The 1153433-nt window shown below is 47.5% G+C and overlaps 3 protein-coding genes and 2 pseudogenes across 12 annotated transcripts; 3 read left to right on the top strand and 2 right to left on the bottom strand.

The window, feature by feature from the left end:
• The first annotated feature begins 222205 nt into the window (after window positions 1–222205).
• On the top strand, window positions 222206–768015 carry Duox (dual oxidase). Of its 9 annotated transcripts, XM_037429311.2 has the most exons (32): window positions 222206–222367; window positions 360656–360736; window positions 382090–382185; window positions 420116–420274; window positions 437338–437525; window positions 450010–450211; window positions 451133–451299; window positions 463896–463956; window positions 470933–471029; window positions 477524–477602; window positions 505351–505447; window positions 523355–523527; window positions 553064–553242; window positions 569461–569579; window positions 585413–585550; window positions 585794–585898; window positions 593661–593866; window positions 626240–626425; window positions 627088–627310; window positions 632413–632685; window positions 638008–638050; window positions 642659–642822; window positions 643652–643882; window positions 650827–650920; window positions 665096–665145; window positions 665662–665822; window positions 673456–673576; window positions 682493–682722; window positions 703590–703754; window positions 731795–731950; window positions 745193–745321; window positions 766822–768015. In XM_037429311.2, the coding sequence occupies exons 1-32, from the start codon at window positions 222289–222291 to the stop codon at window positions 766945–766947; spliced, it is 4578 nt and encodes a 1525-aa protein (XP_037285208.1). In that variant the 5' UTR covers window positions 222206–222288; the 3' UTR covers window positions 766948–768015. The 9 variants fall into 9 exon arrangements, with proteins under 9 accessions (XP_037285208.1, XP_037285209.1, XP_075745405.1 ...); XM_037429312.2 differs by lacking the exon at window positions 382090–382185; XM_075889290.1 differs by lacking the exons at window positions 360656–360736; window positions 382090–382185.
• On the top strand, window positions 544771–552759 carry LOC142803781 (importin subunit alpha-4 pseudogene; annotated as a pseudogene).
• LOC142770449 (uncharacterized) lies at window positions 572805–576534 on the top strand (annotated as a pseudogene).
• LOC142803732 (uncharacterized) lies at window positions 690478–730182 on the bottom strand. Of its 2 annotated transcripts, XM_075889584.1 has the most exons (3): window positions 730055–730182; window positions 699071–699303; window positions 690478–693451 (listed from the first exon to the last, which is right to left on the bottom strand). In XM_075889584.1, exon 3 carries the CDS (start codon window positions 692315–692317, stop codon window positions 690896–690898), a length of 1422 nt encoding a protein of 473 aa, XP_075745699.1. In that variant the 5' UTR covers window positions 692318–693451; window positions 699071–699303; window positions 730055–730182; the 3' UTR covers window positions 690478–690895. The 2 variants fall into 2 exon arrangements, with proteins under 2 accessions (XP_075745699.1, XP_075745754.1); XM_075889639.1 differs by lacking the exon at window positions 730055–730182 and having other exon boundaries at window positions 699071–699980.
• Window positions 768016–840009: 71994 nt separating the features above from the next.
• LOC142803617 (uncharacterized) lies at window positions 840010–841410 on the bottom strand. The gene has a single exon (XM_075889023.1). The coding sequence runs from the start codon at window positions 841348–841350 to the stop codon at window positions 840442–840444; it is 909 nt and encodes a 302-aa protein (XP_075745138.1). The 5' UTR covers window positions 841351–841410; the 3' UTR covers window positions 840010–840441.
• Between the last annotated feature and the right edge of the window lie 312023 nt (window positions 841411–1153433).

Below are 1153433 nucleotides of genomic sequence, written 5' to 3'. Positions count from 1 at the left end.
CACAAGAATTGTGATTTTCTTAGCAGGACGCTGTAGCTCGGCTGTGAACTGCGTAGTGGATTTTCAGTAAATTTTGTCTGAACGTACAAGGTATAATAAGTGGATTGATTGTAAGATTGTAGTGAACGTTGGGCAGCATATGTGTTGTGTGTGGGGAAACGTGCACTTATCTGCCGTTTTTTCATTACGGAAAAAGTTTTCGAAAGGGGTTATTTTGTGATGTGACTGTGCGCGTTTAAAATGTGCGCCACTCGATCAGCCAGAAGAAGATGAAGATAAACCTCGGTTGTGGCACGTGTGGGCGGGAACATATTGGTCCATTGAGGTCCCTCCACGGAGATTTAGGAGAGCCACTGGAAAATAACAGCGAAGCTAAAGGCAGACGTGGCTGAGTCGGGACCGAGCGAAGAAGGTGGCCAGGGCACGGAAGTGGCGGCCAGCAGAGCTCCTGCATCATGGTCCCAGCAGTCTCCCACCTGAACACAGGGCTTCTTCTCGCCACCTGACGTGGGCGAGGCTTGTTCTGGTCTTCTGGCGTTGGCGAATAAACGTCTCCGGCTTCGTGTGCGAGCTGCGGCTGCCGAACGCCGAAAGGTCACTGACTTTGACCAGCCCGATGCTTCAATTGATATGTGGGGTTTAACGTCCCAAAACCACCATATGATTATGAGAGACGCCGTGTTGGAGGGCTCCGGAAATTCAGACCACCTGGGGTTCTTGAACGTGCACCCAAATCTGAGCACACGGGCCTCCTTCATTTCCGCCTCCATCGGAAATGTAGCCGCCGCAGCCGGTATTCGAACCCACGACCTGCAGGTCAGCAGCCGAGTACCTTAGCCACTAGACCACCGCGGCGGGGCCAGCCCGATGCTTCCTTCCGTTTCAGTCAACACGTGAGCGTCTCAAGCTAATCGCCAATCTTTCCCTGCTGCACGAGTGCGTCTTCACCGTTACTCCGTCGCATCAGCTGCAAGCCCCACATCACCGCTGTCATCGTTTGCGTAAGTGCGTCCATGCCTTGGTAGGAAATCTCCGCTGCAAGCGCCGTGTCCCGCTATTTCGTGACAAGGCTCATTTTCCTCTGAACATTTATGTCCATGCACTGTTCACGTTTTTAGCCGTTTGTTCTTCTTGCTAACCTCTTTCTAGTTATGTATGCTGTGTTTTTTGTCTGCTATTTTTTTTACGAGTTTCTAAACATATTGATTGTTGGAGATTTGGGTGGAAGCAAATGGTCTCGTCAGCTCATTTTTCGATAATGGTTATGTCATCTGTGGTTTTTGCTTTACACGAACCTACACTAGAGCATGCCCGTTAAATGGCCTCGTGACACGCACACAGTTTTCAGTTCGGTGTGTAATCATGGCTTCACAATAAGTATGTAAAATAGTGAGTCACACGTGACAGAATGAATACAAATGCATATGAGAAACGCGTGCAAGGTGAAATAAGAACATACCTGATATATGACTTGCTAATAATTTCACCGTGATATCACACATCGTCAAAGACTCATTTCTATCTCCGTAGCGCAACTGCTTTGAAGCGGCGGCCGCAGCCACAACTCCGTGAACTACCATGCCGCTAACAACTCGGCAAGTCCTAAGCGAGCAACGTCGTTCAGCTCGAGCAGGGGAACGCGAGACCAAACACGGCACTGCACGAGGAGTGTCTGCCGCCAGCGAACTTCGAACAGGAGAGCGAGCGTACGCTTGGCCAATGACACGAACAGCGCCGAGCTGGTTTGGAGCTAGCGCTAAAAAAAATCGGCGGTAATGCGGCCAATTTTTTACAAGCTTGAGCGAGTGCAGCGCGCAAACACGAGTCCGCCTCTGCAGCCAACGTATGGCGCCGAGCTGCTTGCGACCAACTGACGGAAAGTCAACTGTAATGGCGACCAATTTTCAGTGAGTTCCGACGCTAGCGAAAGCCCCGCCAGCCCGTGCTGGTGCACTTACAGCGCGCGACATACTACAGCCAAGCTCTTTACGAGAACCCGCAATTCGTTTTCGACAACTCCCAACACATACACGAGGTCTCAGCCCAATATCGTCAGCCCGGAGCTTATCGCGGCGGTGAAGACAGGCGAGCACTCAATGAGCGAGCGTACGGGAGGCCGACGGCAATGGCGGCCAATTTCCAGGCGGCCGCAAAGCACAGGTGAACTACAGACGCCCAAGCTGACCTTCGCGATGCATTTCGTGCGTGCGATATACAACATGACCGAGCCCGTTGCCGGCAAGCGCGATCCGTATCGCACACACGACAAGTAGAGTAGAATAAAGAATGGTAACCTACTTGCCTTAGAATCCAGCGACGTTTTCTGCCCTGAGTCGGACTGAAGTATATATCCGATAGGCCTGTTGTCTTCTCGGTTGCCATATTGGCCTTCCCAATTGTTGCTGTCGTGTGTTGGTCTTGACTATCTTGAATTAAGAAATATACAGCGCGGCGTTGTGATCTGTCGAGACTTGCTCCAGACTTCAAGGGGGCAGCGAAACGCAAAAGCAGCAGCCCACGCTCATCCAAGCGTGCACACAAGCACCACATCGTAATTCTCAGATGCTTGAATCCAGGCGGCCGTGGTCGAGCATTGCGAGCGCGACGCAACGCGAACCATCACCGGCGAAATACGGGGAAAGACTGAACCCGCAGAAGATGAGAAGGAGGGCTAGTCACCTTGGCAATGCTTTTCGCGCTACCTGCAATCCCCGGGCAGTCAATCCCTTTGGAGCGTGTTTGGAGACTAAGTCGTTTTGTGCGGCACACTTTCCTCTTTGGTTGCTCTTCAACCGTCTATTCGTTCATCGCACGCGCCGATTGGGCTCTGTTACTTCTTTTTCGGGTAATTTTGCCTTAAAGTGTACGGCAAAACAAAAGACAAAAGTGAGACATCGAAATCTTTTATTTTTCTACAAACAAAAGAAATTTCTCCATTCTTTTAAGTGAATTCATGGTGAAGTGTACAAGTCTAGTCTCATTGTCACATCTTGTTCACTCCTTATGGAGCTTTTTCGACGGAAGCGATAGATGACAGGCATTGCAGATGCCAGCACACGCAGCCTTCTGCCCGTTGTGTTCCCATGGCTGTGCGTACATTAAAATTGTAAAAATAGATAAACACTCGTGACAGAAGATGAATATGCATGCATATGATAAGTACGTGCAAGTTAATATAAAATCATGGATGTAAGATATGACACAAATAACTTTACCTTAACATTTTGTACAGTCCTTCTGAAGCTGCTCTGACGAAAGAGATGGATGACAGGTATCGCAGACTCCAGCACACACAGCCTTCAGCACGGTGTGTGCTCACGGCTGCACAATAAGTATGTAGAATAGGGAGTCATATGCATGGAGGAAGGAAAATTATAGGAGAGTCCATGATGTGGTAATCGTGAAGCTGCCGCATCGCAAACACCCGCACTTCCTTCTATCTGAGAAGCAGATAAACACTTCGCCATTTCCGGTGACGAGCCGCCGCAGCGGCCTTGGAAGCAGTTTTCTGCCACCAGGGAGTCAATCTACGAGTGCTGCTTCTTTGCGTGCTTTTAAAAGAAAAGCTGCGTGATGCCCAGCTATAGTGTATACTCGGTGCGAATCCCATGCCCCGCCGGATGTACCTGGTGCCACTTTTTACGTATGTTTGCTTCAATGTTGATGGAATTTGCATGCGGAGCTCTCAGCTGTACGCTCCGTTGGTAGGGTGGCTAGAATTTGAGTTGTGAAAACCGGCCGCTCCAAGGTGGCTCCCGGACGCGAGCCTGCAGCGGTGGCACTGTAGTCGGAGGCGCTGCCAGGTTTCTCCGTAGCTACGCACCCGCGAGGGTCGTTACAAGTTTTTCGATAGTACAAGAGTTTTGTCAAAGTAAATATCAAACAGCAATTTCACCAATTATGAATATACGCATCTTTCGCTGAACGAACATTTCATTAGAGCGAAGTTTTCGAGGGAGCGTCATTTCGGCAGCACCACTCTATATATCACTGGTGAGACCAAAATGGTTTTTATTTTCAATAACATTGAGCTACGTCTTAAGGGAGTCAAAAAAAAGCTTGCTCTAGTAAAGCAGGGTACCTTTGATGACGTTTGTTTGCCAACATTACCTTGTGCTAACCCGCGATAGATTGTGACAACGTTTGCTGCTAAATGTGCCTGGACAGTGCAACTTACCAAATGGAGTTACGCATTGCCATTTTCTCAATGCTGAACTTGTATTGCACTTGAGGCAGAATTCTGAAACATGTGTTGAGGCAACACTTAGTTTCATGGCTGCAACAAAATTTATTACAGTAAGTCACTAATAGATATTTTTAAAGTGACACAGGGCTTCAATCACCTGACTTTTTTCGCTCTTTTTACTTGGTTCAGACCCTTCAAAAAAAAGAACTCTCGTCACCCAAAATGATCTGACCACTGCTTTGTGTTCAACTAATTGCAATGTTCAATGCAGCCAATTTCGGGAAACTGCTTAAACGTCATAGAAGACTGGCTACTAAATTCGAATGCAGGCGCACTGTGCTAAACACATGTGTCAACTTGGTTTCCATAGTCTCTATCAGGTTTTACAGAGACCCTGACGTATACAGAAGTCCCCTTAGAACCCTTGCAATCTCTAGTCGCCTGCCTTGGCAGCTCGTTGAGTCATTTGGGCAATCTTCCAACGTGCTAGGGTTATCGGGTCACTTTTTTCTGGTACGTAGTCCGATAAAAAATCATTTCGCATTTTTCGTTCTTTAGGCAAACACTTCGATATGTATTTAGGCAGGCTTGGGAGTAAGGTGGGTACAGCACAATCTCTTAAACTAGTCTTGTCACGCTGCATTCGTCTTGTTCTTCCACAATATGCGTGAATTCTCGCGCGCTGAATCAAAAACCAAGCGAGAAGACATAATTTTCAGGTAAATAAATGTATTTATCGAAACGCAATGGCCGAGGTGTTGAGAGCGCCACAAAGCGTTCAATATCTCCACTTTCCGATGCCTTCCACTCATGCACACAAGTCTTTTCTGCTCCTAAATAAATTCAAATCATTTACTATGCGTCAAAATGTATTTAGCTGAAAGCGGAATTTTCCTGGAGCGCTTTTTCCGCCAATGCGATGGTGCGCTCCCATTTTTCTAACTTGTCTTTGCATGCCGGACCGCACAAAAAAGGGAAAAAATCTCAGCGCACAGTCTGTATCTCCCGTTGCACCCAGGAACAAAACAAGTCCGCAGCGTTTTTTTTCTTCTTTGAAGGGGCCCTTTAGTCCTTTAAGGGCAAACACAACAAAGTCGTCACACCACGTGGAACACAAAATATGCCAAGAAGCACTTGCCGCGAGTGACCAGCAGCCTTCCCGGCGTACGCTGCACCTGCAGCCGTCTCCGCCGCGCTTGTAGCCGGACTAACAGCAGCGCCTCCGATGGCTGCGCTAAATCACGACCTAGCGGAGATCTGACGCACCGCGGCACCACTTGGCAGGGTAAACACGGCTCGCTTTTTCACACCTCCCCATTCTAGCCACCTTTCTTCTTATTCATTGTGTCAACTGAGAACACACGCGAACTTTCGTTTTTACTGTTGTAAGCATCGTGCCGCGTTTGTAGAAGTTGTGTCGTTCATACGGAAGGGCAAAAAACTTTTCTTGTAACCGGACTAAGTGTGTATGCAGCGTACAGTGTTCGCTCGCCGCGTGTGAGTTGTGTGCGCACTGGAAATACACACTTAACGCGCACGATCACGTATACAATGCAGCTGTGCCTTCTTACCGAAGTGAAGTACGCCAAGTACTAGGCTGGCGTTGCACGGAATAGCTACGAAGCAAGCTCTCAAAATCGTGCATTGCCACACTGACACTATACACGAGAAAAAAACTGTTAATCAGCCCGTAGATCATGAAATATGGCTAAGAGAGAAAAAAAGGCCTTGCGGCGAGAAGAATGCGTTAGGCACTACCGGGTCTGTGCGAATACGATGATGCAGAGGCTGGATGATTTTCCTTCCGACACGTACCGGTGATTTCTGTGCCGTTGCACAAAAACACTCCATGAAGTATTTAAGCACGCCGCGCTTGGACCTGCCACGCACGAACAGTCTGGGAAAGGTGTGCTCGCAACATTTTACTGCATGCAAATCATACAATACGCGCTAAGTTAACGCGGGACTATAGAGGTGAAACAGCACTGAGAGCACGCAGAGGAATGTCTGCTGTTTTGTTTGCCCCATACCGGTTCGTTTGCCCCATAAGTTTGACGTCACTTCCACCACACTTCTCGCAATGCATTAGGATAGGATAGCGCCTCTCCTTATTTTTTCCTTCCTCCATGAACACATGTGACAGAGGATGAATACGAATGCATATGAGAAATACGTGCAAGGTGAAATAAACACATACGTGAGATATGACATGCTAATAATTTCACCATGTTGTCACACATCGTCAAAGATTCATTTCGATCCCCGTAGCGCAAAAGCTTATGAGCGGCGGCCAAGAAGTCGGCGAGTTATAAGCGAGCGACGTCGTTCAGCTCGAGCAAGTGAACGCGAAACCAAACACGGCAATGCACGCGGAATGTCTGCTGCCAGCGAACTTCGAACAGGAGAGCGAGCGTACGCTTGGCCGCCGCCACGAACAGCGCCAAGATGATTTGGAGCTAACGCCGAAGAAATCGAGAATAATGCAGCTCTTTTCCACAAACTCGAGTGAGTGAGAGCGCAGCGCGCAAATGCGAGTCCGCCACCGCGGCCAACGCACGGCGCTGAGCTGCTTGCGACTGGTTGACGATGAAGCCAACTGTAATGGCGCCCAATTTTCACTGAGTTCCAACGCTAGCGAAAACCCCCGCCAGCCCGTACTGGTGCACTTACAGCGTGCCAAATACTACAACCAAGCTCGTTACGAGAACCTACAACGTTTTTTCGACGACTCCCAACGCAGCAACGAGGTCTCAGCCCAGCCCAATATCGTGAGCCCAGAGCTCATCGCGGTGGCGAAGACAGGCGAGCCCTCGATGAGCGAGCGTACGGGAGGCCGACAGCAATGACGGCTAATTTCCAGGCGGTCGCAGAACACAGGTGAACTGCAGACGCCCAAGCTAACCTTTGCGGGGCATTTTGTGCATGCGATATACAACACGACCGAGCCCTTTGTCGGCCAGCGTGATCCGTATTGCACACGCGACAAGTAGAGTAGAATAAAGATTAATCACCTACTTGCAAAAGAATCCAGCGCTGATTTCTGCCTTGAGTCAGACTGAAGTAATCGGATAGGCCTGCTGTCTTCGCGGCCGTCATGTTGGCCTCCCTAACTGTTGCTGTCGTGTGTTGGTCGTGACTATCTTGAAGCCAGAGATATACATCACGGCGTGGTGACGTATCCAGACCTGCCCCAGACTTCATGTGTGCGGCGAAACGTAAAAGCAGCAGCGCACACTCATCGAAGCGTACACAAAATCACCACGTCGTAGTCCCTAGATAATCGAATCTTGGCGGCCGTGGTCGAGCACTCCGAGCATGACGCATCGCAAACCGTCGCCAGCAAAATACAGGGTAAGACTGAGCCTGGAGAGGAGGAGCAGTCTTGAGGATGGCCAATCATCTTGGCAACGCTTTTCGCACTGCCCGCCATTCCCGGGCGGTTCATCCTTTTGGAGCGTGTTTGGAGACTAAGTGGTTTGCACGCAGCACGCTTCTCTCTGCGGTTGCTCCACAACGGTCTATCCGTTCATCGCGCGTGCCTATTGGGCTCTGTTACTCCTGTTTTGGGTTAATTTGCCTTAGAGTGTAGGGGCCGTGGTACTTTGGCGCAAACTTGAAAGATGGGCCAGGAAAGTGGACAACTGGCTCCTGGCCAGGAGATAGGCCAGGAGCCAGACGAGCGAGCCTACGGCGAAACTCTGGTCTAGCTGGTCGCGGTGATGGCATCTTTTTTCAGGGGCTTTTCTATGCGATGCCAATTAGCGGGCCAACTGACGACACTCTTCAGCATGCTGCACAATTTAAGAAACAACGCTGAATTTGGAAGCGTCCGGGTGATACAGCAAAATGGTGTCAAAAGCACCACATGACTCATGGCCGCATAAAAGAAAGATAGGCGAAAAGCCTGTTGTTAACTGCGTTATGGTATTATATGCTTAGATTACAAAAGGTAGCATCGCATCCCAGTTTGACTGGTCTGAATTGACATACATCGCGAACATGTCTTCGAGGGTTAGAGTGAAGCACTCCGTTAAACCGCTGGTCTGCGTGTGGTAAGCAGTGTAGGGGCGGTGAACCGTACGGAATGCGCGAAGCAGTTCTTGAAGTACTGCGGGTAAGAACACGTGCCCTCTATCGCTGAGTATTTCACGTGGTGCACCGTGACGCAGGATGAATCGTCGTAAGATGAAGTTGGCTACGTCTCGGGCAGCAGCTGAAGGTGTAGGAGCTGTTTCTGCGTATCTCGCCATATGGTCCGCGGCGACAATAACCCATCGATTGCCAGCCGCGGTATAAGGAAGTCGTCCATGTAGATCAATGCCTACACGGTTTAAAAGGCGTGCCGGACATTATAAATGCTGCAATAGTCCGGGTGAATGGGCAAATGACTTCCGTTGTTGGCACAGTGGACAGGATCGGGTGTATTTTTTTATGAAGGTGTACATGCCGCGCCCGTAGTAGCACTGGCGGAGGCGGTCATACGTATTCAGCGCTTTAACGTGAGCATGCTGTGGATCAGCATGAAAGTGCACACATACGTCCGATCGCATATGGCTTGGTATAACCGAAGGCCATTTACGACCACCCACTTTGTGGTTTTTTCGGTAAAGAAACGCATCGCATATCGCAAAGCGTGCAGCTTGACGACGAAGAGCACGTAGGTCTGCCGACATGGAAGTCTTGGAAGCACATTAAGGGGAGATGCAACCCGTGGATATTTATGATGCTCACACGGCATGCTCGTCATGAAAATGGCAGTTATGTAATTGTTAATTTTTGAATGCAGGCCATCGTTGGATCACACTGGTGATCGAGAGGGCGCGTCCGCGTCAAAATGTTTTTACCCATATCGGTAGATGACGCGAATGTCAACTTCTTGGAGGCGCAGCGCCCAATGTCCAAGACGACAAGAAGGGTCCTTCAGAGAAGCTAACTGAGTGCGTGACGGTCGATGACGACGTCGAAAGTCGTTCCGCGCAAGTAAGGATGAAACTTACTCAACGCCCACACAATTGCCAGGCACTCCTTCTCGGAGGCAAAAGTGCCGCTTTTGTGGGTGCGCAGCTAGGATATGCGACGACGTATTCTGGAATATCAGGTGAACTTTGCGCGAGTACTGCGCCAAGGCCCACGCCTTTAGCGTCACTGTGCACTTTGGTCGGGCCTGTTGAGTCATAATGGCGTAAAATGGGTCAGGATGTGAGATGCGGCGCAATGTGTTGAAGGCGTAATCGCATGCTTGGGTCCAATGAGAAATGTTGGTAGGCGGAGCAAGTAGTTTTGTGAGCGCTACTATGACAATGCAAAGTTACGGACGTAACGATGAAAATAGGAGCACAAGCCAGCGAAGCTACGCAGTTCTTTGAGTGTTGTCGGTTTCGGAAACTCGGCGACTGCACGAAGTTTTTCCGGGTCTGTAAATATTTCATCCTTTGAGACGGCATGACCAAGTATAACGAGTTGACGTGCTCCGACGCAACACTTTTTCAGATTAAGCTGAAGGTTTGCCTTGGTGAGGCACTGAAGAATCGTGAGCAAATGGGCGACAAGCGTAGAAAAATCTGGGGAGAACACGACAACGTCATCCAGGTAGCAAACATATTTGCCACTTCAAACAGCCTAGAATGCTGTTCATTATTCGCTCAAATATAGCAGGCGCATAGCACAGACCGAATGGCATTACTGAGAATTCATATAGGCCATCTGGCGTGACGAAGGTTGTTTTAGGATGGTCACATTCTGTCATCGGCACCGGCCAATATCCTGAACGCAAATCCAATAATGAAAAATATTCCCCTCCTTGCAGGCAATCAATGGCATCATCGATGCGAGGAAGAGGGTAGACATCTTTCCGCGTAACGTTGTTGAAGCGTTTGTAATCGACACAAAACCTAATTGAACCATCTTTTTTTTTCTGACGACCACTACAGGCAAAGACCATGGACTTGAGGAGGGCGTGATAACGCCGTGGTGAAGAGTGCCATTCAATTGCTCCGCAATGATGTCCCCTTCTGCTGCTTATACACGGTAGGGGTGCTGTCGCAAAGGAGTATGCGTTCCCGTGTCAATACGTTATTAGTTTATTATTTATTTCGTAATACTGTGAACCCTCATAGATGGTCATACCAGAGAGGACATACATAAAGAATGTACAATGTTCAAAAAGTTTTTCAATAGATTGACAACTAAAACTGGTATTCTCTTAATTAACAAGTCAACATTCAAATTAACAATTCAAGAAGAATTCAGAATTCACAGTCATTTTTCCAATTATTTGCTATGAACATGAAGTCACTTACATCACTTGGCACTGAAAAAATGATTTAATAATCACGTCAATGCGCTTCTACGGCATTTTCAAAGTCAGTGACATTTTTTAAAACAAAAATTTCGTTCTGCTGTTTGTTCCACATTACTGTGATATCTGGAAAAAAGGAATATCGAAATGTAACACGATTTGTTCGGAATGTTTTTATGACGCAATCGTGGTTAATTTGGGAATTTTTTTGCTTGAAGAAAGTATATATTTGAGCTTATCTATCTTCACTTCCTCTTTGATTATCTAGTTTATATTCATTCCTACGTTGTTCAAGAGGATCTCCGTTCCATATTCATGACATCAGTGTGACTGATTCTTTCCTTCGGTACGTTGAACAAATAAAGCGCACCGATAGTGTCTTTATTCTTTCTAGCTTCTTCTTAAGAGTAACTTGGTGGTGACTTCAAACAACGAATTAATATTCTAGTACTTTCCTAAAGGCGGTAGTGTACGCATTATGTTTTACGTCACGGGATGCATCCTGCAGCTTTTTCCTCAATAGATATATCTTTTGACAGGTGTTCGTGCAAACGTCATCTATATGCCCATTCCATGTTGATTTTTGCGTAATCGTTACGTCAAAGTGCTTGAACTGGGTTGTATATACCAACAAGAGTTCACCAATGCTGTAAAAAAAAAGGAATGAAATGTTTGTTTGCTGATGTGTATATGTATACTTAGAACACTTAATACCATTTTTCACTTTCTACAATGTTATCTAAATTTTGCTAAGAGGTGTCAATTTTGATTTGGTCGTCTAGTTCGGTAATTGCAGCATACATTGAGCAGTCAACTGCGAGAAGTTTAACATGAACACCCTCTTCTGCCACATTACTGATATCGTTGATATACAGGAGAAACAATACTGGTCCCAACAGAGGGCCTTGGAAACTCCCGAAAGTACCGCCAGGGTTGTGATAGGTGACCATCCAGTTTCACTACCTGCGTACGATGTTTTAAATAAGCGACAATTCATTCTATTATGAGTTCATTTATACCTGCATGATAGAACTCAAGGATTAGTTGGACATTGGATACTTTATCAAATGCTTTCGCGAAATTCACAGATATCACATCAACCTGATGTCTCACAAAATCACTCGTAAAGTCATGAATTGTTTCTATTAACTGGGTCACGGTTGATAACACCGTCCTGAAGCCATGTTGGTAAGGATACAGATATGCGTTCTGATCCAGAAATGCGCGTTTGTGTTTTGCAGTCGCGTGTTCAAACATTTCGCAAGCAACGGAAGTGAGTGATACTGCTCGGTAATTTGTTGTCAGTTGGCGATTGCCGCCTTTAAATACAGGAATGACGAATACAATGCGCCAATCTCGTGGTAGTGAGTGCATTTTATAATATTTCCTAAAGATGATAGTTAGATAAAGTGACTTTCATTGTGCGTATAGCTTGAGGATTACAGTTAGTATATCATGAATACCACTCAACTTTTTTCGTACCTAATGTGAAAAGCTGCTGAAATACCCCCCTCCCTAGCTATTTCTAGTGTTTTCGTTGAAACAGTAGGACAAAGTCTTGTGCTTTCTGACGTACTTCCTTTAGTTTCTGGCAAGTTAAATACAAACTGAAAAAGTTGGCTACATGGTTTGCAATCACATTTTTTTGTTATAATACCACTACCGCATGTATTTCGTCTACTACTTCTTTCCTGTCGCTAAAATACCTCCAAAATTTCTCGGACAAAAACCTAAGAAAATCGCTGAGAGTTTTTCAAAAAATGACTTTTTTAGAACTAGCAAAAGCATGCTTAAGATCAATTTTAAAGTTTTCAAAGCAACTGGCAACTTGCTCGTTTTACGCAGTCTCTTAATTTTCCTTTTCATATGAATTATATCTCCGGGGATCCAAAGACTTCTTTGGTATTTTTAACACGCGATAGAACATAATTTGTTTATGCAGAACCTTATAACACATTTAGGTTCTTGCCATAGCTCTTCTACTGATTTCAAACCAGAGGGGGTCTCGAGGTTTTCAAATAAGTCTCAAAATAGTCAAGATTGAAGTTCATTGTTGTTCATGGTGCGTTGTGGCGATGATTACGTGGTTGTTAGGTGGATTCTGTTTTCTTTGTTTTGTTGTTTTTTTTTCTCTTTTTTGTCAGATACTGCCCAAGTATATATTGTGCGGTTCTAGCAAACAAATCTTGTTGTAAGTCAGTGCCACTGTCTGTCTCCTTCTTTCTCTTGTCCCTCGTTATTGGCGCTGTTTTTTATGTGAATTGAAGTATTGTCGGCCCTAGCATTGTTTTAACCTTTACTTGCGTATAGCTGTTCACATATCGCGTTGCTCAAACAGGCAGCTCAAGACAGATCATCCTGTGACACGATATACCATCTTCTACAGTCACTTTGTAGTCATCTAACTTAATGAATAGGAGCACCAAGTATACGGACGACCTTGACGTCGGCGTAATTCTGGTATCCTCAAGCACTATTTGCTTCAGATTGTAGGTGAACATAATTTCTAGCATTTTTTCAGCGTTTCCTGGTTTCAGCGTTTGCTGGTTTTTCCGCGTTACCAACCTAGTGTTCTCATTTACATGCTGACATGAAAACTCGTTCAAGCATTTCAGAAACTGAGGGGAGCTTTAGGGTGGCTGATATACATCTCTAATAAGGAAAACAGTACTCTCGTAAGCTAATCTGCACCAGAGAGTTTCCAGTACTTCACAATCAATCAATGAAGCTATAAGAGAACCTTTAACTATGCACACCCCACCTTCCCATGAGTTTCTGTTCTTTCTAGATATATTGTAACTGGGAGGTACAGCACAATCATTCGGCACATTTTTATGCAACCTTCTTTCCGTTATTGTGATTATGTGAGGATCAATTATGTGTGATTATGATTATGTGTGAGAGCAATAAGTACTCAAGGTGCATAGTCTTGTTCACTTCACTGCGAGCATTAAATGAGAGCAATCTTAGCTATTTTCTTGGTGTCTCAAAAGAGCTGCCCGGGCTGTCAGATTCGTTTGACTTAGTTGATACGACGCGTTCATTTCGTTTCGCTTTATCTGTGTCACAGTTGCCCGAGAGCAAATAGCGCTTGCTTCTGACGTCATCCCATGCGTATAATCTACCGTTTATCTTAAGTTTATCATGCTCGACAACTAATTTCGCACCTACCTCCCTATATGTGGCAGCACTTCGCCATAGCTTCTTTCGTATCTACTGTGATGAGCACTGATGACTAAGAGCAGAGGAATCGGGACTCTGGGTGCGAGGAGCTAGCTGTAAGAAGCAGAGGAAGACGAAGTGGAGAATAGAACAGCTCGCCCAGGATCGGGTGTTGTCTCTTGTTCTCTGTCTCGCTCATTACAATGGCGCAGTCCGACAAGTGGACCCTCTGCAGAAAGCCACCGGTACGTGTCTTCGTGGTTCGTCGGCAACGCGGGCTTCTCCATCAAGGAGCGCCGTTCACGCTTCCTTAACGATAGGGTCCCTCACGCCACTTCAGCCACCCTTCAGACCACCTGTGGACAGCGTCCAGGCCTCCCCTCTGGTTCTAGGCCATGACCTGATTGAAACCCTGCCACCGTTTCACGGCAGGGATCCGCACCGGCTCCTGTCCCTTGGGAATGCCGCTCACGCTTCCCATGGCCTTCATTCCCATTGCAGTACTCTTCCAACACACGAGCCGCCACTGAACGCCGTCCTGGCTTCCCTGCTCGTCAATCTCGCTGGTGTAAGTGGTGCAACCGCTACTTTCTTGAAGACCTCGATCACTGACTCTTCGGGCTTCACATCGGACAGCGCCATGGACCTGCGGCGTACCATCGCGTTACTCCGCGTCAAGACTAACAAACTTACAGCATCCATCTGTGAGCGAGCTCCTACAATATTGTCAGCATTGTGTGAAATTACCGCAGTGTTGGATGTAGCTGCCTCACACGACCTTGAGGCAAGCAAACCGGAGCAACGCAGGGAGCTTCAGTCTTCTCTCATCGAGCTCTCACACCAGCTCGACTGCTTCGCGTCGGTGATCTCTGCGTTGCCACCTGCCACCTCACGATCACCAGCCGTCTGCGAACTAGCGGAATTCCACGGGGTCCGGAACGACGCCGACAGCTGGGTGGCAACCGTGAACGCTATAGCAATGCGCGAGGCCTGGACGGAATCTCAGAAATGGACCGTGGCTGTAGACCGTCTTCGGGAAGGTGCAGCGGCGTGGCACTGGTATGAAGGCTTCAAGCAGCAGTCTTGGGTGGAGTGGAGCTCCAAGCTCATAGCTGCCTTCGGCCGGACGCTTTCCGATCTCCCTTCCACCACCCAGCTCAACCTGACGACTACCGAGGATAAAGCGCAGAAGGGTTTCCGCCTCCAGGTTGCAGTCATGCGTTGCAGTTCACTTGAGTTTTTGGACACTGTGCCGTCATTCAATTCTAGTTCAACTCAGCCAAAGACCACTATCGAAGACGGGCCTCGTGAAAGACGTCACTCGAACGACATACCCAAACTGAACCACCACGAATGTGCAGCAGTACACTGCATAAGCTTTGATGACCTCTTGGCTGAACGCTCCGAAGAGTACACTGAAACAGGCTCCAAGGCAGGCGTTGCTCTTCCGATGCCAGGTTCCACACCGGGACCCATCTCACGAACTTCCTTGCCAGCAACCAATGCCATTTTCAAGACAGAGCTGTCAGAGACAACCGTGGATAGCAAGGAGACAATCTTGGACCAGCGTGTACCACATCTGCAGTCATTGGCCGAGCGTGTGAGCTACATCGATGCGTTCCAGGCAGAGAGAGCCAGCATCGGCCTTTCTGGCAACATGATGTACGATCTTGGCGACGACGACAAGGACGCCATTCTGACTCCCAACGTACAACCTGAACCTCGCGCAGACCCCCCATGAAGTCGTCACCATGGCAATCGCCCCTGATTGTTGAGGCCCCGACCAGCTCGCTCAAAACAAGATAACAGAAAGGAAGCTGCCGGCACGTCGCATCATGATTGTGTCCAGTGGCCTGTGAGCGCTCACACTCACCCTCTGTTGCGCAAGGAATTTCCGGCTCGGCATTCAAATGCGCATAGAAACCACACCATCCCACTCAGACGATATAAATGTCTACTCGGCAAGCAACGACTGCTCCAACACACCCACTGTCGCCCACCAAAGCTCTACACCATGTTACAGCGTCGTAAAGACAGACCACCGAGGTACAACCAGTTTCATACCCCCGAGTCTTCATTGACCAAGGTGCGAGCGAATGCCAATGTCCAACGTCAACAACGACACTGGGGCCAACCAAGGCAACAAATACAGCCTCACCGTGCCAAGTCACAGCCTAGACGGGTCCGACCCAGGCGAGGAAGCCAATGCCACCCATCAGAACTGTTTTCACCAAGTCTTCCGAACACGTCGAACCTTCGACGAGATCAACCGCAGCGACAGAACTTATTCCGCCCGTCGGAAAACGCACTGGAAGCGTTACAACATGGCCGATGTTATAGACCGCCGCAACACAAAGTCGTTACCCAGAGTCGCTATCGTCCAAAGTTTCCGCCAAACCTCAGCAAACCTCGGCGTCTTAACCAACATTTCGAACGACCACGGCGACACATTCAATGTCGGCCACTGGATCTAGCTCCAAAATATTCTCACACGAATTTCAAGCGTGGAAGAGTCCGACCACCACAATGCAGCCAACCACGCCCACCTGAAGCACTGTCGGCAGCTCCACGCACTCGCAGTCATGGCCGAGTGTGATGAGCACTGATGACTAAGAGCAGCGGAATCGGGGCTCTGGGTGCGAGGAGCTAGCTGGAAGAAGCAGAGGAAGACGAAGTGGAGAATAGAACAGCTGGTCCAGGATCGGGTGTTGTCTCTTGTTCTCTGTCTCGCTCATTACACTACACTGTTTCCTTCCCATAGTCGCTGCTTATTCTGATCAAAGTTCCTTTAGTTTTTTGCACCATTAAAAGGTGGTATCTTTTCTTTGTCATTGTAAAATTTCAAGATCACTAGTCTTGTTTTTTTCCGGGTTTACTTTGTCATTCCGATTAATTATTTCCTCTGTAGTGACTTCTACACCAACAACTGAAAAAAAATTGGCAGATCTCACGTACTATGGGAATCGGTGATATGCGAAGCAAGAATGAGGAATGTTGATATGTCACTTTAAAATCAGCACAACCTTACGAGGTGAGATAAATGATGCCATACGTGACTTCCATGGCATGATTATTATGTTTGGATGTGTCGCTTACTTTAATGATCTATTCATGTCACGTGACACCAATTGTCATATATGTGTAGCTTGCGAAACGGCCGCGAGCTCGCTATGAGCTTGGCATGTTTTCATGTTGTTACATGAAAGGAGTGTCAGGATTATCTTGTTTGCACCAGTCATATATTTCGTCATTCATTGACTTCACGTAAATTTTGCATATGTGGAGCTAGCAAAACTGCCGCGAGTGATTCATGAAGTGTCCAATATACTCCAATGTAGCGTTGACACGCGCACACGCTGGGCACAGCGACGCAACGTAAGCAAAACGCGATCACTCTATTGTCTGACGCATGGTGCGACCAGCATCCGTCAGCATGGCCCGAAGGCAACTGGCGAGAAATGCGACATGCTGCATTTCGCGCCAATGCGCTCTCTCATTTCGTGATGAAGGGAAGCCGGACGTGCTGAAACGCACATGCATTAAAGCAACGCAGCGCAGCGCGCGCAAGCGAGTATATGGCAAGACCGGTGCCTGGGGTGGGCACCGGCCTGACGTGACGAAATGAACGCCGGCGAGCACGCGCATCCCGTCACGTGATAATGTATTGGCGCTTTTTGTGGCATGTAGTCATGTTCTCAAATGACACGGCTCTCAAGATTATTGTGTTTGCACCAGCCACGTACCTTCGTCATCCATTCACATAACGTAGTACCTAATTCGGCATATGTGAAGCTGGCAAAACGGCCACGAGCGCATTATCAGGGTGGCATGTAGTCATGTTGTTACAACACATGCATGTCGTGATTATCATGTTTGGATGTGTAATTTAGCAATGTCGTCCGTTCCCGTCGTGTAATACCAAGTTTGGTACATGTGAAGCAAGCGAAACGGCCAAGAGCACATCATGAGCGTAGAATGTGATCATGTGGTTGCATGACATGCATCTTACGCATATTATGTTTGCACCAGTATCCTACCTTCATCATCCATTCACGTCCCATAATACCAAATTTGGTATATGTGACGCTAGCGAAACGGCCATGAGCGCATCATAGCATGGCTTTCAGTGATGTTATTACATGACACGCGCGTCACGGTTTTCATGTTGGGGTCTATCACTTGTGTTCGCCATGCAATCATGCCTTACCATACCAGTTCTGCAACATGCTATGTGAATGAAACCACCGAAAAAGCTGCAGGAACGTAAATGTATATCATGACATAGGTGTCATAACTTTCATGCTATGACTAGTCAAACATTTTCTTCGTGCAGTCATGTTGTCATATCAAGTTTGGTATCGATACCACTATCGAAATGGCCGGGAGAGGCAAAAGTCGTAGGCGGCTAGATAGATAGATAGATAGATAGATAGATAGATAGATAGATAGATAGATAGATAGATAGATAGATAGATAGATAGATAGATAGATAGATAGATAGATAGATAGATAGATAGATAGATAGATAGATAGATAGATAGATAGATAGACAGACAGACAGACAGACAGACAGACAGACAGACAGACAGACAGACAGACAGACAGACAGACAGACAGACAGACAGACAGACAGACAGATAGATAGATAGATAGATAGATAGATAGATAGATAGATAGATAGATAGATAGATAGATAGATAGATAGATAGATAGATAGATAGATAGATAGATAGATAGATAGATAGATAGATAGATAGATAGATAGATAGATAGATAGATAGATAGATAGATAGATAGATAAGCTCAAAGTCGCCGAAGTTCGCTAAGAAATGCTTCGCATTTAAAAACAGTCATTCAAAACCCGTCTCTTTAACACTGACGCAGACTCGTTCACACCCTCAGTGAGGCCAGACACAAAGAGATCATTTCGTCTGCTTCTATTTACATAATTGATTATTTGTCATTTTGCTCTCGTACGATCATCTCCAATTTATCTATTCTATTTTTTATTTCTTAAAACATCTATACTGTCAACCTGTGCATTTTGCACTTTGCATTTTTTCTCCTTTATGACTAACTTCCGCAATTTCTTTCCTGATATCGTCAATTTTGCTATACAAAGCATTTTGTTTTTCAGAAATTGCCTAGAAATGTTCACCAGTTTTTGAGCCTGGGATCTTCTGAACGTCGCCAGCCATCAGCTGCAACAGCACAGACTAATAATCATTCAAAATAGCATGACATCTACGAGGGCAACGCCGAACTAACCAGCAGCATTTTTGACTACGATACGTAGACCTGTAACTGTCCTGTATTAAGAGCAACGCTTTTTAGACATTTTGCTCTTCCGCCAAGTGCCTGTGCCCTCTCAGTCCGATGTTCTCAGGCTGTCCCTTTTGTAGCCTGGATGCTGGTGACGTTACGCCCACGAAAGAAAGTCCAGAAAGTGCGAATCCCAAGCTTAAATTACGGCAGCGTTGCGCATCGAGGACGAAAGAGCAGCCTCCGTTGTTCTCCACAGGCATTCTGACGAAAAACCAAGGCAGCATCTGCAATAGCAGCAACAGCGCTTTAGACATCTTGCTCATCAGCCAAATGCCATGCCAAGTGAGGGACGCTGTTGGTTTGCTTCTGCGGAAAATCGAATGAATCTCTAAACTCCTGAAGAAGCGCTGTAAGTTGCGCCCGTTCATCCTGAGGGAAGAAGCTGTCGATGGAGTGGTCGAATACATCCGGAAATGCGTCATCCGGGTGGAAACTAGGCGTTACAGCATCCAAGTGATGTTTTGGGCCAGTTTCATAGGATTCAATAGGCACGACAAAGCGTTATTCTGCTGGGTGAACGTGACCAAGTGTCTCGTGATGGTGTAAGGTGAGATAACGTAATCTGGGATTGTAAACACTATATTCCCGTTGCATCTTCATTGGGCGGCAGAATGGCTTATGACAGAGACGTGCCGTGGCGCCGACTGAAAATGGCAGATGGCGTGAACATAAATGTAGTGCCAGAAAAGTCAGTGCGATCGAAAGGCATGATGATGACACTTAGGGGAGAAACCTCACTGTCAGTAGCCACACGAAGCTGGTGAACACTAGGTCGGTCGGTGTCAGCAGACGGGGCATCGGCGAACATAGAAAGTTCCCATCTGAGCGTGAGCGCAGTCAATTACGGCATGGTGGCACGACACGAAACCTCATCTGAGTATTACGTCAGGCAAACACGTGGCAAACACTAGAAACTCGATGGGGTACAAAATGTTCTGAATGATAACTCTAGCTGTACATGCTCCGACTGGCCGAATTGGTTGTGCGCTTACTGTACTCAGCGAGAAACCGGACGGTGGCGTCGTAACCTTTTGCATAGAGTGGCGAAGTTTTCGGCTCATGACAGAAATGGCAGCTCCGGTATCAACAAGAACGAGAGTTTGTAAACCTTCAGCAAACACTTCCAGAACGTTGGCGCGGGACAGGCAAGGGCTTACACTTTGTGAAGACGACGCAGCTCCTGCCTCTGGCGCTGCGGTAGTCAGTTTTCTGGTCCTGGTCAGTGACGCAAGTAGTGACAGAGAACTGCGGCATGGGGAGCATGAGTGACGATGTGGTAACGATCGGTAACTGGTAGTAAGTTGGTGGTCTCGTTCATCTGCTAGCGGTTCGAATTTATCAGGTAGTTGACCATGTTGTGCCGGTGGGTTTTGTCGCGCGTCGTACGGGGCCTGGAAGCAGTAGTGAGAGTATCTTGGCGCTGGCGGACGCCCTGCGAAGCACCGTCGACAGAAGCGTGGAACATGGCCTGGATACCCGCACGCGTAGCAGATGGGACGGTTATCAGCTGTACGCCAGGGGTTGCCATAAGACTGCGGTGTACTAGGTAGGCATCGCTTGTACTCTCACTGCTTCAGAAGTCCACAAGGATAAAGGTCGTGGTGGACTTGCAGCAACAACAGCGTAAGTCAACAGCGCGGTGACAAATGTCTGAAAGGCGGACGGCAGTGCCTTGGAGACCTGCGCCTGTATTACCTGGCTGATGGTGGGCGCGAGACACTCACAAGAAGATTCCGTTATCGGTAGAAACGACAGGCACAAAAGTTGTCGAGCCACCTCCTCGCGCACATATAGTTTGATTTCCGTCACTAGCATGTTGTCGTCTCCACCGAGGGTCAACGCTGCGAGAGTTTCATCGGTAGCCGCTGGCCGCCGTGGCACTATCTGTTGTTTACACAACTCCTCAAACCTCTGGCAAAGAGTGGCAAGTTCGGACAGGGTCCATGGGCCCTTGGCCAGCAGCATCTAAAGGGCATCATCCTTTATCCCCTTCAGGATGTGCTTGTTCTTGGGTGCTTCTATCATTAATGGTGAGTGTGCTTGGAAAAGTCGAGCACGTCATCGATGTAGCTTGTGAAGCCTTCCCCCTGAAGCTGTGCACGTCCCCATGATGTTCGGCAGAGAGCTTGCATACCTCAGGCCGACCGAACACATCGGCAATGCGTAGCTTAAAAGCATCCCAAATGGCGAATTCTGAGTCGTGGCTGTTAAATCACAGACTCGCTACCTCTTTAGGCACATAATGCAACTTTGAAGCGTAGTCCTACTTGTTGCTCGCGCCTATCTTTTCAAATGTCAACAGCCAATTTTAAACGTCTTGTTCATCGGTATCGTTAAAAATAGGTCGATCACGGGCGCAATGGACGCGATGACCATGGGAAGCCGAGTCGTACTTTGCTGGGTGGTTTCGTCAACCATTTATGAGGTGGCTAGAAGTTTCCTATTGCGGAGTTTCAGGTTGAGTTACCCAGCACCTCCACCACTCTCAAAGGAAGCTTATTGGTGCAAACAGCAATTGCACAGTAGGTCTATATACACTGAAAGCAGGCGGCAACGACCGAAACAGGAATCACAGCGTTAGGGCCAACAGCTCCCGCTCGAGGCTTCTGCTAAAAAGATGGCCGATTATGGTGTATTGTTCGTCTTCCTCCTTACGCTAGGTATAGAATAATGTCGACAACAGCAACAATCCACTATACACACTACTATTACTATGATGAAACCAAAAAAAGTATAACACATAGAATGCATTTTTTAAAACTCATATGCTGGGACATGTAGTTATTACTGTTTTCCGTCTACCACTCGCCTCCGCGGTTCTTTTATAAACAGCGCGAACACATGGCCTCATTTTCTCATGGGAAAATTTTTCTTGTCGGAGATTTCAGTCTTCCAGAAATTCAGTGGGAGCGTGGATTCTCTGATACAGGTCGAAATTCAAATGCGGACTGCTAGGTCTTATTATTTTGTGCCACAACTTGCAACAAATCGTCACTCAACCAATACGTGGTACACGCACATCGACGACTGTGCTTCATTTTGTCTTTATTAGCAAAAGTTTTGATGACTTTTCTGTATCTGTTGATGTAGAAATTCCTGATAATCATTTCATGTATTTTTCTTGTCAGCTACAGTCAAGTAGCAACTATCGATCTAAGGTAACCGTCAAAAAATTTTCATGCACCACGAACGAAAGTGTTTAGGACTACTTAGACTTCTGTATAAGTTATTTTTCTGGTAGTTATCTTACTGATTTTTGGACAAGGTTTAAAAATATACATATGCATGTACTGTATTAATAGTTTTGTCCCCAATAAAACAAATAAAACAGCTAAAAAGCCCTGCATAACGTTAGAAGCACGGCAGCTTGAAAGAAGAATAGAGCGCTTAAGGAGAAGGTACCTCTTGAGCTATTATTCAAATATTACAGCCTAAATTAAATCAACTGGTGTCGAATGCGAAAGAAAGGTACCTTAGGCATACTCTACCAAACTGGATGCTGGATGCTCCTGGAAAAAGTGAATGGTTCCTAAAAGAAAAACCAAGACCTATTCACCAAATTATACACCATGGCTGCGTAGTAGACGAGAAACCAAGTATTTCAGAGCATTTCAACACGCATTTTCTTTGCGTTTTTTCCTGGCAATCTGTCCCACCATGTTTGAACTGCTCACTTGCTGTTTTACCACCTCATATGATTTCAAAGCCTGCTATAGTCTTTTAATTGCCAACGTTGAAAGCTTAATCAGCCCCTGGGTCGGATTGTATACCAAACATTTTCCTTCGCAAATATGTAGATAATTTGTCTGAATTTTTGTAGTAATTTTTCAAGCATCATTATCTCCTGCAATCTTTCCTTGTGACTGACTTAAGGCACGCGTAGCACCTATACCTGAAAAGTGTGCTGCAACACTTTTGACAAATAATCGTCCAATTTCTCTAACGTCGTCTTGCTGCAAGCTTTTTGAACAATTATTGCAAAATAAATTCTTAAATTTGTCGCTAATAAGAGTCTTTGTCTGACCACCAGCACGCCTTTCGTAAAGTCCTTTCAACTGTTACCGAATTAACCACAAAAATTCACGAGTTCGTAGGTGGGCTTGATAAGTCTGGACAAATATATGTAATTTTTCTAGATTTTAGAAAGCCTTTTGATCTTGTTAAGCACCCTTAGCTAGTCGAAAAGCATAAATGGATTCAGCTACTATTGTACCTCATTATTTCGGTTACTGCTTACTTGACTGACCGTAAACAGTTCGTTGAAATTGACAATATTTTTAGGCAAGGGGTCCCATAAGGCAGCGCTTATAAACCTTTATAGTTCTAATTTATATTGATGACATCGTTGATGTAAATAAACATCTTTGCAGATTCGGCTGTTCACACATAACTGCGTAATAACTAACGAAATAATGTCAAGGTGGTCCAAATTCAAACCTTCAAAAATAGCATCGTGGTGTACCAAGTGGCATAAGAAACTAAATGCGAACAAATCAGTTTTAATAAATTTACGAGAAAACTTAACAAATTATCTCTTCCATACAAAATTGAATCTACACCTTTCACAGGAAATTCGTACAGGTACCTTTGTATGACGATTTGTACAAGTACCTTGGTATTACAATTACAAACAACTTCTTTTGGAATGCTCACGTTTCCAACATTTGCAAAGCACCTTTCCGGAAGGTATGTTTCCTAAGACACAAATGAAAACAGGCTTCCTATTACTCGCTTAACAGCATATTACTCATCTATCCGTCCGATATGCATGTATTTTGTGGGACTGTTATACCAAATGCAACATTGACGCCTTAGGCGAAGTCCAACGTAAATCAGTCTTAATCAAGTTTTCTAAATATCACTCGACCAATTTCGCAACCAGTATTATGCTAGCTAATAGCATTCAGACATTGCAATTACAAAGTGAAATTATTAGAATTCATTTTTTTTTGCTGAACAACAATAATTTCATCCTTAGTTTAGATCCTTTCTTGAAGGCACTTGTAGCTCGACGAACGAGACATCGTCATGATGAATCTCTGACGTGGCATCTCTCGAAAAGTAACCTTTTAAATATTCTTTTTCCCCGTAGCATAACTGGCTAGAACAAACTATCTGTAGCTAGTTTGTGCAGCACTGACGCTATTGATGCTACGACAGTAACCAGGTTGTATTTTCACTCCAGACGCACGAGCAAAAGTGGCTCAGCCCGTGTGACAGACGGTAATGACCACTACAAAGATTTGGTAATACAGATGAAAATGAAATACATGGTCAGCGCTCGCACTATTTTTCCGCTTTCACGAAAAAGCGGAAGAAAATTAAAAAGGGTTGGAACACCGAATATATGGTTTCAGTTAAGCGACGTGGGTGTGCTGCGACTGTGCTGCGGCGACGATGATCTGGAGTCATGTTGACAGGAACGACGTGGTAGTTGACGTCAGATGTTCGCTCCAGGATGGTAACTGAATAGAAACAGTGCAATCTAGATGTAGTTACTTCGTAACTACGGAAGTGAAAAAACAAGGACCGAAAAGAGTGCTGACTTTCACCATAGATTTATTATTGGGGTGGTGTACATATATAGGCGAAAAAAAGAGAGAATTGGCCATGCGTAGAAGGGTGAAGGAACAACCACTGTGATAAAATGTGAGCAAAACTCTTGACTCTTGTTGAACGAGTTGAAACAAATGCACATGTAGCTTTAAAAAGAGCAACATACGTATATATATATATATAAATATATATATATATATAAATATAATATATATATATATATATATATATATATATATATATATATATATATATATATATATATATATATATATATATATATATATATATATATATATATATATATTGTTACGGATGTGATGGGTTTATTTTTACAATGAAAAATGTCAGCGCTCTACTGTCACTGCCGAATCACCATCGCTCGAGCACGTCCGATCTCTTCTTCTTCCTCGCTCTTTCAGTCCGCATTACATTTCCCTCCGGGCCAGACGAAGCTCACGGAGCGAGTAGAAGCGATCGGTTGTTGTAGGGCTTCAATCGGGCAATGTGCACAATTTGCGTCTTGCGCGAACGCCGGTTCTGAGCTGTCACTCTCGCGACAGCGTAAGTGATGTCACTTAAGCACTGAGTAATGACAAACGGTCCTGAGTACTTAGAAAGAAACTTCTGGCAAAGTCCCTTTTTTCGAACAGGCGTCCACAGCCAGACCAAATCACCTGTAGCGAAAGTCACGGGTGGGTGTTTTGCGTCGTAACGGTCTTTCGCGCGAGCATGGGCGGAAAGAGTTCGGAGCCGAGCAAGTCGACGAGCTTCTTCGGCGCGACACAAAGTCTGCGCGACATTGGCGTTTTCGTTCGTCGAAAATGGAAGTATGGTGTCAAGGAAACTTTGCGGATGACGAGCATAGAGAAGAAAGAAAGGCGTATAACCTGTGACTTCGTGTTTCGCGGTATTAAAGGCGTATGTAACAAAAGGTAATACGGCATCCCAGTTCTTGTGATCCGCTGCGACGTACATTGAAAGCATGTTGATGATGGTACGATTGGTGCGCTCAGTGAGGCCGTTGGTCTGAGGGTGGTATGGCGTGGAATGGCGATACTGACACCCACAAAGCCGTAGCAACTCTTCGACAACGTCAGCGGTAAACTGACGGCCGCGATCACTTATCACCACACGAGGGGCCCCGTGACGAAGTATGATCGAGTGTAGAAGAAACCATGACACATCAGATGATGTGGCTGAAGCAACCGCCATCGTTTCAGTATACCGCGTCAGGTAATCTACGCACACAATAATCCAGCGGCGGCCGGTGGTAGACTTGGGGAAAGGGCCCAGTAAATCTATGCCGACTTTTTCGAATGGTGATGTCGGTGGCTTAACCGGCTGCAGTGGGCCGGCCGATGGTGTGGTAGGTTGTTTGTGGCGTTGGCAGACATCACAACTTGCGACGTAGTGCTTGGTGGTCTTCCAGAGTCGAGGCCAGTAAAAACGTTGTCGGATACGGTGAAGCGTTCGGGCAAATCCAAGGTGCCCAGACGTGATGTCATCGTGCATGGCTTGGAATACCGCAAGACGCAGGCATTCTGGCACGACGAGTAGTAGTGTGGAACCATGGCTGGAGTAATTCTTGCGATATAGTAGGGCGTCATGAATCACGAATGGCGTGGCGCGTTTAGAGCTACGAGCCACATCAATCATTGGTTTCAGCGAAGGGTCACGCTGTTGTTCGTGACGAAAGACATCCAAATTTGGGAAGTTGGATGAGATTGCGGCCAGGTAGTTGTCAAAATCATCATCATCAGCATCCACAGTTGGAGATGGAAGACGAGATAAGCAGTCGGCATCTGCGTGACATCGACCGCTCTTGTAGGTCACAGAATAATTATATTCTTGAAGCCGTAAGGCCCAGCGAGCCAACCGACCAGCTGGGTCACGTAGTCCGACAAGCCAACAAAGCGAATGATGATCTGTGACGATCTTAAACTGCCGGCCGTACAAATAAGGTCTGAACTTTTGGACGGTGAAAACAACTGCAAGACATTCCAGTTCGGTGACCGTATAATTCCTCTCCGCCTTAGTCAAAGTACGACTTGCATACGCCACGACGTGTTGCCCGCTATCGTGATATTGAACTAGCACGGCACCAACTCCGATACCACTAGCATCTGTATGCAGTTCCGTGAGTGCCTCCGGGTCGAAATGGCGCAAGAGGGGCCCGGAAGTAAGCAAATACTTCAGCTGCTCGAAAGCAGCCTCACACTCAATGGTCCATCGAAATGGAGTGTTTTTGCGGAGCAACTCTGTCAGGGGATGAGCAAGCTGGGCGAAGTCTTTGATAAACCGACGAAAATAAGAACACAGGCCCACGAAGCTACGGAGATGCTTCAAAGACGTCGGTTGCTTGAAGTCTCGGACAGCACTGATTTTGTGCGGGTCTGGTCGTATACCGTCCTTGTCAACTAGATATCCAAGCACAAGGGCTTGACGCTCACCAAAATGACACTTCTTTGCGTTTAAAACGAGACCAGCTTGTTTGACGCAGTCTAGAACAACGCTAAGCCGATGGTTGTGTTCGTGGAATGTCTTGCCAAAAATAATTACATCATCGAGATAACACACACATATCTCCCGTTTGAGACCGCGAAGGATGGAGTCCATGAATCGCTCGAAGGTAGCTGGGGCATTGCATAAGCCAAACGGCATAACGTTGAATTCAAATAATCCATCAGGCGTGACAAAAGCAGTCTTCTCTTTGTCAGACGGATGCATTGGTATTTGCCAGTATCCAGACCTTAGGTCGACAGACGAAAAGTAGGCGGCCGAGTGCAGACAATCAACAGCATCGTCGATGCGTGGTAGCGGATACACGTCTTTCTTTGTGACGGCGTTGAGACGGCGGTAGTCTACACAGAATCGCCAAGAGTTGTCTTTCTTTTTTACCAATATAACAGGAGCTGCCCAGGGACTGCTTGACTTTTGAATAACGCCTTTCTGCAGCATGTCGTTGACCTGATCGGCGATCACTTGCCTCTCTGACGGGGATACGCGATAGGGTTTCTGGCGTATCGGTGTAGCATCTCCCGTGTTGATTCGGTGGTGCATACGGGATTCGGGCAACATGGAACAACGCTTGTTTTGAGCGAAATCAAAGACTCCCGCGTAGCGTGTAAGTACCTCCTCAAGGACATTCTGCTCGGAAGAAGGCAACGACTTGTTGATCATACGTTTAATCTCGGCTGAGTAGTTTGGCGCAGTCTGACTGATAGCTGGAGACTCTGAGACCATTCTCACGTCAATTGTGGCCTGCTCCTCGAACGTACCCAGTTTGAATCCGGCTGGTAGAACAACAGGCTCTGAGGCTGCGTTGAGTGCCCACAAGCAAGCATGTCCGTCGATGGCTGTAAGGACAGACCGTGGGACCAGCACATTCTTCTTAATGGCGTTTGCATGATCACGCTCCACAAGTCCAGTGCAGGGTCCTGAGCGGACATGAGAAGAGCATACGGGTACAAACACTGCTGTCCGACCAGGTATCGTCACATCTTTAGACAACGAAAGAGCATCGATGGGCAGAGTCGGAAAATCGTCAACTATTGCAGCGGGAAACGTACTTTGTAGAAGAATCTCTCCAGTTCCACAGTCAAGCGTAGCGCCGCATTCATGAAGAAGGTCTATCCCTAAAATGATGTCATGAGTTGCGCGAGCCAGTACGGTGAATTCAACTCGGAAATTTTGTCCACCAATCGTGAGTAGAACTGAACAAACACCAACAGGGCATAACGTTTCGCCTCCAACTCCACGAAAAGTTTCTTCACGATTCCACGCGAACATAACTTTCTGACCCAAGAAACGATGTTTGAAACGAAGGCTCATAACCGAAACAGCAGCACCAGTGTCTACAAGGGCAAGAGTATCTACACCGTCTATACACACACGCACTTTGTTCATCAACATCACAGCAGAAGGAGGAATTGGCGAAACTGACCGTCCCGCGACCGCACCTCCATCGGTCGCACCAGTTAGTTTCCCAGCTGATGCGGGGAAGGTGACCGACGACGCGGAGACGGCGACCGGCGGGACCATGTTGGAGGCGGCGTCAGGCTTCTCTCGGAGGCAGGGGACTCGCTGCGAAATTCGTTAGGCCATTGCTGTCGGGGACGGTGGTCGGCCGAGTGAGAGGTCCAGGTTTCGTGCATACGAGGCGGGTGCGTCGAAAAACGTGGCGGCACAAGCGTTTCGTACATACGAGCCGGATACGTCGAAAAACGTGGCGGTGCAGGCGGCCGTCTGGGACAGAAGCGCGAAATATGCCCTGGGAGACCACATGTGTAGCAAACGGGGACTTGTCGACTTACGTTAGCCGGAGCAGAGGTGGCAGAAGTACGCGGAGACGGGTCGTGCTCCGCAGGAACATTTTGTGATGAAGCATAGTGATCTTCTGGTAGAGGCCTGGTTGACGACGGTCGGGGGTCCGCAGCGGCACGTCGAGATGATGACATCCGGTGGTGGCCACGACCCGTCGGGGAAAACGGAAGCCGCGGGGTAAAATCTGCAGTTTCTGTGCGTGGTCGGTTTTCGACGTGACGCTCTCGCATCCAGTAGGGAGGTGGTTCGGGGCACGCGGCGAACGAGCATTGGTGGTGAACGTCACCTGCTTGAAGTCGTACGAGCTCTTCTCGAACTACCTGACGTACGAGGTAGGAAATGTCTTCGCAGGTGGCGACGTCCATACTTGCGACAGTGGGAACATTGTCCAAGCGCCCGAACTTGGGTAAAATTCTTCGGGTCTTCAACGCCTCGAATGCGCGACACTGCTGCCTGAAAATCGAAGGAGTGTTCAAGTTTTCTTTTGTTATCAAAAAAATGTACACGTCCTCGGCGATGCCTTTCAACAAATGACCGACTTTGTCTTCGTCAGACATATTTGCGTTGACAATTCCGCAAAGCTTCAACACTTCTTCAATGTACGTTGTGCACGTCTCGCCGGGCAACTGAGCCCTACGTGACAGCGTTTGCTCAGCTTTCTTTTTCATGGCACTCGTGTCCCCAAAGCAGGCCTTCAGTTCCTTAACAAATATATCCCAAGTGGGGAGAACATGTTCATGGTTCTCAAACCAAAGCAAGGCTGTCCCGGCAAGGAAGAATACTACGTTCACGAGCTTCGCCGGTGCGCCCCATTCGTAGTAGCGGCTCACTCTCTCGAAGTGTTTTAGCCAAGCGTCCACGTCTTCGTCAGTTTTACCTGAGAAAATTCGTGGCTCAGGTGCCCAGTAGTCTGGTTGTCGAGGTCGACGGCCACCTTGTGCCGTGTCGGTGGCACTGGTGGATGCAGCAGCGTAGGACGTCGATGGGATTGCTGTGTCGTCGTTCATACTGATGTTGTCCGGAGGTAGGCCAGCTAAGCGTCTGCTTCTTCGAAGAACCTCTGCTGCGGGGTCCAGGATGGCAAGTTACCCAGCACCGCTCCACCAAAGCTGTTACGGATGTGATGGGTTTATTTTTACAATGAAAAATGTCAGCGCTCTACTGTCACTGCCGAATCACCATCGCTCGAGCGCGTCCGATCTCTTCTTCTTCGTCGCTCTTTCAGTCCGCGTTACAATATATATATGTATGTATATGTATATGTATATATATATATATATATATATATATATATATATATATATATATATAAGTACATAGTGGGAGTAATAATTCAATGGGCCAGTTAGTCTTCGTGAAGGTATGGGATATGGCACAACGGGAGCGTTGTCAACAAGGATAAATATATTTATCCTTGTTGACAACGCTCCCGTTGTGCCATATCCCATACCAATATATATATATATATATATATATATATATATATATATATATATATATATATATATATATATATATACATATATATATTGTAACGGGGAGTATTTATTAAGTGAATGCCACGTGGGTTAACACTGCACAGAGTAGGCAATGATGCAGGACAAGAGGGCAGTTCAGACACAGCCCCACAACAACATCGTCGTCTTCACTCCGTCTGCTTCATTTCTGCACACGTGCCTGAGGTACTTTTTATACCCGTGACATAACCCCGGGCGGCAAAGCACCGTCCCGGTGCCTGCTGTTGTTAGACGGACGGGTCACTGTGATAGGGCGTCAGGCGAGACACGTGCACAATGTCACTTCTGGATGTAACAGTGGGGTTCGTAGTAGCGGAAATTTCATATGTGACAGGCGTGACTTGGCGCACAACTCGGTAAGGCCCAACGTGTTGCGATAGAAGTTTCTCGCACAGGCCGACACGACGGGATGGCAGCCACAGTAGCACGAGAGAGCCCGGAGAAAAATCGGCATCCCTAGGTCGGCTGTCGTAGAGCGACTTTTACGCTCTCTGGGAGAATGAGAACCTAGCGCGGGCTACTGTACGTGCAATCAGAGCACGGAAGATGGCATCTGGTGCGTACGATGTGGTGGACGGAATGTAATGCGTAAGCAGGGTATCGAAAGGCAGCAAGGGATCACGGCCAAAGAGAAGATAAAACGGTGGGTAGCCGGCAGCTTCATGATGGGACGAGTTGTAGGCGAAGGTTATGAACAGAAGGGTGGTGTCCCAATCAGTGTGGTCGTCAGAAACATACATAGCAAGCATGTCCGTCAGTGTGCGGTCGAAGCGCTCAGTAAGTCCGTGTGTTTTAGAATGGTTATAAATCATAAAGTTGTCCGCGGTCGTCAGCCACATGGAGGTCATCAACCACACGGGACAGGAAGCAGCCGCCACGGTCCGTCAGTAGGTGAGAAGGAGCGCCATGCTGAGGGATGATGTCATAGAGTAGGAAATCTGCGACGTCCGTTGCGCAGCTGGTCGGTAGCGCTCGGGTAATTGCATACCGTGTGGCATAATTTGTAGCTACTGCTATCCATTTGTTTCCCGTTGCCGATGTTGGAAAGGGACCTAACAAATCCAAACCCACACGACGAAACGGCTCGGCTGGGACTTCTATAGGTTGAAGGTGACCGGCGGGGAGAGACGTAGGCTTCTTCCGACGCTGGCACGGGTCACACGCTGCAACGTAGCGGCGAACGGAACGATAAAGGCCCTTCCAGAATACCCGTCGGCGGATGCGATCATAGGTTACGGAGGCACCTAAATGTCCCACAGCTGGGGCGTTGTGAAGTTCTTGCAAGATGTCCTTGTGCAGATGACGTGGGACGACGAGTAAAAGTTCCGCACCATCGGGCTGTAAGTTGCGGTGGTAAAAACGTTGTCTTCAAGAAAAAAAGAGGCTCCGAAAGGGTCTTTATGGCAGGATTTAAAGACGGTCAGTCATCGATAGCAGTGATGGATCTCAGCGTTGTTCGTCGGCTATTGGCAGAAAATCTGGTATGGCTAGGATGTTGGCATCAGCTTTTAACTCAGAGGAGTCAGGTGGATCAACAGGGAGTCGTGACAAGCAGTCGGCATCGCTTTGAAGCTTGCCAGACTTGTACAATACAGAGAACGTGTACTCCTGCAATCGCAATGCCCATCGCCCGAGTCTTCCTGTAGGATCCTTAAGGGTTGACAGCCAGCAGAGTGCATGGTAGTATTTGATGACTGCGAATGTGCGTCCATGTAGGTACGGACGAAATTTCGCGGTAGCCCAGATGATAGCCACGCACTCTCGCTCAGTAATTGAATAGTTCCTTTCCGACTGAGAAAGTAGGCGGCTTGCGTACGCTATGACACGGTTTGTGCCATTCTGCATTTGTGCGAGTATTACCCTTATGCCATGGCCACTTGCGTCGGTGCGCAGCTCCGTTCGAGCGGCTGGGTCAAAATTAGCCAACACAGGTGGGGATGTAAACGCAGAAATCAATGACGCGAAGGAATGTTCCTGGTCTTCACGCCAGGAAAAGGCCACGTTTTTTTTTTCAGGAGATCCTTGAGGGACCGAGCAATTTCAGCGAAGTTGCTTACAAAACGGCGGAAATATGAACAGAGTCCCAAAAAGCGGCGGACTTCTTGCAGGGAACGTGGGACCGGGAACTCGCGCACTGTGCGGACTTTATCAGGGTTTGGTCGTACACCAGCAGCGTCAACAATATGGCCAAGTAGCTTTATCTGACGGTACCCAAAGGTGCAGTTAGACGCGCTAAGCTGGAGGCCAGCACAGCGAAAAACGCCAAGGATAGCCGACAAACGTGAAAGATGGCTTTCGAAGGTTGGCGAGAAAACGATGACATCGTCTGGATAGCACAGGCACGTCAACCCCTTAAAACCGCGAAGGAGGGAGCCCATCATGCGTTCAAAAGTTGCTCGCACATTGCACAACCCAAAAGGCATGAGTTTGAATTGATAAAGCTCGTCGGGTGTTATGAATGCCGTCTTCTCGCGATCACGGTCATCGACTAAAATTTGCCAATATCCAGGTCGTAGGGTCAGGGAAGAGAAATACTTGGCACCATGAAGGCAGTCAGGCGCATCATGAATTCGAGGTAAAGGATAGACATCCTACTTGGTTATTCGATTGAGATGGCGATAGTCGACGCAGAACCGCCAGGTGTTGTCCTTCTTTTTAACAAGCACAACAGGTGATGTCCAAGGACTGGTTGAAGGCTCTATGACGTCTTTGTCAAGCATTTTCTTTACCTCCTTCTGGATTATTTGGCGCTCTGAATGAGACGCATGGTAAGGACGCTTATGAAGGGTACTGGTGTCGCCAGTGTTGATACGGTGGGCTACGACGCTCGTGTGGCCCAAGGAATGGTCGTCGATATCAAAAATGTCGAGGTAAGAAAATAGAAGACCACGGAGCGCTTCAGCTTGGGACGGTGACAGGTCGTTTGATATCATTTTGTCTAGGAAAGCTTTATTCTGTGCGGTTGCGACAGATTCGGCTATGGTTTTGATGTCAGAGGGAGAGATGAAATTGTACATTGCTCCAGAGTGGAGAGTTCTGCTAATGCAATACCTTGAGGAATGACCTGGGTCGACACGAAGAAGTTAAGGACAGGAAGAAGCGTCTTGTCGCTCATCCTCACTATAGTATGAGGAAGTATGATGTTCCGGGAAGGGGTCAGGTCAATGAGTGGAGTGGCCAAGTAGAAGCCATCAGGAACAGGTGGGAATGGCGACATAGAAAGGTACACAGGGGCCTGAGGCGGTAACCGTAGACACTCCACGGACCGTAGCCGTGTGCGAGCTGCAGGAGGGATATCAGAGTACAAAGGCAACTCTAGCTGTAAAGTACCGGTTGAACAATCAATGAGGGCTGAATGCGCGGTCAAGAAGTCAATGCCGAGAATCACGTTGTGTGGGCAGGCGTCTAGAACAGCGAAGAGGACTGAAGCGTGACGGCCGGCAACAGTGATGCGGGCAGTGCACATACCAAGAAATGGTGTTCAGCTGCCATCGGCTACTCGCGCAGTTGAAGACACAGCAGGGGTAAGAACTTTTTTCAGGCGGGATTGAAAAAGAGAACTTAAACGGATATGTGGACACCAGTGTCTATTTAAGCAGTAACGTTCAGGCCATCAATAATAACAGCAAGTAAATTTAGTTTGAAATTGGTGGTCGGTAGAGGTTTTTCTGTCCGAGTTGTCAATGCAGAGCCATCTCCAGGAGCTGCATTTGTTAGTTTCCCGAGAACTGGCCAGAATACGCCGGTGACGGGGAACGATGGCGTTGATAGGAGCGGGGCTGGCAACCCTGAGGCGACGGCGAGTGGCTGGACCGGATTTCAAGGGCGACGACATCGGCGTAGGATGGTTCGAAGCGTTGCGTAGAACGGCTAGGTGGCAGGTCCTGATGGTGGTCATCGGAAAAACGAGGTGGCGAATACTGCCCACGATTCTGTCAGTGGCCGTGCAGAAAACGTTCCTGGAAATGCCATCTGTTGCGACCGTGCCGGGAAATGTAGCCAACACGATGGCAAGAGAAGCATATTGGTCGATCAACTTGTATGCGCCTCTAAGATGGTTTTCGGTAGCACGATAAGAACCATGGGACCGACGCGGCAGCAGCAACAAGTGGGGAGACGTGGTAATGAGTGTTAGGATTTATGGGCTACAGTGTGTGGCTGGAGGTTTGGGGAACTAAGACGCCCATGTTGGCAAACTCTTGTCGCACAACAGCCTGAACAATTGATATTGGGGCCGAGTTGTCAGGCACAGGGGGTTGATAAGCGGAAGAAGCCATGGCTTCCAGCTCCTGGCGGACAATTCTTGTGATGTTTGGAGGATTCATGAATGGACGTGGCGCCACAGGATCCTCGCAGGAAGAAGTCGCAGCGGTGTTCAGGAGTTGGGAAAACGTTGAGTGATCCTCCTGCTTTTGGCTTGTTGGAAGCACCGACATTCACTGATAGTGAGTGAATGGTGGTATACGACAGAAAATAGCGCAAAGAAACGGGGACACAAGACGAGGACACACGGCACAAGCGCTTTTAGCGCCTGTGCCGTGTGTCCTCGTCTTGTGTCCCCGTTTCTTTGCGCTATTTTCTGTCGTCACAATGCACCAACAAGCCCAAATTTCGACAGTGTTAATTGTAATATAGTTTCTTGCACATCAGAATGTTGAAGATATCGTTGGCTATGCGTTACAACACATTGCTGACCTTGTCTAGCTCGGTCATGTCTTTGACGGCCTTCCGACACAAGGCGAGCACGTCTTGGATATAGGTGACGTATGACTCAGTGAAAGGTTGAACCCGTGACGCGAGTTCCTGCCTGGCTGCCATTTGTCGAGCTATTGACCGGCCGAAAAAGTCACGGAGCTTCCACTTGCACACGTCCCAACTCGTCAGGTCACCCTCGTTTGTGTCGTACCAGGCGTGTGCAGTACCTCGCAGGTAAAATATGATGTTTGCCAGCGTAAGCGTCTCATCAATCCCACCTGTATTGCTTGCTGACGCATTCGTATAAGGCGAGCCACTCGTCAACGTCAGTTGTGTCGGCGCCGAAAAATGTACCTGAATCGAGAAGATGGGAAGGGATCACAGGTGACGGAGCAGGCGTAAACTGAACGGCCGGCGCACTGCCTTCAGGCATCCTGGCTGGACGAAGCTGACGTACGCTACGGAGATCCAGAGTCGGAATGTCACCCAGCACTTCTACGAAAAATTTGTAACGGGGAGTATTTAGTAACTGAACGCCGGGTGGGCTAACACTGCACACAGTATGCAAGGATGATGATAATGATAATGTTGATGAACCTTCGGCTTTGCTGGCACTCGCCCACAAAGGGGGATCAGCCAAGAACCGGGCGGCAGGATCATCAAGTGTGTTCAGTCAGGCATTCAGGTAGTCTCGTAGCCGTAAGTAATAACAATCGGCTAACAGGGTAATCTCTTTGTTGCCCTTATGTACTCGCACACAGCAGAGAAAACCTCCCTGTGGCTATAACCTAATGTAATCCCTCCGAAGGATAAAATTAGTTCCACGTTTATTTTTAAACCTAGCTTCTCAATTGGTTCGACCAGGTGTCTTTTCCTTTGATAAGCATAATTCAAAACGTGAAATTAAATTGGATGATATTTTCCCCTCTAATGCAAAATAACTGCCCCTTCAATATTTAAATATTCGGTTAAAAGATTACTTGACTTATCTGTCCATAAACAACATTATTGCGACGGATGCATCCGTATTGAACGAAAAGGCTGGAACAGGCATCTTCTGTACTTCTCTCGACTGGTATTTCTCAGTTCGATTACCAGACCACACCCCTATATTCATCGCTGAATTATTTGCTATAATTCTAGCGCTTCGTAAACTTCCTGCAAGCAAATCAGAAGCGGTCATACTTACCGATTCTCTCTCAGTATGCACTGCACTATCTACAGCAAAAAAATTTGACATTATTGAGTATGATCAGCAGTTCATTACCAGAAAACCTCAAAAAATTTCACTTGCTATGGATACCTGGCCACTGCGGGATTTATCCAAATGAGATGGCAGACTCGTTAGCCAAAGCATCTTTAAGCGGACCAATCTTAACTATTTTACCTGATTTCGCCTACGTAACAGCACTCAGATATAGAAAGGCTTGTTTGCACAAAGAAATAGAAAAATTATCATTGGATAAACTCAGAGACTTCGTACATCTAAGATATTGCTGGAACAAACAGTGGTGTGTATCTCGGCAGTTAGAAACTACAATTACCAGTTTACGATGCAAAATTCCGCATCTGAATTACTACCTACGTAAAGCTGGACTAACAGCATCTCCATTGTGTCTCTTTTGCAAGGAATCGGAATCAATAGATCACTTATTTTTATCCTGTAAACGTTATGCAAGGATGCAGGACAAGACGGCAGTTCAGAATAAGCCCCCCAACAACATTGTCGTCTTCATTCCGTCTGTGTAATTTCTGCACCCGTGCCTCAAGTACCTTTCTATACCCGTGACAATATATATATATATATATATATATATATATATATATATATATATATATATATATATATATATATATATATATATATACATATATATATATACATATATATATATATATATATATATATATATATATATATATATATATATATATATATATATATATATATATATATATATATATATATATATATATATATTGTCACCAATCTTGTCTCACTCAAGGAAACCTTCCGCAGAACTGCTCGTCAAGCTAGGACAAAAAGAAAAACTGCTCCAACCCAACCTCTTCGTCCTCTTCCACACGAAAACCACGCGAATTCATGCGGCATTAAAAAGCGGCTCAATCCCAACCTCTTCGTCCTCTTCCACACGAAAACCACGCGAATTCATGCGGCATTAGTCCCCCCTTTTAAAAAGCATCGACTCGATGCTTCTAAATAAAAAGAAGAAGAAAAAAAAAACCCATAATTGGAACACGCGTTGACGTAGAGAATGACAAAGTGAGTGCCAGGGAAAACAAAGAGGGCGCACAAGCACTTGGACCATGCGCGAACACAACAGCACCAGTGGAAGAGTCAAGAAAAAAAAAAAACACCACATGAGATCACTGTCACGTTTGCGAAGTAACTCGCAAGCACAGAGACTATTGTGTGTAGTACGGCTTGAGTCGTACGACATGCACAGTTTCGGGCCGATGTTGTCGACGTGACGACACTGTGCCGTCCGGAAGTACTTCGTATGTAAGGTCACTCACACGTCGGATAACCTTGTATGGTCCGAAATAACGGCTCAGAAGCTTTTCAGACAAGCCTGGTCGTCGGACAGGAGTCCACACCCACACTCGTTCACCCGGGTGGTATGCGACGTTTCGACGGCGAAGGTTGTAACGTCGTGCATCTGCGTCTTGTTGGTGACCGATGTTCACGCGAGCCAGTTGACGAGCCTCTTCGGCGTACTGCGTGTATTGCTCGGCTTCTGGAGAAAGAGCATCGCTATTATCGTACGGCAGCATAGCGTCAAGCATCGTTTGTACGTTGCGTCCATAAACAAGGTGGAAAGGTGAAAATCGGGTTGTTTCCTGCATTGCCGTATTGTATGCGAACGTGACGTATGGGAGGATATCGTCCCAGGTTTTGTGCTGCACGTCCACGTACATTGACAGCATGTCCGCTATGGTCTTGTTGAGCCTTTCCGTCAGTCCATTACTTTGTGGGTGGTAAGCCGTTGTTTTTCGGTGACTCGTGCAGCTCAGTCTGAAAATGTCCTCTAGCATTTGTGCCGTAAATGATGTTCCTCTATCCGTAATCACACATGACGGCGCGCCGTGCCGGAGGACGATGTGCTGCACGAAGAACTTCGCCACTTCAGACGCCGTGCCGCGGGGTAATGCCTTTGTCTCAGCATACCGGGTCAAGTAATCGGTTGCCACTATAATCCATTTGTTACCAGTGGCCGACAAAGGGAAGGGTCCTAGAAGGTCCATTCCCACGAGGTCGAAAGGTGTCCGTGGTGGTGTAATAGGGTGGAGAAGGCCCGCAGGTTTCACGGGTGGCGTCTTGCGACGCTGGCACTCGCGGCAGCCTTGCACGTAGCGGTGTACACTGGTCGAAAGTCGTGGCCAATAGTACTGCTGGCGCACTCTGGCGAGAGTCCGCGAGTAGCCCAAGTGTCCCGACGTGGGCTCGTCATGGCACGCGAGGAGGATGTCATCCCGCATGTCGGCTGGTACAACGAGGAGGAAGGCTTTGTTGCTACCTCGAGCATTTTTCTTGTAAAGAATGCCCCTCCTTAGACAAAAGGATGACAATTCGCGAGCGATGCGCCGAGGAGTGTGAGAATTTCGGCCTTCTAAGGAATCAATAATAGGGCGCAATTCCTGATCGGCTCTCTGTCTAGACATAAAGTCAGAATCACTGAGGGCTCCGAGAAAACCATCAGCATATTCCGAGTCCATATCAGGATGTCCCACGGGTGCGCGAGAAAGTGCGTCGGCATCTTCGTGCTTGCGCCCAGACCTATACACAATCATGATGTCAAACTCTTGCAAGCGCAAACTCCACCGAGCGAGACGACCAGACGGGTCACGGAGATTGGCCAGCCAACACAGCGAATGGTGATCGGTCACCACCTTGAAGGGACGGCCGTAGAGGTAAGGTCGAAACTTTGCCGTTGCCCACACGACTGCGAGGCATTCCTTCTCTGAAGTGGAGTAGTTGGCCTCGGCTCGAGAGAGAGTACGACTGGCGTAAGCTATGACATGTTCTACGCCGTTGTGCCGTTGTACAAGGACAGCGCCAAGTCCGACGTTGCTTGCATCCGTGTGAACTTCGGTATCAGCGTCCTCATCAAAATGCGCAAGAACAGGTGCCTCTTGCATTCGCTGCCGTAACTCTGTGAAAGCTGCTTCTTGCTCTGTAGTCCAGGCAAACGGTACATCATCTCGGGTGAGTCGCGTGAGCGGTTCGGCTATCGTCGAGAAGTTGGTAATGAATCGGCGATAATAAGCACACAAGCCGAGAAAACGCCGTACCGCTTTTTTGTCTGACGGCACAGGAAAGGTGGCGACTGCTGCAGTTTTTTCTGGGTCAGGCCGCACTCCATCCGCACTCACAACATGTCCCAGAAATTTCAGCTCATCGTAGCCGAAATGGCACTTCTGGGGTTTTAGCGTGAGTTCGGCCGAACGAATAGCTTCCAGAACCATTCTTAGACGCTTCAGATGTTCTTCGAAACTCTCGGCAAAGATGACCACATCATCAAGGTATACAAGGCAGCTTTGCCACTTCAAGCCAGCGAGGACGGTATCCATCATTCGCTGGAATGTTGCGGGAGCCGAACAGAGGCCGAAAGGAAGAACTCTGAATTCATAAAGCCCATCGGGAGTTACAAACGCTGTCTTCTCTCTGTCTCGCTCATCGACCTCTATCTGCCAATAGCCGCTCTTCAAATCTATCGATGAAAAATACTTCGCGTGTCGTAGCCTGTCGAGAGAATCATCAACCCGTGGAAGCGGGTAGACGTCTTTTTTGGTGACGCTATTGAGTTTCCTGTAGTCAACACAGAATCGCAGCGTTCCGTCTTTCTTCTTTACTAGAACGACTGGCGAGGACCACGGGCTGCTCGACGGTTGTATTACCCCGTCGTCAAGCATCTCCTTTACCTGCGTCTGTATAGTCTCGCGTTCTTTAGCCGAAACACGGTAAGGTTGCTGGCGGATTGGGCGAACATCATCGTCGGTAATAATTCGGTGCTTTATGAGGGGTGTTTGACCGACTCTAGATGAAGAGGCGAAGCAAGATTTAAATTCCTTCAGCAGGGTATGCAGTGCGGCCTTCTTCTCGTCCGAAAGCTTCGAACTGACGTCGATGTGGTCCAGAAACTTATCTCCATCAACCATTTCCTCGGATGCGAAGCACTCGGTGACATCCGCTACACGGTCTCCGAAGGCCACGGTGGTGCCGCGGAAAAGATGTCGGTGCTCGAAGTTAAAATTTGTGACGAGTATCTGCGACCGTCCGTCACGCACACGCAGAATGCTTCGCACTGCACACACACCTTGAAGCAGTAAAAGGGATACGTTGCTCTCGGCGACCACGTCACCGTCTTGGAGGTCTTCACAGGTGACTTCTACGAAAGCAGTCGCTCGGGGAGGCAACGTCACGCTTTCGTCGGCAACACGCAGCGCAGGTCTACGACAGCTATCAGCGCCTCGATCGGTTGCAAGTTGCGTCGAGAAAGTCACCATTCGCTCGCGGAGATTTATGATCGCGCCATTCTCTCGAAGGAAGTCCATTCCAAGGATGAGCTGACGAGAACAGTCGCGTAGTACGAGGCAGGTTACCACAAACGTTGACTCGCGTATTTCCACTCTTGCGGTACAGCGACCCAATGGAGTAATAACGTGGCCTCCAGCAGTGCGAATACGCGTCCCATTCCAAGGTGTCATCACTTTCTTAAGACTGGTTGCCAATTTTCCGCTCATAATAGAATAATCTGCACCTGTGTCCACCAATGCGCTGACCTGAAGACCGTCTATCAGCACGGGAATGTCGAGTGAGACTCGGCCACTGGGTTCAGACGCACAATCCGGCATTTCTCTCGCACTGCACTCAGACGTCAATTCAATGTCTGCAGCGTTTTGTGGAAGCGTCGATAGGAGGTCTTCCGCACTTTTAGTCCCAGCGACCTCGCCCCCGAAGGTCGCTGCCTTCAGTTTTCCCGACGAGGGCTTGGGGAACGTCCCCGTGCCATCGTACTGAGACGTGGTCCAATAGCTGCGGGTCGTCGTGGAGATGGAGACCGCGATTGACGCCGTGGGAAAGGCAGACGTTGCTGCGCGAGGTAGTCCTCAATTTCTCTTGGCCTCTGACCAACTAGGGGACGAGGCGAATGAATAGAGAAACCGCGCAGTCCAAGTTGTCGGTATGGACATTCCCGGTAGATGTGACCGGCTTCACCGCAATGGAAGCAGAGGGGTCTTCTATCCGACGTACGCCAAATATCGGACTTCCGCGGAGGGGCACGGCGACCGTCGATGTCCAAACCAGCATGCGCAGATTGAATTGAAACTGGCGGCATCGTCTGGATTGGGACTGCAGGGCTTGAGACCGGCATGGAAGTGCGCAGAGCTTCGGCATATGTGCGGTTCCCAACATCAGTGGACGCAGGAGGTGGTTCTAGATTTGTAACCGTTGGTTGAGGGCGACGGCTGTGAAGCACCTGCTGGACCTCGTCCCGAATAATATTGGTGATGCTGCTTACCTCCGGCTGTCTCGCCCCGTGTAGTTTCGCGATTTCCTCGCGGACGACGGAGCGGACGATTTCGCGAATCCACTCAATGCTGTTGCTCCCGAAGCTGGCGGAAAATTCAGTAGGTGATGCAGAATTCACTTGCCGGTTGAGTAGGGCTGACCGCTGATGAAGTACCCTCTCCATCGTAGTGGCTTCGGTCAGGAATTCTGCTACACTCTTCGGAGGACTCCGCACTAGACCAGCAAAAAGCTGCTCCTTCACGCCTCGCATCAGATAGCGTAGCTTTTTTTCTTCTGGCATTGCCGGATCCGCTCGCCTGAAAAGCTGCGTCATGTCCTCCACGTACATGGTGACGGTCTCATTAGGCATCTGGATGCGTGAATGCAATGCACGTTCAGCACGATCGCGGCGGTCGGGGCTCCGGTAGGTCTCCAAGAGGCGATGCTGGAACTCGCGCCAGGATGTCAAGACATCACTTCTGTTCATGAACCACGTTCGGGCGCCGTCTTTCAAACACGCGTAGACGTTGCGGAGTTTGGCGGCTTCGTCCCAGTAGTTGATCGCTGCGACGTGTTCGAACTCGCTCAGCCAGTCGTCCACATCCTCAAACAGCTCTCCGTGAAAGGGACTAGGCATCAGCGGGTTCTGGACAGTGCAATAAATTGGTGCCGACGACGTAGGAGTTTCCATGACGCCTTGAGGCGAAGTCATAGTCGCTCTATGGATAAGCTGTGCCGGTGTCTCTGGTGGTAGGCCTCGTTGGCGGCGGCTTGTTCTGTGAACTGGCGTGTCCACGGGCACAGGGCTTGTGTTCCGGCTCCTGGATGGGCTCTTGTGCATGGGGTGCGTCGTCAGTTGTCGTACCCAGCAGCTCCACCAATCTTGTCACCAATCTTGTCTCACTCAAGGAAACCTTCCGCAGAACTGCTCGTCAAGCTAGGACAAAAAGAAAAACTGCTCCAACCCAACCTCTTCGTCCTCTTCCACACGAAAACCACGCGAATTCATGCGGCATTAAAAAGCGGCTCAATCCCAACCTCTTCGTCCTCTTCCACACGAAAACCACGCGAATTCATGCGGCAATATATATATATATATATATATATATATATATATATATATATATATATATATATATATATATATATGACCCGTGTCTACTTGTGGACAAAAACGATGATGGGGATATTTAACGGACACCAGGTAGTGGGCCTCTGGCTTGACTCGAGAACGAAGAAGAAAATCTCGCGGCTCAGCTGTTGAGAACACAGTGCTATCGCTGTCTCAAGGTGTACTTGTGCTTTGTTCGCGTTGTACTGCGACACTGGTGGAGGTGCTGGCCCACGACCCCGCCTGATGCTCCACACTCCCACGGAGAGCCGTTCATCCAGCCCAGAAGCACTTGTCGACACTCCCGTGCATCGCTTAAGTCGTCGCTTGTGAGGCCTCCTTCCAGAGTTCACGCTCTCACAGAAACACTCTACAAGGCATCGCTCACATCTACCAATGGCCACCGCCAGTCCACAACAGTTACTACGAGACAGTAGTTTGCCAACCCCATCTCAGGTAACCCTTTTTTCACCGCTGGTGCCTGATCGCTTTGGTGGTGGAGCACATGAAGACGTCGAAGATTGGCTTGATCACTATGAACGTGTCGCCAACACCAACCAGTGGTCTTTTGAACAAAGGCTTTCCCGCGCCTATTTTTATCTCGACGACAGCTGTCGAACTTGGTACGAGAACAGAAAAGGCAGTTTGTCAACATGGAGTGACATTAAAAGAGAGATAATAAACACATTTGCCGATGTCTACCGGCGCGAACGTGAGCAGCATTTACTCGAGCTACGGGTTCAGAAACCCAATGAAACGGTCGCAATATTCGCTGAGGACATGGCCTGTCTCTTCCGTAAAGCTGACCCGCACATGACCGACGACAAAAAGTTGCGCTACCTCATGCGCGTCATTAAAGAGCAATTATTCGCCGGACTTTTGCGGAACCCGTTAAGCACCGTGACAGACTTCATCAAAGAAGCTACGGCTATCGAATGGGCGCTTCACCTACGATGCCGACAATACGATCGCTGGTCCAGCAGCGCCCACATTCAAGTCACCGCTACGACATCTGATAATCAAAGCTCGTTGCGCGATTTAATAAAAGAGATTGTTCGCGAAGAGCTGCTGAAGCTGCAGAATCTGGTCACGGAACCATCCACGGCGTCTGTCGCTGAAGTCGTCCGCGAAGAAATACGCCAAGCGTTTTCAACAGCTGATCCAACTGACGATCAGTGACCTATGAGCTACGCAGCCGCGCTTTGCCGCCCACCGCCCGTTGCGCCATCGTACCGCCAGCCATCGGCAGCCGTTCCTTGGTCGCCACTGCAAGAACAGACACCGCGGCGCCCTGCCGCCGTACGAAATGTCGCCGTACCAAGAGCCGTCTCCCAACGAGACACGACATTTCCCACATTACGAGCCGTTGCGGCGTCCACAGCTTCGTAAAACAGACGCCTGGCGCACTGTAGATAGGCGTTCGCTTTGTTTTACCTGCGCAGGTGTGGGCCACATTTCCCGCCATTGCTGGCACCGCGTAGATATGTTTCGACCTCTTCGGCAATGGTCTGACGATCGACGCGCCAACGACGGCTACGCACCAAGCTGGGACGCTCATTCTCAAGGACGCCCCTTGTCTCAGTATCATTTTGACTACCGCCGTGCCAATAATGACGACAGTGTGCCTGATTACCAGCCAGGTTTGGGATGTCGACCACGCTCTCCATCTCCGGCATATTCGCCTTCGTCGCGCCACCGAACTACAGCCGACGTCAGTAGAAGGAGGTCACCAAGTCCACGCCGGGAAAACTGAAGGCGGCGACCTCCGGGGGTGAGGTTGCAGGCCGTCAAGGCGACGAAAAAAAGCCCCCGTTACTTGTACCACCGGACACCGTAAAGCCGAGAAGTTGTAACACCGATGAAACTGTGACCACAGATCTTACCGTTTCGGTAGACGAACAGCTAGTAGCAGCCTTAGTTGACACCCGCGCCGACTTTTTTATCATAAGTGAAAACCTTGCCGTATGCCTCAAAAAAGTGGAGACTACGTGGACGGGACCTCACCTGAGGACAGCATACGGCCAGCTGTTGATGCCTGTCGGATGGTCTACAGCAAGACTCGACATCGGTAGCTCTTCTTTCGTGGTGACATTCGTCATCCTCACCTCATGTTCCAAGGACATGATCAAAGGGATGGACTTCTTAAGAGAATATGGTGCCGTCATCAACACCCCGGACCGTTCAATTACATTCCGCAACAGCCCTGGTTTAGTTGACAGTTCAGACGCAATACGTAACCCTTTACGCATAATTAATGATGTTGTGGTCGTCCCGCCCCAGTCATGCACTCTTGTTTCGGTGGAAGGCCACGAAGCGTTTGATGGCGAAGGCATTACTGACCAAATTGGCTCGCTGCTATTTAGTCATGACATATCGGTCGCACGAGGTATCGTCCGTCTCACTGGTGGACGCACGAATTTACTTCTGACGAACTTTAGTGCTGAGCGCCGGTACCTTCCGAAGGGCACAGCTATCGCTTCGTACGACAATATTGTAGATATGCGAGGCAGTTTATGTTTGTCGGTATTGGACGAAGCGCCTAATCAAGAACCAGAACCCGTTCTCGACGTTGGCAGCACTCTGTCAAAGGACGAGCGACAGAGACTTCTTCAACTGCTAGCCGAATTCCGCGACTGCTTTTCAACGGCATCACGAGTTGGTCGAACACCTTCGACAAAGCACCGAATAATCAACGAGGACACGGTGAGACCTATCCACCAGAACCCTTATCGTGTAGCTTCAAAGGAACGCGAAGCCATACAACAACAAGTCGCGAAAATGCTTGCAGATGACGTCATTCAACCGTCACAGAGCCCGTGGGCATCGCCTGTAGGGCTAGTAAAGATAAAGGACGGTACCCTGCATTTTTGCGTGGACTACAGGAAGCAGAATTGGGTGACCAAGAAAGATTTGTACACGCTCACACGTATTGATGGCTCCCTTGACAGACTTGGGCACGCTCGCTACTTTTCTTCCATGGACTTGAGGAGTGGATACTGGCAGATCGAGGTAGACCCAAGAGACCGAGAGAAAACCGCTTTTGTGATGCCAGATGGTTTATACGAATTAAAATTTTGCCTTTTGGTTTCTGCTCCGCGCCCCCGACTTTTCAAAGGCTTATGAACGCGATACTTTCGGGATTGAAGTGGAATATGTGCCTAGTCTATCTGGACGACGTCATACTGGTTTCGACCACTTTTAACGAGCATCTCAAAAGGCTTGAAGTTGTTTTGCATGCCATACGGTTCGCGGGCCTAACATTGAGACCAGAAAACGGTCATTTCTGTTTTCACAAACTTCAGTTTCTCGGTCACTTCGTCAGCAACGCAGGCGTCCGGCCCGATCCTGAAAAAATTGCCGCCGTCGCGTGGTTCCCAGTACCCTCCAATAAGAAGGCTGTCAGACGCTTCCTGGGCCTTTGTGCCTATTATTGCCGGTTTATCGCAGACTTCGCCCGCATCCCGTCGCCACTAACTCGGCTCACATGACATGATGTTGCCTTTGAGTACAAAGAAGAAGAGGAGGCTGCCTTTAATGACCTGCGTCAACGTCTTCAAACGCCCCCGGTGCTTGCCCAATTCAACGAAGAAGCCCCGACGATGCTTCACACAGACGCTAGCAATGTAGGTCTTGGGGCTGTGCTTGTGCAACGGAAAGAGGACACAGAAAGAGTGATCGCCTACGCAAGCCAAACGCTAACACGCGCAGAGGCTAACTATTCAACAACAGAGAAAGAATGCCTCGTCGTAGTATGGGCAGTAATGAAATTTCGCCCGTACTTGTATGGCCGGCACTTCAAAGTTATTAGTGACCATCAATCCCTTTACTGCAATAGTTTGACATGACGGTCGTGCACAAGTCAGGCAAGCGACATATGGACGCTGACTGTCTGTCCCGTTCACCCATTGAGTCGGCAACCCTACCTGAGGAGAAGGAAACGGCATTTCTCGGTGTCCTCGATACGACCGCCATTGCGCAGCAACAATGTGACGACACTGAGTTGCTTGGCCTAATTAACTACTTGGAAGGCAGATCTCAGAAGGCGCCAAGAGTTCTCGCAAGAGTGTTGTCAACGTTTTGTTTACGGGGCGGAGTACTCTACAAAAGAAACTTTTCGTCGACAGGATCCGCCTATCTGCTCGTCATACCAGCAGCCCTTCGTAGCGAAGTACTCAAAGCATGCCACAACGAGGTGACCTCATACCATTTGGGTTACATGAGAACGTTGGCCAGAGTACAGCAAAGGTATTACTGGCCGAGACTAACCACAGCCGTGAAGCACCACGTTCGTACCTGTCTCGACTGCCAGCGACGCAAGTCACCATCGACTAAAACAGCTGGCCTCCTGAAACCCGTGCAGGTCCCAACAGCTCTATTCCACCAGACAGACATAGACATTTTGGGCCCACTACCTACTTCTACTGAAGGGTTATTGACTGGGTTACCATCGCGACGGATTATCTGACCCGTTATGCCGAGACAAAGGCTATCCAGAGAGGTACAACAGTGGAGGTGGCAAGATTTTTTATCGAAATTATTGTACTGAGGCATGGAGCACCAACCGTCGTGATCACAGACAGAGGAACCGCATTTACGGCAGATGTTTTGGATCACGTCCTGATGCTGTGTGGAACAACGCACCGTAAGAGCACCGCCTACCACCCACAAACAAACGGGCTGACGGAGCGTCTGAACAAAACCATTCAAGACATGCTTTCAATGTACGCAGACATTGAACACAACAATTGGGATGAAATCTTGCCATACATAACGTTTGCATACAACACGGCCAAGCAAGCAACGATCCGCATGACCCCGTTCAGCCTCGTTCATGGACGAGAAGTACGAACTATGTTAGATGCGATGCTACTGCACGAAAGTGACGACATCGACCGAGACGCAAGCACGTTTGCGGAACGCGCGGAAAAAGCTAGACAACTGGCACGTTAACGGATCCGCCAGCAGCAAGAGTACGATGCAGGCCGCTACAATGCTCACCGCAGAGCATTTGTGTATTAAACTGGCGACAAAGTATGGGTTCGGACACCCGTAAGGAAACGAGGACTGTCAGAAAAGCTCTTAAAAAGATACTCTGGGCCAGACCGAGCGCTGCGACAACTGAGTGACGTCACTTACGAAGTCGTTCCCGACAATTCGTGTAGTACCAAGCGTCGCCAGCACCATCCTGAACTCGTTCACGTAGTGCGCATGAAGCCTTACGTCAGCGAGTGATTGCGTGAGACTTTTCTTGAAAAAAAAAACTGCATTATTGACATCGAATCGGGTCGATACTCTTTGAGAGGGAGGCAAATGACCCGTGTCTAAATGTGGACAAAAACGATGATTGGGGGATTTAGCGGACACCAGGTAGTGGGCCTCTGGCTTGACTCGAGAACGAAGAAAATCTTGCGGCTCAGCTGTTGAGAACACGCTGCTTTCGCTGCCTCAAGGCGTACTTGTGCTTTGTTCGCGTTGTACTGCGACAATATATATATATATATATATATATATATATATATATATAGGAAAAATAGAGTACGACATACATTGGTTTTGCACTGTATATTCTGACTTCCTTCATCTACCGGGGCCAGCGTTACTTCCTTGCTGCAACTATATAAATATATATATTAATATATATATATATATATATATATATATATATATATATATATATATATATATATATATATATATATATATATATATATATATATATATATATATATATATATAAATCACCAGAAGAAGCGAACGAGCAAACGAAAAACGATGCTTTATTGCCAACGTTACGGCCGGGGACCGGCCTTCGTCAGGGCATACGTGCATATTACACTAACACGCACTTCTTAAAGACATAGCATGGGGGCCCCCAATTGTAAATCATCACTCTTAGCAATATTGACATACATGTTAACAAAAAGATATTCAGACATGCGCAGCATTTTGTTGATTGCGGAGCAGCAGCGCGCTATACAGAATATGGTAGGGCAAGGTGACTTGAAAGCATAGATACAAATAATATGATGGACACTTGTGATATCGCAACATTTGTGAATGAACAAAAAAAGGCAATGCCATGGTAAGTTACGTTCATTGTCAGTGAAATATACATACGCCACAGTTGCTGCGAAAGCAAAGAACCAAGGACTCTCCACTCGTGAAAGGTCTGGAAACATTTCTTTGTCTCACCGGTACCCTTTAAGAAAATGCAATCGTGAGAAAAGCACTGTATCTTCAAAGAATTGACTAGTACCGACCTCATGCGACAACCCTATTCAGAGTCGTGACTTTCTCAGAATTAGAAAAATTGTGGAAAAACGTGTAAAATACAAACTTCACGCATCTACGCTAAAAAACTATCTAAACGCCTTGACTGTACCGACAGGACTTGTGATTTCGCTCAAACCAGCAACTTCCCAAATGCCACAACGCAACGTCGAGAAATGGAACGAAACGTTAAAGAATGCGTCCCTAGCTCTCATGCGCATCATCATCGACCATTATAATTCAGCTGTCAAAGCGTTGCTAAACAGTGAACGACAGTTGCGCAAGGCTCGTATGTTGGATCCCTCTGAATCGGCTTTGCTGGTTAAATACGAACAGAGAAAACAATTAGAAATTGAGCAGAAGAAAGCAAAAAAGTTTTTGCGTGACCACATTACCCTTCCAAAACCACTGACCAACGCAGATTCCCTTCCCGTCGAATCATCCTGTTCTAGACGAGACAAACTATCAGCTAGACCTAACGTAGTAAACGTTTCAAACGTGGTTTTATCTGACTCAGAAATGAGTGTGCTTGCTCGGGGCTTGAATTTCTGTCCAGCTACTGGCGGCTACAATGAATTTAACTTGGTGAAAGACTTAGATGAATTCGCGCGCAGTATGAGGCTAAGTGAATTCTTCCATAAACGTTCATCATCCAAGAGTAACATGTCTTCCCATCAACACTGGACGCCGCCTACACAACGCGATAAATTCCTCGATATGTACATTTCTGCAGTTCAGCGTGACATCCTGCAGGCTAATGGGAACCGCATTTCATTCAAAGGAAACCTCACATTCAAAGAACGGAATGCAGTTAAATGTTTACAAGGACTCACAGTTATTGTAATAAAACCTGCTGATAAAGGAGGCGCAATCGTGATAATGAACACAACGGACTACATTTGTGAAGCTCAGAGACAGCTAGGTAATGACACGTTTTACAGGCGACTCAGTGAAAACCCCACCGAAGAATTTAAGGACATCGTTACTGATACAATCAAGCATTTAATACTGGATGACAAACTTCCCGATAAAGCAAAGTACTCATTAGTCCCACTGAGCCCTGTTCCAGGAAGGTTTTACCCATTGCCTAAAATACATAAGCCCAATAACCCCGGTCGTCCTATAGTGTCAGGCATTGGCACTGTCACCGAACTACTTTCAAGCTATGTCGATGGCCTGATTAGTATACTACCTCCAACTTTTCCATCCTATCTGAAGGACACTTCTATTTTCCTCGCTGACATCATCGACCTGAATATACCTGCTGACTCATTTCTGGTAACATTAGATGTTGCGTCACTTTACACTAATATTCCCCACAAAGACGGCATTCGTGCAGTAGTGGATGCTTATAACGACTCATCATGTGACAAATCTGTTGATAGCTGTACATTAGCCACATTATTAAAACTCATCCTGGAGTTTAACAATTTTCAGTTTGACGGTGTTCACTACGTACAAGTTAGTGGCACTTCAATGGGCACCAAAATTGGTCCAAATTACGCGAATATATTTATGGGCCAATTGGAAAATCATTTTCTTTCAACGCGCAGACTACAGCCATATTACTACAAACGTTTTATAGACGACATATTCTTTATCTGGCGTCACGGCGAAGCGGAACTAATGACTTGCATTGCAGACTTTAACAAAGTTCATCCATCCATTTCATTGTCACATTCGTACTCGAAGGCATCCATCTGTTTTCTGGATGTAACAGTATCCCTTTGCGGCCAAAAATTATTTACTAAAGTATACAGAAAACCCGCCGACGCTCACTGATACCTTCATTTCAAAAGCAGCCATGTAAAACATTGTAAGACGAGTATACCCTACAGTCAAGCACTTCGTTTCAAAAGACTGTGCTCTGAAAATTCAGACTTTGTTGAAAACTGTGATAAGTTTCGCGATGCCCTAACTGTACAACAGTACCCGCCTCAGATTATCGACAACGCGATTATGCGCGCCGATGCAATTGACCGAAGAGCGCTTCTAAAATCAAATAAAGAACCTGCGCACCGGAAACACATCAATTTGATTCTGACACATTCTCCGTCAATTCCAAATGCTAACGCGATCCTCAAAAAGCACTATACCATACTAATGCAGAGCAATCGTCTCAAAGACGTCTTCCCGGAGCCTCCACGAGCAGTTTACCGCCGATCGAGAAACCTACGAGACATACTTACGTCATCCAAACTATCAACGCCAGCCCCAGTGGGGTGTCACCCATGCAACAAGGCACGCTGCAAGGTGTGCCCCCACATGACCACGTCGCGTATTGTTAAGAGCTCTGCGTCGAACTTCACTCTCTGGATAAAAGGCAATTTCGACTGTGACACGAGCAATGCACTCTACTTGCTCCAATGCTCATTGTGTGACCTCCAATATATTGGTCAAACAGAGACAGCTTTCCGGTTGCGCTTTAATAATCACAGGTCACACGTCAGGTGCCTGCCTAGCCTTCCCCTGTCCAAACACCTCGCTACCCCAGGCCACTCTTTCGACAACATAACTGCCACAATACTCGAATCTGGTTTCAAATCGCACTACGAAAGAGAAGTTCGTGAATCTTTTCTTATTCATAAATTTAACGCCATAGCGTCTGGAATAAACGAAAACCCAGGGAGGCTTACGTTTTTACCGGCAAATCAGATAAATCAACCACTGTAGCCCACATACACGTTTGTCCACTGCCGTGATTACGTTGCGGTGTCATTGTTGACACATTAGTTAGTTGACCAGAATGCATGCACACTCTGTTACCACATTTGTGACATCAATGGTGATATTATGCTCATGTATATTTCACTGACAACGAACGTAACTTACCATGGCATTGCCTTTTTTTGTTCATTCACAAATGTTGCGATATCACAAGCGTCCATCATATTATTTGTATCTATGCTTTCAAGTCACCTTGCCCTACCATATTCTGTATAGCGCGCTGCTGCTCCACTATCAGCAAAATGCTGCGCATGTCTGAATATCTTTTTGTTAACATGTATGTCAATATTGCTAAGAGTGATGATTTACAATTGGGGACCCCCATGCTATGTCTTTAAGAAGTGCGTGTTAGTGTAATATACACGTATGCCCTGACGAAGGCCGGTCCCCGGCCGTAACGTTGGCAAAAAAGCATCGTTTTTCGTTTGCTCGTTCGCTTCTTCTGGTGATTTATAACTCGACCGGAATCCAGGAAGACTTTCAAGATATATATATATATATATATATATATATATATATATATATATATATATATATATATATATATATATATATATATATATATATATATATGTATATATATATATATATATATATATATATATATATATATATATGGGCGGTTATAAGCGAATCTTTGTCGTAGTCGTCATTGTATTCTTTAAACCAAATGATCATTTCTTTTTTGATCTTTTCCCATGACTCGTTGTTTTGAAATATGTTGGTGCGGTAGAATTTGAAAGCCTCACCGGTGATGTAGTTGGTAAAGTTGATAATCATCTCCCGTTCAGACCATGATGCAGTGGTAGCCTGGAGCTTGAACAGGTCAAACCAGTCCTGTACAGGTCCATCGTCCACTGCTCCGGTGTACTTGGGGATGGGAAGGTCAGTCGATGGTTTTGTCATGATGCCAGTAATTGCATGCGGCTGAGATCACCTCTTCTGTGGTCGATATTCAGTTGAGGCGTATTGCCGGTGCTTTCGTGAATGATGTGAGGCTGATGAGCGGCGGCCAGGTCTTCATCCTGTCGACTCGTGTGACGCTATGATGAATGGGTGACGTGGCCTGGCTTATACGCCATGTTTATTCCATTCTCACTTCTTCGTTATCTACTTCGCCTAACCATCTCTGCCTTCTTACGTCACATTATATATAAACGCATATTTTCTCTTTTTTTCGCATATATATTCATTTAGTTCATTTATGAACCAAATACAGTTCTAGTACATCTTTACTCTCGTTTTCCTTTTGCTAATTTCATGCTCTGTGGTGACTTTAATTTTCCAGATATTAACTGGACAAATTTTGAGTCGGATAACCGCCAGTCCAAAGATTTTCTTGAAATGACCCTGACGTTTAACCTTACTCAGATGGTTAATACACCAACCCATGGGGCAAATATCTTAGACCTCGTACTTGTTTCCAACCTTGATACAGTTAAATAGGTATCATTCGTTCAAGGTCTAAGTGACCACAATTTAGTGCTATTTAACCTAAGCATCCCACGTCCTGTAAGACAGCGCTCAATAAAACACATCAGGGATTACAACAAAGCCAATTTCACAAAAATAAACTCAGAATTAAGTGAGTTCCTTGATTACTTCCGTCGGTCTGCTTCACTTCGTTCAGTAGACGATAATTGGCTGTTATTTAAGAATAAGTTAACATCGCTTGTAGAGTTACATGTACCCTTGTACGCATTCGCGGTGACCTGGGAAAACCCTGGTTTTTGAACACACTAAAGAGGTTGTTAGAGAACAAAAAGCGTCTTTTCTGCGATGTGAAGCAATCGGTAACTTCCTCAAAGTGGGAAAAGTATTTTACGAGTCTGCGTCAATATACTTCTGCTTTGAGGCAATCCAAAAAGAAGTTCTTCCATCACGACTTGCAGACCATTATGCGTGTCAACCCTAAAAAATTCTGGAAAATCCTCACACCTAGTAAAAGCTCCCATAACATTTCTTTGAGTTACCCTGATGGTTCCAATGTACCCATTGATGAGCGATCAGATGTAATCAACTCGTACTTTTCATCTGTTTTCACTAATGAACCCACGCTAAACGACTTTGATCCGCCCAACCTTTCTCTTTCCGATATGCCTCCTATAATCATTACTTCTCAAGGAATCTTGAAGCTCATTGAAAAAATGAAGATTTTTAGTGCCCCAGGACATGATGGTATTACAGCCAAAATACTAAAAGGCACGAAAGTGTTCTCCAGTTAAATATTAGAAATAATTTTCACGCAGTCAATCACTGACAGTTCATTTCCGACGGACTGGAAAATTAATAAAGTAGTACCTGTATACAAGTCTGGCAGCCGCTCAGATCCCTCCAACTATCATCCCATTTCGCTTACAAGCATTGCCTGCAAACTCCTAGAACATATAATATACTCACAAATAGCATGTCATCTAGGTAATCATTCCTTCTTTTTCCCCAATCAACATGGTTTCCGGCCAAACCTATCATGTGATACTCAGCTCTTTGAATTTGTTACTGAGCTTCACTTAAACTTAGACTCATCCTTTCAAACTGACGTCATTTATCTTGATTTTGCGAAACCTTTTGACTGTGTCCCCCACCAGCGACTTCTGGCCAAGCTCTCATGCCTACAGCTGGACCCCCTAGCGTTGTCATGGATCCGATGCTTCCTGACCAATCGTCTCCAATACACGGTTGTCGGTAATCACTGTTCAGCCACTACTAACGTGATTTCTGGAGTACCACAGGGATCCGTTCTTGGTCCTCTGCTCTTTCTCATCTTCATAAACGACCTTCCTAATGGCATTTCACCTTCTATTCGACTTTTTGCAGACGACTGCGTTCTTTATCGTCGCATCGCACACCGAACTGACCATGAAATCATTCAAAGCGACTTACATCAAATCGAATCCTGGTGTTCCAATTCATTAATGAAACTCAATATTTCGAAATGTAAAGTTATGCAGATATCCAGTAAGTGCTCCAACAGTGATTACACGTGTTCCTTAAACTCGATAACTTTGTCCCTCGTCGAATCTTATCGTTATCTTGGTGTCACAATACACAAAAAATGGACATGGTCCGATCATATCAACAAATTAGCAGCCGACACTACTAAATCACTTGGTTACATCAGACGTTCCCTTTCCTTGTGTCCCTCATCCACGCGAAAACTGGCTTATGAAACATTTATACGAAGCAAGCTTCAATATGCCTCAGCTATTTGGAGCCCTCATCAAGCATACCTCATTAACACTTTAGAATCTATACAGCATCGTGCGGCCAGATTCATCACTTCTAGGTACGGCCGTGATGAAAGCATCAGTGCCATAAAGTCATCATTGGGACTCGAGTCATTGTCGTTCCGTCGTAAGATTGCAGGCCTGTGCTTGTTCCATAGGCTTTACTATAACTTCCCACATCTTCACGGTAAACTCTTTATCCCGCCAAGCCGTACATCTCGTCGCCTTTTTAACTCGTGCAGCGTCCAGCATTTACACGGTTCTACGTCTTCTTTTAATAAATCTTTTTTGCCAACAGCCATTGCAGAATGGAACACTTTGCCAGACTGTGTTGTCGTTGAGCGAAACCCTATTGCGTTTAAGCAGTTGCTCACTGATCATCTTACGCTGTAAAATTCTTTTACACTGTTCTTTCTTTTCGCCTTTATATGCCTGATTCTAATTGTATTTTTTGTGCTTTTAAATAAGTCTGCATTTCTATGTGTTATGTTTCAGTATTGTGATCCGATATGTTTTGTAACTATTTATGTAACCTCCCCCCCCTTATGTATTACCCCGAGAGGGGCCTTTAAGGAAAAAATAAATGATGATGATGATGATGATGATGATATATGCACACCACACCGACATTAAATCTTTGTTGAAAGACAGTGCTCCTTTCTGTCCTTATTTTTTTACCTCCGCAGTTACGAAGTAACTACTTCTAGGTTGCGCTGTTCCTAAGATCAGTTATGTCCTACCAACTTCCCCAAGTTTTCACGGTCGAAGATGGCGTATGGAGCGAGATATCAGGGTTTAAATTTTTCGCAGAGCCCAGGTGCCCGAACACGTACCCAGAAAAGAACTTCGTCACCTGGGCGGAACGGAACAAGTCGACGTTTCGCATCGATGTCAACTTTTCTCTTGTCCTGAAGTTAGAAGTGTTGGCACGGGCAATTTTACGGCAGCAGATGACGCGAGCGGTGAACTCTTCCGGGTTAAATGAAGATGGAACCGAAAATGTGAACAAAATAATGGTGTCAAGCACAAAAGTTGGTGCACGGCCATACCCCAGAAAAAGCGAGCTCGACAACAATAGGCTGGATGACAATGTCGTCCAGCCAATCGTCGGAGGTACAGCAAAAGTAGGTAATTTATTTTAATCCACGCTGTACCATGTCTGTCATCCGTTCAAATGTGGCTGGAGCGTTGCGTAAGCCAAAAGGCATCACATTGAATTTAAGGAGCCCATCTTCGGTAGAAAATGCAGTCTTCTCTTTATCGTACTTGTGCATCAGAACCTGCCAATAGCCAGAGTGCAAGTCGAGACTTGAAAAGTACTCGGCGCCTTCTTAAGTATCAAGAGCATCGTCAATGCGAGGCAATGACATCCTCACGAGTAATTTTGTTGAGCACTCTGTAGTATATGCAAAACCGTACCGATCCATTCTTTTAATTGCGAAGCATTTTTTAGCGAACTTCGGTGGCATTGAGCGTATCTATCTATCTATCTATCTATCTATCTATCTATCTATCTATCTATCTATCTATTCATCTTGCCGCCTACGACATTCAGCTCTCCTGGCCGCTTCAATCATGATATTGTAAAGAAGAGGAAGTACTCCGGCGCAGAGGCAGCAGCATCGAGTGTGCAGCAGCAGCTCGAGCTCGGAAATTGCGGCTGGTGCATCGCCTTCCAAGCCTTCCAAGCATCAACCTTTCTGCTTAATAAATCTCCTTTATAGTGGAGCCGTGCCGGGTACCGTCCCTTACACTTTCCCGCTACCATCCTGGAACTCCGTTCTCGACGGCTACCTTCTGCTATGCCGGACGCTGATCAGCAGACGCTTCCATCTCTTCCGGCCACCTGTCCAGGCAGTGTTCCTCAGCGGGAGCCTCCAATCTTTAGTGGAACAGATGACAACGACGTTGAAGAGCGGCTCTCGACTTTCGAACGGGTGAGCGCTTTAAACAGATGGACGGACGCGGACAAGTTGACACGCGTTTTGTTCTATCTCGCGGGTGTAGCCAGCCTTTGGCTTAGAAACGACCAGGCAGACGTCCGAACGTGGCCGCAATTTAAAACGTCGATTGTAGCAGTCTTCGATCGACCTGCCGTCCGAAAATTTCGTGCCGAGCAACGTTTACGCACACGCGCACAAGAAACGGGTGAAACCTTCACAAGTTACATAGAGGATGTCGTCGATTTGTGTAGACGCGTGAACGCCGAAATGACGGAAGCTGAAAAATGTAAGCACATCCTCAAAGGGATTGACGGCGACGCTTTTCAAATGCTCTTGGCGAAATGCCCGACCACTGTTAACGACGTAATTAGCCACTGCCAAAGCTACGATGAATTGCGGAAGCAGCGAGCTCTGACAAGACGTCCTCCAGCACACGATTTGGCATCGCTGTCTAGTGTGATCAGTGGTCATGACCACGCGTCACTAATAGCCGAAATAAAAGCATTTTTCCACGAAGAAGTTGCACGACAGCTTTCCTTGGTGCCTTTCACACCAGAAGCTACCACAACTTTACCATCGTCTCTACGTGACGTCATTCAAGGAGAGGTCGCCGAGGCCTTGCCAGCTGCTCGCGAGCCTAATCTTGTGGCTGCTCCTCTTACCTACGCCGCGGCTGCAGCCATGCCAACTCGCAAGGCGCCTGCGCCTCCGTTCCAGCCTCGCGCGAGCTATCCCCCAGCTCCAGTTCAGTGGACCAGCACTAACACCGCCAACCCGTGGCGCACCCTCGATAATCACCCGATATGTTACGCTTGTCGATACCCCGGACACGTCGCAAGGTATTGCCGCCGCGGGACGCATATCACCAATGAAAACCGCCGTGAGCCTTTCTTCCCGCTTGACTCCAACGCGCGATACGGTTCCTCCACTCCAATGCCAGCCCGCTACCAGGACGACCACCGCCCTCAGCCGGGACGTCTTCCCTCGCCCTCTCCACGCCGCCGCTCGCCTTCTCCTATGCGTCGACGGCCCGCACCTAACGAGGAGGAAAACTAGACGACGCAGTTCCTGAGGCAAGAACTGCGCAAGTTTTGGTTTGCCCAAGTCCTCATTTGTCACCTACCAATGTTATTGATGTGTTCGTCGAAAATATCCCTACTGTCGCTCTTGTAGATACCGGTGCAGCTGTTTCGGTTATAGATGCTGGATTTTGTCGCTCAATTCGTAAGGTTACGATGCCTTTCTCCGAATTATCGCTTCGCACAGCCAGTGCTCAACCTGTTCAACCGACCGCAGTATGTACAGCCCGCGTGACAATTCAGGACGTTCTGTATACGATAGAGTTCGTGGTTCTTTCATCATGCTCCCATAATATTATTTTGGGATGGGACTTTTTGTCGCGTCATAACGCCGTAATCGACTGTGCTAGGGCTGAGGTCGAATTTTGCTCACTGGAAGACCAAGCGTCCGTCGACACCCAGTTTGCCGCTAAACTTGTCGTTAACGATGACACCTACATCCCTCCATGCACTTTTGCGTTCGTGCCAGTTTCATGCAGCGCCATATCCGATGGCACGGTCTTCTTCACACCATTTCCAATATTCGTCGCCCGAAGAGCCCTCCCCCTGCCTTTTGCTGCTCTTGATCTTGTAGAAGGGTCAACCACAATACCAATTTATAATCATGAGTCGTCGTCTTTATCCCTACTTTGTCACGAGTGCCTTGGCCACGTCGAGACAATCAGTTCTTCCAGAATTATATCCGTCCCCGATGAGGTGCCTTCTACCTCCGTCTGTGAACTGGCTGTCGTCTCAGCGCCTGACTCAACGTCGGCAAACATATTTCAACCATTCATCGCTGCAGATTTGACATCTTCGCAGCGTTCACAACTCCTCACCATTTTTGAGAGCTACCGCCACTTTTTTGACGTTGAACAAACATCTCTCGGCCGTGCCTTAGCAGTAGAACATCACATCGACACTGGGTCCCACTCACCGCTGCGACAACGACCATATCGCGTGTCCGCTACAGAACGCCGCGTCATTGCTGACCAAGTAGACGACATGCTTCGCAGAGGCGTCATTCGGCCTTCACAGAGCCCATGGGCGTCTCCGGTGGTTCTCGTCAAAAAGAAAGACGGTTCTATTCGTTTCTGTGTGGATTTTCGGCGATTGAACAAGATCACTCTGAAGGATGTCTATCCACTACCGCGCATTGACGATGCTTTGGACAGTTTGCAGGGTGCCGAGTTCTTTTCCTCGTTAGACTTGCTGTCAGGCTACTGGCAGGTGCCTATGGCGGAGGCCGATCGCCCCAAAACCGCTTTTGTCACGCCAGACGGCTTATATGAATTCACCGTCATGCCCTTCGGACTTTGCAATGCACCTGCAACGTTCGAACGAATGATGGACAACATCCTGCGTGGACTAAAATGGAAGATATGCTTGTGTTACCTCGATGATATCGTGGTCTTCGCCCCTAACTTTGGCACACACTTACGTCGCCTTCAGCACGTCCTTACTTGCTTAACTATCGCCGGTTTGCAATTAAACCTCAAAAAATGTCGATTTGCCATGCGTCAACTGAACATTTTGGGCCACGTTGTTTCCAAGGAAGGCATCCTCGCGGATCCCCGAGAAATTGCGAGCTGTTGCGGCGTTTCCTAAACCTGTCACCATCAAAGAACTTCGAAGTTTCATCGGCTTGTGTTCGTATTTCCGGCGATTCGTCCGAAACTTCGCGTCTATTATATCACCTCTCACGCAACTTCTCAGCAGCTGTAAAGACCTCTTATCGTGGTCCCCTGCCTGCGACGAGGCTTTCACCACCCTGCGACGGCTTCTTACGACGCCACCCATTCTACGCCATTTCGATCCTGAAGCTCCAACTGAAATCCACACCGACGCGAGTGGTGTAGGCCTGGGTGCTGGGCTCGCACAGCGTAAACCGGAACATCAGGAATATGTCGTGGCATACGCTAGTCGCACACTTACCAAGGCTGAAAGCAACTACAGCGTCACAGAAAAGGAGTGCTTGGCCATTGTGTGGACCCTTGGAAAGTTTCGCCCATATCTATATGGTCGTTCTTTTGACGTCGTGACCGACCACCACGCGCTGTGCTGGCTTTCGACGTTAAAAGACCCATCTGGCCGCCTCGCTCGCTGGGCGTTGAAAATTCAAGATTACGACATACACGTGCTTTATCGGTCAGGACGGAAGCATGCTGACGCGGACGCCCTTACCCGTTCCCCCCTGTCGCAGAATGCTACAGCTGACTCCGCTTGTGATCCCACATTGTCATCGCTTGACTTTGACACCATTGCTATCGAACAACGCAATGACCCGTGGACTGCGTCTCTCCTCAATCATCTCTCCGACACTTCTGAACTCCCAAAGACGCGAACGCTTCGGCGCCAAGTTCCACACTTCTCGATACGTGACACGCTTCTCTATCGACGTAACTACGCACCAGAGGAACGCAAGTGGCTGCTCGTCGTTCCACGAACCCTGAGGTCGCAGATTTGTTCCTCTTTTCACGCTGACCCACAATGTGGCCACGCAGGAGTCTTCAAGACCTACGAAAGGATTCGACATCGCTACTACTGGCGTGGCATGTATACATTCGTCCGCAACTTCGTCCGCTCTTGTGCCGAATGTCAGCGCCGAAAATCTCCACCACACGCCTCCGCCGGTGAACTGCAGCCTTTACCATGCCCTTCCCGACCCTTCGAACGGGTTGGAATAGATATTTATGGGCCACTTCCATTGACTCCAACTGGAAACAAGTGGATAATAGTTGCTATCGACCACCTAACGCGCTATGCTGAGACCGCTGCTCTTAAAACGGCTACAGCACAGGAGGTTGCCACTTTCCTACTGCGTCATTTTGTGTTGCGCCATAGAGGCCCTCAAGAACTCCTCAGTGACCGCGGCCGCGCCTTCTTGTCCGAGGTCATTGAAAAATTTCTCGCTGAGTGTGCTATTGTACATCGAACATGTACCGCTTACCACCCACAAACCAATGGGGCTACCGAGCGCTTTAATCGTACTCTCGGTGACATGCTATCTATGTATGTGACGCCTGACCACTCTAACTGGGACTTAGTTCTCCCATTCATTACATACGCCTATAACCCCTTCAGGCGCGAATTAAATCTGACGTAGCGAAAAAAAAATTTTGTTCAGATTATGAATACATAACGCTATTAAAGAAGGAATCCACAAGAAATTCAGAAAAAAATTCATTGGTTCAATTTTTCAATGGCGTCCACATATGTGGACATTGCGCCTCAAAGCAGTCATATTGTCACGTGACCGTTACCCAAGCGCGCGCACGAAGACGCAGGGAAAGGAAGACGACGAAGGTGCGCCATGGCTTGTGCGTGGGTTTTTCGCCATACTGCCTGTTGTATAGGCTCTAGTAAATACATATTTTACATCTCGCTTTCCTTGTTGCAATACCCATGAACGGTGGAGAAGAAGAAAACAAACGCTTTTATTTCGGAGGCTCGCAAATAATCATTGCAGGAACACTGCTTAGGAAGTCTTTTCCGCAAAAATAATCAGAAAGAGTCTATTTGGTATGAAACAAATAAAAACAGTCGTTCTGAGATGTCAGACAAAGGAAAATGTTGCATTTCCTGCAGCGGACACGGCTTTTGGATGTGCATTCCTCTCTCCGGCAGCGTTGTGCGTTAGCCATGTTTACTTGCTGCGGCCAATGATTAATCCCATCATAGCGAACAGTGCTGACTGGTAGTGGTGAAGCATTGGGTACCTTCTTTTTCACTGTTCGGGAGTTGTCATTGCTCGGACGTCCACGCTTCTTTTGTGGCTTATTGCTGTTCAGCAGGCAATTCGCGACGTCTGTTTGGAACGCCATCATGTCCAGTGTCTCTTTTCTTAGTAGCCCTGCTTTATTGGCATCCCTTAAGTATTCAAGCCAACTGTTGGAGAGCGCAAAAGATGCAAAATGGGAAATCACTCTCACAGGCCACTTTTTCGTTCGCGTCCGCATTGGGTAGAGGGACATGATGAAGTCTAGTTTGTCTACTCCACCCATGTATTTGTTGTAGTCCAGGACTACCTCTGGACAGTCAATGTCAACGTGGACCTTTTGGGATTCGCTCCATCTTCTCACGGTGCCAATATTTCCAACTCCAAGGTGGGTAGAAGCCATGTTGACGGTCCCGTTGTCTTGCCAACGAACAAGGACAACTTCGTCGTTCTGGGAAACCCGCTCATCATAGCTTCCCCGTCCTTCTTTCTTCATTTCCTTGTCTGTTTTCATGACGCATCCTGCCAAGCGGTTTCCCCTAATTGTGCCACTAGCCAAAATGCCGATCTTTTTTAACTCAAGAAAGAGCTTCACGGACGTAAAATAATTGTCCATGTAGCACTTGATGTTCTGTGCCTTCGGGAGGCTTTCAACAAGGCGCATTACGACGGAGCCACCAAGGCCAAGATGTGCATGTTCTTTGCTCACTCCCGTTCCCTTCCCTTGGTAAAACTCAAAGTCATGTGCAAGACCGTCAAAACTGCAGCGTACAAAAACCTTCACGCCTTCTGGGTTCGGTTTTCCTTTCACAAATTGCTTTGCAGCAATGCGTCCTGTGAACGGCACCATCTGTTCATCGATGCTATTCTGTTCCAAGGGAACAAGCTGTAAGCAGCGGCTTCTGACAGCTTCTAGCAACGGCCTAACTTTCCAAAATTTGTCTTGGCTGTTCGGGTCCCGTTCTTCATTAGCGTCGCTTATGTGGAGAGCGCCTCTGATTTTGAAGAATCGCTTCACGCCCATCGAATCGGCTATTGCGGGAATCCTCGTTGCAGTTTGCCAATACATTCTGACGCGTGGGTATTTCAGAACACCCATCAGCATGAGCATTCCAAAAAATATTTTGATCTCTTCTTTTGTAGTGGCTAATACGGCACCGTCTCTTTGCAGGACATACCTGTTTGTGAATTCAGCAAGGTCTTCAAATATCTGTTCGGTGAAATACTTGCTAAAATACACAAGTGGCTGCTGGCATGTCGAGGCTACTTCAGGATTGTAGTGGCAGTCAACATCACTTGGAGCAAAATCTTTCTTCACCCATTTGAACTCAGCCTTCGTAGATGCCGCAGGTGCGTTCGAGCTGACCGTGGCGTCTGGTCGTGCAGGCAGTGCAGCTGTGGTCGTGGATGCGGTCACCTGACCATTGGCAGGCTGAAACAAACAGCGTAAATTAGGGTCAAAGTACCTTTAGACAGTTTGGTGCCATATGTTTCCCGAGAACACAAAATAATGTCTCACAATCTCGAGCAAACTTACTATGTTTTCTTCATTTTCTGCTTCCAATTCGTCATCTGAAAAGTCGCCATCTGAGATATCTCCATTTGATATTCTCATGAGGATTTCTTCTGCTGTCGCATCATCAACTTTCTGACGTTTTGAAGCATGATCTTCAAGTCCTGGAGACAAAAAATCACACATAACCATCATATCTGCGCACACGGTGCGAAATGGCTGCCCTGCAACAAAGGCAGCACTAAGGCGCAATGTCCACGATCGTGGACGCGGTATTTTACGCACCCTTTTTGACGTTATAAATAGTTTCTAGTTGCAAAAGTCTTGTTTATTGGCATGAGGTATCTCTTAGCTCTTACTGACAAGTGCATAATTTCATGCCACCTCGAATGAAACATAGCAAGGGCTTGAAAAGTGAGAGCCACTTACGTGCGCCGCCGTAAAACGTGGAGGCGTCCATCTTTGAGAGTTGTTTTTGTAGTTATTTTGTGTCAGCTGCGGCAGATGGCGCCACGGGTCGCTGCAGCAACATGTAGTGATAGAGAGAGCACTGGTTGCGCGCGAGATTCAAAGTAAATTTCGAGATATTGAGCTGTGAAGTTGGCGTCCACAAATGTGGACGCTGCGCCTGAAGGGGATAATACGGCAATGCAAGCGACAACAGGCTTCTCCCCTTTTTACCTCCTCTACGGCCGTCACCCCTCCCACACCATAGACACCATTTTGCCCTATCGACCAGACGCGTCCGAGTGCCTACCGATCTTGGACGCCGCCAGACACGCAGAAGAATGCCGCCAGTTAGCTCGTCGCTTTACGTGCGATGATCAAAACAGGCAAAAAGCAATTCATGATGCCCAGACCTCAACTCCCGTTTTTCGTCCGGGTTCTCTTGTATGGCTGTCAGTGCCGCATCGCACACCTGGGCTCTCTTCCAAACTTCTGCCAAAGTACGATGGGCCATATCGTATTGTCGAACAAACTTCGCCAGTAAACTACCTCATTGAGCCTTTTACGCCACCATCAGACTTGCGACGTCGCAACCGCGACGTTGTACACGTCCAGAGGCTCAAGCAATACCACGGTTCAACGCCGCCTGCCCAGGACTAAGTCGCCAGGATGGCTCCTTTTTTTCCGTGGGGCCATTGTAAAGAAGAGGAAGTACTCCGGCGCAGAGGCAGCAGCATCGAGTGTGCAGCAGCGGCTCGAGCTCGGAAATTGCGGCTGGTGCATCGCCTTCCAAGCCTTCCAAGCATCAACCTTTCTGCTTAATAAATCTCCTTTATAATATCAATACCAAACTTGATACGACATAACATGACTGCATGGAGAACATATTTGACTAGTCGTGACATGAAAATCATTATATGTTTGTCATGAATGTCAGAATTTACATTTCATGATCCTGTAGCTCTTGCGTTTGTTTCATTCACAGGGCATGCTGCAAAACTGGTATGGCATGACAGGATTGCATGCAAACACAAGCGAGAGAGCCTAACGTGAAAATTATGACATGCGTGTCACGTAACAACATGACTACAAGCCACGATCAAAATGCGCTCGCGGTCGTTTTGCTAGTGTCATATAGACCAAATTTGGTATTACGGTACGCCAATGCTCGACGAAGGTATGTGACGTGTGCAAACATGATAAACAGGAAGAGCGTGTCATGTAACAACATGACTACATGCTACGCTCATGATGCGCTTGCGGCCGTTTCGCTAGCGTCACGTGTACCAAACTTGGTATTACGTGACGCAAACGAACTACATAGGTGAATGACACAACCAACCATTATAATCACAAGATGCGTGTTATGTAACAACATGACTTCATGCCACACACAAGATGCTTTCGTGGCCGTTTCGCTAGCTTCAACAATGCCAAAATTGGTATTACGTGATGCCAATAGATGACGAAGGTATGTGACTGGTGCAAACACAATAATCGTGAGTTGTGTGTCATGTGAGAACATGACTACATGTTACATTTCGATGTGACGTGGTGCGCGTGCTTGATGGCGTTCTTTTCGTCGCCTCCGGCCGACGTTACTACGCAAGGCGCCGGTCCTGCCATATACTCGCAGACGCATACTCCGCTGCATTGCTTTGAAGCATGTGCGTTTCAGCGCGTCCGGCGTCTCTCCGTCACGAAAAGAGCGAGGCACAGTGTTTTCTGGGTATCTGCGATTTTTTTACAAGCACAACAGGAGAAGGCCATGGACTTCTCGAAGGCCTGATGACGTTGCGCGCGAGCATATTGTTAACTGGGTCTTCTATGACCTTGCGTTCAGAAGCTGACACATGGTAAGGGCGGCGGCAAATGGTACAAATCCATATGTGTCGATGCGTTCAGTGGCCACGATGAGTGGCCCCACAAACCTTCGGAAAAAACGTCAGAGCAAGTTTTGTGCTTCATTACTACCGCTAGCAGGGCATCAGTTTGTGTTGGGCTGAGATAGTTACACAAAGTGGCCTTGAGAACAAACAGAAGATGAGCCTTATGCTAGCAAACACTTTGAAAATGATGAAGCAGATGAACCAACGACGACACACACCAGTGCTTCTTTGTCGATGCTGGCAGCAGTGGTACCCTCTGGCAGCAGGAGTGGTTCTGGCGTCGTTTCAGGCAGTGATGCTTGCATTACCCCGTGATAACCGCACTGAAAAAGATGTGAAGGCGAACCCTCAAAAAACGCAGTGCTGGCAAGGAACAACCACTGCGTCAACATCTAGAATGTCTCGTGACTCGATCGTAACAACACGTTCTTGTCCGGGAGGCAAAAGAAAATTCGGAGAGGAGACAGTTACAGCAGCAGAAATCTCAGCACTCGTAGTATGAATGAGAGGCTGACCACACGGTTACAGCAGACACAGCTGACGAGAACTCCCAACCTAAGATTATCTAATGAGTTCACGAGGACAGCACAGCCATATGTGATGACGGATTCCATCGATGAGAACGCGAGCAGTACGCTGTCCAGTCGGGCAAATCAGACTGCAATTAGCGCTGCATAACATGGGACTGACTTAAATAGTTTGCAACTTACGCAGACGAAAACACAATTCCCAATTGGTTATTAAAATGTGCGCTTCAGTGCCTATAAGGAAGTCAACAAAAACACCTTTCACACAAACAGGCAGTAAATTAGCTGGACGAGACGGGGGAATTGTAACTTTTGGACAACGAGCAGTTCCCCCTCCTCCACAAAAAAAAAGTCGTATCTTTGCCGCAAAGGCAAAACAATTAACGCGACAGAAACGAACTGGAAGATCGCGTGCAGAATGGCAAGCAGATCGAGACGTGCCCCGCGTTTCTCACGCAAAAATGACGCACGAAAACTACTCGCAGGTACAGATGAATGCGAATAAGCGTTTCAGTTGTTACTTCGCTGTGCCTGAAAAGCGCGCCCTTTTCGCAAACGGAGGCTGTGCAACGATTGCAGCGACCTTTGTGCGACGGGTAACCACAACGGAACCAATCCGACCATACCTTGGGCTAGCCACGACTTGCGATTCTCCCCACTGGAACATAAGGGCGTGCGATGAAGCGTACACCTCCTTTAATCTGTACGTGAGCCACAGTACGCGTAAGAATGAGAGCCGCCACGCGCTCATTTCGCCATCTTGCTGATAATGCTGAAAACGCGATAGCCCCCTCCCCCTACGAAATTCCCGCCAACAGCGGTAAGTGGTAGATATAAATAGCTTGCCATTTGAACGTTGAAGGTGGCACTTCTCGGTGGCTCGGTTGTTAACGCCTGGCATTCACGACGCAGAGGTTCCACGTTCGATACCGCGCGCTGGAGTCTTTTTTCTGAGATTTTCTTTTCTTTCTCGCGTTTTCATGTATTGTCGTGGGTTATAAAACAAAAGAGGGTTTATTTAGGAACACGGATAGTGGAATTTGTAGAGACGCTTTCAAAAGAAGGCCGCTAAGATTGTTGACTTCTTCACTCGCCTACGCTGCGCCTCTCAAGAAAATGCGCTATCTTTGTTGTAGTCGCTATCTCGCACCTAGACGCTGCTATGCTCGCGGCATTACCCTCCCGTCGGAGTGAGCGTCATCCTGATACTCACCAGCTAGAGGTGCGGCTAGCGGGTGTTTACATCACTCATAGCGGTAAGATTTCATGCGGTATACGTGCATTGTCTCAGGCAGATGCTGGCGACGTTTCGACCAGAAGGAGACATCGGGGAAGACTTCGTACACGACGTCGCTAGGACGGCGCAAAACATTGTAGGATTCAATGTATCGGCGTAGCAGTTCCTCCAAGAGGCCTCACTTTCGTACAGAAAATTAAACGCAGACTCGATCTCCTGGTTGATAAGTGACGAATAAATGTTGAAGGTTGTACCATTGGGCGTCAACTTGCTGCTTGTTGAATATTATGACGCGGGCAAGCTGCCTTGCTTCCTCGGTGCGGTCAATGAAATCTACGGCGTCTGACTCTGAATCATTGCAATCATAAGGCAGCATGACGTTAAGCGTTGTAGCGATTTCTCTTCCATGAAAATAAGAGAGCGGCGTCATTTTCGTTGTTTCCTGGCGCGCCGTATTTTACGCGAAAGTTATGTACGGCCAGACTCGGTCCCAATTCTTGTGTTCTACGCCGACATGCATACTAAGCATGTCAGCGGCTGTCTTGTTAAGTCGTTATGTAAGCCCATTCGTCTGTGGGTGTCAAGCTGTCGTCTTCCTATGCGCTGTGCCACTTAGCGTAAGCACATTGCGCAAGTAAACGCGGTACCTTTGTCTGTTATAACAACAGCTGGAGCATCATCTCTCAGGACAATGTTCTCAATGAAGAACTGGCCGCTTCAGCTGCACTGCCACTCACAAATTCCTTGGTCTCCGCGTTTTGGGCGAGGCAGTCTGTCGCCGCTATAATCCATCTGTTGCCGCTCTCCGATGTTGGGAATGGGCCCATCAGATCCCTTTCGATTTGAGAAAACGGAGTTTCTGGCCGTGGCATAGGATGTCTCCAATTCATCTCCATATCTCTCTTCGCCGGGTGTACTCCAATAACCAAGCTCCATGGTATAACAGATATTTAAACCAGCTTTCTAACAGGAAAAAAAACTTTTTAGAATCGCTAAGTATTCATCTAAACCGGCCAACTGGACAAAGTAAACGACAACCTCTTTAGCATATTCGCCAGCGCTAAGGATACTAAATTCTCGTTCTTCAATGTAACCCTGCCGAATATCCTGAAGACTAACCCTAAACGTTCTTGAAGTATAATGAAACCACTTAGCACCAGTAAAGTATTATTGGTTACACCCACCGGCAATCCTGTTCCCGACCATCTTTGTTCTACTGTGCTAAACAATACATTCATTAGGTCGTTTTCTTCATCTAATTATACCCAACGTCCTGAGCTTCAGTCGTACAATCATTTTGCGATGGATCCCATCACGTTTGACTCGCATGGCATCGTCACGATTATCGACAACCTTAAACTAACGTCTTCTCACGCTATTGATGGAATAGTAATTTTTAAAGAATACCAAAGAATACAGTTCTATCATCCTTAAATGCATATTTTCACAATCGTATCATGATGGTGTACTACCTGAAGACTGGAGAACTGCTGCGATTGTTCCAGTACATAAAGGCGGTGATAAACATGGTCCATTTAACTATCGTCCTATACCTCTCACATGTGTACCATGCAAAATAATGGAACGTATAATATTTTCTCTTCTTGTTAATTTTTAGTGGATATTAGCTTCTTCTCTTCAACTCAGCATGGCTTTCGAAAGATTTTTTCTTGTGATACTCAACTAATTTCTTTTACTAATGATTTGTATTTATCTTTGGACTCTGCTTCTTTAACTGACTTTTACTTTGCTAAAGCGTTTGATAAAGTTAACCATTCCCTGCTCTTGTATAAACTAAGTGTTCTAAAGATTGACCCTGCAGTTTTTAACTGAATTAGTGCATTCCTTTCTTCTCTTGTTCAATTTGTCAGCACTAACGATGTTAATTCTTCCACTGCACCGGTTGATTCTGGGGTTCCTCAAGGATCAGTACTTGGCCTCCTGCTATTCCTAATCTATATAAATGACTTACCTTTTACTATTACACCAAAATTTGTTTGTTCGCTGACGATTGTGTGATTTACCGTAAAATATCTAATGACAATGATATTCATTCTCTGCAGGCTGATCTCAATAACATACTTCATTGGTGTCATATTTGGAAAATGGAACTAAACATTCAAAAATGCAAGTCTATGAGGATTTCTCGGTGGAGTACAACTTGTCCAACTTACTTTCTTCCCAGTCACCTCCTTGAAACTGTAGCATCTTACCGGTACCTCGGCGTCCACATAACTCACACTTTGTCCTGGAAATTACATACAGAACATATAGCGTCTAAAGCTAATAAAACACTGGGTTGCCTTCAAAGAAACTTCTTTCTTGCTCCATCGTCACTAAAGTTATTACTATATACCACATAGGTCCGTCCTCAAATGCAATACGCTTTATCTGTTTGGGAATCCAGTCAGGTACCATTATCACACATGTTGGAATCCGTTCAAAATCGTGCAGCTCATTTCATTCTGGCTAACTACCATCGTTCAGCTAGTGTCACTCAAATGAAGGCACCTCTAAACCTCATCCCACTAGTTACCCGCCAAAAGCGCACTCACATTTGCCTGTTTCATAAAATATTCTTTCATAATCCGAAACTCCGTTCCCGTTTATTCCAAGCTGCTCCCTACATTTCTCTTCGCCGTAATCACCAACAAAAAGTCACAGTCCCCCATTCCAACACAGCAACATATGCCCAATCATATCTCCCAAGAACTTCTAAAGAATGAAATTCCCTGCCTGCATCAATAACAAGCATCAATGAACCCATTCAATTTAAGAGTGTCCTTAAAACAATGATTACCTGATTACCCCCTGTATGTTTGTTGAACAGTTTATTTGTATTGCTTTGTGCCTTCACTATGTAATAAAAATAAAATTAGTGTTATCATTGGCTTTATTACGATGTGAGTTGTTGGGAGTAATAATCTTTGTACCCCAATTAGTGAGAACATTTTTATGCCATTTGCTTTGTATTCCTTGTTTTTTTCATTGCTGTGCATGCCCTTCCCCTCTGAAACGTACTGGGTACCCTGAGGGTACACAGTACGTTTTTTATTAGAAAATTTATTATTTAGTAATTATTATTTAATATTGTATTAGTCATTATTAGTATTATATTAGTTATTATATAGTAATTATTATTTAGTAAATTTATCATTAGTAGTTTATTATTATTTACTATTTATTATTAGTAGTAAATTTAGTATATGTGGAGCTAGCGAAACGACCGACAGCACGCTATGAGCGTGGTATGCTGTCATGTTCTTACATCACACGCGTGTTAGTATTACCATGTTTTCACATGTCATATACTTTCACCACCCATTGACGTCTTGTAACACCAGATTTGGTATATGTGGAGCTAGCAAAACGGCCGCGAGCGCATCATTAAGGGCTCGATATACTCCAACGTAGCATTGATGGGCGCGCACGCTGGGCACAGCGGCGCTACGTTAGCGAAACGCGAGCACTCTATAGTCTGACGCCAGGTGCTACCGGCGCGACCAGCGTCCGTCGGCGCGGCTCGACGGCAACCGGCGCAAAATGCGATATGCTGCATTTTGCGCCGATGCGTTACCCAGACAAACCCTCGTCTCCCTCTTTTCGTGACGAAGGGACGCCAGAAGCGCTGAAACGCGCATGCATCAAAGCAACGCAGCGCGGCGCGCGCCAGCGAGTATTTGGCAGGACCGGTGCCTGGCGTTTCAACGCCGGCGTGACCCAACGAAGTGAACACCGGTCACCGCGTCACCTCATAATGTATTGGCGCCTTGGCTGTCGCAGGTAAAAATGTTCTCACATGCCACGAATCTCATGATTATCATACTTGCACCAGTCACATACCTTCGTCATTCATTCACGTACCGTATTACCACATTTCGTATATGTAAAGCTAGCGTAACGGCCGCAAGCGCATCATGAGCGTGGCATGTAGTCATGCTGTTACATGACATGCATGTCATGATTATCATGTTTGGATGTGTCATTTACCTATGTCGTCCGTTCGCGTCGCGTAACACCGAGTTTGGAACATGTCAAGCTAGTGAAACGGCCGCGAGCGCATCTGAGCGTAGCATGTAATCATGTTGTTACATGACACGTATCTCATGTTTAGCATGTTTGCACCAGTATCATACCTTCATGATCCATTCACGTCCCGTAATACCAAATTTAGTATACATGAAGCTAGCAAAATGGCGGCCAGCGCGTCATGAGCGTCGCATGTAGTCATGTTGTTAATGACACGCAGCTCATGACTATCATGTTTGCACCAGTCACATACCTTCGTCACCCATTTTCGTACCGTAATACCAAACTTGGTACATTTGGCGCTAGCGAAACAGCCGTGAGCGCATCATGAGCATGGCATGTTGTTACATGACACGCTTGTCATGATTTTCATGCTAAAGACTGTCGCTTGTGTTCGCCATGTAATAATGCCATACCCTACCAGTTTTGCTGCATGCCATCTGAATGAAACCACCGCAAGAGTGGCAGGACCGTGAAATGTAAATCATTGTGTTCATGCCATACATGTCATGATTTTCATGTTATGATTTTTAAAATATGTTCTTAATACATTCATGTTGTGCCATACCATGTTTAGTGTTGATACCATTATCTAAATGGCCAGGAGAGCTGAAAGCCAAAGGCGGCTAGATAGATAGATAGATAGATAGATAGATAGATAGATAGATAGATAGATAGATAGATAGATAGATAGATAGATAGATAGATAGATAGATAGATAGATAGATAGATAGATAGATAGATAGATAGATAGATAGATAGATAGATAGATAGATAGATAGATAGATAGATAGATAGATAGATAGATAGATAGATAGATAGATAGATAGATAGATAGATAGATAGATAGATAGATAGATAGACAGACAGACAGACAGACAGACAGACAGACAGACAGACAGACAGACAGACAGATAGATAGATAGATAGATAGATAGATAGATAGATAGATAGATAGATAGATAGATAGATAGATAGATAGATAGATAGATAGATAGATAGATAGATAGATAGATAGAACGATGACATGCATGTCATGACTTTATAGTTAATGTCTGTCGCTTGTGTTCGCCATACAATCATGTCATACCATATACCAGGTTTACAACATGCCATGGGAACGAAACTACCGCTCGTTCTCCGGGGTGGCTCAGGGGTTAACGCCTCGCTTTTACGACGCAGAGGTACCACGTTCAAATCCGCACTACGAGTGCTTTTTTTCTAGACTTTCTTGTTGTGACTAGTCGAATATGTTCTTTATACCGTCATGTTATGCCATACCAAGCTTGGTATCGATACCACTATCGATTCGTAGGCGGCTAGATAGATACGCGCAAAGTCACCGAAGTTCGCTAAGAAATGCTTCGCGTTTAAAAACCTCTGAATTCATCATCCTCTGTAGGCGGTGATTCAGTCGGCGACCTCGACAAACATTTGCGTCCAATTGTTGCCTGCCGCACTTGTGAACTACGGCCATGTCCTACTGTTGGAGCCGTAAGCTTCATCGTGCTAAACGTACAGCAGGGTCTTTCATTTGGTCCACCAACAAAGAGAGTGATGGTAGCTTCCGACTTAGAAGGCGTGGCGCTATAAGTACGGGCGGAACATCGCAATTGCCTAAACGACAGCCAGGCACTCCTTCTCCATTGTTGAGTAGTTGGACTCGGCGCGTGTTAACGTTCTGCTAGCGTAGGCAACCACTCTCTCCACACAATATTGGCACTGGTAAAAAAACAACACATAGGCCCACATTGCTGGCGTCTGTATGGAAGGCTGCTGGTGCATCCTCGTCGAAGTGAACGAGGACGGGTGGAGTTTGTAGACGCTGCCACTGCTCGTTGAATGATGCTTCTTGCTCTTCACCCTATACAAACGCAACAACTTCCCTTGTAAGGCGGGTGAATGGAGAGGCGATGTGTGCAAAGTCTGCTTTAAATCGCCGGTACTAGGCGCAGACACACAGGAAATGCCTGACTACTTTCTCATCAACAGGCCTTGCGAACTTTGCGACTGCTGCAGTTTCATCTGTGTCAAACCTCACAACTTCGCGACTGACCACGTGCCCCAGGAACTGAAATTCTTCGAAGCCGAATCGGATTTTTTTTCGGTTCCAGGCCAGGATTCCGGCTCACGAGGGGCTAGTTCGTTAAACGTCCACCACGTGCCGCATGAAGTTGAACCCTCCTCCTCGTTCCCTCTTTTCTCCTCCCATCACGACGCTGACGAGATCCCTACGGAAATGGCCTCGCTCTTCAACCTGTTCTCGCCCGCCCTTTATTGCGGGAACCAAAGAATAGCGCCCCGCTGTCTGTGCATTCTTACTCACGCCGTTTAAGAGCCGGCCGGTGTAGAGTACGCGAACAGGTTCTAGACCGGCCATGACAAATTTTTCAGACTGAGGACTTCTTTCTTTCTTTGGCAGGTTGAATTTGAGTCCTCACAGTTTTGATATAGTCATAGATAATTTATATACGAAGAAGCTACGACCAACTGCATTACATTCTTTAGTTTTTTTTTTCTCGTCGTAGGTAATCTTTTGTATTCATAATATCAGGTTTAATACTTAATTTGTGGCTAAACCATATTATTTTCCGACCCAAACTTTTTGTAGGGCGGAACAAATTTTTCAATCTTGTTTTTTTAGCTGTTAGGCTATTGAAAAGCACGCAAAAAATTAAGAAAGATGTTAGTAGAACGATTTTCACAGGAGAACCATGTCCAGTATATTGGACACTGGGATTGATTTGTTGAACATTTAGGTCCACACATTCTGCTATTATCTTAGAAAGAGCGCTGCTTTTAGCCTTGTTAGGTTGATAGTCTTATTAAACACAACCAGGGTTTGTTTTGACCCGAGAAAAAAGTTTTTCGTGGTAGAAGAGAGCGTTCCTATGTTGTCCACAATTCAAACTCATCATACGCTGATTCTCTTTGCGCTTCATGCTGTTGATAAATTTCCATCGCCCCGCCGTGGTGGTCTAGTAGCTAAGGCCGCGGGTCAGCAGGTCTAGTGGCTAAGGTCGCATGTCGCTGGTTCTAATCCTAGCTGCGGCGGCTGCATTTCCGATTGAGGCGGAAATGTTGTAGGCCCATGTGCTCAGATTTGGGTGCACGTTAAAGAACCCCAGGTGGTCAAAATTTCCGGAGCCCTCCACTACGGCGTCTCTCATAATCATAATGGTGGTTTTGGGACGTTAAACCCCACATATCAAATCAAATTTCCATCATGCCCAAGTTTTATTTTATATGACTGGGCTTGAAGAGTGTCACGTCAAGCCACCTCTTGTTTTCTTTTTTCTTTCTAAATTGAGCACGATGTGCACCAATTGCATCTTGGTGTGAGTGTACTGGACATAGGTAATTCTCGCATTGCCAGCAAAGTTTTTATTAGAAAAACTACATTTTTTGCAATAATGTATCTAAAAGACATGACAGAGCTCGTACAATATAAATGATTCAATGGGCAAAGATATGTCCTGAAATACTTTTGTGTACTTGACTGCATCATGCGCACCGTTTTCCCGTAGATTACGCAATTAATTCTGGTGGCCGATAAATCAGTGGGGCTGAAGGATGAACTACACCTAAAAACATGTTACTCGACTCTTACAGAAGCTACCAAAGTGGTTTCAATTCCGACTATAGCTCTGCTTACTTTTATGCATCACTTTTACCGTCTTGTTTTTGTCACCAAGCATATGTACCACCCTGCTGAAATCACCAAATGGTGACTGCAGTAACTGTAAATAAATAGTAATAATAAATAATGCGTTCAATACATTAGTCATGGGGCAGGAAATGAAGGTGCTTGTTAACTACATAGTAAACGCTGCGAGATTGTACTGTTTAGTTATCCCTTGCGAAAGCTATTTCACTTTCTTATTTCTTCGTAGCGCTCATTCTTTGCGTCAGTGTGTCTAATGAGCTAAGTATAATTCCATAGAGAAAAGAGCACCAGTTGCTGGAGACGGACAGCACAGTGTAAGCTGGAGGAGCGGCTTTTGTAGACCTTTCTGTAATTTAGTGTTAACATCTCATTGCTGGCATCCCATTGCATGTGTCTTATTTTATAAGGTACTCAGCATAGTTCCGTAAACTGTACTTCAAACAATGCCTGCTTCAAGGGAGAGCATGTCCCTGATTGTTTTTGCACTATTGCCTGACAACATTTAATTAACGAGATTTGCAACTCGAGATTATGCAGCATCGTGTGTTTAACAAAAGATTTGTTACACCTAGAAATTTTGTCTTTATGTTTATGGCTCATTTCAATCACCCTTATATATTACAAATAGTAATAGATAAATTATTTATGTAACACTTTATTTGGTGAGATTTCATTGCGACGTGTGAAAGGAAATTTCATAGCGTTATTGCGCACATTACAAGTGCTTTATGCAACAGATAGTCGAATGTGCAACGATCTCCGTGTTGTTGATATATGTGCTGAAGGCCTGTGCACCAATAAAGCAGCTATCAAATGGGGTCCTTGGCGTACGATGTAAGGGCTAACATGCTTAGTTTAAAGCAATTTTAAACCCACACTGTTTATTTAAGTGTACATCTCAAAAACGTAGTGCTTCCTCTCGCCCCCGGATGTTGTCAGAATTCAGAGCTTGAATTTGCGATAGAAAAGTGAATGCTCCATAATTATTGCCTATATTAGATTGGAAAATATTGATGATAATCCACCTTTTCACCCAATAGTCTCGCTGATGTATGTGTAAACACGGCACTGACAGGAACACTAATCATGCTGTAGCCAAGAAAAAAAAGTGACGCAGAACATTTTGTATTAGTCTATAAAACAGGTATCTGTTGATAACATTCCATTAGTTGCTAACGTGAGGTCATTACTGGCAGCAATATGCTTCTAGTTTTTCTTCCAGGTAAAAAGAAAACTGATATTCTCGTTTGGTGCCATCGTATACAGTGTTAAGCCTTCAATCCTCCCACAGTTCAGACAAGAGCGTAGGATGAAAATCTAGGTGAATTACACGCTTGATACATGTAGCATTTTATTTTCAACAGCAGTTCATTTCCAGCCTGGCCAACGGCCTTTCCGTACTCGGAACACATGTGTCAAGCTAAGCAGAAACAAAGCATTGCCATATATATATATATACGCGAGCAAAAACAAGAGCTGCAGCCATGAGTTCACCCGAGCCAGAGCAACGAAAAACGTTCTCTTCTTCTTCGTAGCCCAAAACAGGTATGAGCCACAGCGGCTCGTTCATCAATAGTAGCATTACCCCCTCTCCCAAGAAGCATCCTCTCGATGCTGCACATGAAGGCAAAAAAAAAAAGAAATTGACATGAAAATTACCATGCAAGCAAAATGAATGGCGTAAGGCGGATTAACATATAGTTGGTTGTGGAGCCAAGAGTTAAATGAGAAATAAGAAAAATAAGAAAGAATATAAGGGAGAGACGAATAAAGTCAGTCACTCACTGGCGATTCACAGCACGAAAAGTATGGTTTTGAGCCGTGAAACGTGAACGACTTCAGTTCGTGGGGTGACACGGGAACCTCTCGAAGTGTTTTCTGAGAGAACCTCATATGTGACGTCGCTGAGACGTCGTACGACCTTGTAAGGGCCGAAGTAGCGGCGAAAAAGCTTTTCTGAACGGCCACGTTGTCGGATAGGGGTCCACACCCAGACTTCATCACCGGGCTTGAAAAACACTTCACGGTGACGAAGATTGTAGCGGCGTGCGTCTGCGGTTTGGTGATGTTGAATACGGTGACGAGCAATTTGACGGGCCTCTTCTGCACATTGCGCAAATTTGGCGGCATCGATGCGGTATATCCCTCAGTTGTCGGGCAGGAGCATGGCGTCGAGCATCGTCGTGACCTCGCGACCGTGAACTAAGCGAAAAGGTGTGAAACCGGTACTTTCTTGAACAGCAGTATTATACGCAAAAGTTAAGTAGGGAAGTATGGTGTCCCAATTCTTGTGATTGATGTCCACATACATTGACAGCATGTCTGCAATTGTCTTATTGAGTCGTTCGGTCAGCTCGTTTCCCTGCGGGTGGTAAGCCGTTGTTTTACGATGATCCGTGCCACTTAATCGCAAGACTTCGTGCAGCACCTCTGCGGTGAAAGCTGTCCCACGATCAGTTATGACGACAGCTGGAGCACCGTGACGTAAGACGATGCTGTTGACGAAAAATTGGGCCACATCTGCTGCGGTTGCTTTTGCAAGCGCCTTCGTTTCACAATAGCGTGTTAAGTAGTCGGTAGCTACCACAATCCACCGGTTTCCAGACGAAGACGTGGGGAATGACCTCAGCAAGTCCATGCCAATCTGATGAAAGGGCGCCTTTGGTGGGCCTATTGGTTGCAGTAGTCGCGCTGGTCGTAAAGGTGGAACCTTACGTCGCTGACAGTCGCGACATGTGCGAATGTAATGCTTCACAGTCTATGCGAGACGCGGCCAGTAGTAGGACCGTTGAATCGGTTGCAGCGTGCGCGTATAGCCGAAGTGTCCGGACGATGGCTCATCATGACACGCCCGTAAAATGTCACCACGAGGCATAGTTGGCACAACAAGCAGATACATAGCTTGTGTAGGATGAAAGTTCTTTTTTTAAAGCACTCCATCGCGGAAACAAAAGGAGGATAGCGAGCGTGCAAAGCTTCGAGGAGGGTGGGAATTGCGTCCTTTCAGGTAGTCAATGAGCGGAATGAGCTCCGAGTCGTGACGCTGTTGCTCAGCCAAGCGGGTTGCTGATACGGCAGAAAGAAAAGTGCCGTCATCTTCAAGGTCAGTGTTGGCATTTTCGACTGGTGCACGTGAGAAACAGTCGGCGTCGGTGTGTTTCCACCCAGATTTGTGGACGATGGTGACATCGAAATCTTGTAGCCGAAGGCTCCATCGTGCTAGACGACCTGAGGGATCTTTCAGATTTGCGAGCCAACAAAGGGAATGGTGGTCGCTAACTACCCTGCATGGGCGGCCATACAAGTATGGGCGGAACATTGTTATGGCCCAGACAACAGCGACGCATTCCTTCTCGGTTGCAGAATAGTTTTTCTCCGCTGGGGATAACGTTCTGCTCGCATAAGCGATCATGCACTCTACGCTTTTATGCCACTGAACTAATACCACTCCTAGTCCAACGTTGCTGGCGTCAGTGTGTAATTCCGTGTCAGCGCTTTCGTCAAAATGACCCAGTACAGGCGGAGCCTGCAGGAGGTTTCGGAGGGTGTCGAACGCATGACACTGATCGGGACACCAAACAAACGAGACACCGTCTTTTGCAAACTTGTTGAGGGGTTCAGCAATCTTCGAAAAGTTTTTGACAAAGCGCCTGTAATACGCACAGAGCCCCAGAAATCGGCGTAGGTCGCGCTTATTTGTGGGCACGGGAAAGGCGGCAACAGCACGGCTTTTCTCCGGATCTGGGCGGATGCCGGCATGGCTCACAACGTGACCAAGGAACTTCAGTTCTTCATATCCAAAATGACAGTTCTCGGGTTTGAGAGAAAGCCCCGCTGTTCTGATTGCCTGAAGTACTGCATGAAGGCGTTGGACGTGTTGTTCAAACGTGTCTGCAAAGACCACGACGTCATCAAGGTAAACAAGACATGATTGCCATTTGAGCCCCTGTGAGAACCATATCCATCATTATTTGGAGAGTAGCTGGCGCTGAGCATAGACCGAAAGGCAACACTTCAAACTCGTACAGGCCGTCGGGAGTAATAAACGCCGTCTTTTCGCGGTCGCGCTCATCCACAGCGATTTGCCAGTAGCCACTACGTAAATCTATGGAAGAAAAATATTTTGCGTTGCGTATACGGTCCAACGAGTCATCTATCCGGGGTAGAGGATAAACGTCCTTTTTGGAGACTTTGTTCAGTTTACGGTAATCAACGCAAAACGCAACGTACCGTTCTCCTTCTTTACTAGCACAACTGGCGAAGCCCAAGGACTGGTTGATGGCTCGATGACGTCGTCCTGAAGCATCTGCTGGACTTGGTCACGTATAGCGTCTTGCTCTTTTTGCGACGCCCTATAGGCGTGCTGTCGGATGGGTCTCTCGGTGGGTTTTGTGATGATACGGTGCTGAGCAAGTGGTGTCTGTTTAACCTTTGACGTAGTTGCAAAGCAGTCTTGAAATGAGCCGAGTAAACGCAAAAGGCTTTCTCGTTGAGACGAAGGTAGTCTCTCCTTTACTTCGAGAGTGCTCATGAACGCCTCGTCAGGGTGGCCATTCGATTAAAATGAAGCTAACGTGGGTGAACCATTGGCTTCGGCAAGCTCTTCACAATATGCAATGGCAGTGTGTCTCATTAGGTGGCGATATTCGTCGCTGAAGTTCGTGACCAGCAGGTGAACATGCCTATTGCTAGGCTGAATGATTCCTCGGGCAACACAGATTTGTCGTGAAATAAGAAGAGACAAATCGGCCTCTGCAATTACCGCGTCAGACATGTCCTGTCCCAATTCTACTTCGACAAAGAGGCTGCTTCGGGGTGGGAGAGTCAGAGAATTGTCGGTAACACGAAGTGCTCTTTTCCGGAATTGTGTACTGTCAATTTCAGCGCAAAAAGGATCCTCGAACGACACAAGTAATTCACGGAGGTCAATGACGGCGCCGTATTTACGAAGGAAGTCCATTCCTAGAATGACTGGCCGAGAGCACACGCGCAATACAAGGAAAGAGCCTGCAAATGTCGACGTACGTATACGAATGCGTGCCGTGCACATACCGGTAGGCATCACCAGATGGCCCCCTGCCATGCGCAACTGGGGTCCTTGCCATGGTGTGATAACCTTCCTCAGTTCAGATGCCAGTGCGGCGCTCATTACGGAATAGTCGGCGCTGGTGTCGACGAGGGCGTTGACAGCATGATTGTTGACGAAGACGGCGATTTCGGCAGAAAAGATTTTTCTGCTGTCAGAGAACACTGCAAAACCGGAATGGTCCTCGTCTGGTCGTTGCGTCGAATGAGGGTCTTTTACAGTTCGCCGGGCCGCGACTTCACCCCCAGAAGTCGCCGTTCCTAGTTTCCCCTGCGGGGACTTGGTGGCCGGCTCCTGAAAGAAGTGGAAGACGTTGAGGGCAAACTTGTTGACGTAGACCGGCGAGGCGATGGTGATCTCGACTGGTGGTGCCGAATAGTCGAAGGAGTACGTCGGCCCGTGAGATAGGCTTCAATTTCGCGGGGGCGCTCACCGCAGCGCGGGCATCGAGCATCAGGGTGGAAGCCGTGGAGACCTAGTTGCCGGTATTGACAGTTCCGGTATACGTGACCCGCTTCGCCACAGTGATAGCAGAGTGAACGGTTATCCGAGGTGCGCCACGTGCTTGCCTTGCTACCACTTTGTCTTGAGATAGACCGCGGATAGGTGGGTGGGCTCGAAAACCTTGAGTCGAGAGGTGGGCTCGAAGAAGTGTCGTGGAATGGCTGCATAGCCTGGTACCTTGGCCGCATAGCAGTGTCTGTAGCCGGTGGCGCAGGGGATCGCAATGCCGCTGCGTATGTCAGGACTGGGGCCTCGGGAATCGGGGGTGGGATTGGGGTCAGGAGTGTGACGGCCTGCCGGACTTCTTGTCTGATTACATCCGCGAGGGCTTACACAGGTGGATGGGATCCCACTGCCTGAAGCTGTCGCAATTCGTCCCGAACGATACTTCGAATGAAGTCTGCGAATGAAGTCTGAATGAAGTCATCTGTCTCTCGCTGTCAGAGCCGATAGAGCAAGTGGTGGCCGGGATCTGGCGTTCGTATTGTGACGACCGCTGCTGCAGCGTACGTTCCATCGTAGTTGCCTCACTGATGAACTGGGCGACTGTCGTTAGTGGATTGCGCACGAGCCCAGCGAAAAGCTGTTCTTTTACTCCGCGCATCAAATGACTCACCTTCTTTTCCTCGGGCATGGCAGGGTCCGCGCGCTTGAAGAGCCAAAGCATGTCCTCAACAAACATGGATACTCGTTCGTTCGACCGCTGGTTTCTGCAGGATATGTCTTGTTCAGCCCTCTCCTTCCTCTCGGTGTTCCGAAAGGCGTCACGGAGCTGACGGCTAAACTCTAGCCAGGTTGCAAAGGAGCCCTCGTGGTTTTCGTACCACGTCCTCGCAGAATCCTCCAAGTAAAAGTAAACTCGGTGCAGCTTGCAAACATCGCCCCATTTGTTGATACAGGCAACCCGATAAAAGTGGTCGAGCCAGTCATCAACATCCTCGAAGATATCTCCATGGAACGGCTTTGGTGTCTGTGGCGCATGAAAAACATGGGCGAGAAGAGAACCATGGGCGTCGCTGGTTTGGACCACCTGGCTTGTCATCGGAGTTGCCATCTTTCTGAGTGTCGATGTCAAGGGACCAAATTCAGGGGGTAACCCACGCAGGCGGCGGCTGCTTCTTGCTCTGGGAGATGTAACTGTCTCCACGATGGCCGACACAGCCGAAGTACACGTACCCAGCATCTCCACCAGTAATGTCGCGAGCAAAAACAAGACCTTCAGCAAGGAGTTCACCCGAACCAGAGCAACCAAAAACGTTCTCTTCTTTATCCTAGCCCAAAACGGGTAGGAGCCACAGCGGCTCGTTCAACAATGGTGGCTTATATATATATATATATATATATATATATATATATATATATATATATATATATATATATATATATATATATATATATATATATATATATATATATAACGAGTTGATATACTGTTATAGCAAAAAGGGAGAAAGAAAACTGAGGAAGAGGTAAAGTAAATGAAAGGAGTTGGGTTAAGCCGCCAGCATCGTTGCTTCCACAGTCTTCTCGTGTGCGCCAGTAAAATCTGCTTTTTTTTTCTTTAGCTCAGCAATAAGATTCGTTTATATAATAATGCTATACAATTCGCATTTCTTCTCACAGTGCTAAAGCGCCCCAAGTGGTCTAGTTTGTAAATGTTACAAAGGTAGTGACAATAAATTGCATCATGGAACTAGAATAGCATTCTGTTGATAAGCCTGCTTCTTTTTCTTTTTAAATCGTTGACCATATAGGTAGGTTTGTATCGGCGTTGTCAGCTTTTGAGTCTGAGTCACCAGAGCTCCCTCTAATTCGCCTGCCCTAATAAGAAGACTAGTGTAGTTGCAACGTACCAGAGCTTTTGCGGTAAGCGATAGAAATTTTAAGTAGCTTTTGCCGCACTAAATGCTCATAATAAATTATTGATCACAGATGGTAGGGTTACATTCTCTGTGCTGAGATGTACGTGACGAACTGCTGAAGCAACAGCTGAGTTTTAGTGCCGGAAAGCAACACAGTTACACAATATCTACCTACGGCATTTTTTTCAATTATGGTATACAACAGCATAAATCACTCATAACATTTTTTTTTCGGTTAGCTTGCCACTATTATACATCTCAGCAACCTGGCTTTACATTATCAACAAAAACGTTCACTCTGTACACTTTTGTGACGCCCCCTCGATAAGTCCAAACTGACAAAAATATTACCCAGCATTGTGCATTTAGATGGCTTTTGTTTTGTTTCCGTTTTTTGCCTGCGTTTTTATTATTATAAGCAGGTGTCACCATGTGTAGAAAACGATCACTGTACGGGTAGAGGGACCGTGAAAGACACACTACGCGACAACCTTCCCTCGCCGGTCACCCCACTGGCAAAAAATAGTTGAAGCCAGCTAAGCGCATTGTCATCCCATATGTGCCGGGCGCCAGTGAAGAGCTCTCCACGATTCTCGGAAAATCAGGGGTCGAGGTGGTTCGCAAGCCTGCTTCGATGCTCACCCGCTTGCTACCACGGCCGAAGGAAGAAGCCACACCAGCGAGTAGTCTGCAAGTTGCCGTGTTCAGAGTGTCCAGCAATCTACGTAGGCAAAAGCGAATGTTTCCATTCAGAAAGCCCGTGGAGCGGCCGACATGCTTGGACTGGCGTTCCTGACGTGGGAGTCAGCCGCTGAGCGCTAACGTGCGCCTTGCCGGGCAGCAATAAACTTCCGCGCCCACTCTTTTAGATCACGCCAACTTAAGAACGACGTCAGGAAGGCAGAAGTGCGACGCTGCGCTTTTGGAGAGCTGCTGTTTTGGTTACCCGCTATGACGAGTAGGGACACTGTGTATTCCCTCGAAGTGATTTGCATAACCTTAAAAAGAATGTTGGGTATCCTGTCTGTATTTTTGTAGCAAATGCGGGCGAACTGTGCACTTTACTGGTGGTCGCTTGGTCACTGTGTGTGCTTTATCTCTCCAGCTCAAGTAATATATCGATAACAAAACCGCTTGTTGAAATGTCTTCGAGCGGGTAAGGAACACAGTATAAAGTGGTCACGGTTCACGTTATCACGCTTTTCGTATTTTAGCTTCTCATCAACCTCCTCATCTCTCCCATCAAAATTTTATAAAAAATACCCAAACTTGTAGCGTTTGATGGGGCTGCGGACGCTGCCATTTTATTTTTATATAGCTTGTGAGTGATAACGTACGATGTAGAGCCTTTGTGAAAATTAATGAGCCAAAGTGGTTTTCTTCTGCTATTTATTAGCCCTGTAATACCGCTCTCGTAACACCAATTTATGTCCACAATTCTGGATAAGTGAAGACTACAATCTATTTTAGCTCGCAAGCGTCACAGCAACACCCAGACGCAAATCACTTGGGATCTTAAGTTTTTGATGAAGGCGACGCATAAGAAGAGCCACAAGACCTGTCAGTGTTGTAGCATAAAGTTTGTCTTTCACGTAGTGAGCAAGCTGCAAAGCCCTACCTTTCTGAGGAAAAGCAGGCATCAAGTCTGCTTTTTTTCATTTTGGGCTAGCTGTTCTTAAGCACAGCCAGCACAGTGCACCTTTGCCTTTCTGCTATATTGTGTCGTGTGGTTTCTGTGCGCTCTTTTTTTCTATGCATTATTTCAGTTAACCCCAGGCGTGATTCGCGACTTCATTGCTGTGTATATGTCACTTGTTCCTTCTTCATCAGCATTGTGCGCGGTGTTTTTGCCATAGATCCTTACTTACCCACTGACCCGGTGTGTCATACTTCACCAGCTTCTCGGCTTCTGCCAACTCTAGCGATGTGTGCGTTGTCTGTGTTCTCTCTGTATTTGTTACAATATTTGTTACAATTTATTTGTAAGGCGAGATGCATTTGTTTTCTACCTTTGTCATATTGTGCTTTTTATATTCTCAGACTCTACCTTGCCTTTGAACAAATTATTGCGGATACTCTGTCTCTTTGACTGATATATATACATTGATCACTCGTTCCAAAAGAAAAACACAAGTGCGATGAATAAAACCATTGTGAATTATCATTACCTGCATCTCTTTTTATTATAACTTAATCGAAATAAAAATACGTCACGACCAACTCGCACGAACCACTGCAGAAAACAAAACAGGGATTCGCTAAATCAAAACGACCTACAAAAACTATTCATTTGGGCGATGAAAAGTGGTCTGAAATCATGAACTTTCGTCATAGCCAAACGTCGGTTACGCAAAGTATTTCAAAATTTGCGCCAGTGAAGCCGAAACAGGAAGCGCAAGTCACTTGCTCTCACCAACCACCAGGTGTGCTAGGGTCGATTGGGCCGCTGGGGTCTACGGGAGTGCCCACTCTTAACCTTTTTTTTTATTTCTCTACGCTATACAGTGCTTGCGTTTTGCTAACGTAGAGTCGCTGTGAACAGTGTGCTCGAGCGTCAACGCTACATTGAAAGATGTTGGGCCCTTCTTGATGCGCTCGCCACCATTTTGCTAGCTCCACACATTCCAAATTCTGTGTTACGTGACGTCAATTGATGACGAAGGTATATGACTGGTGGAAACATGATAATCCTGACACGCGTATCATTTACGAACATGTCAACATACCATGCTGATAGCGTGCTCACGGCCGGTTTGCTAGCTCCACATATTCTAAATTTTCTATACGTGACGTGAACAGATGACGAAGGTAAAGGACACATCCAAACATGATATTCATGACACGGAAGTCATGTACGGCATCATTTACTTCCACCTCGTAACGTGGTGCTGATTTTAAAGAGACATATCAACATTTCTCATTCGTGCATGCTTCGCATATCATCGATTCCCACTGTACGTGGGATCTGCCAATTTTTATTGTATTGAAATGAACCATGTAGGAAAACCTCTCCCGTGTGCCCGTTTCATCGATAAGAACACAATTGAATAAACACCCAGGCACACCATAAAAAGAGAATACATAAGAGAATGTTCAATAGCAAATGCGCAGTAAAACCAGAACCGAAATATGATGAGACGGAGAGCAGCCAGCATAAGGCCTTATATGAAGCGAGCGAGTCAAAAATAGAAGCACTGGGTCATGCGGTGGTTATCTCTGCCGAAAGCAGTGCCGGAATCCTGCCACATATCCGACTCGGACACGATTTTGACTTCTCCGCACTTGTCCACACAGGCACTTCGGCAAGAAAGACCTGATCCAGCCTTAATCATTATCCCTCCGTCAAGCCGACTACTGAGAGAAAAAAAAAAAGGGGGGGGGATAGACTTTGCAAACAGAAAATTGTTCGTTCTCTTTCGTTGGGAGCTCGGCTGGACCTCTCACCATGGTTGGCGTCCATCCTACCCTCCTTTCCCCAGCGTGTCGTTGGTGTTTGTGGGAATGTGGTTTGAAGAAGGCGTTCGCCGAATTTTCATTGTGCGGACGACGACGCCAGAGGACCATGCTGCCTCTGCAGTCCGCCTACCTTGAGACGAACCCTTGCTCGCGTTCAACGAGATAACAAAAAACATCTGTCTGTCAAATGGCTATTCTCCTCCTACACCCTGGCTTGAGTAGGGCGCCGGGTTGTCACCATTGCACTATTACAAGCCCAGGCGTATAGTAAGATTGGATGCGATATGAATTCCTAAGTACTGTATGAGGTTACTTGATCTCAAGGGAAATTCACAAGACTCGCTTGCTGGATTTCGGGCCGACCGGTCGGGCGCTCGCGCGCTCCGCGCGCTTGCGATCTCCGGCGTCAGCGTGGCTCTGGCCGACTGGGCTCGCCCTACGTCACCTCCTGCCGCCGACGACCTTCCACCTCCGACGACAGTGCAGCTCTGACCTACTGGACTTGCTCTACGCCATACACCGACGCTGAAAGGAGCTCTCGCAGGTGCGCCCCGTCCTCGGACTCCAGTGACCGTGCTCCCATCTTTCCTATCTCTTCTATCCCCTCATTTTGTCGTCGCTCGCTCTGGCTCACCACCTCACGTCTCTTCCTCTCTTCTCCTTCTTCGGCTTTCCTACATCTTTACTCCTATCCTTTTTATCCCTCCTCACTCCCATCCCTCGTGAGCTACTGTGGCGGTGTCGCTCACTGAAGCAGACAATAACGGGGCTCACTTTTCTCTTCTTTTCTCTTTTAAGAATCACTTCAAGGGAAATTATTTAGGTAGTATACCCGACAACAGTTTGGTGACCTAAATATATCCTTAACTTAACATAAGTGAATATTTAGTTCCATTAGCAACAAACTGCACCAGTTAGATATTTTATTTAAATCGGAGTGTAGGCGATTACAATAGTCGTTTGAAGTAACTGCTGTAAAAGTATCGCAATCATCAGCAAAAAGTTGGATATTAGAAGCTAATTGAGAGGGTAGGTCAATAATATATATTAGAAACAACAAAGGACAAATTACCAACTCTTGGTTCACTCCTGAGATAGCATGGCACATTTTTGAACTGTAGCCGTAAGCAGTAACGTACTGTAAGTGATTAGCAAGACAGCATCCGACCTATTTTAATAGGTTAATGCCAAGATTTCAGTTCCGTAACTTGTGGATGAAAAGTTAATGAAACACTTTATCAAATGCTTTTGCAAATTCTAAAACAAATGCAGCTAGCGGATGATGAACAATCAAGAATTAGATCAGTGAAAGGTACAGGTTGACGATAGTTATAGCGCGAGAACAAAACGACGACACAGAGACAAGAAGGACACCAAAGACAGTCCTTCTTGTCCCTGTGTCGCAATTTTGTTCTCGCGCTATAACTATCGTCATACCATACCAAGTAGCCCAAGCTGCCACACTTCTAAGGTACAGGTTGAGTATCACATGATTATGATTTCCTAAAACCATGTTTTGAAGGCGAAAAGAAGATGTTATTTTCAAGAAAATTGAGGATGCTTCTGATTACGAAGTGATTATATAATAGTTAGAAGCACGTGCTGGTAAAAGAAATGGGGCGATAGTTGGTCGTTAAGCTTTTGTTACCTCATTTGAGAAGTGGAACTACCTCCCCCTATACCTTCCACTGGTAAGGTAAAGTACCTGTGTGGAGTAATAGGCTCAATAGAGCTGTCTTCTGTAGTAAAAAATGCACATGCAAAATACAACGCAGCTCGTTTTTAGAAAAAAGTATTTTGTAAAACTGTATTATGGTCTATTTCCACAATGTGCCTAACAAATAAAAAGATTGTTAGAGATTCATTGCGCACACATTTGAAATAAATGCACGAAAAATCAAACACGAAAGCCGCCAGAAAGTGTGCGCAACCTATATACATATTCCGATACAAATATAGAAGAAATGTGGCCTGCACAAATTTACAAAGTATATATAAACAGATGCAAATGCCAAGATCATAACAGAAGTAAGGAACATATGCTCAAGCACAGTAATCAGTAATAAATGCACTTTGTATACGTTCAAACAAAATCTAAAAATAAAGTATTCACAAGTACTTTCATTTCTTGTCCTTATCAAGCCTCAGCAACAATTTTCTCTTTGTGAGATAGAGCCCATCACCGACCAAACATTACCACTGCAGTAACTTCTTCCAGTTCTTTCAAGCATAAAACCATAGGAATGCTCAATTTGGGCGTCTTATTGGTGTTAGAACTCACTTCAGCTGCAAAAAACGCACAGACCCTGGCGTAGGCAGTGCCGGGGTGAGCGGGGGGGGGGGGGGGGGGGTGCTTGTGTACACATACACATGCATGCAAAGCGATGCACCAGCATGCATAAGGAACGGCAAAGCCTCCACTCGAAAGAAGTTTCTGGCTACACTGCTGGCACAGCGAACAAATAAAAAAAATTAATAAATATATATGAACCATTTCGAACTGAATGCTTAGGGCAGCTACAATATGATGAAAGCTTCATGAATATTACTTGTGTTTACAGAAGCCTAGGCTTTGTTACAGAAATTTATTATCAAAGCTTTCAAGAAGTGAGAAAAAATTGGACACCACGTCGTCAGGAAACTGCAATATTTTTTTCAAAAGAAAACACCCAGCTATGATCACCCACGTGTAGTCACTGGTCAAGTGATTATCCCAGGAGATAGCAGCATTCTTAGTCACTGGTTCGTTCGCAAGATTTGCGCTGCTGGTGTATTCTTGTGCCTACCGTAACGGGGTTGAAAGTCACCATGTGAACAGAACAACATCGACAGCTGCCATCGATTTCCTGCACTTGTTCGAAACTTTCGGATTACCCCACATGTGGTTTCAAACAACGTAATTGCATTCCTTTCAGCCAAAATACAGATATCCAACGAGTGACAACTGCATCACAGTGGGGAAATCTACACCGAACCACCCATCCACAAACGGACAGGCCAAACGCTACGTCGTAAAGCTAAAACGTGCTCTTGCAAGATACTCTGCGGGGTCATTACAGCGGCGCACGGCACGTTTTTTTTTTTTTTTTCAAGCAACTCACAATGGGCCAGAAAGGCCAGGTATTGCCGAATCTCATGTTTTCTTGCGAGCTGTGAACACACCTTTCAGCCATTCTGCCAGAACCGCCTTGAAAGGTTACACCAAATTAGGAAGACGCCTCGCGTTCCCGCTAGCTCCACAAAGGACGACCAGTGGTCGCCCGCCAGTTTCGCAGAATGCCCGAATGAACGGCGGCCATCGTTAAAAAAAAAAGTTTCAGCCGGAGTTTTGGTTTGTCGAAGTTAAAGCCCCTCCATCGCGTCTTCTAACGGAAAACGCATGAAGAGGCTTTAGAGCGGGCATTGTCGCTTCCAGGGATGCAGATATGCACCCTGCCCTCCACCTTTACAGCCGCCCCCCCCCCCCCCCCCCACCATACTGGACGCCGCGCGCCCGGGGACTGACGGACTATTGGGGCAATCAGTGCGCCCGCGAACTGGTTGCCTGTCCTTTGTGCTCCTCACCCCTTTTATGGCCCACAGTGGACTCAAAAGCCAGCGCTTGTACCATTTGGACCATGCTGCGCACAAATGCCTTTCTTGAAAGTAATAAACTCAGTTCCCAGTTACGTACGCTGGGTATTATGGCTACCGTGGACCCAGAGTGCAAATAGGGTTATTTGTTCCTAACCAATTCAACCTCCCCGCCTTTCAGCATTAAATCTTTCTCTTTTAACTTACTTGCGTTACTATTTCTAATTTCTATCATTAAATTGAAGAGTTGCACAATAAAAAAGGAAGTGGATTTATTTATTTAAAGATCTGTTATTTATTTTAGAGAAAAACTGCCAGTCTAGTGCCGGACATTGGGCAGGGGTGTGTGGCGCAGCATACGCACAATTGGGTATGAGGTACAGCAGTATGGATAGAGTTGAACGAAAGCGCGATGATTCAAAACACAAAACAAAACAGAGAATCGACATGAAACATGGTCCACAATCCCAAGAATAGCCATAAAACACTAAACAAAACAAAAACTATAAACACAGTGTCCACTAGGTTATTTTGTTTGAGTAAAAAGTAAAAAGAACTCAAATAATATCTGTAGCCCCGCCGCGGTGGTCTAGTGGCTAAGGTACTCGGCCGCTGACCCGCAGGTCGCGGGTTTGAATCCCAGCTGCGGCGGCTGCATTTCCGATGGAGGCGGAAATGAAGGAGGCCCGTGTGCTCAGATTTGGGTGCACGTTAAAGAACCCCAGGTGGCCTAATTTCCGGAGCCCTCCACTACGGCGTCTCTCATAATCATATGGTGGTTTTGGGACGTTAAACCCCACATATCAATCAAATAATATCTGTAGCAAAAATAAAGCCGGCATTATCAAGAAGCTAGACATTGCTGAATTGAAGCTTTTAGGAATCGTGCAGAAGCGAGGCATTGAACCTCAAGCAATCAGTCTGATCAAGATGGGTATTAAAATGAAGCGCACTGTAATAGATATGAAGGTGTAGTTGTGAGCCATGTGAAACATCTAACGGACGAAGAAACTAGTTGAGATTGACGCTTTCAAGAATCTCTGGTGGCATATTGTCCCGCTCTCTGCTTGTTCAAAAAAAAAGGTACCTGTACATAGGGGCTCAGTCAGTTTTTTCAAGATTGGAGGCACGCGTTTTGTGGCGCAAAATTGGTTCGATATAATTAGTTTTTTTGTATTGCCAGCTTATTATTACATATGCGATAGAACAGCTTCGTTATTTCGTGATAACGTCTCCATTCCAGGGTTTCTAGTTAAGTGCCTTCCAGAAGAACTGACGGAGACGTGTTTCTTTTAGGTATTGAATATGAATTTTACAGCTTTTCGCTGTATTGATTCAAGTTTATCTGCATTAGCTTGCGTCTGCGGGTCCCAGACAGTCGATGAATATTCTAGTATTGGTACTACGTACGTTTCACATGAAGTCATTTAGGTTTGCTGAATGCTTTAGCGAGTGCCCGTCTTAGGTAGCCTTGTATATTCAAAGCCATTTTCTCAATATAAAAAACATGTTCGTTTCATCTTAATTTAGATATAATAACAAGACCAAGGTGCGTATACTGTGAGACAAAGAACAAGAATTGATTACCTAGGTTCTATTGGAATTTTAGTGGATCTTTTTTGCAGGTTATGGTTATCGCCAGAGTTTTTCTCACGTTAAAGGTCATCTGTCGTTTTGTGCACCAATCTTGAATTTAAAAGAGTTACTTAAAAGAACCTGGTTGCTCGATGCGTTAACTACTTTAAAGCGCGCAGTCATTTGCAAAAAGCTTTAGACTTGCTGCAATATCACAGTTGGCATTATTGATATAAACCGAAAACAGGCCCGACGACGGATCCCTGAGGTCTGCTGGATTTAAGCGGTGCAGACGGCGAATTGATACCACCATCCGTTATAACGCGCCCGGTGAATACTACTCGCGCTTTCAAAGCCTAACCTAAGATGCATTCGTTAATAAGCCCTAATTAACTAATTAGTATATAGCTAAAATACTAAGCAGCCTGTAAAACTCGAGAACGTGCTGTGAATTGAGGGGTCTATGTCGTACATACACTGGCTGTTCAGCAACGTGGATTTCGTCCTTTTTAACAATACCCTATTGATGTGCTATACTACAGATATTTACCTCAACGAACCCTAAATATCGTTTCGCGGGGTCATAAGTACCTCCCACGGGAATCCTCTCTTCTCACGCGCACCCTATTTTAATTTTTACGTGGCACCTTATAGTAAACCATCCCAACGCTAGATGGAGCTACGAGGGCTTGACGGTTGTCGCACCCTGAACAAAACTGGCCTGGTAACTTTTTTTTACCACGCGATTCAAACACGCTCTATACCATCATGATCTAGACATAGGCCAGTACCTAAATCCCAGAAAGCAATCAGATATCTTCAAGCACGTCTTCACGGTAGTGATTTAAATGCGGTAAAACAGCCGATATTTTCGAGAGCAACCTTAGGCGCTGTGCATTATCATTGAATAAGCTAGGGAACTCGCACTATTGCAACCACGATACTGTAACTCCGGCAAAAGAAAGGTTCATACAGTAGCTACTCGAAACCGTGAGAGCAATGAGGAAATCGGAAAACGAGAGGAGTAATTATACTTTTCTTCTCCGGTTCCATAGAGTGACGCGGAGCCCCGCCCCCACCGTGCGGGAAAGCGCGCCCCCTGCTCGTGAGCCGGAATCCTGGAGACCTTAGTGCGAGTCCAGCGGACCGTATGGCTTGAAGTACTTACAGCTAGCCGCTCCAGATGTTCTTCAAGCGTGGCCGAAAAACAATCACGTCGTCGAGGTACACAAGGCAAGTTTTCTACTTCAGGCTGGACAGAATGGTATCCACTAGTCTCTGAAACGTGGCTGCGGCTGAGCATAGACAGAAATGAAGGACTTCGAATTCATAAAGCCCATCTGGCGTCACGAAGGCGGTCTTTTCTTGGTCGCGCTCATCTACTTCTAATTGCTGGTATCCACTTTTAAGGTCTCTTAACGACAAGCAGCGCGCATGCCGTAGCCTGTCCAAAGAGTCAATGATCTGTGGTAATGGATAAACATCTTTTTTTTTTGTAACGTAGTTCTGCTTACGATTATCGATGCAGAAAGGATGGATGGATGGAAACAACTTTATTTATACGTCGTGCACAGGGTGTAGCCACGTGCCTGACTAATCCCACGTTGGAACTGGGAGGTGAAGCCTCCTAGCCCTGTCATGGGCGTACTGGACAGCCAGAACTTGGGGGATATGGTGGTGAGACTTTATCATCTCTGTAAACCGTTCCAGGGAAATGCATCGACCAAGCTACCCACATTCCCAGAGCATATGCTCAAGCGTGCATGCTCCTTTCTTACATGCGTCGCAAACAACATCCATATCTTTTATATCGTACCATTCTTTTACCTGTGCCGGTGAGTAATAAGCCTGTGTCTGTGATTGTCTAAGTGTGACCGCTTGTGCTCTGCTTAGTCTACTGTGAGGGCGCGCAAACTCTCTCCTGCCCAGGTAGTAATGTGTAGTGATTTAATTATATGCTATGGGCATATCCTGTTGTAGATTTTTGAATCCAGCAGAATGAAATTCATGTGTAAAAGCGTCCTGGTCCGTAAGTTCACGTACAATGCTGTTCGCCGATTCATTTGGATTCATGGGAATGTCATCGAGTGAACCAAGGTGCGCAGGGAATCAATATATGTAATTTGTATCAATGGCCTGTTTACTATTATTATTTCGAACTGCTTGTGCTGTGATCCTCCCCTGCTGAAGGCTCTGGTGGCTCCTTTTGAGTCACTGTATATCTCGGTATATTGATCATCCGTCAAGGCCAACGCGATAGCAACGTGTTCAGCGATTTCCGGTTTGGAAGGGTAAACCGTGGCGCAGTTGGTACACCTGCCCTGGTGGTCAACTACCCCCGCGGCGAACTTATTTTCGTATTTATATGAGGCAGAGTCGACAAAGCAAGCACCCCTGCCTCCTTTATCCAACTTCTTCAATGAAGCCTTAGCTCAGGCTACCCTTCTCGCGACGTGGAAGGTTTGGTGCATACTTCTTGGCAACGGGGCAACGATGATGCTCTCAGAAAAGTCCTGTGGTATCTCGATGTACGTCTCCTGGTCGATTACAGGGTTGATCATGATTTTATCGAGGATCGATCTCCCTGTGCAAGTTGTAGAGAGTCTTGCTATTTGTCACCTTTCTTGAGCCTCCACTATTTCTCTAATCATGTTGTCTATCCCTCACTTGATCAATTTTCGTGTGCTAGTGCGAAGCGGGAGACCCAGTGCACTCTTGATGACTTTCTTTATCATCGCGTAGAGCTTCTTTATTTGGGTTTGTGTCCAGGTATACATAGAAGCCGCATATGAAATATGACATAGCAGGAAAGAGTTGATCAACTTGATAATATTGTGTTCTTTCATGCCTTTTTGTCTCCCTGCAAGTCGTCTGACCATCCGGTATGCGTTCTCTGTCTTGAAGGTAATTTTCTTGAGTGCCATGTGATTCTTGCCATTTGCGTCTATAAAAAACCGAGTACCCTCATCGTGTCGACTCGGGATATATTCACCCTGTTTTTGGTCAATATATGTATGTCACTTTCGGATAGTGGCTTCTAGCCCTAAGGTGTCCCCTTTTTCTCTTTTATGTAAAGTAATAAATCCGATTTTGTGGGGAGCACCTGAGACCATTGGGCCTCAAGTATTCCTCCACTATCTGCACTGCTTCTGTGAGTGCATCTTGTACCTGTCCTTCACTACCACCAGCACACCAGATAGTAAGGTCATCAGCATAGATGGTGTGGTAGTGTGTTGCTGATATTTCTCAGTTTCTTGGACAGGCTGATCATGCACAGGTTGAAGAGGACGGGAGAGATCACCGAGCCTTGAGGGGTTCCACGATCACCGAGTTTAACCACGTCTGAAATGGTGTCTCCTACCCTTAATCTCGCCGTACGTGCTCTTAAGAAAGATTTTATGTAACTATACATTTTCGATCCAAGTCCAATTTCCTCTATCGTTTGAAGGATGTATTTGTGCCTAATGTTGTCAAATCATTTATTCATGTCTAGTCTGATGATGGCTTTGGTATCTCTAAAGTGCCCATCTAGAATGTGGTGTTTACTCTGCTTCATAGCATCCTGAGTAGATAGTTAGGATCCTAAGCCTAACATATTGTAGGTGTATATGTTGTTGTCCTCCAAGAAGTTCTTAAGCCTGTTGAGCATTGCATGCTCGGCAAATTTTCCTACACCAGATGTTAGCAATATTGGTGGCAAGTTCTCCAGACTGGGAGCTTCACCCGGTTTCGGTATTAGTATGACTTGAGAAAGTTTCCATTCATCTGGAACTTCACCCGAATTCCATGCTTCATTATTAAAATCAGTCAGTAATTCAATAGAGGGCTCGTCGAGATTCCTTAGTGACTTGTTGGTCACGCCATCTGGACCAGGGGCAGACTTTCTGTTTAACTCACTCAACACCCTTCTGATTTCAGATAAAGTGAAGGGTCAATCCAGCTCCGGCTGAGGGGATCCCCGGTATTGCGATTGTGGAAATCGCTCTGGCTCCTTAGCCACTGGTAGGTATTTGTCTATGAGTTGTTTAGTGACTGTTTCGATATCTTGATTTTTGAGGGCTGTGTGTATGGCCCGGGCAAGAGAGTGTCTCTGGTTAGACCTGGTGCCTTGCTCGTCTAGGAGGTGCTTAATGAGTTTCCATTCTTTGCCGTTCCTGATCTGCCCATATATCGTTTCACAAAATTCATCCCACTGCTACTTACATAGGTTGGTGCAGTGCAGTTTGATTCGTTCATTCAGTTCTGCTATTTGCTTCCTTAGTTTACGATTGAGTCTTTGAGCCTGCCATTTTTCTGTAAAGGCCTGCTTTTCTTCATTTAAGTGGGCTAGTTAAGAATCCATGGCCTCCACGTTAGCGTCAGCGAGAAGCTTTCTGGTGGCTGATTTGATATCATTCCTGATGGATTCACACCTTTCTTTGAGGCTTGGTTTGGCAACATTTGGTTCGCTTTGTGTCCTAATTCTGCGAAAGACATCCCAATCAACAACCTCAAATTCTCGAGTGCGGCCTTTCTCAACCTCCGGCTTAACCTTCAGATCATAGTGATCACTGCCGAAGTTATGACTGCTATTTGTCCATATGGGATGCTCTACGTTCTTGGCGAAGGTTAGATCGGGTGTGGTGTCTCTACAGACAGAATTGCCGATTCTTGTGGGATACCCTTTATCCGTAATCAATACCAGGTCTTGCTTGTCAGCATGGTGCGATAAATTCCTTCCTTTGGGGTTTGTCGCAATATAACCCCAGAGTCCATGAGCAGCGTTGAAGTCCCCCAATATGATCAGAGGCCTAGTTTCGGCATGTTTTGTAGCTTTCTCGAAAATTACCTTGAACTGTTGCTTGTAGTGCTTCGGGTTACTGTAAAAGTTGAGGGAAAATAAGCTGTTGCATCTTTGATTTTTCTATGAGACTGGCACTAATACCTCAACCATGAGATACTCTAAGTTCTTGACCCAAATGCCCAGATCGTGAGAGATGAGTGTCACCTGCTTATTTACGAACACACATAAGCCTCTACCATAGGTTTTGCACTCTATAGCTCTATACTCAGTGAGCGTGACGTATCCGTACCCGGCTTCTTGAAGTGCTATTATATCCGGCTTAGATTGTAGTGATCTGAGAGATTGCTGGAGTGTGGCACGTTTAATGTTGTACCCCCCGCAATTTCACTGCCACACTAGAAATTCCCTTTTAGTGTGGGTCATATTGGATATTCGTATCCCCTGCCTGGGGAATCATGGGAGCTTTGAGGAACGATGGTCCACACTGCGCTCTGTCGTTGCCGGACATACTCATCATTTCAAGCTAAATGCTAAATGCCTTAAGCCCTTCCCTAGGATCATTTATTGTATTCTGCATTTGTCCCACACTCATCGCTAACTGTGAGACGCTGTTCATGATCATTTTCATTTCATCTGTAAATGAGGCTAGTGTTTGTTTTATTTTCTCATTTTGCGTTTTAGTATTCTTGAGCCGACTTTCAACGGCTCTGCGCTTGGCCGACATGGCCCCATCATCCACAGGTGCGGGAACTGGCGTTTCCTTTGGCGTGTTTTTGTTCTCGGCCTGCTTGGTTTCACTTAAATGTTTTCAATTGCTGCTAATTCTGCAAGCATATTTTTGTTCATTTCCTTTAGTTCTTCATTTTCTTTTTGAGCCTCTCTATTTCTCTACTTTGCTCTGGGGGTGGGTCGCAAAGCATGACCCTTACCAGTTCGGTTCGCGCACCATCAGCCCAGGCAAGTCGTCTGTTGTCCGATTATTGTCCTCTGGTAGTTGGCGTCTTGTCCGTCATTGCCAATCCCTTTACTTTGTCCGCCCACGGGGAACCAATGCCGCCTTCGTACTCCGGGTTGATCAATGGACTCCGATTCTCAGATCTAACCATGAATTTGGGCCTGGATGCATTCCTTCTTCTGGATCTAGATGCACTCCTTCCTTTGGATCGGGAGCAATTTCGGGACCTGAACCTGCTGCGAGAGGCTGCTGTTGGCTTCGACTCGTCCATTGGAGCTGATGCTGTGCAGCTGATGCCGTGATGCTGGGATAAGTGCAGGTTCAGCGGATTGTCGACTTGTTCCTTTTCTGCGTTGGCTGCCATTGCTCTTTCACTTCTTCTGACAACATATGGAATTGTGTAACGCCGTCTGCACATCTTGTCCACCGTGGGGTGTGGTCCACCTCAAAGTTCACATCTGGGTTGACACATGTGTTCCTTACTCAAGTTTTTGCGCCACATCCTCTACACACGGTGTCTTCCGGGATGGGGCACACATCAGCTCTGTGACCGAGCTGGCCACAAGCATAGCATATATCAATCATTTTTTGTACAGCAAACACTTTACCAGGATCGGACCATACCTGACAAAATTTGGAACCTTGGAACCATCGAAGGCGGTGCTCACCGTGACGGTATTCCTAATTCTTTTAGCCGCGAGTGCCAAGGGGTTCCTCGGGTTGACAATATTTCTCTGCAGCTCCGTCGGCCCGTCGGCGACGTCGATGTTCCTTATCACTACTTTGCCCGTATCATCAGGTGCCTTATAGGCGTTGATCTCATAATTGCAAACGCCCAGGTCTATTGGTCTTATTCTCACGTACCTCTCAGCATTTTCCCGCTCCGGTGTACTCACCACCATTATCTTCTGGCTGACGTTCGGGCAGATGCTGTCTGACGCCGTCTGGCCCGAGCCCAGCCCTGCAGTTTCTATGATGAATTTGCCTATCTTGGTGAAACCCATCTTGCTAATATTGATGCCGCCACGTGGTCGGAGGATGATCTTGAAGTTATCCTTAATGATGTAGGGCATGCGGTAGGCTCTGGTGACTGTGCTCTTGACCTAACTGCCGTTCTCAAATGTTCTAAACGCTGCGGGCGTGTTAGGCTCAGCTCCGGCTGAGTCCCCGCTAGCAGCGGATTTGGTCGACATTCGCTTGGAAACTGCTGCTTGCCACCCGTACTCTTTGGTACACTCATCGGGAGATATGCTCTCCCTGTCCATCATTCCTTGCATGTTGAACGCGCTGCCACTCGCCCCCGACGAACGCCACTTGGCATGCGTCCGTGTGGTGTTGACCTGGCTCAGCGTAGGCCTACCTTAAGCACGGCGTCGTCGGCTCAAAAAGTCTCGTAAAATGACGAAATGTTCACCCACCATAGAAAATTGATGTGGTCTTGTTCTCCTCGGGAGCGGGAGCCAAGATTTTCATCCCTCACTGTTCGGCGCCAGCGACGTCTCTCCAATCGACGCAGAAACGCAAACTGCCATCTTTCTTTTTTCCAGGCACCATTAGTGATGCCCAAGGACTCTTTGATGATTGTATCAACGTTACTTGAACCAGGTCAGTTTCGCAGCTCCCCGCGCGCGCCGGCACGAGCGGCTGACGCGTGAACTAATGGCGCTGCTGTTCCGTCTTGCTTCACATGCCACGCCGCGCGTCGCGACGCGCGTGTTGCCGCTTAGACACGACAACACGTTTTCGGTGCTCGGTTGCTTCTTCGCGCCATTAGTTAGTGAACTGTCGTTCCTTACGAAAGAGTTCTAACATGTGACAAGAGCGCCAATAAACAATGCCTTATTGTTGTGCCCCGGGCCGCAAAAGCGGCTACGGAAATGACATTGATCATCATTTCTTTGAGCCACCCTGGGAGCACGATGAGTTTAAAAAAAGCCACCCGCATGTTACCGAGGAAAGAAGTCGAGTAAATGCGTCGCAGAGTAAAAGGGGGGGGGGGAGGGGTATCGCGTGTATGTTGCGTAATTAGGTATTGTTATTTCATCTTATTTACGGAATGATGAAGAAGCACGTCCTTCAAGGAGTGTTTGGAGGCTGATGTTGGGTTGTGCCCCACTACTGGTGGAAGGTACTGGTGCTTCCAGCGCATCTACTCGAGTCAAGCAAAGCGTAGCCAGAAATTTTTTTCGAGGGGGAATTGGGCGGGGGGGCACCTGCTTCATTTCGGGCAAGACACCCCCTTGAAATGGTCATTTGTTATTCTCTATGCTATCGCGAAAAAAACTTGGGGGGGGGGGCATGGGCCCGGTGATTGATTGATTGATTGATATGTGGGGTTTAACGTCCCAAAACCACCATATGTGCTACCTCTTGGCTATGTATGGCATGGACACAAACTGCACTCTGTGTAACGAACCGGAAACGGTTGGACATGCTGTGAGTGAGTGCTGGGACCCGATATTTTTTTGGGATGTGGTACAAGAGACCCTGAAGAAATATCTGCCGATAACACCTCATGGCAAACGTTATATTTCAATAAAGAATGAGGGTGGTGTTCCATATAATATGACGTGATTACTGGGCCTTTACAGTCTCTGGATAAAACGCATGGCCGTGAGCCACATGGATCCTAAAGCAAAATCGGCACAGGAAACTTCATTGAATGCGTAATATGTGCGCAAGATAGATCGAACGTTTATATAACCTCAAAATCGTATGCGGGTGTTTGATGAATTGGCGAAAATGAACCGTTCTTAAATCGTCCAAGTGGCGCGAGTAGACCAATATGGTTTTTATGAATATGTATTTATTTATTTCTCGATAAAAAGGTTCTAAAAAGCACACGCGTGCCTGTGTAGTAGAATTCCCGCTCTCCCCGCAAACTGCCCGGGTTCGACCCCCACTCAGACCTAGAACTTTTTATATTTGCATCTAGCTCAATTTTCCAATCGTGCCCAAGATGATTACTTTTCGCTCACAACCAACGAAACCGACGCCGACGCGAAAATTTTTGTGAAACAAACTCTTTAACGCTGTCGCGTTAAAAATGGGCACAGATGCTGTACCGCAAGAATGGGCGGCTGACTCATAAGTCCGCTATATGTGAGTGACATTACGAGGCGGACGATAATGTCAAATATCATAAGTACATTATAAATGGAAATTGAAATACTTCCACCTCGAGGAAAATGGCGATAGTACCAAAGACATTACCTCGCTTTTTTCCCGGTCTGCCAGAGTGCATATCGAAGGCACATGTGACGACAAGAACAAGGATGTCACACACACACACACACACACACACACACACACACACACACACACACACACACACACACACACACATGCTAGGGATGAGCTCATGCCAGAAAATGAAATAGGGAAGTCATGGTCATGGAGTCGGTCGAGTGATTTTAGCGACGACGCATCTCCGGGCAGATCAGACGTCTCGTCAGCTACACCATTCGCGCTCAATAAAGCGATGAACTTCTCGTTGCCTTCTGCGTGCAGGAGCCAAAAGTTAATCGATGATGCCGTGTCAGGGATGACGTGCGGTGTTTTTCTACGGCAGAAATCTTGCACCAAGAGCTGCTACAACAAAAAACTGTTATTGTGGAACGAGGTGGTAGCTCTAGATTGTGCCCACAACTATTAGTGTTCATCGTAAACACTGTCAAGTGTTTCCAAAGCGGCCTACTAGCTTTCTCTGCCTGTCCTTTGGAGGCCACTGCTAGCCAGAAAACCTTCAAATGTGGTGAAAACCAGAAAACAAAAGGTCCGCAACCTCTCGAAGAGGTTTGCCCGTGCGGCTGCCTCAAAAAGGAATGAACATAAGGATATCCTGGCTCTTGAGCGAAAGCTTTCCGCAGTTTCTAATGAGGGAATCGAAAATACCTTTGCTGAGCTCCCTCATTTGCTAAGGCTTTCATTTATGACTTCACTAATGTAACGAGTGTTCGGCAATAACCCAGCGAAATTATTCGAGAAAGATGGGTAATACTTTAGCCATCTTTCGCGCGAGAGTTGGCATGATAACTACAATTTTTAATGCCCTCATTGGAGAATTTTCTCGCGAGAATGATGGCTGATAACTACACAATATAAAAAAATGCCACCTTAATTGAGCAAACTGTATTCCTAAAAAGTGTTTTCATTATAGCACAGTGGATATTTGGCTGCAAAAATTTGCAGACCGACGAACACTGGAAAGCACGCGAAAGATGCACAGCTAATTACAAAATAAACTACGCTTAACATGAGCCACCAATCTAGAAGGACGATCGCATACTAACGACTCGTCCTGTGTACTTCTATTCTGGCGTCTTGTGTTTCGCGCACTCTTTTTTTATAATGTATTGCGAACTAGCGCCCAACACAAGCTTCTCGGGCACAGCCGATTCCGCCCAAAAACAGCATTCCGGGCACTGTTTGTAAATAAATAAGTAAAGAAATAAGTAATAATTAGTTTCCCTAATGGAAAGGCTTCTGACTTTTAGTGGTGATTATGAAACAGATGTTTTACAAATTTCCGTTTTTGAAGTAGTTGAGTTTACCGCACAAGTGTCAATGGCGAATCTCGGTTATCACGACTGACGAGAGCTGCGACGAGAAAGCGAATCACTCGCGCTGCAGCAGACGACGCGCGCGGCTTGCGAAATGGCACAGCAGCGCCACTAGTTCTCGCGTCGGCCACCACGGCCACTTCAGAGAGAGCGCACCTACGGGGAGCTCCGAAACTGACCTGGTTCTAGTAACGTTGGGTTGGATTACATCATCCTTTAGCATCTTCTTGACTTGCTGCTGGATTACCTCGCGTTGTTTAGGGGCGCAGCTCCTTTAAGCGGCACACGTTCGTTCCTCATTGTCGTAGTCGTAGTGTGTAACAAGTGTTACATTTTGACCAGCAAGGTGGTGCCGGTGGGAGATTTCACCTGCGCTTTGTTGAACAATAAATAGTTTGTGGCGTGCGCATTTTAACTAAAAGCCGAAGGCTCCTGTCTCTCATTCCCCCTTAGTAGCCATTGGCATGTTCCAGTAGGAAACGTTAGTACAAGTAGAAGTATTAAAAACCGACTTCTGCTGTCTCTCATTTCCAGTAGCAGCCATTGTTTACCTCCAAGCTAGTGCCTAGTGAGATTTCTCCTGTGCGTGAATAATGAATAAAAAAAATTTGTTCAACACACCGTTGATTGAAGAAATAAACCAAAGACGCCAGATGTTCTTTAAAAGCAAAACGAAAAGACGCCAAATTTTTAAAGCAAAGCAAAAAGAAGACGACGGCTGCTTAACGAAAGACGCCAGGTGTTTTCTAAAGCAATGGTTTTATCATCAAAACCATATCGATACAGGTTTGTAGTTGCCGATGCTCGTTGCCATTGGTGTGTGCTCGTATGCTACATTGAGCACTATCTGAGAGGAAAAGGTTGCTACGTTATACTCGCTGGGCGTAACCTCCTTGGTTTTAAAAAGGTTTAGCGACCATTGGGCCGCAGTGCCATGAATACAGTGAACTAGTATATACCATGAACTCAAGGTGGTTGAAGGTGGGAAGTAGACCCGAAGCGCAAGCCGTAAGAAAGTGTGCGTGTGCCACCTCTCGTTCAGTCCTTGGAATGTCCACTGAATGTCGGTGCTTCTATATGGGGAATACATGATCAAAAGATGCGAGATGGTGGGACTTGGAGTGTTGAATAGATGGACGAACGGACACACAGACAGATGCATGGATGGACGCATGAACGGACGCAGGGGCGGATGCATGAACGAACGCAGGGATGGGCGCACGAACAGACGCATGGGCGGCCACACAGACGGACGCATGAACGGACGAATGCTTCGCCCCACTCTCCATCATTCACTCCGTGGATATGCTGCCATTTTTTTCTTATTCATACTCCTTTCCATTCATAGTCAGGTTTGACACGCGGAAGCACTTTCAGCTGTCCCTCAGCCAACATTGTGTTCGCCCTATCTTATGTGATTTAATGAAAAGAAGAGAACCTCTCGTTTAGTCCTTGGAATGTCGGCTGTATGGTGATGCTTCTATATGGCGAATATATATATGAAATATATATATGATATATATATGAAATATATATATCATATATATATATATATATATAAATATATATGATATATATACATTTCATATATATATCATATATATAATATATGATATATATATGAAATATATATATATATATATGATATATATATGAAAAGATGCGAGATGGTGGTACTTGGAGTGGTGAATAGCTGGACGAACGGACACACAGACAGATGCATGGATAGAAGCATGAACGGGCGCAGGGGCGGATGCGTGGACGAACGCAGGGATGGATGCACGAACATACGAACGCACTGATGGGCGGATGGACGCATGGACAGTCACGCAGACGGACGCATGAACGGACGGAAGCAAGAACGAATGGACGGACGAATGCTTTGCCCCACTCTCCATCATTCACTCCGTCGATATGCTGTCTTTTTTTTTCTGAGCGACGCGATATGGGTTCTGTCGAATCAGTCTTGCTGTGTATTCCGTAATGATGCGACGCTTAGTGAGAATCGTTTGACCCACTCGTGATGTCGGTGAGAAGCAGTCTTTGAACTGACTGAGCAGCTGCATAAAACGGCATTTTTGAGTCGGTGTTAGACTCGGAGCGATATCGACTGGTGGTGTATGCGGAGCTGATTGGGCTGTGGCTTCTCCTTGCATAACGAGGCAGACGTAAGAGTAGTCCAGCTTCTCGAGGTATGCCAAAGCCGTGCCTTTACCGATGTGCCGACGCTCATTCGTGAAGTTAGTCAGAAGCACCTCTGCACGTCCATCTACTAAGCTGACGATGCCGCGAGCTATGGCAATGCCTTGGCGAAAAAGAAGGGCATTGATGCATTTCGCCATGGCGTCTTCATTATAGTGCACTGCCACAACACACGGAAACAAGACTACATGACAGTGGAGGCACGCAGACGTCGTCGACCACACGTAACACCCTGGGTTCTTGGTCTGCATCATGGGTCACAGGCTTGTCAGCGGCGATTGTAATCACACCATCACGTATCTTGACCACAGCACCGTACTCTTTTGAGAAGTCTATTCCCATTATCAGAGGTTTACAGCACTCCGGTAGGATAAGAAATGTGGCTACAAAAGCCACATTCTGAATCGTGAGTCTTCCTGCACAATTTCCCGTGGGTGTGATTATCTGGCCTCCAACATTTCGGATTTAAGGACCCGTCCATTCCGTCCTTACTTTCTTGAGTTCATCTGCAAATCTTTCACTCATTATGGAAAAGTATGCACCCGGGTGCGTGTTTGACAACCGTATGCTGCAGAACGCACCCGCGAGAATGAAAACGCCCATGTCGTCTGCTATGGCTCTTATTGGCTGCCACTGCTGCAAGCGTCATTTCCGCGTTGAACTGAAGTTTTTATTTTATTTTATTTATTTTTATTTTGCTGCGCATTTGCCGGCATTGTTTGGTAGGTATTCTGTGGCATTGCCGAGTCACCTCGTAGAAAATGGAAGGTGAACAGAGACACGGAGTGGGTGGGTGTGTGTATTGAGAGCAGTTGTACGTGTGTGTGGTGTGTTTTGCGAATCAGATTGCTTTTGGGTTGTTTCCGAACTACTGAACTCTACAGAACTACTGTAAGCAGTCTCGGGCGAACCGCGTCGGAGGTGTACGTATTACTGAGAGCAGCTGTGTAGTGTGGTGTGTTTTGTGAATCAGATTGCAATTGGGTTGTTTCCGACTGAAACCGTAAGTAAACAGCCTCGCGCAAATGTCGTAGACAGACTGCACACAAGACGTATTTGTTTGGTGCAGCGTCGCTAGCATCAGAGCTCGCTTTTTCCCGTAGATTACGTAGCATGCTCGACATGGTTGTTAAACGAATGTCAAGTTTTAAACCGGTCGGCTTATTACGTTGTTGCAAGCACGGCCGTACGTTGCCATTCATGTTTTGAGCAGTTTAGAGGCTATATACCGACGGTTTTGCCTACACGATAGATGCATAACGTGAGGAATTGCGAGTGTACATGCTCACAATACGCCCCAATTGGTTTTTTACCAGCGGCGAGAGCGGCGCACAAACTTCAAGAAGTTGTTTAATCACTGAGTATGTCCTGTTTAAAATAAACTGTCTAGTTACTTTACATTGCAGTGTCGGTTCGTGATTCCTCCCGCAGTTTCACAGACTTTGTGCAGCAGTCATTCTCCAAAATACTGCAAATGTATAACTTGCAGGTGACCGTGGGTAACATCTGAAGCAAAATCAGGGAGATTTGGGGTAGTTTCAATGCCATGCAAAAACCAGATTTGACAACATGTGCGTGGCTCCCAACTGTATCACGGTGATTGTACTCAGCAGGATACTGGAACGACGAATAGAACAAAAAATACATCACAGGCAAAAGAAGCCTGAACGACTGTTAAGGGTAACAGTTTTCACGATATTTCTGCAAGGATGTATTTGTTTATGCCACATGCTCTATTTGTATTACTTCCAAGGCTTGAGGGCATCGCAGGAGAGATCAGAAAATTCGAGGCACACAAATAAAGTAAGCATTAGTAATTTTTAACTTTACTGTGTTACTTATATGGTTGCTTGCTTCAGAAACGATCAGGTTTTTTAAATATAAGTAAGCAAGTACTAATAGACAGAGAAAGTAAAAATCTTGGGAATAATGTCATCAGCTTCCTCCTGTCTCAGCACTTTTTTTTAATTTTTCGTATCAACCAACTTACTTCAATATTTCTACACTTCCACATTAACCCTTCACTGTAAGTCACTCTTGCTGGCTTCATGTCGAAGGCTTCAGACTGGCAACATACATAGTCTTCGACAGGTATTCATCACTTGAATTTAGACGGGCAATTTCGTAGTTACGGCTAAGCCAATTTTCGAGTCTGCGTATGCTGAGCAGTCTCTCTACATATGCAAGGAATGCAGCACCTAGGTAAGGTAACAGCTGGTCAGCTAGGGTGATTCACTGAATTTGAAGAAAAGGCAAACGTGCAACATGGAGGCAGGAAGTTAGGTGGGCAGATGAAATTAGGAAGTTTTTGAGTACAACATGACAGCAGCAAGTGCAGGATTGGGCTGATTAGTGGAAAACAGGAGAGGCCTTTGCCCTACAGTGGGAGTTCAGGGTGATGATCATGCTGAGCTATCTGTTTGTTTGCAATTTATTTATTTACCAAAGTGCACACAGCATGTTCCCAAACGTTACAGCTCGTCATAGGTATTACATTGGCTTTCAAGGGTTGACCCCACAAGAAGAAGCAAACTTGAAGTGAATCTTTGAACTGTAAGTCGTGAAACCTATGGACTGAAATTATGAATGACGCTATGTGTGCATGGTTAGGTCGAAGCTAACTTGAGGCATGAGGAAGCAATGCCCTGTTTCAATAGTTCTGAGGAAGGTTCTGTGTCAAAGAATATGAAGGTAAGTGCAGGATGACGTCAGCTATTTTGGCACTGCTTGCAGTATTTGAAGTGTAAGGCACGACAACGATGACTTGGAACAGTGAGAGTACACACATACGTAACGTTACTTCCTGCAGCATTTATTACGAAACAAGCAAAGTATGTTCAGTGAAAGTTTCTTAAGAACTTCACAGGACCTGAAAAACTGTTCGAAATAACCAAATGATAAATTCTTGAAATTATCAATTAAAAAATAAGAGAGGCATGTAGGGAAGGGTGTTTCAATAGCGTGAAAGTTCGAGAGGGGCAAAGCAAGCAGTGTTTTGAGAGAGCTTTCTTTAATGAGGCACTAGTGGTGCCAAACCGGGCATGTAGAGGTAAGGGGATTTCTGCTTCATGAAGGTTGTCAAAAAACAGACTGCAGTTTATCCGAAGATGCTTATTCTTCTTCCTAACATGCCCGGTTTCAGTTCCCTACAGCATATAGGAAAGGGTGCTTGAGCTCCACTAACGTCAACGGTTATTTGTTGGGCCAACTGTCGCCTTCTTAATTTTTCGTGGACTGGAGGAGAGTAGAGGGATTCAACAAAATTTTGTGGCACATATATGTACCTGTTTATGATAAACCGTGACTACATGACACATTTTTTGCGGTACATATATGTTTATGACCATGACGACTTAAGACGTCAATGTCGCAAAGCCTCGTGCATGAGTTTGGGACAAAACTCATGCGACGAATGACGCAAAGCGTCCCTCAGTGACCATGTTCTTCCTCCCTATTTGACGCAGCCCTCACTCTCGCCATTTACGATGAACCGACACTACATGACGCGCCAATAAGCCTACACGTTAAGGTGCTTCGCCCCTAAAGAATGGATAAATGTCCATTACTATAATGCATTTTCGTTTCCCTGATTATAACATAGATACCACAATTTTAGTCATTTGCTACTTCATTCACAATATGAACAGGGCTGAAGATTCCTGTGTCTCTATACGAAACATGCTCTGAACCCAAAGCCATGCTTTATTATGTACCAAGAATGCGATTGTGGATGGTGACTATGCCTTTTTGAAACGTGCGGCCATTTTGGCTTTGCGCAAATGCCATTTCTATTCCTCGCATCGCGTGTTTTCGGCACTTAACCCGCTCTGAAGTTCATCTGAATTGAACCAGGTTGCACCAAATGTGACCGAAGCAAACGCATGTACTGGCCAGGACCGAAAAATACGTCTGAAATAATGAACTCTTACTCTATAAAGACACAATTTGGTGTCACAAATCTTCAGTGCAAGTAGAACACCTTCTTTGGTGATGTTGAAAATAAAGCCTGCTGACACACTCATCGCCTGCTTGATGATTCTATTGGCTTCAGCAGATTCCTTCAATGCTTTTCTGGTCACGAAAGTGCCGCCTCAGCTTCATATGGAGCCAGCACTGGCCGCTAGGGGCGCAGCTGTGCTCGTGAGAACATGCTGCCATCCGCTACCGCTGCGGTAGTGTGTTGGTCTGCTTTGATTTCTAAGCTTTCTAAACTTCTGCAAAAGTCGTTTCACTTTCCCTCATTTACTTGGAACATTCAGCGTGCGTCGGTGACTGCGTGAACGCGCCGTCTGCCTTGAAATGAGCACTCGGGAGAAAAGAAACTAACAGCTCTGGACAAGCAGCTCGCGGCAGTCGCAGTCGAAAATGACAAAAATTCGGGGTTTGCCGCACCATACCGATGATATGATTTTGATACACGTCGTAGTGGGGGATTCTTGATTAATGTTCAACAGCTGGGGTTGTTTTTATATGCATGTAAATCAAAGTGCACGCCTTTTTTTCTGCTCTTGCGTTTCGCCTCGTCGAAATGCAGCCGTCAGGGTCGGGGGAGCGCCGCTCGTTCGTCGCAATACTGCAACTGGTCCAGCTTTTCAAAATTTGCCTGAAATCAGACACTGTACATTCGCAATAACGCACTTGCTGTGCCACATGTAAACAGAGGCGAACATACGAGTTGTTACACGTTCATTCGCCCGGAAGTGAGCGAAATCTCTCGACTGCGCAAAGTTGCGCATAAGGCCAGATGGTTCACACGGCACGGCCGCTCAATTTCTATTAAACTGTGAACATTATCAGACTCCTGGTGTCATTTTATTCGCAACAGAAAACCCAAACAATTAAACCATTACTGCAAGAAATGCTTCCGTAGAATGCCTTCTTTTCATGACAAGAAAAAAAAAACACCTGTTCTATGCGCTTCAAATTTCTGGACCGAACGATTAAATCTCTCTACGAGCCTTAGGTACAATATATGTAATATCAGAGTCCTTAAATGCCAGCAATACTAACCTCATAGCAGTCTTCGGTGCGGCGTGTTGCCCCGCCACGGTGTTCTAGCGGTTATGGCACCCGGCTACAGATCCGAAGGTTGCGAGATCTAATCCCGGCCGCGGCGGCTGCATTTTGGTAGAGGCGAAATGTTGAGGCCCGTGTACTTGAAGTTTGGTACACGTTAAAGTGGTCAAATTTGTTCCGGAGCCCTCCACCACGGGGCGTCTGTCATAATCACAGCTGCTTTTGGGACGTAAAACCCCATCAGTCAACCGGTGCGACGTTTAGTTTATGATCATGACGAACGTGAAAAGTAAGGTCGAACACAGTTGACAGTGTATTGTAATTAGGCCATTGTTTTATAAGCAGTCTCATATAGAAGAGACAGTAAACCAGTAACTTAAGCCGCTCGTGATTTCGACAAAAACACACAAGAAGTTATTTTGATTCTTCTAATGGCCGACTATATACGAGGGGTTAAGATATTCCAATCATCGATGCTAATATTGTTGTCAGTGTCAGAAGGAAAAAAATAATTCAACAAGAAAAATACATACAAGGTGCCTGTGCGAAAGCAATATGCAAGTACAACCATTTATTAATTTTATTTAAAACGAACCACATACACAGAACACCAGTGCACCAGTTCATGAAAAGCTAGTTAAAAAACGTGAAGAATGGACAGCAACATATGTGAGATATAGATTGGGTGCAGAGTTACCTTTGAGTGTTTGGTTTTTTACCACCCCCTGCTGAACATGAAGCGCACCCTTTCGCTTGCATCTGTTTGTTTCTTTCTCTCGTAAAAAAATGCAAACGCACCCTGAGAAAAAACTGAACTTCTGCAGTCGTGCTCACAAAATGTGACTTGCAACCGACAGCAGCTGAAGCAGTCCGAGGGTCCATCAAAACATCCTCCACAATATTCATGTACACACCAGAACAAGCAGTTTTTTCAACTGTGTGCGCTTCCATGTGATCCTCCACAATTTGAAGGAGTGTGACGAGCTGGCTGGAGGGCACAAGGAGAAAACCTTTACACTTAACAAGAATCAGGCCAGTTGCCGGTCGTTCTGAACTTCTCAGACTTTCTACGCAGCTTGAGCATCTCAGCGAGGAAAACTTCTTTGCAACGTATCCAGCGAGATAGTCCAAGATCTTCTCCTTAGGAGACTGCTGATGTTGCAAAAGTGAAGCCTGCTCCACAGTTTCTCCTGGCTCCAAAAGTACTTCATCAAAGAGAATAGCCAAACAGTCCGCCTGAAATGCAAACACTGTATTGCTGGTGTGCTGAACATAAAAAGTGCACCGAACGAAAAAGATGTACTGAATGACTAGTATTGATTTACACCTTTTGTATGACGAAATCCAGGCTTTATCAGAAATCAGCTCGGCTTCTCCAAATTAATGGCTGCAAAATCTTTGATACTGCCTGCACTGCACACTCCCCTGGCACATATGTAATGCTCATACAGCTTAGTGTGGCTAGAAATGAGAAAATTCACACCTAAATGCATGCAGCCTAAAAACTATCCTGAAAACTTAGTTAAAGAACTAATACGCTTTGATCAGTTTCATCCTATTCAGGAAATATCGCTCCGCAAAGCGTTTCTACTGTGTTCTTCCTTGCCTGCACTTTTTTTTTCATTTTGTTTTCCCTGACGAATTCTTACCATCTGGCTCAGATTTCTACCCTTTCAACCCCTGTTAATATATTCTTGCTCACGTGACAGGCAGCAGGTTTTTCCTTCTGGAATAGGTCTTGGAGCTTCAGGAGGAGTTGTGGGCCGTCTCCTACAACTGATGCTCGCTGAGGCGGCTGGACAAGATTTCTGACAGAGAGCATTCTATAAATGAACAGAAATTGCTGGACTGTTGGTTGTCCTCCGTCACCAGCCACGTGCCTGATAATGCCAAAAAATCTCTGAAAGAAAAAATAAGGATTACTATTTAACTATCAAGCGAGAACGTGCACATGCTTACCTCTAATGGGTCCTGTCCAAACTTTCCCACCAGTACGTAGCGAAACCCTGAGGCAAGGAGGTTTTCAACCAGTGATATTGTGCTGAGCAAAGTTATTCTCAGCGCCTCACAGGTGGGCTTGCTTAAAAAGCAGACCTGCCTTTGCTTTGGCAGACTTTCGATGTATTTGCAGCACCTGTCCAACCATGAGATTCCCTCTTTCAGTGTCTATAAAGTAAGAAAGAATTTAGCCTGAAATCAGAAATGTGTGCAAGAGCAAAGTAATAATTCTTACGTCAACATGCTCAGCTTCACTGTACTGCACGTGTTCAGGCCTGCGGGAGTTCAAGCAGTCAAACAATCTGTTCATTTGTCTGGTGAATTCAGATGTTCCCGCTGACCCGTGAAGCTTTTTGCATGATTCCTGCTCACTGTAAAATATCATGGCTGTAGCTGTGGATTCACTGAAGAGCTGAAAAGAAATTTTTTGTATTGCATTTCACTGTGAGTCAAATCAAAAAGGCAATTTTTTTTTGTTTTCTAAGTGCACTTGAGTGTTGGGCGCCTTACTTGAACAGCAAGTTTGACGCTCATTTTCTGAAAAGCGTTTGGGTATATATGTGCCCTCGTCAGCTTTGGTACAGCACGCAGCCCTGACTGTTGCTCTTCATACTCTAGAAGTGCTGCATAATGATCATGATACACTTCCCGACCTTGAGGCAGCTGTAGAAAGAAGGAATGTCAGAATGTCACTCGAGATGAGATCATATGAGTGACTATATCACAGGAACAGTAATTATTTCACTTACCAAAAACTTCCCAACTTTCTGCAGGTTATTTCTAATACATTTAAATATGTGTGGTGGATCAATGATAGCATAGATCACCTTAGAGGGGTCGCATGGGTGCTGAAACGACACCTGCTGGTCTTTCATGTCACCACGAATTCCTGAAAGAAATGAGCAACTAATAAATTATACCTTTCCAGATAGTCTGCAGCAGAGCTTGTGTGTTAAACACTTACCGAAGGACCTCAAGGCACACCGATTGGTAGTTGAATTATCACATGTCACAGCATCTATAACTGCGCCAGCATTACACAAGTGTACAATGCACTGAAGCACAAGCTTTGCAAGTATTGATCCCGGGGCAGCACTTGATGCACAAAAGGTACCCACAGTCTGCGACCATCCCCCCAGAAAGGGTCGAAACAGGAAGACCAAAACATGATCAGCATCCTTTTCACGGTCTGCTGGCCTGGTATGTTCTCCAAAGTCAACCTTACCAACGACTTTCATGTCAGACTCTCGGACGTGCAAACTTTTCCTGACACTCATTTTGTCGAACATGAGCACACCTGAAAGAAAAAAAAATAATTTCTATCACTTCAGAAAGGCAAAACCACACAGCATTCAGGTTAAGTGATGTGCTTTCAAACCTCGTCGTTCACTTTCAGGGGAAGTGAGCAGCTTTTCCTTGAGCACAGTAAATACATGCGCATCAAAGCCAAAATTGGCTTTCAAGCTCTTCATGTAGCAGTAGTGTGTGCGTGGATTTGGCAAGGGTAGAAAGTTGTTCTCTTGGAGATATGTATACACAGATGTGGACTTCGTTTTCAAAAGCAGGCAGTCATATAACCAGTCTTTCTTATACCTGGTAAGGAAAGGGTGCAAATCTCATTCACATACACAAACATGCTAGCACAGTGCTTCTATAATGCTATCAAGCATAAAGACACATTGCTGTTAACCAAGTGTAACTGCATGCCAAGGGGTAATGTGAACATGCACATTGCACTGTGTACACAGTGGAAACCTGATCAACATGCAGGCCAAAACCTTCATAATGAGAGCAGGCCACTATAAATGACACAGATCTATGGTGCATTCTCAATCCAGAACAATTAATAGAGAAAATAAGTGCACATTGGATCTCCAAGTTTTCAACGAAACTGCGCATAAGAAAAATCATTCACTGTCTGTTTATAAACGTGCTCAAAACAATAGCAGTAAGGTGCGAAAAAAAGATCAACACATCACGATAACATGGTTATGAGGGTGTGAATAAGCCACTCGTAGTAGTAAAAAGGGCACATTTTTATATGGACGAAAATCATTGTTTCATGATTTAAAGTATTAGAGTCAGCGCAGTAAAGATGGACTCAAACAGAAAACGCATTTCTACCAGTTCAAAACTACCATATAGTTTTGAACGCTTAGCTGATTTTGAATGGAGCCGACACTTGCTCAGAAAACAACGGATATGTAGCTTTTAATTTGGTGAATATCTAAAAATACCACGTGAATATTCCATCGCCTTTACACGTAAACCATATTCGTTAAGTAGTGCTTGAAGCTTACCGTACGGCTCTTGCAGACTTCGCGTTTGCCTTCATCACGCACTCATCAATAATCAGTTTCTCGCGATCGGAAAGTCTTTGAAGGCTCTGCTGTTGCCGTTCGTACTTGGCAGTCTTCTTTCGGAACTCGGCGAGTTTTGTTTGGCATTGCCGAAGCTGCTGCTTCGCAGCTCGAAGTTGGCACCTCAACTTTTGCACTGCTGCACAGCTGGCGCAGTCAACCAAGCGGTCTGTCTGACAAGCTGTGTCCGTGTAATAGGTTTCGACCGTTTCACTGGTCAGTGCCACATCTGCTAAAAAAAGAAAAAAAGGAAGAAGAAAAGGAGTGAAGAAAAACAAGTCATGCAGTTTCAAATTTACAGGCTCAGACGATACCCTCATACACGACGACACGGATGTAATCTGGCCTAGCGCTTACATACCTTCATTCACTGATGCAGCATCGGTGCGGTCTGAACAGGTCGTCGGCGATGCTCGTTGCTCCTCCGTCTCGCACGACGACTCACGTGCTCGTTTGCGCGGTGATCGGTTTGTCGATGAGCGGGGTCGAGGTTTACGCTTCGTGAGATACGAAGGAAGGCCACCAAAAATACTTGGGACAGCGTCAGCCTTCAGCGTTGGCTTGTCGCGCTCCAGGGACACGGCGTCGCCGTTGATATTGAAATCATAAGTAGTGACAATGTCCGAGGCGTCGAAATGCTTTGCACACACACGTGTATATTTGGACTCAAAGTTGAAGTCGCCACTTTCCTGCCGCGGTATGGCCCGTTTTCATTTCTCGCGCTGGTCCTTGTCAGGTGGAAAAGAAAACAACGAAACCTTCTCGGTCGTTCCTCTGTAGCCGGAACGGCACCCCGGCACGCAACGCGTGCTAGGCATCGTCGTCTCACAACATTTTGGCTAACTCGGACACGCACGCACGCTTCTTCCACCAGTTTGTCTCGCTGTGCGCACGCGTTTCAGTCTGTTTCAGTACGCGAGCAGCCCGAACGATGCCCTCTGTGGCGCAGTGGCACCGCATCGCGGCAGTTTTGGGCAGCGTATGAAGCTCTCCCATAGAGTGACGGCGGAGTTTCGTGACCAGAAAAGCATTGAAGGACTCTGGCTTCAGTGATGAGCTCAACCGGTTTATCATGGCTTCTCGTGACAACAAAACTGGCACGAAAATCAAGACTACACTGACAATCACCGCAATGAATTGCAAGGTGGTCTTCTCTGCCATTTCTAACATTGTTGTGTTGTATCAGTCATTTACTCAAGCATTGCTAGGCTTAGCCAACATACTTCCCACTACATGACGCAGCAATCTCATGGACCACACTTATTTCTGAGATTCATGATGCAGGTCTGAGCTCTTCAGAGACAAAGGTTGGTCATTCTGCAGAGCCGGGAAAACTTTATTGGCGCAAAGAAGAGCACCTTCACGTCAGCATGTTTAGCAATGTTTAGCAGTGTTTATCAAAGTCTGGGACATGCCATGCACATGGGGAGTCATGGCAAGCTTATTTTTTTGACGAGTTCCTGAGTAGGCTCTTCGTTCAGGTGGCAGTTTAGCCAATTATTCAGCATCTTTTTGCTACAGACAACAGAATGGCCTGTAAGCCATTCTAGCCTTCGCTAGATGGTGAACCTGCTTGAACAAATTGACCGTTGGTCTATGTGGGCAGGCCTTCTTAAAAGCATTCAGCAAGCACATAATGGCAATGCTAAGCTTGACATACTAAAAGGTAGCAGTGTTTTGTTTGCAGCTGACCTTATTTGTTATCAGTACAAGCCTCGTGGAAGCAAAGCACTGGTACCGTTTAGCTCGTCCCACTCTAACCTCACAGTAATTTGAATGAATGGACAGGGAAGACTCTTAGTTGCAACTGATTGAGCATCTAACGGTACTGCTGTTTACATGACAAACTTTTGCGACTACGCATCTGCAAAGCATTAAACTTTCACGGTGCAGTTTTTTTGCAATGGCTGCCTTCCTAAGGCAGGAAATCTCATGAAGCTGTTAGCAGGCTATCTGGCCTTAACTTGTGTTAGCTTAAACAATAAGCTGTATGTATTGTCACGTGCAAAAAAAAGTCATTGCATTGTGTGGTGCCCATTCTGAGTGAACTTTTTCTTGCAAGCCGTCATTTGCCAGTTGCTAATTGCAAGCTGCTATGCGAACCTGGGCCTGGCAACAGCTTCATGTTGACTGAACATTTTGTGCAGAGAATATACTGTTGAAAGGAGAGATAGTAGTGTTGAAAGAACGAATGAATATACACCCCTTTTTCTCAGAATGAAAGTAATGGAGTAGAATTTCGTTTGAGCATACTACCACTAGTTGTCTGACATCTGCTGAAAATGCATGCTGAATTCTACACTCCTAAAGACCGCCATACAACTGGCAAGCAAAACGCGCCATACAATGCCTGCCTCCACATGTCGCCACACCACATGACTGGCACGTACACCATGTGATCGGAACGAGACTACAAGTGCAGTGAGCAAGAGATCAACCAGGTTAGAAGCAGCTAGTAACACACAAAATTGAACGATTTTAGTTTAGCCCTATATCTACCAGAACACTCAACTATGTGACTCGTAGTCTAGAACACCAATGCGCTGGTCACCAAGTCCATTTTGCTTTAGTTTACTGATGCTACCTTTCAGACGACTTACGGACGCTGTGTTCCCTGGACTAAAATGGCAGTCATGCCTTTGTTAACCTTCACCATGTAGTACTTTTTTGCTGTAATAAAGCAGCTAATGCAGTGATTGAAAACTGTACAGGATGCCATTTGCATGGCAGCACTAAGAATGAAACCAGAGAATGCCACTTTGGATTTCACGAGGTTTATTTGTCCAGGCACACTTTCAGCACTGCAGGTGTCCACCCACACACTGAAAAGATCACGCCAGTCGAAAACTTTTCAAAGCCATAGGATATGAGATGGGAAAGAAGGAGGGATTGTTTTTTCGAATTTGTGGCGCGCCCACGACTTGTAGCGCTGCTACGTGTGACATCGGTAATCGTGACGGCAATCTGCACACAATGCGCATGCTTAATTTAGGTGTTTTGAAAAAAATATCACAGGTGGTTTTGGGGCCCTTTAATAGCTTTAGAATATGCATAATTGCTGCATCATACAAGGCCACTGCCTTCGAAACAGTATGAACAGCAACGGACTTAGCCTGCATTGTGAGCGAAGCTGCTAGAGCAAGTATAAACTAGGAGAGTTATTTTTGCCACTAATCTATGCCCAGACTGAAATTCCCCGAAGAGGTGTCAAGAGAATTGCACCCCCAATACCTGAACCTTATCAATGAAAAACAGTTTCCCAATTCAAACGAATGGAAGATTGCAAGACTATGTATGGGGAAATCTCCAAATAACATTTAAATGCTGACTGCACGAACTCTCCCGACAAACTGTTAAGCAATTTTCAAGCAACCACAGGGAGGCGTTTTACAAGCAGTCATCTTCACTATATGACGAAATACAACTAGAAGTATCCTAACCAAACTAAAACATGGAATGTGCCATCTGCAATGGTCATCACATCAGGCAGGCATGTCAATTGGCTTAAAACAATTCATACATTTCCTAAACCCCAAGACTAAAATAAAAATGCCAGAATAGTGGGAGTCTACGCTACTTAGAATATTCTCAAGCAATCACAGAAATGTCTGCCTGGTGGAGGACCACGGTTCAAGTTCATGGCTGAGCCTGCATCTCATGAAAAGGGCAGCTTTAGGGGACTAGTCTCTCAACCTATACTTAATTTGCCTTTTGAACACCAGCAGGTATTTCTCAATAAATGTGCTTTATCTTTCACTCCAGTAAACGGAATGACCCATCTGTCCAATGTAGAGGTGGGCACAACTAAAAGGATTTTTATATGCCACACTAGTGCAGCATTCTTTAGCTTTGTTTGTGTGCTTTAGGAAAGAAGCGTCTGCATATATTGTCACGGGCTAAGTAGATGCCTGAGGATGACGACGACGAAGTGCTGAACGTGAACGTGCTCGGACTGCAGCAGCGTTGTACGCATTAGCTCGCCAGTATATTCGCGAGTACGCATTTGCTCGCCAGTGTATACTTTATTCCCCGTGACATCATTGGTGGAAGGTGCGGGGTACCACTTGCTATACAGCCCAACGAGCTAGATCTTCGCAGTGGATGGCGCATTGCAGCTACCACGATGAATGACCAGGCCACTCAATGTCAACAAGATCCGTCAGCCCCGCAGCCGATCGTTGTGGTGCAACCTCATGACCCAGGCCCATTCAACGGCACAAGTGGCATGAACGTCGATGACTGGCTGGTTCTATATGAGCGCGTCAGCAGCAGCAACCATTGGGATCCGACGCTTATGTTGGCGAACATCATCTTCTACTTGCATGGCACGGCAAAACTCTGGTACGAGACACATCAAAAAGAGTTGACTAGCTGGGACGTCTGTAAGCATAAATTGCGCTATCTATTTGGGAAACCCATCGCACGTCAAGTGGCCGCAAACAAAGAGCTTGCGACTCGTGCCCAGACATCCACAGAGCCGTGCATCGCGTACATCCAGGACGTGTTGGCTTTGTGTCGCAAGGTCGACAAGGACATGCTCGACGAGGACAAAGTCGGACAAATCCTGAAAGGTATTGCCGATGACGCCTTCAATTTTCTCCTGTGCAAAGACTGCTCGACGGTGGAGTCGGTCATCGAAGCATGTCGTCGCTTCGAACAGGCAAAAAGTAGGTGCATAGTTCACCGATTTGACCGCCTTCCCAGCACAGCGGCTACGTCCTCTTGCGAAGATTTGCCCACACTACATCAACCACCAGCGCTAGAAAACGTCACCAGAATAGTCCGTCGGGAACTCGAGGCTATGGCTCCCGCTATGTCTAGCGCCAGCGCGCCAGGACACAACCTCGATGCTGTTTCAATGATACAGACCATGGTTCGCCAAGAGATCGCGAATATGGGCATTTCGCTACCTCATCGAAGTTCCCCTGCTACTTCCAGCTCGGCTCCAGTCGTTGCGGCTACCACTCCGAATCGCACGTTCGCGCCACGACGAAATTCAGCTGAATGGCGCACTCATGATGATCGGCCCATATGTTTCACGTGCCATCGGATAGGACACATCGCTCGCCATTGCCGCAGCCGTTGGACCTCATCACCTCGACCGAGCTTGTATGATTGCCAGCCTCGCTCTGAACGTGCACCTTATGCCCCGTCCTACCGTGCTGAGACAAGCGCAGAGCTTAATCCAGAACGTCGGACCAGCCGCTCGCCATCGCCCGTGCGTCGTCAGTCCCGCTCGCCCCAAACCCGCCGTTCTCGGTCTCCCTACGACCGTCGCTCGGAAAACTGGCCGGTGCAGCCCCCGGAGGTGACGCTGTATACACGACTCGGACTGCAAATCCTCTGATTACTCCCGACCAGCGGTGCAACCTTCTTACAATTTTGGTTGATAGTTCACCTGTAACTGCTCTTATTGGTACCGGTGCACAAATATCTGTGATGAGCCCAGACCTCCGCTGCCGCCTCCAAAAAGTTCTGACGCCTGCGATTGCACCTACCGTTCGTACAGCGGATGGGAGTACTCCTGCTGTGCTTGGAATGTGCACTGCGCGATTAACAATTTCTGAGCATCAAACTTCAGTTCTGTTTTGTGTACTGGAAAATTGCCCTCATGACCTCATCCTTACACTCGACTTTCTGACTTCACACGCTGCGCTCATTGACTGTTCCAAGGGTCTTCTTCGGCTCGAACTACCATCCTTCTCAGAGACCGTCTCTACCAGCCCACCTCGTCTACGCTCTGTCGATTTCCTCAGACTTCCGTCGCAAGCCGCAGTCCAAGTCCAACTCTCGCCATATCCTCCAGTACCCGACGGTGATTATGTTGCTGCCCCAATTTCTGACGTGGCAATGGCACGCAATGTTGCACTTCCCCAACACGGTGGTTACCGTTAAGGACAACCAAATTCCATTTCCCGTCCTCAATTTAGGCTTCTCCGCACAAGTTATTCCTCGCGGCATGTCACTTGCGCATCTGACACCACTGGTCGACCACACAGTTTCCGCCGTAACCACCGATTCGCCACCCAATTTTTCGTCAACGTCGCTCTCGTCCCGTTCCTGTTCTGACCTTTTCAAGACAATGCTACCTGACAAGCTCACCTCTGAACAAGTTTCTGCTTTCTGCCGTGTGCTTGCTTCTTATCAAGACATCTTTGACTTCGGCGACCGTAATTTGGGTCAGACATCCGTGGTAACCCATCGCATCGACACCCGCTATGCTCGACCCCATTGCCGACGACCCTACCGTGTGTCAGCCCCGGAGCGTGCTATTATACAACAAGAAGTCGATAAAATGCTTGATAAGGGCATAATCGAACCCTCATCTAGTCCCTGGTCCTCACCCGTTGTACTTGTTAAAAAGAAGGACAATAGCTGGAGATTCTGTGTTGATTACCGCCATCTCAACCATATTACCAAGAAAGATGTTTATCCCCTACCGCGCATAGATGATGCACTCGATTGCTTACACGGCGCTAAATATTTATCTTCAATGGACCTTCGGTCAGGCTACTGGTAGATTGCTGTGGACGACAAAGACAGAGAAGACGGCCTTCGTGACTCCTGATGAACTTTATCAGTTCAAGATGATGCCTTTTGGATTATGCAATGCCCCCGCGACTTTTGAGCGCATGATGGACTCTCTCCTTCGAGGCATGAAGTGGACCATCTGCCTCTGCTATCTTGATGACGCTATTGTTTTTTCGACTACTTTCGACGACCATCTTACCCGTCTGTCCACAGTGCTTGATGTTTTCCGACGTGCCAACTTGCAACTTAACTCGTCTAAATGTCGCTTTGGGCAACGCCAAATCTGCGTACTCGGCCATCTTGTTGACGCTGCGGGCGTTCAACCAGACCCTGCGAAAGTCCGAGCAGTTCGCGACTTCCCCACACCCCGCTCAGCCAAGGACGTCTGAAGTTTTCTGGGACTGTGCTCCTATTTCCGTCGTTTTGTCGAGAAGTTTGCTGAAGTAGCCCGTCCTCTAACCGGCCTCCTCAAAACCGATGTCGCATTCACCTGGGGCCAACAGCAAGCAAACGCCTTCTCGTCACTTGTTGTGATTCTCACCAATCCACCAGTCCTAGCACACTTCGACCCATCTGCCGCCACGGAGCTTCGTACTGACGCCAGTGGCCACGGCATAGGCGCAGTGCTGGCGCAGCGGCAACAAGGCATGCACCGCGTCGTCGCGTATGCAAGCCGACTGTTGTCGCGCTCGGAACAAAATTATTCCATCACAGAACGCGAGTGCTTAGCTCTCGTCTGGGCCATTGCGAAATTTCGACCGTACCTGTATGGCCGACCATTCTCAGTTATTACGGACCACCATGCGCTTTGCTGGCTCTGCTCACTCAAGGAGCCTACGGGACGCCTTGGTCGCTGGACGCTGTGCTTACAAGAGTACACTTTTTCCGTATCCTATAAATCCGGACAACTTCACAAGGATGCCGACTGCTTGTCCCGTTACCCAGTCGATCCCCCTGACACGAGGGAAGATGAACAAGAGGCCCTCGTTCTTTCAATTACCGACTTCACCGACATAGCTGCTGAACAACGCCGCGACCCCTCTTTGCGTGCTATTATCAATGGTCTGCACTCTCCCCACCCTGACCACTCCTTACAACTGTTCTTTCTTCACAACGACATCTTGCACCGCTACAACGCCCGCCCTGATGGTTCTGAGCTTTTACTCGTTGTTCCTGTGTATCTTCGCTCAGTCGTTTTGGCCCAGCTCCATGATGCCCCCTCCGCTGGACACCTAGGGGTGTCACGCACGTATGACCGCATTCGCCGCCCATTCTTTTGGCCTGGCCTCTACCGTTCTGTGCGACAGTACGTGGCGGCATGCGACCTCTGCCAGCGCCGCAAGACACCTGCTCTGAGACCTGCTGGTACCCTCCAGCCCATTGAAGTACCAGATGAGCCATTTTTCCGAGTCGGCCTCGATCTTCTAGGACCTTTTCCCGTGTCGGCCACCGGTAATAAGTGGATCGCTATTGCTACCGACTACGCAACGCGGTATGCCGTTACACGCGCCCTCCCCACCAGCTGCGCTACAGATGTAGCCGATTTCCTTCTTCATAACATCATTCTGCGTCATGGTGCTCCTCGTCAGTTGATCACCGACCGCGGCAGCTGTTTTCTCTCTAAAGTAGTCTACGAGCTCCTGCGATCCGGCTCTACCCACCGCAAGTTCACTACAGCGTACCATCCGCAAACCAACGGCCTCACGGAATGCCTCAACCGTACTTTGACGAATATGTTAGCGATGTACGTCTCCAAGGATCACAAAGATTGGGACATTCACTTACCTTTTGTTACCTTCGCATACAACTGTTCACGTCATGATACAGCTGGATTTTCACCTCTTTACCTACTGTTTGGTTATGACCCGCCTTTGCTCATGGACACCATGCTCCAATCTGACGCCTCCTCATCGACTGCTTATGCTCGTGAGGCCCTGGCCCGAGCTGACATCGCCCGCCAAGTCTCCCGAGATCGTTTATGTGCTTCGCAGTTTAACCAAAAGGGTGCTTACGATCGCCGGCACCGCGACGTACAGTACTCTCCGGGATCGCTCGTCTTGCTGTGGTTACCATCACGTTGTGTTGGTCTCTGCGAAAAACTGATGTCCCGTTACGTTGGCCCCTACCGCGTCATACGCAAGGTCACCAACGTGACCTATGAGATAGCTCCACGCCATACCACGGCCAGTACCAGCTTCAGTCCCGACCGATATAGTGCACGTCTTACGGCTTAAACAATACTACTCACGCCTCGAGAATTGATCGCACCGGGATGGTGCTTCTGCCACCGGCGGGTAATGTCACGGGCTAAGTAGTTGCTTGAGGATGACGACGACGAAGTGCTCAACGTGAACGTGCTCGGACTGCAGCAGCGTTGTACGCATTAGCTCGCCAGTATATTCGCCAGTATGCATTTGCTCGCCAGTGTATACTTTATTCCCCATAACAATATTTTGTCTAATACCTGCTGTTGTTTCCTATTACCACTGTTCATTTCCTACCCATACATGAAGGGTAACCTCTACCATAGACACTCACGTTTGCCTGAATGGCAGGTGGAACTACCTTTACTTTGTATGCACAGATAAGCCGTCATGTCTGCTTTGTTTTCCCCCACAGTGCACCCTTTCAATTCACAGTCAGCTTTTCGCTATTCCCTGCATGCATGTGTGTAAGCACATTTTACCTTTTCTTCTTTATTATGCAATGCATAAGTATCCAGAATGACATATTGTCATGCTTGGTCCACCTATGTTATCCATAACTTTACATCGGTGCATTTTTGCTTAATTAGTTAGCCTATGCGTTTCCTGCTGAGCTAACCTCAAAATTCTTTACATAAACTGGCCGACGTTCGAAGATGTCACAGACACAAGTTGAAATCAATTTGTGGCCATCATTTGTACACTAAACCTCTGGAGGCTAGCTTTTTGGACCTGTGTAAAACCACTGGCACAACACCACCGGCATATTGTAACACTACACTTTGTTTCACACCCCGTACTGCAAGAACTGGCTGGGTCAATTGTCTTGCAGTTCAAAAGTCGCAAGGCGTTCTGATGATACGATTATTTCATATTAGTTGGACATTACAGAGAAACCACTATGTAACACACAGACGTTTTTACAAACAGCTGCTACTGTGGTAACGAGGACACTGCCGAGATACAGTATGAAAATGCTGCGGCTTATTACAGTATTTAATGAGAGGAAGGTTGCATAGAAGTAAATGTCTGCAAGGTGACTATTTGTTCTAAGAAGTGGTGGATGCTACTTTTACATTGCTCTGTAGTTTGTCTATCCACATGTCTTAATCATTGTACACAGGGAATTCTCACATTATCAAGGCCTAATGCTGAAGAGAAATAGCACAGCTGTACCTGACAGAATTGTGTAAAGCCAATGATGATGGAATCCAGAGTGGTATGGTACCTTGTGGGCTGAAGATGCAAACAAATGGGCCGTTTTGTTTAGCATGAGCGGAAAATATGAAAAAAAAACATGTAGCGAAAATGGAAAAAAGGTGCAAATGTGCCTATTACATCAGCAAGAACACCATACAACATAACAATGCATGTGTCACCGTCGTGTGGTAGTATATAAAGAAGAACCATATATATATATATATATATATATATATATATATATATATATATATATATATATATATATATATATATATATATATATATATATATATATATATATATATATATATTGTAAGGCAACGTTTTTGCTGCAAGACACTTCTTTTTAGTCGACAAGCCTCTGCCCCACAACACAGATCAGACTGATGATGATGAGTATGTACATATGACAAGATGACGCGCATGAATAATGCTCACACTTATTCCCCCCCCCCACGCTTGAGCGGCCAGCCCGGACGCGTCTTCGACGGAAAAGGAACGTCGAACGAATGGCTTCATACGCGATACGTGGACAATCTCCGAACCCCGACAGCGACGATCCGAAGAAAGGTCGCTGGGAGTGACACGGTAATTCACTGGTGACATTTGTTCTTTGATTATATAGGGTCCAATGAAGCGTGACTGAAATTTATCGCACAATCCTGGAGTACGAATGGGCGTCCAAAGCAACACTTTATCCCCGGGACTGAAAGAGACGTCGCGATGAGAGCTGTCGTAGCGTTGCTTGCGATCTTGCTGATTGGCTTCTGTATTAAGGCGAGCCCGTTGCTGACATTCCTCGAGCCTTGTGATGAACTGCTCTGATACGGTTGCCGAGGAGTCAGTTTGAACATTTAGAAAGGAGACGTCAATGGTGAATGTTGGTGTACGGTCGTACACGAGGTAGAAAGGCGAGTAGCCAGTAGTTCTTTGAACAGCGGTGTTATGGGCAAACGGCACAAAAGGCAAAATTGTATCCCTGTTGTCGTGGTTTGGTGCGATGTACATCGATAGCATGTCTATTAGTGTCCGATGAAATCTGTCTGTCAGCCCATTAGTTTGGGGGTGGTAGGCTGACATCGTCTTATGTACTGTAGCACAGGTTGTGAGCAGGATTTCAATTATGGTGGACAGAAACGTCTTGCCGCGATCACTCAGGAGGACGCGAGGTGCACCATGACGCAATACAATGGCGTTGAGAAAAAAGTCTGCGACGTCTGAAGCAGAACTGGTGCGTAGTGCAGTATTCTCTGCGTACCATGTCAGGTGATCGACAGCAGTCAAAATCCAACGATTACCTGCTGGCGTGATGGGGAGAGGTCCTAGTAGGTCTATGCCAACGATGGCGAAAGGTGTCTTGGGACACGGGATGGGTTGCAGAAGGCCAGCAGGAGACGAAGTTGGTTGCTTCCGCCGTTGACACAGATGGCAAGATGCAACGTACTTGGCCACAAAAGTAGAGATGCCAGGCCAGAAGAAACGTTTCCTGATGCAGCTTTGTGTTTTGTGAAATCCCAAGTGGCCTGCACATGGGTCGTCGTGAAAGACTTCGAGGACTTGGTGAGGTAGAGAACGCGGAAGTACTGGAACCTAGCGGTGTCCATCAGTAATGTAAACGCAATGATGGAGCACATTGTTATCGAGCTTAAATTGCCGTAGTTGTCGGCGCATTCTAGCATTAGGAGTAGGTGATATACCATTAAGCGTTCAATAATGCTATTGCAATATGCATCATCTCGCTGGCGTGTGGCGAACTCGGTGTAGCGATTTGAAGCTGGCGTGTCGATAACCGCAAGTTGTGATAATGTGAGGGGTGACGCAGTGTTTTGCCCACCAGACGAGCAATCACCTGATGTACTCGATGGTGACAGTGGAAGGGGGTAGCGAGAGAGAGCATCTGCATCTCGGTGTCTTTTGCCAGACTTATATATGACGTCAAAATCGTACTCTTGTGGGCGGAGCACCCAACGACCGAGGCGACCAGACAAGTTTTTCAGTGACGATAGCCAGCACAGGGCGTGATGGTCTGTAATAACTGTGAAGTGGCGTCCGTAAAGATATGGTCAAAATTTTTGTATGGCCCAGACGACAGCAAGGCACTCCTGCTCAGTTATGGAGTAGTTTTGTTCAGCGGCCGTAAGAGCACGACTAGCATACGCAACAACTCTTTCCCGTGAAGTGGCATCCCGCTGTAGAAGAACTGCACCAATGCCTTGGCCACTCGCGTCAGTTTGGAGACATGTAGGTGCGTTCTCGTCGAAATGACACAGAACAGGGTCTGATGTTAAAGCATACTTGAGTGCTTGAAAGGCACGCTCGCAGTCGTTGTTCCAAGCGAAAGTTGATCCGGATGTCAGCAGCTTATCAGTGGCGACGTGATGGCAGCAAAATAGCTAATGAAGCAACGGAAGTAGGACGCCAGGCCCAGGAAACTTCGTAGGTGTTTCTGATTTTCTGGCCGAGGGAAGCGTATCACGGCAGCAAGCTTGTCAGGATCCGGGCGAACGCCATCTTTGCTGACAAGGTGGTCCAACACCTTGATGTTCTTGTTGGCGAAGTGGCATTTTATGGTGTTTAGCTGAAGTCCAGCATTAGAAATACACGTCAAAACTTTGCCTAAACGATCAAGATGCTGAGGAAAAGGAGAGGAGAAAATGACGATGTCATCTAGATAACGGAGACATGTTTTTCTTTTTAGGCCGCGTAGAACTGTGTCAATCATGCGTTCAAACGTGGCAGGAGCATTACATATACCGAATGGCATCACGGTGAATTCATGCAGCCCGTCTGGTGTTGCAAAAACAGTTTTTTCTTTGTACGCTTCTTGCATAGGTATTTGCCAATAACCAGACCGTAGATTGAGGCTGGAGAAAAATTCAGCGCCTTGCAGAGATTGATGTGCGTCGTCGACTCGTGGCATCAGGTAGACGTCTTCACGCGCGATCTTATTAAGTGCTCGATAATCGACGCAGAATCGCACCGAACCATCTTTCTTTCGGACTAGCACTACAGGCGATGACCACGAGCTGGACGAAGGTCGGATACTATCTCGTTTGAGCATATCAGCAACGTTGTTCTAGATTATTTTCCGCCCTGCGGATGACACTCGATATGGGCGGCGGCGTACAATTGTATTGCCTTCCGTTTCAATTCGATGTACGGCGACGGAAGTGCGACCCAATAGCTTGGAACTGACATCAAATGAAGCACTGTGTTTTTGAAAGATACCCAAAAGTTGTTGCTTTTGCACGGACGTGAGATCGGGAATTATTGTGGCTGTTAAAGCAGCCGTTGTAGCATCGTCATCATTACTCGTAAAGAATGATGGCGCGTCTGCGTGAAGGGGCACCAAAGAAAGGGGTTCGGTATCTGTGAAGCAAACCACACTGGTGCCCTGAGGCAGTGCAACAGGCAAAGAAGTAGGGTTAACTGCCGTAACTAATGCTCTGCCATCATGAAAGCGCACCAGGCTAGGAGCGATGGTAAGCCCACCAGAGATGTAGCGTCCACACGGGGCCAGGAACACATCACCAGTAGTGATCTTATCTGATGTCAGGGTCAGAATATGCTCATTACCTGGAGGAATAAAACAGTCATCAGTGGTGACGAAGCGCTGGCTATGAGCATCTTTATCGGACGAAAGTGCAGTATCTGAAATGCGAATGACCCTCTGACGGCAAGATATCACGGCTGAAGCTGAGGAGAGAAAGTCCCACCCTAAAATGAGCACATTAGTACACGACGACAGAACGAGGAACTGTATATGGTGAAGGATGCCCTCAATAAAAACTCGTGCTGTGCAAACACCAGAAGGCTGAACAAAAACCGCATTAGCACAGCCAAGGGGAGGGCCATCATACGGTGTCTTCACTTTGCGCAAACGAGAACACAAGTCCACACTAATAACTGAGAGCGATGCACCTGTGTACACCAAGGCTTCAGTCCATATACCCTCAACACACTGTACGTACATTTGAAGGGTGTTCCGGAGGAGTTTGATGCAGTCCGCCAACTGCAGCTTTCCCTCCTAAAGCTGCACTGTTTAGTTTTCCGGGCGATGATCACGCTGTGGTAGCCGGACGAAGTGGTGACGAGGAACGGCGCATAGGTGACGGGGAACGACGGCGCGAGGAGCGGAAGGTACTGGCTGCATCAATGTGCTGTGGAGATGGTGAGCGGCGTTGGTACAGTTGGTATGGGTGGCGACGTTGTGGAACAGGGGCAAACTCAACCCTCTCGTAGTCACCATAGCCCCGCCTTTCATCTTGTTGACGCCGACGACAGAACCGTGAAATGTGGCAACGTATTCCGCAATAGTAGCAAATCGGTCGAAATGGACGCCAGGCATGGAAAGAAGGAGGCGGTGCCCTTGGGGCGAGGACATCTAGAGAGGGCTGCGTAGTTGACACGTACTGCGGTGACACGTACTGCGGTGAGAAGGTGACGCTGCAACCACCTGAGCGTATGTCGGCTTTGGAGAGGTATGCGAGCTCGAGACTTGCTCACACGTCATGGATGCCAGTTCCTCCCTGACGATGTTGCGGAGGCTGCCTGCAGAAGGTGTTATGCGGAGCTCACAAGACGACGAGGTGGCCTGGAGTTGCAGCTCCTCGCGAATCATGGACCGTATCAACGCACGGACCTCATTGTCCTGCGTTGGCTTGAGATCTCCTGTGTCAGGTTGTAAACGTATAAGTTGAAGGCCGTCGAGTCGCTGACACGTACTGATAATATCCGCGACCGTGGTGGGGTTCTTTGCCGCCAAAGCGTAAATGCGACGGCGCCTATGCCCTTGAGCAGGCGGCGAACGCGGTCATGTTCCGCCATCGAGCTGTCGACGCGACGGCATAGGGCGAGGACATCTTCAATGTACGGAGTATAGGACTCGCCGAAGTGCTCAACACGTTCATCAAGCTTCCGTTTGGCGATGTCTGCACGTACAGAAGGATTGGAAAATATCTGACGGAGTTGCTGCTTAAAGGTAGGCCAGTCTGGGAAATCCAGCTGATGGTTGAGAAACCATGTCTTAGCGACCCCCAACAGATAGAACGGCACGCGGGACAGCTTCACGGAATCATGCCAATATTTAAGCGCACTCACATGGTCGTACTCATCCAACCAGTCTTCAACGTCTTCACCGCGAAGGCCAGCAAACATCGGGGGATCTTTTTGAAAGGGGGTGACAGTCCAAGAAGGCATGCCCAGGGGTGTAAGCGTGGTGGATGGAGCCGTGTTGTTGTTGTGCTCGTCTTGCGACATGACCGTGGACTGACTGCGCAAACGGTGACCCGACCGGAGCTCCAGGGATGGTTGGTAGTCGAATATAACAAAAAAGTGCTGCAGGAAGAGGACCAGGGGACAGGAAAGCACTCTCCACCACTTGTAAGGCAACGTTTTTGCTGCAAGACACTTCTTTTTACTCGACGAGCCTCTGCCCCACAACACAGATCAGACTGATGATGATGAGTATATATAGGACTTTATATATATATATATATATATATATATATATATATATAACAAGGATAAATATATTTATCCTTGTTGACAACGCTCCCGTTGTGCCAATATATATATATATATATATATATATATATATATATATATATATATATATATATATACTTACCACTTTATCGTAGTGACTAATCATTCAGCGAATATGCTTTGTTCCCTTAAAATCACTAAATAAACAACTCATCCCCTTCGAGAGATCGATGTTGTATTCAGGGCAAGTAGCCTCTACTATGGTGCAGTTTAAATTTATTCAATTCATGCACGCCACGCTATCCCTCTTAACGCTTGAAGGAACACTTCCTTTACGACAGAAACAACAAACTTGCAACTTTCATATGAAGAAGCACAATCCCTCTGTGCCGAAGATTATCGAACAGAAACAACAGTCCTCTGCTACTGCTGTTGCCGAGCAGCAGAGAAACGAAAACAGGCCGCTCACCTGCAGCATAATTGGCATCCAAAGTAACCATCTTTCCTTGTGGGAATAAAACTACATCATTTTCGCCTTCTAAACTATAGTAATAGCGATAAGGCATAAATTAGTAAAGAATCAAGACTGTCCGATTACTTAAAGCCAGTTTAAATTGTGTTCTTTAAACAGCCATGACGGTTGCGATGGTGATGCGGCCAACGCTTTGTTACACTGTGGGCCAAACAGCATTATAAACATATCACGAAGGTTCAAATACCATCAAAACAAGAAAAGGAAATAAAACAGCCTAGTTAACAAGAAACGAACACTTTGAAAAGATTTTCTTGATGGCCTACTGTTGTGAGAAAAGGTTTTTATACACTGTGAATGAGCTGTGTTTTTCTGCAACACTTTGTAGAAACTAAAGTGAATGGTAGTCGATAAAGTATATTAACGCATATACCACTGTAGCATTTTAAGTGTACTTACAACTGTATATGCGCCCTCCGCTGCTTATCAAAGACTAAACATGTGACGTTTCTAAATACATCACAGAAACCGAAACTGCACCGATACATGCGCGCCAGATATGAACGCACATTTGTGCACGCTATGTTAACGTGCATCTCCCCGCTTCCTTTGTGCTTTAATCGAGTGCTACAAGTACTAACATGAGCAGTTCTGGTGCTTTCGTCGATCAGCCCGCAGGACGTTGCTCTGCTTCTGAACCTCAGACAGCGACGGACTCTCCACTGTGTGTAGAAGACGGCGAGTCTTCTACACTCGACATGAAGGTACTTCGTTGCAACTTGGCAGACATTGCCGCTGCGTAACACTGGGTTCAACGTCATAGTACCTGAACCAATGCATGCTGGATTGTAAAAGATATAAAACGAAATGCACTAGGTAAGCAGTGTTCTTCTTTACCTAGGATAATCACTTCATCTAAACATGTCACTCGTAAAACAGAAAACAAGAAATGTTTGGTGCAGTTTTGTATTTTTCTTCTTGCGTATAGGACAAAATTATGGGCAGAGAGATAGCACTGCAGCTTGATTTAGTTCAAGCATTGATAATTGTAACTTCAGCCGCAATTGTAGGCCCTTGTAAGAGTAAGTCTGTCGATCAACAAAATAGTTTATCACAAACTAATAGAACAACTATAATGCACTCATTTGTATATCGCGATTTGATAATTAACCAAACACATTTGCTGTTTTGCGAGCCTACATATATGTCTTGAAGCAGAGGCAGAGCCACGAATAAGTGGGGGTGAACACCCCCCTCTCTATGTTTTTCATTTTTGCATGTACATATACACATGTGCACATACAAATACACACACGAATATACATAAAGTATGCTTGAACCCCCTCCCACCTCCAGAAAAAAAATTCTCGCTACACTTCTGTCTTTAAGCATTGCCTACTTTGCTTGAGCCAGTGAAGCAACTCAGTATATTGCACAAGCATGTGGCACCTCACAAGTACCTCTTATTATGATGGGTAATTGATGGCAGTGTCACTGAACAGAATTCCCTTAATATGTTGATGCCCGGGTGAGGTCCTAAAACAAACCTTCCAAATATACATGTGAAGTGAATACCGAGACCCATCTACTGTTCTTTTTGTGTCATTTTACTGGTCTTGATTAGCAATTGCAACTGAGATACCAGTAAACCTAAGCAGGCAAGTTGAAGGTCCCACATTATTAATATTACTGGGAAATCCTCAATGTGGGTCTCTTTGACAATGATCAATGTGTTTCATGTATTCTCTCTTAAGTGTAATTGGGGCAGTAAAATCAAAATATGTAAAATATACATGCTGTACTCGGGGACAACCTTCTGTGGCAATGAAGCGAAAGCTATGGGGAGTGGAGCTAACTGCTTTGTGTAAGTGCGCCAAAGTAGTTCCCGATAAACTCGTTTCGGTGCCAATTTCGGCGTGACAGATATGCACTTGCTGCACTCCATTTTTTCGCATGTTCACGGTGGTTTAGGGCGCTGAACAACGATTACCGCAGCATTAAGGCGCCATGAATTCTGTGGATGAGAAGGCCATGTTCATTTTTTCAGTTGGTTTTTTCTGACGGGGACAGCGCAACACCAGGAAAGAATGGTGGAACTAAAAATAAATGAATAGAAATCTAAAAAAATAATGCCATTCCACATAATTCGGCTAGTAAATGTGGGGCATTATTAAATTGAGGCTAAAAATTGTAAACTACACATGTTCGAGGTGCTTAGGTCACACAATGCAAAAAATTGTTTTGGGGGACTACTTCGAGCTGCGCAGCGAATCTATCGAAACGGTGTGTTTCGGCTCTGTAGCCTTGACTGCATTGCCACAGAAAGTTGTTTCGAAGTATACAATGACCAAAGGTAAAACTATGCACCATGTTCACTTCAAATATTGTCATTGTTGAGTTGTGAAAACAACTTTGAACAACTGTATCTACCTTTTTCTCTGGAATGTCATCCAATATTCTCTTACAGGATGGTGTGTCACAAGGTGTGGGTCTGCCAGCACAATGTCAAAAATAAGGTAGCACCAAACTGCAATACGCACTGCCCAGCTAGCATAGATATTAAAATAAAAAAGTAAACAGAAACACCAAGAGAAACGACCCATTCCTACGCAGAGAGGTCCCTCTTCAAGCTGTTATAAAACTAGATGCACAGCACAACCACGGCACCAAATCAGCCGATGCACTACGGCAGCTTAGGTCAAGCAAAGAGACACAAGCAGCCTTTGAAAAATACTTTGACACTGGTATGACATCATCAGAAGCAATCCGCCACCATGAAGAGCAGCTGTCTGCCAGGTCTGATGGCATTGCAGCCCTTGGAAATGGTTTGCTTAACCCTGAAGCAAGGAGTGTGTACCGACGCACCCGAGCTAGAGGGAGAACAAGTACGGACCACTTGGAACCCTTTACCTAAGCTGGAGGCTAACAAGGACCTCTACCAAGCACACGGTGAGCTATCAGCCAATCAAAGAATAGTCATACCAAAGTAACCAACAGCACCCAGCACAACAAACCCCTTCTATTACTGCTGCAATATTGAACTAACCTTTGAACCAGAGAGATGTTTTTATGGCAAAGGAAGAAATTCATACCATTTGGGAAATGACTTACTCACCTTTGTAGCAAACCCTCTTGCTGTTTTTATGCTCTAGTTCTGTAAGCCAACACTAATAGTTTGTAGGCATGATCCAGACTCCACAGAAAAACATTACCACTAAATGCATTCCTTTTATTTCTCCAGCTTTTCTAGAAAAGTATAAAATTCATAACGTCTAGAAAGGAGCTAAAGACACATAAAGTGCCAGCTATGATCTTGTATTCATGCGTTCAAAAAAACTAAAATGCTCTCTTGGTCTGTTAGTTTTTGTTTTGTTTGTACACTTATCATTATGAGCATGCTGCTTCGTGGTACAGCTGTATTATAATACAGTATAACATACTTGATTCCGCAGGTTACCAACTGCATCAGTATTTATTTTGCTTAAATAATGATTGATATGTGAAGTTTTACGTCCCACAACCACCATATGATTATGAGAGACGCCGCAGTGGAGGACTCCGGAAATTTTGACCACCTGGGGTTCTTTAACGAGCACCCAAATCTGAGCACATGGGCCTATGACATTTCCGCCTCCATCAGAAATGCAGCCGCCGCAGCCGGGATTCGAACCCGCGACCTGCGGGTCAGCAGTCAAGTACCTTAGCCACTAGACCAGGACGGCGGGGCTATTATGATTAAATAAAACAACAGCAATAGAGCAAGATGTGACAAAACTACAATGGAATCTCAATTATTCATTCCCTAGTCATGAGACGACATGTATTTCAAAATGCCACCAAAATCCACGTTGAAACAGTGTTATAGAACTTGATAATATGATGCCATGTTACAACCAAACTGCCTTGTGAAGCATCTCGCCTGTATGATCACAAAAAAGCAATATTGTGCTTGCTTCAATCTAATGCGCTCCCCATTCTCACTGGTGTTTTTGCAGCAAGTGCATACAATAATGCTCACGCTCACTGCAAGCACTACAGCCCTCTTTTTTGAATGCGATTATAGTGGGGCAAATTCGAAGCGCCCCACTGTATTAAGCAGGGCGCATTTTTCGGAAATAGAAATAACAGAAAACTATACTGGACTACAAATCTACGGCGAACAGCCAATTACACATCAATAACCTTGAGACAATGGAATCTTCACCTTGGTGGTGTGGTTCATTGCACCTAAGGCAAAGAGCAAAGACAGAGAGGGAAGCATGTGACGTGGTCCCTTTCTGTCCATGTGTTCATTGAACTTTACTTTCAGTAAGCATGAAATACATAAATGGCACTTTAGCAGTGTATTGGTTTTTTTAATGACCAAATGTCCAGATTATCCCCCTCCTTTGTCCAATAGAAGGCTGTTGTTTCCCAAGCATAATCACAGAAAAAATAAAACATCCACATTGTGTCAGGTTACCATACCAATCAAGATAAATTAAAGATATGGTTCAGAACTGTTGCAACAGCTTCAAAATGTTCATTTTTTATTGATGCAGGAATTGCTGTCCATACAAATATGGAGGGCGACTTTTGGGCAGTGCTTGTCATCACTCTTATAATGCGCCGTGCTTGAAACAGCCCATGAAATCATATTTGTCAATTCTGCAGCACCACGCGACGAAACAAAGAGCAATGTCACAGTGCTACTTACTGCCACAAAAGCAGGAGCAGTGCCCATTGGCGTCGTAATACACAGTTCACAGAACACGTGCGGATAGGAAGTGGCGTTCCCATTGCTGAAAGATCACAGCCCCTTATGCTTCGGAAATGCACAGGTACATGAGTCTGTATCAAATAAACATTATAATTGCATCACGCAACAGTGCTCAAGAAAGTGTTATGTCAAAAGAAATTTTGAAGCATTTATGAAGAAAGCAAACTATGTCATTACGAGTTTTTAAAAACTGCATTACGATGACAGGCTGTTCAGCCTTATACAAAGTTAGTATGATAGTTTTATTTTGTACTTTCACCAATTTTTTTGCTTGCTATCTGCTGCTTTCTTCGATGTCAACAGTGCAAAAATATCTAAAATCTTGAACTCTATAAGCCCGTTAATATTTTTGTCTCCTTTTGAAGTACTTATACAAACATTCAAATAGCCGCTTCACCCACTATGGGTGGCGCACTAATCCAGCAGCCAGTGTCAGAACAAAGAAGGCCAATCCTGGACATAATATGTTATATAAACAGCATGGTACCAACAGCCATTGAGACTCGGCAATGCCCATATTTCTTTTATTATAATTGTACCACTCTCATTTCAAAATTAAAAAAAACAATAAACAATGCCTCAGTGTTCTTTGTGCTGAAAATTAACGTGCAACCAGCCTCTGAATGGGGAAGCTTTCTACACTCTTGCATGTTCGTTGACTCACCATTGTGGTTTCATTCTAGCCCCAGGCAAACTAGTAAACACAACAAGAAATGCTAGCAGCCTGCTGTACAGCACAATTGTCAGTGTAATATGTAGGGTGCAGTCATTTTTATATTGTGATTGGAAGCGTAGTGGATGGTCCCACCAAACTGAGAACACTGTTTGAAAGTTTCGAACTCACTTTATGCACACATGAAATACGCACATACAAAGAGCAAAGAAAGCTAACACAAAGAAAGTGCAAACTGGCTAACGAGTATCACTATTTAACAGAACAGCACGAAAGAAGGGACATCGTCAGAGGGGCTACTTTGCTGTATTGTTTACGACTAATGCGACCAACAGACAACGAAGTTAAGAAAACCATAGGGGACACCATTTGTGGTTTCTTAACTACAATGTATTGATCGTCACTTAAGTGTAAAGGAATTAATGCGGACGAAAAACCACCCCTTTCGTCGATGAGTTCCAAACCCCCAATTTCCAAATTACGGGTCCAATGCTCTAGCAATTGAGCAGTGACAGAGGGGGGCTTCCCCATACTTTCTTTTCCTTTTTTTTTTGTAGAGTATTCATGCATGCCTAATACGTGGGAGGGTTTTTCAGCACAAGATTGTGGGTTTGGATTTCGCCAATAAAAAGGGTTGTATTCTGTTCCCTCTATTTCCTTTCAATTAGAATGAGGATCATTAAACTACAGTTAGGAAACCACAGATAATGTCCCCTGTGTTTTTCTTAGCTTAATTATGCATCTGTTGGTTTCATCAGTTGTCAATTTAACTGAGCACTGAGATAGCTCAACACAGGCTCCTTCTACAAATGGTGTAGACAGTCGGGCTGTTTGAACTGCGGGAGATGATACACGCTTACAAGTGCAGAGATGTTGTAAAGAGGACAGGGCAGAATGGTGAAGACTGACTAGAAGAGCAGGACCTTGAGGCAAGAAATGGGAGGCACAAAACGCACACGGCCACATGGAGCCTTTAGTTCCAACTTGTGGCAACATAGGTGAGCTCCGACACTGGGCCTGGACACTCAAACCCGTCAAACACTAAGCACTGTCTGCCAAGTTTTATTCCTTTATCCTACCGAAACTGGCTGCAATGGCGCATTTTCGCATATGTGCCAACGTTCTCCTCGTTGTCTTCAACACCACACACACAGGCTCTATCAGTCTTTTGCGCGGATACGAAATTTCGTAATACTTGGCTTTTTCCAACTTAGTGCTAATAACTTAGAGCTATTAAAACTTAGCACATAAACTTAGCGCTATTAAAACTAGTCGTGTTCAATTTTATGTGGCAGTAATGATTGTAGAATTATTGCTGTAGATGTAAAGCTACTAAGAAACTATGTCCAACACTAGCATAGGTATCATATCACAACAGGGTGTCACACTGCAATTACTAGAAAATTAATAGTGCACTTTTGTTAGTGCACAATTAGTGTTGTTCACAAGAATAAGTAAAAAAATAACACCACCTAATTCTAATTTTCTAACCACGTAGCTATGCTTGAGGCTTAATTGATGTTGAAAGTACTTGAAATACAGACGAAAGGCTGACAGTTACGGACAGGCAGTTATGCCCAACTCCAAGCATGGCACTTTATTTCTTTCTATATTTTTTCGTCATTACCCAGCAGCCCCTAAAGACATTAAAACAAGGTGGGGGAAAGGGAGTACGAGACTGAATACAATACATCTGTGTTCACACAATGCACAACCTTTTCAGACAATAAATTTGTATGAATGTTTGCCTCAGATGTTCTTTATAATAATAACAAAAATGAACTTGAAGGGAGCTCCAGGATTTTACAATAATCAATACGGTTTAAGATGTAATGAAGCTTTATTAACGTAATTTGAATTCTAAAAATGCTAATCTAAATTGATTACGGCAGGTGAAAAGTGTTCCCACCCGCGGTCAGCCTTCATAGCAGTACAGGTCTTCCTCCTTTTGTACCACCCAGAGACTAAACTGGCAGCTGAGTTTTGTATTGTATTTTGTGTGTACTTTTTTGCTGAATGATGTACCAACTCATCCGACAATCGATCCTCTAAACCTGTGACACAATACTTGGTCCCTTCCCTCGAAAAAAACAAGCAGTGGACAGCCACCCCTGGAGTTGGCGCAGACTTTCAACAAAACACTTCAAGGCTACTTTACCTGGCAACAATTTGCGAATAATTTGACTGATGTATACACTCACATTTATTTACCATTTACAGCAGGCTCCTCAAGCGTTCATGACGGGCAATTCACGACCCGAAAAAGAAGCTTTGCACTTTGTCTGGCCCTCCGCACATCAGCTGCTCTGCCATTTTCACGTGTTGCAGGCTGGATGGAGGTGGCTGACATCAGCGAAAAGCTATGCTCAAAAATATAACAGGTGCCACTTCATGGCAGTTTTCAAAAAGGTATTGCAGGCTACATAAGTTGGCAAAGGGAGAACACACAAGGTAACCTCTATACACCTTCAAAAGCTTCCAGAATGTATTTTACATATTGCACCATCAATTGCTTTATGTGAAAAAATTGAGTGATAAGCGCTCGGTAGTTGTTTGAGAAGAATGGTCTTGAATAGACAACCCAACAATGACTCGCCGTCTGGGAGAAGTAAAGTGAAGTAATGCATCACGACTGTGCCCTTTGCAATTAGCTCTTGCAGCGCGTCATTACTACACATCCGTCTTATTTGATGCATTTTCAAGAGGAGAGGTACAATTTTATCAACGCCTTAACAGACCGCAAGGTAGTGAACCTCAGCCCAAGCCTCTGCCACTCTGTCATAGCATACATTCATACTTAAAATGGCTTTGTGACGTCCGCCTGCCTCGCCTAGCTGTTACACTATGTTCTCCGATTACACTCGCCCTCCAAAATATCACGGCTGGTCTAGAGGGCTGGGAGACATGACACGTGCGCATTTCCTTCAAGACTGGTGATGGTGTTCAATAGAAATGATGAAGTTAGCCCAAGATCTGCATCCAATCAGTTGCGCCATGTTCTGTTCCCTTCCCCTTCCGCGGGATTTTTTTGTCGTTTCACACACCTCAGTGTTAAAATCCATTCAGTGACACTGTTTTGGCAGTCAAATGTTCACGCTGTTGCCTTACTAGTGCAGGTAGTACAAAGGTTTGCTTAATCATACATCCAGAACGTTACTTGGGTTATAGATGTTCTACCATGTTCCCACGTGGGCGCATTCACGTTAAACGAAGCAGTAGCTGCCAAATACCAATATACATTGCACAAGCTCTCTAATCTTGAGGAGCAGTAAACAATTAACTACTTCTGTAAGGGCACATCTTACTTTCATTTTATACTGATTCCTATGACAGAGAGATCAACCATGTTTTTTTCCTTATACAGCCACGGGGTTTATGCCAGCTGTACGCAGTAATTTCCTTTAACATTGCTTATAGGGAAAAAAATACCTGACAATTTGATCACTTCCCTCAACAATTTAAATTTATATGATATTCACACATTTTTAGAGGAGCTTAACACAAAGCCCCTTGTAATGTCCCAGACTTTAGTCTCACTAGAGTGCTATTGTTACTACAAGACAGAGCAAAAACAAGATTGGCAGCTTTGGAACTATGAACGCATTTATGTTTTAGTAACATTCACAAATAAAAAAATGTTTATGTCATATGTGTGGAACCCTTCAAGAAACCAGCTTTCCAGACAGTCACCATTACCATTACTCCACTCAAGTCTACCCTAAGACAATGACTGAGGTAAAGTTAAAAGCAGTACAAGTCATACCATTTCAATATGAGTCAGTTAGGGCAGCATGTCTCTGGAAGACATTTCACGTTTAGCTTAAAGTGTTTGTGAAGTAATATATATATATATGTGCAAAAACTATGCACTGCATAAAAATTATGAGTTTAACATAATGGCTGTCATAAGGCAATTGATACACTGGGAATGCTTTGCTTTTCTGTTTTAGGATAATGTATGTCCAAAGCACTGAAGAGCTGCAGGCTGCAAAAGAGAGTCAGCGGGCATTAGGTCACGCGCAATACAGCCAGAGGGTGGAGGCATTCCTCCAGTGTGAGCAGCAGTGGGTGTTGCTGCATAGGGTAGGCCTGATGACACGAGGGCACAACACCAATAATTATTCAGAGGCATCGATTTGGATTCTAAAGGACATTGTTCTAAGCAGAAACAAGGCATATAATGCAGTAGCCTTGGTGGAGTATATATTGACCAAGTGGGAGGAGTACTTTAAAATAAGACTACTCCACAACGCACACCTCCGAGAGCCCTCTCACCAGATCAGGTTTCGAAACATTCTTGAAAAGCTGCCAGATGTGCCCTCGGAGTGTATTGTTTTTCTGGGTGATGCCATGTACAGCGTTCCCAGATCATCTGGATCATATAAGCACCAAGCTGTCGTGCAGAAAGCCTTTGGGGGCCCTTTCCAAACAGTCCAGTGCTCACACTCGAAGACTGCCTGTCACTTGGTCAGCTGGTGGCAGGTGACCAATGCCCCAGCTTTGAGTACTTCGTGCCGATGAGCCAGCAAAATCCCATTTCGTTGCCAGCCCCACAATAGCCTGTGCATCCTAACGAAGTGGACATCGATAACGGCTAGTGGTGCAATCGCACCGAAGTAGCGATTGCACCACTAGCGCCCCTTCCTATGCAAAGCCTGTCAGCCGAGGTACATATCAGACTGCAATTGCCGTTTGTAGAAAGCACATTGTGGCACAATCAGCTTTACCAGAACTCTGTATAATATGAACAATTGTGTGAATTTCAACAGTACCTTAGATACACATGCATGTCTATTTAGTGGGGTCTGCATAGTCCAACACATGCGCTATGCCACTGTCCTAATGCGCCAACTTTTAAGCAGCACATTAGGTGTGTTCTATACTGAATGTTTATGGCATGCAGTGATGGTATGGTAACAGTGTTGCACTTCTGTGCTAGTGACTCTCTTGAACACACACAAATGCAATTGTATATATACTAGTAGCTCTCATCAGGTCAGATAAGCGAGGAACAGGGCTTCTGGCATTTTTGTGCACAAAGTAAACATAGCTCAACAATTTTTAATGAAGTACGTATGTTCTAGTCTAAAGATGGTCAAATGCTTGCATTACAAGCAACTTTCACTGAAACCTTTTTCAGGAACGAGCAGAGATGCAAGAAAAGTTTCTCGTGGAGTTTCGGCGCATTTCATCCCTAACCACCGGCAGTTCATCCAGTTGCCAGATGTTAAGAGATGCTATATAAAACCAGAAGAAGATCAAAACTAAAAGTGGTGCTAAAGCACTACTTCAAACAATAAAGCACGCTGGCGCAGTGGACCGGAGGCGTGGCAGGCAAATAAAAGTGCAGCCAACGAGTCTGGCAAGACGCAGGCCAGGCTTACCGATGGGCTCAGCACGAACGCCCGCAGGACGCCCGAGGAAAGTGGCCGGGCAGCAGAAAGTGAAACGTTGCCATAAGCTGAGCAAGAATGCGCAAGACAATGTACCAGCAGCTAAGTGTCATTAGAGCCATGCATAGCCCCGCTCAATATTGCCAGATTAGCTCGTCATGTTTTGTTATCACCCCGTTTTACTGTCAGCAAATCACGCCGACACTGTTCGAGAAGCGTCGGGACTGCAGTAGATCGTTTTGTTAAGATCACGCCCACTTCATGAACAGTGCAGTTCATTCTGGAACCTACATCACCGCTAGCGATAACGCTAGAATATTCGATGGCAAGTGTATAAATGCCGACACGCATCGCCGCTTGTCAGTTGATCGACGGCCGACGCTCTGTTCGCTGCTATCAGTGCCAGTGTCTTGCTATTATCTTACTTTCCTTTTACGTGGCCACAGGTTCGGCCGAATAAATAAATCATTCTTCACAGTAATGTCAGCTTCCCTTCGTCGACGTCACGACTCCGTGACAATATGACTTGCAACACGAAAGCGTGTGGCCTCCCTACTTCAAAGAGGGCATATGGCTTTAACTTGACTTCAATTCCCCAACTAAACTACATTTTCTTGTTTAGGATCGTCCCCAGGGGAGAGACAGCAACGTAGTTGAAGAAATGAGGGCAAGCTGGAGTCATGTACAACATTTGAGTAGTGAGGCCATGCGCTCCCGTGTTGCTATTCATATTGAGCTCGACAGTACATAGTACTAGGATTTCCTACTTCAATCCCGTACAATGTGCCACCTCCTCATTCCTGGTTTCTTGGACTCTTATCACACTTTTCATAGATGAAACTCCCACATTTTTTTCTAGAATTCGCAAATCTATGAATTTTTTGTAGCTGCCTAATATCACGTTTTTCCATTTTCGTCGTTCTTACTTTGCTCATGCCAAGCTCTCTATTGGGTTGCCATAGCTTTTCTGCTCGTGGCATAGCAATTCGGCACACGTACTCATCATCTTCTAGAATTAGTGCTTGGCTGTAAACATGATCATGTTGCAAGATATTTCCATCACTGAGAAACATCAACCATCGACTTGAATAGCTACATGCCAGTTTTTTCAGCTGATTTTTTTACACTTTTTTGGGTGCTTCAACCATTAGGTGTAACACTGTTATGCTGGGCTAGCCTGTATATGCGCATTTAGGGCCCTCAGTGTTAATGTTAAGCAAAAACTATGTCATCTTTCTAGTCCTTTGTCAGGCCAATTAAGTGTTTTAGAACATACTGAATACGCACCATCCATTTATGCAATCACACAGTAGCATAATGATGATAATGGATGGATGGATAGATGGATGGATGGATATGGCTGTACCCTTTAGATCGGGCGGTGGCTAGCGCCACCAAGCCGTAATACCTAATGAACCAAATACAAGATTCATTTTTTTTTCTTTAAAAAGCGAGTTTGAGTATTCGTACTTTGAAGTGAAGGGTTTAATTTTCACTCGTGCCTTGACTTTAGCCACCAATCAGATAACCTCCTTCTTGTTAAGCCTATTTTGCCTTCCCTGTCCCAAAACCCTAGTGCTTTGACAAACTCTGCGCCATCATCCTGAACTATAGGGTGAATCCCTTTACAGAACATTATCAAATGTTCGGCAGTTTCTTCTTCCTCTCCACACGCACTGCATACTGTGTCTACCCCTTCGTATTTGGCCCGATATGTCTTGGTTCGCAGTACTCCCGTCCTGGCCTCGAAAAGTAGGGAACTACCCCGAGTATTATCATAGATCCTTTCCTTGGCGATTTCCTGCTTAAAAGTTCGATAGATCTCTAGGGCAGACTTCTTAATCATGCCCATTCTCCACATGTCAGTCTCCGTTTCCTTCACTTTCTTCTTAACCGATAGTTCTTTTTGGTTTGGCCACCTGCTGTTTTCTAAGTATTTACCAGTCAATTTCCTGGTTCGCTTTCTCCATTTTGCATCAACATTTTTCATGTACAAGTAGCTGAAAACTTTTCGAGCCCAACGCTCCTCCCTCATTTCTCTCAATCGCTTCTCAAATTTTATCTTGCTGCTAAATTCCTCGCCCTGAAATGGCGTCCATCCCATATCACCTTGTACTCCCTGATTTGGTGTATTCCCGTGAGCTCCTAAAGCAAGCCTACCTATTCCACGTTGCTTAATTTCTAATCTTGCTTGAACTTCTGATCTCATGCACAAGACCGCATTGCCGAACGTCAGTCCAAAAACCATCACTCCTTTCCTCTCACAACATCATACCTATTGTAATTTCACAGTGCCCTATTTTTCATCACTGCTGATTCCTGTTACCTTTAGTCGTCACGTATATTTCGTGTTCCCTCAGGTACTCGGTCCCATTGCTTATCTATACGCCCAAATATTTGTATTTATCTGTTATCTCTAGCGTGACCTCCTGTATTCTAAGCTCACTACCTTCGTTGTCATTGAAAATCATGACTGCTGATTTTTCCTTACTGAATCTAAAATCTAACCTATCTCCCTCATTACCGCAGATGTCCATCAATCTCTGCAAATCTTCCTTGTTGTCGGCCATTAGCACTGTATCATCTGCGTACATCAATGCTGGTAGTGCCTGTTCATTGAGTCTTCCTTTTTTGGCGAAAGAGAGGTTGAAGCCCCGTCCACTTCCCTCTGATTTGGCCTCTAATCCTTGTAGGTACATCATGAATAATAAGGGTGACAGGGTACACCCCTGCCTAAGCCATCGTTTTACCTCTGTAGGCTTGGATACCTATTTTTCCCACTTTATAATTACCCTGTTACCTTTATAGATATCATTTAAAAGATTAGTGACTACAAGTTCCATGCCTAGTGTGTCCAGTCTTCCCCACAATTCCTCTTGAACCACGCTATCGTACGCTCCCTTGATATCCAAAAAAGCTAGCCACAGGGGCCTGTGTCCCTTTTCTGCTATTTCGATGCACTGCGTCAGTGAGAACAGATTGTCGTCCAACCTCCTGTGTTTTCGAAACCCATTCTGCAGTTCCCCCAACACCCCCTCATCATCTATCCATGCCTGCAGTCTTTCCTTTATAATCTGTATCGCCAGCCTGTAGATCACTGATGCCACTGTTATAGGACGCTAGTTGTCTATGTCAGCTTTGTCCCCCTTTCCTTTATAGATCATGCTCATCCTGCTAAGTTGAAATCTATCGGGCACTTCACCATCGATTATTATTTTGCTCACTGCCTCTCTCAAAGCCTGCTTAGACTTCGTACCTAATGTCTTTATCAGCATAACTGGAATGCCTGCTGGGCCTGTTGATGTACTACTAGGAACCCTTTTCTCGGCCCTTTCCCACTCTCGTTGTGAAAATGGAGCCATTGCGCCACTTGATTCGTCCTCGCCTATTGTGGTGCATAAAGCACCTCTTTGTTGAAATTTTCTGTCACCCTTGTTTTTATATATTCAATAGCTTCGTCCCCTTCTAGCCTAGCACCTTGGACTGTAGTTATAAAACTCTGCTCTAGGCTCGCCTCATTTCTTAGGGAGTTTAGATGGTTCCAAAATTTCGCAGCTGCCTTTTTATTTTTTATGTACTTCTGCCAGCCACTGAGCTCACTTTCTTCTAATCTTTTCCTTTATCAGAAGGCATGCATTCCTTCTACAGCTTAGAAAGGTTTCCCATTTTCTTTCAACATCACCTGTCGATTCATCCCGCTGCTTAGCATGTCTGTGTTCCCTAGAGGCTTCCTGACGTTTTGCTATAGCTCTCTTAACTTCCTCATCCCACCAACTTTTGGGTTTGTGTCTTCTTTTCCGGGGTGACTTGTCACGCGTCTTAGCAAGCTCTAGCTCAAAGAGTCTAATGTGATTCGTGTATGTCCACACTGTCTTATTATGCTTCGTGACTACTTCCTCAATTTGTTTGGTGGCTATTATAATTTGCCTTTGTGTATAAACTTTTTCCTGTAGTTACTCATCTTGTCTCCTTCCCACTTTCACTGCTCTTCCAAAACTTAGCTTGATACGCTTGTGATCACTACCCAGACTTCTGGAGCCACCTTCATCTATGTGCATTCCCCTGAGCTTATTATACATCCTATGTGACATCAGTGCATAATCTATTGTCGACTGCAGCCTTCCTATCTTCCATGTTATTTGCCCTTCACACTTCTCGGTACTGTTGCAAATGATCAAATCAAGCCTTTCACACATATTCATGATCATTTTGCCTGTCAAGTCGGTATACCCATCTATATCTTCAATGTGCGCATTCATGTTTCTTAGTATAATTATCTCGCACTCTCTTCCTAACTCCTGAATGTCCTTTGATATACACTCTACCATTGCCTGGTTTTTCTCTCTGCCCTTTGCTCCAATCCACAAGTACACGAAACCAAGGAGTGTCATTTGACCTGCCACTTTCCCTTTTAGCCATAAATGTTCTTTGCACTCCTGCTTGACCCTTTGCCAGTCTGTACTTTTATGAATGAATGCCCCAAGACCACCCCCCTTTCTGCTGCTTTCTGTTCTATTACAATATTCCCACGCATAGTCCGGATTGTTCGGAGGTTGTTCCATGTCCCTAAGATGTGTTTCTACAAAACCGTATACCATCGGCCTTTCTTCCCTTAGCTGTTCTTCTATCTCTTCCCACTTCAGCCTGTTCCTACCACCCTGCATGTTATTAGACCCTATGTCTGAATTGGCTCGGCGCTCGTGGCTACGTCTATTTATGCCCCAGACTCTACCTATCTTAGATATTGGTGCCACTTTGGAATTGTATCTGTCCATACCACCTGTCGAAGAGTCTCTCTTGTTGTTTTCCTCGTTACTAGCTATCCTGCACCCCGAGGGGCTCGCTTGCCCCCCAAAAAAGATACTGCGCGTCCTGCAAGTCGGCCGCCCACCTCATGATCTAGCCGCCCATCGAAGTGAATTCTTTCTCGTTTAAAACCATCCCACCTATTCACCTCTCTGTTTATTTCCACCACCTCGAAGCCTTTCTCTCGAATGACCTGCCATACCTCTTGGTTTGCGTTGACAACCGCTCTTTGCAGGTTGCTATAACGCACAAGTACCTCCGGTATCGTGCATATCACTACCTGTACCTTAGGAGAAGTGGCGCGCATGTCATCGATACCTTTCGCCAGTGTGGTTGCTAGTCCTGCTGTATCTTCATTGAAGACATCGTTTACACCGCCTGAGATTATCACGAGGTTTCATCTATCAGCTGTAATTTTGAGTTTTGCGTTCGCTTGCCTCATGACTGCTTCAAGCTTGCGTCCTGGGAACGCCCCTACTGCAACCCTCTTGTCACCTCTTATCCTCTCTTTGATGGCTTCTGTGCATCGATTTGAAGTCGAGTCGCCGGCGATAATCACATGCTGTGACTTTTCAGCAGGAGCGTCCTGCACCTGTGGGCTACTTGCACCTGTGACGCCAGCTACTTTGTCCCCTCCATGCCCCACCACTACCTCGCTGAAGCTGGGCCTTGCGACAATCGAACCGGCTGAACCTGTTTTTTCCAAACTTGCTTTCTCTTCCTTCTCCAGCGTTCTGGTAGCCGGTTCTCTAGTGTTCACTCCGTAGGCCGCTTCTTTGTTCAGCTTCACTAGTGCCTTCTCGGCGGACTTCAGTCTTTCTCCTATTGCCCTCGTTTTCTCTTGCTCTGTCGCCAACGCAGTCTCGAGCTCGGCGATTCTCATCAGCAGTTCACTCTGGGCAACCATCATTTTCTCCATTTTTTCCTCGACCTCACATTGCCTACACTTCACGTCAGCCTCTTCTCCATCCGCTTCTACACTTGGGTCCACTTTCAAACCCACTCCACATCCTGAATAATATACAGTCTTTTTAACCATATCTTTCTGACACCAATTGTCTCTATACACAATAATTACTAAACCCGAGCCCTGCACTACGAAAAAAAAAGAAAGTCTAAGCTCTACTACAAAAATTTGCGTGTTCAATGAACGCGCACTTCCCCCACGGGGTGGCAAAAGAATGAAAAAAACAACAAAAAATTCAAACACACACACCCGCACTAACTAATAAATACCTGGTGACTGGCCCCCGAAAAAGCCATACCATAAAATAAGTGCTATGAAGATTTCAAATGCTGCCTTATAATTATAAAGACAAGCTCAAAACATGCAAAAACACTTATCTGCACAGTCAATCCGGAGCGCTCAAAAAACACGTGCATCCACCGTGACAGCCCGAACTAGTACATAATAATATCTGGAGTTTAACGCCCCCTAAACATGATTTGATTACGAGGGACGCTGTATTGGAGGGCTCTGGACATTTCGACCACCTTGGGCTCTTACTTGTACCCTAAATCTAAGTACACGGGCCTCGGCATTTCCGCCTCCACCGGAAGTGCAGCCGCTGTGGCTGGGATTCGATCCCTCAACCTTCCGGTCAGCAGTCGAGCGCAATAACCACTAGACCACAGCGTTGGGGCGACATAGTGGCATCCAAGACGCCTTGCCTCATATTATGCAAAAAGAGGTCTGCCTTATTTGCACTGTGTTTACCATGTCGGTGTACTGAAGGTTAAAGGAGCATCTCATACTGATACCAGGCTGCCGCACGAACAAACATTGATTCCATGCACCATTGCAGAGCTCACAGTGCATGGCTGTGCTAAGCAAAAAAAACTCTTTTATCGGCTGCTTTCTAGGATTGAACTACCTTCAAAGGCCCTGCCACTAATGCTTCATTGAACATTCTGAAACGTGCACAGTGACTTAGTTGAGAACTTTGTAGAATGCAGCACAAGAAATTGCATGGGGCTTTTAAAAAACACTACACTGTTATTGAAAAACCTTTAATTTAGCTACTGGTAAAATCACTTAAGCCTCTAACTCAAGTCTGTGTTACAAATGCTAAAATCCTCTGTTTAATGTTTACTTACATTTTATAGAAGTTGTATTCTTGCATTGCTGCTTCAATTTCGAAGTGATGTCGAAAAGGACAGAAGTATGTAGGAATAACATCAGAGCACAATTTACAGCATATATAAGGCTGTCAGTTGTCAGCCAGTATGGCTGTTTAACAGACACATTTCCTGCGGCACTGTCTACTTTGCACTGCAAAGCACCATCGCAATCTTGGCACACTCATAAGCAGATGATTCGTAGTGATATTAGTCAAGTTGGTTGGTTGATCAAACTTTAGTCAGGTGGAACTATTTTTTAATGAATTGTGGTCAGACTTATGTAGGGCAACACAGGTCCATTTTTTTCCTTCCTTTCATCCATAAAATGATTGAAGAGCCATTTCAGGTTTTGATAATGTACTACCAGAACAAATTTCACCTTTCGTGAGCTCAGTGACTAGAATTTTGCCAAGAATGTTCAGCCGCAATGGAACTAATTGCTCTAACAGAGAAAGCTGAACATTAATTGAAAGAAGTCTGAGCGTACAATTTTCATTCCTCAACTTGAAGGCCTTCAACACCATAAATAATTGGTCATGACTTGATAAACTTTAACCTTTCAGTCTATCTCACCATCAACAACCTATCTTATGACCACTGCCTGAAGAAGGCTTCTCCCAATTATCTCTAATGCATTATCTCCTGCTTGACACAATTCCATCTTAGTCCTGCAAATTCATTCATTTGCATGCTCCAACCTAACTTTCTGCATCCTCAGCTGTACTTCTCACGTATTGCTATCCATTTCTATGTTTTGGCTGACCAATGTTTACGTGTCCTTTTCATGATCTGAGCGGCTGAGGTTTCTTGGTCAAAGCAAGTAATAGTATCTTTTCGTGAAATACACAAAGAAGAACCAAAGGCAAAAGGAGCTTTATTTACCTCACAAGTGCCTCTGTACTTGCAGCAGATACACCTCTTTGCACACACCCACACACAAAAAAGTTTTTTGACACATCACGTAACCACGTGATAATTTTCTGGGAGTTCATCGAATAAAGCCTGAAATTCTTGTTTTTGGAGCTGGTGATGTGGGGGTATGTAAAGAGAGCAAAAGGTGACGAGTTTATTGAAGATGACGGCTTGAATAGCCATTGCCTCAAAGGATTTTTGAAGGGATAAATGTGAGCATGCGATTCCTTGATTGACTATAATGGCTACGCCACCAGATGATACCATGGCATCATCCCGGTCCTTTCAGAATATTACATAATGGCGTAAGAAGTTCATGTTTTCTTACATTCTAGGGGTGTTTCTTGTAAACACAGCACTTTTGGCTAATGTTCATATAAAAGTTCTTGGATATCATCCATGTTTCTCCGCAATTCTCTGATGTTCCATTGTGAAATTTGTGTCCCCATTTTAAGTGTAAAGTAGTACTGTTTGTACAAACTTGGGGTTTAAGGTAAAGGGTCCTTTCCAGGCTCTTAACACGCACTTTATCTCTTTTTAAGCGGTCGAGAGACCCTCACCGCTCTTTAGGTGCATTATGCACTTTTTGGATAGGTGTGGTGTCCATTGCCTCTGGCGAAGCAACTGCGAGCGTGAGTAAAAGCCTCGCCTCATTGGGCGAGGTATTTACACCCACCGGCACAGAAGCTGGTCGGATTGTTTTAGTGTCCATGCCACGCTGGCTGTTACCAGCGCCAGCTGTGACCGGAGAGGGTGAGGCAGCCTTGGCTGTGCCCACCGTGCCCGGTTGTGGCGGTACTGAGCTTTCAGTACGCGTGGCGCAGGCTGTCACCGTTGGTGTTGGCGCCAGCAGCCCCAGAGCAGCGGGACTTTCTAGCTGGGTTGGTGGAGAACCAAACTACATCCAACACAGGGGCAGGAGCCGCAGCCAACAGCTCGCTTAGCGCGGGCTGGGCTTGTGGCGATGGCCAGTGCAATGCAGCTCCCCGACGTGTGGCATCAGCATAGAATGTGCCAGAAAAAAGTGCAACCCGTCTTCGTCCTTCCTTGAATGAAATATCCTCTTTGTGTTTCAGTATAACTATTTCTTTTTCCTGTTTCCAATTAGGGCAGGCTCTCGAGCATGCCGCGTGCCACACCATCACAGTTGGCACAGTGGAGCGGACTGTCACAAGTATTAGAGGAGTGTTTGTGATTGCCGCATTTGGCACAGGTCACTCGGCTTCTACAATTCCGCGAACCATGGCCGAAACGCTGGCACTTAAGGCACCTGCGCGGATATGAAACGTATGGTCTGATGCTTGCTTTTGCGTAGCCAGTTCCTAGGGACTCAGGCAAAACAGTTGAAGCGAAAGTTATAATTAAGAGTTTTGTCAAGATCTCTTTGTTTTCACGCCTTATCTTAATCCTTTGTACCTCGATTACATTCTTCTCCTTCTATCTCTCGAGGAGCTCTTCCTCACTCAAGTTCAGAAGATCATCGTCGGAGATCACTCCTTTGGTGGAGTTCAATAACCGATGAGGGGTCACCGTGATGAGAACAGTGCCAAATGCCACAAGGTTGGAAAGTTTTTTGTACTGTGATATGTCTCGTAGTTCAAGTAACAGGTCACCGCTGTTCATTTTGGTGGCCTTATAGCCGAGTCCTATTGTGTCAGAAAGACACTTCGCAACAAGTAATGGGTACAGGGTTCTGACGGTCGTCTGGGGCTCTGTGCAGTGAATCACATGAAAACGAGTAAAAGATTCTGTTGCCCCACCGCGATGGTCTAGTGGCAAAGGTCCACTGCTGCTGACCCGTAGGTCACTGGTTTGAATCCCGGCTGCGGCAGCTGCATTTACGATGGAGGCGGAAATGTTGTAGGCCTGTGTGCTCAGATTTGGGTGCGCGTTAAAAAACCCCAGGCGGTCGAAAGCTCCGGAGCCCTTCACTACGGCGTCTCTCATAATTATATGGTGGTTTTGGGACGTTAACCCACATATATATCAAAAAAAGTTTCTGTTGGCTTAGCAAAGATATTACTTATTGCTTCGGTGCACCCTCTTTTTCATAGAGGGCATTCAGGAAGTTTGGGAATGTCGTTGGAGGTCATATGTATAGCAATATATTCGGCGGCCATGCCAACCGCCCACCACCGAGCCCAACATGGGGACGCTGTGACACGTAATGTAAGCACAGACGCCAGCTGTACATGGCCACTATAACCAAATATATAATGCCCAAGGAAGGACATATACACAAGGTTAACCCTTGCCGCCTGGAGGATGGAAATAAACAGAAGTGAGGAGATGACAGTAAAGATTGAAAAAGATGAAATGACGACGATCAGGGTAGACAGAATTGGAAAAAGCGACTGCCGATTTCCCTTGGGTGGGTCAGCCCAGCGGTGCCGTCTACGTGAAGCCGGAGCCAAAGCAGTGTGTTGCCTCTGCCGGGGGGCCTTATTCGTCGCCCGGCGTCAGCTCAGCTCCCAGGATCTTCTTTTTTCCGAACACGGCATAGCCACGCATGGCTAGGTGTGGGAGGGAGTCGAAACCCCCTCGTTAGCTTGAATCCGTGTTGTCGCAACACACAAAACGCCTGCTTACGCAGACGCCCCTATGGGGCAGATGCAATAAAGACCACGCGAGTCGCGAATGTACGGCACAACATCACCTGGGTTGTTTTTGTAGTGCACAACACGCTGACTATTCAGATTGTCCAAATATAGAACACGAAATGCGAGTTCTCTAGGTCAATGATAAAAGAAGATGCTCTAGCAGAGAGGCAATGGCAATTATTAAGAAAATCGAGTATGGTTATGCTGGCGTTACAGCACGTCGAACCTTTCCGGAGACGAGCATTGCATAAGCAGTCGAGGTAGCTATAGAAAAAAGCAATGATTAGGGTTGTTGCTAAATGTGCAGAGGACGAGGAGCGACACTGTCATCATTAGGGGGTTAGAGCAGCATTCGCAAAAAGAAGAGGTCGATCGGGTGGGCTTCGCCATGGGCATGGCGGCTCGTCCTTTCCTCAACGTTTTGGTACCGAAACGCGGGAGTAAGGACCTTCAAAGGTGAGACGGAATGTACTTTACGAATTTCGACCGCCGTCGTAGCCTCAAGGACTTTTGTGAAGCCACCGTCGGCAAAGCAGTTGTGCGGAGCCTAACCACCGCCGAGACCTGGGAGCGTGAATCCGGTTGCAGCTGAGACCACTAGGAGCACCAATGGACTGACGTGAGTGCATCAACGTGACTGCAGGCGTCGTCCGGAGGCTCGTGAGACGGGAGCCCTCGCGTCTACTTCGGCTCCGTTCCGACTCGCCCTTCACGACGAGGGCCCGATGTTCTCAAGGCAACGCAGTCGATAGGTCGACGAAGTACATCTTGGCAGTGCAGCACCGTGAGTGCAGGTACCGTCTGGAGGCCCGCGAGACGGGAGCCCTCACGTCTTCTCCGGCTCCCTCCTGACTCGCTCTTCACGACGCCGGCTCGATATTCGCAAGATCACGAAAAACGACAGCCCGACAACTTACGGATATTCGTTGTGCGAAACGTCTGCAATAGATGCCGAGTTGACTCCAACTTCGCCTCGTGACACGGCCGACCAGTGACTTCTTACGTTTTTGACACTGGACTGAATAATGGCGACCCTGTTCGCAAGGCAGAAGGAAGTGCGCAACGCCGTCACAGAAGCCATCGCCGACATTGAACACATCGAGCATCCGACAGTAAATGAGTTACGATACATTCATCGAATTTCGATTCAGCCTTACAAGCGTCTTAAAGAAATCGACAAGAAAGTAGAAGACGCAGTTTACATCGATCGCTTGGAAACTGAGAAAGGCGAAGCAGAACTATATGAATATCAGATCATTCTAGCCAAGGTCAGAGGGGATTATCAGATCGTGGACGTTTTAAATGCTCGACAAGGTTGCTTGGAGGCCATGGAGCAAAGGATTTTGACAGAAGTACAAGCTAACATGCACTCTTCATCTTTGGCACCACCATCTTGTTTTTGCTTCTTCAGCAGCAATCTTGCTCTAGGGAAGCCAGACTCGCGACGAATTGCTGAACGTGCTGGAAGCCGGAAAGTCGCCGATTTCTTTAACGTGACAAGCATCCAAGCACGTACAGAAGAACCGCTACTTTCAAAGAACTGGCCCACGTCGTTAGAACTCCCGTCAGCGTACACTATGAATGAAGCTAAGGACACGGCAGTTACAACAACTCAAGTGCGTATGGTGGAGGGACAAAGTTCTGCTAATGGAAAGCGGAAAGCCTTTGAAGATTTAAACGGGCACTCAAAGGATATCAAGAATGGGTGCAAGCTAATGCCAGCAGATTCAGACGTTGCACAGTCCTAGCAGCCACGCGTAGGAATGTCTGACAGAAGCAAATCGAGACGCATTCAAGCGAAAAGAAGCAAGAGAAGAACTGCGATGGCAGAGAAGCCTGCTGCCTGTATTAGTTCTAAGGGCTCTACGAGTAAGCTACAAACATCAAGGGGGAGAAGAATGCGAGCCGTACAAGCTACCGCACTACCGATTAACTATGTTGAGACAGGGCCAAACCAGCGAATGAAGCAATCAAGTTCAGGATGGAGGAAGAATGATGATGTTTCTAAGGTGAACACAGTCAAGGCAAGAAATTTCGACAAAACTTCTCAATGTAAGCTACACCAGAAGCTCGCACAAGAAACTATGTTTCTGCCAACAAAACCACATCAACGAGAGCGCAAGTTCACCGAAGGCGACGCGTTCAAAGGCACGTATAAGGAGCAAGCGTCGGAAGCACCATTGCAAAACCAGGTGCAAGGGCAAACCCGGATTGTTCCACGTGGATTGACTTGGTCCTCAAACTATTAGTGACGAACATCGTGTGTTCAGTGTTTACAGCAACTCTGATATTTTTCATCATGAGGCCAGACTGGGGGCGTGGAGGATGTTGCGAATTGTGCAGAGGATGAAGAGCGACGCTATCATCATTAGGGGATTAGAGCAGCATTCGCAAAAAAGAAGAGGTCGATTGGGTGGGCTTCGTCTTGGGCACGGCGGCTCGTACTTTCAACAAGGGTGATGAATCAACTAGTTGACCGCATCTCCGAGTGTATTGCTCAAGTTGATAGCAATCAAATTGCTTACAACTTATTGCTTACAACAATGCTCCCGAAGTGGGCGTAATTTTAACGAAATGATCTACTTCAGTCCCGTAGCTTCTCAAACAGCACATGCGTGGTTTGGGCTGAGAATTACGTGCAGTGTTGCGATGTGATCGCAAAACTTGTGAAAGGAACGTGACATTGCCGCCCTCTGAAAAAGGCGTCGTCCTGATGCTTTAGTACAATATGAATTAGCATAATATAGCAAGAAATTACAAACAATACATGCTGTTACAGCAATGAAAACAACAACAAAATACATTCTTTCACTTTGTTAACGTGCATGAAATGGCGTGAGGCGTGCGACATGAATGAATTCAAGTCGCGATCAGTGCGGGTGATGGTTCATTATGCCATCGGGGACAACACCGTAGTCTAGTGGGCCCAGACGTCGCACTACCCTGTATGGTTTGAATTATCCCAACCGAAGTTTTTCACTGAGTCCACATCGGCATATCGGCGTTTATATCGAAACATGTTCACTGGGCTGGCATTCCACGAAGCGTCGTCAAAGATTGTTATGGTAGTGGTTGGTCTTCTGCTAATTTGTAATGCGCAGGCGGGCGGGTTGACGAGCTTCTTCAGCGCGCTGAAGATAGAGGGTGGCGTCGAGGTTTCCTTCATCAGTGACGTTGAGGAGCATTGCATCGAGCTTCGTTGCCGTGTTCCTTCCGTAGACCAACTTTCATGGCGGCATCTGTGTCGCCTCCTGCACGGCGGTGTTGTATGCGAAGGTCACATACAAAAGGATGGCATCCCACGTTTTGTGTTCGAGGTCGACGTACATGGCCAGTATGTCAGCGATTGTCTTGTATAGTAGCTCGGTGAGATCATTTGTTTGTGGGTGGTTGTGCAGTACGGATTTCGGGGTCATGCGGCGGTGGCTTGTCTGGTTCTGTCTCAAGATTACCTGAGTCAAATCCACAGTAAAGGTCGTACGTCTATCGATGATAAGAACCGCTGGGGCACCATGATGAAGGACGATGTTCTCAACGAAGAACTGGGCTACCTCTTCGGCACTACTTTTAGGGAGGACCCTTGTTTCAGCGTAGCGAGTGATGTAATCAGTAGCTATGACAATCCATTTGCTTCCAGAACTCGATGTCAGAAACTGCCCTAGTCGGCCCATCCCGATTGATTCGAATGGTTGGCAAGGGGGTTTGATCGGCTGAAGAAAGACTGCTGGCCTTGTCAGCGGTGTCCTGCGTCACTGGCAGTCTCACAGGTTTTTACATAGTCACGTTGGCGGTGAGACGAGGCCAGTACTTTTCTTGTATCTTCGCGAGCGTACGGGAAAACCCAAGGTGTCCAGCCATCGGGTCATTATGTAGAATATCCAGAACTCCTGTACATAACGCTGAAGGTACTACCATGAGGTAGTCGGCCCGATGTGGTGAGTAGGTTTTCTTGACGAGGATGCCGTTCTACAAGGAAAATGACGACAGCCCTCACTTGAATACCTTTGGAGCGACGGAAGCTTTGTACAAGAAATATTCCACAAGGCCATCGATTTCAGGGTCGGCTGTCTGTCGTTCGGCAAAGTCATCAATACTTCGGGTGCATAAGAAGTAGTCAGTGTCTTCATCCTTCTTTGGTGGTTGATCAACGGGGGCGCAGGCAGTCGGCGTCAGAATGCTTTCTTCCGGACTTGTAAATGACGGTAACGTCAAATTCCTGAAGTCGCAGACTCCACCGTACGAGGCGATCTGAAGGGTTCTTCAAGTTAGCTAACCAAGAGCGGGCATGGTGGCCGCTTACAACTTTGAAAGGCCTGCCGTAGAGGTAGCCCAGATGATGGCAAGGCACTCTTTTTCTGTTGTGAAATAGTTGCATTCTGCCTTCGTAGGTGACCGGCTAGCATAATTGATAACCCTTTCGTCTTCGTTAGTCTTTTGCATGAGAACAGCCCCGAGACTTACGCTACTTGCGTCGGTGTGGATCTCTGTATCGGCATACTCGTTTAAATCGCAAGTATTGGAGGGGTCTGCAGGCGTTGTTTCGTTTTCTAAAATACTTCGACTTGTGCCGTTCGCCACTTAAGGCCGGCATTGGTCTTCGAAAGCTGCGTTAGCGGCTCGGAGATTTGTTAAAGTCCTTGACCACGCGTATGTAACAGGCACACAAGCTGAGAAATCGGTGCATGGTCTTCTTGTCGGTGGGTGGCGGGAAGGTGGCGATGGCAGCCGTTTTCTGCGGGCCCAGGCGCACTCCCGTCGTGCTGATCACGTGACCCAAATACAAGAGCTCCGTCTACGCGAAGCGGCATTTCTCTGGTTCTAGGGTGAGTCTAGTGCTCCTAATTCCTTGAAGTACAGATTCAAGGCACTGGAGTTTGTCGAAGCCCGAGGAAAACACAACGGCGTCGTCCAAGTAAACAAGGCAATATGCCACTTCAAGCCTGCCAGGACGGTATCCATAAATTGTTGGAAAGTCGCAGGTGCCTAGCAAAGGACAACGGACATGTCCGTGAACTCAAACAGGCCATCCGGTGTTATGAAGGCAGTCTTTGCTCGGTCTCTCTCGTTGACTTCGATTTTCCCATAGCTGGTCTTGAGGCTCATCGAAGAAAAAGACCTCGCATGGTGGAGTCGATCTAGGGTGTCATCTATCCGTGGGAGCGGGTACACATATTTTTTGTGATTTTTTTCACGAGGTGATAGCTGACGCAGAAGCGTAGAGTTCAATCCTTCTTCACTAAAAGCACCATTGACGCCCATGGACTGTTTGATGGTTGGATGATGTCGTCGCGCAGCATTTCGTCGACTTGTTTCTTTATGGCCTCGCGTTCTCGCGTCGCAATTCTGTTCGGGCTCTGACGGAGTGGCCTGGCACTTTCTCCCGTTTTGATGTTTTAGGTCTGTCGAATCTTCAACGATGAGGAAAAGCAGTTCTTGCATTTCAGGAGCAGGTTTCTTAGCTGTGCTTGTTTATGCATCGGAAGGCTTGGATTAACGTCGAAAGCGGTCTCAAGGGATTGAGTTCCTGTAGAAGCTTCAGTACACTCGGCGAAGGAGAAAGCGTTGCTGGCTTCCAGTATTTCTTTCATGTACGCAACCGTCATGCCTTTGCTCACGTGCTTTGCACTCGTTGGTGAAGTTCGTGAGTATCACATTTGCGCTCCCTCCTCGCAGCTCGGCTATTTCTCTAGCAACGCAAATTTAGCGGCAAATGAAGAGGTGCTCGTCACCTTCAACGCTGTCTTCCATGTCTCTTGAGTCTTGAGTGCCAACAGAAATGCTGACGCTGGAGCGAAGAAGAATGGTGACGTGGTCTTCACGCGCATTCAAGACGTGCCTTCCTGACGGCGTGTGCGGCTGCAGTGCTTTTTCTGTGGATAGCGTTGTTGACTCGAACATCAGGTCAATAATAGCACTGGGGTGATTTCGGAAGTCCATCCCAAGTATCATATTCCTGAAGCAATGCTGCAGAACTACAAAGCTAGCAGGATATGCTTGATTATTAAGCGTGACTCATGGTGTGCAAACTCCTGCCGGTTCAACTTGGTGACCTCCAGCAGTACGGATTTCGGGGCCTTTTTAAGTGGTACTTACTGTCTTCAGCATCACGACGAACGACCCACTGATGACGGAATAGTCGGCTCCAGTGTCAACGAGAGCTGTGATGCTGTAGCCATCAATGAGGACGTCGAAATCGCTAGTTCGTCGCCTCGCGTCGCAGTTGGGTCGTGGAGTCAGATGACGGCTACGACGCTTTGTTCTGCTGCTTCACCGTTGTGTCGTCAGGTCTTCTCCTGGCCGCAAAGTATAGACGTCGGAGCTGCGTTAAAGTTCTTCGGGAGATCTTCGGAAATTCGTCGTACAGCAACCGCGCCTTCATCGGTTGCTTTCCTTTGTTTTGCTGGTAAGGGCTTCGAGATCAGCCCCGAGCAAGGCTGGCGTTTTTGCGAGACGTTGAGGCGTGCCAGGCAGGTGACAGCGAACGGTAAGGTCATCAGGGTAGTCGTCGGTAAGGTTTTTATTTGTTCGGGCTAGCTACAAGGTAGTCGGCGATGTCGCTTGGTCGTTCACCCCGTTGTGGACACGATGCGTTGACGTCGAAACCCCGTAGACGCATCTGTCAGTACTGGCAATGACGGCAGGTGTAGCCGGATTCCCCGCGAGATAACAGAGTGGGCAGTTGTCAGGGGTGCACCAAACGTCGGTTTTTCTTGGCGGGTACCACTGGCCTACGGGAGGGTGACAAGGCGTCGGTGATGGCGGCGGCGGTAGTTTCTGACGGCAGAACTGCGGTGGGGCAGCGTCTTGGCGTTGACGAGGAGGAGCGTAGCGGCGCGCTGCAGCGGCATAGCTCATAGCTTCCGGCTTTGGCAGCGGTGCTTTGAGAATTCGAACGATTGCCGAACTTCTCGCACAACGTCGGCAATCGAATCCACTTGAGGCTGCGTCGAAGGTACCAGCTTGCGCAGCTCTTCCCGCCCGATTATTCCGATGGTTTCGTGCAGGTCGTCGGATAATAGTGGTTAAACTTCTGCGTACACTGCCGTCGAGCGGCGATTGAGTTGTCGGGTGCGCATCTCCAGGGTCTTCTCAATCGTTGTCGCTGCGGAGCTGAATCCTTGGACAGTGCTTGGTAGGTTTCACATCAGACGCGCTAACAGCTCCTGCTTTACTCCTCGCATGAGGAAACGAACTTTCTTTTTCAGTCGTTTCAGGGTCGACATGGTAGAATATTTTGGTCATATCTGCGGCAAAGTTCTCATTTGGAAGCTCCAAACATGTTTCAACCAGGACTTCGACCCTATCTTTGCGAATAACGCTCGTGATTGCAGCGAGAAACCTGGTGCAGAATATTTCTCTAGTTGTCAGGGTTCGCTCCTGCTTCTCGAACCATGTACGTGCGGCCTCTTTTAAGGTGAAATAAAAATAACGAAGCTTATCTTTGCTGGTCCAGGTTTTGAAAGTGGCTACTCGAGCGAATGCCTTGAGCCAGATTTTCGGTTTCTCGATTTGCGATCCACGGAACGTTGGCGGCTCGTTGGGCTGCTGGAAAACAATTGGGGCAGGCGGTCCGGAGGCAGTCATCGTTGCTGCTGTCGGTTTCGTGATCCTGGGCTGCCTGGTTTTTTCGTGAAAGTATCCGTACTCTGGCTGCAGTACCCTCGGCCTGCGCCTTGCTCGCTGTTCGGCGTTGGCGTCGGCATGTTCTATGCCACTTGGGCTGGGTTCGTGGCTTGACAGGGGTGCCAGGAGCATCAAAGAAGCAGAAGCTCCAATAGATGTCGAGTCATGATTTAGAGGAAGGGAGCAGACTTCAGGTCGAAGATAAAACTGTTTATTCGGGCCATACTTGTGGCCTCGCAACAGAAGTTCGGGTCACAGCAACACACGGGCCCTAGTAGCGGCGAAGAGAACGTCGGCCGGCGATCAAATGACAAGCAGTGATGCAGGTTGGCATTCATACACGTGCCGTTGAATATTCTAGTGCTATTGCTAGCGGGCACGGTTCTAGAATTATCGGGCTGTGGAGGTATTGGAAACTTTGGTCAAATGACATGATTCCAAGAATCGCACGGTTTTCGATCGCCCACTGCGACTGATATTGAACCCGAAGCGTTTGAAGGACATTTGTTCCCTATATACTAACATATTTTTATGTCCAATTGTGTCGCCCTCTCTTTATTTGTCGACTCATCTGGTGTCTCGTTATTTGGATTGGAACTTGGCTTAACGATTGCGTATCGGATGGCAAAGGTGGGCTTTGACACTTTTCCTACGCATCTTCGCTCACGCATACCGTTTGTGCAGCTGCTAATGCTAATGATTAGGCAGCTACCCACCCGACATTAGAATCTGGACGAGCCTACGTTGTGCACCTGAAAGAAGTACGCTGGGACCTACGTCGTGGAACCCTTCACGCCCTTCCGCCTTCGGTCAGACTAGCTGCATCACCTTTCACTGCCAGCGCCGCGAAAACTGGATACATCAGCGTTGTGCGTCGGACAACATGGGGCCTCGTCACTTATCTGTCCGATTGAAAAGGGTGTGATTCCGGTAATCCCCGTAGGCCATGGCACTTCTTCTATGTATCCTCACTCAAGCATATCACGTTTGTACAGGTTAGTTACTTATAGACAAAGTGTTATCGCAATAGTAATATTTGTCTCTTTGTGGTGTCGTGGCCCCTGGTATAATTGATCGTTTGAAGTGTATGCGCCATGCAGTGTTCTATATTTCGCGCCTATTGGTTTTTGGTTGTGATGTTGAACTTAACCCGGGTCCTATAAATAAAACGCAAGAAGACAAGCTTTATGCTGTGACATATGCTGTTCAATGTCTTGAAACGACTAACGTAAACCTTAATGAATCTCTAAACAAGGTGCTGCAGATCCACACCACCTTCAATAACGACTTGTATCAGTTGACCAGTAGGGTTGATGAAATTGAAACAAAAATGAAATCACTGCCTAATAAACACCTTGCGTTGAATGCGAATGCGGCCATGTTTAAAATTCGAAACAAGCTGGATGATCTGAAAAATCGCTCAAGGTGGTCGAACGTACTTTTTTTGCATTCATGATATTGAGGCTACTGAGTGATGGGAGGGCTCAGAGCGTTATGTTAAAAATTTTTGTATGGAAAAGGTTGGTGTTGGTGTCGGTTCAATTTCTAGAGCTCACCTCTTGGGGTTTTTTCTAATAATAAGAGCCAACCTATCATAGCCCGGTTTCGTAATGAAGAAGTAGTGGAATCCGTTCTTAATCTTGGCTACAGACTTAAAGGAACCAGATTTTGTTACGTGAATACTCTGAGGCAGTTCGTCAAAAACGGCCTAGGCTGTGGCAATTTTCGAAGACAATAAGGAAAGAGGGTGACCGTATCCGTCTGTCGTTCATCAAAATACAAGTTAACAATGATATTTATATGTAGAAGACGTCTGGCGATCGGGTGGTGCACGTATTGGAACCTTCGACCAAATGACATGATTCAAAGAATTGAGCGGTTTCTTATCACGCACCACAACTGATAGAACCCAAAGCATTTGAATGACATTTGCTTTCTATATGCTAAAATAAGAAGTAGTATTACCAATAGTGTCACCCCCTTCTCATCTATTGACTCAACCAGTGCCTCGTTGAATGCATTAACGGACACGGGGCTTAAAGATCGCTTTGAAATGAGAGCGTACTATACTTAGACGCGGATAGAAGCGCTCGTCCCTTTAGTCCGCGTCCAAGCAGTGCACTCTCATTTTGAAACAACCTGGTATCACCAACTCACCCAATCAACTATATCAAAGATTGCGTTTTGGACAACAAAATATCCGGCGAATCATGTTACAAATTATTTAGATGTAGATTATTGAGAGGCAGAAAAGGTGGTGGCTCTCTTATAGCAATTAAACAAGGACTGTTTACCACTCCAGTCATTCTGCCATACTTCCTCGAGTGTTCCTTAATTTCCCTTAGATGCAGTAATATGGACATTATAGCCGGTGTGTGGTACCACCCCGGAATTCGTGCGATATGTTTGCTGACAAATTTTATCGACTACTTGATGAGGTGCGTACGCGTTTCCCGAATTCCACTCTGACTATTTTCAGTGATTTCCACTTCCCAAGTATCAACTAAAATACTCCATTTGTATCAGCAAGCGACAAGGTTGCACATACCTTTCTGCAAGGTTGCCTTGATTTTCACTAACACAAATTATCTGAGAGCCTACGCAATCCACAGACACTACCACCAACATTTTTATTTGATTTTAACAAATAACCCTGAGGCTTTTTTTTTCTAAACGTAATCACCATAGCGGTATTTCCGACCCTGAAATTATTACTTGCTGTGTTTATAACGGTGTTCTTGAAAGAAAAACTTCGTCTGAAATTATTAGGTGTTACAACAGGGCTAACTTTGATCAGATAATTTTGAATTATGTTTCTTCTCTGAACAATTCATAGCTGAATGTTCTTCCCGTTTCAATGAACAGAACGGAACTCTGTTCAAATCTACCCTCACTAACCTTATCGAGAGACACATACCAACTATTTCAAAAAGGCGCAATGAAAGTGCAGGTTGGTTTAACGTGCGATTGCGAAGGGCTAATAATAAGAAAAGGCGTTTGTATGAGAAGAGCGCTCTTTCCTCCAACGGCCGTGGCCGGCAGTTGCTAACAACCTACCAACTACATGGGAAACATACAAAGAAATTGACAAAAACAATCAACAAATATAATCTACGCGGCGTCAGTTTTATAGCAACGTCTTACCCACCATGCTTACTAATAACCCTCGTAAATTTTGGAGCGTAATTAACCCACATTCACGTCATTTATCCTCCTTAGCGAACTCTAATAATGACCAACTCGATGATGCCCATTCTTCTGAAGTTCTTAACAGAGCTTTCTCGTCTGTTTTTACACAAGAAGACTTTCCTATTTCTCTGGTTCCCAGTGTCCAGCCTATATTTATTGTATGCCTCCAATGGTCATTTGTGCAGATGGTATCTTTCAATATTAACCAACTTAAAAGACTCTGCATTTATGGATCCTTCTCGCTTTAATAACATAATTCTTAACAAAAATTGTCTTCTAGCATTTGTCCAGTTATTTGCGCACTTTTCTCGCAGTCATTATCAAGTGGTTCCATATCTCACGGCTGGCGCAAAGCTTAAGTCATACCTATCTTTAAATCAGGCGCTCGCTTCAATCCCTTTAACTATAGACCTGTTTCTTAGACTTTCACTTTCTCAAAGCTCCTAGAACATTTTATTCACTCACATCATTAATTATCTAGACGATCACTACATCATTTTCGCCCCGACGCGGTGTTCTAGTGAATAAGGTGCTCAGCTTCTGACTCGCAAGTTGTGGAATCAAATCCCTGCTGCGGCGGCTACATTTCCGATGGAGGCGGAAATGTTGTAGGCCCGTGTGCTCAGATTTGGGCCCACGGTAAAGAGCCCCAGGTGGTCAAAATTACCGGAGCCTTCCAATACGGCGTCTCTCATAATCATATAGTGGTTTTGGGACGTTAAACCTTACATATAAATCAATCAACAACATCATTTTTCTACAGCAGAATTGTTTTCGCAAGGAATTCTGTTGTGAAAATCAGCTTCCAGTATTTACTAACGGCCTTCTTGCCTTCATAGACAACGGGTTTCAGGATGACGCTTTATTTCTCAACTTCTCGAAGGCATTTGATCGTGTCTCTCGCCACAGATTACTTGTCAAGTTAACGCATCTCACCATTGACTCTAAGGGCATTGCATGCATTAAAACTTTCTCTTCGGTGCTGAAACTTTTTTTCCGGTGTATGTGAATTCAAAGCGAGAGCATTGAATTCACATCCGTAAACGGTTCTAACTCTTGATGCCGCAGGTCACATCCAGCGTACTACAAGGGAGTGCGCTAGACCCTCTGCTCTTTCTCATATTCATCAATAATTTACCGAATGGCATTTCTTCTGACATTAGATTATTTGCTGGCGACTGGGTTTTGTATTGTGCCATCAGAAGTGACGCGGACCCCAGACACCTGCAAGCTGATCTCGAATCCATCGGTTCATGGTGTTCATCATGGCAAATGCAGCTAAATCACTCCAAGACTAAACTCGTCTCCTTTACACGAAATTCTGGCCGCCTTCCATCCACATAGACACTTAATCACATACTCGTAAACTCACTCACTTCATACAAATATAGCACTTCCAATCTTATCCCTCCTAGAACTTTCACATCGATCGCATTCTTGCCGTTGCTAACCGCTCCCTCGGGATATTGAAACGAAATTTACATCATGCTGCTACGCATATGCAAAAACTGGCATATATTACCCTTATCCACCCGAAAATTGAGTACGCTTCAGCCATATGGGATACGGATCTAGCATACATCATTGCTAACATAGAATTCCCACAGAACCGTGCTGCTCGTCTCCTTTGTTCTCAATACTCTCATTTCATAAAGCCCGAACAACAGGTACGCTATCCGAGCGCGAGCAGGAGCGCGTCCGCACGCGCACAGCGGATGTGACTCGCGAGGAATGGTGGTTTCCACCCACACACAACGCGCTGCGCAGGCGTGTGCGGGCGCGCACTTGCCCGATGCAGGCGGCAATAGACGAGTGGTGCCACGCTGTTTGTGATCTTCGAAGTGATTCATATAAACTTGACCATTCTCCCTAGGTCCAGATGGTGCTGGACAGGGTTATATCACACCACTTAGCACGGCCAGGCAAACATGAGTGGGTACACGAGTGCACTGCATATCGAAGCTACGCGCTGGATGCGTAGTGCACCGCCAGCAGCTACGCCAAAGCTGCCGCGACGTGATCGAGCCCAAACAGGGCTGCTGGTTGAAACTATTCAGCACTACAAAACATGGCCAGATGACCACGAGAACACACTAGAGTGCATGGTGTGCATTGCTGCGGTGTGCATGACACGTTGTGCGAAATACAGCTAAGCGGTCTGATGCAGATATATATTGTGGCGAAACATGTATGAATAAAGCTCGTCAATGAATACATATGGCTGTGAGTGTTCTTGTCCTGTGTGTAGAAATGTAAAATATGCACCACAAGGGAAAAAAGGTAATCTAAATTGGTTATTACACGCCGGTTAGATCAATGTCAGAGCACGGCCACGCCGTTCTTTTGTATCTGCAGGGATCCAAGCGTGGCCAGCGCGGTTAGACGCGCGCCGTCTTAAGGTCGAAATCAGATCACCGCACACTCGCGTACGCAGAGCGTTTAGGCGCGCTTGCGCGGCGCCCGGCGCGTGCTTGGGCAGCGTACGTGTGCTTTGGGCTTTAGCGTCACTGCCTTAAAAGCTCATGCTGGTCTCCTTAGCCTTTCCCGTCATCAAAAGCTTGCTCGCTTATCTCCTTTTCATAAAATCTATCATCATTCATTGCTTCATGACGATTTTTTCCTCGCCATCTTCCAATCTTTCGTCACGATCATCTTCTGGCGGTCAGACGCATAACATGCCGTACCTCATCATTCGCTAATTCGTTCATATCAAAAACTATCATCGAGTGAAACCAGCTGCTTCAAACTACCGCATTAGAATGAAACATTTCAAAATTTAATGAACTTTTAAAAAGTGATAACGAAGTTTAGCGTTTTGTGCTGTTCTTACTAACTCATTTCATTTTCTTTTTGTCCTCTATCGTTATATAATTCTGCTATCTTTCATTGCGTTTTTAGTTTTTTTATATTTCTAACATACGTTGGGTTATTGTGATGCTGTTTACATATGCATAAGCTATGTTTTTTGTTTGCGAATTTTTGATGCTTGATGTGTATCCATTGCATTACTTTCTTTTTTTACCCCACCCCCCTATGTAATACCCTCCCAGTGAGCGCCTTTAGGGTTTTTTTTTAATAAATAAATTGAGTAAATCTGTAATGTTCTTGAAATGGGCTTAATCTCAACAAAATGATATACTAGAGTCCCGGAGCTTCTAGAACAGTGCACGCGCAGTTTGCGCTGAGAAATACGTACAGTGTAACAAGCTAATAACAAGACTTGTTCAAGGAACATGGCATTATTATACCATGATTCAAAATGAGAATGAACGAAAGAGTGTAAAAGTAACAATAATGTTGTGCGTGAAAAGCAGGGGCACGTTTTAATGAAAACTCGTTTACCACAGGCTATTTTCTTTTTTATGTCATCAATATGCCTCTGATAGTTTAAGTTACTATCGAGAATCATGCCAAGAAAGAAAGAACACAAGCTAGGAGAGGTGGATGGGGGCCGAAAGCGATATGTCGTGCTAATGTTACATTCCGCTAGTGTGAAGTGAAAACGACAAACTTGATTTTAGAAACGTTATTATATAACATGTGGGTATTACACCACTTTAATAAAATATTGTCTAAATCAACATTCAAAGTGTTTACTAGAGATGTCTTTATGAGAGGTGAATACGGTGGTATCATCGACATACAATATGCATTGTGATGAAGACAGACAATTAGGTGAATCATTGTTGTAATTCAAATTTAGAAGTGGCCCCAAAATAGAGCCTTGGGGTACACTAGTGTGACTAGTTCACTGTCGGGAATAAATGTTACAAATGAAAAAAAAAAACTTGAACTGCGCTTTATAAGAAGTTAATTAGCAGGACCGCAAGAGCCAGGACTTCAGTTCACGGAACAAAACACTATGATTCAGGCTGTGAAATGGGTTTGTTAGATCGATGAATATTTAGGAAACTAGATATCCTTCATCTAATATCAATTTAACTGATCGGTAAGGTGAATAAGTGCTGTTTCTGTGTAGTAACTATGGCGAAAGCCAAACTGAGAAGAAGATAGAATATTAAAGTTGTAAACACATCTTGAATCACTATTGTTGAAGTACTATTGCCTTTCCTATTACTGCAGATGCGCTTAGGAGTAACGGCTCAAGAGTGGGAGGGAGGTACAAGATTTTGTGGTCATCTAAACCATTAGTGACAAAAACTGGAAGATTTACTGCGAGATTGAGGTTGAGGGTGTCAGATTCTCGGGTCGGGGGCCGACTAACTTTATACTATGGAAAGATCAAGGGCGAGCGTACTAAACTCATTCGAGGATCGAGAGCTGAAAGTAAGAGGACCGATTATTGTCGTGGTAACTGAAGTCGCCCGCTGACCAAATTTCTGATGTAGGATATTTTTCTGAAACAGCATTGAGATTGGTGCGCAAGCCTACAATGAAAGAAGACGAATAGTCTGAAGGACTGTAACAAACTCCAATCTATTAATTAGTTAGAAGTGACGTGACGCTGACCACGAAAATCTCCATTGGGCTGGGATTGTCTAACATCAATCATCTTATGCTGTTTGAAACGGCAATGAAAACATCACTCGCTTTCTTATCTTCACAAACTTTGCGATAGACCATGCATGTAGTCACTAGTGTCTGGTGAAATGTCTTTGTCCAAAAGATCCTATTGAAGCCGAGTTTCCGTTAGAGCTATAGTACATCACACTCGCAGTTTTCAAGGTGAAATTTTAGCTCAACTATTTTTGATAGAATGCTGAATATTTTAGTACAGGCGGAAGATGAACGTTGGCTCATTCTTTTAGCGTTGTGAATGTGAAAAACCAGCAGCTTCTGATTGATTGATAGGTGTGGTTTAACGTCCCAAAACCACTATATGATTATGAGAGACGCCGTAGTGGAGGGCTCCCGAAATTTCAACCGCCTGGGGTTCCTTAACGTGCACCCATATCTGAGTACACGGGGTAACCGCATTTCCGCCTCCACCGGAAACGCAGCCACCGCAGCCGGGATTCGATCCCACGACCTGCAAGTCAGCAGCAGAGTACCTTAGCCACTGGACCACTGCGGCGGGGCCACCAGCTTTTGGTGCAGATTCAACAACACTGCATGGCAAGACTTCGTAAAAATATGTGTTCATTCACCGCTTATAGCAATTATACTCTTTGATTTCGCAAAATGGTGGAAGCTCTTTCATATCGCGGCTGCAAAAAAAACTTTTCGCGTACTGCCAGTTTTATATCTTAATTTTTTTATCGACTATGTGCCCATTTTTCACGATGAAAATTTGTGTTCACAATAAAAATTTTATGTTAATCCACCTCCTATGTAATACCCCCTGGAGGTGTGTTTAAAGAAAATAACATTATGTTATGATGCGTTTCAGCTTGAATTCATTTTCTGAGATACGTCGCTTATCCTTGATTAGTATTAATCTGGTGATAAGTGATCTGCACTTGTCAGCGGTGTACATCCCTAGACGAGGTGAGCGTCAATTTGCGATGATTTGATATTTATGCCAAAGTTTTCTGAGCAAGATTTATTCATATATTTTTTTCTCAAAACAACCAGTTTGCGTTGTGCGCATCAGGTGAGCCGGGAGAAAAGCAAATTTGAGCGTCGGAGTCGATTTTCAGTGTCGTCACAGCGCCATTCGGTAGCTCACGTTCGTTTGTCAGTTGTACAAAAAACGAACCCTACTGCAGCTTAAAACTCAGACTTGCGCTTTTTTTTTAGTTGTGGTGTCAATCTCGAGTGTACGAGGTCGGGCAGCCAACTGCATTAACTCTACGTTCCCCTCCTTGTCAAATATTGTGTAGAAGACGACAAGTGACACTATAATCCTTAGGTCAAGATCAGAACAAGCAATAAGGAAATGGTCAGTAGCGGGCTATATATATATATATATATATATATATATATATATATATATATATATATATATATATATATATATATATATATATATATATATATATATATATATATAATTGCATAAATGAAGGAATTTTCGAGGGGAAGAGAGCTGCATTGTTTTAAGGATAGTTGCGCATCGTCAAGTGCAAACAAACTGACGGTTTTCGCCGGGTCGCTGTATTGTCGCCAATGCTCTTTAACATATTAGTGAGCTCAATCCCGAATTGCCAGGATGTTGATTATATTGCATTTTCTATGGCACATAGTGACATTTATTTTTTATAGCAAAATCTACATAATATGCTGTAGATATGACTAGAGACAATCTCCTGGATCTTAAATGTAAATATGGGTGCTTTGTTGTTATTCTCATTAGCAGATCCCATCTCAATCTAAATATGTTAAAAACAAGAGCCCATTCCGCAAGTAGAATCTCTTAAACAGTTGGAAGTAATTTATAATGCCAACCTATTAAAGACTCGCCACGCAGAAAGCATGGTATCTAAAGCACAACGTACCTTGGAAATACTTCGTAGACTGAGCAGCCGTCTACGCAGAAGCACACTGCCGGTGATATATAAAGTGTATATGCGACCAATACTAGAATTTGGGTGCGTATTGTTCTCAGGTGGCCCTGCTCACAAAATAAAGCCTCTGGTTTTGCTGGAACGAGAAGCCTTGAGATTGTGTCTAGGGCTTCCAAGGTTTATAACAATGTTTTTTTTTTTATCGGGAAGCACAATTGCCCACCTCGCCTGGTTGTTTCCAAATCCCAATGGCTCGGGCATTTTTTAAATTTTGTAGCTATGCGCTAAGACGATCTTGATATCTTTTTATAAATGACCCAGACACAATTTTTCTTTCCCAGTTGTCACGGTTTTGAACACCTCAGACAATTTTTGTCCAGAAACAGCTAGATAGAATAAATGTAAAAAATCAGGTTTTAAATCAGTTTTAAATGAAAATCTTAAAACAGAATTCGATGAAACTTTCCCCTCTAAGCCCTAATTCCCGTCATATTAGGACTTAAATAGCCGGCTGCTGGATTATCTTTCACACGCCGAAACGAGTCATATTAGAGCCGCAGATGCTTCTGTAATGGATGAAAAGACAGGTGTAGCTATATACTCCCATTCACTTGACCAGGGTAAGGTCCCTAGATGAAACAAGGTAGCGTCACTCATTGTTCTCGAGCCGTCCTCCTCACTCTCTCGATTACTCCTGTTTTTCTCTGCCATCCAAGGTCTGTGATAGGTGAATTCGTTGCACGTGACGGTATTAGTGGATGGTGGTGATATTTATTATAAAGCAAAAGGTTCAAAACGAGTGCGCATGTGCATATGGTTCCAGTTGTATTCTTGCCGCGACGAAAGACGAAATCGTATCCTAAGGTCCCTAGACTAGGGACCTTATCGTATCCAAGACATCAGCTGTAGAAGAGGAGCGTTCCATTTGGCCCGAAGTCGCTCGGCCAAGCATGCTTCGCAGTGGATCTTGAGTACGTCAAGTACTTGCCAATTTTTTAACAATGCCGGGTTGTTGTGCTGTAGGCTGCAGCAACAAAACAGAAGATGGTTTCTTGCTCTACAACATACCTCGTGGCACCCGGAATAGTGCACGCCGTGAAGTGTGGCTACAAAACATTTCACGCGAGGACTTCCGTGCAACGCCGTCGACGCGGTTTTGCGAGGTGAGTTGATTTATCGGCTTTTGTTGAAACGCTACACAACGCGCGTCTAACGCGCGTCTAGTACGTGACCTTCGTTACAAATATTTGTGCGTATGCATGTACGGTTTAATACAGCTTATATGACTGCACTTTCAGGAGCATTTCATGCCAGACCAGTTTGAGCCACTTGCTCTTGAACGCGGCGAAAAGAAGCTCAGACGCGACGCTGTGCCAACGCTTTTTAAGCCTTCCCGGCAGCGAAGGCGCACGAAAAGACCTCTGCTTTCAGGTATGTCATTGCGCTGTTTGTATTACTCGTGCTGCATTATCTGAATAATCGCACTGCTCGATATCTTGTAGGAGCATTACACGTTTAGTTTTTAGGTAGACAAACAAACATAGCAACTTGAACATAACTACTGAAAGAGATTGTCGGGCTGTACGCGACCGATATTCGGTTCCTGCGGTAAGCACGGGATGACTACACTGAAAAGCGCAGTGGAGTAAAAATGCATCACAGCTGATCTCGCTTTCACGCGATGCTGCAAGATTGCTAGTTTGCACTGCCAGCATACCATCCCAACCCCCCCCCCCTACCCCCACTTTATTTGTGAGTGGTAACGCCGGCACAGGAACGTTTTGTCTTCACGTTTGAATTAAAGAACATTCTGCATTCGCAAGAAATCAATAGACTGTGAAAAAAATCAACATGTACGGAGAGAGAGAAAATTCAGTTTTAACGTTATTTATGTCATCAATACGTTACAAGGATTCACTTGCAAGAGCTAATCACTTTGTTCGAAATAACCTGGTGTAATTCTTACGGACTCGCATGCATTAATGAGGGAAAAGTCGCATGCTTTATGCGTTACGCATAATTTTACAATATAACTTTCTGGGGCTGCAGCAAAGGGACTCATTAAAGATATACGCACGTGTGAAGCACACCGCATGATCAGTTGCGTTAATGTTGTCATGTGTAAGTGACGACAGAGGTTAGCGACCGCATCGAAGCTTTGTGAGCCGCTGAGACCACTGCGTTGCTTGGGGCACCTGGCCCTCCGTGTTGGTTGTTTTGTGCATTGCCCGTTGGGGCCATCGAGTAATTGAGTGCTTCGGACGTCCCCTAATCGAAAACTGATTGTCTTAAGCTGAAGCCACCATTGCTGAAATGACGCATTACGGATTCGGAGTTTCGAAATGACAGCCGCTTGGCAGCAAACAGCATTTAAGGGTTGTGCGCTCCTTGCTACTGCAAACAGCTGAAAATGCAGTCATTTCTCCTCTGTGTCTCTCTTTTTGTTGTTCCGTTTATAGCGCTTCATTTCACCAAGTTAGAAATGCATTTTGGTGCACAAATAAAACACATGTACGCATTGTTGCATGCAATCCACGTGGTAGCAGTTGGAGGCCATGTAACAAAATCCAATGAATTTTGTTTTCCTTTTGTGCATGTTTAAATCTTGCAGCAATATTACGTGCACTGTTGCATTAACTTCAACTGCCCTGCCTTAATTCGCACAGCTGAACATGGTCTCTGGATTGTGCAATCGATGTGCCCTTTTCGATATTTGTAGCGACAAATGTTACGTGCACACAGTGAAAAGGAATGTGTCCATTGATTGTGATTACGTGTACATGAAAGCATACGCGTAAGACTCGAAGCAATGTTGTGTCTCACGTATTCATCAGGCATCCCATCAGTGTGGCATACACGCTAGTTTTGTGTTCAGATGCCGGAGTTGAGGAACTGCGTGACAATAAACATTGAAACACTAATACAATGAGTGCAGGGAATTTGCTTGGTTGGCGTATAAGGAGACTTCAAAGTTTGTTAACAAAGCGTCGACTTCTTTGGAGCGGTTTAAGTGAAAGCAGCTGCTAGAATGGTTGAATAAAACGGCATTTCAATCAATTGTACTACCCTTGTCTCTTTTGATTTTATAGTGTCTGCTCATTTATGAACGACATTTTCAGGAAATGGCATGAGCATTGACAGCAGCTCAATAGGACTTGACCATTGCTACTTTCACGGATCTCATGAGAGTGATACTCAAAGTACGATTGAGGTTACATTCATGGTGTAGACGTGGAAGTAATGCTTGTAATTAACCGAGATGGGTGGCTTCTATCTTGTAAAAATGTCCCCAGAGGATACGTTCCACCTTTCAATCGAAGCAGAAGTGGTTGGCCAAGGTACTCTGGACATTGTGCAACAGAGTTCTGCGTGCAGTATACCAAGTAAGCAGGTGTATGTTTATTGCATCATGCACGTAACTATTTTTTTTTCTTTTAGTGGAGAAAACAATTTTTGAAGTTTAGTCCCACTATTGCACAATTTTACTACGGGGCTATAGAAACCAACTCAATTTGCTGCATAAAAAAAAGAGTTGTGTACTCGCACTACATGGTTTTAAGTTTTTTTATTAGCACTTTATTTTGTATGTTCGTAAATGCATCACCCTAGTGGAAGTATCTCCTCATGACCATGAAATTGGCTTGCGTAGTTCCACAACGAAAAAGAAAAAACACTGCAGTGATTGTGCGCATGCACAGCTGGGCCACTTGGAGTTCGTTGCTACACACATAATGGTTGTAAACAAAGAATACTGAAAAAGGTAGACCTGCTTAAACTGTATCGGCTGCTAGTACTTTATTGTACTTTCACTGTACAGCTAAGCTGACGCACCGTTGTCTTTTGAAGCAGACCTAAGTTACGCAACTTACTCGCATTTATGATACTATGTGATGCACTTGCAGTGCTATTTAAGGAAGCGCCTTCACACTGCATGTGCTTAGGTGAAGCGTCAGGTATTTTGAAGCGTCCAATTACTTGAAACTCGTAACGCTGCAGTTTATGCGCAGGGAATTTGTTTACGTTTTGTTGCGAAAATAAAATTTATTCATTCCCGTGATTGTTTTTAGCTATCACTGTTCATATGAAGCTACAGATGTATACACACTTCACGAATTCCATGATGGCGTGGAACTGAATGGAAGAGCTTTTTTAAAAAAATGGCTCGAAGCTTGCACTAATCTACGCAATGTCGATACACAGCTAAGCTGATCGGCGCCATGCTTATTTATTGCTTTATAAAGACACAGCATTTGCTCTAAGGGTGCTTGAATTTCGCTGCAGCGATGTTGAACTTTTGCTTGAACTCTGCTTGGTGGACTCCAGTATATAACTCTTTCGTGTTAAAAAAGCAATAATATGTATTGTTAAGCTGCGAACTCGCTCCAGGGGTCTGAAACCTGCTGACTGCAGCCTGCAGCCTGCAGAGGACTGTCTTCGTCCCGTATTTTTTTTTTCATTTTTTAATAAGTGTAATCATGAGCTCCACAGACATGGCCGGCCTCAAGCATTCTTTTCGTGACGCAGTCCATAAGGCCATCACACGTTGAAACATGGTCGTGGAACGAAAACTCTTCATTCAAGAATTGGCGTCGATTTCAGTCATTACGAAGATAGGTATCGTTATTTCTCGAACCCTGACTCTAAATACCCTTCGTAAATTAGACACATATGTGATATAGGGAAACCGCTCTTTCAAAAGGCAACTATAGCTGTCATATTGTTCAAACGCACCCACCGATCCCCTCGCCCACTAGTTCACACTGCGCCTGCCCTTGCAGTACTCAATGTAGTGTCTTCAGCTCGCTGGCTGAGGTGAGTTTGAGACCCCTGCTTTACGCAAACACCTTTCCTTAATATGTAGACTAAACTTGGTATTGCAACGAGATGCAATACTCTCGCCATAAACTATTTTCGTAAACAACACTCCGACGATAATCTCCAAAATTCGGAAGGATTCCCACGCGATAAAAAAAAACAGATTTCCTCCAAGAGAATCTAGCAGCAGACTGTTTTCAGTTCAACAGATCTGTACTATTTTTTAAGTACATTTGAGATGGTAGCTGAAATGACTTTGACGTTTCACGTAGAATAACCCAGATGTCATTGTTTTTTATTTAAGTATACATCCTTTACTTGCAGGTACAGCCTCACATGCAGCTCTGTTGGCCAGAATAAACGCTCTGGAACGACAGCTGACTATTGCGAAGGCTAAGGCGAGGGTGAAAGAACGGGAGCACAAGAAACTTATGCTTCACCTGTCTTCGTACATAAATGAAGACCAGTTCACCAGCTTGCATCGTTCACCAAGAGGCACAGTGTGGTCCAAAGAAACATTGACCAAAGTACTGAAGATTCGCCTATCCTGCGGCTCGAGGGGCTATGATATGGTCAAAGAGCTCGGCCAGCCATTGCCTTCACAGCGTACACTTCAACGTCACATCGAGCACTGCAAGTTTCGTTCAGGGCTGCTGGTGGACATTATGGACTCTCTCGCTGTTGAGGTAATCGTAACGAATTTGTCCATTTTGCAGCACTATGGAAGTTCCGATATTTTAAATTTTTGTTTGTATTTTCTGTACTTATGCTGGCATGCCTCATAATACAATCACGGTGTTCCCGAAAAATGGTTAGCACTTCATGGTTGCCTGAATGGAAGTTAGATAGCATAGAGTTCTCATTTTAGCTGCAACCCATCTAATAACAACCTAGGCCTTGCAGGACTCTGCAATACAATCTAAGCCATCAAACATCCATTTGATAGTAGCCTGATCATGACAGGATGCAAGAGAGTTTTGTGATAGGAAGCTTAAGTTTATAGTGTAAGGTAGCGCGAGATATTGGCTAGATAAAGTGTGTTGTTATATAAAATAACGAAAGTGTTCATTGCACGTTCTGGTTGTGACAAGCGTACCGAATCGATGCGCTGCGCCAAAACCACGAATCATCACTGATTGACTGAACATGCATATTCCTGACGACGCTTTTGCGCATTGCAAGCTCTCAGTGGTATCTTTCGACGACTCATGTGTTTGTGTCATGATAAGCAGTTTTTTCATTACATTGGTAAACCTCATTCAAATGGATGCTTGGTTGGGCAGTGCTTCTATGGAGGTGACCTTAACGTTAACGGAATGATTACCTTTGACTGTGGGGCTCTTTACGTTATGGCACCTTATTGCAGCCTACTTGTGCGACGTAATGTACTTAAACACTAACACTTCTTTTATTTCCTGCCTAACCTTTCATGTTAGTTATTCGTATCTTCCAATCATGCGCAGGTCAACTGCATGACAGAGTACGAGCGCCATGCGTGCCTCATGATGGATGAGATGCAGATCACCCCAAGCCTCATATATGATCCTTCGGCTGACGCAGTACTGGGCAGACCTACGATTCCCTTGGCAGATGACAGTCTCCCTGCAGACACCTTGGCTACCCATGGCCTCGTATTTATGCTGTGTGGTGTTACTACCAGGTGGAAGCAGGTCATTGGGTACCATTTGACTGGAAATTGTTTTCATGCATTCTCTGTCAAGTAAGAACTCTTGAAAATGATAAGCGCATGTGAAGACATTGGCCTTAAAATAGATGCTGTTGTTTCAGATATGGGTGGTGGCAATCAGGCTCTATGGAGGTTATTTCTTGTCAGAGTCGGCAAGCACAGTCGGCCAAATTGCAGTGCTACACACCCCTGCGATTCGAATCGGAAGCTATGGTTTATAGCAGATGCCCCTCACCTGTTGAAAAATCTGCGAAATCACCTCACCAGGGGCCAAACTTTGTATCTTCCTGATGACTTTGTTGTAAAAGCTGGTCTCTCCACAAATGCGGTTCTCATTGAACCAATAAAAAACTCATTGAAATTGACAGTAAAGGAGACTTCAAATTGGCTCCGCACCTAAAACAAACTTGTGTTGACCCTGATCATTACGAAAAAATGAAGGTGGGCCCTGCTTACAGTCTTTTCAATGTGGATACTGGGGCTGCACTGCGCATCCTTGTTGAGAAGGGCATGCTAGAGAAGTCCGCGCTTGCCACTGCTTGGTTTATTGAAACTGTGGCCAAGTGGTTCCGCATCATGACATCACAAACAACCAAACTTGCCTTGAGTAAAGTTATTGAGACAGAGAGGCAGGCAAGTATTGACTTTCTCAAGAATTTTGATGTACTTTTTGAAGGGCTCTCTATCGGCACCGTCAAAAATGCCCCATGGAAGCCTGTGCAGACAGGGGCTATTCTCAGTACGCTCTCTGTACTTGAGCTGCAGGAGTATTTCCTATCATTTTGCAAATTCCGCTTTCTGTTTCTTAGCAGATTTTGTCAAGATGCGCTGGAAAATTTCTTCTCTACTCTTAGAGCTAAGCATCCGATTCCCAGGTTATATGAATTTAAGTGCGCGTTGCGTTCCGCAACGCTAGCACAGTTTCTACACGCTAGTGCTGATGGCAGCTAAACTAAGGACGGTGGCTTTTTACTTGCTTGTTTGAGCTCAGACAATGAAGACAGCACCACACAAACATATTTAATTCCTGCTGACATTCATGACATGAATATGTTGGAGCACGAGTCTTTTTTGTACTTCGCAGGGTATGTTGTTCACAGTGCTAAGAAGTTAGTAAAAGACTGTGATGCTTGTGTAAGTGCCATGACAGGGAACAAAGACGTTCCGCGACTCACACAGCTGAAATCGTACAAAGAAAAGGAAGCGTTGTTTGTAGCTTCTGAAGCAGTTGTAGAAGTTCTAAATGTAGCGGAGTCTCACTTTCAAAAAAACAAAGAGCAGCATATTCATAATCATGTTCCTGTATCAGCCACCAAAATTGCTGTTAAAAGTGCGATATCGTGTAACACCTTGTTTCCACACTGTCATAATGTATTGAGGCTATTTTTTTCGTGTTCTTCTCCGCAAGGATGCACATACAAGTAAGGAAAGAGACATTGTCTCTAAGCGTGCAAATCGACAATAAATGTGGAAGTAAAAGTGTAGGAATGAGAGCTGCAGTGTCCAACCTTCCTTAAAAATTAGCAGTGTAGAAAGCGCCCTTGCAGCCAATGTGGCGTGCGTGCCAGGAGAGCTCCTTGGAGAACGCATTTTTATTCTATCTAGCTGCCTGCGCACCTTCAATAGCCTTGTCAAAATCTTCCCATCTTGCACGTCGTGCGTGCTTGAGAAACTAAAGTACCAAGAGCCATACTGTCCGAGTTCCTTAATGCTGCCATTGTCAACTTGTTGACAACATCCTGACTAGGTTTACATTCCTTAAAAAATTTTGTGCTGCCTAGGTTCACAGCACTATCCCACGTGTACCATGCCATTCAAGTAAGCGCAAGTATAAGGACCAAAGCACAACCTGTTTTGGTATGTGATTGCTGTATTTTTCATCGTTTTAGAACATGCTTCCGGCCCCGGACAACTCTTAAGGTATCCTTCTGTAGTTTACAATGTAACATGACAGCAAGTCACATAGATGAGCGCGATAGAAATAACCTGTACCTTTCCATCTTCTGCCATGGATGCAGTCATGTACAATGCGAAAATTTTTCGTGCACTGTTTCCATGTACTCATTGCATCCTCTTCAAAACACACATATACACACAATGCCCAATTTACCTTCCTATAAGCTCGCACGACAAATGAACGAGAGGCACCTTAGGAACATCTCTTTACACAAGGTAATGTTTCATTTCATTTGCACCATGAAGGCATTACCATCACTTGTGCAAATCGTAAGTGCAAAGTGTTCATTGAATACTTGTTCAAACAGTCTAGTTACTCCTCCAAGCAATGATGAACATGCCTGTCTCTTATCTGTTATGTAACGTACGACCAAGGTTTTGCGGTAATGTGTGGATATATAAACTGTACTGCTACGTTTATGCCACAGGGCACTTGTATAGCTAGTGGAAACGGTAGCTAACTGTTACAATGCAACTTCCCGTCACTTTGGAAATATCAGTTTTTTTTTAAACGTTACTTCACCATACTGTCCTCTAGGCATATGCAAAACGTGGCAACAACTTATCTGCAGTTTACATACACCGTTGAAGTTTTCCTGCCATGCAGACATTCGTGTATAAGTTTGTGGAAATTGTTACTCCAGTGTTTTACTAGACATCCCTAATCACACAGGTCATTTTTGCAAGCATTATTAAATGCGCCTTTCACTAGTACGTCATGTGACATCACAAACTGTATTGTAACACGTCTTTGGATGTAGTGTGCATTGTTTAACTTTCATGATCACATGCTGACATTTGTATGGAAGTCTGCGGAAATGGTTAGTGCAATGCTCTACTGTGTCATCACCTGTATATTTGAAAACACATATTATTGATCCGAAAGTTACTCAGTGAATCTTGCTGTTATACACCTCATGTATATGACAACAAGCTGCAGTGGAAATCGGTTTGCATGTTCACCTTTGTTCATGCCATTGAGGCATTCGTGTCTGTGCAAATTGTCAGTACAGTGTGTTGCTAGGCCATTCATTGTATGTTTCAAAGCACGCATGTTCATGTTGAAAAAAATGTAACGGTAAGTCTTCCTCTGGTACCTGTTGTTCAGGCAATGGTCAAGCAATGTTCTGCATTGAATGTCACATGCTGCAATTTTCTTCATAGTTTTATTGTTTACTGACAAATGAAATGTCTTGGTGTGGTTTGCGTGCCTTTGCAACAGCCCAGGACATGCTTGTTTATTCATAGGTGCCTGCTATGAAAATCTTGCCAGAGATTGTAACGAAGTAACAAGAATAAATATTTGTAGTCAACATTGTGCCTCATTGTTCCTTTAACATTCCAGTGTCCTGATTTACATAGGATGTTGAAATAGTGCCGTTGTACGTAGCTCAGTGCATCTATTCATGCATCAGCGCCCTATTTTTGTCCTTTGCAGAACGAACGCCCCTTCCAGCGTTCTTGTGTTGACGCTGCTTGCGTCCCCTCAATTGAGCGTGCACTTCCATGTTTAATAATTTTATAACCGCTCATTCTATATTTGTGTATGTGTATCAGTTATCATCCCTACCAGTTACATGTGTCGCCTAAGGTTCCTATTTAAGCAACTTTGCTTTATCTGGGTGCCTTAGCCGTACCCATCTGCAGCTTTTTTTTCACAATTTCCACCAGAATAGCAGCATTCGACACTTCGTCTGTCATCTCTAGCTGTCTGTTAACGTTACAGTAACATTTTTTACTTTATTGTTCTTCGGGCGTTGCTCAACTACTTGTCAAGCTTTTGGTTTGCTTTGAAATTAGCCCCACATGTTACCACAGCTACATTGTACTTTGAATATCACGGGAAACAGCTGAACACTGCACAGCTGCTTAAAGTATTAACCAAAAAAGTGGACATATACCTTTGTGGAAAAAGGTTTAGCTATGGGGCTGTCTCTAAGATTATATTGACTAAATGGTAATAAGTGCTCAAAAAATTGCACTGGAATTCTAAATAGTATTGTTCCACTGCGGGCAGGGCAGCAAGATCTAAGGTCCCTAGTTAAAACAAGGAACCTTGGCAAGATCCTTCCATCGCTTTCTAAGGGGTGGCATAGGGTGGGGGTGCATGCTGGAGGTGAGGTGAGGGCGAAGTGCTGGTCGGTGCTTCTGACTGAAATTACAGCCCGTACTGGCTCGGGTGCACTCTGTAAAGTATTCGGGTGTGCGGGAATGTAGCCACTCCAGCCACTCTGTCGAACGAGTTAACAATGACGGTTACAAACGGCAGAATCCCGTGCATAACAGAGAAGCGCTAGTGATGCGCCAGCATTTGGTTAACATACGGGAAGACCAGTGCTACAGCGAGTTTGCTGGAAAAGCCGCGCTCACTATCACGCTTTTCTAATGCCCATCGTTCAGTATTCCAGCACATTTCTGCCACTTGCCGCTGATGGTGGGGCGACGACATCGTCGCAAAGTTCATCACTTCGGGACAGTGAATGCGATGAGTCACAAAGGGTACAACGTGCGTGTCTGTTGTCACTCACAAACGTCTCTGTACGCGCATGCTGTAAAGCCGGGACACCTCACTCGTAGAACCCTAACTTGTCGTTAAGTTGCGTGCACCCGCATTGCGGTACCGCAGTCTCTTTCATAGTCACCCAGATAATATAACATGCACCACGATTACCTGGCATCCTGATTGCGAAAGTGGACGTATTTTTTCAAAAAAAGCTGTAATCGCAGTGCTGCTAGTCAAGCGTTCGTTCCAGACTGGCCGCGGTTTTTCCCTGTGTGCTCACAAGCGGCTATGATCACTCGTCACAACGTCACAACAAAGTGCTGCCCTGTGGTAAGTCAGGGACACAGGATCAAGCAAAAACAACGTTAACTGTGCCACATCACATGCACGAGCAAAACACATTCGGAGAACTGGACGAACTACGACGTACGATGCGAGACGCCATGGCTAATGGGGTGAAATATAGAACTTGCACAACGTTGCCAGTTGGGTAACACACATCACGCTTCTTCTTATGTTGTACCGCTTATTTTCAACTAAGTAACCTTTTATCCTAGGTCTCATTTACTTCTCATTTGGTATAATTGTTTCTATCCGCCGTAGTAACTGAACACAAACGTTCGCTTTTTTATGCACGCTTTGACCCTTCTTGGGCGCGCTTCAGGCAAATAAGCGAGTAGGAAAAGGGTGTCGCTACCTTTGTTTCATCTAGGTACCTTAGACTAGGGTGCTATGCAATGCCCCGCCGCGGTGGTCTAGTGGCTAAGGTACTGGGCTGCTGACCCGCGGGTCGCGGGTTCGAATCCCGGTTGCGGCGACTACATTTTCGATGGAGGCGGAAATGTTGTAGGCCCGTGGGCTCAGATTTGGGTGCACGTTAAAGAACCCCAGGTGGTCGAAATTTCCGGAGCCCTCCACTACGGTGTCTCTCATAATCATATGGTGGTTTTGGGACGTTAACCCCCACATATCAATCAGGGTGCTATGCAAGACGCCCTGAGGTTTTCTGGCAGGCGAGCTCGCTCTGAGTTCGCTCGTGGTGGCTATGGCATGAAGATAGTGCGGAACGCGGGATAGCAGCGTTGATAAGAATGGCTACAGAAACGCGCGTGGCGTTGGAAACGCATGTGGGACTTCTGCGGCAGCGCTGTGCGTGTGTGTGCGTCTCTCTTTTTGTGTCCCTTGTCGTGGTGCGCTATGCCCTTATAAACTATGAACCCAGCAACGTGCCTTAGCAAGTATCAAGAAAACACCGCGTTCGATCCCGTCAGCGCCGCCACTCAGTCAACAATTTAACAGTGCAGCGACGTCAGCGGCATCGTTGCGCTGTCTTTTTGCCAACTCAACACGCACCTCCCACAGGCATGTTCGTGGGCGTTTGTCCTCTTTCGGACAGGTTCTTTCGTTCCACTTGCAGCATGGAAGTTTCCACTTTCGAAGACAGCAAGTGTGCATACACAGCACTCTCATGCTGCTCGTTTCGCTTCTATCAAATATTACGGATAAATATAGGAACATGTGGTCACCAGGGGCGCTCGCATTATGGCGGCAACGCGGCTGTGATTAGATACGTCGTGAGCGCGGTGACATCGAATGCGAGACATCGCGGCCGCGTGGTGATGTCACTTCTACTTTGGCGTGCGTGTGTGCATATTCTTCGCGACAAGGCTGATAGAATAATCGTGCCGCTCGACGTGCGCACTGCTCCTCGGCAAGAGCATACGGGGGGGGGGGGGGGGGGGCGTACTCGGTATTCGCCGCGGGCGTCTGTCAATCCAACTGATGGACGCGTGAACTCGGATACAAACTCATTAATTCTGAGAAGGCCTGACTTAAACCCATGACTGTGATGGTGCCGGTGTGACTGTCAAGCGTTGGATGCGGTGAACGCTACGTGGCAGCTACTTTGCATATAAAATAATTTGGTGAGCTTACACTACTTGTGCAAGGCTGGAGCAATAGAGGAGTTTGTGATAAGCTAGATACTTGCAGCTTTTAGGGGTGAAGCTCCTTATAGCGGCACCCGTTCGTCTCTCCTAGTCGTAGTCGTAGTCATAGTGTGTAACCAGTCTTAAGCTTTGACCTCCAAGGTGGTTTCTCCTGTGCGTTGTTGAACAATAAAAAAAATTTGCAGCATGCGCGTTAACAAAAAGCCAAATTCTTCTGTCTCTCATTCCCCATTAGCAGCCATTGGCATGTTCCAGTAGGAAACGTTAGTAGAAGTGGAAGTGTTAAAAGCGGTCTCCTGCTGTCTCTCATTCCTAGTAGCAGCCATTGTTTGCCTCCAAGGTAGTGTCTGGTGCTATTTTTCCTGTGCGTGATTAAACAATAAAAAATTTTTGTTGAAAACGCCGTTGATTATGAAATAAACCAACGAAAGACGCCAGATGTTTTCTAAAAGCAAAACGGAAAGACACCAGATGTTTCTAAAACAAAAGAAAAAGAAGACGCCTGCTGCCCAACAAAAGACGCCAGGTGTTTTTTAAAGCTATAGTTTTATAATCAAAACCATATCGATACAGGTTTGTAGTTGCCGATGCTCGTCGCCGTCGGTGTGTGTTCGTATGGATAAGAATGCCGAAAGGCGGGCGCGCAGGGCAACAATGGCGCACGCTCGCAGACAGGACCCTGAAGTGAGAGCACGCGAGGCGGAAGCGCGCCGGGAAGCTGCGCGACGTCGCCACCAAGATCCTGCTGTATGGGAACGAGAAGCCACATCAGCAAGGCAGCGTCGGCAAGATCCCGCCGTACGTGAACAAGAAGCTGCAGCGGCACGTCAGCGTCTGCAAGATCTTTCCGTACGGGAACGAGAGGCCGCGGCAGCACGTCAACGTCGCGAAGCAGATCTTGAAAACGTTCGCCAATGGGAAGCGGCGACGAAGCACGCATATCGCCAGGCGCATTAATGGAAGAAAATTTCACGGTATCACTTCCAGGAGCTTCACCCAATCTCATCTTTATTCACCTCGTGGATCTGCCGTCAATTTTTTTTAAGCTGGTCGTCTGCTAATATGCGTGGTCGGCTTTGAAGTGAAGACCAAATCAGCTCTGTCCTAATTTTATTGTACTAATTAGCTGAGGCTTAACGTACCCGAGCTGTCTTCTCTTCATTATTAAGGCTTCAATTAAACATCAATATTCTCGGGTGTAATTAGCAAGGTAATGAACAGTATGGGGTTAATATTCGTAATCCTGATTAGCAAGGTACTAATTTTCAGCTTATTAGTGAGAAATATTTAGCATTGTTTTACTTTGCGTACTCACTTTGCGTTATTAGCATAGTTAGCTCATCAACTAGCATGCTTTAGTCAGCCCGGTTCTAGTTTTACATGGCTTCAGTAGCACTGTATTCTTAGATGTGACTTAAATATCTCGGCCTTACCATGACCTGGTGTAGTTAGCTTGGTTAGCGCCTCCACTATTTTTTCGGTGCCCGGGCGAAGGAGTGAACTTCAATGGGAAGCAGCCGTCGGTGCTATTGCGGTGTTTCGCTGCCAGGCGCTGGTACTGGAGTAGATGTTCCGCCGCATCGTCTCTCACGCAAACGAATGCCACGACTGGATTCGAAGCTCCTACACGGCGTGATTTACGGCTGTATTCACATTCTTTAAGGTGTAATGAAAACTTGGAAACAACAATTGTGAAGGACTTGTTGTTCTGGGCACTCAGTTCTTTTCACAGGCTTGAGTCCTTCACGACTACTTGATCGTGGCGCTCGCGTGTCGTCTGCTAGCTAGGCCAACACCAGATAGTTCATGCAAGTAATACGCGGAAGATCGTTTTGTCATCGTAGCGTTCGCCAGACTCAGAGTTGCTTTCTTGACTAACTGAAAGTCGATTTCTGAGAGAAGCCTTTGGCAGGAGGTAATATTAAAAGCTTGGGTGCCTAATGTTCCCAGATGCTTCCTACTCTCTAGTGGCGTGGCACATTATGCGCAAGCCTGGAGTTCATGCACTAAATAGCACAAAATGTCACTAGACTACTTCCAGGGATACAGGTCATCATCCGTTCTCCTCGCTATGCCTGACATGTGTTGCCACCAAAAAAAAGCAAGTGTCTTAAAATGAGGAACCTTGGCAGGTGATTTCGCCACGAGCTTAAACAATCGAATCATCGTGAAGTGGACAAGAAAAGCTCCATATGTGGTGCTATTTCTGCGATCGTTGCCTGCGTTTTGAGCAGGCGCTGTTAAGGTCTGAATTCTAATGCTGACTCTCAACTTGAGCCAAGGTGAGAGGCATGAAAACACGGCCTGTGGTCACTTGCTTGAGCTTCTCTGTGAATTCGTAGATGGGTTGTTGTAGCTTTAATATCCGGTTGCTCCGCACTGTTCCTTCCTGCTTCCCTCTGGCATTTTAATTTGGTAGCGAGCAGACTAGAGTCCGAATGGCTGTGTGGTGGCCATGGGCTACCATTCACCTTCAGGGCGTAATGTTAGCGTTTCACACGACAGCGACAGTGAGACAGCGTTGCTACTGATAGACTCAATTGTTGACTGTTCAGATGTAGCGCGCTCTCGTTTTGTGATTTCAACTTCCATGTTGCCAAACGTGTCTGGTTGTCTTCAGCCGCCACGACTCATAATCTATGAAGCAGGTCGAATAACTTGACGACATCATACATCTTCGCTTGATTGAACTGGGCTGATCATGAAGATAGTGCATAACCAGCTCAGGAGCAGAAAACTAGCTTTGTCTCCAATCCATGAGGCATTAAAAAAACTGTTGGGTGCAAAAATATCTCGGAGGGAAGTAGGAAACGTTTAGTCCATTTAATCAAAGAAAACGAGGACAGTTTTTGCCTTTCAGTCATCTCAAATTTCCATTGAAATCTTAAGGGGTCCGTCGAAAAAACTTCAAGGTATGATCTCCAGATTCCGGTGCCGTGTTCTCTCATTAAATCCTTATTTACATAGAGCTGGTCTGACACTCTCCCCTGTTTGTCCGTTCTGCGAAGAATCGGAAACTATTGAGCAGTATGTTGTCTCATGTCGTAACTACGCAGTAATTAGGGAAAGACTACTACATATTTCGTTTTATGAAGCTAGGGGAAAGGAGCACCAAAGGCAATTAATCAGTCGACGTTTATTGTTGAAATAGCGACCCAGAAGCCTCGTAGTGCTACTTTTGTGTCAAAGAAGGGCCTATTTTGAAATAAATTCACGTTTTAGTGGTCGGCATCGGGTTAGCACACTTCAAATTACCCGCCTCAAGAAGCAGACTGACCGGACCGATTCACGTCACTGTTCCTGTGCACAACGTTGCCCGGCTTCACTGCGCTCTTGGCAGCAGACCAAAAGCAGCGGGAGCCACAGCAGCAACAATGATCATTGATCAATTTCCCGCCATCGGCTCCGAGAATACAGACTTAGCTTGTTTGTTTCAACTGCGCCACGCTAGATGACACTACCTGTCCTGTCTAACACGCGAAAATTGAATTTTCGTACCACTCGCACCATTACCCATAGTAACGTCCGGTGCTTCTTTTTTTCACGAAACAAACAGAAACGAACAAGCCGCATTTTATTGCGTCTCTTGATGTATTGAAGATTCTTTATTTAGTGCAGTTAGATAGATTACTAGTGATTATTTGTACATGGTCCTTCTGTTGTCATTGGGATCATTTTGACAATGTCCTACTGTGGCGCTTGTGTTCTTGTGCATTTGCCTTAGTTTCTCCGTAAGAAGGCACTGTTGTTGATAATATTGTCATTTTAGATGTTGTCATAAAACAAGGTCTCACTCTGGCGTAAAGTTGTTACTTCACTTTACTGTCCCTTTAAGTTTAACCACAGAAACTGTGAAAATCTTCTACATTTTTGTGCCTCCATTTTGTGAAATCGCCCCAGGGATGTATTTGGTGTGGTGTGCAATTTCATTTCATATACTAAACGTATTTCAACATAAGGCACTCTATAACAAATACTCAAAAAAAGAAGAGTTGAGAAGAAATTTTCGAAATGTCCGCAAGTATGAGACATACATTCCAAATTATTTGGGTTTGGCCCACTCAGCTGTCTGGTGGGCTCGCAAAATCAAAGTATCGTATTATATTAGTGAATAATCTCTTTTTTACTATATGAACCTTTGTTTTTATAATGTGTTCTTCTACGTCTTTTTATTTCTTGTAAGCACGTGCAGTTACCCTCTATAGGATAGTATATCTTCTCTTGGCCAATCCCCCAGAGTGTGTATTTGCCATGGACTCCAGGCTACAAACAAACAAGTCATCTCAGGTGAATCAATAAGAGGACTGGCGAGTTTTCTTTGTCATAATGAAAAATGACAAAAAAAGAATCTTTTTTTTCGTCAGATAGGCAGAGTGCTACACAGCAGTATTGTATGCTGAAGCATGCAAATAATGGGGTTTCAATAGCTTGAAAAAAATGCCGACATATCCATGAAGTGAATGATGATGAGTGGGCGAAGCTCCGGAGGTAAACCTGGTAAACCATGAATTCTCCGTACAATTTTCCCACTCAATCATCATTGACTTCGTGGATATGGCGACACATTTTTAATGATCATCGAGCGTTGGTGTTTGAATGAAAAAACTCCGGAAGGATTCATCGGTAAACCGTGAATCTTCCGTGCAATTCGCGCAGTCGATCATAGTGTAAATACGTTAGAAACACTGTGTGTATATACACAAATCAACTTTTGTTTGTTTTTAGCCGATGAATGGCTTGCGACGTCCCTTCATTATGACGGCTTTATGGTCTGCGAAATGAAGGGAGAGCGGTTCCTGCATGGGTTGCAGTGGACAATTTGTAAATACTAGGTCTATGCATGTTCCTACGATCGTGGTAGCTTTCATATGGCCAAACGATATACATCTGAGTGCATATCTAGAAGCCATATGTAGGATAAGCCTATGATATCCACGTTGAAGTCTCCAAGTAGTACAAATGGGCGATTCTTGTATTCTATTTTATACCATCTCACATCTTTCATCACCAACTACAATTACCGCCATCTAGTTTATAACATCTTGCAACTTTTCATCATCAGCTACAAGTACCGCCATCTAGTGAACGCTCTAAGAACTAAACGAGAGGTGGCTACATACAGGGGACGCACAACCCACGCCTTAAGGAGCTTCGCCCCTAAAAGAAAATAAAGCGCAAATGCTACAAAACTTGAACGCATATTTCGAACCAGTAGCACGGCCTGACAAAGCCCGATGAAAACAGCACCCCGCTATGTTCGTATTACTTTTCATCCTTCCTGCATCCGTGAAGCCGTCAAGAAGCACGACTGCAAGCACAACGCAAAACACGCATTAGTGAGCTTTCTGATATGTGGACCGTTCAGCACCAGCATACTGTAGGATGGATGGATGGATGGATGGATGGATGGATGGATGGATGGATGGATGGATGGATGGATGGATGGATGGATGGATGGATGGATGGATGGATGGATGGATGGATGGATGGATGGATGGATGGATGGATGTATTAGTATAACTGTACCCTTTAGATCGGGCGGTGGCTTAGGCCACTAAGCCGTAATACTTTTTGAACCAAAAACTACATTTTTTTTCTCTTTAAGTAGTGAGGTTGAGGACTCGTACTTTGCAGTGAAGGGTTTATTTTCACACGTGCCTTGACTTTAGCCACCCATAAGATAACCTCCTTCTAGTTATTTCTACCCACTAAATGTCTATTTTGCGCTCCCTGTCCCTAAACCCTAGTGCTTTGAAAAACTTTGCGCCATGATTCTGAACTATACAGTGAAGCCCTTTACAGAACATGATGAAGTTTTCGGCAGTTTCCTCTTCCTCTCCACACGCACTGCATACCGTGTCCAATCCTTCGTATTTGGCCCGATATGTCTTGATTCGCAATACTCCCGTCCCAGCCTGAAACAGTAGAGAACTACCCGAGTATTATCATGGATCTTTTCCTTGGCAAGTTCCTGCTTAAAAGTTCGACAGATCTCTAGTGCGGACTTCTTAATCATGCCAATTCTCCACATATCGGTCTCAGCTTCCTTCTAATTCTTCTTAACCGATAATTCTTTTCGGTTTGGCCCCCTGCTGTTTTCTAAGGATTTACCAGTCAATTTTCTGGTTCGCTTTCGGCAGTGGAGATAGGGCAGTGGCGCAGCGCCACCATTCGGCAGCGGGCAGCGGAGGAGGAGCGCGCACTTGACGGCCTGAAGAGAGCATTCGTCCAGTCACTGAAAAAATTAGAGGATGTGCTGGCTTAGTCATACAAATTAACACTTACATAAATCTGCACACTTTTCACTTGATATACCCCACAGCGTACAGAGATATAAGCCCGTGGTGTGGAGCCACACCAACACTCTTTCACATCACGTGGGAGTGTGCAGAGCACGACAAAGAACACGACTCTAATAGCACATGGGGGGAATTGGAGGCGCTGCTGTCTAGCCGAGCCCAGGTGAATCAGCTGCGACTGATCCACAGAGCAGAACGGGTGGCTCGCGCCAGTGGGGCCCTGGAATAGGGACACCACCCTGCCGGACAGACATCGCTCTTCACCCTGTATATTCCTCGGGGCATTGGAGTTCTAGCCTGTCTGGATTACGTACATCATAAAGTTTTCTACTACTGCTACTACAACTACTGTCCCAACTAGCGAGGTATACCGTCCAGCTAGAAAAATCACCGCATATCCATGGAGTGAATGATGATGAGTGGGGCGAAGCTTCGGAGGATTTTATTGATAAACCGTGAATTATCTCTCCATCCATCGGTCTTCCTGTCTGTCTTTCTGTCTGTCCGTCCGTCCGTTCGCTGCACCTGCTGAGTGAGTCATACAACTAGGCAAACACGTACGACGAGCTAGGTGGGACAGACCTACGGCTTTAGGGGCTTCACCTCTATAGCTATATAGCCAGCCGCACGTGCTCGGGTGCTAGCGGGCGATGACAACAAAGACGACGCGCACTGGCAGAGCAGCATGCTACAATGTACAAGCTGACCACGATGATTAACACGTGACCTCGGATTTAGCGGCAGTCGCGATTTTGTAAAACGCTCCTATGGTTCTTATCTCAGAAGCCACCATGCTGATTATTTTAAAGCAGACTTAGTGCAGGCATTAAAAACTTCACAATAAATTTTAACACTGTTGCCTCTAAACAATTGTCATCACGAAACGTTTCTGACACTTGTATTGCATGGGTGGCTGTTCTGCACTCAGTCGAACGACAAACAAATGAAAAAAGATGCCTCTGGTTTGAAAACACCACCCAACTTAGTCGACAGTCCTTGACACGATAAATGGTTCATCGTAGTTAATGAAACGCAGCGCGCTGAGGAGTGGATTTGACTTTTTTGTACCGTTGGCTCGTTCATAAGGGGGTGTCGTCAGAGCTCGGGAACATCCCCAGTTTCGCAAACTCGGGCGAAACTCGGCTGATACTGCATAGAGCCTCTAGTCTTTTTCTATAAGACTTCCGAATTTCACCCCGTTTTTAAATACGATCAGTTGGCAATAGTTTTAACGCTGCGAAAGTTACCTTTGAACGCCCATAACGCGATTATAAGCACTGATTCTCTGTCAGTATGTACGTTGATTACTGCATCAACAAAATCTATGGCCTTAAATCATTTACAAGCGGAGATGGAGGAAGCAGACTATTATGTTCACCTGATTATCCGAGCGTAGTTCAGAACAGATTACAAGGTTGAAGACGCATTGAAAACTCGGCAAGCTGATCTCTAATCAATAAAAGAGTGGATTAGAACAGAAGCGAAAAGAAAAATGGGCTTCTCGTCTATAGCACTAAGACCTAGCCAATGCTTCCTCAATGGCAATTTTGTCGCACAGACACTTGATGAGTCGACTTCACGAAGAGTAGAGGAGCACACTGAAGGCACAGAGACAAGTATTCCCACTGCAGAGAGTACAATAGGCATTGAAGAACAACTTCAGGAGTTAGAAACTTCTTCCACGACTTTAGAAGGCTCGTCAATCTATTGAACCAGTTCTGTATGCTAGTCCCTCCTCAACTGCAGCTACTGCGATTAGTACGGGTACCTGGCCATTGCGGATTACAAATAAATAAAATTGCCGACTCTCTACACTCTAAGGCAAAATACTCGAAAAAGAAGTAACGAAGCCCAATAGGCGAGCGAGCCTAACGGATAGACCGTTGAGGAGCAACCACAGAGGGAAGCGTGGAGCGCGAAACCAAGGGATCAACCGCCCGGGCATTGCAGGCAGCGCGAAAAGCGTTGTCAAGGTGACCAGGCTTCCCTCGCCTCCTCTGCTGGCTCAGTCTTTCTCGGTATTTTGCCGGCGACGGTCCGCGCTGCGTCGCGCTCGGAGGGCTCGACCATGGCCACCTGGATTCGACGATCTAAGAATTACGTTGTGGTGCTTGTGTGTACGCTTGCATGAGCGTGGGCTGCTGCTTTTGCGTTTCGCCACACCCATTAAGTCTGGAGCAAGCGACACGTCACCACGCCGCGCTGTAGATCTCTGGCTTTAAGATAGGCACGACCAACACACGACAGCAATAGCTGGGAAGGCCAATATGGCGGCCGAGAAGAACAGGCCTATCAGATATATACTTCAGTCCAACTCCGGGCAGAAAACAGCGCTGGATTCTAAGGCAAGTAGGTTATCATTCTTTATTCTACTCTACTTGTCACGTGTGCGATACGGATTGCGCTTGCCGGCAACGGGCTTGGTCGTATTGTATATCGCACGCACGAAATGCATCGCGAAGGTCAACTTCGGCGTCTGCAGTTTGCCTGTCTTTTTCGACCACCTAGAAATTGGCTGCCATTGCCGTTGGCCTCCCGTACTCTCACTCATCGAGTGCTCGCCTGTCTTCGCCCCCGCGATGAGCTTCAGGCTGACGATAATGGGCTGAGGCCACGTCGCTGTGTTGGCAGACGTCGAAAACACGTTACCGGTTCTCGTAAAGAGCTTGGTTGTAGTATGTCGCGCGCTGTAAGCGCACCAGCAAGGGCTGGCGGGGCTTTCGCTAGCGTCGGAACTCAGTGGAAATTCGTCGCCATTAAACTTGGCTTTCCCGCCAGTCGGTCGCAAGAAGCTCGGCACCGTCCGCTGGCTGCGGCAGCGGACACCCGTTTGTGTGCTGCACTCGCTCGAGTTTGTGGAACAGGGCCGCATTACCGTCGATTTCTTCAGCACTAGCTCCAAACCAGCTCGGCGCTGTTCGTGGCGGCGGCCAAGCGTACGCTCACTCTCCTGTTCGAAGTTCGCTGGCGGCAGACACTCCGCGTACAGCGCCGTGTTTGGTCTCGCGTTCGCTTGCTCGAGATGAACGACGTCGCTCTCCAAGGACTCGCCGACTTCTTAGTGGCACAGTGATTTGCGGAGTTGTGACTGCGGCCGCCGCTCCTAAGCTGTTACGCTACGGGGATCGAAATGAGTCTTTGACGATGTGTGACATAATGGTGAAATTATTAACATGTCATATCTCACATATGTTTTCATTTTACCTTGCACGTATTTATTCTATGCATTTGAATGCATCCTCTGTCACGTGTGACTCACTATTTTACATACTTATTGTGCAGCCATGGTCACACACTGGGCTGAAGACTGTGCGCTGGCATCTGCGATGCCCGTCATCCATTCTTTTGTCAGAGCAGCTTTAGAAGGACTGTGCGAGATGTGAAGGTAAAGTTGTTTGTGTGTCATATTTTAACGCTTGTTTTTATATTGACGTGCACGTACTTATCATATGCGTGCATCTTCATCTTCTGCGACGTGTGCCAACTATTTTTACTATATTATTGTACGTGCAGCCTTGGGAACACAACAGGCAAAAGAGCTGCATGCGCTGGCGTCTGCAATGCCCGTCATCTATCGCTTCCGTCGGAGAAGCTCCCCAAAGAATGAAGAAGATTTGATAACGAGACTGGACTTGTGCACTTCCATGAATTCACTTGAAAGAATCGGAAAACTTCATGTGTATGTAGAAAAATAAAAGATTTCTATGTCTCACTTTTGTCTTTCGTTGTTGCCGTGACTGTGAAAGCAGTTACACAAAGGCAGATAACTACTTTTTCGCGTGTTCTTTTTTGCGGAATTTGTTGCTCACTGCGCAGAAAAACAGGCGAAAAAAGTATTAGGCTTGGCGGAAAATAAACAAAAAAAAATGTTTGAACTGGGGACATAAAGTTCATCCGAATGGAGTATTTGAGTAGATGAACCGTTCGTCCGGCAAGGTGCAATGTGAGGCCTAATGGTTGCCCGGTAAGGTGTAAATGTGGGGATTAACAGTTGATCTATAAGGTGCAAGTGTCAGGACTAAGTTTGTCCTTTAGGGTGAACTGTGAGACTAACAGTTACTCACTAAGGTGTAAATGTGAGGAATAAATGTTTGTCCCTTGAGGGGATTAACTGTTAGACCCGGTGCCGTTAGTCCTTAAAGGGATCAATGGTTGTGGCAGCACATTAGTCCCCAAAAGGAAGAACCGCACACCCTTTTAACGCCCTTTTGCCTTAGAGTGCAGCACGAGCGGCATCGGTTGGTTCAGTACTATGGGTCCTTTGCGAAGCGGGCACAACAACTGCAACAAGATACTGTTGCGACTCCGGGGCGTGCGGGTCTCGGTTTGGTAGCGGGCCCCCGTCCTAGGACCCATCTTCGAACAAGTCAGATAATGCGCTCGTAAAAACGACAACAATGTATTTACATGGTTATTAACTGAGAATTAGAAAGGAGGTGATCAAGTGATCAGAACTGTACATGAGAGCTGTTGAACTGTAGAACCTCAAATACACGAAATTCTTCGGCTTATATAGCGCTTCGTTGCCAACCCTGTGCACATTGTCCGTGGCTTCCGCCAATAGGGCGCTCCGTGGTCTAGGTGCTCCAGCCACGAAGGAGAGGAAAGACACCACACAATGCATGCGAAGATGGTACAGTCTACACGATGCCCAAACATGGTCACAAACGCACTGCACCAACGTTTTCGCACACGTCGCCAAGTTTCACGCACGTCCGATGATCTTGGTTTCCAAGATTCTTCTGGCAGCTGGGCGAGGTTCGAAAAACCGGCTGCCAGTACACGTGCCAAACTTGCCTGACTGTTTGGGTAGGACAATGTAGTGGTGGGCCAGCATATCGTCAAAATATGCCACCCCATTCAGCCGATCCTATGGAAAAAGGGGGGAAGGAGGAGTAGTCAACTAATCCCTCGTCCCCGAGGCGGGCACCGGCAAGGCCTGCAGCAGATAGTGCATTATCCTTTTCTTCAACCCCACATTCCATTCCTCGTTGTTTGCTAGAAGCCACGGCTTAGCTGTGAATATCCGATGCTCTGCTTCTCCTCCCAAGGTGCAGCCACAACCAATTTAGCTTTAGCTTTCAGCCTGAACTGCAAATCCGTGCTGGTTCCGAAAATTTCAGAGCCCCGACAACTAAAATGGCCCAGCTGCCTTCTTGTCTGCCTGGAAAGCCTTGATTGCAGCAAACACAATGGCCTTTCTTGAGTCGAGCTCACAATGGCCTCTCTAGGCTCATGCGTTTTCTTTGCGCGAACCAGTCCCGAACACCTCGTTCATGTTTTGCCGAGAGGAAATGAACCCGTCTTGATGGCACACCCTTGCTTAGAATGCGTCGAAATATTTTCGTCTCGTTCACAAAGGCCGAAAAACTTCAATAATGATGACAGTCGTAACAGTCTCTCGCGCGGTGGGGTGAAGATTTCAATGGGCTGAAATTTGCAGCCACAGATTGGGTGCTCAGCACTGACGTCTGCTCTGGTGAAGGTGAAGACTGTCCTTGATGAAGTAGTGACCACCTGTATTCATTTTGGCTCAACAGACATCACATGCGCATATGAAACACAACCACTTACTTAGTGAGCGCCAGACAATTCCGTCAAACCCCACCAGGCATATTTACCCCTTTACAAATAATTAAAACAAGTAATCAAGTTATTCTATATTCCTCTCCTAGGTTTGAGTGAAACAGAATAACAGGACTGGAAGCAAACCTAACCTGAAAGCTTTAAAAGTGGTGTCTTCAATGTACTCACCATGAGCTCAACGAACTCAAAAACGCAACAAAACAACAACAAAGCCTAATCAATGATCCTCGTCTAGGTCAGAAAAAAAATATTTCAGAACTCTCGAGATTGCCGTTCGCTCCAGGGACAGCGACTTAAACACTCAGTGTTGTCCATGGGGTATCCCTCTTTTTATAACGTATGTCAAACGTATACTGTTTCAAAACGAGGCTTCAACGCAGCAGGTGGCCATTCTTAGAGAACAAAGGCTGTAGCCCCGAGAGAGGACAATGCTCCACATCTACAGAACTTACTTCGTAATCTAGTAAGCCAGTTTTCGAGCTGCCTTCACTAGGTTTTTCCACCACCTAAACAGGACACTTGCAAAACAACGAAAAGCTGAAAACGAAGAATTCTCGCATGAGTTCTGTTTACACACGAAGAAAAACTTGAGCCTTCGTGCCAGCTTTTGCATACGATATAACCCAAGCTCAAACATTACCGTTCTTCACGTCTCTAGTAGAACACACCCTGACAGACTCAAATCTTTCACACTAGATTTTGCTGGATCTTACAACTGTCGAAATTGTCGCTCCTACCTCGATTTTCGGTAATGCGTAATGCTCCGCCTAAATTATCACACGATACTTAAGCATCCTATCAAGACCAAAGTGACGGAACTAAACCTTGCTTAATAGCCTTGCTTGGGTAATGATACCTTATTATGTGTGGAGATAGGTTTGCACAAGGCTTACCTACTATGCGCAACCGTGTAGGAATGCGACGTCCTCCACTGCCGCTGCGTGCGAAGACGTTGCGGCCGGGTTCGTCGTTTTCTCCGGCACGGCGCAGAAACCACGCACGAGGCAGGATAACAACAACAACGGGTTTATTAACCCAAGATGCAGCACAGTGCGACACTCACGAGCTTGCAGGCCGTATAGGAAACTCCACAAGACTGAGCAAGTACGCTTGCCTAGGGCGCTTCTACTCCCGCGCAAGGGCCGAAGTCCAACGCTCGAACGAGAAGCCGCCTGTTAAGCAGCGCGTCAACCTCTCGTGGAGGCTTGAGAGCATCTGCCGCAACGAGCGAATCGTCGGGCGAAACACAGCTCGTAGGAGAGGAGGATGTCACGCGCACCCAATGGGAAATGGCGCTGCGTTGTGACATAGGCCGGCGCAGCGCACCAGCGTAGCGTGCCCGGACATTCCAGCGTGGGAAGAAGCTGACGGTTGACTGGCCCAGACCAAGGGGCGCCCTGGCAGCCATCTTGGCGGATGCCGGTGCTTATGCGCGCCCGGGCTTCGCTGGTGGCGCGCGTGCGGCAGCTGGGCAATGAGGCGCCAGGTAGGAGGGCGCTCTCAATTTCCACATCCCCCTCTCCCAAGACCGAGGCCGCCCTATAGACGCCGTATTGACAGCATCCACCGACCCCGAAAAAACTGACGTTCAGGTCCATACCGTCAATGAGATCGTCGGGCGCCCCAGTGTCTTCGTTCGGAGGCGTCTTATCAGGAGCCTGGGGCCGCGGGAGGGCGGCGGACACCGCAGCAGCGATGGCCGACTTGAATGAAGAGTCCGTGACGAGCGCCGCCACGACCGCCTGAACGGAGTCGGGCGACAGGGCAGGTTGAAGGCCCGGGCAAGGCGGCACCGCCGGAGTGGACATGACCGCAGGGGCACCGCCGGACGTCGCTCGGTGAACCCTCGAACGGAGGTGGGTAGCCTCGTGCACCAGTAGGACACCACAAGCGTCGCAGTAGGAGGCCTGAGGCGGCATCGAGGCACCTCCGGAAGCGTCGAGCAAGTCCGAACGGGGTGCGTCCGCGGAAAGGACGGGAACGGACTCGGGGTCTATCCCACCCAGACTTTGCATTGCTTGGACCAGCGACGAGTCGACACGAAGGCGACTGGAGCTCAGTGCCATGTTGGAACGTCCACGTAGCGACTTCACGATGAGGCGGTGTCTTGTTAGCCGGGGCCGGGGGAACGTTCGACGGAGGCGGCATGGACGCGGCCGGTGCCTGCGGAACGACCAAGCGCGCGACTTGACTCCCGTGCTTTTACTTGGAAGAACGGGTCATGGAGGAGGACATAACGAATGCTGAGGTGTCGGTGAAAAGCAGAAACGCACTGAAGGTGCGGCCCCGAAGGCGCTACATGCTGGCCCGATAAAGAGAGCCTACTCCGTCGGATTGAAGGTTGCGTGAGCCAATAGGGCGCACGCTTCCCTTCTCCCGCCGACTACGCGAAAGATACCCCGTGAGAGAGTGAGCCACCGGGGAAAGGGTTTTTCTCTCTCGAGCAGCCGGGAGTGCTGGTAACTGGGTGGATATTCCGCGCGCAGCGCATGTAATGGTGCTCCCAGGGAGAAAGCTCGCCAGGTAGCCGTTACTATTGCTGTTGGATGGGCTCTCGCACAGCAGCTATAAATCTCCGCTCCCTTACATGGAGGGGATAACGTCCCGCTGCATTCCAGGGGCGAAAATTAGCCTAAGTACGTTTTCGCAGGTTGTACCAGTGGCGTGGTTTGGAACCAGCCTTATCCCGGTTTCTCTGCGGTTCGGTGACCACCTCCCCCTCCCCGAAGTCGTTGCTGCGGGCTACGAAAGGTTTGAGGTCCGAGACGTTAACTGGACCTCCGACTGGTCTCCCTTGGAAGTCAGCCAGCTTGTATACCAGAGGCGACACTTTGGTGTGCACTCGGTATGGGCCCAACCACTTGGCCGAAAGGGAGGCCGAGATGCCTTTGGCGGCGTCCCTCAAGACGTGATTGCGCCTGAGGACGACATCGCCGACATCGTAACGGACATCCCGATGCGACCGGTCGTATTGAGCCTTCTGACCAGCTCGCGCTTTCGCCAGGTTGGAACGCGCCAGGTCGAGGGCCGGGTCCATTCGTGAGCGAAGTTCCGCCGCGTAGCCAGACGGGCTGACATTCGCAGCGCTTGCCCCGCCGCCGCCCCGTAGGACGCGGTCCATGGGGTTAGGCAGCTCTTTCCCAAAGTTGAGAAATGCGGGCGTGTACCCTGTCGAGTGATTGACCGTAGACCGCAAGGAGAAGCCAGTCTCATTAAGACAAGCATCCCAATCCCTATGTTGCTGCGCAAAAGCTGTCAGCAAGGGCTTGAGGTTCCGGTTGATCCGCTTGGTCGGGTTGGCCTGTGGGTGATACGTGGTTGTTTTATGGTGCTTAATGCCGAAAACAGCACACGCATCCACAAACACTTTGGCCGTGAAATAGGACGCATTGTCCGTGATCAACTCCGCCGGAAAGCCAAAGCAGGTAAAGACCTCGGTCAATGTTCCAGATTACGCGTGCCATTAACTTCCGAAAGGGAAACGGTACGACCCACTTCGCGAAGTGATCGGTGACAGCCAGGAGAAAAACATGGCCTCTCCGGCTTCTTGGAAAAGGTCCCATAATGTCACAGGCCGCGACCTGCCAACGTTGCTGGCTGTCGATCGGCTGCATGAGCCCGGGAGGCTTGCCCCCGCGAGGCTTTACACATTGGCACACGCGGCATGAGCGGGCGTAGTGAAGGGCGTCGCGCTAAATGCCAGGCCAGGTAGCGCAGCGGCACAACTTTTGAAAAGTCTTAAGGCCACTCGCGTGTCCGGCCAACCGCGAATCGTCGAAATAACCTAAGGTGGCTTTCCTTAGACTGCGGGGAATCACCACCTTGAAAGACTTCTGTTGAGCTTCTTCAGATAGGACGTAGCACAGGAGAATGCCATCGGCATCAAGCAGGTACGAGTCCAACGTGCCCGCAGCAATACCAGCCTGCGTACGGCACTCGGCGCCGACAGCAATACCAGCTGTCTGTTCGCTCCCGGCGGCTTGACCGCCACGCTCCGCTTTGGAGCTCAGCTATTTGAGCTCGTCAATATTGTGTTGACAAAACGGATTGTCCTGCTGTGCCTTGAGCAGCTCCCCTCTGCTAAAGACGATACCGTTGGATGTGACAGGGTCTACCATGTATGCGTCCTCACCCGAGGCTGTAGACTCAGAAGTCACTGCGGCATCGGGGTTCGTGCCTTTCGACCCTTTGGAGCCGGAAGGCCCGGGGTCTATTTGATGCGATTGCTCTCGGGAGTGGCGGACACAAGTGTCGGACGCCGAAACGGGGGCACGCGACAAGACGTCAGCCACGACGTTCGAACTTCCTTTTCGGTAGCGCACAACAAAGTTGTACTGCTGCAAGGTCAACGCACAGCGCGCGAGGCGGCCCGAGCGCTCGCGCATGCGCTTAAGCCAGGTGAGTGTCATGTGGTCCGTTTCCACCACGAATGGCATGCCGTCGACATAGCAGTCGAACTTGTGGAGAGCAAAAACTATAGCGAGACATTCCCTTTCTGTGACGCTATAGTTACGCTCGGCGGCGTTAAGTGACCGGCTCGCAAAATCGAATGGCCGGAGGACGCCGTCGTGCTCCTGAAGGACTACCACGCCGAGACCCAGGTCGCTCGCGTCCGCTTGGACAACGAACTCCCTGCTCAGGTCGGGCAGCTTTAACTCGGCTGTGGCCACTAGAGCTTCGGAAAGCGCCTTGAAGGCTCGCTCTTGTTCTGGCCCCCAGCTCCATCGTGCCGACTTTTTCAAGAGTGCAGTCAAGGGCGCTTGGAGGACTGCACAGCTTGGGATGAACTGTCGATAGTAGTTCGCCATGCCCAAAAAGCGCCTCAGGCCCTGAATGTTTGCCGGCGTCGGGTATTCCACAATGGCATGTACCTTCTCCTCGCACGGCAGAACAGGACCGCTCTGAATGGTAAAGCCTAATAGTGAGATTCGAGTCTCAGCTATTTGAGCTTTCTTCGGGTTCAAAGTCAACCCGGCGGCACGCAACCTCCCGAGGCCATCCTTCAAGTGGTGAAGGTGTTCCTCGAACGTTCGAGAGAAGATGACGATGTCGTCGAGGTTAGCGTCCCCTAGAAAGCAGTCTATCAATCTCTGGAACGTAGCTGCAGCTCCACAACAGCCAAACGGCATGCGGGTAAACTCGTACAAATCTCTGCGAGAGGTGAACGCAGTTTTCTCCGCGTCAGCCGGCTCCATCTGAACTTGTAGGTAACCGCGGCTAGCATCCAAGGTGCTGAAGTAGCAAGCACTGCCTAGAGCAGCCACGATCGAGTCAACGTTAGGCATAGGATAAGCGTCCTTCCTCGTGACCTCGTTCAGCCGGCGGTAGACCACACAGAGCCGATGAGAGCCGTCTCTTTTGGGGACCACTATCACCGGTTAACCCCAAGTACTGTTTGAGCGTTGGACAACTCCGGTCTCAATCAACTCATCCAGTGCCTCGTCAATTGCTTTCCTCTTTGCCGCACTAATGGGGCGAGGATTGGATTTCCATGGTTGTGCGTCACCTGTGTCAATCCGGTGCCTCACCAGAGAGGTGCAACCCAGGCTTTCCGTGAACGTATCGCTGAAACGTGTCAACAGCGACGACAGGCGTGCTTTCTCGCGTTTCGACTAGCTGTCCGGCAAAGGCGGCAGTGAGCCATTCGATTTGCTGCTTAGCGGGGGGGTCACCGGCAGAGCCGAGACCTCGTTCACCGCAGCAGCATTATGCTCGAGAGAAAGCTGTACGCACGCACCGTTTTCCGCCGCACCGGCCAAAGGACCAGTCTTGGCGTCGGAGGGGGAGACGCGGGCCGCGGGGGCAAAGCTTGGTCTCCTTTCCTTCTTCTTCCGCGTGGTGTCCGGCGACTTACTGGCAGCCGAGACCACGGGAGGTGCAGCGAAAGGCCGTAGGGCGCCGGAAGGGCCGTCCCTGTAGTCTCCGCTTGCGACGTCAATCACGATACCTGTGCGCGCGAGAAAGTCGCGACCGAGAATCACAGGCACCGAAAGACTAGGGAGATGCACAAAGCGCTGTCGGCGTGCGCGATTCTTCCAACGCACAACCAACCTCGCAGCGCCGCACGAGGTGGCGGTACCGCTGGCGAGGTGGAAGGCAGTGTCGCAAGCTCGAAGGCGGACATAGTGATAGCGCAAATGAGCTCTAACGTCTTCGCCGAACAGCGAGATAGAAGCCCCGCTATCCAGCAACGCCGCAAACTCTCGACCAGCGATCGTAAGGGCGATGAACGGCGCCGGCGTGGCTGGAATGTCATGTCCAGCGCGACACGCCATCGGTGCCAGAGGTTGTGTTACACTCCCGTGCTCTCTTACTGCTGCAGCCGCCGGCAAGGGGGAGCTCAACGACGGCTCACCCCGTTTCCCGACGGGCTAGCAGGCTCTTGTGTCGGTTGGGGCGCGTTGCACTCTCGCGCGGTGTGACCACGCTCGCGGCAACGAAAGCAGACCACGCCTTTTCCTCCAACAGGGGGGGGGGAGGATTTTGGCGATCCTTCAGAGCTACAAGGTGTCTGTTCGCTAGCCGCAGTGGGGGCTCCGAGACCGGATATCCCCTCGTGCACTGGAGCACGGGGTTTCCGTTCTTGTTGACGCTGCCGGGCAACGGTGGCCGCCCGGGCGTACGAGTACGGGTCCAGAGCGCGGTTCGACACGTCGAGCGCGTCTCGGTCTCTCACGGCAGAGGCCGCCTCATGGTTCGGGGATCCCCAGTGTGACGACTCACGACCAGCCCACGCGCAACGAGGCTCGAGAGACGCGGACGGCGGTGGGCGATAGGCTCGCGCCGCCAAAATGTCGCCCTGAATACGCTTCGCATCGGATGCCAGCTCGTTTAGGTCACGATAACGGGCGCTCCGAAGGTAAGCGGCGAAGGTTGGATGAGCCTGACGTATGGCTCGCTCCACCTTCTCGGCGTCTGATGCCATAGGATCGGCAAGGAGGTAGAGCTCCTGCAAAGCCCGAACGTACTTGAGAAGAGATTCGTCGGGATGCTGTGTGCGAAGCTCTAACTCGCGACGCATGCGGCGCTCGTATTCAGGAGGAAGAAATTCGCTACGGAAGAGCGCCCTAAACTCCTCCGTCGAGCGAGCTTGGTGGCCGACGAGCCGGTACCACCTCGCCGCTTGGGCTGTCAGCGACACGGGCAAAACAGAGCCAAGCATAACACTGTCGCTCAGCCGCGTAGCCTGCTGATAGCGGTGCAGCGCCTCGGGGTACCCTGTGGCACTGATGCGGTCCGAATAACCGCTGTACTCAGGCAGAAGTACCCTTAAGCTACTCGTAACGCTTGGCTTAGGGGACTCGGGGTCTCGCGTAACAAGTGCGCGTGCCTGTTCCCCAACATGCGCGTCCGACCGAAAATGGCCAGTAGACGGCATGGAAGAGGGTAGGGTTTGCGCTCCGACTGGTGCTTGAGGCCTCACACGACTGGCAAACGGGTCGACAGCGGTGAACGGTGGCCCACGTCCGTCGAAAGCATCGCCCACGCGAGTCTCAGGCCAGCGAGCGTCGGTGAACGCGGCGACGTTGTCGGTTAAGCGAGCAGGCTCGCGAACGACATCGTCAACCCTTTGCGCTCGCGACCGCGACAGGTCAGTAACCGCGTTCCCGCCAACATCTGAATGCCTCCGGTAGGAAGGACTGGGTGCGGCTATTTGAGCTGTCAACCGTGCTGCTGACGGGGAAAGGCCAGCGAGCGAAGAATGCGCCGGGGACTGGCCCGTAAGCGCGTGAGTCTCGAACAGCTGACACAGCCCGTTACTGGCTTGGCTAGGACTGTGGTCCTCGTTCAAGCGACTCGCATCACTGTAGGGGGCCCCGAAAAGGGGATCTCTCCCTGTGAACGACAGCAGAGGGTCGCCGAGAGGGCCGTACACCACGCTGTTTCAGCCGTCCGCCTCGAACGACATCAAGTCCGTCTCCACAGGATCGAACAGGAACGAGCACCTCGAAGGGGTCTGCTCTGAAGCCATGCCGAAACCAAGGTGGGCGCCAGTTATGTGGGGATAGGTTTGCACAAGACTTACCTACTATGCGCAACCGTGTAGGGATGCGACGTCCTCCACTGCCGCTGCGTGCGAAGACGTTGCGGCCGGGTTCGTCGTTTTCTCTGACATGGCGCAGAAACCACGCACGAGGCAGAATAACAACAACAATGGGTTTATTAACCCAAGATGCAGCACAGGGCGACACTCACGGGCTTGCAGGCTGTATAGGTAACTCCGCATGTCCAAGCAAGTACGCTTGCCTAGGGGGCTACGACTCCCGCACAAAGGCCGAAGTCGAACGCTCGAACGAGAAGCCGCCTGCTGAGCAGCGCGTCAACCTCTCGTGGAGGCCTGAGAGCATCTGCCCCGATGAGCGAATCGTCGGGCGCAACACAGCCCGTAGGAGAGGAGGATGTCACGCGCGCCCAATGGGAAATGACGCTGCGTCGTGATGTAGGCCCGCGCAGCGCACCAGCGTAGCGTGCCCGGACATGCCAGCATGGGAAGAAGCCGACGGTTGACTGGCCCAGACCAAGAGGCGCCCTGACAGCCATCTTGGCGGATGCCGGTGCTTATGCGCGCCCGGGCTACACTGGTGGCGTGCGTGCGGCAGCTGGGGAATGAGGTGCCAGTTAGGAGGGCGATCTCGATTCCCACATATGCTGGCCCCTTGGATAAAGAACGCGCTGGGTTCCTTCAGGTGCGTTAGCTCTATTCGCACTTAAAGAGGGCTGTCACATTTTTCGACCAAAGGTACGCTTCCGTACCATATAAAAAATCTAAACACGCGTTTGATTGTAAATGTTTAGAAAAACAACAACATACCGCGTTCAGCATGAACCCTTTGAAACCAGTCTGTTTTTTTAAACCTTACATACAAAAAAACTTTACTTCAAACGTTCAAAACTGGAAGAATATTCAAATGATTTTCTAACAGAAACTCTGGGTCGCATTCGGCAAAAAGCCTGCAGCTGACTATCACGCTTTCAGTATTGCACGTGGCGGTCGTGTCCTCTGCGGCTTTCGCGATAGCCACGGGCCACAATGAGCGCGAGCTCCTAGCCCAACTTTGCAATCACGCCTCAATCGTGATTTTGAGTGGCTTTCTTCGTAACACCGAAGATTGCTGAAGTGCGGGTGAAAGACTCGCGATTGTCGTTTGTGAATTGGTTTCATCCTGTATTTAGGGCCAACAACATTTCTTTTAGGAACTTGTCGACGTCGTTGTCGACGTGAACCTGTTCTTTTTAACCGGGCCTTCCTTCTTCGGGACGCGTGTCGTTTTCCGCTACTTCGTTTTCGCCAATTTCGCCTGACCGCATGCCTCAAAGGACGTTTTATTGAATTACCCGATGACCAACCATTCCGTTTTCGCTGCGGCTTGCCCTCTGCCTCCACCTTTTGTGGTGCCTCACGTCCCCGCTTCCTTCTTTTGCGGTGACGCTTACCTACAACCTTTCTTTGGTTGTTACAAACTTCCCTGGTTGCGTCATCGGCAATCCTACAGTTGAAGTGTGCCTTTGCACCACCCCTTCTGCAGCCTTTGCCCTTCAACTTTCCCGCTTCATTGCTCTGTCGGGCTAATTTATCTGTGCTACCCCTCGCAAAACCAGATGCTGGGCCCTCCACAGGTCTGAATGCTTGGACATTCGCGTCCTTCTCAATTTGCGGGTAGTTTTTATCGTCCGGTCGATCATTTAAGTGCCACTGCACGAGGCATGTCTCTAACAACACACAATCTCTGTTCATGCTGCTTGGATTACACTTTTCCTCGAAACGATCCTCCACCGAACATGCGCCTGTTTGTACACCTACGACAACAGCCTCGCAATGTACTTTCTCAGCCTCTGAGGAATTCCCACGCTTTCTGTAGGAAATACTTTCAACAGTAGCTCACCCTCTTTGGCAGTACTGTCAAGTTCTAGTAGCGCTATGTCTTCGCTACATTTAGAACTACCTTCGTTGTCTTCACTTTCAACGTCCGAAGGGTCACTCCCTTCCGGAGGCTCGAGCGTGGTCTCCAGCTCATCAATCTGTTCAATGACCCTATCAGGGCAACTGGAACTAGTCTCGGTCTCACATGAAACACCCTTTGTACTTGCTACAGTTTGCATACCATCCCCCGTCCCGCTCTCTACATGCACTACCTTGCACCATCGGAGAGTCGCGTACTTTCCCTATGCGCAATTTCACTAACAACTACCTGTTGCTCTTTTCTCTCCGCCGAAAGATCACTTTGTATGTTGCACTGATAGAGACGCATACCTTTCTCGGGCGGTACCTCGCAAACAGTGGCTTTCTCAGTGACTTCACACTGCACCGTACTCACCACTTCACCGCACCTTTCGGACTCTACATATACTGAACATATAAACAACCAAAGACGCTTCCGATGCTGTGCCCTAGTTTTACGATTCATCCTTGCAATGTCTTCGTCTAACGCTCGCATTTTAGCCTCGTGTATACGTATCCTTTCGGCTTCTTCTGCCTCTTCTTTCTGGACTTCTGCCTCTTCTCTCTGGGCTTCTGCCTCTTTTCTCTGTTGAATGCTCTCGACATACTCTGAGAGGTCCTCATTGCTTGTCCCTGTACCAACGATCCGCTCAATCAGTTCTATTCTGTTTGGGGAGTCCGACACATCGAGTTTCAACTCCTCTGTGATCGCTAGCAATACGGGTTTTCGCAGGGCTTTCAGATTCATGACTGCTTCCGGTATCGTTCTCTGTTCCACGAATGACTCCTGTCTTGCAACTAATTAACCCTGACAACAACGACAGCTCTAGCTTTCTGCCTTGCCCCAAGTTACCTGTTAACTTAGTCTGCAAAAGCTTCCTTATGCTCTCACACGGAATCCTGTTCTGTCACTGTTAATCTTGCCGTCAACCACAGATTATAGCTTAAACAAGCTATCTCACAATTATCTGCCCGACGCAAGTTACCTGTTAACCATACGGCTAAAACAGCCCTGTCACTGCTAACCTTGCCTTCACCCACAGACTATAGCTTAAACAAGCTATCTCACAATTATCTGCCCGACGCAAGTTATCTGTAAACCATATGACTAAATAGCTCTGCCACTGTTAACCTTGCCGTCACCCACAAACTATAACTTAAACAAGCTATCTCCCAATCTGCCTGACGCCAGTTACACAATGACCAAATAAGTTATGCTTCCTACCAGCTTTTACTGACACATCAGTAAATGCCTGGTAAAGTTTAACAAAGAAAGTCGGCACTCACCCTGGTCGCAGTCATGCCTCCAGCGTCATGGATCTCAGCAGTGTCTTCCGGTTGCCTCTCGCAGTCGATGACCTCGTGTCATCCAAGAAGTGCCGTTCGGCTGCCTCTCAGGTCGATGAGCTCGAAGCATCCAACCGTTGTCGTCCAATCGCCTCTCGAAGTCGATGGGGTCGTAGCATCTGACTGCCGTCGTCGAGTCGTTGCTACCTGGGTTGACGCCATCTCTCCACTGAATCAGTGGTTGCGACCTGGGTTGATGCTATCCCACCGCTGCCACCAGTGGTTGCGACCTGGGTTGACGCTATCTCACCGCTGCCATCCAGTTGTTGCGACTCCGGGTCCTGTGGGTCTCAGTTTGGTAGCGGGCCCCCGTCCTAGGACCCATCTTCGAACAAGTCAGATGAGGCGCTCGTGAAAACGACAACAATTTATTTACATGGTTAGTAACTGAGAATTAGAAAGGAGGTGATCAAGTGATCAGAACTGTACATGAGAGTTGTTGAACTGTAGAACCTAAAATACACGAAAGTCTTCGGCTTATATAGCGCCTCGTTGCCAACCCTGTGCTCATTGTCCGCGGCTTCCGCCAATAGGGCGCTCCATGGTCTAGGTGCTCCTGCCATGAAGGAGAGGAAATACACCACACAATGCATGCGGAGAGGGCAAAGTCTACACGATGCCCAAATATGGTGACAAACGCACTGCACCAACGTTTTCACACACGTCACCAAGTTTCGCGCACGTACGATGATCTTGGTTTCCATGATTCTTCTGGCAGCTGGGCGAGGTTTGAAAAACCGGCTGCCAGCACACGTGTCAAACTTCCCTAACTGTTTTGGTAGGACTATGTAGTGGTGGGCCAGCATATCGTCAAAATATGCCACCCCATTCAGCCGATTCTATGGAGAAAGAAGGAAGGAGGAGTAGTCACCTAATCCCTTGTCGCCGAGGCAGGCTCCGGCAAGGGCTGCAGAAGATAGTGCATTACCCTTTTTTTCAACACCACATTTCATTCCTCGTTGTTTGCTAGAAGCCACGGCTTAGCTGTGCATATCCGGGGCTCTGCTTCTCCTCGCAAGGTGCAGCCACAACCAATTTCCCTTTAGCTTTCAGCCTGAGCTGCAAATATTATGCTGGTTCCGAGATTTCTTGCGCCTCGGTGACCTCGAAAATGGCTCAGGTGCCTTCTCGTCTGCCTCGAAAGCCTTGCTCCAAGCAAACACAAAGGCCTTTCTTGAGTCGAGCTCACAATGTCCTCTCTTGGCTCGTGGGTTTTCTTCGCGCGAACCAGTCCCGAACTCCTCGTTCAGGTTTTGCCGAGAGGAAATCGACCCGTCTTGACGGCACCCTAGCTTGTAATGCGTCGAAATATTTTTGTCCTGTTAACAAAGGACGAAACACTTCGATAATAATGACGGTCGTAACAATACAGAAAGCTTTCGCGCTCGCTGGATTCCGTGCCAACCGATTGTGCCCTCGCGATCTCCAACGACAGCGCAGCTTTGGCCAACTGGGTTGGACCTACGCCACCTCCTACCGCTGGTCCCCTACGACGACGCCAGTGCAGCTCTGGCTGACTGGATTAGATATACGCCATCTCCTGTCGCCTACAAGAGCTCTCGCAAGTGGTGCCCCGTCCTCCAACTCCTGTGAGCGTGTTTCCAACTTTCTTATCTCTATTATGTCGTTGCTCGCTGTCCTTGCGCATATATATATATATATATATATATATATATATATATATATATATATATATATATATATATATATTGTTACGGATGTGATGGGTTTATTTTTCAATGAAAAATGTCAGCGCTCTACCGTCACTGCCGAATCACCATCGCTCGAGCGCGTCCGATCTCTTCTTCTTCCTCGCTCTTTCAGTCCACGTTACATTTCCCTCCGGGCCAGACGAAGCCCACCGAGCGAGTAGAAGCGATCGGTTGTTGTAGGGCTTCAATCGGGCAATGTGCACAATTTGCGTCTTGCGCGAACGCCGGTTCTGAGCTGTCACTCTCGCGACAGCGTAAGTGATGTCACTTAAGCACTGAGCAATGACAAACGGTCCTGAGTACTTAGAAAGAAACTTCTGGCAAAGTCCCTTTCTTCGAACAGGCGTCCACAGCCAGACCAAATCACCTGTAGCGAAAGTCACGGGCGGGTGTTTTGCGTCGTAACGGTCTTTCGCGCGAGCGTGGGCGGAAAGAGTTCGGAGCCGAGCAAGTCGACGAGCTTCTTCGGCGCGACACAAAGTCTGCGCGACACTGGCGTTTTCGTTCGTCGAAAATGGAAGTATGGTGTCAAGGAAACTTTGCGGATGACGAGCATAGAGAAGAAAGAAAGGCGTATAACCTGTGACTTCGTGTTTCGCGGTATTAAAGGCGTATGTAACAAAAGGTAATACGGCATCCCAGTTCTTGTGATCCGCTGCGACGTACATTGAAAGCATGTTGATGATGGTACGATTGGTGCGCTCAGTGAGGCCGTTGGTCTGAGGGTGGTATGGCATGGAATGGCGATGCTGACACCCACAAAGCCGTAGCAACTCTTCGACAACGTCAGTGGTAAGCTGACGGCCGCGATCACTTATCACCACACGAGGGGCCCCGTGACGAAGTATGATCGAGTGTAGAAGAAACCATGACACATCAGATGATGTGGCTGAAGCAACCGCCATCGTTTCAGTATACCGCGTCAGGTAATCTACGCACACAATAATCCAGCGGCGGCCGGTGGTGGACTTGGGGAAAGGGCCCAGTAAATCTATGCCGACTTTTTCTAATGGTGATGTCGGTGGCTTAACCGGCTGCAGTGGGCCGGCCGATGGTGTGGTAGGTTGTTTGTGGCGTTGGCAGACATCACAACTTGCGACGTAGTGCTTGGTGGTCTTCCAGAGTCGAGGCCAGTAAAAACGTTGTCGGATACGGTGAAGCGTTCGGGCAAATCCAAGGTGCCCAGACGTGATGTCATCGTGCTTGGCTTGGAATACCGCAAGACGCAGGCATTCTGGCACGACGAGTAGTAGTGTGGAACCATGGCTGGAGTAATTCTTGCGATATAGAAGGGCGTCATGAATCACGAATGGCGTGGCGCGTTTAGAGCTACGAGCCACATCAATCATTGGTTTCAGCGAAGGGTCACGCTGTTGTTCAGACATCCAAATTTGGGAAGTTGGAAGACGAGATAAGCAGTCGGCATCTGCGTGACATCGACCGCTCTTGTAGGTCACAGAATAATTATATTTTTGAAGCCGTAAGGCCCAGCGAGCCAACCGACCAGCTGGGTCACGTAGTCCGACAAGCCAACAAAGCGAATGATGATCTGTGACGATCTTGAACTGCCGGCCGTACAAATAAGGTCTGAACTTTTGGACGGTGAAAACAACTGCAAGACATTCCAGTTCGGTGACCGTATAATTCCTCTCCGCCTTAGTCAAAGTACGACTTGCATACGCCACGACGTGCTGCCCGCTATCGTGATATTGAACTAGCACGGCACCAACTCCGATACCACTAGCATCTGTATGCAGTTCCGTGAGTGCCTCCGGGTCGAAATGGCGCAAGAGGGGCCCGGAAGTAAGCAAATACTTCAGCTGCTCGAAAGCAGCCTCACACTCAATGGTCCATCGAAATGGAGTGTTTTTGCGGAGCAACTCTGTCAGGGGATGAGCAAGCTGGGCGAAGTCTTTGATAAACCGACGAAAATAAGAACAAAGGCCCACGAAGCTACGGAGATGCTTCAAAGACGTCGGTTGCTTGAAGTCTCGGACAGCACTGATTTTGTGCGGGTCTGGTCGTATACCGTCCTTGTCAACTAGATATCCAAGCACAAGGGCTTGACGCTCACCAAAATGACACTTCTTTGCGTTTAAAACGAGACCAGCTTGTTTGACGCAGTCTAGAACAACGCTAAGCCGATGGTTGTGTTCGTGGAATGTCTTGCCAAAAATAATTACATCATCGAGATAACACATACATATCTCCCGTTTGAGACCGCGAAGGATGGAGTCCATGAATCGCTCGAAGGTAGCTGGGGCATTGCATAAGCCAAACGGCATAACGTTGAATTCAAATAATCCATCAGGCGTGACAAAAGCAGTCTTCTCTTTGTCAGATGGATGCATTGGTATTTGCCAGTATCCAGACCTTAGGTCGACAGACGAAAAGTAGGCGGCCGAGTGCAGACAATCAACAGCATCGTCGATGCGTGGTAGCGGATACACGTCTTTCTTTGTGACGGCGTTGAGACGGCGGTAGTCTACACAGAATCGCCAAGAGTTGTCTTTTTTGTTACCAATATAACAGGAGCTGCCCAGGGACTGCTTGACTTTTGAATAACGCCTTTCTGCAGCATGTCGTTGACCTGAATGGCGATCACTTGCCTCTCTGACGCGGATACGCGATAGGGTTTCTGGCATATCGGTGTAGCATCTCCCGTGTTGATGCGGTGGTGCATACGGTATTCGGGCAACATGGAACAACGCTTGTTTTGAGCGAAATCAAAGACTCCCGCGTAGCGTGTAAGTACCTCCTCAAGGACATTCTGCTTGGAAGAAGGCAACGACTTGTTGATCATAGGTTTAATCTCGGCTGAGTAGTTGGGCGCAGTCTGACTGATAGCTGGACACTCTGAGACCATTCTCACGTCAATTGTGGCCTGCTCCTCGAACGTACCCAGTTTGAATCCGGCTGGTAGAACAACAGGCTCTGAGGCTGCGTTGAGTGCCCACAAGCAAGCATGTCCGTCGATGGCTGTAAGGACAGACCGTGGGACCAGCACATTCTTCTTAATGGCGTTTGCATGATCAGGCTCCACAAGTCCAGTGCAGGGTCCTGAGCGGACATGAGAAGAGCATACGGGTACAAACACTGCTGTCCGACCAGGGATCGTCACATCTTCGGACAACGAAAGAGCATCAATGGGCAGAGTCGGAAAATCGTCAACTATTGCAGCGGGCAACGTACTTTGTAGAAGAATCTCTCCAGTTCCACAGTCAAGCGTAGCGCCGCATTCATGAAGGAGGTCTATCCCTAAAATGATGTCATGAGTTGCGCGAGCCAGTACGGTGAATTGAACTCGGAAATTATGTCCACCAATCGTGAGTACAACTGAACAAATACCAACAGGGCATAACGTTTCGCCTCCAACTCCACGAAAAGTTTCTTTACGATTCCACGCGAACATAACTTTGTGACCCAAGAAACGATGTTTGAAACGAAGGCTCATAACCGAAACAGCAGCACCAGTGTCTACAAGAGCAAGAGTATCTACACCATCTATACACACACGCACTTTGTTGGTGCAGGCGGCCGTCTGGGACAGAAGCGCGAAATATGCCCTGGGAGACCACATGTGTAGCAAACGGGGACTTGTCAACTTACGTTAGCCGGAGCAGAGGTGGCAGAAGTACGCGGAGACGGGTCGTGCTCCGCAGGAACATTTTGTGATGAAGCATAGTAATCTTCTGGTAGAGGCCTGGTTGACGACGGTCGGGGGTCCGCAGCGGCACGTCGAGATGATGACATCCGGTGGATGACATCCGGGGAAAACGGAAGCCGCGGGGTAAAATCTGCAGTTTCTGTGCGTGGTCGGTATATATATATATATACATATAAATAGGCAGGCATGGTGGTTGAGTGGCCGTAGCGTTGCATATAGTATAGTAGATCCTCCGTGAGCGGTCACAACGTGGTTTATTTCGACGTTTCGGCCTAGAGTCTGGCCTTCATCAGGAATAAAGATACAGTTTGTCGGTGCTCAGCTTTATACAATCTCAAATCAGAGGGCAAGGAAAGAGGGAAAAAAAGGAAAGAAAAAAAGAAAAGAAAAGGAAAGAAAAAAAAGAAAAAAGAGAAAAATAATATACGGTGGACGCCCCTCGGGTGCCCCCCTTCCACTTTTCCCTCCACTTCCCCCCCATCTCTCTCCCCCCTCTCCCCTTCACCTTTCTGATGTCAGCGGTCTGTGTATGTTTCCGTTCACTAGCGCATTCCTCCCTATCAGACGGCCCCTCCTGGCACTGGCGGTTCGGTGTGTGGCATAAAAGAGCTTTTTAGGAAGTCCTAAGCCTTTAACTACTCGGGGTCCCGTAAACAATTCGTCGTAGAAGGACGGGGGCCGCGTATTGTGGTAGAGGCTGGTCAGCGGGCATTTTAGGAAGTTCTAAGCCTTTAACTACTCCGCACCCTGTCAACATTTCGTCGTAAAAATAGGGGTGCCCCGTATTGCGGTAGGCTGTGCAAGCGCGTGCAATGCGAATTCCTGGCCCGCTTCTAAATTACGCGTGTCGTGGGGGCCTCCCGGCTGTGCACATGGTTGCTGTTGGGCATGTCGTGCATGGCACAGTTGATTGGGTAGTAAAATAAAACAGAAAACAGACGACAGCTGCACTTAGGAAGAGTAGTTACACTTGGAATTGTTTTAGGTTGTCCAGTGCCCTTCGCAGCTGCAGTGCCGTGAACTCAGTTACTATTTTCATTGTTGCCGTTATTGTTTTCTAATGCTTTAATTGCTGCAAGTGTACCAGGATTCTCATTTATTCCTCTATCGAGGGTGTTAAATCGGTGGATAAGGTATGACTCTCGTTGTTCACGTTCTCGATTTGATTTAAATCCCGTCTCTAAGAGCGTTACTGATAGTTTGTCGAATGCATGGTCGGGAAGATTGAGATGTTTTGATAGAGGTAGACTTGGGGCTGATTTCGCATGGGCTCTGTGATTATTGAAGCGAATCCTAAATGGTGTTTCTGTTTGTCCGATGTACTGCATACCACACACGTTGCATTCGAGTAGGTACACCACATTAGAGGAATCGCATGTTAGGTTTCCTCGTAAGTTAATCGAAAACTTGGATTGCGTGCTGGTTGCTTTGTCTGTTTCTCGCATCGCCTTACATACAAGACATCGTGGCTTTAAGCAAGGGCGGCATGAATTATTGGGGGGTGATGTGTTAATTTGGGAGTGGACAAGGGTGTCTTTGAGGTTACGTGGTCGTCGGTAAACGACGCCTGGAGCGGATGGGAATGCGCGTTTCAGACGTTCACTTTGTTCCAGAATGTTGTAATGTCGTTTAAGGATTTTGTTTACATTGGGGAAGTTTGTGCTGTAAGTCAAGCAGAGGTTTGTTCGTTGTGGGTCTTCTCGTGGTGGTCGCTTCATAAGTAAGTCTTCACGCTTTAGTTTTCTCGCTTTTTTAACAGCGTCATTAATTACATGTGGGGGGTATTTTTGTTGCTCGAGCATAAGTTTTGGCCTCTGTGAGCTCGTGTCAAAGTCAGCGTCTCTAGAGCAGATTCGCTTAAACCGGTGAGCCTGGCTGTATGGAATACTGTTTTTACAGTGACGTGGGTGATCGCTTTGGTAATGAAGGTATTGTTGTCGATCCGTTGGTTTGCGATATAGGGTTGTAGAGAGCTTCTCTTCTTCTATCGTTATGGTAACATCAAGAAAATTTACGGTAACTTGCGAGTATGTGTGTGTGAAGTGTATGTTCGGATGTACAGCATTGTAAGTGTCTATAAAGCTGAGAAGTTCGTCCTCGCTTTAGGTCCAAATAAGAAAGATGTCTTCTATGTATCTTCTGTATAACATTGGTTTCAAGGAACTTTGTGCAAGAAATTCAGATTCTAGCTTTCCCATAAATATGTTGGCATAATTAGGTGCCATTTTGGTGCCCATAGCGGTCCCGCTGATTTGTCGAAAATACTCTTGGTTAAACTCGAATGAATTTAATTCGAGGACCATCCTCGTCAGTGTTGCAATGGCAGAGAAATCTGGGGTGTTAGATTGTCTATGGTTTGTGTACATGTTTTGTAATGCAGCTATGCCGTCATCGTGAGGAATATTTGTATATAATGAAGAGACATCAAGAGTAACCAAGTACGAGTTTTTCGGCACACAGATGCCCGCAATGTCTCGAAGAAAATGTGTGGTGTCTTTTATGTACGACGCGAGGGTGCATGGAATGTGGCTTATTAGTTTGTCCACGTACCCTGATATGGGTTCAGTTATTGTACCGATGCCTGATATGATTGGTCGACCTGGGTTACCGGGTTTATGAATTTTCGGGAGGATTAAAGCGACCTGGACGAGGGTATGCTGCTTGCATCAGTTTGTGGTCAGTGTTGGTTATCTTTTCTGCGTCCAACAGTTTCTTTAGTTCTGTTGATACGATACGTTTGTATTCGTCTGTCGGATCACCTGGGAGGCGTTCGTAAAATCTTGAGTCGTCTAGTTGGCGGTATGCTTCTTGTAGGTAGTTGGTTGTATTAAGGACTACAATTGCTCCTCCTTTGTCAGCGGGTTTTATTGTTATGTCTGTCCTAGATGCCAAATTTTTCATACTTATTTTTTCAGATTTGGTCAAGTTTTCTCGGTTTCCTTTCTGTCTGTGGTATTCGTGTACTATATCTTTCTGTACTGCGGTGATATAAAGGTCCAAGCACTTGTCTCGATTACTGTTCGGTGTCCAATCATTTGATTTACGACGGTGAATCGTTTCGTGGTTAGAAGGCCTATCTAAGAAATATTCGCGCAACCTTAAGCTTCGAGCGAAGTTGTCGAGGTCTCGGAGTAAGTGGAATTCATCGAACAATTTTGTGGTCGGGCAGAAGCTTAGTCCCTTAGATAGCAGTTTTACTTCGTCAGGTGACAAGCTCGTGTCCGATAAGTTTACAACCACAGTGTCACACGGTGTGCTCCTAGATGGGTGCTCGTTTGTACCATTAGTGTTTTCCTGGGTGGTGGTGTTGTAATGATAAGGCACTGTATCAGGGAACGCGGGTTTGGGCACATGGTCTCTTTCTAGTTTATGAATTTTTGTGGTCCTGATGGCTTGGTATTTATTCTGCTCAAATTCTGTTAATCGCGTGATTTCTTCGTTCGATAAAGTCTTGTGGCGGAGAATGGTGTTGGTCATAGCGACCAGTTTCTTTACCTGCTTGTCACTATGATTAAGAGCAATTTCTGTTAATTTAAGAGATGCCTCAAGGAGGACGTTTTTCCATGTTATTTGGTCGTGTTTATCTAGATTTGTAGCGGCTGGTGTGAGGGAGGTGTGAGGGAGAGTGTCACCTGACGAAGTAAAACTGCTATCTAAGGGACTAAGCTTCTGCCCGACCACAAAATTTTTCGAGGAATTCCACTTACTCCGAGACCTCGACAACTTCGCTCGAAGCTTAAGGTTGCGCGAATATTTCTTAGATAGGCCTTCTAACCACGAAACGATTCACCGTCGTAAATCAAATGATTGGACACCGAACAGTAATCGAGACAAGTTCTTGGACCTTTATATCACCGCAGTACAGAAAGATATAGTACACGAATACCACAGACAGAAAGGAAACCGAGAAAACTTGACCAAATCTGAAAAAATAAGTATGAAAAATTTGGCATCTAGGACAGACATAACAATAAAACCCGCTGACAAAGGAGGAGCAATTGTAGTCCTTAATACAACCAACTACCTACAAGAAGCATACCGCCAACTAGACGACTCAAGATTTTACGAACGCCTCCCAGGTGATCCGACAGACGAATACAAACGTATCGTATCAACAGAACTAAAGAAACTGTTGGACGCAGAAAAGATAACCAACACTGACCACAAACTGATGCAAGCAGCATACCCTCGTCCAGGTCGCTTCTACATCCTCCCGAAAATTCATAAACCCGGTAACCCAGGTCGACCAATCATATCAGGCATCGGTACAATAACTGAACCCATATCAGGGTACGTGGACAAACTAATAAGCCACATTCCATGCACCCTCGCGTCGTACATAAAAGACACCACACATTTTCTTCGAGACATTGCGGGCATCTGTGTGCCGAAAAACTCGTACTTGGTTACTCTTGATGTCTCTTCATTATATACAAATATTCCTCACGATGACGGCATAGCTGCATTACAAAACATGTACACAAACCATAGACAATCTAACACCCCAGATTTCTCTGCCATTGCAACACTGACGAGGATGGTCCTCGAATTAAATTCATTCGAGTTTAACCAAGAGTATTTTCGACAAATCAGCGGGACCGCTATGGGCACCAAAATGGCACCTAATTATGCCAACATATTTATGGGAAAGCTAGAATCTGAATTTCTTGCACAAAGTTCCTTGAAACCAATGTTATACTGAAGATACATAGACGACATCTTTCTTATTTGGACCCACAGCGAGGACGAATTTCTCAGCTTTATAGACACTTACAATGCTGTACATCCGAACATACACTTCACACACACATACTCGCAAGTTACCGTAAATTTTCTTGATGTTACCATAACGATAGAAGAAGAGAAGCTCTCTACAACCCTATATCGCAAACCAACGGATCGACAACAATACCTTCATTACCAAAGCGATCACCCACGTCACTGTAAAAACAGTATTCCATACAGCCAGGCTCACTGGTTTAAGCGAATCTGCTCTAGAGACGCTGACTTTGACACGAGCTCACAGAGGCTAAAACTTATGCTCGAGCAACAAAAATACCCCCCACATGTAATTAATGACGCTGTTCAAAAAGCGAGAAAACTAAAGCGTGAAGACTTACTTATGAAGCGACCACCACGAGAAGACCCACAACGAACAAACCTCTGCTTGACTTACAGCACAAACTTCCCCAATGTAAACAAAATCCTTAAACGACATTACAACATTCTGGAACAAAGTGAACGTCTGAAACGCGCATTCCCATCCGCTCCAGGCGTCGTTTACCGACGACCACGTAACCTCAAAGACACCCTTGTCCACTCCTAAATTAACACATCACCCCCCAATAATTCATGCCGCCCTTGCTTAAAGCCACGATGTCTTGTATGTAAGGCGACGCGAGAAACAGACAAAGCAACCAGCACGCAATCCAAGTTTTCGATTAACATACGAGGAAACCTAACATGCGATTCCTCTAATGTGGTGTACCTACTCGAATGCAACGTGTGTGGTATGCAGTACATCGGACAAACAGAAACACCATTTAGGATTCGCTTCAATAACCACAGAGCCCATACGAAATCAGCCCCAAGTCTACCTCTATCAAAACATCTCAATCTTCCCGACCATGCATTCGACAAACTATCAGTAACGCTCTTAGAGACGGGATTTAAATCAAATCGAGAACGTGAACAACGAGAGTCATACCTTATCCACCGATTTAACACCCTCGATAGAGGAATAAATGAGAATCCTGGTACACTTGCAGCAATTAAAGCATTAGAAAACAATAACGGCAACAATGAAAATAGTAACTGAGTTCACGGCACTGCAGCTGCGAAGGGCACTGGACAACCTAAAACAATTCCAAGTGTAACTACTCTTCCTAAGTGCAGCTGTCGTCTGTTTTCTGTTTTATTTTACTACCCAATCAATTGTGCCATGCACGACATGCCCAACAGCAACCATGTGCACAGCCGGGAGGCCCCCACGACACGCGTAATTTAGAAGCGGGCCAGGAATTCGCATTGCACGCGCTTGCACAGCCTACCCCAATACGGGGCACCCCTATTTTTACGACGAAATGTTGACAGGGTGCGGAGTAGTTAAAGGCTTAGAACTTCCTAAAATGCCCGCTGACCAGCCTCTGCCACAATACGCGGCCCCCGTCCTTCTACGACGAATTGTTTACGGGACCCCGAGTAGTTAAAGGCTTAGGACTTCCTAAAAAGCTCTTTTATGCCACACACCGAACCGCCAGTGCCAGGAGGGGCCGTCTGATCGGGAGGAATGCGCTAGTGAACGGAAACATACACAGACCGCTGACATCAGAAAGGTGAAGGGGAGAGGGGGGGAGAGAGATGGGGGGGGAAGTGGAGGGAAAAGTGGAAGGGGGCACCCGAGGGGCGTCCACCGTATATTATTTTTCTCTTTTTTCTTTTTTTTCTTTCCTTTTCTTTTCTTTTTTTCTTTCCTTTTTTTCCCTCTTTCCTTGCCCTCTGATTTGAGATTGTATAAAGCTGAGCACCGACAAACTGTATCTTTATTCCTGATGAAGGCCAGACTCTAGGCCGAAACGTCGAAATAAACCACGTTGTGACCGCTCACGGAGGATCTACTATACTATATACATATAAATATATATATATATATATATATATATATATATATATATATATATATATATATATATATATATATATATATATATATATATATATATATATATATATATATATATATATATATATATATATATATATATATTTCGTATAGGAAAGAAGACGCACGTACGAAGTTATTTTATTGACGTTTCAGCCGTGGGTCCGGCCTTCATCAGAAGGCTGATGAAGGCCGGACCCACGGCCTTCATGATGAAGGCTGGACCCACGGCCGAAACGTCAATAAAATAACTTCGTACGTGCGTCTTCTTTCCTATACGAATAATATTTCCCGAACCCAGCATCATTTTTGTTTTTGGTATATATATATATATATATATATATATATATATATATATATATATATATATATATATATATATATATATATATATATATACATTATTCTTTCAATCCCTCCTCACCCCTATTCATTGTGAGCTACTGTTGAGGGGCCGCATGCTGATGCAGACAGTTACAGGGCTCACTTTTCTCTTCTTTTCCTTCTTATAACCACAATCTTTGTGCAGACAAAACAGTTGAAAGTCATAATAACCAAATATCAATGCCGTGTCCCCCCGTTAAATTTCTATTCACATAGAGCTGGTCTGTCGATATCACAAATATGCAACTTTTGTTCAATGTCAGAAACAATAGAGCTCTATTTTTTATCATGTCGCTGACACAGATATCTGAGAAAAATACCTTTAGTCATTCCATTTGCTAGCCTGGGCCTGAACATCACAATAGGTAACTATTCTTCGGTGCTCCGGACGTGGGCTTCAGCCACAAGAACGTTTTAGATGCAGTTTGTAGCGACCTTAATGCAAGTAAAAGAATTGAGCTTTGGATTGCGTGAGCAATAATACTGTAAAAAAATTCAACATAAACAGGGTTTTTGTTTAACCATGCTGCTTTCTATCCGAGGTAACGAATGCATTGCCCTATCTGAACGAGGGACAAGCATTTATTGAACTCCTTTCATTGTACCTAGGGTTTTTTTTTAGGGGGGGGGGGGGGGTATAGACATTGAATTAGCGAAAAATTCTTACTGAACGTACTAATTATTTTTGGCCGATCCCCCTGAGGGTGTATGAGCCATGGTTATGGTTTTATCATCATCAGCTTCGCCATCCGGATGGCGGCTCGTCTTTTTCTGCACATCGTTTTGGTGCCGTGAAACACAGAAAAAAGGGCGTGGCCAAGGTGAGACAGTGTGGATTTCATGACTTATCGACCGCATCTGTAGCGCGGAGGACTTCGTACAGCTGCTGTTACGCGAAGCTTGTGTACTAGGCCTAACCATTGCCGACACCGGAATCGTAAAGAATGTCAGCCTGGCAGCTGACGGATCGTCATTGCGCCGACCTTACGTTATGAACGGCGTTTCGGCTCCCCATTCACCTCGTGACATGGCCGGCAAGTGATTTTCCCTGTTGCCGACACTGGACCGGAACAAGAAGGTCCTTTTCGAAAGCTGGGCTAAAGTATGCAAGGCCGCCACGCGAGCCATCAAAAACATCGAATGCCTTGTGCAAATGAAGCGCCCACCGATAAGTGACCTTGTGAATTTTCACCGAGTTTTGACTAACGAGTATAGGAATCTCATAGAAATTGCAAAGGAGGTAGAAGATGCAGTTCCCCTTGATCGTTTACAAGCAAAGATGAAAGAAGCAGACGAATGTGTTCACCTGATTATTCAGAGAAATTTAGAACAAAGAACAAGCCTTAGACGCATTAAAAACTCGGTAAGCTGATCTCGAATCAATAAAAAAGTGCATTAGAACAGAAGCGAAAGAGAAAAATGGGCTCCTCGTCTATAGCACTAAGACCTAGGCAATGCTTTTTCAAAGGCGATATTGTCGCACAGACGCTTGATGAGTCGACTTCACGAAGAGTAGAGGAGCACATTGAAAGCAGAGAGACAAGCATTAATTCCCACTGCAGAGAGTACAATAAGCATCGAAGGACAACTTCAGAAGTTAGAAACCCCTTCCACGACCTTAGAAGGCTCGTGAACCAGCTGGGCCAGCTGAGTGAATGACAAGATAGCATCAGCTACTTAGGTGTATCTGGTGGGAAAGACCTGTATGAAGGAAAATCAAAAGCATTTGAAAATCTGAAAGACGACCCATGCACCTGATCATGACGATGAGCCCCCATCGAAGACGACCGGTCGCCATCGACCAGCAATGTGTACAATGGCCTGCAGATAGCGAAACAAGACCAGCTAGTCACTCTAAATGAAACGAAAGGACGACCACGAGGATGCTGAAGGAAGCCCGGTGTACTTATCGTAGCCTAGGCCCTTCGAAACATTTGCATACATCAGGGTTGAAGGAAATGCATATAATGCATCTCAATTCATGTAAGATGCAAAATACCAAGAGAGCGTCGAAGTCAAAATCGGGAAAGCCCAGATTAAGGCAAAGGAAGAAAAAGAACGGCGATTTGGGCTAGTTGGTTTATTTGCTTTGCAATAATGGTTGCAGCGCAAGCTCAAAAGTGCTGGAAAAAATGCGGACAGAATGCGAGGAACGGAAGCAAACACGACAACAACACAGCGCTCGTGTTGTCCTCTTTGCTTACCATTTCTCACATTCTGTTTGCCTTTCTTCCAGCACTTTCGTGATTGCGCTGCAACCCTTATCGCAAAGGAAGGAAGCCGATGACTCCGAGGTGACCACAGACATGACCAAGAACTCGAGAAAACTTCTCAAAAATAGATCCTGTAGACCTTCATGGTAAAGTCAGCATCATCGGTTTTCACAAGAACGATAGCTGTTCATCGACCGCACAAGTCTATCAAAAGGAACACGTTTAAAGGCACGAGAGAGAAACAAACGTCGGAAGCACCACTAGAAGACCACTCACCTTTGAAGGGTGCGATTGACCCACATGACTTGACTGGAATGTGATGCAAGAACCCATAAACAAGTGTGTATTTAGAAAGTGTGTGTATTAGTGTTCTCCGTTGTCACTCGTCTGTTGGGGTACGAAAGATGTTGAATATTGTGCTCTTAGAAGACGACGAGTGACACTATCATGATCAGTTCAAGATCAGATCAGGACATGAAAAAAAGAAGAAGCCAACGGTGACTCGTCCCCTCCCCCCCTCCTTCCCCGAGTGATGCTTGCTAGTTTTTTAAGGCTTCAAAATCTTTTGGAATGCTGTTTTAGCTTGACCCGATTCCTTGGACGGTCGCTAGCACAGTCGCCAGAACCTTGTCAGGTCCATGACTCAGTGCCCCTGGAGATCGGAGAAAACGTATTAAAAACTAGCGCAGTGACGCCCTGCCTACAGTTAGTTCATCAATACGAATAGCCATTTACGGGGAGACAACGCCACAAATCAGGAAGCGATCATCACTCGTGACATAGCAGTGAGAGTTGTCTGAATACCCATCTGGAACAACCACAAGGGTGAGTGTTTCAGTGCAGAATCGGTGCGTTGCCTTACCCAGACTGCCCTGTTTCTTACCTAGAGTGAATCGGTTGATATGAAACTCAGCGCGTCACAGAACAAAAAAAAAAACTGAGCGCAAATACAACCTCACGAAAACCTTCTCTCTGTTCTCTTAGCTATTGTGCAGCCCTTTGGTCTGTCAATGTTATATTCATACGCCCGCTGCGCGGTCCCCATTTTTCGCTTTAGTTGTTTTGCTGTGTTAGTCTCCGTGTTTCAGCCTCATACGCTAGTATCCACTGCTTGTATGCTTTTCGATTTTATAATAAAGGCACATTTTCTGACATTATTTGAGAGTGCCTGCCGAATGCCCTCCAGTTATTTCTTGTTCGTCGGTGAATTTCTTTTTTGTGATTAGGTTCTCCCGTGAGTAGTTGTGCTATATACTCATATTCTTCTATACACCCCGATGCATGTTTTTCCATCCTAAGTTAACCAGGCCACTTAACATTATCTCCATTTTCACCATGAGCCCTACCTTAATACTTTCTTGGTTTTAATCCTCAATCATGTTCTTGCAATACGTTGCCGAAAAGCACGATGGCGTCCGCAAATCGCAGGTTGCACGCCACTCTCTGTCATCCTCGATGCCCGTTTCCTCTCAGTCTTCGCCGCCACAAGCATGCCTTGCAACCCTTTCTGCCATTCGACGCGACCACTCCACGCCTTCTTTTTCACTCAACCGATTCGGCACACATCCTCTCCTCCACTTTCGTAGTTGCCCTTCCTCTTGCTTCGTTCACACGCTGGCAAGCAGCCTCGAACAAGCCCGATTGTCGAAACGTCGTCTCCGGCGACACGCTGTGCTTGTCATGGGTAGCAGAAATTGTTGTGGCAAACATTTGAAACCTCAACTTCTTAGTAAGTGAAGTTTTTTGTGAGCTACATATTTCGTAGTGGCAGCATCGTTCTCGGAAAGCCTTCTTCCAGCGCCTTTACACGAAAGTGGCGCTCGGGGTGCGCTGGTCACATGGACGACGTTATGCCTCTTTTTCCAATAACTGCTGCTCTGTCGATTGCACGCTTGTCGCTGGTAAGCAGTTTCAAATAAGGTCACCGGCCATATCACGTTGGTGTGTTTCACTGTTGCCGTTCGCAGTTGCACTTCATTGCTTCACACGTGACCCTCGTTGGCGCCGGCAGAAAGAGAAACGTTGCGCTGCTTCGCATGCGGGTGAAGGTCGGCTCGGGGAGAGGAGAAAGTTGGCTCTGAGCATTGCGCAACAAAACCGAGAGGAAACGCCCAGCTTCGCTTGTCCCCATTCTCGTGATAGGGCCGCCTTTCGCGATTAATGCACTCGGCGAAAATGTCTCAGTACAGGGTAAAGAAGTGCTACTGTTTCTATCCTTCAAAATCCACCTTTTGTAGTTGTCCGAGTATTTCGAAAGCTAAGAGTTTTAATCAAGTTTCTATTCTTCTCTGGAATGCTGTTTTCCACGGGCAGTGGCGTGGCGCATTTCATTTATTAAAACTTAGAGTGTTTGCGCCTAGAATGGCCCTCTCAGCAGGTGATTCCACCGAAATGAGGGTTAAGGTTTAAATTTCTCAAAGTTCATTTTTTTCGAGTGTGGACAAATCTCCATGTCCGCTTCGAGTGTTGTCCTGGAGAGGGCTTTTATTCCACCGCCGCAAAACTTAGCGAAGCCGGCACTCAAAGTGTTCTATTTTGAAGCTTGTTTTGCACCGCAGACGAAACGCAGTAGTAAGGTAAGATATATTCACAGACACGCGCTTGCAGTTCAGTAGATAAGGCTTCAGAGTTGGGGTGGGATGAAGACAAGAAACATACAGGGAAAAGAGTTTCCACAGAAGTTTATGGCCCCCCATGCAGGTGGTTTTTTTTTTTCCTCTTTTTTTCAGTGGTGTAAAGGGTTGAGAGGACCCCCTTTACGCGTGGTTATCGTCAGCCTTCCACCGAAGGGGAATGCTCGGCCACCTCACTCGTGACCACCTATATACTATGGTTGTGTATGAGAATAAAACGAGCCTATCGATGAGATGTTTCTGTTACACTACGTGCAACAATGCGCGTGTAACATTGCGCAATGATAGAGAGGAAAAAAAGAGCGCAGCCGGGTCCCCCTTCTATTTAAACATGGGCTGCTAGTAATTGTTACTATCCGACATAAAAAAATTACCAATGGTAGTGTATCATGAGGTTAAGTCTAACCAAACTCGATTTTGAAGGAAGTTTCTCGAGCTGGACTACGACACACGTCGTCAGAGAAGCTTACTGCGCTAGATTAATATCTCAGGAAATTATGTTCCGTCTTCCACCCATTCATCAAATTCAAGAAAGATACACTTCGTGCTAACGACAGCACACAAAAAGTAACTTGTCAAAGTTTTTATGAAGCAACCATCGTGATGGCATTAATTGAAGAAATATTGTCCATTCATGTACATTCTAAAGCTTATTTCCAAAGATCCAGGCAGATTTTCATACTTCTTTTTGTTTCTCTTTCTATAGTCGGCCGGTTCTTTCTATCTTTTCGGAGCTAGCCATGTGTGTAATTCGTTTTCCTTAATATTTAGGTTCGGACGTGTTAACTCATAAATGAATACTTATTTTGGGTCTAATGGCCTGATTTCTTTATATATGGCGTTGTTGGAATCTACCGTTTGTTATTATTTGTTTTGCCATGTATGACGGTTTAGTCATGTTTGTACGCGGGTGATCGGGTGGTTTGTCAGGCTTTACTCTCTTTCACGGTGATCTTCTGTATCTCTGAAATAACTATGAAATCAAGTAAAATGAAAGACCAGTGCAATTATTTTTAGTTCCTAATCACTTTAATGCACACAGTTGGTATTCTTATTCTGAAATATGACGTATAACTCGCCAAATTCGATTAGTTCTGCAGATAGCTTTCGGGGACAGAGGGACGCAGAAAGTTTATGCCCGCGAGATCATCGCCGTACGCATGAGGGGGAGCCGGGGGGGGGGGGGTGCCAAGTTTGCTCTATACATTGACCTAATATGGAGGGGAATGTTGCGACGAACATTTGTGGGAAATGCAGTAGGGCTGCGGCCTCCGGCGGTATACTTTCGCCACATCTGCGTCATCAGCCCGTAACGATCGCAGGTGGTAACGCGCGCCGGTGAGCAACTGTTTTCAAATAGGCTACTCAGCATGCACACGTCATAGCAGAAACGGCATCTTCGAGTGGCGCTCAACTACGCCGACGCGCCAGCCCTCCTTCGGGGAGGTGATCAACCTGCTTACAAACGTACGGCGTTTGAACAGGAATGTCAGCCGCGGCGCGACTACCGTGGCGCCTGCGCAGAGGCGGCGACACCTGCCGCCAGCGGGGCAAGACCAAGGAAGGACGGAGCTGCCGGCCAGACCTGTTTCGGCGCTTGGCTGCGTGAGTGTTGTCCGCCCGTGCGTCCGCCTTGAGCACGGGGGTTCCCCTCGACAACGATGGGAGGACGACGAAGCCTTGTTGCGTTTTGGATACTTACGGCGCTGCTTTCCCGAGTGCGCGGCCAGGAGAAAGATGGTGAGTGAGCACAGTCGCGCGCCCTGTCAGCGCGCCATGACAAGCATTACGTGGGGCCAGTGCCAAGATGGTGACGACCTGCTGATGATCGCCCAGCGCACCATTCGTCGGCACGTGGGTCGGCACGCGCGCGCAAGACGTCCTCGCATCGTTAGCGCGAACTCCGTCTGATAGCGCGCTTTGCATACACCTAGGAGCACGGGAGCGCGAGCTGAAATCGGTGCCGTCAGTGTCGAACCGTTAGGCTGCCTCCGACAGCACTGCTTTCATGTCGAGAGCGTTGCTCTGACGGAACTTGTCAGGGCAATTGCCTTGGCCGCAAGTGGCTCACCACTAGACGGCGCAGACAGCAAAAACATGTTGGTGTAGCGGTTACGGCGCTCGGCTGTTCACTCCAAGGTCGCGGATTCGATCCCGGCTATTTTGTTGATGTCAAAATGGCAGACGCCCTTACACTGTGCACGTGAAAAAACACCAGGTGGTCCGTCATTATCATATCGTCGTTTTATGACGTTAAACCCCAGATGCTAGCTGTATTAAGATTAACATCATGCTCAGCGTACTTTTGCCTATGTATACTGCGGCGACTACAAGTTGACGTAATGTATAACAGAACGGATAAATGCACAAACTTAAGTTTACCACGAAGACGTCATTGCAGGCCGTTGTTGAACGTAATTTACCCTATGGACAGCGTTTAACCAAAAACTGCGTATTGTGGCGCCAGGGATTATAGTAATTCACTGTAAATAACAGAATGATGCTCAAATGTTTTAATACCTAAATAACTTCCTTGCTTACTATCTGCGGGATGATGTACGCCTAGAGTTCGTTCAATCAGACGTATTATACGGCTCCTAACCATGCTGTTCTCGTACCATTTCCGTCAAAATGCAGTGGAGGTTTGTTTAAACACATTCCATAATACGGCATGCCATATGCTTCTACCTCCCCGAGCGGTCACTTGTGGTACCATGATAGTTAGCGAAGAAGCATTGCGTGGATGGATCAATGGCTGTGCGCCGATACTACTGGTGCGCCGAAGTAGACGCCTGCCGATGAATCGTCGGCAGAGGGCTTTTTCGTGCGTAGCGTCGCATTTTCATCGCAGCCTAAGAAACACTAGCGTCTTTAGAATCACGTATCTCTGTGTTTTCTAGTAAAAGAACACATCGCATATTACTCACCCATTGATGCGGCGCCTCGGGTATGCGTATATATGCTTCTTTATTGACAAATTCAGAAGTAAGAATACAGCCACCAGTTCAATATGGCTGGGCGTTTAGCTGTAAACTTTGGCCCTGTGGCTGAATCGTGTGACAGACAGACCGAAATTTATTTGTCAAGAAAGACTACCGCCTTTAAAACTGTGCAGTCTATCTGTTCCTTGTGCCTTTCTTACAACCTTACTGCAGTACACCACGTGTTTTAACAACGCCGTTTTACGGCTGCCGCACGTGTGTACGTATGAGGCGTCTCCTCTGAGTGAGCACGCCATGCGGCCACGTAATGTAACCGATAAAAAGCACTCAACCAGCACAAGAAGCGTATTAACACCAGCATTATGTACAACGCTATTACACAATGTTACTGGCGATGTGTTTTCAATTCGATATCATCGCGTTAACAGGACAGCATTTCGGTGACACTATCTAGAAAAAATAAAAAATAGGCATCAAGAAAGCGTTTAGTATACGCTGAGAAACGGGATGAAACAAAGTTACGGTACTCACGGACTGAACTGCGGCCCTTGCCCTGTATGTATACAAAATCACTCCCGATAACAGTATCGTGTCTCTACGAATGTGGCCGCTACTACTGGGCCGGAAGAAACGTAAGGGCATTGCTTAGCCCGAAATTGTCTCATTTCATTTCCATGAAAGTTCAGGCGGGTGTAATACGACTCTTCAACGGTAACACAAGCCGAGTTCCATAATATTGTCCTTGTAAATAGCAATTAAGCTATCCAACTTGTTTTGGTACACGTATGTGTTCTGGCTCAGTCTTTTCACTTGATTCTCGTACCTGCGGCACATTTGCAACTGGTCCACATCATATCGCAGAAAGAAAAAAGATTACAGCGTTGTGATTTACTTCTAACAGGGTGAGTGGGAAGTTCTAAAAAATCGCCGCATATTCGCGGAGTGAATGATGATTGGCGGGGCGAAGCGTTCGTCAGTCCATGCGTGCTTCCGTCCGTCCCTCTGTTTGTCCGTCTGTCCGCCCCACTGTCCGTCTGTCTGTCCATCCGTCCGTCTATCAGTCTATCAAGTAAACACTCCAAGTACCGCTATCGCATCTTTTCCTCATGTATCCATCATATACAAGTACCGCCATCTAGCCGACATTCTAAGGACTGCTCTCTCGGATATGTTCGTCCGTCTGTCTAGTGAACACTCCAAGTACCGCTATCTCACATCTGTATACAAGTACCGCCATGCAGCGGACATTCTAAGGACCGCTCTCTCGGATATGTGCCACCGGTGGTTACATACAACGGGACGCACAAGCCACGCCATATGAAGCTTCGCCCCTGAAACGCTGTCCAACACTAGGACCGGCTCTAATTTTTCGCGGTGAAATGCATATCAATGAACAGCCATAATAATGTAATTCAGATGGCATAGCGCGCATGGAAAGCACTGATTCTCATTACCCCCCTTAGCTGACTGAGGAAGCAATGTTGAAGGAAACAGATGCATTTTTTAGCAATATACGACGCGGGGCTGTCGTAACTAGTGTAAATTCATTACGCACGCAGTAAAACTTGCTTGAAGGAGCGGAAAATGAAGCGCATACAAGGCGATTAACTGTCTCGATGCTGGTGTGTCTGTAGATTCGCGAACCACATTCATATCGTGAGAGGGCGCCTGACACAGTCACAAGGTAGGGGAGAAAATTTTTGGACGTGATTTTACCGGAACTTTTTTCGTAATAAGGTGATCGCGTTGATTTGTTGGGCTGAAAAGTTAGATATGTAATGAAGAATTTTGCAAGCAACTAATTCTCGAAAAGTTCACCACCATGAAAAAATTGGCAGATCCCACGTGCTATGGGAATCGATGATATGCGAAATACAAATGACGAAGGTTGATATGTCACTTTAAAATCAGCGCAACGTTACGAGGCAGGCGTAAATTATACCAAACATGTCTTTTATGTCATGATTATCATGTTCGGACGTTTCATTTACTTTCGTCGTCTGTTGACGTCACGTGGTAGATGCCAAATTTGTAATACGTGGAGCAAGCAAAACGGTCGCGAGCGCGCTATGAGCGTAACATGTAGTCATGTTTTACATGACACGCATGTCATTATTATCGTGTTTAAACGTTTCATTTGCCTTCGTCGTCCATTCACAGCACTTAATACCAAATTTGTAATATGTGGCGCGAGCGAAACGGCTGTGAGCACGCTATGAGCGTAGCACGTAGTCATGTTTTGCGTTACACGCATATCATGATTATCCTGTTTGGACGTGTCTTTTACCTTCGTCGTCAATTCAAGTTAAGTAATACCGAATTTGGTATATGTGAAGCTAGCGAAACGGCTGTGAGTGCAGCATGAGCGTGGCGTGCACTGAAAGTGGAAATCATGACATGCATGTCATGATTTCCACTTTCGGGTCTGTCACTGATGTTCGCCATGCACTCATGTAATACCGTACCAGTTTGGCGATATTTCTTGTGAAATAAACCACCGCAAGAACACCAAGGCCATGAAATGTAAATCATGACATGCACGTCATGATTTTCATGTTATGACCGGTCAATTATGCTCGTGATACAGCAATGTTAAGCCATACCAATTTCGGTATTGATACAAATGATGAAGGTTGCTGAAAGAGAGCTGAAAGTCGTAGGTGGCTAGACGGACAGATGGGTGGACGAACGGGTGGACGAACGGGTGGACGAACGGGCGGACGAACGGGCGGACGAACGGGTGGACGAACGGGCGGACGAACGGGCGGACGAACGGGCGGACGAACGGGCGGACGAACGGGCGGACGGACGAACGGACGGACGGACGAACGGACGAACGAACGGATGGATGGACGGATGGATGGGTGGGTGGGTGGGTAGATGCGCTTGAAGTCACCGAAGTTCACTAAGAAATATGAAATGAGAAAACTCCTCTCGACGTATGATCTTTAAACAGAGAAAGGCGTTAACAGGCAATTACAACAAACTTGGTAAATTAGAGCAAACTGACATGACAGGTGGATCAAAGGTAACCAGATGGTCAAAAAAAAATCCTGAGTTCCTCATTACCTCGTGTTTCATAATATCGACGTATCATCTTTAAACAGAGAAATGACGCATCAGATATCTACAGATAAAAAAACATCTATCATAAATCATGCAACCGTGTATGTGAGCGTCATTCTCATTTTATAGAAACGGAGAAATGCAAGTTAATAGATCATAAGCAATCCACGCGTTGTAACAAGCAATTACAACAAACTTGGTAAATTAGAGCAAACTGATATGACAGGTGGATCAAACGTAACGAGATGGTCAAAGTAAATTCTGAGTCCCTCATTACCTCGTGTCTCATGATATTATTGTGATTTTGGAACGTAAAACCCCAGAAACTATTATTACCTTCTAACCGCCAATATATGAACGCAGCAAAATAATGAATTGCACGTAGACTATGTTCCGTGCCCCGCATCGGTGGTCTAGTGACTAAGGTACTCGGCTGTTGACCCGCAGGTCCCGGTTGTGGTGGCTGCATTTCCGACGGAGGCGGAAATGTTGTAGGTCGGTGTGCTCACATTTGGGTGCACGTTAAAGAACCCCAGGTGATCGAAATTACCGAAGCCCTCCACTACGGCTTCTCTCATAATTATATGGTGATTTGGGGACGTTAAACTCCACATATCAATCAATTAGTGAGTTCCGTACCCTGTTTTGTCCGCTGTAGATAATTTTTCTTGTGGCACTTTCATAATAACTACGTATGAGATGTCATTTTTTACAAGTACGGTTGGTTGAAAGTCTTGTGCTGCGTCCCAAAACACGCGTAATCAGGTAGTGTGGTATAGCGCTCTAAGCTCGCATTTTTTTTTATAATTCCTCCTGAAACACAAGTGCTCATGTGTGCCAGACAATGCTATATAAAGTAGATGCTATGTATACTGCGCGAGTCGTTTACTTAGTACAGTAGTGTAGTGTACTTGCTACGGCTATTTACTCTTCACGTTCACGGCGTACCGCAGATTACCCGAAGTTCTGTACCAATGAGATATTAAATACCCATTATTAACAATTGGGAGATAATGCGGCAAAATGAGCATGGTAATAGCCCTTCCTACTTTCATTTTTCCTAAAATACCAAATGTTACTACCTATGGTTAGTAACAGCTAGGGTATTAACAGTTACTAAAACTGTTAGTAACGGCAAAGGTAGCAAGTGTTACCACCCTCGCAGTTACTAAATGCACTGTAACATATGTGGAAAACCATCACTACCAAAAGTTGGCAAGTGCTGCTACCTTTTTTTTATTTCAAGAGTGCAGGCAGAGTCCAAACCTAGGAGCTTTGAATGATGCGTCCACTTTTTTCCTACATTCATCGTGGGGTTCTCGTACTTCTGTATCGATGCCAAGAAGTATGCGTGCGCTCATTGGTCAGCTGCCATCTCGCAATAAGTGCACGTGCTACGTAACGGGCACAAAATGGATGTTCCACACTAACCATCTTGGCTACAAGCGGCACTCACTAACGCTCACATGCTCATACTTTCTAAAGATTTGATCCATGCCCAACCACCTTTGTCACCCTATGCAAACTCATTGCCCATCCATAACACTATTTATTAACAAACTCCAAGCAATTAGGCCGCTACTTCTCCGATTTAGAGAGAAGTGCTAAGATTTAAATTTAAAGGACACGTTACCGAAGATTGCTCGAGAACCAATGCACTCCCGCCTTGGTACTGCCTCCCCTCTGTGTGCGACTTCACTTTAACCCTATTTAAAAAAACACCGCGGAGCATATACTACAGGAATTCTTAGCACTTCAGGCAAAATATGCAAGATGCACAGCATTTTAAACTAATGGTTCCAAATCGATACGTTATGTTGGAAGTACATTACTACACAAACATTGGGAACATGCAGTTCAGCTACTGCATAGCGCATCCGTATTTACCGCAGAATGCTACGTAGTCTCAGCTGTGGTAGAAAAAAATCAAAAATGAAAACATCGAAAACAGCATAGTATACACAGACTCATTAAGAGTACTAAGAGCCCTTCATCCGAGAAACCCGTATATACCGATGATAGGTGACATCCTACACAGCATAACATTTATAAAACAGGGACGCAACATGGGGTTTGCTGGGTACCAAGCCACGTCAGAATCTGTGGAAACGAGAAGGCAGGTAAATGTGTAGGAGAAGCACGATGTAAAAAAAATAAGGAAGGTCAGCTTTCCATACAAAGACGTCATGAAATCAGTACACTACAAACTCATAAATGCATGGCAAGCTAGATGGCACCCAGAAACAAAAAATAAGCTCCATCTCATTGAAACACACCTCAGAAGAATGGAAGTCCTGGAAGTTCATAGAAGTAGTTTCATGTCAGTTACGCATTGGACACACACACCTCACACACAATTGCTTACTAACAAAAGACGACAAACCTCTGTGTCCAAAATGCGCAGGTGAACTATCAGTAAATTATATTTTACTGTCATGCACTAAACTAGAAGAACTAAGGTAAAAAACATTTTATCGTATTTTACAATGAACACATACCTCTTCTTCCTGCACTGCTTCTAATTGAAGACGTGCTTGTTGATAACTCAGAAGTTTTCAGCTTCCTAAACGAAGCGGGTTTTTCTGACAAACTATTAATTTATACCTTGCGTCGTCTAAATACACAGGAACACCTCTTAGGGCTTCCCACTTTTGAGAAGACAATCGAGGTATTCTAGACTCGGTTAGTATCCTCAAGGCCCTTGCCTAGGCAAGGACTCGGCGAGGCGTCCCACCACTTTAAAAGAGTCATACCATGCGTTTGGTGCATGATGGCTTATTTATTTATTTAATTATTAGAATACCCTCAGAGCCCGTAGGGCATTACATAGGCTTAAGTTGCCTATGCGCCATAAAAACAAAACAAAACTAACTCACTGAATGTACATGCTTCATAAAGTGGATGGAGCGATGACCGCTGCTGCGGCACAGTTGGTAGAGCAGCGAACGCCTTATTCGCGAGTGGGAAGTTTGGTCGCGGCCCACGGCAAGTTATCTTTTCGTCCACATTTCTTTCTTCACATTTACATTAGTTACTTCTTATACCATCCCCTGAACTCTCCTTGGCATTATTGTCTTTTCTCGATATTATTTTGTCTAGTTCAGATGGAACTAGCCCCCAAATTTCCGCTTCTTTTCTTGTTTCATCTAGTGGGGCAAATGTCTCGAGTGGACAGAGCCAGAACGCCTCAGTATCTAAATAAAGTCCTGCTAAAACCGTGAAGACGGTTTCTCATGTCTTGTACATGCGTCCATTCTAAAAAAGACTTGCGCTCAGGTTTCGATAGACATCTCTACAGATCTTTTGCATGACTGAAATGCAGATTCTGAAACATGTATACATCTTTTGCTATTGTGTTGCAAAACATGCTGATTTGTTGACATGGTCATAAACATTATTGTTAAGAGTAATTCACCATGAAGGCACTCCACACAGATATTTAACCAGAAAGCGGAAACGCACGGCCACAGGCGCCGCAGACGTCGCAGCAGAAGCGAAATTACCACTCGAGAAACTCCCGCCTAAAGTGGGCGTTGACCCCTGCAAACGCGTTTCTGCCATTGCCACGTTGTCGCTGTTCTGCCTACAACGCCGCTTTCTCGGCTCGCCGTTGTCGCTTATTCTCCTCGAAATGCGGCCGGATCCCCAGTGCGCAGTTACTGCTTGCGCTTCGCCACTTGGACCTGTTGCTCCTAAACTGCGGCATCGGCCCGGCGAACGTGACTTCACTTCTCACGGATCAGCTATGGACGCTCTTCTTGAAAAGTTGTTTGCTGCTCGGGGGTTCGTTCGATGTATGTAAAGGATAAGACCAGAAAATTTGAGCTTGTTTTTTTAGTTAAACACTATATTTCTGAGAATTGACAGTCAATTACGTCAAGCACAGTATAGGAGACGTTATTAGAAATAATTGTAATGTAATTTAGAAGAAAGCAAAGTGGATGAAAAGATTACTTGCGGTGGGCTGGGACCGAACCTGCCACCTTCGAATAATGCGTGCGATGCTCTGCCAACTGAACTACCATGGTGGCTATCCCCCAGTCTACTTTATAGGAAAACGTGGAAGCGTAAGTCAGTGCCGCCTGTTGCCATTGCAGCCAGTGTGGGACACTTATTTATTGCTTGTTGGCATCATTTGCTGCGTCACACCAACAGGAAAAAAATTAGTGTCCCGAACTCGTTGAATAAAGATAACTGCCCACATCAACTTATCTTTTCGTCCACTTTTCCTCACAATTACATTACAATATTTCTCCCCTAGTCTTTTCTTGGCGCAATCGTCTGGCAGTTCTCGTTAATACCATGCAGAAACTGTAAGTGGAAACTTGTGTGCGCGCGCTTGGGGGCATGGCTGAGAAGGGATGAACAAAATCACTCACAATGCTGCCACGGGCGTTGTAGGTGTGACGTAGAGAGAGAGAGATGTAACTGACGCTGCAGCCTATGGTGACGTTATTGAAACTCGTGGTGAACGGTTTCTCGTTTCGTTTAGCCATGTAAAGCTTTCGTTTAAAACATTCAAACAAAACATTGTAAGACGAAAAGAATCGTGTGCAGGTAGTACCGCTAATGAAAGATTCGCGGGTTGCGCTTTTTTTTTTTCAGAATCATGCTTGTAATACCATTTTTGTACCTTCTTGTGGTTTTTTTCTTTTCCTTAAGTCTGCAATATCATGATTGAGAGCTATCTTTAGTACATCGATACGGTAAACTTTTGGGTGCTGTTGTCTCACGCTGTTTCTCAAATGAAAAATGCAATTACGAGTCAGCACTGAGTACTTGTGGTCTTTCTCTTTGTTATCGTGTTGGTGCACCGCCGTTCAATGAACAAGTGTTTCACTGTTTTCACAACTAAGTTTCACAATCTACTTACAATACTTAATTACTGACAACAGTGAAAACTAACTGGCTTCATTTACAATAGCTTGATGTTTTGTTTGTTTGTCATTATGCTTATGAAGGCGAAGGCTGCTGGTTTGAGCGACAGCCTTGAAACTTTGAAAATTTATTATTTCCAGCATTCCACCATTTGAAATTTTGAGCTAAACCGGAGCCCACAGATACCTTCGTTCAAAGCAGTCTGCTGCGGTGGTTAGTGGGCAATGGTACCATGAGGTGTGCATAGGAACGCTGCGGAACAAGCTCTTAGAAATACCATATACGGAAAAGCTGCCGGATAGATAGTACGCTCAATAAATATGCGACATAATTTACTTCGTATGGAGACCAGGGTAAATAAACTATTTCATTGCATAAAACGTTGATGTGATTAACATGTGACATTGCCTCTATTATCTTTATAGCAGCGAATATGAGCAACTTTGGGCACATTCGCTACGCAGTGTCCGAGCTAACGTTCCAGGTGGCGCTCATTTTGTTGTGCAGGCATGCGTACTTCTCCTTATTAAAAATTATATATATATATATATATATATATATGTATATATATATATATATATATACGTATTTGTCATGTGTTGCTGAATGCTTTTGTCGCTAGGTTTTTATTAAAAGCTAGTGACAAACTTTTTTTCGCTGTTATGCTTTTGTTCGTGCTTTACTTACCGGAATATACAGCGTGTCCTCATAAGGAATCAGTGCTTGAATTTATATCGCGTTTTTGAACGTACACTACTGGCCTTGCACGACCACGCCATCTTATTACGATGAGAAACCGTGAAGCGAAAATCACCGCTACGCCTGTAATGCACCTAGTGGTCACTTTGGGCAATCTTGATTATTTATATTTTTCGCTGGGGCTGAGCCCTCTGCTGTCCTTGTCGTGGTTTTTTCGTCTGCTTAGTCAGAGGCCTCTATTTTCAGATGCCCCTACCGAGGCTTTTTTTAGGCTGTAAACGTTCGCGCGGAATATACATATTTTGTAGCGCTCTGTTTATTCATATATTTAGTTTGAAAGACTGTAGCCAAGTGCAGGGCTATATCACTTACTGTTAGTTATATCTATTACTTCCTATTTATGTTACTCTTGAAGGCAAAGGAAGAATACCGAGCGCCAGGAAGTTATGTTAAAACAGCTAGGTATTATTGCTGTGGTAATATAAATTTGTACTCGCTACATCAAATAAATTCAGGTCAAGCAAGATACCAATTACTGTTGTATACATACATATATATATATATATATATATATATATATATATATATATATATATATATATATATAGAGAGAGAGAGAGAGAGAGAGAGAGAGAGAAAGAAAGAAAATAGAACTAACAGACAGTAATGCAAGGAAAGTGTAGGCAAAGTTATTAGACCTGTGTTTCAAAAGAAAAAATAAGCCGCTATGTAACACTTCTTTCATATGTATATATATATATGTATATATATATATATATATATATATATATATATATATATATATATATATATATATATATATATATATATATATATATATGCATACGCGCACTTTTCGGCAGTTTCTTTTTTTCTCTTCTGATTCTGCAAGCTAAGGCGTTCCCCTTTGTGCGGCCGAACGGTACAAGTAGAATATTGCGGGTGTGCGCAGGACCGCGTCGTCGACGAATCGCAGTGTAGAAAAAGGGGGTTGCACCGTTGCTGTTGTTTCCGATAGCTCGGTGGCGGCGTCGTATCCTTGGCGGACGCGCGGGGTAATTCCCGAGAGAAAGTGGAAGCTCTCGCTTGCCGGATGTGTCGCAAGGCTCTGCTGGAAAACCAGCCTCGCTGCCGGCGCACCTTTCCTGTTGTTTCTCAATTCGTCGCCTCTGGAGCGCACCTGAAAAAAAAAGGATAACGCCCTATAGTAATACTCAGGTACCGCTCAACAGCATCTATCAGTATCCAAAGGAGAAGTGAATTCCTAATAAAAATCATCACATGTCGTGCATCTATCAAACACGACTTTAATCGCGTAACCAAGCGCGATATAATCATGATACGGTATAAAAGACAACAACAAAGCACTGCCTTCATGCTGGTGTTTTTTCCACAAAAAAGTTACAAACAAAATAGCAAGAATAAACCTAGCTGTAATAGCGAATATATACACGCTTGCGATGCTCCTCGTGATGCGACGTAATAGTCGGCCAGCGCAATAAGTTCCCCTGCATGCAGACTAAGCGGTTTTTGACTGACATGCTGCCACCACTTTTACTCATTCTGCATGTTCTGTAGCGTTTATTTTGTTAGCGGTCGGAAAATAAGAGATAAAACAGGTTCACGCACAGGAGATTCTCCTCGTGCTTTGGCGATAGTGTAAAGCACAAAAGCAATATCAGAACGATTATTCGCGTCACGAAAACGGGGACGGGAGACAAAAAACACAATCTACAGCGCTGTAGTTCCGGTTCACGTTTTTGTCGCGCTTTTATTCGTTGACAATGGAAGCACACCAAGTCACCCAATTGTTCGTTATGACGCGGTATTAGAAAACCTTCCTGATAAACAACTAATACATAGACAAGTGAGGGAAGTAACGGTCGTTTGCTAATATTTAAGTGCTTACGTGCCAGAACAAAAATTTATTTTTGAATGCAGTGTTATGTGTTTTTTCTTCAGCAAGGTGCTTAAGTTATTGTTCTGGCTTTGTCGTCGTCTGCTTGATCGGGCGATGTAGTTGTGCCTGGGAATCGTTGCTCCCGCCAATTGGAAAGCGCGGTCTGTAAATTGCTGTAAAGCGCGGGCTGTAAACTGTAAATACCAGTGAGAAAAAGGTAAGCAAAGCATGCATTGTAGTTTATGGGCCTGCAGCAATAGGAGAAAAAAGGCAAAGGAATGGTGCCGATATTTCACAAACAGCCTTACGATTTCCACGAAGAGCGGAGTGGCAGGTTCAGCATCGACGAATGAAACTATTAAAGAAATAGACAGAGAATCACAATTAGGTCAATAACTGACTGTTTTTAATCTGTCGGATAGATTCCTTCGGGGATATGCTCTACAATTTACATGGTTCTAGCTAAAAAGTTTGGAATTCACCAAGTGTGTGCAAGCTGAGCCCCAAAAATGCTTACGGATGAACTCGAACAGCAAAAAATCCCCAGGTGGTGAACGTATATGCATAGGGACTAAAGAAAGTGGTGTAGCGGTACTAGGTACTAAAAGTGCTTTGGTGTTCGAGTAGATTATGCAGAAATATGAACTGTGGTTGTATTCAACTAAACCCGCCAATAGAACCTTTTTCCAACGAATAAGGTACTTCAGGGTATCAGTATCGGAGGGGTCTTTGAAAAAATAATGTTTTTTTTCAAAGATACCTCATATATATATATATATATATATATATATATATATATATATATATATATATATATTATCGGCGATTGCTTATATTTTCACCGAGGTTGGTTTTTCTTTGAGTGTGTAAGCTCTAACGTTGCCACGGGAAGGCATGTAGGTGGCCTAGTTGCAGCCCCAACTTTCCTTTGTCCAGGCTGCAACTATGCTCAGAACGACTTACTTACTGTGGGTAATAGTACTACGCCCCCAATGGTACTACAAACGGGGGTGGCTGCGTTCGTTATTTCCTGGCTTATGAGACTGGGCATATGCATGCTCTCGCACCTGTCCCGCTGCGCATGTTCGCACAGTCGCTCCGTTCGTTCACCGCATCATCGGTGACGCCATAACCTCACGTCCCTGGCGCAGACAGGGCAGGCGTAACTCAACCCCAGAATTTCTTCGTTTTTCTCGTGTACGCAGACAAACAGATATCCGCGAGCTGAAAGACGTCTATGTACACTCCCCTGCTTCACGTCTGCGTGGCCCAGATGTGGTACGGATCCGGGTTGCCCTCGAGGACGTTTCAGATGCGCAGGCTTGGGTTGCCGGTAATTGCAATGTCGGGGTAGATTTAGGTTATCGCTGCCTGGGAAGTGTGACTTTCGAGGAATGGAAACATTCTTTTTCGGTTTTACGATATCTTCTACTTGAACGACTGGTGCGAGCGTTGTCCTTATTTCGTCAAGTTGAGTTTTAATATTCCTTTGTTGAGTCAGCAATTGCCCTGTCCTTTCTCAAATTTCGTGCGGTGGCACTGCGTCTTGAGAGGTCAGTGACGCTCGCCAGTACTTCTTGGAAGAGAATGCGGGAACGCATGTAAAGCCAGTGGCTATCGCACTCATTTGACACTCAGCGTCTGCAAAGGAGGCCTACCTTATTTGAAGACGCTGAGCAAAGAAAGCTAGCTGATCCCTCGGGGATCAAAAAAATTTGTTTTGAGTTATAGATTTATCTCAACAATTTCAGATACATACTTTTCAAGAAGAGCCGTGGAACAGCGTTCGGTACTAATGGTCACGTTCTCCGCTGCAGAAGACTCCCCGATGAGTGTGGCATGTGGCTTCTTATTTGCAGATACATTGCATTACACATTAAATAATTTGCTATCTCGATGGAGAGGTGTTGAGCCTGGTGATAAAAGTCAGCAACAGTACAGGTTTACGCTCCAACACTCAGTCACGGATAAGTAGGAAAAAAATGTACGCGTATATTAAATTAGCAATGAAAAAAGGATGGGCTCAGTACACCATAATCATGACAAACATGAATGCGAAAACAGGAAGAAAACAATGAAGAGAAAGCAACGTGTAATTATAGTAGCCACTCTATAAATAGCAGATATGAGCAGAATAAGCACGGTAAGGAATGCGAAAATAGCATATCATAGATTTCGAATAAGCACCCCTGCCCGAGCCTCAAGTGTTTGCGGTGTCTGATTGTCCGGTACTTTAGGCTTATGATTAGATGTAAGATATTTTTATAGACCATATGCGAAATCGCTGCCATCTGTCGGCCGTCGTGTGCATACCGTCATGTATGCACGCATCATCATCATCATCATCAGCCTGACTACGTCCACTGCAGGACAAAGGCCTCTCCCATGTTCCGCCAGTTAACCCGGTCCTGTGCTTGCTGCTGCCAATTTATACCCGCAAACTTCTTAATCTCATCTGCCCACCTAACCTTCTGTCTCCCCCTAACCCGCTTTCCTTCTCTGGGAATCCAGTCAGTTACCCTTAAAGACCAGCGGTTATCCTGTCTACGCGCTACATGCCCGGCCCATGTCCATTTCTTCTTCTTGATTTCAGCTATGATATCTTTAACCCCCGTTTGTTCCCTAATCCACTCTGCTCTCTTCTTGTCTCTTAAGGTTACACCTACCATTTTTCTTTCCATTGCTCGCTGCGTCGTCCTCAATTTAAGCGGAACTCTCTTTGTAAGTCTCCAGGTTTCTGCTCCGTAGCTAAGTACCGGCAAGATACAGCTGTTATATACCTTCTCTTGAGGGATAGTGGCAATCTACCTGTCATAATTTGAGAGTGCTTGCCGAATGTGCTCTACCCCATTCTTATTCTTCTAGTTACTTTAATCTCGTGGTTCGGCTCTGCGGTTATTACCTGCCCTAAGTAGACATAGTCTTTTACAACTTCAAGTGCACTATTACCTATCTCGAAGCGCTGCTGCTTTCCGAGGTTGTTGTACATTACTTTCGTTTTCTTCAGATTAATTTTAAGACCCACTTTTCTGCTCTCCTTGTCTAAATCCGTAATCATGAGTTGCAATTCGTCCCCTGAGTTACTCAGCAATGCAATGTCATCGGGGAAGCGCAGGTTACTAAGGTATTCTCCATTAACTCTTATCCCTAACTGTTCCCATTCTAGGCTTCTGAAAACCTCCTGTAAGCACGTGGTAAATAGCATTGGGGAGATTGTGTCCCCCTGCCTTACACCCTTCTTGATTGGTATTTTGCTGCTTTCTTTATGAAGAACTATGGTAGCAGTTGATCCCCTGTAGATTTCTTCCAGAATGTTTATATATACTTCATCTACGCCCTGATTCCGTAGTGTCTGCATGACGGCTGATATTTCTACTGAATCAAACGCCTTCTCGTAATCTATGAAGGCTATTTATAGTGGTTGGTTATACTCTGAGCATTTCTCTATTACCTGATTGATAGTATGAATGTGGTCAATTGTTGAGTAGCCTGTTCTAAATCCTGCTTGTTTCTTTGGTTGATTGAATTCCAATGTTTTCTCTACTCTGTTAGCAATTACCTTTTTAAATAGCTTGTATACTACAGAGAGCAAGCTGATTGGCCTGTAATTCTTCAAGTCCTTGTCATCTCCTTTCTTATGTATTAAGATGATGTTAGCGTTCTTCCAAGACTCTGGTACTCTTCCCATCAGGAGACACCTCGTAAACAGGGTGGCTAGTTTTTCTAACACAATCTGTTCTCCATCTTTCAGCAGATCTGATGTTACCTGATCCTCACCGGCAGCTTTGCCTCTTTGCATGCTCTCCAAAGCTTTTCTGACTTCTTCTATGATTACTGGTGTGGTGTCATCTGGGTTACTGCTAGTTCTTATAGTATTAAGGTCGTGGTTGTCGACGGCCGACAAATAGGCAGCACTCGAAAAATCAGACACATTTCTTCAACTCGCGAACATTAAACGAAACTAATTTACTTATCACGTCCGATATGAACCACCTTGGCACGTTCCATTCTCACGAACGCACAATGAAACGCAGCGCATCCGACACACCGTCCCAACAATAACTAAATATTTCGGTACACAAGGATAGCAGATTTTATTCCACATACAAAAAAGAAGTTAGAGGGCTGTTTACGTAACTATTCAAACTTTTTTTCTAACAATAGAACAACACGTGTTTTGCAAGTTTTCTTTCATTATTCATATACTCTGCATATATATGTATATGTCTATCATACGTGCATGCATCTTTGTATTTTTTTGCGTTGTACTTTGTAACGCATACTTGAATTGTTTAGCATCTTTTTTTTTATTCTCTGTGGTCAAATGCTGTACCCTCTCGTTTCACCGCTGATGGGTGGCTGGGGCCTTGTCAAGCTGTCATTGGACAGCTTTTTTCCCGGCCACCTTTTTTTCACCTCAAATGTTTGCTTCTTTGGTGCAAATAAAGTTCTTTGATTGACTGATTGATTGATTGATTGATTGATTGATATAATGATTTATTTATTTATTTATTTATTTATTTATTTATTTATTTATTTATTTATTTATTTATTTTAGAGGCTCGGCGAGGCGCAGTACTCACAGCCCGTGCGTACTTACGTATACGTAAGACGCGAGGCACACGTAATGGCTGATAACCGCAATGGCGGCGTATTGCTGCGTTCCTTGCTGCACACAAAGAGGACCTATAAATTCCGAAAAAAAAAAAGTAAGCCGCAAACATCGCTTCTTATTTTTTTCAAGCTGATGGCGTTTCCAGACTGTGCTCCGGCTATTGCTCCTGAGAGACGTCTTTGCTGTCGTCTTTCCAAGCTAATAAGACGTGCAACCGTATTTGTACTCGTCTCATATTTCTGCGCGCCGAATGAAGTCAGTTTTTGCAGTGTTTTGCGCTAGCAGCCGTTTACTAAGTGAAAACGACGCGTAAACTTTGGGCCACTTTTGCGCATTAAGCTTTATAGCTGCACGCGCCTGCATAGTGTTAAATGTGCCGAGGACATTGAATTCTTGAAAAGCGTGCGCAGTTTTGCGCAAGTCATCCCACTTAACAGCAGCTTGTCCACTCCAGAAAAAAGAACGACACAACGTGAAACAAACATGCTCTAGCACAGTTTCTCGCTTTTCAGAATGAACCAATGAGGCACACTTGCTTCTAATTCAGCATGTGCCGTCACCCAAACGTTATAAACAAAACACATTCAACGAAATGTAGACACGCGCAATTAGGTGCGATAAAGTTGGTTGCGTCATGAAGGCTTCAGCGTAAAGCGTGCGAGTCACCTTCACTTGCTGAACGGGTGCTAGCAAACACTTTGCAAAAACTGCCTGGCTTCAGCGTGCGGCAATTTACGGAAACATGACTAAAAATGCTATTTGCACGTTTTACTTGCTTAGAAAGGAGGACGCAACCATTTGTTCAGGTGCAGTAGCCGGAGAACATGCTGGAAACGTCATCAGCTTGACAAAATCAAGGGACAAAGTTTACGGCTTACATGTTTCCTTCAGCATTCCAGGTTCTTCTCTGTGCTCTGCAAGAGCACAGAGAAGCAGAAATACGTCGGCGTTGCGATTATCAGCTAATACACGCCTGACGTCGATACGCCTTATGTATAAGCCTAGGACATACGCGTGGACATACGCGGACTCTGCGCCGCGTTGAGCTTCTAACATGGTGGCCATGCACACAACGACCGACAGGTGGCAGCAATTTCGCATGCGGTGATATCCACCCAGGTGTACGTGTGGGTTCAGAAGACACGAAGCTTTGGGTTAGGGACAAACATGGAAAGCTGAACACGCCCGTAGTAAAAGCAAGTAAGAGACGGTTAAAGTATTGGCGGCATAAAAGTAGAAATAAAAAACAGAAATATCGCACTGTCTAAAAGTAACTCGTGGACCCACGAAAACTCTCTAAAAATAAATATAAGTAAAACAACAGTCCTTTTATTTCGCCCCCGCAACACACAAGTTCAGTTTCCCATCGTGTCGTTATGTTACACGGAAATAAGAAGTCGTCAAAAGTTTTAAATCATCAGGCGTGTATTTTTTACAAAACATGGCATGGGATGAGCACGTGAACCATATTATTACTAAACTACCTCTGATAATCCGTGTTATCCGCCGCCATTGCTACTTCCCTGGTCCTGTAAACATGCTCATACATGACTCGTTGTTTTGTTCTTTATTGATTGATGCCTTTCTTGTATGGTCTACAACAACAATTGTAAACGTTTTCAAACTTGCCATTTTACAAAACAAAGCTTTGCGTTTCGCCTGTAAAGTACCACATCGCTGCCACACAGCAGAAATATTTAAAAAACACTGCATCATTCTGGTTGTACCAATATATGATTACACACTTAATCGTTTATATAAGTTCGGTTTATTGAAAAATAATCATATGATTGCTAGAATGGCTAGGTTAGAGAAAAAATTTCCTGCTTATAACGTACGTCAACCTGAAATAATATTAAAATGTAGAACAAAATACTAAAATCAAATGGTAAAGTTTCAACTGCTTACACTTTTAAACCGCCTAGTTAGGGAACATAAAATTGACATAACTAGCATATCACTAAAATAATTACGATTAGTGTTTGTATAACGATGTGACCTGGCAACTACCTTTTTATGCCTGTATTGTAATCTTTTTTTAAATGCACTTGAGAGGAGGAGGAGGAAAAAACCTTTATTGATGCTGGCTGTGCCAGATAGCTCTTATCCCCACCGGGCTGGTTGACATCCCTAGTCCGGGACGTCATTAGTCGAGGCCGCCACCCGAGCCCGCTGCACCAGAGTTCGCTGTTCCTCTAGTGGGGAGCTATTGAGTAGGGTCGTCTCCCAGTCCTCTTTGGGGGGTTGGGAAAGGGGGTCAATTTTGGGTTCATTTGGCAGGCCCAGACCATATGGTAAGTGTTGGCCACTTCCCCACAGTACTGGCACTGCCCACTTATTTTAGGGTCATAATATTTTAGTATGGCTGGACAGAGCAGCGTATTTGTCTGTAGGCGCCGCAGGATGCGCTCCTCCGTTTTCGAGAGTCCCTTCGCTGGTGCGGGATACAAGCGGCGTTGCTCAATGTAGTATTCTTTGATTTCTCGAAACTGTGTTAAAGGTGTGGGACGTTCAGGTGTATCAGGGGAGCGGGGAGTTTCCCGGGAAGTAAGCACGCGGGCCGCTGCATGTGCAGCCTCGTTACCCTGTAGACCCTGATGTCCCGGAGTCCTTATGCACTTGAGAGACACTTCCATTTTGGTTGACCTTAACCGCACGTGTTCTGTGCTGCCCTGTGCACTAAGGGGTCAGGGCTACTCAAGCAGTTAGCTTTTACCTGCCCTCCTCGTAACATGTTTTACAGCAAAATTTGTTATGAGATCACAACTCGAGTCACGCGCAGTTGTCCGCCGCCACCGCTAGCGGTGTCCGTAACTACATCGCGCGAAATTAGAAAAAAGTCCTAGCACATTAGACACTGGGGGTCGCTCGAAACCCGGGTCTGCTCGATGCCAGCCCAGTATTCTGCCACTGAGCTACGTGGTGCTTGTGACTTCTTGGCAAACCTAGCACCAAAGGCACAGTGGGGCTCGGAACCCGGGTCCGCTGGCTGCCAGCTCAGTATTCTACCACTGAGAAACGCTGGGGCTTGTGACTTGTTGGCAAACTTGCCTTAGGCAGGCTTGATGTTGGGAAAATAATCACGTTAATACGACTTATAAAGCCTTTTAAAACAACGAAAGAGTAGCCAGTCGTCGCACAATGCAAATAGCGTAACGAGTGGACCGTCCAATGCTCCAACCCATTGCAAAAACTTGTTTTAGTTCCCCTACTAACTGAGGCGCATACCCAATTCAGCCATAATTCTTGATCGTCGTCGGCCACTGCATGGACAATAGGCACAAAATTCCTTGCAAGTGTTTGGCAAATACCGCGCTTCTTAGAAAAATTACGAAAAATAGCATAGCGAATGCCGGCTTACTACCCAAAAGTTTATTATTAATACCCTAGTTGGTATCAAGCAAGTATGCTTGCAGTAGTTACCCAATGAGCGTTTTGAAAAGGCTCTGCGAGGAGAGGCTGCTCTTGTATCTTTCGCTGTGCCTGTGCTGTGCCTTCCGCGCAAGCCTCACGTTTTTTGTTGCGAAATAAAATTTAATTTCAATTTTAATTTTAAAAAGTGGAAAATTGACGGCATCCTGCCTGAAAGGCAGAGATATGGAACTTAATTTCAGATTTTTATTTGCCATAATAACTTCCATTTTTTATGTATATAAATCATTAGTTCAACATAAAAAGCAAGTTTTCTTTTCGTTTTTTCTTGCCAGCCTGGTGGCACACATGTCACCGCTCCGTTATAAACGGGGCGCTCATATTATTCATCGATTCATTCGTCTATTTTGGCTCAGTGTCAGCTTTAATGCTCCTCTGAGTTGACAGAAACTCGCGACACCATCGCTGCTAAGGCGTAGATTGAGCCCCGTGTGACGTTTTGTGAGAAAAGCTGGTACTGCCGACGTCCCCTATGATTTGCGAGGAGCGCACACGACCGGCACACGGTGAGGGCTTGCGTTGCTCGCTCTCTTCTCCGACTGGTCTCAGGATAGCTCTGGTGGCCCAGGCCACCAGTGCCTTTATTTTTCCTGAGGGGACACGAGCTTAACAGGCTTAACTTGTACCGAAGCACCCACGCCGTTTCCATCTTGACACTCGCGGGGCCCCGATTTGAAGACTGCGTCAAAATTGCCATCAATGCTTGAGTTGAGTGCACGCTATGGTATGCGCTCTACCGCTGTGGGGCGGAAGTGTCTTATGCTTTTAGTCGGCATTTAGAAGTGACGCCAAATTGGTCGCTATTTTGTAAGGGCGCTAGCATTATTTATACAATTCGTTAGAGCACTTACGATTCATTTCTGGATTACCTGGCTACAAATTGTAGCAGAAACGTCACAAACAAAAATTTTGCGTCAGGAGTTCTTCAGCTATACCGAAGATGGCCCAACCTACACGTGGCGACAATAACATCGACAAATTTTGGGAGGATGATTGAGAACGAATGAACGACGAAATAACTAGATTAATCAAGCAGCAATCGACAATAAATGCAATGTGCTAATGCAAAACGTAGCTGTGCTCTTCCCATCTACGAAAGACCTAATGTAGAAACGTCAAGACAAGATCTAAAACAGCATCCACTTGGCTAACAAAGCTAATCAACGGAGAAACGAATTGGCCCCACCTCCCCGAAAGGAATCGTGAGGAAATGCGAATGCATTTCTTGTGCCAAGAGTACACGGCGTAGAAGTTTTAATGGAGTTAATAATGATGAAACGAGGATTTGTACCTCAATCATTTATACATTTATCAGCCAGCGAACGGTCGAGAGTGAGGCGCGCGCTTCACTCCACTTATATATACGTATGAGCGAGTGGACGGAAAAGTGGGGTGCAAGGAGGAGAGAAAGCGAACGGCTAGAGAAAGTGGCGAAGCACTGCACCTGTCATTGTACCTGACGGTCATGATGACAGCGTCTTATCAATAAAAACGCTATACAAACGCTATACAAACGCTGGCAGCACAAACGCTACAAGCGCGTTTCAAACGCACAGCGTTGAGGCGGTGGCAAGTTACGTTTGAGTCAAGGAGGTGGAGAGAGGGTGTTGGGTGGGGCCTCTGGTTGCTAGGGGCGAGCATAAGCACGCGCGCCCGCAGCTGTTCCTATGGGAGAGAGTGGTAGACGGATCCCGACAGACGCCTGACAGAGACCGACTAAGAAATGCAGTCGCATTTAAATAAAGGGGGGAGGGGGAGCAGGGGTTGAAGAGTAGAACGCGGTAGCGTACTCTGGACCCGTTCGTGTCACCTTCTCTGGCTTCGCTTCCCGTTGGACACCTCAGCCGCACCGTGAAGAGAGCAACGTCTGTAGTGTGGGCTCTTTCAAGCTATGCGTACAGGAAGTATACTTTTCCCTGTATTCTTCCAAGTGGCAAAGTACCAATGGACATTGCGCCCGTAGACAACACGCGCAACTGTGCCTGAGCGCTTTGACGCGAGTGAAATGTTAAATTATCATATAGTTCCGCAACTCAATTATTAATGCCTGGTGAAGATATGTGCTGCTGCCACGCAATATCATAAGCGGTAACGACACTCAATTAAGAATACTTAACGTTCATGTAGTGTTTTTTAGGAGGCTTCAAGCACAAGCGTGTTTCTATTATAGAACGTCTCTTTACCAAGCACAATGGCATGTTTTGATTCCCACTCGAATCGAAGGTTCATTAAGTACAATTTAATATGTTTACTTAATACTTCTTACCGGTGACCAAACTTTGGGCCAAGTTTGGTATAGGGTCTAAACCTTCCGGCAGGTGTGCCCCTGCAGACAAGTGGCCTCTTATCCCATCCGCTTATAAGGCGTGCTTTCGGTGCGTTAAGAGGTTTCCGTGGCTGACACTCGCTCTGGTTGAGTCACGGACATATTTCAGTGGGCTTTCATATTCTCGTCTCCCATTACTTACAGGCAGCGTACTTTCGCGCAGGTGTTATAGAGGCCTGTTCGGTTGTGGCAGTGTTCCCCCATTTGATTGTGGCGAAAACGGCATGCAGCCCCGCGCACACTGAATTAGCAAACGCTGTTTATCCATGCCTCTTTGGCATTTTTTTTTTCATTTTCTTCGAAGCTGTACCCTACTTCACCTTATGATCCGGGACCAATAAACAGCCACACGAGCTGCTGCAAATGGAAGTGCATCGTGCCTTCGCCGTAAACGTACTGATGCTATACGCAATGGTGCTTTTTCGTGATGATGAGCATGCTTTGAAAAAAATTTTTTGCCTAAATTTTGAGGAATATGTATGACTTATAGTTCAAAGTTACTTTCGGGTGAAGGCACTGATCCTGGAGGAATGGGCTAAACGATGTTCTGCGTATAATGGGGCACTGGACTAAGTACAGCGAACAAATTCATTTAGTTTTCATGAACTGCTAAAATGCACTCTACTCGGTTGTTTTCAGCAGTCTGAAAAGCACCAAGTGAGCGGAAGGTATATAGATCTTCTATCAATACCGCCGCGGACATTTTGAAATACTTGGCAGCCCTAGAGTTCCTCGTCATCTTTATCAGTCTGACTACGCCCACTGCAGGACAAATGCCTCTCCCATGTTCCGCCTATGAACCTGGTCCTGGGCTTTTTGATGCCACGTTATACCTGCAAACTTCATGATCCCGTTTGCGCAACTAAGCCCCACCGCGGTGGTCTAGTGGCTAAGGTACTCGGCTGCTCACCCGCAAGTCGCGGGATCGAATCTCAGCTGCGGTGACTGCATTTTCGAAGGAGGCGAAAATGCTTTTGGCCCGTGTGCTCATATTTGGATGCAGGTTAAAAAAAACAAGTGGTCAAAATTTCCGAAGCCCTCCACTTTGGCGTCTTTCATAATCATATGGTGGTTTAGGGCCGTTAACTCCTACATATCTATCATATCTATTCATTTGCCTAACTAATTTTCTGTCTCCCTCTCACGCGTTTGCCTTAGCTCGGCATCGACTTGGCACCACAGCTACTGCTTCATAATGAAAAAATGAGGGTCACGACATAAACAACTCAGGAAAGGAGGTACAATATGCAAACACTGTTCACTTTCGCTTGAAGTAAGTATAAAAAACGCGAGGTCTGCGCGAAAGGCGCAGCACAGTCACAGAGAAAGCCAAAAAAGCAGACTTTCCGAACCTTTTTCAAAACACTCATTGGGTAACTACTGCAAGCACACTTGCTTGATATTCACTACGGCATTAATAATAAATTTGGGGGGGGGGGCGTAGTAAGCTGGCACTCGCTCTGCTTTTCTTCGTCATTTTTCTGAGAAGCGTGAAATCTCCTGCACACTTGCAAGGAATTTCGTGCCAATTGTTCATGCAGTGGCCAATGACGATGAAGAATTATGGCTGTATTGGGTATGCGCCAAAGTTAATAGGGGAACAAGAAAAGGCTTTTGTAATGAATTGGAACATCATGTAAGCACGTTTTAGCCTTTTAGAGAGTTATTAACTCGTGTTCCAGCGTGCATCGCAAAGGTAATAAGTGAAACGCCCTTTAGAATGAGGTTTTCACTAACATCTTTCCCTGCGGTGTTTTTGTAGGGTGGGTCTCTGGGAAGTTTTGTTTTCTTCGTTTGGACACCAGCGTGCTAAGGGGATACGTAAGACAAGATGGTGGCGCCTATTGAAACGAGAGCCGTCCACTTCGAATCTTTCTAGCGGTCAGCCTGCTTTATTAAACTCATTCATTGACAAATATTGCTCGTATTTTATTCATAATTCAGCAATGAAGCTTTGCAATTTGTCTATTGCCGATAAATTAGCTCTGTTTTTGAGATACGCGGCCGATTTTTCGCAGAAGTTTTAACAAGGTTTGTTTCCGAAGTAAATGGAGTAAAAATAGGGAATTCAGGAGGTAATGGTGGTGTTCTTATTTAACTAAATTCGGCGGCTTGAATGGAGCGCAGCGGAAGTTTTCTGCTTCTCTTGAGATTCATAAAAACCCCCTTTTATACACAGCAGAGAAAAAAAAAGTCAGGTACGAAAGTAGTGTTTCGGAGACATTGGTATTGTTTGTAGAAGGGACATATTAGAAAATGTACATTCACGCATTCACGCACAAACATGACATTTGCACAGAAGTACGCAAGACAAAGGAATCGAACTCGGGACCACACGCACCGAGAGCAAATACTATAACCATTACACCACAGTGCCACCATTACCTTGCGTAGATTAGCACGGGGGTTTATATGTATAAAGCGGCTACTAACACGTCGGCGACACTTCCAACTTTTGTCCTCAAAGCAGCGGCATGTGTCAGCCCTTGTATAAGACCACTGCTTGAACTGAAGGGTGTCATGCAGGCCACGGTGAACACCTTCGGCTTCGAACTATTCAGCTCGTCGTGCCGTGCTGCTAGAAACAGGTAAACGTTAGCTCACTTGAGCACTTCTACATACATCGACAGTGCTTCATTCGCCCTAAGTTCGTAGATACCAGCGTGACAAAAGGCATCTTTAAATGGCCGAACATATGTACATTCCTTGGGCGTAGGCTGGGGAGCTACTTTCGGTATTTCTGCCTCGACCTGCACGCGTCCCGTGGCAGCAGCGTGTTGTGCGCTGCTCGAGACCGCCTGTGTTTCCATTGTAAGTAGATGTCTAAAACTGCCGCCGCAGAGAATCCTCAGAGACGAGAACGAAACACTGAGCGACACATCTTTATCATTTCAAGACTATGCCGTGACTATGAGCAGCCAGCGCAAGCGTGCCATCCTCCATTGTGCCACCAGCGCCGTTTCCCATAGCGTATAGTTACACGCGGAGATGCGCATAAGCGTGCACAGGCTTCCTATTCAGCGGGAGAGGTGAGGGTTCATCACAAAGCCCACCCTTCCTATAAAGTTCGCTCCCCCTGCCCCTAGGTGATGCAAGGACACTAACGCGCCTGCAGTAAATGCCTTTACTTCACGCGTACTGTCGCGAGCCAAACGCAGGGGCAGCAGCGCCTGCCTTCTTAGCAGCTGAACCATAATCTGTATCCGCAATCAGCAATTGTTCGCCACTCGTATTTTAGCGCGGCACACAGTGGTTCTCTAACCCAAACCCAATATTTAGTTGATTTAGCAATCGTTCACATCCTACAGATTCTGTACCAATCAACCTTTATTGGTTAATATTAGAAAAATGCATTAAAGGCGATGCCTAAGGCATGTCCCAATGTCAAGCACAACCACCGTAAATTAGCAGTTGACAAGTCTCCCGCTAAATAATGAAGTTAATTCACAAGCACTTCGCCCTTATGTACGACCATGTGTACTTGGCACTCCTGTTGCACATATGATATAGCATGAAATAAAAACAAATGCAGCGTTACAGTCTTCTTCTGCGAAACAGCTGTTTTTTATTAAACAACTGTTTTTGAATTGCTAGCATACAATACACACAGAGGAGAACAGGTTGGCTTCCTTGCCATTCAGAATTTCGTAGTCATAACACAGAAACCCCGAAGGGTGTAGCAAATGAACAAAAAACTGCAAAACCCTTATCATTGTGGCACTGTCGTCACCTGCATATTATGTTAAATTTATTTATGCAACACGCCACTTCAATTATGCTACGATTGATGAAGCATGCATTAACAGAGCGAAAACTTCCTGTCTGTTTGCCTGTCACCTATTTATCTTCCACAATAATTCTGAAGAGTAAAACATCCGCTCTACTTGCTTGGTAATAAAAGCACAAGCCATAACATTGAGCCAGCAACATTTCAGCAATTCCTGTCACATACCTTAAATGATTAACGATAGAGTGTTTGAAATATTTTATTCGAACCATAACAGCAGAAGTTGTCATGTCACTGTAAGCATGTGTATATTTACCTATTGGCATCAGTACATATATCTAATACAAAACACTAGGAACATACACAGCACAGCCGAAGCACCATATATTATTCACCGCAGTATAGTAAGATGAAACTATAGTGAAAAATCTCATCATAACACACACTAACATGTACACTTCACAGAGCACCATCAAAAGAAGTGGGATGTACAAGAAACTTGGCGTCTGTCGGCACATGAAGGTTAGCAAATTAGTACAATAAGTCTAGCATTACTTTAGCAAACTGTACAACCATCCAGGTAGGTATGTTGTTTTTTTCTGCATTAGCTTGGCCAATGGCCTACAAACTAATGTGATATGATCATAAGTTCAGTTTTGTGCATAAAAGTCCAAACGAGACCTGTTGAATTTGTTGTACATGCGCTTACCGAAATTCGTAAAAGTGTTCGGTCATAAGAGCCAGAGTATAGAGGCTGGTTGGTTGTACATAATTGACACACCCGACACGCTAGAATTCAACACTAAAAGACACACTGAAGCGTCACGTATGCGTGCATGTTTACCAGCGGCCAAAAGTCGTGTGACCACATGGTAGCGCAAAGTTTCATGAAGCAGGTTGATAGTCCCAGGGACAGCGATTACCCTGATGCTTTGATCACTGCCTTGGCCGAGAGGCTCTTAAAAACCGTCGGCAACACGCATAAAAAAAATGCAGGATTTAAAAAAAAGTCAGAAGAGAGGCTTATTAATACGCCCTACGTCCACGGCGTTTCGCACAGACTGAAAAAAAATTGCAAGCGGGCATGGCATACCCATGACTTTCAAAGCACCTCACAAATCAATTTCACTTTGTCATTAAGTAAACGACAACAACCAGAAGAACAACCATTCATGTTCTGTTAATCATGTGAACAAGTTTGTACCAGGTTTAAAAAAGGTTGTATATGGTATTCCTTTGCCACGCAGCAATTGGTACGTTGGGCAAACTGGTAGGTGGCTTAATTCACGTTTACGCGAGCATGATTACCACTGCAAGCACATTAGTCACCCCGGTAACTTACCTACCCATTGCATGAAGTGTCATTGTAAGCGGGATTTCAAAAACACCATTATGATTCAATGATTTGTGTCCTTGGATTTCAATAAATGAAGATCCAAAGACACAAAGGAAAAAAGTCATTGAATCTTTCATGATACGCAGGCTTGGTGAAGACAGGTGTGTTAGTGCACAATCTGTGCAATTGTCCACCGATGAATATGCTTTTTTACGTAGATATTTTAGATAGCTGACAAGGTCAGATTTGATGTCGCACGGATGGTTCCTTTCTTGTGGTGGGCATTGCGCAGGTTTACGCTCTTTCCTTTTTTCTTTTCCTTTCACCCTATATATGTTTGTTATGTTGCATGGAATAAACAGTTGTTAGTTCATGCTCGTCTGTGTCCTTCCTGAGCTTCAGTGTGTCTTTTAGTGTTCAATTCAAGCGCGTCGTGAGTGTCAACCATGTTCAGTCATGCCAACAAAATAACAACATTGCATTCACATATGACTTCACATGTTCACTCACACATGTCTGAAAAATAACGCTGGAAATACCTAAGCTCGAGAGCTTGTCGGCATTATCACGCAGCTGTAGTACACTGATGTATTATTTGGACATAATAGGTACAGCAGTGTTTACAATGTTTCCATGCTAACCAATGTCATCTGTGACCTAAAAAGTTCTTCATCTTTAATTCCTCACTTCATGGCTTGTGCATAATTACCACATTAAAATTAACTTAGGTACCTGGGCTGCATAGACCTTCAAATTAAGCAATCACAGGCCTAAAAATGGGCGTAATACGCAATGCAGTTTTTATCATATCACTCGTAACTTCTCACTTGGTTACAGATGAACACAGAAAACACATAAAATAGGCAGAGTAAATACAGATAGAAAAGATTTGCGGTTACGCATACGAGTGAGCGCTCGCATCGTGATTACTTTCGATAAAAAATGGGGTCAGCCGTGGGACACCATTCAGAGCGGGTCACTCGTGTTGCGACTCTTAGTTAAGTGCGTCTTTCCTCTCGCTATTTTTCTCTGCTCATAGATTGGCATATACGAACACTAACGTCACACAGTTGAAACGTTTCTGATCTCATCAAGAAATTCCTATCCTCCGATAGACATGCACCCACAGGGTTCATGGCGGTGATCCACTTGTAGCGTCTTCACGCCATCGTTTTGGGGTTGAGCGTAAAAGAAAATAAATGATGGGCAAAAGGCACATCGTACAGTCACTGGCATTGAACCCACTTTAAGAACGCTTTTTCCTCAAAAACAATTATCACAAGAAAGCCTTATTTTTTGTTTTTTTTTCACAGGCGTTCTTTTCCAGAATACGCGCCCTAACACATATAGCACGGCCGTGTTTTGACGAGGCTGCCAGCCACACTCATGCATTGAAGAACGGAAGCAATGGTCGAATGCGCTTCTTTGAAATGCGGAACAACTTATAGTCGCACCTAGTCGCAAATCTGGCGTTGGTGGTGTTTTTGGCGCCCCCACTGCGGATGCCTGCGTCTCATGCTTCGTGTTTCGTGCCAACTGTAGTGGCACCTTGAACCAGTAGTGGGGCACAACCCAACATCAGCGTCTCACCACTCCTTGAAGGCAACGCTTGTTTTTTATCGAATAAGTGAGAATTATAAAGAAGAAATAACAATTAGTCATTCCCAACGTACGTTTTTTTTTCTCATAAATATTCAATACTCAAAAATTGGCAGACCTCACGTACAGTGGAAATTAGTGATATGCGAAGCACGATTGAGAAAGGTTGATATGTCACTTCAATATCAGCACAACGTTACGAGGTGGAGGTAACTGATGCCATACATGACTTCCGTGTCATGATTATCATGTTTGAATGTATCGTTCATTCATTCACAAAACTTTATTTGTGTGCTGAAGCCCGGTGTTTTCAGACCGAGGCGGTCCGTGTCCACGTCGGTACCGTCAGGCCGAGCCTTGTGGCGTCATAGTGGACTTTCTGGACTGCCCGTAGTTTGTCTTGATCAGACGTGCTTCGCACCATCGTCTGCCAGTAAAGCCGTTGTTCTTTGGGGTCAGCGAGAGTCGCGGGACATCCCGCCAGCATGTGTCTGATCTCAATGATGCCATCGCACGCGTCACACTTGTCTTGAATTTCATTGTCAGGGAGAATTTTATGAAAAAAATTCGGAGTTGGGTAAGTTCCGGTTTGCAGTAAACGTAGCGTGACTGCCTGAGCACTGTTCAATGTTGCGTGTGGCAGTGGGAATCGCCTACGCTTCAAGTAATAACATTTTGTGATGTCGTTGTAAGTGATTAAATTATCTTTATAGCCACCGGAATGGTAGTAGGCGTCGGATCAGGTCTGACCGGCACGGCAAGCAAGTCCTCGTGCCAGGTCATTCGTCACCTCATTGAGGTTGACCCGAGTTTCGTCCACTCGTCCCATATGAGCAGGAAACCACGGAATTTCAGTATCGATATAGATTGACTGCGTTCATTACCTTCGTCATCTATTCACGTCACGTGATACCAAGTTTAGTATATGAGGACTTAGCAAAACGCCCGCGAGCACGCTATGAGCGTGGTATGTTGTTAAGTTCTTACATGACACGCGTGTCAGGATTATCATGTTTGCACCAGTCATATATTCTGTCATGTATTTACCTCACGTAACACCAAATTACGTATATAACTGCCGCGAGCGCATCATGAAGGGCCCAATATACTCCAATGTAGCGTTGACGCGCGCACACGCTGAGCACAGCGACGCTACGTTAGCAAAACGCGAGCACTCTACACTCTCTAAAAAGTGGAGTGACGTTCTCTCCATTTAGGTAAAAACGGCGATGTCCCCAGTGTTTGTCTTTAAATAGAGAAACGTTGCTTCCTCATCCACGGAGAAACGTGTTCCTCCCTATGAAAATCAAAATGGCTGACCCCAAGTTAGCGAAGCCAGTAGGCTTAGCAAATGCAACAATTCTCGACTGATAAGGAGTACACGGCACTTAAAGCTACAAACAAGAGTCCCACTGAGCTTGATATTGAACGAAATGATTACAAAAACAAGCAAACAAACCTGTAGAGATGAAAACATCGTAAAAGAGAACGACAGAGCAAGTAGGTTTCGTTCGGCCAGTGAGGTGATGTTCACTCTGAAAGACACGGATACTGCAGAGTCCTCACCCGAAGAGTGCATGCTAGACTTGCTGTATTTATTTCTCGCAGATTCACATGGTGTAGCGACGCTATCCATGCGTTTACGGGGTCGCGGGTCAAAATATGAGCTTCCAAACCGTAGCCTCGATCACAGCGAAACCATTGCGACTCAGTAGTGCAGCATTGATAGATAGATCTTCAACGTTATATAAGTAGCTGGAGCTGTGAGAGCGTCATAGCCGTGAATTAGGTGGTAACTGGCGCTATCTGAAGGGACTGTACGATACTTAAAAAAAAGAAAAGGTTGCCTGCGGCGACGTACGTTGTCACACCCATCATCACGGCTCCCTTGCGGATGATTGACGACACAACCCATTCATGATTACTCACTGACACCGGACGTCTAATATATGCCGATGCAATTCATGTAGCTAGGCATGCACACAAGGACACATAGTACGCATAAAGGGTGAACTCAATGAACAAGAGTACAATGAATCATTATCCACAGCGGTACACACTTGGACGTGTTTACTCACTTTTTTTTCTTTATTGCCTTGCATATCATGACTGTTCACATTTTACATATTTATATATTGGTCCAAATTCAAGTGCGTCGCAAAATACACCCACAGAATTCATTGAGGTACCGTCAGCTCTTGGCTGACTATTTATCAATACTTGGGCATTTGTAACAATCGCTCAATGCGTCCAATCCAGTCTGGCACATCCTCTTGGCCTTTCAGCTATTCAAGGAATTGGCACCCAGATTCGCGAAAATAATGGCGCACAGCTAGCACTTCTACATCCGCGTTTTCAAAGGCGCATCGCGTTTTTCATATACTGTGCAGGCCCAGAAGCATGGTGAGATCATAAGGTACACGTGCCTCGTTTTTAACCGAAAGAAAACGGATGCCATGTGGACTTAACGGTAATTATTTTTTCAAGGTTCTTCGCAGTATGTCCCAGAAAAAAAAACCGCTTCAGCAATCTATAAACACGTGTTCAATTGTTTCCGGTTTATTACACAAGTGGCAACTTGCGCTCCGTGGCACAGATATTCCCTTATTCTGCAACCACGTTTTAACTGGTAAGGTACCAGTATGCAATTTAAAGAAAAACGTTTTGACCCCTGGCGCTACAAGCATTCTTTTAACACGTTTCAGAACATCCTGTCCTAGGCCTGCACTATATAGCTGACGATACAATGGTACGGGCAGTAAAACATCGACAAGGTCTTTATAAAAAAATTTTACGTGGTACTTCAGTCAGATACTCTAACGAAAATCTCACTGACAAAAAGTGGAAAAACGAAACAACTTCCTTTATGTACCCTTGTATTGGTATTGCATATTTGATGACGATACGAGAAATCCCGGCAGCACTCTAGATAATCTTAGTTGTATAACGGTTCCGAAAAACGGGTCATCTACATGACGCAGAAAAAGGAAACGATTGACAAGTTGTCTTATGTACAAATGGACTAATCTGAGCCCGCCATCTCTAACTTTTCTGAACAGGTTTGTGCGGCTTGATCTTTCCCATACAGAGCTCCATATGAAAATTGCAAATACTCTGTGTATTTTCTGTACACTTATTCTACTGCAGTGCAAAACCTGCATTACGTACCATAGCTTGCTCACCAGAAACAAGTTGCACGTTGTGGCCCGTGCGACTTTCGCAATACTCCAACCTTTCCATTTTTCTACATCACTGCGCAATGCCTGTGTTTCTTTTTTCCAATACGGTTCACTGTCGTGATAGAACTCCAGCGACACTCCTAAATACTTCTCTGGTGTTTCCTGCCATTTAATGTTTAGAAATACTCTTGGAGTCACGTCCCATTCCCCATGCCAGAAGCCAAGGCACTTATCCCAGTTCACGGCACTACCACTCGCCTGGCAAAAAGTTTTCACGGCATTTACAGCGTTCATTATACTCTCGTAATTGTACAGAAAACAGCAATGTCGTCTGCGTATGCAAGGAGGTTAACCTCAGCTTCATGCAATTTAAAGCCGCTCATTGCAGTGTTATTACACAAACAGAAAGGTTCAATAAAAATAGCAAAAAGCAGGGGCGATAGTGGGCACCCCTGTCTCACTGACCGCAGCACAGGTAAATGCTCACCCGAAGTTTTATTTATTACCAATCTCGTCGTGCATTCAGTGTAAGCCATGCGCACTCCGTCGCTAATCGAACTCCCTACGTTAATGTGCTCAAGTAATGAAAGGAGCACGTCGTGCGGCACGCGATCAAAAGCCATTTCGAGGTCAATTTGAAGCATGGCAACATTGAGATGCATAGCGTCAACACTTTCTAGGATTGATTGTGCGATGTTTATGTTGGTCATTATTTTTCTTCCCTTTATTCCACAAGTTTGTTGGGACCCGATCAGTTTTGTCATAACTATCTGGAGTCTTCTGGCCAATATTTTCATCAATATTTTATAGTCAACATTAGTTAGGCTAATTGTTCTATATGGAGTAACACTTCTTAACTTCGCGGGATCTTCTGTTTTAGGTGTTAAGACCATGTTAGCTGACAAAAACGATGGTGAAAGTTGCTTGCAATTAAAAGCCTCGTTAAATACCTCCCTCAAAATAGCTGAAATTACGTCTTTGCATTGCTTGTACACTGCAGCACTCAGGCCGTCAGGTCCTGGAGCCTTACCATTGTTTGACTTATCAATTGCTTTTTCAGCTTTTCGCTCTGTTATAGGATTCTAAAATTTCCTTCCTTTCATCATCAAGTCTTGGCGTTAATGAAATGAATCTGCGTGTACACTGGTTGGTGTGAATAACTCTTTGTAAAATTCGAAAAACGCACCGGATATTGCTTCTTTCGTATGGCAATATTCTATTTCTCTTACTTCACTTTTACAGGCATGTCTCTTCTCAGCTCCAAGAGCTCGTTTTGTTGGCATTTCTCCCGCTACCAAGTCTTCTCCCCGAGCTCGAATCAATGCTCCACGATAACGTTCTTGGCCTATCAACTCTAGCTTCTCTTTAGTTCTGTTTATCTTTTCGGAAAATGTTCCGGCCTGAGTACATTCTTCCGCAACTAACTGTTGCAAGTTTTCACGCAAGCGCACTTCAAGTTCTCTTTCAGCATGTCTCAGGATACTGGCTCTCCCAAGTGCTTTCAGTTTAATGGTCTGTTTAATTATTTCCGACTTATTTCCCCAGGACTCAAGTGTTCTATTTGCTAAGTCTTCTATGTCCTCTAGAAAAATGTGATGAAACTCTTCATCCTTTATTAGCTGTACATTAAATTTCCAGAAGTCCCAAAAGAAATGTTCGTTATTTCTTTTATGTTTACCCACTGAGAATGAAATCAAACAATGATCACTAAACGTAACAAGTGTAACTCTGTAATCATGACACGAAGGAATGATTTCGGAATACTCTACTCTTGTCAAGTCTAGCATGGCCTGAACGCTGAAAGTTGGTAAATGTAGCCCCTTTTCCACTGCAAACACTTCAAGTGGACGTGTTTACTCACACCCAACTACGAAAACGCACAAGCTTATATAGCAATGAATTTTGACTGACCTTAGTGGCACTGCTTACAAGTAAGTTCTTGTACACTTTTTTTTACGTTTTCTGGCAATACCATAACAGCCTCGCTTGTCTGCTTGCAGTCATAGTGCGTGCCACTATTTTGTTGTTAGCGCTGTGGCTGTGGTGGTTACTGCTGCTCTGGATTTGGAATACTCTTTTCACAAGGGTGAGTGAGTGTTAGTACACACCTGCTGTGCACAGCTGTTACTAGAAGTGCATTTTGTGTTGAGTTTCTCACGACAAAGGAGAATCATGGACGAGAAAGGCATACTGCACGGGTGCATAATTTCGTTTTACCTCTCAGTGCATGGGCATTTCAAAACGCAGGTGATTGAGAATTTTGTTTAATTGACACAATTCATTGGTTAACTTTTCACAAAAGTGTAGCTATGATGATGTTTAAAACGTTTCTGATAGTTGTAACCTATTCTGGCGAATAAACGCTCGGTGAAACTTCGCAGCCTGTTTCCCTTTGTGCTTTCACCTGCCGTAGTAGCATAGCCTTATTGGGTGTCGTGTGACTATGCTGGAGGACGCAGGTTCGATTTCCGGCCACGGCGGCCGTATTCGAATGGGGGTAAACTTCGAGGGAGGAACCAGTTCAGTAGCTTGGCTATGGCCACACAAGACCGATCAGAGGAGGTTCAGTATTGAGGCGCGGTGCCTCAATACTGAACCGGGGCAAAGAGGCTTTAGGAAGTGGCAGAGGTAGGCACCACCCAATCCACTTTTCTAGCCAACACTTTTATCTTAAGTTATTTTCCTGTCCGGGTGACGAAGAGTTTGAGGTGAGGAGGAGGGGGGGGGTAAACTGCAAAGAACATCTATATGGCAGTAGCGGCACGTATACCTCTATCCATTGTATATGATCGTGCTTTCACGCATGGACTGTACAGAGGTATCAGGTTTCCTAGAAAGTTGCAAAAATAAGTGTGATGCTTTTTATGCGCTTCGGTGAATTCATGAGTGCTGTTGGTGCCGTGTGAAACTAAAGATGCGTGGGCTTACCAAGTATGTTGACACCGAAAAAAAATCTATATTTGTGTACAGTTTGAGGTAATCGATAAAGCAAGACTGCTTGGGAAGCAGAGCTCCTTGTATTCGTGACAAATTGGTAGTACGAAACAACACGAGACACACACGGTAGTGTGCGGAACATCGTGAGAGTGCCTGGCAATGAAAAAGAGAGGCTTTTACTCTACACCAATAAAAAAAACGTCACCCCCGCATTGCTTGCATCAATCTTAGGTAAAAGCAATCGCTCGTGACTGGCCGTGGCCGGCTAGGCTCAGTGTGCGCATACGCGCGCGCAAGACCCCCGTGATTGAGGAGCAACTTGAACCCTGAAGGAGGAACGTTGCTCGTGTGCTCCTTGCCGCGAGAGGGTGCGACGGGTAAAGCGCCCGAAAGGGAGGAAAAAAGGTGGTGGTGAAAACATATTTATTTATTTATTTACATGAAATTTTCTGCGGAGAAGCTCCGAGTAGTCGCACATACTTGGCTTGCGGCGGGGGGGCCCTTAGTCCAGGGCTCCGCTTGCAGCAGCCGCTCTGCGGGCCCGGTTGATCAGACTCAACTGATCTTCCAGGTTCTCGCTGGCCAGCAGCTCCTCCCATCGCTCCGCTGTTGGATTTTGTACTGATTGTAAGGCTGTAATGGCTTGACACTCCCACGTGACGTGGTACAGAGTGGCTTTAGCTGAACACCATGGGCGGAGAGGAGAGTATGCAGAGGGGTGAATTTTACTCAGGATGTGCAAATTTGGAAACGTGCTGGTTTGAATTTGCCTCCAGCTGACCGATTCCTCTTTATTTAGTGTTCGGTGTGGTAGCGAATAAGCTTTCCTAAGTCCTCTGTAATGGTTTAGGATGGCCGAATAGTCGCAAGGAACCGGAACGTGTTCCTCAGGGGTGGAGTTGGAAGGTGCTCGGCTCGCATACCCTCGAGCTACCCTATCCGCTGCCTGATTCCCCTCCAGTCCCATGTGGCCCGGAGTCCATATAATCCGACGCCAAATTCTGAGTGGGTGTGTAATGGAATGCTCGCCAGTGTCTGTAATGCTCATGATGACGCTGAGAGCGGGTTGGCTGATGCGCCCTTGTAGGTAGTTGCGGCAAGCTGCTTGAGAGTCCGTGAGAACTGTCAGCGACCTTCGTTGTCTGTAGCCGAGGGCGAGAGCGAGCGCGATGGCAGTTTCTTCAGCATCGGTGATGTTGCGGCACCGCACGGAAGCGCTGGTACGTTCTGTGAGTGTGTGGTCCACGACTGTGGCTACAGCCTTATTGTTTGCATGGTCGTAGTTGGCGGCGTCAACATAGTACGTAGTGTTTTTGTGTGCATAAGTTCGCTCGAGGGCTTCCACTCTGGCTTCCCTCCGGCCCTGATGTAGTCGGGGATTCATATTGCGGGGGATGGGAGCGACCTTATAAGTGGCACGAAGTTGGTCCGGAATGGGCTTGCGACGAGCTGCGTCGTGAAACTGGCTGATTTAGCCGAGGCGTAGGAGCAGGTCACGGTCTCTAGGTGTTTGCTTAAGCCGTTGCAGTTGTGTGGCGAGTTGCGCTTCACAAAGTTCTTCAAAGGTGTTGTGTAGGCCCAATGCGAGGAGCTTGCTAGAAGGAGTACCCGGTGGAAACTTGAGTGCCGCTTTGTAGGCCTTGCGGAAAATTGCGTCTACTTGGCCCTGTTCGCTCTTGGTGAGGCGTTGGTAGGGCAAACTGTATGTCACCCTGCTGACCACGAGGCTACGTATGAGTTTCAGGGTGTCCTCCTCGCGCATGCCATGGCGACGAGTGGCTACCCGAGATATCATTCGGGCCACTTGCAGTGTAGTGGTGCGGAGAAGGGAAAGTGTGTGATTCACATGGCGGTTCGACTGTACCCACATGCCTAATATTCGAATGGTGGATTTCTTTGGGATTTGTTTGCCAGCAAGGACAACCTGGAGGCGGGAGCCTTGGTTGTTCTGCGTCGATGGTGGGAGCTTGCGTCGATAAATTCGTAGAAGCTCAAATTTTTCTGTTGCACAGGCCAGGCCTCGTGCCTGCGCGTATTGTTCGACGCATGTAGCTGCCTGCTGCAGGTTATATTCTTTTTCTCCAAGGGACCCCCGCGTGGCCCAGACGGTGATATCATCCGCATACATTGCGTGATGGATGCCATCGATGCGGTGGAGTTCATGTGCCAGGCCAACCATAGCTACATCAAAGAGTAGCGGGGAAATCACTGAGCCCTGCGGGGTGCCCTTGTTCGGAACCTTGATAACATCTGATCGGATGGAGCCGAGACCGACTGTGGCAGTGCGCTCCGACAAGAAGGCGTGAACATAACTGTGGACGCGCTGCCCACAATGAAGGGCCTCGAGGCCCTCAAGTATGGCCTGGTGGCTAACGTTATCAAATGCGCCCTTAATGTCTAAAGTCAAGATAATGTTTTCTCCTTGCTGGGGGGCGTTATCAATGACTTCTTTTAATTGTAGCAGTACATCTTTCGTTGAAAGATGTGCCCGGAACCCGTACATTGAGTGCGGGAAAAGGTCATTGTCTTCGAGGTAATCTTGCACGCGATTAGTGATGACGCGCTCGAAGAGCTTACCAAGGCAGGAAGTGAGGGATATTGGTCGGAGGTTTTCGATCTGAAGTTTTTTGCCCGGCTTCGGTATCATTATGACCTCCGCACGCTTCCATTCAGGAGGAAGCGTGCCACGTTGCCAATGATCATTGAAAAACGCCGTGATTTCTTGTACGGCGCTGTCGTTGAGGTTCCTGATAAGGGAGTACGTGATTCCGTCTGCCCCAGCAGCTGTGTTGCGATTGCTGCTGCGAATGGCTGCGTAAACTTCGTCCACCGTTATTGGTCGGTCGAGAGTGTCATTGGCACGTCCACGATACGCAGCTTGAGATGCGGGTGGGTAGAAATCGCCAAAGCATTTTCGCCGGACTTGATCCAGCAGCTCATCGTCAGTACCCTCAAAGGCGTGTATGCGGCGCATGACTGACTTATTCGTCTCATTTTTTGTGCGAGTGGGGTCCATCAAAGCGCGCAAAATGTGCCATGTGCGGGCCGTGCCCAATGAGCCTCGAAGAGAGTCCGAAAGGGAGGAAGTCGCTGCGCAGAAGGAGGAACGGAGCCCGTTTCTCCATTCTCGCTGCCTTTTTTTTTTTTAGATGCGGAGCATCTAATACTCGAGGCTTGTAGTGCGGCGCCGTCCGCAAGCTTCCTCCTCCTTCTTCCACCATCTGTGCATCCCTTCCTCCTCTACACACCGCGCGCGCTTCACTCCTCCACCATCTGTGCACCCTTCCTCCTCTACACACCGCGTGCGCTTCTCCTCTTCACGAACATTCGCTAGCTGTATAATGTAGCGCGCATGCGCCGTCACGCTTCGAAAACATCGGCAGCTGACGCGCGCGCATGCGCCGTCGCGCTTCGAGAACATCGGCAGCTGACGCGCGCGCATGCGCCGTTGCGCTTCTCCCCCTTCTCGAACATTCGACAGCTGACAGTGCATGCGCCGTCGCGCTGTATATATACTCAAGATCGGCGCTCGCTCGCTCAGTGGCCGCTCGTCGGTTGGTTTGTACGGCGCGTCGACGTCCAAGGTCGCGGTGAAATGAATTCCAACGAATCTACAAACACAATGATCGACGTCCCTTCGACCAGCGCCGCCCTTTCGCATACGTGTGTACGTGTTCACTCGTTTAACACCCCCTCCTACAACCACGTTAACCAATTTAGCCATCGACCCAAGTAAGTCGCAATTTAACACCCCATTTCACAACCACGTTAACCAATTTAGCCATCGACCCAAGTAAGTCGCACTTTAACACCCCGTTAACCAATTATATGCTCCGCATCCTCCTCAGTGTTCCCCCGAGGGAAGCTGCGGGCAATTTTTTGGAGTGTATAGTCTGACGCCAGGCGCGACCGGCGTGACCAGCGTCCGTCAGCGCGGCCCGACGGCAACCAGCGCGAAATGCGACATGCTGCATTTCGTGCTGACGCGTTACTCAGGCAACACCGCGTCCCCCTGTTTTTGTGACGGAGGCACGCCGGACGTGCTGAAACGCGCATGCGCCAAGGCAATGCAGCGCGACGGGTGCCTGCTAGTATCTGGCACGACCGGCGCCTGGCGTGGGAACGCCGGCGTGACGCAATGAAATAAACGACGGCGAGCACGCTCCTTGCGTCACGTCGAAATGTACTGACGCCTTAACTGTGGCATGTAGTTAAGTTCTCACACGACACGCGTCTCATGATTATCATGTTTGCATCAGTCACATACCTTCGTCATCCATTTACGTCGCGTAATACCAAATTGGGCATATGTGAAAATAGCGAAACGGCCGCAAGCGCGTCATGAGTGTGGCATGTAGTCATGTTACATGACACGCATGTCGGGATTATCATTTAGGATGTGTCATTTACCTATGTCGTCCGTTCGCGTCACCTAATACTGAGTTTGGTACATGTGAAACTAGCGAAACGGCCGCGAGCGCATCATGAGCGTAGCATGCAGTCATGTTGTTACATGATATGAATCTCATGTTTATTATGTTTGCACCAGTATCATACCTTCGCCATCCATTCACATCTCGTAATACCAAATCTAGTATAAGTGATGCTAGTGAAACGGCCGCCAGCGCATCATGAGCGTGGCATGTAGTCATGTTGTTACATGACACGCATCTTATGATTATCATGTTTGCACCACTATCATACCTTCGCCATCGATTCACATCTCGTAATACCAAATCTAGTATAAGTGAAGCTAGTGAAACGGCCGCCAGCGCATCATGAGCGTGGCATGTAGTCATGTTGTTACATGACACGCATCTCATGATTATTATGTTTTCACCAGTCACATACTTTCGTCATCCATACACTTACCATATTACCAAATTTGGTATATGTGACGCTAGCGAAACGGCCGCGAACGCATCATGAACGTGGTATGTAGTGATGTTGCTACATGACACGCATGTCATGATTTTCATACTAGGGTCTGTCGCTTGTGTTCGCCATGCAATGATGCCTTACTATACCAGTTCTGTAAACGAACCACCGCAACATGTTTCGTTCACATGCCATATGAACGAAACCACCGCAAGTGCTGCAGGACCAGAAAATGCAAATCATGACATTTATGCATACAAGTCATGATTTTGATGTTATGACTAGTCAAATATGTTCTTCATACAGTCTTGTTACGGCATACCAAGTTTGGTGTTGATACCATTATCGAAACGGACTGGAGAGCTAAAAGTCACAAGTGACTAGATAGATAGATAGATAGATAGATAGATAGATAGATAGATAGATAGATAGATAGATAGATAGATAGATAGATAGATAGATAGATAGATAGATAGATAGATAGATAGATAGATAGATAGATAGATAGATAGATAGATAGATAGATAGATAGATAGATAGATAGATAGATAGATAGATAGATAGATAGATAGATAGATAGATAGATAGATAGACAGACAGACAGACAGACAGACAGACAGACAGACAGACAGACAGACAGACAGACAGACAGACAGACAGACAGACAGACAGACAGACAGACAGACAGACAGACAGACAGACAGACAGACAGACAGACAGACAGACAGACAGACAGACAGACAGACAGACAGACAGACAGACAGACAGACAGACAGACAGACAGACAGACAGACAGACAGACAGACAGACAGATAGATAGACAGATAGATAGATAGATAGATAGATAGATAGATAGATAGATAGATAGATAGATAGATAGATAGATAGATAGATAGATAGATAGATAGATAGATAGATAGATAGATAGATAGATAGATAGATAGATAGATAGATAGATAGATAGATAGATAGATAGATAGATAGATACGCTCAAATTCGCCGAAGTTCGCTAAGGAATGCTTCGCATTTAAAACACTTACGATCCGCTGTTGGCCGATCCCCTTGAGTGGGTAAGAGCCACATTTAAGCCATCATCCTCATCGCCACCAAACCATATCTAATTACGCAACATTCACGCAATACCTCCGCCACTCGGCGACGCATGCACTCGAGTTCCCCCTGGGAAAGACGCGGGCGGCTTTTATATACTCGGCTGCTGATGGCTGCATTTCCGATGGAGAATGAAATGTTGTAGGCCCGTGTGCTCAGATTTGGGTGCACGTTAAAGAACCCCAGGTAATCGAAATTTCCAGAGCCTTCCACTACGGCGTCTCTCATATTTCTGAACTACCTCGACCTCATCAGTGATCGGTGTGATTGTTGGCTTATGTTCCTTATTTCAAGGAAATGTCCTTCTCTCGTAAACATTCTGAGATTTCTTGCTTTATTAATGGCGATCGCGTATTCAGTGTTAACTCTTTTAAATATTTACGACATCTAACCTTTCCTGGACTACCCACATTACCAACATCTGCAGGGACGCCTCACGATCATTATAGGCTACATACGCCGCAGTCTACGTAAGACGCCCGCAAATATACGCGCCTCAGCATACGTAACACTTGTTCGCCCTCAGCTCGAATTCGCTTCGGCAGTTTGGTCCCCTCATAACACTTATTTAACTAACATGCTGGATTTTATCCAGAATAGAGCCACTAGATTCATCTCTCAAAACTACGATGATAGCGCAAGCATAACACAAATTAAACAGAACTTATCACTTTCCCATTTATCAGCCGTCGTAATATAAACCTCCTTTAATTATTTTATAAATACGTACACGAAACAAGGCCATTAGCCATAACATTGCAAACATCTGCATTCACATTAAAGGGAATGAATAATTATCTTTCATTCACACGCATGTACGGTAAAACATACATTTTTAACTCATCTGCACTCCCACGTGTCATCCGCATGTGAAACAGCCTTCCAGATGAAACCGTAGGCGAACGCAATCGAGAAAAATTCTGGCACCTTCTAATCACCCGTTTTCAGAATTGACTGCTTGATTTATTCATATGAAGATCCGCACCTACGCGTTTATCCATTACTAGTATCTCGCTTTTTCTTTCTCATATTTTAAACTTTTTTTTGAAAGTGTGAATACTAACATGCCAATCAGTTCTGTTGTGTAATTTTGAGCGATGTATTCTTTTAAATAATGGAAAGTCTTTTTCACATATTGTGTTACCTTTTTATAACTTGTTTTACGTCATTATCTTATACGTATACTCATCTGCTTTTCCATTCGGTTCTACTCCTATTAATTTTTTTTCTTTTTTATTCTTATTATTCTTAGGACTTGTATAATATTTGTCAATTAGTTTATGTTATTGTTTGTATGCAAGTTATGTAAGTTCGTGTATTTATTGTTTTTATGCCCCCCTTACATAATTCTCTGTTGTGTCTGTAAGGTTTTTTGAATAAATAAATATCTGTCGAAGATGCTCACTTTGATTATGTCTTTCCTTCGTTGAGAAATTACAGGAATTGAATAATAAGCGCTCACAGAGACTTTTGAAAACGACACCCCTACTCACGTAGAGGATTCACTCAACGAAAGTTTGGTCAAGAAGCTTCGATTCTCCGAACAAGGCTTCCCACTAGTTGGGGTCAGTATGGCCTGAGAGGCCCGCTGTAGTTGCACATCTCCACAGTCTCCCACAACTCGAAGAAGGATGAAGAATCAACCAATGTGAAGGAGTCTTTCTGCTTCCCCGAAGAAGCTGTCTCATTTGTGAACAAGAACTTCTTGAATGCAAAATGAGGTTGTTTATGTAGCACAAAATTCTGTTTATCGCGAGAAGAGCAAATTTGATTTCTCAGATACTCTTTTGAAGTGGCATGCAGGACATAAATCAAACTTCCTGCTGTTAAAAATTACTGGCTACGGGAACCCGCTTGTGTGATCAGAAGTCCTGGCCTTACACTGCGTGCACCATTGGCTGAAAACCACATTTGCCTGGCTCCATCATCAATCGAGAAAACAGAACGAAAACAGGAGAAATTATTGAGGCAGATGTGATTTGTAGATTAAGGTGAAACTGCGTTAGCATTCACTCTGTCGGACTTCCCGAGAATGTAAGATTTGCTCGCATTATAGTTGTTGGCTTCTTGTTTGATTTTAGTTTAAAGTTCATAGACAGCCGCACCGCCACGCGGTAGTGTCACTGTAACTCTACCCCGCGGAATTAAGGAGCGTCCTCTCGAGGATGGTCAGAAGGCGACGCTCCCTTGTTCGTTTGTCCGAGCCTCAGTGTTAGCACGTTGGCAAGAAACTGACACTAACTACTTTGCATGTTTCATGCATCAGTGAATGAACAAGCTGTACGTGATACGATCAATCTGATTCATTTGAGTGAGACGCGAAGTTTTCAAGAAAATGCGGGGTGCCTCGCCTGCAGAGTACACATATAAGCTTCGCGAGATTCTTTGTAGCCTAAGTTAGTTAAAGGTTATCGCCTGACCTTTATAGCATTCGTCAGTGCTTTTGTAGTGCGTGAATCCCATAACATTCATTCCGCGTGGAAATTCTTTCGGACTCGTGACTTGCTGTCGAAACCATGGCCAATGCTGCGCCGCTTGCTTTTGGGCGTTTGTTGGTAGATGGCAACACACTGCAAACCATTCTAAGCAATTAGCTTTTGAACGGATTTCACATCGAAATGTTCTTCACGTCCAGATAAACATGGAGAAGGACGCGCTGTTGGTGCTAGGCGGAAGGAATGCCGTTATTTGCTTTCATTAGTGTTGAAAGAAACCATCTGACGACGAGGATTTTTTACTGGACGTAGAAGGTTGTCAGCCCACTGAGTATGACAGCAAAGATGAACGATCAGCTTGGACAACTCACGAGGAGCGAGTGGCACCTGACATCCCCTCGTCAGGTGCCACTCGCTCTGACGTCTCCTCGTCAGATTGGGGTGGCTGAAAGGCTTCAACAGCCTCAGTCTTCGCAGGGTCGGGCCTGACGTCGTCTTTGTCTACGAGATGTCCCAGCACCAAGGCTTGGCGCTCTCCGAAATGACATTTATAGGAGTTGAGTAGAAGACAAGCCTTTTGTATACCGCTTAGTACAACGCCGAGACGCTCGTTGTGCCCCTGTTATGTGCATCCAGAGAAAATAACATCGTCCAGACAGCACATACATATCTCCTACTTTAAACCCCGCATAATAGTGTCCATGAATTGGCCAAAGGTGGCTGGCGCGTTGCATATGCCGAATGGCATGACGTTAAATTCAAAAAGACCATCGGGTGTTACGAACGCCGCCTTTTTTTTTTAATCGTCAATGTGCATCGGGATTTGTCAATAGCCGGATCTCAAGTCGATTGGAAGAAAAGTAGGAAGCCGCATGAATACAGTCCAATGCATCTACTGTAAATGGAAGCAGGTATACGTCTTTTTGTAGTGCTATTGAGCCGGTGGTACTCAACACAAAATCGCCAACTGCCATCCTTCTTTTCACGAGAATGACTGGTTCAGCCCAAAAACTTGCAGACTCCTGAATGACTCCCTCTTAAAACATTTCTTCAGCATGTTCACTAATTACTATACGTTCAGTCGATGACACTCGGTACGGCTTCTGTCGTATAGGTTGCGCTGATCCGGTGTTTATACGATGGCGTACTCGAGACGCTGGAATCGGGAATGCCTTATCGTTTTGCGAAAAGTCAAACACCGGCGAGTGCTGGAAAAAAACGGCCAGTAACGTGTGGCACTCACTTGTGCTGAGGGTCGTGCTCACCATCTGTAGAAGCTTCAAATCCGAAAGGCTCGAGTGGAAGAATTCGTCCACAGCGGCGTGAAGTAGAGCAACTGAAGCCGGTGTTTTCTCTCTGAAGAGTTCAAGCTTCATACCAGAAGGTGGAAGTGTGGGCTGGGCCGCGTAATTCATCGTCCATAATCCGGATCGTCCTTCAATTACCGACACCAAGCAAGTGGCGCCGACACGTTCTTATTCATACAAGCCGATTGTAAACGTTCTGTTGCGGCGTCAAATGTAGAAGCTACACCAGAGCAAATTACCGGAACGCACACGCTGTGTGTTAAGGGCTCGAGGTAGATGGCAGGTACGGCGGGTTTCTTTACTGTAGCTGGCTCCGCGCCGTCGTCCCCATAGCTGATGTTCGCCAGTGACGGGACGCGTTGTTAGGTGATAGAACGAAGCTTTATTTACATAACGTGACAGGTGAAACTGTACAAAGATTTAGCAGAGATTCAGTGATTATATACAAAATGTCATCGGCTTTTATAGCCCGTCGTCTCCTTACAAGGAGGTCCGAAGAAGGCGGTTATCACTCGTGCCACGAATCAGGTGACGTGAAGTGTCAGTGGTTAACCCACCAGAAATTGTGCAGATAATTGGACCTTTCGGGTGGTGAGAAACACAGGTGAAAAGGTCTATGGTAGCACGAGCGCACCACACAGACGCACCCGGCCCAAGCCTTGAAGACATCGAATGGCGAGGAGGTAGAGTCCTCGGTGGAGGGGAAAGTTGAGCTTCTCCGGGGAGATGGCCACTGACATGAACGTCAGAAGTGGTCCGAGGCAGCGTTCTGATACAGTGTTTCCAGAAGCTTCCCGAACTCGGCAGGCCAGGTGCTCAATCCCTGAGAGCGGCGACTGCGACACCTTCCCACGCTTTCGAACTTTCGGTGATATTGTGACGACCTCGCTTGGGTGTCAATAGCCGAGTTGAGAGGTTGACTTCATAAGAACTGCCACAGTGGCGCCGTCTCACGCTGTTCGAACCCGTTCAACAAAAGCATTGTTTCGCAAAGCTTTTGTTGTGACCCGACCACAGAGAACTGCCTGGAACACCTACAGGACAGCGTCGGGCTGACTGGGCACCGATGGAGTTGAAAGCATTCTATCAGACCGGCTTACGCACAATCGCGTCTGTCCAGACGAACTGCCGGGCCAAGCGTAACATGCGCAGGAATCACCACATCCGGCAAACACAGAAGGCACCTTCTTGACGTGGCGAGTTCTCCACGAGCCCAGTCATAAGCTCGTGGTGTACCGAAAGCTCCCCACTTTGACCGTAAGAAATCGCTCGTAAGAAATCTAGGCCTGAAATAACATCGTGTGTAGATCCAGAAATCACGGCAATTTCAGTAGTAAATACTTTGCCGCATAAACAAACATCAGTTGTACAAATGCCGACCGGGCACAATGTGTCACCACTTACACTAAAAAACGACGACAATTTCTTCCACGAAAACGTAACTTTTTGTCCCAGACGAGTTTTATAACTAAGGCTCTTCACTGAAACTGTTGTCCCAGTATTTACAAAAGCGATAGTAGAGACATTGTCAACACACACATGAACTTAGTTTTTCAGCATGAAGGCTGACGGAGGTACATCGGTTGGCAGCTCAAAGTATCCAGCGATCTCACTCCCATCCACCGCACTGCCTAGTTTTCTGGTAGTGGTGACGGGAAGCGACGCCGCGGCGACGGCGACCGCGGAGCATGTGGAGCAGGTGATGACTTTTAGCTGCAGTAGGAAGCCGGTGACGAGTTCCGGAAGTTACCTTGGCGAAATTGACTAATGGAAGTTGGACGCGTAAGTCATGACGATGAAAAGGGTCGATTGCTCGAATTGTAGAAACCTCGTGAAGGCACTTCTCGGAATTGCTGTCGATGGTCACAAAATCTTGAGATGTGGCCTGGGACGCCGCAGCTATAGCACACAGGAGGTGGCTGAAATGCACGGTGCTACTCAAACCCCTCATTTCCGTTAGCTGGCATGGGATATCTACTCTGATCATTGCAATACCTGTATCCCGTGGATGTCGATTAAGTAGTCTGGAACCACGGTGGGGTATAGGTGTTTTGTGAATGCTGCTCGTTGGCGAAGAGAGCTCGGTTTGCCGGCTCGGGCCAAAGCACAGCTCAGTAGTTGTCCATGTTCACCCCGTTGATAGATGGTGGAGACGAGACAGGAGGTAGTCCACACTGGTTGCCTCGGCAGTAGTCATCACTGCTGCAATGTCTTATTTCACGGCACCGGAGCAGCTCTTCCCGGACTATCTGTCGTATTGTCGATGACAGGTCGGGTGGGGGGTTAGCGTCAATGCTAGGCACTGTCGGCACGTTAGCCAAGCAGCCAAATTTCGGCGCTATATAACGCATTTTCAGCGCTTCAAAAGTACGGCAGTGCTTCAGGACCTTGGTCACAAGCGACAAGTTCTCTTTAAAGATCGAGAACTGGTAGACATCCTCTGCTATGCCTTCAAGATGATGACCAGCTTTGTCTTCTTCGGACATACCGGGGTAAACAAGTTTACAGAGTGTTAGAATCTTCTCAATGTAAGTAGTGCAAGTCTTGCCAGGCAGCTGAACCCTTTGAGAGAGGGTGTGTTCAGCCTGCTATTTTTTTCTTGTGGTGCCTCCGAAGCACTTCTTCAATTCGTCTGCAAACGTTTCCCAAGTGGTGAGCGTATCTTCGTGGTTATCGTACCACGGGAGGGCAGTATTGGTGAGTGGAAGCATGACATACGATCGAAGAACGGCGGTATCCCAGCCGTTAAGTTTTCTCACCCACTTGTACTGCTTCCACCACTCGTCCACGTCCTCCTCGCCAGTCCCGCCACATCTCGACGGCTCCTTGTAAGGATCGGAAGAAGCCACCGTCCTCGGGACATCGGATTTCAGAGGCATCTCTTCTGCTGAGGTTGGTGGTAGTCGCGCAAGGCAATGACTCCAACGAGTGCGAAGGAATGAAAATTCTGTTGCTGGAGACTCGGGGTACCCAGCATCACCACCACTCGGTTACGTGACCTATAAACGGGGTTGAAGAGAGGTTTATTTTACAGGGGATGGACGGCCAGCGCGTGACGGAACTGCGCGCCGTTCTTCTCTTCCTTCTTTCTGTAGTTGTTGTCGCTGCTGTAGGTTCAATCTAGTGAACCCGCTGTAACAATGGGCTTCAAGATAATTAAGGCATTAATAAATGAATGAAAGAATGATGTTATTGTTCGACGAACTTTCGCAATGGCAACGTTGCGAACACACACACACGCGTGCATATATATATATATACATATATATATATATATATATATATATATATATATATATATATATATATATATATATATATATTGTAGTGGGGAAGAGGGAGAGAGACAGTATCTAGTTGTAGCACCTGAAAGATGACTACGACGAAGAGCTGAGCTCGTGACAGTGACTGACGCCTCTTGAACTAGGCAATTGGTTTTATTCAATAAACCCCCTTATAATTTGGTGGAAGTGCTGGTTAGTCTTCGAAGCTGGAACTACAAAGTCGCACCTTACCTGCAGTGCCAGCAATGCCGGAAGAATCCTCCACCCAAGGTACCTCTCAAGTTCTCGCCTCTACATGTTCCGGCGTGTGGCCACTGCGTCACCCACCGATCTTCAGCCGCACTGACGGCCAAGACGTTGAGGAGTGGCTGGCTACTTACCACAAAGTGAGCGCAGCGAACAAGTGGGACGATGCGGCTAAGCTGACCTATGTAAGCTTTTACTTGTCCGGCGTCGCTAGTCTTTGATTGCGCAATCACGAAGCCGACATTGCCAGCTGTGATTCATTCAAGGCCTCCTTTTTGCAAGTCTTCGACCGCCCTGCTGTGCGAAAACTCCGCGCAGAACCACGACTTCGTGAGCGCGCTCAACAGCCAGGAGAGACCCTTACCAGCTATATTGAAGACGTTGTTGACTTGTGCAAGCGGGTAAACCCAGCGATGCTCGAAGCCGACAAAATTAAACAAATCCTCAAGGGCATATGCGATGACGCATTTCAAATGTTGTTAGCCAAGGACCCACAAACCATTGCCGAACTCCTCAGCTGGTGCCAGAGTTTTGACGAATTGCGTAAGCAACGCGCCCAAACACGGCGCTCTCTAGAACAACGTGATTCTATCGCGGCTTTGACTCTCGGAGACCAGAACGACATGTTGGCTCGCATAAAGCAGTTCGTGCGTGAGGAGGTCGCTCAGCAGCTCTCCATTTTATCGAGCGCGCCCGAGCCAGCACAAACGCATTTTTTGGCCCCAGATCATCTGGCCCCGGCCATAAGGCACGTCATACAAGATGAGGTAGCGGACGCTTTGCTTTTCGCTCGTTCACCACCTCTGGAGGCCACACCCTTGACATATGCGCAAATCGTTGCAGCCAGAGGACCTCGACAGCCCACTTATGCCACCTCACTGATTCCTGTTCGGTCATCACCAGTTCCGTTGAGGCGGCCGATTGCAGCGTTTCCGAATCCGTGGCGCACCGCAGACAACCGCCCGATTTGCTATTCTTGCGGTTACGCAGGACATGTGGCTCGCTTGTGCCGCCGCTGCCCTCTCGTTCAGAGCGACACCATGCTAAGATCGTCGCACGACTCTCGGCGCTTTAACAACACGGCACGTCAACAAGGATCCTCTTCACCCATCCGCCCTCGCTCAGTCAGTCACCGATCTCCATCTCCCCGACGTCGCTCCCTGTCGCCTATGCACCGTCGACCCTGCCCTTCAGACGCGGAAAACTAGATGCCGCAGTTCCGGAGGCACGAACTTCGTCGTCGTCGAAAGAATCAAGTCATCGCATTTCTCCGACAAACCTCATCGACGTTTTTGTGGATGGTTACCGTACCCTTGCACTTGTGGACACTGGTGCGGCCGTTTCAGTAATTGATTTAAAACTTTGCCACCTGCTTCGGAAGGTTACCACAACGCCAAAAGGGTTGTCCCTCCGTACTGCCAGTGCTCACCATATTCGACCATCAGCTGCCTGTACCGCCCGCATTCTCATCCAAGATGTTTTGTATACCGTTGAATTTCTCGCGCTACAGGCGTGTTCTCATGATGTGATCCTCGGCTGGAATTTTCTGTCCCGTAATCATGCGGTTATCGACTGTGCTCGTGCTGAAGTGGCCTTCTCTGCGTTGTGTGCCTCGTCTCCGGAATTTCCGTTGAACAAGCTGTTTGTCGCTGGCGACATCGACATACCACCGACTAGCGCAGCCTTTGTTCCCGTATCTTGTGCCGATGAGTCTCAGCCTGCAGTGTTGTTTACGCCTTCCCAAACATTCCAAAGTCGCAAGAGCCTCGCGTTGCCGTTTGCAGTTCTAGATATCTCGGCGGGCGCTACCAATTTGTTTGTCACAAATCCCTTGCCGTCTCCCACAACCTTGCGTCGCGGAAAATGTATTGGAACATTCCAAGACTTAGACGTTTCCTCCATCTTTGACCTTGACGGTGAAAAAGATTTGCAGCTTAATGCATTGACACCACCTGCCCATTTAATTGTCCACGAAAACAATAGTTTGTTTGGCCCCTCAATTGATGGCGAACTTGAAGAACCACACTGCGAAAAGCTTCTAAAACTTCTTCACCAGTTTCGCGACTCGTTCGATTGCCAGCAGACGTTTTTAGGCCGAACGCACACCGTTGATCATGACATTAACACCGGCTCCCAAGCGCCTCTGCGACAGCGTCCCTACCGTGTAACTCCTGTTGAGCGTCGTGTGATCACCGAGCAAGTGCCCGACATGCTGCAACGTGGCGTCATTCGGCCGTCCAGCAGTCCCTGGTCTTCAGCTGTGGTACTTGTGACGAAAAAAGACGGCTCGATTCGCTTTTGCGTCGATTGCCACCGTTTAAACAAAGTCACGATTAAAGACGCATACCCTTTGCCGCGCATCGATGATGCCCTGGACTGCTTGCAAGGCGCTGAATTCTTCTCACCACTAGACCTACGGTACGGTTATTGGCAGGTCCCCGTGGCACCATCAGATCGCCCAAAAACTGCTTTTGTGACGCCCGATGGGCTATACGAATTTAATGTAAAGCCCTTCGGCCTTTGTAATGCGCCAGCCACATTCGAAAGGATGATGGATAGCGTGTTGCGTGGGCTTTTTCTACTGTATGGACGTGAGCCCTCTTCTACGCTTGACACGATACTTACTTACCGCCCAGATGCTTCAGAATACCGCCCAGCCTCCGAACTTCTTCAGTGTGCCGAAGAATGCCGCCAATTAGCGCGTTCATTTACGTCCGTCGCACAAAGTCTCCAAAAAGAACGACTTCACCAAGACAAGCCTGCTCACAGGTTCCCCGTAGGCTCATTTGTATGGCTTTCGGTTCCATTCCAGTCCCCCGGCCTCTCCCGAAAGTTTGCACCCAAGTACAATGGTCCATACCGCATCGTTCAATGCACGCCACCGGTCAACTACGTAGTCGATCCAGTGACACCTGCCGAGGACAGACGATGCCGTGGTCGTGAGACAGTCCACATCAGCCGCTTAAAACCTTACTATGATCCCCTTGTGCTTGCTTCGCCGTGAGTCGCCAGGATGGCTCCTCTTCACCACCGGGGCAAATGTATTTGGGAAGAGGGAGAGAGACAGTATCTAGTTGGAGCACCTGAAAGACGACTACGACGAAGACTGAGCTCGTGACAGTGACTGATGCCTCTTGAACCAGGCAGTTGGTTTTATTCAATAAACCCCCTTATAATATATATATATATATATATATATATTGCCGCATTCAACCTGCAGAGGAGAGCTCGCACAGCCAGAGAAGAAGACGAAGCTCTTGACCGGTCCTCTTTACGAGCGCCTTTCATTTTTAATTAAAGTGAGCTCTTCTATATCGAACTCCTGCTGTGTCTGCGTCGTGACACTGGTGGAGGTGCTGGGTACATGTCCAGGACACCTTCCAACAGCCCGGGATCTAGTCCACAAAGACTTCCGCTCGTCGAAACGCCCGTTCATCGCGCCAGCCGCCGCCTGTTAGGCCTGAGCCCAGAGTTCGGTCCTTGGACGGAAAACATGACCGCGCCGGGAAGCAGTTGCCCCACCATGACGAGCCCAAGCACGACACAGGTGACTGTTTTCACCCCTAAAACTCCTGTGAACTTCCATGGCAACTCATATGAGGACGCAGATGACTGGCTTGAGGAGTTCGAGCGCACAGCCAACGTTAACGGGTGGAACACCGCACAGAAGTTGGGGTACGTGTATTTCCCTCTTCAAGACGGGGCTCGCACGTAGTTCACGAATCGCGTGTGGTCAACGTGGGACGAGTTCCGGCGGAAGTTCCTGGACACCTTCGCAAACACCGAAAGACGGGAGCATGCACAACGACTTCTTGAATCGCGGATTCAAAAGCCCAACGAGTCTGTTGCTATGTTTGTTGAGGACATGGCTCGTCTCTTTCATCGAGCCGATCCCGACATGTCCGAGAACAGAAAGATCAGCCACCTCATGCGTGGTGTTAAAGAGCAGCTGTTTGCTGGTCTCGTACGGAACCCACCTTCAAACGTCGACGAATTTTCGAAGGAGGCGACCGCCATAGAACGCGCACTACAGCTACGGTACCGCCAGTACGACCGTCCAAACAGCGGACAAATCAGCGCAACCGCCGTGACCACGGTGACTCCTGACGAGCGTTCTTCGCGTGACCTGATACGCGAAATTGTGCAAGAAGAGGTGAAGAAGCTCGCCGCCACACCGAATGACTGCGCGATTGCGTCGGTCACAGAAGTTGTTCGCCAAGAAATAAGGCAAGCGCTTTCACTTCCCGAGCCGAACACTGAAATAGTTAGGCCAACATATGCAGATATTCTCCGTCGACAGCGTAGATCTAACGTGCCGCCTCCTCAACAGTACCACCAGCAACAGCCGCCGACAGTGCCTTGGTACTACAGGGAAACGTCGATGCCGATGCGACCCCCACTCCGCAAAACCGACATATGGCGTACCCCTGACTACAGGCCCCTGTGCTTCCATTGTGGGGAAGCAGGCCACATCGTGCGGTATTGTCCTCATCGCGTTGCCGGGTGTCAAGGATTTCCGTCCACTACCCCTCGGCGCTATTTCGACGGAAGACGCAACGTTGAAACGAGCGCGACGATCCCGCGAGACGTTTCTCCTGGGTTCCGGTCACGCTCGCCCTCCCCAGGTCATTTTCTCCGATCTAATAGAGGTAGCACCACGGACATGGCGAGAGGAAGGTCTCCCAGTCCACGCCGGGGAAACTAAAAGCAGCGACCTTAGGGGGGAAGGTTGCGAATTGCCGAAGATTTGAAAATCTCCCATTGCCGCCGCATGAAGTGCCACACATTTCGAATGAACCGACGAAAGACGAGATTGTCACCGCCGACATTACACTTTCAATTGACGGTCACGACGTGACCACACTGGTCGACACTGGTGCGGACTTTTCAATAATGAGTGCGAATCTGGCCCACCAACTCAAGAAGGTAAAAATGGAGTGGACGGGGCCGCAAATTCGAGGAGCCGGAGGCCAGCTGCTGACACCTACCGGAAAGTGCACCGCACGAATCAAGATCGGGGATTCATCATTCGTGGCAACCTTCATTATTCTTTCTGAGTGTTGTAAATAGGCCATCTTGGGTATGGATTTCCTGCGGGAGTACGGTGCCAATATAAATATACCGGACGGTGTACTGACCTTCTCAGCGGACCATAGCGCAGCGCTGCAGCGCAAGCCCATGCGGGTGATTGACGACGTGACCATGCCACCGTTGTCATGCCGCCTCGTCTCTGTCACGTGTAACACGCAGCATAGTGGAGAAGGTGTCGCGGAACAAATATCGACGCTTTTACTCTCTCGAGGAATCGCTATTGCCAGAAGTCTCGTCAGTGTAGTGTCTGGGCAAGCAGAGGTCCTGTTGACAAACTTCAGCAACGAGCGTCGACACATTGCAGAGGGTACCACAGTTGCATACTTCGAAGAAATTGTAGAATTCCGCGAGTGCTTCGCAGTACAACAGGCAGAGACGCCGGCCGCTTCAACACCACTGCCTGTCGACGTGAGCACAGATTTATCGCCAGCGCAGAGGCAGAGTCTTCTAGATATTCTCTGCCAGTTTGAAGATTGTTTTTTGTCGACCTCGAGAGTAAATCAAACGCCACTGACAAAGCACCGAATTATAACGGAAGAGACGGCAAGACCAATTCGACAAAACCCATACCGCGTGGCACCGAAACAACGTGAAGCAATCCAAGAACAAGTCCAGAAAATGCTCAATGATGACATCATTCAGCCGTCAAAAAGCCCTTGGGCATCACCGGTAGTGCTAGTTAAGAAGAAAGACGGCAGCTTACGCTTCTGTGTGGACTACCGCAAGCTGAACCGCGTGACAAAGAAAGACGTATACCCACTACCGCGTATTGACGATTCACTTGACAGGCTGAGGCATGCACGCTTCTTCTCGTCGATGGACCTGAAAAGCGGTTATTGTCAAATCGAGGTCGATGAGCGGGACAGAGAAAAGACTGCTTTTGTTACGCCTGACGGGCTTTACGAGTTTAAAGTCTTGCCCTTCGGATTGTGCTCAGCCCCAGCAACATTTCAGAGACTGATGGATACCGTCCTATCAGGCCTTAAGTGGCAGACGTGTCTGGTATACCTCGACGACGTCATTGTTTTCTCACCAACATTCGAGGAACATCTAAGACGGCTGCTATTAGTATTTCGAGCAATACGGTCCGCTGGCTTATCGCTGAAACCTGAGAAATGTCATTTCGGTTTCAATGAACTCCGATTCTTAGGACATGTGGTGAGACATGAAGGTGTTCGTCCGGACCCCGACAAGATCGACGCCGTCCGAAAATTTCCGGTGCCAACAGAAAAGAAGGCCGTAAGACGTTTTCTTGGCCTTTGCGCCTACTACCGCAGATTTATCGCCAATTTCTCGCACATAGCGTCGCCCTTAACACGCATAACGAGAGGCGATGTTTCATTTTTATGGGGCGAAGAGGAACAAGCAGCATTTGACGGTCTACGACAGCGCCTGCAGACACCCTCTGTGCTTGCTCACTTTGACGAGGACGCTCCAACCATCATCCACACTGATGCCAGCAACGTAGGTTTAGGCTTATACGTAGGTTTAGGCAACGTAGGTTTATATAAATATAATATATATATATATATATATATATATATATATATAGTCAAGTAGATCTGTGAGCAGTCATAAGATGAAAATCATGACAAGTATGTCATGATTTACATTTATTCCTCTTGCTGCTCTTGCGGTGGTTTCATTCACATGACATGTTGCAAAACTGGTACGTTAAGCCATGACTGCATGGCGAACACAAGTGAGACCCTAACATGAAAATTATGACATGTGTGTTATGTAACATGACTACATGCCACACTTAAGATTCGCTCGCGGCCGTTTCACAAGCTTCACTTATACGAAATTTGGTATTACGGGACACGTACGGAAGACGAAGGTATGCAACTGGTGCAAACATAATAATCATCAGGTGCGCGTCATGTAACAACATCACTACATGCCACGCGCATGAGGAGGTCGCGGCCGTGTCGCTAGCTTCACATATACCACATTTGGTATTATGGGACGTGAATGGATAACGAATGTATGTGACTGGTGCAAACATGATAATCATCAGATGCGTGTCATGCAACAACATGACTACATTCTACGCTCATAATGCGCTCGCGGCCGTTCCGCTAGCTTCACATGTATCAAATTACGTGACGTGAACGGGGAACTATAGGTAAATGGCACGTCCAAACATGATAAGCATGACATGCGTGTCATATAACATGACTGCATGCCACACTCGTGATGCGCTCGCGGCCGTTTTGCTAGCTTCACATATGCCAAATTTGGTATTACGTTACGTGAATAAATGACGAAGGTATGTAACTGGTGTAAACATGCTCACGAGATGCGTGTCAAGTAAAAACATGACTACATGCCACACTCATGGCACCAGTACACTTTGGCCTGACCCGGTGCGCGTGCGCGCCGGCGTTAGTTTCGTAGCATCACATGGCGATGCCACGCCAGGCACCGATTTCTCTGCCATATAGTAGCAGCCACGCGCCGCGCTGCTTTGACGCGTGCGCTTTCGAGCTTGCCCGGCGTCCCTCCATCAAGAAGATAGGCCGACGCAGTGCTGTCTGGGTAGAGCTGGGTAACGTCATCGGCGCGAAATGCAGCATGTTGCGTTACGCTTCCGTTGCTGCCGGGCCGCGCCGACTGACGCTGGTCGCGCCGGTCGTGCTAGCGTGGCGTCGCTGCACCAAGCGTGCGCGCGCGTCACCGTTACGTCGGAGTATATTGGGCCCTTCATGATGTGCTCACGGCCGTTTTGCTGGCTCTACATATACCAAATTCGGTGTTACGTTACGTCAATGAATGGCGAAGGTATATGACTGGTGCAAGCATATATGACACGCTTGCGATGTAAGAACACGACAACAAACCACGCTCATGATGTGGTCGCGACCATTTCGCTAGCTCCACATACACCGAATTTGTATTTATTTTGCCCTCAATTGCACATAGCTTTACAGAGGGAAGTGGAGTACACAGAAAAACTATTACCAATAGCAAACATAGTATTATCAGAATGTTAAAGAATAGAAGACATGACCATTTGATATTAGTCACTAAATGTACGTGCAAGTATCATTGGAAACATGGGGGAAACAAAGTGCAAAATGGTATATGTACACTATACACTTCAGGTGTCATCATGTAAGTAATTCTGTATAGTAGATGAAAACAAGTCGTGATTTGAGATGGAAACCAGGTCCGAGGGAAGGTTGTTCCAGTCGTTGGATGTGCGTGGGACGAAGGAATGATGGAAAGTGTTAGAGCGCCAGCTAAAGACTGGTAGCTTATGTAGATGATCTAAACGGGCTGAGTTATAGGATGGAGTGGCAATGAACGGAGCTTTCAAAAGTGTATGATTGAAAATCTTGTAAAAAAGTATGAGACGAGGTGTTTGCGACGAGATTCAAGTGACTGTAGCAAAGGATGTGTTTCATTGACTTAACACAGCTAGTGAGATAATGGTTAGATATAATGAAGCGTGCTGTGTTATTCTGTACCATTTCAAGCAAGTGAGTTAAGTTCAGTTGAAAAGTGTCCCAAATAGAGCATGCATATCAGAGTTTTGGACGAACTAATGTTTTATACATTGTTAGTTTCATGGCTAGAGGGGCACGGCTAAAGCTGCATCGTAGGTACCCTAGCATACGGTTGCTATTGTAATAACGTAGGTAATGTGGTGCTTCCAGTTTAATCAGCTGTTATATGAATGCCCAAGTATTTATACGAAGTAACAGACTCTAGGGCAGCGTCACTTAGTATGTAGTTAACAGGAGGTCCAGTAGTTCGCGAGATGCGTAAAACTTTACATTTACTAGTGTTGAGGTCTATGTGCCTAGTTCTGCAACAGCTAGCAATATTATTAATTTCACTTTGCAAATAACTAGCGTCAGAGTTGGGTGAAGTTTCTCAGTAAACAACGCAGTTGTCTGCGAAATGGTGAATCGAGGAAGTTACAACATCGGGTAAACTGTTATTATGAATAAGCAATAGTAAATGTCCCAACACAGAACCCTGGGGCACACCAGAGGTAATGGGAGAAGAGGGTGGGCTGTAGTTGTTAGCAACAATGAATTGTGAGCGATTAAGAAAACTCAATCCAAGCAAGAATGCCGCCATCAATATTAAGGGCCCTAAGATTATATATTAGTAGGTGATGATTAGTCTTGTCAAAATCTTTTGAAAATTCTAAAAAATGCAGTCGACCAATGAACTCCGATCTAGAATGACAAGTAACGAATGGGTAAAACAAAGCAACTGCGTTTCACATGAGAATGACTTCCTAAAATCGTGCTGGGACGTGCTAAAGAACGAAATTGATTCTAGAAAGGTGACCAGGTTAGAGAAGACTATGTACTCCAAAAGTTTAAAATGTATAGAAAAAAGTGAAATAGGTCAGTAATTATAACGTAACGTGAATAGACGTAGAAAGTAAATGACTCGTCCAAACATTAAAATCATGACATCTGTGTCATGACTACAAGCTACGCACATAGCGCCCTTGCGGCTGTTTTCTTATACCTCCACTTATACGAAGCTTGGTATCAGGTGACGTGAATAGAGGTCGAAGGTAAATGACACTTCCAAATATGATATTCTAATCATGACATGCAAGTCATTTACGGCATTATTTACCTCCACCTCGTAACGTTGTACTGACTTTAACGTGACATATCAACCTTCCTCATTCGTGCTTCGCATATCATCGATTCCCACTGATCTGCCAATTGTTTTAGATACCAACATTCCTTCTTTCTTAATTTCTTTAATATTCTTATCTGTCACGTGGTTGCCTAACCCTTGTGCTTTGGCGTGGCAGAAGTTCAGGAGGTAGTTCAGCGGCGGTGGAATCTGTAGCTTCCGTCATTGAGGAGTTTCCTCTGTTTCTTCAGGAATAACCGGACCAGGTTGTGGCAGAGGTGTGTTAAAGATGCACCCTGTTCTGGGTAGGGTAAGAGGAGTAGTTGTACAATTCGCAATATCATCAGCATGCATGAATCGCGCCTGGCCTTCCACTATGTAAGTTGTCACGCTGACACGGCGAACAATCGTTCCTTCTAACCAGTGCATGTGGCCTAATCGGATACCTTTCACCGGGATCCATTCTCCTGCAGCAAATCTCCTCCACCTTTTTTTTCTGTCCCTTGTCTCCATCTTGAGATGAAGTAGGCTTTGGCCGCTTAGCTAATTCAGGGTGCAAAGTGCTGAGACGTGTGCGCGGTTCACAAGAGAAGAAAGTCTCTCCAGGAGTCTTGCCAGTCTTGGAGCATAGCGTGTTACGGTATGTGAACAGAAACTGGTCCAGTCGGTTTTGAATTGTCTGGGCTTGCCCCGAGCGCCTCCTGCCTCGTAGTTGGCGCACAAGGTTCTTCATTACCGTCTGGACGAGCCTCTGGGCTGCCCCATTTGAAGCCGAATGGTATGGTGGTGTCTTGACGTGTTGCACCGCATTATATCTGAGGAAAACTGGAACTTCGTACATAAATTGAGGACCATTATCAGTCACGATCTGTTCGGGAAGCCTAAACGCTGCAAACATGGAGCTAATATTTTCTACAGTCTTCAATGCCGTGGTACATTTAATGTGTGTGACGTCCCCCCAGTTGTAATAGGCATCGACCAGCCCCAAAAACCAGACATGTTTGTAGTATGCAAAATCGAGGTGAACTCGTTGCCACCGTCTAGTAGGACGCCCTCATGACATACACTCTAAAAAAAAGGGAGCGAGAATGGAGAAGCGGGCTCCGTTCCTCCTTCGGCGCAGCGACTTCCTCCCTTTCGGGCGCTTTACCCGTCGCGCCCTCTCGCGGCAAGGACCAAAGGAGCAACGTTCCTCCTTCAGCGTTCAAGTTTCTCCTCAATCACGGGGGTCTTGCTCGCGCGCATGCACACGCCAAGCCTATAGCCGGCCGCGGCCAGTCGCGAGCGATTGCTTTTACCTAAGATTGATGCAAGCAATGCGGGGGTGACGTTTTTTTTATTGGTGTAGAGTAAAAGCCTCTCTTTTTCATTGCCAGGCACTCGCACGATGCTCCTCACACTTCCATGTGCGTCTCGTGTTGTTTCATACTACCAATTTGTCACGAATACAAGGAGCTCTGCTTCCCAAACAGTCTTGCTTTATCGATTACCTTAGAGTGTAAAAAAATAATGATTTTTTTCGGTGTCGACATACTTGGTAAGCCCACGCATTTTTAGTTTTGCACAGCACCAACAGCACTCATGAATTCAACAAGGCGCGTAAAAAAGCATCACACTTAATTTTTCATCATTCTAGGAAACCTGATACCACTGTACAGTCATGCGTGAAAGTACGATCATATACAATTGATAGAGTTATACGTGCCACTACCACCATATGGATGTTCTTTGCAGTTTACCCCCATTCGAATATGGCCGCCGTGGCCGGAAGTCGAACCTGCGTCCATCAGCATAGTCACACGACACCCAATAAAGCTATGCTACCACGGCAGGTGAAAGCACAAAGGGAAACAGGCTGCGAAATTTCACCGAGCGTTTATTCGCCAGACTAGATTACCACCATCAGAAACTTTTTAAACGTCATCATAACTAAACTTTTGTGAAAAGTGAACCAATGACTTCTGTAGGTTAAACCAAAATCTCAATCGCATTCGTTTTGAATTGCCCATGCCAGCACTGAGAAGTAGGAAGGAATTATGCACGCGAGCAGTATGTCTTTCTCGTCCATGATTCTCCTTTGTCGTGAGAAACTCAACACAAAATGCACTTCTAGTAGCAGCTGTGCACAGCAAGTAAGTACTAACGCTCACTCACCTTTGTGAAAAGAGTATTCCGAATCCAGAGTAATAACCACCACAGCCACAGCGCTAACAACAAAATTGTGGCTCGCACTATGATTGCAAGTTGACACGCGAGGCGAATTGCGAGAGGCATCTGAAGCAGAAAAGTATGCAGGCACAACATTCTATAAAGTTATAGTAAACTTGCGCACTGCAGTGATAGTTCCTCCACTCAAGTATGAGAGCTGCCGCAACGCCAACAGCCACTGTCATGGCTCACGGAAAAATACCGTCGGATGCGAGGTCATCGCTTATTTATCTCGCAAGACCCGCGTTGTAACGTACGTATACACTGCTAGGACGGTCGTTAGCGCATCAAAAACATTGTCATTGAAGGGCCAGTGGTGTACTATATCCATGGCTAACGGTCACACTTGTGGTACGCACGTAAAAAGAATATAAGCAAACGTTAAGACGAAACAACTAAACGAGGTCGACGTGACCACAGAACACCTACCACGACGGAGACAAAGTTTGGTCTGCATGCTGCGCCCTCTCCAAGTAAGAAGAAGAAAAAAAACATGACCTCCGAAATGGCTAACGCGCGGCAAGTGTTTGCACTCTCAGAGACTTCAAGAAAAAAAAGTAACTGTGGCAGTGGTCGACAGATGGCGCAGCGTTCGAATTGCCGTGGGCATTCTAAGCACGGCTTGGGGCATCCGCCTTCGTGAAAACCTGATAAGCTCTAGTAATTATTCCGTTCATTATTGTGCAACCATTGATTAACTAAGGTATGCCTAAGCATCAGGTACAATATACTTACGTGTGCGCATGTTGTGGTATTGATAGAAAACGTAAAAAAAGTGTAAGAAAACCCACTTGTAACCTGTGCCACTCAGGTCAGTTGAAATTCATCGCTATATAAGCTGGCGCGCTTTCATAGTAGAGTGTGAGTAAACACGTCGAGGTGTGAGCCATTGGTCTGAATGGTTGATTGTGGTCTTGTTGCGTACTTGTTAGCGTATACGCTAGTGTATTTGTTGCTTACTATTTGTGTACTATGTGACCATGTGTGCATGTGTAGCTATATAGATTGCATCAGCACATAACAGGCTTTCTGTGTACGTATGTGGTCTTGAATGGGTTGATGCGTAAACAATCCGCAAGGGAGCCGTGATAGCGGGTAGTAACAACAAACGTCGCGGCAGTCAACTTTTTTTTCAATTTTGTTCAATCCCTCCAGATGCCGCCATCTACCACCTACTTCATATCTATGACGCTTTCACACCTCCAGCAATTTATATATCGTTGAACATCTATCTATCAAAGGTGCACTACGGATTCGGAATGGTTTCGCTGCGATCGAGTGTACGGTTTGGAGGCACATCTCGTGACCTGCGGACCCGTAAGCGCATGGATAACGTCGCTACACTATGTGAATCTGCGAGAAATAAATACAGCAAGCCTAGCATGCACTCTTCAGGTGAGGGCTCTGCAGAAACCGTGTCTTTCGGAGTGAACGTGGCTTCGCTGACCGAAGGAAACGTACTTGCTCCATCGTTCTCTTTCGCGATGTGTTCACCGCCACAGGTTCGTCTGCTTGTTTTTATAATCATTTCGTTCAATATCAAGCTCAGCGGGACCGTTTTTTGTAACTTTCAGTGCCGTGTACTCCTTACCAGTCAAGAATCGTTGTATTCGCTAAGCCTACTCGCTTCGCCGGGGGGCAGCCATGTTGATTTTCATAAGGAGGAACGTGTTCCTCCGTGGATGAGGAAGCAACGTTTCTCTATTTGAAGACGAACATTGGGGACATTGCCGTTCCTCCCTAAATGGAGAGTACGTCACTCCATTTTTTTAAGAGTGTAGGTGGTAGGGCGGGCCCAGCGTTTTGGCTGAGCTGGCAAGTTGAGCAGCGTCGAACTGCCTCTTCGATCAGTTTATTTAGCTTCAGCCACCACACATTACTTCTTGATAGCATTTTCAGGTGAGTGGTACCAGGGGTCCCTCGTGCAAACGCTCTAGCACTTTTGGCTGCAAAGATTCTGGAATAACTACTCTAGTGCCCCGGGTTATGCATTGTTGTGACTCAGGGTCCTGCGGGTCTCCGTTTTGGTAGCGGGCCCCGTCGTAGAAACCATCGTCGAACAAGTCAGAAGAGGCGCTCGTACTAACGACAACAATTCATTTACATGGCGGAAAAGAGCTCGGGGAACTCAAGCTCGAGGACTTTGGTTGGAGGTCTCGCTCTGGGCGAAGCTGGCTGAAAGAATGCTGAAAACACACGTCCCCCCCCCTTTAAAGGCAGCGTAATTATTCCTGGTCGCATCGTCCACTTTTTCAGCCAATGCGATGCTCAATGACTGGTCGGGCGACAAATGAAGGAAACCACCTTTTCACACACAGGTAGAGGGAGGAATTGATTCAATAATTTATTGATTGATATGTGTAGTTTCAACGGCTCAAAGCACCATATGATTATGAGATACGCCGTAGTGGAGGGCTCCGGAAATTTAGACCACTTCGGGTTCTTTAACATGCACCCAAATCTGAGCATACGGGCCTCCAACATTTCTGCCTCCATCGGAAATGCAGCCGCCGTAGCCGTGATTTGATCCCGCGACCTGCGGGTCAGCAGCCGAGTGCCTTAGCCATTAGACCCCCCACCGCGGCGGGGGAGAGGAGAAAAGTTCACAAAAAGGGCTCACTAACGTGTTTCAATCCACCACAACACTTCGATGTCCTCCTTCTTGATCCCGTGCGCGTCTGAGGAGTTCGGCTTTTCCTTGAAAATCCCGGCCCAGCGTGACGTCTTGGCGCTTCTGCCCCCAGCCAAACTGCCGACGCTGAGCAGCAGGTGATTCGGACAATCGGGACAATGGGGTGGCAAGCGAAGGCATCCCGTCGTCTTAGGCCATGGCGAGCTGGCGCATTCTCCCCGATGTGCGTGCTACAAAGGCAGAGCCCCTTGACCGGCGGTGAAGCCTGCCTTCCATTGCACTGCAGATCAATGTCCCATGCGTTGGTCTTTGTTCAAGGTGAAGGGGCCATCGCATTTTTCTTTCAGGAATGCGGCTGTTCACGCTTCTCCTCCTACAACTTCCTTCACGAGACACGAGCACGAGGTCATTGATAACAGCATCCAGAGTCTAAACACAGCTCATTTCGCCGGTAAAAATAGGGTCCAATGTCAACATATGATAGTCTTTCAGGCCAGCCATTCAAAACAAAAAGTTTTACTCCAGACAACGTGTAGTCTTTCTCAGTTTGCGCTTGAGTTGCAGAAAGCGGTACCATGCACTTCAACCGCGGGGAAAAACAGAACCTAGTCGCTTTTATCGGCTTCGTTTGGAAGCGCCAACCGCCATAGCGCGTCGGCATTAGCCACTTGCGCACCCTTCCTATAAGTCCATTGGTACTGATAATGTGCCAGTAAAAGCATTCCAGCATCGCATGCGCACGGAAGCCATCTTTGGAATTGGCCTTGTCTGGCCAAGCAGGCTAGCTAGTGGAAGGGGATCGGAATAAACCGTGAACTCGCGCCCATAGATGGCTTCTCTTGGCCGCAAACAAGATGTAATAACACTGCTCTAACGAGGGGGGTGCGTCACAAGCTAGACCTACTGGTTTTCTAGGGTCGTAGAAGGTTAGTACTGAATCCAGAGTGAGCATTTTCTTGCTTTTTCGAAATGCCTTTTCAGTCTCCTCTGCCCATACCAAAGTTTTTCTCTTTGAAGAAGTTGATATAGCGGTCTTAGCTCAGGTGACATATTCGGCAAGAATTGGGAATAAAATGTCAACATACCCAGATAAGCTTTTAGTTCCGTGCAGTTTTTTGATCTCATGGACTTCACAAAACATTTGCATTTTTCGTCCCTTAATTTTAAACCGTGCTTCTCCAAACGCTGCAGGGCTGTTTTACGCGTTCCAGACATTCGCTGTAGTCGGTACCTTGACGAGCAGATCGTCAAGGTAACAAACTATGCCAATTAGACCCTTCAGCAACTGGTCCATGATTACTTGGAATACTGCTGGCGCACTATAAATGCCATGAGGAATTTGAACATATTGGAATAAGCTCGTGTGCGTATTTACAGTAAGAACTGCGCCACTTAGTCTCGTCAGCAACTTGTTTATGATGCTTCGAATACTGCTTGTGCACCAGAGTTGCTATAAGGCAGTTGAACATGTTGGAATAAGCCCATGTGTGTATTTAGAGTATACAAGGGCCATGAGTCAGAATGCAGCTCAATTTGCTGGTGCGCTGATAACAAGTCCAGAACAGTAAACACTTTTCCTCCTGCAAGGACCGCGAATATGTCTTCAACAGTTGGCAGTGGGTAGTGATGCCTTTTAACGAGAGGTTTCCTGTCACTTTAGAGTATCTACAAAGACGCACTTTGTTTTCTGGTTTTTCAACTACTACCAAAGGTGTGGCCCAGTCACTTTGCGTTACAGCCATCAGTACCCCATCAGCTTGTAGGCACTGTAGTTCTTCTATAACTCGCGCCCTAGTGGCATATGGTACAGGACGTGTCTTGCAGAACACTGCCAAGCTACCTTCTCCTAATGAAAGTTTCGCTTGAAAGCCCTTGATCAGTCCTAGCCCAGGAGTGAAAACGCTGGCATACATTTTGACAAGGTTGTCTGTCGTGAGCTCTGCTTCCACCATGTAAATTCTATTCAAATATATGCAAAGGTTTTCTGTCCGATTGCGTCCAAGAAGCGTATGCTTCATTTCTGGCACAACAGCTACTGGTGAAATCTTTCGCTGTCCAATATACTCGACCGGAACCTCGGCTTGCCCCTTCGTTTCCAGTGGTGTTCCTCCGTAAGTCTTCAGCCTAACCGTAGACTGTGTGGGGTGGTGGAGGATTTGCTAGCTGCTTCCATAGGTCTTCCTATATCAGAGAAACGGCGGCTCCTGTGTCTACTTACATCTGGACACGCTTCTTTCCTTGCATAAGTTGTACCTCATACGGCTGCTTCGCAAGGGCGGCGAGATGTACGGCATAGAGCATCGTCTCATTATCTTTTTGCTGGTCGGCAATGGCAAACTTTTTTTTGCCCCCGGTGGGCGTTGCCCGCGTACTCGAGTCAAGTGACCCATGCTTTTGCAGCTGTAGTACTTTGCTTTCCGATGACGACCAGAAATAGCGTCGTGTTCTTGCTCGCAACGGTGACTCGATGTCTGTCTTGCCTCTTATTGCTTGCCTGGCTTAACCACGAATGCCGTGCCTGACTTCCTTATCGCATGGACGTCAGCTTCCATTCTATTGCCAGGTTGAAGCTGTAGCGCCTCAATGCGCCGCTCGTCAAGGAAGAAGTTGGCATTTGGGCCGCGCGGTGGGTGCAGCGCGATAATAAAAAAAAATCAGTTCGAAAACTGAACGCTGCCAGGGCTGGATCTTTCCCGTGTTAGCTCCGACAGTTAATGGTGACCCGATGAAGAACACACAGCCCCGATCATCCCGCATGGATCCCGCCGGCTCTGCCACCAATCCTACCGATCCTGACGCCCAAGAAGACGCTAGACCTAGCGGTGCTGCAGTCGCTGCGACTCAACATGTCAACCTGCCACCATTTTGGCCCAACAGCCCGAGCACATGGTTTCTGCAGGTCGAGGCGCACTTCCGTCTACGGCAAATCACCAGCCAACAGACCAGGCACTGGCATCTGGTATCCTGCTTACCTCCGGACGTAGCCGACGACTTAGCTGATATTTTGGCGTCGCCGCACCCGAGCCATTCCTACGATACGTTGAAGGCAGCTATCATTTCCCGCAAGTCTGAGTCCGAACACAGCAGACTCCAACAGCTCATCACGGCTACAGAGCTCGGTGACCGTCGCCCATCACAGCTCCCGCGACGCATGCGCCAGCTCCTTGGTGGCCCCTCCGCCCCTCAAGAGGAGAAACTGTTACGTGAGTTGTTCTTCCAGCGCTTACCGCAGAGCATGGTCCTGGTCCTCGTAGCTGCAGGAGATGTCCCACTAGACACACTCGCTGAAATGGCTGACCGAGTGGCGGACTACTCGCGGGCACACAGCCTCAACGCCGTTACCACACCACCACTGGCCACCGCTGCAGACCCAGCGCTCGCGAGTATCGAGAACCATTTGGACGCCCTTGTCAGGCACCTCGATGACTTTGTACCTGCGCATCATCGACCGTCATCCAGGTTCCAGATACATAGTCGCTCCTCGACGCCCCCACGTTCTCCCGAACTTCGGCCACCCGACGCGCCGCGGGACGTTTCATCCTCAACCGTGTGCTGGTACCACCGCCAATTCGGGGCCTCTGCTCGCAAGTGCACTCGCCCGTGCTCCTGGTCGGGAAATGCGACGACCGGCCACTGACGGCGGCAAGTGGTACTGGTCGAAAGTCATGCCGCCTTTTCTATGTTTCTGATAAGATCACTGGCGCTTGCTTCCTAGTCGACGCAGGAGCCCAGGTTAGCGTCATCCCGGCCTCGTGTGCAGATCGCCGTCACAACGAACAGACCTGCCCACTCCAAGCGATCAACAATTCCGCCATTCGCACATACGGCCAACGCTCTCTTACACTTGACCTTGGACTACGCCGTACGTTCCGCTGAATTTTCATCCTCGCTGTCGTCTCGCAAGCTGTTCTTGGAGCTGACTTCCTCAGTTTTTTCAACCTTGCTGTGGACATGCATGCTCATCGCCTCATTGATCTCAACACCCGCCTCTCCATCAACGGTGTACTCTGTACTTTCTCGCCGATGGGACTGCGAGCTCTCACACCTGCTTCGCCGCATGCAAAAATATTCGACGACTTTCCCAGCATCACGAAACCGCACACCAGAGAGTCACCGGTGAAGCATTCCATCACTCACCACATTGGGACCACTGGACCTCCCTTTTTTACACGAGCGCGTCGACTATCTGGAGAACGCCTCGCCATCGCCCGCCGTGAGTTTGAGCACATGCTTGAACTCGGCATTGTGCGGCCTTCCTCCAGCAACTGGGCGTCGCCACTCCACATGGTGCCGAAGAAAGATCCTGGCGACTGGAGACCATGTGGGGATTACCGAGCTCTCAATGCCCACACCTTACCAGACCGCTATCCACTTCCTCATATACAGGATTTCACATCAAATTTGGCTGGGTGCACAATCTTCTCTAAGATTGACTTAGTGAAGGCTTACCATCAGATTCCTGTAGAACCCGCCGACATTCTGAAGACGGCCAACAGCACCCCATTCGGTCTGTTTGAATATGTGAGGATGCCTTTTGGATTGCGCAACTCTGCACAGACCTTTCAGCGCACTATCAACGAGATCACGCGAGGTCTCGATTTCATATTTGTCTACCTTTATGACCTCCTTGTAGCAAGCTCATCCGGCCCTCAGCATGAAGGCCACCTGCGCACCCTGTTCCACCGCCTGGATGATTACGGCCTCGTAAATAATCCCGATAAGTGCATCTTCGGCGTCGCTACAATAGAGTTCCTAGGCCACCTTGTCACTCCAAAGGGTATCCAACCACTCGCCAGCAAAGTAAAGGCTATTCGAGACTTTCCACCACCGACTTCACTGAAGAGACTCCGAGAATTTCTGGGCCTACAAAACTTCCATCGCCGCTTTCTTCCAAAGTGCGCCACATTCCTAAAGCCCTTGACCGACCTATTGGCTGAAAAGAAAGACCCGGCTGCGCCACTGGAGTGTCCCAAGGACGCTGCATCTGCCTTCGACACTGCCAAGAAGGCTCTGGCAGTCGCTACCATGCTCAAACATCCTGTCCCTGATGCCCCAATTCGTCTCATCACCGATGCATCAAGCGTGGCAGTTGGCGCCGTTCTCGAGCAGTACGTATCCGGTTGGCAGCCCTTGGGTTTTTCTCGCAAAAACTGAAGCCACCAGAGGCAAAATACAGTACATTTGCCCGAGAATTCGTCGTGGTATACCTCGCCATCAAACATTTTCGTCATTTATTGGAGGGCCGGGACTTTTACGTCGTTACAGACCACAAGCCCCTGACGTTTGCCTTCCATCGCAATCACAGCAATTATACTGCACGGGAGATTCGTCAACTATGCTTCCTTTCCGAGTTCACTGTGAATCTCAGACACGTACATGGGCCGGAAAATGCTGCTGCTGATGCACTATCCCGCATCGGTGCTTTGTCGACCCAGCCACCACTAGACATGGAAGAGCTAGCAGCTGCCCAAAGCAACGATCCCCGCAGGGGCGCCTGCGCAAGTAGGCGTTTGGTGTGTAGCGACACCACGGACCCGAGCTAACGGGGGAGTTTCTACTCCCTCCCACGCCTAGCCGTGCGTGGCTTTGCCGTGCCCGGGGAAAAGGGGATCCTGGGGGTTGAGCTGACGCTGGGTGATTGGACCTTTAAGGCCCCCCGGCAGAGGCAACACACCCCTTTGGCCCCGGCTTCACGTAGACGGCACCCCTGGGTTGACCCACCCAGGGGAAATCGGCAGTCGCCTTTTCCTGTCTCCCCTTCACATCTTCGTCTTTTCTCTTACTTTAAATCTTTCCTGTCCTCTACTCTCTTCCGTTGACTTCCGTGTTTCCTGGCGGCAAGGGTTAACCCTGTGTGGCTATCCTACCTTGGATACACCATATTCGGTTATAGTGGTGGTGTACAGCTGGCGTCTGCAGGGCCTATGCTTCCAGACCCTGCAGCGTCCCCTTGTAGGACTCCATGGTGGGTGGCTGGCACCGCTGCCGAAAAGAAACTTTTTCTTATGGCTAGTTCCTTCCCCCCACTCCCTGATCGCCCTCAGAAAAGAGGGCGCACCGATGAAGTCTTCCAGTTTTATGGTCACCAGAGAGTATCCTTTCCCCGATTTCACGTTGTCCACGCTGACACACCCGGCAAACCAGTGAGAACAATTTCACCTTTTCTTGTTTCGAAGTCTTTGACAGAAATCTTTGGCCCAGGATATAAAGCTTCGAGAATGGCAAGTGGTGACCTCCTGTTGGAGCTCCGCGACCAGAAACAATATGAAAAATTGCCTAACCTAAAGAAATTTGCAGATACCAAATTAATAGTAACCCCACACCGAACCATGAACACCACCCGTGGCGTTGTCCCAGATGATGACCTGTTAGGGCTGACGGAGGCGGAACTCCTGGAGGGTTTTAGCGAACAGAATGTCATCAATGTGAAACGAATTAGCATGAGGCGCGATGGCAAAGAAATCCAGACTAAGCACTTAATACTTACTTTCAATTCAAGTGTACTGCCCGACTCCGTTGAGGCAGGGTACATCAAGCTTCGAGTGAGGCCATATATACCGAACCCTCTCAGATGTTTTAAATGCCAGTGGTTCGGCCACAGTTCTCAGAACTGCTGAGGCCGCCTAACTTGTGCGAAATGCAGTGCTGATGAACACACATCTGATGCTTGTGAAAACTCTCCTCACTGTGTGAACTGTAACGGGGAGCATGCCGCATACTCACGGTCAAGCCCCAGCTGGAAAAAAGAAAAGGAAATTGTCACGATTAAAGTAAAACAAAACATTTCATTTAGGGAGGCACGAAGGCAGGTGTCCTACCTGCCAGAAACCAGCTTTGCCGAAGTGGCGCGTCAGGGGGCAGCGCCACGACAGCCCCCGGCGCCTGTCTGGCACACGTGTAGTGAGCCAGCGGTGACGCCGTCCGCCTTCACGGCCGTTGCAGCCAGTGCTGCTCCGCCATCGAAGAAGGACCCACCAACCTCCGGGCTGGGGGCCGCGAAGGCCTTGTCTTTAGAGGCGAGGCCCTCAAAACAACCGCAGCGCTCGCAAGAGTTGTGTCCAGTGCCTCGCTAGAGGCAATGGACACAACTTCGAGCGTGAGGGCGCAGCAAGCGCCTAAGGATCGGCGCGACTCCGTCGACCGATCCAAAAAAGAAAAATCTCGTGTCACGGCCCCTGGAAAGGGTCCGTGAGCTAATTTTCTATCCTTGAGCACACAGCACAAAACACATCTAAAATGGACACGCAGATTTTACAGTGGAATGTGAGAGGACTTCTCCATAACCTCGATGATATTGGAGAACTCCTTAATAAACATACTCCAAAGGTGCTGTGTGTTCAGGAAACACATCTTAAGTCCACACAAACAAATTTTCTAAAGCAATATGCTATCTTCCGCAAAGACCGTGACGACGCTGCCGCCTCGTCGGGCGGTGTCGCTATAATAGTGGATAAAGGTGTTGGCTGTAAGCAATTAAACCTCCGAACTTCTCTTGAGGCAGTTGCTGTCCGAGCAGTGCTGTTCGGGAAGCTACTAACAATTACTTCTATTTACATTCCTCCGTGCTATCAACTTTCAAAGACAGAATTTCAAAGCTTCATTGATGAACTTCCTCCGCCATGTAGAGTCGTTGGTGATCTAAATGCACATAATCCTTCATGGGGCGACTCCCGTTTGGTTTGGATGCACGAGGACGCCTAATAGAACACTTTCTGTTTTCGTCAGGTGCATGTTTACTTAACAAAAAAGAATCAACATATTATAGCACTACGCACAACACATACTCTTCTATAGACCTGAGTATTGTCTCGAGTACACTAATTCCTTATCTGGAGTGGTCTGTTCTCAAGAACCCCTTTGGGAGTGACCACTTCCCGATAATGTTAAAGTTAACAAAAGAAGATACATGCTCGCCTGACTTTCCTCGCTGGAACACCAAGCCAGCCAACTGGGAACTGTTTCGAGAAATTACATTTTTAGACGGAGATGAGATTGCTGATTTTAATATAGACGATGCTGTAGCATTCCTAACAGGTTTTATTATTGACGCTGCAGTGAAATGTATCAAGCAAACCAACGGAATGACCAATAAACGTCGCATTCCATGGTGGAACGACGATTGTCGGAAAGCGCGCAATAGACTTGGAGACTACTCCGAAATTACCCAACAGATGAAAACCTCAACAATTTCAGACAGGTTAGGTCCCAAGCCAGAAGAACGCGTCGTTTTGCAAAGAAAGAAAGTTGGAATAGGTACATCTCCGGTATAAATTCTTACTCCGACGAAACGAAGGTTTGGAATAGGGTAAACAAGTTAATGGGTCGGGAGACACACCCCCTACCTTTGGTAAATAGCCGAGGGGAGAGCCTGGAGGAGCAGGCGGACTGCCTAGGCGAACACTTTGAATACGTCTCAAGTGCATCAAACTATACAGAAACGTTCTTAAAATTCAAACAACGCGAAGAGCGACAGCCCCTTAAATGTAAACGTCCATCCAGTGAGTCTTACAACTGCCCATTTACATTAGCTGAACTTAAGGCATCTCTTGCGTGCTGCAACAACTCAGCGCCAGGTGTTGATCGTATAACATACGAAATGGTCAAGTACCTTCACCCCGAAGCACTAAAAACACTCCTCTCTTCAATAACATGTGGGCAGCTGGATATATTCCATTGTCATGGAAAGAAGCTATAGTCATCCCAGTACTTAAACAAGGCAAAGATCCGTCTTTGGCCGCCAGCTACAGGCCAATAGCGCTAACAAGCTGTCTATGCAAACTATATGAGAAAATGATAAACCGGCGCTTAATCCACTTTTTAGAAAGTAACAGTATACTAGACCCCCTTCAGTGTGGTTTCAGAGAGGGGAGGTCGACAACAGACCACCTTGTTCGCATAGAGACATACATCAGAGATGCATTTATTCATAGGCAGTTTGTACTTTCGGTATTCCTAGACTTAGAGAAGGCGTATGACACCACATGGCGATTTGGGATTCTCCGCGATCTTGTCACCATGGGCATCCGTGGTAACATGCTAAACACAATTAAAAGTTACCTGTCTAAACGAACCTTTCGCGTAAAAGTGGGAAATGCTCTCTCTAGAACTTTTACCCAAGAGACTGGTGTTCCGCAAGGGGGTGTGCTTAGTTGCACACTCTTTATTGTAAAAATGAACTCCCTGCAGTCAGTCATTCCAAGTGCGATGTTTTATTCCGTGTATGTTGATGATGTGCAGATGAGTTTCAAATCATGCAATATGCCTGTCTGAGAACGACAAGTGCAGCTTGGAATGAATAAATTCTCTAAATGGGCGGATGAAAACGGTTGTAAAATAAACACGAAGAAAAGTACTTGCATACTTTTCTGGGTAATGCCACAACCAAATGTTGCGATCAAGGGAGACCAACTCTTTGTAAGCAGCGAGCATAAATTCCTGGGAACCACTTTAGATTCTAAACTTACGTTTATTCCCCATATTAAATATGTCAAAATGAAATGTTTGAAAGCGATGAACGTCCTAAAACTCTTGTCACGTACAACATGGGGTAGTGATCGAAAGTGCCTCTTGAGGTTATACAAAAGCCTTGTCGGGTCGCGCCTTGATTATGCCTCTATAATTTATCATTCCGCAACGCCAAGTGCATTAAAAATCCTAGACCCCGTTCACCATCTGGGTATCCGACTTGCAACCGGTGCTTTCAGGACAAGCCCGATCCAGAGCCTCTATGTAGAGTCGAATCAGTGGTCACTTCACCTGCAGTGATCCTATAGCAGTTTCACATATTTTATAAAGGTACGTGCAAACATCAAGCATCCATCTTATTCAACTATAAACGATATGACCGCTGCCACCCTCTTCCATAATCGACCCACAGTGAGAAAGCCGTTCTCCTTGCGTGTGAGAAACATATGTGAGAAAATGGGTGTTCCGCTGCTGGAACTCTGTCCTACGCCCACAGGGATACTTTTACCGCCGTGGCAGTGGCAGCTTATACACTGTGACACCTCATTTGTTGAGATCACTAAACACGCACCAGAAGCACATATTAAAATGCATTTCCGAGAACTCCAGTCCAACTACTCATGCGTAGAGTTTTATACTGACGCTTCTAAGTCGCATGCAGGGGTGGCTTATGCAGCCGTCGGACCATCCTTCTCGGAATCCGGCGTGCTGCACCCGGAAACAAGTATATTTACGGCTGAGGGTTATGCACTATTGTCCGCTGTGAAGCATATACGGAAATCAAACATACAAAAATCAATTATACTCACAGACTCGTTAAGCGTCGTAAATGCGTTAAGATCCCTTTTCAGATTCAGAAATCCGATAATAATTGAGCTATATTCCGTTCTGTGTACAGCGTATATGTCCAACCAGCATATTACTATTTGCTGGGTACCTGGCCATAGAAGTATCGAGGGCAATGTGTTAGCTGACCAAATGGCCACGTCAATTATAATGCGCGCTATTAACCCCACCGCTACTGTCCCTGCAACAGATCTAAAACCCTTTCTACAAAAGAAACTGCGAAACCACTGGCAACGCTTGTGGGACACAGAAATAAATAATAAGCTTCATTTGATTAAGCCGCGGTTGGGTTACTGGCCCTCCGCTACAAGAACACGGCGAACTGATGTCCTATTCTGTCGCCTCAGAATAGGACACACTTATGGTACTCATAACTTTCTTCTGACTGGCGATGAACCTCCTACTTGTGGTAGATGTGGTGACAGGCTAACCGTCCTCCACGTCCTCCTGGAGTGTGCGGAAGCTGAAAGGGAGAGAAAGAAATATTTTGCTTTAGCGTACCGCTATAATCTTCCTTTACATCCGATTATGTTTCTCGGTGAAGAGCCGCTTTTTAATGCAAAATCAGTTTTAAGCTTTTTAAAGGATGTAGTACTGAATGTGTTTAGTCCAACATTGAATGTTTTTAGCCCAACAGGTTCATAGCACATCCTCTGTTCAGAGGATGCTGCTGTGATAGCAGATTTCAATGAGCCCAGGCCTCCATGCTCTTGTTTTAAGGGATCTGTCGAGGCACTGGTGCTCCATGCCAAGTTTTTATTTGACATACTTATCACTTTTAAATCATTTTATGTCTCCATAGCTCACATCATTTGTCATTGCCATAACTTTACCATATGTATATTTTTACACACCTACAGCGACTGTTTTTTAGGCCCATTTACAGCCACGTCACATTTGTTTTATCTACACTGCACATCCCACAATGCATTATCATCGCTCTGGCGCTCTTTGGCCATATCTGGCCCTTGCGCCAATAAACACCACTAATCATCATCAAAGCAACGATTCTGAGCTGCATCGTCTTCGCTCTTCATCCACGTCTCTGTCGTTCACGGAGTGCCCGCTTCCATTTTCAACCTCATTAATAACGTGCGAAACGTCTACTGGTGTCCTTCGGCCCTTCGCGCCTTCAGCTTTTCGTCGTGCAATTTTTGATCAACTGCACAACATGAGCCATCCTGGTATTCATGCGATTCAGAAGCTAGTCACATCTCGTTTCCTTTGGCCAAGCGTCAATGCTGATGTCCGACGCTGGGCGCGAACCTGCCTTGAGTGCCAGCGCGTTAAAGTTCACCGTCACACTGTCACGGCAACATCCCCGTTTCGGCCTCCAGACGCAAGGTTTTCTCACGTCCATCTCGACATCGTCGGTCCTCTTCCGTCATCGCAAGGAGCCCTTTACCTGCTGACATCTGTGGATCGCTTCACCAGATGGCCGGAAGCTTTTCCCATTTCCGACATTACAGCACCAACAGTTGCCAAGGCTTTCACAAACGGCTGGGTATCGCGCTTTGGATGCCCTTCTGTCGTCAACACTGATCGCGGTCGTCAGTTTCAATCGGCCCTTTTCATCGCACTTGCCAATATCCTGGGCATTCGACACATCCACACAACTGCCTACCATCCTTCCGCCAATGGCATGGTCGAACGGCTTCATCGACAACTGAAAGCTGCCCTCACTGCTCACCAGCCAAGGGAACGTTGGCTCGACCACCTCGCCTTCGTACTTCTGGGCATCCGATCAGCATTGAAAGTGGATCTCGGCTGCTCATCAGCCGAACTAGTCTATGGCGTTTCCCTGCGTCTTCCAGGAGAATTCTTCGAGCCATCATCGCCGCCTTCCACTCACGATGCCTCCACGTACATTCGAGAGCTGCGCACCACGTTTCGGGACCTTGCTTCTGTGATTCCTGCCGACCGACACCCCTAGTCTGTCTTCGTCAGTCAGGATCTGCATGACTGCAGTCACGTCTTCGTTCGGCGCGACCAAATACGGCCACGACTAACACCAGCATATGATGGCCCATTCCGCGTACTCCATCGTACACCTAAGACGTTCACGCTGGACATAAATGGCCGTGAAGACGTCGTGACTGCTGATCGACTGAAACCTGCGTATATCACCGCTCTCGCGGCCGCGGGGTTTCAATCTAAAGTCTGGATGCCAACATCCAAGCATGTCCACTGGGCGACTCCTCTGGTAATTCCTACGGCTCTCGCTCTACGGGAGGGGGGGGGGGGAGCCCTGTAGCGCCTCAATGCGCTGCTCGTCAAAGAAGAAGTAGGCATTTGGGCCGCGCGGCGGGTGCAGTGCGATAATAAAAAAAATCAGTTCAAAAACTGAACGCTGTCAGGGCTGGATCGTTCCCGTGTTAGCTCCGACAAAGCCCTCTCGACTTTTGTTCCGCGATTTCAACGCTTTTGGCAAAGTCGCAAGCAGATTCAAACGACAGCTCCTTTTTTAGTAGACCTGTCTGATTGGCGGAATTTCGCAGGCCAGTGACAAACCGGCTGCATAGTGGCTCGTCAAGGAATGTGCCGTACTCGCATTTAGCGCCCTTGTGCTTTATTGCAACTGCAAAGGTCGCTACTGCCTCACCTTCCACTCGGTAACGCCTGTTGAATCTGAATCGCTCTGCGGTGATTTGGCTTGCAGGCTCGTAATGGTCACTCAGTAGCTCGATCAGGTCTACGAGAGACTTCTCCGCAGGGGTCGCAGGTCGAAGCAAATCTTTGGACATCTTGTACGCTTTCATGCCAATGGCCGTCATGAATGCCGACTTCTTATGCATCTGCTCTTGTACGTTGGCTACTTGGCAGCAGTGCTCGAATCTTTCCACATAAGAAGCGAAGTGTATGTTACCGTCGTCCAGGAATGCATCAAATTCCCACATCATAACCATGCCGTGCGTGTGCTCTCCCCTGCCTCAGTCCTTCACGGGACCCGCGCCTTCGCATTGCAGATTCGTTTCAACATACTCGTCGCCAGTTGTAGCTCGGGAACAAGAAGGCAGCTGTGACGCGTTTCATGGTGAATCAGCCCCCAGCATCTTGTTTGGCACATCCACCATAATTTCCACTACGTTTCGGCATATACACCATAATTTCTACTTTACTTACTATAATTCGCACTAGGCCCACATGGTCAGTGTTCACCATGATACTTTTCCGATAGGGTGCAGTAACAGTGGAGCTGCAATTCTCCTTTGTTCATCTTGCAATTGTCTGGGATTTGTTTGTAATTATGTGTTGTTGTCTGTTATTTTTAAAGTAACAATGCACGGGAAAAAAGTTGTTTCGACCCCTGCCTCATGCTACAATAACCTCAGGCCCGATTCTATTCAATCGAGCGATCCTTGCCCTTTTGCTGCGCCGTTTCGTTCACGACTGAGGCAGTTGCGCCATCTGTGTCTAGAGAATAGAGCATGACACGCGACAGTCGTCGGTATAGACCGGATTTTAGGCAAACGCCTACTCTGTGCTAAGCGCTGATATTGTGTTATTTTGATAGTGAGCATGAATTAGAGATCAAGAAGGGTTTTAAAAACGACGATGAAAAAGTTTTTGTAATAGATTGGAGCATTCGACGGCCCATTCGTTAGGCTAAAGTTCACTTTGTATCAGCCCTGATTGTTCCTTTGCTGTTCTAAAGCACTTTATTACTCATACCAGAGTCCTTACGCTGCCCAATTACTCATTCAGAGTATTACTCATACCAGAGTCCATACGCTGCCCAAAACTGCCGCATCGCGGCAGTTTTGGGCAGCGTATGAAGCTCTCCCTTAGAGTGACGGCAGAGTTTCGGGACCAGAAAAGCATTGAAGGACTCTGTCGTCAGCCTTCCACCGAAGGGGAATGCTCGGCCACCTCACTCGTGGCCACCTATATACTATGGTTTTGTATGAGAATAAAACGAGCCTATCGATGAGATGTTTCTGTTACACTACGTGCAACAATGCGCGTGTAACATTGCGCAATGATAGAGAGGAAAAAAAGAGCGCAGCCGGGTCCCCCTTCTATTTAAACATGGGCTGCTAGTAATTGTTACTATCCGACATAAAAAAATTACCAATGGTAGTGTATCATGAGGTTAAGTCTAACCAAACTCGATTTTGAAGGAAGTTTCTCGAGCTGGACTACGACACACGTCATCAGAGAAGCTTACTGCGCTAGATTAATATCTCAGGAAATTATGTTCCGTCTTCCACCCATTCATCAAATTCAAGAAAGATACACTTCGTGCTAACGACAGCACACAAAAAAGTAACTTGTCAAAGTTTTTATGAAGCAACCATCGTGATGGCATTAATTGAAGAAATATTGTCCATTCATGTACATTCTAAAGCTTATTTCCAAAGATTCAGGCAGATTTTCATACTTCTTTTTGTTTCTCTTTCTATAGTCGGCCGGTTCTTTCTATCTTTTCGGAGCTAGCCATGTGTGTAATTCGTTTTCCTTAATATTTAGGTTCGGACGTGTTAACTCATAAATGAATACTTATTTTGGGTCTAATGGCCTGATTTCTTTATATATTGAAGGAGGCTTTATATATTGAGCATTGAAGGACTCTGCTCATACTAACGGAGTTTTCCGACATCAAACCTGCCTAATGCCAGTTTGCAACGAAGTTTCAAGCATCAATGTGGCTCTGTGGTATAATACTGGTCTGGCACGCAGGGAATCCAGATTAAAATCCCATTGCGTCCTGGGTGTATTTTATTTACTTAGCTTTTTTGCTGCTTTGCGCGATAATGATTAGGAACACCAGCAGTGGACAACTGCGGTGCACGCGACCCTAGTTGTGATCTCATAACAGCTTTCGTAGCGAAATTACCTCTGGCATCCGTGCAATGCGACGAGGTGGTCATTATACACCACAGCACTGACTTGGCGTGAGCAGTTGGAGGAGGAGAGACACAGGAGTGGAAAACAGGCGGTTTCTACACTCTTAAAGGGGAGCTCGTCTAATTGTCTGCTGGGGAAAGAGGTACAGACATAAAGATTGAAGAAATAAAAGAAACTAGCGTCCATGACCGAGTGCGCGAAGTAGACCGGACTGGCAACAAGCGCGTTCCTCTTTTCCGGCTCATGCGCAATGGCGGGGAGTGTACCGGCTGGTGAGTGGCGTTGTCGAACAGTTTTAGCATGTTCTAAATAAAACTGCGGATTTTCTTCTCTTTTATTGTGATGACAGCCAGCGAAAGGTCAACAGGAACCACTGCACGGTTTTTGGCTATTCTAACAGCCACACACACACAAAAAAAGAAAACTGCTATGTGAATACGTATGAAACACGCATCATCAAACGCAGAGTTTTGGCGTTTGTGTACTCTTCGAGGTACATCGCTTGTGATATGCTACAAGCCTATAGAGACAAGTGCCGCAATATATCTAGAATGCCAATGCTGCACTCATCCAAATTATAATCAGATATGGCCTGATTGGCAACCAAACCCTGTCCGTTCAAGTGCAAAACATCTAAGCAGCACTCAAGTAGCCACCTGTATTGTGTTACTTTTGTTTATATTTGTATTTTACTACCTTGTTTGGTCTAAACAATGATCTTCGTAGCATTCTAATCACTGCTGTTCGTGTAGTTGTATTAGCACAAACGAGAAATAACTCACTTTAGAGTGAAGTAACCGACATGATACATTTAAATTGCGATCCGCACAAGCGTTGTAAAACCTAAACATTCATTGAAAGATAGGGTGGCACGTATCGCAATTACGTTTAACATAAGGTACACGCTGAAGGTGGTACAGGCTACTAACCTACATTGATCCGTGGTGATCATTTAGTTGAACGCTTAACGAACGCTTCTGTGAAGATGTGAAGACGTATAGTTAGTCATTCTTAAAATACACAGTATACTATTATGATGGGTGACTTTATTGCCAAAGTAGGCAAGAAACAGGATGGAGACCATGCAATGGGGAATATGGCATCGGCTCTGGAAATGCCTTAGGGGATTTATTAGTAGAGTCGCAGAACATAATAGGTTATAAGTCTTGAATACCTCCTTCAGAAAACTTTCTAGCCGTATAAGTGGACATGGCGAAGTACCAATGGTGAAACTAAAAATTAAATTGTACAGAATCAGTCTCAAGAAGTGATGTACACGAAAACATATACCGATAATGTTTTGGAATGTATACAATCACAGTGGTTTCAGTTTTGTATTCCTGGATGTATAACCATTGGTTACGAGAAATGATATACACGCCAACATATACGGGATTTTGCCCATCTAACTTCAGCCCATACTTAAAAAACTAATACAATGATCAGAACCAAAATAAGCTAAAAACTAACATGAAACTGAGTCAGGACACACATGGCTAATCACACAGCTAGGTCATTTCATGCCAAAGTCCCAGCCATTTTGGAAACCATTTGAAATATATTCGAAGAAATTGTGCTGCATTAAAAACAGTGAACTTCTAAAGTATGTAGGAGAGGAAAAAATTTGGTCACGTGGCTGCCTTCACAACTTCCTGTAATGCCAACAAGGTGTTGTGGAAAATTTCATTTTAATAGTACCGCTCCTTCTTTCTGTACCATACTCAGTCTACATGTTAAGAAGAAACAAGAGCTCAATTTGGGCGAGTTGGTTCATCGTGGTCGCGTTCTAGTCACAGTGCGACAACTTCAGGAAGAGACGAAAAGGACAGGAAAGAGCGCCAAGTGTCAAGTGAATTTTATACGACCACTTTTATACCGAGTACAAGAACAGTGCTCGTTCGCGACATGTGTGACCATGACAAAATAATCCTAACTGAGAAAAGGATACTCTCTTTCTGGGAAAAGATAAGTGGAAGTGTACTGATGCATTGACTTTTGGCCTTCCTGATAAAAAATGCTTCTGAAAAATCTATCTTTCATTTTTCGTTCTTGCTATTTTCAAAAACCATGCTTTATAAAACATAGAATTGCTCTTTCAGTCTTTACAGTGCAAGGCCATGAGACTATTATAGCCATTCTTCACATTTAAAGCATGCTGTCTTGCTCGACCATTGAAGCTTTGTTTAGTTTGTCCTTTGTTTATTTTTTCACATGCCAACGGTATCTCATACACAATATTAGATTGGCATTAAGCAAACCTTTTCTCGTCACGAACGGTGCTAGATTGACTACTTCTGTTGCTGTTTAGTACACACGCTTTTAAAAGCCTACAAGGGGTGGAAAACAACAAGTTAACATTATATCTGCTGACTATTTTCATTAAATTGTGAGACACCTTAAGTACCTACGGTATTACATGCAAAAGTCTTTGGTGATTCTGTTTTTATTTTGGTCCTATTTTCTTAACCTTAACTTTCTGCAGGAGGGTTTCGCAAATAGGTGTGGTGATGCTGTTGGGATATCCAACATTTTCAGTATTTTGATCTGGTTTTTAAGACTAACCTCACCCTTGTACTAACATGACTTCTGAAAGGTGCCCTGAATACACGTGGTGGCAATTCCTCTTCTTATTATTTTTGAATGCCCACCATCAAAAGGCAGAAAATTCGTAGCACTCCTGGACTGACAGCAGCAGCAAATATCCTAACAGCATCATCACATCCGTTTGCGAAGCTCTCCTGCAGAAAGTGAAGTTAAAGAAAACAGGACCAAACGAAAACAGAATGACCGAAGACCTTTGCATGTTACACCGTACATATATAAGGTGTCTCACAATGAAAAAAAAGCCAGCAGATATGATATTATTTGTTGTTTTCTATCCCTTGCAAGCTTTCGAAAGTGTGTGTGCTAAACAGCAACAGTAATAGACCACCTTGCACCATTCGTCACGAGAATAGGCTTACTGATGGACAATCTAGTGTTGTGTAAGTTTACATGTGCAAAAGTAAACAGGACAAACTGGGTAATGCTTCAATGATGGAGCAAGACAGCATGCTTTAAATGTTAAAAATTGCTATGGTAGTCTCATGGCCGTACATTGTATAGAATGTAAGTGCAGTCCTGTTTCATGAAACACGGCTTTTTCAAAGAAACAAGAGCAAAAACGAAGGATAGGTTTTATAAACATTTTTTTATCGAGAGAGTGTATTCTTTTCCGAGAGAGAGTATTCTTTTCTCAGTTAAGGTTATTTTGTCATGGCCACAGATGTGTCGTCGCGCATAAGCACTGTTATTGTACTCAGTATAAAAGTGGTCGTAGCACCATGAATAAAATTCAGTTAACAGTCAGCGCTCTTTTCTCTCCTTTTTGTCCCTTCCTCAAGTTGTCGTGCTGTTACTAGAACACAACCATGTTAGGTAAATGTACCTGTGTAAGCTATTTGAAGCTCAGTAATATTAACAAATGCTTCTGCCACATATCCTTCAAAAACATATAGCCGAAATGTGTTATGTTTGAATATCTGAGCAGTAAATGCTAACTCCACAGAAGGTATACTTTAAAAAAACTGTTTTTGGCCCTCTCAAGCTCTTGAACATTACAAGAAAAATCACGAATTTCACAAACTTGCAAATTTTGTGCATACTGAGACGCAATTTGCACCATGTAGTTCAATTAAAGATCGCAATTAAACCTGAATCAAAAGCAAATAAAAAGTTATTTTTATATGATTAATATTGTCGCTACAATGTTTGTTTTAAGGAATAACCTAATTTCTGAAGTTCACCATCAGCATCTTCTCATTCGGTCATATGACAGCTGTCGCCTTGAAATTCCTCATTGTCATCAATGGGAAAGTTCAAACATTTTCTTCTTTAAAACAAACATTGTAATGATAACAATTTCTATACGAAAAAAACTTTATTTGCTTTAAGTTCAGGTATAAAGATAATTTTGATTGCACCAGTACATGAAGCGAATGGCGCCTCAATAAGGACAAAAATCGCGATCTTGTGAAATTTGTGGTATTTTCTCGTAAATTTTAGCAGCTTGAGAGGTCTAAAGATATTTTTTCCTCAAAATATACCTTCTGTGAAGTAAGAATTCACTGCTCCGTTATTGATACGAAGTGCAATATTACAATAGAAAAATGCAAACATAACACATTTCAGCTTGATTCTTGGAAGCGTATATGGCAAAAAAAATTGCACTAATATTACTGAGCTTCAGATGCCTTACACAAGCACAATTACTTAACACATGTAGACCAAATTTGGTATAGAAGGGAAGAGCGGTACTTTAAAATAAAATTTTCCACAAACATCCACACGGCATTCCAGGAAGTTCAAAAGGCAGCCACATGACCAAAACGTTTTTTTTTTCTCTGAAATATTCTAGCAGCTCACTGTTTTCAACGCAGTAGATCAGCACATTTTTTTTAGTTTTTATAGGAGGAAGGAGGAAGAAAATTTAAGCGGAAAGACAGGGAGGTTAGCCAGTTCTTAGACCGGCTGGCTACCCTGTGCTGGGGAAAGGGGTGAGGGGAATGAAAGATGTTAAAAAGAAATGTTGCGAAGAGAAAGAGAAATTACCAATAAAATTGCGACAGAGGAAAGGCAACATCGGAAAGTACAAGACACTAAAGTCTGTCTCTGAGGCCAGTTGTCCGCAAAAAGCGCAGCAAAGCTTTCGAAGCCTTCTGGGCTGAGGATGGGCTCGGCCAATTACCCAGAATCCTTTCTTCCGACAAAGGCCGATCGTCTAGTCTATCCAGAGCTGCAGTGAGTTCTTGTTTTTGCGCGTTGAAATGGGTGCACTCACATAGAATGTGCGCGATGGTTTCTTCGCAACTGCAGTAAGTGCATGTAGGAGAGCTGGCCATCTAAATGAGATAAGATTATGCGTTCGTGAAGGCCACTCCAAGCCACAGGCGGCAAGAAGAGTCTCCTCAGCTCGAGATATCTTTGGGGGAAGACGAAGCTGCAGATCGGGATTCAAGTTATGCAGGCGCGCGTTTGTGAAGTCTGTTGAGTTCCACTGTACCAGTGTGAGGTCACGTGCAAGCGAACGAAGTCTTGTAGCTGCGTCGGTTCTTGAGAACGGGATGGCTGTGTTTGGGTACCATCGTGTGCAGATCTAGCGGCCTCATCTGCGCGGTCATTACCATATATACCGCAATGACCTGGTATCCACTGATACACTATGCTCTGCTGTTTTTCGATTGCTTGGTGATGAAGAAGCCTTATTTCAGCTACTAACTGTTCATTAGGTCCATGGCGAAAGGGTGACATAAGACATTGAAGAGATGCTTTCGAGTCCGAAAAGATAGACCAAATTCCCGAAGGTTCTTTCACTATAAACTCCAAAGCTGCACGTATGGCCGCAAGTTCTGCAGCTGTCGACGATGTCAAATGCGATGTCATGAGTTTAATTGTGATGTGCCTCGTGGGAATAACCACCGCCCCTGCAGAGCTTACTGAAGACACCGAGCCATCCGTGTAAATGTGAAGGCATCCGTTGTGCTTCTCTTGCAGGAAAAGTAATGTGGCCTTTTTCAGGGCTAGATGCGACGACTTTTTCTTATTTTGGATGCCAGGAATTGTAAGAAGGGCTTTGAGTGGGTGTAGGCACCATAATGGTATCGGCGACTGTGCAGCATGTGTGAAGTGCAATGGAAGCACTGCGCAATGCTGAGCTACAGTTGCGCTGAACGCTGAGTGGGGCCTGGAAGTTCGAAGTGAAGCGAGGTGATGAGATGGAAGCCGAGTGAAATGTCTTATGTGCATTGTGTGTTTCGATGGTCGCCAAAATGGCTAGGACGTTTCGCATGGAATGACCCAGCTAGAAGTCCGCAAAGTAACTTACACAAATAACAATATTTATACAACCACCACGACTACACTAGAGAATATTGTTCAGGCAGTGTGACATTAAAATTTTCAGCGTCGTACTGTCTGAAAAACTTTGTTGATAAACTACAAACTCACGCCGAAAAAAGCCGCTCTAGTACGGTGATTGTTAAAGGCCTTGCGGCCGTAGACCATGTTAAAAATAAAAAAAAATTAACTCATCAATGCTGTCACTCTTTCTTAGGCGTCACTGACGCGGAAGATTTTTCGGTCTCAACGTGGAGGTTCAGGGACTAAGCTTGCTCTAATCTGGGATCGGAGTAGGCTGCGTAGGGCGTCAGCGGCCCCCTCTCGTACTGTGATGAGACCAAATATAATTTCTCATGAAATGATGTTCTTGCTGTTCTGGCAACACCATATATGAAGAACATGTAGTACCTATTCTATTAAATGGCGTGAAATTGACAATACATTGAAGTCGAAGCATACAGCACATACATTTCAATAATTTCGTATGATCCAGATAAGATAGTTTTCCAGCCTACAGCGAATTCCCAAATTGAGGTGAAGTTTATGACTACAGCTCTAAAATTGCACTAACGAAAGCCTGAACTCACCTAAGAATCAAATTCCTAATAGGGTAATGAGCCAGTGTAAAAAACAATTTTAAAGCACACCGTTCAGAACATGTAGCATTAATCAAAACGCGCACAAAACTTATCTCTTCATGTACAAACAGTGAAGACATGTCTGCTTTCCCTTTTACATGAGAACAAATGATCTTGGGCGTGGCACCAGCGGAGGGGTCTGCAAGAAAATTAAAGAATGTACTGAATTCATTCACGCATTTGACAATTCAAAGAATTGTGACAATTCAGGAATCAGTACGATTCCGACAGCCTCTTAAGGGCATCAAAAATGAACAATTTCCTCGTTTTTTTCTACCCTCACGTGAAGCTCTGTCCGTGGCATCTAATCCGCATTCGACGCTGTGCTTTCTATGTGCCTGCTTTTGAGACCTAGGGCTGCAAACGTATATTTTGTTCACCTAATCCAGCACAGGAATTCGTCATCCATAACTACATCATCTTAACTCATTGTAATTTAATGAAATAAGTTTAAACGGTTACGGACCTGCATTAGGCACTGGCTGTCACGTATAAAAGCATTTATTTTTTAATAAATCGATTCAAAGCTTTCTTTCAAAAAAAAACCACCTGGCATATTTCGACAATGAAGCCTATCCTCTGCTGGCAATCATGGGCACGCCATGAGCGGTTATTGTTCATGAGATTTACAAACGTAACTCGTGCCTAAATACTCAGAAACCCATGCATGCAAGTACGAGCGCTCGAACGACACCAACGAACACGGACGCCGTCTACGTTGCATCAGCCATGTCTTATGCAAGAGCTACCACACATAGCTGCCACAGTCACGCATGCTCTCTCAATTCTGTTATAACGCCGAACGTCATCGCAAATGTAAGCAAAGCACGAAAACTGCGAACAGAAACAAGGGAAAACAACGCAAGGCGACGGCTACAACAACGCGCCTTCGGAAGTCGACTAGAGGTTTCCTTGTTGCGGGCGACACGTGTCCTAAATATTTTAAAAGACCAACGCGTACGTGCTGTCAGCATCGCGGCATATCAGCACCTCAAACTATTCAGTATTTAAGCGAAGAAAAAATCATTTTGTACAGTGCGCCTCTGTACGTGAATATTTTCCTTTTATTTCTTTTTTAACGCTTAAACCTGCAGAAGCACGTTGCACACTCGAGTATTGGTAGAAATGTAGCCTAAAGTGCATCTTTAAACAATATCAAGCACTTTCAGCAGTGCAGAGACAATGTGCGATCAGCAACTAATCACCCTTGATCTCATCAGTCGTCGTATGAGTTATACAGGCGCTTACACAACAACGCGCGTAGCAGTGTGAACTCGTTAAGTGACACCTTTATTTGGGCATCTGCAACAGCCCCGCGAACGCATGTTGCTGGAAGTGGCTGGTAGCCTACATTCACAGAGCTGCTGGAGACGCCCAGCTAGCGCTGTGTAATTACTACCTACGAAAATAGTACACTCACCGTAAACAGGCCCACGTTATCCGTGTCCGCCGCTCCATGGATATTCCTTAATCCGAGCGTCACTTCGAAGTTTGAACACGGAGCCATGCGTGACCACTATCGAAGATGCGCCTGTGGCTGGAACTCACAGCGACCAAGACCCCAGAGCAACGCTACGTGGAAAGAGGGATGAGACAAAGAGAGAGAGGGAGGAGGCACTGCTGGCAGCGCCTGCAGCTCGACCGGTACAGTCTGGGCCGGACAGCCTCGCCTGAACTCGAGCCCGAAGTTCGACAGCTCAGACCTGTCCACGGGCGCGGGAACGTCAGCGCACCCAGGTAGTCTTGAAGCCTCTCAGGTCACTGGACGATGGAGGTAGGAGCCTTGGCTCGGGTCTGAAACCCAACCGCCCTGATGCGTGGCTCGTCTTGCTTGCTTGCTTGTTCCTTTCTTTTGTGGCTCTCACCCACTAAGGGGGATTGGCCAAGAAGCCGGTGGTTAATGCAAGTAAATACCTATAGATTTTCTAGATTAGGGGAATATGATTACTGTGTTTTGACTGTGAAATTAATTTGGCGCAATGTAAAAAAAGAAAGAAAAAAAGGGGGGGATAAATAATGGAATTTGTTGAATATCTGTGGTGGAATCGTTATATGAAATTCTCCTGAAAGTTGAATCATTGCAGGGTATCAGCTAAATAATAAGTGGTAGTGTGACTAGTAAAATTCGAGAGCTGATGGCTGACTCAGCAAGGTAATCTTCTTGTGCTATATATGAATTCGCAGAGAGCCCCGCAGATGTTTCTGTCGCTGTGTCCCAATGAAGTGGCCCCAAAAGACAAAATATTGGGAGTATTAAGTGATATTCCTAATTTTCTGAATAAAATTTCGAAGCAGTTTTTTCTTTGATTTTTGAATCGGTGACATGTGATAAGGAAATGGTCAATATGTTCAGGTTCGTTACAGCTTGAGCACAGAGGGGATGGCACCAGACCAGACCTGTTTAAGTAGAAATTAAGAGGTGGTACACGGCAACGTAATTTTGTTACCAAGACTTCCAATTTACGCGTGGGACACCATTTATTATTCCATGTGAATTGCAGGTGCGAGAAATCTGGATTCGGTATCATGGTTTTTGATGAGTCTTCAAGAAGGGAAAGTTTTCTAAACCTCGCTGCTGTTACATAAGCTGTAGGAGGCATGATTGGCACAATCGGAAGATCAAGAGATGTTCGCGCAAGTTTGTAAGCCATCTCGTTTATAAATATACTACGATGGCCTGGCACCCATATCATTCGCACTAGACGAATTTTTGCTGGGATTAATGATTTAAATGTCTCTAGTACTGCTGATGTCGACGACGATGATAAGAATGAACACACGGAATACGAGTCAGTCACTATCACAGCTGTCGAATGAGTCGCAGGAAGTTTACGAATAGCTAGTATAAAGGCCGTTAATTCCGCTTCAAATATTGGTGTATAATCTGGAAGGCGTTATGAAAATGACCAGAATAATGAGAGAGAAAAAATACCGACACCTGCCTTCTCGCCACTCATAGATGCATCTGTTGCAATTACTGTATTAGTACCTAATTGAGACAGGTGTTGTTCTAATAAACCAATCAAATATTTAGAGGGCAAGTGTTTAGCGTTCATGGGGAAGATATCGTCAAATTCCATTTGCACTTGGCCGATTGGTTTGACAGATGGTGTGATCTCGAATATATTAACATTTAAAGCATCTAGAAGTGTTTGAACAAATAGCACTTGGGGTTTATATACATGGGACCAATGCTCATTGAAAAAGACACCAGGCTCGGCAAAGAATACAAATTGTCGCCTTCTTAAAGTGGATTCAGAAAATTTTAAATAGGTGTTTACTGTTAAAATACGAAATCTGCAAGCAAGGGTGGGTATCCGAGCTTCTTGATACAAAACATTGTTAGCTGTGAATTTCGGCACACCTAAACAACTACGTAGGGCTTCCCGCTCTAAGAGAATGAGGGGGTTTATTTTGTATGCTGGTCCACCAGAGAATAGTACACATCCGAATTCAAGAATCGGACGAACGTACATGCGATAAATCATGATCATCGTATCTCTGCGAACACCGGAACGGAGGCGGCCAAGCCTACTTATCATTCCAACAGCGCGTGTAGCCTTAATTTTAATATATTCAATGTGGTCACGCCAGCTCAGTTTTTGATCGTACAGTACACCCAGATATTTAATACAATTAAGCTGGGGTATTATTTCTTGATGGTACTGAAGAGAAATAGTAACTGGTGCGTCCAACGGAAAAACTATTATAGCACTTTTAGTTACGTTCAGGTTCATATGAATTTTCTGAAACCAGGTTTCCAATGTTGCCAAATAACACTGTAAAGTCGAATGTAGTGAATGAATATCGTTGTCAGATGCAAAGAACGCGATATCATCTGCATATACATATACGTGTACCTTATCACTCTGTGGTATTGAACTTAACAAAATGTTAAATAGCACAGGCGATAGAACAGAGCCTTGAGGAACGCCTCTCGTTTGGCTATACTTCGGCGTGGAAATACCTCGTTGGAAGCAATAAAATTTTCTGTCCTTTAAAAATTTGTATATCCAATTTGTTATGTACTGCGGGAACGTAAGCTCTTTTAGGACATTGATAAGAATAGCATGTTCAACACTGTCATACGCCTTGGCTAAATCAAGGGTTACTAGGGCCGCATATTGTCGTCTGTGCCGAGCAAGCTTTATACGAGCCTCTAAATCAACATGCGCCCACCATATAGAGTAACCTGGTCTAAATCCAATCTGGCACGCACTGAATATCGCATTATTTGTTATGAACTTCGTAACTCTAATGTAAAGTATTCTTTCTATTAACTTAACTACGTGTGATGTTAAAGCGATTGGCCTAATGTTATCTATCTGCATTCCTAGTCCCTGTTTTTTAAGAAGCGGTATTATTTTTGCAAGTCTCCAGTCAGGAGGTATCCAACTATTTTCAAGTGAATAGTTGACAACGTTAAGGAGGTCTTCAGGAGAGATGTCGAATAATATTTTTAACATTTCTGAAGTGACGCCATCTGGTCCAGGACCTGTGTTTGGCAGAATACGAACGACGTGCGCAAGTTAATCCCTACTTACTTCAATAAAATCATTTTCGAATGACGGTTTTGCACACTTTATTTTGATTTGTGATGTAAATCTCTTCTCCAATTCTATTGCAATTTCCGTTAATGTATTTTCCAAATCAGTTGGAGAAAAAATAACTGAGTCAATATTTACGTGTGCTGTAATAGCTTTACGATTACGGAGAAATCTGAATAGAGCTTTCTTGTCTTCCTCGGGTCACCGCTGCGACTCTTCTTTCTCTTCCTGTCTTGCGCGTGCTTCTAACAATGCTGCGTCTGCGTCGAATTTACTTCAGACATCTCTTTTTATTTCTTAACTTTGCTTTGCTTTGCTTTCCTAGACATTCCTGCCAGCCTCTTCTTCCTTGCAGACATCCAACTTCGTTCATGTCGTGCACTTCAAATTCCGCTTGCCCCGTTTCAAGTTCTGCGCAATCCACCTGCTTTAAATTCCGTGCACTTCATCACACTGTGGCAAGGCGTTGACTTAGGATCTGAGATCACCGACATAACACAGTGTATGCGCTCGTGGACCCTACACTGTATACAAAAATATACCCAGCTTGGAGGAACCGGAAATGATGCGCCCGCTCTTCTCTGGTGGCCTCACTCAAACCAGATTGTACTGAAGCAAATACATTCGTTTTCCACCGTTTTCCTCCGGTGAGTGCCGGACGAAGGAAACCGAAGGAAGACGGGGCCCATTTTTTTTTTTTATTATGCTCCCGTGGTTGCTCCGGAAATGCTCCGGCTCATCGCTTTTGCCCCGGTGGATGCTCCGCAAATCCTCCGGCTCGTCCCTCAGCGGAGTTTATTTACTGTTGGAGGAGTGACTTAGGCAGCCTCGCTGACGGGCGGCCGTCGTTTCTCACAAAAACCAACACGACGAGGTCCAATTCAAAGCAGTGAGGATTGTGCGAAGCCTTCGGCCGCCTTCGGGAAAAGGAAATTGTTCTGTGTACCTTCTGGATATCACAAGCGACTGTAAGAGGCAACAAAGGTTTTCATCGACAGAATGGAGTTGTGGTAACTTTAATCGTGTGATGGTTCCTGGCAGCAAAAGATGCATTATGATCTCGCAAGTGGTGAGCGACTTGGTGGTCGCTGGTGCGGTGCAAAACTAGTGAGTAAGATCTCCTTAAATTATTTGTGCTATTATTGTCACGTGGTGCTAACTTAGGTAATGTTGGGTTGGTGAAAAAAAAATTCTAATTTTATTCACACCACTCCAATATTTGGAGCACTGATTATATATGTGATAATATAAAATTTAATGTGTGTAGGTTAATTTTTAAGAGCGTAGCATGTAATCATGTTGTTACATGACACGCATCTCATGTTTAGCATGTTTGCACCAGTATCACACCTTCATGATCCATTCACGTCCCGTAATACCAAATTTGGTATACATGAAGCTAGCGAAATGGCGGCCAGCGCATCACGAGCGTCGCATGTAGTCATGTTGTTACATGACACGCAGCTCATGATTATTATGTTTGCACCAGTCACATACCTTCGTCACCCATTTTCGCACCGTAATAACAAATTTGGTATATTTGTTACTAGCGAAACGGCTGTGAGCGCATCATGAGCATGGCATGTTGTTACAGGACACGCATGTCATGATTTTCATGCTAATACCTGTCGTTTGTGTTCGCCATGTAATAATGCCATACCATACCAGTTTTGCAACATGCCAGGTGAACGAAACCACCGCAAGAGTGGCAGGACCGTGAAATGTAAATTATTGTGTGCATGACATACATATCATGATTTTCATATTATGATTTTTAAAGTATGTTCTTAATAAAATCATGTTGTGCCATACCAAGTTTAGTATTGATACCATTATCGAAATGGCCAGGAGAGCTTAAAGTCATAGGCGGCTAGACGGACGGATGGACGGATGAATGGATGGACGGATGGACGGATGGACGGATGGACGGATGAATGGATGGACGGATGGACGGATGAATGGATGGATGGATGGATGGATGGATGGATGGATGGATGGATGGATGGATGGATGGATGGATGGATGGATGGATGGATGGATGGATGGATGGATGGATGGATGGATGGACGGATGGACGGGCGGGTGGGCGGGCGGGCGGGCGGACAGACAAGCGGGCGGGCGGGCGGGCGGGCGGGCGGGCGCAAAGTCGCCGAAGTTCGCCAAGAAATGCTTCGCATTTAAAAAACGAGAACAACGCCAACTTATCTCGAATGCTATTTTGCAAAGGGGAATGAAGATACGCTTTTCTTAAATGCAGGCTGCAGCCATAGAAACTGTAAGTTTCTAATTTTCGAAAAGTAATGACGATGAGCACACAATAAAATGCAAGTGAACTTATCAGAAATACTATTGATAAAATTAGGAAATGATCGGGATAGGCAGTCCTGATACCGTCTTAAGAGTAACGAAATTCGCTCATTTTAGCGAAAAAAAGCTCCCAAATGTTTCAGCAAAAGTAGAGTTACCGATTTGAAAATGTATGGAAAACGTTCGTGCGTTGTGAACTTAGTTCACGTCACGCGGATGGGTTTTTATCACGTAGCTGCTGTCTGACACCGGAGTACATGGGATCGACTTCTAGACACAGAACGCTCATCTTGTCTTTTTTCTGTATGTGTTTGGTCGGTTTAAAATCAAGCTGTTTTCGTGTACTCGCTGACTGTATAAGATTTAATGAGTACCCGTGGCTTTAGTGTCCTCAGTTTTCGTGCTTCTCGCATGATCTGCACTTATCATGTATATTTTTTGCTAAGTTATGCAGGAAGCAGTCAGCGGAACCTTTGCATCGTCAGTGAATCTAATGAATGATCCTTCGGGGATGGTGAACAGCGGTTCCTGGTGGCCACGGTTTTTTCGTTTGTCGTGCATTGTTTAGCAGCATTCTGGCCTTCATTTCAAAGTGCTGCGCTAAAGCTTGAGTGCTGTGGACTTCATGTGACCTGTCTTCCTGTGTTTTGTATTTGGTGACTTTTTGTATCCTTGTTTTTCGTCTTCTTTTCTCTGATGTCGGGTCATTAATTGGAAATGGCAGCTTATTCTGAATAAATCAAACAACATGAACTCAAGTGATTGATTGAATTTCATGCGCTAGAGCTCCGTGAGAAAAATACACAGTAACTCTGCAGTGCTTGCGTCACATTTGAGAATTTTTCCGTATAATCGACGCCTGACAAGATCACTAGAGAATGAATAAGTATAGAGCAAACACTTAAAAGATGCTGATGCACCTCGCCTAAATTTACTCCGGAAGAAATAAAAACACATCGGAGGCGCCACGCAGAAGCTCCAGATAGCCGGAGTCCCCGGTGGTCGAAATTTCCGGATAACTCCACTACGGCGTCCCTCATAATCATATGATGATTTTGGAACGTTAAACCCCACATATCAATCAATCAATCAAATCAGATAGCCGGAGTTTTAATCCCGCGAAAAATGCACCGGAGGTGCCACGTAATCACTCCAGAAAGCCGGAGTGATAGGCCGGTAAAAAATGCTCCGGCGCCGCCTTGCGCCGGAGCATTTGGCCTATGTGAGCATTTGGCTCCGGTTGGCCTATGTGAAATATCAGTGAAAAGTATTCGGATACGCCATGCAATTGCCCCGCCATCCGGAGTAAACACGGTGCTCCAGAGGTCCGGACCGAAAATTCCTCCGAATAGAGGACTCCTCCGAATAGAGGACAAGCATTTTCCTCCCACCTCAGAGCATTTTTTTTTTTTACAGTGATACGTCGAACCATAATTGCGCCTTACAAGGGTTAAAAACATGAACGAAAAAAAAAACACAAATAGCGCGCTATGCACGTATTGCCGTCAATATGGCCACCCTAAGCGCTTCTTGTTTTTCTCTATATAAACAGCTCATATAAGCAAAACGTTCAGTCGACGAAGGTCAAAAGGCATTTTTAGGCGCTGAAAGACTGATATATGAACGAACTTCAAATATGACAACTGACAACTGATATATGACAACTCTATTTCAAAGCTGGCAAATACTCTTGAGCTTTTGGAAAACGTGAGGCATCAGAGAGCGCAGATTTCAAGTGACCCTCAGGTCAAGGACATATTTGAGATGGTTTTGGAAGTCTATGAGGAATGCTCATTGATAGCAGTGCCCACCCACAGCATTGATACTGCAGTCACTCGCTATCAAGAAGCACAGGATGCCATTCGGAAGTGCAATGACCTGGTACTGTATATATGTTTCTTATCAAGTTAGTGTTTGTATGATTGTGTGAATCATTTTCACCATGTTATATAGGTAGGCCTTAGCATAGTCGCCTTATATAGAAGGAAATTTTCAATGGTATAATGCCTTTAAAGGGACGTCTAAAGAAAAAAGATTGACTGACGACTACTGTTGTCAACAATAGTATAAGGCCTTTAAAGGGACGCCTAAAAAAAAAAAGACTGACTGAAGATTACTGTTGTCAATTCTGCCATCTTGTATTCATTTTAGAAATAGAAAATGGAAGGTCAAAGTTGTAGTCTTTTATTTTGTACTGAAGTTGAATATCAACCTTTTGAGGATCGAATTACTTTGCCAGATGCAACTCGCTGGGGTAGATTTTTTTTAATCACTGATTTAATTTTTTATGGTGAATTTATTTAGGAAAGAAAGTGTGAGTTTTTTAAGGTCACCATAAAGTGACAAAAAATTTTTGTGAGTTATTCTAGGCGCATGGTCTATTCATGAGTGACGGCAAGATAAATTCTTGAAAAAAACTTTATATGGCTCTTAAAATTATATGTACTAAAATTATGTGTACAGTTAAACCTGTATATAACAAAATTGATAAAATTCTAGATAGTCATAAAGAGGATTTCGTTATATGCAGGTTTGGTACATAATTTGGAAAATAAATGCTCAATTTAAACGAAAAGGAAACTGAGAGCAGAGCTAACCCAAAACACTTATAATACAGTAAGAAAACTGCATTATTATATTGATAGCAATTCATGAGTGACGGCAAGATAAATTCTTGAAAAAACTTTATATGGCTCTTAAAATTATATGTACTAAAATTATGTGTACAGTTAAACCTGTATATAACAAAATTGATAAATTCCTAGAAAAATTAGTTATAAAGAGGATTTTGTTATATGCAGGTTTGGTACATAATTTAGAAAATAAATGCTCAATTTAAACAAAAAAGAAACTGAAAGCAGAGCTAACCCAAAACACCTATAATACAGTAAGAGAACTGCATTATTATTGTGATAGCAATGAAATGAACACTGTTGGCGGGTTTTTGGCATCGTCACCATATTTCGTAACAAGTCCAAATCGATAACCTGCCCCCACACGTCGCAACTTTCACGAGCGAGGAAAAGCGCACCAGCGTTGCTGAAGCATACATCAAGTGAGTCTGCCCAGTCCTATCTACTGAAAATTGCATAAGATAACATCTGCCGCTTGTTAGAACTGCCGTTGAATACTCAAACAGAAAACAGAAAGTAAACCACCCATTTTGAACGAGCATAAAAATAGCCGGGGGGGGGGGGGATTGCTCGAGTAACAATAAGTAACAATAATGAAGTTGGATTTTAAGGGTGGTCGTGATCACTGGTACGCTTGCTATCTCGGCGAGTATTAGTGCAGTTTCAACGTGAAGGGATGGGTTAAAAAAGCACTTCTCCCTGGAATGGCCATATTTGCTCACACTAGCGTTTTGTAGGACTTCCGCATTACCTGATCCAAAAGAGTTGCCGGCGAATCCTACTTCTTATAACATCAAAATTTTTTCGCTATCGCGGTCATTGCATTACATTGAATTCAACGCGCTGTCGTGTTGCCAGAACCAATCGGCTAATCGCGTAAGCTACCAGCTTGCGAACTCGCGGCGCGGCGCAAGACGGAAGCACATGACCAGTCGACCTCCTTAGATCCGTCATCACTGTTGTCTCGGAGAGTTTCCATCAGCACCTAAACTGACATCCCTTGGTGGTGATGACACGATTCCCCGAAGTTAAAAAAAGTCACAGTTTCGACGCAAGATGAAGCAATGAATGCGGTAGCAACAATTTGGAATTTAACGCTGAGAAAAGCAAGCAAATCGAAACGTGCAGAGCGCTTCTCACGCACAAATCACGCACACCCTGTAAGGGTGCGGCGATGGCGTAGTGGTTAGAGCATCCGCCTCGCATGCAAGAGGTCCGTGGCTCAAATCCCGGTGCCGCGCAGTTCCCAACCGGAAAAAAAAAAAATCCGCGTGTTGATGGAACTGCCTTAAGAGGCCTGCGGTGCGGCCTCACCGGTAACCACCGCCGGGAACGCACTCCCTCACCAGAGAAGGATTGGCCACCCTGGTGCAGTATCTGGCCACTACCTCCCACATGCATACGTCAAATAACTCACGGCCCTCAGTCCCCAGCAGCTGCGAAGCAACTGACCATGGCGGTGGTCAGATCTGCAACTCAGCAAAGGGTGCTAAGAATCTCTGGACTACAGGCCGCCATTGGAACCTGAACTTGGCAACCTTTAACGCTAGAACTTTATCTAATGAAGGAAGTGTAGCTGTATGTACTATTCGAGGAGCTAGAGGGTGCTAAATGGGATATAATAGGGCTCAGTGAGGTTAGGAGGACAGATGAGGCCTATACTGTGCTACAGAATGGGCACGTCCTTTGCTATCGGGGCTTGGCACACAGAAGAGAACTGGGAGTGGGGTTCCTAATTCACAGAAACATAGCTGGTAACATAGAGAAATACTATAGCATTAATGAAAGGGTGGTAGGTATTGTAATTAAACTGAACAAAAGATACAAGATGAAGGTAGTACAGGCTTACGCCCCTACATCCAGCCATGATGACGCTTCAGTTGAAAGCTTCTATGAAGGCGTGGAATCGGCAATGAGTAAGGTAAAAACACAGTATACTATAGTGATGGGCGACTTTAATGCAAAGGTAGGGAAGAAGCAGGCTGGAGACCAGGCAGTTGGAGATTATGGCATCGGCACTAGAAACGCCAGAGGAGAGCTACTAGTAGAATTCGTAGAACGCAATAATTTGCGGATTTTGAATACCTTCTACCGAAAACGAGAAAACCGCAAGTGGACATGGAGGAGCCCTAAATACGAAAATAAGAACGAAATAGACTTTATAATGACTGCACACCCAGGAATCGTGCAGGATGTGAAAGTGGTTGGCAAGGTACGATGCAGTGACCATAGAATCGTACGGTCTCGAATTCGCCTAGACTTGAAGAAGGAACGACAGAAACTGATACGCAAGAAGCCAATCAATGAGCTAGCACTGAGAGGGAAAGTACAGGAATTCAGAGTGTCGCTGCAGAACAGGTACTCGGCTCTTAGTGAGGAAACCAACCTCAGCGTAGATACAATGAATGATAATCTGAGTAGTGTCATTACGGAATGTGCAGTGGAAGTTGGAGGCAGGGTAGTTAGACAGGACACTGGCAAGCTTTCCCAGGAAACGAAGAACCTAATTAAGAAGCGTCAAATCATGAAAGTGTCAAGTACAACAGACAAAATAGAACTGGCAAAGCTTTCGAAGTTGATTAATAGACGTAAAGTATGCGATGTAAAAAGGTATAACATGGAGAGAATTGAACACGCTCTGAAAAACGGAGGAAGCGTCAAAGCAGTGAAGAGGAAACTTGGGATAGGCAAAAGTCGGATGTATGCACTAAGGGACAAAGAAGGCAAAATAACTACCAATATCGATAGGATAGTTAAAATAGCGGAGGAGTTTTACACAGATCTGTACAGTAGCCGAGACAACCACGACCTTAATACTATAAGAACTAGCAGTAACCCAGATGACACCCCACCAGTAATGATAGAAGTCAGAAAAGCTTTGGAGAGCATGCAAAGAGGCAAAGCTGCTGGTGAGGATCAGGTAACATCAGATCTGCTGAAAGAGGGAGGACAGATTGTGTTAGAAAAACTAGCCACCCTGTTTACGAGGTGCCTCCTGACAGGAAGGGTACCAGAGTCTTGGAAGAACGCTAACATCATCTTAATACATAAGAAAGGAGATGACAAGGACTTGAAGAATTACAGGCCGATCAGCTTGCTCTCTGTAGTATACAAGCTATTTACAAAGGTAATCGCTAGCAGAGTGAAGAAAACATTAGAATTCAATCAGCCAAAGGAACGAGCAGGATTTCGAACAGGCTACTCAACAATTGACCACATTCATACTATCAATCAGGTAATAGAGAAATGCTCAGAGTATAACCAACCACTATACATAGCCTTCATAGATTACGAGAAGGCGTTTGATTCAGTAGAAATATCAGCCGTCATGCAGACACTGCGGAATAAGGGTGTAGATGAAGTATATATAAACATTCTGGAAGAAATCTACAGGGGATCAACTGCTACCATAGTGCTTCATAAAGAAAGCAACAGAATACCAATCAAGAAGGGTGTAAGGCAGGGGGACACAATCTCCCCAATGCTATTTATCGCGTGTTTACAGGAGGTTTTCAGAAGCATAGAATGGGAACAGTTAGGGATAAGAGTTAATGGGGAATACCTTAGTAACCTGCGCTTCGCCGATGACATTGCATTGCTGAGTAACTCAGGGGACGAATTGCAACTCATGATTACGGAGTTAGACAAGGAGAGCAGAAAGGTGGGTCTTAAAATTAATCTGCAGAAAACGAAAGTAATGTACAACAACCTAGGAAAGGAGCAGCGCTTCGAGATAGGTAATAGTGCACTTGAAGTTTTAAAAGACTATGTCTACTTAGGGCAGGTAACCGCAGAGCCTAACCACGAGATTGAAGTAACTAGAAGAATAAGAATGGGGTTGAGCACATTCGGCAAGCACTCTCAAATTATGAAAGGTAGATTACCACTATCCCTCGAGAGGAAGGTATATAACAGCTGTATCTTGCCGGTACTTAGCTACGGAGCAGAAACCTGGAGACTTACAAAGAGGGTTCAGCTTAAATTGAGGACGACGCAGAGAGCAATGGAAAGAAAAATGGTAGGTGTAACCTTAAGAGACAAGAAGAGAGCAGAGTGGATTAGGGGACAAACGGGGGTTAAGGATATCATAGTTGAAATAAAGAAGAGAAAATGGACATGGGCCGGGCATGTAGCGCGTAGACAGGATAACCGCTGGTCATTAAGGGTAACTAACTGTATTCCCAGAGAAGGGAAGCGGGTTAGGGGGAGACAGAAGGTTAGGTGGGCAGATGAGATTAAGAAGTTTGCGGGTATAAATTGGCAGCAGCAAGCACAGGGCCGGGTTAACTGACGGAACATGGGAGAGGCCTTTGTCCTGCAGTGGACGTAGTCAGGCTGATGATGATGATGATGATGATGATGATGATGATGATGATGATGATGAACGAACTTCAAAGTAGGAACTTAAAGGCACAATAAATACGTGATTAAAATGTTTCCATCCTTTCTTTCATGTCTATAGGTAAATAGGCTCCAAATGAACTCCAGAAAAAAATGGCAGATCTCACTTACCTAGAAATTGACGTTATGCGAAGTATGCGAAGTATGCGGAGGGAAGGTGACTTTGTTGCAATTTTTAATGAGTGACACGCCATGAAATGACGCTAAATATATGTACAAATGTTTCATGCACAGACGTATGTTGAAGAGTTGCACATGTTTATATATATAGCCACTTGTTTGCAGTTGCGCAACGACGTCAACTGGAACATGTGTATTAGCCACATCAGAAGCTGATATGAAGCGCTGATGCTCGAGAGGATGCTGGTTTTGGACACTGGTACATAAATCGACCTCAGCGCATGGCAACTAACCACAATTGACGTTAACCCGACGTGACGGCTGTATCAAAGGAGCACATGCGTTATGTTTAAAAAATTGGGTAGGTGGCACTGCAACCACTATTGACGTTTCACGAAGATTAGCGTCTATTTGAAAAGCAGTTCCGAGACCTCGCGCCGCTCTGTGGTAGAATGCTTGACTACCACGCAGAGTTCTTGGGTTCGATTCCTGCTGGGACCCTGAAATTTATTATTTGCATTCGTCTCGGGGTCAATGCCGCCTATGTCAGGTTTTTCTTAAGGCTGACATTTATTCTATGCCTTTGTTGAGTCGACGCTACCGATGTCGGGTATTGCATAATGGTCACGCGTTAAAATTGCCCATGTGTGTTGTCGTCGTTCCTGTGTAGATACTACTTAACTGTCTATCATCTCTGGCACAACATCGGGGCTCTGTCAATCATCAGGGCACGATACCGTTGAAGGGATGGGACGCTTATCGCTGCTGTGTTTCCAGGTCGCGTTCCTCAGCGCTTGGTCGACGTGGCTTCTCGTACGGTGGCCGTGCAGTCTTGGCCATGAAGTTCCGCTTCGCTTCTAAGCGTGCAGGGATGGTCAGAGCTGGTTCCTTCGGCTACCGGCGGCCCGCGACACGGTTCTCTCGTGAGTGCCATCACAGAATATGACTCCAGATACAGCGGCCTGCCAGACAACTCCTCGGTTACGTTCCTCGGTGACCTGCCTTCGAGGGTTCTCGAACGTTGGCCGCGCTGCCTTGATCGGGCAGTCCCGTTTCCGAAAGTGCAAAGATGTCCACTTTTAGTTCCCTCGGTTACTGGCAGCTGGCCACATGGTTCACTCCCAGATGCCCTCGCAAGCCATGACGTAGGATATATAAGCCAGCCATGCTCCAATTCGGTTGGGCACGACACCGTTGAAGGGATGGGACGCTTACCGCTGCTGTATTTCCAGGTCGCGTTCCTCAGCGCTTGGTCGACGTGGCTTCTCGTACGGTGGCCGTGCAGTCTTGGCCATGAAGTTCCGCTCCCGCTTCTAAGCCTGCAGGGATGGTCAGAGCTGGTTCCTTCGGCTACCGGCGGCCCGCGACACGGTTCTCTCGTGAGCGCCATCGCAGAATATGACTCCGTATACAGCGGCCTGCTAGACAACACCTCGGTTACGTTCTTCGGTGACCTGCTTTCGAGGGTTCTCGAACATTGGCCGTGCTGCCTTGATAGGGCAGTCCCGTTTGCGAAAGTGCAAAGATGGCCACTTTTGCTTCCCTCGGTTACTGGCAGCTGGCAACATGGTTCACTCCCAGATGCCCTCGCAAGCCATGACGTCGGATATATAAGCCAGCCATGCTCCAATTCGGTTGGGCATGACACCGTTGAAGGGATGGGACGCTTACCGCTGCTGTGTTTCCAGGTTGGTTACTTCAAAAATTCTTCCTGTTTAAAATATAGCAATTACTGCCTTGTTGCGGTTTCGTGCCCTCCTGACCTGCGTGATAAGATGTTCCGTACATTGCTGTTTCTTTCATGTCTGCGCCGGAAGTTTGCATCGTTGTTGTTGTTGCTTTCAGGTGACATTGAATCTAATCCCGGCCCTGGCGTCGAGGAAACACTCGCAATTGTTCTTGACACAGCGCGTAGGCTGGAAGCGGGTCACAATACAATAATTGGTGAAATTAAGGGGCTAAAAGAGAAACAGGATGCTACTGATAAAGAAATCAAAAGCTTGGCTATGAGATTGGTCACTCTGTAAGCAAAGCTGGTTTCTAATGCCCCTCCGTCATCCAACTTTGCTTATGGTGCTATTGGTTCTATTTCTGATCAGCTTCAAGCAGTAGTATCAAGGTGTGATGAAGCGGAAAATAGAATGCGACGGTGCAACTTGTTGTTTTTTAGAATTCCCGATGAGGACAAAAAAAGCTGGGAAACTTCTGAAAATAAAATTATCGCCGTATGCTCAGATAAGTTAGCGATCACCACTGCCAGTTCTCAATATGAACGTGTGCACCGGCTGGGTAAATTTGCTTCAAACAAATGTAGGCCGATAATTGCTAAGTTTACGTTTTTTAAGGACAAACAAGCAATCCTCGCCGGTGCACATCGGATGAAAAATACTGGCTTCTCTATTAGAGAAGATTTTTCGCAAGCAACACGGCAAGCGCGCAGGAAACTGCTTCAGTTTGCTAGGGAACGGAATTGTCCTCTTGTCGACACTAAATGTCGACAAACTTTGTATCGATAATACTACATATATCTATGACACTTGTTCTGACACCGTAGTAACCGCTAGATAGCTAGTTGCCGATGTACGCAGTGCTAATGTTCAGCAGCCGTCTACTTCATGTTCTCCTTCACTTTCAGTATCATTTACTAATATTCGCAGTTTGTTACCGAAACGTGTCCTGCTTGATTCATATCTCGAGGACAGTAAATCAGATATTCTATTGCTAACCGAGACTTGGCTTCACGCTGACGTATGCGACACTGAGCTATATCATGCTTCAAATCAGTACTCCATTTATCGCCATAACCGGGCACATAAAAGGGGTGGCGGCGTGCTGTTAGCCATCAAACGAACTATATCTTCTTTCATTGTCGATACTGACACTCCCCTTGATATAGTCTGGGTCGCCTGTCCTACCTTAGCTGGAAAATTACTGATGGGCGTATGCTATCGCCCTCCGTCCTCTGACCACCTTTTCGTGTCTGAGCTTCACAGAAGTATTTCCAGGGCTCTTGACCTGTTTCCCCCCAGAAAAATTTACTTATTCGGTGATTTTAATTTTTCTGATATTAATTGGTCTCGCACGTCTTCTTCGAACAGTGCGTCAAGTGAATTCATCGAACTATGTCTTGACTTAAATTTCACCCAGCTTGTCTCAGAGCCCACTCGCGATACTAATATTTTAGATCTTATTCTGACAGAGCCACATACCATATGTACAATTGTGCAATTAGATGGTTTTAGCGATCACAACCTTCTACAGTTTTCAATTAATATTCCACTAAAATTTCCGGGTGTTCAGCGCAAGGTAATCAGAGATTATATCAAGGCAAATTACGATCTAATGAACTCTGAACTTGATGTCTTCCTACACAATACATTTCTTCCCTCATTCACCAACAGGTCTGTTCAGGATAACTGGAATTCCTTTAGAAACATTATAGCGCTCCTCATAGATAAATATGTTCCACTAATAACAATCTGTAACGACAAATCCAACCCACGGTTTAATAAATCGCTTACATCGCTCAGAATTAAAAGAAAAGGTTATATGTTCAGCTAAAAGGTTATCATCTTCTAAGTCATGGTCTATGTATAAAGACTGTTTAAAATCTTACTGTCTTGCGATTAGCGAAGCGAAAAAGAAATATTTTTCCGCCGACCTGTCTTCACTTTTACTGACTAACCCTAAAAAGCTTTGGCGTGCCATTTCGCCTGACCGTAGCAGTGACATTGTTACATTACATAACGCTAATAATGTTCCTGTCTCTGCATCTGAGTGTGCTTCAACCTTCAATTCGTATTTTTGCTCGGTTTTTACTAATGAACACTTTTCTTCGGTTCCCTGTGTCCCCGATCGTGAGTACTGCTTCATGTCTCCTATCATTGTTTCTGTTGAAGGCATATCTAAACTTATACACGGTCTAAAGCTGTCTACATCGTGTGGTGTTGACAATATTAATTCCAAGGTACTTAAAAACACATCCGCTTCCTCCAGTCAAACTTAATTCCACATTTTTCAACAGTCTTTATCTTCTGGTCAACTTCCCACTGACTGGAAGATAGCAAAGGCTATTCCGATATTCAAGGATGGTAACAAACACACACCCGGTAACTACCGCCCCATTTCGCTAACATGCATCTGTTGCAAGCTGCTTGAACACATCATCACCTCTCATATATACAGCCATCTTGAGTCAAATAACTTCTTTTTTCTAAATGAGCATGGTTTTCGGAAAGCGTTATCTTGTGATACTCAGCTATTAGAATTTACGTCTGATTTACATAACGGCATGAATAAACATAAACTCGACTCATCAACATTATCTTGGCTGAGAATTTTTTTGTCCAATCAACAGCAGCTTACATTTGTCAATAACTTCAGCTCGTCTACTTCATTTGTTTCATCAGGTGTGCCCCAGGGCAGTGTATTAGGCCCTCTTCTTTTTCTTATTTATGTTAATGATTTGCCTTGTAACATTTCTTCCTCAATTCGTCTTTTCGCGGATGACTGCGTAGTGTACAGAACTATTAACTCTGAAGAAGACCACGTACATTTACAAAAGGACCTCGACTTAATAAATCAGTGGTGTGACCGTTGGCAAATGACGCTTAACACATCTAAGTGCTGCGTACTTTCTTTCAAACGTAGGAAATCGGTTTTTAACTTTTCTTACTCTATCTGTTCAGCTGTAATTCCCCGTTCATCTACATACAAATACCTTGGTGTCCATCTTCGTACTAATCTTGCCTGGTGTACTCACATCGACAAGATATGCGCGAAAGCAAACAGAACTCTAGAATTCTTGCGCCGGAATCTGCATCATTCCCCATCTACCATTCGGCAGCAGGCCTACCAAACGTTTGTACGTCCTCAGCTGGAATACTCTTCATCGATCTGGTCTCCGCATCAAGAATACCTAATAGATAAACTGGAACCCATCCAAAATCGTGCAGCCCGCTTCATCACTTCAATGTATAACCGCCACTTTAGCATCACCCAAATCAAACGCGATATTGCCCTTATTAACTTGGATTCCCGCCGCTCTGTCACCCGCCTATGCCTCCTCCATAAGTACTACTACAACTCGTGGACCAGTCGTCTATCGCTTGACATTCCTTCGCGTACATCTAGTCGACTTCATAAATATCTCAGTTTCAGACGAATCTCCGGCAACACAGAGTCATTCAATAATTCTGCATTGCCACGCGCCATCGCAGTTTGGAATAGCCTTCCGGATGAAATTGTTTCTTTGAGAGATCCGGCCAAATTTCGTGAGCTACTGCAAATTTATATGTTCTCTTGATTTTGCATAGAGGTGCTTTATTTTTTTTTCATTTTGTATTTTGCTGCATTTGCTCGTAGTGTTTGTTCTTCTCCCTTCTATTGTACAATTTTCTTTGTTTTCTTCGATATATTTCTTTCTATGCTTTATGTATTTCGATTTTTCTCTACCCCCCCCCTACTCAATGCTCCTCTGGGGCCTGTAGAGTAACATGAATAAATAAACATACCCGCATACCAGCGGCACATACCCGCCCGTGGGTATGTGCCACTGTCTAACGGGAAGTGTTTGGTGACGTACGCGACGGGATTGTGACATTATTCATGTCTTGACCAGTGCGTCACATTCGTCAAGCCGTCTTACCCTTCCATGCTAACGTTGGTTCACGCCAAGTCAAGGGGGGGACCACGAGAGCACCCAAATGTAATCCGCTAGATAGATAGATAGATAGATAGATAGATAGATAGATAGATAGATAGATAGATAGATAGATAGATAGATAGATAGATAGATAGATAGATAGATAGATAGATAGATAGATAGATAGATAGATAGATAGATAGATAGATAGATAGATAGATAGATAGATAGATAGATAGATAGATAGATAGATAGATAGATAGATAGATAGATAGATAGATAGATAGATAGATAGATAGATAGATAGATAGATAGATAGATAGATAGATAGATAGATAGATAGATAGATAGATAGATAGATAGATAGATAGATAGATAGATAGATAGATAGATAGATGTGCTCAAAGTCGCCGAAGTTTGCTAGATGCTTCGAATTTTTAGGCATTTTGCCTAGATTTCCGGTCTTTCGTTATCATGTTCATCTTTTGATGAAGTCGGATATGTTTGAGGCCTGAGTGCTTAGATTTAGGTGCATGTTTAAGTGCCGCAGGTGGTTGAAATTTCCGGAGCCCTTCATTACGGCGTCTCTCATAATCATATGACGCTTTTGGGACGTTGAACCCCTGCAATTATTGTTAATATTATTAATATTACTATTCATATTATCTGACCGAATGTTAATGACAGTGCATGGTCACATTGATGCTTTGGCGGAAACGTCTGCGCCCGACCTGCCGAAAGAGTGGTGCTGCTATTTTTGAACTGAGGCCACACGACTAGCTTATGGGTTCAAAAAAAAAATCTTGCAGATTACTGCGCCAAACTTTCGTTATTATCGGAGTGCGTCTGAAAGTATCTTCTCTGCCGAGAGGGAGCCCTACTTGGGCGTTCGCCAGAAATGCCAGATTTCTTCGGTGAGGGCCTTCTTCAGGTTACTTTCTGCCAGGTAGTAAAGTAAACTGAAGTAAGATCTTGTTCTAACAAACGTACCGCATCTTTTTTTATCAGTCTTGCATCTACCTGGCCTCAGTAATCATTCCTTCCTTTCATATTCATGTTGCGGTTCCTATATACAAGCACACTAATCAGGTAAAGTACATTAGGCGCTACAAGCGGGCAGACTTCAACGCCATTAACCACCAACTAGGTATCTTTCCAGGTGAATACTTGCCGGAGTTTTCACTGCGTTCTGTCGACACTAATTCGGAATTGTTTAAGATCACTGTTAAACGTCTTACTAATGCTTTTGTGCCGCTTAAGTCTTTGAGGTGTGACAGCTAGTGAATCGCCTTGGTTAAATATTTTTTTAAAAAAGACTGTCTAATGAAAAGAAACGTTTGTTTCGCTCTGCAAAGAAGTGGAATTCTAAGGTGCGCTGGGATTCCTACCTTCTCGCGGCTGCTGAGTACAAGTCTGCGTGGAAAAACGCCAAGGATACATCCCTCAACCACACTTTGCCTGCTATGCTGATTAACATTCCGAAACGATTCGGGAACGTAAATAATGACACCACCGCTTCGCTACTTACATCGCCTGATGGAGTTTCATTTCCATCAGACGAATGTGCTAACAACGTCTTTGCGGTGGTCTTTTCTTGCGATGTCTCTTGTGATAATTGCGACTACCCTGTTTTTGATGCTCTTTTCATAAACCCAGTTTTTTTAGGCACGTGTCATTCAGAGCAATATACAAAATCTTAAACGTTCGTCTTCCTGTGGCGTTGACAACATTAACTCCAAATTCTTGGTTAACACCAAGTCGTACTCTTCCATAATTCTTACTAAATTGCTTACTTCTTACTAAATTGATCTCAAGCAGACTGCATATATTTAGGTTATTCAAAAGCGTTCGACAAAGTCTCTCATGGGCTGCTATTTCTTAAATTACGTCAGCCAAACAAGGACACTGATGTGCTTGCATGTGGTTGATTTGATTTCTTTCAAACCATTCCCAATTAGTAACAGCCAAAAATTCTGATTCACATCTTTTACCTGTTCATTCTGGCGTGCCTCAGAGGTCCATCCTAGGGCCTCTTTTCTTTCTAATCTAATAAATGACTTACCTACTAACACTTCTTCAATAAATTTCTTTGATGATGATCGTGTTATTTATCGTGATATTAACGACAATAACGATGTCTCTTGGCTTTAATGATACATTCACAAGGTTTTGAATTCGTGTAACACTTGGAGTATGCAACTAAACATTAATAAGTGCTAGCACATGCACATTTCTCGGAATTCAAACGAACCATGACGATAGTTATAGCGCGAGAACAAAACGACGACACAGAGACAAGAAGGACACAGAAGGTCTCTGTGTCGTCGTTTTGTTCTCGCGCTATAACTATCGTCATGCCATACCAACTAGCCCAAGCTTCCACACTTCAAACGAACCTCTTACTTACCACAATCATATTGATGCTCTTGAAACTGTATTCTCTTATACGCACCTCGGTGTACACATTTCTTCTAACGTGTCCTGGAAAACTCATCTCAATCATATCATAAATAACGCCAACCGCATGCATGGGTATCTTCGAAGGAACTTTTCCCATTCACCGAATTCAATAAAATTACTGCTTTATAAAACCCTGGTTCGCTCGAAATTAGAATATTCTGCGTCTGCCTGTAGCCCTGGCATTGATTCACTCATTTCTGATTTGAAAGCTGTGCAAAACCATGCCTGTCGTTTCATAATCTCTATCAGCGAACAAGTAGCGCAACCGCTATGAAATCAAATTTCTCCCTCCCTCCCTCCTTTGTCTGATCGGAGGTCTGTAGCTCCATTATGTCTTTTTCAGAAAACGTACTATAATAACTACCTGAAAACAAGTTCTCAACAAGACCCTCCTATATATATTAGCTCAAGTTGATCACCGCAATAAAGTTGGAATTTCATCATGTCATACTAAATGTTTTCATGACCTATTCATACCCAGAACTTGTGTCAGTTGGAATGCGCTTCCCCTCAACATCTCTGACATAGCTGATATTATTTGTTCCGTAAAACAATTGCTAGTTTGTGATTATATTTCTGTTGGTTACTGCTTGTATATTTTATGTGATTATCAAAATTGTTCTTTTACACACCAGCTGCAGCTACTTCTCTTTGTTTTTATTGATGTGAGTTTTTACCGTCCACTTTGTAGTTTTTTTTCTTCTTTATGCTTTGATGTTTTTTTTTCTGAGTTCTTATTGATACCCACTCCCCTCTGTACTGTCTTCGGGCCTTGACGGTACAATAAATAAATAAATAAATAAATAAATAAATAAATAAATAAAAGTATATTACACCAGATACCATGCAGTGTTTGAGGAGGAAGGGAACGTCAACCAGACGCACGTCCGGTTGGCACGGGGTGGAAGGGACTCAAAAGAGAGGTGAACAGAGCCGTGCTTCTGTCTCCATTGTGCGGTTATAAGCGGTCACTTAGCCCGCTTGACATTAAGAAACCTAGCAATGCTCGCGTCGCGTTGCCGGCCTGCAACACGAAGAACCACGAACCGAAGATCGTCTCTTCGCAAAAAAAGTCTGTTATCCAGTGTTTTTGACGTTTCGCGTAGCACGTTGCCTTTGCTCGCAACACGATCACGTGAGCGCAGTATATGTTTTATTTCCTCGTCACTATTGCATGAGTTACATCTGGAGGTATCTGCTATTCCTATGCCAAAAGAGTACGCCTTCCTGAAAGCTACCCAGTCCTAACCACAGGCGACACAGTAAATTTGCGTCCCGGCTTGAGAGGTCTAATCTAATTTGAAGCTTTTGCGAAGGGTACAATTTATGTAGGCGGCGGTTCCCGACACTGCAGGGTCACTAAGACAAGTTTCCAACCCTGTGCCGGTGAACCAACGAATGCCCCTTGCTGTATCGGTTCTCGGCAAAGGTCTGGGCACCCTCGTGGGCGGATAGCCAGCATCGTCAGCTAGGTCGTTACCGACAATGCCACAATGTCCCGGTAACCACTGCAACACAACGTCATGTCCTTTCGATAAATATTCTTCAAGGAATTCTCTCATTTTATTTACCAGTTGTTCACGCACCCTTCGTCGTAAAGCTGATTGCAAGCGTTGAAGGGTTGCCTTATAGTCACAGAAGATGGCCCATTTTAAATGCGGAGCATTTCCTAGCTAACTTCGGCGACTTTCTTAGCTAACTTCGGCAACTTTGTACGTATCTATCTATCTATCTATCTATCTATCTATCTATCTATCTATCTATCTATCTATCTATCTATCTAGCCACTTGTCACTTTTAGCTCTCCAGTCCGTTTCGATAATGGTATCAACACCAAACTTGATATGCCATAACAAGACTGTATGAAGAACATATTCGACTAGTCATAACATGAAAATCATGACATGGGTGTCATGAATGCTATGATTTACGTTTCATGGTCCTGCAGCTCTTGCAGTGCTTTCGTTCACATGGCATGTTACAAAACTGGTATGGTATGGCATCATTGCATGGCGAACACAAGCGACAGACCAACATGAAAATCATGACATTCGTGTCATGTAACAACAGGACTACATGCCACGCTCATGATGCGCTCGCGGTCGTTTCGCTAGCGTCACATATACCAAATTTGGCATTACGGTACGTGAATGTATGACGAAGGTATGTGACTGGTGCAAACATGATAGTCATGAGATGCGTGTCACGTAACAACATGACTACATGTCACGCTCATGATGTGCTGGCGGCTGTTTCGCTAGCTTCACTGATACCAAATTTGGTATACTACGAGACGTGAATGGATGACGAAGGTATGATACTGGTACAAACATGATAAACATTAGATGCGTGTCATGTAACAACATGACTACATGCTACGCCCATGATGCGCTCGCGGCCGTTTTGCTAGCTTCACGTGTACCATACTCGGTATTACGCGACGCGAACCAACGACATAGGTAAATGACACATCGAAACATGACAGTCATGACATGCGTGTCAAGTAACAGCACGACTACATGCCACACTTATGGTGCGCTCGCGGCCGTTTCGCTAGCTTCACATATGCGAAATTTCGTATTACGTGACGTCAATGGATGACAAAGGTGATGGATGACTGGTGCAAACATGGTAATCATGATATCTGCGTCATATGAGGACACGACAACATGCCACAGTCAAGGCGCCAGTACATTTCAATGTGACGCCGTGCGCGTGCTCACCGGCGTTCATTTCGTCGGGTCACGCCGGCGTTGCCACGCGAGGCGCCGGTCCTACCTTATACTCGTAGGCGTGCGCCACGCTGCGCTGTTTTGACGCACGCGCGCTTCAGGGCGTCTGGCGTCCCTCCGTCATGAAAAGAGGGAGACGCTGTGTTGTCTCGGAGATTTGGGTTCACGTTATAAAACCCCAGGTGGTCGAAATTTCCGGAGCCCTCCACTACGGCGTCTCTCATAATCATATGGTGGTTTTGGGACGTTAAACCCCACATATCAATCGATCAATCAATGTGTTGTCTCGGTAACGCATCGGCGCGAAATGCAGCATGTCGCATTTTGCGCCGGCTGCCTTTGGGTCGCGCCGGTCACGCTTGACGTCAGACTATAGAGTGCTCGCGTTTCGCCAACGTAGCGTCGCTGTGCCCAGCGTGCGCGCGCGTCAACGCTACATTGGAGTATATTGTGCCTTTCATGATGCGCTCGTGGCCGTTTTGCTAGCTCCACATATACCAAATCTGGTGTTACGTGGCGTCAATGGATGAGGAAAGTATATGACTGGAGCAAACATGATAATCCTGGTACGCGTGTGATGTAAGAACATTACAACATACCACGCTAATAGCATGCTGGCGGTCGTTTTGCTAGCTCCACATACACTAAACTTGGTATCACGTGACGCGATTAGATGACGAAGGTAAACGACACATTCAAACTTGATACTCATGACACGAAAGTCATGTACAGCATCATTTAGCTCAACCTCGTAACGTTGTGCTCATTTTAAAGTGACATATCAAGCTTTCTCATTCGTGCTTCGCTGGTCGTCTATCCTCACTGAACGGGGGATCTGCCAATTTTTTTTAGGCTGGACTTCTGCGATATAAAGTAGAGTGACATACGTATAAAGCGGCAAGCTCCGCTGCTGTTGATGTTGCGTTGTTGGACACTTTGAGCTTGAAAGTGACTTGGTACGTTGGGATAACAACACTTGTGCAGCTGTCAGCCAAGAGCGATATATCGCAGTACTGATAGTTGGGCTAGTTGGTGATACATTATGGGCAGTACCAGTGCACAAACTCACCGGACGAAGAGAAGAGACACAAACAAGCGCTGTTTACCCTCAACTGAACAATTTATTGAAATATAGAAGTTATTTGAACACATAAGATAAAAACGCACAGAACATGCGCAGAGGGCCGGCGAAGGATCGTGTCGACGTCATTAACAATTTTGTGCTACGGGTAACTGCGCAGGCAGTTACCCGTAGCACAAAATTCTTTTTTATGTAAAAATATTGATGTCTGACTGACACAGGACTCCCCTCCTTTTTTTATATAAAATGCTTCCACTAGTTCTCTTGTGATCTGATCGCCATGTTTGAAAAGCACTGTCGTTTCATTGAACAAGGACTTGCCTGCATCCACATGTGTGGCAGTGCGAAGGCAAATTCGCGTAGGTGCTAGTCTTGAAGGTTCCGGAGTGTTCTTTTAATCGTACATAGAGATAGCGCCCTGTTTGTTCAATATAAACGTTCCCGCATGTTAGGGGAATTCTGTACACCACCCCTAGTACACAGAGTAGTGAGGCGTCTCTGTGTTCAACAACACATTTTGGCTAGAGCTCTTTTGTAGCGTTAGCTACACTGGCCTCGCTAAGCCAATTTCGCGTGGCACTGGTCTGCGCATGTGCAATGATACTCCGCCGCCGCCGCGCGCGGCTCGCCGCCAGTGTGCGCGCAATTCGATGCGCTGCGCAGACGATCAGTGGTGTCACGCACTGGAGCCGGCACCTCCCTTGCACTCGGCCGCTACCGCGCGCGACTCACCGCCGCCGGTGTGCGCTTTCCAGAGAGAAGAGTGCCGTCATAGCCTTGGTAGACATATGGACGCCGACGCGCGTGCCTTCCCTGTGCAGTCGCCATCTGACACTGCACTGGAGCCGCTTGATAGCGCCTCTGACTGGCGTTTGCCACTGTGGTATAGCCATGGAGAAGAGTGCAAATGCTCCTCAACGGTGCTCATTAGAGCGGAGAAGCGTAACTCATCGGATCCCGATGTAGTTGCCCGGCAAAATAAATATATATGTGCCACATAATACTTATACCGTGTGTGTGTCATTGGAACAGCTTTAAGCATGATATCTAGAAAGCTAAGAATAGTCAGCTGAACCTTTGCTAACGCTACGTATATCCTGGCATAGCTGAGCTAAGCCACTGCCAGTTTTTTATCATGCTTTTTATTCACCATAGGGCACAATTTTTCTAATTTGGTTTTTGCTGCTAAGAGAACCTGTATATCGTATCTAGATGCCACAATGTTCAGTCCATGGGCTAATCTATGCTTGTAGGGCATGGTGGCACATTTGTTTGACCTCTTGTTTTTTAACACTTTTTTCACCCTTCTTGATCTGACGTATCAGACCTTCGCAAACAGAAGTGATAACGGGCAGAGGGAAGCCGGCTACCTGAAGGCGACACACCTGTTCCTAGAACCTTTGTTCCACCTTGTGCCAACATGACTGCAGGATCGCAGCCCCGAGGCTAGACGTAGCGATGCGCCCTTCACTAATTTTGAATGACCGGACTTGTAATTAAGCAAAGGTTTCACAGATATTGTTTGTGTGTCTTCTCTTCGTCTCGTCAGTTTGTGCGCTGGTAATGCCCGTAAAGCGATCTATCGATGTAATTGTGGGCTTTTTTTCCGTATTCTTCATTGAGTAGTGACAATGGCGCCTGTCGCAGGGATGCTGTTCACCAATTTTGTTACCAGCTTGGGGGTTTAAAGGTTCTCGCTTCTTAGAAAGGACATCGTTATGCGTAACTGTGCAAAATAATGAGTGATAGCGCCGTGGCCAGCACGCAACTGCACTTGTAGCAGTTGACCTAACAAGCTTCAAAACGTATTCTACAAAGACCGCTACTCCAACTGGCGCTGTATCTCTCTGCGGCGTGTACCGCGCCGGCGCGGCGTTTTTAGTTTGCTGACGGTACTTTTATTGAGGTGGCCGCTGTTTCCCATCTGAACACGTGATTGAGCCACAAGGCTACCTTAAAAACATGAACGTGGTGGTGACGTGTACAATTGAAGTATGCATTCAATAGTATGAGCAGTGCTACAATTTCTTGCACGTTCTTGCTGAGGCTTTTAAGCTCGCTATCTTCTGTGTATTTGAAACGCGTGTACTGTTGCAGTGTTTTTGCGATACTTATTTAGGCTGTAAACTGTAAACTCAGTGAATTCCACGCATCGCTGGGCTCCAGCGGCGGGCGTGTCACCTTGGGCCCGCGAGAGGCGAGCAGCTAGCAACAGCCGCCCTATTGCGGCGGGGCGGCGGCAGGCACTCAAGGCCGGCGCTTGACGGCCGGCTTTGTCGTAAGCGCCATCGCCCATGGGCGAAGCGATTGGGCACGATACCTGGCCGTTGCACATACGACTAATGGCGACGGCCTGCAGTAATTATCGCGGTAGTTATCAAAGCGTGCAGTCATATACGAAACCCCGATCGCTCTACAACGACCGTTCGAGCAGTCGGGCAAACGTGAACTTGAGGAAGGTGCCAACGCACGTATGTTGCAGCTGACATCTAGAAAAGCTGTTTCAAAGTGTTTCAAGCAACACAGCTAAAGAGAACACAGGCTGTGTGCTCGTGAGCCACTAATTGAAAACTGAAACTTGGCACGATTCGGGATCATGCGGCCGGATGTGCTTTTTAACTCATGGCGAGCCATATAACGCCTTCACCAGCCATTTTTCTGTTATAATCTGTATTATCTTGGTAAATACTTGCGCGTCCAAACAAGCTGGTGGAATTTCAGCGCATTCGGTCAAGCGCCTACATTATAGTTGAATATGTTTGTAAACACGCGGGCTGCTTCGGAGTCGGGGTGCACCCATACACTCGCGAGCCGTGACGTAACAAGCGACTAGCGGTGCGAGCGTCTGTATTCCAGGCAACTGTATTGTCCCATGGTCAGCTGCACGCGAAATCGAGATTACTTGGCTTTCTCCAGCTGGCGCTGAAATTGAACGATTTGCAACAGCTGAAAATGCGTTAAAACACGATGGCTCCGCTCCTCACGGTCGCCGGCGGTGAGCATGGCCTGTGAATTCTAATAATGCAAAAGAGTGGGCCGCAGTACAGAACAGGCACTATGAAAGAGAGCTAGAACACAGGCCCATACCTGTCAAGTAATCCGCATTGTCCGGCAGACTCCGGGATTTCGACCGTTTTTTTTTTATTGTACGGATGCCATAAAAATATCCCGGAAATCAAAAATTATGTGCGAGATCTAGCCGCAATGACAAAAATGCAGGTCAGTCTAATCCAGGCTTTTCGCGAGCCCACTTCATTGTATCATAAATGAATTTGAGAGGCATTTATTTAAACGTAATAGAGCCGTCAGCAACTCGAACGCTCCAACGTGTGGCCTCGGCTCACTGGATGGATGGATGGATATGGCTGTACCCTTTAGATGGGGCGGTGGCTCGCGCCACCAAGCCGTAATACTTAATGAACCAAAGACTAGATTTATTTTTTTTCTTAAATAGTTAGGTTGAGGATTCGTACTTTGCAGTGAAGGGCTTAATTTTCATTCGTGCCTTGACTTTAGCCGCCAATCAGATAACCTCCTTCTAGTTAATTCTACCCGCTTGAAGTCTGTTTGCCCTCCCTGTCCCTAAACCCCAGTGCTTTGAAAAACTCTGCGCCATCATCCTGAACTATAGGGTGAGGCCCTTTACAGAACATTATCAAGTGTTCGGCAGTTTCCTCCTCCTCTCCACATGCACTGCATACCGTGTCTATTCCTTCGTATTTGGCCCGATATTTCTTGATTCGCAATACTCCTGTCCTGGCCTCAAACAGTACTGAACTACCCCGAGTATTATCATAGATCCGTTTCTTGGCAATTTCCTTCTTAAAAGTTCGATAGATCTCTTGTGCGGACTTCTTAATCATTCCAATTCGCCACATATCGGTCTCAGCTTCCTTCACCTTCTTCTTAACCGATAATTCTTTTTGGTTTGGCCCCCTGCTGTTTTCCAAGTATTTACCAGTCAATTTTCTGGTTCGCTTCCTCCATTTTGTATCGACATTCTTCATGTACAAGTAGCTGAATACCTTCCTAGCGCAACGCTCCTCCCCCATTTCTCTCAATCGCTTCTCAAATTTTACCTTGCTGCTAGCTTCCCTGCCCTCAAATGATGTCCATCCCATATTACCTTGTACTCCTTGATTTGGTGTATTCCCATGAGCTCCTGAGGCAAGCCTACCTATTGCACGTTGCTTAATTTCTAATCTTGCTTCAACTTCTGATCTCATGCACAACACCGCATTGCCGAACGTCAGACCAGGAACCATGACCCCTTTCCATATTCCTCTCACAATATCATATCTATTGTAATTCCACAGTGCCCTGTTTTTCATTACCGCTTCATTCCTGTTAGCTTTACTCGACACGTATATTTCGTGTCCCCTTAGGTACTCGGCCCCATTGCTTATCCATACGCCCAGATACTTGTATTTATCTGTTATCTCTAGCGTGGCCTCCTGTATTCTTGGACTGCAGGTCAGCGCCACGAAGCGTTGAAGATTATATGCTTGCTGCAGTTAAGGGTAAATGTAGCGTGCGTCGGTTCCACTAGTAAATTTCTTTTTTCGAATCTGCCTGACCATCGGGTCGAGTGCACTCACTTGGCATCCCGTTTTCTCCACGTTTCCCTCGTGGCTACGTTATCGTGCGCACCCATGGCGTTCGTTCTTTTATACTTATCTCTGCTATGAAGCATTGCGCGCGACAGCTTGCGGAGTGTTCGAGTCGGAGCGTTCGAGTTAAAGGTACTGATCCCCGTGTTCACAAACGCTCCTTCACTCAAGCGCTCTCCTCGACTTGAAAAAGTCGATGGGAGCGCTGTCTCTTGGCCTAACATGTCACTGCATATCGGCAATATTCTGCAGCGATTCTTGAGAAGCGCAGCGTAAATTTTAGTCGAGCAGTAGCGTAGTGCTCAACTCAATCGAGTGAAGGATGAAATTTGAGTCGAGGAGCGTTTCTGAATACGGGGGTGAGGGTTGTACAGTAGAATCTCAGTGATGCGAAACCACGACAGATACGAAATTCCCAGCCAAATTCATCTGTCCATTGGGCCAAAATGCGAATGTTCCGAACACTTTTCCTAATCAAGGCGTGTGATATGAACTTACGTACTGAAATCGTCGACCGACCGAAGGCCGATTAAACCAGCGTGCTCGATGCTTCGGAAGTGCGCGTGCGACCAGCGCACGCACTGTACAAGACAGTACGTGTGGTTTTCCCGCCGCGGCAGTCTAGTGGCTAAGGTTCTCGGCTGCTGACCCGCAGGTCGCGGGTTTGAATCCCGGCTGCTGCGGCGGCTGCATTTTCGATGGAGGCCAAAATTCTGTAGGCCCATGCGCTCAGGTTTGGGTGCACGGTTAAGAACCCCATGTGGTCGAAATCCCGTAGTCGTCCACTACGGCGTGTTTCATAACTATATTGTGGTATTGGGACGTTAGACCGCACATATCAATCAATGCGTGTGCATGGTTTTCGTTGCCACAACCACTGTTGACGAAACCACGGTCCTTCGACACGATCATGTATTGCGACGACGTTCCTGACACAACTCCGAAAGTGTGCGCGCGACCAAAGCTCGCCCAAAGCTCGACCAATCAAAGCAACGCTGCTTTCCGTAAACTCGATAGCGTATGACGACTTAGTTTTGAAGGCCCGTGGATTGAAAACAAAACGACCGCTTGCCGCAACCGCCACGCACAAAACAGTGGTCGCGACGATGCGATAGCGATCTACGAGCTCCGAGGCCACGTGGCTGACGCAGTGGTAGATTAATGACTGTAAAGACGTAAAAAAGGCTAAAAGCGTTTTTGCGTTCCTGTCCAAGGAACCTAGCAGCGAGCAAAGCCAAAGCTTGGACCCGCGCTTTCGCGGCAGCCAGCTGTGCCGTTCCGTCCTTTCCCGTGTGAAGACATACGGGAGTTGTTTTTGACGGAAAACGATTTTTAAATGCGAAGCATTTCTATCTATCTATCTATCTATCTATCTATCTATCTATCTATCTATCTATCTATCTATCTATCTATCTATCTATCTATCTATCTATCTATCTATCTATCTATCTATCTATCTATCTATCTATCTATCTGTCTGTCTGTCTGTCTGTCTGTCTGTCTGTCTGTCTGTCTGTCTGTCTGTCTGTCTGTCTGTCTGTCTGTCTGTCTGTCTGTCTGTCTGTCTGTCTGTCTGTCTATCTATCTATCTATCTATCTATCTATCTATCTATCTATCTATCTATCTATCTATCTATCTATCTATCTATCTATCTATCTATCTATCTATCTATCTATCTATCTATCTATCTATCTATCTATCTATCTATCTATCTATCTATCTATCTATCTATCTATCTATCTATCTATCTATCTATCTATCTATCTATCTATCTATCTATCTATCTATCTATCTATCTATCTATCTATCTATCTATCTATCTATCTATCTATCTATCTATCTATCTATCTATCTATCTATCTATCTATCTATCTATCTATCTATCTATCTATCTATCTATCTATCCGCCTACGACTTTTAGCGCTCCTGGTCGTTTCGATAATGGTATCGGTACCAAACTTGGTGTGGTACAGCATGACAGTACGACGAGCACATTCGACTAGTCATAACATGAAAATCATGACATGTATGCCATGAATGTGATGGTTTACATTTCATGGTTCTGATGCTCTTGTGGTGGTTTCGTTCACAAGACACGTTGTAAAAATGGTATGGTATGACATGATTGCATGGCAAACACAAGCGAATGACCTTAACATGAAAATCATGAGATGCGTGTCGTGTAACGACATGACTACATGCCATGCTCATCATGCGCTAGCGGCCGTTTCGCTAATGTCACATATACCAAATTTGGTATTACGGGACGTGAATGGATGACGAAGGTATGGGACTGGTGCAAACGTGATAATACATGAAGTGCGTGTCATGTGAAAACATTACTACATGCCACAGTCAAGGCGCCAATACATTTCGACGTGACCTGGCGTGCGTGCGCGCCGGCGTTCGTTTCGCCGCGTCCCGCCAGCGTTGCCACGCCATGCGCCGCTCCTGCCATATGTTGCTTTGACGCATGCGCGTTCCAGCGCGTCCGGCGTACCCCCCCCCCCCCCCCCGTCACGAAAAGAGGCAGGCGCAGAGCCGTCTGGGTAACGTTTGGAGCGAAATGCAGCCTGTCGCATTTCGCGCCGGTTGCCGTCCGCACGCGCCGGCGGATACTGGTCGCGCCGGTTGCGCCTGCCATCAGACGATAGAGGGCTCGCGTTTCCCCAACGTAGCGTCGCTGTGGCGAGCGTTCGCGAGCGTCAACGTTACGTTGTAGTGTATTAGGCTGTTTATGATGCGCTCGCGGCCATTTCGCTAGCTCTATATATATACACCAAGTTTTGCGTTACGTGACATCAATGGATTACAAAGTAGCTCCACATATACTAAATTCGATATCACGTGACGTGAATAGATAACGAAGGTAAACGACACATACAAACATGATAATCATGACACGGAAGTCATGTACGGCTTACCTCCACTTCGTAACGTTGTGCTGATTTTAAAGTGACATATCAACCTTCCTTGTTCGGGCTTCGCATTTCATCGATTCCCCCTGTATGTGGGATTTATTAACTTTTTTCTAGTTGGTTTGATGACGGGAAATTTGGGCGGCAGTTGCACTCCCCTTTTGAGACTCTCACCTTAGTGGGAAACTCTACCCTCCATAGGCGTATCAGCCGGGGGGCAAGGGGGGCGCAAGTCCCCCCACTTAGAAGAGTTGTGGGGGGGGGGGGGGGGGTCTGAGCTCCCCTCTTTCGACAGCTGTCACTGTAGGCTGCACACTGAAGAGAACAACAACTGAGGCAAAATTTTCCTTCACCACTGTAATCACTCAATTATGTATTTACGAGAACAAGAAAATATTACGAGACAGAGGTACAATGTAATCATAATTTTCCAACATTTCAGCAGTGACGATTTTTCTTAAAGGCTCTTTTCGACGCTTTCTACCATGTCCAGTAGCACTGCCGAGCAACTTCCCCAACTAACCATTCTTCAGCAGAGCAGGTCAGCGCATAACAGGGGCCCTATATATTACAACGCTTGTTCATGTTTTTGTTCTGCTGCGACTGACCAATGCAGTTTTATATGAGAAGGAACTAACTTTTATGGACCGGCCAAGGCATTTGCTGCTTTAGCAAAATCAATTTTTTTTTATCAAAAAGGATCACCATCACCACTGCTCTGTTGAAGCTGCTGTGAGCACATGATTGCGACTAATCTTTCTAAATATTTCAGTTTTGCCGCAACTTAAGCGCCAAGAAAGCTTTCCGCTTTAATTTCAGATAAATGTGATCAGCCTTGCTTATGGCAACCTGGAGCAATAGAGGCAGCATGCAAAGCATTGACAAATAAAGCAGTAGTTTTATGCTCAGTGGGAAGCTAAAATAAGTAGATAGAAATGGTCAAAATACCTTTGGTTTCACAAGGATTGCGTCACATTTAGAAACTGACTGACTTCTGAGTGGGCTGTTTTAGTCATTAAAATTTCATTCACTGATAAAATATTTACTGTTGAGAAGGCCGCCATCGATATAATTGTATTCATGCGGAAAGTTGTGAGGTAATGCATAAAAACTGTCGCGTGTGCAGTTATAACATTCATCATGCAGCACAGACGTATACGTGTTGTCTCGGTGCATGCTGCTTAAAACTGACTGTCATTTTTTTACGCTATCGAACAAGTGCTCTGTGTATGAAAAATCACATGATAGTGCTAGCGCATCAAAGAAGTTGTCTCTGCATTTTGAAAGAAATTTACGTTTCTTAGTGCGCAAGGAACGTTTGAGAAAGAAGATAGAGCAGTGAGGTAGGACAGAACGCTCACTGCGCACTAGGTAAATTTCTTTCAAAATGCGATACCAACCAGCCCTAGTAGCCACTCTTTTAAAGTTGTCTCTCTAATATATATATATATATATATATATATATATATATATATATATATATATATATATATATATATATATATATATATATATATATATATATATTATAGTGGGGGGAGGGGGGCAAACCTACCGCACTCGTCGGCCGATATATATATATATATATATATATATCGGCCGACGAGTGCGGTAGGTTTGCCCCCCTCATATATATATATATCGGCCGACGAGTGCGGTAGGTTTGCCCCCCTCCCCCCACTCGCGAAAGAGTTGGTACGCCACTGCTACCATTGTGTGTTGGGCTATCCGCTTCAAGCGATTATGAAACTTCTACGCCGATTTCGAGCTTGCGTTTGGTACCCCCTACCACTCTTGTTTTTCATGATGTTTTTTGTTTTGCTTTAGTGCCAAAACTGTGGGGAAAATAATTCAGTGCATCGATTTGACTCATGGTGATGATGATGATGATGATGATGATGATGAACAAACTTTATTTAATTAGGAAAAAGCTCCTCCTCCCCTTTCAGGTGCGAGAGGAGAAGGGAGGACCAAACCTAGACGACGGCCATGATCCCATGGGCCCTGGTGGCGTCTTCGGCCTGCCGTATTAAGCGAGCTTGTAATTGAGAGTCAGAGCTGGGGAGCGCGGTATCCCATCTACTCCCGTCTGGAAATTCGCCTCTCATGGGGGCCGGCGGGCATGCCCATAAAATGTGGCTTAAGTCCGCCCTGTTGTGGCAAAATTTACACTTGTCCGAATGAAGTTCCGGCACGCAGCAGTTCATTGTTACCGGACTAGGAAACGTGTGGTTCTGGAGTAGGTGCCACGCCACCGCTTGTCCTTTGTTCAATGACGAGTGTGCGGGAGGATAAATTTTAACACTGCGTAATATTTCTGTAAGTGGTCATCCGCTCAAATCTCTCATCGTCCTCCCCGTTCGAGCAGGGCAATGCAGAGGCTCGGTCTGCAAGTCCTCGAGCTGTCTGGTGCGCAGCCTCATTGCCGGGTATGGAGGAGTGAGCGGGTGCCCAGACTATATCTATTGTTCGTTGGTCTTTGCATCAAGCCAATATTCTTCAAACTATTTGGGATATTCGCCCTCGTGCAAAGTTTCTCACAGCCGTCTGCGAGTCGCTAACAATTAGTGAAGTCGAGGTGGATGCTATGGCCATTGCAATAGCTGCTTCCTCCACCTCTTCTGCAAAGCTCGTTCTCACCGAGCCGCTGACCTTATGATTTCCTTTGTAGTCTACTACTGCTATAGTCGTGTTGTCATTTCCTTTGTATTTGGCCGCGTCTACGTATGTTGTTTCCGGTAAATCTTTTACGTTGTTATGTATATTCTTCGCTCTTTCAGCTCTCCTTGCTTTGTGATATTCGGGGTGCATGTTTTTTGGAATCGGTAAGTTTACTAAATATTTCCTGATTTCATACGGGATATTGTTTTTGTCGCCAAATTGATTTGCATAATTTATACCCAGTTCCTCTAGTATGGCTCTACCTGTTTTACTCTGCGTTAGTCTTTCATATTACGCGATTCTTTGAGCTTCTATAAGCTCTTCTGATGTGTTTTGAAGCCCTAATTGAAGTAATTTATCATTAGAGGTAGTTATTGGAAGTCTGATCGCCTGTTTGAAAACTCGTCTAATGATTCTGTCAATCTTTTCTCTCTCGGCCACTTGCAGTCTGCGGTACGGAATCACATATACGACTGATGACAAAAGCTTGTATCAGTCTTATCATATTATTTTCCTTCATACCATAGTGCCGGTTTGCAATTCGTTTAAGTAGACGCATAATTTGCTGCGCACTGGTTTCTAGTAATCTAATCACCTCTCCATTATGCCCATTCGAGCTGATTCGGAGTCCCAGAATTCTTATGCTTTCGACCGTAGGTATTTGCGTTTTTCCAACAAAGACTTTAATGTTAGGTTTTTCCTGGATACTTTTCCGACCCCTACATGACGGGTTATAGAAGAGCAGTTCCGATTTTTCCGGTGAACATTGTAATCCTGTATGAGTGGCATATTCTTTTACAACATTCACTGCGGTTTGTAAAGTTTCCTCTATGTATCCGTCACTACTCTCTGCTACCCATTAGGTAATGTCATCTGCATAGAGGCTATGGTGGAGTCCTGGAGTTTCGTTCAGTCTGGTAAGGAGACCTATCATGGCCACGTTAAAAAAAAAAGGGGGAGATAGGACTGCGCCTTGCGGCGTACCTCTGCTGCCCAGACTATACTCTTGGGATTCTGCTTCGCCTAGTATTATTCTTGCAGTCCGGTCAGTTAAAAAGTCTTTTATATAAACGTATACTCTTTTTTCCTACCGCTAACGCTTGAAGATTGGCAAGTATAGCGTTATGTGATGTATTATCGAATGCCTTTTTAAGGTCTAAGCCAACTTTGACCTTTGTGCCATGTGTATTGAGGCCCGAATCAATTATTTGGTGTTTAATCTTAAGCATAATGTTTTGCGTAGACAGTTTCGCTCTGTAGCCTACCATCGTATGAGGAAAGAGCTCATTGTCTTCCATATAATTTGACAGGCGAGTTAGAAAGACATGCTCTAAAAACTTTCCTATGCATGATGTCACAGAAACAGGCCTAAGATTATCAAGGTCTAGTTTCTTGCCTAGTTTGGGAATCATTATGATTGTTGCCGTGTTCCATTGCTTGGGTATCTTACTCTTTTCCCAACACTTGTTCATATATTCAGTGAAGGCTGTGATAGATTTGTCGTCTAAATTTCCAAGCGTTTTATTCGTGATCCCATCGGGGCCCGGGGCGGATGTTGTGCTCAGTTTCATTAGTTCCGATCGTACCTCGGCCTCTAATATAGGTTGGCCTAGGGAATCATTTTCTTTACCTCTGTATGAGGCTAATTGCTCTTTGGTTGTATGCCCAATGTATCTCTGTCTGATTTCTTCAATCAGTTCTTCCTCCGTGCTTTGTATTTACGGACAAGTCTAATAAAGTTTTGTTGTTGTGCTGTTTTGCTCGCTTCCGAGTCAATCAGACATCTTAACAGGTTCCATGTTTTAGAGAGACTTATTTGTTTTTCCATAGCATCACATTTTCCCTCCCAATGTTGTCTGCATAGTTGCTCCGCGTACTTCTCAATATCTTTACTGAGAGCGGCTATCCTTTTTCTAAGGCGTTTGTTGTGTTTTTGCGTTTTGCACCGTTTTTTCCAGGCACTTTTTTGCCTCACACATATGTAGGAGCTTACTGTCTGTGATTTCTAGTCCTTTTGTTTCTGCTATGGTCTTAGTTGCCATTTGAATATTTTGCTTAAGGTTCCCTAGCCATTCATCTAAGTCTTCGATGACATCGCATGCTTCGTTCTCTCTGATTTTTCTAAAACTATCCCATTCAACCACCCTTAATTCTTTGCACCCTCTTTTACGTGGACCTGCTTTAAACGTGGTCTCATTTATATAGTGGTCACTGCCCATAATTTCTTGGGTGTTAAGCCAATAAGGTTTGATGATATTCTTAGTAAACGTGAGGTCAGGAGACGTGTCTTTGGATGTGCTGTTTCCAATCCTAGTTGGGAAAAGGGGGTCGGTTATTAACGTAAGGCCCTCCTGTTGGGCGTCGATCCAGAGATTTCGACCTTTGATGTTTTCTTTGTCATAACCGCATGCCGCACGCAACGCCTTGAAATCTCCTACTATAACCAGTGCTTGCTTTTTAGTAATGCGGATCGTTTTTCTAAAAGGTGAACTAAATTTGGTTTTTTGTCTAGGGCTGCTATAGACATTTAAAATGAATAGACTTTTACCACTCTTCTGCGATGGAACTAACTCGACAAGAACATGATCGACATCGCAGATTTCTGTATTATGTTCTATCACCGTGAGGTATTTTTACACGAGGGTTGTTAAGGACGTTTTTTCATCAGGGGTACCATAGGATTTGTACTTCGACAATTTAGCCATTCCTCCAGTTTCCTGCAAGGCGATGACGTCTGGTGCCTCCTTTCCATTGAGGAACTGTTGTAAGTTACCCCGTTTCCGGTGATACCCACGGCAGTTCCACTTCCAAATTTTATACTGATTACGTCGTGCCACGTCTAGGAACGATCCCTTCCCCTGCAATTTAGATTACTTCAGTCGTAGTCGGCCGGTTGTAGGGTTTAGTAGTAGTTTTAACCGGGCCTGCTCCTATAGACCTCAAATCTGTTTGCGTGTTCTCCACCAGCGTTAGTCGATTTTCTATGCTATCTATTCTTTGTTTTATTTCTACAAGCTACAGCTGAAATCCTGCGAATTGTTGTTGCATTACCTTAGCAAGTTCTCCGAGCATATTCTCGACATTCTTTTTCAGAGGTTTTGAGAGGTCTTCATTTTCTGCAGGACCCTGCCGGGGCGCCTGCGTAAGTAGGCGTTTGGTGTGTAGCGACACCACGGACCCGAGCTAACGGGGGAGTTTCTACTCCCTCCCATGCCTAGCCGTGCGTGGCTTTGCCGTGTCCGAGGAAAAGGGGATCCTGGGGGTTGAGCCGACGCTGGGTGATTGGACCGTTAAGGCCCCCCGGCAGAGGCAACACACCCCTTTGGCCCCGGCTTCACGTAGACGGCACCCCTGGGCTGACCCACCCAGGGGAAATCGGCAGTCGCCTTTTCCTATCTCTCTCTCCCTACATCTTCGTCTTTTGTTCTCACTTTACAACTTTCCTGTCTTCTCCTCACCTCATTTTACTTCCAATTTTTCCTGGCGGCAAGGGTTAACCTTGTGTATGTGCTCTGTCTTGGGCACAATATATTTGGTTATAGCGGCTGTGTACAGCTGACGTTGACATGCCTCATATAAATTTAGGACTTGTCACGTCCCCGTGTTGGGCTCCATGGTGGGCGGCTGGCATGGCTGCCGAACTCATATTTAGTTTATGGCTTTTTCTTCTCTCCCTTCATTGCACGATCGTCCTCTCTCGAAGAGAGGGCGCACCGAAGACTTTTGCTATTATTTCAGCAAACCGAAAGAAACCTTTCCCCGCTACCATGTAATCCATTGTAAAACCGCTGAAAAGAACGCGAGAACTATTTCGCCTTTCGTTGTTTCCAAATGCCTCACCACTAGACTTGGACCAGGTTACCAGGCTACAAGAATGGCCAGTGGGGATCTCCTCCTCGAGGTAAAAAGTCAGAGCCAGTATGAAAACCTCTCAAAACTAGAATCGTTTGGAAACATACCTATCTCAATTACACCACACCGCTCACTCAACACTTCACGAGGCGTTGTATCTGATCAAGACTTGCTTGACCTGACTGAAGATGAACTCCTCGAGGGCTGGAAGGACCAGCAAGTGACACAAGTACAAAGAATCAAAATTAGGCGTGATAAGAAGGAAATCCCAACAAAACACATAATTGTGACATTTTGCACCAGTACTCTGACTGAACATCTCGAAACAGGATACTTGAAGTTGAATGTGAGACCCTCCATTCCCAACCCACGACGTTGCTTCAAATGCCAGCGTTTTGGTCACGGCTCTCAGAGTTGCCGTGGCCAACTCACCTGCGGAAAGTGTGCCACCACAGGACACGCTACGGACGAGTGTAAGGTAGAGGATGGGGCCCACTGCGCAAACTGCGATGGTGCCCGTCCCGCATACTCCCGAACCTGTCCAACATGGAAAAAGGAAAAAGAAATTGTTACAATCAAAATCACACAAAACATTACTTTCCGAGAAGCTCGTCAACAAGTATCTGGTCTTTTCACAAACAAACCATCGTTCGCCGATATAGTGCAACAGGGGGCAGCACTACAACGGCCTGCGGCAACTGCCCATGCCAGGCACAGTGTGCCCAGGCGGTCGCCAATGCCCCCACCCACGGCGGGAACAGCCAAGGCTGCCCTGCCACTCGTCCCCACGGCGACAACCACGGCCGCTGCAAGCTCTTGCACTGCTGACCCGCAGGGCGCGGGTTCGAATCCCGGCTGCGGCGGCTGCATTTCCGGTGGAGGCGGAAATGTTGTAGGCCCGTGTGCTCAGATTTGGGTGCACGTTAAAGAACCCCAGGTGGTCTAAATTTCCGGAGCCCTCCACTACGGCGTCTCTCATAATCATATAGTGGTTTTGGGACGTTAAACCCCACATATCAATCAATCAATGCAAGCTCTTGCAGCGGCCAGGGTATCCCAGCACCAAAGGAGGTTCCTTCGACCTCTAGCCCAAAAGACCAAAGGTTTCGCCCCCCGAAGTGAAGGAGACCCAGGGTCGGCCTATATGAAGGCCTCGTCTCATCAGGCGAGGTCTATATGAAGGCCTCGTCTCATCAGGCGAGGTCCCAAGCCCAAAACATCAGCTCGCAAATGCGGGCACGCAGTGCCTCTGAGGAGGCAATGGACACCACGGTACCCCTGGTGCAGAAAGATCGGCGTAGCTCCCTGGAGCGCGCCAAAAGAAATAAAAAGCCAATAACGGGGCCCAGCGGTGGCCCTGTTCTTTGAGTCTTAACGCTTAGCTTAAGAAGCAGACACACCCATTTTTCCTTAACACAGCACTACGTTACCTCCAATATGGCAACACAAATAATACACTGGAACGTCAGAGAACTCCTTAGAAACCTCGATCATGTTCAAGAGCTCTTTTGCAAATATTCGCCGAAAGTGCTGTGTGTACAGGAAACTCATTTAAAATCTAAAAACACGAATTTTTTGCGTCGGTATGTTCTCTTCCGAAAGGACAGAGATGATGCTGCGGCATCATCCGGCGGTGTAGCCATTATTGTTAATCAAAAAATAGCATGCACACATTTACCACTGCAAACAACACTAGAGGCAGTGGCTGTTCGAGCAGTTCTTTTCAACAAGCTCGTCACCATCTGCTCTCTGTAGATACCCCCACACCACCATCTTGGAAAACTAGAATTCGAGTCCTTAATAGATCAACTACCCGAAACTTATTTGGTCCTTGGTGACCTGAATGCTCATAGCAGTCTATGTGGTGATTCTCGCTGCGATGCACGAGGTCGTCTCATTGAACAGTTCCTTTTTTTCTCCGGTGCATGTCTGTTGAATAGGAAAGAGGCAACATATTATAACCTTGCCAACAAAACCTACTCTTCCATAGATCTCAGCGTCGCATCTCCTTCACTTGTACCATTACTCCAATGGAAAGTTCTAAATAATCCCTACGGAAGTGACCATTTTCCTGTTGTTTTGAGTACACAAACATCATACGAATGTCCTCCACGAGTTCCCAAATGGCTTATACACAAAGCCGACTGGGAACAGTTTCATAACAATGCTCAGTTATGTTGGACTGACATATGTGGGCTAAGCATAGATGAAGCTGTGCAGTACTTCACAGCTCTCCTTATTAACGCAGCAGCCAAATGCATCCCACAAACATCTGGACAGCCCGGCAAGCGACACGTCCCATGGTGGAACACAGAGTGTCGTAATGCGCGAAAGCAACAGAACAGGGCATGGAGGTCGCTGCGAAACTCGCCGACAGCGGAAAACCTTGAGAGCGTTAAGAAAATAGTCTCAAGGCAGGAGAACGCGTCGGCAGGCCAGAAGAGAAAGCTGGCAGAAGTTTTTGTCAGGGATCAATTCATACACACAGGAGGCTAAAGTCTGGAACATGGTCGGTAGGATAGCAGGAAAACAAGTACACACACTTCCACTCGTAAACACTCAGGGTGATACCTTGGAAGATCAGGCAAACTTCCTCGGTGCACACTTTGAACAGATATCCAGCTCGTCCCACTATACCGACACTTTCCAAAAATACAGAACAAGAATAGAAAAGCAGAAACTCGAACACAAATCCACTAGATACGAGGCGTATAACCAAGCTTTCAGTCTAGCTGAGCTCCGAACACCTCTAAACTCCTGCAGTACTTCTGCCCCAGGTTCTGACCCTGTGGTGTATGAAATGTTAAAAAACCTACCAGCCGAAACACGAAAAACCTTACTTTGTTTATACAATGCTATCTGGTTTTCTGGCACTATCCCTACCTCCTGGAAAGAGGCTATTATTATTACCATTTTGAAAGAGGGCAAGGACCCTTCTTTAGCTTCAAGCTATAGACCTATTGCACTTACAAGCTGCTTGTGCAAAGTATTCGAAAAAATGATAAACTGCCGACTTGTACATATCCTTGAAACAAACAATTTGCTCGACCCATTTCAGTGCGGGTTTCGAGAAAGTAGATCCACCACAGACCACCTTGTTCGTATCGAGGCACAGATCAGAGACGCCTTCGTCCATAAACAATATTTTCTCTCTATGTTCCTCGATATCGAAAAGGCTTATGATACAACATGGCGTTTTGGAATTCCAAGAGACCTGTCCCACCTTGGCGTGCGCGGAAGAATGTTTCACATAATCGAAAGTTACCTGTCAAACCGGACAATCCGTGTCCGAGTGGGCACGGTTCTTTCCCAAACATTTGTCCAGGAAACAGGCGTGCCACAAGGTGGTGTACTTAGCTGCACACTTTTTCTCATCAAAATGAATTCCTTGCACTTGTCCATCCCCCGCAATATGTTCTATTGTACATATGTCGACGACGTCCAGCTTGGCTTCAAGTCATGCAACTTGGCAATGTGTGAGCGGCAGGTTCAGCTGGGTTTAAACAAGGTCTCCAAATTGGCAGATGAAAACGGATTTCGACCTAACCCACAAAAAAGCACGTGTGTCTTCTTCTCTCGAAAGAGAGGCATGCACTCGGAACCTGACATTCGACTGAACGGGCAACGTCTGTCCGTCAAAGCCGAGAATAAATTCTTAGGCCTAATCTTGGACAACAAGTTGACCTTGGTACCACACATAAAGTATATAAAAACAAAATGTTTAAAAGCCATGAATGTTATAAAAGTGTTGTCACGTACTACCTGGGGTATGAATCTGTATCGAAGCCTCGTTCGCACCCGCTTAGATTATGGGGCCGTTGTTTATCAGTCTGCAACTCAAAGTGCTTTGAAGATGCTGGACCCCGTGCACCATTTGGGCATCCGCCTTTCTACGGGTGCTTTTCGCACCAGCCCCATAGAAAGCCTTTATGTTGAGTCAAATGAGTGGTCGCCTCATCTGCAGAGAACTTACATGTCCTTTGTTTATTTCCTTAAGGTGAAAGCGGATAAGAAGCACCCCTCATACTCTACTCTTAATGATTTGTCGAGCTCAATTCTGTTTCAAAACAGGCTGTCGATGAGGCAGCCCTTCTCAGTTCGCCTGAAAAGTCTAGCTGAGGAAACTGGAGTCTCACTTGAACACAGTTTAATGGCTCCTGTAGCATATCCACCACCGTGGCAATGGCAGACTATAGACTGTGCTGTTTCCTTTCTAGAAGTTACAAAACATGCGCCTATTGCCCATATCCGAACATACTTCCTGGAACTTCAACACAAATACACACGTCCTGAGTTCTTTACAGATGCCTCCAAGTCCAACTCCTATGTGTCCTACGCTGCTGTCGGCCCATCCTTTTCGGATGCTGGCCCTCTACATCCAGGCACAAGTATCTTCACAGCAAAAGCCTACGCGATACTTGTGGCACCTAAACACATCAAACAATTACAAATACAAAAAGCAGTAATTTACACAGACTCCCTCAGTGTGGTAACGGCTCCGTTCAGTCTTAAAAAACAAAAAACCCGGTCCTTGTCTCACTTTACTCCATTTTGTGCACACTTTAGACACTAAAACAACATGTTGTAGTGTGCTGGGCGCCAGGGCACCGTGAGATCGAAGGCAACGTGAGGGCGGATCAGCTCGCTGCATCCGTCCACAAAAGCACTGCCCCTACACCAATATTAATCCCGGCCCTTGATCTTAAGCCCTCTCTCAAACGAAACCTTAGGGACTACTGGCAGAGCAAGTGGGATACACACACACACAAAAGAAACTACACATTATTAAGCCACACCTTGGTCATTGGCTGCCAGTATCAAAATCGCGTCATACAGAGGTAATACTAACGAGACTCAGGATAGGACACACATACACGACACACTCATATCTTTTGTCCGGTGGCGACCCACCATTGTGTGACAGATGTGGTGAACCACTAACAGTTCTTCACATTTTAATTCAGTGCAAACAATTGGACACTATAATAAAACAACACTTTCCATTACCCTACCGACAACATATACCTTTAAACCCTGCAATGTTCGTCGGTAGGGAACCACTTTTTAGTTGTAATCATTGCCAGCGTTTTTAAAAGAAATTCATAGTTTTCATATCATATACCCGGGCATTCCGTAGCACGACCTCTCCTGAGAGGTTTTCGCTGCGGTGGCTATACACAAGAAAGCACTTGCCTCACGGCCCTTGGACGCAAGGGTATGAACGAGTAAGGCACTTGTGCTAATGCCATACATATCCACCATCGTCTTTTATTATCACCAACTTTGTTCATCTATTTGCACGACACACACCTTTCACGGCATGGTCATGATTTTATTACTTGTATGTTTTACCCGCCTTACCGCGAGGAATTTTATGGCCCTTATACAGCCGCTAATCACAATCATTGTCCACATCTCTTGTCCCATGAACTGGCGCTCTTTGGCCATCAAATGGCCCTTGCGCCAAAAAACACCATATATCATCATCATCATTTTCTGCAGGAGATATTTCCTCTGCTCTTCGTTTCGCTGCATGCACTCCTGGCTCCTGTGCAGGCGCTAGAGTTGAAATTCGACTACACGTTGCTATGGAGCTAGTTGACTCGCGCAGCTGATTTTGCCTGAGTTTAGCGTTCTCTTCCTTTAGTTGTTTTATTTCGTCCCCCTGTTTCGCGTTTTCACGGGTGAGTTGCTCTAGCATTTTCTTAATATGGTTTAGCTCTTGACCTAGGGTGGATCCTTCTGCCACAACCTCAGGCAAACTCTCAGACCGGAGAGACTCCCTTGATACTTCGCCCACCCAGCTCACCGTTTGTCGACTGCCCCGACTGCCGTCAGGACCCTCCTGGGACTGTCTTTGAGATGATGTCATTGCCCTTGTCTTGTATTTGGCCCGTGACCTGGATCTGTGTTGACGAGCGGACCTTGATATGAATGTGCATCTGGGTTCGTGTTGAGTCCGTTCTCTTTTTTTTTCGGTGAGTCGTGGGAAGGAGCTCGAACGATCTCTGCGTCGTCCTCCTCTGTCCTGGGTGGCGTTGCCATTCTCCTCCGTTGGATTTTCTGGTGAATACTCTTCTCTCCATGCTGTGTGGCTCTAGTGTTCGACAAAATCTTTATTTCTTTTTGTTCATCGCCTTGTCATTGTTCCTTTTCCCGCCATCTTTTCTTCAAAAGGTACGGGGTCCTAAACCGTTCTTTGCATTTTTTGTCCCCTGTAAGATGACCTTTCCCGCAAAGGCTTCACCTAAGGTCACACTGGTGGTTTTCGGTGGGATTGAGCACCCCACAAACACGACATTTCTTGCTGTCAGGCTGCGGGCAGACATCCGCCCTATGTCCGATTCGTCCAGAAGTAGTGCATGTTTCATATTGCTTCTTGTATAGGAAGCACCTATAATCGGCACCAAGGTAGTATACGAAATATGGCACAAACAATTCCACAGTGCCCTGTTTTTCATTACCGCTGCATTCCTGTTACCTTTAGTCGTCACGTATATTTCGTGTTCCCTCAGGTACTCGGTCCCATTGCTTATTCATACGCCCAGATATTTGTATTTATCTGTTATCTCTAGCGTGACCTCCTGTATTCTAAGCTCACTACCTTCGTTGTCATTGCAAATCATGACTGCTGATTTTTCCCTACTGAATCTAAAATCTAACCTATCTCCCTCATTACCGCAGATGTCCATCAATCTCCGCAAATCTTCCTTGTTATTGGTCATTAGCACTATATCATCTGGGTACATTAATGCTGGTAGTGCCTGATCAATAAGTTTTCCTTGTTTGACTAAAGAGAGGTTGAAGCCCAGTCCACTTTCCTCCATAATTTGGCCTCTAATCCTTGTAGGTACATGATGAATGATAAGGGTGACAGGGGATGTCCATCGGCGCAGAGTGAGACATCAGCGCCACCTGGCGGCAATCTCGAAAAACCAAAGATGGCCTCTAATACAGTGAGCGTGCACAATCTCTGGCGGCCACATTTTGTAGATATCAAGGTACATACGTGGCACCACCGTATGCGCACTGGCAACAAAATAAGCCGAGATGGGAGTAAATTAATTGTCCTTTAGTGCATGCCCCGATGGGAATTTTATAAACACAGTCCGAGGGAAGTAAAAAATTGACTCCAACTGGATGAAATTTTCGGATGGATTGAAAGGAGTTTTTATTTACATCTATCGGGGAACTTTCTTAAAAACAGTATAGAAGTTTTTATTTACATCCGTACCGAAACCTCTTGAGGTCAGTATGGGAGTAAATTTTTACAGCCATGGAGGAAAAAAAAATGACATCCGCAGCCGTACCATGCACAAGCGTAACTTCAACTGAATTACCTTCGAAGCACTTAATGTTGATCACACGTACACAACATGCGCACAACATTCGCGTAATAGTATAACACTCACACTGACCACAGCTTCCCGCTCACGCTGCACACTCACACTTCTTTACACGGCTATATATAAACACCGTAATTTCACCTCCCATACGGCTCTAGAGAGACCCTTCTTTATGAATTATTAAGCAAATAAAGTGTTATTCCGTGGGTGTAAATTTGCGGTGGCCTGATAGAAACCCTTCAACACGCACGCCTTTAATCCTAAGCCAGCCTAGTATTCAATGATTTTTAACTACAGAAAAACATAATTATTAGCTGGTGCTCGGTCGCATAAACTGAATTTGCAAAGCAGTACTGTTTGTGACTCCGTAAAACGCACTAAATCGTACTCAAAGCCCGAGCGGCCGTGCAGAAACACTTCAACGGCGCTCATTCAGCAGCACCGGTGTAAACACCGCGACACCACCACTACCGCGTTCGACCGCTAGGCCTCACTTAGGAGTACTTCATGGTTATACGATGAACGACAGCTGGCGATCACAAAATGCTTGCTGCTGTGCAGCTTTTGTCTATACTTTTCACACGCACAAAAATAGGTGTCTGCTACCCACGCAGTTTAAGCTACGGAGCGTTACACTCTTAGAAATATGTGGTAGTACTTGCTAACTTTGGGGAAGTAATGGTTTGTCACATATGTTAAAACCGTGGTAGTAAGCGCAGTTAGTAACGGAGACGTTGATAACAGTTACTACGAGCATTTAGTAACTGTTCCTACCCTAGCCGTTACCACTAAGGGCTAGTCACAATCAAAGGTTTAGAGAAAAAAGAAGCAACCTATACTACAATGTTCATTCATTTTGGCGTATTATTTCTTCATTGCTAATGTTCGTCAATCATTGTCTTATTTGTCATTGCTGCACATCTTCGGATCACCTTGCGTGGTGTGTCGTGAACATGAAAAACACATAGACCTAAGAAGCTCACAATTTTCTTTACTATTTTTTACGCTACAGTACGTAGTAAGCGTGGAGTATATATATAGCCCCTACTTTGCAGATGCATGTCTGGCTCAGGGAAGCACTTGTGTTTCAGGATGAATGATAACAAATGTGAGCCTAGAGCACTATGGTGACAGCTGACCCGCCGCAGGTACTGTGATTATTGCTACGTGGAATATCGCATTGCCGCTCTTGTATGGCGAAATGTGCGAAGAGTTTTGCCGGAAGGGTGTGGAAGGAAAAAATGGTCCTGTTCCCGCATCGCCCCCCCCCCCCCCCGCCCTCCCCAAGGCCAGCAATCGTACGCCATAACATGAAGTTAATGCAATTCCAAACGCTTTCTAGAGCTTCGGGGTCCAGAAAGTGTCTCGACAGCGGCGCCTATTTGGAGCCGTGCAGCTACACTGACTCACACGAACTTCTCTGCGGTATCAATCTGTTGTGCATTGCCGCAACGTATGTGGCGTGATACATCTGGCACAGGTCGGAGCGAGACAAACTGAGCACGTTGATAAGAAAAGCGGTCAAGAGTGCCCTCGGGCTTCCCATGTACACGAGCGTGGAGAGGCTGCTCCACCTCGGTGTGCACAACAGGCTGTAAGATACAGCTGAGTCACAAGAGAAGGCGCGGTTTACCAGACTTTGTACCACCAGTGCCAGAAGAAACATCCCAACAGAGCTTGCAGTTCACCCGGCAGATAATGCCTCGAGCACAGAGAGAGCATATTACCGTGTCCTCGGAATGTCTACCTTGAGTACTATGTAGGAAGAGGATGGGATAGAGCTTCCTGGAGGATGCGCACGCACTGCTGTCTATCTGCACGGTGTGTATTTCTGTACCGCGTACGCTGGAGGCCCATAAATATTTATATTTAGACCGCTTGGTTATATGAACTAGGATGGCATTAATTTCATACCAGAGCTTATAGAATCTCACTAGTTTTCGCATGTGAGCGGTTATCGTTGATCTAATGGTGGCGTCGCGCTGCATCAGGTCAAGAGTAATGACGAGGAAGCACGGCACCACCGAACAACCCAGAAAACGAAACGTTTTACCATGTACCTAGAAGCAAGGAAGCTTGAGAAAGGTTCTAAGACATTAGGAACCTACTTTAAAGTGCCAGAAACAAGGATCGGAGAGAAAAAGTTGACAGAACGAGCCTAGCAGTCGTCCAGTCCACCCTTTCTTTCCAGTCCTTGTTTTAGGCGCTTCAAAATTGGTTCCTTCTGACACTTGCCAAGAGGGTGCTGCAAGCTGATCAACGCACGGGAATGCTGGATTATGGGAGCTTTGAACTCGACTAGCATTTTCATTGTTCACGAAGAGCCCGAACTCCTCGAAAACGCGCATCTGGCTTCAACGGGTTCTTTGTGCCGAAATGGTTGATCTTGTGCCGAATGAGCACGTAGTTAGCTCTTTCTTTATTCATTGTTGTGCATAAACTAGTTTTATTTAACTTTGTGTACTTCTGCGTGCATGTACATTACGAAGCGCTAACGGGAACGCATGGCTGACAAATGACAATGCCAACGTTTACTGTGCTACTGCTCGACGTCTGTTTGTTTCTTTGGCCGTTCGATTATGCCCTAAAAAAATAAACTTTTTTTTATTTTCGTGAATACAATACGCCTGAAGGAGAGAGAGAGAGAAAGAGAAAACGTTTATTAGGTGGTCAAAAAGTGAATGTGGAAGGGTCCCTTATTTCAGGAACCATCTGGCTTAGACCGCCCCTTGCTGGCCCACGCGACGAGTTGGCGCTGGTCGACGAGGTCCGGCTTGAGATCGCAGCTTCCCACGATTCACTGAGGAGGTTTCGGTCAGCATCTGTAGCTGCTGCTTGTTCGGCTGGGTTACTGCTCTTGCACTGAGGTAAAAGGTGGGCTAGGGTGCCTACCACATTACAGTGTGGGCACACAACATTGGCTTGAAGTGATGCATTAAAACACCATGCGTAAATGTATTGCTTTGAAGGCGCCTGTAGTCCGTGTCTTCATCCATTGAAAGTTTGGGATGTGGGAGAAGGTGGACCTCCGTTGTAGCCAATAGTGTTGCAGCAGTTCGTAGTAGATGAAAGGGACCGCTTCAGTTTCTTCTGCTGGGGTTCTGGTGTGGGAGGTGTCTCGAATGTCATGTGGGGAAGCCCAGTTGATGCATTCACGTGCCGTGGCATGTGCAGCTTCACTCCCCTTGAGGCCCTCGTGTCCCGGAACCCAGATAATGCAGTTGTGTGGGGGAGGAGTGTCGACGCGTTTCAGAAACTTTATCGCTCTCGTGGAGATCCTTACTTTCCGATAGTTGCGTGCCGCTGTTTGGGAGTCAGTGAAGACCACTATGGGATCCTTGCTCGTTCGGATGGCCGCTGTTATAGTGGCATTTTAGCTGCACCCGCGTGTTTGGCCCAGATGGTCGCTGTCGCTAGGGCCACCCCCTTGTGGTCCTTGACGCAAATCGCGGAGGCGCTACATATCCGGGATGTAGCGCCTGAAGGAGATCCACTTGTAAAGGTTTTGTTTTAAAGCAGCTTTATTTGAACAGGCGTATCCGCTTTCCGGCCGAGGCCTCGCTCAAAATGAGCCTCGCAGACACGCAAATCGCGTGCCCACAGGGATCACTCGCTGCTTATAAACATCCGTTCACTGCCATTGCGAGGCTGTATGCGCACGCGTGACAGCTAAACGTTACAAATACTTGTTTTATCTCGTCAGGTGACTGAGATGCTTCAATTGGCAGAAAACACACAAAGCAATATCTGTTCAGGTTTAACCTTCAAAAACCACCATTTATTCTAAAAAATGCCGTAGTTGAGTGCTTCGAAAATTTGATCACCTGAGGTTCTTTAGGTGCACATAAATGTAAGCACACGAGCCTCAAGCCTCTCCATCTCCGTCGAAGCACGGCCACCACGGCCGGAATTTGATCCCGTGACCTGCGGGACAGCAGCCGAGTGCCTTAGCTGCTAGACCACCGCGGTGGGTAACAAGGGTTAGTTCCTAATCGCCTAAATATGTGTTCTTTAAGACAAGATCAAAGACCCATAACGCTGATTCCCGAGCTAAAACTTGCGACTCATTCTACACTCGCTTGTGAGGATGTTACTTTTATCGGCATATATTCATCTTTATCCTGACCTGACATATCGCTGTCACTTCCACCAACCCAAGCAGAATGCTTTGTTTAGCGTCTACGTATAAATGAAAAATCGCCCCTTTTTCTTCTTGAGGCCCTGCTAGCCTTGTACTTCACTTTCATTCGCGGGCACATTAACTACAGTATTGCTTCATGGAATGACACGCTTGACTTCAATTCAACATATCCTAAATAAGGATGTACGCATCATTACTTCTATTTTTGTACAGTCTAATCTATGGCTCCACTTTTACAATATCTTGCCTAGCAATCAGTTGTTACAGCTCAACATAGCCGTCTTATTCCAAAAGTTACTTCATTACAATCCTACGTTCATGCCATATGATCAACAACACACTGAAAACACAAGTACGTACTAATTGCGGAAAAAATCTGCGTTCACTGCAATTTCACTTTGGTATGATTTACCCTCAGCTACTCAATCTCGTGCTTCCCTTGTACTCCCTAAAATTACCTGTGGCATCGCTATCTGAAATAACGCAATATTGGCTGTTGTCCAAGCAATTTTTTTTTCTTCTCACTCGCTCTTCTGCTTGATATGCTTTTTCACGTTTCACTACTCTGAATTTAGTTTTCTTAGCTAATTTGCTTCGATTTTCTTAATTATTGTGCTCACTTGATTTGTTTGCTATTACCGCTTATGCTTATATAATTAAATTAAGTGAAGGTCACACTACAGTTTTTTTACTTTGGAATTCTTGATTGTACATATGTGATGTTCTACTACATTTACTAAGGCAATAAAATGAATTCAAAGTGGAAAAGAAATGATCCAGAACTGGCTTCTGTGGCGTGTTTCCTTGCAGAGCTCCGGCGTTATCCCACCTTGCACGCAAGAAAGGCGTGCCACATGGAGGTTCCACTCTTCGAGTCCTCACCCTCCGCAGCGCGCGCACGAGGATTACAAATACCAGAGCCTCTTTCATAAAAATGTTTTTGAATGCCAATGCCACGAAGGAAGGAGGATGCTAAAACATACACAGGGAAGAGTTTGTCAATTGTGAGGGAGGCGTAATGTACTCTCTTCCCTTGAGCTGCCGAGAAGGGTATATATCGGACGTTCGGGTCCGAACGGCAGGCTCAGGGAGCACAAACACCGTGCTGAAAAGGCATTCATCTGTACTCTGTCAACCGCTTTTTGGGCTGTGTACGTTAATGAGTAATGACAAGCTGACCCGAGAAGCGCTGGCAGCATACGAAATTTATCGTACGAAAAGAAATAGTGTGAACATGAGCCTTCATGGCGTTATAAAAAAGAAGAATATTGACAGTTGAACAGGTTTATGCAGTAGGCTAGGTGCAATGCGATGATTGTTGTATAGGGCAGGGGAATACGAAGAGACAGACTCACCCGTACACCACGTCCGAGATCGCCAACTTGTAAGACAAAAGCAAACCAAGATTGATTTGCCTGTTGACTAAGCTGATGCCGAGATGATGTTCGTGCTTGTCGGTCTCCTCATTTTTCACCGGGGATGTGAAGCACGCTTGCCTTAGCTCTGAAAAGCCGTAGCTCGAACACATCGAGGAAAACCTAGGCATAGGAAGCGCAACTTGCGCCTGAGTTGTGCACTAGAATAAATACATCTCTTGTGAAACGTTCTGACCAAAAGCAATAATAAAAGCATAAAAGATAAGATTTTATCTTAACAATCATTACGTCTTCAAGTGAAGACTCTTAACGACAAAGCACACTGCCCATTACATCATATTATTAATTCATTCTTTGTGGATGTTCTGCTTGAGTGTTGTCATCGACTTGTTCAGTTTATATACGAATTCGGATCCTTTGTAAATGATGTTTTGTATTTTCCTTTTTGTCGCCGTAAGTGTGACGCTACTAAGATGTAATACAAATTAGCCCGCCAGGTCATTCTCTTGGATAAATGCTCTATGAAAACGATCGTAGCGGACCAGCTTTATGAAAAAAAAAATTGAAACCAAACCATAACTCGCTCACAAGTTACAACTGAAGAAAACTTGGAATATTATCTCGGGTTTTACGTGCAAAAACTACGATTTCAATTTGAGAGTTGCTTTAGTGGAGGGCTCCAGAATTTTCAACCATCTGGTCTTCTTTAATTTGCTCGTTCATGCACAGTACACCTCCAGCGTTTTGACACTTTTGAACTGCGATCTGCGGCGGCCCGCGTTGAACCCGTGATCTTCTGGTCAGCAGTCAAACACTGTAACCTAAATGTACACACGACAGCGGTGTACAGAAAAGGGAAATTGGTTGTAAAAAAGTACTAGCATCTTGGTACGCGCACAACACAAGCGCCGTGTAAGAGCTGTCTACGCATGATCTTCGCGATATTGTTAGCATGCTTGCCTTTTGCTCTGAAACTAAAGAAGGAAACCACACTTTCTTACCCTGCAAAATTGAGAAACAGGCTGCGTGTGCTGTAAACTGACGGCGCCCCTTCATTTGCATGCTTCTTTGCTATTTTCGCAGATGAGTCGTCATCTTCGATTGAGAAGCAACGCTACGATGGCTGGTACAACAACCTGGCGCACCAGGACTGGGGAGCCATTGGTGAGTTTCTGGTGCACCTCGCTTTTTCCTTAGTTCCTTGACATCTCTCACTGTTGGGGAATCTACATTTTATGAAAAAATTAGCTGGTTTTCCGCCTTTAAAGCCGTTGGCTACAGAAGTTCCCAGCGCGTATGTTCGTGATATCTGGATGAGAGTGTCGTAAATCCACTAGCAGATATTGTGTTCCTGCTTGCTCCCAATTGGCCAGGCATGAAGCATGACGCTCATTACTTTACGCATGACAACGCGTGAAGTCACGTGCGAGCAAGTCCATCGGGCCTATGCAGCCTTTCTCAAACACTTTTGCCAATCACAGCAGCGACTTGGGAGAGGCGGGAGGTGGTCACACAACCACAGAAGGTTTGTAAGGCTGGCCCCAAGTCATGCCACCAGTACAACCTGCTCAAGCGCATTTAAGCAGTTTTTTCCCACTAGCAGGTAGCTGGACATTACTCCAGGCCACGCCAGTAAAGGGAGAATAAGCGCTTCGGTGCAAGGACACACGTCTGGAAGTTGTAGAAAGCCCACTTGGTTAAATTACCCGTTGATGTGTCGTCCAAGCCTTACCCTGGCAAGCGCCACTTTTGTAGGGTAGCACTGCCAGGTAGGCACTCTTTCCGGCTAGCAGGCTATGTCACGGGCATTCCTGTCTGCTTTTTTTATCGCCCAGTCGTTTCCTTGTGTCTGGCTCTATCATGCCTCCAGCCTCTTCCTGACCGGTGGCCTGCTGTGCCTGGTCTCCTCCACTGTGGCTTGGTTCCCGCATTCTCCCTGCTGACACTACCATTCAGCCAAACTTACCTGGCGGCATTGGCAGCCGCTTTCGGTGGTTCGCCCGCCAACTACAGCTTTGGCCCAGGCCCGAGCGTGGTCGCTTCGGCTTCTATACCTGGCTACTTGCCGTTCCTGCTAGACCTCGTCACAGCGGCTTTCGGCGGCTCTCTGCTAGGCGCACTTTGCAGCCATGCCTCGCAAGTTCCCGGCTGCGAATTTTCCTGTCCAGTGTGCTTCAAGTGAGCGGGCTGCTACTCATTGTGCCGTGCTGCTCCGTTCTTTTTGGGCTGCGGACCGCATTACTGGCAGCCAGTTCTCCCTGATGTAGTGAAACTGTTGCATGATCTTCGCCAACCATGGACTTGTGTCAACGGAAGCGACTACCTCTTTCCTCCGTGTTGTGCGGCACCCTTCGATTCTGGCCTTTTTAGAGACATCTTCTTGCTGGACATCGCCGCATTGGCCAATTCCCTTGTACCTGAGCCGACATTATTACTTGGCCTCGGACAGCCTCTTTTACTGGCTGGTCTCAGTCTTTAAGAGGAGGGAATGTGAGAATCCAGCACGCCCTCCCCTTTTGCTCCTCGCTCTCCGGCTTACGCGGTTGCTGACGTGTGCGGTGGGAGCACCTGGAACATGACCACCGTGGTTTTGCTGCCAGGCCCTTTAGTCTGGCACGAGCCGTGCATCGGTTTTTTTCTGCGTGGATACGTGTGTTCAAATTTGCCCAGACAACGCGTCTTTTCATTACGTCACGCTATCACACGTCACAGTGCTTCACCGATCCTCATTGGCTGCCCGTGACAGTCCCTTCCACGGTAGCTTGCGTGCGCCTGGCGCCTGCCGCTGCCGGGCAGATGCATACAGGCCGGCGCGAGAGCTAGATGCGCTACTTTAGCAGGCAGCTTCTCGTCTGCGCTATCGGCTGCAGCTCTTTTTTGTGTTAGCCCTAGCGCCTGCCGGTAAGACACTCGGTTGGTCTTGCGGAGTTCACTGCCGGCCCGCAGGCCCGTGACTGTCGTTCGTTTCGTCGGAAGAGCATCCCACCCTTAATCTCAGAGTCGTGGGTTTGGGCTCCACGAAGGGTGCCAGTTAGGTGGAGATAGGTTTGCTAAAGGCTTATCCTATGATGCGGCCGGGAAGGGACGCGATACTTTTAACTGCCGATGCACACAAAGACGCAACGGCCGGGTTCTTTTACTATCCGGCATGGCGCAGAGATGGCACTCAAGGCAGGTCACCAACAAACAGGGGTGCATTTACCAAAGATACAGCACAGTGTGGCGGCAATCGCGGGCTTGCGGACCGGCAGAGAAACTCCGCAAGACCGATCGAGTACGCTATCCTGCGGCGCCATGCAAAGGGGAACCACCGAAGCGCGTGAACCAGAAGTCGCCCGCAAACGCAGAACATGACTTTCTCCATTGCAGCACTGCGAGCATCTCCCAAGCGCGCGGGCGCCGAAGAGTAGCGAACCCATGTGAGAAGGTGTTGTCACAGGCGGCCAGTGAGAGGCGAAGCGTGGAGACGTGTATTGCGGAACATGCCAGTGTATCGTTAAAATATCCTTTGTTTTTTCACCAGCACGATGAGGGACGGCGGGAGAAAAAGAATTACAGCGTATCTACGGAGTGAATATTGATTAGGGGGGCGAGGCCTCGGAGGGTTTTATCTGTAAACCTTTAATTCTTCGTCTGTCTGTCTCTCTGTCTGTCCATCCGTTAGTCCGTTCATCCATCCGTCCGTCCATCCATCCGTTCGTCCGTACATCTGTCTGTCTGTTCGACCGGCCAGCCGTCTGTCTGTGTGTCTCTTTGTCCGTCTGGCTGTTTTTCTGTCTGTTCGTCTGTATGTCTCAAGGTGCAAAGCATTGTTGCATTGCGTATTGGGGAGAGGGAGAACACTAGTCTAGCTTGGGTGAGGGCAGGTGTTGTATTGGCTCAAGGGGGGCAAGTGCCCCTTTTGCACCCCCTTTGACGCCCATGCGCTTGGCTTCTTGCCTATCTACGGCACTGCGAACCTTGCTGTATTTGTATTATCCACAGATGTAGTAGTGAATACGTTATACATGCAGAGTTGGTCAGCGTGCATAAGCTACATACGTCCTAGTGGTCTGATGGGTAAAATGCTAAAAGTAAAGGCAAGGTGCTGCTGCTAGCGGGTGAATTTAATGCGGCTTTCAAACCTTAAGCGAAAAGAATGTTGGACACGATAGGGCTGTTGAACAACCATTCACATCAATTGTCGTGCGCCGCGATTGTAATACGAGGGTAATACGAGAGCAGCACGTAACGCGGGCGTCGCACGTCTTATTTTGATTGCTATCCAGCTCAATTCAGTTGGAGACCACAAAACTTTAGCTGCCTAACTCACACACTTAACGAATCAGCCGAACGCGACAAAAAATTTCAATCCTAACTGGCTTGATGGCAATCGGGAGTGAGAAATTAAGTTCATATATGTAAATAGGAAATCAGCGGAAAAGCCGACGAAGTTCTAAATATGTCCCACTGGTTCAACAAGCCAACGCACTTTGTTTCACTATTACATACCAAGAACGTAAACATAAAATCAAGGCTTCTAGGCGTGACCGGAAAAACTCAGTTTTGCTCGTACCTTTATGTATATAGAAAGAAAATATAACGAAAAAACAAAGCAGCGCTATTGCTCTGAAGCGCGAGCACTGCTCCTACGCAGGTAGTGACTGCTTTTCTCGCAAGACATTTGACCCCAAGATGGCGTACGTTGGCGCAACTCTGCTACACCAACTTCTACGGCGCAGGTAGTGCGCGGCGCACTTCGATGCGTTTTCGTCGGGTGCGCTGTTATTTTATTCACAATGCAATGATGCTTATTCAACCTGAGAAGTTGCAACGATGTCGCAACAAAAAGTGGCCGTACGGCAAGTCTGGCAAAGGCGCACAGGCTCTCGCGCAATCAGAGCGCGGAATTCTTTGTTTTCTTCCGAAGGCGCATACGTGTTGGTGCGTATGCTCCACTGCAATACCCCCTGGGTGCAGAGTAGCCATCCTGGCGACTCGGGGAGTAGGCGCAATGAGGGGTCGTAGTAGGGTCGTAGTAGGGTCGAGACGGTCGACGCGTCCGGTCTCGCGTCCTCGACGGCGCAAATCTGATTATTGTGTTAGGGGCTCGATGACGTAATTCACCGGCGAGGTTGCGTCAATGACACGGTATGGACCATGGTACCGGGCCAGAAGTTTAGAAGAAAGGCCAGGAACGTGCGGGGGCACCAAAAGCCACACAAGGGAGCCACTTCCGACCACCAGGCATGTAGTTGCGGCGGTACAGAATGTTATCTCGCATGGAAAAGTGGGCTGCTTGCCGGCGTAGCGCTCTCCTGGAAGGGACAGCAGACGGATCGGTAAGGTAGTCGAGTAACAAGACAAGGTATGGGTTTTTACGCTGCTCCGAAAGCATGTCAGTGGTGTCGAGTGGTGACAAGGTGGTAAAATGGGGTGACAGAGAAGCCACATCTGGTGTTAATGGCGACCGGATAAGTGCATCGGCATCCGCATGCTTGCAACTGGAACGGTATACGACACGGATGTCGTATACCTGCAATCGAAGTGCCCAACGCCCCAGGCGTCTGAACGGGTCTTTCAAGGTGGACAGCCAACATAGAGCGTGCTGGTCTGTGACTACGTCGAAAGGATAGCCGTAAAGGTACGGGCGAAACTTCGTCGACGTCCAGATTATGGCCAAACACTCCTTATATGTCACGGAGTAGTTCAATTCAGTCTTCGTGAGAGCGCAACTTGCATAAGTGACCACGTATTCGGCTTGGCCCGGGTACCTTTCCGTTGTGCCAAAATGGCACCAAGACCAACGCCACTTGCAATTGGTGCGAATTTCTGTGGACACAGTGGGGTCGTAGTAACGAAGAACAGGTGGTGAGGTCAGCAGGTGGCGCAGCTGGTGAAATGTGGGGTCACATGCAGGTGACCATGCAGATATACCTTTGCTGTTGGAAAGCAGACTCGACAGAGGTGCGATGTTGAACGTGAAGTTGCGCACGACGTGACGCAAGTAGGAGCAGAGACGAACGAAGATTTTTAGGGCTTTCAGTGATGTGGGCATTGGGAAGTCATTGACAGCTCGAAGCTTATCGGGGTCTGGAAGAAGACCGTCTTTTGTGATGACTTGTCCCAAGATAGTTAGTTTTCGTGCTGCGAAGTGGCACTTCTTGGTGTTAAGGTGAAGGCCTCAAGAAGTTAGACACGTGAGAATCTCATGGAGACGACCAAGATGTGTTATGAAATCAGCCGAAAAGACTACGATGTCGTCCAGGTAACACAAGCAAGCTTTCTTCTTGTGGGCACGCAAGATGGTATAGATCATGTGCTCAAATGCCGCAGGTGCGTTGCAGAGCCCAAATGGCATAACTTTGAACTCATATAGGCCATCCGACGTTACAAAGGCTGTTTTAGGGCGATCACATTTAGCCATTGGCACCTGCCAATACCCAGAACGCAGATCCAAGGATGTAAAGTACTAGGCACCTAGTAAACAGTCAAGGGCGTCGTCTATTCGTGGTGGCGGGTAGATATCTTTTTTCGTAAGATTGTTTAAGTGGCGACAGTCCACGCAAAATCGAATGGTGCCATCTTTTTCTTCTTTACCAGAACCACAGGTGACGACCAAGCGCTTCGAGAAGGCTGTATGACTCCACGCTTAAGCATGTCATTTACTTGCTCCGTAATGGCGTGGCACTCTTCGGCGGAAACGCGGTAAGGACGCTGTCGCTGAGGCGAGTGTGAGCTGGTGTCAATAGGGAGTTTTAGTGCTGCGTACCCAAGCGGCTTGCGTACGCAGGACGTTGGGGCGGCTGTATTGCGCATGCGCGAAATCCCAAACAGGTGCGTCGCAAGATCGCTGGGGCGATGGGTCCATGCATCCGCGCGGTCCACTTTCGCAAGAACTCAAGGTATTCGCACTGCATATACTCTAGCCGTCGAGTTAAAATAAGCCAAAGTGCGAGCACTTATAGCGATTACACGGTTTCAGCCAGATTACCAAAGCTAGAATGGCCTGGAACATAAAAACTAAAAAACATATGCCAGCCCCCGACTAGCTGAATAGGTGGCACCATCTAGCGCGGCCATAGTAAAACAGACAACCACAACTTTGTTATTGCAGAAACATTGTGCATTGTACATCTGGTCAAAAACTGCGCAGCGACAATATTACAAATGAGTAACCTTTTTATTCGTTTTCATCTCAAAAATATTACGCGTAAGCTAACATGTTCATGAATGCGGTTGCACGAAGTGTCACAAGATGTCGACACTGTCGTTAAAGTAACCTTGTATTTTCCACTTTTTTGCGTATACCGGATTACTGTACACAATAAAAAAAGTGTTCTGATCACTATGTATGTTTAATTCAACATTTTAAATCATAAAAAGACCTAAATAATACTTACGCGACAAGACGCTATGGCTCTGCGAGCGCGTGTGAACTTCGTGCGGCTTGCGTTTGCGTGCATGCCACCGAGGCGCCATCTAAAAGGCATTCCGGTTGGGTATGGGTTGGGCACGCAACGCCGCGTGCTCCCAAGCCCGCATCGCCCCAAGAGAATGCGTACCTAGCACTGAAATTCCCTATTAGGGAGTTTTAGTACTGCGGGTGTGAGAATAGCGTCCTGTATGACCTCCCTTTATCGTGTGGTATCGTGTGGTATAGGGGAGAGGGAAAAAAGATGAGGAGAAAAGTGGCAAAAAAAGAAGACGCGCAAAAAAAATGGACAAGAGTGGGGGTTTTGGTGATGGCCTATACTGAGTATACGCTATCACCAAAAGTACATCGGACAAACAGAAAGGTGCACCAATAACAGGCTACGCAAGCATGCAAATAATGTGCGGCCTGAAAGTGCGCCCATCTACCTATTCATTGCAGAAACATTGGGGGCGTCTCTTCACGGTGCAGTGTTATCCGCCTCGTGCGCCACTGCTTTGACAGGCACCGGTGGCGCCACCAACTTTGAACAATGGCGAAAAGTGAATCGCGCGGCTCAGCCTTGCGCAAATTGCCCGCGGCTAACCCCCTATTTTCAATTCAGTTTAAATTCTGGTTTGATATTTTTACTACCGCTGCTGCTTCGCTAGACAGCGATGCCGTTTGTCAAGTTGATGGTTTATTTTATTTGTTTGAAATTTACGGGCCCATTATTTATTGCTGTGCACGAGCTCAGTGTAATGGATGCGTTTCTAACGTGCATGCATTGAATATGTTTGCGTGAACAGCTAACACTAATAAATAACAGCTGTCGCAACATAAAAAGGTCTTCTTGTTTCGTTGAACCCCCTGAACATTACAATAACAAAGCAGATTATTGCAGTATGCATGCTTAGGAATCACACAAGACACACAACTTCAAGTTCGTCCAGCACTTCCAACTTCGTCTAGCTAATTATTAATAAGAACAACAAACGGAAAGCCAATTAACACCACACGCTTCACACATATGGATAATAATTTACGAAACACTAGATGGAAAAATTGACCAACAAACATTTACAGTTTTTTTTATTTTACAACCATAGAATAATCATGACGAACTTCAACCAGCATTACAATCACGTACTTCTGAACATATATTCACTAACATTGTTGGAGCCACAATTCTCTATCAAATGCATTTGTAAATAAGCACAAAAAACAGGTTTATACAGGAGTCACTGATCCCGTTATTAGAGTGGCAATCGCCGGGCTGATTCCAAGGGCCGACGTATCCCCCCCCCTCCCGAAACACACTACGAGAGCACGGACAATTCAGAATTGGTCCATTTGGCGCACCAGCAAACGCTGGCTGTGGTCCAAGAAAAGAGGCAGAGCCAAGATTTGATAACAAAACAAAAATATATTCTCAAGTACGACAGAACAAACAATACACAAACATGCACATTTTGCAATAATTCAATGCAATACTTCACCAATCACAAGATACTCAAAATAACGCGCTATGTAAAACAAGATACCCTCAAAGCAGCGCGCACAAACAACAACACGTGCTACAATGCAATATCTCATCCATTAACAAACCAATACACTTATAGACTAAAATGTTCGTCAAACGAATGCTGTCCAAAGTTTTTGAAGCGAAGCTTGAATGTTTCTCTTCAAGGAAACACTCACTCAAAGTCCGGCGCTGGTTGTCGACCGTTGCACCCGAGGTTTCTCTTCCAGGGACTCTCGCGTCGTCAAATGTCGGCAGTTCCATAACAAAACTTCTTCGCCGGTAACACGTCGGCCACTCACGCCCGGTGACTGCAGAACAGGCGGTACACACACACACTCAACTTCTGCTTGTAAGACAAGCCTCACACGCTGGCGGAAAGACACTCTTCATCTCCTCTTAGTCAGAGTAGAACCAGCATTCGACTGACGGCGGCAAACACTCTTCATCTGCTGATCATCACCATCCACTGCTCGCTTATATACATTCGCCCTGGATTTCGGAAGTTTCGTCGGTGCGCCGCACAGCCAAAACTGGGAAAGGAGCGAAACTTTTCTTGAAATTTCCGTGACACTTGACGCAACCACAGAGCGACTCACGCCTTCCTTCTCGATGTTCTGGAATTCGCTCGGCGATAGATGCAAGGAGGTTGGTTGGCTGGTGGCGGCGCCTTCGAGGGGGAGAGAAAGCGTGCGTCCAGCGTATTTTTGATACTTGTTTCTTCTTTACGCCGGCTACCTTGGCACCTCATTTTCACGCAGCGGTTGAAATTCAGAGGCGCGCGCTGTGTTGAGCGCTCGTTTGTGACAACAGGAAGTTCGCGCAGGTGGCATTCATGATCATCATCAGCCTGATTATGTCCACTACGTCTCACGTTGCACCAGTCAACTCGCTCCTGTGCTTGCTGCTATCACTCTATACCACGAACTTCTTAATCTCACTTGCCCACCTAACTTTCTATCTCCCCCTAATCCTATTGCCTTCTCTGGGAATCCAGTCAGTTATCCTTAATGACCAGTGGTTATCCTGCTTATGCGCTACATGCCCGGCCCTTGTCAGTTTCCTCTTCTTCATTTCAACTATGATATCCTTAACGCCAGTTTGTCCTCTAATCCACTCTGCCCTCGTCTTGTCTCTTATGGTTCCGCCTATCATTTTCCTTTCCTTCGCTCACTGCGTCATCCTCAATTTAGGCGGAATCCTCTTTGTAAGTCTCCGGGTTTTTGCTCCGTTGCTGAGTACCGGCAAAATGAAGCTGTTATATACCTTCTTCTTGGGGGATAATAGCAATGTACCAGTCATGATTCCAGAGTGCTTACTAAGATTTGAATAGGAAATGCGCACGCGTGTAGTATGTACACATCGTATGCTAGATTCTCCTCTGGTAGGTGCAAATCCATATGACATGGATGCTAGAATTAAGGTTTGTGGAATAGCGATTATGTGCTCACTCACCTTTGTGAAAAGACCATTCAAATCGCACTTCTATATTAGACAATGCAACAACAATAAAAAAACACTTGTTACCGCACACTGGTGTCAAGTAGACCAACGCCTCCTTTATTTCTTTGAATGCCTAGCAAACGCACACTAATCAACGGCAGCCGTTGGTCTGCCTTAGTTGAAAGAGTGTTCGCGATGCAACGCTGCATGATGGGTAGCGCTCCTTGCGTAACTCGTCCTTCCGAGCGCTTTTCCAAAGAGATGCGATAGACATGTTACCCACTCCGACATGATACGTCCGTCAGATTTGTTTCTTCGTGGTCCTTTATTGTGGCTCGACGCAACGCCGCCGCCGCATGACGCGGAGCGCATGAAGTAGCGTTGCACTGATGCTTTCCTAATGGTTGACAGCATAGCGCCATGAAAGTTAACACGCTATCTTAAAACACCGTATCTTTTACAGAACCAGCGTGACCGCCAACATCATGAACACGAAGTTCTAGGGGCTTTAAACACAAGGAATTCTAAACGCTGCCCCATAGATCAGTTCACAAGTGAACAAAAAAATGCATTGTATGATTTCCTTGAAAAAAAAAAAAGACTAGCTGCGCAAACTTGAAGGAAAATGGGAAGGTAGACAGGAAAGAGCGCAGACTACCAACTGTTTCTAGTTGTTTCCTGAAGCCAACATATACGCATGATACGCCGCGCTTCCACGATGCGCACAAAACACGCCACAATCTAAACTGCATATTCGCAAGATGTACACTCTTATTTTATCTATTACTTATCTTTTTTTATCTTTTTATTGCACCAAGCATCATCGAAAGCGTGAACATGTGAAAGCGTACTCTAAATAGTTTTTTAACTTTAAGCATGGAATAAAATAATAAAGCAACATTTTTATAGTCGCCCTAAGCAGCGCCAGTTGAGCAAACCCTATGAAGCAGTACGCCGAGAAAGTCAAAGAAAACTTTATAAAGCATTGGATAGCGTCACATGGAAAGTAAAACAGGAAAAACAACTGCGCATTAATAAAAAGGCCAACAACAGTACAGAAGAAAAAAATGGAAAAGAACACAATGCAAGGTGTTACCCGCAACAATAAATATGACCCTGTGGGAAGACTATATATTTGCATGACTGTGTAGGAAGACTGATTTGCATCGTGAGGTACGGCATACTCATTCATTCATTCTTGACTTCCATTGTAAAGATTCCTATACAACGGCAGGGGCCAAGAAAAAAGCTGCTCTCGGCAGCTTGAGGAGCTCTTGGACCCCGTTCTCTAAGGTGGCAGCAGTTAACTAATGTGTCAAAATACGCGCTTAGGTTCAGGTTTTAAAAAGACCGTTTTCATGAAAATTTCTCACAACCGTAACACTCTTCATTTTGCATATTCAGCCAATAATGTTTTTTGCTGGAGGTACAACACTACAAGTACCTTGGTCTTTGGATTTCGAATGACCTTAACTGGACGAGACATATTAACACTGTAATAAGCTCGTGCAATTACAAATTATTTTATCTTAGACGAGCTCTTAAGCACTCCACTCCCGCCGTTCGCCTTGTTGCATTTAACGCAATTGTTCAACCTACTTTAGATTATGCATCCATAATTTGGTAGCCTTACACCAGAAAAAATATCAACGAAATGGAAAAAATTCAAAAGAGAGCTGTCAGGTTTATTTATAACAGTTTTGGTCGTACTTCAATAACATGTTTATTAGCAAAAGCTAACCTCCCAACACCTACACAAAGAAATAAAGAATTAAGATTGAAATTTTTCTTTCAGTTAGTTAAAGGTTATTTTAAGTTAGACTTATCACATATACTTCATTTGTCCACAGGATATACCACAAGGCAGAGGCATGCCTTTACAATAACCCCATTTTTCATCCGTAATAACACATTCAAGTATTCGTTCTTCCCTAGGACAATTACCGAATGAAATAACCTTAGTAACGAAGTTGTTTCCCAGTCATCCTTGAACCTTTTTGCTGCGCAGCTCTAGCAGTGAGTGTCTAATTTCTATGACATGTGCTCCTGTTGTTTATTTCAATCACTGTAACTATTCTCCACTTGTGATCATCTTGAATGTAGCGCTCATTTCTCTATATGTTTCATGCCGGTTTATTACAAACCACTGTTCTTTTTTTTTGTTCTGAAAGTGTGTAAATGCCTTACCTGTTTTATACTTATTTGTTTGCCAATTTGTAAATTTATCAAATGTATATCCACCCTGCCAAAACCTTATGTTAGGGTTGCAGTATTCATAAATAAAATAAAAATAAATAAGTATGACATCAACACTGATTACCAATTATACAAAACAAGCAGAAATAAATACAAAAAAAATACAATGAGGGATTTTCTCCTCCATGACCTCCAACCCACGCGAAGGCTAGGCGATGGGCTAGATCAGAAAACGACTAGAGGAGAGGGTGATATACCACCAAGTCGGTCGCATCTGGCTGGCATTGATAAAATAGTGAAAGCGTTGAGTGGAGGCGCAAGGCCAATTAAGGAGTGGTGTTTCAACTGCAGCACAATCGTGCGCGTACAGTAGCATCGTCAGTGTTGCCGTCGTACTACCGCCACCCATGATGTAGAACCTGTTTTCCTTATCGCGTCAAAAAACTGCCGCGACGCCAAGAGCGATACACGCAGCTGACTGTCAAGGAAAACAGCGGCCTTGTAGGAGGCCATCTTTCACAGCAACCAATGAACAAAAATTCACGCCTGAAGCATTGCCGTTGATGCGATGGCAGGGGCGCGAAATCAGAGCTCATAGTCCGACCGGCCTTTAGAGAATTTTGACGTTACGGAACTTTGAAGTTACAGAATCTTCCTCATTACCACAGATGTCTATCAATCCCTGCAGGTCTTCCTTTTTATCGGCTATTAATACTATATCATCTGCATACATCAATGCGGGTAATGACTGTTGAATGTGTTTTCCTTGCTTGGCAAAAAAGAGGCTGAAGCCGAGTTGACTCCCCTCTAATTTGGCTTCTAGCCCCTGTAGATACAGCATAAATAACAAAGATGACAAAAGACATTCCTGTCGGAGCCCGCGCGCTGTGTCTCTATGCGTTCAGCAGCCTGTTCTTCCCATTTTCAACAATCTTGTTGTTTTTATAGATATCCTTTAGAATATTAGTTATTCCATCTTCCACATCTAGTGTGTCCAATATTCCAAAGAAGTCTTCTTGAATCATGCTATCCTAATCACCCTTGATATCTAGAAATGCCAGCCACAGGGGCTTGTGTTTTTTTTTCACAATTTCGATACACTGCATCAATGAAAACAGATTGTCCTCCAACCTCCTTCATTTACGGAACCCATTTTGTAGTTCTCCCAGCACCCCCTCATTCTCCATCTATGTCTGTAGTCTTTCTTTCACGATCTGCATCACCAGCCTGTAAACTACTCATGTCGCTGTTATATGATGGTAGTTGTTATGAGCTTTGTCCCCCTTTCTTTTATAGATCATGCTCATCCTGCTTAGATTCCATCCATTGGGGGCTTCACCATTCATTATTGCTTTGCTCACTGCCTCTCCTAACGTTTGCTTAGAGTTCGGTCCTTTTTTCTTTATTCGCATAATTGGGATGCCATCAAGGCCTTTTCATGTGCTATTAGAGACCCTTTCCTCTGCCCTTTCCCATTCTCGCTGTTCCAGTGGGGCCACTGTGTTAATTGATCCATTCTCATCTGGTACGGTTCATGCAGCACTTTTTTGGTGTTTAAATTTTCCTGTCATCAAAGTTTTTATATTGCTACGGTATGAGCCGGGCTGTAGTATGTGCCGAGTAGGTAGAAGAGGAAGACGACGTTGTCTGGTGCGGCCTGAGGACTCCATCTTTACCGCGACTGCCGAACTTCATCCTCATCCTTTAAATAACTCCATCTATCCTTTAATTCAATCGTAACAGTTTTGTGGTGGAGGCGCTGGGTATTCAACCAAGCAACATGACGCTTCAAGCGCCTGATCTACGACGAAGCCGCCGCCTTGCTGGACTGCCCCCGTTACCACTGGCAGCTGAGATGTCTCACGGCGAAAAAGGAAAGCGGATCCCCGCAGCTTCAGACCTTCTACCAGTCCCAGCAGCACCGCTAGTACCAGGTTCGCGTGTGGCTGGTCCCTGGTTGCATCAGGATCTGGTAGTGCCTCGCACATTCGGTGGCGAATCTGGCGAGGATGTGGATGCCTGGCTCACACACTACAAACGGGTGAGCAAATACTACCAGTGGGACGCGGTGACCCAGCTGACCAATGTAGTATTTTTTTAACGGACACAGCACTCGTGTGGTACGAGAACCACGAAGATGCTCTCACGTCATGGGATCGCTTCGTTTCCGAAATAAGAGCATACTTCGGAGACCCCGTAGCTAAGAGAAAGCAGGTGGAACAAACGTTACTGCAGAGAGCTCAGATCCCAGGAGAGACGTGCACGACCTAAGTCGAGGCAATCTTGAAGCTCTGCAAGAGTGTCAACCCTTCTATGTCAGAGGAAGACAATGTTGGCCACCTGTTGAAGGGCATTGCCGAGGACGTGTATCAGTTCCTCATCAGCAAAGACAGCCTTGCTACGGTAACCAACGTCATAAGCCGCTGTCGCACATTCGAGACCCTGAAGATGCTACGTATCACCCCGAAGTTCGGTCGCCTACGGAATGTAACCACCGTGGCAAGTGTTGACAAATACACGCCGCTTGATCTCGTGTCGACAATACGCCAGATCGTTCGAGAAGAGCTCACTCGACACGCTCGCCCGACGCCGTACGAAGCTACACCCGCACCGCCTCCCTCTCGCCCTTCCGTGTCAATTGCCGCAGCAGGCAACGATGACTGCAACTACAGGCTACCCTCACCACAGAGGTCACAGTGCAATAACTACCCGCTGCCGAGGTACGAAGACCGATTCAGTTACCCCCATCAGCCAGCCAACAGCTATTACGACCTGAACGAAGATGTACCCGTACCACCACCACGTCAGCGCAATGCCTTCCAGGAGTACAGTGCATACCGCCAAGCTCCTGTGTGCTACCGTTGCGGTATCGCCGGGCATATAGCTTGGTTCTGTCGTCGACAGAGAGAGCCGACATTCCGATATCGTTCCCCATCAGAGTTTCCGCCAGCGGGCACTGGTCACAACAACGGTCATTGGCCCGCCTGTTCCAGGAGTACCTCCTCACTGCGGGGAAATCACCGTGGCAGTTCTCCCGCTTCTGACCGCTGTTTGACGCCTCCATCTGGCTGGCTGCATCGTTCTCCTTCGCCGGGACGACGCCTGTGATCACCGCCGCCGCCGGGAAACTAGCCAGCGCGACCGATGGAGGTGAGGTCGCACAACAGGATTTGCCTCAGATGCATCCGCCAGTTATAATGTACAAGAACAAGATACGTGTGGAAATAGATGGCTTTTGTACAAGTGCTTTGGTGGACACTGTTGCTACGATATCAGTTATGAGTATTTCTTTCAAAAGTCGCATTGGCCGCAAAGTTATGTTTTCTTGGGGCGAATCAACAAGGTTTCGTGGTGTTGGCGGGCAAGTACTTCATCCTGTCGGAGTTTGTGCCGTCAATGTCTCATTGGCAAGAAAGGTGTTCCCAACAGAGTTTCTTGTGCTGCAACGTTGTACACACGATGTGATTCTCGGTCTTGACTTTCTCCAAGATTGTGGTGCTTTCGTCGACTGTAGAAGTGGTTAACTTTCCGGCAGTGGTGACATTGTTCCTGCCCTCGTCGATGAGGCGCCGCAGGCCGCGAAGGACGCTCTGATTGTTTCCGATGAGCTGACAGGGCCGCCATGGTCAATGAGGTGAGTTGCGGTGTTCGCCCAAAAATCTGCCACATCTTTTGACGCCGTCATTGAACCTGCCATCGTTCAATGTGCTAAGAAAGGCATACTCGTCCGTCGTTGTTTGGTATCTGTTGATAAAGGAGCAACTTTTCTTTGGGCACTGAACTGTTCGCCAATGCCAGTTGTGCTCCCTCGAGGAATGAAGCTTGGCGTCTTCGATGATTCCACTGAAGGTTCTGTAGCGGTCGTTAACAACGATGAAAGCGAGAAAGGTACAGTCTCTGGCAAGCACAGTTTCTCTTACGAGTCTCACATCCTAGGCATGATTAGCGCCACTTTGCGGTCACACGAGCAGCAGACGTTACGCCATCTGTTGATGCGACATGCTTCTGTGTCTGACTTTCGCCAAGAGGAGAAGCCACTACCTTTACCATGTTCTCGCGCTCACCATAGGATTGACACCAGCACTGCCCATCCGATCCGACAAAAGCCTTACCAAGTATATATCGTCATCAGAACAAAAAGTTATTGCCAACCAGGTTCAGGAAATGCTGAAGAAGGGTGTCATTGGAAAGTCGTGTAGCCCGTGGGCAGCACCGGTCATCTTGGTTAAGAAGAAAGATGGTGCCTTGCGGTTCTGCGTTGATTACAGAAGACTCAACGCCGTGACCAAAAAAGATGTATATCCGCTGCCGAAGATTGACAATGTTGTTGACTGCTTACACTCGGCTTCGTACTTTTCTTCAATAGACCTACAATTAGAATATTGGCAGATACCTATGCACCATTCAGACAAGGAGAAGACCGCATTCGTGACGCCTGATGGACTGTACCAATTCAATGTGATGCTGTTTGGGCTTTGCAGCGCCCCCGCCACTTTTGAAAGGTTTATGGACTCTGTCCTTTGTGGTCTTGAATGGGAGGTGTGCTTACGCTACCTGGATGACGTCGTTATTTTTCGGTGTACCTTCGAAGATCACAACGTCCGTTTAAGCCTTGTTTTAGAGTGTGTCGGAAAGGCTGGCTTGATTTTGAACTGTAATAAGTGCCGGTTTGGTGAACGACAAGCTTTAGTCCTCGGTCACCTAGTTGACAAAGATGGTGTCAGTCCGGATCCCCGCAAAATAGAAGCAGTCGGCACATTCAAACCACCCCAGACACTGAAGGGACTTCGCAGCTTCTTGGGCCTATGTTCCTACTTTCGCCGCTTTGTGCCCCGATTCGCGGACGTAGTACACCCACTCAGGAGCTTGTTGCGAAAAGACAGCCCATTTGAATGGACACCTGTTTGTGATGCCGCATTTACTGAACTGAAATTTCTACTAACATCTGAGCCTATTCTTTGTCAATTTGATCCTTCTGCTCCTACAGAAGTGCACAGTGACGCAAGTGGAATGGTCATTGGAGGTGTACTTGTTCAGCGCCATGATAATGCAGAGCATGTTGTTGCTTATACGAGTCGATCTCTAAGCAAGGCTGAAATGAATTATACGGTGACATAGCAAGAATGTTTGGCGGCTGTAATTGCCATTCAGAAGTTTAGATGTTACCTCTACGGTCGTTTATTCACGATTGTGACAGACCATCATTCATTATGTTGGCTTGTTACCCTCCAAGACCCTTCTGGCCGCCTTGCTCAATGGGCTTTACGCCTTCAAGAATTTGACTTCAGCATTTCGTACAGAAATGGACGACGTCATTGGAACGCTGATTGCCTTTCTCGCCTACCTATGACCACGACGGAGGGCAGTGCAGATACCCTTGACATCTCTTTTGCTGTGGTCTCTCACACGTTTTCTAACGCCAATATCTTCAAACGAGAACGATTGAATGATTTATCTTTAGGCCCTTTGTTCGTTAACGCTCGGAATCTCAGAGGCAGTAGTCGCTTTTGCATTCGTGATGGACTGTTGTGGAAAACGAATTACTCAGCAACCGGCGCATGTTATTTACTGGTTGCACCTCAAAGTCTTCGATGCGACGTTCTCCGTACTATGCACGATGATCCAACGTCGGGACACCTTGGGTTCATTCGCACCGCTGGGCGCGGGTTCGAATCCCGGCTGCGGCGGCTGCATTTCCGATGGAGGCGGAAATGTAGGCCCGTGTGCTCAGATTTGGGTGCACGTTAAAGAACCCCAGGTGGTCTAAATTTCCGGAGCCCTCCACTACGGCGTCTCTCATAATCATATAGTGGTTTTGGGACGTTAAACCCCACATATCAATTGGGTTCATTCGCACCCTGCAACGAGTGCAGCAGCGTTTTTACTGGCCCCGAATGCGAGATTTTACGAAACAATACGTCTCGAGCTGCGAGAATCGCCAGTGCCACAAACGACCTACCTGTGCACCACACGGCCTTCTTCATCCCGTAGAACCGCCTACTACGCCTTTCGAGCAAGTGGGCATCGACCTATTGGGCCCGTTCCCGCGATCTTCGAACAAAAACCGCTGGATAATAGTGTGCGTCGACCAGCTTACCAGATACGCCGAAACCGCTGCGATACCATCTTCTACAGCTGATGGCGTCGCTGCCTCTTAATTACGCTCTGTTGTTTTTCGCCATGGTCCACCTCAAGTAATCATCAGTGACCGTGGTCGCCAATTCATCGCGGACGCTGTGGAAGAATTGCTTCGCCTCTGCACTTCACAGTTCAGACATTTGACACCATATCATCCCCAGACGAATGGTCTTGTAGAATGTACCAATCGAACTCTTACTAACATGCTCGCAATGTACGTCGCATCCAATCACAAAAACTGGGATGAAATCTTACCATTTATTACTTATGCATACAATACAGCGAAGCACGAGACCACTGAATTCACGCCCTTCTACCTGCTCTACGCTCGATCACCACGCAGCTCCCTTGATACAATCTTCCCATTTAAGCTCCATACCGATGAGTCCGTGGCCGAAACGTTGTGCCGGGCTGAAGAAGCCCGCCAAATTGCTCGCTTGCGCACACTGGCATCACACGATTGCTCCGAGCAACTGTACGATCAAGGCCATGATGCCATTTCATTCCGCAAAGGTGAATTCGTGTGGTTGTGGACCCCCCAACGAAAACCTGGTTTATGTCAGAAGTTTTTACCGCAGTACACAGGCCCCTACGTCATTGTAGATCGCTTGACTGACTTGACGTACGTTGTGGCACGCTTGACGACACCTTCTCGTCGGTCAAATCGAACGCAGTTGGTGCACGTGGCTCGCGTCAAGAAGTTTCATCCCTCCAGTGACATAAACTCGCCCAGCGGGCTTCGTCTGTGAACCGGGGATTGCTACAGTATGAGCCGGGCTCTAGTATGTGCCGGGTAGGTAGAAGAGGAAGACGACGTTGTCTGGTGCGACCTGAGGACTCCATTTTTACCGCGACTGCCGAACTTCATCCTCACCCTGTAAATAAATCAACCTATCTTTTAATTAAGCTGTAACAATATATTCCGTTGCCTGATCCCCTTCTAGTCTAACCCATTGAACTGCACTCTAAAAAAATATCGAGTAAAACAGGTGTCTTTTTGTCCCACAACAATAATCGTCATCAGGCTTGCGTGGGCTTCCTTTCTTGAAAACTCGGCGCTGGCCACTTTCCTATCGAGAATGCAATGTAACCCTGATAATGGGCATGTAGATCGTGACCGGAATGTACCGTGCGTGGGGCGATAGCGCAAAGACGAAACACAATATAGATGACGATTGTTGTTGTGGGACAAAAAGACACCTTTTTTACTTGCTCTTTTTTTGGAGTGGGTAGTTATAAACCTCTGTTCTATGCTTGTCCTTTTACTCAGAGAATTGAGATGGTTCCAAAACTTTGCAGCTGCCTCTCTATCTTTTTGTTTACTTTCGCCATTCATTGGGCCCTTTTACTTCTAATCTTTTCTCTGATCAAATCGGATGCTTCTCTTCTGCAGCTCGAAACGTTATCCCATTTTGTATTGACATCATCTTGCGGTTTACCTTTCTGTTTAGCATACCCGTGTGCCCTGGAAACTTCCTGATGTCTTACTATAGCTCTCCTAACCTCCTCGTCCCACCAGCCCTTGGGATTGTGTCTCCTTTTCTCGGTTGATTTGACTCATAGCTTAGCAAGCTATATTTTAAAGAATTGAGTTGTATTTGTGTACGTTCACTCTGTTTTAGTATCCTTGGTGATTATTGTCTCAATATCTTTAGTTGCTATTTTTATTTGCCTTTCTGCATGAATATTACCGTGTGGTTGCTCATAATGCCTCCTTTCCATTTCCATTTCTTTTCGAAAACTCAGCTTGATACGTTCGTGATCACTACCTAAACTTATGCACCCATATTCATCCGTGTTTATCCCTCTGAGCCGATGATACATCATATGTGACATCATTGCGTAATCTATCATCGACTGCAGGTTTCCCACCTCCCATGTTATCTGCACTTCGCATCTCCGGTACTGTTGCAAACAATAAAATCATGCCTTCTACACACATTCATTAGCATTCGGCCTGTTGGGTCAGTATATCCATTCATATCTTCTATGTGCGCATCATATCACCTAATATAATTACTTCACACTCTTCTCCTAGTTCGTCAATGTCATTTTCAATACACTGTTTCATTTCTTAGTTTCCCTCTCTGGCTTTTGCCCCTATCCACAAGTATACAAAACCCAGGAGCGTCATCTGCCCTGCCACTGTCCCTTTTGGCCATAAATGTTCGCTGCACTCCTGCTTGACCCTTTGCCAGTCTGTACTTTTATGAATGACTGCCCCAATACCACCCTCTATCTGCTGCCTTCTGTTATATTACATTATTCCCATGCGTAGTCTGGATTGCTAGGTGGTTGTTCCATGTCCCTAAGATGTGTTTCTACAAACTCATACACCATCAGTTTCTCCTCCCTTAGTTATTCTATCTTTCTTCACTTCAAGCTATTCCTGCCACCCTGCATGTTAATGTACCGTATGTCTGAATTGGCTCTGCCCTCGTGCCTACGTTGATTTCTCCCCAGACTATACGTGTCGTAGATCTTGGTGCCACTTTAGAATTGTATCTGTCTATACCACCTGTCAATGAGTCCCCCTGGTTGTTTTCCTTGTTACTAGCTGTCCTGTACCCCGAAGGACCCGCATGCCCTTCGCAGTTTCTTATCCGCACGAGGAATTGCGTGGTCCCTTACCTCTCGCTACTCAGGTACACGTGGGTACAAAAGAAATGTTCTGGTGTCTCTCATTTCTTGTAGCTACTGTACAGCCGAGAACGCAACATCTGGGCATGATGAAAACACGCAACACATACAAAGTAGAACAGGGCACGCTGAAGCACAAAACTGTTCACGCAGAAAGAAGCCTCCACAGATATCGACGCACAGCGACATGCACAGGATATGGAGGTTACGGGAGTGACACGAGCGGGCATGCAGTGAGTGAACCCGGATGCGACAGCAGCGCCACATTTGTCGCTGGCAGTGGCGGCGCCACGCAACGCCGCTCAGTTTTGCAACTTACTTAGCTCTAGAAACGGTGGCGGCGGCGTACTGAACTGCAATACCGCAAGGCGAGATGGCGCAGGTAGTCCTATCATCATCAATAAAGGCCGCATTTTTTGTTGCAGGTGGGGGGCTCGCTGCTGGTTCGCGCTGCTTTCTTCCTCTGCTATTATTTTTTTTCGTTGCTAAATCGCGTTTCGCGTCTGTAATTATCATCCGTTGGTCTAGCTGGCCTCGACTGGAATAAACGTCAATCAAGTAAGGTTTGCATCGTTTATTGCGAATGTCCAAGCCGGTACAACCAATGTATACGGTCAGGTCCGAACAAAAGAAGTCACTCATACACACCGAAAGCTTTCAACCCATGTGTAAAGACTCTTGAAACCTAACAAGCATATGCATATAACTGAACATCGAGATCGCTGAATGAACGTTGCTCTCATTGTGTTGCGGCGTTCGAGTTTAATAGCGTAGCGTGGCTTCAGGACAAGGGTCCGATTCTGCCGTCAGTTGCGGTGCTTGCCCTGTAGTGTTTATCTTGAAGTGAAGTGAATGCATGATGTGGAATCGGGAAGAAAGCTTGCACATTGTCTATCAATAGCTCACGCAGTGAGAGCAATGTAGTTTCGCTAAATTTGTTGAATAAGCAATTGCGGATGCATGCAGTTCTGAATTTTTCTCGCTCTGCAATGCTACAATGAGTAATTCACAATTGTGCAATGTCGCGTCGTGTCGATAGGGTAGGCACTAGTTTTTATTCTCAACCGTTAGCCCATATCATAGGTAATATGTATTTAGGTGATGGGCCTAAAATAATTCAGACTTGCTACATTTATTGTTAGATTCAAGTTACACAGTTACTATAGCTAGAATTTCTCGTCGCAGGTGATGACCGGTCTGCTGAGTATGCAGCGAACATGTATGCTAAAGGAACAGTTATGTGGTGTGTGCTTGCACACCGAAAAGGCCCAATTTTAGAAAGTAAGCTTTAGGCATGCATTGTACAATTTTGTTGTTTGTACATCTTTGCTGGTGCTTTTACAGTGCTTTGTCTGCTCAGCCCTGAGCACAATCTCTTTTCTGCCTAGACATATCGATAGAAGTTGAGCCCTCTCTTGCAAGCAAGCACTCTTAGTGTCAATTGGTGGTACATGATGTGAATCTATCCAAGTACTGGATCAATAAAGGTCACATTTATTACACACTTGTTATCGTGTTTACTTTTTCAGTATACATGTGCTTGAAAGCTGAAGTTATTTACTCCCTGCTACTTTTAGAGGTTACTTGAAATACATACTATCTTGATGTGTGGCCATGTATAAGTCAAGATCATGTACGTTTCAACAACCTGTGCGAGTTCCTAAATTTTTTCTTCATGACGGTAGTGCAGAGAATTTCACTTCGTAGTGGTAGACACTATAGGTATGGCAACTTAATTTAAACAGAAGCAGATGTGTTCAAGAAAGTCTGGGACGTTACTCTGCTATCGGGAAAAAAAAAAACAGTACCGCATCCAATCTACACAATCTTGCTCTTCACGACAGCATTCACGTCTTTGAGGAAGCTGTGCTGCAAGTGCTCATCACATTTATGAGTTATTATTTTAGGAGCCTATTGACTATATGTGCAAAGCTAAAGCAATTGAGTGCAGCCTTATGAGCTTTGGCACATTATTTTGTAAAGTTGTATGAACTAAACACAGTTAATTAAGACAAAACAGTTCTGGGCGTTGTTTGTAAACTGTCACAAGGCACAACTAAATGTTGGAAAGCCTGTTGATGCCCCTCACTGCGGCGGTGTTCGTTTTGTAATGCAAATAATAATTTCTGACGATTCACATGCCAACTATGAAGTGATCGTGAGTTGTGCAGTAGTGGGCAAATTTAGATTGATTCTGGCTTCCAGGGGTTAAACAAATGACATCGTAGCCTCGAAGGAGACAAAACGGCTTGTCGAAACATTTACTCTGACACCTCATGTTCATATGTTTTTCAAATTTTCAAGCTTACATCTTTTAAGGGTCAGTTTAGTTCACCTTAACCAATGGGAACTGGTTCACAACTGTGCACGACAAGTTCAGAACTTGTGCAGCACGAGCTTAGAAGTGCGGCATCACAAGTGAATGACAAGGTGCCGACAAGGTGGAATCCTTATTTTTGTTGGCTCACTTTATTGAGGTACAATTGTCTTGGCAAAACAAGCCGCGTTTGTAGAGGTGGGTACGGTACCTACGTTTAATGCTATGTAGTTTGTTAAGCTTTGCGTGCGGCTGCACAAAACCAGCACCGTCATAGTAGGGGCTACAGGAAAATCGTGAACTAGTTTTGATGTTTTACCTCTCCTGCGCTTTTTGAAATAAATGGCACGGTTTAGAAGATGCCATTTCTGCACCACTGAAATGAATGGCGAGGTTCAGCACTTTGTAAAATGAATTATGTGGTGCAGGCGACTTGAACAAACCCTTAAGCACACTTAGCATTTCACTTGCATTGAAATATGGCCACTGTGGCTGGGATCAAACCTGTGTGGTTGAGCTCAGCAGTACCACACAATCTAACTAATAGTGTTACAGTTTCAATGTTATTGAAGTGTACATTCCATGCCATTGCAGACATCCACTGCTTGTGGCCAATCTAAAGCACCCCTCCACGAGAGGCGTGGCAAAACATCACAAATACAGCATTGCATGTGTGAGGTTCGAGTTGACCTGTTGTAGTGGACATTCAGATGTTTCAACGTCCTTGCAGAGTGGACATTCGGGGGTAGTCATCTTTTTGTTGCACGCCAGTCTGGAAAAACAATTACCATCACCAGACATCAATGCATGAAATTTTCCAAAGAAAACAAATAAACTCGGTTAACTATTAAACAACAGCACTTTATACACCATGTAATGGTACCTCATAACACGTGTATCACTCAGGGCTGCTTTTTCACAAGGCATGCCATGTAGCAGGTTCCTTGCCCTTTGTACACCGCTGCTTCCACGTCACGTGGGCCAGGAGGCTGTGGCAGAAAAAGAAGTATTTCTGAATTATGTGACACTTTCTTAGTCACATTATAACAAACCCACACCCATAATTATGTGATGTTTCTCAAACGCGACTTCTGTAAACTATCAACTCGTAGGTTTTTTGCACTAATATATTGGCTAGCTACGAAGACACATGGGAGGCGACAGTGATTTGCCTCCTTTCTTCTCAACGGCCTGGTTGTTGTTACCTGGTGATAGAATTTCAGAAATATTTATTGAGTCAGCTATTCGTTCCCACGTGAAGCCACGCCGCAAGTAACGCACGTTTTTTCGGTGACAGATTGAGACGTTATTTTTTTTTTAATTTAACTTTGCAATGAGCTGCCACCGTGTGATGCCTACGCAGTCATCGGCGAAAAAACTACATATGTTGAAATGAACCAACTAGCCCAGCAAGCAACTGTCCTTAAAAAAACTGAAGTGGTTTCTACTCACCGGCCCGGGCTTGCATCCGATGAAAGCTTTAAGGTTCGCTTCTTTACTTGGAGGTCACTTAAATTTCTTTCGTGAAAGCATTTGAACGAGTCAAAGTAAACAGAACGAGAAAGTGTGTGTTGGTCGGCAGAGGCTCGAAACATTTACAGCGAAACGAAATAGTCCGAGACACATCAGAACTTAGCGCGAGCCGTTACCTGCCGTCGCAACCGTTGGCCGCCATACATTTTGAAAAGAGAATAACGATGTCGATAGGCTGCTGCTGACCTCAATTCAGCTGGAGGTAAAACTATGGCAAGAAATCAATAACGCAGCACATGTTTAAGACAAACTACTTACTATAAGAAAAAGTTATTTTTTATGCATAACGAAACGCAAAGATGTATACACTCGATCATTTTAGAACTAAAACTTGGCCCCGACGAGGGCGCCCCTACAAGACAGTGCAATAGCGTGAGTGGCAAGATAGTTTAGTAGATCCACTTTGGGTGTACGAAGCAGAAACACGCCGCGGTTGATTTTTTCGCCCCTTACAGGTGATCACTTGAACTTGAGTTTCCAGGGCCTGAACAAACGAAACTCAGCACGATGTGCGTCACAGCTTTATTTGGTCACATGAGCAAGCCACCTATGCATCGACTTCACTGCCCAACTCGGCGGCGCGAAACCGAAAATTGTCCACAAAAGTAGCACCATATTAAACTATTTAGCGAAAATACAGAAACCTTGGTGCGTGTATTATGCTTCCTGGAGCTGAAGCCTCGCTTACAGAAAGAACACTCATTCCACAAATTCGGTCTCACCACCCCTTTGAATTCTAGTCCGCGGTGATTATCACATGCTGTGTCTTTTGAGCTAGAAAGTCCTGCATCTGGAGGTTACCTGCACATGTGACGCCAGCTACTATGTCCCTTCCCATCCACACCACTACTTCGCTGTAACTGGGTCTTTTGAGCATTGAACTGGCTGAACCTATTTTTTTCTGAACCTGTTTTCTCTTTCTTCTCCACCGTTCTAGGTGCTGGTGCGCTGCCTTTCCCTCCCTGGACCGCTCTTTTGTTCACCTTCGCTAGTGCCTCATCGACTGACCTAAGCCTTTCTTCCATAGCACTCGTTTTTTTCTTGTTCAGTCGCTAACGCAGTCTCCAGTTCGACGACTTTTATCAGCAGTTTACTCTGGGAAACCATCATTTCCCTTTTTCTTTCCCTCAACCTCGCATTACCTACACTTGCCGTCAGCCTCCTCTGCATTCGCGTTCGCACTAGTGGCCATTTTCCAAACCATACCGCATCCTGAACATTTTACAGTCTTTTTAACCATGTCCTTTTTGATACCAATTTCCCTTATGAATAGTCCCGCCCGATAGTTACAAAACATTGCGTACGACGAACTCTGCCCTAATCAAGAAAATGCTTGTCTCTACTACAAAAATTTGCGTATGCGGTGTACGTGCACCTCCACTACGGGGTTCCAAGAAAGAAGAAACACAGACAAACAAGTGAATACCTGGTGTCTGATCCCCAAAAAGGCCTTACAATGTAATAAGTGCTATTGGGTCTACAACGCTTCCTTGTTAATTATAAAAGCGAGCTCAAAACATGCAAAAACACTTATCTGCGCAGTCGACCGGGAGCCCTCGAAAAACATGCCCATCCACTGTGCCAGTCCGAACAGATTGCGCTCCCACGGTACCTGAAAGAAATAAAGTGGAAAGAGGGGTTCACTCATGGAGGAAGGAATAAACTCCATGGATTCACTTGACGCATGCCTAGGAGGCGGGAGCGAGGATAGGGTGTACTAGAACTACCCTTCTAGTACACTGTAGCAAAGAGAAGAGTCTTGTTCATGTGAATACTTCGCAGATATGGCGCTCGTTTGTTTTAAATGAAAGTGCTTTTTTTTTTTCGGGCTATGTCAGGCATCCGGCGTCGTCAACGACGGTGTCCGCGTGCAGACAGGTATTATCTCTCTGTTCTCACTCACGCTCCCATAACTACAACTGCGAGTGCGCGCACTTATCCTCGCCCCTGGCAACTGAACCATGTAATGCGAGAGAAAGTGTGGGAAAGGGTAGGCGCAGTGTTTTTCCAATCCTCTCGCCATTCGCTCTCTCTTCTTCCTGCGCCACTCACTGATTCCCCTGTCCGCTCGCGCCTCACTCTTAACCCTTTGCTGGCTGGGCGCCCCTCAAGAACGTCAGGAAATGTGTGCTCGAGACACCGCTGTAAACGCCGAGCTGAGAATGCTGGCGCCCCACATTTCCATCCACTCACTCTTTGCTCTCGACTGCTTGCTGACTAGGTGCCTCTTACGGTGAAGGCGAATGTCTGACGGCATTGGTATCCTCCCACGACGTGAGGAATGCATCCGCATTTACCCGAAATTTCTTCGAGTAGGTAGGGGATTTTTTTTTCACAATGGCAGTGCAAACTTTATTCAGAATTTGTGGGATTTCATGGGGGGCCGGGAAAGGATGCAACCGCTTTTTCTGCACTAGTCGAGCGGCAAGTCAAACAGTGGCGTCACCATACCGGCGCACAGAGCGTATAGTCCGAAGCTCGTGCGAGGCGGGAAATTGCCATGGAGGAAGGACAAACTAAGGAGAGGCCATGGCGTCATACTCGGGAAGCCGCCGCATTGCAAACACCCGTACTGCTTCCTAGAGGAGTAGCAGATAAACACTTCGCGGTTTCCGGCGAGCAGCTGCCGCAGCGGTGCCGGCGGAGTGGTAGGTGTTCTCTGCTATAGAGTATTTTAAAAGCTCAGCGATCGTTCAGCGACCATGGGAATAATGGGTAGTACACGGATTTGCCTAGTCTTCATACTTATGGGCGGTGAATCGTACTTGCAGCTTCGTTTACTGCTGGTTTCGGCTTCGTTTTCAGGGAAAGAATGAACCCTTTTGAACTTTGTGAGCCGATTCACATTGGTAAGCCTAAAAGAATAAGGTGTTGAAGCACAACCACTGAACATTTGTTGATTTTTCTTTCGTGAAAAAACAGCTCAAAGCCACATGAACACACATTAAGCCAGAAGTACGAAAATTCGACGAATACGTCATTATACGAGTTCTACCCATCATTCCCATGCTTGCTGAAGCACCGTGTGTTGCAGCTCCCATGGACCCTAGCGCCAGAGTACCCTCTAATTAGGAAACTCTATGTTCTCCGCCGGCGGTGAGCCAATTCACGAGTGCTGCTACTTTTGTGTCTTTTTTTATAAAAGATGTGCGATGCCCAGCTGTAACTGAATGCAGGAACAGCGCAACCTACAAATAGTCACTTCGTAACTACGGAAGCGAAAAAACAAGGACAGGAAAGAGCGCTGACTTTCAACAAAGATTTAATATTGGAGTGGTGTACATATATAGGCGAAAAATGAGAAAAAGGGGCTTGCGCAGAAGAGTGCAGGAACAACTACTGCGATACAATGTCAGCAAAACTCTTGTCTCTAGTTGAAAGGGCTGAGAAAACATTTTTCGCCTATATATGTACACCACTCCGATATTAAATCTTTGTTGAAAGGCAGCGCTCTTTCCTGTCCTTGTTTTTTCGCTTTCGTAGTTACGAAGTGACTACTTGTAGGTTGCGCTGTTCCTGCATTCAGTTATGTCCTACCAACTTGCCCAAGCTTCCAGACTTCATAGCCCAGCTGTAGTATATACTCCGCGCGAATCGTGTACTCTGTTGTATATACCTAGTGGCACTTTTCGCATGTGTTTGCTTCACTGTTGATGAATAATGCATGGTATTTCCATGCTGAGCTCTCAGCTGGACGCTCCTTCGCTTCTTACTCATTGTGTCAACTGAGAACTAGTGTTGTAGTCATCGTGTCGCGTTTTTAGAAGTGTCCTTCATACGCAAGGACCATAAACTTTTTTTGTTATCGGACAAAGCGTGTATGTATTGTACAGTGTGCGCTCGCTGCGTGTTGTGTGCGCACTAGAATTACGCACTTTACGTGCACAATCCACATAGAGTAAAGCGGTGCGTTCTTATCGACGTGAAGTACGGCAAGTACTACCGAGTTGAAAAAAAAAAAACAATTGCAACCAATTGGAAATATCAATGGGTCCAAATGGTAACAGCGATTTCCAATTGAACCAATCGTATTTCCAACAGGACCATTTGAAATTCCCAAATGGTTCAAAATGATGTGCTCAGTTTTAATTGGGCCAAATCGGTTCACTAACTAGACCATTTGAACCAATTTAAATTACCAAATGGTATCGCATCAACCAATTGGAAGCTCTCAATTGGAAGCTCACTTTCAATTGGAACATAGAATACCCGACTGAACTGTTTGGTTTAATAGGAACTGCCAAATAGAAACATTCGTTTTCAATTACTCTGGGCAATTTCAATAGAAATTTGCGTGTACAAATTAATAATAAAGTTGAGTAATCAAGCTCTCTTTCTTTGTTTACTTGCGACTTGTGTAAGCAGTTATATATATATATGTATATATATATATATGTATATATATATATATATATATATATATATATATATATATATATATATACATACATACATAGGCAGGCATGGTGGTTGAATGGCCGCAGCGTTGCATATAGTCCAGTAGATCCTCCGTGAGCGGTCACAACGTGGTTTATTTCGACGTTTCGGCCTAGAGTCTGGCCTTCATCAGGATTGAGGGTACAGTTTGTTGGTCAAGTCAAGTTAAGTTTTCAAGTCAAGTCAAGTTTATTAAATAGTTCAGTTGAGTTACATGGTTAGCGTTATTACAGCAGGAGGTCCCAAAGTTTCAGAGAAACTGACAGGGGGACCTCCTATGGCTACATGGATGGGGTAATTACAAAAAATACAGCAATAGTATACGGACTTGTCAGTAATAATGAATAAGCTTGATTAACAATAAAAATACGATCAAAACACAACTTAATGGTAATACTCACTATCGAAAAATAACAAGGAAATGGTCAAAAGCAAGTGAAGACAAAAAACAATATTAATGAACTCTACGTGACAATGCAACACGTTTCATTATCATTGTTATCAATTATACAAAGGCAAATTGAAGTAGTAAAATAGCACAGAAATGTGGGGAGCTATTAACAGTTATTTACACAAATCGGATGAGTTGATTAATTCCTGAACGTAATATTTCTTGCTTCGCGAAGTGAAAATATAGATGAAAATATGGATATGCTCAGCTTTATACAATCTTGAATCAGAGGGTGAGAGAGAGAATGAATAGAAAACAAAAAAAGAAGAAAAAAAGAAAACAAAGATAAAATAAAAAAACGAGAGAAGAAAGAAAAAATGAGAATATAAGGTGGACTCCCCTGGGCGTCCCCTTCTCCCTCCATCTCTCTCCCCTTTCTGCTTTTCACCTTTAGGATGTCTGGGTCTGTGTATCCTTTCTTTTACTAACGCATTGTTCTCGACCAGACGGCGCCTCCTGGCTCTGGCGGTTTGGTGTTGAGGAAAAAGAGCTTTTTTAAGAAGTTTAGCCCTTTAACTACTCAGCCCCCCGTCAACATCTCGTCATAGAAAGAGGGGCGCCGCGTATTGCCGCAGAGGCTGGCAAGCGAGTGCAATGGCAGTTCTTGCCCGCTTCCGTATTACGCGTGCAGTAGGGGCCTCCCGACTGTGCACAGGGTTGCTGTTGGGCATGTCATGTTTGGCACAATTGATTGTATCGTGAGGTAAAAACAGAAACAGACGACAGCTGTACTTAGGAAGAGTATTTACAATTATTGTTATTTGTCCAGTGCCCTTCGCAGCTGCAGTGCTGTGCACTCAGTTATTTTCTGATTATTGCCGTTATTGTTTTCTGATGCTTTAATTGCTGCAAGTGTACCCGGATTCTCATTTATTTCTTTATCGAGGGTGTTAAACTGGCGGATAAGGTATGACTCTTGTTGTTCACGTTCTCGGTTCGATTCAAATCCCGTCTCTAGGAACGTTACTGACAGTTTGTCGAATGCATGGTCGGGAAAATTGAGATGTTTTGATAGGGGTAGATTTGGGGCTGATTTCGCTTGGGCTCTGTGATTATTGAAGCGAATCCTAAATGGTGTTTCTGTTTGTCTGATGTACTGCATACTGCACACAATGCATTCGAGTAGGTATACCACATTAGAGGAATCGCATGTTTGGTTTCCTCGTATGTTAATCGAAAACTTGGATTGTGGGCTGGTTGCTTTGTGTGTTTCTCGCATCGCTTTACATACAAGACATCGTGACTTTAAAAAAGGTCGGCATGAATTATTAGGGGGTGAGGTATTGATTTATGAGTGGACAAGTGTGTCGATTGATTGATATGTGGGGTTTAACGCCCCAAAACCACCATATGATTATGAGAGACGCCGTAGTGGAGGGCTCCGCTCCGGAAATTTCGACCACTTGGGGTTCTTTAACGTGCACCCAAATCTGAGCACACAGGTCTACAACATTTCCGCCTCCATCGGAAATGCAGCCGCCACAGCCAGGATTTGAACCCGCTACCTGCGGGTCAGCAGCCGAGTACCTTAGCTACTACAGCACCGCGGCGGGGCTTGGACAAGTGTGTCTATGAGATTGTGTGGTCATCGGTTAACGACGCCAGGAGCGGATGGGAATGCGCGTTTCAGATGTTCACTTTGTTCCACAATGTTGTAATATCGTTTAAGGATTTTGTTTACATCGGGGCAATTCGTGCTGTAAGTTAAGCAGAGGTTTGTTCGTTCTGTGTCTTCTTCCGGTGGTCGCTTTATTAGTAAGTCATCACGCTTCAGTTTTCTTGCTTTTTGAACGGCGTCGTCAATTACATGTGAGAAGTTTTTTTGTTTATTGAGCATAAGTTTTAGCCTCTGTGAGCTCGTGTCAAAATCAGCGTCTCTTGAGCAGATTCGCTTAAACCGGTGAGCCTGGCTGTATGGAATACTGTTTTGACAGTGGCGCGGGTGATCGCTTTGGTAATGGAGGTATTGTTGTCGATCGGTTGGTTTGCGATATAGTGTTGTAGAAAGCTTGTCTTCTTCTATCTTTATGGTAACATTAAGAAAATTTACGGTTGTTTGCGAGTAGGTGTGTGTGAAGTGTATGTTCGGATGTACAGCATTCTAAGTTTCGATAAAGCTGAGAAGTTTGTCCTCGCTGTGGGTCCAGATAAGAAAGATGTCGTCCGTCCATGTATCTTCTGTATAAGTGGTTTGAAGGAACTTTGTGCAAGAAACTCCGATTCTAGCTTTCCCATAAATATGTTGGCATAATTGGGTGCCATTTTTGTGCCCATAGTGGTCCCGCTGATTTGTCGAAAATAATCTTGGTTAAATTGGAATGAATTTAATTTGAGGACCAACCTCATCAAAGTTGTGATGGCAGAGAAATCGGGAGTGTTAGATTGTCTATGGTGTGTGTACATGTTTTGTAATGCAGCTATGCCGTCATCGTCAGGAATATTTGTATACAATGAAGAGACATCAAGAGTAACCAAGTACGAGTTTTTTGGCACACGCAGACCTGCAATGTCTCGAAGAAAATGTGTGATATCTTTTATGTACGACGCGAGGGTGCATGGAATGTGGCTTACTAGTTTGTCCACGTACCCTGATATGAGTTCAGTTATTGTACCGATGCCTGATATGATTGGTCGACCTGGGTTACCAGGTTTATGAATTTTTGGAGGATGTAGAAGCAACCTGGACGAGGGTATGCTGCTCGCATTAGTTTGTGGTCAGTGTTGGTTATCTCTTCTGCATACAACATCTTCTTTAGTTCTATTGATAAGATACATTTGTATTCGTCTGTCGGATCACCTGGGAGGCGTTCGTAAAATTTTGAGTGGTCTAGTTGGCGGTATGCTTCTTGTAAGTAGTTGGTTCTATTGAGGACTACAGTAGCTCCTCCTTTGTCTGCGGGTTTTATTGTTATGTCTGTCCTGATGCCAGATTTCTCATAATGATTTTTTCAGAACAGATTTTGTCAAGTTTTCTCGTTTTGCTTTCTGTCTGTGGTATTCTTGTATTATATCTTTCTGTACTGCGGTGATATAAAAGTCCAGGCACTTGTCTCGATTACTGTTCGGTGTCCAATCATTTGTTTTACGACGGTGAAGTGTTTCGTGGTTAGAAGGCCTGTCCAAGAAATATTCGCGCAACCTTAAGCTTCTAGCGAAGTTGTCGAGGTCTCGGAGCAGGTGGAATTCATCAAAGAATTTTGTGGTCGGGCAGAAGCTTAGTCCTTTAGATAGCAGTTTTTCTTCGTCAGGTGAAAAACTCGTGTCCGATAGGTTTACAATCACAGTGTCACAGGGTGTGTTCATAGATGGGTGCTCGTTTGTACCGTTAACGGTTTCCTGGGTGGTAGTGTTGTAGTGATAAGGAACTATTTCAGGAAACGTAGGTTTGGGCACATGTTCTTTTTTGAAATTATGAATTTTTGTGGTCATGATGGCTTGGTATTTATTTTGTTCAAATTCTGTTAACCCGGTGATTTCTTCGTTCGATAAAGTGTTGTGGCGGAGAATGGTGTTTGTCATAGCGACCAGTTTCTTTACCTGCTTATAACTGTGATTGAGAGCGATTTCTGTTAATTTAAGAGATGCCTCAAGGAGGACATTTTGCCATGTTATTTGGTCGTGTTCGTCTAGGTTTGTAGAGGCTGGTTTGTAGAGGCTGGTCTAGTCCGTACGACGCCACCTCACTTGTACCGACGTGAAAAACGAGCGTGGTCACAGATCGTGGTATGCCAGAAGGCTTTCTCAATGTCGAATGTGCAGGCTCCACGGATAAAAATGATCGAAAGTGTCGCCTTCTCATGTGGGTTGAAATGCCGGTGCAAATATCTTGTTTGCGAGTTTCCGATGGTGGCTCATGTTGGCGTATGATTAGGGAACTTCCGTGAGATCTGCTCGACTGGAGGTGCGCCTGTGGCCAGTCTTGTGTAGGCAGGCATGGTTGTTGAGTGGCCGTAGCGTTGCAAGTAGTCAATATATATATATATATATATATATATATATATATATATATATATATATATATATTGTCACGCAGCAAAGGACGACGCAGTTGTCTATAAGGGAAACAAGTTTATTGGAGCGAAGCGAACCTGTGCTCCCCTAACAACTGAAAGAATACACAGGCGGCGAAGCAGCGGCCGGCAAAACGACGTGCACGCTAGTGAGCGTCGGCGATCGAATGACGCGGCATCGGCTGTGCGGGAATTTATATCCCTCGGCGTGAGGGTTTCTCAAATAGTCGAATTGTATCGAGAACGCCGTGATAGCGTTTGTCAAAAACGCTGTTCGTTCGAACAGCGTTTCTAACAAACAACGCTTGAAGCGTTGTTTCTATCGAACAACGCCTGAAGCGTTGTTCGATAGCGTTTGTTCAAAATGCTGTGGTAGCGTTTGTTTGAAACGCTGTGAAAACGGCGATAGCACAGGCCGGTGCAGCCAGGCCGAAAAAACAAAACACAAATAAACAAACCCAATGCATGGTTCGCGGCATTACCCCCCCTCTAAGAGTGCATCGACCCGATGCTAACATAAGGGACAGTCCACACAAATTAAAAGTTCGTCATCGTCCGTAGAAAGGTTTTAAGCGAACCACATGGACGACTTCGGGCCGCGTGCGTCGTCGTGATGTACGGGAGTCCCCATCGGGGATCACTTCGTACGTTAGTTCGCCAACACGTCGTGGAATCTGGTAGGGTCCGAAATAGCGTCGTAGAAGTTTCTCACTGAGTCCACGTCGTCGAATGGGAGTTCAAACCCACACACGATCTCCAGGTTGGTACTCGGTGCCTCGGCGTCGGAGATTGTAGCGTCCGGCATCCACCAGTTGCTGGTCCGTTATACGAGCTCGAGCGAGCTGGCGGGCCTCCTCCGCACGTTGGAGGTATCCTTGGACGTCGGCGTTGAGTTCGTCCTCTTCTACGTGCGGAAGCATGGCGTCGAGCATCGTAGTCGGCCGTCTTCCGTAGACGAGCTCGAACGGTGTCATCTGCGTGGTTTCTTGAATAGCCGTGTTGTACGCAAACGTGACGTACGGGAGGACTTCGTCCCACGTCTTATGTTCAACGTCGACGTACATAGACAGCATATCCGCGATTGTCTTATTGAGCCGTTCCGTTAGTCCATTCATTTGGGGGTGGTGCGCCGTCGTTCTTCGGTGATCCGTGTTGCTGTAGCGTAAGATTCCTTTAATGAGCTCCGCAGTGAAGGTCGTTCCCCGGTCCGTGAATAGGACCTCAGGGGCTCCATGTCGCAGCACAATTTGGTTAATAAAGAACTTTGCAACTTCTTGTGCAGTTCCCCTAGGAAGAGCGGTGGTCTATGCGTAGCGCGTCATGTAGTCTGTCGCTACGACAATCCATTTGTTCGCGGATCGGGATGTAGGGAACGGGCCCAGAAGGTCAATTCCGATCTGTTGGAAGGGCCTCGTGGGGACGGCGATCGGCTGCAGAAGTCCGGCTGGTCTCGTCGGTGGTGTTTTTCCGACAGCTCCGGACGTAGTGGGTGACATCGGATGTAAGGCGAGGCCAGAAGTATTTCGCCTTGATTTTTGTAATCGTGCGAGCTGTTCCGAGATGTCCGGAAGACGGGTCGTCGTGGCACGCTTCCAAAATTTCGTCACGAAGGTCTGCGGGGATGACAAGTAGATAATTCGTTCTCGTTCCGGGGTTGAAATTCTTCTTCACTAGGATGGAGTTTTTGAGGCTGAATGCTGGTGAGTTGCGCTTGAACGCCCTAGGCACGGCGACGTTGCGTCCTTCGAGGTAGTCGATCATGGCGCGGAGGTCAGGGTCGGCACGCTGCTGGGCGGCTAGGTCGCTCTCTGTCACGACTCCGAAGAACCCGCTGTCTTCATCGGAGTCCTGTGGTGGTGGGTCGACGGGGGCGCGGGACAGGCAGTCGGCGTCGGAGTGTTTCCTGCCGGATTTGTAGAATATTGTAACGTCGAACTCTTGCAGGCGCAAGCTCCACCGCCCAAGACGGCCAGAGGGGTCCTTCAAATTGGCGAGCCAACACAGCGCGTGATGGTCTGTCACAACCTTAAACGGTCTACCATAGACTTATGGACGAAATTTCGAAATGGCCCATATGATAGCCAGGCACTTTTTCTCGGAGGCAGAGTAGTTTCTCTCCTCCTTCGACAGACCATGGCTTGCATAGGCGATTACCTTTTCGTAACCGCTTTGCTTTTGGACGAGGACGGCACCCAAACCGATATCACTGGCGTCCGTGTGCATTTCCGTTTCGGCGTTTTCGTCGAAATGAGCGAGCACGGGCGGGTTTTGCAGGCGTTGTTGCAGCTCGCAGAATGCCTTTTCTTGGTCGTTTTCCCAGCTGAAAGGGGTGCTTTCTTTCGTCAGGCGCGTGAGTGGCTCTGGAATGCGTGCGAAGTTTGCGACGAAGCGCCGGTAGTATGTGCACAGTCCGACAAACCTTCGCACACCCTTCTTATATTTCGGCCTTGGGAAGTTCGCAATGGCTGATGTTCTTGCCGGGTCAGGTAGGACTCCCGCGGCGTTCACGACGTGACCCAAGAACTTGAGTTCCTCGTACGCGAAACGGCACTTCTCAGGCTTCAGCGTTAACCCCGACGTACGAATGGCCTCGAGTACAGATTCCAACCTTGTGAGGTGTTCGTCGAAAGTCCGGGCGAATACGACAACGTCGTCGAGGTATACCAGGCAAGTGTGCCACTTCAGGCCTGCTAGCACAGTGTCCATAACTCTCTGAAAAGTTGCGGGCGCCGTGCACAGCCCAAACGGCATCACCTTGAACTTGTATAGACCGTCCGGGGTTATAAATGCAGTCTTCTCTCGGTCTCTCTCGTCCACTTCAATTTGCCAGTAGCCAGTCTTCAGATCCATGGATGAGAAGTACTTGGCGTGGCAGAGGTGGTCGAGGGCGTCGTCGATTGGTGGCAGGGGGTACACGTCCTTTTTGGTGATTTTGTTTAGTCTCCGGTAGTCAACGCAGAATCTTAAAGTGCCATCTTTTTTCTTCACGAGTACAACCAGCGCAGCCCACGGACTTTTCGATGGCTGTATTATGTCGTCGCTGAGCATGTCATCCACTTGAGTCCGGATGGCTTTGCGCTCGTGTGAAGAAACGCGGTACGGTGACTGTCTGGTAGGTCGGGCTCCATCTTCGGTTATTATCCAGTGCTTCGCCAAAGGTGTCTGACGTAACTTCGAGTTTGAGGAAAAACACTCGCTGTAGCGACGGAGCAACTCCAGTAATCTGTCCCGATTTTCTTGCGACAGCGCCGGGTTCACGTCGAAAGGATGTGGCAGCCTGGAAGCATCTGCGCGTGCGCATTCAAAGGTGGCGACCGCGATCACTTGACTAGCCTCTTGCGTTTCTTCGAGGAACGCAATTGCAGCGCCCTTGTTTAGATGTTGGTACTCCTCGGTGAAATTGGTGACCAAAACGTGGGATCTGCGTTGCTTAAACACACCGCGGTCTAGAAGCAATCTTTGGTCAGTCTCCGCGATACGACAGGAGCAGCACCTTCACAATTGACGGCGATCATCAAGCTTGCGCGGGGTGGCTGGGTGACGTGATCGTCGGCGATCCTTACAGCAGCACGGTGTCCGAGGTTCGGCTGCGGCGTCGTGGAGTGATCGGAAGAAAACGTTATCGACCTGGTCTGCAGATCAATTATTGCGCCATTGTCCGTCAAAAAGTCCATTCCGAGAATTACGTCGCGGGAGCAGTTAGGCAAAATGACGAACTCCGAAGGGTACATAGTGCTGTCTATGGTGACGCGCGATGTGCACATTCCACTTGGGATATCGAGGTGGCCTCCTGCTGTGCGTATGCGTGGACCGTCCCATCTCGTTGTAACTTTCTTTAGCTTGGACGCGAATGACCCACTCATGACCGAGTAGTCGGCTCCCGTGTCGATGAGGGCGACTGCATCAAGGCCGTCGATGGACAACTGGACGTCGGATGCCGCTTTCCTCGAATTTTGGGTGTGTCGGGGCGTCGTATCGCGGCTTGCGCGTGTTGATGGTTGGGCACTATGCGTCGTCATCGTCGTCTTCTCAGCGGCAGGCTTCGTCATTTCGGGTACGCGTCGCGCAGCGTAGCTGTCGTCGTTTTCGGGGGTCTCGTCAGGGTGTCGTCGGGAAGTCGGGATGAGGGCATGTCGTGAATCACGATCTTGCGTCGTTGGAGGGTTTTCATTTTCCCGCCGTTGTGCAACTTCACCTCCAGAAGTTGCTGCTTTTAGTTTCCCCTTCGTGGGCTGGGGGACCTTCCACGGGCGAAGTCAGCATTGCTGTGACGGTTGGGGGATTGGTACGGGTAGGGCGACGGCGAACGGTTGAAACGGGATGGTCCACGGCTGGTGTTCGACAGGTATTCTTCGATCTCAAATGGGCGCTGGCCGGCTCGCGGGCGGGGTGCATCGATGGAGAACCCACGCAAACCCAGCCTCTTGTACGGGCAGCGGCGGTAGACGTGGTCGGCCTCTCCGCAGTGGTAGCACAGCGGACGATTATCTGGCGTTCGCCACACCTCAGTCTTCCTGGGCGCCTGGTTTCGGGTTACAGGGGGTCGGGCGGGCGACATTGGGCGGCGGTACGGCGGGGCCTCTTGATAACGGGTTGGGACGGGTCGGGGTCGACGAGCAGCAGCGGAGTAGGTCATCGCTTGGGCTTCGCAAGATGCTTCCGACGGCGTAGAATTCCCCAGTGCTTGCTGAACCTTCTCGCGGACGACGTCAGTAAGGGAGGCGGCTTGGGGCTGCGGCGTTGCTGGGAACAATTTCCTCAGTTCCTCGCGAACGACGGCGCGGATGGTCTCCCGCAAGTCTTCCGTCACCAATCCAGGGGCGTTTACCGGGTTCACCGGAAGGGTGTTGAGTGGTCTATCGTATTGCCGCGAACGCATATCCAAGGTCCTCTCGATCATCGAAGCCTCGGTGACGAACTCAGCGACGGTCTTAGGGGGGTTGCGGATGAGTCCAGCGAAGAGCTCTTGTTTAACTCCCCGCATCAGAAAGCGCACCTTCTTATCTTCTGCCATTTCGGGGTCAGCTCTCCGGAACAGCATCTTCATCTCCTCAGCGAACAGCACAACACCTTCGTTAGGGTGTTGCATTCGCGTCTCCAACAAAAGGGCGGCTCGTTCTTTCCGCACAACCGTAGCGAACGTTTTGAGGAATTCGCTCTTAAAGATAGTCCAGTTGGTTAGGGAGCTTTCATGGTTCTCAAATCACGTTCGAGCTGCATCCTCCAAATAGAAGAAGACATGATGAAACGTTTCTTCGTCATCCCACCTGTTAAAGATGCGGACGTGCTCCAGCTTCTCCAGCCACTCTTCCGGGTCTTCACTAGGAGATCCTCGGAATGATGGGGGCTCACGAGGTTGTTGCAGAACGACGGGAGGGTTGGTAGCGCTGGTCATGGTGCCTGCGTTGATCACCGTGGTTCTTACGTCTTCTTTCCTCTTTTTATCCGGGAGCAGTCCAAACTCTGGCTGAAGGCCTTGCTGTCGGCGGCTGACACGAGTTGGGCGTGCTCGTCGTGTTGGGCTTGCTTGTCGGCTTGGCAATGGCTTAGGGTTCATGTACCCCGCACCTCCACCAGATGTCACGCAGCAAAGGACGACGCAGTTGTCTATAAGGGAAAAAGTTTATTGGAGCGAACCTGTGCTCCCCTAACAACTGAAAGAATATACAGGCGACGAAGCAGCGGCCGGCAAAACGACGTGCACGCTAGTGAGCGTCGGCGATCGAATGACGCGGCATCGGCTGTGCCGCGTCATTCCCTCGGCGCGAGGGTTCCCGAGGAAACCCTCGCGCGAGGGTTCCTCGGCGCGAGGAAACCCTCCCTCGGCGCGAGGGTTTCTCAAATAGTCGAATATCCCTCGGCGCGAGGGTTTCTCAAATAGTTTAATTGTATCGAGAACGCCGTGATAGCGTTTGTCAGAAACGCTTGAAGCGTTGTTTCTATCGAACAACGCCTGAAGCGTTGTTCGATAGTGTTTGTTCGAAACGCTGTGGTAGCGTTTGTTCAAAACGCTGTGAAAACGGCGATAGCACAGGCCGGCGCAGCCAGGCCGAAAAAACAAAACACAAATAAACAAACCCAATGCATGGTTCGCGGCAATATATATATTTATATATATATATAGAACTTGAAGGGAAGGCACGACAGATCCGGGTATTTTCTATATTGAATTAACTTGCAGATAGCACATAAGAAAAGGATCGTATTTACTAACGTTTCGGCCGTGGCACGGCCTTCGTCAGAGTAAGTAGGTATGATATAATGCAGCCGCTTTTATAGGCTCACGTGATGAACTCTCGGTATAGCAGCTAGGACAATCAAAGTAATAAAATGGTAATTTGTGAGAACCTTGTGTTGACATGACTGACATGTGGCGGGTGCATGAATATACAAGTCTCAAATTTCCTTGCGCATCGACACGCGGGGCACAGTATGGTTGGCAGGACATGCAAAAGAGCTCTCAAGAAAAGAAACCACGGTTGACTAATATACATTTTAATATACACTAAAATATTTTACTAATCTAAGAAGTCGTGTTGTTATAGTGCGAGGCAGGTGAGCTTTCCTACGTTTTCATTGATACCTGAACGAATGGTGTTAAATTTATGGATCAAGAAGGATTCCCTCACTTCCCTATCGTGATTTGTCTTGAAACCGGACTCAATAATAGTGGCCCTAATTTTCTCGAAACCATGGTCAGGCATACTGACGTGCTTCGACAGCGGTAGATTAGGGAGGCTTACGGCATGTGCACGGTGATTATTAAAACGAATTCTGAAACTTGTCTCTGTTTGACCTATGTACTGAGCTCCGCATGTTGAACACTCGAGAAGATAGATGACGTTTATACTATCACACGTGTAGTTCCCATTTATCTTTAAAGAAAAACTGGACGATGTACTTAAAACTGTTTTAGATGTCGTCATGTGCGCGCACACTTTGCAACGTGGTTTGTTGCAGGGATGACAGCCTTCATGATGTGAACACGTGGTTTTAGATGAGGTTAGTAAATCACGAAGGTTCCGCGACCGCCGGTAGACCACGCGTGGTTGTTCTGTAAAGATTCCTTTGAGCCGCTCGCTCTGTATTAATATGTTGAAATGTTTCTTTAAGATATGGTTCACATTTGGAGCTGAAGCCGCATGTGTCAAAATTAGATTAGTCCGCGAAGTCTTTGGGTCTTTTGTTAGTACTCAGCAGGCCTGAACGGTCAAGCTCTTCGGCACGTTTGATGGCGTCTGTGATTATGCTGGCCGGATAGCTCTGTTTTTCGAGCGCGCTCCGAAGTTGTTCGCAGTGGTGGGAAAATTCGCTGCTATCAGAGCATATTCTTTTAAAACGGACTGCTTGGCTGTAGGGAATACTAGTTTTGTTGTGTTTCACGTGACTAGTGCTAAAGTGAAGATATTGCTGCCTATCCGTGGGTTTTCTGTAAAGATTAGTTATCAGCTTCCCGTTACGTAGAGTGACCATGACATCAAGGAAGTTTATGTTCACAGGTGAATATGAGTGCGAAAAGGAAATCGCCGGATGGGCGTTGTTAAGATCTGCTATGAAAGAAAGAAGTTGCGATTCACTATGGTGCCAGATTAGGAAAATGTCGTCAATGAACCGCTTATAGTAAAATGGCTTATATTCACAATTTGCAAGAAATTTGTTTTCAAGGAGTCCCATAAATATGTTTGCGTAGTTTGGTCCGATTCTTGTGCCCATAGATGTACCGCTAACTTGAACATAATGTGTCCCATCAAATTCGAAATTGTTAAGTTCAAGATGGAGCTTAAGCAACGTAGCTAACGTAGATGCAGAAACTGGTTTGTTGGCGTCGCAATCGTTGTACGCGCAGATAACTGCCTCGATGCCATCTGAGTGAGGGATATTAGTATATAGTGACGTGACATCTAACGTAACGAGAAACGAATTTTGAGGAACCTGTTGGTCAACAATATCTGATAGAAAGTGATTGGTATCTTTAATGTAAGAAGAAAAGCTGGACGGAATGGTGTTGATGAGGCTGTCTACATAACGGGAAAGGTTCTCGGTCACTGTTCCAATACCAGAAATTATCGGTCTACCGGGATTATCTCTCTTATGAATTTTGGGAAGAAGGTAAAACCTGCCAGCTACTGGGCTCAACGGTATTAGGGATTTAAGAGTGCCATAGCTCATTTCTTTATTATTAAAAAGCGCAGTCAAAGTATCACGAACAATATCTTTGAACTCGTTTGTTGGGTCATGATCTTGCCGCTTGTAATATGATGCATCACTGAGCTGCCTATGGCCTTCGCTGATATATTTGCTTCTGTCCATTACAACAATGGCGCCTCCTTTATCTGCAGGTTTTATAATTATGTCATTACGACTAGCGAGGGATTCAATTGCTTGTTGCTCTCTGTCAGTAAGGTTGCGGTGCAATGGTGTACGTTCTTTATATGCCTGCATGACATCGCGTTGTACAGCTCTGATATAAAGGTCCAGACATTTGTATCTTTGGGAGGGGGGTGTCCAATGCTTGTAAGATGGCAATGATGAGCTATCGGTATTGTGAGCCGAGGACCGATCATAAAAGTACTCACGGAGGCGCATGTTACGTTCGAAATTGTGAAGATCCTTCACCAACTGAAATTCACTATAGCCTCCTGTTGCAGGGCAAAAATTAAGTCCTCGAGATAACACACTACGTTCCTCAATTGATAGATCGTAACATGACAAATTTATAATGTTATCCTGTCCAGAAGAACGCCAGCTGGGTGAGAGTACTTTATCTGTTGGCTCAATGAACTTTTTAAGGACCAGGAAGGTTATAGAAAAACGTACTCGTTGTGAATCGCACATTTCTATGCTTAGAATGTATGTCGCGGCAACAAGTGCTCCTAAAAGTTTACAACTAAAACTGCAGCCGGCCACATCAGAGATGTCAAAGAAAAACCTGTCAAGGTGGCACAACACCTTAAATCGGGCGTCTGTTGAACTAACCAGCATACTTATTAGCCATTATGAATCATATGAGACATTGACGTGTGACATTTATTGTTGGTCGCTTTTATCTATGGAAATTATTACTTGTCAAGACAAGCATGTTCGGGCGGTTGTCAGGTGTTGTGTTAGTTGTACCATGCGGTGATAACTTCGCCAGCGTTGATCGAGGGTCATCGTGGTTTTCTCAGCTCGGTCCTTGCATGTTAGTATTGTACTTACACATTTCAAGTATATGCGAACGTTTGTCCTGAGTATTGGTGTTCTTTTATATAAACGATATGTCATTGTATACCTTTCTGTACCATGCTATGAAATGTGCGACGTGCACCTATGCTTGTTAGTGTAAGCATCCTTCGTGTCGTGCTTGAGCCTGATACATGTATCTTTGCAGCAAGTGCTAGTAATTATGTGCAAGTGAATTTATTCGACATCTAGTCTGTGTAGTATTCAATGAAAAATAATCGGTTGCCTTCAGGTCACATTTAGCCTACATGGAAATGCGACTGCTGCACACAATGTTGAACCCCCTCCTTTTTTTTTTTTGAGTCGGCTTGTCAAGCACAGTAAATTATGGGTCGCCGCGACGGCGAGCACACATTGTTACATAGTTTTCCTACGGCATTATCTCGACGACTGCTTGTCAGACTAGGCTAAGTATAATTTTAACGTTGCACTGCTAACCACGAATTGGTTCATGCCACCTATGTTATTTTGTAAAGCTATACGTTTGCTGTGATTGCGTACGTTTAATGAGTCATTATTGCCTTAGTTTCTTTCAAGTGGTTTACAAGGATGCGCGCAAGCACATTGCTCATCTTAGAATATTTTCCCATTATAACAACGCCTACTGCAAGTGTCCAAATAAGTTTTCGATTTTCCCCACCTTGACTGCATGACGTTCGCTAGATCAGCAGGTCCTGGGCCTATCAAAGAACTAACTACATGACATGCTATATACCAGTGTAGATTTGTGCAAGTTCAGGACAATTTTATGATTAATCTTTGTTGGGCATGGTTCACCACAAGGGTATCAGGCTTGAGCACTTTTACAGATGAATGTGTTAACTGCGCCGTTTGAACCAATCGACATACAGTCAATCGGTCTATTTGGTTATTTACTGACCGAACCACTTGACCCAATTGGAATTCAACAATTGGTCGAATAGGAATACACTGAATTGACCCAATTGGTTATACACTACTGAACCATTTGAACTGATTGGCATACAACCAATTGGTCCAACTGGTCCAAATGCCCCAATTGTGTACTAATTCACAAATGGTACCAATTGAAACCAAGTGGAAACTTTTCAATTGGTTCCAATCTTTTTAAACTGGGTAGGCTGGCGTTGCACGGAATAGCTACGAAGCAAGCTCTCAAAATCGTGCATTGCCGCACTCACACTATGAACAAAGAACTGCTAACCAGCCCGTAGATCGCGAAATCTGAACTAGAGAAAAAAGAAGGCCTTACTGCGAGCAGAACCAGTAAGTCACTGCCGGGTGAGTTCGAATATGATGATGCAAGGACTGAATGATTTTGCTTATGCCAAGTACTGGTGCGTTCACAAAAACACTCCACTAAATATTTCAGCACGCCACGCTCGGGCCTGCCACGCACGAACAGTCTGCGAAAGGTGTGCTCGCAGCAATTAACTACATGCAAACCATACAATACGCGTTAAGTTTACTGTAAACTTAACCATCGCTGACAGCACGCCGCGGAGCGTCTGCTGTTTTGTTTGCGCCATAAATTTGACGTCACTTCCGCCACACTTCTCGTAATGCATTGGGATACGATAAGACTGTGGTGGTTAGGTTCATCACGCAGCAAGGCGTGTGACCCAAGGAAGACAGTGACAATACCGGAAACAAAATGAAGTTATATTGGGCGAGAAAAAAATCATTGCAAAAAATAGTCGCTGCACACGCACGCGGTTAACACACGTAAGAGTAAACAGTCTCACAGTCTGTGCCGTGGCCCGGCAAAAAGAGAGCAAACATAAATACAGAGCAAACGAAAAGAAATAGAAAAGTCAATTTGAGAAATTTTGAGCTTTCAGGTGTTGTGATTACCACTCAGCTGAGTTGACTTCACTTCACCATTTAGAATTGTTTTAGATACTAAAAAATAATTATTTGATTGAATATCACAATGGGATACATTTAGATTCCAGAATATATTCGCAAACGACATTGAAAGCATCCCTATGGCAATGTCCCAAAACTGAGGCACCGATGTTCAAAGCAGTTTCCGCCATCAATGTAACGCCTTTTTTCAGAATGGAATAACTAGAAGTTTTTTTGTAAGTATAGCATATCAGCGACAACACGAAAAATGATGTTCAATTGATTCCATTTCTCCGCAGAATGCGCAGAGGGGTGATATCGTCTGACCAGCTCTGTGTAGATACAGGTTTAGAGGGGGGGGGGGACACGACATCGACATTTAGTAATTAAAACTTCGAGCTTTCTGGACTGACTTCAGTGGGGTTGCCATGGAAACTTGAGTTGGTTATATTCTGTTCATGTAGTTAATCTTTCTAGTATATCAGTGCAGATTGCTGATTTTTGATATTTCATTGCTGTATATATTCAACTTCTGGCAGTACGGATAAAATTGGGCCATCAAGCGCAGCTTGTGCTAAGAAATCGGTCAGTTCAATTAATCTTAATCCACAGTGTCCTGGAACCCACGTAACCTCAGGAGTCTCAACAGCGGTGGTAGTAATGTTCTGAATGTCATTAGAATTAGAGTGTTCTCAGAAGCTGTCAGAGCTGCACAAACTGAAACAGAATTCGTCATTATCACTGCGTTGTTTAGATTTGACGGAAGATTTCGAAGAGCTAACTAATCGCCACGAGCTCAGCTCAGAAAACGGGAGTAAAATCAAGCAGTGTTACTGAGAAGGACCAGCCAAGCGAATCAGAGGCAGTACCTACACCTGCCTTTAAATTATTTACAGAAGCATCTGTGGCTATTTTAATTTTAGTTTCTGCATGCTCCAAGTAATCTAATAATATTAGACAGTTATAGTTTAAGGTTAGCGTGATAGTGGAGGTTAAGGGAATGGTGTTACCGAGTAGCAAACGTTCGTTGTGGACAGCGTCTTATAGTTTAGCGGGACAGCGTTTACATAATTTAGGTGTCCTAGCTGGGATGGTGGCACCACCTATCACATGGTCAATAAGTTAAAGGCAGTGAAAAAAAAAGAAAACGAGAACGCTTGCCTATGCTACTACGCGAAGCATTGTTACACGTTTATTTTACTAATAAAAAAGCAAATAAATATGAAACACGCAACAAACTCCAAAAAAAAATGTTGCCGATTTGATTACATCGATCTTGTAGTTAGGCCTAGACGCGTTGGAAATGGGCAGCTATCTAAAAAATAACGCCAACTTATCCGTAATACTCGGTCATCGAAGCTAACTGAAGGCAAGCCAAGCCACTTCAAACATTCGTTTGCTGCGAACAAGGTGAATCTTTCAACAACTACGCCAAAATCACTTCGAAGCGGGCGTCCGAGAGCGCCGCCATGTTTACGTACACTACGTACACTTACGCTACCACGCTAACCTTAAATCTGAAAAATAACGCGCGTACGGTAAACGGTACGGGTAACGTACGTATATGCACATGTGCACTTCGTTTCTGTTGTCACGGTACGCCCGGTATCCCGGTAAGCCCGGTATATAACTGTCTATTGCTGCATCCAGTGCGACTGACCCGAATCCTCGCTCCCTACTAATAAGAACTTGCTGGAAGTGCATGTGGACGGTCTTTCTTCGACGGCTTTAGTTGACACTGGAGCTCAGGTGTCTATAATAAGTGCTCGTCTCTGTCGCCACCTCAAAAAAGTTCTCACACCTGCCGCAACATAAGCCGTCCGTGTCGCCGATGGTGGAGCTATGGCCGTCATTGGAATGTGTACCGCTCGTATTAGCCTTGCCAGCCGCCATGTTTCTGTTTTATTTGCCGTTCTCAATCGCCCCCATGACCTCATCTTCGGGATAGACTTCTTATCGACGCATTCTGCCCTGATTGACTGTCCCGCTGGCACCCTCTGTTTAAAGCTTCATCTTCTTCCAGATTTTCGCCCCGAGCTGCCGAAAAGCATCTGTACCACAAAGTTAAGTCGGATACCGCCAAAAGCCCTCAAATTCATTGAATTGGCAACAAGTTCACCCGTTGTTGACGGTGATTATGTCGTCACGCCTATTCCTGATGCTCTCCTGGCGCGCGACATCACTGTGTCACCCTCCGTCGTAACCATGGCCTCTAAACGATTATGTCTGCCCGTTATCAATTTCAGTTTCACGCAGCAAGTACTACCACACGGAATTTCAGTCGCCACACTTCGATCCTTAGTAGATGCCCACGTCACCGCTTTTGTGGCAGACGCATGCTCCGATCTTCCATGTCGTCCGCAGGATGCCACATCCCTCGATGCGGCCTTGCGCCCCATGATCGACCCGAAACTCAAACCTGAGCAATCCGACGCCCTATTCCGCCTTCTGGCTTCCCACCGCGACATATTTGACACCGACAGCAGTCCACTCGGTCAGACTTCCCTCGTGAAGCACCGCATTTAGGCCGCGTTCACACTGAGCATTCCGGCTGCCGAAAGTGCTCCGAATCCGGCTCGGCGGTGGCGAGATCCGCCGGAAAGGCCCTTTCCGCGCCGATCGCTCTCGGACCGATTTTTGTGGCGTCTGCCGCCGAATCGGTCACTGCGGACCCATAGGAGCGCTAGTCAAGAAATTTTGAAAAATGGCGGCCAAGCCCCACTCACTTGTTATGCCACAGTGCACGTAACTTAATGCTGAAACCAACGGGAGTTTAACCCACTCTGTGCCAACTTCGCCTCCGTATTTCGTGAAAGAGGTGACCAAGCTTGTTGCGGTCTTGCAGAGCAAAACAAACCCACCGACGCCACTGGCGTCGGTGATTTTTCTGCTCTTCGTGCATTACAAGACAGTCACTTGCCTGCAAAGTAAGCAGTACTGTCTTTTCTTGCTTCTTGCGTACGAGAATCGTCGAAGTATACAGCACCGGATAGCGTAGTGGCGTTTGCGAGCCGCGAAACAACCGGGTGACAGCGCATCCATCCCGCGTAATGACACATTATCTGGGGTGTGTGAAACCGCGGACAATGAGCAATAAAGAAGGCGTCTGAGTTTGAGATAAAAGCACATTGATATGTTCTTTCCGGTAAGCTATAAAATTTTCAAAATGCTTGTACTGTCAAAATGTAAAATCGACAAAGTAGCGTAGGCAAGCGCGCTTCCTTGTACAGTACATTGATTGAAACAAACCTAAGCAGTCCCAGACACATCGCAGTGCTTCTCGCTCCAAGACAACTAGAGGTTTTGTTTTATAAGCAGGGTCACCCGAGAATAGTATGCATCCGAATTCCGTGATGGGGCGCATGCACATCTTCTACAACTTTACCAAGGTGTACCTCCGTAACCCGTATTGACAATTACATAGCTTGTGCAGTAAGCCTGAGGCCCGTTGTACCTTGGTAGTTATATATTCTATGTGTGGACTCCAGTTAAGTTTTTCATTATAAATGAGTCTCAAATATTTTATAGAATCTACTTGTTGGATGGGTTCCTGTTTATACAGAATTGAAATTGAAATCGAGTCTGCAAACGGAAACGCCAAGAGTGCACTTTTGTTGACATTTAACGATAATAAAATCGACTGCAACCAAATTTCAAACATACTAATGTATCTTTGTAACTTAAGTTGTAGTGAGTAAAAACACAGTCAGCAGCAAAGAGTGTGATGTCATCAGCATAAATTTAGGCAGTAACTTCTTGTTCTGTTGGAATTGTGCTCATTAAAGCATTAAATAACACTGGAGATAAGACTGCTCCTTAGGGAACTGCGCACGTTTCCTTATATTTAGATGAGGAACATACATACTTGACGCTGTAGAATTCTCTTGATTTTAAAAATTCTGCCACCCACTCAATAAAATATTGTGGGAAATTCAATCTGTTTAGCGTATTTCACGAAATGAAGTGCTCCACACTGCCATACGCCTTAGTTATGTCAAGCGTTACTAAAGCAGCGTATTGCCTTTTTTTCGAGCGAGCTGTATTCGGCTCTCTAAATCAGCATGGACACACCAAATAGAGAAATTTCTACGAAAGCCGATTTGGTTCGGTTTTATTACTAAACTGTCTGCCAACCAGATACTTACTCGGCTATGTAGGATCCTCTCTATTAGTTTGACCATGTTAGATGTTAGAGAGATGGGTCTGATATTATCGACTGCAAGTCCTACTCCTGGCTTTTTTTAGTAAAGGAATGACCTTTGCTATCCTCCAATCCTGCGGCACCTATGGGTTTTTTAAGAAGTAGTTTATAACATTGGAGACGTCACTGGGCGAAAAAGTCAACAGAATTTTAATCATGGGAACTGTGATTCCACCTGGGCCAGGAGTCACAGGGGGTAAATGTCTATTCACGTTGGATACTTTAGTGTGTGTCACTTCGTGAAAGTCGGACATTGTCGTAGACTTGTGCCAGTTGTTCGGTACTACTGAGGTAAATCTGCTTTCCAGACCTTTACCGATTGCTTCTAAGGTTGTGGTCATTTCTTGCGTCGACAGATTATCATAAGCTGTATTTACTGGTGATGGCAAGATGTTCCGAGCTCTGATACATTGAAACAGTGTTTTCATATGTTTAGGCTTCGACAGGTATACGTAATGTCTTCTGATATATTCTTGTTTATCTTGAGCTACCGTTCTTTTGAAACCCGCTGCAATGAATTTATAATCTGCCCAGTTTTGGGCAGATTATAAATCCCAGTTTCGCCCAGTTTTGGGGGGACTGATTATGTAAGAGCTGCTTCCAAGCTGCCTGACGTCGTCGGTGCTCTCTTGTACATTCATCATTCCACCAACTGCTATAGGCCTTTTTTGTGGATTCAACAGTAAATTGCGCTTTTTTGTAAGCTATTTTAATGACTGCATTTATCTTCAGTGCTTTTGTATCATCGCTCTCTCCCGAGTGAAAAGCCAGCGCTAATTTCAGATCATTCTTAATTGGTTTGTGGGATTTAACGTCCCAAAACCACCATATGATCATGAGAGACGAGGTTCCTTTATCAAAGACTTGGCTAGTACGCGACCACTATGGTGGTTGGTAGCCATCGCCACGAGCCTTATGCTCGTCCAAGTACGTTAAATCACACGAGTGATACTGCAGGACACAATGAAAAGCCTGGGGGCTTACAGGTGCGCCCAAGCATCATAAAGCGGCACGTTTGCAAATTCACAACCGCGAAATGGTTCCAGCGAGCACAGCAGCAATGGAAGACGATGAAGCTGAGAGCAAGAAGCTTCGCTTAGAAGAGAATCCTCTCGACGATAAACCGTCAACTTATTACCTAAGTGATGAAGAAGACATGGGCGAAGATGAACCATTTACGTTGGTTACTTATAAAAAGAAACGAGCAGAGGGTATCCCAGTCGTCTTTCGTCCAACAGCTGAAGGCGCTAGCTTCCGGAAAGTGAACCCCAATCGAGTGTCAGCTGAAGTAGTTTCCGCTGCTAAAGAAAAAGTGCAGTCATTCAGAACGACCAGAGATGGAAGCTTCAGTGTCAGCGTTGCTTCCTTAAGTTCAGCCAAGCGTCTTCTGATGCTTTCAAATGTAGGTGGCCTGGAAGTTAAGCCTTTCATCCCAGAGTCATACACTCGAAACGTTGGGAAAGTAAAACATGTTCCTCTGCAGTATTCAGATGAACAACTCCTAGAGTACTTGAGAGATGCTGGGGTTATACCGGCGCGACGGCAAATAAAATACTACCGCCAGGAAGATGGAAGAGTAACGACGCGTCCACTTCACTCAGTGATCCTGACTTTTCGAGATGACCACCCGATTCCAGGAAGAATCTACTTAGGATTCACCAGTCACCCAAAGGAAGAATATCTTGGTCCAGCACTTCGGTGCTATAACTGCCAGCGATTCGGACACATGGCGAAAAGTTGCCGTAACACACGCCGGTGTAAGATCTGCTCAGAAGAACACCATCAAAAGGAGTGCAAGTCTGTTCTTCAGCCTAAGTGTGCAAACTGTGCAGGTAATCACGCTGCCTCATCTTCAGGCTGCCCGCAAAGTAAAGCTGCTGCAAAAATGCGTCGGCATGAGCTCATCCACGGAAGAAAACCGCGCCCCAATGAACCATCTCCAAACCTTGAGATTGTTCATCCTGTACGTGATCCACCTCAGCGGCCACCGCAACAACAGCCAACAAGCACGCCAAGAGAACCGCCAAGAAAGCCGCCAAGAGCACATTCGAGAGACCACTCACGAGAAGTTCCTTCAAGTAACCCAACCTACGCGTCAAAGCTGCGAACGCCCACGGGACCTCTGCCGAAAAGTAGCAAAACCGACAGTGCCAGTGTTCCCCCCAACTACAACATCGAAACGTCACGTCATTCTCAACAGGCCTCAGAAAATCAACCATTCAATAAAGACCGTGCCTCTGCATCAGTCATGCAATTGATTCTGCCAATGCTTTTCGCAGCACTTAAGGCAATCCTGTCTGCTCTACCGGAAGCAAACAACCTGCCAGAAGTAAAAGCCCTGCTGCCTCTGGAAGCACTACTGTGTCAACAGTCCGGGTCAAACCTGCGACAAGTAACATATGAATAAGCGCTACAAAGATGTCTCCATATACCAGTGGAATGCCAATGGTCTTCGAAGGAAGTGTGCTGACTTCTGTAAACTCCTTCTGCAGTATAATTTTCCAATACTTTGCATCTAAGAGGCAGGAATGAATGAGGATTTCCGCCTCTCCAACTACGTGATATATAAGTCATCTCGTCGAAGTAGTTTTAGCAGAGTACATTTGTGCGTCAGAAAGGACCTACCTTCTCATCAAGTTCACTCAAGTGATGCGGACTTCCCGGAATTCGTTGCTTGCGAAGTATCCTTTGGTGAGCAGTGCGTTACAAAGATCAATTTTTACCTACAACCTTCAAGCCGCATTTCGGTGGAAGAGCTAACAAATATCTTCAACATTTCTAATTCATATTCGTTTATATGCAGAGACTTTAATGCGCACAACATAATCTGGGGTAGTGATCGATGTGATGCACGTGGGAACATTGTTGAGTGTGCCACAGACAAATGCAATTTAACAATTTTAAATGACGGCTCCCCAACTTTTCTCCGAGGGCATAATTACTCTAGTTGCATCGATGTAACCTTGTGTTCCCAAGATCTAGTGAGTGGTGTGGTATGGACAACGAATGTAGAAACACGTGGGAGTGACCATTTTCCCATTCTAATAAATTACCCCTACTTGCGAAAAGACGACACCAGACGCTACAGCAAACTGACGAACTGGAAAGCTTTTCGGCACCACCTAACAAACCAAAATAGTGAACTCACGACAGTTGAAAGCTTTACTGAATTTCTGCAAGATAATGCGAAAAAATGTACAAAGAAAGTCCCGATTCCAAAAGACTATGCTGCAGTCGATGGAGAGTATGAACATCTAAGAGCCATCAGACGACGTTCAGAAAGGGCATATCGACGCAGCGGAAGTTTAGAAGCATACAAAAATGCACAGAAAATCCACAGTGTAATGCGCAGACGGTAGAAAATTTAGGTAAACGACGCTGGCGTGATTTCTGTGGCACGCTCTCTCCCCACACACCTGTTCCAAGAATTTGGCTTGTAATTCGAGCACTTAGTGGCCCTGTATCACAGAGCTTCCCATTTCGTGCTCTTGCTATAGCCTTGGACAAACCGGAAGCTGTGGTAGCAGATGAATTTTGTCAACTTATCAGTAGGCCCGCCACATCACAATGTGCCTTATTTGATAATTCTGTCGCGTTAGCCAGCCAGAAAATTAATGCTTGCTTTTGGGCCCAGCATCCTCAACTAGACCCTGTATTTACGTTAGGGGAGCTGCATTGTGCTATAGCATCATGTCGTCAAAAATCGGCCTCTAGACCGGACGGCATTACATACAATATGCTAAAGAACCTTGGGCCCTCAGGCACAACTATTCTCTTAGATATGGGGTTCAATTTACAATATTACATATTTACAATTTACAATATTTACAATAATCTATGGACGCAAGAAATTGTACCCGAGTCTTGGAAGTCTGCTCGCATCATTCCGATCTTAAAACCGGCTAAGACGCCCTTGAACCTTGAATCCTTCCGTCCAATCAGTCTGACAAGCTGTTTATGTAAGGTAATGGAAAAAATGATTGATGCGCGACTTCAATGGTGGTGCAACAGAACTGGTGTATTCTCCAACTACTTGACAGGTTTTAGGAAACAGAGATGCACAATGGATGCAATACTGGACTTAGTAACGTATGTGGAGCATGAACACGCCTGTGGTAGTTTGACGGTCGCAGTGTTCTTGGACATCAAAAAAGCATTTGACACAGTCAGTCACACTCATGTTCTGTTGAGTATGTTGGAACTCGGACTGTCCGGCAGGTCTTTGCGGTGGGTATCCAAATTTTTATCAGGTCGTAAAATATTCATTCAGACGAGCGAAGGAAAAAGTGCAGAACACGACGTCAGACAAGGAGTGCCACAAGGAAGCGTACTCAGCCCTCTTTTTTTCAACTGTGTTATGGCTGATTTAGCTAAAAGACTGCCTTCCAGGTTGAAATACTCCTTATATGCAGATTATGTGTGCATTTGGGCATCTGGCACGAACATACGGTTAATTCAGATTGCATTGCAAGACGGAATAAATATTATCAACAACTTTTTAAAAGAAAGAAAAATGATTCTATCGCACGCAAACACAGCTGTATTGCCCTTCACCCGTAAGAAGTTAAAAAACTTCAATCTCAATTTAGAAGGAGAATCACTAATGATTGTGACACAGCATCTGTTTCTCGGAGTAATACTTAATAGGCAGCTATCATGGGCACCTCACATAAAGAAAGTCAAAAGCGAGGTGAATACGCTAGTGAATATACTCCGCAGAGTTGCTGGGACATCATGGGGTGGATCTGTATCATCCATGCACGCTGTTCACAATGCTTTAATACGACAAAAAGTTGCATATTCTGCAGCAGTGTTACACGGCCTTTCCCGCACTTCAGAGGAGCGACTTCAAAGACTATTAGTTAGGGGACTACGCGTCTGCATAGGTGTTCCACGAGCGACTTCCAGCAGCCTTGTCATAGCAGAGACTCGACAACCACCCTTTCCAGTCATGAGAACAATTGAAACATGCCGCCATTTTTTTCGCTTACAGACGCAACACAGGGACCACCCATTGGCACTGGAGATTTTACTAAGAGATAAAAGCAATGCTCATAACGATGTACAAAGTAATGTACATATATTACCCAGAAATGAATTTTGGAGCTCTGAAATGGACTATCCTCCATGGCTGCTTGTAATACCAAGCATTGAATTCTCAGTGGATGGCATTATCAGAAAGAGAGACATGTTCATCCAAGCTGCTCAACAACTAGCGCTTTATCATATACACATACGGTATCCAGGGTACATACATATTTACACAGATGGCTCAAGTACTACAACGTCTTCAACATCGGCATTTATCATACCACAGCTCAATATTCAGGAATCGTTTAAATTATGTCGCATGACATCATCTACTACATCTGAGCTCTTCGCTATTCTGTATGCTCTAAAGTTTATAAACTCGGTAGCAGACGCTAGAAAATGGGTACTTTTCATTGACTCACAGGCCGCATTAAGATCACTCTCCAGTGTAAACAGGGCAGTAATAAGTGATAGTGTGACATACGAAACGCTGAAGGAGCTCACCAAAGCAAAGAAGGCGCAACATGAGATCAAATTTCAGTGGATACGTGGCCACTGCAACATTCCTGGAAACACAGCTGCCGATGAAGCAGCACGACAAGCACATCGTAAAGACTTTACTGTTTCTTTACCAATTTCGAAAAATGAATTGCATAATATTATAAAGAATACAACTTTCAGAATGAGAAAAACTGCTTGGTTTGACCAAAGTACAAAGAGCTGCGATTTATATCACATCGATCCATTTATTGAATTCAAAATTACGCTGGCATTAGATAGAAGGATGGAAACTCTAATTCACGGATTGAGGCTAGGCACCGCATACACAAAACATTTTTTGCACAGAATCGGCAGAGCTGAAACTCCCGAATGCGAATGTGGATTTATAGATGAAGACGTCTGTCACCTTCTCATAGACTGTCCACATCATGACACGCCGAGACGCCGTCTTAAGTGCGAACTGTTCGCATTGGACCGGAGACCATTTAGCATGAAAAAACTTCTGGGCCCGTGGCCAACTGGAGTTTTACAGTCCCACGCTTTAAAAGCATTAACACGTTTTTTACAAGACAGCGGGATTGCTGACAAGTATTGACAAAGAACAAACTTTCATTTGTAACACATGTACTTATTATGTACAGTATCATGTGACGCCCATCACGTGTGTGTTGTGAAATGAATGACGTGTCGACTATTATGTACATACGAGCGAATGCATCTTTATAAGGACCAGACGTGTGCTTAGCTGTTTTGTGCGGGTGGACCGAATATTAACGAGGGACATTTCCAGAGACTTCTTACATTGACTTTCGAACATTTACTTACCGTTGTGATATGTGCGTATAAGTGTGTCTTTGCATATCTGTGCCCGAGTTTTCTATTTTTCATGTGCTGCTTTGTATGTTTTGCTTCAAGATACGTGTTCAAGTTTCAATCAACGGCTAAGGAGTAACCGGCGCCATAATGGTGCGCCAACATCTCCTTATATATTATATCTATAAAAAAATGAGAGACGTCGTAGTGGAGGGCTCCGGAAATTTCGACCACCTGGCGTTCTTTAACGTGCACCCAAATCTGAGTACACGGGCCTACAACATTTCCGCCTCCATCGGAAATGCAGCCGCCGCAGCCGGGATTTGATACTGCGACATGCGGGTCAGCAGCCGAGTACCTTAGCCACCAGACCACCGTGGCGGGGCCAGATCATTCTTAAATTTAGTGTAATTTACAAATACTCGTACACTAGAACATGATGGAATTGTCGGGCAACAAATTTCAAACCTTTTCGGTAAGTGGTCACTGTTGGTGCCACAGTACAGCGCTTTCCAAGAAGAAGTAGTAATAGCCGAACTCGCGAAACTTAAATATAAGACCGACCTGGAGTGGTTACGAATAAATGTGGGGCTTCTGGCGTTGAGGCACGTCCGGTCATTAGCCATTGTCGACTCCCACAAGCGTTTTCCACTCGAATCAGTTCTAAAACCCCAACTCGTGTGGTGAGAATTAGTCTCCAACTAAATCTTTGTCCTTACACCACGACCTTGTAGCTAGATCCAAAGTTCGTGTGTCTTGAACCCCATCTGGAAAATATATATTAACTAGGGTAAAAGGTCTGCAGTCTGGTAATGTGATCTCTACTGCCAAAATTTCGCATTCTGGCGACATATGTTTGTATGAACATTAGACTTTCATGCTAATTATATTATTAATAAAAAAAGCTAGACCATCACCTCTCGATGGACGGTGTAGTCGAAAAGGCCGGAAGTTAACTGAAACAAACTTTTTTGTGATAGCCATGTATCTTGTAATGCTCTAATATCAGAAGCAAATTTAGAAGTCAAGTATACCAAATCCGTAGATGCAGAATAAAGTGATCGGCAATTTCAATTGATAACCTTGAACGACCCTATGGTTTCGAAAGAGCTGCTTCCGCAACAGCTTTATCTAGAACACTTTATTTCAAAAAAAATATCTCTTTGAAAGGCTCTCATTTTCCTTCAGATACTTTTTGTTCTTTGTCTGTTTTGGTGAGTTAGTTTTCATTTACAGAGGAGATCTAGATCGCTTCAGTGACCTAGGATCCAAATCTATGTCATCTTAATCTATTGTATCTGCATCTTTATCTTGACTTTGGCTATAGATATCTACTGCAGAGGGTCCTGCAGACGAAAATTAAGATGGGGCAGTTTCAGATTCAACGCCATTTATTTGTTGTGCAATCTGAACATGTTGGGATACCAGGACAGACTCTCCCGGTTTACCAAATTTGCGAGTCATTTTGTAAGCCAGAATTTGAGATTGGTAATCACAAAGGTTAGAAGCCAGTCGTTCCGTGGCATTTCCTAGAGCCTTTTTTACTACCTCCGCGATATTCAGGCAAATCGACCCATTTATTTCCGAGATAAGTCGCGCTGCAACACTGGCATACCCCTGTGTTCTGGCCTGTATTTTTTCTATGGCTTCTCCTCGCCAACAGCGCCTACGCCCTATAATTTCAAGAATTTGTATTTCTCGGGCCTTATAGCTGAACAATTAGAACTATCTGCACAGTGTTGTTCGTTGCAGAGACAACATTTCTCTCCTTTACCTTCGCAGTCATTCGCTTTGTGGCTGTCACCACACACCCGGAATCTGAATGCTGACCTGCATCCTTCAATAGTGTGACCACATCGCCAGCACTTCGTACACTGGAGTGGTCGCGGTGATAGCGGTTCCACTCTGTATATTAGTGGCCACGCCTTGATTTCGCTTGGAAGATTCGCTCCAGCGAAGGTTACACAATTACAATTACCGACTCAGTCGGGATCTTCTGCTTCTCTACAATTCGTGCACGCCTATAAATGAAGATTGCACCAGTCACGGCAAACAATTTTAATACCTCAGATTGCATTGGATTGGATAAACTTTTATTATTGAATAAACTTTTATTATTGGATAAACTTTTATTATTGGATAAACTTTTTTAATACCTCAGATGGGGTCAAGTTAATATCTACGCCGCGATCAATACCTTTCACACATGCCAGATGTGGGGGAATAAAGGAGCTCACCGGAATGGTCGTGAACATCGAGCACTTTAGTAGGTCTTGAACACAGAGCTGATCAGATGAAAAACATAGAATACCGCCTCTGTCAAACCGTCGGACCTCTGTGATGCTGTGGAAGCGAGACGTATACATAGCAGCTCTAAGCTCCGCCAGGGCCACTTTCGGATTCTTCATCCGAATAAAGCCATCATTGCTTGGAACGAGAGCCACAGGAACTGCGGGGATGCCATTGCACAGAAACTGATCCACTGGTATCTCCTGTGGCGGAAGACAAGCAGACCAGAGGAAAGCCCGTGGTCCAGGTGAAGAAAACGGCATCTGAGTGCTCTTTCTAGCGCTAAAAGCACTTACTTAACTGTAAAGCACTATAAAAACGCCTAACAAAGACAATGAAACCTCAGCAACTACAAGAGCTTAGGCCGAAAGCCTAGAACAAGCATGGCCAGCTACTTGCACTGCGGACGAACGTGGAACGCTGTGCTCGTTCTGCGCGAGCGCCTTCTCTTTTTTCTTCAATCAGCGCGCTTCAATGTCCCATTATTTTTGTCATCTTTCAGGGGATATAGCACTGTCGTCTGCTACGCTCGCATTTCCCAAGCTACTACAACACGAGGGCCTTACCTCAGTTTTTTCTTCCTCCATGGAAATTACTGAAACGGCGAAGATCGCTTGTTTGGGCGATGCGTATATGAGCGCGCCTTCGATTGAGTTCCCAAGAACGACTTTTCAAATGCATAGAAAAGCTGCCTTGAAGATGTGTTCTTCAACATGGAACGGTAATTTTGTAAATATTTCTTTATTGTCTCGTCGTGTTATTCTTGGCTGCACATCATTCACATGTGCCTTCTATTTTAAAACTCTATTCTCGCACTTATGCGCCTACGTGCGTTGCTTGTCCTTTTCTATTGACCGCGAGATCGAGCAGAGTCGCTGCCTGGCGGCAACTGGCCGAAACGGTGAAGCGTGGATTGCTCCTTGTGTTGTCTGCTAGCCATGTCATGTTTCTATGCGCGTGTAGATCATGCACGTTCTCAAAGTGGGATTTGTTCGAGGTCGTCTCAGCGCGAGTGTAACTGTTTCTACGTATGTCTGAAACGACATACGAAAATACTTGCATGGTCTTGCTTGGTTGCTAGTGCATTGTAATACGTTCGGCGAGTGCAACTTTCCAGAGTGCTGTTTATTGTCGTCGTGCCCTCTATTCACCAGGATAATTTCAGAATTTAAAGCACATCGCAAACTCTTGGAATCCTCCCAAACATGATAACTAAAAATGTGGAGTGAGATGCAGCGTTTTATATTGACTCGGTTGTAAAAAAAAGGCTCTAGGCCTTGTACTTGTGCGCTGTTGGTATAGGCGTACAACTACGGCACTATAGTTCATCGATCATGGGAGGAGCTTTAGTTGTGTTTATCTGGTCGTGATACCACTACATAGAAATGTTACTATCCCATAAACTGTGAGACTTCGGTACTTACACTGTACTTAAAACAGAGTTACTGTGCGCAACCGTGTGCTCAGATTTGAGAACGCTTCAAAGAGCCCAGACATTGAAAATTAGTTCAGATGGCATACTTTATATACAAAGTTGTATAATTTCACTGAAAATTGCATCTTCTTTACATTTTTCTCAGCGTTTGTGTCGCATGGTTAGTGACTGACGAAAAGCAGTGGTAATTTTTTGTCTGAAAAAAAAAAACATGCTTGTCCCATTAACCATGGTTTTGTTGTAGCACTGTCATGCACGTGTTCAGCTTTCTGCTGAACTCTTAAATAAGAGTATTACTGATGCAAGAACATGTGCGTACATGTGGTAAACGCAGTGTAGCGCAGGGTGCCGTCAGCCACTATCCTTCCTGACTAGACTTATCGGCTGTCCCACGTTTCTGAATAGAATGAAAGAAAACAAAATCATATGCATATAAGGTGCGAATGGTGTACTCAACAATTCGCAGAGATATGCGAGCTTTCTGCGATCTTTCTTTCTTTTTCATGGTATGCAGATGACAAAGATGTAAATAAGTAGTTCAGTCACGCCACATCAGTGCGTAGCAGGTGGAATACATGCTAACCACGTACAAACAACACAGCAAAGGCGTGATTTAGTGTGAAAGCGTTAAGAGTGTCACCCAGGGCGAGCATTCCTATGAAAGGCAGAAATAATGCGCTTTACTCACGGGTAATGTCAGCATTGCATATGAGTCGTGCACCGATTCAGTAAATAAGATCATAGATATCAACAGTAGATTGTAGTCAAGGCAATTTACTTGCGGACAATCGGTCAGACCGTACGAAAGAAAGCGCTGCTGTGTGTATTTGTTTACGTGCCACCGACAGCCTATCCAACTTGCGTGGGGATGGTGCTGCCACCTATAGCCTGATCTCGCTGCGAATAGTTTTGCTTGTTCTGCTCCGTATATAAACCGTTTCTTCGAAGTTAGCGCTGCTTTCACGTTGTACATTTGTGTTCCCGTCCTGAGTTCTGTGTGCTATAGCTGTCAAGATGGAATACCAACTTGCTGAAGTTCAGTTTTTTTTTTCATATGATTATGCAGTTAGCGCACTAGTCACTAGGATTTATTACTTCATGTGATGCAGTTCATAAAACGTGTTTTGTAATTTGGCTATTGCAGAAAGCCAGCTGGTGCGCAAGGCGCCATCGTCTTATGCGGACGGCGTCTACATGATCGCGGAAGGGCGACCCAGTGCGCGCTCCCTTAGCCAGGAGCTGTTCAAGGGTGAAGACGGGCTTGCATCCGTCAGGAACATCACCGTACTCTTCGTTTTCTTCGGTGAGTTTTTCTCTTGCGTGCCCCATGGTACATTGACATCGCTATGGGCACACTGCGCTTGCACAGGCTGGCTGGCTGGCTGGCTGGCTGGATGGATGGATGGATGGACGGACGGACGGTCCGTCCGTCCATCCATCCATGGTGGATGGGTGGATGGGTGGGTGGATGGATGGGTGGATGGATGGATGGATGGATGGGTGGATGGGTGGATGGGTGGATGGGTGGGTGGGTGGGTGTGGCTGTACCCTTTAGATCGGGCGGCGGCTAACGCCACCTAGCCGTAATGCTTAGTGAACTAACCACTAGATTTATCTTTTTTCCCCTTTAAATGATGAAGTTGAGAACTGGTACTTTGCAGTAAAGTGTTTAATTTTCACTCGTGCCTTGACTTCAGCCACCAATCAGATAACCTTTTCTAGTTAATTCTACCCGCTATTTCTACCCGCTATTATTGTCTATTTTGCCCTCCCTGTCCCTAAGCCCCAGAGCTTTGAAAAACTCTGTGCCATCATCCTGAACGATAGGGTGAAGCCCTTTACAGAACATTATCAAATGTTTGGTAGTTTCCTCCCTCTCTACATGCACTGCATACCGTGTCTACTCCGTCGTATTTGGCCCGATATGTCTTAGTTCACAATACTCCCGTCCTAGCCTCAAACAGTAGAGAACTACCCCGAGTAGTGCCCTTTCCTTGGCAATTTCCTGCTTAAAAGTTCGATAGATCTCTAGTGCGGACTTCTTAATCATGCCAATTCTCCACATATCGGCCTCCGCATCCTTCACCTTCTTCTTAACCGACAATTCTTTTTGGTTTGGACCCCTGCCGTTTTCCAAGTATGTACCAGTCAATTTTCTGGTTCGCTTCCTCCATTAAGTAATGACATTCTTCATGTACAAGTAGCTGAAAACCTTCCTAGCCCAACGCTTCCCCCCCCCCCCCATTTCTCTCAATCACTTGTCGAATTTTAACTTGCTGCTAACTTCCCTGCCCACAAATGAAGTCCATCCCATATCACATTGTACTCCCTGATTTGGTGCATTCCCGTGAGTTCCTAAAGCAAGCCTGCCTACTCCACGTTGCTTAATTTCTAATCTTGCTTGAACGTCTGACCCCATGCACAAGAGCGCATTGCCGAACGTCAGTCCAGGAACCATGACCCCTTTCCATATTCCTCTCACAACAGCATACCTATTGTAATTCCACAGTGCCCTATTTTTCATCACTGCTGCATTACTGTTACCTTTAGTCGTCACGTATATTTCGTGTTCCCTTAGGTACTTGGTCCCATTGCTTATCCATACGCCCAGATACTTGTATTTATCTGTTATCTCTAGCGTGACTTCCTGTATTCTAAGCTCACTACCTTCGTTATCATTAAAAATCATGACTGCTGATTTTTCCTTACTGAATCTAAAATCTAACCTATCTCCCTCATTACCGCAGATGTCCATCAATCTCTGCAAATCTTCTTTGTTGTCGGCCGTAAGCAATATATCATCTGCGTACATTAATGCTGGTGGTACCTGATCAATGAGTTTTCCTTGTTTGACTAAAGAGAGGTTGAAGCCAAGTCCACTTTCCTCTCATTTGGCCTCAAATCTTTCTAGGTAAATCATGAATAACAAGGGTGACAGTGATTACCCCTGCCTATGTCCCCGTTTCATCTCTGTAGGCTTGGATACCTGTTTTTCCCACTTTATAACTACCTTGTTTCTTTTATAGATTTCCTTTAAAAGATTAGTGACTCCATCTTCCACACCCAGTGTGTCTATTATTCCCCACAAGTCCTCTTCAACCACGCTATCGTACGCTCCCTTGATATCCAAAAATGCTAGCCACAAAGGCCTGAGTTCCTTTTCTGCTATTTCGATGCACTGCGTCAGTGAGAACAGATTGTCTTCCAACCTCCTGTGTTTCCGAAACCCATTCTGCAGTTCCCCCAGCACCCCCTCATCCTCTAACCATGCCTGCAGTCTTTCCTTCATAATCTGCATTGCCAGCCTGTAGACCACTGATGTCATTGTTATGGGACGTTAGCTGTTTATGTCATCTTTGTCCCCCTTTCCTTTATAAATCATGCTCATCCTGCTAAGTTTCCATCCATCAGGGACTTCACCATCGATTATACTTCTGCTCACTGCCTCTCTCAAAGTCTGTTTAGACTTCGGACCCAATGTCTTTCTCAGCACAATTGGAATACCATCTGGGCCTGTTGATGTACTACTTGGAACCCTCTTCTCAGCCCTTTCCCGCTCTCGTTGTGAAAATGGAGCTATTGTGCCACTTGATCCATCCCTGTCTATTGTGGTGCATAAAGCACTTCTTTGTTGAAATTTTTCTGTCACCCTTGATCTTATATATTCAATAGCTTTGTCCCCTTCTAGCCTAGCACCTTGAGCTGTAGTTAAAAACCTCTGCTCTAGGTTTGTTTCATTTCTTGGGGAGTTTAGATGGTTACAAAATTTCGCAGCTGCCTTTCTGTCCTTTTTATGTACTTGTGCCAGCCACTGAGCACCCTTTCTTCTAATATATTTATTGATCAGGAGGGATGCTTCCCTTCTAAAGCTTAGAAAGATTTCCCACTTTCTTTCAACATCATCTGTCGGTTCACCCCGCTGCTTAGCATGTCTGTGTTCCCTAGAGGGTTCCTGACGTTTGCTACGTCTCTCTTAACTTCCTCATCCCACCCACTTTTGGGTTTGTGTCTCCTTTTTTCGGCAGACTTGTCACCTGTCTTAGCAAGGTCTAGCTCAAACAGTCTAATTAGATTCGTGTATGTTCACACTGTTTTGGTCATCTTGTCTCCTTCCCACTTTCACTGCTCTTCCAAAACTTAGCTTGATACGTTCGCGATCACTACCCAGACTTCTGGAGCCACCTTCATGTATGTGCATTCCCCTGCGCTTATCATACATCCTATGTGACATCAGTGCGTAATCTATCGTTGACTGTATACTGACCGACTTGATCAATAACAAGTTGCTGTGTAGGCAGTTGTAATGTGCTCGGGTAGATGACACTGTCGCCTTGGGACCTAAAGGGGCACAAATATTCAAGCCACACGAAGTCTGTGAGAAAAGAAATCGACGTAAGCACAAGGGCCGAGCTAAGCCAGACGTAGGCTATATTAACATGCAGGGTGGCAGGAATAGGTTAAAGTGGGAAGCGATAGACGAGCAGTTGAGGCAGGAGGAGCCGATGGTATATGGGGTTGTGGAGACACATCTCAGGGACATGGAACAACCTCCTAACAATCCGGACTACGCGTGGGAATATTGTAATAGAACAGAAGGCAGCAGAAAGGGGGGTGGTATTGGGGCATTCATTCATAAAAGTACAGACTGGCAAAGGGTCGAGCAGGAGTGCAAGGAACATTTATAGCTAAAAGGGAAAGTGGCAGGGCAAATGACACTCCTTGGTTTCCTGTACTTGTGGACGGCTGCAAATGCCAGAGAGGAAAACCAGGCAATGGTAGAGTGTATATCAAAGGACATTCAGAAGTTAGGAGTAGAGTGCGAGATAATTATACTAGGAGATATGAATGCACACATAGAAGATATAGATGGGTATACTGACCCGACAAGAAAAATGATCATGGATGTGTGTGAAAGGCTTGATTTGATCATTTGCAACGGTACCGAGAAGTGTGAAGGGCAAATAACATGGGAGGTAGGAAGGCTGCAGTCGACGATAGATTACGCACTGATGTCACATAGGATCTATGATAAGCGCAGGGGAATGCACATACATGAAGGTGGCTCCAGAAGTCTGGGTAGTGATCACGAACGTATCAAGCTAAGTTTTGGAAGAGCAGTGAAAGTGGGAAGGAGACAAGATGAGCAAAACAGTGTGAACATACACGAATCTAATTAGACTGTTTGAGCTAGAGCTTGCTAAGACAGGTGACAAGTCTGCCAGAAAAAGAAGACACAAACCCAAAAGTTGGTGGGATGAGGAAGTTAAGAGAGCCGTAGCAAAACGTCAGGAAGCCTCTAGGTAACACAGACATGCTAAGCCGCGGTGTCAACAGACAGATGATGTTGAAAGAAAATGGGAAATCTTTCTAAGCTGCAGAAGATATGCATCCCTTCTGATCAATGAAAAGGTTAGAAGAAAGGGAGCTCAGTGGCTGGCAGAAGTACATAAAAAAGATAGAAAGGCAGCTGCGAAATTTTTGAACCATCTAAACTCCCTAAAAAGTGGGATGAGCCTAGAGCGGAGGTTTATAACTACAGCTCATGGTGCTAGGCTAAAAGGGGACGAAGCTATTGAATATATAAAAACAAGGGTGACAGAAAATTTTCAACAAAGAATTGATTTATGCACCACAATAAACAAGGATGAATCAAGTGGCGCAAAGGCTCCATTTTCACAACAAGAGTGCCAAAAGGCTGAGAACAAGGTTCCTAGAGTACATCAACAGTCTCAGAGGGCATTCCAATTATTCTGATAAAGATATTGGGTCCGAAGTCTAAGCAGACTTTGAGAGAGGCAGTGAGCAAACTAATAATCGATAGTGAAGTCCCCGATGAATGGAAACTTACCAGGATGAGCATGATCTATAAAGGAAAGAGGGACAAAGCTGACATACACAACTACCGTCCTATAACAGCGACATCAGTGGTCTACAGGCTGGCGATACAGATTATAAAGGAAAGACTGCAGGCATGAATAGAGGATGAGGGGACGCTGGGGAACTGCAGAATGGATTTCGGAAACACAGGAGGTTGGAAGACGATGTGTTCTCACTGACGCAGTGCATCGAGATAGCAGAAAAGGAACACAGGCTACTGTGGCTAGCATTTTTGGATATCGAGGGAGCGTGTGATAGCGTGGTTCAAGAGGAATTGTGGGGAATACTGGACACACTAGGCGTGAGAGATGTGGTCACTAATATTTTAAAGGATATCTTTAAAGGTAACAAGGTAATTATAAAGTGGGAAAAACTGGCATCCAAGCCTGCAGAGAATAAAAGTGGACTTAGGCAGGAGTGTCCCCTCTCACCCTTATTATTCATGATGTACCTACAAGAATTAGAGGCCAAATTAGAGAGAAGTGGACTGGGCTTCATCCTCTTTATCGTCAAACAAGGAAAACTCATTGAACAGGCACTACCAGCATTGATGTACGCAGATGATATAGTGCTAATGGCCGACAACAAGGAAGATTTGCAGAGATTGGTGGACATCTGCGGTAATAAGAGAGATAGGTCAGATTTGAGATTCAGTAAGGAAAAATCAGCAGTCATGACTTTTAATAACAATGAAGGTAGTGAGCTTAGAATACAGTAGGTCACGCTAGAGATAACAGATAAATACAAATATCTGGGCGTATGAATAAGCAATGAGGCCGAGTACCTAAGGGAACATGAAATATACGTGTCGACTAAAGGTAACAGGAATGCAAGGGTAATGAAAAACAGGGCACTGTTGAATTACAATAGCTATGATGTTGTGAAAGGAATATGGAAAGAGGTCATGGTTCCTGGTCTGACGTTTGGCAATGCAGTCTTGTGCATGAGATCAGAAGTTCAAGAAATATTAGAAATTAAGCAACATGAAATAGGTAGGCTTGCCTTAGGAGCTCACGGGAATACACCAAATCAAGGAGTGCAAGTTTATATGGGATGGACATCATTTGAGGGCAGGGAAGCTAGCAGCAAGGTAAAATTTGAGAAGCGATTCAGAGAAATGAGGGAGGAGCGTTGGGCTAGGAAGGTATTCAGCTACTTGTACATGAAGAATGTCGATACAAAACGGCGGAAGCGAACCAGAAAATTGACTGGTAAATACTTGGACAGCAGCAGGGGGCCCAACCAAAAAGAATTATGCGTTGAGAAAAAGGTGAAGGAAGCTGAGACCGACATGTGGAGAATTGCCATGATTAGGAAGTCCGCACTAGAGATCTATCGAACTTTTAAGCAGGAAATTGCCAAGGAAAATATCTATGATAATACTCGGGGTAGTTCTCTACTGTTTGAAGCCAGGACGGGAGTATTGCGAACCAAGACATATTGGGCCATATACGAAGGGGTAGACACGGTATGCAGTGCGTGTGGAGAGGAGGAGGAAACTGCTAAACACTTGATAATGTTCTGTAAAGCACTTCACCCTATAGTTCGGGATGATGGCACAGAGTTTTTCAAAGCACTGGGGTTTAGGGACAGAGAGGGCAAAATAGACTTTAAGCGGGTAGAAATAACTAGAAGGAGGCTATCTGATTGGTGGCTAAAGTCAAGGCACGAGTGAAAATTAAACCCTTCACTGCAAAGTACGAATCCTCGACCTCACTATTTAAAGGAGAAAAATAAATCTAGTTTTTGGTTCATTACTTATTACTGCTTGGTGGCGTCAGCCACCGCCCGATCTCAAGGGTACAGCCATATCCATCTATCCATCCTGAGTGAACAAGGGCAAATACAGGCACTGCTGATATTTACTCACCTTCTATTCCAACTTGAATAAAAAGCTTGTCACTGCATGGCCGTGACGGCCGTCACATGCATCCGACTTGCGAACAAGGCGAAGACGGCGCGCAGTCATACGCGCGGTGGAAGGCTGAGGCGAGCATTAACTGTGCGTGCGTGTAAACAGGCTTGAAGCTAGGTGAATCGCAGTATTTTTATGACTTTTTGTACTATTACGTAAGTGCTTAATAGCCGTGTCAGTTTGTGGCCTTCTGATGATTTCCAGTCTGCTTGCTTTGGTGAACTATTTTTCTTTAGTGCAGTAGGGCTGTGCACGAACCAAACTGGGCGCACGCCGTAAAAGTGAGCAATTTAAACTACTATATCTCCATTATTCTAAATCTGAAAAATAATTTTTAAAACCACTCGATTCTTGGCTAATCCTCCAAAGTGCGTATGCGCCACGATCAATGGTTGAACAAGAACAAGAAACCCCACACTGCGCACTAGCTGGTACGCTTCAGGTCCTCTGGATTAAAAAAAACAAAAAGGCATTCCAGTGCAAACTGAATTAATGACCGTCTATGGTTATTTTGTAGTTGTTCGTCTGGCTTCACGACAAACTGCACCAAATAAACGGACACATAAGCTATAACTGCTTCACTTTCTTACTGCTTGTACATACGAATTTCTGTCGAATAGTACATAATACACAAAAGTGAGTATGCTTGATGACCAGGCAAATTCTGTGAGCATATGCCTGTGACCATGGTATGCGTCAGGAAAGCCCTTGGCCTCCATGTAAATATCACAGGTATTTTCCAAAACATTTGTTTTGTTCTAAATATTCAGAAGGGCCCACAACTAAGAGAAATGCAGACTTTAAAAAAATTCGAGGCTTTCGCTACCATCTTGCCCATATTTTGCTTGTAGGCCATGCCCTTTTCTGTCACGCTGTCCGGGCATTGGCCAATGATAATGGAAGCCGATGGGAATACAAGCTGTTTCCAATCATCGGTCATCGGCCACTGCCGGTTAGAGGCTGTCGCTAGCGTTGCAAGGGTTGGCGAAGCCCAACGCATTCACGAATGGCAATGTCAACACAGACGAGGTGCGATTCCAGAACACCGATCACGTACAAGAATACAGACGGCGCGCAAGTAACATCAATGAGACGTGAGCCAAGAGAGCCGAGCGCAAGCGCCTTCAACGCGTCCCCCTTCCCATGTCTGCGTTTCAAACAAACGTTTACTCGAATAAATGCTGCACGGAGCGTCGCTTTAAACCATTCTTCCAGCACCCGCATCAACGCCGGTTTCAACCGGGTCAACGCCATGTGCACCGCAACTGCTTCACATCCCATCAGGGTTCCCTTCGGGAGATGGTCCATAGTTTATTCAATGGCATATTTTTATTTACTTCTGTTACCTATTTAAGCTTTCTCAATAAAGATGCGCCAATGACGCGACCCCAACTGCAGAGAAGGCTGCAGTGACGAATCTCTGAAGGCTGTCGAATCTCTGTAGAGACCATGTACCTGCAGAGATTCGAAAATGAATCAATAACAAGTAATGCCAAAGTCACGACAGAATCATGTGAGAGCCAGTTGCAACTATAATAAAGGCAGAGACTGCTGCGCCGCGCGGCGCACGAGCCAACCCCACACAAAAACGGCTGCTGCGCCGCACGAAAGTGACGTCATGCAATTTCCGGTTAGGCGTTCCGTTTGAATAGTCAGGAGTGTCTAGCGGTACGTCTATACATAACGGTAAAAGCAGTTAAAATTACCTCCAAACAAAAAAGTGAACAAAAGCGTTAGTTAGGTTTAGCGTGACAACAATACAAAACCGGCTTGTTTGTCATCTCAAACCGATCGGCAGCTGTGACGTAGATTCTGCTTCTGGTCACCGACGTGTGCGGACGCAGGATGGCAGGCTCCTCAAGAGCTGTTACAGCGGCCGACGCTGGCCGCGGTTTCTCGTGCACATCGCTTCCCAAGGACTACCGTTTAATTCTGCCACCACTGCCCACAGGAGAAGGACTCAGACGCACGTTGGTTCTGCACTGCGACATCGCAGCGCGTCCGTACGGGATTAATGACTTCCGAAAGCCGCTCAAGAAACTAGGCATCATTCAAGAGGTAAGCGGCATAGGAGCGTATCAGATGTCGCACGTCTGGCTTCTTAACATGAAGACAGATGAAGCCAAGAAGATAGTTCTGGACGCTGGCCTACTCTCCGTGAAAGACCGGCCCTGCGTCGTCGTCGACCCAGAAAGGCAAGAGGTGCGTCTCAAGTTGCATTGGGTAGCCTTTGACGTCAACGCAGAGACTGTACGGCGTGCTTTCCGGGAGTACGGTGAAGTGAAAGAAGTTATCAGCGACAAGTGGAGAGACGAAGACTTCGAAGGAGTTGAGTCAACCACAAGATTCGTTCGGCTACTACTTAAAGAAGGCGTTACTACGGATCGCATACCCCACCAGATGCGTCTCGGAAGCGGCATGGCACTGGTGGTCGTGCCAGGAAGAGCACCGCTGTGCCTGCGTTGCCGGAACACGGGACACATTCGTCGCGACTGCAGGGTGCCCAGGTGCGCTTTTGGGCATGAGCAGGCGGACTGTACTCGTTCCTATGCCAGTGCAGCAAGTCGAGCAACAAATGCCGACCACAGTGAATTGCTCATGGATGAAGAGGAAGCAGAGAGGGCCGCGGCGTCGAAGGCAGGAGAGGAGGCGTCTCATGCAGTGGCGACCAGCGAGGAAAAGACGGAGACACCTAAGCAAGACACAAGGCACAGATGAAAATACGGTTGTGGGCACTCCAACGCAACGGCGTTCGACTCAAATGGAAACCCAGCACAAGGCTGAACCAGTCATCGGGTCCGACGCTACTCCGGACATGGATACAGTTGAAGCTACGCCAGTAAAGCGACGCCTGAATGAGGGAGACGCGGCGTCCCAGCAGCGTCTGACCCAGGAAGATCAAGGGCAGTGGCGAGTGGCTGGCTCCAAAAAGTCTCGGGGTGCTGGCCGCCTGCGTTCGTCGTCGCTTTCACGCGGCGGCGACGGGACGACGCCTTGAGCGTCGGCCGGACAGCTGTTTAGGTGTTGGTAAGGTAAGCGTCTTTCGCTCGGCTTTCTCTCATCACGATGGCGACGATTAGATTGGCGACGCTAAATGTACGTGGGCTTTCTGTCAAACGGCGGCAAAACCAGCTTTACCGCCTGATTATAGAACAAGATCTGGACATCGTCGCTGTACAGGAAACTAAAGTAGAGAGTGAAGAGCACGCTGAGCGAATGGTGCAGCCTTTCACGAGAGTGTTTGATGTGTGCGTTTGTCACGTGGTAGGTGCGTCTGCAGGTTGCCTTTTGTTAATTCGGCAGAGCCTTAATGCGAAAGTGGAGTCTGTAACTACCTGCGAGGCGGGTCGTTTTATTATATGTGATTTATCCCTACCAAGAGAAAAATGGAGAGTAATCTGTGTGTACGCACCCACTGTGATTCAAGATCGAAAGGAGTTTTTTGAAAAACTTGATGTGTATTTAAAATGTGAACGTAAACTAATTTTGGCTGGGGATTTCAACTGCGTTTGTTCGAGTATAGATAAATCAAGTTCCAGGCCATACAGAGATTTAAGCACTGCCGTTCTAATTGATATGGTGGCGAAAGCTCAGCTAGAGGACGTGGGTGAATGTCTTTGCAGTGGAAAAGGGGTTATGTTTACCCACTTTCAGCGTTCAAGCCATGCTAGACTTGACAGAGTATATGTGTCTTCCGAAATCATTCCTTCGTGCCATGATTACAGAGTTACACCTGTTACGTTTAGTGATCATTGTTTGGTTTCATTCTCAATGGGTAAACATAAAAGGAATAACAAACATTTCTCTTGGGACCTCTGGAAATTTAATGTAAAGCTACTAAAGGATGAAGAGTTTAATCGGATTTTTCTAGAGGGCATAGAAGACTTAGCAAATAGAACACTTGAATCCTGGGGACATAAGTGGGAAATATTTAAACAGACCATTAAACTGAAAGCACTTGAGAGAGCCAGTATCCTGAGACATGCTGAAAAAGAACTTGAAGTGCGTTTGCGTGAAAACTTGCAACAGTTAGTAGCGGATGAATGTACTCAGGCCGGAACATTTTCAGAGGAGATAAACATAACTAAACAGAAGCTAGAGTTGATAGACCAAGAACGTTATCGTGGAGCATTGATTCGAGCTCGAGCAGAAAACTTGGTAGCGGGAGAAATGCCAACAAAACGAGCTCTTGGAGCTGAGAAGAGACATGCCTGTAAAAGTGAAGTAAGAGAAATAGAATATTGCCATACGAAAGAAGCAATATCCGGTGCGTTTTTCGAATATTACAAAGAGTTATTCACACCAACCAGTGTACACGCAGAACGTTTTAATAGCGATTTCATTTCATTAATGCCAAGACTTGATGACGAAAGAAAGAAAATTTTAGAATTGCCTATAACAGAGCGAGAAGTTGAAAAAGCAATTGATAAGTTAAACAATGGTAAGTCTCCAGGACCAGATGGCCTTAGTGCTGCAGTGTACAAGGAATTCAAACGCGTAGTTTCACCTATTTTGAGGGAGGTATTTAACGAGGCTTTTAAGTGTAAACAACTTCCACCATCGTTTTTGTCAGCCCACACGGTCTTAATACCTAAAACAGAAGATCCCGCGAAGTTAAGAAGTGTTACTGCATATAGACCAATTAGCCTAACTAATGTTGACTATAAAATATTGATGAAAATATTGGCCAGAAGACTCCAGACAGTTATGACAAAACTGATTGGGCCCCACCAAACTTGTGGCATAAAGGGAAGGAAAATAATGACCAACATAAACATAGCACGATCAATCTTAGAAAGTTGTGACGTTATGCATCTCAATGTTGCCATGCTTCAAATTGACCTCGAGAAGGCATTTGATAGCGTGCCGCACGACGTGCTCCTTTCATTACTTGAGCACATTAACGTAGGGAGTTTGATTAGCGAAGGAGTGCGCATGGCTTACACTGGATGCACGACGAGATTGGTATTAAATAAAACTGCGGGTGAGCGTATACCTGTGCTGCGGTCAGTGAGACAGGGGTGTCCACTATCGCCCCTGCTTTTTGCTGTTTTCATTGAACCTTTTTGCTTAAGTGTAATTAATAACCCTGCAATAAGCGGCTTTAAACTGCATGAAGCTGAGGTTAGCCTCCTCGCATACGCAGACGACATTGCAGTTTTCTGTACAAATTATGAGAGTATAATGCATGCTGTAAATGCCGTGAAAACTTTTTGCCAGGCGAGTGGTAGTGCCGTGAACTGGGATAAGTGCCTTGGCTTCTGGCATGGGGAATGGGACGTCACGCCAAGAGTATTTCTAAACATTAAATGGCAGGAAACACCAGTGAAGTATTTAGGAGTGCCGCTGGAGTTCTATCATGACAGTGAACCGTATTGGAAAAAAGAAACACAGGCATTGCGCAATGATGTAGAAAAATGGAAAGGTTGGGGTATTTCGATATTCGCACGGGCTACAACATGCAACTTGTTTCTGGTGAGCAAGCTGTGGTACGTAATGCAGGTTTTGCACTGCAGTAGAATAAGTGTACAGAAAATACACAGAGTATTTGCAATTTTCATATGGAGCTCTGTATGGGAAAGATCAAGCCGCACAAACCTTTTCAGAAAAGTTAGAGATGGTGGACTCGGATTAGTTCATTTGTACATAAGACAACTTGTCAATCGTTTCCTTTTTCTGCGTGATGTGGATGACCCCTTTTTGAGAACTGTTATACAACTAAGGTTATCTAGAGTGCTGCCGGGATTTCTCGTATCATCATCAAATATGCAAGGACCAATACAAGGGTATTTAAAAGAAGTTGTTTCGTCTTTCCGCTTTTTGTCAGTAAGATTTTCGTTGGAGTATCTGGCTGAAGTACCACGTAAAAAATTGTATAGAGACCTTGTCGATGTTTTACTGCCTGATCCATTGTACCGTCAGCTATATTGTGCAGGCCCAGGACAGGATGTTCTGAAACGTGTTAAAAGAATGCTTGTAGCGCCAGGAGTCAAAACTTTTTTCTTTAAATTACATACTGGTACCTTACCAGTTAAAACGTGGTTGCAGGATAAGGGAATATTCGTGCCATGGAGCACAAATTGCCACTTGTGTAATAAACCGGAAACAATTGAACACATGTTTATAGATTGCTGGAGCGGGGTCTTTTTCTGGGATATACTGCAAAGAACCTTGAAAAAAGAATTACCGTTAAGTCCACATGGCATCCGTTTTCTTTCGGTTAAAAACGAGGCAGGTGTACCTTATGATCTTATGCTTCTGGGCCTGCACAGTATATGGAAAACCCGATGTGCCTTTGAAAACGCGGATGTAGAAGTGCTAGCTGTGCGCCAATATTTTTGCAAATCTGTGTGCCATTTTCTTGAAATGTTGAAAAGCCAAGAGGATGTGCCAGACTGGATTGGGTGCATTGAGCGATTGTTACGAATGCCCAAGTATTGATTAATAGTCAGCCAAGAACTGACGGTACCTCAATAAATTCTGTGGGTGTATTTTGTGACGCACTTGAATATGGACCAATATGTAAATATGTAAAATGTGAACAGTCATGATTTGCAAGGCAATAAAGAAAAAAAAAAAAAGGCAGCTGTGACGTAGTTGGTTAAAGCAACACATGAACTGGTGAGGTTGGTGGTTCAAGTCCCGTTGCAGTTATCAATACTTTGTCTTTTTTTTTTGTTCACGCATGTATTGTTTTAACATTTACGCCTCCTCATCAGCACGACTTGCTGCTGGTGGTGGTCCCGTCCACAGGCCCTTTAATAATGGATCTTCGATGACTCTTGCAGGATTGACTATATTTATTATGATAAAGTGTTTTGCAAATTGGTGCTCTTAATCGGCGAGACACAAAAACTCGAATGCAGCTGGCTGCATTGGTTTCTTCAGCACAGGTGTCGGGAATGTTGATTTCCACGGTTTATCAAAGTTTTGATGACAGAAAGGTGCACTGCAACGTAGTCTCGGGCAACTTTTTTATGTCGCTTAGTGTACCATCACCTGACGAGGTAACCGGCAGGCCGCTTTCTTTAAAAATACTGACGTGTCACTGCAATGTTCTCGGCGATCAGCACTTGGTAAACAATGCCCAAGGGCAAGTGCCGACGGCGTTAGCCCATCTAACTACAAAACAGCTTGTCTGCCTTGCTCAATAACACACGCGGCCTGTCACAGCACGGGAGCATTCACGTAGCAACGGATGAGAACGGCCGTACGTGTTCGCACTTGACAAAACAGACGGCAATGCAGTAGCTCTGGCCTTCGGAGATCACAGGCTTCGTAAGAACATTACAATAAAATTGTTTCCATCCATCATATCAACACTTTGCCGACGCACTGGGGTTTCATGCATGTGCATCCGGTCAGTCACACGTGAACCGTGCGAAAGCAGTTATTTCATCGTCGACCTTGTACTTCGCGACAAGCAAAACTCGGCAGGAAGAACACTTTCACCTTTGACAACACCACGCTTGGCATTGCAATCTAGAAAATGCAGTACGTCCAACGACTGTAATCCGCACATCATACTGAGAAACTTTATGGCGCACACACTCAGATGAAGCTGCGGCGCGGTGGACGGCCGCGCTAGCTCCAACCACCAGGTTCAACTAAGCATCCAGCAATCACATGAAGCAGCGACGACACTCCAGTCCTCCTTGGGAGTGGCCTGGGCCATGACCACGATTTCATCGGAGTTTTCACCACCTAACACATCGCAGGCGGCTATCATCTCGCAGTGTTTACCTTTCGCAGCTGCAGCGCTCATGGCGCCCTCTGTATTCAAAATACTTGTAATATGTATTTAAATAACAAACCTAGGCTAATCGACTCGTTAAACACCTGTTTAGTAAAAGTTTTGTAGGTTTAATGCATTACGCACGAATAGTTTACACATTTAACTAGCTTTAGGTAATATTTTTTTAAGTGACGTCACTTTCGTGCGGTGCAGCAGCCACTTCTGTGTGGGGATGGCTGCTGCGCCGTGCGGCGCAGAAGACGCTGCCTATAATAAAACAATATTGCTGTAAAAAATGAATAATTACCTACAAAACTGACTTTAGCGCGTAGTTTTTTTTTTGTTATTTAAATCTAACAAAACTAACACATGAGCATGAGAATAAGCAAAAAACATGTGTACCAGCTCGAAAAACTTAAACTGTGAATCTAATGCATCGTGAACAAAAGGCATACTCATCGTTGTCAAGCCTAAACAACGTGCAAAACATGTGTATATTTTACCGTACCTTTCAGCGTTTAGATCATTGAGCTATTCCAACCTGTTTGTAAGGAAGTGGAAAAAAGCCACATATTCGACAAAAGGGCAGAGCGATAAATGCTGCAGAAACATATTCGAATGTTCTACGATGCAAGGCTAGCATTTTTAAAAGCAATAATATTTGTAGTAAACATGCGCTTGCTAAGTGTTAGCTGAGCAACTAGCGACACCTAACGACAATTCAGAGAACGGCGTGAGTTGAAAGACTAGCGACATCTGTCGTCGGATTGGGGAAGCATCAACTGTGCTTGGCTTGCGAGACGGAAAAGAGAGATCGCGTGACGTCTGGCGTTCGGAGCGGTAGGACGCGCTCGGGAAAGAAGCCGTGATGCAATCGGTATGAATAGTTATTAAACCTGTTTGTTTTCCATCAGTGATCATGTCATCGTGTCCACCAATCCCTGGCAAATGTAACTTATTTTCGGCGATGCTGTCATAGCGACACATTGCAATGTTATACGAAGTGAGGCTGGCAGTCAACTCACTTAGATCCGATTTCACGTAACTCTACAACGCTACAAAACGCTAGTGTAAGAGAGCACGGCTGCTCCAGGTACACTTTTGGCATCGTTTTTTCGTGTTGAGAACGCAGCCTGTGGAAGTTCCCACCTGCTATGGGGGCACAAGCTGCGTGCTGATCGTTGCCGCGATAGCGCAGCAACCATGAGAACCCCCCCCTCCTCTTTGTTCACTCTGGAGATAAGCACGCACGCAGACGACCCTGCCCGGAAAGGTGGTGTTCGCTCCCCTGAGAGAGGCGGCTAGCGCATCCTTTTCCGTATCTATATTTATCTATATACATACATATATGTGAATGACAGAGGTGGCAGTGAATGGCAAAAACCAGTCGGAGACTACCCATATAATTGCTATTGCAATACTATAGTTGGGCAGTAGGCAGTGTGCTCCTGTTTACTGACCTTAGCATTATCTACTAAATGCCAACTGCAAGTTCTGCAATTTCTTGTGGGCACACAGCCTGTTCCACCACTGTTGGTGAAATATGAAGAAATTTTAACTATGTCCACATGGTACCCATTCAATGTAAAAACAAGTACACGAAATAATGTAGATCATCATTACTTGTCATTTTAAATTCCTAACACGCGATCCAGTACCTTCATATACGGGGTGGCCATTGAATGGTTGTGCAGCACGAGCAGTTGGTTTTTTACTAGCAGGTGCTGCGTGTGTCCGCTTTAGGCAAGAGAGGGGGAGGGGAGCAACAGTTTTGCGGGTGTCTTTCTGGGCCGACACGAGACGCGAGCATGCGCAGTGGGGGTGAGGGTGGCGCGACTGCCGATGTCGAAGCACGAAATCGTGCGACCAAAAAATTCCCCACAATCAAAAAAAGCATAACAGCCTGCACTGAATAAAAAGACAAAAGTCTTACTTGTCATGGTGAACATTTCTGTGTCCTCCAAGTGAGCTTTTGGCAAGCAGTAAAACTTCATTGCAGGTGAATTGCTGTAGGTACTGTGACAGATTACAGCACAAGAAATCTCCCTGCTGCAAAGCTGAGCCATGGAGCCACCGTTAAAGAAGAAATGTTTCATAAAACTGTGGAAAAAACACGAACGAGCTGGCATGAATGCTGCCACAAGTCACCGCGTTCAAAAGCTGATATCACCTCACGGATGCATGCACTGCCGCGAAAGGCGTTCCCATCTGCTGAAAGTTGGAAGCGCAGGGTGCCCATAGTCGCGGACAACTTTGTCCCGTGTATCGGGATGGTAGTTCGGTGGCAAAATGTCGAAGCTGCCTGCTTGCAAGGCATGCAACAAGTTACCAGGAGTGATGGCCGAATGTGTGCCCACGGCCAGTGGTTCTACCAATGTCCCACAGGCGCTTCTAGAGCAGTTACTTTTTATAATAAATAAATGCGTAAGCAACAAAATAAAACATCCATAATGAGTCTTATTTCAAACTTTTCTTGTTATATATTTTGTGAAAAAGCTTTAAGAGAAGTTCTGTTGTTGTTCTGTAATACTTAGATTTCGTACAATGTTTGTAAATATTTTAATCTCTTGCTGTTTCGTACTTGATAATTCTTGTTGTTGCACTAATAGTACTGGGGTTATATACATGCTTTTCTCTTTGGTACTCGATCATTCCAACATAATAAGCCTGCTTTGGAAAAAAATATACAGGGTGCAGGGAATAATAACGTACAGCGATAGGACTGGTTATACTAAAAGGCCGAAATGCAGAACATGCGCCAACATTTGCTCGAACAGCACCAATATTGTCAGTCGCTTTATTCAGTGGCTTCTTGCCGGCATTCTCTGCTTTTTCCCAGGCCAAGTTATTTCATCGGAGATCTTGATGGCGAGTGAGCCGGGATGCCCTATCGAGTTTCATCGCATTCCTATCAGCCGCTGCGACGAAATGTACGACAGCAAGTGCACAGGTCAGCGATACATGCCGTTCCACAGGGCCCACTATGACGTGAAAACTGGACAGTCACCTAACAATCCCCGCGAGCAGGCAAGTATTCTCACGTGCATTAGTTGGCTCTTACAAATGCCTATTATTACTAGAAATGCATAGTGAATCCACAGCACAGCATGCCGCTTGAGCGGCAGGGCCTTCCTGGGCTGCAGTAGTATCTTTGCTTTCAGTTATAAATAAGAAAAATGACTTGATAACATTGCAGCGGCCTAGATCACTTTAAAAAAATAGAGCATTTGGGGAGTGTTTGTTGTACACAACAATAATCGTCATCTACTTCGAGTACTTTTTTCGCGGTATCACCATGGTCCTGGTGGTTTGCGGTCGTGAAGTAGGCGCGGTTTATCAGTGTGATGTAGCATTCCTGATAAGAAAGTGGCCAGCCCCGGGTTCTCAAGAAAGAAAACGTGAGCTAGTCAGATGTGGATTATCGTTCTGTAGCAGAACTGCTCCCCGAATACTCCATTTTTTTCTCGGGGTGGCACCTCGATCATAGATGCTTGCTTTGGATGCTGTTCTACCAGACAAACTATAGTCAAGACTGGACACTTGCCCAACCACACTCGTGAACAGGCCATCGCATGGATCAATGAGGGGTTCAATGAGGATCATTGAACCTCTTAATGAAGGGTTCCAAGCGCTTCATTCCTGACACCAGTTATTTTTGCTTGGGTCCAGCAAGACCTCATTTATGGCATTTCCATCACAGAAGTGATGTTAGCAAAGTGCCCGTCAGGAAAGAATGAAAAATAGAAACCAGGAGAAAGACTTTTGCAGATTAAGATTACCAGGGAGTCATAGCCACGACCTCTTCGACCGCGACATTAGGTACCGGGTGCCCTACCTAATGAGGTACCAATAAGCATGCCACAAACTCCAGGAAATGCCTTACATATCTCACCTTTTCTCTTTTGGACATTACCGGTACTGAGCCAGAGCAGTGTATTGTACTGCACTATGAGACTAATAGAGAGCTTGTGCCATGGAAGCTGTTAGTGCAATATTGTAGGAAAGCCTTCGGTCAAAAAAATGAGCCATCGGGGTGATTGTCATGTTTTTTTACGAACAGCAGTGTGTTGAACGTGAAAAGGAACCTACCTTCCTTTGGGGAAGTGCCCCGTCCGTCAATCTGTCGGATAATGGATATGAGTATCTTCTCAGTTAGGTTGTCATTTCAAGGTAGGAATAAGGTGGTCTGGTGCATGCGCTATCATTTGTCCTTTCATCTGAGTATGATCTCCTTGCCCTCTTGTATGTATATATATTCCCACCATCTGTGAAATAAAATTGGTTGTAAGTGTGCGCTCTGTTCTATCTCTTGGCTCTATCTTCCTTCTGAAAACGTTCCTTGCACACTGAGAAAGTATATTTCTTTAAAGAAATGCAATACCAACCAGCCCAAGTAGCCACTCTTTTGCAGTATATTTCAAGTACATCGTGCTCTTTTCTCTACCCTGCCTGTTCGAGACTGGCGTGCATAAGTTTGATCGTTGATGCAACGTGCAAAGCCAGGCTTTACGCCTTTTCGGTGAAGAATTCTTACCTACCACCGGAAGTTTCACGTCTTTTTGGTGGACTGCAACCTTTCTGGGGCCACAAGAAAAGGATATGCAAGATGCCAAAAAGAGAAGCTTGGAGACAGGTGAGATTTTTCATCAATTTTCTTCTTGCCAATAACCTGAAGCAGGGTCCCTTCAAGAAAGCGAAGAAAATGTTCCACCAGGATCTGCGGAAGGCCTCGCAAACGGCTGAGTTTCTTTAGTGTTTTATAGTGATAAGGCTACCAATGAAAACATCGAAATTGCCCTTTTTGGGGCAGAAAGTGGTCGTTCTTGGCAATGAAATGATTCCAAATGATGTGGAGTGCTTTCTAAAACTCAGACCAAAATACTGCGTCGATTTGAAGCTTGATGAACTGAATTGTTCAGTCTCGTCAGGCAGGCTTCGGGAAGAACATAAGCTGGTGAATTTGAGAGCTGCGTTCAACAGGCAGTCAAGTGTCTGCCCAAGGAATCCATGAGAGAAGGAACTTTGAAAATTCCGCATGTCGTGTCTGCTCTTAAAAAAGCAGACATCAAGCTACTCCAGCCCGACAAGGAAGGAGGGTTTGTTCTGGTTCCAGAACCACTCTATAGAGAAAAGGTGGTAGCAGCCTTATCAGGGCACTTCAGAGAACTGCCAAAAGTAGCTCTGGCAAAAGTAAAGCGAGAAGCTGGGAAGCTGTGCCAAATAGCTGGGCTCACTAGATTGGCCCTGTCGGTGAGGACATGCAGAGGTACAAGCCTCTCTGTCTTCTTCATCGCCAAGACCCACAAGAAACTGTGTCCTTTTTGGGTCATCGTATCGGAGCGTGACTCCTGGCAAAAACTTGTTGGAAAGTATCTAAAAATGCATATTACAGCCCTTACCATTGAAGATCCGTTCATCATAAGAAACACCAGGACGTCTCAGACTTCCTATGTGATGATTGTCCCCTAAATGCCTGTGCATTTTCCGTGGATGTTAAGGACTTAATTTATTCCCTACATCAGGACATTCTGTGTGAGAAGGTGAAACAGTGCATCCAGCGATATGGTGAGGATGTTTTTTGTAAACTTTGTGGAACCGACGTAGATAGCTTTTTTGAACTTCTGAACTTTTATTTGCAGTCCTCGTTCGTCACGAGAAATGACAAATGGTACATTCAAAGACAGGGCGTGTGTATAGGTTCTTGTTTAGCTCCAGTCCTCAGTGACATTTTATTGGCTCGTTATGACAAATGCATACAAGTGAGGGTTGCTGAGACACATACCGTTTAGTTATTCCGTTATGTTGATGATTTTTTAATCTTCTATGGTGCAGGACAGTGTGACACAAGGCAGTGATTTTTAGCATTTTTTCTGAAAACATGACCAATCTGCAGCTGACAACAGAGTTTCCTGACAATAACCGACTTGGATTTCTAGACTTGGAGCTTTTGTTTCTGCCAGAACGTGTTTGCTGGCAATACGCTCCCCGCTCCAAGAAGGCCCTGTTATCCTTTAGTTCACACACTCCAAGCTTGTTAAGCGAGGAATCACCAAAGCATGTATGATGACATCATTGTCAAGGTCTTGCCATCACCAGGTTCAGACCAGTTTTGGCAACCAAGTTCACAGACTTAGGAAAGCAGGCTTTCCTGATCACTTTTTCTCGGGCATATCAGAATCCCTTCTGAATGTATTTAAGCAGGGCAAGAATGCACGACACGCATCTCAGGACTTGCAAAAGTCTAAAGTGTCTGCCATTCCTTATGTGCACAAAGTTTCGAACTGCTTAAAAAGAATTGTTGAGAAAACTGGGGTAAAAGTTGTCTTCACGGCAAAAAACAAGCTGAGCTCTCTTTATAAAAGAGTTAACTACAAAGGATCTTTAAATGTTGGGTGCAATACGAAGCATGCAAAGATGTTTGTAGAATGTATTGTAGGCATTGTGGATCTGATTTATTTATTATGTGGTCGATACTATATCGGTCAGACGGGGCGCTGTCTGAACGATTGCCTTTTGGAGCATGCAAATCTGATGCGCGTATTAGTGGGCAGCCACTTGGCAAGTCACTGTGAAAATTGTGGGTGCACACCGAAGTTTGATGAATGCCAAGTAATGGCAACGTATAAGAACAAGAGGGCACGTGAAATATATGAAGCTTTTTTGATTCGCAAAGTAGGAACTGAGTGTCTAAGTGTCTTGTCCGTCAATCTGTCTTATAATGAATACGAGTATCTTCTCATTTAGGTTGTCATTTCAGGTTAGGAATAAGGTGGTCTGGGGCATGCGCCATCAATCGTCCTTTCATTTGTGTATGATCTCCTCGCCTTCTTGAATGTATATATATTCCCGCCATCTGTGCAGTAAAATTGGTTGTAAGTGTACGCTCTGTCCTATCTCTCGGCTTCCGTCTGAAAACGTTCCTTGCATGCTAAGAAAGTATATTTCTTTCAAAAATACACTCCGTCACGACATGTATGTGCCTTGTAATTATTTATTTTTGTTTTTTATTTATTTATTCATACTGTCAGCCCAAGGGCCTAGACAGGAGTTGGGGTTACTTATCTGGCACGTACAAAGAACATATGTGGAAACAAATTTCACACTGTACGCTCAAGACGCATTCTATATGGAAATAACAAAAACAAAAACGCAAAACTGTGTCAGAATACATCCCGCATAGGTCACGGATAAAAGAAACATGTTCGAATACATCTCGTACACGTCACCAGAAAGAGAAAAAGGATTTCAAGTGATATAGTACATATTGAACATATTGATATAGTACATTGATATATATATATATTGGTATAGTACATATTGATATAGTACATATTCAACTGCCAGTGCTTTTATTTCTTCGAAGAAATAAAAGCATTTGTCAATCAGCACTTTTGTGTGTGTTCGTTCCTATTCGTTCTTCCAGTTTGGACAGGTCATATAGCAAAAGCATAGTCTCTGCAGGTTTTCATGTAGGGGGTGACTTGGCTGTGAGACAGGGCCAGTAGTTCTTATAACCTCGCGACGATATGGGAAAATTCAAAGTGTCCAGCCATCTGGCCGTCATGCAGAGCAACCAGGACTTCTGAATGCAACGCTGAAGGTACTATGATGAGGTAGTTCGCCTTATGTGGCGAGAAGTCTTTTTTAGGGGGACACCGTTTCGCAGGGAAAACGACACCAGTCCCCCTGTGGATATCTTTGGAACAACGGTAATCATGTCTTCGAGGTAGTTCAAAAGAACATTGAGTTCCGACTTGGCTGGCTGTCGATCGGCGAAGTCATTGACGTTTAAGATTCTCAAGAAGTAGACCTCATCTTCGTTGTCTTGTAGTGATGGGTCAACGAGGGCGCGGGACGGGCACTTCTTATCCAGTGAACCACAAATATCCATGGTATGTTTCTCGTGCACATTGTAAATGTCTTTTAGATATTCATAGAAATCCAAATTATGAAGATTACATGCACTCACGACTATGAAAAGCTCAACCGAGTAAGGTTGTAGGTACGTTGCACGTGGGCACTGAATGGACATTCAATAGATATACATAGACATTGTCATTTAGTAAATAAAAGGCTTTTTATGCACTTCGCATGCTTACCGCATGTAGTTGATGTGTTAGACCTGCAGTCTCGTGGCAGTCTTGCTCATTGCCACTTAGCTGTACTTTATAAAAAACATCAAAGGCGAAAGCTGGCCATATTGATTGATATTTATCATTATTATTGTTGTTATTATTATTATTATTATTATTATTGCAATTTTTCTGTACATAAATCTTATTATGTATTTTTGTTCATGCATTGTATCCCACCCTGCTAAAACTCCTGAAGGAGTTGCAGTATTAATAAATAAGAAAATAAATACATGGGATTTAATGTCATAAAACCCCCACATGATTATGAGAGACGCTGTAGTGGAAGGCTCCAGAAATATCGATTACCTGGGGTTCTTATACGTGCACCCAAGTCTGAGCAAACGGGCCTACAGCATTTTCATCTCCATCGAAAACGCAGCCGCCGCAGCCAGGATTCGAACCCAGGATCTGAGGATCAGCAGCCGAGTTCCTGAGCCACTAGACCGCCGCGGCGGGGCGCGGCTGGCTGGATTGCTGTCAGACAAGAAATTTAAGGCCAAGGCCAGCCTCATGGTGTTGATGCTTTTTATAAGTGTAGCACACCAGTTAAGAGCCAGGCTGCAGTGGGAGCGCAGGTCTCTACTACACAAAACTATATGCGCAGCAAGTCTGAAGGAAGTGCGGGACTGGGATCAAGTCGGCTTTTTTTTTTCCCTTGAGCTTCGTTTTGTCCTCTCTCTTTTTTTTTCTTTTTGAACTTCTGTCTTTATTTTTTCTCTATTTTTTGTCTATTTTTTGCGCCCTTCCTACTTTATTACCTATTTCTTCTTTTTTTATATCTTTAGATTTCTCACTTAATTCATTTTTTCTATCTTTGTGGTTTTGCTTGCGTTATGTCAAGGGAATATAGCCCATGGGCTCCTAAAGTGCTTCAGGCCTAAAAGCACCTTTGGGTTGCATGATTTCACGCTATTCATGTACAGCAGCACTAACGTGACGCATGTTAGTTTTATGGACGTTAGCTTGTTATGTTTCCTCGCGCATGTAAGTGTATGCATTACACAAGCTCGAAAGTTACATGTCCATTTATGTTCGAGCATTTTCTAGATTTTACGTGCCAGTATATATTTATCATTCTAAACGTCAACTAAAGTGGTTTTAGAAGGAGAAAGTTCTACATTATTTGTGACATTATATTGTGATGTCTAGTTTTTGTCTAAGAGAGAAGTGCATACGACGTTAATAATACGTAGGCTTTCTAGACTGTAAAGATGGCAAATTATAGGGATCTCGATTAGATGTTATTGATAGATGTAGACGTATGGATCTTATTTATATGTTGACAGGATATCAGTGGTCTATTCCCACAGCTTTTAGCCTTGGCGGCTTTGCAGTTTTGTCAGATAAATGCAAATTTGCATTCAATTGAATAGTGTCTAGACATGAGTTAGGTGGCACAGGTTGCTTTAGGTTTCCTTCAGGTCGTTGCTAGGCTTTAGCTGGGTAATCCTCGTTTGTTTCTTTCCACCTACTATTTTTCATTGTGAAGTTATTGAAGCCCAACTAGCCATTGATTGGCGACAACCCATGCATGAACATGGGGTGTCGCCGGAACTGAGGATTTCAGCCACGATGAAGCGCAAACACATGTGCACCTGTACAGCTATGTTTCAAAGGACCGTCGAGTGTTCTGAAGGTCGATGTTTATGCAGAGGAGAAGCTGGCATCGTTGGCGGACATTGGGAGGTTAGGGCAGAAAGAGAGAGAATGATGATAATCATAGATATGTAGAATGGGTTGCAATAGAACAAGACTAGCCGATGCTAGGCCAAGAGAGAAAAGCTAAATTCAACGGTGGAATAAGTACTGAAAATCGGCAAGGTGAATTAGAACAGGCAAACAGTGAAATGAGCAGGAACGAGGGACAGATTGAAAAATTGGGTTTCAATCATTATCGCAAAATATTACAAATGAGATATAGAACAGGAGAAGAGAGCACAGAATTGAATTCTGGCTGCTCATACTTCAGTTACAAGCAAATAGCAAGTTTAGATGCTTCATTCGATGAAACGGTAGGCAAAATACCAGGTAAGAACTGGCATTGTAGTAAGCTGTTAGCTCTAATGGCAAGCGAGAGAAAAACTATTTCCTGTGAAGGAAAAAGAATATAAAAAAGCTGGTGGAACGAGAGAATTCGGGAAGCAACGTGAAGCATCACGGGGGTTTAGAAAAGCTGAAAAGCAGTAACGACAGCATGGAGTATTCAACGAAACATGGGAATAATATTTAGAGAAAGCTTCACTTTACAGAAATAGATGGGGGCAAAAGTTAACGGTAAAAATGAACTCTGGTTGACAATGAAACATAAAAAAAAAGAAAAAAAAGCAAAGAAGGCTTCGCCCAGAATATTTTTGAGCTACATTAAGACACTAGGTGGGAAGCCTGTCACAGTGCAGTGATGTGAGCTATATGAAGGATGAAATTAGAAAGATGCGGAAAGGTTTAGTGAAAGGCAGGGAGGTTAACCAGAAAAAAAAAGTTCCGGTCTGCTTCTCTGAACTGGATAAGGAGATAGAACATGATCAGTTTATTTCTGGGCTGTCATTAATTAGATGTGGTTGATTCCATTAGTATCCTTGAAGTGCATTTTTCATGGCACCTTATGGGCAATGTACACGTTGATAGTCTACACTCTAAAATGTCATCTGCGATTGATGTTCTTGCAAGTATGTGATCTATTTTTTCTGCTAAGGTGAAAATTATGATATACAGTGTTGTGTACTACAGGATTGAGAAGTTTGTGCAAGTTGTACTTACTACAGAAAAGAGCCTTAGGATATATTGCTGCTGTACATTATCTGTTTTCTACAAAACTTCTTTTTCCAAAATATAAAATTCTTCCAATTTTTTTCTTTGTACATTTTTAGGCTGATATTTTATGAAGAGTTTGTTAAGCATGGCATATACCACAAATAATCTTGCTAAGCTAAATGTGAACTGATAAGTTCGACTCTTCTGGCTCAAATATGTTTGAACTGTACTCACTCCTAGAACTGTATATAAAGAGCAGTCATTGTCCTATAGGCTAAACTTCTCAAACTATGAAACTTTGATCCTTTGTGTAAACAAAACTGTCACATTAAAGGCTTCACCCAGCTCATTTATTTTCCTAAATAAATGCCCCGCAGCAGTGGTCTAGTGGCTAAGGTGCTCGGCTGCTAACCTGCAGGTCACGGGATTGAATCCAGGCTGCGGCGGCTGCATTTTCGATGAAGGAAAAAATGCTGTAGGCCCGTGTGCTCAAATTTAGATGCACATTAAGAAACCACAGGTGGTCAAAATTTTCAAATCCCTCCACTACGGTGTCTCTCATAATCATATGGTAGTTTTGGGACGTTAAACCCCACATATCAATCAAACAATATTTTCCTGAATAGTACATCTCTCTGAATTTTCGCCATTCTTCTTATCGATTGTTGCTTTTCCATGTTCATACCGCTTCATGACTATATAATTCACTATTCTCTTTCTATTTTGAACACTTTCTCCATAAATTTTGTACTACTTTATGCAATGATATAGTACGTACCTATGAGTTTGGTATTCTTTATGCATGATTGTTTGTTATTCCTGCTGCACTGCCAACTTATAACAGGGTCGGGACCTCGTCAAGCTCTCGAGCTTTTAGTGTCCTGTACTTCTCTTTTTAAAAGGAAATTGATTTATTGATTGATTCAAATGGAGAGAAAAAGAAAAGGGGACTGGTTAAAGAGAAAAAAAAAGAAATTGTGCACACGCTCAAGCACGGGTCAAGCGTCATAGTCGTTTTTCAAGTTCTGTTGATCGCAAAACTCTAAGAAGTGGCTTTTGGCTGGCTGGATGAAATTAAGTGGAAAAGTGTCATGAGCTTAGTTAGCATATGGAAGGTAAAAATCAATTTATTTAGAAAGTCCAGAGGTCTTTTCCGGCGGGTAAAACTATGCAGGAAGGCACAACAGAAGAAGAGCTGGAAGAATGCAATGGGAAACATCCCAAAATGCACAGGCCCTTGTTAAAATGGCATTTCTACTGGCATTATCAACGAACTATAGAGCACAATACCAAAGGACCACTTTTGGAAGCCGTTGCAAAACACGAACAGGACAGGCAAAACAGAAAAATTGGCAGAAAATTCATGGGAACCTACGGCAATCTACGAAGTTAGAGGGGAGAAGCGTAATGTTTGTTCAAATATAGACCACATTAATTAATAAATTTATTTATTTATTTGTAAAACCCTCAGGGTACATTTGTACATTATAGAGGGGAGGGGCGGAAATACAGATGAACAACAAAATAACTACAGGATTATGTAAACGCATTTAACATGGAGATAAATATAATGATGCAGGGAGTCAAACTAATGATCAGAACATAAAAGAACATAACGATGTTTTGGGTTACCGTGATAGTGTAGTAGTTACGGTGACGTGAAGGTGGCGGGTTAAATCCCGGTCGCAACTGTCAGGTTTTAATTGAAGCAAAATGGTTGAGACACGTGTATTGTGAGGTATGAATGCCCATTAAAAAACACCAAATTATTGATATTGCAGCAGCACTCTATTACGGCGCTCCTCATAATCATATTGTGGTTAAATGTTAGACTGTTGATGTAAAAAAATATTATTTCGGGCAAACTGCGTAATAAATAACGTTGGCATGCCCTTAATCGATAGCCCATTTGTTTGAACATAGCAGGTATAAATATTTAGAGTATCAAACAGATGCTTATATGGAGTTTTCTAGACCTAAATGGGAGTACAAAAGCGTTAATCAAACAATCTTGCTAGAAATGAGTAGGCATAGAGAACGACAATGTCCATATCTACACGTATGTACCACCTGTTTCAGCTCATAATGGTATTAGCATAAAAATTTGAGAGTTGAATTCCTTCAGGCTACCAAGCCTCCCAAGTTATGACGCTCTCTTTAAGTCACGAAAATTGGTTCTCGTTGTAGTATGCAGAAAAGTGAGTGCTTTTATTTGTATGTGCCTATTTCGGAGTTCGGATTTACCTCGCGTGTCTTTCTGTACTTGACCGCAGATCACATGCCACAATTTATGAAAGAGATTTGCTTGTTACTATTTTTGTCCTGGTGATTCACCACGAAGCTTCACTGCTGCTTCAGAAATCATAAATCAGCATAACTCGACTTTCATTTACAGTTCCTGAAAAATTCGTAAACAGGAGTTGTGTTGAGCCGACGTTCTGACACAACCCCTGTTTACAGATTTTTTGTCGCAAGCTTCCATTTTCCCCCTCCTACCGTTTTGAGATTTACTATTTCTGTGGCACTATTTTCTGTAAATACTGTATAATGCTCATAACTTGTCTGTGCATGCCTTGTCACTGCTAAGCACACTAATTGTTTGTCCTACCACCCCTCTTATGTCCTGCACAAATAGATTCACATTTGTCTAAGAGTGGCCTGCTAAACGCTTCAGCTGCCGTGTTCTCCAGAAATGCGCAAAGACCAATGTCATAATCATACCAAACATGGTCAAATGTACTTCATGCTGGGTCCTTGTGCTATAATTCAAGCACGAACAGGTAGATGCTGCGGGCGACAAGAAAGTCGACAGCCACGCGATCCGCTGCTCTAGACAAATGTGATTATATCCATACTATGAGAACCTACACTGTAGTTTCTGTTGACATTGAGTGCCACCCTGGCGAGTGCGATTGGAAATATTTGGCCTTACGAACAAATGCTAAAGTTAACCAAATGCTAAAGTTAAAAGTATTTTTAATAACAGAACAAAAAATCCAGAACATGCATAGTTGACTCCTTTCGGCATCGATTTCCATCAATGCACATGTGCTGGTGCTCTGGAAAATATTACAAGTCTTTTAATTAAAACCTGCCTTGAAAATGTTCAAGAAATCACATGAAAACTTTTGTTGTGCAAGCATTGCATCTCATACTGTATTACAGATACCGTATTTATTCTACTGTAATACAGCCATGATTGTAACATGAAAAGTGACATTTACTTACATCTAGAAAGAAAAAAAAAGTTGAGTTGCGCTACTCGGTACGGGAGGGTCGACTCTAGTTGCAAAAATAAAAAATATTAAAGAAAAATAAAAGCTCGCGTCAAGTTCGTGTAAATACGGCATTAGATCTGTCACGTTCACAGTTCCAGGCTGGTTACGAGACGATTATTGCTAGGAAAACCCTGATAATCCACGCATATTGCATCACTGATCACACATTGCATGTTAACCATGGAATCACAACAAAGTCAATTACCGCCAGGTTGTTCAAAGGCATTCTTTTTTTTAAAGTATCAGGCTTAGACGACGACAGACCTTAAGCTTGCGAACACCCTGAAGATGGCGGGGAGTTGACTATGTTAAAGCACAACTGCTGCGACATGTTTGCATTTCGGCTAACATTGCTATTCTTCGCATCACACTGGCCTTTCATGTGAAAGTTGCCTTAGACATTCATTTCACGATTCACCGTCAGCTTCAAAAACTGATTTGAAAGACTGAGATGCGAGAATTTGTGGGTTCACGCTAGTCATTGAACATACCATAAGGAAGAGGGCATAGGGAAACAGTTTCTGTTATATATAGTGCAAGAGCTGTGACTACCAACTACGTAAATGTAATATCCTCGTTCAAAATAGCTGTCACTGGGCCGAATGCTACTTCTGTGGTGCCTGAGAAACTACGAATTTTACTTTAAAGCGAGTGCATAACAAGCAACCAGCACACTACATTGAGCTTTGCAAGCGCTATTCGAACACACTTACTTGTAAGTTTTCGCCATACAATGCTTGGCATACATCGACAAGTCACACTGTTTCTTCCCCGTCATAGACGTACTTAAAATCAAACAGCGTCCGTCCTTTCGACAGCACGGTCACGCGAAAGTATCTAACCGCGCACAACACATCGCTGAAATGGTAGGAAAGAATAATTATTGGAATCTGTGCTCGCTCGCTGCGTCCCAGTTTTCAGTGAAGTGTCCAATTCTTCCTTGTTATTGCGCCTGCCCAAGTACCTACAACATGAGGAACACAGGGCAAAGCTGGAGGTATGCAGAACGGAGTTCACCATGGGTTTCAGTGCAAGCGACGTGTACGAGGGCACAGTAAAACATGCCCAAAGTACACCCTGTGGTGCCTCTACCCTACTAGCTGGTTCTCAGCCAGCTCGCCAGGGCAGCGCATCATGTAAATTTTAAGTGTGCATGAAGGAAGGGTAGGTGCCCCACATGAGCAGCGCTGTTTTCCCATAACATCAACTATGTAACGTGCTTCGTTTTGCTTCGCTGAGTGTGAGGCGATTGGCTTTAGCTGGTCTAGACATAGGTACTGCTTTATTGAAAGAACTTATTATTATTGTTATTATTATTTTTCTTCCTATTTCCTCACTGAATCACAGACGAATCTTGCCACCAGCTGGATCGACGCTTCGTACGTGTACAGCACGAGCGAGACGTGGGCGAACACGATGCGCTCTTTCGAGAATGGTACCTTCCGTGTGGGGGAAAACGGCTTGCCACCCAAGAACAAGGAGCGCGTCCCGCTCTTCAACTCACCGCCCGCGCGCTACCTGGGCGTCATGAACCCGGAGCGCATGTTCAGTGAGTACTTGCTTGCTCTGATTGGGAAACCTCACCAAATAATTATTCCAGGAAGCCTGTGCTAGTATGTGTACGAGTTTTTTTTTCTGGCATAAGCTTGGGCTAAGTGACAGTGGTAATTCAAGATTTCGTGCGCACGCCGCACGCGCGCTATATCGTAGGCCATTCATAAGCGCCATCTGGCAGATTACTGCCAGATGGCGCTTCTGTCTCACACAGCGCCTCCAGTATCCCATTCACCGGTTTTCTCCCACAGAGCATCAAATAAATGTTTTTTTCGCTCTCTCCAAACGAAAGACAATCATCTTTCGGTGATGTTTGTGAAACATGCAGATACAGGGCAATTTTTTAACGCTTTCCTGGAGACTGCATTATGGCTGCACAGGCGTTTGAGCCACTCTATGTTAAACCATAGAGTTAATATACAGACTCTAGAGAAAAAGCTGGGCCGGGGAAGCTATAAACAGCAAAGAGTGCTGACATCTTGGGACATTGTCAGTGTTTTCATCACAATACTTCAAAGAAGTAGTAAATTTGGATTTTTGAAATATATACTCATGTTTTTGCAGTTTTTGAAGGAAGAGGCGAGCCACTGTTTATGCTCAGCAGGTCAGCAAGTCTATTAGGCCACACATGCTCCTGAGCACACGCCAGAGGCCGCAGCTGCTGTGAGGTGTAACCTAGCAGAGCAATACCGGCTGCTCCCGCGCTCTACACAGACATGGATGCCAAGTTTCACAAAAGGTTCCTGACGGACGTTACTATTAGTTGTTCGGGTGGGAAACATGCAGTGGTCGAAGAAAATGAGGGTGCATTCACCTATGTGAAAAGCAGTTATGTTTTGGCCCAGCGCTCACTGCTTGCTCGTGCATTTCATGAAGTATTTCACAAACGGTGATCTTTGTCTTTTGAATAACGCAGTTCTGGGTGATCCACGCACAAACCAGAATCCAGGCCTGCTGGCCTTTGGAATTCTGTTTTTTCGGTACCACAACGTGCACGCCCTACGCATCAAGGAGGAACATCCAGACTGGACTGACGAAGACATTTTTCTGCATGCCAGGAGGCATGTAATTGCCGCTTTGCAAGTAAGTGAGCCTTGTAACTGTCTCCTTCTAGCTGCTTATTGCTCACTGAAATGCCTAAAGGCACAAGCCGTAAGAAAAGTTGGTGCTGCCTATTGAAAGGCAGCACTCATGCCATGGCGTTCTTGGCACAGAGCCAGGACAGTTCAGAAAATGCGAGCGGATTGGTGCAGCTGTTCAAGTTTAAACGAAACCACCAATAAGGCAAAAAGAAATCAATAAGGCAAGAAGAAGAATGTTATTCGGTTGATCATGGCTGTGATACTAATGAATAATAAACACGGAAGAATGTTACTCTAGGCCACAAGTTACCTCTTTTACTTTTAAACAATACAGCAGACTTCATTTGTTGTTTTAATTCCTTACAGGTAAAGCACTTCCCAGGTGAAAATTTTCTTCTGTATGGCTATTGGTTCCAGCATTGCTGCTTTATTAGGACATCTCTGTAGGTCATAGAACCTGCAGGCGATGAAACCAGCAGGCAATGAAACCAGCAGCTGATGGAACCACTAGCTGATGGAACCAGTAGCTGGCGGTTGTTGCGCAGTGTTTCAGGCAGTCGGCCAACTTGTTACTCAAGGACATGGAACACATTTCCAAACAACAAAACTGGCAATAAGCTTAATTCAAGTTGCATATTGTCAGCTGCAAGCTTTATTGTAGCTCAAACCAGCTGAAATACGACCTGCTTCTAACTGGAAGGTAGTCTCTTCGCAGCTGAACAATTATCACATTCCAGTTTGGTAATACTTAGTACAGTGGACTCCCAATAAACGAAACTCGCTTAAACGAAAATGCCTCATTAATGGAACTAAATGGGCTCATATGGCTGGATTTCTGTGTGTTGCACAGTAAAATTCATCGGTTAATTGAAACAGTGCTTATTGGTCACCTACGGTTTAATGGCACAAACTCTAAACACAGCATAGACTCGCTCATGCCAAAGGTAGTCTCGCAACCATAGCAACACCTTGAGATGGAGACAAGCCAATTCAGTAGCCATTCTCGCTTGTGGCTGTGGGTAGAGGTGTGCGCCGAGGGGTCAGCGCTACGTCGCTACCGCCGACGCCAACCGATCGGCGTGCCATTTAAATAGGATTTTTTTTCAGCCTACGTTTATTTTGCACCTTCTGGCACCAGTTTGGCCTTAATTCTGTCCACATCGCAAACGCATCGAAATCAGTTCACTTGCAATTTCAAGTTAAATAAGTGGACAATAACAAAAAGCTTCTCGAGTGCTCCTTGGATTAGATTTAAACGTGAATTTTAAGATACTTTTGAATTCACTGTATTTCAGTTAATCCCGATTGGTGACAGCGCTGATGGTGGTGTTTGGCGAGGACTGTCGACATATTCTAGCTGACGAGAATATGTATTATCTGAGGTGGGCTTTGAACAATGTTGAAAGGTGTGGAAAGTCGGTTCTGGAATATTTATAGTTATGACTGTGCAAGCGTGTCGAAGAATAAAGGCAGTTCAAATGCAAAAGATGGGGGCCAGAACTGGCGACAGACAGGGTAGAATCACGATGTGTATGGAAGATATTGTTATAACTGAGGAAGGGATAGCTGTTTAGGGCATATTAACAAAAAAAAGTAAAAAAAACTGGATCACATGCATGGCCTTTAATAAAAAAAGAAAGGTAAAATGACCATTATTATACGAAATTTTCTATCAAACAGACGAGCCCCATTGGATCGCCAGGTGGAGCAGATCAATAATATTGGACGAAATGGTGATCACCATAAATTAAGTTTGTGTGAACTGTGAAGTAACGCACAAAAGATTAATGCAGACAAAACACAAGCGTGGGCTTGTATTTCCAACGTGCTTTGTCCTGCACACCGCGCGATGCTCCATTCCGCGCTATCAAACCAAGTAATCGGCTCTCCTTCACCAGTTTCTATCTTGAACGTACTAATTCAACCAACTCTAGATGCAGATTTGTCACAACCATGTTTCAAGAAGGACTCCACATATGTAGCTAGCTCGGCGAGTTGGTTTATAATCTTTTCGGAAGAACAAACAAAGGAGCTCAACCTGACAAGACATCGAGGAAAATGTTTATGACGGAAAGTCCACAAACGCATGTACCAGCAGCACACTCATGAAAAATAGGCTGAGGTGTTCCACAGCTGCACACCAAACACTACAAAGACAAGAAGCGTGTCAAAATGGTACAAACAGCACACTGCCATTATCAACGCCACATGCACCCGCTATTTAGCAATGCAAATTCTTTACCTAGCTGCAAGGACAACTGAAGGATCACTTATGCATGCGTTGCACTTTGCCTTTTTTTGTTTTTAGGGCTTCAAAATCTTCACGTTCAATCTAGATCTTTCTTTGCCAATGACACTGATATATTGGGGATGCAGAGGATAGTGAAGAAGTCAGTTTTGTGCCTGAAGGTTGTTCACACAGCATACAGATGTCACTAGGCCTCGACCAGTCAGATCTCTGTAAACACGGCCGCATGACAAAGGAATTTCTTTCAAATCATGTCATTGGCAATGGATAAAAAAGATTGAACGCAAAACTCGTGAAGCCATCCGAATAAAAACAGATTGAAGTGTCATGTGTGAGTGATCCCCCAGCTTTCCTCACAGATAAAGAACTCGCGATATAGATAGCGGGTATACTTGGCATTGATATTTTGGTGTTCCATGGAAATCAGCTGCTTCATACCACCTTCAAACATTTGTTTGATAAAAATGTACAGTTAATTGTGCAACTGTGGTTTAGATGACCGTTTTAAGCATGTGCTTCTGGTTCATTTTTGTAGGCATCTCTTTAATAACATTTAGTATTAGGTCCAGCACTTGTATTTCCTGGTTACTACGCTGCATTGATGTTTTTCGTTGGTTTCTTACGTAGATCGATAAAGATAATTCCTATTATCGTCATGTAGGCATAGCTACCATCCTTCCATTCTTCCTCATTATTCTATATTTCATCATCGTGAACGCACACGAAAGGTCTTCACCAACGCGTGCCGTGAACGAGAGATGTGTTCCGATTATAAGTCTGCAAACTTACTGATGAGCCTATCAGAGGAATTGGAAGACTCAGATTGAGGTGTGAGTCAGACCCTGAGGGAGTCCGGCTGAGTTATACTTACGTTAGCCTCAGTCCTGGTTAGCCCGGCTGAGTTTTACCACTGTGAGTTCGAGCGAGTTCCTAGTTTGATTCGCCAAGATTTTGCTTAGTCTGGGTTGTTGTAAGTGCTATGCGAAAAAAAAAAAATTTAATGAGGGCATCTTTTTATTTTGATGACCGATGGTTACAAATATTTATAATCTCATTTTATGGCGTGCCTTGTAGTCGTGTATGTGCCGGCTTGTAATGCCACAGAATTGATTTTCCAAATTGTAAATCTGTCTAATTCTCCACATTTCTGGAGCTCGTTCCATTAAAGGTCCTTAACCACTTGCCCACATCTTCGAATAGAAGTGCTGATAACCTTTACCTAAAGGCACGGAATGAAATAGTGACATAAAAGCACCAGTGAGATTAGATATTGACATTAAACTGCTAACATGAGCAAGAAGCTAATGCACACTGCCTACTTCCAAAGTGCACAGCTATTTGTAACTTTGTTTTCAGCGTATTTGGTAGTGGAGCTAATGCCGTTTGCACCGGCGTGATTTCACAATTTGAATTTAGAATTTCAAATTAGACGTCAGAGGTTTATCCTAAAAAACCTGTAAGTTTTAGTGAAGTAATAGTGATTTTATGCATTGCACTGGCTTAAACTTTAATGCTAATAGGTAATGCATTTATAGTGTACACCGTTCGCAGACTATGACAAAGTATAATGAGCAATTTATGCTCATGCATGCTAGAAAACTCGTATGGTCTTTTCTCAGAGAAGAACACATATCGGAATAACGAGAGGAAAGACTGAACAATTTTTTGTAACTTCATTATTATGTATCTAGTGTGATTCACAATTGTTCAAAATAAATGAATATGCCTTTAAGAGTGCATGAAAGTAGCTTGTGCAGCATGTCCTGAAACATAAGTAACTCAGGGGAGTTTCATTACGCAACATTGTGATTTACATTGGGTTTGATCTACAATTATGTACGAGCCCCGCCACGGTGGTCTGGTGGCTAAGGTACTCGGCTGCTGACCCACAGGTCGCGGGTTCGAATCCCAGCTCCAGCGGCTGCATTTCCAATGGAGGCGGAAATGTTGTAGGCCCGTGTGCTCAGATTTGGGTGCTCGTTAAAAGAACCCCAGGTGGTCAAAATTTCCGGAGCCCTTCACTACGGCGTCTCTCATAATCATATGGTGGTTTTGGGACGTTCAACTCCACCTATCTATCAATCAATACAATTATGTACGAAACCAAAGGAGAATGAGCACTGTATTCCACCTTCATAAATCATGCGGCTTGCAAGGTGACAGGGCAGCAGGATTCACGAGCATCGAGCACCCCTTCACTCTCTCCTGCATTGAACTGCTTGTCCTCAGACGCCGCTTCCATTTTTGCATGAATAAATGTGGCGACTTGAAAATTACGAAGCACAAAACAACATATTCACAAGAACGAGAGAGACGGGCTGGGCGCTTCTGAATGCCCTTTTGAAGAATTGCTCTGCGCTAAAAAAATTTCTAATAGCAATGCGCCATCTCGACGGATGAACATGCTCTAACCCCAATTTTTGCCCGATCAAATGCTTTTAAATATAGTTTTTTTCCTAGAACTGTCGATGACTGGAATTGTTTGCCGTGTGACATCTTTCATTCTAATAAGTTTCTTGGTGACCTTGAGTGTCACCTTCTTTCTTAACCTTTTGTTTCTTTTGTATTATTGTCTGTTGTTTTCTTCAATTACGTTTTGATGTATCCACTCCTGCTTGGGCCAGCACATTGGCCTGCAGTATTGTGAAATAAATAAAATAAAATTTCAAGTTTTGTTAAAAATGTAGTGACAACACATGCTATCAGCTTTTATATCACTTTCTGCATTGTGATACGTTGAAAGCTTTCCGAGTGGGTTCCAAGAAGGAAAAGGGCAGGAATTAACACACTGCTTCTGCCGTGCGCGACACTTAGTCACTGACAAGAACGAATTCCTTCAAACTGTAATGTTGTCAAAGATTTTTGTGACCTGCTGAGAACTTAAGGAGCTTCTAAATATTTTGCCAGCACGCCTGCAGTTCAGGACTTTGTACCGACACAGCATACCAGAGTCCCCTTTTTTGTATTTTTTTTTTTCTTATTCAAACTCCTTTCCATTCATAGTCAGGTTTGATACGTGGAAGCACTTTCGGCGGTTCCTCACCAGTCACTGTGTTCGCCCAGTTCATTCTGCGAAAAGCTTGACGACATGGGCTTTTCTCGGGCTCAAGTTACTCATACCCGAGTTTTTGCATTATTTGTACGCCCCAAGGAATGCAGACAGGCTGTAAAAGGCAGCAATGCGCTCTACTCTCCGAGTTTAGGGCGTGCAGCACAGATATCTGCATTATTTCAAAGTTGAGCATTCGGCAGAAGTATGCTTGGTGTGGATAACAGAAAAACGAAAAAAAAAAAACCGGAAAACTCCAGCCAATATTTATATTAGGAAACCCGTAGTTTTGAAACCTGGTTGGCTTTTTTCTTCAGGGGTGAGAAGGCCCAAGATGTTTGCCACGAGTCGTTGCAAGCCTTTGAGTATGATGGCCAACCCGCTTACAATGTTCCGCCTCTGTGCTTCGTTCACTGTTTATTTAAATAGACCGAAGTCATTCCTGTGCTCCCATATTTTTTCATACAAGATCTTGGTTTAGCCGGAGCACAGGATCTTGCACACAACGCCCTGCGCTCTTCCCGCAGGTGCAAGGTCTTTGGGCCAGCGGATGAAACTGCCGATTGTGGTGGAAGGCTTGTGGCAACGTCGACTTCTGCCTTTTTAACTTCGCTGGCGCCCATGATGTAGGGGATCGAGACGTTACGTTGCGGCGCGGTTGGTGTCACATTTTCCCCTTCTTTTCTCTTATGGAGGGCTCTGCAAATAGGCGCCTTTGTAAATAACCGTTGGTGCCGAGGTCACGAATTATTTTCTCTCTTCCACCGCAGTGGTGACGAGTGGTGATTGAATAATTGCTTATTTTGATTGCAGTTTTCACGTTTGTTCAGATTTCTTTTGTCCGAGAAAGGTGATTTCGAAAATTTTTCTACGTGTATGGTTGCTTTTCAGGGTAAGCCTGCAGTAACTGATCTGGGAGGCTGGTGGGATTACCTGAAACTCGCTTCACCTGCAGCTGGCAAGCACAAAGCAAATTTTAGGGGGGGGGGGGGGGTCATGAGAAGGCATGGAGATAGCACAGCAAGATGAAAAGAGAGGCTTTTTTGCACAATGAGGCGTTGCTAAAGCCTTTGCAGCAATCATTCAATTTACGACCATCATCACTTCATCACTTCCAGTCGTACATTACACCCTATCCCCCCCCCCGTCGCCAACACACTGTGATAGGAGATAAGACTGGTGCGCATCATAAATAGCCCCTATTTTTTGGACTCTATGAGCAAAAAAAGCACTTACGCAAAAAAATGTGTGTTTTTTTTTTTGCGACCCACAGCCGAGAAGCTCGTTTGCTTGAGCGCGCAATGAAGTCTTGGTTCCACAGAGCGCCAAGTGAGGCGAGACCCAGAGGGGTTTTCGCATGGAGGAAAGGAATCCTGGGTTTTCGTGCAAAGCTAACTGGCTAGGTGGACGCAACAAACTGCGTGCATGTGAATCACCATGTTGACAAGTCTTTTCAAGGAGGTTTCGTGGGCGCTCCTGTGATTTCCTCTCCAGCATTTCAAATATGCGTGACCCCTTCAAAAAACGCCACTGAAGCTCGAACACTAGCCTTTGTACTCCCGTACAAGTCTGCCCCTCTTTCCATTGAAATGGTTCGCCAGGAGCAGCCAACACAAAACTTGTGGCGCCGGGGGTGGTTGTTTGTTTACCCGAATGACGAAGGCATAATTAGTATGCCGTAGGCGACACGCAATCCAAAATTAATTTTGACTACGTTCTGGGCGACAATATTTGTTTACATTTTGCAGATGATGTGTGTATCTACACAAATCTATTTGACAGGTTATCTCGCTTTCAAAATTGTTTCAGAACTTCTTTTAAGGGAACGAAAGGGTGAGAGAGTATGGGCTGGTATGTAGATTGAAAGGGGTCTCACAAACAAACGAGACTCAGGCACTGCTCTTCACCCTACCTCACCTGCACCTCCTTGCGTCTTACAAAAATGGAGTCTTTGAAAATGGAAACAAAGGAAAACGCGCATGTAGTCATTCATTTCGCTCTTTTTGTATTCGTTGCATTGTAGCACTTGCATCATAAGTCGCTGAGCAGTGCCCTTCATAGGAAAAAAATTAGCACCTTTCTCGTGCGTTTCATGAATTACTGCCATTTTGACCTACATAAATTGCCCACCTGTCTGTTACTCAAAAAAAAGCAGTACATTACGCACGAAGACTGTGAGCTGCACTTTCCTCTAGTTACCCGTTGAAAAGAGGCTCCTTCGTTATCAATTGATTTAATAGGAGTCTCAAGGCCGGAGGGCATTACACAGGCAAGTGGTACATTTGATAATAAATAAAAGATTAACACTTACTTGAAAGTAAAAACAATACAAAGTATAAGTTAATAAGGACTAATACCTAGCATATGTAATGAAACTGCTGTGAGAGTAAAAAGAAATGAAATTTCTTGTGATACAGTGTTAGCTATGTGAACAAACGGGGCGCGCTGACAGAACTTATATTCAATATGTATGCTGAAAAACAAATCATTTACGGAGTGTTTGCCAGTTCTCTTACATCTCCATGCTATTCTCTCAAGCATTACTGTTAAAAGTACTGATTTTCAGCTAAATAAGCAGAGAAAAAGCAGCAATGAAGCTTTTTTTTTTTTAAATTGTAGTTTGGGTTTTCACCCCGCCGGTAGTGCCGCCGCCAACGAAAAGTGGTCATGTGCTGCCACCGATAATTTTGCAAGATCAACATTTGCCGCTGCCGCCAACTCAGAACGACCTCCACGCTGTCGCTGGTAGAAACCGCCTCAGCGCACACCTCTAGCTGTGGGTACAGTGGCTAGAATAGGGAAGTGTGATGAGCGGCGAGCAGCGCCTACGGAGCGCACTGAAGCCTCTAAGGAGGAGCCGCAGGGAAGCGTGCAGTCGTTTATACGTTGTACAAATTAGAGGAAAGTGGACTTGGCTTCAACCTCTCTTTCGTCAAACAAGGAAAACTCATTGAACAGGCACTACCAGCATTGATGTACGCAGATGATATAGTGCTAATAGCCGACAACAGGGAAGATTTGTAAAGACTGATGGACATCTGCGGTAATGAGGGAGATAGGATAGATTTTAGATTCAGTAAGGAAAAATCAGCAGTCATGATTTTGAATGATAATAAAGGTAGTTCTACCCTATAGTTCAGCATGATGGCGCAGAGTTTTTCAAAGCGCTGGGGTTTAGAGACAGGGTGGGCAAAATGGACTTTAAGCGGGTAGAATTAACTAGAAGGAGGTTATCTGATTGGTGGCTAAAGTCAAGGCACGAGTGAAAATTAAACCATTCACTGCAAAGTACCAGTCCTATACTTCACTATTTAAAGGGGAAAAAAAAGGGTGAATCTAGTTGGTGGTTCACTAAGTATTATAGCTAGGTGGCTTTAGCCGCCGCCCGATCTAAGAGAAACAGCCACATCAATCCATCCATCCGTTGTTTACACGGTTCCGACAGTTTCGTCGGGCACTTTCGTTCTCATTTTCTTTTGTGCGGTAGCACTCTCACAGTACGAAAACAAAGTCATCGCTTCGTCCTGGGGTCCACGTCAGGCTACAAGTCAGCTAAAAAGAAGCATACATTGTTCGGCGTTCGGAAGGACGAAGCTCTGTTCGCGCAGTGGCGGAGAGAGATCCCGCGCGCTGACAAACCTGCTTCAAGAAAACTCGGCTGCATGCGAGCTGCACTTTAACAAGAGGTTCATCTCCCGGCACTCCGAGCACACTGTGAATGGCGAAATTGTCTGCATTGATAGGAGTAGGCTCATAGGCGTGCGCAGGATTCCCGTTCAGGTGGGTAGGGGGGTGGAAGCGAAGGCTCATTGCAGCGCCCCCCTCCATCTTAAATTAGTGTATCAGGCAAGTTTTTCGCCCCCCTTTTAGGTGACTAAAAGAGTGCCCGCAGCCTACTCAATGTATAGAGCAGATTTTTGCCCTCCTTGCCAGGTGACTACACCTATGGGTAGGCTTTTCAGAGAAGCTCTTCACATTTGTAGACGCCCTTGAAATCACGTTTTCAAAGTGGTTTAGCTACAACGTACGAGCTTCACAATGACAGCTTGGAAGAGCTTGTTTCTTGCTTGCAAACAAAAATGCAACACTGGCCTGCGCACAACATGGCCTGAGCCTCACCGATTAAGTGACCAAGTTTTCTCTGCTCGAACAAAATTTATCCCAAAATACAGTCAACTAATACACGTATCTTCTGCGTCGATATAGCAAACTTGGAAAATATACTCTGGCGGTCTGGGAAAGTCATCACGCCCTTCAAATGGGAGAGTGCTATTACAAGCTTCGGACTCGAACCAGTCCACCGGGCCCGCAACCCAGCAGAGAGACTAGGTCTTTCTGTTCCGACATTGGAGCGGCCCGCAACGTGCTAAAGCGTGTTCTGAAGGACCAAATAAAGTTAATCAATCTATCCAACCCATCTGTGGTTTTACACAAACACACTCCACAAGGAGCGAGCATCTTCCCGTAAAAAGAGGAATTGCACTCGAAGCTCAGGCGCGTCACCAATGCTTGCAGCTCAAGGGAAACAATGTTCTGTGGTGAACCTGTGAAACAAAGAACTTTTTTTTTCTTGGGGATAAAAAAAAAAAGATGTGCGACCAACTATTAAGAATGCATTGTTGTAAACAGATAGTGAGTTACTACACGAAAATAGGTTGTATGACCAGTGTGCAGAAAATAGTTTTTCATTTAGATATCTCTCATGATTCTCGTCTCTATGAGCTTGATATTGCGTTAGCATAAGTAGCTATAGCAAGCCATGCATGTTACAAATGATGAGACTTTATTTACAGATTAGTGCTTCAGGAAATGATGGTTCGCCTTGGAAGGTGTTGCAAGCAATGGCTCACAACTGAGTTCATTGTCCCACTCTTCTACCACTTCACATCGATAGAATGTTTCAGTGCCGTCACACGCTCAATTTTGGTACCCTGCTGATATTTCAGTTGTCGCGCATCCGTGTAGGCATCCTGTAATTCCAGAAGCTAATTGACATATTTGCTTGGTTGCCATATGAGGCCGTGCACGAGCAACAACATGTATTTTAAATGTTTCCCACTACCGGTGCACGTGGTTGATTCCCGTCTCTGCGCAGCGCATTGCCGCCTTGGATGACGGGATCAATGGATGGATGGATGGATGGATGGATTAAATAGATTAGATGGATTGATGTGGCTATACCCCTTAGATAGGGTGGCGGCTAACGCCACCTAGCTGTAATACTTAGTAAACCAACTACTAAATTTATCTTCTTTTGTTCCTTTAAATAGTGAAGTATAGGACTGGTACTTTGCAGTGAATAGTTTAATTTTCACTCGTGCCTTGACTTTAGCCACCAATCAGATAACCTCCTTCTAATTAATTCTACCCGCTTAAAGTCTATTTTGCCCTCCCTGTCTCTAAACCCCAGTGCTTTGAAAAACTCTGCTTCGTCATCGTAAACCAAAGGGGTGAAGCCTTTTACAGAACATTATCAAGTGTTCGGCAGTTTCCTCCTTCTCTTCGCATGCACTGCATACCGTGTCTACCTCTTCGTATTTGGCCCGATATGTCTTGGTTCGCAATACTCCTGTCCTGGCCTCAAACAGTTGGGAACTACCCCGAGTATTATCATAGATCCTTTCCTTGGCTATTTCCTGCTTAAAAGTTCAATAGATCTCTAGTGCGGACTTCTTAATCATGCCAATTTTTCACATGTCAGTTTTCATTTCCTTCACCTTCTTCTTAACCGATAGTTTTTTTTTTTTTTTTGGTTTGGCCCTCTGCGATTCTTTAAGTATTTTTCCGTCAATTTCTGGTTCAATGTGAAAAGCAGTCCACCGGGCCCGTGACTGGTTTCCTCCCACTGCGTTACGCACTAGCTGGTGCGTTCATTACACTTCCCTATTCTAGCCACTGTACTGTGGGCCATGTCAATTCATCCATCCATCGGCGGCAATCAAGTGGCACGATCCACGTCCTCCCGTTTTTCCTTGGCTTTTCCAACGTGAAATCTCGCCGGCTCGACGACCCTCGCTCCCTCGCTGCGTGAACGTGGGACTGCGTGATTTCGGGACACTGGACCGTACGAAAGGAATAGAGACCACTATGCTCTCGCTGAACGGGCCTGAGCGGCCTCGTCACCTCGCAGCTACCATAATATGCTGTGAAAATGAATCTCCGGCATGCAAAACCGGTACCTTGAGATTGGCGCATCGAGGGCCGTAATGCCGCTAGCGCGGCCGAGCCTTCAGGCAGGCGGCAGCGGCGACCAAATCGTAGTACTCGAATCTGAGCTGACCCCCCCATTTTCACACATCATTTTTTCGAAAAAAAAAAAAACATCGGCTTAGAATCAAGTATAAACGGTATATCGCTGATTTTTTTTAATGACAGATTGATTAATTTTGTATAGTGATATCATGAGCACTTATTTAGAAATTTTATGCTGGCTGCTTGCATATGACTTTCATCACACACAGTTGTAGCATCTGCTATCACCAGCTACAGTGTCAATTTGCAGTGATTGTTTGCCGCCTGTCTTCTAAATATCTGGCACGTGTTGCTTCAACCGGGCAGAGAGACATTCTCTTAGGACAATACCGATCATGGTGCTGAGCCGTTCATTCGTAAGGGCTGCAGCAACTCGTGCATCTTCCTTTCCTCAAGCCACATATTATTTACTACTGCCAAATTTTCACCAGATTTCTTTGAACCACTTCCTGGGTTGTTTAGACCGCTGTCCTGACAACTTGAGACTATGTTGCTCCTTCGTAAATGATTCCAACACCGATACAGCCTCGCCACTTTGAAGCTCTTGCTTTTTACAACAGCATGTTTTCCTACACAAGCTGTTCATGCTTGCGTTTTCTGCATTTAATATATAAAGCTCCCGCCAAATTAAAGACCTTTAAAGTTACTGTAACAAAATGTGAATGAATGATAACCCTCAGTCGAGCACCTATTATATATGTTCTTTTGCAGGAAAGCAAACTAGATTTTTAAAATTGGTGATGAAAGTAAATGTGAAACAACAATCTTTCACCCTTGACTGCAATTTTTTGGCAACGAACCAGAAGCAAAACACTTTTTACGTGAAATATGTAAAAGCGAAGTGGCTGTAAACAATAAAACTATTAGTATAACATAAGTCTTGAAATTCAAAACTTGTGATGCTGATGCCTAGTCTGCATAGTAGTCTCTTATGCTCTCTCCTGGAATCATGCCACAGCTTCAAAAGTTATCAGTGTTTTAGAGCTGTAGTGCTGTATCCTAAATCGTTTCGTGTGATTTAAATGCAGTGTTTTTCTCTCTCACCCAGAACGTCATCATGTATGAGTACGTGCCGGTGCTTTTGGGGGAGAATGTTACAGAGTACACAGGTGAGTGCAATATCCATCTATTGCAGTCAGCTTTGTGTTCATATCTGCCTTGAAATACTGCCGTGCTTTTGTCAGACTTGCATTGGCTCCTGCAGGCAGAGTTGCCAGTTCCGCTCAATGCATGCCAACCACGTAATAGTGGCTTACTTGTGTGCCGAGCTTAACGAATTTCACGGCCTCTAATCGTGGTTTTTTGGGGTTATTTGAATTTTTCCAGAAAATGTACTTTTAAGTGATCATGATCACGTGCACTAATAGTGTCTTTGTCTGTGGCTTTCAGTAGTTAGTTTTGAAGTGAAATGTATGTTCTAAGAATTTAAAAAAACAGGGTTAATCATGCACTGGCAAGCATGCATTAAAATTTAATGGTGAATGCGCTAAATGCAGTGTTGAAAAGTAAATCTGTGCTTTGGTTCATAATTGTGCCTATGTTCGCTGTACTAATTAACTGAAGTTATTCAGAGGTGAGACAGCTGTGCATATTGTGGATTTTTTATACCTTTCTGTTTTCTTGTGCCACACTACTCCAAAAGCACAAAAATCATGACAACTGCGCCGAACTGCTTCAGAACAGCGGCAAAAGCTAGAGTTTTGAAATGTTGTCAGCCTAAGAGGGGAAAAACTTTTTTCTCTATCCCGAAGAGAAAAAGGGCCCAGTCGACGAATAAAATGCAACCAAGCGTGTGTTTTTTTTTCCTACTTTGCACTTTTTTGGGGATGAAGGCTCCCATGGTGCCACCATAATTTCCTCGAAACTGTTTTAAATATGTGTGACCCTGCAAAAATGGGCTGCCGTGCATCGAGTGTGCTGCTTCTAGTAGCTAGGCTGTGTGTTCTGGTGCCTCTGGCACCTGGCGATAACCAGTGAGTTGGGTGGCAAGGGTAGCGGTGTTGACTCTTAGGTTCTTTGTTGTGTGTAGCATGTTCTTTTCGTCGCTGCAGTTTTCATGTCGACGCTGCTGCGTGCGGCCACATCTACGCGTGCGCGTTTGGCGTGAGTGAGTAACTGTAAACGTAGAGTTATTTTCCTGCATGCGACGCGTCTCCTGGATGTTCTCCGGCATGTACATGGGTTCTCAAGATAGCTTCCATGAGCGACAGAATGCGTGCAACCCATTTATTTAGACAAGCGTGTTCTCATTCCATTTTCTATTTAAAAAGCTATCGCATGCAAAATTTGCACATCGGTGTCTGCAGGTAGAGAGAAAAACTTGGTTACTTGCGAAGCCGTGGTGACAGAACGCATATACAAACCATTTTAAATGATATCAATGGGCATGTGCTTCAGCTCTTTATCCGTGACTCATGACGCGTCGGTGATAACGTGGCCCAGATGAATTGTGATTTGCCACTGCTCCGTTTTGCAACAAAAACTCACAACAAGCACTTCAAGAGGCATCGCTGCGTGCCAGCTCTGGGCTACACAAGCTTTTAGACTTAGTTTTACATTCAATTGGTATTTCAGTCGGCGGCCATTCTGCAGTGTGACTGGCTTACTTCGTTTTCTCTCTATTCTTATCTTTTTTTGCAATAAAACCGGCCTCTGTGCGTTCGGCGGTTCGTTTGCGTCGACACAAATTTCTTAGCTGCGCTGCGCGAGACGCGGAGCCAATGTATTATCGGAAGTTCTACATTGATGGTGATGACCTACGATATTAAAGAAAACAGAACAGGCCAACGTGGGCCGTAATAATAATGCATGGTTGCTCGAGTGAAGAGGCCTTATCAGTACCGTTCGCTTATCACTTAGTGTCATGCGCACGCGCTTTACAAGATAGTCGGCGCGGCGAGGTTTCTTGGTTCCCGCACAGCACTCTTGAAGGTGCCACCGCATGAGGTGGCTGCGAATGCCGGTGCGGCACGCTTTTGTTGTCTTTTAAAAATTTGCAGTACACTTGACACTATCACGTTAGACTTTTCTTCAAGCGAAGACCCATTGGTATACATGTATGATAATTGTGTGATTCCTATTTTGGAATTTATTTTTGAGTGTGAAGCATTTTTCATTTAAATGCTTCCTTGGAACCTAGTTTTCAACGAAAACTTTTTAAAAAATATTTTTAAACTTGAAATGATTTTAAACATGTTTTTTTACGAGGGCTAAATAGGTATGTAAAAAGGTAGTGCAGTTCATACCTAGCGATAATCTGTTCGAAACTTCCTTCGATATCTGTTTCATTGTTGTATGTGTTTTTAGCCAATTGAAATGTGCACTGGTGTCTCCACGTTGCTAAAAATTTTGTCTTTTCAAGCTCCCAGGATGGCATATTAAATGCCACTAACTGTTCTAAAGCAAGGTTCTTCTGCTCCAAAATTGAAATCTTGCTGCTCCTGAAACTGTTCCCAACTTATATTTCGCGGTCTCGCCCCTGGTGATTTTCCAGCTCATCTTTATATTTAAGAGGCATATTTTTCATTGTTACCAGAGACATAACGTTGCCTAACGATGGGAACAAAGAGCAAAGAACACGGCACAAGTGCTCAATTTTTCTTATTATAGTTGAAAATTTTTTTGGGGAATAGGTCAATTAATTAAATTTTCTCTGATTTTAGGCACTGCTTTCTTTCGGCTTCTTTTGCGATGATTAGCTGCTTGTTTGCTTGGTGGCATGTGAAAACTCTGCCCTCAGGCGAACCAGATAAATATTTAACCTGTTTTCATTGCTACAGAACAATTCGCTAGCTCATGTTGTTGAAATTTAGGTTGTACCTCGTCATTTTTAAACTGTTTTTTAATGCTTTCATGTGGTTGCGCTAGATCACGAATGCATTGAACGCGCACGGCGTTGCCAGGATATCCTTATGCCGATTTATCACCCTTTAGAAAAAACTTGCACCCTATCTGCTGACAATGTGCAGAACATTTGTCACCCGCAATGCTGAACGCGTACAGACAAGTAACAGTCTTTCTGTCACTCCTGTCAACTTCAAGTAGGCAATCAGTACATCTGTTCTTCAGAAATTTTGCAGAGCATTTGAAGTAGCTCAGGATGCAGCACACCCGCAGAATGTCTGCAGAACATCTGCAGAACTTCTACAGAATTTTCGCAGCATTTAATTCTGCAGAATATGTGCACAGTTTTTTGTGGAAGAACAAAAAAAGTCACAGTTTCAACGCAAGGGCGAAGCAATGAATCCAATAACAACAAATTGGAATGCCATGTTAAGAATGCAAGTAGATAGAAACGTGCTGCGCGCTACACACGCACAAATGACTCAAGAAAACACACACAAGATGAGCGCAACCTAACAGGGTCTGCAGTTGTTGTCACTGTAATTAAAAGTGCACTTTTGCATAAGGGTGGCTCCAGTGAGCGAAGCAATCTGTGTGCGCTGTGTAACTACAATGCCATCGTTCCGGTGGAAGCCGAAGACGTACAGTTTTTGGTCATTGCAAGATAAGCGCGCGCGTATAGGCTCAACTGCCCTAACTTGTCCTAAAGCCTATAATGTGCCATCTGTGCCATCTCGTTGGTAATGCTGAAAACACACTACTTTTTCTGAAATCAGCGTACTTCGGCGTTTAGAACGGTGGAGGACGTGCGCTTTGGTGACTCAGCGATGAACGCCAGGCTCTACTGAGCGAGAGATCCCTCATTCAATTCTACACGCCGGAAACATTTTTCTGAATTATTTTTCTTTGTGGCTTTTATTTATTTATTTATATGGGGCATGATGGCGGCAGTGACAAAGAGTGACGCTGATGGCAAAAATCAGCCGAAAGTGTCCACGTAATTGCTGTTGCCATAAAAATGATAGCTGCTATTCTCATTACCACAAAGAGTGAAAGATCATGCAGCTTCGAAAAGTAGATAACCCCCACCGCTCCACCCACCAACACGTACCCGCAGCATACATGCATCAACAGCAAAGCAAGTAACCCACACATACTCCTACTTCACAACCGAACACCAACCAGCTGGCACATACATAGAGTTTTCTGAAATTAACTAGGGGGATTCTAGCATTTTACTTTCGCATTATAACAATTTTCATGACGGAGAGGTCAACCAGGTTTCAAGTTTGTAGCATCATGATGTGATCTGGAGCTACAGTCGAACCCCGCTACAAATAAACTGGTAGGGGGCGGAAAAAATTTCATTGAAGCGAAAATTTCGTTCTAGTGAAATTGAAAAAAATATATCTGAGCTGAGCTAGCAAAACAAAGGAACGTTTTTTCTTAAAATTCCAAAAATGTCTGTTGCTTTCTATTCTTTCCCAGCAGCCTCACGACGTGATTCGCACGCATGCATAGCGAGGCCTTCGTAAAAAATTGGCCCCGTATCTGCATGCTTCTGCAAATGTCGTCGAAAGACAATAGTCTTGCGTGTGGAGAGAGTGAACAAAACATTTGTTTGATGTTCTGCGCAAGATAATTGGTGAGTCGTATTCTAGTGGCACTGCGTTAAGAGTGCTTCGAGCGTGCAGCGGAGACGAACGAACGCATCAAGTCACACCACACACGTGAGACATGAGCGCCATCTGGCAGTTTTCTTATAAACCAAAGCGTGTGGCTCTGAGACGTTTGTGTGCGCCTATCTCAGAGGTGATAAGGTGTAGAAACCAAGGCGACGGGTAGGTGCAACCACCGTCTCGTCTTAGCAAAGCGCTAGAAACACTCCCCATTCTGTGCAAGCCTTGCATGATCAGCGCAACGTGATAAGCGCTACGGTCCTTAAAATTACTTACGTATGCCGTTTCCAGTAATAGACGCACATGCAGAATATACACGTGTTCTTATGGTGCCCCATACATGCGCAATAATTGCTTTTTAATTGACAATTGCACAAGCATGAACGCGCAACCTTGAGCAACATTGGTGGGCGCTGCGGATGGTGTCGACCGTTGCAAGTACCTGATTCTGTTAAGAATGGACAAACAGACAAATGTACAGACAGGCAGACCAAAATTTTTGTGTCGAAAGTCCCCAAGAAAAACTGTTGTCTTTAAAAGCATGCTGAAACAATGCCTAAAACCGCTTTCGAGAACAATCTAAACACTTGCATTAACACATTAACATCAGCAGCTGTCCGCCGTCAAAAGTATCCGACAATGCCGTGATGGAGGCTGGCTATCATGGAGCGGCGACTTTTGCATTATTTTATGCCATTTTTATTATCCATTACTCGCGGCTAGCTGATCTTGTTTATAATGTGGACGAACAGCCGCTCTGATTACCACACTGACCAAGTGCAAACATAATGATAGGCGTCGGAATCAGAAAAGGCATCGTGCCACGGTTGCACCCAGCAGCTGCAAGAAGGAAGTCATGAACTGAACGGCTGAGCTTCAGCTTCAGTGCGTCTGCGGCTCAAAAGCAAGCCAGTGGCTAAACAAAAGCAGGGCAGTCTCATTGCCATCACTATCGAGCAATGGCGGCACCCACGGAGGAAGGAAAAAGGTAAGAAGAGGCCCTGACGTCACTCGTTGTGAAGCCGCGATGAAGCCGGAAGTCGGCCATATTGACTAGGCAAATTATCCTCTCTTGTTTACATATGAATGCGAAGCAGAAGGCGCGACTCCCTCTCCGGCTCGGAAAGCACGTGGGCTGCGCAGCGCGTGTGTCGTGACGATCCGAAACTAATAGAACTGGGCTCATCACTCTGAGCCAGCGGGACACCTTCAGCGAAATCGCTTCGTACGAGTAATAACAGGGAGTAACAGCTCGCCGACAACGAAGCAACTACGAGAGAAGGCGCGCTAGATGCACTGACAACGGCGAGTGCTTTCACGTCATTAATTCAGCAACTGTACAGACAACACGATCGGTCGTGCGCCTTCTACGGTTGCATTCCGCCACGCGGCCGACGCAGCGTCCTGCCACTGTGTCCGTGTTCCGCGTGAAAATCACCGGCGTCAGCATTCTGCGACCGTGGTGACTGAGCACGGTGCTAGTGACAGTTGAACGTGGTTGCTGTTACGTTGAGATTACATGCAATGCTGGTGGAGAGTGTACCAAGCGGAACAGAAAAGGTGTTTTAATACACACAAGCAAGTTGTTACTGTACATACACAACACGAAACTACGTATGTGCACATGGTCCTCACGGCGTCTTGCTGGGCTCAACAGCGCCGTCAGTTGTCACAAGCAGGAGCACTGCTCAACCGTCGCTGACCTGCAAGGTGTTCGTCGTCATTCAGCTTCGTCATGGTGCCCAACGCAATTTTGCTGAACACTAACTGCTTCATCCGCGTCATCCGCCGCACGACACATAAATATGCACTTGTTCTACGCACTGTTGAAACCCCGTGATGGACACAGGGATTTGTAAACGTTGCCAAGAGTAATGTAACAGCAAGGAAAACACTGCGTAACCAATAACACGGCGCAGAGCACAGATATTGTCCGCCACGGCTCAGCACGAGACCTGGGGAGGCACACATTCTGCCGCCAGCTGCGGCCGCTCACTGCTAGACCAGCTCCACTGCGCAACACGTAACCATAGCAACGCCGCCATTGTGCCTAGTGAATATGGCCGCCATGATGTCATTTCCGCCACACTTTTTACGCCCTGCGCTGGCTGGGCATGCCCTCTCCTTACCTTTCCTTCCTCCGTGGCGGCACCCATGCTTGCTGAACAGCGTTGGTATAGCGGCGGTTTCTGGTGGTGCCAACGCATGTTTTAAATTTTGTTGACGCATTTTCTGGCTCTGAAAATCTATATAAATGTTAACGATTGGGTTTACTACATAGAAATAAGTATCTGAGCCTGGAATTGCATTGTGAAATTTCATTGAAGCGGGACGATCGAAGAAAAAGTGTTCGTTATGGCGACAATATTTATGCATTCACTCCTATGGACTGCTGACGGGGAATCATGAATTTTTCGTTGTAGCGGAAATTTCGTTCAACCGGCATTCATTGTAGCGGAGTATGACTTTACTGCCATAGATTTCTTTTCTGCCTCAGCTGTGTAGAGATACTGCCTTAGATGCCTGCAGCGAAATATTGACTTGACATGACATGTATATGCAGGATACAAACCAGACGTACATCCAGGCATCAGTCATGAGTTTCAGGCCGCTGCCTTCCGGTTCCCACATACATCCATCCCTCCTGGCATATATCGCAGGTGAGCCATTGGTACACTCTACCTAATAATGAATGATCGCTTGGTAATGACGCCATTGGTATTCGCACTTAACTTGGGTCCTGCATGCTCACCAGCTGGCAGCCTCATGTGTTTTTGAGAATAACAAAAAATGTTCACATAAAATAATATATATGTATCATGCCATCGTCGCACTGGTTCGCAAACCCTGACAAAGACTGGCCCACGGGTCAAAACCGTTAGAAATAACATTAAGACAACTGCTAAGTTGTGTCTCTTCTCTCTCCAAGTACGTTTGGCTCGTTGGAAAAACTTCTTCAGTAGACATATATACATACATACATTCATATATATATATAAATATATATATATATATATATATATATATATATATATATATATATATATATATATATATATGAGATCTAACAGACAATAACGCCAAGGAAGGTATAGGGGAAGTTATTAGGCTAATTGTAAAGTAAATGAGAAGAAAGAAAAGTGGGTGAAAAGATAACTTGCTGTGGGCAGGATCCGAACCTACGACCTTCGAATAACGCGTTCGATGCTCTTCGACTGAGCTACCACGACAGCTATCCCCCCAGGCACTTTATTGTGTATCTATGTCAATTTAAACGTGGGAGTGTCAGTCAGCGCCACTGGTAGCCATGGCGGCAAGTGTGGCACACTATTTATGAGCCCGTTTGGCATCACGTAGCATGTGAACTTATTACTAACTGGCAGCTGACTAATAGTCCCCTGTATACAACTTAAAGGCACCAAGTCTGCCAGTACGAGACCCTCGTTAATGAATGAGGCAAACAAGTGTATACTACGTGTACAAGTGTATACTACGTGATTCCAAACAGGCTCATAAAGAGTGTGCCACACTCGCTACCATGGCTACTAGTGGCGCTGACTAACACTCCCACGTTTAAATTGACACAGATACCCAATAAAGTGGCTGGGGGATGGCTGTCATGTTAGCTCAGTGGTAGAGCATTGAACGTGTTATTTGAAGGTCGCAGGTTCGGATTCTGCCCACGGCAAGTTATCTTTTCACCCACTTTTCTTTGTTCTCATTTACATTACAATTGGCCTAATAACTTTCCCTATACCTTCCTTGGCATTATTGTCTGTTAGATCTCATTAGTATTGTGTAAAACACGAAGAACGAGCTCTTAAGTATACACTTGTTTTTCTTATATATATATAGGCACAAAAGTATTTCTCTCTCATACTTTCATATGTACTCGCTTGTGTTTTGGGTTTTTTTTATACGTACCAGACCCCCTGAACTTCCTGCTGAATATTTATACATTTGCATTAAAATTTGGTCTAATAACTTCTCATATACTTTCCTTGGCATTATTGTCTATTAGATCTCAATTATATTGTGTCAAAACACGGAAAAATGAGCCCTTAGGTGTACACTTCTTTCCCTTATCGTGAACGAGAGTCTTGTACTGGCAGACTCAGGATGACACGAGGAGCACCGTGTCACAAAATCAAAACTTGAAGCATAAATGTACCCACATCGGAAATGAAGGTTGGAGTCATGCGGGACAATTCAAGGGAACGTGCCAAGTTGTTGACAGCTGTCACGATCCATCGATGGCCATTGGTAGTCATGGGAAGAAGACCATACAGATCAACGCCAACTACTTTGAATGGTGCTGATGGACATGGAAGTGGTTGCAGCTTTCCGCTTTGAGGTGATGTTGGAAGCTTCCGGTGCTGACGAAAGTTGCAGAAAGCAACAAACCTTGCTACGCTGGCAGACAGACTAGGCCAGTAAAAGGGACCTTCAATGCGATCGTACGTTTTCTGAAAACCAAAGTGACTAGCAGTCATGTCGTCGTGATAGGCCTTAAGAATATCGACTTGAAGATAGCGAGGCAGAACAGGCATGCAGTGTTGACCATCTGAGTGATAGACGTGACAGTAAGGAACACAGTTATCGAGCTTGAACTGTCTCAGTTGTCGGGAAAGGCTGGCATTAGGTGGTCGCGAATTCCCCTGAACATGGTCTATGATGCGTCTACAGTAAGCATCAAGTTGGTGCATTACGATGGAGCCGTGGCTGTGAGGAGGTGTCTTGTCAATGACGGCTAAGGAAGAAACAGACGTGGAAGGACCATCCGAGCGTTCACCTCTGAAGTTGGAAGCAGAACCAGAGGACAGTGCCGTAGAACATGGGCTGTGAGAAAGCGAATCTGCATCCTTGTACTTCTTACCGCACTTGTAAATAATAGTGAAGTCATATTCTTGAGGACATATAATTCATCGGCCAAGGCGTCTTGATAAATTCTTGAGTGTGGAAAACTAACGTGAGGCATGGTGGTCTGTAATGGTAATAAAATGACTGCCATCTAGGCAAAGCCGAAGCTTCTGCACCAACCACACGACAGCTAGACACTCCTGTTCAGTGATGATGTCATTCTTCTCGGCATTGATCAAGACACGGCTTGCATACACAATGACCCTTTCACATTGTGACTCATCCCGCTGCAAGAGAATACCACCGATACCATGACCACTAGCGTCAGTATGCAGGAGTGTGTGTGCCGTTTCATTGAAATGGCAAAGCACTGGTTCTGATGTGAAGGAGTTTTTCAGATGGTTAACACAGTCGGAATGCCAGTCAAAGGAAACACCAGAACTGAGTAATTTGTGCAAAGGTGCCTCTATCAAGGCAAAGTCTCGTACGAATCAGCAGAAGTATGAAGCCAGGCCAAGGAAACTGCGTAAGTCTACTGGGCCTTTCGGGGTGAGGAAAATGAAGAACGGCCAAAGCCTTATCATGATCAGGATGAATGCTGTCCTTACTCACAATGTGGCCTAACCGTAAAGGGGCCCAGAAACACTTTTTTGAGTAACCTGGGAATTAACTCACCGGAAGTGAGTATTGCCTCACAAATTCAACGCCACAGCCTCGTAACCTTGAGCACTTTTTTTTCTTCGACTACACCGTTTTTTTAGTGCGATCGCGCGTGCACGTGTGGACAAGTGACGGCCTCTTGCGGCGATCTCCGTAACAACCAAGCGCGCCATGTTCAAATCAGCCAATGGCAGATAGATGGGCATTCTAGGAGTGATTTTTGAGCGTCTTCTGTCATTTGTCAAGGGAAGAGAAAACAATTTTTATCTGACTTTGATTATTAAGTGTGAATTTCAGGCCACGTGCTGTGCTATGACATTTGGCTTGTGTGTTCTCTGGAGCCTTTACTAATGATCAACACCATTTTCGGGCCATACTCAAAAAGTGTTGCAGGGCATCTTTAGTTGTGTTACTGGCAAAACGACACTTTTTCATATGCAGCTGAAGGTCAGCGTTAGCAAGGCACGTGACAACTTCCACTAAACGGTGTAGGTGTTGACAAAAGGTTTACGAAAAAACAACATTGTCGTTCAAATAGCACAGGCAAGTTTTCTACTACAGGCCTTGCAGAACGGTGTCAATCATGTGCTTGAATCTTGCGGGCACATTGCAGAGGTTGAAGGGCATTACATTGAACTTATTGTTGAAAAAGCAGTTTTTTTTCTATCATCCTCATGCATCGGTATCAGCCAGTATGCCGAACGTAGACCAAGACTCGAGAAGTTCCGGGCTGCTTGTAGCGAAAGCAAAGCGTCATCTATACGTGGCATAGGGTATACATCTTTGTGCATGATCTTGTTTAGCACCCGGTAATCTACACAGAACCGCACAGAACCATTTGTTTTCCATACTAGGATGACAGGTGATGACCAAGGACTATCAGAAGAGCGTATTATCTTCCATCTCAACATGTCGCCGTTCTTTTTTAATAACCCTCCGCTCAGCTGCAGATACGCGATATGGTCAATGACGAACGATGGACGTACCGTCGGTCTCGGTCCGATGCATGTTGACACACGTCTGTTCCCATAAAGGAGAGTCGACATCAAACCAAAATTCGTGCTTGGTCAGCAAGGCAAGCAGCTGTTGAGTCTGTGAAGAAATCAGGTCGGAGCTGATGGAAGCTTTGAGGGCAAAGATGAATGCAGATGAAGCCTCTTGAAGAGTATCTACAAAGAGAGGCTATAATGTAGTTATGCAAGCCAACCTTGTGCTCTTCGGAACCAGTATATTTTCAGACGTCGGGTTTGTTGCACAAACGAATGCAAAACCAGCGTCGAAAGAGACGAGCCCTGATGCAAAGGCTATTCCTCTGGTGACATAGTGTGCAGATGGTTGTACAAGCGTATAGCCACGATCAATGACATCGGACATAATTGTAACAATTCGCTAACTGAACAGAGGCAGCTTAGTGTCTACTGCAGCGAAAAAACAAGTGGTCTGTCATTTGTGTGAAGCGAATAGATCGTATCGTTCATATGGAGAACGCGTTGCCGGCAGCAGATGGAGGAGGAGGGTGTTGAAAGAAAATCCCACCCTAATATGAGCTGTTGGGCACACAAAATAAGAACTGCAAATTGTATATAATGCAGAATTCCAACAGTGTGGACACGAACAGTGTACTGGGCGGAAGGTCAAATGGCATCCTCTTGAGCAGCGAGCCACGTAGCTTCATTGTAGGGTGTAGTGATTTTGTGGAGATGTGCTTACAAATCACTGTGAATGACTGGCAAACTAGCACTAGTCTCTATTAATGTCTCCACTGCTATGCTTTTTATCAAAACAGGTATCATGTTATGGGGAAGTCCTTGAGAAATTTTTATAACATTGCTAAATGAACATTTTCCCCCAAAAGCTGCATAGTTTAGTTCTCCGTGCAACGGTTGGTGACCTGAAAGGCTGGTCGAAGTGGCAACGTGAAGCGACGAAGGGGGGACGGTGAGCATTGCCGAGCGCCATTTCAGCGAGGCGCCATTTCAGGCGTTCCTTGTGGAGAGGAAGAGAGGCTGTGAAGTGTAGCGTAAGGACGGCACTAGAAAGTGACCTCAGTGGTGAAATCGTCTCATTCATAAGTGTCAAACCCATGACACTCGTGTTGCTGACACCTGCAACACGAGCGATATCTCCACGATATCCACAATAGTAGCATGTAGGTCTTGTTAGGTGCCATGGTGGATAATAAGGTGGGTTGGGCATGTTAGAAGCCATGGAAGCTAAGTGTGCTGGCACCAGTGATGCATAGTAAGGCTGGTTGTGTGATCTGGGAGCTAGAGATGCCTGGTGGAAAGCTACGACTGAGCTGAGGCATCAAATTTTGCACCCAGGCACAATACACCGATGCTGGATCTTTTTTTTTTCTGTCATTGGCATCTTCATGCATTTCATAGAAACCTAGCACAAGCACTGATAGATGGAAGCACCAATAGACAAAGTACTTGTAAAGCAGCAACCACCTGTGAAGAAAAGAACAGCGCATTGCACGAAAAGCCTGCGAAGTGCACCACTGACTACCCGCGCCATCAGCGTCTCTAGTGGCATCGGCATGTCGAAGTACCCTCTCTGTCAAGCAAAAAAGCCAAGCTTATCAAACCTCCCCATTCTAGCCATCTTTACGGGGCGCTCAGTAAAGAAAACATGATAGGGCCGCTGTTGTGCTAGATTTTTCATCGCCAGAGTTAATCTGATGCTTTATGACGATTGTTCGGTCTAGGGGCCGATAATAAATATCAGAGATGTCTTGGTAAGATGCAAGAGGGTCAGGAAGCACGCTCACATAGTTAGCCAGAAGGTCAAAGACGATGATATTTCCATGCATTCTGGTGTAATGCCTAACTCACTACTGGCAGGTGATGGCGTATCCTCTGTTAAGGCACAGTTGCGCTAGTCTCAGACAATAGAAAAGGTTTGAAAGCATATGCCTCTTGGCAACACTTCAGAATAAAATCCAAAAGTTCCCAATAGAGAGACATGCCGCTTTGTCCTTCATACTGATAATCGTGTCAAGAACATAACCTTGAGTGAATAGAGGGTGGTAGCGTTAGGTGACATGGCGTAATCTCGATCTCCCTCACGTGAATAGGAAAAGACGTCGATATACGTCGCAGCTCCATGGGGTAGGTGAATATACCGTAGTCAACAGAACGTAGCCTTCACGACACAGAATCAAGAGTCTCGAATGCATGTGGCAGGTCGATTTGAAAAACAACAGTAGAACAATCATAAGGTACAAAATAATTCGATGGAAAATCAAGTCCCAGCATTATTTCATGTAGACAGTGCTCAAGATCGTAGTACAGAACAGACGTATGGCATCAAGCAACAGGGACCACTGAAAGTAGAGATAAAAAGACAGTGAAAGCACTACTTTTTGATGATGTGGTTCTAAATATTTTGTGACGGTCTAGTTTGGCAGCCTTTACTTGTTATCAGAAAAACATTTTTGTTGTTTGTCGCCACACACTGCAATGTGACTGGGCCCACTGCACACTGTGTTGAATTTTCGCCGTCGATGTAATCAAGGTAATTGTTTTTAATCAACCAAACACATTTCTACAGTGAAGGCAAATTTTGGGTACATTCCCGGAGTGACCATTATATGCTTGAAAAGTATTTTTTTTGTACTTTTTTTTTTCAGGGATAGCTCATGCCGTTTCCTTGACACCAAGAATGGATTCAAAGCGTTGCGACTGTGTTCCACATGGTGGCTTTCTGAGGTGAGCATATAATTTTATGATTGATGCTAATATAATAATATCTGGGCTTCTATGTTCCAAAGCCACGATAAGATTATGAGGGATGCCGTAGTGTAGAATGATGAAAACATTTTGACCATCTGGTGTTTTTCAATATACACTGACATCGCACAGTCATGAGCCTTTATCATTTTGTCTTCAATGAAATGTGACCATCGCAGCTGCTGTCATCCCATCCTTGTCACTGTTGCCATTAGGGTGAGAGGGTGGGGTCTCTGAGATTCGGACCTACAACAGAAGCAAAAACATGCTGTGGATAACCACCCTTGTCCAGATGGTCCACCTGACGCAAAGGTGTTCTTACACATGCAAAAGGGGGGCATCCTAGGAATGTTCAAAAGGCTGAGTTTCAGAATGCCGCATTGTTGCCGCAATGCAAGCATTTGGTCATTTGTCAAAGCGACGAAAGCTCTCACAGTAATGGTCTCCATGACATGGGTGAGAAGACAGCTAAGATGGCAGTGGATCTTTACACATACCGTGTTTTGTACCTTCTTTATAAGGGCTGTGGCGTGAAAGTTGTATTTTCTGCGCCTAAGAAGCTGGAGCATATCCGCCTTGCTAACAGTGACTATAGTGCTGGGCTGCTGGCCCAAAAGCCCCGGTTTCGAACCCAGCCACGGCAGTCACATTTCCATGAAGGTGAAATGGTAGGAGCTTGTGTGGTGTGCGATGTCAGTATACGCTGGAGAACACCAAATTGTCAAAATTTCCAGAGTCTTCCTCTATGGCATCTTTCATATGCATATCCTGGTTTTGAGATGTAAAGAAATGAGGAAGCTGGACCAACTATACAAGTTAAAGTCCTCTGCTAACGAAATAAAAGATGGCTGCCAAATGAAGGTCATTCATACCGTATGTGGACTACGTGGTGTAGGTCAACTCGGTGTCATAAGGAAATACGTTGGCATGAAGATGCCGCAATATACACCTACATGAACACCAATGAAACCAGAAGAGCTATAACTCAGGACTTTTTTGTGCGCATCCTAAGGGTTGTAGTTGCCTGCCTGGCTACAATGAAACAGAGGTAATGTGCAAAAGCAAAATTGTGCTTAATAAAAAAAATTGTAGAGGCGGCCCACATGGCTCGTTTGGGGGAGGCATGCATGAGCATGTCTTCCATTGACTTGCAGAAAAAAAAGTTTTTAATTTCTCATGTGCATTTTCTTGCAAGATGAAGTTGTCTGGAATTTTTTAAAAATTTTTTATAATAATAATAATAATAATAATAATAATAATAATAATAATAATAATAATAATAATAATAATAATAGTATTAATAATAATCTTCTTTTAGCACTTTGAAAAAGCATCACAGGATTACAAAACTGGCCTGTAAAAGCCTCAAAGCCTCATTATGCTTGAAGGGCAAAGCTGACAGACAGCACACCGCAAGACTCAATATATATAAGACCATATAGAGACAGACACTTTTCTTTTTTTGCGTATGTATGCAAAATAAAGACGTGCTTGTACGGCAGTACAACATGATATAAAACTGATACATATACAAGTAGGGTCACCTAGCCAGACATTCGATCATACAATATTAGGACCTTATCATATGTTTGATGATGCTAACAGGAGAAAAAAAACAAGGAAACAAAAAAATAATGTGACAAAGCATTATAATATTATTCTAATGCATTCAGAATAAAAAGCAGAGAGATCAAAATAAGAACAACATAATTATAATTTCTTTTGGTACATCAAGGGCATCGCCCCAGGAAACACAAGAAAAGCTAAAGAACTTTTAGTAAATGTCCAAAAAGGATAGTCCAAAAGTATATAAAAAGTCTTGTTGAGATGTTATCTAAAGCTAAGCAGCCTGAAAAACTCCTGTAGCTATGCTAACGCCACGTTATTATACGGCTAGAAAACTTCTAGCAAAAAGTCCAAAAAACGTCTTTCTGGATTTATTAAAGAACCTTTGTAAACGTTTTTTATACTTTTATTATCAGAAGCCTAGTAAACTTCTTGCCAAGATTCTAAAAAGATTTTTGCTAGATCTTTTAACACCTTTTTAGACATTTATTTTTTCATGCAAACCAGCTTGTTGAGTGTTTCCCATGGTTAATTTGCTACACTATGTCAGCGTTTTACAATTGGTGCATTTAGCTGTTCACTGTTGAGAGTGACAAGTAGGAACAGCTACATAATTTGGCATCAAATTATTGCTGGCACGATTGTAATCAGCAAAATTGGTGCCACAATTATTGAAAGAATTAATTAGTGACTGTCATCTATCATTACGATAATCTGTTTTGCTTGGAGAGAAGACGGGCTTTTAAACGTCAACACATTATTGTTGCTGGTGTTGCCTGGTATGCATTATACTGCATATCCAAAAGTAAATGCGAAAGTTCAACAAATCTTGTTGCATACTTGTAACCTTTATTAACCATAACAATGACTGCACACTTTGTCCCAAAACTTGCATGCTTTATAGTGACTATATTTATACAAAGCGATTGAGGGACTGGCCAAATGCTTGGTCCAGGAACCTGCACACATACAAAAGGCACAAACTGCTCTCTTTGAGCAGACTTCTATCAGTGCACAAAAATTTAGAAGGCTAGCTTAGCAAACACATTAGCCCAGTAGCAAATACATAAAGGTAGGAAATTTGTAACAGCCAAAAAGCAGCAGTAGAACAAATGATTTTTTTCTCACCCCTAAATTTAGGTATACAGTCGCCTACGTATTAGAACCATGAGTAGTTGAAATTAATGGGTTTCACCACAAATCTGTGTTTAACAATCAAATTGTGATTTTAGCAACACCCCGAATTCCATTTTCGTTCCAAAATACTTGTACAAGAGACACAGCGAAGTCAAAAACGCTGCAGTATTCCAGAATGACTTCTGTCAGTCATCATTAACAATGTTAAACATGGTTAGGTATCACTAATATATCACAAATGGTTAGGTATTGGCAAAGCTAGATATGATTAAGTATGACAATAGAAAATCACTTGATTGCACTTGCGGCATTAAATTTGAGAAGACAATGAAATAAGGTTACAATAACAATAAAACAAAATATTCAGTCAATATTACAGTAAAAATAAAACCATTGATCTGCTAAAGCCTTATTGCAAAACAAAATGTTCAACTTTAAGTGAACTGCAGATTACACATAAACTAAACATGGCATAAAACCTTCGAAAGCAGCATTGACACATTCAGAGACGTGCTTTGTGCTTGTAATAAAATTCAGCCCTAAGAACAGAAAACTGCCTTTGCAGATAAGTTATGTGTTCAGGGGAACACAAAGTAAGACAATAATGCTGTCAGCTGCCCAATCAACTAAGAATACCGAAATTTTGGTGCCTACAATAAGTGGGTATGTTTGCATAGAACAGTTTGTGGCAGTCGTGTTTCTAGACACTACCACTTGGAAAAATTCTTCAAGCATGTCTATACTCTTAGATATTCCACTCGAAAGTTTACTGTGCTTTTCATGATTATGCATGCAAGGCAGTGAGGATCACCAAAACATTACTCCTTGGTGAGACAAGCAGCCACTGCTTGCTATTCCAGCCGGTAGTAAAAAGGTAACCATTACCTATAATGCTTGTCTATAGCTTCGATTCATGATCAGATTACATGCGGCACCTCAAGGAGTAGTAGCTGTGTGCTAGTGCTCACTGTCCTGCATGCATAATGATACAAGCCACAACTATACTTTCCAGCGGGAGATCTGAGCGCAGGCATGCCAGAATTCTTTGGACCTATGTAGAAATGTGACTGGCTCAAAATTTTAATACGTGTATGGCCGCCTGCTGCGGTCACTAATAAGTTCATTATTGAATCTTATTCAAGGGCACGACTGGCAATAATAATTATTGTTGCACATTGTGTTTCCCTGAACACTTAGCTATCTGCAAAGGTGGCTTTTACACACACAACTTACAGCACTGACTTTTTTAGAGAAAAACAAAAGGCCTAATATTGAACATCCTGAACATGCGAGCTACTTGAATACAGCAACCAGGTGGCTCAGGGAAGTTCCCTTTCCATAGAAAACAGAAGTCATGCGCAGCTGCTGTACATTCAGTAGCCAACTCTTCCACGAGCCACCATTGATGACAGGCTTGTCCGGAATTCTTTCACACTCAGTTTGTACGAGGTGCATGCATAGGCTGCGATGGAAACACCGAAAAAACAATTCAGTGACATGTGTCGCTTAGAAAAACTGAATTTGTCCGTATAGTCAGAATGATTTGGAACAATGTGTCTTAAAACAAGCAGGATGTACACAAACTAGAGATGTTACAAGCAAAACTTTCTTAATGTTTTTGGCGAGCGCAGTTGCAGCCTTATGAAAGAAAATGCAATTTCCACATTGTAGATGTGTCAAAACCATGCTTGATTGCGCTCATGCATAGTGAGTTGAAGGCAAATTCAATGATAACTCAACGCATACATGATGGTATGCACTTTCATCAAGTGTTCATTGCTGGTAACCTGTATTATTGAAGATGAATTTGATTTCAAATACAACTAATGTAGCTTTTTTTAGGCTGCTCACACCGGGACAATTATCATATAATGTCATATATTGATGTCAATAAATTACTATTGTGTGCTGCCAAATTATTGTCATCAGCTTCAATGATTCTGGTTGGCTAAAATGGCAGTACCCCTCACTCAAGCACCATAGGCTGTCAATGCAAAAGAAAAAAAAAACATATAAGGCACCCATCTTGAACCACACCATTTCAATAAAGCATGCAAGCTTCTGCAATGATCTCCGGCGACCAGAATTTTTGAAGCTATTGGCTGCGATTTAGCAATAAGATCTGCTGAAACTGATTCCCGAATTTGTGTAATTCCTTCAGTGTCAATAGCTTAAAAACGTGCAGTCTATATTTATTATTCTCAAATAAATACAGTATCCAATTTTACATTTTAACAGCAATACATGCATGACTTATGCATGCTTACCATGATTTATAACATTATCGCGAGTTTTGAGTGATAAATAAAATATTGATTCTGCACATACCACAGATTCCGTCAACGTCCTCAGTGCATGCCTAGAAAGTTTACATTATTCAATGTACTGTTAAGCTTGTCATTAATCAGAAAATGTCATTAGAGGTGGTGCTTTAAACTATTCTTAATGTTCGTAAAAATAAAAGTGTTCAGCAAAGTTTCACCACCAAGGTTAGGCGAGGTGCATAGACTATTTAATAAACCTAAACAAAATTCAAACATAGTGAAAACAAGCAGAGTAATATCAATGGTGCTCGAACGCGTGGATTTATGACACAGTAAGGTAAAGCAGTTCAGCCATATTTAGCCATGAAATATTCATTCTAAAATACAGTTCAGGATAAACGAATGGCTTAAAATGTGCGGATTCAGGCCGCATGAGGCAACCTATGTTGCTGGTGTATACCGAAAGTTGGAATTTACTAAACGAGCTGCGTGAACAATTAAGTGTATGTGCAACCTTTGCGAGCCCTACCTAGGACGATGCAACACGCTGCACTCAAACACGCATCAACTTGAGTATCACAGTAGTTTATAAAGACACATGCCGGCACAAATGCACACACCGGCATACATTCGGCCACTAGCAAGAAAAAAATTGAAGAGACGCCAAACAGAACCTTGCCAAAACTTCTCTGATAGTAGTCATTACGTATAAATACTGTAGCTGTATAAAATCAAACGTACAGCAGATGAAACTGCCTTAGACATGTTCACTTCAATAGTGCACAATATGAACAGGCATCAATGCCTACAGCTAACAAACACCCCAGAATTAATAAAAAAAAATAGTGGTCGCTCGCGAGCAGGGCCCACACCACTGCCAACAGAGGCAGACAGCCGCCACAACTCTGCTCGAATCTGCCGCCGAATTCTCGCTACGCGTGCATGCTTCACACTCCACACAAAAGAAAAAACTTGTCGGCGCTTAACTTCGCACTACTTTGCCTTTACACTGCTGAAGTACTAGAGAAAACCTGGATCTCCACGAAAAACAGAAGCTCGCTTATCGTGCACATGGTATGAAAAACGTGGTGAACGCAGTGATAACAAAGCGCCGTTAGCAGCAGTGTGTTACATACCTGGCCAGTGCTCCACGATACGAGCCCACGCGTCTTCGCTTGAGTATAGCGCATCTTCGTAATCAGCAGCACTGGCAGAACACAAAACACGAACACAAAGCGCAAGCACACTTTTAAAACGCGAGAGAAATTGACTCAAATTCACTGCTTCAAGAGGCGACTGAGAGACCAATAAACACGTCCAGACAAGTAAAATTGTTTTAGCCGCGCAGGCACACACCGCATTTGCGCATCTTAATTTCTTAATTCTGACGAGAGAGCTCAATTATTACATTTAAATATGTAAAAATTATGTAAAAATATATACTACATAACTATGTAAAGCGAATGTTATTTTGGTTCAAAAAAAGAAATAAACGTAGAAAACACCCCCGAGACCTCATCCGGGAATTCTACCAATGCTCTAGAATATAAATTTTAGTAAACATTTTGAAAAAGACTTCTTGTACAGAACGTTTTCTCAACGTCTTCTAAAAAGCTTCCTTTGAAAAATGTTTCTTCTGTGTCAAATATTATACCTAGATGCCCGCATACCTTTCTAGACGTTTCGAGAAGTTTATAGGGCGTTTCGTTTCTTAGGGCATAGCCTGATGCAATAGGGCGACCTTCAGGTTCTGATAAAGATGATGCATTTACCCGAGGAAAAAAACAAGTATGGCCAAGGAGTTACAGATTAATGCGACAATGAAGTTGCTTCAGTTTAATTTTGATTTAGCATGAAAAACACTCACGGGAAGTTTAATAAAGCAAGATAGTGTGAAGTAGCTCCGAGTCTGCTGACCATATCTGGTGGGGCAGCAAATCACCCGTAAACGGTTTTTAGGTCGAAAGAAGTATGTTGGGACATATCTGATCTTATATTTGAAAGACGAAAAATGCCTCAGGATAGCTGTTTCAGTGAGGAGGGCCTCAAAATTAGAGCATCGTAATGATTTAAAAAGATCTGTGCCTGAGGGCAGTTGTAAATCTCAGCTAATCACTTTCAACATAGATGCACAGTGACCGAATAATGTAACGCCGTGCCAAGGAACACTATAGCCTAACACTTGCAGTTTCATTTTTGCAAACTCATAGTGGTGCGTAGTATCAAACTGTGTATAATGTTCGAAAGACTGCCCGAAGTCTTGAACAAACGTGTGCCATATGAGAACTCCGAGAGAAGTGACTGCTGAGAAGTACACCATGGTATTTAACAGATTTAACAGAGGTATTTAACAGGAAGAGCATGAAGATCAAGGTGAACAGTGCGCCAGCAATGGGATGCCCAGATTAACAGGGGGTTATGGAAACAAGTGAGCTGTGTTTTAGGGGCGTTTCCGTTAATCACATCTTTAGCGAATCAGACTATCAAACTTATTGTGGGACGTCGCAAAAAAGGAACTGCTTTTGGAAAGTGGGAATGCCAGGACAAAATGACTTTGTCATCAGTATACTGAGATATGCTAGTGGATACAGCCGTGGCGATATCATTAACATATAGGTTGAAAAGAAGTGGACTTGATGTTCATACCTGTGGCATTCAGGCTTTTATAGAGGTTATATTGCTATGGTACTGTTCTGTGGATACTAACTGTGTTCTATCAACTAAAGAGTTGGCAAGTAATCTTAAGAAAGGCCCACGAAATCCAGCCACAGGGAGTTTTGTTATTAACAGGCTATGACACAAGCTGTCAAAAACTTTGCTAATATCCGCGAATAGAGCCTATTCTACCTGGTTAGCTTCGGAAGCAGAATTTTTAATGTCTGATATACCTTCTAAGAAGTCTTGTTTATTTTATTTATTTATTTTTAAATACTGCCAATTTCTTAGAGAGAATAATACAGTGGTGGGAGTAAATTCATACATGAACGTACAGAAGTAATGTGAACTACAAAGTATGCGCTGTTTAATAAATAAATATTTACACACGTAAACAAAACTTAACACTTTAAATTCACACACAGTAAGCAGTTTCATCAAGAAGACCACAGCAACAGCAAAGAAACAATGAAGTAACAATAAACAGAGGGACATGTGTCTGCATCAAACAGCTTCTTCCATGAGTTCAGAGAATAACTCTGGCATAGGCTGTTAGGAATTTGCTGTGTCGCGATGGTAGCGGTGGCGAAGAGTGGCGAGCAGTCGAGCGGACTTCGCTGAAGCCTTAGCCCGAAGGCGAAGCAGGGAGGCAATCCGTTTTGAAAACAGCAACAAAAGGGAGCGTTTATTGTAGCAGGTTGTCGTTTGTACAGAGCCGGCCAGCACGACAACGTCGGCTGGGGAAAATCCTCTAAACATGGGGCCGGCACGGCCTTAAATAACGTTTTGGTCTTTTCTGTGAGACCAGTTCCCTGGAACGGCACAGTGGCTCGGCTGAGGAGACGCAGCCATACCGGAAACTGCAAGGTGGTTCGGCGGAGGAAGCGACGTTATCCCCGGAACTGCACGGAAGGCGGCGATGGGAGGGGGGGAGACAGTTCGTTGGAACAGCGCTCGATCTCGTGAGACGTGCTCCCGAACGAAGGAAAGGTCTGTGGCACAACAGCACCCCCGCCGCCAGACAATGCATCCGGAGTTTTGAGCCGTCAGCGCGGCTCGGAAGGAGGGATGCTGGTTGATCTCTGACGCACTTCAGCGGCTTGCGCATAGCAACGAGCCTCGGCGTCTTGTGCTTTGCTTCTGTCGTTATCATCTAACACTTTCCAGTGAGCGACATCATCAAGCGCCATGTGGCGGGCCTCAGCCTCCATTGTTTCACGTCACGCCTCATACTCGCGCTCTTTTCGGCAGGCGTCTACCTTTAGCGCCCTTCGACGCGCTTCAGCGCTGTCTCTATCGCTCCGACTTTCCCAGTCAGCAGGACTCGAAAGAAAAAAATATCTTATCAAGGCATATCTAGCATGACTGAAGTCTCCTGCTTCCTCGAAGGGTAAGCAATTCAAAACATGCGCGATCTTGCGCGGCAACAGCGTGGCGAGCTTTTCCACCCAAAGGTCGCGGCTAACACCGACATTACAGCAGACAACTTCAAAATCATCAAGAAAATGCGCAATGTTGTCGCCTGTCTGAAAATTGTGGAGCTGGTGTTTCGCTCGCTCCCATTTAAGCGCTTGTATTTTAAGATCAAGCTCTTTCATTCTGAGAGAATGTTCTCTCCTTTTTCGACTCTCCTCGGCTTGCCACTCTTCGTGACTTCTAGCCTCTCGCTCTTCGGCCTTCTGCTGTTCGTGCCTTTGAGCTTCGAGCTCTTCGCGACTTTTCTCGGCCTTTTGCTTTTGCTCACAAACGGGCTCCCAAAACTCGTCAGCCTCATCAGCAGTCACATTCTCTGCCCGCATCACCTCGAGAATTGCTTCCCTTGTTTTAGCGGACCCGGCGGAAATCCCCATGGCTCCACGAATTTCAAGGAGGTCCTGCACCAGGTACTGCTCCATCGCGATCTCGTCCCTCGTGATGCTCTACTACTGATATTCACCGTACTCTAAAAATAATCCCGTGGTTTCAAGTAGGTGAATATTGAATTACAGCCAACAAAAAGCTCAACACACTCTCCTAACATCTGCCTGTGCTAGAGAGGTCTGGCGAAGTCAACAGTAAATGTTGGGCACTCACCCAACCAAAGTAGCCGACAATGGTCCAACTCGTGGCTGCCGTCAAACAGTGTCAGGCCTTCAGGGATCCGGTCCAACTTGTCAATGTTGAGATCCGGGGTTGCTTGTTCCAGCTTGCCGAACGATGAGTACAGGGTAGCGTATACCAGCGTATTCAAACGCTGATATCAGGTCGGTCGTGCTCGAGCTTTCAGGGGTCTGATCCGGCGTGCCAAACGTAGGATATCATATCCCACCGCTGCCACCACTGTTAGGAATTTGCTGTGTCGCGATGGTAGCGGTGGCGAAGAGCGGCGAGCAGTCGAGCGGACTTCGCTGAAGCCTTAGCCCGAAGGTGAAGCAGGGAGGCAATCCGTTTTGAAAACAGCAACAAAAGGGAGCGTTTACTGTAGCAGGTTGTCGTTTGTACAGAGCCGGCCAGCACGACAACGTCGGCTGGGGCAAATCCTCTAAACATGATGGGGCCGGCACGGCCTTAAATAACGTTTTGGTCTTTTCTGCGAGACCAGTTCCCTGGAACAGCACGGTGGCTCGGCTGAGGAGACGCAGCCATACCCGGAACTGCAAGGTGGTTCGGCGGAGGGAGCGACGTTATCCCCGGAACTGCACGGAAGGCGGCAATGGGAGGGGGGGAGACAGTTCGTTGGAACAGCGCTCGATCTCGTGAAACGTGCTCCCGAACGAGAAAAAGATCTGTGGCACAACAAGGCTGAGTAACCACCATTTCATCTAAGGCATTTCAGTCCCTTACTGCTTATGAGAAAACGGAGAAGCAAAATACATTTTTACAGGACGAAATTTTTCTTATGTGAATCTGTGTTTGTGTTGCATTCCTCTGGCAGAGCTATCTGTAACAAATGACCTGGGATTGATTTTAAAGCTATTGTGTGACAACGAATACAGGAATTTCGATCTGTGCACTTTCGCTCGGTTAGAAAAAGTAGCGAGGCCAGCCAGCTGAAGAAGTTCTGTTGCAGAATCAGTATGCCTGTAACAATTGAAAATAAAGTGGACAGCTTTTCTTTGTACCCGTTCAAGTGCAGTGATGTTGTGTCTAGTGTGTGGAAACCACCCAATACTGGCGCATTCTAATGTTGGTCAGATTAAACTGGTGTAGTCAAGAGAATGTGTTTGAAAGGTAGATCCAGCAAGAGATCGTTTGTGGAAGAACAAGTTATTCATTGCTCTTTTTAGAAATCTGCTGCTCATGCGCATTCCAGCTTAAGTCACTGCTTATCCTGACACCCAGGTATTTGTACTGTGAAATGTTTCCCAGTAAGGTACTGTTGATACTGTAAAGGAAGGCAAATGTTCATTTCTTATTTGTTATGTTCATATGAACCGTTTTTTTTTGCATGTAACATCATTTGCCAGCCTGAGCACCACTGAGCCGCTTCATACAGAAAATTATTATGTTTTGTTTGGTCATCTTCTGTTTTAAATGTGTGGTATAGTATGCAGTCATCTGCAAACAGCCTAATGTTTACGTCAATGTGCTTAGTTATATTGTCTATATATAATAAAAGAGAGCATTGGGGCTAGTACAGAACCCTGTGGTACACCAGATAAAACAAGAACAGTATCAGATACATGGTCGTTGTGCTGTACGTATTGAGAACAGCCTGAAAGATAATCTTAAGTCCAATGCATGAGTGGTCGTTCTCCTATTAAAGATTTTAATTTATGGTTAAGCTTGAGCTCGGAAACACGATCGAAAGCCTTAGAGAAATCTACAAAAGTTACGTCTGCTCGTAGTTGACTGTTTAAGCCTTCGGCAAAGTAATGAAGCGTTTCTACTAATTGAGTAACAGTCAATAGGCCACTGCGAAATCCATGCTGATTGGAGTGTAATATGTTTTGACTTTCAAGGAACTCTGTTAAATATTTCAGGTTGATGTGTTCCAGTATTTTGCAAGATGTACATGTCAGAGATATGAGCCTGTAGTTAGCTGGCGAAAATGTATCACCTGATTTGTGCACAAGTATTAACTTTGCTGATGCCTTTACCTGGTATAAAACCATATTGCACATCTGGTAATATGTGATTGGCATCAAAGTATGTGAACATAGCTTGCAGGATGTTTTCATAGTATTTGAGAGACGCAAGGTAAAACAGTTACAGGATGGTAATTTTTATACTAATTTTGTGTGGCACCCTTGAACGAGGGTGTCACTAGGGCCCTTTTTATTTCTGTTGGGATAACTTCAGTGTCCACAACTTGGTTTACAAATTTTAACAATACACACAAAATAGCATGAAAGTTCCTGCGTTCAAGATTGCATTCAAGATCACATTCAGAAATAGCAGGAAGATGTGCAGACACGCATGCACTGTATTTTAGACTAAATGCGTCAGATTTGAGTTTAGCAATACCAGTTTTGTCACTGCTTGGCTCTGCTGCAAAAGGATAGACACATGCTGTTTTGCGCTGCACAATTTTTACTACATATCAGTGTCTTTTTTTGATTACCGTATTTACTCGCGTAATCCTCGCACTTGCATAATTCTCGTACCCCCCACATCGCCCAAGAAAAAATACGATTTTTTTCCCTCGAGTAATTATCGCACCCCCGAAAACTGCCGCAAAAATGTCGTCTGCTCGTTTCAGCCATTGATGATGATAGCGTGCACCATCTGGCGCCATCTCTTTAGCATCAAGCAAACTATTGCACGGAGATTCAATCTAATCCAAGCCAAGCTGAAGTGGCCAGTGTGCGTTGTGGCGTGTCACAGAGGATGTGGCGTGTTTTGTGTGTTGTGTCGGTAATTTTGGCACGTTATGGGGCGATACTAAGCCCAAACCTCAGGAGCTCGAAAATGCACGTGACAGCGACGAGCGATGCGACGTAGATCGTCTTCGCGCGATCAGTTGCTAGCGCAGGCAAACCTCATTCACACGAAAGCTTCGGTAGAGTGTACTAGAAGCTTTTGAGTGGCGCGAGCGGCTGCCTGGGAGCGGCCGTTTCGGCGTGGAATGATGCGGTGGCGCTGGCGTCGACCAATCTACTCGGGCGGATGGCTGGCAGGCGTTCCGTGTACGTGTTAGTACCTCTCTGTCGCGCCAAGTGTGAAGATGATCTCCCTCTTTTTTTTCTTATTCACATACCTCCCCTTTTCTGCGCAAATAAACGTTATTTGACATTATTGTTATTGAAGTTGCTGCTGACCGCACTGCAGCCCGAAGCAGCATAGTACATTGTACAATATAACGAGCGCGTTTTTTTTTTTTAATTTTTAAAGTGTACATATTTTATACGAGAAACCAGCTGGCTGATACACACCAGAAGCGCCCCCCCCCCCCCCCCCAAAAAAAAAGAAAAGGAATATGCTGCACACAAAACGAAGAACTCTTGGTCGATTCCACGTAAAACACCAAAGCTGGACTCAAATAAAAGGCTCGTTGCTTGTGGCTGCGTGCACACACGACAAAAAAGTAGGCTTTATTGATGTTATTTGAAGAACAGCAGAGTTTTTCCAAACCTCTTTTTGGTTGTGAAATATGGGAATAGATTCATTGTTGTAGGACCCACAGAAATGCAAATACGTAATACTGCAGAAGAATGTCTTAGGTGAAACATAGTAGTCGAAGATTTTGAGAGTTTAAAAAACGCAACAATACTGCAAAGCAGAGTCGTAACTAATGATAATCTTAATTGATAATATAAAAATGCGATGTTTACATATTTAAAAAACAATACATTTGGACTTAGGTAAATTGTAAAAAACGTAAAATATAGAGCCAGGATACAAAAGATAACATAAAACAAAGCAAACAAAACGACAGAGTTTAGGTTGTCTTTTCAAAATGCATTTAAATAAAAAAAAAGATGTTATGGTCGAAACATCGTTTGAAGGGACACTGAAGTGTAACAATGAATTGGCTTAGATTGATTAATTATGCACCGAGATCCCTAATACTGCTAAATTTACCATCACAGATTTAATACAAAAAGATTCAAGATCAAAGATTTATTTTGAGATTTCGCGTCATTATTTGCACTTTCTCTCGCTTACAAGCCTCTTCTAAGAAAAATTGTTTTTCTTCTTGGTGTACCGTCCAAAAATTAAGTGTATAAGAAAATATGCACGAAAAATGACATCCTTTTTACGCCACTGTAGCATCTTATAGCCTACTCAATTTTAGGTGCTGCTGTGCGCTTCTTCGTTTCTCATCCCGCGGCTTGTTCAAACAGGTGAAGTATACGGCTCGTTGAATGCAAAGTTCACGAGTGCTAGGATTCAGTGAGCACGCTACGTACGACACGCCGTCAAATCCAGGAAACTCGTGCAGCGCCCATGACTTTGATGGTAGGACAAGACCACGAAGGTCACCGAGAGTGACAACCGCGTCATACGAGGGACTTGAGCTTGTCTCGTCAGCTTCGTCGCCATCTGAAGAAGTTGCACCGTTTGTATCCACAAGGAGCTGTGCAGGAGTGCTAATGCGTCGCCGTTTTCTGTTGTCATTCTCAGCCGGCACACTGATGCCGCCGCTTTGTTTGGGTCCGCGGAGCCGGAGTTTTGAGCATCAAATATGCAGGCAGGTTGGGCAAGATCGTCGGGACTGCATCAGGGGCAAGTGTCGGCGTTCCCCTAGGAATTCGGACTTGAACACCATTGATAACATGTACGTAGTCTCTCACAATGAAATGCGGTTCGAAATATAACTCGCGCACAGCACAATTGGCGTCAAGTGGCTTGTCAAGCCGATGGAGGTTCCGCTCCCAAAGAAGTCGTCGTTCTTCGTCTTTCGGGGCCTTAAAGAGCGATAACTTCCGACTTTGTTGCACACGCGGATATCCAGTGGTGCAACCTGATGCTGATGCTGATGACCTCTGATGAATGGCGCTTACCCACTAAGGGGGATGGGCCAAGAACCGGGCGGCAGGATGCTTAAATGAAACTAAAATGAAAATGAAGCCAATCTGGAAAAGTAGCTTAAAATAATACTACCAAAAAACCAAAAAAACAAAAATGTTTGCTGAGCAAGTGGTCAAACCATCTTTTGTTTTTGAAAGACATAACTACGAATTATAAACTAAAGATCTGAAAAGGTAGGGTTTCACTAGCATGGTAATCTTTTAGTTGCGTTGATGTAATCAAACACAGCGGAGCATACATCCCTGTGGCAGTAACCAAATGAAGTTCCGCCAATTGATAAAATTACTGGTAGATTTACTTGTATTCATAGCTTTTGTAAAGAGGCTACTAAAAATCTTTTTCACTGATAACAATAACGATGACAGAATAAAAAGAAATGTTTATTTGTTTCAAATTCGTTGCACCAAATGCATAGCGATGACGCCTTGAGCCGAGCTTTGTTAAGGTAATAATTTAGTTGTGGAACTGCACAGCGCAATCTGGTATAAGTGACCTCTAACTGGCGAGATACACACCACTGTTTTTTCCAGCAATAGCTCAAATGCTCGAAATTTTTGAATTTATCCAAATTACCTTTTCCCCATTGCAGGCAAGCATTTCGGAACCTTAGCGCGGTTACGTAAGCCGTATCTGACAAAACTGGGATGGTGGGCCCACCCGGGGATACTGCTGCTAAAGAGTCCACCATTTCGTTCAAATATAATCCGCGGTGGCCTGGTACCCATAGCAAATGCAGTTTTTTTACGTTTTTCGGTACTAAATGCCGAAACGTATTCATCAGCTCTGAATTTACTGCCGCAGAAAGTGCATTACAAACTGATAACGAATCTGTAAGGATAACTGCTAATGATTCGCTTGAGGGTAATTTGCGTAGGGCAAGAACAATGGCCAATAATTCTGCAATGAATACCGGGGTATAATCTGGGAGTCGAATCGAAAAGGACCAGTCCAAAGAAGGAGAGAAGATGCTAACCCCAGCCTTTTCTTTTGACACAGATGCATCAGTCGCTATGATATTGCTTATCTCTAGGTGATCTAAATAATCTGCTAACTGGTCATTTAAATACCTATATGCCAATTGTTTCGCGTTATGAGGAAATATATCATCGAATCGTATGCTAAGCATTGACTTTAGGTTGTGTATTGGACCAATATGTCTAATTTTTACATTCAGTTGGTTTAGTAGCGCTTGTGCAAATACTATTTGCGGGGTGTGTAGTCGCGACCAATGGGTTTCGAAAAATAAAGTCGGTTCTTGAATAAAAGCGTAAAATGAGAGTCTTTGTTGTGAACTGTATATCTTTAAAAATGCTTGCACAGTAAGAATTTTAAACCTATTTAGCAGAGAAGGTAGGCGAGCTTCCATATATACAACACGTTATTTGCAACAAACTTTGGTAGACCCAGACACAAACGCAACGCTTCTCTTTCCAGCAGTATTAGGGGTCTCATTTTATAAGCTGCGCTGCCAGAAAATAATACACATCCGAATTCCATGATGGGCCGCACATAAAGTTTATATATCATTATAGCACATTTCTTCTTAAACCCGCTTTACGGTTTGCAAGCTTCCGTAGCCACCCCATGGCCCGTGTTGCCTTGGAGTACACATCATCAATGTGACTTCTCCAATTTAATGTGTCATTATATATGATGCCCAAATATTTAGGGGAATTCGCCTGCGGAATGAGCTCATTACTGTACATTAACGAGATGTTGATAGGCTGCAGAAAAGAGAATGCAAGAAGCACACTTTTCTTTACGTTCAGGGTCATATGAATATTTTTAAGCCATCTTTCTATCATATTGAGATAATTTTGTAGACTCTGGTATAATGATTGAAGGTCGGTATTACTTGCAAAAAAAGCAATATCGTCCGCGTACACATATAACTGAATATCCTTAGTTGATGGAATGGAGCTTAAGAAAATGTTAAATAAAACTGGCGACAGGACAGCCCCCTGTGGTACGCCACGTGTCTGCTTATATCTATTCGATGAGTACCCATCTTTAAAGCAGTAATATTCTCTCCCTCTTAAAAACTCCGACACCCACGCAGTGATGTAGTTGGGAAAGTGGTGATATTCCATCTGTTTTAATAAAATTGAATGCTGAACCCTATTGTACGCTTTAGCCAAATCTAGAGTAACGAAAGCACAGTATTAGTGCCGACGCCGAGCCAGTTGTATTCGGCTCTCTAAATCAACATGCGCACGCCATATTGAGCAACCAGATCTAAAACCAATTTGACTGGGGTTTAGTATTGCGTTATTATTAATATATTTTATTACCCGGGCATTCAAAACTCTTTCAATTAGCTTAACCAGATTTGACGTGAGTGATATCGGCCTTACATTGTCCAAGGCGAATCCTTTTTCCTGCTTTTTAAGAAGTGGAATCACTTTAGACAGCTTCCATTCCGCAGGTATCCAAGCTTTTGTCAAAGAAAAATTCACCAGATTAAGTACTTCAGTTGGACAAATCTCGAATATTACTTTTATCATTGCATTTGTTAGCCCGTCTGGTCCAGGTGCCGAAGGAGATAAGTGCCTTATTATCTCTGCCAGCTCATCTAAAGTAACCTCCTCGAAATCCTCGCCTGCCATTGGGTTCACAATGTGCAGTGGTATAGTTGACATAAATCTATCTTGGAGCCCTTTCGCAATATTTTTTACTAAATCAGAGAGCTCACAGGGGGAAAGAACAGAAGAGTTAATGTTTTCAGCGGGTGGTAACATCTTTTGAGATCTTAAAAAATCTGAAGAGCGCTTTTTTTGTTTTTAGCCCTAGAAAGATACTCATGTCGTTTCATATTATAACCATCTTTTGCTGTACTTACTTTGCGTTTGAAGTCTGCTGCTGCGAATTTATAATCACACCAATTTTTTGGACATTGGTTGACCAGTAGTTGTTTCCATGCAGCTTTCCGTTTTCTATAGCTCCTCATGCACTCTTCAGTCCACGATGGACTAAAAAAACCTCTTGTGGCCGAGTCTAATTTAAACGTTGCGTCTTTTACTGATCTTTTTAACACTGCACACAGACTCATAGCCCTAATGTCACCTTGTATGTCCTTGCGGTGATTAAAAGTAGCCCTCAAGTCTTTTTCCAATTTTCTATAGTTAAGGAATGAGCGAGCCTTTTCGGCGACATGTATTCTTGGAAAGTTCAGTACAAAACTAATAGGCAAGTGGTCACTGTTAGTAGCACAGTCTAAAGTTAGCCACGAACATATATTTAGAGATGAGCTTGAACATGTCAAGTCAATTACAGATTTAGAGAGACCTCGGACAAAAGTAGCAGATTGCGAATTTAAACAAGATAAATTCTTGTCAATAGCCCATTCGCACAAGCGTTTTCTGCTTAAATCTGTTTTAAAACCCCAGGCCACATGATGTGAATTGAAGTCTCCAGTGATTAATATATCCTTTCTGCAGGCAGAAAACATATCGTCTAGACTTCGTGTGTCTTGCACCCCGGCTGGGAAATACGCGCTTACAAACGACAAGGGAGAAGCATCTGGTAATATTATGTCTACTATCAAAATTTCACAATCTGGAGTCGCACAACGATAAGAGATCGTAGCTTTGTGACTAAACTTAGTTGCTATCAAGATAGCAAGCCCACCACCTCTGCTAGGTCGGTCCAATCGAAATAGCCAATAATTTTTTAGGGAAAACTTCTGGCTGGTTGAAAGCCAGGTTTCTTGCAGTGATATAATATCCGGGGAAAGTTGTGAAGAAAGGTATGCTAGGTCTGTGGCTGCGGAAATTATAGATCTGCAATTCCACTGTAATACGGTTAGTGAACCTATTTTGGCGACAGAACCGTCGCAGAAACCGCTTGGTCCAAAATGTCCTTTCGCAAAAAGTCTTTCTTAGACATGTTCTCAAAGAATTCTTTTTTGGATAGACTTTTTAGATTTCGAATTATGCGAAGAGTTTTTTTATTGGGGAGATCGGGTTCGCTTCAGAGCCTTATGAGAGTCTATATTCATATCTGCGCATGCTTCCGAATCATCCGTAAGATCACCGTCTTCCGTTGTTTTGGAAGTCCCTGCCTCAGGAGAAACCGCTCGCTGACGTGTTGTCGCACTTTCTATTTCTGTACGCTGCGATACCAATGATGTCTGAGGAGCCCAATCGTTCGTAGATGTTACACCTAGAATTTGAGATAGTTGATTGGAAACCAATTGTGCCAAGCTTTCAAAAAGATTGTTTGCGAGGCGTTCCATTGCCTTTTCCATAGCCTTCTCTATGGCCTCTGCGATAGATGTTGCGAGAGATGCATCCATGGCGGTGGTATTACGTGCTGCAACACCTGCATATCCTTTGGATCTCTCCTGCATTTCTGCAACGGCTTCTCTCCGAGAGCACCCCTTGCGTTCTACAATATCCAATATGGCAAGCTCCCTTTCTTTTGCTGCACAGTCTGCGGAGTCTGCAGAGTGCACCCCATTACATAAGCAGCACCTCTCTTTTTCAGAGCTGCACTTGCGGCTGTCATGATTTTCACCACACAGACGGCATCTAAGAACTGATCGGCACCCTCTGACGCTATGTCCATATCGCCAACATTTCAAACACTGCAGGGGTTTGGGGGAAAGTGGCTCTACCTTATAGATCAGTGGCCATGCCTTAATTTCGGGAGGTCGGACTGTTCCTAAAAAGGTCGCTATCACCGATTCCGTTGGGGATTTTATGTTGTCAATTGTACGGGTGCACCTGTACACTGAAATTACACCCGCCACCGAAAACAAATCGAGCACTTTTGCAGGTGTCAGGCTTGTGTCTACACCGCGGACTAATCCTTTCGAGCATGCGAGGTGTGCCGGAATAAATGGGCTTACCGGATGCCCTGCGAATTCGGAACATTGCAGGAGCTCACGAATGCATTCCTGATCTGCGGAACAGCATATGATGCCTCCGCGACCAAACTGGCGGACCTCAGTGATCTCCTGGAGATGCGAAGTGGCTTTTCGAAGCTCCACTTGAATCGCCTTCGGGTTCTTCATCGGAATACTGCCCCCATCTGTAGGTACCAGCGCCACAGGGACACTTCTCGCTCCACTGCGTAACAAATAGTCTATCGGCCATTCCTTGGCGAGAGTGGAAGCTAACCAAAGGGAGTGCCCTTGGCCGGGGGAAGACAATGACATCAAGATTGAATGACTCGCTTCAGCTGAGAAAGACCAATACAGTTACCGGAAAATAACGAACTCTCAAAGAACAATAAGGATACTGCCGCCCGATCCAGAGCCCGGGCAGGTTCTTCACAGTCGAGCCTCGCAGTCACAGTCGACGAGCTGCGTGCCAACAACCAAACCACACGTGGCGCGTAACAATGGTTTAGACGCTGCTTCTTCGTCATTTCGCGACTAAAACCGAGATGCCGGCCATGCCGCCGAGCCAGCCGAGTAAACCAAGTGGGTAGATTGGGCGATGGCAGCGCCGCCGCTACTTTCGCCACAAGTTGGGGATAGAGAAAGCAAGGGGAAAGCGTTTCGGTCGCGCCACTCAAAAGTTCTAGTACACTCTAGCTACAGTGTACTAGAAGGGGCAGTGAAGAGGGCGGCAGCTTCTGCGTGACTCCGGCGGCGTCGCCAGCAGCGGCGGCGCTGCGATCAACCAATCTTGAAGAGGAGCACGCGAAACGTAGCATCCACTGCGACGCTCGCGTGTGCTTTATGCCCGCTGTAGCTGTGCTTCAGATGTTTGCGCGTAAGCACTTCGCTTATTTAGTCTGTATTATCTGCTAAGGACCAGAAACTACAAGACAGATTGGTTTTCCCACAGATGCAAATGCATTTTGGGAAAGTACTGGCGGCTTGAATAGAGCCACGCTCTCGAAAACACGGACACTTTCCATCGCAGTTGAGCCCCATTAGAACATTTTTGAACCGTTTTAACAATCAGGATCGAGTTTGTGTAGCCCACAGAATTTGAAAGCGCAGACGAATCTCTGATAGAGAGCGAGTAGATTCGGATCTTGGGTAATCGTAATAGGGATGCCGTGTGAGAGGAGCATAAACGTAGCTAGTCGCCACAACTATGAAACGCGCTCATTCTCTTGCAACCCCTGTCAACAGCATAGTATGCAAGGCCTGAAAAAAATTTTTTTTAAATGATTGAGAAAATGAACGTCACACAGAATCAGCTGTACTCGTTGCTGAAACAGCTATAATAAAACATTCGTGCACGAATTTGAACAGCCATATACGCCCACAGCAACAATTTATTTTGAAAAGGACACTGAAATTTACCAATATAAATCGTGCCTCAAACGCAAGTCAAGCAAGCTGAAAAAGAGGACTAGCACACCACTGATGCAAAAAGCCAAGTGGGAACTTCCTTAAACTGGCAGAGCAGCCGATTGTATTTATAGTGACCGTGCACGTTGTGGCGAGCAGTTCAACGAGCTACAGCATTTCACAAAATGGACACAAGGTCATAGTCTCTGTAATCTGTGATTTAATAGTGACAATACATCACAGAATTTGAGAACACACACATGAGGCAGTAGGGCGCAGGGCATCGATATATGAAATTGTTCTTCACACTAATGCAATGAGAACATTACCCTGTAATGGGTAGAAAAACAACTGAACTACTATACAAAAGGGAAGCCGCTTGCTTTGATTCAGCAAATTCTCACATCTGGCAAGGTAAATCTCAGAAAATAAATAACAGCAGGCGAGGCAGGCAAAAGCATAATGCATGTTAAGAGAGTTGCCATGCACGTAGTTTAGTCTGCTTAGTTTGAGGTGCTTGGCTGAATTACGTTTCCTCAGCAGATTTGACGTATTCTCGCCCTTCACAAGAAAGTGCAGTCGCATAGTAACGTAAAACCCAACAATGCATGCTGTTAGGCTCTTGGCGTGAATTTCGCAGCCAACCTGCAATGGGGAAGCATGATGAATCATGTGCAACACATCCATAACACTCTCGCTATGAAGTTTGCGTCCACTGAAGCAGTTTGTAAACACATCTTCAAGACGTGAGATAAACTTCAGCAGTTCAAGTGAGGGGTAATGCAGGCCACCCAGGTCGATGTGCTTGATGAATTCTGCTGCAGGCATGCGACGCCCATCTTGTGCTGAAAGCAGAAGGCAGTCAGTACAAGCAGGGCAACTGCTTGGTAAGACGCACCTCTTAGCAGCGTAGCCGGCAATGTGACATATCAGCCTCGAGTCGCTTCTTCTGACATTGTATGGATGTTCTGCAGAATTTCCTGACGTTGACTCGTTGGCAGGAGCTTGCTTCTTCAAGTACAAATTCACTGTGTCCATCAGTTTCTTCTTGCGTGTCAATTTATTGTCTTCAATGCTGAGCAGGGAGCTGATTGTATCTGCAGTTGAATTTCCACCTGTTACGCTACGGGCAAGGTTATAAAACGACAGGCAGTTCACTGTGAGGAGAAACTGCTGCGGGGTCGGGTGTGTATTGCAGCCTGAAGACATCCTTACAATTCCAAAAAAGTTCTCAACTTTGACTTGGCTGAGTCGAGATGTCATCAGGTACGTGTATCCCACTTTCTTGTGTAGGTAGTCGAGGAGCTCAAGAGTGCTGGCAAGGGTTACTCTTAGCCCTTCTGCGTTGGATTGGCTGAGGAACTGCTTTTTGTCTGTGTGGCCCTCCCATGTTTAGGAACTCAAGCATTTCATTTATGACTCCTACACTAGGAGAGTTTGGTTGGACGGCTTCTGCAGTATATCTGCCAGTCATAACAGCGATCAGAGCTTTCATCCTTTTAAAAAAACTTTCCGTGGCATCGATGTTCCCAAAGCGTCTCTGCAGATGTGTACGATAAATGAAAAAGGCCCGAAGTGGACCGTCTCCAAATATCTGAAAAGCATAACTTTCCCTCATTTTCTCGAAATTATTGGGCATTAGGTGAACAGCAGTAATACTTGGCATCGCTTTCAGGGTGACAGAATCACTGTGAAGTTTGAACGCTTCTTTAACAAACTGCAGTGAAACTTGTCCCTCAGGTGTGTTAAATGTGGTGTTCAAAAGTTGATTGCGCACGTTCTTTACAAGGTGCGGGAAATCAGAGAAAAAGTGAATAAAGCGGTTGCGGTCAACAGGATGCACAGCCTTGCAGACAACTTCCTTTGAAGAAGCATGTATATAGAATTTTCTCCACATCGCCCAGTTCCATGATGCCGCGTCACAGGTCAGGAAGTCTACAAACAAACCTGCTTTCTCCGCCAGCACTGCCGCCTCGAGCACAATCTTAGCTAAAAGGTCGCCTTTGACATTTTCGTGACTTGCAAATGTTCCAAGCACCTGTGTTCAGCTACCCACAAGTGGCACGAACATTACGACAAGCCCGTGATTGCATAGGAGTGAGTGCTGTTCTTTAGGAGTGTACTGCGCCAAATCCACAAAGCCTTCAACTTAGCCATCTGCACTTACTGACAGGTTTTCTTACAACTTTATCTCATCTACGACAATACCTCCATGTTGATGGAAGCTGTCAAATTCAGCCACTTTTTTTTTTCAGCGCGCTCAACATCTTTTCATTAAAACCATAGCCAGTTCTGTATTGAGCCGTGTATTTTCGGATGGTTGTCTCACTTGGCAGAGCAAGAATGTTTTGCTTTCTCATATATTGGTACAACTTCGGGCTTCTTATCTTAAGCAGAATACACTCCAGCATCCATTCTTTATCATACTGCATCCCGCAAGGGATCTTCCTTTTTGCTGATTCGAAGCACTGTCTGACGGCAAGTTGTTGTTTTGGTGACAGCAAGCTTATCTTTGCTGCTAATACTTTTTCAGCAGTTGCAGCAGATTCATCCTTCAACCTACGAACATCTTTTGCTAGGTTCCCCAGCTTCACCATGAGCCTCTTGTTCATGCGGGTGCACACCTTCAGCTTTTTCACAGTACTACTGCAGGCCCTTGATGTCTTGTGTCGTTTCCTGATCCGCGACTGCCTTGTGATGAGGGCCTTTCTCAAGTACTTACAGCTGAAGCAGGGCGTTCCGTCTTTCTTGGTGCTTCCAAGGCACTTGACACTAAAAACTGCTCCCGACTTCAACTCAAGCTGGCGTTGCAAATTCACAGTAATGTTGGCTGTCAAAGAATCACCTTGTGTTCCCGCACCCTTGCACAAATTCAGTAGAGATGCTTGGTCCAATACCGCTTCTGCGTCCAGCATCGTAAAAACAGCAACTTCTGCTACGGATTTCCCTTGAACAAAAGTTCTCGAGTGGATACCATCGTCGGCATTCACAGTAAAAAACACGGCCTTTTCTACTTTCACTTCACCCGTGGAAGCATTCAGTGAACAAGACGTAAAGCATGCACCATCAACCTCCCGAAGTTCGTGAAATGTCTAGTACCTGTTGGGGAGTTTCACATCCCTCAAAGCTGCAATCGTTGCAAGGGCGTCGTCGTTCGCCGTGGGCTCCTTGAGGACATCAGATACGCTTGAAGGAGACCTGTTCCGCACAGCTGGCTCGTCCGTAGTTGACAGCCGTCGCCTTTTTCGTGGCACAGCATCCTCTTAGGATTTCTTCCTTATGTTTCTCTCTGGAGGCAAGCGCTTGCTCAAGTGCGGGGCAACGTTAGGCAGGATGGTGGGAACAGCGTTGGCGTCCCGCGAGGAATCCGTACTTCCGTGCCGTTGATGATGTGCACATAGTTCCTAACGAAGAAACGCTGCTCAAAATGTAGCTCACACACTGCAGAGTCCGGTGTTAGTCTCTTGTCGCCTCTGTGCAAATAACGTTCCCAGACGCTTCTTCGCTCTGGGTCTGCGGGCACTTTAAACAACGAAAGCTTCGCCGTTTGTTTCATTCGAGAGTACCCTGTGCTGCATCCAGGAGCGAAGCAATGGTTCAAGCGTTGTTTGTTAGAAGCCATTCGAACGTTATAGGATGAGAGAAAAGCGGGAGAATCACTTCTAACCAAGCGCGTTCCAGCCAAGGAACCGGCAACGCCGGCAACACGAAGTAGCTGCCTTCAAGATTGGACGACTACAACGCCGCCGCTTCGTTCGCCAGCGGCGGCGTCAACTGGTCCTATGGGTCGCTCTCTCCTCCCGCTTCACTGCCCTTTCTAGTACACTGTACTCTAGCTTCGGCGAGCGAACTCCACTGTTGCTGGCATGAAGCCGTCTACTTGCACCAAGAAAACCGCCTAGTGAGCGGTATGCAATTTAGAAATAAGATATATTGTTGTGTAATGGAACGGAAAGTGTTTATGAATGCCTTGCAGCACTTTTTTTATATGCACATGCGAAAACATTGCGTTATTTCTTGTTGCGCATGCGTGACTCGGGCAGGGTCACGTGCACGTATGTAGTCTTCGTCTTTTCCGGTTTTTCGCTATTGGCTGCTTGAGCCCAGCACTTCCGGGCGATGAGCGACGGTTTCCAACTCTGGAGAACCGAGCGATCGCGCGAAAACCAGCACGCGACACGTCGCGCGAACGCCCTGTTTCGTCGCTCATAGCATCGCTCGTCGCGTGCATTTTCGCGCTTATGAGGTAAAGCCACACGGCTGCTTCAAGTTGCAAGTGATAGCTTATGCGCTAAACAACGGCAACAGAGCCGCAGGTAGGCCCTTCGGAGCCTACGAGTTTTGTGTTCGCTACTGGTGACGGCAGCTGAAAGCCACCGAGACGCGTTGGGCCTGCCGTGTGCCTTAAACTGGGATTGATGGTAAACTTCATTTCTACGGAAGGAAACTGCGGACAATTTCGTTAAATAGCCATCAGCCCAATACTGACGTCCTATGCTTACTTTTTGAGGGCTCCTATTGAGCGCCGACCGCTACCGCTACGCCCGCAATGCCCACAAGCTTCGCGTATGGTATTCTAATTCTCGACTATTTGCTTCCACTTTTTGTGTCTCAAATAAATCTTGCCTTGTGTTGAACCTCTGCTTTTATTGTTGAGGTAAGTTCTAATTAGTACTTCTTAAAGCTTGCTGTAAGGTGCTTTTGTGAGGATTCCGATGATGATGATGATGATCCCACAGCCGTGGCTCGTACCCACTCAGGGGGATCGGCCAAGATTCGATGACTTAATTCAGTAAGATATTTTTTTCAATATCGAAACAACCCACCAGAAAAAAGAAAGAAAAAAGAAAAAACACTAGGCAGAATGAAAGGAGGGCAATAGTTGTTTGTCACTCGTTCAGATAAGACAATTATTCATTACATTGAATAGGAATCAGCATGGTTAAACAATGCTCTTGTGTGTGTTCGAATTTTTTTTTCGCACAAATAATAATCATGCAATTAAAAGCTTAATTCTTTTACTTTCGCTTAGGTACTTGCAAACTGCATAGAAAACGTTCTCGTGGCTGAAGCCCAGATCGTAAGCACCGAAGGAAAGTATGTTTTCTATAGTGAAATTCAGCCCCAGGCTAGCGAATGGGAAGACTAAGAGTTTTTTCCTGAGCAATTTGTATCGGCGACATGACAAAAAATAGTGCTCTATTGTTTCCAATTCTGAACAAAAATTGCATAGTGGTGATATCGCCAGACCAGCCCTATGTGAATAGAAATTTAACAGGGGGACACGACATCGAAATCTAGTTAATATAATTTCCATCTGTCTTGTAGAACACCAATGAGTTTTCCATGAAAATCTTAAAGGAGTAAATTCTGGTGTTGACAATGTTGCTTCCATAGTGTCTGCACTAAGCGCAAGTTTTCTGTATCATGTCGCAGTTATAGTGGCCACTTCGGGAAGGACTGATAGTACTGGCCCTTCCAATGCTGCTCGTGCTAGAGAGTCAGCAATTTCATTTACTTCTAAGCCGCAATGACCGGGTACCCATACTAATTTCAGTAGCTGCAGCTGAGGAGGAACTAGCATAAGGAGCGTCTTTAAGGCCATCGATTTTGTTGACGCCGTAAGCGACGTACATACTGACAGAAAATCCGTGATTATGATCGCATTAGCAGCATTAAAAGGTAGCTTTCGCAGCACTAGAACTATTGACAACAGTTCAGCCTCAAAAACTGGGGTGAAATCCGGTAATCTTAATGAAAAAGACCAGTCAAGCGAATGGGAGTATATACCTACACCTGTCTTTTCATCCATTACTGAAGCATCTGTGGCTATAATATTATTCGTTTCTGCGTGGGCAAGATAATCCTGCAGTCGGTTATTTAAGACCCTATAGGATTGTAATTTGGGCCTAGAGGGAAAAGTCTCATCGAATTCCATCTTAAGAATTTGATTTGTAACCTGCGCCGCAATCACATCTCGAATTTTTACATTTATCCTGTCTAGTTGTTTCTGAACAAAAGCAATTTGAGGTGTTCGAAACCGTGGCCAATGAGCTAGAAAAAAGGTGTCTGGGTCATTTATAAAATCATATTCAGATCGTCTTGGCGCATAGCTATAAAATTTCAGAAACGTCTGAACCGTTAGGATACGAAAACGGAGAAGGCAATGTAGGTAATCGTGCTTCCTGATACAAAACATTGTTTGTTACAAACTTAGGAAGTGTCGATTTGCGGCCACTTCGTTTTCTTTTTCGCTCTCTGCGTTTTCGTAGAAAGTTTTTCGCGCGTAATTCTTGCACCCCCCTACTTTGCATGGGTTTTTGGGCAAAAAAAGAGTGAGGATTATGCGAGTAAATACGGTAAAAACCATTTGAAATTCAGCACTTGCCCATGTATCAGCTCTATTCTTTTTGCATTAGCATTTCTTTCTCACGCTGTTGAAATATTTTTGAAAATGAACTACCAACTCGACAAACTCGTCCTAATGCTCACGTGACCGGTCGAAAAAAGCAGTACAGGTAATATTATGTATCATCATGCTCTTGCGCGATTTTTTTATTATGTTATCAGATTTCTCTTGAGCAGCATAAATAAAAAAGTTACACCTCAACAATAGCTGTAACGATCACCAGGGCCCTGACCATCCAGCTTGATACTATATCCTTTTTGTGACAAAAAATTGGAAAATGTGGAAGTGAATGGCAATCTCAATGAGGGCATGAACAATGTGTGAATACATGAGCACATTCGTGCGCCGATAAAGAACCAATCTCAGCATTGACAATTTCGAGTCCATGTTTGTAGTTGTTACTGAGCACCACGTGAACTTTCTTATAACCTAGTTTTTTTTCAACAATTACACTAACTTTGTTAGTATATTAACTTCTTGACCATTGTGCAGGAAGTGCTGCCTGCTTCCGGTATTGACGAGTTAATCCTGGGAATGGCGTCTCAGATTGCCGAGAAAGAAGACCACATTCTCTGCTCAGATGTCCGAGGTGAGTGTCAGCCAGGGGAGCTTGAGTTCACTGCTTCAGTAGAACAGATTAATCAAGAAATCCGGCAGTTTTCACATACCATATGAATTGATGGTATGTGAAGCATGCAGAGGGTAAGTGACTTTTTATTTTTTGATTGAGTGAAACGTTACCAAATGATGCTGAAGATATGTAATAACGTTGTACGCACAGTTTTATGTTGAACACTCGCATATGTTTTACATAAACAGCTGTTTAGAGTTGGGTAATAATGCGATTGATAGTGCTACATAGACAAATTTTAGTGGCTGGCACTTAACTACAATTGACATTAACGGGACTAAATGCCAGTTATCCTAAGAATATATATATATATATATATATATATATATATATATATATATATATATATATATATATATATATATATATATATATATATATATATATGTGGCTGCCCACTAGAAAAGAAGACGATGTTCTGGGGCAGTGCGTGCTCTGGCTAGTTGTTGATTATTGAAGCAGCCATCTTGCCAGTTTTCGGTGTGTCTCCCCGCCGGCTCAGTTCTTCCGAGTTGAAGACCTTTTTGTAGCACGTGACAACTGGTGGAGCTGCTGGGTGACCCCCAGCCGATGTTCCAAACGCCTTCAGGTAGCCCTGTACCTGCAGTGACAACACCTGTTCACCGCTCAAGCCGAAGACTCCGAGGACTACCTCCCGAGCGTAGACCTGTTCCCGAGACGACGTCTGTCACACCCCCGAATGCTAGAGAAGGCGCTGCAGTCTCCAACGCACTGCAAGGCACTGCAGCCACACCTCATACGCTGTGGAAGCCACGTGTGTTGAAGGTGTTCCACGGTTCTGTCTTGGAGGATGTCGAAGCCTGACTGGCCCAGTTCAAACGGGTCTTTGATAACAATGGTTGAATCGACTTCGACAAGGTGAGGAACGTGTATTCCAGCTTGGAGGACGGCGCTCGCACTTGGTACGAAAACCGTGAGCCTTTTTCCTCGTAGACCGACTTTCATAGATACTTGCTGCCAAGTTGGGCCAATCTCGATCGCCAGGAACGAGCCAAGCGAGCCTCCAAATGCCGAATAAAAGTGTCATGATGTACGTTGAGGACATGACAGGCCTCTTTCGTCGAGCCGAACCCAGCATGGCAGAAGAAAAGAAGGTCCGTCATTTAATGTGAGTGTAGAGAGGAAAAAGATTATGTGCCGCAGTGGGTCATGCCTTTAGCGAGAGGAGCCAAGCACGAGCTGTTTTCCCCGAGAGTTGTGATTCCTGGGTCTGTTGCTGCCACCCGCTTTCCGCATCAGTAGACCTGCTGTGCAAGTACTGCTTACGCCAGTAAACCCCGTTTCAGAGTGGTGGAGGTGCTGGGTAACTCAACCTGGACCTCCGCAACAGGAAACTACCTGCCACGCCAGAAATGGCTTAAGAAAACACCCAGCAAGGTACGACCCAGCCTCCGATGGTCATCAAGCCCACTGCGCTACGCGTGCGCGATCCACCTTTTTTTTTACTTTACCGATGAGCAAGACGTAGAAGATTGGCTGTCGACATTTGAAAAGGTAGGCGCAAGCAACAAGTGGGACGACATATCAAAGCTGCAATATGTACCCTTCTACCTGAAAGAGGTAGCGAGTCTCTGGTTTAACAACCACCACTCGGAATTCGCCACTTGGGGTGCTTTTAAGCTACGCATTACCGATGTATTCGGTCGCCTCGAGGTAGGCGAGCTCTGTGCCAAACAGCGTCTACAGGGATGCGCACAGCTTTAGGGGGAAGGCTTCACAAGCTACATCGAGGATGTGCTTGACTTGTCTAAGCGCCTTGACCCTTCAATGATCGAAGCAGACAAGATCAAACACATCTTGAAGGGGATAGACGATGCCTTCTAGATGCTGCTGGCAAAGGGTCCACGTACCGTGTCCGAAATGGCCACTCTTTGCCAGAGCTTCGAGGAGTTGCGCAAACAATGGGTCATGACACGGCGGCCAGCGGTTACCGATAAAAGTCTCGCGGCATTGACCCTGGGTGGAGACCACAACACAATAATGTCGGAAATCAAACGATATGTGCGCGAGGAGGTGGCCCGACAACTTTCGTGCCTGTCATATCTGCCGGCAACAGAACCCTCTTCTGAGTGTATCGCGCCCGCCATCAGGCAGGTAATACAGACGCAGGTCTCCGAGGCGCTGCCGTCCGTCTCTCAGACAGCACCCGTCACCGCGCCATTGACTTACGCTGCTGTTGCTGCTACTCCGCCACAACCTCGCTTAGACCGATTTCCCAGCCTGTACGAGTACCAACGACACCATTTCCAGCAACACAACAGCGCTATAACGGAAATCCTTGGCGCACAGTTGACAATTGCCTGATCTGTTATGCATGCGGATATCCAAGTCACGTGGCGCGCTTTTGTCGTTGGCGCTTCACTACGAGCCCGGCTGCAGCTCCGAGGTACTCTGACTACTCTTTCCTGGCCCCGTACAATGCGCAACGAGAACTGCCCCATCAATGCGACCGACAATCAGTGGAACGCGACCCGTCACCAACCGAACTAGACCACCACCCTGCTGCCGACTATTGACCATTCGGTCCCTGTCGCTCATTCTCACCATGCTGCTACCGTTCTCCGTCCCCTCTGCGTCGCTAACCGAACCCCAAAGAGACGGAAAACTGACTGCCGCAGCTCCGGAGACACGAGCTGCAAAATTGTCGCATTGTAGAAGTCCTCGCCCGTCCCCCACAAACGTTCTGGAAGTGTTTGTTCAAGGTCTACTAACTCTTCCGCTTATTGACACGGGTGCCGCCGTATCTGTGACGAGTCAAAAACTCTGCCGTATGGTAGGAAAAGTAACGACGCCGCCTTCCGACGTTTTGCCCAATACCGTGAGTGCGCAACCAATTCGACCAGTCAGAGCATGTACGGCGAAAGTAATCATTCAGGACGTCCTGTACCACATCGAGTTTCTCGTGTTGACCCCTTGTTCCCACGACGTGATACTTGGATGGGATTTTTCTTCGTGCCACCATGGTTTAATTGACTGCGCTCATGCACAGGTGAAATTTTCCGTGTTTTTTGATGCGCCATCTACCGACAATGAGTGCACTCACCTTGGCAAGCTTCTTGTTGCTTCTGACATTGATGTTCCTCCTCTTAGTGCCATCGTTGTCCCCGTCAATCCCACTGAATTGTCCGGCTCTACCGTTGTGTTCTCCCCATCTGACGTTTTCAGTCGCCGCCATGCTACGTCTCTGCCGTACGCCGCTCTGCCACCTCACCAAGATACTTCTGGAATTGTCGTTTGCAATCCAAGCTCATTCCCTCTCACTTTAAGAGCTCACGAAATGCTGGGCTATGTTCTTCCTGTTGATGGCAACGTTATTGTGCCTATTGAGTCCCACGACCCTGGCCAGCAACTTCAACTGAACACTGTTACTCCTCTTTTTATGCGGGATGACTACTCCTCAGAAATCTTCAATCGTTCCATCGACAGCAAGCTTCCCCCGGATCAACGGGACCAGCTTATAATTCTTCTGCATGAATTCCGAGATTCATTTGACCTTTCTCAAAGGCACTGAGTCAAACTAACACCGTCGCTCACAATCTACACTGGAACGCACCCTCCTTTGCGGCAACGCCCCTACCACGTATCACCCAAGGAACGAAGTGTAATTGCAGAGCAGGTGGACGACATGCTTCAGCGCGGTGTCATCAAGCCATCTTCTAGCTCCTGGTCTTCACTTGTTCTGCTGGTGACGAAAAAAGACGGTTTGATTAGATTTTGTGTCGACTACCGGCGACTGAACAAAATATACGGAAAGATGTACACCCTCTTCCCCGCATCGACAACGCTATCGATTGCCTACAAGGTGCCGAATTCCTTTCTTCGCTGGACTTACGTTCAGGTTTCTGGCAAAGTATGACCGTCCCAAAATAGCGTTCGTTACGCCGGATGGCCTATACGAAATCACGGTTATGCCATTCGGTCTGTGCAATGCACCTGCAACGTTTCAACGAATGATGGACAGCATTTTACGCAGCCTTAAATGGCAGATATGCTTATCTTACCTTGATGTTGTTATCGTATTCTCTCCTTATTTCCTTACCCACGTCGACCGTCTGCGCACAATTCTTCAGTGCCTTACTAAGGCAAACCTCTAGCTTGACCTAAAGAAGTGCCTTTTTGGGGCTCGCCAACTTACTATACTTGGTCACGTTGTGTCGAAGGATGGCATTTGCCCCGACCAGGACAAACTTCGAGCCGTAACCGACTTTCTGAAGCCGACTTCACTCAAAGAACTTAGGAGCTTCAGCGGCTTGTGCTCGTATTTTCGCCGTTTCTTCCACAACCTTGCATCAATAATAGCCCCATTTACGCAACTACTGAACGGTCCAGCTAATCTTTCTAGCTGGACCCCGGCATGTGACGAAGCCTTCCTTACACTGCGCCGCCTGCTTACGTCACCACCCATTCTACGCCATTATAACCCAAGTGCCCCCCAGTTAAGTGCACACAGACGCCAGTAGCGTTGTTCTGGGAACAGTACTCATGCAACGAAAGCCCGGTCATCCAGAGTACGTCGTCGCATAGCGTTGTTCTGGGAACAGTACTCATGCAACGAAAGCCCGGTCATCCAGAGTACGTCGTCGCATATGCAAGCCGCGCACTCACGAAAGCAGGAGTGAAATACTCAGTAACTGAAGAAAAATGCCTCGCAATCATTTCGGCCTTAAGTAAGTTTCGTTCTTACTTGTACGGACATAGTTTCGATGTTGTGACAGACCACCATGCACTTTGTTGATTGGCGTCGCTAAAAGATCATTCAGGTCGCCTTGGACGTTGCGCTCTTCGCCTACAAGAATTCGACATTCGTGTCGACTACCGCTCAGGACGAAAACACTCCGATGCAGACACCCTCTCACGATCACCAGTGAGACCCAGTGCAGACCTGCATTCGGACGCCAGCTTCCCCATCGCTCCCATTTCTGTCTCAAGCATGTCGCCTGAAGAGCGGAAAGACCCATGGATGAAATCTGTCCTTGAAATTCTTTCCCACTCCTCAACGTCTTCGTACCCACGCGCTCTTCGCCGCCAAGCCACACATTTTGAGATACGGGGCGTGCAACTATGCCACAGAAACTAACACGCGGATGGTGGTAAATGGCCCTTGGTTATACCACGCCACAGGCGATCTGATGTCTGTGCGTATTTTCATGCCGACCTACAACATGCTCATGCTGGTGCGTTAAAAACATATCATCGGATCCACCAGCATTACTACTGGCGTGGTATATGCACCTTTGTACAAGAATACATTCAGTCCTGTTCATTATGCCAACGACGAAAGACAGCGGCCCATTCACCCAGATTAATACAGCCTCTACTGTGTCCGGCGCGCCCCTTGGACCGCGTTGGAATCGATCTATATGGTCCCCTTCCGTACACTGCCGCTGAAAATCAATGGATCATTGTCGCGGTCGACCATCTGACGTGATATGCTGAAATAGCTCCGCTACCTACGACTGGTGCACGTGACGTAGCCAATTTCGTCTTGCGACACTTCGTACTGCATCACAAGGCTCCGCGTGAACTACCAAATGATCGAGGGCGTGTCTTTTTATTCGAAGTTGTACAACTCTTTCGCGCATGCCGCACGGTGCACCGCACCTCTACAGCCTACCACCCGCAGACCAACGGTCTGGGTGCTTCAGCCAAACGCTAGAAGACATGATCGCCATGTATGTCAATTCCGACCAATCAAACTGGGATGTCATTCTCCCATTTGTGACTTATGCGTACAACACCACGATGCAGTCAACCACAGACTTCTCGCCTTTCTTTCTTCTATATGGGTGTGAGCCATGCTCCACCGTAGACACCATTTTGCCGTATCGCCCTGACCCCTGACGCCTCAGAGTTCAACCCTCTTTCTGAAATTGTGCACCACGCTGAACAGTGTCGTCAGTTGGCCCAATAATTCATTTCGGACAAGCAAGCACTCGAAAAAGACCGCCACGACCGCGACGAGCAAGTCGAGACTTTTGCCGTGGGCTCACTCGTCTGGCTCCGACTGCCCTTCCACTCTCCAGGTCTGTCCTCTAAGTTTGACCCAAAGTTTCATGGTCCTTATCGTGTCGTCGAACGTCGATCTCATGTCACATACGTGATCGAGCCGGTCACGCCATCCATCTACAGACAGGTGATGCCTTGGTCGTGAGACTGGCCACGTGAGTCGTCTCAAGCCCTATCACGACCCACTCCTACTCTCGCCACCTTCACTTGCCAGGATGGCTCGTCTTCGTTGCCGGGATATTGTAGAGAGGAACGGGATTATATACCGCTGTGGGTCACGCCTTTTGCGAGAGGAGCCGAGCGCGAGCTGTGGCCCCGAGCGCTGTGATTCCTGGGTCGGTTGCTACCGCCCGCTTTCCGCGTCAGTAGACCTGCTGTGCAAGTACTGCTTATGTCAATAACCCCGTTTCATGAGGAGTGAAGGAGCAGCTTTTCACTGGTCTGGTTCGCTGTTCCCCAAAGACTGTGGCAGAATTTTCAACTGAAGCCACAACTATGGAACAAGTGCTGCAGCAGCGCTCTACTGTGTACGACCGGCAAGTGAGTGCGCCTTCGTCAATAGGTCAGATCGGAGGTACAGGAAGCAGCGTCAATATCGAATACCTCTGCAACCTCATTTAATCGGTGATGCGCGACGAACAACAAATAATTCAGTGCCAGCCCCAACCTACTGCAGGGTCTATTTGCAGCCTCGTCAGAAACGAAGTATGACAGGCTCTCTAAGTGCCGCCTTTCAGTTTTGTCCCGCTCTTGACGAAGCCACATCGTGCATCATATGCAGAAGCTGTCAGTCAATATATTTCTGCTTCACCGTGCTTCAATAATCCTACGCCTCAGGATGCATTTCCTTCGCTGCAGCTAATTCAGCACTTGGAAAATCGACAGCTGCTTCCCAGAAAATCTGACGTATGGCGCACACCGGACGGACGACCACTGTGTTATCACTGTGGTGAAGCTGACATGTGTACCGGGAATGTCCCTATCGTTGCCTCGGACTACAGGATTTTGCTGTAGACTCGCCGCGGCCGAGATTTGGCGAAAGACCGAGAGCTATTGAAGATTACCTCTCACAGCAGCGCATGCCACTGCGGTGGCAGTCGCGGTCCCCATCCCCAAGGTGATCTCCAAATTTTCAGAGCCTCCCAGGGGCGACACTGGCATGCTCCCCAAGCCCTATGTGGGAAAAATAAGGACAGCGACCTTCGAGAGCAAGCAAGGCCTCCCATTGACGCAAGCACGGACACGGAGCGATCTCCTGATGACAGCGACAAACGCCAGAAGCAAATTTTTTTTTGGATATACATGTGGTAGTCGACGGTCACCACAACGTTAGTGCATTGTTGGACACAGGTGCGGACTGCTCGATCATGAGCAGAAAACTGGCAGCGCACATAATGGAAGTTGTTACGCCTTGGTACGAAGCACCAATTCTTACTGCCGGCGGGCACGTAGTCACCCCAATCAGCATGTGCACTATCAGAGTGAGCATTCAGGAACATATGTTTCTCACCAGCTGCCTCATACATCGTGACTGTTCCCGAGACCTAATTCTGGGAGTCGACTTTTTGCGGGAGAGGGCATTATTATCGATCTTCGAGAACCTATCATGACGTTTCGGCAGCTGGATTCTCCCACAAATTTGATGACATCCGTGACAGCACGTTTCACATTTCTGCTGACAGCATCATGTTGCCTCCGCGTTCAAGCGTCCTAGTTGATGTGGTGTCCGACAAGTTACGGGATGGTGAGGTTGTCACCGAAGGCAACTTGCGCTTTTGTTCGCGCTTGGTGTCTGCGCTGCACGCAGCCTCATCACGCTTTACAACGGACATTCTGCCCTACTTGTGACTAATTTCAGTAATGAGTACTAAAACCTGCTTCGTGACACTGCCATCGCTTTCGCCTACCCTATCGCAGACATTTCTGAACGCTTTGCATCTACATCAGCCGACGACGGGCTTCGACCGACACCAAGTGACGTGACTTCACTACTTCCAAAAGTTGATGTCAACTCGACCCTCTCGGAATAACAACAGACCGAGCTACGTGAACTGCTATATCAATTTAAAAAGTGCTTCGCGTCTACCTCGAAGGTTCGTCAGGCGCCGATCACCAAACACTGAATAATTATGTATACCGACGCCTCGCCCATAAAACAACAATCTTACCGTGTTTCGGCAAAGGAACGTGTCGTCATAAATGCTCAAGTCAAAAATATGTTGCAAGATGACATTATCCAACTTTCAAAGAGTGCCTGGCCATCTCCAGTCGTGCTCGTGAAGAAAAAAGATGGATTACTGCGCTTCTGCGTGGACTACAGGAAACTTAACAGGGTGTCTAAAAAAGACATCTATTCGCTGCCCCGCATCGACGATTCCCTCAACAGACTGCGGCGGGCCAAGTATTTTTCATCGATAGACTTGAAAAGTGGCTACTGGCAGATTGAAGTTGATGAACGAGATCGTAAAAAAACCACCTTTGTTACATCGAATGGCTTACATAAACTCAAAGTGCTTCCCTTCAGCCTGTGTTCTGCACCTGCGACATTCCAGAGAATGATGCACACTGTTCTTACCGGTCTAAAGTGTCACAACATGCCTAGTTTATCTGTAGGATGTTGTCGTGTTTTCTGCGACCTTTGAGGAGCAGCTGAAGCGTCTGCAGAATGTTCTGGAAGTGCTCCGCTCTGCTAACCTGACACTGAAGCCAGAAAAATGCCACTTTGGTTACAAGGAACTTACGTTTCTCGGCCATGTTGTCAGTGCGGATGGTATTCTACCAGACCCTGACAAAAGTACCGCCAAGGCCTCGTTTCCTGTTCCACATGATAAGAAGGCAGTATACGTCACTTTCTAGGGTTCTGCGGGTACTATCACCGCTTTATAGCCAATTTTTCTAGGATTGCTGAACCGCTCACAAGACTCACTCGGGAAGATGTTCCATTCGTCTGGGAGGAGGAACAGCACACAGTTTTTGTCTGAACTACAGGAGCGTTTGCAGACACCTCCAGTTCTCGCTCACTTTGACCAAGACGCTAATACTGAAATTCATACTGACGCCAGCAACGTGGATCTTAGTGCTGTCCTCGTCCTACAACAATAGATCGCCGAGCGAATGATAGCGTACTCTAGCCCCACTCTTTCCCGGGCCGAGGTCAACTACTTCACGTCAGAGAAAGTGTCTCGCTGTTGTATGGGCCACGATAAAATTTAGGCCTTACCTTTACGCACGCCACTTCAAGGTAGTCACCGACCATCATTCATTAGGCTGGTTAGCAAACCTATGGGGCCCGTGTGGGCAACTGGCACGATGGAGTCTTCGTCTGCAAGAATACGATTTCACGATCGCTTACAAATCAGTTCGCAAGCACGAAAATGCTGATTCATTATCCCGTGCACCTGCCGAAGTTTGTGGCAACGACACGGAGCATGACGGTGGTTTCCTTGGGGTCCTTACTACAACAAATCTGATTACACGACAGCGTGCGGTCGATGAAATTCGTGCAATTATTGAAAACCTTGAAGGACGCAACTCTTCCATACCACGATGTATTTCTCGAAGTCTGTCATCGTTCTCTCTGAGAGATGAGGTCCTGTATAAGGAAAACTCCAACGGCAATGAGAGAACCTATCTTCTAGTTGTGCCAACTGACATGCGTGACGACATTCTTCTCGCCTGCCACGACGAGCCCACATCTGGTAGCTTAGGCTCCTCTCAAACTCTCGCTCGAGTTCGACAAGCATACTACTGGCCTAAGCTTTCTGCATTCGTTAAGCGATATGTGAAAAGCTGCCGGGGATGTCAACGCCGCAAATCCTCGCCAATGCTGCCCGCGAGGCTTCTTCAACCAATAGAACCACCTAGAGTGCCATTCGATCAAATAGGAATGAATTTACTGGGGCCCTTTTCGCTATCACCTGCCGGCAACAAGTGGATCGTATTAGCCACCAACTATTTGATGAAGTACGCCGAAACAAAAGCACTACAACGCGCTACGACTTGTGACTTCGCCCAATTTTTTATGGACCAAATCATTCATCGACATGGCACCTTGTCGTGCGTAATCACAGGCAGAGGAACAGCGTTCATATCCCAGCTCATTCATGACGTATTGAAGCTCAGCTACACAAGCCATCGCAAGACCACAGCATATCATCCGCAGAGCAACGGCTTGACAGAGCGACTCAACAAGACCATTGCTGACATGTTATCCATGTACTTAGACGTCCAGCATAAGACCTGGGACCAGGTGCTACCATACGTCACATTCGCGTACAATACTGCCGCCCAGGAAACTACACGATTCACGCCTTTCAGTCTTGTCTATGGATGTGAGGTCCAGACCATGCTAGATGCGATGCTTCCACACAATTGCAACGCTTTGATCACTCTTGACGCTGTGCAGCTTACCCAGTACGCAAAAAAGCACTCTAGTTAGCCTACACATTACGCACCAGCAGAGTACAGATGCATGCCGCTACAACGCTCGCCATCGACAAGTTGAATACGACCCAGGCGATCAAGTTTAGGTGTGGACTCCAGCCCGAGGCCAGGGATTCGCAGAAAAACTGCTCAGTCGCTACTGCGGACCGTACAAAGTGTTGCGATGCGTGAGCGATGTGAACTATGAGGTAGTTCTTGAAGGCAGCGAAGGCACTCCTCGGAGATTGTGCACGTAGTGCGACTGAAGCCGTACTTCACGCGGTAGTGCGACTGCGCATGAACCTTCTTGCTGTTTTTGTGTATGCGTGTATTTTCTGTTGGTTTGCCCCGACTTTGCCCTTGTACTTTCCGAGCATCAGAATGATGCCCATTTTTTTTCAGAGGGGGAATAATGCCACTTGGCCGCTTGTTACGGCGAGCGCAAGCCATGGCTGCCCGCTAGAAAGGAATACGATGTTCTGGGGCAGCGCGTGATTTGGCTAGTTGTTGTTGATTATTGAAGCAGCCATCTTGCCAGTTTTCGGTGCTTCTTTTCACTGGCTCAGTTCTTCCGAGTTGAAGACCGAGTTGACAATATATATATATATATATATATATATATATATATATTGTCACGTGCTACAAAAAGGTCTTCAACTCGGAAGAACTGAGCCAGTGAAAAGAAGCACCGAAAACTGGCAAGATGGCTGCTTCAATAATCAACAACAACTAGCCAAATCACGCGCTGCCCCAGAACATCGTATTCCTTTCTAGCGGGCAGCCATGGCTTGCGCTCGCCGTAACAAGCGGCCAAGTGGCATTATTCCCCCTCTGAAAAAAAATGGGCATCATTCTGATGCTCGGAAAGTACAAGGGCAAAGTCGGGGCAAACCAACAGAAAATACACGCATACACAAAAACAGCAAGAAGGTTCATGCGCAGTCGCACTACCGCGTGAAGTACGGCTTCAGTCGCACTACGTGCACAATCTCCGAGGAGTGCCTTCGCTGCCTTCAAGAACTACCTCATAGTTCACATCGCTCACGCATCGCAACACTTTGTACGGTCCGCAGTAGCGACTGAGCAGTTTTTCTGCGAATCCCTGGCCTCGGGCTGGAGTCCACACCTAAACTTGATCGCCTGGGTCGTATTCAACTTGTCGATGGCGAGCGTTGTAGCGGCATGCATCTGTACTCTGCTGGTGCGTAATGTGTAGGCTAACTAGAGTGCTTTTTTGCGTACTGGGTAAGCTGCACAGCGTCAAGAGTGATCAAAGCGTTGCAATTGTGTGGAAGCATCGCATCCAGCATGGTCTGGACCTCACATCCATAGACAAGACTGAAAGGCGTGAATCGTGTAGTTTCCTGGGCGGCAGTATTGTACGCGAATGTGACGTATGGTAGCACCTGGTCCCAGGTCTTATGCTGGACGTCTAAGTACATGGATAACATGTCAGCAATGGTCTTGTTGAGTCGCTCTGTCAAGCCGTTGCTCTGCGGATGATATGCTGTGGTCTTGCGATGGCTTGTGTAGCTGAGCTTCAATACGTCATGAATGAGCTGGGATATGAACGCTGTTCCTCTGCCTGTGATTACGCACGACAAGGTGCCATGTCGATGAATGATTTGGTCCATAAAAAATTGGGCAAAGTCACAAGTCGTAGCGCGTTGTAGTGCTTTTGTTTCGGCGTACTTCATCAAATAGTTGGTGGCTAATACGATCCACTTGTTGCCGGCAGGTGATAGCGAAAAGGGCCCCAGTAAATTCATTCCTATTTGATCGAATGGCACTCTAGGTGGTTCTATTGGTTGAAGAAGCCTCGCGGGCAGCATTGGCGAGGATTTGCGGCGTTGACATCCCCGGCAGCTTTTCACATATCGCTTAACGAATGCAGAAAGCTTAGGCCAGTAGTATGCTTGTCGAACTCGAGCGAGAGTTTGAGAGGAGCCTAAGTTACCAGATGTGGGCTCGTCGTGGCAGGCGAGAAGAATGTCGTCACGCATGTCAGTTGGCACAACTAGAAGATAGGTTCTCTCATTGCCGTTGGAGTTTTCCTTATACAGGACCTCATCTCTCAGAGAGAACGATGACAGACTTCGAGAAATACATCGTGGTATGGAAGAGTTGCGTCCTTCAAGGTTTTCAATAATTGCACGAATTTCATCGACCGCACGCTGTCGTGTAATCAGATTTGTTGTAGTAAGGACCCCAAGGAAACCACCGTCATGCTCCGTGTCGTTGCCACAAACTTCGGCAGGTGCACGGGATAATGAATCAGCATTTTCGTGCTTGCGAACTGATTTGTAAGCGATCGTGAAATCGTATTCTTGCAGACGAAGACTCCATCGTGCCAGTTGCCCACACGGGCCCCATAGGTTTGCTAACCAGCCTAATGAATGATGGTCGGTGACTACCTTGAAGTGGCGTGCGTAAAGGTAAGGCCTAAATTTTATCGTGGCCCATACAACAGCGAGACACTTTCTCTGACGTGGAGTAGTTGACCTCGGCCCGGGAAAGAGTGGGGCTAGAGTACGCTATCATTCGCTCGGCGATCTATTGTTGTAGGACGAGGACAGCACTAAGATCCACGTTGCTGGCGTCAGTATGAATTTCAGTATTAGCGTCTTGGTCAAAGTGAGCGAGAACTGGAGGTGTCTGCAAACGCTCCTGTAGTTCAGACAAAAACTGTGTGCTGTTCCTCCTCCCAGACGAATGGAACATCTTCCCGAGTGAGTCTTGTGAGCGGTTCAGCAATCCTAGAAAAATTGGCTATAAAGCGGTGATAGTACCCGCAGAACCCTAGAAAGTGACGTATACTGCCTTCTTATCATGTGGAACAGGAAACGAGGCCTTGGCGGTACTTTTGTCAGGGTCTGGTAGAATACCATCCGCACTGACAACATGGCCGAGAAACGTAAGTTCCTTGTAACCAAAGTGGCATTTTTCTGGCTTCAGTGTCAGGTTAGCAGAGCGGAGCACTTCCAGAACATTCTGCAGACGCTTCAGCTGCTCCTCAAAGGTCGCAGAAAACACGACAACATCCTACAGATAAACTAGGCATGTTGTGACACTTTAGACCGGTAAGAACAGTGTGCATCATTCTCTGGAATGTCGCAGGTGCAGAACACAGGCTGAAGGGAAGCACTTTGAGTTTATGTAAGCCATTCGATGTAACAAAGGTGGTTTTTTTACGATCTCGTTCATCAACTTCAATCTGCCAGTAGCCACTTTTCAAGTCTATCGATGAAAAATACTTGGCCCGCCGCAGTCTGTTGAGGGAATCGTCGATGCGGGGCAGCGAATAGATGTCTTTTTTAGACACCCTGTTAAGTTTCCTGTAGTCCACGCAGAAGCGCAGTAATCCATCTTTTTTCTTCACGAGCACGACTGGAGATGGCCAGGCACTCTTTGAAAGTTGGATAATGTCATCTTGCAACATATTTTTGACTTGAGCATTTATGACGACACGTTCCTTTGCCGAAACACGGTAAGATTGTTGTTTTATGGGCGAGGCGTCGGTATACATAATTATTCAGTGTTTGGTGATCGGCGCCTGACGAACCTTCGAGGTAGACGCGAAGCACTTTTTAAATTGATATAGCAGTTCACGTAGCTCGGTCTGTTGTTATTCCGAGAGGGTCGAGTTGACATCAACTTTTGGAAGTAGTGAAGTCACGTCACTTGGTGTCGGTCGAAGCCAGTCGTCGGCTGATGTAGATGCAAAGCGTTCAGAAATGTCTGCGATAGGGTAGGCGAAAGCGATGGCAGTGTCACGAAGCAGGTGTCACGTCGCATGTATCCTACTGCCTGGGAATGTAGTTCCAAAGTAGCGCCCGTATTCTCAACATGAAAAATAAATGTTCCTCTTTTATGTTCCACATGGAGCTATTTTAGACAGGACGCAGCTTGCGCCAACCAGTAAGATATTCGTATTTTTTTTAATTTATCTGTTGTGACCTAGCGTTTTTGAACGCATGAGAAAGTTCGGCCTGTATACATGCACCTAAGACGCTAAGTGGCGTCTGCGTCTAGATGAAATGCTGATGTTGCGTCCCCATCACTTGCTACAGCATTACGAGACGCACGTCGAAACGGACTATTTTGCCAAGTGCTACATGTGCAGAAGCTCCGCCTCCATGGCTTTCCCTTCAGTGCCAAGAAAAGTTTTCGCCAAGTATAGGAGGGTAGAATATTTGCTCACTACGTAGAAAGAAAGCACGCTTGAGAAGAATGCCAGATAATTTTTTTTCTTTTAATCCTTTTTCCTTAGACCTTTATACCTTTTTCCGTTAAACTACCACAGTGACATTACAGTTCACATGAGAATAGGGCGAAGATAAACAAGATCATTTGACACCATGCAAAAGCAGGTATTGACCGAGTTGATGAATGTGCTATGAAAAGCCACCATGGTAGCTCAATTGGTGGAGCATCGTAACGCATTATTTGAAAGTCGCATGTTTGGTCCCTGCCCACAGCAAGTTATTTTTTCATTCACTTTTCTTTCTTTTCAATTTGTTACAATTATTTCTAGTAACATTCCCTATACTTTCTTTGACATAATTATCTCTTAACTCTAATATTGTATCTAATTAAGAAAATGAGATCCTAATTTAGACTTTTTTTTTTACAATAAATAGGCAAGAATGACAAGGTGAAAAGGATGGCCTGTAATGAACGCTTGAATTCCATGGTCAACTTTACGCCAAAATCACGACCACACAAGTAAAGAAAACACATAGTTCTACTAGAGTAATAGTTCTACTTGAGTAACCAGAGCGGGTTCCAAGAAAAAGTGGTTGGCACAAAGGAATAGTATGGTCTGTGCCTCAACAACGAACTTCATAGAAAGTTAAAGAAGGGTGAATAAAGATGATTCTAAAATGCAAAGCACTGAGAACACTGCTGGCACTTAGAGCGTATCCGCCCGTTCGTCAATCCATCTATCCGCTCATCCGTCCAACCTAATATCTATACATCCATCTATCCATGCATTCATCTGTCTATTCATCCGTCTGCCCCACTTCTATTCTTCATGAGACGGACGATCTGTACTGCGTCCCACTTCTATCTTTCATGAGACAGACGGTCTGTCCATCTCATGAAGGATTGAAGTGGGGCGCAGTACGTAGCAGGGACTGGAGAAGACAAGAACAACACAATTCTCTCGTTCAGTCCCTGTTACGTACTAGACCCCACTTCCATTTTTTATAATGAACCGCTACCAACAAGTTCGAATGGCTATTTTCTCTAATATAGTTATTTCTCTAAATATCTATCTGTCCGCCTACGTCTGCATGCTCTCGTGATCACCTCCTTGACTTGGGGTAGATGAAAATACGTATAGGATGGTAAAATGAAAAGCATGTGACGATTATGACTGTATGATGTGGAAAGTCCTTCGTGTACGACGTCAAACCCCTTCCTCCAGACACCTGAGGCACATATTCATATACCATGGGCTGTGGTATATGCTGCATATGTTTGACAATTTATATCCACCCAGAAGCGGTAAGAACACACATTGGTAGAGCATTAAAAAAAGTAACATCGGCAGCGTTGACCTGGTGAGTGAAAAGAATAAATGTTATGGCCCCAGCAGGACTCGAACCCAAGCATTCTGCATAGCATTGAAGTATTCTACCACAGAGCCATGCCAGGTCTCGGAACTGCTTCGAAAAAGGCCCTATGCAGGTGCAATTTTAGTGAAACATCAATCAAGGGTACAGTGCTGGCTATCTAATTTTGTAAATACTAGATATAGTATACGCTTTTGATACAGGCGTCACGTCGGGTTAGTCAGTTTAATGCTCGAGTGCCATCAACTGAAGTTGGTCTACGTAGAACATCCAGGACTGCATACTCAGAAACACAACAGGTACATACCAGCTTGCCACTTCTGAGGCTGGTGATACCCTTTTGGCTGTTAGCATTAGAAAAGCATATGTGACTTTTCATCACATGTATGCGTATACACTATTGGTGAATATATTCAGCATGGTTTGATAACTTATTGCTCAGTAAAGAAATTACACATGCACATGTTTTGCATAACATCGAATGCTATGGTGGGGGAGTCCTGCCAAGTTTTTTCAATGTTGAAACATAAACAGTAAGAGCAAGAAACAATATAACTTATAGGTGTTACAAAAGAGAGACCTCTTCCAGAGTGACACAGACAGCATGCTTGGACAACTGGGTCCGAGGTGTTCTATGCATGGAGCTTCATATATTTCTCTACAGCACTCGTGACGTCCTATGTCTCTTGGTCCCGTGCTTTACGTTAGCGCTGTTTCCCATCACCACACTTTTTGAGTATGTTTTTGGTGTTTGTGTTTTCCAATGTCAGCTTGGTCAAGGAAAATGTGATGACCACAAGTCAAACTGTTAAGGCCATTTGGTGCTTAACTTTTGCTTGAACAGTTTTGGGCCAATCAGTAGTGGTAGAGCCTGTCTCATCTTTATGTGTCTGTGTTTTTCGTGCGCAAGAAAACTGCAGTTTTGCCTTAAATTATTGGCGTGTTTATGCAAGCAATCGCTGGTACTTGGATTAGCTTAGCTGGTATGAGCCCGTCCACAAGAAACTAGATTTTTGTATACCACCCTGCATTGAAGGTACGAACCGGTGGCATATTTCTTACTGCCATTGTGAGGCCTTTCATTCTTTATGACTGCCTGATCCCACAGGCCTTTTAGAAGCTTGCCGAGGACGGAAAACACTATGCTAAGACCTGCGCGTCCTACAGTCTTTTAATCATATCAGACGCTTGATGTACGTATGGGATAACAGCAGTTTTTGTCCTGTAGTGCTTTCCGGAGGTAGATAATGTTTTGCTGAGTCTGCCTCACAAGATCTAATCAAGGTTAGAAGAAAAATATCAAAAAGGCAGCTACTTCTTGTCGATTGATTTGTGAGACAAAAAATTGTGGTATCTGGGTATGGAACAGCTTCATCGGTGCGTTTCTTATAGCGGCATGAACAACGGCATGTTTTACTGGCTTCATATAGCTGGAGGTTATAAGGAAGTCTACGTTTACTTGAATGAGAAATCAATGCCATAACCGCATTGTGGGGTTAAGTATAGCTCGCGTTCGAGAAAGTGGATGTGATGAGATGCTTACACAGTCGGCAGAAAGGAGAACGCTTTGGCATGCTACAATGTCGCATTGGAAAGTGTCAATTCTTGTACTGTCAACCTGAATGTCTGGAGCAGATCATGGGAAGAAGACGAAGACAGCTTTGCAGGTTCCGATAATGTATGGGGTGCAAGCCTTGTAGATGTTTCTTTAGGCCATGTTATTTTCAGGCAAGCGAATCATCTTATTCGAGTACTGCAATCCATCTGTGAACCATCACAATTCGCCAACCTTTTCTGTTCTATTTAATCTGGTTTATAACTTTTATTAATTTTGCAGACAAGCTCTTCGGTCCTGTGGAGTTCACGCGACGTGACCTTGCAGCATTGGACATAATGCGAGGTCGTGACAATGGCCTTCCTGACTACAATACCGTGCGCCGCTACCTGGGCCTGCCACCGATAACGAATTGGACCCAAATAAACGAAAAACTAGCACGTACAAACCCAGAGGTGAGGCGACGAATTCGTGAGTCACGCAGACGGTGTGCAATATTTTCATAGCATTGTCTCTCGCAATGCTTTGAAAGTCATTAAGTTTTCCACATTATTAAACGGGAAAGTTTCAGTCAATTAGTTCTGCCCTTATCTCTGACGTTCCTTCTGTGTAATCTGTGTACTATATCGAAAGGAATGCACAGAAAATGATCGCTATGAAAAATTATCAATAGGCATGGTTTTCTTTAGCTCAGCCATGTACCTCGAAGCAAACCCATCAAAGGAAGAGCTAAAAGTACTTCTTGTCAGGACACTTGCTCCAAAGTTATCTTTTTTTGCTGAAACAAATTCGAGACATTAACGAGGCGATGAAGTAAGCTCAGACTCCCTGCTAACTCTTTTTATGTGCTTTAAATATTCTGCCTATGTATAACACAAATGAAAAGAGGCACGATGAAATCGCAGCAAGAAATGAAACAAATCACAAAAAAGTATCGGTAGATCGAACGCCTTGTAGAAATCAGTTTCAGGCAAAGCACTTGGCAAGTAATTTTTTGTCCTAGATTTCTCAGCTTTAGACCTAGCATAAGAAATTGCGTTGGCATGTTTTTGTAAGGGCACCAGTTGTGTGCTCATGGTTGGCTTAGCAGAAACGGGGGCAATTTGACACAAATATACGATAAGTTATGGTCTGACGTAACGTAGGAACTCACGTCGGAGCACATATATTAGTACACTCAAACCTCGTCATAACGAAGTTGAAGAGGAGCCACAATTATTTTGTTATGTACATTATTTTATTATATTGATTATAACAGTTTGTGGCAATGTATGCTCAGATGGGCGCACACCTATAAGCATGCAAAGAAGGAAACCGCCTTGCAGCCCAAAGTACTGCTACGCGACCATGCGTGCGACGGAAAACAAGCACAGTCGAACCTCATTCATTCGAACATGCTTAATTCGAATTTCCAGTTAATTGGAACTCGCGCTATGTGTATTCCAATGGGTGAAAACGCTGTGTAATTCAAACGCGCAAGCCCTTGGGACAAATAATTCGAACATACAGCGCTCGTAAAATTCTCTCAGCACCATGCCCGATCCCGTGATGGCACCTCTCAATGCTGCGCGTGAAGAAGGAAAAGAAGAAAAGGAAAAAAAAAAGCTGTGGCAGATTGTTTGCTATCTCTCAAATGCCGATCTGCAACGTGCCTGTGCCACGATCTCCCTTTTCCGTCTCTGCACGAAGAGACCCTTCTTCTTTCAAGGCATGTGCGAAGAGAGAGAAAAAAAAAAGAAAGCTGCTGAGAGAGTCTTCCTTTCTTGGTTCAGAGGGTAGCACTGAAGACGCAGACGTTTCCGTCGTTCTTAAGGGAAATCGCTTTGCACCTTCTCGATCATGTGACCCGCTGAGCACTTCCTCAATTCTCTCCGCTGGCTGTGTGAGGAGGATGGCTCTTTCAGCGGCTCATTAGGCGTGGCTCTTTCAAAACTACCGCACCGACCTTACAGCCACGTCGAACGAGCGTCAAATTTCGCAGAAAAGGTTCTATTTAACACACTACACACTACAATCGTTTTTTTTTTTTCACGGACTATTTGATAGACTATTTAGTTTGTTCTATCCCATTACCGGTCAATTTTACTTCATTACAAAGAGGTTTAAAATGCATGGTTCTCAATGAAGCTTTCAAGGAGAATTTCATTTACTTCGTTATATATATTATTTTGTTATATCCTGTTATGTTATAACGAGGGTTGAGTGTATTACCGTAGGGAAGTGCACTTTAGAGTGCCATGATATCGATATCATACGTAACTTTTGTTAATCTATTCCTGTGGTTTCGAGCAACGCTTTATACCCCTGTCACACGGGCACCCATGAACACCATTTAACTCCCTCATCCTTATGACAAGGGAGATGCGGTTCATGTCACACAGCGACCCTTACGCGAAGGAACGTAAACCGAGAATTTTGCAAGAGAAGTTCAATCTCCCTTCGCAGCGGAACAAGGTACTCTTGTCCCAGTAGTCTGCAGATCAGAAAAAAGTTTCGAGCATCATATTGCTGCAGTGAAAACAATAATACATTCTGGCACTATTAAACATTCTTTTGTTTCAGTACTCATTCATAACCTGCATTTCTTCATATATACATATATATATATATATATAAGCCCACCAGATTGCAGCTGCTCTCCACATCGATGTCCTCCTCACCAAGAATCACGAGTATGGCTGGGATATTTCGTCCATGTGTGCGGTTGTTGATGTTGCCGCATTCACGTTTGCTCGTAAGAGGTATGACTGACAGCACTGCATGATTGTGACCAGCTGAAGACACAGCACAGTGTACAGAAGACAAAATAGGTGCTCACGAGGCAAGGAAGCACAATAACATTCATACACAGGCTACAAAACAACAAGCACGGCGCAATTAAGAACGAACATAGCATTAGCACAGGGTGGCCAGCGTCACTGCCAGTATGGCTACATTTAGCAAAAGCGTTTCCATTTGAAATAATTTTTAATGATTTGTTCACTTCAGACCTACTTAATAGTGTGTTTTTGTGAAAACAGTATAATGAAGATTCACAAGGAAAGCAACTATATATGAAATTAGGATGTTTCTGCAAAAATCAAACAGCACCGGCTGAGCCCTTTGTGGCAGCTATTACAACATTGCCATTGCTGTGTGACACTGCCAGAACTCCACTTCTGTCGAACTCTCTAGGGGCTGTGTGACAGGGGTATATGCTGAATCACATGAATACAAATGCACTGTTCAATAGAATGCTACTAAATTAGATCCAGCCCTGGAGCCCGAAGGGACGTGGCACACGGGGCAAGCCACACATGTAACGTTTAGTTGTAATGATTGTTGCTGCTTTAGTGGAAGTGACGTTGCACCATCATCACAGTTTCATAGGGCCTTTTTGTAAGTAGTTCCAAGACCTGGCGTGGCGCTGTGGTAGAATACCTGACCGCCCGCAGAATGCTTGGGTTCGATTCCTGCTGGCATCCTCGTTTTTATTCTTTGCATTCGTCGAGTCAGTGCTGCCGATGTGGGTATTTTCTTAATGCTCTCGCATTTAAATTATCAATGTCCGTTTTCACAGTGTACACATAAACTGTCAATCACCTGTGTTGCATATCCACATACCCCGGCCCGTGGTATAGAGGTATGTGGTACACATCTCTGGAGGAAAAAGTGTGACGGTGTTTGTGGTGACATTTTCGCGTTGCTACCTAATTTTATTTTTAGTCAGTCTGTGGCCTTAATATATTAGTTTTTTTCTACACCTAGATAAGGAGGTCATCACGAAAGCATGCAGACCAGAACAAAACAGGTAGCACAAAACAAAACAGTACAGAATAAACAGAATAAAACAAGACAGTACAAGACAGAAAAAGACAAGACTGGACAGGACAAGACAGGAGAAGACAGGAGAAGACAGGACAAGATAGATGGATGGATCGATAGATAGATAGATAGATAAATAGATAGATAGATAGATAGATAGATATATAGATAGATAGATAGATAGATAGAGAGAGGGGGGTAGGTCGGTCGGTCGGTCGGTCGGTCGGTCGGTCGGTCGGTCGGTCGGTCGGTCGGTCGGTCGGTCGGTCGGTCGGTCGGTCGGTCGGTCGGTCGGTCGGTCGGTCGGTCGGTCGGTCGGTCGGTCGGTCGGTCGGTCGGTCGGTCGGTCGGTCGGTCGGTCGGTCGGTCGGTCGGTCGGTCGGTCGGTCGGTCGGTCGGTCGGTCGGTCGGTCGGTCGGTCGGTCGGTCGGTCGGTCGGTCGGTCGGTCGGTCGGTCGGTCGGTCGGTCGGTCGGTCGGTCGGTCGGTCGGTCGGTCGGTCGGTCGGTCGGTCGGTCGGTCGGTCGGTCGGTCGGTCGGTCGGTCGGTCGGTCGGTCGGTCGGTCGGTCGGTCGGTCGGTCGGTCGGTCGGTCGGTCGGTCGGTCGGTCGGTCGGTCGGTCGGTCGGTCGGTCGGTCGGTCGGTCGGTCGGTCGGTCGGTCGGTCGGTCGGTCGGTCGGTCGGTCGGTCGGTCGGTCGGTCGGTCGGTCGGTCGGTCGGTCGGTCGGTCGGTCGGTCGGTCGGTCGGTCGGTCGGTCGGTCGGTCGGTCGGTCGGTCGGTCGGTCGGTCGGTCGGTCGGTCGGTCGGTCGGTCGGTCGGTCGGTCGGTCGGTCGGTCGGTCGGTCGGTCGGTCGGTCGGTCGGTCGGTCGGTCGGTCGGTCGGTCGGTCGGTCGGTCGGTCGGTCGGTCGGTCGGTCGGTCGGTCGGTCGGTCGGTCGGTCGGTCGGTCGGTCGGTCGGTCGGTCGGTCGGTCGGTCGGTCGGTCGGTCGGTCGGTCGGTCGGTCGGTCGGTCGGTCGGTCGGTCGGTCGGTCGGTCGGTCGGTCGGTCGGTCGGTCGGTCGGTCGGTCGGTCGGTCGGTCGGTCGGTCGGTCGGTCGGTCGGTCGGTCGGTCGGTCGGTCGGTCGGTCGGTCGGTCGGTCGGTCGGTCGGTCGGTCGGTCGGTCGGTCGGTCGGTCGGTCGGTCGGTCGGTCGGTCGGTCGGTCGGTCGGTCGGTCGGTCGGTCGGTCGGTCGGTCGGTCGGTCGGTCGGTCGGTCGGTCGGTCGGTCGGTCGGTCGGTCGGTCGGTCGGTCGGTCGGTCGGTCGGTCGGTCGGTCGGTCGGTCGGTCGGTCGGTCGGTCGGTCGGTGCGACCCAGGTTCCAGTCAATGGTCGGTCGGTCGGTCGGTCGGTCGGTCGGTGCGACCCAGGTTCCAGTCAATAAAAAAGACTCCTGGTCTGGCTTCACGTCTTCAATACGGGTTTCTGGGTTGAACAGCCTCGAAAACGCCCTACATTTGGCGCCCAACAGGAAGAACCCTGCTCATGGGTCATGGACAGAACAGTACACGAGTGTCGTGGAACAACTGGCCAAGGAAAGAGTGCAGCTGAAACAGCACATGGTCGAGGAGAAGGCGTCTGCGATCCAGGTCATGAAAAGCAAACTGGAGACAGAAATTGTAGACATCACCAGGGTGGAGTGTGCCGCAAAGGTCAAGCTGCAAGACGGAATTGGCGAAGGCAGAAGAGCAGCTCTGCTCGTTGCATCAACGGCGCAAGAAGGACCCACGAATGGAGGAGAAAGTAATTGCTGCGGCAACCGGTCTGTCTACGGTAGAAAAGCCTGTGATGCTGTGTTGTTCGATAGTTTAAATGGGAAACTTCCTTCCGAAAAAGCTGAGAAAAAAAACACTCAGGAAGCAGTTGAGTCAAAACATCACGCCACCACTTCTGTTGCAAAAGATAGAGAGTCCTCGATAGACTGGTCGGATATTTCCGTTGAGGACATCTTGTACAAGCGGTCTGAACTGATGAAGCAGCGGAGGAGCCTCAGTGCCATTGTGGACAAACAGCAGGAAAAAAAAACTTGCAGAAGTCCTTGAAAAGAGCGACAGAAAGGGTGGACACGTTCAAGAAGAAACTTATGGCTAACGCGTGTATTTGCACGGGTGTTTTTTTTTATTTGGTGTGTGTGCTCTAGAGCACAAAGGTGTATATGCCCTAGAGCGCAAACTGGATGTCCTCAAGGTCCAAAACACGTCGAGCAATACGATGAAAAGCAATCTGGCATCAACATCAAGCGAGATTAGAGATGTGAGAGCCAGAGGCATTACCAGTCGGAGCCTCTGCGGGGACGTCATGCTTCCACAACTGCTGAGCTCGCCAGCATTCAATAACTACTACGTGGAGGAGGGGCCACCGAGGTCCGGGCAGCTACAACGGCAAAAGATACAGCTTGATGCTTGGTATGGCTACGGCACCGTGCAACAATGTCGGCACCAGGAGGTCTAGTTTGACTACATTGGGCCCGCTAGCTCGGTGGGACCGAATCTGCACCCGGAGCAACAGCTTCCCCTCATGTTGCCACCAACGACCGTAGTCACTAACCTGAGTGAGACCGGTGTACCTCTGTCTTCGGGCGGTGGCGGAGATGGTACCCCTGCGTGAGTCAGCGACTACGACGTCTGGCAGCCCATGAGGTATCTTGAGGTGTCATCTGACTGCCCAGGCTTGTGGTTGCTTACACCACGTGTGGTTTGCCGTGGCCAGGGATAGCTCCTCCATCTATACGGCATTTTCTGTCCACTTTTTCAGAGGGGAGGGAACAGTATGGGAGTGGCGACTGCTAGCACACCGACCGTAGGAGAAAGAAAGAGGACAAAGTCGATCGGGTGTGCGCTCGAAGGCATGCGGATGCGGCTGGCAGCGGCAGTTGCAGCCCGGGCTCCAGTCAATAAAGAAGATTCTTGGTCTGTCTCCGCATCTTCCCTGTGAGGTTCTGGGCCGCGCAGCCTCGAAAACCCCCTTACAATAAATAGATAGATAGATAGATAGATAGATAGATAGATAAATGTGTGTATATATATATATATACATATATATATATATATATATATATATATATATATATATATATATATATATATATATATATATATATATGCATGCACATATATTCGTGCAAATGCTTCCCACCTAATTATTGTTTCGAGATTTGTAGGAACAGCTTCAGCACGGTGGTTTTCATTATGTGCAAGGCTAAAAGCTTGCATCACCATTATCAGTGTCGATGAAACTCTGGTTTCTTTCTGTGATTGATATACCTTGTTGATTATTTTTCACGTTCTGGGCTGGGACAAGGAAACGAGAAAGAAGAAGAGCGCGAGCGATGGACGCGGGGACGCTCAAGTGACAGCAGAGCGCTTCTGAACGCAGTTAAATAAACAAGTATTTTTGCCTTATATCTAAAAGACGGAGTTGAGTCTGATTGCAGTGTCTGGAACGCCATCGTCTTAAAGTTGGTGCCGAAGAACCGGGATTGAAAACCAGGACCCTACGGACGGTTACCAGTCAACTGCAGCAGCATGGAGCGACTGAAGTCGAAGTGGACGTCGCGGCGAGCACAGAACACGAGGATTATAAACGAGGCAAGTGAGCTTCTCGGTAACAACTCTGCCTCCTATGACCAGCTCAACTCCATATATGAAAGGCTGAAGGCTAATAACGAAAAGCTTAAAAACCTGAACAACGAGATTGAGCCGCATATACCTGACGAGGAGTTCGAAGTCGAGTATGACGCTGTCTTACAATACGAGGATAGTGCTACGCGCATTCTCGCAGAGATTCTCAGCAAGAAAGATCGCATGCTAAGGACATCGACCGGAACTCAAGAAGCAGTTGCCCAGAGAGTCGCAGCACCATCAGACGGAACTGGAGTTAAATTGCCTAAACTGACAATAGCTCCTTTTTTTTGGAGACCTATGCAAGTGGACCGAATTTTGGGAACAATTTTACCAAATTGTTCATAGTAACAATCGCATCACTGCCACAAAGAAGTTTCATTACCTGCGACTGTATCTTAAAGGAGACGCTGCATCAGCAATAGCGGGCCTTCCGACGACAGAAAGTTGCGACAGTGACGCCATCGAAATGCTACAGAAGCGATTTGGGGACAAAACGCGCCTGGAGCAAGAATATTTTGCCAAGCTACGGATGTTAAGCCCTGTCCATTCATCGACTGACATCAAAGCGCTACGCAGCTTGTACGACCAAGTTCTCGTGAATATCCGAGGCTTAGAGACTTTGGGTGTGCACAAGTCATCATTTTCGTCAATGCTCTGCGACATCCTACTGCGTGCTCTTCCACGGGATATAGTCGTGCAGTATCATCGATCATGTGCCGTCCAGTTGGCATATGACTCTCGAGAGATGAAGCTACACCCGTGGGACTGGACCGTGTGCTCAACTTCTTGTGTATCGAGCTGGAAAGTCTGGAGAAGAGTGATTTTAAGGATGCCGAAGGACGAGAACATGGAACCCTCCCCGTGGCCAGTCAGTCGACGTACTCTCGGCGTGGGAAACCGACGTCATCTGTGCTTCACAGCAACTCGGTACGAGAAAAAAAGGACAACTGCGTATTCTGCTCGTCCAGCCATCACGGATCGGAAGCCTGCACAGCTGACTTGTCACTGACGCAGAAGAAGGAACTGCTTTCCAGCGACAAAAGGCGTTTTCGCTGCACCACCAAAGGACATCGGGCACGGGACTGCAAAAAGAGGATTTCCTGCTCCAGATGCCAAGCTCGACACGCTACAAGCATGTGCGATTCTGATAGGTGTTCGCAGAAGTCAGACTATGCTAACAAGAACTACGAAAAAACTACGACAGTCTGCGCATCACTTGGAAGAAGACCCGTCAAGGAAGGCTCTACCACTTGCGTTTTTCTTCAGACTTTCAGAGCTTGGGCCATGAATGATGACACCGGCCGTTACATACGAGGTGTTTTTGATGGTGGCAGTCAGAGGACTTTCATAACTGAAGATCTGTCCAAGCACCTCAAGCTGAAAAGCGTGAGAGCAACTCGAATAGCCTTCAATACTTTCGCAAATACATCGGACCAAGAGGCTAAGAGGCGTCGCATAGTAGAACTACGACTGCGAAGCCAGTTTTCCGACGCGGAAATAGTCTTAACTGCAATAGAGATCCCAAGCATCTGCCAAGACATCGCAAAGACTGCAATGGACGTAGCCTTCATTGCGTCTTTCAAGAAGCTGGGAAACGATGTTGCCGATGCGCTCCAACATCCATCTATCGTAACTAAGAGTGGCATCAGCGTACTGATCGGGTCCGATCAGATGTGGAAAATGTTGATCGGTGAAGTTTCACGGTGCGAAGGCAACGAATCATTGATCGCACTGAACTCCAAGCTTGGATGGACCTTCCAGAGAAGCACATTGTACTTGGTGTCCCGACCAATTACTTCACAAATGATGGTGTGCGTGCTAAAAGCCCAAGCTACCGATTTCGACGAGATTTTGCGCTCCTTTTGGGAACTTGAAAACATAGGAATTACAAACACGACAAACAAGCCACCTGAAATGAGCAAAACCATGAGGAATTTTGAGCAAACGATTAGATTTATAAACGGAAGATATGAAGTGACCCTCCTTTGGAAGTATAATTTCGAGCTTGCAAGCAACAGGCAAGTAGCCGTTACTCAACTGGACAAGCTTGTCAACCGTCTCGACTCCAGAAAAAGACTGCTCGAAACGTATGAGCGTACCATAAGGGAGTACTTGAGAGCAGAACACGCCGAAGTAGTCAGTGACGTACGTGCAGAAGTGACGAAATTATATTACATGCCGCACAAGGAAGTCATGCGTGAACAAGCACTGACGACGAAAATGGGAGTGGTGTTTCACGCTTCGCCACATGCCAAAGGATGCAAGTCCCTTAATGACTGTCTTCAAAAGGGTGACAACTTATACCAAGACCTCGTGCAAATTCTGCTACGCTTCAGAACGCACCCGGTGGCAGTTATCGCGGACATAGAAAAGGCATTCCTTCAAATTGCGATTCGGGAGGACGACAGAGACGCTTTCCGCTTTCTCTGGTTTGCAGAAGGAGATTTATCCAAGGTCAAGCTGCAAGAGTGGAGGATGACACGAGTGCCTTTTGGAGCTACGTGTAGCCCATTTTTGCTCACAGCTACTATTCTCTACCACGTGAAAAGAGCACCGGCTGTCATGGCACAAACAGCGCAAACTATTGCCGAGTCGTTTTACGTGGATGACTTAGTCACTGGTGCCGACACAGAAGAGGAAGCCGCTAAACTATGCCGAGAAGCACGCACAATAATGAAATCGGCCAGCATGACATTGCGAAAATGGACAACAAATTCAGCAAATTTGATGCGCACGCTTGAAAATCAAGTGGAATCTACTAGTAATGAGATGGTCGTTCTTCACGAGACGTCGGTCAAGGTCCTGGGTTTGGTTTGGAATCCTGCAAAGGATGAATTCAACTTTTCGGTTGAAAATCTACTCCGGTTTTTGACAGCCCAGACGGGTACAAAACGATTTGTCTTGCAGTCAGCATCAAGAATATTTGACCCGTTGGGATTTGTAGGACCATATACTATTGCCATATGAATATTGTTTCAGAGACTGTGGATACAAGGAATTGGCTGGGATGAAGTCCTACCCAATGACCTGCAAAAAGAATGAAATGATTGGGTCATCCAGCTGCCGCAACTGCAAGACGTCGTCGTTTCTCGCTATCTGGGCGGCGGAGCAAGGAAGACCAATGTGCTTCAAGTACATGTTTTCTGCGATGCCAGTCCAGCGGCATACGGAATAGCGATATACGCCGTATCAAGTCCTGAGGAGCCGATACTGTTGATTGCGAAGTCCAGTGTAGCACTCATTAAGGAGACAACGCTGCCGCGATTGGAGCTGCTGGCTGCCTTAATCGGCTCAAGAATGCTGGCATATGTGAAAAGGGCTTTGAGGTATGTTCAAGTTGACTACACGATGTGGACAGATTCCGCCATTGTGTTGTCATGGATAAAAGGTGACGTCAAAAAGTGGAAACAGTTCATAGCCAACAGAGTCAATGAAATTAGGTGCACTACAGATCCATCAAAGTGGAGATACTGTCCTGGAACGGACAACCCGGCTGACCTGCTCACACGTGGCTCGACGCTTGAAAGACTGCTGTGCAGCTCAAAATGGTGGCATGGTCCCGAGTGGCTAACTAAACCGATGTCTGAATGGCCCCTACAGTTCTGTGAACTAGACATAGCGGAAGCCACCCTAGGTGAAGTTACAACAGTCCACGTGGCACTAATGACACGCTTCTCAGTTCCGATAATTGATATTCAACGGTACAGCAGGCTTCAACAGCTACTCAGAGTCACTGCGTGGATTTTCAGATTTACTGACCGATGCAGAAAAAAAAAGTAATCATACAGGACATCTCGTGGCAACAGAAATCCTGAACGCTGAACAGTATTGGATAAGATGTACACAAGAGCAAGGCTTTCTTGAAGAACTCACCACTTCGACCAACGGCCAACCAGTCGAGTCTACATCTCGAATCGCTGAACTACGCCCTTACATAGACAAAGACGAAATTCTTCGGGTTGGAGGCCGTTTGTCCTTCATGCATTCCACGCAAGATGTCAAGCACCCAATCATAATGCCGTCAAGTCACCACTTTTCGGCACTTTTGGCAAACAGAGCCCATCTTCAAGTCCTACATGGAGGAGTTAGAGATACACTTACGCAGCTTCGGGAATGCTATTGGATTTGTCGAGCTCGCTCTTTGGTAAAAAACTGCTGCATGGCTGCAATATATGCAAGCGTTTCAGTGCGGGCCCAGGAAGTGCTGAGACTGCTCCGTTAACAAGTCATCGAGTGTCACCAATGAACCCGTTCGAAGTTGTAGGAGTCGACTTCGCGGGCCCTCTGTATACATGCACGGAGAAAGCGGACACGACGTGCTACGTTGCACTTTTTACGTGCGCCGTATCTAGAGCTGTACATCTCGAGCTTGTCTCGGAAATCACATCCGAGGCTTTCCTGCTGTGCCTACAACGATTTGCAGCTCGGAGAGGATTACCTAGGGTGATGTATTCTGACAACGCATGAAGCTTTCACAAGACATCGGCAGACATAAAGCGGCTACACCAAATGTTCTCTGAAGAGGACGTCGCTGGTCACCTCAGCACCAACCGCATTTTGTGGAAGTTTGTAGCACCAAATGCTCCTTGGTGGGGTGGATGGTGGGAGCGCCTTGTACGATCGGTGAAGCTTCCGCTGCGAAAAATTATCGGCAAAGCTCGTCTGAACTATGAAGAAATATCGACAGTGCTGGCGGAGGTGGAAGCAGTCGTAAACTCTAGGCCTCTGACTTTCATCGAGACAGATGCAGGAGAACCTTGCGATTTGACGCCAGCCGAACTTATCTTTGGACGAAAGTTAACTTCCATACCGTATGTGACCGCTGACGAAGTCAACAGTAATTCCAAACGATCAGATGCCATACGCAGACACAACTACAGGAAGCTGCTGGTTGAAAGTTTTTGGAAGCGTTGGCAAAAAGAATACCTGTTGCAATTACGATCTGCACACTTTGCCGACACGAAATCAAATACAGCATTGAAGCAAGGGGACATCGTTCTCGTGCATGCGGACAACACGCCACGCCAGCTATGGAAGCTTGCAAGGGTGACGGAAATGTACCGCAGTGCAGACGGTCTCATTCGCTCTTGCAAGATAAGGTTGCAAGGCGGTCACCTTGCGATCAGGCCGATACAAAGACTGTACCCACTTGAACTATGTGTTTAACTTTGCGCGGCCGGGAATGTTGATTATTTTTCACGTTCTGGGCTGGGACAAGGAAACGAGAAAGAAGAAGAGCGCGAGCGATGGACGCGGGGACGCTCAAGTGACAGCAGAGCGCTTCTGAACGCAGTTAAACAAACAAGTAGCTTTTTGCCTTGTACCTTGAAGACGGAGTTGAGTCTTATCGCAGTGTCTGGAACGCCATCGTCTTAATACCTAATAAGCTAGTTCACATCAGCAGGAATCACAGTGGTCGCTGTATTTCAGACAGTTTATGCATGTTTATGCAGTGGTTTGCTTATGCAGGTGTGTTTGTGTGGCATTTGTTACAAGACAAAGGTACATAGTATACCAAATCTGTGGTACTGTCAACCAATGGTGAGGTGCAGTTATTGCTGCAGCAAACTCTTCTTATTCCTTCTGCTAGAATCGCTGCAACCACTGCAACTTTCTTGGTGCATCAAACTTCAAGTTTGATAAGTTCACTACGCCTTCCACGAAGCACAATTTTTCTTTACATTTAAATGAAAGAAATTGTACTTCAATTTAATATGACATTATGCATTCACAATGCCAATTATAATAAAAGGCGTTATTAAGCTATCACACAAGTAAAACTCACTGTGACCATTTCTTCTTTCACTGAAGGTGACGATACACGCTTTCTCCTTCCCACACTCTCGGTGAAGATGCATGACGTCACTGTAACAGTGAGCAATCGTGAAATTATTTTTCAAGTGGTGTTAGTTCTCCTGCGGCGATTGTTGAAGTCTTACAATAGGTAATATGCATTGGAGGATGAAATGATGTGACTGAACTTACTAATGCTACCACAAATAATGTGGCTCGGAACACCGCCTTGGCTACCATATTAATGTGAGCTGTTGTAGTGGTAAAGCTCATGACTGCACTTGTGAGCAACCACCCATTAGGCCCCCGCAGGGGGGCCTGCGCAAATAGGCGTTTGGTGTGTAGCGACACCACGGACCCGAGCTAACAGGGGAGTTTTGACTCCTTCACACGCCTAGCAGTGCGTGGCTTTGCTGTGTCCGGGGAAAAGGGGATCCTGGGCTTTGAGCCGACGCTGGGTAATTGGACCTTTAAGGCTCCCCAGCAGAGGCAACACACCCCTTTGGCCCCGGCTTCACGTAGACGGCACCCTTGGGCTGACGCACCCAAGGTAAATCGGCATTCGCCTTTTCCTATTTCTCTCTCCCTACATCTTCGTCTTTATCTCTCACTTTTTATCTGTCCTGTCCTCTAGTCTCTTCGGTTTACTTCCAAACTTCCTGGCGGCTAGGGTTAACACTCTGCAAATAGCCTACCTTGGTCTAGGCGCATTAGGTTATAGTAGCGTTGTACGGGTGGCGCCTGCAGGCTTCAGCATCCGCAAACTTGTAGCGTACCCTCGTTGGGCTCCGTTGTGGGTGGCTGCCAACGCTTCTGAAGAAAATTAAACAGGCATGCATAGAGCTTTTTCTCTGTTAAGTGATCGTACCGCCTTGACGCGCGTACGTACCGAAGAATTTGGTTTTTTTCAACCTTCCCCATTTTCATTTCATACATAGTGAGAAATGTGGCAAGCAAGCCAGAACTGTATCCCCCTTTGTAGTAGCCAAGTGTCTTACAGAAACTGTTGGGGCCGGAACCAAAATGGCCAGTGGAGACCTCCTTCTCGAAGTTCGAGAAAAAGAACAGTTTGAGAAACTACACAATTTTTCAACTTTTGGAGACACTCCAATCACTCTCACATCACACAGATCAATGAACACAACTCGTTGAGTGGTATCTGATGCCGATTTGCTTGGCCTGACCGAAACAGAACTTCTGGAGGGGTGGAGGAGTCAGAATGTGACCAATGTACAAAGGATCATCATCAGGAGAGACAGCAAGGAAACACCAACAAAACACCTAATACTCACGTTTGCTTCTAGTAAACTGCTGGAATCCATTCAAACAGGGTACACAAAGACCTCTTTCAGGCCGTATACTGTGGAGATAGGTATGCACTAGGCTTACCTACTATGCGCAACCGTGTGCGCATAGTAGGTATGCGACGTCCTCCACTGCCGCTGCGTGCGAAGACGTCGCGGCCGGGTTTATCATTTTCTCCGGCACGGCGCAGAAACAACGCACGAGGCAGGATAACGACAACAACGGGTTTATTAACCCAAGATGCAGCACAGTGCGACACTCACGGATTTGCAGGCCGTATAGGGAACTCCGCAAGACTGAGCAAGTACGCTTGCCTAGAGCGCTACGACTCCCGCGCAAGGGCCGAAGTCGAACGCTCAAATGAAAAGCCGCCTGTTAAGCAGAGCGTCAACCTCTCGTGGAGGCCTGAGAGCATCTGCCGTGACGAGCGAATCGTTGGGCATAACACAGCTCGTAGGAGAGGAGGATGTCACGCGCACCCAATGGGAAATGGCGCTGCGTTGTGACATAGGCCCGCGCAGCGCACCAGCGTAGCGTGCCCGGACATGCCAGCGTGGGAAGAAGCCGACGGTTGACTGGCCCAGACCAAGAGGTGCCCTGGCAGCCATCTTGGTGAATGCCGGTGATTATATGCGCCCGGACTATGCGGTCGGCGCGCGCGCGGCCGCTGGGGAACGAGGCACCTGGTAGAGGGGCGCTCTCGATTCCCACATCCCCCCTCCTAAGACCGAGCCCACCCTAAAGACGCCGTAATAACAGCGTCCACCGACACTGAAAAAAACTGGCCTCCAGCTCAGTGCCGTCCACCGTGTCTTCGTTCGGCGGCGTCTCACCAGGAACCTAGGGCCGCGGAAGGGCGGCAGACCCCGCAGCAGCGATGGCCGACTTGAATGAAAAGTCTGTGACGAGTGCCGCCACGAGCGCCTGATCGGAGTCGGTCGACAGGGCGGGTCGAAGACCCGGGCCAGGCGGCACCGCCGGAGTGGACAGGACCGCAAGGTCACTTCCGGACGTCGCTCGGTGAACCCTCGAACAGAGGTGGGTAGCCTCGTGCACCAGTAGGACACCACAAGCGTTGCAGTAGGAGGCCTCAGGCGGCATCGAGGCACCTCCGGAAGCGTCAAGCAAGTCCGAAAGGGGTGCGTCCGCCGAAAGGACGGGGACGGACTCGGGGTCTAACCTTACCCAGACTATGCATTGCTTGGACCAGTGACGAGTTGACGCGAAGGCGACCGGGGTCTCAGTGCCTTGTTGGAACGTCCACGTGGCGACTTCACGACGCGGCAGTGTCTTGTTAGCCGGGGCCAGGGGAGCATTCGACGGAGGCGGCATGGATGCGGCCGGTGCCTGCGGAACGACCGAGCGCGCGGCTGGTTTCCCGGGCTTTTTGTTGGAGGAACGAGCCATCGAGGAGGACATCACGAATGCTGGGGTGTCTGTGAAAAGCAGAAATGCAACTGAAGGTGCGGCCCCGAAAGCGTGACAGGCTGGCCCAATAAAGAGAGCCTACTCCGTCGGATTGAAGGTTGCATGAGCCAGAAGGGCGCACGCTTCCCTTCTCCCGCCGACTACGCAGAAGATACTCAGTGAGAGAGTGAGCCACCAGGGAAAAAGCTTTTCTCTCTTGAGCAGCCGGGAGCGCTGGAAACTGGGAACTGGGAACACCATTACACGCGGCGCGCGCGGCGCGTGTAATGGTGTTCTCAGGGAGAAAGCTCGCCAGGTAGCCGTTACTGTCGCTGCTGGATGGGCTCTCGCACAACAGCTATAAATATCCGCTTCCTTATACGGAGGGGATAACGTCCTGCTACATGCCGGGGGCGAAAATCAGCCTAAGTGCGTTTTCGCAGGTTGTACCCGTGGCGTGGTTTGGAACCAGCCTTATCCCGGTTTCCCTGCGGTTCGGTGACTGCCTTCTCCTCCCCGAAGTCGTTGCTGCGGGCAACAAAAGGTTTGAGGTCGGAGACGTTAACTGGACCGCTGACTGGTCTCCCTTGGGAGTCAGCCAGCTTGTATACCAGGGGCGACACTTTGGCCTGCACTCGGTATGGGCCCAACCACTTGGCCGAAAGGGAGGCCGAGATGCCTTTGGCGGCGTCCCTCAAGACGTGATTGCGCCCGAGGACGACATCGCCGACATCGTAACGGACATCCCGATGCGACCGGTCGTATTGAGCCTTCTGACCAGCTCGCGCTTTCGCCAGGTTGGAACGCGCCAGGTCGAGGGCCGCGTCCATCCGTGAGTGCAGCTCCGCCCCGTAGCCAGACGGGCTGACCTTCACGGCGCTTGCCCCGCCGCCGCCCCATAAGATGCGGTCCATGGGGTTAGGCAGCTCTTTCCCAAAGTTTAGGAAAGCGGCCATGTACCCTGTCGAGCGATTGACCGTAGACCACAAGGAGAAGCCTATCTCGTTGAAACAGGCACCCCAATCCCCGTGTTGCTGCACAAAGGTTGTCAGCAAGGGCTTGAGGTTCCGGTTGATCCGCTTGGTCGGGTTGGCCTGTGGGTGATACGTGGTTGTTTTATGGTGCTTAATGCCTAAAACAGCACATGCATCCACAAACACCTTGGCTGTGAAATAGGACGCATTGTCCGTGATCAACTCCGCCGGAAAGCCAAAGCAGGTAAAGACCTCGGTCAACTTGTCCCAGATTGCGCATGCTGTTAACTTCTGAAGGGGAAACAGTTCGACCCACTTCGTGAAGTGATCTGTGACAGCCAGGAGAAAAACATGGCCTCTCCGGCTTCTTGGGAAAGGTCCCATAATTTCACAGGCAGCGACCTGCCAAGGTTGTTGGCTGTCGATCGGCTGCATGAGCCCGGGAGGCTTGCCCCCGCGAGGCTTCACCCATTGGCACACGCGGCATGAGCGGGCGTAATGAAGGGCGTCGTGCTTCCTGCCAGGCCAGGTAGCGGAGCAGTACAACTTTTGAAAAGTCTTGAGACCACTCGTGTGTCCAGCCAACCGCGAGTCGTGGAAATAACCTAGGGTGGCTTTCCTTAGACTGCGGGGTATGACCACCTTGAAAGACTCCTGGGGTGCTTCTTCAGATGGGACGTAGCGCAGGAGAACGCCGTCCGCATTAAGCAGGTACGAGTCCAACGTGCCCGCAGCAGTACCAGCCTGCGTACGGCACTCGGCGCCGACAGCAATACCAGCTGTCTGTTCGGGCCCGGCGGCTTGACTGCCACGCTCCGCTTGGGAGCTCAGCTCGTTGAGCTCGTCAACGATGTGTTGACAAAACGGATCGTCTTGCTGTGCCTTGAGCAGCTCCTCTCTGCTGAAGACGATATCGGTGGACGTGACAGGGTCTACCAGGTATGCGTCCTCACCCGAGGCTGTCGACTCGAAGGTCACTTTGTCATCGGGGTTTGCGCCTTTCGACCTTTTGGAGCCAGAGGGCCCGGGTTCGACTTGATGCGATTGCTCTCGGGAGTGGCGGACACAAGTGTCGGATGCTGAAACGAGGGCACGCGACAAGGCGTCATCCACGACGTTCGAACTCCCTTTTCGGTAGCGCACAACAAAGTTGTACCGCTGCAAGGGCAATGCCCAGCGCGCGAGGCGGCCCGAGGGCTCGCGCAAGCACTTAAGCCAGGTGAGTGCCATGTGGTCCGTCTCCACCATGAATGGCACGCCGTCGACATAGCAGTCGAACTTCCAGAGAGCAAACACTATAGCGAGACATTCCCTTTCTGTGACGCTATAGTTACGCTCGGCGGCGTTAAGTGACCGGCTCGCAAAAGCGACTGGCCGGAGGACGCCGTCATGCTTCTGAAGCAGTACCGCGCCGAGACCCAGGTCGCTCCATCCGCTTGGACAACGAACTCCCTGTTCAGGTCGGGCAGCTTTAACTCGGCTGTGGCCACTAGAGCTTCCGAAAGCGCCTTGAAGGCTCACTCTCGTTTTGGCTCCCAGCTCCATAGTGCCGACTTCTTCAAGAGTGCAGTCAAGGGCGCTTGGAGGGACGCACAGCTTGGGATGAACTGTCGATAGTAGTTCACCATGCCGAAAAAGCGCCTCAAGCCTTGAATGTTTGCCGGTATCGGGTACTCTACAATCGCACATACCTTCTCCTCGCATGGCAGAACACGATCGCTCTGAATGGTAAAGCCTAAAAGTGAGATGCGAGTCAACTATTTGAGCTTTCTTCGGGTTCAAAGTCAACCCGGCGGCACGCAACCTCCCGAGGACATTCTCCAAGTGGTGAAGGTGTTCCTAGAACGTTCGAGAGAAAATGATGATGTCCTCGAGGTACGCTATGGCGTGTTGTCACTTCGCGTCCCCTAGAACGCGGTCTATCAATCTCTGAAATGTAGCTGCAGCTCCAGAACAGCCAAACGGCATGCGGGTAAACTCCTACTAATCTCTCTGAGAGGTGAACGCAGTTTTCTTTGCGTCAGCTTGCTCCATCTGAACCTGTAGGTAACCGCGGCTAGTATCCAAGGTGCTGAAGTAGCAAGCACCGCCTAGAGCAGCCACGATTGAGTCAACATTAGGCATAGGATAAGCATCCTTCCTTGTGACCTCCTTCAGCCAGCGGTAGTCCACACAGAACCGGTGAGAGTTGTCTCCTTTGGGGACTATTACCACTGGTGAACCCCAAGGACTGTTTGAGCATTTGACAACTGCGGTATCAATCAACTCATCCAGCGCCTGGTCAATTGCTTTCCTCTTTGCCGCGCTAACGGGGCGAGGATTGCATTTCCACGGTTGTGCGTCGCCTGTGTCAGTCCGGTGCCTCACGAGAGAAGTGCAACACAAGCGTTCTGTGAACGTGTCGCTGAAGCGTGTCAACAGCGACGACAGGCGTGCTTTCTCGCGTTTCGACAAGCTGTCCGGCAAAGGCGGCAGCGAGTTATTAGAGTTGCTGCTCAGCGTGGAGGTCACCGGCATAGCCGAGACCTTGTTCACCGCAGCAGCATTATGCTCGAGGGAAAGCTGTACGCACGGACCGTTTTCCGGCGCGGCGGCCAAAGGACCAGTCTTGGCATCAGAAGGGGAGACGCGGGCCGCGGGGTCAACGCTTGTTCTCCTTCCCTCCTTCTTCATCGTGGCATCCGGCCACTTACTGGTAGCGGAGACCACGAGAGGTGCAGCGAAAGGCCATAGGGCGCCGGAAGGGCCGTCCCTGTAGCCTCCGCTTGCGACTTCAATCACGATACCTGTGCGCGCGAGAAAGTCGCGATTGAGAATCACAGGCACGGAAAGACCAGGGAAATGCACAAAGTGCTGTCGGCGTGCGTGATTCTCCCAACGCACAACCAACCGCGCAGCGCCGCACGAGGTGGCGGTACCGCTGGCGAGGTAGAAGGCAGTGTCGGAAACTCGAATGCGGACAGAGCGGTCGCGCAAATGAGCCCTAACCTCTTCGCTGAACTGCGAGATCGAAGCCCCGCTATCCAGCAACGGCGCAAACTCTCGACCAGCGATCGTAAGGGCGATAAACGGCGCCGGCGTGGCTGGAATGTCATGTCCAGCGCGACACTCCATCGGTGCCAGAGGTTGTGTTACACTCCCGTGCTCTCTTACTGCTGCAGCCGCCGGCAAGGGGGAGCTCACCGTCGGCTCAACCCGTTTCCCGACGAGCGAGCAGGCCCTTGTGTCGGTTGGGGCACGTTGCACTCACGCGCGGTGTGACTACGCTCACGGCAACAAAAGCAGACCACGCCTTTTTCTTCAACAGGGGAGATTTTGGCGATCCTTTAGAGCTACGAGGTGTCCGTTCGCCAGCCGCAGTAGGGGCTCCGCGGTCGGATATCCCCTCGTGCACTGGAACACGGGGTTTCTGTTCTTGTTCACGCTGCCGGGCAACGGTGGCCGTCCGGGTGTACAAGTGCGGGTCCAGAGCGCGGTCCGACACATTGAGCGTGTCTCGGTCTCTCGTGGCAGAGGCTGCCTCATGGTTCGAGGAACCCCAGTGTGATGAGTCACGACCAGCCCACACGCAACAAGGCTCGAGAGACGCGGACGGCGGTGACGGCGAGCGATAGGCTCGCACTGCCAAAATGTCGCCCTGAATACGCTTCGCATCGGATGCCAGCTTGTTTAGGTCACTATAACGGGCGCTCCGAAGGTAAGCAGCGAAGGTTGGATGAGCCTGGCGTATGGCTCGCTTTACCTTCTCGGCGTCTGATGCCGTAGGATTGGCAAGGGGGTAGAGCTCCTGCAAAGCCCGAATGTACTCGAGAAGAGATTCGTCGGTATGCTGTGTGTGAAGCTCTAACTCGCGACGCATGTGGTGCTCGTATTCAGGAGGAATGAATTCGCTACGGAAGAGCGCCCTAAGCACCTCTTTCGAGCGAGCTTGGTGGCTGACGAGCCGGTACCACTTTGCCGCTTCGGCTGTCAGCGACACGGGCAAAACAGAGTCTAGCATAAGGCTGTCGCTCAGCCGCGTAGCCTGCTGATAGCGGTGCAGCGCCTCGAGGTACTCTGTGGCAGTGATGCGGTCCGAATAACCGCTGTACGTACTCAGGCAGAGGTATCCTTAAGCTACTCGGAACGCTTGGCTGAGGGGACTCAGGGTCTCCCTTTAAAGCGCAAGGCTGCGAACGCACCGCTTCCGACAGAACGTTTAGGAGCTGCGCCGCAGTTGCGTGCAGCAGTGATTGCTCCGAGGCGGGCGCGGCAGTAACAGGTGCGCGCACCAGTTCCCCAACATGCGCGTCCGACCAAAAAGGGCCAGTACACGGCATGGAGGAGGGTAGGGTTTGAGCTCTGACTGGTGCTTGAGGCCTCACGCGACTGGCAAACGGGTTGACAGCGGTGAATGGTGGCCCACGTCCATCGAAAGCATTGCCCACGCGAGTCTGTCCAGCGAGCGTCGGTGAACGCGGCGACGTTGTCGATTAAGGGAGCAGGCTCGCGAACGACATCGTCAACCCTTTGTGCTCGCGACCACGACGAGTCGGTAAGCGCGTTCCTGCCAACACCTGAGTGCCCCCGGTAGACCGGGTGCGGCGATTTGAGCTGTCAACGGTGCTGCTGACGACGAAAGGCCAGCGAGCAGAGACTGCGCCAGGGACGGGCCCGTAAGCGCGTGTGTCTTGAACAGCTGATACAGCCCGTTACTGGCTTGGCTAGGACTGTGGTCCTCGTTCAAGCGACTCGCATCACCGTTGGGGGCCCCGAAAAGGGATCTCTCCCGGTGAACAAAAGCAGAGGGTCACCGAGAGGGCCGTACCCCGTGCTGTTGCAGCCGTCCGCCTCGAACGAGATCAAGTCTGTCGCCTCAGGATCGAACAGGAACGAGCGCCTCGAAGGGGTCTGCTCTGAAGCCATGCCGAAACCAAGTTGGGTGCCAGTTATGTGAAGAAGGGTTTGCACTAGGCTTACCTGCTATGCGCAACCGTGTAGAGATGCGACGTTCTCCACTGTCGCTGCGTGCGAAGACGTTGCGGCCGGGTTCGTCGTTTTCTCTGGCACGATGCAGAAACCATGCATGAGGCAGAATCACGACAACGGGTTTATTAACCCAAGATGCAGCACAGTGCGGCACTCACGGGCTTGCAGGCCGTACAGGAGGGAACTCCACAAGACCGAGCAAGTACGCTTGCCTAGGGTGCTACGACTCCCGCATAAGGGCCGAAGTCGTACACACGAACGAGAAGCCGCCTGCTGAGCAGCACGTCAACCTCTCGTGGAGGCGTGAGAGCATCTGCCGCGACGAGCGAATCGTTGAGCGCAACATAGCTCGTAGGTGAGGAGGATATCACACGCGCCCAAAGGGAAATGGCGCTGCGTTGAGACGTAGGCCCGTGCAGTGTAGCGTGCCCGGACATGCCAGCGCAGGACGGAGCCGAGGCATGACTCTCCCAGACCAAGAGATGCCCTGGCAGCCATTTTAGGGAATGCCGATGATTATACGCGCCCGAGCTACGCGGTCGGCACGCGCGCGGCAGCTGGGTACGAGGCGCCTGGTAGGGGGGCGATCTCGATTCCCACAATACATAACAAACCCACATCGCTGCTTTCAATGCCAGAGGTATGGCCATGGCTCTAAAATCTAACGTGGCCGCCAGACTTGTGCACAATGTGGAGTCCTAGGCCACGTGTCTGAAAATTGCAAACAACCGCCCCACTGTGTAAACTGTGAAATAAACCATGCCGCATGTTCACGCTACAGCGCATACTAAAAAAAAGAAAAGATAATAACAATGAAGGTAAAAGAAAACATTACTTTCAAGGAAGCAAGAAAAAGGGTCTCGCCATTTTATGGCCCAACATATGCTGATGGGGCGCGTCAGGGGGCACCGCCGCACCAGCCCTCGCCACTCTCTCGGCCCGCACACACCAAGCCGGCGGTCGTGGCACCTGGCCCCAAGGCAGCTGTAGTCCTTCTCACGTCGGCGCTTGTCTCCTAAATCGAAAAGAACCAGCCTATTATAATCTCGCTAATAATACCTACTCCTCCATAGACCTAGCATAGTATATTCGTCCCTTGTGCCTGTACTCTAGTGGAAAGTCATCAGTAATCCCTACGGAAGTGACCACTTTCCCGTAGTTTTGAGCACAATCACAGCAACTGAGTGTCCACCACGAGTTCCCAAATGGCTCACAAACAGAGCCAACTGGGAACAGTTTTATACCATCGCTCGTTTAGGTTGGAATGATATATGTCCTTTGAGCATTGATGTTGCTGTCAACTACTTCACAGCGTTTCTGATTGATGCTGCAACAAAATGTATCCCACAAACAAATGGACAACCTGGAAAACGGCGTGTGCCGTGGTGGATATCTGAATGCCAAAATGCACGCAAGTAGCAAAACAAAGCATGAAGGTTGCTTCGGAACTCACCGACAGTGGAAAACCTTCAAATCTTTAAGAAAATGAAGTCTCAGGCCAGGTGAACGCGTCGGCAAGTCAGAAGAGAAAGTTGGCAAAAGTTTTTTATATACACAAGAGGCTAAAGTTTGGAACATCGTTGGTAGGGTCGCAGGAAGACAAGTACACACACTCCCACTCGTAAACACACAGGGTGACTCCTTGGAAGGTCAGGCGAACTTTTTCGGTGCACATTTCGAGTGGGTGTCCAGCTCGTTGCAGTGTACTGACGCTTTCCAAAAATACAGAACAAAAATAGAAAAGCAAAAACTCAAACACAAATGTACAAAATACAAGGCGTACAACCAAGCTTTCAGCTTACCTGAGCTCCAAACATCACTGAACTCTGCAGTGACTCTGCTCCAGATTCTGACTGTGTGACGTACGAAATGTTAAAAAACCTACCAGCCGAAACACGAAAAACCTTACTTTGTTTATACAATGCTATCTGGTTGTCTGGCACTATCCCTACCTCCTGGAAAGAGGCTATTATTATTCCCATTTTGAAAGAGGGCAAGGACCCTTCTTTAGCTTCAAGCTATAGACCTATTGCACTTACAAGCTGCTTGTGCAAAGTCTTCGAAAAAATGATAAACTGCCGACTTGTACATATCCTTGAAACAAACAATTTGCTCGACCCATTTCAGTGCGGGTTTCGAGAAGGTAGATCCGCCACTGACCACCTTGTTCGTATCGAGGCACAGATCAGAAACGCTTTCGTTCATAAGCAATACTTTCTTTCTGTGTTCCTTGATGTCGAAAAGGCTTACAACATGGCGCTTTGAAATATTAAGAAACCTGTCCCATCTTGGTGTGTGCGGAAGAATGTTTAACATAATCGAAATTAACTTGTCAAATCGGACATTCAGAGTTCGAGTAGGCAGCATTCTTTCCCAAACATTTGTCCAAGAAACAGAGGTGCCGCTAGGTGATGTACTTAGTTGCACACCTTTTTTCATCAGAGTGAATTCTTTGCGCTTGTCTATCGCTCGCAATATGTTTTATTGTACATATGTCGATGACGCCCAGCTTGGTTTTAGATCTTGCAGTCTGGCCCTGTGTAAGTGCCAGGTTCAGCTTTGTTTGAACAAAGTCTCCAATCGGGCTGAAGAAAACGGGTTCCGGTTGAATGCACAGAAAAGCACGTGTGTCTTGTTTTCCAGGAAGAGAGGCCTTAATTCCGAACCTGATATTCAACCGCATGGGCAATGCCTTTCTGTTAACACCGAACACAAATTCTTAGGTCTCATCTTAGACACCAAGCTAACCTTCATACCACACATTAAGTATTTAAAAAACAAGTGCATAAAAGCCGTGAACGTTCTGAAAGTGTTGTCACCACTACGTGAGGAAGTGACAAGAAGTGTCTAATGACTTTGTATAAAAGCGTTGTACGTACCCACTTAGACTATGGGGCAATAGCATACCAGTCTGCAACACCTACTGCCCTTGAAATTCTTGACCCTGTTCATCATCTAGGCTTCCGTCTCTCCATGGGCGCTTTTCGCACTAACCTCGTCGAAAGCCTCTACGTGGAATCAAACAAATGGTCGCTCCACCTAGAGAGATGTTACATGTTTTTAAAATGTTATCATAATGTAAATGCAGACAAGAATCACCCATCACATTCCACAACTATAATGACATGTCAAGCCTTGCTGTGTTTGAAAAACAGCCTTCTATGAGACAGCCCTACTCACTCCATGTGAGGGGCCTAGCGAAGGAAACCGGTGTGCCACTTGAACACCGTTTGATGGCTCCCGCAGTGTACCTGCCACCATGGCAATGGCAGGCAATAGATTCCGACGTGTCTTTCTTGGAGGTTACGAAGCATGCACCAATCGCACACATTCAGACATACTTCCTAGAACTACAACATAAATACACATGTCCAGAGTTGTTCGCGGATGCTTCCAAGTCTGACACTTCTGTCTCGTATGCAGCCGTCGGTCCATCCTTTTCAGAAGCCGGCGTTCTGCACTCTGACTCAAGCATTTTCGCCGGCGAAGCTTATGCAATACTCGCGGCCGTCAAACACATTAAACAAATAAAACTACAGAAGGCAATAATATATAAAGATTCCCTCAGCGTAGTAAAAGCTCTGAAAACTCCTAAAAACACAAGAACCCTGTCCTTGTCTCGCTCTATTCGTTCTTATGCACAGTCTTCTCATCTAAGCAGCATGTTGTAGTCTGCTGGGTGCCAGGACACTGCGAAATTCAAGGCAACGTTCTGGTGGACCAGCTAGCTAGATCTGCCAACAAAACCGCTTCTAATACATCGATACCAGTTCCTGCACTCGACTTGAAACCTTTTTTAAAACGAAAGCTCAGAGGCCATTTTCAACCACAAGTTGTGAAAATGAATTCACAGGTTCTTGCTATAGCGGGTCTTGTCATGTGGTGGTATTAGTAAATAAAATTCAAGCAATTTTGTTCCATCCCAGAAGTCAGCCAATTCCAAATGCACGATTGTAACCACAATATTGACAAGTCTGATTTGTTGCTTTTTGCGTCACCAGCCGAAAAGAAAACCAAGAACGCATGCCTTTTACGGTGAAGTTTGCGCATCGCAGCTTGCAGCACACGCGATTTCTGTTCTATTATTCATGCATTATTGAATTTGGAAGGTTCCACAGCCTTGCACCAACAAAATGTATCGTACTGTTCCCAGTTGTGCAAGAGCTTGTAGGACACGACGACAACATAGCACAGTTCTCATGTTGTCGCCAGGCAAGTTTTCGTTCTGGTACCACGTCACGGCTTTCGCCGGTTGTCGTGTGGCAGCACCACTGTAGCTGAAATACGCGAATACACCACTATTTCGTGTGATGATTGTGGGGCCTCATATGTGGGAAATACTAGCAATTTTCTAACAAGTTGGACCGACAAAAAAGTGCACTGACCGAGCATAGCGAGGTCAGCGATTATCGCATCGCCTTGAACAACTTTCGTGCCATTGACTTCGAGGTCTATTTCCACATGCGGCTTTTTGAGGAGTCTTGGTATATTCAGGCAACACCTTGAAACGTGAACCAGTCAGCAGCTGCGTTCCCGATTGTGTTACAACGGACTATGTCATGTTGGTGAAAACAAACGGCAGCCCCTGATTTGTGGAGGCGTTATAAACTCTGTGGCTGCCTGGTGCTCTTCAGTTACCCCTAAAAAAGGGTCAGAGTTGGGCCCCGAATGTCAAGATTTTTCATGTTAAAGTAAAATTAGGTTATTCCTTTGAATTGCATGGGTTGGTTGGTGTTTTTTTTTTCGATGTTCAACACTTAGCGCCAAGAAAATATCACAAAAATGCAAAACTGAGAGAACAGTTTGGTTTATGCGTACATGCAGATTTGCAAAAGTATTTTCTAATTTGTTGGCATGTGAAAGTATTTAGGGTAAACCATTCCTAATCTAATTTATTTAGCAACGAAGTTAAGCTACGTCTCAGTTACTGCATGAGATAATTTGCCACCTATATGGTACAGACTACATGTTTTGGCTACGAGTGCGGGAGTCACGTTTGTTGCGTGGTCAGAAGAGGCAGCAATCAAGACTAAACTTTGTAAGCATGTGAAGTTGTGCGGAAAAGCAAAGTACAAGCAATACGCCCTGGAAAGTGATAGTGGTGATCACCGCGTCGGCTGTCGGTAATACTCATCAGCCATTCAACTTTCAAAACTTATTGCTGTGCTGTGTAAGCTCTCAATTAAGCTTGGCTATTCGCGTCTTGCGCATAATCTTAACAGGATGATCTCAAGCAGTCGCGAATGTTGCTGATCATTGCTGCATGGCCTGCATCGAGGGTTTCTAAAGTTTCTTTCAGAGTGAATCACAAACAGAAATAAAGCAATAAACGCGTGTGACAATGCCTTTCTTCCAAGAATCGCTGAGATGCTTAAAATAGAACGTAGAAGTGAAGCTGCATGCCATATGAAAGAACAACAATAAAGCAAGGAAAAACTCACTTTCTCGAGTTCTATGATGCATGTTGAAAATTACGTAGAAGACAAGGAGTGGTGATATCATCATTAAGATCAAAGCAGTGTTCGGAATAAAGAAGAGGTGGATGGGTGGGCTTCCCCATGGGCACGGCGGCTTCTCAACATTTTGGTGCCGAAACCCGGGAAGAAGGACTTTCGGAGGTGAGACGGAGCGGACTTCACTAATTTCGACCGCCATCGTAGCCTCAAGGATTTTTGTGAAGTTGCCGTTGCTAAAGGTGATGTGCGAGATCACCGCTGTGACCTGTGAGCACGACTCCGGTTGCAACTAAAACTACTAGGAGCACCCATGGAGTGACTTGAGTGCAGGCACTATTTGGAGGTTCGCGAGACGGTAGCCCTCACGTCTACTTTCGCTCCGTCCTGACTCGCCCTTCACGACGATGGCCTGATATGCACAAGATCATGAAGAACGATCATTTACATGGAGAGCTTGCTCGGGTTGACGTGAAAGGCCTTAACTGATGATAGCGTGAATCAGTGAAATGATGTCCTCTAAAACGAGGTTCTTACTATGCGACTTCAAGCAGAGGTGCGAAGGCGTTGAAATGAGGTGACAGTCGAGTTGAGGAAGAACAAGAGGGATGAGTCACTGCTCAAGAGACGCAGTGTGCCCCAGGTCGACTCCACGGATTATGAAGAGATTGACAGGGGCCACCCAGATCTCCAGGTTATTGTGGCAAATGCAAGCAGTGGGGATCCCAATGTCCAACTCAGTGCAGTCCAGTCAGCCAAAAGGCTACTCTCGAGTGATCGTGATCCGCCATGGACGATCTTATCAACTCTAGAATCTTTCCTATATTAGTTCAAGCTTTGCGATGGCATGACAACCCTTCCTTACAATTCGAAGCAGCTTGGGCACTGACAAACATTGCATCAGGAACATCACAACAAACGCAAGCAGTTGTGAACGCAGATGCAGTACCATTTTTCTTTGACTTGTTGAGGTCACCACACCAAAATGTCTGCGAACAAGCTGTTTGGGCATTGAGTAACATAATTGGAGACGAGCCGCAGCTTTGAGACTACGTTATTAAACTTGGTGTGGTGCAGCCACTACTGTCATTCATCAAGCCTTCCATGCCACTAACATTCTTGCGTGATGTTACCTGGGTCATTGTTAACCTTTGTCGAAATAAAGACCCTCCACCAATGCTGGAAACCATCAGAGAAATCCTGCCTTCCTTATGTCTCCTCATTCACCACACGAACAACAACATTCTGGTGGACACAGTGTGGTCTATTTCCTACTTAACGGATGGCGGCAATGAGCAGATACAGTGGGTGATTGACTCAGGTGTGATGCCCCTGCTGGTGCCTTTACGTAGCCACAAGAAGGTGAAAATGTAGACTGCTGCATTGAAATTACTGTGATGCGCAGGTGCACTTACTGTGCGCAGGTGCACTTACAAGGTAATTCGTGGCTACTTGTTGCTGGGCATTGATGTAGGAATCATAAAACAACTTCCGCTTGCAAGTGTATTCTCAGGCAACCCATTCTTAAATGTTGTGTAAAAAAAATTCGGCAGATCCCACGCACCTGAGAATCAACGTTTTGCGAAGCATGCAGAGTGAAGGCGACTGTGTTGCAATATTTTTGTTGGGTGACTTGTCATGAAATGATGCTAAATATATGTACAAATGTTACACGCACAGACATATGTTTACATAACCAGTTGTTTGCACTTGCCCAACGGAACATGTGTATTAGAAACACCAGAAGCTGATATGAAGCACTGATGCTCGCGATGATGCTGGCCCTGGACTCTGCTACATAAATCAACTTCAGCGCATGGCAACTAATCACAAACCCAATGTGACAGCTGTATCGAGGGAGTACATATGTAATGTTTATAAAATTGAATAGGCAGCACTGCAAGTACTATTGACGTTTCACGAAGATTGGCATCTATTTGAAAAGTATTTGCAAGACCTGGCGTGACTCTGTGGTAAAATGCTTCATTGCCACGCAGAATGCTTGGGTTCAATTCCAGCTGGGACCCTGGCACTTATTCTTTGCATTCAGTGGGTCGACGCTACCGATGTCGGGTATTTCTTGATGCTTACACGTTAAAATTGCCCATGTGTGTTCTCGTCCTTCCTGGGTAGATACTAAGTGCCAACTACCTGTGGCATATACCCGCATACCAGCGGCACATATCTGCTCCTGAGTATGTGCCACTGTCTGGCGGGAAGTGTTTGATGACGTGCGCGACGGCATTGTAATATTATTCATGTCTTGACCAGCGCGTCATATTCGTCAAATCATCTTACCCTCCCATGCTAATTTTGGTTCACGTCACATTAAGGGGGTGACCACGAGAGTGCCCAAATGTAAGCGGCTAGACAGACAGACAGACAGACAGACGGACAGACAGAACAACAGACAGACAGACAGACACGCTCAAGGTCGCTGAAGTTCGCTAAGCGATGCTTCGCATTTAAAACATGTTTAGGCTTCTGCTAAATTTCTTTGTGGTGCATAACAATGGCTGCAAAGAAAAGCTTAGTTCGTGTAGTTGCTTATCAAAATATTTTTTTTTAAAAGTGTTAGTCATTAACGAACCCTGTAAATCTGTGTTCCCAACGGCTTTCTTGCAGCTTTTTGACAAGATGCGAAAATTGTACCATGACCAAGTGGACAACGTGGATCTTTTCGTGGGTGGCATGCTGGAGTCTGACGAAGGCCGCCCGGGTCCGCTCTTTCGAAAAATCATACGAGAGCAGTTTGAACGTCTCCGGGATGCCGACCGTTTCTGGTTCGAGAACCGACAAAATGGGTGCGTTAAGTTTGCCTTTTTTGCACTGGGCAGCAAGAGTGGCTTAGGCTCGTTGCTTATCCTGGGAAGGGATGTGATTAAAGAGAAAACGATGCGCTTGCAAACCAGATTACGTTCAACTGGTCAATGCTGTTCACTTCAGGTAGTTGCCGAACACAATAACCCTGTCCAACACTTCAGACAGGCCCACAATGTGTTAAGTTTTTTGTTACTACTAGACTACAAGGCCAGATTTCACTCAGTTGTGTAAAATAGCTCCTAATGGCTATGGACAAGCTATACCCTAAACTATTGGCGTTTCATCAACCACAATGAGCATTACGTATACAAATAAACTACTTCGTTATGGTTATTTTGTTTTACAAAGAAATATATGATTTTTTGTAGTATACTTCTACATTTATTGCTGCTTCGTGCTTAACTTTTAAGTTGTCTCGCCTGACAATAAGGAGGCCAAATCAAGAATTTCTAGTGCTGCAGATGAATGTAGGATTTTCTTATGAAGCACCATGTCCAAGGATTGCGAGATCTTGGTTCTGTTTCTTTACCACTGCAAGATCTCGTGTTTTAGAATTTATCGAAGTTACTTTCTAAGGATACAATTAACGTGAACTTGATAGACCACAAGTAAGTCTTTGGGCCTAACAGACCAATTGGTAAACCTTGTACTCTATTAAGCATCCGATTGATTGATATCTGGGGTTTAACGTCCCAAAACCACCATATGATTATGAGAGACGCCGTAGTGGAGGGCTCCGGAAATTTCGACCACCTGTGGTTCTTGAACATGCTCTCAAATCTGAGCACACGGGCCTACAGCATTTCTGCCTCCATCGAAAATGCAGCTGCCACAGCTGGGATTCGATCCTGCGACCTCTATTAAGCATTCATGGTACAGGAAATTAACTATTTTCTTCGTAAAGCACAACATCGGGCATTTCACTAAGCCGCGAAGCTCTGTGTTCTGACTGAAAGTACGAAAATCATTAGAAAACTGTGAGGGGAAAAGTGAGCAAAACGGAACTAAAACAGACGACACAGCGTATCATGTACAAACACAGCATATCATGTACTGATGTAGCAACGAAGGAGGCACACTATCATGCTCCAACTTGCCCTTCAGGACACTTTTTTGCAATCATCAGAAAAGTTGCTCTGAAAAGTAAATAGCATGCATACAATACTTACGCAGCTTGTGCTTCCATAAATGTAACTGAAGCATGAGGGACAGCTATTTAAAAATTATAAAGTGACTTCCCGTAACACACTAGGTGAACGGCGGTCAAAGTACAAGAGAAGCTCAGGGCTGTTCACAGAAACATAACGAGTAGCATCTTGGTTCTATTTTACGGTTAATCAAATCTGTGATGCGTGTGTTCTTGCATACATTGATTTTTTAACAACTGGTCCAGCTTGCTTGCTATCTTCTCCAAAAGATTGGTACGCCACTCCAAAACAAGATTTTGGCTCCTTGAGGAGCTTCACCGAAGTGGGGACGGTCGATCACATCACGACCCTCATGCAGTTAAATCCTGAAACAGCACCAAGAACTACAGTACAATAAGTACCACAAGTACTGTACTGAATTACAACATACTCTATTGCAATGGCCAGGTGTCATATATAAGTATAGTGAAATAATTTCATACATGAGTATAGCGATGGCTGGTGGAAGGTGACTCTTGCATGTTTCGAACATCTCTTCACAAATAATGCGCATGATTGCCTTCAGTGCTGACCACGAAGTTGTCGCGATGACTGTTGAACATAAATATGAATCGACTAGCCGGTAGCTGGATAGGTCAACGGCACTAATAGCGAGTTTGGTCTTGGCATAGTATCTATAGAAATAGCTGCGAACAATGCTCTCTCTGACGTGTCTTCATTTGGCTTCTGTTACAGGGAACCTCACGTGTTCAGCAACCACGTAACCATGTCCTAATCTATGCTCAAAATGTCTAGAGTAGATCGCCATTGACAATGAAAACCATCGTGAGAGTGCAACAAAACACAATACACAAGAAGAAACAGACAAGGACAGGCATACACTACCAACTTCAGTTCGTAGCGTGCGCCTGTCCTCGTCTGTTTTTTCTCGTGTGTCATTGTAGCCATTGATGAATATAGGAGCCTTCTGTGTTGAGGCTGCTATGTAACATTTGTTGTCGGAGCTTTTGTCACCGATGGCATTTTCAAGTACCATATTTACGCACGTAATGAACCCACTTTTTTCAGGAAAGTTCACGCCACTTTAGGGGGAGGGTTCATTATGCGTAAGAAAAAAGTCACGGCAGTTACAACAGCAAGAATCTCGGGTGACGACTTTGCTTGTTTGGGCCTGTGAAATGCGCGACAAATCTTTTTTGTAGCCCAAAGCTCTTTTGTTTCTGCTCCTAACAAAACCGCCCGGATCAATGCCGAAGTGTCGTTTAGCCACTCGGTTCCAATGCTCCAGCGCATGCTATTTGTAACCAGCCGTGCAGCTAGTGCACCGGCCAGAGGCGCCCTGCTCAGGAGGTGTCCCAACTGAGTTTAGAACGACAAACCCTACAACAAAAAAGTCAGTTTTGCCGCAAGGGTGAAGCAATGAATGTGATAGCAACAGCTTAGAATGTAACTCTGAGAACGGCTAGCAGATTGAAATGTGCAGCACGCTGTTCACGCACACATGACGCACGAAAACAACACACACAGGAGGAGAGCGAACAAACAATATTTACCGCTCGACACGTAAAGCACTGTGTAAACAAAAACAAAGCACTAAATGTAATCACAGGTACAGATGAGTGCAAACAAGTGTCCGGGTTATTTTTTCTCTGTGTTTGAAAAGCACGCTCTTTTCGCAAGCTCTCCAGTGAGCAAAGTGATCTTTGTGTGCCCGGCAACTAAACGTAATCTCTGCGATCAAAGCCGAAGGCGCTCGGTTCTTCAGTAACAGAAGTGTAACAGAAGGTCAGTAACAGAAGTGCTTTTGTTGCTAAGAAATTGAGTAATTATTTTTTAGTTCAGCTACCGAGCCCACGGTGCTGCGTTGTGATTATAGTATAACCTCGTTACAACGGACTCGGGTTCAACGGACATTCGGATACTACGTACCGATTCGCGGCGTTATGCTGATCTCCCTATCTTTTCCATTGATTGAGCTTCGTTTACAACGGACTCGGGTACAACGGACATTCGGATATAATTGACTAAATTGTGACGCCAGCAAGGTGGTCAGGCCTCCTTTACAGCGGACTTTTCTATCACAAACATCCGAGATTCAATTGTTTCCGATTTCAGGCATCGCTAGGCATAGTTGTGGCATGGGAAAAGCACGCCGGCGGTGTCAACACAAGCGGCGGCCATTTCAGGGAGGGCGCGCTTGGCTTGGATTGATCTGGCTGCCGGGGCTGACTTCGACTTCTGTTACATTTAGCGAGCCATAATTTGCAATGATTGCAATGTTGTCAAAATAACATAAAGATAAAAGATAAAAAAATCTTAGTTAGACTCGTAACGGACAATAGTGACCACTTGCATAAAACTGTTAAACAGACTCATTACGTTATAACAGACTCATTACGTGTTTACGTAAATGTCTGTTGTAACAGTACATGGATTGTACAGACTCCTCTTACAACAGACCAAATCCTCTTCACTATGAAGGTCTGTTGTAACGAGGTTATACTGTATTGTTGAGTGTACTCAGGTCATACGCTCTTTTTTGCTTTTGGCGGGGTATGTCGAAACTAACCATGAGCCTCCCACTGGTGAAGAGTTGCTTACTGAATTGCAAAAGCTATTCGCTGGACAGAATAAGCTTATTTCCCACATGCAGGAAATTAAAAACCTACTAAAAACGACGGACGTAACGATAACAGATTTGTGCAAACGCATCAGTGACCTTGAAAAACATTGCACTGCCCTTTCATTCATGCACACAGAGCTGGTTGACCTAAAGACACTCACAAACGCAATGACTGACAAGGTCTGTAATCTCGAATCCCATGTAGACGACAGTGAGAACCGTTCGAGACGAAACAATCTTATATTTTTTATGGCATTCCGGATACTACTAAAACTGAAACGTATTCGGACTCAGAAGACATAATCGTCCGTCACTGCTGTGACACACTTCAACTAACAATTCCTCCTTCAGAAATTGAGCGTGCGCACTGCCTCGGGCGCTTCTCAGAAAACCACATTCGACCCATAATTGTAAAGTGTCAATCATTCAAGACAAAAGAATTTATCCGTTCCAACGGCCACAAATTCAAGGATACAGGCTTCAGCGTGGGCGAGGACTTCTCCCCTGCCGTACGTCATGCCCGCAAACATCTAATTGCTTTTGCAAGAACTAAGTCAATAGCTTTCACTGTGCCCTTCAAAACCCTTTCTCGGAACTAAACACTACGTCTTTGACGAGACATCGCACTCTGTGAAAGAATTAAAATAGCTTAAAAATAGCTTAAAAGAATTAAAATAGGTTGGCTTTAGTCCTTGACCAAAGCCAACCTCTCCCCAAATTGTCCCCAAATCAGCTTTTTCGTTTTCCGTGATCTTTACTAACATTATAAGTATCATTTAGAAGTGCGAACATATTTCGAATCTGGCTTTGTCATCCAACAGCGACTTTCTTATATTAACCGAAACATGGTTAAATGACAGCATCTCTGATCTAGAGGTCTCGGCCGATTTGCCTAATTTTCAACTATTTCGGAAGGATCGAAAAGATAAGAAGGTAGGAGGAGTTCTTATTGCCATAAACCAAAAAATATGCTGCTCGTTAGTTAACCTGTCATCTGACCTTGAAATAATTTGGATTTTTTGTTCTGCTAAGCCCTAGTCAGTATTACTTGTCATCTGCTACAGGCCCTCGAATAGCTGTCCTGACTTTTGTACTAACCTTAACGACGTCTTAAACAAAGTTACAAAAAAGTATCCCAACGCCCGCAGAGTTTTGTTCGGTGGTTTTAATTTTTCGGGTATTAACTGGATTTACCAAACCATGCCATCACAGGCACAAGGCGAAGCCGGAGCTTTCCTGGACATTTGTTTAAATTTAAATTTTTTACACATGGTAATTGCACCAACACGCGTAACACAAGAGTGTGAAAATATTTTGGACCTAATACTAACCAGTCATCCAGTGATTATGGTCTCGATTACTTATCTCCCCGAAATAAGTGACCATACGGTCATCCATTCGGAATTTGCATTTAAACGTTAATTCATCAAAACACCCAAAAAACCATTCGGATGTACGACAAGGGGAATTATGAAGCAATAAATTTGGCGCTCAACACATTTTTATCCAGTTTAGAAACTACTTTTTTTTTCCCGGTCCGTCGAAGAAAACTGGACACTGTTTAAGGACAAGGTCAATGAATTGACTGACAGGTTTATTTCGAAATCCCACTTCCGTGCAAACTGCCAAACGCCATGGTTCTCTAAAACTCTGAAAAGATTAGAAAACAAGAAAAAATGCCTGTTTAGATTAGCAAAAAGACTAAAAGACCTGCAAAAGTGGCAGAAATACTACGCAGCTGCAAAAGCTTATTTATGCGCAGTTCAAGATGTAAAGAATTTTTTTTTTCAATGTTGACTTACCAAGCATGCTGAATTACAACCAAAAAAAAATTGGCAGGTTTTGAACCCCCCCCGCATACTGCCCCGATCACTCTTACCAGTGAATCGGGTCACGTATTCACTGATGATCACTGCGCTAACATCTTCAACACCGCTTTCTCATCCGTGTTTACCAAAGAAAGTAACGTGTCATTTACAATACCACCCACTATTATAGAATGTGCTATGCCACCGGTATCGTTCACTGCTAATGGAATTATGTGCTTAATCGACAAATTAAAACTTTCCTCCATATTGACGAAATCAACTCCGAATTCCTTAAAAATACAAAATATATTTGTGCATCTTTTCTATGCTTGCTCTTCTCACAGTCACTTTTAACAGAATGTCTACCAGATGACTGAAAAAACGGGAAGGTCGTTCCAATTTTCAAATCAGGTAACAAAAACTCGCCATTAAACTATCGTCCCATATCTTTAACCAGCGTGCCCTGTAATATCATGGAACACGCCATCTACATGCTTATCATCGACTTTCTTGATTCAAACACCTTTTTCCATCCAGCACAACATGGGTTCCGCAGAGGTTTCTCTTGTGAAACGCAACTGGCCTTATTTGTACATGATTTGCATACTAACCTGGACTGTAACTTACAAACCGATGCCGTATTCTTCGATTTTTCCAAAGCGTTCGACAAAGTACCCCATTCTCGACTGTTACTAAATCTTTCCCGGTTAAATTTTCACCCGAACATACTAAATTGAATCAGAGAATTCTCTACAAACCGCTCCCAGTCTGTTAATATTAACAACCGTACCTCTAATCCTCTTCCGGTAACGTCCGGAGTACCCCGGGGTTCGGTTCTTGGTCCCTTTTTATTTCTTATATACATAAATGACTTGCCTTCAAACCTAACCTGTAAAACCCGCCTGTTTGCTGATGACTGCGTTATATATCACACTGTTACTCACATTCAAAACAGTCATCCTTACAAGCCAACCTAAACTGCCTCCAGGAATGGTGCGAGCGCTGGCTCATGGAACTTAACCCAAGTAAATGTAAAGTCGTTTCATTTCATCGCTGCCTGCCGTTTGTGTATCCGTACACAGTTAATGCCATTCCCCTAAAAAATGTTCCATTATACAAGTATTTGGGCGCCACTCTTTGTAGCGATCTTTCATGGAACATACACGTCACTAATATCATTTCATCTGCAAATAAAACACTCGGTTTCCTTAAACACCATTTACGCCTTGCTCCATAACACGTAAAATTACAAGCATACAAATCCATCGTTCGACCTAAACTAGAATACTCATCGCCAATTTGGGACCCTCGACAATTATATCTTACACATGCCATCGAATCGCTTCAAAACCGGACCGCTAGATTTATTCACTGTTCATACTCTTCCACTGTCAGTGTATCTGGATTGAAAGCAGAATCTAGTTTACCAGATCTAGAACATCGCCGTCGTATTGCCAGCCTGTCATTGTTCCACAAAATTTTTCATAGTCCCTTGCATGCTTTACCTTATATCGTTCCCGCAACACGCATATCTCACCCCACGAGCCATTTGCTTCAAGTTGCTCGGCCACGTTCCCGGACTTCTACTTTTTCGGCCTCGTTTTTTCCACGTACCGCACCAGACTGGAACGGCCTTCCCAGTGAAATTGCAACCATTCCCTGCCCATCGTCCTTCATAGAAAATATCAATAAGCACCTTCTATGTTAAATCTTCGGCTTCTACTATGTTTTGTCTTTATAATTACCCACCCCTTATGTGATACCCCCTCGCGGGTCTTTAAGGAAATGAAAATGAAATGAAATAAGCACGCGCTCACAAGCATCCACCCACCCCCAATCTATGGGGCAAAGTATGCGTGGGAAATAAGCGCGCATCGGCGCATCAGGATGAGCTAAGCGCCAAGCGCCGGCAACTTTTTTGTTTCTCGAGTTCCCATAGATATAGATAAGTATACATATATGGTGAGTGACGTCGACGGCAAAACCCAGCCGAGAGTGTCCATGTAATTGCTATCGCAATAAAACGCAGCATCAGATGGCGGCGCACAAACGCTGCGGGTGCGTGACGCGCTGTCAGCGCAGTGGGAGCGTAGCGCTTTGCATGGCCTTCAAGATAACAAGCGCGTGACGTGTTTCTACGTCACGTGCGCCAGTTTGAAGGTCGCACGCTTTGTTTTTGTGCCACTTTGCTTGAGTGGCGCCATCAACAAAAAATTTTTCCTGCATTCAACAGATGATTCTTTGCCGTAAAAGGTGCGAGTTTCAAATTTTGATTGACGTCGTCCGTGCTCGCGCTACTCAGAACTGTTTAGCATGGTTGCAAAACTATGTTTTGACTTTCATTGTGTTGTTATTTTTTGATATAATGGCTTGATGTAACGTTGTTTTGATCGTCAATGGCACTGCCTATCATACTGAAATAAGATGAACAGATTCTTCACAAAAAAAGTTTTTTTTTTATTCAAGGCCAAGTTTGGGGGTGGGTTCATTACACGAGTAAATATGGTAAATAGTGCTGTGCCTCAATGGGATGTGTTTGTTTCCAGGCCTGAAACTGGATGTCAGCAATCATGGACTAGACATCGTTTTGTCGTGCACCGTAAACATAGAACAAATATTCCCGGCTTATTGCATTTATCTCCAAAATCCCTGCCACTCGTGCAGTGTTCAGTCTTATGCTCGGTTGTGGAGAAGAAAGCAGGATGAGAAGGACGACTTTATGTTGTTCCGAAGAACGGATCAGAAACAGCTTCTTGAAAGAAAGAACAAAGCTCCGTAAGCACTACAGACTACAGCAGAGCTGATTATTATGTTATTGCTTAAACTATACATGTGGGGTAGCTGCTTGGTCATATTTCTGATAAACAGCAGTGTGCACCATGTTAAGACACAAACACAAAAGCATGAAAAATACGACAGAAGTGCTGAATTTGAGCTGATTGTTATTGACAACCACATTAGCCTAAAAGCATCTTTAGACATGTGTACAGCATATTGACAAAGTGTGTTAGGAAAAATTAAGAATCACATGTGAAAGTACAAGCAGCAGAACTTTTTGAAAGGAAGGGAGACTACAATAGCTGCCGATCAGTCACTTCATCATTAAAAGAAAGTAGGTTTTCTGGTTTTAACATGTGATGTGGTTTGGTTTGCCTTTTTGGTGTTAGTTTCGGATTCCTTCTTCCGCCCGTGCATTGTGAAATAATTGCAGCTTCTGGATTTCGTTGCTCTTGAGGTTGTCTTTGTATCTAGCTAATGTGATGTACACATGCACACAAAGATGCGTTTAAGTGCCTTTATATGCATGATTTTTATTTAAGCATCTTTGTGCACTAATTTTTATTGATGAACACATTTGTGGTCATCAATGAAAATCAGTTCAAGCTCAATGCTTGTGTTGCCCTTTTCGTGTTTTTGTTTTAACCTGGTGTGTGCTGTCGTTTATCGTAAAATTTACATTATTATAAAGATTTCAGTTCATTTTTTTCAACCGGGTATCATCTAATGATAAGTTGAGGTTAACTTAAATATATTCACCGGCAGGTAAAAGCACTCCAGTGGGGATGACGAACACAGTTGCCGCAGTGATAAAACGAGCCGACTCAAATCCCTCGCGCGGAGGGCGCATGAGATCACATTGCCCCGTGTGGGAAGCTTGCCGTTCATTGCTGCTCAAACAGAAATGAAATGAGCCATTTCATTTCCCTCGCATGGAGAGCGCATGCGGTGATATCACCCGTGTGCGAAGCTTGTCATTCATTGCTACCCAAGCAGAGCTGAAACAAGCCGACTCATATCCGTGCACTGAGGGTGCATGCAATCACATCGCCCTATGAGTGAAGCTTGCCATTTATTGCTACTCAAAGAGAAATTAAACAAAGCGACTCATCTCCGTGGCATGGAGGGTGCATGCCATAGCGTTCTCCTCGTGTGCGAAGCTTTCCGTTCATTGCTGCTCAAACAAAGAAGAAATGATGAGTTTCATCTCCGTCGCACGGAGAGTGCATGCGATGACATCGCCTGTGTGCGAAGCTTGTCCTTAATTGCTGCTCAAACAAAAATAAAACTACCGTTTCATCTCCTTCGCAAATGACATAGCCCTTGTGTGAAGCTTGCCGTTCATTGCTACTCATGCAGAGCAAACGAGCTGACCATCTTGAAGAAGCATGAATGGATGCGGGGAAGGTGGGGGAGGGGCCACTTATGCAGCAACTTTCAACTTATATCATGAAGCACTATCTTCACAAGCATCACAGCACAGACTGTGAGAAAACCGCAGCTCGTTCTGGAGCGGCCATATTTTTTTAAACCTGTCTTTTGTAGAGTTACGCAAAATTGTATCCAATGAGTTACCTGCTATCTTTACTTCATATAACAATATAATTTGCTGCTATTTCATTTGATCACCCTTGTTTCACAGAAGGGTGAATCAGTTCGATTCACCCTTCAGTGAAACTGATTTTTTTTCTGGTCTTTTGCAGTGGTTCTATTTCAGTTATTAAAAACCTTTTGCAGCCTCATGAAGTGACCAATGGCAGAACTCATTGTGAAAAGATCTAATCTCACTGTTCTAATTGTTAGTAGAGCTCTTGCTCTGTTCTAGCTTCCAGTTGCTAGATGCACAATTAAGAATGCGTATGATGCTTGTTCGTTGATACACTGAGCAAACACGATTTAGGAATTCTTTGATAATATCACATAATACAACATAGGGTTTATGTTGAGAAACCTTAGTCCTAAAACCTCTATCGATGTCCCTGAAAACATTTAATACATGCACGCATGTTGAAGCCAGTCCTGCTGCCGAAAATAATTTTGTTACAATAGAATATGAAAGCACCTTGAAATCATGCTGTGTTAATTTGATGCACTTAGAGACAGTTCTTCATAGGTGGGGTCTGAAAGGGCTAAGTGGCACAGCAAGAAATATGTTCAAGAACATTGGACCAACCCCCGCATTATAAGGATTAATTAAAGGTAAAAGCCAGCTATCGACACAGTTAACAGAGACAATTAAAGCAGCTCCTGGCACCTTTTTTTTTCTGCATTTGTTGTGTTTCTAGATGCTTTCCATCTACAATCATTATCCACTTTTTAAATTGGCTATCATTTGGCATTAAGGGATATGAGCCCTGTCTTAAGCAATAAAGGAGAGTGTTTTTCATAGCGTTGTCCCACATGCAAGCAGCGTACCAGTGTCTGTGCCTGACATGCCACAGAGCATTATGGCAATGGTATCTCTTGCAATCAAGGCCAGAGTACACAATAAAACAGATGCTCTAGACGTAGGCCGCTTTCAAAAACATGATATTCTTCTTATTGTCCATGCAGCCAGAAACCTAGCGAATTCATTTAGATATGGAGCATTTCTTTGCGTACAGGAGGAGGTTTTGTCTATCCATCACCTACCTGTCTATCTCTGGGTCTGTCTGTCTGTCTGTCTAGCCACCCACGTCAGGGTGGTCTCGTGATCACCCTCTTAACTTGGGGTAAACTAAAATTAGTCTGAGGGGCTAAGATGGTTTGATGACTATGACTTGCTGGTCATGACATGAATAGTATGACAATCTTGTTGTGTACGTTGTCACACCTTTTCTGCCAGACATGTGTGGCACATACCCATATACCAAGGGCAGGTATGTGCCACACATGTCTGGCAGAAAGGGTGTGACAATGTAAGCAAAATACCAAGGGCGGGTATGTGCCACAGTTATGGGGGTATGCCCCACAGGTGTTTGACAGTGTGTGTCTACTGAGAACAGTGAGAGCACACATTGGTATTTCAAATGCGAGAGCATTAACAAAAACCGACATCGGCAGCCTTGCCTGGATGAATGCAAAGAATAAATATCGGGGTTCAAGCAAGAATCGAACCATAGCCTTCTGCATGGCAATCAAGTATTCTCCCACAAAGCTATGCCAGGTCTCGAAGCTGCTTTGGGAACAGACCTATGCAGGCGTAATTTTCCTGTGACGTCAATTGTGGTTGAACTGCTGGCTAGTTAATTTCATAAACTTTACATATATAATCCTCTTATACAGTCGTCACGTTGGTTGACATCAATTGTAGTTGAGCGTCATCTAATGAAGTTGACTTGTGTACAAATATTCAGAGCTACCATACTCACAAACACAATATCTATTTGTTAGTACTTCGCTTTTAGTTCCGTTAACATGCTTAGTTCTGTTGGAATCATTACACAACTGTAAGCAATTAAAGGGGCCCTAAAACACTTTTTCAAGTAACCATGGAATAAATTCACTGGAAGAGCTTATTGCCTCACAACTTCAACGCCGCAAAACTTTTAAGAAGCCGTACATTGCGAGTTGATGTGACCAAGGAGTGGAGCATCGGCGTTCAGCTAGGCATCAGGAAAGGAAGAACTGTTGGGAGGCTTCTTGCTCACACAAAGAGCAAACGATTTATTTACATATTTACACAGGTCAAGCACACTAGGCGTTGAGACGTGCTTTTACATGAGACACGACCGGCCGCAACGAAGGCTGGAGAAAGAGAGCCCCTGCCCACATGTGATGCGCTTTTTATTCTCCTCGATTCGTGCACGCGCTTCTCCTGAAAGGCCGGTCACGCAGACCCGTGTCACTGGCACACCGGTGTGCGCTCTTTGCAGTGCACTTGGGAGAGTTCCAGCGTTCTTGTGGGACACAGACAGCGTTCTCGTCGACGCAAACCGAATAAGAGAGGTCAGCTGATGGCCGTCTCTTGTGGGCCAGATCCATGCAATGCCAGCCATAACAGCCTGTTCGCCCCCTGAAGAAGTCACATAAGGGCTGCAGTGTCACTGCTCTCTGAAGTGGCCATTGTATGTCTCCTTGGGCATCGCACTCACTGTACATCACAACCCAGAGCTGCACAGCACACATGATCTTAGATCTTACGGGAGGGGGGGGGGGGGCACACCCACACACCTCGGCATCGCAACCACTCACAGTGCATACCACACGCTTGGTCACTGCATGGGACAGTCCACAGCCGCATAGTCCCAGTCATTGTTGCCATGTCGCCCCTTGGTCAAACTTGTCACATGGCGCTGAATGAAAGCCGCCGTCCTTAAAGGCTGGTTCTTCCTGGGCTATGCAGTAGCTATAGCTGGGCTTTTTCTCTGCCTGGTTTTTGCGGGGGAGGGCAATCTAACAGCACATCTACGCTGGGAGCACTCAATCCTGCAAAAGTTCGCCAGGTGCAAGCTATAGCAAAGCTGCTTTCTCAATTTATTGCAGAACAAAAGTCTACACTATGGTGATGACCAGCCGAACTCGAAATACATGCACACGCTCTCGTAGCATGCACAGAAACTTGAAGTACTGTCAGGGGTTTAGCCCGCTTGTTCGCTAAGTTGCACTTGGGCTTAGGGCGTCGCCATTTTTTCGTCATCTTGGTTTTAGAGCTTAATGACCTGTGCCCCAAGTCCTCCGAAGCTAAGACCCATTTTTTTTTACAAAAAGTTGGACTTGTTTGAGAATAGGTTATGATACTGCTTCGGCATACTCTGAGACACTGCCACCTCGGTCTTTAGCACCCCAAACGGCCCTTTAATCTTTATTTTTGTGACAGGCAGGCAAATGCTGTTCTTTTCTGCCAACTGCTTTATAAATGCGAACTTGCCCGTGAAATTTTGATCTTCCATGTCAGTGGTTCTCAGCTATGGATTAGTCAGGGACCCCTTGTGGCCTGGTGAAAGTGATGGGGGCCCCTTGCAGCGGAGGGGGAGAGAGGGATTGGGAGTATGCAGGTAAATTAACACGACTGGAGTGTGAAACGGAGCCTTTTACTGCTACCAAAAACATCAAACAAACGTGCCACTTTACTTGATTTTGGACAGTTTATGAATGCGAGGCACAGTCATGCTTAAATAAAAAAAGTGGGTGAGGATATCGTGGATCATAGAATTGGCTTTGCGGACCCCTTAGGGTCCATGGACCCCTATTTGAGAACCACAGTTCTATGTGATTGGGTGGACGAGGTCGATTGTGTTGGCGGTGTCACGGAGTACTCTGCAATGCTTTCTGTTTACTCGTAAGACGCATATGTAAGGCTTTGAAAAATGCATATTTTTGTCGTCACCACTCGTTATCGAAAAAGCTAACTTGGCTTTCCGGCAGCCAGCTTCTATGTGCCCTACCTCATGGCACCAGAAACACATCGGTGCCTTCTTTTTCTCAAAACTCTTTCTTTGCCGAGTTTTCGTTTGCTTCATTCTCGGTTGCATTCTCTGTAGTGCTGGTGCCTTTACTTACAAGACAATCTTTGAGCAGCTGGTTGCTGAATAAACGAATACGTGCTTTCTGGAATTGGTGTCAGACGCTGTACTCATCAGCTAGTTCGGCTTTGTGCTTGGTGCTTTCCTTGCCTGGTCTATCCTGCACTCATAGGCAAGCTTTCTAATCCAAGCACCCGTAAAATTCTTCAAGACAAATCAGATAAACTAGCTTGTCTCGATCCTCGTAAACACCTACTCCCTTTAGCCTCTCCACCAAATCAGCCTTCATGCTGAATGCAAACTCCTGAAGTGTTTCACCCGCTTTCTTTTTAGCCTTCCTAAACTGGCGGCGAAAAGCTTCTTCTGAAAGCCAGTATTTCCTTAGGAGCTCAGCCTTCACTTTGTCATAATCTTCCGCGTCTGTTGCTGCTGTTGCTGGCAAACACGCAAGTATGTTTGCTGCTTCGTAGGGCAAAATCATAAGCAGTTTTTGCGGCCACATGGCACGATCGAAGCCCATCTTTAGGCAAGTTCTTTCAAAATTTACATGAAACAATGAAATGTCTTCGTTAATTTTATAAGGCTGCAAGAGGTCCCTCATGTTCACTCGTGCATCTGCATGAATCTTTGCGTTTTCTGTTCTCTTCCCATTCGCATGTCTTGCCTTTGTGATCTGCAGCTCAAGCTATAGTTTTTCAAGCTCCCTGTCTTGTCTTAGTGCTTCTTCTTTACACCTGACAGTCTCCCTTCCCCGTCTTCTTGTGCCCATTCCATCCTTTTCTGAATTGGCTCCCAGCACTCGGAAAGCTCCTCCTCATCCACGCCGGACTCCTTAACCGCTTCTATCAAGTGTGGCTTCCTATGCATCGTGGCCACCTTATCCCCAGCTCCTCACACAAAAGTACTAAATCTGGTTTCCTGAACTTGTAAATTCATGGTTCATTCCTGTGCGGACTTCCTTTCAAACTGCTGCAAAGGTACCGTTAAAATACTCAAGCTTTCACGAAGCGGCAACCAAGCTATACCCCTTCGGATAAATCTCGGCATCTATTCAAAGCATTTGGCAGAATTACTGCAGAAAGTGAGCACTCATCAGATCCAACACCATGAAAGAACACGAACCAGATCCAATCACGAACCCCCTGCTGCAACCAGTTGATGAGACCAAGGAGTGGGGCATCGGCAGTCACCCAGGCACCGGGGAAGAAAAAACTGTTTGGAGGCTTCTTGCTCACACAAAGAACGAAGGATTTATTTTCATATTTACACGAATCAAGCACACTAGGCATCGAGACGCGTCTTTACACGAGACATGGCCGGCCGTAACGGAGGCCCGAGAGAGAGCACCCCTGCACACATGCGGCACGCTTTTTATGCGACGCGCTTCTCCTGAAACGTCGACTGCGTCTCACAGCGTTCTTGTGCAACGCGGATCGTGTCTCACTGGCACGCCAGTGCACTTTTATTGCAGTGCACTTGGGAGAGTTCCCACGTTCTTGTAGGACACAAACAGCGTTCTCGTCGATACTGACAGTGTAAGAGAGGTCAGCTGAAGGTCAGCTGATAGGCGTTTTTTGTGGGCCGGATCCATGCAGTGCCAGTCATAACAGAGTGGAGTTACAAAAATTTGTCTCTTGCTGCAATTGTGTTCTCTCTTCTCTCGTCCCGACGAAAGTCCTAAAAGCTGAGGAGGGAGGGATGGCAGGGGCCAACAGTATCCGTCACGCTTGACTCGTGACCTTGAAAACTTTTTTTTTCTTTGAATACGTGGCTTTTTCAGTGTGATCATGCACGCACACATGAACAAATCGTGGCCTCCCGCGGCAATCTCTGTAACAACCGAGCGTGCCATGTTAGAAAGCCAATGGCTGATAGATGGGCATTTCATGAGTGATTTTTGAGCATCATCTGTAATTTGTCGAGTGAAGAGAAAGTAATATTTAGCTGACTTTGATAGTTTATTTTTAATTCCAGACCGCGTGCTGTGCTCTAATATTTGGCTTGCGTTTTGTCGAGAGCTGCTACTACTGATTGGCAGCCTTTTCTGACCATGCTCAAAAAGCATTGCAGGGCTCCTTTAAGTGAGTAAATAAAAACTGTGCGACTGTCATCTGTGCGTATAACATTTGTACATATATTTTGAGTTCATCTCGTAACGTTTCATTGAATAAAAAAAAAAATTACAACAGTCACCTTCTTTCCGCATGCTTCGCATAGCATTGCTTCTCAAGGTAAGTGGGATCTACCGAGTTTTCCATGGCTTTACAAATGTCCCTACGCGAGCAATGCATTTTTGAGACAATACACTCCAGGCTCTTCTCAGCTAGGATACTGATTTCTGACACAGTGCCATTACAATTTAGGTTCTAATACCTGTACGACTCTCATTTTTGTGCAGAATGTTCTCTGCCAAGGAAATCGAGAGCATCCGGAAGATTCGCATGTACGACATCATCCTCACAGCAACAGATATCAAAGCACATGAGATCCAGAAGAATGTGTTCTTTCACTACAAAGGTAAGCTCATTGCTTTGCTACAGTAGTCTAGTGGTTATGGCATTCAAATATGAAGGGGAGACATGGCAGTGGAAATAGTAAATTTGGTCAAAATGTTCAGATTTTCAATTAATTTTTTTCTGCAATCCTGAGACCATGTTTTATATCATAGTGTGATTTTAGATCAAAATAAGTTGTAGAAGTTGAGAAACAAGCATTTTACTGGCGGGCTGTTGTGAAAAGCTATGTGAAAATTGGGCATAGCAAAGTGCCACTTTATTAGCATCATCATAAAGAGGACAGATTGGAGCGCAAGATAGCCACAAAGATTCATTTCTCCAATAAAAAATAAAGCCAGCTTCCTTCCGGGTTCCGTTTTATCAGCTTATAGCTCCAAATTTTTTTAGCTCTATTTTCTCAGGTTTCATTTTTTGAGAAGTTGCTGTCAGTCATTCCTGTGTCGTTTCACAACAAATTAAGCTATAGCCATTCCGTTTTCTGCACTTAGATGCTGAGACATTGGTGAGGGCCGTAAAACTGTTCATATTTGTATGCACATCATACAGACTTTTATAATCAGCTTTTTGTAAAAGTTGTTGGTAAGACAATATGTTCAGAATTTTTCAGAAAAAAAATTTGTGTGCTTACTTAAATAATAAAAATAAACCAATGGCATTAGTACATAAAATGGATCCTTGTAAATATTCTTATGCAAATATTCTGACAAACTTGTGTCTAGCCAATTAATGTTGGGGGGGGGGGGGGGGGGGGCAATGAGAGTCTATCAAGTGTTATCACTCAAAATTTATATTAGATAGCTAAAAACCGATTTCAGTTGTGATATCAGCACAACAAAAGACATCTGCATGCCCAATTTGATCCTTTTAGCTTTATAAATAACAAAGATAATTTTATTGCCACGTCCCCCCTAAACTTGAACGTCGCTGGATGGAATCTCGGCTGTGGCTGCTGCATTTTTTGATGAAAGCGAAAAGGCTTCAGGCCCGGGTGCTTAGATATAGATGTAGATTATTGAATTCCAGGTGATCGAAATTTCCGGAGCCCTCCACTACAGCGTGTCTCATAATTATGCGGTGGTTTTGGAAGGTTAAATCTCAGATCTAAAAAAGGTGAGCTTGCTGATGCCACTCACCATTAGTTCTGCTCAATGTTACTTGCGTACATTGATCATCTACTCTGGGCAAGCACAGTTTGCTACACCGACTACAACGTCATTAACTGAGATACTGAAGCTTTCTATACTTCATTTTACATACTGAGTGTTTTATATCCGACGACCAACTGGATGCATAATATATTCCTCCAAGCAAATGCTTCTACATTGAAAAAAACCTGTAAGCTAAAATTACGTGAGGCTTCTCAAGTAGGTGCTTGCTATATGACATAATGCCACACTGATCCCCCATAAAGGAGAAATTTTAAAAAATATGCAACAGGGCTATGTCACAGGGCTATTGAGACATTGAAAAGACGCTATTATGTTCCATACTGAACAGGCAAGTGCATATCACTTCCATCACACACGAAGGTCAAACGTTGCACTAAAAATGTGAGGACTAGAAGGAACACTTACAACAGGCGAGTGTAAATCATCAATTGAAGTTCATTTGAAGAAACACGAATACTTATATAAAAAGAAATCACACAACACCGTCATTACGTGCTCAGGCTCTATTGTGACGTGAAAAAATTTTTTTTTCTTCAAGTATTACTGGTGCGCAACTAATGTACGTGTCTCCTGCGCGTGCATTTTAAAACGCTTCGAGGATCTCCCTCTCTAATGTATCGCCGGAAGGAGTGAAAAACTGTGTCTCATCAAAAATTAGGTGGCAGTTGCAGTTTACAGTGCTCTGTCAATTAGGTGAGGCTCATTAAATTTTTTCTCGGTGAATCATTAATCCTTTGACAATTTAGACTTTAATAAAATAGTGGGTTTCAGTGTCATGTTTCAGTCAGTTACTCGACATTTCTATGCGTGCTTTAAAAAGTATATACAGCAAAACCTCATTAATTCGAACTCAGTTATTTCGAAGTCGCGCTTAATTCGAAGGATTTCTGCGGTTCCATATTTGCCAATGTAAGTTAAAATGGATAATTTGAAGCAGCGGCCGGCACCAGTCCGGTTAATTAGAAAACTTTGGGTGCCATGCGTCAGTTCCATATCCCGATTTCGCCGCGAATCTGTGGAAACGATGGTAATGATTGCCACAAGGCAATGCAACGTATCGATACTAATGAGTGGCAGCTGAAGCACCCCAGTCTTGCTACTTATAGCTCAACAAAAAAAAAAGAAGAAGAAACGGTCTCGCGGTCAACTAAAACGTGTGCCTGCGGAAACGAACGTGTGCTTCACTGCAGCACAGCGGTGACACCCGGGCAGCTTATCGCATGTTTCCCGCAACGTCAGCGGGTCATGGTTTACCCATTCTTTTTGGGATTGTAAAGAAATTAATAAAGAACAGTTTAGCGGAAGTCGCGATGTATGCGAATCTCCGATTGAGGGTTGTTCCACCTATTCGCGTCTTTGCTCTGCTGGCGGAGTTCTTGCCAGCAACACCTACTTCGAAAACTAAGTGCAAAAGTTTCAAAGACCTTTTTTTTTTTCAGCCAAAACACATTCTGAGCTTCGTCATACCGGTCATAATTTAATTCATAATTATAATAGCAAGAATGTGCGAATGGTTACATCATGACGTGCTGACGCAGCGAGGAGCAAGCAACATGCTGCCCGCGTGTCACTACTGTGTTGCAGTGAAGATGTCTAGTTTTCTGCGGGCACACATTTCAGCCGATCACGACCGCGTTTTTTTTTTTTTTTTTTTTGGTGGAAGCAGTGAGGCCCACCATTCCTTCATGTTCGTGACAAAATAAAGACCAGGTACTGCTGGAAAACATAACCTCTGGAGCCACAAGCTAGTCGGCACAGCAAACAACGAGTACCAATTACTTTGAAGTTCCTTGCATTCCACTGTTTGTATGTTCTGTTAATTCGAAAACCCGCTTGATTCGAAGCTTTCTTACGGCCCCAGTGACTTCAAATTAACGAGGTTTTTACAGTATCATTGCATTTGAGAAGGGTTGTTGATGTTTGCTCTCGACCAAACTCTATCAAAGGCGAGACCACATGTGAACATCTGCGCCTTCGCGAAAATTTGGACATTCGCCCTGTAGACAAAGAAAAACCATCATCTTTCGTTGGTGTAACAGATCGAAAGATCTGTGGGCATCATACATGAACAACTCGGCAAAAGGTCGTACTTCCTTGAAGCCTGCCTTCTTGAGTGCATCCAAATTGGAGCCGTTTTCGGCGACCAGACTAGTCGAAAAGATGCACTGGAAACATGCAGCATGAGTGAGAGTTGAGAAATCTCACAAAAATAAAAGCACAAATGAAGAGAAGGAGCAAGTGGATGAAACACTGGCCCCTTGGGGCGGCATCTTTTTACTGTTTCTTCGTTAGATATTGTGGAAGCCCTCCATAGCACTATAATTGTGGACTGGCAGCATCCCTTCCTTGAAGTCACCCATGCGTCGCATTTGTTTATAAGACCTGTACACCGTTCCAAACTGTTGGCAAATGAAACTTAGACCGTTGCTAAATTGTGTATATAGAAAACCGATGAAAAGTTAGGGGGTGTGAGTTGGGGAAAAATTTCGACGAAAACCTACAGAGCAAAAAAGAAAACGAAGTGGCCACAAATCGGGATTCTCACACCAGCATTTAACAGCAAGCTTAGAGAAGTACTAATTAAAAGGAAGTGCAGCGATGGCATAGTGGTTAAAGCATCCGCCTCGCATGCAAAAGGTCCGTGGTTCAAATCCCGGTGCCGCACAGCTCCCAACAGGATAAAAAAGAATCCGCGTGGTAATAGAACTGCATTAAGAGGCCTGGGGTGTAGCCTCACCGGTAACCCCCGCCGGGAACGCACTCCCTCACCAGAGAAGGATTGGCCACCCAGGTGCAGTATCTGGCCACTACCTTCCACATGCATAACTCAAGGCCCTCAGTCCCCAGCAGCTGCGAAGCAACTGACCACGGCGGCGGTCAGATCTGTAACGCAGCAGAGGGTGCTAAGAATCTCTGGATCCAGGCAGGCCGCCATTGGAACCTGAACTTGGCAACATTTAACGCTAGAACCTTATCTAGTGAGGGAACCTAGCTGTACTATTGGAGGAGCAGGAGGGTGTTAAATGGGATATAATAGGGCTCAGTGAGGTTAGGAGGACAGATGAGGCCTATACGGTGCTACAGAATGGGCACGTTTTTTGCTATCGGAGCTTGGCTGACAAAAGAAAGCTGGGAGTGGGGCTCCTAATTCACAGAAACATACAGGGTGTCTGGCGACCGGGAAAACCTGGAAATGTCAGGGAATTTTTAGCCACCGGGAAAAGTCAGGGAATCGTCAGGGAATTCGTCAATCAAACGAGACAAGTCAGGGAAAACTGTCTTGGGGACTGCCCACACTACTAATCACTCGCACAGCCGATCGCTTTGGGCGGCTAGAGTCAGGGAAATGAAATTTCCATAGAAGGACGATAGGAGGTGTTTAAATTCCATGCTCACTCTGCTTTTTTTTTATGTAGGAAATCTTGAAGGCAATGCATTTTGGTAGCCAATCTTGGAGACGATGCATTTTGGTAGCCAATATTGAAGGTTATGCTTTCTTACGACGCCAAGAGCCAGAATTACGTAATCGAAGTGGAACACGGCAGGTTTTCGGTGTCACCTATTTTTGCGCCATCGTTTGCACGCACTGACCTCTACTAAAATTAGTTTGTGCATTCTGGCTGCGGAGGCAGGGTAACGTAGCATATCGAGCTGAGCCACGACAATCCGCACGCAATAAATCCGGCAAGACGACGTTCCTTTGTTGTACAGTGCGGCTAGGCTCTACTACGACTGAAAATGTGTGAATTGTGAGCTTTGCGTTCTCACGGACGTTTTCCCAGAGTTCCTGCATAGCGCGAATTGTGGTGTGTGACGTTGTCCTCGACTAAGTGCTTCTGTGATTTGAAGTGAACATATCCGTATATTTCTGTGAAGGCATGTTCCGGAGAGAAGAAATCCATCGGATCTGCAGCATTTCAGACGCGATCATCAGTGTCGCGCGCTGCTTATCAGTGCTGTGTTTCGGTGTCGCGTGCTGCAAAATATTTTTTCATCGAAGATGTCAGGAGGCAAGAAATGTTCTTTTAATGCGGACTGGGCGAACTCAAGTGTCTCCGACTATGCAAATTGGATTAGGCCTGTGGAAAATGATCCGCACAAAGCCATGTGTACAGTTTACCAAAAAACGTTTTTGCTGAGCAACATGGGTCACAGAGCTGTTTCAAGTCATGCCTCTAGCAAGAAGCACATTGCGGCATTGAATTTTCTCTAAAGTACTTTCCAGCCAAAGCTATTGTCATTTTTTAAAAGCCCGACGGACGCCTCGCCTAGCAGTAGCGCTGGATCTGCGCCTGCTACTACCGAAGTTGCAGTGACTACAGCTCCTGTGCAAGTGTCAGTTGGTGGTTTTTTGTTCAAGAACAACGTGACTAAAGCAGAAATATTTTGGTGTCTCAATACCATAATGACACATAGATCCTTTCGTTCTGTGGCAGCGTCTGCGGCACTTTTTCCACTAATGTTTCCCACTTTTGAGGTGGCTGCAAAAGTTCAGCTGGGTAAAGACAAGGTAGGCTACACCATTTGCCATGGCATTGCGCCGTACTTTCGCAATATGTTGCTGTCAAGTCTCGTCAATGTGCCTTACCTGGTTGTCTGTTTCAACGAGGCGCTGAACAAGGTCACCCAGAAACAGCAAACGGATGTTCTCATTAGATACTGGGATGCTGCTGACGACAGCGTGAAGACTCGCTACCTTACGTCTTGTTTCATGGGTCATACGTGCGCTGAAGACTTGGCATCAGGGTTTCGCCAAGCGGTGAAGGAAATCAAAGGATCCAAAATCCTGCAAGTGTCCATGGACGGGCCAAATGTGAATTTCAAGTTTTTGCGGTCTCTGAAGGAGGAGCTTCGTGAGTCAGATGAGAGCCATATCCTCGACATAGAAAGCTGTGGCCTTCATGCAATCAATGGTGCTTATAAAGCTGGCCACGTTGCATCTGGCTGGGATTTGGTATAATTTCTTCAAAGCGCTTACAACCTCTTCAAATGTGCTCCTGCACGTCGCGCTGACTTCGTCAGCCTCACAAGGTGCTCGAAATTCCCCATGAAGTTCTGTGCAGTGAGGTGGCTGGAAAACAGTACTGTAATCTGTACGGCACTGGAGATTCTACCACACCTCATTGTATTTGTGCAGCAGTGTAAAGAAAAAGCACACAAGAGGCCAACATGCTCAAGCTACAAAGTGGTTGAAGAAGCTGTGTCTAATCAGATCTTGTCAGCAAAGCTAGCGTTTGCTCTTTCGATTGCTGAGGAATCGGAACCCTTTCTGTGTGAATTTCAAACGGATAAACCGATGGTTCTATTCCTGTCAGCAGCACTAGAGAGCATTCTGCGTTCACTGCTGTCGAGAATTGTAAAACGGGAAGTTCTCGATGCTGCCGATACGATCGCCAAGTTGATGAAGATAGACCTAAGCATACCAGAAAATGCAGTAAATGTAGCCGCATTCGACGTTGGGTTTTCGGCAAAAAACGAGCTCCGCAAAAACAAATTGTCACAGCTTGCAATAATGAATTTTAAAAAAGGCTGCATATCGTTTGTCATTGCTTGTGCACAGAAAGTGGTGGAGAGATCGCCGCTTAAGTACAAGTTGGCCGTTGGTGCAGGCTGTTTGGACCCTGTCTGTGCATTGTCTTTGGAGGCTGGTCCCAGGCGGCTTACGGTGGCACTTGGAGTACTTTCCGAGCACCACTGAATGACCGGCTTGCAAGCAGAGCGAGCCCATCGCTCCTACGTGAAAGTGTGCTCAGAAAGCAGTACACGGGCACAGCTGGCGAATTTTGACAGGAAGAAACAGAGGCTGGATACTCTGTGGACAAGCATATTGTTCCCAGGATCACAAGGAGCTGCAGTTTTTTTGTTAAACTTCTCTCGTGCTTGTCTGACAGCAATGCTGCGGTAGAGAGAGGCTTTTCTGTCAACAAGGAATGCCTTGCTGAAAATTTGAAAGAAAATTCTCTTGGGGCACAGAGAGTAGTGCATGATGCGGTCTTGGCAGCAGGTGGCATCGCTCGAGTAGACATTACAGACAGGATGGTGAAGACAGTTCGCAGTGCCTACAGCGTCTACAGGGAGCAGCTGCAAACAAAGAAGAGAGAGCAAGATGAAACAACTGAATTAGAGAAGAAGAAAAAGAGAGTAGCAGCTCTGATTAAAGAGCTACTATAAAAAAAGCAAAGGCTGCTTAGTGAAGCGCAACTTGAAGCTTCTATTCTTCAAGACGAAATAAACTCTCTCAAACACTAATTGGAGTGCATTTCGAGAATGAGGGCAGTTGCAATAAATGTTTTACTCTACAATGAAATGTGTTTTCTGTACCCTTTTAATATGCTTCACGGACCATTTCCACAAAATGGTGTCTGTTGTATAGGTCAGGGAATTTCAGCTAAAATGGTCAGTGAAAACCTGGAAAGGTCAGGGAAATTGAATTCTGCAAATTGCTAGACACCCTGACATAGCTGGCAACATAGAGGAATACTATAGCTATAATGAAAGGGTGGTAGGTATCGTAATTAAACTGTGTAAAAGATACAAGATGAAGGTGGTACAGGCTTACGCGCCTACATCCAGCCATGATGACGCTTCAGTTGAAAGCTTCTATGAAGACGTGGAATCAGCAATGAGTAAGGTAAAAACAGAGTATACTATACTGATGGGAGACTTTAATGCAAAGGTAGGGAAGAAGCAGGCTGGAGACCGGGCAGTAGGAGATTATGGTATTGGTACTAGAAACGCCAGAAGAGGGCTACTAGTAGAATTCGCAGAACGCAGTAATTTACGGATTTTGAATACCTTCTACTGAAAAATAGAAACCGTGAGGAGGCCTAATGGCGAAAATAAGAACAGAATAGACTTTATAATAAGTGCACACCCAGGCATCATGCAGTATGTGGAAGTGGTTGGCAAGGTACGATGCAGTGACCATAGAATGGTACGGTCTCGAATTCACCTAGACTTGAAGAAGGAACGACAGAAACTGATACACAAGAAGCCAATCTGTGAGCTAGCACTGAGAGGGAAAGTACAGGAATTCAGAGTCTCGCTTCAGAACAGGTACTCGACTCTTAGCGAGGAAACCAGCCTTAGCGTAGATGCAATGAATCTGACGAGTATCATTACGGAGTGTGCAGTGGCAGTTGGAGGCAGGGTAGTTAGACAGGACACTGCCCAGCTTTCCCAGGAAACGAGGAATCTTAATAAGCAGCTTGAAATTCTCAAGTACAACAGACATGAAAGTCTGTTGTACTTGAGACTTTCAATCATCATGAAATCATGAGTCTCAAGTACAACAGACAAAATAGAACTGGCAGAGCTTTCAAAGTTGATTAATAGGCGTAAGGTATGCGATGTAAGAAGGTATAACATGGAGAGAATTGAACACGCTCTGAAAAATGGAGGAAGCGTAAAAGCAGTGAAGAGGAAACTTGGGATAGGCAAAAATCAGATGTATGCACTAAGGGACAAAGAAGGCAAAATAACTACCAATATGGATAGGATAGTTAAAATAGCGGAGGAGTTTTACAGAGATCTGTACAGTATTTATTTTATTTATTTATTTGAATACTTTCCATGCCCGAAGGCTTTACAGAAAGGAGTGGGGGTTGTACAACAAAAAGTAAGCGAAATGTTACAATTGCTGCAAAATGGAGAGTTTGAAGTTTGCAGGGTCGATGAGGGATGCGGTGGCAGCGGAAAGGCAGTTTCAGTTTTTGCTTGTTCTGGGAATAAAGGAATCACTGTAGTGGTTTGTTCAGCAAAATGGCACACCTACTTAAAAACAATGATCGAAACGAGGTGATATGTAAGAGGGGGAAGAGAGAAGGCTCTCTTTTAAACATGGATTGTAATGATAAATTTTATGAAAAAGAGAAACGCAAGAGCATTTTCGACGGAACGATTAGTCGGTTAGGTTCAGAGTTTTTTCATAGCTGTGACGCTGGCATGACGGGAATAATTGCACAAAATGAAACGGGCTGCGCGGTTTTGAACGGCTTCTAGAGTGAGAGTTAGGGTTACTTGACCGGGATCCCAGATGGCGCATGCGTATTCCAGTTTAGAGCGTACTAACGTTTTGTAAAGGTTTAGTTTCACTGACATGGGTACGGAAGAAAAGTTTCGTCGCAAATATCCGAGCATGCGGTTAACATTATTAGTGACGTATTCGACGTGTTTCTGCCAGGATAGATTGTTAGTAATGTTAAGCTCAAGATATTTATACAAGTGTACTGAGGATAAGGGAGCATCATTAAGAAGATACATGCAAGTGTTAAAAGCTGAAGTTTTTCGAGATACACGCATGCTTTTACTGTTTGGTTGAATTAAGTTTCATTCGCCAGTCACGACACCAAAGAGACACCTTATCTAGGTCATTCTGAAGTCTGATAGAATCAGTTGGGTTAGTGATTTTGGAATACAGCACACAATCATCAGCAAATAATTTAATGGTTGAAAACTTGACACAGTTAGGAAGGTCGTTTATATAAATAAAAAATAACAATGGACCTAACACAGAGCCCTGCGGCACCCCTGATGTTACGGCAGCGGTATCGGAAGAATAGTTGTTAGCAGTGACATATTGCGACCTGTTAGAGAGAAAGGACTTAATCCAGCCTAGCACAATAGGGTCAAGGTTCAATTGATTTATTTTAACGAGGAGAAGTTCATGAGAAACGGTATCGAACGCCTTATGAAAATCAAGAAAAATGCAATGAGTGTCGTAACCTTCGTCAGAATTAGCAAAGGGATCGTTAGTGAAAGATACTAGTTGGGTTTCGCATGAAAATGTTCTCCTGAAGCCGTGTTGGGAAGGATGAAAAAAGGAATTTGTTTCAAGGAAGTCCAATAAATGAGAGAAAATAATATGTTCGAGTAGCTTACAGGAAATGCTTGTGAGAGATATTGGTCGATAGTTTTCTGGAAGATGCGGGTTACCTGACTTATAGACGGGAACCACCTTTTCGGAATTCCAATCAGCGGGTAAGGATGAACACTGTAATGACTGATGAAAAAGCTTTGCAAGGACAATGGATGAATACACTTCTGTTAATTTCAACATTTTAGAGCAAATTTCATCGGGGCCTGCAGAAGAAGACATTTTTAAACCCTGAATTAGCCTAGTTAAGCCCACCCAGCCAACAAAAATGGTAGCCAGGACAACCACAACCTCAATATAAGTATGTGCAGTAACCCAGGTAACACCCCACCAGTAATGATAGAAGTAAGAAAAGCCTTGGAGAGCATGCAAAAAGGCAAAGCTGCTGGTGAGGACCAGGGAACATGAGATCTGCTGAAAAATGAAGGAAAAATTGTGTTAGAAAAACTAGCCACCCTGTTTACGAGGTGTCTCCTGACGGGAAGAGTACCAGAGTCTTAGAAGAACGCTAACATTATCTTAATACATAAGAAAGGAATTGACAAGGTCTTGAAGAATTACAGGTCAATCAGCTTGCTCTCTGTAGTATACAAGCTATTTACAAATGTAATTGCTAACAGAGTAAAGAAAACATTAGAATTCAATCAATCAAAGGAACAAGCAAGATTTCGAAGAGGCTACTCAACAATCGGCCACATTCATACTATCAATCAGATAATAGAGAAATGCTCAGAATATAACCAACCACTATACATAGCCTTTATAGATTACGAGAAGGCGTTTGATTCAGTAGAAATATCAGCCGTCATGCAGACACTGCGGAATCAAAGCATTGAAGAAGTATATATAAACATCCTGGAAGAAATCTACAGGGGATCAACTGCTACCATAGTGCTTCATAAAGAAAGCAACAGATTATCAATCAAGAAGGGTGTAAGGCAGGGGAACACAATCTCCCCAATGCTATTTATCGCGTGCTTACAGGAGGTTTTCAGAAGCCTAGAATGGGAACAGTTAAGGATAAGAGTTAATGGAAAGTACCTTAGTAACCTGCGCTTCGCCGATGACATTGCATTGCTGAGTAACTCAGGGGACGAATTGTAACTCATGATTACGGAGTTAGACAAGGAGAGCAGAAAGGTGGGTCTTAAAATTAATCTGCAGAAAACGAAAGTAATGTACAACAACCTAGGAAAGGAGCAGCGCTTCGAGATAGGTAATAGTGCACTTGAAGTTTTAAAAGACTATGTCTACTTAGGGCAGGTAACCGCAGAGCCTAACCACGAGATTGAAGTAACTAGAAGAATAAGAATGGGGTTGAGCACATTCGGCAAGCACTCTCAAATTATGACAGGTAGATTACCACTATCCCTCGAGAGGAAGGTATATAACAGCTGTATCTTGCCGGTACTTAGCTACGGAGCAGAAACCTGGAGACTTACAAAGAGGGTTCAGCTTAAATTGAGGACGACGCAGAGAGCAATGGAAAGAAAAATGGTAGGTGTAACCTTAAGAGACAAGAAGAGAGCAGAGTGGATTAGGGGACAAACGGGGGTTAAGGATATCATAGTTGAAATAAAGAAGAGAAAATGGACATGAGCCGGGCATGTAGCGCGTAGACAGGATAACCGCTGGTCATTAAGGGTAACTAACTGTATTCCCAGAGAAGGGAAGCGGGTTAGGGGGAGACAGAAGGTTAGGTGGGCAGATGAGATTAAGAAGTTTGCGGGTATAAATTGGCAGCAGCAAGCACAGGGCCGGGTTAACTGACGGAACATGGGAGAGGCCTTTGTCCTGCAGTGGACGCAGTCAAGCTGATGATGATGATGAATTAAAACTTACCTCGACATTAAAAGCACTGGTTCAGAACAAGGCAAGATTTATTTGAGACACTGAAAGTGCAAGCAAATATTCGAAAATTAAAGCAAATAGTCGAGAATTAGAATACCATATGCAAAGCTTGTGAGTGTTGCGGGCGTAGCGGTAGCATTGGTCGCGCAACAGGAGCCCTCAAAAGGTAAGCGTAGGATGTCAGTATCGGGCTAATGGCTATTTAACAGAATCATCTGCAGTTTCCTTCTGAAGAAGTAAAGTTTACGACCAGTCCCAGTTTTAGGCCCATGGCAGACCCAACGTGTCTTGGTGGCTTTCAGCTGCCATCACCAGTAGCGAACACAAAACTCGTAGACTCCGAAGGGCCTAGCGGTGGCTCTGTTGCCGTTGTTTAGTGCATGATCTATCGCTTTCAACTTGAAAGCAGCCGTGTAGCTGCATTTATCACCCCATAACCTGACAAGATTACCGACACAACGTACAAAACACGCCGCAACGCACATTTGCCACTTTGGCATGGATTGGATTGAACCTTCATGCAGTAATAGTACGCTTGATGCTTAAGAGATGGCGCCAGATGATGCGCGCTATCATCATCAGTGGCTGGAATGAGCAGACAACATTATTGTGGCAGTTTTCGGGGGTGCGATAATTACTTGAGGAAAAAAAAGAAATCGTTTTTTTTGTTGTTGTTGTGCAATATGGGGGGTGCGAGAATTATGCGAGTGCGAGGATCACGCGAGTAAATATGGTATATATATGTATATATGCGCACCTTACTCTTTAGCCCCGCAGCACTGTAGCAGTCCAAGGTGTATACTACACCTCAGGCCACCCTCAGTGCCTTTTATTATATCTTTCTTTCATTATTTGGTAAACAATACGCTTTTATTTTCTAAGGAATAACACACAACTGCAATAGGAACCAGTCCATAAATAAACAACGCATATTATACTATGTGGAACTTCTTAGGCTCCTGTATACGGGGTCGTTAGACATGCGCAGACCTCTAGAATTTCATCTTCATTGAAGTGCAGCCATCGCACCCAGGTTACATTCGTGTCTGCGGGTCAGCAGCCGAGCACAGTAACCATTGATTCACAATGACGGACCTCAGAGTGAAGTAAAGTACCCAAGAAGTTTCTATAGACGCAGCAAGTGAAGAAGCTCGCTGCTTAATCAAAGGCAAAGAGAGGGGAGATTGTGCGATTAAACACAATGAAACAGCACACGGCCAAAAAAAGAACACTCACAAAATATGCAACTAGATGATGCGCTCACTCGTCTGAAGTACGCTGAAACTAACAAACTTCTCTGTTGAGTGTTGTAAGCCTTGCTGTTTTTATTTAATGAAGCCAAAGCGATGAAAACACTTGGACAAAGGAAAGGGTTCTGTGAAGGGGATGAAGCGTTACAAATTTCATTAATCAAGAGTCTTTTCTTCTAAACACAAAAATTGCCTGTGTAAGTGAAGAGCGACTTCGTTTGCAGGACAGGTTATACAAAGGCTCTTGGGTAAGTAGCGAGGTAATGATAACACATCTGGTGAGGTGGATTTGTGCCTTCCGAAAAGAGTCCTCAACATTGTAATTTTAGTGATCACAATTTTTTAGAAGAAGACTCTTAGCACATTAATAAAGCGGGCATCACTCAGAAGGAATCCTAGTTACGTCTCTGGCTTCGACTACTGCTTACCACCTTTATCAGACATCGCAGTCGTTGTTTTTAATGTTTTGTGCACCTCTTGCGATTGCTCGTCATTATGACATGACAAAGGCAAGAGTATACACACGAAAATATAACAATAACGCAATATAGCGCCTGCCGATGGTTAGCGATAAAAGGAAAGGGGGTGAGAGGAGGTGAATGCACTAAGCTGAGAGCAGAGAGGAGTAAGCGGGTGCACTTCAGAGTCTTCGGGGTGAAACCACATCCCGCCCACACTTGAATCTTTCTGGAGGGCTTGGAGTGGGAGGCCGTAGGTGGCAAAGACTGGGGCGAGTTCATTTTGTCTTCTATGGGGTAGGGCTGCAGATGGTCATGGGCTTGTTCCACTAGCATATGAATATGTGCTGTAGTGAAAAAAAGTAGACGACTTCTGTGTCTCAGCATCGCTTGCCCCGTATTCATGCGCACCGGCCAAAGGGCGGTGTTGTGATTGGGGGTGGTAGTTGCCGTGAATGAGTAATTGAAGAGTCTTAATAGATTATTTCGATTAATTGAAAGGTAGAAATGAAATACAAACAATTCATTTGCCATGCTCATTTTATCGACTAATCGTTCATTGTTTTTATCTTTTCTATACTGCCAAATGCCAGCTCGCGTTCTTGTCTAGTGTTCAATAGTGTTCTCGCGCCCTCTCGTTACAGCCTTTGACCTTTGTACACATTGTTGCAGGTTAGGGGAACTTCATAGATGACATCTTTTTCGAATTGGGTGTATTTTAGCATGTGTTTATCATCAGACAAATCTTGGACAGTTTACACGGAGCCCTCAAAACAAGATTATTTGTTTGCACAACTTTCTTCAGATAGTGCAGAACCCTATGTTGATACGGGAGAACATGCACACTCTTCTTATTGGGTACTCTTTTTTTTTTCACCACCTTTGCCTTTCAAGTTTGAGTGTTTGAAGAAGCTTCTCACAAACGCTGGTACCTGAAAATGGTGCAAAGCCTGGTTGGTTAGCTCATTTTGAAAGCTGTAGTTTCTGCCTCGTGTTTCTTGCACAATGTTTTACCTTCTTGTGTGCTACACCTCATCGCTTACATCAAGCTTTCTCTGCATCACACAGGCCACATTGTGCTAACCGGATGAAAGAAAACAAAAAGACACTTTGTTCCATGTATTATGACGCTACAGACCTTTGACTCCCACAAGAAACCTTCAGCAGTTCATGTTCACACCACATTCCAATTTGTCGATGAACCTCTGGAAAAATGAGTGCCCGCTGTTCTGCCTCTGGAACACGACCTTACTCACCAAGGGCTAGCTCCAAATGAGATAATAATAATAATTTTGGGGGTTTGACATCCCAAAACTATGATTGCTTGAGGGATTGGAAGGAAGCCTCCAGTTGGACTGTTTGTTTTTTATGCGCAGCTGAATTTGAGCAATGCACATAGATATAATTACACTGGTTTCAAGTTGTTAAATGGTATTGAAAATGTGGCCACCACACCCTGAATTTCATTGGGCCAGCAATGGGATCAGTAGTCCACCGTAACTACTTGATCACCGTGACGGTAATTCCAGGTGTAAAGAGCAGACGTTCAAATGTCTCCCCATTAGTCCTATAACGCAGGCGCTTCGTCGAGACTAGCACTTACTTATGGCTTTTGGGGGGTGCGCAAGGCCAACTAGAGGGAAGATAGCAGTGTACACAATCGTTTGTGTTCTCACAGGAACAGGAACTGTAGCAGCTTGTTTCTTCTCCTCCCCCCACTATGCCATGCATCATTTTTTAAATTTTCATTTCATTTATTTGAAACACGCTCACATGAATCCTCTTTCTTTCTTCTTAACCGGAGAACACTTTTTTGTGTGGGTCTTGTGAGAGATGAGTGTCCGCATGTACTGCTCTGATTATGAGATACCCAGACAGGTGGTTTCAGTAGGATTTCAGACGAGGCAGTATTTCTAGGGAGCGTGCCAGAGAGGCGGTACCAATGGGGGGGAGGCTGCATTGGGGGCGAGGAGGAGGCACGACCAGTTATGGCTAAAAGTGAGGAGGTTCATGCACGCTGTGCTCTGTCTTGATTAATATATCACGTGTGGTGTATCGCAGTCTGAGAAATCGATGTAGGCTGTGCAAGCAGTGAAGTTTATGTCAATACCCACTTGATGAACAGCGTACAATATTAGTCTTTGTCGATGAGCATTGTTACATTGTATGTGGCTCACTTATTTGCAGTGAGAGGTGTTCAGGCTTTCAACGTTTTTTTCGCTTCCTTGCAGGGGACCCATGTCCGCAGCCGCTGCAGATAAACAGTTCTGTTTTGGAGCCCTGCATGATCTTGGATGGCTGGGACTATTTTAGGGGCAACGAGGTGGCTTACATCTACTCGTGTCTTATTTTGGCCTTCATTCCTATAAGTACGTGAGTGTTCCGAAACCCATTAAATTAACCTCAATAATAATTGCACACCAATGTTGGCGAAAATTGCTTGTGATTGTCCTATTTTTTCAAGGCGTTGGCTTTACATATAACTCGTTCAACATCAGCATTCAGCACATATTATGCACAGTTCTAAACATTATTACATTGTGTGCTCTCCATGGCATGCTTTATGATGCAATGCTACACAGTATAACTATCCGACTCTCGTCTTTTTGAAGTATGCGCAGGTGTCGGATATGGAGTAATAAAACTGCAAAACAAGAGGCGAAGGATCATCAAGGCTAAAAAAGATACGGCGATAGGGAAGAACTATGACAAGCTGTGTAAGTATCTATGGTTTCGCCACTGTGTTTAAATTATTTTAGAACAATGTCAGCCTCAGCAGAACATCAAACCTAAATTTACTTTTCCTGAAATGAAGAGTGCTTGCTCATTCCATGGTGTTACAGAAGTATTTTAGGTGCTACTTGATCTGCAATCTAAACCTTTTCTAAAACGTTCGTCTAACAGAGCATCGATATCAAAGAATCAATGTGGTCCATACTATATCTCTACCTATAAAGCACGCTGGCCAACCTTTGCACGTCTGAAAATGTCAGCATTAGCGTTAGGCCATCAGTCCACCACTTTGATGTAGCGGTTATGGTGCTCGGCTGTTGAACTGAAGATATTCGATCCCAGCTGCACCAGTCACATTTCAGTGAAGGCAAAATGGCTGTGGCTCATGTACTATGCATTGTCAGTGCCTGTTAATGAACACTGGATGATTCAATTTTCCAGAGCCCTTCATCACGACCTTCTCTATAATCATATCGGAGTCTGAGAATGTGAAACCACCTATATTATTAATATTGGCATTACACCTATATCGATGTTTGGTGAAACACAATTTCTTCCAATATAAGAACTTGGATATTGGAATGAATACTGGCACATTCGACAAGCATTCTGAAATCACTTTGGAAAGCAATGAATAAGGAATGTAAATCACAATTATAAGTAGTGTTATGGCGTTTATTAGCCGGCACACAGCGAGTCTACACAATGGCGACAGTAACGGCCAAAACACGGGGTCTCCGCGCGAGCGGCGTTCTCTTTGGGCAGACCCACTAGAAAGCACATAAGAGTTCGACCCACTTCAGTGTTCGGCGGCTTCTGTACAATTACCCCGGGGTCGAAGAGGGAGCCGCCTGGCGACCTAACAGCTTGTCACTACGAGCGGGTCATAGTAAGCCTTCAGACGCTCCACGTTGACTATGTCGCGCCCGCGGCGGCGCATGTCCGAAGATTGTTCAATTGGCTCGATAAGATAGTTGACCGGAGATGTGCGCTCGATCACACGGTAGGGACCTTCATATTTCGGGAGTAGTTTGGAAGAAAGGCCAGTTACAGAGGTCGGGATTGAGAGCCATACAAGGGAACCAGGAAGGAAGGTGGGCTCAGAAGTGGCGGAGCCATCACGAATACTCTTCTGCCGCTCTTGCTCATGCGTCGTAAAAGTCTTGGCAAGCTCGCGACACTCTTCAGCAAGCCTGGCGGTCTCGGAAATAGGTGTACACTCAGATGGATCCGGCGTGTACGGGAGTATCGTGTCGATGGTGTGTGACGGGTGCCTTCCGTACAGCAAAAAGAAAGGTGAAAAACCAGTCGTGCTCTGAGGGGCGGTGTTGTAGGCGTAAGTGACGAAGGGCAGTATGGTATCCCAATTCGTGTGGTTGGCGGCGACGTACATCGACAGCATGTCGCCGAGGGTGCGGTTAAAGCGTTCGGTCAGACCATTCGTCTGCGGGTGGTAAGCAGCAGTTTTGCGATGGACAGAATGGCACTCAGTGAGAATGGCATCGACGACCTCTGACAAGAAGACACGGCCTCGATCACTGAGAAGCTCCTGGGGTGGACCGTGGCGCAATATAAATCGATGTAGTAGGAAGGACGCAACATCACGCGCAGTAGCCGCAGGGAGAGCGGCGGTTTCGGCGTATCGCGTTAAATGATCTACGGCGACGATGGCCCAGCGGTTGCCAGTGGACGTCAGAGGAAGTGGTCCGTACAAATCGATACCTATGCGCCCAAACGGACGGTCAGGGCAAGGTAGCGGTTGCAGACCGGCTGGTGACATGTGTGCGGACGGTTTGCGGCGTTGGCAAGCGAGACAGGAGCGAACGAACTGCTGGACGTAGCGGTACATCCCGCGCCAGAAGTAGCGTTGTCTAATGCGATGGTAGGTTTTGAATACCCCAGAGTGCGCGCACTGTGGATCAGAATGGAAGGATTCACATATCTCCGACCGCAGACTGCGGGGTATCACGAGTAGCCACTGCCGGCCATCGGCGTCGTAATTGCGTCGATGTAGGAGGCCGTCACGAATGGCGAAATGGTGAGCTCGACGACGCAAGGCACGCGTGGATGGCGTTGCGGACGGATCAGAGAGCAAGTCGATCAGTTGGGCGATCCAATTATCCTTTCGCTGTTCGGTAGCGATGATGTCAACATCAATGGCAGAAACAACAACCGAGGATACTGAGCAGAGCGCGTTAGCTTCAGGCAGAGGGGAGCGCGAGAGGGCGTCGGCGTCAGCATGCTGGCGTCCGTTGCGGTAGAGGACGCGGATGTCGTAGTCTTGTAAGCGAAGAGCCCAACGGGCGAGGCGGCCTGAGGGATCCTTCAATGATGACAGCCAGCATAGTGCATGATGGTCAGTGACGACATCGAATGGGCGACCATACAAATAAGGTCGAAACTTTGTAAAAGCCCAGACGATTGCCAGGCACTCTTTTTCCGTGACGGTGTAGTTTGTCTCGGCTCTTGTGAGCGTACGGCTTGCATATGCCACAACATAATCAGGGAACCCGGGTTTGCGCTGCGCCAGGACAGCGCCGAGGCCTACACCACTGGCGTCCGTGTGCACTTCTGTTGGGGCCGTAGGGTCATAGTGGCGGAGAATGGGAGGAGACGTCAACAAGTGGCGGAGCTTCAAGAACGCGTTGTCGCACTCTGACGACCACGAATTGAGGGGCCCGTTACTTCCGAGGAGCTTCGTCAGCGGTGATATAATCGTGGCGAAGTTTCGTATAAAGCGTCGGAAGTATGAGCACAGGCCCACGAAACTACGCAGTTCTTTGAAGGACGCAGGTTTTGGGAATTCGGCCACGGCCCGAAGCTTGGCTGGGTCAGGAAGAATGCCATCCTTGGACACGACGTACCCTAGGATGGTGAGTTGGCGTGCTGCAAAGCGGCACTTCTTCAGATTTAGTTGCAAGCCGGCATTGCTCACACGTGCGAAAACTTCTTTTAGACGTTGGAGATGGGTGGAGAAATCTGGAGCGAAGACAACAACGTCATCGAGGTAACACAAGCACGTGTGCCATTTCAAGTTGCGCAGTACGGTGTCCATCATGCGCTCAAATGTCGCAGGTGCATTACACAGACCAAACGGCATGACGTTGAATTCGTACAAGCCGTCGGGTGTGATGAAGGCAGTCTTCGGTCGAGCGTCATCAGCCAGGGGTACTTGCCAGTACCCCGAGCGCAGATCGAGAGAAGAAAAAAATTGGGCTCCGTGAAGGCTGTCAATTGCGTCGTCGATGCGCGGCAGTGGGTAGACATCCTTGCGAGTGATCTTATTGAGCCGTCTGTAGTCCACACAGAACCGCACAGAACCATCTTTCTTCGCAACAAGAACAACAGGAGACGCCCATGGACTGTCCGAGGGCCGAATGACGTCGCGTCGGAGCATATCGTCAACCTGCTCGTTAATTTGCCGGCGTTCAGCAGGCGACACGCGGTATGGACGTTGCCGTAATGGTGGATGGGCACCAGTGTCAATACGATGCGTAACAGTGGACGCGCGACCGAGAGAACTTCGCCCGACATCGAAAGAAGAACGGTATTCTTGCAACAGGTCTAGAAGCTGGGAACGCTGCACTGACGTAAGGTTGTCATCAATGAATGGGCCAAATACATCAGGAGATGATGGGTCAGAAGTAGAAACAGCACTGATGGTACGTGAATCGGGACAACGCGAGTCTTCGGGTACATCCAGGACTTGTGCGTCGTCGACTGCTTCCACTCTGCCAAGACATTCCACTTGAACCAAGGTAACAGTGTACGGGGATGGGTTGGTCACAAAAATAGCGGCGTTGCCTTGGGTGATTTGCACGGTCGCGAAAGGTAGTAGCAACCCTTTCCTCCTGGAAGCACGGTAGGATGGCGAAACAAGTGCAATTGTGTCGGAGAGACCGGTGCAGTAGACCGATACGCCCATCGTCGAGCTTGGAGGCACTATAGTATCGTCTTTCACAAGAATCTTGTTCAGTGTCGAGGGACCGTCTTCTGGCGTCAAATGCGAGAAGGGCGAGAGTTCAATTTCGGCGGCGGCACAATGAATGACGGCGTCGTTGCGGGAGAGAAAATCCCATCCCAAGATGACGTCATGAGAGCATGCAGGAATGATGATGAATTGGGCGACATACAGAACGTCCTGAACGACAACGCGAGCTGTGCAGCCTGCTGTAGGATTAATACGATGTGAGCTAGCGGTACGAAGGGACAGTCCAGAAATCGGCGTCGTCACTTTTCGAAGCAAGCGGCAAAGGTTTTCGCTCATAACTGATACCGCAGCTCCAGTGTCAATAAGAGCAGATGCATGAACACCGTCCACAAGCACGTCAATGACATTAGATGGGCGGCTCTGAGAGCTTTCACAATGCGATAGCGTCGCAGTCCTTGCCTCTGGGACTGCGACGACTAGTTTTCCCGCTCATGAGCAGAAGAACTTGGCCGCATGGGGGACAGAGACCGACGTCGTGGAGACGGCGACCTTCGAGCAGACGGACCTGGGCGAGACGACAGTGGCACAGACGGCAGTTCCTCGTTATACGAACGGCTAAGGTGGCCAGCAACAGGAGAAGTGGGAGCCGGCTGTAGTCGAGAGCAATAACGGGCTACGTGACCGGCGTAACCGCAAGCAAAGCAGATGGGCCGGTTGTCGGGTGTGCGCCATCGGTTTGCCGGAGTGGGTCTCGCCCGGAACGGTGTCTGGAAAGGCTGCATGGTGGGCTGAAAATGAGGCTGAGGGGTTGCGCCAACATATGCAGCCGGCATACCCGCTGCAAAGGACGGAGGTCGTGCGGCAGCTTCGGCGTAAGTCACTGGTGCAGGCGCTTGAACGACTGGAGGCGGCCTTGCGACCACTTGGGCGTAACTTGGGGGTGCAGGGGCCGGAAGTTGTTGTGGGTGGTACGCAGGCATGACTTCCGCTATTTCCTGCTCAATCGCTCGGCGGATGGGTGGAAGAATGGTAGGGGCCGATTGTTGAGCAGCCGGTGGGTGGGCAAAGGGCAGGAGAGAGAACTGCCGCGCGATTTCCTCACGTATGAAGGACTTGAGGTCTGCCAGCAGTGCCACCTGGTCACAGTTCGCCTCCAAGCCTGCAAGCCCTGCATCTCGTGGTGTGGAGCGACGGGTCATCGAACGCTGCCGGCGGAGCTCCTCGTAGCTCTGGCACAGCGTGATGACCTCAGCTACTGTGCCTGGGTTTTTGGCAAGCAGCATCGTGAAGGCATCATCGTCAATGCCCTTCATGACGTTCCGGATCTTGTCTGATTCGGACATGCTGTCGTTCGACTTCTTGCACAAGTCCAGGACATCTTCAATGTAACTGGTGAATGACTCACCGGCCTGCTGAGCGCGTTCGCGTAAGCGCTGCTCGGCTTGCAGCTTGCGAACGGCAGGGCGGCCAAAAACGTTGGTGATAGCAGTCTTGAAACCGGACCAGGTTGCAAACTCGGACGCGTGGTTGGTGTACCACAAACTTGCAACACCCGCAAGGTAGAACACCAAGTTTGTCAACTTGCCGTCCTCGTCCCATTTGTTGGGGACGCTCACGCGCTCGTAAATGGCGAGCCAGTCCTCCACGTCAGTGCCATCGGCGCCCGTGAAGATGGGTGGATCGCGGATCCTGGGGACACCGGGACATGGGGGTGGCATGGGAGGAGGCGTTTGCTGAGAGGCGTCGTGGGACATGGTAGATTGCAGCGTACGTGAGCGTAGTTCCAAGGGCATCGAAGGGGATCGTAGCACTCTCCACCAATTTGTTATGGCGTTTATTAGCCGGCACACAGCGAGTCTACACAATGGCGACAGTAACGGCCAAAACACGGGGTCTCCGCGCGAGCGGCGTTCTCTTTGGGCAGACCCACTAGAAAGCACATAAGAGTTCGACCCACTTCAGTGTTCGGCGGCTTCTGTACAGTAGGAAGGAAACTTAAGGGGAGATTCAGGTCGAAAAACGCGAGTTTTTTTTTCAAAGTTACCGATTTTTTATATTCGCCTGTTTTGACAAGATTAGTACGTCTACTGTTATGAAAAAAATATTACAGGAAGCGACTTAACTGGAAATGCTTTAAATTTTATCCAAAGAGCACAAGGTGCCTGTTAAAAGGTCGAAAGTGTGCATTCTTCGAGCACCTTGCCGCCGATAATGCACCGCCGCAAGCCATTGTTGATCGCATGAGTCCAAGAGTCGAGCCTCACTCTACAAATAACAACAGTTTTTCTCTTTGATGCAGCGCAAGAAATAATAAAAAGAATCACTCTTCTGTGCGTTTTTCGAGCGTCGCGACTGGCTTATCACATGGTACAAATCTGGTACCGCCATTGGCCGCTGCGCGCCTGTATGTGCTGTGAAAATTGTTTGTGGGTTCCATCTCTTGTCGAGCAGTGCAGCTTAACAATGCTTTCTCGTGTAATTATCTCCATTCTGAATGAAAAAATGCATTGCTCGCAACTGAAAGCCGTTGTTCGGCGCGCTCTCTAGGAACAGGCTACGAGCAGCTGGTCCGATTTGCGGCAATTGTTGGCTTGCAAAAGCCAATGCATCAAAGTCATTCAACACCGTCAGCCAGAAAGTTTGTGATGTGGCAATGGATGACGTCAGCACCAATCTTGAGAGGTCGAAGGGGCTCGCAGTGAGAGTACTTAGCAGGGACGACTTTGCCATTATGTACGACGGTATGTGGCACAAACATGGCTGCAAAATGGCATGACACTGGACTTAGTTTGGATTTTGCAGTCCTGTCGAACTTTTTTCTAGCTTGCAGTCGGTACAAGGCTCTGTCAGATGGAGCGGAAGTTTAGCAAGCGTTTCATGGCCCTGTCTGTGAGCGAAATGTCTGTGAGGAGTTGGTTCGAAAACGCCGAGAGGGACAAACTTATGGTGCTGGTGTATTTTAGTCGCAGTGGCCACTACGAGAAGGATTGTTCTTTTTGGTGTGCGAATTTCATCTGATTTGATAATATTTTTCATAAATAAAAACTCAATTTTAACTTTAAAACTTTTTTTTTTTCAAATCACAAATTTTGCCATTTCTTCCAATGTGCCCCTCCTTTTTCGGGCATTTCTAGTGCTCGGATCTGCATGAAATTTCGCCCAAATTTTTTCCAAAGTATGCCGAATTCAATTATCTAGTTTAAATTTCAACATTTCATCGTATAATAAAAAATATGTATGTATACCTTTAGTAGGGCAGGTGAAATATGGGCTTTTTACGTCTATTATTTTTCACGCGTATTACATATTTTGTATGGGCTTTCTAATTAGTTATTTGCATTCTAGACTTTATTTGAAGCATTATGAACTATGAATGGTAAAAAATTACAGAATTTTAGGGATGAAAAGAGGACGGGCTAAAGGGTTAAGGTTTTCACTTTGTGATGTTGCAGAGCTAAAAGTGTGTAACTTGCAAGAAAACTAAATAAATATTTGAAATCAGCATAAAAAGTTCCATAAACAGCTCAAGTTTCATTCCTCCGCGGTGAATATTAAAGAAAAAGTGTCTTCGAGTAGCATCTCCACTTAAGTACAACAAGAGCACAAACATGCGAACTTGAGCACATTAGTCTCGTGCTCCGAGCACAAGGTGAAGAAAAAAGTCGCATGGCAGGGTTCTGCTGCTTCTTGTCTCTCTCCTTCATTTGCAGTGGTCACATTTATGTTGTTTGACACCGAATGATTGTGGCCTTTTGACATACCTTGGCTAGCGTTTTGGTAAGTGGCTGTACATGATAAGTCAATCTCAAATGCAGATGTCAAGGAATGGCTGCACCAAAACCACAAGCGGTTTGTGAAGGTCAAGATTGGTCCAGACGAGTCTCTGTCGACAGTGAATAGAAAGGGTGAAGTACTTCGGAAAGTCGACTTCAAGTCAGTGTCGACCCTTGTGGTAGAAGTCACCATTGACATGGCCAAGAAGCCCATGTGCCTTGTGCGGTCGCCGCGAGACCACGATCTGGTGAGTAGAAGCAAAACACACGTTGGATCGTTATCTCAAACCTTACCGTTTTTTAACCACAAGGATACCATAGGATATTTAATAAAATCGAAAATTCCATGAGAGGGTGCATAGGAAACGGAAACATTGAGCACAAAAAGCAAGGCATTCACAAGAACAGGAAGCAGGACAGGCGTCTGTCTTGTGCCCTGTTCTTGTAAACGTCTCGCTTTTTTTTTTTTTTTTTTTTTTTGCACTCAATATTTCCGTTCACCCCGTAGGACTTGGGCATGCTTCACGGTGACAGCAGCAGAACTGAGTGCATTTCTTTACTTGTCAAAGTTTGACTTTGCAAGAGGCTTCAATTTATACACCCTCAACTGAGCGGAATATTTTTATGCGCAATGTCCTCTTCAGCCAGCTTTACCACAAGACCAAATCCATTTTCTCAGAACAAAGCGACTAAAAACTGTTGACACATAACTTGCATTTTCTCTTGGTGTAATAACTAACTTGTGATAATGTTTACAATCGTAATACAACTGATAAGTTTGCTTATTTAATAGTCAATGCTCTGTTGTTGAACAACTTAGATAAATTAGTCTATCGCTATAGCGAGCCCAGCAATATATGATTCAATAGATAGAGCTTGTTTCGTATATGTTCTGCTGTTGGTGTCGTTCATTGTGAGCACAAGAATAGCTTTCTCCGTAAATGAGAACTCGAGAGTGGTGCAAATAAATAAATAAGTAAATAGCGAAACACTTTGGTTCGACTGATAATCAGATCCAGTCCTCCTGCGTGGCAAGCAGGTGTTGTACCCCTGAGCTACGTCATTCCCAGGAAGCACAAGAAAAGCTAAAAAACTTCTAGTAAATGTCCAAAAAGGATATTCTAAAGGTACATAAAAAGTCTTCTCGAGATGTTATTTGAACGTAAGCAGTTGAAAACTGTGCTAACGCCACATTACTATACGGGTAGAAAACTTGTAGCAAGAATTCTAAAAAACATTTTCCTATATTTTTAAAGAACCCTTGCAAATGTTTACTATACTTATAATATTAGAAGCCTAGTAAAGTTCTTGCCAAAATTCTAAAAATACTTTTGCTAGATATTAACACCTTCTTTAGACATTTATTTTCTATGCAAATTAGATTGTTAAACATTTTCCGTGGTTTATTTGTTGCATCATGTCAGCGTTTTGCAATCGGTACATTTAGCTGTTTACTGTTGAGAGTGACAAGTAGTAACAGCAACATAATTTGGCATCAAACTATTGCTGGCACTATTCTAATCAGCAAAATTGGTGCCATATTCACTGAAAAAATTAATTACCGACTGCCATCTATCATTACGATAATCTGTTTTGCTTGGAGAGAAGACGGGCTTTTAAACGCCAACTCATTATTGTTTCTAGTGTTACCTGGAATGCATCATACTGCACATCCAAAAGTAAATGCAAAATTTCAACAAATCTTGTTGCATACTTGTAACATTTATTCCACATAACAATGACTGCACACTTTGTCTCAAAATTTGGATGCTTTATAGTAAATATAATTATACAAAGCAATTGAGGGGCTGGCGAGATACTTGGTCCAGGAACCTGCACACATACAAAAGGCACAAACTGTTTTCTTCCAGCCGACTTCTATCAGTGCAACGAAAATTAGCAGGCTAGTTTAGCAAACACATTATTGGCTAAGTAGCAAATATATGAAAGTAGAAAATTACTTACAATCAAAAATCAGTAGTTGAACAATTGATTTTTTTTCTCACCCAGTGCACTTAAATTTATGTATGTTATAACCGTGAGTAGCCGAAATTTATGGTTTCCATCACAAATAGTATGTGTTTAACAATGAAATTGTGGTATTGGCAACACCCCGAATTTTAATTCCATCGTGAAATTCTCGCACAAAAAACACAGTGAAGTAAAGAATGCTACTATATTCCAGAATGCCTTGTGTCAGTTATCGTTAACAATGTTAAACATGGTCAGGTACCGTATTTACTCGATTCTACCGCGCCCTCGATAGTAACGCGCACCCGATTTCCACGACGAAAAAAAAAAAAAGACATCAATTGCACCGCGCACCCATTTTTCTCGCTGGCCCGCATGATCACATCACTCGAAAAACAACTCCTTTCGGGAGCGTCTTCCATTTAAATATGAGGTACGGGGGAAGCTTGTGCCCATCTGACGTGTAACAGAGCATTGCCGTCACTGTAGTTTTACCGTGGATCGATGTCAGCACGCGAACTTCCTTTGCCCCCTTTTTCTCGACGGTTGTGGTGCCAGGCATGTCGAAGTAAAGAGGCGTCTGATCGGCATTCCCGATTTGCCCAAGCAGGTAGCCATTGTTGTGCTGCAAGCTTAGAACGAACCTCTGAAAACTGTGAAGCTTTTCATCGTACTCCTTCGCAAAACTTTTCGCATATGTATGTTCCCCTTCGGAGGAAAAAGCCTTTCCTCTTCATAAAGTTAGTTAGCCAGCACCTGCTCGCTTTAAACTGGCTCCGCATTAGACCTTTTTCTAAGACTAATTGTATAGCCCGCACTTGGAGCAGTTCTGTCGTCACGGGCCGCTGTGCGGCTCGCTGCTCAAGCACATACTCGCCGAGCAGTTCTTCAATTTGCGGAAACCGACCCTGCTGTGGTCCACTGAAGCCTTTGCGTGAAGTTTTGCTGTCGACAATCTTCTGCTTTTGTTTCCGCCGGTCCTGCACGCACGTTTCGGGAATTCCGAATGACCGCGATGCAGCCCGATTTCCGTCTGTTTCAGCACACGCAATGACTTTTCTTTTAAAAGTGGCATCGTGGTGCACTCGTCGAGTTTTTGGAGTCGGCCCTTCCACGCCGTCGATGCTAATGCACAAGATGACGAACTCCTCAGCACACGTACGAAGTGCTGCACATGGGAAACACATAGGCAGAAATGACCGACGCACGATGCCGACGCACGTAGGGGGCGGCTATTTTGGAAATGCCGATGGCAATAGAATGATCGTTTTCATTTTTTTTTCGTACTCGATTCTAACACGCATGTGATTTATGAACTCGCTTAACCGGAAAAAAGGTGCGTGTTAGATTCGAGTAATTACGGTATCACTGTAATATATCACACATGGTTCGGTATTGGCAAAGTTAGGTATGATTAAGTATGACAGTAGAAAATCATTTCATTGCACATATGGCAATAAATTCGAAAAGACAATAAACTATATTTACAAAATCATATTAAAACTAAATATTCAGTGAATATTACAGTGAAAATAAAATAATTGCTCTCTTACAGCCTTATTGCAATGCAAAAAGTTCAATTTTAAGTGACTAACTGCAGATTACACAAAAATTAAACATGACATAAAACCTTAGGAAATGGCACTGACACATATAGAGACGTGCTTTGTGTTTGCATTAAAACTCAGCCCTAAGAACAGGAAACCGCCTTTGCAGATAAGTTATGCGTCCAGGGGGACACAGAGTAAGACAATAATGCTGTCAGCAGCCCAATACCTAAGAATAATGAAATTTCGATGCCTTTAATAAGTGGATATGTTTGCATAGAAAAGTTTGTGGCAGTCGTGCTTGGGGATACGGATACTCAAGAGCTAAAAGAAAAATGTTATGGCAGGATATTCAAGAAACACGCTTAACTCTCATCACCGACCCCGACTCCCCTACGCGTGTGGGAACTGGGCTTGCGAGAGACACCACTCCAGGCTTAACGATAGCTTGTAACGCGGGGACCGCTAAATAGGAAAACACACTCGATGATCTGGGGAGTGATCATCGAATATTAGAAATCAGGATAGAAACCATGGCTGCCGCAAAAATTCAGAGACAGATTAGATGGACCGACTGGGATAATTATAAGTTTAGAAAAGTCAAAAATGTGAAAAAACAAGACCCTATCAGCAATATTGAAGATTGGGTCAAAGATGTCAATAACGATGTCAGCGAGGCAATGCGAACTATCAATTCAAGTCCACCCCCAGAGCAGATTGATAGCCATCTCGCACACATGTGGGAGGCCAAGCTATCACTGCAGAATAGATGGCGGGGACAGAGAAACAACAGACCTTGCGCAAGCGCATAGCCAATCTGAACAAACAGATCGAAGAACATTGTAAGCAGCGAAGCAAACAGCAATGGAGCCAAGTTTGTAATAATCTCGACGGCCAAATGAATGCTGTCCAGACATGGCGCATGCTAAAACACCTGCTAGACCCAGATAAAATCAGCACACAAGCAAGCCTTGCATAAACTGGTGCACCGGTATAACAGCAGTGAGGGGGACTTTATCACTGAGGCCAGCAACACGTACATTCCCGCCATGCCTGTCATAGAGCATGGACCATATACCAGAGGCGCGAACGAGCTTTTAGATGAGGAGTTTACCGTGGCTGAAATCAGGGCTGCGCTACAGAAGCTTAACACCAAATCTGCACCGGGACCAGACGGGATCACCAACAGAACACTACAGAACCTTGACGACCAAGTCATAGAGAACATCATGCAATATATTAACGAGTGCTGGATCGAGGGCACTATTCCGAAACAGTGGAAAAAAGCTAAAGTAATCCTCATTCTCAAGCCTGGGAAACCCCCCGATCTATCGAATTTACGCCCCATATCACTAACATCCTGTGCTGGGAAGCTGATGGAACACGCTTTTCTGGACAGAGTCAACACCTATCTTGTGTAAAACGAAATCTATCCAGATTTCATGTTGGGGTTCCGCACACGGCTCTCTACGCAAGACGCCATGCTGCAAATTAAGAAGCAGATTCTAGACAACAAAACAAGAGCTACCCGAGCGATATTAGGATTAGACCTTACAAACGCCTTCGACAAAGCATCGCATACGGCAATATTACATCAGATGTGCCAATTAAGCTTAGGATTGAGAGGGTATAACTATGTCAAGGACTTCCTAACAGACAGAACGGCATCCGTCGTAATGGGAGAACTGAGATCTGAGGAAAGGCTTATGGGCAGTGCTGGTACCCGGCAGGGTTCAGTCATGTCGCCAATGCTGTTTAGTCTCATAATGATAAGACTCCCGGCACGACTAAACTCAATATACGGAATACATCATTCAATATATGCAGATGATATCACCATCTGGGCGTGTGAAGGTAGTGATGGAGAGATAGAGTAGAGGCTACAGGAGGTCGTCACCACTATTGAGAAGTATCTTGAAGGTACTGGCCTCGAGTGCTCGCCAGATAAATCCAAACTCCTCCTCTATCGCCCCACGCTTAAAGGCAGACCACACAAGGGATACAACCGGGACCGTGTTTATGAAGGGATCCAAATTCACACCAAAAACGGCAGGACTATTCCTATAGTGCAACATATCAGAGTTTTTGGACTCATCATCGAGTCTAAGGGTACTAATGGCGAAACCGTCAGGAGGTTAGTAACCAAGGTCAACAACGCAATACGGCTAATTAAGAGAGTCACAAACAAACACCAGGGTATGGATGAGGCTAACGTCATCAGGCTTATTTATTTATTCGCCATAAGTCATATTATATACATAGCGGCATATATAAACTGGTATACAGTCCAAAAATGCAAGACCAATGCACTCATATGAAAGGCGCACAAACAAGTTTTAGGCCTTCCAGATAGCACCAGCGTCGAAAAATTGTTTCAACTGGGCTTACATAACACTTTAGAGGAGCTGATAGAAGCGCAACAGATTGCCCAGTTGGAGAGACTAGCTCGCACGTGCACAGGACGGAGTATCCTTGACAAGTTGGGGATAAATTATCATAGCCAACAAGGAAGTAAAGTGTCGGTTCCAAAGGTGATCAGGAAAAAGATTTAAGTCCCCAATCTGCCCAAAAACATGCACCCCGAACTTAATCAGGGCAGAAGAGAAAGCTGCGCTAGAACTCTACTTAAAGCCTACGGCAGAGACAAGGAGGCGTTGTTCGTAGACGGAGCAGAGTACCCTAGTCACAAATCCTACGTTGCGGCAGTAATAAAAACCCACCGCAAATCTGTAAGCGCGTGCTTCATATGCTCTGTTAATTCAGAAATCGCGGAAGAGGTGGCTATAGCACTGGCCATAATTTCCTCAAAGTGTAGGTATGTCATCAGCGACTCGCAGTCGGCAGTCCGTAACTATGCACGAGGAAGATTATCTCCCGAGGCTACTAACATACTCCTCCGCAAGGCAAATCTCATATCATCCGAGGAATTCGAAGAAAGGTATATGGTTCCCAGCCCCGTGTGCGTCCCCCATTCCCAACCTCAACGACGAAGCTCACCGCATAGCCCGAGGTCTCACTTGCCGCACTCGCGATGGAGCTTCACATGAGGAACCGGTAGGAGAGGAGTGGTGGGAAAGGGACAGAATGTTTAGGTTCTGCGACATTATCCAATTCTACCAAAAGTCGAGGCGCATATTTCCTCCGCCTAGCTCCACATTAGACAAATCTCAGGAGGTTGACTGGAGGCGACTCCAAACTAGAATATTTCCCAACCTGAAGCACCTAAATCGCATATACCCCGAATTATACCCAGATGACTCGTGTAAGCTATGTAGCATGAGATACACCACCGTAGAGCATATTTTATGGGAATGCACACAGATACAGGACGCCAATGCAGTCTCCCGAGAACAGCTTGGGGTGCGGTGGAGAGCCGCGCTGATCAGCTCAGATCAGGCAGATCAAATACGGGCCATCCAGCGAGCACGGGAGGCGGCTGAGAGACAGGGTCTCTCCAACACTCCTGGCATGGCTTAGGGCCCATGCCTCAATCTGCTGGATAAATAAAGTTTGCTCGCTCACTCACTCGTGTTTCTACACACTCCCACTTGAAAAAATTCTTCGAGCGTGTCTATGCTCCTAAATATTCCACTCAGAAGTTTAATTGAGCTTTTCATGATTACGCATGCTAGGCAGTGAGGATCAGCAAAATATTACTCCCTGGTGGGACGAACAGTCAGTTCTTGCTATCACCAGCCGGTAGTAAAAAAGTAACCATGATAATGCTTGTCTATGGCTTGGACCCATGGTCAGATTATATGCGACACCTTAAATGTGTGCTAGTGCTCACTGTCCTGTATGCATAATGATGCAAGCCACAACTAAACTTTCCAGCGGGATATCTGAGCAAAGGCATGCCAGAATTCTTTGGACTTATGTAGAAATGTGGCTGGCTAAAATTTTTAATACGTGCATGGCCACCTGCTGCAGTCACTTATAAGTTCATTATTGAATCCTATTCAACGGCACGGCTGATAGATAGTGATAATTATTGTTGCACATTGTGTTCCCCTGAACACTTAGCTATCTGAAAAGGTGGCTTTCACACACACAACTTACAGCACTGACTTTTTTTAAAGAAAAACAAAAGGCTTAATTTTGAACATTCTGAACATGTGGGCTACTTGAATACAGCAACCAGGTGGCTCAGAGAAGTTCCCTTTCCATAGGAAACAGAAGCCATTCACAGCTGCTGTACTTTCAGTAGCCAACTTTTCCACGAGCAACCATTGATGACAGGCTTGTCCGGAATTCTTTCACACTCAGTTCGTACGAGGTGCATGCATAGGCTGCGATGGAAATACCGAAAAAACAATTTAGTGACATGTGTCTCTTAGCAAAACTGAATTTGTCAGTCTATTTAAAATGATTTGGAACAATGTGTCTTAAAACAAGCAGGATGTGCACAAACTAGAGATGTTACAAACAAAACTTTCTTGATGTTCTTGGCGAACACAGTTGCAACCTTACGAAAGAAAATGCAATTTCCACATTGCAGATGTGTTAAAACCATGCTCTAATTGCACTCATATATAATGCATTGACAGCAAATACAATGATACCACGACACATACATGATGGTATGCACTTTCATCAAGTACCCATAGCAAGCATAGAGTTTCGTACAATAATACCTAAAGAGGAATCTGGCGCTGCAATCGTGTACCTCCATAAGAATTATGGGAAGTACAGGCTTCAGATTAGATAGGGTTAGCTAGCGAACTGTCTACAAACTTTTTTCTACAGTTTCAGTTTTGTCCTTCATGCAGCGTGGGTAGTGGGGTGCAGTTAAATGCACTGAAGCAGCGCCATTGTTGTTCAAAGAGGTGCAAGACCACTAGGTTTGAAATATCCTGCGTCATTGAAGCTTTACAAGTCGCATTTGACAGTTTAATCGAAACGTCGTTCACTCACCGCTGCACATAGATGTAGCGTCTCATGCCAGTGCAGAGTATTACATCGCGTTCATGTTTTTTCACGAACGCGTCTTGTCTACACTTTTTTAAACCGACTGCAAAACGGTGACAAAGCTAAGTAGACGCACCGTCACGCTCCGCCAACTCGACTTCACAACAAAGCCAGAGGTGCGTGCATTGGGGGCAGACCACGTGAACAGATGCACCTAGTGTCGCAGAAGACAAAACATTAAGTGTTTCTCACTTAATAGTGTACTGTTACTTTCATAGATGAATAATGCGTGTTTTTGAGAAAAAAACAAGCATGCTTGTTTTCAAGTGTTGCAAAAAAGTAATGTATTAAATCTTGATGCCAAATCTGGAACTCAATGGCACTGCAATGCACACCCTGATGGTTAAATTTGCCCAGGTTTCACTTGTGCTGCCTCGTCACAAAAACGTTTTGCAATTATGTTTGCATACAAATTAATGAAGCAAGTTTCAAATAAATATAAGTTCACATCACTTTGCGGGCGCTGCTAAGCGCCCACGATGGCAGACGCGCCTGACCTCGGCTCCTTGTTTTCTTGTCAGTTTGACTAGTTTTTTCTGCTGATATATTACGGTTCGTTTCCGCAGAAGTGAATGCCAGTTACACGGTGAGCCTGTGTTGCACAAACAGCGTTTGTGGAGAACCTTTTTCCCTTTTTCTCTGTGTTTTGTGAACTGACCACCCTAAGCCTAGTGAGCAGCTTCAGACTGGCCTAGGGCGCAGCTGCCGGCGGCCGTGTTTGCACCGCGTCCGCTTGGCCGTGCAGTGCCTGGTGAACCTGTTACGCCTGGCGCGTTTCACTCTGAATCTCAAGACGCCTACTATGAAAACGACCATGGCATGCACAAGCGTTCCAGTGAACTCAAGCGATTTCCCAACGCTATCTGAAGAAAACGAGACAATGGCTGCAACACAGTCTACGTTGTCATCAGAATCGTCTACCGGACCTCGTGTCAACGACACGGCAGCTGGCTCTTCTACCGGCACCACCGAACTTCTCGACAATGGGGTACAGAAGAATAAGTCGTGTACTACCGACGCCAAGTGTCACCGAACAGACTGCACGCCGAACAAGTGAGTCGGCCCCGCTATACTGTTTTGATCAGGCCGCTAAACAAAGTGCATGTGACAGACATTCCGAAACAAGCCCTTACAAACGCCATAGAGCAAAGCGCTCCGTCAACCTTTATTGCAGAAATGTCAATTCTCCACTTTGACATAACCAGTAACTGGGTACGGATCACACTTCGTGGCGAAGGTCATTTTCGCGAACTATGTACACTCTCGCGCTTAGTGGCAACAGTCAATGGTAGCGTGCGAGTAATTGATGTCGACACATCGCCTCTTCAGCCACACACAGTCGGCAGCTCTCGTGGGGTAATAAAGATCAGACCTGGCCTAACAATTGAGTACATCAAAGCGCATCTGCGCTCTGAACAGGTAACAATTAGCGATGTGCGCATGCTCGGTAAAACACAGCTGCTGCTTTTGACATTTGAATGTTGCCAAATACTGTTCCTTCCCGCCAGTATGCCGGGACTGTGGCAAAGCTCCGCATGAGGTCGACCCAAACTGTAAGCAGTTTCCTCATTGCGTGGCTTGCGGAGCGTCCACACACATTTCACTCAGCCCTCATTGTCCTGAACGAAATATATCTGAATCAGCCCTTCCTTGCAACACTAATGATTCATCATGTACGACATCTGCCACACAGCTTACCCCTCCGACGCCTCGGAAAGTAACCTGCGCTCAAACAGCCGCTCCTTTCGATCTGACTCAGCTTATCAACAGCCTTTGCCAAGAAGTACAGGAATTACGGCAGGAAAATCAAAGACTTCGCGACCTCATGCTGGACCGAAAGAAAGGGAATCAGTCCCCAACGCCAAGCCGCAGTCGGTCTCGAAATAAAAGAAAGAGCCGTTCTCCGACACGTCGTTCTAAACCGGTCACAGACAAGGACTCCGCCTATTCTCACATTATTGGGCTCCTGCGACAAGAACGGGCTCAAGAATCTAGTAAGCTGGAGCATGCGATTCGATCGGAGATGGTTAACACTTTAACACAAGCCCTTGATACCATGCAAACTCGGTTTCAAAATATGTTTGATGAACTGCAGCGCAATGTCCTCGCTGATGACAATAAGCGCCGCAAACCAGGGCCTTCCTCATGAGCTCTTTCGCTCAGGGGGTGCAGTGGAATTGTCATAGTTTTAATCAAACGTGCTCCACTGTCCGTAATTATGTTCAAAGGCATCGCCCCTTGTTCCTTCTTCTCCAGGAGATGCGCAGCACGTGCTCGCTTCCTGGTTACCGTGCTTTTCAGACACCAATCATAAAACATAAGCGGCAGCTTCCCAAAGGCCAGGCAGCGCTTCTGGTGCGTAATGACTACCCGGCCACTCAATTAGACATTCCTGATCTCAGTTCTGATGCTCGCGAAATAGTAGCTGTTAAAATTTGCCCTCCTGGCCAAAAGCCCTTCGTGGCCGTGTCTGCGTATTTTCGCCCAGGAAATATTTCAGTTGGACCATACATGTGGCTGGAGACGCTTAAGCAAGCATCTAAGGACCTCCCTCTGCTCATTGAAGGTGATTTTAATGCTCATCACCTTGCCTGGGGGCCTGAAAGGCAAATAAACGCGGAAAATATTTTTATGACGCTATTGAACTTTCTTCCATAGAAATTTGTAACGCCCCCGACACCTCTACAAGAATAGGACTTCATAGAGAGCAGGGAGACACGACCCCAGATCTCACCCTCGCCAGCCCCCAATTTGTACGACACTGGACAGTCTCCAGCCATTCATGGGGCAGTGATCATCTCCCGATATTCGTGGCACTTAATTGAAAACTCCTCCGGATCAAAACAACAACAATGACTAATTGGAATACTTTTTGTAGTAATGTTACTGGATCCTTCTCGACAGTTGAGGGCCTTCTGGACATTGTTCAACAAGCCCGTGAGCTGGCACGTGAAACAGTGCTATGCAAAGACCATACTCAGCCGAACGACACTCTGACCGCATGAAAATTAAGTGCCAATTTAAGCTTATCAATCAATATCAACTTCGACTTCAAAGTGAAGCCTGGCAATCCACTTGCCAACGCTTTGGCCGTGTACCAAGCCTCCAAGGTCTATGGCGTATTTTTCGTAGCTTCAGCGGGAAGGGAAAGGACAACTCTCCTCTGGCCGAGCTGTTCCTCAAAGCAAATCCGTCCGTTGTGGAAGACGAAGTTATTAACACTTTTTTTCCTCATGCTTCACTCACTCCGCCTACATCTCCGAAAGCCTGCACCATAACGCAACCTGATCCGAATCTCGATCGTCCATTTAGCATGAGAGAAACGCTAGCAGCCATCAAACACGGGCGTCCTCGATCTGCGCCTGGCCACGACCGAATCACATGGCAAGAACTCCGCAACCTCGGAGATGAAGCCCAGGACGCACTTTTGGCGGTAATCAATAACCTCTGGGCCTCAGGAAATGTTCCGGAGAATCTTAAGCTGTCTCTCATTTATCCTATTCCGAAACATGGAAAAGAGCAGACCCTCTGCAAGAACCTCCGGCCAATATCTTTAACATCTACTTTATGTAAGCTCATTGAACGCATGATTCACACACGCATGTCCCATTACCTCGAGATAACCCGGCCGGGATACCATCCAGCCCAGGCGGGTTTTCGCCCTAACCTCGGCACCCATGACTGCCTTTGGCTGCTACGACGCATTATCAATTGTATCTCAAGAAAGATGTTACCTGACTACTTGCTGGCCATCGACATGCAGAAAGCGTTCAATAATGTTCACCATAACGCTATTCTTGAGCAACTAGCTAAGCGCTACCCAAGTCAGCGTGCGCAGACATGGATTCGAAATTTCCTTGCTGCTAGGCCCATTCGCTTAAGCGGTGCATCACCTGGATGGAGCCCAAAGACTTACTACTTGGACAGAGGTGTTCCACAGGGATCTATTTTAGGACCGACGCTGTTTAATATGGCCATAAGCAGGATAGCAGCAAACCTTGAACAGGACACCAAGGCCAGATTCGCCGTCTACGCCGATGATATTACTTTATGGACAGAGGCAGTGGATTATTCTGACAAACAATCAATGCAGATTGAGCTGCAGGCAGCCCTCCTTAGTTTGGAGTCCACTCTTAAGGAAGTAGGCCTGCAGCTGGCTCCACGTAAGACAGAACTTATAAGCATAGATGGCAAGAATCGCACCAACCCGAAAATGTGTATCTCACTCCATATTGGATCACACACACTATACAATCAAAAAACGGACAAATCAAAGTTTTACCCATAGCCACCTCGGTTTACCCATAGCCAGCTGCAACAGCCCACAAAAGTGGGTACGTGGACTGCGGCAGGCATGGCCAGCCATGTTATATATGATACGTCGTCTGTCCAACAAATACGGAGGTGCACAACAACAAGCCTGTCGCACTCTTGCAATAGCTGCGGCTGTTGGAAAGATTTTGTACGGCGCACCCATATACACGTTCTCTCCAATGGACATACAAAATTTGGAACGCCTTCATCGGGCTACTCTCCATGCCATCACGGGGCTCCCTAAACACACTAAGATATCCGCCCTTGAAAGCGCAGGGGGCTTGCCCCCTCTGCAAGACATCATCCGTGAAGCCAACACTCGACACCACATCCGCCTGGAAAACACGCCGCAAGGTCGTCGCCTTCTGGTCTGGGATTGTCAGTGGCATGATGATGCACCTCTTCTTAATCAGTCCTTACCCCCATGGGAAACACCAATAGCCTCTCGACTATTCTGTCGCCCCATATCTCGTCACAATAATACTGCCTGCCAGTTTCTTGCCAGGCGACAACTCAGGGAAGCGAGCTTAGATACCATCGACATATACACGGACACTGCCATTACCGATGGCGACGCTTGTATAGTATGGATCTGCGCGCAGACCACCGTATACACTGGGGCCTACAGGTGCCATCTACCGAACGGTACCCGTATGCATGCCGAAATACTTGCCATATGGGGAGCGACTGCAAGCCTCCCATACACTATACAGAAACCCCTTCAAGTCTACTGACTCGCACGCTGCCTACTCAGAAATATTTCGCCCAGAGTCCGAGGATGCTACAGCTGCTGCTATTCAAAGCATCATTCATAGGCATGAAAAAGCCGACAGGCCAATAGAAATTATCTGGACGCCGGGGCATACGGGTGTGCCCGGGGGCAATACGGCGGCACACGCCGCTGCTGCTTCGGCAGGTGGGTCGACCAATCTTTCTCTGCCCCCACCCCTCAGGGTGAACCCGTATGAGCTCTTAAGTCAAATGGCTCCCTTGGTAGCCACAATGCACTACGTACGCACGTCCCTGCGTCATGCTAGTAAAAAACGCATTGCGCAGGTTACCCCACCAGTCCTATTTTCCAGCAAATGTAAGCTTTCGCGCTCCCAAGAAGTCTTCATTAATAAGGTCTACGCAAATTCTGCATACACACCATACTCTTTAGCCAAATGGCGACAAATTGACATTGCGACAGTGACGTGCAATCACTGCAGGCTGCGCTGCCGCGCAGACGTTCACCACTTACTGTGGCAGTGTTCCGCATTTGAAAAAAGGCGAATGGTCGTACAATCTTTGCAAACCACAAATTATCGTAAAGCACTCTTTACAGACCCGGACACGCAGTTATTATTTGCCCAAAATGGAAGTCAGAGCGGCCTGATCAGAGTGGTTTAGGGGGTCTGACAAACCACAATACTGACCCTATACCGCCTCAGTACCAGTGAGGATGAATGCAATAAGTGTAAAACCCGTGACACTGTGAACTAGTAGTGTAGTTAGAAAGTCCTGCTTATCCCCACAGAGGTGCTGTGCCTCCCCCCCCCCTTTTTTTTTCACTAAAGGACTTTCCATCCATCCACATCACTTTGTTTTACTCTAGAAAAAGAAGTGTCACGAATCTCAAGAACGTAATTCATCCGAAGCAGATCCAAAGCCTGTACTTCCCATCATTCCCATGGGGGTACACGCACCTCTGAAGAAGTCCTTGTAGACATTAGCACCAGATTCCCCTCTAGGTATTATTGTACGAAGCTCAATTATTACAGGCAACTTATATTAATAAATATGAATTTGATTTCAAGTACAACTAATGTAGCTTTCTTCAGGCTGCTCACACTGAAAGAAATATACCTATAATGTCAGAAATCGGTGTTACTAAATTACGATTGTGTGCTGCCATTATGGTCATTAGTTTCAATGATTCTGGTTGGCTAAGCAGTACCCCTCACTTAAGCTTCACAGGCTGTCTATAAAAAAAAAGAAAACGCAATAAACCGCGCATTACAGAAGTCGGGGGGCGTTCTCTTGCTGTGTGCGCAGCTGTGCAACTAAGAGATATCGTCTCAGTATTAGGGACGAAGGGTAAAACTGAATAAAGTCGCAGAGAGCGGTGCGCTGCCCCCCCCCCCCCTTTTTTTTTTCACAGCTGATCGTGCCACATCGACCGCGTGCCACGACGGGGACGCTGCACTTCCCCTAGCTGTGTCAGCACAAGACATATTGTTCGGACTCATGCACATGAGATGAATAAACATACCAAGGCTGGCTAATCGAGGTACATCGGATATGCTACAGCTATATACGTCTGGAAGGCTGCTTTATCAACGCAGTTGGAGCGAATTAAGCGCGACTCGTGTGTACCTGTAAATGGGACCCCGCATAAGCATTCATTATTTGGAATTTTGGTCGTTTGTGCTTATTGTGGGTAGGGCCCTGCAAGCGACGGCGGCTGGTCGGCGGGGTATATAGCTGTAGCATATCCGACCTACCCGGATCAGCCAGCCTTTGGACGTTTATTCTTCATATTACAAGAGTCTGAACAATATATCTTGTGCTGACACACCTAGGGAAAGCGTAGCGTCTCCGTCATAGCATGCGGTCGACGCGGCACGATCAGCTGTGAAAAAAAAAAAAAAGAAGGGGGGAAGGGGAGCAGCGCACCGCCTGCTGCGACTTCAGTTTTTCCCGTCGTCCCTAATACTGAGACACGATCTCTTAATTGCACAGCAGCGCACACAGCAAGAGAATGTGCTCCAACGTCTGCAAGGCGCGATTCTTTCGGTTAATTAAAATGGCCTCTTAATTGCACAGGAGCACACAGCAACAGATTGTGTCCCAACCTCTGCAAGGCGCGGTTCATTCTGTTAAATAAAACGACCAGCGGCGCTCATGCACACGCAAAATGCACCGCGGACGACACCAAATTCTCACGAAGAGGCCACAACTACAGGGGCAAATTTTTCTGCCAAATTTGGCGGCAGTCGGGCAACACTAACTCCCAAGTCTGGCAACAATTTATGCAATGCCAAACAGAACCCTGCCCATCAGAGCCGTCTTTAGCCCTAAAGTGCCAACCACTGGCACGCGTACGCCTGCGCCTACGCGTCAAAAGCGTCTAGTCGCGCCTATGGAGGAAAAGGGCGCGCAACCACTGGTACGCGTCGGCACTCGCGCCTGCTCGCGTCGCGCCTAGCTGACGCGCAGTGTTGCCAGAGTTTTTGATGTGAAACTGCCAAAGCATTGCCTGAAAAGATTGACTTTTCAAACATTTGTTACTCTTATTCAAGCCATGGAGGAGCTTTTTTAAATCAAAATAGTATATTTTATATTTGAATTGACACTTTTCCTAATTATTTAGACTGTTCATTAGAAATCAAGCCAATAGTGTCGACTGTATTCGCGTGTCATCCACATCAACATCAGCTCTTCGCGCCAATTGCTGTTCTTTCTCCGTGTGTGCTACTGTTGACGGGTGGACGTGTGTTTGACTGCTTCACGAAGCTTTCCTCGTGCGTTTCTCGCAACCATGCCTGCGGTGTCGGCAGTTTCCCGCAGGAATACAACAGTTTTCACTTCGACACTCGTGCTCCTCATGCTGCTCATAAAAAAGAGGAAGCAAGTACGCGAGCAGCGGCAGCCTCGCCGTTGGTGGATTCGCCCTGTTTTCTTGGCGCGTAAGCAAGAAGGCCTCTACCACACTGCGGTAAGTTCTTCAGCTCTTTCTTGACCTCGTTCAGTCTCATTTTAACGTGACGTCGTGCTGTTCGATCACTCCTGACTGAAATAAACAGCAATGACACCTATGACATAAAATGAAAGCAAAATAAATAAAGCCAATAATACGATATACCAATAAACATGCAAGGAAAACAAATAAACCAAGCAAGTGATGACCACGCCTTTGACAATAGAGCACTTATAATACGTATGTTGTATTCAAACCCCATGACCTCTTGAAGCGTTTTGTTTTAGTAGCAAGTGAGTGCACAGCCAATTGGGAAATGTTGCATGTATGCCCCAGCAAACTTCTATGCATTTACTCGTAGGGCATATTCAGCTATAAAATGAAAGCTGCAGAGAAAATTCCACCGAAGGAATACTGTATTATATCTGAAATTTCACATGTGCTTGAATGCTCGATCAGGGATTCGGCGTTAAGAGAGGTACATTGCTGGTTCCCGTTCATTTTTTTTTTTCTCTGTAAGAATCTGTTCAATCACTGTAATCTGTTTTTGTTTTCAACAGATGAAACGGATGCGCGAAGGCGATCATGGATTTTTTTTTAAGTTCTATCGAATGACGCCAGCACTTTTTGATGTGCTGCTCAGATTCGTTGCTCTGGACCTGACAAAAATCCACGTGTCGAGGGAAACTCTCGAGCCTGGTGAACGGCTTGCAATAACCTTGAGGTTAGTGATATTGAGGTAAAACATGCCACATAGCATTAACTGAATGTAAGTGCCAAAAAAGATAGCTTTGAATCACTTTATTTTTTCATTGTTTCATGTTTATTGTTTCAGTTACCTTGCATCAGGGCAAGATATCCCCTCTGTTGCTCTGGCGTATCGAGTGGGAATCGAAACTGCCCGCTTGTGCATTCATGAAACGTGCGAAGCAATCTGGGAAAGGCTAAAAGATCATGTCATGAAGGTAAGCGGTTCGCAATTCCACTTTGATGTTGGTTACCTGGTAGGTAAGCCTGGAAGCAGCATGGATAGGTTCAGCCTTAAATTGAAGTGAGAACTCGTAATCAGAGAGGAGATGGCACATATTTTTTGATTGCTGCAATACATGTTCACCAAAGCTTGACTGACGGCAACTAGTGATGTAAAGAGAATTTTGTTGCGTTGAGGTATACGCATAGATTTGAGCCATCACGGTGGATAGACAGCAATGAATTGTTTCCCAATACAAGCAGGGAACGCATGATAGACCACAATATGCATTGCAAACTTATGCATCCAGAATAAATGCTCACTGCCACCCTGCTGGTTTCTTGAAACACTGCTGGTTTCTTGAAACACGACTCTTCTGCCCAAAGAGTAGGCCACTCTTTTGTGTATTTGTTACTTCTAATATCTTGCATGTGTTTAAAAAACCTGCAGGTACACTCATACCACTCACTGCACCTAACCTTTTGTAATACTTGGCTGCACTTCCCAACTCTTTGCATCGTTTTTTCGCAATCTAACATACCTTCTCACAATGTGATAAGCCCAGGCCCACTTTTTCTCTAAATTCCTGCCAGGATACCAGCAAGCTCTCCTTGCTCTGTGATCCACCAGGATGTAATGATGATGAAATGTGTAGTTGTACTAGTCGTGCGTTTTAAACGTTGTTACAAGACGTCTGTAAATTGAACTTATTTTACAGCATAATTCAATATTTTTCTTTCTTCTGTGTCTGTGTTTTTCTCTTTTTTTGCATAAGCACTGCAAATTCATCAGAGTTTCATATTCTAACTAGCCCAGCACAATGTTTAAGTTATTTTTTCTCAGCCATGAATTGTTGGGGAGCTTAGTGGACTCACCTGGATTCTCTCTGTGCATCCTCAGCTAAATTTTTCATCTATGCTTACACAAATACTGTAGCTGATAAGTGCAACATGTACATAGAAAAGGAGATCAGAAAACTGAAATCACCAGATGGGCAAAATGAGGTATTAGTCTAGTTGATTTCTGGACGATTCTAAACTGCAGTAAAATTACAAGGTTCACATGGTGTGAAGCACACGAGTGGTGTTGCGTCTTTCCTAACTTCATGCATCTTTTGTAATTTGGTGTACTGTACAACTTTAGTGCAGTAAATCACCAGATCGACTGCCTCTGTTTAATGAGGGACTCTTGTAATGAGAGAAAGAAAAGTGGCGAGAGTCGCATGACAGCAGTGTAAAGTACGTGGCTTTTATTCGAACGGATTCTGCTGAACACCGTTTTGAAAATCATTGCTTCTAATAATGTGCTCTCTGCATATTTGTTTTGTTGCATTATAGGTTCTTTCTTGTTAAAGTACGACATTTTTTGTTTGTACTTCCAGACACCTACCAAAGCAGACTGGCACTGTATTGCCAAAGGATTTCATTCACGGTGGCAGTTCCCGAACTGCTTGGGTGCCGTTGACGGGAAGCATGTTGCTATTGTATGTCCACCAAAATCTGGCAGCAAATTCTTCAACTATAAGGTAAAAACTCACCTGGATTCTCCCTGTGCATTCTCAACTAAATTTTTCATTTATGCTTGCACAAATACTGTAGCTGATAAGTGCAACATGAACATAGAAGAGCAGATCAGAAAACTGGAATCATCAGATTGGCAAAATTAGATATTGGTCTAGTTAGTTTTTGGATGATTCTAAACTGCAGTAAAATTACAGGGTTCACAAAGCCAGAGTAGACACATGGTGTGAAGCATACACAAGTGGTGTTGCGTCTTTAGTAACTTGGTGTACTGTACAATTTTAGTGCAGTAAATCACCAGACTGACTGCCTCCGTTTAAGCAAATAGTTGTTATATATGCCACACTTTTGAAGATACGTGAAACCTTAACATAGATAGTAATTATTGTACTGCTGTTATTCACTGTGGCTGTACAGATAGGTCATGATCTGGATTTTTTGTCGTGTTTATTGTTTCAGGGCACATTTTCCATAGTGCTGATGGCTGTGGTGGACAGCGATTGCAAATATGTGCTTGTGGACGTCGGTGCAGAAGGCCGCCAAAGCGATGGGGGAATATTCAAGGAATCATCCTTTGGTTGTGACCTCTCTAAAGGCCGCCTTGACATTCCAGCAGTTGGCACCCTACCAGGCACTTCCACATGTGTGCCTTATGCCTTTGTGGGAGACGAGGCATTCCAGCTTCGTAAGGACTTCATGAGGCCTTACCCCGCAAAATGCCTCAATGACACTATGAGGATTTTCAACTACAGGCTCAGCCGAGCAAGGTATTGGATTGTTTCTCTGATTCGTTAACCTCATGTCTTCATAGCCTTCATTCGCAAAAAGGCCCATCACGTGCGATTGAACACGATAGCTTAACCTGTGGATCTTAGTCAACCAAGGGCATTTGCAGAACTTTTCTGCTGTGGGAAGGAGTGCTGGTGCACCGAGTTACCACAAAATAGGCACTATTTTCTGTTAAAACTGCGCACATGAAATTAAGCTTTCAAACAGGGCAGTAGTAGCCAAGCTTTAGGAGATACTCTGCATTATCTTAGTGCTGAGAAGATTGTGTCCGTCAAAAATAAAGCGTTACGATCACTTCACGAAAAAAGCTCTTTGTGCAGGGTTGACTTGTGCTAAATGGTCACCAGCAAGTAGCACAATATGTTGGATACATCTACCTGCAGTTAGTCTTTGTATAGTAGGTGCACACACCATGTGTTTCAGTGAGAAAATTATATGATGAGACTTGTGATAAAGTCATTGCTGCATTTCATACATGACTTATGCTGTTCACACTCATCATAAATACTTGTGTAGTTACAGCATTTGAGGTTGATTCTATTGATGAAAGCTCCTCGAATGCTTTGACTACGGCCAGACATTGCTGAGCAAAGATCTTAATCAACTTGCATTTTGCAGATCACCTCATATTACCATGCAGTAGGTTGGGCAGTCTGAGCGCACATCATGAAAAAGTGTTACTGTACATGTGATGACCTCCGCAATGTTTCACATTTCACGGAAAAATTGTAATCGTTGATCACACGATCAAATTTGTGGCTTAGACAGTGGAAAAGAGGTGCATTTGGAAACTCCTTCTGTATTATTCTATTCACTCCAGCTTCTATTCCAGCCATTGTAGAGCATCTGTCGTACTACTATTATTTCACAAGGTTCAAAATAATCAGCCCAGCATCGGTTAAAAACTTCAAGGTTGTAGTGGTGATACAAGCAAAGTTCAGTAGTTAACATTTGAAAAAATAAAAGATGCAGAAATGGACAAAGAGTGCCTTTTGCTAACACTGAGTACACAAGCCAAAGTTCATAGTGCTACTGCCGTTGACAGTAATAAGCCCTCGTCTGGTGTTCCATCTTTCTCAGTCATACGTGATTGTGCCGACAACGGGTTAATGAAAATAAATTTGGTTGAACACTTGCTGTCTCTATATACTATTACAGTACAATACTCAAGTGCAGCAGCCTGTAACAGAATAGTGTAATGAAGGGACAGCTGGTACATCGTACTACAAGGAAACAGTGAACAAAGATAGCGACGGCGAAGGAACTCGGAACTTGGATTGTTCATTCCATCATCCCATTTTCGCACTGTTTTCTGACAGTGGGCTGTAAAAGATGGAGAAAGTATTGCACTAAATGGGAAATAGTCTTTCATCACATTGTGACAAATGGCTCATCTGTCACAACTACTCGGCATTACCACACCACTACTTTTTATCTTGCAAGCACTTTCCATTGCCTTGAAGGCACCATGGTGTGTCGCGTCTTCATTCGCTGTTGCAACATTTTTCTTTTTCGTCTGCAGACGCTGTGCAGAAAATGCCTTCGGCATCACTGCTGCCAGGTGGAGGATACTGCTTCGCACCATAAACGTGCAGCCCAGCCATGTGGACCTCGTGGTGAAGGCCGCTTGTGTCCTCCACAACTTCCTTACTCTGTACAACCCACATGCCCCTCAATTCTTGGACAGAGAAGACAGTTTCGGAAACGTTGTTGGAGGGCGCTGGCGGCATGGTGTGCAACATGTGCCAGACAACAGTTTCTTTGCCATGGCTCCAACACAGGCACGAAACTACGATGGTGATGCAGGTGCTGCAAGAAGGTTGTTCGCCAGCTACTTTTCTAGCACGGCTGGCCAGGTTCCTTGGCAGTGGAATCTACCAGGACTGACAAAGAAGCAGCCCTCCTAGACACTTGTTCTTCACTGCCAGTTCGGGCAAGGACGCACAGCTGCGTCATCACTCTCCTTTCTAGCATGGCACTGCTTGCCCATTCTTCAGTGTGACAGCTGCTCTTAAGGGGGTATGGTAGGGTGAACCCAGCAAAAAATTGAATTTGCAGTCTTGACACCAAAAAATTCACTGTACTCTGAGGAACGAAGCTGTTGAAGCCAGACGTTGAGAAGCCACTCCACGTGGTTTAAATTCCGCACCGTAGTGTGCCACGCAACCTCTGGCGTAAGCAGTATGTGGATGTAAAAATTAGTTTTTCTCAAAGTGCGTTTTCTGTAAGTTTTTCAACTTCAACCTACCTTTTCTCAAAATGTACTGAATTGATTTTTATAAAACTTTGTATGCATGAGCTACAACAAGTAAGCAAATATGGTTACATTCCTTTTGCTGTTGCAGAGAAAAGGTACCAAACTTTTTTCTCTGTGGAACTCAAACTCGATTTCTCAATTTTTCTCAATTTCACTCACTCAGACTTGCCAAAATACTTCACTTACTTTGGCTCAGACTCGCGGCTTGATGCCAATGTGAGTGTGAGGGTTCTCTCATGAGTGACTTTGCCTACCTATTATTTGACTCCTCACGCAAATCAGCTTTTCACTTTTCTTGTTTTCTGTGCTCCCTGGCTCATCTTGTCATACCTTCTATTCTCCTCAAATTTGAATGTGTTCTTGTAAATTATTCTTCTGTGAAAAATAAATTTTTATTTTACTAAGTCCACATGTTGTGAATTAAAGCGGTGTCATTTTGACACAAACTGGGGCAATGTAACATTTTCAGTGACTCTGCAATGGTCTTGTGCCTTTGCAAAACCGTATGTTTAGCGAGTGCTACGAACTTCAATCGGACAGAGCACACAAGCTACCAAGTGGATGCTCAATGTTACAGGGGGGGGGGGGGCAGTGACAAGTTATACGATCACTGGGACCATAACATATTCATTGAATACTTTAACTGCCATTGAATACTTTGACTGCATAGAAAGCCGTGGCTACCGCAGTACATAAGCATCTTTCTACAAGACATAGCAGCGCCGCTGTGTGTCATGAAACAGTGCATCGGCTGTTGCTCAATCGATCCACCATATTGTACACTCAGGGGAATAAAAAAAAGGATCCCTGTCAACTACACTTGTACGGCAATCAATGAATTTGTTGGTGTGATTGATGAAACAAATATCGGTCAGCTTCTTGTGTTTAACCCTCTCATTCCTCTGTGCTACGACACAAATATAACCCAGCTTATTGGCAACCATAAAAACAATGTTAACGCTGTGTCAACTTCCTACTTTCTTAGGCCCTTGAGATACGGTGCACAATGAATGTACAGTATCCCAACAATAAGTTTATTCCTGTTGCCTTCTGGGTCAGCTTGTTGTGTTTAACTCTCTCATTCCTCTGCGCTGCGACACAAATGTAACCCAGCTTATTGGCAACCATAAAAACAATGTTAACGCTGTGTCAACTGCCTACTTTCTTAGGCCCTTGAGATACCGTGCACAATGAACGTACAGTATCCCAACAATAAGTTTATTCCTGTTGCCTTCTGCAACCATGCTCGGGTTTGACATTACCGACTTCTTCAAATGCTCAGTGACAGCAGTCACTGTATCAAGTGGATAACCTATATCTAAAAGACCATAACCTGTGCTCGTGAGGACCAACTTAAGGCAAGACATAGCTGAATCGTTTATAACCTCTAATTGCTTTGATGAGAAATTTAACACCGGTTTTAACTCCAGCTTACTTTAAAACCAAATTAAAATATATTAAGACTAATACATATGTCTAATAATCTACAAACATTTAGGTTTCAATATTTGTCTTTTAAAACCCAACTTGGACAATGTCTGGGATCGATGGGTTCGAACAATTATATTTATTCTCGTCTCATAAATAAATGCACTTCATCAGTACAATATCTATGGCGTGCAAATAAATCTGGCTCATACATATGGAAATGGCTAAGCCTTTACATTTACAGAGAACTTGTAATTGTCCTTTTGAAAGGGTATTGACAAAAAATTTTCACTTTGTTTTTTTTACAACCAAGGAAAGGCCAAGCACTCAGAAGCCTAGAAAATGTACCGCAATGCGCAAGTGTGCCCTGAAAAACTAATTATAGTGTTTCAGTTAACATGACAGAAAATGTAAAAAATGACATTTTAAAAAGAAATTTGCACTTGGCCCCGTACCTTAATAAAAAAAAATCACTTCAGCCATTGAAATAAAAAAGAAACTAGTCCACATACTCCATTACTAATTGCATGATCTTCACTTTCAGCTCTAACTGTCGCTTTTCTGGCATCTTCTCAAAGTCTTTAGCAAGGCACAGCCCAAAATATTCATGTTCGTTTCTTGACTCAGTTTTCTTCAATGTCTCGCACAAGTCTTGCACATTTTGAGTAATTCTATCTAACTCTTCTTCATTCTTTCTTTTGCGACTTCTTCGCTGGGTTGGTGTTGACCCGGCACTTCCATCGGCGACAGCAGGCTCTGGTGCAGTCCTCTCTTGGGTGTTTGGGCAAACAACCCCTGGAGGCCTGAAAGCATCATCGTCTGAATGTGCAGAAGCTGGCAATCAGCTGGCAATTGTCACAGTAGGACTGTTTCACCGCTGCACGACGACGGCTCACAGATCACACCGTTGCATTCGTCGTATGCTTCTCGTTAACACTCACACCGGTGCTACAGTGCAATTCATTCACGTAAACACGCACATCGAAGCTTCAGTAGAATTCGTTCACGTAAACACGCACATCGGAGCTACAGCTGAATTCGTTGGTGTAAACACGCACGCCGGATCAATTCGTTGGTGTCAGTGGCATCATGCACTACAGCTCAACGGAGTTCGTACGCCGATGTAAACGATGATCACATGTCACTAGCTTGGCATCACACGCTACTGCAAAGGCATCAGACAAGCCTCAAGCACTCTTTCTATGTAATATTTTTTTCTTTTTTTTAGCCAGCTGAGACGTAAACAACTTAACTTTCGTTGTCTGAGTTTGTCCCGTCAGCTTCCACCGAGGAATGCAAACGAAGCACACATCTTTTTCGGCATCCGGCTAGTGTCGATCATCCTGACTTCTATCATCGGAAGCATCTTACCACCACAGCCCACTGACTTCGAGCACAACGTATGGAGATGAAAGCACAGGCGCAGTACAATCGCCGATACGATGTTTTCACACGGCCAACGACCACACTGAAACTGGCAGGCACTCGCTAGCAAGCCGGCAGGTACTCGCTGGATGTGTCGGCGTCACTCGCACTCGGCACGAAATGGAGTCACGCTGGTGGCACTCGCAGACATTCGTCGTGTCATTCTAGATGACGAAGCGGTCATACAGGAACGTTTGGAGTAGTTTTCGTGCTTGCCTCTAGCACTCGGCCGTGCCTTCGAAGCGGCAGCCATTAGGCCCAGCACTCGGAGTCATCGCGGCCTCTGGTTGGTTGGCGCGCGGCCTCTGGTTGGTCGGCGCCGCTGTACGCGTGGTGACGTAGCGTACGCGAGGCGAAATATCAAGCCCGGCTTGATCCCTCGCGCCTGCTTGCGTATGCCCCTCCGACGTCGACGCCGAGAGGCGCATTTGACGCTTTTGACGCGTAGACGCGAGCGAACGCGTGCCAGTGGTTGGCACTTAACTCCGCTGACAGCGAGACTGCGGGCAGGAACGACGCGCTAGCGCACTCGTGGCGACAGCTTCTTCGCAAGCAACGAAGCTGTAAGCGGCGGCATGATCAGATTACCATGAGCGGCCGCACCGGATGCACAATCAGATAGCTACGAGCTGGGGCGCGGTCTATGAGCGCGGCGCGTCATGGCAGTCGTCTTTGGCTCTAACTCCGCTGACAGTGAGACTGCGGGTAGGAACGACGTGCTAGCACGTTGTTGATGACGTGCTTCTTCGCAAGAAATGAAGCACATCACTCGCTAACTTGTCTGAACCACGTACGAGCATTTTACGAATCGGCAGCGGACCACACAGTCAAGCTCGTCACCTCCCCTCCCCCTTCACTGCCAAGGATTGCTCAAAACAGGTCCTAGCAGTTTTGCGCACCGTCACTCGAAAATGGGATGCCAAGCGCAGTGCGCACCAATTTTTTTTTTTGTCATCGTAGTTACAGATTTCGCACATCGTCACCGAATGCCGCCGGCAAGTCCATTACACGCCGGCTGCACTGTCCACGCGGCCGCGCACTCCACGGTCATATAGAGTGCTGTCAATAAGCTTTTGTGATGCGATTAAACGTGCTTGGAGCCGTGCTTGGTATCGCCACTGACGTCTACGAATGTTCTGAGGCAATGAAAGCCTCGTAGATTAGCGTTTCCGCGACTGGCCGTATGATGATGCGTTTCATGGCCAGAGTGGCAAAAGAGTATGTATGAATCAGGGGCACGAATTTTTATATGCGTTTCGCGTCATTAAATATACTGCTAAAAATTCCTGTGCAACCAGTCTTGAGCCCATAACTTTGTTATTTTTTGGGAAGAAGGCATAAGCCGTCATGGTGTGATTCATTTTTTTAATGCAATAAACCTCTCTAAATAAGAAATATTCAGCGATTATTTGTAATCAAGTACTTAATTATGCTAAATACAACTTCAGCACAAGAAATATGTGTAATCATTTCAGTATATGGTCTTATTCAATTACAATTTTTTCTGTCATGCCTATCACACCACTCCTTCATACAAAGAACTTGGTTTGAAACCCATACTTGTTCTTTGTAAATTATGAAAAGGAGCTTATGGGAAAAAAAAAGCAACCAAGGCACACTGGTCAGAGACCAGATGCCCGAGAAGTCAAATATCACAAGACAAACCTGAGATCACAATTTTTAGGTGTTTAAAAAAGAGACGTAAAGAAAAGTTGAAACTTTAAACGCCGTTTTCTCAATACTGTTTTTTTATTTTTTGGCATTATGCTCAGCTCGTCGAGAAGATATCTGGGCAATGACTGTACAGATTTTGATTCTGTTTATTTTGTAACGCTCCTTGAACTGTGCTTTAGGGGGCTGCATTCTTAGTTTATTATTTTACTCCTTACAGAATTTTTTATAGAGTTTCTTGTTTTTAGTGCAAGTGTGCTCATTGCAGTGTCACTGGAAAAAACGTTAACTATAATTTTTAGTGTTGCAAAAAAATAATTTTGAGCACGCAGCCCCATTCAACATACATTTGGCTGTGCATAAATGAATTACCTATTTCTTTCTTATTTTCGCCATTAGGGCTCCTCCACGTCCATTTACGGTTTCCTCGTTTTCGGTAGAAGGTATTGAAAACCCTTAAACTATTGCGTTCTGCGAATTCTACTAGTAGCTCTCTTCTGGCATTTCTAGTACCGATGCCATAATCTCCTACCGCCTGGTCTCCAGCCTTCTTCTTCTCTACCTTTGCGTTAAAGTCTCCCATTAGTATAGTATACTATGTTTTTACCTTACTTATTGCCGATTCCACGTCTTCGTAGAAGCTTTCAACTAAAGCGTCATCATGACTGGATGAAAGTGCGTAAACCTGTACCACCTTCATCTTGTATCTCTTATTGAGTTTAATTACAATACCTACCACCCTTTCATTATTGCTATGGTATTCCTCTATGTTTCAAGCTATGTTTCTGTGAATAACGAACCCCACTACCAGTTCTCTTCTATCAGCCAAGCCCCGATAGCAAAGGACGTGCCCATTCTGTAGCACGGTATAGGCCTCATCTGTCCTCCTAACCTAACTGAGCCCTATTATATTCTATTTAGCACCCTCTAGCTCTTCGAATAGTACAGCTAGACTTGCTTCAATAAATAAGGTTCTAGCGTTAAACGTTGTCAAGTTATGGTTCCAATGCAGGACGTGGAAGTGCTTGGCAAGGTATGATGCAGTGACCATAGAATGGTACGGTCTTGAATTCGCTGAATCTTGAAGAAGGAACGACAGAAATTGATACACAAGAAGCCAATCAATGAGCAAGCACTGAGAGGGAAAGTAGAGGAATTCAGAGTCTCATTTCAGGACAGGTACTCGGCTCTTATCGAGGAAACCAGCCTTAGCGTTGACGCAATGAATGATAATCTGACGAGTACTATTACAGAGTGTGCAGTGGAAGTTGGAGGCACGGTACTTAGACAGGACACTGGCAAGCTGTCCCAGGAGACGAAGAACCTTATTAAAAAGCGCAAAAGCATGGAAGCCTCTAGTACAACAGACAAAATAGAACTGGCAGAGCTTTCTGAGTTGGTTAATAAGCGTAAGGTATCCGATGTAGGAAGGTATAGCATGGAGAGAATTGAACACGCTCTGAAAAACCGAGGAACCGTCAAAGCAGTGAAGAGGAAACTTGGGATGGGCAGAAATCGGATGTATGCACTAAGGGGCAAAGAAGGCAAAAATAACGACCAATATGGATAGGATAGTTGAAATATGGGAGGAGTTTTACAGAGATCTCCACAGTAGCCAGGACAACTGCAACCTTAATATAAGAATGTGCAGTAACCCAGGTAACACCCCACCAGTAATGATAGAAGAAGTCAGAAAAGCTTTGGAGAGCATGCAAAAAGGCAAAACTGCTGGTGAGGACCAGGGAACATCAAATCTGCTGAAAAATGGAGTAAAAATTGTGTTAGAAAAATTAGACGCCCTGTTTACGAGGTGTCTCCTGACGGGAAGAGTACCAGAGTCTTGGAAGAACGCTAACATTATCTTAATACTTAAGAAAGGAATTGACAAGGTCTTGAAGAATTACAGGTCAATCAGCTTGCTCTCCATAGTATACAAGCGATTTACAAAGGTAATTGCTGACAGGGTTAAAAAAAACATTAGAATTCAATCAGCCAAAGGAACAAACAGGATTGTGAACAGGCTACTCAACAATCGGCCACATTCATACTGTCAATCAGGTAATAGAGAAATGCTCAGAATATAGCCAACCACTATACATAGCCTTCATAGATTACGAGAAGGCATTTGAATCAGTATAAATATGAGCAGTCATGCAGACACTGCGGAATCAGGGTGTCGATGAAGTACATATAAACATCCTTGAAGTAACCTACAGGGGAACAACTGCTACCAGATTGCTTCATAAAAAAAGCAACAGAACACCAATCAAGACGGGTGTAAGGCAGGGGGATACAATCTCACCAATGCTATTTACCGCGTGCTTACACGAGGTTTTCAGAGGCCTAGAATGGGAACAGTTCAGTATAAGAGTTAATGAAGAGTACCTTAGTAACCTGCGCTTTGCCGATCACATTGCATTGCTGAGCAACTCATAGGACGAATTGCAACTCATGATTACAGAGTTAGACAAGGAGCAGAAAGGTGGGTCCTAAAATTAAGCTGCAGATAACGAGAGTAATGTACAACAACCTCGGAAGAGAGCAACGCTTCAAGATAGGTAATGGTGCACTTCAAGTTGCAAACGACTATGTCTACATAGGGCAGGTAATAACCGCAGAGCCGAACCACGAGATTGAAGTAACTAGAAGAATAAGAATGCAGTGGAGCACATTTGGCAAGCACTCTCAAATCATGACTGGTACATTGCCAATATCCCTCAAGAGGAAGGTATAGTACTATAACAGCTGCATCTTGCCGGTACTTAGCTATGCAACAGAAACATGGAGACTTACAAAGAGGGCTCAGCTTAAATTGAAGACGACGCAGCGAGCAATGGAAATAAAAATGGTAGGTGTAACCTTAAGAGAAAAAAAGAGAGCAGAGTGGATTAGGAAACAAATGGGGGTTAAGGATATCATAGTTGAAATCAAGAAGAGAAAATGGACATGGGCCGGGCATGTAGCACGTAGACAGGATAACCACTGGTCATTAAGGGTAACTAACTGGATTCCCAGAGAAGGCAAGCGGGCTAGGGGGAGACAGAAGGTTAGGTGAGCAGATGAGATTAAGAAGTTTGGGGGGTATAAATTGGCAGCAGCAAGCACAGGATCGAGTTAACTGGTGGAACATGGGAGAGGCCTTTGTCCTGCAGTGGACGTAGTCAGGCTGATGATGATGACAGTAACTCCCAGCTATTTTTGTCATATATAAATCGTCCAGCTCCTCCACGAGGTTCAATTAAAAGATAGTTTGTCTCTCATTAAGTATTTGTGCTAGCGCCTCGAAATTTTTATGGATGCACGGTTAGGCCATTCTTAGTGTCTGTGCGAAGTTTCATCATCATCCGACCAGAAACAAGAAAGTTTGTTGTCAAAGGCACATCCGCCCTTAAATATCCCTCAACAAAAATGAAGTGCCTGGCTTGCAAAATTATCCTTAAGGAAAGAAGTGCATATGCATATACAGGATATATCAGCTCAGTTTATACCCTATAATGTGGATGGGGAGATGACAGCAATTGTAGCTTAGTGGTAGAGCATCGGACGCATTATTCAAAGGTCGCAGGTTTGGATGCACTTTGTATACTTTCTTTCTACGAGTTTAAATTACAATTGGTTCTACATATATACTTTCCCTGGCATCGTTGTCTGTTAGTTCCCATTAATATGGAGTGTAATAAAGAAAATGAGCCCTTAAAATGAATACTTAGAAGGAAGGTATTTGACACACAATGAATGTTCTAGCACCATGTACTCCGACGTTTTCATCAATGTATATATATATAAATATATATATTAAGGAAAGAAGTGTATACTTAAGGGCTCGTTTTTCCGTTTTTCATACAATAATATTGAGGTCTAACAGACAATAATGCCATGGAAAGTATAGGAGAAGTGATTAGACCTCATTGTAATGTAAACGTGAAGAAAGAAAAGTGGTTGAAAAGATAACTTGCCGTGGGCAGGAATCAAACTTGCGATCTTTGAATAACATGTTCGATGCTCTACCAACTGAGCTACCACCGCGGCCATCCCCCAGCCGCTTTATTGGGTATATATGTGAATTTAAACGTTGGAGTGTCGGTCAGTGCCACCAGTAGCCATGGCAGCGAGTGTCGCTCACTCTTTATGAGCCTGTTTTGTGTCACGTAGCACATGAACTTATTGAAAGCTGGTAGCTGACTATATAAAGGCACCAAGTCTGCCAGTACGAGACCCTCGTTAATGAATTAAAGAAAGAAGCGTATACTTAGGGGGTCATTTTTCCGTGTTTCACACAATAATAATGTGATCTAACAGACGATAATGCCGTGGAAAGTAAAGGGGAAGGTATTAGACCGAATTGTATTGTAAATGTAAAGAAAGAAAAGTGGGGGAAAAGATAACTTGCCGTGGGCAGGTTCGGTTCCCGCCCACGTCAAATTATCTTTTATCTTTTTCCCCACATTTCACCCACACACACACACACACACTTATATATATATATATATATATATATATATATATATATATATATATATATATATATATATATATATATATATATATATATATATATATATACACACACACATACATAGATATGTGTATGAGTGTGTGTGTGTGATGGCATGACGGCAGCGACAGGAATCAACCAAGAGTGTTTATATAACTGCTATCGTAAGGATCATATCCGTATGATGAGGCACAGGTCACCACCCTGTCGTAAAGGCGCAACTCTTTCATCCACTGAGCCACTTTCATTAAAAAAACTTGCATGGGTACTTGCACTATACCTCAAAGGCCAAACAACCGCTTTTGTTTTTTTGTCGTTTCGATATCACTGAGAGCCCCTCTCTTGAATGATTCGCGTATTATCTTTTGTTTCTGTTCTACGCTGGCATCATGTGAATTAAGACATTTGCAGTATTTAAAACAAAAAGATTTAGTTTTTGGGTGTATTTAGGAATGTCACCCTTGAGGATGTCACGTCAATTGTCAATGCCTTTTGCTGATCAGTGACGAGGTAAAAGTAGAAATTACCCATCGGGAGAGAAAAATATGTATTACTGTCTATACTCTATGCTGCCCAAAAGATTCCAAAAATAACCCAGAAGAATGGTAATTACCCTGCAGTTGGCAATCCTGGCATTCATGACAAGTCAGTGTGAGGATGTATAATATGAAGGCAAGAACTGAGGAAAGAGGAAGGGGACAAGGGGAGGAGGCATCCAGTAGTTTTGTACAGTATCTTGTTATGTCGCCAAAAAAAAAATCCAGGTCAATTCACTTCAAACATACTTAGTGTACTCTTAATTGCACAAGGAAATGGGGAAAATTTATTTGAGATGAACAATGAAAACACTGAAGAAATTCATTTGTTTCTATGAAAGAAATATATTAATCAGGACCTTATTTGTTTACATTTATATTTATTTATTCATTTTCCTTATCATAAGGCAGGCTAAGGTAATAAAAAAAGACACACACACACACACACATATATATATATATATATATATATATATATATATATATATATATATATATATATATATATATATATATATATATATATATGTATATCGACAATCACACGAACAAATGTATTGAAAATTGACACACTCATTAAAAAGGCTTACCAGCAGTTCAATGTTCTAGCAGCACTACAACGACGCATTTACACGTAACATTACAAGCACCCCACAAATGTGAGGCTTGTGGGGTTTACTCCGATTTCAATGGCCTGCAAGCGGCTGTAATTTGTTTTTGTAATTCACTACGCCACGCAGCTTTAATACCTGCATTGAGGCCCAGAAAACTTGTAAGACATAGCTTACTAAGATGCTATCATCGACACTCGTACCACCGCCGGCAGGCTATAAAAGAGGCAAGAGATTTTGCTGAAGCATTGCAAGGGTGACTCATTATACCTGCGGAAGCATTAGTATTATAATATCTCAGGAAATCAATCAGAATACTCATTCAGTGTTTAATCGCGCATATTGTAATCTGTCATTAAATGAAGAAACACATATTTATATGTCCGTATATACGCTGTTGCTAAATATGTCTATTTACGGCGTAAACCTACTTGCAGGTTCTTCAGTTTGACAGTGTCCACTCTCGCAAGAAGTTCCTCAATAAACTAGAAAGCTTCCTTGTGAACCGAAAGAAAACGCTCGAGATGATCAACACGACCCGTGACACGATGCTGGCCAATGCTGAGACAAAGGAGAAGCGCCAAAAGCGGCTCGAGCACTTCTTTCGGGAAGCATACGCGCTGGTGAGTGGACACATCCGGCTGGAGTGAAACACGTGGGCTCCATCACTTATCGCGAAGCTACTCTGAGAAAGCTCATTGAAAAAATTGTCTGTCAGTCACTGTTAGATGAATTAATTTTTGGCAAAACTATGAGAATTGCCACTTTATTTCATTTGCATTAAACGCTCACCACGTTACTCTCTTTCTGATTTTTGCTTTATAAGTCTTGGAAAAATTTCTCTCTAGTATAAGGAATACACATGGGTCTCAATGACATTTTACTCGTATTTGAAGTTTGGGAAAGATTTTAATTTCGGTGACTAGAGAACCCATGAAAGTGTACGATATCGGAAAAAAAGCAAGTGATAGCGTCGGGGGTACTTCTGGGGTGTCGCGCAAAAAGGAAACAAATTTTTATGCCTTGTGGCAGTACGTCTTCTTCTGATGGGCAGTGCACTTGCGCAGATCGTCTGCACAATAGTTGACTTGCTTGTGCCACTCAAGGCTCCTTTCTAGTCGCATCATTTTGTGTGTTTACTTTACTCCCGTGTTGTATGAAATGGTGTGCAGGATTCTGAGTATCGTCTGTTCCTACCAATTTCAATGCTTTAGCAGTGGCGATGTAATTTCTGACTGCAACAAGTGACAAAGATCGTGTAGATTCTACGTGGTCCTTGGTGCAGACATTCGGATTGAAGCCTGGCGAAAAAAGGAAACTGGAGGAAGTTGGCAATGACGTGATCATGGTGATGCGAACGTCGCTGTCGAAGCAAGAGTTTGCCGATGCGCTCGGCATGAAGCCGGACTCATTGTTCGTGAAGCAAATGTTCAACTGCGTGGACAAGGACAAGGACGGGCAAATCAGCTTTCAAGAATTCCTGGACACCGTGGTACTTTTCACAAGGGGTTAGTTATTTGACTTTTCATTGGTGCAGCGACACTGACATAGTTTTGACAGTCAGGTACAAAATAGTTAAGTACGAAACAGTAAACATTGAACTCTTTCTTGGGCAGACATGGGCTTAGCCATGCGCTCAAGGTCCAATGATAGCGATTAGTCTGGTCGTCTTCTGCCAATATTAGGAGAGCACACACGCACTATGCCTTCAAAGCAAGTCTACATCACAGTGAAGGAAAAAAAAACATGGCACCAGATATGAGAATTAAGTGCACTTGCATTCACATCAGTCTCATCATGTCCACTCCAGTGCTATAACGTACGGTAGTGTAAGTTCCAGAATGTACTCCTAAGCTAAAGGGGACCACCAAATCGCTTAGTCATTCCCTCTGTATTCAAACACTCGTGTTGATTAGAACACAAAAGACCTACGGGTGTGGCCTGAGGCTAGTGATAGCATGTTTAACCGTCTCAGGCAGACGAAGCAGGTCACAAGAAAAAGAAACACAGCCGTGGCTCTAAGCATACCAGCAAAGCATGATGTGCAACAAGAAATATTAAAGGGTCGCGTATTTAAATTAATTGGAAAGGAAAACACCTTTTTTTTTCATAGACACAATCAGCTATTATGTTCATGCAATATATATCTGAGTTTCGCTTGAGTCACAAAATCGAGTTAATCTAGTGTCTGGTAATTACTATGCGTGCACGAGTCATTGGGACTGCTTGCTGTGCATAGTCTGCTCTTGCTCTAACGCACCATAATGTGTGCTTAAAATTAGCATGTGCAATATCAGACATCCTAGTTTTACTCTGATGAGGCGAGTTTAAATGAAATGACGCTAAGAAGCACAGCTGCCTTTTTCTGCGACAAATATTGGCTTTTAATGCTGCCTTTATCCGCACATGAACATGACAAAACCTCTGTCAAACCGTGGCACTTGCAGACAGCGTGACTGCGTCCGCAGCATACATTATTGCATGGGCACAAATTGCTGCGACGCAACTTTCATAAACATACTATTTTGTAAACAGGGCTTCACTTGCTGGCCTTAAATCGTTATTGTGCTCACATACCAATGTTGGTTGAATGATTTGCGTGTTTAATTTCATACGCCCCTCTAGTCGAAAAATACGGGTAATAGTATTTCACAGCAATAATCTTTTAGAAGTCAAAGCTCAGCTAGTAGGTATGTGCCTTCATGATATAAGACATGATGTGCAAACACGAACACAACAGGGAAGTATGGTGTCTCGACTCTAATCTTGTGTTCATACTTCGACGCAGCTTTTTACGAGACAGCGTTAAAGATCTCGTGTCTCAAATATCCCGCCGCAGACCTCGGCCCCGTTGGTTGTGAGCGAAGATCGTCTGTGCGTCTGTGATCAAAAAATTAAGTTACCGAGATAGCCGCGAGAGGCCGCTACTTGTCCACGCTTGCACGCGGTCACACAGAAAAAGCCATGCATTCGAAGAAAAAAAGTGGTCAAGGTCACGAGGTGCCATAGTTTCTTCGCCCTGCCACCCTTCCCTCTTAGCTTCCAGCGCTTTCGTCGGGATGAGAGAAGAGATAATGCAATTGCAGCATGCGACAAACCTTTGTAACTCCACTCGCACTGGGCGGATTACTAAAATTTTTGCGGCATTGAATTCGTGAGATAATAAGCTCTTTTAGTGAATTTATTCCATGGTTACTTGTAAAAGTGTTTCTGGGCCCCTTTAACGCATTTTGTTTGACAGGTGTCACGATGAAAATGTGCCCATTAGGGGATAATAGCGCGCGCTGGTCCAATCTACTGTGTGCATGTTTGTGTGCGTACGTGTGTATGTAACAAAACATATGAATAAGTATGCACTTAGCGGTTGAAGGGTGTACTAGGGGCCGGATTTCACTATCGCGTTGTACTCTAAGGCGAAGCTTAAGGGTCCCCCAATTTTTCTTTAGTGGGTAATAAATCAATTGTAAATAGCACACTCACACGGGTCAACAGTGTTTGTCATTCATTATTTTTATTTATTTTTTTATTTATATTGCATTCACTCAATGAAACATTATTGAAGGTAGCGAGTTAATACGTTAGAAAACTGCAAAAAAAAATTTACTTCATACACATGAAATAAAACTAACAAAAAAATATATCTATGGGATGAAACACTACAAAACTAAAATGTAAATAATAGATGTTAACACAGTGAATGGGCTCAAATTATATAGTACTAGCTGCAACATATAAATATGAAATAAATGCTACATAAAAATTGAGAGAAAAAAAAACAACACCGACATCTCGACAAGTGTTTAAAAATTGGGAATTAGAAAGGGCTATCACGGAGCAGGTGAGCTGATAAAGAATGACAAAAAAGGGAGTGATAATAAATCAAAACGATGTCACCAGGTCTTTGGTTCCAATCATTCAATGTGACTGGTTGCAAGGAGTTAGAAAACGTGTTTGCGTTGCCGGGAGTACTTTTAGCCTTGTGTTCATGATGAATTCAAAGTGAATGGCATGTGGAAGGTGTAATGAGTTAACTGGGTAGTGGTGAATCATGGTAAACATTTCTCCACCTCATCGGACCTGTGTTTAAGATGCTCGACTGGCGACCCCAAAGGTCGCGGTTCCGATCTTTGCTACGGCAGTCGCATTTTGGTGGAGCCGAAATGGCAGAGACTCGTGCACTGTGCGATGTCAGTGCACAATCATTAACACCAGATGGTCGAAATTTTCAGAGCCCACTACTATGGCATCTCTCATGATCATAATATAGTTTCGGGTCCCAAAACCCAGATATTATTATGGTAAATCTCCATGAAAGAGACCAAGAGAGAAATACTTGCTGTGTAGTAGTAAGTGTGGCCGTGACAAATGGTGATTCATTGCTAATATGCTTAATGTACGGTAATCATCAGGAAGAATAAAACATGCAGCATTATTTTAAAATAGTTCAAAAGATTTAATTAAGTTCTCGTGGTCAGGGTTCAAGATTAGAGTAGGGCATTCCAACTTCAAGCACACAAGAGTTTTCTAAAGAAGCTTCTTGACAAGAAGTGGAGCTCTGGTAACGTCACGACGTATGGAACCGTATTTGCAGTTAGCATTGCTCGTTATGTTGTGGCTACGAGCATTGCGATTTGAACTGCGGGAAATGATGACGTCCGAGTACCGGTATTTCTGCACCGTTGTCAAGATGGATGCCACCGGGGTTGTATGCTCGGGAGCTGCTGTACTGCCAAAAAACAGGCATTGGTTGTATTTGTTAGGGTTTGATTTTACAAGCCATTTTACGCACCGATTTCTAACGTTACTCGAGTCTCTTCTCAAAATCATTTATTGTGATAGCAATTATAGGAACACTTCCGGCTGATTATTGCTGACATAAGCGGCTAAATAGACAGACAGACAGACACCAAAAGTGCTTGCTGTGTGCAAAAAAATTGTTTGAACTTTATATTGATTCAACATTATTGAGCATACAAATAACAAACGATTTACTCTAACAGGTCAGAATGTGAAAAATAATGACAGTTTTGTCATGAGAGCCCCAAAGAGCCATTTCAGGCAATGTTTCATAGCAAATGAAAATTTTAATTCTTCTACCTTAACAGGAAAGTCAACAATACTTCATGCTTATTTGTCAAAGTTATTGCTTTACGTACACAAAATGTGTCATAAAAAAAATCAGGCCGAGGCTTTTTATTGCCGGCCTTGTGATTTAATGGCAACACGATAGCTTGTCTGAACAATGACCTAAGCAACCCTAACATCTAAGCAAACCCTAATGAGTTCTTGTGCTAGAAAACTTATGAATTTTGAGTAAGAGAGACAACCTTTCAGATACTGAATCACATTTCATTGGTTACACATTTAGGCAATTTCCAAGCAGACCATTACATGTATGAATGTTTGCTACTGCATTATGCGGATCTATAAGAAGTTCACGAATGTATTGAAGTATCTTCTGATACAATTATCAAGTATCGTGTCGAACACAATTCTTGCACTAGTATCTTTTATCTCTATTTCCAATGTTTGTTGCATGAGAATCTTGTATCACACCGTGATACAGTTTCAAAGGTTCCTAGTGCAGCCCTGTTTGACCTACAGGGTGCGGTTGCCCGTTCTCGCACGCTAACCTGCTAAGGTGGAGGTTTCTGCATTTTTCGCTATCACGAAAAAATTTGAGTTCAAGCTATAAAATGCATGAAGGTACATTTGCTCATTGCAGCAGCCATGTATGCAATTGGTTCGAGCTGTTAGTTAGAAAAGCCTAAGTTGGGGCTACATGGCTGTTCATTGTCGATAGCTACAGCGAGCTGCTCAAGCACACAGGACGCACAAAAAGAACACACACATATACACAGGACTACAGCAATAAACAGCTGTCGCAGTTAAAAGTTCGCACTTGTCCTGCGTATTCCCTCGAGCTATTTTCGTGTGTCCTTCTCTGTGTATGAGCAGCATGCCGGAAATATGAAGATGTTTATGCATATTAGACTATATTTGTTTCTTTTCCATTTCTTGTTTCCCCTTACGGGGAAGCTTTTTTCCTTTCCTCGCACGAGTCATAATTGGGTGCGGTTAGATGCATGCTCCTTTCCCTCCCATTTAAAGCAAGTTGCGATCATTTACCTTTTTTTGTGTGGCCTGCTAAAAGAGGTATTCATTGAATTGTCGCAGTGTGCCACCTCTAGCTAATTCAATATGCCGTACCTGTCCAATAGTCTACGTGTGAGCCTAAATAGATGCATTTATTATCACGGAGTTTTTGTTTGTCAGAAGTTATCGTGGTGACAAATCAACGAGGTATGTTTCATCGTTCATTCGTCTATTCAGGGACCACAGGAGATATTAGACTGTACGAAGTTGTCTATAGAGCTCCTCAAACTCTGATGGGTGGAAAAATAAAAGAATTTTCCCACAGTGCATAGTAGTGACACGGTAACTTCACTCCTTTTTTTACAGACGCCATGAGCAAGCCCTTTCGCTCGTCTGTCTAGAGAGTAGAAAGATCAGTAGAAGTTGCGAATCTTTCTGAATTTTATGGCAAGAGTTCGAGTGCTCAGAGCAAGGGAGCAATGTATATTGAGAACTGTACACCTATCGGTTACAGGTAAAAGCGAGGACAAGCTGCGAATCATCTTCGACATGTGTGACAACCACGGGGACGGAATGATTCAGAAACAGGAGCTTACTCGCATGCTGCGCTCTCTCGTAGACATTGCGAAAACGAACTCTCTGAGCGAGTACGAGACGAGTGACATTATACGAAGCATGTACGTGTCGGCTGGTCTCGACAACTCCGACACCCTCAGCTATGAAGACTTCAAGAAAATGATGAAAGAGCATCGTGGAGACGTCATTGCTATCGGCTTAGACTGCAAAGGTTAGTTTCTTATCCATTCGTAATTATGTGCAGCGTTCTTTTTTTCGCTGAGTTGGCTTTGTGTGGCATGCTTCATTTTAGGGGAGCTGAACTCTGTCTCTAAATGCAACCAAAACCAGAAGTAAAGAACAGAAGAAAAAAAAAGCTTTTCCGAAAGAAGGACGCAATGAAAACATTAAAAATTATTTTTTTTTTTTCAGAGCAATATGGAAATATTTTTTATTATTTCCTATACAGCAGCAAAATTGATAATGCAAAATAGTATCCATGTCCATATGTAACGCTGAATATTTTCGAGTACATGTATGTGACTGGAACGCTTAAGTGCATTCTAGTTTCACAATTGCTGACCATTGTGCTAGCAGATGTTTATACGTGCTGCGGGTGCAGAGAAAAAGCTCGCGATCAAGATGTTCTAGAATGGCATGAAGACATCTGAAAGGGCCGTGACATGGTCACCCCGCAGTATGAGGTCTTCATAATCATCATCATCAGCCTGACTACGTCCATTGCAGGACAAAGGCCTCTCCCATGTTTTGCCAGCTGTGCTTGCTATTGCCAATTTATACCCGCGTGCTTCTTAATCTCATCTGCCCACCTAACCTTCAGTCTCCCCCTAACCCGCTTGCCTTCTCTGAGAATTCAGTTAGTTGCTTTTAATAACCAGCGGTTATCTTGTCTATGTGCTACATGCCCGGCACGTGTCCATTTCCTCTTCTTGATTCCAACTATAATATCTTTAATCCCTGTTTGTTCCCTAATTCACTCAGCTCTCGTCTTGTCTCTTAAGGTTACACCTACCATTTTCCTTTCCGTTGCTCGCTGCATTGTCCTCAATTTAAGCTGAACCCTCTTTGTAAGTCTCCATGTTTCTGCTCCGTAGCTCAGTACCAGCAAGATGCAGCTGTTATATACCTTCCTCCTTAGGGACAGTGGCCATCTACCTGTCATAATTTGAGAGTGCTTGCAAAATGTGCTCCAACCCCATTCTTATCCTTCTAGTTATTTCTATCTTGTGGTTCGGCTCCGTGGTTATTACCTGTCTTTAGTAGACATAGTCTTTTACAACTTCCAGTGCACTATTACCTATCTCGAAGTGCTCTCTTCCGAGGTTGTTGTACATTACTTTTGTTTTTTGCAGATTAATTTTAAGACCTACCTTTCTGCTCTCCTTGTCTAACTCCATAATCATGAGTTGCAATTCGTCCCCTGAGTTACTAAGCAATGCAATGTCATCGGCGAAGCGCAGGTTACTAAGGTACTTTTCGTTAACTCTTATTCCTAACTGTTCCCATTCTAGACTTCTGAAAACCTCCTGTAAGCACGCCGTAAATAGCATTGGGGAGATTGTATCCCCCTGCTTTACACCCTTCTTGATTGGTATTCTGTTGCTTTTTTTATGGAGCAATCTGGTAGCAGTTGATCCTCTGTATATTTCTTCCAGGATGTTTATATATACTTCATTGACGCCCTGATTCCGCAGTGTCGGCATGACGGCTGGTATTTCTACTGAATCAAACGCCTTCTTGTAATGCGGCGATGGCGGCGCATCACCGGATCGGCGATAGTGTAGGGGCGAGGATGCGCGATGGCTTAGGATGGCGAGGATGCGGCGATGGCGTAGTGGTTAGAGCATCCGCCTCGCATGCAAAAGGTCCGTGGTTCAAATCCCGGTGCGGCGCAATTCATTTTTTAAAGACCTTGGGGAATTTCGACGCAAAAATTTTGGTCTGTCTGTTGGTCTGTACATTTGTCTGTTTGTCCACTCTTAACGGCATTTGGTACTTAAAACGGTCGGCCCCGTCCGCAGCGCCCACCTATGTTGCTCAAGGTTGAGCGTTCATGCTTGTGCAATTGTCAATTAAAAAGCAATTATTGCGCATGTCCGGGGCACCATAGCAAGTATACATTCTGCTTGTGCGTCTCTTACTAGAAAAGGCATACTAAGTAATTTTAAGGACCGTAGCACTTATCACGCTGCGCTGACCATGCAACGCTTGCACGGAAAGGCAAGTGTTTCTAACGCTTTGCTAAAACGAAACAGCGGTGGCACTTACCCGTCGCCTTGCGTTCTACGCCTTATCACCTCTGAGATGGGCGCGCACACCCGTCTCAGAGCCACGGGTTTTGTTTTCTAAGACAACTTCCAGATGGCGCTTATGTCTCACGTGTGAGGTGACTTGATGCGCTCGTTCATCTCCGCTGCACGCTCGAGGCACTCTTAACGCAGCACTTCCGGAATACCATTCACCGATTTTCTTGCGCAGAACATCAAATAAATGTCTTGTTCACTCTCTCCACACGCAAGACTATCATCTTTTGACGACATTTGCAGATTACATGCAGATACGGGGCCAATTTTTTTTCTTTAGGCCAAATGCAGAAACTAAAACTGGGCTAAATTTTACAGCAGTGTAAAGTGCCGCTTTAGCATCTTCATCTTCTAGAATCGTTGGATTCAAATGGCGAATACTGATTGTAATAACACGAAAATGCCGTATCTCATCTTTTCTGAATGCTCAAACTGAGCTGTGCTAAAGCAATACAATTTTATCATGCACCAACTCCCCCAGTCAGCAGTACAAAAGCCAGATTCTAATTGTAAATTAGCCAAATGCTGAATCTGTTTTTATCAGACTGAACCATATTCATTTAATCAATGCTGGGTCAATAATCGTCACCAATAGAACCAGTATGCTTTCGTCCCACCTGTTTCATCCGTGTTGCAGTTGTTTTGCTATAGTGTTTGTGTTTTATAATCAGTTTTTCAAGAGGGAGTTGGTTCTTACTGAAGGACCTAATGCCGCTGTGTGAAACTGAAATATAAAAAATAGGAAGCTGACTTTTGTTTTTTTGCATCTTAATGTTTCTTTTCGAGTAGGGTGCTACAATATCATGCCCTTCTAGCGCTACGAGATAATAGAATTGAAATACTAGGTAAATGAAGTGAAGATATTGGGCACTGATCTCTTCCTTGAAGAAGAAGTGATCATAAATGCAATGTCATAAACCCAGCTCAAATCAAGGGGGGCTGTAGCACTTCTCAAGACTTGCAGTAGATGCCAAGAGCAAGAAAAAGCCTGTGACACTCCCGAAATAGTGCGCCTTTTGTTGGGAAGCACCGTTCACTTAACAGCCAAGCACACATACTTCAGTTGAAACTGAGAAAAAAGCATTTTTTCACTACTGGAAATATGGTTGGGCCTACTTCAACTATTTTTTGTGTGTTCATTCTTGTCCTCTGTATGCTTCGAATCTATATTGCAGCTAAAATCTGCATAGCCCACAGTCGTCAGTATTCAGGAGTAAAATTTGCATTTGGCTCCTATAGATCGGAACACTTCATTTCAGCTCGTGAAAAAAGTCGAAAACAAATTTAAAGTATGGCACAGCAATATTTGGTGATAATTAACATAACATTTGGTGATAAATTGACATCATTCTTGAGCTTCTGTCGGGGTCCCGCAGCAGTGGTCTGACCCACAGGCGATGGATCGGCAACTGACCCACAGGCGATGGATCGGGTCCTGGCTGCGCAGGCTGGGCTGCATTTTCGATGGAGGAAAAAATGCTCTAGGCCCATGTTCTTATATTTGGGTGCACGTTAAAGAACCCCAGGTGGTTGGAATTTCCAGAGCCAAAATTTCCAGAGGTCGGAATATCAATCGGCTTCCGTCGGTGATATACTTCGTCACATGGGCGAGATGGCGATGACTGGACTTGAAAGAAGTAAAAAAAAGCCTTATGTATTCCTTTTTCTGTAGGGCATGTACAAAACAGCTGCACAAGCAGTAAAAGAAAGCCGAAACCAATCAGATGCCTATATATATTATATAGTTAACTCAGAAGTTGGTTTTGATGAGATGAAAAGTTTTTGTTTCAGCTTTTGGTACTTGGAGAAGATTCGCTAGTATATTTTCATTGCAACTAAACTGTGCAAAATGTCACTGTTTCACCACAAAGATTGTAATAAGCCCTGCGACATTCTGTATCAATGTTTTATTCTAAGTTTATGTGCTATTTCGCAAAAGCTGCTTTCTTGGCGACGCGCTATGTTGTTTATTGTGCGGTGCTAAAGAGTCAACGAAATGAAACATGCTGTATTTTGTTTTTTCTCTGTGTGCTTGCTGCCCTTCTGCAGCCTTGGGCATTCCAAAAGCAGGCACATATATTTAGTAGAGTCCTTTAAGATCACTGCTATAGTCAAGTATCAATGAATTCATTTTTGATTCGAAAGGTCAACTTATTGGCACAGCCATGATAAGGCAATGCAGTGCAGTCATAATAGTTCCAGCTTAAAGAAGTGTAGGCACCAAAACCTTGGATTACAAATGTGTAAACTCCCATCAAACAGTGCAAAACCTCTGCCCCGCCACGGTGGTCTAGTGGCTATAATACTCGGCTGCTGACTCGCAGGTCACGGGATCGAATCCTGGCTGCAGCAGCGGTGGCGGCTGCATTTTTGATGAAAGTGAAAATGCTCTAGGCATGTGTGCTCAGATTTGGTTGCACGTTAAAGAACACCACGTGGTCAAACTTTCCAGAGCCCGCTACTTCGGCGTCTCTCATAATAAAATGGTGGTTTTGGAACGTTAAACTTCACAAATCAACCAATCGGTGTAAAACCTCCGTGTGATGGCATGAATCTTAGAGAGTGGTGATGCTAGATAAGTGGTGCTGCACTTTAGATGTGCCCCTCTACATAGTGGCTACTATTGTAGCAGGATGCCCAGCTGCTTCTGCCAGCAGCGGGATCGTGTCGTTCTCGCTGCTGGTTGGATGAGCTCGAAAATCAGCAAACAGAGGTGTGAAAAAATTACATTTTTGATCCTTTAGTATCGATTGGGGAAATATTTTCACACCACAGGTGGTTGGGTTGCTCAGTGCCCCTGTTTCTCCATAAATGTCATGACACTCGCCATCCCACGTTTTGCGGCTCTACAATGATGTCTTGCTCATGTTTGTCGCCACACGTCTGCTGAATGAGTCATTATTGCCTTTTCGATTTCGAAATTCTAATCCGTCATTCTCGTTGCCTGTTCTCTGTAAACAAAAGTCAGTTTCGCCACCAGGGCGAAGCCACAAATTTCATAGCAACAAATTTGGGTATCGCATGAAAAATGACCAGCAGCTCAGTACTTTCAGCACACGTTAGCCTTCATAGGCCAACGTGTGCTAACTTTCGTAGCCTGAAATTTTCTCAGTACACTATAACTTTCAGACATAGACAAAACTCATTCAGAATTTAATTCTTTTTTTAAAATGACTATTTCTTCTTACCAATAGGCTGAGCTCTTTTCCAACATGTTTTTTTTTTAACAGGGGCTAATCAGAACTTTCTGGATACATCATCAAATGTTGCAAGGTAAGAATCTATATTTTTATTTCTATAGCTTACTATGCAAAACAATGCATAACCAAAACATTATGCATTGTTTTGGATTGCTCCCCTTCCTCGATGGTATGTTTCTGTCATATGTTTTCTTGGTAACAAGCCGCCATTTCTCTTAGTGTGGTGAACCTATTCTTTCTATATATATTGCAAACGCATTTATCAAACATTTCCTGCTACAGGTGTGTGAATAGTAAATTGTAGAATCTAATCCAACACGAACCGAATACGAACCGACAGGATGACGATTCGAATACGAATACAAAGTCAACATCATTGCAATATTTTTCAAATAGTACAGTAACCATTTGAAAAACACGTCTATAATTCAACAATATTTTGTTTGCTATAAGTAGACAAGAACATTGGCAAATAGACATCACGATTAATGTTAACTGCGAAAACAAATTCCATAGTTACGTAAACTAAGGTAAGCTTGCATAATCAGTGACAGCCTACGAGATATGTTGTAATGCTGGATTGATATTCGAGGTTTATATCACCATTGAATGCTGTACATTGACGCCCCTTTTAAATAAAATTGAAACAAAAATTAAACAATGTTATGAATGAATATAATGAATTTCATTTTGAGTATAGCAAATTTTAGACACTTTTGCTTCTTACCACTAGAGTTTTAAATAGAAGAACCGTCACTTGTAATTAGCACGGCATTTATTGTCCCTTTGACGGTGGGGCTGCATGTGTCTTGAACCCGGTAAAAAACCAGAAATGGGCTTCCTCGAAGTTCGGATGTGTTGCTTCATTGGGGTTTTTCTGCCAGTGCTGATTATTAAAAAAAATTTGCGATTCGATTTGAGTAAGAAATCAATTAGAGCATTATTCGATTTTCTAATATATATATACATATCATTTCTCAAACTCCCCTAATTTCTACAGATTCCCAAGTATTTATCGGGGTCCGTATGCAAAAGAATTCCGGTCTCCAAAATGTGGGAACACCACACGATGAAGTTCGGTGATAATATTTAGAAGTACACAATGAAGACTGTTGACGAACGCACAAGCATACTGCAATGATTCGATTCACAGAACTCCACTCTTAAAGCGGCACAAGTACATTTAGAATGTACGAGAAAACGTCGACTAACAGTGTGGGCGTGTGTCGAGGTCAGTTCCAGGTTGTGAATGTGTGCACGTTTTATTTAACACTAGTCTGCTTCAGTGGTTTAAATTACTTCATGCTAGCATTTGTCTGTAGCTATTGTAATAACAGTCCTGTTAGTAATAAACATTCACAATGCACAAGTGCGCATATCTACAGGGAAAAACTTGGCCACTGTTGAAATGGGTGCGAATGTCTGTTTCCACCAAAGCACTGAAGGCTGTGAGCAGTGCTGTGAACTTTCAATAATGAAACCCTTATAACCCGATTTATTACTTCAGGTGATACTTTGGCCTCTCAGCCTGCACGCAACATGCTATGAGTCGCAGCAAAAACTCAAGAAGGGGCAGTCAACTGCTGGATGTACAGCCGTCAGCACTGTTAACAGAAACCGTTCAACACATGTCTTCGCCCCATTGCGACTCACGTGAGTGCCGCCGAACTTTGAACACGGTATGTTTGTTGCAACTAACGATAGATAGAACGTGCATTGATTTCACTATTAGATTTCTGTTTCACTGAAAGTGCTTGGCTGGTTTGTTTTTGTCGCATTTCTCACGTGACGACGCTCTCGAGCACGCCCGGTGAATTAGTTGTTGTATGCTTATCTCATCAACGAACTATTGTGTGCGATATCTGCCGCATCTTTCTAGTTTGAAATCACAACTTCAGCTCAGAAGAAATGAAGTATTGAAATAGCAGAGCAAATGCACATTTATGGAGTTTCTGTAAAATTTGTGCAATAATTAAATAAAAAATGAGGTGGTGTACAATTTTCGATTTATTGATTTTCAGACAGCATGATTAGGACTATTCTGGTTATTTAGTGTTCACTTTCCTGTTGAGTTCACGTTCTACTGAAGATGTGTTGTTGGAGCTTATTATCTGCGAGTATCCTGACTCAGCAAGGACAGGCACAGCAATTTTCAGCATAGTTATTAGAGAAAAGCGCTCATCACCATTTTGTCTCAAAAGTAACTGAACTCAAACTGAAGCCGCCAAAAAACTGAAAAAGCATGAACTACACAGGGCGGTGGAGGCTAAATTACCAGAACTTATTGATTCATGCTGTCTCAAATTTAATGAATTGGAATTGCACTACCGCAATCTTGATTTATTTTTTGAGCAATTTTCACAAACGCCATAAGCGATCGTTCGCACTGCTTTTCAATGCATCGTCCACCTCTGTGGAACAGTGGTCAGGGTGCTTCGCTGTGGACCTAAAGGTCACCGTTTCGACTTCGGCCGGGGCGGTTACATTTTGATGGAGCCAAAAAGGTATAGATCGGTGGACTGTGCAATGTCAGTGCACGAATAAATAATACGAGATAGTCAAAATTTCTGGAGCCCTCCTCTGCTTTGTCTCTCACAATCGTATCGAGGTTTTGGGACAAAAAACCACAAATATCATTATTATTTTCAATGTATCATTTCTTCGAAGTGGAATTTGTGATTTCGAGCTCTGAAGGTGCGGGAGATAATGCACACAATATATTAGTTGCTTAGATAAGCGTACAACTATAAATTCACAGGGCACATTCTAGAGTGTAGCCACGTCCGAGACGTGGCGGAAACGGACCAGCCAAATTAGTGGCTTCGACCCGCCGGTCAGGCAGAAGTGAAACAGAAATTTAATAGTGAAATCGACACGCATTTAATTTATTATTAATTACAACAAACATACCGCGTTCAACGCTTGGCGGCGCTGACGTCAATCGACACAAGGAGATCCCAGGCGTCAAACGGTTGGTGTTGATAGTGCTGATGGCTTTACCTGTACTGCGCCATAAATCACCACAGTTTTACAGAGTAGGCCAGTATTAACTGTGCCATCATTCCACTTCCTGCGGATAAGCTCACTACTGGCTTGCCACGCAACATTGTTGATGCTGTGGCAGACAGTGATGAAGAATTATAGCTGAGACTTTTTCTAACAGGTCAGAAGCTTTAAGCGACTCACTAGTTGCGGAATTCACATTGTGTGAAACCTATAGTGCTGTTTCACTGCTCTAGCATGCTACACTGTACCACACGAAGGAACTGAAGCTCATTCTAGCTTTTGCCAGACTTTTACAGCAAAAGCTGTATGAGATCACAACACGGGTCACGCGCAGTGCCATAGTTGTCTGCCGCCAGTTTCCGTAACTACTATCGCATGAAGTAAGAAAAAAAACTCGGTAAGGAAAAAACGCAAAGGACACAGAGGAGTTTGAACCCTGGTCTGCTGTGTGCCAGCGCAGTATTCTACTACTGAGCCATGCCGGTGCTTAGGAGTCGTTCACAAACTTCCCTTAGGCAGGCTTGACATCGGGAAAAGAATCGTGTTAATATTAGTATTAAAGGTGTCACACAATGAGAATAGCAAAACGAGTGGGTCGTCCAATGCTCCAGCCCATTACAAAAGCTTGTTCTTGATCACTTATTAACAGTGGCACATACCCACTTCTGGCATAATTCCTCGACGTTGTCAGCAACTGCATCAATAATCGGCTCAAAATTTTGTGCAAGTGTTTAGTAGACACCCCATTTCTTCGAAGGATAGCATAGTGAATACTCGCCTACTACCAAAAATTATGACTATTAATGGCATAGTAGTTACCCAGCAAGTGTGCTCGTAGCGGTTACCCATAGAGAGTTTAGAAATGGCTATAAAAAGCGGCTCTTCTAGCTTTCACTGTGACTTTGCTGTGCATTTCGAGCAGGCCTGGCATTTTTCATTGAAGCATCAAAGACGTGAACCTGGATAACCGCACAATAGCAGAATCGGAATTCGAGCCAAAGAAGACGCCTGCCCTGGAATTCGAAGCACAATACAAGGGCTACGAGGAGGTGCCATGGCACTGACAAAAGTGGAAAGAACAACAATGAAAAATCAGAAAACAAGAGCTTGGTTCTTGCTCAGAAGCATTTCAGCACGAGTGCCCACACTCCGTTGCTCTCATTGAAAGACTAACGGAAAGATGGATTAGCATCGCTGCTGATTTGCTTCGTCCAGAGGGCTTGGTGGCAGCAGGATCAGCTGCTGAAGTGGAGCTCAGTGAACGTTTATTGTTTCGCACTGTGGTGGGACAAAAGCAGTATCGTCTGTCTGCAGATACATGATCAAATATTTGTCATAACACAAATACAGACAGTGATACATCTCGCAAGGCATATGACGATACATTTACAGGCCATCTGAAGATTATCTTAGATATCGTTTCAAATAACATGTATCACAAAATACAACTTCCACTACTCCTTCGGGCGAAGCAGTGACAGAAACAGCTGCAGAATTATTTCTAATATTAATAAAAGGAAAGAGCTTGTGTAGTACAAACGAAATTTACTTTCAATGAGAGAAGCCTTCTTGTGGTATTGGACATAAACTGTGCTGCTTTGTGTGCTCCTACTGATGATGATGAACTAGTGATTTTGTGGCATTCATTATTTGTTCCACCTTCTGTCTCTTGCAGAATGACGAGTTTCCAGATAAACCAGCCAGCGGAAGATCCGCCGTCATGGACGGTGCTGAAGTGGAACCAAGTGACCACTTTTTTGGAGGAAAACCGGCAACATGTGTTCTACTTGTTTGTCTTCTACGTCTTCACAATTGTATTATTCATCGAAAGGTTTATCTGTAAGAAAATTTTTTTTATCCTTTTTGTGAAGGCATAATGCCCTAAAGCATTTATATGCACTCTTTGAACATTATTATAATTTTAACATAAAGCCATTCCTGTATATATCAAAGTCAGATATATCGAATTATTGCCTTTGTCCAACAGTTGAAAAATTCTATCAAATTTTTCTTGCAAAAGTATCGAACCAGTGCATCCGTATATCGAACTCCGGCACAGAGGGACATCCGCTATATAGCACGCTGTGCTGCACTGAAGGCCAGGAAGTGAATATTTCCTAGCAAATATCCATCTATTTTCGAGCGTCTTCTAACAAGTTTTGATTCCTTTGAGTGCGCAGGTGACGAAAGGTGGTATTATTCCATCGCGCTGATCTGCTTCGTTGCGTGATGCTTGCAAGTGCACCGGTATGTCTGATGTGCGGTCTACAGGTTTGAAAGTGCGGGCATAGTGTTTTTCAAGGAAAACTATTGCTGATGACACGAAAATGAGAATGCGAAGTGATTCGGTGATCTTCTTGCAATGTTCACGTTACTTTCCTTGTTAGTTAGTGCACAAGGGCTCATTAGCCGGAAAAGCATCGCCTTCGAGATGTGCAACATCGTGGCATATTTTTTGGTGTTTTCGGTTTTAAAATGCACGTCTTGCAGGCTACGCTTTTTCTAGCTTCTTGCATCAAAGCAGCTGGAAGCAGCGGCTGCCAGCTACAAAAGCGCAAGTGACATTGATATTGTCAACATGTCCTTGAAATCTCGGATGGCATGAAGTATTGATGAATGATAATGAGGTATCAATGAGATATTTGTGGTTGCACGTGCGCTTTTGCAGACTACTGCTACATGTCGGAGCACATGGACCTGCGGCACGTGATGGGAGTGGGCATCGCCATCACTCGAGGATCGGCGGCCTCTCTCTCGTTCTGTTACTCTCTCCTGCTGCTGACCATGTGCCGCAACCTGATCACCAAGATCCGAGAACTGCCCTTGCAGCAGTACATACCCCTCGACTCGCATGTGCAGTTCCACAAGATTGTCGCCCTGACGGCGCTATTTTTCAGCTGTAAGTGCTCATTGTATGGCTAAATACGGTTGAATAATTTCATGAGACAAATTAGGAAATAAGAGAGGTTACTCGTCTGTACCTATATGTGCCATCTCAGGTACGCATTTTCTGCACAACATAGTTGTGACAAAAGTGTCATGTTTTATAAGTATACAGTTAAGCGTGCTTATAATGAACCTGAGCCTGACGCGACATCTGTTCACTGTATCGCGAAGTTCATAGTGAATGAAACACAGCTTTTAATAAAGTTTTGAGTGAAACCTCAAACTATTTTTCGCCCAAGAAGTCCGTGATGTACGTGTTTAGAAGAGCAGAAGCGATAAGGGCAGTCTCGAGTTAACTTGAAATGGCAAGATGCTCGTTCTCCGAGGCCCGTGGCATAAGCTGCATGAGGCACTGGCTCTAACGTTTCGTCGTTCTTGCAATCTGATTCCTCCAAATTGCTCTCGCCACGTACTTCATTCACAATGCCCTAACCTATGCACGGTTCTGCTGTGTGGGCATCATCAACGACCGTAATTAAACCATCGCAACAGATGTCCCACCCATTCTTCCATGTCAAAGCCGACGACGCCCTGCCACAAATCACCACCTCAGTGGTCCTGTTCGAAAGCTTCACACTCGGCATCGGGCTTGACGTCGACGAAGTCGGCCTCGCAAAAACAATTTTGTGCGCATGTAGCCGTCAGTGCCGCCCACGAAATATTCACTATCTCTACAGCTGAATAACGGGACCCCCGAAGCGGCAAGTTGGCTGCCAGGTGGTCAACAGCTATAAGCAAGCGCTCCGCAATGCGGCACCTAACGCGCGGATTACGCTCCAACCAAGCCGTCACGCTTTCGACGTTTTGTTGAGCGGCAGGAAACAGCGTGCAAGTTCTTTACGTCTGCCATCCTGACCACACACGCACACCAAGAATGAGCCGGACATGCACACGGGACACACATGCCATAACGCGTGGAACAGCTCTGGGCCCGTTTCTAGTCAGAAAACGAAACCGATTCGAGCCAGCGAGGCTGGCATCGCGGAGCAGTGGAGATGGGCGAAGGGGTTGTGATCAAGAGAAGAGAGCAGATTTGCAAGAGAAGGGCAAGGAATTGCGATAGATTGAAGAGAGGGGAGGATGCGGCGGGAGGGCGACCTTGAAAACCAAAACACACAGGAAGGAGGCAGCTAGGGTAGCTTGGTTGACAAATCCATGAAACGCGCAACTCGCACTTAGAAAAACTTCATAATGAGTTTTTGAACTTGAAACTCACGCTGGCGGGTTTGCGTGGCCTCACCAACTTTATTTCGTGATTCGTTCCGTACAAATTAACAGCCGTTTTTGCACTTCCGCACGCTTGTGGAGGGCATGCTGAGCTGAGTGCGAAGTGAGCGAGAACAAGTCCTAAACATGAAATGAACCGCAAATTATCAGAGTCGGTGGGGTAGCGTACGTGCATGCACTAGACGCAGACGGTTGGATACAGTCAGTGGACGAGGATGTTGGAAAATGGTCTGGTCACTCCTGGCTGGCGACGCCAACAAGACTACCAGCGATCAAAACAGGGTAGATGGCCGACCGGTCTTCGAAAGATTGATGGCAGTGTGAAAACACAGGCCTCGTCTGGCGATGCGGAGAGCTCAGAGTAGGGAGGGGACAAAGGATGAAGGGATGCGTTACAAAAAGCGGTCGGGGAGAGCGGCAACTAGAGGGTCATAAAGGCAGGGTCGGTGTTTAACAATAAGTATGTATGGGCATCTCGCGGATGCCTGATTCGTGGTTGAAAGTGGTTTCCTGGGAAGTCGGCAGAGCGCAGGCTTCGTTCGCTTTAACCGGTCAGCGGCGCTCGGAGACGTTCATTGTGAGTGCGATTTTGTGCCATTGAACCAATGTATGTTTTCACGGTCACGCGGATGTTCGTTTTAAGCAAAAGTTAATTTTAAGTGGGGTCATTATATGTGGGCTCGACTGTATACTGGTTAACACAAAGCCTGCTTCAAACATAAATGTTTGCTTAATCAACCCCACTCCTAAGTTTCAAGGAAGCGCCTCTAGTTATTTATGAGTTGCATAAATCATCTTCATGTAAGTCTCAAAACACCTTGTAGCAATCGGCTCCCTTTCACCTATGCTTCAAAGAAAAGAGAGCCAGCACCATGCCGTCCACTTTGCGTTAGACAGCATCATGCTCCTTTTCGCTCATCATCAAACAACTCAAGCAAGTTCTAGCTTCATTTATGGAAAAGCTAGTTGCAAAAATCTTCAAATCTTTCTTCCACAAAATTATGTAGCGCGTACTACCAAAGATACAACTTCCTGGCAGTTTTCTGTAGCGGTGGGAAAGCTTTCTATGTTAAGAACCTGTCTCGCCAGAAAAATGTTTGTTTCCTGCTTATTACAACAGTGACGATGCAGCTTTCTGTGATCGAGAACTTATCACAGCCTCTTTAGAAGTACTATAGTGGAGAGAGAGAGAAAAAAAAGAAATTTCTCAGCATGAAATATAGATGGTGTGCCAGAAACTAATATACTGAGCTGCTGTAATTAAGTATCCTCAGCTTCATAAATATAACTTTCTTGGTCTGGCCATTCTTGATGTTATTGTGCACAACTTCTTTTTAGCTTTACTAGCAAACAAAGATTTGTCTGCAACATTGTCTCATTTGAGCATTTCCAATGGCAATAACTGTACTAAAATCAAGCCATTTTTTTTCATCTGAACTTCTGTAATGCTGAAGAAATCAATATCATTTGTGCAACAGTGCTTTTTTTTACAATTTCAATATTTCACAAACATTGATGATTGTGGTAGTAGTGTTGATCAATGCAGCAGTTGCATTTGACGTGTGTGCGAGTGAAAAACAAATAAATAAAAAAAATTTCGTGCTTTGGCATTTTCCAACTTGATTCCACTATGAATTCGAAGTAAGATGAATTTAAATCAATCGAGACCGCCTACAAAAACGGACAAGCTGCATCTTCCGAACTGCTAAAAAATTACTAGAATTAAAAGGGTGGAAAATGCCAATCACCAGTAAAATATGCACAAAGGCAACTGTATTTTCCTGGTGTATTTTGCTGCTTGTGCTCTTTGAAATCGGGCTATGTTGTGCCAGCTCGCACCATATTGCACTTTGGTAAAAATAAAAAATCTATTCCTTCCTAAGTTTTTTTTTTTTTTTTTTTTTCAGAATACTTGTGCCTTCCTTTGGGGAGTTGTTTTCTGCATGTATCATTAGTTCTGGGTGGGATAGGAAACTATATTATGTCCTCCTGTGGCTTAAGTTTTCGTCCTAGAATTATTGAAATTACTCGAATCTAACGCGCACCTTTTTTCGGGTTAAGCGAGTTCATAAATCGCATGCGTGTTAGAATCGAGTACGAAAAAAAAATGAATACGATCATTCTATTGCCATCGTCATTGCCAAAATGGCCGCCCCCTACTTGCGTCAGCATCGCGCGTCGGCCATTTCTGCCTATGTGTTTCCCATGTGCAGCACTTCGTACGTGTGCTTAGGAGTTTGTCTTCTTGTAGTGGGCTAGCATCTATGGCATGGAAGGGCCGACTCCAAAAACTTGACAAGTGCACCACGATGCCGCTTTTAAAAGAAAAGTCATTGCGTGTGCCGAAACAGACGGAAATCGGGCCGTATCGCGATCGTTCGGAGTTCCCAAAACGTGCGTGCGGGACTGGCGGAAACAAAAGCAGAAGATTGTCGACAGCAAAGATTCACGCAAAGGCTTCAGTGGACCATAGCATGGTCAGTTTCCGCAAATTGAAGAGCTGCTCGCTGAGTATGTGCTTGAGCAGCGAGCGGCACAGCGGCCCGTGACGACAGAACTGCTCTAAGTGCGGGCTATTAGAAAAAGGGCTAACGCGGAGCCAGTTCAAAGTGAGCAGGTGCTGGTGGCTAACTAACTTTATGAAGAGGAAGGGCTTTTCCCTCCGAGAGCGAACGGGCATGGCCCAAAACTTGCTGGAGGAGTACTAAAGAAAGCTTCACAGTTTTCACAGGTTCGTCCTAAACTTGCGGCACAACAACGGCTACCTGCTTGGGCAAATCGGGAATGCCGATCAAATGCCTCTTTACTTCGACATGCCTGGCACCACAACCGTCGAGAAGAAGGGGGCGAAGCAAGTTCGCATGCTTACATCGGGCCACGGTAAAACAAGAGTGACGGCAATGCTCCCTTGCACGTCAGATAGGCACAAGCTTCCCCCGTACCTCATATTTAAACGGGAGACGCTCCCGAAAGGAGTCGTTTTCCCGAGTAGTGTGATCATGTGGGCCAACAAAAAAAAATGGGTGCGCGTGGCAATCGATGTCTTACTTTTTTTTTTTTTCGTCGTGGAAACCAAGTGCGCATTACAACCGAGGGCGCGGTAGATTGGAGTAAATACAATACATATACTACTTCCAGAATAATATAGCGGTATTGCACTGTTTTCTGCCAGAATTCTAAGTGCGCTTTATTATGAAGGACAAGCTTTCATGCGTGTTTACGAGTATTTATGCAGACGAACGCCATGATAGAATTTTCGTTTCACGACTCGGTAGGAGAGATGAAAAATTAGACGGAGCCTGTAAACTAAGCGAATCTAATACATGCAGCACAGACTGTGTGAATTAGGCTATATGGTATTTTTTTGCCACTGAGCAAAGCATGATAAAATGATTCCCTTATATATATATATATATATATATATATATATATATATATATATATATATATATATATTCTGATACTGCAATCCCCATAAATGCACCGCTATGGTAAAAAACATTCAGACAGCAAAACAACGAAGGGTAGTAAACATTGTTTTAAAAAATACAATATAGATAAATAAGTTATGAAAAGAAAAATACATTCTTTGTGCTATTGTGCTTACGTATACGGATCGCACACAAAACATCCTGTACATTAAACATGGCAAAAAAGAAATACATAGGTGAACGAGATCATGTTCACATTGGAAAGTAATTAACAGATATTTGCTGCAAATGAAGACAGTGAAGATTGAGTAACTTGAGTGTTAGTCAGGTTAATCTATTCGGTCACAGTCCTTGAAAAGAAAGAATATTTGAAACAATTACTTTTTGCGTAGAATGGAGTTATTGTTAGCCAATGCCTTTGTCTTGTCACATATCCAAAATAAAAATTATTTCAGATATATTAATATTTAATGTTTATTTGGTTAATGCCGAAAAATTTTGTACAGAAGAAGAAGCACACCAACTGCAGTGTCGCGCCTATAAGCCTCAACAGCTGGTATGGTGGCGCTGTGGCGCTAGGACAATCAGAGCCACCAATAGCGGAAAGGTGCATGAACCCGTCGTAGCATGTTGGGGGCGCTCATTGAAATAACATCGTTAACTGGCAGCCCATGTTCTTGTGTGGGTTTCTTGGAGGAACCTAATGCGCTGAAAAATAATTGAAGTAAAGGCAGTGTTTTTTATGACAATGATCATTACGCCGGCAATCCATCGTTACGGCATTGGGTTGCAAACTGTCTGCAAAGATGCCCTCTGATCTCACTGGCAAGTGTGTTCATCAGATGAAGAGCATCGACTTGGATGTCGGCCTTCAGGATATCAGTTTCATCAGGTTTATGCATCATTTACATTGTAGTTCTTTTAGATCTATCATTCGAAGAGCATCCTATGACTTTTGCATCCGTTGTGTTGGTATTGATGTCCGAACTAAGCAAGAAAAAATCTCGCTCCTTTCATTCTGCTCCCTTTTTGCATCTGCTCATCCCTTCGAGCTATTAGATGATTTCTGCATATTTTGTGAGTCTGTAGAACTAGCTGCACATTGTTATAGCAAGGTGCACAATCGCGGCTGGTCACCGAGAATGGTGTAAGCACGCCGCGGCCTTGGCTACGTTTTGTCAACGAGTGTGAGTGCACATCCTTCACATGTTTTAACATAGTGTACCACTACGCAGATACAAGAAAAGAAGGCACAAACCGCAGCACTGTCCCTTCTACTCTTATGTCCGCGTAGTCGTGTGCTGTGTTAAAATATGTTTAAGTACTATCACCAACTGGCCCACCTTTCAGTCCTTCTACATCACATCATGCACAGGGCTCTGACACTTGGCTTTGCCGATTGCCGCGACCCCTTGTAGATATGAAGTCTTTTAACGCTTCCTTGATGGTTCATGCTGTAGCCTTTTCCATAGTATGCAGGCAAAAGTGTCGGAACATACAGGTGGAGTGCTTGGCTATCAAACATCTTTCGTAGTCAAACAAGTGGGCACTGCACGTGTGGTTTCAGTGCTTCACACGCTGCCGATGTGCTCCATTGAAGGGGCTATCAAAGGGCCATGTTTATGACCACGATGTGCAAATACGTGCAATAATAACAAAGAAATCATTTTAAAAATTGAGGAGCGCGTATTTATCTTACATGTTATACCACCGTTTTCTAGCACTATCATCGTTCGTCCTTGTGATCCTTTCACACATATCAACATAATTTTATTTTTGATGGCTTCCCGACAATGTTTTGTACCTGTTGTGACCACCATACATGCAGCAATTAGCTAGTTACGCTGCTGTTTGGCCATGAATTCGCTTCGTCCTTTCAAGATTCCGTGCTTCCTCCCCTACGCATGCAGCCTCTCTCAATCACGACTGATTACTAGGGCGCCACGCCATGGGCGGTGCCACTTGTTCAGTCAAAGCTGGAGCGCACTAGGCCCATAGGCAAGTCTGTAGTTCGACATGATGTTGACATGGACATCTTTAACCTAAACGTCACCTAGATCGACTGGACATGCAGGCTCTGCAGTAGCTGTGGTTGTCATGTACCTCTACGTAAATCTTACCTGATTCACTTACGTTGCCGATTCACTTTGGAGCTATAGCTTCAATGTGGGTCCTATAGTTAGAATGCTATGTTGCGATTCCCTTGACTTTCTGTTCTGAACATAAGTATTCATTTCAGTGGTGCACACAGTTGGACACTACATAAATTTCTACCACGTCTCTACGCAGCCAGCGGAGCATCTCCGATGCATGACAAAAGAAATGCATTTCGAGTAAGTACACTTTCAAATCAAATCAAATCAAAAATCTTTATTTGTCACAAAAAATATACACGCATTGGGGTTAGTATATCCAGAAAAAGCTCCCATAGCACAAGGCTGAAAGGGGAGCTCCTGTTAGAAAATGACATGTTAATAAGTACAACAAAATGGCAACAAAAAAAGCGATGAAGTAATTATTGATAGTAATAAAAACATTTCAATTATGCAATAAAACAATGTTCAGTAATTGTGTATAACGATGAAAACAATGAAACATACAGTAAGAAAGGCAGTAGAATCGGGAACGAAATGACGTTAATTAGTGATATACAGCTATTAAAACAACTCTAATGTGCATGAGTAATAAATGTGAAAATAACGCAAACAGTAATAGCTGTAAATGTAAGCGAACGCCGATATAAAAATGAAGATGAGTTATGATTGTGAGATAAGAAGTTTAAGCTCTTTTTTAAAAGCAGCTATGACAATTATTTAGTGCTTAGTGGTACTGAATTCCAAAATTGGATAGCTGCAAACATGGTAATATGTTTGCCATAGTTAGTGTGTGCATGTGATAGTAAAAAGTTGTTGTTTGAGGCCTACTTGATAGGATTAGAGTTCAACAATTGAAATTTCTCTAAAACGTTGACTGTCGAAACACCACATACCAAGCTCACAAAAATAGGGCAATGAGTTCAATATGTCATACAGCTTGACACAGAAAAATCTTGGGGATGCGAATCTCGCAAGGTAACAAAAAGTATCAGTGTCATCCCAATCTTGTTTTCCATGATGCCAAGGCGCATGCACCCTTCCTGTAGTGAAAATGTCCCGAAACGTCTTCAGGTCTCGGCCTTCATTCCAGTAAAAGCAAGTTAAAACTCCACAAAAACCCTACTAAAATGGCAGAGGCCAGCACAACAAAGAGGAAAGACGGATTTTGTATCACAAGAAAACATGTAAAATCAGTTTATATCAAGTGTAAATTGGCCACAATTTCAATTACAACTACTGTTAATCCTGCTTATAACGAACCTCCGTATAACGAATTCTTCAATATAACGAAGTTTTTTATTCCCCATGATCGCTCCATAGAAGCACATGTTTTGCCACCTCTATGTAACAGAGGAGCAGTGGGAGACAACCTTGATATAACGAATTTTCTCCACAAACAGTCGAGGAATTTCGCTCTACATTTTGGCATTTTGGTACAAGCATGCATCTTCCACGGCTGCCCCGCCACCGCCAAAGCACGATGCAGCGGCAACGGGCACATAGGCTGCATCCGGAAGGCCTGCACCCCATGAGCCAGCTTTGCCGCTGTTCTCGCTGCCGCGCTCGTATGCGCAAATGTGTCCCACGCACCCCCCCCCCCTCCCCCACTTCACACCAACATAAAAAACAAGAACTATTTTTGCACGTTGGCAGTGCCACGCTTATAGTTGGCGTCACATATATGGGGCCAGGCTGCATATGGAAGGCCTTTACCAATTAGCTTTTCGTGGTATTTGTGTTCGTGTCGTTCGCTCTTTCTTTTCAACGCCATGCGCGCGGGCATAGTTTCACTGTGTGCGCATATTGTGGCCCCGGACGACGTTCAGCTTTTCTTTTTATTATTGCGACAGCAATTATGTATATGGACAGTCTCGGCTGGCTTTTCACCTCCGCCGTCGTCATTCACCTATCTATGTACATTAAAACTCAAGGAAAAGAAAAAAAAAAGCTGCCTGTGCTCGGCGCCCAGCGTGTCATGATGCACCGACGTGCGCTTATTTCCCATGTGTACTTTGCCCCGGGAATGGGGGGGTCAGATGCTTGTGCGCGCATGCTTATCCTTTGGTGGGGAAAATCGTGTGCCTTCTACTTTGACCGGGGAACGATTGCATTTAGTTTCCGGGCACACGAAGATCACTTTGCTCGCTGGACAGGCACCGTTAGAGAAAAGAGTGCGCCTTTCAAACACACCGAAGGAACAACTGGGGCACTTATTAGTTTGCACTTATATCTGTACCTGTCATTACGTTTCGTGTCTTATTTTTGTTAACCGGTGCATTAAGTGTCGAGCAGCAAACGTTGTTAGTTCCATATCGTCCTGTGTATGTTGTTTTCTTGCATCATTTGTGCCGGAGCAGCGCGTGCATGTTTCAATCTGCTTGTCGTTCTCATCGTTACGTTCCAAGATTGTTATCGCATTCATTGCTTCGCCGTTGTGGCGAAACTCTGACTTTCTTTAATTTCGGACAACTGTGTCTTCAACACCGAGGAGATGTCAGATTAGGCGCTGATGGAAACTCTGAGACCACGATGACGACGGATCTTCGGATGTCGACTCATCACCCGCTTTCATTTTGCGCCATGCCGCGAGTTCGCAGGCTGGTAGTTCTCACAATCAGCCGATTAGTTCTGGCAACCTGACGGCGCATTGAACGCAATGCAATGAACGCGATAGTGAAAAATCGTAATGTTATAAGAAGTAAGGCTGGCAGCCAACTCTTTTGGATTCGATATAGCGGAACTCCTACAAAATGCTGATGTGAGCAAATACCGCCGCTCCAGGGAGAATTGCTCTTTTCATACAGTCCCTTTGCGTTGAAACCACACTGATACTTGCCGAGATAGCAAGTGCACCAACGATCGCTACCGCCCTTGAAATCGTTCATTATTGCTGCTTGAGCAATTCCCCTCCCCGCGTTGTTTCATGCTCATTCAAGATGGGTGGCTTAGTTTCAGTATGAACAATCGAAGGCAGTTCTAACATGCAAGAGATGTTACCCTATGCACTTTCCAGACGATAGGGATGGGCCGACTTATTTGATCTCTACTTTAGCAGCGCTTGCATGCTTTTACTCGCTTGTGAAAGTTACGATGCGCGGTGGCATGTTTTCCATTTGCACCTGTTATGGAACATGGTGGCAACGGCAAAAACTAGCCAACAGTGTCCATATAATTGCTATTGCGATATTAATACAGTTTTTACTGTAAAATAAGTGTTTTGGGTTAGCTCTGCCTCTAGTCCCCCTTTCGTTTCATTCGCGCTTTTATTTTCTGATTTTTCGTACCGAACCTGCATATAACGAAATCCTCTTTATAAAAAATCTTTCCGGGAATTTATCAATTTCGTTATATCCAGGTTTAACAGACCACGATGGCAACAAGAGTATGGGGGATGTTACTACTAGTAGTTGGAATATAAACGTGAAGAAACAAAACTAGACCAAAAGTATAAGCCAGCAGAGACCGAACCTGTGACTTTCAAATAACATGTCCGATGATCTACCAGCTCAGCTGCAGTGGCAATCATTCTTTTCTCGGTCATCGTCCACCTTTCATAGGGCATCTGATTGTGCACTGCAGGCAGGTGTGCGACATGCGCACTACCTTTTTCCCTGCTTTACCGACTTACTTGTTTTCTTTACCGACTTATCTTGTTTTCTGACAGATGCATCTTTGGTCGAGGTGCACTGGCACCGTGAAGGTGAAATAAAAGTTACGTCAAACACCGCCCGAGCTTCACACCTCGCTACAGGCTAAACGAACGCGTGTGAATCACACAACTCGAATCCTCTACAGGAGCGCTGTATGGGAGAGATGCCATTTAGCAGGTGACAATTTCTAGCGTCCTGTTTATACTGGTAATAAGAGAATAAACAACAGAAAATCAAACAATGAGATACACTAGTGAAACGCTACGCGTCCAGTGGGTGCACGTCTTTTCTTCAGGCAGTGGGGCTGCATCGATTCTGTACTAGCTCAACAAGGGTTATGGTAATTTTCACATTGTCTTCGATTTCCAGTAGAATTCTGGCAGCAAAAGAAGCCCTGTGTGAGTATGGATGGTCAGATGATGTAAGCTCACGCATGTTTCTCATCCCGTCCAGCTGTGTTGTGCAGCAGCGCCAGCTGTAAATTATGCCTGCAATCATAAAACATCACCACATCGTCTGCCAGTGCATGTGGCTGAAGGGATTGAACCACGTTCCATTGTCGACCTCGACAGGCCATGCACTTGTGTCGTGGTCGGCCGAGCCAAACGTGCGGCACTGCACGCGTGGTGCCCTGATGAATGTACGACACCGCACGAGTTCACAGAAAACGTCACCGGTGCTGCCAGTCGAAGATGCCTTTATTATCGTGGTTTTGGGATGCTAAACCCCTAGAATTATTAGGGAGGGCTGATCGATTCTGCCGTCTGTTTTTCTTTCCGCTCAAATGCTCAACATTGCCAGCATGGAATGCGCGTTTTCGGTTTTAGACAAGCGAGGTTCGGTCAAGGCATTTGTGACGTCACCAGAGCACGAAAGTCAGAAGTATGTTGACATGGAAAATAAAAAAAAAAATTGCCCCCCCATTTTTCTGAAGGGAATCTTGCAGAAATGTGAATGCATTCATTTCATCGAGAGTACATGGCATAGTAATTTTAATTGTGTAAATTAATGATGAGGCGAGGATTTGTACTGTAACCATTTTTCACACATTCATCAGCCAACGAACGGTCGAGAGTGAGGCGCCTGCTTCACTCCATATGTGTATATATATATATATATATATACACACACACACACACACACACACACACACACACACACACACACACACACACACACACACACACACACACACACACACATGAGCGAGCGGACGAGAGAGCAGGACGCAGAGAAGAGAGAGAGCGAAAGGTAAGAGAAGGAACAATGAAGCACTGCACCTACTCCATCCTGCACTGCCTCCACACCTCCCGCGAAGGGAGCGCTCTCACACATCAGAGCGTGCTCCTTCCACTCGCTCTCCGCTACTCTGCCCGCACCACCTTCTTCAGTTGCTAGGGGCAAGGATTAGCGCTAAGGCCTGCAGCTGTTGCTATGAGAGGAAGAGTGAGAGCGGAGAGTGAACACCTGCCGGCGCGCAAACACCGCCGGACGCCCGATATAGCCTGACTAAGGGATGCATTCGCATTTCAAGTTATCTTGCTACTAGAAAGAAAATTCTGTTTTAAAATAGTGTGAATTGATTCACTGTTTGATGCATGAGAATATTTTATTCTTTTGTCACCTTCACTTGGAACTGGACTACAATCTATGTTTTCAAGGCAGCCTAAACGTGTTTGAAACCCACTGCCCTGAGGCAGCATGCTCAGCGCGTTGCCTTGTGGCAAATCAAACTAAAGAGCTTTTCTGAGTAGGTGAAAGAGTGGCTGCTGTTAAAAACTAAATTGTTACTATTGTTACATAAAACGCTTCTAAGCAAAGGTTTGCGAAGTACATTTGACGGAAGTACTACCAAACAAGCAGCACGAAATGCTCCTTCATGCCCTAAAATGTCAGGTTTCGGTCGTTTCGTAGCGCGTCACTTCCCATGCACGGGTTTTTAAAGGGATAGGCTGTGACAACTTTTCAGAGGAGGCACAGATCCTCATGTATCCTGAAGTGTAATCATTGCTTGCGTGTTTGCCGAACAACCACTGCGTTTTTTGAGCAGCGCGGACTAGCGGTACAAGAGGCTGCCATTTTGACTGTTTCTCCTTGAGTCACATGATCCTTCGTTCGCTTCCATGCCGACGGTTTGGTCACATGCTCAGCACTTGAATGTCTGGGGCATGCATAGTGGTGTAACCACAGACTAGCTCAGCGAAGCGGGACACCAAATACGGTCAAGTAAAAGCGCCTATCATTATTGCCCTCATATTATTCAGCAATCTATATTTGACCTCAGAGGTATAGGGGAATGAAAGTTACATATGACATTCTTATTGTCGCACCCTAGAGGGCATGTTGTCATAATACTGCCGTGAGCAGTTCAGCATGACTGCTCAGGTTACGTCAGTTCATGAGTAACCTTTTATACGTCAGTACAGTCGAGTGCACGATGAGCCGATGATGTGCCCACAACTATTATACACGCGAGACCTACGTGCTCAAATTTAGGCGCACGTTAAAGAACTGTAAGTCGGGCAAATATCTGGGGCCTTTCAGTACGTAGTCTGCCTTAATCATCTGGTTTTTGTACATTAAATTGCAACAGTTATGACTACTATAACAACTACTAAACTTACAAAAACACGTCAATCAACATCGTAACGCTTTCCTAAAAGCCACAAATGCAACATAGTTGACTGCTTGCTGACTGCTTATCATGGAAGCGATTCCCAGAGGACGTGATATCCGCCGTTAATTTGTGCTATGCATTGTGCTTGATTCGCGGTTAAAATTGGTTCTAGTAGATGATCTTGAAAGGCTTGCAGGACTTTTCAGCTTGGCCTTCAAGAGCAGAAAGCGTGATTGGGCGCTGACCTTGCTTTTCCGTGGACATCCCGCATGGAAAGGGACGTCTGTGCGCGTGCAGAGTGGTCATTTCAAGCCATGTTAGATTGGCAATCGCAATTACAATTGGGCCCGATATGCCACAATTCTTCCTTTTCTTGAGTTAGCCAAGTACTCGCTGGTCGTTCATCAGGCAATACGCGCGCCTGCACATTTTGTTAATGCTACTGTGAATAAATATGCCTGAGAGAGAAAAATGAACAGGAAAGGCACAGATATTTTGCTCCATTGGCTACCCTACTTTCTTTGGGTGAGAGAAATTATAGAAAGGAAAAGAAAGAGAAGAAAGAGTAAGAAATGAAGCGGTGTAACAATTGCGGCATTAGTGCACCCACTGTTTCAGCTATTCTCATAAATTCATGTCTAGTATGACTGTACGCTTCTTCCAAGCAGTAATATATGCATTAAGCAGACTGCATGACGTTTGCGTAGGTGGTTTTTCCTCTTCATTATAAAATGCAAACACTGGCATAGCTTCGTAAAAGAACACCTGCTTACTGCACAGAAGACCTGCGTTTGAGTTTTTCTGGAACCAGTCATTTTAGGGGCGAAGCTCCTGAAGACCTCACGATGTCCGCCCTCTCCCATCTGTCCGTTACACGTCTTCATGTGTCTGACATTGCTGAACCATTTTGCATGTAACCTTCAACTTATAAGTAACAGAGGGCGCTGTGGTTAATTGTAGATGTGATAGCGCTGCTGTCAACGCTATATATATATAACCACGTTCCATACCACACATTCTCTTCTCTCATATGGACGAAGACGAACGTAGGAAAGCGCGACGTGCTGAGTATCAGCGTCGCCATCGACGGGAAGCTACCATGGAGACAAAAGAGAAAGAAGCGGATGCAAAGCGGCGACGTTGACAACAAAGTTCTACACCACAGACTAGGGCTAAGAAAGCAAAGGCTAAGCGGGAAAAATGCCAAGCTGACGCGCAGTTGAGACAAATTGAAGCGGATGCAAGGCGGCAATACCAACAAGAAAATTTTACACCAGAGACGATAGCTAATGAAGCTGGGATTATGAAGTCAAAACATAACCCGGAACTCGGAACCTCATATCAGCTATAAAGAAGAATCAGCGCTATATCACAATCGGTCTCAGTCCTGTCTCTTTGAATAAAAAAAGTGTATAAGTATCACAACCACAATCAGTCTCAGTACTATCTTAACTTTAATCACAATAATCACCTCCGAAAGCTTCGCCCCATAATTATCTTCAAGCAGATTAAAATGCAGTGATTTTTTATTGTTTATTTATTTGCATAATCCTCGAGTTTTCTCGCATGCACAAGGCCAATTTTTCACTCGCTACATGCGATGCCAGCAGCGGAATGTCTCTGAAATGAGGTCCTAATAATGACCACCTAGAAAATCCTTTGTGGCAGATTAGGGGATTTTTATTTTTGTTTATTTTTCTATTTCCGACAATGACAAATAACAAAATGCACATTTGTCTTGCCTAAGAGGGTGACAAAAAGGTACGAATGCCTCACTGAGTGTCACACCCTTTTCTAGACACACATCAGTCAAACAACAGAGGCTATTTCAAGAGAAAGGATCAATACATTCACAAGAATAAATATACTGTATATGATTATGTGTTATATGGTAAATCTTGGGGATAAGAGTTCGGTGCTCAGTTGTAGTGGCCGACATGTGACTTACTAGGGACCAGAATTCAGAAATATTTCAGAGTTTTATTATTCATGTCCACGCTAAAATACTCTAGCTGGTCACAATCAGTCGAAGCCCCTCTTTTCAGAGCCTCAGAATCTCGTAGGAGTTTTCGCACCGAAAAACATGAAAGATATGATTGTTGGCTCATGTATATTTACACTGGAGATAGTCCGCTGAGGAAGTGAGGTACATTTCTAGGTCGTGCACAACATGCTTGTGTTTGTATGGTAAATAAGTTCTCAGCTTCCCTGTTGCACTGTTACTGGAGTGTTTTAATATATTAGAAGACGCTTACGTTAGTGTTAGCATGTGTCTGAACGCTAATGCTAAAACAAAACATGATGCCTGGCAACTGGATGCCTTCTAGCTTACAGGAGAAGGCATTTTACGTTGATGCTAACACAAGCACCTACGCGGCCATCTATAAAAACACTATATGCACTATAGAAACCTCAAGTGCGCCACTAAGTTGAGTTAACCAACTGTTAACCAAAGTTGAGTCACCATTGCTGCATTTCCGTGCCGCGTTTGGTTCAGTGTTGCATCTGACCGCCCGAAACACATAGTTTTCTTTTGACAATTCTTGTGATTGGGTATTCCTGAAGACTCCTATTACCTGGCTGAGCTTGACTTCTGGCTGCATTTGCCTAATCTTGGAAACAGGCTAATGAGTCTGCGTTGCTACTGAAAACATGAGCGAACCCTGCAAACAAATATTTTAAAGCCTTTTAAAGCAATTTTTTTGAAGCCTTAAAATGTTCTTTTATCTGCGGCACACAGTTAGCGAAGCCTCATTACTTAAATCTAAATCAAATACAACCAGTTTTTCCAGTTTAACAATCTAGGCTGAGGACAATAAAGATTCGAAGTGGATGGCTCTCGCTTTAAGAGGCACTACCATTTTTCCTACATATGGAATCTCTTGCGTGCGTTAACTTTGAATGCTATATGCCAGAAATAGCACTTGTACGTAATACTTCGGGTTACATTAACATTCTGCACATGCTCAGCCTTGAGCACGCAATGCTACTGCTAAGTCCTTGCGTCCGCTATTTTCTGCTATACTAAATCTCTAATAGTATGCCATGCATGTACACCAATATCTTCTGTCTCATTATGATCTCACCAGCACTAAACAGAATAGAGTGGATTGATGGGTTCTGTAGAGATGTAATACAGGCAAGAAAAAAATTAATTGTTGTGGACATAGCTTATATGTACGTCAGAAACGATAAATACGTTGTCATACTAAAATGTCTTAATTTTTTAAGTTGTAAATGAAGAATGTCATCGAATGTTTGTATTGAGCTTCTGCCTCTGGTTCTTCCATTTATTTTGCTTTAAAAAGCGATGCCTCTGGCAACGAAAAAAAACATAACATTTTTTATTTAAAAAAAATCACAAAATATCTACAAACTGAAGGATGATGAGTGGGCGAAGCTCTAAGGAATCACTAGCCCCCCGTACATTGTCCACTAAATTATGAAAAGACGAGACGTGTGTAGGGAAGATACAAAGCTGCTTATTCATCACAATAATCATATGGTGGTGAGATGTGGGTGGCATTTTCTATTAATTATGACCGCCTTAAGGTCAGTGATATGTAGAGCTCAGGGTTTTCTTATGGGATACAACCCAAATTTAAGAAGACTCCGGTACCGCGGCAGCTTTGTAAGCTCGCAAGTGTGGATTCGCTAGTCTGCGCTGCAGTGCTGCAGCCATTCTGCGAGCCCAAAACTCTGGACTGCGTTGCGATGCAGCCGCGCTGTGAGCCGTCGTGTCTTCATTCATCACGAAGTGCACTCCATGATCATAAGAGAGAGAGCCGGGAGCGAGTGCATTTTACAGCTCTTGAGGCGGTGCAGCAAAAAGAAATGCGGGCACCCGCGATCATCGTTCGGCTCTTCTACGTACGATCGGCACGCTCAGGACCGGCGCTCCGAGTGCGTGCAAGCCAGGGAAACGGACATTGGAGAGACATGGCTCGATCCCAAGGTGCTTCACCTCTAAAAAACTGTTCCTATCACTGAGGCGAGTATAGAACAGGAAGACTCTGCCGGCAGAGTTACAAATTATTGCTCTGAGAGGTCACCGCTGCCTAGGTAACTAAAAACACAGTTTCAGGTGCTGTGATCAATGAGAAAAGGTTAAGTGTTCCAAAAGCACTTTTACAGTGCTCATCTGTGTTCTGTGTGTTTGTTTTTAAGTTTGTTTTTAAGTGTGTATTGTGATCGGTGTTTGTTCTTTTTCTGAACGGCTCCTCCCAATTACACTGAATTCTGCCAAACTCTGCATATCTATTGCTAGGTCAATGCACAAGAAGCTGTACTGACTAAATCAACTTTTAGCTAATAGTATGCGTCCAATGCTAGCTGCTTAAACGAATAATGAAAATGGGAACACGTCTGACTCGGTTTGTGCTCAACAGCGAAAGTGATGCAGGAAGAAATGAAGAAACGAAAGAGAGGTTTTTCAAAGTGCGGTCGTAATTGAGTTGGACCAATATCTTTCCTGATAAGCCTTGCTCAGAGTTGCACTCAAACTCGTTAAATGTCCACTCGATCATAATGGTTGATTTTCAGCCTAGCTAGTGCGACATATTGGTACTGTTCAGCGCCAAACTGAATCAACACGGATGGGACAGGGTTACATGCGTCACCCTGTCCCAGGCACATAGTTTAAGTTCCGTGCTTAACAATATATAGAAGTACTACAATACCGTAACCATGTCACACCGCAATCGCAATGAAACTGCTGCACTGACCCACAAAGGCAACAGAAAGAGGGACACAGCTGAGCGTTTTGGAGGCAGTCTACGTCCGTGGCGCTGTCCCTCGGTGTAAGCAAAAAAAGGAGAGAGAAAAGCCACGACCGGTGCAGCCTTATTCAACAGGCGCAATGTTAATTCTGATGCTGGGGTGATGAAGCATCAAAGGTTCTCATGCTCTGGTTCCCAGGTGCACCTACAGATGGTGTAACCACCTCGGTCATGGACGACACTGCATTACTAGGTGGCTTTGGCAGGAAAGGCGGTAACCAATGCTATAGACTCTCTTCTAGCCACTCCACCGTTTCGAGAGGGGTGGTGGAAATGTGGGTTGATGTGCACAGCGTCCTTAATGGTCAAGGCGACCGAGGAAAAAGGCACTCCTCGTGAACGGCAGCATGGCATTTTTTTGTTTTTATTGTGATAGCCATTATATAGACACACTGGACATCACCGTCATGTTCTGTATAAAGTATAAATTAATAGAATAACCCCACATATCGTATTTTCTACCCGCGAGTACTTGCACATGAGCAGGGGTAAGGTGTAGGCGGCTGAAGTAGAGATCAAATGAGCAGGCCCCTTTTCGTCGCTTGTAGGGGGCGTGCGGTACCTTCTTATTGCGTGTTAACCAGCTGTGGAATTCTCAAGCTGAAAGGAAATGCCACGCTTGTTTCCAACGAGCATGAACGGATGCGGAAAGCATGGGTGTAGGCAGAAATTTTTGGGGGGGAGACTTATCAAATTTTGGGGGCGACCCATTCTGTGGATGCAACCCATAAAATGGCATTTTTGTTGCGTATACCATGGCAAAAAAAAATTTGGAGGTAGAGAGGTGTGGGGGGCACAAGCTTCGTGTGCTACACCTTAGCTACGTCACTGGCGTGGAGGTCTGGCTCGAAGAGCAACTGTGAACTTTGATGTCATGTCGTGATTTCTGGTACCTGCTATCTTTACAGGCATTTGCGGTCGCTTTGCATATGCTTCTATGCCCTGCGCCATCAACGCGAATAGCATCTCGCCTTATGACCTTAAGTGAAATTGCTGCCGTCTTTCGGCTGTCGTGTGCATAGCCACCATGTTAGAGGCTCAGCGGGGTGCAGTTCGCACAGTCCTCACAGGTCCGCTTGTCTTTGTGCACATGTATACATAATGCTGACGTATACGTGTCTAAATACATTATCCTTTGTTATTTTTTCAGGCTGACGACTTTTTCAACAAATGCTCCCAAAACATATGTTTGCATGTGCCTTTGGAAGTGAATAAGATGCGCCATAGCATTTGTACTCTTGTTCCCATAAATTGCTGGACGCCAAAGCATGGCAGGTTTTGGAACGTTTTCACCAGCACTACTAAGTGAAGGTGACTCGTACGCTTCACGCAGAATCGACTTTCACACAACAAGCTTTATTGCGGCTAACTGCGCGTGCCTGTATTTCGTATCATTGACGTGCCTGAGCACGTCGAATGCTTGAAAAATGTGCGCCGTAATACACAATTGATCCCACCAAAATGCAGTTTGTCACACTTCAGAATTGAAAACGAAACATGAAACAAAGACGCTTCCACTTTGTCGCTCTCTTAAAATGAACGGATCACGCACACTTACTCCTAATTCAGCCTGTGCCATTACTGAACTGCTGTAAAAATAAACAGCACACTCAAAGAACTGCACTCAAAGAACACTTTTTTGCTTAGAAGGGCAAACACAAACTCATGTTTCAGGAGCATTCTCCAGAGCACATGCTCGAAAAGTGGTGAACCTGAAAAAACGCCTGGCCTGTGCGAAGGCGCAGCACAGTCACAGCGAAAGCTAAAATAGAGGCCTTCGAGAGCCTTTTCTAAACACTCATTGGTTAACTGCTGCAAGCACACTTGCTTGCTCCTCACTAGGGCATTAATAATGATATTTTCTGGGTAGTAGGGCGGCCTTCACTTTGCTATCTTTCATCATTCTTCTAAGAACCATGGTATCCACTGAACACTTGGGAAGAATTTTGTGCCGATTGCTCATGCAGTGGCTGACGATGATAAAATCGTGCTTAAAGTGGGTATGCACCACAGTTAATAGGTGATAAAGAACAAGCTTTTGCAATGGGTTGGAGCATTGGACGGCACACTCATTATGCTATTCCAATTTTGTGACCCCTGGTTGTTCTTTTGCTGTTCTAAATTCTTTATTACTCACATCAATGCCATTATTCTCCCTAAATCAAGCCTGCCTAAGGCAAGTTTGCGAACAAGTCCTAAGCACCGGCGTGGCTTAGTGGTATAAAATACAGGGCTGGCATGCAGCGGACTCGGGTTACAACCTTCCTGTGTTCTTGGTACGAGGTCTTTTTTTTTCTTATTTCGTGGCATAGTGATTATAGACACCAGAGGCGGCAGCGGCTGTGGCAGACAGCTACAGAGCGGCACGTGACCTGAATTGTGATCTCTTAACAACTTTCCCTCTAAACTTAACAAGGGCAAAAGTTAACGGCTTACATTTTTATCTGAAGCATCCCGAGTTCCTGTTTGGGTGCAGCAAAGGACGCAGCAATACGTCGGCATTGTGATTATTAACCAATACACGCCTCACATCGATACGCTTTACGTATACGTATCAACAAGTATACACGGACCTGTGCGGGCTGTGCGTACCGCGCCGGTGAGCCTCTAACATGGAGGCTATGCACACGACCACCCACAATTAGCAGCAACTTTAAATAAGTTATAGCAGCCACATTCCCTTACACCAGCGTTTTTTAAAGTTACGCGATATCAGATCCAAAATTGCTAGCTGCTGGCCCTAAATATTACAGTCTGTTTTTATCGCATTCATTGCTTCGTCTTTGAGTGAAACTGTATTTTTTATCTAGGGAGCTACTGTGAACATCAAGCTGTCATGGTAATGACAAAGAACAAAATCGATAGTCATGAATGGCTGTTAAGGAAATGCCATATAAGACATGATTGAAATAAAGTTCTGAACTGATCTTGAATAAACTAAACTTAGACGTGCAATTTCATTCCATCCCTTTTGCAGTGCTTCGCTCTAAACACGCTAATGCAACCACCTGCAATCTTGCCTACAATTTCGGTGTTTTGTTTTTTTTTTTTTATGCTAAAATTTGAAACTTTATTTTCTCTGTATTGTGAAGGTGCTTAATTTTTTCCTTAAATATTTTAGGAATCAGCAGTAGAATGTAGCAGTATTAGATTGATCAATTTTCCTCATTTGGCTCCTTGGTCGAGCATTTCGTGAATTGGGCGCACCCGATGCAAAACATGGCAAACTGGGACACACTTGGCGGTCAAGTGCCTGTTCGGTTCACATTACCTTTTGCCTTGCCTCAGTTGCCTGAGACTTTGTCCCAAAAATAAAGGCTCCTTTGGCAAAACGTTATTGACACGCTTTTTGGTTTTTATTTTGCAGCTCCGACTTCAAGTCCACGATTACCTTCTGGGTATTTCAAACAGTCACCGGTGCGTACACTGTTTTGTGTGAAATATTTTGTAGTAAGACCGTATCCATTATGAAGCTACTTTCTTTACTTATATTGATTCACAAAGTGGTATCATAGAAAAAAAAATAGATCCAGCTTTATATTTTTATATCATGTCATATCAACTAGTACAGCGCAAGGCAGTGTACACCGGTGAAAGCATTAAAACAAAAACAAAAGGGCAACACAAGCACGTAGCTTCCGTGAGCTTTTGTTGCTGAAAAATTTGCTTCAGTAGGCACTTTTTTGGCACATGCATTTTTTTTTACAGATCACGAAAGCCTAGTATGATGATAAATATGAAAAGCACTTTATCAATGAGCAGCAAACAGTTTGCATAAGCAAAATGATCACACAGCTGAAATGAACAGGAATGTGTACTCCTTGGCTTCGCTGTGATTAATTAGACGTTCGACTTCTTAAAAATTAGTAATAGATTTTCATTTTGTTGATAACCTTGCCGAATAATATATTCGTCTTAATTTTTATTTTTCAGGTATCACGGGTGTGCTGCTCTTCATTGTCATGTGCATCATATTTATATTTGCGCATCCAAAAATACGGCAAAAGGCATACAGCTACTTCTGGATGACGCACAGCCTTTATATTCTTCTTTACATCTTGTGTCTGCTACATGGACAAGCTAAACTTACAGGGGTGAGTACATGAGCTTCAAATGTCTATGCTTTGCAATTTGCTTTGCCATTGGCTATTTTGTGCACTATGTTTCAGTAAAGTATTGCCATTGTGTGTCTTCATCTTAAATGTTAATAATTGTTTGGATTTAACGTACCAGCACAGCAATATCATTCTTTATTTCAAAAGGGTGCCACAACACGTTTTCATGCGACAGTCGAAAGCCCCCCGCCAAGGGAGTTTATTGTCTCATGAATGGAAAGCCGCATTATTATTATTACTATTTTGAATTCTTGAGGTATCTTCTATGTCGACGGGTAGGCCACAAGCTATAGCGGTAAACACAGAAGAGTGAGAAGCTAGGCTGGCGCACGTATATCCACGACCCCATTCTTAAAGGGCCCCGAACAACATCTAAAAATGCAAAAAAAAAAGAGCTTATTGTTTTCTTTTGATGTTTGTCGTCTTTTTGGCACTGTTCATGACACCGGCAGTTCGTTCATATGATTTTGTGAGGAAGCAAGCTTTCGATTGGTTCGTATGCGATAGACCCCACTTGTGAATGAACTCCTGCCCAGCTTCGCCGTTCATTTGCTTGCCCATTTTGCTTCTCATGTTGTGATTAACAGTAAAGTATGTCCACATAACATACCTGAGGCATCGTAGATTCCAACGTTATTGTTGGTGGCTGGGCAGACGCGTAGCCAGAAATTGGGGGGGGGGGGACCTTTTTAATTTTAGGAGGGGACCCCCCCTTAAAATATTCGGTTTGCCACCCCCTGCTAACGTCCCTGTGGCTGGGTTACTTTCAGAGCAAACTCTGCCGTTCTTGCTGCACTCCAGAATAATCTAGAAAATCTCTTCACATTCGGGCGGGATTTGTGCAAGGCAGCACTGGTTCTACATCTAACTGATCAGTTGCATTAAAATATCAAAAGAAGCGCACGTAGCACCGCCCCTCTCTTAAAAACTGTCGTCTCAATGCTTACAAGAGAAAATGGGAGGGAAAAAGGCTTAGACACACAAATATTGACCTATCAAAAAGTGAAAGTTGTAGTCTTCAGGTTCACTCAACGTCCTGGGACAACCTGGTAGTCCCGCGGGTCAATACCTTGGAGTATCATCTGCCACCCGACAAATATCCAAGGATTTTTTTGTTTGGTCGGCGCCGGCTTAGCGGTGTCAAAATACAAACAGGTCTCCAACAGTATGGTATTTCATGATGCGTCATAGAGATTGGAAGCGACAGGAGTAGAAACTTTAGTGAGCGAGCTTTCGAGTTTTTTTTTTTTCTAAAGTCAGCAGCAATGTCGTGGTTTTCTTCATCGGTGGTGTCTGGCAGCATCGTGTCAAGTGTTCCTGCCAAGTGCCTTCTTTAGGCCAACCTCTAAGGTGTTATCTGCATTGTATCTTGCATGATCATGTTATCTACAATGTTCACCTATGGAAGAGTGACATCCTACTATTGGGCTCAAACAGGAGTACATATTGAGCATTTTGGTAAAGGTCTTGTTTATATGTTCGATAACAGTGTTGGTCTGTTGGTGATAAGCGATAGTCTGGCAGTAGCTTGTATGGCTGTAGCTCAAGATCACCTCAGTTAGGTCTGCAATAAAGGTGGTACCTTTGTCGATAATGAGAACCTCTGGAATGCCATGACGCAGCACAACGTTCTCAGCAAAGAAATTTGCTACCGCGGTGGTGCTGCCTTTGAGCAGAATCCTTTTTCTGAATAGCGGTTGAGGTAGTCGGTAGATACAATGATCTATTTGCTTTCGGAAGTGGATGTCAGAAATAGTTCCAGTAAGTCCATCCTGATTCTGTTGGAACGGTAGGCGAGTTCATGCGATGTGCTGCAGAAGTCCAGCTGTCATTATCGGCGGTGTCTTGTGTTGTTGGTAGCCTACATTAAGGGTGGTGTTGACACTGAGGAGGGGCCACTAGTAGTGTCCTTGTATTCTTGCGAGTATGCTGGAAAAATGCTAAGTGTTCAGCCTTGGGGTGCTCATGAACACCTTCCAGAGCCTCCAGAGGTAATGCTGAAGGTACTACCAAGAGTTAGTGCCTTCAAAGCGATGGGAATTTCTATGTGAGAAGTTTGTGTAACCAGGAAAAATGATGCTAGACCTCTTCCAAATATTTTCAGAACAAGGTCACTCTTACTTTTGAGCTATTCCACAAGAACACTAAGTTATATATACAGTACTGTCACGGGTGTGGAAATACCCCTCCGGTGGAGCAGCTGAAATGGCACCTAATGAAAGAAGACGACGACATTGGTGTTGTCACGAACAAAACAAGACCTGCAGTCAGGAGTTCACTTGAACCAGAGCAACGAAGATGTTCTCTTCTTCTTCGCGCCCAAAATCGCGTATGAGCCACAGAGGCTCGTTCATCAATGGCGGCATTACCCCCTCTCCCAAAAGCATCGTCTCGATGCTGTACATGAAGACAAAAAAAGAAAAGAAAATTAGATGAAAATTAGCATGCGAGCAAAATGAATGGCGTAAGGTGGAATAACGTAGTCGGTTGTGGGGACAAAAGTTAAATGAGAAATAAGAAAAATAGAAAAAATGTAAGGAAAAGACGAAACAAAAAGAAAGACGTGAAGTTATCAATGAAGTCAGTCACTCACTGGCGATTCACAGCGCGAAAAGTATGGTTTGAGACGTGAAACGTGAATGACTTCAGTTTGCGGGGTGAAACGGGAACGTCTCCGAGTCGTGACGCTGTTGCTCAGCTAAGCTGGTTGCTAATACGGCAGAAAGAAAAGTGTCGTCGTCTTCAAGGTCAGTGTTGGCATTTTCGACCTGTGCACGTGAGAGACAGTCAGCGTCGTTGTGTTTCCACCCAGATTTGTGGACGATGGTGACATCGAAATCTTGTAGCCGAAGGCTCCATTGTGCTAGACGACCTGAGGGATCTTCGAGATTCGCGAGCCAACAATGGGAATGGTGGTCGCTAACTACCCTGAATGGGCGGCCATACAAGTATGGGTGGAACTTTGTTATGGCCCAGACAACAGCGAGGCATTCCTTTTCGGTTGCAGAATAGTTTTTCTCCGCTAGGGATAACGTTCTGCTCGCATAAGCGATCGCGCGCTCTACGCCATTACGCCACTGAACTAATACCGCTCCTAGTCTAACGTTGCTGGCGTCAGTGTGTAATTCCGTGTCAGCGCTTTCGTCAAAATGACCTAGTACAGGCGGAGCCTGGAAGAGGTTTCGGAGGGTGTCGAACGCATGGCACTGATCGGGACCCCAAACAAACGAGACATCGTCTTTTGTAAGCTTGTTGAAGGGTTCAGCAATCTTCGAGAAGTTTTTTACAAAGCGCCTGTAATACGCACAGAGCCCCAGAAATCGGCGTAGGTCGCGCTTATTTGTGGGCACGGGAAAGGCGGCAACGGCGCGGGTTTTCTCGGGATCTGGGCGGATGCCGGCATGGCTCACAACGTGACCAAGGAACTTCAGTTCTTCACATCCAAAATGACATTTGTCGGGTTTGAGAGACAACCCCGCTGTTCTGATTGCCTGAAGAACTGCATGAAGGCGTTGGACGTGTTGTTCAAACGTGTCTGCAAAGACCACGACGTCATCAAGGTAAACAAGACATGATTGCCATTTGAGCCCCGTGAGAACCGTACCCATCATTCTTTGAAAAGTAGCTGGCGCTGAGCATAGACCGAAAGGCAACACTTCAAACTCGCACAGACCGTCGGGAGTAATAAACGCCGTCTTTTCGCGGTCGCGCTCGTCCACTGCGATTTGCCAGTAGCCGCTACGCAAATCCATGGAGGAAAAATATTTAGCATTGCGTATACGGTCCAACGAGTCATCTATTCGGGGTAGAGGATAAACGTCCTTTTTGGTGACCTTGTTCAGTTTACGGTAATCAACGCAAAAACGCAACGTACCGTCCTTCTTCTTTACTAGGACAACTGGCGAAGCCCAGGGACTGGTCGATCGCTGAATGACGTCGTCCTGAAGCATCTGCTGGACTTGGTCACGTATAGCATCTTGCTCTTTTTGCGACACCCTATAGGCATGTTGTCGGATGGGTCTCTCGGTGGGTTCCGTGATGATACGATGTTGAGCAAGTGGTGTCTGTTTAACCTTTGACGTAGTGGCAAAGCAGTCTTGAAATGAGCCGAGTATACGCAAAAGGCTTTCTCGTTGAGCCGAAGGTAGTCTCTCGTTTACGTCGAGAGTGCTCACGAAGGCCTCGTCAGGGTGGCCATTCGATGAAAATGAAGCTAACGTTGACGGACCATCGGCATCGGCAAGTTCTTCACAATATGCAATGGCAGTGTGTCTCGTTAGGTGGCGATATTCGTCGCTGAAGTTCGTGACCAGCAGGTGAGCATGCCTATTGCTAGGCTGAATGATTCCTCGGACAACACAGATTTGTCGTGAAATAAGGAGAGACAAATTGGCCTCTGCAATTACCGCGTCAGACACGTCCAGTCCCAATTCCACTTTGACAAAGAGGCTGCTTCGAGGTGGGAGAGTCAGAGAATCGTCGGTAACACAGAGCGCTCTTTTCCGGAATTGCGTACTGTCAGTTGCAGCGCAAAAAGGATCCTCGAACGACACAAGTAATTCACGGAGGTCGATGACGACGCCGTATTCACGAAGGAAGTCCATTCCTAGAATGACTGGCCGAGAGCACATGCGCAATACGAGGAAAGAGCCCACAAATGTCGACGTACGTATTCGAATGCGTGCCGTGCACATACCAGTAGGCGTCACCAGATGGCCACCTGCCGTACGCAACTGAGGTCTTTGCCGTGGTGTGGTAACCTTCCTCAGTTCAGATGCCAGTGTGGCGCTCATTACGGAATAGTCGGCACCGGTGTCGACGAGGGCGTTAACAGCATGATTGTCGACGAAGACGGCAATTTCGGCAGAAACAATCTTTTTGCTGTCGGAGAACACTGCAAAACCGGAATCGCCCTCGTCCGGTCGTTGCGTCGAAGGAGGGTCTTTTACAGTGCGCCGGGCCACGACTTCACCCCCAGAAGTCGCCGTTCCTAGTTTCCCCTGCGGGGACTTGGTGACCGGCTCCTGAAAGGAGCGGAAGACGATGAGGGCAAACTGGGTGACGTAGACCGGCGAGGCGATGGTGATCTCGACTGGTGGTGCCGAATAGTCGAAGGAGTACGTCGGCCCATGAGATAGGCTTCAATTTCGCGGGGGCGCTCACCGTAGCGCGGGCATCGAGCATCAGGGTGGAAGCCGCGGAGACCTAGTTGCCGGTATTGACAGTTCCGGTATACGTGACCCGCTTCGCCACAGTAATAGAAGAGTGGACGGTTATCCGAGGTGTGCCACGTGCTTGCCTTGCTACCACTTTGTCTTGAGATAGACGGCGGATAGGTGGGTGGGCTCGAAAACCTTGAGCCGAGAGGTGGGCTCGAAGCAGTGTCGTGGAATGGCTGCATAGCCTGGTACCTTGGCCGCATAGCAGTGTCTGTAGCCGGTGGCGCAGGGTATCGCAATGCCGCTGCGTATGTCAGGACTGGGGCCTCTGGAATCGGGGGTGCGATTGGGGTCAGGAGTGTGACGGCCTGCCGGACTTCTTGTCTGATTACATCCGCGAGGGCTGACACAGGTGGATGGTATTCCACTGCCTGACGCTGTCGCAATTCGTCCCGAACGATACTTGGAATGAAGTCTGCAAGGGTCTGTCTCTCGCTGTCAGAGCCAATAGAGCACGTGGTGGCCGGGATCTGGCGTTCGTATTGTGACGACCGCTGCTGCAGCGTACGTTCCATCGTAGTTGCCTCACTGATGAACTGGGCGACTGTCGTTGGTGGATTGCACACGAGCCCAGCGAAAAGCTGTTCTTTTACTCCGCGCATCAAATGCCGCACCTTCTTTTCCTCAGGCATGGCAGGGTCCGCGCGCTTGAAGAGCCGAAGCATGTCCTCGACAAACATGGATACACGTTCGTTCGGCCGTTGGTTTCTGCAGGATATGGCTTGTTCAGCCCTCCCCTTCCTCTCGGTGTTGCGATAGGCGTCACAGAGGTGTCGGCTAAACTCTTGTCATGTTGCAAAGGAGCCCTCGTGGTTCTCGTACCACGTCTTCACAGAATCCTCCAAGTAAAAGTAAACTCGGCACAGCTTGCGAACATCGTCCTATTCGTTGATACTGGCAACCCGATCAAAGTGGTCTAGCCAGTCATCAACATCCTCGAAGATGTCTCCATGGAACCGCTTTGGTGTCTGTGGCACGTGAAAAACATGGGTGAGATGAGAATCATGGGCATCGCTGGTTTGAACCGCCTGGCTTTTCATCGCAGTTGCCATCTTTCTGGGTGTCGATGCCAAGGGAACGAATTCAGGGGGTAACCCACGCAGGCGGCGGCTGATACTTGCTCTGGGAGATGTAGCTGTCTCCACGATGGCCGACACAGCCGAAGTACACGTACCCAGCACCTCCACCAGTAATGTCACGAACAAAACGAGACCTGCAGCCAGGAGTTCACTTGAACCAGAGGAACGGAGATGTTCTCTTCTTCTTCGCGCCCAAAATCGTGTATGAGCCACAGTGGCTCGTTCATCAATGGTGGCAATATATTTATCCTTGTTGACAACGCTCCCGTTGTGCCATATATCATACCCTCAAGCAGACTAACTGGCCCATCGAATTATTACTCCCACTTTATATATATATATATATATATATATATATATATATATATATATATATATATATATATATATATATATATATATATATATATATATATATATATATATATACACACATACACACGCACAAGTCTCCGGCATGTGTATGAAAGCTATTTACTGAATGACAGTGAGCCGACCCCTAACACACACGCATATGTGTGCATGTGTGCATGTGGCGCGCGAGTGCAGTCCACGACAATTCGACCAGGAGAACACCACGACGCGCAAATCACGAGATGCATAAAGCACAAAGCTGCGGCTGTTCTTTTTCGCATCTGTGTAAACTTCTTCAGATTAAATACATCCTATAACTGTTTTAGAGGAAAGTTGAAAATATGTACATGCCAATGGAACCTTATCACAGCTGGTTTCGGTTTCTAGATTTGGCTCATTTAGCGACAAGTCAATGTTGGTTAGCCTTGGTGTGTTCTTTTGCTCTTACACGTGCATCTCAAATTCGATGTGGTAGGCAGGGTGTTAGTATCGCTAGACTGTAACTTTAGCGATTTGTGCTGCTCGGCGTTGCCAAGTGGCAGCTTGTGGGGTCCACGTTACCAGACAACCGTTACTGAGGTCGAAAGTGCGTTACAGTTTCTTTGTTCTGAATAGAAAAATTTGTGTATTAATTTACGGAACATCATAGAAGCAGTGTAAATGTTGGTGAGGATATACACGCAGTCATCGAGTTATGGAATGTCTTTTTAGATTTGTTGATGTACTTGTGCCTGACATTTAGTAATTTGCCCAGGCAAGAAAGCGATGTACAGCTTTTTTATAAAGTAAGCCTAAATTACCCACTGTTCGCTGTGTGTTGATTATTTGTGTTTGTCTTGCTCTACGGATGTATCTGAAAACATTCTTTCGGCACAGTCCTATCATAGTGCCTATATCATGAAACTGTGTCTTAATGTCTTGTCATTTGACATTGTTTATAATATGCACTTTTTCATGCAGTCGCCTCGCTTTTGGATGTTCTTCATTGGCCCAGCCATCGTTTTCACCCTGGACAAGGTTGTGAGCCTTCAGACAAAGTACATGGAACTCGACATTTTGGACACTGAGCTCCTGCCATCAGGTAAAAATTCACAAAAAACTGTGACAGCATTTTAATCACGCTCCGCTGCGGTGCTCTAGTGGCTAAGGTACTTGGCTGCTGACCCGTAGGTTGCGGGATGGAATCCCGGTGGTGGCGGCTGCATTTTTGAGGGGGGCGGAAATGTTGTAGACCCGTTCGCTCAGATTTGGGCGCACGTTAAAGATCCCCAGGTGGTCGAAATTTCCAGAGCCCTTCACTACGGCGTCTCTTTTAATCATATGGTGGTTTTGGGATGTCAAAACCTACATACATTCGAACCCGCTTATAACAAACTCGACAGTGTCGCGAAAAATGGTCGTTGTATCAGTAGTTCGTTGTACCTTTGGACTCGCCCTTTAAAACGCTCGCATATTTACGAATACAGTCGAATCTCAATAATTCTAACTCGGAGGGGCTCCAAAATTTGTTCGAATTAAAAGAAGTTCAGATTAAAGAAAGCTAAATAAACGGAAGGCTCTCCATGCAGTGGTGCATGTGCATTGAGCTAACACACGAGGGGGAAGTTTAAGGAGACCTACATTTATTCACAGATCACTAGAAATCAGTTATTTATTGAAGTAATCAATGATGCGCATCTGCACACGTTTGCCTTGCAGCGAGTCAATCAATTTCGCACGCAGCTTGCGAAGAATTTCTACTTCGGCTTCAGCATTCTCTTGCCAAGAGAAGTTGCGCGCGAAATTGTCCGGCACTGACACTTTCTAAAGAAGACGACAACGACTGCTGCATAGCAGAGCTTCCCACTCTCCGCTACGCAGCCGCAGCATGGCCAGCACGTGACGAGAAAGAAGGAGCATCGCCACGCGGAGAGAAGCAGATTGGTATTTCAAAGAAAACCAATGCTCCACGGCAGCTTTTTTTCTTGCTCTCTTCGCACGCGTCATTGAAAGAAGGGTTGCGTGGCGGTGGAGAGAAAGGGGGAAGCCTGGCACTAGCGCTTGAGAGACCCCCCTTCCTCAAGGCGCAGAGCTGTGCTCCTGCAAGGGGCAAAGGCTGCAGAAGATAGTTCCTTTTTCTTTTCCTTCAACCACACAATTTTTCAACCTAGTAACGGCTTTCTTTTTTTTTTTTCCTCTCTCTCTTTCCATGCGGCATTGGAAGGAGGAGGGTCTTTACGTGGCAGGGACAAAAAAGGGAGAAGCATGACAGGGGGCGCGTCCCAGATCGGCATTTGAGAGAGAGCAAACATTCCACCGCAGCCTTTTCTTTCCTTTTCATTTTCTTCGCGGGCAGCGTTGAGGTGTCGCAGGTGCCGCGGCGCGAAATTGGGCCGAGTGCTGAGAGTATTTTCGGAGTGCAGTATGTTTGAATTAACCGTCCGAAGTGCTTGGACTTACGAATTACCGAGCGCTTTCGCCCATTGCAATACACATAGCTTTTACGGGACCTCATTGTGAGTTCGAATTACCTGAAAGTTCGAATTAAGCGTGTTCGAAATAATGAGATTCGACTGTATGTCGAGGAACCCCTTCCACGACAATTTAAGTCTTTTTGCTTTACGAAGGGACGCCCGATGCTTGCTTACAAACGTACTAAACTGTGTTTGTGTCAAACCTACTGCCACCGACAGACTGCACAATGTCCGCAAAAAAATTCTCTCGGGCGCCTTTAAAATCTCAACGCACGATAATGGCTTTCATTTTAGTGCATCAGTCGTGCCAGACTCAACGCATCGGGAGCTGTGTCGCTTCAGACGGGGAATAGCGAAGCTTGAAATTCATCACGATTCGTTATCAACAACTATGCAAACGAAGTGTCGGTGAGCCGCGACTGCTAGATAGTAGCTAAACACCTACACCATGCAAATGCTCTTTAGCGCGCAGTGCCGCATTCGCGCCAACTCGGGCGGTGTGAAGATCGGCTCCGGTGATGGCTTCACTTGAGTGGCAGTTTATACGCAGTGGCGTATACTGTTCACCCTAAATTCTAAATTGTTTACACTTGGGAACCTTTATCACGGCGCACAACATAGGGCTGCTAGTTGCCACAATAAGCACAAATTAACGATATCTGAAAAAAAAAACGAGGACTGCAAAACAATATGTTTTATTTTTATAATAAACACATGAGGTGGCATGTTCCTACTACATACGCTGAAATCACTCTTGAAATAATTTCAAAACAGAGAGCAACTCACACACACACTAAAAAAAATTAAAAAACTTTCAGGTTCATCACTGCATTTCAAAGAACTGGGTGATAGATGCTTGCTTATGCCCAGTTGCAGAAATTCTGATGGCTTTTTCTAAGTTCTCTAAGCTGCTAACAGGTTATTCTGGTGGACCCCTCTAGAATACCAAGTCTTTCCGAGTGGCAATGTACTCACTCACCATTGCAGAGCCTATAGGCGCTGGCAGGGAAATGTCCTCGTCACTATTCTCATCCGAGGATGGCGCATCAGGATGGGCTTCTGCTTGCACTTGACGGATGATTGCTCTATGTTCAAGGTCCTCAGTCACCCACACAGCATCACCCGCTGCAACAAAGTCATCGAGGTCTGCGTCACTCACGAGTTGAGCTTGAACGGCTTCCCTCCGTGCTTGCTGTGCATTCTCTAAGACATCGAAACAATGTCCTCGACCGATGTTGCCGAAGTCAATGAACGAACAAAGGGAGCCTTCATGAAACAGTTTGCATTGTTTCACGGGTAACATTAGTCTATTTATCCTTAATCATCTGCACCGCCATCCATAAATTGATCTTGAGAGGCTTGTCCCGGCAGATGAGGATCAGCAGCCTCTCAATTACCTGACGATAATAATTGACTTTGAAGTTTTGAATGATGCCCATATCGCGGGGCTGTAGCTTTGCGGTGTCATTGGGTGGCAAAAAAAGAATTTTGATGGCTTTCAGCTCAGGGTTCAGCTGATGAGAGGAGCAGTTGTCGAAGATTAGGAGGATATTCCTCTTCTTAGCCACCATCTCGTCATCAAACTCCTTTAGCCAGTCGCCAAAGAGCACCCGAGTCATCCATGCTTTTTTATTCTGCTTATACCGAACAGGTAGAAACTGTCAAAAATGCCAGGACTTCTTTGATTTCCTATCATGAAAGGGAGGCGGCGGTCGCTACCCTCTATATTGCAGCAAAGCAGCACCGTCCCGTGCACTTTGCTATTTTCTCTCTAACACATACGTCGCCTTTGAGTGAGTGAGTTTTGTTCTGCAGCATCTGATAGAATAAACAATTCTCATCCGCATTGTAGATGTCGCGTTCACCGAACTGGAGCACATCGCTTATGTTAGCAGACAGCCAGCCATTCGCTGCGTCTTCATTGACTGCTGCTGCTTCGCCAACAACAACTCTTTAGACAATCCCATGGCGTTCTTTGAAATGCTGCAGCCATCCACCTCCAGGCTCGAAATTCTCATGGCCTAGAAGGAACGCAAAGTCACCTGCTTTCTTTAAAAGCACGGGTCCACTGATGGGAATGTTCTTTCTCCTAGCATCCGAAAACCACCTGAACAACGTGTCTTCCACGTCCTTGTATAGGCGTCAGACTCTACCCAGGCGGCGCTGTGAAGGCCGCCAGCAGCGCCCCCATCACCACGCCGAACATAATTGGGTACTGCACAGAAAGCTGTCCGCAAGTGAATGTGCATAGGCCCTCCTCTTTCGTTGGTCTTGAGGCGCAGTTTCCTGAAAATCAAGGACCTGGCGAGCTTCTTCCTTCAATCCAAGCTCACTTCATGAAAGTAGGAAGCTCATCAAAACTAAATGCGGGCTGAATGCAAAATATATTTATTTCCGGAGACTGTCGACTTAGAAATATCATATTTCTTTCCAACGTCGGCATTTTTCATATCAGATCGAATGTCACGGATGATGTCCAGCTTCGTTCCGATTAGGATAGCTTTCCTCTTCTTGAGAGCATTCTCAGCCAATGCACAAGATATAACACTGGAACTCAGCGGCACCGTGCCCTCACAGCACAATCAGCTTTGTTTTTTTCACAAAAAATGTTCAGAGGTCTGCTCCTAGGATGTCACTTCCACAGAACCAACGCCACATGAGTGCAGAGAGCACTAGCAAAAAACAAAAACAAAACGAATTGATGCGAACACCGCTCAAGTCATTCAAATTCATCCACGTTGTCCGCGAAAAATGCGACACAGAATACAATGCAACCGCACTGAACGAACAGGGCATAGATAAAGAAATGGCCAAAATGTGTGTAAACAACCGACTGCATGTTTAATCAATTATACGACACCACAATACATGATCACCCGAGCTGCCATTGGTCTATCCGTCTATCCATCCGTGCAACCAACTATCCGTCTATTCATCTGTCCATCTAACCATCTGTCCGTTCGTCCATGCATGCGTCCTACCCTACGTGCATCCATGCATACGCCTGCCAGTCCATCCGCTCGTCCGTGAATACGTCCACTGTCTGTCCTTTGTACTAGTTGGTGACTTCAATATAGACATTGTGCACATTAGATAGGACCTATCGCTTTACCCACTCGTCGTCATTCACTTCGTGAAGGGGAACCGATTTTCTTCGTGGTCTCGAATTAAAATTACTAATGTCTGTTTACATTTTCCTTAGTTGAAAGAAATCGTCAGTCATTTTCAGCACATGGCACTTAACTACAGTTGATGTGAACCCATTGGGGGGATGTATAAGTACAAGTGTAATGCTTATAAATTTGAATAGCCATCACTGCATCCCCTTCCTGAACATTACGGTCTACTTGAAAAGCAGTTTGCGAGACCTGGCATGGCTCTATGGTAGAATCTTTGGTATCCACGCAGAATGCTGGGGTTGATTACTGTTGAGACCCTGACATTTCTGTAACCGCCCGTGTGTATAGCGAGACAGTGGCACATACGTGCCCGCGTGTATGTATCATTTTATGGCGGAAATTGTTTGATGACATATTCAACGGGATCGTGATATTATCTATGTCATGACCAGCGAGTTATATTCATTTGTCAAACATCTTACCCTCCCATACTAATTTTCGTTTACCCCAAGTTAAGGGGGTGATCATGAGAACACCCAGATGTACGTACGTGGGTGGGTGAGAGGGCGAGCGGGCGGGCGGACGGACAGATGAACGGACGGATGGATGGTTGCCAAAAGTGCTGGCAGTACCGAAAAAATAATCGCTGTTCAGTGAAATCCCGGAAACAAAAAATTGACACTTACTAAATTCCAAGGTGTCTTCAGCGAACACCTGAGCCCATTGAGGTGGGGTCGGTCTGAATGAACCACGATGCGTGACTTACTGCATGACTAGGCCAAAGCCACCTAGAAGAAATATGGCCTCCAAACACTGATGTGACGTCACACTAGTGAGATAGGCTGGACTGTTGGCTTTGATACATCTAGATTCGTTGGTCTTGTAGGCAGTCTCTTTCTGCGTCATTCTTTATGGCTTCGAGAAATCAGCATTGACCTTCAAGTTTGTGATAGCACTGTAAATGTTGTTATGAGGAGTATTTATTTTAACTGAAGACAACGTTGTTCCTAATATTTTTGTGACTTTGAATTTTTGAGGTAATATGCTTTTCCAGTGAAGTAATTTCAGGTTCCTCAAATAAGTTTTTCAGGGCCCCTTTGAGGAACAACTCTGACAGATTTATGATGTCGGAAAGGAACTCACATCTGTCACATCTCCGTAAGAAATCGCTCGGACGCAAGTGTGATGCAAGCATCCGCATATTCCTCACAGGGCGTCGCATTGTGACCAGTCTCTGAACTAAGGCGAACCGACGGCTCTTGTTGAAGAGCGTGCTTTTGCACTGGCATTGTGTGAAATATAGGAGGTGTTGTCAAGCATTTATAGACATAGGAATACCAAGTTGCATTTTATTGGTGTACATTTCATCATCATAGTGTCACGTACAAGTGACACCCACAGAACAAGCTTCAGCGTTCTACTCTTTCTTATAGTTTTTTTTATTTCCACCTGCCGCATTTCCAGATTATTTTGACCTTTCTAACTTGTTCAGATTATGGCGAAGACCCAACCAAAAACTAAATGCCTTCCCTCAGTCAAATTGAAATATGCAATGACAAAATTTTGTTACATGGAAAGTTTTCATTATAAACAAGTATGAAGATGGGCTTAGACGATAGTATTTACAAGGGACAAAATGCAAAGTTTTCGTCTTGTTGTACACAAGGGAAGCCTAGCACATAACTTTACAAGAATTCTATCGGCACAGGCATAGAAATATCTTTCACAAAAAAAAGCATCATGAATTAAATGTAAATAAATAGTGGCATCTTAGACTTCATTTATTCATTTCATTACCTTGAAGATGCCACTTAGGGGTATTGCATATGGGGTGGTTAACATACAAGCAGGTGTTATGGTGTGATACATGTTGGCAATGTGACAGGAAATTCGGTATGACTTCTTTTGGCAGTAGCATAGTGAGGCTAGTCTTTTGCAGTTCGAGTCTTTTCGAGTTCGAGCAGTTCGAGTTTTGCAGTTCGAGGCTTGAAATGTTATGGTTTGTGTTTGTAAACAGTTTATTTGCAGTTGATGACTGGTGTGCACTGATTTTTGTGACAAAAAGGGCGTGATGTAAGGCTCAGGGAGCTGTAAAACAATTTCCGAGAAAGAGAAAAAGTGGCAACCTGATGACAAAACGCGAAGTTTGATTCTGCCTTTAAGGGGGAAATTCCGTTTTAATATGAATATAAAGAATGGATGAATGCTGTCCCAAGAATCTGAAAAAATTAGAGTGCATTGCTGATATATGCTTGATGAGGGTTCTAGATGGCAGCATCTTCTAATTGTGGTCAGACAAAGGATTTTTACGTGAGTATTAGAGAGGCATAATATTATTATTGAATGTCACTTTGATTGTTTTGACAGCTAGCTTGGTCTTCGTCATATATACAATACTCTCTAAGATCGAGCATGTTTTTGTGTTACGACGAGATCGGCCCCTGATAACCGTGTTGAATTTTGCAAAAATATTGAAAAATGTATTTTTTTACCGCCTTGGTCTTTTTTTTTTACTTGTTTTTATAGCAGCAGCTGCGTATCGCCTGTGGCTCAGGTGGACGCAAGTATATAGTATTTTACGTGCCAAAACCACGATATCATTAGGAGGCACTGCGTGCTGTGAGGCTCCAAATTAATTTTGACCACCTGAGGTTTTTTTTTTCAACGTGCACCTAAATCTATTTGAAGTGTAAGGCAGGATGACGACAACAGACAGAGATTTGTATACACCCTGCGCCACTTTTGTTTACACTGAGCGTCATCCCACCGTACACTTGAAATATGCAAAATCAACATGCCCTGTCTACCGTTCTTTACATCCAAATCCAAGAACAATGTTACTACATCTTGCTCTCATGGAAATGCCGCTGGTGCACGCGAGAATTCAACTCATGACTTTGATCCTAGCAGTGCAAAACCTCAGCCTGTTAACTTATCGGTGGGTGTTGCTTGCAAGACCCGTACGTATAAACGCTCAGCGTGAACACTCAACGTAAATCTGTTTGCTGAGCGGCGATGGGAAGTCTATAGCCATCAGCTGATTAAAACACTTACAGGGCTCAGGGTACGATATTTTAACAGTGGTGTGTATTAGCTAGCAAGCCACTTTCGCATTACAAATGGTCGTCTTGGAAAGCCAGTGCCCAATCTCGAAATGTACAGCTGTTGTGTATTTGCTGTAGTTTCAGTTTACAAATGCACTTTCTTTTCATGTGAGTCTGACCATCACGTTTTTTCCCCTTAATATTTGGTACTGTGTACGAAAAAAAATTCTTCAAAGTGACAAGACCGCAGAAATATTGATTAACTGTCATAATCCAATTTCGACACCACTGCTACTCGCACTGCTTGCATTGAAAACCGCTCTGCCATGTTTTTAAAGTTCTGTAGTGACTCACAATGAAGAGAGTGTGTACCTGCTTTCCAGGATAACGAAAGAGCGGTGCCAATAGCATGTGAAAAATGAGATAAAAGCCCTAAGGAAGACGTTTTTCATGCATGCAATAGAAAAACCAAGCAAGCGCGGCTTGTCTGAGTGACTGGAGCTTTGCTCTCTCTCCATTAAGGTGGCAAACGGCACTACACAAACTTGAGCCTGTCATCCCTATACGCGAATTCTCGTGCCAAATGGAGCACCTCGTGAAAGAGAGGATCATGCTCGTTATACTCGGGCTCTGTTCCTGATGTGTTGAGAAAAGTAGACCGCTCAATCATAAATACAAGCTGTATTTGTCATAGCTTTGTGCACGAGACACTAAATGAATCAGAATTACTATCTGAAGTTAGCGCGGTCACCTGGTGCAAAGTGTGACACAAGGAAGTCGATGCGCTGACCAGGCGGTGACCATTTTCCAGCGCTTTGCTGCAAGTTTCTAGCGACATGGCGTTATTGCAATGAATCTGAAAAAGATTTTTACGCAATCACCTCTCCAAGCAAGGCCATGTCCAGTGACACGAAAAAACCCAGCTGCTAACAGCCACCACTTGCCGAACTCGTATCATTGTTCTTTTTGGCCTCCATCTTTCAAAACAGGTTCAGCTTCTTGATGTCGTGAGACCACTCGCAAGCACCCAGAAGGTCCTCAGGCTAGCCTGAAAGGCATTTGTTTACACGCAACACCGTAGTGTTTTGTTACATATGCCTAATGCGCACTGTAGACCCCAGATTTCGCTAAATACGCAATGCTCTTATGTGCACTAAACTAAAATTTCCTAGTTATATCATGCATTAGATCTATCACGAATTAATTTGTGGCATGTCAGAGAAAAATTTACCAATTAAAGCATGGATGTCACAAGCATGGACGTTCCTCTGAGGGGTCTTTTAATGGCACATCACTAGTCGCTGTACTTTACATGGTGCTTTATGAGCGATCACTATCTGGTTGCGGGTGCTCATAGCTGCATTGCTTTTTTCTTTCACAGACGTCACACGTGTCAAGTTCACACGGCCACCAAACTTCAAGTACCTCTCTGGACAGTGGGTGCGCCTCAGCTGTACGGGCTTTCGTGCCACTGAGTACCATTCTCTGACCCTAACGTCGGCCCCACACGAGAACTATCTTTCTGTGCACGTCAAGGCGCAGGGACCTTGGACATGGAAGCTGCGCAACTACTTTGACCCCAGCAATCTGCACGAGAGCATGCTGCCAAAGGTGAGCACGAAGCCTGAAAGAGGGCTAAGCTGCGTCCTCATCTTCTTGGTTCATGAAAATCTAGAATGTTTGACTTAACCTTACGAAGATTGCAGGCTGCAGCGAGGAGAACGACGTTTTGATCAATCGAGCGAAAGAATCGCATAGTTGTGCGACAGTTAAAAATTTGTTGTACTGAAAGTTTGCATTCGTTCTTTCGTCACATTAGTTGATCACTAGTGGTGAGTTCGTCACTAGTGGTGAAGTTCTTGTATGCTGTTTCACGCAGCAAGGATTTTCAGCTGATTTTGATTCAATACACTGTATGTGAAATTACTGCCACCTGTCGGCTGTCATGTGCATACCACCATGTTAGAGGCTCAAGTGTGGTGCAGTATGCGCAGTCTGCGTGTATTTACGTATATTTATGCTTAAGGCGTATCGACGTGAGGAATGTATTGACTTATAATCGCAATGCGGATGGGTGTTTCCACGAGAGATCGACACGGGTCCAAAAGTTGATATTTTAGATTTCATTCAGTATTTTATATTTCGTGCACCTCTCACCAGGTAGCCCGAAAATCAACTTCGTTTTATGATTAACGGCATAACTTACGCGAAAAAAAATATGAAACTTCACCAACACGGAGGCACCAATTTCGTCACCTGTAATTTTGGAAAATTGCAGATGCTATAAAAAGACAAATATATTTGTTTCAAGGAAGATATTTTTTTACTTGAAATGCATGTCTAATGAAGAATGAATTCATACGGTTTCAAGTTTGTAGACCTTAAGAAAATAGCTTTTAAAGATGTCTAATTTTGCGACAGTTTAAAATAATTTACGTATTCCCCATTTTTTTCTCTGAAAGTAATGCAAGCAGCGTTTTCAAACTTGAAATGTTTTAAGGCTATAGTGTGTTCATTAGTTACATAAATTATTGCTGCCGTAGGGCAAATGTAAATTTTTATATGTTGCCTCAAAGTTCTCACTTTGGCAAAAGGGCGAAAGAAAAAAAAAACGCGTCTGCCGGGGGGGGGGGGGGGGGGGGCATGCAAAAAAAAAAAACAAAGAAAAAAAAATGCCGCGCTTAATGTACTCCACTGAAATTTGAATAAAAAAAAAACCCATCTTCGATTTTTCTTAAAATCTCGTAAATACACGACCGAAGGCCGTCATACAGTAATATAAAAAAAGATGTTGCATTATTTTGTTTTTAGCGACAATATTCGTGGTACAAATCAGAGCTTTTCGAGAATGCGCTGATAAGTTGAGAAATCTCAAAATCGGAACGGAAAAGCGGCAATAAGCTTCAAACGCGAGTAAACGTGATTCCATTTAGTGAAGAAAGGCTGTTTTAGCAGATAGGAGTAACTATTTTGAACACGGTATTCTACAGTATCTGAATTCACTCTTATACGTAGAGCACTGAGATTTCTAATATGTGGTGCTTCTCCATTACTGACGCACAGATGGAGCTGCTGTGATGGCCATGTGTTTGCAACATGTTGGGTAAGAGAATTGAATGTTGAATGAGTTCATAAACGATTCATAACAAATTTTTATCATTTGGGGCATGAAGACTACCGCATTAGACTGAAGAACACGCTTTAGGGCAAGTTGTCATCCGTCGTCTGCTCTACAGATGAATTGCTGTGCGCCGCATCTCGGAGGCAATGCTTTAGATTATATGGTTCAAAGTAGGGACAAAGATTACGCCTCCCGTAATTTTATCGACAAAAACATTGTGAAATTCATTTTAACGTACTATACTTCAGTTTTGCATTCGCACTGTGGATACTTGCGCGACTGGTACACTGCTTGCGGAAGCCACGTTCATGCAACAAGCTTCATTGCGGCTAATTGCATGTGCCTGCATTTCGTTGAGTGTGCCGAGCACATCGAATCCTTTAAAAATGTTCACAGTTGTGCTCAATCATTTCACTAAACGGCAGCTTGTCACACTCCAGAAGAAAAAATGAAACAACATAAAACAAAGATGCTTTAACACCGTGGATTTCTTCTCAGAATGAACTGATGACGCACACTTGCTTCTATTTCAGCATGTGCCCTTACTGAAACAACACATTTAATGAAATGTTGGCACGTGCAATTAGCAGCGATAAGGCCCGTTGCATGAATGTGGCTGCTGCATGAAGCGTACAAGTCACCTCCACTTATGAAACAGCTGCTAATGAATACAGTGGAATCTCGATGATATGATCACGGCTAGTACGAATTGCCGGACAATACGAATTTTTCTGTGGTCCCTGCCAAGCCCCATTACTTTGCAATGCGCTAGAGTACGTTTGTTACGAATCAATTTTCTGCCCGCGTCGTTTGATATGAATGAACGCCGCCCCACTGACAGCCGCGAAATAGAACAGCGCTCAGTCACGCGCCGGAATGCGCGCTGCACCGCCGGTTTGGCATTTTGCCAACGGTGCCTGCCAGCAGCGCGTGGCGGCCTCCAACATCGGCACGCGGCGTGCGCAATATCGGAGACCTCAGAGACCACTTGCGCCCTTTTATTTCGGTTTAGGTTTAGAGATGGCGCTGGCCACGAATTCCTTTCTCCCTCTTTTTTTCGGTGCGGCGGCACGGACGCGACGGACTGCGCGGGGCAAGTGGGGCGGTGACGCTTTTGTTGCTGTTGTGCTTTTCCTCTTTCTCTGTGTGGCGTTGGATGGAGTGGCTGCAGTGTTATGCTTTGGGCCGCGCTCTTTGTGTTTGCGCCATTTTGCCTAGTCGCAACGAGCTATGTCTCGCAAGCGAAAAGCGCTCTCCTTTGAGGAGAAATTAGACATTCTTCGAAAGGTCGATGAGGATCCTAAGAGAAAGCAGACGAAGTTGGCTAAAGAGCTAGGCCTTGCAACGTCAACACTGAGCACAGTTGTTGGACAGCGAGAGACCATAATGAAAAACGTGCTTTCGTTCAACGTCAACGCAAAGCAAGCGAAGACCGCTCAGCACGTGAAACTTGAAGAGACTCTCCTGACTTGGTTTAAAGAAGTAACCGCAGCTGGCGTAAATATTGATGGCAAAGTTTTGCGGGAGAAAGCCGACGAGTTTGCACTTGCTCTGCATATCGACGAATTTCAGGCCTCAGGTGGGTGGCTGCAGCGCTTTGAGACTAGGCACGCTCCCGTTTACAAAAGCCTCTGCGGCGAAGCGAAAAAAGCTGACGAGGCAGATGTCAGCGACTGGTTAGAGAAGCTGCCGTCACTCATTGCAGAATATGAGCCTCGTGATATTTTCAATGCTGATGAGGCAGGTCTCTTTTTTAACCTGCAACCTGAAAAGAGCCTCTGTTTAAAAGGCGAAGCATGCAGAGGAGGCAAAAAAAGCAAAGAGCGTATTACTGTGCTCTTGTGCTGTAACGTTGACGGATCGGAAAAGCTTAAGCTGACCGTAGTCGGAAAGTTCCAAAAGCCCCGGTGCTTCAAGCGCGAGAGTCATTTGCCGTACGTCTATTGCGCAAACAAAAAGGTGTGGATGACGGCGGCGTTGTTTGAAGAGTTTTTGTCACTCCTTGACAGGAGGATGGCTTGTAAGAATCGGAAGATTCTTCTTTTTTTTGACCAGTGCGCCGCCCACGAGGCAAGTAATGCTTCAGAACGTCAAACTCGTCTTTTTACCCGCAAACGCGACAACGCACCTGCAACCCCTTGACGCTGGGATTATTTTAAGCACCATTTTAAGAGCCTTCTTGTGCGTCGCCTACTACTAAATTGACCGAAAGGACGAAGGTGACCTGAGAATAAGCCTCTTGGACGCCATCCATTTTATAGCTATGGCAAGGGATCGGGTAACTCCGACTACCGTAGCGAACTGCTTCGGCAAATGCGGCTTCTTCGGGAGTCCAGAAGAGGTGCCCCCAGAGCCGGAAGATCCTACAATTGAGGACTGGGAACAGCTGAACGTCGAGTGCACATGTGATGATTTTTGCACGGCAGATGACAATCTCGCCACCTGCGGTGCGCGCATGGTCGAAGATATTGTTGAGGAGGCCACGTGCGGGGCTGCCGATTCCAGTGATGATGGTGACGACATAGACGTGGGCGACGGCGAAGGACCACCACCGGCGGCTGAAATGCTGCACGCGCTCGACATTCTGAGGCGCACTGTGGCCACGGATGAAGTCAGCGACGACACGTGCAGGCGTTTTTATGCTTTCGAACAAAATCTGCTAGGTGACCTGGCGAAGAAAAAGAGGCAGAAGGACATCAGAGACTTTTTCATCAAGAAATAAATGCTTTTTACGTACTTGTGCCTGGATGAGTTCACGTCTGACTCTTTGTTAATTTAGCTAGTTTTATTTGTTTCGATGATACGAATTTCGGCTAATACGAATATTTTTCGTGACCCGGTGAGATTCGTATCATTGAGATTCCACTGTACGTTTCAAAAAATTTCTAGCTTTGGTGTATAGCATTTTGAGGGAACATGAGTACAAATGCTGCTGCTCATTATACTTGCTTAGAAAGTGTTGACCTGCAGGTCACGAGATCGAACCCTAGGTGCGGCGGCTGCATTTTCGATAAAGGCGACAATGCTGTAGGCTCTTGGGCTCAGATTTGAGTGCACGTTAAACCCCAGGTGGTCAAAATTTCCAGAGCTCTTCACTACGGCATCTCTCATAATCATACGGTGGTTTTGGGACGTTAACCCCATATGTCAATCAATCAACACTTGCTTATAAAGGAGAACGCGAACACATGTTTCGAGACAGTAGCCGGAGCACATGCTAGAAACATCATCATCTTGAAAAATAACGAGGGGCAAAGTTGACAGATTTTCTTTCTTCAGCATTCCGAGTTCCCGTCTGTGTATAGCGAGGGATGCAGCAATACGTCACCATTGTGATTATTAGCCAATACACGCCTCACGTCGATATGCCTTACATATACGTATACGTGAACACACGCAAACTGTGTGGACTGCGCGGCGCTTGCGTCTATAATATGGCAGTATGCACACGACGGGCGACAGATGGCAGCAATTTTGCATAAGGTCCATAGCATTAACATGGAGCCATACATACTTATTGAAATACCATGGTTCCGCTGACGCTTTATTCCAGCAACAGCCAAATGATGCCAACAACGAAGACGAAGGAACTGAAGATTAATGATTGTTTTTCACAGATGAGGAAGATTGAGTCCAATGAATGCTTACACTGATTTCCCCCGTGTATGGAAGGGGCCAGCCTGGCTGAAAATTATGCTGTGGAATGCATAGGATATGGCTTGAGACGTGAAATGTGCACAATCTTCCCACAGCAGTGTTGGTCAGTGGGGGCATGAATAGGTGTGACACGGTAGTTCACCATTTAGGTTTGTTCTACAACTTTGTAAGGGCCAATATAGTGAGATCCAAGCTTCTCACATAAGCCAGATGTTCGTGCACGCATCCATAGAAGTACATCGTCGCCAGGTTGGTAGAAATTGAGTGACGCGGTGAATCGCATCGTAACAATGTTTGCGATATTCTAGGCTAGCTTCGGTGTTTACACGGGCAAGACGACAGCATTGGGCAACTTGAGACAGAAACTGGTCGCAAATGAATGGTGAAGAGTTGACGAGGCCAGAAAAGAAGGAAACGTCGAGTCATCACGGTGTTTGGCATCCGTATACTAAGAAAAGTGAAGGTCTGTTGAACTGTCACATTATATGCAAACCTGATAAAGGGAAAAATGACATCCCAGTTACGATGGTCGGGTTGGATATATATGGACAGCATGTTGCACAATGTGCGATGAAATTTTTCCGTTAAGCTATTGGTTTGTGGGTGACAGCTAGACGTTGTTGAATGAACTGTTTTTGATTCTTGAAGAACTTCGCTGAACGTGCTTGAAAGAAATGCCTTGCTTTGGTCGCTCAAAAGAACATGAGGGGCCCCGTGCCGTAGGTAAATAGCATTAAAGAAAGAGGTTGCTACTTTGGAAGCAATTCTTGAAGTGATTGAGATCTACTCAGCGTATCTGGTCAAGTGATCTACCGCGGTGATGATTCATCGCTTGCCGTCTGAGGTAGTTGGAAGGGGTCTGAAGAGGTCAGTGTCGATGACAGAGAACAGCTCTGCTGGGCAAGGAAATAGTTGTAGGGTTTTCACTGGGGCAGTAGTAGGCCGCTTGCCGTGTTGGCAAGGTGCGCACAAGGCAATATACTTAGCCGTGGTCATGAAAAATCTGGTCTGTTCTTAAATCTGCAAAATCTGACCTGGTCAGAAGAATTGACTGTGGATGCACTCAGGGTTTTGTTGTAATCAAAGTGGCCTGATGTCGAGTCGTCGTGTGAAGGGCATGGTATCGTACAGTGGTGACTTTTGCCTTATTCTATATCATTCTTATCATCCACCACTCGCGGCAAGGTGATCTTGTTAATGCAGACAAACTGCCGCTCTGATTAGTTACCACAATGACCAAACACAAATGAAATGATACGCTGTCACACACTTCGGGTGAGGCCCCGCCGATCCAATATCGACGTGCGGCAGACTCGCAGGCTTCCACTTTACGCTTCGGCCTGCGACGCCTGAAAGGCCTCGAAGTGGCACATTTCGAGTTTATTTGCGGGTTGGCCGACCCGTGCGGGGTTGCACGTGTGGTGACGTGTGGGCCTGACCGACGCACTCATAGAGCAGACACAGAGTTTGATTACACTTAGACAAACATTTAATTGAAACAGGGGCCAAGGCAGGAGATTACAAAAATAACAAAGGAGGAAAACTGATACGCGCGATAGAAACAACAGCTATATAACAAAACGTGCTAAAAACACTACAACAGATACAGGCTAAGAACAAATATGCGGAACATTAATAAAATAACAAGATGGAAATCGTAAAAGAGGGTTACAAGGAAATAATTACACAAGGATCATGATGGCGCTTTTGGATTTCAACGTGCGACGCAGCGCACACAACTACAAATGTTTAAAGAAAAAAAAAAGGCTGGTTAAAATAAATTAACGGTTTAAAAAAAGTCACAATAAAAAGTTCCATACGGACCAGGCCAGCTCTTGGTGCACGTAGGGGAGTTGACGGGTGCCGCTGAAGGTCTCGCCGGCTTGGTAGACGACGAGGGTGCCCGGAATTGCAGCCGTCTCAATACGTTGCACGGGTCACTCCGTGCTCGCCGCCTACGCGAGACTCGCGACACCGACGACCGCACTTGTTGCTGGTTGTACGTCAACTGCCTATGCCGATGCAGTCTAAACCTCTTCAGGGGCGTACACGTGTTCCCGTCTCATTTGGGAGTAATTCTCCTTGTTGAGACCGCCGGTTCCCCTTCCGGTCAGGGGCAGGGAAGACGAGCCGGCGCCACGCTGGGTCGTTATAGTCGCCGGATGTCGTACCCCAACACAAAAGCGCCCTTCCTTGGTAGGTGGGGCCCGCGGATGCTCCGAAAATTGGAGTCGTTTGTGACATAGCCCCCTTCTTAAGAATATTACTTCGTAATGTTCAAGAAAATCACAAACGCTCAATGTTCGAGAGCTTGCATGGTTCCGGTTGTCCACCAATGCGTTTTCTTTTTCACGCACCATTTCACTGACGTGGACGACATCGCAGAGAACACCTGACACACCACACTGTCACGGTCACTATACGATGAAAGTCAGAACTCGCGCACAACGTCATGTCCACACACATGAAAAGAAAGTCTCAAAAATACTGCACGATTCAAGGAAAAGGCACGTAGGCATTCTTTCATGCCACATCCTAAAACAATACATGCTTTAAAAGGTATTGAAAAATCACTTATTGACACGCAGTTTTCAGAAAAGATGAATGAAAAACTATTCGGCATGATCGCCTGCGCGCAGTTCCTGAACTTACTGTCCACTAAAGCGCTCTATTTTAAAATGATAATAAAAAGGAAAGCCTTGAATAACGCAACGCCATGTCTGTGCACTCATGCGTACAGTGATATACTTCAATTGTACGACCAAGCAGTACCTTAAATTAAAAGCCCAACTAAATAAAATAACAACGTCCCTAAAACAAAGCTTTCCTAGCTGAACGGGTAATAGGTTGAAACAACGAACATCGTCTACAAACACACAGACGCCACAAGAAAATCAATAAAAAACACTAAGCGATTGCTCCGAACGTTTATGAAATGTTTCAAAATCGAATGACTGAAATGAACATTGTTTCCAAAAAGTATCCCATTAGCCTTGAAGGTTGGGTTTACGTTTCGATGTACATACACATAAGTTTTATCCGCACCCGAGGTGGTCGCACTCTTGGGGGAGCCGTTTGAAACAACCCGGGCAGACAAAAGAGCGTATGGCCGCTACACGGACGCCTGTTTCCCGTTAGTCTGCACCCCGGAGGCACGCCTTCATCGACGCCTCGTTCTACGAAAACGGGTCCCCGAGCCACGTCGTGTCGCTTGACCGAAAGGCACTGGTTCGCCATGCACTCCGCGCTTCGAGCAGGACAATGGAGCGAAGGGGGTCGGCTCTTCCGAGCTCCACGAACAAATGCCTGCCTCACCCCTCTATCTGTCGGGCGGTTTGAAGCATGGGGACCCACTCGACTGGCGAATGCCACCAAACGCAAACGAAGCTTTCGTTGCCTCGATTGCTGTTTGGCAATTAGCGATTTTCCCGGTTGCTTTGCAGCCTTCGTTTTCCTTCTGTTTGTGCGGCGTCTTTTTCTTTTTGCACGTTGCCCAGTGCTCACTTTCGAGAAGTCCACCTGCAACGTTTGCAGAGCAGAACTTGTCTCGCTTGTCTTTTCAGCTATAATGCCTATACAGTCGGGATTTTCCGTTAACTTGTGGACACCCTGACTTGCGGGAAGCTTGACTGACGGCTGAGCAATGCAAGCGTCGTCCTCGGGGTTGCGCCGCTCGCACCTGGAAGAACTACTTGCCCCAACATTGCCCTGCTCGCAGTGTGCGTCAGCACCCGACTGTGCCCCGCTCTCTGTACAGGGGTCCTCACCTACCGGGCCGGAGGTACTGTGAACTTCACATTTAGCTGTTATGGCGACGCACAAACAGGGTGGCTGTGCCAAGTCCATTACAGATGGTATTTCTGTATTAACAAGACTCTCCAGGCACAGCGCCTCGTCGCCATCACTGTGGCCTTCAGTGGCCTTTGTGGCCACAACGGGACTTTCAGCAGCTAACATTTTAGGTTTACTCGTGAACCCGATGTTCGCCTCATCAGTACTGTTATTTTGGCCGGCTCTCAGTTGTTTGGTGCCTAGGGGCTCTTTTCTCCTTTTTTGCCTTGCATCCCAGGTCTCAAACATGCGCCGTCTACAATCCATTTTCTGGCGCAGTAGCTGAACATGATCCTGGTAAGACTGCTTGTTCGGGACACGGTCGGTCACGCTACTGGGCGTTCTAGCGGCTACGCTGAGACCCGACTGCGCCGCACACAGTCCCAAGCGCTCTTTTTCCTTTTGAATTCTAAGCCTTGAATTTTCTCGCTCCTGTTCCATCAAGAATTCCAGATGTTGCCTGTACCTAATGCGTTCGGCATCGCGCTCCTCTTTAAGTCTATTTCGTTCTTTTTCGACGAAATTATATAACTCCTTGCCTACAAAACCAAAGGCTTTGCCCTGTTCAATTAGCTTATCAAACTCCGTGTCGTCCATTGCTAAAAACTGTTGGCCACCAACAAAGCAATAAAAGGACGTCTACCTACTGCACGCTCAGAGATACGTAAGTCTCCCAGACATCACCACGTGGTCGGCCAGTCCTGTCGCACGGACGCCAGATAATGTCACACACTTCGGGTGAGGCCCCGCCGATCCAACATCGACGTGCGGCAGACTCGCAGGCTTCCACTTCACGCTTCGGCCTGCGACGCCTGAAAGGCCTCGAAGTGGCACATTTCGAGTTTATTTGCGGGTTGGCCGACCCGTGCGGGGTTGCACGTGTGGTGACGTGTGGGCCTGACCGACGCACTCATAGAGCAGACACAGAGTTTGATTACACTTAGACAAACATTTAATTGAAACAGGGGCCAAGGCAGGAGATTACAAAAATAACAAAGGAGGAAAACTGATACGCGCGATAGAAACAACAGCTATATAACAAAACGTGCTAAAAACACTACAACAGATACAGGCTAAGAACAAATATGCGGAACATTAATAAAATAACAAGATGGAAATCGTAAAAGAGGGTTACAAGGAAATAATTACACAAGGATCATGATGGCGCTTTTGGATTTCAACGTGCGACGCAGCGCACACAACTACAAATGTTTAAAGAAAAAAAAAAGGCTGGTTAAAATAAATTAACGGTTTAAAAAAAGTCACAATAAAAAGTTCCATACGGACCAGGCCAGCTCTTGGTGCACGTAGGGGAGTTGACGGGTGCCGCTGAAGGTCTCGCCGGCTTGGTAGACGACGAGGGTGCCCGGAATTGCAGCCGTCTCAATACGTTGCACGGGTCACTCCGTGCTCGCCGCCTACGCGAGACTCGCGACACCGACGACCGCACTTGTTGCTGGTTGTACGTCAACTGCCTATGCCGATGCAGTCTAAACCTCTTCAGGGGCGTACACGTGTTCCCGTCTCATTTGGGAGTAATTCTCCTTGTTGAGACCGCCGGTTCCCCTTCCGGTCAGGGGCAGGGAAGACGAGCCGGCGCCACGCTGGGTCGTTATAGTCGCCGGATGTCGTACCCCAACACAAAAGCGCCCTTCCTTGGTAGGTGGGGCCCGCGGATGCTCCGAAAATTGGAGTCGTTTGTGACATACGCATTGGCATTGTTCTGCACAGCTGCGTGAAAAAAAAAAGAAACCATGAACTAAGCGATTGAGCTTCAGCTTTGGATCATCTGCAGCTCAAAAACGATCCAGTGGCAAAAAAGGGCAGTCTTATTGCCATCACTATCAAGCAATGGCGACGCTCTTGCTTGCTGAACAGTGGCGGTTTATCCCAGTGAACCACAAATATTGTGTAGACATCCATGGTATATTTGTCATGGGCATTATAAATGTCTCTTAGATATCCACAGAAATACAAATTACGAAGATTAGATGTACCTGCAACTATGAAAAGCTCGGCCAAGTAAGGTTGCAGGTACGCTGCACATGGACACTGAATGGACATTCAATAGATATACATAGACATTGTCATTGAGTAAATAAAAAGTTCTTCATGCACTTCGCACACTTACCCCATGCAGTTGGTGTGTTAGACCTGCAGTCCCATGGCAGTCTTGCTCATTGCCGCTCAGCTATACTTTATAGACAGCATCAAAGGCGTGAGGTTGGTCGGACTGATTGATATGTGGGGTTTAACGTTCCGAAGCCACTTTATGAGAGACGCCATAGTGGCGAGCTCTGAAGATTTCGACCGCTTGGGGTGCTTTAACGTGCCCCCAAATCTGAGCACATGGGCCTACAGCGTTTTCGCCTTCATCGAAAATGCAGCCGCTGCAGCTGGGATTCGAACCCGCAACCTGCGAGTCAGCAGCAGGATATCTTAACCACTAGACCACCGGGGGGGGGGGGGGGGCTGGCCGGATTGCTGTCAGACGGCACATTTAAGACACCTCATGGTGTTGATGCTTTCTGTAAGTATGGCACACCAGCTAAGAGTCAGACTGCAATCGGAGCGCAGATCTCTAGCACACAAAACTATACATGCAGCAAGCCTGAAGGAAGTGCGAGGCTGGGAATGTCTGCTTTATTTCTCTTGAGCTTCCTTTCCTCCTCTCTTTCTTTTTTTTCTTTCTCAGTTTTTACTGTCTTTATTTCTCCTCTATTTTTTAATCTATTTCCCTTGCCCTTTCTATTTTTCTTCGTATTTCTTTCTTTTCAATTTCTTTCTATTTCTCGCTTGCTCCACCTTTTCGATTTTTTATGTGGTTTTGCTTGCGTTACGCCAAGCGACTACAGCCCAGGCCCCTAAAGTGCTTCACACTCAAAAACACCTTTAGGCTGCATGATTTCGTGCTATCATGTAGGGCAGCACAATATCCACGCATGTCAATTTTATTGTCGTTTGCTCGTGTTGTCATCTTGTGCATGTAAGCGTATGCATTACGCACACTCGAATGTTACATGTCTATTTATGTTCGAACACTTTCTAGATTTTAAGTGCCAGTACTGCAATGCATTTGATGTTGAGAGCACATGTATGCAACATCATTTGCGACGTTTAGTTTTTGTCTAAGAGAGAAGTGCAGAATTAATTGGGTACGACACCACTGCTGCGCAAAGCTACGACGTGCATATGACGTAGGCTCTCCAGACGGTAAGGATGGCACATTATGGGGATGTGGAATAGAAGTAATTGATAGACGCAGACGTATGAATCTTATTTCTATGTTGACTAGATATCAGTGGTTCACTTGGATGGTGGTGCCTCTAATGTTTTAGACTTCGCCAACGCACTTTAGGCTTTGAAAATGCATCGAAATGTTAAAGATTGTGTTTACTGTATAGCAATAAATATCTGAGCCTGGAATTGCATCGTGAAAGTTCGTTGAGACGGGACGGCAGAGGAAAAAGTGTTCTTTTTGGCGACAATATTTATGCATTGATTTCTATGGACTGCTGACGGGGAGTGAATTTTTCGCTGTAGGAGAAATTTAGTTGAAGCGGCATTCGTTGTAGCGATGTTTTACTGTATATTGACAAGGCATCCTCAATGTAGCCAATTGGACAAGGGGATGTGACATGCACCGATGATAGCTGGCTCGTTGATGAGAGGAAAATACTGAAGGACAAGTGAAAGTAGGCCGGGAAGGAATGGATGATATCGACAAGGCATCCTTAGTGTAGCCAATTTGACAAGGAGATGTGATGTGTACTGATGATAGTGGCAAAGGGCATCGTGACAAAGCGTCGGCATCTTGATGCTGTCTTCCGCTCTTGTAGATTGAAAGCAATGTCATATGCTTGCAATCAGAGAATCCAGCAGCCAAAGCACCTCAAAAATGTTTTGATTGTCGACAACAAGCATAGAGCAAGGTGTTCTGTCACAACAATAAAATGTTGATCATGAAGATAATGGACGAAATTTTTGGATGGACGAGACAACAGCCAAGCACACTTGTACAGTTATTGAGTACCTCTTTTCTGCAGAGGTCAAAGTGCGACTTGCATTCGCAACAATTTTCTTGCGAAACTCATGGTTGAGCTGAAGGAGTACGGTGCCGATTCCTTGTCTGCTAGTGTCAGTGTGTAGTAAAGTAGGTGCCTTGTCATTTAAATAACAAAGCATCAGTGGCGATGTCAGTGCGTGCTTGAGTTCTTTAAATGCAGGTTAACACTGATAATTCCAATCGAAAAAAACCAGTACTAGCAAGGAGCTTGTGAGAGAAGTGGTGATGGTGGCAAAGTTGCAGATGGAGCAGGAAAAGTACAATGGGAGTTCAAGGAAGCTGCATAGTTCTTTAAAACGTGTGGGGACCAAGAGTGCCCTCCTACCTGGCACCTCATTCTCCTGCTGCCGTGCGCATGCCGGCCGCGTAACCCGGGCTCACATAAAGCACTGTCAATCACAAAGATGGCTGCCAGAGCGCCGCCACCAGGCTTCTTTGTCTGGGCGAGGCGAGTGTCGGCTCCGTCCCGCACTGGCATGTCCCGGCAGGTTACGCTGGCCTACATCACAATGCAGCTCCACTGGGCCGCACATGACATCCTCTTCTCCTATCTCCCAAGAGCTAAGATGCGCCCAACAATTCGCTCGTGGCGGCAGGTGCTCTCAGGCCTTGACGTGAGGTTGATGCACTGCTTAGCGGGCGGCTTCTCGTTCGTGCGCTCGACTTCGGCCGTTGCCTGTGAGTCGTCACCCCGTAGGCAAGCATGCTTGCTTGATCTTGCGAAGTTTCCTATATAGCCTGCAAGCCGGTGAGTGTCGCACTGTGTTGCATTTCGGGTTAATAAACTCGTTGTTATCCTGCCTCGTGCGTGGTTTCTGCACCGTGTCAGAGAAAACGACAAACCCGGTTGCAGCCTCTTCGCACACAGCGGCAGTGAAGAACGTCCTGTCCCTACATAATCGTGCTCGTAGGTAAGTCTAGTGCAAACCTATCTCCAAAAATGAAAAGTTGAGTACTGCACAAATTTTGTCTGGATCGGGGGCTCAGGGTCTCCCTCCACTGAGGAAGACTGGCTCCAGCTTATCACCAGCTCCGCAAAGGACCAGCAGCTAAGGGCTGTCCAGAGAGCCCGCGAAGTCGCCGAGCGCTTTAACCTCCCGGTGCCATCGTGGGCGGGGCCCCCAGACGGTACCCCCTGACGGGGGCATTCTCGTCTTCTCAGGACCAAATAAAGTTCTTCGACTGACTGACCGACTGACTGTCTGGATCGGACTGAATGCCGTCTTTGCTAACAAGATGGCCGAGAACTTTTATAGTTGTGTTACTCAAATTGCACTTCTTTGTGTTTTGTTTAGTTAAGTCCAGCATTGGAGAGGCATGTGAGCACTTCATCTAGGCATTTGAGATGGTCAGAAAAAGTGGAAAAAATGCGATATCATCCAGGTAGCATAGACAAGTTGGTCACTTGAGGCCTTGAAGAACAGTGTCAATCATCCTTTCCCAGTGAACCACAAATATTGTGTAAACATCTATGATATGTTTCTCGTGAACATTGTAAAAGTCTTTTAGATATTCATATAAATCCACATTATGAAGATTAGATGTACCCCCGCAACTATATAAAGCTCGGTCGAGTATGTTTGCAGGTATGTTGCACATGAACACTGAATGGACATTCAATAGATATACACAGACATTGTCATTTAATAAATGAAAGGTTTTTTATGCACTTCGCACACTTACCGCATGTAGTTGGTGTGTTAGACCTGCGGTCCCACGGCAGTCTTGCTCATTGCCTCTCAGCTGTTTATTTATAAAAAGCATCAATGGTGTAAGGCTGGCCAAATATTGATCAATATGTGAGGTTTAATGATGCCGTAGTGGAGGACTCCGGAACCACCTGGGGTTCTTTAAGGTGCAACAAAATCTGAGCACATGGGCCTACAGAATTTTCGGCTCTATCGAAAATGCAGCTGCCGCAGCCGGGATTCGAACCCGTGACTTGCGGGTCTGCAGCCGAGTATCTTAACCCCTATGCCACTGGGGCACGGCAGCCCGGATTGCTGTCAGACAATAAATTTAAGGCCAGCCTCACGGTGTTCACGCTTTCTGTACGTATAGCACACCAGCTAAAAGCTAAGGCAGACTGCAGTGGGAGTGCAGGTCTCTAGCACACAAAACTATAGATGCAGCAAGTCTGAATAAAGTGTAGGGCTGGGAATAAGTCTGCTTTGTTTCTCTTGAGCTTCATTCCCTCCTCTTTTTATTTTTTTCTTTTCGTTTTTTTCTGTTTTTATTTCTCTTTTATTCTTTATCTATTTCCCTTGCCTTTTCTATTTTTCTTCTTATTTCTTCCTTTTCCTCCTCCTTTTATATTTCACTTGATTCATCTTTTCTATTTTTTATGTGGTTTTGCGTGCGTTACGCCAAGCGATGACAGCCCAGGCCCCTAAGGTGCATCACACTTGAAAACACCTTTGGGCTGCATGATCTCGCGCTATCATGTACGACAGCACTAACGCCACACCTGTTAATTTTATGGTCGTTTGCGTGCTTTATCTCGGCGCATGTAAGTGTATGCTTTATGCATGCTCGAACATTACATGACCATTTACGTTCAAACACTCTTTAGAATTTACGTGCCAGTATATATGTATTTATCATTGTATATGTCAACTAGAGCGATCTTGGAAGACTGAATGTTCTGCAATGCATTCGATGTTGAGAGCACGTATATGCGATTCATTTGTGACATCTAAGTTTCGTCTAAGAAGTGCATACGACGTTAATAATATGTAGGCTCTCTAGACTGTAAGGAGGGCACATTAATGGAGATGTCCATTAGATGTTATCGATAGGCGTAAATGTATGGAACTTATTTTTATGTTGACAGGATATCAGTAATTCACTGGGTTCAAATGTGTGTGTGTGTGGGGGGGGGGGGGGGGCAATACATAGGACTAATGGCATAACATTAAACTCGTAATGACCGCCCGGCATAGAAAAGGTGGTCTTTTCTTTTTCCATTTCGTCTACTGGAATTTGCCAATATTGAACCCAAGGTCATGGGCGGAGAAGTATTGGGCGCCTTGCAAAAATTCAAGTGCATCATCTATATGGGGCACCAGATATACAGTAAAACCTTGTTATACCGAAGTGGGATATAAAGAACTAATAGATATAACGATTCAATTGTAATTTCCCTTGAAATTCTCTTAGATGCCCATGTATTTAAAAACCTTGTTTTAACGCAGCAAAAATTTCCTGACGATAGATATAACGAACCATTTCTCATCCACAATGAGCATTTACTGATCATTTTGGTGTACGTCAATTGTCAATACCTTATAGCACGCAATGGTTTACGTTTCATCACGGCCGGTTCCTTTCTCCTCTGGAACTAACGGACTCGCCCGCGCAGCAACTCGCACGAGCGTGCGTGACCGCCGGCCTCCCTTCTCCTGTAGAACTCGGTAACCTGCCCGCGCATCTGACCTCCTTCTCCCCTTCAGCTCGGCGCTGGTCCCTCGAAGGCCGCCGGGGCAGCGGAAATCGTGGCTTCCTTCTTTGTCGTTCGCTGTGAAAGAGCAACACCATCTCTATCAGTTTCTGCCGCTAGACACGAGATGGCCAATGGCAGTGGCACGGAGAAAGAATTTTTAAGGAGGCGAAACTGCACCTGCTTGGGCGCCCTGAAAAAGGCATGAAATCGGGCACAACACTTATGCGTTCTCTGTCGCGGCACTCTTCTAAGGAAGGAAAAAAAAGAAAACAAAACACGCGTGCCGCTCTCATCACACTCTCCTGCAAAGCCACTTCACTCCGATTCGCCGTTTGCGCTTCACATCGAACTGGATGTTTCAGTGCGTCCTCGCCGGCTCCAAATTTTAACGCGTGTTAAAGAGCTTGATTCACGGGTAGGCCGATGTTGGCATTGTTGGTTGCGAAGGAAAAATCAGCGTTTTCCATTGCTACGAAAGTGATAAAGATGTAAATGTCATCGGTTCTAGGCACGTTCTAGGTACGAACGTACCCAAGCGTTCTTTATGACATGCAGCTGCATGTTCCACTACAGAGCTACAGCACTGCTGAAAGCTACTTCAAGAAAGAACTATTTGAATATCATGCAGTGTCATGTAACATGTCTATATTTCATGTAACCTAGCACAGTCGCTGTCCGAGAAGTGCTTCTCAGAAACGAAGTCATGAGGCGTCAGCTCCCAATATTTCCTAGGTATGGCGCGAGCCCACACTTCCAACACCACCGGGTCACTAGGAACTTTGAATATAATTACTTTCCCATTACGTTCAATTTGCAGAATGCATAACGACTGTTGCAGTGGGGCACAAAACATTTTCGCCCCATCCTGAAGTAGCATTGCTCGAATCCTGCAAAGCGCTCTCTTTTATAGTTGTGTGAAAAGCATGCACACTCAGTCAGCCCTGCCGGCGTAACACACTGAAGCCACTGAAAGCGCTAAATAGACCAAAAGCCTGCGTATTGGGAAGGGATTCATGACAGCTTGTGGGGAACTTTCCCTCCCATGGCCACCTGTGCATGCGCGCCCACAACATAAGAATGAGGAGGGAGAGCCGCATGCGCGCCGTAGATGACATCTGCTTCTGGGTCATTACTAGCAGCTCGTTTCAAGTGCTTTGCAGCCTGTAATTATTGTAGTATAAATTAGTAACTGCCACTAAAATATCTGTCACATTTAGTCATTCACATTACACGCAAAAATCTGAAAACTTTTGCAGCGTACGATGCGCTATCACGATTTTCATACGTCGCTTCCTTAGAAGCGCCTGTAAAAGATGGCAACAGGCCGAAGGCGTCATCTGCCGAAGGTTGGCGTAAAACACATCACTTCGTGACGCTATCGCATCGGCCTCGCCCATTGGCGTGGCCTGGGAGTTTCTCCTCCTCAACTACTTCTTTCTCTGTGGGCAGCTGCAAACATATGTGAAGCGCAAAAATATAACAATCGAGCAGAAGACGGCAATGTTAAAAGCCCGCGATTCTTGTATAAGAAAAAAAAAAGTAGCCGAAGATTTCGACAATGTGTGGGTGCCGTAGGCGACCAGGCCCAGACGTGGGACGCTCTCCTTAACGCCAGCGTTGTGCTTGACTGCAACACTTCCTGCATGTTTGACTGTGCCGATGCTGACACGGTGACAACTGAAGAGTTGTCAGATGCAGAAATTGTGCCCGCGGTGACTGGCATGCATGATGACAGCGATAAATGTGTTGACACCCCAGAGCCTAATGTTTGCAAGCGTTGGCAAACCCGACGCCCGCGCAAGCACTGGATGCGACAGACCTGCTGTGCCGCTTCTTTGGTGCTTACGATGACGGCGAGGACAGACTCGAAATAGCTGCTGGAGCTGAAAAAGCAGTCATCCGCGTGAGGAAGAGTTGGCGAAATTCTATTGAGGACTATTTTTCTTCGAAGTAATCTGTCAGCTGGTGTGCTCAATTTAGCAGAAATAAAGTGCATTGTTCTTTATTATTTTGCTAGTTTTTTGCCGTCCGCTGGCCATTTTTCTATGCACAGAGGGCAGCTGTGATATTTGTTGGCGAGTACGTTTTCTCTTGTTGGCTAATTGTCGGTAGAAATGGATATTGGCTATATCGAACTAATGGTTATAACGAAGTAATTACGACTCCCCCTTCAACTTTATTATAACGAGGTTCGACTGAACATACTTTTAGGTAATCATGCTGAGTGTGTGGTAATCAACACAAAAACGTACTGATCCATCTTTCTTTTGCACCAACACAATGGGTGATGACCAAGAGCTGGCAGAGTGTCGTATGATGTTTCTTTTTAGCATGCCGGTCACATTCTCCTCAACTGTTTTGCGCTCGGCCAAGGAGACTCGGTACGGACGACGGCGTACAAGAGTGAGATCTTCAGTGTCGACAAGATGAAACGCAACTGTGGTCCGCCTGGGTGCTGAAGCATTGGGGTCGAAGGAGGCCTGCTGTTTTAATTGTTAGCAAATTTAGCAATGCCCCATGTTGAGCAGCAGGAAGACCACGATTTATCTCGGGAGCAAAGGAGGAGGTAGTAGCAGGCTTGTCTTGTTGTGTCTCAGCTGGCAAGGCATCAAGAGTGACCTAAGATACTGGTTGAGTATCCACATAACACGGCACTGCAGAACCTTGGGGTAGCAGAGCAGTCTCCATGGTAGGGTTCAGGCCAAGGATTACCGCAGTACTGTCTTTGAACCGCACCAGGCTGGAGGAAAGTACAACACCTTGAGCTAGACAGTGGCTGGAAGAAGCGATAAGTACGTCATCAGTGACAATGTTTGTAGAAGTGATGGCAATGAATTGCTCTTGACCCCGTGGCAGTATGGAATCGAAAGCTGTGAAAAAAGGCAGTCGTTTCTCTTCTATGGGTTTGCTGCAGTGATTGGTCTCAGTCATCTGTACTACACGTTCACAAGAAATTAAAGCAGATGCTCGTGAGAGAAAGTCCCAACCTAAAATTAGTTCATGAGCACATGAAATTAAATGATGAAAGTGATCTGATGACGAATATCCTCAATGAAGACACGTGCTGTACATTCGCCCAATGGTCAAATTATTGCTCTATTGGCCCCTATCAAAGATGATCCAAGGTAGGGCGTCCTTGCTTTTTGCAAACGAGAACACAAGTCTGCACACATAACTGAAATAGTTCCTCCCGTGTCTATTAAAGCCAACACACACGTACCTTACACAGTCAGCAATAACATGTTTGACGGTCATTCAAGAGGATTTGTATCACCTCGTGGCGGTTCAGTTTACCTTTCAAAAGCTGCACTGTTTAATTTTCTGATCCCTGGGCAGAAAATTGAGAGACAGACTGAAGTGGTGAAACAGTGCGTCAGAGGGGCAACAGAGAGAGTGGTTGGGAGCTACGTGTATTGTAGGTTGTTTGAAAATGTGCTCAGGTGACAAAGATCTGAGGTTGGAAGCACCGTCGGCATTACGAGCAGCGTCAACAGGGAAATGACAAAGGTGTGCTTGCCGGGCAGAACGTCCGCTTTAGGTGGAAATTTGGGAGTTTTCCAAGTGGCACTTCGGCTTCTGCTGCAATGCCTGCAATCAACTTTGGCCGCACAATTCAGCTTCGCTAGTTAACCATGTGTATGAAGTGTTTCATTTTTTTTATTTCACTAGATTTCAGTGGATGAAAGAAAGAGCCAGAGTTTATGGGCCAGTTGGTTGTAATTAGGGAAAAGTTTTAGGGTTCCTTAAGCTGCACCTTGAAGAGTTGAACATGACAGCTATGCACACACACACGCATGCACACGCACTCACACACATGGGCATACACACACTATTGCTTTCCCGATTGCTATTCGGCCCTGGCCCCTGGGCGGAGACCTAAACCGTGTCGAAAGCTTTCAGGGGTTCACAATGTTAGTTATAGCAAAGTGTTTTGTTTCAATAATTGTTTGCAAGAAATTTAGATTCATTTTAATGGATTTGGTTGTTAGCCGATGCCAAGGGCACTATGTCTCATCGAATGAAGCATTGAATACAGTGTATGGCAATTTTCTGTCGCAAACATACATCAATTTCTTTGTTTTCCTTTTTCTTCAAAAATGTCAGCTTTCTTCAAACGTTTCTATTCCTACTGGAACCAATTGCAATAGGGAGTACTCATGCACAATCGTTGACTTTGCACTACAATTCTTACAGGTTTTCACCCTGTCTTCAAACCTGGACTGAACTGAATTATTTAGATTTGCTTGAAGTTTAGATTTGTTTTCGCGTAGTTCTTCAGGTTTCCTTGCCGGAATGCGTGCAGCAAACTTGCACAGCGCAGGTAACAGAACACAACATGCTTTGCTAAACTGTTTATGCAGGTGCGGCTTGAGGGGCCCTTCGGAGGTGGCAACCAAGATTGGTACAAGTTTGAGATCGCCGTGATGGTGGGTGGCGGTATTGGCGTGACACCATATGCCTCCATACTGAATGACCTTGTCTTCGGCACCTCAACGAATCGTTACTCTGGGGTGGCCTGCAAGAAGGTGCGTAGTTTCTACACAATCTCTGTGGCTTTAACAGAAAGGAAAGCACTGCCCTGCGCACGCTTAATATTGCACTCGCCGGCCCGACAACTTTCGTGAGCCTTTCTTGTTTATTGTATGATTGTGATATATGTGGTTTATTGGCCATGTGATGGCCAACGAGCACCAGCACACTTTGTTCATTGTAAGCCATGTACGTTACTCTCTATAGTTGTTTTTGTTTGTATGGTCACTTATTCATGTACTAAAAATGCCAGACAGGCTACAGAATGACAAGGTGTATTGCATGAGGGGTATATACAATATTATGCATTCAAGAGTGCAAGCATCACTAAGAGAATAAGCAAATAGTGAGAACACAAGCCGAATTCTAAAGCTAAAATTCTAAATGACCTTAAAGCTAATGGGTTATAAGGATAGATTTTTATACAATAACATACTTTTGTTGTGAACGGCAACAGTGACATTCGGGCTGCTGAACGACGAGGAAGACCCTTGCGATGTTGGCCGGCGGGGTAGGAGCGTAAACAATGACAGAATAAGAGATACATCCTATGCCAACAATAGCAAAGGTTTAGGTGGGCAAATTTCTTAGGTACACCTTTATGCGCGCATTGTGGATCATCGCGAAACGCTGCACAGATATCCGTGTGGACATGCTGAGTAACTGAAAAAAAAAAAAAAAACTATTTAGGCTGTCAGTAAAGTAATTACAGCAGTATGGATGTTCATTTTGAGTGGTGTGCTTGGCGATGTGATGCTGGGTTGGCAGGTGGTGTCGATGGCTTTTGCAAGTAGTTGAACATGTAAACAATCCATAGATCCTTGTTTTGCTCCAAAATCATATTCGTACGTAGCAAGGAAGGAGGACTATGCTAACAAGGTATTAGTCTTAGCATCTAGTGGGGAGCAAGACAACGGGTCTGCACCAGAGTGTCGTCTGCCGAAATGGTACAGCACGTAAATGTTATACTCTTTTAGCGGAAGTGCCCATCAAGCTAAACGAACCGAAGGCTCTCTCAAGGAAGAAATCCATTGCAGGGAGTGATGGACAGTTATCATGTCAAAGCAGGCGGCCAGATGTGGTCGAAGTTTAGTTATTGGCCAAATTGTCACCTAGCATTCTTTTTCTGTGACAGAATTAATAATTTGTTTGTTTCAGCCTTCGTGAGTGCGCGACTGGTGAAAGCGACGACGTACTCATCGAAGCCGCTCCTTGGTTGTGCAAAAACAGCACTAAGGCCGACACCGCTGCTGTCTGCATGTATTTCTGTCGGTGCGTTTGGGTCGAAATGTTGCTGAATCGGAGAATAGATGAGAAAACGACACAGCGTTGTAATCTGGTGACCAAGTCGAAAGGTTGGGGTCAGCACGAAGAAGCTGTATCAAAGGAGCTATCATGGTGCCGAAGTTGCTGATGAAACGGTGAAAGTATGAACATAACCATAGAAGCAGTGGAGTTTTTTTAAGGTCTTTAGTCATGGAAAATCAGTGACAGCTTGCAGTTTAAAAGGATCGTGGTCGGATCTTTACACACAACTTATAGCCGACGCTTATCAGCTGCCGAGCAGCAAAGCCACGTTTCTTCTAGTGTAGCTGGAGGCAGGCGTTGATGATGCATGTGAGAATGCGTTCGAGTGGAAGCAGGTGTAAAGAAAAGTCTATTTAGATGACAACATTGTCTGCATAGCAAAGGCATATCTGCCACTTGAGCCTTCGCAGGGTGCTATTCATCATTCTTTTTAATGTTGCAGGTGCACTGCATTGACTGAAGGACACGATGGTAAACTCGTATAGACCATCAGGAACGATGAAGGCAGGCTTGGGGTTTCCTGTTAAAGGCACTGAATACTGCTAGTGGCTAGGTGGTATATCGAGGAACGAGAACGGTTTGGCGCCTTGAAGACAGTCTCGTGGTCAATACGGGGAAGCGAATAACCATACCTACAGGTTGTATTGTTGCGTCTACAGTAGTCAACACCAAAGTGAATGGTGCCATCTTTCTTTTAGGCATGAAGCAGCTTGAGGCAGGGGCTTTGTCCACTCTACCCGTAGCATCATCAACCCCGCTGCGCATGCGCGTCCCCGCCCCCTCCATCCTACGTTCTCCCGTCTCTCTCCTCTAGGATCTCGAGGTGGCGTAGCAACGCGGGTCGGCAGTGAAGACAACGAAACACTTGAAGCAATTGCTGCAATTCAAGACTGATGGCCCTAACGGTTCAAGCAATATTTATTCGACCAGATTATCGGCCGCAGCGGCAGCCTGTGCGACCAACTTCGGTTCGATAGCAACCAACCAAAGTCCGCAGCATCCAGATCGAACAACACCAGAACGTGGTTCTCAGCATGCTGTGACAAGAGTTCGAACCGGCAAGTAACAACGATGGCGACCGCAACTTGCACGGAGGCACTAAGGGGCAAGATGCCTGTGTTGAGCTTTATGAACGGTTATCCCTACACAGCAAAACGCGGGCATGTCTCTGAGCTTAATTCTGTCAATGAACGGCTCATGGCATCGTGTCTGCTGTTCATGAGCATTCAATGCGTCACGCTCAGCAGCAGGCAATACAAAATCAAGAGCAAAGTCATGAATGTGTGGGAACTCATGTGATGCTTCTCCAGAAAAGTCCATGATGACCCGGCCATCGACATGCACATGAAATGAAGACTTGTTCATAAGGCTTCTTACAGGTGTAGTAACACCACGTACAACATGTCGCTCTCTCTCGTTTCTTACACATTTCTATTCATCTTCTCAATGAATTACATCATCTCCTGGTCAAGCGAACCATCTCCCCGCTGCTTTGCATCCACACATTTTCCTTTAGCGGGAGATGATGTAATTTTTTTTACCAACACTACAGGCGAGGCCCAGGGACTATGTGAAGGTTGTACCACACCACATTGGAGCATGTCTCTTACGTGCTCGTCAATCACTCGGTGCTTCGTTGCGGACACACACTATGGCCGTTGATGCAATGATGTACAATAATAATAATAATAGTAATCCTTTTTTAGCATTTTAAAAAAGCATCACAGAAATACAAAACTGGCCTGGGAATGCCTCATCGGGCTTGAAGGGCAGAGCCGACAGACAGCAGACTACAAGACTATATATATATAGGACCACATAGATGCAGACACTTTTTTTTTTTCGTCTATGTATGCTTGTACAGCAGTACAAGATGATAGAAAACTGATACAAAGACAAGTAGCATCACCTAGCCTAACATTCAGACCTTATCAGATTTTTGGTAACGCTAACAAGAAAAAAAAACAAGAAAACAAAAATAATATGACAAAGCATTATAACATCATTCTAATGTGTGCAGAATAAGAAGGGAGGAGAAAAAAAATAAGAAAAACGTGAATTATAATTTTTTGGTACATCAAGGGCGACGCATAGCCTGATGCAACAGGGTGACCTTCAGGTTCTGATACAGACAATGCATTTACCCGAGGAAAAAAACAAGTATAAGCAAGAAGTTACAGATTAATACGACAAGGAAGTTGCTTCAGTTTTATTTTGATTTAGCATGAAAAGCACTCACGCGCAGTTTAATAAAGCAAGATAGTATGAAGTAGCTCCAAGTCTGCTGACCATATCTGATGGGGCATCGAATTCTCCGAAAACGTTTTTTAGGTCAAAGGAAGTATGTTGAGACATATGGAATCTTATATTTGCTGCACGAAAAATGTCTCAGGACAGCTGTTTCAGTAAGGAGGGCCTCAAAATTAGAGCATCGTAATGATTTAAAAAGGTCTGTGCCTGGGGGCAGTTGTAAACACAGCTGATCACTGTTAATATAAGTGCACAGTGACCGAATGACGTAACACCATGTCAAGGAACACTATAACCTAACACTTGCAGTACCATTTTTTTGGAAACTCGTAGTGGCGCATAGTATCTAATTGTGTATAGTGTTCGAAAGACTGCCCGAAGTCTTGAACAAACGTGTGCCAAATGAGAACTCCAAGAGAAGTGACTGTCGAGAAGTGCACCAAAGTATTTAACAGATTTAACAGAGGTATTTAACAGAAAAAGCATGGATAACAAGATGAACAGTGCACCAGCAATGGGACGCCCAGATTAACAGGGGGTTATAGAAACAAATGAGCTGTGTTTTAGAGGCGTTTCCGTTAATAACATTATTAGTGAATCAGACCATCAAACTTATTGTGGCACGCCGCAAAAGAGAAGCTGCTTTTGGAAAGCGGAAATGCCAGGACAAACTGACCGTGTCGTCAGTATACTGAAATATGCTAGTAGATACAGCCGCGGTGATATCGTTAACATATAGGTTGAAAAGAAGTGGACTTAATATTAATCCCTGTGGCATTCTGGTTTTTATAGAGGTTATATTGCTACAGTACTATCATGTGGATACTAACTGTGTTCTATCAACTTAAAAGTTCGCAAGTAATTTAAGAACGTCCCATGAAATACAGCCACAGGGAGTTTTGTTAATAATAGACTATGACTCACACTATCAAAAGCTTTGCTAACATCAGCAAATATAGTTCATATCACTTGGTTCGCTTCAAAAGCAGAATTTTTAACGTCTGAAATATTCTCTAGGAGGTCTTGTCTGCGTTTACCCCGATTTAAAATAATATTTCGCACCTGATATTACATGATTGGCATTAAGATTCGTGACCATAGCTTGCAGGATATGTTTTTCTAGTATTTGAGAGATGCAAGGTAAGACAGAGAGAACATCTATATATATATATATTCTTGTCTTCCTTTTTTTTTTTTTTTACCGACTTATGGAAGAGGATCCAACCTCCTTCAGCAGTAGATAATTTTTTGTAGAGTAACACCGACACTCGCTTAGAGATAAATGAAGTGAGCTGGAAGCTTCTTGTTTCCGATCCCGTGCAGTTCTAATCACAGTAAAAGGAAATTCGTGCAATTTCTAGACTTGAAGCTGTACAGACAGCCGAGCATTCACTCACGTCTTTGGACACTTTGCTCATGTTTGTCCGAGTCGAAGCGCCGGGTTTGTCTCTCGTTGTTGGCAGTCGGCTTGCGCCTGAGTCTTCGGGTGCCTACCTAGCGTTCGCTGGGGCCTCACTTTCGCCTCTCTGTGAGGTAGACGTATGCCTACAGGTATGTTCACAAATGGTCTTGAAGAGGCCTAAAGCAGCAAAACTAACAATAAATCTGCTCGCTTCGCCGCCTAGGTTGCCGGGAAACCAGGTGATTAACCCGATGCAAAAAAGTGGTCCGAAACCGATTATTCCACAACGCCATAAAAGAACCCATTTCCGCTTCTCGAGAAGTCCTACTCTGGCTACATCAGTATACAAACCACGTGATGCACACATCTGGCCGCAAAATGAAAAGAGTAGCGTAGAATTCCGCGATGCTACGTGCCTGGGCATTCGCAAACTGACCGTGCTACTCGAAAATACTCATAGCCTCTACATAGACGCGCTACTCGAGAGCCTAAGTAGATTTACAATTGGCCAATTGACAAAAATCAGAAGGCCAAGTACAGAAACGGCAAGTCAGTGTGACTCAAGATATTGTCATGGGGTCATGACGAGGCCGAAGACAGGAGACTTTATGTTGGGATTTAACTGTTTACTTGGGTGAACCTGTGCCCAGTAAACAGAAAGTCCGATTACAGTAGCAGTCTTGCACAGATAGCAGTGAACGGAGCATCGGCCGTCGATCAACTACTGACAAGCGGCGAATTGCGTCAGCATTTATACTTTTGCCATCGAATGTTCTAGCGTTATCATTGGCGGTGACGAGTGTTCCAGAATAATCTGTACAGTTCGTGGAGTGGGTGTGATCTTACCGAAATGATCTACTACAGTTCTGAAGCTTCTCGAAAAGTGCAGGGGCGGTTTGCGCTGAGAATTGTGTAGTGTATTGGGGCAATAACAAAGCTTGAGGAATGGAATGTGGCATTGCCCCCCTCTGAAAAAGGCATTGCCCCGATGCTTTAACTAAAGATGAAGGTACAAGAATTATGCAAGAAAATACAATGAATAAATTACGATACAGCAATAATTCAAAAAACACTGTTTCAGTTTCTTAACGCGCATGAAACGGCTTGAGACACGCGACATGGACAACTTCAGGTCGCGATGGGCGTCGTTGAGAGTTCGTGATGCCGTTGGGGACAACCTCGTAATCAAGTGTGCCGATACGTCAAACCACCCTGTGCGGTTCGAAGTACCATCGCAGAAGCTTTTCACTGAGCCCACATCGGCGTATTCACGTTCCCCGGGCTGGTATTCCACGAAGCGCCGTCGTAGATTGTAATGGCGGCTGTCGGTCGTCTATTGATTCTTGATACAGAAACGCGTGAGTTGTCGGGCTTCTTCGGCTCGTTGAAGGTACTCACTTACATCGAGGTTTTCTTCTTCGGTGACGTTGGGTAACATGGCATCGAGCGTCGTTGCCGGGCTCCTTCCGTAGACCAATTTGTATGAAGATATCTGCGTCGTCTCCTGCACCGCCATGTTGTATGCAAAGGGCACGTACGGAAGAATGGTGTCTCACACCTTTTGTTCGACATCGACGTACATTGCCAGTATGTCGCCGATCGTCTTGTTTAGCCGCTCGGTGAGGCCGTTGGTCTGTGTGTGGTACGCTGTCGTCCAGCGGTGGTTTGTCTGTCTGTATGCCAAGATTGCTTGAGTTAGGTCAGCAGTAAATGCCGTTCCTCTGTCGATGATGAGGACCTCCGGGGCGCAGTGACGTAGGACGATATTTTCGACGAAGAGCTTAGCTGCCTCGGATGCACTGCCTTTGGGCAGGGCTTTTGTCTCGGCGTAGCGGGTGAGGTAGCCGGTAGCTACCACGATCCACTTGTTTCCGAAAGCCGATGTCGGGAACGGCCCCAGTAGGTCCATACCAATCTGCTGGAATGGTCGGCTAGGTGGTTCAATTGGCTGCAGAAGTCCCGCTGGCCTTGTCGGTGGTGTCTTGCCTCGCTGACAGTCCCGGCATGTCCTCACATAACGAGTGACGTCGGTGGTAAGACGTGGCCAGTAGTACCTTTCTTGTATCTGCGCGAGCGTGTGGGAAACTCCGAGGTGCCCTGCTGTCAGATCTTTGTGCAGGGCCTGCAGGATTTCTGGCTGCAGAGCTGAAGGCACCACAAGGAAGTACTTGGCTCGGAGCGCTGAGAAGTTTTTCTTTTGGAGAAGACCGTTTCGCAGGAAGAACGACGCCAGTGCGCACTTGAATACCTTCAGGACTTCGGCGGTCCTGCCTTCGAGGTATTCTATTAGGGCCTTAAGTTCCGAGTCGGCCCGCTGTCGTTCAGTGAAGTCGTCGGCAGTTATTGTTCCCAAGAAGTAGTTGTTATCCGGGTCGTCAGGCGGTGGTTGGTCGACAGGCGCACGAGAGAGACAGCTGGCATCAGAGTGTTTCTTGCCTGACTTGTAAACGACAGTAATGTCATATTCTTGAAGTCTCAGGCTTCACCGTGCGAGGCGACCTGAAGGGTCCTTCAATGTAGCTAGCCGACACAAGGCGTGGTGGTCGCTTACAACTTTGAAGGGCCTGCCGTAGAGGTAGGGGCGAAATTTCGATGTAGCCCAGATGATGGCGAGGCACTCCTTTTCTGTTGTGGAATAATTGGCTTCTGCTTTGGATAGCGATCGGCTGGCGTGACTAATAACCCTTTCAAGTCCGTCAGCCCTCTGCACAAGAACGGCACCGAGACCTACGCTGCTTGCGTCAGTGTGTATTTCTGTCTCGGCGAATTTGTCGAAATGGGCTAGTAACGGAGGTGTCTAGAGGCGATGTTTAAGATCCTGGAAACCCTGTTCCTGGGGCATTTTCCACTTGAACTCTACGTGGGCCTTGGTAAATTTAGTGAGTGGATCGGTGATGTGGGTGAAGTTTTTCACAAACCACCTATGGTAGGCGCACAGGCCCAGAAATCGGCACTCCCCCTTCTTGTCAGTGGGCGGCAGGAAGTCGGCGATGGCGGCTGTTTTACGTGGATTGGGACGAACTCCGGACTTGCTAATCACGTGCCCCAGGAACAAGAGCTTCTCGTACGCAAATCTGCACTTTTCTGGCTTCAGTGTGAGTCCGGACGTCTTGATGGCTTGAAGTACAGCTTCAAGGCGCTAAAGATGCTCGTCGAAACTCGAGGAAAACACGTTAATAATGTAATAATGTTGTCATCACATTAATGTTAATGTAAAGGTAATAATATTGTCATCACAGAAGACTTTTCATTAGCCACACGAGTTGCGCGGAAAAAACTGTTTGAGTTTGCAAAGTCATTGCCACAGTCACCAGCCTTCTCAGTTGGGCATGATAAGCTGTATTTAGGTAGCACGTGTTACATTCACGACCGTGCAACTGATGATATACTAGAGAAGCAAACTCATATGACTTCAGCTACCATTACAAACGACAGTGTCACCCAAGATAAGTGATCTGGTAGTTTCAATGGACTCACTTTTAGTACTCAGAACTGCAAAAATGATGCGAATTTCGCTCATTTCAGTCGTCCTCACAAGTAACAATTAGCCAGTGCTAGGAATGATCCAGTTATTTTCTCTCTTTTCATAGTCCCTGCTCTTTTTTTCAATATAAGAAGCATTATGAAGCATAGGATTCAGCTTAATTCTAATATTTTCTCAATGGAGGCAAAATTAGTAATAATAACCGTGACATGGCTCAACTCAACAGTGGAAAATACCAAAATTTTCCAGACTGACATCACTTACAATGTGTATCGGTACGATAGAGAAGATAGACAGGGTGGTGGCATATTGATAGCTGTATCTGAAACAATTTCTTCCTTTAATGTAAAAGTTGTGTCCTCTCTGGAAACGGTCTTGGTTCGTATTTTGAGTAAGGGCACAAAGATTATGTAAGGCGGATGCTATTGTCCACCAAACTACACACCACCTTTTGTTGACGAATTGTATGACATTCTTGGCTATGTCATCACTCGGTATCCTTCATCACCAATTTTTCTTTTTGTTGACATGAATTTTCCTAACATTGCCTGGCACACTGATACTCCTCTGCTCGACCCCTTTGTAACTCAATTCCAACAGTTTCTAGATTTTTGTAATTGTTTTAACTTCAGCCAGGTTGTAATCAAACCAGCAAGAGTAACCAACTAGGCTAACTAATACATCAGACCTAGTTTTGTCAACACATCCAGAATTCTTATTCCCAATTATATATCTTCCTGGCTGAGCGACCATTTAGTGCTACATTTTGACATTACCATGTCCTTTTTACGTAGAACTAAAAAATTAAATACATTCGGGACTACCGGAATGCTGATTTTTACGCCATTAACTAAGATATGTGTGCATACTTAGACACCTTTTGTTGCAATTTTAATGAGATAAATGTACAGGATAATTGAGATTTTTTCAGGAACCTAGTTGCTGATCTCAACAATGCGCACATTTCCCTTTGAAGCATATGGAACAACACAAAAATACCATGCTATAATACATGTCTCAAACGTTTGTCTAATAGGAAAAAGCACCTTTTCCGCATAGCCAAGTTGCTAATTCTACAGATCACTGGGTAGCGTACCGCATTGCTGAGACAGAATACACGGAAACTGTACATATTGCTAAGAATCATTTTCAAATGCATACATTGCCTGAACTATTATCAAGGAACCTCCGGCAATTTTGCAACGTTATCGATTCAAACCAAAATGCCATTTATCAATCAACAATGAGTCTGGTGAACTGCTACCAGCATCTGAATGTGCCGCATTGTTTAACATTTTTTTGGCCAATTACTCAGGAAACACTGCTGCACCTGTTGACGCAGTTGTGTGCCATGAATACTGCTCAATGTTTCCTATCACTTTTGATTCTGTGGGAATTGAGAAGCAAATTGACACCTTAAAAACATCCTCATCATGTGGGACTGACAAATCAACTCAAAGTTTCTCAAACAAACAAGTACATATTCATCTTTCTTCTTGTACAATATTTTCCAGCAGTCTCTTGACCAAGGAACCTTGCCTTTAGACTGGAAGGTCGTCAAAGTTGTGCCAATACACATGGCTGGTAATAAAGGTTCCACTCTTAACTATCAGCCGATCTCACTAACAAGCATTTCATGTAAACTAACAGAACATGTACTACATTCGCATATTGCAAAATTTTAGAATCGAATTCATTTTTTTAATCAGCCCAACATGGTTTCAGGCATACATTTTTTGTGAAACCCAGTTGCTTCTTTTCACTTATCATCTGCACACCATTCTTGATAAACAATAACAAATTGACTGCATTTTCCCGGATTTTGCAAAAGCATTTGAAAAAGTCAATCATGCTTTACTAATGTATAAGCTTCCCTCTCTCAACCTCGGCTCTAATGTATTGGCATGGCTCGACTATATTCTAACAAACCCTCTTCAGTTCGTCATCATTTACGGTCACGACTCGCCAGAAACAAGCGTTAGATTGAGTGTCCTATAGGACTCAGTTTTGGGACCACTTCTGTTTTTGATATATATTCAAACCTTGTTTTAACGCAACGGGATATAGCAAAACAATGAATATAATGAAGTAAATGATATTCCCCTTGAAAGCTCCATTGAGAACCATGCATTTTAAACCTTGTTGTAAGGAAGTAAAATTGACCGGTAAATAAATATAACTAAATTGGTCTATCAAATAGTCTATAAAAAAACGACCGTAGTTTGTTAAGTATATCGTTTTATGCGAAGTTTGACGCTCATTCTGCGCGGCTCTTTGAAAATCACCGCGCCGATCTTATAGCCACGCCACGCGGGGTCGACAGAACCATCCGTCTCACACAGCCAGCGGACAGGATTGAGGAAGCGCTCAGCGGGTCACATGACCAATAAGTGGCGCTGCAGTGCAAAGCGATTTTCCTCTTACTTACGCGCCTTAAAGATGACATGGCGGTAGTTAAAGTAGTGCGAGAACAGAATGACGACATAAAGACAAGTAGAAAACGAGCGCTCGTCTTCTTCTCATCTCCTTGTCGTCGTTCTGTTCTCGCACTATAACTATCGTCATGTCATATGAACTAAAGCCCCTTGATCTTGGGAAAGTAAGGACACTCTCCTCCACGTGCACGTTTTCTCCTCGATTCTCCTCGCCAGCTTGCCGTTCGCTCGGCGTCATTTGTCGCCGACGCTCCCGTGGGCGCACTGCAGAATTCAATGGAGGCGGGTTATTTGCGGCAGCTTGCGCGCCTCAGTAGTGCTAAAATTGTTTTATATGGTGATAATAAAATTGAAAACACTGATACAACCCTGTATTAAAGGATTAGCTTCTTCCAAAAGTTGTATAGTTGGGGCGTGCTGACTAAATAAAAGTTTTTACCGGGCGCTCTACGATGCAGATGTTTCTCTTCTGCATGATAAAAAGCCGTACGATTAATCTTGTGTAGTTTAGCTTATGGCATGTCAGTGTGTGTTCGGATTTTTTTTGTGCTTGTGCGCCAGTATACGACACAGGTACATAGAGCGTCACATATTGCAATGACCTCGAGGATGGTGGATTGTTTAGCCATGTGTTCATCTTCTTGGAGTGAAATTAGCTTTGCGCAGTGGTCTCCAAACTGAAGAAGGCCTTTGAGCAATGCCAATATGATTAAGTGTCACCAACAGTGACTCATCTGCCACTATAACAGAAACATAAGGAAATGATTAATTAGAACTGTGTTTAGATGTTTTGTCAAAGAAACTAGCGATCTGGTTACTTGTGAGAGAAAGTACTCTGCACTAGGAATGTCATCATAATCTGTGGGTCGATAGCGACCAAAAAAATCCTATCCGGGCTGACTCATCCCCGTCAGAAGTGCCTATGTGACACTGTTATAAAAGATGATATAGTTTCTTATTGGGGAATGGAAGACATGCTAATGCAGGTGTGACCAAAACAATTGCGGCCACGGTCTCCTAGATAATGGCTCACTCATTATCACCATGCTATATATTTTTTTTTCGTTGCTCGTCAGTATTTATTTCTTTATTTCGATGAACCGCACCTCTTTCGTGATTTTGGGTGTTAAAAAAACAAATAACAAAATAAATACCCTTATGGAAACTAGCACTAATTTGTGTCATCTCTATTCATCCATTCATTTTTTTGCCAACAAACCTTCTTGTAAACGAATCGTAACAGTCACAAAAAGCGCTATCGAGAAGCTGTGTCTTCCCTGTAATTGTTTGCAGCAAAAGCAGACTACAGTTGTGCATTTTTGACGATTGCTAAGGTGCGTGCGTGGTGAAGAAGTATGAGCTAAATATTTTATTTATTTTATTTATTTCTATAGACATACTGAAGACCAGCATTTTGGTCCAGGCAGTAGGGGCATAAGAAACGTCAAGTGACTTGTAACAGCAAAAAAAAAATGCAGCAACAAAACTTATAACACGTTTGAACACTCTAATCATTTAGTAGATAACGTTCTAGCGACATAGCAAAATTGTCTGCCCAAAAACCTCATGAGGCAGTGAATTGCAATCATCAACTGTTCTGGGAAAATAACTGTATTTGTAACCATTACTTCATGCAAATATGGGTGCCAAGGATCGATCACGTTTACAGGGGGTATTCTTAGTAGTGGCTGGCTGAACAAAACGAGGTACATTTATGGCAACTTTCCTTGACATAATTTTATATAAAAACGTTAAACGATTCAACTTTCTTTTTGTTTCTAACAAAGGAATTCAGCATATTGATGAACACTCCACCTTGAAGCAATGCAGAAGTAGCCGGGAAAAAAAATCGGCATATCAACGAGATGAATGATGACGACTGGGGCGAAGCGTGCGGACGGACAGACTCACAGAGGGACGCATGGACGCAGGGATGGATGCACGCACAGATGCACAGGAGCATGACAGACTGACGGACGCTTCGTCCCACTCATCACCATTCACTTCCTGGATATGCTGTGACACCGTTTTTATTGATATCCAATGCAATGCAACTTGCTACTACGACAACATGGGACACACGAGCCACGGCGCAAGGAGCTTCGCCCCTAAAAAACACGTATGCTGATGAGAAGGCCAAAACAATATTTCAAATGCAGCATTCAGTGATGCTTTTTATACGGGCAATAAGAAAGATGCCTTAACTCGCATGATACACTGTTCTTTGTCGGAACACAGTTTTTTCGGCCAATGTTGTGTAGCCACTGCTGCTTGCGCAAGCCATTGCGTTTACCTTGGTGTATCAAAAAAGTCTGTAACCATTTTCACTGTGGTTGTTGCAGTCATAAGCACAACAGCTTGGCTTAGTACCTTAACAAAATACCAATAAGAAGCATGTGCTACATTTGTTACGCAGAGCATCAACGAAAAATGGCGCGAGCGATACAGAAAAACACGTGCAAAGCGCAAGATCCACTCGTCTCTAAGAGCAACCACTAAGGAGACCAATCATCGTGCAGAAAAAGTGTCGGAGACCGGGAGGATGCCAAGGGGGCGAGGAGGGAGAGAGGAGGTCGAGCACGCGGCGGCATGTACAGTGGTTGTTGCACTTAAAGACGATGGCAATGACTGTGTTTCCATTGCTATCCTCTGCACCGAGAAAGGAGGACTCTCTGCGACAGCTTTCTTTTTTTCTCTCTTTCTCTCTCTCTTCGTACACGGCCTTAAAAGGAGAAGGGTCTCTACGTGCAGAGACCGAAAAGGAAGAAGCGGTGCACAGGCGCATCGCAGATCGGCATTTTAGAGAGAGAGCAAACAATCCACCACAGTCTTTTCCTTCTTTTTCTTCTTTTCGTTCTTTGCGCGCTGCATTGAGAGGTGCCACCGCAGGATTGGGCATAGTGCTGAGAGCATTTTCGGAATATGGTACTTTCGAATTAACCATCGCAAGTGCTTGCGCGTTCGAATTACAGGGCGTTTTCGCCCATCAGAATACACATAGCTTTGACGGGGCTTCAGCATGAGTTTGAATTAACCGGAAGTTCAAATTAGGCATGTTCGGATTAATGTGGTTCAACTGTGTTTATTTTCCATCGCAGGCATGGTCACGTAGAGGTACATCGGGCCGCGAGGCGGTTTTCTTATTTGCATGCTTATATGTGTGCACCTATCTGAGCATACATAGCCACAAACTATTATTATAATCGATATAACGAAATAATGGATATAACAAAATAGTGAGGCTTCCCTTCAACTTCGTTATAACGAGGTTAGAGTGTCTATATACCTACCTAACTGCGTCTCTTCATCCGTTCATTTGTATGCCGACGATTGTGTGCTTTACAGGGAAATACGTACCGATGATGATAAGTACATCTTGCAGCCAGACCTATATAACATTAGGAATTGGTGCACTAAATGGCTTATGGAATTAAATCCCAACAAATGCAAGCTAATGACAGTCTCCCGCCAGATCAATAGCTCCTCAACATACAAACTGGGTGATGTTCCTCTTGACCTAGTATCGTCATACCAGTGTTTAGGCATTACCATTTCGTTCAATCTAACATAGAATACTCATATTAACGTCACCACGAACAATGCTAACCGTTTATTGGGATACATACGCCGTAATTTTAGCAAAGCCCCACTTCCCCTCAAAATGCTTCTTTTTAAAGCTCTTGTGCGATTGAAATAAAAATACGCTGCTGCAATATGGAACCGTCACTACGAAAACTTGATCAAGTATCTTGAGCTAATTCAAAATAACGCTGCACGTTTTATTCTATCGGATTATCACCGTAAATTAAGCTAACAGTAATGAAACACCATCTGTCACTGCCACCTTTATCACTACGTCGGAAGCACTTCTGCTTTTGCCTTTTCTGTAAGACCTATCATCATCTAGTACTGCGTAGTAAGCTCATTATGCTTCCCACATATCATTCCTCCGACATTAACCACAAACATAAGGTTAAAGGCACTTTCTGCTACACAAGCACATTTTCTTGCTCCTTTATACTGGTCACATCAAACGATTAGAATCATCTATCAGGTGACATCGTTTCGATCTCTGATCACTTTCTCTTTTGTCATTTTTTATCAGCTCATCTACTTCCTGATAGCTCTCTCTAGTCATCTCATTCATTTCACCTCCCCACGACTTTTTATGTATACGTGTCAAGATGCTGCTGTTTTCCAGCAGGTTCTTGATTTTTTTATTTGTGTTTTTACTATTATCATATAACGTTACCACATTCACTATTTTCTCTTTGTGATTCCCTTATTTTTACTTCTTTTTTTATGTTTCATTTTGGTTTCGTTCTACTGAATAGAGATGTTATTTTGCTTTAGTCTTGTCCATATATAGCACAATCTGTTTTGCTGTTTTGTATTTTTCATGTTGTAACCGGCTCCCCTCTGTAATGCTTCGGCGAGTGAGGGTAACAAAAATAAAAAATAAATAAATGTGATCGCTCAGACAAAGTAACAACTCCGTGCGCCCATCAGTCTGCTGACCACCGTAGATATCTATCGGCGGGACGACGCAACTTGACAAAAATGCATTGCCGCAGCCAGCAACACTTCGCGGGTTAGCAAATGCAGTTATAGCATGTTGTAAACTAAAGCTGGAAGCGTATGCCGCTGTATACCGTGCGCGAACAGACTCGAAGTGCTGCGAACGCCGGCTTGGTTGGCGACCACGTTGGTTGTCGTAGCAACGGCACATATGATAGATATGTGGTGCGATCAATAGGCTATTAGGTGCGTTCCGGTGTTACCTTATCTAGTGAAACGTGCCATGCAAGCAAGTCGGGAAGTTGTGCCTCAACCTAACTTTATTGTCAAAATAAAAGGGGGGAGAGCAGGAATACAGCGGTTCGAAAATTTTTGTTCTAATTCTAACCTGTGCAGAATGCCATTTAAGGCACCTTCGCTGCAGTACACTAGTGAACTGCGAAAAAGCATTTTAAGATTTGGAAGGGGCTGTTAGCACTATAGTTGCGGGACATGGCAGCGTTTGTTCATGCGTGTATACACCACATAATTGTCAGTACGAATATACTTTTTTTTTTCGCTACCTCTACTCAGCTTTACGAATCACCCAAATCTCAAGGTCCCCAGCTTGGTGCGGTGCCACGGTTACGGTTTCGGAACCGGTTCTCTAGCCCCTAGAGGGCATTGTACATATATATATATATAATAGCATGCTTGTGTACATGAACTGAGTTCCTGCTTGGCTGCCGGTTGCTGCGTACCACGTGTCAGCTGGGGCGTCAGCGCCGTGCCCTGTGTTATCCGTGCAGCAAACGCGACGCACTAATACTACATTTTGGTGATGAGGATGGGATTTTCCTTCCTGCGAACTACGAAGGAAGACACCCAGTCCGAAGCATCCACCCTCTCAATGATGCCGGTCGACTCTAGTCGTTGCAGTTTGTCGGCAACTTGTTGCCTCAGCAAGAAGGGAAGATGACGCAGTTCGGCCGCCACTGGCTGCACACCAGGTCGACTCTTGACACGATGATTGTAATTCAGGACGGGGTTGATGTCCAACGAAAACAGGTGGTGATACTTCGGTAGTGCATTCGCTGAAACCGCCGAGGAGTCGACGAGAGAACAAGTGAGGGTCTCACCTCTGATGAATATTTTCAGAGCTCGAATGGCATCTAATTCCAGGAGCGAGGTGCTTTTGTCCGTGACGTAGAAGAGAATCGTGGCGCAGATGTCGTTATACAAGACTGTTGCCTTGAAATAGCCGTCATCACACTAGGCAAATCCACATTTCTATCTTCAGACTCTGTCAAAGGATTTGAAAGACGTGGCAAATGCCAAAGTGTACCTTATGATAGTTTGCTGAGTTAGCTGGTTCAAAATACTACTTCTATTGATATAGCAGTGTTAATTTCACTCTGTGGGATGTAGAGGATGTAGAATGGTTTGTGCATTTTTTTAGATACTTTTTTTTTTCATAATGTTCCAAATGTAATGTAATGTAAATAAATAATTAGTGGCTGCCGTCTATCATTACGATATTCTCACGTTCCATTTCTCAAGTATTGTTATCGCCCCAAAACACTACACAATTCTCAGCGCAAACCGCGCCTGCAGTTTTCGAGAAGCTTTCGGACTTTAGTTGATCATTTCGATAAGATCACGCCCACACTGCGAACTGTACAGATTACTCTGGAGCCTACACCACCGCCAGCGATAACGCTAGAACATTCGATTGGCAAGAGTGTAAATGCCGACGCTCCGTTCACTGCTATCTGTGCAAGACTGCTACTGTAATAGGACTTTCCATTTACTGGGCACAGGTTCGCCCAAATAAACAGTTAAATCCCAACACAAAGTATCTTGTCTTCGGCCACATCACGACCTCGTGACATCTGGTGGAGGTGCTGCTTCGTTCATGTACCGGACGCACCCGTCAAGCCGTGAAGCTAGCCCACGTCGCGGAGAAGACACCGACGCCAACCAAGAGCAGCGAACAAGCCGCCGACAGCAAGGTCTCCCACCGGAGTACGGGCTTCTACAAGACAAGGCGCGGAAGACCAAGGCCATGACCTCGACTGCAGCGACAATGACAACCCGCAGCGTCCCAGCCCGCGATCGTCATTCACCCCAGGGAACCACCAACGTTCCATGGGTCATTGTTTGAAGACCCAGAAACCTGGCTAGAAACATACGACCGTGTGGCTGCCCTCAACCACTGGGACAACCAAGAAAAGCTCTGTGGTGTGTGCTTCTACCTGGAAGGCACCGCAAAGACCTGGCTCGAGAATCGGGAGTCCACGCTTCGAACGTGGGATGTCTTCTGTGGCGCATTCCTGCAAACGTTCCCGAGCTACGCTCGCAAAGAGAGGGCCGCTGCTGTACTAGAACCCCGGGTTGAGCTATCAAATGAAAAGGTTGCCATTTTCACAGAGGAGATGACCCGCCTATTTCGTCACGCTGACCCAGACATGCCTGAGGAGAAGAAAGTTCGTTTCCTCATGCGAGGGGTCAAACAGGAACTCTTCGCGAGAATTATGAGGAATCCACCGTACACCGTCCAAGAATTTGTATCCGAGGCGACCACTATAGAAAAAATCCTAGACATGCGCACCAGACAGTATAATCGTCGCCTGACTCCAGAATGCGCTGCTGCTCAAGCCAGTGACTCCGAAGACCTGCGTGAAACGATCCGAGCAATCGTGCGGGAAGAGCTGCGCAAGCTGTTGCCTTCGGCGCAGCCTCAAATTGATTCAATCGCCGACATTGTGTGAGAAGAAGTTCAGCAATCGCTTCGAATTCCCCAAACACCGCTGCCCGAGCCAAAAACTATGAGCTACGCCGCTGCAGTGCGCCACAACGCTCCTCCCCGTACACGCCAAAACGCCGCCCCATCGCACTTCCGTCGCCAGACGCCACCACCCCCACCGACACCCTACCGTTCGCCAGCGGGCCAGCGCAGTGCGCCGAGGAAAACAGACGTTTGGCGTGCACCTGACAACCACCCGCTCTGCTACCACTGCGGCGAGGCCGGACACACATACCGCCGTTGCCAGTACCGACAGATGGGACTGCGTGGCTTCGCCGTCAATGCACCGCATCCGCAGCCAGAAAAACGGCCACGTGACATCGTTGATTACCTGACAGGAACTCGGTGGACACCACGAAGCCCTTCGCGTTCGCCGTCGCCCAGCCGCCGCACGTCACCGCACCACCGGCAGTACTCTGGCCCAACGCGGGGCTGGTCTCCTAGCCCGTATCCGGGAAACTAAGGGCAGCAACCGGTGGAGGTGCGGTTGCTGTGCGACGAACTACCGAAGATCCTCCTCCGACGATGACGCCGCGACGGAGCTTTCCGGACACAACGCCAACCAGGCAAAGCCCTGACGGTGAAAGCTCACTTACCGAAGGTGACCTGACGACACAACATGGAAGCAGCATAACAAGCCATCGCAGCCGTGACCCGACACCACGCCCTAACTGTAATGTGAGACGGCGAACTAGCGACCTCGACGTTCTTATCGACGGGCACAGTGTGACCGCTCTTGTCGATACTGGAGCTGACTATTCTGTTATCAGTGGGTCATTCGCCGCGAAGTTAAAGAAAGTTAGGAGAGCTTGGAAAGGCCCTGAAATCCGCACAGCCGGAGGTCATCTCGTAACGCCTGCAAGAATCTGCACAGTGAGAGTCACCATTAACGGCCGTATTTATCCTACAGACTTCGTAGTCCTACAGCGTTGCTTGAGAGATGTCATCCTTGGCATGGACTTCTTATGCCTCCATGGGGCTGTCATCAACCTAAAAACAAAGTCGATAACGTTATCCACAGAAGAAGCACTACTGCCGCGCACGCCGTCAGGACACCATGCCTTGAATGTGCTGGAAGAACAAGTCACCATTCCGCCTCGCTCCAGCGTCATTATTTCAGTCAGCGCTCCTAAATCACCTGACTTGGAAGGCGTCGTTGAAGACAGTCAGCATCTGTTGGTCACCCGAAATATTTGCGTCGCAAGAGGAATTGCAGAGCTGCGTGGACGCAAAGTAACGATTATGCTCACGAATTTCAGCAATGAGTACAAACATGTGAACAAAGGAACAACGGTCGCATACATCCAAGAAATTGTGGACGCCACCAGTGCTTTCGCCCTCGCGTATTCTGCGGAACCTGCTAAGAGGAACCAAGCCCCTCCCACAGCTTTCGACGTCAATTCCAGACTTCCGAACTATAAGCAAGAACAGCTCAAGGGCCTGCTCCTGCAATACGAAGATTGCTTTTTATCGTCATCGAAAATTCCGCAGACCCCAATCACGAAACATCGTATCATAGCCGAAGAAAATGCCAGACCACTCCGTCAGAGTCCGTACAGGGTTTCGACATGAGAACGTGAGGCCATGAAGAGACAAGTTGATGAAATGCTACGGGATGACATCATCCAGCCGTTTAAGAGTCCATGGGCGTCCCCCGTGGTATTAGTGAAGAAAAAGGATGGGACCCTACGTGTCTGCGTCGATTATCGCCGCCTGAACAAAATCACAAGAAAGGACGTGTATCCTCTCCCACGAATAGACGACGCACTTGGTCGGCTCTATAACGCCAAGTATATTCGTCAATGGACCTCAAGACTGGTTATTGGCAAATCGAAGTCGATGAAAGAGACCGAGAGAAGACAGCGTTTATAACACCGGACGGCCTCTTCGAGTTTAAGGTGATGCCCTTCGGCCTTTGCTCAGCGCCTGCAACTTTTCAACGCACAGTACTGGCAGGATCGAAGTAGCAGACTTGCCTTGTGTACTTGGACGACGTCGTCGTGTTTTCCTCGAGTTTCGATGAGCATCTTCGCGCCTTGAAGCTGTACTTCAAGCCATCTAGACATCCGGACTCACACTGAAACCAGAAAAGTGCAGATTTGCGTACGAGGAGCTCTTGTTTCTGGGACACGTGATTACCAATTCTGGAGTTCGTCCCGATCCATGGAAAACAGCCGCCATCGCCGACTTCCCGCCGCCCACTGACAAGAAGGCGGTGCGCAAATTTCTGGGCCTGTGCGCCTATTATAGGGGGTTCGTGAAAACTTCGCCCGCATCGCCAATTCACTCACTAACCTTACTAAGGCCGATGGGGAGTTCAAGTGGGAAAGGCCGCAGGAACACGCTTTCCAAGAGCTTAAACATCGCCTCCAGACGCCTCCGTTACTTGCTCATTTCGACGAATTCGCCGAGACAGAAATACACACTGACGCAAGCAGTGTAGGTCTGGGCGCCGTTCTTGTGCAGAGGGCTGAAGGACTTGAAAGGGTTATTAGTTACGCCAGTCGATCGCTATCCAAAGCAGAAGCCAATTATTCCACAACAGAAAAGGAGTGCCTCGCCATCATCTGGGCTACATCGAAATTTCGCCCCTACCTCTACGGCCGGCCCCTCAAAGTTTTCAGCGACCACCAGGCCTTGTGTTGGCTAGCTACCTTGAAGGACCCTTCAGGTCACCTCGCACGATGGGGCCTGATATTTCAAGAATATGACATTACCGTCGTTTACAAATCCGGCAAGAAATACTCCGACGCCGACTGTCTCTCGTGCGCCTGTCGACCAACCACCACCCGACGACCCAGATGATGACGACTTCTTGGGAACTATAACTACCAACGACTTCGCTGAACGACAACCGGCCGACCCAGAACTTAAGGCCCTAGTAGAATACCTTGAAGGTAGGACCGCCGAAGTCCCGAAGGTAAAGGCCCCGCCGCTGTGGTCTAGTGGCTAAGGTACTCGGCTGCTGACCCGCAGGTCGCGGGTTCGAATCCGGGCTGCGGCGGCTGCATTTCCGATGGAGGCGGAAATGTTGTAGGCCCGTGTGCTCAGATTTGGGTACACGTTAAAGAACCCCAGGTGGTCGAAATTTCCGGAGCCCTCCACTACGGCGTCTCTCATAATCATATGGTGGTTTTGGGACGTTAAACCCCACAAATCAATCAATCTTCTCCAAAAGAAAAACTTTTCACCGCTTCGAGCCAAGTACCTCCTTGTGGTGCCTTGAGCTCTGCGACCAGAACTCCTGCAGGCCCTGCACGACGATCCGACAGCAGGGCACCTCGGTGTTTCTCGTACACTCGCGAGGATACAAGAAAGGTACTATTGGCCACGTCTTACCACCGACGTCACTCGTTATGTGAGGACATGCCGGGATTGTCAGCGACGCAAGACACCACCGACAAGACCAGCGGGACTTCTGCAGCCAATTGAACCACCTCGCCGACCTTTCCAACAGATTCGTATAGACCTACTGGGGCCGTTCCCGACGTCGGCTTTTGGAAACAAATGGATCGTGGTAGCTACTGACTACCTCACCCGCTACGCCGAGACAAAAGCCCTGCCAAAAGGCTAAGTTCTTCGTCGAAAGACAAAAGCCCTGCCAAAAGGTAGCTAAGTTCTTCGTCGAAAATATCGTCCTACGTCACGGCGCTCCAGAGGTCCTCATCACCGACAGAGGAATGGCATTTACTGCTGACCTAACTCAAGCGATCTTGGCATACAGCCAGACAAACCACCGCCAAAAGACAGCGTACCACCCACAGACCAATGGCCTCACCGAGCGGCTAAACAAGACGATCGCCGACATGCTGGCAACGTACGTCGATGTCTAACACAAGACATGGGATGCCATTCTTCTGTACGTGACCTTTCCATACAACACAGCGGTGCAGAAGATGACTCAGATATCTCCATACAAATTGGTCTACGGAAGGAGCCCGGCAACGTCGCTCGATGCCATGTTACCCAACGTCACCGACAAAGAAAACCTCGATGTGAGTGAGTACCTTCAACGCGCTGAAGAAGCCCGACAACTCGCGCGTCTCTGTATCAAGAATCAACAGACGACCGATAGCCGCTATTACAATCTTCGACGACGCTTCGTCTAATACCAGCCCGGCGAACGTGTTTGGGTGTGGACACCGATACGCCAACGTGGACTCGGTGAAAAGCTTCTACGACGGTACTTCGAACCGTACAGGGTGGTTCGACGTCTCGGCCCACTTGATTACGAGGTTGTCCCCGATGGCATCATGAACTCTCAACGACGCCGATCGCGACCTGAAGTCGTCCATGTCGCGCGCCTCAAGCAGTTTCATGCGCGTTAACAAACTGAAACAGTGTTTTTTTGTGTTATTATTGTATTGTAATTTATTCATTGTACTTCTTGCATTATCATTGTACCTTCATCTTTAGTTAAAGCATCGGGACGATGTCTTTTTCAGAGGGGGGCAATGCCACGTTCCATTTCTCAAGTATTGTTATCGCCCCAAAACACTACACAATTCTCGGCGCAAACCACACCTGCAGTTTTCGAGAAGCTTTCGAACTTTAGTAGATCATTTCGATAAGATCACGCCCACTCTGCGAACTGTACAGATTATTCTGGAGCCTATGCCACCACCAGCAATAACGCTAGAACATTCGATTGGCAAGAGTATAAATGCCGACGCACTTCGCTGCTTGTCAGTAGTTGATCGACGGCCGACGCTCCGTTCACTCCTATCTGTGCAAGACTGCTACTGTAATCGGACTTTCCGTTTACCGGGCACAGGTTCTCCCAAATAAACAGTTAAATCCCAACACAAAGTATCCTGTCTTCGGCCACGTCACGACCTCGTGACAATATGTTTTGCTTGGAGACAAGACGGACTTTTAAATGTCAACTCATGATTGTTTCTGGTGTTGCCTGGAATGCATCATACTGCACATCCAAAAGTAAATGCAAAATTTCAACAAATCTTGTTGCATACGTGTAACCTTTATTCCACATAACAATGACTGCACACTTTGTCCCAAAACTTGCATGCTTTATAGTAAATATAATTATACAAAGCAATTGAGGGGCTGGCCAGATACTTAGTCCAGAAACCTGTACACATACAAAAGGCACAAACTGTTCTCTTCTGGCACACTTCTGTCTGTGCAACGAAATTTAGAAGGCTAGCTTAGCAAACTCATTGGCCCAGTAGCAAATATATGAAGCCAGAAAATTTGTTGCAGCCAAATAGAGCAGTTGAACAATTGATTTTTTTCTCACCCAGTGCACTTAGATTTAAGTATTTTAGAACCATGAGTAGTCGAAAATAATGGGTTTCACCACATATCTGCGTTTAACAATCCAATTGTGGTTTTGGCAATGCCCTGAATTCTAATTCTACCCCAAATACTTGCAGAAAAGGCACAGTGAAGTAAGAAACGCTACAGTATTCTAGAATGCCTTCTGTCAGTCATCACTAGCAGTGTTAAACATGGTTAGGTATAACTGTAATATATCACACATGGTTAGGTATTTGCAAAGTTAGGTATAATTAGGTATGAAAGTAAAAAATCACTTGATTGTACTTACGGCATTAAATTCGAGAAGACAATGAACTATAGTTAAAAAATCATATTAAAACTAAATATTCAGTGAATATTACAGTGAAAATAAAATAATTGCTTTGTTACAGCCCTATTGCTGTGCAAAAAGATAAATTTTAAGTGACTAACTGCAGATTACACAAAAATTATACATGACATAAAACCTTAGGAAACGGAACTGACACATTTAGAGACGCGCTTTGTGTTTGCATTAAAACTCAGCCCTAAGAACAGAAAACCGCCTTTGCAGATAAGTTATGTGTGCAGGAGGACACAAAGTAAGACAATAATGCTGTCAGCAGCCCAATACCTAAGAATAATGAAATTTTGGTGCCTACAATAATTGGGTACGTTTGCATAGAACTGTTTGTGATAGTCGTGTTTCTAGACACTCCCATTTGGAAAAATTCTTCGAGCATGTTTATGCTCCGAGATATTCCACTCGATAGTTTATTTATGCTTTTCATGATTACGCATGCAAGGCAGTGAGGATCACCAAAACATTACTCCCTGGTGAGACAAACAGCCAGTGCTTGCTCTTCCAGCCGGTAGTAAAAAGGTAACCATTATAATGCTTGTCTATTGCTTCAGTCCATGATCAGATTACATGCGGCACCTCAGGCAGTAGTAGCTGTGCGCTAGTGCTCACTTTCCTGCATGCATAATGATACAAGCCACAACTATACTTTCCAGCGAGAGATCTGAGCACAGGCATGCCAGAATTTCTTTGGACCTATGTAGAAATGTGACTGGCTCAAAATTTTAATACGTGCATGGCTGCCTGCTGCAATCACTAATAAGTTCATTATTGAATCCTATTCAAGGGCACGGCTGACAATAATAACTATTGTTATTATTGAGCAAACTCAATGATACCACAACACATACATGATGGTACATACTTTCATCAAGTATCCATTGTAAGTAAACTATATTATTGAACATGAATTTGTTTTCAAATACAACTAATGTAGCTTTCTTCAGTCTGCTCACACTGGGACGATTATACCTATAATGTCAGAAATTGGTGTCCCTAAATTGCTATTGTGTGCTACCAAATTATTGTCATCAGTTCTGATGATTTTGGTTGGGTAAAATGGCAGTACCCCTCACCCAAATATCACAGGCTTTCTAAAGAAAAAAAAAACATTCGAGGCACCCATCTTGAACCACACACCATCCCAATAAAGCATGCAAGCTTCTGCAACAATCTCCGGGAACCAAAATCATGGAAGCTATTGACCTTGATTTAGAAATAAGATTTGATGAAACTGATTTCTGAATTTGTATAATTCTTCCAGTGCCAATAACCTGAAAACTTGCAGTCTATGTTTATTATTCTCAAATAAATATGGTGTCCAATTTTACATTTTAACAGTAATGCGTGCATGACTTATGCATGCTTACCATGGTTTATAATATTACCGCGAATTTTGAGTGATAAATAAAATATTCATTCTGCACATACCACAGATTCGGTCAACATCTGTAGCGCATGCCTAGAAACCTTACTTTATCCAATATACTGTTAAGCTTGTGATTAATAAAAAAATTTCATTGGAGGTGGTGCTATAAACTATTCTTAATGTTCGTACACGTAAAAGTGTTTAGCAAAGTTTTAACACCAAGGTTGGGCGAGGTGCATAAAATATTTAACAAACCAAAACAAAATACATAGTGAAAACAAGCAAAGTAATATCGATGGTGCTCGAACGCATGGACTAATGACTGAATTAGTGCTCGCACAATAAGGTACAGCAGTTTGGTGACATTCAGCCATGAAATATTCGTTCTAAGATACAGCTCAGAATAAACGAATGACTTAAAATGCACGGATTAAGACTGCATGAGGCAACCTATGTTGCTGGTGTATACCGAAAGCTGGAGTTTTACTAAACGAGCTGCATGAACACTTAAGTGTAAGTGCAACCTTTGCGAGCCCTACCTAAGACGATGCAACATGCTGCACACAAACACACATCAACTCGAATATCACTGTAGTTTAGAAAGAAGCATGCCGGCACGGATGCACACATCGGCATACATTCGGCCACTCGCCAGGAAAAAAACTTCTCTGATAGTAATCTCAACTTATAACGATACTGTAACTGTTTAAAGTGGAACGTACAACAAATGAAACTGCCTCATACACGTTCACTTCAATAGCGCACAATATGGACAGGCATCAACGCCTACTGCTAACAAACGCCACAGAATTAATAAACAAAACTAGTGGTCACTCGGGAGCAGGGCCCTTCTCCAACACCACTGCCAACAGAGGCGGACAGTCGCCTCAACTCTGCTTGAATCTGTCGCGGAATTCCCGCTACGAGTGCATGCTTCACACTCCACTCAAAAAAAAAAAAAACTTGTCTGCGCTTAATTTCGCACAACTTTGCCTTTACACTGCTGAAGTACTACAAAAAACTGGGCCCCCACGTAAACAAAAGCTCACTTATCGTGCACATGGTAGGAAAAACGTAGTGAACGCAGTGATAACAAAGTGCCGACAGCAGCAGTGCGGTACATACCTGGCGAGTGCTCCACGATACAAAGCCAAACGTCTTCGCTTGAGTATAGCACATTTTCCTAATCAGCAGCACTGGCAGAACACAAAACACGAACACAAAGTGCAAGCACACTTTTAAACACGAGAGAAACTGACTCAAACCCGCTCCTTCAAGAGGCGACTGAGCGGCGGGTAAACACGTCCAGACAAGTAAAATTGTTCTAGCCGCGCAGGCGCATACCATTTTTGCGCATCTCAATTTCTTAATGCTGACTAGGGAGCTCAACTATTACACTTAAATATGTAAAAAGTATGCAAAATTATATACTACATAAATATGTAAAGTGAATATTATTTTGATTAAAAAAAAAGAAACGTAGAAAGCACCCTGCATATATTGCATGGACAATCGAAACCTCATCCGCGAATTCTACCAAATGTTTCAGAAAATACCTTTTAGTAAACGTTGTGAAAAAGACTTCTTGTAAAAAACGTTTATTCGTCATAAACTGTACCTAGATGACCGTATACCTTTTTAATGATTTCGAAAAGTTTGTACATTTCCCGTTTCTTGGGTAAGCACTTTCTATAACCCCGGGCAACTTTCTATTTGTCATGAAAAAAACAATTATGCCTTGGGCCCCACCGCTCCCCTGAAAATCCTGCCTACATGCCTCAGTTGCACTGTTCTATATTTTCTAACAATGAAATATATTTACACTGCATTGTCAAGTGCACATCATCGCACTCTCAATAAAGTTTTCATAAATGTTCGAACGCGAGTTGGGACATTACCCTTGACAAGCCACTGTATTCCAGTTGCCCAGCAGTGCCACAATGAGCCCAAAGCTACTACTTTTAGGCGAGCACATTTGTTCACCGTGTAACGCTTGACGCAGAGTGGAAAGTCTGCGGCTATGCACTGACTGCTTTGAATGAAATCGATTTCCACAACAGGTGTAATCTGCCTGATTTTTTTTTTTCATTCAAGTGGATATTACAGACAATACCGAGTCATCAGTGGGTATGGAGGGAAGGCGTGGCTACTTGCGTGACTATGTGTAAAATGCGCGCCTATATTTATGCCGTATGCCTGGTACACTTTCTCCATGGGCATTGTGGCGAAACAGAGCAGATAACAGAACATTCAGGGCATAGCGCTGAGTATCAGTTTATTTGTTTATTGAAGAAACAGAGAATATTTAGGGAGGTGAACAAGAAACAAAAAAGCACGTCATCTGTGCTATCAAGTGACTCTGCTGGCTGGCATAACTATTATGTTGAAAACAGTGCCGGCTGGCCTAGTCAGGAGATAGTGTTTTTACCATTCTTTTTTTACTTGTTCGCCTGCCTGTGTAAACTCTGTCTTTCCAATAATCAGTTCTGCTGATAGTATGTGCTCTTCGTGCCGCTGTCTGCGCTGTTTTGCCACAATGTTTGTGGCCACCCAGGAATCCATCTTTTCACGGGTGATGGTGACGAAGGCCATGCTCAACTTCTTGAAGGCAACAGACTTGCCCCGGAAGTTATTATGACGTTATGATGACATGTGAGAGTGATTTGGTGTGTGCGTGCTCTCTTCTCTCTTACTCCATTTTTAAAACTCCCCCGCCGCTTTTACCAGTGCAGGGCGGCTTACCACCGTTTCAAGATTGGCTAAAATCACTGCTTTTCCCGTCTCTCCCTTCTCTCCACAGCTTTATCAACCTCGTTTCTTGTCATGTGAGCATCATGACTGTTATTTTTCTTTTTTTCTTTCTAGGTGTACTTCATGTGGATATGCCCATCCCATCGTCACTTCGAGTGGTTCATTGACGTTCTCCGAGATGTAGAAAGGAAGGACGTGACGAATGTTCTTGAAATTCACATTTTTATCACACAGTTTTTTCACAAGTTTGACCTCAGGACCACAATGCTGGTAAGTGCACTAAACATAGGCATTTAGGAATTTAGGCTCTAAACAACACCGGAGCATGGTACATGTGAATGGTTCAAGCAGCATAATAGTGTTGACGCTCTGTGTTTCTTTTCAGCCACAAAAGCATTATGCAGCTCTTCCTTTGGGACTTATTATGTTTACATGTTATTAGCTTGTGCATTATTGTCGTGACAAATGTGTAGCGTATTGCTCATAACGTGTGTTCATTTCGCTTCTCTATAAATCACCACAATGCCATTAAGTGGTACCACTAGAGCGGTTGGTCACGAAGACCTTTTCAGGGATGTAAAAAAAAAAAAAAGCCGTGCATATGGGAGACTTTTTTTCATTAATAGTTTTTGTCTCTTTACTTTTGTAAAAGCTTCTGTAAACGTTTCAATGGGAGGTCTTTACAAGTTTTGGCTTCTTTGCCAAGAAATAAACTGAGCAGGAAAATCGGGACAGCAACACACTGGCTGTGCATTGACAGAGGAAGCAGCGTAGCTTGTGGCGCTCCCCTTCTCCTCGCTGTTGTGTTTTGACTATTTAAGAATGAAAAAAACCGTGGACGCCGCCATGAGCTTCAAAACCACACAACCTTTATTTTCTTTTTCTGTCTTTGGCTTGACTAGCCATTAGATTTTAGAACGTCTTCGCTTGGCTACACTACATTCCCCCCTGTCTTAAAAGCAAGCTGAACACATGAAATATATATATATATATATATATATATATATTTAGTGGGAGTAATAATTCGAGGGTCCCGTTGCAGTCTTGTACTTTGGGACCCTCTTCTGTATATTTTACTCCCTGTAACATCCTTTTATGACATGATAATAAACTGATTGATTGATTGAATGGGCCAGTTCGTCTTCGTGAAGGTATGAGATATGGCACAACAGGAGCGTTATCAACAAGGATAAATATATTTATTTCCCAACAGTTTCGGGAGGGGTCCTCCCTTCATCAGGGGATGAGTTATACTGACATGAGCTTCCAAACTTCGTTGCTGCCGCGTCCCTCTCGCCTTGAAAAATGTTTGCGAGAGTGAGAGGGAACTGGAAGAAAAAAGGAGAAAAAAGACGAAAAAGAAAAAGAAAGGAAAGAAAGAAAGTAAAAAAGAGGAAGAACCACTGTCAACACTGAGAACGAAACCAACTGTCCGTCTACATCCACATACGGTTCATATCACGTGCTGTTCAGTTCTTGACATGTGTCAGGCCACCCAAGATTGTCGCCGCGGTGCCGGGAGGGTCCGCGACGGCGTACATAAAGAAAGGGGTTTCCCCGTAATGGGTCGGTCGGCGGGCGGCGTGCGTAAAAGAAGGAATTCCCGTTAATGGGTCGGTCGGCTATTTACCTTTAATCTTCGTCCGTTTCCCTTCAATGGTCATCAAGTGGTAGGCGAAGGTAAGCACTTTGTATGTGCATGTGGAAAAAAAAAAAAAAGAAAGGACAGTGTTCACGTACGAGTCAGTCAGAAAAAAGCATGGTTTCCAGCTATCAATCTTTGTCACCAATTTTCTCCTGGCTTACTTCTCGGAGGCAGTTGAGTTTTCCGGGGTCCTCGTTGATGCCAGCTACTACTGTACGAAATTTGAAAATAAAATATGCCTCACGCTGTTCGCGCTCGCGTCTGTTTGAGAAACCGGACTGCAAACGAGTTACGCTGATATTTTCAAAACTGTGGTTTGGCAGGCGCAGATGTCTAGATAAAGGTAGCTTCGGCAGTGAAGTGGCGTGGTACCGGTGATTATTGAACCGCAGCCGGAATGGCGTGTCTGTTTGGCCGATCTATTCTTGTCCGCAGATGTTGCAATGTAGCATGTATATTACGTTATTGGAGTCACAGTTAAGGCTTTCAGTTATGCAGAATTTGAAATCCAAGAAGTTCGCTTTGGATTCACGTGTTTTGACCATCTGTGGGCATACCTTGCATCGAGCTTTCCCGCAGGGATGGCACCCTGATTGAAATTTGGGGGTGTTTGTTTTTGCTCTGACAAGAATGTCCTTCAGATTTTTATCCAGGCGGTACACCACGTGAGGTGGCTTCGCGAAAATAGAAGTTAGTCGTTTGCTTTGCCTGATTATGTTGAAATGGCGGGAAAGTATGTTGTTGATTCGTGGCGCTGATGAGGAGTAAGTTAGTACAAGGTTCGTTCGGGAAGTCGTTTTAGATACTCTGTTTGGTCCCTTAATTATATCAATCCTGTTCTAGTGGCGAGCACGTAGTATGGCATCGTCAATAATGTCTTCCGGATAATTTTGTTTCAATAAGGAATGCTTAAGGTGTTCCGCGTGTCTGTCAAATTCCCGCATACCGGTGCATATTCTTCGGTACCGGTAGGCCTGAGAATATGGAATACCCGTTTTGCAATGCTTTGGGTGGCTGCTGTTGAAATGTAGGTACATTCTACGGTCTGTAGGCTTTTTGTAAAGGGTTGTTGACAAGCGCATTTTCCACCGTGACAGTGACGTCCAAAAAGTTTATGCTAGTTTTGGAAATTTTGTGCGTGAATTTTATTGACGGGTGGCATTTGTTAAAATCCTCTATGAAGCGGAAAAGACTTCCCTCATCATGGTTCCATATCATAAAAATATCGTCTAAGTATCTTCTGTAGTAGAAAGGTTTCAAGGTGCGTCCCTCAATGAATGGGATTTCAAGTGAAGCCATAAAGGTGCTCGCGAAGTTTGGGGCCATTTTCGTGCCCATTGCAGTGCCACTGACCTGAAGGAAATGCTTGCCGTTGAACTCAAAATGGTTATAATTTAGTACAAGTTCAAGAAGTATAAACAGTACCTCGCCACTTACACTAGTTGATGAGTCAGATTTTCCATATTCAGAAACCATAGCCGCTATTCCATCATGGTGGGGTATGTTGGTGTACAGTGAGCAGACGTCCATGGTCACCAGAAAACTGCCGCCTGGGATGTTGAGACTTGAAGTTTCGCAGATGAAATGGTTTGTGTCCTTTATGTAATAGGGAAAATTTGGGGGGATGTTTTTTATTAAGGAATTAATGAATTCTGATATATTTTCTGTTGATGTGCTGTTACTGGATACTATCGGATGTCCTGGATTACCTGCCTTGTGTATCTTGGGGAGCAAATAGAATCGAACGGGAACAGAATGGGCTGGTAACATGCTCATTACGCTCACTATGCTCCGCAATGACCCGAGTCAGTTGCAAGGACGCTTCTAGTAATATTTTTTGCCACTTCCCCCTTTCTGCTTCACTTAGTGTAGACATTGAGGGGTTGCAGGCTAGGCGGAGGCCCTTAGTTGCAATTTCGTGAGATAGATATTTGGTTAGTTTCGCGTGTTTTTCATATTGCACCCGCTTTTCAATGATTTTCCTAATCGATAGAAATGAGTGGGACCATGCGTGTTTAAGACTGCCCGTACCTTTTGTTTCCCCGTGTCATTTGGAAGCCGCCGTTTTGGTCTTCGCCGCATTCGTCCGCCTGGTGTTCTTGAAGGCCGCCGAATACAGTGTCACGGAGGCCACGCAGAAATTGGTATCTAATCTCGGAGAGCATGAGGCAAGAGAACTGGAAAGATATGAACTAAAAGAGAGAGGCGAAATTTCAGTAGTAAAAGATAGAAAATTCAATCGGGACTGCAGAAGCTCCACTGCTCTGCAACAGGAAAATAGGAATGAGGCCGTACAAGAACGCCACGAACCACCCGTACCACAACCTAACTTTGAGGAGAAAAATGGGAACTCGAAACTACAGTGCGATTCTAATCAAAACACCCTTACTCTCGAATATGATGCTGACACTCCCGTGCCACGTGATAGCCAAGAGTAGCCAAAAACTTATGAGAAAAATGTCCTCAATCTGTCCAACACAACGCTCACACCCGCTCAGCTTCAACTTTTGTCGAGAGGCTTAACCTTTTGTCCATGATCGAGTAGATTCAATGAATTTGAACTGTACCAAGACCTCGATAACTTTGCGCGTAATCTCCGCCTCCGTGAATACTTTCATGATCGCAAGGACTGTACGGACGAGAATAAAGTTATTGGTGGTGACAAATCTTGGTGTCCTGGTGTGCAGAGGGACAAATACCTCAATATGTATATATCAGCAGTTCAAAAAGTTATCATCAGAGCGTATGAAAAAAATCGGCCATCTCGAAACAACATATCAAAGTCAGAACAAAGGGCACTCGATGAACTACGAAAAAACACTGAAATTACCATCAAACCGGCTGATAAAGGGGGCTGCATAGTAATTCTAAACACGTCGGACTAGTTAAAGGAAGGGGAACGACAACTATCAGACACAAAATTCTACAAAGAACTTCCAACGGACACGACTCCCGAATTTGAAAGGGAGATAAAAGTAACCCTAAATAATCTCCGCCGGGACGAGAACATTATCGGCAAAATGCTAAAAGCAATGTTACTGGCCCATTCTGTTCCCGGTCGATTCTATTTGCTCCCCAAAATACACAAGGCAGGCAATCCAGGACGTCCAATAGTATCCAGTAACAGCACATCAACAGAAAATATATCAGAATTCATCAATTCCTTAATAAAAAACATCCCCCCAAATTTTCCCTATTACCTAAAGGACACAAATTACTTCATCTGCGAAACTTCAAGTCTCGACATCCCAGGCGGTAGTTTTCTGGTGACCATGGACGTCTGCTCACTGTACACCAACATACCCCACCATGACGGAATAGCGGCTATGGTTTCTGAATATGTAAAATCTGACTCGTCAACGAGTGTAAGTGGCGAGGTACTGTTTACACTTCTGGAACTTGTACTAAATTATAACCATTTTGAATTCAATGGCAAGCATTTCCTTCAGGTAAGTGGCACTGCAATGGGCACGAAAATGGCCCCAAACTTCGCGAGCACCTTTATGGCTTCACTTGAAATCCCATTTATTAAGGGACGTACCTTGAAACCTTTCTACTACAGAAGATACTTAGACGATATTTTTATGATATGGAACCATGATGAGGGAAGTCTTTTCCGCTTCATAGAGGATTTTAACAAGTGCCACCCGTCAATAAAATTCACGCACAAAATTTTCAAAACTAGCATTAACTTTTTGGACGTCACTGTCACGGTCAAAAAAGACCGCTTGTCAACAAACCTTTACAAAAAGCCTACACACCGTCAAATGTACCTACATTTCAACAGCAGCCACCCAAACCATTGCAAAACGGGTATTCCATATTCTCAGGCCTACCGGTACCGAAGAATATGCACCGATATGCGCGAATTTGACAGACACGCGGAACACCTAAAGCATTCCTTATTGAAACAAAATTATCCGGAAGACATTATTGACGATTCCATACTACGTGCTCGCAACGTGAACAGGAATGATATAATTAGGAAACCCAGCAGTGTATCTAAAACGACTTCCCAAACGAACCTTGTACTAACTTACTCCTCATCAGCGCCACGAATCGACAACATACTTTCCCGCTATTTCAACATAGTCAGGCAAAGCAAACAACTAACTTCTATTTTCGCGAAGCCACCTCGCGTGGTGTACCGCCAAGATAAAAATCTGAAGGACATTCTTGTCAGAGCAATAACAAACACCCCCAAATTTCAATCAGGGTGCCATCCCTGCGGAAAAGCTCGATGCAAGGTATGCCCACAGATGGTCACAACACGTGAATCCAAAGCGAACTTCTCGGATTTCAAATTCTGCATAACTGAAAGCCTTAATTGTGACTCCAGTAACGTAATATACATGCTACATTGCAACATCTGTGGACAAGAATATATCGGCCAAACAGACACGCCATTTCGGCTGCGGTTCAACAATCACCGGTACCATGCCACTTCACTGCCGAAGCTACCTTTATCTAGACATCTGCGCCAGCCAAACCACAGTTTTGAAAATATTAGCGTAACTCTTTTGCAGTCCGGTTTCTCAAACAGGCGCGAGCGTGAACAGCGTGAGGCATATTTTATTTTCAAATTTCGAACATTAGTAGCCGGCATCAACGAGGACCGCGGAAGACTCTCCTGCCTCCGTAAAGTAAGCCAGGAGAAAATTGGTGAAAAAGATTGATAGCTGGAGACCATTTTTTTTTCTGAATGACTCGTACGTGTACACTGTCCTTTCTTGTTTTTTGTTTTTCTTTTTTTTTCTCCTTTTTTTCTTTTTTCAACATGCACATACAAAGTGTTTACGTTCGCCTACCACTTGATGACCATTGAAGGGAAACGGGCGAAGATTAAAGGTAAAGAGCCGACTGACCCATTAAGTGGAAACCCTTTCCTTATGCACGCCGTCACGAACCACTCCCGCCACCGCGGCGACAATCTTGGGTGGCCCGACACACGTAGCGAACTGACCAGCACGGGCCCCGCCGCGGTGGTCTAGTGGCTAAGGTACTCGGCTGCTGACCCGCAGGGCGCGGGTTCGAATCCCGGCTGCGGCGGCTGCATTTCCGATGGAGGCGGAAATGTTGTAGGCCCGTGTGCTCAGATTTGGGTGCACGTTAAAGAACCCCAGGTGGTCTAAATTTCCGGAGCCCTCCACTACGGCGTCTCTCATAATCATATAGTGGTTTTAGGACGTTAAACCCCACATATCAATCAATCTGACCAGCACGGGATAAGAACCAGATGTGGACGTACACGGACATTTGGTTTCGTTCTCAGTGTTGACAGTGGTTCTTCCTCTTTTTTACTTTTTTTATTTTTTTTTATTTTTATTTTCGTCTTTTGTTCTCTTTTTTTCTTTTTTTTTCTTTCTTTTTTTAGTCCTCTCACTCTCGCAAGCATTTTTCAAGGCGAGAGGGACACGGCAGCAACGAAGTTTGGAAGTTCATGTTAGTATAACTCATCCTCTGATGAAGGGAGGACCCCTCCCAAAACTGTTGGGAAATAAATATATTTATCCTTGTTGACAACGCTCCCGTTGTGCCATATCCCATACCTTCACGAAGACTAACTGGCCCATTGAATTATTACTCCCACAATATATATATATATATATATATATATACACACACACACACACACACACACACACGCACACACGACATGAAGGAGTGTCCCGGTTGTAGAAAACAAGAAAAAGAAATGTTGTTTCTCTCAAAGTCTGTAACGCGATGGCTTCATGCCTCTCGAAGCCCTAATTGGATGCCTTCGTAGTGGTTGTTGGCTGGTTCTGCCATCTAGTGATGCGGTGTTCCTAGTTGGGCTTCGTCTCCTTGCCTTGCACTGTTGCCTGTTTGAGATATGGTGTCGTCTAGAGGTAACACAGCTGGATTCCTTGGGAACAAGAAATCCTCATCATCTGATTTAGAAGGCTTGTGTTCACACTGGATCTTCTTCAAGAAGTTTGCATTGCGTGTTATTTTCTTTTTTCCTCTGAATGCAGTGACTTTGCATCCCTGCACCTTAGTTGCAATGTATGGGTCAGGGTAAAAGTGCGGTGAGAGCTTGTTCCATTTGAGCTGCTTGCATAGTGCTGAATCTTCTTGTTTAAGCACATGTGGCTTGGTGTGGTGTCTTTTGTCTGTATATGATTTAGACTTAAGTTTTGCAGTGAGGTCGCTTAGGCGCACTTGCTTGTCGTCAGGTGCTTCAAGCTCTGGTGCAGGTCGTGGTAGGGCTGTCTGCATCTACCTACCAAAGAGAAGCTCATATACCTGTGTTGTGTGCGGAGTTGCTCTGTAGCACACCAGAAAGTCATCTACGCCTTTAACCTAATCTTTTCCTTGGACATTTAGTGCTTTGATTGCTTTAGTCAAGATTCTCACGAAGCGTTCTACTTTGTCATTTGCCTCAGGCTAAAGTGGTGTAATTCTGTGGTGTTTGAACCCATACTTTTCAAAAAACAGTCTGAAATCAGTTGAAGTGAAGGGTGGTCCATTATCACTTTTTACTTGGTGAAGTACACCAATTTGTGCAAATGTTCGGCGCAGCACATCAGTTGTTGTGTTCGCATTTGTTGACGGCACAACTTCTACCATGGGGAAGCGAGAGTAATTGTCAAGAAGTAGAAATAGGTACTTGCCTTTGGAGAATGCCCCAGCAAAATCAATGCTCAGGTTTTCCAAGGTCCTCTCGAAAGAGGAGTTGGTTCCACAGGATCACGCTTAGAGCTTGGTGTTGAGGACTGGCATGGGACCCAGTCTCGTACCATTTCCTCAACTAATTTGTCCATTTGGGGAAACCAAACACAGGTGCGTAGCAGTTGTTTGGTTTTTACAATGCCCATGTATCCCCTGTGGGCAATCTCCACTGCACGTTGTTGTAAACTGGCTGGTAGTACTAGCGAAGGATGAGACCATCTGGTGACAAGGCAAGTTCTGACTCAATGTTCTTGTATGTTTTCTCCACAGATTCGCTCCACAAGGCAGGCCTCGTAGTACCTTCGTCTTAGATGGCTTCTCTTAATTGACAATACGTTGAGTCACCATCGGCTGCTTCGATTACTTCTTGTGTTGTCAACGCTTTTGGCACTGTTATTTGGGAGAGGAACAGAAGGCATTCGTCAGACACCTTGTGTGTTCTGTAATTGTTATGAGTTATGTTCTGTATTCTGTATTTGACTTGAGCGGATGACGTGACATGTAGTCTGCTAGGTGGACTGGGCCTTTCTGATGTTGCACAGTGAAGCTATAGAGTTGGACTCTAAGACACAAGCGCTCTATTCGAGCAGACAGCTGAGCAGCAGGACTGGCCAGTATGCTGACCAATAGTTTATGGTCAGTGTGAAGCACAAAATGGGTCCCGTACAGGTAGATGTTGAAGTGCTCGATTCCCCACACGAGAGCTAGTGTCTCCTTTTCAATGTGGGAATAGTTGTGCTCTGCACTGGTGAGGGCACGACTTGCATAGGCCACAATTTGAATATCACTACCATCTGCTTCAACCAGAATGGCTCCTAGACCCTCTGGGCCCGCATCAACGGTGAGATAAGTTGTGTTCTTGCTGTTAAAATAGGCCAGAGCACGGCTACCTGTGAGGGCCTTCTATAGCTTGTCGATAGCTGTTTCGTGTGCATCTGTCCATTCCCATTCGACATCTTTTCTTGTGAGCTTGCGAAGAGGTGCTGTTAAGTTTGCCAGGTTAGGTATGAATCAACCGCTGTATGTAATAATGCCCAGGAGGCTCCTCACTTCTGATGAGTTATTTGGTGATGACATTTCTACCACTGCTTGGACCTTTGTAGGGTCGGGCCTGATGCCAGTTGATGAAAGGATGTGCCCGAAGAATGTCAGTTCGGACTGAGAGAAGCAACGTCTCTTAGGTTTGAATATCAGTCCACAGCTATCAAGGCGTTGCAGTAACTTCTTTAGGCAGTCATTGTGTTTGTTTTCGGTCTTGCCGAATGCAAAAATGTTGTCACTAATGTTGATTACTCCTGGGATGTCTGTAATAACGTGTCTAATTGTGTTTTGAAACAGTTCTGCTGCGGCATTGATTCCAAAGTTCAGGTGCTTGTATCGGTATAATCCAACAAGTGTTGTGAAAGTTGGGATGTACCTTGATTCTTCATGTAGCACCAGTTGATGATAGCCATCATTCAGGTCAAGTTTTGAAAAGACTGATGCATCAGTCGGGCTACTGACAAGATCTTCTAAGGTTGGAGATGCATGCCGTTCTCTTGTTATGGCTTGATTGGCACAATGCATGTCCTCACACAATCGAACGACACCAGGCGAGTGTGGTTTGGGTACCACAACAATCGGAGACACCCACATTGTGCGGCCAGTTGCCTTCTCAATTACTTTAAATTCTTCAAGCCGTTCAATCTCCTTTATGACTGCATCTCGAATGCTGAATGGAATGAGCCTCAGCTTTTGCGCTATCGGAGGGGCACTCTTGTTAATGTGTAGCTTCACTTCAATTCTTTGAAGTTTGCCTAGTCCTTCAAACAATCTAAGATGCTCGTCCTGAATGCTTTGAAGGGATAAAGTACAAAGGCTTCAGCCGATTTGAAGCATAATAAGGGCTCACTCGATGTGCTTCTGACCAACACTGTGTCTTGGAGCTTGGTGCACTAGTAGGAAATTTTGCATGTGCACGTGAATTGGCCATCTAAGAGGAGCTCACTTTTTGATCCAAAGGCAAAGACTTTTGGCAGTGGGCCACTCAAGTTTGGTTTTACTTGGTATAGCATCGTATGTGCCTTGACTGGCGATATTCACTGTTGCTCATGTGCCCACGATGAATTCAAAATCGTGATTGTTGAGGGACACTGTTACTCATGGAGCTCTGCCATTGGTTCATTGTATTGCAAGGGCATGGTCATCCGAATCAGAGTCCGAGCTCTGGTTCACCAATCGGTGTGCAGTGTCTCAGGGTTGTCTCTTTCCCTTGCAGACTGCAGCAAAGTGGTCACGTTTTATTGCTTGCCAGGCTGGTTGTGTTTGCTGTGGGACATGATGACCTGCCGCTTTCATGGGGCCATGGTGTGCCGCAGTTGAAGCACTTCCTATTTCCCTCTGTGGACGTGCTATGCGATGGTTTGTGTCCTGACACAGATTTCCAATGTTTCTGCCGGCGTACAACTTGGTTAACCTCGGTGGTCATTGCCGTTTGCGTTTCCTTTAGCTGTCTTGATGTTACTTCGTAACTGCGCTCTTGAGTCAGGAGTTGTTCCAGTGCAACATCGGTTTGGAGTGCGAAACATCGAAGTTTCGTGGACAAAGTGCCCAGCACGATTCGCGACTTGATTTCCAAGTCGACGTCGAGAAATGAGCAGTATCTTGCCATTGAGAACAGGCGCATATAAAAGTTGTCGATTGTCTCGCCATCTTGTTGGGTCAATCTTCGGAAGGTGAAGATTTCGTACTCACGGTTCATTATCGGCATAAAGAGATCGTGAAGTCGTTTCTTGACCTGCTTGTACTCGTCTGCCTAGTTGGCGGCTGCTGTAGCGGTGTTGCTGCTGGAGGCTGTTGAGCTCGTTGGAGCAACCGGTGTCTGTGGGGCGTAGACGTATGTTTCCTTGCCGATGTAGTGAAGGGGCAGTGCCTTCTTCTGTGCAGCATTGTTGACCTACAGTGCCACCAGCAGGTTTTTGAAATGGTCTATCTATCATTGCCATCGATCGCCAATGGCCGTTGGTGCTATTTCCCGGTCCAAAAGCGGGAAAAACGGCAAAGACGGAGAAAGCCCCATGTGGTCTCTCACGCTACTTGCAATGTGTGGCGTCGAGAGTGCGTTTCTTGCGTCGAAACGCGTGCTGTATCCAGGGCATTAGCCTGGGTACGTTGCAGTTCGGCTTGCGAACGAAGGGCATCTTCGCCGTCATTTGTTGTGTCTTGACTATTCAGAAATGAAAAAGACCGTGGACATCGCCATGAGCTTCAAAACCACACTGCCTTTATTTTACTTCTCCATTCTTGGCTTAGCTAGCCCTTGGATTTTAGAATGTCTTAGTTCGGCTACACTAAACTCGCATTAACCGTGCTTTCTTACCCTTTGCTGTGCTGTTCAAGACTACAGCATCCTTTCCCGTTCACGTTGGCCCTTCTCACTTCTTCCCTTTTTTCACTTCCTTAATCTATGCATGACTCGGCTGTGGTGGTAGAAGCTGAATATTTGTTAGAGGCGATAATGCTTCAGGCATGTGTACTTAGGTGTGCTTTGAAAAAACCAAACTCAGCCCTCCACAAGTGCGTCCTTCATAATCATATCGTGGTTTTGGGGCGTTAAAACCCAACAGTTACCAAGAGCTGCTTGTTACTTACCCACGCTCTGAGGCACATGGCCGCAATATTTTCTGTCTACGACACTGACCTGACTCCGACTCCAAAAAAGCTCCCCTTTTCAAAAGGCACAGCTTCGCTGTTTGATGTTCCAGCTGGGCCCGAAATTATTTTAGCCAGAGCCAGAACACTATTCGCTGCTCAGGAACTGCATGCAGGTACAATAAACCTGCTATATACTTCTTGAGCTTTTTTGCATGCCGCCTGGGGCTCGAAAAGCAAGAAGGAAGATCAGTAAGACTCATCTGGGAACAGCAAGAGTGCAAGGCTCTGGCATGCTTCATTCTCCTCCTCTCTCTTTTCCTCACATTCACATTTTTGTTTTTGTTTTTTTTTTGCCATCCATTTGCTGTACTATGTTATACATAGCTATCCTATGCTCCAAACTGCCAACCCCCCCCCCCCCCCCCCACTTTACTTATCAGCTACTTGTAGGTGTAAGTGTGTATTCCCATCAATAGGCATTTACATGATTCCTCGCATTCCTTGAGCACGCACCAGCCAGATTTCTTGAAAACAGTTTTTCGGTGCAACAAAAATCTTGAACAGCCTCGCCATCAAAAATAAACACAGGTGGAACAAGATAGCAGTGTAACGCAAAGAAAATCATTCTGTGCAGTGTTCTGTTCTGCCTGCAGACTTGAATATTGCATCTTTATCTGTGAGTAATCTTAAACATAGTTTACGGCATGAGTTCTACTTTAAGTTGGAGGTTTCTTTTTAAGCTCTTCGTTCAAAAACTTGTGAGAAGTGAATAGAGGCAGATTAGGTGCATTATCATTTGTTGAAAATGTTATAACGTTTAATGTACACATTCGAAAGTGAATCCTTAATTGCAGTCTTGCTAAAAGAGTACTCCATGGTGATTATTCGTATGCAGTGCACTTAACTTATCTTTGATAATCTAGACCTATAATATACCTATTTCTGCGGATGTAAATACTGACACACAGAGCAGGTGGACGATATGGCTGTTAATTTGATTCTGCTCATCCAAAGCTACTCCTTAAAGTCAATGCTGCCATTTCAAATGAAAATCAAGCAATGTGCCTGTGGAATTTCATTTGAGTCAGCCTAGCAATATGAGCAAGCAGCAGCTCGTAAAGTATTAAGTGCCATGCAGTGCGACCTGATGTCTAAGTGGCATGTCGTGCTGTACCTGTGACCGCGGTTTTCAAGCACCATAGTGTACAGAGACATTGCTCAGGGTCAATGCGAATCTTCTTGCATTTGGTAGGTTGCTGAAATGGCATTCATGAGTATGCACATTAGAAAAAAACACAACCTTATCGCAGGCTGCTTGGTTCATATTACAATGCCTCTAGCACAAGCACAAAGAAACGAAGTGAGAGAAAAAGACGGGGAACAGCGCGGACTTTCCACTGCGCACTTGGAAGTCTGCACTTTTTACTGTCCATTTTGGCTTCCTTGCTTTGGGCTTGCTCTGTAAGCTGCCCGTTCAACCGTGTATTTCCCCTTTTTTGTCTGCATCTTGATTATTATACCATCTCCTTGCCTTTTTTCAGTACATTTGTGAAAACCACTTCCAAAGGGTGTCCAACAGGAGCATGTTTACCGGCCTGAAGGCAATAAACCATTTTGGAAGGCCTGACATGTCTGCCTTCCTGAAGTTTGTGCAGCAACAGCACTCCTACGTAAGCTGTCTCATGTTTCTTTTCACTTTACATGATAGCTTTGTAATACTTTCTTGACATTGTTAACTACTGCACTGTTGTTGGTAAATCAGTGGTGATCTCTTTGATTCAGTACTGTTATTTCTTTATCAAGTGTGCTAAAAAAGAAATAGGTAGGGTGTTTGGGCAGATAGCATACCTTTTTGTATATCAATTAAATCTCCTGGGTAGTCAGTCACATAAACTTAAAGCACATACTTTAAATTCAGTAATAAGAAAACTGTCATCTATATTGACTTCGTAGGCTTTCTAGAGATGATAAACTTTCAGCAATGTTATCAATGTGCCAGTCTTTTAATTATATTTGTAGAATATTTTCATTGACCCCCTGCAAAAGGAAAGTTTCATTGGCTGTGAAGGCGGCAATGCTCATTAGTAATGAAATAGTAGTTTCAGCTTCTTAAAATGCTTTCAAAAATCACTATGAGTCATGAGACTGTCGTGGGCACTACGAGAGGGCGCCAAGTGCACGGCGTCACGAGTCATGTGGACAGCAGTTGGTAGGACGGTGCGCAAAGGACCAGGGTCTGCGGTGTGGAAATAATGTAGTCTGCAAGCCTGCGTGCTTACAGCTGACAGGTTATTAAACAATTGTATTTCCCTCCGACGTGCACTTCATCTACGGTCACGACGTGGTGTCAGAAGTGGGATATGTAGAATCTACAACAATGCAGTGAAGAAAGCATGCCACCGTTCAAGTAAGCCCAAGAAACGCCGGCATCGCAACATGGAACTTCGCAGCTCACCATACTCATGGCATCGCCTACAGGGCCCACAGCGCAGCCTGCAACCCCCCTCAACTCATTCGTTGTTAAGCTGTTGGAAAAGCTCGGCATTTAGTGGCCCATAGAGTGGAAGCAGTGGTTTACACAATGAAAGCAGTACCGTGTTATCTCAGGTTTTAAGAAACAAGACGAGGAAACTCAGGTAAACACACTCATCTATGCGGTGGGCTGTGAAGCATAGGATGTCCTGGCATTACTGAAACTTTCAGATGCTCAGAAACTCAACTACAATGCGGTAACATGAGCCTTCGTGAAACATTTTGTGCCGCGCATGAACATGAGATATGAGTGGGCAAAAACAGCCAGAAGCAAGAAGCGTATGAGTTAGTCGACGTGTTCATAACCGAACTCTACAGACTAACCGAAACCTTCAAGTGATCTGAAAGGAGAATTGATCCAGATTAGGCTCGCGTCAATCTCGCAGAATCGTAAGTAAGCAAAAAGCTGCAACGTAATGCCGAGTTGACTCTAGAAGCTGCCGTCACCGCTGCACGCAACTCAGAAACAATCCAGCAGGCACAAAAGGACCTACGACCGCAGCAACAGGCGCCTCCAGCTATAGACGCTATGCGTGGATTTTCAAAGAACAAAGGAAAGCCAAACCTGCGCTCTCAGAAAACATAGTGCGACCAAACTGGGTCGACGTTCAAGTGGTGTGGCTCCACAATGCACCCTATGTGCCCTGCGAACAGGGAAATACGCAGTGCCTGCGGCAAAAAGGGACACTTTGTCGCCGTGTGCTTATCTGCCTCCTGAAAGAGTAAAAAGAACGCCCACCAAGCCGTTTTGGAAGAAATTTACTTGGATCAACTCACTGACGAACAGGACTCTGGGCCTTGGAGGGCCGATATTACAGTAAATGGCTCACCAACAAAGTTTAAAGTAGACACCGGTGCAGATGTAATCGCTATATCTATAAGTCTATACAACAAACAAGCCATGGCCAAGCTGAAGGAGGCCAAGAATCAACTGCTGAGACTAGGTCAGACCAAAATCGCAACAGTAGGACTTTTTTGGGCGACCCGGCGCTGGAACAGCCGTGTGTGCCAGAAAGATGCCTACATGATTGACAAGTTACATGATGCACTTCTCGGATAGCCAGCAATCAAAACATTAGATATCCTTCCCTCGAGGTCACAGTGCCAACAGGCAAGGTCAGTGACCCAGCTAACATTCTCTGCCAATACCCCAACCTGACAACAGACCTGGGCTTTCTCAAGACAGAATACAGAATAATAGTACTCCCCAATGCCAAGCCCAGTGCTATTACATATCCACGGCGAGTAACCCTGCTCATTCTGATCATTGTCAAGCATGAGTTGGAGCGAATGGAGAAACTTGGCGTCATCAGAAGAGTCAACGAGGCCACAGAATGGTGCGCACTTATGGTAGTCGCCAAAAAGAGCAGAGGTGAGCTTCGAATCGGTGTCGACTTTGGAGGGTTAAATGGATGCAAACAACTTTATTGAAAGTCCAGTGATGTTTACAACCCGTGATCACGTCTTCTATGAGGGGGCTTCAAGGCCTTGCCACGTTGCCGCCTCTCGAGCCCGCTGGGCTGCCCACTCTTGTGTCTTGATGTTGAAGCTCCGACTGGAGATCCGAAACTATCGGCTCAAGTTGCCTGACAAATTGCAAGTAGCACTCGGGTATCATGCGGGGAAAATGTGCCGCAATCGCACTAGACTGAAGAAGAGGTCTGTCTGCAGCCATCGCCAGATGACTGCCTGGCATCATTTCAGCTTAGGGTGAGGTGAGGGCCATATCCGCCTGCTTAACTGGTAGTGCTTGGTTATGTCGTTATACCTCACTAAGCGTTCCTACATGTTTGAACTAGGAGGTCCGAACTCGACAAGGCGGTCTCAGACTCTGCACGGCGAGTCGTTTCTCGCGCATGGCGGTGTGCCACCTCATTTGAATTTGGGGAGCCCTCCTCGGCAGGGGTGGTGACATGTGCTGGGAATCACAGAATCACGGTGCTATTGAATCGCTGTCAACCAGCCTTCTTCAGAATCTGTAGAGCTTCGGGAGAAATGCGTCAGCGCACGTAGTTACGAACTGCGGATTGCGAGTCGCTAAGAACTACCTTGCAGATGGGGTCGGCGAGCGCAATCGCAACCTCTTCCGCGGTGTCTGGATACTTTGTACTGACACTATACGTGGGGGTAAGCCGGGAGTTAACATTTAAGACAACTGCTTTGAACTAAAACCTGTATACTTCGTAAAAGTACCACCATCTGCTCTTCCCCTCGCCGCCTCCTCTCCGGCACGTTGCTTTTTTTTTTTGCTAGTGACAGTGGCGCCCCCTGTAACGCGCGATGAGCTTGCAGTTTGCTTTTGAGCCAGTGGCACCCCGCCGCTACTACATTAGCCGCTCCTGTATAGCCGTGGACTTGCCTCGCAGACGGCTTTGTGTAATGATTCTTCTGCGTTGATTTTCTCAGAAAGACTGGGTGCGTTCACCATCAATATTACGGCAGAATAGCTGATGCAAATTATGCACAAGTTGTAGCGAATTCTATGTCATTTAAACTTCTTTTCGCAGCATAGTGTTTCCTTGTGTATCTGGCGCTGATATACATAACTGGGTTTATTGAGAACAGGTTGAAATTAAATTAAGTAAACTCGGCACGCTCATTAAAGATTGAACCGGTAAGAAATATTTAAATCGTGGCTGTGGTGGCATAAGCCATGCCATTTAGGAAGAAATAGTTCCCATGTGCACAAACTATCTCGATATTTTATAACTGCAGCAATGTCAACAATTTCCTTGAAAGTGCTCGCTCAGAACTTTGTGACGTTTCACATGCTACCTCTCCTCTGCCTGTCTAATGACTTGTGCATGCAGTACGCCGTTCTGAGATGTTTTTGCAATGATTGCAGTTTGCAATCATTGTCTTGAGGTTTTTCATGGGCGATGCAGATAATGTAGGTGATAAAGGTCGTTTTTGCACACGGAAACTTTTTCGAATCGCTGGACTACCAGGACGGTGCTGTGATGTAGAGGTCGAAAAGCGCCGTCGCGTCATCACTGCCAAAATTACCACTCACCCATTTCTAGCGATGTATTCTCTGAACTCAATGCACAGTATCACCTCAAAGCAATGAAAAAGTTCGACACATCGTCATATGTATTTCAACAAAGCATTTTTTTTTTGCAAGTGCCAGCGGTTCATTTCATAAGGAGCACACGCAACGAGCACGCTGTTGCAAACACAGGCTGTGCTTCAGGACAGCCGCAATAATCATAAAGCTTGAATCATAAACCATTTTTTGAGAAAAATTTTTTACAGCGTCCTGCATTTTGCATGCGGTGAACAAGCAACACATTGGCGCTTTGGCGCATCCAACATGGTGCCGAGTAGCGAAAACCGGTTCTGCGCCGCATCCACACGAAGAGACAAGAAGCTGTGGTGGGAGAGGAGGAACGGGGGCAGATGAAAACAAGGCTGTACTTTTCCAAAGGTACAGAGGTTTTACCGTGAACCGCTGTTTGTGTGTGCATTCTACCATGTCCACGAAGCGCAGAGTCTTCTACTCACTGAAGAAGCGCAGCATTACCTTAGCACAAGCCTGGCGTCAACCCGCGTTATGTTCCGGGTGCATATTTCTAGGAAGATGGGCAATGATCAGCGTGTCGCTGATTTTTCGAATGTCCTCTTTCTGACGTTGTTCGACGTGAAAATTCAGGCCGAGCTTCTCCAGGATGTACTGACCCGCGGCTGTCAGGGACATACGTTCGTGTTGCGAGACTCTTTGCGCATCCACCATTTTTTCAGGAGTGTTGTATACCCCCAATTATATGCAGACGAGTGGTGCTCGTGGGTTCCGGTAGACCAAGGGCGATCTTGTAGATTCTGGGTGTAAAAGTGTTAAGTTTCTCCCTTTGGGTGACAGTTCAGTCGTGGAAGACGGCCGCATAAGTGATGTGACTGATTGCAAACGAGTATATAGGGCACATGATGCTGTCCTCCTTTATTCCTGTGTGCTTGTTTGTAATTCGCTTGATCAGGCGGTTAGCTGCTGTAATCTTGCCCTCAATTTTTCGGATAGTTTGGCTGTTTGATCTGTTGGCAGCTGTGTACATGCCGAGGATGCATATTTTTGGAACTTGGGGAAGGCATGAGACGTTTTGCGTAAACAACTGTATATTTTCACATTGCCATTTCACCAATTGGCTTGCACCGGCGGCACAGGCGGTAGGTGTACTGCTCTGATTTCAGCAGAGAGATTTGGAGGCCCGTGTCTCGGAGATCGGCCTCTACTGCACATACTGTTGCTTGTAAGGTGCGTTCTATTTCTACGTCGCTTCCTTTATTAACCCACAAGGTGATGTCGTCTGCATACAAGGCATGGTGGAGGCCGTAAATCTCGCCAAGGCAGACCGGGAGACCCATCATCACGAGGTTGAAAAAGAGCGGGGATATTACTGACCCTTCGGGAGTGCCGCTGCTTCCTAAGGTATGTTCGTCGGAGAGGGTGACCGTGCGACATGAAAGGAAGTTGCTGATGTAGTTGTAGCTTCTCTGGCCCAGCATGAGCTTATTTGGCTCAGGATTGCTGCATGTGCTACATTGTCGAACACTTTTCCTAGATCCAGGTCGAGGATGGCTCGTGTGCTGCTAGTTGGGTCGTTGATGATTTGGTGGTAGAGCTGGAGCTTGACGTCTTGTGTGGAGAGGTGTGATGGAAAGCTTACCATAGTGGGTGGGTAGGCTCCCGTGTCTTCTAGGTGGTTGTTGATATGGGCTTTATCACCTTGCCAACACAGAATGTGAGGGAAACTGGCTTCAGGTTATCGAGGCTAGACGCCTTTCCTGACTTCGGTATAAAAACAGCCTCAGAGCGTTTTCATGCTTCTGGGATGCGACCCTTTCACCAGCATTTGTTGATGTATGCTGCAAGAGTGGTGATCAAGACATCATCGAGGTTTCGTAGAGTCTTGTTTGTAACCTTGTGGGGGCCAGGTGCTGATTTTTCATTAAGCTGGTAGAGCGCTGCGCGGATCTCTGATTCATGAAAATCTATAACGAGCGTCGCGTTTGGCTCACCAGAGTAACCGCTGTGTTGAACTTCGGGTTGTCGTGGAAAGTACTTGCCTAGCAGGCGTGTTATGATCTGCTGATCACTCACGGTAGCCCGTTTCCTGTGGAAAAAGTGCTGCAAGTTGGCACACTGGGCTGACTTGCTGTGCGTTTCTCCCAAGAGGTGACGGAAGAGACGCTACATGCTTCCATTGTGCAGCTGCTCGTCCTCTGCGTTGCAGACGTCGTACCACTTCTGGTGGCTTAAGTTCCGGCAATGCTCTTCAAGCTGACAATTGAGCTGTGGGATGTTCTTACGAAGCCTGCGATTGTGTCATTGCGTCGTCCATCTTGCGTGTAATGATGTCTTGGCTCCCCAGAGGTGGGCTAGTCCGCTGTCGATTTTCTCAACCTGGACTTCGAGTGTGACCGTCTTTGTCGCTCTGTTCACATCGTCATTGAGGGTTTATATCCATGCCTCGGTGCCATCGATCGCCTCCTCATCTCTCTGTTTGGCTCGCTGCTTCTGGAATTTGTCCTAGTTCGTTCATTTGAATTGCTTGTGGGGATGAGGTGTACCTGCCTGAGGAATTTGGGTTTCTATAATCATATGGTCACTACCGAGATCTTCAAAAGTATCCCACTACTTCGCTGGAGGGATGTTCCGGACCGCAGTCAGGTCCAGCGTCGTATCCCGTGCTGTTGACGGGCCCATGCGGGTCAGCGCCATATGATCAATAATAAACGTTACCTCTGCGTCAAGCAAGTCCTGCCAGAGGCGTCGGCCTGTGGCTGTGGTGTAGCCATAGTCGCAGCCTTTGTTCGGGGTATTAAAATCTTCCCCACCATAAACGGGTGTGCACCCACCAAGGCTGGCGCCCCCCGAAACAGGGAGGGGAAACGGCTGGGCAAGTGAGCCAGGTTGCTGTAAACGTTGTGGAAAAATACACTGTGCTTGTGTGTCCTATTTAGAAGGATCTCTATGAGCATATTCTCTGCTTGTGTACCGCAAATAATGTGTTCTTGAATTACAATGTCTTTCCACATTAAAATTGCGATTCCTCGATCAACGGGAATCGGTGAGGCGTATGCTAAAACATGAAAGGTTCGGTATGGTACCTACTGTGTCTTCTATCATTATGATGCGAGGCGTGGGTTGGGCGTGTCATACATATTGTGGCAACAGTTGTTGCTTCCTAGTGACGGCCCGACAGTTTCACTGCCACACCACGAGCTCGTTAGTGGGGCTGGCCATCGTGGTGTTGTGCGTGTGCACTATCTGATATAGGGCTATTGTGAATGAAGGTACGGCCCACAGTCAGCGTCATTGACGGAGCTTGGCAAAGGCCTATGTGAGTTTCGATTCTATCAGTCTGAGATTCTACCATGTTTGTGCGCCTAGTGAGGTTATTAACCGCAATGCTGATGTTGCGGATTGCACTTTGTCAGCGAGCAGTTTGTCAGCGAGCAGTTTCCTCATTTCTTCTTGTTTTTCCACCATTCAATTATTGTGGCTTGTTCTATGTGCACATTTTTTCTGTGGCTTCGACATTGTCGTGCTGTTCAGATTCGAAGCGGGTTGTCGCTCGTTTCTTTGTGGGCGGCGCTTCACCATCGTTAACATTCGCAACAGGAGTTTCGACTGAAATAGGCTTAGGCATAGGTGATTTCGTCATCGACTGCTTAATATCGCGAATTTCTGGTGTCAACTGTTGCACTACCGTGCATAAGTGGGCGATTTCGCACTGTACTGCTTCTCATGGCCCATCTCTAGGGTCCCTCTTATTGTGAAGTTCTGAGGCAGTAGCTCCTTGAGCCCCACGTCTCCGCGTGCCCTTGACTGCATCTGCAAAGCTCACCTTCTCCGGTAGATCCGTGTCCTGACGACCGGCTTGCTTCGAACGTCGCGACCTCAAGCGACCATGGCTCGGTCTGGGAGGTCTGCTTCGGGACCGGTTCCGAGACTGGCTCTGCTGGTCGGATAGAGGGCCCGTTGACCACGCCCGGCTTTGAGAGCGGGAGCTGGAACGGGAAGGCGGTGCGGACTGTTCGTCAGTTCTGCTGCTGCAGCTCGAGGGTGGCCTCCGCCGTGGCCCCTCGTCGGTCACGGCGTCGTTTTTTGACAAGATAATCGGTCTTGAATGGAGCCTTGCAAGTTTCATCCTCAGTGGGATATGCTCCCCCGCAGAGGCGATACCTTGGCGAGCAATTGTGATTGGAGTCTGGGTTCGAAGCTCCGCAACCTCTACAGACACGGTCTTTGGGGTTTGGCCAGATGTCCATGCTATGACCGATACGCCCACACTGGTGGCACACATAGATCTGCTTTCTGTACAAGGTGCACCTTAGCATGGCACACCCCCGTAGTACACCCTCGTTGGGACCCAGCCGCCGTCAAAAGCGATGATGACTGACGTGGTATTGCTCAGTGTTTTGGCCGCCAAGGCGGTTGCTCTTGTTGACGATATTGAAGTGAATCATTTTGGCGTCTTCATTGAGGGGAACACCTCATACGACTCCCTTGACTGTATAGTCGGGCGCAGTATCGTAAGTGCGCACGTTGAGCTCGTGTTCGACGAGCTTAAAGCTGGCAAATTGGCGGTAGCGTTTCGCATTAAAAGAGCGAGATGTACTCACAACGATATTGTTCTGCTGTTCGTTTAGACATATGATATTTTCCCTGATGCTTGGGCAGATATACTTGCAGCCTTGTATAGGGCAGAGACGAGGCGGACGACTCCGACGGTTGCAGCGTTCAGGCCACCCCGTGGCCTGATGATAAATTTGTGGTGATCACGGGGAAGAGCGGGCATTTTGCTTGCCTTCAAAACTTGCTGCTTGTGTGCACGCAGGCCTCACTGCACCTTGTTCCTGCCTCCAATGCCGACTTGAGAAGCTGCTGCAGGGCTATCGTGCTTGCCCTGAGAAGGAATGTCGTTCTCTCGGGGTAATGGTGCACCATCCTGCTTGTTCGGAGATCTCGGTAAACAAGATGGCAGTTCCTTCAACTTTCATTTTCATAGCGGCTTGAGGAAAGTCAACGTGCAGCTGTGACTGTGGCCAGCTAAGCGTCCTGAACACACCTTAGCTCGGTGTCGCGGCGGCTCCGGAGAAAAAAGTCCAATAAATGATAAAAAAGGTAGTTCCCACCTTGATAAAGAATATCACTAGAGTCCGGGTAACTTTCAAGAGATGATGGAGCAAAAGCAACATGTATATTGTGCAAAACTGCTGCAAAATCATTTACGAAGGACGGAGGCGATGTGGAACGCGTTTGCTCGTTTTGGCGCTTGTAGCGCCTCTTCTTGAAGGTTGAACAAAAAACATCCTGCAGGAACGAGTAGTTAGTAACCCCCATCGTCGGCGAATGTTTGGCCAGACTTGCCGGAGCTGCATGGTTCAGCAAGCTCGATGCAAGAGCTGGTTATTTGCAAGCTCCGCTAGCACCAGAATCCCAGAAGTACACTACTTTTCTGATGCCATTCAGCCGGTTCCAGTTTTGCCGATTGCCTTTCGTAATTTCAACAGCACATGAGTTTTTCCACAGAGAAACGCTAAAAGTTCTAGAAGGCCTTGAGGGCCAAGCGTGTCTACAGGACGACATTATAGTGTTCGGCTCTGCAAGAGAAGAACATGATGCAAGAGTGCACAAAGTACTGCAGTGCCTGCAAGAAGCTGGCATCACCTTGAATGCAGAATGTGTGCTACACCAGCAGTCAGTAAGGTTTCTGGGACACATCGTGTCAGCAAACGGTATCAGTGCTGACCCTGAAGAGGTCAACACCCTCTGTCACCTAGCAGAGCTGACAGATGTAACAGAAGTGAGGTCCTTCTTGGAGATGGCCAACCACTTGGCCAAGTTTCTCCCAGGGCTCTCACAGCTCACAAAACTGTTACGTGACCTGCTTCACAGCCACGGTGAATGCTGTTAGGACAAGCTTCAGCAAGAAAGCTTCAACTCTGTCAAAAAAGCTTTGACTACAACTGCAGTTGATTTTGACTACAACTCCAGCTAGAAAGTGATGCTGGTCATCGGAGCGTTTGGAGGTGTAGGGCTTGAGCCACTCAATCAGTGTGGTGGCCAGGCATCAACCAGCACATCCAAAGTTAGGTGTCAAGATGTCCTGTCTGTCAACAATGCTGCAAACCACACGTCGAGCCCATGATGCACTGCAGTCGAACCCCGCTACAAGAAATGGCGCTTCGACGAAATTCCCGCGACAACAGAAAAGTCACGTTTCCCCGTCAGTATTTCATAGGAGTAAATGCATAAATATTGTCGCCAAAACGAACACTTTTTCTTCTGCTGCCCCGCTTCAACGAAATTTCACGATGCGATTCCAGGCTCAGATATTTACTGCTATGCAGTAAACCAAATCTTTAACATTTTGATGCATTTTCAGAACCTGAAATTACGACGACGAAGTCTAAGACATGCGTTGGCACCACCAAAAACTACCGCTGTTCTGCAAGCGTTGGCACCGCCATTGCTCGATAGCGATGCCCTGCTTTTGTCATTGGCAAAAGCATCGCTATCGAGCAGTGGCGGCACCCATGCTTGCTGAACAGCGGTGGTTTCTCACGGTGCCAACGCGTGTTTTAGACTTCGTCCACGTATTTTCAGGTCCTGAAAATGCATCAAAATGTTAAAGATTGGGTTTACTGTATAGCCGCAGATGATCCGAAGCTGAAGCTCAGTTGCTTAGTTCATGGTTTCCTTTGTGCAGCTGCTGGGTGCATATGCGGATCAATTCCTTTTTTGATTCAAATGCTTATCATTTTGTTCACACTTGGGCAGTGTGCTAACTAATCAGAACGGCTGTTCATCCACATTATCAACAAAATCAGCTAGTCGCGAGTGATGGATGATAAGAATGGCATAAAATAAGGCAGAAGTCACCGCTCCACGATACCCTGCTGCCATCTTGGCATTTTGATGGTGGACAGCTGCTTGTGTTAACGTGTTAATGCAACTGTTTGGTTCGTTCATGAAAGCAGTTGTAGTCATTGTGTCAGTGTGCTTTTCACCATGGCCTCGCTATGCATTAGTGACAATCGCGTCCTGACGCTACTGGGATAGAATAAAAAGCAGCGGACACTTTTTGAGTTTGGAGAATGAACGTTCCTTTGTTTTGCTAGTTCAGATCGGCTATACTTTTTCGATTTCATCACAATGAAATTTTCGCTTTAACAAAGTTTTTTTCGCGCCCCTTCAGTTTTGTTGTAGCGGGGTTCAACTACTCACTTCCCAAACACCCCTGGGAAGCGATAGAAATCTATGTCTTTAGTGTGGATGAAGTTGACTATCTCGTAGTAGTGGACTACTACTCTCACTTCTTTGAACTCAAAAAGTTGAAACGTACCACCATAGCAAACATAACACAACTACTGTTCCAGATATTCGTGAGGTTTGAGGCACCGGCTGTTATACGATGGGACAATAACCCTCAGTTCGCTTCGGCACAGTTCAAAGCATTTGTCAACCAGTGGGGATGAAGTTACATAACCAGCAGCTCCTACTTCCCTCAGAGTAACAGCGCAGCAGAAAGAACAGTTTAGACCGCTGAACAGCTGATCATGAAATGGCCAAACATCCACAAGGCTGCTCGCGTGCACAGAAACTCCAAGGAAAGAAAGATTTACACCAGCGGAACTCTTCATGGGAAGGCCCCCTACGAAAAGACGTGCTAATCACGGTGAAGCACCGTAGAATATCGAAAATGAGACAAAGCCTACAAGGCCAAACAGGGCCAACAGTATAACCAGAGACACAGGACCTTAACAAGAGATCCCATTCAACCGCAAACAGCTGTCCACATTTTGTCTGGTGCTCCAACAACAAGGACTGTCATCAATCTGGCTCACATGCCTCGCTCATGCATCATGAGCACAGCTGGTGGAGGTCTCACAAGACATACTAGCAATCACTTGCATACAACCAGTGGTGACGACAAAAAGTAGGCGAACAGCTGAAGCGTCAAGTAAGCTCAACTAGTGATGAGCAGGAGGGCTACTTCAAACAAGAGGAGGTGTCGGGGGCAGTACGAGAGGGTGCCAAGTGTACGGCATCACGAGTCATGTGGACAGTAATTGGCAGGACTTTGTGCGAGGGACCAGGGTCTGCAGCGTGGAAATAATGTATTCTGCGAACCTGTGTGCTCACGAGTCACAGCTTATTAAACAATTGTGATATTTTATTCCTACGTGCACTCCGTTCTATGGTCATGACAGAGACTGTTTAAGCACCGAAGAAAGTTAGGCAAGTCGGCGAGGGTTCAGTCAGACCGCACGATTTCATGGGACATGAAAAGATAATAAAACAAGCCCCCATGTAAGGAAAAGAACATTGAACTCTATTGGCACTTTTATTATGCTGGCTGTGCAGCAATGAGCGCTTCACAGCCTAGGTTAATAAGCTAGCTTCACCAACTGTGCTTAACAAACCAGCTACCCGTTAAAGGCATTAAATTTTCTATGCAGTAGGTTTTTGTATGGCGTACTTGTTGGTCGTGTTTTCCTGCTATTCGTAGGATTTTTCCAACTTTTCTGGGAGATGTAGCAGGAACAAGTTCTCCTCTAAGCGAGTAAATTTCCACTTTCAAGCTGACTTCCAAATTGGACGTTATCACTTCTGAAGAAAAGGATTAGGAAGTCTTTGAAGAACCTCAGCGTGGTTGTACTTCTCCCTCAAGATCAGAACCTTATTAATCATCAATAGAGCACGGCTGCACATACAGGCACTGCTTTACAACAGTACCATCGTCTTATAAAGCGGCAGTAGTACTGAAAGTGCACAGCACCCTTTGTGCGACCAGAATGCCCAGAGGGCATCGTTGTCTATGGTGCACAATTCTTAAAGGCTTGGATGCTGACACGAAAGTCACAGGTTCTATTCTTTTCATGGCGGTCACACCTCGATGTAGAGGGAACGCTGTATGGCTGTGTAATTCTTAATGAGCATAGAAAGGTGGGCTAGTTCGGTAATTATATTTTTTCAGAGAACTGGGAGCGCAAGAGTGCACGGCAGACGAAGGAAGAACCATGCAACGTGATCGCTCACTAACAACTGGCTCATTTTCACATTAGAAAGGCACATTTGCACATGCATGTGTCAAAAAAGAATATAATCAGAGCACGAGTAGCATGTGAAATGTTTATTTGGGGCACTTGTCTATCAATATTTTTGTAATTACACTCACTGTCATGTAGTGACAATGATGGATGGCTAATACACTGATCTGCATTCCTGGAAGTGTGACACGCTTCAGAAATTTCGCCCATAGTTTCAAGAGGGTGCTAGAGCAGAATACTTGTATTTTTTCAAACAGTGGTTGGCTTTTGTATGCGAATCACAATAAGACGACACTTGTTTCACCAGTACCTATCTAGCGACAGCAGTCTTCTGCCTTCGACAGGAGCGGCAAATGCCCGGCTATTTTACCTGCGGCTGTGGTTGGTTGACGTGCACCCAGGTGCCTTTACGAAACTTTGTGGAGCCATTTTTAGAGGTTTGAAACCATAAGCACCAAGTCGGCGTGCTCCTCTGCCCTGCGGACAAAGCGTTATTTTTCCTGTTGGCACTGGGAAACCAACATAGTATTTGCTGTATTCCAAGCGCACTCTCGACCCTATAGCCACTGCTGCGATATCTTGAAAGGACCACGAGTTCAAATACCGAAGGGTAGTATATATAATGCAGGCATCTATTATGCGCTTCGTCCTCATCTGGACAGCAGTCAATCATAATCACCTGTTCTAGCTGACAGTTATCATCGTTTTTGAACGTGTGCTTCATCTTCGGCTTCGCTGTGCTTGTTCTCTCCCGAGTTCATGGCCAATAAACCTCATTACAACCAAGTCGTCATACGTGATGGAGGTAGATTGACGATTCCCAGTCCTCTCCTTGCAACGCCTACTCGCTGGAGCTCTGTTCAGGCTGCCGTTTGCGCCCTTAGTCCACCAATATGTCTCAGAGTGAGTGTGCGGACGTCCTTTCGGCTCCCATCTCTGCACCGCCAGCCCCTTCTCTTTACATCTTTAACCACCAGCGCGACCCTCCGATCTTCGCTGGTCTCCGCGGCGAAGATGGTGAAGACTGGCTTGATAGCTACGAGCGAGTAAGCGGAATAATCACTGGGACGACTCTAACAAGCTCCGCCGAGTCTCACTTTATCTCAGGGTTGTTGCCAAGACATGATTCTTCAACCATGAGATTGAATTCACCGACTGGCTTGCCTTCAAGCAGCAGCGTCGCCAAGTATTGGGCACACCTGCCATTCGATCCGCTCTCGCGAAGAGGACCCTAGATATTCGCCAACAACATCCCGGTGAGTCGTACACATCATACATGGAGTTTGTCCTTGCTCTCTGCCGGCGCCATAAATCTTCATGTCCGAGCCAGACGAACTGCGTCACATCCTGAAGGGCATCGGAAGCATTGCCTCCAATGCCCTTGTTGCCCAGAATCCTTCTAGTGTCGCTGACGTCGTCTCTACCTGTCAGCGTCTCGATGAACTTGATTCTGTTTGCCTGCAGTCGGGCAACAGCAAACACCGTCCAGCAGACCAGAACCTGCGCGACTTGATACGGGAGATAATACGTGAAGAACTCTAATCAATGGGCTTCTCACCACCTTCTACATCTGTCACGCAGCCTTCAGGTATGGCCTTACAGGACATCATAAAAGAGGAACTACCATCATTCACTGGCATTATTCATCTGGACACCAGCAGTCTCCACCTCCGCCCGCATCGACCGAGATGTGGAACACTTACCGTTCAAGCCAACGTAGGTCGCCTTCGCCCTTTCATCGCTCCTCCTCTCCTCTTCGGCCAGCCTCATTTACCACTGACAATTGTTCGGAAAACAGTAATGCAGTTTTTAGAGGAGAAACTGCATGTAACAGTAGCACTGATATTCCTCTAGCACACCCGTTCAACATGGTTTCTGTTATGATGAAAGTAGTTTTCATGGATCTTTTGGTGGACACCGGTGCTACAGTTTCTGTGTTCAGATATGACTTGTGCAAACGCCTATAAAAAGTAATGACACCTTATAATGGACCCACTCTAGTCGAAGCCCAGGTGGACACTATTCGCCCTTTTGCTTTTCGTACAGCTGGTGTTTTTATCGATGACATCCTTCATTACATCTAGTTCAGTGGGCTTACCTGGTGCTCTCACCAGCTAATTTTAGGATGGGACTTCCTATCTTCTTCTTCGGCCGTCATGTGTTGTGGTGAACGACTCTGCACCTTACTAATATGGACTCTATGTTCGACGAAGTCGTCTACAAGCCACTATGCCTGTACGCTCCCGAAGATCTTGAACTACCGCCGCATGACTTCTAAGGACATCGACCACGTTGACGTCTTCGTGTCCCCTTCGTCGACTTGCGTCGCTAAAGGCGTAGCCCTTGCGTCAGCTGTGGTACGCTTTCACCATGGCTCCGCGCTCGTCATTGCTACGAATGTAACATCAGAGAACTCTCTCCTGCCAGAGGGCACTGTAGTAGTCTGTGTTGTAGATGCTGAGCCTGTCGTCCTCAGGCCACTTAAACCTGCCTCTACCAGTAAGTTTTCTACAAGTCAGCCTGGTTCTTCCTTTCCCTTCACAGCACTTATCAGTGATGACTTAACAACTGTGCAGGTGCAGCAGTTGCTTGCTTTTTTAACGAAACACGCCGATTCTTTTGATGCCTGTTCCTTGACGTTAGGCCGAACTACCACTGCAGCGCATCGCATTCAGACCAAGGGAACATCTATTCTGCATCGCCACTCATGCCGGGTGTTTCTTCCTGAGAAAAAAATTGTTGAGAAAAATGTCGCTGACATGCTCCAACGAAAAATAATTCGTCAATCAGCTAGCTCTTGGTCATCCCCTGTTGCTTTGGTACGAAAAAAAGATGGCTCTGTGCACTTTTGCATCGATGACCAGTCACTTATAGGATCACACGCAAGGACGTATACCCCATGCCACGCATTGACGACGCCCTCGATTCACTGCAAGGTGCCGAATACTTTTCAAGCCTTGATTTGCCTTAGGGATATTGTCAAATTTTTATGCACGTCGTCGATTTTTAAAAAAAAACGGCATTTGCAACTTCCGATGGCCCATACCAATTCAATGTGATGCCTTTTGGGCTCTGCAATACGCCTGCAACGTTTGAACGCATGATCGCCACCATCCTGCATGGTCTGAAATAGAAGACATGTCTCTGCTACCTTGATGACATTATCATCTTTTCATCAACGTTTTCTCAACACCTGAGGCGCTTGGTCGACGTCCTGACATGCCTTGCCGGCGCGTGTTTGCAGCACAACATCAAGAAATGGCGTTTCGCCACCGAATTCATCAAGGTTCTCGGTCATGTCGTAAGCAAGGACGAAATTTGCCCTGACCCCGAAAAGATCACTGCAGTACTTGGCTTCCCACGCCCCACAAGGCCTAAGGATTTGTGAAATTTTCTTGACCTCGCATCCTATTTTCATCGTTTCATACGGAATTTCACTTCAATAGCTGCACCACTTCAAAAGCTACTTGTTTCTAATGCACCCTTTGTGGGATCCGAAGAATATCAGTCAAAGTTTGACCTATTGAATGAAGTTCTCACATCAGAGCCTGTACTCTGCCATTATGATGAGACCACCCCGACACTCCTGCATCAACGTCAGCAGTTGCGGTGTATGTGCTGTTCTCGTTCAATTAAATGACTCTGGACGGTAAATGGTTGTCGCATACACTAGCTGAGTGCTTACTGCTACCAAGAACTATATCATCACTGAGTAGGAGTGCCTCGCTGCGGTTTGGTCCGTACAAGGTCCATCCTTATTTGTACAGCCGTTCATTCGCCATCGTAATGAACCACCACGCCTTATGCTGGCTTTCTACATTGAAGAACTTGTCCGGGCGCTTGGGTAGTTGGATTTTACGCTTACTGGAGTATCAGTTTGAGATTATTTACAAATCTGGCAAAAAACATTAAAACGCTGACACCCTTTCTCGTTGCCCACTACCTGGGGCTCCGATCGACACTCCCACTGCCATCTCCAACAACACCACTGCAGACGTGACTCCCAGTTCTGTTGTCTTGCTCGCCTCGCTCTATCAGCTCTCCGTCGACGATGACCAACCCTTAAGTTCTCGCCAGCAGGCTGACCTGTACTGTCAGCGCATTATAGACTACCTTTCAGGAGCTGCGCGTCCACAGAGTGCACAGCTTCGTCGACAACTTGAGCACTTTAAACTTCAGGATGTTGTGCTGTATCGTCACATTTACCATCCTGTCTGTCAGCGCTGGGTACCTGTTCTGCCACACTCTCTTCGACATTATGTGCCTAACACCTCTCACGACGATTTGACTGCTGGCCATCTCGGCTTTTACAAAACCTACGACCACTTTCAAAGTCGCTTTTGTTGGCCTGGCCTTTTTACCAGCGTAGCAAGGTACGTGGGTTCTCCGTGCCAACTTCGCAAACTTCCAACATCACCTCTTGCCGGTCAATTTCAACACCTTTTGAGGTCATTAATGTCGATCTTTATGGGCCCCTTCGTGTTACTGGCTCTGGAAATAGATGGATAGTCACCGCCGTAGACCAACTGACACGTTACGCCGAGACAACTTCAGTAGTTACTGGTTAAGCATCAGAAGTTGCTGACTTTGTCCTTCAGGCCATAATTCTACGTCATGGTGCTCCTCGCGTACTTCTAAGTGACCGTGGAAAGGTGTTCTATTCACAGCTTTTAAGTGAAGTTCTACGCATTTCTGGCACTACACACAAGACGGCATCTTCAAACAAACGATCTGACCGAGCGATTTCATCGAACCCTTGCTGACATGATCATCATGCACATTCAACCGCATCACAAAAACTGGGATAAACTTTTACCGCTCCTCACTTTCGCCTACAACACTGCTGTTCAGTGCACAATAAGCTACTCACCGTTTTACCTCGTTTAGGAATGTTCATTTACTTTTTTTATCGACGTTTCCTTCTTCACCAACAATGGCCTTCTATTACCGTCTTCTTGTGAAGAATATATTTCTTGCCTTGCCTAGTGCCGCGAGCGTGCGCATATGAACAAGCAAGCTATGTAACAAGCAAGGAAGGTCATTTACGACACCTCTTATCGTGTGGTGTCATTCCAACTGTGTGACAAAGTGCTGCTATTGGCACCAATTTGCACACCTGGTCTGTGCGACAAGTTCCAGCCTCGATTAATTTGCCCATATGTAGTTTTAGAGCAGACTTATTCTGTCAATTATCGCGTCACGCCTCTTGTCGTGCCAACTGACCTCCGTTACTGCAGCAGCGAAATCGTACATGTTTCCCGCATGAAGCTTTTCACATGACGTTCCTCGTCACCTTGACTACCTGCCCTCAGCTGCCTGGCTGGCCGCCTCTATGTGAGAAGAATTAGTGTAGGCATCTATTATGCACTTCATCCTCATCTGGACAGCAGTCAATGATCATCAGCTGTTCTGGCTGAAAGTCATCATCGTCTTTGAACGTGCACTTCATCTTCGGGTCCGCTGTGCCTGTTAGCTCCCGAGTTCACGACCAATTGTCATGGGTGGGCAGCCCCTCTTCCCCCTGCCTGCCCATGCCAATTTCGTCTTCTTGATTTTGACTATGATGTCCATAACAGCTATTTCCAAGAACCTACATCGAGGCGGGGGCTGTATTGCTCCCCTTGCAGAAGCTACAGTGAAGATGACGACAAGGCAAACCATTGACAAAACTGAGCAAGAAGACAGCGCTGCTAATTGTGTGCAGAAAAACCTAATTGCTAATTGTGTGCAGAGGAAGGGGTCGTGGAATGTGGCTCTTAATAGGAAACCGCTAGCAGTCACACGCACTAAGTAGGAGATAAGAATAGTGGACCTGCATGGACGATTACCGAGGCAAAGCCTCGGTAAGCTTATCGAGCATGGACACTTTACCGTGATCACTGTCCATGCAGGTGTACTCTTGTTACGCTGACGTTACTTAAAACGTCACATATACTCCAACTCTGAAGTGTCTTCAGCACTGTGAAGGCTACCTTTTGCCAATAAGAAGGACGAGTAGCCCCTCCACATTTGCGCCCCATTGTCTGCTAAGCTAATGCTTTGCTAAGCGTCTCTCTGGCATCTGCGCGCACTCGTTCGGTGAGCAGGCAGCAGCATAAAAAAAAAAAAGAACATAGCTGCACACAATGACAATGTTGGCCTTTGCCTGAAGTTTTATTACACCAGCTTCGTATTCTCTTTCGCACGAAAGTTCCAAACTGATGCTTGTATTTGGTCGAGATTTATGTCTTTGCGTTTCGTATTTGTGACCACACTCGGCTACTTTCTGTAACTGCTATCAAATTTTTGGCATGTTAGGCTGTGGTTAAAGAAACAGCTTATCTCACTACTAACGGCAAAGCCAACCTGGTACTTTGTTCTGATCGTGAGATGGCACAAAGTGAATTACACCATTCATTTGTTGCTTTGAGCGATCGGGGTGAGCGCCACGGGAAAGTTCCGATCGAAGCGGGTGCTTGAGTCTGCAAGAGCGCTGCCATTTTGACTTTTAGCCACAAGTACCATTGACTACTTATACAACAATAAAAAAAAGTGCGCCGTGAATCTGATGAAGACTAAACATATTAGTTATTAATGTGCAGCAGCGGCTAAACAAGGGCAAAAGTCTGAACCTTGCCAATTGCAAAACAATAATATCTGGAACTATGTTTTCTTATGCAAGCACAACGCCTGCTTTCACTCCGTAGCTTTGGCAGAGCTGAACCATAGTGGTGAGACATATAGTTGGTGCGTGTGGCTGCTGGTGGTTTGGCATTGTTTCAGGAGCAACCTTTTCATGACCCCTTTAAAAATATCATTTTTCTTGACACTCTGTTGGTTGCTTACGTGATTGCAGAGGTTTGCTGTCATATGTAATTGTCACGTCACCATAATTATTTAGTGACCCGCCACGGTGACCTAGTGGCTAAGGCACTCGGTTGCTGATCCACAGGTCATAGGATCGATTTCGTGCTGCATTTATTTTGGAGGCGAAAAAGCGGAAGGTTTGTGTGCTTAGATATAGGTGCACGTTAAAGAGCCCCAGGTTGTCTAAATTTCAGAAGCCGTCCACTACGACGTCTCTCATAATTGTATGGGTGTTTTGGGACATATAAACACCAGTAATTATTAATAAAATATTAGATACGAAGCAGCTCTTTGACTAGCTTGTGTAACGCTGTCCATGCGTGCCTCCATGCCAAGGCGCCGCACCGCATTCCCCCTGCTGCAGTTGTTGGAACAATGTCAAGTGGGTCAAGTCACAGTTGTTTGTTGACGTCACTTTCTCTCTCACCCGCAGCAGCTGCCGACTCCTCCCAACACACCTAGATGGTGATGCTCCTCTGCTCGCTCACAGCACACTTTTCCTCGCTTCACTCTCTCCACCGCCCACAACGCTCGACACCATGTTGAGTGGAAACACTCTTTCGGCTCGTTTACCTGCGATGAAACTTGCACGAAACTCGACCTGCCGCCCATGTCTTTGCGTTTCAAAGAAACGTTTACTCGAGTAAAGGGTACACCGAGTTTCACTTCAAACTGTGTCTGTGTCAACACCCGTTTGAGCCGGGTCAACGGTGCGCATCGCTGCGGCTTCGCATCTCATCTTGGTTCTCTTCGGAGAGATGGTTCATAATTTTTTGCAATAGTAACTAAATTGACACTCTCGGATGATTTTTGCCGCTGCAGTGATGTGTCCGATATGTATATGTACCTATATACATGAAAAATGCACTAAGAACAATAAATCAGTACAAAAATTCCAAAGCCAGGGATTTCAACGAGCTACACTAGCCAACACAGCCACTCTCCATGCTTGTGCCAGTGATCTAATGGCGAGCTAATTATATGCACTATTTACAGCTCGCGGTGTGTAAATCTAAGTATTGATTGAGCGTATTTTCTATCACCAATGCTTTCACAATTTTTTTCAAACTGAAAACTGCCCTTGAGATGAAAAAGAAAAGAACACGGGGCACACAAGGCAACAGACATTATTGCGTGACAGGAGACGCAGAGGGGTCATTTCATATGCTGTAGTTAAAAAGAAAAAGAAAAAAATCAGTGTCGGCTTTTGCATTGTGGACATTTGCAGCGTGCTCCTCAAATACTACAAGCACACAACAGGTATGACGGTTGTTAGTTCACACTTGTCCTGTGTATAGCTATGTGTTCTTTCCTAGTGTCCTTCTTAGTGCTACAGCAGCATGCTGGAGGTATCGAGCTGCTTGCCATTGTTCGTGTGAGACTGTAATTTCTTGCTATCGTATTTATTGCTTTGCCCTAGTGGCGAAACAGTGACTTTTATTCTTTATCGACCTCATATGGGATAACAATTGTTTGTGACAAAATATACCTCACACGTAGGAGTTCAGACCAAAGACTCTGTAGGACATCTGGTTGGCGCAAGCACAAATATGCAATAAATAACTACAACAGTAGAGTGTGCATCTGGACTCGTTGGTTCATCTACAGTAGAAAACAGCGTTAAAAAGATTGGTTTGTGTCGATTTTTTTTGTTGAAATAACTACGTGCTCAGCTATTTGGTGTCTCTGAATATTGTTTGTGTTTTCTAACTTTGTATGTCTTTGGTGAACGCAGGTGAGCAAAGTGGGCGTATTCAGTTGCGGGCCTTCAGCACTCACAAAAAGCGTGAGTTCTGCCTGCGAAACGGTCAACAACAACCGGAAGCTGCCGTACTTCATACACCACTACGAGAACTTTTGACGATTGCAGTCTGACGCCATACTGCCAAAAATGAAACCAACTGTGATGATTATAGCAGTGCATGCTGCCTGCCCGTTCTCGCTACGTATCTGGCTATGCTGACGGCTCGTCTGATGCACCCCTAGACCTAGACTCACTTGAGCTCACTGAAAAAAAGTTTTTTCTTTTATGCTTTTACGTTGCGGCCCTCGCCAACAAACATTCAAAATGACTGCATCTTTCGAAGTTACAGTGCAATGTTGGGCTGTCGTCCTCATCACTCGTGTGTTGTTAAAGCTTGTTATTGCGCGGCTGCATGATCATGCAATGGTGCCCGAAGTACACTTCACTAAGCCCTTTCTGTCCAAGTGAACATCAACCGTAAAACAGCAATGTTAGGCTGCTGTGCCCCTTTCTTGCTGCGTCATCATTCTCCTTAAGTTTTCGAAGAGGTACAGATTGATCAGCTCCCAAACTACAAAGCCTCAGTAATACTAGTGTTAGGGACGAAGTTTTTTTTTTTTTTCTGAATACGATGACACCAACAATATTTAGAACCAGTTTGGCTTAGTTTAGCGAGGAATGTACTGATAACGCTTTTCGACCGCCTGTGTCGCGTCCTGCTTTGCAAACTGCTTGCGCCTCGCACACTGATGGAAACTGACCTAAATGTCGATGTGCATGACTCTATGTGGCCGTCAAACTGTTCAGAAACGTTCTCAATAACTAAAGTAGTCCACAGGGGTGATTATTTTTTACTGAAGAGCTATCAAACGAGTAAAGGTACATCACAGAAAGTAAGCATGCAAAGCAGCTTTACTTAGTAAGGCTTTGTCACAATTTCAGTGTAATGATAGTAATTGAGGCGTTACTCAGTGTCTCACTCTAGGTGTTTGTTCCTTTCCTTAAACCATTATTATTATTAGTTCATCCTACTTAATGTCCCATGGCTTCCTTTCATGACGGCTATGACACTTTTCCTGTACCCACATGTGTTGCGCAGTCATTGATGTATTGCAACACTCTTGATGTTTTTTGTCCAGTTGCTTTTATTCACATGTTTTTAATAAAATATATTTTTATTCATGAGATGCAACTCATCCTATGACTGAAGTTCTGAGAGATCTCAAAGGAGAGTTTTAGAATAGCGCACAGAAAGCCTTGCGAATCTGTCATACCTTGACTCTCTGTGGACACGTCAAGTGACGGAGTTAACCGGGGACTGCAAGGACTGCAAAGCTTTTTGTACGCGATTCTAAAGCTCTGTAATGCTACCCATTCAATTAGTGCTGTGTGTTTGACTTTAAACCTATTGCGATGGGGACCTCCTTCGTGTAAACAGGTAAAATGCGAAAGTGAACCCTGTCTTCATGGCATTATAGTGGGCACCACTAGTTTACTGACCATGGGACGAAAACAAGAGCCTTCTTCCTCTCTTCCCGCTAATTAGTCAGACAGCCCTGAATTGATACTTGGGGCTTGTTCTATACAATGTAAAAAAAGTGTGCACTGTTCCATTCATCAAGGTAAAATTAAGAATCACTGAGAAATAAAACTTTCTCAGACCATAACTTGTAAACTGAAAATGCCAACTGTGCATCAGTTCACGAGAGTCTGCATGACTCCCACTGTTGTTTGGCAGCAGCAACACTGTTTGATATAAATTCACCCAGGTTGACGCTTAGTGGCACTTCTGCAGCCGATGACCCACGCCAAATAATGTAATACAATGCTTGTGGTAGTTGATTCAGCTCTTTATTGCAGACAAAAAGGTCCTGTACACAAGAGGAAAAGCCTGATGGTTCTGCCTGACAGCACTGTAGCACACGAATCCACACTCCAAGCATGGAAGAACAGAAATAACATTGTACACTGTTAATACATACAAACGCTGTTTGATACAAGGTGAAAAATTGCATAATTTTAGAATAATAAAGTTAAGTCAAGATACAACAAATAAAAAAAAAACCTAAGGAATATATAACCACTGCATATACAGCTGCTTAATCTTGAGGAGAGAGGGTAAGCCCTTGTTTTGCTTAGGAAGGGTATAAGGGCAGCAATTTCTGCATAATTTGTATGCCCTGTGTATGTTCCCTGATACTTGGAATTAAGTATATGCTAGCATTTGGGTTTCTTGGGTAATTTGCACAAGTTCAATTTTGATATTCGCGTGCCTTACAGGCACATTGCTACTACACTGTAGTTAAATATATTTAGATGGATTAAGCTCGGTTTCTTCAGAAGCATCGGAGAGCAAATTCACGTCATGTAGCTAGCTCACATTTAGAACAGAATTGTCCAAAAAGTACAAGCCTGGATGATCGTTGTATAAAAGGATTTCAACAGATGGTATTGCATTTTTATGGAATATTATCAATTTAGCAAAATCACTTTTGGCTGTCGGCCCTCAAATCAGTACACAGAAGTGAAGATGTGAATAAATTAGGCTGTAATTAAACTGCCATTTAAAAGATTTGTAAATGTTTCTAAGTTTGTGAAATGCACCGAACAACCTTGTAACGTTGGGCTCTATTTTATTATGCTCAGACCAAAATGATATTAAATGCGAAGCATTTCTCAGTGAACTTCGGTTACTTTGAGTGTATCTATCTAGCCGCTTACATTTCGATGCTCTCGTGGTCGCCCCCTTAACTTGGTGTGAACCAAACTTAGCATGGGAGGGTAAGATGGTTTGACGAATATGACTCGCTGGTCAAGACATGATTAATGTCGCAATGCGTCGTGTACGTCATCAAACACTTCCCACGAGACAGTGGCACACACCCACGGGCGAGTATGTGCCGCTAGTATGTGGATATGTGCCACAGGTGATTGACACTTAGTATATGTCTAGGAACGATGAAAACACACATGAGCAATTTAACGTGCGAGCGTTAAGAAATACCCAACATCGATAGCGTCGAACCGACAAGTGCAAAGAATAAATGTCAGTGTCTCAGCTGGAATCGAACCCAAGCACTCTGCATGGCAAAAAAGCATTTTACCACAGAGCTACACCAAGTCCAGGAATTACTTTTCAAATAGATGCCAATCTTCGAGAAACATCAATAGTGGTTGCAGTGCTACCTACTCAATTTTATAAACATTACACTGTACTCCTTTGATACAGCCGTAACGTTGGGTTAACATCAATTGTGGTTAGTTGCCATGTGGTGAAGTTGATTTAGGTAGCAGTTTCCAGGGCCAGGATCCTCGCGAGCATCAGCACTTCATATCAGCTTCAGGTGCTGCTAATATGCATGTTCCAGTTGGCATCATTGCACAAGTGCAAACAACTAATTATATAAACATCTGCAACTTTTCCACATACGTCTGTGCGGGCAACATTTATACATATATTTAACGTCATTTCATCACATGTCGTTCAATAAAGAATTGCAACACGGCCACCTTCCCTCTGCTTGCTTCTCATAACCGCGATTCCCAGGAACATGAGATCTGCCGAATTTTTTTCTTAAAGACACCTAGAAAGTTGTAGTATTGTACTATCTGATGGGCAGACGTGGAACCATCACTCCCCCTTTGCTCTTACATAAATCAGAGTGGTTTGCCTTGATTTAATTTCTCTGCTAGAAGGTACACCATACAGGAAGGCATTGCTATGTGCATTCTTTATTATTTGGCCTCACAAAGCCCAGACATCATTGTGCACTGTGAAAAGTGAAGGAAACTTGATCACTTTCAACCAATGGAGGTCACACAGTTATATTTAAAAAAGTTATTTCAGCTATTGATGAAGCTACATCCTCATTGACCTCGTTTCAATAAAGATGCAAAAAGGAAATGTATGCTCTCAAGTAACTATGGATATCCGGTAGGCATACGATAGGACGTACATATCGGATATTCCAGACATCCATCAAACGTCCACGAACGTGGACGTACATCAGATGTATAAAAATAATAAATTTGTACGTTTGTTCGACATCCCTCTAAGACAGCGAACTTCGACATTGACAGGCCCTTGAAAGGATATATATATATACATATATATAGATATATAATGTTTGTGTGTACATAGCTAGTGCATATTCAAGAAAAACCTTTCATGTGAACAACGTACCCACACAGCCCACTCGGAGGCCCATCTTTCTTCTGCAGGAGCTTTACTGCTGCAAATTAACTCTAAAAAAAATCCAAGCGGGCTTTCAAGAACAATCGAACCTTTAATATCAACATATATCAAGGCTAAAAAGCATATAACTCACAGTTCGCAGTCGCGATTGTGAAAGTGTGCATAGTCATAGTCAAGTGTGCATAGACAAGATTTCAGTGTTCAATGCTTTCCACCTTCAAGTGGGATGACTTTTAGGCTGCAGCAACTGCTTCTTTACGGATTTATTAAATTGAGTTATTAGCAACAAACCCAATTTGCACGTGTTTATGGCAATGTTATTCTAGTAATTGCAATACGTACATACAGACAAGCACAGAAGAAAAACTACTGGGTATAGCACGTGCTCCTTAAGAACGTTTACAAGCAATGGACACGTGCTCGTCCTAAATCGTCTAATAGCAAAGAATATGTGAGCAAATGAAGAGCTGCAAACATGCCACGTACTAGCATGGCCAATGCAAATGATGAACAATAGTTAACGCATGGTAAGAACAGGCAAATGTCCGATATGAGATAAAAAACAGTTGTGTAACATGTGGCATTATCTGTGTCGTGCGAGTGAGCGGCCTGTCTGCATCTTGCCGTGGTAATCTCTGCCGAAAACAGTGGTGGGCTCGTGCCGTGTTTCCGTGTTTCTTGTAGAAAAGTCGTCATTTGTAACTTCAGATGTTGCTGTTGATGCATCATGGGCGCACTTGAAAAAAAATCTTCCTTCTGTCGCTCGGGGACCAGCTCAGCGTACATTTGTGTGATGCGACAGGAATACCCTCATTTTTCATACTCCTTTCCTGAGTGCCCGTTGCTGGTTAAGCAGACTTCCAGACAATAGGCACAATGGCATGCCTTTCCTCCCAACACATCCAGAGGAGCATGGCTAGCATGACGTGTACATTTGAGGAATCTGAACAACTGCGGTGCACCTCTTGTAGAGAAGTGTCGAGGTAGGCGCATGAAAGTTCGCCTACATCATGACTGCTATGACCCTCTCGATCCGCGTTTTCCAACATTACTAGAACCAAGTCAAGTTCGCAGTACCGCGCGCGTGCCGGGACAAGTGGTTGACGTGTGAACTAATGGCTCTGCTGTTCCATTTCGCTCAACATGCTGCGCCGCTACAGTGGCTAGAATAGGAAAGTGTGATGAACGTGCCAGCTAGCGTGTAACACATTGAAAAGAAACCGCCAGGTAGCGCTGCCACACGTTTACACGTGTGCAAACGTGTACCAGTGCCATCCACCGTGCCACTTCAGTTCGGACTGTTACGGTGGATGGACGTGTTTTTTCAGCGCTCCCGAATGACTACGCAGATAAGTGATTTTGCATGTTTCGAACTTGCTTTTATAACTAATAAGGCAGCAGTTGAAACCTTTGTAGCAATTATTACATCGTACGGCTTTTTCGGGGGTCAGTCACCTGGTGTTTACTCGTTCGTGCGTGTGTTTGCATTTTTTTCTCTTGCCATCACATGGGGGAGGTGCTCCAACATCAAACACGCAAATTTTCGTAGTAGAGCTTAGACTTTCTTTTTTTTGTAGGGCAGGGTTCGTTGTACGCCGTGTTTTGAAATTATCGAGTGTAACAATTCATAAGGACAATTGATGTCATAAGGACACGGTTAAAAAGACTAAAATGTTCAGCATGCGGGTTGGGTTTGAAAATGGCCGCAAGTGCAGACGCGAATGAAGGGAAATCTAACACCAAGTGTAGGCAATGTGATGTCAAGGAAAAAAATGCAGAAAATGATGGGTGTTCAGAGTGAACTGTGATGAGAATCGCCGAGCTGGAAACAGCGTTGGCGACAGAGCAAGAGAAAACGAGGGCTATGGAACAAAGGCTCAAGTCTGTTGAGGAGGCATTAGCGAAAGTGAACAAAGTAGCGGCCGACAGAGAGAACGCTAGAGCACCGGCAACCAGAACGGCAGAGAAGAAAGAGCAAGCAAGTTTTAAAAGAACAGGTTCAGCTGTTTCAATGGTCACAAGGCCCAGCTTCAGCGAAGTGGTGGTGGGACTGGGAGGGGACAAAGCAGCCGGTGTCACAGTTGCAAGTGACCCTGAAGTGTAGGACGCTCTAGCTGAAAAGTCACAGCACGTGATAATCGATGGGGACTCCAATTTATATCGATGCACAGAAGCAATCAAAGAGAGGGTAAGAGGTGACAAGAGGGTTGCAGTAGGGACGTTCCCAGGACACAAGCTCGAAGCAGTCATGAGGCAAGCGAGCGCAAAACTCAAAACTGCGGCTGATGGATGAAACCTTGTGATAATTGCAGGCAGTTTAAACAATGTCTTAAATGAAGATACGGCAGGACTAGCAGCCACACTGTCAAAAAAGATCGATGACATGCGTGTCATTTCTCCTCAGGTACGAATAGTAATATGCACGATAGAGGAGGTATTGGTGACGGCAACCTGCAAAGAGCGGTAGTCAATGCAAACCAAGAGATATGGCGGATGAGTGAAGAGAAAGGCTTTGAGGTGGTGGAAATAAACAGAGAGGTCCATAGGTGAGGTGGTTTTCAACGAAACAGAATTCCCTTCGATGGGAGGCTAGGTCATGAGGTGGTTTGGCAACTTGCACGACGCGCAGTAGCTTTTTGGGGGGCACGCGGGCCCTTCGGTGTGCAGAATAGCTAGTAATGAGGAAAACAACCAGGGGGACTCTTTGACAGGTGGTATAGACAGATATGATTACAAAGTGGCACCAATCTCTAAGACATGTAGAGTCCGGGGCAGAAATCGACGTAGCCACGGGGGCCTAGCCAATTCAGAAGTAGGGTATATTAACATGCAGGATGGCATGAATAGGCTGAAGTGGGAAGAAATAGAAGAACAGCTAAGGAGGAGAGGCCGATGGTTTATGGTTTTGTAGAAACACATCTTAGGGACATGGAACAACCTCCTAGCAATCCGGACTACACGTGTAAATATTGTAATAGAACAGAAGGCATCAAAAAGGGGGGCGGTATTGGAGCATTCATTCATTAAAGTACAGAGTGGCAAAAGTCAAGCAAGAGTGCAAGGAACATTTATGGCTAAAAGGGATAGTGGCAGAGTAAATGGTACACTGCATAAAAAGTGACATTGACGGACTAGGAGAAGAGTGCGAGGTAATTATATTAGGAGGTATGAATGCGCACATAGAAGATAAGGATGGATATACTGACCCAACAGGCAGAATGCTAATGGATGTGTGTGAAAGGCATGATTTAATTATTTGCAACAGCACCGACAAATGCGAAGGGCACATAACATGGGAGGTGGGAAGGCTGCAGTCCATGATAGATTACGCAATAATGTCACATAGGATGTATGACCGGCTAAGGGTGATGAACATAGATTAATATGGGTCCAGAAGCTTAGGTATTGATCACAAATGGATCAAGCTGAGTTTTTGAAGAGAAATGAAATCGCAAAAGTGGCATTACGAGCAACCACACGGTAATATTAATTCAGACAGGCAAATAGAAATAGAACTAAAGGTATAAAGAAAATAATCACCAAGGATACTAAAACAAAGCAGACGTACACAAATATGACTCGATTGTTTGAGTTAGAGCTTGCAAAGGTACGAGTCAAATCAACCGGAAAAATTGAATTGAATTGAATTGTTTATTTTCAACATAATACATGTCGAGGGATGGTATGGCTAAAGGCAGAATTAACTGCCTGACAATGGCCCTACCACCCAAGCACTGTCCAACAGGGTTGTGGCTATCAGTAAGAAATTATACATTAGAAAGCGAAAGCTCAGCACGGAAAAAAAAAACATGACATAGCGCTACTTGCAAGGGACGACGACATACATATAGGAATAGTAGAATTGAGTTCTTTAATGTAACAGGTCTTAAGCCACATGTTGTTAGAGGTCTACTCATACTATGAAGGGCACGCAAGACAGCAAATATAATTTAACAACACGCTTAAACAGGGATTTTGATGAAACTTCATACACATTGCTAAGTAATTGTGGATGCTGGTTTAGGAAACTAGGGATCATGTATTTTAGCTGTTTAGTACCATATTTTGTTCTGCAAAACGGAACTTCGAGGTGGCTGTGTCGCAAAATATATGGATTGCGGTTAGTCAAGTACATGTGTGTAAACATAAATTCATTTTGACGCATTTTACTGTGTATGTATGTAGCAAGTTTGAGGGAGTATAGCTGATCCACTTTTAATATCTCATTTTTTAAAAAAAACGGTGCTGTATGGTCAAGATAAGCAAGGTTTTCTATGTGTCGAACAGCTTGTTTTTGGAGGAGTGTCAGCCTGATTAAGTTTGTTTTGCTTGTAGTACCCCAGACTAAGAGGCAGTAGTATAGTTGAGAATGTATGAGTGTATAGTACAGCTGACGTTTTAGCCAAGTCGGAACCAGATGCCGGATATTGTAAAACACTCGATTGGACCTGGAAATGCTAGTATGTAATTTGTTTACGTGATGAGTCCAGCTCAAATGTTCTTCGAACAATACTCCCAGAAACTTAAATACAGATACCCGTTCAATAGCGCAAGCATCAAAACGAAGAGAAATGTCAGTGACATCGGGTTTATTCTTAGGTTTAAAAACAATGAATTTCGTTTTAGTAACATTTAACTGGAGCTGGTTGAGGGACAACCAAATCAGCAGCTGGTGCAACCAATTGTTTGTTACTATTGCGAAGTCAGCCAAATTATGACCAGAGAAAAATAAACTGGTATCATCGGCATAGAGAACCATTTTAGGCGTAAGTGGTATATTCACAATGTCGTTGATATAAATTATAAAAAATAGAGGACCCAAAATGGACCCCTGAGGTACGCCGCACATTATTTGCTTCATCTCTGAGCTTATGTTATTAAGACTTACAAATTGAAATCTATCTGAAAAATAACTCTTTATCAGTTCTAAGGTAACGCCTCTAATTCCATATTCGGGAAGTTTTTGAAACAAAATGTGATGCTTTATAGAGTCGAAAGCTTTCCTGAAGTCAAGAAAAACTCCAACAGTAAATAACCTGTTTTCAAAATTTTCAATTATTTCTTCTTTAACACTCAGCAGTGCCTCCTCGGTTGATTTATTCTTGCGAAAGCCAAATTGATTGTCAACAAGTGCCCGCTTTTCATCCAAGAATTGGGTTAACCTAAACTTTACAACTAATTCTAATACTTTAGAAAAAAGAGGTAGCACAGATATGGGCCTGTAGTTATTCAGATCATTCAAGGATCCACCTTTATGCAAGACTACAACTTTGGCTATTTTCATACTAGCAGGAAAGATCCCGGTAGATAGCGCGCTATTACATATATGACAAAGCGGGGCACATAGTATATCAGCAACATGAATAATTGGTCTCGCTTTGATTTCATCATATCCGGCTGCGCTATCTGTTTTCAAAGATTTGATTAATTTACAAATTTCATCTGCAGTGCACGGAGACAGAAATATGGAGTTGGTACTGTGAGATGATATATATCCACATAGATCATTTGTAAGATTGTTAGTACCAGGATTATTTGCAATACCAGCATGCAAAAAGTGATCATTAAATTTGTTCACCAATGGAGTACTGGTATATTCCACATCATCAAACATAAGTGTGCTAGGGATCATAATATTTGAGCTGCCTTTGAGTTTACGAATTGTAGCCCATATTTTTTTGGGGTCACCTGATATCGACGCAAACACATCTTGGTAATATTGAGTGCGAGCTTTCCGAAGATCCGAATTGAGCTTGTTCCTGAGCTTTTTATATTCCCGGAGAATTGTTTCGTCTTTTACACGAATGAAAGTGTCAAATAATCTGTCCCTCATTCTAATTCTATGGTATAACTCACGAGTAACCCATGGTTTTCTAGATTTTCGATTACCTTTAACTGAATGTAGTGGAAAAGCAGAGTCATACGAGTGCTTAACTTTCTGCAAAAATAAATTGTAGGATAAATTCGGATCTTTCTCGTTGTATACATCTGTCCAATCAATATTTTCGACCAATGACCTAAATGCATTCAGTGCCTCATTATTAAAATTTCTTCTAAAAAATGGAGCACTGCGTGCATGACAGTTTTTACTTTTGGGGCGCGGAACGAAAACAAAGATTGGCAGATGATCACTAATATCGAAAGTAAGAATTCCTGAAAATACATCAGCGCTATCATGATTTGTTATGCACAAGTCAATTAAGCTTTCTGTGTCAGGTGTTATTCTAGTGGCCCGGTTTATAGTGTTAGAACAATGAAATGACTCTATGACATCGTTAAAACGTTGTGTTTGAGAATTGGATAATAATAAATTTATATTAAAATCACCAATCAGAACAACCGACAGACCTGTCATGGTAGCGTACTCAAGAATCTTGCTAACAGACAAACTAAATTCATGAAAATCACCAGAAGGGGGGCGATAGATAGCCGCAATCACGGTACTACAACATTTGACAGCAATTGACTCATAATCATCGTTAACGGCTGAAAATTCAGCGAGAACAAAGTAGTTCAGGTTATTTCTGATATAAAGTGAACAACCGCCTCCTCGACGACCTTTCCTGTAGACACTTTCACACTTGTATCCATCAAGAAAATTGACATCAGAAACCGACGAAAACCACGTCTCTGTAAATGCCAGAATGTCAAATTTATGGTCTAGTGCCTCCAGAGCTGTTTCTAATTCCATGACCTTACCACTCAAGCTTCTGCTATTTACATGAAAAATAGACAAATGATCACTCGGCTTTAAAGAATGACTCCGCAAGGTAGAATTGAAAATAGAGCTGTTATAATAGCTTATGCTAGATGATTCTTTCATCATAGAAAAAAGAAAAAAAGTACGCGAACACAGAAAGACACGTCACAAACTGATCAGTAGCTTATTGTATCTTATCTAAGTCGGTTTGACATTCAATGCGGATCGCTCGCTCACCCTGTGCCTTACGCACAAACATCTTTCCTTCTTTCTGCCAAACAAACTGATAGTGCTTTTCTTGCGCCCTAGCCCTCATTAGCCACAAAAGCTTCCTGTTTTCTGCCGTCAGATTATCCAAGAAATAGACATCCGATTTTGAAGACTTCAAATAGCCTTTCTTTGCCATCCATTCATTCCGTGTAGCGCACGATACAAAGCGAACGAGCACCGCTGGTTCTTTACCTGGCTTGGGCGGAAGCCTGTGCAAGCCGTCAATATTAGCTGGCGTGAGCTCGGCAAGGTTTAACTGTTTCGCCAGGTTATTCAGTTTACCGAGCAACTGTTCGCCTTGGCTATGGGGGATACCATGAATTTCTAAATTTTGACGGCGGCTATATTGCTCTAAGTAGTTGAGATGCTGTCGCAGCTTCTGAATTTCCAGAGGGTCATTGGCTGCTTCAGCCTTTTCAACTCTTTTCTTTAGAGCAGCTATTTCACATGATTGCTTCCTCATCTCGCTGAGTACATCGTCATACTGCTCTGACAAGTGTTTAACAGATTGTTCCATATTTTGGACTGTGTCCTTCAGTTGCATTAGTTGATCTATTCTGCTTTTAATGGTGGGTATTTCCGACAACTTGCGATTTATTTCAGCCAGTATTTTTCCAGTGTCAGATGTCTGCTGCAGCTGCAACTTCCCGCTGCCGGCGTTCGCACGTGCAGCCAGAATAACACATGCTTGACATTTCCATGCTTTTTTTACTGCCTCGTCGCCTGTCTTAAAAGCAGACTTTGTTACTCCTGAGCATGGTCCAATGTGATAACCGTAGCTACATTCGGAGCACATTGGGCAACTACCGGGATCGGGAAGTGCCTCTTTGCACACTAAACACAAGGCAGAAGCTGCCATTCTCAGTACACACCCGAAATGTACAACACTTCAAATCACGCAGCTCCCACAAGCAAAGCAAAACGACGACAAAACGAAAAAGCGATTTTTGTGGTGGTGGTAGGCGGCACAACAGAGAAGAAATGTTAAGGCTTTGTAACTAACCTGCAAGATAGAAGAAATCAGTCTCCCGAGCGTCCGCCCGCCACCACCACCGCTGAACAAATGCGATGGTATCTGATGCGCTTCGTTCTTTTACACAGCTCGATGACGTCACGAAGATTGCGAGGCCCACGTAATGTCAGCACTGTCAAAGTTCCAGAGCTGTCAAATCCGAAGAACTCGGAAACCCTGAGTTGCCTCTCCTCAGAGATGAAAAACGATGTTTCCAGGTTGGCCTGTTCCTTTTGGGACAGCTCGGGGTCTGCACGAAGCGTGGGAGGTCCGTGTGGTTTCCTGCAAGATAGAAGAAATCAGTCTCCCGAGCGTCCGCCCGCCACCACCACCGCTGAACAAAAAGCAGACACAAACCCAAGAGCTGGTGGGATGAGGAAGTTAAGAGAGCCATACTGAGACGTCAGGAAGCCTCCAGGTATGCTAAACACAGGTATGCTAAACAGAGGGGTAAAACCTAAGATGATGTTAAAAAAAAGGGACAACTTTTTGAGCTGCAGAAGGGAAGCGTCCGATTTTATCAGTGAAGAGATTACATGAAAGGGAGCCAGACGGATGGTGGAAGTAAATGAAAAGGATAGAAAGGCAGCTGCAAAGTTTTTGAACCATCTCAATTCTCTGAGTAATAAGACAAGCATGAAACAGAGGTTTATAATTATAGTTCAAGGGTCAGACTAGAAGGGGATGAGGCAATGAAGTACTATATAAAAACAATGATGATAAAAAGATTTCAACACCAGGAAACGCTGCATGCATCGTACCAGATGAGGATGGACCAATTAGCACAGTGGCTCCACTGGCACAATGAGAATGGGAAAGGGCAGAGAAAGTAGTTCTTAATAGCACATAAACAGGCCCTGACGGCATCCCAATCATGCTAAGAAACTAGGACGAAATTCTAAGCAAACAATAAGAGAGGCAGTGAGGAAAGCAGTAATGGATGGTGAAGCTTCCAATAAGTGGAAACTAAACAGGATGAGCATGATCTATAAAGGAAAGGGGGACAAAGCAGATATAAACAGGTACCATCCTATAGAAGTGACATCAGTAGTTTACAGGCTGGTGATGCAAATAGTAAAGGAAAGACTACAGACGTGGGTGGAGAATGAGGGGGTGCTGGGAGAACTACAAAATGGGTTCCATAAATGCAGGAGGTTGGAGGACAACCTGTTTTCATTGATGCAGTATGTGTATTGAAATAGCAGAAAAAGAACACAGGCCCCTGTGGCTGGCATTTCTAGATATCAAGGGAGCTTACCATAGTGTGATTTAAGAATACTTGTGGGGAATACTGGACACACTAGATGCAGAAGATGGAATAACTAATCTTCTAAAGGATATCTATAAAAATAACAAGGTAGTTATCAAATGGGAAGAACAGGTATTTGAACCTATAAAGATACAACGCGGGCTTCGACAAAGATGTCCCTTGTCACCTTTGTTATTTATGCTCTATCTCCAGGGACTAGAGCCAAATTAGGGCAGGCGACTCGGGTTCAGCCTCTCTTTTGCCAAGCAAGGAAAACACATTGAGCAGTCATTACCAGCATTGATAGATAGATAGATATGCAGGGTTTAACGTCCCAAAACCACCATATGATTATGAAAGACACCGTAGTGGAGGGCTCCGAAAATTTTGACCACCTGGGGTTCTTTAACGTGCACCCAAATCTGAGCACACGGTCCTACAGCATACCGAGATTGATGTATGCAGATGATATAGTATTAATAGCCGACAACAAGGAAGATCTGCAGAGATTGATAGACATCTGCAGTTATGAGGGAGATCGGTTAAATTTGAAGTTCAGCAGGGAAATATCTGCAATCATGATTTTAATGATAACAAAGGCAGTGAGCATAAGATACGGGAAGTCCCGCTAGAAATAGTGGAGAAATACAAATACTTGGGCATATGGATAAACAACGGGGCTGAGTACCATGGGAGCACGAAAGATACCGACTAAGAGCACTAGGAATGCAGCTGTAATGAAAAATAGGCCACTGTGGAACTACAATAGGTATGACGTTGTGAGAGGGATTTGGAAAGGTGTCATGTTTGACGCCCGGTAATGCGGTCTTGTGTATGAGATCAGCAGTTCAAGGAAGAATGGAAATTGAACAACGTGGCATAGGCAGACTTGCTTTGGGAGCGCACATAGGAATACCCCAAATCAGGGGGAACAGGGTGACATGGGATGGACATCGTTTGAGTGCAGGGAAGCTAGCAGCAAGATAGAGTTTGAGGAGCGATTGAGAAAAATAGGAGAAAAGGGTTGGGCTAGGAAAGTTTTCAGTTACTTGTACATGAAGAATGTCGATACTAAATGAAGGAAATTAACTCGAAAATCGTCAAGCAAGTATTTAGACAACAGCAAAATACCAAGCCAAAAGGAAACATTGGTTAGAATAAGGTAAAGGAAACAGAGAGGGACATGTGGATTATGGGAATGCTTACGAAAGCATCACTGGAAACCTACTGAACTTTTAAGCAGGAGATTGCAAAGGGAACGATCCACAATAATTCTCAGTGTAGTTCTCTGCTCTTCGAGGCTAGAACAGGAGTATTGCGGACCACGACATACTGAGCAAAATAGAAGGCATAGACAGGATATGTAGTGCGTGTGGAGAGGAGGAGGAAAGGGCTGAACATTTGATAGTGTTCTGTAAAGGGCTCCACCCTGGATGTCGAAAATAATGGCACCGAATTTTTCAAAGCATTAAGGTTTAGGGACAGTGAAGGCAAAATAGACTTTAAGCGGGTAGAAATAACCAGGAGGAGGCTAACTGATTGGTGGCTACAAACGAGGCGCCAGTGAAATTCAATGCTTAAACACACAGTGATAGTACTTGACTTTATGGCTAGGTGACGTGAGCCACCCCCCAATCTAAAGGGCACAGCCCGATACATCCATCTATCCATATCACCCTAGCCGGCGATGTGCTGTGCAGAGATAGGAATTAACCACGTGCGCGGGCAATGTGAAACATTTAAAATGTATTTTGTTGCTCGTGCATGGCCTCAAATGGCGACCAAGAAAATGTGTGTTAATTAGCTTCTGTAATTACAAGATGCCTACGCGCGTGTGCGACTGAACTGATCGAAATATTGAAAGGGTGCCGAAAGTGAACACATCACGACACTGAAGCACTCTATCGATGAGAAGTGGTAGAAGAGTGAATTGATGAACTAAGTTGTGAGCCATTGCTTGAAACACCTTCAACGTCGAATCATCATTTACTCAAGCACTCACCTGTAAATAAAGCCCCATATCATTCGTAATGTAAAAGTCAGAGACGAAAATCACGAGCGTTATTAGGATGAAAACCTTTTATTTTCTGCACACTAATTAGTTATAGCACGCACTTTCGAGTAGTGGCTCATTTTATCTGTTTACAGCAAGGCGTTCTCAATAACTGGTCGCGGGTCTTTCTTTACCCCCCCCCCCCTCCCCGAAAAAAAGTTTTATAGTCCACAAGCGCCTCGCAAATTGTTTCCCTTGGGCTGTGAGCCTAGGTGACGGGCTAGTGAGCTTCAGGTACTTCGAGAAGATATTCGCTTCTTGTGAAGTGCCTTTGTGCAAAGACCCAAATGGGTGAGCAGAAAAAACTTCTTCACTTGATTGGTCAGGCTCAGACGATGTTGTGCGCAGCCCAGTGTGACATCTTTTTTTTTTAATCTGTCATTGTGAAGCTTGTTATAGCTAAACCACATTGAAAAAAAACGATTAGAAAGGTATCCACAAATGTGAAGAGCTTTTCCAAAAGGCCTACCCACAGCCGGCCGAAAAAAAAAAAAACGCTCCCCCCCTCACCTGAGAGGGGGCGCTAAATCTAACAAATTCCTTCGGACATACGTCACGAAAATGTGGTGGCGCTGTCGTTGTGCCTTTGGTGCATGAGATCATGAGCATGAGATCTTGTGCATGAGATCAGAAGTTCAAGCAAGATTAGAAATTAAGCAACGTGGAATAGGTAGGCTTGCTTTAGGAGCTCACGGGAATACACCAAATCAGGGAGTACAAGGTGACATGGGATGGACATCATTTGAGGGCAGGGAAGCTAGCAGCAAGATAAAATTTGAGAAGCGATTGAGAGAAATGGGGGAGGAGCGTTGGGCTAGGAAGGTATTCAGCTACTTGTACATGAAGAATGTCGATACAAAATGGAGGGAGCGAACCAGGAAGCTGACTGGTAAGTACTTAGAAAACAGCAGGTGGCCAAATCAAAAAGAACTATCGGTTAAGAAGAAAGTGAAGGAAACGGAGACTGACATGTGGAGAATGGGCATGATTAAGAAGTCCGCACTAGGGATCTATCAAACTTTTAAGCAGGAAATTTCCAAGGAAAGGATCTATGATAATACTCGGGGTAGTTCTCTACTGTTTGAGGCCAGGACGGGAGTACTGCGAATCAAGACATATCGGGCCAAATACGAAGGGGTAGACACAGTATTCAGTGCGTGTGGAGAGGAAGAAAACACTGCCGAACACTTGATAATGTTCTATAGTTCAGGATGATGGCGCAGAGTTTTTCAAAACACTGGGGTTTAGGGACCGAGAGGGCAAAATAGACTTTAAGCGGGTAGACTTAACTAGAAGAAGGTTATCTGATTGGTGGCTAAAGTCAAGGCACGAGCAAAAATTAAACTCTTCACTGCAAAGTACGAATCCTCAAACTCATTTCTTAAAGAAAAAAATAAATCTAGTTTTTGGTTCATTGAGTATTACGGCTTGGTGGCGCTAGCCACCGCTCAATCTAAAGGGTACATACATATTCAACTATTCATCCATTCATGGTACCCACATAGGGTAAGTTTTGAGATTCAAGGTCGTGCAAGGTTGTGCAAGGTTGTACAAGGTCGGTTGGTGCAGAAGCAGTGCGCAACAAGAGATAAATTTCTCTTCATTTCTTTGTGTTTGTGAACACCATTATAATTTTTTCTTTCCTAATCAATAATTAGCGTTGCGAGTACTGTACGTGTGGGACACGGGCAACGTTGTAGTGACGTTGACCAGGTGAACGGGCTAGGCGGCTGTTTTGAAGAAGGTCGGGGCGCCCGGTTAGTTGTTAAAGAGCTAGAGCCGAACACGAAGGGGACCTAGTGAGAGGCTACTAGCGAAATTGAACACGTATGTGTGCGGTGTAGGTGGTAGCTTCAAACAGTTGTTGAGGTAGGAGAGTTAATGGAGGCGGCTGGATAGCAGGATCAGGGTTGAACGTAGGCCTGTCGGGCACTCGGTCCGATGGTCGGGTGGGCGATGGCTAAGGAGGCTAGGAAAACCACGAGTGAGACTGAGCTGGCGCAGTGCGAAGAATGCAAGCGCTGGTGCTACTTAAATGAGACAGCATTCACGAGTTTGGCCGACACGCAGAAGGTGAGTTTCGTGTGCAGGCTGTGCGAGGCACTGAAGGCGGCCGTGCAGCGCATGGAATCTAGCATCAAGGGGCTTCAGGGGGAGCTTAGGGCGGAACAGGAGCAGAGGATAGAACTCCAAAAACAGCTCGGAGCGTCGCGTGAGCGGAAGGAGGCTAACGCCAGCCTATTAGAGCAAATGAAGGGCGACCTTCAAAAAATTTCCAAGCATTTCCCCGAGGGTGAACATAGTTAAGTGCGAATGCACGGGGTGATGCTATGAGGGGTATTTATTAATTCGCACTATTATATTTATTAATCACACTATGGTGCCTTTATGGTGTAATGGTTCCTGGGTTCCTGGGAATCGCAATTTGATCACACGGGGGAGTTTACGTTAACTCACTGGCGAATGCCAACGAATTTTAACTTTATTCCCCCTCATAGCATCACCCCGTGCATTCGCACTTAACCATGTTCACCTTCGGGGAAATGCTTGGGAGTTTTATTACTGATGATGATGATTAAAGTGTAATTAATTAATTTAAGTGTTGTTTGTCATGAAGCATTTGTACACAGATACAATATATACGAAGTATTATTTATTCACACTTCACGACGCGTCCGGACGAGCAAAGTCCAGGGCTCGCACCCTATCACGCGCGGCATGTTCACTGGCTGGAACGGCTTCGGGAACGTCCACTCGCCGTTGACGATTGCGAGCGGCATCTTGACGCCAGCCTTCATCGCCCTTCTCCGCCTGACGCTTGCATTGTCGTTCCGCTTCTTGGGCCACGTTCACGGCTCGATGCTGACGCCCCATCTCGGCCTCGCGAGCGCGCAGTTCACCATCCGCTGCACGCTTCGCCCGCTTGTCCTCGGCCTCACGAGCGCGAAGTTCGGCATCCCCTGCACGCTTCGCCCGCTTGTCCTCGGCCTCGCGAGCGCGCAGTTCGGCATCCGCTGCACGCTTCGCCCGCTTGCACTCGGCCTCGCGAGCACGCAGTTCGGCATCCGCTGCACGCTTCGCCCGCTTACGTTCGGTCTCACGAGCCCTTCGCAGCGCCGCCTTGTCTTCCAACGTCGGCGAAACCACCGCGGTACCGTCACCTCCAACGACGGGTGGGGGGGGGGGGGTGCAGTGCTGGCATTCGGTTGTACTGCATTCGTTGTTGATGGTAGCGTTGCCTCCGGGACACCCATCGCACGACCCGCTCTCGACGGGAGACTGAGAGAGAAGGCGGGCGCGCGAGAGAGAGGGGTGCGCGCGCAGCTGCAGCGAGCTAGGAGAGCGGAGGAGCGAGCGAAGGGGGAGGGGGTATAAGGCGCGTTACTGACACCGATATCAGCTTCGCGTCCGTAGCTTATTCGGTAGAGCCTCGCGCTGCGGCCCGCCAAGTCCTCTTTCTTTTAAAGATAGAGAGAAGACTGCGGACGCCGCCGACGGCGGTGGATGGTTTGGGTCGCTTATAAAGTGTATTCACACTTAAAAGAACGGAACAGGAGGGGCGGGCCGAGCTAGAGCAGCGGGTAAAGGAGCTAATGGCGCTTTGCCCCGGCCCCGAGCGGTATGAGATGGGAGGCGTGGGTAGCGGAGAAGGCGACAGGCGGGAAGGAACAGGCGAGAAGGGAGGTCAGGGGGCCGCAGTGTCTGGTCACAGCACGGAGGCTCCGAGAACATACAGCAAGGTGACGCAGCAGTCTTCAAGCAGGGCAGAGACACAGGACAGACGGCAGAGAGAGAAACAGGTGAAAGAAACAGGGGCGCCATCACAAACAGGAAGCCAGCGATTGGAGTGTAGAAGGGTCCTAGTGGTCGGGGACTCTAACGTGGCCAGGGTTAGGGATGGCGTCTTCAAGACAGTGAAGGAAGATGGGAGAGTCAGGGTGGAGGCACAGTCAGGGAATGGTGGGTGCACTGGCCAAAGCTCAAGAGGTTGTAGAAAACAGCATGGAGGGCGAAAATCTAGCTATTATTCATGCTGGGCTCAATGATGTGTTGAAGGGCAAGGATCAGAACCTTCAGAGAAAGTTAGAGGATGGGATGCGTAAGCTCCTAGAAGCCTCTGGGAGTGTGCATGTGACCACGTGCACAGTCCAAGAGGTCTGGGGGAAACCTCGTGGGATTGAAAGGAGGGTGGAGGCCAATTGTGTGATCAAGGGTTTGAGCCGGCAACTCGGATACAGCGTAACGGAAGTTAACCAAGACGTGTACGAGCCCGGCGCTCGCCCCTTTGCACAGGATAGCATTCACTACAGTGGTGCGACGGGCAGGAGGGTCGGTAACAGAATGGGTCGCCAAGCCGTAGCTTATTTAGGGGGACCCAGAGCCCTGGGGCCAACAGTGTAGCCAAAGACGAACCTAAAGGGGCACAAATATTCAAGCCACACGTAGTACGTGGGAGAAGAAATCGACGTAAGCACAAGGGCCGAGCTATGTCAGACGTAGGCTATATTAACATGCAGGGTGGCGGGAATAGATTAAAGTGGGAAGAGATAGAAGAGCAGTTGAGGCAGGAGGAGCTGATGGTATATGGGGTTGTGGAGACACATCTTCGGGACACATAGCAACCACCCTGTAATCTGGACTACGTATGGGAATATTGCAATAGAACAGATATTGCATGGAACATTTATGGTTAAGAGGGAAAGTAGCTGGGCAGATGACACTCCTTGGTTTGGTGTACTTGTGAATGGGAGCAAAGGCCAGAGAGAAAAACCAGGCAATGGTGGAGTGTATATCAAAGGACATTGAGGAATTAGGAAGAGAGTGCGAGATAACTATACTAGGAAATATGAATGCGCACATAGAAGATATAGATGGGTATACTGACTCAACAGGCAAAATGATCATGGATATGTGCGAAAGGCATGATTTGATCATTTGCAACAGTACCGAGAAGTGTGAAGGGCAAAAAACATGGGAGGTAGGAAGGCTGCAGTCAACGACAGATTACGCACTGATGTCACATAGGATGCATTATAAGCTCAGAGGAAGGCACATAGATGAAGGTGGCTCCAGAAGTCTGGGTAGTGATCACAAGCGTATCAAGCTAAGTTTTGGAAGAGCAGCGAAAGTGGGAAGGAGATAAGATGAGCAACTACAGGAAAAGTTTCATTCAGAAAGGCAATTAGAAATTGCTACTAAACAAATTGCGAAAGTAATCACCGAGAATAATAAAACTGTGTGGACATACACAAATCTAATTAGACTGTTTGGGCTAGAGCTTGCTAAGGCTCGCTCTAGCCCAAACTGTCAAACTGGAAGCTGTCAAGCTCTAGTTTGCGCTAGAGCTTGACAGCTTCCTTCACCTTCTTCTTAACCAATAATTCTTTTTGGTTTGGCCCCCTCATGTTTTCCAAGTATTTACTAATCAATTTGTTGGTTAGCTTCCTCCATTTTGTATCAACATTCTTCAAGCAGAATTAGCTCAATACCTTCCTAGCCCAACACTACTCCACCATTTCTCTCAATCGCTTCTCAAATTTTATCTTACTGCTGGCTTTCCTGCCCTCAAATGATGTCCATACCATATCACCTTGTACTCCCTGATTTAATGCATTCCCGTGAGCTCCTAAGGCAAGCCTACCTATTCCACGTTGCTTAATTTCTACTCTTGCTTGAACTTCTGAGATCATGCACAAGACCGCATTGCCGAACGTCAGACCAGGAACCATGACACCTTTTTATATTCCTCTCACAACATCATACCTATTGTAATTCCACAGTGCCCTATTTTTCATCACTGCTGCATTCCTGTTACCTTTAGTCGTCACGTATATTTCGTGTTCCCTTATGTATTCGGTCCCATTGCTTATCCATACGCCCAGAAATTTGTATTTATCTGTTATCTCTAGCGTGACCTCATGTATTCTAAGCTCACTACCTTCATTGTCATTGAAAATCAAGACTGCTGATTTTTTCTTACTGAATCTGAAATCTAACCTATCTCCATCATTACCGCAGATGTCCATCAATATCTGCAAATCTTCCTTGTTGTCAGCCATTAGCACTATATCATCTGCGTACATCAATGCTGGTAGTGCCTGTGCAATGAGTTTTCCTTGTTTGATGAAAGGGAGGTTGAAGCCCAGTCCACTTCTCTCTAATTTGGCCTCTAATCCTTGTAGGTACATCATGAATAATAAGGGTGACAGGAGACATCCCTCCCTAAGCCCCCGTTTTACCTCTGCGGGCTTGGATACCTGTTTTTACCACTTTATAACTACCTTGTTATTTTTATAGATATCCTTTAAAAGATTAATGACTACATCTTCTACGCCTAGTGTGTCCAGCATTCCCAACAATTCTTCTTGAACCACGCTATCGTACGCTCCCTTGATATCCAAAAATGCTAGCCACAGGGTCCTGTGTTCCCTTTCTGCTATTTCGATGCACTGCGTCAGTGAAAACAGATTGTCTGCCAACCTCCTGTGTTTCCGAAACCCATTCTGCATTTCCCCTAGCACCGCCTCATCCTCTATCCATGCCCGCAGTCTTTCCTTTATAATCTGCATCGCCAGCCTGTACACCACTTATGCCACTGTAATAGGACGCTAGTTGTTTATGTCATATTTGTCCCCCATTCCTTTATAGATCATGCTCATCCTGCTAAGTTTCCATCCATCAAGGACTTAACCATCGATTATTCTTCTGCTCACTGCCTTTCTCAAAGTCTGTTTAGACTTCGGACACAATGTCTTTATCAGCATAATTGGAATGCCTTCTGGGCCTGTTGATGTACTAGTTGGAACCCTCTACTCAGCCCTTTCCCACTCTCGTTGTGAAGATGGAGACATTGTGCCCCTTGATCCATCCCTGTCTATTGTGGTGCATAAAGCACTTCTTTGTTGAAATTTTTCTGTCACCCTTCTTCTTATATATTCAATAGCTTCGTCCCCTTCTAGCCTAGCACCTTGAGCTGTTGTTATAAACCTCTGCTCTAGGTTTGTTTCGTTTCTTATGGAGTTTAGATGGTTCCAAAATTTCGCAGCTGCCTTTCTGTCCTTTTTATGTACTTCTGCCAGCCACTGAGCCCCCTTTCTTCTCATGTTTTCATTGATCAGGAGGGATGCTTCCCTTCTAGAGCTTAGAAACATTTCCCATCTTCTTTCAACATCATCTGTCGGTTCACCCCGTTGCTTAGCATGTCTGTGTTCCCTAAAGGCTTCCTGACGTTTTGGTATGGCTCTCTTAACTTCCTCATCCCACCAACTCTTGGGCTTGTGTCTTCTTTTCTGGGGTGAACTGTCACATGCCTTAGCAAGCTATAGCTCAAACAGTCTAATTAGATTCGTGTATGTCCACACTGTCTTATTATCCTCCGTGATTACTTTCTCAATTTGTTTAGCGGCTATTTCAATTTGCCTTTCTGGATAAAAAATTTTTCTGTGGTTGCTCATCTTGTCTCTTTCCCACTTTCACTGCTCTTCCAAAACTTAGCTTGATACGTTTGTGATCACTACCCAGACTTCGGGAGCCACCTTCATCTATGTGCATTCCCCTGAGCTTATCATACATCCTGACATCAGGGCATAATCTATCGTCGACTGGAGCCTTCCTACCTCCCTTGTTATTTGCCCTTCACACTTCTCGTTACTGTTGCAAATGATTAAATCAAGCATTTCCCACAAATTCATGATCATTTTGCCTGTCGGGTCGGTATACCCATCTATATCTTTTATGTGCGCATTCATATCGCCTAGTATAATTATCTCCCCCACAGGGGCGCCTGCGCAAGTAGGCGTTTGGTGTGTAGCGACACCACGGACCCGAGATAACGGGGGAGTTTCAGCTCCCTCCCACGCCTAGCCGTGCGTGGCTTTGCCGTGTCCGGGGAAAAGGGGATCCTGGGGCTTGAGCCGACCCTTGGTGATTGGACCTTTAAGGCCCCCTGGCAGAGGCAACACACCTCTTTGGCCCTGGCTTCACGTAGACGGCACCCCTGGGCTGACCCACCCAGGGGAAATCGGCAGTCGCCTTTTCCTATCTCTCTCTCCCTACACCTTCGTCTTTATCTCTTACTGTTTATCTGTCCTGTCTTCTACTCTCTTCCGTTTACTTCCAAACTTCCTGGCGGCTAGGGTTAACCCTGTGCAAATAGCCTACCTTGGTCTAGGCGCATTGGGTTATAGTGGCGTTGTACGGCTGGCGTCTGCAGGTTTCAGCATCCGCAAACTTAAAGCGTCCCCTCGTTGGGCTCCGTGGTGGGTGGCCGCCAACGCTGCTGAACAAAAATAAAACAGGCATGCACAGAGCATTCCCCTTACTATCTGATTGTACCGGCTTAAAGCGGGTACGCACCGATGATATAAACTTTTTTAACCAGCCCAAAGAAACATATCCTCACTATCATGTTACCCACTGTGAAAAAACTGAAAATTAAGCCAGAACCGTCTCTCCTTTCCTGGTTTCTAGGTGTCTTACCGAAACTCTTGGCACAGGATACAAGGTAACCAAAATGGCTAGTGGAGACCTTCTCTTCGAAATCCGTGACAAAGAACAATTTGAAAAGCTAGACCGTCTTTCAGATTTCGGTGGCATACCAATAACCATAACACCACATAGATCGATGAACACAACTCGCGGAGTGGTATCTGACATGGACTTACTTTACTTGACTGAGACTGAACTTTTGGAGGGGTGGAAGAGCCAAAATGTCACTAATGTGCAGAGAATCATTATTAGAAGAGATAATAAGGAAACACCGACGAAACACCTAATACTCACATTTGCATCCAGTAAACTACCGGAATCTATTCAAACAGGGTACACAAAGACATCTTTCAGGCCGTACATACCAAACCCTCGTCGTTGCTTCCAATGCCAGAGGTATGGCCATGGCTCTAAAACCTGTCGTGGTCGGCAGACTTGTGCGCAATGTGGAGTCCTAGGCCACGTGTCTGAGAACTGCAAACAACCGCCACACTGTGTAAACTGCGAAGGAAACCATGCCGCATACTCACGCTCCTGCACAAACTGGAAAAAAGAAAAAGAAATAATTACGTTGAAGGTGAAGGAGAACATTACATTTAAGGAAGCACGGCGAAGAGTCGCTCCATTCTATGGAGCTACATACGCTGATGCGGCGCGTCAGGGGGCACCGCCGCACCAGCCCTCGCCACTCCTTCGGCCCGCACATACCGAGCCGGAGGTTGTGGCGCCTGCCCCCAAGGCGGTTGTAGCCCAGGCTACACCGCCTACTCCCAAACAGAGACCGGAGACTCCAGAGTCCTCGGGTCTCAAGGCCGCACCTCACCAGGCGAGGCCCGAAATTCGAACTAGCAGCCCGCACGTGCGGGCATCCAGTGCCTCCGAGGAGGCAATGGATACGTCGGTACCCGTGGTGCCGAAAGAGCGGCGTGGCTCCTTGGAGCGCGCCAAGAAAACAAAAAAGCCGATAACAGGGCCTGGTGACGGCCCTGTTAAGTGAACTCAAACTACCTGTCTACACAGCCACTCGCTTTTCGTACACACAGCACTATTTTACATTCACCATGAACACTCAAATTATACCATGGAATGTCAGGGGCCTTCTCAGAAACCTTGACGACATCCAAGAGCTCTTACACGAACACTCTCCAAAAGTGCTGTGTGTACAAGAAACACACCTTAACTCAAAACACACAAACTTTCTTCGTAAATACGTTATTTTCTGAAAGGACCGTGTTGATGCTATGACATCATCCGGAGGTGTTGCCATCATAGTGAATCAAGTAATTGCATGCACACACTTACAACTCCAAACATCCTTTGAGGCAGTGGCTGTTCGAGCAGTTCTTTTTGACAAACTGATCACAATCTACACTATCTACATCCCTCCTAGCCATCAGCTGCAAAAACGTGATTTACACTCTTTAATTGATGAACTTCCGGAGCCCTATGTTCTCCTTGGAGACTTTAATGCGCATAGCAGGCTATGGGGTGACTCTCGGTATGAAGCGCGAGGTCGACTGATTGAACAGTTCCTTCTCTCCTCGAGCGCGTGTCTCCTAAATTGAAAAGAACCAACCTATTATAATCTCGCCAATAACACCTACTCCTCCATAGACCTAAGCATAGTATCTCCATCTCTTGTGCCTCTACTCCAGTGGAAAGTCGTCAGTAATCTGTACGGAAGTGACCACTTCCCCATAGTTTTGAGCACAAATACAGTAACTGAGTGTCCATCACGTGTTCCCAAGTGGCTCATAAACAGGGCCGACTGGGAACACTTTTATACCATCGCTCGTCTAGGTTGGAATGACATAAGTACTTTGAACATTGATGTTGCTGTCAACTACTTCACAGCATTTTTGATTGATGCTGCAACAAAATGCATCCCACAAACAAATGGACACCCTGGAAAACGGCGTGTGCCATGGTGGAACTCTGAATGCCGAAACGCGCGCAAACAGCAAAACAGAGCTTGGAGGCTGCTTCGGAACTCACCGACAGCTGAAAATCTTGACACCTTCAAGAAAATAAAGTCTCAAGGCAGGAGAACGCGTCGGCAGGCCAGAAGAGAAAGCTGGCAGAAGTTTTTGTCAGGGATCAAATTCATACACACAGGAAGCTAAAGTCTGGAACATGGTCGGTAGGATAGCAGGAAAACAAGTACACACACTTCCACTCGTAAACACTCAGGGTGACAGCTTGGAAGATCAGGCAAACTTCCTCGGTGCACACTTCGCACAGGTGTCCAGCTCATCCCACTATACTGACACTTTCCAAAAATACAGAACAAGAATAGAAAAGCAGAAACTCGAACACAAATGCACTAGATACGAGGCATATAATCAAGCGTTCAGTCTAGCTGAGCTGCGAATGTCTCTAAACTCCTGCAGTACTTCTGCCCCAGGTTCTGACCGTGTCGTTTATGAAATGTTAAAAAACCTACCGATCAAAACACGAAAAACCTTACTTTGTTTGTACAATGCTATCTGGTTTTCTGGCACTATCCCTAACTCCTGGAAAGAGGCTATTATAATTCCCATTTTGAAAGAGGGCAAGGACCCTTCTTTACCTTCGAGTTATAGGCCTATTGCACTCACAAGCTGCTTGTGCAAAATCTTCGAAAAAATGATAAACTGCAGACTTGTACATTTCCTTGAAACAAACAATTTGCTCGACCCGTTTCAGTGCGGGTTTCGAGAAAGTAGATCCACCACAGACCACCTTGTTCGTATCGAGGCACAGATCAGGGACGCCTTCGTCCATAAACAATATTTTCTCTCTGTATTCCTCGATATCGAAAAGGCTTATGATACTACATGGCGAATTCTAAGAGACCTGTCCCACCTTGGCGTGCGCGGAAGAATGTTCCACATAATCGAAAGTTACTTGTCAAACCGGACATTCCGTGTCCGAGTGGGCACGGCTCTTTCCCAAACATTCGTCCAGGAAACAGGCGTGCCACAAGGTGGTGTACTTAGCTGCACACTTTTTCTCATCAAGATGAATTCCTTGCACTTGTCCATCCCTCGCAATATGTTTTATTGTACATATATCGACGACGTCCAGCTTGGCTTTAGATCTTGCAACCTGGTAATGTGTGAGCGACAGGTTCAGTTAGGTTTAAACAAGGTCTCCAAATGGGCAGAGGAAAACGGATTCCGACTGAACCCACTAAAGAGCACGTGTGTCTTGTTCTCCCGAAAGAGAGGCATGCACTCAGAACCTGACATTGAATTGAACGGTCAACGTCTGTCTGTCAATGTGGAGCATAAATTTCTAGGATTAATCTTGGACAACAAGTTGACCTTCGTACAGCACATCAAGTATCTAAAAACAAAATGTTTAAAAGCCATGAATGTTTTAATAGTGTTGTCACGTACTACGTGGGGTAGTGACAGGCAATGTCTCATGAATCTGTATCGAAGCCTCATTCGCACCCGCTTAGATTATGGGGCCATTGTTTATCAGTCTGCAACACAAAGTGCTTTGAAGATGCTGGACCCCGTGCACCATTTGGGCATCCGCCTTTCTACGGGTGCTTTTCGCACCAGCCCCGTAGAAAGCCTTTATGTTGAGTCAAATGAGTGGTCGCTTCATCTGCAGAGAACTTACATGTCCTTTGTTTATTTCCTTAAGGTGAAAGCAGATAAGAAGCGCCCCTCATACTCCACTATTATTGATTTTTCGAGCTCCATTCTGTTTCAAAACAGGCCTTCGATGAGGCAGCCCTTCTCAGTTCGCCTGAAAAGTCTAGCTGAGGAAACTGGAGTCTCACTTGAACATAGTTTAATGGCTCCTGTAGCATATCTGCCACCGTGGCAATGGCAGACTATAGACTGTGATGTGTCCTTTCTTGAAGTTACAAAACATGCGCCTATTGCCCATATCCGAACATACTTCCTGGAACTTCAACACAAATACACACGTTCTGAGTTCTTTACAGATGCCTCCAAGTCTAACTCCTCTGTGTCCTACGCTGCTGTCGGCCCATCCTTTTCGGATGCTGGCCCTCTACATCCAGGTACAAGTATCTTCACAGCGGAAGCCTACGCGATACTTGTGGCGGCTAAACACATCAAGCAATCAAATATACAAAAAGCAGTAATTTATACAGACTCCCTCAGTGTAGTAACGGCTCTGCACGCTCTTAAAAAACACAAAAACCCAGTCCTTGTCTCACTTTACTTCATTTTATGCACACTATACACACTCAAACAACATGTTGTAGTGTGCTGGGTGCCAGGGCACCGTGAGATTCAAGGCAACGTGAGGGCGGATCAGCTCGCTGCATCCGTTCACAAAAGCACTGCCCTACACCCATATCGATCCCGGCCGTTGATCTTAAGCCGTCTCTCAAACGAAACCTCAGAGTATACTGGCAGAGCAAGTGGGATACACACACACAAAACAAACTACACGTTATTAAGCCACACCTTGGTCATTGGCTGCCCGTATCGAAATCGCGTCATACAGAGGTAATACTAACGAGACTCAGGATAGGACACACATACACGACACACACACACCTTTTGTCTGGTGGCGATCCATCATTGTGTGACAGATGTGGTGAAGTATTGACAGTCCTTCACATTTTAATTGAGTGCAAACAATTGGACACTGTAAGAAAACAACACTTTCCATTACCCTACCGACAACATATACCTTTACACCCTGCAATGTTCGTCGGTAGGGAACCGCTTTTTAGTCACAAATCATTGTTAGCGTTTTTAAAAGAAATTCATAGTTTTCACATCATATACCCGGGCATCCCGTAGCATGACCTCTCCAGAGAGGTTTTTGCTGCGGTGGTTACACAAGAAAGCACTTGCCTCACGGCCCTTGGACGCAAGGGTATGAACGAGTGAGGCACTTGTGCTAATGCCATACATATCCACCATCGTCTTTTATTATCACCAACTTTTGTCATCTATTCACACCGAACACACCTTTCACGACATGGTCATGATTTTATTACTTGTATGTTTTTACCCGCCTTAACGCGAGGAATTTTATGGCCCTTATACAGCCGCTTATCACAATCATTGTCCATGTTTTTAGTAAGATGAACTGGCACTCTTTGGCCGTGAAATGGCCCTTGCGCCATAAAACATCAAACATCATCATCAGTATAATTATCTCGCACTCTCCTCCTAACTCCTGAATGCCCTTTGATATACACTCTACCATTGCCTGGTTTTTCTCTCTGGCCTTTGCTCCCGTCCACAAGTATGCAAAACCAAGGAATGTCATTTGCCCTGCCACTTTCCCTTTTAGCCATAAATGTTCCTTGCACTCATTAAATCCAGACTACCCTAAAGTCCCTATGTTGGTTCTTAATGAAATAGCTACTAGTATAGATTATCTGGTAACTAGCAACATTAACCACCAAATCATAAGTATACTACCACACAAGCGTAGCAAAGCCAAAACCATAATTATGAACTTGTATAGCTCCCCTAAGAAAAAAAGGGCCGATTTTGACGCGCTCATACGGTATGCCGAGAGTAATTCCAGCATCCAGGATCGACTACTGCTTCTCGGGGACTTTAATACCCCTCACATTATCTGGGGGTATACCGAAAAAATACCCCGAAAGGCCGGGAACTCGAGCGAGTTGTTGATGCGAATGGGCTCCAACTTCTCGTACTCTCGCAACACCCGACAAGGTTGGGTAACAGCGTCAGCACCGACACATATCCTGATCTTGCATTCATAAATAATGTTGACGAGGTGTTCTGGAGCACTTGAACTTATCCGATCTTATTTAAAAAGTCAACATCAATTTGTTGAAATTAATGAAAATAGGTCACAAACGAAACCTCTAACAGCGGGTGTGCCTCAACGTAGCATCCTTGGCCCGATATGTTTTCTTTATTACATTAATGACATCCTAGAAATTAGTGATATGTGTAAGGTTGTCGCTTATGCAGATGACTGCTCAATTTTCTTTACAGGAAGAGACTTAGAAGAAATAATGCCTATAGCTAGCACTGTCTGTAATAAAATTCAACGCTGGTCGAAGGCGAACTGCTTGATTCTTAATGAAGCCAAAACAAAATGTGTCATTTTTCGTGCCCAAGAAAGTTCTACTATATTACCAGATAACATTGTTCTGGGTCCATATAAGATTACTATTATGTCCTCTATGAGAAAACTCGGAGTTATATTCACTGAGCATATGTCCTTGAATGCTCATGTTGACAATGTGTGTGCGAAAGTGCGAAAAGTTATTGGTATTTTAAATCGATATCGAAATACATTGCCCTATAAAATTAAGCGCCTCATTTATCATGCTCTCTTTCACTCACGCCTCACTTATTGCTCACTCATATGGGGAAACACCACCGCACAAAATATTAAGATGATGGAAACACTTCAAAAGAAGGCAGTTCGAGCCTTTGCGAATGCTTCTTTCTCCAAACATACGGAAGAGCTTTTTCGGCAAATTAAAATAATAAATGCTGGTGATATATGGAAACTGAAAACTCTACAATGCTACAAGAGTGCTATGCTAGGAAAGCTATATTCATTTTTAACCCTCGCTGATCTACAAGAAAACAAAAGTACATATTCATTTCGCCGTCAGGCCCCATGGCAAATTCCTTTTTCTCGTACAAATTATGGACAACAGCGTCTTTGTCATACACTGCTTTCCCTACTTAATCATTTCAGCAGACAAAGTGTTGATGTGTTACCGCTTAACAAAACTAAAATGTTGGGCCTATTCCTGTAACGCCTCATCAACATAGGATTAGAAAAATAAAATTCCACCGGTTGTTTATAGCATGCTGCTGTTAAAGTAATTTTCTATGTTATAAACAAGTGTTTCTCGGTTGTACTTTGTAGTTGCTGTATAGTTGTATTATTTTATACATTTCTCTTCCTTCATCGCAATGTTTATTTTATATTCAGTTGAAATGTTACTATTGCTTTAATGCTTTATACTTCGTAACATGCTTTCTTCTATTGTTTTGAAACAAACTTCACCACTGTCTGCCTGGGGGACCGGAGCTTTGTCAAGCCGAAGAACTATCGGCTTTTTCTCCAGTTCTCCCTTTTTCACCTTTGTATGAAATGGTGAAAATAAAAGATTTTTGATTTGATTTGAAAACCTAGAAGAGAATCTCGGCAGTGACCATTATATTTTGAGCGTGTCGATTGCCTCCCCCAAAATTCGGCAGTCTCATGGCCATGTTGTATTAACAGATTGGGTAACTTATCGTAAAGTCCCACTGCCCGAAATTTTACCGGATAGCGCTGAAGATTGGGCAACGCACACAGGAGAGGCTCACAAAGCAATTTCTAAGCGGGTTGTGCTCACAGCGGAAACCCCGGTAGTCGATAGCCACCTGATACATATGTGGGAATCCAGGAGAGGGTAGACCAAGCGATTGAAACAACAGCGACTCAATAGAAAATTGCGCCATAGAATTGCTGAGATATCTGAGCGGGCAAACGCTTACGCGCAGCAGTTGGAGGCGGCGAGCTGGGCGAATTTTCGCGACTCACTCCGAGGAACCTTACACACCTCCAAGACATAGGCACTACTGCGCAGCATAATGGAATCTGCTAAAACCAAAACGGCAGTGAACCGAACTCTTAAGTAGCTCGCTGGGGATTTCCCAGGAACAAATGACAGCCTCCTCGCTAAGCTCCGAGACAAGTACATAGGCGAGTTCACAACTCCCCCGTGCACTTTAGCATACCAAGGCCAGGAAAACGCAATGCTCGACGCACCGATCACCAAGGCAGAACTATTCGCGGCCGCGCAAGCAGCAAAGCACAATACTGCCCCGTACCTGACCAGCTAACAAACGCGATGATTCGGAATCTGAGCAATGAACACCTGGAACAACTTACTCGGTATTTTAATGAACAGGTATGGGAGAAGTGCGTGGTTCCTCAACAATGAAAGGAAGCCAAAATTATTCTTATTCCGAAGCCAGAAAAAACACCCGACCTACAAATTATAAGACCAATATCATTAACATCCTGCCTTGGCAAACTATTCGAAAAGGTGATTCACACACGTCTCATGACTTACAATGAAGATTGGAACCTTTTCACAACAAGCATGTTTGGATTTCGCCAACATTTGTCAACACAAGACGTCTTCCTTCTACTTCGGGAAAAGGTACTCTGCAATACCACGGTTGGTGCAGAACATCTCGTCGTAGCTCTTGATTTGAAAAGTGCTTTTGACACTATGTCCCATGAGCTCATCTTATTTGAGCTAAAAGACATCGGTTGTGGGCAAAATATATATGACTACGTTCGCTCTTTTCTAACCTCTCGCACTGCTACAATAGGCCTAGGCAATACACGCTCAGATCCGCTTCCTATGCCCAATAGAGGCACACCACAAGGGGCGATACTATCTCCTCTTCAACATCGGCATGAGACGCTTAGCAAGGAGACTAGACAGCGTTTCAGGGCTAGGGTACGCGTTCTATGCGGATGATATTACCCAATGGGCCAACAGTGGCTCTTTGGGACAAAAAGAGCAAATCCTACAAGACGCAGTGACCGCTGTTGACGACTTCGCTTATCAGAGCGGAATGAGCTGTGCTCCCGATAAATGTGAATTCATTAGAATCCGAGGCAGAGGCCGCCGCATTCATGAGCCGGTCAACCTCTTTCTAGGATACCACAAGATAAAAGAGGTACAGAAAATGCGAGCCCTCGGACTGTGGCTACAAAGCAATAAGTGAGTGAACCACACAATAAAAACTCTCCGAACAACGGTGAAGCAGATCTCTCGTATGATTTATAGAGTCACTTATCACCGAAAAGGTTTCAAGGAAGCTGAGACGCTCTGGCTGGTTCAGGCTTTTGTCCTCGGTCGGCTAACATATAGTCTTCCTTTCCAGGAGATCAATAAAACTGATTTAAAGGCCCTAGATGCGTTGATACGAACATCGTACAAGGCGGCTCTCGGCCTATCACTTGGAACGTCCACAGAACGTCTCGAAGCCGTCGGTATACACAATAACAATGAGGAGTTGCGCAGCGGTGCTCATTTCTCAACGGGAGAGGCTTAACTTAATCACTACTGGGAGAAAATTGCTACGCCGTGTAGGTTACCCAGCTCGTCCACAGTATGCGGGAGAGGAACTGGAGTCCATGGCTAAACAGCTACGTGAAAAGATTCTAGTATCCCCTATCCCCAAAAACATGAGCCCCCGATATCACAAAGGCCGTAGGAGTGCACGAGCTCGCAAGTTAGAGCGGCAATTCGGGAACAATCCGGACACGGTGTACACAGATGTCGCCCTATGCGGCACGAACAAGTACGTGCTCGCAGTCGTAGGAGCGGCCCCGGGTCAAGGCCTTTTGACTTGCGCCATGGCACGAGCCGCGTCCACGAATAACGCTGAGGCTTTAGCTATCGCGCTTGCTATTAAAGCTAAGGATATTCTGGGACGATCGTCCCTTGTTCTCACCGATTACATAATCGCATGTAGACTCTTTCTCACGGGAAGACAACCACACAACACCATTCGCCTATTAGGACCGGACCTAACCCAAGACCATGATATCATCTGGTGCCCGGGTCACGCAGGACTCTATGGTAATGAGAGAGCGGACGGTGCAGTTCGTGCTTTAACCAACCGAGCAGCCTACCACTCCGACAACAGCCCCTTTTTACCGCGAGATATCCTTGAAAACCAACGGCTTGAGCGACGAAGGTACAGTGTACCACACACAGCTTTACCCGGCCGGAATTCTTATGACTGGTGCCGTATACAAATAAATACATATCCAAATCTTTCGTTGAAGCATGCTATTCACCCTGCGATGTGCAGCGATAGTTTACCGTGGTGCGGAGGCAGGCCCACTCTCGCCCACATAACGTAGGATTGTCGGAAAAGGCCAACCGAAATTATCTCGCCACAAATAGCCGGCAAAATTTCCGCAAGGGAGTAGTGGGAGACTTTGCTCACCAACGAGGATCTGGGAGTGCAACTAGCGCTCCTCGACCAGGCGCAACGGGCCGCTAAAGCCAGTGGAGCCCCGGAATAGGGGCCCCACCCACATGCTCCCCATATCTATTTTTTCCTTGTTTTTTTGTTTTTTTTAAATAAACGTTTATATATATATATTTGCACTCTTGCTTGACTCTTTGCCAGTCTATACTTTTATGAATGAATGCCACAATACCACCCCCGCTTCTGCTGCCTTCTGTTCTATTACAAAATTGCCACGCGTAGTCTGGATTGTTAGGAGGTTGTTCCATGTCCCTGAGATGTGTTTCTACAAAACCGTATACCATCGGCCTCTCCTCCCTTAGCTGTTGTTCTATCTCTTCCCACTTCAGCTTGTTCCTACCACCCTGCATTTAATATACCCTATGTCTGAATTGGCTCGGTGCTCGTGGCTTTGTCTATTTCTGCCCCGGACTCTACCTATCTTAGATACTGGTGCCACTTTGGAATCGCATCTGTCCATTCCACCTGTCAAAGAGTCTCCCTGGCCGTTTTCCTCGTTACTAGCTATTCTGCACCCAGAAGGGCCCACTTGCCCCCCAAAAAAGCTACTGCACGTCCTGCAAGTCGCCAAACCACCTCATGACCTAGCCGCCCATCGAAGTGAATTCTGTCTCATTGAAAACCACCCCTCCTATGCACCTCTCTGTTTATTTCCACCACCTCAAAGCCTTTCTCTCGACTCATCCGCCATATCTCTAGATTTGCGTTGATAATCGCTCTTTGCAGGTTGCTATCACGCACCGGTACCTCCGGTATCGTGCATATCGCTACCTGTACCTGAGGAGAGGTGGCGCGCATGTCATCGACGCCTTTCGCCAGTGTAGTTGCTAGTCCTGTTGTATCTTCATTTAAGACATCGTTTAAACCACCTGAAATTATCACGAGGTTTCGTCTATCAGGTGTAGTTTTGAGTTTTGCGCTCGCTTGCCTCATGACTGATTCCAGCTTGCGTCCTGGGAACGTCCCTACTGCAACCCTCTTGTCACCTTTTACCCTCTCTTTGATGGCTTCTGCGCATTAATTTAAATTCGAGTCCCCGGCGATTATCACATGATGTTACTTTTCAGCCGGAGCGTCCGGCACCTGGGGGTTACTTGCACCTGTGACGCCGGCTGCTTTGTCCCCTCCCAGCCCCACCACTACTTCGTGGAAGCTGGGACTTGCGACAATTGAACCGGCTGAACCTGTTTTGTCCAAACTTGCTTGCTCTTTCTTCTCCGCCGTTCTGGTTGCCGTTTCCCTACTGTTCTCTCCGTAGGCCGTTCCTCTGTTCACCTTGGCTAGTGCTTCCTCGGCGGACTTCAGCCTTTCTCCCATTTCCCTCGTTTTCTGTTGCTCTGTCGCCAATGCAGTCTCGAGCTCGGTGATTCTCATCAGCAGGTAACTCTGGGTAATCATCAATTTCTCCATTTTTTTTCGACCTCACATTACCTACACCTCGCGTCAGCTTCTTCTCCTTCCGCTTCTACACTTGAATCCACTTTCAAACCAACCCCCCATACTGAACACTTTACAGTCTTTTTAACCATGTCTTTCCGGCACCAACTGTCCCTATGACTTGTCTCACTCGATAATTGCAAAACTCGAGCCCTGCCCTACGAAAAAAAGAAAGTCTATGCTCTACTACAAAAATTTGCGTGTTCATTCTACGTGCACCTCCCCACGGTGTGGCAAAAAACACCAAAAACAAAAAAATAAAACACACACGCGCACAAACTAATAAATACATGGTGACTGACCCCCGAAAAAGCCGTACAATAAAGTAAGTGCTACAGCGATTTTAACTGCTGCCCTATAGTTATAAAGACAAGCTTAAAACATGCAAAACAACTTATCTGCGCAGTTGATCGGGAGCGCTGAAAAAACACGTCCATCCACCGTGACAGTCCGAACGATAGATAGATGCAGCCGGTGACTGCGGCGCCACGGTGAGTCATGGCGCGAACTAATACGAGTGGCGGCGCCCTAGGTGCTTTTCTGGCGACCGCGCGCTGCCTAGGCGCACAAATCGCGCGAACATCCTTAGGCGCTTTGGCACAGAACACCTATACTATGGTGGCTAGAAGGAGAGGTGTCAGCATCATCTCGGCTGCGCCTTGAAAGGAGGCGTGCTGGTATTTCATTCCGCCATGGAGCGGAGCGCAAGTCACCACCACGATCGGTCAAGAGCGCTTGCCAGCCGCTAGAACGGCACTTTTAGTCGCTTGCTCGTGTGCTAGCAAGCCGCAACGTCTGCGCTTTGCCTACTTGGACTTGTTCGTGATAAATACGTGTCAATTTGACCATGTAACAGTGATAAGTAAACAGCAAAGACACTGCTTTACACCTGGATGCAATGCGGGATATGCTTCGGCCCGCAAACAAGAGAAGAAAACGTCTCTCTTCTCTGCTACCGCGGACGATGAACGGCACAAGGCCGGGGAGCGTGCGATTCCTCGCGTTGACAAACCACCGAAAAAGAACTGCGTGGTGTGTGAAGCTCATTTCAACGAAAGATTCATCGTCCGTAGCTACAAGCATGTTATCAACGGGTTATTGGCAACTAGGGGAAACGCTGTACTTATGGAGGGTGGGTTCCTATGTGAATCAACTGCCGAAGGACTCCGCGTCACTCTAACCAGCACCCCTTCCAACCGGCACTATGTCACGAAATCATTGGGCTACGAATACTTGATGACGTCTCGCCTCTGCCAAGACGCACTTAAAATCTTGTTTTGGAATTCTGAAGCAAATGTCTGGCTGGAATGATCACCCTTCGCCGACACAATTTTTTATCTCTGTGAATTGCCTCAGTTTTTACAGTTTGGCACAGTCACCCTCTAGTGGAAACAAACCTTCTGGAGTATTGAGCAGCTTTCCATGTCCTGACATCCACAATAATTCAATAAAATGGCAGAATAAGCTGGATGAGCTGCTTGATGTGGAGCGCCTCAATGAGGTTCATGAAATTATTGTTGCTTGAGAAGCCCTCCCTGACCACACTGATGTCATTGGACGCAAAAGTGACTCCCGCATCGCATTACGACAGTGGCTATGTGGCCCAGAAGATGGTGAAAAATATTAGGTGCAACGAATGTAGCAGGTTGTTGCTTCACTAAGAATTCCAGCTTGCTTCCGGCAGAATCATCCTTTCTGTACCCGTCCGAATACTTAACAGACCTGGTCAAAGCTATGGAAGATGCCTTCACCTATTGCTTCAGTTTCAATACGTTCAAAAGTGACCGCATAACAGACCTTATCTCTTGCCTGTCTGTGAAGAGGTTAAATATGGTCAGCTGTGAACACCACTGTTGTGACTTCCTTTATTCATCCCTCGCAGCAGAATAGCAGTCATCATCATTATTGAGCCTCCTCACGAGCTGACGCTTGGCCTCGTGGCAGCGCCGGCTCACCCTTGTCTTTTTCTTTCTTCTTTAGTTACAATAAAACCTTTCATCTGGCAAGAGGTTTTTTGCTTGATGTGAGCCACGCCGCAGCAGAAAGGCTCAGAGGTCCAACACATGGTGCCGAAGCCCGGGACATTTGACGACGCCAACATCGTCGACGTTAGGAGCCGCAACACCTCGGAAGACGGCGCCTGCGATCTTGGCGAGATACATCGACTGCGGGCGGCAGAATGAACGACATTTTAGACGACGCCACAGCCTGCGGTCTCAGCTGGATGTCCTGTTGCCCGAAACGGAAGACCACTTGCGAGGAAATCAAGCCGTCACGGCAGCAGCAGTAAGTGTATTCCTCGACGAATAAGCTCATTTTATGGTCAGATAGAGAAAGTGGAAGAGGCAATTTTTCAGGATACGCCAGACGACCTGTTGGACAGCAAGACGTTAGACACCAGAGAATACCGCGACAGGGTTGTTACTCTCACAGCGAATTTACGAGTCAAGCTGAATGAATGTCTGGCTCCTCCAGCCCGACGACTTACAAACGTTCACCCGTTATTATATGGCAAAAGCAAGCTTCCCCAACTAGGACTCGTAAAATTTGATGGTAACCGCAGACTATGGCCGAGATTTTGGACGCAGTTTACATCAGCAGTCCACAACAACAGCGAGTTAAGCACAGCTGACAAGTTCAACTACTTGAACAGTTTAGTTACTGGAGCGGCCACGTCGGCCATATCGGGATTACAAGCTACTGAAGAGTGCTATAAAGACGCTGTTGACATTTTAAAGAAGCGTTTCGGAGATGAACAGGTCATAGTGCACGAACATTTGCAAGGTTTGCTGGATCTAAAGCCGGTGTCGTCGTCAGCAGACGTTCGTAAGCTGAGGCAACTTTACGACAAGGTACAGGTTGATATTCGAAGCCTCAAGGTGCTTGGCACAAACTCGACAACTTATTGCTCCATGCTTCGGGAAATCCTGCTAAGAGTTCTACTAACGGACATGGTGCTGCGTTTTCACGAGATGCACAAGGCATCCTCTCGGCTGCATCCTCTTCGAATACGCAAGGCAATTCAAACCGTGTAACGGTTTCAGAAGATAACGATCTTCGAATGCTTCTGGACTTCTTCGAACTTCAACTCACTTGTCGGGAAGCTGTTGCTGAACAAGACGCAACAGAAACTCGTCGAGCCCCAGATAAGGGAGGACTAAAACACAGTCATCCACGTGACGTTTCCACGACAGCTGCTCTACAAAGCTCAACAAAAAGTCCACAACAATGCCTGTTCTGCCGGTCTGAAAAGCATTCTGCCGAAGTCTGTGATACGAAGAATATCGACTTCTCAAACAAAAGGGAGATGCTCATCAAAGCTGGACGATGCTTTCGTTGCCTAAAGCAGGGCCACATGGCAAAAGATTGCAGAAGTCGGTGAAAATGCGGCAAGTGCGCAAGAAGGCACGCAACATCTGTTTGCGCATCCGACGACATCAAAAACGACAAGAAGGTTATATCTGCATCGGTCAATCTGGTGTCCAAGCAGGCAAGGTTAGTCGTAATGCTCCAGAGTCTGACAGCCACCGTATTGGGCACCAAATCATCCGGTCACTACCAAGTCCTTTTTGATGGCGGAAGTCAGCGGAACTTCATTACAATCAACGCTTATGGAAGACATGGATGTGAACTAATAGAAGAGAAAACGTTAGCCATCGCTGTGTTTGGGGGTGATAACATACGGAAAACCACGAAGAAGGTACGTGTATCGATTCTCCCTGCGAACCAGAAGCTTCCGATTTCAATAGAGGTGCTAGTGGCGGACACGATATGCACTGAACGCATTTTGGTGCCAGAAGAAAACGTTACAAGAGAAATGAACAAGATGCACTTGGATACGCGAGCTCTCTCTTTACAAGGAGTAGAAGACAAACAGATTGCGGTCCTTATTGGATCAGACTATTATTGGGATATAGTAACGGGTACTGTGAAGCCTGTGTTAGAAAATTTGAAAGCTGTCAAGACGAAACTGGGATGAACTGTGCAAGGACCGTTGTCTACTGCAGCCGATGTTACACAGTGTGGCAGTATTGCAGTTTTACGATCCACAGTGACCGAGCAAGATATCTAGAAACTTTTGACTCGTTTCTGGGATATAGAAAGCACTGGTATCCAGGCCGAAATTGAAGAAACGACGGTCGCTGAATCGGTGCTGGCAAAATTTGAGAACAACATCAATAAGAAAAACAATCGATATGAAGTGGCGCTACCATGGAAGGAAAGGGTTGATCTGGGTGAAAACTACGCAGTTGCACTCAAACGTTTGCACAGTTCAATGAAGAAGCTTAACAAAGACAGTGAGCTCTTGAAACAATACGAAGCAACTATTCGAATGTACCTCGAAGAGGGATATGCTGAAAAAGTACCTTCAAAGAAGACCAACCAATTGGACCCCGGTATTATATGCCACACCGAGCGGTCATACAAGAAGACCGATCTACTATGAAGGTACGCACTGTGTTCGACGCTTCGTCTCACGAATCCGGGATGAAGTCCTTAAACGACAATCTAGAAGCCGGCCCAAATCTAAATCCCGACGTAGTGACGCTACTGCTTCGTTTCCGACGCTACAAGATAGCAATGAATGCTGATGTTGAAAAGGCGTTCCTTCAAATTGGCCTGAAAGAACACGACAGAGATGCACTTCGCTTCTTGTGGTTCAAGACTTCACCTCAAGTGGACAGCGCACTGCCGGAAACAGAAGTTTGGAGAATGACGAGCGTGCCCTTTGGAGCTACTTCAAGTTCTTTCCTATTGACTGCAACCTCAAAGCACCACTCCAGGTCCGAAGAAAATCGCTTTCCTTCGACAGCCCGGCTATTGCAAGACTCCATATATATGGATGATCTTCTTATTATTGCTGACATCATTGAACAAGATATTCAAATGCATAAAGAGATAATTGAAATCTTCAAAGATGCTTCAATGGAAATTCGTAAATGGGCCAGCAACGACCCCGTTGTATCTGCCGTCTTCGTACAAGGAATCACTTCTTACGAAAAATCACTTTCCTCACCTTCTGGACCTCTGAAAGTCCTGGAACTTTATTGGAACCAACAGACGGATACCTTTTTGTTTAGGCCCCAGGACAGACAGACAGACAGACAGACAAAGAACTTTATTCAGGTCCTGAGGAACTGCGTTGTAACGGCCCCGTTTAGGGGGAATCCGTAGCAGTCGCGGGCCGCTCCCACGTAGGGACCGGAAGACCGTGGCCCTCCGCCCTCTCGCAGGCCCTCTGGGCAGCCCGAAGTTGAACCAAGAGGTCACCGCTGTTAAGGGCTTCCTCCCAGTCCTCTTCTTTGTTGAACTCTGCGTCACGTAACGCAGGACATTGCCAGAGCATATGAGGTAATGAGCAATACGCCTCTCCGCAGTCCGGACAATGCGACTCGATGTTGGGCGAAAAATGACTGAACCTGCCTCGCGAAGGGAAAGACCCCGTTTGGAGCATCCTGTAGGCCGATGATTGCGGTCGCGTAAGTTTAGGATGAGGAAGTGGAAAAGCCCTCCGAGATAGATGATAAAGAGTCATGATCTCGTGGAAAGTGAGTAGCGAGTCCCTGTATCTTCCGGCGTCCCCGCCTGCGAATCCGCCGGGACCGCCGCGGTGAGCGATACCTCGCGCACGGTCATGGGCAAACTCATTGGCGTTGGGGACATCAGGATGTACGTTGGCCCCCATGTGGGCCGGGAACCATGTTATGGTGTGAAACCCGGCACCCCTCTCACAGCCGAGGATGGCCGCTGCCTCACGCGAGATCGAGCCCGAGGCGAAAGCCCTAGCTGCGGAACGCGAATCTGTAAAGACATTAGGACGCGATGGGTCCTTCATTGCTATGGCGACGGCGATTTGCTCAGCCACCATTGCCGAAACATTTCTAACCGAGGCAGAGCATAGGAGTGTGGCACTTTGATCGACCGAGACCACTGCGAAGCGATCCGAACGCCCGTACTGGGCTGCATCGACAAAGGTCGCGAGATGCGGTCTGTTTGCAACTGATTTTAATAAGGAACGGGCCCGAGCTGTGCGGCGCCCTACATAGTATTGTGGATGGACATTTCTTGGAAGTGGAGCTACCAAAAACGTGCCTCTGATCGAGGGTGGTAGTTTTACGTTACGCTGGTTAGTCGCCGTAGGACCGCAGCCTACGGATTCCAGGATGCGCCTACCAGCCCTCGAGGACGATAGTCACACGACCTGAGCCATATGCTGGGCCTCGATCACCTCCGAGAGGGAGTTATGCATGCCCAATTGTAGGAGCTTCTCGGTGCTAGTGGGGATAGGCAAGCCTAGAACTCACTTTATGCTTTTGCGCATTAGTGTATCAATTCTTGCCTCTTCTCTTTTGGACCAGCGCAACGCCGAAGTGACATAATTAATGTGGCTCATGAGAAATGCATGATAGAGTCGAAGGAGATTGCTCTCGCTCAGCCCACCCCTGCAGTTCGAGACCCTGAGTATGAGCCTAAGCATGTTCTCCGTCTTGGGGGTGATGCGGGCTATAGTTCGTGAGTTGCCCCCCTTGGACTCTAGCAGGAGTCCGAGGACCCTGATGGAGTCCATCCTGGGTATTTTCTGCCCATCACGTGTTTAAAGCTATGGGAATCTGTTCTAAAGGAGTGAGGTTCCTCAGTCCTTGTCGGGTGGGTCTGTATAGTAGTAACTCAAACTTTGCCGATGACAGGCTCAGGCCCGAACCGACTAGAAAGTTCTCCGTGATGTCTAATGCCTCTTGAAGCGCCTGCTATGCCCCAGGATATTCTACAGTTTATGGAGGAGCATAAAATTACCAAACGCTTTGTGCTCCAAGCTGTTGCAAGGATCTACGACCCTTTGGGGTTTCTGTCACCCTTTAGAGTAAGGGCGAAGATCTTCCTACAAGATCTCTGGAGGGAAAGCCTCGGCTGGGATGACACCATGCCAATGAAGCTGTCAGCTGCCTGGAAAAAATGGAGCAAGGAGGTAGCCATGCTACACGAGATCAGTATTCCCAGGTTCCTCGCAGCGGGCAGCGAAGGCGCTTATCAAAAGGCAGAACTGCACATCTTTTCCGACGCTAGTGAGTCAGCATACGGTGCTGTAGCCTACCTTCGTACCGTCGACTCAAGTGGTACCGTCCACACTATAACATTGTTACGGTGCATCATCTGTCATCTTGTCATCTGCCTGCAGATGACATTAACAAGATGGTTGCTCCCGACCTCACTGCAGTGCAAGCTGCCAGCCTCCGTAGCCTGCTAACATCATATGGAGACGTTTTCGACTTTGACCACCGCCCTCTCAGCCAAAAAACTGCAGTGACTCACCGGATCAACACTGGTGATGCCAGTCCTATACGGCGGCGTCCATATCGCGTATCTCACAAGGAACGCCAAGTAATTCAAAATGAAGTGAATAAAATGATTACTAAAGACGTAATAGAACCCTCATCCAGCCCCTGGGCCTCCCCAGTCGTGCTTGTTGAGAAGAAAGATGGCAGCTGGCGCTTTTGCGTGGACTATCGCCATTTAAACAAAGTGACCCACAAAGATGTCTACCCTTTGCCTCGGATTGATAACGCCCTCGATTGCCTCCATGGTGCCCAATACTTTTCGTCTATCGACCTTCGGTCCGGCTATTGGCAAATTTCTGTCGACCCCATGGATCGTGAAAAAACCGCTTTCGTTACGCCCGACGGCCTCTACCAGTTCAAAGTCATGCCGTTTGGACTGTGTAATGCGCCGGCAACTTTCGAGCGCATGATGGACTCCCTTCTCCGAGGATATAAGTGGTCCATCTGCTTATGTTACTAAGACGATGTCATCGTCTTTTCACCTAGCTTTGACAGCCATATAACACGTCTGTCAGCCGTTCTGGATGTTTTTCGAAGAGCTGCTCTCCAGCTCAATTCTGCAAAATGCCATTTCGGACCTTCGCCAAATCACCATACTCGGCCACCTTGTCAGTGCCGATGGTGTTCAACCAGATCCCGAAAAGGTACGAGCAGTACAACAATTTACTGAACCACGCTCAACCAAGGACGTCCGAAGTTTTGCAGGGCTATGTTCCTATTTTCGTCGATTTGTCCGCAACTTCGCCGACATCGCTCGACCGCTTACTGATCTCTTAAAGAAGGACGTTCCCTTAGCATGGGGTATTGAGCAAGCGGACGCCTTTTCGGTTCTTATACATCTGCTGGCTACGCCACCAATACTGGCCCATTTCGACCCAGCATCACCTACAGAGCTTCGGACCGATGCCAGTGGCCATGAAATTGGAGCGGTCCTTGGCCAACGACAGCACGGGAAGGACCGCGTGGTTGCTTACGCCAGTCGTCTTCTTTCACCTGCCGAACGGAAGTTCTCCATCACTGAGCGTGAATGTCTAGCTTTTGTGTGGGCCGTGGCGAAATTCGGGCCTTACCTGTATGGCCGAACTTTTTCCATTGTTACGGACCATCACGCTCTTTGATGGCTGTCATCGCTGAAGGACCCATCTGGACGTCTTGGTCGCTGGGCGCTCCGTCTGCAAGAATACTCATTCGTAATCCACTACAAGTCGGGACACCTCCACACAGACGCAGACTGTTTGTCACGTTATCCGGTTGAAACGCCCGACTTGACAGACCTTTTATTTATTTATTTATTTACAATACTGCTAGCCCTTGCGGGCTGTAGCAGGGGTGGGAGGTGAACAGGTTAACAATACACAAACAATGTTAGGCAAAAAACAAGTCCAGCCGTCGTTGAAAATCCTGTGAGGATCTACATCCTGTAAGTACCTCGGGAGGAAGCGCATTCCAGTCAACAATAGATCGCACCAGAAACGAAAACTTAAATACATCCACCCGCGGTACATAAGCTTGGACAGAAAATGAGTGATTGGTACGAGCCGATACTCGTCCTGGGGGGCGCAGGTATACACTGGGATCCAGCTTGTAGTTTTTATGATACAGGTCATAAATAAATTTTAAGCGAGCTATTTTTCTACGTGTAGCTAACGATTGAAGGTCAGCCCTAGCAAGCAAAAGTGATACAGACTGTGTTCTCATGTAATTTGAATAAATAAACCTCGCGGCCAATCTTTGTACTCGTTCAAGTTTGTTAATTTCAGTTTTAGTATGCGGATCCCAGATGATAGCTGCGTACTCCAGCGTTGGTCTAACAATAGTCTTATACGCCAACAATTTAACAGAGGGCGGTGCATTACGGAGTTTCCTTCTCAGAAAACCCAGCTTTCGCTTCGCCAGTCCTGTAATATTGTCAGTACGCTTGTCCCACTTTAAACTGCTGGATATAGTAACACCTAAGTATTTAAGCTCATTAGAACTCTTAATTTCTCTATTGTTTATTGTGTATTTATAGTTAAGGGGGGCTTTTTATTTAAAATTGTCATGCACACAGTTTTATCAAAATTAATTTTCATGTCCCATTTTTCACACCAGTTGTCAATACATCGAAGAGCATCATTGAGGAGCATTTGATCAGAAACACTTTTCACATGACAAAACAAGAGACAATCATCTGCATATAACCTTACATGAACAAAAGGAGGCACAACCGTTGCAATATCATTCACATAAATTAAAAAGAGTAGAGGTCCCAACACGGAGCCTTGTGGCACACCTGAGGATACGCGTAAAAGAGAAGAACGTGCGCCACTTATTTCAACAAACTGCAACCTATTGCGCAAGTACGCTTCAACCCATCTTACAATTGCGGGATCAATACCAAGTATTAACATTTTTTGAATAAGTTTCTGATGACATACTCTATCAAAGGCCTTAGAGAAATCAATTGCTATGACATCGACTTGTTCTTTTGAGTTTATCGCTGTAGCGAAAACATGAACAGATTCAAAAAGCTGAGTGACGGTTGAAAGGCCTTTTCTAAAACCGTGTTGCTTATTATAAAACAGATTATTGTTTTCTATATATTGAAATATATATTTTGAAATTATATGTTCGATTACTTTGCATGCCGTGCATGTGATAGAAATTGGGCGGTAATTACAAACATTAAGGCGGTCACCAGCTTTGAAAATGGGCACAACTCTTGCTAATAACCAATCAATCGGAACAGCGGCAGTACACAAAGATAAATTAAAAAATTTTAACTAAGAAACTAGAAACCCAATCAGAGTAGCGCCTCAAAAATTCGTTGGGAATCATATCCGGACCAGGTGATTTTTTATGATCCAATTCAAGCAGTAAAGCCATTACGCCCTCTTTAGATACGGTAAGAAGATTAGAACCAGTATCATCGAACGTACAGCCTTTTTTTGAATGATCAATACTAGGAGAAAAAACGGTACTGAAGTAATGATTGAATGCTTCGGCAATCTGAATCGGTTCGCTATAGGAGGTCCCGTCTATAGAAAGCCCAGTTATTTCAGACTGCGAACTCGACAGGTACCGCCAAAATTTCTGGGGAGAGTTGGATATGTATTCAGACAATATATTAGTTAGAAAATTACTTTTAGATTGCTTGACTTCTCTTCGTACCTGAGCACTAATGTGAGCAATAACAGACGAGTTTCTTGGTATTTTCTGACGGGCGCGACATAGTCGTCGTTTTAGGTGAATGATGCTTCTGGTAATCCATGGGTTAGCTTTTGCAGTTCTCTTTTCTCTTTGGGGAACAAAACGTGACAAACAGTTGTTTACTACCTTCTTAAAGTATTCCCAGAGGTCATTTACATCATCTGTAGGCGGGATAGCGTCAAAAGCCATTTCTAAGTAATCAAGAATTGAGGTATCATCTGCGGCCTGAAAATTGTACACCTTTACTCTGGTTATTTTTTCTAATTTTTTATTTGGTTTAAGAGTTGCTGCAACCACCTTATGATCCGAGATTCCATCCTCGATACTTATTTCATAATCAAACACTTCCTGTGACAAAAATAGTAAGTCCAACAATGTCTCGCTTTCTCCTTGAACTCGAGTGGGCTTGTCAACTACCTGAACCAAATCGTACTTGATCATGATGTCAAGCAGATTTTCTGCAAGAGGCCTGTTAAGCGGCCCAGCAACTCGTGCATTCCAGTCAACACCTGGTAAATTAAAATCGCCTGTGATTATTACTCTGCTTCGTTTGTTTGTCATTGTTAGCAAGTAGCCATCCAATTTCTCAAAAATATCAACTGAAGTTCCGGGGGGCCTATAGAGAACCCCTATAAGTAACGTGATATCTCCCATAAATAATTTGCACCACACGTTTTCACAGTCTTTAATGGGCGGCAATAATTCGTACCGAAGAGTTTTCTTAATCAGTAAAGATTACCTTGATTCAGACCCCTGCGTTCTCTCCATCCACGCTTTGGGTGATATCTCCACCGAACAACGACGTGACCCGTCGTTACTCTCCATCATCGAGCGTCTGACCTCTGCTCCAACAGACCCTTCCGTTCGCCTGTTCGAACTGCACGACAGCATTCTGTACTGTCGCCGCTTCAACGCTGATGGCCTGGAATTACTACTCGTGCTTCCCCATCACCTGCGTACCAGCGTTCTCGAACAACTACATGACGTACCTACAGCCGGTCACCTAGGCGTCTCTCGTACCTACGATCGTGTGCGACGTCGCTTTTTCTGGCCCGGACTGTATCGTTCTGTGGTTCGCTACGTCACTGCTTGCGACCGCTGCCAACTCCGCAAGCTCCCCTCTGTGCTACCGTCTGGCCTCCTACAGCCCATTGACATACCGACGGAACCATTCTTCCGTGTTGGCCTTGACCTGTTGGGCCCGTTTCCTACGTCCACCTCCGGAAATAAATGGGTTGCAGTCGGCACAGTCTACACCACACGCTTTGCCATCACTAAAGCACTGCCGACAAGCTATTCCACTGACGTCGCTGACTTTCTCTTGTATGAAGTAATTCTTCATCACGGCGCTCCGCGGCAGCTGGTTACTGATCGAGGAAGGTACTTTCTTTCACGTGTTGTGGACGACATTCTCCGCGCCTGCTTCACTGAGCACAAGCTTACCATCGCTTATCATCCACAGACAAATGGATTGACCGAGCGTCTGAACCGAACACTGACGCAGATGCTGTCAATGTACGTTTCGCCAGATCACCGTGACTGGGACAAAGCACTCCCCTTTGTCACGTTCGCGTACAATTCTTCACGGCACGACACAGCTAGTTATTCGCCGTTTTATTTGCTATTTGGCCGACATCCAGCATTACCATTTGACATGCTCCTTCCTTCGGCTGCCCCCTTGTCTACTGAGTACGCCAGCGATGTCGTTTCTCGAGCCCATGCAGCCCGTCAGCTTGTCCGTGATCGGCTGCACTTGTCGCAAGCGCAGCAAAAAGATCGCTATGACAGTCGCCACCAAAGCGTGCACTTCTCGCCGGGGTCTCTGGTACTTCTCTGGACACCAAACCGCCAAGTCGGCTTATCAGAGAAGCTACTATCACACTACCATGGCCCCTACAAAGTGTTACGACAACTTAGTGACGTGAGCTACGAGATCGCACCCCTAAACAATGCCTTTTCGACCACCTCACTCCAGACAGACGTTGTACACGTTTCCAGACTGAAACCGTATCACCCTCCTCGTTTGTCGCCGCCGTACTAAGCGCCGTGACGGCGCTTCCGCAGTGGGGGAGTGATGTTACGGTGCATCATCGACAAGAGCAAGCGTAGCACTTAGCGAAGATGAAGAAGACGCCTGTGCGTTAGGCGCTTGCGCGAGAGGCAACTCAGACATCTTGTTCGGCTGCCGATTCTCGGTGGACGCTGTCCTGTAAGCCAAGACCTCGCCCCGTCACATTATTAATGACAAAGACAAGAGTTGCACCGTTAAAGACGGTTACCTTGGCAAGGCTGGAATTAATGTCAGCTTTGCTTGCAGCCCGCTTTTATGCCTACATCATCAAGACCTGCGACCTGGGCATTGGTGAAGTAACATTTTGGTCAGAGTCCCAGATTGCCCTTTGCTGGATTTACAAGGACCCTGTTTCTTGGAAGGCATTCATACGGAACAGGATGCAGGAGATCAGAAATTGGACAGAATATTCTCGATGGCGATTTTGTCCCGGAAAAGAAAACCCTGCAGATTTGCTCACTCGAGGCTTGACTGTACACAAACTGAGTAAATCACAGTTGTGGTGGTATGGACCCAGATGGATTACCATGTCTGATACATTTTGGCCTGAATTCAGGCCAACATGCATGGCCTGAAATGCTTGGCCACGAGGCCAAGCGTCAGCTCGTGAGGAGGCTCAATAATGATTATGACTGCTATTCTGCTGCGAGGGATGAATAAAGGAAGTCACAACAACCACAAACTGGAAGTGACAAATCAGATAATTAGATTTTTTACACTGACCACAATTCATTTTCTCGTTGTTAGAGAAAATGCGTCCAATAAAAAAAAGAGATAAAAAAATGAAGTTCTTGAAGGTGAGACGTATGACTTAACTGTCATATTGTTAACTCAGAGAACAAGGTTTTATTTTATGTTTTCGTGCATTACTCACACTTTGTTGTTGTGATTTTACTACTGTTTTGTTCGCATTCTTACAAATCTCCCATTAACAACAGTGATTTCACTGTCTGGCTGTGTTTCACATACGCGAAAATCAATTTTTTCGTGAACTGGTTTGTGACTATATGTTTGCCAATGAAATATCAATGTTATTTGTGTATGTATGCACATTGTGTTATCGTATATTTACTGTTCTCTTTATTTGCCTTATTCAGTTGCTTTAGCTAAGTTTCATATAACTTGCAGTTTTCCTCAACCTTATTGCATACGTTGTGTTTATTTTTCATGTTTTTCGATTTCAAGGAAATAAATGTCTTTCTTGTAAAATTAGACCTTGATTGCACAAGTCATGAAAGTAACGGTTGCCGGTACTTTACGTGCATTGAGACTCCACGGAAAATACTACGGCATCAAATTTTAAAACTGCACGGACTTTGTTTCGGTGCCAAGCTCACGGCAATTGACTAGATTATCTTCTAAGCTTCGTAGCTCACATACTACAAAGTGAATTGAAAAACACTAGTTTTCAGTGCCAATACACGCTTTGCAGAGCGCCGCCAGAATTGTGACAGGTAGACTTTGTTATAATCAGCAGGGTAGTGTGAAATATTTGCAACAAGAAACGACTGATACGCGCGCGTGGGCGCGAGGAGAGGCATCTCGAAAGTGACCGCAGCGTCACCGCATTCGGATGAATTCTCGCCCGCTCTCCGGCGCACTGATGCCGACACCTCTCTTTCTAGTCACCATACTTATACACTAGCAATTAGAGAAGAGAAACTGTACCTTTGACAGTGCAACAAAAATGAGGGTAGCGGTGGCGTTGTGAACTAATTTATCCGACCTACAGACGGCGCTGGTAGGCCTATCATATTAAGGTCCCTAGATGAAACAAGTTCCGAGCTGTGCGGACGTGTTTTCGCGCGCTCCGCCGCTTCGGCAGATTCAAGGTCGTGCAAGGTTGTGCAAGGTCGGTTGGTGCAGGAGAAGTGCGCAACAAGAGATAAGCTTCTCTTCATTTCTTTGTGTTTGTGAACACCATTATTATTTTTTCTCTCCTGATGAATAATTAGCGTTGCAAGTACTGTAGGTGTGGGGCACGGGCAACGTTGTAATGACGTTGACCACGTGAACGGGGTAGGCGGTTGTTTTCAAGAAGTTCGGGGCTCCCGGTTAGTTGTTAAACAGCTAGAGCCAAACACGAAGGGTACCTAGAGAGAGGCTACTAGCGAAATTGAACACGTATGTGTGCGGTGTAGGCGGCAGCTTCAAACAGTTTATTAATTAACTAATTTATTTATTCACATTACCTTACAGGTTCCCGTGGGGACATTGAGTAAGGGGGGCGAGAAAAGAAAACACAAAATATAACAGAAGCAACAGAGTACAAAAACATTACAATGTGGTAATATAACATAATGTATAGAGAAAGGGCAAGCAAAAAAAATGTAGTTACAATGGTGGTATATAATACAAAGTTGAATAAAAGGCAGGTACTCAAGATAAATGGTGCCAAAACATGAGCACGGGGAACTAAGTCCAAACACATTTGCAGATATGTACAGGTATACAGAGCTATATTTTTATGGAAAGTAATGCCTGTATACTTGGCTGCGGAATAGTGTATGGTCACTGATTGAAACTATTGTGTTAGGAAGATCATTCCATTGTGTAACGGCTGTGAGCGAGCAGTGCTGATAAGTTAAATGCTTGGGTGCGGCCGTAACTGCGTTTGAAACTTCGCTGGTTGTTTAGTCGATTTGACATGCAATCTGGAGTTTCTAGGGGAAGGGGGACTAGATGAGGGCAGTTTACATACTTGTGAAGTAAGCAAAGGATTGCAACAGGGCGACGTGTTTCGAAGGGTTCGAGAGAGTTATCAAACTTTATTTGAGTTGCACTAAAATGACGGCAATATTTATGAGAGATGAAACGTGCAGCACGGTTTTGAATTGATTCGATCATAGAAATTAAGTATTTTTGATAAGGGGACCAAACAGATGAAGCGAACTCAAGTTGAGGACGGACGTACGTTAAATAGGCTAGTTGATGAACATTCGTTGGGCAGTGTTTCAAATTACGACGTAAGTATCCCAAGGTTCTGGAGGCTTTTGCACAAACAGTAGTTATATGCAGGGACCAGGAAAGATATTGAGTTAGATGCATGCCCGGATACTTGTATGAAGAAGCTTGGGAGACAGGTTGGTTGTTTAGGATATATTTAAAAATGGATACACTTTTCCCCACTTTTCCCACGAATGTGCCATCCTTTTCCCCACGAATCCTTTTCCCCACGAACTTTTCCCCACGAATATGCCATCCAAAGCAAAGTTTCCCAGGCTTCACCGCCGTCAGCTTTTTGCACCAAAATTGTGCTGACTAATAAGCCTGGGGAACTTTGCTTCGGATGGCACATTCGTGGGGAAAAATGCAGAGATGTGCTCGTTCACAAGCACGTCACATTCGCAGGGTGCTCGGAAACGACGCAGGAACAGGCTGAAACATCGTTGTGCCGAATATACTGCCGCAACGTCAAGGTTGATGAATTTTTCGTGGCCACTGAAAGTGATGCGCTCGCGGCGTTACAGAAAGCTCACGCGCTGTTTCTGCACCCTGGGTGTGGTATTGAGCACATCAAGACCTGTCAGTGCACGAAGTTTGGTGAATCGTACTACTCGCACGCATGCTCGGTTACAACAGCAGAAGGGAAACAGTGTTTGCGTTGCAAGTACACCAGGAAGCTTATATCAAATCAGATGCGCAGGCAGAAGCAGAATCCCAAACCAAAATTCCGGCAACGAGCTGCCAGGCAATCTGTTCAGCTGTTGCGAACTAGGAGAAAGCTCGCAAAAGCCCAAGAAACGGTAGAAAAACTGCGGCTTGTGAATCAGTCTGTGGCCGATACGGCTTTCGAGCAAAAAAATTGCGGACTGCCGCCAAAACAGCAGTTGGCTGTACGAACTTGTTTTAAAGCCACGTCAAGAAAGTCGAGCCGTGGCATGGCTTACGACAAGCTGTGGGTTCTGGAATGCATCCTGATGCGGATGAAGAGCCCGCAGCTATATGAACATATAAGGAAGCATGAAATCATGGCACTACCAAGCAAGAATTGTTTGGACAAGCACTTGCAGGGATTTAAAAGCACATTCGGTTTCAACCCCAAGTTGTTTTCAGCCCTGGAGCAAAAAACAAAGGATATGGATGAGTTCAGTCTCCATGAGGGCCTTGTTTTTGATCAACTGAAACTATCCGAGAATATTGCAGTGAAAGCGTGTGGAGAATTGAGTGGTTTTGTAGACCTTGGTAACTTCACTGAACCAGAAGACAAGACTTCTCTGAGCGACCACGGACTCATCATAATGTTTCAACCTTTCCAAGGTGGGTGGTTTTTGTTAATTATACTCCATTATTGCCACGTGTGGCTTACAAAGAACAACAATTTGGTTTCTGTCCACTTTTTAATTTCGCATATGTGAAACAAGGAGCCTTGCTTTGTCCAAAACACTGCAATAATTGCTTCGTCTTCTTTACAAGCGGGTGGACCCAAATACTTGGCGTGTTTTCTTCTAAAGGCAACGTGAAGGCCCCTCTACTTTCAAAATTACTTCTTGAAGCGACGACACTTGCCGAAAAATCAGGTCTTCGTGTTGATTATTGGACAAGCGACGGTGCGCCATGGAACAGAAGTCTCTGGAAGCTGCTTGGAATAAAGGGTAAGTTGCCTCATTCTGTACATCTTTGTAAAGCAATGTTTTTCTTGCCTGCATTAGCTTAAATAAATTTATTACTGGTTGCAGCGTCATCAGTGGAAATGATATGCAAGGCTCCCCATCCTGTTGATTCTGCAAGACACCTACACATGATTTCTGACTTTCCACATCTTGTTAAGTGCATGCGGAATGCCTTTGTTTCCAAAGGATTACAGATCCCACAAGGCCACGTCCATTTCAGTCCTATCAAGGAGCCTTGGAAAAATGACAGAGAAGCCATCACACTGAAAGTGATGTCACATATAACACAAGCACATGTCGAGCCAAATGCTTTTGGAAAAATGCGTGTAAACCTGGCATACCAGCTGTTCAGCGAGGAGGTCCTGAAAGGACTATTTTTCTACAAGAGTGATCTGCAGGAAAAGTTTCGTATAGTCGAGCCTGCAGAGCACTTTGTAAGGCTTATGGAGAAGTTGATTTTCATCATGTCGTCGCGAACACCACTCAGAGGTCTTCGATCAGACTCAAAAAGTGCACAGTTCTTGGAAGAGTTCATTATTTTTTTAAGCGAATGGGAGGAGCATGCAGCAAAGCATGGTGGTGGTTTTCTGAGTGCAGGGACTGCCCTGGGACTTCGTGTAACACTGAAAAGTGCGCTGTCTCTTTTAGATTATGCCACTTCCAAGCTTCAATATAAGTACTTGCTTACTGCGGACCTCCGTCAGGACAAAGTAGAGAACGTCTTTGGGATTGTTCGTCAGTCATTCGGATGTAATGATCATCCGACTCCAGGACAGTTCTTGATCATTATTAATAACCTCAGCTTCTATAGCTTAGCAAAAGCACCCAGGGGTGGAAATTCTCAGCCTGAGCTGATCAGTGCACTCTTGGAGCCGTCTGACGCATCTACGCAAGAAGCTGGTAAAATGACAACTCTCGTAGACAGGCCTTTAGATGAAGGAAATTTAGCAGATGCCGCTGATATGATGGAGAAGCACAGCTCCTTGCTTCATCACAAGGACTTTGTAGAAAAGAAGAGTGACAGCCGATTAATTTATTATGGAGCTGGTTAGGTTGTACGCAAGACCATGAAGAAAGTATCGTGTCTCGAGTGTGGATCATCACTATGCATTCTTCCTGTTCAGTCCACGTTGAATAGTAACGCTTCACTAACTCAAGCATTTGATCATGGTGGCTTGCTTTACCCATCGAAACCACTTGAATGCCTTGTGACAGAACTTGAGAACGCCCTTACTGTTTTTTTTTCAGCCGCAACCAGCTGCATGCTGAGACCATGACCTGTTTTCTTGGCTTTATCCAAGGCAATGAACTCAAGATGGTTGGCTGCCAAGTTCACGGCCGGGAAGTGACAGCAAACATCATCAAATTCTATGCTCTCGCGAGGCTGCATTTTCTCGCCAAAGCCTCCAACAAATCTAGAAATTTGCAGAGGCAAAAGCAAAAGCTTCTGAAGATGATGCGGTGCCAGTGAGTGTCGAGTCAAGTTCAGTGTTTCAGTTTCGTGTTGTGAAAAATTATATAATAAACCGTAAAGATGTTGCAAGTGCTGATTTCTGACCTACTGTGTTCTTTCAATATTACTTTGACGCTGTTAATGTGCTGTCTTCAGCAAAAACCTGGGGGACTTATGGTACGCGGTTTGCAGACCAGGCGCCGTAACATTTTGCCCAGTTTCACTTTAAGCTGTTTACTTAGGTTGTCGACAATTTGGGCACTTGCGTAATTAGTGCCGCGGCAACGCCGAGGGCGCTTTCATTTTGAGACACTATAAAAAAGCGTAGGTACAAGGCAGGATACCTATTTCGCGCAGCAAGATCGAGAACTTCAATCGCGGCCAACAGGGCTACAACGTACGCGGATTCAGCAAGTACCATTCGCGTACTTTTCAGCCGAAGCCAGCAGTCTTTTGAGCTTTATTCGCGTAGCCTGCTAAGGAGCCTGCCAAGAGTGAAATGAAGGAAACAACGCTCATTTACAAAGGTGTAGAACGGCAAAGAATAGCGCGCGCAAGCGCCCGCGCCGAATGGATGGATGGATGGATGAATGGATGGATGGATATGGCTGTACCCTTTAGATCGGGCGGTGGCTAGCGCCACCAAGCCGTAATACTTAATGAACTCAAAACTATATTTATTTATTTTTTCCTTAAAAAGTGAGTTTGAGGATTCGTACTTTGCAGTGAAGACTTTAATTTTCACTCGTGCCTTGACTTTAGCCACCAATCAGATAACCTCCTTCCAGTTAAGTCTACTTGCTTAAAGTCTATTTTGCCCTCCCGGTCCCTAAACCCCAGTGCTTTGAAAAACTCTGCGCCATCATCCTGAACTATAGAGTGAAGCCCTTTACAGAACATTATCAAGTGTTCGGCAGTTTCTTCTTCCTCTCCACACGCACTGCATACTGTGTCTACCCCTTTGTATTTGGCCCGATATGTCTTGGTTCGCAGTACTCCCGTCCTTGCCTCAAAGAGTAGAGAACTACCCCGAGTATTATCATAGATCCTTTCCTTGGCAATTTTCTGCTTAAAAGTTCGATAGATCTCTAGTGCGGACTTCTTAATCATGCCCATTTTCCCCATGTCAGTCTCCGTTTCCTTCACTTTCTTCTTAACCGATAGTTCTTTTTGATTTGGCCACCTGCTGTTTTCTAAGTACTTACCAGTCAGCTTCCTGGTTCGCTCCCTCCATTTTGTATCGACATTCTTCATGTACAAGTAGCTGAATACCTTCCTAGCCCAACGCTCCTCCTTCATTTCTCTCAATCGCTTCTCAAATTTTATCTTGCTGCTAGCTTCCCTGCCCTCAAATGATGTCCATCCCATATCACCTTGTACTCCCTGATTTGGTGTATTCCCGTGAGCTCCTAAAGCAAGACTACCTATTCCACGTTCCTTAATTTCTAATCTTACTAGAACTTCTGATCTCACGCACAAGACCGCATTGCCGAACGTCAGCCCAGGAACCATGACCCCTTTCCATATTCCTCTCACAACATCATACCTATTGTAATTCCACAGTGCCCTATTTTTCATCACTGCTGCATTCCTGTTACTTTTAGTCGTCACGTATATTTCGTGTTCCCTCAGGTACTCGGTCCCATTGCTTATCCATATGCCCAGATATTTGTAGTTAACTGTTATCTCTAGCGTGACGTCCTGTATCCTAAGCTCACTACCTTCGTTGTCATTGAAAATCATGACTGCTGATTTTTCCTTACTGAATTAAAATCTAACCTATCTCCCTCATTACCGCAGATGTCCATCAATCTCTGCAAATCTTCCTTGTTGTTGGCCATTAGCACTATATCATCTGCGTACATTAATGCTGGTAGTGCCTGATCAATAAGTTTTCCTTGTTTGACAAAAGAGAGGTTGAAGCCCAGCCCACTTCCCTCTAATTTTGCCTCTATTCCTTGTAGGTACATCATGAATAATAAGGGTGACAGGGGGCACCCCTGCCTAAGCCCCGTTTTACTTTTACAGGCTTGGATAGCTGTTTTTCCCACTTTATAGCTACCTTGTTACCTTTATAGATACCCTTTAAAAGATTAGTGACTACATGTTCCACGCCTAGTGTGTCCAGTATTCCCCACAATTCCTCTTGAACCACGCTATCGTACGCTCCCTTGATATCCAAGAATGCTAGGCACAGGGGCCTGTGTTACTTTTCTGCTATTTCGATGCACTGCGTCAATGAGAACATATTGTCTTCCAACCTCCTGTGTTTCCGAAACCCATTCTACAGTTCCCCCAGCACCCCCTCATCTTCTATCCATGTCTGCAGTCTTTCCTGTATAATCTGCATCGCCAGCCTGTAGACCAATGATGTCACGTTTATAGGACGGTAGTTGTTTATGTCAGCTTTGTCCCCTTTCCTTTATAGATCATGCTCATCCTGCTAAGTTTCCATCCATCGGGAACTTCGCCATCGATTATTATTTTGCTCACTGCCTCTCTCAAAGCCTGCTTAGACTTCGGACCTAATGTCTTTATCAGCCTAATTGGAATGGCTTCTGGGCCTGTTGATGTACTACTAGGAACCCTTTTCTCAGCCCTTCCCCACTCTCGTTGTGAAAATGGAGCCATTGCACCACTTCATTCGTCCTTGTCTTTTGTGGTGCATAAAGTACTTCTTTGTTGAAATTTTTCTGTCACCCTTGCTCTTATATATTCAATAGCTTCGTCCGCTTCTAGCCTGGCACCTTGGGCTGTAGTTATGAAACTCTGCTTTAGGCTCATCTCTTTTCTTAGGGAGTATAGAGTTCCTTCCACTCTCTTCCTAATTTCTCAACGTCCTTTGATATAAACTCGACCATTGCCTGGTTTTCCTCTTTGGCCTTTGCTCCCGTCCACAAGTACACCAAACCAAGGAGTGTCATTTGCCCTGCCACTTTTCCTTTTAGCCATAAATGCTCCGTGCACTCCTGCTTGACCCTTTGCCAGTCTGTACATTTATGAATGAATACCCCAATGTTCTTCTAATCTTTTCTTCTAATCTTCTAATCTTCTAATCTTTTCAATTATCAGAAGGGATGCAGCCCTTCTACAGCTTAGAAAGGTTTCCCATTTTGTTTCAACATCATCTGTCGGTTCACCCCGCTGCTTAGCATGTCTGTGTTCACTAGAGGCTTCCTGACGTTTTGCTATGGCTCTCTTAACTTCCTCATCCCACCAACTTTTGGGTTTTTGTCTTCTTTTCCGGGGTGACTTGTTACGCGTCTTAGCAAGCTCTAGCTCAAAGAGTCTAATTAGATTCATGTATGTCCACACTGTCTTATTATCCTCCGTGATTACTTTCTCAATTTGTTTAGTGGCTATTTCAATTCCTTTCTGAATAAAATTTTTCCGTTAGTTGCTCATCTTGTCTCCTTCCCACTTTCACTGCTCTTCCAAAACTTAGCTTGATACGTTTGTGATCACTACCCAGACTTCTGGAGCCACCTTCATCTATGTGCATTCCCCTGAGCTTATCATACATCCTATGTGACATCAGTGCATAATCTATCGTCGACTGCAGCCTTCCTACCTCCCATGTTATTTGTCCTTCACACTTCTCGGTACTGTTGCAAATGATCAAATCAAGCCTTTCACACATATCCATGATCATTTTGCCTGTCGGGTCGGTATACCCATCTATATCTTCTATGTGCGCACTCATGTCTTCTAGAATAATTATCTCGCACTCTCTTCCTAACTCCTGAATGTCCTTTAATATACACTCTACCATTGCCTGGTTTTCCTCTCTGGCCTTTGCTCCCGTCCACAAGTACACGAAACCAAGGAGTGTCATTTGACCTTCCACTTTCCCTTTTAGCCATAAATGTTCCTTGCACTCCTGCTTGACTGTTTGCCAGTCTGTACTTTTATGAATGAATGCCCCAGTACCACCCCCCCTTTTTACTGCCTTCTGTTCTATTACAATATTCCCACGCGTAGTTCGGATTGTTCAGAGGTTGTTCCATGTCCCTGAAATGTGTTTCTACAAAACCGTATATCATCCGCCTCTCTTCCCTTAGCTTTTCTTCTATCTCTTCCCACTTCAGCCTGTTCCTACCACCCTGCATGTTAATATACCCTATGTCTGAATGGGCTCGGCGCTTGTGGCTACGTCTATTTATGCCCCGGACTCTACCTATCTTAGAAATTGGTGCTACTTTGGAATCGTATCTGTCCATAACACCTGTCGAAGAGTCTCCCTGGTTGTTTTCCTCGTTACTAGCTATCCTGCATCCCGAAGGGCTGGCTTGCCCCCCAAAAAAAGCTACTGCGCGTCCTGCAAGTCGCCAACCCACCTCATTACCTAGTCGCCCATCGAAGTGAATTTTGTCTCGTTGAAAACCACCGCACCTATGCACCTCTCTGTTTATTTCCACCACCTCAAAGCCTTTCTCTCGACTCATCCGCCATATCTCTTGGTTCGCGTTGACAACCGCTCTTTGCAGGTTGCTATCATGCACCGGTACCTCCGGTATCATGCATATCACTACCTGTACCTTAGGACAAGTGGCGCGCATGTCATCGACGCCTTTCGCCAGTGTGGCTGCTAGTCCTGCTGTATCTTCATTTAGGACATCGTTTAAACCGCCTGAAATTATCACGAGGTTTCGTCTATGAGCTGTAGTTTTGAGTTTTGCGCTCGCTTGCCTCATGACTGCTTCAAGCTTGCGTCCTGGGAACGCCCCTACTGCAACCCTCTTGCCACCTCTTACCCTCTCTTTGATGGCTTCTGTGCATCGATTTAAATTCGAGTCCCCGGCGATTATCACACGCTGTGACTTTTCAGCTGGAGCGTCCTGCACCTAGGGGCTACTTGCACCTGTGACGCCGGCTGCTTTGTCCCCTCCCAGCCCCACCACTACCTCGCTGAAGCTGGGCCTTGCGACAGTTGAACCGGCTAAATTTGTTTTTTTCCAAACTTTCTTGCTCTATCTTCTCCGCCGTTATGGTTGCCGGTTCCCTACTGTTCTCTCCGTAGGCCGCTCCTCTGTTCATCTCGGCTATTGCTTCTTCAGCGTACTTCAGCCTTTCTCCCATTGCCCTCGTTTTCTCTTGCTCTGTCGCCAACGCAGTCTCGATCTCATCGATTCTCACCAGCAGTTCACTTTGGGCAACCATCATTTTCCCCATTTTTTTCCTCGACCTCACATTGCCTACACTTCGCGTCAGCCTCTTCTCCATCCGCTTCTACGCTTGAGTCCACTTTCAAACCCACTCCACATCCTGAACACTTTACAGTCTTTTTAACCATGTCTTTCTGACACCAATTGTCCCTATACTCGATAATTACTAAACTCGAGCTGTGCACTACGAAAAAAAAGAAAGTCTAAGCTCTACTACAAAAATTTGCGTGTTCAATGTACGCGCACTTCCCCCACGGGGTGGCAAAAAAAAACAACAAAAAATTTCAAACACACACACCCACACTAACTAATAAATACCTAGTGACTGGCCCCCGAAAAAGCCGTACCATAAAATTTGTGTTACGAAGATTTCAACCGCTGCCTTATAATTATAAAGAGAAGCTCAAAACATGCAAAAACACTTATCTGTGCAGTCGATCCGGAGCGCTCAAAAAACACGTCCATCCACCGTGACAGCCCGAACAGAACTGCGTGCCAGCGAGCGGCAGCGCCACCTACTCACAGGATCGAGAAATGTTGCACGAATACTCCACCACTCCGGACACTAGAAAAGCGTTCTAGCCTCTGTAATTCCCATGGTCGCTGGACGATTGCAGCGCCAGAGTGCCATCTAGTTAATTTTGGGAAACTCTATGACGCAGATAACTGAAGTTCCGTGTGAAGGTCTGGGTTGCCAGATGGTTGGTCCAGTTGACTCCAAACATGGGGAGGCCACAAATGCTGCAGGTGAATTCTTAAGTGGACTGTCAGCAACTGGAGGACACCAAGCGGGGAGCGAAGTGACGCAATCATACAAGAACGCAGCCTGGAAAAATCGGTGCAATGAGCATTGCATTTCTGTTGCAGCGTCGTGAGGTAAGCGGCAGGATAGCGTTACTAGGGTTTAACGTAGGGCTGTCGGGCGCTCGGTCTGATGGTCGGGCGGGCGATGGCTAAGGAGGCTAAGAAAACCACGAGGGAGAGTGAGCTGGTGCAGTGCGAAGAATGCAAGCGCTGGTGCTACTTAGATGAGACAGCATTCACGAGTTTGGCCGACGCGCAGAAGGCGAGCTTCGTGTGCAGGCTGTGCGAGGCACTGAAGGCGGCCGTGCAGCGCACGGAGGCTAGCATCGAAGGGCTTCAGGGGGAGCTTAGGGCGGAACGGGAGCAGAGAATAGAACCCCCAAAACAGCTCGAAGTTCCGCGTGAGTGAGAGGAGGCTGCCGCAAGCCAATTAGAGCAAATGAAGGGCGACCTTCGAAAGGAACGAAAAGGGCGGACCGAGCTCGAACAGCGGGTAAAGAAGCTGATGGCGCTTTGCCCCGGCCCCGAGCGATGTGAGATGGAAGGCATGGGTAGGAGAGAAGGTGACAGGCGGGAAGGAACAGGTGAGAAGGGAGGTCAGGGGGCCGCAGTGTCTGGCAAACCATGGAGGCCCCGAGAACATACAGCTCAGTAACGCGGCAGTCTTCAAGCAGGGCAGGAACACAGGACAGACGGCAGAGAGAGAAAGAGGTGAAAAAAATAGGGGCGTCATCACAAAACAGGAAGCTAGCGATTGGAGCGTATAGAAGGGTCCTGGCGGTGGGGGACTCTAACGTGACCAGGGTTAGGGATGACGTCTTCAAGACAGTGAAGGGTGGGGAGAGTGAGGGTGGGGGCCCAGTAAGGGAAGGGCATGGTGGATGCACTGGCCAAATTAAGCTTAGAGGGTTTTAGAAGACAGCATGGAGGGCGAAAATCTCGTCATTATTCATGCTGGGCTCAATGATGTGATGAAGAGCAAGGATGACAACCTTCGAAGACAGTTAAAAGATGGGATGCGTGAGCTCTGAGAAGCCTCTGGGAGTGTGCATGTGACTATATACACAGTCCCAGAGGTCTGGGGGCAGTCTCGTGGGATTGAAAGGAGGGTAGTGGAGGCCAACTGTGTGATCAAGGGTATGAGCTGGCAACACGGATACAGCGTAATGAAGGTGAACCAAGACGTGCACGAGCCCGGTGCTCGCCCCTTTGCACAGGATGGCATTCACTACCATAGTGCAACGGGCAGGAGGTATGCTAATAGGATGGGTCATCAAGCCACAGCTTTTTTAGGGGGGCCCAGAGTTCTGAGGCCAACAGTGTAGCCGAAGACGGTTCTAAAAGGGCACAAATATTCAAGCCACATGGAGTCCATGGGAGAAGAAATCGACGTAAGCACAAGGACCGATCTAAGTCAGATATAGGCTATATTAACATGCAAGGTAGCAGGACCAGGTTAAAGTGGGAAAAGATAGAAAAGCAGTTGAGGCAGGAGGAACTGATGGTATATGGAATCGTGGAGACACATCTTCGGAGCATGGAGCGGTTACCTTGCGATTGGGACTGCGTATGGGATATTGTAATAGAACAGAAGGCAGCAGAAAGCGGCGTGGCATTGGGGTATTCATTCATAAATGTACAGACTGGCAAAGGGTCAAGCAGGAGTGCAAGGAGCATTTATGGCTAAAAGGAAAAGTGGCAGGGCAAATGACATTCCTTGGTTTGGTGTACTTGTGGACGGGAGCAAAGGCCAAAGAGGAAAACCAGGCAATGGCCGAGTTTATATCAAAGGACGTTGAGAAATTAGGAAGAGAGTGCGAGATAATTATACTAGGAGATATGATTGCGCGCGTAGAAGATATAAATGGGTAAACTGACTTAACTAGGAAAATTATCATAGATATGTGTGAAAGGTATGGTTTGATCATTTGGAATAGTACTGAGAAGTGTGAAGGGCAAATAACATAGGAGGTAGGAAGGCTGCAGCCGACGATAGATAATGCACTGATGTCACATAGGATGTATGATAAGCTCAGGGGAATGCACATAGATGAAGGTGGCTCCAGAAGTCTGGGTAGTGATCACAAACGTATCAAGCTAAGTTTTGGAAGAGTAGTGAAAGTGGGAAGGAGATAAGATGAGCAACTACAGTTGAATTTTGATCCAGAAAGGCAAATTGAAATAGCCACTAAACAAATTGAGAAAGCAATCACGGAGGATAATAAGACAGTGTGGACATACACGAATCTAATTAGACTCTTTGAGCTAGAGCTTGTTAAGACGCGTGACAAGTCCCCCCGGAAAAGAAGACACAAACCAAAACGTTGCTGGGATGAGGAAGTTAAGAGAGTTATAGCAAAACGTCAGGAAGCCTCTAGGGAACACAGACATGCTAAGCAGCGGGGTGAACCGACAGATGATGTCGAAAGAAAATGAGAAACCTTTCTAAGCTGTAGAAGGGATGCATCCCTTCTGATCAATGAAAAGATTAGAAGAAAGGGAGCTCAGTGGCTGGCAGAAGTACATCAAAAAGATAGAAAGGCAGCTGCAAAATTTTGGAACCATCTAAACTCCCCAAGAAATGAGACGAGTCTAGAGCAGAGTTTTATAACTACAGCCCAAGGTGCTAGGCTAGAAGGGGACGAAGCTATTGAATATATAAGAACAAGGGTGACAGAAAAATTTCAACAAAGAAGTACTTTATGCACCACAATAGACAAGGACGAATCAAGTGGTGCAATGGCTCCATTTTCACAACGAGAGTGGGAAAGGGCTGAGAAAAGGGTTCCTAGTAGTACATCAACAGGCCCAGATGGCATTCCAATTAGGCTGATAGAGACATTAGGTCCGAAGTCTAAGCAGGCTTTGAGAGAGGCAGTGACCAAAATAATAATCGATGGTGAAGTTTCCGATAGATGGAAACTTAGCAGGATGAGCATGATCTATAAAGAAAAGGGGGACAAAGCTGACATAAACAACTACCGTCCTATAACAGTGATATCAGTGGTCTACAGGCTGGCGATGCAGATTATAAAGGAAAGACTGCAAGCATGGATAGAGGATGAGGGGGTGCTGGGGGAACTGCAGAATGGGTTTCGGAAACACAGGAGGTTGGAAGACAATCTGTTCTCACTGGCGCAGTGCATCGAAATAGCAGAAAAGAAACACAGGCCCCTGTGGCTAGCATTTCTGGATATCAAGGGAGCGTACGATAGCATGGTTCAAGAGGAATTGTGGGGAATACTGGACACACTAGGCGTGGAACATGCAGTCACTAATCTTTTAAAGGGCATCTATAAAGGTAACAAGGTAGTTATAAAGTGGGAAAAACTGGTATCCAAGCCTGCAGAGAAAAAACGGGGGCTTAGGCAGGGGTGCCCCCTGTCACCCTTATTATTCATGATGTACCGACAAGGATTAGAGGCAAAATTATAGGGAAGTGGACTGGGCTTCAACCTCTCTTTAGTCAAACAAGGAAAACTTATTGATGAGGCACTACCAGCATTAATGTACGCAGATGATATAGTGCTAATGGCGAACAACAAGGAAGATTTGCAGAGATTGATGGACATCTGCGGCAATGAGGGAGATAGGTTAGATTTTAGATTCAGTATGGAAAAATCAGCAGTCATGATTTTCAATGACAACGAAGGTAGTGAGCTCAGAATACAGGAGGTCACGCTAGAGATAACAGATAAATACAAATATCTGGGCGTATGGATAAGCAATGGGACCGAGTATCTGAGGAAACACGAAATATACGTGACGACTAAAGGTAACAGGAATGCAGCAGTGATGAAAAATAGGGCACTGTGGAATTACAATAGGTATGATGTTGTGAGAGGAATATGGAAAGGGGTCATGGTTCCTGGGCTGACGTTCGGCAATGCGGTCTTGTGCATGAGATCAGAAGTTCAAGCGAGATTAGAAATTAAGCAACGTGGAATAGGTAGGCTTGCTTTAGGAGCTCACGGGAATACACCAAATCAGGGAGTACAAGGTGATATGGGATGGACATCGTTTGAGGGCAGTGAAGCTAGCAGCAAGATAAAATTTGAGAAGCGATTGAGAGAAATGGGGGAGGAGCGTTGGGCTAGGAAGGTATTCAGCTACTTGTACATGAAGAATGTCGATACAAAATGGAGGAAGCGAACCAGGAAGTTGACTGGTAAATACTTAGAAAACAGCAGGTGGCCAAACCAAAAAGAACTATCGGTTAAGAAGAAAGTGAAGGAAACGGACACTGACATGTGGAGAATGGGCATGATTAAGAAGTCCGCACTAGAGATCTATCGAACTTTTAAGCAGGAAATTGCCAAGGAAAGGATCTATGATAATACTCGGGGTAGTTCTCTACTCTTTGAGGCAAGGACGGGAGTACTGCGAACCAAGACATATCGGGCCAAATACGAAGGGGTAGACACAGTATGCAGTGCGTGTGGAGAGGAAGAAGAAACTGCCGAACTCTTGATAATGTTCTGTAAAGGGCTTCACCCTATAGTTCAGGCTGATGGCGCAGAGTTTTTCAAAGCACTGGGGTTTAGGGACTGGGAGGGCAAAATAGACTTTAAGCAAGTAGACTTAACTGGAAGGAGCTTATCTGATTGGTGGCTAAAGTCAAGGCACGAGTGAGAATTAAACTCTTCACTGCAAAGTACAAATCCTCAAACTCACTTTTTAAGGAAAAAAAAATATAATTTTTGGTTCATTAAGTATTACGGTTTGGTGGCGCTAGCCACCGCCCGATCTAAAAAGTACAGCCGTATCCATCCATCCATCCATCTGTTCTAAATGGACTTTAGGCGGGTAGACCTAACTAGAAGGAGGTTATTTGATTGGTGGCTAAAGTCAAGGCACAATTAAAAATTAACCGATCACTGCAAAGTACGAATCCTAGACCTTACCATTTAAAGAAAAAAAAATGACAAATTTGATGGTTAGTTCACTAAGTATTACGGCTAGGTGGCGTTAGCCGCCGCCCAATCCAAAGGGTACAGCCACAACAATTCATTCATCCATCCATTCTAAATTGAAGAAGAGAAAGAGTGTGGCAGCTGTTTTTCTTCTCATGCGGCAGGAAATGTAAGGAGAGGGCATGCCCAGCCGGCGCAGGGCGTAAAAATTGTGGCAGAAATGACATCATGGCGGCCATATTCACTAGGCACAATGGCGGCGTTGTTATGGTTACGTGTTGCGCAGTGGAGCTGGTCTAGCAGTGAGCGGCCGCGGCTGGCGGCGGAATGTGTGCCTCCCCAGGTCTCGTGCTGAGCCGTGGCGGACAATATCTGTGCTCTGCGCCGCGTTATTGCTTACGCAGGGTTCTCCTGGCAGTTACATTACTCTTAGCAACGTTTAGAAATCCCTTTGTTCATCACGGGGTTTCAACACTGCGTAGAACAAGTGCATATCCATGTGTCGTGCGGCGGATGACGCGGATGAAGCAGTTAGTGTTCAGCGAAATTGCGTTGGGCACCATGACGAAGGTGAATGACGACGAACGCCTTGCAGGTCAGTGACGGTTGAGCAGTGCTCCTGCTTGTGACAACGGATGACGCTGTTGACCCCAGCAAGACGCCGTAAGGACCATGTGCACATACGTAGTTTCGTGTTGTGTGTGTACAGTAACAACTTGCATGAGCGTATTAAAACACCTTTTCTGTTCCGCTTGGTACACTCTCCACCAGCATTTCATGTAATCTACACGTAACAGCAACCACGTTCAACTGTCACTAGCACCGTGCTTAAAGTCACCACGGTCGCAGAATGCTGACGCCGGTGAGTTTCACGCGGAACACGGACACAGTGGCAGGACGCTGCGTCGACTGCGTGGCGGAATGCAACCGTAGAAGGCCGATCGTGTTGTCTCTACAGTTGCTGAATTAATGACGTGAAAGCACTCGCCGTTGCTAGGGCATCTAGCGCGCGTTCTCTCGTAGTTACTATCATTTAAAGCGCACGAAAATCAGACATAAAGAGAGGACAAGCGATGTACTTTTTTGCCTGCACATGCATGAGTCGTGTTTTTCAGTTGCCTGTATATATATTCCGTAAGCGCTTGTCCTCTCTTTATGTCTGATTTTCGTGCGCTTTAAATGATAGTTATACCATGGATATCCAACTAGCCCAACTTTCGATTCTCTCGTAGTTGCTTCGTTGTCGGCGAGCTGTTGCTCCCTGTTATTACTCGGACGAAGCGATTTCGCTGAAGGTGTACCGCTGGCTCAGAGTGATGAGCCCAGTTCCATTAGTTTCGGATCGTCACGACACACGCGCTGCGCAGCCCACGTGCTTTCCGAGCCGGAGATGGAGCCGCGCCTTCTGCTTCGCAGTGATATGTAAACAAGAAAGGAGAATTTGCCTAGTCAATATGGCCGATTTTCGGCTTCATCGCGGCTTCACAACAACGTTTTTAGATAGCTTCAGTTGGCAAAACGCGCGGCATTCCATTGGCGTGGGGCGGCTTACCGCAATCGCCAACCAGGCGGTGGCGCTGCGGTAGCGTTAGGATCAATCTCGGCGCGTCGTCTGCTACTGCTACAACGGGAAAGGCGCCGACAGGAGACTACCGCAGCGGTTAACTCTTTTATTCGAGAAGCAGAAGTGAAACTTCGCTCGCATTTAACCTTTACCGAAAAGAGCTTTTTCGTTTTTTTTGCAACATTATAACTAGAAACAAACAGCACGTAAGACAGGACAAAAAGAAAAGGCAAACTGTACAGCGCGCTTACCTTCATTCCTGTTCACGTTGTAGCCGGTGTTTATTTTTGGCCAGTATATGTGCAAATCACCCCAGGATCCCGTAATGCTCAGCGATATTCTAACCTTACCAGAACACGTGTTACACGGCCAAAATCCGCTGAAAAGCTTAGAAAATCAAGAACCAGCAAGGAAGCCAGAAAAAATTGTTTTGTAATTTTATTTGACGTCAGAAAACTGAAAGCAGCAGCTGCATTATTTACAGGAACATATTTACAAGGGTTAAGTGGTCAGAGTTGTACTGCAAGCCTTCACATCAGCTTCACTTTCTTTCTAACAGATGCGACTTTTTCTGAAGAGCTGAAGCTTTTACAAGTATCTCTGGCAGCGAAATGCAGTCTTAGCACTATGTAGGAGTGAAGAAGCTCTGCCGTAGTGGTGACCTTGTGAACAGAACAGCCCACACTAGTAATGTCGCAGTCCTCAAGAGCGTCGAGGAGGCTCCAAAATGTCTCTGAGCAGAGCCGGTTCTTTTGCAGCTCATCCGAAATTTTGGCTTCGATGCCTCGAAACATACAGAAGAGCTCCCATGATGGCAATTTTAGGCTCCTGTGCTTAAATTCCCTCTCCAAAGTGAGAAATGCCTCCGGGCACTCCGCATTTTCGGACTGGATATTACGTACACAGTCAGAACACCTCTGATGCTTGAGGTAAGAGTGGACAAGATAGCCGCACAAGTAGTAAATAACACAGTCCTGTGCTGCTGGTGTGGAGTACCCATGATCAAGTGCTGTCGGTGTTTCATTCTGTGCAGAAGAGATTTCTGCCAACTTCGCTCGAATAGCCTCCTGGAGTCTTTCGTGGGACGACAGTGTGTCCTTTCTTCCCCTTTTCTTGCTGTCTGCAACAGTGGCAAGCACAAAAGTCTGCTCATCACTCACGTTCCCAGTGACACAAGTGCTGATTGGTGTATACAGGCTCAGAAGCCTATATACGTGTGCAAAGCTGATTAGGGTAGGGTGATCCTCATCCCCTCCATAACTTCTTGTCACACCAAAAAACCTCTGAAAAAAGGAAGACGTGTTTTTTTATAAAAGCAATGTGCGCAAACATAAACGTGATAAACAAAAAGAACAAATGGCTTACCTCTAAAGGATCCTGGTTTAGTTTGCCCGTGAGCACATAACGCGCTCCTTTAGAGAGAAGATCTGTTATGAGGTCCCATACTGATGCAAGCGTAACACGAAGCGACTCCATTGTAACTTGCGATGCAAACATCACTGTCCCATTGGTGATATGGTTTCCCTCGGTCTTATTTACAGCATCAAGGAACTCCTGGATTACCTTCAAAATAAGCCAGTGAGCAAATTAATTTCACAACAATGCAACAGATGTTATGAAGCATTATCTGTACTATTTCACAACAGTGCAACAGATGCTGTAAAGTATTATCGTTACCTCAACTTCCTTTGACGAACTTGTTATTCCAAACTTCGGAAGCTTCACATTCAGGGCATCGAACAGGTTGCTCACCATGAGGGTGAATTGAGCAGTTCCATGGCAGTCTTTCAGGTCAGGCTCCTCTAACCGCTGGTACACTTTTAACCCAATGGCAGTGCTTCGGCTGAAAAGCTGAGAACAACATATATGAAAAATTTGCGGCTTTATTTTTATAAACAAGCATTTATGCATATAAACAAGCAGTTGTCAACTATGAAAGGCATCTAAATATGGTAGATAAGGCACTTTTGTTTACCTGTACAGCCAGACTCACGTTCATCTTTCGCAGATTGTCTGGGCTCACGTGCTCTTTTGTCAATTTTGGAACTACCCGAAGCTGCTGTTTCCCATCTACTTCTTGGAGCCTTCGATAGTGGTCAAAGTTTATTTTGTGTTCACCGATCTGCAATTTTTAAAAAAAAACAGTGAGACGAAGAAAGGTGTTCCATTGCAGAAGCCACTCCTTAATTCAGAGTTGCTCACGCATGAAAAATAAGTAAAAACATTCTAATCTACTTACCATGCCATACTTGTGGCGCATGAGATGGTTCCTTATGCACTTGATGATGTGCGGTACATCGCACAGGAAGTAGAGCTGCTGATCAGGTACACAAGGATGGTCAACTCTGTGTTTCGGTTCATGAAGCTTGCCTTTGATACCAAAACATGACCACATGGCCTTGTGTGGTGCTGGCACCATCACTGATAACAGCGATGACTGTTGGATTGTGCTTGTGTAACTGCAAAATGGCTTCTAAAACAAGCCTAGCTGGCACTCTTCCAGGGGCTGCATGTCTCGTAGCAAAACTTGCAATTGGTTGCACCCAGGAGTGAAATAAAGGCACAAACATGAGTACCAAAGCGTGGTCGGCTGTTGTTTCTGAGTCATGATCATCTCCATAATCAACGAAGCCATCAACCTTGTGAGTACTCTTGTTAAATGCGACAACCTCTCGCACCTTCATCTCGTCCAGTACTAGCGTTCCGTAGCATTGTACTCCTGCTTTGTTTTTCATAAAGGCCCTGTGATGTGTGGTGCGCGTTCAAAGTGCGCGCCTTCGAAAAGTGCGCGTCACGGAAAAAAAAAAAACAAAAGGAGAAATACCAGAGTGCACGTGCGGTGCTGCTTAAACAAGAATGACGACGTTAAAGAGCGTCAAGCACGAGGATGCGTGGCAGGACGTGAAGTAAACAAAAGGTAAAACATCCAATGGGCAGCGAACACGGAGATTTCAAGGCCCAATGGCTTGACACCACGAAACAGTAGTATCTCCAATGAGAACGAGACAAGTGGGCCAGAGCTGAAGCAGGAGCCTGGGGAGACCAGAGCAAGGGGAATTCGAGGCAGGCAGTGCAAGCGGAAGGTCGTCACCGGACCGGGCGCTGAAGATGGGCCGTTGGGTTCCGGACCCGAGCCTACAGGACTTCCACCGGCCGGGGCCTCCTGCTGTCGGGTTCCCGCTCCAAAGGACCGTGGCCATCCGGTCCTGAACTCCTTTCCAGAGCCTGCGGACTTCGGTTCCGGCAGGCGAGCTACAGCCGTCGGGCTCCGGGCCCGAGCTGTGCGCCCAGCTGCTTGACTAGGTCGACCCTAGTTCCCGGACGCGTCGCCACCAGCCTGCGTTCTCCCGTCTCCGACGTGTCCACGCTCCTCAAGCCGAAACCATCACGATTTGGTAGGGCTTTTCGACGTGTCGCCAGCAGCCAGCGTTCCCTCGTCCTCGTCCAGCCCACGCATTGACGCAGGAGTCACGGCGTTCCGGTTTCTCATCACCGCCGAAAACCAACTTGTGGGTGAGACTGCACCGATACTCTTGCGCTACTCCCATCACTCAGCCCCTTTCGAACGTTAGGTTTAGTTACTGACTTTGAACGTTCTTGTTGGGTGTTTACAGATGTGTTTCGTCATGTCCAGTCAACTGTTTATTAAGTGTTTTGTTTTGTGAGGAATCTTTGCCTTTTTACTTTTCAATTAAACTTTTTGTGTGTTTCTTGGAAACCGAACGGCTTTGTCCTTATTAACAAAACTCTCTGAGGCTCAGCCCGGGAGAAAAACAAATCAGCAACAAGAACCCGCATCACAAATTGGCGTCCGCAGCGACAGGACAAAGTCGTTTGTTTTTCCAGTAGATTTTTTGACGCGGTTAACACGATGACGAACACGTGGGAGTTAATTGAGTTGGCGGATAAAATGGGACTGACGGGAGCGGAGTTTAGAGTATGGTACGAGGAGCGGATGGAGAGGGAGCGTGAGCAACGGGCTGCAGAACGAAAGGCGGCGAAGGAAAAGCTTGAATTGGTGCTTAGAGCTAAGAAGGAGGAGCTAGAGCGCGTAACGCGTGAAAATAAAGTGTTGCTAGAGCGTCAGACACGCATACTGAAGCAGCAGCTCCAATTAGAGAGGGTGGACTTCGAGCGGCGACTCGAGCTTGCGATGGCGAAAAGGGGGCAGCTGGCGATGCAGAAGGTCGAGCAAGCGGTGAATGTTTGCTCCGATAGCAGCGTTTGCTGGAGGGAAGTCGATTCCTGCAAGGTTGGCCTCGAGCCTCGCGACAGCCTTACTTCGGAGCGAGAAGCTCAGATAGAGGAAGGCAGAGAGGTGGACAGCCAAGAAGGCAGGAGTCATGAGGAGTTTGTTGAAGCGACGGAAAGCTCCTCTGGCTGGGAACATATTACTTCCGTTAGCTGCTTGGGGACCTCTGAGAGGCCAAGCACCTATGAAGAAGAGCGCCTGGATATGGGCGACCTAGAAGCTGTGGAAAATGTTGTGGAGCAAAGCTTCGATAGCAGGGAACAAAGACGCTCCATTCAGAATGAGGTGTGTATCAGAACGTCGCAGAGGCCGAGCACATTTCGGGAAGGGGTAGGGCTACCTCTCAATAGCTCCATGGAAGGAGCGCTAGAACGTCATTGGGAAGATGGCAGCGAATGCCATGAAGGCTCTGATATAGTGGCCACTGATTGTTTTGTACCGACAGAGGTAGCAGCAGGCACCACGTCAATGGTCCTAGACCATGCGTATATCTCACTCAGAGAGAGAGGGGATTCTAGTTCACAGGATAGCGTAACTGCTATTTGTCCGAGAAAACACGATGGGAGTGCTGAAGCACTCTTCAAAATAAACAGTATCGAATCGGAGGTGGGCTCGATGGTAGGTATGGAGAATGCCAGACAGGGTCTTGAACCTGAGAACGTGATTGGTTTTGAACCTATAATTAAGTCCACTCAAGATGAGCTGTATAATGACCGAGCACAACGGCATCCCTTCTCAAGAATCCAGGAACCTCACACGCTTGTCGGAGCGTTTGGGCTTGCTGAGGGCACCCCGAGCTTGTGTTCATTAGATGGTGAACTAAAAGAAAGCATTGGTGTGAGAGATTGTGGCATTTGGACATTCGTGTCTCAGTGCGTTTCGTGTCGACGCCGACGGCTCGAGACCGCGCCCTGTTCCTCTGTGACCGGTAAGCGTTCATGTGGCCGGCGGGGGCGCAGACACGCGTTTCAGCGAAAGTGCATAAAAGCAGGTTTGCCACAGTTACTTTCGAAACGTGCGAGAAGGGCAGTGCGTCTGGTTTGGGACGCGATAACCTGAGTGTAGGGTTAGAAAACCGGTAGCTCTTTCTGGACTTCGACTTTTAGATGCGGACACAAGTAGCTTTGTCCGTAGTCGATTTTGTAGTAAAAAGGTTTATTCCGGGTTTCAGAACTTTTAAATGCAATTGGGTGAATCTAAAGTTTAAGTGTGGACATTTGGACGATGTAGCGAACTGTAGCCCGGTGATGTGTTGAACTGCGTGGTGCAAATATGTGGTTTAATTGTGACGTAGTGCGGAACGCGCACTCATCGGCAGTTTTTTTTTTCTAAAAAAAAAAAAAACTTGAATAAAAGGGGGGCGTATGTGATGTGTGGTGCGCGTTCAAAGTGCGCGCCTTCGAAAAGTGCGCGTCACGGAAAAAAAAAACAAAAGGAGAAATACCAGAGTGCACGTGCGGTGCTGCTTAAACAAGAATGACGACGTTAAAGAGCGTCAAGCACGAGGATGCGTGGCAGGACGTGAAGTAAACAAAAGGTAAAACATCCAATGGGCAGCGAACACGGAGATTTCAAGGCCCAATGGCTTGACACCACGAAACAGTAGTATCTCCAATGAGAACGAGACAAGTGGGCCAGAGCTGAAGCAGGAGCCTGGGGAGACCAGAGCAAGGGGAATTCGAGGCAGGCAGTGCAAGCGGAAGGTCGTCACCGGACCGGGCGCTGAAGATGGGCCGTTGGGTTCCGGACCCGAGCCTACAGGACTTCCACCGGCCGGGGCCTCCTGCTGTCGGGTTCCCGCTCCAAAGGACCGTGGCCATCCGGTCCTGAACTCCTTTCCAGAGCCTGCGGACTTCGGTTCCGGCAGGCGAGCTACAGCCGTCGGGCTCCGGGCCCGAGCTGTGCGCCCAGCTGCTTGACTAGGTCGACCCTAGTTCCCGGACGCGTCGCCACCAGCCTGCGTTCTCCCGTCTCCGACGTGTCCACGCTCCTCAAGCCGAAACCATCACGATTTGGTAGGGCTTTTCGACGTGTCGCCAGCAGCCAGCGTTCCCTCGTCCTCGTCCAGCCCACGCATTGACGCAGGAGTCACGGCGTTCCGGTTTCTCATCACCGCCGAAAACCAACTTGTGGGTGAGACTGCACCGATACTCTTGCGCTACTCCCATCACTCAGCCCCTTTCGAACGTTAGGTTTAGTTACTGACTTTGAACGTTCTTGTTGGGTGTTTACAGATGTGTTTCGTCATGTCCAGTCAACTGTTTATTAAGTGTTTTGTTTTGTGAGGAATCTTTGCCTTTTTACTTTTCAATTAAACTTTTTGTGTGTTTCTTGGAAACCGAACGGCTTTGTCCTTATTAACAAAACTCTCTGAGGCTCAGCCCGGGAGAAAAACAAATCAGCAACAAGAACCCGCATCACAGGCCCCAATACTGTCAAGAGATACCTTGTTGAAGCCGAATTCACATGGCATTCCTTTCATCATTTGTCTCAGCCTTGTGGTTGTTGGAAGTGGCATGAGCTTCATTTTTGACATTAGTCTATAAGCTCTTGGGCTTGAAATTCTCAATAGAAGACAAGTCATGAGCCATTCCTGTTCATAACGCCTTCCTCGTGGCGATTTCGCCTTTGCGACTTTTAATGCTGACCTAAAGGCAAGTTGCTGTGCTTGCGGAAGACTTTCCACTGCTTTTTCAACTTTGCTCGCTGAAACTTCAGACAAACAGCGTCTCAGTGTAGACACTTCTCTTCTAGCTCTTTCGCGAAACACAGTGGCCCTGATGGCCTTTTTCTTTAGGTTTTGAATTTCACGTTCAGCCTTCCATTTTGTGCTTTTTTTAGGACGACGCTTCATTCTATCACCAAAGTTTTTTTTTGTTTTTTTTGCATGGAGGGCACAAGTGCTCACCTGACAGCACCATGCATTTCTTGTTTCGCCATACACCCTGCCTTTTCATGGCTGCTTTTGACGATGAAATACCTGGAAACAGCTCAAATTTACACCCAGGGCAAATCTTGAGCGCATCGATGTAGCGAAGAAACATTGTTAAATTCTTCTGGCTTGTTAGCAGGGTCGGAATGTTTCCATCTTTCTCGATGTAGCTGCACGGCAGGACAAGCACACCTCTTGAACTAACTTCAGTCGCCAAGTCTTGCCGGATTACAACAGCCTTTTCAATGTACGCAACGCCCCCAGACTCTTCGAGTTTGTAGAAGATAACTTGGATGGTAGAAGCCCTCACATTCCACGAATCAAATGTCGGGCTGCCCTGCACAACAGCAAGCCAGGGCGCAGTTCCTAGCGTGATAACATCGGTGCATTCATCAACATCCATGCCGTCACATGCGTCAGTTTCGTCGTACAAATATTCATCACTTTGGCAGGAAGAAACTTGGGCGGAAGCCACTGACCTCACTTTGGGTGGCTTTCTTGCCGACTTCGGCACCGTTGGTTTTGAGAGATGCTTAGGTACGTTCGGGAAAATTCGAGGCACAGCGCGCTCCTTCAGTGTCCATCTGCCTCGCGGTATCGTTATGGTTTGACCGTTCACTGTGTGCTCATAGCAGCTTATGATGTCTACAGGCTCGAAATGAATGTCACAGACGTACGTTTTTGGCGTTACCTTAAAGTTCTTCCGTGGAATCGCGTTTTGCCATGCCTTCAGTAAGTCAGGGTCCTTTGGGGGCTTGAAAAAATGTCGCGGTCCGGGATTTGCAGCTGCCGAAGCATACCCCGAACGACAGCCGGGCGCGCTGCACGTCGGCATGTCGAGAATCCGCGCTGACACTTCACGGTATCCACTGCAAAGAGTTCATACCACTGTAGAACGTGTGCAAGCTGGAAGTACAGGCGTGATGAACGTGCGAGCGCCAGCAACACCCCAAAAGCACGTGTCTGAAGCACGACCTCCTCTATAAACTTTATAGAGGAGGTCTATAAAGTTTATAGAGGAGGTCGTGGTCTGAAGCAAGCGTCACCGCCACTCACTGCTTCCCAACCGATCTCAACGGAACGCCAGCGCCACCTTTCGCAACGGCGACAAAACGACGCCGCCTCTCGAAGCGAGTTTGCAAACTGAAAAGTATCTAAAAACGTTGCTTCACAACGAGTGACGTCAGGGCCTCTCCTTACCTTTCCTTCCTCCGTGCATGCGGCAGACATTTTTCTAGAGGAGGCGTTGGGTAGAGCCACATCCATTCATCCATCATCATTTTGCTAGGGCATTATGGCGGCTGCCAATGGTAGCGGGCGCGGTGGTTGGCGGTGCGCTCGCAGGTTTATGGGCGTTTATTCGCTGCTATGGCTGGGTGGTATTCGCGCACACGGCACCCTAACGTTACTATAAATATTTCAGCTATGCCACCAGGTGACCGAGAGGCCTCAACTGGCAAAAAACACGCCAAGCAAGTAAGCTTACATTGTTTATTGGCAATCGTGAATTCAGCAGTATACATGTAAACAAGGAACACTGTCTCTAACAGAGTTGAACAATGCATGAAAAAAAAGTGATAGCCGTCTGTTGATTAAAATTACACGCTGAAATTGTGCACCTTTATCTTGGCTCGTTCAGTCAGACAACGATATTTACACTGGACACCCCTTGCACACTACTTGGTACAGTGCTGCCACTTGTCTTTCTCACCACACATACTCTCAAAAAGTGCAGTGTCAGTACGATAAGCCTGAGACGCAATATGATATTTGACAACGCATTGGTGAGCAACACATCGCGTTGAATGAAAAGAAATAAAACAAATTCTCATCCGGAATCGGCCTCCTTCATGACAACATGCATCCTTGCACCACATACAGAACCAATGAGAAAATCAAATATTTTGGTAGGGAACACTAATTGCTCGCCCTACTGTCCTGTGCCAGCACCGTGTGACTATTCCCTCTTCTTTCACTTGAAGCAGTGGCTCGGGGTGCGATTTGAAGACCGTGAGAAATTCAAGATCACCGTTCGCAACAGGTTCAATTATCAAGCGGCGATCTTTTATTCAGGTTGACTAAAGAAACTAGTGCGGTGGTACGAGAAGCACTAAGGAGTTAGTGATTCTGTAGAAAAGTGAAGTAGGTTTTTCCTAAACTAAGCCCACCAATAAAAACTTTTACTAATGAATATTTACTTACTTGGAACCAAATGGCCCTTACTTTTTGAATGACCTTCAAAGTCCTTATGCTTTGCATTGACAAATGCATAAATGAGTTTTCTTTGTGCCCATGCCCTTGGTGCATAGTCATAAAAGACACTGCTCAAACGATGGACAACAGCAGAAGCTAAATTCACATTTTTATTCTTCACTACTTCCTAGTTGTCTGCCTCACTCTTAACACGGTATCATGTAAAACTGGTCCTTTTGGCTACATATTTCACAGCAATATCAAGGTAATAGCTGTCAGTTGACATTTGAATTAACATGTGCAAACACTGGCCAACTTTGATTATATTTACCTAGTGCACTCAGTCATTGTTCTTTTTAAAAATTAACATACCGTTAGAAATGCTTTGTCATGCACCAGGTATTTTACATAGAACAAATATTATTATATAAAAGGTATTTATTTGAACTCAGGTGAAAGCGCACAACCCTGTGTATTTCTAAGGGGGAGGGGGAAATCTCTCGACAACTTGAAGACATTGACATCCACAACAGGTAATTCAAACTGGGAACCTCTTGTTTTGCTGCTCGCAGAAGTCTTTCCAGAGTGATCTCAAAATTTTGCAGAAACAAATGAAACTAGAGGAGGAAAACAACTGAAAAGCAGCATTTCTCAGCAAATGAGATTTCGGATGCTAAACTGGAGCCCTTGGACAAGCTAGGAATTATGGTCATGGAGTTACAGTGGAATAAATGCAAGCGAATGCAAATTACTGATTACTCCTTATTTTTATCGCGTTAACTCTATCTTGTAAACAAATATGTTTCGAAGCACAAATATTGACATACGTTTAAATGTTAAGGCTCACTGCTTGCGTGCATGTTGGTGCTTGTTTTTGGCTATCATCAGCCTGATTACACCAACTGCAGAACAAAGGCCTCTCCTAAAATCGGCCTATCAAATTGGTCTTGTGCTTTTTGCTGCCACATTATACATACAAACTTTTTAATATTACTGGTCCTCCTAACCTTCTCTCTTCAATTCATGCATTTTCCTTCTCAGTGAATCCAGTCAGTTACCCTTAATGACCAGCGGTTATCCTGCCTGCGTACTACGTGTCCAGCCCAGGTTCATTTGTTCTTCTCGATTTCAACTACGATATCCTCAACACCGATTTGTTCCCTGACCCACTCTGCTCTTTTCGTGCGTCTTAAGGTTACACCTATCATTTTGCTTTCCATCGCTTGCTGCGTCGTCCTCAATTTAAGCTGGACTCTTTTCGTAAGCCTCTCGGTTTCTGCTCCGTAGGTAAATACGAGCGAGACGTAGCTGTTATATACCATCCTCTTGAGGGTTAGTGACAGATTATCGTTCATGATTTGAGAATGCTTGCCCAGTGTGATCCACGCATTCTTATTCTTGCCTATTCTTCTGGGTCTTTTACTCTCATAGTTCGGCTCCGCGATTTCTACCTCTGCAAGACATGTCTTGCTTAATGGAGGCAGGAGTTCTTGTGCAATTTTTTTTCTGAAACTTAATAGTGTCACTCCCAACATACACGCTGTATCAGTAACTGCTTCAACACTACTATAGCTGTACCTACCACTGCCTTGCAACAGTCTTTACATTCACAGCAATCTATACACGATTTGAAAAAGAAGTGCTGCTAAATATGCACTATTACAAGCCCATTTGTCACCTAGTTATATGTGATACTCTATGCTAAGCTTGACACCTAGAGTGAAGTATAGTATGTGCACCCCTTGACATGCACTGTCCAAAAATTTTGAAGCCTGTACATTTCCTGTAAACTGAGCAATTCATAAAGCAAGAAGCAACAATCTGTGCACCCAATTTCGTACAGCTTGAGCATACCGTACACTATCACTGCTTTTCAATATAAGGCTTCTATTTGTCCGCCTGGCATATTGGTGGCACATGGGGTTGTCACTATGGCAACTGTATAGCTTCTTATGACTGGATGGGGGTAGCTTGGTAATCAGTGGTCTTTCTTTAGTCCAGTTTTCTGAAAACAAAAAGAAACAGACTCATGAGCAGGGTAAGACAGAAATAATTAAACAAATTATGTTCAATAAATAAAGTGTCTACAACCGTACCTTGCGAGAATTTTGGCCCATGAGCTTGCTTTCAGTGATGACACATTCTCCTCTGAGTTGAAGTAGGTTCAGAGTGATGAGACATCCAAGCGTACACTGATATGAGCAATTACTTAGAGGTTGTGGTTGAGTTGTAAGAAAAAAAAACAGTCCTGGTTAGTCTGATAGAAGCATAAACGGATTGGTGATGCATGACCAAGAAGAATGTATATGGGAACACTGCATACAAGAAAGATAGTGGGGACATAACAATGCTGTTTTTGTGAATTTGACTTGTGCATGGCATTATAATGAATTTGTTTTAGAGACGTTCTTCAGAGGACAAAGCTAGGCAATTCCCCTACTGAATGGTTCATGCAAACATAATATGGTTCACTGCAAACATACGAAAAGTGAACAAATGCATATATGCACTAAAGGTTCACTTGGTTCTCTATGTATTGAATTTATGAGCATGTATTGCAGCAGACAGATTTTGAGCAGAAATAGGTAGAACTTATGCTGTGATCTGTGCTACATATTTTAGCAGTAAAGACATTTTCAGCGAATGTGACAATGAAGTAAACAATCTCAAACATTCACAAGGTATGCATCTCATTAGATGTACAAGTCGAACAGCCTTATGACAAAAACTGTTGCACATGCAAAAGAAAAGGGCTATAATCAGATGCAAATCAGTGCATTTTAATTCACCGGCGAACACGCTCACATTGTTCAAGATTATTCTGTCTTCGTAGGCAGTCTCCGAGCGATTTGAGGCTGCGCATCCGTTCGTCAGTAAAGCACAACAGCTGACATGGTTCACAGCCTTTAGACACGTTCGCTTCGCCGTAGCGGCCTGTAAAGCCCGACACACAAACTCGCATTGATATATCAAAGCTGAATTCAAACGCAGCTTCGTGATGCCGATGGACAAAAAGTACCGTGGCTAACCATGGACAATTTGAACAAATTAACCGACAGAAACGCAATCGATGCCATTGGGCTGCTGCTTTTCGAGCGTCAGGCTAATCTGGATACTTGAATTAAACCATCACCGCTCTTGCATAATTAGTAAATGTAAAACAAAATATTTTATTCAATTTTTTTTATAAATAACGACGTAGCAACAACTTTCTTAGCGGTTTTTTATACATCCTGAAATGAAAACTTCAGCCGGGCTGAGCGCCCCTAACAAGGTAAAGGCACACTAACTTATCCGACCGCTAAAAGAGGAGTTAGTAGTTCCACTACACGTGCAAACGACGAAACCCGCCGTGGTCACTTTTTTCGCCCTCTACGGCCATCGCGGGACCGTGAGAGTTTCCGGGGCCTGGCTTTAGTCCCTAGTGGTGCGCCGATGTCGACTGTCAGTGCTAGTTTGGTCAACGTTTATTTTGGTGTTGTGCGGCGGTGTGTATGTATTGCGGTATTATTCCTTGCGAATCTGGCGATGTGGCAGTGATTCTCGGCCGACCGATCCTTCGATGGGGGGGGGGGGGGGGGGGGGATCGAGCGCCGTGGGTGTTTCGTGCAAGCGGTAGCGTTGAATGACCAACATCTCACGTCGATGTGATATGCTCAAATGCTGGCTGTCTGGTGTGTGCTGTGCGGTGGCTTGTGTGACAAATATAGTTCCCTGCACATTTGATGATCCGTTAGTGTTGACTGGTTCATGCAAGCCGTAGCGTTGAATAACTCCCGTGTAGGCGTGATCATATTTGTGCAGACATACTTCCAAATGAGATTTAGGGTCTGACGCACTGTACTGGCAACACCACTGTCACAAGGGTTCTTGTTTGCTATGTCGTACCCTTTTATATCGCAGTTAGATGACGGCTTCACCGTATTTGATCCGATTAGTTTGGGCAGTTAGCGGTGACTAATACTGGTGTCACTCAAATACTTTTGATCGAGATCGACAGGTCTGTCGCTGCTGCGCCCGATCGAGTTTGGCGCAGACGCCCTAGCTGATTCCAATCAAAAGTGCCCGTGTGACACCGGTATGATTGCACGTGCGAATGCTCAAACCCTTTCTGTGCGCTCTTGTGGTCTCTAGCTTCTTGGCTGCTGGTTGCGTCAGTAGACAAGCGTGCAGGAAAAACAGTTTACTACATATAAAAAGCTATTTTATCAAAATTATGCAGAAAAGATCCATCATACAGGGTAGCTACGTCTGTAATAATGGTACGTCCGCAAATAAGCACATGTGCACAGAAGAACTGAACGCTGAGCCATTTGGGGACACTACTTAAACATATTTTAACACAGCACTCCACTATTCGGACACAAGAGTGATTTGTACTTTCACTAGTGTTCGTGTAGTCCTGCCCTGTGTTACAATACGTTCAAAGACATGTGTGTGTTCGGTCTTGCTAAACCAAATTTCACATGGAAAATTGAAGGACCTTTCATTATTTAGGAAGTGCAATGTCATTTTGGGTCTTATTACTTGTTTTCGTGTGTGTTATTTTTTGAGCAAAAGGATGTGACGTTTACTTCACTATCAGATTAGCACGTTTGTCCCCGCTTAGCACTCAGTGTACGATACAAGATTTTGGTCTTCGTTGGTACGTGTGCGCAATACTAAATAGCATCAAGTTACATTTCATGGCTCCTCTATATATAAATAACCTCATTTTTCGAGATAGGCACAATGATAAAGTAATATAGTTCTTGTATTGAACGAAATTTCTAAAAATTTTGTTGAGCCTTGTAAAAGAAGTCCACTTGTCTAAACGTCGTCTCCCGCATCCACCCCCCGTTTACGGAAGTTTCATAGCTCCCAAATGTGCAATTTTTACTATTAAATACTAATTAAACTCTACCTAGCAAAACCGTCTTACGAAGTTTCTAATCTAACGAAAAATTTCCATTCACCAGCAAAAATCTGTGGATTGTAACATTGTCTTCAGACCAATTTAAAGTTTTTTTTAAACGACCTGATAAAAAAGCAGTGATTTTTTTATAAGTCTGCCGCAACAGATTTGAGCACGCCCTCTGACACTTCCACATTGAAGCATTTGTGTGCTCTCGCTTTACTTTTATGGAGCTGCATGCCGTAAGCCTGTGCAGAAGAACAATAGATGCAGCCTTTGGTAGTGCTCTTACGTTCCAGATAATGGCCGAGGTGACGGTGAATTCTTTTGTTATTTCATGGCTTATGCGACTGAAGGCACTGATCCCTCCAGCCTTTTTCCAGCTTGAAATGCTCGCACAATCACTGCATTCATTCTCCTTGTCATTGCATATCCGTAACTTGTCATAGCCTCATGTTTTCCTGGTCTGCATCACCCAGACACGGTTTTATGTAAAATTTGCCCCTACGAATTTTTAAGACACAAAGGTCAGGCGAGAAGTACTCATTGCTGTTCTAATAAGTCCATGTTCTTTCAGAAGCCACAAAGATATGGCTGTTTGAAATGACAAAATAATGGGACAAGGAGTCTCGGGGAGCTCAAAGTTTCGACAGTTTATTCATCATATTCTGCATCAAAAATTATAGGCACATGTGTGGAGTAAGCTAGGCTCACATTGAGAGCATACTAACTAATCACAATCTGTGAACTCGTTCTCTACCTACCAGAAAGACAAGGTATCACCGATACCAAATGAAACTCGTGATTTTACAGAATGCATCCATGCATTCTCGAGTAGTAGTGTCCCTGCTTTTGCCAATAATTGGAACTTTATCCAGGGACGGCTCACACTTATGAGAATAGCAATGCATTAGCAAATGTGCCCCATCTTTATCTTTTAACGAAAGCTCATGTTTCTGTGCATGCTCATTCATGCATACTCTTGCCCGGCCTACATTCATCTTTTGCCATAGGATAGTGGAAATTTATAAACGACCCCATTGACACATTTTGTGTATGATTGGCGTGCCTCTTGCCGTACCCACCTTTGTTGCTTCCATCATATAGTATATTAGTATACATGAGAAAGCTGAGATGATTTTCGTGGCGCAGCAAAAAAGAATCGGCATGCCATCTCTGTTTACAACTATTTTTAGGTCGTGTGCAGCTTGGTGCATACATGGTACAACCTCAGGTCTCGCTGTTCAGCACTCTTGCTCTACTCCAGTACCGTGGTGTTCTCTCATCATAGTCTGGTGGAGCAACTCAGCTACAGCGTTAAGGAGCATGCGAAGGAAACTAACTACAGGCAACCAATCCAATTGGTTTTGAAAAGTCTTTTGCATAACGTGTGAGCACAACCTTGCCCATGCATGCTTTAGGCATTGTTTAGCTATGGCCCCTTTCACAGTTTTGGAATGCATCAACTCGTATGGAATAATTTTTCAGCACACCTAGACAAAAAAGCCAACAGCCGTGACGACTCTGCAAGGTAGTGTGCTAAGCCGAAAACTGCAAAGAGCCGCAAGCTTTCAACTCAAGTGTAAACACAAATCCTTTTTCAGTCTGTGAAATCCCCTGCTAGAACATTGTTAACAATGGGCTAATATGTGACGTTGGTTAGTTGCTTTAAAATAATAAAAAATTATCATCATACGTAAGAACTCCCAAAACCTTCCACTAATTCAAATGTTGGTGGAATGTAATAAAAGCGGTTACGGTCAAACATAAAATATTGCACAACACAGGAGCAACATACGAGCCGACAAAAATGACTCGTCTTTGAATATAAAATTGCTAATGAAGTTGACTTTAACGTAAAACTTGAGAAGGGCCATAAAAGCTTATACTGCCATGCCCATGGCATTTCTGAAGGCAACCACACCACTCTCGTCTATGCAACTTCTTATGTAGAAAATCAATTAACCGTGCAGGACTGAATGAAATAGGTCCTAAACATCAACTAAGAACAAGTACCCATCGAAGGATTCTTTGAAGAAAGTGGATGATGCATGGAAAATGCTCAGTTTAAAATGGGTCTCTCATGACAACCGAGTCTAGCCACTTCACTAAAAACTGAATAATCACGTTCTGCCAGATACCTCAATCACTCACAATTGTCCTGAATGAAACACTGGGCTTATGCGTCTTGGCCGTAAAAAACACAGAAAGGGTGTTCTGTTTTGCTAGCTGCGGTATGCAATAGACTCTGCAAGTTGTGCAAGTTTCAAGTCCTTACTCTGAGCCACTGCCTGGCTTTCCAAAACTTGTTTTGATGACCTTTAACTTGACGAACTTCATGTAGACTGCTTGTCTTGCTTTGAAGTTACACAGATCTACATTCATTGCTACGGAACCACTACTTTTATTCACTTGAAATGGACACAGATTGTTGCACTTGAAGAATGACAACACCCACCAACGTATCCTCCTGACGAAGAGGGTTTTTCCCCTGTTCTTGCTAGAGCTTAGACAGTGTTTTGTAAGCAATAGTCCCTAATGGCGACATCGACTTTTGCCGCAACTCGCCAGTCCAATGCCAGTAATTAGTTAGCGAGCAACAGAGGTTCGTGGCTGAATTTTCGACCTTTGTTGAGTACACAGCATACACTTTCTGCAATGTGAACATTTCCCAGCCCAGTGAGGCCTACCCAGGTCGTGCGCGCAGGCTTCTTCAGTATGAAACAGCGGGCATGCCTCATCTTCAGGTTCCAGTTTGCCTCAGTGATGTGGGCTGCAGAACGGTTGGCATCGCGAAACTTCTTCAGTGCCAGCCACTTGAGGTCCAAACTGAAGCAAAGTGCACGAAGCAGGTAAAGAAAGCACACCTGCTACCACAAATTATGATTTCACATACTTTCGTAACATGACCAAATGAAGGTGTGACTTGCCCAAAAACAGCACTCACTTCTTGTAAAACATGGCCTTTCGGAGAACTCATGCCTTCATTTGGTTGTGTTAGCGAGTATATAAAATTTTAAAATCTAATTTGTTGTGACGGGTGCACTTAATTTTTTTACCTCCTTCATGCAATGTGCTTTATTTTTTTATTTATTTATTTATTTATTTATTTATTTATTACATACTGCTGACCTGTTTACCAGGTCTTAAGCAGGAATGGGCATTCAGAAATGTTTATAACAAAAACATAATTGACATCACACAGCATACTGACAGTGGTTACAATTCAACACTTTTGTATTAATTAACAAAAAAACTAAAGAAAAACATTACAATAATGGCATAGCTTTGCTGACTGAAATGTACTAAAAAATGGAAGCATTGCGTAACTCTGGGCTGCATGACTGTACAAAAAAACTGTTAGTGGTTATTGAGAGCATGTAGATATAAATCAACTGTTGGACACTGTACAGCATCGAGTGATAGGCAATTCCACTCACGGGTAGTTTTTATACCTGAATGTGTCTGTGCGGTTTACGTAGTTTAAAACTTTCTTTGAATGATGTGAGCGCACAGCATATTCACTTATTTGTCTAATGTGCACTGTTTTGTTGATACCAATTTCGTTGTGAAAAATGAGGTAAATAAGCCTCAGCCTCTCCATTCTTCTTCTCTCCTGTAGTTTTTCGAGATCTGCTTTAATTAGTAGAAGTGAAGGGGAAGTACGCCAACTATAATAATTAAAAACAAATCGGAGAGATTTTCTTTGGACCATTTCTATTTTTTTAATATTGGACTCAGTAAAGAGATCCCACACTGCAGCTCCATATTCTAATACTGGTCCAATGAAAGTTTTGTACACGAGAAGTTTGATGTGTGGTGTGGCATTCACAAGCCTCCTTCGCAAATAGCCAAGCTTTTTCATTGCCTTTCAATATATTCTATGTGGTCATTCCATTTTAAGTCTGATGTGAGTATGAGTCCTAAATATTTGTGTTTAGTGACTTCAGATAACGCATGGCCATTGACGTGATAGGTAAACAGAAGCGGCGGTTTCTTACGCGTAATTCGCATTGCTACTGTTTTTTTATAATTAATTTTCATCTGCCAATTTTCACACCACGTTTGTAGCGCTTCTAGTGCAGTATTTAAAGATTCTTGATCACTGTAACTATAAATTTCCTGATATCGTATACAATCGTCCGCGGAAAGCTTTATGTTTTCGGGCAAGTTTAGCACAATATCATTAATAAATAACAGAAAAAACAACGGCCCCAAAATCGACTCTTGAGGCACATCCGATTTCAAGGGGGTGGAACTCGAGGTGAGACCATCAATGGCAACACATTTGCTCCTCATTGAAAGATAAGCAGTTATCCATGCAAGTAATTTCTCATTTTTCAGAATTGGTTTGAGCTTAATTAGTAATTTCTGGTGGCTCACACGATCGAAAGCTTTGTAAAAATCCAATAATATAACATCTACTTGACCATTCTTATCGATCGCTGCTGCTAGGTCATGAAACGTCTCAATAAGCTGGGTTACCATAGAATACCCTTTGCGAAAGCCGTGCTGAAGGGGCGTGATTAGGTTATTTCTTTCGACAAACACAGAGAAATGTTTAAATATTATATGCTCTAGAATTTTGACACTAGTGCATAGCAAGGGGATAGGCCTAAACGAGGATACAAGCGAATGGTCATTAGTTTTTTGTACGGGAGTGATCTTAGCGTGCTTCCAATCACTCGGAAGTTCAGCGCGCAGGAGAGATGATTTAAAGATGAAGCATAGGTATTTGGCATTCCATTCAGCATACCTTATCAGAAAGGTGTTAGGTACAGAGTCAATTCCCGGTGACTTTTTTGGATCGAGATTAAGCAGAAGCGATAAGACACACTCTTCAGTAATACAGACGTCATCGATAGGTGGAATGGTGTCATAGGTGATGAAATCAGGGGTAACGTCATTATCACGCGTGTACACCGAACAAAAGTAGTAATCATTCATTGCCCCTGCTATTTCCCTCTTGTCGGTTATAACATCACCGTTAATAGATAAGCTTGATACTGGACTTTTTTGGGGTGAAAGATATTGTCAAACTTATTTGGTGACGTCAAGAGAAAGTTTGTCAAAGCCTCGCTTTGATATTTTTCCTTTGCACTTTTCAATTTGGCTTTCAGTGTGTGACGCATATCTGATATATTATCTAGTCCAGACAATGATGGTCGTTCTATTTGTCGCTTTGTTGCCTTTTTTAGCTTGCCCCCTAGGCGTACGATTTCTTTTGTAATATAGGGGCTAGACCGGTTTGAAACCTTGCGTTTGTAAGAAACAAAGTTTTGGATACATTCATTTACTAGATCTCTGAAAAAGCACCACAATAGCTCAACAGAACATTCACTTTCTTTAGAAAGCGTTAGGAAATCGGAATAAGAATGATCAAGAGCGTCGCTTATGTCCACATCACTAGCACGCGAGAATACGGGTACAAAAACGGTCTTTTTATCAGGCATTTTAGCATAGTACAATTGAAAGCTTAATGACATAATTTTATGGTCCAAAATGCTGTCCTAAATTTCTATAACCGGACTGCGGTTGTATATATCTCTACTAACAAGAAAGAGGTCTAAAATTGTGCTAGATTCGTTTTGAATGCAAGTGGGTGTTTTCACAAGCTGCGTCAACTCATGGAACAGCAAAACATCAAGAAAAGATACAGATGCAGCAGAGATGGCATGTAAAAATTCATATGACCAATTTATCATGGGAAAATTAAAGTCGCCACCGACTAAGACGTTGCAACTATTCGTTTTATACTGACACAAAAGCTCATTTAATTGTTCCACAAACTCATCACCACAATTGGGCGGACGGTAAAATCCCCCAACGACAACATGTAGCTCATCAAATAACACTTTAACGACAACACATTCAATTCCCTTAATATTGGGTAATCGTGTCACATTCATATTCAAAGAAAAGCGGCGCACAAAAAAGATGGAGACAAAGAAGAGAACCACACACAGCGCTGCACTCACAACTGAAAGTTTAATCCGAGTGTAGCGGCCGGAAATGTCGGCTGCCGGAGGCAGCGAGAAAGGAGACGTGAAGCAGGTTTGGAGTTGCAGGGCAAGACTGTTTATTTCCACTCCGTGCGAGTGACGGGAGCTCCCCTCGACGAGGGAGAGAATGAGGCACCCCCGCGTTCTTCTACAAGAAAGAGGAAAAGGGGGGCCACCGAGCGAGCAGACGTAGCATGCAGCCGGTCTAATCCCCAGAGCCAGCCCCGACAACACGTCGTTCCCCGAACACGGAGGAGGAGGAGCTGGCGCCGCGAGTAGGCGCGCTGTCGACGGCCGGCTGCAGACGGGATAGAAAAGAATGCGGTGGTGCTTAGCAGCTTCCGCTACAAAGGCTCCCCCCCTAGATTGCGGAGCTTTTAAAGAAGGACAGCAGTTACGGGCTGAATAGTGAAAGGTCACAGTCCAATGGTTAGCACTGAAATCGTACGTGAGAGGCTGCTTGAATGGAAACTTCAATATGAGCAGGCTTGGCGCGGTCAACGGCGACGACTTCTCGTTTCCCCCGCACGTCGATTGCGATGGTTTTGTTAGTACGTCCCAAAACTTTGAATGGGCCATCGTACGGCGGAGTAAGGGGCGGCTTCGTTGCGTCCTGTCGCACGAACACATGGGTAGCAGAGTCCATGTCAGGAAAAGTGAAAACTTTCCTGTTGCGGGCGATGCGAGGTGCTGTTGGCCTGAGTTGCGCGAGCCATGCGCGCAGCTTCTCGATGTGATCGGAGGCTGTTGGGGCGGAAGGTGTCTGGTCGGAGAAGAATTCTCCCGGGAGGCGCACTGTTGAGCCGTAGACCATTTCCGCTGCGCTGAAGCCGAGGTCTTCCTTCACCGTTGAGCGTAGGCCAAGAAGAACGAGCGGGAGCTTCTGCACCCAGTGCTGGCGGTCGAGTTTCGCTGCCAGTGCGGCTTTGAGTTGCCGGTGGAAGCGCTCAACCATTCCGTTGCTGGCGGGGTGGTAGGCGGTTGTATGCTGCAGCTTCGTGCCGAGGAGCGTTGAAAGTGCGGAAAAGAGGTTGCTCTGGAATTGCCGTCCCCGGTCAGTTGTTATGCGGGCGGGGCAGCCAAAGCGGGACACCCATGTTTGAATGAAGGCCTGCGCGACGGTCTCAGCTGATATGTCCGCAATTGGTATAGCTTCGGGCCACCGGCTGTACCTGTCGATGCATGTGAGCAGGTACCTAAATCCTTGGCAGGGCGGTAGTGGTCCCACGAGGTCAAGGTGAACGTGGTCAAACCGCGACTCAGGAGTCCGAAATTCCTGTAGTGCAGCCCGATTGTGGCGAGTCACTTTCACTTGCTGACACGTTTCACATGTCCGAGCCCATCGTCGCACGTCCGCGTTGACTCCGGGCCAAACGAAGCGTTGCGTTATCAGCCGCTGGGTGGCACGGACACCTGGGTGGCTGATGGAGTGGAAAGTGTTGAATACCACTCGGCGAAAGTTCAGTGGGACAAAAGGTCGTGGTGCTGCCTGGGAGGTATCGCAGGTTATCGTGCTCTGGACGTAGGGAAGTGCAACCTCCGAGAGCACGAGTAAAGATCCCCCTCCCTTCAGTCTTGTCAACTCGGGGTCGTCCCGCTGAGCTGCGGCCATAGCTTCGAAGTCCAGGACTTCTGTGCTGGAAGCATTGACGCGAGACAAGGCGTCAGCTGCTTCGTTTTCGACCCCGGGAACGTGGCGGATGTCTGTAGAAAACTCGGAGATGAATGAGAGCTGACGGATCTCTCGTTCTGAGTAGGAGGAACTGTTGTTTTTGAATACGTAGGTGAGGGGCTTGTGGTCTGTCAAGATGTAGAACTCACGGCCTTCGAGGAAGTAGCGGAAATGCTTAATGGAACAATATATTGCGAGCATCTCCCTTCCAAAAGTGCTGTACCGTGCTTCTGCAGGCTTCAGACGTTTCGAAAAGAAGCCCAGTGGCTTCCACTGGGCGCCCTCCTGTTGCTGCAGCACTGCTCCGACCGATGTGGAGGAAGCGTCCACCATGAGGCGTGTAGGAGCTTCAGGCCGTGGATGAATGAGAAGGGTAGCCGCGGCTAGCTCGTCCTTAGCTTTCTGGAAAGCGTTCTGGTGTTCGTCAGACCAACAAAATTCTGGTGCCTTTTGGTCGTCTCGGCGCAGCAGGTCAGTCAATGGCTGGAGCACTCGAGCACAAGACGGAATGAAGCGCCGGTGGAAGTTTAAGAGCCCGAGGAACTCCCTCAGCTTGCGAAAAGATGTTGGAGCTGGAAACTTCTTGACGGATTCCACCCTCGATTCCAATGGCATAATGCCTTCAGCAGTGATGTGGTGGCCGAGGAAGTTGAGCGCCTCTACTCCAAACACGCACTTTTGAGGTTTCAACACCAGACCGTGCTCATCCAAACGCTGAAAGAGCTGGCGGAGGTGCTCTTCGTGCTCCGCAGGCGTTCTGCTGGCCACCAAAATGTCATCCAGGTAGACAAAGATGAAAGGAAGACCCCGGGTGACCTCATCCATGAACCTTTGAAAGGTCTGTGCGGCATTTTTCAAGCCGTAGGGCATGCGGACAAACTCAAACAGGCCGAACGGAGTTGTTATGGCTGTTTTTGGTATGTCCTGCGGTTCGACGGGGATTTGGTGGTATGCCGCTACAAGGTCGATCTTGCTGTATATTTTCGTACCTGCCAGCCGCGCGCTGAAATCGTGAATGTGTGGCAGTGGATACTGGTCCGGCGTTGTCGATGCGTTCAAGGCTCTGTAATCACCACACGGGCGCCAATCGTCGTCCTTAGGCACCATGTGTAGCGGCGATGAATGGTTGCTAGACGAAGGGCGAACAATTCCCAGCTGCAGCATATGCTCGAACTCCCTGCGTGCAGCTTGAAGCCTTTTGCTGGACAGCCGTCGTGGCCGGGCGGTGACTGGCGGCCCGGTGGTGACGATGTGGTGAGTCACGTTATGTTTCACCGGCTGTTCCGTGTTGCGGGGCTTGGTGAGCGAGGGGAATTCGGCCAGGACGTGGTGGTAGGCTGATACTGGCTGGAAGGCGCAGATGCCAGATGAGCAGATGTTTGACTCCAAACCACGTACTTTGAGGGATGTGTTGTTATCCTTGAGGCAACGGTCACGTACGCTCACATCCAGGTTGAAGTGGCTGAGAAAATCTGCTCCGAGTATGGCGAAATTAACATCCGCCACCACGAAGACCCAGCGAAACAGGCGCCTGAGTCCGACGTCTATTGTCAGCGAGCGGAAGCCGTACGTAGCGATGGCAGTGTTGTTCACTGCCTGCAGCGACGATGTGTTCTTGCTACGTCGGCGATCCTCGGGGGTTGCCGGGACAATAGAGATTTCGGCTCCCGTGTCGACTAGCAGGCGCGAGTTGCTTACGCGGTCGACTACGAAAAACAGGCGGCTGGGTGGAGGGCCGATGTCGTAAGCCGCCGTTAACGACTGGCCGGAGCGTTTCCCGGAAACGAGCAAGGTTGAGTGCAGCGGCTAGCACCCGTGCCGAAACGACGGTGGTACCAGCAAACTCCGTCCTGTGTATCTCGTGCATGGCTTCTCTGGGAAGAGCTTGGGTGTCTTGAAGGAGATCGGTTGCGTCGTTGCTCGTTCTGTTGGGGAGCGCCAGATAGCACAAGTTTCTGCATGGTCTCGGTAAGGTGTTGCAGTTTCTCCTCAAGGCGCGACAGTCGATCTGGTTGCTCATGTGTTCTTGCAGCAGCTATGGGCGCAAAGGTTGGAGTTGAGTATTCCGTGATGCGATCGGCAAGTTGCGCTAGTCGATCAAGGGACGTCTCATTTGAACCCGCGAGAACCACGCGCACCGACTGGGGGAGCCGTTGCAGGAAAAGTTCACGAAGAAGTGGGAGCTGGCCGTCCTGACGCGCGTGCACACCGAGTAGTTGCCGCATACGGTGCAGCAGTTGGGAAGGTCGTTGGTCGCCCAGCTCTTCGCGACACAAGAGCTGCTGCAGTCTGCTTTCTTCAGGCGCCTCGAGGCGGTCCAGCACCGTCTTTTTGAGGGTGTCATATTCTTCTTGCGCGGGGGGTGAAACCAAAATGTCGTCGATAGCGTCGGCGATTTCGGGGGGCAGGGCTGCGACGACGTGAAGGTATTTTGTCGACTGCGAGGTGATGTGCCGGAGTTGAAAACGGGCCTCCACTTGGCTGAACCAAACTCTTGGATTTTTCGGCCAAAAATTTGGTAGCTTCAGTTCTGTGGCGATGACCGCAGGCGTGGAGGCAGCAGCGTTGTCGTTGGAGCTCATCGCGGCGTGTTCGTTGAAGCGTTCGGGTCACCAATTTTGTAGCGGCCGGAAATGTCGGCTGCCGGAGGCAGCGAGAAAGGAGACGTGAAGCAGGTTTGGAGTTGCAGGGCAAGACTGTTTATTTCCACTCCGTGCGAGTGACGGGAGCTCCCCTCGACGAGGGAGAGAATGAGGCACCCCCGCGTTCTTCTACAAGAAAGAGGAAAAGGGGGGCCACCGAGCGAGCAGACGTAGCATGCAGCCGGTCTAATCCCCAGAGCCAGCCCCGACAACACGTCGTTCCCCGAACACGGAGGAGGAGGAGCTGGCGCCGCGAGTAGGCGCGCTGTCGACGGCCGGCTGCAGACGGGATAGAAAAGAATGCGGTGGTGCTTAGCAGCTTCCGCTACACGAGCAACAAGAATTTAAAAAGTAATAGCCGCGCATGACAAGTGAGGTACAACGAGATTAAGTGATACGCTCATCAATAGAAGTGAACTCTTTTTGTGCAATGTAACCGAGGTCTGGCTTACGCAAGCATCACGTGACTTGTTAATATGATAGGCTTCAGACACCTCACGGGTGAATTGATCGTGGTGCTTAAAAATAATAACACATATAGCGATTCTCGAAACATGATGACAACACCGCCACCACGGGAATCTCTGCCATTACGGTACATTTTGTAGCCTGGTGGCGTTATTTCATCATCACCTATGTCTCGGTGTAGCTACGATTTTGTAATTAATAACATATGTGGTTTGTGGGCTATTACTACACTTTCTAATTCAACGACCTTGTTAATCAAACTACGGGCATTTATGTTAAGACATTGAAACTGCTTAATTTCCTTGCTTTTATGTCACTTTTTATCTTGCAGCCTGCTACTGCGTCGACTAATAGGAACCCTCTTCATCTGAATACTGTCCCACTCACACGTTTCGTTATCAATTCGAATTTTATCATATGACAGTTTCACTTTTACTCCCGCTTTCTTGCTATCAGAGGCACTATCCTATAGGTTCTTTCGGATTTTCTGCTGAGAAGTCCTCGGACACAGAAATGCCCATTCCTTTCCATTTAGAACAGTTCTTCAGCACGTGTCTTTTTTGCCTCTCATCTATCAACTTTAAGATCACAGGCCTAGGTTTGTCGGGTTGCTTACGCCCCATTCTGTGTAGTATTTCGACAGATTTTACCTCTACACCAAGCTTAGTTTTGAACAAGCTTGGTGTAGAGGTAAAACACTTGGTGTAAAAGTAAAAATAAAGCATGCTTTAGTTTAGAACTGGAGTGGTTAGTGCTAAAGAAGTTTTCCAATGCCATCCGTATCATACTTGACCAGGCACAATAACAAGTGCCTAGTCAGGCACGTGTTATCAGTCGAAACGGGCCATCTCCCAGAATGCACGTGCTGAAAGAGCCCTGAGGAACCATACATCTACGGTTAAACAGGCAACCTTTCAAAATGGTAACTCTTGTGCAAAGCAGCCCAGCATGTCTATTAGATCAAGCGTGCTTCTGGACACACCACGTCGGAGCCCACAACCTCCGCAAGGTACCACGGATTAAGCCTGGCTGCAGATGTACTATACAGAGGAGTCGGTGACATGGCTGTTCATGGTTCTTCTAAATGTTCCAGATATGTTTCAACGTTGCTAGAAACCTGTCGAAAAGCAGTTGGTAGTACAACTAGAATACATAAGCAGTAGCAATGCAATGTGAGTTGAATAACCTGTTGGTATTGAAACCAACGTGCGATGTGCGACAGCTCGATAACACATGCTCTTCTTGTATATCAGCCTATTTTTATGTCCAATACTACACAAAGGCTTCCCCCAGTTACCTACAATTTTCCCAACCCTCTGCAAGCTTATTTGATCTTATGCGTGCAAATTTTTCAATTCATCATCCCATCTAGCCTTCTGCTTCTCTCAGCTGTTTTTCCCATCTTTTCCTAGCCACACAACCTCCCTAACTGGTCACTTGTCTCTCCTTCACATTGCTTGACCTGCCCAGGTCCACCTTTTTTTTTCTTAATGTCAGCTGGAATGTCATCTAGTCTTGTCTGATCTCTATCGAGCTCTGCTTTTTTAACAGCTCTATGTTATGCTACCCATTTTCTGTTTTAATTTTGAAAGTTCTTGATCTGTTCTTGACTTTTTTCTTTTTTTCTTTTTTTATTATCATTCAATTTTCTGCACCATACGTTAATACTCGCAGCATACAAGAGTTGACCACTTTCTGCTTCAGGGACAGTTGTAAATTGCCTTTTACGATTTGGGAATGTCAACCATCAAAGCTTTCGCCCATTCATATAGTTTGGTGAATTTCCTTTTCATGAATGGTGTGTCCCGTGAATATCCGACTTAAGTACATATATTATGTAAGGATTCTAAAGTGTCGTTACGAACTCTCGCTCTCTTGTTTGGTATCCTAACATTAGATCCTTGTCTTTTACTTATTTATTTGTAACCCTACTTGAACACTTCCTCAGTTTAGACCCTCAGTTAATTGTAATTCAATGGCACCACTGCTGAAAAGCAAAATGTCATTTGCAAAGCGTAAGTACCGAAATATTCTTTGTAAATGTTGATTCGTGTTTCTTATCAACATGGTGGCGCAAATACTTCTGCTAAGCATGCTGTAAATATTGCTCAGATTTCGTCTCATTGCCAGATCCACTTTAAGAATAAAATTTTTCAGCTCTGTGACAGCTCCTCCTCCATAAAGAGACTTTTCTAGTTGCCCCTCAAGACCTCAATAAAGTTCACTGTCTGTTTGTCTGTCTGCTGTGGAGTCTCTGTTGATGTGAACTAGGGTATTCATGCATGCATTGTGCACTAGCTACTCAAAAACTGCTGGTATCTCTAACGAGTCGAATGCCTTTTGTTAGTATCTGCAAGCTAAGTGGATGGTTGTGTTCTGTTTCGCAGATTTTTCAGTTTGACAGCGCATGGCTATGATCCACAGTGGGACTGCTGTTGATCTATGTATAATTCTTTAAATTTTTCATATATCTTTTTTTTGCATTTGTTTGGTATTTGCATTTTTTCAATTCGGTTGTACGATTGATTCGCCAGTACGTGATGCATTGTGCAGAAAATGTCACAAGCTTGTTAAACACAAGATCTCCATTTTTGATTGGGTCAATGGTTTCATTGCATGATTTTTCGTTGGTCATGTTTTGTGGGGCTCTATATCATTCTCTCACGGTAGGGTGTCCAAGAAGGTTCGTTCCTGGTTAGGCTTCTAAGTTTATGTTTCTTTCTAACTTTGGTTATATTTACTCATGGAACCTAAGTGTTTTGTTGAACTTAGGCTTCTTTCTTTGTTAGGTGGCTTATTGGTGAGCTGTAGTAAAAGTCTTCTGCTACTTTACTAAAGATGTTGAGACTGTGGATTATGTTACTCTATCTGTTGGAGTGTGCATTCGTAAGTGGTTTTCTGTCGTCATGCTCTGCCCTTTCTTTGAATTCATCTAATTCTTTGGTGCAATAAATCCCCATGTCGGCAATTTTCTTTTTGTTAATCAGCGCTTTTAGCTCAGTTAATTCAACTTTAAATCTTGAGTGGGAACTTTTGTAGATTGTTTTTTTTTTGTGATTTGGGAGAGTTTGCTTCTTGCCCTAGCGCTTTAACCTAACTGCAGTTGCCTTTTAGGAATCAATGTAGTTATAGTTTTGTTGATTTCTTCTATGTCATAATTTTTTCTTGTTCTAAGGCCTCGCATTTGAGTGTTCTAAGTCAATGCTGAGAATGCGCATGACTTTGGCTCTGCTCCATTTTGAAAGGAGCCTTGCAGTTTCTCTGCAAATTTTAATAATAATAAAAAAGAAATGGCAATTTTGGGTGCCTTGAAGTTCCGCATTCAATTTTGGCGGGCTTACTGATGAAGATGACTATGAAATTTAAGCATGCGGAAAAATCGTTTTCGTCAAACATTTGAAATGAAAAGTTGTGCGAAATTGTATCAAACATGAATCACAGGTTATCGCTGCTGTATCTGAGATGGTAGCTGCGTTGAATTTTGCTTGCAACAACTTAGGCTTACGTTGGCTTGTTCGCACTACGTCTGTATCCTGTGAGGAAAAGTGTCATGGCGGCTTCCGGTTTTGTTGTTGGCCTGCGCGAAGTTCAAGCTACGTGTTTATTTGGCGCAAGCACTCCTCCTCGCGATAAATCTACTCTTCAGTGACGAAAGTGACGAAGGCAAATGCTTGCAGCTTGATAGTGAACCTCGTGTCAATGACGGGCAAGCTGTCAACCTCTAACTAATATCCGGGTGAACGCGCTTTTGTACCATTAATTTCGTGGCAGTTGTGGTAATACCGCTCTGTGTTAATGTACTACAGTTTGAAAACGTTCTCGCTGCACAAGTTACTCGGTTTGTACAGCAGCCTGATGAGATTATTGTAAAGGCTAATAGAAATCTTGACAATAAAAGTAAGACTTTCAGTGTTTACCATACTTCCACCGTACGTGTTGCGATACATGTACTCATGACGTCCATCTATTTTGTGTGTAATTTAAACACGTTGCTGGTTTTAGGATCACGTGTCGCTCTTCTGCTGTGCCCGATCTGCAGCAAGATCGTTTCAACCAGTAAAATCGGCTGCGCTGACACTGAGTGACATACGAGTCAGCTGCTCAGTGCCACATAACAAATAAGGGGTGATACGTCGCATTTGGTCCACTTTTCAAATCGTTATGCTATTTGAAATAATAAACCACTAAAAGCAAATTGCAGATGAGCATGGGCGAGGGTGAAAAGTCTTTTTCACTTTCGCCAAGGAATGAACTCTTCATTGGTTTATCAGCAGTCATGCCTCTAGCACTCGACATGCTGGTAATGAAATAAAAAGACGCAAGAACTAAATATCCTAATTTTTGTGCTACAGTGTAAAAACATCTTTCGTTTTTTTCATTCATATTTTCAGTCTTAGTATAGTACGTACTAGCCTGTAGACGCAAGGTGGCAGGAAATAAACAAAAAATGGCAGTAAATAAACGATGAAGATCAATCATTGGTTCACTAACTCAGTCAAATGTATGCTGAAAAACCAAGACAATTGGTGCGTTGAAAATCTACTAAAATACAGACAAAAATGAGCTATTATGATTACGAATTATACAAGGCAGTATCAATTTTATTTTTTAAATCAGAAGTGTCATGCCATGAAACCAAAAAACACAGAAGCTGGGAGGAAGACAAGCTTAAAGAGATAAAACATTTGTGAACATGGGTTGTCACAAGTGCCATCGTCTCAACATGCAGACTTCTTCAAAGCTGCACCTGCCGGCCTATTTGAATTGTGTAGGGCAGATTTATCAAGATGTAGGGAACCCACATACGCTGGTGCTAACAACCAGCAAATGACCACAAAACATTTCACATATGTTGTACCAACAAGGCCACAATTCATTCCTTGCCTACTTTAGTGCATTTTGTATATTCTTCATACCCTCTCTTCCAACATAAACAAAGCAGGGACGGCCACTTGTGAAAACGGGGAGATGAAAATCAGGAGTTGGCATGCTGAATTGAGTGAGTTAAATGCCGATCCCCCGTGATGGGTTGTACCAGGGTAAAAGGGGCAATCAATCAAAAGCCCATGAAACAGAAAGAAATGAGGGGCAAGAGGGAGTAAGGGTTTTGCATGGATGGGTAGAAAAGAAGGAGACAATTTGTTGAATTATCTTTGCCTCGAGAAAGCGCCACCTGACAATGGGGATAATTAGCCTCAGAAATTCCTTGAAGAATGGCTTATATTTTATAGGTTTTTTGTTGTGTATGTGTCATATCAAATTGGTTCAAGTACCCCATTTGAAACATTTATACTTGTTGGCTGGAATATATTAAACTTGTGAATAAGGTGCGGCAATTTTTTTTCGAAAAGCTGGTTACCATATTTAAGGTTTAAGATCGTTGAAGATATGTCCTGCCACTATAAAATGCTGCCCCATTGCTTCCAGGTATTCGCCATGCTTGCTTGATGCCTTTTTAATGAAACATTAACAGGTTGTCCTGTTTGTTCAGTAGAGTTGAGAGCTGGGTTAGTTGGTGAGATATCATTTTAACATGTGGTATAGTAGCGCAACTTAGACGGGGACAAAGACGACAAGAGAAGCGAGTGTCGTGTTTTCTTGTACTCTGTGTCCGTGTTGATGTTGTGCTACTACACCATGTTAAAATGTCCTGTTTGTGACAATATGTATATTTAATGATATTGATAATGTTTAAGCTAGTGCAGGTTAGACTAGATTTTGTACTATGCACAAACAACTTTTAGTGCTTCTAATTCTAACACAATCTTGCAGGTGTTTGCTGGTCCTAAACATTAAATGACCACTAGGTATGATGTGTACAAAAAATGGAGGTTTACTTCAACATACATTAACATGTCGGGGAAAGTTTTCCAAAGCAGCTCGTTGCTTGTTTATGTTGTGTAATACTTGCGAAGGATATTATTTAAGTTTGGAAGTGCGTTTCAGTATTTGATTGCAAAGGTTTGTTGCTGGTTAGGCTGTGCTATGGGACATGTTCAGCTAGTGATGATTTCCTAATTTTCAAGCTTCATTTTCGATTTTGTTCAGAGTGTTATGCAGGTCATTTCACCAAATGTCTCCTTTAGCTTGCTTAATTGGTGAGCATAGTGATCGTTGTCGCCACAGACGCTTCTTAAATGCTTGGCCTGTCTGACGAATAATTACTCTTTGCCGTGTCATAGATGATGGCTTGTGTAGTCAATATATAATAATTGGCTATTCGTTGACATTATGTAGAGCGTAACCTTTGATTTCTCTGTAAAAGCAAGAACGAACTCCAAGACAGCCTCATTAAGATGCACATCACAAGAATTCACCACTGAAGAATAAATTTGGCCAGACATGTTAGCAACAAGAACAACATTGTAAACCAAATCAGGATCTTTTTTTTCTTTTTGTCTAGTTCGACTGGGGGTGGAGTCGGCTTCTCCTGCGCATCCTTCCTCCTTAAAATTTCACTTGGCTTTGCCCTGTTCATTTTTCTTTTCTAATTGGCCTTGCCTGCTATATGTTTATGGGGTGGGCAGATGATTTGTCTTTTTTTGATACCTCACAATAAAGAATGTTTCAATAGATGCCGTCATATCCAGGAAGTTCATTTTGCTGAAACGTTGATGCATGGTAAATTTACTACTAGGGTGAAACTTCTAACAATTGTCAATGATTGTGATTGTCACGGATGCATATCAGAAAGGAGGCTAGCAGCAGAGCTATTGAATTTATTCTTCAAAATGATTTTATATTCAATAATATCAGTGTTACCTTGGAACAACTAATCCACTGAAAGATAAAAAAAACAATATTTAAACCAAGAAAAAAGCATGTGCTAGTATCTGTTTATGATAAAGTTATAAAAAACAAGTGGAATAAATGTCATGTTTTGCCACTATTGAACACATGTGGTTGAAACTGTGGAAGGAAACTTTGTAGAGATTTACAGGCCTCTGCTGCTGTAGTCTCGAGCAGTTTAGTTCCCTTCACTGTAGCAATTCGACATAAGTGAAATCACATTGTACAAACTCTGTACTCCCAACACCAGTTTGCTGTGCAGCGTTGCACTTGATTCACAAGCTTCTTGTGTGTATTTTACAAAAGCATTACAAGGATACTGAAGAGAAACAGTGACCTTGTTAGGATTGACAAACTGCACTCTGAGAACTCTAATTTGAATGCCATATGTTCCACTATCCCAAGTTCATTATTAGCAGAGAAAATTAAGGTTGAAGTTTCACTATTGAAATTTGTGCCGAAATGTCCATGCCTGACGTCAAAAGTTTTTAAATGTATTTTTCAAAATTTTGTGATCGGCCTGTTCATATTTTCTGCAACTTTGTATGCTAGCTCTATGACACCAACAGATGACAATGTCCTTCATTTTTATCGATTATAAGGTATGTAGAACTCAGTAAACGCTATTGAAATAATGATGTCATGGTGTGTAGTGAGACATTTTCTTTGCGCGATTTCGCACTTGCCAAGCGTCGTGTCGTGGTAAGAGTAGTGTTGTGAAATCATACTTCAATAGTATGCAAAAAATTATTTCGCTGTTTAGTGTCCCTTTAATACCCAAAGAAAAAAACTAACAGGAATGATGTAGAGTTGCTGACCAGCTCACTCACCTGGCCCAAACTGAAATGAAAGTTAGTGTAGTTGTAATGCTAGGTGTATCACATCGCAATGCATATAGTCCTAGGAGGATGGAGGGTAGGAAGCGTGACACAGAGGACAATTTATTGCAACATACATACACAACACGCATAATGAAGGAGTGATGACAACAACAGGGAACAACAAATCATTGCAGAGTAAGGCAGCACGAGATCGGCGCTCGACCTCCTCCATCTTCCTCGTCCTGTCGCTATCTCGAATCTTACACCTGCCCGTTTGTTCGCCCAATAAACCTCTACATTTGGTGGATCGTGCTGGGTAACCACATCGCCTACACCCTGGAACTCCAATCCCGCACACTACCATCGACCATGCAAGTTGACGCTGCCCAACAAACAGTACCTCTCGCGGCTGCTACTTGCCCCGGCGCGGTTCACCAGCGAGACCCCCCGATCTTTGCGGGCACCGAAGACCAGGACGTCGAGGACTGGCTGTCATCATATGAGAAATTCAGTGGACCCAACAGGTGGGATGACGCTGCTAAGTTGGGCACTATCAATTTTTATCTCACCGACGTGGCCAAGCTATGGTATACGAACCACGAAACTGAGTTCGTGAATTAGTCTGCCTTCAAGGAGGCGATATGTGCCGTTTTTGGTCACCCTGGCTTACGAAAGCTACGCGCCGAACGTCTGCGCACACGGGCGCAGGAGCCAAGTGAAACTTTCACCTTATATATAGAAAGTGTGACCGATATCTGCCGGCGCGTCGATGCTTTCATGAGCGAGAGTGCGAAGATACAGCACATCATGAAGGGCGTCGACGATGACGTTTTCCAGATGCCTCTCGCGAAGTCTCCCAGCACTGTGGCTGAAGTAGTGACTCTGTGTCAAATCTATGATGAAGTGCGGAGGCAACGAGCTCAGACGCGATGCTCATTCCAGACAATCCAACCAGTGACCGCACTGGACGTCATGACTAGCCAGACAAACCTTCTCGCACAAATGAAAGACTTCGTGCGAGAAGTGGCTCAGCAACTTTCTCTACTACCTTTTGCTCAACGCCAGGAGCTCTCGCAGCAACAGCCACTGCAACACCCACCACCATTGGCTCCCATGCTCCGACATGTGGTCCAGGAGCAGGTTTCCGAGGCTATGCTGGTGCCCTTGCAGCAGCCTCCCGTCACCGCGCCTCTTACGTACGCTGAGGCACTAAAGCGGCAGCAGCTACACCACCCCAGCCGTTCCAGGGACTGCCGTATACCTCAGCCCTGACTCGGCCGTCCACTACCTGGGTTCCTCCCAACTAACCTGTCTGCCGCATGGGCTGCTCCCCTTGTCGCTAATACTTGGAGAACGCGCGATAACCGGCCAATCAGTTTTGTGTGTGGCAGTCCTGGCCATATCGTTCGATACTGCCGTCGTCGCGTGCTGGTATACACAGACGCCCGGGCACAAAACAGCTTCATGGATCTTCCTCCATCTTCTCTGGAAAATTCGGATCCTCAGTCAAGCTCGTCTTCATGGGAATGTCCGCGTACTATGTCTGGTCGCTCACCTTCACCCCGTCGTCATCCCTGTCACCCATGCGTCGTCGGCCAGCTCTGAACATGAGGGAAACTAACCGCTGAAGTTTAGGAGGCAAGAACAGCACTGTCGATATGCTCAAGTCCTCAGACATTGCCGTCAAATATTGCCGAAGTTTTTGTAGAAGGTACTCTAGCATATGCTCTGGTAGATACCGGTGCTGCCGTTTCCGTTATAGACCCTAAACTTTGGCGCGAGCTCCGAAAAGTGACGCTTTTTTATATGATGCCCTTGCAAACAGCGAATGGGGACCTGGTTCAGTCTGTCACCGGCTGTACTGTCCGACTGATGACCACGAAGGACCACTACACTGTAGAGTTTATTGTTCTTTCGTCAAGCTCACACGACATCATACTTGGATGGGATTTTTTATCGCGTAACCACGTCGTTATTGATTGTGCAAGATCAGAACTTGAACTCTTCTCGTTTTACGACCAATTAACCAGCCGCATTCAGCCCACCTTACACAAACTCGTCGTCAAAGAAGGCACTGAAATTCCTCCGACAGCAGCTGTGTTGCTCCCCGTGTTCTGTGACAGCATTAGGGACGAAGCTGCATTCTTTGAACCATCCAGCCTCTTCCTTAGTCGAAGATCACTTCTGCCTTATTCAACTATCTCCATTTTTGAAGGAACCAGTGCTCTTTGCCTCATCAATCCCCTTCCGTATCCCGTCGAACTGTTTCAAGGTGAATCTCTTGGATACATGCATGCCATTGATAAAGAACAAATTTTTACCATGCCGCCAGATTGTTCTAGTGACTACGACGCCATCAGTGCCCTCAACCCTTCCAATGTACCACCTTCCAAGTTTTTCGATTCATCGATTGGGACGGACTATTGCCATCTAAATTCTCTAAGCTTCTTCAGCTGCTCTACCAGTTTGGTGAATCCTTTGACGTTGCTCAACCTATCCTTGGCCGAACTCCCAGTTTTTTTACTGCATCGACACAAGTTCCAACGCACCAGTATGACAGCGACCATACCGTGTTTCCGCCACAGAATCTCAGGTTATTACCAAACAGGTTGACGAGGGCTCAAGCGCAACGTTATCCGATCTTCCCAAAGTCCATGGGCATCACCTGTCGTTCTTGTTAAGAAGAAGGATGGTACAATTCGTTTCTGCGTTGATTACAGGCGCTTAAGTAAGATCACTTGCAAAGACGTATACCCTTGGCCCAGGATTGCTGACGCCCTTGATTGCTTACAAGGTACCGAGTTTTTTTCGTCGTTAGATTTGCTTAACTAGCTTTAGGTAATAATTTGGCAGAGAATGCTGCGCCACGCGGTGCGCGAGCCACCCCCATACAGAAACGGCTGCTGCGCCACACGGAAGTGACGTCATGTACTTATTTCGATTAAGCGCTTCATCTGAATAGTCGGGACTGTCTAGCGGTACGTCTACACGTAACGATAAAAGCCGTTAAAATTACGCCCAAAAGTAAAAGTAAACAAAAAAGGTTAGTTAGGTCCAGCGTGACAATACAAAATCGACTGGTTTGCAACTCAAATTCTATCAGTAGCGGTGGCGTAGCCCTAGTTGTGGCGCCGGGCAGGCCTATGCAATGCTTGCGGTGCAAAGGGACTGGTCATGTACGGCGAGACTGCAGGGTGCCACGGTGTTCAATTTGTCGGCGATTTGGACATCGAGACGCTCAGCGCGTCCGGTCGTATGCAGCAGTTACGAGCGCTGCAACGTGCGATGAGATCGAAGAGCAGACAATGGACGCCGCTGAGGCGGAAGACGCGGCTAAGGGGGCAGGAGACGCGGCTAGTTTTCTGGTTGAACGTGGGCCGGTTTTGCCTGAAGATTACGATACAGCGTCGGAACCCGAGGAGAAAGAAACGGCTAAGGCGGACACCAGCCAAGAGAATTCCACTGAAGACGCACAAAGCCAATTGGTGGACATGTCGACGCAAGCGGCGAGAGGACGCGACATGCCAGCGCACGGAACGACCCGCGGGATCAACACGAGCTCGGCGGTCAAGCGTTCGCTGGAGCAATCTGCGGGCACTGCTCACGAGAGCAAAGTTGAGGGACCACCAGCGAAGGCGACACCGGGGCGGCGCTCGGGCCTCAGAGCGAGGTTCAATCTACCTGTGGACCGACCAGTTGGCACTCCAAGGGACCAGCAGCTAACTGATGCCGGACCACCGGATGGCCCCGGAGACGTCTAGCAGGGAGCTAGACGTACACGGTAATCAGCATGCTCCGGCCCTACCCCCTCCTTTTTTTAGCAAGTAACGATGGCTAGTCAATGGACATTGAGCTTTGCAACCTTAAATGTCCGAGGTTTGGCCTCCAGAAAAAAGCAGGCTCAAGTGTATCGCCTGTTAATTGACCAAGATATTGACGTGTTAGCCGTGCAGGAGACAAAAGTGGAAGGTGAGGAGGAGACCCGGAGCATGATGCTGCGGTTTACGGCTAAATATTATGCCATAGTTAGTCACGCAAATGGAACTTCGACCGGTTGTGTTCTTTTTGTTAAAAAGATTCTGGGATTCATTGTTGAAAGTCACTTTTCTTGTGAGTCTGGTAGAACAGTGACTTGTGATTTTAGTACTAGCGAAATTGAATGGCGAGTCATTTGTGTCTATGCGCCGAACGTGGAGGCAGACCGAGAAACTTTCTTTTCGTTAATTAAGCAACATTTACGGACACCAAACCAGCTTGTTTTATTGGGGGATTTCAATCGTGTATTGAGCGCGAAAGATAGAATTAATAACCGCCATGTGCGAGACAGAAGTGTTGAAGTGCTCTATGACTTGCTGAATGAATCTGACCTGGATGATGTTGCGGAGTGCCTCGAAGCAGGTCGCGAAGTTCGATTTACGCATTTTCAGGGAACCAGTCACGCACGTCTTGATAGGATATACATGGCAGGGGAGACGCTAGCTAAAAGCAATAGTTACACAGTCTTACCTGTCTCTTTCTCTGACCATTGTCTTGTACAATGCAACGTAGGACTTAAACAAAAAGAAAACAAATTTAGTTGGGATTTATGGAAGTTTAACGCTAAACTACTTCGGGATGACATTTTTAATAATTTTGTGATTGAGGGAATTAAGAACATTAAAGTGATCGGAGCCTGTAATGTTGGCGAAGAATGGGAGCTTTTGAAGCAAAGCGTTAAAATGAAAGCCATATCGAGATCTAGTACTTTAAAATATCAAGAAAGAATGAAAGGAAATGAACAGAAAACAACGCTCAAGAAATTGATAGCATTAGAAAGCAAGAAGTTCAGTGCATATAAAGAAGATATTCGAACGGTGAAACGACAAATTGAGCTAGTAGAGCAGGAACGCTACAGAGGAGCCCTTATTCGAGCGAGAGGAGAGACGTGGGCTATGGGGGAGACTCCTACCAAGCGCGCACTTGGAATCGAGAAATCACGAGCGCGTCGTAATCACATCGACGAAATAGAGGAAAATAGAATTCTGCTAAATACTAACAGCACTATCGCTGAAGCTTTCTTTCGGTATCACAAGGGTCTCTTCGCAGCCGCATTAGTAGATGTTACGAAGTTCAAGGAGACTTTCTTGAGCCGGATGCCGCAATTATCCCTCGAAACGAAAGAAGCGTTAGAGAGGCCTATAACCAGTTCTGAAATTGAATATGCAATAGATAGTCTCGCCGCTGGGAAGTCGCCGAAGCCTGACGGTCTCGGTGCGATGTGGTATAAAGCTTTTAAAACAGAAGTTTCACCAGTGTTACAAGCTGTGTTCAAGGAAGCCTACGCAATCAAAGCGTTACCACCTTCATTTGCCGAGACGCACACTATTCTAATGCCCAAGACGGATGACAAAGCAAAATTAAAACTAGTTTCGTCATATAGGCCCATTTCGCTAACCAACACTGACTACAAAATACTCATGAAAGTATTGGCAGGTAGATTGCAGTCCGTCATCACCGGAATAGTTGGGGAGCACCAAACGTGTGGCATCAAGGGGCGCTCAATATTGATGAACACACACACAATGCGATGTGTCCTTGAGAGTTGCGATGCTTTTAATTCTCATGTTGCGATCCTCCAGCTTGATTTAGAAAAGGCTTTTGACTGCGTCCCGCAAGATGTGTTATTTTGCATACTTCAACATGTCAATGTTGGATTGGTGATTACAGAGGGCATAGTTTTGGCGTGTAAGAACTCTACTACACGACTAATTATTAACAAGATCCCGGGGTCTCCCATTAGGCTGGAACGTTCTGTACGCCAGGGATGTCCGGCAAGTCCACTCTTGTTTGCATTGTACATTGAGAGCTTATGCTTGAACATAATACAAAACAAGACCATCCGTGGTTTCAGACTGCTTGACGCCGAGGTAAAGGTTTTGGCATACGCTGATGATGTCGCAGTGTGTTGCACCACCAAAGAGAGTGTACAAGAGACAGTTGCCATTGTTAACTATTTTGGAGAAATCACAGGAAGTCGGGTTAATTGGGGGAAGTGTCTGGGGTTGTGGCACAGAGACTGGACATCAACCCCAGATACCTATGCTAACGTTCACTGGTTTAATACTCCAGTAAAATATCTAGGCGTGCCTTTTCAGCACTACAAAGACACCAATGATTACTGGACTGAACAAATAAAAGAAACGTGCGAAAGGACAGCGCAGTGGAATGGCAACTGTCTCTCAATGTTTGCCAGAGCCACTTTATGCAACATATCTTTAATGAGCAAATTATGGTATGTGATGCAGGTTTTGTGTTGCTCACGGGTGCATGTGCAAAAGCTGCATAGTATATTTGCTGTGTTTATATGGGGGTCTACTTGGGAAAAGTGTAGTAGGACAAATCTGTTCCGAAGAGTAAAACAGGGCCGGCACTAAGCCTGTCGCATCTGTTCGTGCGACAACTAGTTAATCGTTTTATTTTCTTTCCAGATGTTCAACACCCCTTCTTAAGAACAGTATGCCAGTTATTCCTTTGTCGTGTTCTGCCTAACTTTGTGGTTAGCACCGCAAGCATGCCGGGAGCTACGCGAGGTTTCTTCAAGGAAGTTGCAGACAGTGTCCCTTTTTTTTCAGTTCGGTTTTCCAATGAATACCTTTCTTCGGTCGGGCGAAAGAAATTGCATAAAGACATATGCGACATGATCTTTCCAGTTCTTATGTATAGGTTAATTACTAGCGGGAGAGAAGGCAATAATGTTCTTAAGCGTGTTAAGAAAATGCATATTCAGCCTAGTGCATAAAGCTTTTTCTTTAAATTACACTCCGGAACACTACCGGTTAAGGCTTTTTAGAAGATAGAGGAGTTTATATGCCATGGGGTTCGAACTGTTTGATCTGCCGAAAGCCGGAGACAATAGATCACGTTTTTCTGCATTGTTGGGAAGGGGTTAACTTCTTGGATGTTTTACAGAGAACTCTAAAAAAGGAACTTCCCTTACATTCACTGGGTATCAGGTTTTAACAGTAGAAAAAGAGGAGGGACTGCCTTTCGATCTTATAATGCTGCTTGGCCTCCATTGTCTATGGCGGGCAAGAATGGCCGATTACTACTGTGACCCTGACAGGCGTCCGGCCCGTATGCTGTTCCGCGAAAGCATTGCTCAGTACATTGATATACTCAAAGAACAAGATTTTGTTCCGAAATGGCTCTCCAGGGTCGAACCCCTGGTGAACCTGAAGGAATTTTAGCACTGTAATCACTAATAGTTCCGTGGCTGTTTTGTCATCACTTCTGTTTGTATGTTACTGTTTACAGTGACTTATATTAATGTGTGTACCTTGTGCGAAACCGGTAATAAAGAAAAAAAAAGTAGCGGTGGCGTAGTTGGTTGGAGCAGCACATTAAGAACTGGCGAGGTCGGTGGTTCAAGCCCCATTGCAGTCTTTGTTCCTTTCTCTCTTTTTTGTTCACGCATGTATTGCTTTAATATATGCGCCTCTTCATCAGCCCGACTTGCTGCTTGTGGCGGTCCCATCCACAGGCCCTTTAATACTGGATGCTTGATTACTCTCGCAGAATTGGCTATATTTATTGTGATAAAGTGTTTTGCAAATTATTGCTCTTAATCGGCGAGACGCAAAAGCACACGAAAAACTCATATGCAGCTGGCTGCACTGGTTTCTCCGGCACACGTGTCAGGACTGTTGATTTCCGTGGTTTATGAAAGTTTTGATGAGAGAAAGGCGCACTGCAATGTAGTCTAAGGAAACTTTTATGTCGCTCAGTGTACCATCACCTGACGAGGTAACCGGCAGACCGCTTCAAGGTGCCGCCGCAATGGTCTAGGCGATCAACACTTGATAAACTATGCCCAAGAGGTGCCGCCGGCGTTAGCCCATCGAAATGCAAAACAGCTTGTCTGCCTTGCTGAATAACATGCACGGCCTGTGACAGCATGGGAGCACTTACGTAGTAACGGAAAGAGAACGGCTGTACGTGTTCACACTTGACAAAAGAGCCGGCAATGCAGTAGCTTTGGCCTTCGGAGATCACAGGCTTCGTAAGAAAACTACAATAAAGTTGTTTCCATACATCGTACGAACACTTCGCAGACGCACTGGGGTTTCATGCATGTGCGTCCAGTCAGTTACACGTGAACTGTGCGAAAGCATTTATTTCATCGTCGACCTTGCTCTTCGTGACAAGCAAACCTTGGCAGCAAGAAAACTTTCACCTTTGACAACACCGCGTTTGGCATTGCAACCTAGAAAATGCAGTACGTCCAACAACAATAATCCGCGCTTCATACTGAGCAACATTATGGCGCACACACTCAGATGAAGCTGCGGCGCGGTGGACGGCCGCGCTAGCTCCAACCACCAGGTTGAACTGGGCATCCAGAAATCACATGAAGCAGTGACGACACAGGGTCTCCGGTCATCCTTGGGGGCGGCCTAGGCCATGGCCACGATTTCATCGGAGTTTTCACCACCTACACACATCGCAGGCAGCTACTATCTCGCAGCGTTTACCTTTCGCAGCCGCAGCACCCATGGTGCCCCCTGTATTTTAAATACGTGTAATATGTGTTTAATTAACAAACCTAGGCTGATTGACTCGTTAAAAACCTGCTTAGTAAAAGGTTTGTAGGTTTAATGCCTTACACATGAATAACTTATACATTTAGGTAGCTTTAGGTAATATCTTTTAAAGTGACGTCACCTCCATGCAGTGCAGAAGCCACTTCTGTGTAGGGTTGGCTGCTGCGCCGCGCGGCACAGAAGACGCTGCCTAATAATTTTTAAAGTGACGTCACTTCTGTGCGGCGCAGGAGCCACTTATGTGTGGGGCTGACAGCAGCGCCGCGCGGTGCAGGAGACGCTGCCATGTTTTTTTCGCGTGTGGCGTGCTGTGGCTTTTGGGTTAGGCAACCTCAGGTTTTCTCGGCGTGTGGCGTGTGTGCATGCGTGCGTGTGTGGGATGAGCTGTACGTGATCGCGAGCTGTACACATCTGTTTTGTGCTGGATGTGCGCTGGTTGCAGTGTCCTTGTAGTGGTCGTGGGCACTGCGATTGAGCTTATCGTTGCCCATGTGCTTGACGAACGCAGACGGTGTTTGCAGCACTTGATCTTGCACTAGAGTCCCTTGCACTAGAGACCGTATTTGCAGGGTCACTACGTGCTTCAGCGTTATTTTTGTGATTGCTAATATTTATTTTTTTTTGCGTTTGAAATGGCAGCGTTCGTTGTACAAATTTTACTGAGCATGAAAATATGTTTTTTACTGTGCTTGATCATAGGCTTCGGCAACTTGTTTTTGACTGTTTTGCCGCGTGCTCATCAAATGTATCAATTAATTAATGAGTGGCATTGCAGCCATTTTATTAGTCAACGAGGCCGATTTTCTGTCTTGGTTAATCCATGCAAGTTTTACACGATGTGATTTCGATTGAGACCCTTATCGTGATTGCAAAATGCTGAAGTGAGTCGCTCCTGCTTGAGAAACACGAATAAAATATAAAGAGCCTGTATGGCTCTACTCATTCCTCATACAACTGCATACGATCATACGATCGATAGTTGTACATAAACAAGTGTTCGACGCCTACGTATGTAGTACGTGAGGTTTACACCCCGCATGTTTTCCTGCCCACGCGTGCCTTATTTTCCGACGCGAAATGGCGCCCTTGTAAGCAATAAACAAACTAGTATCGATTCCTTTCAGAGATAAAAAACAGATAGGCACCTGTTTTGTTTTTTTCTGTAATTGGAAAGTAAGCGAATATCTAAAGGAAAAAAACCTTCGTCAATGTAGGATGACAGCAAAAAAGCACTGAAAAAAAGAGTGACTTCTTTTAGTAATGTTTAAAATGTACAATGACATATTTTACAATTTAAGACTTACGTATATCATTGAAGGAAGGTGACTGTGGTGTATTTAGCAAAACGTACTAAATGACATTAAACATATGAACAAATGTTGTACACACAGATGTATGTTCACCAGTTGCATATGTTTTGCATAACTAGCTGTCTACATTTGCCTAATAATGCCAGGAGCAACACGAGTGTTATCAACATCAGTTGCGGTAAGCTGTTATGGAGCGCTTGCGCTCTCAAGGGTGATAGCCCCGAACACTGCTACATAAATCTACCAAAGTGTATGGCATTTGGTTACAATCGACGTGAACTGGTCATGACGGCTGCATCATAGGAGTGCATGTGTAATTTTTAGAAAATTCTATAATTAGCATTGCAACTGCTATGGACCTTTCAAGCAACGTCGTGCCTGAGTGGTGATGATGATTTGTGGGGTTTAACGTCCCAAGTGCCTGAGTGGTGTCCACAGCAGTGTTGAGACCTGGTGTGACTCTGTGGTAGAACACTTGATTGCCACGCAGAATGTTCAATTTTCATTTGATGAGTGAAATAAACCACCGTGAGCCCACAATAACAGTATTTGTGCTATGAAGTGGTTTTTCTGCTAGTAAAAACAAAAAAGTCATGACCACACACCCCTCTACGGTGTTACTTTAGGTGACCACCCGCCTTAAAATGAGTGGCTGGATCCATCCCTGGCTTCACATACACCGAATTTGGTGTTACGTGACATCAATAGATGACGAAGGTATATGACTGGTGCAAACATAATAAACATGACATGCGTGTGATATGAGAACTTGACGTCATTCCAAGCTCATGATGCAATCGCAGCCGTTTCACTAGCTTCACATATAACGAACTTGGTAATTATGTGACGTAAATGGACGATGAAGGTAAATGGCACGTCCAACTATGATAATCATGATATGCATGTTATGTAAAACATCATTACATGCCACGCTCATAACTGCCTTGCGGCCATTTCGCTAGCTACACATATACCAAATTCGGTATCACGTGGCGTGAATAGATGATGAAGGTAAATGGCATGTCCAAACATAATAATCATGACGTGGAAGTCATGCTCAGTATAATTTACGTACGTTTTGTAACATTCTGATTTTAAGCAACATATCAACCTTCCTCATTCGTTCTTCACTTATCATCGATTCCCACTGTACGTGGGATCTTCCTTTTTTTAAATTAATGGACTCAATAGCCTATTCAGCCTATTTCTAATTTTCTGCATTCGCACTTTAACGCCTTAGACCCTGAAATTGCACATTTGTGCCTGGAAGCCACCTACAAAATGGGTTCTAATAGGCCTGGCCTACCTTCGGTGTGTCTTAATCCACTATTTGTTTACTTTGCTTCCAAATTACAAGTGCACCTTCACTATTGCCTTCTTGCTAAATGAGCTCTATTTCATACATGTCAGCTTCATAATAGATTGTGACAGTATTGTGTGCCCTAAAATAAAGTGATATTCATACCCTGATTTTCTCTTGGCTCCGTTGATGCCAGAGATGCATGCATAGTCCTGCACACACACACACACACATACACACACACATACACACACACATGCACACACACCCACACACACACACACACACACACACACACACACACACACACACACACACACACACACACACACACACACACACACACACACACACACAAACTCTCTTCTTCAAAAGGCCGAGGTACGTGTAAAAGGGAGTAGCGATTAAGTGACAAATTGCTAAGGGGTTCTTAGGGCGGGGCTACCTCACTGAGCTAGCGGGGCCTCTGTTCCCATCCAGCCTCTGCCTTTTTTGAACTACAATTAAGTTTTTACTAACTCGAGAATGAGCAGAGTTATGTGCCTGTATTAACATGGAAGCATATAAAAGCAGCTGAGACCAAGGTGAGAAGCAATATTGCATCTTTACCATTCTCAAAATAATTATTTCTTTTTGTGACTGATTTATCCAGTCACTCTTCAGCATGTGACTGTACAAAGCAATCTTAAGATGCAAAATAGTGCCAAAATATTCTGTGTAAAGTTAGGGCTGTGTTTTGCGGGGCACATTTAGCTAATGTGTAGGCTGCATAAGCATTGGATTGGATCTTGTACATTACTTGATGAAGAAGAAATTTAATAGTGCCATATAGGAAAGGTGGGTGAAAATGACAGACACAACTTATGTGTATTTTGCCTTTTATTTCATCTACTGTGCTGTTTGATACCTTCCTAAAGATCCATATTCAGTAGTACACCTGCAGTGTGGGCTGCCATGCACAGTCTGAACAAGTGATTCACAAAATTTAAGAGAGTCAATGATTTCAGAGTACGAGAGTCGATTGATTGATATGTGGGGTTTAACGTCCCAAAACCATCATATGATTATGACAGACGCCATAGTGAATGGCTCCGGAAATTTCGACCACCTGGGGTTCTTTAACGTGCACTCATATCTGAGCACACGGGCCTGCAAAATTTCCACCTCCATCGGAAACGCAGCCGCCGCAGCCGGGATTCCATCCCGGGACCTGCGTGTCAGCAGCCGAGTACCTTAGCCACTAGACCACCACGGCGGAGAACTACGGGAGTTGAGGCACTACATGTATGGGTTACGTCATTGAAAAAGAAAATGAGTATACTACGCTTGCGAAAAAGGTAAAATAATGTCAGCAATTCTAAGGTTGGAGAGAAAAGTCAAAGGTTTCCAGTGCTCTATATGTATTGGTGAGAAACATTAAACACACTTTTGTGAGAAAAATGGATTCTCGGAAACTGCATGATTGTAGGCACTTTACAATTTGTACTGCGGATGATCTGAAATTATGGTACGTCACATATATCTCGTAGGATTTAAATATTGCGCATGCACATCTGCACTTCACAGCAAAAGTAATTGCAATGAATTGATCCATTAATGTTTTCTTTAAATAGTTGTTGCAGCTACAGAAACACAGCTTGCCGCGGGTTTACTCTTTGAGCCTAGAAATATGTTGTGTAAGACGTAGATTCCCACTGCAAGTGAAACAAGTTGTTTAAAGTCATTATAGGCGTTCACGTGAACGCGTCACCGAAGTCTAAACAACTATAGCTTCCAAGGCATAAAGGCGATACTGCATATTATATTATGAATCCCAGAGCTGGCCTACGAGAGAGCCACGACTGTAGTTTATAACAGCCAAGCTCATTGTATAATTTTTATTATCGCTTTTGCTGCAAGAGCCGGGCACGCCCATTTTTAGCTTAGGCCTTCGACCACCACGCCGTACCAGAATCTTTGAAAAACTTCTACTAAATTGTTTTAGACTATTTGCGTCCACGGCACGAGTAGTCTAAACGCGAGCCTCCGCGATAACTACGCGTATTCCATGGGGTTCTAATCAGTCAACTTTGTGGACTAGAAATTGTATTAAACATCGTACAGTGTGTGGACGCGTTGGCGGGATATTTTATTTATCATACCTATATGCGCAATACCTCGAGGTAACCACGTCACATCGCCATAAATTTGGTTAGAGAAGCAGCGCTGGCGAACGAGATACGACAATCGTTTGAAAAATCAATCGCAAGCCGGTTATATTTCTCCTTTTGTTTAACGTGCCAAGACACCGATTGCACAGTGACGCTGCAGTAAAAGCAAGGAATTACGAGTGATACGATCAAAAGCGCTCGGCACGCCCACGATTTCCACCATTGTCCCCATTCGAAAACTAGAGCAGAAACGGATATAACGCACTCTAGGTGGATCGCGCAGTGCTGTCAAACCGGATGTGCACGCCTGTCAATGGTGACGACTGTACTACACTGTACTGTTTATAATGCTTGAAACACGCGCTCCGCTGTTCGGGTTTCATTTGACGCCGATAGTACATTACGGAGCAGCGGCGCACGGGCCTCAACAGATATGTGACAAGAAAAAAAAAAGAGGGGAGGGGGATCTTCAGAAAGACCCAATTTTTCACGATGCTTCAAATAATTAAACGCAAATAAACAACCACTGAGAGTACTTAAGCATTAAGTTATATGATCGTTATGGAAATGTTTATGGTGTCAAAATGATTCGGTTGCAGTTTTCTTTGCCAGAATTTTAGGAACAACATCATCTCGCAGACGAGTTCTTAATGGCGATGTGGAATCGAAGTGCTCTGGAACAAAATGTTTTGAGCACACACGAAGAAACTTCGTTGGTCGCCAGTCACTTTCGGGTAGCCGTACTGCAGAAGCCCATCTCCTTCGACGTTCCCGATCACAGGGAAATCTAAGGACAGTACGGCAACACACACCAAAAATAAAATTTAATAGCATCTTCAGCTAAATCATAAGACAAGGAAAAACATGATGCGCGACAAAAAGCTTCGCATGCATAAATGGTTTCGTATGAAATAAAATTTCGGATACGTACGCATGAAAAGTGACGCCTGCTTCTTTTCGTAGTGAGCGCGACTTGCACCCGGGTACACAACAGTTGCGCATCGCTTAGCTCTGCTGCAAAATACAGCACGGGCCTTGTACGCTTACACAGCGATAAATGCCAAAAAGTTGTTTTATAAGCGGCCGCGCTTGTTAACAGCACGTCAGGGATACCAGACGACCTCGAAAAGACAGAGGCAAGGGAAATAGAAAAACTTCCGGCGCTGCAGTTTCGCTTTCAAAGGGCGCTGCAGGTGGCGGCGGCAATGGCTAAAGGGCGAGCAGGTAGCAAAACACGCACCAAGGTTGAGGCGCCTTGTGTAAAGTAAGACAACTCTAACCGATGGGTGTATAGGGACGAAACACCCTTCCCGGATCTCGACGCAGCCAAAGAGGCGGAATTTCGATGCTCGATATGACAAAAGATGGATGACTTGGAGGAGCAGCTCACCTCACGACGCAAACAGGCCTCTAAAGTGCTACAGGCCAAACTTATACGACTTGAGAACTCTGTCCATAGTATGGCCAAGCAGTTGCAGCAGCTAAAAGTCCAACAGCAACAATCACCACGCTCCTCTCACCCCTCTCCTCCGGATGTGGAGGATAATGATCTGCCGGGACAGCCTCGGGACAAGGAGAAAACGGCGCCTGCTGAAAATCTCGAGAGAGCTGCTGCGCAGGAAGCACATACCATGGATACCACAGATTTCCCCAGCGGTAAACGACAAGCGCGGAGAGCAGGCTACCTCAACACAGTTGACCACACAAGGGCAGTCGGCGACCACACAAATAGAAGACGAAGTACTGCGACGACCCCCACCTCCGTGCCACGCCACGAGGAGTGAGCCAACAACAGTGGATACCGTTCCCGTGGCAAAACAGAACTTGTGTGCTGGGCAATCTCGCCCTGAGACCCTTAGAGACATCCAAATGCGCACAGCAGACATGCGGCTTGAAGCACAGAGCGTCAAATCGCAGCCAGGTAACACTGATCAATAGAGCCACCGCAAGAAGTCACTGAGTAAGAAAACGCCGACAACCGAAAAAGGGCACGCTCTTGCAAGAACATATGACTGTGCTGGCTGCGGCTACCAACAAAGTCCCTCCCATTGAAGCAAAAAAAAATTGCGACAAGTGGGTTGAGACTGAGATCCCCTCTTTTTGTCGGAATTCACAAAGCTGCCCACCGTTGGGAACACAAAGGGAGGTGGTGCAAGTTGTAGATGAGAACGTCGATATTGTAGCTGAGACTGTTGTTCCAGAGCTTGGATCTTCGACCGCCCTTAAGTGTATATCTGACAGAACTGCGACAGTTGCTGACGCCATCGCCTATGCAAGAAAGTATGGCAGAGAAGCTGAAGTGGACACGCGAAAGTATATCATGCATGCTGGATTACATAACGTACCGAGAGGAAAACCAGAGGATGTCGCTCAGACCCTCAGCCTACAGTGGACAGGAAGGCCGCGGAGTCTGATTGTCTGTTCTATTCCAGAGATATACGGCAGGGGGGGGGGGGGTGAAATACGGGCCGCTGTTGTGCTTTCCTATGCCAAAATCAATAAATGGTGCCGGAGGATGGGAAATCACTATCTGGACTTGGCGAAAGTGGTGCAGTCGACTGGTTTCCAAAACGACGGGCTACACAATAACGAGACGATAGCAATGGAAGTCGGCCGACTCATAGGCAGAGTGGCGGCCCCTTTTTCAGGCCTTGGGGTACCCCATCTACGGGGAAAAGGGGCAACAAAAACCAAGACTCCATGCCTCGGCAAAAGCCTCTGAACGGCCCTACTGAACCTCCACGTCGGAGATGGGAACTGACACGACATTGGCTGTCGAACCACAGGAAGGGTGGACAAGGAAACAGGACAGATTAGGAGCCAGGAAGACTGGCCCAGCTCATCGAGAAGACCCTCAAGAAGGTGCTCTCCAAAAAATGCCCCACTCTGTAAATGGCGTACAGGGGGCCGACGGAGCGGTGCGAACGCGTGTGCGACACCGACGGAAGAATCGAAAGCACCAACTTCTCTGTAGAGTGGGCTTCCCGAGTATGAACGGTGCACGCCATGCGCTGAAATGGGAAGAGCTCTATCGTACTACGACCGCAGAGCATATGCTGCTCTATGCGGTAGCTGAAACGAATCTCCGCAAACTTGAGGAGCCATTCACCCCGAGTGGAGATGGGAGGGCAAAAACAGAGCTGGTCACGGTCGAAAAGGAGGTGGTATGGGTTTGCTGTGGCTCCGAGAACAGCAGTGGCAGCGAGAGGACAGAGACTGTGCCGATCATATGTGGATGACGGACGACTTGATGGGGATATCATCGGGAGTGTGTTTGGAGTATATGGCAGTCCAGGGCGCATACTATGCGGAAAACGAGCGACTGTTGGAGTGTGTTCTTGAAGGCGTGGAGCGCCTTGCAGGCTGCAGGCAAGTGCTCATTCTGGGCGACTTCAATGGCCATACTTCCGAGTTGAATGGATATGCAGACGCGAATGGCAAACTGCTCATCTAACTGTCAGAATGTCTCCAGCTGGAAATCTTGAACAATATTCCGCGTTGCGAGGGTCAAACCACTTGCTGTGCTCGAAGAAGCGCCACATCTATCGACTACGCTTTGGCGTCCGAAGGACTGGTGAAAGTCCTCCAGCAACTCCACGTAGATGAGGAGGGTACGCACTGCATCGGGAGCGATCACAATCGACTTCGGCTGGATTTCTCTAAAGCCTATCACTGAGGACAAATACATAACCATGGGTGACTCCTACTAGGTACCTGCCGGGGGACTCACTTCAAACAGTGGCGGAGCAATTTGAGGCGAGCACGAAAAGAGAAGCTAAGGCATACGAAGAGTATGTGTCAGAGCTATGTCGCATCATGGAAATGCATAAGGTGTGTGGCGGCACAAAACCTGCACGCCACCACAGAAAACCCTGGTGGGACAAAGAAGTTGCCACAGCATGGCATGCCCGGCGGTAAGCAAATCGCCCCCATCGTTGAGCAGTCAAAACGAAGGACGCTGTACAAACTGACGCCACGTAGCAGCGCTACCTTCAGTTCAAGCGCGACATGCAGGCCCTAGTGCAGGCTAAACTTACCAGGTTCAATGCGTTGTTCCTGCAGAAGTTGAAGGCAGAGGGCCGGAACGCGGCCCAGAAATTCTGGAATTACGTTCGAACATTCACCCGGAGTGAGCAGGCTGTACAGTTAATTGTAGACAGCAACGGCAACCCTACCCAGGACATTTATTATTTTATTTATTTTATTTTATTTAAAAAATACCTTACAGGCTCTATTACGGAGCATAGAGTAAGGGGGGTACATAGGAAAGAATGCTAGTGGGTGATACTTCTGCCACAATACAAAGCAACTACAAAGCAAAGCAACTACACAGCAACTAATAACTAATAACTAATAAAAATACAAAGCAAGTAATAACATTGGAACTAATAACAGTGGTTGCACAAATGACAAAGAGGGGCTTCAAGCAACAACAAGAATTTCCCAGCCGCAAAAAAGCACAAAGAACAAAAACAGAATTCAAGGAGGTTATACAATGCTATTGAGATAGATGAATCATTAATTGCTCGCGAAAATTTTCATGATTAGTTAAATTGACAATGACGTCGGGTAGGTCATTCCAGAGTGCTATGGCACGAGGCAAAGCCGATAAATTGAATGATTTTGTTTTTCCAAAGATGCGTGTGATGCTTCGCTGATTGTGAAGTCGTTTAGACATGCGCAATGGTGCTGTTAGTGGGAAGGGTGGTGGCCTGGACGCGTGAATATATTTATGAAGCAAAGACAGGAGGGTAACTGTACGCCGTATGTCTAGATGCTGTAATGAAAGGTCATGTTTTATTTGTGTGACGCTCGAGGGGCGACTGTAAATACGTGAAATGAACCGTGCCGCCCTGTTTTGCACAGCTTCTAGCTGGTTAATGAGATAGGCTTGGAAGGGGGACCATATGGGTGATGCAAATTCCAGCTGTGGGCGAACAAAGGTTAAGTAAGCTTGTTTGCGGACGTTATTTGGCGCGTTTCGTAGGTTTCGACGTAAGTATCCCAATGTTCTTGATGCGTTTGCAGATATGTAGGTTACATGTGTCGCCCAAGTAAGATTAGAAGTGAAATGAACGCCGAGGTACTTATATGAAGACGACCGTGACACGTTGGAATTATTTATGGTGTAATCAAATTCAACAGGTAATTTTTTTCGACTAAATGATATTACATTACATTTTGATAAATTTAAAGTCATTTGCCATGCACCACACCAGTTGTTAATGAGATTAAGGTCTTTTTGGAGAGCAAGGTGGTCATCGGCACTAGTTATAGAACGGTATAGAATGCAATCGTCAGCAAAAAGCCGTATTGACGAAGAAATATTAGTTGGAAGATCATTAATGTAGATTAGAAAAAGTAGTGGCCCCAAGACGCTACCCTGAGGCACTCCGGAGGTGACATCGGAAATTGGAGAGGAAGAGGTATTAACCAGAGTGAACTGCTTTCGAAATGACAAAAAGTTACGGATCCACGATAAGGTTAGCGAATCTAAACGAAGTTCTGTTAATTTTGAAATCAGACGGGAATGAGGTACGCGGTCGAATGCTTTAGAAAAATCTAGGAAAATGCAGTCGGTTTGTAAATTATTATCCATATTGAAGTGAAGATCAGTGGTAAATTCCAGTAATTGGGTGTCGCAAGAAAAACCTCGCCTAAATCCATGCTGATTCTCAAAAAAGAAGTTATTGGTTTCCAAATGACAATAAATGTGCGAAGAAATGATATGCTCAAGCATCTTGCAGCAAATGCATGTTAATGATATGGGGCGATAATTTTCTGGTGAGTATCTATTGCCACTTATAAATAAGGGAACAACTTTACCTATTTTCCAATCAGCCGGCAGTTGTCCTGTTGATAAAGATTGCGTGAAGATGCGGTACAGGATTTTACTTGAGCATAATGACGTGTTTTTGAGGACCTTAGAATTAATGTTATCAATGCCTGAAGAAGTTGATAATTTAAGTTTTCCAATAAGATTCGCAATCCCTTCAGTGCTGATGTCAATAGGTGCCATGAATGTATAATCCAACTCGGGAACTTCGGGCACTCTGGAATGATCTTCACACGTGAACACAGATGAAAAAAATGAGTTCAACACTGAAGCGCTATCTACATCTGATAGAGGCATATGGTTAGCATCTTGTATACTGACAGATGTGGTAGCATTGTGAGGGGAAATTACTTGCCAGAATTTTTTCGGATTAGTAGTTAACATGGAAGGCAAATCGTGTGTAAAATATTTAGATTTCGCTTTGCTTACAAGAGAGCAGTACTCTTTCAAAGAACCCTTGTACTTTTCCCAATCTGAAGGGCTCGAAGTGCGTTTTGCGATTTTGTAGAGCCGCTTCTTCCTCGATCTATGAGACTTTAGCGTTTTGTTAAACCAGGGATTTTTATTGTCGTTACAGATAGAAATTAGGGGAATATATTTATCAACCAATGTAATGATTTTGTTTTTGAAGAGAATCCAGTTTTCATTGACTGATCGGTACGGGAAAGATGGAAGAAAAACCTGATCGTAAAAAGCTTCCAATTCACCATTTATGCCTTCGTAATTACCTCTGTTATAGTCCCGAATTTTTTTAACAGTGCTATGTAATACGTGGGTTGGGAGGCTAAGTGTTATTTGAAGTAGCTTATGGTCACTGAAACCATCTACGTGCAGAATAGAACTAACAGTCTCATGAGCGTTAGTTAAAATTAAGTCTAAAATGTTTGTACCACGAGTTGGTTCCTTGACAACTTGAAACAGGTTATAATCTAGGGTTACATTTACAAATTCCATTGCTTCGTGACAGGTAGAAGTTAGGAGAGACCAATCAATCTGGGGAAAATTAAAGTCGCCGAGTAAGTATATATTGTCAGGAGAGCATTGCCGAATTGCGGAATCAACGCTTTTGCGCAGCTCTTCTACAAACGAGTTATCCGAGTCGGGAGGGCGATAGCAGACACCTATCAATATTTTTGTTGCTGATGTGATGCATGCAGTCCATACAATTTCAATAGTGGAGTCTATATTGACGCAAAATGATGACAGTGTTTTTTTAATAGCTAGTAGAACGCCACCGCCTCTTTTTTTATCGCGGTCATGCCTAAATATGTTGTAGGCGCTGTTATCGGGGAGAAGCTCGTGATCGGGTATATCAGAATGAAGCCAAGTCTCTGTTATTGCTAAAATGTCAGGGTTACTATCTTCTAAGAACGAGCAAAGCTGATCGCGTTTGGGTATAAGGCTGCGAATGTTAGTGAAACATAACTGCATGAATGGTGACTTGTTATAGTAATCTGAACACTTAAGTTCCGTGTCGTGTGCATGCTTTCTTTGCTATGTTTTGTGAAGTATAACGGAATCCGTTGCGTGATCATACATGTAGGTCTTGTCATCAACGCGCAGTTTGTCCACTGACAACTTTATTGGCTTCTTTAAACGTTTGGCGAATTCAATTAATTTTTTCCTACAATAACGTGTAGTTGGCGAGAAGTCCTCACCAATCGAGAAGTCGGTACCCTTTAGTTTATGCGCGGCAGAAAGAACTTTTTGTTTGTTTTTAAAGGAACTCATTTTAGCTATGATTGGCCGCTGCTTATCAGTCTTGTACTTTCCCAGTCTATGTACCCGTTCAAAGTGGTCGTTTGTTAGTGGGATGCCAAGTTTTTGAGAACAGAAAGTTATTATTTTTTCCTCGGAGATTGCCCAATCTTCTTTGTCTTCGTCATTTATACCAAAAAAGAGCAGATTGTCCCGCCGTTGCCTGTTTTCCGCGTCATCACATCTCATCGTTATAGACTGTAGCCTATCAGTAATATTGCGCAAAGACTCATTAGGCACAGAATCGAGTACAGTGGAATCAACTGCATTCTTTGCGGTTTCCAAGGCAGTAACTCTTTCCGTCAATTGCTTAATCTGCTGGTCAGCCACATCTTGCCTTTCCCGAACACTTTTCAATTCACTGAGTATTCTGGCCTGCCCAGCTTCAAGCCTGCCGACAACCTCCAAAACTGTGGCGACCTTGTTTTCCAAAGTAGGCCCAGGGTTCGTCTCGACATCGCCACAAACGATGAGCAACAGTTCAAACAGAGCATGGCACAGGCGCGCCGGAAGGCAGCATGCTCGCCTCACAGAATCGAACAATGTCGCTGGGCACGACACCGCAATCAAAAAACGATTGTCGCTCTTCACACAAACAGCGCACTCAAGGTAACTAACCTGAAAATACAGTAGTGGTGAGCGACCCATTCTCGATGCGGTGTCGTGCCCAAAGGAAACAGTTGTAGGCGGGCGCTTATAACCGGCGGCGGTGACGATATCAGTTGACGATCCCGGTAGCCAGACGAGGGAACTGTTTCCGTCCAAACGTAGTTGTGCACAGAACGATGTCGACTGGAACGAAGCTGGTTCTGATTGGCACCGCCGCCAAGAATCAGGAGCCCACGAGCTGAAGCCCATGAGCAGTACAGCCTGAAAATACAGTAGTGGTGAGCGACCCATTCTCGATGCGGTGTCGTGCCCCAATGCCAGAAGGAGGCTATGACATGAAGGAGGCTATGGCAGGGTACCTGGAGGCTCTGTATGGTTCACGTGGGTACACGAGGGACCTCCAGTTGGATGAAGGAGACTCACAGTGTGGTGAAGAGAGGACTGAACAGGGTTCCCCACAGGAAATAGCCCTAAAATTGGAATTCAGTCATATCTCTATAGACCGTGCTTTGTCCCATTTCCAAGCCCAAACATACTCTGGGCCAGATGGCATGCCATCTCGCTTAGTTAAGTGCTTGGGGCCTGTTCGATTGATATGTGGGGTTTAACGTCCCAAAACCACTATATGATTATGAGAGACGCCGTAGTGGAGGGCTCCAGAAATTTAGACTACCTGGGGTTCTTTAACGTGCACCCAAATCTGAGCACACGGGCCTACAACATTTCCGCCTCCATCGGAAATGCAGCCGCCGCAGCCGGGATTTGAACCCACGACCTGCGGGTCAGCAGCCGAGTACCTTAGCCACTAGACCACCGCGGCGGGGCTAGCTGGCCTGTTCAAGGACGTCGTTGCGGGAGCGGCCATTTCACACGACTGACACCGGGGCAGAGTCTCACTCATCATCAAGCGTGGAGGCAAGGCAGGGAACCTTCAAGATTACCGACCACTCACAGTCAGGAGCACCATGTACAGGCTATTTATCCATGTGCTTAGGACTGGATTAGTGGCTGGGCTGATTCTAAAGTGCGGCTGACAGAACGGCAGAACGGTTTTCGCAGAGGTCGACGACTCAAGGATAACCTTTTCGTTCTCACACAACGTGTGGAGATCGCCAGAAAAGAAGGGCGTACGCTTCTATGCTGCTTCGTGGATATGGAGAAAGCTTACGACAATGTCCCACATTACATCCTGTTCATACGCCTAGAGACACTGCGAATGTCGAAAGAGCTGTTGGAGACAGTCAGATGCCTATACGCCGGCAATAGCACCATTGCACACTTCGCCAATGTAGGGAGTCGGCCGGTAGGCGTCTGCAGGGGTCTTGGTCAGGGAAGTCCGCTTTTGCCGATTCTATGTCTCCTATACGTGTCGGGCCTGGAACAAGCATTGCTCGAGTCCGGCCTCGGGTTCCGTCTGAAGTATAGCACAAGAGAAATTGAGGAAAATCGACGGCTGCCTGGCTTGACGATCACGTATGATGTAGTTTTCATGGCTGAGACCAAAGTGGACCTGCAGGCTCTCCTGGACATCAGTGCCACAGAGATGACTGAGCTGGGACTACGCCAAGAAAACCTAGGCTGTACCGTTCGCGGGCAACATGGCTGAGGCGGCAGACCTCAAGCTAGGAGGTGAGAGCATCGCCAATGACACCGCCTATAAGCACTTATACCCCTGTCACACGGCCACCACCAAACTCTGTTAAACACCATCAACGTAAATCTCCCCTAGGGGGTTCGACAGAGAAGGAGTTGTGGCAGTGTCACACGGCAATGACAAGGTTGTAACAGTTGCCGCGAGGGACTCAGCTGGCGCTGTTTGATTTTCGGAAAATATTTTAATTTGATCCTTATTGACTTTTTTAGAATCCTCGTTATGCGGTTTTTACAAAAAAGCGCTATTAAGTAGGTATGCGACAAACAAACCATTAAAAATAATTTCAAATAAAAACGCATTTGCTAAATGTAGCAATGCTACTAGTGACGCTGGCCACATTGTGCTTTTAGTTGTTTTGTCGCCTGTGTACATGCCCGGTACGAAAGTTCTTATGCTTCCTTGCCTCGTGAGCACACATTTTGTGTTCTTCAGCCACGAGTGACTCAGCGGACGACGTGAGGAAGTGGTGCGATATTGCGCTGGTAATGACGTTGATCACCTGGCGCTGACCGGCCCGACTCGCGAGGCACGGTGTGTAGGGCATCGGTGTTGAGAGTAAGTGAACTCTGGCGGGCGTAAATATTGTAAACAAACACGCGTTGTGAATGAGTACTACAACGAAAGAACGCTTAATATTGCTAAAATGTATTATTCTTTCACTGCGGACACTTAGTGCTCGAAATTTTTATTTGACCTGTAGACTGCTTAGGACGAGAGTACCTCGTTTCGCTACGAAGCGAGATCGTTGAACGTTCTTTGCAAAATGCTCCGTTTACCTTCGTTTGCGTGAGGGTGGCCGTGTGACACCGACCGCATCTTCGTTGTCGTAAAGACGAGGGAGTTAAACGGTCTTCACGGGTGCCCGTGTGACAGGGGTATTAGGCGTGCTACTGTGTTCCAAGGACAATATATACAGCCGGCAAGAAGTTTGTATCCGCCAATTCGCGCTGCGGGCACAGTGCATCCTCCAGCGCCGCATATTGTGGGGCTGCAACCATTTCATCATGGCTAGGGACCTATGGAAACTCGTTCATGTCCCCTGCTTGACGTTCGCAAATGCAGTAGTCTGCATGACGGCAGCAACTAGAGAATGGTTTGAGCTGCGACAGCGACAAGTAGGCCGCACGGCGCTCGCATGCCATGGAAGGGTGGCAAATGAGGCAGTCCAGGGGGACATGGGCTGCTCTGGTTTTAAAGCTCGGGAGGCATACAGCAAGCCTACGTACCGGGGCCGCCTGCAGTTCATGAGTCGAGACCAGTGGGCGCGGCGGATATTTGAATACCTTTCGGCAACGTGCATCCGTACAACCTAGGTGAACCTGGTGTATCGCCTGGAACAGAAGTGCATTACCTTTACGGAACCTGTACAGGCTGAAACCGCAAGGCGATATACCAAGGAAGTGCGAAAGCGGGTTCGTGAGAAGAAGAGGGAAATGTGGCGGCACGCAATGAGTGGCGAAGCCCCCCTCGAACTATACCGAACCTACAAGGACACCATCGACACAGTTCGTGTGTACGACAATGGCACCGGGAGCTCACTTCTTTTCGAGGTTCGCGCAGGCACGCTCCAAACGTTTGCATGCAGAAGAACGTTGGACAACGCGGTGTTATCGGTGTTTTTGTCGCCCGTGTGGCAGTGCGGAGGAAACAATTGCGCACATTGTGCTTGAGTGCTGCCAAATAGGTCTCCCGGGGACGGAGCCATTGCACACAGCGCTGGGCTTTGCGGGTGAGGATGGTGTGATTAATTCACAAGCAGAGGAGGAGACGATGCGGCGTCTCGAGCGCTGGAGGGCAGTGGTTGTCTCGCAGCGAGCGAAAGCACTAGGTGGGGCAGTGCAGCGACAGTGTAGCAGTGGTTACGAGCTCGAGCAGAGCGTGATTTTGTGTGTTTTTTTGTCACCATTTTATATGCTAGGGTGCCACTACACTCGCCCGCTAAAAAGAGAACATCAAATGATCCTCATCATCATCATCACAAGTGTGACGTCATGCCCTCTCCTTAGTTTTTCTTTCCTCCATGTTACGATCTAGGTAGGGTGGCTAGAATGGGGAGGTGTGCGGAGCACCACGGGTATCCCTCGCCAGAGAGGGGCCTTCTGCGCGCCGATGCCGCTAGGGGCACTGTTGCACAGGACGCTGCACAGGACGCTGCATGCGACAGCCACCGCCGTCCCACATTACCCGAAGAAAGCCTAGCTCTCGGTAGTGCGTCATCCATCCCCCCCCCCCCCTTTTCCCCCAGCGTTCACGTTGTTTTTATTGCACGTGGATTATGCATCTTTTAAGCAGTGAGGTAGGAGAATGTCCTGTAAAATGATGAAGATAGCTTAACGTTGTTGCTCCACTCGTCAATTCAACTGTGAGTGATTGACGGAGTCTGTAAATGTTCTAAAAGCTCAAATAAGAAGTCCAATGGTGCTCTACTGAATTCACTTCTCATGAATGTAATAACATATATTCGAAACTCCAAGCATTTTTTTCGAATATAGAGCACTTGGAGAAAAACCCCCGAAGAGTAACGCATATTAGGACGAGACAACACTTATTTGTTCGAAATATTTGGTGGATTATCAAGAAGCTTGCACGCAGAGAAACCTTTTAAGGAACTATTGATTCCGCGCGCTGATCACAAATGAGGGTGCTTATATTTAAAACTTAATGGTCGCCAAGTGATAGTGTCATCCTCAATCTCTAATGATTAAATTTAGTTATGTTGATTCAGCAAACATATTGTTGATTTTTATGCCTCGATTTTATTCAAATGGCGGCGACAAAATACTCTCACGAATTCCAACTTAACCACTGTATTTCAGCCAACACTTAAAATATTTTCATTGACTGTCCCTGCCTATACGTGTTTACCCCAGTTAAAATAATAATGACATATTTAATGGTTAAAATTAGTTGTAACGACCCTTTTGGTAATGCTTCAAACTGTTAATTCCACAATAAATACTGTTGAAGTAACTGCTCTGAAAACTTATCTCTTACTATTTGAATCATTTGCGATCCATATGCGATTTGTTGTCGTTATGCTATTTCATTCGTATTTGATCTGGTCCTAAAATTTTCTATTCGCAAAGCCCTACAGTGACAGGCCGTCAACAGAAAAAGCATCTGTTCGGAGCACTGGCGTGCAAAGAGCTGTTTGAGGCGTGACCTCATGTGATACCGAAAGTTGACGCTGAATAAGTGGCGCCCACTTTGCCTGTTACGTTGCGCGTTAAATGTGACAGCGGAGCATTTTATTTGCATGAACTGGGAACTATGCAAAGTAGCTTGCCTCAGCATCAAAGAAAATGCGACTTTAATTCTGCCGGCGGCAGCACAATGGGACCAGAGTGGTCTTCTATACATGTGAGGCGGGGTGTCCATTTAATTCAGTCGCTTGAGAACTTGACCATTATTTAATGTGGAGCATTTCTTGGTCGTACGATGTCGCGGATCCAGCGCACGCGGCGCCGTCCGCAACCCCACTGTCTATGCTCGCGTATCGTGCCGGCCAAAGAAGACACCCGCAAAACTGTCACTCCCTCTCCCACAACCGTTCACTGGCCACACCATATATGTAGGGACTAAACCGAGCATTCGGCATTCAATCAAATGGCGTCTTTAATTGGCTTTCGCTTGACTAGATACATTGCATGACTCGAGTAGACGCGATGGAAGCAACAGTACCTTCAACGAGTAGTGAAGAACAACCTAACATGAAGAACAACCTAACATCAGCGTCCCGCCACTCGTCGAAGGCAACACTTCTTCTTCATTCAATAAATGAGAATAATAAAGACGAAATAACAAGTAAGCATTCGCTAACAATAACCAATTACTCAACATTCACGCGATCCCCCACCACTCTGCGACGCATTTCATTACTCGATTTCTCCCCACCACATTGGTAGGATGCGGGACGGCTTTTTTAGACGGCTTGCGTACATACAGACTGTTTCGGACAAGTAGCGAAGGATTGGGAAGATGTTACAGGTCGATTTATTTGAGCATGTCTTTATTTTACGCGATAACTTACACGCCTGTATGTCTTGACTCGCTGCATTTACTCATAAACGAGGACAACCAAAAGGAACAACAAAAGATAATCCCATGGGCCAAGCCCTCTATTCTGTAGACTACTTTTTATTGCACAGATCAAAGCAACAGGCTTCGCACATGAATGTGCTTGCTTTTCAACTAATTTTTTTTCTGTCTACAAAAGGTGCACACGATGCTTTCACCACCAGCCAAGGGATAGGAACCGGCCCAAAAGAGCAGACAAGTTTAGTAAAATGTGAATAGGCCTTGAATATGACTTTAAAAATTATCAGTGATGCATCATGACAATTATCAAAAAGGCAGTACAGAAGCAACATAATAATAATCCCCAAAAAACACAGTGCTTACATTAAGCGACATGCCTGACATGTCAGGAACGATATTACTAGCGTGCAGTGCTACTCAGTATGCAGCATACTGCATGATGGTGAATGTGAACGCTATTTTTAAAAGAAGGGCATGAAGTCAATTTCTTAATATTGCACATGCTCAGAAAAAAGTGATTAGCGTACGAAAGTGCAGCATGCAAAAAAAAATAGTGCGAGCCATGTTCCTCGTGCTCAAGGAAGACTGCGCAGTACGTCGCCTGCACAACGCCATAATGGACGGATGGACAGACGGACGGACGGACGGACGGACGGATGGACGGACGGATGGATGGATGGATGGATGGATGGATGGATGGATGGATGGATGGATGGATGGATGGATGTGGCTGTACCCGTTAGATCGGGTGGCGGCTGACGCCACCTAGCCGTAATACTTAGTGAACTAACAACCAGTTTTACCTTTTTTTTTCTTTAAATAGTGAAGTTGAGGACTGGTGCTTTGCAGTGAAGGGTTTAATTTTCACTCGTGCTTTGGCTTTAGCCACCAATTGGATAACCTTCTTGTTAATTCTACCTGCTTAAAGCCTATTTTGCCCTCCCTGTCCCTAAACCCCAGTGCTTTGAAAAACTTTTGCCATCATCCTGAACTCTAAGGTGAAGCCCTTTACAGAACATTATCAAGTGTTCGGCAGTTTCCTCCTCCTCTCCACATGCACTGCATACCGTGTTTACCCTTTCGTATTTGGCCCGATATGTCTTGATTCGCAATACTCCCGTCCTGGCCTCAAGCAGTAGAAAACTACCCCGACTATTATCATAGATCTTTTCCTTGGCAATTTCCTGCTTAAAAGTTCGATAAATCTCTAGTGCGGACTTCTTAATCATGCCCATTCTCCACATGTCAGTCTCCGGTTCCTTCACTTTCTTCTTAATCGATAGTTCTTTTTGGTTTGGCCACCTGCTGTTTTCTAAGTATCTACCAGTCAATTTCCTGGTTCGCTTCCTCCATTTTGTATCGACATTCTTCATGTACAAGTAGCTGAATACCTTCCCAGCCCAACGCTCTTCCCCCAATTCTCTCAATTGCTTCTCAAATTTTATCTTGCTGCTAGCTTCCCTGCCCTCAAATGATGTCCATCCTATATCACCATGTACACCCCGATTTGGCGTATTCCCGTGACCTCCTAATGTAAGCCTACCTAGTCCACGTTGCTTAATTTCTAATCTTGCTTGAACTTCTGATCTCATGCACAAGACTGCATTGCCAAACGTCACACCAGAAACCATGAGCCCTTTCCATATTCCTCTCACAACATCATACCTATTGTAATTCCACAGTGCCCCATTTTTTATCACTGCTGCATTCCTGTTACCTTTAGTCGTCACGTATATTTCGTGTTCCCTTAGTTACTCGGTCCCATTGCTTATCCATACGCCCAGATATTTGTATTTATCTGTTATTTCTAGCGTGACTTCCTGTATTCTAAGCTCACAACCTTCATTATCATTAAAAATCATGACTGCTGATTTTACCTTACTGAATCTAAAATCTAACCTATCTGCCTCATTACCACAGATGTCCACCAATCTCTGCAAATCTTCCTTGTTGTAGGCCATTAGCACAACATCATCTGCGTACATAATTGCTGGTAGTGCCTGATCAATCAGTTTTCCTTGTTTGACGAAAGAGAGGTTGAAGCCCAGTCCACTTCCCTCTAATTTTGCCTCTAATCCTTGTAGGTACATCATGAATAACAAGGGTGATATAGGACAGCCCTGCCTAAGCCCCCGTTTCACCTCTGTGGGCTTGGATACCCGTCTTTCCCACTTTATAACTACCTTGTTACTTTTACAGATTTCCTTTAAAAGATTAGTGACTACATCTTCCACACCTAGTGTGTCCAGTATTCCCCACAAATCCTCTTGAACCACGCTATCGTACGCTCCCTTGATATCAAAAAATGCTAGCCACAGAGCCTGTGTTCCTTTTCTGCTATTTCGATGTGAGAACAGATTGTCTTCCAACCTCTTGTGTTTCCGAAACCCATTCTGCAGTTCCCCCAGCACCCTCTCATTCTCTATCCATACCTGCTGTCTTTCTATCATAATCTGCATCGCCAGCCTGTAGACCACTGATGTCACTGTTATAGGACGGTAGTTGTTTATGTCAGCTTTGTCCTCCTTTCCTTTATAGATCATGCTCATCCTGCTAAGTTTCCATCCATCGGGGACTTCACCATCGATTATCGTTCTGCTCACTGCCTCTTTCAAAGTCTGCTTAGACTTCAGACCCAATGTCTTATCAGCACAATCGGAATGCCATCTGGGCCGGTTGATGTACTACTTTGAACCGTCTTCTCAACCCTTTCCCACTATCGTTGTGAAAATGGAGCCATTGCGCCGCCTGATCCATCCTTGTCTATTGTGGTGCACAAGGCACTTCTTTGTTGAAAATTTTCGGTAACCCTTGTTCTTATATATTCAATTGCTTCGTCTTTTTCTAGCCTAGCATCTTGAGCTGTAGTTATAAACCTCTGCTCTAGGCTTGTTTAATTTCTTAGGGAGTTTAGATAGTTCCAAAATTTCGCAGCTGCCTTTCTGTCCTTTTTATGTACTTCTGCCAGCCATTGAGCACCCTTTCTTCTAATGTTTTCATTGATCAGGAGGGATGCTTCCCTTCTAAAGCTCAGAAAGATATCCCATTTTCTTTCAACATCATCTGTCGGCTCACTCCGCTGCTTAGCATGTCTGTGTTCCCTAGAGGCTTCCTGACGTTTTGCTATGACTCTTAACTTCCTCATCCCACCAACTCTTCGGCTTGTGTCTTCTTTTTAGGGGTGACTTGTCACGTGCCTTTACAAGCTCTAGCTCAAACAGTCTAATTAGATTTCTGTATGTCCACAATATTTCACTAACCTCAGTGATTACTTTCTCAATTTGTTTAGTAGCAATTTCTATTTGCCTTTCGGAATGAAAACTTTCCTGCCCCATACAAGCACCTAGTGCTTGTATGGGCATTTCCTTAAAGGGCCCCTAAATCTCCTCCAATATTTTTTCAAACACTCAAATAAACACGCGTATCATATGTAGAATGCCATCACGATGAACGATGCCACGCCTGACGGCACTATGAGTCATCGGTGTGCCACAAATTCCAAAAAAACAATCCGTGCCTTTCCGGCCTCCTTGTGACGCACAGCTCATTTCGATGCACATCCCGTTCATGCCATCGCTGTTCGTTGTTTTCTGCGTGTGCCACCTCCCCGCGGCAAACATTTTTCTATTTTCTAGGTACGAGAGACAGCACGTACACCTGCATGCCACGCGAGAGTAGAGGGGGGGATGAATCTTTTCGAAAAGATGAAAAGGTAAGAAAACGGGCTGTAGAGTGCACAATAACTACCTGTCATCTGATTACACCTCAACCAATACACTCGCTAGGAAATCGAAGGGACAGTGAGAATGAAGATAAGTAAGGAGAGGGAAAAATGGAGAAACCATTAAGCTTCGCTGTTAAGAGTTGAACGCGATAGTGAAATCACGGACCCTAGTTTGCCCTTCAACCGCTCAGTGCATAATTTTTAATATGTTTTGTTACACACATACGCGCACGCAAGCGCGCAAGTGCGACGTATCTATAGTAATGGTACAGGTTTTTGAACTATTCAACAGCACTTTCACAATAACTTCATGAAAATACTGTACAGTGATATAGTCACATGGTGCTGTATGATGAACTGCGCGTAGGCGTGACACTTTTATTCGTAAATGGTCACATTGAAATGCGGTCATCCGTCTTGCGTTAGTTATCTGGCAATTTATTCAACTTTTTCTTCTGCAGACCTGTTCCAGCTAACTGCAACAAGCATCGCCTTATCGTCAGTGAAATGGCAACTGCAGTACTTCACTTCTTTAGTGGTGTCATGAGAATGAAAAGCTAAATCTATGCAAGTGTTGTGGTTTGTTGAAATGTCATTTCCTTGAAGGGGCATAAAGTCTCACAATACCTCAAAGATGGCAGCACATGATCTAACGTTTGCTGTTTGCTTAATCAACTTCTCTGGAAAGGCATGATATGTTTTCCGCTAGATGGACGTAGTTGTCCATTTTTATAACTGTTTGAAAGTTCCTATTTGTTTGTAGCGGTGATGGCTGCACTATCCTGGCCTTCTTCGACATAGTTTGATGGCCTCCCAAATGTGCCTACAAATCGCCGGAGGGGCTCGTTTTCGTCGTGACACCTGTCGAACAAAATGCGTTAAGGAGACTCCTTCTAATACATGGCATTTAGGTAGTATTTTTCCTGAAGCAGCTGCAAGTAACATCGTTGTTTTGTGGTAGTACACCTGCTTGCCACACGAACGGGTTCAATCCTCAATGGGACCAAAAATTTTATTCTTTGTTTTATTTGCTCCTTTCTCAATTTTTCGCTCATAACCAACGCTGCCGACGGTGTAACCTATGACACGAGCTCTCTAACGCTATCGCGTTAATACGAGGTAAAAAATAGTGGGTGTGTGTGAAGGGAGGGGGCGTTAAATCAAGGAGGCCTAAAAAACGTAACGGGCGGATAAGCACCTAGAGGGGTGCTCAGAAAAAGGTCAAAGTGGCTTTGAGAGAGGATACAAGCGAAGAGAAGAGCGAAAGCAGTGTTTTGATAATCAGAATACCTGTTGACACAATCCTGAGATGGTGTCTTCATAAGACAGCTTCTTTCCGCTTTTTGAAACACCCTCCTGAGTCAGTGGGACATACATGTCTCACCTTTTTCTGTGAGCTCCAGGCCTGACTTTGACAAAATTTATTTATTATTTAATAGAAAAGACCAGTGCAGTTCTGAAAGGCAGAGGGAACCACTCTAGAGCAGAAAACATGGCAATGATTTTGTTGTAGTTTATGTCAATAAACCACACCCAGTTTTTAGATCAGTGTCAGAACTATAGGAAAACCTATGTAAAGCTAAATTAACAAGATGTAAGATAGGCTTGGTTGGTGATAAATTCTGAAAATGTATGGCACACAATAGGAAATGTGACGGGACAATCCGCTGTCTTTCTTAGTCCACGTCTTTGTCATGTGCCACGCATTTTTCACAATGAAAGAGTCAAAAGTTCGTTTTCTTTTTATTTGAAAATGCCAAATTGCTTTTTAACTGGTCGTTTATCACTTCTAGGAACAAATCGTTCCCCAATCACTTTATTTCTGTTGTCTTGAATTTCAAATGTGCGGCCTTTAAGGAGTGAGACTGATGCCTCAATATTTGTAAGGCGGCACTGCCCTTTTGGGTATTCATCGCCTCCACCCCTTTTTTGCAGGCTCTTTATAAAAAGTATGAGGAAGCAATGTGCTCAGTAAGCATTCACAATGCTTATGATACATAAGGCCTCCAAGGGATCTGGCCAAAGGAAGACCTGCAGAATCTGTGCTCTAAATCGGTGCTTTAAGCTCCAGAGAAAAGTCGACATTTGCTGAAGATTGAAGTGTAAGAAACTGAAGCAGCAGATGGCTCCAAGAAATGATCTATGCGAGTCAGGTTTAGAGGAGTTGCAAATAACCGAAGAAAAAAAATTAAATAAAAGGTGCATTCACAGTGTTTATGTACTTTTACTTTAATATCACAGTATATATCTAAATGAACCTTCTGAAACTTGGTGAATCGGTGGCTATGCAGAAAGCTGTGGAAATACAAAAAGCAGCATTTTCCATGTATGCTCTTCTAAACAAGTGCAAGCATGTAATTTTAATTCAGCTGCATCACCAAAGTGCACGAGCTAACCATAAATTATTTATTATACTCTCAATGCCAGTGTACAAAGGAGAGTGGTTATTACATTTACATTATGAAATGTAACGCTAAACAGCTTGAAAATATTCATGGTCTGGGTTGTTGGCAACCGAGCGTAGCGGATGGTTCTATGCAGATGCTCTCTTCGGCAGGAATGAATTGAAGAAAAGATCTGTGTGACAACTTGGCTCTTTGGCTTTGATGCTGCTATTTATTCTCATTAAGGTGTACCAAGCAGCGTGACACCCCAACTTACAAATTTTTTCTAGTTTTACACTCCTTAAAGTTACATCGTCATCGACCTTCATGCTTCTTTAGCACAGTTACTAGCAACTATGCTGGCGTATGACACTACTGTATATGTTGTAAAAAACAAAAATTGGCAGACTGGGTGCCGTATTGGCATTTTGCTTTCGCTGCAATGCACATCGTGGCGGAAAGGTTGACGCCAGTGGGAGAGATGAGAAAGCACCATTTCTTTTCAAGCATTCAACAGAAGTTCAATAAAATCTGTGCAGTATTAAGGAAAGTATTTTAAGGGCTTAATTCTTTGCTGTTAGACAATATAATGGTAACAGACAGTAATGGCAAGTAAATTGTAAAATATATCATCTGTAGTAATTATATGTCACCGGAAATTGTCTTCTTCCCACTTCACATTTATAAGATAATTTGCTACAAATAACGCCCTTGGATGTTGTTCGGCATTAGCGTCTGTTAGTTCCAATTCACGCAGTATTGTATTCATGATAGTTTTACTCACTCTGGCAACATTGCATTGTTTTTTGAGGCAGCAAAAAAAATTCTTGCAACGATAATGAAGAAGGTCGAATACTGCTGTAAAGTAATTGCCCACAATATTTCCCAACTGGTTTCCATATCGTGTCATTGTGAATAAACGAGCATGCCGCCGTATCTTCCGCCTGTTAAGCTGTGCATGCGTACGCGCAAATTTATGAACCTGCAAAGTAACGAAAATAGACTGTGCGTCTGTTTTTTTCAACCACCGCGTTCACGTGTGCTCGAGATGGTCGTCTACATTTGCTGTCCACACACAGTTGTGCTAATAGTGGCGAAAACAGAAGCTGGTTCGCTTATAAGTGCACCGAGAATACACCGACGGCTGACGCCAGCACAGTATCGACAGCACCCGGTCGGAGGCCGCCTCGCTTTTGCCGCTGTGGCGAAAGCGTCAATGGCTTCGAGTGGTGCAGAAAACATGTAAACAATGCATTTCTTGCAACTTTTAAAATTTTGCAATTTTAAAACAGCAAAAAGGCAACCCACACAGAAGACTGGACAACACAAGTGCTGTCTTCTCTGTGTTTAGTCTTTGCGCCGTTTCAAAAACAACCCAAACCAACTAGCCCAACTCTCGCTTTTGCTGCAGTGCTGCAGTTTATGCAACCGCGGGCCACTCCGATGTGGGCTTATTAAGCATTTTTTTTTCTGTGCGCCGAAAAGAAAGGGGGGGGGGGGGTAAGGCAATATTTGACCGTGCGTGCGAACGACTGCGATATCGTTTAAAAAAGTTAGTCAAAAAGTTGCGCTAGTTCGCAGGAATTGATCGAGACGTGAGGACATGCGTCGAAGAGGTTCGTAGTTTGTTTCTCTGAGGCCCGTGTTTGCGCAGCTCACGTTCTTTCACATAAAGAGCCAGACCTTGGTCCCTAATGCAACGTGCAAGTGGCTAAGCATCATTCATAAAATGGAAGGACTGCGGTAGCCGTGAAAGCAACAGATATTTCCTTCAACACACTGACCGCGGCGCAAGTTCGTGCAGTATGTAGCGGCGTTTTGCTTACCTTCTGACGACCAGTAGGCGTAGTGTCGCACATCAAATATTGATGCTCGATGTTCCGGATGGTGCAAATTATGATAGCCACGTATGTATCCATATACGTTTCATAATATAATGTAGAACAGCGCTGAAGCTTCGACGTTCAACGCACGCCTCGCAGCCAAAGAGGTAAAGAGGAAGTCGCCATGACACCTATTGCAGGATGCAGGTCGGGCTTCGCGCAATCAATAACCGAAAACGCGATTTTATAAACATTTTTGATTTACCTGTCATTTGCGGGAGCCAACCGTACATGCAAAAAACAACCTTTTTCTATTTGGGAAGAATTTATCATTGTAAAACGTTTGGCTAAGCTCAAAGCATTGATGTAAGAGATCTTAGTCTCAAAATTTTTCACCCTAGCTGAGGCTTTGTAACACTTTGATCTGTAGAAACCGGCCATAAATAAATAAATCAATCAATGAAAGATTGTTGGAATATGCGACCTCATGCTGACTGTTGGACTGTGAGTATTCGGCGTGAAGTTCAAAAGTTTGCTCTTGAACCTTTTTCTCCATTCCATTATTCAACTTGTGATTTCAAATACAGATAAAAGGCTCTATTGAGATGGTTTTTCCACTCTTGAAAGATTGTGACAATTAAAACATTACAAGCTACCACGCTCACCAAATAGTTCTAGCTTTTTGTGCCGTATCACAGAGACTGGATTTCAAAGCTTTATTGAGAAAAATGCAATGTAATAAAATGAATGAGCCACTGTCCCCATGGTAAGGCCCTTGTCGACCTCTTGCTTTATTCGAACACATTGAATAGATCTTAACGTTGATCGTGCTACTCCTAGTCTTTTACGCAGTTGTCAACAAAAAATGCAGCAGTTAAGCAAGCGTTAACTTTGTACGTTAATTAAGGTTTGAAGTTTATATCACGACAGTATCCCGTGGTGCACTCTAAAAAAAGAGTGAGAGACGGAGACTATTTCAAACAAAATGTTTATATTTCATCTTCTGATCAAAATGAACCAGTTCTGGTTATGTATTTATTGTCAATAATTAAGGCTTCTATTCTGGATGCGAAAACATCATAAACACTTTGTTTCAACTGGTCAGCGCATCCTTTTCGTTACGTAGTTAAAATAAATTTTAAGCTAATAACTGCACCAGGTGAAAGATGAACTAAAACATTAGATATAGTCATGACTTCAGTTATAAAAACTGCTTTATTTTTGCACAATAAACACAGTTCACACAATTAGACTAAACCACTTAGAACACCTAGCCTCGAAGGATTCTTACACAATAGAGTGGAATGCACGTACATGCTGGGTGTCTGTGCTTGTGCGATTTGGAGAACTTGCAGCATGGGCACCTGCACAAATAAAGGCTCTCTTTTCACACACTAAAATGTGGGTGAAAACCTTATTGCGTTCATTTTCATACATATTGCTACGATACTGAGGGGACGCGTGGAAGAAGAGAAGAACGAGGTTGGCACGAGCGGTGATCTGCCAAATCCCTGGACACTTGCATTCATCATCTCTTGTAAATAAAGGCATCTCACCGTAACAAGATGGGTGGAGGTGCGGGGCACAGCGGAGCGATCCCAGGCGAACGACCACGGAAGCGCTACCTCAAGAACTACGCCGAAGCCGCCGACTGGCTGGTCTACCACCGCTCTCTATGGATCCGATTGCTGACAGTGACACCACGCACTCTTCGTCTGGCGCTACATGGCCCCGACACATGGTACCACGAAGCTTCTCTGGGAGGGTCGGAGAAGATGTCGACGAATGGCTGAAACACTTCAACCGTGTGAGTAAATACAATTGTTGGGATGCGGCCACCCGGTTGCCCAACGTCAGATTGTTTCTTCAAGGGACAGCGTTGGTGTGGTTTGAAAACCACGAAGAAACAATAAAGACATGGAAAGCGGTTGAGAAAGAAATAGCAAGCTGCTTCGGCGACCCATTGATGAAAAAGAAGCGCGGTGAGCAAACTTTGATGCAGCGTGCTCTAGTCCCCGGTGAAACATGCACAACGTATATTGAAGAGATTCTGAAATTGTGCAAGTCTGTAGACCCACGCATGAAAGAAGATGACAAGGTTGGCATCTCCTCAAAGGGGTTGCTGAGGATGTCTACAATTTCCTCATCGGTAAGGATACCTTGGCGTCTGTAGCGGACGTAATCCAACTCTCCACACGTTTGAGACCGTGAAGGCAAGGCGCATCACTCCCAAATTTGGTAGACTTGCCAACGTCACTACCGTTGCAATTGTCGACGTCCCTCCAACATCATCCTGTGATCTTGCCTGAATGATCAGGCAAATCGTACACGAAGAACTTGGACGACGTGATGCTGTCAACCCGCCGAGGGCACATGCTAGCAACGCCTCCCTGCCATACGACGCAATGTGTACTGCCGTTGATGCCACGCTATATGATGTGCCCCAATCAAGAGCACCGAGCGCCCAACCGACAGCCTACATCATTGTCGCGGTTTCCAGAACGCCTCTAGCCAACCAACAACAATGGTGTCTTCGTGGGACGATCATGGGTACAAGGCACCTCGTGGGAGGTTTGGCGACGTGCGTGAGGCCCCTGTGTGCTATAACTGCAGTTTCTGTGGACATGTGGCTTGATTTTGTGGTCAGAGGCGTCGCCCCCAGCAGCGCTACTACGAGGGATCATCAGCTTCTTTTCGACAAAACCGCTGGCGCGGGGGTATGCGCTCGATGCGGGACGCGTACGTTGGGGACGGTTTCCAGCAAACCACTAACAGTGATACACATGTGGGGCGCAATTTCCATCGGAATATACGCGATGACTCGCCTTCCTCCCTGCGAAGCTTGACGCCTCCCGCAACACGCCGGTTCCGTTCCCCATCTCCTGGTCGACGCGTCACATCCCCGCCTCCGGAAAACTAGGTGGTGCGGCCAATGGAGATGAGGTCACCGAGCATTTTTCACTACATCCACCTATGCCTCCATCTGTTTTTCTGACGCAAAATAAGGTCCCCGTGCTTACTGATGGACTGCCTACGATGGCTTTTATTGATACTGGAGCAGCTGTTTCAGAGATGAGTTAACTTCAATTTGCGGCTAGGACATGAAGGGATGTTTCGCTGGGACACTTGTGCATCCTTTCGTGCAGTGAGCGGGGAGATGCTGTGCCCGATCGGTGTGTGTGTTGTTAGTGTCACTTTTGGCGACAAGGAGTTCGAGGCTGAATTTACTGTCCTGACCAGCTCCACCCATGACATCAGCTTGGTAATCGATTTTCTACGCGAGTGTGGTGCTACTGTAGATTGCGGTGTTGGCGAGATTATGCTATCGGCATTTACTGACGATCGCAGGCGCTGTCAAGGATCTATCACCGTCATTGAAGATGTTGTCTTGCCGCCCAACTTGATGAAGAACGTACGCGTTGACGCCTTTGCCTCGGACGCCGGCACGTTTGGTGTTCTTGTGGAGCCCAATCCTATCAATTGCGCCAAGAAAAATGTGCTCGTTGCACATTGTGTTCTGTCAATCAGTGATAGGCGATCGGCCTTATGGGTGCCGAACTACTCAATTGACCCAGTCATGCTACCCCGTGGATTGGGACTCGCCCTCTTCGAACAAAATACGAACAGTTTTATTGCAGCTTTATCGTAGAGGTTAACAGCCTAAGATGTCTGAAAATAATTTTTTGTCAAAATATATTTTCTGTGAAGTAAGTAGTCACAGCTAAGATATTCATACAAAGTGCAGTAACGCAATGAGAAAATGCAAACATAACACATTTTGGCTGAATTCTTGCAGACGTATGCGGCCGAAAAGTTGTATTATTATTAATGAGTTTCAAACACCTTACATAAGCCCATTTACTTAACATGTACCAAAGTTGTTATAAAAAAAGGAGCGGTACTTGCAAAATATGATTTTCGACAAACAACACTCAAACAACATTCTGGGAAGTTTAAAAGGCAACCACGTAACCAAAATTTTTTTCTCTTCAAAATATTCAAGCAGTTCACTTTTTTCAGTGAATTAAATCAGCACGATTTTTTTTCAAACACATTTACCATAGCCGAAAATTGGCTGGGAAATTTGGAATAAATTGACTCTGTTACTTTCCCTCAATGACCAGTGCATACTGCTAAATTAAGGCCATTTGTCTCAATCATGCTGGCAGGCTGAGAAAGCATAACTCCTTCCCGATGCAGCGTAGGCTGTTCAGTGGCTGTGCGTGTTGTGTTCTCAGATAGATATGCTGCCCAGTCTTACATTTTGGCTGCAACATATGCTTACACACCGCGCAGTATGTATAACATTAAAGTGATGTTTGTGCAACAAAAAAAAAACTAATAATACGCTTCTCATAGCGAAAATACCTTTAACAACCGAAGTACTTAGCGAAGTTAAACGCCTAAGCAAGGCGATGGCAATAGAACTCCGAATAACAAGAATATTTTGAAAGTTACACATAATAGAAACGGCCCCGCCGCGGTGGTCTAGTGGCTAAGGTACTCGGCTGCTGACCCGCAGGGCGCGGGTTCAAATCCTGGCTGCGGCGGCTGCATTTCCGATGGAGGCGGAAATGTTGTAGGCCCGTGTGCTCAGATTTGGGTGCACGTTAACGAACCCCAGGTGGTCTAAATTTCCGGAGCCCTCCACTACGGCGTCTCTTATAATCATATAGTGGTTTCGGGACGTTAAACCCCACATATCAATCAAATCATGATGGAAACAATCTGAATAAAATGTGCTCGAGCGTTAGCAGTTATGTTCAAACAAGCGTTGGCGCTGTTCAAGTAGGCAATTCGACCACTCACACAGACTAAAGGTCTGTTCAAACAAAAGTCCAGCTTCAGTGCTCGATCCGCTACACAGGCACGGCTATTGGCAGTGTCACGCTACGTTGCGGGTGAACGAAAATACCGGTGAACACAAATTTAACGAAATTGAATGTATTAGCAAGTAGGCAAACTTCGCGAAGCGCACCCAACGTGAAGCAATATGCTGCGTTGTCACCCGATGCATCAAACCGAGTTATCATGGTAGTGTTACCGCAGAAAACGAAAAAGGACCGAAAAGAGTGACATGGACACCGCGCTCTTGTTTTACATTCTCAGTCTTTTTGTGCAATAAGAAAAAAAGAGAGTAAATGAACTACCGACATGCCCAAGCATATGCGCCTTGGATACGGTTGATGCTTAGAGCTAACAAACGCCGTCCCCACACATGTATCAATTAGTACACTAAAATTGATGTGCATCACGAGCGGGCCTCGTTAAACACGGCTGCCAACAAAGAGCACCGCAAAAATCTGTTCAATTTCTTCGCTCAACCTCAGCGGCGCACGCTCACTCTGCTTTGTACTCCAAACAATCTAAACAAACAAAAAAAACTTGCCCACAATCACACTTCACCATCATCCCCGTGAAACAGTTCGGACAAATATTCTCGCTGAGTAAAGAAATGCTGATTTGTCATCAAGTAGTTGAAAACAAAATTGTTTGAAGGCGTTATTCTCGTGCTAACGCCGTTAACAAAGCGCTTAACGGAACAACGTGAGAGTGGTACTCACTATTTCACTTCCAGTGCTCCACAATATGAATCCGCAGGTCCTGTCTTCAGGATGTCCCGCAGGGGCGCCTGTTAAAGCAGGCGTTTGGTGTGTAGCGACACCACGGACCCGAGCTAACGGGGGAGTTTCTACTCCCTCCCACGCCTAGCCGTGCGTGGCTTTGCCGTGCCCGGGGAAAAGGGGATCCTGGGGGTTGAGCCGACGCTGGGTGATTGGACCTTTAAGGCCCCCCGGCAGAGGCAACACACCCCTTTGGCCCCGGCTTCACGTAGACGGCACCTCTGGGCTGACCCACCCAGGGGAAATCGGCAGTCGCCTTTTCCTATCTCTCTCTCCCTATATCTTCGTCTTTTGTTCTCACTTTACATCTTTCCTGTCTTCTCCTCACTTCATTTTACTTCCAATTTTTCCTGGCGGCAAGGGTTAACCTTGTGTGGCTATCCAAACTAGGGTAAACCATATTGGGTTATAGTAACTGCGTACTGCTGGCGTTGCGCAGACATGCCCACATGCTCTGCCACGTCCCCTCGTTGGACTCCGTGGTGGGTGGTAGGCGCCGTTACCGAAAAATACACATTTTCTCATGGGATCCCCGACCCCCTCTTTAACGGATCGTGCTTCGAAAAGGGTACGCACCGATGCAACATTCCTACTTTGGCCCAAAAACAAAGAAACTTTTCCAAAATACCATGTCCTCCACTGCGAACAATCATCTACAAAAGCTAGAGCAATCTCACCCTTCCTTGTAGCCAAGTGCTTGAGAGAGACCATTGGAACCGGTTATAAGGCCACGAAGATGGCAAGTGGAGATCTGCTTCTCGAATTAAAAGACAAGGAACAGTACAATAAACTCTCGCACCTCGTGGCCTTTGGTAACATCCCTGTCTCTGTGAGCGCACACCGTACCATGAATACAGTGAAGGGCGTGGTATCGAACGAAGATTTGATGACACTGAGTGAAGAAGAGCTCTTTGATGGATGGAAGGATCAAGGTGTAATACAAGTCCAGCGCATCAAAATCAGACGTAACAACAATGAAATAGCAACAAAGCACTTGATACTCACCTTCAATTCAACCACTTTACCTGAAACTCTCGAAACTGGCTATGTAAAACTCCATGTCCGACCTTTCATTCCAAACCCGAGGCGTTGTTTCAAATGCCAGTGATTTGGTCATGCATCCCAGAGCTGCCGAGGGCAGCTGATCTGTGCTAAGTGTGGCACAACCGGCCACAGTGCTGATGAATGTAGACATGATGAGGTTCTCTGTGCTAACTGCGAAGGTAGTCACCCCGCATACTCCAGAGCGTGCCCAGCCTGGAAAAAAGAAAAAGAAATAATAGCTATAAAAGTAAAGGAAAATATCACATTCAGGGAAGCAAGACAACGGATGTCGTTAACATTGGCACTAAAAACACCTTTCGCCGAAGTGGTGCAACGAGGGGCGGCACCACAAAGGCCCTTGGCAGTTGCCCGGACCGCGCCTATCGTGCCGAGGCCAACGCCACAAGCCCCTACGGCGGGAGCAGCCAGCGCTGCCCTGCCCACATTCACCCTGTCCACACCAGTGGCCTCTACAAGCTCTGGCAGCAGCCAGGGCAATCACGAGGCCAAGGGGGCTTCATCAACCCCCAGCTCGGTGGGGACAAAGACTTCGTCGATCGAGGCGAAGTCTAAGCGACGCACAGATCGCTCTTTAGAGCGGGTGTCCAGTGCCTCGCAAGAGGCTATGGACACCAGTTCAAGCCAAACGGCGCAGGAAGCGCCGAAGGAGCGGCGAGCTTCGCTCGACCGCCCCAAAAAGGACAGAACGCCGATTACAGGGCCTGACAAAGGCCCTGTAAAATGAGTTAATCCCCGTCTTCTTTGCACACAGCACTTTTTCCTTTTTTATTTCCACAATGGACAAAATCATACAGTGGAACGCAAGGGGAATGCTTAGAAATTTAGATGACATCCAAGAGCTTCTGTGTAAGTTTAACGCGAAAGTGCTATGTGTGCAAGAAACGCACTTAACTCCTAAGCACAAGGACTTTCTACGACAATAAATTATTTTACGGAAAGACCGGGAGGATCCTGTCGTACCATCTGGCGGTGTAGCCATTATAGTCGATCGTAGTATAGCATGCCAGCATTTGAAGCTCCAAACGGCCCTGGAAGCAGTGGCCATTCGAGCTGTACTTTTTAACAAACTCATTACCATATGTTCTGTGTACATACCACCGCATCAACAGCTACACAGACGTGATCTGGAATCATTAATAGATGAACTCCCAGAGCCATTTCTGGTTCTAGGTGATTTTAATGCACACAATGTCCTGTGGGGCGATGCTCACTGTGATGCACGAGGACGTCTCATTGAGCAGCTCCTTTTCTCTTCTAGTTTATGTCTTTTAAATATGAAGGAGCCTACATATTTTAGCCTTGCAAACAACATATACTCCTCCATAGATCTTAGCATTTCATCACCGTCCCTTTTACCTGTTTTTAAGTGGAACGTTCTTAAAAACCCTTATGGGAGTGATCACTTCCCAATCATCCTGAGTGCGCCGAACAAAGATCAACTACCCCCGCAGGTTCCTCGATGGAAGATTGACTCAGCTGGCTGGGAAGGGTATAGAACTCTTACACACATGACATGGACTGAGCTGTCTGCCCTGACCATAGATGACGCTGTCACGTATTTTACAGCTTTTATACTTGATGCCGCATCTAAATACATTGCCAAAACGACTGGCATGTGTTCTAAACGGCGAGTCCCATGGTGGAACGACGCATGCAGGAAAGCGCGGACCACTCAGAACAAAGCATGGGCGTTGCTTCGCGATTCCCCTACAGCAGAAAACCTGGAAAACTTCAAGCGGGTCAAATCGCAGGCAAGGAGAACGCGTCGACAAGCTAGACGAGAGAGCTGGACAAAGTTTATATCGAGTATCAACTCGTACACAGACGAGGTAAAAGTGTGGAATAAGATAAAGAAAATTAAGGGCCAACAAACGTATTCTCTTCCACTAGTTAATAGCCTCGGGGAAAGCTTGGAGGATCAAGCCAACTTTCTTGGCACACATTTCGAACACATATCGAGCTCCTCAAACTACTCCGAATACTTTCAGAATTACAAGGCACGAACAGAAAAACAAAAGTTAGAAAGAAAGTCCGCAAGAAATGAGGCATATAATGCACCATTCTGCTTAGCAGAACTGCGAACAGCACTCAGCTGCTGTAATACATCTACCCCAGGTTCTGACAACGTAATATACGCGATGCTGAAGGAACTACCCTCCGAAACTAAAGAAACCCTCCTCTCTCTTTACAATCGCATATGGTTTTCGGGTGTGATCCCCTCCTCCTGGAAGGAGGCTGTTATAATTCCAATTTTGAAGCAGGGAAAAGATCCCTCTACTGTATCAAGTTACAGACCTATAGCGTTAACAAGCTGCCTCTGCAAGCTATTTGAAAAAATGATTAATTGCCGCTTACTCCACTACTTAGAAACAAACAATTTGCTCGACCCATACCAATGTGGGTTTCGAGAGGGTAGATCCACCACCGACAATCTGGTGCGTATCGAGGCACAGATCCGAGACGCTTTCGCCCACAAACAATACTTCCTCTCTGTGTTTCTCGATATCGAGAAGGCCTACGACACCACATGGCGTTTCGGCATATTAAGAGACTTGTCTCACCTGGGTGTGCGCGGTAGAATGCTTTCCATAATTGAGAGTTACTTGTCCAATCGGAAATTCCGTGTACGTGTGGGCAGTATTCTCTCCCAAACATTTGTGCAAGAAACGGGGGTACCACAAGGTGGTGTACTTAGTTGTACACTTTTTATTATCAAAATGAATTCTTTGCACCCCTCCATCCCCCGCAACCTGTTCTATTCCACATATGTCGATGACGTCCAGCTTGGCTTTAAGTCATGCAACCTAGCAATGTGTGAGCGGCAGGTTCAGTTAGGTTTAAACAAGGTGTCCAAATGGGCAGAGGAAAACGGATTCCGGCTGAACCCAGAAAAAAGTACCTGTGTCTTGTTCTCCCGAAAGAGAGGCGTGTACTCTGAACCTGACATTGAACTGAACGTTCAACGTCTCTCTGTCAATGCGGAGCATAAATTCTTGGGCTTAATCTTGGACAACAAGTTGACCTTCGTACCGCACATCAAGTATTTAAAAACAAAATGTTTAAAAGCCATGAATGTTATAAAAGTGTTGTCACGTACTACGTGGGGTAGTGATTGGCAATGCCTCATGAACCTCTATAAAAGCCTCATTCGCACCCGCTTAGATTATGGGGCCGTTGTCTATGGGTCTGCTACTCAAAGTGCCTTGAAGATGCTGGACCCCGTGCGCCATTTGGGCATCCGCCTTTCTACGGGTGCTTTTCGCACCAGCCCCGTAGAAAGCCTTTATGTTGAGTCAAATGAGTGGTCGCTTCATCTGCAAAGAACCTACATGTCCTTTGTATACTTCCTTAAGGTGAAAGCAGACAAGAGGCACCCCTCATAATCTACTATTAATGACTTGCCGAGCTCCATTCTTTTTCAAAACAGGCCTTCAATGAGGCAGCCCTTCTCAGTTCGCCTGAAGGGTCTAGCTGAGGACACTGGAGTGTCACTCGAACACAGTTTAATGGCTCCTGTAGCATACCCGCCACCGTGGCAGTGGCAGACTATAGACTGCGATGTGTCTTTTCTAGAGGTTACAAAACATGCGCCCATTGCCCATATCCGAACATATTTCCTGGAACTTCAACAGAAATACACACGTCCTGAGTTTTTTACAGATGCCTCTAAGTCTAACTCCTCTGTGTCCTACGCTGCTGTTGGCCCTTCCTTTTCGGATGCTGGCCTTCTACATCCAGGCACAAGTATCTTCACAGCGGAAGCTTACGCGATACTTGTGGCAGCTAAACACATTAAACAATTACAAATACAAAAAGCAGTAGTTTATACAGACTCCCTCAGTGTGGTAACGGCTCTCCACAGTCTTAAAAAACAAAAAAAGCCTGTCCTCGTTTCACTTTACTCCATTTTATGCACACTCTACACACTCAACCAACATGTTGTAGTGTGCTGGGTGCCAGGGCACCGTGAGATCCAAGGCAACGAGAGGGCGGATCAGCTCGCTGCATCCGTCCATGAGAGCACCGCCATTACATCCATATCAATCCCGGCCCTTGATCTTAAGCCGTCTCTCAAACGAAACCTCAGGGACTACTGGCAGAGCAAATGGGATACACACACACAAAACAAACTACACGTTATCAAGCCACACCTTGGCCATTGGCCACCAATATCAAAATCACGTCATACAGAGGTAATACTAACGAGACTCAGGATAGGACACACATACACGACACACTCATATCTTTTGTCCAATGGCGACCCACCATTGTGTGACAGATGTGGTGAAGCACTAACAGTTCTTCACATTTTAATTCAGTGCAAGCAATTGGACAGTATAAGAAAACAACACTTTCCATTACCCTACCGACAACATATACCTTTACACCCTGCAATGTTCGTCGGTAGGGAACCGCTTTTTAGTTATAAATCATTGCTAGCGTTTTTAAAAGAAACTCATAGTTTTCATATCATATACCCCGGCATTCCGTAGCACGACCTCTCCTGAGAGGTTTTTGCTGCGGTGGCTACACAAGAAAGCACGTGCCTCACGGCCCTTGGACGCAAGGGTATGAACGAGTGAGGCACTTGTGCTAATGCCATACGTATCCACCATCGTCTTTTATTATCACCAACTTTGTTCATCTATTCGCACCACACACACCTTTCACGGCATGGTCATGATTTTATCACTTGTATGTTTTTACCCGCATTACCGCGAGGAATTCTATGGCCCTTATACAGCCACTAATCACAATCATTGTCCACATTCCTGTCTCATGAACTGGCGCTCTTTGGCCATCAAATGGCCCTTGCGCCAAAAAACACCATATATCATCATCATCATCTTCAGGATGGTGCACCTTTGCAATAATCAGCACTGACAGAACACACAGGTCGACCGTAGAGCAAGGCACATTTCAAACTAAACACCGACTAATAAACTCTACCGATCGAGAAGACACGGCACCACACGCACACACAAGGGAGGGTGTTTCGCCAGCGCACGCAGTGACATGTAAGACGATGCCGGGCCCATTTCCCGCGCTCTGCGCCCGCGAGCGCAGAAATCCCGGGCAGCCAAGGTTGTCTAGGCGAACAGACTTCATGGCGTCGCTTCGCTCTCAGACCGGCTAGATGCGGTTTAACGGTAGCTCCGGCCCTTAACTGATAGCGCTGTCGCTGCTTTTTTTTCTTTTTTTTGCGGCATTGATCTGTTGCTTTATACTCGTTCTTTAGCAGTGCATCCGAATTGCAGTGAACATTGTGACGGTGCAGTGCGGCCAGCGCGAGCTACTAGCCAGAACGCAAATTTGTAATATTCTGGAGCAATATTTAGCGCACCTTCACCGACCTAATGTAGTGAATATTGGAAAAAAGCTAAGCTGATGCTTTTTGCTTTGCTATATGGGTCTTTAGGGACTGCACATTCAGGGTCACGCAGGCGATATTTTATCAGCACTTTCATTTCGGTAAAGACATGGCAACATTGCATGCATCGGCCGTCACACTATTCGATAAGAACATATTTCCACGTGCGTACTGCTAGGAAGACGAAGACGACACCGCATACGCGCATCTGCACGCTTTTATGCAGCAAGAAATAACAAGAAAAAAAAGGCAGCATATCCACGGAGTGAATGTTGGATAGTGGGGCGAAGCATTCGTCCGTGTATTCGTTTTTGCTTCCGTCCATCCATGCGCGCGTCTGTGTGGCCGCCCGTGCGTCCATCCGCCCGTCCGTGCATGCGTCTGTTCGTGCGTCCGCACGTTCATCTGTGTGACCGTCCCTGCTTTCGTCCATGCATCCGCTTCTGCGTCCGTCCATGCGTCCATCCGTCCGTGCAGCCATCCGTGCGTCCGTTCATGCATGTGCATGTGTGTCCGTTCGTCCACCTATTCAACACTCCAAGTACCACCACCTCGCATCTTTCCAGCATATATTCCTCATATAGAAGCACCGCCATCCAGCGGACATTCCGAAGACTAAACGAGAGGTAGCACACGCACACTTTCTTACAGCTTGCGCTTCGTGTCTATTTCCCACTTTTAACCACCTCGAGTTCATGGTATATACTAGTTCACTGTATTCATGGCAATGCGGCCAAACGCTCACTAAACCTTTCTAAAACCTAGGAGGTTACGCCCAGCGAGTATAATGTAGCAACCCTTTCTTGTCTTCTGTTCGTTGAACAATAAAAAATTCGCAGCGTGCACGTTAACTAAAAGCCGACTTTTCCTGTCTCTCGTTCCCCGTTAGCAGCCATTGGCATGCACATTGAGCACTATCTTTTATTCTTCAACAACGCACAGAAGAAATCTCTCACCGGCACCACCTTGGAGGTCAAAATGTAATAGTGGTTACACACTACGACTACTACTACGCTTACGAAAGACGAATGGGTGCCGCTATAAGGAGCTTCGCCCCTAAAAAGAGGAACGCGCTGGCTCGCAGTAAATGAAAATACTGACCTGCTGCTACACTCTGAACCTGTTAAATACTACTCCTGTCTTCCCGTTGCGACAATACATTTGCACTTAGCTTGCAGTCCTTGGAACAAGACCGCAGCTGAAAATATTTCATCAATGTTGTTTTCTCACTACCTACAAAGTCAAGGCTTTGACCAAAGCACGTCTGCTGGGGAAGTTACATGAATTATAAGAAGGTGATCAAAAAAAAACAGAGGGAGAGAGAGAGAGAGAACCGGAGAATGCGTTTCGGCTTTCCTAAGAAATTTGTTCGCAATTTAGTCAACAATGCTCCCGTCATTGTGAGCAAGGCTGCGTCAAGGTCACCGAAATGTCCTTATTCTGCATTTTTCATTATGGTCGGTGTCCTATTCCTAATTTTCATGACGCACATTTAAAGACACATGAATAGGAACATTCGCTACAGTAAATAAATAAAACGTACCTGCTAAAAATATATGACGTCAATGTTCGTTCTTAAAGTACATGATGGCCTGTTCACGTGGTGGTTATGGCTAAGCAACTGTGCTGTTTTTTTTGTAGGTGGCGGACGTTTTATCTCCAGCTTTAAAAGCTTCTATCTTATGGTGGACGGGGGAGGGGGGGAGTGTTCCATGCAAGGCTACACCGATGGGCACAACATTACCTTGTTCAGGCAAATCAGTGCACTTTGTGAGTGTTGACTAATCATGCAAATGACACCAATGAAAGAAATGGATACAGGAGAATTGGCCCTTACTCTAATGAACAAGCGGCGATCCCATTGCATCTTCCGTCTTATAGTAGTTTGCATGCTTTATCGATGAAAACTGCATTTCGGTCATATTAATTCCTGTTCCGACTCATTACTAGACCCACCAGCAGCTAGTAGTAGGAGCCTTTCTGGTAGCAAGATGGTTAATGCTTACTAACTGTATAAGCAAAACTACCCGAAAGTGTCATGTATTTCTAGCATTGTAGGCGCGTGTGATCAGATTTGGGTGCACGTTAAAGAACTCCAGGTGGCCGAAATTTCCGGAGCCCTCCACTACAGCGCCTCTCATAATCATATGGTGGTTTTAGGATGTTAAACCACACATATCAATCAATAATTTGTAGCGTTGTTCATAACACCCCGAATGTAAGGGTGTACATGGGGTGTTTTGAGGTTCTTTTATTCACTAACACCTTAAATTTTTAAAATGGAGTTTAAAAAGGATTCTCATATGGGTGCTTTTAATGCGTATACCCGTTTTACTACTTTTAGGGTGTAAATATTTTTGGAGTGTGGGTTGTCGAACCTTGTCACGCTCAACGCTATTGCGCATGTAACACTGATATTTCCCTGCAACATCTGTAATCATGCCACCGGGAAAATGGTTTCGCCGCCATTCAGCATACTGCCTGGTCATTCTACGTCATAGGGCGCAGAGGGCTATGCCCATGAGCTGTGCGGGGCGACACCTTTCAAGGAGCCTACAAAGCGACACCCGTTCGTCTTCTCAGTCACAGGGTATGGTAGCGCCGAAACAATGTCTATCGCTCACAACAAGTTTGTTCTTGCCGTGCAGTTTCTTGACATCCTAGGTACTGCGGGCTGCTCGAACCTCGTCACGCTCAATGCTACTACGCCTGCGACGCCGGTATTTCTTCCTGACTTCTGTAATCGTGCCACCGAGAGTCAGGTCTCACCACCGTTCAGCAGACTGCCAGGTTATTCGACGTCATAGGGCGGAGAGGACTAACGCGCATGAGCTGTGCGGGGCGACACCTTTCAAGGAGCCTACAAAGCGACACCCGTTCGTCTTCTCAGTCACAGGGTATGGTAGCGCCGAAACAATGTCTATCGCTCACAACAAGTTTGTTCTTGCCGTGCAGTTTCTTGACATCCTAGGTACTGCGGGCTGCTCGAACCTCGTCACGCTCAATGCTACTACGCCTGCGACGCCGGTATTTCTTCCTGACTTCTGTAATCGTGCCACCGAGAGTCAGGTCTCACCACCGTTCAGCAGACTGCCAGGTTATTCGACGTCATAGGGCGGAGAGGACTAACGCGCATGAGCTGTGTGGGGCGACATCTTTCAAGGAGCCTATAAAGGGACACCCGCTCGACTACTCAGTCACAGGGTATGGTGGCGCCGGAACAATGTCGATTGCTCACAACAATTTTGTTCTTGCCGTGCAGTTTCTTGACATCCTAGGTACTGCGGGGTGCTCGAACCTCATCACGCTCAATGCTACTACGCCTGTGACGCCGGTATTTCTTCGTGACATTTGTAATCGTGCCACCGAGAGCCAGGTCTCACCACCGTTCAGCAGACTGCATGGTCATTCTACGTCATAGGGCGCAGAGGGCTACGCGCATGAGCTGTGCGGGGCGACACCTTTCAAGGAGCCTACAAAGCGACACCCGTTCGACTTCTCAGTCACAGGGTATGGTGGCGCCAGAACAATGTCGATGGCTCACAACAATTTTGTTCTTGCCGTGCAGTTTCTTGACATCCTAGGTACTGCGGGCTGCTCGAACCTCGTCACGCTCAATGCTACTACGCCTGCGACGCCGGTATTTCTTCGTGACTTCTGTAATCGTGCCACCGAGAGCCAGGTCTCACCACCGTTCAGCAGAGTGCATGGTCATTCTACGTCATAGGGCGCAGAGGGCTACGCGCATGAGCTGTGCGGGGCGACACCTTTCAAGGAGCTTACAAAGCGACACCCGTTCGACTTCTCAGTCGCAGGGTATGGTGGCGCCGGAACAATATCGATCGCTCACAACAACTTTGTTCTTGCCGTGCAGTTTCTTGACATCCTAGGTACTGCGGGCTGCTCGAACCTCGTCACGCTCAATGCTACTACGCCTGTGACGCCGGTATTTCTCCGTGACTTCTGTAATCGTGCCACCGAGAGCCAGGTCTCACCACCGTTCAGAAGACTGCCAGGTTATTCGACGTCATAGCGCGCAGAGGACTACGTGCATGAGCTGTGTGGGGCGACACCTTTCAAGGAGCCTACAAAGCGACACCTGTTCGACTTCTCAGTCACAGGGTATGGTGGCGCCGGAACAATGTCGATCGTTCACAACAATTTTGTTCTTGCCATGCAGTTTCTTGACATCCTAGGTACTGCGGGCTGCTCGAAAATCGTCTCGCTCAATGCTACTACGCCTACGACGGCGGTATTTATCCGTCACTTCATTAATCGTGCCACCGAGAGCCAGGTCTCACCACGGTTAGCAGACTGCCAGGTTATTCGACGTCATAGGGCGCAGAGGGCTACGCGCATGAGCTGTGCGCGGCGACACCTTTCAAGGAGCCTACAAAGCGACACCCGTTCGACTTCTCAGTCACAGGGTATGGTGGCGCCGGAACAATGTCAATTGCTCACAACAATTTTGTTCTTGCCGTGCAGTTTCTTGACATCCTAGGTACTGCGGGCTGCTCGAACCTCGTCACGCTCAATGCTACTACGCCTGCGACGCCGGTATTTTTCCGTGACTTCTGTAATCGTGCCACCGAGAGCCAGGTCTCACCACCGTTCAGCAGACTGCCAGGTTATTCGACGTCATAGGGCGCAGAGGGCTACGCGCATGAGCTGTGCGCGGCGGCACCTTTCAAGGAGCCTACAAAGCGACACCCGTTCGACTTCTCAGTCACAGGGTATGGTGGCGCCGGAACAATGTCAATTGCTCACAACAATTTTGTTCTTGCCGTGCAGTTTCTTGACATCCCAGGTACTGCGGGCTGCTCAAACCTCGTCACGCTCAATGCTACTACGCCTGTGACGCCGGTGTTTCTCCGTGACTTCTGTAATCGTGCCACCGAGAGCCAGGTCTCACCACCGTTCAGAAGACTGCCAGGTTATTCGACGTCATAGCGCGCAGAGGACTACGTGCATGAGCTGTGTGGGGCGACACCTTTCAAGGAGCCTACAAAGCGACACCTGTTCGACTTCTCAGTCACAGGGTATGGTGGCGCCGGAACAATGTCGATCGTTCACAACAATTTTGTTCTTGCCATGCAGTTTCTTGACATCCTAGGTACGGCGGGCTGCTCGAAAATCGTCTCGCTCAATGCTACTACGCCTACGACGGCGGTATTTATCCGTCACTTCATTAATCGTGCCACCGAGAGCCAGGTCTCACCACGGTTAGCAGACTGCCAGGTTATTCGACGTCATAGGGCGCAGAGGGCTACGCGCATGAGCTGTGCGCGGCGACACCTTTCAAGGAGCCTACAAAGCGACACCCGTTCGACTTCTCAGTCACAGGGTATGGTGGCGCCGGAACAATGTCAATTGCTCACAACAATTTTGTTCTTGCCGTGCAGATTCGTGACATCCTAGGTACTGCGGGCTGCTCGAACCTCGTCACGTTCAATGCTACTACGCCTGTGACGCCGTTATTTCTCCGTGACTTCTGTAATCGTGCCACCGAGAGTCAGGTCTCACCACCGTTCAGCAGACTGCCAGGTTATTCGACGTCATAGGGCGCAGAGGACTACGTGCATGAGCGGTGCGCGGCGACACCTTTCAAGGAGCTTACAAAGCGACACCCACTCGACTTCTCAGTCACAGGGTATGGTGGCGCCGGAACAATGTCAATCGCTCACAACAATTTTGTTCTTGCCGTGCAGTTTCTTGACATCCTAGGTACTGCGGGCTGCTCGAACCTCGTCACGCCTAATGCTACTTCGCCTGCGACGCCGGTATTTCTGCGTGACTTCTGTAGTCGTTCCACTGAGAGCCAAGTCTCACCACCGTTCAGCAGACTACCAGGTTATTCGACGTAATAGGGCGCAGAGGGCTACGCGCATGAGCTGTGCGGGGCGACACCTTTCAAAGAGCCTACAAAGCGACACCCGTTCGACTTCTCAGTCACAGGGTATGGTGGCGCCGGAACAATGTGGATCGCTCACAGGAATTTTGTTCTTGCCGTGCAGATTCGTGACATCCTAGGTACTGCGGGCTGCTCGAACCTCGTCACGTTCAATGCTACTACGCCTGTGACGCCGTTATTTCTCCGTGACTTCTGTAATCGTGCCACTGAGAGTCAGGTCTCACCACCGTTCAGCAGACTGCCAGGTTATTCGACGTCATAGGGCGCAGAGGACTACGTGCATGAGCTGTCTGGGGCGACATCTTTCAAGGAGCCTATAAAGGGACACCCGCTCGACTACTCAGTCACAGGGTATGGTGGCGCCGGAACAATGTCGATCGCTCACAACAATTTTGTTCTTGCCGTGCAGTTTCTTGACATGCTAGGTACTGCGGGCTGCTCGAACCTCGTCACGCTCAATGCTACTACGCCTGCGACGCCGGTATTTCTTCGTGACTTCTGTAATCGTGCCACCAAGAGCCAGGTCTCACCACGGTTAGCAGACTGCCAGGTTATTTGACGTCATAGGGCGCAGAGGACTACGCGCATGAGCTGTGTGGGGCGACACCTTTTAAGGAGCCTATAAAGGGACACCCGCTCGACTACTCAGTCACAGGGTATGGTAGCGCCGGAACAATGTCGATCGCTCACAACAATTTTGTTCTTGCCGTGCAGTTTCTTGACATCCTAGGTACTGCGGGCTGCTCGAACCTCGTCACGCTCAATGCTACTACGCCTGCGACGCTGGTATTTCTCCGTGACTTCTGTAATCGTGCCACCGAGAGCCAGGTCTCACCACCGTTCAGCAGACTGCCAGGTTATTCGACGTCATAGGGCGCAGAGGGCTACGCGCATGAGCTGTGCGGGCGACACCTTTCAAGGAGCCTACAAAGCGACACCCGTTCGACTTCTCAGTCACAGGGTATGGTGGCGCCGGAACAATGTCGATCGCTCACAAACATTTTGTTCTTGCCGTGCAGTTTCTTGACATCCTAGGTACTGCGGGCTCCTCGAACCTCGTCACGCTCAATGCTACTACGCCTGCGACGCCGGTATTTCTCCGTGACTTCTGTAATCGTGCCACCGAGAGCCAGGTCTCACCACCGTTCAGCAGACTGCTAGGTTATTCGACGTCATAGGGCGCTGAGGGCTACGCGCATGAGCTGTGCGCGGCGGCACCTTTCAAGGAGCCTACAAAGCGACAACCGTTCGACTTCTCAGTCACAGGGTATGGTGGCGCCGGAACAATGTCAATCGCTCACAACAATTTTGTTCTTGCCGTGCAGTTTCTTGACATCCTAGGTACTGCGGGCTGCTCGAACCTCGTCACGCTTAATGCTACTACGCCTGCGACGCCGGTATGTCTGCGTGACTTCTGTAATCGTGCCACCCAGAGCCACGTCTCACCACCGTTCAGCAGACGGCGGGTTATTCGACGTCATAGGGCGCAGAGGGCTACGCGCATGAGCTGTGCGGGGCAACACCTTTCAAGGAGCCTACAAAGCGACACCCGTTCGAATTCTCAGTCACAGTATATGGGGGCGCCGGAACAATGTCGATCGCTCAGAACAATTTTGTTCTTGCCGTGCAGTTTCTTGACATCCTAGGTACTGCGGGCTGCTCGAACCTCGTCACGCTCAATGCTACTACGCCTGCGACGCCGGTATTTCTCCGTGACTTCTGTAATCGTGCCAACGAGAGCCAGGTCTCACCACCGTTCAGCAGAGTGCCAGGTTATTCGACGTCATAGGGCGCAGAGGACTACGCGTATGAGCTGTGTGGGGCGACACCTTTCAAGGAGCCTATAAAGGGACACCCGCTCGACTACTCAGTCACAGGTTATGGTGGCGCCGGAACAATGTTGATCGCTCACAACAATTTTGTTCTTGCCATGCAGTTTCTTGACATCCTAGATACTGCGGGCTGCTCGAACCTCGTCACGCTCAGTGCTACTACGCCGGCGACGCCGGTATTTCTCCGTGACTTCTGTAATCGTGCCACCGAGAGCCAGGTCTCACCACCGTTCAGCAGACTGCCTGGTCAATCTACGTCATAGGGCGCAGAGGGCTACGCGCATGAGCTTTGCGGGGCGACACCTTTCAAGGAGCCTACAAAGCGACACCCGTTTGACTTCTCAGTCACAGGGTATAGTGGCGCCGGAACAATGTCGATCGCTCACAACAATTTTGTTTTTGCCGTGCAGTTTCTTGACACCCTAGGTACTGCGGGCTGCTCGAACCTCGTCACGCTCAATGCTACTACGCCTGCGACGCCGGTATTTCTTCGTGACTTCTGTAATCGTGCCATCGAGAGCCAGGTCTCACCACCGTTCAGCAGACTGCCTGGTCAATCTACGTCATAGGGCGCAGAGGGCTACGCGCATGAGCTGTGCGGGGCGACACCTTTCAAGGAGCCTACAAAGCGACACCCGTTCGACTTCTCAGTCGCAGGGTATGGTGGCGCCGGAACAATGTCAATCGCTTACAACAATTTTGTTCTTGCCGTGCAGTTTCTTGACATCCTAGGTACTGCGGGCTGCTCGAACCTCATCACGCTTAATGCTACTACGCCTGCGACGCCGGTATGTCTGCGTGACTTCTGTAATCGTTCTACTGAGAGCCAGGTCTCAACACCGTTCAGCAGACTGCCAGGTTATTCGACGTCATAGGGCGCAGAGGGCTACGCGCATGAGCTGTGCGGGGCGACACCTTTCAAGGAGCCTACAAAGCGACACCCGTTCGACACCTCAGTCACAGGGTATGGTGGCACCGGAACAATGTCGATCGTTCACAACAATTTTGTTTTTGCCGTGCAGTTTCTTGACATCCTAGGTACTGCGGGCTGCTCGAACCTCATCATGCTCAATGCTGCTTCGACTGCGACGCCGGTATTTCTCCGTGACTTCTGTAATCGTGCCACCCATAGTCAGGTCTTACCACCGTTCAGCAGACTGCCAGGTTGTTCGACGTCATAGGGTGCAGAGGGCTCCGCGCATGAGCTGTGTGGGGCGACACCTTTCAAGGAGCCTACAAAGCGACACCCGTTCGACTTATCAGTCACAGGGTATGGTGGCGCCGGAACAATGTCGATCGTTCACAACAATTTTGTTCTTGCCGTGCAGTTTCTTGACATCCTAGGTACTGCGGGCTGCTCGAACCTCGTCATGCTCAATGCTGCTTCGACTGCGACGCCGGTATTTCTCCGTGACTTCTGTAATCGTGCCACCGAGAGCCAGGTCTCACCACCGTTCAGCAGACTGCCTGGTCAATCTACGTCATAGGGTGCAGAGGGCTACGCGCATGAGCTGTGTGGAGCGACACCTTTCAAGGAGCCTACAAAGCGACACCCGTTCGACTTCTCAGTCACAGGGTATGGTGGCGCCGAAACAATGTCGATCGCTCACAACAATTTTGTTCTTGCCGTGCAGTTTCTTGACATCCTAGGTATTGCGGGCTGCTCGAACGTCGTCACTCTCAATGCTACTACGCCTGCGACGTCGGTATTTCTTCGTGACTTCTGTAATCGTGCCACCGAGAGCCAGGTCTCACCACCGTTCAGCAGACGGCGGGTTATTCGACGTCATAGGGCGCAGAGGGCTACGCGCATGAGCTGTGCGGGGCAACACCTTTCAAGGAGCCTACAAAGCGACACCCGTTTGACTTCTCAGTCACAGGGTATAGTGGCGCCGGAACAATGTCGATCGCTCACAACAATTTTGTTTTTGCCGTGCAGTGTCTTGACATCCTAGGTACTGCGGGCTGCTCGAACCTCGTCACGCTCAATGCTACTACGCCTGCAACGCCGGTATTTCTCCGTGACTTCTAAAATCGTGCCACCGAGAGCCAGGTCTCACCACCGTTCAGCAGACTGCCAGGTTATTCGACGTCATAGGGCGCAGAGGACTACGCGCATGAGTTGTGTGGGGCGACGCCTTTCAAGGAGCCTTTAAAGGGACACCCGCTCAACTACTCAGTCACAGGGTATGGTGGCGCCGGAACAATATCGTACGCTCACAACAATTTTGTTCTTGCCGTGCAGTTTCTTGACATCCTAGGTACTCCGGGCTGCTCGAACCTCGTCACGTTCAATGCTACTACGCCTGTGACGCCGTTATTTCTCCGTGACTTCTGTTATCGTGCCACCGAGAGTCAGGTCTCACCACCGTTCAGCAGACTGCCAGGTTATTCGACGTCATAGGGCGCAGAGGACTACGCGCATGAGCTGTCTGGGGCGACATCTTTCAAGGAGCCTATGAAGGGACACCCGCTCGACTACTCAGTCACAGTGTATGGTGGCGCCGGAACAATGTCGATCGCTCACAACAATTTTGTTCTTTCCGTGCAGTTTCTTGACATCCTAGGTACTGCGGGCTGCTCGAACCTCGTCACGCTCAATGCTACTACGCCTGCGACGCCGGTATTTCTTCGTGACTTCTGTAATCGTGCCACCGAGAGCCAGGTCTCACCACCGTTCAGCAGACTGCATGGTCATTCTACGTCATAGGGCGCAGAGGGCTACGCGCATGAGCTGTGCGGGGCGACACCTTTCAGAAGCCTACAAAGCGACACCCGTTCGACTTCTCAGTCGCAGGTTATGGTGGCGCCGGAACAATATCGATCGCTCACAACAATTTTGTTCTTGCCGTGCAGTTTCTTGACATCCTAGGTACTGCGGGCTGCTCGAACCTCGTCACGCTCAATGCTACTACGCCTGTGACGCCGGTATTTCTCCGTGACTTCTGTAATCTTGCCACCGAGAGCCAGGTCTCACCACCGTTCAGAAGACTGCCAGGTTATTCGACGTCATAGCGCTCAGAGGACTACGTGCATGAGCTGTGTGGGGCGACACCTTTCAAGGAGCCTACAAAGCGACACCTGTTCGACTTCTCAGTCACAGGGTATGGTGGCGCCGGAACAATGTCGATCGTTCACAACAATTTTGTTCTTGCCATGCAGTTTCTTGACATCCTAGGTACTGCGGGCTGCTCGAACATCGTCACGCTCAATGCTACTACGCCTACGACGGCGGTATTTATCCGTCACTTCATTAATCGTGCCACCGAGAGCCAGGTCTCACCACGGTTAGCAGACTGCCAGGTTATTTGACGTCATAGGGCGCAGAGGACTACGCGCATGAGCTGTGTGGGGCGACACCTTTCAAGGAGCCTATAAAGGGACACCCGTTCGACTTCTCAGTCACAGGGTATGGTGGCGCCGGAACAATGTCGATCGCTCACAAACATTTTGTTCTTGCCGTTCAGTTTCTTGACATCCTAGGTACTGCGGGCTGCTCGAACCTCGTCACGCTCAATGCTACTACGCCTGCGACGCCGGTATTTCTCCGTGACTTCTGTAATCGTGCCACCGAGAGCCAGGTCTCACCACCGTTCAGCAGACTGCCTGGTCATTCTACGTCATAGGGCGCAGAGGGCTACGCGCATGAGCTGTGCGGGGCGACACCTTTCAAGGAGCCTACAAAGTGATACCCGTTCGACTTCTCAGTCACAGGGTATGGTGGCGCCCGAACAATGTCGATCACTCACAACAATTTTGTTCTTGCCGTGCAGTTTCTTGACATCCTAGGTACTGCGGGCTGCTCGAACATCGTCATGCTCAATGCTACTACGCCTACGACGCCGGTATTTCTCCGTGACTTCTGTAATCGTGCCACCGAGAGCCAGGTCTCACCACCGTTCAGCAGACTGCCAGGTTATTCGACGTCATAGGGCGCAGAGGACTACGTGCATGAGCTTTGCGGGGCGACACCTTTCAAGGAGCCTATAAAGGGACACCCGCTCGACTACTCAGTCACAGGGTATGGTGGCGCCGGAACAATGTCGATCGCTCACAACGATTTTGTTCTTGCCGTGCAGTTTCTTGACATCCTAGGTACTGTGGGCTGCTCGAACCTTGTCACGCTCGATGCTACTACGCCTGCGACGCCTGTATTTCTCCGTGACTTCTGTAATCGTGCCACCGAGAGCGAGGTCTCACCACCGTTCAGCAGACTGCTAGGTTATTCGACGTCATAGGGCGCAGAGGGCTACGCGCATGAGCTGTGCGCGGCGACACCTTTCAAGGAGCCTACAAAGCGACACCCGTTCGACTTCTCAGTCACAGGGTATGGTGGCGCCGGAATAATGTCGATCGCTCACAGGAATTTTGTTCTTGCCGTGCAGTTTCGTGACATCCTAGGTACTGCGGGCTGCTGGAACCTCGTCACGCTCACTGCTACTACGCCTGCGACGCCGGTATTTCTCCGTGACTTCTGTAATCGTGCCACCGAGAGCCAGGTCTCACCACCGTTCAGCAGACTGCCTGGTCATTCTACGTCATAGGGCGCAGAGGGCTACGCGCATGAGCTGTGCGGGGCGACACCTTTCAAGAAGCCTATAAAGGGACACCCGCTCGACTACTCAGTCACAGGGTATGGTGGCGCCGGAACAATGTCGATCGCTCACAACAATTTTGTTCTTGCCATGCAGTTTCTTGACATCCTAGGTACTGCGGGCTGCTCGAACCTCGTCACGCTCAATGCTACTACGCCTGCGACGCCGGTATTTCTCCGTGACTTCTGTAATTGTGCCACCGAGAGCCAGGTCTCACCACCGTTCAGTAGACTGCCAGGTTATTTGACGTCATAGGGCGCAGAGGGCTACGTGCATGAGCTTTGCGGGGCGACACCTTTCAAGGAGCCTATAAAGGGACACCCGCTCGACTACTCAGTCACAGGGTATGGTGGCGCCGGAACAATGTCGATCGCTCACAACGATTTTGTTCTTGCCGTGCAGTTTCTTGACATCCTAGGTACTGTGGGCTGCTCGAACCTTGTCACACTCAATGCTACTACGCCTGCGACGCCTGTATTTCTCCGTGACTTCTGTAATCGTGCCACCGAGAGCGAGGTCTCACCACCGTTCAGCAGACTGCCAGGTTGTTCGACGTCATAGGGCGCAAAGGGCTACGCGCATGAGCTGTGTGGGGCGACACCTTTCAAGGAGCCTACAAAGCGACACCCGTTCGACTTCTCAGTCACAGGGTATGGTGGCGCCGGAACAATGTCGATCGCTCACAACAATTTTGTTCTTTCCGTGCAGTTTCTTGACATCCCAAGTATTGCGGGCTGCTCGAGCGTCGTCACGCTCAATGCTACTTCGCCTGCGACGTCGGTATTTCTCCGTGACTTCTGTAATCGTGCCACCGAGAGCCAGGTCTCAACACCGTTCAGCAGACTGCCAGGTTATTCGACGTCATAGGGCGCAGAGGACTACGTGCATGAGCTTTGCGGGGCGACACCTTTCAAGGAGCCTATAAAGGGACACCCGCTCGACTACTCAGTCACAGGGTATGGTGGCGCCGGAACAATGTCGATCGCTCACAAACATTTTGTTCTTGCCGTTCAGTTTCTTGACATCCTAGGTACTGCGGGCTGCTCGAACCTCGTCACGCTCAATGCTACTACGCCTGCGACGCCGGTATTTCTCCGTGACTTCTGTAATCGTGCCACCGAGAGCCAGGTCTCACCACCGTTCAGCAGACTGCTAGGTTATTCGACGTCATAGGGCGCAGAGGGCTACGCGCATGAGCTGTGCGCGGCGACACCTTTCAAGGAGCCTACAAAGCGACACCCGTTCGACTTCTCAGTCACAGGGTATGGTGGCGCCTGAACAATGTCAATCGCTCACAACAATTTTGTTCTTGCCGTGCAGTTTCTTGACATCCTAGGTACTGCGGGCTGCTAGAACCTCGTCACGCTTAATGCTACTACGCCTGCGACGCCGGTATGTCTGCGTGACTTCTGTAATCGTTCTACTGAGAGCCAGGTCTCACCACCGTTCAGCAGACTGCCAGGTTATTCGACGTCTTAGGGCACAGAGGGCTACGCGCATGAGCTGTGCGGTGCGACACCTTTCAAGGAGCCTACAAAGCGACAACCGTTCGACTTCTCAGTCACAGGGTATGGTGGCACCGGAACAATGTCGATCGTTCACAACAATTTTGTTCTTGCCGTGCAGTTTCTTGACATCCTAGGTACTGCGGGCTGCTCGAACCTCGTCACGTTCAATGCTACTACGCCTGTGACGCCGTTATTTCTCCGTGACTTCTGTAATCGTGCCACCGAGAGTCAGGTCTCACCACCATTCAGCAGACTGCCAGGTTATTCGACGTCATAGGGCGCAGAGGGCTACGCGCATGAGCTGTGCGCGGCGACACGTTTCAAGGAGCCTACAAAGCGACACCCGTTCGACTTCTCAGTCACAGGGTATGGTGGCGCCTGAACAATGTCAATCGCTCACAACAATTTTGTTCTTGCCGTGCAGTTTCTTGACATCCTAGGTACTGCGGGCTGCTAGAACCTCGTCACGCTCAATGCTACTACGCCTGCGACGCTGGTATTTCTCCGTGACTTCTGTAATCGTGCCACCGAGAGCCAGGTCTCACCACCGTTCAGCAGACTGCCAGGTTATTCGACGTCATAGGGCGCAGAGGGCTACGCGCACGAGCTGTGCGGGGCGACACCTTTCAAGGAGCCTACAAAGCGACACCCGTTCGACTTCTCAGTCACAGGGTATGGTGGCGCCGGAACAATGTCGATCGCTCACAAACATTTTGTTCTTGCCGTTCAGTTTCTTGACATCCTAGGTACTGCGGGCTGCTCGAACCTCGTCACGCTCAATGCTACTACGCCTGCGACGCCGGTATTTCTCCGTGACTTCTGTAATCGTGCCACCGAGAGCCAGGTCTCACCACCGTTCAGCAGACTGCCTGGTCATTCTACGTCATAGGGCGCAGAGGGCTACGCGCATGAGCTGTGCGGGGCGACACCTTTCAAGGAGCCTACAAAGTGATACCCGTTCGACTTCTCAGTCACAGGGTATGGTGGCGCCCGAACAATGTCGATCACTCACAACAATTTTGTTCTTGCCGTGCAGTTTCTTGACATCCTAGGTACTGCGGGCTGCTCGAACATCGTCATGCTCAATGCTACTACGCCTACGACGCCGGTATTTCTCCGTGACTTCTGTAATCGTGCCACCGAGAGCCAGGTCTCACCACCGTTCAGCAGACTGCCAGGTTATTCGACGTCATAGGGCGCAGAGGACTACGTGCATGAGCTTTGCGGGGCGACACCTTTCAAGGAGCCTATAAAGGGACACCCGCTCGACTACTCAGTCACAGGGTATGGTGGCGCCGGAACAATGTCGATCGCTCACAACGATTTTGTTCTTGCCGTGCAGTTTCTTGACATCCTAGGTACTGTGGGCTGCTCGAACCTTGTCACGCTCGATGCTACTACGCCTGCGACGCCTGTATTTCTCCGTGACTTCTGTAATCGTGCCACCGAGAGCGAGGTCTCACCACCGTTCAGCAGACTGCTAGGTTATTCGACGTCATAGGGCGCAGAGGGCTACGCGCATGAGCTGTGCGCGGCGACACCTTTCAAGGAGCCTACAAAGCGACACCCGTTCGACTTCTCAGTCACAGGGTATGGTGGCGCCGGAACAATGTCGATCGCTCACAGGAATTTTGTTCTTGCCGTGCAGTTTCGTGACATCCTAGGTACTGCGGGCTGCTGGAACCTCGTCACGCTCACTGCTACTACGCCTGCGACGCCGGTATTTCTCCGTGACTTCTGTAATCGTGCCACCGAGAGCCAGGTCTCACCACCGTTCAGCAGACTGCCTGGTCATTCTACGTCATAGGGCGCAGAGGGCTACGCGCATGAGCTGTGCGGGGCGACACCTTCCAAGAAGCCTATAAAGGGACACCCGCTCGACTACTCAGTCACAGGGTATGGTGGCGCCGGAACAATGTCGATCGCTCACAACAATTTTGTTCTTGCCATGCAGTTTCTTGACATCCTAGGTACTGCGGGCTGCTCGAACCTCGTCACGCTCAATGCTACTACGCCTGCGACGCCGGTATTTCTCCGTGACTTCTGTAATTGTGCCACCGAGAGCCAGGTCTCACCACCGTTCAGTAGACTGCCAGGTTATTTGACGTCATAGGGCGCAGAGGGCTACGTGCATGAGCTTTGCGGGGCGACACCTTTCAAGGAGCCTATAAAGGGACACCCGCTCGACTACTCAGTCACAGGGTATGGTGGCGCCGGAACAATGTCGATCGCTCACAACGATTTTGTTCTTGCCGTGCAGTTTCTTGACATCCTAGGTACTGTGGGCTGCTCGAACCTTGTCACACTCAATGCTACTACGCCTGCGACGCCTGTATTTCTCCGTGACTTCTGTAATCGTGCCACCGAGAGCGAGGTCTCACCACCGTTCAGCAGACTGCCAGGTTGTTCGACGTCATAGGGCGCAGAGGGCTACGCGCATGAGCTGTGTGGGGCGACACCTTTCAAGGAGCCTACAAAGCGACACCCGTTGGACTTCTCAGTCACAGGGTATGGTGGCGCCGGAACAATGTCGATCGCTCACAACAATTTTGTTCTTTCCGTGCAGTTTCTTGACATCCCAAGTATTGCGGGCTGCTCGAGCGTCGTCACGCTCAATGCTACTTCGCCTGCGACGTCGGTATTTCTCCGTGACTTCTGTAATCGTGCCACCGAGAGCCAGGTCTCAACACCGTTCAGCAGACTGCCAGGTTATTCGACGTCATAGGGCGCAGAGGACTACGTGCATGAGCTTTGCGGGGCGACACCTTTCAAGGAGCCTATAAAGGGACACCCGCTCGACTACTCAGTCACAGGGTATGGTGGCGCCGGAACAATGTCGATCGCTCACAAACATTTTGTTCTTGCCGTTCAGTTTCTTGACATCCTAGGTACTGCGGGCTGCTCGAACCTCGTCACGCTCAATGCTACTACGCCTGCGACGCCGGTATTTCTCCGTGACTTCTGTAATCGTGCCACCGAGAGCCAGGTCTCACCACCGTTCAGCAGACTGCTAGGTTATTCGACGTCATAGGGCGCAGAGGGCTACGCGCATGAGCTGTGCGCGGCGACACCTTTCAAGGAGCCTACAAAGCGACACCCGTTCGACTTCTCAGTCACAGGGTATGGTGGCGCCTGAACAATGTCAATCGCTCACAACAATTTTGTTCTTGCCGTGCAGTTTCTTGACATCCTAGGTACTGCGGGCTGCTAGAACCTCGTCACGCTTAATGCTACTACGCCTGCGACGCCGGTATGTCTGCGTGACTTCTGTAATCGTTCTACTGAGAGCCAGGTCTCACCACCGTTCAGCAGACTGCCAGGTTATTCGACGTCTTAGGGCGCAGAGGGCTACGCGCATGAGCTGTGCGGTGCGACACCTTTCAAGGAGCCTACAAAGCGACAACCGTTCGACTTCTCAGTCACAGGGTATGGTGGCACCGGAACAATGTCGATCGTTCACAACAATTTTGTTCTTGCCGTGCAGTTTCTTGACATCCTAGGTACTGCGGGCTGCTCGAACCTCGTCACGTTCAATGCTACTACGCCTGTGACGCCGTTATTTCTCCGTGACTTCTGTAATCGTGCCACCGAGAGTCAGGTCTCACCACCATTCAGCAGACTGCCAGGTTATTCGACGTCATAGGGCGCAGAGGACTACGCGCATGAGCTGTCTGGGGCGACATCTTTCAAGGAGCCTATAAAGGGACACCCGCTCGACTACTCAGTCACAGGGTATGGTGGCGCCGGAACAATGTCGATCGCTCACAACAATTTTGTTCTTGCCGTGCAGTTTCTTGACATCCTAGGTACTGCGGGCTGCTCGAACCTCGTCACGCTCAATGCTACTACGCCTGCGACGCCGGTATTTCTTCGTGACTTCTGTAATCGTGCCACCAAGAGCCAGGTCTCACCACCGTTCAGCAGACTGCATGGTCATTCTACGTCATAGGGCGCAAAGGGCTACGCGCATGAGCTGTGCGGGGCGACACCTTTCAAGGAGCCTACAAAGCGACACCCGTTCGACTTCTCAGTCGCAGGGTATGGTGGCGCCGGAACAATATCGATCGCTCACAACAATTTTGTTCTTGCCATGCAGTTTCTTGACATCCTAGGTACTGCGGGCTGCTCGAACATCGTCACGCTCAATGCTACTACGCCTACGACGGCGGTATTTATCCGTCACTTCATTAATCGTGCCACCGAGAGCCAGGTCTCACCACGGTTAGCAGACTGCCAGGTTATTTGACGTCATAGGGCGCAGAGGACTACGCGCATGAGCTGTGTGGGGCGACACCTTTCAAGGAGCCTATAAAGGGACACCCGCTCGACTACTCAGTCACAGGGTATGGTAGCGCCGGAACAATGTCGATCGCTCACAACAATTTCGTTCTTGCCGTGCAGTTTCTTGACATCCTAGGTACTTCGGGCTGCTCGAACCTCGTCACGCTCAATGCTACTACGCCTGCGACGCTGGTATTTCTCCGTGACTTCTGTAATCGTGCCACCGAGAGCCAGGTCTCACCACCAGTCAGCAGACTGCCAGTTTATTCGACGTCATAGGGCGCAGAGGGCTACGCGCATGAGCTGTGCGGGGCGACACCTTTCAAGGAGCCTACAAAGCGACACCCGTTCGACTTCTCAGTCACAGGGTATGGTGGCGCCGGAACAATGTCGATCGCTCACAGGAATTTTGTTCTTGCCGTGCAGTTTCGTGACATCCTAGGTACTGCGGGCTGCTGGAACCTCGTCACGCTCACTGCTACTACGCCTGCGACGCCGGTATTTCTCCGTGACTTCTGTAATCGTGCCACCGAGAGCCAGGTCTCACCACCGTTCAGCAGACTGCCTGGTCATTCTACGTCATAGGGCGCAGAGGGCTACGCGCATGAGCTGTGCGGGGCGACACCTTTCAAGAAGCCTACAAAGCGACACTCGTTCGACTTCTCAGTCACAGGGTATGGTGGCGCCGGAACAATGTCAATCGCTCACAACAATTTTGTTCTTGCCGTGCAGTTTCTCGACATCCTAGGTACTGCGGGCTGCTCGAACCTCGTCACGCTTAATGCTACTACGCCTGCGACGCCGGTATGTCTGCGTGACTTCTGTAATCGTTCTGCTGAGAGCCAGGTCTCACCACCGTTCAGCAGACTGCCAGGTTATTCGACGTCATAGGGCGCAGAGGGCTACGCGCATGAGCTGTGCGGGGCGACACCTTTCAAGGAGTCTACAAAGCGACACCCGTTCGACTTCTCAGTCAGAGGGTATGGTGGCACCGGAACAATGTCGATCGTTCACAACAATTTTGTTCTTGCCGTGCAGTTTCTTGACATCCTAGGTACTGCGGGCTGCTCGAACCTCGTCATGCTCAATGCTGCTTCGACTGCGACGCCGGTATTTCTCCGTGACTTCTGTAATCGTGCCAACGAGAGCCAGGTCTCACCACCGTTCAGCAGAGTGCCAGGTTATTCGACGTCATAGGGCGCAGAGGGCTACGTGCATGAGCGGTGCGCGGCGACACCTTTCAAGGAGCCTACAAAGCGACACCCGTTCGACTTCTCAGTCACAGGGTATGGTGGCGCCGGAACAATGTCGATCGCTCACAGGAATTTTGTTCTTGCCGTGCAGTTTCGTGACATCCTAGGTACTGCGGGCTGCTGGAACCTCGTCACGCTCACTGCTACTACGCCTGCGACGCCGGTATTTCTCCGTGACTTCTGTAATCGTGCCACCGAGAGCCAGGTCTCACCACCGTTCAGCAGACTGCCTGGTCATTCTACGTCATAGGGCGCAGAGGGCTACGCGCATGAGCTGTGCGGGGCGACACCTTTCAAGAAGCCTATAAAGGGACACCCGCTCGACTACTCAGTCACAGGGTATGGTGGCGCCGGAACAATGTCGATCGCTCACAACAATTTTGTTCTTGCCATGCAGTTTCTTGACATCCTAGGTACTGCGGGCTGCTCGAACCTCGTCACGCTCAATGCTACTACGCCTGCGACGCCGGTATTTCTCCGTGACTTCTGTAATTGTGCCACCGAGAGCCAGGTCTCACCACCGTTCAGTAGACTGCCAGGTTATTTGACGTCATAGGGCGCAGAGGGCTACGTGCATGGGCTTTGCGGGGCGACACCTTTCAAGGAGCCTATAAAGGGACACCCGCTCGACTACTCAGTCACAGGGTATGGTGGCGCCGGAACAATGTCGATCGCTCACAACGATTTTGTTCTTGCCGTGCAGTTTCTTGACATCCTAGGTACTGTGGGCTGCTCGAACCTTGTCACACTCAATGCTACTACGCCTGCGACGCCTGTATTTCTCCGTGACTTCTGTAATCGTGCCACCGAGAGCGAGGTCTCACCACCGTTCAGCAGACTGCCAGGTTGTTCGACGTCATAGGGCGCAGAGGGCTACGCGCATGAGCTGTGTGGGGCGACACCTTTCAAGGAGCCTACAAAGCGACACCCGTTCGACTTCTCAGTCACAGGGTATGGTGGCGCCGGAACAATGTCGATCGCTCACAACAATTTTGTTCTTTCCGTGCAGTTTCTTGACATCCCAGGTATTGCGGGCTGCTCGAGCGTCGTCACGCTCAATGCTACTTCGCCTGCGACGTCGGTATTTCTCCGTGACTTCTGTAATCGTGCCACCGAGAGGCAGGTCTCACCACCGTTCAGCAGACGGCCGGGTTTTTCGACGTCATAGGGCGCAGAGGGCGACGCGCATGAGCTGTGTGGGGCGACACCTTTCAAGGAGCCTACAAAGCGACACCCGTTCGACTTCTCAGTCACAGGGTATGGTGGCGCCGGAACAATGTCGATCGCTCACAAACATTTTGTTCTTGCCGTTCAGTTTCTTGACATCCTAGGTACATCGGGCTGCTCGAACCTCGTCACGCTCAATGCTACTACGCCTGCGACGCCGGTATTTCTCCGTGACTTCTGTAATCGTGCCACCGAGAGCCAGGTCTCACCACCGTTCAGCAGACTGCTAGGTTATTCGACGTCATAGGGCGCAGAGGGCTACGCGCATGAGCTGTGCGCGGCGACACCTTTCAAGGAGCCTACAAAGCGACACCCGTTCGACTTCTCAGTCACAGGGTATGGTGGCGCCTGAACAATGTCAATCGCTCACAACGATTTTGTTCTTGCCGTGCAGTTTCTTGACATCCTAGGTACTGCGGGCTGCTCGAACCTCGTCACGCTTAATGCTACTACGCCTGCGACGCCGGTATGTCTGCGTGACTTCTGTAATCGTTCTACTGAGAGCCAGGTCTCACCACCGTTCAGCAGACTGCCAGGTTATTCGACGTCTTAGGGCGCAGAGGGCTACGCGCATGAGCTGTGCGGGGCGACACCTTTCAAGGAGCCTACAAAGCGACAACCGTTCGACTTCTCAGTCACAGGGTATGGTGGCACCGGAACAATGTCGATCGTTCACAACAATTTTGTTCTTGCCGTGCAGTTTCTTGACATCCTAGGTACTGTGGGCTGCTCGAACCTCGTCACGTTCAATGCTACTACGCCTGTGACGCCGTTATTTCTCCGTGACTTCTGTAATCGTGCCACCGAGAGTCAGGTCTCACCACCATTCAGCAGACTGCCAGGTTATTCGACGTCATAGGGCGCAGAGGACTACGCGCATGAGCTGTCTGGGGCGACATCTTTCAAGGAGCCTATAAAGGGACACCCGCTCGACTACTCAGTCACAGGGTATGGTGGCGCCGGAACAATGTCGATCGTTCACAACAATTTTGTTCTTGCCGTGCAGTTTCTTGACATCCTAGGTACTGCGGGCTGCTCGAACCTCGTCACGCTCAATGCTACTACGCCTGCGACGCCGGTATTTCTCCGTGACTTCTGTAATCGTGCCACCGAGAGCCAGGTCTCACCACCGTTCAGCAGACTGCTAGGTTATTCGACGTCATAGGGCGCAGAGGGCTACGCGCATGAGCTGTGCGCGGCGACACCTTTCAAGGAGCCTACAAAGCGACACCCGTTCGACTTCTCAGTCACAGGGTATGGTGGCGCCTGAACAATGTCAATCGCTCACAACAATTTTGTTCTTGCCGTGCAGTTTCTTGACATCCTAGGTACTGCGGGCTGCTCGAACCTCGTCACGCTTAATGCTACTACGCCTGCGACGCCGGTATGTCTGCGTGACTTCTGTAATCGTTCTACTGAGAGCCAGGTCTCACCACCGTTCAGCAGACTGCCAGGTTATTCGACGTCTTAGGGCGCAGAGGGCTACGCGCATGAGCTGTGCGGGGCGACACCTTTCAAGGAGCCTACAAAGCGACAACCGTTCGACTTCTCAGTCACAGGGTATGGTGGCACCGGAACAATGTCGATCGTTCACAACAATTTTGTTCTTGCCGTGCAGTTTCTTGACATCCTAGGTACTGTGGGCTGCTCGAACCTCGTCACGTTCAATGCTACTACGCCTGTGACGCCGTTATTTCTCCGTGACTTCTGTAATCGTGCCACCGAGAGTCAGGTCTCACCACCATTCAGCAGACTGCCAGGTTATTCGACGTCATAGGGCGCAGAGGACTACGCGCATGAGCTGTCTGGGGCGACATCTTTCAAGGAGCCTATAAAGGGACACCCGCTCGACTACTCAGTCACAGGGTATGGTGGCGCCGGAACAATGTCGATCGCTCACAACAATTTTGTTCTTGCCGTGCAGTTTCTTGACATCCTAGGTACTGCGGGCTGCTCGAACCTCGTCACGCTCAATGCTACTACGCCTGCGACGCCGGTATTTCTTCGTGACTTCTGTAATCGTGCCACCAAGAGCCAGGTCTCACCACCGTTCAGCAGACTGCATGGTCATTCTACGTCATAGGGCGCAGAGGGCTACGCGCATGAGCTGTGCGGGGCGACACCTTTCAAGGAGCCTACAAAGCGACACCCGTTCGACTTCTCAGTCGCAGGGTATGGTGGCGCCGGAACAATATCGATCGCTCACAACAATTTTGTTCTTGCCATGCAGTTTCTTGACATCCTAGGTACTGCGGGCTGCTCGAACATCGTCACGCTCAATGCTACTACGCCTACGACGGCGGTATTTATCCGTCACTTCATTAATCGTGCCACCGAGAGCCAGGTCTCACCACGGTTAGCAGACTGCCAGGTTATTTGACGTCATAGGGCGCAGAGGACTACGCGCATGAGCTGTGTGGGGCGACACCTTTCAAGGAGCCTATAAAGGGACACCCACTCGACTACTCAGTCACAGGGTATGGTAGCGCTGGAACAATGTCGATCGCTCACAACAATTTTGTTCTTGCCGTGTAGTTTCTTGACATCCTAGGTACTGCGGGCTGCTCGAACCTCGTCACGCTCAATGCTACTACGCCTGCGACGCTGGTATTTCTCCGTGACTTCTGTAATCGTGCCACCGAGAGCCAGGTCTCACCACCAGTCAGCAGACTGCCAGGTTATTCGACGTCACAGGGCGCAGAGGGCTACGCGCATGAGCTGTGCGGGGCGACACCTTTCAAGGAGCCTACAAAGCGACACCCGTTCGACTTCTCAGTCACAGGGTATGGTGGCGCCGGAACAATGTCGATCGCTCACAACAATTTTGTTCTTGCCATGCAGTTTCTTGACATCCTAGGTACTGCGGGCTGCTCGAACCTCGTCACGCTCAATGCTACTACGCCTGCGACGCCGGTATTTCTCCGTGACTTCTGTAATTGTGCCACCGAGAGCCAGGTCTCACCACCGTTCAGTAGACTGCCAGGTTATTCGACGTCATAGGGCGCAGAGGGCTACGTGCATGAGCTTTGCGGGGCGACACCTTTCAAGGAGCCTATAAAGGGACACCCGCTCGACTACTCAGTCACAGGGTATGGTGGCGCCGGAACAATGTCGATCGCTCACAACGATTTTGTTCTTGCCGTGCAGTTTCTTGACATCCTAGGTACTGTGGGCTGCTCGAACCTTGTCACGCTCAATGCTACTACGCCTGCGACGCCTGTATTTCTCCGTGACTTCTGTAATCGTGCCACCGAGAGCGAGGTCTCACCACCGTTCAGCAGACTGCCAGGTTGTTCGACGTCATAGGGCGCAGAGGGCTACGCGCATGAGCTGTGTGGGGCGACACCTTTCAAGGAGCCTACAAAGCGACACCCGTTCGACTTCTCAGTCACAGGGTATGTTGGCGCCGGAACAATGTCGATCGCTCACAACGATTTTGTTCTTGCCGTGCAGTTTCTTGACATCCTAGGTACTGTGGGCTGCTCGAACCTTGTCACACTCAATGCTACTACGCCTGCGACGCCTGTATTTCTCCGTGACTTCTGTAATCGTGCCACCGAGAGCGAGGTCTCACCACCGTTCAGCAGACTGCCAGGTTGTTCGACGTCATAGGGCGCAGAGGGCTACGCGCATGAGCTGTGTGGGGCGACACCTTTCAAGGAGCCTACAAAGCGACACCCGTTCGACTTCTCAGTCACAGGGTATGGTGGCGCCGGAACAATGTCGATCGCTCACAACAATTTTGTTCTTTCCGTGCAGTTTCTTGACATCCCAGGTATTGCGGGCTGCTCGAGCGTCGTCACGCTCAATGCTACTTCGCCTGCGACGTCGGTATTTCTCCGTGACTTCTGTAATCGTGCCACCGAGAGGCAGGTCTCACCACCGTTCAGCAGACGGCCGGGTTTTTCGACGTCATAGGGCGCAGAGGGCGACGCGCATGAGCTGTGTGGGGCGACACCTTTCAAGGAGCCTACAAAGCGACACCCGTTCGACTTCTCAGTCACAGGGTATGGTGGCGCCGGAACAATGTCGATCGCTCACAAACATTTTGTTCTTGCCGTTCAGTTTCTTGACATCCTAGGTACATCGGGCTGCTCGAACCTCGTCACGCTCAATGCTACTACGCCTGCGACGCCGGTATTTCTCCGTGACTTCTGTAATCGTGCCACCGAGAGCCAGGTCTCACCACCGTTCAGCAGACTGCTAGGTTATTCGACGTCATAGGGCGCAGAGGGCTACGCGCATGAGCTGTGCGCGGCGACACCTTTCAAGGAGCCTACAAAGCGACACCCGTTCGACTTCTCAGTCACAGGGTATGGTGGCGCCTGAACAATGTCAATCGCTCACAACAATTTTGTTCTTGCCGTGCAGTTTCTTGACATCCTAGGTACTGCGGGCTGCTCGAACCTCGTCACGCTTAATGCTACTACGCCTGCGACGCCGGTATGTCTGCGTGACTTCTGTAATCGTTCTACTGAGAGCCAGGTCTCACCACCGTTCAGCAGACTGCCAGGTTATTCGACGTCTTAGGGCGCAGAGGGCTACGCGCATGAGCTGTGCGGGGCGACACCTTTCAAGGAGCCTACAAAGCGACAACCGTTCGACTTCTCAGTCACAGGGTATGGTGGCACCGGAACAATGTCGATCGTTCACAACAATTTTGTTCTTGCCGTGCAGTTTCTTGACATCCTAGGTACTGCGGGCTGCTCGAACCTCGTCACGCTCAATGCTACTACGCCTGCGACGCCGGTATTTCTTCGTGACTTCTGTAATCGTGCCACCAAGAGCCAGGTCTCACCACCGTTCAGCAGACTGCATGGTCATTCTACGTCATAGGGCGCAGAGGGCTACGCGCATGAGCTGTGCGGGGCGACACCTTTCAAGGAGCCTACAAAGCGACACCCGTTCGACTTCTCAGTCGCAGGGTATGGTGGCGCCGGAACAATATCGATCGCTCACAACAATTTTGTTCTTGCCATGCAGTTTCTTGACATCCTAGGTACTGCGGGCTGCTCGAACATCGTCACGCTCAATGCTACTACGCCTACGACGGCGGTATTTATCCGTCACTTCATTAATCGTGCCACCGAGAGCCAGGTCTCACCACCATTCAGCAGACTGCCAGGTTATTCGACGTCATAGGGCGCAGAGGACTACGCGCATGAGCTGTCTGGGGCGACATCTTTCAAGGAGCCTATAAAGGGACACCCGCTCGACTACTCAGTCACAGGGTATGGTGGCGCCGGAACAATGTCGATCGCTCACAACAATTTTGTTCTTGCCGTGCAGTTTCTTGACATCCTAGGTACTGCGGGCTGCTCGAACCTCGTCACGCTCAATGCTACTACGCCTGCGACGCCGGTATTTCTTCGTGACTTCTGTAATCGTGCCACCAAGAGCCATGTCTGACCACCGTTCAGCAGACTGCTAGGTTATTCGACGTCATAGGGCGCAGAGGGCTACGCGCATGAGCTGTGCGCGGCGACACCTTTCAAGGAGCCTACAAAGCGACACTCGTTCGACTTCTCAGTCACAGGGTATGGTGGCGCCGGAACAATGTCAATCGCTCACAACAATTTTGTTCTTGCCGTGCAGTTTCTTGACATCCTAGGTACTGCGGGCTGCTCGAACCTCGTCACGCTTAATGCTACTACGCCTGCGACGCCGGTATGTCTGCGTGACTTCTGTAATCGTTCTGCTGAGAGCCAGGTCTCACCACCGTTCAGCAGACTGCCAGGTTATTCGACGTCATAGGGCGCAGAGGGCTACGCGCATGAGCTGTGCGGGGCGACACCTTTCAAGGAGCCTACAAAGCGACACCCGTTCGACTTCTCAGTCAGAGGGTATGGTGGCACCGGAACAATGTCGATCGTTCACAACAATTTTGTTCTTGCCGTGCAGTTTCTTGACATCCTAGGTACTGCGGGCTGCTCGAACCTCGTCATGCTCAATGCTGCTTCGACTGCGACGCCGGTATTTCTCCGTGACTTCTGTAATCGTGCCAACGAGAGCCAGGTCTCACCACCGTTCAGCAGAGTGCCAGGTTATTCGACGTCATAGGGCGCAGAGGGCTACGTGCATGAGCGGTGCGCGGCGACACCTTTCAAGGAGCCTACAAAGCGACACCCGTTCGACTTCTCAGTCACAGGGTATGGTGGCGCCGGAACAATGTCGATCGCTCACAGGAATTTTGTTCTTGCCGTGCAGTTTCGTGACATCCTAGGTACTGCGGGCTGCTGGAACCTCGTCACGCTCACTACTACTACGCCTGCGACGCCGGTATTTCTCCGTGACTTCTGTAATCGTGCCACCGAGAGCCACGTCTCACCACCGTTCAGCAGACTGCCTGGTCATTCTACGTCATAGGGCGCAGAGGGCTACGCGCATGAGCTGTGCGGGGCGACACCTTTCAAGAAGCCTATAAAGGGACACCCGCTCGACTACTCAGTCACAGGGTATGGTGGCGCCGGAACAATGTCGATCGCTCACAACAATTTTGTTCTTGCCATGCAGTTTCTTGACATCCTAGGTACTGCGGGCTGCTCGAACCTCGTCACGCTCAATGCTACTACGCCTGCGACGCCGGTATTTCTCCGTGACTTCTGTAATTGTGCCACCGAGAGCCAGGTCTCACCACCGTTCAGTAGACTGCCAGGTTATTTGACGTCATAGGGCGCAGAGGGCTACGTGAATGAGCTTTGCGGGGCGACACCTTTCAAGGAGCCTATAAAGGGACACCCGCTCGACTACTCAGTCACAGGGTATGGTGGCGCCGGAACAATGTCGATCGCTCACAACGATTTTGTTCTTGCCGTGCAGTTTCTTGACATCCTAGGTACTGTGGGCTGCTCGAACCTTGTCACACTCAATGCTACTACGCCTGCGACGCCTGTATTTCTCCGTGACTTCTGTAATCGTGCCACCGAGAGCGAGGTCTCACCACCGTTCAGCAGACTGCCAGGTTGTTCGACGTCATAGGGCGCAGAGGGCTACGCGCATGAGCTGTGTGGGGCGACACCTTTCAAGGAGCCTACAAAGCGACACCCGTTCGACTTCTCAGTCACAGGGTATGGTGGCGCCGGAACAATGTCGATCGCTAGCAACAATTTTGTTCTTGCAGTGCAGTTTCTTGACATCCTAGGTACTGCGGGCTGCTCGAACCTCGTCACGCTCAATGCTACTACGCCTGCGACGCTGGTATTTCTCCGTGACTTCTGTAATCGTGCCACCGAGAGCCAGGTCTCACCACCGTTCAGCAGACTGCCCGGTTATTCGACGTCATAGGGCGCAGAGGGCTACGCGCATGAGCTGTGCGGGGCGACACCTTTCAAGGAGCCTACAAAGCGACACCCGTTCGACTTCTCAGTCACTGGGTATGGTGGCGCCGGAACAATGTCGATCGCTCACAAACATTTTGTTCTTGCCGTTCAGTTTCTTGACATCCTAGGTACTGCGGGCTGCTCGAACCTCGTCACGCTCAATGCTGCTACGCCTGCGACGCCGGTATTTCTCCGTGACTTCTGTAATCGTGCCACTGAGAGCCAGGTCTCACCACCGTTCAGCAGACTGCTAGGTTATTCGACGTCATAGGGCGCAGAGGGCTACGCGCATGAGCTGTGCGCGGCGACTCTTCAAGGAGCCTACAAAGCGACACCCGTTCGACTTCTCAGTCACAGGGTATGGTGGCGCCTGAACAATGTCAATCGCTCACAACAATTTTGTTCTTGCCGTGCAGTTTCTTGACATCCTAGGTACTGCGGGCTGCTAGAACCTCGTCACGCTTATTGCTACTACGCCTGCGACGCCGGTATGTCTGCGTGACTTCTGTAATCGTTCTACTGAGAGCCAGGTCTCACCACCGTTCAGCAGACTGCCAGGTTATTCGACGTCTTAGGGCGCAGAGGGCTACGCGCATGAGCTGTGCGGTGCGACACCTTTCAAGGAGCCTACAAAGCGACAACCGTTCGACTTCTCAGTCACAGGGTATGGTGGCACCGGAACAATGTCGATCGTTCACAACAATTTTGTTCTTGCCGTGCAGTTTCTTGACATCCTAGGTACTGCGGGCTGCTCGAACCTCGTCACGTTCAATGCTACTACGCCTGTGACGCCGTTATTTCTCCGTGACTTCTGTAATCGTGCCACCGAGAGTCAGGTCTCACCACCATTCAGCAGACTGCCAGGTTATTCGACGTCATAGGGCGCAGAGGACTACGCGCATGAGCTGTCTGGGGCGACATCTTTCAAGGAGCCTATAAAGGGACACCCGCTCGACTACTCAGTCACAGGGTATGGTGGCGCCGGAACAATGTCGATCGCTCACAACAATTTTGTTCTTGCCGTGCAGTTTCTTGACATCCTAGGTACTTCGGCTGCTCGAACCTCGTCACGCTCAATGCTACTACGCCTGCGACGCCGGTATTTCTTCGTGACTTCTGTAATCGTGCCACCAAGAGCCAGGTCTCACCACCGTTCAGCAGACTGCATGGTCATTCTACGTCATAGGGCGCAAAGGGCTACGCGCATGAGCTGTGCGGGGCGACACCTTTCAAGGAGCCTACAAAGCGACACCCGTTCGACTTCTCAGTCGCAGGGTATGGTGGCGCCGGAACAATATCGATCGCTCACAACAATTTTGTTCTTGCCATGCAGTTTCTTGACATCCTAGGTACTGCGGGCTGCTCGAACATCGTCACGCTCAATGCTACTACGCCTACGACGGCGGTATTTATCCGTCACTTCATTAATCGTGCCACCGAGAGCCAGGTCTCACCACGGTTAGCAGACTGCCAGGTTATTTGACGTCATAGGGCGCAGAGGACTACGCGCATGAGCTGTGTGGGGCGACACCTTTCAAGGAGCCTATAAAGGGACACCCGCTCGACTACTCAGTCACAGGGTATGGTAGCGCCGGAACAATGTCGATCGCTCACAACAATTTCGTTCTTGCCGTGCAGTTTCTTGACATCCTAGGTACTGCGGGCTGCTCGAACCTCGTCACGCTCAATGCTACTACGCCTGCGACGCTGGTATTTCTCCGTGACTTCTGTAATCGTGCCACCGAGAGCCAGGTCTCACCACCAGTCAGCAGACTGCCAGGTTATTCGACGTCATAGGGCGCAGAGGGCTACGCGCATGAGCTGTGCGGGGCGACACCTTTCAAGAAGCCTATAAAGGGACACCCGCTCGACTACTCAGTCACAGGGTATGGTGGCGCCGGAACAATGTCGATCGCTCACAACAATTTTGTTCTTGCCATGCAGTTTCTTGACATCCTAGGTACTGCGGGCTGCTCGAACCTCGTCACGCTCAATGCTACTACGCCTGCGACGCCGGTATTTCTCCGTGACTTCTGTAATTGTGCCACCGAGAGCCAGGTCTCACCACCGTTCAGTAGACTGCCAGGTTATTTGACGTCATAGGGCGCAGAGGGCTACGTGCATGAGCTTTGCGGGGCGACACCTTTCAAGGAGCCTATAAAGGGACACCCGCTCGACTACTCAGTCACAGGGTATGGTGGCGCCGGAACAATGTCGATCGCTCACAACGATTTTGTTCTTGTCGTGCAGTTTCTTGACATCCTAGGTACTGTGGGCTGCTCGAACCTTGTCACACTCAATGCTACTACGCCTGCGACGCCTGTATTTCTCCGTGACTTCTGTAATCGTGCCACCGAGAGCGAGGTCTCACCACCGTTCAGCAGACTGCCAGGTTGTTCAACGTCATAGGGTGCAGAGGGCTACGCGCATGAGCTGTGTGGGGCGACACCTTTCAAGGAGCCTACAAAGCGACACCCGTTCGACTTCTCAGTCACAGGGTATGGTGGCGCCGGAACAATGTCGATCGCTCACAACAATTTTGTTCTTTCCGTGCAGTTTCTTGACATCCCAGGTATTGCGGGCTGCTCGAGCGTCGTCACGCTCAATGCTACTTCGCCTGCGACGTCGGTATTTCTCCGTGACTTCTGTAATCGTGCCACCGAGAGGCAGGTCTCACCACCGTTCAGCAGACGGCCGGGTTTTTCGACGTCATAGGGCGCAGAGGGCGACGCGCATGAGCTGTGTGGGGCGACACCTTTCAAGGAGCCTACAAAGCGACACCCGTTCGACTTCTCAGTCACAGGGTATGGTGGCGCCTGAACAATGTCAATCGCTCACAACAATTTTGTTCTTGCCGTGCAGTTTCTTGACATCCTAGGTACTGCGGGCTGCTCGAACCTCGTCACGCTTAATGCTACTACGCCTGCGACGCCGGTATGTCTGCGTGACTTCTGTAATCGTTCTACTGAGAGCCAGGTCTCACCACCGTTCAGCAGACTGCCAGGTTATTCGACGTCTTAGGGCGCAGAGGGCTACGCGCATGAGCTGTGCGGGGCGACACCTTTCAAGGAGCCTACAAAGCGACAACCGTTCGACTTCTCAGTCACAGGGTATGGTGGCACCGGAACAATGTCGATCGTTCACAACAATTTTGTTCTTGCCGTGCAGTTTCTTGACATCCTAGGTACTGCGGGCTGCTCGAACCTCGTCACGTTCAATGCTACTACGCCTGTGACGCCGTTATTTCTCCGTGACTTCTGTAATCGTGCCACCGAGAGTCAGGTCTCACCACCATTCAGCAGACTGCCAGGTTATTCGACGTCATAGGGCGCAGAGGACTACGCGCATGAGCTGTCTGGGGCGACATCTTTCAAGGAGCCTATAAAGGGACACCCGCTCGACTACTCAGTCACAGGGTATGGTGGCGCCGGAACAATGTCGATCGCTCACAACAATTTTGTTCTTGCCGTGCAGTTTCTTGACATCCTAGGTACTGCGGGCTGCTCGAACCTCGTCACGCTCAATGCTACTACGCCTGCGACGCCGGTATTTCTTCGTGACTTCTGTAATCGTGCCACCAAGAGCCAGGTCTCACCACCGTTCAGCAGACTGCATGGTCATTCTACGTCATAGGGCGCAGAGGGCTACGCGCATGAGCTGTGCGGGGCGACACCTTTCAAGGAGCCTACAAAGCGACACCCGTTCGACTTCTCAGTCGCAGGGTATGGTGGCGCCGGAACAATATCGATCGCTCACAACAATTTTGTTCTTGCCATGCAGTTTCTTGACATCCTAGGTACTGCGGGCTGCTCGAACATCGTCACGCTCAATGCTACTACGCCTACGACGGCGGTATTTATCCGTCACTTCATTAATCGTGCCACCGAGAGCCAGGTCTCACCACGGTTAGCAGACTGCCAGGTTATTTGACGTCATAGGGCGCAGAGGACTACGCGCATGAGGTGTGTGGGGCGACACCTTTCAAGGAGCCTATAAAGGGACACCCGCTCGACTACTCAGTCACAGGGTATGGTAGCGCTGGAACAATGTCGATCGCTCACAACAATTTTGTTCTTGCCGTGTAGTTTCTTGACATCCTAGGTACTGCGGGCTGCTCGAACCTCGTCACGCTCAATGCTACTACGCCTGCGACGCTGGTATTTCTCCGTGACTTCTGTAATCGTGCCACCGAGAGCCAGGTCTCACCACCAGTCAGCAGACTGCCAGGTTATTCGACGTCATAGGGCGCAGAGGGCTACGCGCATGAGCTGTGCGGGGCGACACCTTTCAAGGAGCCTACAAAGCGACACCCGTTCGACTTCTCAGTCACAGGGTATGGTGGCGCCGGAACAATGTCGATCGCTCACAACAATTTTGTTCTTGCCATGCAGTTTCTTGACATCCTAGGTACTGCGGGCTGCTCGAACCTCGTCACGCTCAATGCTACTACGCCTGCGACGCCGGTATTTCTCCGTGACTTCTGTAATTGTGCCACCGAGAGCCAGGTCTCACCACCGTTCAGTAGACTGCCAGGTTATTCGACGTCATAGGGCGCAGAGGGCTACGTGCATGAGCTTTGCGGGGCGACACCTTTCAAGGAGCCTATAAAGGGACACCCGCTCGACTACTCAGTCACAGGGTATGGTGGCGCCGGAACAATGTCGATCGCTCACAACGATTTTGTTCTTGCCGTGCAGTTTCTTGACATCCTAGGTACTGTGGGCTGCTCGAACCTTGTCACGCTCAATGCTACTACGCCTGCGACGCCGGTATTTCTCCGTGACTTCTGTAATTGTGCCACCGAGAGCCAGGTCTCACCACCGTTCAGTAGACTGCCAGGTTGTTCGACGTCATAGGGCGCAGAGGGCTACGCGCATGAGCTGTGTGGGGCGACACCTTTCAAGGAGCCTACAAAGCGACACCCGTTCGACTTCTCAGTCACAGGGTATGTTGGCGCCGGAACAATGTCGATCGCTCACAACAATTTTGTTCTTTCCGTGCAGTTTCTTGACATCCCAGGTATTGCGGGCTGCTCGAGCGTCGTCACGCTCAATGCTACTACGCCTGCGACGTCGGTATTTCTCCGTGACTTCTGTAATCGTGCCACCGAGAGGCAGGTCTCACCACCGTTCAGCAGACGGCCGGGTTTTTCGACGTCATAGGGCGCAGAGGGCGACGCGCATGAGCTGTGTGGGGCGACACCTTTCAAGGAGCCTACAAAGCGACACCCGTTCGACTTCTCAGTCACAGGGTATGGTGGCGCCGGAACAATGTCGATCGCTAGCAACAATTTTGTTCTTGCAGTGCAGTTTCTTGACATCCTAGGTACTGCGGGCTGCTCGAACCTCGTCACGCTCAATGCTACTACGCCTGCGACGCTGGTATTTCTCCGTGACTTCTGTAATCGTGCCACCGAGAGCCAGGTCTCACCACCGTTCAGCAGACTGCCCGGTTATTCGACGTCATAGGGCGCAGAGGGCTACGCGCATGAGCTGTGCGGGGCGACACCTTTCAAGGAGCCTACAAAGCGACACCCGTTCGACTTCTCAGTCACTGGGTATGGTGGCGCCGGAACAATGTCGATCGCTCACAAACATTTTGTTCTTGCCGTTCAGTTTCTTGACATCCTAGGTACTGCGGGCTGCTCGAACCTCGTCACGCTCAATGCTACTACGCCTGCGACGCCGGTATTTCTCCGTGACTTCTGTAATCGTGCCACTGAGAGCCAGGTCTCACCACCGTTCAGCAGACTGCTTGGTTATTCGACGTCATAGGGCGCAGAGGGCTACGCGCATGAGCTGTGCGCGGCGACACCTTTCAAGGAGCCTACAAAGCGACACCCGTTCGACTTCTCAGTCACAGGGTATGGTGGCGCCTGAACAATGTCAATCGCTCACAACAATTTTGTTCTTGCCGTGCAGTTTCTTGACATCCTAGGTACTGCGGGCTGCTAGAACCTCGTCACGCTTATTGCTACTACGCCTGCGACGCCGGTATGTCTGCGTGACTTCTGTAATCGTTCTACTGAGAGCCAGGTCTCACCACCGTTCAGCAGACTGCCAGGTTATTCGACGTCTTAGGGCGCAGAGGGCTACGCGCATGAGCTGTGCGGTGCGACACCTTTCAAGGAGCCTACAAAGCGACAACCGTTCGACTTCTCAGTCACAGGGTATGGTGGCACCGGAACAATGTCGATCGTTCACAACAATTTTGTTCTTGCCGTGCAGTTTCTTGACATCCTAGGTACTGCGGGCTGCTCGAACCTCGTCACGTTCAATGCTACTACGCCTGTGACGCCGTTATTTCTCCGTGACTTCTGTAATCGTGCCACCGAGAGTCAGGTCTCACCACCATTCAGCAGACTGCCAGGTTATTCGACGTCATAGGGCGCAGAGGACTACGCGCATGAGCTGTCTGGGGCGACATCTTTCAAGGAGCCTATAAAGGGACACCCGCTCGACTACTCAGTCACAGGGTATGGTGGCGCCGGAACAATGTCGATCGCTCACAACAATTTTGTTCTTGCCGTGCAGTTTCTTGACATCCTAGGTACTGCGGGCTGCTCGAACCTCGTCACGCTCAATGCTACTACGCCTGCGACGCCGGTATTTCTTCGTGACTTCTGTAATCGTGCCACCAAGAGCCAGGTCTCACCACCGTTCAGCAGACTGCATGGTCATTCTACGTCATAGGGCGCAAAGGGCTACGCGCATGAGCTGTGCGGGGCGACACCTTTCAAGGAGCCTACAAAGCGACACCCGTTCGACTTCTCAGTCGCAGGGTATGGTGGCGCCGGAACAATATCGATCGCTCACAACAATTTTGTTCTTGCCATGCAGTTTCTTGACATCCTAGGTACTGCGGGCTGCTCGAACATCGTCACGCTCAATGCTACTACGCCTACGACGGCGGTATTTATCCGTCACTTCATTAATCGTGCCACCGAGAGCCAGGTCTCACCACGGTTAGCAGACTGCCAGGTTATTTGACGTCATAGGGCGCAGAGGACTACGCGCATGAGCTGTGTGGGGCGACACCTTTCAAGGAGCCTATAAAGGGACACCCGCTCGACTACTCAGTCACAGGGTATGGTAGCGCCGGAACAATGTCGATCGCTCACAACAATTTCGTTCTTGCCGTGCAGTTTCTTGACATCCTAGGTACTGCGGGCTGCTCGAACCTCGTCACGCTCAATGCTACTACGCCTGCGACGCTGGTATTTCTCCGTGACTTCTGTAATCGTGCCACCGAGAGCCAGGTCTCACCACCAGTCAGCAGACTGCCAGGTTATTCGACGTCATAGGGCGCAGAGGGCTACGCGCATGAGCTGTGCGGGGCGACACCTTTCAAGGAGCCTACAAAGCGACACCCGTTCGACTTCTCAGTCACAGGGTATGGTGGCGCCGGAACAATGTCGATCGCTCACAAACTTTTTGTTCTTGCCGTTCAGTTTCTTGACATCCTAGGTACTGCGGGCTGCTCGAACCTCGTCACGCTCAATGCTACGACGCCTGCGACGCCGGTATTTCTCCGTGACTTCTGTAATCGTGCCACCGAGAGCCATGTCTGACCACCGTTCAGCAGACTGCTAGGTTATTCGACGTCATAGGGCGCAGAGGGCTACGCGCATGAGCTGTGCGCGGCGACACCTTTCAAGGAGCCTACAAAGCGACACTCGTTCGACTTCTCAGTCACAGGGTATGGTGGCGCCGGAACAATGTCAATCGCTCACAACAATTTTGTTCTTGCCGTGCAGTTTCTTGACATCCTAGGTACTGCGGGCTGCTCGAACCTCGTCACGCTTAATGCTACTACGCCTGCGACGCCGGTATGTCTGCGTGACTTCTGTAATCGTTCTGCTGAGAGCCAGGTCTCACCACCGTTCAGCAGACTGCCAGGTTATTCGACGTCATAGGGCGCAGAGGGCTACGCGCATGAGCTGTGCGGGGCGACACCTTTCAAGGAGCCTACAAAGCGACACCCGTTCGACTTCTCAGTCAGAGGGTATGGTGGCACCGGAACAATGTCGATCGTTCACAACAATTTTGTTCTTGCCGTGCAGTTTCTTGACATCCTAGGTACTGCGGGCTGCTCGAACCTCGTCATGCTCAATGCTGCTTCGACTGCGACGCCGGTATTTCTCCGTGACTTCTGTAATCGTGCCAACGAGAGCCAGGTCTCACCACCGTTCAGCAGAGTGCCAGGTTATTCGACGTCATAGGGCGCAGAGGGCTACGTGCATGAGCGGTGCGCGGCGACACCTTTCAAGGAGCCTACAAAGCGACACCCGTTCGACTTCTCAGTCACAGGGTATGGTGGCGCCGGAACAATGTCGATCGCTCACAGGAATTTTGTTCTTGCCGTGCAGTTTCGTGACATCCTAGGTACTGCGGGCTGCTGGAACCTCGTCACGCTCACTGCTACTACGCCTGCGACGCCGGTATTTCTCCGTGACTTCTGTAATCGTGCCACCGAGAGCCAGGTCTCACCACCGTTCAGCAGACTGCCTGGTCATTCTACGTCATAGGGCGCAGAGGGCTACGCGCATGATCTGTGCGGGGCGACACCTTTCAAGAAGCCTATAAAGGGACACCCGCTCGACTACTCAGTCACAGGGTATGGTGGCGCCGGAACAATGTCGATCGCTCACAACAATTTTGTTCTTGCCATGCAGTTTCTTGACATCCTAGGTACTGCGGGCTGCTCGAACCTCGTCACGCTCAATGCTACTACGCCTGCGACGCCGGTATTTCTCCGTGACTTCTGTAATTGTGCCACCGAGAGCCAGGTCTCACCACCGTTCAGTAGACTGCCAGGTTATTTGACGTCATAGGGCGCAGAGGGCTACGTGCATGAGCTTTGCGGGGCGACACCTTTCAAGGAGCCTATAAAGGGACACCCGCTCGACTACTCAGTCACAGGGTATGGTGGCGCCGGAACAATGTCGATCGCTCACAACGATTTTGTTCTTGTCGTGCAGTTTCTTGACATCCTAGGTACTGTGGGCTGCTCGAACCTTGTCACACTCAATGCTACTACGCCTGCGACGCCTGTATTTCTCCGTGACTTCTGTAATCGTGCCACCGAGAGCGAGGTCTCACCACCGTTCAGCAGACTGCCAGGTTGTTCGACGTCATAGGGCGCAGAGGGCTACGCGCATGAGCTGTGTGGGGCGACACCTTTCAAGGAGCCTACAAAGCGACACCCGTTCGACTTCTCAGTCACAGGGTATGGTGGCGCCGGAACAATGTCGATCGCTCACAACAATTTTGTTCTTTCCGTGCAGTTTCTTGACATCCCAGGTATTGCGGGCTGCTCGAGCGTCGTCACGCTCAATGCTACTTCGCCTGCGACGTCGGTATTTCTCCGTGACTTCTGTAATCGTGCCACCGAGAGGCAGGTCTCACCACCGTTCAGCAGACGGCCGGGTTTTTCGACGTCATAGGGCGCAGAGGGCGACGCGCATGAGCTGTGTGGGGCGACACCTTTCAAGGAGCCTACAAAGCGACACCCGTTCGACTTCTCAGTCACAGGGTATGGTGGCGCCTGAACAATGTCAATCGCTCACAACAATTTTGTTCTTGCCGTGCAGTTTCTTGACATCCTAGGTACTGCGGGCTGCTCGAACCTCGTCACGCTTAATGCTACTACGCCTGCGACGCCGGTATGTCTGCGTGACTTCTGTAATCGTTCTACTGAGAGCCAGGTCTCACCACCGTTCAGCAGACTGCCAGGTTATTCGACGTCTTAGGGCGCAGAGGGCTACGCGCATGAGCTGTGCGGGGCGACACCTTTCAAGGAGCCTACAAAGCGACAACCGTTCGACTTCTCAGTCACAGGGTATGGTGGCACCGGAACAATGTCGATCGTTCACAACAATTTTGTTCTTGCCGTGCAGTTTCTTGACATCCTAGGTACTGCGGGCTGCTCGAACCTCGTCACGTTCAATGCTACTACGCCTGTGACGCCGTTATTTCTCCGTGACTTCTGTAATCGTGCCACCGAGAGTCAGGTCTCACCACCATTCAGCAGACTGCCAGGTTATTCGACGTCATAGGGCGCAGAGGACTACGCGCATGAGCTGTCTGGGGCGACATCTTTCAAGGAGCCTATAAAGGGACACCCGCTCGACTACTCAGTCACAGGGTATGGTGGCGCCGGAACAATGTCGATCGCTCACAACAATTTTGTTCTTGCCGTGCAGTTTCTTGACATCCTAGGTACTGCGGGCTGCTCGAACCTCGTCACGCTCAATGCTACTACGCCTGCGACGCCGGTATTTCTTCGTGACTTCTGTAATCGTGCCACCAAGAGCCAGGTCTCACCACCGTTCAGCAGACTGCATGGTCATTCTACGTCATAGGGCGCAGAGGGCTACGCGCATGAGCTGTGCGGGGCGACACCTTTCAAGGAGCCTACAAAGCGACACCCGTTCGACTTCTCAGTCGCAGGGTATGGTGGCGCCGGAACAATATCGATCGCTCACAACAATTTTGTTCTTGCCATGCAGTTTCTTGACATCCTAGGTACTGCGGGCTGCTCGAACATCGTCACGCTCAATGCTACTACGCCTACAACGGCGGTATTTATCCGTCACTTCATTAATCGTGCCACCGAGAGCCAGGTCTCACCACGGTTAGCAGACTGCCAGGTTATTTGACGTCATAGGGCGCAGACGACTACGCGCATGAGCTGTGTGGGGCGACACCTTTCAAGGAGCCTATAAAGGGACACCCGCTCGACTACTCAGTCACAGGGTATGGTAGCGCCGGAACAATGTCGATCGCTCACAACAATTTTGTTCTTGCCGTGTAGTTTCTTGACATCCTAGGTACTGCGGGCTGCTCGAACCTCGTCACGCTCAATGCTACTACGCCTGCGACGCTGGTATTTCTCCGTGACTTCTGTAATCGTGCCACCGAGAGCCAGGTCTCACCACCAGTCAGCAGACTGCCAGGTTATTCGACGTCATAGGGCGCAGAGGGCTACGCGCATGAGCTGTGCGGGGCGACACCTTTCAAGGAGCCTACAAAGCGACACCCGTTCGACTTCTCAGTCAGAGGGTATGGTGGCACCGGAACAATGTCGATCGTTCACAACAATTTTGTTCTTGCCGTGCAGTTTCTTGACATCCTAGGTACTGCGGGCTGCTCGAACCTCGTCATGCTCAATGCTGCTTCGACTGCGACGCCGGTATTTCTCCGTGACTTCTGTAATCGTGCCAACGAGAGCCAGGTCTCACCACCGTTCAGCAGAGTGCCAGGTTATTCGACGTCATAGGGCGCAGAGGGCTACGTGCATGAGCGGTGCGCGGCGACACCTTTCAAGGAGCCTACAAAGCGACACCCGTTCGACTTCTCAGTCACAGGGTATGGTGGCGCCGGAACAATGTCGATCGCTCACAGGAATTTTGTTCTTGCCGTGCAGTTTCGTGACATCCTAGGTACTGCGGGCTGCTGGAACCTCGTCACGCTCACTGCTACTACGCCTGCGACGCCGGTATTTCTCCGTGACTTCTGTAATCGTGCCACCGAGAGCCAGGTCTCACCACCGTTCAGCAGACTGCCTGGTCATTCTACGTCATAGGGCGCAGAGGGCTACGCGCATGAGCTGTGCGGGGCGACACCTTTCAAGAAGCCTATAAAGGGACACCCGCTCGACTACTCAGTCACAGGGTATGGTGGCGCCGGAACAATGTCGATCGCTCACAACAATTTTGTTCTTGCCATGCAGTTTCTTGACATCCTAGGTACTGCGGGCTGCTCGAACCTCGTCACGCTCAATGCTACTACGCCTGCGACGCCGGTATTTCTCCGTGACTTCTGTAATTGTGGCACCGAGAGCCAGGTCTCACCACCGTTCAGTAGACTGCCAGGTTATTTGACGTCATAGGGCGCAGAGGGCTACGTGCATGAGCTTTGCGGGGCGACACCTTTCAAGGAGCCTATAAAGGGACACCCGCTCGACTACTCAGTCACAGGGTATGGTGGCGCCGGAACAATGTCGATCGCTCACAACGATTTTGTTCTTGTCGTGCAGTTTCTTGACATCCTAGGTACTGTGGGCTGCTCGAACCTTGTCACACTCAATGCTACTACGCCTGCGACGCCTGTATTTCTCCGTGACTTCTGTAATCGTGCCACCGAGAGCGAGGTCTCACCACCGTTCAGCAGACTGCCAGGTTGTTCGACGTCATAGGGCGCAGAGGGCTACGCGCATGAGCTGTGTGGGGCGACACCTTTCAAGGAGCCTACAAAGCGACACCCGTTCGACTTCTCAGTCACAGGGTATGGTGGCGCCGGAACAATGTCGATCGCTCACAACAATTTTGTTCTTTCCGTGCAGTTTCTTGACATCCCAGGTATTGCGGGCTGCTCGAGCGTCGTCACGCTCAATGCTACTTCGCCTGCGACGTCGGTATTTCTCCGTGACTTCTGTAATCGTGCCACCGAGAGGCAGGTCTCACCACCGTTCAGCAGACGGCCGGGTTTTTCGACGTCATAGGGCGCAGAGGGCGACGCGCATGAGCTGTGTGGGGCGACACCTTTCAAGGAGCCTACAAAGCGACACCCGTTCGACTTCTCAGTCACAGGGTATGGTGGCGCCGGAACAATGTCGATCGCTCACAAACATTTTGTTCTTGCCGTTCAGTTTCTTGACATCCTAGGTACATCGGGCTGCTCGAACCTCGTCACGCTCAATGCTACTACGCCTGCGACGCCGGTATTTCTCCGTGACTTCTGTAATCGTGCCACCGAGAGCCAGTTCTCACCACCGTTCAGCAGACTGCTAGGTTATTCGACGTCATAGGGTGCAGAGGGCTACGCGCATGAGCTGTGCGCGGCGACACCTTTCAAGGAGCCTACAAAGCGACACCCGTTCGACTTCTCAGTCACAGGGTATGGTGGCGCCTGAACAATGTCAATCGCTCACAACAATTTTGTTCTTGCCGTGCAGTTTCTTGACATCCTAGGTACTGCGGGCTGCTCGAACCTCGTCACGCTTAATGCTACTACGCCTGCGACGCCGGTATGTCTGCGTGACTTCTGTAATCGTTCTACTGAGAGCCAGGTCTCACCACCGTTCAGCAGACTGCCAGGTTATTCGACGTCTTAGGGCGCGGAGGGCTACGCGCATGAGCTGTGCGGGGCGACACCTTTCAAGGAGCCTACAAAGCGACAACCGTTCGACTTCTCAGTCACAGGGTATGGTGGCACCGGAACAATGTCGATCGTTCACAACAATTTTGTTCTTGCCGTGCAGTTTCTTGACATCCTAGGTACTGCGGGCTGCTCGAACCTCGTCACGTTCAATGCTACTACGCCTGTGACGCCGTTATTTCTCCGTGACTTCTGTAATCGTGCCACCGAGAGTCAGGTCTCACCACCATTCAGCAGACTGCCATGTTATTCGACGTCATAGGGCGCAGAGGACTACGCGCATGAGCTGTCTGGGGCGACATCTTTCAAGGAGCCTATAAAGGGACACCCGCTCGACTACTCAGTCACAGGGTATGGTGGCGCCGGAACAATGTCGATCGCTCACAACAATTTTGTTCTTGCCGTGCAGTTTCTTGACATCCTAGGTACTGCGGGCTGCTCGAACCTCGTCACGCTCAATGCTACTACGCCTGCGACGCCGGTATTTCTTCGTGACTTCTGTAATCGTGCCACCAAGAGCCAGGTCTCACCACCGTTCAGCAGACTGCATGGTCATTCTACGTCATAGGGCGCAGAGGGCTACGCGCATGAGCTGTGCGGGGCGACACCTTTCAAGGAGCCTACAAAGCGACACCCGTTCGACTTCTCAGTCGCAGGGTATGGTGGCGCCGGAACAATATCGATCGCTCACAACAATTTTGTTCTTGCCATGCAGTTTCTTGACATCCTAGGTACTGCGGGCTGCTCGAACATCGTCACGCTCAATGCTACTACGCCTACGACGGCGGTATTTATCCGTCACTTCATTAATCGTGCCACCGAGAGCCAGGTCTCACCACGGTTAGCAGACTGCCAGGTTATTTGACGTCATAGGGCGCAGAGGACTACGCGCATGAGCTGTGTGGGGCGACACCTTTCAAGGAGCCTATAAAGGGACACCCGCTCGACTACTCAGTCACAGGGTATGGTAGCGCCGGTACAATGTCGATCGCTCACAACAATTTTGTTCTTGCCGTGTAGTTTCTTGACATCCTAGGTACTGCGGGCTGCTCGAACCTCGTCACGCTCAATGCTACTACGCCTGCGACGCTGGTATTTCTCCGTGACTTCTGTAATCGTGCCACCGAGAGCCAGGTCTCACCACCAGTCAGCAGACTGCCAGGTTATTCGACGTCATAGGGCGCAGAGGGCTACGCGCATGAGCTGTGCGGGGCGACACCTTTCAAGGAGCCTACAAAGCGACACCCGTTCGACTTCTCAGTCACAGGGTATGGTGGCGCCGGAACAATGTCGATCGCTCACAAACTTTTTGTTCTTGCCGTTCAGTTTCTTGACATCCTAGGTACTGCGGGCTGCTCGAACCTCGTCACGCTCAATGCTACTACGCCTGCGACGCCGGTATTTCTCCGTGACTTCTGTAATCGTGCCACCGAGAGCCATGTCTGACCACCGTTCAGCAGACTGCTAGGTTATTCGACGTCATAGGGCGCAGAGGGCTACGCGCATGAGCTGTGCGCGGCGACACCTTTCAAGGAGCCTACAAAGCGACACTCGTTCGACTTCTCAGTCACAGGGTATGGTGGCGCCGGAACAATGTCAATCGCTCACAACAATTTTGTTCTTGCCGTGCAGTTTCTTGACATCCTAGGTACTGTGGGCTGCTCGAACCTCGTCATGCTCAATGCTGCTTCGACTGCGACGCCGGTATTTCTCCGTGACTTCTGTAATCGTGCCAACGAGAGCCAGGTCTCACCACCGTTCAGCAGAGTGCCAGGTTATTCGACGTCATAGGGCGCAGAGGGCTACGCGCATGAGCGGTGCGCGGCGACACCTTTCAAGGAGCCTACAAAGCGACACCCGTTCGACTTCTCAGTCACAGGGTATGGTGGCGCCGGAACAATGTCGATCGCTCACAGGAATTTTGTTCTTGCCGTGCAGTTTCGTGACATCCTAGGTACTGCGGGCTGCTGGAACCTCGTCACGCTCACTGCTACTACGCTTGCGACGCCGGTATTTCTCCGTGACTTCTGTAATCGTGCCACCGAGAGCCAGGTCTCACCACCGTTCAGCAGACTGCCTGGTCATTCTACGTCATAGGGCGCAGAGGGCTACGCGCATGAGCTGTGCGGGGCGACACCTTTCAAGGAGCCTACAAAGTGATACCCGTTCGACTTCTCAGTCACAGGGTATGGTGGCGCCCGAACAATGTCGATCACTCACAACAATTTTGTTCTTGCCGTGCAGTTTCTTGACATCCTAGGTACTGCGGGCTGCTCGAACATCGTCATGCTCAATGCTACTACGCCTACGACGCCGGTATTTCTCCGTGACTTCTGTAATCGTGCCACCGAGAGCCAGGTCTCACCACCGTTCAGCAGACTGCCAGGTTATTCGACGTCATAGGGCGCAGAGGACTACGTGCATGAGCTTTGCGGGGCGACACCTTTCAAGGAGCCTATAAAGGGACACCCGCTCGACTACTCAGTCACAGGGTATGGTGGCGCCGGAACAATGTCGATCGCTCACAACGATTTTGTTCTTGCCGTGCAGTTTCTTGACATCCTAGGTACTGTGGGCTGCTCGAACCTTGTCACGCTCGATGCTACTACGCCTGCGACGCCTGTATTTCTCCGTGACTTCTGTAATCGTGCCACCGAGAGCGAGGTCTCACCACCGTTCAGCAGACTGCCAGGTTGTTCGACGTCATAGGGCGCAGAGGGCTACGCGCATGAGCTGTGTGGGGCGACACCTTTCAAGGAGCCTACAAAGCGACACCCGTTCGACTTCTCAGTCACAGGGTATGGTGGCGCCGGAACACTGTCGATCGCTCACAACAATTTTGTTCTTTCCGTGCAGTTTCTTGACATCCTAGGTATTGCGGGCAGCTCGAGCGTCGTCACGCTCAATGCTACTACGCCTGCGACGTCGGTATTTCTCCGTGACTTCTGTAATCGTGCCACCGAGAGGCAGGTCTCACCACCGTTCAGCAGACGGCCGGGTTTTTCGGCGTCATAGGGCAGAGAGGGCGACGCGCATGAGCTGTGTGGGGCGACACCTTTCAAGGAGCCTACAAAGCGACACCCGTTCGACTTCTCAGTCACAGGGTATGGTGGCGCCGGAACAATGTCGATCGCTAGCAACAATTTTGTTGTTGCAGTGCAGTTTCTTGACATCCTAGGTACTGCGGGCTGCTCGAACCTCATCATGCTCAATGCTGCTTCGACTGCGACGCCGGTATTTCTCCGTGACTTCTGTAATCGTGCCACCGATAGTCAGGTCTCACCACCGTTCAGCAGACTGCCAGGTTGTTCAACGTCATAGGGCTCAGAGGGCTACGCGCATGAGCTGTGTGGGGCGACACCTTTCAAGGAGCCTACAAAGCGACACCCGTTCGACTTATCAGTCACAGGGTATGGTGGCGCCGGAACAATGTCGATCGTTCACAACAATTTTGTTCTTGCCGTGCAGTTTCTTGACATCCTAGGTATTGCGGGCTGCTCGAACCTCGTCATGCTCAATGCTGCTTGGACTGCGACGCCGGTATTTCTCCGTGACTTCTGTAATCGTGCCACCGAGAGCCAGGTCTCACCACCATTCAGCAGACTGCCTGGTCAATCTACGTCATAGGGCGCAGAGGGCTACGCGCATGAGCTGTGCGGGGCGACACCTTTCAAGGAGCCTACAAAGCGACACCCGTTTGACTTCTCAGTCACAGGGTATAGTGGCGCCGGAACAATGTCAATCGCTCACAACAATTTTGTTCTTGCCGTGCAGTTCCTTGACATCCTAGGTACTGCGGGCTGCTCGAACCTCGTCACGCTTAATGCTACTACGCCTGCGACGCCGGTATGTCTGCGTGACTTCTGTAATCGTTCTACTGAGAGCCAGGTCTCACCACCGTTCAGCAGACTGCCAGGTTATTCGACGTCTTAGGGCGCAGAGGGCTACGCGCATGAGCTGTGCGGTGCGACACCTTTCAAGGAGCCTACAAAGCGACAACCGTTCGACTTCTCAGTCACAGGGTATGGTGGCACCGGAACAATGTCGATCGTTCACAACAATTTTGTTCTTGCCGTGCAGTTTCTTGACATCCTAGGTACTGCGGGCTGCTCGAACCTCGTCACGTTCAATGCTACTACGCCTGTGACGCCGTTATTTCTCCGTGACTTCTGTAATCGTGCCACCGAGAGTCAGGTCTCACCACCATTCAGCAGACTGCCAGGTTATTCGACGTCATAGGGCGCAGAGGACTACGCGCATGAGCTGTCTGGGGCGACATCTTTCAAGGAGCCTATAAAGGGACACCCGCTCGACTACTCAGTCACAGGGTATGCTGGCGCCGGAACAATGTCGATCGCTCACAACAATTTTGTTCTTGCCGTGCAGTTTCTTGACATCCTAGGTACTGCGGGCTGCTCGAACCTCGTCACGCTCAATGCTACTACGCCTGCGACGCCGGTATTTCTTCGTGACTTCTGTAATCGTGCCACCAAGAGCCAGGTCTCACCACCGTTCAGCAGACTGCATGGTCATTCTACGTCATAGGGCGCAAAGGGCTACGCGCATGAGCTGTGCGGGGCGACACCTTTCAAGGAGCCTACAAAGCGACACCCGTTCGACTTCTCAGTCGCAGGGTATGGTGGCGCCGGAACAATATCGATCGCTCACAACAATTTTGTTCTTGCCATGCAGTTTCTTGACATCCTAGGTACTGCGGGCTGCTCGAACATCGTCACGCTCAATGCTACTACGCCTACGACGGCGGTATTTATCCGTCACTTCATTAATCGTGCCACCGAGAGCCAGGTCTCACCACGGTTAGCAGACTGCCAGGTTATTTGACGTCATAGGGCGCAGAGGACTACGCGCATGAGCTGTGTGGGGCGACACCTTTCAAGGAGCCTATAAAGGGACACCCGCTCGACTACTCAGTCACAGGGTATGGTGGCGCCGGAACAATGTCGATCGCTCACAACAATTTTGTTCTTGCCGTGCAGTTTCTTGACATCCTAGGTACTGCGGGCTGCTCGAACCTCGTCACGCTCAATGCTACTACGCCTGCGACGCCGGTATTTCTCCGTGACTTCTGTAATCGTGCCACCGAGAGCCATGTCTGACCACCGTTCAGCAGACTGCTAGGTTATTCGACGTCATAGGGCGCAGAGGGCTACGCGCATGAGCTGTGCGCGGCGACACCTTTCAAGGAGCCTACAAAGCGACACTCGTTCGACTTCTCAGTCACAGGGTATGGTGGCGCCGGAACAATGTCAATCGCTCACAACAATTTTGTTCTTGCCGTGCAGTTTCTTGACATCCTAGGTACTGCGGGCTGCTGGAACCTCGTCACGCTTAATGCTACTACGCCTGCGACGCCGGTATGTCTGCGTTACTTCTGTAATCGTTCTGCTGAGAGCCAGGTCTCACCACCGTTCAGCAGACTGCCAGGTTATTCGACGTCATAGGGCGCAGAGGGCTACGCGCATGAGCTGTGCGGGGCGACACCTTTCAAGGAGCCTACAAAGCGACACCCGTTCGACTTCTCAGTCAGAGGGTATGGTGGCACCGGAACAATGTCGATCGTTCACAACAATTTTGTTCTTGCCGTGCAGTTTCTTGACATCTCAGGTACTGCGGGTGCTCGAACCTCGTCATGCTCAATGCTGCTTCGACTGCGACGCCGGTATTTCTCCGTGACTTCTGTAATCGTGCCAACGAGAGCCAGGTCTCACCACCGTTCAGCAGAGTGCCAGGTTATTCGACGTCATAGGGCGCAGAGGGCTACGTGCATTAGCGGTGCGCGGCGACACCTTTCAAGGAGCCTACAAAGCGACACCCGTTCGACTTCTCAGTCACAGGGTATGGTGGCGCCGGAACAATGTCGATCGCTCACAGGAATTTTGTTCTTGCCGTGCAGTTTCGTGACATCCTAGGTACTGCGGGCTGCTGGAACCTCGTCACGCTCACTGCTACTACGCCTGCGACGCCGGTATTTCTCCGTGACTTCTGTAATCGTGCCACCGAGAGCCAGGTCTCACCACCGTTCAGCAGACTGCCTGGTCATTCTACGTCATAGGGCGCAGAGGGCCACGCGCATGAGCTGTGCGGGGCGACACCTTTCAAGAAGCCTATAAAGGGACACCCGCTCGACTACTCAGTCACAGGGTATGGTGGCGCCGGAACAATGTCGATCGCTCACAACAATTTTGTTCTTGCCATGCAGTTTCTTGACATCCTAGGTACTGCGGGCTGCTCGAACCTCGTCACGCTCAATGCTACTACGCCTGCGACGCCGGTATTTCTCCGTGACTTCTGTAATTGTGCCACCGAGAGCCAGGTCTCACCACCGTTCAGTAGACTGCCAGGTTATTTGACGTCATAGGGCGCAGAGGGCTACGTGCATGAGCTTTGCGGGGCGACACCTTTCAAGGAGCCTATAAAGGGACACCCGCTCGACTACTCAGTCACAGGGTATGGTGGCGCCGGAACAATGTCGATCGCTCACAACGATTTTGTTCTTGCCGTGCAGCTTCTTGACATCCTAGGTACTGTGGGCTGCTCGAACCTTGTCACGCTCAATGCTACTACGCCTGCGACGCCTGTATTTCTCCGTGACTTCTGTAATCGTGCCACCGAGAGCGAGGTCTCACCACCGTTCAGCAGACTGCCAGGTTGTTCGACGTCATAGGGCGCAGAGGGCTACGCGCATGAGCTGTGTGGGGCGACACCTTTCAAGGAGCCTACGAAGCGACACCCGTTCGACTTCTCAGTCACAGGGTATGGTGGCGCCGGAACAATGTCGATCGCTAGCAACAATTTTGTTCTTGCAGTGCAGTTTCTTGACATCCTAGGTACTGCGGGCTGCTCGAACCTCGTCACGCTCAATGCTACTACGCCTGCGACGCTGGTATTTCTCCGTGACTTCTGTAATCGTGCCACCGAGAGCCAGGTCTCACCACCGTTCAGCAGACTGCCAGGTTATTCGACGTCATAGGGCGCAGAGGGCTACGCGCGTGAGCTGTGCGGGGCGACACCTTTCAAGGAGCCTACAAAGCGACACCCGTTCGACTTCTCAGTCACAGGGTATGGTGGCGCCGGAACAATGTCGATCGCTCACAAACATTTTGTTCTTGCCGTTCAGTTTCTTGACATCCTAGGTACATCGGGCTGCTCGAATCTCGTCACGCTCAATGCTACTACGCCTGCGACGCCGGTATTTCTCCGTGACTTCTGTAATCGTGCCACCGAGAGCCAGGTCTCACCACCGTTCAGCAGACTGCTAGGTTATTCGACGTCATAGGGCGCAGAGGGCTACGCGCATGAGCTGTGCGCGGCGACACCTTTCAAGGAGCCTACAAAGCGACACCCGTTCGACTTCTCAGTCACAGGGTATGGTGGCGCCTGAACAATGTCAATCGCTCACAACAATTTTGTTCTTGCCGTGCAGTTTCTTGACATCCTAGGTACTGCGGGCTGCTCGAACCTCGTCACGCTTAATGCTACTACGCCTGCGACGCCGGTATGTCTGCGTGACTTCTGTAATCGTTCTACTGAGAGCCAGGTCTCACCACCATTCAGCAGACTGCCAGGTTATTCGACGTCATAGGGCGCAGAGGACTACGCGCATGAGCTGTCTGGGGCGACATCTTTCAAGGAGCCTATAAAGGGACACCCGCTCGACTACTCAGTCACAGGGTATGGTGGCGCCGGAACAATGTCGATCGCTCACAACAATTTTGTTCTTGCCGTGCAGTTTCTTGACATCCTAGGTACTGCGGGCTGCTCGAACCTCGTCACGCTCAATGCTACTACGCCTGCGACGCCGGTATTTCTTCGTGACTTCTGTAATCGTGCCACCAAGAGCCAGGTCTCACCACCGTTCAGCAGACTGCATGGTCATTCTACGTCATAGGGCGCAGAGGGCTACGCGCATGAGCTGTGCGGGGCGACACCTTTCAAGGAGCCTACAAAGCGACACCCGTTCGACTTCTCAGTCGCAGGGTATGGTGGCGCCGGAACAATATCGATCGCTCACAACAATTTTGTTCTTGCCATGCAGTTTCTTGACATCCTAGGTACTGCGGGCTGCTCGAACATCGTCACGCTCAATGCTACTACGCCTACGACGGCGGTATTTATCCGTCACTTCATTATACGTGCCACCGAGAGCCAGGTCTCACCACGGTTAGCAGACTGCCAGGTTATTTGACGTCATAGGGCGCAGAGGACTACGCGCATGAGCTGTGTGGGGCGACACCTTTCAAGGAGCCTATAAAGGGACACCCGCTCGACTACTCAGTCACAGGGTATGGTAGCGCCGGAACAATGTCGATCGCTCACAACAATTTTGTTCTTGCCGTGCAGTTTCTTGACATCCTAGGTACTGCGGGCTGCTCGAACCTCGTCACGCTCAATGCTACTACGCCTGCGACGCTGGTATTTCTCCGTGACTTCTGTAATCGTGCCACCGAGAGCCAGGTCTCACCACCAGTCAGCAGACTGCCAGGTTATTCGACGTCATAGGGCGCAGAGGGCTACGCGCATGAGCTGTGCGGGGCGACACCTTTCAAGGAGCCTACAAAGCGACACCCGTTCGACTTCTCAGTCACAGGGTATGGTGGCGCCGGAACAATGTCGATCGCTCACAAACTTTTTGTTCTTGCCGTTCAGTTTCTTGACATCCTAGGTACTGCGGGCTGCTCGAACCTCGTCACGCTCAATGCTACTACGCCTGCGACGCCGGTATTTCTCCGTGACTTCTGTAATCGTGCCACCGAGAGCCATGTCTGACCACCGTTCAGCAGACTGCTAGGTTATTCGACGTCATAGGGCGCAGAGGGCTACGCGCATGAGCTGTGCGCGGCGACACCTTTCAAGGAGCCTACAAAGCGACACTCGTTCGACTTCTCAGTCACAGGGTATGGTGGCGCCGGAACAATGTCAATCGCTCACAACAATTTTGTTCTTGCCGTGCAGTTTCTTGACATCCTAGGTACTGTGGGCTGCTCGAACCTCGTCATGCTCAATGCTGCTTCGACTGCGACGCCGGTATTTCTCCGTGACTTCTGTAATCGTGCCAACGAGAGCCAGGTCTCACCACCGTTCAGCAGAGTGCCAGGTTATTCGACGTCATAGGGCGCAGAGGGCTACGCGCATGAGCGGTGCGCGGCGACACCTTTCAAGGAGCCTACAAAGCGACACCCGTTCGACTTCTCAGTCACAGGGTATGGTGGCGCCGGAACAATGTCGATCGCTCACAGGAATTTTGTTCTTGCCGTGCAGTTTCGTGACATCCTAGGTACTGCGGGCTGCTGGAACCTCGTCACGCTCACTGCTACTACGCTTGCGACGCCGGTATTTCTCCGTGACTTCTGTAATCGTGCCACCGAGAGCCAGGTCTCACCACCGTTCAGCAGACTGCCTGGTCATTCTACGTCATAGGGCGCAGAGGGCTACGCGCATGAGCTGTGCGGGGCGACACCTTTCAAGGAGCCTACAAAGTGATACCCGTTCGACTTCTCAGTCACAGGGTATGGTGGCGCCCGAACAATGTCGATCACTCACAACAATTTTGTTCTTGCCGTGCAGTTTCTTGACATCCTAGGTACTGCGGGCTGCTCGAACATCGTCATGCTCAATGCTACTACGCCTACGACGCCGGTATTTCTCCGTGACTTCTGTAATCGTGCCACCGAGAGCCAGGTCTCACCACCGTTCAGCAGACTGCCAGGTTATTCGACGTCATAGGGCGCAGAGGACTACGTGCATGAGCTTTGCGGGGCGACACCTTTCAAGGAGCCTATAAAGGGACACCCGCTCGACTACTCAGTCACAGGGTATGGTGGCGCCGGAACAATGTCGATCGCTCACAACGATTTTGTTCTTGCCGTGCAGTTTCTTGACATCCTAGGTACTGTGGGCTGCTCGAACCTTGTCACGCTCGATGCTACTACGCCTGCGACGCCTGTATTTCTCCGTGACTTCTGTAATCGTGCCACCGAGAGCGAGGTCTCACCACCGTTCAGCAGACTGCCAGGTTGTTCGACGTCATAGGGCGCAGAGGGCTACGCGCATGAGCTGTGTGGGGCGACACCTTTCAAGGAGCCTACAAAGCGACACCCGTTCGACTTCTCAGTCACAGGGTATGGTGGCGCCGGAACACTGTCGATCGCTCACAACAATTTTGTTCTTTCCGTGCAGTTTCTTGACATCCTAGGTATTGCGGGCAGCTCGAGCGTCGTCACGCTCAATGCTACTACGCCTGCGACGTCGGTATTTCTCCGTGACTTCTGTAATCGTGCCACCGAGAGGCAGGTCTCACCACCGTTCAGCAGACGGCCGGGTTTTTCGGCGTCATAGGGCAGAGAGGGCGACGCGCATGAGCTGTGTGGGGCGACACCTTTCAAGGAGCCTACAAAGCGACACCCGTTCGACTTCTCAGTCACAGGGTATGGTGGCGCCGGAACAATGTCGATCGCTAGCAACAATTTTGTTGTTGCAGTGCAGTTTCTTGACATCCTAGGTACTGCGGGCTGCTCGAACCTCATCATGCTCAATGCTGCTTCGACTGCGACGCCGGTATTTCTCCGTGACTTCTGTAATCGTGCCACCGATAGTCAGGTCTCACCACCGTTCAGCAGACTGCCAGGTTGTTCAACGTCATAGGGCTCAGAGGGCTACGCGCATGAGCTGTGTGGGGCGACACCTTTCAAGGAGCCTACAAAGCGACACCCGTTCGACTTATCAGTCACAGGGTATGGTGGCGCCGGAACAATGTCGATCGTTCACAACAATTTTGTTCTTGCCGTGCAGTTTCTTGACATCCTAGGTATTGCGGGCTGCTCGAACCTCGTCATGCTCAATGCTGCTTGGACTGCGACGCCGGTATTTCTCCGTGACTTCTGTAATCGTGCCACCGAGAGCCAGGTCTCACCACCATTCAGCAGACTGCCTGGTCAATCTACGTCATAGGGCGCAGAGGGCTACGCGCATGAGCTGTGCGGGGCGACACCTTTCAAGGAGCCTACAAAGCGACACCCGTTTGACTTCTCAGTCACAGGGTATAGTGGCGCCGGAACAATGTCAATCGCTCACAACAATTTTGTTCTTGCCGTGCAGTTTCTTGACATCCTAGGTACTGCGGGCTGCTCGAACCTCGTCACGCTTAATGCTACTACGCCTGCGACGCCGGTATGTCTGCGTGACTTCTGTAATCGTTCTACTGAGAGCCAGGTCTCACCACCGTTCAGCAGACTGCCAGGTTATTCGACGTCTTAGGGCGCAGAGGGCTACGCGCATGAGCTGTGCGGTGCGACACCTTTCAAGGAGCCTACAAAGCGACAACCGTTCGACTTCTCAGTCACAGGGTATGGTGGCACCGGAACAATGTCGATCGTTCACAACAATTTTGTTCTTGCCGTGCAGTTTCTTGACATCCTAGGTACTGCGGGCTGCTCGAACCTCGTCACGTTCAATGCTACTACGCCTGTGACGCCGTTATTTCTCCGTGACTTCTGTAATCGTGCCACCGAGAGTCAGGTCTCACCACCATTCAGCAGACTGCCAGGTTATTCGACGTCATAGGGCGCAGAGGACTACGCGCATGAGCTGTCTGGGGCGACATCTTTCAAGGAGCCTATAAAGGGACACCCGCTCTACTACTCAGTCACAGGGTATGCTGGCGCCGGAACAATGTCGATCGCTCACAACAATTTTGTTCTTGCCGTGCAGTTTCTTGACATCCTAGGTACTGCGGGCTGCTCGAACCTCGTCACGCTCAATGCTACTACGCCTGCGACGCCGGTATTTCTTCGTGACTTCTGTAATCGTGCCACCAAGAGCCAGGTCTCACCACCGTTCAGCAGACTGCATGGTCATTCTACGTCATAGGGCGCAAAGGGCTACGCGCATGAGCTGTGCGGGGCGACACCTTTCAAGGAGCCTACAAAGCGACACCCGTTCGACTTCTCAGTCGCAGGGTATGGTGGCGCCGGAACAATATCGATCGCTCACAACAATTTTGTTCTTGCCATGCAGTTTCTTGACATCCTAGGTACTGCGGGCTGCTCGAACATCGTCACGCTCAATGCTACTACGCCTACGACGGCGGTATTTATCCGTCACTTCATTAATCGTGCCACCGAGAGCCAGGTCTCACCACGGTTAGCAGACTGCCAGGTTATTTGACGTCATAGGGCGCAGAGGACTACGCGCATGAGCTGTGTGGGGCGACACCTTTCAAGGAGCCTATAAAGGGACACCCGCTCGACTACTCAGTCACAGGGTATGGTAGCGCCGGAACAATGTCGATCGCTCACAACAATTTCGTTCTTGCCGTGCAGTTTCTTGACATCCTAGGTACTGCGGGCTGCTCGAACCTCGTCACGCTCAATGCTACTACGCCTGCGACGCTGGTATTTCTCCGTGACTTCTGTAATCGTGCCACCGAGAGCCAGGTCTCACCACCAGTCAGCAGACTGCCAGGTTATTCGACGTCATAGGGCGCAGAGGGCTACGCGCATGAGCTGTGCGGGGCGACACCTTTCAAGGAGCCTACAAAGCGACACCCGTTCGACTTCTCAGTCACAGGGTATGGTGGCGCCGGAACAATGTCGATCGCTCACAAACTTTTTGTTCTTGCCGTTCAGTTTCTTGACATCCTAGGTACTGCGGGCTGCTCGAACCTCGTCACGCTCAATGCTACGACGCCTGCGACGCCGGTATTTCTCCGTGACTTCTGTAATCGTGCCACCGAGAGCCATGTCTGACCACCGTTCAGCAGACTGCTAGGTTATTCGACGTCATAGGGCGCAGAGGGCTACGCGCATGAGCTGTGCGCGGCGACACCTTTCAAGGAGCCTAGAAAGCGACACTCGTTCGACTTCTCAGTCACAGGGTATGGTGGCGCCGGAACAATGTCAATCGCTCACAACAATTTTGTTCTTGCCGTGCAGTTTCTTGACATCCTAGGTACTGCGGGCTGCTCGAACCTCGTCACGCTTAATGCTACTACGCCTGCGACGCCGGTATGTCTGCGTTACTTCTGTAATCGTTCTGCTGAGAGCCAGGTCTCACCACCGTTCAGCAGACTGCCAGGTTATTCGACGTCATAGGGCGCAGAGGGCTACGCGCATGAGCTGTGCGGGGCGACACCTTTCAAGGAGCCTACAAAGCGACACCCGTTCGACTTCTCAGTCAGAGGGTATGGTGGCACCGGAACAATGTCGATCGTTCACAACAATTTTGTTCTTGCCGTGCAGTTTCTTGACATCTCAGGTACTGCGGGTGCTCGAACCTCGTCATGCTCAATGCTGCTTCGACTGCGACGCCGGTATTTCTCCGTGACTTCTGTAATCGTGCCAACGAGAGCCAGGTCTCACCACCGTTCAGCAGAGTGCCAGGTTATTCGACGTCATAGGGCGCAGAGGGCTACGTGCATTAGCGGTGCGCGGCGACACCTTTCAAGGAGCCTACAAAGCGACACCCGTTCGACTTCTCAGTCACAGGGTATGGTGGCGCCGGAACAATGTCGATCGCTCACAGGAATTTTGTTCTTGCCGTGCAGTTTCGTGACATCCTAGGTACTGCGGGCTGCTGGAACCTCGTCACGCTCACTGCTACTACGCCTGCGACGCCGGTATTTCTCCGTGACTTCTGTAATCGTGCCACCGAGAGCCAGGTCTCGCCACCGTTCAGCAGACTGCCTGGTCATTCTACGTCATAGGGCGCAGAGGGCCACGCGCATGAGCTGTGCGGGGCGACACCTTTCAAGAAGCCTATAAAGGGACACCCGCTCGACTACTCAGTCACAGGGTATGGTGGCGCCGGAACAATGTCGATCGCTCACAACAATTTTGTTCTTGCCATGCAGTTTCTTGACATCCTAGGTACTGCGGGCTGCTCGAACCTCGTCACGCTCAATGCTACTACGCCTGCGACGCCGGTATTTCTCCGTGACTTCTGTAATTGTGCCACCGAGAGCCAGGTCTCACCACCGTTCAGTAGACTGCCAGGTTATTTGACGTCATAGGGCGCAGAGGGCTACGTGCATGAGCTTTGCGGGGCGACACCTTTCAAGGAGCCTATAAAGGGACACCCGCTCGACTACTCAGTCACAGGGTATGGTGGCGCCGGAACAATGTCGATCGCTCACAACGATTTTGTTCTTGCCGTGCAGCTTCTTGACATCCTAGGTACTGTGGGCTGCTCGAACCTTGTCACGCTCAATGCTACTACGCCTGCGACGCCTGTATTTCTCCGTGACTTCTGTAATCGTGCCACCGAGAGCGAGGTCTCACCACCATTCAGCAGACTGCCAGGTTGTTCGACGTCATAGGGCGCAGAGGGCTACGCGCATGAGCTGTGTGGGGCGACACCTTTCAAGGAGCCTACGAAGCGACACCCGTTCGACTTCTCAGTCACAGGGTATGGTGGCGCCGGAACAATGTCGATCGCTAGCAACAATTTTGTTCTTGCAGTGCAGTTTCTTGACATCCTAGGTACTGCGGGCTGCTCGAACCTCGTCACGCTCAATGCTACTACGCCTGCGACGCTGGTATTTCTCCGTGACTTCTGTAATCGTGCCACCGAGAGCCAGGTCTCACCACCGTTCAGCAGACTGCCAGGTTATTCGACGTCATAGGGCGCAGAGGGCTACGCGCGTGAGCTGTGCGGGGCGACACCTTTCAAGGAGCCTACAAAGCGACACCCGTTCGACTTCTCAGTCACAGGGTATGGTGGCGCCGGAACAATGTCGATCGCTCACAAACATTTTGTTCTTGCCGTTCAGTTTCTTGACATCCTAGGTACATCGGGCTGCTCGAACCTCGTCACGCTCAATGCTACTACGCCTGCGACGCCGGTATTTCTCCGTGACTTCTGTAATCGTGCCACCGAGAGCCAGGTCTCACCACCGTTCAGCAGACTGCTAGGTTATTCGACGTCATAGGGCGCAGAGGGCTACGCGCATGAGCTGTGCGCGGCGACACCTTTCAAGGAGCCTACAAAGCGACACCCGTTCGACTTCTCAGTCACAGGGTATGGTGGCGCCTGAACAATGTCAATCGCTCACAACAATTTTGTTCTTGCCGTGCAGTTTCTTGACATCCTAGGTACTGCGGGCTGCTCGAACCTCGTCACGCTTAATGCTACTACGCCTGCGACGCCGGTATGTCTGCGTGACTTCTGTAATCGTTCTACTGAGAGCCAGGTCTCACCACCATTCAGCAGACTGCCAGGTTATTCGACGTCATAGGGCGCAGAGGACTACGCGCATGAGCTGTCTGGGGCGACATCTTTCAAGGAGCCTATAAAGGGACACCCGCTCGACTACTCAGTCACAGGGTATGGTGGCGCCGGAACAATGTCGATCGCTCACAACAATTTTGTTCTTGCCGTGCAGTTTCTTGACATCCTAGGTACTGCGGGCTGCTCGAACCTCGTCACGCTCAATGCTACTACGCCTGCGACGCCGGTATTTCTTCGTGACTTCTGTAATCGTGCCACCAAGAGCCAGGTCTCACCACCGTTCAGCAGACTGCATGGTCATTCTACGTCATAGGGCGCAGAGGGCTACGCGCATGAGCTGTGCGGGGCGACACCTTTCAAGGAGCCTACAAAGCGACACCCGTTCGACTTCTCAGTCGCAGGGTATGGTGGCGCCGGAACAATATCGATCGCTCACAACAATTTTGTTCTTGCCATGCAGTTTCTTGACATCCTAGGTACTGCGGGCTGCTCGAACATCGTCACGCTCAATGCTACTACGCCTACGACGGCGGTATTTATCCGTCACTTCATTATACGTGCCACCGAGAGCCAGGTCTCACCACGGTTAGCAGACTGCCAGGTTATTTGACGTCATAGGGCGCAGAGGACTACGCGCATGAGCTGTGTGGGGCGACACCTTTCAAGGAGCCTATAAAGGGACACCCGCTCGACTACTCAGTCACAGGGTATGGTAGCGCCGGAACAATGTCGATCGCTCACAACAATTTTGTTCTTGCCGTGCAGTTTCTTGACATCCTAGGTACTGCGGGCTGCTCGAACCTCGTCACGCTCAATGCTACTACGCCTGCGACGCTGGTATTTCTCCGTGACTTCTGTAATCGTGCCACCGAGAGCCAGGTCTCACCACCAGTCAGCAGACTGCCAGGTTATTCGACGTCATAGGGCGCAGAGGGCTACGCGCATGAGCTGTGCGGGGCGACACCTTTCAAGGAGCCTACAAAGCGACACCCGTTCGACTTCTCAGTCACAGGGTATGGTGGCGCCGGAACAATGTCGATCGCTCACAAACTTTTTGTTCTTGCCGTTCAGTTTCTTGACATCCTAGGTACTGCGGGCTGCTCGAACCTCGTCACGCTCAATGCTACTACGCCTGCGACGCCGGTATTTCTCCGTGACTTCTGTAATCGTGCCACCGAGAGCCATGTCTGACCACCGTTCAGCAGACTGCTAGGTTATTCGACGTCATAGGGCGCAGAGGGCTACGCGCATGAGCTGTGCGCGGCGACACCTTTCAAGGAGCCTACAAAGCGACACTCGTTCGACTTCTCAGTCACAGGGTATGGTGGCGCCGGAACAATGTCAATCGCTCACAACAATTTTGTTCTTGCCGTGCAGTTTCTTGACATCCTAGGTACTGCGGGCTGCTCGAACCTCGTCACGCTTAATGCTACTACGCCTGCGACGCCGGTATGTCTGCGTGACTTCTGTAATCGTTCTGCTGAGAGCCAGGTCTCACCACCGATCAGCAGACTGCCAGGTTATTCGACGTCATAGGGCGCAGAGGGCTACGCGCATGAGCTGTGCGGGGCGACACCTTTCAAGGAGCCTACAAAGCGACACCCGTTCGACTTCTCAGTCACAGGGTATGGTGGCACCGGAACAATGTCGATCGTTCACAACAATTTTGTTCTTGCCGTGCAGTTTCTTGACATCCTAGGTACTGCGGGCTGCTCGAACCTCGTCATGCTCAATGCTGCTTCGACTGCGACGCCGGTATTTCTCCGTGACTTCTGTAATCGTGCCAACGAGAGCCAGGTCTCACCACCGTTCAGCAGAGTGCCAGGTTTTTCGACGTCATAGGGCGCAGAGGGCTACGCGCATGAGCGGTGCGCGGCGACACCTTTCAAGGAGCCTACAAAGCGACACCCGTTCGACTTCTCAGTCACAGGGTATGGTGGCGCCGGAACAATGTCGATCGCTCACAGGAATTTTGTTCTTGCCGTGCAGTTTCGTGACATCCTAGGTACTGCGGGCTGCTGGAACCTCGTCACGCTCACTGCTACTACGCCTGCGACGCCGGTATTTCTCCGTGACTTCTGTAATCGTGCCACCGAGAGCCAGGTCTCACCACCGTTCAGCAGACTGCCTGGTCATTCTACGTCATAGGGCGCAGAGGGCTACGCGCATGAGCTGTGCGGGGCGACACCTTTCAAGGAGCCTACAAAGTGATACCCGTTCGACTTCTCAGTCACAGGGTATGGTGGCGCCCGAACAATGTCGATCACTCACAACAATTTTGTTCTTGCCGTGCAGTTTCTTGACATCCTAGGTACTGCGGGCTGCTCGAACATCGTCATGCTCAATGCTACTACGCCTACGACGCCGGTATTTCTCCGTGACTTCTGTAATCGTGCCACCGAGAGCCAGGTCTCACCACCGTTCAGCAGACTGCCAGGTTATTCGATGTCATAGGGCGCAGAGGACTACGTGCATGAGCTTTGCGGGGCGACACCTTTCAAGGAGCCTATAAAGGGACACCCGCTCGACTACTCAGTCACAGGGTATGGTGGCGCCGGAACAATGTCGATCGCTCACAACGATTTTGTTCTTGCCGTGCAGTTTCTTGACATCCTAGGTACTGTGGGCTGCTCGAACCTTGTCACGCTCGATGCTACTACGCCTGCGACGCCTGTATTTCTCCGTGACTTCTGTAATCGTGCCACTGAGAGCGAGGTCTCACCACCGTTCAGCAGACTGCCAGGTTGTTCGACGTCATAGGGCGCAGAGGGCTACGCGCATGAGCTGTGTGGGGCGACACCTTTCAAGGAGCCTACAAAGCGACACCCGTTCGACTTCTCAGTCACAGGGTATGGTGGCGCCGGAACAATGTCGATCGCTCACAACAATTTTGTTCTTTCCGTGCAGTTTCTTGACATCCTAGGTATTGCGGGCTGCTCGAGCGTCGTCACGCTCAATGCTACTACGCCTGCGACGTCGGTATTTCTCCGTGACTTCTGTAATCGTGCCACCGAGAGGCAGGTCTCACCACCGTTCAGCAGACGGCCGGGTTTTTCGGCGTCATAGGGCGCAGAGGGCGACGCGCATGAGCTGTGTGGGGCGACACCTTTCAAGGAGCCTACAAAGCGACACCCGTTCGACTTCTCAGTCACAGGGTATGGTGGCGCCGGAACAATGTCGATCGCTAGCAACAATTTTGTTCTTGCAGTGCAGTTTCTTGACATCCTAGGTACTGCGGGCTGCTCGAACCTCATCATGCTCAATGCTGCTTCGACTGCGACGCCGGTATTTCTCCGTGACTTCTGTAATCGTGCCACCGATAGTCAGGTCTCACCACCGTTCAGCAGACTGCCAGGTTGTTCAACGTCATAGGGTGCAGAGGGCTACGCGCATGAGCTGTGTGGGGCGACACCTTTCAAGGAGCCTACAAAGCGACACCCGTTCGACTTATCAGTCACAGGGTATGGTGGCGCCGGAACAATGTCGATCGTTCACAACAATTTTGTTCTTGCCGTGCAGTTTCTTGACATCCTAGGTACTGCGGGCTGCTCGAACCTCGTCATGCTCAATGCTGCTTGGACTGCGACGCCGGTATTTCTCCGTGACTTCTGTAATCGTGCCACCGAGAGCCAGGTCTCACCACCATTCAGCAGACTGCCTGGTCAATCTACGTCATAGGGCGCAGAGGGCTACGCGCATGAGCTGTGCGGGGCGACACCTTTCAAGGAGCCTACAAAGCGACACCCGTTTGACTTCTCAGTCACAGGGTATAGTGGCGCCGGAACAATGTCGATCGCTCACAACAATTTTGTTTTTGCCGTGCAGTGTCTTGACACCCTAGGGACTGCGAGCTGCTCGAACCTCGTCACGCTCAATGCTACTACGCCTGCGATGCCGGTATTTCTCCTTGACCTCTGTAATCGTGCCACCGAGAGCCAGGTCTCACCACCGATCAGCAGACTGCCAGGTTATTCGACGTCATAGGGCGCAGAGAACTACGTGCATGAGCTGCGTTGGGCGACACCTTTCAAGGAGCCTATAAAGGGACACCCGTTCGACTACTCAGTCACAGGGTATGGTGGCGCCGGAACAATGTCGATCGCTCACAACAATTTTGTTCTTGCCATGCAGTTTCTTGACATCCTAGGTACTGCGGGCTGCTCGAACCTCGTCACGCTCAATGCTACTACGCCTGCGACGCCGGTATTTCTCCGTGACTTCTGTAATTGTGCCACCGAGAGCCAGGTCTCACCACCGTTCAGTAGACTGCCAGGTTCTTCGACGTCATAGGGCGCAGAGGGCTACGTGCATGAGCTGTGCGGGGCGACACCTTTCAAGGAGCCTATAAAGGGACACCCGCTCGACTACTCAGTCACAGGGTATGGTGGCGCCGGAACAATGTCGATCGCTCACAACGATTTTGTTCTTGCCGTGCAGTTTCTTGACATCCTAGGTACTGTGGGCTGCTCGAACCTTGTCACGCTCGATGCTACTACGCCTGCGACGCCTGTATTTCTCCGTGACTTCTGTAATCTTGCCACCGATAGTCAGGTCTCACCACCGTTCAGCAGACTGCCAGGTTGTTCGACGTCATAGGGTGCAGAGGGCTACGCGCATGAGCTGTGTGGGGCGACACCTTTCAAGGAGCCTACAAAGCGACACCCGTTCGACTTATCAGTCACAGGGTATGGTGGCGCCGGAACAATGTCGATCGTTCACAACAATTTTGTTCTTGCCGTGCAGTTTCTTGACATCCTAGGTACTGCGGGCTGCTCGAACCTCGTCATGCTCAATGCTGCTTGGACTGCGACGCCGGTATTTCTCCGTGACTTCTGTAATCGTGCCACCGAGAGCCAGGTCTCACCACCGTTCAGCAGATTTCCTGGTCAATCTACGTCATAGGGCGCAGAGGGCTACGCGCATGAGCTGTGCGGGGCGACACCTTTCAAGGAGCCTACAAAGCGACACCCGTTTGACTTCTCAGTCACAGGGTATAGTGGCGCCGGAACAATGTCGATCGCTCACAACAATTTTGTTTTTGCCGTGCAGTGTCTTGACACCCTAGGTACTGCGGGCTGCTCGAACCTCGTCACGCTTAATGCTACTACGCCTGCAACGCCGGTATTTCTCCGTGACTTCTGACATCGTGCCACCGAGAGCCAGGTCTCACCACCGTTCAGCAGACTGCCAGGTTATTCGACGTCATAGGGCGCAGAGGACTACGCGCATGAGTTGTGTGGGGCGACGCCTTTCAAGGAGCCTTTAAAGGGACACCCGCTCCACTACTCAGTCACAGGGTATGGTGGCGCCGGAACAATGTCGTACGCTCACAACAATTTTGTTCTTGCCGTGCAGTTTCTTGACATCCTAGGTACTGCGGGCTGCTCGAACCTCGTCACGTTCAATGTACTACGCCTGTGACGCCGTTATTTCTCCGTGACTTCTGTAATCGTGCCACCGAGAGTCAGGTCTCACCACCATTCAGCAGACTGCCAGGTTATTCGACGTCATAGGGCGCAGAGGACTACGCGCATGAGCTGTCTGGGGCGACATCTTTCAAGGAGCCTATAAAGAGACACCCGCTCGACTACTCAGTCACAGGGTATGGTGGAGCCGGAACAATGTCGATCACTCACAACATTTTTGCTCTTGCCGTGCAGTTTCTTGACATCCTAGGTACTGCGGGCTGCTCGAACCTCGTCACGCTCAATGCTACTACGCCTGCGACGCCGGTATTTCTTCGTGACTTCTGTAATCGTGCCACCAAGAGCCAGGTCTCACCACCGTTCAGCAGACTGCATGGTCATTCTACGTCATAGGGCGCAGAGGGCTACGCGCATGAGCTGTGCGGGGCGACACCTTTCAAGGAGCCTACAAAGCGACACCCGTTCGACTTCTCAGTCGCAGGGTATGGTGGCGCCGGAACAATATCGATCGCTCACAACAATTTTGTTCTTGCCGTGCAGTTTCTTGACATCCTAGGTACTGCGGGCTGCTCGAACATCGTCACGCTCAATGCTACTACGCCTACGACGGCGGTATTTATCCGTCACTTCATTAATCGTGCCACTGAGAGCCAGGTCTCACCACGGTTAGCAGACTGCCAGGTTATTTGACGTCATAGGGCGCAGAGGACTACGCGCATGAGCTGTGTGGGGCGACACCTTTCAAGGAGCCTATAAAGGGACACCCGCTCGACTACTCAGTCACAGGGTATGGTAGCGCCGGAACAATGTCGATCGCTCACAACAATTTTGTTCTTGCCGTGCAGTTTCTTGACATCCTAGGTACTGCGGGCTGCTCGAACCTCGTCACGCTCAATGCTACTACGCCTGCGACGCTGGTATTTCTCCGTGACTTCTGTAATCGTGCCACCGAGAGCCAGGTCTCACCACCAGTCAGCAGACTGCCAGGTTATTCGACGTCATATGGCGCAGAGGGCTACGCGCATGAGCTGTGCGGGGCGACACCTTTCAAGGAGCCTACAAAGCGACACCCGTTCGACTTCTCAGTCACAGGGTATGGTGGCGCCGGAACAATGTCGATCGCTCACAAACTTTTTGTTCTTGCCGTTCAGTTTCTTGACATCCTAGGTACTGCGGGCTGCTCGAACCTCGTCACGCTCAATGCTACTACGCCTGCGATGCTGGTATTTCTCCGTGACTTCTGTAATCGTGCCACCGAGAGCCATGTCTGACCACCGTTCAGCAGACTGCTAGGTTATTCGACGTCATAGGGCGCAGAGGGCTACGCGCATGAGCTGTGCGCGGCGACACCTTTCAAGGAGCCTACAAAGCGACACCCGTTCGACTTCTCAGTCACAGGGTATGGTGGCGCCGGAACAATGTCAATCGCTCACAACAATTTTGTTCTTGCCGTGCAGTTTCTTGACATCCTAGGTACTGCGGGCTGCTCGAACCTCGTCATGCTCAATGCTGCTTGGACTGCGACGCCGGTATTTCTCCGTGACTTCTGTAATCGTGCCACCGAGAGCCAGGTCTCACCACCGTTCTGCAGACGGCCTGGTCAATCTACGTCATAGGGCGCAGAGGGCTACGCGCATGAGCTGTGCGGGGCGACACCTTTCAAGGAGCCTACAAAGCGACACCCGTTTGACTTCTCAGTCACAGGGTATAGTGGCGCCGGAACAATGTCGATCGCTCACAACAATTTTGTTTTTGCCGTGCAGTGTCTTGACACCCTAGGTACTGCGGGCTGCTCGAACCTCGTCACGCTTAATGCTACTACGCCTGCAACGCCGGTATTTCTCCGTGACTTCTGAAATCGTGCCACCGAGAGCCAGGTCTCACCACCGTTCAGCAGACTGCCAGGTTATTCGACGTCATAGGGCGCAGAGGACTACGTGCATGAGTTGTGTGGGGCGACGCCTTTCAAGGAGCCTTTAAAGGGACACCCGCTCCACTACTCAGTCACAGGGTATGGTGGCGCCGGAACAATGTCGTACGCTCACAACAATTTTGTTCTTGCCGTGCAGTTTCTTGACATCCTAGGTACTGCGGGCTGCTCGAACCTCGTCACGTTCAATGTACTACGCCTGTGACGCCGTTATTTCTCCGTGACTTCTGTAATCGTGCCACCGAGAGTCAGGTCTCACCACCATTCAGCAGACTGCCAGGTTATTCGACGTCATAGGGCGCAGAGGACTACGCGCATGAGCTGTCTGGGGCGACATCTTTCAAGGAGCCTATAAAGGGACACCCGCTCGACTACTCAGTCACAGGGTATGGTGGCGCCGGAACAATGTCGATCGCTCACAACATTTTTGTTCTTGCCGTGCAGTTTCTTGACATCCTAGGTACTGCGGGCTGCTCGAACCTCGTCACGCTCAATGCTACTACGCCTGCGACGCCGGTATTTCTTCGTGACTTCTGTAATCGTGCCACCAAGAGCCAGGTCTCACCACCGTTCAGCAGACTGCATGGTCATTCTACGTCATAGGGCGCAGAGGGCTACGCGCATGAGCTGTGCGGGGCGACACCTTTCAAGGAGCCTACAAAGCGACACCCATTCGACTTCTCAGTCGCAGGGTATGGTGGCGCCGGAACAATGTCGATCGCTCACAACAATTTTGTTCTTGCCATGCAGTTTCTTGACATCCTAGGTACTGCGGGCTGCTCGAACATCGTCACGCTCAATGCTACTACGCCTACGACGGCGGTATTTATCCGTCACTTCATTAATCGTGCCACTGAGAGCCAGGTCTCACCACGGTTAGCAGACTGCCAGGTTATTTGACGTCATAGGGCGCAGAGGACTACGCGCATGAGCTGTGTGGGGCGACACCTTTCAAGGAGCCTATAAAGGGACACCCGCTCGACTACTCAGTCACAGGGTATGGTAGCGCCGGAACAATGTCGATCGCTCACAACAATTTTGTTCTTGCCGTGCAGTTTCTTGACATCCTAGGTACTGCGGGCTGCTCGAACCTCGTCACGCTCAATGCTACTACGCCTGCGACGCTGGTATTTCTCCGTGACTTCTGTAATCGTGCCACCGAGAGCCAGGTCTCACCACCAGTCAGCAGACTGCCAGGTTATTCGACGTCATATGGCGCAGAGGGCTACGCGCATGAGCTGTGCGGGGCGACACCTTTCAAGGAGCCTACAAAGCGACACTCGTTCGACTTCTCAGTCACAGGGTATGGTGGCGCCGGAACAATGTCAATCGCTCACAACAATTTTGTTCTTGCCGTGCAGTTTCTTGACATCCTAGGTATTGCGGGCTGCTCGAACCTCGTCACGCTTAATGCTACTACGCCTGCGACGCCGGTATGTCTGCGTGACTTCTGTAATCGTTCTACTGAGAGCCAGGTCTCACCACCGTTCAGCAGACTGCCAGGTTATTCGACGTCATAGGGCGCAGAGGGCTACGCGCATGAGCTGTGCGGGGCGACACCTTTCAAGGAGCCTACAAAGCGACACCCGTTCGACTTCTCAGTCACAGGGTATGGTGGCACCGGAACAATGTCGATCGTTCACAACAATTTTGTTCTTGCCGTGCAGTTTCTTGACATCCTAGGTACTGCGGGCTGCTCGAACCTCGTCATGCTCAATGCTGCTTCGACTGCGACGCCGGTATTTCTCCGTGACTTCTGTAATCGTGCCACCGAGAGTCAGGTCTCACCACCGTTCAGCAGACTGCCAGGTTGTTCGACGTAATAGGGTGCAGAGGGCTACGCGCATGAGCTGTGTGGGGCGACACCTTTCAAGGAGCCTACAAAGCGACACCCGTTCGACTTCTCAGTCACAGGGTATGGTGGCGCCAAAACAATGTCGATCGCTCACAACAATTTTGTTCTTGCCGTGCAGTTTCTTGACATCCTAGGTATTGCGGGCTGCTCGAACGTCGTCACGCTCAATGCTACTACGCCTGCGACGTCGGTATTTCTCCGTGACTTCTGTTATCGTGCCACGCAGAGCCACGTCTCACCACCGTTCAGCAGACGGCGGGTTATTCGACGTCATAGGGCGCAGAGGGCTACGCGCATGAGCTGTGCGGGGCAACACCTTTCAAGGAGCCTACAAAGCGACACCCATTCGACTTCTCAGTCACAGTATATGGGGGCGCCGGAACAATGTCGATCGCTCAGAACAATTTTGTTCTTGCCGTGCAGCTTCTTGACATCCTAGGTACTGCGGGCTGCTCGAACCTCGTCACGCTCAATGCTACTACGCCTGCGACGCCGGTATTTCTCCGTGACTTCTGTAATCGTGCCAACGAGAGCCAGGTCTCACCACCGTTCAGCAGAGTGCCAGGTTATTCGACGTCATAGGGCACAGAGTACTACGCGTATGAGCTGTGTGGGGCGACACCTTTCAAGGAGCCTATAAAGGCACACCCGCTCGACTACTCAGTCACAGGTTATGGTGGCGCTGGAACAATGTTGATCGCTCACAACAATTTTGTTCTTGCCATGCAGTTTCTTGACATCCTAGGTACTGCGGGCTGCTCGAACCTCGTCACGCTCAGTGCTACTACGCCGGCGACGCCGGTATTTCTCCGTGACTTCTGTAATCGTGCCACCGAGAGCCAGGTCTCACCACCGTTCAGCAAACTGCCAGGTTGTTCGACGTCATAGGGCGCAGAGGGCTACGCGCATGAGCGGTGCGCGGCGACACCTTTCAAGGAGCCTACAAAGCGACACCCGTTCGACTTCTCAGTCACAGGGTCTGGTGGCGCCGGAACAATGTCGATCGCTCACAGGAATTTTGTTCTTGCCGTGCAGTTTCGTGACATCCTAGGTACTGCGGGCTGCTGGAACCTCGTGACGCTCAATGCTACTACGCCTGCGACGCCGGTATTTCTCCGTGACTTCTGTAATCGTGCCACCGAGAGCCAGGTCTCACCACCGTTCAGCAGACTGCCTGGTCATTCTACGTCATAGGGCGCAGAGGGCTACGCGCATGAGCTGTGCGGGGCGACACCTTTCAAGGAGCCTACAAAGTGATACCCGTTCGACTTCTCAGTCACAGGGTATGGTGGCGCCCGAACAATGTCGATCGCTCACAACAATTTTGTTCTTGCCATGCAGTTTCTTGACATCCAAGGTACTGCGGGCTGCTCGAACCTCGTCACGCTCAATGCTACTACGCCTGCGATGCTGGTATTTCTCCGTGACATCTGTAATCGTGCCACCGAGAGCCAGGTCTGACCACCGTTCAGCAGACTGCCAGGTTATTCGACGTCATAGGGCGAAGAGAACTACGTGCATGAGCTGTGTTGGGCGACACCTTTCAAGGAGCCTACAAAGCGACACCCGTTCGACTTCTCAGTCACAGGGTATGGTGGCACCGGAACAATGTCGATCGCTCACAACAATTTTGTTCTTGTTGTGCAGTTTCTTGACATCATAGGTACTGCGGGCTGCTCGAACATCGTCATGCTCAATGCTACTACGCCTACGATGCCGGTATTTCTCCTTGACTTCTGTAATCATGCCACCGAGAGCCAGGTCTCACCACCGTTCAGCAGACTGCCAGGTTATTCGACGTCATAGGGCGCAGAGGACTACGCGCACGAGCTGTGTGGGGCGACACCTTTCAAGGAGCCTATAAAGGGACACCCGCTCGACTACTCAGTCACAGAGTATGGTGGCGCCGGAACAATGTCGATCGCTCACAACAATTTTGTTCTTGCCGTGCAGTTTCTTGACATCCTAGGTACTGCGGGCTGCTCGAACCTCGTTACGCTCAATGCTACTACGCCTGCGACGCCGGTATTTCTCCGTGACTTCTGTAATTGTGCCACCGAGAGCCAGGTCTCACCACCATTCAGTAGACTGCAAGGTTATTCGACGTCATAGGGCGCAGAGGGCTACGTGCATGAGCTGTGCGGGGCGACACCTTTCAAGGAGCCTATAAAGGGACACCCGCTCGACTACTCAGTCACAGGGTATGGTGGCGCCGGAACAATGTCGATCGCTCACAACGATTTTGTTCTTGCCGTGCAGTTTCTTGACATCCTAGGTACTGTGGGCTGCTCGAACCTTGTCACGCTCAATGCTACTACGCCTGCGACGCCTGTATTTCTCCGTGACTTCTGTAATCGTGCCACCGAGAGAGAGGTCTCACCACCGTTCAGCAGACTGCCAGGTTGTTCGACGTCATAGGGCGCAGAGGGCTACGCGCATGAGCTGTGTGGGGCGACACCTTTCAAGGAGCCTACAAAGCGACACCCGTTCGACTTCTCAGTCACAGGGTATGGTGGCGCCGGAACAATGTCGATCGCTCACAACAATTTCGTTCTTTCCGTGCAGTTTCTTGACATCCTAGGTATTGCGGGCTGCTCGAACGTCGTCACGCTCAATGCTACTACGCCTGCGACGTCGGTATTTCTCCGTGACTTCTGTAATCGTGCCACCCAGAGCCACGTCTCACCACCGTTCAGCAGACGGCCGGGTTATTCGACGTCATAGGGCGCAGAGGGCTACGCGCATGAGCTGTGCGGGGCGACACCTTTCAAGGAGCCTACAAAGTGACACCCGTTCGACTTCTCAGTCACAGGGTATGGTGGCGCCGGAACAATGTCGATCGCTCAAAACAACTTTGTTCCTGCCGTGCAGTTTCGTGATATCCTAGGTACTGCGGGCTGCTGGGACCTCGTCACGCTCAATGCTACTACGCCTGCGATGCCGGTATTTCTCCGTGACTTCATTAATCGTGCCACCGAGAGGCAGGTCTCACCACCGTTCAGCAGACGGCCGGGGTTTTCGACGTCATAGGGCGCGGAGGGATACGCGCATGAGCTGTGCGGGGCGACACCTTTCAAGGAGCCTACAAAGCGACACCCGTTTGACTTCTCAGTCACAGGGTATGGTGGCGCTGGAACAATGTCGATCGCTCACAACAATTTTGTTCTTGCCGTGGAGTTTCTTGACATCCTAGGTACTGCGGGCTGCTCGAACCTCATCATGCTCAATGCTGCTTCGACTGCGACGCCGGTATTTCTCCGTGACTTCTGTAATCGTGCCACCGATAGTCAGGTCTCACCACCGTTCAGCAGACTGCCAGGTTGTTCGACGTCATAGGGTGCAGAGGGCTACGCGCATGAGCTGTGCGGGGCGACACCTTTCAAGGAGCCTACAAAGCGACACCCGTTTGACTTCTCAGTCACAGGGTATAGTGGCGCCGGAACAATGTCGATCGCTCACAACAATTTTGTTTTTGCCGTGCAGTGTCTTGACATCCTAGGTACTGCGGGCTGCTCGAACCTCGTCACGCTTAATGCTACTACGCCTGCAACGCCGGTATTTCTCCGTGACTTCTGAAATCGTGCCACCGAGAGCCAGGTCTCACCACCGTTCAGCAGACTGCCAGGTTATTCGACGTCATAGGGCGCAGAAGACTACGCGCATGAGTTGTGTGGGGCGACGCCTTTCAAGGAGCCTTTAAAGGGACACCCGCTCCACTACTCAGTCACAGGGTATGGTGGCGCCGGAACAATGTCGTACGCTCACAACAATTTTGTTCTTGCCGTGCAGTTTCTTGACATCCTAGGTACTGCGGGCTGCTCGAACCTCGTCACGTTCAATGCTACTACGCCTGTGACGCCGTTATTTCTCCGTGACTTCTGTAATCGTGCCACCGAGAGTCAGGTCTCACCACCATTCAGCAGACTGCCAGGTTATTCGACGTCATAGGGCGCAGAGGACTACGCGCATGAGCTGTCTGGGGCGACATCTTTCAAGGAGCCTATAAAGGGACACCCGCTCGACTACTCAGTCACAGGGTATGGTGGCGCCGGAACAATGTCGATCGCTCACAACAATTTTGTTCTTGCCGTGCAGTGTCTGACATCCTAGGTACTGCGGGCTGCTCGAACCTCGTCACGCTCAATGCTACTACGCCTGCGACGCCGGTATTTCTTCGTGACTTCTGTAATCTGGCCACCAAGAGCCAGGTCTCACCACCGTTCAGCAGACTGCATGGTCATTCTACGTCATAGGGTGCTTAGGGCTACGCGCGTGAGCTGTGCGGGGCGACACCTTTCAAGGAGCCTACGAAGCGACACCCGTTCGACTTCTCAGTCGCAGGGTATGGTGGCGCCGGAACAATATCGATCGCTCACAACAATTTTGTTCTTGCCATGCAGTTTCTTGACAACCTAGGTACTGCGGGCTGCTCGAACATCGTCACGCTCAATGCTACTACGCCTACGACGGCGGTATTTATCCGTCACTTCATTAATCGTGCCACCGAGAGCCAGGTCTCACCACGGTTAGCAGACTGCCAGGTTATTTGACGTCATAGGGCGCAGAGGACTACGCGCATGAACTGTGTGGGGCGACACCTTTCAAGGAGCCTATAAAGGGACACCCGCTCGACTACTCAGTCACAGGGTATGGTAGCACCGGAACAATGTCGATCGCTCACAACAATTTTGTTCTTGCCGTGCAGTTTCTTGACATCCTAGGTACTGCGGGCTGCTCGAACCTCGTCACGCTCAATGCTACTACGCCTGCGACGCCGGTATTTCTCCGTGACTTCTGTAATCGTGCCAACGAGAGCCAGGTCTCACCACCGTTCAGCAGAGTGCCAGGTTATTCGACGTCATAGGGCGCAGAGGACTACGCGTATGAGCTGTGTGGGGCGACACCTTTCAAGGAGCCTATAAAGGCACACCCGCTCGACTACTCAGTCACAGGTTATGGTGGCGCCGGAACAATGTTGATCGCTCACAACAATTTTGTTCTTGCCATGCAGTTTCTTGACATCCTAAGTACTGCGGGCTGCTCGAACCTCGTCACGCTCAGTGCTACTACGCCGGCGACGCCGGTATTTCTCCGTGACTTCTGTAATCGTGCCACCGAGAGCCAGGTCTCACCACCGTTCAGCAGACTGCCAGGTTGTTCGACGTCATAGGGCGCAGAGGGCTACGCGCATGAGCGGTGCGCGGCGACACCTTTCAAGGAGCCTCCAAAGCGACACCCGTTCGACTTCTCAGTCACAGGGTATGGTGGCGCCGGAACAATGTCGATCGCTCACAACAATTTTGTTCTTGCCGTGCAGTGTCTGACATCCTAGGTACTGCGGGCTGCTCGAACCTCGTCACGCTCAATGCTACTACGCCTGCGACGCCGGTATTTCTTCGTGACTTCTGTAATCTGGCCACCAAGAGCCAGGTCTCACCACCGTTCAGCAGACTGCATGGTCATTCTACGTCATAGGGTGCTTAGGGCTACGCGCGTGAGCTGTGCGGGGCGACACCTTTCAAGGAGCCTACGAAGCGACACCCGTTCGACTTCTCAGTCGCAGGGTATGGTGGCGCCGGAACAATATCGATCGCTCACAACAATTTTGTTCTTGCCATGCAGTTTCTTGACAACCTAGGTACTGCGGGCTGCTCGAACATCGTCACGCTCAATGCTACTACGCCTACGACGGCGGTATTTATCCGTCACTTCATTAATCGTGCCACCGAGAGCCAGGTCTCACCACGGTTAGCAGACTGCCAGGTTATTTGACGTCATAGGGCGCAGAGGACTACGCGCATGAACTGTGTGGGGCGACACCTTTCAAGGAGCCTATAAAGGGACACCCGCTCGACTACTCAGTCACAGGGTATGGTAGCACCGGAACAATGTCGATCGCTCACAACAATTTTGTTCTTGCCGTGCAGTTTCTTGACATCCTAGGTACTGCGGGCTGCTCGAACCTCGTCACGCTCAATGCTACTACGCCTGCGACGCCGGTATTTCTCCGTGACTTCTGTAATCGTGCCAACGAGAGCCAGGTCTCACCACCGTTCAGCAGAGTGCCAGGTTATTCGACGTCATAGGGCGCAGAGGACTACGCGTATGAGCTGTGTGGGGCGACACCTTTCAAGGAGCCTATAAAGGCACACCCGCTCGACTACTCAGTCACAGGTTATGGTGGCGCCGGAACAATGTTGATCGCTCACAACAATTTTGTTCTTGCCATGCAGTTTCTTGACATCCTAAGTACTGCGGGCTGCTGGAACCTCGTCACGCTCAATGCTACTACGCCTGCGACACCGGTATTTCTCCGTGACTTCTGTAATCGTGCCACCGAGAGCCAGGTCTCACCACCGTTCAGCAGACTGCCTAGTCATTTACGTCATAGGGCGCAGAGGGCTACGCGCATGAGCTGTGCGGGGCGACACCTTTCAAGGAGCCTACAAAGTGATACCCGTTCGACTTCTCAGTCGCAGGGTATGGTGGCGCCCGAACAATGTCGATCACTCACAACAATTTTGTTCTTGCCATGCAGTTTCTTGACATCCTAGGTACTGCGGGCTGCTCGAACCTCGTCACGCTCAATGCTACTACGCCTGCGATGCCGGTATTTCTCCGTGACCTCTGTAATCGTGCCACCGAGAGCCAGGTCTAACCACCGTTCAGCAGACTGCCAGGTTATTCGACGTCATAGGGCGCAGAGAACTACGTGCATGAGCTGTGTTGGGCGACACCTTTCAAGGAGCCTACAAAGCGACACCCGTTCGACTACTCAGTCACAGAGTATGGTGGCGCCGGAACAATGTCGATCGCTCACAACAATTTTGTTCTTGCCGTGCAGTTTCTTGACATCCTAGGTACTGCGGGCTGCTCGAACATCGTTACGCTCAATGCTACTACGCCTGCGACGCCGGTATTTCTCCGTGACTTCTGTAATTGTGCCACCGAGAGCCAGGTCTCACCACCGTTCAGTAGACTGGCAGGTTATTCGACGTCATAGGGCGCAGAGGGCTACGTGCATGAGCTGTGCGGGGCGACACCTTTCAAGGAGCCTATAAAGGGACACCCGCTCGACTACTCAGTCACAGGGTATGGTGGCGCCGGAACAATGTCGATCGCTCACAACGATTTTGTTCTTGCCGTGCAGTTTCTTGACATCCTAGGTACTGTGGGCTGCTCGAACCTTGTCACGCTCAATGCTACTACGCCTGCGACGCCTGTATTTCTCCGTGACTTCTGTAATTGTGCCACCGAGAGCGACGTCTCACCACCGTTCAGCAGACTGCCAGGTTGTTCGACGTCATAGGGCGCAGAGAGCTACGCGCATGAGCTGTGTGGGGCGACACCTTTCAAGGAGCCTACAAAGCGACACCCGTTCGACTTCTCAGTCACAGGGTATGGTGGCGCCGGAACAATGTCGATCGCTCACAACAACTTTTTTCTTTCCGTGCAGTTTCTTGACATCCTAGGTATTGCGGGCTGCTCGAACGTCGTCACGCTCAATGCTACTAAGCCTGCGACGTCGGTATTTCTCCGTGACTTCTGTAATCGTGCCACACAGAGCCACGTCTCACCACCGTTCAGCAGACGGCCGGGTTATTCGACGTCATAGGGCGCAGAGGGCTACGCGCATGAGCTGTGCGGGGCGACACCTTTCAAGGAGCCTACAAAGTGACACCCGTTCGACTTCTCAGTCACAGGGTATGGTGGCGCCGGAACAATGTCGATCGCTCAAAACAACTTTGTTCTTGCCGTGCAATTTCGTGATATCCTAGGTACTGCGGGCTGCTCGGACCTCGTCACGCTCAATGCTACTACGCCTGCGATGCCGGTATTTCTCCGTGACTTCATTAATCGTGCCACCGAGAGGCAGGTCTCACCACCGTTCAGCAGACGGCCGGGTTTTTCGACGTCATAGGGCGCAGAGGGCGACGTGCATGAGCTGTGTGGGGCGACACCTTTCAAGGAGCCTACAAAGCGACACCCGTTCGACTTCTCAGTCACAGGGTATGGTGGCGCCGGAACAATGTCGATCGCTAGCAACAATTTTGTTCTTGCAGTGCAGTTTCTTGACATCCTAGGTACTGCGGGCTGCTCGAACCTCATCACGCTCAATGCTACTATGCCTGCGACGCCGGTATTTCTCCGTGACTTCATTAATCGTGCCACCGAGAGGCAGGTCTCACCACCGTTCAGCAGACGGCCGGGTTATTGTGATGCGGGTTCTAGTTGCTGATTTGTTTTTCTCCCGGGCTGAGCCTCAGAGAGTTTTGTTAATAAGGACAAAGCCGTTCGGTTTCCAAGAAACACACAAAAAGTTTAATTGAAAAGTAAGAAGGCAAAGATTCCTCACAAAACAAACACTTAATAAACAGTTGACTGGACATGACGAAACACATCTGTAAACACCCAACAAGAACGTTCAAAGTCAGTAACTAAACCTAACGTTCGAAAGGGGCTGAGTGATGGGAGTAGCGCAAGAGTATCGGTGCAGTCTCACCCACAAGTTGGTTTTCGGCGGTGATGAGAAACCGGAACGCCGTGACTCCTGCGTCAGTGCGTGGGCTGGACGAGGACGAGGGAACGCTGGCTGCTGGCGACACGTCGAAAAGCCCTACCAAATCGTGATGGTTTCGGCTTGAGGAGCGTGGACACGTCGGAGACGGGAGAACGCAGGCTGGTGGCGACGCGTCCGGGAACTAGGGTCGACCTAGTCAAGCAGCTGGGCGCACAGCTCGGGCCCGGAGCCCGACGGCTGTAGCTCGCCTGCCGGAACCAAAGTCCGCAGGCCCTGGAAAGGAGTTCAGGACCGGATGGCCACGGTCCTTTGGAGCGGGAACCCGACAGCAGGAGGCCCCGGCCGGTGGAAGTCCTGTAGGCTCGGGTCCGGAACGCAACGGCCCATCTTCAGCGCCCGGTCCGGTGACGACCTTCCGCTTGCACTGCCTGCCTCGAATTCCCCTTGCTCTGGTCTGCTCAGGCTCCTGCTTCAGCTCTGGCCCACTTGTCTCGTTCTCATTGGAGATACTCCTGTTTCGTGGTGTCAAGCCATTGGGCCTTGAAATCTCCGTGTTCGCTGCCCATTGGATGTTTTACCTTTTGTTTACTTCACGTCCTGCCACGCATCCTCGTGCTTGACGCTCTTTAACGTCGTCATTCTTGTTTAAGCAGCACCGCACGTGCACTCTGGTATTTCTCCTTTTGTTTTTTTTTTTTCCGTGACGCGCACTTTTCGAAGGCGCGCACTTTGAACGCGCACCACACATCACATACGCCCCCCTTTTATTCAAGTTTTTTTTTTTAGAAAAAAAAACTGCCGATGAGTGCGCGTTCTGCACTACGTCACAATTAAACCACATATTTGCACCACGCAGTTCAACACATCACCGGGCTACAGTTCGCTACATCGTCCAAATGTCCACACTTAAACTTTAAATTCACCCAATTGCATTTAAAAGTTCTGAAACCCGGAGTAAACCTTTTTACTACAAAATCGACTATGGACAACGCTACTTGTGTCCGCATCTAAAAGTCGAAGTCCAGAAAGAGCTACCGGTTTTCTAACCCTACACTCAGGTTATCGCGTCCCAAACCAGACGCACTGCCCTTCTCGCACGTTTCGAAAGTAACTGTGGCAAACATGCTTTTATGCACTTTCGCTGAAACGCGTGTCTGCGCCCCCGCCGGCCACATGAACGCTTACCGGTCACAGAGGAACAGGGCGCGGTCTCGAGCCGTCGGCGTCGACACGAAACGCACTGAGACACGAATGTCCAAATGCCACAATCTCTCACACAAATGCTTTCTTTTAGTTCACCATCTAATGAACACAAGCTCGGGGTGCCCTCAGCAAGCCCAAACGCTCCGACAAGCGTGTGAGGTTCCTGGATTCTTGAGAAGGGATGCCGTTGTGCTCGGTCATTATACAGCTCATCTTGAGTGGACTTAATTATAGGTTCAAAACCAATCACGTTCTCAGGTTCAAGACCCTGTCTAGCATTCTCCATACCTACTATCGAGCCCACCTCCGATTCGATACTGTTTATTTTGAAGAGTGCTTCAGCACTCCCATCGTGTTTTCTCGGACAAATAGCAGTTACGCTATCCTGTGAACTAGAATCCCCTCTCTCTCTGAGTGAGATATTGTTACGAGACAATGCCCCACTTAAACAGTGAGATAGGCGCTGAGGAAGACGAGGTGACTTGTGTGTGCGCGCGCTCTCTCTTGTTCGCCATCTTGGCTTGCGCGTTGGCGCTGTGTAAATATATTTTAAAACGCCTAGTTTCCCTTGTGCCTTCACGCAACATTTTGGTGGAAGGTGCTGGGTTACAACGCACGACGGAGTTACGCAGCGGACGCCTAGTCTCTGCTCCCAACATGTCCACCGGCAGCGACGCTTCCTCAACTGCTACGCCCACTGCATCAATGGCGCCGACCTCTCCTGTTTATCTCGTGGCCGCTCCACCCCGCGATCCCGGCAACTTTTCGGGAACGGACGGCGAGGACGTGGATGAGTGGCTTAAACTCTACGAACTCTTCAGCACAAATCACAGGTGGGACCCAACCTTAATGCTGGCAAACATCATCTTTTATTTACAAGGAACGGCCAAGGCGTGGTTTAATAACAATGTGGACGGTATCACAAGCTGGGACGTATGCAAGACCAAATTACGCGAGTTGTTTGGTCAATCTGCCGGCTGCAAGCAGGCCGCTAGGAAAGAACTTGGCACACGTGTTCAGACGTCCACGGAGTCCTACCTGGCGTATATTCAAGATGTGCTGACCCTTTGCCGTAAAGTTGACCGAACCATGGCTGAAGCCGACAAGGTAGCGCACGTGCTCAAGGGCATCGCAGACGATGCATTTAACCTCATTGTGTGCAAAGGCTGTTCCACCGTGCAAGATGTTATCTTGGAGTGCCAACAGTTTCAAGAGGCTAAAAGCCGTCGCATTGCTTACCACTTTACGCGCCTTCCCAACACTGCTGCGACGTCAACATGTGCGGATCTCCATGTACCGACCCTGCCCAATTCACACTCCAGTGACATCACGAGAATTGTACGCCGTGAAATCGAAGCCATCTCACCCGCCCCCTTGAGAGCACTGGCACCGAGTGATCCTCAGCCGACCATATCGCTAATACAGACCGTTGTTCGCCAGGAACTAGCCAACGCGGGTGTTCACACAGTCTGTTCTGTGCACCGTCCCGGCGCTGTCAGTTCGTCTACCCCGAGCCACCCACAGCAGTATCGCCGCCCTGCTCCACGTAATCGTGACCCAAATGCGTGGAGAACGCCTGATGACAGGCCGATTTGCTTCCGATGTGAACGAGTGGGACACATTTCCCGTCATTGCCGAAGCACGTGGACCTCACCGTATCGGGCAAACCCAAACTTCTCCAACCCCCATTCACCGGCCCACCTCTATGACCAGGAACCACCACGGCGTGAGGGCTCAGCTAATTACGACCCGACCACTACGACCACTGCCCAGTACAGTCGCTCACCTTCACCTCGACGTAGATTTTCCCGATCTCCACCACCACCTCGTTCCCCGTCCCCGTCCTCTGCCCGGCGGTTTTCTTCGGAAAACTAACGGCTGCAGCTCCTGGAGGTGACGCTGCTGATACGACTTGCTCTCCAATTCCTCTGTTGACGCTCCCGACCAATCAGAACTTGATCGACGTTGAAGTGGACGGTTTATCTGTTAAAGCCTTAGTAGACACTGGCGCCCATATTTCTGTGATGAGCCTGCACATTCGAGACCGCTTAAAGAAAGTACTTACTCCAGCCCCTTCACGCAGCGTTCGCGTTGCTGATGGTAGTACGGCTGCTGTTATTGGCGTCTGTACTGCACGCGTTACTATTGCCGGCCGTCAAACTTCAGTTCTCTTCACTGTTCTTTCTCACTGCACCAATGATGTGATCCTCGGTCTTGACTTTTTGTCCACTCATTCCGCTCTCATCGACTGTTCAGCCGGTACTGTGCAACTTGACCTACCGTGTCCGATTGATCCGCCCAGTCGACCGCAAGCCCGTATGTGCTCTGCTGAACATGTCCGTTTGTTACCGCAAACCGTGACCTGCATCACCGTTACGCCCTCGCCACCTGTATCCGATGGTGACTATGTGCTCGCGCCCATCACATCCCTTCTCTTGACCCACAGTGTTACCTTACCACACACTGTTATTCAGTTACGTGCAAACCACGCCTGCATTCCTGTGCTCAACTTTGCTCTGTGTCCGCAAGTGCTTCCGCGCGGAATCGCCCTCGCCATGCTGACTCCTTCTGAAGGATGCGTCATATCAGCTCTGTCTTCGAACGAGGCTCGACACTCCAGCTTCACACATGCTCGATCTTCGCAAGGAAGCCCGTCTCCTGATGTTAAAAAAATGATCGCGTCAGACCTTTTGCCGCATCAAGCTGACGAACTCCTTCGCGTTCTTGAGTCATACTGGGACGTATTTGACTTTTGTGATCGTCCACTAGGTCAAACCAGTGCGGTAAAGCACCGCATTGACACCGGCGATGCCTCCCCTGTCCATCGACGGCCATACCGCGTATCTTCGACCGAGCGTCACATAATTCAAGCAGAAGTCGACAACATGCTCGCCAAAGACATAATTGAACCATCATGTAGTCCATGGGCTTCCCCTGTTGTTCTTGTCAAAAAGAAGGACAACACTTGGCGATTCTGTGTTGACTACCGACATCTGAACAAGATCACTAAAAAAGACGTCTACCCGCTACCGCGCATAGACGACGCCCTAGATTGTCTTCACGGCGCTAAGTATTTTTCTTCTATTGATCTAAGAGCAGGTTACTGGCAAATTGCTGTCGATGACATGGACCGCGAGAAGACCGCTTTTGTCACCCCCGATGGTCTTTACCAATTTAAGGTCATGCCCTTCGGATTATGCAACGCTCCAGCCACCTTCGAGCGGATGATGGACTCTCTTTTGCGTGGGTTCAAATGGTCAATTTGTCTATGCTACCTTGACGACGTTATCGTCTTTTCCCCGACCTTTGAAACCCACCTCGACCGCGTTTCCTCAATACTGGCCGTATTTCGCAATGCCGGTCTCCAACTGAACTCGTCAAAGTGTCACTTCGGACGCCAGCAACTAACAATGTTGGGCCACCTTGTCGACTCCTCTGGTGTACGTCCTGATCCCGATAAAGTGCGAGCCGTGCGTAACTTCCCTGTTCCGACCTGCACTAAAGAAGTACGCAGCTTTCTCGGTCTGTGCTCGTACTTTCGACGTTTTGTGAACAACTTTGCGGAAGTCGCCCGTCCTCTCACAGACTTATTGAGAAAAGATGTCTCATTCACATGGGGCGCTGCGCAGGCTACGGCGTTCTCTACACTTATTGAATCGCTAACAAAACCACCTGTTCTGGCCCATTTCGACGTTTCTGCCCCTACCGAAGTACACACAGATGCCAGCGGTTACGGAATCGGTGCTGTTTTGGTTCAGCATCAAAGCGGCTGCGCCCGCGTTATCGCCTATGCCAGCCGTCTCCTCTCGCAGGCGGAAAGGAACTACTCCATCACCGAAAGGGAATGCCTTGCTCTCGTTTGGGCAGTAGCAAAATTTCGGCCTTATTTACATGGTCGACATTTCACTGTCATAACCGATCACCACGCACTTTGCTGGCTCTCGTCCTTGAAGGACCCCACTGGGCGCCTTGGTCGATGGGCACTACGGCTTCAAGAGTATAACTACTCGGTGTCCTACAAATCTGGCCGTTTACACCATGACGCTGACTGCTTATCTCGGAATCCAGTGGACCCACCTGAAGCGTTCGATGAATCGCCATGTGTGCTGTCTCTCTCCGCTTTAAGCAACATCCGTGAGGAACAGCGCCGAGATCCTGCCTTGCGTAACATCATCGAGAAGCTTCATTCTGCGGCACCCGATCCTTCTACTCGATTGTTCGTGCTTAAGGATGACACATTGTACCGTTGCAACGTCCGCCCTGATGGACACGAACTGCTCCTTGTGGTACCTTCCCACCTACGTGCGAGCGTGATCGGCCAGCTTCATGACGCTCCCACTGCCGGTCACCTCGGACTGTCTCGGACGTATGACCGCGTACAGCGTCGATTTTACTGGCCCAGTCTTTATCGCTCGGTCCGCAGCTACGTCGCCTCATGCGATCAGTGTCAACGCCGCAAAAAACCTTCTATGAGTCCTGCCGGGTTCCTCCAACCACTTGACGTTCCCTTTGATCCCTTCTTCCGACTTGGTCTTGACCTCCTAGGCCCTTTCCCTGCATCCACTTTGGGGAACAAGTGGATAGCTGTCGCGACGGATCATACAACCCGGTACGCTATCACGCGGGCTTTGCCAACCAGCTGCGCCACAGACGTTGCCGATTTTCTCCTGCACGACGTCATACTTCACCATGGCGCCCCACGCCAACTCCTAACAGATCGTGGGCGCTATTTCCTTTCCCGAGTTATCGACGACCTGCTTCGCTCCTGCGAGACGAAACATAAATTTACGACAGCTTACCACCCGCAAACTAACGGACTCACTGAACGATTCAACCGGACTTTAACTGATATGCTCGCTATGTACGTATCGTCCGACCACCAGGACTGGGACGTTGCATTGCCCTTCGTTACGTTTGCCTATAATTCTTCACGCCATGATGCAGCTGGTTTTTCACCTTTCTACCTGGTGTTTGGCCGTCATCCAACTTTACCTTTCGACACCATCTTTCCGACAGCCGTCGACTTTACGACTGAATACACCCGTGATGCTATCACCAGGGCTCGCAAAGCACGAGAAGTTGCTCGTCAGCGCCTTTTAGCATCGCAAGATCACCAGCGGCATCGTTACGACTCACATCACCGCCAAATTTCCTTTACACCAGGTTCTCTTGTGCTATTGTGGACTCCGACTAGACGCGTCGGACTTTCTGAAAAACTGCTTTCCCGGTACTCGGGACCCTACCGCGTATTGCGCCAGGTGACAGATGTGACATACGAGATAGCCCCGCTCGAGTCTTCCTCCGCCTCCGCTTCGCTGTCTACAGACATTGTCCACGTATCCCGCCTTAAGCTTTACCACTCGGCAACACAATAGAAAGCACCGAGACGGTGCTTCAGCACCCGGGGGTTATGTTACGAGACAATGCCCCACTTAAACAGTGAGATAGGCGCTGAGGAAGACGAGGTGACTTGTGTGTGCGCGCGCTCTCTCTTGTTCGCCATCTTGGCTTGCGCGTTGGCGCTGTGTAAATATATTTTAAAACGCCTAGTTTCCCTTGTGCCTTCACGCAACAATATACGTATGGTCTAGGACCATTGACGTGGTGCCTGCTGCTACCTCTGTCGGTACAAAACAATCAGTGGCCACTATATCAGAGCCTTCATGGCATTCGCTGCCATCTTCCCAATGACGTTCTAGCGCTCCTTCCATGGAGCTATTGAGAGGTAGCCCTACCCCTTCCCGAAATGTGCTCGGCCTCTGAGACGTTCTGATACACACCTCATTCTGAATGGAGCTTCTTCGTTCCCTGCTATCGAAGCTTTGCTCCACAACATTTTCCACAGCTTCTAGGTCGCCCATATCCAGGCGCTCTTCTTCATAGGTGCTTGGCCTCTCAGAGGTCCCCAAGCAGCTAACGGAAGTAATATGTTCCCAGCCAGAGGAGCTTTCCGTCGCTTCAACAAACTCCTCATGACTCCTGCCTTCTTGGCTGTCCACCTCTCTGCCTTCCTCTATCTGAGCTTCTCGCTCCGAAGTAAGGCTGTCGCGAGGCTCGAGGCCAACCTTGCAGGAATCGACTTCCCTCCAGCAAACGCTGCTATCGGAGCAAACATTCACCGCTTGCTCGACCTTCTGCATCGCCAGCTGCCCCCTTTTCGCCATCGCAAGCTCGAGTCGCCGCTCGAAGTCCACCCTCTCTAATTGGAGCTGCTGCTTCAGTATGCGTGTCTGACGCTCTAGCAACACTTTATTTTCACGCGTTACGCGCTCTAGCTCCTCCTTCTTAGCTCTAAGCACCAATTCAAGCTTTTCCTTCGCCGCCTTTCGTTCTGCAGCCCGTTGCTCACGCTCCCTCTCCATCCGCTCCTCGTACCATACTCTAAACTCCGCTCCCGTCAGTCCCATTTTATCCGCCAACTCAATTAACTCCCACGTGTTCGTCATCGTGTTAACCGCGTCAAAAAATCTACTGGAAAAACAAACGACTTTGTCCTGTCGCGGACGCCAATTTGTGATGCGGGTTCTAGTTGCTGATTTGTTTTTCTCCCGGGCTGAGCCTCAGAGAGTTTTGTTAATAAGGACAAAGCCGTTCGGTTTCCAAGAAACACACAAAAAGTTTAATTGAAAAGTAAGAAGGCAAAGATTCCTCACAAAACAAACACTTAATAAACAGTTGACTGGACATGACGAAACACATCTGTAAACACCCAACAAGAACGTTCAAAGTCAGTAACTAAACCTAACGTTCGAAAGGGGCTGAGTGATGGGAGTAGCGCAAGAGTATCGGTGCAGTCTCACCCACAAGTTGGTTTTCGGCGGTGATGAGAAACCGGAACGCCGTGACTCCTGCGTCAGTGCGTGGGCTGGACGAGGACGAGGGAACGCTGGCTGCTGGCGACACGTCGAAAAGCCCTACCAAATCGTGATGGTTTCGGCTTGAGGAGCGTGGACACGTCGGAGACGGGAGAACGCAGGCTGGTGGCGACGCGTCCGGGAACTAGGGTCGACCTAGTCAAGCAGCTGGGCGCACAGCTCGGGCCCGGAGCCCGACGGCTGTAGCTCGCCTGCCGGAACCAAAGTCCGCAGGCCCTGGAAAGGAGTTCAGGACCGGATGGCCACGGTCCTTTGGAGCGGGAACCCGACAGCAGGAGGCCCCGGCCGGTGGAAGTCCTGTAGGCTCGGGTCCGGAACGCAACGGCCCATCTTCAGCGCCCGGTCCGGTGACGACCTTCCGCTTGCACTGCCTGCCTCGAATTCCCCTTGCTCTGGTCTGCTCAGGCTCCTGCTTCAGCTCTGGCCCACTTGTCTCGTTCTCATTGGAGATACTCCTGTTTCGTGGTGTCAAGCCATTGGGCCTTGAAATCTCCGTGTTCGCTGCCCATTGGATGTTTTACCTTTTGTTTACTTCACGTCCTGCCACGCATCCTCGTGCTTGACGCTCTTTAACGTCGTCATTCTTGTTTAAGCAGCACCGCACGTGCACTCTGGTATTTCTCCTTTTGTTTTTTTTTTTCCGTGACGCGCACTTTTCGAAGGCGCGCACTTTGAACGCGCACCACACATCACAGTTATTCGACGTCATAGGGCGCAGAGGACTACGCGCATGAGCTGTGTGGGGCGACACCTTTTAAGGAGCCTATAAAGGGACACCCGCTCGACTACTCAGTCACAGGGTATGGTGGCGCCGGAACAATGTCGATCGCTCACAACAATTTCGTTCTTGTCGTGGAGTTTCTTGACATCCTAGGTACTGCGGGCTGCTCGAACCTCGTCACGCTCAATGCTACTACGCCTGCGACACCGGTATTTCTCCTTGACTTCTGTAATCGTGCCAACGAGAGCCAGGTCTCACCACCGTTCAGCAGACTTCCAGGTTATTAGACGTCATAGGGCGCGGAGGGATACGCGCATGAGCTGCGCGGGGCGACACCTTTCAAGGAGCCTACAAAGCGACACCCGTTTGACTTCTCAGTCACAGGGTATGGTGGCGCTGGAACAATGTCGATCGCACACAACAATTTTGTTCTTGCCGTGGAGTTTCTTGACATCCTAGGTACTGCGGGCTGCTCGAACCTCGTCACGCTCAATGCTACTACGCCTGCGACGCCGGTATTTCTCCGTGACTTCTGTAATCGTGCCACCGAGAGCCAGGTCTCACCACCATTCAGCAGACTGCCAGGTTATTCGACGTCATAGGGCGCAGAGGGCTACGCGCATGAGCTGTGCGGGGCGACGCCTTTCAAGGAGCCTACAAAGTGACACCCGTTCGACTTCTCAGTCACAGGGTATGGTGGCGCCGGAAGAATGTCGATCGCTCACAGTAATTTTGTTCTTGCCGTGCAGTTTCTTGACATCCTAGGTACTGCGGGCTGCTCGAACCTCGTCACGCTCAATGCTACTATGCCTGCGACGCCGGTATTTCTCCGTGACTTCTGTAATCGTGCCACCGAGAGCCAGGTCTTACCACCGTTCAGCAGACTGGCAGGTTATTCGAGGTCATAAGGCGCAGAGGGCTAGGCGCATGAGCTGTGTGGGGCGACACCTTTCAAGGAGCCTACAAAGCGACACCCGTTCGACTTCTCAGTCACGGGGTATGGTGGCGCCGGAACAATGTCGATCGCTCACAACAATTTTGTTCTTTCCGTGCAGTTTCTTGACATCCTAGATATTGCGGGCTGCTCGAACATCGTCACGCTCAATGCTACTACGCCTGCGACGTCGATATTTCTCCGTGACTTCTGTAATCGTGCCACCCAGAGCCACGTCTCACCACCGTTCAGCAGACGGCCGGGTTATTCGACGTCATAGGGCGCAGACGGCTACGCGCATGAGCTGTGCGGGGCGACACCTTTCAAGGAGCCTACAAAGTGACACCCGTTCGACTTCTCAGTCACAGTATATGGGGGCGCCGGAACAATGTCGATCGCTCAGAACAATTTTGTTCTTGCCGTGCAGTTTCTTGACATCCTAGGTACTGCGGGCTGCTCGAACCTCGTCACGCTCAATGCTACTACGCCTGCGACGCCGGTATTTCTCCGTGACTTCTGTAATCGTGCCAACGAGAGCCAGGTCTCACCACCATTCAGCAGACTGCCAGGTCTTTCGACGTCATTGGGCGCAGTGGGCTAGGCGCATGAGCTCTGCGGGGTGACACCTTTCGAGGAGCCTACAAAGCGACACCCCTTCGACTTCTCAGTCACAGGGTATGGTTGCGCCGGAACAATGTCGATCGCTCACAACAATTTTGTTCTTGCCGTGCAGTTTTTTGACATTCTAGGTACTGCGGGCTGCTCGAACCTCGTCACGCTCAATGCTACTACGCCTGCGACGCCAGTATTTCTCCGTGACTTCTGTAATCGTGCCACTGAGAGCCAGGTCTCACCACCGTTCAGCAGACTGCCAGGTTATTCGACGTCATAGGGCGCAAAGGGCTACGCGCATGAGCTGTGCGGGGCGACACCTTTCAAGGAGCCTACAAAGCGACACCCGTTCGACTTCTCAGTCACAGGGTATGGTGGCGCCGGAACAATGTCGATCGCTCAAAACAACTTTGTTCTTGCCGTGCAGTTTCGTGATATCCTAGGTACTTCGGGCTGCTCGAACCTCGTCACGCTCAATGCTACTACGCCTGCGACGCCGGTATTTCTCCGTGACTTCATTAATCGTGCCACCGAGAGCCAGGTCTCACCACCGTTCAGCAGAGTGCCAGGTTATTCGACGTCATAGGGCGCAGAGGACTACGCGTATGAGCTGTGTGGGGCGAAACCTTTGAAGGAGCCTAGAAAGGGACACCCGCTCGACTACTCAGTCACAGGTTATGGTGGCGCCGGAACAATGTCAATCGCTCACAACAATTTTGTTCTTGCCATGCAGTTTCTTGACATCCTAGGTACTGCGGGCTGCTCGAACCTCGTCACGCTCAATGCTACTACGCCGGCGACGCCGGTATTTCTCCGTGACTTCTGTAATCGTGCCACCGAGAGCCAGGTCTCACCACCGTTCAGCAGACTGCCAGGTTGTTCGACGTCATAGGGCGCAGAGGGCTACGCGCATGAGCTGTGCGCGGCGACACCTTTCAAGGAGCCTACAAAGCGACACCCATTCGACTTCTCAGTCACAGGGTATGGTGGCGCCGGAACAATGTCAATCGCTCACAACAATTTTGTTCTTGCCGTGCAGTTTCTTGACATCCTAGGTACTGCGGGCTGCTCGAACCTCGTCACACTTAATGCTACTTCGCCTGCGACGCCGGTATTTCTGCGTGACTTCTGTAGTCGTTCCACTGAGAGCCAAGTCTCACCACCGTTCAGCAGACTGCCAGGTTATTCGACGTAATAGGGCGCAGAGGGCTACGCGCATGAGCGGTGCGCGGCGACACCTTTCAAGGAGCCTCCAAAGCGACACCCGTTCGACTTCTCAGTCACAGGGTATGGTGGCGCCGGAACAATGTCGATTGCTCACAGGAATTTTGTTCTTGCCGTGCAGTTTCGTGACATCCTAGGTACTGCGGGCTGCTGGAACCTCGTCACGCTCAATGCTACTACGCCTGCGACACCGGTATTTCTCCGTGACTTCTGTAATCGTGCCACCGAGAGCCAGGTCTCACCACCGTTCAGCAGACTGCCTAGTCATTTACGTCATAGGGCGCAGAGGGCTACGCGCATGAGCTGTGCGGGGCGACACCTTTCAAGGAGCCTACAAAGTGATACCCGTTCGACTTCTCAGTCGCAGGGTATGGTGGCGCCCGAACAATGTCGATCACTCACAACAATTTTGTTCTTGCCATGCAGTTTCTTGACATCCTAGGTACTGCGGGCTGCTCGAACCTCGTCACGCTCAATGCTACTACGCCTGCGATGCCGGTATTTCTCCGTGACCTCTGTAATCGTGCCACCGAGAGCCAGGTCTAACCACCGTTCAGCAGACTGCCAGGTTATTCGACGTCATAGGGCGCAGAGAACTACGTGCATGAGCTGTGTTGGGCGACACCTTTCAAGGAGCCTACAAAGCGACACCCGTTCGACTACTCAGTCACAGAGTATGGTGGCGCCGGAACAATGTCGATCGCTCACAACAATTTTGTTCTTGCCGTGCAGTTTCTTGACATCCTAGGTACTGCGGGCTGCTCGAACATCGTTACGCTCAATGCTACTACGCCTGCGACGCCGGTATTTCTCCGTGACTTCTGTAATTGTGCCACCGAGAGCCAGGTCTCACCACCGTTCAGTAGACTGGCAGGTTATTCGACGTCATAGCGCGCAGAGGGCTACGTGCATGAGCTGTGCGGGGCGACACCTTTCAAGGAGCCTATAAAGGGACACCCGCTCGACTACTCAGTCACAGGGTATGGTGGCGCCGGAACAATGTCGATCGCTCACAACGATTTTGTTCTTGCCGTGCAGTTTCTTGACATCCTAGGTACTGTGGGCTGCTCGAACCTTGTCACGCTCAATGCTACTACGCCTGCGACGCCTGTATTTCTCCGTGACTTCTGTAATTGTGCCACCGAGAGCGACGTCTCACCACCGTTCAGCAGACTGCCAGGTTGTTCGACGTCATAGGGCGCAGAGGGCTACGCGCATGAGCTGTGTGGGGCGACACCTTTCAAGGAGCCTACAAAGCGACACCCGTTCGACTTCTCAGTCACAGGGTATGGTGGCGCCGGAACAATGTCGATCGCTCACAACAACTTTTTTCTTTCCGTGCAGTTTCTTGACATCCTAGGTATTGCGGGCTGCTCGAACGTCGTCACGCTCAATGCTACTAAGCCTGCGACGTCGGTATTTCTCCGTGACTTCTGTAATCGTGCCACCCAGAGCCACGTCTCACCACCGTTCAGCAGACGGCCGGGTTATTCGACGTCATAGGGCGCAGAGGGCTACGCGCATGAGCTGTGCGGGGCGACACCTTTCAAGGAGCCTACAAAGTGACACCCGTTCGACTTCTCAGTCACAGGGTATGGTGGCGCCGGAACAATGTCGATCGCTCAAAACAACTTTGTTCTTGCCGTGCAATTTCGTGATATCCTAGGTACTGCGGGCTGCTCGGACCTCGTCACGCTCAATGCTACTACGCCTGCGATGCCGGTATTTCTCCGTGACTTCATTAATCGTGCCACCGAGAGGCAGGTCTCACCACCGTTCAGCAGACGGCCGGGTTTTTCGACGTCATAGGGCGCAGAGGGCGACGCGCATGAGCTGTGTGGGGCGACACCTTTCAAGGAGCCTACAAAGCGACACCCGTTCGACTTCTCAGTCACAGGGTATGGTGGCGCCGGAACAATGTCGATCGCTAGCAACAATTTTGTTCTTGCAGTGCAGTTTCTTGACATCCTAGGTACTGCGGGCTGCTCGAACCTCATCACGCTCAATGCTACTATGCCTGCGACGCCGGTATTTCTCCGTGACTTCATTAATCGTGCCACCGAGAGGCAGGTCTCACAACCGTTCAGCAGACTGCCAGGTTATTCGACGTCATAGGGCGCAGAGGACTACGCGCATGAGCTGTGTGGGGCGACACCTTTTAAGGAGCCTATAAAGGGACACCCGCTCGACTACTCAGTCACAGGGTATGGTGGCGCCGGAACAATGTCGATCGCTCACAACAATTTCGTTCTTGTCGTGGAGTTTCTTGACATCCTAGGTACTGCGGGCTGCTCGAACCTCGTCACGCTCAATGCTACTACGCCTGCGACACCGGTATTTCTCCTTGACTTCTGTAATCGTGCCAACGAGAGCCAGGTCTCACCACCGTTCAGCAGACTTCCAGGTTATTAGACGTCATAGGGCGCGGAGGGATACGCGCATGAGCTGCGCGGGGCGACACCTTTCAAGGAGCCTACAAAGCGACACCCGTTTGACTTCTCAGTCACAGGGTATGGTGGCGCTGGAACAATGTCGATCGCTCACAACAATTTTGTTCTTGCCGTGGAGTTTCTTGACATCCTAGGTACTGCGGGCTGCTCGAACCTCGTCACGCTCAATGCTACTACGCCTGCGACGCCGGTATTTCTCCGTGACTTCTGTAATCGTGCCACCGAGAGCCAGGTCTCACCACCATTCAGCAGACTGCCAGGTTATTCGACGTCATAGGGCGCAGAGGGCTACGCGCATGAGCTGTGCGGGGCGACACCTTTCAAGGAGCCTACAAAGTGACACCCGTTCGACTTCTCAGTCACAGGGTATGGTGGCGCCGGAAGAATGTCGATCGCTCACAGTAATTTTGTTCTTGCCGTGCAGTTTCTTGACATCCTAGGTACTGCGGGCTGCTCGAACCTCGTCACGCTCAATGCTACTATGCCTGCGACGCCGGTATTTCTCCGTGACTTCTGTAATCGTGCCACCGAGAGCCAGGTCTTACCACCGTTCAGCAGACTGGCAGGTTATTCGAGGTCATAAGGCGCAGAGGGCTAGGCGTATGAGCTGTGTGGGGCGACACCTTTCAAGGAGCCTACAAAGCGACACCCGTTCGACTTCTCAGTCACGGGGTATGGTGGCGCCGGAACAATGTCGATCGCTCACAACAATTTTGTTCTTTCCGTGCAGTTTCTTGACATCCTAGATATTGCGGGCTGCTCGAACATCGTCACGCTCAATGCTACTACGCCTGCGACGTCGATATTTCTCCGTGACTTCTGTAATCGTGCCACCCAGAGCCACGTCTCACCACCGTTCAGCAGACGGCCGGGTTATTCGACGTCATAGGGCGCAGACGGCTACGCGCATGAGCTGTGCGGGGCGACACCTTTCAAGGAGCCTACAAAGTGACACCCGTTCGACTTCTCAGTCACAGTATATGGGGGCGCCGGAACAATGTCGATCGCTCAGAACAATTTTGTTCTTGCCGTGCAGTTTCTTGACATCCTAGGTACTGCGGGCTGCTCGAACCTCGTCACGCTCAATGCTACTACGCCTGCGACGCCGGTATTTCTCCGTGACTTCTGTAATCGTGCCAACGAGAGCCAGGTCTCACCACCATTCAGCAGACTGCCAGGTCTTTCGACGTCATTGGGCGCAGTGGGCTAGGCGCATGAGCTCTGCGGGGTGACACCTTTCGAGGAGCCTACAAAGCGACACCCCTTCGACTTCTCAGTCACAGGGTATGGTTGCGCCGGAACAATGTCGATCGCTCACAACAATTTTGTTCTTGCCGTGCAGTTTTTTGACATTCTAGGTACTGCGGGCTGCTCGAACCTCGTCACGCTCAATGCTACTACGCCTGCGACGCCAGTATTTCTCCGTGACTTCTGTAATCGTGCCACTGAGAGCCAGGTCTCACCACCGTTCAGCAGACTGCCAGGTTATTCGACGTCATAGGGCGCAAAGGGCTACGCGCATGAGCTGTGCGGGGCGACACCTTTCAAGGAGCCTACAAAGCGACACCCGTTCGACTTCTCAGTCACAGGGTATGGTGGCGCCGGAACAATGTCGATCGCTCAAAACAACTTTGTTCTTGCCGTGCAGTTTCGTGATATCCTAGGTACTTCGGGCTGCTCGAACCTCGTCACGCTCAATGCTACTACGCCTGCGACGCCGGTATTTCTCCGTGACTTCATTAATCGTGCCACCGAGAGCCAGGTCTCACCACCGTTCAGCAGAGTGCCAGGTTATTCGACGTCATAGGGCGCAGAGGACTACGCGTATGAGCTGTGTGGGGCGAAACCTTTGAAGGAGCCTAGAAAGGGACACCCGCTCGACTACTCAGTCACAGGTTATGGTGGCGCCGGAACAATGTCAATCGCTCACAACAATTTTGTTCTTGCCATGCAGTTTCTTGACATCCTAGGTACTGCGGGCTGCTCGAACCTCGTCACGCTCAATGCTACTACGCCGGCGACGCCGGTATTTCTCCGTGACTTCTGTAATCGTGCCACCGAGAGCCAGGTCTCACCACCGTTCAGCAGACTGCCAGGTTGTTCGACGTCATAGGGCGCAGAGGGCTACGCGCATGAGCTGTGCGCGGCGACACCTTTCAAGGAGCCTACAAAGCGACACCCATTCGACTTCTCAGTCACAGGGTATGGTGGCGCCGGAACAATGTCAATCGCTCACAACAATTTTGTTCTTGCCGTGCAGTTTCTTGACATCCTAGGTACTGCGGGCTGCTCGAACCTCGTCACACTTAATGCTACTTCGCCTGCGACGCCGGTATTTCTGCGTGACTTCTGTAGTCGTTCCACTGAGAGCCAAGTCTCACCACCGTTCAGCAGACTGCCAGGTTATTCGACGTAATAGGGCGCAGAGGGCTACGCGCATGAGCTGTGCGGGGCGACACCTTTCAAGGAGCCTACAAAGCGACACCCTTTCGACTTCTCAGTCACAGGGTATGGTGGCGCCGGAACAATGTCGATCGCTCACAACAATTTTGTTCTTGCCGTGCAGTTTCGTGACATCCTAGGTACTGCGGGCTGCTGGAACCTCGTCACGCTATATGCTACTACGCCTGCGACGCCGGTATTTCTCCGTGACTTCTGTAATCGTGCCACCGAGAGCCAGGTCTCACCACCGTTCAGCAGACTGCCAGGTTATTCGACGTCATAGGGCGCAGAGGACTACGCGCATGAGCTGTGTGGGGCGACACCTTTCAAGGAGCCTCTAAAGGGACACCCGCTCGACTACTCAGTCACAGGGTATGGTGGTGCCGGAACAATGTCGATCGCTCACAACAATTTTGTTCTTGCCGTGCAGTTTCTTGACATCCTAGGTACTGCGGGCTGCTCGAACCTCGTCACGCTCAATGCTACTACGCCTGCGACGCCGGTATTTCTCCGTGACTTCTGTAATTGTGCCACCGAGAGCCAGGTCTCACCACCGTTCAGCAGACTGCCAGGTTATTCGACGTCATAGGGCGCAGAGAACTACGTGCATGAGCTGTGCGGGGCGACACCTTTCAAGGAGCCTACAAAGCGACACCCGTTCGACTTCTCAGTCACAGGATATGGTGGCGCCGGAACAATGTCGATCGCTCACAGTAATTTTGTTCTTGCCGTGCAGTTTCTTGACATCCTAGGTACTGCGGGCTGCTCGAACCTCGTCACGCTCACTGCTACTACGCCGGCGACGCCGGTATTTCTCCGTGACTTCTGTAATCGTGCCACCGAGAGCCAGGTCTCACCACCGTTCAGCAGACTGGCAGGTTATTCGAGGTCATAAGGCGCAGAGGGCTACGCGCATGAGCTGGGCGGGGCGACACCTTTCAAGGAGCCTACAAAGCGACACCCGTTCGACTTCTCAGTCACAGGGTATGGTGGCGCCGGAACAATGTCAATCGCTCACAACAATTTTGTTCTTTCCGTGCAGTTTCTTGACATCCTAGGTATTGCGGGCTGCTCGAACGTCGTCACGCTCAATGCTACCACGCCTGCGACGTCGGTATTTCTCCGTGACTTGTGTAATCGTGCAACCCAGAGCCACGTCTCACCACCGTTCAGCAGACGGCCGGGTTATGCGACGTCATAGGGCGCAGAGGGCTACGCGCATGAGCTGTGCGGGGCGACACCTTTCAGGGAGCCTACAAAGTGACACCCGTTCGACTTCTCAGTCACAGTATATGGGGGCGCCGGAACAATGTCGATCGCTCAGAACAATTTTGTTCTTGCCGTGCAGTTTCTTGACATCCTAGGTACTGTGGGCTGCTCGAACCTTGTCACGCTCAATGCTACTACGCCTGCGACGCCGGTATTTCTCCGTGACTTCTGTAATCGTGCCACCGAGAGCGAGGTATCACCACCGTTCAGCAGACTGCCAGGTTGTTCGACGTCATAGGGCGCAGAGGGCTACGCGCATGAGCTGTGTGGGGCGACACATTTCAAGGAGCCTACAAAGCGACACCCGTTCGACTACTCAGTCACAGGGTATGGTGGCGCCGGAACAATGTCGATCGCTCACAACGATTTTGTTCTTGCCGTGCAGTTTCTTGACATCCTAGGTACTGTGGGCTGCTCGAACCTTGTCACGCTCAATGCTTCTACGCCTGCGACGCCGGTATTTCTTCGTGACTTCTGTAATCGTGCCACCGAGAGCGAGGTCTCACCACCGTTCAGAAGACTGCCAGGTTGTTCGACGTCATAGGGCGCAGAGGGCTACGCGCATGAGCTGTGTGGGGCGACACCTTTCAAGGAGCCTACAAAGCGACACCCGTTCGACTTCTCAGTCACAGGGTATGGTGGCGCCGGAACAATGTCGATCGCTCACAACAATTTTGTTTTTTCCGTGCAGTTTCTTGACATCCTAGTATTGCGGGCTGCTCGAACGTCGTCACGCTCAATGCTACTACGCCTGCGACGTCGGTATTTCTCCGTGACTTCTGTAATCGTGCCACCCAGAGCCACGTCTCACCACCGTTCAGCAGACGGCCGGGTTATTCGACGTCATAGGGCGCAGAGGGCTACGAGCATGAGCTGTGCGGGGCGACACCTTTCAAGGAGCCTACAAAGTGACACCCGTTCGACTTCTCAATCACAGGGTATGGTGGCGCCGGAACAATTTCGATCGCTCAAAACAACTTTGTTCTTGCCGTGCAGTTTCGTGATATCCTAGGTACTGCGGGCTGCTCGAACGTCGTCACGCTCAATGCTACTACGCCTGCGACGTCGGTATTTCTCCGTGACTTCTGTAATCGTGCCACCCAGAGCCACGTCTCACCACCGTTCAGCAGACAGCCGGGTTATTCGACGTCATAGGGCGCAGAGGGCTACGCGCATGAGCTGTGCGGGGCGACACCTTTCAAGGAGCCTACAAAGCGACACCCGTTCGACTTCTCAGTCACAGGGTATGGTGGCGCCGGAACAATGTCGATCGCTCAAAACAACTTTGTTCTTGCCGTGCAGTTTCGTGATATCCTAGGTACTTCGGGCTGCTCGAACCTCGTCACGCTCAATGCTACTACGCCTGCGACGCCGGTATTTTTCCGTGACTTCATTAATCGTGCCACCGAGAGCCAGGTCTCACCACCGTTCAGTAGAGTGCCAGGTTATTCGACGTCATAGGGCACAGAGGACTACGCGTATGAGCTGTGTGGGGCGACACCTTTGAAGGAGCCTATAAAGGGACACCCGCTCGAGTACTCAGTCACAGGTTATGGTGGCGCCAGAACAATGTCGATCGCTCACAACAATTTTGTTCTTGCCATGCAGTTTCTTGACATCCTAGGTACTGCGGGCTGCTCGAACCTCGTCACGCTCAATGCTACTACACGGGCGACGCCGGTATTTCTCCGTGGCTTCTGTAATCGTGCCACCGAGAGCCAGGTCTCACCACCGTTCAGCAGACTGCCAGGTTGTTCGACGTCATAGGGCGCAGAGGGCTACGCGCATGAGCTGTGTGGGGCGACACATTTCAAGGAGCCTACAAAGCGACACCCGTTCGACTACTCAGTCACAGGGTATGGTGGCGCCAGAACAATGTCGATCGCTCACAACGATTTTGTTCTTGCCGTGCAGTTTCTTGACATCCTAGGTACTGTGGGCTGCTCGAACCTCGTCACGCTCAATGCTACCACGCCTGCGATGCCGGTATCTCTCCGTGACTTCTGTAATCGTGCCACCGAGAGCCAGGTCTCACCACCGTTCAGCAGACTGCCAGGTTATTCGACGTCATAGGGCGCAGAGAACTACGTGCATGAGCTGTGCGGGGCGACACCTTTCAAGGAGCCTACAAAGCGACACCCGTTCGACTTCTCAGTCACAGGATATGGTGGCGCCGGAACAATGTCGATCGCTCACAGTAATTTTGTTCTTGCCGTGCAGTTTCTTGACATCCTAGGTACTGCGGGCTGCTCGAACCTCGTCACGCTCACTGCTACTACGCCGGCGACGCCGGTATTTCTCCGTGACTTCTGTAATCGTGCCACCGAGAGCCAGGTCTCACCACCGTTCAGCAGACTGGCAGGTTATTCGAGGTCATAAGGCGCAGAGGGCTACGCGCATGAGCTGGGCGGGGCGACACCTTTCAAGGAGCCTACAAAGCGACACCCTTTCGACTTCTCAGTCACAGGGTATGGTGGCGCCGGAACAATGTCAATCGCTCACAACAATTTTGTTCTTTCCGTGCAGTTTCTTGACATCCTAGGTATTGCGGGCTGCTCGAACGTCGTCACGCTCAATGCTACCACGCCTGCGACGTCGGTATTTCTCCGTGACCTCTGTAATCGTGCAACCCAGAGCCACGTCTCACCACCGTTCAGCAGACTGCCAGGTTGTTCGACGTCATAGGGCGCAGAGGGCTACGCGCATGAGCTGTGCGGGGCGACACCTTTCAGGGAGCCTACAAAGTGACACCCGTTCGACTTCTCAGTCACAGTATATGGGGGCGCCGGAACAATGTCGATCGCTCAGAACAATTTTGTTCTTGCCGTGCAGTTTCTTGACATCCTAGGTACTGTGGGCTGCTCGAACCTTGTCACGCTCAATGCTACTACGCCTGCGACGCCGGTATTTCTCCGTGACTTCTGTAATCGTGCCACCGAGAGCGAGGTATCACCACCGTTCAGCAGACTGCCAGGTTGTTCGACGTCATAGGGCGCAGAGGGCTACGCGCATGAGCTGTGTGGGGCGACACATTTCAAGGAGCCTACAAAGCGACACCCGTTCGACTACTCAGTCACAGGGTATGGTGGCGCCAGAACAATGTCGATCGCTCACAACGATTTTGTTCTTGCCGTGCAGTTTCTTGACATCCTAGGTACTGTGGGCTGCTCGAACCTTGTCACGCTCAATGCTACTACGCCTGCGACGCCGGTATTTCTCCGTGACTTCTGTAATCGTGCCACCGAGAGCGAGGTCTCACCACCGTTCAGCAGACTGCCAGGTTGTTCGACGTCATAGGGCGCAGAGGGCTACGCGCATGAGCTGTGTGGGGTGACACCTTTCAAGGAGCCTACAAAGCGACACCCGTTCGACTTCTCAGTCAATGGGTATGGTGGCGCCGGAACAATGTCGATCGCTCACAACAATTTTGTTTTTTCCGTGCAGTTTCTTGACATCCTAGGTATTGCGGGCTGCTCGAACGTCGTCACGCTCAATGCTACTACGCCTGCGACGTTGGTATTTCTCCGTGACTTCTGTAATCGTGCCACCCAGAGCCACGTCTCACCACCGTTCAGCAGACGGCCGGGTTATTCGACGTCATAGGGCGCAGAGGGCTACGAGCATGAGCTGTGCGGGGCGACACCTTTCAAGGAGCCTACAAAGTGACACCCGTTCGACTTCTCAATCACAGGGTATGGTGGCGCCGGAACAATTTCGATCGCTCAAAACAACTTTGTTCTTGGCGTGCAGTTTCGTGATATCCTAGGTACTGCGGGCTGCTCGAACGTCGTCACGCTCAATGCTACTACGCCTGCGACGTCGGTATTTCTCCGTGACTTCTGTAATCGTGCCACCCAGAGCCACGTCTCACCACCGTTCAGCAGACAGCCGGGTTATTCGACGTCATAGGGCGCAGAGGGCTACGCGCATGAGCTGTGCGGGGCGACACCTTTCAAGGAGCCTACAAAGCGACACCCGTTCGACTTCTCAGTCACAGGGTATGGTGGCGCCGGAACAATGTCGATCGCTCAAAACAACTTTGTTCTTGCCGTGCAGTTTCGTGATATCCTAGGTACTTCGGGCTGCTCGAACGTCGTCACGCTCAATGCTACTACGCCTGCGACGCCGGTATTTCTCCGTGACTTCATTAATCGTGCCACCGAGAGCCAGGTCTCACCACCGTTCAGTAGAGTGCCAGGTTATTCGACGTCATAGGGCGCAGAGGACTACGCGTATGAGCTCTGTGGGGCGACACCTTTGAAGGAGCCTACAAAGCGACACCCATTCGACTTCTCAGTCACAGGGTATGGTGGCGCCGGAACAATGTCAATCGCTCACAACAATTTTGTTCTTGCCGTGCAGTTTCTTGACATCCTAGGTACTGCGGGCTGCTGCAACCTCGTCACGCTCAATGCTACTACGCCTGCGACGCCGGTATTTCTCCGTGACTTCTGTAATCGTGCCACCGAGAGCCAGGTCTCACCACCGTTCAGCAGACTGCCTGGTCATTCTACGTCATAGGGCGCAGAGGGCTACGCGCATGAGCTGTGCGGGGCGACACCTTTCAAGGAGCCTACAAAGTGATACCCGTTCGACTTCTCAGTCACAGGGTATGGTGGCACCGGAACAATGTCGATCGCTCACAACAATTTTGTTCATGCCATGCAGTTTCTTGACATCCTAGGTACTGTGGGCTGCTCGAACCTCGTCACGCTCAATGCTACCACGCCTGCGATGCCGGTATCTCTCCGTGACTTCTGTAATCGTGCCACCGAGAGCCAGGTCTCACCACCGTTCAGCAGACTGCCAGGTTATTCGACGTCATAGGGCGCAGAGAACTACGTGCCTACAAAGCGACACCCGTTCTACTTCTCAGTCACAGGGTATGGTGGCGCCGGAACAATGTCGATTGCTCACAACAATTTTGTTCTTGCCGTGCAGTTTTTTGACATCCTAGGTACTGCGGGCTGCTCGAACCTCGTCACGCTCAATGCCACTACACCTGCGACGCCAGTATTTCTCCGTGACTTCTGTAATCGTGCCACTGAGAGCCAGGTCTCACCACCGTTCAGCAGACTGCCAGGTTATTCGACGTCATAGGGCGCAGAGGGCTACGCGCATGAGCTGTGCGGGGCGACACCTTTCAAGGAGCCTACAAAGCGACACCCGTTCAACTTCTCAGTCACAGGGTACGGTGGCGCCGGAACAATGTCGATCGCTCAAAACAACTTTGTTCTTGCCGTGCAGTTTCGTGATATCCTAGGTACTTCGGGCTGCTCGAACCTCGTCACGCTCAATGCTACTACGCCTGCGACGCCGGTATTTCTTCGTGACTTCATTAGTCGTGCCACCGAGAGCCAGGTCTCACCACCGTTCAGCAGAGTGCCAGGTTATTCGACGTCATAGGGCGCAGAGGACTACGCGTATGAGCTGTGTGGGGCGACACCTTTCAAGGAGCCTATAAAGGGACACCCGCTCGACTACTCAGTCACAGGTTATGGTGGCGCCGGAACAATGTCGATCGCTCACAACAATTTTGTTCTTGCCGTGCAGTTTCTTGACATCCTAGGTACTGCGGGCTGCTCGAACCTCGTCACGCTTAATGCTACTTCGCCTGCGACGCCGGTATTTCTGCGTGACTTCTGTAGTCGTTCCACTGAGAGCCAAGTCTCACCACCGTTCAGCATACTGCCAGGTTATTCGACGTAATAGGGCGCAGAGGGCTACGCGCATGAGCTGTGCGGGGCGACACCTTTCAAGGAGCCTACAAAGTGACACCCGTTCGACTTCTCAGTCACAGGGTATGGTGGCGCCGGAACAATGTCGATCGCTCACAACAATTTTGTTCTTGCCGTGCAGTTTTGTGACATCCTAGGTACGGCGGGCTGCTGGAACCTCGTCACGCTCAATGCTACTACGCCTGCGACGCCGGTATTTCTCCGTGACTTCTGTAATCGTGCCACCGAGAGCCAGGTCTCACCACCGTTCAGCAGACTGCCTGGTCATTCTACGTCATAGGGCGCAGAGGGCTACGCGCATGAGCTGTGCGGGGCGACACCTTTCAAGGAGCCTACAAAGTGATACCCGTTCGACTTCTCAGTCACAGGGTATGGTGGCGCCCGAACAATGTCGATCACTCACAACAATTTTGTTCTTGCCATGCAGTTTCTTGACATCCTAGGTACTGCGGGCTGCTCGAACCTCGTCACGCTCAATGCTACCACGCCTGCGATGCCGATATTTCTCCGTGACTTCTGTAATTGTGCCACCGAGAGCCAGGTCTCACCACCGTTCAGCAGACTGCCAGGTTATTCGACGTCATAGGGCGGAGAGGACTACGCTCATGAGCTGTGTGGGGCGACACCTTTCAAGGAGCCTATAAAGGGACACCCGCTCGACTACTCAGTCACAGGGTGTGGTGGCGCCGGAACTATGTCGATCGCTCACAAAAATTTTGTTCTTGCCGTGCAGTTTCTTGACATCCTAGGTACTGCGGGCTTCTCGAACCTCGTCACGCTCGATGATACTACGCCTGCGACGCCGGTATTTCTCCGTGACTTCTGTAATTGTGCCACCGAGAGCCAGGTCTCTCCACCGTTCAGTAGACTGCCAGGTTATTCGACGTCATAGGGCGCAGAGGGCTACGTGCATGAGCTGTGCGGGGCGACACCTTTCAAGGAGCCTATAAAGGGACACCCGCTCGACTACTCAGTCACAGGGTATGGTGGCGCCGGAACAATGTCGATCGCTCACAACGATTTTTTTCTTGCGGTCAGTTTCTTGACATCCTAGGTACTGTGGGCTGCTCGAACCTTGTCACGCTCAATGCTACTACGCCTGCGACGCCGGTATTTCTCCGTGACTTCTGTAATCGTGCCACCGAGAGCGAGGTCTCACCACCGTTCAGCAGACTGCCAGGTTGTTCGACGTCATAGGGCGCAGAGGGCTACGCGCATGAGCTGTGCGGGGCGACACCTTTCAAGGAGCCTACAAAGCGACACCCGTTCGACTTCTCAGTCACAGGGTATGGTGGCGCCGGAACAATGTCGATCGCTCAAAACAACTTTGTTCTTGCCGTGCAGTTTCGTGATATCCTAGGTACTTCGGGCTGCTCGAACCTCGTCACGCTCAATGCTACTACGCCTGCGACGCCGGTATTTCTCCGTGACTTCATTAATCGTGCCACCGAGAGCCAGGTCTCACCACCGTTCAGCAGAGTGCCAGGTTATTCGACGTCATAGGGCGCAGAGGACTACGCGTATGAGCTGTGTGGGGCGAAACCTTTGAAGGAGCCTAGAAAGGGACACCCGCTCGACTACTCAGTCACAGGTTATGGTGGCGCCGGAACAATGTCAATCGCTCACAACAATTTTGTTCTTGCCATGCAGTTTCTTGACATCCTAGGTACTGCGGGCTGCTCGAACCTCGTCACGCTCAATGCTACTACGCCGGCGACGCCGGTATTTCTCCGTGACTTCTGTAATCGTGCCACCGAGAGCCAGGTCTCACCACCGTTCAGCAGACTGCCAGGTTGTTCGACGTCATAGGGCGCAGAGGGCTACGCGCATGAGCTGTGCGCGGCGACACCTTTCAAGGAGCCTACAAAGCGACACCCATTCGACTTCTCAGTCACAGGGTATGGTGGCGCCGGAACAATGTCAATCGCTCACAACAATTTTGTTCTTGCCGTGCAGTTTCTTGACATCCTAGGTACTGCGGGCTGCTCGAACCTCGTCACACTTAATGCTACTTCGCCTGCGACGCCGGTATTTCTGCGTGACTTCTGTAGTCGTTCCACTGAGAGCCAAGTCTCACCACCGTTCAGCAGACTGCCAGGTTATTCGACGTAATAGGGCGCAGAGGGCTACGCGCATGAGCTGTGCGGGGCGACACCTTTCAAGGAGCCTACAAAGCGACACCCTTTCGACTTCTCAGTCACAGGGTATGGTGGCGCCGGAACAATGTCGATCGCTCACAACAATTTTGTTCTTGCCGTGCAGTTTCGTGACATCCTAGGTACTGCGGGCTGCTGGAACCTCGTCACGCTATATGCTACTACGCCTGCGACGCCGGTATTTCTCCGTGACTTCTGTAATCGTGCCACCGAGAGCCAGGTCTCACCACCGTTCAGCAGACTGCCAGGTTATTCGACGTCATAGGGCGCAGAGAACTACGTGCATGAGCTGTGTTGGGCGACACCTTTCAAGGAGCTTACAAAGCGACATCCGTTCGACTTCTCAGTCACAGGGTATGGTGGCACCGGAACAATGTCGATCGCTCACAACAATTTTGTTCTTGCCGTGCAGTTTCTTGATATCCTAGGTACTGCGGGCTGCTCGAACATCGTCATGCTCAATGCTACTACGCCTACGACGCCGGTATTTCTCCGTGACTTCTGTAATCCTGCCACCGAGAGCCAGGTCTCACCACCGTTCAGCAGACTGCCAGGTTATTCGACGTCATAGGGCGCAGAGAACTACGTGCATGAGCTGTGTTGGGCGACACCTTTCAAGGAGCTTACAAAGCGACATCCGTTCGACTTCTCAGTCACAGGGTATGGTGGCACCGGAACAATGTCGGTCGCTCACAACAATTTTGTTCTTGCCGTGCAGTTTCTTGACATCCTAGGTACTGCGGGCTGCTCGAACATCGTCATGCTCAATGCTACTACGCCTACGACGCCGGTATTTCTCCGTGACTTCTGTAATCCTGCCACCGAGAGCCAGGTCTCACCACCGTTCAGCAGACTGCCAGGTTATTCGACGTCATAGGGCGCAGAGGACTACGCGCATGAGCTGTGTGGGGCGACACCTTTCAAGGAGCCTCTAAAGGGACACCCGCTCGACTACTCAGTCACAGGGTATGGTGGTGCCGGAACAATGTCGATCGCTCACAACAATTTTGTTCTTGCCGTGCAGTTTCTTGACATCCTAGGTACTGCGGGCTGCTCGAACCTCGTCACGCTCAATGCTACTACGCCTGCGACGCCGGTATTTCTCCGTGACTTCTGTAATTGTGCCACCGAGAGCCAGGTCTCACCACCGTTCAGCAGACTGCCAGGTTATTCGACGTCATAGGGCGCAGAGAACTACGTGCATGAGCTGTGCGGGGCGACACCTTTCAAGGAGCCTACAAAGCGACACCCGTTCGACTTCTCAGTCACAGGATATGGTGGCGCCGGAACAATGTCGATCGCTCACAGTAATTTTGTTCTTGCCGTGCAGTTTCTTGACATCCTAGGTACTGCGGGCTGCTCGAACCTCGTCACGCTCACTGCTACTACGCCGGCGACGCCGGTATTTCTCCGTGACTTCTGTAATCGTGCCACCGAGAGCCAGGTCTCACCACCGTTCAGCAGACTGGCAGGTTATTCGAGGTCATAAGGCGCAGAGGGCTACGCGCATGAGCTGGGCGGGGCGACACCTTTCAAGGAGCCTACAAAGCGACACCCGTTCGACTTCTCAGTCACAGGGTATGGTGGCGCCGGAACAATGTCAATCGCTCACAACAATTTTGTTCTTTCCGTGCAGTTTCTTGACATCCTAGGTATTGCGGGCTGCTCGAACGTCGTCACGCTCAATGCTACCACGCCTGCGACGTCGGTATTTCTCCGTGACTTGTGTAATCGTGCAACCCAGAGCCACGTCTCACCACCGTTCAGCAGACGGCCGGGTTATGCGACGTCATAGGGCGCAGAGGGCTACGCGCATGAGCTGTGCGGGGCGACACCTTTCAGGGAGCCTACAAAGTGACACCCGTTCGACTTCTCAGTCACAGTATATGGGGGCGCCGGAACAATGTCGATCGCTCAGAACAATTTTGTTCTTGCCGTGCAGTTTCTTGACATCCTAGGTACTGTGGGCTGCTCGAACCTTGTCACGCTCAATGCTACTACGCCTGCGACGCCGGTATTTCTCCGTGACTTCTGTAATCGTGCCACCGAGAGCGAGGTATCACCACCGTTCAGCAGACTGCCAGGTTGTTCGACGTCATAGGGCGCAGAGGGCTACGCGCATGAGCTGTGTGGGGCGACACATTTCAAGGAGCCTACAAAGCGACACCCGTTCGACTACTCAGTCACAGGGTATGGTGGCGCCGGAACAATGTCGATCGCTCACAACGATTTTGTTCTTGCCGTGCAGTTTCTTGACATCCTAGGTACTGTGGGCTGCTCGAACCTTGTCACGCTCAATGCTACTACGCCTGCGACGCCGGTATTTCTTCGTGACTTCTGTAATCGTGCCACCGAGAGCGAGGTCTCACCACCGTTCAGCAGACTGCCAGGTTTTCGACGTCATAGGGCGCAGAGGGCTACGCGCATGAGCTGTGTGGGGCGACACCTTTCAAGGAGCCTACAAAGCGACACCCGTTCGACTTCTCAGTCACAGGGTATGGTGGCGCCGGAACAATGTCGATCGCTCACAACAATTTTGTTTTTTCCGTGCAGTTTCTTGACATCCTAGGTATTGCGGGCTGCTCGAACGTCGTCACGCTCAATGCTACTACGCCTGCGACGTCGGTATTTCTCCGTGACTTCTGTAATCGTGCCACCCAGAGCCACGTCTCACCACCGTTCAGCAGACGGCCGGGTTATTCGACGTCATAGGGCGCAGAGGGCTACGAGCATGAGCTGTGCGGGGCGACACCTTTCAAGGAGCCTACAAAGTGACACCCGTTCGACTTCTCAATCACAGGGTATGGTGGCGCCGGAACAATTTCGATCGCTCAAAACAACTTTGTTCTTGCCGTGCAGTTTCGTGATATCCTAGGTACTGCGGGCTGCTCGAACGTCGTCACGCTCAATGCTACTACGCCTGCGACGTCGGTATTTCTCCGTGACTTCTGTAATCGTGCCACCCAGAGCCACGTCTCACCACCGTTCAGCAGACAGCCGGGTTATTCGACGTCATAGGGCGCAGAGGGCTACGCGCATGAGCTGTGCGGGGCGACACCTTTCAAGGAGCCTACAAAGCGACACCCGTTCGACTTCTCAGTCACAGGGTATGGTGGCGCCGGAACAATGTCGATCGCTCAAAACAACTTTGTTCTTGCCGTGCAGTTTCGTGATATCCTAGGTACTTCGGGCTGCTCGAACCTCGTCACGCTCAATGCTACTACGCCTGCGACGCCGGTATTTTTCCGTGACTTCATTAATCGTGCCACCGAGAGCCAGGTCTCACCACCGTTCAGTAGAGTGCCAGGTTATTCGACGTCATAGGGCACAGAGGACTACGCGTATGAGCTGTGTGGGGCGACACCTTTGAAGGAGCCTATAAAGGGACACCCGCTCGAGTACTCAGTCACAGGTTATGGTGGCGCCAGAACAATGTCGATCGCTCACAACAATTTTGTTCTTGCCATGCAGTTTCTTGACATCCTAGGTACTGCGGGCTGCTCGAACCTCGTCACGCTCAATGCTACTACACCGGCGACGCCGGTATTTCTCCGTGGCTTCTGTAATCGTGCCACCGAGAGCCAGGTCTCACCACCGTTCAGCAGACTGCCAGGTTGTTCGACGTCATAGGGCGCAGAGGGCTACGCGCATGAGCTGTGCGCGGCGACACCTTTCAAGGAGCCTACAAAGCGACACCCATTCGACTTCTCAGTCACAGGGTATGGTGGCGCCGGAACAATGTCAATCGCTCACAACAATTTTGTTCTTGCCGTGCAGTTTCTTGACATCCTAGGTACTGCGGGCTGCTCGAACCTCGTCACACTTAATGCTACTTCGGCTGCGACGCCGGTATTTCTGCGTGACTTCTGTAGTCGTTCCACTGAGAGCCAAGTCTCACCACCGTTCAGCAGACTGCCAGGTTATTCGACGTAATAGGGCGCAGAGGGCTACGCGCATGAGCTGTGCGGGGCGACGCCTTTCAAGGAGCCTACAAAGCGACACCCTTTCGACTTCTCAGTCACAGGGTATGGTGGCGCCGGTACAATGTCGATCGCTCACAACAATTTTGTTTTTGCCGTGCAGTTTCGTGACATCCTAGGTACTGCGGGCTGCTGGAACCTCGTCACGCTCAATGCTACTACGCCTGCGACGCCGGTATTTCTCCGTGACTTCTGTAATTGTGCCACCGAGAGCCAGGTCTCACCACCGTTCAGCAGACTGCCAGGTTATTCGACGTCATAGGGCGCAGAGAACTACGTGCATGAGCTTTGCGGGGCGACACCTTTCAAGGAGCCTACAAAGCGACACCCGTTCGACTTCTCAGTCACAGGGTATGGTGGCGCCGGAACAATGTCGATCGCTCACAGTAATTTTGTTCTTGCCGTGCAGTTTCTTGACATCCTAGGTACTGCGGGCTGCTCGAACCTCGTCACGCTCACTGCTACTACGCCTGCGACGCCGGCATTTCTCCGTGACTTCTGTAATCGTGCCACCGAGAGCCAGGTCTCACCACCGTTCAGCAGACTGGCAGGTTATTCGAGGTCATAAGGCGCAGAGGGCTACGCGCATGAGCTGTGCGGGGCGACACCTTTCAAGGAGCCTACAAAGCGACACCCGTTCGACTTCTCAGTCACAGGGTATGGTGGCGCCGGAACAATGTCAATCGCTCACAACAATTTTGTTCTTTCCGTGCAGTTTCTTGACATCCTAGGTATTGCGGGCTGCTCGAACGTCGTCACGCTCAATGCTACCACGCCTGCGACGTCGGTATTTCTCCGTGACTTCTGTAATCGTGCAACCCAGAGCCACGTCTCACCACCGTTCAGCAGACTGCCAGGTTGTTCGACGTCATAGGGCGCAGAGGGCTACGCGCATGAGCTGTGCGGGGCGACACCTTTCAGGGAGCCTACAAAGTGACACCCGTTCGACTTCTCAGTCACAGTATATGGGGGCGCCGGAACAATGTCGATCGCTCAGAACAATTTTGTTCTTGCCGTGCAGTTTCTTGACATCCTAGGTACTGTGGGCTGCTCGAACCTTGTCACGCTCAATGCTACTACGCCTGCGACGCCGGTATTTCTCCGTGACTTCTGTAATCGTGCCACCGAGAGCGAGGTATCACCACCGTTCAGCAGACTGCCAGGTTGTTCGACGTCATAGGGCGCAGAGGGCTACGCGCATGAGCTGTGTGGGGCGACACATTTCAAGGAGCCTACAAAGCGACACCCGTTCGACTACTCAGTCACAGGGTATGGTGGCGCCGGAACAATGTCGATCGCTCACAACGATTTTGTTCTTGCCGTGCAGTTTCTTGACATCCTAGGTACTGTGGGCTGCTCGAACCTTGTCACGCTCAATGCTACTACGCCTGCGACGCCGGTATTTCTTCGTGACTTCTGTAATCGTGCCACCGAGAGCGAGGTCTCACCACCGTTCAGCAGACTGCCAGGTTGTTCGACGTCATAGGGCGCAGAGGGCTACGCGCATGAGCTGTGTGGGGCGACACCTTTCAAGGAGCCTACAAAGCGACACCCGTTCGACTTCTCAGTCACAGGGTATGGTGGCGCCGGAACAATGTCGATCGCTCACAACAATTTTGTTTTTTCCGTGCAGTTTCTTGACATCCTAGGTATTGCGGGCTGCTCGAACGTCGTCACGCTCAATGCTACTACGCCTGCGACGTCGGTATTTCTCCGTGACTTCTGTAATCGTGCCACCCAGAGCCACGTCTCACCACCGTTCAGCAGACGGCCGGGTTATTCGACGTCATAGGGCGCAGAGGGCTACGAGCATGAGCTGTGCGGGGCGACACCTTTCAAGGAGCCTACAAAGTGACACCCGTTCGACTTCTCAATCACAGGGTATGGTGGCGCCGGAACAATTTCGATCGCTCAAAACAACTTTGTTCTTGCCGTGCAGTTTCGTGATATCCTAGGTACTGCGGGCTGCTCGAACGTCGTCACGCTCAATGCTACTACGCCTGCGACGTCGGTATTTCTCCGTGACTTCTGTAATCGTGCCACCCAGAGCCACGTCTCACCACCGTTCAGCAGACAGCCGGGTTATTCGACGTCATAGGGCGCAGAGGGCTACGCGCATGAGCTGTGCGGGGCGACACCTTTCAAGGAGCCTACAAAGCGACACCCGTTCGACTTCTCAGTCACAGGGTATGGTGGCGCCGGAACAATGTCGATCGCTCAAAACAACTTTGTTCTTGCCGTGCAGTTTCGTGATATCCTAGGTACTTCGGGCTGCTCGAACCTCGTCACGCTCAATGCTACTACGCCTGCGACGCCGGTATTTTTCCGTGACTTCATTAATCGTGCCACCGAGAGCCAGGTCTCACCACCGTTCAGTAGAGTGCCAGGTTATTCGACGTCATAGGGCACAGAGGACTACGCGTATGAGCTGTGTGGGGCGACACCTTTGAAGGAGCCTATAAAGGGACACCCGCTCGAGTACTCAGTCACAGGTTATGGTGGCGCCAGAACAATGTCGATCGCTCACAACAATTTTGTTCTTGCCATGCAGTTTCTTGACATCCTAGGTACTGCGGGCTGCTCGAACCTCGTCACGCTCAATGCTACTACACCGGCGACGCCGGTATTTCTCCGTGGCTTCTGTAATCGTGCCACCGAGAGCCAGGTCTCACCACCGTTCAGCAGACTGCCAGGTTGTTCGACGTCATAGGGCGCAGAGGGCTACGCGCATGAGCTGTGCGCGGCGACACCTTTCAAGGAGCCTACAAAGCGACACCCATTCGACTTCTCAGTCACAGGGTATGGTGGCGCCGGAACAATGTCAATCGCTCACAACAATTTTGTTCTTGCCGTGCAGTTTCTTGACATCCTAGGTACTGCGGGCTGCTCGAACCTCGTCACACTTAATGCTACTTCGGCTGCGACGCCGGTATTTCTGCGTGACTTCTGTAGTCGTTCCACTGAGAGCCAAGTCTCACCACCGTTCAGCAGACTGCCAGGTTATTCGACGTAATAGGGCGCAGAGGGCTACGCGCATGAGCTGTGCGGGGCGACGCCTTTCAAGGAGCCTACAAAGCGACACCCTTTCGACTTCTCAGTCACAGGGTATGGTGGCGCCGGTACAATGTCGATCGCTCACAACAATTTTGTTTTTGCCGTGCAGTTTCGTGACATCCTAGGTACTGCGGGCTGCTGGAACCTCGTCACGCTCAATGCTACTACGCCTGCGACGCCGGTATTTCTCCGTGACTTCTGTAATTGTGCCACCGAGAGCCAGGTCTCACCACCGTTCAGCAGACTGCCAGGTTATTCGACGTCATAGGGCGCAGAGAACTACGTGCATGAGCTTTGCGGGGCGACACCTTTCAAGGAGCCTACAAAGCGACACCCGTTCGACTTCTCAGTCACAGGGTATGGTGGCGCCGGAACAATGTCGATCGCTCACAGTAATTTTGTTCTTGCCGTGCAGTTTCTTGACATCCTAGGTACTGCGGGCTGCTCGAACCTCGTCACGCTCACTGCTACTACGCCTGCGACGCCGGCATTTCTCCGTGACTTCTGTAATCGTGCCACCGAGAGCCAGGTCTCACCACCGTTCAGCAGACTGGCAGGTTATTCGAGGTCATAAGGCGCAGAGGGCTACGCGCATGAGCTGTGCGGGGCGACACCTTTCAAGGAGCCTACAAAGCGACACCCGTTCGACTTCTCAGTCACAGGGTATGGTGGCGCCGGAACAATGTCAATCGCTCACAACAATTTTGTTCTTTCCGTGCAGTTTCTTGACATCCTAGGTATTGCGGGCTGCTCGAACGTCGTCACGCTCAATGCTACCACGCCTGCGACGTCGGTATTTCTCCGTGACTTCTGTAATCGTGCAACCCAGAGCCACGTCTCACCACCGTTCAGCAGACTGCCAGGTTGTTCGACGTCATAGGGCGCAGAGGGCTACGCGCATGAGCTGTGCGGGGCGACACCTTTCAGGGAGCCTACAAAGTGACACCCGTTCGACTTCTCAGTCACAGTGTATGGGGGCGCCGGAACAATGTCGATCGCTCAGAACAATTTTGTTCTTGCCGTGCAGTTTCTTGACATCCTAGGTACTGTGGGCTGCTCGAACCTTGTCACGCTCAATGCTACTACGCCTGCGACGCCGGTATTTCTCCGTGACTTCTGTAATCGTGCCACCGAGAGCGAGGTATCACCACCGTTCAGCAGACTGCCAGGTTGTTCGACGTCATAGGGCGCAGAGGGCTACGCGCATGAGCTGTGTGGGGCGACACATTTCAAGGAGCCTACAAAGCGACACCCGTTCGACTACTCAGTCACAGGGTATGGTGGCGCCAGAACAATGTCGATCGCTCACAACGATTTTGTTCTTGCCGTGCAGTTTCTTGACATCCTAGGTACTGTGGGCTGCTCGAACCTTGTCACGCTCAATGCTACTACGCCTGCGACGCCGGTATTTCTCCGTGACTTCTGTAATCGTGCCACCGAGAGCGAGGTCTCACCACCGTTCAGCAGACTGCCAGGTTGTTCGACGTCATAGGGCGCAGAGGGCTACGCGCATGAGCTCTGTGGGGTGACACCTTTCAAGGAGCCTACAAAGCGACACCCGTTCGACTTCTCAGTCAATGGGTATGGTGGCGCCGGAACAATGTCGATCGCTCACAACAATTTTGTTTTTTCCGTGCAGTTTCTTGACATCCTAGGTATTGCGGGCTGCTCGAACGTCGTCACGCTCAATGCTACTACGCCTGCGACGTTGGTATTTCTCCGTGACTTCTGTAATCGTGCCACCCAGAGCCACGTCTCACCACCGTTCAGCAGACGGCCGGGTTATTCGACGTCATAGGGCGCAGAGGGCTACGAGCATGAGCTGTGCGGGGCGACACCTTTCAAGGAGCCTACAAAGTGACACCCGTTCGACTTCTCAATCACAGGGTATGGTGGCGCCGGAACAATTTCGATCGCTCAAAACAACTTTGTTCTTGCCGTGCAGTTTCGTGATATCCTAGGTACTGCGGGCTGCTCGAACGTCGTCACGCTCAATGCTACTACGCCTGTGACGTCGGTATTTCTCCGTGACTTCTTTAATCGTGCCACCCAGAGCCACGTCTCACCACCGTTCAGCAGACAGCCGGGTTATTCGACGTCATAGGGCGCAGAGGGCTACGCGCATGAGCTGTGCGGGGCGACACCTTTCAAGGAGCCTACAAAGCGACACCCGTTCGACTTCTCAGTCACAGGGTATGGTGGCGCCGGAACAATGTCGATCGCTCAAAACAACTTTGTTCTTGCCGTGCAGTTTCGTGATATCCTAGGTACTTCGGGCTGCTCGAACGTCGTCACGCTCAATGCTACTACGCCTGCGACGCCGGTATTTCTCCGTGACTTCATTAATCGTGCCACCGAGAGCCAGGTCTCACCACCGTTCAGTAGAGTGCCAGGTTATTCGACGTCATAGGGCGCAGAGGACTACGCGTATGAGCTCTGTGGGGCGACACCTTTGAAGGAGCCTACAAAGCGACACCCATTCGACTTCTCAGTCACAGGGTATGGTGGCGCCGGAACAATGTCAATCGCTCACAACAATTTTGTTCTTGCCGTGCAGTTTCTTGACATCCTAGGTACTGCGGGCTGCTGCAACCTCGTCACGCTCAATGCTACTACGCCTGCGACGCCGGTATTTCTCCGTGACTTCTGTAATCGTGCCACCGAGAGCCAGGTCTCACCACCGTTCAGCAGACTGCCTGGTCATTCTACGTCATAGGGCGCAGAGGGCTACGCGCATGAGCTGTGCGGGGCGACACCTTTCAAGGAGCCTACAAAGTGATACCCGTTCGACTTCTCAGTCACAGGGTATGGTGGCACCGGAACAATGTCGATCGCTCACAACAATTTTGTTCATGCCATGCAGTTTCTTGACATCCTAGGTACTGTGGGCTGCTCGAACCTCGTCACGCTCAATGCTACCACGCCTGCGATGCCGGTATTTCTCCGTGACTTCTGTAATCGTGCCACCGAGAGCCAGGTCTCACCACCGTTCAGCAGACTGCCAGGTTATTCGACGTCATAGGGCGCAGAGAACTACGTGCCTACAAAGCGACACCCGTTCTACTTCTCAGTCACAGGGTATGGTGGCGCCGGAACAATGTCGATCGCTCACAACAATTTTGTTCTTGCCGTGCAGTTTTTTGACATCCTAGGTACTGCGGGCTGCTCGAACCTCGTCACGCTCAATGCCACTACACCTGCGACGCCAGTATTTCTCCGTGACTTCTGTAATCGTGCCACTGAGAGCCAGGTCTCACCACCGTTCAGCAGACTGCCAGGTTATTCGACGTCATAGGGCGCAGAGGGCTACGCGCATGAGCTGTGCGGGGCGACACCTTTCAAGGAGCCTACAAAGCGACACCCGTTCAACTTCTCAGTCACAGGGTACGGTGGCGCCGGAACAATGTAGATCGCTCAAAACAACTTTGTTCTTGCCGTGCAGTTTCGTGATATCCTAGGTACTTCGGGCTGCTCGAACCTCGTCACGCTCAATGCTACTACGCCTGCGACGCCGGTATTTCTTCGTGACTTCATTAGTCGTGCCACCGAGAGCCAGGTCTCACCACCGTTCAGCAGAGTGCCAGGTTATTCGACGTCATAGGGCGCAGAGGACTACGCGTATGAGCTGTGTGGGGCGACACCTTTCAAGGAGCCTATAAAGGGACACCCGCTCGACTACTCAGTCACAGGTTATGGTGGCGCCGGAACAATGTCGATCGCTCACAACAATTTTGTTCTTGCCGTGCAGTTTCTTGACATCCTAGGTACTGCGGGCTGCTCGAACCTCGTCACGCTTAATGCTACTTCGCCTGCGACGCCGGTATTTCTGCGTGACTTCTGTAGTCGTTCCACTGAGAGCCAAGTCTCACCACCGTTCAGCATACTGCCAGGTTATTCGACGTAATAGGGCGCAGAGGGCTACGCGCATGAGCTGTGCGGGGCGACACCTTTCAAGGAGCCTACAAAGTGACACCCGTTCGACTTCTCAGTCACAGGGTATGGTGGCGCCGGAACAATGTCGATCGCTCACAACAATTTTGTTCTTGCCGTGCAGTTTCGTGACATCCTAGGTACGGCGGGCTGCTGGAACCTCGTCACGCTCAATGCTACTACGCCTGCGACGCCGGTATTTCTCCGTGACTTCTGTAATCGTGCCACCGAGAGCCAGGTCTCACCACCGTTCAGCAGACTGCCTGGTCATTCTACGTCATAGGGCGCAGAGGGCTACGCGCATGAGCTGTGCGGGGCGACACCTTTCAAGGAGCCTACAAAGTGATACCCGTTCGACTTCTCAGTCACAGGGTATGGTGGCGCCCGAACAATGTCGATCACTCACAACAATTTTGTTCTTGCCATGCAGTTTCTTGACATCCTAGGTACTGCGGGCTGCTCGAACCTCGTCACGCTCAATGCTACCACGCCTGCGATGCCGATATTTCTCCGTGACTTCTGTAATTGTGCCACCGAGAGCCAGGTCTCACCACCGTTCAGCAGACTGCCAGGTTATTCGACGTCATAGGGCGGAGAGGACTACGCTCATGAGCTGTGTGGGGCGACACCTTTCAAGGAGCCTATAAAGGGACACCCGCTCGACTACTCAGTCACAGGGTATGGTGGCGCCGGAACTATGTCGATCGCTCACAACAATTTTGTTCTTGCCGTGCAGTTTCTTGACATCCTAGGTACTGCGGGCTTCTCGAACCTCGTCACGCTCGATGATACTACGCCTGCGACGCCGGTATTTCTCCGTGACTTCTGTAATTGTGCCACCGAGAGCCAGGTCTCTCCACCGTTCAGTAGACTGCCAGGTTATTCGACGTCATAGGGCGCAGAGGGCTACGTGCATGAGCTGTGCGGGGCGACACCTTTCAAGGAGCCTATAAAGGGACACCCGCTCGACTACTCAGTCACAGGGTATGGTGGCGCCGGAACAATGTCGATCGCTCACAACGATTTTTTTCTTGCGGTCAGTTTCTTGACATCCTAGGTACTGTGGGCTGCTCGAACCTTGTCACGCTCAATGCTACTACGCCTGCGACGCCGGTATTTCTCCGTGACTTCTGTAATCGTGCCACCGAGAGCGAGGTCTCACCACCGTTCAGCAGACTGCCAGGTTGTTCGACGTCATAGGGCGCAGAGGGCTACGCGCATGAGCTGTGTGGGGCGACACCTTTCAAGGAGCCTACAAAGCGACACCCGTTCGACTTCTCAGTCATAGGGTATGGTGGCGCCGGAACAATGTCGATCGCTCACAACAATTTTGTTTTTTCCGTGCAGTTCCTTAACATCCTAGGTACTGTGGGCTGCTCGAACCTCGTCACGCTTAATGCTACCACGCCTGCGATGCCGGTATTTCTCCGTGACTTCTGTAATCGTGCCACCGAGAGCCAGGTCTCACCACCGTTCAGCAGACTGCCAGGTTATTCGACGTCATAGGGCGCAGAGAACTACGTGCATGAGCTGTGTTGGGCGACACCTTTCAAGGAGCCTACAAAGCGACATCCGTTCGACTTCTCAGTCAGAGGGTATGGTGGCACCGGAAGAATGTCGATCGCTCACAACAATTTTGTTCTTGCCGTGCAGTTTCTTGACATCCTAGGTACTGCGGGCTGCTCGAAAATCGTCATGCTCAATGCTACTACGCCTACGACGCCGGTATTTCTCCGTGACTTCTGTAATCGTGCCACCGAGAGCCAGGTCTCACCACCATTCAGCAGACTGCCAGGTTATTCGACGTCATAGGGCGCAGAGGACTACGCGCATGAGCTGTGTGGGGCGACACCTTTAAAGGAGCCTATAAAGGGACACCCGCTCGACTACTCAGTCACAGGGTATGGTGGCGCCGGAACAATGTCGATCGCTCACAACGATTTTGTTCTTGCCGTGCAGTTTCTTGACATCCGTAGGTACTGTGGGCTGCTCGAACCTTGTCACGCTCAATGCTGTACGCCTGCGACGCCGGTATTTCTCCGTGACTTCTGTAATCGTGCCACCGAGAGCGAGGTCTCACCACCGTTCAGCAGACTGCCAGGTTGTTCGACGTCATAGGGCGCAGAGGGCTACGCGCATGAGCTGTGTGGGGCGACACCTTTCAAGGAGCCTACAAAGCGACACCCGTTCGACTTCTCAGTCACAGGGTATGGTGGCGCCGGAACAATGTCGATCGCTCACAACAATTTTGTTTTTTCCGTGCAGTTTCTTGACATCCTAGGTATTGCGGGCTGCTCGAACGTCGTCACGCTCAATGCTACTACGCCTGCGACGTCGGTATTTCTCCGTGACTTCTGTAATCGTGCCACCGAGAGCCAGGTCTCACCACCGTTCAGTAGAGTGCCAGGTTATTCGACGTCATAGGGTGCAGAGGACTACGCGTATGAGCTGTGTGGGGCGACACCTTTGAAGGAGCCTATAAAGGGACACCCGCTCGACTACTCAGTCACAGGTTATGGTGGCGCCGGAACAATGTCGATCGCTCACAACAATTTTGTTCTTGCCATGCAGTTTCTTGACATCCTAGGTACTGCGGGCTGCTCGAACCTCGTCACGCTCAATGCTACTACGCCGGCGACGCCGGTATTTCTCCGTGACTTCTGTAATCGTGCCACCGAGAGCCAGGTCTCACCACCGTTCAGCAGACTTCCAGGTTGTTCGACGTCATAGGGCGCAGAGGGCTACGCGCATGAGCTGTGCGCGGCGACACCGTTCAAGGAGCCTACAAAGCGACACCCATTCGACTTCTCAGTCACAGGGTATGGTGGCGCCGGAACAATGTCAATCGCTCACAACAATTTTGTTCTTGCCGTGCAGTTTCTTGACATCCTAGGTACTGCGGGCTGCTCGAACCTCGTCAAACTTAATGCTACTTCGCCTGCGACGCCGGTATTTCTGCGTGACTTCTGTAGTCGTTCCACTGAGAGCCAAGTCTCACCACCGTTCAGCAGACTGCCAGGTTATTCGACGTAATAGGGCGCAGAGGGCTACGCGCATGAGCTGTGCGGGGCGACGCCTTTCAAGGAGCCTACAAAGCGACACCCTTTCGACTTCTCAGTCACAGGGTATGGTGGCGCCGGAACAATGTCGATCGCTCACAACAATTTTGTTCTTGCCGTGCAGTTTCGTGACATCCTAGGTACTGCGGGCTGCTGGAACCTCGTCACGCTCAATGCTACTACGCCTGCGACGCCGGTATTTCTCCGTGACTTCTGTAATCGTGCCACCGAGAGCCAGGTCTCACCACCGTTCAGCAGACTGCCTGGTCATTCTACGTCATAGGGCGCAGAGGGCTACGCGCATGAGCTGTGCGGGGCGACACCTTTCAAGGAGCCTACAAAGTTATACCCGTTCGACTTCTCAGTCACAGGGTATGGTGGCGCCCGGACAATGTCGATCACTCACAACAATTTTGTTCTTGCCATGCAGTTTCTTGACATCCTAGGTACTGTGGGCTGCTCGAACCTCGTCACGCTCAATGCTACCACGCCTGCGATGCCGGTATTTCTCCGTGACTTCTGTAATCGTGCCACCGAGAGCCAGGTCTCACCACCGTTCAGCAGACTGCCAGGTTATTCGACGTCATAGGGCGCAGAGAACTACGTGCATGAGCTGTGTTGGGCGACACCTTTAAAGGAGCCTACAAAGCGACATCCGTTCGACTTCTCAGTCACAAGGTATGGTGGCACCGGAACAATGTCGATCGCTCACAACAATTTTGTTCTTGCCGTGCAGTTTCTTAACATCCTAGGTACTGCGGGCTGCTCGAACATCGTCATGTTCAATGGTACTACGCCTACGACGCCGGTATTTCTCCGTGACTTCTGTAATCGTGCCACCGAGAGCCAGGTCTCACCACCGTTCAGCAGACTGCCAGGCTATTCGACGTCATAGGGCGCAGAGGACTACGCGCATGAGCTTTGTGGGGCGACACCTTTCAAGGAGCCTATAAAGGGACATCCGCTCGACTACTCAGTCACAGGGTATGGTGGCGCCGGAACAATGTCGATCGCTCACAACAATTTTGTTCTTGCCGTGCCGTTTCTTGACATCCTAGGTACTGTGGGCTGCTCGAACCTCGTCACGCTCAATGCTACTACGCCGGCGACGCCGGTATTTCTCCGTGACTTCTGTAATTGTGCCACCGAGAGCCAGGTCTCACCACCGTTCAGCAGACTGCCAGGTTATTCGACGTCATAGGGCGCAGAGAACTACGTGCATGAGCTGTGCGGGGCGACACCTTTCAAGGAGCCTACAAAGCGACACCCGTTCGACTTCTCAGTCACAGGGTATGGTGGCGCCGGAACAATGTCGATCGCTCACAGTAATTTTGTTTTGCCGTGCAGTTTCTTGACATCCTAGGTACTGCGGGCTGCTCGAACCTCGTCACGCTCACTGCTACTACGCCTGCGACGCCGGTATTTCTCCGTGACTTCTGTAATCGTGCCACCGAGAGCCAGGTCTCACCACCGTTCAGCAGACTGGCAGGTTATTCGAGGTCATAAGGCGCAGTGGGCTACGCGCATGAGCTGTGTGGGGCGACACCTTTCAAGGAGCCTACAAAGCGACACCCGTTCGACTTCTCAGTCACAGGGTATGGTGGCGCCGGAACAATGTCAATCGCTCACAACAATTTTGTTCTTTCCGTGCAGTTTCTTGACATCCTAGGTATTGCGGGCTGCTCGAACGTCGTCACGCTCAATGCTACCACACCTGCGACATCGGTATTTCTCCGTGACTTCTGTAATCGTGCAACCCAGAGCCACGTCTCAACACCGTTCAGCAGACGGCCGGGTTATTCGACGTCATAGGGCGCAGAGGGCTACGCGCATGAGCTGTGCGGGGCGACACCTTTCAGGGAGCCTACAAAGTGACACCCGTTCGACTTCTCAGTCACAGTATATGGGGGCGCCGGAACAATGTCGATCGCTCAGAACAATTTTGTTCTTGCCGTGCAGTTTCTTGACATCCTAGGTACTGCGGGCTGCTCGAACCTCGTCACGCTCAATGCTACTACGCCTGCGACGCCGGTATTTCTCCGTGACTTCTGTAATCGTGCCAACGAGAGCCAGGTCTCACCACCATTCAGCAGACTGCCAGGTTATTTGACGTCATAGGGCGCAGTGGGCTAGGCGCATGAGCTGTGCGGGGCGACACCTTTCTAGGAGCCTACAAAGCGACACCCGTTCTACTTCTCAGTCACAGGGTATGGTGGCGCCGGAACAATGTCGATCGCTCACAACAATTTTGTTCTTGCCGTGCAGTTTTTTGACATCCTAGGTACTGCGGGCTGCTCGAACCTCGTCACGCTCAATGCTACTACACCTGCGACGCCAGTATTTCTTCGTGACTTCTGTAATCGTGCCACTGAGAGCCAGGTCTCACCACACTTCAGCATACTTCCAGGTTATTCGACGTCATAGGGCGCAGAGGGCTACGCGCATGAGCTGTGCGGGGCGACACCTTTCAAGGAGCCTACAAAGCGACACCCGTTCGACTTCTCAGTCACAGGGTATGGTGGCGCCGGAACAATGTCGATCGCTCAAAACAACTTTGTTCTTGCCGTGCAGTTTCGTGATATCCTAGGTACTTCGGGCTGCTCGAACCTCGTCACGCTCAATGCTACTACGCCTGCGACGCCGGTATTTCTCCGTGACTTCATTAATCGTGCCACCGAGAGCCAGGTCTCACCACCGTTCAGCAGAGTGCGAGGTTATTCGACGTCATAGGGCGCAGAGGACTACGCGTATAAGCTGTGTGGGGCGACACCTTTCAAGGAGCCTATAAAGGGACACCCGCTCGACTACTCAGTCACAGGTTATGGTGGCGCCGGAACAATGTCGATCGCTCACAACAATTTTGTTCTTGCCGTGCAGTTTCTTGACATCCTAGGTACTGCGGGCTGCTCGAACCTCGTCACGCTTAATGCTACTTCGCCTGCGACGCCGGTATTTCTGCGTGACTTCTGTAGTCGTTCCACTGAGAGCCAAGTCTCACCACCGTTCAGCAGACTGCCAGGTTATTCGACGTAATAGGGCGCAGAGGGCTACGCGCATGAGCTGTGCGGGGCGACACCTTTCAAGGAGCCTACAAAGTGACACCCGTTCGACTTCTCAGTCACAGGGTATGGTGGCGCCGGAACAATTTCGATCGCTCACAACAATTTTGTTCTTGCCGTGCAGTTTCGTGACATCCTAGGTACGGCGGGCTGCTGGAACCTCGTCACGCTCAATGCTATTACGCCTGCGACGCCGGTATTTCTCCGTGACTTCTGTACTCGTGCCACCGAGAGCCAGGTCTCCCCACCGTTCAGCAGACTGCCTGGTCATTCTACGTCATAGGGCGCAGAGGGCTACGCGCATGAGCTGTGCGGGGCGACACCTTTCAAGGAGCCTACAAAGTGATACCCGTTCGACTTCTCAGTCACAGGGTATGGTGGCGCCCGAACAATGTCGATCACTCACAACAATTTTGTTCTTGCCATGCAGTTTCTTGACATCCTAGGTACTGCGGGCTGCTCGAACCTCGTCACGCTCAATGCTACCACGCCTGCGATGCCGATATTTCTCCGTGACTTCTGTAATTGTGCCACCGAGAGCCAGGTCTCACCACCGTTCAGCAGACTGCCAGGTTATTCGACGTCATAGGGCGGAGAGGACTACGCGCATGAGCTGTGTGGGGTGACACCTTTCAAGGAGCCTATAAAGGGACACCCGCTCGACTACTCAGTCACAGGGTATGGTGGCGCCGGAACAATGTCGATCGCTCACAACAATTATTTTCTTGCCGTGCAGTTTCTTGACATCCTAGGTACTGCGGGCTTCTCGAACCTCGTCACGCTCGATGATACTACGCCTGCGACGCCGGTATTTCTCCGTGACTTCTGTAATTGTGCCACCGAGAGCCAGGTCTCTCCACCGTTCAGTAGACTGCCAGGTTATTCGACGTCATAGGGCGCAGAGGGCTACGTGCATGAGCTGTGCGGGGCGACACCTTTCAAGGAGCCTATAAAGGGACACCCGCTCGACTACTCAGTCACAGGGTATGGTGGCGCCGGAACAATGTCGATCGCTCACAACGATTTTGTTCTTGCCGTGCAGTTTCTTGACATCCTAGGTACTGTGGGCTGCTCGAACCTTGTCACGCTCAATGCTACTACGCCTGCGACGCCGGTATTTCTCCGTGACTTCTGTAATCGTGCCACCGAGAGCGAGGTCTCACCACCGTTCAGCAGACTGCCAGGTTGTTCGACGTCATAGGGCGCAGAGGGCTACGCGCATGAGCTGTGTGGGGCGACACCTTTCAAGGAGCCTACAAAGCGACACCCGCTCGACTACTCAGTCACAGGTTATGGTGGCGCCGGAACAATGTCGATCGCTCACAACAATTTTGTTCTTGCCGTGCAGTTTCTTGACATCCTAGGTACTGCGGGCTGCTCGAACCTCGTCACACTTAATGCTACTTCGCCTGCGACGCCGGTATTTCTGCGTGACTTCTGTAGTCGTTCCACTGAGAGCCAAGTCTCACCACCGTTCAGCAGACTGCCAGGTTATTCGACGTAATAGGGCGCAGAGGGCTACGCGCATGAGCTGTGCGGGGCGACACCTTTCAAGGAGCCTACAAAGTGACACCCGTTCGACTTCTCAGTCACAGGGTATGGTGGCGCCGGAACAATGTCGATCGCTCACAACAATTTTGTTCTTGCCGTGCAGTTTCGTGACATCCTAGGTACGGCGGGCTGCTGGAACCTCGTCACGCTCAATGCTATTACGCCTGCGACGCCGGTATTTCTCCGTGACTTCTGTAATCGTGCCACCGAGAGCCAGGTCTCACCACCGTTCAGCAGACTGCCTGGTCATTCTACGTCATAGGGCGCAGAGGGCTACGCGCATGAGCTGTGCGGGGCGACACCTTTCAAGGAACCTACAAAGTGATACCCGTTCGACTTCTCAGTCACAGGGTATGGTGGCTCCCGAACAATGTCGATCACTCACAACAATTTTGTTCTTGCCATGCAGTTTCTTGACATCCTAGGTACTGCGGGCTGCTCGAACCTCGTCACGCTCAATGCTACCACGCCTGCGATGCCGATATTTCTCCGTGACTTCTGTAATTGTGCCACCGAGAGCCAGGTCTCACCACCGTTCAGCAGACTGCCAGGTTATTCGACGTCATAGGGCGGAGAGGACTACGCGCATGAGCTGTGTGGGGCGACACTTTTCAAGGAGCCTATAAAGGGACACCCGCTCGACTACTCAGTCACAGGGTATGGTGGCGCCGGAACAATGTCGATCACTCACAACAATTATTTTCTTGCCGTGCAGTTTCTTGACATCCTAGGTACTGCGGGCTTCTCGAACCTCGTCACGCTCGATGATACTACGCCTGCGACGCCGGTATTTCTCCGTGACTTCTGTAATTGTGCCACCGAGAGCCAGGTCTCTCCACCGTTCAGTAGACTGCCAGGTTATTCGACGTCATAGGGCGCAGAGGGCTACGTGCATGAGCTGTGCGGGGCGACACCTTTCAAGGAGCCTATAAAGGGACACCCGCTCGACTACTCAGTCACAGGGTATGGTGGCGCCGGAACAATGTCGATCGCTCACAACGATTTTGTTCTTGCCGTGCAGTTTCTTGACATCCTAGGTACTGTGGGCTGCTCGAACCTTGTCACGCTCAATGCTACTACGCCTGCGACGCCGGTATTTCTCCGTGACTTCTGTAATCGTGCCACCGAGAGCGAGGTCTCACCACCGTTCAGCAGACTGCCAGGTTGTTCGACGTCATAGGGTGCAGAGGGCTACGCGCATGAGCTGTGTGGGGCGACACCTTTCAAGGAGCCTACAAAGCGACACCCGTTCGACTTTTCAGTCATAGGGTATGGTGGCGCCGGAACAATGTCGATCGCTCACAACAATTTTGTTTTTTCCGTGCAGTTCCTTGACATCCTAGGTACTGTGGGCTGCTCGAACCTCGTCACGCTTAATGCTACCACGCCTGCGATGCCGGTATTTCTCCGTGACTTCTGTAATCGTGCCACCGAGAGCCAGGTCTCACCACCGTTCAGCAGACTGCCAGGTTATTCGACGTCATAGGGCGCAGAGAACTACGTGCATGAGCTGTGTTGGGCGACACCTTTCAAGGAGCCTACAAAGCGACATCCGTTCGACTTCTCAGTCACAGGGTATGGTGGCACCGGAAGAATGTCGATCGCTCACAACAATTTTGTTCTTGCCGTGCACTTTCTTGACATCCTAGGTACTGCGGGCTGCTCGAAAATCGTCATGCTCAATGCTACTACGCCTACGACGCCGGTATTTTTCCGTGACTTCTGTAATCGTGCCACCGAGAGCCAGGTCTCACCACCGTTCAGCAGACTGCCAGGTTATTCGACGTCATAGGGCGCAGAGGACTACGCGCATGAGCTGTGTGGGGCGACACCTTTCAAGGAGCCTATAAAGGGACACCCGCTCGACTACTCAGTCACAGAGTATGGTGGCGCCGGAACATAGTCGATCGCTCACAACGATTTTGTTCTTGCCGTGCAGTTTCTTGACATCCTAGGTACTGTGGGCTGCTCGAACCTTGTCACGCTCAATGCTGTACGCCTGCGACGCCGGTATTTCTCCGTGACTTCTGTAATCGTGCCACCGAGAGCGAGGTCTCACCACCGTTCAGCAGACTGCCAGGTTGTTCGACGTCATAGGGCGCAGAGGGCTACGCGCATGAGCTGTGTGGGGCGACACCTTTCAAGGAGCCTACAAAGTGACACCCGTTCGACTTCTCAGTCACAGGGTATGGTGGCGCCGGAACAATGTCGATCGCTCAAAAGAACTTTGTTCTTGCCGTGCAGTTTCGTGATATCCTAGGTACTGCGGGCTGCTCGAACGTCGTCACGCTCAATGCTACTACGGCTGCGACGTCGGTATTTCTCCGTGACTTCTGTAATCGTGCCACCCAGAGCCACGTCTCACCACCGTTCAGCAGACGGCTGGGTTATTCGACGTCATAGGGCGCAGAGGGCTACGCGCATGAGCTGTGCGGGGCGACACCTTTCAAGGAGCCTACAAAGCTACACCCGTTCGACTTCTCAGTCACAGGGTATGGTGGCGCCAGAACAATGTCGATCGCTAGCAACAATTTTGTTCTTGCAGTGCAGTTTCTTGACATCCTAGGTACTGCGGGCTGCTCGAACCTCGTCACGCTCAATGCTACTATGCCTGCGACGCCGGTATTTCTCCGTGACTTCTGTAATCGTTCCACCGAGAGCCAGTTCTCACCACCGTTCAGCAGACTGCCAGGTTATTCGACGTCATAGGGCGCAGAGGACTACGCGCATGAGCTGTGTGGGGCGACACCTTTCAAGGAGCCTATAAAGGGACACCCGCTCGACTACTCAATCACAGGGTATGGTGGCGCCGGAACAATGTCGATCGCTCACAACAATTTTGTTCTTGCCGTGCAGTTTCTTGACATCCTAGGTACTGCGGGCTGCTCGAACCTCGTCACGCTCAATGCTACAACGCCTGCGACGCCGGTATTTCTCCGTGACTTCTGTAATTGTGCCACCGAGAGCCAGGTCTCACCACCGTTCAGCAGACTGCCAGGTTATTCGACGTCATAGGGCGCAGAGAACAACGTGCATGAGCTGTGCGGGGCGACACCTTTCAAGGAGCCTACAAAGCGACACCCGTTCGACTTCTCAGTCACAGGGTATGGTGGCGCCCGAACAATGTCGATCACTCACAACAATTTTGTTCTTGCCATGCAGTTTCTTGACATCCTAGGTACTGTGGGCTGCTCGAACCTCGTCACGCTCAATGCTACCACGCCTGCGACGCCGGTATTTCTCCGTGACTTCTGTAATCGTGCCACTGAGAGCCAGGTCTCACCACCGTTCAGCAGACTGCCAGGTTATTCGACGTCATAGGGCGCAGAGGACTACGCGCATGAGCTGTGTGGGGCGACACCTTTCAAGGAGCCTATAAAGGGACACCCGCTCGACTACTCAGTCACAGAGTATGGTGGAGCCGGAACATAGTCGATCGCTCACAACGATTTTGTTCTTGCCGTGCAGTTTCTTGACATCCTAGGTACTGTGGGCTGCTCGAACCTTGTCACGCTCAATGCTGTACGCCTGCGACGCCGGTATTTCTCCGTGACTTCTGTAATCGTGCCACCGAGAGCGAGGTCTCACCACCGTTCAGCAGACTGCCAGGTTGTTCGACGTCATAGGGAGCAGAGGGCTACGCGCATGAGCTGTGTGGGGCGACACCTTTCAAGGAGCCTACAAAGTGACACCCGTTCGACTTCTCAGTCACAGGGTATGGTGGCGCCGGAACAATGTCGATCGCTCAAAAGAACTTTGTTCTTGCCGTGCAGTTTCGTGATATCCTAGGTACTGCGGGCTGCTCGAACGTCGTCACGCTCAATGCTACTACGCCTGCGACGTCGGTATTTCTCCGTGACTTCTGTAATCGTGCCACCCAGAGCCACGTCTCACCACCGTTCAGCAGACGGCTGGGTTATTCGACGTCATAGGGCGCAGAGGGCTACGCGCATGAGCTGTGCGGGGCGACACCTTTCAAGGAGCCTACAAAGCGACACCCGTTCGACTTCTCAGTCACAGGGTATGGTGGCGCCAGAACAATGTCGATCGCTAGCAACAATTTTGTTCTTGCAGTGCAGTTTCTTGACATCCTAGGTACTGCGGGCTGCTCGAACCTCGTCACGCTCAATGCTACTATGCCTGCGACGCCGGTATTTCTCCGTGACTTCTGTAATCGTTCCACCGAGAGCCAGTTCTCACCACCGTTCAGCAGACTGCCAGGTTATTCGACGTCATAGGGCGCAGAGGACTACGCGCATGAGCTGTGTGGGGCGACACCTTTCAAGGAGCCTATAAAGGGACACCCGCTCGACTACTCAATCACAGGGTATGGTGGCGCCGGAACAATGTCGATCGCTCACAACAATTTTGTTCTTGCCGTGCAGTTTCTTGACATCCTAGGTACTGCGGGCTGCTCGAACCTCGTCACGCTCAATGCTACAACGCCTGCGACGCCGGTATTTCTCCGTGACTTCTGTAATTGTTCCACCGAGAGCCAGGTCTCACCACCGTTCAGCAGACTGCCAGGTTATTCGACGTCATAGGGCGCAGAGAACAACATGCATGAGCTGTGCGGGGCGACACCTTTCAAGGAGCCTACAAAGCGACACCCGTTCGACTTCTCAGTCACAGGGTATGGTGGCGCCGGAACAATGTCGATCGCTCACAGTAATTTTGTTCTTGCCGTGCAGTTTCTTGACATCCTAGGTACTGCGGGCTGCTCGAACCTCGTCACGCTCACTGCTACTACGCCTGCGAGGCCGGTATTTCTCCGTGACTTCTGTAATCGTGCCACCGAGAGCCAGGTCTCACCACCGTTCAGCAGACTGGCAGGTTATTCGAGGTCATAAGGCGCAGAGGGCTACGCGCATGAGCTGTGCGGGGCGACACCTTTCAAGGAGCCTACAAAGCGACACCCGTTCGACTTCTCAGTCACAGGGTATGGTGGCGCCGGAACTATGTCAATCGCTCACAACAATTTTGTTCTTTCCGTGCAGTTTCTTGACATCCTAGGTATTGCGGGCTGCTCGAACGTCGTCACGCTCAATGCTACCACGCCTTCGACGTCGGTATTTCTCCGTGACTTCTGTAATCGTGCAACCCAGAGCCACGTCTCACCACCGTTCAGCAGACGGCCGGGTTATTCGACGTCATAGGGCGCAGAGGGCTACGCGCATGAGCTGTGCGGGGCGACACCTTTCAGGGAGCCTACAAAGTGACACCCGTTCGACTTCTCAGTCACAGTATATGGGGGCGCCGGAACAATGTCGATCGCTCAGAACAATTTTGTTCTTGCCGTGCAGTTTCTTGACATCCTAGGTACTGCGGGCTGCTCGAACCTCGTCACGCTCAATGCTACTACGCCTGGGACGCCGGTATTTCTCCGTGACTTCTGTAATCGTGCCAACGAGAGCCAGGTCTCACCACCATTCAGCAGACTGCCAGGTTATTCGACGTCATAGGGCGCAGTGGGCTAGGCGCATGAGCTGTGCGGGGCGACACCTTTCGAGGAGCCTACAAAGCGACACCCGTTCTACTTCTCAGTCACAGGGTATGGTGGCGCCGGAACAATGTCGATCGCTCACAACAATTTTGTTCTTGCCGTGCATTTTTTTGACATCCTAGGTACTGCGGGCTGCTCGAACCTCATCACGCTCAATGCTACTACGCCTGCGACGCCAGTATTTCTCCGTGACTTCTGTAATCGTGCCACTGAGAGCCAGGTCTCACCACCGTTCAGCAGACTGCCAGGTTATTCCACGTCATAGGGCGCAGAGGGCTACGCGCATGAGCTGTGCGGGGCGAAACCTTTCAAGGAGCCTACAAAGCGACACCCGTTCGACTTCTCAGTCACAGGGTATGGTGGCGCCGGAACAATGTCGATCGCTCAAAACAACTTTGTTCTTGCCGTGCAGGTTCGTGATATCCTAGGTACTACGGGCTGACGAACCTGGTCACGCTCACTGCTACTACGCCTGCGAGGCCGGTATTTCTCCGTGACTTCTGTAATCGTGCCACAGAGAGCCAGGTCTCACCACCGTTCAGCAGACTGGCAGGTTATTCGAGGTCATAAGGCGCAGAGGGCTACGCGCATGAGCTGTGCGGGGCGACACCTTTCAAGGAGCCTACAAAGCGACACCCATTCGACTTCTCAGTCACAGGGTATGGTGGCGCCGGAACAATGTCAATCGCTCACAACAATTTTGTTCTTTCCGTGCAGTTTCTTGACATCCTAGGTACTGCGGGCTGCTCGAACGTCGTCACGCTCAATGCTACCACGCCTGCGACGTCGGTATTTCTCCGTGACTTCTGTAATCGTGCAACCCAGAGCCACGTCTCACCACCGTTCAGCAGACGGCCGGGTTATTCGAAGTCATAGGGCGCAGAGGACTACGCGTATGAGCTGTGTGGGGCGACACTTTTGAAGGAGCCTATAAAGGGACACCCGCTCGACTACTCAGTCACAGGTTATGGTGGCGCCAGAACAATGTCGATCGCTCACAACAATTTTGTTCTTGCCGTGCAGTTTCTTGACATCCTAGGTACTGCGGGCTGCTCGAACCTCGTCACGCTCAATGCTATTACGCCGGCGACGCCGGTATTTCTCCGTGACTTCTGTAATCGTGCCACCGAGAGCCAGGTCTCACCACCGTTCAGCAGACTGCCAGGTTGTTCGACGTCATAGGGCGCAGAGGGCTACGCGCATGAGCTGTGCGCGGCGACACCTTTCAAGGGGCCTACAAAGCGACACCCATTCGACTTCTCAGTCACAGGGTATGGTGGCGCCGGAACAATGTCAATCGCTCACAACAATTTTGTTCTTGCCGTGCAGTTTCTTGACATACTAGGTACTTCGGACTGCTCGAACCTCGTCACACTTAATGCTACTTCGCCTGCGACGCCGGTATTTCTGCGTGACTTCTGTAGTCGTTCCACTGAGAGCCAAGTCTCGCCACCGTTCAGTAAACTGCCAGGTTATTCGACGTCATAGGGCGGAGAGGACTACGCGCATGAGCTGTGTGGGGCGACACCTTTCAAGGAGCCTCTAAAGGGACACCCGCTCGACTACTCAGTCACAGGGTATGGTGGCGCTGGAACAATGTCGATCGCTCAACACAATTTTGTTCTTGCCGTGCAGTTTCTTGACATCTTAGGTACTGCGGGCTGCTCGAACCTCGTCACGCTCAATGCTACTAAGCCTGCGACGCCGGTATTTCTCCGTGACTTCTGTAATTGTGCCACCGAGAGCCAGGTCTCTCCACCGTTCAGTAGACTGCCAGGTTATTCGACGTCATAGGGCGCAGAGGGCTACGTGCATGAGCTGTGCGGGGCGACACCTTTCAAGGAGCCTATAAAGGGACACCCGCTCGACTACTCATTCACAGGGTATGGTGGCGCTGGAACAATGTCGATCGCTCAACACAATTTTGTTCTTGCCGTGCAGTTTCTTGACATCTTAGGTACTGCGGGCTGCTCGAACCTCGTCACGCTCAATGCTACTATGCCTGCGACGCCGGTATTTCTTCGTGATTTCTGTAATCGTTCCACCGAGAGCCAGTTCTCACCACCGTTCAGCAGACTGCCTGGTCATTCTACGTCATAGGGCGCAGAGGGCTACGCGCATGAGCTGTGCGGGGCGACACCTTTCAAGGAGCCTACAAAGTGATACCCGTTCGACTTCTCAGTCACAGGGTATGGTGGCGCCCGAACAATGTCGATCACTCACAACAATTTTGTTCTTGCCATGCAGTTTCTTGACATCCTAGGTACTGTGGGCTGCTCGAACCTCGTCACGCTCAATGCTACCACGCCTGCGACGCCGGTATTTCTCCGTGACTTCTGTAATCGTGCCACCGAGAGCCAGGTCTCACCACCGTTCAGCAGACTGCCAGGTTGTTCGACGTCATAGGGCGCAGAGGGCTACGCGCATGAGCTGTGCGCGGCGACACCTTTCAAGGGGCCTACAAAGCGACACCCATTCGACTTCTCAGTCACAGGGTATGGTGGCGCCGGAACAATGTCAATCGCTCACAACAATTTTGTTCTTGCCGTGCAGTTTCTTGACATACTAGGTACTTCGGACTGCTCGAACCTCGTCACACTTAATGCTACTTCGCCTGCGACGCCGGTATTTCTGCGTGACTTCTGTAGTCGTTCCACTGAGAGCCAAGTCTCGCCACCGTTCAGTAAACTGCCAGGTTATTCGACGTCATAGGGCGGAGAGGACTACGCGCATGAGCTGTGTGGGGCGACACCTTTCAAGGAGCCTCTAAAGGGACACCCGCTCGACTACTCAGTCACAGGGTATGGTGGCGCTGGAACAATGTCGATCGCTCAACACAATTTTGTTCTTGCCGTGCAGTTTCTTGACATCTTAGGTACTGCGGGCTGCTCGAACCTCGTCACGCTCAAGGCTACTAAGCCTGCGACGCCGGTATTTCTCCGTGACTTCTGTAATTGTGCCACCGAGAGCCAGGTCTCTCCACCGTTCAGTAGACTGCCAGGTTATTCGACGTCATAGGGCGCAGAGGGCTACGTGCATGAGCTGTGCGGGGCGACACCTTTCAAGGAGCCTATAAAGGGACACCCGCTCGACTACTCATTCACAGGGTATGGTGGCGCTGGAACAATGTCGATCGCTCAACACAATTTTGTTCTTGCCGTGCAGTTTCTTGACATCTTAGGTACTGCGGGCTGCTCGAACCTCGTCACGCTCAATGCTGCTATGCCTGCGACGCCGGTATTTCTTCGTGATTTCTGTAATCGTTCCACCGAGAGCCAGTTCTCACCACCGTTCAGCAGACTGCCTGGTCATTCTACGTCATAGGGCGCAGAGGGCTACGCGCATGAGCTGTGCGGGGCGACACCTTTCAAGGAGCCTACAAAGTGATACCCGTTCGACTTCTCAGTCACAGGGTATGGTGGTGCCCGAACAATGTCGATCACTCACAACAATTTTGTTCTTGCCATGCAGTTTCTTGACATCCTAGGTACTGTGGGCTGCTCGAACCTCGTCACGCTCAATGCTACCACGCCTGCGACGCCGGTATTTCTCCGTAACTTCTGTAATCGTGCCACTGAGAGCCAGGTCTCACCACCGTTCAGCAGACTGCCAGGTTATTCGACGTCATAGGGCGCAGAGGACTACGCGCATGAGCTGTGTGGGGCGACACCTTTCAAGGAGCCTATAAAGGGACACCCGCTCGACTACTCAGTCACAGAGTATGGTGGCGCCGGAACATAGTCGATCGCTCACAACGATTTTGTTCTTGCCGTGCAGTTTCTTGACATCCTAGGTACTGTGGGCTGCTCGAACCTTGTCACGCTCAATGCTGTACGCCTGCGACGCCGGTATTTCTCCGTGACTTCTGTAATCGTGCCACCGAGAGCGAGGTCTCACCACCGTTCAGCAGAGTGCCAGGTTATTCGACGTCATAGGGCGCAGAAGACTACGCGTATGAGCTGTGTGGGGCGACACCTTTGAAGGAGCCTATAAAGGGACACCCGCTCGACTACTCAGTCACAGGTTATGGTGGCGCCAGAACAATGTCGATCGCTCACAACAATTTTGTTCTTGCCATGCAGTTTCTTGACATCCTAGGTACTGCGGGCTGCTCGAACCTCGTCACGCTCAATGCTACTATGCCTGCGACGCCGGTATTTCTCCGTGACTTCTGCAATCGTTCCACCGAGAGCCAGTTCTCACCACCGTTCAGCAGACTGCCAGGTTATTCGACGTCACTGGGCGCAGAGGACTACGCGCATGAGCTGTGTGGGGCGACACCTTTCAAGGAGCCTATAAAGGGACACCCGCTCGACTACTCAATCACAGGGTATGGTGGCGCCGGAACAATGTCGATCGCTCACAACAATTTTGTTCTTGCCGTGCAGTTTCTTGACATCCTAGGTACTGCGGGCTGCTCGAACCTCGTCACGCTCAATGCTACAACGCCTGCGACGCCGGTATTTCTCCGTGACTTCTGTAATTGTGCCACCGAGAGCCAGGTCTCACCACCGTTCAGCAGACTGCCAGGTTATTCGACGTCATAGGGCGCAGAGAACAACGTGCATGAGCTGTGCGGGGCGACACCTTTCAAGGAGCCTACAAAGCGACGCCCGTTCGACTTCTCAGTCACAGGGTATGGTGGCGCCGGAACAATGTCGATCGCTCACAGTAATTTTGTTCTTGCCGTGCAGTTTCTTGACATCCTAGGTACTGCGGGCTGCTCGAACCTCGTCACGCTCACTGCTACTACGCCTGCGAGGCCGGTATTTCTCCGTGACTTCTGTAATCGTGCCACCGAGAGCCAGGTCTCACCACCGTTCAGCAGACTGGCCGGTTATTCGAGGTCATAAGGCGCAGAGGGCTACGCGCATGAGCTGTGCGGGGCGACACCTTTCAAGGAGCCTACAAAGCGACACCCGTTCGACTTCTCAGTCACAGGGTATGGTGGCGCCGGAACTATGTCAATCGCTCACAACAATTTTGTTCTTTCCGTGCAGTTTCTTGACATCCTAGGTATTGCGGGCTGCTCGAACGTCGTCACGCTCAATGCTACCACGCCTTCGACGTCGGTATTTCTCCGTGACTTCTGTAATCGTGCAACCCAGAGCCACGTCTCACCACTGTTCAGCAGACGGCCGGGTTATTCGACGTCATAGGGCGCAGAGGGCTACGCGCATGAGCTGTGCGGGGCGACACCTTTCAGGGAGCCTACAAAGTGACACCCGTTCGACTTCTCAGTCACAGTATATGGGGGCGCCGGAACAATGTCGATCGCTCAGAACAATTTTGTTCTTGCCGTGCAGTTTCTTGACATCCTAGGTACTGCGGGCTGCTCGAACCTCGTCACGCTCAATGCTACTACGCCTGGGACGCCGGTATTTCTCCGTGACTTCTGTAATCGTGCCACTGAGAGCCAGGTCTCACCACCGTTCAGCAGACTGCCAGGTTATTCGACGTCATAGGGCGCAGAGGGCTACGCGCATGAGCTGTGCGGGGCGAAACCTTTCAAGGAGCCTACAAAGCGACACCCGTTCGACTTCTCAGTCACAGGGTATGGTGGCGCCGGAACATTGTCGATCGCTCAAAACAACTTTGTTCTTGCCGTGCAGTTTCGTGATATCCTAGGTACTACGGGCTGACGAACCTCGTCACGCTCACTGCTACTACGCCTGCGAGGCCGGTATTTCTCCGTGACTTCTGTAATCGTGCCACCGAGAGCCAGGTCTCACCACCGTTCAGCAGACTGGCAGGTTATTCGAGGTCATAAGGCGCAGAGGGCTACGCGCATGAGCTGTGCGGGGCGACACCTTTCAAGGAGCCTACAAAGCGACACCCATTCGACTTCTCAGTCACAGGGTATGGTGGCGCCGGAACAATGTCAATCGCTCACAACAATTTTGTTCTTTCCGTGCAGTTTCTTGACATCCTAGGTATTGCGGGCTGCTCGAACGTCGTCACGCTCAATGCTACCACGCCTGCGACGTCGGTATTTCTCCGTGACTTCTGTAATCGTGCAACCCAGAGCCACGTCTCACCACCGTTCAGCAGACGGCCGGGTTATTCGACGTCATAGGGCGCAGAGGGCTACGCGCATGAGCTGTGCGGGGCGACACCTTTCAGGGAGCCTACAAAGTGACACCCGTTCGACTTCTCAGTCACAGTATATGGGGGCGCCGGAACAATGTCGATCGCTCAGAACAATTTTGTTCTTGCCGTGCAGTTTCTTGACATCCTAGGTACTGCGGGCTGCTCGAACCTCGTCACGCTCAATGCTACTACGCCTGCGACGCCGGTATTTCTCCGTGACTTCTGTAATCGTGCCAACGAGAGCCAGGTCTCACCACCATTCAGCAGACTGCCAGGTTATTCGACGTCATAGGGCGCAGTGGGCTAGGCGCATGAGCTGTGCGGGGCGACACCTTTCGAGGAGCCTACAAAGCGACACCCGTTCTACTTCTCAGTCACAGGGTATGGTGGCGCCGGAACAATGTCGATCGCTCACAACATTTTTGTTCTTGCCGTGCAGTTTTTTGACATCCTAGGTACTGCGGGCTGCTCGCACCTCGTGACGCTCAATGCTACTACGCCTGCGACGCCAGTATTTCTCTGTGACTTCTGTAATCGTGCCACTGAGAGCCAGGTCTCACTACCGTTCAGCAGACTGCCAGGTTATTCGACGTCATAGGGCGCAGAGGGCTACGCGCATGAGCTGTGCGGGGCGACACCTTTCAAGGAGCCTACAAAGCGACACCCGTTCGACTTCTCAGTCACAGGGTATGGTGGCGCCGGAACAATGTCGATCGGTCAAAACAACTTTGTTCTGGCCGTGCAGTTTCGTGATATCTTAGGTACTACGGGCTGACGAACCTCGTCACGCTCAATGCTACTACGCCTGCGACGCCGGTATTTCTCCGTCACTTCATTAATCGTGCCACCGAGAGCCAGGTCTCACCACCGTTCAGCAGAGTGCCAGGTTATTCGACGTCATAGGGCGCAGAGGACTACGCGTATGAGCTGTATGGGGCGACACCTTTCAAGGAGCCTATACAGGGACACCCGCTCGACTACTCAGTCACAGGTTATGGTGGCGCCGGAACAATGTCGATCGCTCACAACAATTTTGTTCTTGCCGTGCAGTTTCGTGACATCCTAGGTACTGCGGGCTGCTGGAACCTCGTCACGCTCAATGCTACTACGCCTGCGACGCCGGTATTTCTCCGTGACTTCTGTAATCGTGCCACCGAGAGCCAGGTCTCACCACCGTTCAGCAGACTGCCTGGTCATTCTACGTCATAGGGCGCAGAGGGCTACGCGCATGAGCTGTGCGGGGCGACACCTTTCAAGGAGCCTACAAAGTGATACCCGTTCGACTTCTCAGTCACAGGGTATGGTGGCGCCCGAACAATGTCGATCACTCACAACAATTTTGTTCTTGCCATGCAGTTTCTTGACGTCCTAGGTACTGCGGGCTGCTCGAACCTTGTCACGCTCAATGCTACCACGCCTGCGATGCCGGTATTTCTCCCTGACTTCTGTAATCGTGCCACCGAGAGCCAGGTTTCACCACCGTTCAGCAGACTGCCAGGTTATTCGACGTCATAGGGCGCAGAGAACTACGTGCATGAGCTGTGTTGGGCGACACCTTTCAAGGAGCCTTCAAAGCGACACCCGTTCGACTTCTCAGTCACAGGGTATGGTGGCACCGGAACAATGTCGATCGCTCACAACAATTTTGTTCTTGCCGTGCAGTTTCTTGACATCCTAGGTACTGCGGGCTGCTCGAACATCGTCATGCTCAATGCTACTACGCCTACGACGCCGGTATTTCTCCGTGACTTCTGTAATCGTGCCACCGAGAGCCAGGTCTCACCACCAATCAGCAGACTGCCAGGTTATTCGACGTCATAGGGCGGAGAGGACTACGCGCATGAGTTGTGTGGGGCGACACCTTTCAAGGAGCCTATAAAGGGACACCCGCTCGACTACTCAGTCACAGGGTATGGTGGCGCCGGAACAATGTCGATCGCTCACAACAATTTTGTTCTTGCCGTGCAGTTTCTTGACATCCTAGGTACTGCGGGCTGCTCGAACCTCGTCACGCTCAATGCTACTACGCCTGCGACGCCGGTATTTCTCCGTGACTTCTGTAATTGTGCCACCGAGAGCCAGGTCTCTCCACCGTTCAGTAGACTGCCAGGTTATTCGACGTCATAGGGCGCAGAGGGCTACGTGCATGAGCTGTGCGGGGCGACACCTTTCAAGGAGCCTATAAAGGGACACCCGCTCGACTACTCAGTCACAGGGTATGGTGGCGCTGGAACAATGTCAATCGCTCAACACAATTTTGTTCTTGCCGTGCAGTTTCTTGACATCCTAGGTACTGCGGGCTGCTCGAACCTGGTCACGCTCACTGCTACTACGCCTGCGAGGCCGGTATTTCTCCGTGACTTCTGTAATCGTGCCACCGAGAGCCAGGTCTCACCACCGTTCAGCAGACTGGCAGGTTATTCGAGGTCATAAGGCGCAGAGGGCTACGCGCATGAGCTGTGCGGGGCGACACCTTTCAAGGAGCCTACAAAGCGACACCCGTTCGACTTCTCAGTCACAGGGTATGGTGGCGCCGGAACAATGTCAATCGCTCACAACAATTTTGTTCTTTCCGTGCAGTTTCTTGACATCCTAGGTATTGCGGGCTGCTCGAACGTCGTCACGCTCAATGCTACCACGCCTGCGACGTCGGTATTTCTCCGTGACTTCTGTAATCGTGCAACCCAGAGCCACGTCTCACCACCGTTCAGCAGACGGCCGGGTTATTCGACGTCATAGGGCGCAGAGGGCTACGCGCATGAGCTGTGCGGGGCGACACCTTTCAGGGAGCCTACAAAGTGACACCCGTTCGACTTCTCAGTCACAGTATATGGGGGCGCCGGAACAATGTCGATCGCTCAGAACAATTTTGTTCTTGCCGTGCAGTTTCTTGACATCCTAGGTACTGCGGGCTGCTCGAACCTCGTCACGCTCAATGCTACTACGCCTGCGACGCCGGTATTTCTCCGTGACTTCTGTAATCGTGCCAACGAGAGCCAGGTCTCACCACCATTCAGCAGACTGCCAGGTTATTCGACGTCATAGGGCGCAGTGGGCTAGGCGCATGAGCTGTGCGGGGCGACACCTTTCGAGGAGCCTACAAAGCGACACCCGTTCTACTTCTCAGTCACAGGGTATGGTGGCGCCGGAACAATGTCGATCGCTCAAAACAACTTTGTTCTGGCCGTGCAGTTTCGTGATATCTTAGGTACTACGGGCTTACGAACCTCGTCACGCTCAATGCTACTACGCCTGCGACGCCGGTATTTCTCCGTCACTTCATTAATCGTGCCACCGAGAGCCAGGTCTCACCACCGTTCAGCAGAGTGCCAGGTTATTCGACGCCATAGGGCGCAGAGGACTACGCGTATGAGCTGTATGGGGCGACACCTTTCAAGGAGCCTATACAGGGACACCCGCTCGACTACTCAGTCAGAGGTTATGGTGGCGCCGGAACAATGTCGATCGCTCACAACAATTTTGTTCGTGCCGTGCAGTTTCGTGACATCCTAGGTACTGCGGGCTGCTGGAACCTCGTCACGCTCAATGCTACTACGCCTGCGACGCCGGTATTTCTCCGTGACTTCTGTAATCGTGCCACCGAGAGCCAGGTCTCACCACCGTTCAGCAGACTGCCTGGTCATTCTACGTCATAGGGCGCAGAGGGCTACGCGCATGAGCTGTGCGGGGCGACACCTTTCAAGGAGCCTACAAAGTGATACCCGTTCGACTTCTCAGTCACAGGGTATGGTGGCGCCCGAACAATGTCGATCGCTCACAACAATTTTGTTCTTGCCGTGCAGTTTCTTGACATCCTAGGTACTGCGGGCTGCTCGAACCTCGTCACGCTCAATGCTACAACGCCTGCGACGCCGGTATTTCTCCGTGACTTCTGTAATTGTGCCACCGAGAGCCAGGTCTCACCACCGTTCAGCAGACTGCCAGGTTATTCGACGTCATAGGGCGCAGAGAACAACGTGCATGAGCTGTGCGGGGCGACACCTTTCAAGGAGCCTACAAAGCGACGCCCGTTCGACTTCTCAGTCACAGGGTATGGTGGCGCCGGAACAATGTCGATCGCTCACAGTAATTTTGTTCTTGCCGTGCAGTTTCTTGACATCCTAGGTACTGCGGGCTGCTCGAACCTCGTCACGCTCACTGCTACTACGCCTGCGAGGCCGGTATTTCTCCGTGACTTCTGTAATCGTGCCACCGAGAGCCAGGTCTCACCACCGTTCAGCAGACTGGCCGGTTATTCGAGGTCATAAGGCGCAGAGGGCTACGCGCATGAGCTGTGCGGGGCGACACCTTTCAAGGAGCCTACAAAGCGACACCCGTTCGACTTCTCAGTCACAGGGTATGGTGGCGCCGGAACTATGTCAATCGCTCACAACAATTTTGTTCTTTCCGTGCAGTTTCTTGACATCCTAGGTATTGCGGGCTGCTCGAACGTCGTCACGCTCAATGCTACCACGCCTTCGACGTCGGTATTTCTCCGTGACTTCTGTAATCGTGCAACCCAGAGCCACGTCTCACCACTGTTCAGCAGACGGCCGGGTTATTCGACGTCATAGGGCGCAGAGGGCTACGCGCATGAGCTGTGCGGGGCGACACCTTTCAGGGAGCCTACAAAGTGACACCCGTTCGACTTCTCAGTCACAGTATATGGGGGCGCCGGAACAATGTCGATCGCTCAGAACAATTTTGTTCTTGCCGTGCAGTTTCTTGACATCCTAGGTACTGCGGGCTGCTCGAACCTCGTCACGCTCAATGCTACTACGCCTGGGACGCCGGTATTTCTCCGTGACTTCTGTAATCGTGCCACTGAGAGCCAGGTCTCACCACCGTTCAGCAGACTGCCAGGTTATTCGACGTCATAGGGCGCAGAGGGCTACGCGCATGAGCTGTGCGGGGCGAAACCTTTCAAGGAGCCTACAAAGCGACACCCGTTCGACTTCTCAGTCACAGGGTATGGTGGCGCCGGAACATTGTCGATCGCTCAAAACAACTTTGTTCTTGCCGTGCAGTTTCGTGATATCCTAGGTACTACGGGCTGACGAACCTCGTCACGCTCACTGCTACTACGCCTGCGAGGCCGGTATTTCTCCGTGACTTCTGTAATCGTGCCACCGAGAGCCAGGTCTCACCACCGTTCAGCAGACTGGCAGGTTATTCGAGGTCATAAGGCGCAGAGGGCTACGCGCATGAGCTGTGCGGGGCGACACCTTTCAAGGAGCCTACAAAGCGACACCCATTCGACTTCTCAGTCACAGGGTATGGTGGCGCCGGAACAATGTCAATCGCTCACAACAATTTTGTTCTTTCCGTGCAGTTTCTTGACATCCTAGGTATTGCGGGCTGCTCGAACGTCGTCACGCTCAATGCTACCACGCCTGCGACGTCGGTATTTCTCCGTGACTTCTGTAATCGTGCAACCCAGAGCCACGTCTCACCACCGTTCAGCAGACGGCCGGGTTATTCGACGTCATAGGGCGCAGAGGGCTACGCGCATGAGCTGTGCGGGGCGACACCTTTCAGGGAGCCTACAAAGTGACACCCGTTCGACTTCTCAGTCACAGTATATGGGGGCGCCGGAACAATGTCGATCGCTCAGAACAATTTTGTTCTTGCCGTGCAGTTTCTTGACATCCTAGGTACTGCGGGCTGCTCGAACCTCGTCACGCTCAATGCTACTACGCCTGCGACGCCGGTATTTCTCCGTGACTTCTGTAATCGTGCCAACGAGAGCCAGGTCTCACCACCATTCAGCAGACTGCCAGGTTATTCGACGTCATAGGGCGCAGTGGGCTAGGCGCATGAGCTGTGCGGGGCGACACCTTTCGAGGAGCCTACAAAGCGACACCCGTTCTACTTCTCAGTCACAGGGTATGGTGGCGCCGGAACAATGTCGATCGCTCACAACATTTTTGTTCTTGCCGTGCAGTTTTTTGACATCCTAGGTACTGCGGGCTGCTCGCACCTCGTGACGCTCAATGCTACTACGCCTGCGACGCCAGTATTTCTCTGTGACTTCTGTAATCGTGCCACTGAGAGCCAGGTCTCACTACCGTTCAGCAGACTGCCAGGTTATTCGACGTCATAGGGCGCAGAGGGCTACGCGCATGAGCTGTGCGGGGCGACACCTTTCAAGGAGCCTACAAAGCGACACCCGTTCGACTTCTCAGTCACAGGGTATGGTGGCGCCGGAACAATGTCGATCGGTCAAAACAACTTTGTTCTGGCCGTGCAGTTTCGTGATATCTTAGGTACTACGGGCTGACGAACCTCGTCACGCTCAATGCTACTACGCCTGCGACGCCGGTATTTCTCCGTCACTTCATTAATCGTGCCACCGAGAGCCAGGTCTCACCACCGTTCAGCAGAGTGCCAGGTTATTCGACGTCATAGGGCGCAGAGGACTACGCGTATGAGCTGTATGGGGCGACACCTTTCAAGGAGCCTATACAGGGACACCCGCTCGACTACTCAGTCACAGGTTATGGTGGCGCCGGAACAATGTCGATCGCTCACAACAATTTTGTTCTTGCCGTGCAGTTTCGTGACATCCTAGGTACTGCGGGCTGCTGGAACCTCGTCACGCTCAATGCTACTACGCCTGCGACGCCGGTATTTCTCCGTGACTTCTGTAATCGTGCCACCGAGAGCCAGGTCTCACCACCGTTCAGCAGACTGCCTGGTCATTCTACGTCATAGGGCGCAGAGGGCTACGCGCATGAGCTGTGCGGGGCGACACCTTTCAAGGAGCCTACAAAGTGATACCCGTTCGACTTCTCAGTCACAGGGTATGGTGGCGCCCGAACAATGTCGATCACTCACAACAATTTTGTTCTTGCCAGGCAGTTTCTTGACGTCCTAGGTACTGCGGGCTGCTCGAACCTTGTCACGCTCAATGCTACCACGCCTGCGATGCCGGTATTTCTCCCTGACTTCTGTAATCGTGCCACCGAGAGCCAGGTTTCACCACCGTTCAGCAGACTGCCAGGTTATTCGACGTCATAGGGCGCAGAGAACTACGTGCATGAGCTGTGTTGGGCGACACCTTTCAAGGAGCCTTCAAAGCGACACCCGTTCGACTTCTCAGTCACAGGGTATGGTGGCACCGGAACAATGTCGATCGCTCACAACAATTTTGTTCTTGCCGTGCAGTTTCTTGACATCCTAGGTACTGCGGGCTGCTCGAACATCGTCATGCTCAATGCTACTACGCCTACGACGCCGGTATTTCTCCGTGACTTCTGTAATCGTGCCACCGAGAGCCAGGTCTCACCACCAATCAGCAGACTGCCAGGTTATTCGACGTCATAGGGCGGAGAGGACTACGCGCATGAGTTGTGTGGGGCGACACCTTTCAAGGAGCCTATAAAGGGACACCCGCTCGACTACTCAGTCACAGGGTATGGTGGCGCCGGAACAATGTCGATCGCTCACAACAATTTTGTTCTTGCCGTGCAGTTTCTTGACATCCTAGGTACTGCGGGCTGCTCGAACCTCGTCACGCTCAATGCTACTACGCCTGCGACGCCGGTATTTCTCCGTGACTTCTGTAATTGTGCCACCGAGAGCCAGGTCTCTCCACCGTTCAGTAGACTGCCAGGTTATTCGACGTCATAGGGCGCAGAGGGCTACGTGCATGAGCTGTGCGGGGCGACACCTTTCAAGGAGCCTATAAAGGGACACCCGCTCGACTACTCAGTCACAGGGTATGGTGGCGCTGGAACAATGTCAATCGCTCAACACAATTTTGTTCTTGCCGTGCAGTTTCTTGACATCCTAGGTACTGCGGGCTGCTCGAACCTGGTCACGCTCACTGCTACTACGCCTGCGAGGCCGGTATTTCTCCGTGACTTCTGTAATCGTGCCACCGAGAGCCAGGTCTCACCACCGTTCAGCAGACTGGCAGGTTATTCGAGGTCATAAGGCGCAGAGGGCTACGCGCATGAGCTGTGCGGGGCGACACCTTTCAAGGAGCCTACAAAGCGACACCCGTTCGACTTCTCAGTCACAGGGTATGGTGGCGCCGGAACAATGTCAATCGCTCACAACAATTTTGTTCTTTCCGTGCAGTTTCTTGACATCCTAGGTATTGCGGGCTGCTCGAACGTCGTCACGCTCAATGCTACCACGCCTGCGACGTCGGTATTTCTCCGTGACTTCTGTAATCGTGCAACCCAGAGCCACGTCTCACCACCGTTCAGCAGACGGCCGGGTTATTCGACGTCATAGGGCGCAGAGGGCTACGCGCATGAGCTGTGCGGGGCGACACCTTTCAGGGAGCCTACAAAGTGACACCCGTTCGACTTCTCAGTCACAGTATATGGGGGCGCCGGAACAATGTCGATCGCTCAGAACAATTTTGTTCTTGCCGTGCAGTTTCTTGACATCCTAGGTACTGCGGGCTGCTCGAACCTCGTCACGCTCAATGCTACTACGCCTGCGACGCCGGTATTTCTCCGTGACTTCTGTAATCGTGCCAACGAGAGCCAGGTCTCACCACCATTCAGCAGACTGCCAGGTTATTCGACGTCATAGGGCGCAGTGGGCTAGGCGCATGAGCTGTGCGGGGCGACACCTTTCGAGGAGCCTACAAAGCGACACCCGTTCTACTTCTCAGTCACAGGGTATGGTGGCGCCGGAACAATGTCGATCGCTCAAAACAACTTTGTTCTGGCCGTGCAGTTTCGTGATATCTTAGGTACTACGGGCTTACGAACCTCGTCACGCTCAATGCTACTACGCCTGCGACGCCGGTATTTCTCCGTCACTTCATTAATCGTGCCACCGAGAGCCAGGTCTCACCACCGTTCAGCAGAGTGCCAGGTTATTCGACGCCATAGGGCGCAGAGGACTACGCGTATGAGCTGTATGGGGCGACACCTTTCAAGGAGCCTATACAGGGACACCCGCTCGACTACTCAGTCAGAGGTTATGGTGGCGCCGGAACAATGTCGATCGCTCACAACAATTTTGTTCGTGCCGTGCAGTTTCGTGACATCCTAGGTACTGCGGGCTGCTGGAACCTCGTCACGCTCAATGCTACTACGCCTGCGACGCCGGTATTTCTCCGTGACTTCTGTAATCGTGCCACCGAGAGCCAGGTCTCACCACCGTTCAGCAGACTGCCTGGTCATTCTACGTCATAGGGCGCAGAGGGCTACGCGCATGAGCTGTGCGGGGCGACACCTTTCAAGGAGCCTACAAAGTGATACCCGTTCGACTTCTCAGTCACAGGGTATGGTGGCGCCCGAACAATGTCGATCACTCACAACAATTTTGTTCTTGCCGTGCAGTTTCTTGACATCCTAGGTACTGCGGGCTGCTCGAACATCGTCATGCTCAATGCTACTACGCCTACGACGCCGGTATTTCTCCGTGACTTCTGCAATCGTGCCACCGAGAGCCAGGTCTCACCACCAATCAGCAGACTGCCAGGTTATTCGACGTCATAGGGCGGAGAGGACTACGCGCATGAGCTGTGTGGGGCGACACCTTTCAAGGAGCCTATAAAGGGACACCCGCTCGACTACTCAGTCACAGGGTATGGTGGCGCCGGAACAATGTCGATCGCTCACAACAATTTTGTTTTTGCCGTGCAGTTTCTTGACATCCTAGGTACTGCGGGCTGCTCGAACCTCGTCACGCTCAATGCTACTACGCCTGCGACGCCGGTATTTCTCCGTGACTTCTGTAATTGTGCCACCGAGAACCAGGTCTCTCCACCGTTCAGTAGACTGCCAGGTTATTCGACGTCATAGGGCGCAGAGGGCTACGTGCATGAGCTGTGCGGGGCGACACCTTTCAAGGAGCCTATAAAGGGACACCCGCTCGACTACTCAGTCACAGGGTATGGTGGCGCCGGAACAATGTCGATCGCTCACAACGATTTTGTTCTTGCCGTGCAGTTTCTTGACATCCTAGGTACTGCGGGCTGCTCGAACCTCGTCACGCTCAATGCTACTACGCCTGCGACGCCAGTATTTCTCCGTGACTTCTGTAATCGTGCCACTGAGAGCCAGGTCTCACCACCGTTCAGCAGACTGCCAGGTTATTCGACGTCATAGGGCGCAGAGGGCTACGCGCATGAGCTGTGCGGGGCGACACCTTTCAAGGAGCCTACAAAGCGACACCCGTTCGACTTCTCAGTCACAGGGTATGGTGGTGCCGGAACAATGTCGATCGCTCAAAACAACTTTGTTCTTGCCGGGCAGTTTCGTGATATCCTAGGTACTTCGGGCTGCTCGAACCTCGTCACGCGCAATGCTACTACGCCTGCGACGCCGGTATTTCTCCGTGACTTCATTAACCGTGCCACCGAGAGCGAGGTCTCACCACCGTTCAGCAGAGTGCCAGGTTATTCGACGTCATAGGGCGCAGAGGACTACGCGTATGAGCTGTGTGGGGCGACACCTTTGAAGGAGCCTATAAAGGGACACCCGCTCGACTACTCAGTCACAGGTTATGGTGGCGCCAGAACAATGTCGATCGCTCACAACAATTTTGTTCTTGCCATGCAGTTTCTTGACATCCTAGGTACTGCGGGCTGCTCGAACCTCGTCACGCTCAATGCTACTACGCCGGCGACGCCGGTATTTCTCCGTGACTTCTGTAATCGTGCCACCGAGAGCCAGGTCTCACCACCGTTCAGCAGACTGCCAGGTTGTTCGACGTCATAGGGCGCAGAGGGCTACGCGCATGAGCTGTGCGCGGCGACACCTTTCTTGGGGCCTACAAAGCGACACCCATTCGACTTCTCAGTCACAGGGTATGGTGGCACCGGAACAATGTCAATCGCTCACAACAATTTCGTTCTTGCCGTGCAGTTTCTTGACATAATAATAATAATAATAATAATAATAATTTTTATTTCCATCAGCGATGGAGGAGACTGCGGGTAAAAGTTGCTTGAAAGCACAAGCAACTTGACAGAGGCCCGCAGCCACCCCTACAGTGCAGGCAGCGATGGCAAACATTCACATAAAGAGAAAAAAAAATCACAAGAAACACATATTCGGAATACAGATATGTCTAAAAAAAAAACACACATCAGTAAGGAAGAATGAAAAAAAGCAATATTTTACGCTATTTACTATGTTAGCATGAATTGATGAAATGCTCGCGCAGTGTTCGTGCAGAAGTTATTTTCAATTCAATGTGTAATTTATGAAATGAATTTAAAAGGGTTGGCAGCGTGTATGATAGCTTCTGCATCGAATAGCTTGTCCGCGCAGTGACCACCTTCCACTGTTCTATGTAACGAGTGCCGTATGAATGGGTGTTTTTGGCAAGATGAGATAACTCGTGGAAAAACTTTAGGTTTTCTTTTATCTCTCGTTTGAACGCTATACTTAACTTGTAATTGTATAGGGTAAACACGCGGATGACATTTCCCTTCAAGAATAAATCTGAAGTATGGGAATTGTAGGGTACATTGAAAAGCGCCCGTAGAAATTTTTTCTGCAGTACATGAAGTCTTTCAAGATTTGTATATGTCGTCGTACCCCATACCAAAAAACAATAATACAAGGAAGAAAAAAAGAGCGCATTGTAAACAAGAAGCTTTATTTTAAAAGGTAATATCAATCTGTGACGCGCCATCATACCAACCACACGAGATAGCTTGCCTAAAACTGATTCGATGTGTAAATCCCAAAGCATATTTTGTGTGAAGGTAACTCCCAGTATTTTCACACTACTCACTATTTCTATTGCTTCATTTGTGTAAAGAAGGGTGATGTGATCGCAGGTTATCTGCTTAGATTTTGGTCTGAAAATCACGGCTTTTGTCTTTTTAGTATTAATTTGCAAAACGTTTGCTGCTGACCATTCTTGGAGCGCCCTTAGAGCAGTGTTGGTGTTATTCTGAAGGCTACCAAGTTCAGGTGACGAAAAAAATAGGCTAGCGTCGTCAGCGTACATAACGTATTTCGCATCACTGTAGATATTTACTAGGTCATTGATGTAAACTATAAAAAGAAATGGGCCGAGAATACTACCTTGAGGAACGCCTCTGCTGATGTGTTTTAAGTCTGAACGGTAATGCTCAATCTGGACGTACTGATGGCGATGATCTAGATACGACTTCACGAGGTTTAAGCAGTGCCCGCGAATACCATAGGTTTCAAGTTTTTTAAGTAGTATGGAATGATGGATACAATCAAATGCTTTACTGAAATCAATGTAAAGGCCGAGCACAAGATTCTTGCTTTCAAATTGTGTTAAAATGAATTCTTTTTGTTGTAGCAAGGCTAACTCAGTAGAAAGGTGTTTTCTAAATCCAAATTGGGCTGTAGATATAAGATTGTGCTTATCGAAAAAATTAGACATTTGCACGTGTATAAGTTTCTCCAGCCCTTTGGATAATACTGGTAATATCGAAATAGGTCTATAATTTTTGATATCGTTTATGTCACCTTTCTTAAAAAGCACAGAAACTCTTGCGATCTGCATCCTCCTGGGAAAGATAGCGCTCGCCAAAGACAGATTAAAGATGTAGGTAAGATATGGACAAATTAAATCAAGCACATACTTGATTGGACGAACCTGCATGCCCTCAACGTCACAACTTGAGCTATTTTTAAGCGAAAGAAAAACTGACAGTACTTCAGACTCTGTAAATGGGCGAAGGAAAAAGGAAGATGGATTGCTATCAGGCATAAATTTTGTAATATCAGCAGATGCACAAGAATTAGAATTGCTCACAAAATAATCATTAAATGTATTCGCCAAATCATCGCCCCATATTTCGTGGCCACCAAGAAATAGCTTTTCTACACGTGGAGACGATTTACGGCGATTTAAGACAGTATTAAGCTTTTTCCATAACATATCGGGTTTTTTCGAGCAGCTATCAAACTCAGCTTGAAAATAGCATTTCCTGTGTGACCTTAGTTCTTTGTTTAGTTTGTTTCTAAGCGACTTGTATTCTTTCAATATGCTTGGTTCCTTACTTTTAATGAACTTGTGATAAAGCGCATTTTTACACTTAATTTTTTGTAACAATTCAGGGGTTATCCATGGTTTTCTTATTTTTTTACCCAATTTAAACTTTTTTTGTGGGAAGTGACGCTTATACACACGAGAAATTTCATCAATAAGTTTACTGTATGCAATGTCAACGTCGTCTATTTTCAGAATTTGCGGAATATCGCTAAGTAGCAATTCAGCTCTAAAATTATCCAAACCTGTTTGTGTAATATTTTGAAAAGAAATTTACTGATGCTTTTCATTTATCGTGAAATTTTGCTTTCTTAGTAGAGCAAATATTGGGAGGTGGTCACTAAGGTCCCACGTTATTACACCACTGTTGGCTTTTGTAGAATCGATATTAGTAATAAATAAATCTAACAGTGTTTCGCTTTCAGTAGTTACCCTTGTCGGTACATAGATTAAATTTTCGCATCCGTTAGAAGTCAGCATGGTTAACATGGCCTTTTGTGGTGCAGAAATGGTCAACAGGTCGATATTAAAATCACCAGCAGACACCAAATAATCGCCAGTTTCTGAAACAAATGATAACAGCTGTTCATAGAAACAAAAGAAACTAGGAAGATTTCCACTTGGTGGTCTATAGCAAACGGAAAACATACAGTCATTCACACGAGCTGTTATTATTTCAAAATCATCACAACAGATACAAAAGTTGGAAAGCAGCTCGCAGTTTACGTGCTCTCTTAGCAACAGCATAACGCCACCGCCTCGGCGATTAGTTCTGTTTACACAATACGATTGATAAGACGGAAATTTGAACAAATCACGATCATCCCTGCACCAAGTTTCACTAAGCATTACTGCATCAAACAGAAAATGAAAACCATTGATGAAGTCATTTATATCTTCTTCCTTGTTATAGAGTGAACGAACGTTTAGATGAAGGCACTTCAAGGAATGTGCGTGATGACTTGTCACAAAAGCGTCTAGCTCGTGTGGAAGAAAGGGACTTTGACTAGCCATTTTGAGGAATGAAATAATCTAGATACAGTCAGCAACTAGCAGGCTTAGACGGGAAAGTCGGTCCTGTGACGCACTACTAACACGGAATCGCCGTCAGATTTGCGCAGCAGGATTTTCCCGTTCTTGTGCCAGGCGTATTTGTACCGATTTTCCCTCGCCCATTCCTTAGCCTCTCGAAGCAGTTGCCGACTTTGGCTGGTCAAGTTCTCTTGGATGAACAGGCTTGATTTCTTTTCTCTCAGTTTTGACCGGTTATGCAGCCATTCGTCTCTAACAGATTGTCTGACATACCGAACGATTATACCTGGTGTTTTGCCAAATTTGCATGGGAGGCGGTGAATGGCAGCGACGTCTGCTGCGTCCAGTGCACAAACGTCAATCATGCTGGCAACAGAATTTACCTTTGCAAGCAAATTTTCACCTTCAGAGACGCTTACACCATGTATTTCCAAGTTAAACTTGCGGCTTCTCCACTCGAGCTCATTTAAATCGGCCTCAAGTTTTTTTGAAGCATCATCACTAGCGCAGGTGTCCTGTTCAAGGCGTTCAAGTCTTTTCCGTATTTCTTTCGTATCTTTTTCTTGTGCGGCAAGCCTTGTCAACATCTCATCGTACTTGTCCGACATGAGCTGTATCGACCGCTCGATGTTTGGCACTGTTTCCCTGAGCGGCAACAACTCGTCTAACTTCTGACTTATGCCACTGAGAATAGATCTGATGTCAACTTCAGCTTCCGGCCTCCCTTCAGTGATCTCGACACTTTTTCCACTATCTTTGCACGTAGAGCAAACCCACTTTTGCCTAGCCGATTCGGACTTCTTTTTATACTGTTTTTCTGATATGCCTGCACATGTTCCAATGTGAAAACAGTGGCTACACTCGCCACATGCCACCGACAATTCATCGGATTTAATGGCATCGTTACATGTAGGGCATGCATTTAGTGTCGACATAGTACCAGGAAATGTAGCACACAGAACAAATACAATTCACTTGGCAGCAGCGGCAGCACAGGAAACTCGCTAAGAACAACAAAGCAAATTTAAACCGGGCGTGAACTAACCTGCGCAAACAGACGAAAATCAGTAGATCTGCCGGTTCTGCCACCGCTGCTGCCAAAGAGCCGCTGTCCTCAGGGTCGGTGACTTTTATAGTGAAGCTCGGTGATGGTGGTGGCCCCCAGCGGTAAGATCGTCGGTAGCTTCAGTTGGAGATATCAGTTGATCCGAAGAAATCGCGGCGTGAAAATGGCACACGATGCGATGAAACTTGATAGCAGGGAGATGGTTTCCACACAGGCCACCGACAGGAAGACATACTAGGTACTTCGGGCTGCTCGAACCTCGTCACACTTAATGCTACTTCGCCTGCGACGCCGGTATTTCTGCGTGACTTCTGTAGTCGTTCCACTGAGAGCCAAGTCTCACCACCGTTCAGTAAACTGCCAGGTTATTCGACGTCATAGGGCGGAGAGGACTACGCGCATGAGCTGTGTGGGGCGACACCTTTCAAGGAGCCTATAAAGGGACACCCGCTCGACTACTCAGTCACAGGGTATGGTGGCGCTGGAACAATGTCGATCGCTCAACACAATTTTGTTCTTGCCGTGCAGTTTCTTGACATCTTAGGTACTGCGGGCTGCTCGAACCTCGTCACGCTCAATGCTACTATGCCTGCGACGCCGGTATTTCTCCGTGACTTCTGTAATTGTGCTACCGAGAGCCAGGTCTCTCCATCGTTCAGTAGACTGCCAGGTTATTCGACGTCATAGGGCGCAGAGGGCTACGTGCATGAGCTGTGCGGGGCGACACCTTTCAAGGAGCCTATAAAGGGACACCCGCTCGACTACTCATTCACAGGGTATGGTGGCGCTGGAACAATGTCGATCGCTCAACACAATTTTGTTCTTGCCGTGCAGTTTCTTGACATCTTAGGTACTGCGGGCTGCTCGAACCTCGTCACGCTCAATGCTACTACGCCTGCGACGCCGGTATTTCTCCGTGACTTCTGTAATCGTGCCACCGACAGCGAGGTCTCACCACCGTTCAGCAGACTGCCAGGTTGTTCGACGTCATAGGGCGCAGAGGGCTACGCGCATGAGCTGTGTGGGGCGACACCTTTCAAGGAGCCTACAAAGCGACACCCGTTCGACTTCTCAGTCAAAGGGTATGGTGGCGCCGGAACAATGTCGATCGCTCACAACAATTTTGTTTTTTCCGTGCAGTTTCTTGACATCCTAGGTACTGCGGGCTGCTCGAACCTCGTCACGCTCAATGCTACTATGCCTGCGACGCCGGTATTTCTTCGTGATTTCTGTAATTGTTCCACCGAGAGCCAGTTCTCACCACCGTTCAGCAGACTGCCAGGTTGTTCGACGTCATAGGGCGCAGAGGGCTACGCGCATGAGCTGTGTGGGGCGACACCTTTCAAGGAGCCTACAAAGCGACACCCGTTCGACTTCTCAGTCAAAGGGTATGGTGGCGCCGGAACAATGTCGATCGCTCACAACAATTTTGTTTTTTCCGTGCAGTTTCTTGACATCCTAGGTACTGCGGGCTGCTCGAACCTCGTCACGCTCAATGCTACTATGCCTGCGACGCCGGTATTTCTTCGTGATTTCTGTAATTGTTCCACCGAGAGCCAGTTCTCACCACCGTTCAGCAGACTGCCTGGTCATTCTACGTCATAGGGCGCAGAGGGCACCGCGCATGAGCTGTGCGGGGCGACACCTTTCAAGGAGCCTACAAAGTGATACCCGTTCGACTTCTCGGTCACAGGGTATGGTGGCGCCCGAACAATGTCGATCACTCACAACAATTTTGTTCTTGCCATGCAGTTTCTTGACATCCTAGGTACTGCGGGCTGCTCGAACCTCGTCACGCTCAATGCTACTACGCCGGCGACGCCGGTATTTCTCCGTGACTTCTGTAATCGTGCCACCGAGAGCCAGGTCTCACCACCGTTCAGCAGACTGCCAGGTTGTTCGACGTCATAGGGCGCAGAGGGCTACGCGCATGAGCTGTGCGCGGCGACACCTTTCAAGGAGCCTACAAAGCGACACCCATTCGACTTCTCAGTCACAGGGTATGGTGGCGCCGGAACAATGTCAATCGCTCACAACAATTTTGTTCTTGCCGTGCAGTTTCTTGACATCTTAGGTACTGCGGGCTGCTCGAACCTCGTCACGCTTAATGCTACTTCGCCTGAGACGCCGGTATTTCTGCGTGACTTCTGTAGTCGTTCCACTGAGAGCCAAGTCTCACCACCGTTCAGCAGACTGCCAGGTTATTCGACGTAATAGCGCGCAGAGGGCTACGCGCATGAGCTGTGCGGGGCGACACCTTTCAAGGAGCCTACAAAGCGACACCCGTTCGACTTCTCAGTCACAGGGTATGGTGGCGCCGGAACAATGTCGATCGCTCACAACAATTTTGTTCTTGCCGTGCAGTTTCGTGACATCCTAGGTACTGCGGGCTGCTGGAACCTCGTCACGCTCAATGCTACTACGCCTGCGACGCCGGTATTTCTCCGTGACTTCTGTAATCGTGCCACCGAGAGCCAGGTCTCACCACCGTACAGCAGACTGCCAGGTTATTCGACGTCATAAGGCGGAGAGGACTACGCGCATGAGCTGTGTGGGGCGACACCTTTCAAGGAGCCTATAAAGGGACACCCGCTCGACTACTCAGTCACAGGGTATGGTGGCGCCGGAACAATGTCAATCGCTCACAACAATTTTGTTCTTGCCGTGCAGTTTCTTGACATCCTAGGTACTGCGGGCTGCTCGAACCTCGTCACGCTCAATGCTACTACGCCTGCGACGCCGGTATTTCTCCGTGACTTCTGTAATTGTGCCACCGAGAGCCAGGTCTCTCCACCGTTCAGTAGACTGCCAGGTTATTCGACGTCATAGGGCGCAGAGGGCTACGTGCATGAGCTGTGCGGGGTGACACCTTTCAAGGAGCCTATAAAGGGACACCCGCTCGACTACTCAGTCACAGGGTATGGTGGCGCCGGAACAATGTCGATCGCTCACAACGATTTTGTTCTTGCCGTGCAGTTTCTTGACACCCTAGGTACTGTGGGCTGCTCGAACCTTGTCACGCTCAATGCTACTACGCCTGCGACGACGGTATTTCTCCGTGACTTCTGTAATCGTGCCACCGAGAGCGAGGTCTCACCACCGTTCAGCAGACTGCCAGGTTGTTCGACGTCATAGGGCGCAGAGGGCTACGCGCATGAGCTGTGTGGGCGACACCTTTCAAGGAGCCTACAAAGTGACACCCGTTCGACTTCTCAGTCACAGGGTAAGGTGGCGCCGGAACAATGTCGATCGCTCACAACAATTTTGTTTTCTCCGTGCAGTTTCTTGACATCCTAGGTATTGCGGGCTGCTCGAACGTCGTCACGCTCAATGCTACTACGCCTGCGACGTCGGTATTTCTCCGTGACTTCTGTAATCGTGCCACCCAGAGCCACGTCTCACCACCGTTCAGCAGACGGCCGGGTTATTCGACGTCATAGGGCGCAGAGGGCTACGAGCATGAGCTGTGCGGGGCGACACCTTTCAAGGAGCCTACAAAGTGACACCCGTTCGACTTCTCAGTCACAGGGTATGGTGGCGCCGGAACAATGTCGATCGCTCAAAACAACTTTGTTCTTGCCGTGCAGTTTCTTGACATCCTAGGTATTGCGGGCTGCTCGAACGTCGTCACGCTCAATGCTACTTCGCCTGCGACGCCGGTATTTCTCCGTGACTTCCGTAATCGTTCCACCGAGAGCCAGTTCTCACCACCGTTCAGCAGACTGCCAGGTTATTCGACATCATAGGGCGCAGAGGACTACGCGCATGAGCTGTGTGGGGCGACACCTTTCAAGGAGCCTATAAAGGGACACCCGCTCGACTACTCAGTCACAGGATATGGTGGCGCCGGAACAATGTCGATCGGTCACAACAATTTTGTTCTTGCCGTGCAGTTTTTTGACATCCTAGGTACTGCGGGCTGCTCGAACCTCGTCACGCTCAATGCTACTACGCCTGCGACGCCAGTATTTCTCCGTGACTTCTGTAATCGTGCCACTGAGAGCCAGGTCTCACCACCGTTCAGCAGACTGCCAGGTTATTCGACGTCATAGCGCGCAGAGGGCTACGCGCATGAGCTGTGCGGGGCGACACCTTTCAAAGAGCCTACAAAGCGACACCCGTTCGACTTCTCAGTCACAGGGTATGGTGGCGCCGGAACAATGTCGATCGCTCAAAACAACTTTGTTCTTGCCATGCAGTTTCTTGACATCCTAGGTACTGCGGGCTGCTCGAACCTCGTCACGCTCAATGCTACTACGCCGGCGACGCCGGTATTTCTCCGTGACTTCTGTAATCGTGCCACCGAGAGCCAGGTCTCACCACCGTTCAGCAGACTGCCAGGTTGTTCGACGTCATAGGGCGCAGAGGGCTACGCGCATGAGCTGTGCGCGGCAAAACTTTCAAGGAGCCTACAAAGCGACACCCATTCGACTTCTCAGTCACAGGGTATGGTGGCGCCGGAACAATGTCAATCGCTCACAACAATTTTGTTCTTGCCGTGCAGTTTCTTGACGTACTAGGTACTGCGGGCTGCTCGAACCTCGTCACACTAATGCTACTTCGCCTGCGACGCCGGTATTTCTGCGTGACTTCTGTAGTCGTTCCACTGAGAGCCAAGTCTCACCACCGTTCAGTAAACTGCCAGGTTATTCGACGTAATAGGGCGGAGAGGGCTACGTGCATGAGCTGTGCGGGGCGACACCTTTCAAGGAGCCTACAAAGCGACACCCTTTCGACTTCTCAGTCACAGGGTATGGTGGCGCCGGAAGAATGTCGATCGCTCACAACAATTTTGTTCTTGCCGTGCAGTTTCGTGACATCCTAGGTACTGCGGGCTGCTGGAACCTCGTCACGCTTAATGCTACTACGCCTGCGACGACGGTATTTCTCCGTGACTTCTGTAATCGTGCCACCGAGAGCCAGGTCTCACCACCGTTCAGCAGACTGCCTGGTCATTCTACGTCATAGGGCGCAGAGGGCTACGCGCATGAGCTGTGCGGGGCGACACCTTTCAAGGAACCTACAAAGTGATACCCGTTCGACTTCTCAGTCACAGGGTATGGTGGCGCCCGAACAATGTCGATCAGTCCCAACAATTTTGTTCTTGCCATGCAGTTTCTTGACATCCTAGGTACTGTGGGCTGCTCGAACCTCGTCACGCTCAATGCTACCACGCCTGCGATGCCGGTATTTCTCCATGACTTCTGTAATCGTGCCACCGAGAGCCAGGTCTCACCACCGTTCAGCAGACTGCCAGGTTATTCGACGTCATAGGGCGCAGAGAACTACGTGCATGAGCTGTGTTGGGCGACACCTTTCAAGGAGCCTACAAAGCGACATCCGTTCGACTTTTCAGTCACAGGGTATGGTGGTACCGGAACAATGTCGATCGCTCACAACAATTTTGTTCTTGCCGTGCAGTTTCTTGACATCCTAGGTACTGCGGGCTGCTCAAACATCGTCATGCTCAATGCTACTACGCCTACGACGCCGGTATTTCTCCGTGACTTCTTTAATCGTGCCACCGAGAGCCAGGTCTCACCACCGTTCAGCAGACTGCCAGGTTATTCGACGTCATAGGGCGCAGAGGACTACGCGCATGAGCTGTGTGGGGCGACACCTTTCAAGGAGCCTATAAAGGGACACCCGCTCGACTACTCAGTCACAGGGTATGGTGGCGCTGGAACAATGTCGATCGCTCAACACAATTTTGTTCTTGCCGTGCAGTTTCTTGACATCTTAGGTACTGCGGGCTGCTCGAACCTCGTCACGCTCACTGCTACTACGCCTGCGACGCCGGTATTTCTCCGTGACTTCTGTAATCGTGCCACCGAGAGCCAGGTCTCACCACCGTTCAGCAGACTGGCAGGTTATTCGAGGTCATAAGGCGCAGAGGGCTACGCGCATCAGCTGTGCGCGGCGACACCTTTCAAGGAGCCTACAAAGCGACACCCGTTCGACTTCTCCGTCACAGGGTATGGTGGCGCCGGAACAATGTCGATCGCTCACAACAATTTTGTTCTTGCCGTGCAGTTTCGTGACATCCTAGGTACTGCGGGCTGCTGGAACCTCGTCACGCTCAATGCTACTACGCCTGCGACGCCGGTATTTCTCCGTGACTTCTGTAATCGTGCCACCGAGAGCCAGGTCGCGCCACCGTACAGCAGACTGCCAGGTTATTCGACGTCATAGTGCGGAGAGGACTACGCGCATGAGCTGTGTGGGGCGACACCTTTCAAGGAGCCTATAAAGGGACACCCGCTCGACTACTCAGTCACAGGGTATGGTGGCGCCGGAACAATGTCAATCGCTCACAACAATTTTGTTCTTGCCGTGCAGTTTCTTGACATCCTAGGTACTGCGGGCTGCTCGAACCTCGTCACGCTCAATGCTACTACGCCTGCGATGCCGGTATTTCTCCGTGACTTCTGTAATTGTGCCACCGAGAGCCAGGTCTCTCCACCGTTCAGTAGACTGCCAGGTTATTCGACGTCATAGGGCGCAGAGGGCTACGTGCATGAGCTGTGCGGGGCGACACCTTTCAAGGAGCCTATAAAGGGACACCCGCTCGACTACTCAGTCACAGGGTATGGTGGCGCCGGAACAATGTCGATCGCTCACAACGATTTTGTTCTTGCCGTGCAGTTTCTTGACACCCTAGGTACTGTGGGCTGCTCGAACCTTGTCACGCTCAATGCTACTACGCCTGCGACGCCGGTATTTCTCCGTGACTTCTGTAATCGTGCCACCGAGAGCGAGGTCTCACCACCGTTCAGCAGACTGCCAGGTTGTTCGACGTCATAGGGCGCAGAGGGCTACGCGCATGAGCTGTGTGGGCGACACCTTTCAAGGAGCCTACAAAGTGACACCCGTTCGACTTCTCAGTCACAGGGTAAGGTGGCGCCGGAACAATGTCGATCGCTCACAACAATTTTGTTTTTTCCGTGCAGTTTCTTGACATCCTAGGTATTGCGGGCTGCTCGAACGTCGTCACGCTCAATGCTACTACGCCTGCGACGTCGGTATTTCTCCGTGACTTCTGTAATCGTGCCACCCAGAGCCACGCCTCACCACCGTTCAGCAGACGGCCGGGTTATTCGACGTCATAGGGCGCAGAGGGCTACGAGCATGAGCTGTGCGGGGCGACACCTTTCAAGGAGCCTACAAAGTGACACCCGTTCGACTTCTCAGTCACAGGGTATGGTGGCGCCGGAACAATGTCGATCGCTCAAAACAACTTTGTTCTTGCCGTGCAGTTTCTTGACATCCTAGGTATTGCGGGCTGCTCGAACGTCGTCACGCTCAATGCTACTTCGCCTGCGACGCCGGTATTTCTCCGTGACTTCCGTAATCGTTCCACCGAGAGCCAGTTCTCACCACCGTTCAGCAGACTGCCAGGTTATTCGACGTCATAGGGCGCAGAGGACTACGCGCATGAGCTGTGTGGAGCGACACCTTTCAAGGAGCCTACAAAGCGACACCCGTTCGACTTCTCAGTCACAGGGTATGGTGGCGCCGGAACAATGTCGATCGGTCACAACAATTTTGTTCTTGCCGTGCAGTTTCTTGACATACTAGGTACTGCGGGCTGCTCGAACCTCGTCACACTTAATGCTACTTCGCCTGCGACGCCAGTATTTCTCCGTGACTTCTGTAATCGTGCCACTGAGAGCCAGGTCTCACCACCGTTCAGCAGACTGCCAGGTTATTCGACGTCATAGGGCGCAGAGGGCTACGCGCATGAGCTGTGCGGGGCGACACCTTTCAAGGAGCCTACAAAGCGACACCCGTTCGACTTCTCAGTCACAGGGTATGGTGGCGCCGGAACAATGTCGATCGCTCAAAACAACTTTGTTCTTGCCATGCAGTTTCTTGACATCCTAGGTATTGCGGGCTGCTCGAACGTCGTCACGCTCAATGCTACTTCGCCTGCGACGCCGGTATTTCTCCGTGACTTCCGTAATCGTTCCACCGAGAGCCAGTTCTCACCACCGTTCAGCAGACTGCCTGGTCATTCTACGTCATAGGGCGCAGAGGGCTACGCGCATGAGCTGTGCGGGGCGACACCTTTCAAGGAGCCTACAAAGTGATACCCGTTCGACTTCTCAGTCACAGGGTATGGTGGCGCCCGAACAATGTCGATCACTCCCAACAATTTTGTTCTTGCCATGCAGTTTCTTGACATCCTAGGTACTGTGGGCTGCTCGAACCTCGTCACGCTCATTGCTACCACGCCTGCGATGCCGGTATTTCTCCATGACTTCTGTAATCGTGCCACCGAGAGCCAGGTCTCACCACCGTTCAGCAGACTGCCAGGTTATTCGACGTCATAGGGCGCAGAGAACTACGTGCATGAGCTGTGTTGGGCGACACCTTTCAAGGAGCCTACAAAGTGACATCCGTTCGACTTTTCAGTCACAGGGTATGGTGGTACCGGAACAATGTCGATCGCTCACAACAATTTTGTTCTTGCCGTGCAGTTTCTTGACATCCTAGGTACTGCGGGCTGCTCAAACATCGTCATGCTCAATGCTACTACGCCTACGACGCCGGTATTTCTCCGTGACTTCTGTAATCGTGCCACCGAGAGCCAGGTCTCACCACCGTTCAGCAGACTGCCAGGTTATTCGACGTCATAGGGCGCAGAGGACTACGCGCATGAGCTGTGTGGGGCGACACCTTTCAAGGAGCCTATAAAGGGACACCCGCTCGACTACTCAGTCACAGGGTATGGTGGCGCCGGAACAATGTCGATCGCTCACAACAATTTTGTTCTTGCCGTGCAGTTTCTTGACATCCTAGGTACTGCGGGCTGCTCGAACCTCGTCACGCTCAATGCTACTACGCCTGCGACGCCGGTATTTCTCCGTGACTTCTGTAATTGTGCCACCGAGAGCCAGGTCTCACCACCGTTCAGCAAACTGCCTGGTTATTCGACGTCATAGGGCGCAGAGAACTACGTGCATGAGCTGTGCGGGGCGACACCTTTCAAGGAGCCTACAAAGCGACACCACTTCGACTTCTCAGTCACAGGGTATGGTGGCGCCGGAACAATGTCGATCGCTCACAGTAATTTTGTTCTTGCCGTGCAGTTTCTTGACATCATAGGTACTGCGGGCTGCTCGAACCTCGTCACGCTCACTGCTACTACGCCTGCGACGCCGGTATTTCTCCGTGACTTCTGTAATCGTGCCACCGAGAGCCAGGTCTCACCACCGTTCAGCAGACTGGCAGGTTATTCGAGGTCATAAGGCGCAGAGGGCTACGCGCATGAGCTGTGCGGGGCGACACCTTTCAAGGAGCCTACAAAGCGACACCCGTTCGACTTCTCAGTCACAGGGTATGGTGGCGCCGGAACAATGTCAATCGCTCACAACAATTTTGTTCTTTCCGTGCAGTTTCTTGACATCCTAGGTATTGCGGGCTGCTCGAACGTCGTCACGCTCAATGCTACCACGCCTGCGACGTTGGTATTTCTCCGTGACTTCTGTAATCGTGCCACCCAGAGCCACGTCTCACCACCGTTCAGCAGACGGCCGGGTTATTCGACGTCATAGGGCGCAGAGGGCTACGCGCATGAGCTGTGCGGGGCGACACCTTTCAGGGAGCCTACAAAGTGACACCCGTTCGACTTCTCAGTCACAGTATATGGGGGCGCCGGAACAATGTCGATCGCTCAGAACAATTTTGTTCTTGCCGTGCAGTTTCTTGACATCCTAGGTACTGTGGGCTGCTCGAACCTTGTCACGCTCAATGCTACTACGCCTGCGACGCCGTTATTTCTCCGTGACTTCTGTAATCGTGCCAACGAGAGCCAGGTCTCACCACCATTCAGCAGACTGCCAGGTTATTCGACGTCATAGGGCGCAGTGGGCTAGGCGCATGAGCTGTGCGGGGCGACACCTTTCGAGGAGCCTACAAAGCGACACCCGTTCTACTTCTCAGTCACAGGGTATGGTGGCGCCGGAACAATGTCGATCGCTCACAACAATTTTGTTCTTGCCGTGCAGTTTTTTGACATCCTAGGTACTGCGGGCTGCTCGAACCTCGTCATGCTCAATGCTACTACGCCTGAGACGCCAGTATTTCTCCGTGACTTCTGTAATCGTGCCACTGAGAGCCAGGTCTCACCACCGTTCAGCAGACTGCCAGGTTATTCGACGTCATAGGGTGCAGAGGGCTACGCGCATGAGCTGTGCAGGGCGACACCTTTCAAGGAGCCTACAAAGCGACACCCGTTCAACTTCTCAGTCACAGGGTATGGTGGCGCCGGAACAATGTCGATCGCTCAAAACAACTTTGTTCTTGCCGTGCAGTTTCGTGATATCCTAGGTACTTCGGGCTGGTCGAACCTCGTCACGCTCAATGCTACTACGCCTGCGACGCCGGTATTTCTCCGTGACTTCATTAATCGTGCCACCGAGAGCCAGGTCTCACCACCGTTCAGCAGAGTGCCAGGTTATTCGACGTCATAGGGCGCAGAGGACTACGCGTATGAGCTGCGTGGGGCGACGCCTTTCAAGGAGCCTATAAAGGGACACCCGCTCGACTACTCAGTCACAGGTTATGGTGGCGCCGGAACAATGTCGATCGCTCACAACAATTTTGTTCTTGCCATGCAGTTTCTTGACATCCTAGGTACTGCGGGCTGCTCGAACCTCGTCACGCTCAATGATACTACGCCGGCGACGCCGGTATTTCTCCGTGACTTCTGTAATCGTGCCACCGAGAGCCAGGTCTCACCACCGTTCAGCAGACTGCCAGGTTGTTCGACGTCATAGGGCGCAGAGGGCTACGCGCATGAGCTGTGCGCGGCGACACCTTTCAAGGAGCCTACAAAGCGACACCCATTCGACTTCTCAGTCACAGGGTATGGTGGCGCCCGAACAATGTCGATCACTCACAAAAATTTTGTTCTTGCCATGCAGTTTCTTGACATCCTAGGTACTGCGGGCTGCTCGAACATCGTCATGCTCAATGCTACTACGCCTACGACGCCGGTATTTTTCCGTGACTTCTGTAATCGTGCCACCGAGAGCCAGGTCTCACCACCGTTCAGCAGACTGCCAGGTTATTCGACGTCATAGGGCGGAGAGGACTACGCGCATGAGCTGTGTGGGGCGACACCTTTCAAGGAGCCTATAAAGGGACACCCGCTCGACTACTCAGTCACAGGGTATAGTGGCGCCGGAACAATGTCGATCGCTCACAACAATTTTGTTCTTGCCGTGCAGTTTCTTGACATCCTAGGTACTGCGGGCTGCTCGAACCTCGTTACACTCAATGCTACTACGCCTGCGACGCCGGTATTTCTCCGTGACTTCTGTAATTGTGCCACCAAGAGCCAGGTCTCTCCACCGTTCAGTAGACTGCCAGGTTACTCGACGTCATAGGGCGCAGAGGGCTACGTGCATGAGCTGTGCGGGGCGACACCTTTCAAGGAGCCTATAAAGGGACACCCGCTCGACTACTCAGTCACAGGGTATGGTGGCGCCGGAACAATGTCGATCGCTCACAACGATTTTGTTCTTGCCGTGCAGTTTCTTGACATCCTAGGTACTGTGGGCTGCTCGAACCTTGTCACGCTCAATGCTACTACGCCTGCGACGCCGGTATTTCTGCGTGACTTCTGTAATCGTGCCACCGAGAGCGAGGTCTCACCACTGTTCAGCAGACTGCCAGGTGTTTCGACGTCATAGGGCGCAGAGGGCTACGCGCATGAGCTGTGTGGGGCGACACCTTTCAAGGAGCCTACAAAGCGACACCACTTCGACTTCTCAGTCACAGGGTATGGTGGCGCCGGAAAAATGTCGATCGCTCACAGTAATTTTGTTCTTGCCGTGCAGTTTCTTGACATCATAGGTACTGCGGGCTGCTCGAACCTCGTCACGCTCACTGCTACTACGCCTGCGACGCCGGTATTTCTCCGTGACTTCTGTAATCGTGCCACCGAGAGCCAGGTCTCACCACCGTTCAGCAGACTGGCAGGTTATTCGAGGTCATAAGGCGCAGAGGGCTACGCGCATGAGCTGTGCGGGGCGACACCTTTCAAGGAGCCTACAAAGCGACACCCGTTCGACTTCTCAGTCACAGGGTATGGTGGCGCCGGAACAATGTCAATCGCTCACAACAATTGTGTTCTTTCCGTGCAGTTTCTTGACATCCTAGGTATTGCGGGCTGCTCGAACGTCGTCACGCTCAATGCTACCACGCCTGCGACGTCGGTATTTCTCCGTGACTTCTGTAATCGTGCCACCCAGAGCCACGTCTCACCACCGTTCAGCAGACGGCCGGGTTATTCGACGTCATAGGGCGCAGAGGGCTACGCGCATGAGCTGTGCGGGGCGACACCTTTCAGGGAGCCTACAAAGTGACACCCGTTCGACTTCTCAGTCACAGTATATGGGGGCGCCGGAACAATGTCGATCGCTCAGAACAATTTTGTTCTTGCCGTGCAGTTTCTTGACATCCTAGGTACTGTGGGCTGCTCGAACCTTGTCAGGCTCAATGCTACTACGCCTGCGACGCCGTTATTTCTCCGTGACTTCTGTAATCGTGCCAACGAGAGCCAGGTCTCACCACCATTCAGCAGACTGCCAGGTTATTCGACGTCATAGGGCGCAGTGGGCTAGGCGCATGAGCTGTGCGGGGCGACACCTTTCGAGGAGCCTACAAAGCGACACCCGTTCTACTTCTCAGTCACAGGGTATGGTGGCGCCGGAACAATGTCGATCGCTCACAACAATTTTGTTCTTGCCGTGCAGTTTTTTGACATCCTAGGTACTGCGGGCTGCTCGAACCTCGTCACGCTCAATGCTACTACGCCTGCGACGCCAGTATTTATCCGTGACTTCTGTAATCGTGCCACTGAGAGCCAGGTCTCACCACCGTTCAGCAGACTGCCAGGTTATTCGACGTCATAGGGTGCAGAGGGCTACGCGCATGAGCTGTGCAGGGCGACACCTTTCAAGGAGCCTACAAAGCGACACCCGTTCAACTTCTCAGTCACAGGGTATGGTGGCGCCGGAACAATGTCGATCGCTCACAACAATTTTGTTCTTGCCATGCAGTTTCTTGACATCCTAGGTACTGCGGGCTGCTCGAACCTCGTCACGCTCAATGCTACTACGCCGGCGACGCCGGTATTTCTCCGTGACTTCTGTAATCGTGCCACCGAGAGCCAGGTCTCACCACCGTTCAGCAGACTGCCAGGTTGTTCGACGTCATAGGGCGCAGAGGGCTACGCGCATGAGCTGTGCGCGGCGACACCTTTCAAGGAGCCTACAAAGCGACACCCATTCGACTTCTCAGTCACAGGGTATGGTGGCGCCCGAACAATGTCGATCACTCACAAAAATTTTGTTCTTGCCATGCAGTTTCTTGACATCCTAGGTACTGCGGGCTGCTCGAACATCGTCATGCTCAATGCTACTACGCCTACGACGCCGGTATTTCTCCGTGACTTCTGTAATCGTGCCACCGAGAGCCAGGTCTCACCACCGTTCAGCAGACTGCCAGGTTATTCGACGTCATAGGGCGGAGAGGACTACGCGCATGAGCTGTGTGGGGCGACACCTTTCAAGGAGCCTATAAAGGGACACCCGCTCGACTACTCAGTCACAGGGTATGGTGGCGCCGGAACAATGTCGATCGCTCACAACAATTTTGTTCTTGCCGTGCAGTTTCTTGACATCCTAGGTACTGCGGGCTGCTCGAACCTCGTTACACTCAATGCTACTACGCCTGCGACGCCGGTATTTCTCCGTGACTTCTGTAATTGTGCCACCGAGAGCCAGGTCTCTCCACCGTTCAGTAGACTGCCAGGTTACTCGACGTCATAGGGCGCAGAGGGCTACGTGCATGAGCTGTGCAGGGCGACACCTTTCAAGGAGCCTATAAAGGGACATCCGCTCGACTACTCAGTCACAGGGTATGGTGGCGCCGGAACAATGTCGATCGCTCACAACGATTTTGTTCTTGCCGTTCAGTTTCTTGACATCCTAGGTACTGTGGGCTGCTCGAACCTTGTCACGCTCAATGCTACTACGCCTGCGACGCCGGTATTTCTCCGTGACTTCTGTAATCGTGCCACCGAGAGCGAGGTCTCACCACTGTTCAGCAGACTGCCAGGTGTTTCGATGTCATAGGGCGCAGAGGGCTACGCGCATGAGCTGTGTGGGGCGACACCTTTCAAGGAGCCTACAAAGCGACACCCGTTCGACTTCTCAGTCACAGGGTATGGTGGCGCCGGAACAATGTCGATTGCCCACAACAATTTTGTTTTTTCCGTGCAGTTTCTTGACATCCTAGGTATTGCGGGCTGCTCGAACGTCGTCACGCTCAATGCTACTACGCCTGCGACGTCGGTATTTCTCCGTGACTTCTGTAATCGTGCCACCCAGAGCCACGTCTCACCACCGTTCAGCAGACGGCCGGGTTATTCGACGTCATAGGGCGCAGAGGGCTACGAGCATGAGCTGTGCGGGGCGACACCTTTCAAGGAGCCTACAAAGTGACACCCGTTCGACTTCTCAGTCACAGGGTATGGTGGCGCCGGAACCATGTCGATCGCTCAAAACAACTTTGTTCTTGCCGTGCAGTTTCGTGATATCCTAGGTACTGCGGGCTGCTCGAACGTCGCAACGCTCAATGCTACTACGCCGGCGACGTCGGTATTTCTCCGTGACTTCTGTAATCGTGCCACCCAGAGCCACGTCTCACCACCGTTCAGTAGACGGCCGGGTTATTCGACGTCATAGGGCGCAGAGGGCTACGCGCATGAGCTGTGCGGGGCGACACCTTTCAAAGAGCCTACAAAGCGACACCCGTTCGACTTCTCAGTCACAGGATATGGTGGCGCCGGAACAATGTCGATCGCTAGCAACAATTTTGTTCTTTCAGTGCAGTTTCTTGACATCCTAGGTACTGCGGGCTGCTCGAACCCCGTCACGTTCAATGCTACTACGCCTGCGATGCCGGTATTTCTCCGTGATTTCTGTAATCGTGCCACCGAGAGCCGGGTCTCACCACCGTTCAGCGACTGCCAGGTTATTCGACGTCATAGGGCGCAGAGGGCTACGCGCATGGGCTGTGTGGGGCGACACCTTTCAAGGAGCCTACAAAGAGACACCCGTTCGACTTCTCAGTCACAGGTTATGGTGGCGCCGGAACAATGTCGATCGCTCACAACAATTTTGTTCTTGCAGTGCAGTTTCTTGACATCCTAGGTACTGCGGGCTGCTCGAACCCCGTCACGTTCAATGCTACTACGCCTGCGATGCCGGTATTTCTCCGTGATTTCTGTAATCGTGCCACCGAGAGCCAGGTCTCACCACCGTTCAGCAGACTGCCAGGTTATTCGACGTCATAGGGCGCAGAGGACTACGCGCATGAGCTGTGTGGGGCGACACCTTTCAAGGAGCCTACAAAGCGACACCCACTCGACTACTCAGTCACAGGGTATGGTGGCGCCGGAACAATGTCTATCGCTCACAACAATTTTGTTCTTGCCGTGCAGTTTCTTGACATCCTAGGTACTGAGGGCTGCTCGAACCTCGTCACGCTCAATGCTACTACGCCTGCGACACCGGTATTTCTCCTTGACTTCTGTAATCGTGCCACCGAGAGCCAGGTCTCACCACCGTTCAGCAGACTGCCAGGTTGTTCGACGTCATAGGGCGCAGAGGGCTACGCGCATGAGCTGTGCGCGGCGACACCTTTCAAGGAGCCTACAAAGCGACACCCATTCGACTTCTCAGTCACAGGGTATGGTGGCGCCGGAACAATGTCAATTGCTTCCAACAATTTTGTTCTTGCCGTGCGTTTCTTGACATCCTAGGTACTGCAGGCTGCTCGAACCTCGTCACGCTTAATGCTACTTCGCCTGCGACGCCGGTATTTCTGCGTGACTTCTGTAGTTGTTCCACTGAGAGCCAAGTCTCACCACCGTTCAGCAGACTGCCAGGTTATTCGACGTAATAGGGCGCAGAGGGCTACGCGCATGAGCTGTGCGGGGCGACACCTTTCAAGGAGCCTACAAAGCGACACCCGTTCGACTTTTCAGTCACAGAGTATGGTGGCGCCGAAACAATGTCGATCGCTCACAACAATTTTGTTCTTGCCGTGCAGTTTCGTGACATCCTAGGTACTGCGGGCTGCTGGAACCTCGTCACGCTCAATGCTACTACGCCTGCGACGCCGGTATTTCTCCGTGACTTCTGTAATCGTGCCACCGAGAGCCAGGTTTCACCACCGTTCAGCAGACTGCCAGGTTATTCGACGTCATAGGGCGCAGAGAACTACGTGCATGAGCTGTGTTGGGCGACACCTTTCAAGGAGCCTACAAAGCGACACCCGTTCGACTTCTCAGTCACAGGGTAGGGTGGCACCGGAACAATGTCGATCGCTCACAACAATTTTGTTCTTGCCGTGCAGTTTCTTGACATCCTAGGTACTGCGGGCTGCTCGAACATCGTCATGCTCAATGCTACTACGCCTACGACGCCGGTATTTCTCCGTGACTTCTGTAATCGTGCCACCGAGAGCCAGGTCTCACCACCGTTCAGCAGACTGCCAGGTTATTCGACGTCATAGGGCGGAGAGGACTACGCGCATGAGCTGTGTGTGGCGACACCTTTCAAGGAGCCTATAAAGGGACACCCGCTCGACTACTCAGTCACAGGGTATGGTGGCGCCGGAACAATGTCGATCGCTCACAACAACTTTGTTCTTGCCGTGCAGTTTCGTGATATCCTAGGTACTGCGGGCTGCTCGAACGTCGTCACGCTCAATGCTACTACGCCTGCGACTTCGGTATTTCTCCGAGACTTCTGTAATCGTGCCACCCAGAGCCACGTCTCACCACCGTTCAGCAGACGGCCGGGTTATTCGACGTCATAGGGCGCAGAGGGCTACGCGCATGAGCTGTGCGGGGCGACACCTTTCAAGGAGCCTACAAAGTGACACCCGTTCGACTTCTCAGTCACAGGGTATGGTGGCGCCGGAACCATGTCGATCGCTCAAAACAACTTTGTTCTTGCCGTGCAGTTTCGTGATATCCTAGGTACTGCGGGCTGCTCGAATGTCGCAACGCTCAATGCTACTACGCCTGCGACGTCGGTATTTCTCCGTGACTTCTGTAATCGTGCCACCCAGAGCCACGTGTCACCACCGTTCAGTAGACGGCCGGGTTATTCGACGTCATAGGGCGCAGAGGGCTACGCGCATGAGCTGTGCGGGGCGACACCTTTCAAAGAGCCTACAAAGCGACACCCGTTCGACTTCTCAGTCACAGGGTATGGTGGCGCCGGAACAATGTCGATCGCTAGCAACAATTTTGTTCTTGCAGTGCAGTTTCTTGACATCCTAGGTACTGCGGGCTGCTCGAACCTCGTCACGCTCAATGCTACTATGCCTGCGACGCCGGTATTTCTCCGTGACTTCTGTAATCGTTCCACCTAGAGCCAGTTCTCACCACCTTTCAGCAGACTGCCAGGTTATTCGACGTCATAGGGCGCAGAGGACTACGCGCATGAGCTGTGTGGGGCGACACCTTTCAAGGAGCCTACAAAGCGACACCCGCTCGACTACTCAGTCACAGGGTATGGTGGCGCTGGAACAATGTCTATCGCTCACAACAATTTTGTTTTGCCGTGCAGTTTCTTGACATCCTAGGTACTGAGGGCTGCTCGAACCTCGTCACGCTCAATGCTACTACGCCTGCGACACCGGTATTTCTCCTTGACTTCTGTAATCGTGCCACCGAGTGCCAGGTCTCACCACCGTTCAGCAGACTGCCAGGTTGTTCGACGTCATAGGGCGCAGAGGGCTACGCGCATGAGCTGTGCGCGGCGACACCTTTCAAGGAGCCTACAAAGCGACACCCATTCGACTTCTCAGTCACAGGGTATGGTGGCGCCGGAACAATGTCAATTGCTTCCAACAATTTTGTTCTTGCCGTGCGTTTCTTGACATCCTAGGTACTGCAGGCTGCTCGAACCTCGTCACGCTTAATGCTACTTCGCCTGCGACGCCGGTATTTCTGCGTGACTTCTGTAGTCGTTCCACTGAGAGCCAAGTCTCACCACCATTCAGCAGACTGCCAGGTTATTCGACGTAATAGGGCGCAGAGGGCTACGCGCATGAGCTGTGCGGGGCGACACCTTTCAAGGAGCCTACAAAGCGACACCCGTTCGACTTTTCAGTCACAGAGTATGGTGGCGCCGGAACAATGTCGATCGCTCACAACAATTTTGTTCTTGCCGTGCAGTTTCGTGACATCCTAGGTACTGCGGGCTGCTGGAACCTCGTCACGCTCAATGCTACTACGCCTGCGACGCCGGTATTTCTCCGTGACTTCTGTAATCGTGCCACCGAGAGCCAGGTCTCACCACCGTTCAGCAGACTGCCTGGTCATTCTACGTTATAGGGCGCAGAGGGCTACGCGCATGAGCTGTGCGGGGCGACACCTTTCAAGGAGCCTATAAAGTGATACCCGTTCGACTTCTCAGTCACAGGGTATGGTGGCGGCCGAACAATGTCGATCACTCACAACAATTTTGTTCTTGCCATGCAGTTTCTTGACATCCTAGGTACTGCGGGCTGCTCGAACCTCGTCACGCTCAATGCTACCACGCCTGCGATGCCGGTATTTCTCCGTGACTTCTGTAATCGTGCCACCGAGAGCCAGGTTTCACCACCGTTCAGCAGACTGCCAGGTTATTCGACGTCATAGGGCGCAGAGAACTACGTGCATGAGCTGTGTTGGGCGACACCTTTCAAGGAGCCTACAAAGCGACACCCGTTCGACTTCTCAGTCACAGGTTATGGTGGCACCGGAACAATGTCGATCGCTCACAACAATTTTGTTCTTGCCGTGCAGTTTCTTGACATCCTAGGTACTGCGGGCTGCTCGAACATCGTCATGCTCAATGCTACTACGCCTACGACGCCGGTATTTCTCCGTGACTTCTGTAATCGTGCCACCGAGAGCCAGGTCTCACCACCGTTCAGCAGACTGCCAGGTTATTCGACGTCATAGGGCGGAGAGGACTACGCGCATGAGCTGTGTGGGGCGACACCTTTCAAGGAGCCTACAAAGCGACACCCGCTCGACTACTCAGTCACAGGGTATGGTGGCGCCGGAACAATGTCTATCGCTCACAACAATTTTGTTCTTGCCGTGCAGTTTCTTGACATCCTAGGTACTGAGGGCTGCTCGAACCTCGTCACGCTCAATGCTACTACGCCTGCGACACCGGTATTTCTCCTTGACTTCTGTAATCGTGCCACCGAGAGCCAGGTCTCACCACCGTTCAGCAGACTGCCAGGTTGTTCGACGTCATAGGGCGCAGAGGGCTACGCGCATGAGCTGTGCGCGGCGACACCTTTCAAGGAGCCTACAAAGCGACACCCATTCGACTTCTCAGTCACAGGGTATGGTGGCGCCGGAACAATGTCAATTGCTTCCAACAATTTTGTTCTTGCCGTGCGTTTCTTGACATCCTAGGTACTGCAGGCTGCTCGAACCTCGTCACGCTTAATGCTACTTCGCCTGCGACGCCGGTATTTCTGCGTGACTTCTGTAGTTGTTCCACTGAGAGCCAAGTCTCACCACCGTTCAGCAGACTGCCGGGTTATTCGACGTCATAGGGCGCAGAGGGCTACGCGCATGAGCTGTGCGGGGCGACACCTTTCAAGGAGCCTACAAAGCGACACCCGTTCGACTTTTCAGTCACAGATTATGGTGGCGCCGAAACAATGTCGATCGCTCACAACAATTTTGTTCTTGCCGTGCAGTTTCGTGACATCCTAGGTACTGCGGGCTGCTGGAACCTCGTCACGCTCAATGCTACTACGCCTGCGACGCCGGTATTTCTCCGTGACTTCTGTAATCGTGCCACCGAGAGCCAGGTCTCACCACCGTTCAGCAGACTGCCTGGTCATTCTACGTTATAGGGCGCAGAGGGCTACGCGCATGAGCTGTGCGGGGCGACACCTTTCAAGGAGCCTATAAAGTGATACCCGTTCGACTTCTCAGTCACAGGGTATTGTGGCGCCCGAACAATGTCGATCACTCACAACAATTTTGTTCTTGCCATGCAGTTTCTTGACATTCTAGGTACTGCAGGCTGCTCGAACCTCGTCACGCTCAATGCTACCACGCCTGCGATGCCGGTATTTCTCCGTGACTTCTGTAATCGTGCCACCGAGAGCCAGGTTTCACCACCGTTCAGCAGACTGCCAGGTTATTCGACGTCATAGGGCGCAGAGAACTACGTGCATGAGCTGTGTTGGGCGACACCTTTCAAGGAGCCTACAAAGCGACACCCGTTCGACTTCTCAGTCACAGGGTAGGGTGGCACCGGAACAATGTCGATCGCTCACAACAATTTTGTTCTTGCCGTGCAGTTTCTTGACATCCTAGGTACTGCGGGCTGCTCGAACATCGTCATGCTCAATGCTACTACGCCTACGACGCCGGTATTTCTCCGTGACTTCTGTAATCGTGCCACCGAGAGCCAGGTCTCACCACCGTTCAGCAGACTGCCAGGTTATTCGACGTCATAGGGCGGAGAGGACTACGCGCATGAGCTGTGTGTGGCGACACCTTTCAAGGAGCCTATAAAGGGACACCCGCTCGACTACTCAGTCACAGGGTATGGTGGCGCCGGAACAATGTCGATCGCTCACAACAACTTTGTTCTTGCCGTGCAGTTTCGTGATATCCTAGGTACTGCGGGCTGCTCGAACGTCGTCACGCTCAATGCTACTACGCCTGCGACTTCGGTATTTCTCCGAGACTTCTGTAATCGTGCCACCCAGAGCCACGTCTCACCACCGTTCAGCAGACGGCCGGGTTATTCGACGTCATAGGGCGCAGAGGGCTACGCGCATGAGCTGTGCGGGGCGACACCTTTCAAGGAGCCTACAAAGTGACACCCGTTCGACTTCTCAGTCACAGGGTATGGTGGCGCCGGAACCATGTCGATCGCTCAAAACAACTTTGTTCTTGCCGTGCAGTTTCGTGATATCCTAGGTACTGCGGGGTGCTCGAATGTCGCAACGCTCAATGCTACTACGCCTGCGACGTCGGTATTTCTCCGTGACTTCTGTAATCGTGCCACCCAGAGCCACGTGTCACCACCGTTCAGTAGACGGCCGGGTTATTCGACGTCATAGGGCGCAGAGGGCTACGCGCATGAGCTGTGCGGGGCGACACCTTTCAAAGAGCCTACAAAGCGACACCCGTTCGACTTCTCAGTCACAGGGTATGGTGGCGCCGGAACAATGTCGATCGCTAGCAACAATTTTGTTCTTGCAGTGCAGTTTCTTGACATCCTAGGTACTGCGGGCTGCTCGAACCTCGTCATGCTCAATGCTACTATGCCTGCGACGCCGGTATTTCTCCGTGACTTCTGTAATCGTTCCACCTAGAGCCAGTTCTCACCACCGTTCAGCAGACTGCCAGGTTATTCGACGTCATAGGGCGCAGAGGACTACGCGCATGAGCTGTGTGGGGCGACACCTTTCAAGGAGCCTACAAAGCGACACCCGCTCGACTACTCAGTCACAGGGTATGGTGGCGCTGGAACAATGTCTATCGCTCACAACAATTTTGTTTTGCCGTGCAGTTTCTTGACATCCTAGGTACTGAGGGCTGCTCGAACCTCGTCACGCTCAATGCTACTACGCCTGCGACACCGGTATTTCTCCTTGACTTCTGTAATCGTGCCACCGAGTGCCAGGTCTCACCACCGTTCAGCAGACTGCCAGGTTGTTCGACGTCATAGGGCGCAGAGGGCTACGCGCATGAGCTGTGCGCGGCGACACCTTTCAAGGAGCCTACAAAGCGACACCCATTCGACTTCTCAGTCACAGGGTATGGTGGCGCCGGAACAATGTCAATTGCTTCCAACAATTTTGTTCTTGCCGTGCGTTTCTTGACATCCTAGGTACTGCAGGCTGCTCGAACCTCGTCACGCTTAATGCTACTTCGCCTGCGACGCCGGTATTTCTGCGTGACTTCTGTAGTCGTTCCACTGAGAGCCAAGTCTCACCACCATTCAGCAGACTGCCAGGTTATTCGACGTAATAGGGCGCAGAGGGCTACGCGCATGAGCTGTGCGGGGCGACACCTTTCAAGGAGCCTACAAAGCGACACCCGTTCGACTTTTCAGTCACAGAGTATGGTGGCGCCGGAACAATGTCGATCGCTCACAACAATTTTGTTCTTGCCGTGCAGTTTCGTGACATCCTAGGTACTGCGGGCTGCTGGAACCTCGTCACGCTCAATGCTACTACGCCTGCGACGCCGGTATTTCTCCGTGACTTCTGTAATCGTGCCACCGAGAGCCAGGTCTCACCACCGTTCAGCAGACTGCCTGGTCATTCTACGTTATAGGGCGCAGAGGGCTACGCGCATGAGCTGTGCGGGGCGACACCTTTCAAGGAGCCTATAAAGTGATACCCGTTCGACTTCTCAGTCACAGGGTATGGTGGCGCCCGAACAATGTCGATCACTCACAACAATTTTGTTCTTGCCATGCAGTTTCTTGACATCCTAGGTACTGCGGGCTGCTCGAACCTCGTCACGCTCAATGCTACCACGCCTGCGATGCCGGTATTTCTCCGTGACTTCTGTAATCGTGCCACCGAGAGCCAGGTTTCACCACCGTTCAGCAGACTGCCAGGTTATTCGACGTCATAGGGCGCAGAGAACTACGTGCATGAGCTGTGTTGGGCGACACCTTTCAAGGAGCCTACAAAGCGACACCCGTTCGACTTCTCAGTCACAGGTTATGGTGGCACCGGAACAATGTCGATCGCTCACAACAATTTTGTTCTTGCCGTGCAGTTTCTTGACATCCTAGGTACTGCGGGCTGCTCGAACATCGTCATGCTCAATGCTACTACGCCTACGACGCCGGTATTTCTCCGTGACTTCTGTAATCGTGCCACCGAGAGCCAGGTCTCACCACCGTTCAGCAGACTGCCAGGTTATTCGACGTCATAGGGCGGAGAGGACTACGCGCATGAGCTGTGTGGGGCGACACCTTTCAAGGAGCCTATAAAGGGACACCCGCTCGACTACTCAGTCACAGGGTATGGTGGCGCCGGAACAATGTCGATCGCTCACAACAATTTTGTTCTTGCCGTGCAGTTTCTTGACATCCTAGGTACTGCGGGCTGCTCGAACCTCGTCACGCTCAATGCTACTACGCCTACGACGCCGGTATTTCTCCGTGACTTCTGTAATTGTGCCACCGAGAGCCAGGTCTCACCACTGTTCAGCAGACTGCCAGGTGTTTCGACGTCATAGGGCGCAGAGGGCTACGCGCATGAGCTGTGTGGGGCGACACCTTTCAAGGAGCCTACAAAGCGACACCCGTTCGACTTCTCAGTCACAGGGTATGGTGGCGCCGGAACAATGTCGATTGCTCACAACAATTTTGTTCTTGCCGTGCAGTTTCTTGACATCCTAGGTACTGCGGGCTGCTCGAACATCGTCATGCTCAATGCTACTACGCCTACGACGCCGGTATTTCTCCGTGACTTCTGTAATCCTGCCACCGAGAGCCAGGTCTCACCACCGTTCAGCAGACGGCCGGGTTATTCGACGTCATAGGGCGCAGAGGGCTACGCGCATGAGCTGTGCGGGGCGACACCTTTCAAGGAGCCTACAAAGTGACACCCGTTCGACTTCTCAGTCACAGGGTATGGTGGCGCCGGAACCATGTCGATCGCTCAAAACAACTTTGTTCTTGCCGTGCAGTTTCGTGATATCCTAGGTACTGCGGGCTGCTCGAATGTCGCAACGCTCAATGCTACTACGCCTGCGACGTCGGTATTTCTCCGTGACTTCTGTAATCGTGCCACCCAGAGCCACGTGTCACCACCGTTCAGTAGACGGCCGGGTTATTCGACGTCATAGGGCGCAGAGGGCTACGCGCATGAGCTGTGTGTGGCGACACCTTTCAAGGAGCCTATAAAGGGACACCCGCTCGACTACTCAGTCACAGGGTATGGTGGCGCCGGAACAATGTCGATCGCTCACAACAACTTTGTTCTTGCCGTGCAGTTTCGTGATATCCTAGGTACTGCGGGCTGCTCGAACGTCGTCACGCTCAATGCTACTACGCCTGCGACTTCGGTATTTCTCCGAGACTTCTGTAATCGTGCCACCCAGAGCCACGTCTCACCACCGTTCAGCAGACGGCCGGGTTATTCGACGTCATAGGGCGCAGAGGGCTACGCGCATGAGCTGTGCGGGGCGACACCTTTCAAGGAGCCTACAAAGTGACACCCGTTCGACTTCTCAGTCACAGGGTATGGTGGCGCCGGAACCATGTCGATCGCTCAAAACAACTTTGTTCTTGCCGTGCAGTTTCATGATATCCTAGGTACTGCGGGCTGCTCGAATGTCGCAACGCTCAATGCTACTACGCCTGCGACGTCGGTATTTCTCCGTGACTTCTGTAATCGTGCCACCCAGAGCCACGTGTCACCACCGTTCAGTAGACGGCCGGGTTATTCGACGTCATAGGGCGCAGAGGGCTACGCGCATGAGCTGTGCGGGGCGACACCTTTCAAAGAGCCTACAAAGCGACACCCGTTCGACTTCTCAGTCACAGGGTATGGTGGCGCCGGAACAATGTCGATCGCTAGCAACAATTTTGTTCTTGCAGTGCAGTTTCTTGACATCCTAGGTACTGCGGGCTGCTCGAACCTCGTCACGCTCAATGCTACTATGCCTGCGACGCCGGTATTTCTCCGTGACTTCTGTAATCGTTCCACCTAGAGCCAGTTCTCACCACCGTTCAGCAGACTGCCAGGTTATTCGACGTCATAGGGCGCAGAGGACTACGCGCAGAGGACTACGCGCATGAGCTGTGTGGGGCGACACCTTTCAAGGAGCCTACAAAGCGACACCCGCTCGACTACTCAGTCACAGGGTATGGTGGCGCTGGAACAATGTCTATCGCTCACAACAATTTTGTTTTGCCGTGCAGTTTCTTGACATCCTAGGTACTGAGGGCTGCTCGAACCTCGTCACGCTCAATGCTACTACGCCTGCGACACCGGTATTTCTCCTTGATTTCTGTAATCGTGCCACCGAGTGCCAGGTCTCACCACCGTTCAGCAGACTGCCAGGTTGTTCAACGTCATAGGGCGCAGAGGGCTACGCGCATGAGCTGTGCGCGGCGACACCTTTCAAGGAGCCTACAAAGCGACACCCATTCGACTTCTCAGTCACAGGGTATGGTGGCGCCGGAACAATGTCGATTGCTCACAACAATTTTGTTCTTGCCGTGCAGTTTCTTGACATCCTAGGTACTGCGGGCTGCTCGAACATCGTCATGCTCAATGCTACTACGCCTACGACGCCGGTATTTCTCCGTGACTTCTGTAATCCTGCCACCGAGAGCCAGGTCTCACCACCGTTCAGCAGACGGCCGGGTTATTCGACGTCATAGGGCGCAGAGGGCTACGCGCATGAGCTGTGCGGGGCGACACCTTTCAAGGAGCCTACAAAGTGACACCCGTTCGACTTCTCAGTCACAGGGTATGGTGGCGCCGGAACCATGTCGATCGCTCACAACAATTTTGTTCTTGCCGTGCAGTTTCTTGACATCCTAGGTACTGCGGGCTGCTCGAACCTCGTCACGCTCAATGCTACTACGCCTACGACGCCGGTATTTCTCCGTGACTTCTGTAATTGTGCCACCGAGAGCCAGGTCTCACCACTGTTCAGCAGACTGCCAGGTGTTTCGACGTCATAGGGCACAGAGGGCTACGCGCATGAGCTGTGTGTGGCGACACCTTTCAAGGAGCCTATAAAGGGACACCCGCTCGACTACTCAGTCACAGGGTATGGTGGCGCCGGAACAATGTCGATCGCTCACAACAACTTTGTTCTTGCCGTGCAGTTTCGTGATATCCTAGGTACTGCGGGCTGCTCGAATGTCGCAACGCTCAATGCTACTACGCCTGCGACGTCGGTATTTCTCCGTGACTTCTGTAATCGTGCCACCCAGAGCCACGTGTCACCACCGTTCAGTAGACGGCCGGGTTATTCGACGTCATAGGGCGCAGAGGGCTACGCGCATGAGCTGTGCGGGGCGACACCTTTCAAAGAGCCTACAAAGCGACACCCGTTCGACTTCTCAGTCACAGGGTATGGTGGCGCCGGAACAATGTCGATCGCTAGCAACAATTTTGTTCTTGCAGTGCAGTTTCTTGACATCCTAGGTACTGCGGGCTGCTCGAACCTCGTCACGCTCAATGCTACTATGCCTGCGACGCCGGTATTTCTCCGTGACTTCTGTAATCGTTCCACCTAGAGCCAGTTCTCACCACCGTTCAGCAGACTGCCAGGTTATTCGACGTCATAGGGCGCAGAGGACTACGCGCATGAGCTGTGTGGGGCGACACCTTTCAAGGAGCCTACAAAGCGACACCCGCTCGACTACTCAGTCACAGGGTATGGTGGCGCTGGAACAATGTCTATCGCTCACAACAATTTTGTTTTGCCGTGCAGTTTCTTGACATCCTAGGTACTGAGGGCTGCTCGAACCTCGTCACGCTCAATGCTACTACGCCTGCGACACCGGTATTTCTCCTTGACTTCTGTAATCGTGCCACCGAGTGCCAGGTCTCACCACCGTTCAGCAGACTGCCAGGTTGTTCGACGTCATAGGGCGCAGAGGGCTACGCGCATGAGCTGTGCGCGGCGACACCTTTCAAGGAGCCTACAAAGCGACACCCATTCGACTTCTCAGTCACAGGGTATGGTGGCGCCGGAACAATGTCAATTGCTTCCAACAATTTTGTTCTTGCCGTGCGTTTCTTGACATCCTAGGTACTGCAGGCTGCTCGAACCTCGTCACGCTTAATGCTACTTCGCCTGCGACGCCGGTATTTCTGCGTGACTTCTGTAGTCGTTCCACTGAGAGCCAAGTCTCACCACCATTCAGCAGACTGCCAGGTTATTCGACGTAATAGGGCGCAGAGGGCTACGCGCATGAGCTGTGCGGGGCGACACCTTTCAAGGAGCCTACAAAGCGACACCCGTTCGACTTTTCAGTCACAGAGTATGGTGGCGCCGGAACAATGTCGATCGCTAGCAACAATTTTGTTCTTGCCGTGCAGTTTCGTGACATCCTAGGTACTGCGGGCTGCTGGAACCTCGTCACGCTCAATGCTACTACGCCTGCGACGCCGGTATTTCTCCGTGACTTCTGTAATCGTGCCACCGAGAGCCAGGTCTCACCACCGTTCAGCAGACTGCCTGGTCATTCTACGTTATAGGGCGCAGAGGGCTACGCGCATGAGCTGTGCGGGGCGACACCTTTCAAGGAGCCTATAAAGGGACACCCGCTCGACTACTCAGTCACAGGGTATGGTGGCGCCGGAACAATGTCGATCGCTCACAACAATTTTGTTCTTGCCGTGCAGTTTCTTGACATCCTAGGTACTGCGGGCTGCTCGAACCTCGTCACGCTCAATGCTACTACGCCGGCGACGCCGGTATTTCTCCGTGACTTCTGTAATCGTGCCACCGAGAGCCAGGTCTCACCACCGTTCAGCAGACTGCCAGGTTGTTCGACGTCATAGGGCGCAGAGGGCTACGCGCATGAGCTGTGCGCGGCGACACCTTTCAAGGAGCCTACAAAGCGACACCCATTCGACTTCTCAGTCACAGGGTATGGTGGCGCCCGAACAATGTCGATCACTCACAAAAATTTTGTTCTTGCCATGCAGTTTCTTGACATCCTAGGTACTGCGGGCTGCTCGAACATCGTCATGCTCAATGCTACTACGCCTACGACGCCGGTATTTCTCCGTGACTTCTGTAATCGTGCCACCGAGAGCCAGGTCTCACCACCGTTCAGCAGACTGCCAGGTTATTCGACGTCATAGGGCGGAGAGGACTACGCGCATGAGCTGTGTGGGGCGACACCTTTCAAGGAGCCTATAAAGGGACACCCGCTCGACTACTCAGTCACAGGGTATGGTGGCGCCGGAACAATGTCGATCGCTCACAACAATTTTGTTCTTGCCGTGCAGTTTCTTGACATCCTAGGTACTGCGGGCTGCTCGAACCTCGTTACACTCAATGCTACTACGCCTGCGACGCCGGTATTTCTCCGTGACTTCTGTAATTGTGCCACCGAGAGCCAGGTCTCTCCACCGTTCAGTAGACTGCCAGGTTACTCGACGTCATAGGGCGCAGAGGGCTACGTGCATGAGCTGTGCAGGGCGACACCTTTCAAGGAGCCTATAAAGGGACACCCGCTCGACTACTCAGTGACAGGGTACGGTGGCACCGGAACAATGTCGATCGCTCACAACGATTTTGTTCTTGCCGTGCAGTTTCTTGACATCCTAGGTACTGTGGGCTGCTCGAACCTTGTCACGCTCAATGCTACTACGCCTGCGACGCCGGTATTTCTCCGTGACTTCTGTAATCGTGCCACCGAGAGCGAGGTCTCACCACTGTTCAGCAGACTGCCAGGTGTTTCGATGTCATAGGGCGCAGAGGGCTACGCGCATGAGCTGTGTGGGGCGACACCTTTCAAGGAGCCTACAAAGCGACACCCGTTCGACTTCTCAGTCACAGGGTATGGTGGCGCCGGAACAATGTCGATTGCCCACAACAATTTTGTTTTTTCCGTGCAGTTTCTTGACATCTTAGGTATTGCGGGCTGCTCGAACGTCGTCACGCTCAATGCTACTACGCCTGCGACGTCGGTATTTCTCCGTGACTTCTGTAATCGTGCCACCCAGAGCCACGTCTCACCACCGTTCAGCAGACGGCCGGGTTATTCGACGTCATAGGGCGCAGAGGGCTACGAGCATGAGCTGTGCGGGGCGACACCTTTCAAGGAGCCTACAAAGTGACACCCGTTCGACTTCTCAGTCACAGGGTATGGTGGCGCCGGAACCATGTCGATCGCTCAAAACAACTTTGTTCTTGCCGTGCAGTTTCGTGATATCCTAGGTACTGCGGGCTGCTCGAACGTCGCAACGCTCAATGCTACTACGCCGGCGACGTCGGTATTTCTCCGTGACTTCTGTAATCGTGCCACCCAGAGCCACGTCTCACCACCGTTCAGTAGACGGCCGGGTTATTCGACGTCATAGGGCGCAGAGGGCTACGCGCATGAGCTGTGCGGGGCGACACCTTTCAAAGAGCCTACAAAGCGACACCCGTTCGACTTCTCAGTCACAGGATATGGTGGCGCCGGAACAATGTCGATCGCTAGCAACAATTTTGTTCTTTCAGTGCAGTTTCTTGACATCCTAGGTACTGCGGGCTGCTCGAACCCCGTCACGTTCAATGCTACTACGCCTGCGATGCCGGTATTTCTCCGTGATTTCTGTAATCGTGCCACCGAGAGCCGGGTCTCACCACCGTTCAGCGACTGCCAGGTTATTCGACGTCATAGGGCGCAGAGGGCTACGCGCATGGGCTGTGTGGGGCGACACCTTTCAAGGAGCCTACAAAGAGACACCCGTTCGACTTCTCAGTCACAGGTTATGGTGGCGCCGGAACAATGTCGATCGCTCACAACAATTTTGTTCTTGCAGTGCAGTTTCTTGACATCCTAGGTACTGCGGGCTGCTCGAACCCCGTCACGTTCAATGCTACTACGCCTGCGATGCCGGTATTTCTCCGTGATTTCTGTAATCGTGCCACCGAGAGCCAGGTCTCACCACCGTTCAGCAGACTGCCAGGTTATTCGACGTCATAGGGCGCAGAGGACTACGCGCATGAGCTGTGTGGGGCGACACCTTTCAAGGAGCCTACAAAGCGACACCCACTCGACTACTCAGTCACAGGGTATGGTGGCGCCGGAACAATGTCTATCGCTCACAACAATTTTGTTCTTGCCGTGCAGTTTCTTGACATCCTAGGTACTGAGGGCTGCTCGAACCTCGTCACGCTCAATGCTACTACGCCTGCGACACCGGTATTTCTCCTTGACTTCTGTAATCGTGCCACCGAGAGCCAGGTCTCACCACCGTTCAGCAGACTGCCAGGTTGTTCGACGTCATAGGGCGCAGAGGGCTACGCGCATGAGCTGTGCGCGGCGACACCTTTCAAGGAGCCTACAAAGCGACACCCATTCGACTTCTCAGTCACAGGGTATGGTGGCGCCGGAACAATGTCAATTGCTTCCAACAATTTTGTTCTTGCCGTGCGTTTCTTGACATCCTAGGTACTGCAGGCTGCTCGAACCTCGTCACGCTTAATGCTACTTCGCCTGCGACGCCGGTATTTCTGCGTGACTTCTGTAGTTGTTCCACTGAGAGCCAAGTCTCACCACCGTTCAGCAGACTGCCAGGTTATTCGACGTAATAGGGCGCAGAGGGCTACGCGCATGAGCTGTGCGGGGCGACACCTTTCAAGGAGCCTACAAAGCGACACCCGTTCGACTTTTCAGTCACAGAGTATGGTGGCGCCGAAACAATGTCGATCGCTCACAACAATTTTGTTCTTGCCGTGCAGTTTCGTGACATCCTAGGTACTGCGGGCTGCTGGAACCTCGTCACGCTCAATGCTACTACGCCTGCGACGCCGGTATTTCTCCGTGACTTCTGTAATCGTGCCACCGAGAGCCAGGTTTCACCACCGTTCAGCAGACTGCCAGGTTATTCGACGTCATAGGGCGCAGAGAACTACGTGCATGAGCTGTGTTGGGCGACACCTTTCAAGGAGCCTACAAAGCGACACCCGTTCGACTTCTCAGTCACAGGGTAGGGTGGCACCGGAACAATGTCGATCGCTCACAACAATTTTGTTCTTGCCGTGCAGTTTCTTGACATCCTAGGTACTGCGGGCTGCTCGAACATCGTCATGCTCAATGCTACTACGCCTACGACGCCGGTATTTCTCCGTGACTTCTGTAATCGTGCCACCGAGAGCCAGGTCTCACCACCGTTCAGCAGACTGCCAGGTTATTCGACGTCATAGGGCGGAGAGGACTACGCGCATGAGCTGTGTGTGGCGACACCTTTCAAGGAGCCTATAAAGGGACACCCGCTCGACTACTCAGTCACAGGGTATGGTGGCGCCGGAACAATGTCGATCGCTCACAACAACTTTGTTCTTGCCGTGCAGTTTCGTGATATCCTAGGTACTGCGGGCTGCTCGAACGTCGTCACGCTCAATGCTACTACGCCTGCGACTTCGGTATTTCTCCGAGACTTCTGTAATCGTGCCACCCAGAGCCACGTCTCACCACCGTTCAGCAGACGGCCGGGTTATTCGACGTCATAGGGCGCAGAGGGCTACGCGCATGAGCTGTGCGGGGCGACACCTTTCAAGGAGCCTACAAAGTGACACCCGTTCGACTTCTCAGTCACAGGGTATGGTGGCGCCGGAACCATGTCGATCGCTCAAAACAACTTTGTTCTTGCCGTGCAGTTTCGTGATATCCTAGGTACTGCGGGCTGCTCGAATGTCGCAACGCTCAATGCTACTACGCCTGCGACGTCGGTATTTCTCCGTGACTTCTGTAATCGTGCCACCCAGAGCCACGTGTCACCACCGTTCAGTAGACGGCCGGGTTATTCGACGTCATAGGGCGCAGAGGGCTACGCGCATGAGCTGTGCGGGGCGACACCTTTCAAAGAGCCTACAAAGCGACACCCGTTCGACTTCTCAGTCACAGGGTATGGTGGCGCCGGAACAATGTCGATCGCTAGCAACAATTTTGTTCTTGCAGTGCAGTTTCTTGACATCCTAGGTACTGCGGGCTGCTCGAACCTCGTCACGCTCAATGCTACTATGCCTGCGACGCCGGTATTTCTCCGTGACTTCTGTAATCGTTCCACCTAGAGCCAGTTCTCACCACCGTTCAGCAGACTGCCAGGTTATTCGACGTCATAGGGCGCAGAGGACTACGCGCATGAGCTGTGTGGGGCGACACCTTTCAAGGAGCCTACAAAGCGACACCCGCTCGACTACTCAGTCACAGGGTATGGTGGCGCTGGAACAATGTCTATCGCTCACAACAATTTTGTTTTGCCGTGCAGTTTCTTGACATCCTAGGTACTGAGGGCTGCTCGAACCTCGTCACGCTCAATGCTACTACGCCTGCGACACCGGTATTTCTCCTTGACTTCTGTAATCGTGCCACCGAGTGCCAGGTCTCACCACCGTTCAGCAGACTGCCAGGTTGTTCGACGTCATAGGGCGCAGAGGGCTACGCGCATGAGCTGTGCGCGGCGACACCTTTCAAGGAGCCTACAAAGCGACACCCATTCGACTTCTCAGTCACAGGGTATGGTGGCGCCGGAACAATGTCAATTGCTTCCAACAATTTTGTTCTTGCCGTGCGTTTCTTGACATCCTAGGTACTGCAGGCTGCTCGAACCTCGTCACGCTTAATGCTACTTCGCCTGCGACGCCGGTATTTCTGCGTGACTTCTGTAGTCGTTCCACTGAGAGCCAAGTCTCACCACCATTCAGCAGACTGCCAGGTTATTCGACGTAATAGGGCGCAGAGGGCTACGCGCATGAGCTGTGCGGGGCGACACCTTTCAAGGAGCCTACAAAGCGACACCCGTTCGACTTTTCAGTCACAGAGTATGGTGGCGCCGGAACAATGTCGATCGCTCACAACAATTTTGTTCTTGCCGTGCAGTTTCGTGACATCCTAGGTACTGCGGGCTGCTGGAACCTCGTCACGCTCAATGCTACTACGCCTGCGACGCCGGTATTTCTCCGTGACTTCTGTAATCGTGCCACCGAGAGCCAGGTCTCACCACCGTTCAGCAGACTGCCTGGTCATTCTACGTTATAGGGCGCAGAGGGCTACGCGCATGAGCTGTGCGGGGCGACACCTTTCAAGGAGCCTATAAAGTGATACCCGTTCGACTTCTCAGTCACAGGGTATGGGGGCGGCCGAACAATGTCGATCACTCACAACAATTTTGTTCTTGCCATGCAGTTTCTTGACATCCTAGGTACTGCGGGCTGCTCGAACCTCGTCACGCTCAATGCTACCACGCCTGCGATGCCGGTATTTCTCCGTGACTTCTGTAATCGTGCCACCGAGAGCCAGGTTTCACCACCGTTCAGCAGACTGCCAGGTTATTCGACGTCATAGGGCGCAGAGAACTACGTGCATGAGCTGTGTTGGGCGACACCTTTCAAGGAGCCTACAAAGCGACACCCGTTCGACTTCTCAGTCACAGGTTATGGTGGCACCGGAACAATGTCGATCGCTCACAACAATTTTGTTCTTGCCGTGCAGTTTCTTGACATCCTAGGTACTGCGGGCTGCTCGAACATCGTCATGCTCAATGCTACTACGCCTACGACGCCGGTATTTCTCCGTGACTTCTGTAATCGTGCCACCGAGAGCCAGGTCTCACCACCGTTCAGCAGACTGCCAGGTTATTCGACGTCATAGGGCGGAGAGGACTACGCGCATGAGCTGTGTGGGGCGACACCTTTCAAGGAGCCTACAAAGCGACACCCGCTCGACTACTCAGTCACAGGGTATGGTGGCGCCGGAACAATGTCTATCGCTCACAACAATTTTGTTCTTGCCGTGCAGTTTCTTGACATCCTAGGTACTGAGGGCTGCTCGAACCTCGTCACGCTCAATGCTACTACGCCTGCGACACCGGTATTTCTCCTTGACTTCTGTAATCGTGCCACCGAGAGCCAGGTCTCACCACCGTTCAGCAGACTGCCAGGTTGTTCGACGTCATAGGGCGCAGAGGGCTACGCGCATGAGCTGTGCGCGGCGACACCTTTCAAGGAGCCTACAAAGCGACACCCATTCGACTTCTCAGTCACAGGGTATGGTGGCGCCGGAACAATGTCAATTGCTTCCAACAATTTTGTTCTTGCCGTGCGTTTCTTGACATCCTAGGTACTGCAGGCTGCTCGAACCTCGTCACGCTTAATGCTACTTCGCCTGCGACGCCGGTATTTCTGCGTGACTTCTGTAGTTGTTCCACTGAGAGCCAAGTCTCACCACCGTTCAGCAGACTGCCGGGTTATTCGACGTCATAGGGCGCAGAGGGCTACGCGCATGAGCTGTGCGGGGCGACACCTTTCAAGGAGCCTACAAAGCGACACCCGTTCGACTTTTCAGTCACAGATTATGGTGGCGCCGAAACAATGTCGATCGCTCACAACAATTTTGTTCTTGCCGTGCAGTTTCGTGACATCCTAGGTACTGCGGGCTGCTGGAACCTCGTCACGCTCAATGCTACTACGCCTGCGACGCCGGTATTTCTCCGTGACTTCTGTAATCGTGCCACCGAGAGCCAGGTCTCACCACCGTTCAGCAGACTGCCTGGTCATTCTACGTTATAGGGCGCAGAGGGCTACGCGCATGAGCTGTGCGGGGCGACACCTTTCAAGGAGCCTATAAAGTGATACCCGTTCGACTTCTCAGTCACAGGGTATTGTGGCGCCCGAACAATGTCGATCACTCACAACAATTTTGTTCTTGCCATGCAGTTTCTTGACATTCTAGGTACTGCAGGCTGCTCGAACCTCGTCACGCTCAATGCTACCACGCCTGCGATGCCGGTATTTCTCCGTGACTTCTGTAATCGTGCCACCGAGAGCCAGGTTTCACCACCGTTCAGCAGACTGCCAGGTTATTCGACGTCATAGGGCGCAGAGAACTACGTGCATGAGCTGTGTTGGGCGACACCTTTCAAGGAGCCTACAAAGCGACACCCGTTCGACTTCTCAGTCACAGGGTAGGGTGGCACCGGAACAATGTCGATCGCTCACAACAATTTTGTTCTTGCCGTGCAGTTTCTTGACATCCTAGGTACTGCGGGCTGCTCGAACATCGTCATGCTCAATGCTACTACGCCTACGACGCCGGTATTTCTCCGTGACTTCTGTAATCGTGCCACCGAGAGCCAGGTCTCACCACCGTTCAGCAGACTGCCAGGTTATTCGACGTCATAGGGCGGAGAGGACTACGCGCATGAGCTGTGTGTGGCGACACCTTTCAAGGTGCCTATAAAGGGACACCCGCTCGACTACTCAGTCACAGGGTATGGTGGCGCCGGAACAATGTCGATCGCTCACAACAACTTTGTTCTTGCCGTGCAGTTTCGTGATATCCTAGGTACTGCGGGCTGCTCGAACGTCGTCACGCTCAATGCTACTACGCCTGCGACTTCGGTATTTCTCCGAGACTTCTGTAATCGTGCCACCCAGAGCCACGTCTCACCACCGTTCAGCAGACGGCCGGGTTATTCGACGTCATAGGGCGCAGAGGGCTACGCGCATGAGCTGTGCGGGGCGACACCTTTCAAGGAGCCTACAAAGTGACACCCGTTCGACTTCTCAGTCACAGGGTATGGTGGCGCCGGAACCATGTCGATCGCTCAAAACAACTTTGTTCTTGCCGTGCAGTTTCGTGATATCCTAGGTACTGCGGGGTGCTCGAATGTCGCAACGCTCAATGCTACTACGCCTGCGACGTCGGTATTTCTCCGTGACTTCTGTAATCGTGCCACCCAGAGCCACGTGTCACCACCGTTCAGTAGACGGCCGGGTTATTCGACGTCATAGGGCGCAGAGGGCTACGCGCATGAGCTGTGCGGGGCGACACCTTTCAAAGAGCCTATAAAGCGACACCCGTTCGTCTTCTCAGTCACAGGGTATGGTGGCGCCGGAACAATGTCGATCGCTAGCAACAATTTTGTTCTTGCAGTGCAGTTTCTTGACATCCTAGGTACTGCGGGCTGCTCGAACCTCGTCATGCTCAATGCTACTATGCCTGCGACGCCGGTATTTCTCCGTGACTTCTGTAATCGTTCCACCTAGAGCCAGTTCTCACCACCGTTCAGCAGACTGCCAGGTTATTCGACGTCATAGGGCGCAGAGGACTACGCGCATGAGCTGTGTGGGGCGACACCTTTCAAGGAGCCTACAAAGCGACACCCGCTCGACTACTCAGTCACAGGGTATGGTGGCGCTCGAACAATGTCTATCGCTCACAACAATTTTGTTTTGCCGTGCAGTTTCTTGACATCCTAGGTACTGAGGGCTGCTCGAACCTCGTCACGCTCAATGCTACTACGCCTGCGACACCGGTATTTCTCCTTGACTTCTGTAATCGTGCCACCGAGTGCCAGGTCTCACCACCGTTCAGCAGACTGCCAGGTTGTTCGACGTCATAGGGCGCAGAGGGCTACGCGCATGAGCTGTGCGCGGCGACACCTTTCAAGGAGCCTACAAAGCGACACCCATTCGACTTCTCAGTCACAGGGTATGGTGGCGCCGGAACAATGTCAATTGCTTCCAACAATTTTGTTCTTGCCGTGCGTTTCTTGACATCCTAGGTACTGCAGGCTGCTCGAACCTCGTCACGCTTAATGCTACTTCGCCTGCGACGCCGGTATTTCTGCGTGACTTCTGTAGTCGTTCCACTGAGAGCCAAGTCTCACCACCATTCAGCAGACTGCCAGGTTATTCGACGTAATAGGGCGCAGAGGGCTACGCGCATGAGCTGTGCGGGGCGACACCTTTCAAGGAGCCTACAAAGCGACACCCGTTCGACTTTTCAGTCACAGAGTATGGTGGCGCCGGAACAATGTCGATCGCTCACAACAATTTTGTTCTTGCCGTGCAGTTTCGTGACATCCTAGGTACTGCGGGCTGCTGGAACCTCGTCACGCTCAATGCTACTACGCCTGCGACGCCGGTATTTCTCCGTGACTTCTGTAATCGTGCCACCGAGAGCCAGGTCTCACCACCGTTCAGCAGACTGCCTGGTCATTCTACGTTATAGGGCGCAGAGGGCTACGCGCATGAGCTGTGCGGGGCGACACCTTTCAAGGAGCCTATAAAGTGATACCCGTTCGACTTCTCAGTCACAGGGTATGGTGGCGCCCGAACAATGTCGATCACTCACAACAATTTTGTTCTTGCCATGCAGTTTCTTGACATCCTAGGTACTGCGGGCTGCTCGAACCTCGTCACGCTCAATGCTACCACGCCTGCGATGCCGGTATTTCTCCGTGACTTCTGTAATCGTGCCACCGAGAGCCAGGTTTCACCACCGTTCAGCAGACTGCCAGGTTATTCGACGTCATAGGGCGCAGAGAACTACGTGCATGAGCTGTGTTGGGCGACACCTTTCAAGGAGCCTACAAAGCGACACCCGTTCGACTTCTCAGTCACAGGTTATGGTGGCACCGGAACAATGTCGATCGCTCACAACAATTTTGTTCTTGCCGTGCAGTTTCTTGACATCCTAGGTACTGCGGGCTGCTCGAACATCGTCATGCTCAATGCTACTACGCCTACGACGCCGGTATTTCTCCGTGACTTCTGTAATCGTGCCACCGAGAGCCAGGTCTCACCACCGTTCAGCAGACTGCCAGGTTATTCGACGTCATAGGGCGGAGAGGACTACGCGCATGAGCTGTGTGGGGCGACACCTTTCAAGGAGCCTATAAAGGGACACCCGCTCGACTACTCAGTCACAGGGTATGGTGGCGCCGGAACAATGTCGATCGCTCACAACAATTTTGTTCTTGCCGTGCAGTTTCTTGACATCCTAGGTACTGCGGGCTGCTCGAACCTCGTCACGCTCAATGCTACTACGCCTACGACGCCGGTATTTCTCCGTGACTTCTGTAATTGTGCCACCGAGAGCCAGGTCTCACCACTGTTCAGCAGACTGCCAGGTGTTTCGACGTCATAGGGCGCAGAGGGCTACGCGCATGAGCTGTGTGGGGCGACACCTTTCAAGGAGCCTACAAAGCGACACCCGTTCGACTTCTCAGTCACAGGGTATGGTGGCGCCGGAACAATGTCGATTGCTCACAACAATTTTGTTCTTGCCGTGCAGTTTCTTGACATCCTAGGTACTGCGGGCTGCTCGAACATCGTCATGCTCAATGCTACTACGCCTACGACGCCGGTATTTCTCCGTGACTTCTGTAATCCTGCCACCGAGAGCCAGGTCTCACCACCGTTCAGCAGACGGCCGGGTTATTCGACGTCATAGGGCGCAGAGGGCTACGCGCATGAGCTGTGCGGGGCGACACCTTTCAAGGAGCCTACAAAGTGACACCCGTTCGACTTCTCAGTCACAGGGTATGGTGGCGCCGGAACCATGTCGATCGCTCAAAACAACTTTGTTCTTGCCGTGCAGTTTCGTGATATCCTAGGTACTGCGGGCTGCTCGAATGTCGCAACGCTCAATGCTACTACGCCTGCGACGTCGGTATTTCTCCGTGACTTCTGTAATCGTGCCACCCAGAGCCACGTGTCACCACCGTTCAGTAGACGGCCGGGTTATTCGACGTCATAGGGCGCAGAGGGCTACGCGCATGAGCTGTGTGTGGCGACACCTTTCAAGGAGCCTATAAAGGGACACCCGCTCGACTACTCAGTCACAGGGTATGGTGGCGCCGGAACAATGTCGATCGCTCACAACAACTTTGTTCTTGCCGTGCAGTTTCGTGATATCCTAGGTACTGCGGGCTGCTCGAACGTCGTCACGCTCAATGCTACTACGCCTGCGACTTCGGTATTTCTCCGAGACTTCTGTAATCGTGCCACCCAGAGCCACGTCTCACCACCGTTCAGCAGACGGCCGGGTTATTCGACGTCATAGGGCGCAGAGGGCTACGCGCATGAGCTGTGCGGGGCGACACCTTTCAAGGAGCCTACAAAGTGACACCCGTTCGACTTCTCAGTCACAGGGTATGGTGGCGCCGGAACCATGTCGATCGCTCAAAACAACTTTGTTCTTGCCGTGCAGTTTCATGATATCCTAGGTACTGCGGGCTGCTCGAATGTCGCAACGCTCAATGCTACTACGCCTGCGACGTCGGTATTTCTCCGTGACTTCTGTAATCGTGCCACCCAGAGCCACGTGTCACCACCGTTCAGTAGACGGCCGGGTTATTCGACGTCATAGGGCGCAGAGGGCTACGCGCATGAGCTGTGCGGGGCGACACCTTTCAAAGAGCCTACAAAGCGACACCCGTTCGACTTCTCAGTCACAGGGTATGGTGGCGCCGGAACAATGTCGATCGCTAGCAACAATTTTGTTCTTGCAGTGCAGTTTCTTGACATCCTAGGTACTGCGGGCTGCTCGAACCTCGTCACGCTCAATGCTACTATGCCTGCGACGCCGGTATTTCTCCGTGACTTCTGTAATCGTTCCACCTAGAGCCAGTTCTCACCACCGTTCAGCAGACTGCCAGGTTATTCGACGTCATAGGGCGCAGAGGACTACGCGCATGAGCTGTGTGGGGCGACACCTTTCAAGGAGCCTACAAAGCGACACCCGCTCGACTACTCAGTCACAGGGTATGGTGGCGCTGGAACAATGTCTATCGCTCACAACAATTTTGTTTTGCCGTGCAGTTTCTTGACATCCTAGGTACTGAGGGCTGCTCGAACCTCGTCACGCTCAATGCTACTACGCCTGCGACACCGGTATTTCTCCTTGATTTCTGTAATCGTGCCACCGAGTGCCAGGTCTCACCACCGTTCAGCAGACTGCCAGGTTGTTCGACGTCATAGGGCGCAGAGGGCTACGCGCATGAGCTGTGCGCGGCGACACCTTTCAAGGAGCCTACAAAGCGACACCCATTCGACTTCTCAGTCACAGGGTATGGTGGCGCCGGAACAATGTCGATTGCTCACAACAATTTTGTTCTTGCCGTGCAGTTTCTTGACATCCTAGGTACTGCGGGCTGCTCGAACATCGTCATGCTCAATGCTACTACGCCTACGACGCCGGTATTTCTCCGTGACTTCTGTAATCCTGCCACCGAGAGCCAGGTCTCACCACCGTTCAGCAGACGGCCGGGTTATTCGACGTCATAGGGCGCAGAGGGCTACGCGCATGAGCTGTGCGGGGCGACACCTTTCAAGGAGCCTACAAAGTGACACCCGTTCGACTTCTCAGTCACAGGGTATGGTGGCGCCGGAACCATGTCGATCGCTCACAACAATTTTGTTCTTGCCGTGCAGTTTCTTGACATCCTAGGTACTGCGGGCTGCTCGAACCTCGTCACGCTCAATGCTACTACGCCTACGACGCCGGTATTTCTCCGTGACTTCTGTAATTGTGCCACCGAGAGCCAGGTCTCACCACTGTTCAGCAGACTGCCAGGTGTTTCGACGTCATAGGGCGCAGAGGGCTACGCGCATGAGCTGTGTGTGGCGACACCTTTCAAGGAGCCTATAAAGGGACACCCGCTCGACTACTCAGTCACAGGGTATGGTGGCGCCGGAACAATGTCGATCGCTCACAACAACTTTGTTCTTGCCGTGCAGTTTCGTGATATCCTAGGTACTGCGGGCTGCTCGAATGTCGCAACGCTCAATGCTACTACGCCTGCGACGTCGGTATTTCTCCGTGACTTCTGTAATCGTGCCACCCAGAGCCACGTGTCACCACCGTTCAGTAGACGGCCGGGTTATTCGACGTCATAGGGCGCAGAGGGCTACGCGCATGAGCTGTGCGGGGCGACACCTTTCAAAGAGCCTACAAAGCGACACCCGTTCGACTTCTCAGTCACAGGGTATGGTGGCGCCGGAACAATGTCGATCGCTAGCAACAATTTTGTTCTTGCAGTGCAGTTTCTTGACATCCTAGGTACTGCGGGCTGCTCGAACCTCGTCACGCTCAATGCTACTATGCCTGCGACGCCGGTATTTCTCCGTGACTTCTGTAATCGTTCCACCTAGAGCCAGTTCTCACCACCGTTCAGCAGACTGCCAGGTTATTCGACGTCATAGGGCGCAGAGGACTACGCGCATGAGCTGTGTGGGGCGACACCTTTCAAGGAGCCTACAAAGCGACACCCGCTCGACTACTCAGTCACAGGGTATGGTGGCGCTGGAACAATGTCTATCGCTCACAACAATTTTGTTTTGCCGTGCAGTTTCTTGACATCCTAGGTACTGAGGGCTGCTCGAACCTCGTCACGCTCAATGCTACTACGCCTGCGACACCGGTATTTCTCCTTGACTTCTGTAATCGTGCCACCGAGTGCCAGGTCTCACCACCGTTCAGCAGACTGCCAGGTTGTTCGACGTCATAGGGCGCAGAGGGCTACGCGCATGAGCTGTGCGCGGCGACACCTTTCAAGGAGCCTACAAAGCGACACCCATTCGACTTCTCAGTCACAGGGTATGGTGGCGCCGGAACAATGTCAATTGCTTCCAACAATTTTGTTCTTGCCGTGCGTTTCTTGACATCCTAGGTACTGCAGGCTGCTCGAACCTCGTCACGCTTAATGCTACTTCGCCTGCGACGCCGGTATTTCTGCGTGACTTCTGTAGTCGTTCCACTGAGAGCCAAGTCTCACCACCATTCAGCAGACTGCCAGGTTATTCGACGTAATAGGGCGCAGAGGGCTACGCGCATGAGCTGTGCGGGGCGACACCTTTCAAGGAGCCTACAAAGCGACACCCGTTCGACTTTTCAGTCACAGAGTATGGTGGCGCCGGAACAATGTCGATCGCTAGCAACAATTTTGTTCTTGCCGTGCAGTTTCGTGACATCCTAGGTACTGCGGGCTGCTGGAACCTCGTCACGCTCAATGCTACTACGCCTGCGACGCCGGTATTTCTCCGTGACTTCTGTAATCGTGCCACCGAGAGCCAGGTCTCACCACCGTTCAGCAGACTGCCTGGTCATTCTACGTTATAGGGCGCAGAGGGCTACGCGCATGAGCTGTGCGGGGCGACACCTTTCAAGGAGCCTATAAAGTGATACCCGTTCGACTTCTCAGTCACAGGGTATGGTGGCGCCCGAACAATGTCGATCACTCACAACAATTTTGTTCTTGCCATGCAGTTTCTTGACATCCTAGGTACTGCGGGCTGCTCGAACCTCGTCACGCTCAATGCTACCACGCCTGCGATGCCGGTATTTCTCCGTGACTTCTGTAATCGTGCCACCGAGAGCCAGGTTTCACCACCGTTCAGCAGACTGCCAGGTTATTCGACGTCATAGGGCGCAGAGAACTACGTGCATGAGCTGTGTTGGGCGACACCTTTCAAGGAGCCTACAAAGCGACACCCGTTCGACTTCTCAGTCACAGGTTATGGTGGCACCGGAACAATGTCGATCGCTCACAACAATTTTGTTCTTGCCGTGCAGTTTCTTGACATCCTAGGTACTGCGGGCTGCTCGAACATCGTCATGCTCAATGCTACTACGCCTACGACGCCGGTATTTCTCCGTGACTTCTGTAATCGTGCCACCGAGAGCCAGGTCTCACCACCGTTCAGCAGACTGCCAGGTTATTCGACGTCATAGGGCGGAGAGGACTACGCGCATGAGCTGTGTGGGGCGACACCTTTCAAGGAGCCTATAAAGGGACACCCGCTCGACTACTCAGTCACAGGGTATGGTGGCGCCGGAACAATGTCGATCGCTCACAACAATTTTGTTCTTGCCGTGCAGTTTCTTGACATCCTAGGTACTGCGGGCTGCTCGAACCTCGTCACGCTCAATGCTACTACGCCTACGACGCCGGTATTTCTCCGTAACTTCTGTAATTGTGCCACCGAGAGCCAGGTCTCACCACTGTTCAGCAGACTGCCAGGTGTTTCGACGTCATAGGGCGCAGAGGGCTACGCGCATGAGCTGTGTGGGGCGACACCTTTCAAGGAGCCTACAAAGCGACACCCGTTCGACTTCTCAGTCACAGGGTATGGTGGCGCCGGAACAATGTCGATTGCTCACAACAATTTTGTTCTTGCCGTGCAGTTTCTTGACATCCTAGGTACTGCGGGCTGCTCGAACATCGTCATGCTCAATGCTACTACGCTTACGACGCCGGTATTTCTCCGTGACTTCTGTAATCCTGCCACCGAGAGCCAGGTCTCACCACCGTTCAGCAGACGGCCGGGTTATTCGACGTCATAGGGCGCAGAGGGCTACGCGCATGAGCTGTGCGGGGCGACACCTTTCAAGGAGCCTACAAAGTGACACCCGTTCGACTTCTCAGTCACAGGGTATGGTGGCGCCGGAACCATGTCGATCGCTCAAAACAACTTTGTTCTTGCCGTGCAGTTTCGTGATATCCTAGGTACTGCGGGCTGCTCGAATGTCGCAACGCTCAATGCTACTACGCCTGCGACGTCGGTATTTCTCCGTGACTTCTGTAATCGTGCCACCCAGAGCCACGTGTCACCACCGTTCAGTAGACGGCCGGGTTATTCGACGTCATAGGGCGCAGAGGGCTACGCGCATGAGCTGTGTGTGGCGACACCTTTCAAGGAGCCTATAAAGGGACACCCGCTCGACTACTCAGTCACAGGGTATGGTGGCGCCGGAACAATGTCGATCGCTCACAACAACTTTGTTCTTGCCGTGCAGTTTCGTGATATCCTAGGTACTGCGGGCTGCTCGAACGTCGTCACGCTCAATGCTACTACGCCTGCGACTTCGGTATTTCTCCGAGACTTCTGTAATCGTGCCACCCAGAGCCACGTCTCACCACCGTTCAGCAGACGGCCGGGTTATTCGACGTCATAGGGCGCAGAGGGCTACGCGCATGAGCTGTGCGGGGCGACACCTTTCAAGGAGCCTACAAAGTGACACCCGTTCGACTTCTCAGTCACAGGGTATGGTGGCGCCGGAACCATGTCGATCGCTCAAAACAACTTTGTTCTTGCCGTGCAGTTTCATGATATCCTAGGTACTGCGGGCTGCTCGAATGTCGCAACGCTCAATGCTACTACGCCTGCGACGTCGGTATTTCTCCGTGACTTCTGTAATCGTGCCACCCAGAGCCACGTGTCACCACCGTTCAGTAGACGGCCGGGTTATTCGACGTCATAGGGCGCAGAGGGCTACGCGCATGAGCTGTGCGGGGCGACACCTTTCAAAGAGCCTACAAAGCGACACCCGTTCGACTTCTCAGTCACAGGGTATGGTGGCGCCGGAACAATGTCGATCGCTAGCAACAATTTTGTTCTTGCAGTGCAGTTTCTTGACATCCTAGGTACTGCGGGCTGCTCGAACCTCGTCACGCTCAATGCTACTATGCCTGCGACGCCGGTATTTCTCCGTGACTTCTGTAATCGTTCCCCCTAGAGCCAGTTCTCACCACCGTTCAGCAGACTGCCAGGTTATTCGACGTCATAGGGCGCAGAGGACTACGCGCATGAGCTGTGTGGGGCGACACCTTTCAAGGAGCCTACAAAGCGACACCCGCTCGACTACTCAGTCACAGGGTATGGTGGCGCTGGAACAATGACTATCGCTCACAACAATTTTGTTTTGCCGTGCAGTTTCTTGACATCCTAGGTACTGAGGGCTGCTCGAACCTCGTCACGCTCAATGCTACTACGCCTGCGACACCGGTATTTCTCCTTGACTTCTGTAATCGTGCCACCGAGTGCCAGGTCTCACCACCGTTCAGCAGACTGCCAGGTTGTTCGACGTCATAGGGCGCAGAGGGCTACGCGCATGAGCTGTGCGCGGCGACACCTTTCAAGGAGCCTACAAAGCGACACCCATTCGACTTCTCAGTCACAGGGTATGGTGGCGCCGGAACAATGTCGATTGCTCACAACAATTTTGTTCTTGCCGTGCAGTTTCTTGACATCCTAGGTACTGCGGGCTGCTCGAACATCGTCATGCTCAATGCTACTACGCCTACGACGCCGGTATTTCTCCGTGACTTCTGTAATCCTGCCACCGAGAGCCAGGTCTCACCACCGTTCAGCAGACGGCCGGGTTATTCGACGTCATAGGGCGCAGAGGGCTACGCGCATGAGCTGTGCGGGGCGACACCTTTCAAGGAGCCTACAAAGTGACACCCGTTCGACTTCTCAGTCACAGGGTATGGTGGCGCCGGAACCATGTCGATCGCTCACAACAATTTTGTTCTTGCCGTGCAGTTTCTTGACATCCTAGGTACTGCGGGCTGCTCGAACCTCGTCACGCTCAATGCTACTACGCCTACGACGCCGGTATTTCTCCGTGACTTCTGTAATTGTGCCACCGAGAGCCAGGTCTCACCACTGTTCAGCAGACTGCCAGGTGTTTCGACGTCATAGGGCGCAGAGGGCTACGCGCATGAGCTGTGTGTGGCGACACCTTTCAAGGAGCCTATAAAGGGACACCCGCTCGACTACTCAGTCACAGGGTATGGTGGCGCCGGAACAATGTCGATCGCTCACAACAACTTTGTTCTTGCCGTGCAGTTTCGTGATATCCTAGGTACTGCGGGCTGCTCGAATGTCGCAACGCTCAATGCTACTACGCCTGCGACGTCGGTATTTCTCCGTGACTTCTGTAATCGTGCCACCCAGAGCCACGTGTCACCACCGTTCAGTAGACGGCCGGGTTATTCGACGTCATAGGGCGCAGAGGGCTACGCGCATGAGCTGTGCGGGGCGACACCTTTCAAAGAGCCTACAAAGCGACACCCGTTCGACTTCTCAGTCACAGGGTATGGTGGCGCCGGAACAATGTCGATCGCTAGCAACAATTTTGTTCTTGCAGTGCAGTTTCTTGACATCCTAGGTACTGCGGGCTGCTCGAACCTCGTCACGCTCAATGCTACTATGCCTGCGACGCCGGTATTTCTCCGTGACTTCTGTAATCGTTCCACCTAGAGCCAGTTCTCACCACCGTTCAGCAGACTGCCAGGTTATTCGACGTCATAGGGCGCAGAGGACTACGCGCATGAGCTGTGTGGGGCGACACCTTTCAAGGAGCCTACAAAGCGACACCCGCTCGACTACTCAGTCACAGGGTATGGTGGCGCTGGAACAATGTCTATCGCTCACAACAATTTTGTTTTGCCGTGCAGTTTCTTGACATCCTAGGTACTGAGGGCTGCTCGAACCTCGTCACGCTCAATGCTACTACGCCTGCGACACCGGTATTTCTCCTTGACTTCTGTAATCGTGCCACCGAGTGCCAGGTCTCACCACCGTTCAGCAGACTGCCAGGTTGTTCGACGTCATAGGGCGCAGAGGGCTACGCGCATGAGCTGTGCGCGGCGACACCTTTCAAGGAGCCTACAAAGCGACACCCATTCGACTTCTCAGTCACAGGGTATGGTGGCGCCGGAACAATGTCAATTGCTTCCAACAATTTTGTTCTTGCCGTGCGTTTCTTGACATCCTAGGTACTGCAGGCTGCTCGAACCTCGTCACGCTTAATGCTACTTCGCCTGCGACGCCGGTATTTCTGCGTGACTTCTGTAGTCGTTCCACTGAGAGCCAAGTCTCACCACCATTCAGCAGACTGCCAGGTTATTCGACGTAATAGGGCGCAGAGGGCTACGCGCATGAGCTGTGCGGGGCGACACCTTTCAAGGAGCCTACAAAGCGACACCCGTTCGACTTTTCAGTCACAGAGTATGGTGGCGCCGGAACAATGTCGATCGCTAGCAACAATTTTGTTCTTGCCGTGCAGTTTCGTGACATCCTAGGTACTGCGGGCTGCTGGAACCTCGTCACGCTCAATGCTACTACACCTGCGACGCCGGTATTTCTCCGTGACTTCTGTAATCGTGCCACCGAGAGCCAGGTCTCACCACCGTTCAGCAGACTGCCTGGTCATTCTACGTTATAGGGCGCAGAGGGCTACGCGCATGAGCTGTGCGGGGCGACACCTTTCAAGGAGCCTATAAAGTGATACCCGTTCGACTTCTCAGTCACAGGGTATGGTGGCGCCCGAACAATGTCGATCACTCACAACAATTTTGTTCTTGCCATGCAGTTTCTTGACATCCTAGGTACTGCGGGCTGCTCGAACCTCGTCACGCTCAATGCTACCACGCCTGCGATGCCGGTATTTCTCCGTGACTTCTGTAATCGTGCCACCGAGAGCCAGGTTTCACCACCGTTCAGCAGACTGCCAGGTTATTCGACGTCATAGGGCGCAGAGAACTACGTGCATGAGCTGTGTTGGGCGACACCTTTCAAGGAGCCTACAAAGCGACACCCGTTCGACTTCTCAGTCACAGGTTATGGTGGCACCGGAACAATGTCGATCGCTCACAACAATTTTGTTCTTGCCGTGCAGTTTCTTGACATCCTAGGTACTGCGGGCTGCTCGAACATCGTCATGCTCAATGCTACTACGCCTACGACGCCGGTATTTCTCCGTGACTTCTGTAATCGTGCCACCGAGAGCCAGGTCTCACCACCGTTCAGCAGACTGCCAGGTTATTCGACGTCATAGGGCGGAGAGGACTACGCGCATGAGCTGTGTGGGGCGACACCTTTCAAGGAGCCTATAAAGGGACACCCGCTCGACTACTCAGTCACAGGGTATGGTGGCGCCGGAACAATGTCGATCGCTCACAACAATTTTGTTCTTGCCGTGCAGTTTCTTGACATCCTAGGTACTGCGGGCTGCTCGAACCTCGTCACGCTCAATGCTACTACGCCTACGACGCCGGTATTTCTCCGTGACTTCTGTAATTGTGCCACCGAGAGCCAGGTCTCACCACTGTTCAGCAGACTGCCAGGTGTTTCGACGTCATAGGGCGCAGAGGGCTACGCGCATGAGCTGTGTGGGGCGACACCTTTCAAGGAGCCTACAAAGCGACACCCGTTCGACTTCTCAGTCACAGGGTATGGTGGCGCCGGAACAATGTCGATTGCTCACAACAATTTTGTTTTTTCCGTGCAGTTTCTTGACATCCTAGGTATTGCGGGCTGCTCGAACGTCGTCACGCTCAATGCTACTACGCCTGCGACGTCGGTATTTCTCCGTGACTTCTGTAATCGTGCTACCCAGAGCCACGTCTCACCACCGTTCAGCAGACTGCCAGGTTATTCGACGTCATAGGGCGCAGAGGGCTACGAGCATGAGCTGTGCGGGGCGACACCTTTCAAGGAGCCTACAAAGTGACACCCGTTCGACTTCTCAGTCACAGGGTATGGTGGCGCCGGAACAATGTCAATCGCTCAGAAGAATTTTCTTCTTGCCGTGCCGATTCTTGACATCCTAGGTACTGCGGGCTGCTCGAACCTCGTCACGCTCAATGCTACTACGCCTGTGACGCCGGTATTTCTCCGTGACTTCTGTAATCGTGCCACCGAGAGCCAGGTCTCACCACCGTTCAACAGACTGCCTGGTTATTCGACGTCATAGGGTGCAGAGGGCTACGCGCATGAGCTGTGCGGTGCGACACTTTTCAAGGAGCCTACAAAGCGACACCCGTTCGACGTCTCAGTCACAGGGTATGGTGGCGCCGGAACAATGTCGATCGCTCACAACAATTTTGTTCTTGCCGTGCAGTGTCTTGACATCCTAGGTACTGCGGGCTGCTCTAACCTCGTCACGCTCAATGCTACTACGCCTGCGACGCCGGTATTTCTCCGTGACTTCTGTAATCGTGCCACCGAGAGCCAGGTCTCACCACCGTTCAGCAGACTGCCAGGTTATTCGACGTCATAGGGCGCAGAGGGCTACGCGCATGAGCTGTGCGGGGCGACACCTTTCAAGGAGCCTACAAAGTGACACCTGTTCGACTTCTCAGTCACAGGGTATGGTGGCGCCGGAACAATGTCGATCGCTCACAACTATTTTGTTCTTGCCGTGCAGTTTCTTGAGTGCCACCGAGAGCCAGGTCTCACCACCGTTCAGCAGACTGCCAGGTTATTCGACGTCATAGGGTGCAGAGGGCTACGCGCATGAGCTGTGCGGGGCGACACCTTTCAAGGAGCCTACAAAGCGACACCCCTTCGACTTCTCAGTCACAGGGTATGGTGGCGCCGGAACAATGTCGATCGCTCACAACGATTTTGTTTTTGCCGTGCAGTTTCTTGACATCCTAGGTACTGCGGGCTGCTCGAACATCGTCACGCTCAATGCTACTACGCCTGCGACGCCGGTATTTCTCCATGACTTCTGTAATCGTGCCACCAAGAGCCAGGTCTCACCATCGTTCAGCAGACTGCCAGGTTATTCGACGTCATAGGGCGCAGAGGGCTACGCGAATTAGCAGGGCGGGGCGACACCTTTCAAGGACCCTACAAAGGGGCATCCGTTCGACTTCTCAGTCAAAGGGTTTGGTGGCACCGGAACAATGTCGATCGCTCACAACAATTTTGTTCTTGCCGTGCAGTTTCTTGACATCCTAGGTACTGCGGGCTGCTGGAACCTCGTCACGCTAAATGCTATTACGCCTGCGATGGCGGTATTTCTACGTGACTTCTGTAATCGTGCCACCGAGAGGCAGGTCTCACCACCGTTCAGCAGACGGCCGGGTTATTCGACGTCATAGGGCGCAGAGGGCTACGCGCATGAGCTTTGTGGGGCGACACCTTTCAAGGAGACTACAAAGCGACACCCGTTCGACTTCTCAGTCACAGGGTATAGTTGCGCCGGAACAATGTCGATCGCTAGCAACAATTTTGTTCTTGCAGTGCAGTTTCTTGACATCCTAGGCACTGCGGGCTGCTCTAACCTCGTCACGCTCAATGCTACTACGCCTGCGACGCCGGTATTTCTCCGTGACTTCTGTAATTGTGCCACCGAGAGCCAGGTCTCACCACCGTTCAGCAGACTGCCAGGTTATTCGACGTCATAGGGCGCAGAGGGCTACGCGCATGAGCTGTGCGGGGCGACACCTTTCAAGGAGCCTACAAAGCGACACCTGTTCGACTTCTCAGTCACAGGGTATGGTGGCGCCGGAACAATGTCGATCGCTCACAACTATTTTGTTCTTGCCGTGCAGTTTCTTGACATCCTAGGTACTGCGGGCTGCTCGAACCTCGTCACGCTCAATGCTACTACGCCTGCGACGCCGGTATTTCTCCGTGACTTCTGTAATCGTGCCACCGAGAACCAGGTCTCACCACCGTTCAGCAGACTGCCAGATTATTCGACGTCATAGGGTGCAGAGGGCTACGCGCATGAGCTGTGCGGGGCGACACCTTTCAAGGAGCCTACAAAGCGACACCCCTTCGACTTGTCAGTCACAGGGTATGGTGGCGCCGGAACAATGTCGAACGCTCTCAACGATTTTGTTTTTGCCGTGCAGTTTCTTGACATCCTAGGTACTGCGGGCTGCTCGAACATCGTCACGCTCAATGCTACTACGCCTGCGATGCTGGTATTTCTCCGTGACTTCTGTAATCGTGCCACCAAGAGCCAGGTCTCACCATCGTTCAGCTGACTGCCAGGTTATTCGACGTCATAGGACGCAGAGGGCTACGCGAATGAGCTGGGCGGGGCGACACCTTTCAAGGAGCCTACAAAGCGGCATCCGTTCGACTTCTCAGTCACAGGGTTTGGTGGCGCCGGAACAAGGTCGATCGCTCACAACAATTTTGTTCTTGCCGTGCAGTTTCTTGACATCCTAGGTACGGCGGGCTGCTGGAACCTCGTCACGCTAAATGCTACTACGCCTGCGATGGCGGTATTTCTCCGTGACTTCTGTAATCGTGCCATCGAGAGGCAGGTCTCACCACCGTTCAGCAGACGGCCGGGTTATTCGACGTCATAGGGCGCAGAGGGCTACGCGCATGAGCTGTGTGGGGCGACACCTTTCAAGGAGCCTAGAAAGGGACACCCGCTCGACTACTCAGTCACAGGGTATGGTGGCGCCGGAACAATGACGATCGCTCACAACAATTTTGTTCTTGCCGTGCAGTTTCTTGACATCTTAGGTATTGCGGGCTGCTCGAACCTCGTCACGCTCAATGCTACTACGCCTGCGACGCCGGTATTTCTCCGTGACTTCTGTAATCGTGCCACCAAGAGCCAGGTCTCACCACCGTTCAGCAGACTGCCAGGTTATTCGACGTCATAGGGTGCAGAGGGCTACGCGAATGAGCTGGGCGGGGCGACACCTTTCAAGGAGCCTACAAAGCGACACCCGTTCGACTTCTCAGTCACAGGGTATGGTGGCACCGGAACAATGTCGATCGCTCACAACAATTTTGTTCTTACCGTGCAGTTTCTTGACATCCTAGGTACTGCGGGCTGCTCGAACCTCGTCACGCTCAATGCTACTACGCCTGCGATGCCGGTATTTCTCCGTGACTTCTGTAATTGTGCCACCGAGAGCCAGGTCTCACCACCGTTCAGCAGACTGCCAGGTTATTCGACGTCATAGGGCGCAGAGGGCTACGCGCATGAGCTGTGCGGGGCGACACCTTTCAAGGAGCCTACAAAGTGACACCTGTTCGACTTCTCAGTCACAGGGTATGGTGGCACCGGAACAATGTCGATCGCTCACAACTATTTTGTTCTTGCCGTGCAGTTTCTTGAGTGCCACCAAGAGCCAGGTCTCACCACCGTTCAGCAGACTGCCAGGTTATTCGACGTCATAGGGTGCAGAGGGCTACGCGCATGAGCTGTGCGGGGCGACACCTTTCAAGGAGCCTACAAAGCGACACCCCTTCGACTTCTCAGTCACAGGGTATGGTGGCGCCGGAACAATGTCGATCACTCACAATGATTTTGTTTTTGCCGTGCAGTTTCTTGACATCCTAGGTACTGCGGGCTGCTCGAACATCGTCACGCTCAATGCTACTACGCCTGCGACGCCGGTATTTCTCCATGACTTCTGTAATCGTGCCACCAAGAGCCAGGTCTCACCATCGTTCAGCAGACTGCCAGGTTATTCGACGTCATAGGGCGCAGAGGGCTACGCGAATTAGCTGGGCGGGGCGACACCTTTCAAGGACCCTACAAAGGGGCATCCGTTCGACTTCTCAGTCAAAGGGTTTGGTGGCACCGGAACAATGTCGATCGCTCACAACAATTTTGTTCTTGCCGTGCAGTTTCTTGACATCCTAGGTACTGCGGGCTGCTGGAACCTCGTCACGCTAAATGCTATTACGCCTGCGATGGCGGTATTTCTCCGTGACTTCTGTAATCGTGCCACCGAGAGGCAGGTCTCACCACCGTTCAGCAGACGGCCGGGTTATCCGACGTCATAGGGCGCAGAGGGCTACGCGCATGAGCTTTGTGGGGCGACACCTTTCAAGGAGACTACAAAGCGACACCCGTTCGACTTCTCAGTCACAGGGTATAGTTGCGCCGGAACAATGTCGATCGCTAGCAACAATTTTGTTCTTGCAGTGCAGTTTCTTGACATCCTAGGCACTGCGGGCTGCTCTAACCTCGTCACGCTCAATGCTACTACGCCTGCGACGCCGGTATTTCTCCGTGACTTCTGTAATCGTGCCACCGAGAGCCAGGTCTCACCACCGTTCAGCAGACTGCCAGGTTATTCGACGTCATAGGGCGCAGAGGGCTACGCGCATGAGCTGTGCGGGGCGACACCTTTCAAGGAGCCTACAAAGCGACACCTGTTCGACTTCTCAGTCACAGGGTATGGTGGCGCCGGAACAATGTCGATCGCTCACAACTATTTTGTTCTTGCCGTGCAGTTTCTTGACATCCTAGGTACTGCGGGCTGCTCGAACCTCGTCACACTCAATGCTACTACGCCTGCGACGCCGGTATTTCTCCGTGACTTCTGTAATCGTGCCACCGAGAACCAGGTCTCACCACCGTTCAGCAGACTGCCAGATTATTCGACGTCATAGGGTGCAGAGGGCTACGCGCATGAGCTGTGCGGGGCGACACCTTTCAAGGAGCCTACAAAGCGGCACCCCTTCGACTTGTCAGTCACAGGGTATGGTGGCGCCGGAACAATGTCGAACGCTCTCAACGATTTTGTTTTTGCCGTGCAATTTCTTGACATCCTAGGTACTGCGGGCTGCTCGAACATCGTCACGCTCAATGGTACTACGCCTGCGATGCCGGTATTTCTCCGTGACTTCTGTAATCGTGCCACCAAGAGCCAGGTCTCACCATCGTTCAGCTGACTGCCAGGTTATTCGACGTCATAGGACGCAGAGGGCTACGCAAATGAGCTGGGCGGGGCGACACCTTTCAAGGAGCCTACAAAGCGGCATCCGTTCGACTTCTCAGTCACAGGGTTTGGTGGCGCCGGAACAAGGTCGATCGCTCACAACAATTTTGTTCTTGCCGTGCAGTTTCTTGACATCCTAGGTACGGCGGGCTGCTGGAACCTCGTCACGCTAAATGCTACTACGCCTGCGATGGCGGTATTTCTCCGTGACTTCTGTAATCGTGCCATCGAGAGGCAGGTCTCACCACCGTTCAGCAGACGGCCGGGTTATTCGACGTCATAGGGCGCAGAGGGCTACGCGCATGAGCTGTGTGGGGCGACACCTTTCAAGGAGCCTAGAAAGGGACACCCGCTCGACTACTCAGTCACAGGGTATGGTGGCGCCGGAACAATGTCGATCGCTCACAACAATTTTGTTCTTGCCGTGCAGTTTCTTGACATCCTAGGTACTGCGGGCTGCTCGAACCTCGTCACGCTCAATGCTACTACGCCTGCGATGCCGGTATTTCTCCGTGACTTCTGTAATTGTGCCACCGAGAGCCAGGTCTCTCCACCGTTCAGTAGACTGCCAGGTTATTCGACGTCATAGGGGCAGAGGGCTACGTGCATGAGCTGTGCGGGGCGACACCTTTCAAGGAGCCTATAAAGGGACACCCGCTCGACTACTCAGTCACAGGGTATGGTGGCGCCGGAACAATGTCGATCGCTCACAACGATTTCTTTCTTGCCGTGCAGTTTCTTGACATCCTAGGTACTGTGGGCTGCTCGAACCTTGTCACGCTCAATGCTACTACGCCTGCGACGCCGGTATTTCTCCGTGACTTCTGTAATCGTGCCACCGAGAGCGAGGTCTCACCACTGTTCAGCAGACTGCCAGGTGTTTCGACGTCATAGGGCGCAGAGGGCTACGCGCATGAGCTGTGTGGGGCGACACCTTTCAAGGAGCCTACAAAGCGACACCCGTTCGACTTCTCAGTCACAGGGTATGGTGGCGCCGGAACAATGTCGATTGCCCACAACAATTTTGTTTTTTCCGTGCAGTTTCTTGACATCCTAGGTATTGCGGGCTGCTCGAACGTCGTCACGCTCAATGCTACTACGCCTGCGACGTCGGTATTTCTCCGTGACTTCTGTAATCGTGCCACCCAGAGCCACGTCTCACCACCGTTCAGCAGATGGCCGGGTTATTCGACGTCATAGGGCGCAGAGGGCTACGAGCATGAGCTGTGCGGGGCGACACCTTTCAAGGAGCCTACAAAGTGACACCCGTTCGACTTCTCAGTCACAGGGTATGGTGGCGCCGGAACAATGTCGATCGCTCAAAACAACTTTGTTCTTGCCGTGCAGTTTCGTGATATCCTAGGTACTGCGGGCTGCTCGAACGTCGCAGCGCTCATTGCTACTACGCCTGCGACGTCGGTATTTCTCCGTGACTTCTGTAATCGTGCCACCCAGAGCCACGTCTCACCACCGTTCAGTAGACGGCCGGGTTATTCGACGTCATAGGGCGCAGAGGGCTACGCGCATGAGCTGTGCGGGGCGACACCTTTCAAAGAGCCTACAAAGCGACACCCGTTCGACTTCTCAGTCACAGGGTATGGTGGCGCCGGAACAATGTCTATCGCTCACAACAATTTTGTTCTTGCCGTGCAGTTTCTTGACATCCTAGGTACTGAGGGCTGCTCGAACCTCGTCACGCTCAATGCTACTACGCCTGCGACACCGGTATTTCTCCTTGACTTCTGTAATCGTGCCACCGAGAGCCAGGTCTCACCACCGTTCAGCAGACTGCCAGGTTGTTCGACGTCATAGGGCGCAGAGGGCTACGCGCATGAGCTGTGCGCGGCGACACCTTTCAAGGAGCCTACAAAGCGACACCCATTCGACTTCTCAGTCACAGGGTATGGTGGTGCCGGAACAATGTCGATCGCTCACAACAATTTTGTTTTTGCCGTGCAGTTTCTTGACATCCTAGGTACTGCGGGCTGCTCGAACATCGTCACGCTCAATGCTACTACGCCTGCGATGCCGGTATTTCTCCGTGACTTCTGTAATCGTGCCACCAAGAGCCAGGTCTCACCATCGTTCAGCTGACTGCCAGGTTATTCGACGTCATAGGGCGCAGAGGGCTACGCGCATGAGCTGTGCGGGGCGACACCTTTCAAGGAGCCTACAAAGTGACACCTGTTCGACTTCTCAGTCACAGGGTATGGTGGCGCCGGAACAATGTCGATCGCTCACAACTATTTTGTTCTTGCCGTGCAGTTTCTTGAGTGCCACCGAGAGCCAGGTCTCACCACCGTTCAGCAGACTGCCAGGTTATTCGACCTCATAGGGTGCAGAGAGCTACGCGCATGAGCTTTGCGGGGCGACACCTTTCAAGGAGCCTACAAAGCGACACCCCTTCGACTTCTCAGTCGCAGGGTATGGTGGCGCCGGAACAATGTCGATCACTCACAACGATTTTGTTTTTGCCGTGCAGTTTCTTGACATCCTAGGTACTGCGGGCTGCTCGAACATCGTCACGCTCAATGCTACTACGCCTGCGACGCCGGTATTTCTCCATGACTTCTGTAATCGTGCCACCAAGAGCCAGGTCTCACCATCGTTCAGCAGACTGCCAGGTTATTCGACGTCATAGGGTGCAGAGGGCAACGCGAATTAGCTGGGCGGGGCGACACCTTTCAAGGACCCTACAAAGGGGCATCCGTTCGACTTCTCAGTCAAAGGGTTTGGTGGCACCGGAACAATGTCGATCGCTCACAACAATTTTGTTCTTGCCGTGCAGTTTCTTGACATCCTAGGTACTGCGGGCTGCTGGAACCTCGTCACGCTAAATGCTATTACGCCTGCGATGGCGGTATTTCTCCGTGACTTCTGTAATCGTGCCACCGAGAGGCAGGTCTCACCACCGTTCAGCAGACGGCCGGGTTATCCGACGTCATAGGGCGCAGAGGGCTACGCGCATGAGCTTTGTGGGGCGACACCTTTCAAGGAGACTACAAAGCGACACCCGTTCGACTTCTCAGTCACAGGGTATAGTTGCGCCGGAACAATGTCGATCGCTAGCAACAATTTTGTTCTTGAAGTGCAGTTTCTTGACATCCTAGGCACTGCGGGCTGCTCTAACCTCGTCACGCTCAATGCTACTACGCCTGCGACGCCGGTATTTCTCCGTGATTTCTGTAATCGTGCCACCGAGAGCCAGGTCTCTCCACCGTTCAGCAGACTGCCAGGTTATTCGACGTCATAGGGCGCAGAGGGCTACGCGCATGAGCTGTGCGGGGCGACACCTGTTCGACTTCTCAGTCACAGGGTATGGTGGCGCCGGAACAATGTCGATCGCTCACAACTATTTTGTTCTTGCCGTGCAGTTTCTTGACATCCTAGGTACTGCGGGCTGCTCGAACCTCGTCATACTCAATGCTACTACGCCTGCGACGCCGGTATTTCTCCGTGACTTCTGTAATCGTGCCACCGAGAACCAGGTCTCACCACCGTTCAGCAGACTGCCAGATTATTCGACGTCATAGGGTGCAGAGGGCTACGCGCATGAGCTGTGCGGGGCGACACCTTTCAAGGAGCCTACAAAGCGACACCCCTTCGACTTGTCAGTCACAGGGTATGGTGGCGCCGGAACAATGTCGAACGCTCTCAACGATTTTGTTTTTGCCGTGCAGTTTCTTGACATCCTAGGTACTGCGGGCTGCTCGAACATCGTCACGCTCAATGCTACTACGCCTGCGATGCCTGTATTTCTCCGTGACTTCTGTAATCGTGCCACCAAGAGCCAGGTCTCACCATCGTTCAGCTGACTGCCAGGTTATTCGACGTTATAGGACGCAGAGGGCTACGCGAATGAGCTGGGCGGGGCGACACCTTTCAAGGAGCCTACAAAGCGGCATCCGTTCGACTTCTCAGTCACAGGGTTTGGTGGCGCCGGAACAAGGTCGATCGCTCACAACAATTTTGTTCTTGCCGTGCAGTTTCTTGACATCCTAGGTACGGCGGGCTGCTGGAACCTCGTCACGCTAAATGCTACTACGCCTGCGATGGCGGTATTTCTCCGTGACTTCTGTAATCGTGCCATCGAGAGGCAGGTCTCACCACCGTTCAGCAGACGGCCGGGTTATTCGACGTCATAGGGCGCAGAGGGCTACGCGCATGAGCTGTGTGGGGCGACACATTTCAAGGAGCCTAGAAAGGGACACCCGCTCGACTACTCAGTCACAGGGTATGGTGGCGCCGGAACAATGTCGATCGCTCACAACAATTTTGTTCTTGCCGTGCAGTTTCTTGACATCCTGGGTATTGCGGGCTGCTCGAACCTCGTCACGCTCAATGCTACTACGCCTGCGACGCCGGTATTTCTCCGTGACTTCTGTAATCGTGCCACCAAGAGCCAGGTCTCACCACCGTTCAGCAGACTGCCAGGTTATTCGACGTCATAGGGTGCAGAGGGCTACGCGAATGAGCTGGGCGGGGCGACACCTTTCAAGGAGCCTACAAAGCGACACCCGTTCGACTTCTCAGTCACAGGGTATGGTGGCACCGGAACAATGTCGATCGCTCACAACAATTTTGTTCTTACCGTGCAGTTTCTTGACATCCTAGGTACTGCGGGCTGCTCGAACCTCGTCACGCTCAATGCTACTACGCCTGCGATGCCGGTATTTCTCCGTGACTTCTGTAATTGTGCCACCGAGAGCCAGGTCTCACCACCGTTCAGCAGACTGCCAGGTTATTCGACGTCATAGGGCGCAGAGGGCTACGCGCATGAGCTGTGCGGGGCGACACCTTTCAAGGAGCCTACAAAGTGACACCTGTTCGACTTCTCAGTCACAGGGTATGGTGGCGCCGGAACAATGTCGATCGCTCACAACTATTTAATTCTTGCCGTGCAGTTTCTTGAGTGCCACCGAGAGCCAGGTCTCACCACCGTTCAGCAGACTGCCAGGTTATTCGACGTCATAGCGTGCAGAGGGCTACGCGCATGAGCTGTGCGGGGCGACACCTTTCAAGGAGCCTACAAAGCGACACCCCTTCGACTTCTCAGTCACAGGGTATGGTGGCGCCGGAACAATGTCGATCACTCACAACGATTTTGTTTTTGCCGTGCAGTTTCTTGACATCCTAGGTACTGCGGGCTGCTCGAACATCGTCACGCTCAATGCTACTACGCCTGCGACGCCGGTATTTCTCCATGACTTCTGTAATCGTGCCACCAAGAGCCAGGTCTAACCATCGTTCAGCAGACTGCCAGGTTATTCGACGTCATAGGGCGCAGAGGGCTACGCGAATTAGCTGGGCGGGGCGACACCTTTCAAGGACCCTGCAAAGGGGCATCCGTTCGACTTCTCAGTCAAAGGGTTTGGTGGCACCGGAACAATGTCGATCGCTCACAACAATTTTGTTCTTGCCGTTCAGTTTCTTGACATCCTAGGTACTGCGGGCTGCTGGAACCTCGTCACGCTAAATGCTATTACGCCTGCGATGGCGGTATTTCTCCGTGACTTCTGTAATCGTGCCACCGAGAGGCAGGTCTCACCACCGTTCAGCAGACGGCCGGGTTATTCGACGTCATAGGGAGCAGAGGGCTACGCGCATGAGCTTTGTGGGGCGACACCTTTCAAGGAGACTACAAAGCGACACCCGTTCGACTTCTCAGTCACAGGGTATGGTTGCGCCGGAACAATGTCGATCGCTAGCAACAGTTTTGTTCTTGCAGTGCAGTTTCTTGACATCCTAGGCACTGCGGGCTGCTCTAACCTCGTCACGCTCAATGCTACTACGCCTGCGACGCCGGTATTTCTCCGTGACTTCTGTAATCGTGCCACCGAGAGCGAGGTCTCACCACTGTTCAGCAGACTGCCAGGTGTTTCGACGTCATAGGGCGCAGAGGGCTACGCGCATGAGCTGTGTGGGGCGACACCTTTCAAGGAGCCTACAAAGCGACACCCGTTCGACTTCTCAGTCACAGGGTATGGTGGCGCCGGAACAATGTCGATTGCCCACAACAATTTTGTTTTTTCCGTGCAGTTTCTTGACATCCTAGGTATTGCGGGCTGCTCGAACGTCGTCACGCTCAATGCTACTACGCCTGCGACGTCGGTATTTCTCCGTGACTTCTGTAATCGTGCCACCCAGAGCCACGTCTCACCACCGTTCAGCAGATGGCCGGGTTATTCGACGTCATAGGGCGCAGAGGGCTACGAGCATGAGCTGTGCGGGGCGACACCTTTCAAGGAGCCTACAAAGTGACACCCGTTCGACTTCTCAGTCACAGGGTATGGTGGCGCCGGAACAATGTCGATCGCTCAAAACAACTTTGTTCTTGCCGTGCAGTTTCGTGATATCCTAGGTACTGCGGGCTGCTCGAACGTCGCAGCGCTCAATGCTACTACGCCTGCGACGTCGGTATTTCTCCGTGACTTCTGTAATCGTGCCACCCAGAGCCACGTCTCACCACCGTTCAGTAGACGGCCGGGTTATTCGACGTCATAGGGCGCAGAGGGCTACGCGCATGAGCTGTGCGGGGCGACACCTTTCAAAGAGCCTACAAAGCGACACCCGTTCGACTTCTCAGTCACAGGGTATGGTGGCGCCGGAACAATGTCTATCGCTCACAACAATTTTGTTCTTGCCGTGCAGTTTCTTGACATCCTAGGTACTGAGGGCTGCTCGAACCTCGTCACGCTCAATGCTACTACGCCTGCGACACCGGTATTTCTCCTTGACTTCTGTAATCGTGCCACCGAGAGCCAGGTCTCACCACCGTTCAGCAGACTGCCAGGTTGTTCGACGTCATAGGGCGCAGAGGGCTACGCGCATGAGCTGTGCGCGGCGACACCTTTCAAGGAGCCTACAAAGTAACACCCATTCGACTTCTCAGTCACAGGGTATGGTGGTGCCGGAACAATGTCGATCGCTCACAACAATTTTGTTTTTGCCGTGCAGTTTCTTGACATCCTAGGTACTGCGGGCTGCTCGAACCTCGTCACGCTTAATGCTACTTCGCCTGCGACGCCGGTATTTCTGCGTGACTTCTGTAGTCGTTCCACTGAGAGCCAAGTCTCACCACCGTTCAGCAGACTGCCAGGTTATTCGACGTAATAGGGCGCAGAGGGCTACGCGCATGAGCTGTGCGGGGCGACACTTTTCAAGGAGCCTACAAAGCGACACCCGTTCGACTTTTCAGTCACAGGGTATGGTGGCGCCGGAACAATGTCGATCGCTCACAACAATTTTGTTCTTGCCGTGCAGTTTCGTGACATCCTAGGTACTGCGGGCTGCTGGAACCTCGTCACGCTCAATGCTACTACGCCTGCGACGCCGGTATTTCTCCGTGACTTCTGTAATCGTGCCACCCAGAGCCACGTCTCACCACCGTTCAGCAGACGGCCGGGTTATTCGACGTCATAGGGCGCAGAGGGCTTCGAGCATGAGCTGTGCGGGGCGACACCTTTCAAGGAGCCTACAAAGTGACACCCGTTCGACTTCTCAGTCACAGGGTATGGTGGCGCCGGAACAATGTCGATCGCTCAAAACAACTTTGTTCTTGCCGTGCAGTTTCGTGATATCCTAGGTACTGCGGGCTGCTCGAAGGTCGTCACGCTCAATGCTACTACGCCTGCGACTTCGGTATTTCTCCGTGACTTCTGTAATCGTGCCACCCAGAGCCACGTCTCACCACTGTTCAGCAGACGGCCGGGTTATTCGACGTCATAGGGCGCAGAGGGCTACGCGCATGAGCTGTGCGGGGCGACACCTTTCAAGGAGCCTACAAAGCGACACCCGTTCGACTTCTCAGTCACAGGGTATGGTGGCGCCGGAACAATGTCGATCGCTAGCAACAATTTTGTTCTTGCAGTGCAGTTTCTTGACATCCTAGGTACTGCGGGCTGCTCTAACCTCGTCACGCTCAATGCTACTATGCCTGCGACGCCGGTATTTCTCCGTGACTTCTGTAATCGTTCCACCGAGAGCCAGTTCTCACCACCGTTCAGCAGACTGCCAGGTTATTCGACGTCATAGGGCGCAGAGGACTACGCGCATGAGCTTTGTGGGGCGACACCTTTCAAGGAGCCTATAAAAGGACACCCGCTCGACTACTCAGTCACAGGGTATGGTGGCGCCGGAACAATGTCGATCGCTCACAACAATTTTGTTCTTGCCGTGCAGTTTCTTGACATCCTAGGTACTGAGGGCTGCTCGAACCTCGTCTCGCTCAATGCTACTACGCCTGCGACACCGGTATTTCTCCTTGACTTCTGTAATCGTGCCACCGAGAGCCAGGTCTCACCACCGTTCAGCAGACTTCCAGGTTATTAGACGTCATAGGGCGCGGAGGGATACGCGCATGAGCTGTGCGGGGCGACACCTTTCAAGGAGCCTACAAAGCGACACCTGTTCGACTTCTTAGTCACAGGGTATGGTGGCGCCGGAACAATGTCGATCGCTCACAACTATTTTGTTCTTGCCGTGCAGTTTCTTAACATCCTAGGTACTGCGGGCTGCTCGAACCTCGTCACACTCAATGCTACTACGCCTGCGACGCCGGTATTTCTCCGTGACTTCTGTAATCGTGCCACCGAGAACCAGGTCTCACCACCGTTCAGCAGACTGCCAGATTATTCGACGTCATAGGGTGCAGAGGGCTACGCGCATGAGCTGTGCGGGGCGACACCTTTCAAGGAGCCTACAAAGCGACACCCCTTCGACTTGGCAGTCACAGGGTATGGTGGCGCCGGAACAATGTCGAACGCTCTCAACGATTTTGTTTTTGCCGTGCAGTTTCTTGACATCCTAGGTACTGCGGGCTGCTCGAACATCGTCACGCTCAATGCTACTACGCCTGCGATGCCGGTATTTCTCCGTGACTTCTGTAATCGTGCCACCAAGAGCCAGGTCTCACCATCGTTCAGCTGACTGCCAGGTTATTCGACGTCATAGGACGCAGAGGGCTACGCGAATGAGCGGGGCGTGGCGACACCTTTCAAGGAGCCTACAAAGCGGCATCCGTTCGACTTCTCAGTCACAGGGTTTGGTGGCGCCGGAACAAGGTCGATCGCTCACAACAATTTTGTTCTTGCCGTGCAGTTTCTTGACATCCTAGGTACGGCGGGCTGCTGGAACCTCGTCACGCTAAATGCTACTACGCCTGCGATGGCGGTATTTCTCCGTGACTTCTGTAATCGTGCCATCGAGAGGCAGGTCTCACCACCGTTCAGCAGACGGCCGGGTTATTCGACGTCATAGGGCGCAGAGGGCTACGCGCATGAGCTGTGTGGGGCGACACCTTTCAAGGAGCCTAGAAAGGGACACCCGCTCGACTACTCAGTCACAGGGTATGGTGGCGCCGGAACAATGTCGATCGCTCACAACAATTTTGTTCTTGCCGTGCAGTTTCTTGACATCCTAGGTATTGCGGGCTGCTCGAACCTCGTCACGCTCAATGCTACTACGCCTGCGACGCCGGTATTTCTCCGTGACTTCTGTAATCGTGCCACCAAGAGCCAGGTCTCACCACCGTTCAGCAGACTGCCAGGTTATTCGACGTCATAGGGTGCAGAGGGCTACGCGAATGAGCTGGGCGGGGCGACACCTTTCAAGGAGCCTACAAAGCGACACCCGTTCGACTTCTCAGTCACAGGGTATGGTGGCACCGGAACAATGTCGATCGCTCACAACAATTTTGTTCTTACCGTGCAGTTTCTTGACATCCTAGGTACTGCGGGCTGCTCGAACCTCGTCACGCTCAATGCTACTACGCCGGCGATGCCGGTATTTCTCCGTGACTTCTGTAATTGTGCCACCGAGATTTAGGTCTCTCCACCGTTCAGTAGACTGCCAGGTTATTCGACGTCATAGGGCGCAGAGGGCTACGTGCATGAGCTGTGCGGGGCGACACCTTTCAAGGAGCCTATAAAGGGACACCCGCTCGACTACTCAGTCACAGGGTATGGTGGCGCCGGAACAATGTCGATCGCTCACAACGATTTTTTTCTTGCCGTGCAGTTTCTTGACATCCTAGGTACTGCGGGCTGCTCGAACCTCGTCACGCTCAATGCTACTATGCCTGCGACGCCGGTATTTCTCCGTGACTTCTGTAATCGTTCCACCTAGAGCCAGTTCTCACCACCGTTCAGCAGACTTCCAGGTTATTCGACGTCATAGGGCGCAGAGGACTACGCGTATGAGCTGTGTGGGGCGACACCTTTCAAGGAGCCTACAAAGCGACACCCGCTCGACTACTCAGTCACAGGGTATGGTGACGCCGGAACAATGTCTATCGCTCACAACAATTTTGTTCTTGCTGTGCAGTTTCTTGACATCCTAGGTACTGAGGGCTGCTCGAACCTCGTCACGCTCAATGCTACTACGCCTGCGACACTGGTATTTCTCCTTGACTTCTGTAATTGTGCCACCGAGAGCCAGGTCTCACCACCGTTCAGCAGACTGCCAGGTTGTTCGACGTCATAGGGCGCAGAGGGCTACGCGCATGAGCTGTGCGCGGCGAAACCTTTCAAGGAGCCTACAAAGCGACACCCATTCGACTTCTCAGTCACAGGGTATGGTGGCGCCGGAACAATGTCAATCGCTCACAACAATTTTGTTCTTGCCGTGCGTTTCTTGACATCCTAGGTACTGCAGGCTGCTCGAACCTCGTCACGCTTAATGCTACTTCGCCTGCGACGCCGGTATTTCTGCGTGACTTCTGTAGTCGTTCCACTGAGAGCCAAGTCTCACCACCGTTCAGCAGACTGCCAGGTTATTCGACGTAATAGGGCGCAGAGGGCTACGCGCATGAGCTGTGCGGGGCGACACTTTTCAAGGAGCCTACAAAGCGACACCCGTTCGACTTTTCAGTCACAGGGTATGGTGGCGCCGGAACAATGTCGATCGCTCACAACAATTTTGTTCTTGCCGTGCAGTTTCGTGACATCCTAGGTACTGCGGGCTGCTGGAACCTCGTCACGCTCAATGCTACTACGCCTGCGACGCCGGTATTTCTCCGTGACTTCTGTAATCGTGCCACCGAGAGCCAGGTCTCACCACCGTTCAGCAGACTGCCGGGTTATTCGACGTCATAGGGCGCAGAGGGCTACGAGCTTGAACTGTGCGGGGCGACACCTTTCAAGGAGCCTACAAAGTGACACCCGTTCGACTTCTCTGTCACAGGGTATGGTGGCGCCGGAACAATGTCGATCGCTCAAAACAACTTTGTTCTTGCCGTGCAGTTTCGTGATATCCTAGGTGCTGCGGGCTGCTCGAACGTCGTCACGCTCAATGCTACTACGCCTGCGACGTCGGCATTTCTCCGTGACTTCTGTAATCGTGCCACCCAGAGCCACGTCTCACCACCGTTCAGCAGACGGCCGGGTTATTCAACGTCATAGGGCGCAGAGGGCTACGAGCATGAGCTGGAGGGGCGACACCTTTCAAGGAGCCTACAAAGTGACACCCGTTCGACTTCTCAGTCACAGGGTATGGTGGCGCCGGAACAATGTCGATCGCTCAAAACAACTTTGTTCTTGCCGTGCAGTTTCGTGATATCCTAGGTACTGCGGGCTGCTCGAACGTCGTCACGCTCAATGCTACTACGCCTGCGACTTCGGTATTTCTCCGTGACTTCTGTAATCGTGCCACCCAGAGCCACGTCTCACCACCGTTCAGCAGACGGCCGGGTTATTCGACGTCATAGGGCGCAGAGGGCTACGCGCATGAGCTGTGCGGGGCGACACCTTTCAAGGAGCCTACAAAGCGACACCCGTTCGACTTCTCAGTCACAGGGTATGGTGGCGCCGGAACAATGTCAATCGCTAGCAACAATTTTGTTCTTGCAGTGCAGTTTCTTGACATCCTAGGTACTGCGGGCTTCTCGAACCTCGTCACGCTCAATGCTACTATGCCTGCGACGCCGGTATTTCTCCGTGACTTCTGTAGTCGTTCCACCGAGAGCCAGTTCTCACCACCGTTCAGCAGACTGCCAGGTTATTCGACGTCATAGGGCGCAGAGGACTACGCGCATGAGCTGTGTGGGGCGACACCTTTCAAGGAGCCTATAAAGGGACACCCGCTCGACTACTCAGTCACAGGGTATGGTGGCGCCGGAACAATGTCGATCGCTCACAACAATTTTGTTCTTGCCGTGCAGTTTCTTGACATCCTAGGTACTGAGGGCTGCTCGAACCTCGTCTCGCTCAATGCTACTACGCCTGCGACACCGGTATTTCTCCTTGACTTCTGTAATCGTGCCACCGAGAGCCAGGTCTCACCACCGTTCAGCAGACTTCCAGGTTATTAGACGTCATAGGGCGCGGAGGGATACGCGCATGAGCTGTGCGGGGCGACACCTTTCAAGGAGCCTACAAAGCGACACCTGTTCGACTTCTCAGTCACAGGGTATGGTGGCGCTGGAACAATTTCGATCGCTCACAACAATTTTGTTCTTGCCGTGGAGTTTCTTGACATCCTAGGTACTGCAGGCTGCTCGAACCTCGTCACGCTCAATGGTACTGCGCCTGCGACGCCGGTATTTCTCCGTGACTTCTGCAATCGTGCCACCGAGAGCCAGGTCTCACAACCGTTCAGCAGACTGCAAGGTTATTCGACGTCATAGGGCGCAGAGGGCTACGCGCATGAGCTGTGCGGGGCGACACTTTTCAAGGAGCCTACAAAGCGACACCCGTTCGCTTTCTCAGTCACAGGGTATGGTGGCGCCGGAACAATGTCAATCGCTCAGAAGAATTTTCTTCTTGCCGTGCCGATTCTTGACATCCTAGGTACTGCGGGCTGCTCGAACCTCGTCACGCTCAATGCTACTACGCCTGTGACGCCGGTATTTCTCCGTGACTTCTGTAATCGTGCCACCGAGAGCCAGGTCTCACCACCGTTCAACAGACTGCCTGGTTATTCGACGTCATAGGGTGCAGAGGGCTACGCGCATGAGCTGTGCGGTGCGACACTTTTCAAGGAGCCTACAAAGCGACACCCGTTCGACTTCTCAGTCACAGGGTATGGTGGCGCCGGAACAATGTCGATCGCTCACAACAATTTTGTTCTTGCCGTGCAGTTTCTTGACATCCTAGGTACTGCGGGCGGCTCGAACCTCGTCACGCTCAATGCCACTACGCCTGCGACGCCGGTATTTCTCCGTGACTTCTGTAATCGTGCCACCAAGAGCCAGGTCTCACCACCGTTCAGCAGACTGCCAGGTTATTCGACGTCATAGGGTGCAGAGGGCTACGCGAATGAGCTGGGCGGGGCGACACCTTTCAAGGAGCCTACAAAGCGACACCCGTTCGACTTCTCAGTCACAGGGTATGGTGGCACCGGAACAATGTCGATCGCTCACAACAATTTTGTTCTTACCGTGCAGTTTCTTGACATCCTAGGTACTGCGGGCGGCTCGAACCTCGTCACGCTCAATGCCACTACGCCTGCGACGCCGGTATTTCTCCGTGACTTCTGTAATCGTGCCACCAAGAGCCAGGTCTCACCACCGTTCAGCAGACTGCCAGGTTATTCGACGTCATAGGGTGCAGAGGGCTACGCGCATGAGCTGTGCGGGGCGACACCTTTCAAGGAGCCTACAAAGTGACACCTGTTCGACTTCTCAGTCACAGGGTATGGTGGCGCCGGAACAATGTCGATCGCTCACAACTATTTAATTCTTGCCGTGCAGTTTCTTGAGTGCCACCGAGAGCCAGGTCTCACCACCGTTCAGCAGACTGCCAGGTTATTCGACGTCATAGGGTGCAGAGGGCTACGCGCATGAGCTGTGCGGGGCGACACCTTTCAAGGAGCCTACAAAGCGACACCCCTTCGACTTCTCAGTCACAGGGTATGGTGGCGCCGGAACAATGTCGATCACTCACAACGATTTTGTTTTTGCCGTGCAGTTTCTTGACATCCTAGGTACTGCGGGCTGCTCGAACATCGTCACGCTCAATGCTACTACGCCTGCGACACCGGTATTTCTCCATGACTTCTGTAATCGTGCCACCAAGAGCCAGGTCTAACCATCGTTCAGCAGACTGCCAGGTTATTCGACGTCATAGGGCGCAGAGGGCTACGCGAATTAGCTGGGCGGGGCGACACCTTTCAAGGACCCTGCAAAGGGGCATCCGTTCGACTTCTCAGTCAAAGGGTTTGGTTGCACCGGAACAATGTCGATCGCTCACAACAATTTTGTTCTTGCCGTGCAGTTTCTTGACATCCTAGGTACTGCGGGCTGCTGGAACCTCGTCACGCTAAATGCTATTACGCCTGCGATGGCGGTATTTCTCCGTGACTTCTGTAATCGTGCCACCGAGAGGCAGGTCTCACCACCGTTCAGCAGACGGCCGGGTTATTCGACGTCATAGGGAGCAGAGGGCTACGCGCATGAGCTTTGTGGGGCGACACCTTTCAAGGAGACTACAAAGCGACACCCGTTCGACTTCTCAGTCACAGGGTATGGTTGCGCCGGAACAATGTCGATCGCTAGCAACAGTTTTGTTCTTGCAGTGCAGTTTCTTGACATCCTAGGCACTGCGGGCTGCTCTAACCTCGTCACGCTCAATGCTACTACGCCTGCGACGCCGGTATTTCTCCGTGACTTCTGTAATCGTGCCACCGAGAGCCAGGTCTCACCACCGTTCAGCAGACTGCCAGGTTATTCGACGTCATAGGGCGCAGAGGGCTACGCGCATGAGCTGTGCGGGGCGACACCTTTCAAGGAGCCTACAAAGCGACACCTGTTCGACTTCTTAGTCACAGGGTATGGTGGCGCCGGAACAATGTCGATCGCTCACAACTATTTTGTTCTTGCCGTGCAGTTTCTTGACATCCTAGGTACTGCGGGCTGCTCGAACCTCGTCACACTCAATGCTACTACGCCTGCGACGCCGGTATTTCTCCGTGACTTCTGTAATCGTGCCACCGAGAACCAGGTCTCACCACCGTTCAGCAGACTGCCAGATTATTCGACGTCATAGGGTGCAGAGGGCTACGCGCATGAGCTGTGCGGGGCGACACCTTTCAAGGAGCCTACAAAGCGACACCCCTTCGACTTGTCAGTCACAGGGTATGGTGGCGCCGGAACAATGTCGAACGCTCTCAACGATTTTGTTTTTGCCGTGCAATTTCTTGACATCCTAGGTACTGCGGGCTGCTCGAACATCGTCACGCTCAATGGTACTACGCCTGCGATGCCGGTATTTCTCCGTGACTTCTGTAATCGTGCCACCAAGAGCCAGGTCTCACCATCGTTCAGCTGACTGCCAGGTTATTCGACGTCATAGGACGCAGAGGGCTACGCGAATGAGCTGGGCGGGGCGACACCTTTCAAGGAGCCTACAAAGCGGCATCCGTTCGACTTCTCAGTCACAGGGTTTGGTGGCGCCGGAACAAGGTCGATCGCTCACAAGAATTTTGTTCTTGCCGTGCAGTTTCTTGACATCCTAGGTACGGCGGGCTGCTGGAACCTCGTCACGCTAAATGCTACTACGCCTGCGATGGCGGTATTTCTCCGTGACTTCTGTAATCGTGCCATCGAGAGGCAGGTCTCACCACCGTTCAGCAGACGGCCGGGTTATTCGACGTCATAGGGCGCAGAGGGCTACGCGCATGAGCTGTGTGGGGCGACACCTTTCAAGGAGCCTAGAAAGGGACACCCGCTCGACTACTCAGTCACAGGGTATGGTGGCGCCGGAACAATGTCGATCGCTCACAACAATTTTGTTCTTGCCGTGCAGTTTCTTGACATCCTAGGTACTGCGGGCTGCTCGAACCTCGTCACGCTCAATGCTACTACGCCTGCGATGCCGGTATTTCTCCGTGACTTCTGTAATTGTGCCACCGAGAGCCAGGTCTCTCCACCGTTCAGTAGACTGCCAGGTTATTCGACGTCATAGGGCGCAGAGGGCTACGTGCATGAGCTGTGTGGGGCGACACCTTTCAAGGAGCCTATAAAGGGACACCCGCTCGACTACTCAGTCACAGGGTATGGTGGCGCCGGAACAATGTCGATCGCTCACAACGATTTTTTTCTTGCCGTGCAGTTTCTTGACATCCTAGGTACTGTGGGCTGCTCGAACCTTGTCACGCTCAATGCTACTACGCCTGCGACGCCGGTATTTCTCCGTGACTTCTGTAATCGTGCCACCGAGAGCGAGGTCTCACCACTGTTCAGCAGACTGCCAGGTGTTTCGACGTCATAGGGCGCAGAGGGCTACGCGCATGAGCTGTGTGGGGCGACACCTTTCAAGGAGCCTACAAAGCGACACCCGTTCGACTTCTCAGTCACAGGGTATGGTGGCGCCGGAACAATGTCGATTGCCCACAACAATTTTGTTTTTTCCGTGCAGTTTCTTGACATCCTAGGTATTGCGGGCTGCTCGAACGTCGTCACGCTCAATGCTACTACGCCTGCGACGTCGGTATTTCTCCGTGACTTCTGTAATCGTGCCACCCAGAGCCACGTCTCACCACCGTTCAGCAGATGGCCGGGTTATTCGACGTCATAGGGCGCAGAGGGCTACGAGCATGAGCTGTGCGGGGCGACACCTTTCAAGGAGCCTACAAAGTGACACCCGTTCGACTTCTCAGTCACAGGGTATGGTGGCGCCGGAACAATGTCGATCGCTCAAAACAACTTTGTTCTTGCCGTGCAGTTTCGTGATATCCTAGGTACTGCGGGCTGCTCGAACGTCGCAGCGCTCAATGCTACTACGCCTGCGACGTCGGTATTTCTCCGTGACTTCTGTAATCGTGCCACCCAGAGCCACGTCTCACCACCGTTCAGTAGACGGCCGGGTTATTCGACGTCATAGGGCGCAGAGGGCTACGCGCATGAGCTGTGCGGGGCGACACCTTTCAAAGAGCCTACAAAGCGACACCCGTTCGACTTCTCAGTCACAGGGTATGGTGGCGCCGGAACAATGTCTATCGCTCACAACAATTTTGTTCTTGCCGTGCAGTTTCTTGACATCCTAGGTACTGCGGGCTGCTCGAACATCGTCACGCTCAATGCTACTACGCCTGCGATGCCGGTATTTCTCCGTGACTTCTGTAATCGTGCCACCAAGAGCCAGGACTCACCACCGTTCAGCAGACTGCCAGGTTATTCGACGTCATAGGGCGCAGAGGGCAACGCGAATTAGCTGGGCGGGGCGACACCTTTCAAGGACCCTACAAAGCGACACCCGTTCGACTTCTCAGTCACAGGGTATAGTTGCGCCGGAACAATGTCGATCGCTAGCAACAATTTTGTTCTTGAAGTGCAGTTTCTTGACATCCTAGGCACTGCGGGCTGCTCTAACCTCGTCACGCTCAATGCTACTACGCCTGCGACGCCGGTATTTCTCCGTGATTTCTGTAATCGTGCCACCGAGAGCCAGGTCTCACCACCGTTCAGCAGACTGCCAGGTTATTCGACGTCATAGGGCGCAGAGGGCTACGCGCATGAGCTGTGCGGGGCGACACCTGTTCGACTTCTCAGTCACAGGGTATGGTGGCGCCGGAACAATGTCGATCGCTCACAACTATTTTGTTCTTGCCGTGCAGTTTCTTGACATCCTAGGTACTGCGGGCTGCTCGAACCTCGTCACACTCAATGCTACTACGCCTGCGACGCCGGTATTTCTCCGTGACTTCTGTAATCGTGCCACCGAGAACCAGGTCTCACCACCGTTCAGCAGACTGCCAGATTATTCGACGTCATAGGGTGCAGAGGGCTACGCGCATGAGCTGTGCGGGGCGACACCTTTCAAGGAGCCTACAAAGCGACACCCCTTCGACTTGTCAGTCACAGGGTATGGTGGCGCCGGAACAATGTCGAACGCTCTCAACGATTTTGTTTTTGCCGTGCAGTTTCTTGACATCCTAGGTACTGCGGGCTGCTCGAACATCGTCACGCTCAATGCTACTACGCCTGCGATGCCTGTATTTCTCCGTGACTTCTGTAATCGTGCCACCAAGAGCCAGGTCTCACCATCGTTCAGCTGACTGCCAGGTTATTCGACGTTATAGGACGCAGAGGGCTACGCGAATGAGCTGGGCGGGGCGACACCTTTCAAGGAGCCTACAAAGCGGCATCCGTTCGACTTCTCAGTCACAGGGTTTGGTGGCGCCGGAACAAGGTAGATCGCTCACAACAATTTTGTTCTTGCCGTGCAGTTTCTTGTCATCCTAGGTACGGCGGGCTGCTGGAACCTCGTCACGCTAAATGCTACTACGCCTGCGATGGCGGTATTTCTCCGTGATTTCTGTAATCGTGCCATCGAGAGGCAGGTCTCACCACCGTTCAGCAGACGGCCGGGTTATTCGACGTCATAGGGCGCAGAGGGCTACGCGCATGAGCTGTGTGGGGCGACACCTTTCAAGGAGCCTAGAAAGGGACACCCGCTCGACTACTCAGTCACAGGGTATGGTGGCGCCGGAACAATGTCGATCGCTCACAACAATTTTGTTCTTGCCGTGCAGTTTCTTGACATCCTGGGTATTGCGGGCTGCTCGAACCTCGTCACGCTCAATGCTACTACGCCTGCGACGCCGGTATTTCTCCGTGACTTCTGTAATCGTGCCACCAAGAGCCAGGTCTCACCACCGTTCAGCAGACTGCCAGGTTATTCGACGTCATAGGGTGCAGAGGGCTACGCGAATGAGCTGGGCGGGGCGACACCTTTCAAGGAGCCTACAAAGCGACACCCGTTCGACTTCTCAGTCACAGGGTATGGTGGCACCGGAACAATGTCGATCGCTCACAACAATTTTGTTCTTACCGTGCAGTTTCTTGACATCCTAGGTACTGCGGGCTGCTCGAACCTCGTCACGCTCAATGCTACTACGCCTGCGATGCCGGTATTTCTCCGTGACTTCTGTAATTGTGCCACCGAGAGCCAGGTCTCACCACCGTTCAGCAGACTGCCAGGTTATTCGACGTCATAGGGCGCAGAGGGCTACGCGCATGAGCTGTGCGGGGCGACACCTTTCAAGGAGCCTACAAAGTGACACCTGTTCGACTTCTCAGTCACAGGGTATGGTGGCGCCGGAACAATGTCGATCGCTCACAACTATTTAATTCTTGCCGTGCAGTTTCTTGAGTGCCACCGAGAGCCAGGTCTCACCACCGTTCAGCAGACTGCCAGGTTATTCGACGTCATAGGGTGCAGAGGGCTACGCGCATGAGCTGTGCGGGGCGACACCTTTCAAGGAGCCTACAAAGCGACACCCCTTCGACTTCTCAGTCACAGGGTATGGTGGCGCCAGAACAATGTCGATCACTCACAACGATTTTGTTTTTGCCGTGCAGTTTCTTGACATCCTAGGTACTGCGGGCTGCTCGAACATCGTCACGCTCAATGCTACTACGCCTGCGACGCCGGTATTTCTCCATGACTTCTGTAATCGTGCCACCAAGAGCCAGGTCTAACCATTGTTCAGCAGACTGCCAGGTTATTCGACGTCATAGGGCGCAGAGGGCTACGCGAATTAGCTGGGCGGGGCGACACCTTTCAAGGACCCTGCAAAGGGGCATCCGTTCGACTTCTCAGTCAAAGGGTTTGGTGGCACCGGAACAATGTCGATCGCTCACAACAATTTTGTTCTTGCCGTGCAGTTTCTTGACATCCTAGGTACTGCGGGCTGCTGGAACCTCGTCACGCTAAATGCTATTACGCCTGCGATGGCGGTATTTCTCCGTGACTTCTGTAATCGTGCCACCGAGAGGCAGGTCTCACCACCGTTCAGCAGACGGCCGGGTTATTCGACGTCATAGGGAGCAGAGGGCTACGCGCATGAGCTTTGTGGGGCGACACCTTTCAAGGAGACTACAAAGCGACACCCGTTCGACTTCTCAGTCACAGGGTATGGTTGCGCCGGAACAATGTCGATCGCTAGCAACAGTTTTGTTCTTGCAGTGCAGTTTCTTGACATCCTAGGCACTGCGGGCTGCTCTAACCTCGTCACGCTCAATGCTACTACGCCTGCGACGCCGGTATTTCTCCGTGACTTCTGTAATCGTGCCACCGAGAGCCAGGTCTCACCACCGTTCAGCAGACTGCCAGGTTATTCGACATCATAGGGCGCAGAGGGCTACGCGCATGAGCTGTGCGGGGCGACACCTTTCAAGGAGCCTACAAAGCGACACCTGTTCGACTTCTTAGTCACAGGGTATGGTGGCGCCGGAACAATGTCGATCGCTCACAACTATTTTGTTCTTGCCGTGCAGTTTCTTGACATCCTAGGTACTGCGGGCTGCTCGAATCTCGTCACACTCAATGCTACTACGCCTGCGACGCCGGTATTTCTCCGTGACTTCTGTAATCGTGCCACCGAGAACCAGGTCTCACCACCGTTCAGCAGACTGCCAGATTATTCGACGTCATAGGGTGCAGAGGGCTACGCGCATGAGCTGTGCGGGGCGACACCTTTCAAGGAGCCTACAAAGCGACACCCCTTCGACTTGTCAGTCACAGGGTATGGTGGCGCCGGAACAATGTCGAACGCTCTCAACGATTTTGTTTTTGCCGTGCAATTTCTTGACATCCTAGGTACTGCGGGCTGCTCGAACATCGTCACGCTCAATGCTACTACGCCTGCGATGCCGGTATTTCTCCGTGACTTCTGTAATCGTGCCACCAAGAGCCAGGTCTCACCATCGTTCAGCTGACTGCCAGGTTATTCGACGTCATAGGACGCAGAGGGCTACGCGAATGAGCTGGGCGGGGCGACACCTTTCAAGGAGCCTACAAAGCGGCATCCGTTCGACTTCTCAGTCACAGGGTTTGGTGGCGCCGGAACAAGGTCGATCGCTCACAACAATTTTGTTCTTGCCGTGCAGTTTCTTGACATCCTAGGTACGGCGGGCTGCTGGAACCTCGTCACGCTAAATGCTACTACGCCTGCGATGGCGGTATTTCTCCGTGACTTCTGTAATCGTGCCATCGAGAGGCAGGTCTCACCACCGTTCAGCAGACGGCCGGGTTATTCGACGTCATAGGGCGCAGAGGGCTACGCGCATGAGCTGTGTGGGGCGACACCTTTCAAGAAGCCTAGAAAGGGACACCCGCTCGACTACTCTGTCACAGGGTATGGTGGCGCCGGAACAATGTCGATCGCTCACAACAATTTTGTTCTTGCCGTGCAGTTTCTTGACATCCTAGGTACTGCGGGCTGCTCAAACCTCGTCACGCTCAATGCTACTACGCCTGCGATGCCGGTATTTCTCCGTGACTTCTGTAATTGTGCCACCGAGAGCCAGGTCTCTCCACCGTTCAGTAGACTGCCAGGTTATTCGACGTCATAGGGCGCAGAGGGCTACGTGCATGAGCTGTGCGGGGCGACACCTTTCAAGGAGCCTATAAAGGGACACCCGCTCGACTACTCAGTCACAGGGTATGGTGGCGCCGGAACAATGTCGATCGCTCACAACGATTTTTTTCTTGCCGTGCAGTTTCTTGACATCCTAGGTACTGTGGGCTGCTCGAACCTTGTCACGCTCAATGCTACTACGCCTGCGACGCCGGTATTTCTCAGTGACTTCTGTAATCGTGCCACCGAGAGCGAGGTCTCACCACTGTTCAGCAGACTGCCAGGTGTTTCGACGTCATAGGGCGCAGAGGGCTACGCGCATGAGCTGTGTGGGGCGACACCTTTCAAGGAGCCTACAAAGCGACACCCGTTCGACTTCTCAGTCACAGGGTATGGTGGCGCCGGAACAATGTCGATTGCCCACAACAATTTTGTTTTTTCCGTGCAGTTTCTTGACATCCTAGGTATTGCGGGCTGCTCGAACGTCGTCACGCTCAATGCTACTACGCCTGCGACGTCGGTATTTCTCCGTGACTTCTGTAATCGTGCCACCCAGAGCCACGTCTCACCACCGTTCAGCAGATGGCCGGGTTATTCGACGTCATAGGGCGCAGAGGGCTACGAGCATGAGCTGTGCGGGGCGACACCTTTCAAGGAGCCTACAAAGTGACACCCGTTCGACTTCTCAGTCACAGGGTATGGTGGCGCCGGAACAATGTCGATCGCTCAAAACAACTTTGTTCTTGCCGTGCAGTTTCGTGATATCCTAGGTACTGCGGGCTGCTCGAACGTCGCAGCGCTCAATGCTACTACGCCTGCGACGTCGGTATTTCTCCGTGACTTCTGTAATCGTGCCACCGAGAGGCAGGTCTCACCACCGTTCAGCAGACGGCCGGGTTATCCGACGTCATAGGGCGCAGAGGGCTACGCGCATGAGCTTTGTGGGGCGACACCTTTCAAGGAGACTACAAAGCGACACCCGTTCGACTTCTCAGTCACAGGGTATAGTTGCGCCGGAACAATGTCGATCGCTAGCAACAATTTTGTTCTTGAAGTGCAGTTTCTTGACATCCTAGGCACTGCGGGCTGCTCTAACCTCGTCACGCTCAATGCTACTACGCCTGCGACGCCGGTATTTCTCCGTGATTTCTGTAATCGTGCCACCGAGAGCCAGGTCTCACCACCGTTCAGCAGACTGCCAGGTTATTCGACGTCATAGGGCGCAGAGGGCTACGCGCATGAGCTGTGCGGGGCGACACCTGTTCGACTTCTCAGTCACAGGGTATGGTGGCGCCGGAACAATGTCGATCGCTCACAACTATTTTGTTCTTGCCGTGCAGTTTCTTGACATCCTAGGTACTGCGGGCTGCTCGAACCTCGTCACACTCAATGCTACTACGCCTGCGACGCCGGTATTTCTCCGTGACTTCTGTAATCGTGCCACCGAGAACCAGGTCTCACCACCGTTCAGCAGACTGCCAGATTATTCGACGTCATAGGGTGCAGAGGGCTACGCGCATGAGCTGTGCGGGGCGACACCTTTCAAGGAGCCTACAAAGCGACACCCGTTCGACTTCTCAGTCACAGGGTATGGTGGCGCCGGAACAATGTCGATTGCCCACAACAATTTTGTTTTTTCCGTGCAGTTTCTTGACATCCTAGGTATTGCGGGCTGCTCGAACGTCGTCACGCTCAATGCTACTACGCCTGCGACGTCGGTATTTCTCCGTGACTTCTGTAATCGTGCCACCCAGAGCCACGTCTCACCACCGTTCAGCAGATGGCCGGGTTATTCGACGTCATAGGGCGCAGAGGGCTACGAGCATGAGCTGTGCGGGGCGACACCTTTCAAGGAGCCTACAACGTGACACCCGTTCGACTTCTCAGTCACAGGGTATGGTGGCGCCGGAACAATGTCGATCGCTCAAAACAACTTTGTTCTTGCCGTGCAGTTTCGTGATATCCTAGGTACTGCGGGCTGCTCGAACGTCGCAGCGCTCAATGCTACTACGCCTGCGACGTCGGTATTTCTCCGTGACTTCTGTAATCGTGCCACCCAGAGCCACGTCTCACCACCGTTCAGTAGACGGCCGGGTTATTCGACGTCATAGGGCACAGAGGGCAACGCGAATTAGCTGGGCGGGGCGACACCTTTCAAGGACCCTACAAAGGGGCATCCGTTCGACTTCTCAGTCAAAGGGTTTGGTGGCACCGGAACAATGTCGATCGCTCACAACAATTTTGTTCTTGCCGTGCAGTTTCTTGACATCCTAGGTACTGCGGGCTGCTGGAACCTCGTCACGCTAAATGCTATTACGCCTGCGATGGCGGTATTTCTCCGTGACTTCTGTAATCGTGCCACCGAGAGGCAGGTCTCACCACCGTTCAGCAGACGGCCGGGTTATCCGACGTCATAGGGCGCAGAGGGCTACGCGCATGAGCTTTGTGGGGCGACACCTTTCAAGGAGACTACAAAGCGAAACCCGTTCGACTTCTCAGTCACAGGGTATAGTTGCGCCGGAACAATGTCGATCGCTAGCAACAATTTTGTTCTTGAAGTGCAGTTTCTTGACATCCTAGGCACTGCGGGCTGCTCTAACCTCGTCACGCTCAATGCTACTACGCCTGCGACGCCGGTATTTCTCCGTGATTTCTGTAATCGTGCCACCGAGAGCCAGGTCTCACCACCGTTCAGCAGACTGCCAGGTTATTCGACGTCATAGGGCGCAGAGGGCTACGCGCATGAGCTGTGCGGGGCGACACCTGTTCGACTTCTCAGTCACAGGGTATGGTGGCGCCGGAACAATGTCGATCGCTCACAACTATTTTGTTCTTGCCGTGCAGTTTCTTGACATCCTAGGTACTGCGGGCTGCTCGAACCTCGTCACACTCAATGCTACTACGCCTGCGACGCCGGTATTTCTCCGTGACTTCTGTAATCGTGCCACCGAGAACCAGGTCTCACCACCGTTCAGCAGACTGCCAGATTATTCGACGTCATAGGGTGCAGAGGGCTACGCGCATGAGCTGTGCGGGGCGACACCTTTCAAGGAGCCTACAAAGCGACACCCCTTCGACTTGTCAGTCACAGGGTATGGTGGCGCCGGAACAATGTCGAACGCTCTCAACGATTTTGTTTTTGCCGTGCAGTTTCTTGACATCCTAGGTACTGCGGGCTGCTCGAACATCGTCACGCTCAATGCTACTACGCCTGCGATGCCTGTATTTCTCCGTGACTTCTGTAATCGTGCCACCAAGAGCCAGGTCTCACCATCGTTCAGCTGACTGCCAGGTTATTCGACGTTATAGGACGCAGAGGGCTACGCGAATGAGCTGGGCGGGGCGACACCTTTCAAGGAGCCTACAAAGCGGCATCCGTTCGACTTCTCAGTCACAGGGTTTGGTGGCGCCGGAACAAGGTAGATCGCTCACAACAATTTTGTTCTTGCCGTGCAGTTTCTTGTCATCCTAGGTACGGCGGGCTGCTGGAACCTCGTCACGCTAAATGCTACTACGCCTGCGATGGCGGTATTTCTCCGTGATTTCTGTAATCGTGCCATCGAGAGGCAGGTCTCACCACCGTTCAGCAGACGGCCGGGTTATTCGACGTCATAGGGCGCAGAGGGCTACGCGCATGAGCTGTGTGGGGCGACACCTTTCAAGGAGCCTAGAAAGGGACACCCGCTCGACTACTCAGTCACAGGGTATGGTGGCGCCGGAACAATGTCGATCGCTCACAACAATTTTGTTCTTGCCGTGCAGTTTCTTGACATCCTGGGTATTGCGGGCTGCTCGAACCTCGTCACGCTCAATGCTACTACGCCTGCGACGCCGGTATTTCTCCGTGACTTCTGTAATCGTGCCACCAAGAGCCAGGTCTCACCACCGTTCAGCAGACTGCCAGGTTATTCGACGTCATAGGGTGCAGAGGGCTACGCGAATGAGCTGGGCGGGGCGACACCTTTCAAGGAGCCTACAAAGCGACACCCGTTCGACTTCTCAGTCACAGGGTATGGTGGCACCGGAACAATGTCGATCGCTCACAACAATTTTGTTCTTACCGTGCAGTTTCTTGACATCCTAGGTACTGCGGGCTGCTCGAACCTCGTCACGCTCAATGCTACTACGCCTGCGATGCCGGTATTTCTCCGTGACTTCTGTAATTGTGCCACCGAGAGCCAGGTCTCACCACCGTTCAGCAGACTGCCAGGTTATTCGACGTCATAGGGCGCAGAGGGCTACGCGCATGAGCTGTGCGGGGCGACACCTTTCAAGGAGCCTACAAAGTGACACCTGTTCGACTTCTCAGTCACAGGGTATGGTGGCGCCGGAACAATGTCGATCGCTCACAACTATTTAATTCTTGCCGTGCAGTTTCTTGAGTGCCACCGAGAGCCAGGTCTCACCACCGTTCAGCAGACTGCCAGGTTATTCGACGTCATAGGGTGCAGAGGGCTACGCGCATGAGCTGTGCGGGGCGACACCTTTCAAGGAGCCTACAAAGCGACACCCCTTCGACTTCTCAGTCACAGGGTATGGTTGCGCCGGAACAATGTCGATCGCTAGCAACAGTTTTGTTCTTGCAGTGCAGTTTCTTGACATCCTAGGCACTGCGGGCTGCTCTAACCTCGTCACGCTCAATGCTACTACGCCTGCGACGCCGGTATTTCTCCGTGACTTCTGTAATCGTGCCACCGAGAGCCAGGTCTCACCACCGTTCAGCAGACTGCCAGGTTATTCGACATCATAGGGCGCAGAGGGCTACGCGCATGAGCTGTGCGGGGCGACACCTTTCAAGGAGCCTACAAAGCGACACCTGTTCGACTTCTTAGTCACAGGGTATGGTGGCGCCGGAACAAGGTTGATCGCTCACAACAATTTTGTTCTTGCCGTGCAGTTTCTTGACATCCTAGGTACGGCGGGCTGCTGGAACCTCGTCACGCTAAATGCTACTACGCCTGCGATGGCGGTATTTCTCCGTGACTTCTGTAATCGTGCCATCGAGAGGCAGGTCTCACCACCGTTCAGCAGACGGCCGGGTTATTCGACGTCATAGGGCGCAGAGGGCTTCGCGCATGAGCTGTGTGGGGCGACACCTTTCAAGGAGCCTAGAAAGGGACACCCGCTCGACTACTCAGTCACAGGGTATGGTGGCGCCGGAACAATGTCGATCGCTCACAACAATTTTGTTCTTGCCGTGCAGTTTCTTGACATCCTAGGTACTGCGGGCTGCTCAAACCTCGTCACGCTCAATGCTACTACGCCTGCGATGCCGGTATTTCTCCGTGACTTCTGTAATTGTGCCACCGAGAGCCAGGTCTCTCCACCGTTCAGTAGACTGCCAGGTTATTCGACGTCATAGGGCGCAGAGGGCTACGTGCATGAGCTGTGCGGGGCGACACCTTTCAAGGAGCCTATAAAGGGACACCCGCTCGACTACTCAGTCACAGGGTATGGTGGCGCCGGAACAATGTCGATCGCTCACAACGATTTTTTTCTTGCCGTGCAGTTTCTTGACATCCTAGGTACTGTGGGCTGCTCGAACCTTGTCACGCTCAATGCTACTACGCCTGCGACGCCGGTATTTCTCAGTGACTTCTGTAATCGTGCCACCGAGAGCGAGGTCTCACCACTGTTCAGCAGACTGCCAGGTGTTTCGACGTCATAGGGCGCAGAGGGCTACGCGCATGAGCTGTGTGGGGCGACACCTTTCAAGGAGCCTACAAAGCGACACCCGTTCGACTTCTCAGTCACAGGGTATGGTGGCGCCGGAACAATGTCGATTGCCCACAACAATTTTGTTTTTTCCGTGCAGTTTCTTGACATCCTAGGTATTGCGGGCTGCTCGAACGTCGTCACGCTCAATGCTACTACGCCTGCGACGTCGGTATTTCTCCGTGACTTCTGTAATCGTGCCACCCAGAGCCACGTCTCACCACCGTTCAGCAGATGGCCGGGTTATTCGACGTCATAGGGCGCAGAGGGCTACGAGCATGAGCTGTGCGGGGCGACACCTTTCAAGGAGCCTACAAAGTGACACCCGTTCGACTTCTCAGTCACAGGGCATGGTGGCGCCGGAACAATGTCGATCGCTCAAAACAACTTTGTTCTTGCCGTGCAGTTTCGTGATATCCTAGGTACTGCGGGCTGCTCGAACGTCGCAGCGCTCAATGCTACTACGCCTGCGACGTCGGTATTTCTCCGTGACTTCTGTAATCGTGCCACCCAGAGCCACGTCTCACCACCGTTCAGTAGACGGCCGGGTTATTCGACGTCATAGGGCGCAGAGGGCTACGCGCATGAGCTGTGCGGGGCGACACCTTTCAAAGAGCCTACAAAGCGACACCCGTTCGACTTCTCAGTCACAGGGTATGGTGGCGCCGGAACAATGTCTATCGCTCACAACAATTTTGTTCTTGCCGTGCAGTTTCTTGACATCCTAGGTACTGAGGGCTGCTCGAACCTCGTCACGCTCAATGCTACTACGCCTGCGACACCGGTATTTTATTTATTTATTTATTTACAGGTTCTGCAGGCCTATACTTAGGCCCAAGCAGGAGGGGCAAAAACAACAAAAAAGTACAATGTCACAGCACTTAATTAGACAACTTATAGTGCACTTGCACAACAGAGTTACGGCACATAAACAGTGATCAGAACACTCATGCGCAGCAGAAGTCAACTAACTACATTACTCGGGCACTGCGAATACACACCATATGGATACATCATTCAGAACTAAACAAAAAAAGTTTCAAGCTGTTTTTCAATATCTTCGGACTGAAAAGCACTTATTGGTAAAGAGTTCCAGTCAGCAATAGTCCTAGGGAAAAAACTATTTTTAAAAGCAGTGGTACGGGCAAAAACTGGCGCCAATGAATATTTATGCTTATGTCTTGTTTTTCTAGAAGATAGAGGTTTCACACAGTTGGGCAGACTTGTTGTAACTTTACCGGAAAGAATTTTGTGTAGGAACGTTAACCGATTAATTTTCCTGCGAGTTTCCAGTGTTTGGATATCATTTAGTTGCATAAGTTGTGTTGGCGAATCATATCTTTTATATTTGCTAAATATAAATCTGACAGCCTTCCGTTGAACTTTTTCAATCAAGGCAATATCTTTTTTACATTGAGGGTCCCAAACAACCGAGGCATATTCGAGTTTTGATCGGATGCAGGTGTTATATGCCAATAATCTAGTCTCCTTCGTTGAGGATTTAAGTTTCCTCTTAAGAAACCACAGTTTCCTAAGTGCAGCCGTGCATATGCTTGTAATGTGGTCTGACCACGTAAGTGACTTTGTCAAAGTGACTCCTAGATATTTGTATTTTTCTACGTCTTTGAGTGGGTTATTGCGGAGAAAATAAGTATAAAGGCTGGGAGTTCGTTTTCTTGTTATTCTCAAGAGAACTGTTTTGTCACTATTAAGTTCCATGCCCCAGTTTTGACACCACTCATCTATACTTGTAAGAGACTGTTGAAGTAATATGTGGTCATTTACACAACATATTTCTTTAAAAACAACACAATCATCCGCGAATAATCTGACGGATATGTCCTTATGTACGACATCAACTAAATCATTAATAAAAATTAAGAATAACAAGGGGCCTAACACACTACCTTGTGGCACACCAGAAGAAACATTTAGCGAAGAAGAAAAACAACCCCTGACCTCAACAAATTGAGTTCTGTTATTTAAGTACATATGAATCCATTTAACGATGCCCGAAGGTAGCCCAATATTTTCGAGTTTAAACAAAAGTTTTCCATGAGGCACCTTATCAAACGCTTTGCTAAAATCTAAAAAGAACACATCAGTCTGCCCAGATATATCTAGAACCCGTGCGAATTCATGCACTGTAGACACAAGCTGTGTTACCGTAGACATATTTTTTCGGAAGCCATGTTGATTAGGCGACAAAATATTATTTTCTGATAAAAATGTGTTAATGTAATTTGCAACAACATGCTCTAACATTTTACAGCAGCTACTAGTGATAGAAACAGGACGGTAGTTTGTCAAGGAATAGCGGTTACCCTTTTTAAAGATCGGCACAACACGAGCTTTACGCCAATCGGCTGGTATCTGACCATCTTTGAATGATACATTGAAAAGGGCAGTAAGGAAGTCAGTGATTTGTTCAGCATAGCGTCGTAGGAATGAATTACCAATGCCGTCAGGGCCTGACGATTTCTTAGGATTAACCTTAAGTAACATTTGTAAAACACCTTCACGAGTTATCAGAACATCATCCGTGATTATGGGCATCGGGTCTCGCAGTTCATAATACTGTGGTTCGGAAAAGACGCTCTGAAAGTATTTATTAAAATGATCAGCAATTAGTGCCGGATCTGTTATCGTGACCTCATCAACTTGTATTTCAGAAACGCCTTCTTTAGTTTGCTTAATATAGCGCCAAAATTTATCAGGATCTGTCCTGATGAATTCAGGTAGTGTGTCGTTAAAAAATTGATGCCTAGCCTTGCTAACACTCTCTAATAATTTTTCTTTAAGATCGGAAAAATGTTGCGTACTAGTCTTGTGTTTTTTTCGTAACCTTTTTATCTTTCTCTTGATCTTTATAATCTCACGGTTTATCCATGGGTTATGTGAACGCCTGCGTATTCTCCTAAGCGGGACAAAGTTCTTTGTACAGAAGTCCACAATACCACGGAAGCGTTGCCAGGCTCTATCAACATCACTAACAGATGTGGGGAGATGTGTTTCTAAATAATCAATTACTGCAACATCATCCGCTCGATTGAAATCTCTTACAACACTTTCCACTGGCGTTTTCACTTGTTTACAACGTGCATGCCTGTCCCAAACAAATGATATTAATCTATGGTCAGAAATACCGGTTTCAACTGTGATAGTCGCTTCGGTAAAGAGTTCCGTTGTAAATAGCAGATCAAGTATCGAACTCCCCCTTGTGGGGTGTCCTACCATTTGCTCAAGGCCTAGAGAAAACATTATGTCTAAGAGTGTGTCAGCCGAGGAAGAAGTACCATAATTTATATCATCCCAATTAATGGCTGGCAGATTGAAGTCACCCGTTAAAATAAGATTTTTGCTTCGTAGACGTAGTAGTTCATCGTACAAACCGCTCATAAAAGAATCATCAGCATTAGGACATCGATAAACCGCACAGAGAAAAAATGACATATCAGCAAATGAAAGTTTTAAAAGCAGACTCTCTCTCACTGGAAAACGCTCAGCAATAGTTACATCAATGCCATACTTGATAATGACAGCCACTCCACCGCCCCGATGACCACGATCACATCGAAAAAGTTGGTAGTTCGGCGGAACTATCTCGCTATCGCCAATGGCTTCATGTAACCAAGACTCTGTTATCACACAGACATGAGGATCGTGCGTGAGCAAAATATTTTCCAACTTTTCAATTTTATTTGTTATACTCCGTGCATTGAAGCAAAGCAAACGAAGTTGGTGCTCCCCTAATTGCTAGCTGGGATTCCCTACGGCACTCTCATGTGACACTTTCCTACGCGCATTAAGCGAGTCGTCCCAACAGAAAAAGGTGTGATCAATACGAAGCTTATCGTGAACAAGAGCAACCTTGCTACCGCTTTCTCTGTCTGCTTTTGCAGTTGCCCATAGCAGTTTTCTTTTGCGGAGTGTGTCAGGACAGTAGTCGTTTTGAAGATAAATTTTGGTTCCCTTCAGCTTATGTGCTTGACGCAACACAGCTTGCTTTTCCATATAATCTTGGAAAAAAAGTATAACAGGACGTCTGCTTGATACCGGCTTGCCTAATCTATGAATCCGCGCAATTGTCGTGCATTTCACCCCTAATCGATCATGAAATATGCCCTTCACTACCTTTTCACGTAGCTCTGCTTCAGATTCACTACCAGCAGCGCTGATACCAAATACAAGAAGATTATTCCGGCGACTGCGATTCTCAAGGTCAACCAGCTTGGACTGATGAATATCAATTAACTGCTGAATGGAATCTACAGACTCCTGTATCGATTCGCTCACGCCCTTCTGAGTTTGTAGTTGCTTAACATTTGCTTCTAAGTTATTCAGACGCACTCCAAAGGTGCTTATTAATGATTCTGTTGAGTCTAAACGTGCTCTAAGGCTTACAAGTTCTGCTCGGATATCAGATTGTCCCTTCAAGAGCTCGTGAAACATTTCATCAACAGTTGGCCCAGGGTTTTGCTCGACATCTCCACACAGCAATAACTTGCAAACAAAATAACATTCATATGCAATAATAAAACATGTCTGTGGGCACGGCACAATAAGAAGTACAATTTCGTCTCCAGACCTATGATTTGAAAGAGAAAAACTAACCTGTACAACGAAAAAGAAGCGTTTCGTTAGCGGCATCTTTCCAGCCGCTTCGCCGTGCCCACTGAAGGTCCAACTGTGTGGCCTGTCTTTAAAAGGGCGATCCAACGATGACGTCACGGGCATGCAATGTTCCAGAGGGGGCGTATCCAGTATGTCCAAATTCGATGAAGGCACTGGACAGTAGTTAGCAGAGACAGATGTAATCGCCGCAACTTCATTCCCGGTAGTGCAAGGTTCCGATGGCCCGGCGAGCATGAAAAACACGGCCTGTACAACGAAAAAGAAGCGTTTCGTTAGCGGCATCTTTCCAGCCGCTTCGCCGTGCCCACTGAAGGTCCAACTGTGTGGCCTGTCTTTAAAAGGGCGATCCAACGATGACGTCACGGGCATGCAATGTTCCAGAGGGGGCGTATCCAGTATGTCCAAATTCGATGAAGGCACTGGACAGTAGTTAGCAGAGACAGATGTAATCGCCGCAACTTCATTCCCGGTAGTGCAAGGTTCCGATGGCCCGGCGAGCATGAAAAACACGGCCTGTACAACGAAAAAGAAGCGTTTCGTTAGCGGCATCTTTCCAGCCGCTTCGCCGTGCCCACTGAAGGTCCAACTGTGTGGCCTGTCTTTAAAAGGGCGATCCAACGATGACGTCACGGGCATGCAATGTTCCAGAGGGGGCGTATCCAGTATGTCCAAATTCGATGAAGGCACTGGACAGTAGTTAGCAGAGACAGATGTAATCGCCGCAACTTCATTCCCGGTAGTGCAAGGTTCCGATGGCCCGGCGAGCATGAAAAACACGGCCTGTACAACGAAAAAGAAGCGTTTCGTTAGCGGCATCTTTCCAGCCGCTTCGCCGTGCCCACTCCTTGACTTCTGTAATCGTGCCACCGAGAGCCAGGTCTCACCACCGTTCAGCAGACTGCCAGGTTGTTCGACGTCATAGGGCGCAGAGGGCTACGCGCATGAGCTGTGCGCGGCGACACCTTTCAAGGAGCCTACAAAGCGACACCCATTCGACTTCTCAGTCACAGGGTATGGTGGTGCCGGAACAATGTCGATCGCTCACAACAATTTTGTTTTTGCCGTGCAGTTTCTTGACATCCTAGGTACTGCGGGCTGCTCGAACCTCGTCACGCTTAATGCTACTTCGCCTGCGACGCCGGTATTTCTGCGTGACTTCTGTAGTCGTTCCACTGAGAGCCAAGTCTCACCACCGTTCAGCAGACTGCCAGGTTATTCGACGTAATAGGGCGCAGAGGGCTACGCGCATGAGCTGTGCGGGGCGACACTTTTCAAGGAGCCTACAAAGCGACACCCGTTCGACTTTTCAGTCACAGGGTATGGTGGCGCCGGAACAATGTCGATCGCTCACAACAATTTTGTTCTTGCCGTGCAGTTTCGTGACATCCTAGGTACTGCGGGCTGCTGGAACCTCGTCACGCTCAATGCTACTACGCCTGCGACGCCGGTATTTCTCCGTGACTTCTGTAATCGTGCCACCCAGAGCCACGTCTCACCACCGTTCAGCAGACGGCCGGGTTATTCGACGTCATAGGGCGCAGAGGGCTTCGAGCATGAGCTGTGCGGGGCGACACCTTTCAAGGAGCCTACAAAGTGACACCCGTTCGACTTCTCAGTCACAGGGTATGGTGGCGCCGGAACAATGTCGATCGCTCAAAACAACTTTGTTCTTGCCGTGCAGTTTTGTGATATCCTAGGTACTGCGGGCTGCTCGAAGGTCGTCACGCTCAATGCTACTACGCCTGCGACTTCGGTATTTCTCCGTGACTTCTGTAATCGTGCCACCCAGAGCCACGTCTCACCACTGTTCAGCAGACGGCCGGGTTATTCGACGTCATAGGGCGCAGAGGGCTACGCGCATGAGCTGTGCGGGCGACACCTTTCAAGGAGCCTACAAAGCGACACCCGTTCGACTTCTCAGTCACAGGGTATGGTGGCGCCGGAACAATGTCGATCGCTAGCAACAATTTTGTTCTTGCAGTGCAGTTTCTTGACATCCTAGGTACTGCGGGCTGCTCTAACCTCGTCACGCTCAATGCTACTATGCCTGCGACGCCGGTATTTCTCCGTGACTTCTGTAGTCGTTCCACTGAGAGCCAAGTCTCACCACCGTTCAGCAGACTGCCAGGTTATTCGACGTAATAGGGCGCAGAGGGCTACGCGCATGAGCTGTGCGGGGCGACACTTTTCAAGGAGCCTACAAAGCGACACCCGTTCGACTTTTCAGTCACAGGGTATGGTGGCGCCGGAACAATGTCGATCGCTCACAACAATTTTGTTCTTGCCGTGCAGTTTCGTGACATCCTAGGTACTGCGGGCTGCTGGAACCTCGTCACGCTCAATGCTACTACACCTGCGATGCCGGTATTTCTCCGTGACTTCTGTAATCGTGCCACCCAGAGCCACGTCTCACCACCGTTCAGCAGACGGCCGGGTTATTCGACGTCATAGGGCGCAGAGGGCTTCGAGCATGAGCTGTGCGGGGCGACACCTTTCAAGGAGCCTACAAAGTGACACCCGTTCGACTTCTCAGTCACAGGGTATGGTGGCGCCGGAACAATGTCGATCGCTCAAAACAACTTTGTTCTTGCCGTGCAGTTTTGTGATATCCTAGGTACTGCGGGCTGCTCGAAGGTCGTCACGCTCAATGCTACTACGCCTGCGACTTCGGTATTTCTCCGTGACTTCTGTAATCGTGCCACCCAGAGCCACGTCTCACCACTGTTCAGCAGACGGCCGGGTTATTCGACGTCATAGGGCGCAGAGGGCTACGCGCATGAGCTGTGCGGGGCGACACCTTTCAAGGAGCCTACAAAGCGACACCCGTTCGACTTCTCAGTCACAGGGTATGGTGGCGCCGGAACAATGTCGATCGCTAGCAACAATTTTGTTCTTGCAGTGCAGTTTCTTGACATCCTAGGTACTGCGGGCTGCTCTAACCTCGTCACGCTCAATGCTACTATGCCTGCGACGCCGGTATTTCTCCGTGACTTCTGTAATCGTTCCACCGAGAGCCAGTTCTCACCACCGTTCAGCAGACTGCCAGGTTATTCGACGTCATAGGGCGCAGAGGACTACGCGCATGAGCTGTGTGGGGCGACACCTTTCAAGGAGCCTATAAAGGGACACCCGCTCGACTACTCAGTCACAGGGTATGGTGGCGCCGGAACAATGTCGATCGCTCACAACAATTTTGTTCTTGCCGTGCAGTTTCTTGACATCCTAGGTACTGAGGGCTGCTCGAACCTCGTCTCGCTCAATGCTACTACGCCTGCGACACCGGTATTTCTCCTTGACTTCTGTAATCGTGCCACCGAGAGCCAGGTCTCACCACCGTTCAGCAGACTTCCAGGTTATTAGACGTCATAGGGCGCGGAGGGATACGCGCATGAGCTGTGCGGGGCGACACCTTTCAAGGAGCCTACAAAGCGACACCTGTTCGACTTCTTAGTCACAGGGTATGGTGGCGCCGGAACAATGTCGATCGCTCACAACTATTTTGTTCTTGCCGTGCAGTTTCTTGACATCCTAGGTACTGCGGGCTGCTCGAACCTCGTCACACTCAATGCTACTACGCCTGCGACGCCGGTATTTCTCCGTGACTTCTGTAATCGTGCCACCGAGAACCAGGTCTCACCACCGTTCAGCAGACTGCCAGATTATTCGACGTCATAGGGTGCAGAGGGCTACGCGCATGAGCTGTGCGGGGCGACACCTTTCAAGGAGCCTACAAAGCGACACCCCTTCGACTTGTCAGTCACAGGGTATGGTGGCGCCGGAACAATGTCGAACGCTCTCAACGATTTTGTTTTTGCCGTGCAGTTTCTTGACATCCTAGGTACTGCGGGCTGCTCGAACATCGTCACGCTCAATGCTACTACGCCTGCGATGCCGGTATTTCTCCGTGACTTCTGTAATCGTGCCACCAAGAGCCAGGTCTCACCATCGTTCAGCTGACTGCCAGGTTATTCGACGTCATAGGACGCAGAGGGCTACGCGAATGAGCTGGGCGGGGCGACACCTTTCAAGGAGCCTACAAAGCGGCATCCGTTCGACTTCTCAGTCACTGGGTTTGGTGGCGCCGGAACAAGGTCGATCGCTCACAACAATTTTGTTCTTGCCGTGCAGTTTCTTGACATCCTAGGTACGGCGGGCTGCTGGAACCCCGTCACGCTAAATGCTACTACGCCTGCGATGGCGGTATTTCTCCGTGACTTCTGTAATCGTGCCATCGAGAGGCAGGTCTCACCACCGTTCAGCAGACGGCCGGGTTATTCGACGTCATAGGGCGCAGAGGGCTACGCGCATGAGCTATGTGGGGCGACACCTTTCAAGGAGCCTAGAAAGGGACACCCGCTCGACTACTCAGTCACAGGGTATGGTGGCGCCGGAACAATGTCGATCGCTCACAACAATTTTGTTCTTGCCGTGCAGTTTCTTGACATCCTAGGTATTGCGGGCTGCTCGAACCTCGTCACGCTCAATGCTACTACGCCTGCGACGCCGGTATTTCTCCGTGACTTCTGTAATCGTGCCACCAAGAGCCAGGTCTCACCACCGTTCAGCAGACTGCCAGGTTATTCGACGTCATAGGGTGCAGAGGGCTACACGAATGAGCTGGGCGGGGCGACACCTTTCAAGGAGCCTACAAAGCGACACCCGTTCGACTTCTCAGTCACAGGGTATGGTGGCACCGGAACAATGTCGATCGCTCACAACAATTTTGTTCTTACCGTGCAGTTTCTTGACATCCTAGGTACTGCGGGCTGCTCGAACCTCGTCACGCTCAATGCTACTACGCCGGCGATGCCGGTATTTCTCCGTGACTTCTGTAATTGTGCCACCGAGATTTAGGTCTCTCCACGGTTCAGTAGACTGCCAGGTTATTCGACGTCATAGGGCGCAGAGGGCTACGTGCATGAGCTGTGCGGGGCGACACCTTTCAAGGAGCCTATAAAGGGACACCCGCTCGACTACTCAGTCACAGGGTATGGTGGCGCCGGAACAATGTCGATCGCTCACAACGATTTTTTTCTTGCCGTGCAGTTTCTTGACATCCTAGGTACTGCGGGCTGCTCGAACCTCGTCACGCTCAATGCTACTATGCCTGCGACGCCGGTATTTCTCCGTGACTTCTGTAATCGTTCCACCTAGAGCCAGTTCTCACCACCGTTCAGCAGACTTCCAGGTTATTCGACGTCATAGGGCGCAGAGGACTACGCGTATGAGCTGTGTGGGGCGACACCTTTCAAGGAGCCTACAAAGCGACACCCGCTCGACTACTCAGTCACAGGGTATGGTGACGCCGGAACAATGTCTATCGCTCACAACAATTTTGTTCTTGCTGTGCAGTTTCTTGACATCCTAGGTACTGAGGGCTGCTCGAACCTCGTCACGCTCAATGCTACTACGCCTGCGACACCGGTATTTCTCCTTGACTTCTGTAATCGTGCCACCGAGAGCCAGGTCTCACCACCGTTCAGCAGACTGCCAGGTTGTTCGACGTCATAGGGCGCAGAGGGCTACGCGCATGAGCTGTGCGCGGCGAAACCTTTCAAGGAGCCTACAAAGCGACACCCATTCGACTTCTCAGTCACAGGGTATGGTGGCGCCGGAACAATGTCAATCGCTCACAACAATTTTGTTCTTGCCGTGCGTTTCTTGACATCCTAGGTACTGCAGGCTGCTCGAACCTCGTCACGCTTAATGCTACTTCGCCTGCGACGCCGGTATTTCTGCGTGACTTCTGTAGTCGTTCCACTGAGAGCCAAGTCTCACCACCGTTCAGCAGACTGCCAGGTTATTCGACGTAATAGGGCGCAGAGGGCTACGCGCATGAGCTGTGCGGGGCGACACTTTTCAAGGAGCCTACAAAGCGACACCCGTTCGACTTTTCAGTCACAGGGTATGGTGGCGCCGGAACAATGTCGATCGCTCACAACAATTTTGTTCTTGCCGTGCAGTTTCGTGACATCCTAGGTACTGCGGGCTGCTGGAACCTCGTCACGCTCAATGCTACTACGCCTGCGACGCCGGTATTTCTCCGTGACTTCTGTAATCGTGCCACCGAGAGCCAGGTCTCACCACCGTTCAGCAGACTGCCGGGTTATTCGACGTCATAGGGCGCAGAGGGCTACGAGCTTGAACTGTGCGGGGCGACACCTTTCAAGGAGCCTACAAAGTGACACCCGTTCGACTTCTCAGTCACAGGGTATGGTGGCGCCGGAACAATGTCGATCGCTCAAAACAACTTTGTTCTTGCCGTGCAGTTTCGTGATATCCTAGGTGCTGCGGGCTGCTCGAACGTCGTCACGCTCAATGCTACTACGCCTGCGACGCCGGTATTTCTCCGTGACTTCTGTAATCGTGCGACCGAGAGCCAGGTCTCACCACCGTTCAGCAGACTGCCGGGTTATTCGACGTCATAGGGCGCAGAGGGCTACGAGCTTGAACTGTGCGGGGCGACACCTTTCAAGGAGCCTATAAAGGGACACCCGCTCGACTACTCAGTCACAGGGTATGGTGGCGCCGGAACAATGTCGATCGCTCAAAACAATTTTGTTCTTGCCGTGCAGTTTCTTGACATCCTAGGTACTGAGGGCTGCTCGAACCTCGTCTCGCTCTATGCTACTACGCCTGCGACACCGGTATTTCTCCTTGACTTCTGTAATCGTGCCTCCGAGAGCCAGGTCTCACCACCGTTCAGCAGACTTCCAGGTTATTCGACGTCATAGGGTGCAGAGGGCTACGCGCATGAGCTGTGCGGTGCGACACTTTTCAAGGAGCCTACAAAGCGACACCCGTTCGACTTCTCAGTCACAGGGTATGGTGGCGCCGGAACAATGTCGATCGCTCACAACAATTTTGTTCTTGCCGTGGAGTTTCTTGACATCCTAGGTACTGCGGGCTGCTCGAACCTCGTCACGCTCAATGGTACTGCGCCTGCGACGCCGGTATTTCTCCGTGACTTCTGCAATCGTGCCACCGAGAGCCAGGTCTCACAACCGTTCAGCAGACTGCAAGGTTATTCGACGTCATAGGGCGCAGAGGGCTACGCGCATGAGCTGTGCGGGGCGACACTTTTCAAGGAGCCTACAAAGCGACACCCGTTCGCTTTCTCAGTCACAGGGTATGGTGGCGCCGGAACAATGTCAATCGCTCAGAAGAATTTTCTTCTTGCCGTGCCGATTCTTGACATCCTAGGTACTGCGGGCTGCTCGAACCTCGTCACGCTCAATGCTACTACGCCTGTGACGCCGGTATTTCTCCGTGACTTCTGTAATCGTGCCACCGAGAGCCAGGTCTCACCACCGTTCAACAGACTGCCTGGTTATTCGACGTCATAGGGTGCAGAGGGCTACGCGCATGAGCTGTGCGGTGCGACACTTTTCAAGGAGCCTACAAAGCGACACCCGTTCGACTTCTCAGTCACAGGGTATGGTGGCGCCGGAACAATGTCGATCGCTCACAACAACTTTGTTCTTGCCGTGCAGTTTCTTGACATCCTAGGTACTGCGGGCTGCTCGAACCTCGTCACGCTCAATGCCACTACGCCTGCGATGGCGGTATTTCTCCGTGACTTCTGTAATCGTGCCACCGAGAGCCAGGTCTCACCACCGTTCAGCAGACGGCCGGGTTATTCGACGTCATAGCGCGCAGAGGGCTACGCGCATGAGCTTTGTGGGGCGACACCTTTCAAGGAGCCTACAAAGCGACACTCGTTCCACTTCTCAGTCACAGGGTATGGTGGCGCCGGAACAATGTCGATCGCTAGCAACAATTTTGTTCTTGCAGTGCAGTTTCTTGACATCCTAGGCACTGCGGGCTGCTCTAACCTCGTCACGCTCAATGCTACTACGCCTGCGACGCCGGTATTTCTCCGTGACTTCTGTAATCGTGCCACCGAGAGCCAGGTCTCACCACCGTTCAGCAGACTGCCAGGTTATTCGACGTCATAGGGCGCAGAGGGCTACGCGCATGAGCTGTGCGGGGCGACACCTTTCAAGGAGCCTACAAAGTGACACCTGTTCGACTTCTCAGTCACAGGGTATGGTGGCGCCGGAACAATGTCGATCGCTCACAACAATTTTGTTCTTGCCGTGCAGTTTCTTGAGTGCCACCGAGAGCCAGGTCTCACCACCGTTCAGCAGACTGCCAGGTTATTCGACGTCATAGGGTGCCGAGGGCTACGCGCATGAGCTGTGCGGGGCGACACCTTTCAAGGAGCCTACAAAGCGACACCCCTTCGACTTCTCAGTCACAGGGTATGGTGGCGCCGGAACAATGTCGATTGCTCACAACGATTTTGTTTTTGCCGTGCAGTTTCTTGACATCCTAGGTACTGCGGGCTGCTCGAACATCGTCACGCTCAATGCTACTACGCCTGCGACGCCGGTATTTCTCTATGACTTCTGTAATCGTGCCACCAAGAGCCAGGTCTCACCATCGTTCAGCAGACTGCCAGGTTATTCGACGTCATAGGGCGCAGAGGGCTACGCGCATGAGCTGTGCGGGGCGACACCTTTCAAGGAGCCTACAAAGCGACACCTGTTCGACTTCTCAGTCACAGGGTATGGTGGCGCCGGAACAATGTCGATCGCTCACAACTATTTTGTTCTTGCCGTGCAGTTTCTTGACATCCTAGGTACTGCGGGCTGATCGAACCTCGTCACGCTCAATGCTACTACGCCTGCGAAGCCGGTATTTCTCCGTGACTTCTGTGATCGTGCCACCGAGAACCAGGTCTCACCACCGTTCAGCAGACTGCCAGATTATTCGACGTCATAGGGTGCAGAGGACTACGCGCATAGCTGTGTGGGGCGACACCTTTCAAGGAGCCTATAAAGGGACACCCGCTCGACTTCTCAGTCACAGGGTATGGTGGCGCCGGAACAATGTCGATCGCTCACAACAATTTTGTTCTTGCCGTGCAGCTTCTTGAGTGCCACCGAGAGCCAGGTCTCACCACCGTTCAGCAGACTGCAAGGTTATTCGACGTCATAGGGTGCAGAGGGCTACGCGCATGAGCTGTGTGGGGCGACACCTTTCAAGGAGCCTACAAAGCGACACCCCTTCGACTTCTCAGTCACAGGGTGTGGTGGCGCCGGAACAATGTCGATCGCTCACAACGATTTTGTTTTTTCCGTGCAGTTTCTTGACATCCTAGGTACTGCGGGCTGCTCGAACATCGTCACGCTCAAATCTACTACGCCTGCGACGCCGGTATTTCTCCATGACTTCTGTAATCGTGCCACCAAGAGCCAGGTCTCACCATCGTTCAGCAGACTGCCAGGTTATTCGACGTCATAGGGCGCAGAGGGCTACGCGAATTAGCTGGGCGGGGCGACACCTTTCAAGGAGCCTACAAAGGGGCATCCGTTCGACTTCTCAGTCAAAGGGTTTGGTGGCACCGGAACAATGTCGATCGCTCACAACAATTTTGTTCTTGCCGTGCAGTTTCTTGACATCCTAGGTACTGCGGGCTGCTGGAACCTCGTCACGCTAAATGCTATTACGCCTGCGATGGCGGTATTTCTCCGTGACTTCTGTAATCGTGCCACCGAGAGGCAGGTCTCACCACCGTTCAGCAGACGGCCGGGTTATTCGACGTCTTAGGGCGCAGAGGGCTACGCGCATGAGCTTTGTGGGGCGACACCTTTCAAGGAGACTACAAAGCGACACCCGTTCGACTTCTCAGTCACAGGGTATGGTTGCGCCGGAACAATGTCGATCGCTAGCAACAATTTTGTTCTTGCAGTGCAGTTTCTTGACATCCTAGGCACTGCGGGCTGCTCTAACCTCGTCACGCTCAATGCTACTACGCCTGCGACGCCGGTATTTCTCCGTGACTTCTGTAATCGTGCCACCGAGAGCCAGGTCTCACCACCGTTCAGCAGACTGCCAGGTTATTCGACGTCATAGGGCGCAGAGGGCTACGCGCATGAGCTGTGCGGGGCGACACCTTTCAAGGAGCCTACAAAGCGACACCTGTTCGACTTCTCAGTCACAGGGTATGGTGGCGCCGGAACAATGTCGATCGCTCACAACTATTTTGTTCTTGCCGTGCAGTTTCTTGACATCCTAGGTACTGCGGGCTGCTCGAACCTCGTCACGCTCAATGCTACTACGCCTGCGAAGCCGGTATTTCTCCGTGACTTCTGTGATCGTGCCACCGAGAACCAGGTCTCACCACCGTTCAGCAGACTGCCAGATTATTCGACGTCATAGGGTGCAGAGGACTACGCGCATAGCTGTGTGGGGCGACACCTTTCAAGGAGCCTATAAAGGGACACCCGCTCGACTTCTCAGTCACAGGGTATGGTGGCGCCGGAACAATGTCGATCGCTCACAACAATTTTGTTCTTGCCGTGCAGCTTCTTGAGTGCCACCGAGAGCCAGGTCTCACCACCGTTCAGCAGACTGCAAGGTTATTCGACGTCATAGGGTGCAGAGGGCTACGCGCATGAGCTGTGTGGGGCGACACCTTTCAAGGAGCCTACAAAGCGACACCCCTTCGACTTCTCAGTCACAGGGTGTGGTGGCGCCGGAACAATGTCGATCGCTCACAACGATTTTGTTTTTTCCGTGCAGTTTCTTGACATCCTAGGTACTGCGGGCTGCTCGAACATCGTCACGCTCAAATCTACTACGCCTGCGACGCCGGTATTTCTCCATGACTTCTGTAATCGTGCCACCAAGAGCCAGGTCTCACCATCGTTCAGCAGACTGCCAGGTTATTCGACGTCATAGGGCGCAGA

This window comes from Rhipicephalus microplus, chromosome 1 (assembly GCF_043290135.1).
Source record: "Rhipicephalus microplus isolate Deutch F79 chromosome 1, USDA_Rmic, whole genome shotgun sequence".
Taxonomy (NCBI): domain Eukaryota; kingdom Metazoa; phylum Arthropoda; class Arachnida; order Ixodida; family Ixodidae; genus Rhipicephalus; species Rhipicephalus microplus.
This window is presented reverse-complemented; position numbering and strand designations above follow the sequence as displayed.

Coding starts and splice junctions, on each gene's coding strand:
- LOC142803732 (XM_075889584.1), bottom strand. CDS start 692,317: ATGGACGACACGGAGTTTGATAAGCTAATTGAACAGGGCAAAGCCTTT.
- Duox (XM_037429311.2), top strand. CDS start 222,289: ATGGGAGGACGACGAAGCCTTGTTGCGTTTTGGATACTTACGGCGCTG. Junction 471,030..477,523: donor CCTCCTGGCATATATCGCAG/GTGAGCCATTGG, acceptor TTTTTTTTTCAG/GGATAGCTCATGCCGTTTCC. Junction 627,311..632,412: donor CGTGGTACTTTTCACAAGGG/GTTAGTTATTTG, acceptor TATCGGTTACAG/GTAAAAGCGAGGACAAGCTG.
- LOC142803617 (XM_075889023.1), bottom strand. CDS start 841,350: ATGCCGACGTGCAGCGCGCCCGGCTGTCGTTCGGGGTATGCTTCGGCA.